Genomic DNA, 1153433 nt, shown 5'->3' with positions numbered 1-1153433 from the left:
CTGAGAGAGCTGGCATTGTTTAACCTGGAGAAGAGGAGACTCAGGGGGGACTTTAGCACACTCTACAACTACCTGAAGAAAAGTTGTAGTAAAGTGGGGGTCAGGCTTTTCTCCCAGGCAACTTGTGACAAGGTGAGAGGGCATGGTCTGAATGTGTGCTAAGGGAGGTTTAGGATGGATATTAGGAAGCACTTCCTCACAGAAAGGGTAATTAGACACTGGAATAGAACTGCCCAGGGAGGTGGTGGAGTCACCATCCCTGGAGGTGTTTAAGGAAATATTGAATGTGGCACTTAGTGACATGGACTAGTCAGTGTGGTGGTGTTAGGTCACAGGCTGGACTTGATGATCTCAGAGGTCTATTCCAGCCTCAATAATTCTGTGATTATTAAATATAGTTAAGAATTTCAGAGTTTGTTGGCATACACCATTTAGAAGGTGAGCAATATTAAGGTCTGTCTTCACCAAATGATGTCTTGTTGAAAACTAAAGGAGTTTTAAAATAGTTGCATATGTGTAATATTGAGTGGTAGAAGTGTAGGATTTAGCTGAGATAGTGTTAGCATTAGCTCATTATATCAATATTTGTAAGATTCAGGTTCTCAGGGGTTGTTTCTTTGGAAAGCTGCATATATTCATTATCAGTTTAAAAAATCAGTATAAGAACTGCCTTTGTCTTGGAAATATAAATAAAGACTTGTCAGTAGAAGACGAAGACTCTTTACCAAGTTACAAGTGAAGAGAATGTATAACAAAGGCTGTAGAAGTCTGAAATTTCAGCAGAACATATTACTTTCATGGCATGTTCTACACTAAAAAACTTTAAAACATTTTTAAAAAAAGTTTCATCAATTTTTTGTTTTAAATTCTATATTACTGAAGCAAATATTTAAATATTATATTAGCTTTTCTGCATACTTGACATGAATATAATTCTACCTTCCTGCCAAGTATGTCAAAACCCAAAATCACTTTCATTTGCCAGGGTAAATGTTTATTTTGTTTTCCCACATAATGTGCTCTTTAAAGTGTCACCAGGATACCAAATCTGATTGCTTTTTAATAGAGACATGGTGGGAGTTTTTTGCTTTCATTAGGAAACAGGGTAAACTATCAGTAAAGCTTAGGGAAATGAGTAGTACAGTACAGTAGATGCTCTTTGCTCTCTTTCCCCTCATCTCGGGATTAAAAAAAAATAGAAGTTTGCCATGAAAACTATTGTAATAGTACATTATTTTTTATGGATGCATGAAGGGTCTGTAGTAGATATGGGTGGTGGGGAGGGGCTATCACTGCTGCAAAGCAAGAGACCCAAGACACGTTGTGACTGTTTGAGGCTGTGCCTTTAAGAAAGGGACAGTGCTGGGACACTCTGGCTGAATATTTTGTAAACAAAGACAGGTCTAAACGAGTTTCATTGGTAGATTGGTAGAACGCAGCGTTAAGTTTTAGTGCAGCTGGAATTTTTCTCAGTTCGTTCCTTTCCCTCTCCCTTCCAGCTTGCTTGCTTCTGGGCACCTAGACAGAGCGACCTTGGATAAGATAAGCACTAATCCTGCATGAGGCCTACTAAAATCATTTTTCCTTAATAACTGCCTTTTTCTCTCTCTAACCCTTTTTGGGAAAAAAGGGAGGTAGGGGGGAGAGCAGCGGGGTACAGGGGGGGGAACCCTCCTTTGTCCGGAGGAGGGAATTTTGTTCCTGTTTTTTTTCCTTGCTGTATATTTCTGCATATATATTGTAAATACTGTATATATTGTCTATATCTAACCTGTCTTTTCTCATTGCTTGAAAAATATAGCATTCCTTTGCTTCTCTGACTGAGTTAGCTGTGGTTTTTTTCCTCTTAGTGAGGGAGGGAAAGCTAGGCCTTCTCTATCAACCCACTACACACGTACAACCTGTTTCTTCTGTTAAAGGCAAGCTATGACAACTCTGTGAGGCTCCCCGAAACAGCGTTGCTGTTTGTTTTGCCCTTATATAGCTGAGATTAATTAAGTTATAATTAAATGTATGGTTAACAAACTCTGATTTCACTAGTACATCTACATTTTCAGTAATATAAAGTGCCTCCATATGCTTCCATGGTTTCTCATCAGTCAGTAAATTTCATTTAAACTTTCAGCCTCATTCCTCTAATCTTAGCCAAACTAACAAATTCTGGTAAATTTTGTTCACAAATTATGATTTTGAATTTTAAATATCAATGAAGCTTCATGTAAAAGTATCAGTTCTATTCATAGGCAAAATGAAATAATTTAAGTATTATGTGATAGTGTTAGGCAATATAAATATGTATTGTTTGAGATTTCCTTTTTTTTTTTTTCCTTCCCCCCCCCCAGTGAAGGGAATGTGGATATTTAATAAGAGAGCTCCTGTTGTGACTTTGAATGGTGATGATTGTATTGAGTTAATGGCAGCATATCTTTCTTTGGGTTTATGTAAATGCTTAATAATTTTGTGGTATATTTTTCAATAAGCATGAGTAAATAGATTGATGCAAATTAGCCAAATTAACTGATGGTTCAAATTAACTTAATTCCTCTCTACTAAATAAACTACCTTTGGGAAAATAATATTTTTTATGATTCTATTTCTCATGTATATAGTGGAGATTATGCTCACAAGACATGAAGATAAATTTGTTTATAATTAATAGCAGCACACAAAATTTTGCATAGTTAAGTAAATAGCAAGTATCATATAGTCATTAACTTTTGACTAACAAAATATTCACACTGGGCCAAATTCTGTTCCCAGTGTCATCAATGATGTCCCAATTAATAAATAAAGGTATCTTAATATTTTTGTTCTAAGCCTTTCAATTTAGATAATGATTTTTAGGATTTGCTTGTGCTTCATACGTGGGCATAACTCTGAAGTTTTGATTTTGCTTTTGTCTTCTCCAGCCATTGCACACTGGGTCCACATTATGACATCACTACTTTAAGTATTAGTGCAAACAGCCCTATAACTGTATTAGGAAAAGTTTCTCTTCCCCAGCTACTCTAGAGTACTGAGTCCAGTTTTGGATTCCCCAGTTCAAGAGGGACAGCAAAGTACTGGAGAGTCCAGTGGAGGGTTCTGATGATTCTGAGGGACAGGAGCATCTCTCCTGTGAGGAAAGGCTGAGAGACCTGGGGTTGTTTAGCCTTAAGGGCAGACTGAGAAGGGATCTTCTCAGTGCTTATCGGTGGGCATCAAGAGGATGGGGCCAGTCTCTTCTCAGTGGTGCCCAGAAACATGACAATGGGCATAAATTCAAATACAGGAAGTTCTATTTGAAGATGAGGGAAAAAATCGTTTCTTTGAGGATGCTGGGGCACTGGCACAGGCTGCCCAGAGAAGTGGTGGAATCTGCTTCTCTGGACAGTTTTAAAACCCACCTGGATGTGACCCTGTGCAACCTGCTTTAGGCAAACATGGTTTAGCAGGGTTGTTGGACTAAATCATCCCCAGAGGTCCATTCTAACCCCTACCTTTCTGTGATTCTGGGGTAAGCTTGACAACATTTATGAAAATAGCCTTAGAATATGTGACCGTTTGAGGATGTCCCCTTATGAAAGGGAATATTGTGGTCAGATGTTTGAAAACAAAAGACGGATCTAAACTAATTTCATTGGTAGATTGGGGGGAAGCACCTTTTGAACTGGGAGTACAGCAGTTTTCTGGTCAGTCTGCCTTCCCCTCCTTCGGTGGCTTGCAGCTCGCAGCTTCCTGCGCTTTCAGCCAGGCTTGACCTTGAAACTGATAAACTGCAAGGCCTGTATTAACTGCTTTCCAATTGTCGTGGGGTTGGAAGGGTAAGGCCCAGAAGCCTCCTCCCTCCCCCCTGTAAAGTAAAGGGAAAGAAAATTGAAGGGAAAGGAAAAAAAACTCACAGCTGAATTAGCAAAGCAGTGGAGCTGTATATTTACAAAGCAATGTAGGATATGCAGGGGAATATATACAAATTTACAATATTTACAATATATACAAAGATATACAATAAACTAACACAGAAATGAGAGTTCCTCCCCTTGCTGAGGGGGTTCCCCACCTCCGCTCTCCCCCTCTCTCCCCCTCTTCCCCAGAGCAGGTTAGAAGAGAGAGAGAAAGAGAAAAAAAGTTAGAAGCAGTGTTAATTGGAAAGCAGTTAATACAGGCCTTATAGATTATCGGTTTCAAGGCCAAAACCTTGGCAGAAAGCCCAGCACAGAAAGCTGCTGCCCGAAGGAAAAGCGGAAGCAAGACTGCAGAAAAGTGCTGGAAAGCCCAGTATACCTTCCTGCACTCCCAGTTCAGAAGGTGCTTCCTCCCAGTTCACCAATGAAATTAGTTTAGATTCGTCTTTCGTTTACCAGCATCCGTCCACCATATTCCCTTTCTTAAAGGCACAGCCTCAAACGGTCACACCAATTAACAACTTTTTTTTCTCTTTTCTCTCTTTCTAACCCTTTCTGGGGAAAGGGGGAGAGAAGGGGGAGCAGGAGAGGGGGAACCCCCTCAGCAGAGGAGGGAACTCTCATTTCTGTGTGACGTTGTTGTATATTTCTGTATATATTGTAAATACTGTAAATTCTGTATATATTTCCCTGCGTTTCCTAAACTGCTTTGTAAATATACAGCTCCCACTCCTTTGCTAACCCGGCAGTGAGGTTTTTTTTCCCTTTCACCTTTCTTTCCCTCTACTCACAGTGGGGGGGGGAAGGGCCTGTCCTTTCCCTCAACCCTACTACATTCTTTTTCTTGGCTTACCCAACGTGCGGCAGATAATTAACTTGATATATTACTTGATTGATTTAGTGTTTTCTAGCTGAATTAGCAAACATGAAGGTGTTGTCGTTTGTAGAACAGTTATTCTTTTCAATTTTTGGGGCTCTGGTTTACAGGTATTGTTTGGGTTTGATTTTGGATTACCTGGGTAAATATTTGGTGCGGACAATTTATCTGTGGTTTATGTATAGAGTTAGATTATGGTATGGAAAATGTATTGATTTATTATGGCCAGCAAGATACAGAAATGTTACCTCTAGCACTCTCCTGATTGAGATAAAAGAGTTTAAGATCCCAGTAGGGGAAAGGGTAACTTTAAGTGATGGCTGGGATCCAAAGGTGATTTATGTGATGTGTATAATTCTGCTGCTGGAGATAAATAATGTGTATTCATTGTATTCTCTGCGGTGAGAAACGAAGATATCCAGACCGTGTTTTGTTATTAAAACTAGATCAAAGAGAAAACGCCGTGGCTCTGGGTCAGTCCCAAAGACATCTAGTGATGAGGAGTGTGGAGAATCTGTGTCAGTTAAAAAGAGGGCTAAAAAGTTAATTGGAAAGGCAGCTCTAAATGACTTTGCCACTGATTCTGGCAGGCTGCCAAGGGCGGCGGCTGGTATCAACATGGCGTCTCCTCCTTCTCCTCCTCCTTCTTCTCCGTCGGCCATTAATGGAGCAATGTCATTTCCGCCCACTCTCTCGGTGGGACCGGAAGTCACTGCCCCAGCAGCTGATTTATCTCAGGACCTGTCAGCTTCCATTAAGGTGGCTGTAAATTCAAACACAGCTCCAGTTAAGGTGGCTGTTTTAAAGACTAGAAGTGGAAAGATCAAAGCTGATAGAGAAGAAGAGCAGGAGACAGATCCTGGTGAGGGGCCCACTACTCTAAGAAATCCTGCTGAGGAGGAAGAGAAGATTTGTTTTAAAGACCTAGCTGACCTAGTGAGAGCAAAGCAGGATAGAGATGCAGCTAGGATAGGAGCTGGCAAAGGTGGTTCTCAGCTTAAAGAGATCCTTGAGAAAATGGCAGGAGGATTATTAGGGCAACAAGTAGAGGGGGAGGGGCAAGAAGAAGAAGATGACATAACTGAGTGTTCGTCACCCCGTGAAGAGATAAGAAATGTCCATAAAGATTACACCAGGGCAGATAAGGAGCCAGTTCTAGCTTGGCTTAGTAGGTGTTATAATACAGGTGCTCCAGCTCTAATGGTTGGAGACAAGTCAGCAGCTCAGTTAGGAACTCTCTCGAAGAATAATGGAATAGATAGACACCTAGGCAGGGCTCTTGGTAAGGTTAATCTGTGGATACACCTTTTAATGGCGGTTGCCTGAGATACCCTTCCCGAGATGATCTTCCATGGAATCCCAAACCCTGGACTACCATAGATGAGGGAATTAAGCGCTTGAGAGAATTTGCTGTTAGAGAGATACTCAATGGTGAACATGAAACTCTGAATCCTGATGACATTCCTGTGGGTATTGTTCTTGCTAAAAAGATCATCAAACTTGCTCCTTCTCATTATGCAAACATTCTGGCAAGCAGAAATGTGTCAAGAAATTACGGTGGAGCTTCTCCTACGGTTGGCCAATTCAGTGATCAAATGAGACAATTGGAGGATAGCATGACACGTGTTTCTTTGGTTTCAGCCATTGAAACTCTGTCTGGAAAAATTGAGAATTGCGTGAGAGAGTTAAAGGATGAATTTAAAACTTCCATATCGCAATTGGCACAAAGGTATAATTGCAATTCTTCCTCCAGGTAGGTACAAGTTTCTTCTGTGAGGAATACACATCCTCCAAGGAGGTCATTCCAAAACAGATCAAATCAAAACAGACCTCCAAGGAAATCACGTAGGACTATTTGGATAACTCTGCGTGATCAGTTTGGTGAGAACATGAACCGCTGGGATGGCCAACCAACTTCTAATCTTTTCAGGAGACTGAGGGAATTGCAAAGTGGCAGAACCCAAGGTAGCAATACCAGAAGGGTAGCTGTTACTTCCACAGTTCCCCAGAACAACTCTAACAGCTCCAACAGTGGCTCCAGTTATAACATGCAAAGTTATAACACTGCACACTGTGCGCAATGCACATGTTGCCGTGTTCCCCATAACTAGGGGTGCCCTGCCTCCCGCCAGGGGGAGGAGAGGGATTACAGAGATAATAGAATCTATTGGGATGTGTACATCCAGTGGCCTGGCACTTCACAATTTCGGAAGTACAGGGCCTTGGTTGACACAGGAGCTCAGTGCACCATAATGCCATCAAATTACCAGGGATCAGAGTCTATAACTATTCTGGGAGTCTGTGATGGATCTCAAGAGTTAAGTAAGGTAGAAGTTGATAAAAGTTTAACTGGTAAACAATGGAGGAAGCATACAGTTGTGACTGGACCTGACGCACCTTGTATTTTGGGAATTGATTTTCGGAGAGAAGGGAATTTCAAAGACCCTGGAGGTCATAAATGGGCTTTTGGAATAGCTTCTGTAGAAACTGATAGAAAGAATTAAAGCTGTCTGCTAGACCTGAGCTTTCTGATGAACCTGCAGTTTTGGGACAACATGAGATACAGGACATTAAATTGCCGGTTGCTTCTCAGACTGTGCATCACAGACAATACAGGACCAACCGTGACTCTTTGTTGCCCATTCAGAGTCTGATTCGTCAGTTGGAGAGTCAGAAAGTCGTCAGCAAAACTCATTCACCTTTCAACAGTCCAGTGTGACCGGTGCGGAAGCAGAATGGAGACTGGCATCAATCGACTACCGAGCGCTGAATGAAGCAACACCACCTATGAGTGCAGCAGTACCAGACATGATGGAACTCCAGTATGAACTGGAATCCAAAGAGGTCAAATGGTATGCTACCATAGACATTGCAAATGCATTTTTCTCTATTCCCATAGCAGAGGAATGCAGGCCTCAGTTTGCCTTCACCTGGGGAGGAATCCAGTACACTTTCAACAGGCTGCCAATGGGCTGGATCCACAGCTCAAGCATCTGTCATGCAGTGATCTACGATGCTCTGGAGAAAGGTGGTGCTCCAGAACACATCCAGTTCATCGATGATATCATCGTCTGGGGTAAAACTGCTGAAAAAGTCTCCGAGAAAGGTAACGAAATCATCAACATTCTTTTGAATGCAGGTTTTGCCATCAAGCGAGACAAGGTGAAGGGACCTACCACAGAGATTCAGTTTCCGGGAGTGCGGTGGCAGGATGGACACCGACACATTCCAGTGGATGTGGTAAATAGAGTCTCTACCATTGCAAATCCCACAAACAAACAAAAGATCCTACGTTTCTTGGGGATAGTGGGATTTTGGAGACTGCACATTCCTGGATACAGTCAGATTGTGAAACCTCTGTATGATGTGACTCGAAAGAGAACCCATTTCCACTGGGGACCTGAACAACAAGCAATCTTTGACCAGATAAAGCAAGAAGTAATTCAAGCAATGGGCCTGGGACCTGTCCGAGATGGTCCAGATACGTGGACGACCTCTTGGTTTCTGGAGTCGAGGTTACAGAGGTTCAGAGGCTAATTATACTCCAACAGAGAAAGAAATTTTAGCTGCCTATGAAGGAGTAAAAGCAGCTTCTGAAGTAATTGGAACTGAATCACAACTTCTCTTAGCTCCCTGATTACCAGTTTTGAATTGGATGTTCAAAGGCAAAGGATCCACACCACATCATGCCACAGACTCAACATGGTCTAAGTGGATGGCACTGATAACACAGAGAGCTCAAATGGGAAACCTTGAAAGACCTGGTCTAGTGGAGGTAATCTCAAGTTGGCCTGAAGGTACCAACTGTGCTAAACCTCCAGAGGAGAAAGTAACTCGTGCTGGGGAAGCTCCTGCTTACAATGACCTTTCTGATGGTGAAAAGAAATATGCTTTGTTCACAGACGGTTCCTGTTGTCTTGTGGGAAACAAGCGAAGGTGGAAGTCTGCAGTGTGGAGTCCAACACGCCGAGTTGCAGAGGCGAAAGATGGAGAAGGAGAATCCAGTCAGTTCGCGGAGGTATAAGCTGTCCAGCTAGCTCTCGACATAGCTGAACGTGAGAGATGGCCAAAGCTTTATCTCTACACCGACTCATGGATGGTAGCCAATGCTCTATGGGGTTGGCTAAAGAACTGGAAGAAGAGTGGTTGGCAGAGGAAAGGAAAACCCATTTGGGCAGCTGACCTGTGGCAGGACATTGATGATCAAATCGAGAGAATTCCAGTGAAAGTGAGACACGTTGATGCTCACATTCCTAAGAGCAAAGCTACTGAGGAACAGCAACACAACACTCCGAGCGCACGGCCGGGCCCGCCGCCGGGCATACAGGAGGGCTCCAGCCACTTCTGCCGCCGCAGTACAGAATCAAAATCGCCTCCACCCCTCGGGCATTCAAACGCCTCCTCCAGCAAAAGCCATAGGCACGTCCTCAGGGCCCTTGAGAACGGCTTTCAGCTGGAGTCCCCGTTCGCCCATAGGGAGCCGAGCTCGCCCGCTCGCCGCGGCTGACCCTAGCCCGCAGCGAGAACGGACCTGACTTTGATCTGCTCGCTGCTGCCCCTCCCCCACTTCACTCCCTGCCACTTCTGCCGCTCCGCAGAGAATAAAAGTGGGGGAAGAGCAGATCCCGCATTCTCAAGCGGTGCCCCAATTCCGATGGTTAAGAACCACCCCTGCTTGAAATAGCAGGAGGGACTCTGTGCCACCGGTCACGCACCAGGTGTCCCCCTGCAATTCACAAGAACTGACACAATTGCACCAACAACAACACATGAGCCCCCGACTGCCACAAAACAACCAAAACGACGCCCAGAACTAAATTTAAACTCTCTTATCTTTTGCAATCCGATCTGCAGAGTAGCCACAATAACCAACTCCTACTCCTGGCTGGCTCGCCAAGAATGTAAAGGGGTTGGGGGCAGACCCTCTGCCCACCTTAACCATCCTCTGCTACCAAGAATGTGCTGGGTTGAGGCAGCCCCCTTCCCCACCCCTGGCAACAATAAACATTCAGACAAACGGATTGCAAAATGATGGAAAGTTTAAATAGAAAGCAGTGAACATTTACAGAAAAGGAAAAGCACAGTGATAAAGAAAAATCCCAAAACAGACCCAGAGAGATCCCATCCCCACCTGAGGGTACACCCGAGACCCCCAGGGCTCCTTCTTCCCCCTCCCGCTGCTAGGCTAGTCTCAGCTGGCCAGATGTGAGACTGCCCATCCCCCTGTGGCCTTGGGCCTAGCCAGGCCCAAAGCCAGGAGACATCTCCCCAAGTTACCAGCTGACGGAGGAGGAAGAAAAGAGAAAGTGCTAGACTCCGCACTGGGTCTTATAGTGGTGCAAAGGATTGTGGTAGGAAATACTACATAATTTCCTGTGTCCACCCCTCTGGGCTGGACTTCTGGACACAGGAAGTAAACATTGCAGGGGGGCACCCAGCTCAAACTGCAACACATGTATTAAGAAACCCCACATATCTTTTTAAGTGTGGTAGCATATTGTACCCAAAAGTATTTTATGGTTTTTTTGGAATGCACTACAGAAGATAGACATTCACTGCACACATAGTTTTACAAAAGTAGTGATGATACTTATAGCAGAAAAAAATTATTTTGCTGTAGAAATCAAAGGTATACCATGAAATGGAAATGTTTCATTTGCAGATTCCACCCCCATGTTTCAGACTAGTAGTAATAAACTTAGACAAGGAATTTGGATGTGATATGGATCTGGTTCAAATAAAGACAGTATATGCAGATTTTGCATATGTTCAAGGGGGGGTAGTGAGTCCCTGTCAGGAGATCAGTTCTATTTGTTCCATAAGCAGTGAGATCATGACTGCCGGGAATGAATTAATTAGTTTTGTTAGTGTTTATCCAGTTTCATTGCTTTTTTTCTTCATAATTCCCTTGACATTTTACGTAATCTTGAATAGTCTTGCCATCTGCCTTCCCCCTACTTATCTGCACATACTTTGTTAGATTACATTTTGCATACTTTGATGAGGATGAGTGGAGTTCACACACACTCAGGGTACAAAGCCGCCTTTGTGTATGCTTGCATTGTTTTGAAATCAGGGCAGGAACCAAATTCACTGAGTCATTCTTTAGTCTGGGCTTTTGCTTAGCCCTAAAATGGAAGTGGTTCTGTTGGTGATGTTCTTCTGTCATCAGAAGCTTGGCAGATTGACTACATCACTCTTCCACGTTCTCGTTCTGGTAAGCAATACGTGCTTACTATGGTAGAGGCAAACACTGGATGGTTGGAAACTTATCCAGTTCCACATGCAACTGCACGCAACGCCATTCTCAGTCTGGAGAGACAAATCCTGTGGCGACACGGAACTCCACAGAGAATTGAGTCAGACAACGGAACTCATTTCAAGAACAACTTTGTAAAGAACTGGGCAAAAGAGCACGGTATTGAGTGGATGTTCCATATTCCTTACTATGCACCAGCTTCAAGGAAAATTGAACACTACAACGGTTTGTTGAAGACCACTCTTAAAGCCATGGGGGGTGGATCTTTGAAAAACTGGGAAAAACACTTTGCACAAGCAACCTGGCTGGTAAATAGTAGAGGTTCAGTGAACCAAGCTGGACCTGCGCATTCAGATTTGCTACAGAAAGTGGAAGGTGACAGAGTTCCTGTTGTTAGAGAAAAGAATCTGTTAGGTAAAACTGTTTGGGTATTTTCTCCCTCAGGAGAGGCTAAACCTGTCTGAGGGGTGGTTTCAGGTGATGGTCTGGGTCACACTTATTGGGTAATGCAAGAGAATGGTGAAATTCATCTTGCTTTTCTGAGGATATCTGTACTGTGGACATGTAGGCCTAAGTCAGTGTCCCTAATGCTCCATTTCTGACCTCCATGGTTGGTGAACTTCAGACAAATTCATAGACGTGATTCATCTGACTTATTTTAAACATCTAGTTTATGATCAAGTTGCTCTCTAAAAGTGCCTGATTTTTTTTTACTATAAAGGGACTAATTAGCATACTGCAGATGTCTAACTTGTTCAAGTGAATCCCATCTTTTGTCTGTGATGAAAAATTAAGGGCAGTGAGGCTGGTGAGAGGCCTCGAGCATGAGCCCTACAAGGAGAGGCTAAGGGAGCTGGGGTTGTTTAGCCTGGATAAGAGGAGGCTCAGGGGAGACCTTATTGCTCTTTACAACTTCCTGAAGGGAGGTTGTAGACAGGTGGGCACTGGTCTCTTCTCCCAGGCAACTAGCACCAGGACAGGAGGACACAGTCTCAAGCTGCACCAGGGGAAGTTTAGGCTCGAGGTGAGGAGAAAGTTCTTCACAGAAAGAGCGATTGGCTATTGGAATGTCCTGCCCAGGGAGGTGATGGAGTCACCATCTCTGGAGGTGTTCAAGAGGGAATTGGACGTGTCACTTGAAGCCATGGCTTAGTTAGTCATGAGGTGTTGGGTGACAGGTTGGACTTGATGATCTCTGAGGTCTTTTCCAACCTTATTGATTCTATGATTCTATGATTATATTTTTTAAAAGCCTATTTTAATTAGTATTTGTCTTCATTCAAAGCATCTTTTCACGTAATTTAACATTGCAGGTACTTAACCTCTCTGTAATAGTTAAGATTTTTAATATCTTAGACTCTGTTTATTGGGGAGGCAAGGGGAGGGAAAGCAAAACTATTTTTACTATTCTTAACTATGAAAATACATTGAAACTGTAATCATCATGGTCTGCCAGAAAAACACCTCATGTTTTCTTCTAACACTGGGAACCCCATTGTTAGAACACATAAGCACTCAGAAACAGTATTACATCAAAGGCCTCAAGTTTGCTCAGCAGACTCGTTAGATTAATGGCTACTGCAGAATGTATGGTATGTTCTATGAGAGGTGGGTAAAAGTGATAAAAATTCCCACTATCTCTGTACTTCATAGTCAAATCAAGTATTACATCACAAAAGCTATTGATCTCTGCCCAAATGGCATTTTTATTTTCTCTATAAAACTTTAAGTAAGCTTAATCTTTGGAAACTCTTTTCTTAACCCCCTTTTTTCTTTGCTTACCTATTCAAGTGATTCTCAGAAGAGAAACAGAAGACTAAAAATAATGTTTACAGCACATTTTGTGGACTCTTCTATATTGAGCTACTTTGTGCTTCATTTCTCAAATGATTTTTTTATTTTTCAATCTTGTTAGTTTTTGACCTACATTCTTAGAGCTGTCAAGCACAGCATGCAATATCCTGTTATTCTCTAGTATGATTTAAAACATATATATATTTAGCATGCTCTTTTAGTAATATCAGCAATTGCAGGGCAATTTTGTTTTTTCCTTAGTGTAGTCTCAAGCTGCACCAGGGGAGGTTTAGGTTGGATGTTAGGAAGAAGTTCTTCACGGAAAGAGTGATTGGCCATTGGAATGGGCTGCCCAGGGAGGTGGTGGAGTCACCATCACTGGAGGTATTTAGGAAGAGACTGGATGGGGCGCTTGGAGCCATGGTTTAGTTGATTAGATAGTGTTGGATGGATGATAGGTTGGACTCTTCCAACATGGTTAATTCTAATTCTATTCTAATTCTAGTCACTTAGCTCCTTTGAAGCTGTGATAGGTGTACAATGAAAAGGTCTTTAGCAAAGGAAGTCAGGAAATCATGCCACAAGGAATATGCAAGCAGTCTGGGAAGCCAATGTGTTCATCACTAGCTTTGTTGCCAAGCACAGGGGCTCCATCCATGCTGCACACATTTCTCAAATGTTCCAGCTCAGCAGCTACTCGGCACATTTCCTTCAGAAACAAAATAGTTGGTAAGCAAGTTAACATTTGGCCTCTTGCCTTCCCCCCACACAAAGAGCTTTATATGTCAAGTGCGAAAGCTTTAAAATGGATTCAAAATAAGATTATTTTTTGTCCTGGATGGTAGGTGACAACACACAACTTTTTACCTTTCCTTTCTTTTTATAGTCTTCCCTTTTAGTCCTTCTGCTGCAAGAAAGATATAATGTAACACATTTTTGAAAGACTAAACATATGTTTACTGTGCCAGATCCTATCTACTGTATCCTTCAGCATGTTCCAGAGAAGGCATGCAACTCTGCTGTACAGCACATAAGAGCTTCTTAACTGCTTAGAGTGACTTGTACTGCTGTGGAGGGAGTAAAATCAGTGTATTTTAAATTCTTTTGATAAACCAGTGCAGGAGTGGCATTGATGTCATTTATTGTATCTGGTTTCAAGCTGAGATTGCTTCAAGGTCATGTATCATTAGGATTTTCAGTGTTCACGTAGGAAAGATTACCATCCTACTTGCTTTTACACTGATGAAAAAGGACTTCAGTACTGTTGGAATGACCTGCTAATGCCTCCAAGAGCAGATTTTGGAAACTTTCACTTGTGTAACAGGAAACTTGTTTCTTAGTTGAGACATCCTCTCTCATTTCTTGTTTTCAGTAGAAAATAGATGAAAAATTAAGACTGTGAAAAAGAACAAATGGGTATTCTGTCAACTTTAAAGAAAGCATTAGTTACAAATTATAGGATTTTCAGAAGCTTCCTGTGACTTCCCTAATACTGGATGCCATTTCCTTTAAACTCCTTCAGCCCAGAGTAACACTGTATTCACAGTAACGTGCTCATTATTTCTAATGTTTTTTTATCTCATGCTATTGATTCATTTTGAAATAAAGAAACTTTTTTTGTTTTTCCCAAAGCAGGAGTGATGTAAGACAAAAACAAATAGCTGTAATCTTGAGAAGTTAAAAGGAAAGACAATCTGCTCTTATCTTCTGCTTCAATGTTTCCTTGAAGATGATATATCTGTGCAATTTATCTGTTTATTTCTCCTGCATTTCCTGGCTACTTATAGGCTATTCTGTAGATGCGATGCTTAGGTGTGTGGTTTATTGGTGATTCAGCAGTGTTGGGTTGACAGCTGATGATTGCACTTAAAGGTCTCTTCCAACCAAAATGATTCTATGATTCTATGTGGGGTTCTTGTTAAAGCGTATTGAGAAGAAAATACAGCCTAGTTATTTATGATCAAATAGAAGTTATTTTGTAGTAGTTTAGAGCATCACTCTAGAAATCACCTTTAAGAAAGGCTTTAAGAGAGGAGAACTGAAGGGAGAAAGCAATTTTATTTCACAGGTATGTAAGTAATTTACTAGACAAAAAAAAATATACATACATAAGAAAAGGTCTAAAGATGCTTCCAATCTAAGCCATTCTATGCTTCTAAGATTTAGTGTATAAGAACAAAATGAAATCCAGTGTTTGGACAACTACTGTAGACAATGCATAGTGGGAAATGAAGTCCCTATTTATAGAAATCCCACAGCAACACCTGCCAAATACAGCAGAAATTACTGACTGGGTAGAGAATTGAAAAAAAGGGTAGGTATATCCGAGTGTGCTGTATACACATATCAAATGTGCTGCCTGTCAGCAGGATCTCCTAAGTGACGGACTGAAGAGTGACCTCAAAGGCAGAGAATAGAGTCAGAAACTGTGTATTTGAAGATTTTTTTTGTTTGCTTGTGTTGTTTTGTTTTGTTTTGTTTTTTATATGAGACACTGCTAAGGCCAAACACTGGTTGTGTAGCCTGTTTCTGAATACACTTATTGACAATCCTTGTGTTTCCCATTAAATCAGATAAAAGAACACTGCAATTACATAATCTGTGAAATGATTGGGAAATCAAGAGTAAAATTTGTATGTGTGTGCTTCGGTTTTCCACGTTGGTTTTCATCCTTAATGCAGACACACCTGTACTTTGCCTTCTTTGTGCATGGCTTCTTGAGCTGTATGGAATCACTGCAGAAGCAGTCTCAGTGACATTAGCTACTCCTGATACCATTTGTATCCTTAGTTATGGTTCGGTTCTTATCAGATGTAATGATTTGTTTTTCACTGACATTTTGTTTGGAAGATAGTTATGTTCCTTTCCTTTGTTTTTGAGACAATTTGCTTTCCTTGTTTGAGAGACTCGAAGAAGACATCTATTTCTGAAGAGGAAAAAATGTTCTCTTTAATTTAACTATCACTTCCTGCCCTCTCCTAGAAACCAGATCTTTACCTCATGAAAATCACTCTTGCTCTGTTAAGTAAACAAAACTCAAATACATGCTCAAACGTAGCTATGAGCTTCCATGCTGCTTCAACCATGATTCCACTATTCATGGAATTGGTTGAGTATTCATGGAGGGGAAAGTGTGCATAATGGTTACAGTTACATTCTTCGATTTTTTTGAGATACAATCTTTTTGTTGACATTGGACTCTTTGAGAAATACAGTCTTAAATCCAGTAGTAAACCTTTTAAGATGGTTTTGTTTTTCTCAATGGGCTCTAATCCAGTCTAATTTCCTTTCCTTATCTTTACATGTTCAGAAATGCTAAAAAATCATGCTTAAATTAACAGTGAAAAAAACAATACACATTTACACCTTAGTTATTACTGTGTAATGAGTGTGGGGAGTGGCATTTCAGTGCTCCTCTCTGTCTGCTCAATGTGATGGAATTTATTCATTTCACTGTTGTTAACACCCCCATTTTAAAATCATACAGGTTCAGTTTTGCTCACTGCAGGACACTTTGGCCTTGGTCCAGGAGAACATTTTATTTGTCTGGTCATCTGTAACCACATAGACAATTCACATGCTTCAGTTTAAATGTGAACCACAGTCAGGGCAAGAGTACACAGCACCTTTCCTGACTCAGCCCTTGTCACTGTCATAAGCAAGTGATGTACAAGCAGGTTTTTAAAATAAGAATTTACAAGGTCCTCTCGGAAATTTAATTCACAAGAAAAATAACCAATCTGTGGTTTATATTTCTGCATCTTAACTTATCCAATGCATATTTAATTTGGGAAGGTTACTTCAAGATCATGGCAGGGGCACTTTGGTGCTATAATTTCTGTTGTGGAATGCAGATCTTGTTGGAATAAGGTACATCATGTGCTTCTACTCTTTTGACAGAGAGCAGAAAAGCAAACACGAATGATGGACTCAGTCCAGTATGCAGAATTCTGCAAAAGTCGGCAATTGAGTTTTTGTAAGTATTATAATGTCTGTACTGTATTAAGATGTTAAATTATTATTTTGTGTGATAGAGAAGACAGGAGAACCTTGTGGGTTTTGAAGGCACTTTTGTTTCATCCACAATAACAAAACTTTAAATTCTTTGTCTGCATAACTCCTGGGAACAGTTAATTTAGCATTGTTCCAGGCTAAAAGGCAGAGTATTTTATTTGAATATTTACCAAGCTTTAGTATGCTTAAATACTGTGCTGGTGGAGACAACTGCAGGGATAAAACTGTTAAAGAGTTAATGTATGTTACAGTTTGAGCTGGGTGCCCCCCTGCAATGTTTACTTCCTGTGTCCAGAAGTCCAGCCCAGAGGGGTGGACACAGGAAGTTATGTAGTATTTCATACCACAATCCTTTGCACCACTATAAGATCCAGTGCGGAGTCTAGCACTATCTCTTTTCTTCCTCCTCTGTCAGCCGGTAACTGGGGAGATGTCTCCTGGCTTTGGGCCTGGCTAGGCCCAAGGCCACGGGGGGATGGGCAGTCTCAGATCTGGCCAGCTGAGACTAGCCTAGCCTGATGTCGTTTACCTGGACCTGAGCAAAGCCTTCGACACTGTCACGCACCATATCCTGGTCTCCAAACTGGTGACACATGGGTTTGATGGGTGGACCACTAGATGGATAAGGAACTGGCTTGATGGCTGCACCCAAAGAGTGGCTGTCAATGGGTCCATGTCCCAGTGGAGGCCAGTGACAAGCGGAGTCCCTCAGGGATCAGTCCTGGGACCTGTCTTATTCAACATCTTTGTGGGGGACATGGACAGTGGCATTGAGTGCACCCTCAGCAAGTTTGCTGATGACACCAAGCTGTGTGGTGCAGCAGACACGCTGGAGGGAAGGGAGGCCATCCAGAGGGACCTTGACAGGCTGGAGAGGTGGGCACAGGCCAACCTCATGAAGTTCAATAAGAGCAAGTGCAGGGTCCTGCATCTGGGTCGAGGCAATCCCAGGCACAAATACAGGCTGGGCAGTGACTGGCTGGAAAGTAGCCCTGGAGAGAGAGACTTGGGGGTGCTGGTGGACAAAAAGCTCAACATGAGCTCTCAGTGTGCACTTGCAGCCCGCAAAGCCAATCAGATCCTGGGCTGCATCAGGAGAAGTGTGGCCAGCAGGTCGAGGGAGGTGTTCCTCCCCCTCTACTCAGCCCTGGTGAGGCCCCACCTGGAGTACTGTGTCCAGTTCTGGAGCCCCTATTACAAGAGGGATGTGGAGGTGCTGGAACGTGTCCAGAGAAGGGCCACAGGGATGATCAGAGGGCTGGAGCACCTCTCCTATGAGGACAGACTGAAGGAGTTGGGGCTGTTCAGTCTGCAGAAGAGAAGGCTCCGAGGTGACCTAATTGTCGCCTTCCAGTATCTGAAAGGGGCCTACAGGAAGGCTGGGGAAGGACTTCTCAGGATATCAGGTAGTGCTAGGACTAGGGGGAATGGAATGAAGCTGGAGGTGGGGAGATTCAGGCTAGATGTGAGGAGGAGGTTCTTTACCATGAGAGTGGTGAGACCCTGGAATGCGTTGTCCAGGGAGGTGGTCGAGGCCCCGTCCCTGGGGGTGTTTAAGAGCAGGCTGGATGAGGCTCTGTCCAGCCTGATCTAGTGTGGGGTGTCCCTGCCCATGGCAGGGGGGTTGGACCTAGATGATCCTTGTGGTCCCTTCCAACCCTGAATGAAACTATGAAACTATGAAACTATATTTAGCATATGAGACTGTGGCACAGGTAAGGGAGTATAATGATTTAACTCTAGTTAAACAAAATGGATTAATTACCCTTGGATGTACTTCAGCCTCAGGTGACAGTGGTGTAAGCCCCTTAAGAAGCATAAAGTCACCACTTCAGCCAACTAAGCTGACTGGATTCCTGTCTCTTTCAATTTACTGTATGAGATGCATACTATACTCCATTCAGCTGGGGACCAGCCGCTGCTCTCCTTTTCGGGCTGCGGGAATCGCCAACACTGCGGAGGTTTGCCGCGAGGCAGGAGCAGCTGTCCTTTCACGTGGTTAGACTCGTGATCCCAGCGGTGGGAGCGGCTTAATTTAAAAGGGTTAGCTGCGGCTCGCGGGACTCTGTTTGTCGGGCAGCCCGTATTCTCTTGTACTCTCTCGTGCTCTCATGCGCCGCTGCACTTTTTCTAATTTTTTTTTTTTTTTATTTTTTTTTTAGTGCAGTAGGTGCTGTGGCCAGGGACAGGCATGGTTGTAACTTGCAGCAAAATCTCCCTAAAAAAAACAGTGTTGACCCAGACTGAGGTAGAACACAAGCAGGTAGCTGTCCAGGTATCTGGCTGTAGAGAATGCTGGAGCCTGGCTCTTGAGAAGCAGGGTAGTGGGGGCAACTCTTGCATAAGGTGTGAGCAGATTGACTATCTGCTTAATCTGCTGGCCAGACTGAAGGATGAGGTTGCTAGCCCTAGAAATGTAAGGGAATGTAGGAAAGAGATGAACCAGAGGAGGAAGGAGATGGACCAAAGGAGGAAAGAGATGAACCAGAGGAGGAAAGAGTTGAGTCAGAGTAAGCAGGCTCTGCAGGCTCCCCCAGCAGAGGCTGGTTATTCAAAAAGCAGAGGGGAATGGATGCAGGTTCCTCTCAAAAGACACAAACTAAAACCTCCTTGCCTCCCCTCACCTTCCCCGCTGCTCTTGGAAAACAGGTATGGGGCACTGGAGATCGAGGGTGAGGTGATCCTGATGCCGGAGGACACACCATCTGGGGTTTTCCCTGAGGCTAAACAGCCTAAGGTTAAACAGCATAAGGCAAAGCAGCCTAAGGTTAAACAGCCTTCCCCTGGCATCAGGACCTGTTCCCTCAAAAAAAAAGAGGAGGGTAATTGTTATTGGTGATTCCCTTCTGAGGGGAACGGAGGGCCCTATATGTCGGCCTGACCCATCTCATAGGGAACTCTGTTGTCTGCCAGGAGCCCAAGTTAATGATGTTGTCAGTCCCTGCCCGTGGCAGGGGGGTTGGAACTAGATGATCCTAGTGGTCCCTTCCAACCCTGACTGATACTATGATACTATGATATATAATATACACAACCCTGAATATCAGAGAGTTTGTATTCGGCTTCTTTGTATCTAATTTCTTTCAGAAACAGCATTCATAATTTTATCATTTAAGTGCTTTAGAAAGATTCAGTTGTCATGTATCCACACTACGTACAGTGAAAAAAATTATTGTAGATTGTATTACAGAAATTCTTCTTACTACTATTTTGGTCTGAACCATGTAGAAAGAAATTTCTTTCAGTTAAGAAGTCTAAGTTGCTGATCAAACATAGAGTTGTTTTGGTTTTTTTAAGTTTAAGGCACCTAAACCAAACTTCCTTTTCAAAATGTTCTATCCTGTTTTTCTTCAGAGATATCATGCTGCCACAGTAGCTTTTACATTTTCAGTTTCCCAGTCTTCTGTCTACCTTGAGAGTCTGATAGTTTAGTCTCTCACAAGCTCAGCTTTGCCAGATCTTCAAGTAATGTTGCACAAATTTATTTTCTAAGTGAAATCGGTAGTCAATATAATCTTTATTAAATTGAGTTAACTAAAGGTTTGTGATTAACTTAACAGTAACTTTTTGCAACAGAAATGGATTTAAGCATTTGCAGAAAAGCTGAGATAAATCAGGGTCAATAATGAGAACTTTTTATGTATCAGAGCTGAAAAGTCTTGGCTTGGTATACAGTTTGGTTGTCAAACTATTATTTACATGTACACACAACATACTAAAGTCTACATGAAATACTTTTTTTTAAATAATTAAGAACATGTAAGAGTATAGGCAGGGCTGTGTCAGGCCAAACTAACCTAAGTCTCTGCCTCATAGCATTCCCTGGCATTACATGTTGTTCATGCAGGTGACGTCACAAGCAGCATCATAAACATGGGTTTGTAAATATTAATTGTTTTATGATGCTTAGGTAATTTTATGGGACTGACATTTTTAACAAGAGATTTAGAATAGCAAGTCTTTTCATACTGAAATGACATGGAGCCTGAAAGAAAAAGCAAATACTCAACCAAAATTTGGTTAAACCCTCTGTTCATTCAACACGCTCCATTTACACAAGCATATGCTGCTGAATAATGGCCACTGTCTTTTGCAGGTCTGTGAACAATTATAATTTACTTTATAAACCCAGTTGCTCTTTAACTAAGCATCTAAAACATTTTATTTCAGAATTGGCATATGCTAGAGGGGACAAAGACTATGTTTTGGAAACATTTTCTTATTCTTTTGGCCTGTAGTCTTCCACTGCTGCAGCTGACCACTTCGTTTTTAATTTCAGAGTAGAGGATGATAACTGTACTTTTCACTCGAGTTATTATCTCATGGTCACAAGCACCACTTGGAAAGTGTTCGTGTACTACAAGGTTTCAAGCAATCACCATATATTGATCACTGAAGAAATATTTTTAAATAATTATTTATAGTTTTTTACACTTAACTGTTAAAATAGAATTGATTCAATTTATCTACAGAAATCATGCTTGTATTCCTGGTAAGAATTATTCACCTGATATTTTTGTGAACACCTTGGCATAGTAAATTTTATTATTTAGGATAGTAATCAGATGAATATTAGGATTACAGGCCCAGTCAAGACTGTAGATCATTATCTCTATGCACTATACAGAAAATATATTTTGAGATTAAATCTTACTTATTATTATTACTTTAGTTTTTCTTGTCTTTTTCTTTTGTTGAAAGACTGATCTTGTTATAACTTTATATGGTATTGATTTTGATCCCATTTAAATTCTGAATCTTACTGAAATCAAAGTTGCTGCCACATTGTAAAGTAAGTAAGAGTCCAGAAATAAAGTTTGGTGATGAAGGAGGGGTGTAGCCAAGTCATGCTACAAGATATGGCAATTTGCTCTTTCCCAAAAGTAGAATAGAATAGAATAGAATAAACCAGGTTGGAAGAGACCTTCAAGATCATCGTGTCCAACCTATCAACCAACACCGCCTAATCAACTAACCCATGTAACCAAGCACCCTGTCAAGTCTCCTCCTGAACACCTCCAGTGACGGCGACTCCACCACCTCCCCGGGCAGTCCATTCCAATGGGCAATCACTCTCTCTGTGTAAAACTTCCTCCTGACCTCCAGCCTGAACTTCCCCTGGCGCAGCCTGAGACTGTGTCCTCTTGTTCTGGTGCTGGCTGCCTGGGAGAAGAGACCAACCTCTGCCTGTTTACAACCCCCCTTCAGGTAGTTGTAGAGAGCAATAAGGTCACCCCTGAGTCTCCTCCTCTCCAGGCTAAGCAACCCCAGCTCCCTCAGTCTCTCCTCATAGGGCTTGTGTTCCAAGCCCCTCACTAACTTCGTTGCCCTTCTCTGGACTCGTTCCAGCAAGTCAACCTCCTTCCTAAACACACAGTACTCAAGGTGTGGCCTAACCAGTGCAGTGTACAGGGGCAGAATGACCTCCCTGCTCCTGCTGGCCACACTGTTCTTAATGCAGGCCAGGATGCCATTGGCCCTCCTGGCCACCTGGGCACACTGCAAAATGACCTTCCACTGACTTCCCAGTGAACCCCAATGCGTTACTTACTGTACAAGGTAAGCGATCCTCTTACCCTTTTCATTCTAGGTCACACTTCATGTTGTCTAATAATTAGACGACTCATCTGAATGAAGCATGAAATTATCTAATCATGGCCCAGGCAGCCAAGAGGGCCAATGGCATCCTGGCATGCATCAAGAAATGGATTTAAGCATTTGCAGAAAAGCTGAGATAAACCAGGGTCAATAATGAGAACTTTTTATGTATCAGAGCTGAAAAGTCTTGGGGACGATCGAGTTGAGTGCTTGTGGGTAAGAATTTGAGGGAAGACTGGCAGGGCAGACATCCTGGTTGGAGTCTGTTATAGACCACCCAACCAGGAGGAAGATGTTGATGAAGCATTCTATAGGCAGCTTAAGGCTGTCTCAAGATCTCCGGACCTTGTTCTCATGGGTGAATTCAACCAGCCTGACATCTGCTGGGATGTAAACACAGCAGAGAGGAGACATTCTAGGAGGTTCTTAGAGTGCATGCAGGACAGCTTCTTATCCCAGGTGCTGCGAGAGCCTACCAGGGGCAAGGCTATGCTTGACATCCTCTTCACCAACAGGGAAAGGCTGGCGGGTGATGTAGTGGTCGGAGGCTGTTTAGGGGCCAGTGACCACGAGATAATTGAATTCTCAGCATTTGGTCAAGCTAAGAGGGATAGCAAGAAGACCTCCACTCTGGACTTCCAGAGGGCAGACTTCAGGTTACTCAAGAAACTAATTCAGAGGGTTCCTTGGGATAAACCCTTAATAATAAAGGGGTCCAGGAAGGCTGGATGTACTTCAAGAAAGAATTGTTGAAGGCGCAGGGACAGGCTGTGCCAGTGTTCCGGAAGATGAGCCGCCGGGGCAGATGGCCAGCCTGGATGGTTAATGAACTTTTAATAGAACTAAGGGAAAAAAGAAGGGTGTATCATCTTTGGAAGAAAGGTGAGGCTACCAAGGGAATGTTTAAGGATGTTGCCAAATCATGTAGGAAGAAAATTAGGGAGGCAAAAGCACATTTGGAGCTTAGACTGGCCTCTGCTGTGAAGGACAACAAAAAGTCCTTCTATAAATATATTAATAGCAAGAGGAAGGGCAAGGACAACCTCCACTCCTTCGTGGACACGGAGGGGAACGTTGTATCAAAGGATGAGGAAAAGGCAGAGATACTTAACACCTTCTTTGCCTCAATTTTTACTAGCAGGACAGAATGTCTTCCAGACAGCTGGCCTGCAGAGCTGGCAGAAGGAGCCAGGGAGCTGCACAGTTTCCCTATGTTCCATGAGGAGGTGGTTGCAACTCTCCTCAGCCGCTTGGATCCCCACAAGTCCATGGGACCAGATGGGATCCATCCTAGGGTGCTGAGGGAGCTGGCAAAGGAGCTGGCCAAGCCGCTCTCCATCATTTTTCAGCAGTCCTGGCTCACTGGATATGTCCCAGAGGACTGGAAGCTGGCCAACGTGGTGCCCATCCACAAGAATAAACCTTTATTAGAATAAACCAAACCAGGTTGGAAGAGACCTTCAAGATCATCGTGTCCAACCCATCAACCAATCCAACCCACCCAAACAGCTAACCCATGGCACCAAGCACCCCGTCAAGTCTCCTTCTGAACACCTTCAATGACGGCGACTCCACCACCTCCCCGGGCAACCCGTTCCATAGCGCAATCACTCTTTCTGTATAGAACTTCTTCCTAACATCCAACCTGAACCTCCCCTGGCGCAGCTTGAGACTGTGTCCTCTTGTTCTGGTACTGGGTGCCTGGGAGAAGAGACCATCATCCGCCTGTCTACAACCTCCCTTCAGGTAGTTGTAGAGAGTGATAAGGTCACCCCTAAGTCTCCTCTTCTCCAGGCTAAGCAGCCCCAGCTCCCTCAGCCTCTCCTCATAGGGCTTGTGTTCCAAACCCCTCACCAACTTTGTTGCTCTTCTCTGGACTCGTTCCAGCAAGTCAACATCCTTCCTAAACTGAGGGGCCCAGAACTGGACACAGTACTCGAGGTGTGGCCTAACCAGTGCAGTGTACAGGGGCAGAATGACCTCCCTGCTCCTGCTGGCCACACTGTTCTTGATGCAGGCCAGGATGCCATTGGCCCTCTTGGCTGCCTGGGCGCACTGCAGGCTCATGTTAAGCCTACCATCAACCAGCACCCCCAGATCCCTCTCTGCCTTGCTGCTCTCTAGCCACTCTGACCCCAGCCTGTAGCACTGCATGGGGTTGTTGTGGCCAATGTGCAGAACCCGGCATTTGGATGTGTTAAATCTCATGCCGTTGGATTCTGCCCATCTGTCCAGCCTGTCCAGGTCTCTCTGCAGAGCCTCTCTACCCTCCAGCAGATCAACTCTTGCCCCCAGCTTGGTGTCGTCAGCAAATTTACTGATGATGGACTCAATGCCCTCATCCAGATCATCAGTAAAGATGTTAAAGAGCACAGGGCCCAGCACTGATCCTTGGGGCACACCACTAGTGACTGGTTGCCAGCTGGATGTGGCACCATTCACCACCACTCTCTGGGCTCGGCCCTCCAGCCAGTTCCTAACCCATCGCAGTGTGCTCCCGTCCAAGCCATGGGCTGACAGCTTGGCCAGCAGTTTGCTATGGGGGACGGTGTCAAAGGCCTTGCTGAGGTCCAGGTAGACTACATCAACAGGCCTCCCCACATCCACCAGGCGGGTCACCTGATCATAGAAGGAGATCAGGTTGGTCAGGCAGGACCTGCCCTTCCTAAATCCATGCTGGCTAGGCCTGATCCCTTGGCCATCCTGTAAGTGTTGTGTTATTGAACTCAGGATGACCTGTTCCATGATCTTGCCTGGCACTGAGGTCAGGCTGACAGGCCTGTAATTCCCTGGCTCATCCAACCGGCCCTTCTTATGGATGGGCACCACGTTGGCCAGCTTCCAGTCCTCTGGGACCTCGCCAGTGAGCCAGGACTGCTGGAAAATTATGGAGAGTGGCTTGGCCAGCTCATCTGCCAGCTCTCTCAGCACCCTAGGATGAATCCCATCTGGTCCCATGGACTTGTGGGGATCCAAGCTGCTAAGGAGAGTTCCAACTACCGCCTCATGGAACATAGGGAAACTGTGCAGCTCCCTGGCTCCTTCTGCTAGCTCTGCAGACCAGCTGTCAGGAAGACGTTCTGCCCTTCTAGTAAAAATTGAGGCAAAGAAGGTGTTAAGTATCTCTGCCTTTTCCTTATCCTTGGTTACAATGTTCCCCTCCGTATCCACCAAGGAGTGGAGGTTTTCCTTCCCCTTCCTCTTACTATTAATGTATTTATAGAAGGACTTTTTGTTGTCCTTCACAGTAGAGGCCAGTTTAAGTTCCAAGTGTGCTTTTGCCTCCCTAATTCTCTTCCTACAAGACCTAGCAACATCCTTAAACATTCTGTGGGTTGCCTCCCCTCGCTTCCAAAGGTGATACACCCTCTTTTTTTCCCTCAGTTCCATTAAAAGTTCATGAACCATCCAGGTTGGCCGTCTGCCCCGGCGGCTCATCTTCTGGCACATTGGCACAGCCTGTCCCTGAGCCTTCAACAATTCTTCATTGAAGTAGGTCCAGCTCTCCTGGACCCCTTTGTTTTTAAGGACTTTATCCCAAGAAGAAGGGCAGGTTGGATGAGCCAGGGAATTACAGGCCTGTCAGCCTGACCTCAGTGCCAGGAAAGATTATGGAACAGGTCATCCTGAGTGCAATCACACAGCACTTAGAGGATGGCCAAGGGATCAGGCCCAGCCAGCAGGGATTTAGGAATGGCAGGTCCTGCCTGACCAACCTGATCTCCTTCTATTATCAGGTGACCCGCCTGGTGGATGTGGGGAGGCCTGTGGATGTGGTCTACCTGGACCTCAGCAAGGCCTTTGACATCGTCCCCCATAGCAAACTCCTGGCCAAGCTGTCAGCCCATGGCTTGGATGGGAGCACTCTGAGCTGGGTTAGGAACTGGCTGGATGGCCGAACCCAGAGAGTGGTGGTGAATGGTGCCACATGCAGCTGGCGGCCAGTCAGTAGTGGAGTCCCCCAGGGATCAGTGCTGTGCCCTGTGCTCTTTAACATCTTTATTGATGATCTGGATGAGGGCATTGAGTCCATCATCAGTATTTTGCTGATGACACCAAGCTTGGGGCAGGAGTTGATCTGCTGGAGGGTAGAGAGGCTCTGCAGAGGGACCTCGACAGGCTGGACAGATGGGCAGAGTCCAAAGGCATGAGATTTAACACATCCAAGTGCCGGGTTCTGCACATTGGCCACAACAACCCCATGCAGTGCTACAGGCTGGGGTCAGAGTGGCTGGAGAGCGGCCAGGCAGAGAGGGACCTGGGGGTACTGGTCCATGGTAGGCTGAACATGAGCCTGCAGTGTGCCCAGGTGGCCAAGAGGGCCAATGGCATCCTGGCCTGCATCAGGAACAGTGTGGCCAGCAGGAGCAGGGAGGTCATTCTGCCCCTGTACACTGCACTGGTTAGGCCACACCTTGTGTACTGTGTCCAGTTCTGGGCCCCTCAGTTTGGGAAGGATGTTGACTTGCTGGAACGAGTCCAGAGAAGGGCAACGAAGTTGGTGAGGGATTTGGAACAGAAGCCCTATGAGGAGAGGCTGAGGGAGCTGGGGTTGCTTAGCCTGGAGAGGAGGAGACTCAGGGGTGACCTTATCACTCTCTACAACTACCTGAAGGGAGGTTGTAGACAGGCTGATGATGGTCTCTTCTCCCAGGCAGCCAGTACCAGAACAAGAGGACACAGTCTCAGGCTGCACCAGGCGAGGTTCAGGTTGGATGTTAGGAAGAAGTTCTATACAGAGAGAGTGATTGCCCATTGGAATGGGCTGCCCAAGGAGGTGGTGGAGTCACCGTCATTGGAGGTTTTTCAGAGGAGACTTGATGGGGTGCTTGGTGCCATGGGTTAGTTGTTTAGGTGGGTTGGATTGGTTGATGGGTTGGACGCGATGATCTTGAAGGTCTCTTCCAACCTGTTTTGGTTTATTCTAAATAAAGGTTTATTCTATTCTAAATGATGCACAAATAGAAATGTTTTGTAGTAGAGTTAGAGAATGGAGTACAGCACGAACTTTATTCAAGTCCAGACTGAAACCACATACTTTGCTATGTGACCTTTGGCAGTGCACTGAGGCTCATTCAAACCCATTGCACAAATGGATTAAAAAGTAAGATTTCCTGGAAAACAAAACATTACCTTTGTGCCAAACTGAGCCCTCTTGGGTAGATAGTTTACTCCATAAATTTACAGAAGTTTGGGGGGGGGAAGGTTCCTTGGGCTGAAATATCTCTGAGTAACTTTTTTTTTCAACTAGAAACACTAAAATAATCTGCCTCAAACCACAACTCCTCTCTCTTTATTGTTACAATGGCATTCAAACAAAGTATTGTGTCAGTAAACATACCTGTTTCCTGGCTGGTTTTGCCTCTTCAGTTGGTGGACTTTGGTTAAGCAAGACATGGCTCCCAAAGCTGGTGACCCATTCAGTCACGCCATATCTGCCACCTTCATACAGTATCACAACTCTACTGAGGTAAACCTTGCCTTTTCACAGATTAATGTATTCTATGTTTTATTTTAACGTTTATTTGGAAGTTTATTTCTTTCAAAGTAGATGTCATTTTATCTGGTATAGATAATTCTGTTGTTGAGTTTATGAACATTGTAGTTATGGATTTATATGGAAGTACATTAAATTATAGCTACAAATTTTAAATTCTTAGCAGCATCTTTATATTTAAATATCAATGCTCTTTTCATGGGTGGAAATTCCTTCTCCTGTACTGAAGGTTCTTTTTATTGCAGATTTGGAGCTTAAAGTTTATAACAGTGGCAAGTGAAGTAACTCCTGTATTGCATGCATTGCTCTGAGGCATGTATTATAGTGACCTCTAAAATAAGCAAACTGAATTCTGTATTAAATGTCTTCTAGCAATAGATCTAAGAGGCAATAATTTTTTTGTGTGGTTTGATTATACAATGGTTCTTTGACATTTTGCTTTTATAGCCACATCTCTTAGGGCAATCTACAAGTGTGAAGACTAGTCTTGACTCTCCTGAAAACACACCACCACCTACACCCACACCTCCAGCATCAGCAGGACAGCAACATATTGGGAAAACCCCATCAGGAGGCCTGGGGAATGGTGGAGTTGGACAGGACTCCACCAAATCCAAACAAAGGAAAAGAAAAAAGGTATTTGGTGCAGAAGTCTGAAAATTATACCAAAGCTTGTTCAGAAAATAACGTCTCATGTTAAATATTAATTTTAACCCATGTCAGATGCTAGCTACTAATGTTATTTTAGAGCCAAATGTGTGGTTTGGTGTTTTCCCTGTCAGGCTATGGCTTCTCAGTAATGCCTGCAAACTGAGTTTTGTTAACAACTGCTGCTTCTAAGACAAACTGCTCGTATATAGCTGCAGCAGTAGAAGCCACCCCAAACAATCATCCCCTTCTCTGACAGTAGGAATTGGCATTGAGGGCCAAAACATAAGCAAAGTAGGCAAAGAGATGGTTATGATTTTCCTGCTGTCAGCAGCCTTAGGCAACTGCCTTCTTTGCGTATAACAACTTTGCCTGACCTGCTTTACTTTTATGCCAGTTAGTTGCATTCAATCTAAATATTTGTTTACTTTGCGTAAAATATGGTTTTCTCAATATTCAGATGTAAAATGTAAATATTAAAATTCCTGTTTTCTGTTGTAGACCCTTGGAATTCTATCTGAGGGAGATATATGTACCTTAAAACCACAAGGGAAATAAAGTTGATTAAATAACCTGGGTAGGAAGCGCTGTGCTAGTCATGTAGGGCTTCTTGGAAAAAATGTGATGGCAGTACTCATTTTGCTGCAAAGCAATGGAGTGACTTGTGATTTTCTTCTAGGTATTATTATTCTCCTAAAACTCATTTTGTATGCAATTCAATCAGTGATTTTTACAGTGGCAGACAGAAAAATATGTATTTTCTCTTTCTAATGTCAGTGCTGCAGATCATCGAATCTTAGGATGATTTGGGTTGGAAGGGACCTTAAAAACCCTCTAGTTTCAACCTCCTGCCATGGGCAGGGACACCTTCCGCGTTCTCTCTGCCCTTAAAATACTCCATTTAAAAAGCCTTTAGTGGATCCTATAAACCTCTCTGAAGACTTTTGCATTTTACTCTTCCTTTTTTATAATATATTTGATTATGTTATGTTTCTGTGGTTGATATCCATTCCTAGGAATAAGAATTTAGCTGGAGATGTAGTTTTTGATACATCATATTTCACTAGTGTTGTGAGTTTATTTTAAATTCCTAATGTTTGACTTAATGCTTTTAAAAATAATTATATTCTGCAAAGTGCACAGTTTTAATGAAATGTTCCCATGTCTTATCCAATTTGGTTAGGTATATCCTGGATATAACTGAAATATTGAGACAAACAAGTTAACTTAGTGAAGAATGTTTTTCTTAGTCCATGAAAGCCCAGTCCAGCAGAAAATATTTGAGTTTCATGTTCCCTTATAAATGTCAAGCAGCAAGGGAAGAATCTGTCATCCTATTATGAATAATTCTGTGTATACACACACAAGCTCCAGCAGACTCAGCACTCTTCAGAAATAATATGAAAGCATTAGTATATGCTGTAAGTGTATGAGGGGGAGCATATTTGTGTGCATTAAACTACAGTGTTCGTTTTCACTTTTTGTCATTCTTAGTACATTCACTAATATAATTTTCATTAATTTATTACCAAGTAGCCATCATTCTGATAAGCTGCCTGAATTCTGGCAAATAGTTGTGTCTAGATAGAGCCTTAACCAACATTTCAGTTTAACTAGCAGTGAGAAAAGAATAAATATTTAAAATCCTGGAGATATTTTTGTAAAATCAATGGACCAGGTAGCAGTGAATTAGCATTTTTTTCTATCTATCTCAATCCAAAAATTAATTTGAGAGCATGTCAGTTTGAGGTAATTAAAATTGTTTTGTGTCCCTCTAACTCTATTATGTCACATTTTGTTCAAATTTCAGTCTGTTATTACTCAATGGTGATTTTGGTGTCAAATTGCTTTCCACTTTGGGTACTTGTTCAATATTTTGCCCACTCCTTGACATCATAATGAGAGCTTGAAATGTTTTAAAAATAGTTTCTGTGGTTATTACGTGCAACTTATATGATCCTTTCATTTTTGTTTGAACATTTTCTGCTCTTTTCAATTGCAACATACAGCAGCGCTAGGTGAAAGATTTAAGAGGACAAATATGGTGTTCCTTGGGTCTCTTACGCAAAGTTCATGTAAAAGTCCTCTTTGATTTGTTAATAGCTTTTTTTTTCTCTAATGTAGTGTGTGGCTGCACGGATGTGTATTCTCAGATAAAAAAAAAGGTCCATCTTATAAAGGTTTATTTTCATACTTTATGCACTGTAGGTCTGTTGTGTGTTTTTGATTTAGTAACAATTTATGTGTTTTTCTGTTGCAGAGCACTGCAGCTTGTGGTATAGAGGCTCAAAGTGATGCCATCCAGCCCAGCCACATCAGAGAGGCTATTCGACGCTATGGCCACAAGATTGGCCCCCTTTCCCCATTCACAGTACGTAATAACAGAGTTATTAAAAGTTATATTTATAATCTTAAAGAACTTTGATTTTCAAGTGGTCAAATGAAGAAGCCTTGGAATTGTTGAGAGCAATTTGTGGTGACTGTAATTTTCTTTATAAAAGTGGCATAATTCTCTTGGGAAATAAAACTTAGTAATTTTTGTCTCATTTTGGAAAGACAAAAACGTGGGTTTTTTCCTTTTAAATATTATTTTCTTTCGATTACAAAATATGCTTTTTTGTTAGTGTTTGAATTTTTGTTTTTGCAAAGTTTAGGCTTACAGTTATTTCAAATTATATGTATTCCAATATGTTGAGGAGCACTTTATATTGTGTGTCAGATACTGGTCCTATTGGAAGTTGAACTCTCAAGTGACACATTTACGGTTGGAGAAAGAAGAGAATTATTTCTTTAGACAACTTTGAACCTCCACTAAAATGTAATAGAACTGAGTTTTGTGGTAAAACACTGATGGCTTATGAGGTTTAGCCATCATTTTTTTCTATGAAAATTGCAAATCCATTGTTTGGAGCAGGCAAACAATTTTTCAATTCAATTTTTTTAACTAATCAAAATATGAAAGTAGTCTCTCTCCAATGCCATAAATTGGGAGTTCTTCCTTGCTTACCTCAGAATGTCTATACTCAGGAAAAAAAACCCAAAATAAATCATTATAGGAAAAAACCCCAACAAAACAAAACCCAACAAGCTGCATCTGAGTTCCTAAATATAAGGAAGAAATTGTCTGGGTTTGGAGAGATATTAGGAAGCAGAATTATTCTCAATTAGAGGAAATTAATCTCACAAAAAATATACAGGAATATATGAAGACCATAAATATGAAGGAAATAGTGAGCCTTGATTTTGGAAGTGAGGAACAGAAAGTAGATAACTGTCTTTAGCAGAAGCAGAAAAGATGCCACCAAGAACATGTCAATAGATTATGAAAAGAAAATGTATTTATTATAAAGTAGAAAAGAGTTCCTTCTCTAACCTTCACTAAAAGTGGTTTGGCTAATTAATAACCAGAGTGTTGAAGGCTCAGGGACAGGCTGTGCCAATGTGCCGGAAGATGAGCCGCCGGGGCAGACGGCCAGCCTGGATGGTTAAAGAACTTTTAATGGAACTAAGGGAAAAAAAGAGGGTGTATCACCTTTGGAACAAAGGTGAGGCAACCCGTGAAAAATTTAAGGATGTTGCCAGGTCTTGCAGGAAGAAAATTAGGGAGGCAAAAGCGCATTTGGAGCTTAGACTGGCCTCTGCTGTGAAGGACAACAAAAAGTCCTTCTATAAATACATTAATAGCAAGAGGAAGGGCAGAGACAACCTCCACTCCTTGGTGGACACGGAGGGGAACGTTGTGATAAGGGAAGAGGAAAAGGCAGAGATACTTAACACCTTCTTTGCCTCAATTTTTACAAGAAGGACAGAATGTCTTCCAGACGGCTGGCCTCCAGAGCTGGCAGAAGGAGCCAGGGAGCAGCATAGTTTTCCCCTGTTCCAAAATGGGGTAGTTGGTGATCTGCTCAGCCGCCTGGATCCCCACAAGTCCATGGGACCAGATGGGATCCATCCTAGGGTGCTGAGGGAGCTGTCAGAGGAGCTGGCCAAGCCGCTCTCCATCATTTTTCAGCAGTCCTGGCCCACTGGAGATGTCCCAGAGGACTGGAAGCTGGCCAACGTGGTGCCCATCCACAAGAAGGGCCAGTTGGATGAGCCAGGGAATTATAGGCCTGTTAGCCTGACCTCAGTGCCAGGCAAGATCATGGAACAGGTCATCCTGAGTGCAATCACACAGCACTTAGAGGATGGCCAAGGGATCAGGCTCAGCCAACATGGATTTAGGAAGGGCAGGTCCTGCCTGACCAACCTGATCTCCTTCTATGATCAGGTGACCCGCCTGGAGGATGTGGGGAGGCCTGTGGATGTGGTCTACCTGGACCTCAGCAAGGCCTTTGACACCGTCCCCCATAGCAAACTGCTGGCCAAGCTGTCAGCCCATGGCTTGGACAGCAGCACTCTGAGCTGGGTTAGGAACTGGCTGGATGGCCGAACCCAGAGAGTGGTGGTGAATGGTGCCACATGCAGCTGGCGGCCAGTCAGTAGTGGAGTCCCCCAGGGATCAGTGCTGGGCCCCATCCTCTTTAACATCTTTATTGATGATCTGGATGAGGGCATTGAGTCCATCGTCAGTAAATTTGCTGATGACACCAAGCTTGGGGCAGGAGTTGATCTGCTGGAGGGTGGAGAGGCTTTGCAGAGAGACCTCGACAGGCTGGACAGATGGGCAGAGTCCAACGGCATGAGATTTAATGCATCCAAGTGCCAGGTTCTGCACATTGGCCACAACAACCCCATGCAGTGCTACAGGCTGGGGTCAGAGTGGCTGGAGAGCAGCCAGGCAGAGAGGGACCTGGGGGTGCTGGTTGATGGTAAGATGAACATGAGCTTGCAGTGTGCCCAGGTGGCCAGGAGGGCCAATGGCATCCTGGCCTGCATTAAGAACAGTGTGGCCAGCAGGAGCAGGGAGGTCATTCTGCCCCTGTACACTGCACTGGTTAGGCCACACCTCGAGTACTGTGTCCAGTTCTGGGCCCCTCAGTTTAGGAAGGATGTTGACTTGCTGGAATGAGTCCAGAGAAGGGCAACGAAGTTAGTGAGGGGCTTGGAACACAAGCCCTATGAGGAGAGACTGAGGGAGCTGGGGCTGCTTAGCCTGGAGAGGAGGAGACTCAGGGGTGACCTCATTACTCTCTACAACTACCTGAAGGGGGGTTGTAAACAGGTAGAGGTTGGTCTCTTCTCCCAGGCAGCCAGCACCAGAACAAGAGGACACAGTCTCAGGCTGCGCCAGGGGAAGTTCAGGCTGGAGGTCAGGAGGAAGTTTTACACAGAGAGAGTGATTGCCCATTGGAATGGACTGCCCGGGGAGGTGGTGGAGTCGCCGTCACTGGAGGTGTTCAGGAGGAGACTTGACAGGGTGCTTGGTTACATGGGTTAGTTGATTAGGTGGTGTTGGGTGATAGGTTGGACGCGATGATCTTGAAGGTCTCTTCCAACCTGGTTTATTCTATTCTATTCTATTCTAAAAATCCTCTGCAACGACAAGGTATAACAAAATACTGTCTTTTGCTGGGTTTGTGTTTGGGGTTTCTAATTTCCTGCAAACGTGAGAACTTCCCAGAGAGTATAACTGACTGAATAATTTGATTTGTTGACATTACCTACTGTCAATGTGGCTGATGAGAAGGGCAGATCTTGTTCCCTCTAAACAAGCCAAGAGTGAAGAAGGAAATTTGGTTTGTCTTCTAGATACACACAGATGTTAATAGAATAGAATAGAATAGAATAGAATAGAATAGAATAGAATAGAATAGAATAGAATAGACCAGGTTGGAAGAGACCTTCAAGATCATCGCATCCAACCTATCATCCAACACCACCTAATCAACTAAACCATGCAACCAAGTACCCCCAGCACTAATCCCTGGGGGACTCCACTACTGACTGGCCACCAGCTGGATGTGGCATCATTCACCACCACTCTCTGGGCTCGGCCCTCCAGCCAGTTCCTAGCCCATCGCAGTGTGCTCCCATCCAAGCCATGGGCTGACAGCTTGGCCAGGAGTTTGCTATGGGGGACAGTGTCAAAGGCCTTGCTGAGGTCCAGGTAGACCACATCCACAGGCCTCCCCACATCCACCAGGCGGGTCACCTGATAATAGAAGGAGATCAGGTTGGTCAGGCAGGACCTGCCCTTCCTAAATCCCTGCTGGCTGGGCCTGATCCCTTGGCCATTCTGTAAGTGCTGTGTGATTGCACTCAGGATGACTTGTTCCATGATCTTGCCTGGCACTGAGGTCAGGCTGACAGGCCTATAATTCCCTGGCTCATCCAACCGGCACTTCTTGTGGATGGGCACAAAATTGGCCAGCTTCCAGTCCTCTGGGACATCTCCAGCGGGCCAGGACTGCTGAAAAATGATGGAGAGCGGCTTGGCCAGCTCCTTTGCCAGCTCCCTCAGCACCCTAGGATGGATCCCATCTGGTCCCATGGACTTGTGGGGATCCAGGCGGCTGAGCAGATCACCAACTACCCCATTTTGGAACAGTGGAAAACTATGCTGCTCCCTGGCTCCTTCTGCCTGCTCTGGAGGCCAGCTATCTGGAAGACATTCTGTCCTGCTAGTAAAAATTGAGGCAAAGAAGGTGTTAAGTATCTCTGCCTTTTCCTCATCCCTTATCACAACGTTCCCCTCCGTGTCCACCAAGGAGTGGAGGTTGTCTCTGCCCTTCCTCTTGCTATTAATGTACTTATAGAAGGACTCTTTGTTGTCCTTCACAGCAGAGGCCAGTCTAAGCTCCAAATGCGCTTTTGCCTCCCTAATTTTCTTCCTACCAGACCTAGCAACATCCTTAAATTTTTCATGGGTTGCCTCCCCTTTGTTCCAAAGATGATACACCCTCTTTTTTTCCCTTAGTTCTATTAAAAGTTCATTACCCATCCAGGCTGGCCATCTGCCCTGGCGGCTCATCTTCCGGCACATTGTCACAGCCTGTCCCTGCGCCTTCAACAATTCTTCCTTGAAGTAGGTCCAGCCCTCCTGGACCCCTTTATTATTAAGGGCTTTATCTCAAGGAACCCTCTGAATTAGTTCCTTGAGTAGCCTGAAGTCTGCCCTCTGGAAGTCCAGAGTGGAGGTCATCTTGCTACCCCTCTTAGCTTGACCAAATACCAAAAATTCAATTATCTCGTGGTCACTGGCCCCTAAACACCCTCCGACCACCACATCACCAACCAGCCCTTCCCTATTGGTGAAGAGGAGGTCAAGCATAGCCTTACCCCTCGTAGGCTCACGCAGCACCTGGGATAAGAAGCTGTCCTCCATGCATTCTAAGAACCTCCTAGATTGCCTCCTCTCTGCTATGTTAAGATCCCAGCAGATATCAGGCAAGTTGAAGTCGCCCATGAGAACAAGGTCAGGCGATCTTGAGACAGCCTTAAGATGCCTATAGAATGACTCATCAACATCTTCCTCCTGGTTGGGTGGTCTATAACAGACTCCAACCAGGATGTCAGCCCTGTTGGCCTTCCCTCTAATTCTCACTCACAGGCACTCAACCTGATGGTCCCTGATCTGCAGCTGAATGGCATCTAGTGCCTTCCTGATGTAAAGGGCCACCCCTCCACCCCTTCTTCCTTGCCTGTCTCTCCTGAAGAGCCTGTAGCCATCAATTGCAGCACTCCAGTCATGTGAGTCATCCCACCACGTCTCTGTGATGGCAACTACATCATAACTTTCCTGCTGCAGCAAGGCTTCCAGCTCCTCTTGTTTGTTGCCCATGCTTCGTGCATTAGTGTACATGCACTTCATCCGGGCTGCTGGTTTCACCTCTGGCTCTGGCTTATCACCCCCAGACTCCTCCCTGGGGGACTGGTTTTAGCCCCTTCCCCCTTCGAAACTAGTTTAAAACCCTATGTTGTAGAGCTGTAATATGATTACTTTTTTTTAATTAAAAAGTTCAGGAATAGCGTTTTGAGACATATTATACAGTATGCAATTAGGTCTGCAAATCTGTTCACTTTTCCTGTCAGTGCCCTTATTGTCATCTTTGAGGACAAACATTGCTCTCACAGTTGTCCAAAATGGACTTCCTATAAGTTTCTTACAGGCACAGAAAGCATGAAGGTAGGTTGATGCTTCTTTTGACCTTTTGAACAGTACTGCGGAAACATTTCTTTGAATGGCTTCTGCTTTCTTCTGTTGCCTCTGTCTTCACAATCGTTTCTTTATGTATCTATGTGACCTTCTAGACAGGTTGGCAGAACCATAAGGACAGGTGCCTTTACTCAGTGTGCTTCTTGTGATTCTGTGGTGACACTTGAAAAACTGCAGAGAGAAATATCAAATGGACATCTACCACTAGATTCAGTAAAGTCACACTTTCAGACGTTTTCACCCTTAAACCTAATCTAAAGCATCATCCATTCTCTTATGAAACATTGAAATTATTTGTTTTTTAAATAGGTCCATATAATTTTGCAAGACAAGAATGGGAAATACATAACTCATCATCACATGGAATGATGCAATTCCATGTGCAGCACCTGAATTTCTTTCTCTATGGTCTGTGTATTGAAGGAAGTGAGAGGTGCTATGTGTATAGGTTCATTTCACAAAGGGAGCCTTGTGATAGGAGTCTACTACAGGCTACCCAATCAGTAGAGCCCAATCAGTTCCTCCTCTCCAGCTCAAGGAGACATCACAATCAGAGGCTCTCATCTTTCTAGGGGATTTTAACCACCCTGACATCTGTTGGAAAAGTAGCACATCTAGCTGTAGGCAATCCAGGAGGCTCCTAGAGTGCCTAGATGGCAACTTCTTAAGAAATTAACAGCCCTACATGAGGGGATGCATTATTGGTCCTGTTGGTCACAAATGTAAGTGAAGTAATCCTGGATATCAAAGTTGAAGGCAGCCTGGGGTGCAGTGATCATGCATTAGTGCAGTTCACTGTCCTAAGGGGTATGAAGCCCATAAAAAGTGTAATTAGGACCCTGAATTTTAGAAAAGCAAACTGCCAGCTCTTCCAGGAATTAGTAAATAGGACCCCATGAGAAATGGCCCTCAGGGACAAGGAAGCAGAACAGAACCCCAGATCTTTAAGGATGATTTCTATAGAGCACAAGAGATCTCAATCCTCACGTGTAAGAAAACAGGCAAGGAAAGCATGAGACCACCATGGCTGAGTCATGACCTGCTGGTCAAACTAATGGGCAAGCTGGGACTACACAGGAAATGGAAGAAGGGACAGGCATCCTGGGAAAACTATAGGGACGTTGCCCAGCAGTGTAGGGACAAGGTCAGGAAGGCCAAGGCACAGCTGGAACTGAGCTTGGCAAGGGATGTAAAGAAAACCCAGAAAGGTTTTTACTGGTATGTAAACCAGAAAAGGAAGGTTGAAGAGATTGTACCTCCCTTGAGGGGCAACAGTGGGGAACTAGTAACAATGGATGAGATTTTTTGCCTTAGTCTTCAATGGCACCCCCTCTCCTCATGGCTCTCATGTTGATGGCCCACAAGGTGGAGACCAGGGAGACAAAGTCCCTCTCACTGTAAGTGAAGACAAGGTGTGTGATCATCTGAGGAACCTGAAGACATGCAAGTCCATGGGGCCTCATGAAACACATCCGAGAGTCCTGAAGGAACTAGATGATGCAGTCGCCAAGCCACTCTCCATGATATTTGAGAAGTCCTGGCAGTAAGGTGAGGTCCCTGGTCACTGGAAGAAAGGAAACATTGCACCCATTTTTTAAAAGGGTACAAAGGAGGACCCTGGGAACTATTGACCTGTCAGCTTCACCTCTATGCCTGGGAATATCATGGAACAGATCCTCCTAATGCCATACTGAGGCACATGGAGGACAGGGAGGTGATTCAAGACAGCCAGCATGGTGATTCTGCCATTTCTCTTTGCTCTGGTGAGACCTCACCTGGAGTACTGCATCCAGGTCTGAAGACCTCAATATAGAAAGGACATGGACTTGATGGAGTGGGCCCAGAGGAGGGCCACAAAAATGATCAGGGGATTAGAGCACCTCAGCTATGAAGACAGGCTGAGGACCCTGGGGTTGTTCATCTGGAGAAGAGGAGGCTCCAGGGAGATCAAATAGCAGCCTTCCAGTACCTGAAGGGGGCCTACAAGAAGGATGGAGAGAGACTTTTACAAAGGCCTGCAATGATAGGATGAGTGGCAATGGCTTCAAACTGGAGAAGAGCAGATTTAGACTGGATGTTAGAAACAAGTTCATTACCATGAGGATGGTGGAACACTGGAACAGGTTGCCTGGGCAGGTGGTTGGGGCCCCATCCCCAGAGATACTCAAAGTGAGGCTCAACAGGGCTCTGGACAGCCGGAACTAGTTGAGGATGCCCCTGCATTTACTGCAGGGCTAGTTGGGCTAGGTAATCTTTGGAGGTCCATTCCAATCCAGATCATGCTATAATTCTATGATTTCAGGCTAAATTTTGCTTCCTTGGTCAAGGAAAATGGGAAATATGTTTACTTAAGATTAATGAACTTATGTTATGAGATTAATTTATATTTGGTATAAAATTGGTATATAAGAATAGTCTAATATTATTCTATAACATCTATTTGTAGTTGTACTCTGCTAAACACATTCTTTTTCTTATTCTTCCTTTCGATAGTTAAGGAGGTAGAATAATCCTGAGTGCCCAGTAATTAAACATCAGCTCAGTCTATCCCAGGATCTCAAGTACAATGACACTGATACTGCAACCCTTTACAAGAAAACTAGAATTTTAGAATTTAGAATAAACCAGGCCTTCTTTGTAATGTGAAAAATTGTAAAATGTGCATATTTTTCTTAAACTCCTAATTATTAACAGAGCTATTTGTGCTTCTATAGTTAAAGTCATTCCAATACTTCCATTATTTAAACTTCACTTTTAGGGATTCATAATTTGGCTGTAATAAAAAATATGTTCAGACTCCGAGGTCTCAGATATTGTTTGGTGCTCTTAGGAAATGTAGCATGTTTTTCTTTAAGATTCTAAGTAATTTGAATTATCTGCTGTTCCTCAGGGTAATCCAAACCAAAATATTTTATAATACTTTTAATCAATAAAAAATTAGGAAAAGACAATGAGTATGTTGGAACTATTGCTGCCCCAGATTCACTGAATATAGCTGAGGCCTGGAGAATGGAGATGGTGGGAAATTATTTAGAATAAACCTTTATTTAGAATAAACCAAACCAGGTTGGAAGAGACCTTCAAGATCATCACGTCCAAACCATCAACCAATCCAACCCACCTAAACAACTAACCCATGGCACCAAGCACCCCATCAAGTCTCCTCCTGAAAACCTCCAATGATGGTGACTCCACCACTTCCTTGGGCAGCCCATTCCAATGGGCAATCACTCTCTCTGTATAGGACTTTGTCGTAGGGTTGGAAGGGTAAAGCCTCAAAGCCTCCTCCCTCCCCCCTGCAAAGTAAAGGGAAAGAAAAATTGAAGGGAGAGGGAAAAAGACCTCACAGCTGAATTAGCAAAGCAATGGGTGCTGTATATTTACAAAGCAGGGAAACGCAGGGGAATATATACAAAATTTACAATATTTACAGTATATGCAGAAATATACAACAAAGCACCGAAATGAGAGTTCCCCCCTCTGCTGAGGGGGTTTCCCACCTCAGCTCCCCCTTCTCTCCCCCTTTCCCCAGAGAGGGGTTAGAAAGAGAGGAAAGAGGAGAAAGTTAGAAGCAGTTATGTGTTAATTGGAAAGCAGTTAATACAGGCCTTGCAGTTTATCAGTTTCAAGGTCAAACCTTGGACGAAAGCTCAGAAACAGCGAGCTGCTGCTACCGAAGGAGGGGGAAGACAGAACTGACTGCAAAAGTGCAGGAATTCCCAGGAAACTTTGCTGCACTCCCAGTTCAGAAGGTGCTTCCTCCTAATCTACCAAAGAAATTAGTTTAGATCCTTCTTTTTCATTTACAAACATCCATCCACCATATTCCCTTTCTTAAGGGGACACCCTCAAATGGCCACAGTCCACCCCTTCTAAACAATTTCATTGGCTGTTCATACTGTCCATCCAGTCCAAAATGATATTTGCAGTTCGTGAGTAAAGTTCATAGTCCATTCCGGCTATGCTCAGATGTAGATGATTCAAAAGTCCAAGAAAATCAGAAAATGAGAAAAATGGAAAACAGTTCATTTCTTCACCGACGAAGCAAAGGGAAACAGGGATTCTCAGGGTCTCTTAGTTGACTCAGGGCTCTCAGGGATCTCAGGGTTCGTGCACCGTAGATTCCTCGTTGACTCTTCCTTTGGACGCGATGTAGCTGCACAACAGTTTGAAATTAAACTCTTTCAGCCAATGTTAAATTTCTTTGTGGAATACACTGAATTTCACCATTCTCTTGCATTACCCAATAAGTGTGACCCGGACCTTCACCTGAAACCACCCCTTGGACAGGTTTAGCCTCTCCTGAGGGCGAAAATACCCAAACAGTTTTACCCAACAGATTCTTTTCTCTAACAACAGGAACTCTATCACCTTCTACTTTCCGTAGCAAATCTGAATGTGCAGGTCCAGCTCCGTTCACTCAACCTCTGCTATTTATCAGCCAGGTTGCTTGTGCTTAATGTTTTTCCCAGTTTTTCAAAGATCCACCCCCCATGGCTTTAAGAGTGGTCTTCAACAAACCGTTGTAGCGTTCAATCTTCCCTGAAGCTGGTGCATAGTAGGGAATGTGCAATATCCACTCAATACCGTGCTCTTTGGCCCAGTTCTTTACAAAGTTGTTCTTGAAATGAGTTCCGTTGTCTGACTCACTCCTCTCTGGAGTTCCGTGTCTCCACAGGATTTGTCTCTGCAGATCGAGAATGGTGTTGCGTGCAGTTGCAAGTGGAACTGGATAAGTTTCCAACCATCCAGTGTTTGCCTCTACCATAGTAAGCACGTATTGCTTACCAGAACGAGAACGTGGAAGAGTGATGTAGTCAATCTGCCAAGCTTCACCATACTTCTATTTGGACCATCTGTCACCATACCACAAGGGCTTAATTCGGTTTGACTGCTTAATAGCAGCACAAATGTCACAGTCATGGATGACTTGTGTGATAGCATCCATGGAAATGTCTATGGATCTGTCACGAGCCCATTGGTATGTTGCATCTCTGCCTTGATGTCCTGACGAATCGTGAGCCCACCGAGCTAAAAATATCTCACCTCGGTGTTTCCAGTCGAGATCAAGATTAGAGTCCATGTCTACTTGAGAAACTCTTGCAGCTAGATCTGCCTGATGGTTGTGTTGCTGTTCCTCAGTAGCTTTGCTCTTAGGAATGTGAGCATCGATGTGTCTCACTTTCACTGGAATTCTCTCGATTCAATCAGCAATGTCCTGCCATAGGTCTGCTATCCAAATGGGTTTTCCTTTCCTCTGCCAACCACTCTTCTTCCAGTTCTTTAGCCAACCCCATAGAGCATTGGCTACCATCCATGAGTTGGTGTAGAGATAAAGCTTTGGCCATCTCTCACGTTCAGCCACGTCGAGAGCTAGCTGGACAGCTTTTACCTCTGCAAACTGACTGGATTCTCCTTCTCCATCTTTCGCCTCTGCAACTCGGCGTGTTGGACTCCACACTGCAGACTTCCACCTTCGCTTGTTTCCAACAAGACGACAGGAACCGTCTGTGAACAAAGCATATTTCTTTACATCATCGGAAAGGTCATTGTAAGGAGGAGCTTCCTCAGCACGAGTTACTTTCTCCTCTGGAGGTTTAGCACAGTTGGTACCTTCAGGCCAACTTGAGACCACCTCCACAAGACCAGGTCTTTCAAGATTTCGCATTCGAGCTCTCTGTGTTATCAGAGCCATCCACTTAGACCATGTTGAGTCTGTGGCATGATGTGGTGTGGAGCCTTTGCCTTTGAACATCCAATTCAAAACTGGCAGTCTGGGAGCTAGAATAAGTTGTGATTCAGTTCCAATCACTTCAGAAGATGCTTTTACTCCTTCATAGGCAGCTAAAATTTCTTTCTCTGTTGGACTATAATTAGCCTCTGAACCTCTGTAACCTCGACTCCAGAAACCAAGAGGTCGTCCACGTGTCTCACCTGGAGCTTTTTGCCACAAGCACCAGGTTGGATCATTGTCACTTGCAGCCGTGTACAAAATGTTCTTAATGTCTGGACCATCTTGGACAGGTCCCAGACCCATTGCTTGAACTACCTCATGCTTTATTTGGTCAAAGGCTGCTTGTTGTTCAGGTCCCCAGTGGAAATGGTTTCTCTTTCGAGTCATATCATACAGAGGTTTCACAATCTGACTGTAGTTGGCAGGGCTCATTAGGAGGGCTTTAAACTAGGTCTGAAGGGGGTGGGTGAGGCAAACGGTCCCTCTGCAGAGGTAAGAGTAGGGCGCAAGGTAGGGTTAGTTGAGAAGTCAGGAACCCAGCTGCGATGCGTGTACACCAATGCACGCAGCCTGGGCAACAAGCAAGAGGAGTTGGACGTCCTAATCCATCAGGGCGACTATGATGTAGTCGCCATCTCAGAAACTTGGTGGGACAGCACCCACGATTGGAGTGCTACAATGGGGGGTTACAGGCTCTTTAGGAGAGACAGGCGAGGGAGAAGAGGAGGAGGGGTGGCTCTGTATATTAGAGAGTCAATCTCTGCCACACAACTTGTGGTGGAAGATGAGGTAGTTGAGAGCCTGTGGGTCAAAATCAGAGGACAACCTAACAAGTCTGACATCCTGATTGGAATCTGTTACAGACCACCCAACCAGGATGAGGTGGCTGATGAGTTGTTCTACAAGCAACTGGAGGCTGTCTCAAGATCATCAGATCTTGTCCTTGTTGGTGACTTCAACCTCCCAGATATCTGCTGGGAACTTAATTCAGCAGGGAGGAGCCAGTCCAGAAGATTCCTGGAGCGAATGGAGGACTGCTTCCTGACACAGCTGTTAAGCGAGCCTACCAGGGGACAGGCTCTGCTTGACCTGCTGTTCTGCAATAGGGAAGAGCTGGTGGGAGATGTGATCGTGGGAGGCTGCCTAGGGTGCAGTGACCACGAGATAGTGAAGTTTTCAATATGCAGGGAGATTGGGAGGAGCACCAACAGAACCTCCACCTTGGACTTCCGAAGGGCAAACTTCAGCCTATTTAAAAAACTTGTCTGCAAAGTCCCCTGGGTACCAGCCCTCATGAACCAAGGGGTTCAGGAGGGTTGGACCTACTTCAAACAGGAGCTCTTGAAGGCACAGGAATTGGCGGTTCCCACGTGCCGGAAGGCGACCGGCCTGGATGAGCAAGCAGCTCCTGGAGGATTTAAGGGGGAAGAGGAGGCTGTATCACCTTTGGAAGGAGGGGAAGGCTTCTCGAGGTATGTTCAAGGAAGCTGTTAGATTATGTAGGAATAAAATTAGGGAGGCTAAGGCCCAACTGGAACTGAAGCTGGCCACCTCAGTCAAAGATAATAAAAAGCATTTTTATAAATATATTAACAATAAGAAGAGGGGCAGGAAGAACCTGAACTCCCTAGTGGACCTGGAGGGGAACACAGTTACTGAGGATGAGGATAAAGCTGAGGTCCTGAACACCTTCTTTGCCTCAATTTTTAACAGCAAGGCAGGAGGAGTTCAGGACGAGTGGCCTCCGGAGCTGGGCGATGGGGTCGGGGAGCAGAGTAATACCCTGGAAATCCATGAGGAGTTAGTTCGGGACCTGCTGAGCCACTTGGATATCCACAAGTCCATGGGACCAGATGGGATCCATCCTAGGGTGCTGAGAGAGCTGGCGGATGTGCTAGCTAGGCCACTCTCCATAATTTTCCTCCAGTCCTGGCTCACTGGTGAGGTCCCAGATGACTGGAAACTGGCCAACGTGGTCCCCATCCACAAGAAGGGTCGGATGGAGGAACCTGGAAACTACAGGCCGGTCAGCCTGACCTCGGTGCCAGGGAAAGTGATGGAGCAGATTATCCTGCCGGCAATAACTGCGCACCTGAAGGATGGCCAAGGGCTCAGGTCCAGCCAACATGGATTCAGGAAGGGCAGATCCTGCCTCTCCAACCTGATCTCTTTCTATGATCAGGTGACCCGCCTGGTGGATGTGGGGAGGCCTGTGGATGTGGTCTACCTAGACTTCAGCAAGGCCTTTGACACCGTCCCCCACAGCAAACTGCTGACTAAGCTGTCAGCCCATGGATTGGACCATTACACTCTGTGCTGGGTTAGGAACTGGCTGGAGGGCCGGGCCCAGAGAGTGGTCATGAACGGTGCCGCATCCAGCTGGAGGCCAGTCACCAGTGGTGTCCCCCAGGGATCAGTGCTGGGCCCTGTCCTCTTCAACATATTCGTTGATGATCTGGATGAAGGGGTAGAGTCAGTCATCAGCAAGTTTGCAGATGACACCAAGTTAGGGGCAGATGTTAGTCAGTTAGAGGGTAGAAAGGCTCTGCAGAGGGACCTCGACCAACTGGACAGATGGGCAGAGTCCAATGGGATGGCTTTCAACAAGTCCAAGTGCCGAGTGCTGCACTTTGGCTACGGCAATCCCATGCAGAGCTACAGGCTGGGGTCGGAGTGGCTGGAGAGCTCCCAAACAGAGAGGGACCTGGGTGTGCTGATCGACAGCCACCTGAATATGAGCCAGCAGTGTGCCCAGGTGGCCAGGAGGGCCAATAGCATTCTGGCCTGCATTAGGAATAGTGTGGCCAGCAGGAGCAGGGAGGTCATAGTGCCCCTGTACTCTGCTCTGGTTAGGCCGCACCTTGAGTACTGTGTCCAGTTCTGGGCTCCTCAGTTTAAGAAGGACATTGAAACACTTGAACGTGTCCAGAGAAGGGCAACAAGGCTGGTGAGAGGCCTTGAACACAAGCCCTATGAGGAGAGGCTGAGGGAGCTGGGATTGTTTAGCCTGGAGAAGAGGAGGCTCAGGGGTGACCTCATTGCCCTCTACAACTACCTGAAAGGTGGTTGTAGCCAGGAGGGATTTGGCCTCTTCTCCCAGGCAACCAGCACCAGAACAAGGGGACACAGTCTCAAGCTGCGCCAGGGGAGGTTCAGACTCGAGGTGAGGAGGAAGTTCTTCACCTAGCGAGTCGTTTGTCATTGGAATGTGCTGCCCAGGGAGGTGGTTGAGTCATCGACCCTGGAGGTGTTCAAGGGGAGATTGGACGTGGCACTTGGTGCCATGGTCTAGTCATGGGGTCTGTGTTGATAGGTTGGACTCGATGATCCTCGAGGTCCTTTCCAACCTAAGTGATACAGTGATACTGTGATACTGTATCCAGGAATGTGCAGTCTCCAGAATCCCACTATCCCCAAGAAACGTAGGGTCTCTTGCTTGTTGGTGGGATTCACCATGGTGGAGAGTCTATTTACCACATCCACTGGAATGTGTCGGTGTCCATCTTGCCACCGCACTCCCAGAAACTGAATCTCTGTGGTAGGTCCTTTCACCTTGTCTCACTTGATAGCAAAACCTGCATTCAGAAGAATGTCAATGGTTTTGTCTCCTTTCTCGAAGACTTCCTCAGCAGTTTTACCCCAGACGATGATATCATCGATGAACTGGATGTGTTCTGGAGCACCGCCTGTCTCCAGAGCATCGTGGATCACTGCATGACAGATGCTTGAGCTGTGGATCCAGCCCATTGGCAGTCTGTTGAAAGTATACTGGATTCCTCTCCAGGTGAAAGCAAACTGAGGCCTGCATTCCTCTGCTATGGGAATAGAGAAAAATGCATTTGCAATGTCTATGGTAGCATACCATTTGGCCTCTTTGGATTCCAGCTCATACTGCAGTTCCATCATGTCTGGCACTGCTGCACTCATAGGTGGTGTTACTTCATTTAGGGCTCGGTAGTCGACTGTCAGACGCCAGTCTCCATTCTACTTCTGCACAGGCCACACTGGACTGTTGAAAGGTGAATGAGTTTTGCTGACGACTTTCTAACTCTCCAACTGACGAATCAGATTCTGAATGGGCAACAAAGAGTCACGGTTGGTTCTGTATTGTCTGTGATGCACAGTCTGAGAAGCAACTGGCAATTTCATGTCCTGTATCTTATGTTGTCCCACAACTGCAGATTCCTCAGAAAGCTCTGGTCTGGCAGATAGCTTCAATTTTTGTCCATCAATTTCTATAGAAGCTACTCCAAAAGCCCATTTGTAACCTCTAGGGTCTTTGAAACACCCTTCTCTCAGAAAATCAATTCCCAAAATACAAGGTGCGTGAGGTCCGGTCACAACTGTATGCTTCCTCCATTGTTTACCAGTTAAACTTATATTAACCTCTACCTTACTTAACTCTTGAGATCCACCAGTGACTCCCAGAATAGTTATAGACTCCGATCCCTGATAATTTGATGGTATTATGGTGCACTGAGCTCCTGTGTCAACCAAGGCCCTGTACTTCCGAAATTGTGAAGTGCCAGGCCACTGGATGTACACATCCCAATAGATTCTATTATCTCTGTAATCCCTCTCCTCCCCCTGGCGGGAGGCAGGGCACCCCTAGTTATGGGGAACACGGCAACATGTGCATTGCGCACAGTGTGCAGTGTTATAGCTTTGCATGTTATAACTGGAGCCACTGTTGGAGCTGTTAGAGTTGTTCTGGGGAACTGTGGATGTAACAGCTACCCTTCTGGTATTGCTACCTTGGGTTCTGCCACTTTGCAATTCCCTCAGTCTCCTGAAAAGATTAGAAGTTGGTTGGCCATCCCAGCGGTTCATGTTCTCACCAAACTGATCACGCAGAGTTATCCAAATAGTCCTACGTGATTTCCTTGGAGGTCTGTTTTGATTTGATCTGTTTTGGAATGACCTCCTTGGAGGACGTGTATTCCTCACAGATGAAACTTGTATCCACCTGGAGGAAGAACTAGAATTATCCTTCTGTGCCAATTGGTATATGGAATCTTTCAGATCCTTCATGCGACTCTCAATTTTTCCAGGCATAGTTTTAATGGCTGAAACCAAAGAAACACGTGTCATGCTATCCTCCCATTGTCTCATTTGATCACTGAATTGGCCAACCGTAGGAGAAGCTCCACCATAATTTCTTGACACAATTCTGCTTGCCAGAATGTTTGCATAATGAGAAGGAGCAAGTTTGATGATCTTTTTAGCAAGACCAATACCCACAGGAATGTCATCAGGATTCAGAGTTTCATGTTCACCATCGAGTATCTCTCTAACAGCAAATTCTCTCAAGCGCTTAATTCCCTCATCTATGGTAGTCCAGGGTTTAGGATTCCATGGAAGATCATCTCGGGAAGGGTATCTCAGGGCAACCGCCATTAAAAGGCGTATCCACAGATTAACCTTACCGAGAGCCCTGCCTATGTGTCTATCTATTCCATTATCCTTCGAGAGAGTTCCTAACTGAGCTGCTGACTTGTCTCCAACTGTTAGAGCTGGAGCACCTGTTTTCTGTTTTCCAAGAGCAGCGGGGAATTATAACACCTACTAAGCCAAGCTAGAACTGGCTCCTTATCTGCCCTGGTGAAATCATTACGGACATTTCTTAGCTCCTCCCTTGGAGACGAGCAGTCAGTTATGTCATCTTGTAGCTCGTCCCCCTCAACTGGTTTCCCTAATAATCCTCTTGCCATTTTCTCAAGGATCTCTTTAAGCTGAGAACCACCTTTGCCAGCTCCTTTCCTAGCTTCATCTCTATCCTGCTTTGCTCTCACTAGGTTAGCTAGATCTTTAAAACAAATCTTCTCTTCCTCCTCAGCAGGATTTCGTAGAGTGGAGGGTCCCCCACCAGGATCAGTCTCCTGCTCTTCTCCTCCATCAGTTTTGGTCTTTCCCCCTCTAGTCTTTAAAACAGCCACCTTAACTGGAGCTGTGTTTGAATTTACAGCCACCTTATAGTTTCATAGTTTCATAGCTTCATTCAGGGTTGGAAGGGACCACAAGGATCATCTAGTTCCAACCCCCATGCCATGGGCAGGGACACCCCACACTAGATCAGGCTGGACAGAGCCTCATCCAGCCTGCTCTTAAACACCTCCAGGGATGGGGCCTTGACCACCTCCCTGGACAACCCATTCCAGGGCTTCACCACTCTCATGGTGAAGAACCTCCTCCTTACCTTCAGCCTGAATCTCCCCACCTCCAGCTTCATTCCATTCCCCCTAGTCCTATCACTACCTGAGATCCTGAGAAGTCCTTCCCCAGCCTTCCTGTAGGCCCCTTTCAGATACTGGAAGGCGACAATTAGGTCACCTCGGAGCCTTCTCTTCTGCAGACTGAACAGCCCCAACTCCTTCAGTCTGTCCTCATAGGAGAGGTGCTCCAGCCCTCTGATCATCCCTGTGGCCCTTCTCTGGACACGTTCCAGCACCTCCACATCCCTCTTGTAATAGGGGCTCCAGAACTGGACACAGTACTCCAGGTGGGGTCTCACCAGGGCTGAGTAGAGGGGGAGGATCACCTCCCTCGACCTGCTGGCCACACTTCTCCTGATGCAGCCCAGGATCTGATTGGCTTTGCGGGCTCCAAGTGCACACTGAGAGCTCATGTTGAGCTTTTTGTCCACCAGCACCCCCAAGTCTCTCTCCTCAGGGCTACTTTCCAGCCAGTCACTGCCCAGCCTGTATTTGTGCCTGGGATTGCCTCGACCCAGATGCAGGACCCTGCACTTGCTCTTATTGAACTTCATGAGGTTGGCCTGTGCCCACCTCTCCAGCCTGTCAAGGTCCCTCTGGATGGCCTCCCTTCCCTCCAGCGTGTCTGCTGCACCACACAGCTTGGTGTCATCAGCAAACTTGCTGAGGGTGCACTCAATGCCACTGTCCATGTCCCCCACAAAGATGTTGAATAAGACAGGTCCCAGGACTGATCCCTGAGGGACTCCGCTTGTCACTGGCCTTGTGGTGGGTTGAAAGGGGTAAGGCCAAGAAGCCTCCTCCCTTCCCCCTTGTAAAGTAAAAGGGAAAAAAAAATTGAAGGGAAAGGAAAAAAAAACTCGCAAGCTGAATTAGCAAAGCAGTGGAGCTATATTTACAAAGCGATGTAGGGTTTGCAGGGGATTATTTACAAATTTACAATATCTACAATATATACAAAGATATACAACAGAGTAACACAGAAATGAGAGTGCCCCCCTCGGCAGAGAGGGGTCCCCCACCTCCGCTCTCCCCTCTCTTCCCCCCCCTTTCCCCAGAATGGGATAGAAAGAGAAAGAGAAGAGAGGAAAAAAAGTTAGAAGCAGTTCGTGTTAATTGGAAGGGAGTTAGTATACAGGCCTGTTATCTGGTTTTCAAGGCCGAGGCCTTGGCAGAAAGCCCAGCACAGAAAGCTGCTGCACGGAGAAGAGGCGGAAGCAAGACTGACTGAGAAGTGCTGGAAATGTCCAGTATAGTCCCAGCTCAGAAGTGCTTCCTCCCACTCGTCCAATGAAATTAGTTTAGACTATTCCTTCCGTTTACCAACTTCCGTCCACCATATTCCCTTTCTTAAGGGGGCAACGTCAACCGGCCACAGGCCTCCACTGGGACATGGAGCCATTGACAGCCACTCTTTGGGTGCGGCCATCATGCCAAAATCTCCATTGCAACTGCATTTGGCTTTACTTCCATACTGCTACAGTCCAGCCAGTCACGAAACTTGGAAGCTTTCTTTGCTGTCAGTTAAAATCATAAGGGGAAAAGGACAAGTTAGCAACAGGTATGCCAAAGTAATGCATTTTTTCCAGTCATAGAAAATAATGCAAAAAAATACTGTGGCACAAGGAGTGTGACTGGGATTTGACTGGCTAAGGAAAGAATTATGAAAATGGAACTAGCAGGTAAACATTTTGGAAACCAATAAGTAGCATAGAGGAAAGAGTAAAACACATAGTTATCAATCATATGAGAGATTTCAGAACAAGGAAGGGTCTACCTCAGGAACCTGATTTTGAACGTATTAGTAAAAAAGAAATGATACGATTGGCATCACATCTTTGATAAATGACAGAAATCAACACAAATCTGAATTTAGATAAAATTACATAGTTGTATGAACAATATTGAAGACAAATGAAGGACAAAAGAATTGGGAAGACTTTGTGTTAACTATACAGGGACTAGGTGGTGACAAGCTCGCCAAAATGATTTGCAGATGAGTGTTTTTAAAATGTGCTTTGGATATAAAGAAATGAGGATATATGTATATCTGCAAATGATTCACATTCATACGAGAACTTCACACTGCTAATGGATGAGATCACATAGGAGAAATACAGAGGAAAATATGGGACAAAGTAACATGATATTTGCTGAGAGAGTAAGAGAAAGAAGATCTTATTTAGGTCAGCATATGGCAAGCTGATCTCGGTAAGCTGTGGATACTTGGCGAGAAAGGAGTAGTAATGCAGAGGTGTTAATGAGAGTTGCTTATGAAGACAGGACAACCGAAGCGAAGTAAATACAGGTGGGAGAATAATTTGAAACAGCTCTTTCAAAGAGTATTCAATGAGCACTAAAAAGTTAAAGGCAAGTCAGGTGTTAAACAGAGAACAGGTTATTTTTTTAGGAGAGAATGAGAAGACCATATTGGGGTTGTTAAAGACATAAACAAAAACCCAGAGCAAGAGAAGTGAAGGTAACAGCAGGATCACAAAGTGTTCCCTTGAATTTATATTTGTTATCCTGTACTACTTGATTTATTCTTTTGTCTGTCTTTAAAAGTCCATAGAAATATGTGGAGCTGTAATTATTAATATATATATTGTTAGAACAGGCTTCTTAAAGTTCCTTTGAGGTTTAATCTCTTGACACAATTTTCATCAGTATATATTACAGTAAAAAGGGTTTACTACTTTATACATAGCAATACATAAACATAGCAATCCAATTTTAACCAAAATATACTAAATGAAGTAAAAAATAGCCTTTGTGTTAATTTTGAACAAAGTTTTGGCATGGCCTTTAGTATGTTCTATCTGGCTGAGTTTATATTATGCACTTGAATTTGTGCATGAGTCTCTCTTGCTGCTATTTTGTAAGCACTGTAACTCTTCTATACTTTAATGACATTAAATCAGTGAAAAAGAACTGTAGAGAAATTGTCTTTTAAAAACACTGGGAAAATACTATTGAGGTCCGTTTATAGATCACAATTCCCTGGCCAGTAACATTCAATTTTAATTCACGAATTTAAGATTTCTATATGTTCCGTCCCCAGATGATAATTTTTGGGTTTTAAAAATGACTTTCATAGTATCATAGTATCAGTCAGGGTTGGAAGGGACCACAAGGATCATCTAGGTCCAACCCCCCTGCCATGGGCAGGGACACCCCACACTAGATCAGGCTGGCCAGAGCCTCGTCCAGCCTGGTCTTAAACACCTCCAGGGATGGGGCCTCAACCACCTCCCTGGACAACCCATTCCAGGGCTTCACCACTCTCATGGTGAAGAACCTCCTCCTCACATCTAGCCTGAATCTCCCCACCTCCAGCTTCATTCCATTCCCCCTAGTCCTATCACTACCTGAGATCCTGAGAAGTCCTTCCCCAGCCTTCCTGTAGGCCCCCTTCAGATACTGGAAGGCGACAATTAGGTCACCTCGGAGCCTTCTCTTCTGCAGACTGAACAGCCCCAACTCCTTCAGTCTGTCCTCATAGGAGAGGTGCTCCAGCCCTCTAATCATCCTCGTGGCCCTTCTCTGGACACGTTCCAGCACCTCCATATCCCTCTTGTAATAGGGGCTCCAGAACTGGACGCAGTACTCCAGGTGGGGCCTCACCAGGGCTGAGTAGAGGGGGAGGATCACCTCCCTCGACCTGCTGGCCACACTTCTCCTGATGCAGCCCAGGATCTGATTGGCTTTGCGGGCTGTAAGTGCACACTGAGAGCTCATGTTGAGCTTTTTGTCCACCAGCACCCCCAAGTCTCTCTCCTCAGGGCTGCTTTCCAGCCAGTCACTGCCCAGCCTGTATTTGTGCCTGGGATTGCCTCGACCCAGATGCAGGACCCTGTACTTGCTCTTATTGAACCTCATGAGGTTGGCTTGTGCCCACCTCTACAGCCTGTCAAGGTCCCTCCGGATGGCCTCCCTTCCCTCCAGCGTGTCTGCTGCACCACACAGCTTGGTGTCATCAGCAAACTTGCTGAGGGTGCACTCAATGCCACTGTCCATGTCACCCACAAAGATGTTGAACAAGACAGGTCCCAGGACTGATCCCTGAGGGACTCCGCTTGTCACTGGCCTCCACTGGGACATGGACCCATTGACAGCCACTCTTTGGGTGCAGCCATCAAGCCAGTTCCTTATCCATCTAGTGGTCCACCCATCAAACCCATGTGTCACCAGTTTGGAGACCAGGATATGGTGCGTGACAGTGTCGAAGGCTTTGCTCAGGTCCAGGTAAACGACATCAGTTGTTCTCCCCTCATCTATTAATTTTGTCACCTGCTCATAGAAGGCAACCAGGTTGGTCAGGCAGGATTTGCCCTTGGCGAGGCCATGCTGACTGTTCCCAATCACCTCTTCACTATTCTCCTGAGCCAGTAGTGCCTCCAGGAGGATCTGCTCCATGATCTTTCTGGGCACAGAGGTGAGACTGACTGGCCTGTAGTTCCCTGGTTCCTCCTTCTTACCCTTGCTACCATGAAAATTCACTCATATGCTGAGTATAACACCACTGTGAGAGACTTCAGGCAAGTATGGTTGTTTTAATACATTGTGCTGGGTTGAGGCAGCCCCCTTCCCCACCCCTGGCAAACAATAAACACTCAGACAAACGGATTGCAAAAGTGATGGAAAGTTTAAATAGAAAGCAGTGAACTTTTACAGAAAAGCAAAAGCAGAGTGACAAAGAAAAATCCCAAAGCAGACCCAGAGAGACCCCATCCCTACCTGAGGGTACATCCGAGACCCCCAGGGCTCCTTCTTCCCCCTCCCGCTGCTAGGCTAGTCTCAGCTGGCCAGATCTGAGACTGCCCATCCCCCCGTGGCCTTGGGCCTAGCCAGGCCCAAAGCCAGGAGACATCTCCCCAGTTACCGGCTGACGGAGGAGGAAGAAAAGAGATAGTGCTAGACTCCGCACTGGATCTTATAGTGGTGCAAAGGATTGTGGTATGAAATACTACATAACTTCCTGTGTCCACCCCTCTGGGCTGGACTTCTGGACACAGGAAGTAAACATTGCAGGGGGTCACCCAGCTCAAACCATAACACGACATTGCAGGGGGTCACCCAGCTCAAACTGTAACATACATTAACTCTTTAACAGTTTTATCCCTGCAGTTGTCTCCACCAGCACAGTATTTAAGCATACTAAAGCTTGGTAAATATTCAAATAAAATACTCTGCCTTTTAGCCTGGAACAATGCTAAATTAACTGTTCCCAGGAGTTATGCAGACAAAGAATTTAAAGTTTTGTTATTGTGGATGAAACAAAAGTGCCTTCAAAACCCACAAGGTTCTCCTGTCTTCTCTATCACACAAAATAATAATTTAGCATCTTAATACAGTACAGACATTATAATACTTACAAAAACTCAATTGCCGACTTTTGCAGAATTCTGCATACTGGACTGAGTCCATCATTCGTGTTTGCTTTTCTGCTCTCTGTCAAAAGAGTAGAAGCACATGATGTACCTTATTCCAACAAGATCTGCATTCCACAACAGAAATTATAGCACCAAAGTGCCCCTGCCATGATCTTGGAGTAACCTTCCCAAATTAAATATGCATTGGATAAGTTAAGATGCAGAAATATAAACCACAGATTGGTTATTTTTCTTGTGAATTAAATTTCCGAGAGGACCTTGTAAATTCTTATTTTAAAAACCTGCTTGTACATCACTTGCTTATGACAGTGACAAGGGCTGAGTCAGGAAAGGTGCTGTGTACTCTTGCCCTGACTGTGGTTCACATTTAAACTGAAGCATGTGAATTGTCTATGTGGTTACAGATGACCAGACAAATAAAATGTTCTCCTGGACCAAGGCCAAAGTGTCCTGCAGTGAGCAAAACTGAACCTGTATGATTTTAAAATGGGGGTGTTAACAACAGTGAAATGAATAAATTCCATCACATTGAGCAGACAGAGAGGAGCACTGAAATGCCACTCCCCACACTCATTACACAGTAATAACTAAGGTGTAAATGTGTATTGTTTTTTTCACTGTTAATTTAAGCATGATTTTTTAGCATTTCTGAACATGTAAAGATAAGGAAAGGAAATTAGACTGGATTAGAGCCCATTGAGAAAAACAAAACCATCTTAAAAGGTTTACTACTGGATTTAAGACTGTATTTCTCAAAGAGTCCAATGTCAACAAAAAGATTGTATCTCAAAAAAATCGAAGAATGTAACTGTAACCATTATGCACACTTTCCCCTCCATGAATACTCAACCAATTCCATGAATAGTGGAATCATGGTTGAAGCAGCATGGAAGCTCATAGCTACGTTTGAGCATGTATTTGAGTTTTGTTTACTTAACAGAGCAAGAGTGATTTTCATGAGGTAAAGATCTGGTTTCTAGGAGAGGGCAGGAAGTGATAGTTAAATTAAAGAGAACATTTTTTCCTCTTCAGAAATAGATGTCTTCTTCGAGTCTCTCAAACAAGGAAAGCAAATTGTCTCAAAAACAAAGGAAAGGAACATAACTATCTTCCAAACAAAATGTCAGTGAAAAACAAATCATTACATCTGATAAGAACCGAACCATAACTAAGGATACAAATGGTATCAGGAGTAGCTAATGTCACTGAGACTGCTTCTGCAGTGATTCCATACAGCTCAAGAAGCCATGCACAAAGAAGGCAAAGTACAGGTGTGTCTGCATTAAGGATGAAAACCAACGTGGAAAACCGAAGCACACACATACAAATTTTACTCTTGATTTCCCAATCATTTCACAGATTATGTAATTGCAGTGTTCTTTTATCTGATTTAATGGGAAACACAAGGATTGTCAATAAGTGTATTCAGAAACAGGCTACACAACCAGTGTTTGGCCTTAGCAGTGTCTCATATAAAAAACAAAACAAAACAAAACAACACAAGCAAACAAAAAAAATCTTCAAATACACAGTTTCTGACTCTATTCTCTGCCTTTGAGGTCACTCTTCAGTCCGTCACTTAGGAGATCCTGCTGACAGGCAGCACATTTGATATGTGTATACAGCACACTCGGATATACCTACCCTTTTTTTCAATTCTCTACCCAGTCAGTAATTTCTGCTGTATTTGGCAGGTGTTGCTGTGGGATTTTTCCAATAGGGACTTCATTTCCCACTAAGCATTGTCTACAGTAGTTGTCCAAACACTGGATTTCATTTTGTTCTGTCGTGGGATGGAAGGGGTAAGGCCAAGAAGCCTCCTCCCTTCCCCCTTGTAAAGTAAAAGGGGAAAAAAAAAATTGAAGGGAAAGGAAAAAAAAACCTTACAAGCTGAATTAGCAAAGCAGTGGAGCTATATTTACAAAGCAACATAGGGAATGCAGGGGATTATTTACAAATTTACAATATCTACAATATATACAAAGATATACAACAGAGTAACACAGAAATGAGAGTAACCCCTCTCGGCAGAGAGGGGGTTCCCCACCTCCGCTCTCCCCTCTCTCCCCCCTTTCCCCAGAATGGGATAGAAAGAGAAAGAAAAGAGAGGAAAAAAAAGTTAGAAGCAGTTCGTGTTAATTGGAAAGGAGTTAATATACCGGCCTTTATCTATCTTCAAGGCCGAGGCCTTGGCAGAAAGCCCAGCACAGAGACAGAGAGTGGCCGCACCGTGGAAAGGCGGAAGCAAGACTGACTGAGAAGTGCTGGAAATGTCCAGTATAGTCCCAGCTCAGAAGGTGCTTCCTCCCACTTTACCAATGAAATAGTTTAGACTATTCCTTCCGTTTACCAACTTCCGTCCACCATATTCCCTTTCTTAAGGGGGCAACGTCAACCGGCCACAGTCCACCCCTTCTAAACAATTTCATTGGCTGTTCATACTGTCCATCCAATCCAAAACGATATTTACAGTTCATGAGCAAAGTTCATAGTCCATTCCGGCTACGCTCAGATGTAGATGATTCAAAAGTCCAAGAAAATCAGAAAATGAAAAAAAAATGGAAAACAGTTCATTTCTTCACCGACGAAGCGAAGAAAAGGGAAACAGGGAATCTCAGGGTCTCTTAGTTGACTCAGGGCTCTCAGAGATCTCAGGGTTCGTGCACCGTAGATTCCTCGTTGATTCTTCCTCTGGACGCGATGTAGCTGTACAACAGTTTGAAATTAACCTCTTTCAGCTAAAGTTAAATTTCTTTGCGGAATACACTGAATTTCACCATTCTCTTGCATTACCCAATAAGTGTGACCCGGACCTTCAGCTGAAACCACCTCTCGGACAGGTTTAGCCTCTCCTGAGGGTGAAAATACCCAAACAGTTTTACCTAACAGATTCTTTTCTTTAACAACAGGAACTCTATCACCTTCTACTTTCCGTAGCAAATCTGAATGTGCAGGTCCAGCTCGGTTCACTGAACCTCTACTATTTACCAGCCAAGTTGCTTGTGCTAAATGTTTTTCCCAGTTTTTCAAAGATCCACCTCCCATGGCTTTGAGAGTGGTCTTCAACAAACCATTGTAGCGTTCAATCTTCCCTGAAGCTGGTGCATAGTAGGGAATGTGGAATATCCACTTAATACCGTGCTCTTTTGCCCAATTCTTTACAAGGTTGTTCTTGAAATGAGTTCCGTTGTCTGACTCAATCCTCTCTGGAGTTCCGTGTCTCCACAGGATCTGTCTCTCCAGACCGAGAATGGTGTTGCGTGCAGTTGCATGTGGAACTGGATAAGTTTCCAACCATCCAGTGTTTGCCTCTACCATAGTAAGCACGTATTGCTTACCAGAACGAGAACGTGGTAGAGTGATGTAGTCAATCTGCCAAGCTTCACCATACTTGTACTTGGACCATCTGTCACCATACCACAAGGGCTTAAGTCGTTTTGCCTGCTTAATAGCAGCACAAATGTCACAGTCATGGATGACTTGCGTGATAGCATCCATGGAAATGTCTATGGATCTGTCACGAGCCCATTGGTATGTTGCATCTCTGCCTTGATGTCCCGATGAATCATGAGCCCACCGAGCTAAGAATATCTCACCTCGGTGTTTCCAGTCGAGATCAAGATTAGAGTCCATGTCTACTTGAGAAACTCTTGCAGCTAGATCTGCCTGATGGTTGTGTTGCTGTTCCTCAGTAGCTTTGCTCTTAGGAATGTGAGCATCGATGTGTCTCACTTTCACTGGAATTCTCTCGATTCGATCAGCAATGTCCTGCCACAGGTTGGCTGCCCAAATGGGTTTTCCTTTTCTCTGCCAACCACTCTTCTTCCAGTTCTTTAGCCAACCCCATAGAGCATTGGCTACCATCCATGAGTCGGTGTAGAGATAAAGCTTTGGCCATCTCTCACGTTCAGCCACGTCGAGAGCTAGCTGGACAGCTTTTACCTCTGCAAACTGACTGGATTCTCCTTCTCCATCTTTCGCCTCTGCAACTCGGCGTGTTGGACTCCACACTGCAGACTTCCACCTTCGCTTGTTTCCAACAAGACGACAGGAACCGTCTGTGAACAGAGCATATTTCTTTACATCATCAGAAAGGTCATTGTAAGGAGGAGCTTCCTCAGCACGAGTTACTTTCTCCTCTGGAGGTTTAGCACAGTTGATACCTTCAGGCCAACTTGAGATCACCTCCACTAGACCAGGTCTTTCAAGATTTCCCATTCGAGCTCTCTGTGTTATCAGAGCCTTCCACTAAGACCAGGTTGAGTCTGTGGCATGATGTGGTGTGGAGCCTTTGCCTTTGAACATCCAATTCAAAACTGGTAATCTGGGAGCTAAGAGAAGTTGTGATTCAGTTCCAATCACTTCAGAAGATGCTATTACTCCTTCATAGGCAGCTAAAATTTCTTTCTCTGTTGGGGTATAATTAGCCTCTGAACCTCTGTAACCTCGACTCCAGAAACCAAGAGGTCGTCCACGTATCTGGACCATCTCGGACAGGTCCCAGGCCCATTGCTTGAATTACTTCTTGCTTTATCTGGTCAAAGATTGCTTGTTGTTCAGGTCCCCAGTGGAAATGGTTTCTCTTTCGAGTCACATCATACAGAGGTTTCACAATCTGACTGTATCCAGGAATGTGCAGTCTCCAAAATCCCACTATCCCCAAGAAACGTAGGGTCTTTTGTTTGTTTGTGGGATTTGCCATGGTAGAGACTCTATTTACCACATCCACTGGAATGTGTCGGTGTCCATCCTGCCACCGCACTCCCAGAAACTGAATCTCTGTGGTAGGTCCCTTCACCTTGTCTCGCGCGATGGCAAAACCTGCATTCAAAAGAATGTTGATGATTTCGTTACCTTTCTCGGAGACTTTTTCAGCAGTTTTACCCCAGACGATGATATCATCGATGAACTGGATGTGTTCTGGAGCACCACCTTTCTCCAGAGCATCGTAGATCACTGCATGACAGATGCTTGAGCTGTGGATCCAGCCCATTGGCAGTTTGTTGAAAGTGTACTGGATTCCTCGCCAGGTGAAGGCAAACTGAGGCCTGCATTCCTCTGCTCTGGGAATAGAGAAAAAGGCATTTGCAATGTCTATGGTAGCATACCATTTGACCTCTTTGGATTCCAGTTCATACTGCAGTTCCATCATGTCTGGCACTGCTGCAGTCATTGGTGGTGTTACTTCATTCAGGGCTCGGTAGTTTACTGTCAGACGCCAGTCTCCATTCTGTTTTCGCACAGGCCACACTGGACTGTTGAAAGGTGAATGAGTTTTGCTGACGACTTTCTGACTCTCCAACTGACAAATCAGATTCTGAATGGGCAACAAAGAGTCACGGTTGGTCCTGTATTGTCTGTGATGCACAGTCTGAGAAGCAACCGGCAATTTAATGTCCTGTATCTTATGTTGTCCCACGACTGCAGATTCATCAGAAAGCTCAGGTCTAGCAGACAGCTTCAATTTTTGTCCATCAATTTCTATTGAAGCTACTCCAAAAGCCCATTTGTAACCTCTAGGGTCCTTGAAACGCCCTTCTCTCAGAAAATCAATTCCCAAAATACAAGGTGCGTCAGGTCCGGTCACAATTGTATGCTTCCTCCATTGTTTACCAGTTAAACTTATATTAACCTCTACCTTACTTAACTCTTGAGATCCACCAGTGACTCCTAGAATAGTTATAGACTCTGATCCCTGATCATTTGATGGTATTATGGTGCACTGAGCTCCTGTGTCAAGCATGGCCCTGTACTTCCGAAATTGTGAAGTGCCAGGCCACTGGATGTACACATCCCAATAGATTCTATTATCTCTGTTATCCCTCTCCTCCCCCTGGCGGGAGGCAGGGCACCCCTAGTTATGGGGAACACGGCCACATGTGCATTGCGCACAGTGTGCAGTGTTATAGCTTTGCATGTTATAACTGGAGCCACTGTTGGAGCTGTTAGAGTTGTTCTGGGGAACTGTGGAAGTAACAGCTGCCCTTCTGGTATTGCTACCTCGGGTTCTGCCACTTTGCAATTCCCTCAGTCTCCTGAAAAGATTAGAAGTTGGTTGGCCATCCCAGCGGTTCATGTTCTCACCAAACTGATCACGCAGAGTTATCCAAATAGTCCTACGTGATTTCCTTGGTGGTCTGTTTTGATTTGATCTGTTTTGGAATTACCTCCTTGGAGGACGTGTATTCCTCACAGAAGAAACTTGTACCTACCTGGAGGAAGAATTGCAATTATACCTTTGTGCCAATTGCGATATGGAAGTTTTAAATTCATCCTTTAACTCTCTCACGCAATTCTCAATTTTTCCAGACAGAGTTTCAATGGCTGAAACCAAAGAAACACGTGTCATGCTATCCTCCAATTGTCTCATTTGATCACTGAATTGGCCAACCGTAGGAGAAGCTCCACCGTAATTTCTTGACACATTTCTGCTTGCCAGAATGTTTGCATAATGAGAAGGAGCAAGTTTGATGATCTTTTTAGCAAGAACAATACCCACAGGAATGTCATCAGGATTCAGAGTTTCATGTTCACCATTGAGTATCTCTCTAACAGCAAATTCTCTCAAGCGCTTAATTCCCTCATCTATGGTAGTCCAGGGTTTGGGATTCCATGGAAGATCATCTCGGGAAGGGTATCTCAGGCAACCGCCATTAAAAGGCGTATCCACAGATTAACCTTACCAAGAGCCCTGCCTAGGTGTCTATCTATTCCATTATCCTTCGAGAGAGTTCCTAACTGAGCTGCTGACTTGTCTCCAACCATTAGAGCTGGAGCACCTGTATCCTAACACCTACTAAGCCAAGCTAGAACTGGCTCCTTATCTGCCCTGGTGTAATCTTTACGGACGTTTCATAATTCTTCACGTGGTGAAGAACTGTCAGTTATGTCATCCTCTTCTTCCTCAACTTGTGCTAATAATCCTGCTGCCATTTTCTCACAGATCTCTTTAAGCTGAGAACCACCTCTGCCAGCTCCTGTCTTAGCTGCATCTCTATCCTGTTTTGCTCTCACTAGTCAGCTAGATCTATAAACCAAATCTTCTCTTCCTCCTCATCTGGATCTTTTCTAGTAGAGGGTCCCTCACCAGGATCAGTCTCCTGCTCTTTTCCTCCATTAGCTCCTGGATCAGCTTTGGTCTTTCCACTTCTAGTCTTTAAAACGGCCACCTTAACTGGAGCCGTGTTTGAATTTACAGCCACCTTAATAGAAGCTGACAGGTCCTGAGATAAATCAGCTGCTGGGGCAGTGGCTTCTGGTCCCACTGAGAGAGTGGGCGAAACTGACATTGCTCTGTTAATGGCCGGCAGAGAAGAAAGAGGAGGAGAAGGAGCAGATGCCATATTGATATCTGCCGCCGCCCCTGGCAGCTTGCCAAAATCAGCAGCAAAGCCATTCAGAGCAGCTTTTCCAATTAACTTTTTAGACTTCTTTTTAACTGACATAGATTCTCCACATTCCTCATCACTAGATGTCTCTGGGACTGACCCAGAGCCACGTCGCTTCCTTTTTGATCTAGTTTTAATAACAAAACACGGTCTGGACACCTTTCTCTCCCGACGCCAAGAATACAACAAATACACATTAGTTATCACCAGCAGCAGAATTATACACATAAAATAAATCACCTTTGGATCCCAGTCATCACTTAAAGTTACTCTCTCCTCCGCTGGAATCTTAAAGCCTTTTATCTCAATCGGGAGAGTGCTAGAGGTGACATTCCTGTATCTCGCTGGCCACAAGAAATCAACACATTTTCCATACCAGGTTCTGACTCTATACATAAACCACAAATAAATTGTCCCACCAAATATTTACCGAAGTAATCCAAAATCAAACCCAAACAATATCTGTAAACCAGAGCCCCAAAAATTGAAAAAAACAAATGCTGCAATATCCACAGCACCTTCATGTTTGCTAATCCGGCTATAAAGCAATAAATTAAGCTAATTATCGGCCCCACATTGGGAAGCCAAGAAAAAAAAATGTGTCGAGGGTTAAGGGGAAAAGCCTCAAGGCCTCCTCCCCCCCCCCGTAAGTAAAGGGAAGAAAAAGGAAAGGAAAAAAAACCTAACACAGCCGGATTAGCAAGGCAATGTGTGCTATATTTACAAAGCAATTTAGGAAATGCAGGTTTATATACAGAATTTACAGTATTTACAATATATACAGAAATATACAACAAAGTAACACAGAAATGAGATTCACTCCTCTGCTGAGGGGGGTTCCCCACCCCGGTACCCCCCTTCTCTCCCCTTTTCCCCAGAGAGGGTTAGAAAGAGAGAAAAAGGAATAATTGTTAATTAAAAGCAGTTAATCAGGCCTTGCAGTTATCAGTTCCAAGGTCAGTCTGGCCGAAAGCCCAGAAGCTGCAAGCTGCGAAAAGGATGGGGGAGAAGTGCAAGACTGCCCACAAGTCTCTGCTGAACTCCAAGTTCAAAGGTGCTTTCTACCAATCTACCAATGAAATTACTTTAGATCTGTCTTTCGTTTATAAACATTCAGCCACAATGTCCCCTTTCTTAAAGGGACAGCCTCAAACGGTCACATACCTGTAGAAGTTCTTAGTGTTCCCTTTAACCTCCCTGGCTAGATTCAATTCGAACTCTGCTTTGGCTTTCCTAACCAGGACTCTTGCTGCTCGGGCAGCTTCCTTATATACCCCCTGTTCTACCTGTCCTTCTCTCCGCTTCCTGTAGAGTTTCTTTTTAAGTAATAGTGTGTCCAGTAGCTCCTTGCTCATCCAGGCAGGCCTCCTAGCATTCTCACCTGCTTTTCTCTTTGTTGGTATACAGAGCTCCTGGACACAGACGAGGTGGTCCTTGAATACTGACCAGCTGTCCTGGGTCCCTCTTCCCTCCAGGGCTTTGTCCCATGACACTTTGGCTATCAGATCCCTGAAGCGATCAAAGTCTGCACGCCTAAAGTCTAGGGTCGTGAGCTTGGAATACTTCCTCCTGATTGCCCTGAGGAGATTAAATTCAACTGCTTCATGGTCACTGCAGCCAAGGCTGTCTCTGAGCCTCACATTGCTTACCAGCCCTTCCCTGTTGGTGAGAACAAGGTCCAGCATAGCACCATTTCTTGTTGGTTCCTCTACCATTTGGAGGAGGAAGTTGTCTTCTATGCAGTCCAGGAACATCCTGGATTGCTGGTGCCTTGCTGTGTTGTCCCTCCAGCAGATGTCAGGGTAGTTGCAATCACCCATGAGGACCAGGGCTTGTGACCTGGAAGCCGCTTCTATTTGCCTGTGGAGGGCCTCATCTGCTTGGATCTTGGATATATATGTTAGGTCTTCCCCCTATAGATATTCAGAATCACTTGATACTGATTTTGAAGCTGTCAGGATTTCATTCTTAATTGGTTTTCAGAAATGAAATATATGAATTTATGTCAAAAGGCATTTTAAAACTTTCCCTCCAGTTGCATATACAGTTTCTGATATAGGAAAAATCAAATTGACATTTTCATTGTTCTTCTTTTGAGAGAAGAAAAATAGTATTTCAGCTCTATTCTTGTGATGTCTTTGTACTTCAAGTTATTGTCTGTAGTTATTTGTTATTCTATAGTGTTAAAACTGTACATTTGAAAAATAGGAGTTATTATTTTAGAAATGAGTAGGAAGTCAAATCTCAGTTTGGAAATTTTGTTCCCTTTTCTCCCAACCCCCAACCCCAGGTTCCTCTTTTCAGATTTATGAAAGAAAACATTTCTTTCTATAAAAGGTTTTTTTATGCCAGCATCTGGAAGTGTTTATTTCAGTGGCGTGTAATCTATCTGTGGATTTAGTTAGCACCAGACTCCCTTTTGTGTACTTCTGACTTAAACTTTTTATAAATGATCTTGTTGAATTTGTGCCAGTGTGCACATGGTTTGGCTGATTGCTGCATATATCCTTTACCTGCCAGTCACCTTTGATTTATATTCCTTCCCCTCTGCTTTTGCCTTCCAAAAATGGTGCCACTGAACTGTCCTCTAAATCAACTTACTGGATAAATTACTCCAAGATGAGATGGTATGGTTTTGGTCAACTCCTTGACAGAATGCATTCCTATAATCCATCCTTGCTCACTCTGTAGAACCATTCAAAAAAAAAGAGAGAATGAACAGGAGAAATCAGGCTTCTCCTTCGATCTGAGCACTATTTCTTCCAGTGCTATTCAAAAATGCAAAATCAGACTTTTGATTTATACAGCTCTAAATACCTGTGACCGTTTGAGGCTGTCCCCTTAAGAAAGGGAATATTGTGGTCAGATGTTTGTAAACGAAAAACGGATCTAAACTAATTTCATTGGTAGATTAGGGGTTAGCACCTTTTGAACTGGGAGTACAGCAGTTTTCTGGTCAGTCTGTCTTCCCCTCCTTCGGTGGCTTGCAGCTCGCAGTTTTCTGGGCTTTCAGCCAGGCTTGATTTTATTAAACAGGAACACAGATTTTTAGATAAGACAAAAATGTCATTTAAGTAGATTTGAAAAGAACTGGCTCATTTTCTGCAGAGCACTGGGAATGTATTTACAAACGGTCTGGATAGTATTTGATATCCTGTGGGGACATTTAAAATTCTTAAATTGCACATACATCAGTGTCTTACTACACGACACAGTACATGAATTGTTGCAAGCAGCTTGCGAGGCTTTCAGGCAGTGTAGATGTGGTTCTGTTGAGGTAGAAGATACTGGCATGAAATGACTCTGCTAATGCAGTTTGCACAACTGCATGGGTTGCTACTCCATTGTGTTACTGCCTCTTCAAGCATGTTACACTGGAAGTCCTATACAAAACGTGTCTCTTGCTAAACATAGGAGCTTGAAGTGTAAGATTTTATTACTTTTCATGTCTCATATCTAAAACCTGTTGGATTTAGCAAATAAATTTACTAGCTGTGTTAGTGAGAAGATAAGTAAGCTATGAAGGTTGCAACCAGCTGAATCTCATATAAACAAAGCAGCTCCTAACCTTGTAAGCCTTAAGTAATTAATTTTTTTTCTGACTGTATGTCCAGATTCAAATACATTGTAGAGAGATTTTACACACAGTTGTACTGATGTAAAAGGATCCAAGGGTAAGAATACATTACACGTGTATGCTCTTATATACCTCCTGAGAGGCTTAAAAGACCTTAATATGAATGAGAATCAGACTCCTGGTACTTTGCTCAAGGCAATCTAACATTTAATAAATAAATATGCATTTCAAGGGTAAGGTGACCAAGTATAGTTCTACAACAGATACTAGGGAAAGAAAGTGCCTTTATTGAGTTTTGGAAGATATTACACAAATAGAAGAAATACAAACATGCTCATCTTCAATATTTACATTAATTCTTCTAAAGATAGTGATGTTGCATCCATGTATAATGTACATTCTGGTGCAACAGTTAATAAATCGACACTTGATAGCAGAAGAAACTTAAGAATGAAGTGGGGGGTTCTTACTTGTCATTATATCGAGTAATAGTGGAGCGTCCTGCAGGTTTCATGTTTTTGTGTCTGTTAGATTTTGGACAGTATCATGTACTTATACCATTGTACAATGCAAGATGAATTGTTGTAGTTGTACAGATCCTTCAGATTTCTCATGAAAATGAGAATTCATATTTTTCTTCCAGAAAGATTTAAAAGTGCTTTATAAACTAAAACTGCTTGTGTTTGCTAGTTCACCTATGGCGGGGACTGAGCCAGTTCAGATGTGAAATGCAGCAGCTGTATAAGTCTGTAGCCATGCTGCCAGCTTTGTAGCACCAGATGTGAGCTGTCTAGATGAAACATTATGAGAACTTTAGGATCATGTAATATAACTGTTTGCACAGAACTATTTCTCATCAACAGGATCTCCATTTTAGATTCTATCACTAACACTTGACAGGCTTGTCCTATTGTATTGAGCTTTGATAGAAGCTAAACCTGTGGACATCTCTGGCATGCCTGGCTTGGAAAATCTCTAGAGTAACAGCATAAATCTGAGAAAGAACAATCAAAACCAAGTAGAAATATTTTTTTATAACTTTTACTCTCTGTTATTTTCTATTCTCATTGCCTGCTTTCTTGTTCATGAAGCCATATGATAATGCTCAAAGTAGGGCACCCCTTGAGCTAGGCATTGCATCCAGGAAGAGACAAAAAGTTTCCAAAGTTTACACCAGGTTTTCATGGTTTCTTTCTGTCCATTCATCATGCTGCACACAGTGAGTTGTCAGTTCTCATTTATATCTTTGGTAACACTAGAAGCAATAAAAGTTGTTTAGCGAGCAGTGGTGCCAACGATGCTTGATTTCCTCTGGTTTGTGTCCTGTGTCCTCTCTTCCCTGTGGCAATGATGCTTGTTCTCCTCTTATCCCCCTGATAATGCCTCCAGGCAACACCGTTATATGGTTGATAGAAAACCTCTTCAACACAAAAGTTCACCTTTTCTCCAAACTATGCCCATTTCAGGGCACCTGACTGCAGGCTTGGTAGTGCTTGCAAACATTTCTCAAGCAGAATCAAATGAGAACACCAGGCTTCAGGCAACTGAACACATTTTATGAATTTCGGTTTCGGGTTTCTGTGTTCCTTCCCTTCCTTGAGGTTTTGCATTATTCCATCTTTCTGACTTTAACTTCAAGGACGTGTAAACCTCAATTCAGTAAAGCAATCATCTGCTTAATTTTTAAACTATACCTTCAGTCTGACAAAAGCGTGTGCTAAATTGAGGCTTTCAGTATTATTAGTAAGATATGTTTTGATTCATCTGTTATTTCAACTTTCTTTCTTTAAAACTTATTGCACATAAGAAAAAAAAAAGATGGAGAAGGATGTTTGTAGGAGGAAAGGATTTTCAAAAATATAAACAAAGATGGAGAATAAAGTTATTCTTCCTGATTCTTGGTTTCTCTGGACATTTAATTTACAGTAGTTCTTTTGTCAGTGGCAGTGACCTTACAGGCACCTCTGTGTTTTTATATTATTTGTAATACACAAATGCAGAACAGAAGTTAATGGTGGCTCAAGAATTATTTTTTTTTATATCTATCTATCTAGCTATAAGACAAATGACAAGATTTGATAAGATAATTAGGAGAAGAAAAGGGAGACAATGTTTAGCTTGTGAGGAAGTGGTCTCAGTGTATAAATTATCCAATTAGTATGAGATTTTTTCTACAAGAGTCGTATCACAGAGGAGTTGTAAGAATTAAGTGACAGTGGATGATGAAGTTAATCTGCTCTTTGCTTGTACCTACCGAAAAGATAATGCAGAAGATGTGCTGGCTTGAATGTTTGGTGTGTGCACAGCAAATGGTAGCAAATGCATGGATCCAGGTTGGAATCTGACATCATAGATGGTAGATGTACTGCTGCACAGGAGAGGAATACATCATGTAGGAAAATGAAAAGTAACTTCTAATACATGCAGGTGAGAGGAAGACTCAAAGTAGTGGGTAGGACAAATGAGCTTGTCAAGAGCCTTATGACCTGGCACAAACAAGAAATATTTTTTTTTTTCAAAATTGGATTCATATTTCTGTAATTTTCTCAATGAAAAGATGAGAATCTGGACAAAGGGCCAGGATAGCAATTACACACTACTAAGGTTGTTACTGGAAAGAAAAAGATAAAATACAGCTGCAATCCAACTGTGAACATGGATAGCATACAGTGTTAGAGATGACACCTTGATTGTGGTGATGGTATTGGTCATGAGATTCTTGATGGAGGAGATGAAGGATTTGGAAGGTGATAAATACCATTTTTTCCATATCCAGCCTGAACTGGCAGCTTGACACAAGAGCTCTGAGGGGCATGAAAAGTGAACTAGCCCTGAGTTATTCAGACAAAAATCTTTATCAGTTGTATTATATGGTAAGAAGCACTTACTGCCATGTCTTTAAGCAAAGGTTACAATGCATAATATTATTTGCTTCCCCCAATTTATTATACACTTCCCAATTCATCAAAGTACAATTTCCTTTAGGTTCTGAAGGAATATTTTTTTCTTATGTTTGTTTGTTTGTTTATGGAAAGAAGGAAAGAATAAATTCCCATAAACTTTACTTTTAAGAAATGGTGGGTACAAGGTTTCCAATAATGTCTTTTTCTGAAAAAGTTATATTTCACTTTAAAATGATGTGGCAGTACTCAGTTGCCTGTAGTCAGCAATAACCTTTTGGTTTTACTACTTATTGACATACTCTCCAAGAACAGCACTAGATACTGGGTATGCAGGCAATGGAATAAGAAATGGAAGAGTTTTGTGCTCTACCAGGGTAAACACAGCTAAATTCCAGTTTGGGTGTTTGTGTTTTAGTCAAAACTTCAACAGCTGGAGAGGACTCAAAGACTGTGGTGAAGGCACATTATGCCCAGATACTGAATCTTGTCCCAGCATGTGGGCAAGTTCCCCCTCCTCCAGGAGGAAGACAAAAGCCAAGGCATTAGCCAGGCTTGCACGCACCCAGTGCATGCAGCGCTCGTGCTGACACCAAGTATGGGCATAATTCTAGCTTCACGCTTTCTATAGGCTGAAGGCAGTTGTTTATGAGAGTGCCCATTGGTCAAGCCCAGCCTCGAGGAATCTATAAGTATCACCCCAGTTGGTAAACACGTTGCCCCCTCATTCACTTTGTGCTTGCTCAAGAGAGTAACTCTCTAGCTGCAGCCTTTGCCATTGAGCTTATTGTTGTTAGCTTCTGTTCTCATGCACGCATACTGAAAGCCTCTGCATTGTTAAGAAGCCCAGAGGGAGGACCTTTGCTGTTTCTGAGCTCAGCGTCGCTACAGCCAGTCGTACCGACCGGGAGAGCCCACCGTGCCACCGGAGGACTGGACCAACCCCCGCGGGTAAGATCTGCCCAGTTGCCGGGGAGAAGGGACTTGATCGATACCGAGTCCACGTATGCCTAGCCCCCTAGTCTGGAGGGAATAGAATATCTTCCACGTGCTTTCCATCCACTAGCACTCAGTTCAAAGTATCCGCGTCTAGCAGAGTAAGCGCTGACGCATAGAAAGGTTGTAATATTGCTGTGTATAGCCAGAAGCCGCCCGCGTCCCGCCGAGTCTCCATCTAGTGGCCAAGCGGCGGAACTGCACCCTTCGTTATATAAATATAGAAAGGGTTTATAGATAGTTCAATTAAGTCTTAATCATAACACTAAGCCACTTGTGGAATGTATTTCACGAACGTGCACTAGAACATGTATATAAGTTGGTGATTCATCGGTTATTAATAGTTTGATAATTAATAAAAATATTTTCATACTTCATATTTCATATTCATAAATTTAATAACATCTTCACCACAAAGACCTAGGAGAAACTGTGAAATACTTTAAAATCCCTGACATGGAGATACACACAGTGCTTTATCTGTGGAGTTTATCAAACTGAAAAAGTGATGTGTAGTCATTCTTTAAGGACCTGCTAAAGAAGAAAAATCTCATGATTTAGAGTTTTTCAGTTCTAGCATTCAGAGGTTATTCAGAATGAGAGTCCTCTGGCAAGATACAAACATCTGTATCTGAGCAAGATGGCTAGATTTCATTTACAGTTAGTTGAGAGAAATAAGCATTTCTGGACTATAATTTATCTATTCATAAGGCAGATATATAAGAGGGATCGTCAAATGAACCATACTCTGGAAGTACCTTTTTCTCTGTCTTGACAGTATGATGTGTGTAGATATTGACATTGCAGAGCTCTAGGTTAAGGGAGAAGAATCCTTTTCCTAGTATGTAGCTTAACATTTAAGCTAGACAGATTCAAACTAGAAATAAGGCATATCATTTTTTTACCAACATAACTAAGTGCTGAAAAAAATTAACCAATGATTGTGACAGATTGTCTATGACTGGGAACTTGCAGCCCGCAAAGCCAATCAGATCCTGGGCTGCATCAGGAGAAGTGTGGCTAGCAGGTCGAGGGAGGTGATCCTCCCCCTCTACTCAGCCCTGGTGAGACCCCACCTGGAGTACTGTGTCCAGTTCTGGAGCCCCTATTACAAGAGGGATGTGGAGGTGCTGGAACGTGTCCAGAGAAGGGCCACGAGGATGATCAGAGGGCTGGAGCACCTCTCCTATGAGGACAGACTGAAGGAGTTGGGGCTGTACAGTCTGCAGAAGAGAAGGCTCCGAGGTGACCTAATTGTCGCCTTCCAGTATCTGAAGGGGGCCTACAGGAAGGCTGGGGAAGGACTTCTCAGGATCTCAGGTAGTGATAGGACTAGGGGGAATGGAATGAAGCTGGAGGTGGGGAGATTCAGGCTGGATGTGAGGAGGAGGTTCTTCACCATGAGAGTGGTGAAACCCTGGAATGGGTTGTCCAGGGAGGTGGTCGAGGCCCCGTCCCTGGGGGTGTTTAAGCCCAGGCTGGATGAGGCTCTGTCCAGCCTGATCTAGTGTGGGGTGTCCCTGCCCATGGCAGGGGGGTTGGAACTAGATGATCCTTGTGGTCCCTTCCAACCCTGAATGAAACTATGAAACTATGAAACTATTAGAGGTTGGAAGGGACCTCAAGAGATCATCGGGTCCAACTCCCTTCCCTGTGTTGGACCCTGTTGTCATGTGTCACGTAGGGCCTTTCCGCAGGAAAGCATCTGAAAAGGGGGCCTTACAGAAAAGAGCTTTGGTGTCTGGTGAACACCAAGGTGATCGTGTGCCAGCAATGTGCCCTTGTGGCAAAGGTGGCAAACAGCGCCCTAGGCTGTGTTAAGCAGTGTTGCCAGCAGGTCAAGGGAAGTGATCCTTCCCCCATGCTCAGCACTGGTGAGACCCATCTCGTGTTCTGGTTTCACTGCTGGCTTCCTAGTCCAAGAGAGACGGGGACATAGTGGAGCAAGTCCCATGACATGCCACTATGATTAGGGAACTGGAGCATCTCTAGTAGGAGGTGTCCCTGCCCATGGAAGTGGGGGTTGGAACTAGATGGTGTTACGATCACTTCTAGCCCAAACCATTTTGCGATTCTATGATTCTTGGTAAACTGTTGTTTTATGGCTTCAAGGTTAATTTTTTTTTTTTAGATATTTGGTTATCTGCTTGTAACTTATTTCTAAACCAAACTAATAGGCATTAACACTTAGTTGTACATTTTTCTAGGCCCTGACTTCATTAAGTGATCAGAAACCTGGGGTTCTTTAGCCAGGGGATCTTATAAATGCATATAAATATCTAAAGGATGGAAGTAAAGAAGATGGGGCTGGATTCTTTTCAGAGGTGGCAACAGGACAAACCAGAACACAGGAGGTTTCACTTGAACTTAAGGACAAACTTCTTTACTTTCAGGGTGCCAGAGCACTGAAACAGGCTGCTCAGAGAAGTTGTGAGGTCTTGTGGCCGGTTGACGTTGTCCCCTTAAGAAAGGGAATATGGTGGACGGAAGTTGGTAAACGGAAAGAATAATCTAAACTAATTTCATTGGTGAAGTGGGAGGAAGCACCTTCTGAACTGGGAGTGCAGGAAAGATATCCTGGGCACTCCGGCACTTTATCTTCAGTCTTGCTTCCGCCTCTTCTTTGGGTAGCAGCTCTCTCTCTGCTGGGCTTTCTGCCAAGACTTCGGCCTTGAAACCGATAAGATAGAAGGCCTGTATTGACTCCTTTCCAATTAACACAAAACTGCTTTTAACTTCTTTCTTTCTTCTTTCTCCCTTTTTCTGACCTACTCTGGGGAAAGGGGGTGAGAGAGGGGAGAGCGGAGGTGGGGAACCCCCTCTGCCGAGGGGGGTTACTCACATTTCTGTGTTACTCTGTTGTATATCTTTGTATATATTGTAAATATTGTAAATTTGTATATATTCCCCTGCATACCCTACATTGCTTTGTAAATATAAAGCTCCTCTGCTTTGCTAATTCAGCTTGTGAGTTTTTTTTTTCCATTCCCTTCAATTTTCTTTCCCTTCACCTTACAAGGGGGAAGGGAGGAGGCTTCGTGGCCTTATCCTTCCAACCCACCCAACGTACCCAACGTGCGGCAGATAATTAGTTTAATTTATTACTTGATTGATTTAGTGTTTTACAGCTGAATTAGCAAACATGAAGGTATTGTGGTTTGTGGAGCGATTGTTCTTTTCAATTTTTGGGGCTCTGGTTTACAGGTATTGTTTGGGTTTGATTTTGGATTACCTGGGTAAATATTTGGTGCGGACAATTTATATGTGGGTTATGTATAGAGTTAAATTATGGTATGGAAAATGTATTAATTTATTATGGCCAGTGAGATACAGGAATGTTACCTCCACCACTCTCCCAATTGAGATAAAGGGTTTTAAGATTCCGCCTGAGGAGACAGTAACTTTAGGTGATGCCTGGGATCCAAAGGTGATTTATTTGATGTGTATAATCCTGCTTTCAGTGATAATTAACGTGTATCTGCTGGTCTCTTTGCGGCGAGAGAGAAAGGTGTCCAGGGCGTGTTTTGTTATTAAAACTAGATCAAAAAGAAAACGCCGTGGCTCTAGGTCAGTCCCAGAGTCATCTAGTGACGAAGAGTGTGCAGAATCAGTGTCAGTTAAAAAGAGGGCTAAAAAGTTAATTGGTAAGGCAGCTCTAAATGACTTTGCTGATTCTGGCAAGCAGCCAAGGGCATCGGCTGGTATCAACATGGCACCTAATCCTTCTCCCACTCCTTCTCCTTCTTCTTCTTCCCCGACGGCCATTAATGGAGCAACGTCACTTCCGCCCACTCCCTCGGTGGGACCGGAAGTCACTGCCCCAGCAGCTGATTTATCTCAGGACCTGTCAGCTTCCATTAAGGTGGCTGTAAATTCAAACACAGCTCCAGTTAAGGTGGCTCCTTTAAAGACTAGAGGTGGAAAGGCCAAAGATGGAGAAGAAGAGGGGGAAACTGATCCTGGTGAGGGGCCCTCTGCTCTAAAAGATCCTGCTGAGGAGGAAGAGAAGGTTTGTTTTAAAGATCTAGCTAACCTAGTGAGATCAAAGCAGGATACGGATGAAGCTAGGAAAGCAGCTGGCAAAGGTGGTTCTCAGCTTAAAGAGATCCTTAGGAGAATGACAGCAGGATTATATGGGCAAAGAATTCAGGGAGATGAAGATGAAGATGATATTACGGACTGTTCTTCGCCCCGGGAGGAATTGCGAAATGTCCGTAAAGATTTCACCAGGGCAGATAAGGAGCCAGTTCTAGCTTGGCTTAGTAGGTGTTATGATACAGGTGCTTCAGCTCTAACAGTTGGAGACAAGTCAGCAGCTCAGTTAGGAACTCTCTCAAGGGACAATGGAATAGATAGACATCTAGGCAGAGCTCTCGGTAAGGTTAATCTGTGGATACGCCTTTTAATGGCGGTTGCCCTGAGGTACCCTTCCCAAGATGATCTTCCATGGAATCCTAAACCCTGGACTACCATAGATGAGGGAATTAAGCGCTTGAGAGAATTTGCTGTTAGAGAGCTACTCTATGGTGAACATGAAATTCTGAATCCTGATGACATTCCTGTGGGTATAGTTCTTGCTAAAAAGATCATCAAACTTGCTCCTTCTAATTATGCAAACATTCTGGCAAGCAGAATTGTGTCAAGAAGTTATGGTGGAGCTTCTCCTACGGTTGGCCAATTCAGTGATCAAATGAGACAATTGGAGGATAGCATGACACGTGGTTCTTTGGTTTCGACCATCAAAACTATGTCTGGTGATATTCAGAATTGCATAAGAGAGTTAAAAGATTAATTTAGAAATTCCATATCCCAATTGGCACAAAGGGATAATTTCAATTCTTCCTCCAGGTGGGTACAAGTTTCATCTGTGAGGAATACACGTCCTCCAAGGAGGTCATTCCAAAACAGGTCATTCCAAAACAGGTCATTCCAAAACAGACCACCAAGGCAATCACGTAGAACTATTTGGATAACTCTGCGTGATCAGTTTGGTGAGAACATGAACCGCTGGGATGGCCAACCAACTTCTAATCTTTTCAGGAGACTGAGGGAATTGCAAAGTGGCAGAACCCAAGGTAGCAATACCAGAAGGGTAGCTGTTACTTCCACAGTTCCCCAGAAAGACTCTTATGGCTCCAACAGTGGCTCCAGTTATAACATGCAAAGTTATAACACTGCACACTGTGCGCAATGCACATGTGCGCATGTTCCCCATAACTAGGAGTGCCCGGCCTCCCGCCAGGGGAGGAAAGGGATAACAGAGATAATAGAATCTATTGGGATGCGTACATCCAGTGGCCTGGCACTTCACAATTTCGGAAGTACAGGGCCTTGGTTGACACAGGAGCTCAGTGCACCATAATACCATCAAATTATCAGGGATCAGAGTCTATAACTATTCTGGGAGTCACTGGTGGATCTCAAGAGTTAAGTAAGGTAGAGGTCAATATAAGTTTAACTGGTAAACAATGGAGGAAGCATACAGTTGTGACCGGACCTGATGCACCTTGTATTTTGGGAATTGATTTTCTGAGAGAAGGGCGTTTCAAGGACCCTAGAGGTTACAAATGGGCTTTTGGAGTAGCTTCAATAGAAATTGATGGACAAAAATTGAAGCTGTCTGCTAGACCTGAGCTTTCTGATGAATCTGCAGTTGTGGGACAACATAAGATACAGGACATTAAATTGCCGGTTGCTTCTCAGACTGTGCACCACAGACAATACAGAACCAACCGTGACTCTTTGTTGCCCATTCAGAGTCTGATTCGTCAGTTGGAGAGTCAGAAAGTCGTCAGCAAAACTCATTCACCATTCAACAGTCCAGTGTGGCCTGTGCGGAAGCAGAATGGAGACTGGCGTCTGACGGTAGACTACCGAGCTTTAAATGAAGTGACACCACCTATGAGTGCAGCAGTACCAGAAATGATGGAGCTACAGTATGAGCTGGAATCCAAAGAGGCCAAATGGTATGCTACCATAGACATTGCTAATGCCTTTTTCTCTATTCCCATAGCAGAGGAATGCAGGCCTCAGTTTGCTTTCACCTGGAGAGGAATCCAGTACACTTTCAACAGGTTGCCAATGGGCTGGATCCACAGCTCAAGCATCTGTCATGCAGTGATCCACGATGCTCTGGAGAAAGGCGGTGCTCCAGAACACATCCAGTTCATCGATGATATCATCGTCTGGGGTAAAACTGCTGAGGATGTCCTCGAAAAAGGTAACGAAATCATTGACATTCTTCTGAATGCAGGTTTTGCCATCAAGCGAGGTAAGGTGAAAGGACCTATCACAGAGATTCAGTTTCTGGGAGTGCGATGGCAGGATGGATGCCGACACATTCCAGTCGATGTGGTAAATAGAGTCTCTACCATGGCAAGTCCCACAAACAAGCAAGAGACCCTATGTTTCTTAGAGATAGTGGGATTTTGGAGACTGCACATTCCTGGATACAGTCAGATTTTGAAACCACTGTATGATGTGACTCGAAAGGGAAACCATTTCCACTGAGGACCTGAACAGCAAGCAGCCTTTGACCAGATAAAGCAAGAGGTGATTCAAGCAATGGGTCTGGGACCTGTCCAAGATGGTCCAGACATTAAGAACATTTTGTACACGGCTGCAAGTGACAATGGTCCAACCTGGTGCTTGTGGCAAAAAGCTCCAGGTGAGACATGTGGACGACCTCTTGGTTTCTGGAGTTGAGGTTACAGAGGTTCAGAGGCTAACTATACTCCAACAGTGAAAGAAATTTTAGCTGCCTATGAAGGAGTGAAAGCATGTTCTGAAGTGATTGGAACTGAATCACAACTTCTCTTAGCTCCCAGATTACCAGTTTTGAATTGGATGTTCAAAGGCAAAGGCTCCACACCACATCATGCCACAGACTCAACATGGTCTAAGTGGATGGCTCTGATAACACAGAGAGCTCGAATGGGAAATCTTGAAAGACCTGGTCTAGTGGAGGTGATCTCAAGTTGGCCTGAAGGCATCAACTGTGCTAAACCTCCAGAGGAGAAAGTGACTCGTGCTGAGGAAGCTCCTCCTTACAATGACCTTTCTGATGATGAAAAGAAATATGCTTTGTTCACAGACGGTTCCTGTCGTCTTGTTGGAAACAAGCGAAGGTGGAAGTCTGCAGTGTGGAGTCCAACACGCCGAGTTGCAGAGGCGAAAGATGGAGAAGGAGAATCCAGTCAGTTCGCAGAGGTAAAAGCTGTCCAGCTAGCTCTCGACGTGGCTGAACGTGAGAGATGGCCAAAGCTTTATCTCTACACCGACTCATGGATGGTAGCCAATGCTCTATGGGGTTGGCTAAAGAACTGGAAGAAGAGTGGTTGGCAGAGGAAAGGAAATCCCATTTGGGCAGCAGACCTGTGGCAGGACATTGCTGATCGAATCGAGAGAATTCCAGTGAAAGTGAGACACATCGATGCTCACATTCCTAAGAGCAAAGCTACTGAGGAACAGCAACACAACCATCAGGCAGATCTAGCTGCAAGAGTTTCTCAAGTAGACATGGACTCTAATCTTGATCTCGACTGGAAACACCGAGGTGAGATATTCTTAGCTCGGTGGGCTCACGATTCGTCAGGACATCAAGGCAGAGATGCAACATACCAATGGGCTCGTGACAGATCCATAGACATTTCCATGGATTCTATCACACAAGTCATCCATGACTGTGACATTTGTGCTGCTATTAAGCAGGCAAAACGACTTAAGCCCTTTTGGTATGGTGACAGATGGTCCAAGTACAATTATGGTGAAACTTGGCAGATTGACTACATCACTCTACCACGTTCTCGTTCTGGTAAGCAATATGTGCTTACTATGGTAGAGGCAAACACTGGATGGTTAGAAACTTATCCAGTTCCACATGCAACTGCATGCAGCACCATTCTCGGTCTGGAGAGACAGATCCTGTGGAGACACGGAACTCCAGAGAGGATTGAGTCAGACAACGGAACTCATTTCAAGAACAAGCTTGTAAAGAACTGGGCAAAAGTGCACGGTATTGTGTGGATATTCCACATTCCCTACTATGCACCAGCTTCAGGGAAGATTGAACGCTACAATGGTTTGTTGAAGACCACTCTCAAAGCCATGGGGGGTGGATCTTTGAAAAACTGGGAAAGACATTTAGCACAAGCAACCTGGCTGGTAAATAGTAGAGGTTCAGTGAACCGAGATGGACCTGCACATTCAGATTTGCTACGGAAAATAGAAGGTGATAGAGTTCCTGTTGTTAAAGAAAAGAATTTGTTAGGTAAAAGTGTTTGGGTATTTTCACCCTCAGGAGAGGCTAAACCTGTCTGAGGGGTGGTTTCAGCTGAAGGTCCGGGTCACACTTATTGGGTAATGCAAGAGAATGGTGAAATTCAGTGTATTCCACAAAGAAATTTAACTTTAGCTGAAAGAGGTTAATTTCGAACTGTTGTACAGCTACATCGCGTCCAGAGGAAGAATCAACGAGGAATCTACGGTGCACGAACCCTGAGATCCCTGAGAGCCCTGAGTCAACTAAGAGACCCTGAGAATTCCTGTTTCCCTTTTCTTCGCTTCGTCGGCGAAGGAATGAACTGTTTTCCATTTTTCTCATTTTCTGATTTTCTTGGACTTTTGAATCATCTACATCTGAGCATAGCCGGAATGGACTATGAACTTTACTCACGAACTGTAAATATTATTTTGGATTGGATGGACAGTATGAACAGCCAATGAAATTGTTTAGAAGGGGTGGACTGTGGCCGGTTGACGTTGTCCTCTTAAGAAAGGGAATATGGTGGACGGAAGTTGGTAAACGGAAAGAATTATCTAAACTAATTTCATTGGTGAAGTGGGAGGAAGCACCTTCTGAACTGGGAGTGCAGGAAAGATATCCTGGGCACTCCGGCACTTTATCTTCAGTCTTGCTTCCGCCTCTTCTTTGGGTAGCAGCTCTCTCTCTGCTGGGCTTTCTGCCAAGACTTCGGCCTTGAAACCGATAAGATAGAAGGCCTGTATTGACTCCTTTCCAAGTATCACAAAACTGCTTTTAACTTCTTTCTTTCTTCTTTCTCCCTTTTTTCTGACCTACTCTGGGGAAAGGGGGGGAGAGAGGGGAGAGCGGAGGTGGGGAACCCCCTCTGCCGAGGGGGGTTACTCTCATTTCTGTGTTACTCTGTTGTATATCTTTGTATATATTGTAAATATTGTAAATTTGTATATATTCCCCTGCATACCCTACATTGCTTTGTAAATATAAAGCTCCTCTGCTTTGCTAATTCAGCTTGTGAGTTTTTTTTTTCCTTTCCCTTCAATTTTCTTTCCCTTTACCTTACAAGGGGGAAGGGAGGAGGCTTCTTGGCCTTATCCTTCCAACCCACCACATGTCTTCTTATCTGGAGACTTTAAAAACCCACCTGGACACATTCCTGTGCAACCTAATCTGTGCATACCTATATTATCAGTGAAGTTGGACTAGATGATCTCCAGAGGTCCCTTCTAACTTCTACCATTCTGATTCTATGATCTTCTTAATCTGTGTTTCCCAGGAGAGTGGGAGGACCAAAAATTACAATTCAAGATTCTATCTAAAAGTCATTTTTCTCTGCTGTGCAGCCAAATTAATTTTGGGTCTGTGCACACTACTCATATGAATCCTAGGACTGTCAGAATTCTGAAAATTGCATTTTCTGAAGTACAAGGTGCATTGCATATCCTGAGAAGGCACACTAGCTCATCTATAAACACAGCCCCAAATGATGTGGTGTTGAGTGTCTTAAGCTGGACCAGGCTGCTGAGCCACATACGTGCTCTTGCTCAAGGGAAACCCTGATGACTGCAGCTGTACTAGTTGTCTCATGTTATAGGGAGGTAATGTGGCTAATTTAAGTGTTACATATGTTTTAAAAAAAAATAAATATTTGGGGACAGCAAAGTGGTGTAGGATGCACTTGCAAAGGTTGCAGTCCGGTGCCTCAACTTGAATATAGTATTCTGTGGTAAAAGAAAGCCACAGGGTTCTCTGCATTCTCATTACAGCCTCAAACTTTATAAATGCAATATTTTTGTCACCCTACACATGAATGAAAGGGGATGCTTTTCTGAACTGCTCACTTTCCAGGTTGTAAGATGTATAAATGTGGGAAAGTTATACTTTAGGAATTTAATTCCTCCTGTTTGTCAGAAGCGATACAGCTACTCTTTTACATTCTGAGAACTCCTATCTTGAAGGTGCAGTAAGTTGGGAGGGCTGCTTGTATGTCTCAGTGTCTGTTAGTCATCTTAAAAGTGGTTTTGATATCCACATTTCTTCTGATTATCTTTACCAGTTTTATACCCAAATACTGAAAAACACGGCTCCCAGAACTTTAAAGCAATTGACAAATTTGAAAATCCATTGACGTGTTTTGGTCATGTTTGTTAAAATCACAGCCAAGGCTCTTAACTGGAACTTCAGACCTCATTGAGGTAAGCAGTCTATGAATGCAAGTCTCAGTTTAGATGTGTGAAGTGGATTTAAATAAGAAATATTTAGTTGGAGATGCCAAGGACAGTGATGGAGAGGCAGGATCAGACAGAAGAGATGAGAGAGAAGTCCAGTGGCAGATATGGGCACTTGATGCAAGTCACTAGCTCAAGCCAGCACTGAAATTACTTTAAAATAACCTAGAAGATAAATAGCAGACAGCTGAATTGCTGTAGGCCCCAGAGATAGGGATGAAGAAGTAGGGGGATCCCAAAGGGATGATGAGAAGTGGGGAGAGGATAAAGGCATGACTGCAAAAGGAAGCTGTGATCTTAAGGATATACAACTGATCATGTCCAAGGTAGCTAAATGAACCAGGACAGGTAGGCTACAAGCGTACCCATTAGGTTTGAGCTTGAAACCACCTTTATGCATCTTGGGGAAGGTGATTGAGAGTTCTAGAGGTGGCAGCTGTTAAACAGCTCTTGGGCTGTAATAATGTGAGTAAGGCTTACTAATTACACAGCCATAACTGTTCTTATTTATTTACATAATACAAATATCACATTGTATAATAGCTGTAATATAATCCAGAGTATTTCTGGGGTTTTATTTTACATCTCAGGTACTTTGTCATCCAGCCTTCTGGCTTCATGACTTAAAACAGTACCAGAGACATGTTATAATCATCCAGAAATTCACTGCCTATTGCAAATTACAGCTTAAATAAAATATTGAGTGGCTTGCACATATACCCAAAGTATACAATTTAACCAGGTAATGTAGTGTATATGTTTAAGAAAGGAAGAAACAAACAAACAAAACACCAAACCCCACCAACCACCAAAAACCAAAACAATCAAAAAAACTCTCAGCAAAACCAAACAAAACCTAATTATCTTCTTCCACAAGCTTAGGACAGAATTTACCTACTCACCCAGAACAGCTCCAGAAAGTCCTTGCTACTCTGTGCTGTCATTTTTTTCCTGCATTTAATGATCTAGTTATCATCATCTTTGACCTTTCTCTCTTTTCCTTTCTTTTTGGCTTTGGTTGTTTTGGCTCTGTGATGAAGTGCCCCATATGATTTGAGACAGTGAAATATGGGATGTAATTATAGTAATAAAGTGTAAATAATTTCACAAATAGCTTTCGTGACTGAAGAGAAAAAATGGAAGGAAGAATAAATAATGTCTAAAATTGTAGCACAATCACTTGATGTTTCTCTTAAGTTACACTTCGTAGGAAGAGGTTTTCCCATAATAGAAATACATGTGATATAAGCATTCATATAAATATCTGTATTAATCTGTCTCAGTGACAGGATTAAATGTATTTATTTTCCTGTGTTCTCTTACATGAGATGTAAAACTAGGAGATCCTTTTTGCCTTCTCTCTACCTTGTTCTGCTGTTCATCCACTCTAAAATCTGCCATCCTGGACTGGTCTCTCTCTCATCCTGATGAATGTATTTCTCAGCCTAATGTTTCTATTGATCCTGTCTTTATCTGCCCTGTGATAGTTTGCTCTAAGTCAAGCAAAGCATTCTGCACTGGATAGGGTTAAGGAGTTGCTGGCAGCCGGGCACACCTTGTGTTGTTTCTTTTCCCCAACCACCTTGTTTTTGTCAGATAAAATAGCAAGCAAAAAGCAAATTACAATGTTTTCCAATATTAAACAAAATATTATGTCTTCTTCCTTGTAGGCAATTTAGTTGGAGCTGACGGGCTGCCCATTCTAATGCACAAGGACACTGCTTTTCTGGGAGACTGTTCCAGATAAAGCAGTTCGCTTTTCTGAAAGTGAAGGCTATTTTCCCCCCCTTGTTAGTGAAACAAAACCTTATCAGCATATAAACACAGCCTGCATGACTACACAAAGATACCTGTTTTGCCTCACATTCAGCTTCTTCAATAAAGCGTATTTCTTGTGTGGATATTGAAATAACAGCTTTTAAGTTAGAGAGTATATTTGCTTGCACTGCAATTATTAACTCCTCAATTAGGACACACTTCCAGCTATCTAGTCTGAGGTTCTCAGAGGAGCCTAGGGAGTTGACTGCATAAAGCTATGTCTGTACTGAGATTAACTGTGTCTGTGCTCTTTAACACTGAAGCTAACAAGCATGGAATGGCCCCTGTCCATATTATTAAATATTCTTATCCTCCAAAATAGGTGACTGTCTCCAGACTGCCTCCTGAAAATGGTTTGTGTCCCTTGCAAACCTCTGAGTCATGTCATGACACTGGAGAATGGTAGTTGACCAGTGCCAAAAGCATTTGTAGTGCTAGTCAAGCAATTTAAGCATAGAGGGATAGGGATTTTTGAAAGCCCAGGAATATTCCCTGAGACTGTTTTCACTTGAGGTCAGATCTTAGTGTCATTGACTGCTCTAAAGCTGATGTCCTAAACACTGGCCCTCAGAGCAGCCATATGCACAGTCTTCATGGTATTATCACATGCTGCATGATCTGTGAAAAAGGCTGCCTTCCACTTGGCCAGTGTATGTGGCCAATTGTGTTTCAGAAAGTGCAGTCATCTTTAAGAACTGCACAACTTTGTCATGTTAGATCCCTTCCACAGCATTCAGTATCTGATGCATTTTTTTAGATTATGTTTATTAATAATAGTAATAAGGATAATATCATAGTCTCATTTTGTAGGCTTCAGCATTGTGTGAAGTTGCTCTGTCTTACTGCGTGCTGCAGATATCAGTTTCTCACAGTTTTGCAAACTGTAGATGTTGATGATAATGTTGTTGACTTGCTGTTGATAAGTAGAATACAAGCAGAGGGTTTTCCCATTTTACTTTCCTGTAAGAATATCTTTTATCAGCTTTAATGCTGTTCAGGAATTGATGTCAAAACTGTGTAGCTGTAAATAGTAGTCTCGTATACCCCAATGTGGTCTGTATATTTGCTATACGTTCCTGATGGGCAGAGACCTGCTCCAAAGCTTCTGTTTGTGTTTGGTTAAGAAACTGGATATCTATTGTGGAGACTGATAATGTTTTTCACAGAATTTTTCTGGGTTTTGTATACATATGATGAAGTCATAACACTTGCTGTGTGGAATCAAAGCCTGTTGCTAAGAGAATGAATGTTATCTAGTGAATAACAATCACTTTGTGTGTGTACTCAGGGAAAAGAGATGGCAGGTTATAAAGCAGAACCAGCAGAACCTTTTTTATTTACACAGCTATGTTTTAATAACCAGCAGATTTGGGGGGAGAAAAATAGTAAGAAGATAAATGTACTTACGTTTCAATGTTGTGATTTTTTTTTTCTTTTTAATGAGTACAAAAGTTCATTTCTGCATATTAAAATAAAAAAAAAATCCTTAAATTTCAGGCAGGATCCTGAGAGAGCTATTGGCCTTTCCAATGCTTGTTGGGATATTTTCTTTTTTTTTTTTTTTTTTCCCCCCACCTCAATCCTTCTATGGTACTATTAATGCTAACCTCCTTAGCTGTGTACTTGGAACAGCCTAGTGTGATAGCTTTACTACAAAGGGTTTCTGTGTATTCCAGGAGTCAGGATATAGCACTTTTCTGACAGAAAATGCCCTATAATGAAGGTGAAACCTAGACATTATTTATTCCAAATAGAGGATCTTTCCATCTGCAAGTTTATAGCGGCTGAGAAATTGTTGAATTTGGAGATTTGCAAATACAAATTACAAGCTCAGCTCTGAAAATATTCCCTCCTGGAAAACAAGTCCTATTCCCGCTTGTGAGCATTATTCTTAGGCAGCATTAGATGGGTACAGACAGCATTTCTAAGGTGGACAGCTTTGCTCATAAAGATATGGCACCACCTTCTCCTGGAATGAAGCTACTAAAACTTTTTGATCCTCCACTCAGGTACCTGGATAGAACAGACTTTCACTTGTGTTGAATTACGTGGAATATTTTTTGTGTCTCTTAACCAAGTCCACCTTTTAGGCTGCAGCAAGTTAAAGTTAGAGCTGTGCAAACTTTGAGAAGCCTAAATAAAAATTAAGGCTGGCTCACTTCCAGAAATGGCTAGAGCTGGGAAATGTAAATCAGTTTCAAGTCGGAGCTGTTTTCTTCTGGGGTTTCTGTCATCACTTATGAGTTAAAACTGAGGAAAAACCTGGCTGTAACTGATTTAACCTCTTTTTGCCTCCTTCCTTGGCCTAGAGTCTTTTTTCCATATGTGTGACTTGTTTGTTGAGAACTAGCCACTGATGGGATTTTACAGTGTGCCAAGTCTCTGGAATTGCCCATCTAATAAAGCATGGGACTTTAAAGCCTTTATTGTAAATTTCTGTAGAGCATCAGTTGCTGAAGACTCTAGAAGAAAAAGGTTCATAAAATGTTTTTCTATAAAATACATTATTTGCCCCACTTTATGTTTTCATATAATTCAGCCATTAATTGACTGTTTTAAATTAGGCAGACATTACCAACATTTTGGGAGACATCTTGCTCCTGGCTTAAAATCAGTGATAAACTAGAATTTTCTTAGTACTTATGTTTTCTGAATTATTCCTGTGGCAGAGGGATAATTTATATATACAAAAGGGGTTTACAGGTGAAATCACTCTGAAGCCCCAAATCAGTCCCTAACTTCATGCATGTGGATGGTTATCATGGATGTGGATGGTTCTTATGAACTGATCCAAGAGACTCGGAGCGCATCATGGGAATCTGGTAAACTTCAGTAAAATACAGGTGTGTGTTAGGTTAGAACTTGACCTTTTGAAGAGCTGTCCAAAAATTTACTCACTCTCACAACACCCTCATGAAGTAGAGGATAAATATTATCTCAGTTTTATGGAACAAGAAGGTGAGCACCATCAGAGCCTGTATTAAAACTCAGGAATCTGTGGCATGCAGTTGCTTGCTTAGTCCATTAGACCATGGTGTTTGGTTTGTCAATAGCTTTACAAACTAGACAAAACTTTAAAAATACCAATTAGTTTAGATAGGCAGGAGTTCAGGTCTCTTTAAATAAAATAGAGGTGAAGCCATTTTGCATTTTGTAGCCCAACTTGGTGAATTTTTTCCATATTTCTTTTAAAGTAGGGGTTGCTCTTGAAGATGCTGGTGTATCAGCCTCCTGGAGGAAAGGAAACTCAGAAAAAGGGATGGTATTTCCATGTTAAATGAAGTAAATTATCACTTTAGCCTTCATTTACTAAAGCACATCATTACAGAAGCATTGCGCTGCATGTGTAATTATCTTGGTGTCTGGTTCTATCATTTTTGCATGCCATGAGTTTACATTGGGTTTATACAGAATAGGATTTATAAAGCATTTTAGTCATTTACAGCAAGTCCTTGTGGTGCTTTATGTCATCCATCAGTTGAAACAAGGCTGAAAAGCACTGTAGAAATTACAAAGGCTACCATCATCATCCCTTCCAAACAGCAGTGGAATTGAAATGATACAGGACAAGAGGGCAAATGTTGAGAACTGGAAAAAGAGAAAAACAGAGCAGCATGAAATGTCAAACCACATTTTAAAGGCACTTTCTACTATATTTCCATAAATGCATGAGGGAGTTATGTTGCAAATACTTGAAACTGTTTATTTTCATTTTTTGCTCGATTTTCTAGCATTGAAAAAACCATGTCTAATGATCTTGAGCATTCTTAAAGAAAAAAATTATATTTTACATTATGGTTTGCATGTGTGAGTTCCCTCTGGCAGGAGCACTATAATTAGCCTGTCGTCTCTCAGGGAAGAGACTATCTGTCTTAAAGATGCAACAGTGAGTCTTGGCTGCTAGAGCTAGAAGCAGAATATTGTGATTTTGTTAAAAGATAAACATTATCCCTTTTCACTTATTCATCTTGCTTCTCTTCCTGCTTCTTTGGCACAAAGCTAGCCTGGAGAAGCTAAGGACAGCTGAGTACAAAATTTTCTTCCTTCCTCATTCAGCAAGCCATGGAGAAAGCTATTGGCTTCATGACATAAATAACTTTGCTTCAGCTCAATTTGGAACTGTTTGGGCAGCCTTTACAAAATAAAAAGGTACAATAAAAGGGGACTTAACTTCCTGTTTTACTTGTAAGTAGCAGATTAATCTAAGGCACTCTTTCCTTTGGGATTGTCCATATACTGTCTGGAAGAGTTATAGAATCATAGAATCATTTAGATTTGAAAAGACCTTTAAGATCATGAACTCCGGCCAAGTCCACCTCTAAACTATGTCACTAAGCACTGTATCTACGTGTCTTTAAAGTACTTCCAGGGATGATGACTCCACCACTTCTCTAGGGAAGCCTGTTCCTGTGGCAAGGCCAGTGACGAGCAGTGTGAGCAATCTGGCAGTGCAGGCCTAGAGCCTGACATGGTGGTAGGCCATGCTCAGCATAAATGCAGAGCCAGCTAGCAGTGTAGCAAAACAGTGCTGTGCCCGCAGCATGTAACTAACACAAGGCACTGGTAGCTATAAACATGGACAGTTATCTTGGGACAACAGGACATGCACCTGCATCAACAAACCTTGTGTGTCAGTAGTAGTTGGACCAATAATCTATAATAGTGCGATGTGTGGTCATCATAGGGAACCAATGAAGCCATGCCAACAAGGCACTCCAAGTTTATATAAGTTGTAGCAGTTCCCTTGCTACGCACTTCTGCCTTTCCTGTCTTCTCTTCTTCTACACTTTACTGTGCTATACTCGCACTACAGGCCTGCTCTACAGGCCTGCACCTCAGGCCTGCACCATCGGCCTGCAACACTGGAACAATAAAGGAACAATACTCGGTCATATTGGTCAGCCGTATTGATTCCCATCTCCGTCGCCGATACCCATATGTTCCAGTGCTTAACAACCTCTTTGGTGATGAAATTGTTCCAAATATCCAATTCAAACTTCCCTTGGTGCAACTTGAGGCCATTTCTTCTTGTCCTATCACTTGTTACTTGAGAAAAGAGACCAAATCCCACCTTGCTACAGCCTCCTTTCAGGTAGTTGCAGAGAGCAAGAAGGTCTCTCCTGGGCCTCCTTTTCTCCAGACTAAACAACGCTAGTTCCCTCAGGCACTCCTCCTAAGACTTGTACTCTATACCCTTCATCAAGGATGTGGAATATTATTCCTTTGCACAACTTTATTGTAGCTATTAAAAGACAATAAAGTTGAATAGGGCGATGGCAGACAGTGCTGTGTGTTCAGTCTTTTGCAGTCTTGTTACTAAAGGAGAGTAATTTTGGTAGAATGGCTTCGCTGCTTTTGGGTAGCCCTGTACCCCCCTTCTCTCCCCCTTTTCCCCAGAAAGGGTTAGAAAGAGAGAAAATGAATAATTGTTAATTAAAAGCAGTTATATGTTAGTAGAGGCCTTATCTACTCAAGGTCAGTCTGGCCGAAAGCCCAGAAGTGCAAGACTGAGACTAGTCTCTACTGAACTCAGAGTTTAAAGTTCCTTTCTACCAATCCACCAATGAAATTAGTTTAGACCTGTCCTTTGTTTATAAAACATTCAGCCATGGTGTCCCTTTTCTTAAAGGCACAACCTCAAACGGTCACACCATGTGTGTCCTTGATCAGAGGAGGGGGAAGGAGAGAAGGAAAACCACCACAGAGTCAGAAAAATGTAACTGGTTTGAGGTGGCACAGGAGTTCTGGTGTGTAACTCTTGGTATTATCATGCCTGAGGTCTTATTTCCAGCATCAACAAAAAGAGCTGCAATACAGGAGATGATCACATATGGCATCTTTCCAGGCCTGAATGGTTGCATTGGCATGGACTGCTTAAGAAGGTGAGGTTTCTAGTGCAGACAGGAGTATATTGAATTTCATTTGAAGACTGTCATATATCTGTGTGCCAGTCCATCAGAGAATGTGTTGATATGCTAGTGAAAACTCAGTGGCAAGGGCATTTCTCTACACCCGTGCCCCCTCCCCCCCCCCCCCCCCAAAAAAAAATATATATATAGACTGGATTCTTTGAACACATACCCATTGTCACATTCTTTGAATTGTGCCATGTTAGCCTCAAGGTTGCTTTATGATCCTTCTGCTGTTACTGTCTTTCTGCCCCTCTTCTCTCCCATATTGTGTAATTTGTCTGAAGAGTATAATTTTATTTTCTTATTCCTACAACCTTTTCCTCTCCACCCCTCTGCTTTCCTGATACTTTCCATTGCCAAATAGTCAGAGATTTTGTTAATTCTGAGTTCCTATGTAAGCTATAATTTTATTCTATTATGAGTTAGCACTGCTACTGCAGGCCTGGAACTGATTACTGTTTGTGTATATTCAGCATCACCAGACAAAGAGTCAAAGACCAAAAAGACTCCTTAGAACCTTACAAGGTTTTCAAAATTACCTTGTTATTCTTTTCAGATTCCCCCTTTTGCTGGGAATTTTTTTTTCTTGCACTTTTATCTGGAATTCAAGGACCAGGTTTATCTTTTGAAAAGTTCTTGTAGATGTTGGTTACCTTTCCAAACAGTCCAAAATCTAAAATCTCATTTTATATTGGCACCTGTTTCCAGTCTTGGACACATCCAAAAGTGAACACTCTCTGCTCTTTCTGCAATGTCTTTGTTGGGAGGCTAAAAACAAAGCTTTTGTGTGTTTTATGTTGGTACTTGGCCCTGCTTGGAACAAATATTTTCATTGGTTTTGTAATATTTCAGTACTTTAGTTTCTCATCCCAGAAAGCAGATATCACACACAAAAACCCAAACCAAACCAAACAAAAAACTGAACCAAACAAACAACTTCAAAAGAAAAAATCTATCCCTTGGAAAGCTGAAAATTTTAGGACCAAAATGAGGGGTTGTTTTTTTGTTTGATTGTTTGGGGGGTTTTGTGTGTGTGTTGTTTTGTTTTTGTTTTTTTAATTAAAAGACTGAAGAGAGGTTTGTTGTCTTCAGAAAGTGCATGCTGCGACTTCCAGTGACTGTTTTTCCCTTTAGATAAGTTACATGCCACTATTGCATTCTGAAAATATAGGATAATTAGGAATTGTGATATTAAAGAGGTAATACTAGTCCATCTGATATTTCTTCTGCCTTGAAAGACAGAGAAAAACATGGTCAAATAGCACAGAAATAATTCCTATTCTGCCTGTGTCAGTTGCTTCCCTAAAGATCTTGGTGATGAATCCTAGTTTGCCGTATTCACCTATGGTTTGTCCTATATACTCTCCAGGAAATTTCCTCAACAAAAATAAAAAGTATTATGAAGTGGCCATTGACCTAGCCATTGTCTTGCTGTTCTTTGCTCATTTCTTGGTAATTTCTGTTCCATGAAGAAGCACTTATTTCTGAGAATGGTACTGCTGTTCTAGCAGCCACAAAACACAACTTTCTTAATTGGTCTTTTGTGGACTTGCATGTCTCATTTTAAGTCTTCTTTAGCATTAAATGCTTGATTGACCTATATCTCTAGACAGGGTAAATGGGTACATGTTCTTCTTCCCTTGTACAGTATATTGACTAGAAACAATGAATTAAACCTACTCTCCTAATTGTATCTGAAATTTTGTGTAATAACAATTTATGAATATTGAATTCTGCAATTTATTTGATCAGATTTGTTGTCCTTCTTTTCTATATCAGTGTCTCCCCTTTTGCTAACTGCCTTTCATTTCTGGCTTGATCTTTTCAGAATAAACCAGGTGAATTAGTTTACAATGTTTGTTATTTCCCAAGTGTAAAGATACCACTGGAGAAAGGAACTCTGTTTGCTGTATAACCTTCTGATCACTTCTGTTGTTCTTCAGGTTATACTAGCTATTGTTCAACTACATTAAGTCCTCCAGTTACTATTCTCCTGAAATAATCTGCTAAGTCTTTATATTCTGTTCTCTGCTACTGCTGGCACGAGGTTCTTTAGAGTCAGGCAGAATTAGGCTGTGACTGCTTTGAAAATACTACAAATAGGAGCAGATGTGTAGAAGACAAGTGATTTGTACTGACCCAATGTGCACACCATGAGCATTTCACTGGGGTTTACCTTCACTCTAGCATCAGGTCTAGTTCTGCCCTGTTGACTAAATGCATGGTGGTGGTTGGAGTGCATCTTTTGATTTGGTTTAATCCAAAAAAAGTCCAGTTAGTGTGCTCTAAATCACACCATGGTGTAAACTAACATGCAGTAAATGGGCATGAATGGGAGATTGGTTTCAAAACCACACCTCTGATCCAAGGTAAACTGCTTTCATAGATGTATCCTTTTGTACCTGACTCACTAAACCCAGTAATGGGCTTATCTGGATCAGCCAGTGCTTGCATATTTCTGTGCTTGTAGACAGAAAACTTCTTAACATGTTCTTTTCACATTAACGGTAACATGATTTTGGAGACAGTCATAATTGCTGTTCTTATAACTTATATTTATGTAGAAAAATAATACCAGGGAAGTTCAACTTAGAAATAAGGCACAAGAAAGTTAACAGTGGAACAAACCATCAAGTGAATTTCTGGGTTGTCCTGTTCTTGATGACTCCAATTGGAGGTCAGATGAATTTCTGGAAAATATGCTTTTGTTAAACTGGTTAGTGGCCCAAAATAGGGGCAACTGGCTGAAATGCTGTGGTCTGTGGTATTCAGGAGGTCAGAATAGATGATCTAATTTTCCCTCTGGCTTTAAACTGTATGAATGTGAGCAATTCCCCTGATTTCAAGACACTTCAAGCCATTGAAAACTGCAGGATCGAGGTATCGGTTTGTAGTAAAGAATATTTGCTATTCTGCTGTGAAATTAATTTTAGGATATCACATAGTTGTATACTGCTTTATGATAATTGTTCAGGTTTATCCTAAACCCCACCACCTATGGCATGATTTAGGTTAGGGCAGCTGTGTATTGTAAATGGCCCTTGGTGTTGCTTATCACAATTCAAATTCAAAATCAGAGATGAAACAGGACTATAGTTTAGAGTTTCAGTGCCAGGAGGGTTAATGGGTTATTGACAGATTTAAGAATGAAAAGTCAGGGAGGAAATTAGAGCAAACGTATTGTAAGGCAGCACACAGCTTGGCTGGTTTTAATAGACACAGCAGATCTTCTGTTGTAACGCCTCCATTAATATGAAGTTATCACTGGTTCCAGATGGTGTGATCATAAACACAGAGCCTTTGCAGGGACCTATGTTTTATACTATCTCTTCCTCCTCTGGATTCACCAGGAAGGAAAGCAAGTGGTACCACAGCCCTCCCCAACTGCTTTATTTTTTTTTTGCCAGGAAGTGTGGGAGCAGGATTACATTTGGGGGTCCATGGAGCCCACCAACAGTGCCTGCTTTGAGTCTTCATTAAATGAGAACATCCATTGCTGTTCTCAGCCACTTCCTGTACACATCAGTCTTTCACTTGTACTTTCACCATGCTCCATACTAGAAGATAGGCAGCAGCTCCTTTGCATTCAGTTTAGAGGTTTCAGTCTGACTCTTTTTTTTTTTAATCAATAACTTATTAAGTTATGCACATCTGTTCTCAGTGAATTTCAACTGACCACTGCAAAATCACCATTATGGATAAAAACTTGAAAAATTGTGCAATTGTCAGGTTCTTGACAAAACACACTCTGTGAAAAATTGATAAACTGCTCTAGTCTTTGCAGTAAGTAGGAGCTTGAACACATTTGAGAAAGGGAAAGATAAGGAGTGTCTCATAAGGAAGAAAACTGCAGAAAAGATATTTTTTCTCTTCCTACATACTAATATGAAAATGCAGCACTGTGAAAAAAACATGTCTGAAAATATACTGAAATGATCCAATGTTCTTTGCAGAAATCTCAGCTCTTAATATTTCTACAAAGTGGGAGATACAGATGGCAATTCTGAAAACTTTCCTTGTTGAAAGTGCATTAAGAAATTTTGCACTTCTCATTGTGAATCCCTGAATTACCTAAGCAAGCATGTATGTGATAAAAAGTGTCTACTTTTGGCCTTTAAATGTACAAAAAAGACCAGCATGCATTACTTCTGTACTTCTTTGCTGTGTATATTTTGTACATTTTGGAGGAAGGAGTGGGAAAAGAAAAGAGGATCCAGCTTCTACTAGGTTCTGATTGTTTTTGAACTGTTTGAGTATTTACAAAAGCCAGCTCTGGCACCTTAACTATTGGTTTCATCAAGAAGATGGCAAGTCAAATGAGTTTTGGTTAGTATAGCAGCAGGTCTCTTCATGTCTTGCTCTTTGGTATTTGTAAGTAAACACACATGATTTATAGAATATTTTATTTCAGTTATTTTTGATTTTGCTTTTCACCTCTTTGACCCAGAAAAATCTAAAGTGCTTTAATAATCAGTGTCCCTGTTATAAACTTAATATGTGGCTCTTTTTGGAAAGACGAGTTGAATATGTGGCATACTGTAGTGAATTTTGATGTGATTTGTTTAGAAAGGCTGTTGCTTGACAAACCTTTTTTGAACAGTCTGCATGGTGACTGAGAATCTTGGGGCTGAACTGGATAACAGACAATAGATGCTTTCACTTCTGTTGCCTGTTTAAATCTAATCTGTCAAAGACTGAAAATTGTTCCCTTTCCATACTGGACAAGTGGCCTGTGAATAATTAGTTGGTTGACTCTGCCTAGCGCCTGATTGAAATTTGCGCACAAAACAAAAACACCACCCCATTTGGCACTCTGTCCGGTTGCCTCAAAAGCTGAATCAGCTTTGCTATATTCTCCCTCCAGATCAGGACGAAGATGTTTTATTATGCAGTGTGCTTATATTGTGTTGTCCCCAGTTTTGTTTTCTGCAACACCTGTCATAAGTACTTCTTGTAGCATAGTGAAAAAGGGTTGTTTCCTTGGGGATGGATGAATTTAATCCTATTTCAGAGGACCAGAATCCATGGTTCACCCCAGCTTTGAGGAATAAATACCGCCCTAAAACATGCTCTGTTCCACAGTATCTCTGCATTTGCTAAGACCTATGTGAGACAGCTAAAGACTAAAGGCATATTACAGCAATTAAGTAACACCCGTTTATCAAAGGAAAACAGAAGATTGCTGGAGAAGACAGCTTACAAGTTCATCCAGTTTCAGAGCAGAGCAAACCTAGGGGCTACCATTTCTGCAGCAAAAGCCTGAGCCTTTCACAAGGGGAATATTTCCATAAAAGTGGTCTTGAGAAATTGGCCACGGCAACCCCAAGCAGAGCTACCGGCTGGGGTCAGAGTGGCTGGAGAGCTCCCAAACAGAGAGTGACCTGGGGCTACTGATCAACAGCCGCCTGAACATGAGCCAGCAGTGTGCCCAGGTGGCCAAGAAGGCCAATGGCATCCTGGCCTGCATTAGGAATAGTGTGGCCAGCAGGAGCAGGGAAGTCATTGTGCCCCTGTACTCTGCATTGGTTAGGCCGCACCTTGAGTACTGTGTCCAGTTCTGGGCCCCTCAGTTTAAGAAGGACATCGAGACACTTGAACGTGTCCAGAGAAGGGCAACAAGGCTGGTGAGAGGCCTTGAGCACAAGCCCTATGAGGAGAGGCTGAGGGAACTGGGATTGTTTAGCCTGGAGAAGAGGAGGCTCAGGGGTGACCTCATTGCCCTCTACAACTACCTGAAGGGTGGTCGTAGCCAGGAAGGGGTTGGCCTCTTCTCCCAGGCAACCAGCACCAGAACAAGGGGACACAGTCTCAGGCTGCGCCAGGGGAGGTTTAGACTCGAGGTGAGGAGGAAGTTCTTCACCGAGCGAGTCATTCGTCATTGGAATGGGCTGCCCAGGGAGGTGGTGGAGTCACCATCCCTGGAGGTGTTTAAGAGGAGATTGGACGTGGCACTTGGTGCCATGGTCTAGTCATGAGGTCTGTGGTGACAGGTTGGACTCGATGATCCTCGAGGTCTCTTCCAACCTTAGTTATACTGTGATACTGTAGCTGAAGGCATAAGCATGCATGCTGCTACATGAAAAGCCCTTGATGGAGTTAGAAGTGGGTAATCCATCTCCCTATCTGTAAGCCTATATTTAATGACTCAACAATGGCAATCAGCCAGAAGAATCTCATGGCCTGGACAGTTTGTTTTCAGGCAAGTATCAATTATAGAGATGTGCATATAAATGTATGTGTTCTGTAAAGCTGGATACAAAAATAGGTGAGATGTGGTACCAAATAAGAGTTTGATGTGATGAGTTAGATTGATGAGATATTGTTAATGGCATTGGTCTGTCCTAGTATTCCAAAATAAAAGTTAAGTCAAGTGTGACACAGAAAGTAGTATCTGTAAGTGCACCTATGGAGAGGGAATATATAGTACATAATATGAAAGTTCTGAATCCACCTAGTTTTTTTATTTTCTTTACAAAGTAACCATTATTGCCCCCTCCACAGGCTGATCAACCAGAAATGATCAAAAGGAATGTTTAGGCAATTCGAGGTAGGGCATTTTGGAATTCTTCTGTTCTCAGCAACCAACCAGTGTCTCTGGGATGGCCCATTTTGGCAAGACATAAGGCAAGTGTGGAATAGATGGACAGACAGACATTTGGAAAGATTATAGATAACTCAAGCCACATGTTAGAGAGACTGAAAGTCCATCTTGCCTTGCGAAACAGTTTTTCCAACATAGGAATGTGTGCTTAATATAATTTCTTCCTTGAGATCCCAAGATTCTTAGTACATCCTTATAGATCATAACTTGCCAGAAGCTCTCTGAAGATATAACAAGTGCTGTTTTCAGTGCAGGCGCCTTATGCAGGAGCATGCTGGCCAATATGCCATTAGAGCTCTTAGTGCTTGTTAGAACCCTGTCTAAATATGTGAAGGAGTCTATCTGTTCTGCAGGTTGCCGATGTTAGTAACTGCTGGGAAGAGACCCAGCTCCTAGAACATCAGGATCAGTCTTTTCAGCACGAGTGGTGATTTGACAAGGCTGCCCTCTTTATGCGTCCCCATTTACTCATTTAGAAATGAAGCCACCCACATTCAAAGTCTTCATGTGTTCAACTAGTTTCAGTGTTGAGATCCTAATTGCAGATCATCAGGAAATAGTGAGCAGAGCCACTGCCACAGAGACAGGGAATCTGGTGGTGTTCACAGATGACTGAATCATTCCTGTTATCAATTTATTTTCCCTTTCTTTTTTGCTTTGCATATACTGAAGGAATATGTTATTCACACTAATTTCTTTTCCATATCCTCATGCTTACATCTGGCTTGAATGGGATTAGTGTCCTTACTTTGACATAGCTGGCCAATAATAAACTAGGTTGTTATTTAAGGGAGGAACATCTTTCTGTGATTATCACCAATTAGAAGTGTTAATGCCTCAAAGGAAGTAACTGCTCTGCTTTGTACTTTTTACTGGCACATTGCATTCTTTGCATAAGGACTAGGACATGCTGCATATAATCAAATAATAACTTTTAGCTGTCTAAATTATAAATGTTTCCTATCATCAAAAAACAAAACAAAGCTTTATCAATAAATGCCTGAATTGAAGTTCAAATTAGGGATGAAGCTTTGTTTTGAAGAATAAGGTCATCTGGCTTTCAGACTTAATGGGCCATTTTTTGTAAGCCTGAATTTGATCCTGGTATTCAGAAGTTCAGGAGGGACCAAAAATGTATTTTGATCTGTGGCTATTTCTAATATAAATGTCATAAAACCTGGTAGTGTATAATTATTTACTCTGATGCTAAAGTACTGTTTTAACTGGTTAAGCTGCCTCAGTACATGAATTTTTTCTCCAGTGTGTTGCTGGAATACATGTGAAAGATCTATTGGATGCCATTTTGCAGCCTAATCCTAGGTAATTTATTGAGTTTTACCTGAGACAGAGGTCCAAATATATAGAAAATAGAATAAACATGTTCCTCTGGTTTTAATCAGTCCAACTACAACTGATACAACTTTTGCTTGAATAAGAAGTGAATAAAAACTGAGCATGAGCCTCGAGATTTGGCTCTCATTAACCTCAGGGCAGACTTCATTTTGTATGATTTTTAAGATATTGAAATGTTGGTTGGCTTCCATTTGAGCTCAAATTCCTAATATCACCAAATAATTATGTGTAGATGATGAAATGAAAAAACAGGCGTGTAGTCTCCAACCGCGCATTTCAGTCTGGGTGGCTGAAATGGGTCATAACATTAAATGCACGAAAATGGGGTGGATTGAATAAATTAGCAGAATCACAAAAGGAAACCACTATAGGAAATAGTTTTATACATGTAATCACTGAAATACTCTAGTGAATGTGTCAATCTGTACTAAATAAATATATTTGTTTATAGACATGCTCTGTATTACATTCCACTCTTTCACAGCACTTTGCCAAACAAAATCCCACTAGAAGTAGGATGTTCACACTCGAGTAGGAGTTTCTTGGGTAAATATTTTTTCTATATTGAGACCAAAACCACTTCTACAAATTTCAGACTTTGATTGAAATACTATATTTCTTTTGCCCCCTTCCTTTTTTCCCCCCCCCTTTTTTTTTTTCCTTCCCATCTCCTCTCCACTGGCAACTACTGATGCGTTACCTTAATTCCTCTTACCTCCCACTGCTGTCTCTGGTGAGCAGGCATCCAGCTGCAGACAGAGAGCATCAGTAAATAAGAACCACATCTAGAAGTGGCTGCACTTGGATACTGCCATCAGCAAAGGAAGGAATCTCGAAGCCTGGGAAAATGCCTGTTTACAGACCCACTCTCTGCCTTGTATTGTTGATTGGGTTCTCAGTTCCCTGAGAACTTCATTGATCTAAAGGGAGGGTAGAGATGCTGTGCCCTTTGTAGAGAGCATTTACAGGATGTTTTCAGCGGGTAGAGGAAGAGAAGTATGTTGCAAAATGTCATTAGATGCTCTTTTTCTTTACAATTTCAATAGTTCTTTCTATCCAATAACTGCCAATTTCACCATCCATTTCTGTACATCTGCTATTTTAGCCATTACAAGGGGAAATATAATGTAATGTAAATAATAATTATGGAATAGCTTACAGTGTTTTCAAAACACCATGTATTAGCTCTGTAATCAAGCAATCCTCAAAAACGTGAGTGATAATATTTCTATTTCAAAGGCAAGGGAAACTGAAACATTAAGTGGTTTGTCTGAGGCCACACAGCAAGTAAGTGTCAGAGCTGGGAGCAGAGCCCAGCCCTGGCTCTGCCCTTCTACTCAGACAACTGCACCACACTGTATTGTTTCATATGCTGAACTCATGAGTAGTAGTGACAAAGACCTCTTCTACTTCCTACAGAAAAAAAGTACCTGAGCCTCTGCAGCAGTGAAAGTGACCATTAAAAAGTCAAGAAAAGGCATCCTTGGTGAGGGGGAGCCATCCATGCTGAATTACTCTGAGTTTGAAGGAGATTTTGTATTGATATCTTTCCATATATGGTGCTGTGACTGTGTAGTCATGAAACAGAAGTCTCATTATCTAACCATACCTAAAGTATTTTCTTTGTCTCAAGGCTTCTAACTTTAACTGAGATCTTAGACATAGTAAAGTTGCCCACAAACATTATTGGTGCAGTCTAGCTAAAGCAGCAAGTTGAGACACATCATAAGAGATGCTGGCCTCTGAGCAACTCAAAATGTTTTGACCATCTTGAAGAAAGGCAATAGAATTATTAACAAACTAATAGTGATGCTCACAAGGAACATCAGGAACCATTTATATTATGGTGGGGGGTATGAAGGTTTTCCTGTTATACTGGGGTCCAACAGGTTGTATCCATCAGGGTCTGATGCCTTACAGAAACCTACTCTGTGCTTTGCCAGTAACATGTTATGGGCAGACAATTATGGACCATTAGACTCACAGCAATGATGACTTGATCAGGATTTCATCTTACTTCACAGCAGAGGCAGCCTGCTCCATTGGTCCAGGGGAGGGTGGTGATGGAGCCCAGATACAGGTTTTGTAGCCTGAGAAAAGGAATTAGTCTTTCTGATTGTGAATGGAGGGCAGCGTGTGGTTGAAGTAGGGCTCAGAAGTGGAATTTCTATCAGTGTGCTAGTTAGTGTCGCCTTTTCTCTGGCAATTACAAAGGGTGTCTTGCTTTCAGACAAATAAAGCTTATTAAAGTTGGTGGTAGTGAAGGGAGGAACTTTGCAAAAATATCTTTGTATTGCAAAGTTGGCTGCCAAGTGTTGTTTTATAGTTCCATTTTTTCCCTCTTTCTCACTGTTTACAGTACCCTCTGAAAAACTTTAAATGATCTCTCTCTCCCTAACAGTTTTGTTCTTTTTTCTTTTGGCAAATGTTAATACCCCACTCCCACACTCCAGTTCTTGCTGCAACAGAAGCCATTATCCTTTTGCCTTGTTTTTCTTTCTTATAATACCAGCCCGTCCCTGAGAGCAATGTTTGCTAGTTAACTGCAGCATCACAAATTTGGCCAAATGAGGTGAAAGACAGCAGAACAAGCCCTACATTTTGTTCTTCTTCCACTGGTGGTATTGCATGAAGTGTCTGAGGAATACATTTGGTCCTTGTTTGTCAGAAATCCTACATTCCCATCAGCCTTGGGATGGTGAGATCTAGGCTATGTTCTTTAACAGACTTGGATGATATATCCTAGATATATCCTGTTCCTGGACACAGCAACAGAGTCTTATGTAATTATTGAAAAAAATCAATGCTGTTGGCAGATAAAAAGTAAACCAAAGGCCAGGACTGACTTTGCTGGAAAGCACTCTACTACAAGCTGTTGAAGGGTGATTTACAATGCTTTTATCAGTGTGTGATCTTTGTGGTCACCTGCTTAAAGTCTGTTGGTGATCTTGACCCCATTCCTTGATGGCAGGTAGTCACCGCATGGAAGCTGCTGGTGTCACTAGTGTCCTCAGCAGTGGCTGAAGACTCAGGGCTGGGGGTGTGTGTGTGGAACGAGGAATAAAGTTGTTTTGTTGGTGTTTCTTATGCCTAACTGCAGTTTCTTGGGGGCTAGCTTAAGCACAAATGTGGTTGTACTTCCAGATGTACCATTACTGTATGTATAAATGCATAGAAAGATTGTAATATTGTTGTGTATAGCCAGAAGCCGCCCGCGTCCCGCCGAGTCTCCATCTAGTGGCCAAGCGGCGGAACTGCACCCTTCGTTATATAAATATAGAAAGGGTTTATAGATAGTTCAATTACGTTATAATCATAGCACTAAGCCAGTTGTGGAATGTATTTCACGAACGTGCACTAGACATGTATATAAGTTGGTGAATCATCGGTTATTAATAGTTTGATAATTAATAAAAATATTTTTCATAATTCATATTTCATATTCATAAATTTAATAACCTCTTCACCACAGGGCAAAACATGATTTTGCTTTTAAGGTCAATAAAGGATGCCTGAGAAGCCATGAGAAGGTTCTTCACATGTTGTCTAGATGGGCTGCAGTCAGAAGTGGGAAGCAGGGTACTAAGCAGCAAAATCATCATGCCTCTCTCCTAAATGGGAACAAGTGACAAGAGTGGACTAGGCAAGGCAAAGGTGACATTTCTGCTTTCACTCTGGTTGTGGATAGCACCAATCTGTCCTTTCACCTTTAACGAGGTCAGAGTAAGGGATGTAAAAATCTTGTCATAACAATGGGGAAAAAAGAGGTTCTATGAGAGCTAGATTGGTCAGGTAAGGTTATATAAAGTTTGGTGAGGCATGGGATCCATTCTGGGAAGGTGACCTGTGTAATTTGTGCCAGGCTGGATGATTTCCTCCATCTAAAACATGATCCGTCAACCACCTGTGCACATAGCAGGTACAGTAACAGACTTGAGGAACCTTCAACCATGGCAAAGAGCCCACAGCAGGAAATATCAATGCACAGGCTGGTATACAGTAAATTTTGAGGGAGAAAACACACAAAATTTTTGGATGTTGTAGATACTTTTCCTAAAAAGGTTCCAGGAGGGACCATGGGCTTGTTATTTCCTGACATTGAGGTATTGCAAGATGTGTCCAGCAAAATGGATGAAGCTAGAGCTTGGCATTTTAATCCCACATCAAGAGTCTGCATCATCCTCTGTTGGTGTATCTGAGCCAAATAACCATATTTTCAAAAGAAAAAATGGATACTGAAAAGCAGCATAAACCACCCAAAAAAGCATCATCCAACGCTTTACATTATATCAAACCACATTAAATGCCTGCCACACACACAAAAAGTCTCTCTTGCAAAGGTGCATACACATGCAAATTTTACAGAAAGCCATCTTACAATTCTTGGCATGTAATGATAGGTCTTCTAGTATCACAAATCTTCAAGGTATATGGTATAACTCAGAACCACAAGATGACTGTGAAATAGTTTTGTTGTATATAAAAGCATTTTGGAGGTAAACCTTTATTATCTCGTAATGCATCAAAATAAGAAAGAAGTATTATCTTGTTGTGGAATGGGATGAATCAAACCCCCCTGAAATACTGACTTTCAAAACAGTTACCTTTAAGCTGAGGTTGAAGGTAAAGATTGGTTTTGAATAAAATGCTTCAATTTATGGCTAAATTCTGTAGTAAAATATGCGTATATCAGAATCACTTTCTCTGGCTTAGAAAGGAAAAATATGTTGTTTTCATTATTGCTGAACTTCAACATGTCTTAAGGAATTTTGTTGGTCTTTTCCAAAGAAACTGAACTTCAGGCAGAGACTAAAACAGAGGAAATTTCTGCCCAAGGGCAAATGTTTCAGAAAATTGAAAGTATGTGGGACAGGGAGTTAAGTAGGAAATAGTTTTCAATCCGAACTATGGCCACACTAGTTGTAATATATGGCTAAATATAGAGCAGTAGGTGTGTTCAACTTTCTGAAGGTGTTATCCTCCCTCCTCTGAAACTTGCTTCTAAAATTACCTTTTCAGTGGTATAACTAACCATATAATATCACCCGCATTGGAAAATGTTAAACTTCATTATTTCCCAGGTAAGCTCAGCCAAGCCCAACTTTGCTTTGCAACCAAAATTCCTTTCACAAAATTGAACCTTTTATCTTTCATGTGGATCCAGCTTTATACTGAGGTTCATTTATCTTCCAACATACTGTACAATAGCCCTGAACATTTTTTGTTTATGTGTTAAAGGTTGTCACTTGGGTTATAAAGTTCAGTAAAAATATTGGGGTCAAAGTGCTAAAAACATTACTTTTGCTTTGACTTCAAAATGCCAACCTGTGGCAATGCCAGTGACGAGCAGTGTGAGCAATCTGGCAGTGTAGGCCTAGAGCCCGACATGGTGGTAGGCCATGTTCAGCATAAACGCAGAGCCAGCTAGCAGTTTAGCAAAACAGTGCTGTGCCCGCAGCTTGTGACTAAAACAAGGCACTGGTAGCTATAAACATGGAAAGTTATCTTGGGACAACAGGACATACACCTGCATCAACAAACCTCGTTGTGTCATTAGTAGTTGGACCAATAATCTGTAATAGTGCGATGGGAACCAATGAAGCCATGCCAACAAGGCACTCTGAGTTTATATAAGTTGTAGCAGTTCCCTTGCTACGCACTTCTGCCTTTCCTGTCTCCTCTTCTTCTACACTTTACTGTGCTATACCTGCACTACAGGCCTGCACCATCGGCCTGCAACACTGGAACAATAAAGGAACGATACTCGATCATATTGGTCAGCCGTATTGATTCCAATCTCCGTCGCCCCATACCAACCATAATGGTTTGGGACAGCTGCAGATCCAAAGTCCCTTGGACTTGTTGCTTGTGGTTGTGGGAATATATTGTATCCTTTCAAAATTGTTGGCTAGTGTGTTTTTTGTGCATTTCACATTTGGGTATAGAGTCTTTGGATTTATTTCTTGTTTTGTATGTGGTGATACTGTCATGTCTGATGACTGGCTATATATCTCAGAGCTAATATTCTTCTCTGACTTTAATGCCATATGCTGCTAGATCTCTTTATGGAAGTGTGGTGTTAATGTAGAGGATGCCGTAGCAAACATCTTGTACCTATTTCCTTTTGCATATTCAGTGTCTGTAAATGTCTCTTTGAATGCATGCTTGCTCTTTTTGAAATTATTTCCTTACAGTTCAGTGTAAGTATTATTTATAGACAAAGTTGTTTGAGGTTATCCTTTGCCTTTAATGATACTCTTCTAGTTTAAGAGAGAAGAAATTGGTCTCTCTGAAATTAATTAGGAAATTGGTAGAGCCACTAAAATTGGTAGCTATATATGGCACTTCCTAAGTGCTTGAACTTAAAAGACGTGCAGAATAAATATGACGAAGCACTAACAGTAATGAGTTTAATTTGTGAAACTAAATGACTGCTGAAGGTGAACCAAATAAAGCAAAAGTATGTAAACTCCTTTCCTTTTTGAACATATCATTAATATTACCAAAATTTAAAAAGGCAATACATTTTTTTAAAATAAAATATCCTCTTAAAACACAGGGTTTTCAGTTTATGTGGCTTAAAAAGGCATAGTTTCCTATATTGATTCAGAAAGAGATGTTAAAAATGAATGAAATTTATTTTAGTGAGACAAAATGGTGAAAGCCATACACGCGTTCTCAGAGGCCATGAAAATGGCTTTCCAGCTGGAGTCCCCGTCGGCCCCCCAGGGTTTCGGGAGCTGGCTCGCCTGCTTGCAGCGGCTGACTCTATCCCCGCAGCGAGAACGGACCTGACTCTGATCTGCTCGCCGCTGCCCCTCCCCCACTTCGCTCCCTGCCACGGAGGAAGGGCAGGTTCCGCGTTCTCAAGCGGTACCCCGATGCTGATGGTCAAGAACCACCCCTGCCTGAAATAGCAGGAGAAGGTCCATGCCACCGGCAGTACACCAGTTGTCCCCCCACAATCCACAAGAACTTACACAGTCGCCCCGGCAACATCACTTGAGCCCCCAACTGCCAAACCCAAACCGCCGCCCAGAACTAAATTTAAACTCTCCATATTTTGCAATCGATCTGCAGAGTGGGCACAACAGCCAGCCCCACGTTGGTGCACCAAAATGTAATGGGTTGGGGCAGACACCCCTCCCCTCCACGCGCAGAAATGACGACTCAGACAAACGGATTGCAAAAGTGATGGAAAGTTTAAATACAAAACAGTGAGTGCGTGCAAAGAACTAGAAACACAGTGACAAAAAAGAACCCCAAAACAGACACTGAGAGATCCCATCCCCACCTGAGGGTGCACCCAAAACCCCCAGGGCTCCTCCTTCCCCCCTCCCTCACTGCTAGGCCAGTCTCAGCTGGCCAGATCTGAGACTGCCCATCCCCCTGTGGCCTTGGGCCTAGCCAGGCCCATGGCTGGGAGATCTCTCCCCCAGTTACCAGGTGGCGGAGAGGAAGGAAAGAGGAAGTGCCAGACCCCGCCGTGAAACTTATAGTGGTGCAAGGGATCATGGTAGAAAATAACCTAATTTCCTGTGTCCACCCACTGGGCTGGACTTCTGGACACAGGAAACACCCCTGTAGCAGAGGGCACCCAGCCCAAACTACGACAGTATAACAAAGAGTTTTTTTACAATGAAGGTGGTGAGACACTGTACCAGGTTGCCCAGACAGGTGGTAAATGCCCCATCCCCGGGAAACATTCCAGATCTCATTGGATGGGGCTGTGAACAATGTGATCTAGTTAAAGATGTCTCTGCTCAATGCAGTGGGATTGGAGTGGATGACCTTTAAAGGGCCCTCCCAATCCAAACCATTCGGTGGTTCTATGATACCAAATAAATTTGTACTGACAAGAGGGTCATTAAGATTAATTTGGTTTTGGGGAGTGGGGATTGTACCAGTGTGTGTTTACATAGCATTAGACTCAGACTATAAATTAGCTTTGGAAAATTATTCAGTAATTTCTAGACAACTAAGGTTAGAAATTATTCTTGCACACAGTGAATAGAGAACACATGCTTGTAAAGGACAAACAGATTCAGCATAATGCTGTATTCTTGGCCTGATCTATTTTGCAGGCAATTGACAAAATGGGATGTTACATTTTTGCATATCTCTTGCTCTCCTGAAATAGAGTCACTAACCACTTGTTAACCACACTGATTTTTTTTAATAGGCAAAGTGGTTGCTTATAGCTTCCCCACCAGAAATGTTCAGATTAAGCACAATATTAGATTGCAGCCAGAACAGTTGACAAAACAGGAAGAAAGCCTTGCCTTTCTCTCTGCCTTTGTCCCTTGTTTAAGTTGATGTGATAATTCATTACACATTTTCTCTTTCTTTGACAGAGTGCCTACCGCAGAAATGGGATGACTTTTCTCGCCTGCTAATGTGGATGTGGCTGCAGCAACAGGAAAGACAGTGTTATATTAAGGTTATTTTCTTTTCCCCTCTGTGGAAGGAAAAAAAAAATACAAGCTACAGTGTCTCTGAGTACTGTTGAGTGGGCTGGTTTGTTGTGACTATCTGCTGGCTCACTCTGTCTCTTTTTCCAGCCCCCTCAATCATTATTCTTGTTTACTAGCTGGAACATTTAGCTAATTAATGGCAGGATGTTTAGGTAGTGTGTAGGTGGGCAAGAATACAGATCAGACAATGCTGAAGTTTGCAGGGGGCTTGCTGCTGTCAGCCTCTTCCTTAAATGAGATGTCATTTTTATTTAAGTGTTTGGAAGTCTCTGTGTTCTTCTAGAGATGTTGGAGTGTGTTTTTGTTTTTTCTGTAAAGCAGGATGGGGCAGAAAGTGTCCAGAGGATTCTATGTAACTGAGTTATATAGGTTTATGTAGGTTATATAAAGGTTGTATAATGTTTTCCTTGTGATTTTTGCAAAAAGAAAAACTGCTTTCCACTATTTTCCAGTAATTTCTCACACATAAATTTTAAGTATTCAGATGCTATAACCCATCTAGTGGGTGTTTTTTTTATGAGAGTAATAGCAAGATCAGACCCAAACATACTCAGAAAACACGTCAGGCAAACTGTACTTTACCGCTTAGAGACTTGTCATTTTGCAGACCCAAGGATAGGCTAAGTGGTCAACCCTAAAGGTTGAGCCATCACCCTCTGAACTCCAGGAAAGCCTTTGCAATGATATGGCAATAGATTTGGCCCCTATTCAGAAAAATGCATCCTAAAGTCTTTAAATAACTGTGTCTGTCTTAGCGGTTCTAGGCAAAGGCTGTTATGTACTTTCTCAGCATTTGCTGCAGGAAGCAAATGTTGTCTCTGTTGTTGACAAAGACAATGTTACTGTTGGATTTGGTTAAAGAAGAAACAATCACTTTTCTGCCTTTTTTAAAAAAATATATTTTAGTACTGTTTTCCCATTTATTTTTCAAATCTCAGTTCTTCCCTCTATGCTTCGTCCCATCCCCTATTCCTCCAGCCTTTGCTGACCTCACAAACATATTCATTTTCTCCCATAAAACACTGTACAAATATAGAACTAGCCACAATGATGCTTGACCAGAGAAAAGTGCTCATGCTTGAGCCTGTCACCAGGATCTACAGGCATGTAACTTGCATCCCTGCAGTACCCCTTGGCCCCAGGGTCTGCTTCAGTGCCACTCTTAGCCCAGGCTGGATACCTAAACTAAACCTCAAATTAAGACAGAGCACTTAATGGATAAAGAGGAGATCAGCAGCCATCCTCCTTTATTGTGCTTAGTATGTGAGGTCTTTATTTTCATACTTGCACTGTATGCTTCTGTGGTCATTTGTAAGTGATTTCATTGCCCTGCTTTCCTGAATGTGCTTGCAAAAATGATATTAAAGTATATATAAAAATATATAATAAACATAAAAATGTCTCTTTGCAACCAAAACATTGTACAATTGAATGTTGCACATTGAATATTACTGCTGTTTAGAAAATGTTTTTTTTTTTCCTTTTACCTGCTTACACTTCTGTTTTCTGGAATTAATTTGTGTGTAAAGGGCCCAAAGTAATGTGTACAATGCAGAATATTAAACAAGGAGGGGTAGTTTCTGATGTTCCATCTATGGTACTTGAAATATATGATTAAACTTTTCTTTTTATCATCACTCTTATTTTTGTTGGTGTCCTTAATCATAGAAAATTATATGCTTGCTGTAAACATCCAGACATTTTAAGAGGACACCAGCATTTATTGTATTTGGTTTTGATCTGCAGGGATATAGACAGAAGAAACAGTTTCAGGCACTGGGTACTGGAATCAAAATTCTTTCCATAGCTGTATCTCTCCCCAGTTTTACATTTTAAAATATGCATAATCAGGGAAAATGCTGGCACTTAAAGTCCCAGAGAATGAAAACTCAACATACATTTCTCTCAGAAATATGACAGATTATGTTTTTGTTGGTCTGCTGTATGTTTGTCTATCTTGAACAGTCTGACAAGCAATTATTTATAAAATCTGGGTTTACCCAGTAAACCCATATAATAACCTTTCACTTCTCCTCACAAGCTAGTGAGCTGAATTTAGAGTTAAACAAGGTAGGTTATGTCTCCCTATCTTGCACTAACCCATTTATTCTTATTTTAGGAAGTAATTGCTTTGTTTTCCTCATCTTCGGAGTTTTCTTTAACTATGTATAAAACAAAACTGAGACTACTATGACTCGTGCTACTTACGGAGTGTGTCACAGCACACACCATGCTGCAGCAGATACATGTTTAAGCTGTGTGGTGGTTTTGAGAGAAGGGCCTAGCCTTCTCTCCCCCACAAAGAGGAAGAAAAAGAAAAAAACACAGCTAGCCAGCCGGAGAAGCAAAGGAAAAATGCTATATTTTACAAGCAATTTTGGAAAATGCAGGATATGTACACAATTTACAGTATTTACAACATATATACAGAAATATACAGCAAAGTAAAAAAAAAGAACAATAATACAGGAATGAAATTCCCTCCTCCAGAGGAGGGTTCCCCCCCTGTACCCCCTTCTCTCCCCTTTTTCCCCAAAAAGGGTTAGAAAGAGAGAAAAAGAGCAGTTATTAATTAAAGCAGAGTGTTAGGAGGCCACATGCTTATCTGTCCAATGTCACTCTGGCAGGGAGCCCAAAAGCAGACGAGCTGGAAAGGGAGAAGAAAAGGAGTGAACTAAGGAAAGTCCCAGCTGCACCTAAACTTAAAACTGCATTCTACCAATCCACCAATGAAATTAGTTTAGAATATCTGATTGTTTTCGTTAATATTCCAAAACATTCAGCCAAAGTGTCCCAGCACTGTCTCTTTCTTAAAGACACAGCAGTACTACAAGCACAAGCTGGTACTACACATTTGATCTTAAACTTCTTGTTGTTGTTGTTATATGTATAAAAAGCAGGTTGAGATTCAATTAATGGCTGCATGCAAATAGATTTGCATTTGTGTAATTTGAACCTGCAAATTGTTTTGATTATTAGCAAGGATTTACAGTAACTGAATCAGGTTATGCTGATTCTTTAACATGTTACCAGTTACCTGAAGAAGGGAAGCAGAGCCAATTTAAGTAGGAATAAGACAGCATAACATTTAAGGAGCATGGGATTTTTTCACAGTTCAGTTTCTGCCTTCCTGTGTGGCTATATTACATAGGGTTTGGGTTTTTTGGTTTCCTTAGTCCAGCATATCCACAAAACAGGGTTCTTAGGTATTATTGTACTCATTTTGATTATTGTTAAACTTGTTTATAATTGTATTATGCAAAGTGTTCAAAGAATAACTTCCAAGGCCTTACTTGCACAAAAGAAAAACGGGGGAATTGTTGTTGGGGTTTGTTTTGAGCAAGAGGGGACATGGGTCCCAGGAACACCTGTGCAATTCAGGCCTTGAAGAATTCTCTGTTGATAATATAGTGGCGGAGTAGGAGATGTGAGAAAGTGCTGATTGCTTGGTATGCTGAAGTCCAGCTGCCCCTGAGATGGGAGGCAAGCAAGATAAGGAGGAGGCGAGATCTGGGAAAGAGAGCAATTAGGCCAGATAGAAGAATTCCACAGAGTTGTGAAAACAATGATGTAACCTGTTAGAGAGCAACCAATAGTATGTTGCCAAGTGGGCATAATTATAGCAAACTGTATATAAGATGTGTCTGATGCTCAATAAAGTTGGAATCCGCTGATCAAATTGGTCGAATAAGCGGCCCCCTTCTTGCAGTAACAGTATCACAGTATCACAGTATCACAGTATCACTTAGGTTGGAAGGGACCTCGAGGATCATCGAGTCCAACCTATCAACACAGACCCCCATGACTAGACCATGGCACCAAGTGCCACGTCCAATCTCCTCTTGAACGCCTCCAGGGTCGATGACTCCACCACCTCCCTGGGCAACCCGTTCCAATGACGAATGACTCGCTCGGTGAAGAACTTCCTCCTCACCTCGAGTCTAAACCTCCCCTGGCACAGCCTGAGACTGTGTCCCCTTGTTCTGGTGCTGGTTGCCTGGGAGAAGAGGCCAACCCCTTCCTGGCTACAACCACCTTTCAGGTAGTTGTAGAGGGCAATGAGGTCACCCCTGAGCCTCCTCTTCTCCAGGCTAAACAATCCCAGCTCCCTCAGCCTCTCCTCATAGGGCTTGTGTTCAAGGCCTCTCACCAGCCTTGTTGCCCTTCTCTGGACACGTTCAAGTGTTTCAATGTCCTTCTTAAACTGAGGGGCCCAGAACTGGACACAGTACTCAAGGTGCGGCCTAACCAGAGCAGAGTACAGGGGCACTATGACCTCCCTGCTCCTGCTGGCCACACTATTCCTAATGCAGGCCAGGATGCCATTGGCCTTCCTGGCCACCTGAGCACACTGCTGGCTCATATTCAGGTGGCTGTCGATCAGCACCCCCAGGTCCCTCTCTGTTTGGGAGCTCTCCAGCCACTCCGACCCCAGCCTGTAGCTCTGCATGGGATTGCCATAGCCAAAGTGCAGCACTCGGCACTTGGACTTGTTGAATGCCATCCCATTGGACTCTGCCCATCTGTCCAGTCGGTCGAGGTCCCTCTGCAGAGCCTTTCTACCCTCTAACTGACTAACATCTGCCCCTAACTTTGTGTCATCTGCAAACTTGCTGATGACTGACTCTACCCCCTCATCCACATCATCGATGAAAATGTTGAAGAGGATGGGGCCCAGCACTGATCCCTGGGGGACACCACTGGTGACTGGCTGCCAGCTGGATGTGGCACCGTTCACTACCACTCTCTGGGCCCGGTCCTCCAGCCAGTTCCTAACCCATCACAGAGTGTAGTGGTCCAAGCCACGGGCTGACAGCTTAGCCAGCAGTTTGCTGTGGGGGATGGTGTCAAAGGCCTTGCTGAAGTCCAGGTAGACCACATCCACAGGCCTCCCCACGTCCACCAGACGGGTCACCGGATCATAGAAGGAGATCAGGTTGGAGAGGCAGGACCTGCCCTTCCTAAATCCATGTTGGCTGGACCTGAGCCCTTGGCCATCCTTCAAGTGCGCAGTTATTGCCGCCAGGATAATCTGCTCCATCACTTTCCCTGGCACTGAGGTCAGGCTGACCGGCCTGTAGTTTCCAGGTTCCTCCATCTGACCTTTCTTATGGATGGGGACCACATTGGCCAGTTTCCAGTCATCTGGGACCTCACCAGTGAGCCAGGACTGGAGGAAAATGATGGAGAGTAGCCTAGCCAGGCCTAGCCAGCATAGTATGTATTTGTGGTGAACCGTCTGAAAGGATTTTGCATCTTAGTTGGTTTCTTTGGTGGTCCTAAAGGCAAGGCAAATTAATGCAGCACTTAAAGGCCTGTTATTAAATCTTTATTTATAGGTGAGCAAGAGAAGCATATAACTTTTTTTTTTAATATATTTATATATATTAAATAAATATGAATATACATATTCTTTTTTTACTATTTTTTAGAAAAACTGAATTCCAAAAAACATCTCTGCTTTTACATATCCAAAAGCAAACTTTACCCTGTTTTGAAATCTCCCTCTTTCTGCAGTGGAAGCAACTTTTCCTTGTAAAGACAAACATTTTCAGTTTGTGGGAGAAATTTGGGGTTAAACTTTGGTTTCTTTGCTGTGTGCATTACTCATTTTTCTCCGCAGCAAGTTTAATGTCACACTGTGAATATTTAAGAGATTGTGAAGCCTTACGAAGGTTTAGAAAAATCATCTCTGACCTCCTATATGACAAAGGCACTTTCTAATCTGCAACGGTGAGGTGGTTTTTGTTGTTTGTTTCATGGTGTTTTTTTAAGTCAAATAGAATATTGTTTGAAAGGGAGAGATCCCAAGGGTCTGATAATAAGTCCCCAGTTTATGCGTTGAAGGCAAGAGCAGGTATCTTTGCAGCACTTGAATGCTGAAGGGAGTTGTCACAGCTGGATGCTGCAGAGATACCTCATCGCTGCCTTCAATTGTGCCTGAAATTTCCTTGTATTCTGTAATGAATGAGTTGTGCTCTTGGTTGCCATTGCCTTCCTTCAGACTCCCAAAGGTAAGTGGATTGTGCCCTCTGGGGGTTCTCTGCTGTTGTAACTTCGATTTAAGTATGGTACTCACTCTTGCTTGCTCATTTGCTTGTTTTCTCTCTGTGTCTCTTTCTTTCTTTCTCTCTATTTCTTTCTTGCTCTTTCTTTCCCTCTTGGTCACTTTCCTTCTTTCTTTTCTTCTTTTTAATTCTTTCTTGTTTTTTGTTTTGTTTTCTTTTCTTTTCTTTCTCTCTCTTTTTCTCTTTCTCTCTTTCATTTTCTATTTCTTTCCTTCTCTATTTCTCTCTTTCTTGCCTTCTCTTTTCCTCTCCTTCACTCTTTCTCCCCTTAGTGTAAAATATCCCACTGATTTTTTCCCCTCTTCTTTGTGTCTTATGAATGAAGATATTTATGGGCTTTTTAAGTTAGGAAGTCTAGCTTTTCCTGACATTTTATTGCTTTGAATATTTTAAACATTTCAATCCCAGACAATAAATATTATATGATTATCGTTTTCATATGGATAGGCCATTTCCCCCTGTTTTTCCTATCCAAATTTTTACTAGCAAGTGACACCACAAAATTTATGGATACTGAAAATATTATTATTCAACTTTGCTGAGAAGGTCAGAGGTAGTCCTTCAATCTGCCTGCAATATAGGGGGGCGGGGGGGGGGGAAGGTAAAATCGTCTGGTATGTTTTGAATCCTGTAGTGATACAAACTTACATCCGAAAATAAAGTATCTTCTTTTATCATTCAATCAACTGATCACATTTTAGCGATCAGTGTCAAGCCTTGTTTCCACTGAATTAAATTATATCTTTTGAGGATGAAGTGGGAACCAGAGCAGTGAACCCCAACTGAGAGTTTCCCCCTTCAGCAACTGGTGGCTTGCAGGTGCAGAGCTTAGAAGTTTAATTTGGTGGGATGTGTTATAACCTTTTGAAACTCAGAGTGTAGGTTTCCTTCTCACCCAAGTCACTATCTTGTCATTCTCATGGTGGAAAATTCCCTGTCAAGTGGGAACCATGAAAGGCAGTCCGAGATTACAGTTTTCAACATGTTTCATTTAGGAAGAGGCAGTGGGCTCCTTGCTGTGTGTATGGATCATCAGTTCTGCAGTACAAGCCATGGCCAGTGAAGCTATCTTGCAGTCATAGGTTTGATTAGTCAACCAGCAGACAAGGCAATACGTAACATGTCTGGTCAATTATCTTAGACTATGAGAGACACAGGTTCAGAAGCACTGGAAGACAAGCTGTCAAGTTGTGGAGACAGTAAACATATACCTAGGTCTGTGGAAGTTTATTGTCAGAAATGCATCAGATCACTCTCAGGCTGGATAAAGAACTGTAATTGGGATAAGAAAGGGGACAAAAACCTGTCAAAGCTTTTGACTTCAGCAATGCCCTTGAACTGGTGATTTTTTTCTCCTTGCCTTTTGTAGACAAAGGGAACCAGAATCTAAATCCATTCAGAAAGAAACACTAGTAAGTACTTGTTTAAAGTTTTTTTTTAAGTAGTGTTGTGTCTTTTACCCTCTTTCCTGTCTCATGCTCTTCTGGGAATGTTGAAAATAACATTCAGTTCTGTGCTGCCTTTGTCTGTCCTTTTCCATGTGGTAAACATGGACTTTTCCCTCCTTGTTTCTCAGAGACATTCAACCAACTCAGCTTTTCCTGTTTATGTCCTTGTCAAAGAGGTCATCGGTGATATCACTCCAAGTCATCAAATACAGGGGTTGATGTTTTTCCTAGCTACCTTCTGCTGCATTTGGTATTAGATTTATTTTACATCATATCAAATCTAGCACATCCGCTGATTTTTTTACTTATTATTTGTTAAGGAAAGCAGATGCTTATTCCTTCTGCTTTGAACACGTGCTGAAAGTGTAAGCACTGAAATGGCTTTCTGGAGACGTGGGCACCCAACCAGACCTTTCAGTGCCTCAACTCACTTTAGCTGCATCATGGGAATGAGCTTGTGGACTCAGTAATTTTAAAAATAACAGTGATAATAATGGCCCATAGGCCCCAAAATTCAAATGAAAGATGATAATATGGAAGCTGCAATAGCTCAGTGACTGAAATACTGACCACCACAGCATTGCAATACCTGTTGTTTTCTTCTACTTGCATAGATGGAGATGAATGCAGTAGAGAAGCTGCTTCATCAAGTGCTGTGTTTATTTATTCTGATTTGAAAATCTCAAATATTTTAGTGGCTTGGGAAGAAACTGAGTCCTGATAAAGGCAGTTACTGTTGCAGAGTTCCCTCTGCAGTTTGGACACAATTTGTATAATCTACGCAATAGAAAGGGGGAAAAAGGGGGGGGGGAAAATAATGTGATCTCATGTAAACCCTCCATATTTATCAAAACTGTGAGATTTAATCTCCTCTAATGTGTGATTTGTTGTTGACCAATAAAAGCATCACACACAAGGTAATATTTGAGTTTTTGTGACTGATGATCATTAAACTACAGCAATCTCCTTGTGAAAGTATCACTTTCATAGTTGAAATCAGAATTTCAGGTTTTCATTTTAGAAAGGAAGTTACTGATTTCAAAGCACCACTTAGGCCTATTCATAACCAATTTACTGAAGTCTGTCTTGTGCCATTGTCAGCTAGGAATGATAAGTCTGAGAGGAAATAATTCATTTTTCTCAACTAAGTACTAGCAAATGTTTATTTCTCCTTGAGCTCAGATGCATTTGCAAGGACCAGGGGCAGCATCTGTCACCCCTCCATGTAATTAAAGGAAGACTATAAATAGAAATGCTTTCTTGAATGGGAGTCTACATGATCAGGAAGGAATAAAGCCCCATGTACATGGGCAGCAGGTTGGGGGACATGATACTCCCCATCTACTGCTCTCTGGTGGCACCTCACCGGGAGCACTGTGTCCAGTTCTGGAGTTCATGGGAAAGATATGGACCTGTTGGATCCTGCAGAGGCCATAAAAAAGCTCAGAGCATTGGAAAACCTCTCCTATGAGGAAAGGCTGAGAGAATTTGAGTTTTTCAGCCTAGAGAAGAAAAGGATATAGGAAGACCTTTTTGTGGCCTTTCAGTATTTAACGGGCACATATAAGAAAGATGAGGGCAGTGTTTTTAGCAGGGCCTGGCATGACAGGACAAGAGATGATGTTTTGAAACTAAGAAAGGAGGAGATTTAGACTAGATATAAAGAAGATATTTTTGACAATGAGGGTGGTCAAACACCGGCACAAGATTCTCAGAGAGTTGGTAAATGCCCCATCCCTGGAAACATTCCAGACCAAATTGGATGTGGATTCTGAACAACCTGATCTAGTTAAAGATGTCTGTGCTGACTGGAGGTAAGTTGGACTAAATGACCTTTAATGGTCCTTTCCAATCCAAACCATTCTGTGATTCTATAGAAGGAAAACAAGTTAATAGTCTGTTGTGTAAAACTAAAGGTAATCAGCTCCAGCGATGGAGAGTGGTGATCTACAACCATCAGTGAGTTTTGCTAGCTAGAGCTAATACCCTTACCCTTGGGTCCTTTACCATTTTATTACTGCTCTGTAATGTGCAACTGCTATGCATTAATATGTTATTACAGATTGGCTAGTGTAAACCCCAGGTGTTGAGAATATGATTTATTCTATTAGTATAAAAAGGTGTTTTCTATGGCCATATTAAAAATTACATTAACTGCTGGGCTTGCCACTGCACTGTGTGTGGCACATGCCATTTTAAACCTGTCATTTCCTCTAATTTAAGGATATGTCCTCAGAAGATCGTTAATTTGGGGTGGAATTGGGGATCATAGTGCAGCTGTGGCCTTTTAACCTCCACCTGGCCATTAATTGCTGCAAAGCACCTTCCCTAAAGGTGTCTGCTGCTGCTACTATATAGTCACTAAAGCAGAGACCAAAGGAGTTACAGTTTTGTGTGTACTTTATATTCAAATATATTTTACATTGCATTTTTTATTTAAAGTGAATTTTACCTATTACGTGATGTACAAGCCCAGGAACTGATAGCGCTGCATTTGAGTGAATTCACTCTTTGGTGGACTGCACAACTCTAAAGAGCTATATGAGAGTCCACAATCTTCCTCTGGGCTTATCCCAAAGCAGTACATATCCCTGGAAGCATGAGCCCTGAGCACTGTTGGCACAGGCTTGTACTCCTCCTAGCTGGGCTCCCATCTGTCAGTGCAAGATTCAGGAGTTCTGGTTACATCTTAGACTGAGCATCTGGAGATTTAATCTCTGTGGCTTATACATGTTTTGTGTGTGTGTGAAGGCAGTGGAGAGACTTCAGTCTGTCCCAGATGACTCCTAAAACCTCAAGATTATCCATGTAACACCCTTGCTGGGAACTCTCAAACCTCTGTGCTGCCTCCCCTCCACATGTATCTTTGGGGGATATTAAGATTTTTCTTTCCCACTCTCCAAAGCTGTTAACTTTGCTGAGCTTTTCACTCAGCCTCAGTAAGCCAAAGACCCAGCTTACTTTTCTAATGCAGCAAAATAAAGGTGAAAATCACATCAACTCTGCCAAAGACAGAAAGCAGAAGGGTTGGGTCAGGAATGTAGCATCAGCCACAGGGTAAGGTGCAATATCTGACACTGTGCTTTCTAGTTTACCAGTTCTTTGTGCCTTTTGTCCACCCAACATAGTCATAAGTCCTTGTTCTAGAGCTGGTTTGGGATGACCTTAGGGAAAACACAGAGAAGAGACTCAGATCTGTACAGGACCCAGCCTTGAGCACTTGGCTTAACTCTACTTTCTTCCCATGTGCCCTTTCAGTAGCATTGCAAAACCACTGTATCTCCTAGAAAAGCCCCAGTCTTGTCTGGTGTAAAATCAACTCACAATTTTTAAGCATCTTGAGCACACATTCTCTCTGCGTGATGCTCTGAGCTACCAGTAGCCTATATCCACTGCACAAAGCCTCACCAGAAGCACACCAACCTCTAGAACATCATTCAAGTGCACACAGAAAGCCTGTAGAGGAGCTGCCTGTCTTACATGGTCCCTTATACCTGTTTTTTCCTGGCAGTAGTTTTCCAGCTTGTGTTTAAAGACCCCCAAGGATGGAGATTTCACAGTCTTGAATCTACTGATGTTCTTGAACCATGTAATTATTTTTTTCCTATCTGGTTTGAATTGTTCTTTGCAGCAATGTAAAGACATTTCTTATCCTACTGATGAGGACAGATTGTACCAGCGCACTTCCTAACAACCTTCTCTGTACTCAAAGTCAGTTATATTCCAAGACCCTCTCTGTTGGCTAATAAACAACTCAATCTGTCCTCACAGGTTGTGTTTTCCATATTTCCAGCACCACTTTCTGTTTTGACAATGAGCCATTGATAACTCCTCTCTGGAAGCATATATCTACAGCATTGTCCCCACTCTCCAGCAGTTTTGTCTAGACCATGTTTTGCTCACCTGATTAGGAAAGTGAATATGAGACAGTGTCAGAAGCCTGCAAGTGCCAATGATGAATCTATTACTTTTTCCTTCACTGTAAGGCTTGTTACCTGTCACAGAGACCCCACAACAAGAGTTCAAATGGTCCCCAAAAATTACATTTTCATTCTCAAGAGCAGACAAAGGATTAGTCAAAAGTGGGAATTATTCAACCTGTAGGTGAAATGGGCAACAGAAGGATTGAGTTAGCAGAGTCCTCCTGAGGGGCACCCTGACCTGCAGCCAGCCAGGCAGCACAAGCCAGAGGTAGACAGCATGTCTCAAAATCCTCTGTTCTCACCAGGTAGTGTCTTCACACTGATACTGATGTCCCTGTCACAGATCAGTGTATTAGAATAGAATAGAATAGAATAGAATAGAATAGAATAGAATAAACCAGGTTGGAAGAGACCTTCAAGATCATCGCGTCCAACCTATCACCCAACACCACCTAATCAACTAACCCATGTAACCAAGCACCCTGTCAAGTCTCCTCCTGAACACCTCCAGTGACGGCGACTCCACCACCTCCCCGGGCAGTCCATTCCAATGGGCAATCACTCTCTCCGTGTAAAACTTCCTCCTGACCTCCAGCCTGAACTTCCCCTGGCGCAGCCTGAGACTGTGTCCTCTTGTTCTGTTGCTGGCTGCCTGGGAGAAGAGACCAACCTCTGCCTGTTTACAACCCCCCTTCAGGTAGTTGTAGAGAGTAATGAGGTCACCCCTGAGTCTCCTCCTCTCCAGGCTAAGCAGCCCCAGCTCCCTCAGTCTCTCCTCATAGGGCTTGTGTTCCAAGCCCCTCACTAACTTCGTTGCCCTTCTCTGGACTCGTTCCAGCAAGTCAACATCCTTCCTAAACTGAGGGGCCCAGAACTGGACACAGTACTCGAGGTGTGGCCTAACCAGTGCAGTGTACAGGGGCAGAATGACCTTCCTGCTCCTGCTGGCCACACTGTTCTTAATGCAGGCCAGGATGCCATTGGCCCTCCTGGCTGTCTGGGCACACTGCAGGCTCATGTTCATCTTACCATCAACCAGCACCCCCAGGTCCCTCTCTGCCTGGCTGCTCTCCAGCCACTCTGACCCCAGCCTGTAGCACTGCATGGGGTTGTTGTGGCCAATGTGCAGAACCCGGCACTTGGATGTGTTAAATCTCATGCCGTTGGACTCTGCCCATCTGTCCAGCCTGTCGAGGTCTCTCTGCAAAGCCTCTCTACCCTCTAGCAGATCAACTCCTGTCCCCAGCTTGGTGTCATCAGCAAATTTACTGATGATAGACTCAATGCCCTCATCCAGATCATCAATAAAGATGTTAAAGAGGATGGGGCCCAGCACTGATCCCTGGGGGACTCCACTACTGACTGGCCGCCAGCTGGATGTGACACCATTCACCACCACTCTCTGGGTTCGGCCATCCAGCCAGTTCCTAACCCAGCTCAGAGTGCTGCTGTCCAAGCCATGGGCTGACAGCTTGGCCAGGAGTTTGCTATGGGGGACGGTGTCAAAGGCCTTGCTGAAGTCCAGGTAAACTACATCCACAGGCCTCCCCACATCCACCAGGCGGGTCACCTGCTCGTAGAAGGAGATCAGGTTGGTCAGGCAGGACCTGCCCTTCCTAAATCCATGCTGGCTGAGCCTGATCCCTTGGCCATCCTCTAAGTGCTGTGTTAATGCACTCAGGATGACCTGTTCCATGATCTTGCCTGGCACTGAGGTCAGGCTGACCGGCCTATAATTCCCTGGCTCATCCAACCGGCCCTTCTTGTGGATGGGCACCACGTTGGCCAGGTTCCAGTCCTTTGGGACATCTCCAGTGAGCCAGGACTGCTGAAAAATGATGGAGAGCGGCTTGGCCAGCTCCTCTGACAGCTCCCTCAGCACCCTAGGATGGATCCCATCTGGTCCCATGGACTTGTGGGGATCCAGGCGGCTGAGCAGATCACCAACTACCCCATTTTGGAACAGTGGAAAACTATGCTGCTCCCTGGCTCCTTCGGCCAGCTCTGGAGGCCAGCTGTCTGGAAGACATTCTGTCCTGCTAGTAAAAATTGAGGCAAAGAAGGTGTTAAGTATCTCTGCCTTTTCCTCTTCCCTTATCACAACGTTCCCCTCCGTGTCCACCAAGGAGTGGAGGTTGTCTCTGCCCTTCCTCTTGCTATTAATGTATTTATAGAAGGACTTTTTGTTGTCCTTCACAGCAGAGGCCAGACTAAGCTCCAAATGCGCTTTTGCCTCCCTAATTTTCTTCCTGCAAGACCTAGCAACATCCTTAAATTTTTCACGGGTTGCCTCCCCTCACTTCCAAAGGTGATACACCCTCTGTTTTTTCCCTTAGTTCCATTAAAAGTTCTTTAACCATCCAGGCTGGCCGTCTGCCCCGGCGGCTCATCTTCCGGCACATTGGCACAGCCTGTCCCTGAGCCTTCAACAGTTCTTCCTTGAAGTAGGACCAGCTCTCCTGGACCCCTTTGTTTTTAAGGGCTTTATCCCAAGGAACCCTCTGAATTAGTTCCTTGAGTAGCCTGAAGTCCGCCCTCCGGAAATCCAGAGTGGAGGTCTTCTTGCTACCCCTCTTAGCTTGACCAAATAATGAGAATTCAATCATCTCGTGGTCACTGGCCCCTAAACACCCTCCGACCACCACATCACCCACCAACCCTTCCCTATTGGTGAAGAGGAGGTCAAGCATAGCCTTGCCCCTGGTAGGCTCTTGCAGCACCTGGGATAAGAAGCTGTCCTCCATGCATTCTAAGAACCTCCTAGATTGCCACTTCTCTGCTGTGTTAAGATCCCAGCAGATATCAGGCAAGTTGAAGTCACCCATGAGAACAAGGTCAGGCGATCTTGAGACAGCCTTAAGCTGCCTATAGAATGACTCATCAACATCCTCCTACTGGTTGGGTGGTCTATAACAGACTCCAACCAGGATGTCAGCCCTGTTGGCCTTCCCTCTAATTCTCACCCACAAGCACTCAACCCGATCGTCCCTAATCTCCGTCTCAATGGCATCTAGTGCCTCCCTGACGTACAGGGCCACCCCTCCACCCCTTCTTCCTTGCCTGTCTCTCCTGAAGAGCCTGTAGCCATCAATTGCAGCGCTCCAGTCATGTGAGTCGTCCCACCACGTCTCTGTGATGGCAACTACATCATAACTTTCCTGCTGACAGGCAGCAGTTGCAACATCTGGTCTTCTAATTTACAGTGTGAATGACCTGCTGTCATCATGCTGATAATCAGGTATTTTCTCCTGACTTCACTCAACAGGTGATCTGAATGGAATATCAATGAGAGGGAAGTTAAATTAATTGCTAGTGGTTATCTAGTGGCTCTTTTAATTTTATGTGGGTTTTCTGGCTTTGAGCATGTTGCTACTAAAAGCCAGAGTGCTCTCATCTGTGTGAATCTCCTGCTGATTAGGATTAAAGATCTTCTTCAGTTTATTCTCCAGGCTTAAATTTCCTGATCCTAAACCTTACAAGGCCATGAAATAAAAGAAATTTCATCACTAGGAGCGTGCATGAGAATGGGACTCATGATTCCTGGACTTCATTTCCAGCTTTCTCTCCAAGTTCATCAGGGTTACCATCATCTCTGAATGCCTCAGTGACCACATCTGAAAAAATAATGTTTTGCTAGGTTCAACCCTAGCTATCAGTGCATCTTTCAAAAGAAGAAATCATCATCCTGATTTTATAGCTGGAGAAACTTAGGCCTAGAAAAGGGGAACTATCTTTAGCTTCCTACAAGGCACCATGCCCTCAAGTGTCACAGCTCTCTGCACAGGAGCTTGTCCACTGGACCAGACAAGTGCTGGAGTGAAAATAAATATTTCTCCTGATGACTGTGGTCTCTGTGGTCAGGGCTGAGGGTCGAAATGTTCACACAAGGCCTGCACACAGAAACCACAGAATCCCCCACAGCTCCACTGCACTTTATTAAAAGTCAGTGCTTCTGTGAAAAATTGGAGTTTATAAGAGTTAGGTGCCTTAATTATAAAGTCATGTGTGTTCTAATGACTTCTTCCCTGCTAACTGTTTGTGACAGCCTACAAATGTGAAAAGTATTACCAAGCCTATTTTTCACATGTCTATCGGGTGGCTGCAGTTGTGGAAACCCAAATTGTATAGGATTCTAATGAGAAAGACCAGTGATTCTTTAAATATGGTTAGCATTGTCTGAGTTTAGCAACAATGCTGATGCTATCCATAAGATGGGAGGAGATGCAGGAATCTTAGGATAGCAATCGTGTGTTAAATAAGAAAAAAAAAAGTGATGTACAAGGCTAAACTCTTCATTTGGAAGTGGATGGAGATAAATCATTTGAGAGGGGTGGTGGCCCCTGTCAGACCTGTGCAGGTTTTATATGCATTTTTTGCAGAGCTGTAACCTCTCAATGAATCTATTCCATCCCCATTCCTTATTAGACTAACTGGCATCTAATGGGTATGCAAATGGCATGGAGTCCAATGTTTTGTAGAGATGAATTCTCAATACTGCTTCTCAATGGCTTGTGGTAGACTCTCAAGGTTTGAAGCATCATCTTTATCAACAACTCTTGGCAGTAGGCTCTGCAGGGGAAGAGGAAAACATACAAGATCTCTCTGTCAGTCTTACTGCTTGCATCCAATAACATGGATTTCAGTCCTTCTTATAATGGGGCTAGACAGTAGAGAAGGAGAGCAAGTGATAAGCAACCTTAATATTAGAGCAGCAAGTGTCAGACTTGGTTTGAAAGGAAATGAAGATGATGAAAAAGGAATATTCCAAATAGGAGAAAAGAGTGACAGAATTATCTTCTTTGTCAGGTGAAAGATAATGTGTGGAAAATAGATAAAAAGATGACTGAGCAACATGATCTAGTTAAAAGATATCCCTGCTCATTGCAGAGGGTTTGAACTAGATGACCTTTAAAGGTCCCTTCTAACCCAAACCATTCTGTGATTCTATGAGACATCTGTAGATAAAAGTTTTGTTCTAGGTTAGGTTTGAGATTGGTGGATGCCACTATGGGAATTTCCTCTGATCAAACAGTAACTCTAGTAGCCCTACCCTATGATCCTTCCTTCAGCCATAAATTCTCGTGTGATTACAGAGACCTTAATTCTGGCATAAGTTCTTCAAAGAGTATTTATCCCTGGATAAATCATCTTAGTGCTTGATGACAGTAAAAAATGTACACCTTATTTTTAGTCAATTATGTTTTATCCTCATTTCTACACCACTGAATTTTGTCAGTTTTGAGTGATGAGTTATCACCCCCTACCCCAGAATCTCCACTACTCCAATGGCAGCTATGCATTCTTACCTACCTAGCAAAATATCAGAGGATTTTATTTTATTAGCTTTAGCTAATAGTTGCATACTGATCCTCATATAAGATCATTCTGTGCTAAAGTAGAGGGGTTTCTGCTGAGCAAGTTCACACGCACTTGTGTTTTCCCAAGAAATCTTGGAAAGTTTGGTTGTCCCACATTGCTCAGGTTTGGTCACATCATGAACTTTCTAATTTTTTGCTATTTTTGGTTTCTTACTCCAGCCTATGGGAGTTCACCTGAGGCTACAGGTGAACTTTCAGTGCAAAGTTCATTCCACCCAGCATTAATGCCTCAGTTCCTTGTTGCAGACCCTCACCCTGCTTGAGAGAAATAGATACTTTCTGGGACTGATCAGTCTGACCTGTTTTAATTATTTGCTTTAATATTGCATTAATTGTACCCTAAGACAACTATTTCTTTGAAGTATGAACAAAAGGAGAGTAAATGTAGTTGGCCACATTGCTGTTATCTGCACTTGATCAAATGAATGCTGCCCTTCAAGCCATATTTGAAATTATTTATCATGGGATGCATCTGACAGATGTTGAATGTCTGTGTGTAACCTAAATGTCTAGACATATATACCCTACATTAGGTTATGTAACTGAAATACCTTAGCTTAAGTGCTATTGACTACAGGAGGGGGTCCAGAATGACTATAATTTAATTCTGGAGTCTTTCTCCAGAGCATCGTGGATCACTGCATGACAGATGCTTGAGCTGTGGATCCAGCCCATTGGCAGCCTGTTGAAAGTGTACTGGATTCCTCTCCAGGTGAAAGCAAACTGAGGCCTGCATTCCTCTGCTATGGGAATAGAGAAAAAGGCATTAGCAATGTCTATGGTAGCATACCATTTGGCCTCTTTGGATTCCAGCTCATACTGTAGCTCCATCATGTCTGGTACTGCTGCACTCATAGGTGGTGTTACTTCATTTAGGGCTCGGTAGTCTACTGTCAGACGCCAGTCTCCATTCTGCTTCCGCACAGGCCACACCGGACTGTTGAAAGGTGAATGAGTTTTGCTGACGACTTTCTGACTCTCCAACTGACGAATCAGATTCTGAATGGGAAACAAAGAGTCACGGTTGGTTCTGTATTGTCTGTGATGCACAGTCTGAGAAGCAACCGGCAATTTAATGTCCTGTATCTTATGTTGTCCCACAACTGCAGATTCATCAGAAAGTTCAGGTCTAGCAGACAGCTTCAATTTTTGTCCATCAATTTCTATTGAAGCTACTCCAAAAGCCCATTTGTAACCTCTAGGGTCTTTGAAACGCCCTTCTCTCAGAAAATCAATTCCCAAAATACAAGGTGCATCAGGTCCGGTCACAATTGTATGCTTCCTCCATTGTTTACCAGTTAGACTTATATTAACCTCGACCTTACTTAACTCTTGAGATCCACCAGTGACTCCCAGAATAGTTATAGACTCTGATCCCTGATAATTTGATGGTATTATGGTGCACTGAGCTCCTGTGTCAACCAAGGCCCTGTACTTCCGAAATTGTGAAGTGCCAGGCCACTGGATGTACACATCCCAATAGATTCTATTATCTCTGTTATCCCTCTCCTCCCCCTGGCGGGAGGCAGGGCACCCCTAGTTATGGGGAACATGCGCACATGTGCATTGCGCACAGTGTGCAGTGTCATAGCTCTGCATGTTATAACTGGAGCCACTGTTGGAGCTACTAGAGTTGTTCTGGGGAACTGTGGAAGTAACAGCTACCCTTCTGGTATTGCTACCTCGGGTTCTGCCACTTTGCAATTCCCTCAGTCTCCTGAAAAGATTAGAAGTTGGTTGGCCATCCCAGCGGTTCATGTTCTCACCAAACTGATCACGCAGAGTTATCCAAATAGTTCTACGTGATTGCCTTGGTGGTCTGTTTTGGAATGACCTGTTTTGGAATATCCTGTTTTGGAATGACCTCCATGGAGGACGTGTATTCCTCACAGATGAAACTTGTATCCACCTGGAGGGAGAATTGAAATTATCCCTTTGTGCCAATTGGGATATGGAATTTCTAAACTCATCTTTTAACTCTTTCATGCAATTCTGTATATCACCAGACATAGTTTTAATGGCTGAAACCAAAGAACCACGTGTCATGCTATCCTCCAATTGTCTCATTTGATCACTGAACTGGCCAACCGTAGGAGAAGCTCCACCATAACTTCTTGACACAATTCTGCTTGCCAGAATGTTTGCATAATTAGAAGGAGCAAGCTTGATGATCTTTTTAGCAAGACCAATACCCACAGGAATGTCATCAGGATTCAGAGTTTCATGTTCACCATAGAGTAGCTCTCTAACAGCAAATTCTCTCAAGCGCTTAATTCCCTCATCCATGGTAGTCCAGGGTTTAGGATTCCAGGGAAGATCGTCTCGGGAAGGGTATCTCAGGGCAACCGCCATTAAAAGGCGTATCCACAGATTAACTTTACCGAGAGCTTCGCCTAGATGTCTATCTATTCCATTGTCCCTTGAGAGAGTTCCTAACTGAGCTGCTGACTTGTCTCCAACTGTTAGAGCTGAAGCACCTGTATCATAACACCTACTAAGCCAAGCTAGAACTGGCTCCTTATCTGCCCTGGTGAAATCTTTACGGACATATCGCAATTCCTCGCGTGGAGAAGAACAGTCTGAAATATCATCTTGTTCCTCATCTCCCTGAATTCTTTGCCCATATAATCCTGCTGTCATTCTCCTAAGGATCTCTTTAAGCTGAGAACCACCTTTGCCAGCTGCTTTCCTAACTTCATCTCTATCCTGCTTTGATCTCACTATGTTAGCTAGATCTTTAAAACAAACCTTCTCTTCCTCCTGAGCAGGATCTTTTAGAGTAGAGGGCCCCTCACCAGGATCAGTCTCCAGCTCCTCTTCTTCTCCATCTTTGCCCTTTGCACCTCTAGTCTTTAAAGGAGCCACCTTAACTGGAGCTGTGTTTGAATTTACAGCCACCTTAATGGAAGCTGACAGGTCCTGAGATAAATCAGCTGCTGGGGCAGTGACTTCCGGTCCCACTGAGGGAGTGGGTGGAAGTGACGTTGCTCCATTACTGGCCGATGGAGAAGAAGAAGAAGGAGAAGGAGTGGGAGAAGGAGTAGGTGCCATGTTGATACCAGCCGATGCCCTTGGCTGCTTGCCAGAATCAGCAAAGTCATTTAGAGCTGCCTTACCAATTAACTTTTTAGCCTTCTTTTTGACTGACACGGATTCTGCACAGTCCTCGTCACTAGATGACTCTGGGACTGATCGAGAGCCACGGCGTTTTCTTTTTGATCTAGTTTTAATAACAAAACACGCCCTGGACACCTTTTTCTCTCACCACAAGGAATACAGAGAAAACACATTAGTTATCACCAGCAGCAGAATTATACACATCACATAAATCACCTTTGGATCCCAGGCATCACCTAAAGTTACTCTCTCCTCAGGCGGAATCTTAAAACCCTTTATCTCAGTTGGGAGAGTGGTGGATGTAACATTCCTGTATCTCACTGGCCATAATAAATTAATACATTTTCCATACCATAATTTAACTCTATACATAACCCACATATAAACTGTCCGCACCAAATATTTACCCAGGTAATCCAAAATCAAACCCAAACAATATCTCTAAACCAGAGCCCCCAAAATTGAAAAGAATAATCGCTCCACAAACCACAATACCTTCATGTTTGCTAATTCAGCTGGAAAACACTAAATCAATCAAGTAATAAATTAAACTAATTATCTGCCGCACGTTGGGTACGCCAATAAAAAAAAATGTAGTGGGGTGGACGGGTAAGGCCAAGAAGCCTCCTCCCTTCCCCCTTGTAAGGCAAAGGGAAAGAAACTTGAAGGGAAAGGAAAAAAAAACTCACAAGCTGAATTAGCAAGGCAGTGGAGCTATATTTACAAAGCAATGTAGGGTATGCAGGGGAATATTTACAAATTTACAATATCTACAATATATACAAAGATATTCAACAGAGTAACACAGAAATGAGAGTGACCCCCCTCGGCAGAGGGGGTTCCCCACCTCCGCTCTCCCCTCTCTCTCCCCCTTTCCCCAGAACGGGATAGAAAGAGAAAGAAAAGAGAGTAAAAAAAAAAAAAAATGTTAGGAGCAGTTCGTGTTAATTGGAAGGGAGTTAATACCGGCCGTTATCTGGTCTTCAAGGCCGAGGCCTTGGCAGAAAGCCGAGCAGAGAGAGAGAGCTGCTGCACCGTGGAGAGGCGGAAGCAAGACTGATAGAAAAGTCCTGGAAATGCTCAGTTCACTCCCAGTTCAGAAGGTGCTTCCTCCCACTTCACCAATGAAATAGTTTAGATTATTCTTTCCGTTTACCAACTTCCGTCCACCATATTCCCTTTCTTAAGGGGGCAACGTCAACCGGCCACAATATATACACCAGATAATCAGATTAATTAAAAGCAATGTTTAATTGTTGTTTCCAGCCACAGGAAATCAAGTGAGGACACAATGTGGAAAGGAGACATTTCTTATGGAAACTACATGAAAATTAGGATATAATTATTATGACTACAGCTAATGAAAAAATTCACCACAAATAATTTATTCACATATACCCTTTTTTCCTGCTGAGGGAATAGCTCTGAGCTAAGTGCACTTTCCTACACAGTACTCGCTCAGACAATTATCATTATGAACTTTGCCTTCTGGCTTATTCATTAATAACTTTTGAGACTTGTTGGTCAAGCCAGTAACCTGCTGCTGTTCCTGCTCTCTTCATTGAAATATTGCTCCAGTCGTTTCCAGTACAAATATCCAGGTGCGTGCATTTAAGATTCTGTTCGTCTTGACACTCATCCATTCAGCCCAGAAATGTTCTGTCCTGGCCCATTTAGACCTGTGAAATCATTTACAGGAATGCCTAGACAGGAGCTGAGCCAAAGTAATTAAGATGTAAATTGTAAAAAATGGAAAAAAAAAATCACAAACTTGTTAAGTTTTATATATGTGGAAGCTGCTGGACCCCACACTTAACATTAACCCAAACTATGTTCAATCAAAGATGTTCAAGTTTTACTCTTTTCTTCAACAGGTAAGGTGAATTCCAGTCTTACTTAATTTTGTTGTGATGGGCATAATCTTACTTTTCATGTGGAGCATAATATTATGTTGCACATTGTGGTGAAGGCACATTATGCCCAGATACTGAATCTTGTCCCAGCATGTGGACAAGTTCCCCCTCCTTTATTAGAATAACCTTTATTAGAATAAACCAAACCAGGTTGGAAGAGACCTTCAAGATCATCGTGTCCAACCCATCAACCAATCCAACCCACCCAAACAGCTAACCCATGGCACCAAGCACCCCGTCAAGTCTCCTTCTGAACACCTTCAATGACGGCGACTCCGCCACCTCCCCGGGCAACCCGTTCCATAGCGCAATCACTCTTTCTGTATAGAACTTCTTCCTAACATCCAACCTGAACCTCCCCTGGCGCAGCTTGAGACTGTGTCCTCTTGTTCTGGTACTGGGTGCCTGGGAGAAGAGACCATCATCAGCCTGTCTACAACCTCCTTCAGGAGGAAGACAAAAGCCAAGGCCGACCCTGTAGCTTTGCCTGCTGCTGCGTCCTCCGAGCCTGCCTACCTGTTGTAGGATTGGAAGGGTAAGGCCAAAAAGCCTCTTCCCTTCCCCCTGTAAAGTAAAGGGAAAGAAAGTTGAAAAGGGAAAGGGAAAAAAAACTCACAGCTGAATTAGCAAAGCAATGGGTGCTTTATATTTACAAAAGCAATACAGGATATGCAGGGGAATTTACAGAATTTACAATATTTACAATATATACAAAGATATACAATAAAGTAGCACAGAAATGAGAGTTCCCCCCTCTGCTGAGGGGGTTCCCCACCTCCGCTCCCCCCTCTCTCCCCCTTTCCCCAGAGAGGGTTAGAAAAGAGAGAAAAGAGGAAAAAGTTAGAAGCAGTTATGTGTTAATTGGAAAGCAGTTAATACAGGCCTTGCAGTTTATCAGTTTCAAGGTCAAGCCTTGGACGAAAGCCCAGGAACAGCGAGCTGCTGCTACCAAAGGAGCGGAAGAAAAAACTGACTGCAAAAGAGCAGGAAAGCCCAAGATACCCTGCTGCACTCCCAGTTCAGAAGGTGCTTCCTCCCAATCTACCAATGAAATTAGTTTAGATCCGTCTTTTCGTTTACCAACATCCAACTACCATATTCCCTTTCTTAAGGGGACAGCCTCAAATGGTCACACTACCGGCAACCATCGCCCCGCCCTGCCGTGCAAGCCGACCCCACAGGCTGACCCCGACCAGGACTGATCCCTGTTGTCTGGAGGGAATCGACCGAGTCCTGAAGGGAACCTGCTTCCGTGCTAAGCCCAGTTTCCATTTTTCCCTCTCCACTGTTGTGAAGAGAGGAGACAGTAACCTAACGCCGCCATCCAACTCGACTAGGAGCCAGTCCAGCAGCAACCGTCTGCAAGGACCCCCACCTTGCTGCAAACAACAGCTACAGAATATCGTCCACGTGCTTTCCGTCCATTAGCACTCAGTTCAAAGTATCTGCGTCTAGCAGAGTAAGCGCTGACACATAGGAAGATTATAATATTACTGTGTATAGCCAGAAGCCGCCCGCGTCCCACCGAGTCGCCATCTAGTGGCCAAGCGACAGAACTGCACCTTTTGTTATATAAATAAAAATGGTCTATAGATAGTTCAATTAAGTTCTAATCATAACATTAAGCCACTTGTGGAATGTATTTCACGTACGTGCACTAGAATGTGTATATAAGTTGGTGATTCATTGGTTATTAATAGTTTGATTATTAATAAAAATACTATTTTCATAGTTCATATTTCATATTAATAAATGTAATAACCTTTCCACCACGTTAATGATGCAGCGAGCAGGGTGCACAGCTGTGAAATATTTCCATAACTTGGGATACAAAATTACAGCCCCAAGCTTGGAATGGGCAAAATTAAATTGTAAAAGTATAGATGGCATTTTTGCAAAGCTAAGCGAACCCAGCAGCGAACACGCTATCCTGATGGCATCTTGCATTATACAGATGCAGGAGGAAATTAAATTCTTTGACCAAAAGGTTTCCCAATTGGAAAGGGAATTGGCAAAGTCAGAGGCACAAAGCCAGAGACTTCATGATTTATTTGAGCTGCACATAAAAGAGACCATGTCTGTCTTCAAGTCTCAATGGCAATCACATGCTAACTATGAAATAGCCAGGGCACATGACCCACGAGAGCTAGGCTCTCCTATTCTGTTTGTTCCAGCTGACAAGCAGAAGCTAGCTGATTTTGATTCAGCAGCTTCTCAGCATCAGCACATGAGCAATGTTAGCTCACCCGCACCAGACAGGTCAGCAGCTACAGCACCGGTGCAGCAAGCCAAGTCAGGCTCCACATCACCGGATGATAGCAATGAAGCCACCAGCTTCAACCAGCAGTGAATCGCCAAGAAGTAGGTGAGATTCAACTTAAATAATAATAAATTATTATTAATAATAATAATAAATATTTTCCTAATTCATATTTCATATTCATAAATTTAATGACCTCTTCACCACGCACATCCATACCAAGTGGATTTTAATAGCAGTCTTCTTCAGAAGGGAGGATTAACAGTGCTGCATCTACTTAAACTATGACATTTCAAGTCTGATATCATCCATCATCAGTGTATTACAATGCATACTACAGACAGGGCTGGTTGCCTGTTATTGAGGTTATGTGACACTTCCCATTACAGGACTCTGTTTTCAATGGCTCAGAGCTTTGCCAAGCTTTAACCATTTGGATTTAAATTCTTCCTGCTGAGTGTCTGCCTCGGGCTGAATAATTTTAGAAAATGTCAGCCAAAATCAGAAAAATGCATAAAATTCCTGACAACCTTTATGTGAACTGCTCTTTTGCTTCCTGTACTTTGCAGGAAGGCCTTGACATCTGGCAAACAGACTGACCTTTGAGTCAAGGATGAAAATGCCCTAAAAGTCCATATGAAAACTTGTGGAATCCCAAACTTACAGAAGTCTCCAACCTTGTGCCAAGTTGTAAGGATCAAGGATCAGGTGAGACTTTAGTTTCATGCACGATGAATGTACTTTTGCCATTGCTCTCATGATATCTGAAATGTTCCTCATTATCATCACTGAAAACCTGTGTGTACCTCATATCAGCTCTGCTTCATCCATAATTGTTCTCTTTTTATTCATATGGCTGAAGAGAAACATTTTTATTATTTGCACTATTAATCATTTGAGGTGATCCAAGTCTGAATCATAATTCTCACTTTATTCCTGCATTGCTTAGTTACTAATCTACATCTACTGGCATTCCACTTGGTTCCTTATAAGCAGTCTATTCACTCCTAATAGTCAAGGATGATGATCTCATTTCAGTCCCGACAATGCAACTCAGTGTAGCAGAATTTGCTAACAGGATCTCTGTATTAGTTAGCATGACACTTCCTAAAATATATTAAGTACCATTTATATTAATTGTCCTTAAGGCATTTGAAGTAAATATGGGATGAAGAACAAAACATCAACCACTTAAGTGTCCTTCTTAGAGATGGTATTTTGCCTGGGGAACCGGAAGTCATCCTTTTGCCATATGCAAATATGCATATGCCATATGATTTTCCAGATCACACAGCACACTTCTACGTGAAGTTCAGTATATAATTCAGCCCTTTCATGTAAATCTCTGCGCTGGACAAATTGCAAGTGAAGGAAGTAAAAGACTCCTAGCAATCTGTTTAAAAGAGCTGATTACAGCTGAGATTCCTTCTCTATGAGAAAATCATCCCTTGGCTGACGACACAGCTGCATCTTGAAACATCAAGCACGGTCTTTATGTAAATCTCAGTATTCTTCTGCTGCTTCTGCTGCAAAAGCCATTCTCACTGGGACACAGAAGGAAATCCAGTGAGACAAGGTAATGGAGATGGAAGGCTGTTGATGGAAAGATTAGGTCTCTGGGCTGTCAGACTTGTCTCTCTTAAGCACATGTTTATGCTTTAAGTTAAATAATACAGTGTACTTATGTATGTGAATATATATATGTGAATATATGTATATATATACACACACTGCATATTTATCTTAATATGTGAACGGTGCGATGCTGCTCTGTACGAAAGTTGCAGCAGAGACTAGTTTCACATCTATATGTATTATATTACATTTTGTGGCAATGCCAGCGACGAGCAGTGTGAGCAATCTGGCAGTGCAGGCCTAGAGCCTGACATGCTGGTAGGCCATGCTCAGCATAAATGCAGAGCCAGCTAGCAGTGGAGCAAAACAGTGCTGTGCCTGCAGCATGTAACTAAAACAAGACACTGGTAGCTATAAACATGGACAGTTATCTTGGGACAACAGGACATGCACCTGCATCAACAACCTCGTTGTGTCATTAGTAGTTGGACGAATAATCTGTAATAGTGCAATGTGTGGTCACTCATAGGGAACCAATGGAGCTATGCCAACAGGGCACTCCGAGTTTATATAAGTTGTAGCAGTTGCCTTGCTACGCACTTCTGCCTTTCCTGTCTCCTGTTTCTTCTACACTTTACAGTGCTATACTTGCACTACAGGCCTGCTCCATAGGCCTGCAACACTGGAACAATAAAGGAACAATACTCGATCACATTGGTCAGCCGTATTGATTCCCAATCTCTGTCGTCCTACAACATTTCATTACATCGATATTACAATATAAATGGTTTCTCCCTTTCCTCGGAAAATACAATCTTAGCATTTATGTACTCATGTAGAGCAAGCTTGTATGTACTCACGATCTTGGAGAGCAAGATGGTTTGGATGTTACTAGAATTGTCTTACCCTGCAGATGATTTCTGTGTCTCCTAGCTCTGGATAAAATACATCCTTTTCACTGAAATGAATGCTTGATGGCTGAACTCAAGCCCTGTTGGGGGAATCAATGAGTCAGAGTTCTCCATACTCCAGGTGTCCTCATCCTTTTGTTCCATAAAAACATTCTTATATGTCACTGTACTTAAAAAACAAGAAGAGAAAAACAAACAAACAAAACAACCCCAAAACCATCCATCGCCTAGTCTACTTTACCAAGTCTTATTTTCCTGCACTTTGCAAACCTTACTATTGCTTGAAGCAACCTGTGCTTCCTTGGAGACCAGGAGTCTCCATCTGTCTCTAGGGAGTAAGGATTTATTTACTGACTTGTGCCTCATAGCACTGGAACAGAAATAGCTTTTCATATTTATTTTCTACGAGCTTTTGTAGAGCTCTTTGGGGATATTTTTTAGTCCTTGAATGGCAAGGGAGGTGAAGGAGTTGATCTTGTCTCAATGTCTGCATTATTGTCTTCCCTCTTCTTTTTTCCACCTTGAGGGAAAGAAAGGACACTAAATTATGAGTCCATGCCTCCTACGAAACCTTTACCTGATATGTGCCCTATCTGCTGGGTACTTGTGGAAGCAATGCACATCAGCTGGGTTTTCAAGACTATAGTCCTGTGAGGAAATGGATGAGTTCAGATGTCCTGAATTTATTGTGTATTCTTGGATAACATCATGAATACTGACATAGGAAGCCAAGGTAAAATAGTTGTGTTCTCTGATCTAATCAAATTTCAAATTCCCAGACCAATTTACCTCAACCTTTCTCTCTGCAGTTTTCTCTGTGTAACCCTTTTGGAAGAGATTTTACAAACCAAACTACTATTCACTTTTCAGACACATCATAGGAAAGCAGAAGACTTTCAGTGCAAATTATAAAGTTTGGCTAGGATGGGGCTAGTTTGCTGAATTCAGCTTTTTGTGTCCTCTCCTTTGGGAGATAAGAACTGTCCCTCACAGTTTCCTCCTCTCTGTAGTACAATGTGGGCTGGGAGGAGATGAACCACATGAAACCTGAGTGTATTCATAGTAGCCATGTTGTGAAAATCAGGCTAAACTGTTTCAGGTCTTACAGGGGGTTCATATGTGTTACTATATGTATGTGTTTTTGTGAATTAAAAAAATAAGAGAAAGAGCTCTAAAATCTCTGTCTTTTTGTGTCTCAGGACAAAACTGGCTGAAGTTAGAATGAAAAAATTATGTATTTAAGCATGGTTTAAAAACAGATGTTGTGTACTTTTATTAAATATTTGTAAGACTCACTTACTTGCTTGTTTTCAGGATGTGGTCCTCTATCTCACCCACAGCCTTTACTGCTTTACCTAGTCCAAAACTGCATCAAATTATGAGAAATACATTACTGGAAAAGTCCTATTTTATCCCCAATGCTATTTTGTTCATAAGCAGACTCACTGGGTTTGATTCTGCTTGTTGCTCTGTGCAGCTGTCAATGTGTATTCTTGGATGAACAGGGAGAGTTGAAGGTGAAAGAGAAATTCTTCCCATGCACTCTGTGGAATGGAACTAAATAAAAACCTGCTTGCAAAATATGCAAAAACCATCTAACTCAATATCTGTCCTTCATACTTAGGGATTCCAGGGGAGGTTGTTGCCAGCTGGGGCAAAAATTGTCTCTTTTGCTGCTATCAGCAATCTTCAGCTGGCATCACAATACACTTCCCACTGCAGCACTGCTCATCCTATCTTCCTTGCAGCAGACCTTAAAATAAGAATTCTATCAGAATAGGTAAAGGGGCAATCTTTCATGACATTTGCATTAACTATGCTGTGCAACAATATCAAAGACCATTGTCTAAAAGCCTGATCAGAAAACTGCTCCTGAGTAGTAAAGCAGAGTAATTATTGTTTTGATACTGCTGTCATTACTTGTGATATTACACTGACCATTGTTTTGTCTTCAGAGGGCTACTGCTAGCTGAGGCATGTCAGGATTCTATATGGGTATGGTAACCCTACCCAGGATCTATCAACCAGAGCAAAGCAATGCCCAGGAGTTACAAAGGACATCCAAATCGGCCTGCTCAAGGCCCAGCAGTGTTTTTATGACAGCAGGTGAAGTTGTGGGGATTGCAGGAGTCCTGTTTGCCTTTATATTTGTCCTGGTTTGAGGCCAGGCAGATCCTCTCTTGCCCCTGATAAGGGCAAAAGAATGACACTCACACAAATGGATTTCAGAAGTGATGGAAAGATTAAATGGAAAAGCAATTTGTGTTTTACAGAAACTACAAGCTTAGTGACAAAAGAAACCCAAAGCATCCAGAGTCCCTTACAGCACACCCCAAAGCCTCCCAACACTTTCCTTCTCCCCACCTGAGAGTATACCCAAACCCCCCAGGGCTCTTTCTTCTCCCCCCACTGCTAGGCTGGTCTCAGCTGGCCAGGTCTGAGACTGTGCCTCCCCCTTCTCCTCCAGACATTAAGCCCAGACAGACCTAAGAGGCATTGAGATACTCCACCAGCATCACCCAATAGGGAGCATCTCCCACGGGAGCAGAGAGGGAAGAAAGAGGAAGAGAAAGACTTTGCCAATAGATTTATAGGGTGCAGGATATTATGGGTATGAATACACTATTTCCTGTGTCCACCCATTGGGCTGGGCACTCGGGACACCAGAGGTGCAACTTATGTGGCAGCAGGGGACACCCAGCCTAAACTGCTACAATATTTGACAAGAGAAATCACTGTGATTATGCTTGGAAGTGGTGAAAGAAAGATCCACAGGGATTGTGGGGTCATTCTAGCTGGCAAGACATATATTTATTTTTTTTTTAATTGAGGGATGCAATCAAAGTCAGAGGTTGGGCTTGTTCCACTAAAACTGGGTTGCAATCTCTGTTTGCTTGAGGAACTTTATTGAACTGAGTATTCCCATTGAGAGTATGAGTATTTATGTAGCTGAGAGAAGCTAATGAAATGAACTCAAGTGAAAAGAGGATTGTTTGCATGCCCAAGAATTGTATGATGAGGGCCCTAATCCAACCATTGTGGTTTAGGGATTTGCAGAATTACTTATTTTTGCTATTGCATCTGTCAGTTTTGCTAACTCTTCACACATTCCAAGCTGTCACCTGAAATCTACCTTGTTTGCTCTGAATTTCTCTTTCCAGGACAGTCAAAGAAACATATTGACCTAAATCTTCAGGTTGTGCAGCTGTGTACCCACTATTTTAAGAGATAAATGAGTAACAGTCTGGTGTAAATTGAGCAAAGCCTCTTGTGGTAGGTTTGGAAGGGGTAAGGCCAAGAAGCCTCCTCCCTTCCTTGTAAAGTAAAAGGGGAAAAAAAAATGAAGGGAAAGGAAAAAAAAAACTCGCAAGCTGAATTAGCAAAGCAGTGGAGCTATATTTACAAAGCAATGTAGGATTTGCAGGGGGAATATTTACAAATTTACAATATCTACAATATATACAAAGATATACAACAGAGTAACACAGAAATGAGAGTAAGCCCCCTCGGCAGAGGGGTCCCCCACCTCCGCTCTCCCCTCTCTTCCCCCCCTTTCCCCAGAATGGGATAGAAAGAGAAAGAAAAGAGAGGGAAAAAAAAGTTAGAAGCAGTTTGTGTTAATTGGAAAGGAGTTAATACCGGCTGTTATCTGGTCTTCAAGGCCGAGGCCTTGGCAGAAAGCCCAGCACAGAAAGCTGCTGCACGGAGAAGAGGCGGAAGCAAGACTGAAGATAAAGAGCTGGAAAAACCCACTATAGTCCCAGCTCAGAAGGTGCTTCCTCCCACTTTACCAATGAAATAGTTTAGACTATTCCTTCCGTTTACCAACTTCCGTCCACCATATTCCCTTTCTTAAGGGGGCAACGTCAACCGGCCACAGTCCACCCCTTCTAAACAATACTGTTCATACTGTCCATCTAATCCAAAACGATATTTACAGTTCGTGAGTAAAGTTCATAGTCCATTCCGGCTATGCTCAGATGTAGATGATTCAAAAGTCCAAGAAAATCAGAAAATGAGAAAAATGGAAAACAGTTCATCTCTTCACCGACGAAGCGAAGAAAAGGGAAACAGGGATTCTCAGGGTCTCTTAGTTGACTCAGGGCTCTCAGGGATCTCAGGGTTCGTGCACCGTAGATTTCCTCGTTGATTCTTCCTTTGGACGCGATGTAGCTGTACAACAGTTTGAAATTAACCTCTTTCAGCTAAAGTTAAGTTTCTTTGTGGAATACACTGAATTTCACCATTCTCTTGCATTACCCAATAAGTGTGACCCGGACCTTCAGCTGAAACCACCCCTCGGACAGGTTTAGCCTCTCCTGAGGGTGGAAATACCCAAACAGTTTTACCTAACAGATTCTTTTCTCTAACAACAGGAACTCTATCACCTTCTACTTTCCGTAGCAAATCGGAATGTGCAGGTCCAGCTCGGTTCACTGAACCTCTACTATTTACCAGCCAGGTTGCTTGTGCTAAATGTTTTTCCCAGTTTTTCAAAGATCCACCTCCCATGGCTTTGAGAGTGGTCTTCAACAAACCGTTGTAGCGTTCAATCTTCCCTGAAGCTGGTGCATAGTAGGGAATGTGGAATATCCACTCAATACCGTGCTCTTTTGCCCAGTTCTTTACAAGGTTGTTCTTGAAATGAGTTCCGTTGTCTGACTCAATCCTCTCTGTAGTTCCGTGTCTCCACAGGATCTGTCTCTCCAGACCAAGAATGGTGTTGCGTGCAGTTGCATGTGGAACTGGATAAGTTTCTAACCATCCAGTGTTTGCCTCTACCATAGTAAGCACATATTGCTTACCAGAACGAGAACGTGGTAGAGTGATGTAGTCAATCTGCCAAGCTTCACCATACTTGTACTTGGACCATCTGTCACCATACCACAAGGGCTTAAGTCGTTTTGCCTGCTTAATAGCAGCACAAATGTCACAGTCATGGATGACTTGTGTGATAGCATCCATGGAAATGTCTATGGATCTGTCACGAGCCCATTGGTATGTTGCATCTCTGCCTTGATGTCCTGACGAATCGTGAGCCCACCGAGCTAAGAACATTTCACCTCGGTGTTTCCAGTCGAGATCAAGAATAGAGTCCATGTCTACTTGAGAAACTCTTGCAGCTAGATATGCCTGATGGTTGTGTTGTTGTTCCTCAGTAGCTTTGCTCTTAGGAATGTGAGCATCGATGTGTCTCACTTTCACTGGAATTCTCTCGATTCGATCAGCAATATCCTGCCACAGGCTGGCTGCCCAAATGGGTTTTCCTTTTCTCTGCCAACCACTCTTCTTCCAGTTCTTTAGCCAACCCCATAGAGCATTGGCTACCATCCATGAGTCGGTGTAGAGATAAAGCTTTGGCCATCTCTCACGTTCAGCCACGTCGAGAGCTAGCTGGACAGCTTTTACCTCTGCGAACTGACTGGATTCTCCTTCTCCATCTTTTGCCTCTGCAACTCGGCGTGTTGGACTCCACACTGCAGACTTCCACCTTCGCTTGTTTCCAACAAGACGACAGGAACCGTCTGTGAACAAAGCATATTTCTTTTCATCATCAGAGAGGTCATTGTAAGGAGGAGCTTCCTCAGCACGAGTCGCTTTCTCCTCTGGAGGTTTAGCACAGTTGATGCCTTCAGGCCAACTTGAGATCACCTCCACTAGACCAGGTCTTTCAAGATTTCCCATTCGAGCTCTCTGTGTTATCAGAGCCATCCACTTAGACCAGGTTGAGTCTGTGGCATGATGTGGTGTGGAGCCCTTGCCTTTGAACATCCAATTCAAAACTGGTAATCTGGGAGCTAAGAGAAGTTGTGATTCAGTTCCAATCACTTCAGAAGATGCTTTTACTCCTTCATAGGCAGCTAAGATTTCTTTCTCTGTTGGAGTATAATTAGCCTCCGAACCTCTGTAACCTCGACTCCAGAAACCAAGAGGTCGTCCACGTGTCTCACCTGGAGCTTTTTGCCACAAGCACCAGGTTGGACCATTGTCACTTGCAGCCGTGTACAAAATGTTCTTAATGTCTGGACCATCTCGGACAGGTCCCAGACCCATTGCTTGAATTACCTCTTGCTTTATCTGGTCAAAGGCTGCTTGTTGTTCAGGTCCCCAGTGGAAATGGTTTCTCTTTCGAGTTACATCATACAGAGGTTTCACAATCTGACTGTATCCAGGAATGTGCAGTCTCCAAAATCCCACTATCCCCAAGAAACGTAGGGTCTCTTGCTTGTTTGTGGGATTTGCCATGGCAGAGACTCTATTTACCACATCCACTGGAATGTGTCGGCGTCCATCCTGCCATCGCACTCCCAGAAACTGAATCTCTGTGGTAGGTCCTTTCACCTTGTCTCGTTTGATGGCAAAACCTGCATTCAGAAGAATGTCAATGATTTTGTTACCTTTCTTGAAGACTTCCTCAGCAGTTTTACCCCAGACGATGATATCATCGATGAACTGGATGTGTTCTGGAGCACCGCCTTTCTCCAGAGCATCGTGGATCACTGCATGACAGATGCTTGAGCTGTGGATCCAGCCCATTGGCAGTCTGTTGAAAGTGTACTGGATTCCTCTCCAGGTGAAAGCAAACTGAGGCCTGCATTCCTCTGCTATGGGAATAGAGAAAAATGCATTAGCAATGTCTATGGTAGCATACCATTTGGCCTCTTTGGATTCCAGCTCATACTGTAGCTCCATCATGTCTGGTACTGCTGCACTCATAGGTGGTGTTACTTCATTCAGGGCTCGGTAGTCTACCGTCAGACGCCAGTCTCCATTCTGCTTCCGCACAGGCCACACTGGACTGTTGAAAGGTGAATGAGTTTTGCTGATGACTTTCTGACTCTCCAACTGACGAATCAGATTCTGAATGAGCAACAAAGAGTCACGGTTGGTTCTGTATTGTCTGTGATGCACAGTCTGAGAAGCAACCGGCAATTTAATGTCCTGTATCTTATGTTGTCCCACAACTGCAGATTCATCAGAAAGTTCGGGTCTGGCAGATAGCTTCAATTTTTGTCCATCAATTTCTATTGAAGCTACTCCAAAAGCCCATTTGTAACCTCTAGGGTCTTTGAAACGCCCTTCTCTCAGAAAATCAATTCCCAAAATACAAGGTGCATCAGGTCCGGTCACAACTGTATGCTTCCTCCATTGTTTACCAGTTAAACTTATATTAACCTCTACCTTACTTAACTCTTGAGATCCACCAGTGACTCCCAGAATAGCTATAGACTCTGATCCCTGATAATTTGATGGTATTATGGTGCACTGAGCTCCTGTGTCAACCAAGGCCCTGTACTTCCGAAATTGTGAAGTGCCAGGCCACTGGATGTACACATCCCAATAGATTCTATTATCTCTGTTATCCCTCTCCTCCCCCTGGCGGGAGGCAGGGCACCCCTAGTTATGGGGAACATGCGCACATGTGCATTGCGCATAGTTTGCAGGGTTATAACTTTGCATGTTATAACTGGAGCCACTGTTGGAGCCATAAGAGTCGCTCTGGGGAACTGTGGAAGTAACAGCTACCCTTCTGGTATTGCTACCTCGGGTTCTGCCACTTTGCAATTCCCTCAGTCTCCTGAAAAGATTAGAAGTTGGTTGGCCATCCCAGCGGTTCATGTTCTCACCAAACTGATCACACAGAGTTATCCAAATAGTTCTATGTGATTGCCTTGGTGGTCTGTTTTGGAATGACCTGTTTTGGAATGACCTGTTTTGGAATGTCCTCCTTGGAGGACGTGTATTCCTCACAGATGAGACTTGTACCCACCTGGAGGAAGAATTGAAATTATCCCTCTGTGCCAATTGGTATATGGAATCTTTCAGATCCTTCATGCAATTCTCGATTTTTCCAGACAGAGTTTCAATGGCTGAAACCAAAGAAACACGTGTCATGCTATCCTCCAATTGTCTCATTTGATCACTGAATTGGCCAACCGTGGGAGAAGCTCCACCATAACTTCTTGACACAATTCTGCTTGCCAGAATGTTTGCATAATTAGAAGGAGCAAGCTTGATGATCTTTTTAGCAAGACCAATACCCACAGGAATGTCATCAGGATTCAGAGTTTCATGTTCACCATAGAGTAGCTCTCTAACAGCGAATTCTCTCAAGCGCTTAATTCCCTCATCTATGGTAGTCCAGGGTTTAGGATTCCATGGAAGATCATCTCGGGAAGGGTATCTCAGGGCAACCGCTATTAAAAGGCGTATCCACAGATTAACCTTACCGAGAGCTTCGCCTAGATGTCTATCTATTCCATTGTCCCTTGAGAGAGTTCCTAACTGAGCTGCTGACTTGTCTCCAACTGTTAGAGCTGAAGCACCTGTATCATAACACCTACTAAGCCAAGCTAGAACTGGCTCCTTATCTGCCCTGGTGAAATCTTTACGGACATAACGCAATTCCTCGCGTGGAGAAGAACAGTCTGAAATATCATCTTGTTCCTCGTCTCCCTGAATTCTTTGCCCATATAATCCTGCTGTCATTCTCCTAAGGATCTCTTTAAGCTGAGAACCACCTTTGCCAGCTGCTTTCCTAGCTTCATCTCTATCCTGCTTTGATCTCACTAGGTTAGCTAGATCTTTAAAACAAACCTTCTCTTCCTCCTGAGCAGGATCTTTTACAGTAGAGGGCCCCTCACCAGGATCAGTCTCCAGCTCCTCTTCTTCTCCATCTTTGCCCTTTGCACCTCTAGTCTTTAAAGGAGCCACCTTAACTGGAGCTGTGTTTGAATTTACAGCCACCTTAATAGAAGCTGATAAGTCCTGAGATAAATCAGCTGCTGGGGCAGTGACTTCCGGTCCCACTGAGGGAGTGGGTGGAAGTGGCGTTGCTCCATTAATGGCTGACGGAGAAGAAGAAGGCGGAGAAGGAGTGGGAGAAGGAGTAGGCGCCATGTTGATACCAGCCGATGCCCTTGGCTGCTTGCCAGAATCAGCAAAGTCATTTAGAGCTGCCTTACCAATTAACTTTTTAGCCTTCTTTTTAGCTGACACGGATTCTGCACACTCTTCGTCACTAGATGACTCTGGGACTGATCGAGAGCCACGGCGTTTTCTTTTTGATCTAGTTTTAATAACAAAACAAGCTCTGGACACCTTTCTCTCTCGCCGCAAAGAGACCAGCAGATACACGTTAATTATCACTGAGAGCAGGATTATACACATGAAATAAATCACCTTTGGATCCCAGGCATCACCTAAAGTTACTGTCTCCTCAGGCGGAATCTTAAAACCCTTTATCTCAATTGGGAGAGTGGTGGAGGTAACATTCCTGTATCTCACTGGCCATAAGATATTAATACATTTTCCATACCATAATTTAACTCTATACATAACCCACATATAAATTGTCCGCACCAAATATTTACCCAGGTAATCCAAAATCAAACCCAAACAATATCTGTAAACCAGAGCCCCAAAAATTGAAAAGAATAATCGCTCCACAAACCACAATACCTTCATGTTTGCTAATTCAGCTAGAAAACACTAAATCAATGAAGTAATAAATTGAACATTTACAAATATTTACAAATTTACAATATCTACAATATATACAAAGATATACAACAGAGTAACACAGAAATGAGAGTAAGCCCCCTCGGCAGAGGGGTCCCCCACCTCCGCTCTCCCCTCTCTTCCCCCCCTTTCCCCAGAATGGGATAGAAAGAGAAAGAAAAGAGAGGGAAAAAAAAGTTAGAAGCAGTTTGTGTTAATTGGAAAGGAGTTAATACCGGCTGTTATCTGGTCTTCAAGGCCGAGGCCTTGGCAGAAAGCCCAGCACAGAAAGCTGCTGCACGGAGAAGAGGCGGAAGCAAGACTGAAGATAAAGAGCTGGAAAAACCCAGTATAGTCCCAGCTCAGAAGGTGCTTCCTCCCACTTTACCAATGAAATAGTTTAGACTATTCCTTCCGTTTACCAACTTCCGTCCACCATATTCCCTTTCTTAAGGGGGCAACGTCAACCGGCCACACCTCTTCATGTCAATGAAGCAACATGAAGTTGGAAAACAGAAAGCCTGAGGCTAGATGCCAGCTTCAAAAAGAAAAGGTAACCATTGCATAGTGCTTCTAAAAATAATTGTGAATCTACAACATTTTCAGGTAGAAATAGTGATCTAATTAAAAAAAAAAAATCTCTGGCTGGGATGAAAGAACTGTTGATAATGTTCACCAGGGGATTGCAATACAGATCCTATGATGCCCAAGGTCATCATACTATTCAGAGTGATTTTTCTCCAAAGGTATGTTTTCTGCCTTTTCAGCAGAAGGTGTCTGTACTCCTGTTGGCGGCTGGACAGCTGTATCACAAGGATTTCTCTCTGGTATAAAACACAAAGCTCTTCTGTATCAGTGTGGAATGCAGTAGCAAATCACTGTACAGTGGCCCATAAGGATACCAGCTACCCTTATAAACCTTTTATAACTTAGGAAAATAAACATGTGGTTTCAGCACTCTGCATAGTCAGTACTAGCTGACTTGGAGCCTGCTTTTTAAAACTAAGAAAGAGAATATTGGTAGAGCTAATAAGGAATCTGTGAATAGCATTCTGAAATGTCTGAAACATTTGATGGGTTATAGATAACTTTGTATTTTATCTTCCAGAGCATCATCCAAGTTTAGCACTAAAGTGTGGTGTTCTCCATAATGTGTACTGTGATCTGAGAGCTCCTGTGGGACACCAGCCTCACGCCAAGTTATCCATGGAAAGATGTGCTAATCCAGGAGATCCAAAGTGCTCTCTGCAAGGCAAACAGATAGATCTTTCTGTTGTAGGGAGAAAATAACTATTCATGGCAAAAGTAAGAAAGCAGATAGCTCCATGCAGGTATCTGTTAACTGCATTTCATTTAAATAACATTCTTTTAAAAATTCTGCTAACTTAGAATTAGTAGCTATTGGGGATGATCTAAATTAAAAGGCATGGACTGTGAAAATGGATATTTGCCATCTTTATCCAGTAGGCTGCATTCATTGTTATTTTGCAGCCCTGATCTCTAGATGCCATTTAAGCCAATTCCTCCCTACAGGAAAAGCGTGCTCATGAGGGATCTTTCATACACTTGGAAAAGAAAACAGGAATGTAAGAAGCAGTCTTCAATGAGGTCATGTGCCACCAACTACACAAATTCTAAAAGAAGTTAAGTTAAACTGGTGTCCAGATAAATGAAAATGTAGGAGGCTCTAATTCCCAGTTGTTTCCATGGGCAATGAAGTGCCATTATCAGAACTTTCAGGGCTGTGTACTGGGTGGCAATTTCAAATCCTGACTCCACATATGGCAGGTGTTTCATTTGACAGATCTGTTATGTCTTACATGTTCTGAGCTGCAGGCTTTGCATGTGAAAGGATAAGCCATGCTGTGGCTTTTGGAGGACTTTTCAGGTGATGCTTTCATTCTTTATCTTAGGTAAATGCTGCAGCGTACCCTGCTGTGACCTACCCTGCCTCTTGGTGAGTAAACTTCTTGCAGATGGAGGTATTCTTGTGCAGGGCCCCAAACTGCTCATTGTGTGCCTGTGAACTGCTGGCTTTTGGTGGAGTGTCCCTGAACTCCTTCCATGCAATAGGTATCAGGGCTGGACCCCAAGTCTATTTTGAGACCCCAAGTCTATTTTGAGACCCCAAGTCCATTTTGAGATCAGTCATCAGAAGATTATGGGTACAGGTTATTTATTTATTTCTGCTTTCTGAATCCTCAGTCTAGAGCTTCTGATCCTGCATATAAGCCTTCCTTTTTCTCAGGAATTACCTTCAGTTTGTGGCCCAGTCTTCACAGGCAAAGCACAGTAGCACATATTGGCCAAATTCTGAAACAAGAATTATTTCTCTTCCTTGCCCATCTGAAAGCCTGTGCTAACCAAAGGCATGACCCTATCCTTTGGACACTCAAACACAAACATGTGATATCATCTACACTCAACTCTTCTGTGGCTCAGCTGACAAATCATTCTTGCCTCAGAGACAAGAATGGTTAGAGATTGGAAAAATATTTTACAGATGGGAAATTGAGGCACAGAAGAATTAAGGAATCTGCATACATCCAGACTGTGGCAGAGCCAGGAATAAATCACAGAAGCCGGACTCTTATTTTAGCACCTTAATCACAAAATCACCCTTTCCTCACATCAGAGCACCCTTTCTTGCCACAAGCTAGAGGTAGCAAGCAGTGGGTACAGAAGACCAGGTTGTCACAATAGCAAAAATTATGTTTGTTCCATTTAGATACATTTGCTTCCTGATAAACCCATTAAAGGTATCAGTGTGTTCACCTGAAGGTGAAAAGTTCTGCATTCTCACTGCCAGTCCCTTGGGTCCCTGTTTGCTTCTTTTGAAAAGCCAAAGCAAGAGAGTTACAAGAAAAATAACATTAATTTAAAAAGCAATAATAGAGCTACAGTACAACAAGAAGGTGAAATTAAGTTTGGATTTGTAGCCTGTAAACGGCTATGAGAATGCTGAAACATTAACTCTGTTGTTTAGCTCAGATAAAATTGTTTTGGTGCCAGTAGAAAATACCTTTCTTCAGGAAGGTCTTCTGGGCTCTAATTTGGAAATTCCAAAAGACTCAAATGTATCCAGTTGTGCACTTGTAAAGAGGTGAGAGACCTGCCAATAAGTTTTCCCATGTTTTACATTTTGGTAATTTCATTTTGCAACTCAATACCTAATAATGTAAAATCCAGCTCCCCCAACTAGGCCAGGAATGAACTCATGGAGGAGTGTCCCACAAGGAAGGGCATATACTACATTACGTGTCTGTGTGCCAGCACTGGAGATGCAAAAACAGCTCCATGGAGATTTGTCCTGTAAGGTCAGCCTCCAGAATTGAAGGGGTTGGCTGGCTGAATGCAGCTCTTGCTACCGACTGACTGCAATTCCCAAGACTTAGACATCACCAGAAAGTCTGCCAAGTTTGGGCTGCTGAACTCTGGGCTCAAATGTGCCTTTAGATGAAACCACTTGTGAACTAAAATTCAAGAGAAACATTATTCTATGTGCTAGCATATACCTTGCCTGTTTCACTCTCTGAAATAAGGATTGCAAAAATTTCTTTCTCCCATGTTTCCTATCTCTTCAGCAGATTTCTCAAGCTATCTCGGGGAAGGGTCTCCCAGTCATCACGTATACATACAACACTTAGCTGTGATTTCAATTGTATCCTGTGACAGGTGCTATTTGATGGCATTTCTATTCCTGCAGGAGAACATGAGAAGCTGAATTAAGCCATACCACCTTGGACTCCAGGAGCTCTCAGTGGAGTTCAGTATCTGGGCAGAGCTTACTCAGCAAGGGAGTTTAAAATTGCTTTTTGGCTAGGAAAATAAACCCTTCAGTGTCAATCATAAAATTGTATTTTTGATTTATTTTGTTTAGATAAGGGTTAAGGCGATCAGTTCAGAGCCCCTTTATGCTGTGATGTGGGTGGAAGTTTGTTCAGCCACTGAGATACACCAGTTGCTCCCTTCCCCTCCCCTCACCACTTTACCTCCCACCCCCCCTCCAAATTGCTCTCACCACATTTTTATGAAACATACGGGCCTAATTCAGGCTGAAGACTAAAAAAGTTTGCACAGTGCCAGTTAAAAATTATGGCTTCTTATAATGAAATCTTTGTCAATGGAAACTTGAAATAGCAGCCTGGCTTGTGACTTATGGGGAGACTGATGGTGGAAATCAATTAATCATCCCATTTCCTAAAATCTGAACAGGAGGGTACACTTGAATCAGAAAGGGCCTCTGGTTTATGAGCTACTTGGACAGCTTCAAGACTTTCATTGAAAACCCCAAGAGCATGAATGGAAACAAAAATGTTAAAGAGTGAATATTTTTCTTTGGGAAGAACAGCAATAGGGATGTTCTGTTGAGGAACACTTGTTTGTATTTGGTGGGGGTGGTGGAGGCTCTTGTTGCTCTAGAGGCACTTTGCAATCTCGAGCAATAGGCTCTTAATTTTTAATAAAGGTCCACTGGGTAATTAAATTGAGGTATTCTAATTGTTACACAGTGCTTAGTCAGCAGGGAGCAGTACTCTGTCTTTACCTGTGCTTGGCCAGTTTGGTGATGCACACCACCTCTGTGGCTGGAACTCCTGCAGCTGCTTACTGTGAAACCAAAAATAGTTGTGGAAAACATGGAATCTCCTTCAGGAATGTGTGAGATGTTATGTATCTGGGACCTTGGCAAGGCATGGGGTAAATTTATATGAGGTCCAGACCCAGAATGGAATCCACCATTTCAGTAGTCTGCTTATATGATTATAATGCTCCACATTGACTTATTAAAAGAAACTCTAACATGATCAGAGAAATACATGTAATGGATTTTTGGGTTCAAAGGGTGAACTCAGGTACTGGGGGTACAGGGGCATTGGTTCAGACAGATTTGGAAGAAGGACCCAGAGGATCACTCTGGGTTATCCTACAATGTTTCACTTGACCCAAGATGAAATGTTTTGCTTTCTCTGGAATTGCTTAATTCATTTTCTATTCTCTTTATACATCAGAACTTGGAAAGCCTGGTTTAAATAATTTTAAAAATTAAGCCATCCACACACCCTAAGCAAAAAAACCAAACCAAACCAAACCAAATAAAAACAAAACAAAACAAAAAACACAACAACAACAACAAACAAACAAACCCAAGAAATCATGTAATAGATATACCTAAAGCTAGTCGGGGATGCCCCTGCTTACTGCAGGGGGATTGGACTAGACAACCTCTAGAGGTCCCTTCCAACACAGTGCATTCTATGATTCTATGATTTCATACTCTGTCTTGCCATAGGAAGGTTTACTCACCCATGTGATTATGCTGTGGTGGTCCAAACTAACGTGAAGCTATTTCATTATTCTCTTTCAGAATATCCCAAATTTTTGGATCTGCTGCAGAGGAGTTCAGTCCCTTCAACTTTGCTTTAAAGTTGAACATCTGCCCTTAAGTCTCCACTTATTCATCAGAAGCAAGGGAGATAACTGGTGCAGTCAGGAGGAGGAAGGAGCAAGGAACTGGAGGAGCAGTGGAGCAAAGGAGCCTGAGGAAATCTCACTGTTTGGCACAAGGAGGATTTCCTATGTCATCCTGCTTGCTTCCTGCCAGTGGATTGACTTTAATGAATAATGCGAGATGAATGATAATTCTGGTTTCTGCCTGGACTGGGAACAGCTGACAAAGCGTTTAATGGAAGCTGACAGTCAAATACCCAGCCACAGCAGTAAAGTGTCAGACAAAGCATATGAAAATAAACAGCCCAAATGAAAGCTATTTCTGAGCAGGTTGCTGGCACACTTTCCCAACCCCAGGCAGGTTACCTGAGATGGCAATTATTGCCAAAAAATTCCTCCTCCTTGTGACTGTTCGAGGCTGTCCCCTTAAGAAAGGGAATATTGTGGTCGGATGTTTGTAAACGAAAGACGGATCTAAACTAATTTCATTGGTAGATTGGGAGGAAGCACCTTCTGAACTGGGAGTGCAGCAGAGTATCCTGGGCATTCCTGCACTTTTCTGGTCAGTCTGTCTTCCCCTTCCTTCGGTGGCTTGCAGCTCGCAGCTTCTGGGCTTTCAGCCAGGCTTGACCTTGAAACTGATAAACTGCAAGGCTTGTATTAACCGCTTTCCAATTAACACATAACTGCTTTTAATTTTTTTTTCTCTTTTCTCTCTTTCTAACCCTCTCTGGGGAAAGGGGGAGAGAAGGGGGAGCAGAGGTGAGGAACCCCCTCAGCAGAGGGGGGGAACTCTCGTTTCTGTGCTACTTTGTTGTATATTTCTTTATACACTGTAAATACTGTAAATTCTGTATGTATTTCCCTGCGTTTCCCTAAACTGCTTTGTAAATATAAAGCACCCACTGCTTTGCTAATTCAGCTGTGAGTTTTTTTTTCCTTCACTTTCTGGGGGGAGGAGAAGGCCCGGCCTTTCCCTTTCAACCCTACGACATTCTTTTTCTTGGCGCCCAACGTGGGGCAGACAATTAGCTTAATTTATTACTTGATTGATTTAGTGTTTTCTAGCTGAATTAGCAAAAATGAAGGTGTTGTGGTTCATAGAATGACTATTCTTTTCAATTTTTGGGGGTCTGGTTTACAGATAATGTTTGGGTTTGATTTTGGATTACCTGGGTAAATATTTGGCGTGGACAATTTATCTGTAGTTTATGTATAGAGTTAGATTATGGTATGGAAAATGTATTGTTTTATTATGGCCAGCGAGATACAGAAATGTTACCTCCACCACTCTCCCAATTGAGATAAAGGGTTTTAAGATTCCGCCGGAGGAGAGAGTAACTTTAAGTGATGGCTGGGATCCAAAGGTGATTTATTTGGTGTCTATAATTCTGCTGCTGGTGATAATTATCTTGTATATACAGATTTCTTTGCGGCGAGAGAGGAAGATATCCAGACCATGTTTTGTTATTAAAACTAGATCACAGAGGAAATGGCGGAGCTCTGGGTCAGTCCCAGAGACATCTAGTGATGAGGAGTGTGGAGAATCTGTGTCAGTTAAAAAGAGGGCTAAGAAGTTAATTGGAAAGGCAGCCCTGAACAACTTTGCTGCTGATTCTGGCAAGCTGCCAAGGGCGGCGGCTGGTATCAACATGGCGCCTGCTCCTTCTACTCCTTCTTCTTCTCCGTCGGCCATTAACGGAGCAACGTCACTTCCACCCACTCCCTCGGTGGGACCGGAAGTCACTGCCCCAGCAGCTGATTTATCTCAGGACCTGTCAGCTTCCATTAAGGTGGCTGTAAATGCAAACACAACTCCAGTTAAGGTGGCTCCTTTAAAGACTAGAAGTGGAAAGGCCCAAGATGGAGAAGAAGAGCTGGAGACTGATCCTGGTGAGGGGTCCTCTACTCTAAAAGATCCTGCTGAGGGGGAAGAGAAGATTTGTTTTAAAGATCTAGCTAACCTAGTGAGATCAAAGCAGGATAGAGATGAAGTTAGGAAAGCAGCTGGCAAAGGTGGTTCTCAGCTTAAAGAGATCCTTAGGAGAATGACAGCAGGATTATATGGACAAAGAATTCAGGGCGACGAGGAACAAGATGAAGATGATATTTCAGACTGTTCTTCGCCCCGCGAGGAATTGCGTTATGTCCGTAAAGATTTCACCAGGGCAGATAAGGAGCCAGTTCTAGCTTGGCTTAGTAGATGTTATGATACAGGTGCTCCAACTCTAACAGTTGGAGACAAGTCAGCAGCTCAGTTAGGAACTCTCTCAAGGGACAATGGAATAGATAGACATCTAGGCGAAGCTCTCGGTAAGGTTAATCTCTGGATACGCCTTTTAATGGCAGTTGCCCTGAGATACCCTTCCCGAGATGACCTCCCATGGAATCCTAAACCCTGGACTACCATAGATGAGGGAATTAAGCGCTTGAGAGAATTTGCTGTTAGAGAGCTACTCTATGGTGAACATGAAACTCTGAATCCTGATGACATTCCTGTGGGTATTGGTCTTGCTAAAAAGATCATCAAACTTGCTCCTTCTAATTATGCAAACATTCTGGCAAGCAGAATTGTGTCAAGAAATTATGGTGGAGCTTCTCCTACGGTTGGCCAATTCAGTGATCAAATGAGACAATTGGAGGATAGCATGACACGTGGTTCTTTGGTTTCGGCCATTAAAACTATGTCTGGAGATATACAGAATTGCATAAGAGAGTTAAAAGATGAGTTTAGAAATTCCATATCCCAATTGGCACAAAGGGATAATTTCAATTCTCCCTCCAGGTGGATACAAGTTTCATCTGTGAGGAATACACATCCTCCAAGAAGGTCATTCCAAAACAGGTCATTCCAAAACAGACCACCAAGGCAATCACGTAGAACTATTTGGATAAATCTGCGTGATCAGTTTAGTGAAAACATGAACCACTGGGATGGCCAACCAACTTCTCATCTTTTCAGGAGACTGAGGGAATTGCAAAGTGGCAGAACCCGAGGTAGCAATACCAGAAGGGTAGCTGTTACTTCCACAGTTCCCCAGAACAACTCTAGTAGCTCCAACAGTGGCTCCAGTTATAACATGCAGAGCTATGACACTGCACACTGTGAGCAATGCACATGTGCGCATGTTCCCCATAACTAGGGGTGCCCTGCCTCCCGCCAGGGGGAGGAGAGGGATAACAGAGATAATAGAATCTATTGGGATGTGTACGTCCAGTGGCCTGGCACTTCACAATTTCGGAAGTACAGGGCCTTGGTTGACACAGGAGCTCAGTGCACCATAATACCATCAAATTATCAGGGATCAGAGTCTATAACTATTCTGGGAGTCACTGGTGGATCTCAAGAGTTAAGTAAGGTAGAGGTTAATATAAGTCTAACTGGTAAACAATGGAGGAAGCATACAATTGTGACCGGACCTGATGCACCTTGTATTTTGGGAATTGATTTTCTGAGAGACGGGCGTTTCAAAGACCCTAGAGGTTACAAATGGGCTTTTGGAGTAGCTTCAATAGAAATTGATGGACAAAAATTGAAGCTGTCTGCTAGACCTGAACTTTCTGATGAATCTGCAGTTGTGGGACAACATAAGATACAGGACATTAAATTGCCGGTTGCTTCTCAGACTGTGCATCACAGACAATACAGAACCAACCGTGACTCTTTGTTGCCCATTCAGAATCTGATTCGTCAGTTGGAGAGTCAGAAAGTCATCAGCAAAACTCATTCACCTTTCAACAGTCCAGTGTGGCCTGTGCGGAAGCAGAATGGAGACTGGCGTCTGACAGTAGACTACCGAGCCCTAAATGAAGTGACACCACCTATGAGTGCAGCAGTACCAGACATGATGGAGCTACAGTATGAGCTGGAATCCAAAGAGGCCAAATGGTATGCTACCATAGACATTGCTAATGCCTTTTTCTCTATTCCCATAGCAGAGGAATGCAGGCCTCAGTTTGCTTTCACCTGGAGAGGACTCCAGTACACTTTCAACAGACTGCCAATGGGCTGGATCCACAGCTCAAGCATCTGTCATGCAGTGATCCACGATGCTCTGGAGAAAGGCGGTGCTCCAGAACACATCCAGTTCATCGATGACATCATCGTCTGGGGTAAAACTGCTGAGGAAGTCTTCGAGAAAGGTAACAAAGTCATTGACATTCTTCTGAATGCAGGTTTTGCCATCAAGCGAGACAAGGTGAAAGGACCTACCACAGAGATTCAGTTTCTGGGAGTGCGGTGGCAGGATGGACGCCGACACATTCCAGTGGATGTGGTAAATAGAGTCTCTACCATGCAAGTCCCACAAACAAGCAAGAGACCCTACGTTTCTTAGAGATAGTGGGATTTTGGAGACTGCACATTCCTGGATACAGTCAGATTGTGAAACCTCTGTATGATGCGACTCGAAAGAGAAACCATTTCCACTGGGGACCTGAACAGCAAGCAGCCTTTGACCAGATAAAGCAAGAGGTGATTCAAGCAATGGGTCTGGGACCAGTCCGAGATGGTCCAGACATTAAGAACATTTTGTACACAGCTGCAAGTGACAATGGTCCAACCTGGTGCTTGTGGCAAAAAGCTCCAGGTGAGACACGTGGACGACCTCTTGGTTTCTGGAGTCGAGGTTACAGAGGTTCAGAGGCTAATTATACTCCAACAGAGAAAGAAATCTTAGCTGCCTATGAAGGAATAAAAGCATCTTCTGAAGTGATTGGAACTGAATCACAACTTCTTCTAGCTCCCAGATTACCAGTTTTGAATTGGATGTTCAAAGGCAAAGGCTCCACACCACATCATGCCACAGACTCAACCTGGTCCAAGTGGATGGCTCTGATAACACAGAGAGCTCGACTGGGAAATCTTGAAAGACCTGGTCTAGTGGAGGTGATCTCAAGTTGGCCTGAAGGTATCAACTGTGCTAAACCTCCAGAGGAGAAAGTAACTCGTGCTGAGGAAGCTCCTCCTTACAATGACCTATCTGATGATGAAAAGAAATATGCTTTGTTCACAGACGGTTCCTGTCGTCTTGTTGGAAACAAGCGAAGGTGGAAGTCTGCAGTGTGGAGTCCAACATGACGAGTTGCAGAGGCGAAAGATGGAGAAGGAGAATCCAGTCAGTTCGCAGAGGTAAAAGCTGTCCAGCTAGCTCTCGACGTGGCTGAACGTGAGACATGGCCAAAGCTTTATCTCTACACCGACTCATGGATGGTAGCCAATGCTCTATGGGGTTGGCTAAAGAACTGGAAGAAGAGTGGTTGGCAGAGAAAAGGAAAACCCATTTGGGCAGCCAACCTATGCCAGGACATTGCTGATCGAATCGAGAGAATTCCAGTGAAAGTGAGACACATCGATGCTCACATTCCTAAGAGGAAAGCTACTGAGGAACAGCAACACATCCATCAGGCCGATCTGGCTGCAAGAGTTTCTCAAGTAGACATGGACTCTAATCTTGATCTCGACTGGAAACACCGAGGTGAGATATTCTTAGCTTGGTGGGCTCATGATTCATCAGGACATCAAGGCAGAGATGCAACATACCAATGGGCTCGTGACAGATCCATAGACATTTCCATGGATGCTATCACACAAGTCATCCATGACTGTGACATTTGTGCTGCTATTAAGCAGGCAAAACGACTTAAGCCCTTGTGGTATGGTGACAGATGGTCCAAGTACAAGTATGGTGAAGCTTGGCAGATTGACTACATCACTCTACCACGTTCTCGTTCTGGTAAGCAATACGTGCTTACTATGGTAGAGGCAAACACTGGATGGTTGGAAACTTATCCAGTTCCACATGCAACTGCACGCAACACCATTCTTGGTCTGGAGAGACAGATCCTGTGGAGACACGGAACTCCAGAGAGGATTGAGTCAGACAACGGAACTCATTTCAAGAACAACCTTGTAAAGAACTGGGCAAAAGAGCACGGTATTGAGTGGATATTCCACATTCCCTACTATGCACCAGCTTCAGGGAAGATTGAACGCTACAACGGTTTGTTGAAGACCACTCTCAAAGCCATGGGGGGTGGATCTTTGAAAAACTGGGAAAAACATTTAGCACAAGCAACCTGGCTGGTAAATAGTAGAGGTTCAGTGAACCAAGCTGGACCTGCACATTCAGATTTGCTACGGAAAGTAGAAGGTGATAGAGTTCCTGTTGTTAGAGAAAAGAGTCTGTTGGGTAAAACTGTTTGGGCATTTTCACCCTCAGGAGAGGCTAAGCCTGTCCGAGGGGTGGTTTCAGCTGAAGGTCCGGGTCACACTTATTGGGTAATGCAAGAGAATGGTGAAATTCAGTGTATTCCACAAAGAAATTTAACTTTAGCTGAAAGAGGTTAATTTCGAACTGTTGTACAGCTACATCGCGTCCAAAGGAAGAATCAACGAGGAATCTACGGTGCACGAACCCTGAGATCCCTGAGAGCCCTGAGTCAACTAAGAGACCCTGAGAATCCCTGTTTCCCTTTTCTTTGCTTCGCCGGCGAAGAAATGAACTGTTTTCCATTTTTCTCATTTTCTGATTTTCTTGGACTTTTGAATCATCTACATCTGAGCATAGCCGGAATGGACTATGAACTTTACTCACGAAGTGTAAATATCGTTTTGGATTGGATGGACAGTATGAACAGCCAATGAAATTGTTTAGAAGGGGTGGACTGTGGCCGGTTGACGTTGCCCCCTTAAGAAAGGGAATATGGTGGACGGAAGTTGGTAAAGGGAAAGAATAATCTAAACTATTTCATTGGTGAAGTGGGAGGAAGCACCTTCTGAACTGGGAGTGAACTGAGCATTTCCAGGACTTTTCTATCAGTCTTGCTTCCGCCTCTCCACGGTGCAGCAGCTCTCTCTCTCTGCTCGGCTTTCTGCCAAGGCCTCGGCCTTGAAGACCAGATAAAGGCCGGTATTAACTCCCTTGCTATTAACACGAACTGGTCCTAACAATTTTTTTTTTTTTTTACTCTCTTTTCTTTCTCTTTCTATCCCATTCTGGGGAAAGGGGGAGAGAGAGGGGAGAGCGGAGGTGGGGAACCCCCTCTGCCGAGGGGGGTCACTCTCATTTCTGTGTTACTCTGTTGAATATCTTTGTATATATTGTAGATATTGTAAATTTGTAAATATTCCCCTGCATACCCTACATTGCTTTGTAAATATAGCTCCACTGCTTTGCTAATTCAGCTTGTGAGTTTTTTTTTCCTTTCCCTTCAAGTTTCTTTCCCTTTGCCTTACAAGGGGGAAGGGAGGAGGCTTCTTGGCCTTACCCTTCCACCCCACTACATTTTTTTTTATTGGCGTACCCAACGTGCGGCAGATAATTAGTTTAATTTATTACTTGATTGATTTAGTGTTTTCCAGCTGAATTAGCAAACATGAAGGTATTGTGGTTTGTGGAGCGATTATTCTTTTCAATTTTTGGGGCTCTGGTTTACAGGTACTGTTTGGGTTTGATTTTGGATTACCTGGGTAAATATTTGGTGCGGACAGTTTATATGTGGGTTATGTATAGAGTTAAATTATGGTATGGAAAATGTATTAATTTATTATGGCCAGTGAGATATAGGAATGTTACATCCACCACTCTCCCAACTGAGATAAAGGGTTTTAAGATTCCGCCTGAGGAGAGAGTAACTTTAGGTGATGCCTGGGATCCAAAGGTGATTTATGTGGTGTGTATAATTCTGCTGCTGGTGATAACTAATGTGTTTTCTCTGAATTCCTAGTGGCTAGAGAAAAAGGTGTCCAGGGCGTGTTTTGTTATTAAAACTAGATCAAAAAGAAAACGCCGTGGCTCTCGATCAGTCTCAGAGTCATCTAGTGATGAGGACTGTGCAGAATCCGTGTCAGTCAAAAAGAAGGCTAAAAAGTTAATTGGTAAGGCAGCTCTAAATGACTTTGCTGATTCTGGCAAGCAGCCAAGGGCATCGGCTGGTATCAAATGGCACCTACTCCTTCTCCCACTCCTTCTCCTTCTTCTTCTTCTCCGTCGGCCAGTAATGGAGCAACGTCACTTCCACCCACTCCCTCAGTGGGGCTGGAAGTCACTGCCCCAGCAGCTGATTTATCTCAGGACCTGTCAGCTTCCATTATGTGGCTGTAAATTCAAACACAGCTCCAGTTAAGGTGGCTCCTTTAAAGACTAGAGGTGCAAAGGGCAAAGATGGAGAAGAAGAGGAGCTGGAGACTGATCCTGGTGAGGGGCCCTCTACTCTAAAAGATCCTGCTCAGGAGGAAGAGAAGATTTGTTTTAAAGATCTAGCTAACCTAGTGAGATCAAAGCAGGATAGAGATGAAGCTAGGAAAGCAGCTGGCAAAGGTGGTTCTCAGCTTAAAGAGATCCTTAGGAGAATGATAGCAGGATTATATGGGCAAAGAATTCAGGGAGACGAGGAACAAGATGATATTTCAGACTGTTCTTCTCCACGCGAGGAATTGCGTTATGTCCGTAAAGATTTCACCAGGGCAGATAAGGAGCCAGTTCTAGCTTGGCTTAGTAGGTGTTATGATACAGGTGCTTCAGCTCTAACAGTTGGAGACAAGTCAGCAGCTCAGTTAGGAACTCTCTCAAGGGACAATGGAATAGATAGACATCTAGGCAAAGCTCTCGGTAAGGTTAATCTGTGGATACGCCTTTTAATGGCGGTTGCCCTGAGATACCCTTCCCGAGACGATCTTCCCTGGAATCCTAAACCCTGGACTACCATGGATGAGGGAATTAAGCGCTTGAGAGAATTTGCTGTTAGAGAGCTACTCGATGGTGAACATGAAACTCTGAATCCTGATGACATTCCTGTGGGTATTGGTCTTGCTAAAAAGATCATCAAACTTGCTCCTTCTAATTATGCAAATATTCTGGCAAGCAGAATTGTGTCAAGAAGTTATGGTGGAGCTTCTCCTACGGTTGGCCAATTCAGTGATCAAATGAGACAATTGGAGGATAGCATGACACGTGGTTCTTTGGTTTCAGCCATTAAAACTATGTCTGGTGATATACAGAATTGCATGAGAGAGTTAAAAGATGAATTTAGAAATTCCATATCCCAATTGACACAAAGGGATAATTTCAATTCTTCCTCCAGGTGGGTACAAGTTTCATCTGTGAGGAATACACGTCCTCCAAGGAGGTCATTCCAAAACAGGACATTCCAAAACAGGTCATTCCAAAACAGACCACCAAGGCAATCACGTAGAACTATTTGGATAACTCTGCGTGATCAGTTTGGTGAGAACATGAACCGCTGGGATGGCCAACCAACTTCTAATCTTTTCAGGAGACTGAGGGAATTGCAAAGTGGCAGAACCCGAGGTAGCAATACCAGAAGGGTAGCTGTTACTTCCACAGTTCCCCAGAACAACTCTAGTAGCTCCAACAGTGGCTCCAGTTATAACATGCAGAGCTATGACACTGCACACTGTGCGCAATGCACATGTGCGCATGTTCCCCATAACTAGGGGTGCCCTGCCTCCCGCCAGGGGGAGGAGAGGGATAACAGAGATAATAGAATCTATTGGGATGTGTACGTCCAGTGGCCTGGCACTTCACAATTTCGGAAGTACAGGGCCTTGGTTGACACAGGAGCTCAGTGCACCATAATACCATCAAATTATCAGGGATCAGAGTCCATAACTATTCTGGGAGTCACTGGTGGATCTCAAGAGTTAAGTAAGGTAGAGGTTAATATAAGTTTAACTGGTAAACAATGGAGGAAGCATACAATTGTGACCGGACCTGATGCACCTTGTATTTTGGGAATTGATTTTCTGAGAGACGGGCGTTTCAAAGACCCTAGAGGTTACAAATGGGCTTTTGGAGTAGCTTCTATAGAAATTGATGGAAAAAATTGAAGCTGTCTGCTAGACCTGAGCTTTCTGATGAATCTGCGGTTGTGGGACAACATAAGATACAGGACAATAAATTGCCGGTTGCTTCTCAGACTGTGCATCACAGACAATACAGAATCAACCGTGACTCTTTGTTGCCCATTCAGAATCTGATTCGTCAGTTGGAGAGTCAGAAAGTCGTCAGCAAAACTCACTCACCTTTCAACAGTCCAGTGTGGCCTGTGCGGAAGCAGAACGGAGACTGGGGTCTGACGGTCGACTACCGAGCCCTGAATGAAGTGACACCACCTATGAGTGCAGCAGTACCAGACAAGATGGAGCTACAGTATGAGCTGGAATCTTAAGAGGCCAAATGGTATGCTACCATAGACATTGCTAATGCATTTTTCTCTATTCCCATAGCAGAGGAATGCAGGCCTCAGTTTGCTTTCACCTGGAGAGGAATCCAGTACACCTTCAACAGACTGCCAATGGGCTGGATCCACAGCTCAAGCATCTCTCATGCAGTGATCCACGATGCTCTGGAGAAAGGTGGTGCTCCAGAACACATCCAGTTCATCGATGATATCATCGTCTGGGGTAAAACTGCTGAGGAAGTCTTCGAGAAAGGTAACAAAATCATTGACATTCTTCTGAATGCAGGTTTTGCCATCAAGCGAGACAAGGTGAAAGGACCTACCACAGAGATTCAGTTTCTGGGAGTGCGGTGGCAGGATGGACACCGACACATTCCAGTGGATGTGGTTAATAGAGTCTCTACCATGCCAAGTCCCACAAACAAGCAAGAGACCCTACGTTTCTTGGGGTGAGTGGGATTTGGGAGACTGCACATTCCTGGATACAGTCAGATTGTGAAACCTCTGTATGACGTGACTAGAAAGAGAAACCATTTCCACTGGGGACCTGAACAACAAGCAGCCTTTGACCATATAAAGCAAGAGGTAGTTCAAGCAATGGGACAGGGACCTGTCTGAGATGGTCCAGACATTAAGAACATTTTGTACATGGCTGCAAGTGACAATGGTCCAACCTGGTGCTTGTGGCAAAAAGCTCCAGGTGGGACACGTGGACAACCTCTTGGTTTCTGCAGTCGAGGTTACAGAGGTTCGGAGGCTAATTATACTCCAACAGAGAAAGAAATCTTAGCTGCCTATGAAGGAGTAAAAGCAGCTTCTGAAGTAACTGGAACTGAATCACAACTTCTCCTAGCTCCCAGATTACCAGTTTTGAATTGGATGTTCAAAGGCAAAGGCTCCACACCACATCATGCCACAGACTCAACATGGTCTAAGTGGATGGCTCTGATAACACAGAGAGCTCGAATGGGAAATCTTGAAAGACCTGGTCTAGTGGAGGTGATCTCAAGTTGGCCTGAAGGCATCAACTGTGCTAAACCTCCAGAGGAGAAAGTGACTCGTGCTGAGGAAGCTCCTCCTTACAATGACCTTTCTGATGATGAAAAGAAATATGCTTTGTTCACAGACGGTTCCTGTCGTCTTGTTGGAAACAAGCGAAGGTGGAAGTCTGCAGTGTGGAGTCCGACACGCCGAGTTGCAGAGGCGAAAGACAGAGAAGGAGAATCCAGTCAGTTCGCAGAGGTAAAAGCTGTCCAGCTAGCTCTCGACGTAGCTGAACGTGAGAGATGGCCAAAGATTTATCTCTACACCGACTCATGGATGGTAGCCAATGCTCTATGGGGTTGGCTAAAGAACTGGAAGAAGAGTGGTTGGCAGAGGAAAGGAAAACCCATTTGGGCAGCCGACCTATGGCAGAACATTGCTGATCGAATCGAGAGAATTCCAGTGAAAGTGAGACACATCGATGCTCACATTCCTAAGAGCAAAGATAGTGAGGAACAGCAACACAACCATCAGGCAGATCTAGCTGCAAGAGTTTCTCAAGTAGACATGGACTCTAATCTTGATCTCGACTGGAAATACCGAGGTGAGATATTCTTAGCTCGGTGGGCTCACGATTCGTCAGGACATCAAGGCAGAGATGCAACATACCAATGGTCTCGTGACAGATCCATAGACATTTCCATGGATGCTATCACACAAGTCATCCATGACTGTGACATTTGTGCTGCTATTAAGCAGGCAAAACAACTTAATCCCTTGTGGTATGGTGACAGATGGTCCAAGTACAAGTATGGTGAAGCTTGGCAGATTGACTATATCACTCTACCACGTTCTCATTCTGGTAAGCAGAGACAGATCCTGTGGATACACGGAACTCCAGAGAGGATTGAGTCAGACAACAGAACTCACTTCAAAAACAACCTTGTAAAGAACTGGGCCAAAGAGCACGGTATTGAGTGGATATTCAATATTCCTTACTATGCACCAGCTGCAGGGAAGTCTGAACGCTGCAACGGTTTGTTGAAGAGCACTCTTAAAGCCATGGGGGGTGGATCTTTGAAAAACTGGGAAAAACATTTAGCACAAGCAACCTGGCTGGTAAATAGTAGAAGTTCGGTGAATCGAGCTGGACCGGCACATTCAGATCTGCTACAGAAAGTTGAAGGAGATAGAGTTCCTGTTGTTAGAGAAAAGAATCTGTTAGGTAAAACTGTTTGGGTATTTTCACCCTCAGGAGAGGCTAAACCTGTCCAAGGGGTGGTTTCCGCTGAAGGTCCGGGTCACACTTATTGGGTAATGCAAGAGAATGGTGAAATTCAGTGTATTCCACAAAGAAAATTAACTTTAGCTGAAAGAGATTAATTTCAAACTGTTGTATAGCTACATCACGTCCGGAGGAACAATCAATGAGGAATCTACGGTGCACAAACCCTGAGAACCCTGAGAGCCCTGAGTCAACTAAGGGACCCTGAGAATCTCTGTTTCCCTTTTCTTTGCTTCGTCGGCATAGAGACAAACTGTTTTCCATTTTTCTCATTTTCTGATTTTCTTGGACTTTTGAATCATCTACATCTGAGCATAGCCAGAATGGACTATGAACTTTACTTACGATCTGTAAATATTGTTTTGAATTGGATGGACAGTATGAACAACCAATGAAATTATTTAGAAGGGGTGAACTGTGACCGTTTGAGGCTGTGCCTTTAAGAAAGGGACAGTGCTGGGACACTCTGGCTGAATGTTTTGGTGATGACAATGAAAACATTGATATTCTAAACGAATTTCATTGGCAGATTGGTAGAATGCCGTTTTAAGTTTTAGTGCAGCTGGCGTTTTTTCTCAGTTTGCTCCTTTCCTTCTTCCTTCCAGCTTGTCTGCTTCTGGGCTCCTAGCCAGAACCACCTTGGACACCAGATAAGCACTAATCACTAATACTACATGCGCTTTTTTTGAGGCCTAACAAAATTTCAGCCTTATTAATTGCCTCTTTCTCTCTTTCTAATCCTCTTTGGGAAAAAAGGGAGGTAGGGGGAGTATTGAGGGTTTGAGAGAGAAGGGCCCAGCCTTCTCTCCCCCACAAAGAGGAAGAAAAAAACCCACAGCTAGCCAGCCGGAGAAGCAAAGGGAAAATGCTATATTTACAAGCAATTTTGGGAAATGCAGGATATATACACAATTTACAGTATTTACAACATATATACAGAAATATACAGCAAAGTAAAAAAAAAACAATAATACAGGAACGAAATTCCCTCCTCCAGAGGAGGGTTCCCCCCCTGTACCCCCTTCTCTCCCCTTTTTTCCCAAAGAGGGTTAGACAGAGAGAAAAAGAGCAATTATTAATTAAAGCAAAGTGTTAGTAGGCCACATGCTTATCTGTCCAAGGTCATTCTGGCAGGGAGCCCAGAAGCAGATGAGCTGGAAAGGGAGAAGGAAAGGAGCGAACTGAGGAAAGTTCCAACTGCACCTAAAATTAAAACTGCATTCTACCAATCCACCAATTAAATTAGTTTAGAATATCTGATTGTTTTCGTTAATATTCCAAAACATTCAGCCATAGTGTCCCAGCACTGTCTCGTTTCTTAAAGGCACAGCCTCAAACAGTCACAGGGGAGAGAAGGGCGTACAGCGGGGGAACCCTCCTCTGTCCGGAGGAGGGAATTTCGTTCCTGTATTCTTGTTTTTTTACTTTGCTGTATATTTCTGTATATATATTGTAAATACTGTATATATTGTATATCTAACCTGCCTTTCCACATTGCTTGTAAAATATAGCATTTCCTTTGCTTCTCTGGCTGTGTTAGGTGTGGTTTTTTTTTTCCTCTTTGCGGGGGAGAGAAAGCTAGGCCTTCTCTCTCAACCCACTACAGATCTGCAATGGAAAAAAAAATACATCAGAGAACATCACTGAAATATGTAAGGAGCCAGTAAAAGAACAAGTTGTGACAGCACATTTTTGACACCATTTGTGCTGGCTAGTGGAGTAAAAGGAAGAGGAGGAGCCATGTATAAGCTATCTGTATTTTTTCCCATTTGCTTTGGAAATTAATAGGGCATATGAAATTGCAGTTCTCTGGTTCACTGTAAAAGTTGGGAAGAAATGGCTCTAGATCTATGGACATTAGAGGAGTATTAACTGTGTTTCTGTGTCTATGAACTCATTTTCCACTGTAATGTTCTAAGGTGTTTTATTATGGTTTCTTTTGGTAGTTTGATCTTTGAAAGCTTAACTTTCTCTGAGCTTTTTTTAGGGGGGGTTCCTAGGGAAGAAAGGCTACTAAACTCAGCACTGTTTGTACCTTAGACCCTTCAGTTCACTCTGTAGTCCCTCTGCATACAAAAAATTCCTGCAGGAGCTAAAGCTGTTAAAGGTAGAGTCTTTAAATGATAAGGAGATCATTTACCCTGACTTTTGGAAAGTCTGAAGCCCTTGAATTACATCCAGATCTCCTGTACTGAGCCAAATATCTTGTGTTTCACTAAATCAGGTTGTGGTGGTTTGGAGAGAAGGGCCCAGCCTTCTCTCCCCCACAAAGAGGAAGAAAAACCACAGCTAGCCAGCCGGAGAAGCAAAAGGGGAAAAATGCTATATTTTACAAGCAATTTGGAGAATGCAGGATATGTAAAGAATTTACAGTATTTACAATAAATATATAGAAATATACAGCAAAGAAAAAAATAAAACAATAATATAGGAACGAAATTCCCTCCTCCGGAGGAGGGTTCCCCCCCTGTACCCCCTTCTCTCCCCTTTTTCCCCAAAAAGGGTTAGAAAGAGAGAAAAAGAGCAGTTATTAATTAAAGCAGAGTGTTAGTAGGGCTTATCTGTTCAGGATCACTCTGGCAGGGAGCCCAGAAGCAGACGAACTGGAAAGGGAGAAGGAAAGGAGCGAACTGAGGAAAGATCCAACTGCACCTAAACTTAAAACTGCATTCTACCAATCCACCAATGAAATTAGTTTAGAATATCTGATTGTTTTCATTAATATTCCAAAACATTCAGCCAGAGTGTCTCAGCACTGTCTCTTTCTTAAAGGCACAGCCTCAAATGGTCACACAGGTGTTCTAGGAAGACATCTTTTTATCATTTGAAGACATTTGAAGACTTCCCTTTGGTAGTTTGTGTAGAGGGTTGGGAGAAAGGCCGGGCCTTCTCCCCCCCTGTAAGTAAAGGGAAGAAAATTGAAAGGAAAAAAAAATGCACACCCAGATTAGCAAAAGGAATGTGCTATATTTACAAAGCAGTTTAGGGAATGCAGGGAAATATATACAGAATTTACCGTATTTACAATATATATACAGAAATATACAACAGATTGACACAGAAATGAGATTTCCCTCCTCTGATGAGGAGGGTTCCCCACCCCTGTATCCCCCTCTCTCCCCTTTTTCCCCAGAGAGGGTTAGAAAGAGAGAAAAAGGAGTAGTTGTTAATTAAAAGCAGTTAGGCAGTTATGTGTTAGAGGAGGCCTTATCTCTTCGGTCAGTCTGGCCGAAAGCCCAGAAAGCTGTGAGCTGCCGCAAGGAAGAAAAAGAAGTGCAGGACTGCCCAGGAGTCTCTGCTGTATTCCCAGTTCAAAGCTGCTTTCTAACAATCTATCAATGATTGCCCTGGTGGTCTGTTTTGATTTGATCTGTTTTGGAATGACCTCTTGGAGGACGTGTATTCCTCACAGATTAAACTTGCATCCACCTGGAGGAAGAATTGAAATTATCCCTTTGTGCCAATTGGGACATGGAATTTTTATATTCATCCTTTAACTCTCTTATGCAATTCTGTATATCACCAGACATAGTTTTAATGGCCGAAACCAAAGAAACACGTGTCATGCTCTCCTCCAATTGTCTCATTTGATCACTGAATTGGCCAACCGTAGGAGAAGCTCCACCATAATTCATTGACACAATTCTGCTTGCCAGAATGTTTGCATAATTAGAAGGAGCAAGTTTGATGATCTTTTTAGCAAGACCAATACCCACAGGAATGTCATCAGGATTCAGAGTTTCATGTTCACCATAGAGTATCTCTCTAACAGCAAATTCTCTCAGGCACTTAATTCCCTCATCTATGGTAGTCCAGGGTTTAGGATTCCATGGAAGATCGTCTCGGGAAGGGTATCTCAGGGCAACCGCCATTAAAAGGCGTACCCAGAGATTAACCTTACAGACAATCTTGACTAAATGTCTGTCTATTCCATTATCCCTCGAGAGAGTTCCTAACTGAGCTGCTGACTTGTCTCCAACTGTTAGAGCTGGAGCACCTGTATCATAACACCTACTGAGCCAAGCTAGAACTGGCTCCTTATCTGCCCTGGTGTAATCTTTACGGATATTTCGTAACTCTTCCCTCGGTGACAAACAGTCAGTAATGTCATCTGATTCCTCCCCTTCCCCAACTTGTTGTCCTAATAATCCTGTTGCCATTTTCTCAAGGATCTCTTTAAGCTGAGAACCACCTTTACCAGCTCCTGTCCTAGCTGCATCTCTATCCTGCTTTGCTCTCACTAGGTTAGCTAGATCTTTAAAACAAATCTTCTCTTCCTCCTCAGCAGGATCTTTCCTAGCAGAGGGCCCCTCACCAGGATCAGTCTCCTGCTCTTCTTCTCCATCAGCTTCTGGATCAGCTTTGGTCTTTCCACTTGTAGTCTTTAAAACAGCCACCTTAACTGGAGCTGACAGGTCATGAGATAAATCAGCTGCTGGGGCAGTGGCTTCCAGTCCCACCAAGAGAGTGGGCGGAAATGACGTTGCTCCGTTAATGGCCGACGGAGAAGAAGGAGGAGGAGAAGGAGTAGGCGCCATGTTGATATCTACCGCCGCCCCTGGCAGCTTGCCAGAATCAGTAGCGAAACTGTTCAGAGCAGCTTTTCCAATTAACTTTTTAGCCCTCTTTTTAACTGACATAGATTCTCCACACTCCTCATCACTAGATGTCTCTGGGACTCACCCAGAGCTACGGCGTTTCCTCTTTGATCTAGTTTTAAGAACAAAACACGGTCTGGACACCTTTCTCTCCCACCGCAGAGAAATCAGCAGATACACGATAATTATCACCAGCAGCAGAATTATACCCATAAAATAAATCACCTTTGGATCCCAGCCATCACCTAAAGTTACTCTCTCCTCCGGCAGAATCTTAAAGCCTTTTATCTCAATCGGGAGAGTGCTAGAGGTCACATTTCTGTATCTCGCCGGCCATAAGAAATCAATACATTTTCCATACCATAATCTAACTCTATACATAAACCACAGATAAATTGTCCGCACCAAATATTTACCGAGGTAATCCAGAATCAAACCCAAACAATATCTGTAAACCAGAGCCCCAAAAATTGAATAAGCGTTCTAAAAACCACAGTACCTTCATGTTTGCTAATCCAGCTATAAAACACTAAACCAATAAAACAATAAAGCAATAAATCAAGATAATTATCGGCCCGTCGTTGGGAAGCCCAGAAAAATAAGTAGGGTTAGGGGGAAAGGCCGGGCCTTCTCCCCCCCTGTGAGTAAAGGGAAGAAAATTGAAAGGAAAAAAAAATGCACACCCAGATTAGCAAAAGGAAAGTGCTATATTTACAAAGCAGTTTAGGGAACGCAGGGAAATATATACAGAATTTACCGTATTTACAATATATATACAGAAATATACAACAGATTGACACAGAAATGAGATTTCCCTCCTCTAATGAGGAGGGTTCCCCACCCCTGTATCCCCCTCTCTCCCCTTTTCCCCCAGAGAGGGTTAGAAAGAGAGAAAAAGGAGTAGTTGTTAATTAAAAGCAGTTAGGCAGTTATGTGTTAGAGGAGGCCATATCTCTTCGGTCAGTCTGGCTGAAAGCCCAGAAAGCTGTGTGCTGCCGCAAGGAAGAAAAAGAAGTGCAGGACTGCCCAGGAGTCTCTGCTGTATTCCCAGTTCAAAGCTGCTTTCTAACAATCTACCAATGAAATTAGTTTAGATCTGTCTTTCATTTATAAACATTCAGCCACAATGACCCCTTTCTTAAAGGCTGTGGTGGGTTTGGAAGGGGTAAGGCCAAGAAGCCTCCTCCCTTCCCCGTTGTAGGGCAAAGGGAAAGAAACTTGAAGGGAAAGAAAAAAAAACTCACAAGCTGAATTAGCAAAGCAGTGGAGCTATATTTACAAAGCAGTGTAGGATTTGCAGGGGGATATTTACAAATTTACAATATCTACAATATATACAAAGATATACAACAGAGCAACACAGAAATGAGAGTAACCCCCCTCTGGACAGAGGGGGTTCCCCACCTCCGCTCTCCCCTCTCTCCCCCCTTTCCCCAGAATGGGATAGAAAGAGAAAGAAAAGAGAGGAAAAAAAAGTTAGAAGCAGTTCGTGTTAATTGGAAGGGAGTTAATACAGGCCTGGTATCTTGTTTTCAAGGCCGAGGCCTTGGCAGGAAGCCCAGCACAGAGATAACTGCAGAGCTGCTGCACCGTGGAAAGGCGGAAGCAAGACTGAAGGTAGAAGTACCAGAGTGCCCAGTTCATTCCCAGTTCACTCCCAGTTCAGAAGGTGCTTCCTCCCACTCTTCCAATGAAATTAGTTTAGACTATTCCTTCCGTTTACTAACTTCCGTCCACCATATTCCCTTTCTTAAGGGGGCAACGTCAACCGGCCACAGTCCACCCCTTCTAAACAATTTCATTGGCTGTTCATACTGTCCATCCAATCCAAAACGATATTTACAGTTCGTGAGTAAAGTTCATAGTCCATTCCGGCTATGCTCAGATATAGATGATTCAAAAGTCCAAGAAAATCAGAAAATGAGAAAAATGGAAAAACAGTTCATTCCTTCCCTGACGAAGCGAAGAAAAGGGAAACAGGGAATCTCAGGGTCTCTTAGTTGACTCAGGGCTCTCAGGGATCTCAGGGTTCGTGCACCGTAGATGCCTCGTTGATTCTTCCTAAGGACGCGATGTAGCTGTACAACAGTTCAAAGTTAACCTCTTTCAGCTAAAGTTAAGTTTCTCTGTGGAATACACTGAATTTCACCATTCTCCTGCATTACCCAATAAGTGTGACCCGGACCTTCAGCTGAAACCACCCCTCGGACAGGCTTAGCCTCTCCTGAGGGTGAAAATACCCAAACAGTTTTACCTAACAGATTCTTTTCTCTAACAACAGGAACTCTATCACCTTCTACTTTCCGTAGCAAATCTGAATGTGCAGGTCCAGCTCGGTTCACTGAACCTCTACTATTTACCAGCCAGGTTGCTTGTGCTAATTGTTTTTCCCAGTTTTTCAAAGATCCACCTCCCATGGCTTTGAGAGTGGTCTTCAACAAACCCTTGTAGCATTCAATCTTCCCTGAAGCTGGTGCATAGTAGGGAATGTGGAACATCCACTCAATACCGTGCTCTTTTGCCCAGCTCTTTACAAGGTTGTTCTTGAAATGAGTTCCGTTGTCTGACTCAATCCTCTCTGGAGTTCCGTGTCTCCACAGGATCTGTCTCTCCAGACCGAGAATGGTGTTGCGTGCAGTTGCATGTGGAACTGGATAAGTTTCCAACCATCCAGTGTTTGCCTCTACCATAGTAAGCACGTATTGCTTACCAGAACGAGAACGTGGTAGAGTGATGTAGTCAATCTGCCAAGCTTCACCATACTTGTACTTGGACCATCTGCCACCATACCACAAGGGCTTAAGTCGTTTTGCCTGCTTAATAGCAGCACAAATGTCACAGTCATGGATGACTTGAGTGATAGCATCCATGGAAATGTCTATGGATCTGTCACGAGCCCATTGGTATGTTGCATCTCTGCCTTGATGTCCCGATGAATCATGAGCCCACCGAGCTAAGAATATCTCACCTCGGTGTTTCCAGTCGAGATCAAGATTAGAGTCCATGTCTACTTGAGAAACTCTTGCAGCTAGATCTGCCTGATGGTTGTGTTGCTGTTCCTCAGTAGCTTTGCTCTTAGGAATGTGAGCATCGATGTGTCTCACTTTCACTGGAATTCTCTCGATTCGATCAGCAATGTCCTGCCATAGGTTGGCTGCCCAAATGGGTTTTCCTTTTCTCTGCCAACCACTCTTCTTCCAGTTCTTTAGCCAACCCCATAGAGCATTGGCTACCATCCATCAGTCGGTGTAGAGATAAATCTTTGGCCATCTCTCACGTTCAGCTACGTCGAGAGCTAGCTGGACAGCTTTTACCTCTGCGAACTGACTGGATTCTCCTTCACCAACTTTCGCCTCTGCAACTCAGCGTGTTGGACTCCACACTGCAGACTTCCACCTTCGCTTGTTTCCAACAAGACGACAGGAACCGTCTGTGAACAGAGCATATTTCTTTTCATCATCAGAAAGGTCATTGTAAGGAGGAGCTTCCTCAGCACGAGTTACTTTCTCCTCTGCAGGTTTGGCACAGTTGATGCCTTCAGGCCAACTTGAGATCACCTCCACTAGACCAGGTCTTTCAAGATTTCCCATTCGAGCTCTCTGTGTTATCAGAGCCATCTACTTAGACCATGTTGAGTCTGTGGCATGATGTGGTGTGGATCCTTTGCCTTTGAACATCCAATTCAAAACTGGTAATCTGGGAGCTAAGAGAAGTTGTGATTCAGTTCCAATTACTTCAGAAGATGCTTTTACTCCTTCATAGGCAGCTAAAATTTCTTTCTCTGTTGGAGTATAGTTAGCCTCTGAACCTCTGTAACCTCGACTCCAGAAACCAAGTGGTCGTCCACGTGTCTCACCTGGAGCTTTTTGCCACAAGCACCAGGTTGGACCATTGTCACTTGCAGCCGTGTACAAAATGTTCTTAATGTCTGGACCATCTCGGACTGGCCCCAGACCCATTGCTTGAATTACTTCTTGCTTTATCTGGTCAAAGGCTGCTTGTTGTTCAGGTCCCCAGTGGAAATGGTTTCTCTTTCGAGTCACATCATACAGAGGTTTCACAATCTGACTGTATCCAGGAATGTGCAGTCTCCAAAATCCCACTATCCCCAAGAAACGTAGGGTCTCTTGCTTGTTGGTGGGACTTGCCATGGTAGAGACTCTATTTACCACATCCACTGGAATGTGTTGGTGTCCATCTTGCCACCGCACTCCCAGAAACTGAATCTCTGTGGTAGGTCCTTTCACCTTGTCTCGCTTGATGGCAAAACCTGCATCCAGAAGAATGTCAATGATTTTGTTACCTTTCTCGAAGACTTCCTCAGCAGTTTTACCCCAGACGATGATATCATCGATGAACTGGATGTGTTCTGGAGCACCGCCTTTCTCCAGAGCATCGTGGATCACTGCATGACAGATGCTTGAGCTGTGGATCCAGCCCATTGGCAGTCTGTTGAAAGTGTACTGGATTCCTCTCCAGGTGAAAGCAAACTGAGGCCTGCATTCCTCTGCTATGGGAATAGAGAAAAAGGCATTAGCAATGTCTATGGTAGCATACCATTTGGCCTCTTTGGATTCCAGCTCATACTGTAGTTCCATCATGTCTGGTACTGCTGCACTCATAGGTGGTGTCACTTCATTTAGGGCTCGGTAGTCTACTGTCAGACGCCAGTCTCCATTCTGCTTCCGCACAGGCCACAGTGGACTGTTGAAAGGTGAATGAGTTTTGCTGATGACTTTCTGACTCTCCAACTGACGAATCAGATTCTGAATGGGCAACAAAGAGTCACGGTTGGTTCTGTATTGTCTGTGATGCACAGTCTGAGAAGCAACCGGCAATTTAATGTCCTGTACCTTATGTTGTCCCACAACTGCAGATTCATCAGAAAGTTCAGGTCTAGCAGACAGCTTCAATTTTTGTCCATCAATTTCTATAGAAGCTACTCCAAAAACCCATTTATAGCCTCTAGGGTCTTTGAAACGCCCTTCCCTCAGAAAATCAATTCCCAAAATACAATGTGCATCAGGTCTCGTCACAACTGTATGCTTCCTCCATTGTTTACCAGTTAAACTTATATTAACCTCTACCTTACTTAACTCTTGAGATCCACCAGTGACTCCCAGAATAGTTATAGACTCTGATCCCTGATAATTTGATGGTATTATGGTGCACTGAGCTCCTGTGTCAACCAAGGCCCTGTACTTCCGAAATTGTGAAGTGCCAGGCCACTGGATGTACACATCCCAATAGATTCTATTATCAGTGTTATCCCCCTCCTCCCCCTGGCGGGAGGCAGGGCACCCCTAGTTATGGGGAACATGCCCACATGCGCATTGCGCACAGTGTTCAGTGTCATAGCTCTGTATTTTATAACTGGAACCACTGTTGGAGCTACTAGAGTTGTTCTGGGGAACTGTGGACGTAACAGCTACCCTTTCTGGTATTGCTACCTCGGGTTCTGCCACTTTGCAATTCCCTCAGTCTCCTGAAAAGATGAGAAGTTGGTTGGCCATCCCAGCGGTTCATGTTCTCACGAAACTGATCACGCAGAGTTATCCAAATAGTTCTACGTGATTGCCTTGGTGGTCTGTTTTGGAATGACCTGTTTTGGAATGTCCTGTTTTGGAATGACCTCCTTGGAGGACGTGTATTCCTCACAGATGAAACTTGTATCCACCTGGAGGAAGAATTGAAATTATCCCTTTGTGCCAATTGGGATATGGAATTTCTAAACTCATCTTTTAACTCTCTTATGCAATTCTGAATATTACCAGACATTGTTTTAATGGCCGACACTAAAGAACCACGTGTCATGCTCTCCTCCAATTGTCTCATTTGATCACTGAATTGGCCAACCGTAGGAGAAGCTTCACCATAACTTCTTGACACAATTCTGCTTGCCAGAATGTTTGCATAATTAGAAGGAGCAAGTTTGATGATCTTTTTAGCAAGACCAATACCCACAGGAATGTCATCAGGATTCAGAGTTTCATGTTCACCATAGAGTAGCTCTCTAACAGCAAATTCTCTCAAGCGCTTAATTCCCTCATCTATGGTAGTCCAGGGTTTAGGATTCCATGGGAGATCATCTCGGGAAGGGTATCTCAGGGCAACCGCCATTAAAAGGCGTATCCACAGATTAACCTTACCGAGAGCTTCGCCTAGATGTCTATCTATTCCATTGTCCCTTGAGAGAGTTCCTAACTGAGGTGCTGACTTGTCTCCAACTGTTAGAGCTGAAGCACCTGTATCATAACACCTACTAAGCCAAGCTAGAACTGGCTCCTTATCTGCCCTGGTGAAATCTTTACGGACATAACGCAATTCCTCGCGGTGCGAAGAACAGTCTGAAATATCATCTTCATCTTGTTCCTCGTCTCCCTGAATTCTTTGTCCATATAATCCTGCTGTCATTCTCCTAAGGATCTCTTTAAGCTGAGAACCACCTTTGCCAGATGCTTTCCTAACTTCATCTCTATCCTGCTTTGATCTCACTAGGTTAGCTAGATCTTTAAAACAAACCTTCTCTTCCTCCTCAGCAGGATCTTTTAGAGCAGAGGGCCCCTCACCAGGATCAGTCTCCACCTCTTCTTCTCCATCTTGGGCCTTTCCAGCTCTAGTCTTTAAAGGAGCCACCTTAACTGGAGCTGTGTTTGAATTTACAGCCACCTTAATGGAAGCTGACAGGTCCTGAGATAAATCAGCTGCTGGGGCAGTGACTTCCGGTCCCACCGAGGGAGTGGGTGGAAGTGACGTTGCTCCGTTAATGGCCTACGGAGAAGAAGAAGAAGGAGAAGGAGTAGGAGAAGGAGTAGGCGCCATGTTGATACCAGCCGATGCCCTTGGCTGCTTCCTAGGATCAGCAAAGTCATTTAGAGCTGCTTTACCAATTAACTTTTTAGCCTTCTTTTTAACTGACACGGATTCTGCACACTCTTCGTCACTAGATGACTCTGGGACTGATCGAGAGCCACGGCGTTTTCTTTTTGATCTAGTTTTAATAACAAAACAAGCTCTGGACACCTTTCTCTCTCGCCGCAAAGAAATTAGGAGATACACGATAATTATCACCAGCAGCAGAATTATAGACATGAGATAAATCACCTTTGGATCCCAGGCATCACCTAAAGTTACTGTCTCCTCAGGCGGAATCTTAAAACCCTTTATCTCAATTGGGAGAGTGGTGGAGGTAACATTCCTGTATCTCACTGGCCATAATAAATTAATACATTTTCCATACCATAATTTAACTCTATACATAACCCACATATAAATTGTCCGCACCAAATATTTACCCAGGTAATCCAAAATCAAACCCAAATATCTGTAAACCAGAGCACCAAAAATTGAAAAGAATAATCGCTCCACAAACCACAATACCTTCATATTTGCTAATTCAGCTGGAAAACACTAAATCAATCAAGTAATAAATTAAACTAATTATCTGCCGCACGTTGGGTACGCCAATAAAAAAAAAAGTGGTGGGTTTGGAAGGGGTAAGGCCAAGAAGCTTCCTCCCTTCCCCCTTGTAGGGTAAAGGGAAAGAAACTTGAAGGGAAAGAAAAAAAAACTCACAAGCTGAATTAGCAAAGCAGTGGAGCTATATTTACAAAGCAATGTAGGGTATGCAGGGGGATATTTACAAATTTACAATATCTACAATATATACAAAGATATACAACAGAGCAACACAGAAATGAGAGTAACCCCCCTCTGGACAGAGGGGGTTCCCCACCTCCGCTCTCCCCTCTCTCCCCCCTTTCCCCAGAATGGGATAGAAAGAGAAAGAAAAGAGAGGAAAAAAAAGTTAGAAGCAGTTCGTGTTAATTGGAAGGGAGTTAATACAGGCCTGGTATCTTGTTTTCAAGGCCGAGGCCTTGGCAGAAAGCCCAGCACAGAGATAGCTGCAGAGCTGCTGCACCGTGGAAAGGCGGAAGCAAGACTGAAGGTAGAAGTACCAGAGTGCCCAGTTCATTCCCAGTTCACTCCCAGTTCAGAAGGTGCTTCCTCCCACTCTTCCAATGAAATTAGTTTAGACTATTCCTTCCGTTTACTAACTTCCGTCCACCATATTCCCTTTCTTAAGGGGGCAACGTCAACCGGCCACAAAGGCACAGCCTCAAATGGTCACAGTTTGTTATAGTGGTTAACCACAATCACTGTTAGAAATTTGTACCTTATTTCTAATTGGAATTTCCCTGACTTTCAGGTCTTCTTGTGTTTTTGCATTTTTGACTACTGAGATTTGCAGTACCTGGTATTTCTTCACTCAAAGGTATTATTGTGCTACAATCGTATAATCTCTTTCAGTCTCTTTGTCACTGAGCTCAACAGCTTGGGCACTTAGGGTAGAATTCACTCCAAATGGATTGGTTCTTTGACATCTAACATTGAAGGCATCACAGTGTTTGTCTTGGATTTTCTTCAAAACTTCAGATGCATATATGCTCAGAAGTGCTTGTTCTGGCATGTGGCACAATGCCAGGTTTAAGCAGTGGGATTTCTATACTCTGCTGGAGAAGTCCAAAATAGTTAAATATGAGATTGGTGCCCAACTTTGGCATAGCAGTTTACAAGATAAAGTGCATACCTTGAAAATGGAAAACTTAGATGATTGGCTTGAGGGGTCTAAACTTCATCTCCCATGTCCTGGGAAAATCTCTAAGCATCAGGCTATGGAGGAGCCTCCCCTTAACAAAGGGAGCATTGTCTGGAAGAGAATAATCAGAGCAGACTATGCTAAGCACATACTGACACATGCCCATATTACTTTTCCAAAATCTAATAATTTATGGATGAAGAAGTTACTGTCTTTTTTTTTTTTTTTTTTTTTAAGTTGTCCAATCTCTTCTTGATGTGACCTTAGCATCCACAGCATCCTGTTAGCAAGCCCTAGAGCTTAGCTGTATGTCCTCCGGTATAAACACTTCCTCTTCTTTCTTTTTATTTTAGGTTTGCCAACTACAAACTTCGATATTCCATTATATAGGAACAATTAAGCCCATTCATTTTCTCCATGTCACTCATTTTATACAACTGTGCAATGCACACACTCTTCAAGTATGTCTTGGATTTATATTATTCTTGTAATAATGCTTCTCCGCTCCTAGAAATTCCTAACATTCAATTTACTTTTTTTTTTAGATCACTTAAGAATTCAGCAGCCACCTGAGCTGTCTAATGAGGTTAACTGATCTCGTTTCTGAAGAGTAATGGCCAGCTCCAAGCCCATCATTTAACATGTGATGTTAGAGCAATTTTTCTCCTTTGTGCATCACTGCCTTTATCTGTGTTCAGTTTCATTTGCTCATTTAACACCAAATCTCTCAACACAATAAACTCTTTCTGCAGTTCTTCACGAACAAGCTTGCCCATTCTGAAATACTTTTTCATCAGTGAATGTGTCCAACTCACTATTAATTTCCTTTTCAAGATCATATATGAATTTGCTGCCTTCTCAGGTCTCTATGATACTCACTGGTTACCCTCCTTCCCAGTGAAAATTCCTACCATTTCCTCATATCCATTGTCCATTCTCCCTACCATTATCCAGCATTTGTCTGATCATTTCCCTAAAACCCTTGGGCTGAGAAGGGCCCCCAGCTGTTTCTGGGAGTTTTTCATACTCTACTACTGCTTGCCCAGAGCAGAACTCAGCAGTTATGCCTTACACTTCCTCCCAGGTGTTTCGGCTGAAAGTGGGAAAGCTTGGCACTTAGCTTAAGCAAAGTGCTTAAATTCCTGATGTCACTGGTAGACAAAGGCATAGAAGGCAACCAAACTGGATAACTCCTTGCAGGTGCTCAGTATCATGTAGCTCTTTCCATCTCAACCCCATCTGAGATTGAGGCCATGATGAGGGCATTCACCATCACTCCCTGCCCAGAAGGAAAACACCTGCAATTCTTGTAGGCAGTATCTTAATGAAGCTTTTAGCTGCAGCAGGAGACAATCCCCATTTGCAAATTGCAAATACGTTCTATATTCTTTGTTCCTGAACCTGTGCATTCATAGTCAGCTCCAGTTTGAGCCAGTTTGAGCATTTTCCCTGAAATGTCCTGGTTCATTGAGTAATTTATTGGTTATGCTCCTGTTCTCCTCTTAGTTAACCCTCCACTGATTCTTAAATATGTTCTTACTAGCAATGCTATTCACACACACACCCCCCCCCAAGCTTACTGACAGAAATGCTGAAATGTACCAAACCTTGGAGCCCTCCCTACAGAGCCTCAGTAGGTCCCCCCATACAGTGATGACTCCTTACTGACCCCTTCCTGGTGCTGTCAGTCAGCCAGTCCCTAAGTCACTCTCTTTATGCTCTACTGATATTGCATTGTGCTAATCTTAAATCAGAATTTCAGTTCTGTGCCCTCAGGAACACAGCACATTCTAGCTCTGCTTTGGCATTGATTTATTTATGCCAAATCCCACTTCTCCTGTCTACATCTATTGCTTTAAAGATCTTGCTGTTTTAACCTGAAGTCAATATTCTCCTGTCCCTTCCCACAGTGATGACATACACATTGATAAAGCATGCATACCCCTTTAAAATGTGCAAGCTTTTACGCTGATGCCTGCAGTTAGGCTTGTTCATACTACTGGAAAAGCAGAAAGAGGCCATAGTGCAAATGTACATCAGGTCTTAGAACTTTTTGCCTCAGGTTGTATGACAGTCAAGCAAGTCAGAAATGTGGGAACTGGTAACTTTTTTCACTGGGGAGCTTTGTTAGTGACCTGCACAAGAAGACAGAAAACTGTTATTACTTGAAATGTTAAATTAAAGGAAAAAAACAATTACTCTCTCTCTCATTTCCCTGAACTGGCCCACATGCTTCCCTGGAGGAAAATTATTGTTGAAATATGTTGACTACAAAATTTTCTGTTAATCTGAATATTTCTCTCTTGCTCTGAGCTGTGGGATGTAGGCAGAAACCTGTCCCATCTGTTCTGGAGTCATCTGTGCAAGCTGCAAGCATGACCCTTCTGGAGACAATGGATGGCCTAACACACTGCCCTTACTTCTGCATGACTGAAGTAGTAGGGCAGGTTGCAGCAGAGAGCAGAAAATGGTACACAAGATCGTGTGTTTGGCCTGGTGCTGCCCATGGGATCACACCGGTGAGTACCCTATAGTAGCATCAGTTCCATTGGTAGGATGTGACCACAAAGCTAACATCCTACCTGTGAATTTTGGGAGCTCTCACTGATATTTGGCATGTTGTGGCCTGATGATCCTTGTCATTACCAAACTCATTTAAGATCCACTTGAAGAAGATTTCTTCTTCAAATGGAGTGTGCCAAGAACGATCTCACAAGTGTTAATTCTGGTCTTGGTATTCATCCCTGAAGTGTTTAAAGCATCCTTGAAAGAGCATTGCCTTTTCTGCAACATATTTTGCTTCTAGATTTTAAAGCAGTCCTGATGCATTTACCATGAATCCCTAGAAATATGACAAATACAGCACAAAACTTGTTGGAAGCAAGAACTCATTGGAAGAAAGTTTACATATGTGTGCAGTCTTCTTTGTCTAAGCACAAGGGCTACAATGTCAGCACTAACAAGCCCTCAGTGTCTACCATATTCAGTGTAAATGAGAATTGTGTCAAGGAGCAGAATGGAAGAAATATGCTATTTTGAAAAATCTGGAGATTTTTATGGGAAAAAAGATTTCAAAGAAGCTTGTTGGGAAAAGAGTGGATATTTATGTGAACTTTTTGTTTATATGAAAGTCTTAATCTCTTTCCACTAGTTCCATTATGTGGACATCATACATAGCATCCTAAGCCCTCCTTTTTTTTTTTTTTTTCCTGATATCTCTGTTCAATTTCAGTCCAGAATTGTGGCCAGCATGACTTGGTGTCCTGTAAGTCCAAAAGAAAAGAAAACAGGTTTGAACTGACCAGTGAGAGAGTGCGCTCATTTTGCTTTTTTCTTGTGCACATTTTCCAGCTTTTTTGTACTTTTCCAAGGAAGTCTGTCTAGAAGGCATGCCTCAGTCAAAACAAATAGGAATAAACACAGATTTCTACTATGACATAATGAGATTTTCTGTTTAGTTCTCTGTTCTTTTTCTAATAATCCCTTGTGCTTCATCAGCCTTTTTGATGACAGTTGAGTGCTGGGTAAATGTTGTCAGAGAGCTAGCCACAAAATCCAGTATCTCTATGAACAGTCATAGCTAATTAATAGTATGGTAACACATGCATAATTAGGGCTATTTTTATCACATATTCATTCATTTGTACCTACCAACAATTAATTTCTTTCAGCACCATGAGATCTCATCAACGAGTATCACTCAGTGTCATGAGATCCTGATGAGCCCCTCGCATCTCTAAACTCTGTTATTTCATGAGTCACTGTTTCCCAGACTTTATGAATATGTCGAACAACACTCATCTTCATGTGACTTCCATCTATTACACAAATGGACTCTTAATTCTGTATCTTTTTAGCTGGTTGTTCAGGGAAAAGACAATATCTCTTTCTTTTTAAGCCTTTTGTAATCTAAGTACATTGCATTAATCAATAATAATATCTCATTGTTTCCTTCAATACATTTTACAAGATATGTGAACTCTCACTTCCTTCTACATATCAGGGTTCAGCCTCATGACTGGGAAATTATAAGAACAAAAGGCTAGGAAGAAGTTCTACATTTCTCAACATACTTTTCTTACTCATGACTAGAATCAGTGCAGGTATAGAATCATAGAATAGTTTGCATTCAAAAGGACCTTTAAAGGTCATCTAGGCCAACACCCCTTTAATGAACAGTGACATCTTTAAAAAGATCAGGCTGCTCAGAGCCCCATCCAGACTGACCTTGAGTGTTTCCTTGATGGCTATCTGCCATCTCTTTGGGCAACCAGTGCCAGTGTTTCACCACACTCATTGTCAAAAACATCATCCTTCTAGCTAGTCTAAATCTCCCAGCTTTTAGTTTAAAACCATCAACTCATGTCCTGTCACAACAGACCCTACTAAAAAGATTGTCTGTTAGAGGGTGCTGCACCCCCATGCAGTGCTACAAGCAGGGGTCGGAGTGGCCGGAGAGCAGCCAGGCAGAAAGGGACCTGGGGGTAGTGGTTGACAGCTGGCTGAACATAAGCCAACAGTGTGCCCAGGTGGCCAAGAAGGCAAATGGCATCCTGGCCTGCATCAGAAATAGTGTGGCCAGCAGGAGCAGGGAAGTCATTCTGCCCTTGTACTCAGCACTGGTTAGGCCATACTTTGAGTACTGAGTACTGTGTCCAGTTTTGGGGCCCTCAATTTAAGAAGGACATTGAGATGCTGGAAGGTGTCCAGAGAAGAGCAACGAGGCTGCTGAGAGGTCTCAAGCACAAGCCCTATGAGGAGAAGCTGAGGGAGCTTGGGTTGTTTAGCTTGGAGAAGAGGAGGCTCAGGGGAGACTTTATTGCTCTCTACAACTACCTGAAAGGAGGTTGTAGCCAGGAGGGGGTTGGTCTCTTCTCCCAGACAAACAGCACCAGAACAAGAGGACACAGTCTCAAGCTATGCCAGGGGAAGTTTAGGCTCAAGGTGAGGAGAAAGTTCTTCACAGAAAGAGTAATTTGCCATTGGAATGGGCTGCCCAGGGAGATGGTGGAGTCACCGTCCCGGGAGGTGTTCAAAAAAGGATTGGACATGGCACTTGAAGTCATGGTTTAGTTAGTTATGAGGAAGGATAGGCAGGGAAGGAGAGGAGGAGGTGTTGCCCGCTATGTCAATAGCCAGTTGGAATCAGTGGAGGTCCAACTGGGGAGGGATGAAAAGCTAGTTGAGAGTGTATGGGTCAAAATTAAAGGCAGGACAGGGGAAGAAGATATTACTGTGGGGGTCTCCTACAGGCCACCTGACCAGCAGATCCAAGCAGATGAGGCCCTCCATAGGCAAATAGAAGCAGCTTCCAGGTCACAAGCCCTGGTCCTCATGGGTGATTTCAACCACCCGGATATCTGCTGGAGGGACAACACAGCAAGGCACCAGCAATCCAGGATGTTCCTGGACTGCATAGAAGACAACTTCCTCCTCCAAATGGTGGAGGAACCAACAAGAAATGGTGCTATGCTGGACCTTGTTCTCACCAACAGGGAAGGGCTGGTAAGCAATGTGAGGCTCATAGATGGCCTTGGCTGCAGTGACCATGAAGCAGTTGAATTTAACATCCTCAGGGCAATCAGGAAGAAGTATTCCAAGCTCACGACCCTAGACTTTAGGCGTGCAGATTTTGATCGCTTCAGGGATCTGCTAGCCAAAGTGTCGTGGGACAAAGCCCTGGAGGGAAGAGGGACCCAGGACAGCTGGTCAGTATTCAAGGACCACCTCCTCTGTGTCCAGGAGCTCTGTGTACCAACAAAGAGAAAAGCAGGTAAGAATGCTAGGAGGCCTGCCTGGATGGGCAAGGAGCTACTGGACACACTATTACTTAAAAGGAAACTCTACAGGAAGTGGAGGGAAGGACAGGTAGAACAGGGGGAATATAAGGAAGCTGCCCGAGCAGCAAGAGTCCTGGTTAGGAAAGCCAAAGCAGAGTTTGAGTTGAATCTAGCCAGGGAGATTAAAGGGAATACTAAGAACTTTTACAGGTATATTAATGGGAAGAAGAAGACTAGGGAAGGTGTGGGCCCCCTCAGAAAGGAAACTGGTGACATGGTCACATGTGATGAGGAAAAGGCTGAGGTACTTAATAACTTCTTTACCTCAGTCTTCACTGCAAGGGCCTCTAGCCACACTCCTGATGTTATGGAAGTCAAAGCCAGGGACGGGGAGGAAGAACTGCCCATTGTAAGTGCAGATCAGGTTCGTGATCATCTGAAGAACCTGAAAGTGTTCAAGTCCATGGGACCCGACGGGTTACACCCACGGGTACTGAGAGAACTGGCAGATGAGGTTGCTAAACCCCTCTCTATTATATTTCAAAAGTCATGGCAATCTGGTGAAGTCCCCACAGACTGGAAAAGGGGAAACATTGCCCCCATCTTCAAAAAGGGCAAGAAGGAGGAACCAGGGAACTACAGGCCAGTCAGTCTCACCTCTGTGCCTGGAAAGATCATGGAGCAGATCCTCCTGGAGTCACTACTCGCTCAAAAGAATAGTGAAGAGGTGATTGGGAGCAGTCAGCATGGCTTTGCCAAGGGCAAATCCTGCCTGACCAACCTGGTGGCCTTCTATGAGCAGGTGACAAAATTAATAGATGAGGGGCGAGCAACTGATGTCATTTACCTGGACCTGAGCAAAGCCTTCGACACTGTCCCACACCACATCCTGGTCTCCAAACTAGTGACATATGGGTTTGATGGGTGGACCACTAGATGGATAAGGAACTGGCTTGATGGCCGCACCCAAAGAGTGGCTGTCAATGGCTCCATGTCCCAGTGGAGGCCAGTGACAAGCGGAGTCCCTCAGGGATCAGTCCTGGGACCAGTCTTGTTCAACATCTTTGTGGGGGACATGGACAGTGGCATTGAGTGCACCCTCAGCAAGTTTGCTGATGACACCAAGCTGTGTGGTGCAGCAGACACGCTGGAGGGAAGGGAGGCCATCCGGAGAGACCTTGACAGGCTGGAGAGGTGGGCACAGGCCAACCTCATGAAGTTCAATAAGAGCAAGTGCAGGGTCCTGCATCTGGGTCGAGGCAATCCCAGGCACAAATACAGGCTGGGCAGTGACTGGCTGGAAAGTAGCCCTGAAGAGAGAGACTTGGGGGTGCTGGTGGACAAAAAGCTCAACATGAGATCTCAATGTGCTCTTGCAGCCCGCAAAGCCAATCAGATCCTGGGCTGCATCAGGAGAAGTGTGGCTAGCAGGTCGAGGGAGGTGATCCTCCCCCTCTACTCAGCCCTGGTGAGACCCCACCTGGAGTACTGTGTCCAGTTCTGGAGCCCCTATTACAAGAGGGATGTGGAGGTGCTGGAACGTGTCCAGAGAAGGGCCACAGGGATGATCAGAGGGCTGGAGCACCTCTCCTATGAGGACAGACTGAAGGAGTTGGGGCTGTTCAGTCTGCAGAAGAGAAGGCTCCGAGGTGACCTAATTGTCGCCTTCCAGTATCTGAAAGGGGCCTACAGGAAGGCTGGGGAAGGACTTCTCAGGATCTCAGGTAGTGCTAGGACTAGGGGGAATGGAATGAAGCTGGAGGTGGGGAGATTCAGGCTAGATGTGAGGAGGAGGTTCTTCACCATGAGAGTGGTGAAACCCTGGAATGGGTTGTCCAGGGAGGTGGTCGAGGCCCCGTCCCTGGGGGTGTTTAAGAGCAGGCTGGATGAGGCTCTGTCCAGCCTGATCTAGTGTGGGGTGTCCCTGCCCATGGCAGGGGGGTTGGAACTAGATGATCCTTGTGGTCCCTTCCAACCCTGATTGAAACTATGAAACTTTGAAACTATGTGTTAGGTATTGGCAATAGGTTGAACTTGATGATCTCTGAGGTCTTTTCCGACTTTATTAATTTTATGATTTTTACAGGCACTTTTAAGTACTGAAAGGCTGCAATAAGGTCTCCCTGGAGCCTTCTCTTCTCCATGCTGAACAAACCCAACTCTGTCAACCTGCCCTCACAGGAGAGTTGCTCCATCCCTCTGATCATTTTGTGACCCTCCTCTGGATATGCTCCAACAGATCTGTCTTTCTTGTCCTGAGGACTCCAGCACTGGATACATTATTCCTTGTGAAGTCTTACTAGAGTGAAGTACCAAATTGGTTTGGGTATCACAGCCACACCATGCCACAGCCTGAAAATGTCAAAATTCAGGAAGTGGGAGTGTGAAGTAAAAAGGTAAAAATAAAAACAAACCCAAAAAAACTAACCAACCAACCAAAAAAAAAAAAGTAGAAAAATCCTCTAAAATGAAGTCTTTTAATACAAACAGGCAGCACATGGTTTTACAGTAAAATATTCATGCACACTGGGCAAAAAAATGTAGGACGACGGAGATTGGGAATCAATACGGCTGACCAATGTGATCGAGTATTGTTCCTTTATTGTTCCAGTGTTGCAGGCCGATGGTGCAGGCCTGAGGTGCAGGCCTATGGAGCAGGCCTGTAGTGCAAGTATAGCACTGTAAAGTGTAGAAGAAACAGGAGACAGGAAAGGCAGAAGAAGAAGTGCGTAGCAAGGCAACTGCTACAACTTATATAAGCTCGGAGTGCTCTGTTGGCATAGCTCCATTGGTTCCCTATGAGTGACCACACATTGCACTATTACAGATTATTGGTCCAACTACTAATGACACAACAAGGTTGTTGATGCAGGTGCATGTCCTGTTGTCCCAAGATAACTGTCCATGTTTATAGCTACCAGTGTCTTGTTTTAGTTACATGCTGCAGGCACAGCACTGTTTTGCTCCACTGCTAGCTGATTCTGCATTTATGGCCTACCAGCATGTCAGGCTCTAGGCCTGCACTGCCAGATTGCTCACACTGCTCGTCGCTGGCATTGCCACAAATCCCCCTTTTTGTTTTTGTGAGCAATCTGGTCATGGGAGTTGTTCTCATCCCATACAAGATGCTACTGCAAACACAGAAGCAAGCAAGGTAAAGCTAAGCTGTGTAGCAAAAGCAAGAGTTCTGTAGTGCAGTATGTCTAACAGACTGATGTAACCCACACAAAGCACAAAGCTTAAGTTGAACTACTTACAATGCTCTACAGAGCTGGCATAATGCATGGTCAAAGATAACAAACATTGTAAAGAAGAACTTAGATCTTAACAGTTCCGATCTTTACATTTCACTCCTCTTATTGACAGAGAAGACTTGATTATGCCTGAATGCATTGCACACAGAGATTGAGGCACAAATGCAATCCTTAGCACTGTCTTTTGCGATCTGCTTTAGGATTATGTTGCATCTTTATTTTCTCTAGGATGGTCAAAAATCATGAATTGTTTAATGGTAGCAAGATTTCTTTAATCTGTAAAGGTAGATCTGGCCAGGCTCGAGCTTCACAGACAGAAAACTTGCAGGCAAGCAGCAAGAGCAAAAAGAGCTTCATTGCATTGCCCAATATAAAATTACACAGAATAATGTGTTTTTGCTCATCCTAGTAATTCTGATCTCTTAATGTTCACACAACAGTAAAGCAGTCACGACACTCAGTTATAAGTTAGATGCTTTCTGTTGACATCTTGGTTTATCGTGACAGTCGTTGAGGTCAGTGCTAAGCAGGTTTGCTGATTGTCATTTTCATGACAATTGTGCCGTGTTCGTGCTGTCTTGTGGTGAGAGGGTTACAGCACATTGCAAAGTTGATGTTTCTAGGGTTACAACACTTTCTAGGGTTACAACACTTTCTAGGGTTACAACATTTTCTAGGGTTAATATTTCTAGGGTTGCCATGAGCTAATTTTTTGCTATGGGGTATTCTCTCTTTTTTTTTTTTTTTTTTTTTTTGTTAATAATCTCTACTAAGCAAAATGTTAAGATGAAACTGCATCCTCTAGGATGTCTACATTCAGAGGCACACTTAGTTAACAAGAGAGAATACAAAGTTATCAAGCAACCACAATATTCAGTCCTAATTCACATGATGCTGTGGTACATTCTTCTGAGTGATGCTGTTTGATCCCAGATGATCATAGCAGTTGTTGTGATCGATGTTCAACTGCATGGGAAATGCTGTGTCCTCGTGGTCTTGATTCTTCCGCCGTTGTTTGTTGCGATGATTGTAGTTAGCAGAAAAGAAGGCTTGAGGTGACCTGATCGTGGCCATCCAGTATCAGAAGAGAGCCTACAAGAATGCTGGGGAGGGACATCCTAGCATGTCAGGAAATGACAGGACTAGGGAGAATGGAACAAGGCTGGGGATGGGAAGATTCAGGCTGGATGTGAAGAAGAAATTCTTCACTGTGAAAATGGTGAAGCCCTGGAATGGGTTGCCCAAGGAGATGGCCGAGGCCCCATGCCTGGAGGTGTTTAAGACCAGGCTGGACGAGGCTCTAGCCTGCCTGATCCAGTGTGAGATGTCCCTGCCCATGGCAGTGGTTGGAACTAAATGATCCTTGTGGTCCTTTCCAACCTTGACTCATTCCACGAGTCTATGATTCCACAGATTTTCTAACTAATTTTGAGTGTTTTTTGTTTGTTTTTAATGTGAGCTATTTTTAAATTTGTAATTAATTTTTTGCTTCATTTCTTTAATATTTTGAAATCTACTTTCAATAAATCTATTTCATTTTTGATTGATTTCATTATATGGATTTATGGGTTTTTTTATTATTTTTTACATGTTTGCAATTGTTTTTATTTAATTTTTTAATTTATTTTCATTTCAATTTTGATTTTGTAAATTATTTTTATAGTTTTTTCTTTTTAATTCTAACTTGAGTTATTTCACGCTTTATGTTGAATGTATTTCTTTTATTATTTATTTTGTTTCTTTTTGTTATTTTATTTAATTTTTAGTTATTATTTTCCATTATGAATTTATTATTTTGATATGTTTAATATTTTGACTTTTAATCTAGCTCTTTTGTTTAATCTTTAATTAATTTCAATTTTTGTTTTTAAATTTATTTCTATACTGTTTTAATGTGGTTTTTTCTTCATTGCATTTTATTATATATATATATTTTTTGTCTGCACTTTTTAATTATTTTTTGTTAACTTTTTGTTTGTTAATTTTAATCTAATTTTTATATAATTTTATTCAATTAATTTTTGTTATTTTGTATTTTAATTTTTCTTTGTTCTTTAATTTTTTATTATTATTATTTTTAATTTAATTTTTGTCATTTTTAATTTATTTCTTTTTAACCTTCTTTATTATAATTTTTATCTTCTTATTGTAATTTTTTAAATTGTATTTTGTTATTCTAATCAATTTTTTCTTTCAATTTATTTTATTTTTGTAATTTCTATTTTTTTCTTTTTATCTAGTGTTTAATCTTTTATTTTTTATCTTATATTATTTATTGTAATTATTTTTTATTTTGCATGTTTGTTTTATTTAATCTATTTTCTATTCTAATTTTAATTTTTACTTTTGTATATTTTTTTAACCTTTTTTTCTATTAATTCTTTTTTATTATCATTTTTCATTTTAATCTCAACTTTTTCTTTATATAATTTTTTGTTGTTTTAATCTAGTAGACTTGATAATCCTTATTTTCATTTTTTTGCTAACAATTCTTATGCTTTTTCTGTTAATAGCTATTCTCTGTTAGTAATCCTTATGATTTTTCAATGTGTAATATTTGTTTTTAATATTTTGTTTTTATTGTTGCTCTTCTTTTTTATTACTATTCTGTTATTTAGTACTCTATGTTTTGTATCCAAAGTTTTTGTGCTTTTGTTATATATTTCTATGTTTGTTTTTTTTTGTTTAATTTTTTTTTTGCTTTTTTTTATTTTTTTGTATTTTTTTCTAGCCTATGTCTAAGAAGGAAATATAAAGACATTACCTTAGCTAAGGAATACTTTTTTTTAAAATGAATACCTATTTACTACAAGTCTTAACTATATTACATGGAGCTCCTTTGAAATGCCATGGCACACAACTAAGAAGGTTCGAACCAAAAGAAATCTTACAATGTGAACTCATTACTAAGTACTTACACCTTACTACAATTACTATGTACTAGGTATCTGTAAAAACCAAATGCTTACCATTCATTATGCTTACCAGGAAAACTTAGCAAATATCTAAATAACAAATCTCTTAAGGACATTGCAATCAGAAATGAAGAAATTAGCACTGTAACTTTAAATCAGAGCAGAGCTTTGGTTGGCAAGAGTCCTACTAGAAAATCCTCCCTTTTCTGGGGGTGGGGGTAGGGGTGGGTGGCTAGCAAGGTGTGACCTAGTTGCTATTGTTTCTGTATTGGGGTGTTAACGACTTGCAGCCTATCGTGTCTGAACGACCATTGTTCCACCCATACTGGATTATGTGTTTTCCATCTTAATTTGAGGGTTGGTTGCTGATTAGTAGCCACTACAAAGAAGGAACGGTAACAAGTTTTGCTCCTAGTTGACTTAAGGCACATCAGCCCAATAGAGCAACTGGAAGGGTTAACATGTATGGTCTTACAGTGATTGATTTGCTGTAGTTAAAAGCTAATTGCACTGGCTCTTTGCTAACCCAGGTTGTTTGGATACCTTTTAAACACATGACTTCAAAATTTGCCATGAGCAATGGCTAGTGACCATTCCGTTTCTGACTAGGTATAATGATGACATCGTCTCCAGTATCCATAATAATTGAAAATTGTATAATTTGTCCACAAGGGTGTCTGACAGATAAAATCTGTTCCAGTTTTCTCTTTTGGATTTTTAGGGCTAATAAGGTATTAGGCATATCGGTGGAACCTGAGCCTTCTTGCCCTTGGATTCTGTTATAAGTTTTAGGCACTCGGGACTCTCAGATGGTATTAACTAAGCAATTTCTGTCCCAACAAGAGTGCTAACAGGAGAGGCAATGGTATAGAGCATAATTTTCATAGCCCAGTCATAATCAGAATGTATTGAACCAGGAATTATAAGAATGCCCTGTCTAAAGATAGACTGTCGTCTGCCAATTAACAGAACACAGGGTCTGTGACCCAAAGGACCATGCCAGTTAAACTCGACAACGCTTTGTGGATTCAAAAGGTGATATGCAGCTGTTGTCAGGTCCGCTGTGCGCTGCCAGAGGGGGCTGGGGGAGGGGGGGAGAAGTGGAGGGGGGGGGGGGGCGGTCCAAGGACCCTGGCTTGGTGTCATCGTGCGGGGTATATTCACGCTGCAGGAGCAGCTTCTGCGACGATCTGGAGTAAAATGATTAGATCTGTGACCCTTTCGAGTCTGTCCAACAGTCAGACACTTTAAGGTACCTAGGATTCTCAGAGGCATGATGATTTCAGGACTGCTTCTATGGCCGTGGCTAGATACATTGCTGCTTGTCGATGCCTTCATTCGTTGTGGTCCTGCAGTCATGAGGCAGTGGCACCTGTTGATAAAATGCTGAGAACCTGTTTAGTTTCTTCATTAGCATTGTCAAATTCCAAAATATCCACATTTCTACCTTCATATCGTGAGTCAGGTCTGAATTAGTATTGAATGCCGTATGTAAGGGATGGTATTGACAAAGAAACCAAGTGTCCCTGTTCGGGCGCCAGCTGCAGGACGACGGAGATTGGGAATCAATACGGCTGACCAATGTGATCGAGTATTGTTCCTTTATTGTTCCAGTGTTGCAGGCCGATGGTGCAGGCCTGAGGTGCAGGCATATGGAGCAGGCCTGTAGTGCAAGTATAGCACTGTAAAGTGTATCACAGTATCACAGTATCACTTAGGTTGGAAAGGACCTCGAGGATCATCGAGTCCAACCTGACACCGCAGACCCCATGACTAGACCATGGCACCAAGTGCCACGTCCAATCTCCCCTTGAACGCCTCCAGGGTCGATGACTCAACCACCTCCCCGGGCAACCCATTCCAATGCCGAATGACTCGCTCGGTGAAGAACTTCCTCCTCACCTCGAGTCTGAACCTCCCCTGGCGCAGCTTGAGACTGTGTCCCCTTGTTCTGGTGCTGGTTGCCTGGGAGAAGAGGCCAACTCCCTCCTGGCTACAACCACCCTTCAGGTAGTTGTAGAGGGCAATAAGGTCACCCCTGAGCCTCCTCTTCTCCAGGCTAAACAATCCCAGCTCCCTCAGCCTCTCCTCATAGGGCTTGTGTTCAAGGCCTCTCACCAGCCTTGTTGCCCTTCTCTGGACACGCTCAAGTGTCTCAATGTCCTTCTTAAACTGAGGAGCCCAGAACTGGACACAGTACTCAAGGTGCGGCCTAACCAGAGCAGAGTACAGGGGCACTATGACCTCCCTGCTCCTGCTGGCCACACTATTCCTAATGCAGGCCAGAATGCTATTGGCCCTCCTGGCCACCTGAGCACACTGCTGGCTCATATTCAGGTGGCTGTCGATCAGCACACCCAGGTCCCTCTCTGTCTGGGAGCTCTCCAGCCACTCCGACCCCAGCCTATAGCTCTGCATGGGATTGCCATAGCCAAAGTGCAGCACTCGGCACTTGGACTTGTTGAAAGCCATCCCATTGGACTCTGCCCATCTTTCCAGTCGGTCGAGGTCCCTCTGCAGAGCCTTTCTACCCTCTAATTGACTAACATCTGCCCCTAACTTTGTGTCATCTGCAAACTTGCTGATGACTGACTCTACCCCTTCATCCAGATCATCAACGAATATGTTGAAGAGGACAGGGCCCAGCACTGATCCCTGGGGGACACCACTGGTGACTGGCCTCCAGCTGGATGCGGCACCGTTCACGACCACTCTCTGGGCCCGGCCCTCCAGCCAGTTCCTAACCCAGCACAGAGTGTAGTGGTCCAATCCACAGGCTGACAGCTTAGTCAGCAGTTTGCTGTGGGGGACGGTGTCAAAGGCCTTGCTGAAGTCTAGGTAGACCACATCCACAGGCCTCCCCACATCCACCAGGCGGGAATGTAGAAGAAGTGTAGAAGAAACAGGAGACAGGAAAGGCAGAAGAAGAAGTGCGTAGCAAGGCAACTGCTACAACTTATATAAGCTCGGAGTGCTCTGTTGGCATAGCTCCATTGGTTCCCTATGAGTGACCACACATTGCACTATTACAGATTATTGGTCCAACTACTAATGACACAACGAGGTTGTTGATGCAGGTGCATGTCCTGTTGTCCCAAGATAACTGTCCATGTTTATAGCTACCAGTGTCTTGTTTTAGTTACATGCTGCAGGCACAGCACTGTTTTGCTCCACTGCTAGCTGATTCTGCATTTATGGCCTACCACCATGTCAGGCTCTAGGCCTGCACTGCCAGATTGCTCACACTGCTCGTCGCTGGCATTGCCACAAAAAAATGCACAAGTGAAACAAAAGGTAGGGTTTGGGTGTGATTTAAGACAGATCCTCAAGTAGATGTCAGGCTGTGTCCTGGATAAGGTAGCCTCTTGCTAGCAAGCACTAAGAGTAATGGCACAGGCAGAGCTAAAGCATAGAGATGCCATGCATAAGTTATTTCTTTTAATATGTCACTGGAATTCCTAAAGGAAAGCTGGCACCTTTTAAATAGCTTTATTTCATTTTGTTTCTCATTTATTTCTAGGCACACTGGTTATGCAACAGACTGGTGTGGAGTAGAAAGAATCTCTTGTGCTCAGCCCAGACTAATCCAAGTGCTGTGCTCTTCCTCTTTGCAGAAACACTAGAGGAGTTTCTATTCTCAGTTGTGTAGTCAGTGAATTCTCTGTGGAGATCTCTATCTATCTGGCAGGTCACATTACAGCTCTGCTCTTGTAACTGATCTGTCTGTGGGTTTCTACAGAAGAAGTGTGGTTAATGAATTACTGCACATGGCACTGCGAGTTATGTTGCAGAGTTGTTACTTTTCAGCTAGGGAGCTTTCCTGGGAAATTTCCGTGATGTGCTGGTGTCGTAGGGTTGGAAGGGAAAGGCCTCCTGACCCCAGACAGTGAAGAAAAAAAAACCCACAGCTGAATTAGCAAAGCAATGGGTGCTGTATATTTACAAAGCAATATAGGATATGCAGGGGAATATACAAAATTTACAATATTTACAATATATACAAAAATATACAATAAAGTAGCACAGAAATGAGAATTCCCCCCCCTCTGCTAAGGGGGTTCCCCACCTCTGTTCCTCCTTCTCTCCCCCTTTCCCCAGAGAGGGTTAGAAAGAGAGAAAAGAGGAAAAAAAAATTAAAAGCAGTTATGTGTTAATTGGAAAGCAGTTAATACAGGCCTTGCAGTTTATCAGTTTTCAAGGTCAAGCCTTGGCCGAAAGCCCAGACTGCTGTGAGATGCAAAGCCACCGAAGGAGGGAAGAGAGACTGACCAGAAAAGTGCAGGAATGCCCATGATACTCTGCTGCACTCCCAGTTCAGAAGGTGCTTCCTCCCACTCTACCAATGAAATTAGTTTAGATCCGTCTTTTCATTTACAAACATCCGACTACAATATTCCCTTTCTTAAGGGGACAGCCTCAAACGGTCACAGTCCACCCCTTCTAAATAATTTCATTGGCTGTTCATACTGTCCATCCAATCCAAAACGATATTTACAGTTCGTGAGTAAAGTTCATAGTCCATTCTGGCTATGCTCAGATGTAGATGATTCAAAAGTCCAAGAAAATCAGAAAATGAGAAAAATGGAAACAGTTTGTCTCTATGCCAACGAAGCAAAGAAAAGGGAAACAAAGATTCTCAGGGTCCCTTAGTTGACTCAGGGCTCTCAGGGTTCTCAGGGTTTGTGCACCGTAGATTCCTCGTTGATTGTTCCTCCGGACGTGATGTAGCTATACAACAGTTTGAAATTAATCTCTTTCAGCTAAAGTTAATTTTCTTTGTGGAATACACTGAATTTCACCATTCTCATGCATTACCCAATAAGTGTGACCCGGACCTTCAGCTGAAACCACCCCTCGGACAGGCTTAGCCTCTCCTGAGGGTGAAAATACCCAAACAGTTTTAGCAATGTCTATGGTAGCATACCATTTTGCCTCTTTGGATTCCAACTCATACTGTAGCTCCATCATGTCTGGCACTGCTGCACACATAGGTGGTGTCAATTCATTTAGGGCTCGGTAGTCTACTGTCAGACGCCAGTCTCCCTTCTGCTTCCACACAGGCCACATTGGACTGTTGAAAGGTGAATGAGTTTTGCTGACGACTTTCTGACTCTCCAACTGACGAATCAGATTCTGAATGGGCAACAAAGAGTCACGGTTGGTTCTGTATTGTCTGTGATGCACAGTCTGAGAAGCAACCGGCAATTTAATGTCCTGTATCTTATGTTGTCCCAAAACTGCAGGTTCATCAGAAAGCTGAGGTCTAACTGACAGCTTCAATTTTTGTCCATCAATTTCTACAGAAGCTACTCCAAAAACCCATTTGTAACCTCTAGGGTCTTTGAAACGCCCTTCTCTCAGAAATTCAATTCCCAAAATACAAGGTGCATCAGGTCCGGTCACAATTGTATGCTTCCTCCATTGTTTACCAGTTAAACTTATATTAACCTCCACCTTACTTAACCCTTGAGATCCACCAGTGACTCCCAGAATAGTTATAGACTCTGATCCCTGATAATTTGATGGCATTATGGTGCACTGAGCTCCTGTGTCAACCAAGGCCCTGTACTTCCGAAATTGTGAAGTGCCAGGCCACTGGATGTACACATCCCAATAGATTCTATTATCTCTGTTATCCCTCTCCTCCCCCTGGCGGGAGTTAGGGCACCCCTAGTTATGGGGAACATGCGCACATGTGCATTGCACGCAGTGAGCAGTGATATAAATTTGCATGTTATAACTGGAGCCACTGTTGGAGCTACTAGAGGTGCTCTGGGGAACTGTGAAGTAACAGCTACCCTTCTGGTATTGCTACCTCGGGTTCTGCCACTTTGCAATTCCCTCAGTCTCCTGAAAAGATTAGAAGTTGGTTGGCCATCCCAGCGGTTCATGTTCTCACAAAACTGATCAAGCAGTGTTATCCACACTGTCCAACGTGATTGCCTTGGTGGTCTGTTTTGATTTGATCTGTTTTGGAATGACCCCCTTGGAGGATGTGTATTGCTCACAGATTAAACTTGCATCCATCTGGAGGAAGTATTGAAATTATCCCTTTGTGCCAGTTGGGATATGGAATTTCTAAATTCATCCTTTAACTCTCTTATGCAATTCTGTATATCACCAGACATAGTTTTAATGGCCGAAACCAAAGAAACACGTGTCATGCAATCCTCCAATTGTCTCATTTGATCACTGAATTGGCCAACCGTAGGAGAAGCTCCACCATAATTTCTTGACACAATTCTGCTTGCCAGAATGTTTGCATAATTAGAAGGAGCAAGCTTGATGAGCTTTTTAGCAAGACCAATACCCACAGGAATGTCATCAGGATTCTGAGTTTCATGTTCACCATAGAGTAGCTCTCTAACAGCAAATTCTCTCAGGCGCTTAATTCCCTCATCTATGGTAGTCCAGGGTTTAGGATTCCATGGGAGATCATCTCGGGAAGGGTATCTCAGGGCAACCGCCATTAAAAGGCGTATCCACAGATTAACCTTACCGAGAGCCCTGCCTAGATGTCTATCTCTTCCATTATCCCTCGAGAGAGTTCCTAACTGAGCTGCTGACTTGTCTCCAACTGTTAGAGCTGGAGCACCTGTATCATAACACCTACTAAGCCAAGCTAGGACTGGCTCCTTATCTGCCCTGGTGTAATCTTTATGGACATTTCTTATCTCTTCGCGGGGTGACGAACAGTCAGTTATGTCATCTTGTAGCTCCTCCCCCTCAACTGTTTGCCCTAATAACCCTCCTGCCATTTTCTCAAGGATCTCTTTAAGCTGAGAACCACCTTTGCCAGCTCCTATCCTAGCTGCATCTCTATCCTGCTTTGCTCTCACTAGGTTAGCTAGATCTTTAAAACAAATCTTCTCTTTCTCCTCAGCAGGATTTCTTAGAGTAGAGGGCCCCTCACCAGGATCAGTCTCTAGCTCTTCTTCTCCATCATCTTTGGTCTTTCCACTTCTAGTCTTTAAAACAGTCACCTTAACTGGAGCTGTGTTTGAATTTACAGCCACCTTAATGGAAGCTGACAGGTCCTGAGATAAATCAGCTGCTGGGGCAGTGACTTCCGGTCCCACCGAGAGAGTGGCCGGAAATGACGTTGCTCCGTTTATTGGAGACGGAGAAGAAGGAGGAGGGGAAGGAGTAGGCGCCATGTTGATACCAGCCGCCGCCCTTGGCAGCTTGCCAGAATCAGCAGCAAAGTCATTTAGAGCAGCCTTTCCAATTAACTTTTTAGCTTTCTTTTTAACTGACACAGATTCTCCACACTTCTCATTGCTTGATGACTCTGGGACTGATCCAGAGGCACGGCGTTTTCTCTTTGATCTAGTTTTAAGAACAAAACACGCCCTGGACACCTTCTTCTCACGACACCAGGAATACAGAGAATACACATTAGTTATCACCAGCAGCAGGATCATAGACACCGAATAAATCACCTTTGGATCCCAGCCATCTCCTAAAGTTACTCTCTCCCCCGGCAGAATCTTAAAACCCTTTATCTCAATTGGGAGAGTGGTGGAGGTAACATTTCTGTATCTCGCTGGCCATAATAAATCAATACATTTTCCATACCATAATCTAACTCTATACATAAGCCACATATAAATTGTCCGCACCAAATATTTACCCAGGTAATCCAAAATCAAACCCAAACAATATCTGTAAACCAGAGCCCGAAAATTTGAAAAGAATGACTGCTCTACAAACCACAGCACCTTCATGTTTGCTAATTCAGCTAGAAAACACTAAATCAATCAAGTAATAAATTAAACTAATTATCTGCCCCACATTGGACGCCAAGAAAAAAAATTGTCATAGGGTTGGAAGGGAAAGGCCTCCTGCCCCTGGACAATGAAGAAAAAAAAACTCAAAGCTGAATTAGCAAAGCAATGGGTGCTGTATATTTACAAAGCAATATAGGATATGCAGGGGAATATACAAAATTTACAATATTTACAATATATACAAAAATATACAATAAAGTAGCACAGAAATGAGAGTTCCCCCCCCTCTGCTAAGGGGGTTCCCCACCTCTGCTCCCCCTTCTCTCCCCCTTTCCCCAGAGAGGGTTAGAAAGAGAGAAAAGAGAAAAAAATTAGAAGCAGTTATGTGTTAATTGGAAAGCAGTTAATACAGGCCTTGCAGTTTATCAGTTTTCAAGGTCAAGCCTTGGCCGAAAGCCCAGAACGCTGTGAGATGCAAAGCCACCGAAGGAGGGAAGACAGGCTGACCAGAAAAGTGCAGGAATGCCCATGATACTCTGCTGCACTCCCAGTTCAGAAGGTGCTTCCTCCCACTCTACCAATGAAATTAGTTTAGATCCGTCTTTTCATTTACAAACATCCGACTACAATATTCCCTTTCTTAAGGGGACAGCCTCAAACGGTCACAGCTGGACAGCTAAAGAGTTTCAAGCAAAATGTCGCATATAGCCACCATAACTCATTGTGACCAATAAACAGAGGGAGGAAAATGGATAGAAAAGCTGAAGATCAAAGATGCCAGCAGGACATGCATATCTGTGATTAGTGATGAATTATACTACATTAGAAAAAGCTGTCTGACTACAAAATTCTAGACCTCCTGGCAAGGCATAGAAATAAGCCCCAAAAGTCAACATGTTATGACAATTGCAGTTTTGCTCAGTGTGAGACAGCACTGGTTGTGCTGTCAAATGCCAGCTGAACAGATTTATTTTCTCTGAGACCACTTTTCCTTTACATTGAAGTCCCATGAGGTGTAGTTATAAGCACAATTGGTAGCATTGCCCTGGAGTAGGTCTATAGTACAGCTGGGCCGAAAATAATTTCGCTGTTCTGTTAACAGTTGATATACTACAGTACAGCCCCCCCAGCACACAGATACCAACACCCAAGAGTTTAAAAAACACAAACCCTAAACTTTGAGAAAATTAAACTCATATTTTAAAGTTTGAGTTGTATCAAATGAAGCATCTGGTGCCACTAATAATGAAACTTTTCATATTAACAGTTATGATTTTTTCCAATTCACTTAGTCTAATTTTCTTGAAAGAATAATTTTTAACTTTAACCTTTTTTTTTTTTCTGTTATATCACAATATATTTCAGTAATTTATTTTGTTTTCTTTTCAACATACGTTGAGTCTGGAGATTAGCTGAAATCAGTGTTTTTCTGTAGCGTTTTGGTTGCTAGGAATGGTGTTTTTCCTGTGAAAAACAATCAAGAAATTCCCAACCAGCTCTAGTGTTTATGCTAAAATGATTCACAGTAATGTCCTGTGGAATCTTAGAGCAAAGACAGCATCAACAAATGTTCAGCATTGCAGATAAACGCTGAATGATGAAATATAGACCCATCCTTTGTCAATCTATTCATACAACGCTTTGTGAAAAACAGGGATATTGGAAAAGAGGATCACTAGCTTTTCAGAAGATGGCAGAAAGAAGATAACATCATGCATGGAAACATGACTAGGTTCAATTTTTGAGATACTGCTTGTCTCCTGTCATTTGAAAGTATCAAGTGGAGGGTAATGAGGACAGTGGCCTTTTTATTAAAATAGGAAGGGAGGAAAGTCTCCCACCCTACTGAATAGTTTAGGAGATGTGTTAATCCAAACCAGAGGAGTAACAAAATTTGTCTCTGATTCTCATCTTACATAAACTGTAATGACGAATATTAATTTTTGAGCTTGGATTCAGCCAGTTTACAGAGCAATTATACATCCATGTTCTGTAATTCAGATATGAACTGTTGTCCAAAGTCTCCTTCCATTGAAATCTGAGTTTCTGTGTATTTGGATTACAAAGTCCATTTCTGCTCTTGCCATCTTGCTGTTGCCTCACACAGCAAACATCCAAGAAGTTGAAGGCACTGGGAAAAGGAAGTTGATCCAATGTATTAAGACAGGAAGCATGTAAGCAGATGATCTATTAATACAACATTTATTAATACCCTTCTCACACACAGGAATCAAAATGCACAAGGCTTACTTTGAAACTGGGATTCTCTCCCATGCATTGAAACAAGTTTCCAGCAAAATGAAGGTGCGTGCCATATGAGCAGAAGAAACCCTGGGACCATGAGCAAGCAATTTGATGACTGCTGTGTGTTTAGTGCTGTGGTGGGTGGAAGGTAAGGCCGAGAAGCCTCCTCCCTTCCCCCTTGTAAAGTAAAAGGGAAAAAAAAATTGAAGGGAAAAGAAAAAAAACTCGCAAGCTGAATTAGCAAAGCAGTGGAGCTATATTTACAAAGCGATGTAGGGTTTGCAGGGAGATATTTACAAATTTACAATATCTACAATATATACAAAGATATACAACAGAGTAACACAGAAATGAGAGTGAACCCCTCTCGGCAGAGAGGGGGGTTCCCCACCTCCTCTTTCCCCTCTTTCCCCCCTTTCCCCAGATTAGGTTAGAAGAGAGAGAGAGCGAAAGAAAGAAGTTAAAAGCAGTTTTGTGTTAATTGGAAAGGAGTTAATACAGGCCTTATCAGTTTTTCTCTCAAGGCCGGAGCCTTGGCAGAAAGCCCAGCACAGGGACAGAGAGCAGCCGCACCGTAGAAAGGCGGAAGCAAGACTGACTGAGAAGTGCTGGAAATGTCCACTTCACTCCCACTTCAGAAGGTGCTTCCTCCCACTCGTCCAATGAAATTAGTTTAGACTATTCCTTCCGTTTACCAACTTCCGTCCACCATGTTCCCTTTCTTAAGGGGGCAACGTCAACCGGCCACAGTCCACCCCTTCTAAACAATTTCATTGGCTGTTCATACTGTCCATCCAATCCAAAACGATATTTACAGTTTGTGAGTAAAGTTCATAGTCCATTCCGGCTATGCTCAGATGTAGATGATTCAAAAGTCCAAGAAAATCAGAAAATGAGAAAAATGGAAAACAGTTCATTTCTTCACCGACGAAGCGAAGAAAAGGGAAACAGGGATTCTCAGGGTCTCTTAGTTGACTCAGGGCTCTCAGGGATCTCAGGGTTCGTGCACCGTAGATTCCTTGTTGATTCTTCCTCTGGACGCGATGTAGCTGTACAACAGTTCGAAATTAACCTCTTTCAGCTAAAGTTAAATTTCTTTGTGGAATACACTGAATTTCACCATTCTCCTGCATTACCCAATAAGTGTGACCCGGACCTTCAGCTGAAACCACCCCTCGGACAGGTTTAGCCTCTCCTGAGGGTGAAAATACCCAAACAGTTTTACCTAACAGATTCTTTTCTCTAACAACAGGAACTCTATCACCTTCTACTTTCCGTAGCAAATCTGAATGTGCAGGTCCAGTTCGGTTCACTGAACCTCTACTATTTACCAGCCAGGTTGCTTGTGCTAAATGTTTTTCCCAGTTTTTCAAAGATCCACCTCCCATGGCTTTGAGAGTGGTCTTCAACAAACCGTTGTAGCGTTCAATCTTCCCTGAAGCTGGTGCATAGTAGGGAATGTGGAATATCCACTCAATACCGTGCTCTTTTGCCCAGTTCTTTACAAGGTTGTTTTTGAAATGAGTTCCGTTGTCTGACTCAATCCTCTCTGGAGTTCCGTGTCTCCACAGGATCTGTCTCTCCAGACCGAGAATGGTGTTGCGTGCAGTTGCATGTGGAACTGGATAAGTTTCCAACCATCCAGTGTTTGCCTCTACCATAGTAAGCACGTATTGCTTACCAGAACGAGAACGTGGTAGAGTGATGTAGTCAATCTGCCAAGCTTCACCATACTTGTACTTGGACCATCTGTCACCATACCACAAGGGCTTAAGTCGTTTTGCCTGCTTAATAGCAGCACAAATGTCACAGTCATGGATGACTTGTGTGATAGCATCCATGGAAATGTCTATGGATCTGTCACGAGCCCATTGGTATGTTGCATCTCTGCCTTGATGTCCTGACGAATCGTGAGCCCACCGAGCTAAGAATATCTCACCTCGGTGTTTTCAGTCGAGATCAAGATTAGAGTCCATGTCTACCTGAGAAACTCTTGCAGCTAGATCTGCCTGATGGTTGTGTTGCTGTTCCTCAGTAGCTTTGCTCTTAGGAATGTGAGCATCGATGTGTCTCACTTTCACTGGAATTCTCTCGATTCGATCAGCAATGTCCTGCCACAGGTTGGCTGCCCAAATGGGTTTTCCTTTTCTCTGCCAACCACTCTTCTTCCAGTTCTTTAGCCAACCCCATAGAGCATTGGCTACCATCCATGAGTCTGTGTAGAGATAAAGCTTTGGCCATCTCTCACGTTCAGCCACGTCGAGAGCTAGCTGGACAGCTTTTACCTCTGCGAACTGACTGGATTCTCCTTCTCCATCTTTCGCCTCTGCAACTCGGCGTGTTGGACTCCACACTGCAGACTTCCACCTTCGCTTGTTTCCAACAAGACGACAGGAACCGTCTGTGAACAAAGCATATTTCTTTTCATCATCAGAAAGGTCATTGTAAGGAGGAGCTTCCTCAGCACGAGTCACTTTCTCCTCTCGAGGTTTGGCACAGTTGATGCCTTCAGGCCAACTTGAGATCACCTCCACTAGACCAGGTCTTTCAAGATTTCCCATTCGAGCTCTCTGTGTTATCAGAGCCATCCACTTAGACCATGTTGAGTCTGTGGCATGATGTGGTGTGGATCCTTTGCCTTTGAACATCCAATTCAAAACTGGTAATCTGGGAGCTAGAAGAAGTTGTGATTCAGTTCCAATCACTTCAGAAGATGCTTTCACTCCTTCATAGGCAGCTAAAATTTCTTTCTCTGTTGGAGTATAGTTAGCCTCTGAACCTCTGTAACCTCGACTCCAGAAACCAAGAGGTCGTCCACGTGTCTCACCTGGAGCTTTTTGCCACAAGCACCAGGTTGGACCATTGTCACTTGCAGCCGTGTACAAAATGTTCTTAATGTCTGGACCATCTCGGACAGGTCCCAGACCCATTGCTTGAATTACCTCTTGTTTTATCTGGTCAAAGGCTGCTTGTTGTTCAGGTCCCCAGTGGAAATGGTTTCTCTTTCGAGTCACATCATACAGAGGTTTCACAATCTGACTGTATCCAGGAATGTGCAGTCTCCAAAATCCCACTATCCCCAAGAAACGTAGGGTCTCTTGCTTGTTGGTGGGACTTGCCATGGTAGAGACTCTATTTACCACATCCACTGGAATGTGTCGGCGTCCATCCTGCCACCTCACTCCCAGAAACTGAATTTCTGTGGTAGGTCCTTTCACCTTGTCTCGTTTGATGGCAAAACCTGCATTCAGAAGAATGTCAATGATTTTGTTACCTTTCTTGAAAACTTCCTCAGCAGTTTTACCCCAGACGATGATATCATCGATGAACTGGATGTGTTCTGGAGCACCGCCTTTCTCCAGAGCATCGTGGATCACTGCATGACAGATGCTTGAGCTGTGGATCCAGCCCATTGGCAGCCTGTTGAAAGTGTACTGGATTCCTCTCCAGGTGAAAGCAAACTGAGGCCTGCATTCCTCTGCTATGGGAATAGAGAAAAAGGCATTAGCAATGTCTATGGTAGCATACCATTTGGCCTCTTTGGATTCCAGCTCATACTGTAGCTCCATCATTTCTGGTACTGCTGCACTCATAGGTGGTGTCACTTCATTTAAAGCTCGGTAGTCTACCGTCAGACGCCAGTCTCCATTCTGCTTCCGCACAGGCCACACTGGACTGTTGAATGGTGAATGAGTTTTGCTGACGACTTTCTGACTCTCCAACTGACGAATCAGACTCTGAATGGGCAACAAAGAGTCACGGTTGGTTCTGTATTGTCTGTGGTGCACAGTCTGAGAAGCAACCGGCAATTTAATGTCCTGTATCTTATGTTGTCCCACAACTGCAGATTCATCAGAAAGCTCAGGTCTAGCAGACAGCTTCAATTTTTGTCCATCAATTTCTATTGAAGCTACTCCAAAAGCCCATTTGTAACCTCTAGGGTCTTTGAAACGCCCTTCTCTCAGAAAATCAATTCCCAAAATACAAGGTGCGTCAGGTCCGGTCACAACTGTATGCTTCCTCCATTGTTTACCAGTTAAACTTATATTAACCTCTACCTTACTTAACTCTTGAGATCCACCAGTGACTCCCAGAATAGTTATAGACTCTGATCCCTGATAATTTGATGGCATTATGGTGCACTGAGCTCCTGTGTCAACCAAGGCCCTGTACTTCTGAAATTGTGAAGTGCCAGGCCACTGGATGTACACATCCCAATAGATTCTGTTATCTCTGTTATCCCTCTCCTCCCCCTGGCGGGAGGCAGGGCACCCCTAGTTATGGGGAACATGCGCACATGTGCATTGCACATAGTTTGCAGGGTTATAACTTTGCATTTTATAACTGGAGCCACTGTTGGAGCCATAAGAGTCGTTCTGGGGAACTGTGGAAGTAACAGCTACCCTTCTGGTATTGCTACCTCGGGTTCTGCCACTTTGCAATTCCCTCAGTCTCCTGAAAAGATTAGAAGTTGGTTGGCCATCCCAGCGGTTCATGTTCTCACCAAACTGATCACGCAGAGTTATCCAAATAGTTCTACGTGATTGCCTTGGTGGTCTGTTTTGGAATGACCTGTTTTGGAATGTCCTGTTTTGGAATGACCTCCTTGGAGGACGTGTATTCCTCACAGATGAGACTTGTACCCACCTGGAGGAAGAATTGAAATTATCCCTCTGTGCCAATTGGGATATGGAATTTCTAAATTCATCTTTTAACTCTCTTATGCAATTCTGAATATCACCAGACATCGTTTTAATGGCCGAAACCAAAGAACCACGTGTCATGCTATCCTCCAATTGTCTCATTTGATCACTGAATTGGCCAACCGTAGGAGAAGCTCCACCATAACTTCTTGACACAATTCTACTTGCCAGAATGTTTGCATAATTAGAAGGAGCAAGTTTGATGATCTTTTTAGCAAGACCAATACCCACAGGAATGTCATCAGGATTCAGAGTTTCATGTTCACCATAGAGTAGCTCTCTAACAGCAAATTCTCTCAAGCGCTTAATTCCCTCATCTATGGTAGTCCAGGGTTTAGGATTCCAGGGAAGATCATCTCGGGAAGGGTATCTCAGGGCAACCGCTATTAAAAGGCGTATCCACAGATTAACCTTACCGAGAGCTTCGCCTAGATGTCTATCTATTCCATTGTCCCTTGAGAGAGTTCCTAACTGAGCTGCTGACTTGTCTCCAACTGTTAGAGCTGAAGCACCTGTATCATAACACCTACTAAGCCAAGCTAGAACTGGCTCCTTATCTGCCCTGGTGAAATCTTTACGGACATAACGCAATTCCTCCTGTGGAGAAGAACAGTCTGTAATATCATCTTGATCTTCATCTCCCTGAATTCTTTGCCCGTAAAATCCTGCTGTCATTCTCCTAAGGATCTCTTTAAGCTGAGAACCACCTTTGCCAGCTGCTTTCCTAGCTTCATCTCTATCCTGCTTTGATCTCACTAGGTTAGCTAGATCTTTAAAACAAACCTTCTCTTCCTCCTGAGCAGGATCTTTTAGAGTAGAGGGCCCCTCACCAGGATCAGTCTCCACCTCTTCTTCTCCATCTTGGGCCTTTCCACTTCTAGTCTTTAAAGGAGCCATCTTAACTGGAGCTGTGTTTGCATTTACAGCCACCTTAATGGAAGCTGATAGGTCCTGAGATAAATCAGCTGCTGGGGCAGTGACTTCCGGTCCCACCGAGGGAGTGGGTGGAAGTGACGTTGCTCCATTACTGGCCGACAGAGAAGAAGAAGGAGAAGGAGTGGGAGAAGGAGTAGGTGCCATGTTGATACCAGCCGATGCCCTTGGCTGCTTGCTAGAATCAGCAAAGTCATTTAGAGCTGCCTTACCAATTGACTTTTTAGCCTTCTTTTTGACTGACACGGGTTCTCCACAGTCCTCGTCACTAGATGACTCTGGGACTGATCGAGAGCCACGGCGTTTTCTTTTTGATCTAGTTTTAATAACAAAACACGCCCTGGACACCTTTTTCTCCCGACGCCAGGAATACAGAGAATACACATTAGTTATCACCAGCAGCAGAATTATACACATGAAATAAATCACCTTTGGATCCCAGGCATCACCTAAAGTTACTGTCTCCTCAGGCGGAATCTTAAAACCCTTTATCTCAATTGGGAGAGTGGTGGAGGTAACATTCCTGTATCTCACTGGCCATAATAAATTAATACATTTTCCATACCATAATTTAACTTTATACATAACCCACATATAAATTGTCCGCACCAAATATTTACCCAGGTAATCCAAAATCAAACCCAAACAATATCTGTAAACCAGAGCCCCAAAAATTGAAAAGAATAATCGCTCCACAAACCACAATACCTTCATGTTTGCTAATTCAGCTAGAAAACACTAAATCAATCAAATAATAAATTAAACTAATTATCTGCCGCACGTGGGTGGAAGGTAAGGCCGAGAAGCCTCCTCCCTTCCCCCTTGTAAAGTAAAAGGGAAAAAAAAATTGAAGGGAAAAGAAAAAAAACTCGCAAGCTGAATTAGCAAAGCAGTGGAGCTATATTTACAAAGCGATGTAGGGTTTGCAGGGAGATATTTACAAATTTACAATATCTACAATATATACAAAGATATACAACAGAGTAACACAGAAATGAGAGTGAACCCCTCTCGGCAGAGAGGGGGGTTCCCCACCTCCTCTTTCCCCTCTTTCCCCCCTTTCCCCAGATTAGGTTAGAAGAGAGAGAGAGCGAAAGAAAGAAGTTAAAAGCAGTTTTGTGTTAATTGGAAAGGAGTTAATACAGGCCTTATCAGTTTTTCTCTCAAGGCCGGAGCCTTGGCAGAAAGCCCAGCACAGGGACAGAGAGCAGCCGCACCGTAGAAAGGCGGAAGCAAGACTGACTGAGAAGTGCTGGAAATGTCCACTTCACTCCCACTTCAGAAGGTGCTTCCTCCCACTCGTCCAATGAAATTAGTTTAGACTATTCCTTCCGTTTACCAACTTCCGTCCACCATGTTCCCTTTCTTAAGGGGGCAACGTCAACCGGCCACAAGTGCCCAGAGTAGATTCATGTCAAGGTGACACTTCCCTGGCTCAGGTCTCCCCTTGTCTCTTACGGAAGAGCTGTAGATACGTTACTCTTGAAGGCTTGTTTTCTTACTTTTTAATGCCTGATAGATGTTGTTCCTAAACACTTTTGCAAGTGATTACTATGGGGAATTAGTAAGCTTCTTATTCACACCTTTCTGTCCAGCCCCTCTCGACTTGCATAATTCATTAAGCCAGAGGAAATGAGGGATCTCACAAAGCATGATGAGGCCCCGGTCAGCCCCAGAGGGGCTCTTCAATAGTTTAATTTAATGATCTTTGCAGGAAATCCTTGTATAGATGTAAAGCATTTTGATTCCCCTTCCCATTCTTTCCTGTTAATAGGTGGTTGTGCCACAGAGCCATTTCTTAAGAGGACTATTAATGTGAAGTATGAGCTTTGGTGCCTGTTGTCAGGCTAGCTAACTAAGGTGAGACATCAGACTTAGTTTCCCAAATAGGGTACCTTAAGTTTCATGGGTTTCAAGCATTATAAATTTTGTTTTCTAGCACTGGTGATGTTTGAATCCCTGCCTGCAAACACCCATGTTCAATGTGTCCCTTTGCAGAGGGGCTCACTGTTAAAGGAAAATACAGATGTCCAAAAGGCCCTGTACCTGTAGCCTTTGGACATGTCAAGTTCTAAGAAGTTTTTTCACACCTCCCCAAAGTGGACTTTGTTCAAGATATGAACGACGGAGCAAAGCTTTCTAGTTAAATGACATGGGTCCAGTGACACTGCTTCAAGGTATGACATCAAACTCTTAGGTGAAGTCCACACTACAGAAATGCACATTGCAAAGGAGCATTCCCGGGTACTTTAATGTGTTTTTGATCCTCAGAGCAGTCCCTTTCAGACTTTTGGCCTTGGCTTACTAGCATCCCTCCAAACAGTTTCCAGGCACAGCTGGGCAGACAGCACAGCCAGGGACCATTCTCAGCTGGCAGCTTGGGTGTAGCCTCTCTGTTTTGGAAAGCAGGAGAGTTTAATGAATGGATGCAAGCATTTCTGTGCCAGCTGGCCTCCAAGCTAGAAAGTGGTCGCGGCCGTGTTTAATTTTCTGAAACAGATATAGCCTTGGGTCTCCTTCTTATCTCTGCCGTTGACTTCCTGGGTAGTGAGGGCTTGGCTGTTTACCTATAAAAATGACTGTGAAAATGAAGCATGCATGAAAGAATGGTTTCAAAGAGTATTTATTATGAATACCACTCTTTCTAACTTAACAAGTAATTCACAAACTGGTCTTGGCTTCCTTAGATTGACTTAGTGTTCAGAGATATTCACTGATCATTTACAGCACAAAACACTCAGTCTCCAGTTTGTTTTCTTTGCTTCCTTTTGCAGTAGGTGACCAGACAGCTGAGAGATTTGCTTTTGTTTTCCCTCCACTTGATTTGATGATTGAAGCTTTTCAAACAGAGCTACAACACACAGCAAATATCCACGATGAATTTCTAGATAAATAAACACTTGGGCTGAGGTTATTTTGGAAGAACGGCAGTCTCAGTGCCTCCAAATGGCAAATAATAGAGTGAACTGAGACCAGACATTTTTTTTCAGCACTTCCTCTATCCTTCCTGTTAACCTGTACCTCTCTGTTTTGTGGTTTTGCTTGGTGTTTCCGAAGCGCTAAGAAAGACACAATTAGGGCCTTGCTACAATGAGCAAGGACACTTTTAACATGACGTTCCTCAGAGTCTTTTTCAACCTGACCTGGAATATTTCCAGGGAGGAGGCATCTATTACCTCACTGGGCAGTTAAGAGTCTCTCCAGGTCCTCATTGAGAAAAAAGGCTCTTCCCATTGCCATGTTGCCCAGAAGTGGGGTAAGGATTGCTCCTGGTTTGGGTGTATATGGGGTGTGGGCTCAAGGAGGTCAGCCCTTTGCTAGGAGGTCCATGTGAAGAGACAGATGTCTTTGCCAGGCTGGGATGGCTCAAGAGACGTGATGGAGACAGACTTGCATGGCCTAAGCATAGCTCTTGACTCTGTCGTTTGCTCATCTGTGGCTTTGCCTTCACTTGTTTCCTTAGATGAGTTCCTCTGCCTGCTTATTTATGTTAGGAAAATTATCGTTCTTGTATTTCGGTCTGTGTCACTTCCTCTGGGCTTGTTTTGTTATTGCAGAGAGGGATGTCTCTAATGAAGTGGATAGAAGGAGGAGGACTCAGGACTTATTTTTATCTTATACATAGGAAGTTGGCCAGAACAGGGAAAATAGAGCAAAGGGCCCTCGGAGCATTTCCACCCCTCAGGCCTGGAAACAGTAATCCCCTCAGACCTTGCTCAAATGTTCCAGTGCTGCTGAGGACAACTTTCTCTGCAGTTTTACTTGTTTGGTTTTGAAACAAAAAGTGCACATTGCTTCCTGCCACAGGGACAGGGCTTGGTGCCCTGCCATTGCTACTATCCAAGTTTCATTTATTAATGAAAAAAAAAAAAAAGACGGATTTGTATATGTGCCTTGATAGTTTGATAATACCTAGAGGCCCTGATTGAGCTGGCACTGGCATTACACATTTCTGAAGAGAGATGAGAGCTGATCCAAGGAGCCTCAAACCCAAACTGAACAGACAGGCTCAGAGCAGCAACACAGGGAAGAACTGCAGAAGAAAACATAATGGTTGTCTTGCTACCACAGAGAAGTGTAAGGAATAGGATGATACCAGACTTTGTGGTTCCATAGTGGCTCATGAGACCATGCTGATGCCCTAGAAATTTTGGGGAAACTAAGATGTGTTTTATGATTACATGTTTAGCTTGCATTCACCTTTTTCTTTTCTTTTCTTTTCTTTTCTTTTCTTTTCTTTTCTTTTCTTTTCTTTTCTTTTCTTTTCTTTTCTTTTCTTTTCTTTGGTGATGTCCAAAGAGAGAAGCAATAGAACAGACAGCCAAGGCTCTCCCACACAGCTTTCCCAGCACAGGCCATCATCACAACTGGGCATCTTCCTCCTCTGCCACAGGTCCTATAACACAGATGGGCTTCAAAAGAAGATGCTGTACTCCCACGTGCTTCAAAGACAAAACAGGAGTCACAGAATAATTACTCCTACTCACAAGACGAAGGGAAATCCTCTTCTAATAGGGGATCATCCTGTTAAAATGAGGATGTCTGGCTATTTATGACTTGCTGCTTTAAACCCTCTTCCCCTTACTGAAGAAACACAGCAGACAACAAAGCTGGAGGCAGATACAAGAGCTGATGCTGGCAGTACTTAAAATATAGTGGGAGAGATGGGAAAACTTTTTCTTACTGTCCTCATTAGCATGACTTATCAAACAGAGGTTGCCATGCATGGGGGATGGACAAAATGGAAAATAAAGTTTAAATGAATAGATTTTTTAAGAGCAAAAAGCATCATTGGGTAATTTTGTCTGACTTCCTGTATAAGTGATATATATATATATAATTTATATATAACTAATTTAATTTGTGTTAGGCTCAGCCTAGGTCTTAGCAGTAGTGATGCCTCTTAATCATCTTGTCATCTGGTATGGCAGTAAGACAGGTTGACCTCCCAGTAATCAAGACAAAATAGTTTCAGCAGCAGGTCTTCTGTCACACATAAAAATTGGATGGTAAACTAACTTGCATTAAGAACCAGAATTAGGAAGGCAATGAATAATTTATACTGGGTTTTAATTGGAGAAATCCTATCTCAGGACCCACAGAGAAGCAGAAGGAAAAGACAGCCATAACCACAGACCTTGGTGTGGACAATGCAGTGTGGGACAGCCCTGGAGGAAGACTCAGAAGCAGAACACTACCATATCTGCTTCTCTGCATACAAACCTGAGCTAGTCCATGTCCAGTTTAGATTACTCAGACCCATTCATATTTCTAAGAAAGCATCACACCCTGTGAAAGCTCAGGCTCACCCAGAACAGTTGGGGTTTTTTTTAGAGAGAGAAGGTCATGGGTTTAATCTAGACTGAGTCCATCTGTCTCAGAAGATTTTTCTAAAGCATCACTGAGATTTGAATTTACACTGGGATGCTTACCACAGGCCATTAACTGGACAGATTTCTTGATGCTAAAGGGGGAAGAGGGTAATGGTGAATTATATAGCCACATCCTTCTTGGTGGCTATAAATTTCAATAAAACTCCTCCCCTAGTGCACTGGATTCTCACATGTCTCCTCAGGCTGTTTCCCTCTCAGTTGTGAAATATATTACAGTAGCCAAATTGCCAAGGGATGAATGACCTCAATAAATTCACTCATTCTGCTCTAAGAGAAAATATCATGCTGTGGAGAGCAGTGTGAGAATGCAATTATTCCCATTGTGTGTCAATTTTATTGGCAGGTGATTTTTTTCCTCCTTTGGTTGGCCCCCATTTGAATGTTTCCATTCTGTTTCCCACTGTAAATGCCTTTTCCAATTATGGTATTTTAGCTCACATCAATGAAATCTGTATGGGGGAAGGGAATAAAGCAAGGCACATCCTCAGCTGGTTGATATCTGCCTTGCTCAACATTTCATGAGGTCTCTCTGCTGCTTGATCCAGCCCAGAATACATGCAGCAGTGCTGTGAGCACTGAACATAATCCTCCTGTGTTTTTTGTAGACATACTTGTTGTGCTGGTTGTGTATGGGAGAAATCCTCCTCCAAGTCATTAGAGGAATTGATGAATTTTTTTGTTTCTTATTTTGTGCAGCATGTACTTATAGAAGTATCCCTCAAACATAACAAAATGAAACATTTCTTTCAAGGGAACAGAGCAGAATTTTTACACAAATATTAAATCAGCCTATCTTCATCTAAAATTCAGCAAAAGTATAGGCCCAGCATTTCATTTTCCTAGTAACTCAGTGCTCTAAGAAAAGAGCCCTGAGACAATGGTATCTGAGAAGCTCCCAACAGCAGCAAAAGAAGGTCAAACCTCACTGGGCACAATGTCCTAAGCTCCCTGGGGAAAGCTTCAGAGTGGCAGAAGAGGCAGAAAGCAGCTGAGAAAATCCCTACCCAAATCCCTAAGTGTGGTGTTTTCTACAAAACCTTGTCAATGCTGATCTAGCTTCTCTTCCAACTAAGAAAAAAACCCAGAAAGGACTAAAGCTTTGTTTCAGCATTCCTGGAGACGGCTCCAACCTTTCCAAGGATACAGATGCGCAAATCTGGTGCTGCCTGAGAAGAGCAGAGGTGCAATTTCCAAAAAAAAAGTGACAATTTTTTTAAAAAACCCTGATAATAAAAACTAAATTAATTAATTTTATAATCAGCTCCTAGGCAGCCAAAAAACCCAAACCAAAACAACCAAGAAAAAACCCAAACCCAACAAAAATGGGCAGCATCTGTAATAAATCATCATTGCTCTGTTTCTATGACAGGCAAATCACCACCACATCTGGAACTGACTCAGTTAAAATAAAACATGGGCATCCACGTGAACTATTCGTGGAGTCTTCCCCTGCAGCAGCTGGAGTGAGAGTAATGCTTATTAAAGGGGAATCATCTGCCACAATGCCCCAAGTGGTCCAAATACCAAAATGACACAATCAAGAGCCATCACCATAGGAGCTAGAAATATCCAAGGTCAAGCTGAATGGGGCTTTGAGCAATCTGATCTAGCTGGAGATGTCCATACTCATTGCAGGGACATTGGCTAGGTGACCTTTTAGAGCTCCCTTCCAAACCAAAGTGTTCTATGATTCTATGATCTTGGAGATCTGAGAGTAATGAATGGCTTGAGAAGGAGCTTACTGATGGCTTTGATTCCACCACTGCATACTAGGACAGGGCCTGTGCTGTTTGCTTTCTCTCCAGCCAGTGATCCAGATTGTGTGTTAAGTTCCATGACAGCTGAAGAGCCTCAGTTAGAGCTTGAGAGTCATCCTTGAGGCTTGAGAAACAGTCTGATCAATACAGCTCAGACAATATGGGGAGGTGGTTAATGGCTCAGTTGGTAGCACATAAGACCCTTAATGGAGAAGGTCGTGAGTTCAAGCCTGCAGTGGGCAGTAGTGTCCTCCCTACTCTAGTCATGAGGTCTGTGGTGACAGGTTGGACTCGATGATCTTTGAGGTCTCTTCCAACTCTAGTGATACTGAATACAATAAGTCTTCTTCAAGCAAGCTGTTTTTATTGGTGAGAGAAAAGCACACATAAAGGCTTCTCCATAAAAAACTACTCAGAATAATTTCTCCATGACTCAGCACCAAGTCCAGGGTGTTACAATAGCAGAATGTTCATTCCCTCTGCTTAGCATGAAGATCAAACATAGAGGGAGAGACATTGTCACTGTTAAAAGAGAGTAGTGGTTTTGCTATACCTTCTCTTTTATGACATCCAAAATTTGGGAGAAAACAGGGTACAAAAGTAATAGAAAGCTAAAGCAATTCCTTTAAGGCCAAGTCTTTTCATAATTCCTTTAAAATCTCAGTGACTGCAGTGTTTGCAGAAAAGGATAACATCTATAAGCTGATTTCATCTGATAAAGCTGCAGTGAAGGGAAAAAAGAGCTTTAGGGCACATGAGCACTTCTTCAAATCTCTGCAGGCTTTGGGATTTCATTGTTTCCTGAAACATAAACTTTACTAAACACGGTACATTAATGAAAAGGTGTGCAAATGCACCTTTTCAACTCAGAAACAGAATTGCTTCTGTTCCAGACAGAGCTACCTCTTTGGAGCCAAAAAGACAAATAATTGAAGTTTAAACATGTGTAGTTGTTTATAGGCCCCAAGACATTTTATGGCAAATTTGTTCCAGGTCCTTTTCTCAATGTCCTCATACAAAGAATGCCTAAGTATCCAGGCCAGGAGCAAGAGAAGAGACAGTTATGTGCAGTCTGAGGATATGCAGCCAGAGTGACTTCTATATATACATATATACATGTATGTGTGTATGTATGTGTATGTGTATATATATATATAAATTAGGAACCCTGAAACTTAAGGACAGACTGAAGGAGTTGGGGCTGTTCAGTCTGCAGAAGAGAAGGCTCCGAGGTGACCTAATTGTGGCCTTCCAGTATCTGAAGGGGGCCTACAGGAAGGTTGGGGAAGGACTTCTCAGGATCTCAGGTAGTGACAGGACTAGGGGGAATGGAATGAAGCTGGAGGTGGGGAGATTCAGGCTGGAGGTGAGGAGGAAGTTCTTCACCATGAGAGTGGTGAAGCCCTGGAATGGGTTGTCCAGGGAGGTGGTTGGGGCCCCGTCCCTGGGGGTGTTTAAGCCCAGGCTGGATGAGGCTCTGTCCAGCCTGATCTAGTGTGGGGTGTCCTTGCCCATGGCAGGGGGGTTGGAACTAGATGATCCTCGTGATCCTTTCCAACCCTGACTGATACTATGAAATCCATATGCAAGTCTGCAAACAGACAGAAAGCTGAAGGCATTTTGGAAGAAAAAGGTATTACTGCCTGCTGGTGTGAATGTAAACTGCATACAGATTTAGTATCCTATATTTGGGGGGGGGGGTGAGATTTTTCAGCTGGGTAGTTTTTATCTAAATAGAAGTCAGGTGTTTTACAAAAAGCTTTTCCTTTTAATGCATGAAAGTATTTTTCCAGCAGAAAAAGACTGGCTTTTCAGCCAGAATGGAAATTTTTCATTTGATCTGAAATTTTGTTTATTTTAGGAAGGGGAAAACAAACAAACAAACAAACAAAAACAGCAACAATAACAAAACCAACCATGGAATAATAATGCTGGCTTTACACTAGTACACTTCCTGTACACTAGTGAACTTTGTCTTGAGGTGTCCTCTTATCCATTCTCTGCATCAGTGCTCATGCTAACACATTATACAAGCATGAGGAAAAACAGATCAGAAGAAGATGAAGAATCCCAGATATCCTCTTCATCTAGCAGAGCCTAGCAAGTGCAAGCTTTGTATTTCTGCTCTTACTTGAAATTTATTCCAGCATGTTATTCACCATTCAAGTGTCTGGAGCAGCTAATTACTAAAGTCCGCTCGCTGCCTAAACTTCCCCCTTGCTTCAAGAAGATAAGCAGCTTCACCATCTGCTCTCTCATATTTCTGGATTTTATCTGTATATCTCCCATATATTTTCTCATCATAGCTTTCCACAGCCTCCTTCCATCAGCTGTCCTACTCAGGCAATTTCACGTTTTTTCTTTCTCCCATTCCTGCCTCTGGGCACTTTTTCATTCCTGCAGATAATGGTTGGGAAGGGCTCTCGGCATGCTTAATCAAGTAGAATATTTACCCCATCCAACTTTAGTCTCCTAATTCTGTCCTACTCCTGTTCCTCAGGAATCCAGGAAGATTTGTTTTCTGGCAAACAGATGACCCTTAAAATAGTATGGTTATATCACAAAGACATCACCTTCTCCTGTTTCAGATACTGCCTAAGTGCCCATTTCTCCTATGATGTTGTAAGAAACGTGTGTAACAGTTACAGGAAGAAAAAGAGAGTAAGTCAGAAGTTTATGGTGGAGTTTAATACAGAAAAATATCCAGTTGGAAGGGAGCTCAAGAGGTCTTCTGTCAGTAGGGTCACCCCTGAGGTGAGACTAGGTTACTCAAGGTTTCATATTAGAAAAGCTCTGTGTTTTAGGTGCTTTACTTGGAGGTAGGTGAAGAAGGAGGAAGCATGTGCAGTTCACACTGCAATTCTGTTTCTTGGAAATAGGGAGGTGGAGTGGTATGAGGCAGTTTTCACAATGAAGTCCAGGCTTCAGTAGTCTCAAATATATGAGATAATCAGGTGGAAATAGTCACTATTGGGGGTGTTACTTGACTGCCATCAGAGCTGGCCTGAAGGTGTCTGTGTTTCACTCCAGGACCAGCTGCACTGTGAAGTCAGAGGTAACATCAACTAAGATTAACTGAGCCTTTCTTGACATTTATGTGCATGGAGAGGCCCCATTTCATAGTAAAATGGTTTCTTAGCAGCCAGTTCTCCCATCCCCCATGAGTTCCCAAATCATGTTTACCAGCTGGGGAAAACATGACAGTGAAAAGAGATCTGCTTTGAGCATTAAACTTCATTGCTGAAAGACTAGAAAATACTGTTTGGCCTGCCAAGGCTTTAATTGTCAACTTATGTAAGAAAGGCTCTTATTTAGTCTCTGTTTGCATTCACCAGGGGCTTCATAAAACAATTATAAAAATCTAGTGATAATGTTCTCTCAGCCTTTATACTCCAGTCAGCCTAAAATATCAATCCAGTAAATGATTGCTCATATGTGAGGTCACTGAGCCACTGACTTGTCTTTCTGACTCTCTGACTTTATTATTGTTTTTACTAGTTACTGCTACTATAGTGCATATGAGTCATTTACCCAGTCCACAGCCCTTAATAGCTTCATTGTATTTCCCGATCAACACTGGTCCTTTCTGTTTCCCTTTCATGTGATCTTCAAAGTCAGGTTTAGATAGACTGAAAAATAAAAATCTCAAAGGCAATTTTAGACTGAAACAAAAATTGACAGCTCCACAATTATGATATTTCAAAGATTAAAATCTTATGGTGTTATACTGTTATCTTGTGAACAGTCTAAGACAGGCATGAGACAACCACAGATCCTGGTTGGAAGCAAATCAATGGATTATCCCCACTAGGCTGAGCGCCTCAAAGCTAGTGAACAACAGATTCTGGTACTTCAGGCTAGCTTGAAATCATTACACATGCTGGATATTAAATTATACACTTTGGTCCTAACTGGGTGCTGAGACTCCTGTCTTGGGTGGAAATGAAAAATAAGACTTTGGGACTGTTTTGTATTTTTTTTTGCAGCTTATATGCTACTACTTCATGCAATATCCTTGTCATTTTAAAGACGAACTGTTGTAGATAAAATCATTACATTAAAAGTTGGTTCAGGCCTGAATCTGGAAAGTTCCAGCTCTTGAAGAACAGTGTAATATTTCATCCTTTTACTGTAACTGCTACTCAGACAAGAGAAAAACTAATATTTCACCAGTGCTGTATTATTTGCTAAAGAGCTGATAAAGTCTTGTTGAAAACCAGGATGATCTAGAGATCTTGAGGTACCAACCAAAGCATGTGGTTAAGTATTTTATTAATGTGGTGGTCTGCCTGGCCTTCTAAGTTGATGTTCATATGAAATTCCCAACACAGAGACAAAACACTCAGATTTAGCCCTCTTCTTCCTAAACTTGTACATATGACTAGTAGGCAGCATGGTAGCAAAATGAGGTGAGGCTGAAGTTCTGCTTCACTGCTCTTCAAATCCAGTGTCATGACAAGTCCAGAAAAGGGAGAATCCAATAAAAGAGACTAAACGGCAGGGAAAGTCAGATGGCATTTCTTTTTTGTCCTATTTATTGTCTTTTCAATATAACTGTGGATAGAAGTATGACTGTCTAGTGGGATTTGCAATCATGTAATAATGAATAAAATAGTCTTAATTAAAAATATTAGTCATATTTAAGTACCTTTAGAGCACAAAATTTGAAATTTAAAGTTTTTTGTCTGAAGACAGAACTAGAAATAAAAATATTTTCATGTCAAAAAACAATCAGAAGATTCCATCACTCATTGTTTCCAAGATCAGAACAATTTACTCTAGGAGAGGAGTAATTTATAGTTACTTTGTATGTAGTGATGAGAGAATAGAGCTTAATATAGCAGTAATAAAATAAGCTGCTAAAAACTTTTACATAGAAACCAGCCACTTGAAGTGGGATTTTCATCACTGATGCTGAAAATGGGCCTATGTTCAAGAAGTGTCTTTGTGGAGGTCTACATACATTATAATTTGAACAGAATTACATTTTTGACTTCTAAGCAGAATTACGTTTCTTCCTGAAGTTATATAGTGCTCAATTTGTAAAATCCTTGCATCAAGAAATAAAACAAAAATTATACTTTGTCATATTTTCATATAAGGCACAATTTACTGCAAAGAGAGAGAGATTAGAGGGATGTAGTATGACACGTTGACAGAAAGTTGTACAGAACTTACAGATATCCTCTTTAGGTGCCTAATCTCCAGCTGAGTTCAGTGAGAGTTTAGCCATTTCAATCCCTCTGTGCACTGGACACCAAGTTATCACTTTATATCTTAGATGAATTAGATATATATCTCAATGTTCCTGAGAACGGTTCCAAATTGGCATGGTTGTTTTTCTTTGCTGATCTCACTGGAGTTCCAAGAATGACTGAGCCTCAAGACAGGTATAATTGGCAGTTGTAACTTGGAGACTGGGATTTCACAAGCTTGGAACAAAGGCACTGTACAGCATCATCTTTTGGGGTTATGTTTTGGCAGATTTAAGGACTGTGGGAAGAGGTGTTCTCAATAACAGTGAGCAGAACTGCTAACATAGCCTTTAAACATCACAGCTCAAAGCTCAGTTTGGCTTTGCCTTTGCCAAAGGTACTTCTTAACAACTGACTTGAAAACTGTAGGGATGAACTGGGTTTTTTCCTCCCTATGGGGAAACCACATCTTGACATTGTGGTTCCTCAGTGACCAGCAAATAATTTTGCATGCTGGAAATGAAGAAAATGGAAGGAAAGAAAATAAAAGATGTGATCTTTTCTTTTCCTTCCCCCAAGCTAATGAATTTTTTTATAAATGTGTAAGCATGTCAAGTATTCCAAGCCACATCAAATCACTCCTAAAATCTGTGTTTTAAAACCAGGAATGTGTATAATACAAAAGGTTTAAGGAATAAAATGCAAAACGATGTTGATGATTGTGGTGGTTTAGGCTGGGTGCTGGCCTGGATGCCACTGCACAGAGCACACCTGGGAGGTCCCAAGAGGTGGGCCCAGCCCAGGGGGTGGTCACAGGAAACCAGGTATTCCATTCCCATAATGCCCTGCTCCCCTATAAAATGTCCATGCGGGGTCTTCACTTCCTCTTTCCTCCCTCGCCGGTGCCTAGGTAAAATGGCGTGAGCTGCCTCCCTTGGGCCTACTCAGGCCCAAGGCTGGGTTGGGGGGGGGAGAAGGAGCCCTGGGGGGGGGGGGGGTTGGGTGTACCCCCCAGGTGGGGATGGGATGTTCTTGGGTATGTTCTGGGATTTCTCTCTTGTCACAGAGCTTGTGGTTCTCTGTAAAACTTTCATTGTTGTTTTTTTTATTGTTTTTCTATTTAAACTTTCCATCACTTTTGCAATCTGTTTGTCTGAGTCATTGTTTCTGCCTGTGATGGGGAGGAGGTTTGCCCCAACCCATTACAATGATGTTGGATTACCAGCCAGCTGGAGAACTGAAAAAGAGGGAGAGTGATGAAGAGAAGAACAAAAAAGCCTGTGTTTTGCTGGCCAAGTCAACAACCGTGTTTTTTCAATCACCCCTCATTATGGAAAAGTGTACTCAGGTCCTGGAATCCAAGATCACCGTTTGTAAGGAGTCACATCAGGAAAAAAAAGCATAGTGCAATGCACAGAATATGACGGGGAACATCTGGACACCAAACTACTGGAGCTGCCATGTTTTGTAGAGGGATAGCTCTGAGGATGAAATAGAATTAACTGTAACAAATATGGGATTCTGCTGGCAGCCCTAATTTATTTAAATGCATCCCTGGCTTTTGAGCTATTTCTTTGTTTTGGATAATATTTAAACATGTCAAAAATCCTCTTTCCTTCCTGTCTTTCATTACACATGACAGGGAGTAGATTGCTCTGGCTGTCTGTGGAGGAGGAAGGAACAGAGCTACATCTGGATGGTCTGGGGAATCACATGAACACTCACAAGCAAACCCCAACCAGTTAACTTGAAACCTGCCTTTCCCTGGACGAGCTGAGACAGTATCACAGCTTTTGCCAGGATTGTGTGAAGTAGTGTTGGAGTCTTGTAGATAAACATGTCTAGAGAGTGTCTGAGGGCCCTCCCTAGTTAGGCACCTCTGCCAATTCTGCATGTGTCTATGAGTTGTGTTTCATAATAACATTTGGCATTTATTGTGTGACATCTTCAGCTTATGAAGTCATTCCTGAGTCTTCACTCTAGACCTACACTGACTATAAAAGCTTCAAGGAACAATATAAAAATACATGTGACAGTGTTTAGAAAAGGGAAGAGCTAATATTGGGGTGAACAACCTGCAGGTCCAGAAATGCATAGAGCTTGTACCAAAACTGTACCATGTTTGGTATAGGCTGCTGGCACACCCGAAAACCCCACTGTGACCGGTTGAGGCTGTCCCCTTAAGAAAGGGAATATGGTGGACGGAAGTTGGTAAACGAAAAAGACGGATCTAAACTAATTTCATTGGTAGATTGGGAGGAAGCACCTTCTGAACTGGGAGTGCAGCAGGGTACCTTGGGCTTTCCTGCACTTTTCCAGTTCAGTTCTGTCTTCCCCTCCTTTGGTAGCAGCAGCTTGCTGTTCTGGGCTTTCGGCCAAGGCTTGACCTTGAAAACTGATAAACTGCAAGGCCTGTATTAACTGCTTTCCAATTAACACATAACTGCTTCTAACTTTTTTCTCTTTTCTTTCTCTTTCTAACCCGCTCTGGGGAAAGGGGGAGAGAGGGGAGAGCGGAGGTGGGGAACTCTCATTTCTGTACTACTTTATTGTATATCTTTGTATATATTGTAAATATTGTAAATTTGTATATATTTCCCTGCGTTTCCCTGCTTTGTAAATATACAGCTCCATTGCTTTACTAATTCAGCTGTGAGTTTTTTTTCCTTTCCCTTCAAATTTTCTTTCCCTTTACTTTACAGGGGGGAGGGAGGAGGCTTTTTGGCCTTACCCTTCCAACCCACGACACCCACCTGGGAAGAAGCAAAACAATGGATGGGCAGCTGAAACTGCTGCTGATCCCATCAAGGACCTAGCTGAGCCCTGTCCCCAGGGAATGGTGTGATGATAAATGGAAAGCCACCACCAGCCCCTGCCTGTGAACTGCTGCCAGCAGTCTCTCCCTCTTGGCTCTCTGATATATGGGTATATGTCTTGTGGCTGTCAGACATATGTTGCTCATCAGGATCAGGATAGATGATAGATAAGCTGTTTCCGTCTTCAGGAGGTATGCTTGTTACTTTCTTTTACATCTTGTACATGAGGAAATAGGTAGCATCACCCAACTGTGAAAGGAATCCTTTGTGTTTGGTCTAATTGCTAAGTCAGTGAGACTTTTTCTTCTCTAGCACGTCAAGGTCCTTTCTTGAACTGAATAGTGTACAGAAGCACTTTTTGTAACCATTTTGAAAGAGAAAATGTTGACTGTGATTACATAGATGAAAGCTACCTCTTTTAGGGTGGAAATCTGGAAAGAAAAGGTTAGCAAATGTTTCCAGATCTGCCCACCAGAGCAATCCGTTCCATTTTAGGGGTTTTGGGGGTTGAGTTTTTGTTGTTGTTTGTGGGTTTGGTTTTAATTTTATTTGAGTTAATTTTATTCTATTGAGTTTATTGGTCCTTAAGATGTAGAATTTATGGCATGACTGACATTAAGCAATGACTGTATGAGACATCGACCTGTTGGCCTGAACTGATCTGACTTGTGGACAGAAATTGTCTTTCTCGACGCCTGCACACACAGACCTTGACTCTGCTGGTGAGCCTCCTTAGCAAGGGACAAATTAGTCATAAATGCTGGCTTTCATTATGTCGTAGGGTTGGGGGAAAGGCCAGGCCCTTCCCCCCCTCACTGTGAGTAGAGGGAAAAAAAAGGTGAAAGGGAAAAAAATCCTCACTGCTGGATTAGCAAAGGAGTGGGTGCTGTATATTTACAAAGCAGTTTAGGGAACACAGGGAAATATATACAGAATTTACAGTATTTACAATATATACAGAAATATGCAACAAAGTCACACAGAAATGAGGGTTCCCTCCTCTGCTGGGGGGGGGGGTGTTTCCCCACGTCTGCTCCCCCTTCTCTCCCCCTTTCCCCAGAGAGGGTTAGAAAGAGAGAAAAGAAAAAATTAATTAAAAGCAGTTATGTGTTAATTGGAAAACGGTTAATACAGGCCTTGCAGTTTATCAGTTTCAAGGTCAAGCCTGGCCGAAAGCCCAGAAGCTGCGAGCTGCAAGCCACCGAAGGAGGGGAAGACAGACTGACCAGAAAAGTGCAGGAATGCCCAGGATTCTCTGCTGTACTTCCAGTTCAAAAGGTGCTTCCCCCCAATCTACCAATGAAATTAGTTTAGATCCGTCTTTCGTTTACAAACATCCGACCACAATATTCCCTTTCTTAAGGGGACAGCCTCAAACGGTCACACATTATTTTTTCTTTCGAAATGAGACCCAGGGTGCCAACTCACAGCCTTTTACAGGATAATTTCACACTGTGTCATGTGGGCAGTGGTGCTCCCAGACTGCAGCAAGGATGGCTGTGCATCAGTGGCAGTAGTGGAAAGCCCTTACTGGAGCCCTGACTCATGTTTTGCGCTACCTTGAGCTTGTCCTGAGCTGCTTTTGGCCAAGGGAGGGGAAATGTATTGCTCAGCATAGCTCAGGCTTCTCTTCCAAACATCATCAGAAGGGTGAGAAGAGCAGGTGGGGATCACGGCCAATGCTCTGACAACTGCAGGGTGAATAGTATCGGAAGAGCTGCTGACAGACAGCAGGGCAGATGAAGTCAGCCAGCACTGGCTCTGCTGTGAGAAAAAGGTCAGAATCTCTGACAGAGTTTTGATCACATCAAAAGCTACCCAGCACTGTCTCAGCTGTGCTAGAGATACCTAGAGGGTCTGGGGAGGCAGGTGCTACGCCAGGCATTCTCAGGGCTTCTATCTTATGGCTGGGTATGCTGGCTTGCTTGCTTGCCATGATCCTGCAACTCCTCACTGCTCTTATCTGCACCCCATCTAGCAGCCACAGCTATTCCTGAGTTAGGAAAATTTCTGAATGCAAATATTACACCTAAAGGTTTCACGAAAGAAAGACAGAGAAAAGCTCTTCCTCTTTGTTGAGGCCAAGCTATCATCAGATTAGAGAAAGTGTTCTCTCTTTATGTTTGGACAGTTTAACAGATTTATTTTCCTCTCCCCTCCTTGGAATATGATTGCAGGGGTTTCCACAAAATACATTTTGAGGAGCCAAGGCTTCAACACTAGCAGGTTTTAGTCAGACCATTGGAATGATCAATTAATCGGCACCAACTGATCTCAGAGTCTGAGGATATCTATGAGACAGAAGCGTCTCTTTTAGGTAAACTGGAGCAAGTGAGTAAGTCCAGTAGCTCTGGAGCCAAACCCTAAAGTGGATGCAAAATCATATGGAGACCCAGTGCTGTGATTTTCAGTACAAGAGTGATGTAATGGTTGAGTACAATTCAAGTAAATAATGTAGTCATCTGTTTGCAATTTTGAATTATGGCTGATGCAGTTTCTGCCTGCAAGCCAGCAAAAAGAGAGTGAGGAGTATTGAGCGGTTTGTTCTTTTTGCATGGAGGCAAAGCAAACCATGAACTGCAGTTGTATCTATATAAAAGATTTATGGAAAATAAAGTTATTTTAAAATCCCCTTCTTTCATCACCACCTCCCCTTTCCCACCATATCTGTCCCTTTTCCATCCCACCTGCTCCATTTTCCCCCTTTTTGCCTTCAAATCCCAGAGCACCTGGGCTTTATTGGAGTCTCCTCCCCCCCAGGTGTGGCCACTTTGCCCTCTCCACCCACTCCCTTTTTTTAATTCCCCCCAGGAAATACAGAAGCCCTAGGCTGAGCTCATCTGGGCTGAGGGCTTCTTCTTTAATTGCTGGTGAGTATGGTGCACACTGGGTGGTGGCGACAACAAAGGCCAGGGGGCCTGATGGCCCCCTGGTTAGGTAGGGAGTGCGTTGATGGTTACTCCAATATCATCCATGGGTGCTGGCTGGGCCTCCTTACTGGGGCTGAGGTCCTCTGTGTGGTACCTTGGCTGGTTGAGTGTCTTGCCCCTGGCTCTGGGATGGGTGTAAAAATAGAGGTGGAGGAGCAGGGACTGTTCAGAGAGGGTGGAGGATGGTGTAGAGGGAATAGGAACTGCTTTGGGAAGATGAAGGCGGATGGGGTAAGGTGGGGGGGGTTAAACTAGATGACCTTTAGAGGCCATTTTCATCTCTGGTGACTCTATGACCTAGTTCAAACACCCTTGCTATGGGCATAGACACCTTCCACTAGACCAAGTCTGCATCTTTAAGGGCATTTTTTTTTTTTTTTTTTTTTACCTGTACATAGAAATCACAGCATAATGTGGTAGCTATGATGAACTGATGGATTTTTAGATTTGAAACTACCTTATCTTGAAAATAAGGTCTTCTGAATATTAACATAAGAAACGATTACATGATGTTCAAGAGTGAATAAAAATTATTGGTGTAAGAACCATTTAAAATCCTGAATTTGTGGAAAGGATTTGGCTATTTCAGTAGTATTACTCAGCAGAAGTTAGTCTCTGTCTGAAGTGTAGGTGGTGGAAACACTGAAGTAAATTCATAGCTCAAAGACAAGTTGTCTTACCAATATATTAATTTACATAGTTCTAGAAAGAAAATTCCATCATCCGTGCCTAATTTTGCAGCCTGACTCAATAAATTTTTATTCAGGAAAAATAGTAGGAAGGATATTCTAGGAAAGTTGGGCTACATGATCTTCAGAGGTCCTTTACAACCCCTACCACTCCCTGATTCTGTGACAGGCATTTGTTAATAGCTAGCTTTGCTTCCAAACACACTGAAATATATGGAAATAAATACTCTTGTGTCTGACATCCTGATTGGAATCTGTTACAGACCACCCAACCAGGATGAGGAGGCTGATGAAGTATTCTGCAAGCAGCTGGAGGCCGTCTCAAGATCATCAGATCTTGTCCTTGTTGGTGACTTCAACCTCCCAGATATCTGCTGGGAACTTCATTCAGCAGGGAGGAGGCAGTCCAGAAGATTCCTGGAGCGAATGGAGGACTGCTTCCTGACACAGCTGTTAAGCGAGCCTACCAGGGGACAGGCTCTGCTTGACCTGCTGTTCTGCAATAGGGAAGGGCTGGTGGGAGATGTGATCGTGGGAGGCTGCCTAGGGTGCAGTGACCACGAGATAGTGAAGTTTTCAATATGCAGGGAGATTGGGAGGAGCACCAACAGAACCTTCACCTTGGACTTCTGAAGGGCAAAGTTCAGCCTGTTTAAGAAACTTGTCTGCAAAGTCCCCTGGGTACCAGCCCTCATGAACCAAGGGGTCCAGGAGGGTTGGAGCTACTTCAAACAGGAGCTCTTGAAGGCACAGGAACTGGCGGTTCCCACGTGCTGAAAGGCGAGCCGGCGGGGAAGGCGACCAGCCTGGATGAGCAAGCAGCTCCTGGAGGATTTAAGGGGGAAGAAGAGGCTGTATCACCTTTGGAAGGAGGGGAAGGCTTCTTGAGGTATGTTCAATGAAGCTGTTAGATTATGTAGGAATAAAATTAGGGAGGCAAAGGCCCAGCTGGAACTGAAGCTGGCCACCTCTGTCAAAGATAATAAAAAGCATTTTTATAAATATATTAACAATAAGAAGAAGGGCAGGAAGAACCTGCACTCCCTAGTGGACCTGGAGGGGAACACGGTGACTGAAGAAGGAGGAGAAGGCTGAGGTCCTGAACACCTTCTTTGCCTCAATTTTTAACAGCAAGGCAGGAGGAGTTCAGGACGAGTGGCCTCCGGAGCTGGGCGATGGGGTCGGGGAGCAGTGTAATGCCCCAGAAATCCATGAGGAATTAGTTTGGGACCTGCTGAGCCACTTGGATATTCACAAGTCCATGGGACCAGATGGGATCCATCCTAGGGTGCTGAGAGAGCTGGCGGATGTGCTAGCTAGGCCACTCTCCATCATTTTCCTCCAGTCCTGGCTCACAGGTGAGGTCCCAGATGACTGGAAACTGGCCAACATGGTCCCCATCCACAAGAAGGGTCGGATGGAGGAACCTGGAAACTACAGGCCGGTCAGTCTGACCTCAGTGCCAGGGAAAGTGATGGAGCAGATTATCCTGGCGGCAATAACTGCGCACCTGAAGGATGACCAAGGGCTCAGGTCCAGCCAACATGGATTTAGGAAGGGCAGATCCCGCCTCTCCAGCCTGATCTCTTTCTATGATCAGGTGACCCATCTGGTGGATGTGGGGAGGCCTGTGGATGTGGTCTACCTGGACTTCAGCAAGGCCTTTGACACCGTCCCCCACAGCTAACTGCTGGCTAAGCTGTCAGCCCGTGGATTGGACCATTACACTCTGTGCTGGGTTAGGAACTGGCTGGAGGGCCGGGCCCAGAGAGTGGTAGTGAACGGTGCCACATCCAGCTGGCGGCCAGTCACCAGCGGTGTCCCCCAGGGATCAGTGCTGGGCCCTGTCCTCTTCAACATATTCATCGATGATCTGGATGAAGGGGTCGAGTCAGTCATCAGCAAGTTTGCAGGTATATTAATGGGAAGAAGAAGACGACTAGGGAAGGTGTGGGCCCCCTCAGAAAGGAAACTGGTGACATGGTCACATGTGATGAGGAAAAGGCTGAGGTACTTAATAACTTCTTTACCTCAGTCTTCACTGCAAGGACCTCTAGCCACACTCCTGATGTTATGGAAGTCAAAGCCAGGGACGGGGAGGAAGAACTGCCCATTGTAAGTGCAGATCAGGTTCGTGATCATCTGAAGAACCTGAAAGTGTTCAAGTCCATGGGACCCGACGGGATACACCCAGAGGTACTGAGAGACCTGGCAGATGAGGTTGCTAAAACCCTCTCTATTATATTTCAAAAGTCATGGCAATCTGGGGCAGTCCCCACGGACTGGAAAAGGGGAAACATTGCCCCCATCTTCAAAAAGGGTAAGAAGGAGGAACCAGGGAACTACAGGCCAGTCAGTCTCACCTCTGTGCCTGGAAAGATCATGGAGCAGATCCTCCTGGAGGCACTACTCGCTCAAAAGAATAGTGAAGAGGTGATTGGGAACAGTCAGCATGGCTTTGCCAAGGGCAAATCCTGCCTGACCAACCTGGTGGCCTTCTATGAGCAGGTGACAAAATTAATAGATGAGGGGCGAGCAACTGATGTCGTTTACCTGGACCTGAGCAAAGCCTTCGACACTGTCCCGCACCACATCCTGGTCTCCAAACTGGTGACACATGGGTTCGATGGGTGGACCACTAGATGGATAAGGAACTGGCTTGATGGCCGCACCCAAAGAGTGGCTGTCAATGGCTCCATGTCCCACTGGAGGCCAGTGACAAGCGGAGCCCCTCAGGGATCAGTCCTGGGACCTGTCTTGTTCAACATCTTTGTGGGTGACATGGACAGTGGCATTGAGTGCACCCTCAGCAAGTTTGCTGATGACACCAAGCTGTGTGGTGCAGCAGACACGCTGGTGGGAAGGGAGGCCATCCAGAGGGACCTTGACAGGCAGGAGAGGAGGGCATAAGCCAACCTCATGAAGTTCAATAAGAGCAAGTGCAGGGTCCTGCATCTGGGTCGAGGCAATCCCAGGCACAAATACAGGCTGGGCAGTGACTGGCTGGAAAGCAGCCCTGAGGAGAGAGACTTGGGGGTGCTGGTGGACAAAAAGCTCAACATGAGCTTTCAGTGTGCACTTGCAGCCTGCAAAGCCAATCAGATCCTGGGCTGCATCAGGAGAAGTGTGGCTAGCAGGTCGAGGGAGGTGATCCTCCCCCTCTACTCAGCCCTGGTGAGACCCCACCTGGAGTACTGCATCCAGTTCTGGAGCCCCTATTACAAGAGGGATGTGGAGGTGCTGGAACGTGTCCAGAGAAGGGCCACAAGGATGATCAGAGGGCTGGAGCACCTCTCCTATGAGGACAGACAGAAGGAGTTGGGGCTGTACAGTCTGCAGAAGAGAAGGCTCCGAGGTGACCTAATTGTGGCCTTCCAGTATCTGAAGGGGGCCTACAGGAGGGCTGGGGAGGGACTTCTCAGGATCTCAGGTAGTGATAGGACTAGGGGGAATGGAATGAAGCTGGAGGTGGGGAGATTCAGGCTGGATGTGAGGAGGAGGTTCTTCACCATGAGAGTGGTGAAACCCTGGAATGGGTTGTCCAGGGAGGTGGTCGAGGCCCCGTCCCTGGGGGTGTTTAAGCCCAGGCTGGATGAGGCTCTGTCCAGCCTGATCTAGTGTGGGGTGTCCCTGCCCATGGCAGGGGGGTTGGAACTAGATGATCCTTGTGGTCCCTTCCAACCCTGAATGAAACTATGAAACTATGACACAAAGTTAGGGGCAGATGTTAGTCAGTTAGAGGGTAGAAAGGCTCTGCAGAGGGACCTCGACCGACTGGACAGATGGGCAGAGTGCACTGGGATGTCATTCAACACATGTCCGACGAAGAAGAAGGAGTGGGAGAAGGAGTAGGCGCCATGTTGATACCAGCCGATGCCCTTGGCTGCTTGCCAGAATCAGCAAAGTCATTTAGAGCTGCTTTACCAATTAACTTTTTAGCCTTCTTATTGACTGACACGGGTTCTCCACAGTCCTCGTCACTAGATGACTCTGGGACTGATCGAGAGCCACGGCGTTTTCTTTTTGATCTAGTTTTAATAACAAAACAAGCTCTGGACACCTTTCTCTCTCGCCGCAAAGAGACCAGCAGATACACGTTAATTATCATTGAGAGCAGGATTATACACATGAAATAAATCACCTTTGGATCCCAGGCATCACCTAAAGTTACTGTCTCCTCAGGCGGAATCTTAAAACCCTTTATCTCAATTGGGACAGTGGTGGAGGTAACATTCCTGTATCTCTCTGGCCATAAGAAATTCACGCATTTTCCATACCATAATTTAACTCTATACATAACCCACATATAAATTGTCCGCACCAAATATTTACCCAGGTAATCCAAAATCAAACCCAAACAATATCTGTGTGGCCGGTTGACGTTGCCCCCTTAAGAAAGGGAATATGGTGGACGGAAGTTGGTAAACGGAAGGAATAGTCTAAACAATTTCATTGGTAAAGTGGGAGGAAGCACCTTCTGAGCTGGGACTATACTGGGTTTTTCCAGCTCTTTGTCTTCAGTCTTGCTTCCGCCTTTCCACGGTGCGGCCGCTCTCTGTCTCTGTGCTGGGCTTTCTGCCAAGGCCTCGGCCTTGAAAACAAGATACCAGGCCTGTATATTAACTCTTTCCAATTAACACAAACTGCTTCTAACATTTTTTTTTTCCCTCTCTTTTCTTTCTCTTTCTATCCCATTCTGGGGAAAGGGGGGAGAGAGGGGAGAGCGGAGGTGGGGAACCCCTCTCTGCCGAGGGGGTCACTCTCATTTCTGTGTTACTCTGTTGTATATCTTTGTATATATTGTAGATATTGTAAATTTGTAAATATTCCCCTGCATTCCCTACATTGCTTTGTAAATATAGCTCCACTGCTTTGCTAATTCAGCTTGCGAGTTTTTTTTCCTTTCCCTTCAATTTTTTTTTCCCTTTTACCTTACAAGGGGGAAGGGAGGAGGCTTCTTGGCCTTACCCCTTCCAAACCCACCACATTTTTTTTATTGGCGCCCAACGTGGGGCAGATAATTAGTTTAATTTATTACTTGATTGATTTAGTGTTTTCCAGCTGAATTAGCAAACATGAAGGTATTGTGGTTTGTGGGGCGATTGTTCTTTTCAATTTTTGGGGCTCTGGTTTACAGATATTGTTTGGGTTTGATTTTGGATTACCTGGGTAAATATTTGGTGCGGACAATTTATATGTGGGTTATGTATAGAGTTAAATTATGGTATGGAAAATGTATTAATTTCCTATGGCCAGTGAGATACAGGAATGTTACCTCCACCACTCTCCCAATTGAGATAAAGGGTTTTAAGATTCCGCCTGAGGAGACAGTAACTTTAGGTGATGCCTGGGATCCAAAGGTGATTTATCTCATGTCTATAATTCTGCTGCTGGTGATAATTATCGTGTATCTCCTGGTTTCTTTGCGGCGAGAGAGAAAGGTGTCCAGAGCTTGTTTTGTTATTAAAACTAGATCAAAAAGAAAACGCCGTGGCTCTCGATCAGTCCCAGAGTCATCTAGTGACGAGGACTGTGGAGAACCCGTGTCAGTCAATAAGAAGGCTAAAAAGTTAATTGGTAAAGCAGCTCTAAATGACTTTGCTGATTCTGGCAAGCAGCCAAGGGCATCGGCTGGTATCAACATGGCGCCTACTCCTTCTCCTTCTTCTTCTTCTCCGTCGGCCATTAACGGAGCAACATCACTTCCACCCACTCCCTCAGTGGGACCGGAAGTCACTGCCCCAGCAGCTGATTTATCTCAGGACCTATCAGCTTCCATTAAGGTGGCTGTAAATGCAAACACAGCTCCAGTTAAGATGGCTCCTTTAAAGACTAGAAGTGGAAAGGCCCAAGATGGAGAAGAAGAGGTGGAGACTGATCCTGGTGAGGGGCCCTCTACTGTAAAAGATCCTGCTCAGGAGGAAGAGAAGGTTTGTTTTAAAGATCTAGCTAACCTAGTGAGATCAAAGCAGGATAGAGATGAAGTTAGGAAGGCAGCTGGCAAAGGTGGTTCTCAGCTTAAAGAGATCCTTAGGAGAATGACAGCAGGATTATATGGGCAAAGAATTCAGGGAGATGAAGAGGAAGATGATATTTCAGACTGTTCGTCACCACGGGAGGAATTGCGAAATGTCCGTAAAGATTTCACCAGGGCAGATAAGGAGCCGGTTCTAGCTTGGCTTAGTAGGTGTTATGATACAGGTGCTTCAGCTCTAACAGTTGGAGACAAGTCAGCAGCTCAGTTAGGAACTCTCTCAAGGGACAATGGAATAGATAGACATCTAGGCGAAGCTCTCGGTAAGGTTAATCTGTGGATACGCCTTTTAATAGCGGTTGCCCTGAGATACCCTTCCCGAGATGATCTTCCATGGAATCCTAAACCCTGGACTACCATAGATGAGGGAATTAAGCGCTTGAGAGAATTTGCTGTTAGAGAGCTACTCTATGGTGAACATGAAACTCTGAATCCTGATGATATTCCTGTGGGTATTGGTCTAGCTAAGAAGATCATCAAACTTGCTCCTTCTAATTATGCAAACATTCTGGCAAGCAGAATTGTGTCAAGAAGTTATGGTGGAGCTTCTCCTACGGTTGGCCAATTCAGTGATCAAATGAGACAATTGGAGGATAGCATGACACGTGGTTCTTTGGTTTCGGCCATTAAAACGATGTCTGGTGATATTCAGAATTGCATAAGAGAATTAAAAGATTCCATATACCAATTGGCTCGGAAGGATAATTTCAATTCTCCCTCCAGGTGGGTACAAGTCTCATCTGTGAGGAATACACGTCCTCCAAGGAGGTCATTCCAAAACAGGTCATTCCAAAACAGGTCGTTCCAAAACAGACCACCAAGACAATCACGTAGAACTATTTGGATAACTCTGCGTGATCAGTTTGGTGAGGACATGAACCGCTGGGATGGCCAACCAACTTCTAATCTTTTCAGGAGACTGAGGGAATTGCAAAGTGGCAGAACCCAAGGTAGCAATACCAGAAGGGTAGCTGTTACTTCCACAGTTCCCCAGAATGACACTTATGGCTCCAACAGTGGCTCCAGTTATAACATGCAAAGTTATAACCCTGCACAATATGTGCAATTCACATGTGCGCATGTTCCCCATAACTAGGGGTGCCCTGCCTCCCGCCAGGGGGAGGAGAGGGATAACAGAGATAACAGAATCTATTGGGATGTGTACATCCAGTGGCCTGGCACTTCACAATTTCGGAAGTACAGGGCCTTGGTTGACACAGGAGCTCAGTGCACCATAATGCCATCAAATTATCAGGGATCGGAGTCTATAACTATTCTGGGAGTCACTGGTGGATCTCAAGAGTTAAGTAAGGTAGAGGTTAATATAAGTTTAACTGGTAAACAATGGAGGAAGCATACAGTTGTGACCGGACCTGACGCACCTTGTATTTTGGGAATTGATTTTCTGAGAGACGGGCGTTTCAAAGACCCTAGAGGTTACAAATGGGCTTTTGGAGTAGCTTCTATAGAAATTGATGGACAAAAATTGAAGCTGTCTGTTAGGCCTGAACTTTCTGATGAATCTGCAGTTGTGGGACAACATAAGATACAGGACATTAAATTGCCGGTTGCTTCTCAGACTGTGCATCACAGACAATACAGAACCAACCGTGACTCTTTGTTGCCCATTCAGAATCTGATTCGTCAGTTGGAAAGTCAGGAAGTCGTCAGCAAAACTCATTCACCTTTCAACAGTCCAGTGTGGCCTGTGCGGAAGCAGAATGGAGACTGGCGTCTGACGGTTGACTACCGAGCCCTGAATGAAGTAACACCACCTATGAGTGCAGCAGTACCAGACATGATGGAGCTACAGTATGAGCTGGAATCCAAAGAGGCCAAATGGTATGCTACCATAGACAATGCTAATGCATTTTTCTCTATTCCCATAGCAGAGGAATGCAGGCCTCAGTTTGCTTTCACCTGGAGAGGAATCCAGTACACTTTCAACAGACTGCCAATGGGCTGGATCCACAGCTCAAGCATCTGTCATGCAGTGATCCACGATGCTCTGGAGAAAGGAGGTGCTCCAGAACACATCCAGTTCATCGATGACATCATCGTCTGGGGCAAAACTGCTGAGGAAGTCTTCAAGAAAGGTAACAAAATCATTGACATTCTTCTGGATGCAGGTTTTGCCATCAAGCGAGACAAGGTGAAAGGACCTACCACAGAAATTCAGTTTCTGGGAGTGCGGTGGCAGGATGGACGCCGACACATTCCAGTGGATGTGGTAAATAGAGTCTCTACCATGGCAAGTCCCACCAACAAGCAAGAAACCCTACGTTTCTTGGGGATAGTGGGATTTTGGAGACTGCACATTCCTGGATACAGTCAGATTGTGAAACCTCTGTATGATGTGACTCGAAAGAACACAGTTTCCACTGGGGACCTGAACAACAAGCAGCCTTTGACCAGATAAAGCAAGAGGTGATTCAAGCAATGTGTCTGGGACCTGTCTGAGATGGTCCAGACATTAAGAACATTTTGTACACAGCTGCAAGTGACAATGGTCCAACCTGGTGCTTGTGGCAAAAAGCTTCAGGTGAGACACGTGGACGACCTCTTGGTTTCTGGAGTCGAGGTTACAGAGGTTCAGAGGCTAACTATACTCCAACAGAGAAAGAAATTTTAGCTGCCTATGAAGGAGTAAAAGCATCTTCTGAAGTGATTGGAACTGAATCACAACTTCTTCTAGCTCCCAGATTACCAGTTTTGAATTGGATGTTCAAAGGCAAAGGATCCACACAACATCATGCCACAGCCTCAACCTGGTCCAAGTGGATGGCTCTGATAACACAGAGAGCTCGAATGGGAAATCTTGAAAGACCTGGTCTAGTGGAGGTGATCTCAAGTTGGCCTGAAGACATCAACTGTGCCAAACCTCCAGTCGAGAAAGTAACTCGTGCTGAGGAAGCTCCTCCTTACAATGACCTTTCTGATGATGAAAGGAAATATGCTTTGTTCACAGACGGTTCCTGTCGTCTTGTTGGAAACAAGCGAAGGTGGAAGTCTGCAGTGTGGAGTCCAACACGCCGAGTTGCAGAAGCAAAAGATGGAGAAGGAGAATCCAGTCAATTCGCAGAGGTAAAAGCTGTCCAGCTAGCTCTCGACGTGGCTGAACGTGAGAGATGGCCAAAGCTTTATCTCTACACCGACTCATGGATGGTAGCCAATGCTCTATGGGGTTGGCTAAAGAACTGGAAGAAGAGTGGTTGGCAGAGAAAAGGAAAACCCATTTGGGCAGCCAACCTGTGGCAGGACATTGCTGATCGAATTGAGAGAATTCCAGTGAAAGTGAGACACATCGATGCTCACATTCCTAAGAGCAAAGCTGCTGAGGAACAGCAACACAACCATCAGGCAGATCTAGCTGCAAGAGTTTCTCAAGTAGACATGGACTCTAATCTTGATCTCGACTGGAAACACCGAGGTGAGATATTCTTAGCTCGGTGGGCTCACAATTCGTCAGGACATCAAGGCAGAGATGCAACATACCAATGGGCTCGTGACAGATCCATAGACATTTCCATGGATGCTATCACACAAGTCATCCATGACTGTGACATTTGTGCTGCTATTAAGCAGGCAAAACGACTTAAGCCCTTGTGGTATGGTGACAGATGGTCCAAGTACAAGTATGGTGAAGCTTGGCAGATTGACTACATCACTCTACCACGTTCTCGTTCTGGTAAGCAATACGTGCTTACTATGGTAGAGGCAAACACTGGATGGTTGGAAACTTATCCAGTTCCACATGCAACTGCACGCAACACCATTCTCGGTCTGGAGAGACAAGTCCTGTGGAGACACGGAACTCCAGAGAGGATTGAGTCAGACAACGGAACTCATTTCAAGAACAACCTTGTAAAGAGCTGGGCAAAAGTGCACGGTATTGAGTGGATATTCCACATTCCCTACTATGCACCAGCTTCAGGGAAGATTGAACGCTACAACGGTTTGTTGAAGACCACTCTCAAAGCCATGGGAGGTGGATCTTTGAAAAACTGGGATAAACATTTAGCACAAGCAACCTGGCTGGTAAATAGTAGAGGTTCAGTGAACCGAGCTGGACCTGCACATTCAGATTTGCTACGGAAAGTAGAAGGTGATAGAGTTCCTGTTGTTAGAGAAAAGAATCTGTTAGGTAAAACTGTTTGGGTATTTTCACCCTCAGGAGAGGCTAAACCTGTCCGAGGGGTGGTTTCAGCTGAAGGTCCGGGTCACACTTATTGGGTAATGCAAGAGAATGGTGAAATTCAGTGTGTTCCACAAAGAAATTTAACTTTAGCTGAAAGAGGTTAATTTCGAACTGTTGTACAGCTACATCGCGTCCAGAGGAAGAATCAACGAGGAATCTACGGTGCACGAACCCTGAGATCCCTGAGAGCCCTGAGTCAACTAAGAGACCCTGAGAATCCCTGTTTCCCTTTTCTTCGCTTCGTCGGCGAAGAAATGAACTGTTTTCCATTTTTCTCATTTTCTGTTTTTCTTGGACTTTTGAATCATCTACATCTGAGCATAGCCGGAATGGACTATGAACTTTACTCACGAACTGTAAATATCGTTTTGGATTGGATGGACAGTATGAACAGCCAATGAAATTGTTTAGAAGGGGTGGACTGTGGCCGGTTGACGTTGCCCCCTTAAGAAAGGGAATATGGTGGACGGAAGTTGGTAAACGGAAGGAATAGTCTAAACTATTTCATTGGTAAAGTGGGAGGAAGCACCTTCTGAGCTGGGACTATACTGGGTTTTTCCAGCTCTTTGTCTTCAGTCTCGCTTCCGCCTTTCCACGGTGCGGCCGCTCTCTGTCTCTGTGCTGGGCTTTCTGCCAAGGCCTCGGCCTTGAAAACAAGATACCAGGCCTGTATATTAACTCTTTCCAATTAACACAAACTGCTTCTAACATTTTTTTTTTCCCTCTCTTTTCTTTCTCTTTCTATCCCATTCTGGGAAAAGAAGGGAGAGAGGGGAGAGCGGAGGTGGGGAACCCCTCTCTGCCGAGGGGGTCACTCTCATTTCTGTGTTATTCTGTTGTATATCTTTGTATATATTGTAGATATTGTAAATTTGTAAATATTCCCCTGCAAACCCTACATTGCTTTGTTAATATAGCTCCACTGCTTTGCTAATTCAGCTTGCGAGTTTTTTTTCCTTTCCCTTCAATTTTTTTTTTCCCTTTTACTTTACAAGGGGGAAGGGAGGAGGCTTCTTGGCCTTAGCCCTTCCAAACCCACCACAATCTGTAAACCAGAGGCCCAAAAATTGAAAAGAATAATCGCTCCACAAACCACAATACCTTCATGTTTGCTAATTCAGCTAGAAAACACTAAATCAATCAAATAATAAATTAAACTAATTATCTGCCCCACATTGGGCGCCAATAAAAAAAATGTGGTGGGTTGGAAGGGTAAGGCCAGGAAGCCTCCTCCCTTCCCCCTTGTAAGGTAAAAGGGAAAAAAAAATTGAAGGGAAAGGAAAAAAAAACTCACAAGCTGAATTAGCAAAGCAGTGGAGCTATATTTACAAAGCAATGTAGGGTATGCAGGGGAATATTTACAAATTTACAATATCTACAATATATTAAAAGATATACAATAAAGTAACACAGAAATGAGATTTCCCCCCTCTGATGAGGGGGGTTTCACACCTCCGCTCTCCCCTCTTTCCCCCTTTCCCCAGAGTGGGATAGAAAGAGAGAGAAAAGTGAGAAAAAAAAATGTTAGAAGCAGTTCGTGTTAATTGGAAGGGAGATAATACCGGCCTTTATCTGGTCTTAAAGGCCAAGGCCTTGGCAGAAAGCCGAGCAGAGAGAGAGAGCTGCTGCACCGTGGAGAGGCGGAAGCAAGACTGACAGAGAAGTGCTGGAAATTCCCAGTTCACTCCCAGTTCAGAAGGTGCTTCCTCCCACTTCACCAATGAAATAGTTTAGATTATTCTTTCCGTTTACCAACTTCCGTCCACCATATTCCCTTTCTTAAGGGGACAACGTCAACCGGCCACACTGTGGCCTGGTTTTGCAAGGATTACAGGAGGTCAACACAAATTGCATTAGCAGTTTAAAATAATTTCAGCAGCTTCCGAAAATCTCTCATGGCTTCAAATAGTTAATATTTTGGATACCTCTTAAGTATACCCAAACAATATTTTATATCCTTTCAGTAAAAGAGATTACAAAGTGTTCACATGCAGTAGCAATCCAAACTAAAGCCTGAAACAAATTACAGTTGTACTTTTTTTCTCATTAGTTTGGAGCCTGAGCAGTGAGCATGAGAATACTAACATACTGTTGCTCATATTAGATGTTTCACTGAAATCATCACAACTCACCATCCATAAAAGTAGACAAATGGAGGATGAAGAAAGATGGCAAATCTACTTCTTCACTTCCCTTATGACTCTGATGTAAACTCAAGGTGTTGCAGGCCAGGGAGGAAAAGAAGTTCATAGTGTCATAGTATCATAGTATCAGTCAGGGTTGAAAGGGACCACAAGGATCATCTAGTTCCAACCCACCTGCCATGGGCAGGGACACCCCACACTAGATCAGGCTGGACAGAGCCTCATCCAGCCTGCTCTTAAACACCTCCAGGGATGGGGCCTCAACCACCTCCCTGGACAACCCATTCCAGGGCTTCACCACTCTCATGGTGAAGAAGTTCCTCCTCACATCCAGCCTGAATCTCCCCACCTCCAGCTTCATTCCATTCCCCCTAGTCCTATCACTACCTGAGATCCTGAGAAGTCCCACCCCAGCCCTCCTGTAGGCCCCCTTCAGATACTGGAAGGCCACAATTAGGTCACCTCGGAGCCTTCTCTTCTGCAGACTGAACAGCCCCAACTCCTTCAGTCTGTCCTCATAGGAGAGGTGCTCCAGCCCTCTGATCATCCTTGTGGCCCTTCTCTGGACACGTTCCAGCACCTCCATATCCCTCTTGTAATAGGGGCTCCAGAACTGGACACAGTACTCCAGGTGGGGTCTCACCAGGGCTGAGTAGAGGGGGAGGATCACCTCCCTCGACCTGCTAGCCGCACTTCTCCTGATGCAGCCCAGGATCTGATTGGCTTTGCGGGCTGCAAGTGCACACTGAGAGCTCATGTTGAGCTTCTTGTCCACCAGCACCCCCAAGTCTCTCTCCTCAGGGCTGCTTTCCAGCCAGTCACTGCCCAGCCTGTATTTGTGCCTGGGATTGCCTCGACCCAGATGCAGGACCCTGCACTTGCTCTTATTGAACTTCATGAGGTTGGCTTATGCCCTCCTCTCCTGCCTGTCAAGGTCCCTCTGGATGGCCTCCCTTCCCACCAGCGTGTCTGCTGCACCACACAGCTTGGTGTCATCAGCAAACTTGCTGAGGGTGCACTCAATGCCACTGTCCATGTCCCCCACAAAGATGTTGAACAAGACAGGTCCCAGGACTGATCCCTGAGGGACTCCGCTTGTCACTGGCCTCCACTGGGACATGGACCCATTGACAGCCTGTCGTGGGGGGAAGGTAAGGCCGAGAAGCCTCCTCCCTTCCCCCTTGTAAGGTAAAGGGAAAAGAAAATTGAAGGGAAAGGAAAAAAAAACCTCACAAGCTGAATTAGCAAAGCAGTGGAGCTATATTTACAAAGCAATGTAGAGAATGCAGGGGATTATTTACAAATTTACAATATCTACAATATATACAAAGATATACAACAGAGTAACACAGAAATGAGAGTAACCCCTCTCGGCAGAGAGGGGTCCCCCACCTCCGCTCTCCCCTCTCTCCCCCCCTTTCCCCAGAATGGGATAGAAAGAGAAAGGAAAGAGAGGAAAAAAAGTTAGAAGCAGTTCGTGTTAATTGGAAGGGAGTTAGTATACAGGCCTGTTATCTGGTTTTCAAGGCCGAGGCCTTGGCAGAAAGCCCAGCACAGGCAAAGCTGCTGCACGAAGCAAAGACGGAAGCAAGACTGACTGAGAAGTGCTGGAAATGTCCACTTCACTCCCACTTCAGAAGGTGCTTCCTCCCACTCGTCCAATGAAATTAGTTTAGACTATTCCTTCCGTTTACCAACTTCCGTCCACCATGTTCCCTTTCTTAAGGGGGCAACGTCAACCGGCCACAGTCCACCCCTTCTAAACAATTTCATTGGCTGTTCATACTGTCCATCCAATCCAAAACAATATTTACAGTTCGTGAGTAAAGTTCATAGTCCATTCCGGCTATGCTCAGATGTAGATGATTTAAAAGTCCAAGAAAATCAGAAAATGAGAAAAATGGAAAACAGTTCATTTCTTCGCCGACGAAGCGAAGAAAAGGGAAACAGGGATTCTCAGGGTCTCTTAGTTGACTCAGGGCTCTCAGGGATCTCAGGGTTCGTGCACCGTAGATTCCTCGTTGATTCTTCCTCTGGACGCGATGTAGCTGTACAACAGTTCGAAATTAACCTCTTTCAGCTAAAGTTAAATTTCTTTGTGGAACACACTGAATTTCACCATTCTCTTGCATTACCCAATAAGTGTGACCCGGACCTTCAGCTGAAACCACCCCTCGGACAGGTTTAGCCTCTCCTGAGGGTGAAAATACCCAAACAGTTTTACCTAACAGGTTCTTTTCTCTAACAACAGGAACTCTATCACCTTCTACTTTTCGTAGCAAATCTGAATGTGCAGGTCCAGCTCGATTCACTGAACCTCTACTATTTACCAGCCAGGTTGCTTGTGCTAAATGTTTTTCCCAGTTTTTCAAAGATCCACCTCCCATGGCTTTGAGAGTGGTCTTCAACAAACCGTTGTAGCGTTCAATCTTCCCTGAAGCTGGTGCATAGTAGGGAATGTGGAATATCCACTCAATACCGTGCTCTTTTGCCCAGCTCTTTACAAGGTTGGTCTTGAAATGAGTTCCGTTGTCTGACTCAATCCTCTCTGGAGTTCCGTGTCTCCACAGGATCTGTCTCTCCAGACCGAGAATGGTGTTGCGTGCAGTTGCATGTGGAACTGGATTAAGTTTCCAACCATGCAGTGTTTGCCTCTACCATAGTAAGCATGTATTTCTTACCAGAACGAGAACGTGGTAGAGTGATGTAGTCAATCTGACAAGCTTCACCATACTTGTACTTGGACCATCTGTCACCATACCACAAAGGCTTAAGTCGTTTTGCCTGCTTAATAGCAGCACAAATGTCACAGTCATGGATGACTTGTGTGATAGCATCCATGGAAATGTCTATGGATCTGTCACGAGCCCATTGGTATGTTGCATCTCTGCCTTGATGTCCTGACGAATCGTGAGCCCACCGAGCTAAGAATATCTCACCTCGGTGTTTCCAGTCGAGATCAAGATTAGAGTCCATGTCTACTTGAGAAACTCTTGCAGCTAGATCTGCCTGATGGTTGTGTTGCTGTTCCTCAGTAGCTTTGCTCTTAGGAATGTGAGCATCGATGTGTCTCACTTTCACTGGAATTCTCTCGATTCGATCAGCAATGTCCTGCCATAGGTTGGCTGCCCAAATGGGTTTTCCTTTTCTCTGCCAACCACTCTTCTTCCAGTTCTTTAGCCAACCCCATAGAGCATTGGCTACCATCCATGAGTCGGTGTAGAGATAAAGCTTTGGCCATCTCTCACGTTCAGCTACGTCGAGAGCTAGCTGGACAGCTTTTACCTCTGCGAACTGACTGGATTCTCCTTCTCCATCTCTCGCCTCTGCAACTCGGCGTGTTGGACTCCACACTGCAGACTTCCACCTTCGCCTGTTTCCAACAAGACGACAGGAACCGTCTGTGAACAAAGCATATTTCTTTTCATCATCAGAAAGGTCATTGTAAGGAGGAGCTTCCTCAGCACGAGTCACTTTCTCCTCTGGAGGTTTAGCACAGTTGATGCCTTCAGGCCAACTTGAGATCACCTCCACTAGACCAGGTCTTTCAAGATTTCCCATTCGAGCTCTCTGTGTTATCAGAGCCATCCACTTTGACCAGGTTGAGTCTGTGGCATGATGTGGTGTGGAACCTTTGCCTTTGAACATCCAATTCAAAACTGGTAATCTGGGAGCTAGAAGAAGTTGTGATTCAGTTCCAATCACTTCAGAAGATGCTTTTACTCCTTCATAGGCAGCTAAAATTTCTTTCTCTGTTGGAGTATAATTAGCCTCTGAACCTCTGTAACCTCGACTCCAGAAACCAAGAGGTCGTCCACGTGTCTCACCTGGAGCTTTTTGCCACAAGCACCAGGTTGGACCATTGTCACTTGCAGCCGTGTACAAAATGTTCTTAATGTCTGGACCATCTCGGACAGGTCCCAGACCCATTGCTTGAATTACCTCTTGCTTTATCTGGTCAAAGGCTGCTTGTTGTTCAGGTCCCCAGTGGAAATGGTTTCTCTTTCGAGTCACATTATACAGAGGTTTCACAATCTGACTGTATCCAGGAATGTGCAGTCTCCAAAATCCCACTATCCCCAAGAAACGTAGGGTCTCTTGCTTGTTGGTGGGACTTGCCATGGTAGAGACTCTATTTACCACATCCACTGGAATGTGTCGGCGTCCATCTTGCCACCGCACTCCCAGAAACTGAATTTCTGTGGTAGGTCCTTTCACCTTGTCTCGCTTGATGGCAAAACCTGCATCCAGAAGAATGTCAATGATTTTGTTACCTTTCTTGAAGACTTCCTCAGCAGTTTTACCCCAGACGATGATATCATCGATGAACTGGATGTGTTCTGGAGCACCTCCTTTCTCCAGAGTATCGTGGATCACTGCATGACAGATGCTTGAGCTGTGGATCCAGCCCATTGGCAGCCTGTTGAAAGTGTACTGGATTCCTCTCCAGGTGAAAGCAAACTGAGGCCTGCATTCCTCTGCTATGGGAATAGAGAAAAATGCATTAGCAATGTCTATGGTAGCATACCATTTGGCCTCTTTGGATTCCAGCTCATACTGTAGCTCCATCATGTCTGGTACTGCTGCACTCATAGGTGGTGTTACTTCATTCAGGGCTCGGTAGTCAACCGTCAGACGCCAGTCTCCATTCTGCTTCCGCACAGGCCACACTGGACTGTTGAAAGGTGAATGAGTTTTGCTGACGACTTCCTGACTTTCCAACTGACGAATCAGATTCTGAATGGGCAACAAAGAGTCACGGTTGGTTCTGTATTGTCTGTGATGCACAGTCTGAGAAGCAACCGGCAATTTAATGTCCTGTATCTTATGTTGTCCCACAACTGCAGATTCATCAGAAAGCTCAGGTCTAGCAGACAGCTTCAATTTTTGTCCATCAATTTCTATAGAAGCTACTCCAAAAGCCCATTTGTAACCTCTAGGGTCTTTGAAACGCCCTTCTCTCAGAAAATCAATTCCCAAAATACAAGGTGCATCAGGTCCGGTCACAACTGTATGCTTCCTCCATTGTTTACCAGTTAAACTTATATTAACCTCTACCTTACTTAACTCTTGAGATCCACCAGTGACTCCCAGAATAGTTATAGACTCCGATCCCTGATAATTTGATGGCATTATGGTGCACTGAGCTCCTGTGTCAACCAAGGCCCTGTACTTCCGAAATTGTGAAGTGCCAGGCCACTGGATGTACACATCCCAATAGATTCTATTATCTCTGTTATCCCTCTCCTCCCCCTGGCGGGAGGCAGGGCACCCCTAGTTATGGGGAACATGCGCACATGTGCATTGCACATATTGTGCAGGGTTATAACTTTGCATGTTATAACTGGAGCCACTGTTGGAGCCATAAGAGTCGTTCTGGGGAACTGTGGAAGTAACAGCTACCCTTCTGGTATTGCTACCTCGGGTTCTGCCACTTTGCAATTCCCTCAGTCTCCTGAAAAGATTAGAAGTTGGTTGGCCATCCCAGCGGTTCATGTTCTCACCAAACTGATCACGCAGAGTTATCCAAATAGTTCTACGTGATTGCCTTGGTGGTCTGTTTTGGAACGACCTGTTTTGGAATGTCCTGTTTTGGAATGTCCTGTTTTGGAATGACCTCCTTGGAGGACGTGTATTCCTCACAGATGAGACTTGTACCCACCTGGAGGAAGAATTGAAACTATCCCTCTGTGCCAATTGGTATATGGAATCTTTTAACTCTCTTATGCAATTCTGAATATCACCAGACATCGTTTTAATGGCTGAAACCAAAGAACCACGTGTCATGCTATCCTCCAATTGTCTCATTTGATCACTGAATTGGCCAACCGTGGGAGAAGCTCCACCATAACTTCTTGACACAATTCTGCTTGCCAGAATATTTGCATAATTAGAAGGAGCAAGTTTGATGATCTTTTTAGCAAGACCAATACCCACCGGAATGTCATCAGGATTCAGAGTTTCATGTTCACCATAGAGTAGCTCTCTAACAGCAAATTCTCTCAAGCGCTTAATTCCCTCATCTATGGTAGTCCAGGGTTTAGGATTCCATGGAAGATCATCTCGGGAAGGGTATCTCAGGGCATCCGCTATTAAAAGGCGTATCCACAGATTAACCTTACCGAGAGCTTCGCCTAGATGTCTATCTATTCCATTGTCCCTTGAGAGAGTTCCTAACTGAGCTGCTGACTTGTCTCCAACTGTTAGAGCTGAAGCACCTGTATCATAACACCTACTAAGCCAAGCTAGAACTGGCTCCTTATCTGCCCTGGTGAAATCTTTACGGACATTTCGCAATTCCTCCCGTGGTGACGAACAGTCCGTAATATCATCTTCATCTTCATCTCCCTGAATTCTTTGCCCATAAAATCCTGCTGTCATTCTCCTAAGGATCTCTTTAAGCTGAGAACCACCTTTGCCAGCTGCCTTTCTAGCTTCATCTCTATCCTGCTTTGATCTCACTAGGTTAGCTAGATCTTTAAAACAAACCTCCTCTTCCTCCTGAGCAGGATCTTTTAGAGTAGAGGGCCCCTCACCAGGATCAGTCTCCACCTCTTCTTCTCCATCTTGGGCCTTTCCACTTCTAGTCTTTAAAGGAGCCATCTTGACTGGAGCTGTGTTTGAATTTACAGCCACCTTAATGGAAGCTGACAGGTCCTGAGATAAATCAGCTGCTGGGGCAGTGACTTCCGGTCCCACCGAGAGAGTGGGTGGAAGTGACGTTGCTCCATTAATGGCCGACGGAGAAGAAGAAGAAGGAGAAGGAGTGGGAGAAGGAGTAGGCACCATGTTGATACCAGCCGATGCCCTTGGCTGCTTGCTAGAATCAGCAAAGTCATTTAGAGCTGCTTTACCAATTAACTTTTTAGCCTTCTTTTTGACTGACACGGGTTCTGCACAGTCCTCATCTCTAGATGACTCTGGGACTGATCGAGAGCCACGGCGTTTCCTTTTTGATCTAGTTTTAATAACAAAACAAGCTCTGGACACCTTTCTCTCTCGCCGCAAAGAGACCAGCAGATACACATTAATTATTACTGAAAGCAGGATTATACACATCAAATAAATCACTTTTGGATCCCAGGCATCACCTAAAGTTACTGTCTCCTCAGGCGGAATCTTAAAACCCTTTATCTCAATTGGGAGAGTGGTGGAGGTAACATTCCTGTATCTCACTGGCCATAATAAATTAATACATTTTCCATACCATAATTTAACTCTATACATAACCCACATATAAATTGTCCGCACCAAATATTTACCCAGGTAATCCAGAATCAAACCCAAACAATACCTGTAAACCAGAGCCCCAAAAATTGAAAAGAACAATCGCTCCACAAACCACAATACCTTCATGTTTGCTAATTCAGCTAGAAAACACTAAATCAATCAAGTAATAAATTAAACTAATTATCTGCCGCACGTTGGGTACGCCAATAAAAAAATGTGGTGGGTTTGGAAGGATAAGGCCGAGAAGCCTCCTCTCTTCCCCCTTGTAAGGTAAAGGGAAAAGAAAATTGAAGGGAAAGGAAAAAAAAACCTCACAAGCTGAATTAGCAAAGCAGTGGAGCTATATTTACAAAGCAATGTAGAGAATGCAGGGGATTATTTACAAATTTACAATATCTACAATATATACAAAGATATACAACAGAGTAACACAGAAATGAGAGTAACCCCTCTCGGCAGAGAGGGGTCCCCCACCTCCGCTCTCCCCTCTCTCCCCCCCTTTCCCCAGAATGGGATAGAAAGAGAAAGGAAAGAGAGGAAAAAAAGTTAGAAGCAGTTCGTGTTAATTGGAAGGGAGTTAGTATACAGGCCTGTTATCTGGTTTTCAAGGCCGAGGCCTTGGCAGAAAGCCCAGCACAGGCAAAGCTGCTGCACGAAGCAAAGACGGAAGCAAGACTGACTGAGAAGTGCTGGAAATGTCCACTTCACTCCCACTTCAGAAGGTGCTTCCTCCCACTCGTCCAATGAAATTAGTTTAGACTATTCCTTCCGTTTACCAACTTCCGTCCACCATGTTCCCTTTCTTAAGGGGGCAACGTCAACCGGCCACACAGCCACTCTTTGGGTACGGCCATCAAGCCAGTTCCTTATCCATCTAGTGGTCCACCCATCAAACCCATGTGTCACCAGTTTGGAGACCAGGATGTGGTGCGGGACAGTGTCGAAGGCTTTGCTCAGGTCCAGGTAAATGACATCAGTTGCTCGCCCCTCATCTATTAATTTTGTCACCTGCTCATAGAAGGCCACCAGGTTGGTCAGGCAGGATTTGCCCTTGGCAAAGCCATGCTGACTGTTCCAAATCACCTCTTCACTATTCTTTTGAGCGAGTAGTGCCTCCAGGAGGATCTGCTCCATGATCTTTCCAGGCACAGAGGTGAGACTGACTGGCCTGTAGTTCCCTGGTTCCTCCTTTGATGCCGAATTTTGCCCCAAAAGGCGAGAATAACTGCCTAAGAGACTCAGTTTAAGTCAGATAGACAGGAGGTATTTTTATTAGCAACGCGTTGGAGAAATCACTAAATGGATTTCTGCCTTTCCCGTAACAAAAGCATGTCTTTTATACAGTTTTGGATGTAGTATTGCATCAGATCATATACATAATCATATCTTTGCATACATATTCATAAGAGGCGTGGTGTAGGCGGAGCGTGGGCGGGGACATCTCTTTTGAGGATCTTCTTGGTGGTCTTTCCAGTGGCCTCATCATGGGCAGGGGTCTCCTGATGAGTCTTCCTCTTTAAACTTTTGACTCCTTTCCTAATTTGGTCAATTCCCGGTGTGCCTGGCTTGGTTCCGCTGACTTGACAAGGCTCTTAGGGTCAGTTCGACCTTGTTGGCTCTGAATCATGGTTACCCCGTCAGTTCTTATCACTTGTCTCCTTTTTCTGTCACAGTGTCCCAGGCCTCAGCCGATTTATTGCTCTATGTGGTTTGTGCTTCCTTCAATTGCTTCACATTCTCGAAAGCTATCTGTTTTGGGGCTTCACCTTCTTACCCTTTTTGAAGATGGGGGCAATGTTTCCCCTTTTCCAGTCCGTGGGGACTTCCCCAGATTGCCATGACTTTTGAAATATAATAGAGAGGGATTTAGCAACCTCATCTGCCAGTTCTCTCAGTACCCGTGGGTGTATCCCGTCGGGTCCCATGGACTTGAACACTTTCAGGTTCTTCAGGTGATCACGAACCTGATCTTCACTTACAACGGGCAATTCTTCCTCCCCGTCCCTGGCATTGTCTTCCATAACATCAGGAGTGTGGCTAGAGGCCCTTGCAGTGAAGACTGAGGTAAAGAAGTTATTAAGTACCTCAGCCTTTTCCTCATCACTTGTGACCATGTCACCATTTTCCCTTCTGAGGGGGCCCATACCTTCCCTAGTCTTCTTCCCATTAATATACCTGTAGAAAGTTATTTTACCTGTAGAAGTTATTTTTTGTTAAAGCAATAGTTTTAAGACCAAATGAATTTTACATGTACTACTCTGTGTCCTGGCTGAGAAGACCTTCTCATGAGACGATGTCAAGAAACAAGGCTATGAATTAGTCTCAGGGTCTCTTAGTTGACTCAGGGCTCTCAGGGTTCTCAGGGTTCGTGCACCGTAGATTCCTCCTAGATTCTTCCTTTGGACGTGATGTAGCTGTACAACAGTCTGAAATTAAACTCTTTCAGCTAAAGTTAATTTTCTTTGTGGAATACACTGAATTTCACCATTCTCTTGCATTACCCAATAAGTGTGACCCGGACCATCACCTGAAACCACCCCTCGGACAGGTTTAGCCTCTCCTGAGGGTGGAAATACCCAATCAGTTTTACCAAACAGATTCTTTTCTCTAACAACAGGAACTCTATCTCCTTCTACTTTCTGTAGCAGATCTGAATGTGCTGGTCCAGCTCGATTCACTGAACCTTTACTGTTTATCAGCCAGGTTGCTTGTGCCAAATGCTTTACCCAGATTTTCAAAGATCCACCCCCCATGGCTTTAAGAGTGGTCTTCAACAAACCGTTGTAGCGTTCAATCTTCCCTGCAGCTGGCGCATAGTAAGGAATATGGAATATCCACTCAATACCGTGCTCTTTTGCCCAGTTCTTTACAAGGCTGTTTTTGAAGTGAGTTCCGTTGTCTAACTTACTCCTCTCTGGAGTTCCGTGTCTCCACAGGATTTCTCTCTCCTGACCGAGAATGGTGTTGCGTGCAGTTGCATGTGGAACTGGATAAGTTTCCAACCATCCAGTGTTTGCCTCTACCATAGTAAGCACGTGTCTCACCTTCACTGGAATTCTCTTGACTCGACCATCAATGTCCTTCCACAGTTCGGCTGTCTAAGTGGGTTTTCCTTTCCTCTGCCAGTCATTCTTTTTCCAGTTCTTTAGCCAACCCCATAGAGCATTGGCTGCCATCCATGAGTCTGTGTAGAGATAAAGCTTTGGCCATCTCTCACGTTCAGCCACGTCGAGAGCTAGCTGGACAGCTTTTACCTCTGCAAACTGACTGGATTCTCCTTCTCCATCCTTTGCCTCTGCAACTCGGCGTATTGGACTCCACACTGCAGACTTCCACCTTCGCTTGTTTCCAACAAGACGACAGGAACCGTCTGTGAACAAAGCATATTTCTTTTCATCATCAGAAAGGTCATTGTAAGGAGGAGCTTCCTCAGCACGAGTTACTTTCTCCTCTGCAGGTTTAGCACAGTTGGTACCTTCAGGCCAACTTGAGATCACCTCCACTAGACCAGGTCTTTCAAGATTTCCCATTCGAGCTCTCTGTGTTATCAGAGCCATCCACTTAGACCAGGTTGAGTCTGTGGCATGATGTGGTGTGGAGCCTTTGCCTTTGAACATCCAATTCAAAACTGGTAATCTGGGAGCTAAGAGAAGTTGTGATTCAGTTCCAATTACTTCAGAAGCTGCTTTTACTCCTTCATAGACAGCTAGAATTTCTTTCTCTGTTGGGGTATAATTAGCCTCTGAACCTCTGTAACCTCAACTCCAGAAACCAAGAGGTCGTCCACGTGTCTCACCTGGAGCTTTTTGCCACAAGCACCAGGTTGGACCATTGTCACTTGCAGCCGTGTACAAAATGTTCTTAATGTCTGGACCATCTCAGACAGGTCCCAGACCCATTGCTTGAACTTCCTCTTGCTTTATTTGGTCAAAGGCTGCTTGTTGTTCAGGTCCCCAGTGGAAATGGTTTCTCTTTTGAGTCACGTCATACAGAGGTTTCACAATCTGGCTGTATCCAGGAATGTGCAGTCTCCAAATTCCCACCATCCCTAAGAAATGTAGGATTTCTTGCTTGTTCACGGGAATTGCCATGGTGGAGACTCTATTTGCCACATCCACTGGAATGTGTCGGCGTCCATCCTGCCACCACACTCCCAGAAACTGAATCTCTGTGGTAGGTCCTTTCACCTTGTCTCGCTTGATGGCAAAACCTGCATTCAGAAGAATGTCAATGATTTTGTTTCCTTTCTCGAAGACTTCCTCAGCAGTTTTACCCCAGACGATGATATCATCGATGAACTAGATGTGTTCTGGAGCACCACCTTTCTCCAGAGCATCCTGGATTACTGCATGACAGATGCTTGAGCTGTGGATCCAGCCCATTGGCAGCCTGTTGAAAGTGTACTGGATTCCTCTCCAGGTGAAAGCAAACTGAGGCCTGCATTCCTCTGCTCTGGGAATAGAGAAAAATGCATTAGCAATGTCTATGGTAACATACCATTTGGCCTCTTTGGATTCCAGCTCATACTGCAGTTCCATCATGTCTGGTACTGCTGCACTCATAGGTGGTGTTACTTCATTTAGGGCCCGGTAGTCCACTGTCAGGCGCCAGTCTCCCTTCTGCTTCCACACAGGCCACATTGGACTGTTGAAAGGTGAATGAGTTTTGCTGACGACTTTCTGACTCTCCAACTGACGAATCAGATTCTGAATGGGCAACAAAGAGTCACGGTTGGTTCTGTATTGTCTGTGATGCACAGTCTGAGAAGCAACCGGCAATTGGATGTCCTGTATCTTGTGTTGTCCCACAATTGCAGATTCATCAGAAAGTTTAGGTCTAACAGACAGCTTCAATTTTTGTCCATCAATTTCTACAGAAGCTACTCCAAAAGCCCATTTGTAACCTCTAGGGTCTTTGAAATGCCCTTCTCTCAGAAAATCAATTCCCAAAATACAAGGTGCGTCAGGTCCAGTCACAACTGTATGCTTCCTCCATTGTTTACCAGTTAAACTTATATTAACCTCCACCTTACATAACTCTTGAGATCCACCCCTGACTCCCAGAATAGTTATAGACTCCGATCCCTGATAATTTGATGGCAGTATGGTGCACTGAGCTCCTGTGTCAACCAAGGCCCTGTACTTCCGAAATTGTGAAGTGCCAGGCCACTGGATGTACACATCCCAATAGATTCTGTTATCTTTGTTATCCCTCTCCTCCCCCTGGCGGGAGGCAGAGTACCCCTAGTTATGGGGAACATGCCCACATGTGCATTGCGCACAGTGTGCAGTGTTATAGGTGGAGCTACTGTTGGAGCTACTAGAGTTGTTCTGGGGAACTGTGGAAGTAACAGTTACCCTTCTGGTATTGCTACCTCGGGTTCTGCTGCTTTGCAGTTCCCTCAGTCTCCTGAAAAGATTAGAAGTTGGTTGGCCATCCCAGCGGTTCATGTTCTCACCAAACTGATCACGCAGAGTTATCCAAATAGACCTACGTGATTGCCTTGGTGGTCTGTTTTGGTTAGAAATTTTATCAGAAAACTAGAAAGCATAACACAGTGCGGTAGAGGATGCGGCCCACAAATTCGACTCTGATAACAACCTCTGTCGCCCAGCCCCTTCCTTCAGTTGCTAGTTCTCTTTGATCCCACAAGCTACAAAATATGCATAGTATCTGGGAATAACTAAAAATCAAACATTGAAACCCAGTTCACATCTAGGTAGACCTACGTGAAATTTTCTTGCCAGAAAGGTAAGAAAGGAGACTTGGGAGCCATATTCAGGTAGATTCTGATGTATGCTTTCCATTAAGTGCATCAGAAGTAAGACTGGCAACCTGAGGTACTCTTTTCCCTATTAACATAGATACCTCAGAGATGCCTTGTGGCTCACCATTTATATGCTGAATTCAAGTCCCCACTGCAGAAGACTACCTAAAATCCGTATTTTAAGTGAATCTTAGATGTCAACTAGCCGAATGAAGTAGGAAACATTTACTTGTTTTGTTTTGTCATTTTTCTTCAATTCAAAGCAAATTTGTAAAAGCAGCAGAGGTTGTTTCAAACTGCAAGACATGAAATATTTGTGAACAATCAGAATTACAGTATGTCCTAAACAATTTTAGCATAGTGTGACCGGTTGAGGCTGTCCCCTTAAGAAAGGGAATATGGTGGTCGGAAGTTGGTAAACGAAAAAGACGGATCTAAACTAATTTCATTGGTAGATTGGGAGGAAGCACCTTCTGAACTGGGAGTGCAGCAGAGTATCCTGGGCATTCCGGCACTTTTCTATCAGTCTTTCTTCCGCTCCTCCTTTGGGCAGCACCTCGCTGTGTCTGGGCTTTCGGCCAAAGCTCGACCTTGAAAATGATAAACTGCAAGGCCTGTATTAACTCCTTTCCAATTAACACATAACTGCTTCTAACTTTTTTCTCTTTCTCTCTCTTTCTAACCCGCTCTGGGGAAAGGGGGAGAGAGGGGCAGAGCGGAGGTGGGGAACCCCCTCAGCAGACGGGGGAACTCTCATTTCTGTGCTACTTTATTGTATATTTTTGTATATATTGTAAATATTGTAAATTCTGTAAATTCCCCTGCATATCCTGTATTGCTTTGTAAATATACAACTCCACTGCTTTGCTAATTCAGCTGTGAGTTTTTTTTCCTTTGCCTTCAATTTTTTTCCCCTTTACTTTACAGGGGGGAGGGAGGAGGCCTTTTGGCCTTACCCTTCCAACCCTATGACACATAGGGAAAAGCAGGTTGGAAGAAGGGTGGAAGTAGAAAGATTTACTTAGATACACATGCCAGTGATGGCTTCCTAGAGGAACTGGGATCCTCAGTGTCAGATAAGTTTGCTCTTCTCCATCAACCTTTTGTCTTCCTCCTTGCTTGCTTCAGGAAACAAGGCTCTGATGTTTTGTTTTCTTCTTCCAGAAATCAGACAAGTCAGTCATAAGTACATGGTCACCAAAAAGAGTTGTTGACATGTAAGTATAAATAAACAGGCTGGACCTCCATCCTTGGAATCATGTTTTACAACATGGTTCAGTGGGACCTACTGAGATGTTGTAGTTGTGACATGATATGCTACTATATATGGTATTAAGGTCTGACCATTTTCACTAAGGTACAACTGGTTATACCACTAAATTTCCAGGAGTATCACCAGGGCTCAGACCTCATCCAGACAATTCCTAAGACACAGCTCAAGACTAAGCAAAGACCAAAATCCTCTCCCAACTGGCTGCTTTATGTCTAGCCAGAGTTGGTTTTGGATTGTTCAGCCACCAAGCATGGTGCCACATAGAGAAAGGCATAGTGATGGTATTTCCAAGGCCTTTACAATCCACATCCCTTCCTCAAAGCCCATGGGTCCTCATAGATCAAGATTCGAAGATCACTCCTAAACCTCAGTCCTTTCTTTGAGATGGTCACTACCTCTTGCACAATTTGCAGGCTATTTCCACTTGGCTGAAAAGCAGGCTTTCAGATGCACACTTCCCTCATCTCACTGACTATCTTAATGTGTTTAAATTGTTTAAGTGCTGTAGGAAAGCAGAAAGTATCTATGGAAGGTTTCAGGACAAGAAAGAAAAACAGGCCACTGATACTGGAAGGATGGCTTGATGATAAAGAAGGGCTGACCGTGGTAAACAACCTGAAGTGCCAGACAGGAGGACACTTGCCTCCATGCTGGAGAAGATCAACCTGATATGGGATGAAGATAACAATGGACAGCTGCATATCAAAGGAGAAAACTCAATTAGCATCAGTAGTGCAAGAATGTCAGGGAATTGCTTACCCTGCTCGATTTTTCCTATATAAGCTGCTTGTTCTGTACCAATAAACGATTCCTGCTTCACCAACAAGGGAGTCCATGCATGCTTTCCGAAAAAGTGCCTTCATGATGATACAAGTCTTCCTGTTATTTAGTCTAAATAAAGTTACTTCCAGAAAGCACCATCTAGGGCTGGTGCTGAAACTGGATGCTCTGCTTCCTCTTTGGAGGTAGAGTGTCTGTTTTGTCATGGGCTATAAGGACCATTTAGTGAGGACGGCCACACAGAACTGACACCTACCATAGACATTTTACACCATGCTGTATAAATGCTACCCAAACAATGGATTTGGGGAAAGCTAAGTGTCATAGTTTGGGCTGGGTGCCCTCTGCTACAGGGGTGTTTCCTGTGTCCAGAAGTCCAGCCCAGTGGGTGGACACAGGAAATTAGGTTATTTCCTACCATGATCCCTTGCATCGCTATAAGTTTCACAGCGGGGTCTAGCACTTCCTTTTTCCTTCCTCTCCACCACCTGGTAACTGGGGGAGAGATCTCCCAGCCATGGGCCTGGGTAGGCCCAAGGCCACGGGGGGATGGGCAGTCTCAGATCTGGCCAGCTGAGACTAGCCTAGCAGTGAGGGGGGGGGAAGGAGGAGCCCTGGGGGTTTGGGTGCACCCTCAGGTGGGGATGGGATCTCTCTGGGTCTGTTTTGGGGTTTCTTCTTGTCACTGTGTTTCTAGTTCTCTGCGCACACTCACTGTTCTATTTAAACTTTCCATCACTTTTGCAATCTGTTTGTCTGAGTCGTTATTTCTGCGCGTGGAGGGGAGGGGGGTCTGCCCCAACCCATTACACTAAGCTTAGCACATCTGTTAGTGAGTGGTCTGTGATAGAGCTGGCAATTTGCATGCTCACTGCACCCAGAGAGGACTGCAGTTATATATGCATATGAACAATTAATTGTACATGAGCTCATTCTAGGATGGCAGACTGGATGCACATTAGATAAATGGTAGTTCAGGTCTGTTTGTCCAATGAAGTCTTGAACCTTTACCAGCCTATACCATTTGACAATCTGGCCTCTTACTCCTTATTTAGTACATTAACTTTACCTAATCTTCCATGTTTAATAATTAAATGTATAAGCAGGAAGGAACAGCTTCAAAGAAAACACATCTTAAGCAGTCCCACATAAAATAAGATATTCTGTCTACCACGTGAACTGGTGGGTAATTGTGGTGGGTTGGAAGGGTAAGGCCAAGAAGCCTCTTCCCTCCCCCCTGTAAAGTAAAAGGGAAAAAAAATTTGAAGGGAAAGGAAAAAAAACCTCACAAGCTGAATTAGCAAAGCAGTGGAGCTTTATATTTACAAAGCAATGAAGGATATGCAGGGGAATATATACAAATTTACAATATTTACAATATATACAAAGATATACAACAGAGTAACACAGAAATGAGAGTAACCCCCCTTGCCGAGGGGTTCCCCACCTCCGCTCTCCCCTCTCTCCCCCCCTTTCCCCAGAGTAGTTCGGAAAAGAGAGAAAAAGAGAAAGAAAGAAGTTAAAAGCAGTTTTGTGTTAATTGGAAAGGAGTCAATACAGGCCTTCTATCTAATCGGTTTCAAGGCCAAAGTCTTGGCAGAAAGCCCAGCACAGAGAAAGCTGCTGCCCAAAGAAGAGGCGGAAGCAAGACTGACAGAAAAGTGCTGGAATGCCCAGTTCACTTCCAGTTCAGAAGGTGCTTCCTCCCACTTTACCAATGAAATTAGTTTGGATTATTCCTTCCGTTTACCAACTTCCGTCCACCATATTCCCTTTCTTAAGGGGACAGCCTCAGCCGGTGACAGTAATGGAGGAGGGGAACACTCAGGAGCGGCTAAGCAGCATTTGCAGCTTATGCACCAGCGGAAGCTGAGATCAGGTCTCTAAGTACCTACACCCTTTCCCTCTAGCCACATCTGTCTTTGAATGACCAGAAATGAAAGTAAGCCTGAAAGAGATTTCTGAGACCTAGAAACAAGTCCCCTCCCTGAGCCAGTGTCTTTGTGTAGGCTGCAAATTGCATATATATATTGCCATTTTGGTTCGATAGCCGATCGGGACCGCTGCTTCGGGACCACTCCGCTTGAACTGTGAGTTTCTGCTCGGGTTTTTTTGCCTTCCTTTTGGGGTTTCGTGGGTCAGGAGGACTCCTGGTAGGGGGGAGCTGGCAGGATCATGCTCTCGTGAGCCTGCACGGGAATGGGAGCCTGATGTCAGCTGCAGGAGGTTTAAATCCCACCTGGGCTGTGCGCATGGCACCATTTTGGTTCAATAGCCGATTGGCTGCTTGCAAAAAAATAAAAATTAAAAAATTTTTTTTTGTTTTGTTTTCACTCAAACGTTGCACCAGGGTTGTCACTCGGATGAAGGGTAGAAAAACAGCATCTACCCAGACAGAGTTGTTTCACCAGCATGCTGGAGTCCAGGCTGCCAGCTGCAGAGAATGCTTCAGCCTGGCACTTGGAATAGAAGGGGAGGGAGAGGACACCTGTGTCAGGTGTGACCAGGTGAATTTTCTCCTCAGCCTGGTGGCAGAGCTGAAGGAGTAGGTATCTAGGCTAAGGACAATAAGGGAAAGTGAAAGGGAGTTAGATTTCTGGGAGAAGGCTCTGCAGATCTCCCCTGCTGAGGGAAGGGTCCCTGGAAACGCAGAGGGATGGATACAGGTCCCTGCCAGGGGTGGCAAGAGAAATCTACCCCGACCCTCTCCTCCTCCTATGCTGCCCTTGCATAATAAGTATGAGGCCCTGCAGGCTGAGGGCAGTGGGGATGAGAAGGCTGAGGCTGAGGAGCAGCCATCCAGAGGGGAGCCTAAGCCCAAGCGGTCCCCACCAGCTATAACGACCAGCTCCACTAAGAAAAGGAGAAGGGTTATAGTTGTTGGGGACTCTCTCCTGGGCGGTACTGAGGGACCCATATGTCGTCCCGACCCATCCCACAGGGAGGTCTGCTCCCTACCCGGGGCGTGGGTTAGGGACATTGCAAGGAGACTCCCTAAATTAATCCAGCCCACTATTACCCTCTGCTGGTAATACAGGCTGGGAGTGATGAGATTGACAAGAAGGACACCAGGGCAATTAAGAAGGAGTTCAGGGCCCTTGGACAATTGATTGATGGGGCAGTAGCTCAAGTGGTGTTCTGCTCAGTTCCCTCAGTGGCAGGGGTGTACACTGAGAGGAATGGGAGAACCCACACCATCAACAATTGGCTCAGGGGATGGTGCCAGTGGCAGAACTTTGGTTTCTTTGATCATGGGACAACTTTCACTGCACCTGACCTGCTGGGTCCTGATGAGGTGCATTTATCTAGAAGGGGTAAGAGAGTCCTGGCACTAGAGTTGGCAGAGCTCATTAGGAGGGCTTCAAACTAGGTCGGAAGGGGGTGGGTGAGGCAATCGGTCCCTCTGCAAAGGAAAGAGTAGGGTACAAGGTAGTGTCAGTTGAGAAGTCAGGAACCCAGCTGCGATGCATGTACACCAATGCACGCAGCCTGGGCAATAAGCAAGAGGAGCTGGAGGTCCTGATCCATCAGGGTGACTATGATGTAGTCGCTATCTCAGAAACTTGGTGGGACAACACGCACGATTGGAGTGCTACAATGGGGGGCTACAGGCTCTTTAGGAGAGACAGGCGAGGGAGAAGAGGAGGAGGGGTGGCTCTGTATATTAGGGAGTCACTCTCTGCCACACAACTTGAGGTGGAAGATGAGGGAATTGAGAGCCTGTGGGTTAAAATCAGAGGGCAGCCTAACAAATCTGACATCCTGGTTAGAATCTGGAACACAAGCCCTATGAGGAGAGACTGAGGGAGCTGGGGCTGCTTAGCCTGGAGAGGAGGAGACTCAGGGGTGACCTTATTGCTCTCTACAACTACCTGAAGGGGGGTTGTAAACAGGCAGAGGTTGGTCTCTTCTCCCAGGCAGCCAGCACCAGAACAAGAGGACACAGTCTCAGGCTGCGCCAGGGGAAGTTCAGGCTGGAGGTCAGGAGGAAGTTTTACACGGAGAGAGTGATTGCCCATTGGAATGGGCTGCCTGGGGAGGTGGTGGAGTCGCCGTCACTGGAGGTGTTCAGGAGGAGACTTGACAGGGTGCTTGGTTACATGGGTTAGTTGATTGGGTGGTGTTGGGTGATAGGTTGGACGCGATGATCTTGAAGGTCTCTTCCAACCTGGTTTATTCTATTCTATTCTATTCTAATCTGCTACAGACCACCCAACCAGGATGAGGAGGCTGATGAATTGTTCTACAAGCAACTGGAGGCCGTCTCAAGATCATCAGATCTTGTCCTTGTCGGTGACTTCAACCTCCCAGATATCTGCTGGGAACTTCATTCAGCAGAGAGGAGGCAGTCCAGAAGATTCCTGGAGCGAATGGAGGACTGCTTCCTGACGCAGCTGTTAAGCGAGCCTATCAGAGGCCAGGCTCTGCTTGACCTGCTGTTCTGCAATAGGGAAGGGCTGGTGGGAGATGTGATCGTGGGAGGCTGCCTAGGGTGCAGTGACCACAAGATAGTGAAGTTTTCAATATGCAGGGAGATAGGGAGGAGCACCAACAGAACCTTCACCTTGGACTTCCGAAGGGCAAACTTCAGCCTGTTTAAGAAACTTATTTGTAAAGTCCCCTGGATACCAGCCCTCATGAACCAAGGGGTCCAGGAGGGTTGGACCTACTTCAAAGAGGAGCTCTTGAAGGCACAGGAACTGGCAGTTCCCATGTGCCGAAAGGCGAGCCGGCGGGGGAGGCGACCAGCCTGGATGAGCAAGCAGCTCCTGGAGGATTTAAGGGGAAAAAAGAGGTTGTATCACCTTTGGAAAGAAGGGAAGGCTTCTTGAGGTATGTTCAATGAAGCTGTTAGATTATGTAGGAATAAAATTAGGGAGGCAAAGGCCCAGTTGGAACTGAAGCTGGCCACCTCTATCAAAGACAATAAAAAGCATTTTTATAAATATATTAACAATAAGAAGAAGGGCAGGAAGAACCTGCACTCCTTATTGGACCTGGAGGGGAACACGGTGACTGAAGACGAGGAAAAGGCTGAGGTCCTGAATGCCTTCTTTGCCTCAATTTTTAACAGCAGGGCAGGAGTTCAGGATGAGTGGCCTCCTGAGCTGGGTGATGGGGTTGGGGAGCAGTGTGGTGCCCCAGTAATCCATGACGAATTAATTCGGGACCTGCTGAGCCACTTGGATACTCACAAGTCCATGGGACCGGATGGGATCCATTGTAGGGTGCTGAGAGAGCTGGCAGATGAGCTGGCCAAGCCACTCTCCATCATTTTCCTCCAGTCCTGGCTCACAGGTGAGGTCCCAGATGACTGGAAACTGGCCAATGTGGTCCCCATCCACAAGAAGGGTCGGATGGAGGAACCTGGAAACTACAGGCCGGTCAGCCTGACCTCAGTGCCAGGGAAAGTGATGGAGCAGATTATCCTGGCGGCAATAACTGCGCACCTGAAGGATGGCCAAGGGCTCAGGTCCAGCCAACATGGATTTAGGAAGGGCAGGTCCTGCCTCTCCAACCTGATCTCTTTCTATGATCAGGTGACCCGTCTGGTGGATGTGGGGAGGCCTGTGGATGTGGTCTACCTGGACTTCAGCAAGGCCTTTGACACCATCCCCCACAGCAAACTGCTGTCTAAGCTGTCAGCTCATGGCTTGGACTGCAACACTCTGTGCTGGGTTAGGAACTGGATGGAGGGCCGAGCCCAGAGAGTGGTGGTGAATGGTGCTACATCCAGCTGGTGGCCAGTCACCAGTGGTGTCCCCCAGGGATCAGTGCTGGGCCCCGTCCTCTTTAACATCTTCATTGATGATCTGGATGAGGGGCTTGAGTCAGTCATCAGCAAGTTTGCAGATGACACCAAGTTAGGAGCACATGTTAGTCAGTTAGAGGGTAGAAAGGCTCTGTAGAGGGACCTCAACTGACTGGACAGATGGGCAGAGTGCAATGGGATGGCATTTAACAAGTCCAAGTGCCGTTTGCTGCACTTTAGCCACGGCAATCCCATGCAGAGCTACAGGCTGGGGTTGGAGTGTCTGGAGAGCTCCCAAACAGAGAGGGACCTGGGTGTGCTGATCGACAGGCGCCTCAATATGAGCCGGCCGTGTGCCCAGGTGGCCAAGAGGGCCAATGGCATCCTGGCCTGCATTAGGAATAGTGTGGCCAGCAGGAGCAGGGAAGTCATTGTGCCCCTGTACTCTGCTTTGGTTAGGCCACACCTTGAGTACTGTGTCCAGTTGTGGGCCCCTCAGTTTAAGAAGGACATCGAAACACTTGAACGTGTCCAGAGAAGGGCAACAAGGCTGGTGAGAGGCCTTGAGTACAAGCCCTATGAGGAGAGGCTGAGGGAGCTGGGACTGTTTAGCCTGGAGAAGAGGAGGCTCAGGGGTGACCTCATTGCCCTCTACAACTACCTGAAAGGTGGTTGTAGCCGGGAAGGGTTTGGTCTCTTCTCCTAGGCAACCAGCACCAGAACAAGGGGACACAGTCTCAAGCTGCGCCAGGGGAGGTTTAGACTCGAGGTGAGGAGAAAGTTCTTCACCGAGCAAGTTGTTCGTCATTGGAATGGGCTGCCCAGGGAGGTGGTGGAGTCACCGTCCCTGGAGGCATTCAAGAGGGGATTGGACGTGGCACTTGGTGCCATGGTCTAGTCATGGGGTCTGTGTTGATAGGTTGGACTCGATGATCCTTGAGGTCTCTTCCAACCTTAGTTATACTGTGATACTGTGATACTGTGATGTATTTTCTGAGGCAGACTCAGATTCCTTTGAGCTTGGCACATTCTGGTTAAGATGAACTCAGCATCCAAATATTGACACAAAAGCTGACTACACCATATACCATGGCCCCGTGCCACCTTCAGCTGGCCCAAGGCCGTGTTGGCATCAGGTTTGGTTAGTTGGTTTAAGACTGTTATAGAAGGGGGAAGGGCACAGGATGCCTGAGGTGGGTTTACCTGGAATTGCAGCTGGAGCAAATGCTCTGCATTCTTCTGCAGAGTAAGGGGAAAGGGATGAGTAGAGGGAAATAAAATAAACAGAGCAAGCCTAAGGTGTCATAAAAAGAGGATGTGTCACATTTACCATGAAAGCATGTGACTCAGAATCCAGACATGAACATTCCTGCAAAGCCCCAAATGCACACACGGAACCAAATTGGTTTTGGCTCCTCAGAATGGTTCCATTTTATGATTCCATGACTCATTAGAAAAAGCAAAGTCCCTAGACATGCTCCATCAGGAACCAGTAAACACCAGTTACTGCTGAGGATGCATAGGGACAAAGGAACAGGTGTGGGATGGATGGAGGGTTCGAAGGGAGAGTGAAGGAACATGACTCGGAATCCTGTCCCCCTATTTCTCCTTCTAGTGCTTTTGTAAACATGTCTCTTGGTTTTACTTTCTTTTTTTAAGATTGGAGGGGTTAACAGAGGTCATGTTAGTTTAAAAAATTATGGTTAACCTTACAAACTGAGTTGCCTTAGGTCACAGCGTTACGACTCCCCTCCCTTCTCCTGTGCAGCAGTGGTTCACAGAAATTCTTCTAATGCAGAGAAGGACAGGGCCTGCCAAGGCTGTGAGCGATGCAGAACAGACTTACCTGTTTTTACACACTGCTTAACTAATTACTTTAAAAAACAGCCAAGTTGCAACAACTACCTTTTTCTTCAAGGAGGAACATTTTCCCCTTTTCCTTTTTCCTCAAGTCCCCCTTCTCCCCTCGTCGCTCCCCTTGGTTTTTTTTTTCCCCTTCTGTTGCTTCATTTGGCATTTGAAAGAGGTTTTCGATATTTGACACCTCTTGAAAGTGTAGTTTGGCAAACAAGAATCGAGTTCAGTTCCAAAAGGGCCCTGCACAGGGCTTGCTGTGAAAACACCTGGGTGTTTCTTATGCTGCTGAGAACCAGTCCTGCTTCTGTAGAAATTACAGCCATCCTCTCCCTTCCCCCGCCCCCTGATCTCCCTTCAAAATAAAATAAAATAAAAATGCTGGCACTGTTCTTCTGAAAAACAGGTGGTTCGAGGGCACTGCAGAAGGAGATGAAGGCCATTTCAACAACAGCATACAAAGATCCTCTGCAGAGAGGCCTTTGATTGCAGCACATACATCTGCAATTCGTTTTCTCAAGTTCAGGATGAATTAAGAATCTTCCAGCAATTAGGGGGAAAAGCTTCAAAGTGCAATCAGCAGTTCTTAAAAGAATATGTGCTGGGCTTTGATGGAGGCTAATCCTGCTGCCTGCGCTGGGCTCCTCTCCTCAGTGTGCATTTTCCAATGCCAACATTTTGGCCTGCTTTTCAGTCACACCATATAAAATAATAAACACACAGTCTAAGGAAAACAATTTTTAAGACACAGTGGAACCCACTTTAATGAAGAAAACTTTTAAATGCATAAAACCCCCATGTGCCAATGGATAAATGTGCTGGAAGTGTGAACTGTTAAACCAACAAAATTGTTAACACATCATACTGCTGGGCAAAGAAAAAAAAATTCAAAAAGGGAGTGAAATGGTTTTCTAACATGCAACCCATTTTACCTTTATTGTACACATTCCTGCTGACATAAAGTTTCCTGATTTGTCCCCTAGGTTCAAAAAAATGGCAAAATCGGGAACACTAATTGTATTTGCCCTCTTTAAACTGCCCTCCCTGCTTTTTAGTTCACAGTGGCCAAGAATGGCTTCATGGGATAGGGAGTTTGCCCTTTTTAATTCAGGGTGATGAGTGAACAAGTTCACATAATTTTTTTTTTTTTTAAGTGGTATAAAATTTTAAACTATGCTTAAGTCTCTTTTCCCTGTACCGGGGGCCGGGGGGGCGGGGGAATCAGGAATTGACAGGTTGGACTCGATGATCTTTGAGGTCACTTCCAACCTTAGGAATACTGAATACTGAATAGTTTTGTGTTTGTTGTTTCTTAAAATTCTTTAGTCCCTCCATATTCTTTGTGTTCCTTGTGGTTGATGCTGAAATAAAGGTGTTCCTGTGGCCTTGCTGCTCCTTCTGAAGGCATTGAGCTCTCACTGAATCAAAGCTTGATCTAGTGAGAGCCCCAAAGGCAACTGCCTTGATAAACATCCAACCTTTCAGCCATGTTGGCATGGTAGAAGCTGGATCCCTGCCTCAGTCTGAAACATGAGAAACTAAAAATCAGTTCATTGAACTTATTTTCATCTGAGCCCTAAATTCCATGCTGTTCATAGATTTCTGCAGGTGGTCAAAAATTTTTCAGAAACATGTGGTTTCAACAGAAGATGGCTTTTGTCACAAATGAAGATTTTCCCTGGGGGAAAAAAAAGTTAAATTAAAAGCATCAGATCGAATATTTACTGTATATTGAATGCTGGGGATAATAATTTTAGTAGGGCCTGCTTCAAGAGGACAAGGGGTAATTGTTTTAAACTAAAAGAGGGGGGATTTGGACTGGATAAAAGGAAGAAGATTTTTGACAGTGAGGGTGGTGAAACACTGGCATAGGTTACCCAGAGAGGTGGTAGATGCCCCATCCCTGGAAACATTCCAGGTCATGCTGGATGGGGCTCTGAGTAACCTAATTTAAAGATATCTCTCCTAACTGGAGGTAAGTTGGACTAGATGACCTTTAAAGGTCCCTTCCAACCCAAATCATTCTGTGATTTTATGATCCTATAAAATTCAGATTAAAATTTCAAAGTTAATAAAAATACTCAAAAATAAAATAAACCTACTAAAATATTAATTTCTGGTTTATATAATGATTCTTAAAATGGCAGCATCTGCATGGAGTAGCCATTTAGCCAAGATCTGTGCTGCTGTTCATCTGTCTCAGGGGCCTTATAGGTATATACAGGTATGAAAGTGCATTAATGATGACTAAACTCCAACCATGAACTGGGACAATGAGGGGTTTATTCCTCTAGTTCAGAATATTCCCATTTTTCTTCACTTTTCTGTGTCCCTTGCAAAATAACACAAGGTCGTGCCTGGCTTGAGCATGGCTCCTCTTTTTCTTGGCACTTGATGATTTTGCTTCTTAGACACATGTTTGCAAAGAAATTCCAGTTCCTGAGGGCCACTAAATATGTATTGCGCTGCAGTCTCCACAGGTCACATTTACACCTCCAATGTGCTGGGACCTCTTGCTCCTAAGGAGATTCAGTGAATGCATCATGTGCTTGAGATCACTTCACACACCAGATAAACTTAAACCAGCATCAAGCTTTGTTGTAGTTGTGATTGGTTACATAGAAGGAAGTAAAACTGCAACAGAATAAGATTTAAAATCTGACACTCCCTGCTTTGCATTTAGGGAATCACTTGGACTGTTTCTTAGCAGCTAAAGGTCAATCCAGCTGCCCCTCACTTGGAAGATTTCGGTTTTTAGGATGCACCGAGATCTGCTTCTTCCAAGACCTTCATAGTGTCACTGTTATAAAATTGCCGCAAGCAATGGAAAGAGGCTGCTGTCACAGTCTCCACTCTGCCACTGCTAAGGTGCATGTTTAAACCTCTTTTTCTAATTTATTCCTGTAACAGCAGATTTAGTTTGTCCTGATGTTTATGAAGCTGCTGATAGAGTGTTGTTTCAGAGTAATTGAAGCCTTACTTTGAAATGAACCCTCTGAGATGTGTGAGTGATCATGGGATCCCTCTTTCTGCAAAGAAGCCATGAGAATATCCTGCACCTTCTTTCCATACTGGCTGTAATGTCTCTCATCTAAAATCAGCAACCAAAAAGTCAGGTATCTAGTCTAGCTACTTGCTCCAGTGTTCCTTTGTCTATGGAGGGAGATGGAGGGCTGCTCCTCTCCATCTTGCTACTTTTTCCATTAACTTATGGACTTCTTCAAGGCTTCAACACCACATATGGTTTTCTACCATTGGAAATGTTATCTATGTAACACTTTCTATTATTACTCAATCTGTGACATACTGCTGCATTTCTACAGAGACCACCCATGACTGCTGGTTACAGTGTTAGGATGGAGAAAGCTTCAGATCTTTTCTTTTACCATTTCTAATGTTTTGGGCTGCCACAGGGACTTCAAAGCAGTAGCTGTGTGATGCACTGAGGTCATCTTGCTACTCTATGAGTCAATATCCTCTTTGTAAAAAGATGAGGGTAATCACAGAAATTCTGGGCTAGAAAAAGCATCAAACTATTCCCCTGCTTTGTGGCAAGGTCAGGAAATCTGGTTTATTCCTGACAGCTGTCTGTATAATCTGTTCTTAAAGCCCTCCAAAGCCTTCCATAGTAATTCACTTTGAGATCTAAAGGTGAAAAATGCTATGTAAGACCTGAATATTGTTATTATTATTAACAGTGTTGTTGTTCAGAGGACAGCTTAGCAGCACAGTCCCAGATGGAACTTTGAAAATGAGCAGAAGGAGTGAGTTATAGCATGTTGCACTGGTTCTGATGGGAGTGCTGAGCCAGCACTACTGTTGCTCTTGCCTGCTGTCAGTTTAATCAGAAATTAAATTCCACAGCCTTTGCCTGTATTCACACAAAGGCCATGTACTTGTCAATAGTTACGATATTACAGTGCTGGATTGCTCTACTAAAGACATGGATGCCATTCCTGAATCATATCCATTATGAAGAGAAATGGATATGGTTTACTTGGTCCCTTTTGCAGGTGCCATGTGCATCATGTACAAAATAACACATGCATCTCCCTTCAGAAACATGGTTCATGATGTTCAGTTGAACTGGCTGTGTAACCAGGAAAGCTGTAATTTGGTTACCTACTTCACAGGGTGTGTGGGTGCTGATTCTGCACTCTCACTGGTGTTGGCCTCAACAAGTGGTCTTGAAATGAAATTGCACCCTCCCCCCATCAGATCCCAACCAGACTGACCCTCTGTTCATTTAGTTTTCAACATGCTTGAGAAAATCATATGTATATTTTAGTATAAATCTGTCATTAAAAGTGACCTGAGCAGGGGTGAGCTATTGGCTAGATATCCCATTTAACCTCATGGTTTTCCCCTTTCCCCACTGCCTCTAGGACTATTCCAACTATTTGCAGTTCTGTTTAGACAAATAAATGAAACCATTCTTGGAGTGGTGAGCAACATTTGGAATAAAGATCCCAGCCTTTGCACTCAAAGCATGAGGATTTTGAATAGAAAACATTGAGTTTGTATATAATCTTGGAGAAGTTTCCTTTCCAGCTAGTAAATCTAACATTGCCAAAAGAGAGGTTCAGATGCAGATGCACTCATGTGCAGTCCGTGGCACCTGTAGGCAATATCTGACAGATTCTGCAGTTTGTACATGTCAGAGATTGTGCCCCATACATAGTCTGGATGTCCTTGTCATGAGGAATCTGAGTTCACATCTGTGTATCCTGATGAATAAACTCTTGTCTCTCCTTCTTGCACTTCACAGTATCACAGTATATCACAGTATCACAGTATCACTTAGGTTGGAAAGGACCTCGAGGATCATCGAGTCCAACCTGACACCGCAGACCCCATGACTAGACCATGGCACCAAGTGCCACGTCCAATCTCCCCTTGTGGCCGGTTGACGTTGCCCCCTTAAGAAAGGGAACATGGTGGACGGAAGTTGGTAAACGGAAGGAATAGTCTAAACTAATTTCATTGGACGAGTGGGAGGAAGCACTTTTCGGAACTGGGAGTGAACTGGACATTTCCAGCACTTCTCAGTCAGTCTTGCTTCCGTCTTTGCTCCGTGCAGCAGCTTTCTGTGCTGGGCTTTCTGCCAAGGCCTCGGCCTTGAAAACCAGATAACAGGCCTGTATACTAACTCCCTTCCAATTAACACAAAACTGCTTTTAACTTCTTTCTTTCGCTCTCTCTCTCTTCTAACCTAATCTGGGGAAAGGGGGGAGAGAGGGGAAAGAGGAGGTGGGGAACCCCCCTCTCTGCCGAGAGGGGTTACTCTCATTTCTGTGTTACTCTGTTGTATATCTTTGTATATATTGTAGATATTGTAAATTTGTAAATAATCCCCTGCAAACCCTACATCGCTTTGTAAATATAGCTCCACTGCTTTGCTAATTCAGCTTGCGAGTTTTTTTTCCTTTCCCTTCAATTTTTTTTTCCCTTTTACTTTACAAAGGGGGAAGGGAGGAGGCTTCTTGGCCTTGCCCTTCCACCCACTACATTTTTTTTATTGGCGTACCCAACGTGCGGCAGATAATTAGTTTAATTTATTATTTGATTGATTTAGTGTTTTCTAGCTGAATTAGCAAACATGAAGGTATTGTGGTTTGTGGAGCGATTATTCTTTTCAATTTTTGGGGCTCTGATTTACAGGTATTGTTTGGGTTTGATTCTGGATTACCTGGGTAAATATTTGGTGCGGACAATTTATATGTGGGTTATGTATAGAGTTAAATTATGGTATGGAAAATGTATTAATTTATTATGGCCAGTGAGATACAGGAATGTTACCTCCACCACTCTCCCAATTGAGATAAAGGGTTTTAAGATTCCGCCTGAGGAGACAGTAACTTTAGGTGATGCCTGGGATCCAAAGGTGATTTATGTGATGTGTATAATTCTGCTGCTGGTGATAACTAATGTGTTTTCTCTGTATTCCTTGTGGCGAGAGAAAAAGGTGTCCAGGGCGTGTTTTGTTATTAAAACTAGATCAAAAAGAAAACGCCGTGGCTCTCGGTCAGTCCCAGAGACATCTAGTGATGAAGAGTGTGCAGAATCTGTGTCAGTTAAAAAGAAGGCTAAAAAGTTAATTGGTAAAGCAGCTCTAAATGACTTTGCTGATTCTGGCAAGCAGCCAAGGGCATCGGCTGGTATCAACATGGCACCTACTCCTTCTCCTACTCCTTCTCCTTCTTCTTCTTCTCTGTCGGCCATTAACGGAGCAACGTCACTTCCACCCACTCCCTCAGTGGGACCAGAAGTCACTGCTCCAGCAGCTGATTTATCTCAGGACCTGTCAGCTTCCATTAAGGTGGCTGTAAATTCAAACACAGCTCCAGTTAAGGTGGCTCCTTTAAAGACTAGAGCTGGAAAGGCCAAAGATGGAGAAGAAGAGGAGGAGACTGATCCTGGTGAGGGGCCCTCTACTCTAAAAGATCCTGCTCAGGAGGAAGAGAAGGTTTGTTTTAAAGATCTAGCTAACCTAGTGAGATCAAAGCAAGATAGAGATGAAGCTAGGAAAGCAGCTGGCAAAGGTGGTTCTCAGCTTAAAGAGATCCTTAGGAGAATGACAGCAGGATTTTATGGGCAAAGAATTCAGGGAGATGAAGATGAAGATGATATTACGGACTGTTCGTCACCACGGGAGGAATTGAGAAATGTCCGTAAAGATTTCACCAGGGCAGATAAGGAGCCAGTTCTAGCTTGGCTTAGTAGGTGTTATGATACAGGTGCTTCAGCTCTAACAGTTGGAGACAAGTCAGCAGCTCAGTTAGGAACTCTCTCAAGGGACAATGGAATAGATAGACATCTAGGCGAAGCTCTCGGTAAGGTTAATCTTTGGATACGCCTTTTAATAGCGGTTGCCCTGAGATACCCTTCCCGAGATGATCTTCCCTGGAATCCTAAACCCTGGACTACCATAGATGAGGGAATTAAGCGCTTGAGAGAATTTGCTGTTAGAGAGCTACTCTATGGTGAACATGAAACTCTGAATCCTGATGACGTTCCTGTGGGTATCGGTCTTGCTAAAAAGATCATCAAACTTGCTCCTTCTAATTATGCAAACATTCTGGCAAGCAGAATTGTGTCAAGAAGTTATGGTGGAGCTTCTCCTACGGTTGGCCAATTCAGTGATCAAATGAGACAATTGGAGGATAGTATGACACGTGGTTCTTTGGTTTCAGCCATTGAAACTCTGTCTGGAAAAATTGAAAATTGCATGAAGGATCTAAAAGATTCCATATACCAATTGGCACAGAAGGATAATTTCAATTCTTCCTCCAGGTGGATACAAGTCTCATCTGTGAGGAATACGCGTCCTCCAAGGAGGTCATTCCAAAACAGGACATTCCAAAACAGGTCATTCCAAAACAGACCACCAAGGCAATCACGTAGAACTATTTGGATAACTCTGCGTGATCAGTTTGGTGAGAACATGAACCGCTGGGATGGCCAACCAACTTCTAATCTTTTCAGGAGACTGAGGGAATTGCAAAGTGGCAGAACCCGAGGTAGCAATACCAGAAGGGTAGCTGTTACTTCCACAGTTCCCCAGAACAACTCTTATGGCTCCAACAGTGGCTCCGGTTATAACATGCAAAGTTATAACCCTGCACAATATGTGCAATGCACATGTGCACATGTTCCCCATAACTAGGGGTGCCCTGCCTCCCGCCAGGGGGAGGAGAGGGATAACAGAGATAATAGAATCTATTGGGATGTGTACATCCAGTGGCCTGGCACTTCACAATTTCGGAAGTACAGGGCCTTGGTTGACACAGGAGCTCAGTGCACCATAATACCATCAAATTATCAGGGATCAGAGTCTATAACTATTCTGGGAGTCACTGGTGGATCTCAAGAGTTAAGTAAGGTAGAGGTTAACATAAGTTTAACTGGTAAACAATGGAGGAAGCATACAGTTGTGACCGGACCTGACGCACCTTGTATTTTGGGAATTGATTTTCTGAGAGAAGGGCGTTTCAAAGACCCTAGAGGTTACAAATGGGCTTTTGGAGTAGCTTCAATAGAAATTGATGGACAAAAATTGAAGCTGTCTGCCAGACCTGAACTTTCTGATGAATCTGCAGTTGTGGGACAACATAAGATACAGGACATTAAATTGCCGGTTGCTTCTCAGACTGTGCATCACAGACAATACAGAACCAACCGTGACTCTTTGTTGCCCATTCAGAATCTGATTCGTCAGTTGGAGAGTCAGAAAGTCATCAGCAAAACTCATTCACCTTTCAACAGTCCAGTGTGGCCTGTGCGAAAGCAGAATGGAGACTGGCGTCTGACGGTAGACTACCGAGCCCTGAATGAAGTGACACCACCTATGAGTGCAGCAGTACCAGACATGATGGAGCTACAGTATGAGCTGGAATCCAAAGAGGCCAAATGGTATGCTACCATAGACATTGCTAATGCATTTTTCTCTATTCCCATAGCAGAGGAATGCAGGCCTCAGTTTGCTTTCACCTGGAGAGGAATCCAGTACACTTTCAACAGGCTGCCAATGGGCTGGATCCACAGCTCAAGCATCTGTCATGCAGTGATCCACGATGCTCTGGAGAAAGGCGGTGCTCCAGAACACATCCAGTTCATCGATGACATCATCGTCTGGGGTAAAACTGCTGAGGAAGTCTTCAAGAAAGGTAACAAAATCATTGACATTCTTCTGAATGCAGGTTTTGCCATCAAGCGAGACAAAGTGAAAGGACCTACCACAGAGATTCAGTTTCTGGGAGTGCGCTGGCAGGATGGACGCCGACACATTCCAGTGGATGTGGTAAATAGAGTCTCTACCATGGCAAGTCCCACAAACAAGCAAGAGACCCTACGTTTCTTGGGGATAGTGGGATTTTGGAGACTGCACATTCCTGGATACAGTCAGATTGTGAAACCTCTGTATGATGTGACTCGAAAGAGAAACCATTTCCACTGGGGACCTGAACAACAAGCAGCCTTTGACCAGATAAAGCAAGAGGTAATTCAAGCAATGGGTCTGGGACCTGTCCGAGATGGTCCAGACATTAAGAACATTTTGTACACGGCTGCAAGTGACAATGGTCCAACCTGGTGCTTGTGGCAAAAAGCTCCAGGTGAGACACGTGGACGACCTCTTGGTTTCTGGAGTCGAGGTTACAGAGGTTCAGAAGCTAATTATACTCCAACAGAGAAAGAAATTTTAGCTGCCTATGAAGGAGTAAAAGCATCTTCTGAAGTAATTGGAACTGAATCACAACTTCTTCTAGCTCCCAGATTACCAGTTTTGAATTGGATGTTCAAAGGCAAAGGATCCACACCACATCATGCCACTGACTCAACCTGGTCTAAGTGGATGGCTCTGATAACACAGAGAGCTCGAATGGGAAATCTTGAAAGACCTGGTCTAGTGGAGGTGATCTCGAGTTGGCCTGAAGGTATCAACTGTGCCAAACCTCCAGAGGAGAAAGTAACTCGTGCTGAGGAAGCTCCTCCTTACAATGACCTTTCTGATGATGAAAAGAAATATGCTCTGTTCACAGACGGTTCCTGTCGTCTTGTAGGAAACAAGCGAAGGTGGAAGTCTGCAGTGTGGAGTCCAACACGCCGAGTTGCAGAGGCGAAAGATGGAGAAGGAGAATCCAGTCAGTTTGCAGAGGTAAAAGCTGTCCAGCTAGCTCTCGACGTGGCTGAGCGTGAGAGATGGCCAAAGCTTTATCTCTACACCGACTCATGGATGGTAGCCAATGCTCTATGGGGTTGGCTAAAGAACTGGAAGAAGAGTGGTTGGCAGAGAAAAGGAAAACCCATTTGGGCAGCCAACCTATGGCAGGACATTGCTGATCGAATCGAGAGAATTCCAGTGAAAGTGAGACACATCGATGCTCACATTCCTAAGAGCAAAGCTACTGAGGAACAGCAACACAACCATCAGGCAGATCTAGCTGCCAGAGTTTCTCAAGTAGACATGGACTCTAATCTTGATCTCGACTGGAAACACCGAGGTGAGATATTCTTAGCTCGGTGGGCTCATGATTCGTCAGGACATCAAGGCAGAGATGCAACATACCAATGGGCTCGTGACAGATCCATAGACATATCCATGGATGCTATCACGCAAGTCATCCATGACTGTGACATTTGTGCTGCTATTAAGCAGGCAAAACGACTTAAGCCCTTGTGGTATGGTGACAGATGGTCCAAGTACAAGTATGGTGAAGCTTGGCAGATTGACTACATCACTCTACCACGTTCTCGTTCTGGTAAGCAATACGTGCTTACTATGGTAGAGGCAAACACTGGATGGTTGGAAACTTATCCAGTTCCACATGCAACTGCACGCAACACCATTCTCGGTCTGGAGAGACAAATCCTGTGGAGACACGGAACTCCAGAGAGGATTGAGTCAGACAACGGAACTCATTTCAAGAACAACCTTGTAAAGAACTGGGCAAAAGAGCATGGTATTGAGTGGATATTCCACATTCCCTACTATGCACCAGCTTCAGGGAAGATTGAACGCTACAACGGTTTGTTGAAGACCACTCTCAAAGCCATGGGAGGTGGATCTTTGAAAAACTGGGAAAAACATTTAGCACAAGCAACCTGGCTGGTAAATAGTAGAGGTTCAGTGAACCGAGCTGGACCTGCACATTCAGATTTGCTACGGAAAGTAGAAGGTGATGGAGTTCCTGTTGTTAGAGAAAAGAATCTGTTAGGTAAAACTGTTTGGGTATTTTCACCCTCAGGAGAGGCTAAACCTGTCCGAGGGGTGGTTTCAGCTGAAGGTCCGGGTCACACTTATTGGGTAATGCAAGAGAATGGTGAAATTCAGTGTATTCCACAAAGAAATTTAACTTTGGCTGAAAGAGGTTAATTTCAAACTGTTGTACAGCTACATCGCGTCCAGAGGAAGAATCAACGAGGAATCTACGGTGCACGAACCCTGAGATCCCTGAGAGCCCTGAGTCAACTAAGAGACCCTGAGAATCCCTGTTTCCCTTTTCTTCGCTTCATCAGTGAAGAAATGAACTGTTTTCCATTTTTCTCATTTTCTGATTTTCTTGGACTTTTGAATCATCTACATCTGAGCATAGCCGGAATGGACTATGAACTTTACTCACGAACTGTAAATATCATTTTGGATTGGATGGACAGTATGAACAGCCAATGAAATTGTTTAGAAGGGGTGGACTGTGGCCGGTTGACGTTGCCCCCTTAAGAAAGGGAACATGGTGGACGGAAGTTGGTAAACGGAAGGAATAGTCTAAACTAATTTCATTGGACGAGTGGGAGGAAGCACTTTTCGGAACTGGGAGTGAACTGGACATTTCCAGCACTTCTCAGTCAGTCTTGCTTCCGTCTTTGCTCCGTGCAGCAGCTTTCTGTGCTGGGCTTTCTGCCAAGGCCTCGGCCTTGAAAACCAGATAACAGGCCTGTATACTAACTCCCTTCCAATTAACACAAAACTGCTTTTAACTTCTTTCTTTCGCTCTCTCTCTCTTCTAACCTAATCTGGGGAAAGGGGGGAGAGAGGGGAAAGAGGAGGTGGGGAACCCCCCTCTCTGCCGAGAGGGGTTACTCTCATTTCTGTGTTACTCTGTTGTATATCTTTGTATATATTGTAGATATTGTAAATTTGTAAATAATCCCCTGCAAACCCTACATCGCTTTGTAAATATAGCTCCACTGCTTTGCTAATTCAGCTTGCGAGTTTTTTTTCCTTTCCCTTCAATTTTTTTTTCCCTTTTACTTTACAAAGGGGGAAGGGAGGAGGCTTCTTGGCCTTGCCCTTCCACCCACTACACCCCTTGAACGCCTCCAGGGTCGATGACTCAACCACCTCCCTGGGCAACCCATTCCAATGCCGAATGACTCGCTCGGTGAAGAACTTCCTCCTCACCTCGAGTCTGAACCTCCCCTGGCGCAGCTTGAGACTGTGTCCCCTTGTTCTGGTGCTGGTTGCCTGGGAGAAGAGGCCAACTCCCTCCTGGCTACAACCACCCTTCAGGTAGTTGTAGAGGGCAATAAGGTCACCCCTGAGCCTCCTCTTCTCCAGGCTAAACAATCCCAGCTCCCTCAGCCTCTCCTCATAGGGCTTGTGTTCAAGGCCTCTCACCAGCCTTGTTGCCCTTCTCTGGACACGCTCAAGTGTCTCAATGTCCTTCTTAAACTGAGGAGCCCAGAACTGGACACAGTACTCAAGGTGCGGCCTAACCAGAGCAGAGTACAGGGGCACTATGACCTCCCTGCTCCTGCTGGCCACACTATTCCTAATGCAGGCCAGAATGCTATTGGCCCTCCTGGCCACCTGAGCACACTGCTGGCTCATATTCAGGTGGCTGTCGATCAGCACCCCCAGGTCCCTCTCTGTCTGGGAGCTCTCCAGCCACTCCGACCCCAGCCTATAGCTCTGCATGGGATTGCCATAGCCAAAGTGCAGCACTCGGCACTTGGACTTGTTGAAAGCCATCCCATTGGACTCTGCCCATCTTTCCAGTCGGTCGAGGTCCCTCTGCAGAGCCTTTCTACCCTCTAATTGACTAACATCTGCCCCTAACTTTGTGTCATCTGCAAACTTGCTGATGACTGACTCTACCCCTTCATCCAGATCATCAACGAATATGTTGAAGAGGACAGGGCCCAGCACTGATCCCTGTGGGACACCACTGGTGACTGGCCTCCAGCTGGATGCGGCACCGTTCACGACCACTCTCTGGGCCCGGCCCTCCAGCCAGTTCCTAACCCAGCACAGAGTGTAGTGGTCCAATCCACAGGCTGACAGCTTAGTCAGCAGTTTGCTGTGGGGGACGGTGTCAAAGGCCTTGCTGAAGTCTAGGTAGACCACATCCACAGGCCTCCCCACATCCACCAGGCGGGTCACCTGATCATAGAAAGAGATCAGGTTGGAGAGGCAGGATCTGCCCTTCCTGAATCCATGTTGGCTGGACCTGAGCCCTTGGCCATCCTTCAGGTGCGCAGTTATTGCTGCCAGGATAATCTGCTCCATCACTTTCCCTGGCACTGAGGTCAGGCTGACTGGCCTGTAGTTTCCAGGTTCCTCCATCCGACCCTTCTTGTGGATGGGGACCACGTTGGCCAGTTTCCAGTCATCTGGGACCTCACCAGTGAGCCAGGACTGGAGGAAAATGATGGAGAGTGGCCTAGCTAGCACATCCGCCAGCTCTCTCAGCACCCTAGGATGGATCCCATCTGGTCCCATGGACTTGTGGATATCCAAGTGGCTCAGCAGGTCCCGAACTAACTCCTCATGGATTTCCAGGGTATTACTCTGCTCCCCGACCCCAACGCCCAGCTCCGGAGACCACTCGTCCTGAACTCCTGCCTTGCTGTTAAACATTGAGGTAAAGAAGGTGTTCAGGACCTCAGCTTTATCCTCATCCTCAGTAACTGTGTTCCCCTCCAGGTCCACTAGGGAGTTCAGGTTCTTCCTGCCCCTCTTCTTATTGTTAATATATTTATAAAAATGCTTTTTATTATCTTTGACTGAGGTGGCCAGCTTCAGTTCCAGCTGGGCCTTAGCCTCCCTAATTTTATTCCTACATAATCTAACAGCTTCCTTGAACATACCTCGAGAAGCCTTCCCCTCCTTCCAAAGGTGATACAGCCTCCTCTTCCCCCTTAAATCCTCCAGGAGCTGCTTGCTCATCCAGGCTGGTCGCCTTCCCCGCCGGCTTGCCTTCCGGCACATGGGAACCGCCAATTCCTGTGCCTTCAAGAGCTCCTGTTTGAAGTAGGTCCAACCCTCCTGAACCCCTTGGTTCATGAGGGCTGGTACCCAGGGGACTTTGCAGACAAGTTTTTTAAATAGGCTGAAGTTCGCCCTTCGGAAGTCCAAGGTGAAGGTTCTGTTGGTGCTCCTCCCAATCTCCCTGCATATTGAAAACTTCACTATCTCGTGGTCACTGCACCCTAGGCAGCCTCCCACGATCACATCTCCCACCAGCCCTTCCCTATTGCAGAACAACAGGTCAAGCAGAGCCTGTCCCCTGGTAGGCTCGCTTAACAGCTGTGTCAGGAAGCAGTCCTCCATTCGCTCCAGGAATCTTCTGGACTGCCTCCTCCCTGCTGAATTAAGTTCCCAGCAGATATCTGGGAGGTTGAAGTCACCAACAAGGACAAGATCAGATGATCTTGAGACAGCCTCCAGTTGCTTGTAGAACAACTCATCAGCCGCCTCATCCTGGTTGGGTGGTCTGTAACAGATTCCAATCAGGATGTCAGACTTGTTAGGTTGTCCTCTGATTTTGACCCACAGGCTCTCAACTACCTCATCTTCCACCACAAGTTGTGTGGCAGAGATTGACTCTCTAATATACAGAGCCACCCCTCCTCCTCTTCTCCCTCGCCTGTCCCTCCTAAAGAGCCTGTAACTCCCCATTGTAGCACTCCAATCGTGGGTGCTGTCCCACCAAGTTTCTGAGATGGCGACTACATCATAGTCGCCCTGATGGATTAGGACCTCCAACTCCTCTTGCTTGTTGCCCAGGCTGCGTGCATTGGTGTACATGCATCGCAGCTGGGTTCCTGACTTCTCAACTGACCCTACCTTGCGCCCTACTCTTACCTCTGCAGAGGGACCGATTGCCTCACCCACCCCCTTCAGACCTAGTTTAAAGCCCTCCTAATGAGCCCTGCCAACTCCAGTGCCAGGACTCTTTTACCCCTTCTAGATAGATGCACCCCATCAGGACCCAGCAGGTCAGGTGCAGTGAAAGTTGCCCCGTGGTCATAGAACCCAAAGTTCTGCCGCTGGCACCATCCCCTGAGCCAATTGTTGATGGTGTGGGTTCTCCCATTCCTCTCAGTGTACACCCCTGACACTGAAGGAATTGAGCAGAACACCACTTGAGCTCCTGCTGAGCAACAAGGTTGTTTGTCTTCTCGTCTATGCCTAGGATTACAACAGCTAAGAAGATGCCATATTTTGGTCTAGGAACGACTGGGCATATGTCACATCTGAGAGAGAGGATTCTCGCTCTGTCCACATGTGACCGTTTGAGGCTGTGCCTTTAAGAAAAGGACAGTACTGGAACACTATGGCTGAATGTTTTGAAATGTTGACGAAAACAATCAGATATTCTAAACTAATTTTATTGTTGGATTGGTAAAAAATGCAGTCCATCAAGGCAGTCACGTAGGACTATTTGGTCAACTCTGCGTGATCAGTTTGGTGAGAACATGAACCGCTGGGATGGCCAACCAACTTCTAATCTTTTCAGGAGACTGAGGGAGCTGCAAAGTGGCAGAACCCGAGGTAGCAATACCAGAAGGGTAGCTGTTACTTCCACAGTTCCCCAGAACAACTCTAGTAGCTCCAACAGTAGCTCCACCTATAACACTGCACACTGTGCTCATTGCACATGTGGGCATGTTCCCCATAACTAGGGGTGCCCTGCCTCCCACCAGGGGGAGCAGAGGGATAACAGAGATAATAGAATCTATTGGGATGTGTACATCCAGTGGCCTGGCACTTCACAATTTCGGAAGTACAGGGCCTTGGTTGACACAGGAGCTCAGTGCACCATAATGCCATCAAATTATCAGGGATCAGAGTCTATAACTATTTTGGGAGTCACTGGTGGATCTCAAGAGTTAAGTAAGGTGGAGGTTAATATAAGTTTAACTGGTAAACAATGGAGGAAGCATACAGTTGTGACTGGACCTGACGCACCTTGTATTTTGGGAATTGATTTTCTGAGAGAAGGGTGTTTCAAAGACCCTAGAGGTTACAAATGGGCTTTTGGAGTAGCTTCTGTAGAAATTGATGGACAAAAATTGAAGCTATCTGCCAGACCTGAGCTCTCTGATGAATCTGCAATTGTGGGACAACACAAGATACAGGACATTAAATTGCCAGTTGCTTCTCAGACTGTGCATCACAGACAATACAGAACCAACCGTGACTCTTTGTTGCCCATTCAGAATCTGATTCGTCAGTTGGAGAGTCAGAAAGTGCTCAGCAAAACTCATTCACCTTTCAACAGTCCAGTGTGGCCTGTGCGAAAGCAGAATGGAGACTGGCGTCTGACAGTAGACTACCGAGCCCTCAATGAAGTAACACCACCTATGAGTGGGGCAGTGCCAGACATGATGGAACTCCAGTATGAGCTGGAATCCAAAGAGGCCAAATGGTATGCTACCATAGACATTGCTAATGCATTTTTCTCTATTCCCAGAGCAGAGGAATGCAGGCCTCAGTTTGCTTTCACCTGGAGAGGAATCCAGTACACTTTCAACAGACTGCCAATGGGCTGGATCCACAGCTCAAGCATCTGTCATGCAGTAATCCATGATGCTCTGGAGAAAGGTGGTGCTCCAGAACACATCCAGTTCATCGACGATATCATCGTCTGGGGTAAAACTGCTGAAGAAGTCTTCAAGAAAGGAAACAAAATCATTGACATTCTTCTGGATGCAGGTTTTGCCATCAAGCGAGACAAGGTGAAAGGACCTACCACAGAGATTCAGTTTCTGGGAGTGTGGTGGCAGGATGGACACCGACACATTCCAGTGGATGTGGCAAATAGAGTCTCCACCATGGCAAATCCCACAAACAAGCAAGAAACCCTATGTTTCTTGGGGATAGTGGGATTTTGGAGACTGCGCATTCCTGGATACAGCCAGATTGTGAAACCTCTGTATGATGTGACTCGAAAGAACACAGTTTCCACTGGGGACCTGAACAACAAGCAGCCTTTTACCAGATAAAGAAAGAGGTAGTTCAAGGAGTGGGTCTGGGACCTGTCCGAGATGGTCCAGACATTAAGAACATTTTGTATACGGCTGCAAGTGACAATGGTCCAACCTGGTGCTTGTGGCAAAAAGCTCCAGGTGAGACACTGTGACCAGTTGACGTTGTCGCCTTAAGAAAGGGAATATGGTGGACGAAAGTTGGTAAACGGAAAGAATAATCTAAAATAATTTCATTGGAAGAGTGGGAGGAAGCACCTTCTGAACTGGGACAGCAGGAAGGTATACTGGGCTTTCCAGCACTTTTCTGCAGTCTTGCTTCCGCCTCTTCTTCAGGCAGCAGCTTTCTGTGCTGGGCTTTCTGCCAAGGCTTCGGCCTTCAAACTGACAAACCTGATAAGGCCTGTATTAACTGCTTCCAATTAACACAAAACTGCTTTTAACTTCTTTCCTTCTCTTTCTCTCTCTTTTCTGACCTACTCTGGGGAAAGGGGGGGAGAGAGGGGAGAGCGGAGGTGGGGAAGCCCCTCTGCAAGGGGGGTTACTCTCATTTCTGTGTTACTCGGTTGTATATCTTTGTAGATATTGTAGATATTGTAAATTTGTATATATTCCCCTGCATATCCTACATTGCTTTGTAAATATACAGCTCCGCTGCTTTGCTAATTCAGCTTGTGAGTTTTTTTTTTCCTTTCCCTTCAATTTTTTTTTCCCTTTTACTTCACAAGGGGGAAGGGAGGAGGCTTCTTGGCCTTACCCTTCCAACCCACCACAGACACGTGGACGACCTCTTGGTTTCTGGAGCCAAGGTTACAGAGGTTCAGAGGCTAATTATACTCCAAATGAAAAAGAGATTCTAGCTGCCTATGAAGGAGTAAAAGCATCTTCTGAAGTAACTGGAACTGAATCACAACTTCTCTTAGCTCCCAGATTACCAGTATTGAATTGGATGTTCAAAGGCAAAGGCTCCACACCACATCATGCCACAGACTCAACATGGTCTAAGTGGATGGCGCCGATAACACAGAGAGCTCGAATGGGAAATCTTGAAAGGCCTGGTCTAGTGGAGGTGATCTCAAATTGGCCTGAAGGTACCAACTGTGCTAAATCTCCAGAGGAGAGTGTAATTCGTGCTGAGGAAGCTCCTCCTTACAATGACCTTTCTGATGATGAGAAGAAATATGCTTTGTTCACAGACGGTTCGTGTCATCTTGTGGGATACAAGCGAAGGTGGAAGTCTGCAGTGTGGAGTCCAACACGCCGAGTTGCAGAGGCGAAAGATGGAGAAGGAGAATCCAGTCAGTTTGCAGAGGTAAAAGCTGTCCAGCTAGCTCTCGACGTAGCTGAACGTGAGAGATGGTCAAGGCTTTATCTCTACACAGACTCATGGATGGTAGCCAATGCTCTATGGGGTTGGCTAAAGAACTGGAAAAAGAATGGCTGGCAGAGGAAAGGAAAACCCATTTGGGCAGCCGACCTGTGGCAGGACATTGATGATCGAGTCGAGAGAATTCCAGTGAAGGTGAAACATTGATGGTCACATTCCTAAGAGCAAACCTACTGAGGAACAACAACACAACCATCAGGCAGATCTAGCTGGCAGAGTTTCTCAAGTAGACATGGACTCTAATCTTGATCTCGACTGGAAACACCGAGGTGAGATATTCTTAGCTCGGTGGGCTCACGATTCGTTAGGACATCAAGGCAGAGATGCAATGTACCAATGGGCTCGTGACAGATCCATAGACATTTCCATGGATGCTATCACACAAGTCATCCATGACTGTGACATTTGTGCTGCTATAAAGCAGGCAAAACAACTTAAGCCCTTGTGGTATGGTGACAGATGGTCCAAGTACAAGTATGGTGAAGCTTGGCAGATTGACTACATCACTCTACCACGTTCTCGTTCTGGTAAGCAATACGTTCTTACTATGGTAGAGGCAAACACTGGATGGTTGGAAACTTATCCAGTTCCACATGCAACTGCATGCAACACCATTCTCGATCTGGAGAGACAGATCCTATGGAGACACGGAACTCCAGAGAGGATTTAGTCAGACAATGGAACTCATTTCAAAAACACCATGGGAGGTGGATCTTTGAAAAACTGGGAAAAACATTTAGCACAAGCAACTTGGCTGGTAAATAGTAGAGGTTTGGTGGATCAAGCTGGACCGGCACATTCAGATCTGCTACAGAAAGTAGAAGGAGATAAAATTCCTGTTGTTAGAGAAAAGAATCTTTTAGGTAGAACTGTTTGGGTATTTTCTCCCTCAGGAGAGGCTAAACCTGTCCGAGGGGTGGTTTCAGCTGAAGGTCCGGGTCACACTTATTGGGTAATGCAAGAGAATGGTGAAATTCAGTGTATTCCACAAAGAAATTTAACTTTAGCTGAAAGAGTTTAATTTCAAACTGTTGTATAGCTACATCACGTCCAAAAGAAGAATCTACAAGAAATCTGCGGTGCACGAACCCTGAGAACCCTGAGAGTCCTGAGTCAACTAAGAGACCCTGAGAATCCCTGTTTCCCTTTTCTTTGCTTCGTTGGCAAAGAGATAAACTGTTTTCCATTTTTCTCATTTCTTGATTTTCTTGGACCTTTGAATCATCTACATCTGAGTATATCCAGAATGGACTATGAACTTTACTTACGAACTGTAAATGTCATCTTGGATTGGATGGACAGTATGAACAGCCAATGAAATTGTTTAGAAGGGGTGGACTGTGACCGTTTGAGGCTGTGCCTTTAAGAAAAGGACAGTACTGGAACACTATGGCTGAATGTTTTGGAATGTTGACAAAAACAATCAGATATTCTAAACTAATTTCATTGGTGGATTGGTAAAAAAGGCAGTTTTGAGCTTAAGTGCGACTGGGACTTTCCTCAGATCACTCCTTCCCTTCTCCCTTTCCAGCTCATCTGCTTCTGGGCTCTTTGCCAGACTGACCTTGGACAGATAAGCCTGTGGCCTACTAACACTTTGCTTTAATCAATAACTGCTTTAATTAACAATTGCTCTTTTTCTCTCTTTCTAACCCTCTTTGGGGAAAAAGAGGAGAGAAGGGGGACAGGAGGGGGAACCCTGCTCAGAAGAGGAGGGAATTTCATTCCTGTGTCATTGGGTTTTTTTTCTTTGCTGTAGATTTCTGTGTATATATTGTAAATTCTGTAAATTGTGAAGATATCCTGCATTCCCTAAAAATTGCTTGTAAATATTGCATTTCCCTTTTGCTTCTCCAGCTGGCTAGCTGTGGTTATCTTTTTTTTCCCTTTGTGGGGGGGGAGAAGGCTGAGCATTTCTCTCAAACACACCACACCACACACCTATTTTCAGTAGACAATCTAGTCAGAAGGTTACTCTTGTCCCAAGCCAAATGGCAAATTATCCTCCTAAACATGGGCTCCCATATCTGCTGTGGGATTGTGTACTATCAGAAAGTTGCCTGGCTTTCAGCATTCTTGCACTTATGGGACAGTGAGTGGTTTAGAAAATAGGCATACACATGTATAAATAAAGATACAGAAACAGTAATATACCTGACAAAATTGTCTAAAACAATGAACTGTTGTAGTATGGTGTAAGTATTTGATCACCCTACAGCACAGCTCCCAGGCCAAGATCTTAGCAGGCAAACACGTTTATTACATTACACAGTAAAGTTATATATGCTATCAGAAGGCACAGGTGTCACATCTTAATTTGTTATTTTCTACTGGCATGTGTGTAATTAAGTCATACAATAGGTTAAAATAACAAAACAATATTCTAACATATCTAACCAAATTCTGCCAAGTTTCTCCCTTCAGTTACAAGATGCTTACATTCTTTTCTAAGTCAGAGATCAAAGATAGCTGTTCCAAAGCTATCCAAAAACAACCCTTCTACAATGACCAAGTGTCAGTTGCCTTCTCATTTCTATAGGTGAAATTGTGGGTTTATTAGAGCTGACACAACTACTCCCCAGACATCTAGTCTGTATTATCTTTTCTTGAGCTGAAGAGTGTTGTACCTCAGTTACTAGCCTTCAAAGAGGAAAAAATTTGGAGCTTAATTCCTCCTTGGCTTAAACCTTTGTATTTTTTTTGGCTGTAGATTTATGTTCCAAGAACTTGAATTTACATAAAGACGTATCTATTTGCACATAATTTGCAAGAGTTCCTTTTAGCCTATAATTGTGCTAAATATGGTTGTGGAGGCCACAGCATACCTCAAGTATTGCCGAATGGATTTTTAAGAGTAATTTTTTTCAAAAGTGTGCTAAAATAGAAAGATCAGAGGGGAAAAATAAAGAGCGACGAAAGACGGTCTTGTGGTTAAAATCCCCGCCTGCAATTCAAGCAATCTAGGTTCAATTTCCAGCTCTGCTACTTACTTCCTGTGTGACCTTGGGCAAGTTGGATAATCTCAGTTCATGGGCATGTTAATAGTGTTGCCTTTGTCTCTTGTGCTGCTTAGAGCATGTAGGTGTCACATGTTTGTTTGCACAGCACATAGCATAACTGGGACCTGGTCTTGCTTGGCCTTCTTTCTCTACTGTAATGTTAACAATAATATTCCTACTGTTTTCCCTCAAAATTATGTTTTGAACAAATGGAGCAGGTTTTAAGATCTTCAGTAGGCACAATCAAAAGGAAGGAACTTTCTTCTGCCATGGGATCATGCCACTGCTGAGTGTGAAAATACAACAGATACTGTTGGATACGAGTCCTGCCTTCTAACACCTCCTTGCAGGGTGTAGGAGGTTATAAGAGACAAGTGTAGTCTATGAAATCCTACCAAATAATATGAAACTACAAAATGTTATGGAGCTGTGTGCTTTTGGGGCAGATATGACTTCAGTCCTGTCTCCCTGAATGTCATTATTCTCCTTCTCTCCATCCAAATAGATCTCACTAATGTGAGCTCAAAATAAAACAGTGTTTTACTTACCAGAGTAAACAGGTTGAAAACAGCAAGTCTAAATATGGCTGTTAACATGGAATACCTTATCCAGATGTTACCAGTTAAGCTTTGTGATGCCAAATTATGAGATTAGTGTTGTGGATTTAGATCACTGTCTTATTAGTCTAACTTGTTTCTGAGCTCCGTCTTGGTTACCTGAGTTTTTGGAATAAGTGTCAGGGATCTGGAAATAACCTTAAAATAACAAATAAAAGGCTCTACTTAAAGAAAATGTGTGCTGTGTGTCCTGACAATCTATCATCTGTCTAGCCTGTGTCATTAGGAAAATCACTTTTCTTGTGAAGGAGAGGAAGGAGACTAGTCAAAGTCCTTATGTAAAGAAAAGCGGCTGAACAAAATTGAGTAGCTCCTGTGAGCTACTGTGAACACACTACAAAAGGAGGCTAAGGCTGTGAAAAAAGATTAGTGCCTTTGGTTGCTTAAATGTAGCAGCTCCAAGACCCAGTTTTCAGAGATTGGATATTCAGCACCATGTGAAAAGCAGGGCAATTTGGACAACCAAAATGACAGTATTTGTGACAAAAAGGCTTAATGCATGTCTTTTAGCAAATTAGTTTTGATCGTTGACATCCTCAGTTATGCATATTTAACCTCTCTTTTCCATTCTGTTGCTGTGGATGAATGAAAGCTGACTTGGATCTGCTGGCTATTATTCTGGAGACTGGTTAGAGGGTGTTCATCAATCCTGAAGGCTGGGGAAAATTAACAGTTTGACTTGGGCACCAGCTTTAACAAATTACCACAGTAGAGACTTGCTATATTGCAATGCAAAGTAATATAGAGAAAGTTGTAAAAGGTTTTGGGCAGCTCTTGACCTACAGACATGGAGACTCATCGCAGTCCAACTGTACCTTGTGGCCGGTGCCTTGCTCCATTTGAGCTTTCACAAAGATGTTTCACTTGGTTCACCACATCTTTCTAAGCAGTTTTTATGATTCCATTCTCAATGTTTCCTTCCCCTCCAAACTATCTTCCTAAGATTTTTCAGACATTTAAGCAAAATATTTTGTCCTCACTGAAAATCTTTGAAAATACTTTTGTTTCATATATAGCCTAGAATATTGTATCAAAATAGATTTGTCCCCCTCCACTTCATTTAGAAAGGAAGTCTTGCCATTTTTTATTAAGAATATATAGTTACATTTAAAATTTCTACCACTAAAAGTTCCCAGTATTTTGAACATCATCAATGCAGCATAGTTTTACAAGATCAGGTTTTCAATATAACAGCATAATTTCATAGCAACATACCTTCTGGTTACTGCATAGACATAAATACAAAATAATTTATACCAAAACAATTTTACAGTGAACTATAATGTCAAGTGTAATACCTCCTCATGTTGCTCTATGAGAAAAGAAAGTACTTGCTTATATGAAATTAAAAGGAAAATATTTTCATAGTCCATAAAAAAACAAAAAATCTTTTTCCTTGTCCAGTCTTGCTTTCTTTTAACTGTCTTCTGGGGAGATATAAGACACAAAGTAAACCCGAAAACTTGCAAGAGACAAGTACTGGTTTTAGTTTTCCAGTGTCTTGTTAATTCTCAAATTTAATAATGAAACACTTGATTACTCTCTCAGTGCTCTTTCAAGGAAATTACTTTTAAGATTATTCACATATGTCATTTCTCCTAATTTCCACATCCAAACTTTCAGGATTATACATGTGTAATTTTTCCTAATTTCCATGTCCAACCTTTTTGCAAACTCATTAGACTTCAGTCCTTCCATGGGTATGGAAAAAATATCATGTTCAGGAACTCTTAATAACATTAACTTCATCACTCCTGCAGTTTTGGGACTTAGAAAGTTTCTTCACCTGAGGCTTTTGTTTGTTATTCCAAATTTACTGTCAGAAGCCTGACACTTACTCTACAAACATTTGTCCAAGATGAGTTCCAGATTAAGGACTAAATTTACTTGGGTAGTGTGAATTTAAGACTATGAACTACTGTCTCTGTTAAATTCTTATTTGCAAGTTCAGTTTATACTCATGAGCTTGATTTGCAGAAGAAGAATTTTGGGGGAAAAAATAAAAAGAAAATACAAACAATGTTTCATTAGCTAATACAGAAAGAGGTATGCTAGGGATCTTAATTTCTGGTCTAACAAACACAGGTTCAATCTACTTTACAGTCTCAACAACTCTGAAATTGTATCACACTGGCATGAAAATGTTATAAAATCCAGATCAGTCCTTTGAACTAACAGTTACTGATAATTGTGGGGTTTAATCAGGAAGAGGGGAAAGCTAGCAGCAGTGTTAGGATATGAGCACCACAGGAAGGCATTTTGGAGAGGAAATTTTCTGATTTAATGTTAGATGGCTGCGAATTCAACATGTAGAGCTGACTTAGGAATGCATAGGCTCATGGGAAATCAGTAGCAATGGAAGAGCATTTTTAAGACACAATTCCACCAACCAGTTTTAGATGTCCACTTTCAGATGTGAATCATGAGCTAAAGTCATCTCCTTTGGTGTGACTGCTTGAGGCTGTGCCTTTAAGAAAGGGATAGTGCTGGAACACTCTGGCTGAATGTTTTGAAAAAAAAAGATAGGTCTAAACGAATTTCATTGGTAGATTGGTAGAATGCAACTTTAAGTTTTAGTTCAGTGGGAATTTTTCTCAGTCCACTCTGTTCTGCCTTTCCAGCCTGTCTGCTTCTGAGCAATTAGATGGAGTTTGACCTTGAATACCAGATAAGAACTAATCCCTGCATGCGCTTTGAAGCCTAGTAAGAATTTTCCCCCTTAATAACTACCTTTTTTCTCTCTCTAACCCTTTTTTGGGAAAAAAGGGAGGTAGGGGGAGAGAGGGGGTACAGGGGGGGGAACCCTCCTCTGTCCAGAGGAGGGAGTCTTGTTCTGTATTATTTTCTTTGCTGTATATTTCTGTATATATTGTAAATACTGTATATATTGTGTATATACAACCTGCATTCCATATTGCTTGTAAATACAGTTCTACCCTTTTGCTTCTCTGACTGAGCTAGCTGTGGTTTCTTTCTTTTGTGGGGGAGGGAGAGCTAGGCCTTCTCTCAACCACCACATTTGGTCAAATAGGACCAGGGTCACTGAGATGGTTGAAAATATTTCAGATGACTTTTAATTTTATTTTTTTCAGAAACAGCAGATTTTGGTTATTAATGTTGATATGACTATTCTTATAGCAAATGTGAAGCAGTGGAAAATAAAAACACTATAGGGAGACACATTATATATAGATAGAGTTGTTTATGATTGCAATTATGTGTGCCTGCTGTTACATATATGTGCTGAAATTATAATGAAATATTTATAGAATTACAGAAGCTAAATACTTTGACTGGGAAACTAAAGAAGATGGAAAAATAGCAGTGTAGAGGCAAGATTTGCTCACTGGTAATTTTTACATTTGACCTCAGTTTGTAAAGAGATGCCTAGGCTCTGATGGCATACCCACTCTGCATCCCGTGTCTGCCTTAATCCCACCTCTACCTCCAGCTTGCTGGGTGATCTAATTCTGGTAGTGGTTTTTAAAAATGTCAGTTTCCATACTTTTCTGCACCCCCAGACTTAGTCCACCTTCAAGACTGAATCATCCTGAGCAAGCAGTCATTTTGCTAACATCCTCATTTTGGTTTAATTTCACCTACAGATACCACCCCCAATGAATAATGATCCTTTTTGTCCTCAGCCAACACTGCTCACATTGGTGAGCACGAGCTCAGTTACGAGAGCTGTAGGCACATAGTCAATTATCATCACTGCTATAAAAAAACAAAATAAATTTTCCCAGAGCAGGAGTGTTTCTCCAGCTTGCCTTCAAACAGCAGCTAAAAATCCTCTCCAGCCCCAAAATAAGGAAGAGTTATGTCTGGAATATTTCATTCCAGCTTTGAGAGAACAACTCTGTGTATTCCTCAGTGTGTGAACACTGGATGAATGGCAACAGCAGTTCAAACTGTTTATTCCTTTCTTAGCAATAATGTTTAGGTTCATGAAAGCCTTCCAAGATATATAGAATTCCTCATGCTGAGTAAGGGCTCCTTCACTTATTGCTGCCGCTACACACTATGGACCATTCTTATTATACTTCCCTCCCCATTCATACCACTATAGTTAGAGGACTCTCAATGTTGTTGTTATAAGCCCCTTATTTTTCAGGGTGTATAATTCAGCAGTAAAAAATTTGCCCTGGGCTGAAACTTGGCACATGAAGGCCAGAAAGAGGATTTTTGTGTTGATTATTCTTTTAAAGCAAGTTTTTAAAACAAAACAAACTAAACTAAACTAAAATAAACTAAACTAAAATAAAATAAAATAAAATCCGTTCACTCATATTATGTTGTAAAAAGTGCAGGAAAAAACAGAAGTTAGTGGTTTCAGATGCCTTTTTTCAGGTCTGTCCTGTCTAACTCAAAGCCAGCTTTGTTTTTTAAACTGACATTTTCCAGGCTATTAGTCCATAATGTGAACTTGTGCCTTTTAGCTTTCTCTTTAAATACAGGCACACACAAAAAGAAGACCTGAGTTATTTCAATTAGGAATGGGCACTGCTGTAATTTATTTTATGTGCATTTTTTCACAACAATTTCTTTTCCTTCTGGTAGGCACATGGGTGCACACCATCAAAATGAGTGTTGGAGTGGGCACCTCTGGACCTACCTGCAGGTGTCTGTACCTCTTTGCTGTGGGTCTGATGGATATCCATAAAATGCTGAATTGGATGCTGCTTCATTAGTGAATCCCCCATCTTCCCCACACAAAATACATGTTAAGGCAACACTGGGCTTCCCAATGGGCTGTTTCCTTAGGGCTCACGCAGGTCTAAAATTTAATCTGAAGGAGCTGGCACATTTGCATTCAACCTTCAGGTCACTTGGATTCCACGCCATTCCCTTGGCCACAGATCCATCATCCTGTTCCTGAGGTGGGTTGGATGATATTTAAGTTCTGGTTGACAAAGCCCATGAGTATGAGGGTATCAAGCCTGTTGACCTGAGGAAACTGTGGCCTGGAGTTTAGATCCTGTATTAAATCACAAGTTAAAATGCATTGGGTGGCTGGTGCCTACTCTATAGTTTGTTAATGGTTACAAAACCACAGCACAAAGGCAGACTGTCTTTACAACACGGCAAAGGCTGTATGAGAAATGGATAAGGCCTATGCAGAGGAAGAATTGTCTGCAAACAACTCATGCCTGTACAGGATCCACATATCAAGTGTATTTCAATGTTCACTTTCCCCAGTAGTTTGTTTGTTGGGGTTTTTTTCTGGAGGAAAAAAATGTCCCTGAGATACAGAAGACTCAATGAGAAGTGGTCTTCTGTATCATTAAAAGCAAAACAAAACATGCTTGCATTTCTCAATGAACTTTGACTAGTTTCTTAATTTGAATATTATTTTGATCATACAATTTTATTTTGATAGCAAACCCCTAGCTTTTATACATTTAGAAAATTATTATTACTATGAATGTCTTACAGAAGATCTGTATGAGGAAAAAAATCTAAATTAAGTGCTGTGGACATAATACCAAACAATAATGGTATTAATGAGTACAGTGTTACCTCTTCAAGTGACTCCACCAGATTTTCCTCTTGGTGGCAAAGTGTCTGTTGGTGGGTGAATGAGGGATGCCTATTGAGGTAAGCAGCTTAAAGTACTGTAAGGAGGAGGATAAAATGGCAGACCCCAAGCAAGAGCCTAGGAAGCCTGGCTTCAAAGTTATTAGTACCCTTACTCTGTGCATCTTCTGCTGACTGCTGGTGCAAGTTTAAAAAGAAATTCACTAGCAGTGTGAGGCATGAAAGATTTATGTCTCTTACACTAAGTCATCACTGGGATATTGTTTAAGAAAACATCTATTTAGATGAAGAATCACTGTTGCTTTGCCTGACTCAGACTGTTTATCCATCATCAGGACTTCTCCAAGCCCAGTGCCCTCTCCCTTAAAAGGGCAATTCTCTCTGCTAGCTCTGAGATAAGGACGTAAGCTGAACCATCATTTCTTTCACAGATGGAGAAACTTGAATGACATGCCCAGAGGCAGAAAAAGAGCAAATGGAAGTGATTGGTAGATAACATATCTTTTATGTGTGTGTGTGTGTGTGTGTATGTAGAGAGCTTGGGGAGGAACTGTTGGCAGTTGCCTTCCAACATGTTGTGATCACCTAGCCAGCCTCCCATCAAAGCCCACAGCTCAGTATGTTACCATAAATTTTGGGTTTCCAAGACAGACACGACCATGAAGTTCCACAGGCTGGAAAGTAGTTGTTCCTAGCCCTTATCTCACCTGCGGGCATGGTCTGCCTGTGGGGTTTTCTGTTCATGCTGGGTGGTCATAGGATGACAAGCTTGGACACATCAGCTCTGCAATTTTTTTCAGAGTAGACTTTTTACATTCTTGGAGTTCAGATTTGCTCATTTGTATTTCTTTCACCCAATTAGTGCTGACTCCAGGCATGGGTTGAGGTTTTACATTTTTGTTTTGTTTTTTATTCAGGGTTGGATTTTTTCTGGTTAATGCAATGCTCCTACTGAGAGCTTATAGGCAGAGAATACCACACACACAGGCAAGGGCTCCTCCTCATGCCCCATGTTGCAGCCACCATTCCTGCAGACAAGGAAGCTACAAAAAAAAGCTGCCTAGAAAGCTTGTCATCACAGATGGCTAAACAGCTGGAAGTTGTCCTGCCAAGCAAAGGAAAGAGCCACCCCTTGAAGAGTGGGAACCCAACCCCAGGCTCCAGCCTGTCATTACAGGTGAAGCAAAGCCATAGGGAGGACCTTGGAGGCTGGTTTTGGTGTCTGACAGCACTCAGAACCCAAGCCATAACAGCAGCACTTTGAAAACAGAAGAGAAACCGAAGTGTCTAATATTGGGTCAAGCCAACATCTATAAATCAATGTCTGTGAATTTATAAACTGTTCATAAATTTAAGTGCTTTTTGGAGGGATGTTTGTTATTATGTGTAATGGGTTGGGGCAAACCCCCTCCCCACTACGTGCAGAAATGACGACTCAGACAAACAGATTGCAAAAGTGATGGAAAGTTTAAACAGAGAACAGTGAGTGCATGCAGAGAACTAGAAACACAGTGACAAGAAGAAACCCCAAAACAGACCCAGAGAGATCCCATCCCCACCTGAGGGTGCACCCAAAACCCCCAGGGCTCCTCCTTCCCCCCCCCCCACACCTAGGCTAGTCTCAGCTGGCCAGATCTGAGACTGCCCATCCCCCCGTGGCCTTGGGCCTACCCAGGCCCATGGCCGGGAGATCTCTCTCCCAGTTACCGGGTGGCGGAGAGGAAGGAAAGAGGAAGTGCCAGACCCCGCCGTGAAACTTATAGTGGTGCAAGGGATCATGGTAGGAAATAACCTAATTTCCTGTGTCCACCCACTGGGCTGGACTTCTGGACACGGGAAACACCCCTGTAGCAGAGGGCACCCAGCCCAAACTACGACATTATGTCAGGGCTGGGAAGGAGGATGAGGGAAAGTACTTATAGTCACTCACTGTCTCCAGCTCTGGACTTGTGTATTATTTGAGTGGGGAGAAGGAAAAGTTGTCTGGGTGAGAGGAGGCATTAGTGGAATGCTGCTGTTGTGCCCCAGAAGACAAGCAGAAAGGATGAATCAGATTGAAACCACATTTGTGCCTTTCAAATTCCCCATATGCCCTTTGGTTGGTTTATCCCTCCACCAGCTAACACAACTTTTATAACAGCCAGTGAGACTTGCAGCAGGAAGACCTCACACACACTCTCTTCCCCACTGGTGTCCAGGAGGGAACAGAGGCACAAAATCTTCTCATCAGTTCTGCAGCCCCTTTTCCCCCACATGCTGCAATGTGGTGACAGTCCCCAATGACTCTTCCTGCAGCATGCCTTGTTCCAAAGCATGTTGTAAAGTACTGCAAGAAGGGGGCCACTTATTCGACCAATTTGATCAGTGGATTCCAACTTTATTGAGCATCAGACACATCTTATATACAGTTTGCTATAATTATGCCCACTTGGCAACATACTATTGGTTGCTCTCTAAAAGGTTACATCATTGTTTTCACAACTCTGTGGAATTCTTCTATCCGGCCTAATTGCTCTCTTTCCCAGATCTCGCCTCCTCCTTATCTTGCTTGCCTCCCATCTCAGGGGCAGCTGGACTTCAGCATACCAAGCAATCAGCACTTTCTCACATCTCCTACTCCGCCACTATATTATCAACAGAGAATTCTTCAAGGCCTGAATTGCACAGGTGTTCCTGGGACCCATGTCCCCTCTTGCTCAAAACAAACCCCGACAACAATTCCCCCGTTTTTCTTTTGTGCAAGTAAGGCCTTGGAAGTTATTCTTTGAACACTTTGCATAATACAATTATAAACAAGTTTAACAATAATCAAAATGAGTACAATAATACCTAAGAACCTTAAAACTTACTACTATAATTAACAAACATATTTACATTAAGTCTGGGTATCCCTATCAGACACGTCTGAAAAAGTTCAATCAATTCATTATTACCTGTTATGTTGCACCTTTATTTTCTCTAGGATGGTCAAAAATCATAATTTATTTAATGGTAGCAAGATTTCTTTAATCTGTAAAGGTAGATCTGGCCAGGCTCTAGCTTCACAGACAGAAAACTTGCAGGCAATCAGCAAGAGCAAAAGAGCTTCATTGCTTTGCCCAATATAAAATTAACCATAATAATGTGTTTTTGCTCATCCTAGTAATACTGATCTCTTATTGGTACCATTTGTTGATGTTTTCAATCGAAAATGAAAATGCATGTTGTGTTGTTATGAATTTTGATTTTCCCTCTAGGTGTGTAAAATTATAGCGAACTGGTGAGATAACATATAAATCCCTTCTCCCTACATTCAGTGTGGTAAGGGTCAAAGCATCCACTTTCACACATGCCCAATTGTGCAGGCTTCTTATCTGAAGAAAACAAATTCCTAGTTCTGAATGTTTATCTTTAAGACAGCTCCTTTTCAGCCTTGATGTCTCCAATTAACCAGACAGTGTCCTTGCAAGTCTGCAAGATAGGTTTCTTTCTCTTTACCCTCTAAACAGGCCTCACAAGATCCTGACCCTTAATCCCAGTGCACTCTAAGTCTTACAATTTTAACACAAATCACCAGTATATTCATCACAATTCCCCCCTTTTTTTTTTTTTGTCACCATTGATTTGTGTTAAAATTTCCAGATATTTCAGAACCTTCTTAATTGGATCATAATTAAGGTCATCTGTTCTGATCACATTCTGATCATAATTCTCTACTTGTAACTCATTGACATGAGCAATCTTACTTAAAGGTCTTAGTATTCTGTAACAACAATTGCAGAGTATTATGCATAGCAATATTACAATTATTCCAACAATATTACAAACAAATGTTTAAGCCAATTTAGATTTGGTAACCAGAAAGTTAACTTATCCCATATTTCTTTAAATCCACAAGAAGTATCATCTAAAGAAATCTGATGTAATATCTGATTGTGGTTTACAATCGCCTGTAAATCTGTTTCCACTCGTTTATCTAGATTAACATAACTATAACAACTTACATTCATGACTACACATACACCCCCTTCCTTAACATATAAAAAATCCAAAGCTAATCTATTCTGAGTAGACATTTTCGAGAGACTATTGATTTCAATTTGCTGCACTTTTATTGCATCTGTGCTTGCATTTACTATGATTGCAACTGTAGCAGAAAAATTTACCATTGCTTTTTCAAGTTCAAGTCTTTTCTCTCCGGTCTGATCAAGATTCCACACATGGGAACGTGGTTTTTGATTTCGATTGGACTACTTATGTACAAATAGGGTTAGGATCAAAATTAGGCTCCAGCAGTATATGTGAACTCTGCCTCCTCGGCCTGCTGGGGTGCAACCAGCAGCCGGGTGTATTTTCTTCTCGGCAGCAGTTACATTCTTCAGGAGCCCTACAGATTTTTTAACTCCTTAACCCACTTCAAAATTCCATTTGGAGTCTCTTCTCTACTTCCTTGGTTAGTTTGTTTACCATTTCCCATTGTGCTTTTGTTATTTCAATTCCTCGTCCTTCAAAATCTTATGTCTCTTACTTTTCCTTTTACTAATCCTTTTAATTATTCCTGATATTTCTCAACTAAAATTTCTCTAGTCTTTATTTCCCACTTATGCCAATCCCTTTCAATAATTTTCCATGGGGATTTAAATCCTTTTTCTCACCACAAAATAGGTTTTCTGTATTTACCAGTCCAGACTGCCTATTTTCAAATTCAGCATTCAGGACAAAATATTTTTTTTTTTTTGATTGATGCTTTTAACCCCAGATTATCATAACAGTTATTGTGATCGATGTTCGACTTCATGGGAAATGCTGTTTCCTCTTAGTCTTGATTCTTCTGCACATTTGTGAAGGAATAGTTGTTAAAATTAATACCTATTTACTACAAACCTTAACTTATGCTAATACCAAAAAATCCTTAAGACCTTAAAAAACTATGTTAAAATTAATCCATCAAATCAGTGTCTAAAAAGAAATAAAATTGTTACATTAACTAAAAAACACTTTCCAAAATTAAAACCTGTTTATACATTCCTTAACTATATTACATGGAGCTCCTTTGAAATGCCTAGGCAGACAACTAAGAAGGTTCGAACCAAAAGAAAATCTTACAATTTAAACTCTTAACTAAGTACATACACCTTACTGCAATTACTATGTACTAAGTACTTATAAATACCAAATGCTTACTTATTCATTATGCTTATTAGAAAAACTTAACAAAACTCTAAATAACAAATCTCTGAAAGACGTTACAATCAGAAATGACAAAATGAGTACTGTTGCTTTAAATCAAAACAGAGTAGTGCGGCTAAAGCCGCTGCGGGGGAAAGGGGTGGGGGCTGCTGCCGTGGCAGCTGCTCCGCTGCTACTGTCAGCGCTGTCGGTGTCGGTGGTGCGTCAGCCGGTACCGCCTTGGTCGGAGCCGTCGGTATCCGCGGGGGCCGGCAGGGCTCGCGGGAGGAGTGCGGTGGCAGGAACGCTGTAACCGCGAGCCTCCAAGCGCTCCATTTTTTCTAAGAGGGGCCGTAAAGCAAAGTCGGCGCTGTTTGAATTCCTCGCTGCCGGTATTGTCTTCCGAATCCGAGCCGTCGCTGGCGATGTCAGAGGAAGGTTCCCCGCTGTGTGCAAACGGCAGTGGTGACGGCTGGTAAACACGGTGTGGTCGCCGCAAGATGTATCGGGGGCGGCCCCGGTTGATCGGTCGACAGTTCTCAGACACATCTTTCAGCTGCAACTCAGATACACCTGGCGCTGCATCTCGTCCTGACAAAGTTGCTCTAACTGCAGCAGCCATTCGCTGTTTCAGTTCATAGGTTTTAACACAGTTCATGCATTCTCGCCACGACTTTTGCAGCTTTATAGCAGTTTTATCACCATCTATAACCAAGTCCCACAACTTGTTCCTGTATTCTCTCCAACAAGCTTCATCAAAATAACTATCTCCGCTAGGGAAATGCCCTAAAGCGGATCTATGGGCCAAAAGCCCAGGCATTACTTTAGACGATATCTCCGCCTTACGCTTTTCGATGACACTGTATTTCGTCTGATGACTGCTTATAGGGTCGGCCTTGCCCTTTCGAGTCTGTGCGCAAAGGTACTAAGGCTGCCATAACCTGCTGACTATGCTCAAGCTGTTTTGTCATTGTCATTGACAACACCTCAGCCTGTGTTTGTAATCCCTTATCAATCACCTCCGTCAACATGGCCATCGGATTGCTTGGCAAGTCCTGAGCCCTCTGCAACAATTCGGCTACCGTCCATCTAGGATCTGCTGATGTAATAAGCTGTTGCGTCTGCTGGTTCCCATTCTGCATTAAACACTGCCTTAAAATTGCCTCTCGGATACCTTCTCCTACGCTTGCTGCTCTAAGTGCGGCAAGCAACTTATCCACAAATTCACCAAGAGGTTCCTGTCTACCCTGCTTAATTCCCATATAGTGAGGATTTGCATTTCCATCCTTCTGCTTGTCAAAAGCCATCCTCACTATCTGGGCTGATGCTTGCAAAACAGGCGGCTGTAAAAGTGCCTGTAACTCTGGTCTCTCATACTGTCCCGTTCCACACAACTGATCTACTGTTACATCAAATAATGGATTGTTTTGCTGTCTTTGTACTCCAGCTGATTGTCTAGCTAGGTGTTCCCACTCATTCAAAAATGTCATAAATTGAGATGCTGTTAGGATCAGCTTCATAACATTATAAGAATCTCTAGGCAACATATTATAGTTCATGTAAATAAAATCAATCATCTGTCTAGCTGATTCAGATTGAACCCCAAACTGACTTGCAGTCTGTCTTAATTGAGATAACAATTTCCATGGCAATTGAGTTGCATCAGCCTGAACAACATTTTGCTCCCCAGGGACCTGTGTATACATCACTGGAAAAGCTTGATGTGAAGGAGCCAGCCGGCTAAGCCCTTCCTGATCTCCTTCGGCATTTAAGTGTTCTGCAACCTTTCGCCAATACTCTGTGTGCTTTCTTACATGATCTTTAACACCACCTCCAGGATCTACCAGCCTGTTTGTCTCCTCTCCCTCACCTACTTTCTTCTCCTGTACAATTTGCTCAGCTAAAAGAGACGGGGAAGGCTCCTCAGCAGAGTCCTGTGTTACAGATTGTAATTCAACTCTGCCACCTAGTCCTTTTACACACGCAGCCTTCTCCTTTCTTAAATAATCCTGAACCTCTTCTGACAAAGGCAACCCAGCATGCGTAACACTTGCTCCATTTGGGTCCGTATAATCTAATCGTACCCTGGCTTGATAAGCTGCCATTTGCTCAGCACGATGCTGATCCCATGCTGTCATAACCATCTTCCACCATTTTCCACACTCCTTTGCTCGTTTTTCATCATCTAACCCACGCAGCCACAAGTCTTGTCCAGACTTTTTCCACTGCAATCTTTCAAACACCTCATTTGGGTCCTTAAAATATCCTAACTCTCCTGCATAGCTTAACAGCGGCACCAACTCCTTTGTAAAATTTAACTTACACTGTCGCTTTTCTAAAAAGCATTTAAATAAATCATACGCTGCCTGCCTATCCATATCCGTATTTAAACTTTAATACCTGTGAGCACAGTCCTCGTTTAAGCAGTTTCCGGCTCTACAGCGTCTTCGGCTTCAAGGCTGTCTTCCCTTTTCTTGCAGCCTCCGGTACTGCTATCCCGGGCCGGCCTTCTTCTTGCCTCCCGGCTTACTGCGAATCTCCCAACGTCCCGAAGAACTTCTTAAACCCTAACGTTTGTCTTCATTAGGGTCCCGTGTTCGAGCGCCACTTACTGCAAGAAGGGGGCCGCTTATTCGACCAATTTGATCAGCGGATTCCAACTTTATTGAGCATCAGACACATCTTATATACAGTTTGCTATAATTATGCCCACTTGGCAACATACTATTGGTTGCTCTCTAAAAGGTTACATCATTGTTTTCACAACTCTGTGGAATTCTTCTATCCGGCCTAATTGCTCTCTTTCCCAGATCTCGCCTCCTCCTTATCTTGCTTGCCTCCCATCTCAGGGGCAGCTGGACTTCAGCATACCAAGCAATCAGCACTTTCTCACATCTCCTACTCCGCCACTATATTATCAACAGAGAATTCTTCAAGGCCTGAATTGCACAGGTGTTCCTGGGACCCATGTCCCCTCTTGCTCAAAACAAACCCCGACAACAGTAAAGTGTTGTGGTCAATGTGGAATGAAATATCACTGCAGTTGATGGGAACTAGTAAATAGCTTTGAGGGGGGGCGTTAAAAAGCGAAAAACCTTCTGCAATCTTGCTCCAACCTTGGCTGAAACCTTTTCTGAGGTTCCACTGTATTTGGATAGTTTTTCCTCCCACCTCTATTCATTTTTGTTCCTTTCACCACCTGCTGTTTCCACAGCCAGTACAAGACACAAAAGCGTCCTGAAAGGAGTTCTCCCAGCCTGGTGGGAAACATGAAGTATTGGAAGGCCTAAGAGGGTGTAAAAAGTTATGGAAGTAGCATTCACAAAATAAGACATTGTTCTGGTATGATGGTGTTCATTCAAGTATCTCAACACTTTACACACATGAAACACCTGTAGGGAAATTATATCCTCCATTTTTTAGGTGATGAAATGGAAGTACTGAGGGAGCTGAGGCCAGATTTCAAACCTGAAAGTCTCCAGTTAAGATTCTAAATCCAAGGCTAGGCATTGAGATAAGCGTTCACAGTCTGCAAAGCCATGCTGATATGAGGGGAATGGTTGTTTACTCAGCCAAACCCAGACTCCCAGTTGGGCAACCAAGTTCTGAAAACTTTGACCTTTTATCAAAGCCATGCAATCAGTGGAGACAAGCACTGGATACCAAGCAGTTGAATCTTAATATAGAAATGTATGTTTGAATGTTCTCCAAGCCATGTAAGCCTCTTCAGTGAAATAAAAATCACCTTGGAAGCCCACCTTCTGAAGTTCACCCAAAAGTTCAGTTTCTGAACTGCAGAAAAATACCTTGGAAAGATTTCAGAAAGCCCAAAGCTCAAAGACAGGCAGACTAGAGAGTAATGCATTTTCTGAACACTAGGGGAAGTTAATAAAAACATTTTCAGCGTTTTAAAAAATTATTTTGGCAACAGATATGTAGCTCTAGGCAAAGGTTTTAGGTTAGTTATCTACTTGACAGGAGCATGACTTGAGTCAAAGCTCCTAATTTCTGTATATCTTGTCCTGAGTTGACCTCCCAGATTTCTGAGAAATTGCAAAGCATAACAGCTTTTTCTGCTCTTACATGTTGCAGGAATAACTTGCTGTGGCCTGTTTCCCAGTGTTTACAATGTGTTACAAAGGTGGTTGAGGCCCTGTCCCTGGAGGTTTCATAGTTTCATAGTTTCATTCAGGGTTGGAAGGGACCACAAAGATCATCTAGTTCCAACCCCCCTGCCATGGGCAGGGACACCCCACACTAGATCAGGCTGGACAGAGCCTCATCCAGCCTGCTCTTAAACACCCCCAGGGACGGGGCCTCGACCACCGCCCTGGACAACACATTCCAGGGTTTCACCACTCTCGTGGTGAAGAACCTCCTCCTCACATCTAGCCTGAGTCTCCCCACCTCTAGCTTCATTCCATTCCCCCTAGTCCTATCACTACCTGAGATCCTGAAGGTGCTTCCTCCCAATCTACCAATGAAATTAGTTTAGATCCTTCTTTTTGTTTACAAACATCCCACTACAATATTCCCTTTCTTAAGGGGACAGCCTCAAACGGTCACAGTCCACCCCTTCTAAACAATTTCATTGGTTGTTCATACTGTCCATCCAATCCTAGATGATATTTACAGTTCGTAAGTAAAGTTCATAGTCCATTCCGGCTATGCTCAGATGTAGATGATTCAAAAGTCCAAGAAAATCAGAAAATGAGAAAAATGGAAAACAGTTTGTCTCTTCGCCGACAAAGCGAAGCAAAGGGAAACAGGGATTCTCAGGGTCTCTTAGTTGACTCAGGGCTCTCAGGGATCTCAGGGTTCGTGCATCGTAGATTCCTCGTTGACTCTTCCTTTGGACGCGATGTAGCTATACAACAGTTTGAAATTAAACTCTTTCAGCTAAATTTCTTTGTGGAATACACTGAATTTCTCTTGAATTACCCAATAAGTGTGACCCGGACCTTCACCTGAAACCACCCCTTGGACAGGTTTAGCCTCTCCTGAGGGTGGAAATACCCAAACAGTTTTACCCAACTGGTTCTTTTCTCTAACAGCTGGAACTCTATCACCTTCTCCTTTCTGTAGAAAATCTGAATGTGCAGGTCCAGCTCGGTTCACTGAACCTCTACTATTTACCAGCCAGGTTGCTTGTGCCAAATGCTTTTCCCAGTTTTTCAAAGATCCACCTCCCATGGCTTTAAGAGTGGTCTTCGACAAACCGTTGTAGTGTTCAATCTTCCCGGAAGCTGGTGCATAGTAGGGAATATGGAATATCCACTCAATACCGTGCTCTTTGGCCCAGTTCTTTACAAGGTTGTTCTTGAAATGAGTGCCATTGTCTGACTCAATCCTCTCTGGAGTTCCGTGTTTCCCCAGGATTTGTCTCTCCAGACGAAGAATGGTGTTGCGTGCAGTTGCATGTGGAACTGGATTAAGTTTCCAACCATGCAGTGTTTGCCTCTACCATAGTAAGCACGTACTGCTTACCAGAACGAGAATGTGGTAGAGGGATGCAGTCAATCTGCCAAGCTTCACCATACTTGTACTTGGACCATCTGTCACCATACCACATGGGCTTATGTCGTTTTGCCTGCTTAATAGCAGCACAAATGTCACAGTCATGGATGACTTGCGTGATAGCATCCATGGAAATGTCTATGAATCTGTCACGAGCCCATTGGTATGTTGTATCTCTGCCTTGATGTCCTGACGAATCATGAGCCCACCGAGCTAAGAATATCTCACCTCGGTGTTTCCAGTCAAGATCAAGATTAGAGTCCATGTCTACTTGAGAAACTCTTGCAGCTAGATCTGCCTGATGGTTGTGTTGCTGTTCCTCAGTAGCTTTGCTCTTAGGAATGTGAGCATCCATGTGTCTCACTTTCACTGGAATTCTCTCGATTCGATCAGCAATGTCCTGCCACAAGTCGGCTGCCCAAATGGGTTTTCCTTTCCTCTGCCAACCACTCTTCTTCCAGTTCTTTAGCCAACCCCATAGAGCATTGGCTACCATCCATGAGTCTGTGTAGAGATAAAGCTTTGGCCATCTCTCACGTTCAGCCACGTCGAGAGCTAGCTGGACAGCTTTTACCTCTGCGAACTGACTGGATTCTCCTTCTCCATCCTTTGCCTCTGCAACTCGGCGTGTTGGACTCCACACTGCAGACTTCCACCTCCGCTTGTTTCCAACAAGATGACAGGAACCGTCTGTGAAGAAAGCATATTTCTTTTCATCATCAGAAAGGTCATTGTAAGGAGGAGCTTCCTCAGCACGAATTACTCTCTCCTCTGGAGGTTTAGCACAGTTGGTACCTTCAGGCCAACTTGAGATCACCTCCACTAGACCAGGTCTTTCAAGATTTCCTGTGGCAATGCCAGCGACTAGCAGTGTGAGCAATCTGGCAGTGCAGGCCTAGAGCCTGACATGGTGGTAGGCCATAAATGCAGAATCAGCTAGCAGTATAGCAAAACAGTGCTGTGCCTGCAGCATGTAACTAAAACAAGACACTGGTAGCTATAAACATGGACAGTTATCTTGGGACAACAGGACATGCACCTGCATCAACAACCTTGTTGTGTCATTAGTAGTTGGACCAATAATCTGTAATAGTGCAATGTGTGGTCACTCATAGGGAACCAATGGAGCTATGCCAACAGAGCACTCCGAGCTTATATAAGTTGTAGCAGTTGCCTTGCTCCGCACTTCTTCTTCTTCTGCCTTTCCTGTCTACTGTTTCTTCTACACTTTACAGTGCTATACTTGCACTACAGGCCTGCTCCATAGGCCTGCACCATCGGCCTGCACCACTGGAACAATAAAGGAACAATACTCGATCACATTGGTCAGCCGTATTGATTCCCAATCTCTGTCGTCCTACATCTGGCGCCCGAATAAACCTGAACTCATGGACAAGGGATCCTCGGAGTACCATACTGATCGACTCAGCAGAGAGAGGTACGTCCAAGCGATACGGAAAGCCGGTCGGACAGCACTGCCGCGGTGCTGGGAAAATTAGCAGCGCGCGCTCACAAAGGAAGTGAATCTCACCCTGGCCCGGTGAGCGACCGGGGAGAGGCAAGGGGAAGCACGCCACCACAGAAGAGGCTGTGCTAAACGCCTCCCACCTATCCTCTCCGGGAGAGGTATTACTGGCAATTCTGGGATCGTAAAAGGGCTATTAGCCTGTGCCCAGAGTCATCCCCACGGCAATTAAGCTTTTACTTCCGAAGCATGGGACGAAATTGCAGCCCAGCTGTGGGATGAGGTGCTAAATGCTTAAAAAAGCAGCTTTTCGCTATAGCACCGTGTGACGGATCGTCACGGACATTGCAATCGAAAAAAGCAGAGCAGGCTACTCCCGATTCAGCTGCTGCGGCGTTTGGTTCTAACCGAGACGAGAAAGAGAGACTCGGAAGGCACTCCCCGCCCTCCGCGCCCCCCCCCCGTCTCTCCTTGCACATCGTCTGCCGCTCCGTCAGCATCCTCCTCAATTTCAATTGTCCGCTACTCCTTTTACACGAATCGCGGCTCTCTATTACCGTCCTTTTGCGCGGAAAAATCTGCTCCTGCCTCGTCAATAGCGGCAGAAGCGAATCCAGATCGAACTGATAAGGCGCGCGAAATCAAAATGGAAGTCGCTACGCATTAAGAATTAGACAAAGGAGACGGCACCTCCGCCATCTTGGCAAGCACACCGTGTTTATTAACACACCGCCACAGCCGCCCGCGCCCAGCGGAGAAACCCAGTTAAAAAAAAAAAAAAAAAAAAAAAAAAAAGGCGGCGAAACCTGCGGCTCGGCGTTTTCCATCCCCTTCATGAACATCTTCCTGATACCGCCAGCGATGGCTTGGCCTTGGAAGCCGGACAGCGCGAACTCTGCCCTAGAACTCCTGGAGCGCTTGCAGGCTCGCGATCACGGCATTTTTGCACCCCCGCCCCGCCGCGAGCCCCGGCCGCTCCGATGGTGGCCACCACCACCCCGGCAGCCCTCAGCCCGGCAGCGCCCACCTCAACGGCGCCCCACACCCTCCGGCAGTTCTCCTGGCGACGCCTCCCGCGACCCCCCATAGCCCCCGCGAGTACCAGCGGCTCCGATCAAGCGGCATCGACCGACGCACCGCCGACAACAGCGGCCCCGGCAACAGCCGGTAGCACGGTAGCAGCAGGAACGGCACCAGCGGCCCCTTCCCCCCAGCAGTTTCACCGGTTACACCCCCCCCCCCCGCTCCCTACATTCCAGTCATTATCAGAGTATAGCCTCGGACGGAGATTTCAATTGAGTCCCGATGGGGCGATCGGGAGGTGGGAGGGACACGGAACTGTCCCGCTGAGGTGGTGGAAAGGTATTGTGGGAAATGTAGTCACAGATGGAGAAGGCTAACAATGACTATGGTCATCTGAACTGACTAATGTTCTTTAACAGGAGCTAGACAAGCCATAGTTACCTATGGGCTACAGTCAGGATACACAACTGCTGTAATCAATCAGTTGTTTTCAACACATTTGTTAATCCCTTTTGACACACGTATGTCAGCAAATGGTGTTTATTACGAGGTCTGAGAGCGATCATGGAGGAGATGGGTGCCTTACAACCTGGCCTTCCAACTCCCAGTCCCCACAAATTGGGACCTGATTATTATTCATTTGAAGGATCGTTTTCTTTACAATTTGTTCACACTCGGAGGACTTAACAAAGTCTGCATCTACTGAGTCATCGATTAAGGCAGACTCCACCCACCGATATCAACGGGTAGCCCGAAGGCACTCTCTTCCCACTTAAACAGACTCATTGTGACATAGACTTGTGACATCTATAAGACTATGGATGGTATTCTGATTGCAACAAAAAAGTTACATCGTAAAACAGTGCTGTCTGAGTTTCAGCAGCAAGCAGACTTGAAAGTCACACCGTCTTAGCCCTTGCAACTCCTCAATTAACTGACAATTCACTTGCAAATGCCTGGGAAGCCATGCCCCAGCAGCCAGCAGACTCTAGCAGGGTTTCACTTGTGCATTTTTTTGTGGCAATGCCAGCGACGAGCAGTGTGAGCAATCTGGCAGTGCAGGCCTAGAGCCTGACATGGTGGTAGGCCATAAATGCAGAATCAGCTAGCAGTGTAGCAAAACAGTGCTGTGCCTGCAGCATGTAACTAAAACAAGACACTGGTAGCTATAAACATGGACAGTTATCTTGGGACAACAGGACATGCACCTGCATCAACAACCTCGTTGTGTCATTAGTAGTTGGACCAATAATCTGTAATAGTGCAATGTGTGGTCACTCATAGGGAACCAATGGAGCTATGCCAACAGAGCACTCCGAGCTTATATAAGTTGTAGCAGTTGCCTTGCTACGCACTTCTTCTTCTGCCTTTCCTGTCTCCTGTTTCTTCTACACTTTACAGTGCTATACTTGCACTACAGGCCTGCTCCATATGCCTGCACCTCAGGCCTGCACCATCGGCCTGCAACACTGGAACAATAAAGGAACAATACTCGATCACATTGGTCAGCCGTATTGATTCCCAATCTCCGTCGTCCTACAGCTGGCGCCCGAACAGGGACACTTGGTTTCTTTGTCAATACCATCCCTTACATACGGCATTCAATACTAATTCAGACCTGACTCACGATATGAAGGTAGAAATGTGGATATTTTGGAATTTGACAATGCTAATGAAGAAACTAAACAGGTTCTCAGCATTTTATCAACAGGTGCCACTGCCTCATGACTGCAAGACCACAACAAATGAAGGCATCGACAAGGAGCAATGTATCTAGCCACGGCCATAGAAGCAGTCCTGAAATCATCGTGCCTCTGAGAAACCTAGGTACCTTAAAGTGTCTGACTGTTGGACAGACTCGAAAGGGTCACAGATCTAATCATTTTACTCCAGATCGTCGCAGAAGCTGCTCCTGCAGCGTGAATATACCCCGCACGACGACACCAAACCAGGGTCCTTGGACCACGCCCCCCACCTTCCCCTCCCCCTTCCCCCCCCCCCAGCCCCCTCTGGCAGCGCACAGCGGACCTGACAACAGCTGCATATCACCTTTTGAATCCACAAAGCGCTGTCGAGTTTAACTGGCATGGTCCTTTGGGTCACAGACCCTGTGTTCTGTTAATTGGCAGACGACAGTCTATCTTTAGACAGGGCATTCTTATAATTCCTGGTTCAATACATTCTGATTATGACTGGGCTATGAAAATTATGCTCTATACCATTGCCTCTCCTGTTAGCACTCTTGTTGGGACAGAAATTGCTTAGTTAATGCCATCTGAGTCCCGAGTGCCTAAAACTTATAACAGAATCCAAGGGCAAGAAGGCTCAGGTTCCACTGATATGCCTAATACCTCATTAGCCCTAAAAATCCAAAACAGAAAACTGGAACAGATTTTATCTGTCAGACACCCTTGTGGACAAATTATACAATTTTCAATTATCATGGATACTGGAGACGATGTCATCATTATACCTAGTCATAAATGGAATGGTCACTAGCCATTGCTCATGGCAAATGTTGAAGTCATGTGTTTAAAAGGTATCCAAACAACTTGGGTTAGCAAAGAGCCAGTGCAATTAGCTTTTAACTACAGCAAATCAATCACTGTAAGACCATACATGTTAACCCTTCCAGTTGCTCTATTGGGCTGATATGCCTTAAGTCAACTAGGAGCAAAACTTGTTACCGTTCCTTCTTTATAGTGACTACTAGTCAGCAACCAACCCTCAAATTAAAATGGAAAACACATAATCCAGTATGGATGGAACAATGGTCGTTCAGACACGATAGGCTGCAAGTCGTTAAGACCCTAATACAGAAACAATAGCAACTAGGTCACACCTTGCTAGCCACCCACCCTTATCCCCACCCCCAGAAAAGGGAGGATTTTCTAGTAGGACTCTTGCCAACCAAAGCTCTGCTCTGATTTAAAGTTACAGTGCTAATTTCTTCATTTCTGATTGCAATGTCCTTAAGAGATTTATTTAGATATTTGCTAAGTTTTCCTGGTAAGCATAATGAATGGTAAGCATTTGGTTTTTACAGATACCTAGTACATAGTAATTGTATTAAGGTGTAAGTACTTAGTAATGAGTTCACACTGTAAGATTTCTTTTGGTTCGAACCTTCTTAGTTGTGTGCCATGGCATTTCAAAGGAGCTCCATGTAATATAGTTAAGACTTGTAGTAAATAGGTATCCATTTTAAAAAGTATTCCTTAGCTAAGGTAATGTCTTTATATTTCCTTCTTAGACATAGACTAGAGAAAAAAAAATACAAAAAATTTTAAAAAGCAAAAAAAAAAAAGGTAAACAAAAAAAAAACCATAGAAATATATAACAAAAGCACAAAAACTCTGGATACAAAACATAGAGTGCTAAATAACAGAATAGTAATAAAAAAAAGAAGAACAAGAACAAAAATAAAATATTAAAAACAAATATGACACATTGAAAAATCATAAGGATTACTAACACAGAATAGCTATTAACAGAAAAAGCATAAGAATTGTTAGCAAAAAAAATGAAAATAAGGATTATCAAGACTACTAGATTAAAACAACCAAAAAATTGTACAAAGAAAAAGTTGAGAAAATTAAAATGAAAAATTATAATAAAAAAGAATTAATAGAAAAGGTTAAAAAATATAATAAAAAAGTAAAAATTAAAATTAGAATAGAAAATAGATTATATAAAATAAACATGGAAAATAAAAAATAATTATAATAAAGAATATACGATAGAAATAAAATATTAAACACTAGATAAAAAGAAAAAATAGAAATTACAAAAATAAAAGAAATTGAAAAAGAAAAAATTGATTAGAATAACAAATTAAAATACAGATTAAAAAATTACAATAAGAAAATAAAAATTATAATAAAGAAGGTCAGTCAGCATGGGAGCAGTCAGCATGGCTTTGCCAAGGGCAAATCCTGCCTGACCAACCTGGTGGCCTTCTATGAGCAGGTAACAAAATTAATAGATGAGGGGCGAGCAACTGATGTCATTTACCTGGACCTGAGCAAAGCCTTCGACACTGTCCCACACCACATCCTGGTCTCCAAACTGGTGACACATGGGTTCGATGGGTGGACCACTAGATGGATAAGGAACTGGCTTGATGGCCGCACCCAAAGAGTGGCTGTCAATGGCTCCATGTCCCAGTGGAGGCCAGTGACAAGCGGAGTCCCTCAGGGATCAGTCCTGGGACCTGTCTTATTCAACATCTTTGTGGGGGACATGGACAGTGGCATTGAGTGCACCCTCAGCAAGTTTGCTGATGACACCAAGCTGTGTGGTGCAGCAGACACGCTGGAGGGAAGGGAGGCCATCCTGAGGGACCTTGACAGGCTGGAGAGGTGGGCACAAGCCAACCTCATGAAGTTCAATAAGAGCAAGTGCAGGGTCCTGCATCTGGGTCGAGGCAATCCCAGGCACAAATACAGGCTGGGCAGTGACTGGCTGGAAAGTAGCCCTGAGGAGAGAGACTTGGGGGTGCTGTTGGACAAAAAGCTCAACATGAGCTCTCAATGTGCACTTGCAGCCCGCAAAGCCAATCAGATCCTGGGCTGCATCAGGAGAAGTGTGGCTAGCAGGTCGAGGGAGGTGATCCTCCCCCTCTACTCAGCCCTGGTGAGACCCCACCTGGAGTACTGTGTCCAGTTCTGGAGCCCCTATTACAAGAGGGATGTGGAGGTGCTGGAACGTGTCCAGAGAAGGGCCACAAGGATGATTAGAGGGCTGGAGCACCTCTCCTATGAGGGCAGACTGAAGGAGTTGGGGCTGTTCAGTCTGCAGAAGAGAAGGCTCCGAGGTGACCTAATTGTGGCCTTCCAGTATCTGAAGGGGGCCTACAGGAAGGCTGGGGAAGGACTTCTCAAGATCTCAGGTAGTGATAGGACTAGGGGGAATGGAATGAAGCTGGAGGTGGGGAGATTCAGGCTGGATGTGAGGAGGAGGTTCTTCACCATGAGAGTGGTGAAACCCTGGAATGTGTTGTCCAGGGAGGTGGTCGAGGCCCCGTCCCTGGAGGTGTTTAAGAGCAGGCTGGATGAGGCTCTGTCCAGCCTGATCTAGTGTGGGGTGTCCCTGCCCGTGGCAGGGGGGTTGGAACTAGATGATCCTTGTGGTCCCTTCCAACCCTGAATGAAACTATGAAACTATGAAACTATAAGCTAAAAAAGCAATAAATCAAAAATGACAAAAAGTAAGTTATAATTATAAAAATTTAAAGAACAAAGAAAAATTAAAATACAAAATACAAAACCCCAGCGCGTGGCTGAGGAGGGAGGCAGCTTGAGAAGCGCAGCTCTGGGAGTTTGGCTTTTGGCTTTGATTCCCTTGCTTTTCAGGCGGTAAGGGGCTGGTGGCTTGGGACTTTCCAAAGAGAGGAGGAGGGGCAGCGGGCTCGGATTGCCTACCTGCCGGAGGGCAGTGACATAGCTGGGGGAGGGGTTGCCGCGGAGGCCGCGCGCAAACCAAACAGACCCCAGCGCGTCGCTGAGGAGAGAGGCAGCTTGAGAAGCGCAGCTCGGCTGCTCACTGGCAGGGAAAAAAAAAAAAAAACAAAAAAAAAAAACAAAAACAAAAAAAACCGTGTGGAGAGGGTGGTTACTGCAAGATGGTCACCACTAGAGCAAAGGCTAGCAGAAGGACAGTGGGCACCCAAACAGAGACCACACACAAGCATGCAGACGTTCAGGCAGGTGGCTGCAGTGAGTGCTGGAACCTGGCACTCGACATGGAGGCTGGAGTGAGCAGCTCCTGTTTCAGGTGTGAGCAGGTCAGTGATCTGATGAGCATGGTGGTCAAACTAAAAGAAGAGGTGGAAAGGCTAAGAGCTAGAAGAGATGGCGAGCAGAAAATTGACAATTCCCATAATGTAATCTCTTCTAAACCAGAACAGGGGGTAACACTTAGAGGAACAGGGAGTTTGATACCTTCCCAGAAGCAAGATTCTCAACCTCCCTGTAGTAACCCACATGAGCAGGGCCAATGGGAACAGGTCTCTGCCCGACGGAAGAAATGCAAACAAAGGAAGTCTGCTCCTGTGAGCAGCACGCTGCCTCCAGTGCAGTTACAGAACAGATATGAGGCTCTGCAGGAGGAACAGGTCATTGGTAAGGTCGAGGACCCAAGAAGGTCAGAAGCTGCACCAATGACAGGTTGCCTCAGGCCAGCCATCAAAACTTACCCAGGAAAGAAACCTCGCAGGGTCATCGTCATAGGAGACTCCCTACTGAGGGGAACAGAGGGCCCAATATGCAGACCAGACCCATTTCATAGAGCGGTCAGCTGCCTCCCTGGTGCCCAAGTAAAAGACGTTGTAGATAGAATTCCCAACCTCGTGAGTCCTTCAGACTACTACCCACTGCTGGTCTTTCAGGTGGGCAGTGACGATGTAACAATGAGAGGCTCACAATCTATTAAGAAAGACTTCAGAACCTTAGGGCAAATGCTAAAGGGATCAGGGGCTCAAGTCGTGTTCTCTGCCATCCCTCTAACGTCAGCAATGGATGAGGACACACTGAGGAAGGGCCGACAGATCAATTCATGGCTCAGGGGCTGGTGCCATCGACAGGGCTTTGGGTTCCACAATCATGGATTGGTTTTCAAGGCACCTGAGCTGAAAACAACTCATGGGACACACTTGTCCCAGAGGGGGATAAGAATCCTGGGGCAGGAATTGGCAGGGCTCATTGATAGGGCTTTAAACTAGATTTGAAGGGGGAAGGGGTTAATAGTCTCCTGCTGGCTGGTGACAAACAGAGGGGCAGCTCACCAGCAGTAGAGAGAAGGAGAGCTGGTAAGGGCTCTCAACTTGCTACCCTGAGGCAAGCCACGAATGATCCACCAGGACATTCTGTGGAAACCGAGGGGAATTGGCACAAGAGGAGAACAGGGCCAGCCCAGCTGAAGTGCTTCTATGCGAATGTGCGCAGCTTGGGCAACAAACAGGATGAGTTAAGGGCCACTGTGCTGCTGGGATGCCACGACATAGTGGCTGTTACTGAAACTTGGTGGGATGAATCCCATGACTGGGATGTAGGCATAGATGGGTATAAACTCTTTAGGAAGGATAGGCAGGGAAGGAGAGGAGGAGGTGTTGCCCTCTATGTCAATAGCCAGTTGGAATCAGTGGAGCTCCAACTGGGGAGGGATGATGAGCTAGTTGAGAGCGTATGGGTTAAAATTAAAGGCAGGACAGGGGAAGGAGATATTACTGTGGGGGTCTCCTACAGGCCACCTGACCAGCAGATCCAAGCAGATGAGGCCCTCCATAGGCAAATAGAAGCAGCTTCCAGGTCACAAGCCCTGGTCCTCATGGGTGATTTCAGCCACCCGGATATCTGCTGGAGGGACAACACAGCAAGGCACCAGCAATCCAGGATGTTCCTGGACTGCATAGAAGACAACTTCCTCCTCCAAATGGTGGAGGAACCAACAAGAAATGGTGCTATGCTGGACCTTGTTCTCACCAACAGGGAAGGGCTGGTAAGCAATGTGAGGCTCAGAGACGGCCTTAGCTGCAGTGACCATGAAGCAGTTGAATTTAACATCCTCAGGGCAATCAGGAGGAAGTATTCCAAGCTCACGACCCTAGACTTTAGGCATGCAGATTTTGATCGCTTCAGGGATCTGCTAGCCAAAGTGTCGTGGGACAAAGCCCTGGAGGGAAGAGGGACCCAGGACAGCTGGTGAGTATTCAAGGACCACCTCCTCTGTGTCCAGGAGCTCTGTGTACCAACAAAGAGAAAAGCAGGTAAGAATGCTAGGAGGCCTGCCTGGATGGGCAAGGAGCTACTGGACACACTATTACTTAAAAGGAAACTCTACAGGAAGTGGAGGGAAGGACAGGTAGAACAGGGGGAATACAAGGAAGCTGCCCGAGCAGCAAGAGTCCTGGTTAGGAAAGCCAAAGCAGAGTTTGAGTTGAATCTAGCCAGGGAGATTAAAGGGAATACTAAGAACTTTTACAGGTATATTAATGGGAAGAAGAAGACTAGGGAAGGTGTGGGCCCCCTCAGAAAGGAAAATGGTGACATGGTCACATGTGATGAGGAAAAGGCTGAGGTACTTAATAACTTCTTTACCTCAGTCTTCACTGCAAGGGTCTCTAGCCACACTCCTGATGTTATGGAAGTCAAAGCCAGGGACGGGGAGGAAGAACTGCCCATTGTAAGTGCAGATCAGGTTCGTGATCATCTGAAGAACCTGAAAGTGTTCAAGTCCATGGGACCCGACGGGTTTTACCCACGGGTGCTGAGAGAACTGGCAGATGAGGTTGCTAAACCCCTCTCTATTATATTTCAAAAGTCCTGGCAGTCTGATGAAGTCCCCACAGACTGGAAAAGGGGAAACATTGCCCCCATCTTCAAAAAGGGCAAGAAGGAGGAACCAGGGAACTACAGGCCAGTCAGTCTCACCTCTGTGCCTGGAAAGATCATGGAGCAGATCCTCCTGGAGTCACTACTCGCTCAAAAGAATAGTGAAGAGGTGATTGGGAACAGTCAGCATGGCTTTGCCAAGGGCAAATCCTGCCTGACCAACCTGGTGGCCTTCTATGAGCAGGTGACAAAATTAATAGATGAGGGGCGAGCAACTGATGTCGTTTACCTGGACCTGAGCAAAGCCTTCGACACTGTCCCACACCACATCCTGGTCTCCAAACTGGTGACACATGGGTTTGATGGGTGGACCACTAGATGGATAAGGAACTGGCTTGATGGCTGCACCCAAAGAGTGGCTGTCAATGGCTCCATGTCCCAGTGGAGGCCAGTGACATGTGGAGTCCCTCAGGGATCAGTCCTGGGACCTGTCTTATTCAACATCTTTGTGGGGGACATGGACAGTGGCATTGAGTGCACCCTCAGCAAGTTTGCTGATGACACCAAGCTGTGTGGTGCAGCAGACACGCTGGAGGGAAGGGAGGCCATCCAGAGGGACCTTGACAGGCTGGAGAGGTGGGCACAGGCCAACCTCATGAAGTTCAATAAGAGCAAGTGCAGGGTCCTGCATCTGGGTCGAGGCAATCCCAGGCACAAATACAGGCTGGGCAGTGACTGGCTGGAGGATAGCCCTGAGGAGAGAGACTTGGGGGTGCTGGTGGACAAAAAGCTCAACATGAGCTCTCAGTGTGCACTTGCAGCCCGCAAAGCCAATCAGATCCTGGGCTGCATCAGGAGAAGTGTGGCTAGCAGGTCGAGGGAGGTGATCCTCCCCCTCTACTCAGCCCTGGTGAGACCCCACCTGGAGTACTGTGTCCAGTTCTGGAGCCCCTATTACAAGAGGGATGTGGAGGTGCTGGAACGTGTCCAGAGAAGGGCCACGAGGATGATCAGAGGGCTGGAGCACCTCTCCTATGAGGACAGACTGAAAGAGTTGGGGCTGTACAGTCTGCAGAAGAGAAGGCTCCGAGGTGACCTAATTGTGGCCTTCCAGTATCTGAAGGGGGCCTACAGGAAGGCAGGGGAAGGACTTCTCAGGATATCAGGTAGTGATAGGACTAGGGGGAATGGAATGAAGCTGGAGGTGGGAAGATTCAGGCTGGATGTGAGGAGGAGGTTCTTCACCATGAGAGTGGTGAAACCCTGGAATGGGTTGTCCAGGGAGGTGGTCGAGGCCCCGTCCCTGGGGGTGTTTAAGAGCAGGCTGGATGAGGCTCTGTCCAGCCTGATCTAGTGTGGGGTGTCCCTGCCCATGGCAGGGGGGTTGGAACTAGATGATCCTTGTGGTCCCTTCCAACCCTGAATGAAACTATGAAACTATGAAACTATGAGTTGGGGCTGTTCAGTCTGCAGAAGAGAAGGCTCCGAGGAGACCTAATTGTCGCCTTCCAGTATCTGAAGGGGGCCTACAGGAAGGCTGGGGAAGGACTTCTCAGGATCTCAGGTAGTGATAGGACTAGGGGGAATGGAATGAAGCTGGAGGTGGGGTGATTCAGGCTGGATGTGAGGAGGAGGTTCTTCACCATGAGAGTGGTGAAACCCTGGAATGGGTTGTCCAGGGAGGTGGTCGAGGCCCCGTCCCTGGGGGTGTTTAAGAGCAGGCTGGATGAGGCTCTGGCCAGCCTGATCTAGTGTGGGGTGTCCCTGCCCATGGCAGGGGGGTTGGAACTAGATGATCCTTGTGGTCCCTTCCAACCCTGAATGAAACTATGAAACTATGAAAACAAAAATTAATTGAATAAAATTATATCAAAATTAGATTAAAATTAACAAACAAAAAAGTTAACAAAAAATAATTAAAAAGTGCAGATAAAAAAAATTAATAAAATGCAATGAAGAAAATACCACATTAAAACAGTATAGAAATAAATTTAAAAACAAAAATTGAAATTAATTAAAGATTAGACAAAAGAACTAGATTAAAAGTCAAAATATTAAACATATCAAAATAATAAATTCACAATAGAAAATAATAACTAAAAATTAAATAAAATAACAAAAAGAAACAAAATAAATAATAAAATAAATACATTCAACATAAAGCGTGAAACAACTCAAGTTAGAATTAAAAAGAAAAAACTATAAAAATAATTTACAAAATCAAAATTGAAATGAAAATAAATTAAAAAATTAAATAAAAACAATTGCAAACATGTAAAAAATAATAAAAACCCCCATAAATCCATATAATGAAATCAAACAAAAATGAAATAGATTTATTGAAATTAGATTTCAAAGTATTAAAGAAATGAAGCAAAAAATTAATTACAAATTTAAAAATAGCTCACATTAAAAACAAACAAAAAACACTCAAAATTAGTTAGAAAATCTGTGGAATCATAGACTCGTGGAATGAGTCAAGGTTGGAAAGGACCACAAGGATCATTTAGTTCCAACCACTGCCCTGGGCAGGGACATCTCACACTGGATCAGGCAGGCTAGAGCCTCGTCCAGCCTGGTCTTAAACACCTCCAGGCATGGGGCCTCGGCCATCTCCTTGGGCAACCCATTCCAGGGCTTCACCACTTTCACAGTGAAGAATTTCTTCTTCACATCCAGCCTGAATCTTCCCATCCCCAGCCTTGTTCCATTCTCCCTAGTCCTGTCATTTCCTGACATGCTAGGATGTCCCTCCCCAGCATTCTTGTAGGCTCTCTTCAGATACTGGATGGCCACGAACAGGTCACCTCGAGCCTTCTTTTCTGCTAACTGCAATCATCGCAACAAACAACGGCGGAAGAATCAAGACCACGAGGACACAGCATTTCCCATGCAGTTGAACATCGATCACAACAACTGCTATGATCATCTGGGATCAAACAGCATCACTCAGAAGAATGTACCACAGCATCATGTGAATTAGGATTGAATATTGTGGTTGCTTGATAACTTTGTATTCTCTCTTGTTAACTAAGTGTGCCTCTGAATGTAGACATCCTAGAGGATGCAGTTTCATCTTTACATTTTGCTCAGTAGAGATTATTAACAAAAAAAAAATTTAAAAAAAAAAAAAAAAGGGGGAAAAGAGAGAATACCCCATAGCAAAAAATTAGCTCATGGCAACCCTAGAAATGCTGTAACCCTAGAAAATGTTGTAACCCTAGAAAATGTTGTAACCCTAGAAACATCAACTTTGCAATGTGCCGTAACCCTCTCACTGCAAGACAGCACGAACACGGCACAAATGTCATGAAAATGACAATCAGCAAACCTGCTTAGCACTGACCAGAATGACGGTCACGATAATCCAAGATGTCAACAGAAAGCATCTAACTTATAACTGAGTGTCGTGACTGCTTTACTGTTGTGTGAACATTAAGAGATCAGAATTACTAGGATGAGCAAAAACACATTATTCTGTGTAATTTTATATTGGGCAATGCAATGAAGCTCTTTTTGCTCTTGCTGCTTGCCTGCAAGTTTTCTGTCTGTGAAGCTCGAGCCTGGCCAGATCTACCTTTACAGATTAAAGAAATCTTGCTACCATTAAACAATTCATGATTTTTGACCATCCTAGAGAAAATAAAGATGCAACATAATCCTAAAGCAGATCGCAAAAGACAGTGCTAAGGATTGCATTTGTGCCTCAATCTCTGTGTGCAATGCATTCAGGCATAATCAAGTCTTCTCTGTCAATAAGAGGAGTGAAATGTAAAGATGGGAACTGTTAAGATCTAAGTTCTTCTTTACAATGTTTGTTATCTTTGACCATGTATTATGCCAGCTCTGTAGAGCATTGTAACTAGTTCAACTTAAGCTTTGTGCCTTGTGTGGGTTACATCAGTCTGTTAGACATGCTGCACTACAGAACTCTTGCTTTTGCTACACAGCTTAGCTTTACCTTGCTTGCTTCTGTGTTTGCAGTAGCATCTTGTATGGGATGAGAAGAACTCCCATGACCAGATTGCTCACAAAAACAAAAAGGGGGATTTGTGGCAATGCCAGCGACGAGCAGTGTGAGCAATCTGGCAGTGCAGGCCTAGAGCCTGACATGGTGGTAGGCCATAAATGCAGAATCAGCTAGCAGTGTAGCAAAACAGTGCTGTGCCTGCAGCATGTAACTAAAACAAGACACTGGTAGCTATAAACATGGACAGTTATCTTGGGACAACAGGACATGCACCTGCATCAACAACCTTGTTGTGTCATTAGTAGTTGGACCAATAATCTGTAATAGTGCAATGTGTGGTCACTCATAGGGAACCAATGGAGCTATGCCAACAGAGCACTCCGAGCTTATATAAGTTGTAGCAGTTGCCTTGCTACGCACTTCTTCTTCTTCTGCCTTTCCTGTCTCCTGTTTCTTCTACACTTTACAATGCTATACTTGCACTACAGGCCTGCTCCATAGGCCTGCACCTCAGGCCTGCACCATCGGCCTGCAACACTGGAACAATAAAGGAACAATACTCGATCACATTGGTCAGCCGTATTGATTCCCAATCTCCGTCGTCCTACAATTTCCCATTCGAGCTCTCTGTGTTATCGGAGCCATCCACTTAGACCATGTTGAGTCTGTGGCATGATGTGGTGTGGAGCCTTTGCCTTTGAACATCCAATTCAAAGCTGGTAATCTGGGAGCTAAGAGAAGTTGTGATTCAGTTCCAATCACTTCAGAAGATGCTTTTACTCCTTCATAGGCAGCTAAAATTTCTTTCTCTGTTGCAGTATGTGGTGGGTTGGAAGGGTAAGGCCAAGAAGCCTCTTCCCTCCCCCCTGTAAAGTAAAAGGAAAAAAAAATTGAAGGGAAAGGAAAAAAAAACTCACAAGCTGAATTAGCAAAGCAGTGGAGCTTTATATTTACAAAGCAATGTAGGGTATGCAGGGGAATATTTACAAATTTACAATATCTACAATATATACAAAGATATACAATAAAGTAACACAGAAATGAGAGTAACCCCCCTTGCCGAGGGGTTCCCCACCTCCGCTCTCCCCTCTCTCCTCCCCTTTCCCCAGAGTAGTTCGGAAAAGAGGGAGAAAGAGAAAGAAAGAAGTTAAAAGCAGTTTTGTGTTAATTGGAAGCAGTTAATACAGGCCTTATCAGGTTTGTCAGTTTGAAGGCCGGAGCCATGGCAGAAAGCCCAGCACAGAGAGAGAGCTGCTGCACTGTGGAGAGGCGGAAGCAAGACTGAAGATAAAAGTGCTGGAGTGCCCAGTTCACTCCCAGTTCAGACGGTGTTTCCTCCCACTTTACCAATGAAATTAGTTTAGATTATTCTTTCCGTTTACCAACTTCCGTCCACCATATTCCCTTTCTTAAGGGGACAACGTCAACCGATCACACAGTATAATTAGCCTCTGAACCTCTGTAACCTCGACTCCAGAAACCAAGAGGTCGTCCACGCGTCTCACCTGGAGCTTTTTGCCACAAGCACCAGGTTGGACCATTGTCACTTGCAGCCGTGTACAAAATGTTCTTAATGTCTGGACCATCTCGGACAGGTCCCAGACCCACTGTTTGAACTACCTCTTGCTTTATCTGGTCAAAGGCTGGTTGTTGTTCAAGTCCCCAGCGTAAATGGTTTCTCTTTCGAGTCACATCATACAGAGGTTTCACAATCTGGCTGTATCCAGGAATGTGCAGTCTCCAAAATCCCACTATCCCCAAGAAACGTAGGGTCTCTTGCTTGTTTGTGGGACTTGCCAAGGTAGAGACTCTATTTACCACATCCACTGGAATGTGTCGGTGTCCATCCTGCACGACACTCCCAGAAACTGAATCTCTGTGGTAGGTCCTTTCACCTTGTCTCACTTGTTTGCAAAACCTGCATTCAGAAGAATGTCAATGATTTTGTTTCCTTTCTCGAAGACTTCCTCAGCAGTTTTACCCCAGACGATGATATCATCGATGAACTGGATGTGTTCCGGAGCACCGCCTTTCTCCAGAGCATCGTGGATCACTGCATGACAGATGCTTGAGCTGTGGATCCAGCCCATTGGCAGCCTGTTGAAAGTGTACTGGATTCCTCTCCAGGTGAAAGCAAACTGAGGCCTGCATTCCTCTGCTCTGGGAATAGAGAAAAATGCATTAGCAATGTCTATGGTAGCATACCATTTGGCCTCTTTGGATTCCAGCTCATACTGTAGTTCCATCATGTCTGGCACTGCTGCACTCATAGGTGGTGTCACTTCATTTAGGGCTCGGTAGTCTACTGTCAGACGCCAGTCTCCATTCTGCTTCCGCACAGGCCACATTGGACTGTTGAAAGGTGAATGAGTTTTGCTGAGCACTTTCTGACTCTCCAACTGACGAATCAGATTCTGAATGGGCAACAAAGAGTCACGGTTGGTTCTGTATTGTCTGTGATGCACAGTCTGAGAAGCAACCAGCAATTGAATGTCCTGTATCTTGTGTTGTCCCATAATTGCAGATTCATCAGAAAGCTCAGGTCTAACAGACAGCTTCAATTTTTGTCCATCAATTTCTGCATAAGCTACTCCAAAAGCCCTGAACTTCTCCCTGAACTTTTTGTCCTAATAATCCTCCTGTCATTTTCTCAAGGATCTCTTTAAGCTGAGAACCACCTTTGCCAGCTCCTTTCCTAGCTTCATCTCTATCCTGCTTTGATCTCACTAGGTTAGCTAGATCTTTAAAACAAATCTTCTCTTCCTCCTCAGCAGGATTTCCTAGAGTAGAGGGCCCCTCACCAGCATCAGTCTCCAGTTCTTCTTCTCCATCTTTGGTCTTTCCGCCTCTAGTCTTTAAAACAGCCACTTTAACTGGAGCTGTGTTTGAATTTACAGCCACCTTAATAGAAGCTGACAGGTCCTGAGATAAATCAGCTGCTGGGGCAGTGACTTCCGGTCCCACTGAGGGAGTGGGTGGAAATGATGTTGCTCCGTTAATGGCCGATGGAGAAGAAGGAGGAGGAGAAGGAGTAGGCGCCATGTTGATACCAGCCGCCGCCCTTGGCAGCTTGCCAGAATCAGCAGCAAAGTCATTTAGAGCAGCCTTTCCAATTAACTTCTTAGCCCTCTTTTTAACTGACACAGATTCTCCACACTCCTTATCACTAGATGTCTCTGGGACTGACCCAGAGCTACGCCGTTTCCTCTTTGATCTAGTTTTAATAACAAAACACAGTCTGGACACCTTTCTCTCTCGCCGCAAAGAAATCAGGAGATACACGTTAATTATCACTGAGAGCTGGATCACAGACACCAAATAAATCACCTTTGGATCCCAGCCATCGCCTAAAGCTACTCTCTCCTCCGGCAGAATCTTAAAACCCTTTATCTCAATTGGGAGAGTGGTGGAGGTAACATTTCTGTATCTCGCTGGCCATAATAAATCAATACATTTTCCATACCATAATCTAACTCTATACATAACCCACAGATAAATTGTCCACACCAAATATTTACCCAGGTAATCCAAAATCAAACCCAAACAATATCTGTAAACCAGAGCCCCAAAATTTGAAAAGAAAAACCGTTCTACAAACCTCAACACCTTCATGTTTGCTAATTCAGCTAGAAAACACTAAATCAATCAAGTAATAAATTAAACTAATTATCTGCCGCAGGTTGGGCGCCAAGAAAAAAAAGTGTCGTAGGGTTGGAAGGGTAAGGCCAAAAAGCCTCCTCCCTCCCCCTGTAAAGTAAAGGGAAAGAAAATTGAAGGGAAAGGAAAAAAAAACCTCACAGCTGAATTAGCAAAGCAATGGGTGCTGTATATTTACAAAGCAATACAGGATATGCAGGGGAATTTACAGAATTTACAATATTTACAATATATACAAAAATATACAACAAAGCTGCGCAGAAATCAGAGTTCCCCCCTCTGCTGAGGGGGTTCCCCACCTCTGCTCCCCCTTCTCTCCCCCTTTCCCCAAAGAGGGTTAGAAAAGAGAGAAAAGAGAAAAAAATTAGGAGCAGTTATGTGTTAATTGGAAAGCAGTTAATACAGGCCTTGCAGTTTATCAGTTTCAAGGTCAAGCCTTGGCCAAAAGCTCAGAACGCTGTGAGCTGCAAAGCCGCCGAAGAAGGGAAGAAAGACTGACTAGAAAAGTGCAGGAATTCCCAGGAAACTCTGCTGCACTCCCAGTTCAGAAGGTGCTTCCTCCCACTCTACCAATGAAATTAGTTTAGATCCGTCTTTTCATTTACAAACATCCGACTACAATATTCCCTTTCTTAAGGGGACAGCCTCAGACGGTCACAGAACCATAGGATGTTTTGCATTGGAAAGAACCTTTACACATCATCTAGTCCAATGCCTCTGCAGTGAGTAGGGACATCTTCAGCTAGAGCAGGTTACTAGGAGCCTTGTCCAACTTGAGCCCGAATGTTTCCATAGATGAGGCCCACCTCTCTGGGCAACCTGGGCTGCTTTACCAGAGTTGTATCTTCTCTTAACCAGGAAGACCTAAAACACTAAAACAATAGAAAGAAAAAAAATCTAGCGCGGTTATCTGACTCATGGTGCTCTGAAGACATTGGGGCCATAGCTTTTTATGTTTCAAGGCACAGAAGCAAAACATTGCTTGCACATCATCTAGAGAAAGGCAGCCCAGAAGCAGAGGAAAGGCAGTGCTACAACCCTGATGGCTGGTATTAGGCCATCCTGATAGACTCAGGATAGACTTTGCTGCTGACTTAACTAGTAACACATCAAAGAGCATGAATTTCAAGGAATAGCTGCTCAGAAAATTAGTAGGAAATGGCTCAAAGTACGGGAGACAGCTATTCATAGGGATTGCCTTCTGACAGCATTGGATAGTGAAGCAAGCCAACAGATTTACCGTGAGTGTAAAAAAAGTCCAAGTCCTGGCTCCAAAGTGCAATTATGTGTAATACTGATTGCTAGGCAGTCTTCATCCCAGCTTCTGTTGGAATAAAAGGTGAGTAAGAGGAAAATGGTGTCCAGAAGTTCAGAACAAACCAGACAACCCTAACCACATGACAGGCCCAGAGGGAAGTTTTAAACCACCCACACAACAGCTTGCACAGCTTGCCAAAAAGTCAGATCCTTCAGCTGGGGGAAAAATAGCTTGCATCTGGATTCTGTGTTTGAAGCCCATGGTAGAGGAAGAAGAGAATGAGGAGGAGGAGTGGGAAATATGTTCTGCACAAACTGGATTGCAGTTTGATTTGAAGCATAAAAGGAAGGAGTTTATTATTCTGATTGTAATAAGTCATATTTCCCTATGGTAAGCATAGTACAGCCTTCTATGAGTGGCAGATCAGCCAAGAATAGAATTAGGGCCCTTTCTACCATGGTTTCAGTCCAGCTGCCCTTTGTTTGTTTTAAAAATAAAACACAGCTCAGTGTTTATTTGAATGAGTAGAGAATAGAAGGAAAAGTTCATCAGCTTCATCAGTTCATCGGTTCATCATGTGGGCTAAAAGTGAATCCTTGGCAGCTGAACCCACCATAAAGGGCCATCTGTGAAACAAGGTAATGTGCTTAGGTTGATTGTCACCTATGTTTTGGAGGGACAAACCCCACCAAATAATAAGGAATGGAGTTTTGAGACAGAGGATCAAAGTGATGCTCATGTTCATGGCTCTAACATAGTGACTGATCATGAGTAAGTAGTGACTCCCAATCTTGTTTTCCTCTATATGGTAGCAGTTGAGAGACAGTGATGGCTGTCTGAAAATTCTTGAGGACAAGTCATCCAGTGTTGGTGACCCTAGCTGTTGTTTGGCCACAAGAGCTAAATTTGGACTGGGGAATCAATTATATCAAGCCTTGGCCTGAGCACTGTGACTTGGTTGTTTGTGCCATTAAGTTGCTGGAATTATCTCTGGCTAACTTTTGGCTCAGACCACAAGCACTGTTAGCAATTTCAAGCCATGGCCAGGGAGTTAGGCCAGGCCAGGGACTGCTCTCCATTGGCATTTTTAATATGGTCATCATGTTTGGGTGACTTAGGGAGTTGAGACTTGGAGCAAAGGTATGGCCACACTGTCTCAGTTTGTATCAACAGTGGAAAATGGGCCCTGGCACTGTTTAGTTATTAGAACTGATGTAGGCAAAAGGTCCATAGAGTGGTTAAAAAGGGGCAAACTTGGGTTATTTGTAGTGGGTTGAGCTGTGGGTTGCCTGAGTTTGTGGCTGCTAGACTTGAAGGACCTGAAAAGAGGGCTTGGGCCTGTGCTGGCATTGGGAGTTGCTGCAGAAACTTTATCTTGAAAATTGGCCTTTAATGTTTTCTGTTCATCAATAATGTGGGATGTAGGCTGCCACACGTGTAGGCTTGGTGGCACAGCCAGAGCCTGCAGGAATGTAAGACAAAATGTCATTTTTCAGCACTTTCTTGGTACCTGTCTTATGTTCGCATAAGGCAAAACAGAGCTAGGACTTTGGGCACCAGATGACAGTGCTGCAGGAGGAAAATGCATGGTGAAGCAGAGGAGGAGGCATTCTGGTTGTGGCTTCATCATCAGCTCCCTCTGACCTCAGGCAAATTACTTAACCTCATTGCTTCCATTTCCCTTGCTGCCACATGGGGATAATAATAACATCACAGAATCATTGTGAGCATTAATTAACATATGTAGAGCACTTTGATAATGAAAAGCTTTTAATGACTGCTGAAGATTATTAAAGCTGTTCATGTTCAGTAAGTGTTATTAAAAAGAAACCAAATCTGAATGCTCTGCACTGAACCTCATCAGATCCTGGGGCTTGAATACTGGTGGAAGGACGCCTATACCACACTACGTAATTCCTTAATAAATTGCCCAAGGGCTGAATTTGTCACTGCAAACCACAATTCTGAGACCTAGCCAGAAGAACTGAGCGTTGTCTGCTGTGATTCACTCCACCTTCCTGAAGCAGAAAAAAAGGCAGTGGCATGGGTGTAATTGGGTTCACTTTTTCATAGTTTCATAGTTTCATACTTTCATTCAGGGTTGAAAGGGACCACACGGATCATCTAGTTCCAACCCCCCTGCCATGGGCAGGGACACCCCACACTAGATCAGGCTGGACAGAGCCTCATCCAGCCTGCTCTTAAACACCTCCAGGGACGGGGCCTCGACCACCTCCCTGGACAACACATTCCAGGGTTTCACCACTCTCATGGTGAAGAACCTCCTCCTCACATCTAGCCTGAATCTCCCCACCTCCAGCTTCATTCCATTCCCCCTAGTCCTGTCACTACCTGAGATCCTGAGAAGTCCTTCCCCAGCCTTCCTGTAGGCCCCCTTCAGATACTGGAAGGCCACAATTAGGTCACCTCGGAGCCTTCTCTTCTGCAGACTGAACAGCCCCAACTCCTTCAGTCTGTCCTCACAGGAGAGGTGCTCCAGCCCTCTGATCATCCTTGTGGCCCTTCTCTGGACACGCTCCAGCACCTCCACATCCCTCTTGTAATAGGGGCTCCAGAACTGGACACAGTACTCCAGGTGGGGTCTCACCAGGGCTGAGTAGAGGGGGAGGATCACCTCCCTCGACCTGCTAGCCACACTTCTCCTGATGCAGCCCAGGATCTGATTGGCTTTGCGGGCTGCAAGTGCACATTGAGAGCTCATGTTGAGCTTTTTGTCCACCAGCACCCCCAAGTCTCTCTCCTCAGGGCTACTTTCCAGCCAGTCACTGCCCAGCCTGTATTTGTGCCTGGGATTGCCTCGACCCAGATGCAGGACCCTGCACTTGCTCTTATTGAACTTCATGAGGTTGGCTTATGCCCTCCTCTCCTGCCTGTCAAGGTCCCTCTGGATGGCCTCCCTTCCCACCAGCGTGTCTGCTGCACCACACAGCTTGGTGTCATCAGCAAACTTGCTGAGGGTGCACTCAATGCCACTGTCCATGTCCCCCACAAAGATGTTGAATAAGACAGGTCCCAGGACTGATCCCTGAGGGACTCCGCTTGTCACTGGCCTCCACTGGGACATGGAGCCATTGACAGCCACTCTTTGGGTGCGGCCATCAAGCCAGTTCCTTATCCATCTAGTGGTCCACCCATCAAACCCATGTGTCACCAGTTTGGAGACCAGGATGTGGTGCGGGACAGTGTCGAAGGCTTTGCTCAGGTCCAGGTAAATGACATCAGTTGCTCGCCCCTCATCTATTAATTTTGTCACCTGCTCATAGAAGGCCACCAGGTTGGTCAGGCAGGATTTGCCCTTGGCAAAGCCATGCTGACTGTTCCCAATCACCTCTTCACTATTCTTTTGAGCGAGTAGTGCCTCCAGGAGGATCTGCTCCATGATCTTTCCAGGCACAGAGGTGAGACTGACTGGCCTGTAGTTCCCTGGTTCCTCCTTCTTACCCTTTTTGAAGATGGGGGCAATGTTTCCCCTTTTCCAGTCTGTGGGGACTTCACCAGATTGCCATGACTTTTGAAATATAATTGAGAGGGTTTTAGCAACCTCATCTGCCAGTTCTCTCAGCACCCGTGGGTGTATCCCGTCGGGTCCCATGGACTTGAACACTTTCAGGTTCTTCAGATGATCACGAACCTGATCTGCACTTACAATGGGCAGTTCTTCCTCCCCGTCCCTGGCTTTGACTTCCATAACATCAGGAGTGTGGCTAGAGGCCCTTGCAGTGAAGACTGATGTAAAGAAGTTATTAAGTACCTCAGCCTTTTCCTCATCACATGTGACCATGTCACCATTTTCCTTTCTGAGGGGGCCCACACCTTCCCTAGTCTTCTTCTTCCCATTAATATACCTGTAAAAGTTCTTAGTGTTCCCTTTAATCTCCCTGGCTAGATTCAATTCAAACTCTGCTTTGGCTTTCCTAACCAGGACTCTTGCTGCTCGGGCAGCTTCCTTATATTCCCCCTGTTTTACCTGTCTTTCTCTCCACTTCCTGTAGAGTTTCCTTTTAAGTAATAGTGTGTCTAGTAGCTCCTTGCCCATCCAGGCAGGCCTCCTAGCATTCTTACCTGCTTTTCTCTTTGTTGGTATACAGAGCTCCTGGACACAGAGGAGGTGGTTCTTGAATACTGACCAGCTGTCCTGGGTCCCTCTTCCCTCCAGGGCTTTGTCCCACGACACTTTGGCTAGCAGATCCCTGAAGTGATCAAAATCTGCACGCCTAAAGTCTAGGGTCGTGAGCTTGGAATACTTCCTCCTGATTGCCCTGAGGATATTAAATTCAACTGCTTCATGGTCACTGCAGCCAAGGCCGTCTCTGAGCCTCACATTGCTTACCAGCCCTTCCCTTTTGGTGAGAACAAGGTCCAGCATAGCACCATTTCTTGTTGGTTCCTCTACCATTTGGAGGAGGAAGTTGTCTTCTATGCAGTCCAGGAACATCCTGGATTGCTGGTGCCTTGCTGTGTTGTCCCTCCAGCAGATGTCCGGGTGGTTGAAATCACCCATGAGGACCAGGGTTTGTGACCTGGAAGCCGCTTCTATTTGCCTATGGAGGGCCTCATCTGCTTGGATCTGCTGGTCAGGTGGCCTGTAGGAGACCCCCACAGTAATATCTCCTTCCCCTGTCCTGCCTTTAATTTTAACCCATACGCTCTCAACTAGCTCATCATCCCTCCCCAGTTGGAGCTCCACTGATTCCAACTGGCTATTGACATAGAGGGCAACACCTCCTCCTCTCCTTCCCTGCCTATCCTTCCTAAAGAGTTTATACCCATCTATGCCTACATTCCAGTCATGGGATTCATCCCACCAAGTTTCAGTAACAGCCACTATGTCGTGGCATCCCAGCAGCACAGTGGCCCTTAACTCATCCTGTTTGTTGCCCAAGCTGCGCACATTCGCATAGAAGCACTTCAGCTGGGCTGGCCCTGTCCTCCTCTTGTGCCAAATCCCCTCGGTTTCCACAGAATGTGAGTGGTACATATTTTCTAACACTCCTAAACTCATTGATCTGAATGGGATTATCTGGAGTTTGTTTAAAGTAGGAGCATCTGCTCCTCTTGGAGACAACCAAGATGTACTAACATGTTACCTGACAGAGGCAAAGGAACTGTTTTAGGGTTGTTTGAATGAGGATGGTGTACTGTGGGCAAGTTTCTCCACTATCTAGCATGAGTGAAAGCCTATGAGAGGCCAAGAAAGAGGCAGTGGGGTTTTGTATAAATATGTGTTAAAATACTGAAAGACAGACAAACACATGTTAATCAAATAGGCAAGATGAAAAAAAAAATAAATAAAATCAATCTTCCTAATGTAGCCTTTACAGATGAAATGGAGTATCTGAAATGTTGTCTTTTGCTTTTGATCCCTCACTTTTACTTGGAAATACTTCTGTGGATGAGGAACAATGCTTGTGTTGTAAAAGCTGATATCAAAGAACGTGAAGTCTGAGAGCCATGAATTTGCAGTGTGATTACAACTCATAATTCATCACTGCCTCAGGGTCCTCCTGTGCCTAATGAATTTGCAACACATCATGCTTGCACTGCCCTTGACTGTCTGGTGTATCCAAATGTTCCATGAAGCTTCTGGATGATGCCAAGAATTACTTCTATCTTCTGTATTCTTAATTACTAAGGATGAAACATTCACATCCTATAGTGACTCAGGGCAGCACCAGGAATTAATTCAATTTAGACTTTAGCCAGCAGTTTTTCTCACAGGTTATCAGTGAGAAGAATTTGCTGACAGTTTGGCTGATTGTTTATTAATGGGTGTTCTAAATTTCAGGGGCACTTGAATTATTGTTGCTATTATCATCATTGATCATTCTGCCAGAGAAAACAAAAGTAGACTGGTGTTAGAATGAAATGGACTTGATTCTGAGCTCATGTTGGCTTTACATTGCTGCAACTCACTTGAATGGAGTGGTTTTCCAAATTCATAATGAAGTCAGTGAGAAGAGAAACCTAACAGACTCTAATTTAATCCCAGGCTTTGGTAAGAACCTTCATCTCCATTTAATGAGCAGAGGTCCTTTTCTCAAATACCCTCATGATGTGTGCCAGTATAAAACCCAAGATAGGCAGCCGTTTATGTAATGACAGCAGGCAGTTTGCTTTAGAGAAATGGAAAAGGCATTTTAATCATGGTATTAGGTTAGATTCCATGAGACAGTATGGAAGGCATCAAAATGTGAATGCCATAACAATCTGGAGTGTGTTACCACTGCATTGATCTAATATTGTGATGTGGTAATAGTAATTTCAGGGATATCTTGCAAAAATGCACTCTGAGTTACAATGGAAAAAAAAAAAAAACTGGGGGGAGGAGAGAGGAAGAAAGGAAAAGTTAAAGACTAGAATAAACTTTATTAGAATAAACCAAACCAGGTTGGAAGAGACCTCCAAGATCATCGTGTCCAACCCATCAACCAATCCAACCCACCCAAACAGCTAACCCATGGCACCAAGCACCCCATCAAGTCTCCTTCTGAACACCTTCAATGACGGCGACTCCACCACCTCCCCAGGCAGCCCATTCCAATGGGCAATCACTCTTTCTGTATAGAACTTCTTCCTAACATCCAACCTGAACCTCCCCTGGTGCAGCCTGAGACTGTGTCCTCTTGTTCTGGTACTGGGTGCCTGGGAGAAGAGACCATCATCAGCCTGTCTACAACTTCCCTTCAGGTAGTTGTAGAGAGTGATAAGGTCACCCCTGAGTCTCCTCTTCTCCAGGCTAAGCAGCCCCAGCTCCCTCAGCCTCTCCTCATAGGGCTTGTGTTCCAAACCCCTCACCAACTTTGTTGCTCTTCTCTGGACTCGTTCCAGCAAGTCAACATCCTTCCTAAACTGAGGGGCCCAGAACTGGACACAGAACTGGACTACTTAGCTGCTAACACAGGAGTAGTTTTGTATTTGCTATTTCTCACTTGAATCTCTGCTGTCGACCCAAGGTTTCCTTGGAATAGGCAAGGTTATAGAAAAGAAGAGCTGAATCACCCTCTCTAGTTAGTCATTTTTACACAAATCGATGGAGTGTCCGTTATCAAGGCAGCTCTGGGCCCTGCTGCCTCTTTGAAAACAAACATAGGGATATAACCCACAGAACATCAGGGAAATTTGGTTTGGATAGAGACAGAAAAAGCCAATAGAAAGCTTCCCATTCCAGTTCACTTCTGAGCAACAGGGGATTTGGTTATTGTAGGGGGGTTAATGAAAGACACTGCATTCAACTCTTACCTTGAGAGTATATCATCAGTGAGTCTACTTCCACCAGCACTGACCTACAGAGAGGCAGAAATGTTTCACCAACATTGGGCTTGATATTGACAACAGATCTTTGAAATATGCTTGGCTGTGTACTTTGGAAGGGTTGTTCCCAGACATGGTGTCTGTATCATAATAACCCTCATCTCCAAATACATTACACATACATTTGCCACATTGCTCTAGAGAGCCTGTACCACACACCATTTTGCCCTTATGGGCAGCCTGAAGGCAGAACAAGTTTTGCTTATACATTGATCCCATTTGCCTTTGTAGCAGAGGACACTGTGCCAATTTGGGGAAAAACTGATCATAAGTCTTCCTGATACCATCACTGCAAGGGCAGCTGTGAGAAATGTATCTTGCACAAAAAGTATGGAATGCATTCACTTGTCTCTGCAGACATCCTAAAACTGACCTGAAGATGCCCTGCAGGAACATAGTATCCACAGCAGAGTAAGCAGAGTAAGACAGCCTTTGGGCATGCCTTGAGCTGCTGTAATGCAAATGTACTCAATGATATCAAAGAGCTCACAGAAGACAAGGATGTGGATGAAGTAGGTGTGCATAGTTCTAATGTTATAGACGTACTGCTTGTATCTACAGCTCAAGTAGATACAACCTACTGTTGGTTGGACCCTTGGACTGACTCTCCTGCTCTTTGCCCACTAATGTTGCCCAGCATGATGATGAACCAATCCCATTCTGATCTGATAGGGCTAATTGGATGTTAGATACACATGCCAAATCATTTACACCCTTTTTATTATTGCAATATTGGAGCCTGCATTGTCCAGAGTGGGAAATGAAGGACCTTGCACTTCATATTAACCTTGCAACATCTCTATTATTTTCTGAGTGGTTTACTTCCAATATCTACCATACTTCTGTATCCTTATTAGTGTGTAGACCAAGCAGAGTGGCTGAATTATTATTTTTAGGAAGGTGTTCTTACGTTTTTTTTCAGCTCGCATGCAGCAATGTAGTCAGCACAAAAAGCAGACGTTGTTTAAGAAAGCAGAACCACTACATAATTGCTTAGGAAAAGAAGTAGGATTTAGGAGCATCAGGAAGAAAGGTATGAAAGGACAGTCTGTGCAGCAGAGAGTTTGGTTTCAACAGTTACTTAAAAGTAAAGTTAGGCTCTGGATAAAAATGCTAAATAAAAATTTGGTTCCTGATCACCCCTGAAGTTCAAGGCTCAGCTTTGGTTCTCTTTCTTATTTTGGTCTCTGATTTTATATGCCAACATCCACTCAATTGAAACCTGTTGTCTATTAAACCAACTTTCTCCTGTGCTGAGCCATATGGGAAAAGCTGACCCAAATGGGATCATACAGGTAGTATGCACAGTAAAATGTATAAAAGGTGGTAGATGTAATGTTAAATTACATGTTTGGAAAATATAGTTATGGTGAAAACGAGAACAACGTTTTTTTTCCCACTTTCATTTAAAACCATCCAAGGGAGCATGCTTGAAACATCTTAAAAAGTTACAAAGTTTCCGTCTCTGTGCCTTGCAGGATGCTGTGAGCTCTGAAGCGATGTTGCCACCTTGTGGAAGAGTGATCAACTCTGTTCATGCGTGGAAAAAAACAAATTCTTATTTTTCACTCCTTGCACTTTGTGCCAAATTAGATAGCCCTCTGCTTTGGGCGGGAAGGGACCTTTTTGCAGCACCAGCAGATGGGCTAAGGACATGCTCAGAAGCAGCCATAATCAGACCATGTATTCCTCCACTGCTCATTCTCAAAATTAAGTATATCATCGGCTTGGATTTCCTTGGTTTTATTTCCCATCCCTTGCAAATGCTGTATTTTTACCCCCTTCCTTTCTCAAGGACTGGCCATCTGCCCATTATCCTGTAAATAAAAACTACAATTATCTTTAAAAGGCTATGTATTATATTCCTGTAAAATACAAAAAGGACTATCACCGAGTTTTATATGCTTTAGTCCTGCCATTCTTGCACAGGCAAAGCTCCCCTTGACTTAGAACAATCTTTTGTCTGGTTTCTGAAGCCACATTCTCCATAAAAATCATAAAAGAAACTTTCAAAACTTGTGGGTATGTGCTTGGCTTGTGTGGGCCAGCGTTTTGGAGAAGACACATTACTTTTATGCTCAGGAAATCAAAACTGGGCACAGGGAAACAATCACTTTAGCTTTCAAAAAGAGTGAGTGCCTGACCTGGAGTTTGCAGTATTTAATTTCAGCTTGGAACTACATGACAGCAAGATTTGACTGTATTCAGCAGGAGGATACAAACCAGTATCACCTGGCACATCTGCCATGCCATGCATGCTGTCACTGGCTAAAGGGCAAAATCCAGGCTCCTGACACTTTTCCCCTGTTCATTCTCTTAATAGTATCCAGGGTTAACCTACAGAGTGAAGAGTTTAAGGGAGGTGCTCAGAAAAGCTTCACAGCATGGAGGGATTTTCCTACTTTTTACTGGTAAGTTTTAGCTTTCCTGATCTACTCCATCTCCCTACAGCAACAGGGCATTAGATTTTGCACCTACCAGTAGGTCCTAAACACCAACAAATAATTATTATCAGGGATTCTCCAAATATCTTTTCCATAACAAGCTTTTCTTCTCTGTCAAGTAGGAGTTTCCCTTTAAGACTTCTATTAATTAAACAATGGGAGTTTGAGGTTTCAGTGTATGCCAGATGTTAGCATTTTCTTGCATTTAATTTATCTTTTTCTTCTATTTTCTCCTCTCCTTGCTACTTTTTGCAGTGGTGAAATAAAGTAAAAGAAAGCACAAAATAAAATACTTAAATAAATCAATATAAAATTAAAATTTAAGAGTAAAAACCAAATCTTGGCAAAACAAGAAGAGGCTACAAGAGTGTAGGGAGGAGAAGGGAAAAAATGGAAATATCAACAAGAGCACGTAGAGGTGTAGCTCTTCCCTTTAAAAAAAGTATTCACGGCTGTTTTGGGGTTTTTGTTTTGTTTCAATTTTAAATAAAACTCTTCACTGTTCCTGTTTCTGGTCAGCACTATTTAGAATAGAATAGAATAGAATAGAATAGAATAGAATAGAATAGAATAGAATAGAATAGAATAGAATAAACCAGGTTGGAAGAGACCTTCAAGATCATCGCATCCAACCTATCACCCAACACCGCCTAATCAACTAACCCATGTAACCAAGCACCCTGTCAAGTCTCCTCCTGAACACCTCCAGTGACGGCGACTCCACCACCTCCCCGGGCAGTCCATTCCAATGGGCAATCACTCTCTCTGTGTAAAACTTCCTCCTGACCTCCAGCCTGAACTTCCCCTGGCGCAGCCTGAGACTGTGTCCTCTTGTCCTGGTGCTGGCTGCCTGGGAGAAGAGACCAACCTCTGCCTGTTTACAACCCCACTTCAGGTAGTTGTAGAGAGTGATAAGGTCACCCCTGAGTCTCCTCCTCTCCAGGCTAAGCAGCCCCAGCTCCCTCAGTCTCTCCTCATAGGGCTTGTGTTCCAAGCCCCTCACTAACTTCGTTGCCCTTCTCTGGACTCGTTCCAGCAAGTCAACATCCTTCCTAAACTGAGGGGCCCAGAACTGGACACAGTACTCGAGGTGTGACCTAACCAGTGCAGTGTACAGGGGCAGAATGACCTCCCTGCTCCTGCTGGCCACACTGTTCTTAATGTAGGCCAGGATGCCATTGGCCCTCCTGGCCACCTGGGCACACTGCAGGCTCATGTTCATCCTACCATCAACCAGCACCCCCAGGTCCCTCTCTGCCTGGCTGCTCTCCAGCCACTCTGACCCCAGCCTGTAGCACTGCATGGGGTTGTTGTGGCCAATGTGCAGAACCCGGCACTTGGATGTGTTAAATCTCATGCCGTTGGACTCTGCCCATCTGTCCAGCCTGTCGAAGTCTCTCTGCAAAGCCTCTCTACCCTCCAGCAGATCAACTCCTGCCCCCAGCTTGGTGTCATCAGCAAATTTACTGATGATAGACTCAATGCCCTCATCCAGATCATCAATAAAGATGTTAAAGAGGATGGGGCCCAGCACTGATCCCTGGGGGACTCCACTACTGTCTGGCCGCCAGCTGGATGTGACACCATTCACCACCACTCTCTGGGTTCGGCCATCCAGCCAGTTCCTAACCCAGCTCACAGTGCTGCTGTCCAAGCCATGGGCTGACAGCTTGGCCAGCAGTTTGCTATGGGGGACGGTGTCAAAGGCCTTGCTGAAGTCCAGGTAAACTACATCCACAGGCCTCCCCACATCCACCAGGAGGGTCACCTGATCATAGAAGGAGATCAGGTTGGTCAGGCAGGACCTGCCCTTCCTAAATCCATGCTGGCTGAGCCTGATCCCTTGGCCATCCTCTAAGTGCTGTGTTAATGCACTCAGGATGACCTGTTCCATGATCTTGCCTGGCACTGAGGTCAGGCTGACAGGCCTGTAATTCCCTGGCTCATCCAACCGGCCCTTCTTGTGGATGGGCACCACGTTGGCCAGCTTCCAGTCCTCTGGGACCTCTCCAGTGAGCCAGGACTGCTGAAAAATGATGGAGAGCGGCTTGGCCAGCTCCTCTGACAGCTCCCTCAGCACCCTAGGATGGATCCCATCTGGTCCCATGGACTTGTGGGGATCCAGGCGGCTGAGCAGATCACCAACTACCCCATTTTGGAACAGTGGAAAACTATGCTGCTCCCTGGCTCCTTCTGCCAGCTCTGGAGGCCAGCTGTCTGGAAGACATTCTGTCCTGCTAGTAAAAATTGAGGCAAAGAAGGTGTTAAGTATCTCTGCCTTTTCCTCTTCCCTTATCACAACGTTCCCCTCCGTGTCCACCAAGGAGTGGAGGTTGTCTCTGCCCTTCCTCTTGCTATTAATGTATTTATAGAAGGACTTTTTGTTGTCCTTCACAGCAGAGGCCAGACTAAGCTCCAAGTGCGCTTTTGCCTCCCTAATTTTCTTCCTGCAAGACCTAGCAGCATCCTTAAATTTTTCACGGGTTGCCTCCCCTCTCTTCCAAATGTGATACACCCTCTTTTTTTCCCTTAGTTCCATTAAAAGTTCTTTAACCATCCAGGCTGGCCGTCTGCCCCGGCGGCTCATCTTCCGGCACATTGGCACAGCCTGTCCCTGAGCCTTTAACAGTTCTTCCTTGAAGTAGGACCAGCTCTCCTGGACCCCTTTGTTTTTAAGGGCTTTATCCCAAGGAACCCTCTGAATTAGTTCCTTGAGTAGCCTGAAGTCCGCCCTCCGGAAATCCAGAGTGGAGGTCTTCTTGCTACCCCTCTTAGCTTGACCAAATAATGAGAATTCAATTATCTCGTGGTCACTGGCCCCTAAGCACCCTTCGACCACCACATCACCCACCAGCCCTTCCCTGTTGGTGAAGAGGAGGTCAAGCATAGCCTTGCCCCTGGTAGGCTCTCGGAGCACCTGGGATAAGAAGCTGTCCTCCATGCATTCTAAGAACCTCCTAGATTGCCACTTCTCTGCTATGTTAAGATCCCAGCAGATATCAGGCAAGTTGAAGTCACCCATGAGAACAAGGTCCGGAGATCTTGAGACAGCCTTAAGCTGCCTATAGAATGACTCATCAACATCCTCCTCCTGGTTGGGTGGTCTATAACAGACTCCAACCAGGATGTCAGCCCTGTTGGCCTTCCCTCTAATTCTTACCCACAGGCACTCAACCCGATCGTCCCTAATCTCCGTCTCAATGGCATCTAGTGCCTCCCTGATGTACAGGGCCACCCCTCCACCCCTTCTTCCTTGCCTGTCTCTCCTGAAGAGCCTGTAGCCATCAATTGCAGCGCTCCAGTCATGTGAGTCATCCCACCACATCTCTGTGATGGCAACTACATCATAACTTTCCTGCTGCAGCAAGGCTTCCAGCTCCTCTTGTTTGTTGCCCATGCTTCGTGCATTAGTGTACATGCACTTCATCCGGGCTGCTGGTTTCACCTCTGGCTCTGGCTTATCACCCCCAGACCCCAGCCTGGGGGGACTGGTTTCAACCCCTTCCCCCTTCGAAACTAGTTTAAAGCCCTATCTATGAGACCTGCCAATTCCCTCCCCAGAATCTTTTTCCCTTTGAGGGATAGGCAATTAGAAGCAATTGCCACAGAATCATTCAGCCTCTGGCAACATCGGCATCCGACCAGCAGTGGCAAACACAAGCTCCCGTTGTACAACATGAATAACAAACTTTCATTTACAAAATATGTTTACTTCAACATGTGCTTGGGCATGAATACTACCTTCTTTTTTGTCTCCAGCTCTGTATTTTCCTCCAAAGAGTTGTGTAGAGCCCTACAAGCTCCAGCACTTCCCAGAGTACGTGCACGCATACACACACGCGCGCGCGCACACACAGAGAAGCTTCAGCAATGAACCTCCTACCTCTTCACTGGGACATGGTTTAGCAAACTGTAAAACCAAACTCATCCCAGGGAAGAAGGTTTGGTTGGGCATCATGGCATTCCTGCTTCATGCTGCCCACAGCTCCAAGGCTTCAGCATCAAAGGAATGAGGGGAAAACTGGTGTTTCAGGTTTATTTTAAAAACAAAACCCCTAAACTGTGGGACATGGAGGTCTGGGCCTTCCCAGACAGCTAAAGGCACTGAAGTATCCTGAGCCAGATGATAAAAATGCAATGCCCTGATAAGCTACTTTTGGCGACATCAGAGGATGTTAGGGCCTGAAACCGGAGGTTTCCTGCCTGTACCACCACCTCACCTAGTACAGCCCAAAAAACCTCATTCCCAACTGACAAGCTGCTAAACCTCTGGGGCTTGCTAGCAGGCAAACAGGGTGGCAGTGGGAAATACCCCACCATGTATTTGTGCTCCTTGAATCACCTTGAAATGCTATGTTTGTTTCCAGGAGGATCAAGACCAGGCTCCTCTTAACACCAGTTTAGCCTTGAGATAAAAACATCCCTTAAACAGAGCTGGATTTGTCCAGAACAGTAAATGAAAGAAGGAACATTTAGTTTCAGTGTTCTATGATTTTTAGGCGTGACTCTCTTTTAGATTGTAGGGAAACAAATTTATCTTCAGAATCTCCCTTGAAAGAGATGGATTCACAGAAAGTCCAACCTGGAACATAATGTAATAGCAATTATTATTTCTTGTAAGGTCATATTTTACCTGGAACCAAGTTGATGCCTTTAAAAACACTATAATGAATTGACAAAATAATTCCTGGATTTTTTTTTTCTCTTTTTCTTACACAAGAGCAATTTTTGTTTGAAAAGGCAGATGCAACTCCTGGTAACACAAGTACCAAAGCAAGAGCAGGCAGTTTCATGGTTGGTGACATACATTTATCTTAAAATCGTACTGGAGAGCTAAGAAAAAATATGAGCAAAGTATGCAATGCCTTGTGGGCGGCTAAGCCAGTGTTTAAGACAAACTCATTCCTTGAGCCATTTTCTCTCCAGTGAGTGCAATAGAGTGTAAGTCAATGGTGCTACTGGGAGCTGCATTAAACTCCCCCACATTCTGTTTGAGTGTTAATGATCTGAGGTTTGAACAGTGATTTCTAAGTTTTTTGAATCTTCCTTCTCTGTTCAATTCCAGACCGATCCTTCCTCTGCTAAAAATGACCACCCTTTTCTGATCAAATGACTGAAAATGCTGGAATATGATTTTTTTCCTTTGACTGAATAAAGTGTAAGGAAGGAAGAAACACAACCTACTGCTAGATGAGGAAAATTTCAATCAATGAAATAAAACAGAGACTAGGCAAAGCTGTTTTTAATGAAGACCATTACAGGGAGAGGTAGCGTTTTCCTTCCCTCCGTGTGTGTGTGCACACAACAAACTCTTTTCTATTCAGTCACAATCAGGGAGCTGCAAAATGTGTCTTTAATTGCAGATGTTGTAAAAATAATCATGTATGAGACTAAACTAGCATTAAAAATGTGGATTCCTGACTTGTTTCCTTGGAGTGGAACATCTTTCTATTAAACTGCTTATAAAGTAGTAAACTATGAGTCAAAATTTCTTCAAGAAGATGTCTTGTTATGGTTATTTTACTTCAGAGGGTGTTTCCTGGCTTCACCAGAAAAAGGAGATGCTGAGGAATGTTTTCTCTGTCTTAAAAGACAGCTTTGTTTTTAATTATCCTTGTTGAGGAATACTGTGAGATCTTTCTGCTTTTTTTTTTTTTTTTTTTTTTTTACTCAGATAAAATTTTCATTTGCTGTTTGCTTATTAGTGTTATTAAATTGCTCCTATCTTATCCCCGGCTTCTGTTATATTTTCTTTCCCTTCTTCCCCTGTTCACTTAAGAGGGGGAGTGATAGAGCGGCTTGGTGGGTATCTGGCCTCCAGGACAGAGCCAAACCACCACAGTTCTTTTTTGGTGCATTGGCCGGGAAACGAAAATATAACATAGCTGTAGTTTCTGCAGTATTTTTTTATATAAGCTTGCTTATGATACAGGCTTCTGTGCTGGTCATGTGGCTTGCTGATAACTTCTGCTTTTTTTTGAAAATACTTCATTTGTTTAGGAACATGCCGAAGCAAATAATGGCTATGTGTCTCTTTCTCCTGCTTGTAGGGCTGCTGTTCTGTGGGAGATATGCTAGGGAGGTCATCATTTCTGTCTCCCCACCTGAAATGAGTGTAGAGAATTTTATTATGCAGGCCCCCAAGATTTTGATCCATCCATATGCGAGCTCCCTAGTACTGCTAATCAATATTGCTGGCATGTTGCGGGTTTTGTGGAGTTTGATTCCATCATGGCGTGAAAAGAGACAGTCTTTGGGTGGGGATATATTGAAGTGTGACTTGAAGTGGTCAGTCCCTGGGTGGCAGGGTGTGTGGAAGGACTTGGGCAGATTCCTAGGACGGTTATCACCTCCCATAGCCTGGGACTTTACCCCAGAAGAGGCGAGCGATCCTACTGAACTAACTCGCCATCTGATAGAAGGGTGCCTCGCTTATCCCAATGAGAACAAACAACTTCTTGCACTTTACTGGGGCCTGGTCTGTGCTTACCGAGCCACAGTTCAATACTCTATGAGGACTATGGCTGAGGCAGGCACCCAAACACTACCTGAGGACACCATGGTGGAGATGGGGACCCAGACAGCAACCAGAGAGATTGCCCCAGTTGTAAAAAAGAAGCAGTGGACAAGGAGGTCAACAGGTCCCTCTCATCGATTGATAAGGGATGAGGAAGATTATGATCAAGAGGCTGGTCCATCAAGTGGGAAATCAGAGGATGTGAGTGAGATTAGACAAGAAGCAGAGACTACTCGGTCCTTGACCTCAGCAGAACTGAGAGACATACGCAAGGATTATAGTCGCCAGCCAGGAGAGCGAATTGCTGCTTGGCTGCTCCGGTGCTGGGATAATGGGGCTGACAGCCAAGTGCTGGAAGGCAAAGAGGCCCAACAGTTAGGACCCATTGCTAGAAACAGAGGTATTGAGAAAGGCATTGCAAAGGAGACAGGCATATACAGCCTCTGGAGACGACTCCTGCTAAGTGTGAGGGCCAGGTACCCATGCAAGGAGGACCTTATGAGTTCTCCAGGGAAGTGGAATACTGAAGATGAAGGAATCCAATACTTAAGAGAATTAGTGGTGTTGGAAATTATCTATAGTGATTTAGATGATCAAAGTGTCTCCACAGATCCAGAAGATGTCCCATGCACATGGGCCATGTGGAGGAAAGTGATCCAAGGTGCTCCAGCATCGTATTCTAACAGCCTAGCAATGATGTACTATTTGGATGAGGACGCACGGTCTGTGGAGATTGTGTCAGCCTGGCTCCAGAATTTTGAAGATAACCTCTGTACTAACTCATTTCCACGTGCCAGTGCCTCATTGACCAGGTCTGCTCCAAGAAATCTGTCCCCTCCTGCCTCAGTCGGAGGGAAAGGGAGCCCCAGACGCACACCACGTGGAATACTCTGGTTTTTCCTTCGTGACCAGGGGGAGGACATGAGGAAGTGGGATGGTGAACCCACTTATAAACTGGAAGCTCAGGTACGTGAACTGAAAGGAAAAACAACAACTAAAAAGGGATCATTTAAGAAAACAGCAAAGGTATCTGCTGTAAAAAGCCAAGAAAGTAATCAACGATCTCTCAGGAGAAAAAGAATTGAGGTTACACCCCTTGATCCCAATGAGGGGACCTCTGGCCAGGTACTACCCAGATCAGACAGTGAATGCTCTGATGAGGACCAGGAGTAGAGGGTCCCTGCCTTCGGCCAGGAGGAGGAGAGGGATGACAGAGTATATTGGACTGTGTGGATTCGATGGCCTGGCACATCAAAGCCACAGAAATACAAGGCGCTGGTAGACACAGGGGCACAGTGTACATTGATGCCATCAGGGCACAGAGGTGCTGAATCTCTTTGGATTTCTGGAGTGACAGGAGGCTGCCAGGAGCTGTCTGTATTAGAAGCTGATGTGAGCCTAACAGGGGACAAGTGGGAAAGACATCCCATTGTGACTGGACCAGAAGCCCCTTGCATTCTTGGTATTGATTACCTCAAGAGAGGGTACTTCAAGGATTCAAAGGGTTATAGGTGGGTTTTTGGTGTGGCCACGGTGAATACAGAGAAGATCAGACAGCTGTCTACCCTGCCTGGCCTTTCAGAAAGTCCTTTCGTTGTGGGATTGCTGCAGGTTGAAGAACAACAGGTGCCAATTGCTACTAGAACAGTGCACCGACGGCAGTATCATACAAACCAAGACTCCCTGGGTCCCATTCATGAACTGATTCACCAGCTGGAGATCCAGGGAGTGATCAGCAAAACACACTCACCTTTTAACAGCCCCATATGGCCAGTGCCAAAATCTGATGGAGGATGGAGATTAACTGTGGACTTTCGTGGCCTGAACGAAGTGACGCCACCACTGAGTGCTGCTGTACCAGACATGCTAGAGCTCCAGTATGAGCTGGAGTCAAAGGCAGCTAAATGGTACGCTACTATTGACATTGCCAATGCGTTCTTCTCAATCCCATTGGCAGCAGAGTGCAGGCCACAATTTGCTTTCACCTGGAGGGGTGTTCAATACACGTGGAATCGATTGCCCCAGGGGTGGAAGCATAGCTCCACCATTTGTCATGGACTAATTCAGAGTGAACTGGAAAAGGGTGAGGCCCCTGAACATCTCCAGTACATTGATGACATCATTGTGTGGGGCGATAAAGCAAAGGAAGTGTTCAAGAAGGGAAAAAAAATCATTCAAATACTCTTAAAGGCTGGGTTTGCTATAAAGAAAAGCAAAGTCAAAGGACCTGCGCAAGAAATTCAGTTCTTGGGAATAAAGTGGCAGGATGGACGCCGTCATGTACCTATGGATGTGGTCAACAAGATAACAGCCATGTCTCCACCGTCCAATAAGAAAGAGACACAATCCTTTCTAGGCCTTGTGGGGTTCTGGAAAATGCATATTCCAGGCTACAGTCATCTTGTCAGCCCTCTCTATCGAGTAACTCGAAAGAAGAATCAATTTGAATGGGGTAGTGAGCAGCAACAAGCTTTCGAACAGATCAAACAAGAGATAGCTCGTGCAGTGGCACTTGGGCCCATTCGCACAGGACCATCGGTGCAGAATATCCTTTACACCGCAGCTGGGGAGCATGGTCTTCCTTGGAGCCTCTGGCAGAAGACACCAGGTGAAACCCGAGGTCGGCCGTTGGGATTTTGGAGTAGAGGATATCGAGGATCAGAAGCCCACTATACACCAACTGAGAAGGAGATCTTAGCAGCCTATGAGGGAGTTCGAGCTGCATCAGAAGTAGTGGGTACAGAAGCAACTCTCCTCTTAGCACCAAGGCTGCCTGTGCTGCATTGGATGTTCAGAAGAAACATCCCTTGTACACACCATGCCACCAGTGCTACATGGAGTAAGTGGGTAGCACTGATTACACAGCGAGCTCGACTGGGAAAACCAAACCACCCAGGAATTCTGGAAGAGATTATGGACTGGCCAGAAGGCAGGGATTTTGGAGCATCGCCTGAGGAAGTGGTTCGTGCCCAAGAGGCACCACCATACAACGAGTTACCTGAAGATGAAAGGCCTTATGCTCTGTTTACTGATGGATCGTGTCGTGTAGTAGGAAGCCATCAGAAGTGGAAAGCTGCTGTATGGAGTCCTACATGACAAGTTGTTGAGACTACTGAAGGAGAAGGTGAATCAAGTCAATTTGCAGAGGTGAAAGCCATCCAACTTGCTCTAGAAATTGCTGAAAGAGAAAAGTGGCCAGTACTTTATCTTTACACAGATTCTTGGATGGTGGCTAATGCCTTGTGGGGATGGCTACAGCAGTGGAAGAAGACCAACTGGCAACGCAGGGGCAAGCCTATCTGGGCTGCCTCACTGTGGCAGGACATTGCCGCTCGGGTGGAGAACATGCCTCTGAGGGTATGTCATGTTGATGCTCACGTACCTAAGAGTTATGCTAATGAAGAACATCAAAACAATGAGCATGCAGACAAGGCTGCCAGGATTGATATAGCTCAAGTGGATCTAGACTGGGAGCGAAAAGGTGAACTGTTTGTAGCTCGATGGGCCCATGAAACATCAGGACATCTAGGGAGAGATGCTACGTACAGGTGGGCTCGTGACCGAGGGGTGGACTTGACCATGGAAGCCATCGCACAGGTCACACATGAATGTAAAACCTGTGCTGCCATCAAGAGGGCCACCAGAGCCAAGTCTCCCTGGAACAGAGGGCGGTGGCTGGGTTTTTGCTATGGCGAGGCCTGGCAGATTGACTATATTGGACCACTGCCACGAACACGCCAAGGCAAGCGCTACATCCTCACCATGGTGGAAGCAACTACAGGCTGGTTAGAAACATACCCTGTAAATCATGCTACTGCCCAGAACACCATCTTAGGCCTTGAAAGGCAAATCCTGTGGCGGCATGGTACCCCTGAACGGATCGAGTCTGACAATGGGACTCACTTCAGGAACAATGCCATCAGCTCCTGGGCCAAGGAACATGGCATCGAATGGGTGTATCACATTCCCTATCACCCACAAGCCTCTGGGAAGGTTGAAAGATATAATGGACTGTTAAAAACTATGCTGAAAGCACTGGGTAATGGAGCATGGAGGCACTGGGATGTAAATTCAGCAGAAGCCACTTGGCTGGTTAATTCTCGAGGATCTGCTAACCGTCCTGGTCCTGCCCAAACAGAACCCTTGCACACTGTGGGGGGAGATAAAGTCCCTGTAGTACACATGGGAAAGTGGCTAGGAAAGGCAGTGTGGGTTGCTCCTCCCATGGGGAAAGGCAAACCCATTCGTGGGATTGTCTTTGCTCAGGGGCCTGGATGTACATGGTGGGTAATGAAAAGAAATGGGGAGACTCAGTGTGTGCCACAAAGGGACCTAACACTGGGGGAAAGGTAATTTAGAATGTGAATAATGTGAGTTGCATGTTGCAGAAAGTAATGAAGTAAGAAGAACACAGACTGATGAAGTTTTGCAAGGATCAAGAATGACACAGTGGTTGAGACCATCTGGAGTTGGTGTCCAAGAACAGAATATCCTGCTTCTCCTGTCTTGAATATTCCCAAATGACATCTGCAGGAGCAGAAAAAAACTTTAAGAGAAGACTGAGACATTGATATAAGTCTCTATATGTTGGAGTATTGAGATAGCTTAAGTATGTAGATCAGGTTGTGAATGTAAGCAAGAAATTTTTTTTGTGTTCTTTTGTTATTTTGGTGTAAGAATCAAATGAGATGGTTAAATGTATTGAAATGTGTAGAACCTGAGCTTGATGCAAATGGTATGGAATAAGGGGTGGAGATTGTATTGGGTTGAACTGAGGTGGAGTTAATTCTCCTCACAGCATCATTCTAGTGCTGTGGTTTTTTTGCAGCAGCAGTTGATAACACAGCAGTGTTTTGGCTACAGCTGAATTCGGTATCCGAGCTGTGTCCTTTCAACATTTCCCTGCCCCAGGAGTACATTGAGGGGTGGGCAGGATCTTGGGAGGGGACACAACTGAGCCAGCTGACTCAGACTGGCCAAAGAGGTATTCCATACCATATGACGTCAGCTCAGGTATAAGAAGGACGTGAAAGAAGGAAGTTTGGGGATTCGTCCATGGCGTTTATCCTCCCAAGGAACCACCAAGCTTAGAGAGCCCTGCTTCCCGAGACCGACCACCGTCCTGCTGATGGGAAGTAGAGACTAACATCTCTCTCTCTGCTTTCTTCGCTTCCACGCGGTCTATTTGCTGTTTGCTTATTAGTGTTATTAAATTGCTCCTATCTTATCCCCGGCTTCTGTTATATTTTCTTTCCCTTCTTCCCCTGTTCACTTAAGAGGGGGAGTGATAGAGAGGCTTGGTGGGTATCTGGCCTCCAGGCCAGAGCCAAACCACCACAATTACTTCTTTACTACCTTGCATGCGGTTAAATGAAAATCTTGATGCATAATGGTGAAAACACCCCAAAGGAATGTAATTTTATTTTAAGGGTAATGCCCTCATGAACAATCTCCCTCCAAACAATGAGAAATTGTTTCCTCCGATCCCACCTACTCTCCTCCTCCTTCCTTGACTCTTCTGTCAAGTTTCAGTCCCACTAAGGGAAAAGAGGAATTTTTTAGTTTGAAATCAGATTGCTGTTGCCTTTTTAGTACCTTTATAAATCCAGGAACATTAGCTGAAATGAAGTCTAGTGCAAAATGTTTCCTTTCTGTGGGACCTAACACATTGAAGGGTGCCAGTAGGTGGTCACTGTTCATAGACTTTAAAATGCAGATTAAGCCCAGCTGAACTGTGCCAAACCTTTTTCAACCCCACTGATGTCCAAAATAAATTCACACCTCCTCATTTCTGTCCTATTAATCAATCAATTCAAGAAACTGCAGCCTGTGGTGGGTATCAGCCAGAGACTTGTCTGTTAACTTGGGCTGATGCACAGAATAAATGTTTTCATATATTTTAAAATTAATTTTATTTCCTGTGTCTATATTTTTTAATTTTGTTTTCTTTTGCAAGAATGCAACTGTGACTACCTGTTGTCAGGAAGACCATAAATTTCAAAGTTAAAATAACATTATATTCCAGTATTTGTTTTTCAGGGGAAAAATCAAAATAGCAATCTAAAAAAATAAAGAGAAAACTGTGAACCCCGCTTAGTATAAATGTACAATAATAAGATTTATTTTTACTTTGGCTGTTTGAAACTTCTCTAAGTTTATGCCAACAAATGTAGCTAGAGTCCTAGAATGATCATAATCTATCCCCACCAAGTACAAAGAAGGCTTTCTCTTTTATGGAGACTTGACTTTCCAGTGTTAAATTGCTTTGTGGGACAAGGGTAGCATTAGCTAATGTTAATGACTTCTAATTCTTTTGCCCAGGTTTCCAACAACTTTCAAAGGAGCAATTAGATAAGCATCTCAAAAGCCCCATGGAAAAAGCAAGAAATAGTCTCCCCATTTCATATCTCGAAACTAAGACACAGAGACATTAAAGTAAAATCTGATCTTAAGAGAGTGGCACAACAAGATTCCGATGGCTTCTTGGTTTATCACACAACAAAATTCCCCTCCCATAAAACAATAATAATTGCCTTCATACCCAGTGGTCCAGGCAGGACAGCAAAGGAGAACCTTCTAAGCTGGCACTTGGCACTTTCTAGTTTTCCAAAGAGGGGTCTATGGAGACAAAGGTCATCATTGCTATTTAGTGCCTGTCATCTCCCTCAATAATAAAATGTAAGTGAAGCAACTGAATCTTTATCAGACCATTCAAGGTGTTGCCAAACTTGGATGCAAAAAATTGTGTAATCATCCTTCTGCCTTTTTGTCATTTCTTTTCCTAATAATTCCTAATAAACTTTTTATCTGACAAGACATGGCACAGATGTGTCTTACAGAGAACAAACCATTATGACTCAGATATTCCTAGGTGGTAAAAAGTTAATGAATACTCCATTATTGGATATAACTCAATATTTTTCCAACTGCACCAAATATTTTTTTCTTTTTTTTTTCTTTATTTTCCCCTGCATTTAATTTGTCACTGTATTATCTAGTCATCTTTCTCATTAATACATTACAGTTTTTATGAGCTTGTGAGCTTGGATAAACCACTACTTGGTCACCTCAATCCTTTACTAGATCATCTGCAAATAAGTTGAACAACACAAGTCTTATCTCTTTTTTGGGCATCATTGTTAAAGCTAGCCATTTATTTCAGGCCCTAACTTGTTTCCAGTGTTTCAACCATTTATCCATGTCAAGATACTGCCTCTTAAACCATGGAAGGTTAATTTGTCAAAAATACTTAACTGTAGAATTTTGTTGACAGCTTTTGAAAAGTCCAAGTAATCTGACTAGATCCCCATACTCTACATCCCTTTTTATTCCTTCAAATTTCTAATAAATTTAGGATTCCTAGCTTTTAAGACATGTGATGCTGTGTTCCTTATATCAGATCTATTTTTGTCTGCTGATTCTGCTATTCAATACAGTATCTACCAATGTGCATTAAAGTGAATTTAGAATATTATTTGTTATTCCCATGATGTTTGGAGCTCTAAAGAAAAAGATTACTTTATAGTTTCCATCTTCTTCTCATCTAGTTAAAGGTCCTATTCCACAATTAGTAGGTTTGCTACTTCAGAACTTATCAGTGAATGCCATTTGATCCTGCTTGTTTCTTACTTTAAAAGTCTGATGATAACATTTCATCTTAACACAGTTCTTGAACTTAATCCAATACAGAGTTTTGTCACAACAATCTCTCACTACTTCTTAAAAATAAAATTGAAAAATATTCAGCTTTTCTGCTGAGGCCTTACCTTGAAAGAGATGGATTCTCTTTGAATGAACTGCTACTTCTTTGGACTCTCTGACAGGCTGGTTTTCTAAAAAAAAAAAAAAAAAAAAAAAGAAGAAAATATATTAGAAATATTTTTATTAAGGTGTTTTTAATAGTTTTGGCATGGGGTTCTTCAAATTTCTTGATTTGCTTTATTAATGTTGCATACTTAATACAGTATGCTCTTCTCTTTTTCCTTCCTTTATAAAAAAACTTCTGACCTTTTAAAAGGGGATACAATCAGGGGAAGTTTTAGGGAGAAATTTAGCTGATCAATATCATAAATCATCATAGTAGCTTGTCTTTGAAAGTCTCCGTAGCAACTGCAGCCATTTGATCCTTTCAGCTCTACCTGGTTCTTAGAAAGGACCTGACCTCCTCATTTTCAAGTGGCTCATTCTTAAAGTTAAATACTACATTCATAGGTATTTTTTCCTTTCTTTTTTGTGTTATAAATGTTGTGTCCTAGTGATACTTAAACAAACTGTTACAGTTTGAGCTGGGTGCCCCCCTGTAATGTTTACTTCCTGTGTCCAGAAGTCCAGCCCAGAGGGGTGGACACAGGAAATTATGTAGTATTTCCTACCACAATCCTTTGCACCACTATAAGATCCAGTGCGGAGTCTAGCACTATCTCTTTTCTTCCTCCTCCGTCAGCCGGTAACTGGGGGAGATGTCTCCTGGCTTTGGGCCTGGCTAGGCCCAAGGCCACGGGGAGATGGGCAGTCTCAGATCTGGCCAGCTGAGACTAGCCTAGCAGTGGGAGGGGGAAGAAGGAGCCCTGGGGGTCTTGGGTGTACCCTCAGGTAGGGATGGGATCTCTCTGGGTCTGTTTTGGGATCTTTCTTTGTCACTATGCTTTTGCTTTTCTGTAAATGTTCACTGCTTTCTATTTAAACTTTCCATCACTTTTGCAATCCGTTTGTCTGAGTGTTCATTGTTGCCAGGGGTGGGGAAGGGGGCTGCCTCAACCCAGCACATTCTTGGTAGCAGAGGATGGTTTCGAGGTGGGCAGAGGATCTGCCCCCAACCCCTTTACATTCTTGGCGAGCCAGCCAGGAGAAGGAGTTGGTTATTGTGGCTACTCTGCAGATCGGATTGCAAAAGATAAGAGAGTTTAAATTGAGTTCTGGGCGTCGTTTTGGTTTTTTGGCAGTTCGGGGCTCGTGTTGTTGTTGGGGCGACTGTGTTAAGTTCTTGTGGATTGCAGGGGGACTCCTGGTGCGTGACCGGTGGCAGAGTCCCTCCTGCTGTTTCAAGCAGGGGTGGTTCTTAACCATTGGAATGGGGGCACCGCTTGAGAATGCGGGACCTGCCTTCCTCCACCTTTATTCTCTGCGGAGCGGTAGAAGCGGCAGGGAGTGAAGTGGAGGAGGAGCAGTGGCGAGCAGATCAAAGTCAGGTCCGTTCTCGCTGCGGGGTAGGGCCAGCCACGGCGAGCGGGCGAGCTCGGCTCCCTATGGGCGAACGGGGACTCCATCTGAAAGCTGTTCTCAAGGGCCCTGAGGACTTGATCATGGCTTTTGCTGGAGGAGACGTTTGAATGCCCGAGGGGTGGAGGCGATTTTGATTCTGTACCGCGGCGGCAGAGGTGGGCGGAGCCCTGCTGTGTGCTCAGGCGGCGGCAGGACTGGCCGTGCGCTCGGAGCGGCGGTGGCGGTCCCCGGCCGTCCACTTGAGCTGCGGTGGCGGCGGGACCGGCCGTGCGCTCGGAGCGGCGGCGGCGGTCCCCGGCCATCCACTTGAGCTGCGGTGGCGGTGGGACCGGCCGTCCACTTGAGCTGCGGTGGCGGCGGGACCAGCCGTGCGCTCGGAGCGGCGACAGCGGTCCTGGCCGTGCACTCGGGCTGCGGCGGCGGTGAGCACAGCCGTGCGCTCTGAGCGGCAGCGGCGGTGAGCATGGCCGTGCGCTCGGGCTGCAGCGGGGCCGGCCCTAGTCTCTTCCCCGACCTTTTCGGAAGAGTTCCGAAAATGGCGCCGAGCACCTGGCTCCACCTCCCTTCTTCTCACTAGGTTGTGGTGCAGCCCCTCCCTCCGCCAGGGGAGGGTTAAGTTTTTGGATGCTGTCACGTCTTGGTACGCGAACGCCTAGCGGGAAGGCGGTGTACCGTGACATGCATCTGTATAGCCTCGGGCCACGGCTGGAAGCGGTCAGCACTGGGCTTGGGATAGGTCCGTGCAGGGTTATGAAAGGCTCAGCGTGCTGTTTTCCTGGAGGGGTGGAGAAGCAGTTAGAGCCTGATTGTTCTGACTGGCTTGCCCCAGGGGTGGAAACATGCCGCTGAGTAAATAGAGATGGGAATAAAGGTTTGGTTGAGAAGTTGTGAGGTTCCTTCCAGGTGACCAGGATGTCCAACGGATCCATGAAGAGCTTGCACCGCAGAAGAGTGAACTCTGCATCGCTGAGAGGTTCTACTAGATGAGGGAAGAAGAACTGGAATGGACTGACACTAGAGCCTGAATGAGAGACTGTTTGGGTGGACGCCCAGATGAAGATATGGACTTCGCCGAACATGTCATTGGAAGATTTCTAATTTAATGATGTGTTTGGGTGCAAAGATTATGGTATGAAATAAGGGGTGGCGTGTTACAGTTTGAGCTGGGTGCCCCCCTGCAATGTTTACTTCCTGTGTCCAGAAGTCCAGCCCAGAGGGGTGGACACAGGAAATTATGTAGTATTTCCTACCACAATCCTTTGCACCACTATAAGATGCAGTGCGGAGTCTAGCACTCTCTCTTTTCTTCCTCCTCCGTCAGCCGGTAACTGGGGGAGATGTCTCCTGGCTTTGGGCCTGGCTAGGCCCAAGGCCACGGGGGGATGGGCAGTCTCAGATCTGGCCAGCTGAGACTAGCCTAGCAGTGGGAGGGGGAAGAAGGAGCCCTGGGGGTCTTGGGTGTACCCTCAGGTAGGGATGGGATCTCTCTGGGTCTGTTTTGGGATCTTTCTTTGTCACTATGCTTTTGCTTTTCTGTAAATGTTCACTGCTTTCTATTTAAACTTTCCATCACTTTTGCAATCCGTTTGTCTGAGTGTTTATTGTTGCCAGGGGTGGGGAAGGGGGCTGCCTCAACCCAGCACACAAACCTATTCAGTCCTATCTGCTAGCCAAACTTTTTTGTAGTAGTTCTCCAGAAATGCTTTTTTTTTAGTGCAATATTATCCACCATTCTTTAGGACAGAAAGGAAAGGTTCATAATAAAGATGATTATTAGATGGTCTGCTTGAAAGTAGAAAAGCAAACATTGTTTAGAATAAATTAACCAATTGAAAAATACTAATTTTTTTTTCATTCTTTGAAGAAGAATATGGGGGGAAAAAGGTGAAATATTCAAGTATCAAACATTCTCTTATTGTTCTCAATGGAAATGAAAGACAGTTTTCCAATTTCCTAGCTCATTGACAGAAGACTTACAATGGGTACATTTGCTTTCCCTTTGAAAATCTAGTTATGAAGACTTGAATTATGTCCTAAAGTCACCAAAACTCATTGTCACTTTTCTCTCCTGTAGCACAAAAGTAATTTGGGATGTTAGGGACCACTCATGTAGTTTGAAAATGACATGGCACAACTTTCCATAAGATATCCTTATAAATATGCAGCTTATCAAAATTCCAGCTTGTTTCAGATCTCTAGAAGAAGATGTAAATGGCTAAATAAGAATCCCCAGAACCAGCAGTTAATTGTTAAACAAAGGTTGATGAGGCTGAAATGCTCTAGTTTACCACAGTGTCTTTTAACTACCCTTTGCATATGACCACAAAGAGTTTAGCACGGTGTCCTAATTGCCACAACAAGAGCTGAGTTTGGTAAATCATGTTCAAGAATCACACTTACGAGCTCCACTGACCCATGGGAGAAAGCTTCTGGAAATGTGAGATTGTGTATGTCTTTTCCCTTCAAATGTAAAGCTGCATGGGCACAACACAGCAGCAAGACATATAGGAAATTGTGATATAAAGCAATCACATAAAAAAAAATAACCTCAGGGGAAAATACAACCTTGGAAAATGGACAAATGGTTACTGAAAGGTGCCAGCTAACACAGTGTCCTTGCTTTGTGCTTGAACAGACATTTCACTGTGGAGGGAGCAGTATAATCCCCTTGAAATCCATGAGGAAGTAGTTAGGGACTTGCTGAGCCACTTGAATACTCACAAGTCAATGGGACCAGATGGGATCCATCCTGGGGTACTGAGAGAGCTGGCAGATGAGCTCACCAAGCCACTGTCCATCATTTACCATGGCTGTAGACAGGTGGGGGTTGGTCTCTTCTCCCAGGCGACAGAACATGAGGACACAGTCTCAAGCTGCACCAGGGGAAGCTTAGGCTTGAGGTGAGGAGACAGTTCTTCACAGAAAGAGTTATTGGCCATTGGAATGGGCTACCCAGGGAGGTGGTGCAGTCACCATCCCTGGAGCTGTTCAAAAAAAGGATTGGACGTGGCACTTGAAGCCGTGGTTTAGTAAGTCATGAGATGTTGGGTGATAGGTTGGACTTGATGATCTCTGAGGTCTTTTCCAACCTTATTGATTCTATGATTCTATGCTCAGTGCCTTATTCCTCTTCATTCAACATAGAAAGGCCATCCATACCACACATTCAGCTGTATGGTATAAAGCTACAGGAGGCAGCCAGCTGCCTCCGGATGGGTTAGAGTTGAAGAACTGCAGCTTTGTGACTACACTGTTGATGAAAGAAACTGATAAAATATGAGGCTAACAAGGTCAGAGCTGGTCCTTGCAGGATATTGATGTCCATTTTGTGGGAAATCTAGGATGATATGTAGAAGCCTCTGAGGAAAAGGAATGACTAATCATTGGTGACATATGTAGCTATAACATGTCTCTGATGTCCTTGGCTGCCTGGACACAGAGAGGCATGGAACTCTTCAGAGGACTTCAAAGAACCAGATGGAAATTTGGATAAGAAAAGTGAGCTGGGTAGCAAGAAGGAAACTGTTGGTGCAGGATGGGTTTTAGCAGTTTAGCAGTGAAGTGCCTTAAGGACTAGTCAACATTTCGAAGTGGCCTTTATATAGATGGGAGAAGCATGTCACTGCTACTGATAGAAACTGAAGGAGAGCTGTCAGTGTTAGGTAGATATGAACTAAAATTCTGCAGAAAATAAGTGACAGTGCCCAGCGAACATGAACTTTGCTGGAAGCTGCAGGCTTTCCATTTGAGATGGAAAGAGGGAAACCAGCACTGTTAGCTGTTCATAGAGAAACAAAGGACCATCAACTACAATTTCTTTCTGTTGTAGCCAAGCAAGAAGATGTGATCTGAAGATGTATTTTAAAACTGTTGCCAGAAGCAAGTAAGGAAATCTAAGGCTCACTGAAATATAAACATGCTGCAGGGCTTCATCTGCTCATTTATGGAAGGAAATAAGGTCTTTGTTCTACTAGCTGTTGTCCCGTATTTGTGGAGTCCCTCTGGCTGTATGGTTCTGAAGGGTGAAAACCAATGTGTTGGCTTCCAAAGCCAAACATGCTACGAGTGTAAGTGAGGAAATCTTCACCTCTGAAGTTCAGTTTCAAAGGACCAAACCTGCTTCTGTAAGTCATTGCAGAGAGCCACTGACTTCAGCACATTTGGAACTTAAACTGGCCTCTACTGTGAAGGACAACAAAAAGTCCTTCTATAAATATATTAATAGCAAGAGGAAGGGCAAGGACAACCTCCACTCCTTGGTTGACATGGAGGGAAATGTTGTATCAAAGGATGAGGAAAAGACAGGGATACTTAACACCTTCTTTGCCTCAATTTTTACTAGAAGGACAGAACGTCTTCCTGACAGCTGGCCTGCAGAGCTGGCAGGAGGAGCCAGGGACCTACACAGTTTCCCTATGTTCCATGAGGAGGTGGTTGCAACTCTCCTCAGCAGCTTGGATCCCCACAAGTCCATGGGACCAGATGGGATCCATCCTAGGGTGCTGAGAGAGCTGGCAGATGAGCTGGCCAAGCCACTAACCATCTTTTTCCAGCAGTCCTGGCTCACTGGAGAGGTCCCAGAGGACTGGAAGCTGGCCAATGTTGTGCCCATCCACAAGAAGGGCTGGTTGGATGAGCCAGGGAATTATAGGCCTGTCAGCCTGACCTCAGTGCCAGGCAAGATTATGGAACAGGTCATCCTGAGTGCAATCACACAGCACTTAGAGGATGGCCAAGGGATCAGGCTCAGCCAGCATGGATTTAGGAAGGGCAGGTCCTGCCTGACCAACCTGATCTTTAGAATAATCCTTTAGAATAATAAACCTTTAGAATAAACCAAACCAGGTTGGAAGAGACCTTCAAGATCATCGTGTCCAACCCATCAACCAATCCAACCCACCCAAACAGCTAACCCATGGCACCAAGCACCCCATCAAGTCTCCTTCTGAACACCTTCAATGACGGCGACTCCACCACCTCCCCGGGCAACCCATTCCATAGCGCAATCACTCTTTCTGTATAGAACTTCTTCCTAACATCCAACCTGAACCTCCCCTGGCGCAGCCTGAGACTGTGTCCTCTTGTTCTGGTACTGGGTGCCTGGGAGAAGAGACCATCATCAGCCTGTCTACAACCTCCCTTCAGGTAGTTGTAGAGAGTGATAAGGTCACCCCTGAAACAAACGCGCCACCTTGCGCAGGCACCGCTGGGATTCGAACCCAGGATCTCCTGTTTACTAGACAGGCGCTTTAACCAACTAAGCCACGGCGCCAGCCTTCTATGATCAGGTGACCCGCCTGGTGGATGTGGGGAGGCCTGTGGATGTGGTCTACCTGGACCTCAGCAAGGCCTTTGACACTGTCCCCCATAGCAAACTCCTGGTCAAGCTGTCAGCCCATGGCATGGATGGGAGCACACTGTTTTGGGTTAGGAACTGGCTGGAGGGCCGAGCCCAGAGAGTGGTGGTGAATGGTGCCACATCCAGCTGGTGACCAGTCACTAGTGGTGTGCCCCAGGGATCAGTGCTGGGCCCCCGTGCTCTTTAACATCTTTATTGATGATCTGGATGAGGGCATTGAGTCCATCGTCAGTAAATTTGCTGACGACACCAAGCTGGGGGCAGGAGTTGATCTGCTGGAGGATAGAGAGGCTCTGCAGAGGGACCTCGACAGGCTGGACAGATGGACAGAGTCCAACGGCATGAGATTTAACACATCCAAGTGCCGGGTTCTGCACATTGGCCACAACAACCCCATGCAGTGCTACAGGCTGGGGTCAGAGTGGCTGGAGAGCAGCCAGGTAGAGAGGGACCTGGGGGTGCTGGTTGATGGTAGGCTGAACATGAGCCTGCAGTGTGCCCAGGCAGCCAAGAGGGCCAATGGCATCCTGGCCTGCATCAGGAACAGTGTGGCCAGCAGGAGTAGGGAGGTCATTCTGCCCCTGTACACTGCACTGGTTAGGCCGCACCTCGAGTACTGTGTCCAGTTCTGGGCCCCTCAGTTTAGGAAGGATGTTGACTTGCTGGAGCGAGTCCAGAGAAGGGCAACAAAGTTGGTGAGGGGTTTGGAACACAAGCCCTATGAGGAGAGGCTGAGGGAGCTGGGGCTGCTTAGCCTGGAGAAGAGGAGACTCAGGGGTGACCTTATCACTCTCTACAACTACCTGAAGGGAGGTTGTAGACAGGCGGATGATGGTCTCTTCTCCCAGGCACCCAGTACCAGAACAAGAGGACACAGTCTCAGGCTGTGCCAGGGGAGGTTCAGGTTGGATGTTAGGAAGAAGTTCTATACAGAAAGAGTGATTGCCCACTGGAATGGGCTGCCTGGGGAGGTGGTGGAGTCACCATCATTGGAGGTGTTCAGGAGGAGACTTGATGGGGTTCTTGGTGCCATGGGTTAGTTGTTTAGGTGGGTTGGATTGGTTGATGGGTTGGACGCGATGATCTTGAAGGTCTCTTCCAACCTGGTTTGGTTTATTCTAAAATAAATGACATTTGGGGGTCCCTTCCAACCCAAACCATTCTATGATTCAGTAGGGTGCCACCAATATGTGTTAACAAGTGTCTGACCTGTGGTTTTGTTGAGTAATTGTTAGAATTTTATGTCAAAATTGTCAGGCAAAAAAATACAGGAAAGAAATAGAAAGGTTATTTGAGGGCAAAAGTCCCAGCAACACAGTGATTTCCAGCTTGGTGCTAATCATGAATATCGGTTTATTTTGTGGGTATATGTGAAGAAAATGTAGTTGTTGCCATGTGTTATCAGCAAAAGCTGCTTCAGACATGCTTGTGGTTGGGCTGGGGGACCACTGCTAATAATTCAAGTTATCCCCATTTAAGCTTTAAAAGGCTTCTATTGTGGTAAAATGGAAAGCTTCAGGAAATGTTTGCACAAACTCAGCAAGAAGGGAAATTATCACTAGCTTCAACTCTCTGTATAGCTCATGTGCTAAAAATTACTAATGCTTGGAGATATATGAGGCTCTTGTTCAAGGACACTTTAACACAATTCTTATCCCACCACCAACAGAGGAAACTGTGTCACTGACTCCAATGGTAGAATAAACTGTCCAAATTAACTATAAACTTAAAACCCATGGGGTCATCTGCTGCTTATTTATGTCTATTGGTACTGACATGCCATCATATCCCATTATCTTAATTGGTACCTTACAAGTCTCAGTGCATTTTAAAAAAGATCACACCTTTAAAGAAGAACAGTGGTATTATGACTATTTTTCAGGTGTAGTATGAAGCCGAGAGAGTCAAGGCTATATTAGGAACTTCATGCTGGTTGGGTGAAGAGGAGAATCGGAATATAAACAAATGGAAAAAAAAAAATCAAACCTTGTCCACGTGCTTGTGGAAATTTCCTTAAAAACAGCAGCAATGAATCAAGCATAATCCTACAACTCTGAGAGTTGTGGTCCCTAAATTCCCTGGTGTAGCATCTCAGTCCATGTGAAATTTCCAAGTCTGTGCCAAGTAGACTTGAATCCACATTGTCAGACTCCACAACCTATGACCTATCTGTCATTCAGGTTTTGTCAAATCAGTTGAGCACCCAGATAATAGAAACATTTATGTTTATGAGGCAATCTCTCTTTCTCCCTTTAGCTTACTCCTCTTTGGAACCACATGAAAGATGCTAAACTGAGACTATAGAGAACTAAGCCCTGAAGTTAGTCAAAAAAAGGGGACAAAGCAAACAAGATCTTTGTGTGAGACCTGTCTGGACAGCCTCTGTTTACATAAGGACTCTCTGCTTCCAGTTGGAACTTTTTCACTGAGTGAAGCATCTGACTGGCCAGATGAAAAGGGATCCTTGCCTGCTTTGTGGAATTATGAGCTCACCCAACAACTAGACTGTCACACTTTGCCTTTAAAAAGAGATTTTTCCCTCTGTGGGGGAAAAAAAATAAGTTTTATGTACCTACAACTAGGTATCTTAATACTTCCATTATCTTATTAAGGAATTATAACTTGTCCACAAAATTCAGCAGGATGGGTTACAAATAGGCCATACAATTCCTTGAATGTTAAGGAGTTTTGAAGCAATTATGTTGTTCCCATGGGTTTACTTATCATTGTATTCTGCAACACATTTCCAAAGTAAGTGGGAACTTTTGGGGATGCCAGAGGACTGCAAATGCCTGGACACAAACCACCCCTCTAGCACCAGGTCTGCTGCAAGGCTTCCCACTTTTGGTAAAAGAAGAGGGAATGTCTGAATGTGAATTCAGACACACTCATGGTGGAAAAATTAGATGATTTGCAGCTATTGTATCCTTTAGTCTTAGTCATCTCATTTGTTCAAACATATCCCTCCATCACACCATTACCACTGAACTTCTGAACATTTCACCGGATCTGATATTAACAATAAAAATTTCAGTAAATTGAATAGTTCCCTGGCATGTAAAGTAGTAAGAAGACACCTGATGTTCATTATCTTTTATCACTACCAGTCTTGTCTGGACATAAAAAGCTCTATAAAAAATTGTCAGCCTGTGGATTGTCTTAGCTAATGTATCATCATTACTTCAGCCTTAGTCTTCTACCATCAGTGACATCAGGTCTTCAGGAAGAAACAAAATAAGTTGCCAGAAATTAAAATATTCTGAAAGCCAAAATAATTTGAGGATTAATCTAAAAACAAAATAATAATAAAAAACAAAAATCACTGGAAGGAGGAGACAGCTGTAGGGCTCAGCTGGTCACATCTGAATCTCATGAAAGAGATGATGGAAGATGATACCGGTCAGCTGAAGAATATTTGCTAGCTTATTGTAACAGGAAGGAGTGCTAAGGGACAACAACACTGCAAGTGTAAACCCATTCCATACAAAGAGGACTAAGGTGAAATCGGAGAATTACAGGTTTGCAATAAAGTTTGATTTTGACAGTAGGCAAGGTCTTGGAGACATTAGTAGAGGATGAGATCACAAAACATCTGGAAAAATATGAGCCAATATAAAGGAACTGAGATAGTTTCTGGAACAGAAAATCATATTTGACAAGCCCGGTGGAATTTTTGGAGTCAAAATAGAGGGCAGATAAGAACTGACATTGTGAGTTGTGCCTCGCATTTCATGAGGGTCCTTAGCACTTTGCCAACCAGTGGATATAACTGTGTATGTTAAATGGTGGTGAGTAACTTCATTAAATAAATAGAAGTCTCTGAAGTAGCATGAAATGAGTTTTGCAGATCAGTCTTCCACATAACATATTCTGTTCCTCAATTTACTGTGCCCCTTCATAAAAGTGGTTAAGTTTCTTGCCATAAGGAATCCTATGGGAAGACTGCTTCAAAACCTCACTCTTCTAATAGTGTGAAAATATCTTTTAATGTTCAGCTGAAATTTATTCATGACCAATTAATACCTATTTGTTCTTATAAATAACAATATCACCTTTCAGCTTCTGTTCTGAAACTTAACACAAACCTCTTCTTTGTATACAGTTCCACATTCCTTAGATGAACCCAGTGTTCTTCCCTGCACCATCTTTATTTCCCATTCATCTTTCTTGATCACAGGTGAACTGAACTATCACTGCTGTCCCAGAAAAGAATAGTTTTGTGCCTGTGCAGTTGTAGTCACCAAACCAAACACTTTGCATTTTGGTTTGACTAAGTGAAGACATGTCAAAAAGATTCTGGTTTTAGCCAGGCTGGTTAGTGAAATAACAACAATTCCCACAGTGTTTTCTAGATGAGACTGTCGTAGGGTTGGGGGAAAGGCCAGGCCCTTCCCCCCCCCCACTGTGAGTAGAGGGAAAGAAAATTGAAAGGAAAGGAAAAAAAAACTCACAGCTGAATTAGAAAAGCAGTGGGTGCTGTATATCTACAAAGCAGTTTAGGGAAACGCAGGGAAATATATACAGAATTTACAGTATTTACAATATATACAGAAATATACAACAAAGTGGCACAGAAATGAGAGTTCCCCCCTCTGCTGAGGGGGTTCCCCACCTCTGCTCCCCCTTCTCTCCCCCTTTCCCCAGAGAGGGTTAGAAAGAGAGAAAAAGAGAAACTGTTAATTAAAAAGCAGTTACGTGTTAGGATGTTAGAAGAGGCCTCACGCTTTTATCTTGCTTCAAGGCCAAGCCTGGCCGAGAGCCCAGAAAAGCTGTGAGCTGCAAAGGGAGAAAAGCAAGACTGAGGAAAAGTGCAGGAATGCCCAGGATTCTCTGCTGTACTCCCAGTTCAAAAGGTGCTTCCCCCCAGTCTACCAATGAAATTAGTTTAGATCCGTCTTTCGTTTACAAACATCCGACCACAATATTCCCTTTCTTAAGGGGACAGCCTCAAATGGTCACAGAGACAAAGGCATTTGAAAATGCAGCAAAAACTACCCTTTCCCATCAAGTTCTCATCCATCTACATTAGGATTTAGGTGTTTTTGATTTGGCTAGAATGCAATTTGAATGTTTGTGTCTGAATTGTGTTAACAGTTATGGCTCCAGTTATGGCTCCAGGACACCAACAAGTTACCATGCTTTTGCAAGCCGCCATATGCCAGATGAGCTGCCATAGTTGACTGCATTTATTGTAAATATGATACAATGCAACACAGTTTTGCTCGCAGTAAAAGAGATTGAAGCTATGCTGTATAAACTGTTAGAGGCTGCAGATGACAATTGGGAGTCTTCCTGACAAAAATATTAACTTTTAATAAGCTCCAGACTAAGACACCCAAATTTAGTTGTTATGTATCCAAGCTTCTGCTATGGTCAACATCAGCTGTGGAGAGATGGAATAGAGAATGTATTCACCTGGACTCTTACTTACTAGTCAGGCAAACTGTCTTGGTAGTTAATAGAAAAAGATGGTGACTTGCAAATAACTTCTTCTACCCCTTATCTTCAGATACCTGGTTTAGAATCTCCCCATAATTTCATACAATGCAATAATTCAGATAAGTTTCACATATTTTTGGTGGAGCCAAACCTGATATATGGATCAACTGATCAACTGATATATGGATAAAGGGTCAACTGCAGCAATAACTTTTTCAAATATTTTTAACACATGCCATGTCTGTGTAGTGGCTTCAGGCAAAATACTCTCCTTTCTTCTACTTTTTTGATACAAAGTGATGATGTCCTTTCACTGTGTGGTTACTCATGCAGTGTTCTGGATGGAGACTCTGGTTACTTCTGAGTACTTCCACCATCCCTGGAGGTATTCAAAAGACATGTAGATGTGGTAGGACATGGTTCAGTGGTGGGCTTGGTAGGTCTTTTCCAACCTAAATGAACCTATGTTTATAGATATCAGCAGGTAGGTGTCTGAGTTACCACTTAGTAGGAGGACACTAAGTTGATGTGATCAGTGTAACTGTGGAGCCCAGTTATTGCTTCAGTTTGTAGTAAATATAGGCGTATTATATGATTCATCTGCATAGTGCTACTTGACGTATCCCAAAATATCTCAGTTGTCCCATCCTAAAGTGTCTCAGCTGCTGATTGATCAGGACCCATGTCCTGTATAGCAACCCTTGTGTGTTTCTATTTGATGGCCAAGTCATTGCACTCTTTAAAAAATAGGTCTCCATTACCTATAATGTGATCTTAGAGACTTACTCACAGGTGTTTGCATTTATCTTAACCTTGGAATTAGTCTCATCCTGTGGCTATACTCAGTGTTTATCACAAGCAGGCCTCGCTCTGCTTTTACATGTGTGATTGAGAGCTGCACTCAGCCAGGGGCTTTAGAGTAAAATGCAGGAAGGATTACCTGGGAAGAGACCTCTCTGCTTCTATCCATAACTGGAAGGAGCTTACTCTGGGGATTCCTTTGCCAAGTAGTACTTCCAAGTAAGCCCATATCCTTTATTGGGTAGTAGAGGTCCCAGATGCTCCCAAAGTTTCCAGCCATTCTCTCACTGCCTTACACCAAAAGATAGAGACATGCTGATGTTTCTTGCACCTCAGACTGATTTTCAAACATGTGCTGTGGGTAAACATTCTTTTTCTTCACTGTCCTTGACAGAGTCATTCAAAGCCTTTAATCCAATTCAAGCCATGGGTCAGAGTTGAGAAATGGTTTATAGCTGCAATATTTTTCCCTGTGTCCTTCAAATAAAAATAATTTTTAAAAAGGCAAACTCAAGAAATGCTTTTCTACCTTCCCATCCTTTTCTACAAATTCTTTTCTCATTTTCAAAATGGTTTGACTTGATTTCCTTGAAATATTGCAACATACACAAAAAATTGCTCCCCAGCTGAGAACTTGTCATATCAAGTTTCAGCCCTTCTGCTCTTGCTTTTTGCCCCCCCTTTTTTTTTTTTTTCAGGGAAAGTTACAAAACCCTGAAAACGGGAGGGTTTATAATGAAAATGCTGGCAGGACGTTAGCTGTAGCATTTCCAGATGTGCTGTTGCAACTGGGGCTGGGCAAATACAGTTGGATAAAATCCGAAGTGACCCAAAGTCTTTGTCAAAGGCTTGAACTGAACCCGAAAGTCTTTAGCAGCTTGAACAGCTTTGGTTGATTTTTTCTTTATGTTTGAGTAGGTCCTATACCCCATCTTAAGATGGAATTGAATGTGAAGAACATTTTTGTAGCACATTACAGCATTTCTGCTTCCAGTCACATGTGGGAAAAACAGGGGTATTCAAGAGCAAGGCATTTCCCTCTTTCTCCCTCATCACAGTATCACAGTATCACTTGGGTTGGAAAGGACCTCGAGGATCATCGAGTCCAACCTATCAACACAGACCCCATGACTAGACCATGGCACCAAGTGCCATGTCCAATCTCCCCTTGAACGCCTCCAGGGTCGATGACTCAACCACCTCCCTGGGCAACCGGTTCCAATGACAAATTACTCGCTCGGTGAAGAACTTCCTCCTCACCTCGAGTCTAAACCTCCCCTGGCGCAGCTTGAGACTGTGTCCTCACCAGTATTGAAGCAAGCAGCTCCTTCCCTCAAATATCTCCAGTCTTTGGAAATCTATTACCAGCCTTCTAATTGTGTAATAAACCAAAAAAAAAAAAAAAACAAACCTCCTGGATTTGCACAATTTGAGATTTGCCTTCAAATTTGGCTCTGGATTAAAGCTGTGTAGTATCTGACAACAAGTAGTATCTCACAATATGAATCTGACTGTGACTTCAGATACATACAAACACAGATTCCACTTAAGGCTATAGGAGTCCAAAGTGCATAGCCAGCAGAGTTGAGTGTTTTCTATGTTTTCCATGGGATTTCACTTCCCTGTTTGAGTCTGGAATGGAAATGGATAGCAGGAAATATTAATATCTTCCCAGAAGGTACTCTGGGGTTGCTGCAGTGGATTTGCTGTTCTGCAGTAGGTACAGGCACATAGCACAGGGATTTCAGAGAGGTAAGAATAACATGGAGCCGAGTTTGCCTGTGTTCTTCCAGATAGCACTGTCTATCACATGGGTTTTGTATATCAGGCTTCACATGAAGGAAGAAAACTAAACCAGTTTGTGTCACTGACAATAATAACAGCTGGGGAGGGCCAAATTATCTTCAAACCTGTAACTCAAAACAGTTTTCTTATTCTGGGTTTGTTTTTCCATGCTCTCACCTTGACTTGAAGTTTGAGTCCCCTACTTAGATTTCCAGCAGGACTCTCCCTCCATGTCCCATCGTGTACTCAGTGAGAAAAACAAATCCCAGCAGGCTTTTGAGTTTTCTGAGTCTTGTATGACATGCTAGTCTTGATATTCATTTCGAAGCCATGTCTCTGCTCAGCTAAAGTTTATCCTTTTCTTCCAACACACTGTCTCGGTCCGGAGAGGGAAAGAGACTCAGTTCTTTTAAAATATTCCCGTGTTGTGAAATTAGAGGCACAAACGAGGCCAAAATATCAACAGCTAGACTATTTATTACATAAATAAAGTGAACATAAGTAGGGGTGTGGTGGGTTAATGCCTTTTTCTGAAAACAAAAGAAGAAAGCAGGGTGGAGGGCTTGCGGGTACTTTACCCTCCCTGCAGGGCGTATCCCCTGGGAAAGCTGAGTCTGTTCCACTCCCCCCTCCCTGCCCAGCTAGGGTATAAAAAGCAGGACATCATAGCTGTTGGATCTCCTTTTTGGCTCCTGCCTCTGCTGGATGAGAGCTACTGCATCTGCCCTCCTGCTCCTCAGCCACGTGGCTGGACCTGATCCTTTTCCCTGCTGCCTCCGCACCTCCTCAGAGAAAGACTGGTTTTGTATTATTCTTTTCTGTCCCACTCCCATCCATTCTTGTTCCTTGCCCTTGTGAACCTTTTCTTTTGTTGTTATTGTCATATATATAATTTGAAGAAAAATTATTCGCCTCTCTACTTCCAAGCTGACTCCAGATTGTTCTCTAGTGGATTTGCTCCTTACCCTTTTATTTTTCCCTCTCCCTGTTTGGAGGGAGGAGGGGGGGGGAGTGGGGAAGAGATTTTCAGCCTTTTCCGCATTTGAGCTTTTAACTCTCAGTTAAGGCTCAAACCACTACAATTTTTGGCGCCCAACTTGGGGCTTGGAAATTAATCTTGTATTGGGAAAGCAATACTTTTTCTGAAAAAGGAGCCAGAAGTAGAAATGGCAATTTTAAAGAACCTGATGGTCCAAACCTTTGCATGGGCTTTTGGCTGGATCTTTTGGACCCACATCTACAAATTAATAACTTACCATGTGGTGTGGTTAATGATAGAGATGTTGATCAAGTGGATAAAAACTTTACCAATTAAGTTAGGCATGTATCTCTTGAATTCATTGAATTTCACTGTCAGTGGTAACTTTCCTGAAGCAAGTTATGAAACCAATGGTGTAGATAAAAGTGCCTGTGATGGAAAATTGCTCTACATTGCAATATGCTCCATATGCCTAAATGTAATCCTTATAGGGGCATTTGCTGTGACTGTGTTGGGTGGAGGACTAGCTAACCCATTAAGAGCTCTTTGGAGGGTGATAACACACTCCTTTGTGCTCTTTAATGACTGGGGGTGTGTCTGCTGTGGGCATTGTAAGCACTCTGTAAACACAAAGAGGGAGGGGTCGGGTTGTAATAACTGTGCCAGATCTCAGCCTGAGCCCCAGGTACAAGGGTTTGCTCCACCACCAGCAGTTCCACAGCTGACCTCTGATGCTTCTGCCAATGCAGTCTCTCTAGCACCGGTCACCACACGCAGGAAAAGAAATCAAAAATCATCGCCAAGCACGGATGGTGAGGAAGGAACCTCAGCAGGCCCCAGCACCTCACAGAACCCATCGGTGGATGAAAATGATTCAGACCAGGAAATAACTGTTACATCGCTGCCCAGAAAGGAACTAAGGCAAACTCGTCTGGATTACGCAAGGAAAGAGGGTGAGCCAATACTAAGCTGGGCCCTGAGATACTGGGACGAGGGGGTGGACACAGTGGACCTGGATAAGAGGGAGGCAAAGCTTTTAGGCTCCCTAACTCGTGATGCTGGTCTGGACAAAGAATTAGCCAAACCTGATGGAATACACACTCTCTGGGCCCGGATTCTGAATGCCATCAAGAGCCGGTACCGCTCAAGAGATGACCTGCCCTGGGACCCAGTTAGATGGACAACTATGGAACAGGGCATTCAGTATCTGAGATAGATGGCCGTGATGGAAATAATTTATGGGGATGGCCAGCTCCCTTTGGACCCAGATGAGGTGCCCATGAGATGGCCCTTCGTAAAGAAACTCACCCAGGGTGCTCCTCAGAAATATGCTCACACATTAGGAGGGATACTCTTGACTGGACAGGATGGAAGTCCTAAAACTGTCTGTGAGTTTGCCAATGATTTAAGGGAATATGAGGACAGCATAAATCAGAAACCCCTGATCTCAGCCATAGAAATGATGGCTAAAGACATTGTCAAAGAGATCAAGACCTCCATGTCTGAACTGAAAAAGGGGAGCGATGCCTCCTTTTCCCCTTCTCCTTCAGAATGGGTCCAGGTTTCGGCAATCAGGAACAGGCGACCTTCCCCTAGGAGATCACCCCAAGCCAATCGGGGGATGTCAAGGGGGTCTCTGTGGAGGTTCCTCTGTGACCATGGAGAGGACATGGACACCTGGCATGGCCAACCCACCTCTGCCCTCTGGAACAGGGTGCGGGAACTGCAAGGTGGGCACCACGGGGATAACTCATCCAGGAGAAGGGCTGCCCCAGTTTCCTGGAGTGATCCCTCTCGCTCAAGAGACCCTTCCCCTAGTAACACAGGATCATGTGACAAGTCATGGACAACACAGCAAGGCACCAGCAATCCAGGATGTTCCTGGACTGCATAGAAGACAACTTCCTCCTCCAAATGGTAGAGGAACCAACAAGAAATGGTGCTATGCTGGGCCTTGTTCTCACCAACAGGGAAGGGCTGGTAAGCAATGTGAGGCTCAGAGACGGCCTTGGCTGCAGTGACCATGAAGCAGTTGAATTTAATCTCCTCAGGGCAATCAGGAGGAAGTATTCCAAGCTCACGACCCTAGACTTTAGGCGTGCAGATTTTGATCGCTTCAGGGATCTGCTAGCCAAAATGTTGTGGGACAAAGCCCTGGAGGGAAGAGGGACCCAGGACAGCTGGTCAGTATTCAAGGACCACCTCCTCTGTGTCCAGGAGCTCTGTATACCAACAAAGAGAAAAGCAGGTAAGAATGCTAGGAGGCCTGCCTGGATGGGCAAGGAGCTACTGGACACACTATTACTTAAAAGGAAACTCTACAGGAAGTGGAGAGAAAGACAGGTAGAACAGGGGGAATATAAGGAAGCTGCCCGAGCAGCAAGAGTCCTGGTTAGGAAAGCCAAAGCAGAGTTTGAATTGAATCTAGCCAGGGAGATTAAAGGGAACACTAAGAACTTCTACAGGTATATTAATGGGAAGAAGAAGACTAGGGAAGGTGTGGGCCCCCTCAGAAAGGAAACTGGTGACATGGTCACAAGTGATGAGGAAAAGGCTGAGGTACTTAATAACTTCTTTACCTCAGTCTTCACTGCAAGGGCCTCTAGCCACACTCCTGATGTTATGGAAGTCAAAGCCAGGGACGGGGAGGAAGAACTGCCCATTGTAAGTGCAGATCAGGTTCGTGATCATCTGAAGAACCTGAAAGTGTTCAAGTCCATGGGACCCGACGGGATACACCCACGGGTGCTGAGAGAACTGGCAGATGAGGTTGCTAAAACCCTCTCTATTATATTTCAAAAGTCATGGCAATCTGGTGAAGTCCCCACAGACTGGAAAAGGGGAAACATTGCCCCCATCTTCAAAAAGGGTAAGAAGGAGGAACCAGGGAACTACAGGCCAGTCAGTCTCACCTCTGTGCCTGGAAAGATCATGGAGCAGATCCTCCTGGAGTCACTACTCGCTCAAAAGAATAGTGAAGAGGTGATTGGGAACAGTCAGCATGGCTTTGCCAAGGGCAAATCCTGCCTGACCAACCTGGTGGCCTTCTATGAGCAGGTGACAAAATTAATAGATGAGGGGCGAGCAACTGATGTCATTTACCTGGACCTGAGCAAAGCCTTCGACACTGTCCCGCACCACATCCTGGTCTCCAAACTGGTGACACATGGGTTTGATGGGTGGACCACTAGATGGATAAGGAACTGGCTTGATGGCCACACCCAAAGAGTGGCTGTCAATGGCTCCATGTCCCAGTGGAGGCCAGTGACAAGCGGAGTCCCTCAGGGATCAGTCCTGGGACCTGTCTTATTCAACATCTTTGTCAGTGACATGGACAGTGGCATTGAGTGCACCCTCAGCAAGTTCAATTTTGCTGATGACACCAAGCTGTGTGGTGCAGCAGACATGCTGGAGGGAAGGGAGGCCATCCAGAGGGACCTTCACAGGCTGGAGAGGTGGGCATAAGCCAACCTCATGAAGTTCAATAAGAGCAAGTGCAGGGTCCTGCATCTGGGTCGAGGCAATCCCAGGCACAAATACAGGCTGGGCAGTGACTGGCTGGAAAGTAGCCCTGAGGAGAGAGACTTGGGGGTGCTGGTGGACCAAAAGCTCAACATGAGCTCTCAATGTGCTCTTGCAGCCCGCAAAGCCAATCAGATCCTGGGCTGCATCAGGAGAAGTGTGGCTAGCAGGTCGAGGGAGGTGATCCTCCCCCTCTACTCAGCCCTGGTGAGACCCCACCTGGAGTACTGTGTCCAGTTCTGGAGCCCCTATTACAAGAGGGATGTGGAGGTGCTGGAACGTGTCCAGAGAAGGGCCACAAGGATGATCAGAGGGCTGGAGCACCTCTCCTATGAGGGCAGACTGAAGGAGTTGGGGCTGTTCAGTCTGCAGAAGGGAAGGCTTCGAGGTGACCTAATTGTGGCCTTCCAGTATCTGAAGGGGGCCTACAGGAAGGCTGGGGAAGGACTTCTCAGGATCTCAGGTAGTGATAGGACTAGGGGGAATGGAATGAAGCTGGAGGTGGGGAGATTCAGGCTAGATGTGAGGAGGAGGTTCTTCACCATGAGAGTGGTGAAACCCTGGAATGTGTTGTCCAGGGAGGTGGTCGAGGCCCCGTCCCTGGAGGTGTTTAAGAGCAGGCTGGATGAGGCTCTGTCCAGCCTGATCTAGTGTGGGGTGTCCCTGCCCATGGCAGGGGGGTTGGAACTAGATGATCCGTGTGGTCCCTTCCAACCCTGAATGAAACTATGAAACTATGAAAGCAGGGTGGCGGGCTTGCGGGTACTTTACACTCCCTGAAGGGCGTTTCCCCCCTGGGAAAGCTGAGTCTGTTCCACTCCCCCCTCCTTGCCCAGCTAGGGTATAAAAAGCAGGACATCATAGCTGTTGGATCTCCTTTTTGGCTCCTGCCTCTGCTGGATGAGAGCTACTACAGCTGCCCTCCTGCTCCTCAGCCACGTGACCGGACCTGATCCTTTTCCCTGCTGCCTCCGCACCTCCTCAGAGAAAGATTGGTTTTTTATTATTCTTTTCTGTTCCCCTCCCATCCATTCTTGTTCCTTGCCCTTGTGAACCTTTTTTTTTTCCCTGTTATTGTCATATATATAATTTGAAGAACAATTATCCGCCTCTCTACTTCCAAGCTGACTCCAGATTGTTGTTTAGTGGATTTGCTCCTTACCCTTTTTTTTTTTTTTTTTTCCCTGTTTGGAGGGAGGAGTGGGGGGGGGGGGGAGTGGGGAAGAGATTTTCAGCCTTTTCCGCATTTGAGCTTTTTACTCTCAGTTAAGGCTCAAACCTCTACATTAATGTAACAACTTTATTTCTTTTTAGACATTGATTTGATGGATTAATTTTAACATAGTTCTTTAAGTTTTTAAGGATTTTTGGTATTAGCATAAGTTAAGGGTTTGTTATATATATATTATAGAATGAGGTTTTTTGGTCTTTGTATTCGTAATAGCTTTAAGGATTATATACATTGGGAAAAAAAAAAAGGGCGTATTTTATAACTAAGGTTAATAATGTCAAATAGTTAAAGGGAAGGTCAAACTAAATGAAAGACTTTGATGGGATGTGTTGTTACCAGGGTGGATGCAGTCTTTTATCAATATTGGGTTGTTGATTTTACTGATTGCTTTTGCTTTGTTAATTTTACCTTGCTTGTTTTCATGTGTGCAAAGGATGTTAGGTGCCAATAGCATCCTGGCCTGCATTAGGAATAGTGTGGCCAGCAGGAGCAGGGAGGTCATAGTGCCCCTGTACTCTGCTCTGGTTAGGCCGCACCTTGAGTACTGTGTCCAGTTCTGGGCCCCTCAGTTTAAGAAGGACATCGAAACACTTGAGCGTGTCCAGAGAAGGGCAACAAGGCTGGTGAGAGGCCTTGAACATAAGCCCTATGAGGAGAGGCTGAGGGAGCTGGGATTGTTTAGCCTGGAGAAGAGGAGGCTCAGGGGTGACCTCATTGCCCTCTACAACTACCTGAAAGGTGGTTGTAGCCAGGAGGGGGTTGGCCTCTTTTCCCAGGCAACCAGCACCAGAACAAGGGGACACAGTCTCAAGCTGCGCCAGGGGAGGTTCAGACTCGAGGTGAGGAGGAAATTCTTCACCAAGCGAGTCATTCGGCATTGGAACCGGTTGCCCAGGGAGGTGGTTGAGTCGTCGACCCTGGAGGCGTTCAAGGGTAGATTGGACGTGGCACTTGGTGCCATGGTCTAGTCATGGGGTCTGTGTTGATTGGTTGGACTCGATGATCCACGAGGTCCTTTCCAACCTAAGTGATACTGTGATACTGTGATACTGTGATGGAGCAGATCCTCCTGGAGTCACTACTCGCTCAAAAGAATAGTGAAGAGTTGATTGGGAACAGTCAGCATGGCTTTGCCAAGGGCAAATCCTGCCTGACCAACCTGGTGGCCTTCTATGAGCAGGTGACAAAATTAATAGATGAGGGGCGAGCAACTGATGTAATTTTCCTGGACCTGAGCAAAGCCTTCGACACTGTCCCACACCACATCCTGGTCTCCAAACTGGTGACACATGGGTTTGATGGGTGGACCACTAGATGGATAAGGAACTGGCTTGATGGCCACACCCAAAGAGTGGCTGTCAATGGCTCCATGTCCCAGTGGAGGCCAGTGACAAGCGGAGTCCCTCAGGGATCAGTCCTGGGACCTGTCTTATTCAACATCTTTGTCAGTGACATGGACAGTGGCATTGAGTGCACCCTCAGCAAGTTCAATTTTGCTGATGACACCAAGCTGTGTGGTGCAGCAGACATGCTGGAGGGAAGGGAGGCCATCCAGAGGGACCTTCACAGGCTGGAGAGGTGGGCATAAGCCAACCTCATGAAGTTCAATAAGAGCAAGTGCAGGGTCCTGCATCTGGGTCGAGGCAATCCCAGGCACAAATACAGGCTGGGCAGTGACTGGCTGGAAAGTAGCCCTGAGGAGAGAGACTTGGGGGTGCTGGTGGACCAAAAGCTCAACATGAGCTCTCAATGTGCTCTTGCAGCCCGCAAAGCCAATCAGATCCTGGGCTGCATCAGGAGAAGTGTGGCTAGCAGGTCGAGGGAGGTGATCCTCCCCCTCTACTCAGCCCTGGTGAGACCCCACCTGGAGTACTGTGTCCAGTTCTGGAGCCCCTATTACAAGAGGGATGTGGAGGTGCTGGAACGTGTCCAGAGAAGGGCCACAAGGATGATCAGAGGGCTGGAGCACCTCTCCTATGAGGGCAGACTGAAGGAGTTGGGGCTGTTCAGTCTGCAGAAGAGAAGGCTCCGAGGTGACCTAATTGTGGCTTTCCAGTATCTGAAGGGGGCCTACAGGAAGGCTGGGGAAGGACTTCTCAGGATCTCAGGTAGTGATAGGACTAGGGGGAATGGAATGAAGCTGGAGGTGGGGAGATTCAGGCTAGATGTGAGGAGGAGGTTCTTCACCATGAGAGTGGTGAAACCCTGGAATGTGTTGTCCAGGGAGGTGGTCGAGGCCCCGTCCCTGGAGGTGTTTAAGAGCAGGCTGGATGAGGCTCTGTCCAGCCTGATCTAGTGTGGGGTGTCCCTGCCCATGGCAGGGGGGTTGGAACTAGATGATCCGTGTGGTCCCTTCCAACCCTGAATGAAACTATGAAACTATGAAAGCAGGGTGGCGGGCTTGCGGGTACTTTACACTCCCTGAAGGGCGTTTCCCCCCTGGGAAAGCTGAGTCTGTTCCACTCCCCCCTCCTTGCCCAGCTAGGGTATAAAAAGCAGGACATCATAGCTGTTGGATCTCCTTTTTGGCTCCTGCCTCTGCTGGATGAGAGCTACTACAGCTGCCCTCCTGCTCCTCAGCCACGTGACCGGACCTGATCCTTTTCCCTGCTGCCTCCGCACCTCCTCAGAGAAAGATTGGTTTTTTATTATTCTTTTCTGTTCCCCTCCCATCCATTCTTGTTCCTTGCCCTTGTGAACCTTTTTTTTTCCCTGTTATTGTCATATATATAATTTGAAGAACAATTATCCGCCTCTCTACTTCCAAGCTGACTCCAGATTGTTGTTTAGTGGATTTGCTCCTTACCCTTTTTTTTTTTTTTTTTTTCCCTGTTTGGAGGGAGGAGTGGGGGGGGGGGGGAGTGGGGAAGAGATTTTCAGCCTTTTCCGCATTTGAGCTTTTTACTCTCAGTTAAGGCTCAAACCTCTACATTAATGTAACAACTTTATTTCTTTTTAGACATTGATTTGATGGATTAATTTTAACATAGTTCTTTAAGTTTTTAAGGATTTTTGGTATTAGCATAAGTTAAGGGTTTGTTATATATATATTATAGAATGAGGTTTTTTGGTCTTTGTATTCGTAATAGCTTTAAGGATTATATACATTGGAAAAAAAAAAAAGGGCGTATTTTATAACTAAGGTTAATAATGTCAAATAGTTAAAGGGAAGGTCAAACTAAATGAAAGACTTTGATGGGATGTGTTGTTACCAGGGTGGATGCAGTCTTTTATCAATATTGGGTTGTTGATTTTACTGATTGCTTTTGCTTTGTTAATTTTACCTTGCTTGTTTTCATGTGTGCAAAGGATGTTAGGTGCCAATAGCATCCTGGCCTGCATTAGGAATAGTGTGGCCAGCAGGAGCAGGGAGGTCATAGTGCCCCTGTACTCTGCTCTGGTTAGGCCGCACCTTGAGTACTGTGTCCAGTTCTGGGCCCCTCAGTTTAAGAAGGACATCGAAACACTTGAGCGTGTCCAGAGAAGGGCAACAAGGCTGGTGAGAGGCCTTGAACATAAGCCCTATGAGGAGAGGCTGAGGGAGCTGGGATTGTTTAGCCTGGAGAAGAGGAGGCTCAGGGGTGACCTCATTGCCCTCTACAACTACCTGAAGGGTGGTTGTAGCCAGGAGGGGGTTGGCCTCTTCTCCCAGGCAACCAGCACCAGAACAAGGGGACACAGTCTCAAGCTGCGCCAGGGTGTGACCGGTTGACGTTGCCCCCTTAAGAAAAGGAATATGGTGGACGGAAGTTGGTAAACGGAAAGAATAATCTAAACTATTTCATTGGTGAAGAGGGAGGAAGCACCTTCTGAACTGGGAGTGAACTGAGCATTTCCAGGACTTTTCTTTCAGTCTTGCTTCCGCCTCTCCACGGTGCAGCAGCTCTATCTCTGCTCGGCTTTCTGCCAAGGCCTCGGCCTTGAAAACCAGATAAAGGCCGGTATCAACTCCCTTCCAATTAACACGAACTGCTTCTAACATTTTTTTTTTCCTCTCTTTTCTTTCTCTTTCTATCCCATTCTGGGGAAAGGGGGGGAGAGAGGGGAGAGCAGAGGTGGGGAACCCCCTCTGCCTTGAGGGGGGTCACTCTCATTTCTGCGTTACTCTGTTGTATATCTTTGTATATATTGTAGATTTTGTAAATATTCCCCTGCATACCCTACATTGCTTTGTAAATATAGCTCCACTGCCTTGCTAATTCAGCTTGTGAGTTTTTTTTTCCTTTCCCTTCAATTTTTCTTTCCCTTTACTTTACAAGGGGGAAGGGAGGAGGCTTCTTGGCCTTACCCTTCCACCCACCACACAGGGGAGGTTCAGACTCGAGGTGAGGAGGAAGTTCTTCACTGAGCGAGTCATTCGTCATTGGAACGGGTTGCCCAGGGAGGTGGTTGAGTCATCGACCCTGGAGGCGTTCAAGGGGAGATTGGACGTGGCGCTTGGTGCCATGGTCTAGTCATGGGGTCTGTGTTGATAGGTTGGACTGGATGATCCTCGAGGTCCTTTCCAACCTAAGTGATACTGTGTGATACTGTGTTAGAATGATATAGTTTTGTTGTCTTTTGATTTTATTTGTTATAGAGTTAAACTTTGTAGAAAAAGGTAAACTTTATTATAACGTGTGTCAACAATTAACAATAACCAGCAGTTAACAGGAACTGTGGAAACAACTTATTTACAACAATTATTGAGATAACAAAAACAAGGATAACAGCACAGATTGAGACACCGAACAGTGAATAAACTAACACTCTAAGCCTCCTTCGACCAACCACCTCCACATCTGGATGCACCATGGTTCGATGGGTGGTGCCAGGTCTCCTCCTGAGAAAAGAAGATATCAATTTAAAAAAAAAAAAAAAAAAAATATAGGGGAGTATCCTTGATTTCTTTTAAATCAACCAGAGCCTTAACAGAAGTAACCTCTTTGGTTGTGGTGGAAGGCTCGTCTTGGCCTCTCCTCCCTGGTGGGTGACAGTGGCCTAACAGCCTAATAGTGAGAAAACATTGCAGCGTCACAGCCAAGTTAGGAAATATTGTCTGGGTTTTTATTAAAGTACTGTAGAGAAACATTACCATTGGTGGGCTGGCTGGCATCTCAGAAAGCTCTGGAAATGGATCCGGGATGGTCTCGTCCTCTCTGGCGGTGGCCAACTCTTCCACCTCGAGTGGTGACACCTCGTGATTCGGGTGTGAGAATGTGCAACTCCAGCCCTGCGCATGCGCCATAATCCTCTATGGCTCAGCCCTGATGCTGTGCCGCATGTTGAAATCAAGGCCATAACTAGCAAAAGGGTTTATGTTCTATATGATTGTTTTAATTGTGTTGTATGAATCTGTTAGATCATTCAGTCTCAATGCATAAGCATATTCAAGAACTGGAATAGAGAGTAACACATTTGCAGATTGATAATAAAGGTTAGCATAAAGGATTGTTTAAAATTTAGGGCTGTATATCATAATTGCTTAATGATTGTATGATTAGAGAAAATGTTTATATGGACTTATATGTTATCCCACCAGTTTGCTATAATTCTATACACCTAGAGGAAAAGTCAAAATCAATTATAGCACAAAATACATTTTAATTTTAGGTTATAAAAACAAAAGAGGGGAATTCAGGTATTATGTTATAAGAAAGAATAGTTAAAGCATACTATGTTCTCAAATTTTCATTTTATATGTGATTTTAAATGTGATTTAACAAAATTTAGAGAGTATGTAAGAATTATGGAAGTTTTAGCTAGGAGAAATTTGAAAGAAAAAGAAACAGCATTAGGCCAACATGAGCTATCCCGGCTCGCTCTCTCCCAGGGCAGTCTCTTTCTCTCTCCAGTGATGGTCACTGTAGGTGGTGCTTGAACTGGGCAGGCATGTGGAGAAGAATCAGGAATCAGTCTGTCTTTGAAAGGGAAAGAAAAAAAAAAATCAGGAACAGTCCGTTGCTGTAGGGACATCAGGAACAGGTGCAGGTGAGATGCAGGAGCTCTTTGGGTTGGTGTGCAGTGGGTACGTTGAGTCCTGGATGCTAGGCTGGTATTAAGCTAGGATGGAGAAACTTAGAACAACTTCTAACTATTCACATAATTACATTGATGAGTGTTGCCTCCTCCGAGTTCACCCCCTCTCAGCCAGAGTCACATTCTGCTGTGGGATACACTGAATGTCCCCAGTTTCTAACATAACCCAGTACGTGTGACCAGGACCCTCAGCCGAGACCACCCCTCGGGTTGGTTTGCCCCCACCAGCAGCAGGGAAAACCCACACTGACTTCCCCAGCAGGTTCTTCTCAGCAATCACATGAACACCATCTCCGTCCACTGTTTGCAGCAGGTCGGACTGGGCAGGACCAGCTCGGTTCACAGATCCTCTGCTGTTCACTAACCAAGTGGCTTGAGCTAGGTGCTTTTCCCAGTTCCTGAAGGTTCCACCCCCCATGGCTTTTAGGGTGGTCTTTAGCAAGCCATTGTAGCGCTCGACCTTCCCTGCAGCTGGTGCATGGTTTGGGATGTGGTAAATCCACTCAATCCCATGTTCCTTTGCCCAGTCCCTTATGAGACGGTTCCTGAAGTCGATTCCATTGTCTGATTCAATCCTCCCGGGGGTGCCGTGTCTCCACAGGATATGTCTCTCTAGGCCCAGGATGGTGTTGCGAGCAGTGGCATGAGGTACCGGGTAGGTCTCCAGCCACCCTGTACTTGCCTCCACCATGGTCAGTACGTACTGCTTGCCACTGTGAGACCGAGGAAGGGTGATGTAGTCTATCTGCCAGGCCTCTCCATATTTATATTTTGACCATCTCCCACCATACCACAGAGGCTTCATGCGCTTGGCCTGCTTGATGGCAGCACAGATGTCACACTCATGGATGACCTGTGAGATGGCCTCCATAGAGATGTCCACGGATCTGTCCCGAGCCCACCAGTATGTGACATCTCTCCCTTGGTGGCCAGAAGTGTCATGGGCCCAGCGAGCTAAGAACAGCTCGCCCTTGTGTGCCCAGTCCAAGTCTATTTGGGAGATTTTAGCAGCCAGGTCTGCTTGGTGGTTGTGCTTGTGCTCCTCTGTGGCTCTGCTCTTGGGGATGTGTGCATCGATGTGCCGTACCTTGGTTGGCAGCCTGTCCAGGCGGGCAGTGATGTCTTGCCACAGGTCAGCGGCCCAAACAGGCTTCCCTTTTCTCTGCCACCCGTTCCTCCTCCATTCCTTCAGCCACTCCCACAAGGCGTTGGCTACCATCCAGGAGTCAGTGTAGAGGTACAGCACTGGCCAGTTCTCTCGTTCTGCTATATCCAGGGCCAGCTGGACAGCTTTTACCTCTGCGTACTGACTGGATTCACCTTCTCCATCCCTTGCTTCTGCCACTTGCCTTGTTGGGCTCCAGACAGCTGCCTTCCATCTCCGCTTGCTTCCTACAAGCCGGCAGGACCCATCTGTAAATAGAGCATAGCCCTTCTCATTGTCAGGGAGATCGTTATATGGGGGAGCCTCCTCAGCACGGGTCACTGTCTGCTCTGCTGGCATTCCAAAGTCAGCACCCTCTGGCCAGTTGGTGATCACTTCCACTATGCCAGGGCGTTCGAAGTTCCCCATCCGAGCTCGCTGAGTTATCAGGGCCATCCACTTACTCCAGGTAGCATCTGTGGCATGATGTGGGGTTGAGCCTCTCCCTTTGAACATCCAGGTCAGGACTGGAAGCCTCGGAGCTAGAAATAGAGGTGACTCAGTCCCAATTACCTCAGAGGCAGCCCGGAAGCCCTCAGAGGCAGCTAGGATTTCCTTCTCTGTCGCGGTGTAGTTGGCCTTGGAGCCTTTGTACCCCTTACTCCAGAAACCTAGGGGCCTCTGGCCCAGTTCAAACAGGTCCCAGAGCCATAGCATGGACCACCTCTCGTTTGATCTGGTCAAATGTCACCTGCTGCTCAGGTCCCCACACAAAATCATTTTTCTTCCTTGTTACATGGAAGAGAGGCTTCACAATTTGACTGTACCCGGGAATGTGCATTTTCCAGAAGCCCACAAGCCCCAAAAACGACTGTGTCTCTTTCTTGTTCGTGGGCTGCACCATAGTGGCTACCCTGTTCACCACCTCCTGTGGGCTGTGGCGATGGCCATCCTGCCATTGAACACCCAGGAACTGGATCTCCCTGGCAGGCCCTTTCACCTTGCTTCTCTTGATGGCAAAGCCAGCCTCCAGCAGGATGTCGATTATCCTCTTACCCTTCTTGTAAGCTTCCTCTGCTGTCTTACCCCATACGATGATGTCATCGATGAACTGCAGATGCTCAGGGGCTCCACCTTTCTCTAAGGCAGTCTGGATCACCTCATGGCAGATGGTTAAGCTATGGACCCAGCCCTGAGGCAACCGATTCCATTGATACTGTACTCCCCTCCAGGTGAAAGCAAACTGTGGCCTGCATTCTTCTGCAATGGGAATGGAGATAAAGGCATTAGCAATGTCAATTGTGGCATACCACTTGGCCGCCTTCGATTCCAGCTCGTACTGGAGCTCCAGCATGTCCGGCACGGCAGCGCTGATCGGAGGAGTCACTTCATTCAGGCCACGGTAGTCCACGGTCAGTCTCCATTCCCCATTTGCCTTCCGCACTGGTGATATCGGGCTGTTGAAGGGGGAGTGAGCCTTGCTGATCACGCTCTGGCTCTCCAGTCGTCAAATCAGTTGGTGTATGGGGTGCAGAGAGTCTCTGTTGGTCCTGTATTGCCTGCGATGTACTATGCGAGAGGCAATAGGTAACTTCAAATCCTGCACCTTATGGCTGCCCACTACGGAGGGGTCATCCAACAGCTCGGGCATGGTGGACAGTTGTTCCTTGCCTGCAGTCTCCACAGCTGCCACCCCAAACGCCCACTTGTGCCCCCTAGGGTCCTTGAAGCATCCCTCCCGCAGAAAGTCAATGCCAAGAATGCAAGGTGCATCTGGACCAGTCACTAAATCGTGCTTTCCCCATTCATCCCTGGTCAAGCTTATCTCAGCTTGCAGTACAGTCAAGTCTTGTGAGCCACCTGTGACTCCTTGAATGCTTATGGGCTCAGCCCCTTTGTACCTCGATGGTATCAGGGTGCATTGGGCCCCTGTGTCCACCAGAGCTTGGTACTTCAGGGCTTCTGAAGTGCCAGCCATTTCACGTACACATCCCAGTATACTCTGTTGTCCCTGGCCTCCACCTGGCTGGAGGTAGGGCACCTCTAATGCTGGCAGCAATGTCCACACTTATAGTTTCATAGTTTCATTCAGGGTTGGAAGGGACCACACGGATCATCTAGTTCCAACCCCCCTGCCATGGGCAGGGACACCCCACACTAGATCAGGCTGGACAGAGCCTCATCCAGCCTGCTCTTAAACACCTCCAGGGACGGGGCCTCGACCACCTCCCTGGACAACACATTCCAGGGTTTCACCACTCTCATGGTGAAGAACCTCCTCCTCACATCTAGCCTGAATCTCCCCACCTCCAGCTTCATTCCATTCCCCCTAGTCCTATCACTACCTGAGATCTTGAGAAGTCCTTCCCCAGCCTTCCTGTAGGCCCCCTTCAGATACTGGAAGGCCACAATTAGGTCACCTCGGAGCCTTCTCTTCTGCAGACTGAACAGCCCCAACCTTCAGTCTGCCCTCATAGGAGAGGTGCTCCAGCCCTCTGATCATCCTTGTGGCCCTTCTCTGGACACGTTCCAGCACCTCCACATCCCTCTTGTAATAGGGGCTCCAGAACTGGACACAGTACTCCAGGTGGGGTCTCACCAGGGCTGAGTAGAGGGGGAGGATCACCTCCCTCGACCTGCTAGCCACACTTCTCCTGATGCAGCCCAGGATCTGATTGGCTTTGCGGGCTGCAAGTGCACACTGAGAGCTCATGTTGAGCTTTTTGTCCACCAGCACCCCCAAGTCCCTCTCCTCAGGGCTACTTTCCAGCCAGTCACTGCCCAGCCTATATTTGCGCCTGGGATTGCCTCGACCCAGATGCAGGACCCTGCACTTGCTCTTATTGAACCTCATGAGGTTGTCTTGTGCCCACCTCTCGAGCCTGTCAAGGTCCTTCTGGATGGCCTCCCTTCCCTCCAGCGTGTCTGCTGCACCATACAGCTTGGTGTCATCAGCAAACTTGCTGAGGGTGCACTCATTGCCACTGTCCATGTCCCCCACAAAGATGTTGAATAAGACAGGTCCCAGGACTGATCCCTGAGGGACTCCGCTTGTCACTGGCCTCCACTGGGACATGGAGCCATTGACAGCCACTCTTTGGGTGCGGCCATCAAGCCAGTTCCTTATCCATCTAGTGGTCCACCCATCAAACCCATGTGTCACCAGTTTGGAGACCAGGATGTGGTGCGGGACAGTGTCGAAGGCTTTGCTCAGGTCCAGGTAAATGACATCAGTTGCTCGCCCCTCATCTATTAATTTTGTCACCTGCTCATAGAAGGCCACCAGGTTGGTTAGGCAGGATTTGCCCTTGGCAAAGCCATGCTGACTGTTCCCAATCACCTCTTCACTATTCTTTTGAGCGAGTAGTGCCTCCAGGAGGATCTGCTCCATGATCTTTCCAGGCACAGAGGTGAGACTGACTGGCCTGTAGTTCCCTGGTTCCTCCTTCTTACCCTTTTTGAAGATGGGGACTTGCACCAAGGATTCAAATAGCACATGTCAAAATTGCATGAAGGCGCTGTGGCAGGAGAGAAGTGGAACAGAGGGGTGGATTGTGGTGGGTTAATGCCTTTTTCTGAAAAAACAAAAAAACAAAGCAGGGTGGAGGGCTTGCGGGTACTTTACCCTCCCTGCAGGGCGTTTCCCCCCTGGGAAAGCTGAGTCTGTTCCACTCCCCCCTCCCTGCCCAGCTAGGGTATAAAAAGCAGGACATCATAGCTGTTGGATCTCCTTTTTGGCTCCTGCCTCTGCTGGATGAGAGCTACTGCATCTGCCCTCCTGCTCCTCAGCCACGTGGCTGGACCTGATCCTTTTCCCTGCTGCCTCCGCACCTCCTCAGAGAAAGACTGGTTTTGTATTATTCTTTTCTGTCCCACTCCCATCCATTCTTGTTCCTTGCCCTTGTGAACCTTTTTTTTGCCTGTTATTGTCATATATATAATTTGAAGAAAAATTGTTCACCTCTCTACTTCCAAGCTGACTCCAGATTGTTCTCTAGTGGATTTGCTCCTTACCCTTTTATTTTTCCCTCTCCCTGTTTGGAGGGAGGAGGGGGGGGGAGTGGGGAAGAGATTTTCAGCCTTTTCCACATTTGAGCTTTTAACTCTCAGTTAAGGCTCAAACCACTACAAGGAGAGAGGGAGAAAATAGAGAGGGAGAGAGAGAAGAGAGAGAGAAGAGGAAAGGAATTATATTACCACACCTCTCACCCCCCCAAGACAGTTTGAATCTGTGGAGGGAAGGTGCTGCAGGAGATGTTGGGTTTGTAGAGGAACGGTGCTGAGGCTTTGGCTGGAGAAGAGATGTGGTCCTCTGGGCAGCCTGGGTCTGTAGAGCTTCCAGGCTCCACGGCCTCTTTTCTCCGGAGCAGAATTGTCCCAGGCTTTTCCTTCTCAGCGTCATGGTCCGTCTGCCGTGTTTTCTTTCATCTCTGTTTTTCTCCTGCACTCTTCTTCTCTCTGTCATCCAGTCTGGGAGACACAGTCCCCCACATTTTTCTTCTCCGTTTTCCTTCTACAAGCCAGTAGTTGCTCCAGTCTTTTATACAGTTTTAGTCCTTAGGTATGTGTCCAAGTATTGTCCCTCAGGAATTCAGGGGCCAGGAAATCATCCTTAGGTAAATTTCCAGGTATCGTTCCCCTGGAAATCTTTCTGTGTATTTCTGTGTGTTTGGGCAGAGGTCTGGATGGGGGGTGGGGGGGGCCCTTCACCTCCTCCCTCTCCATCCAGACAAGCCCCCACACTCATTATACATCAGGAAAACAGGTGGTGAATCCATTGTGTCACCCTTCCCGGGGTACTTGATGGGTGGAGATTATCTTGTCTCATGCATATTCCCAAAGGTGGCCTCGGTTCATTGTTGTCAGGCCAGCTGTGGCCCAGTGAGCAATGTTATCTTTGCACCTTCCAAGAGTCGTTCCAGTGGCTTTGCCCAACACATATCAGCTATTGTCTGGGCAAGCAGCAAGTGATTTTGTCTTTGTTGGGTCACACCAAGAGAGACAAACTTTTAGTCTCTCACACACACAGAGGCCCCCCTCTGCCATTGTTGAATAGTTGTATATATTAAAACCCAAATTAGTAAGAACTCTCTGACAACACCCAGGTGCTGAGAAAGTTACATTTGTACCTCCAGAGGTGACACATTTTCCCCCTCAGGTGATACTTGATCTAGTGTTATGGTATTGTGTTAACTGAGCATTATTCTGCTCAGAAGAGCCACAGCCCAGAAGCAACATAAATCTGAGGCCTGTCTGTTTGCAGTAAGCCCTTTAACCAGTGAGAAATATGTGGGGGTGACAAGAAATGGAGGAGAGCAAGGATTTCTCTTACTAAATGCTGCCTTCTACCAGTATTCATCAGGGATGTCTTATACAAAAATACTGCTCCCAACCCTCATACTCAAAACATAACCTTAACATAAAATATCTTTACAGAATCATAGAATGGAATCATGTAATGATTTGAGTTGAAAGGGACCTTCAAAGGTCATATAGTCCAACATCCCTGCAGTGAGAAAGAACATCTTCAGCTAGATCAGGTTGCTCAGAGACCTATCCAACCTGACCTGGATTGTTTCCACAAATGGGGATTCTGACACCTTTCTGGTCAATCTTGCCCCAGTAGTTAATCACTCTCATCATAAAAAATTTCTTCCTTATATCAAGCCTAAGTATCTTCTCTTTTAGTTCAAAACTGTCACCCCTTGTGCTTGTTGTAAAAGACCCTATCCTCATCTTTTTTACTGGCCTGCTTTAAATACTGAAAGGCCATGAAAAGGTCTCACCAGAGACTTCTCCAGGCTAAACAAACCCAACTCTCTCATCCTGACCTCATACGAGAAGTGCTTCAGCCCTCTGATTACTTTTGTGCTCTGCCTCTGGACCAGCTCCACATCTTGTGCTGAGGACTTCAGAGCTGGACAGAGTCTGCAGAGCAGTGCAGAGCAGAGGAGAAACACCTTCTTTGACCTGTTGACCACATTGATGCAGCCCAGGATATGGGTGTCTTTCTGAGCTGCAAATGCACATTGGTGGTTCATGTCCACCTTTTCATCCACTACTACATCCAAGCCCTTCTCTGCAGTGCTGATCTCAATCCCATCATCTCTTGCTGCTTTTGTGTTATGTTCTCAGTTGTGCTAATGAGAAAATAAATAGGAGTGAGAGCTGAAAGCCATTGGACCTCTTACATCCCAGTACATGCAAAGCGTGATAAGCTATCTTACAATTTCTCATGGCAATCAGAGCCATGAGAATGCCTGTAACTATTGCATTGCACTAGCTCCCATCTCTCTATCTTCAAAGATGCCCTAATGTGGCAAATCAGGTGCTCAGTGCTGGGGAGGTCTTGCTTTTGCTAGAAAAGTTATGCCTTGCAGAACCAACAAAGATGTTGCATGCCTCCAGGTATGTGAAAAATACACAAATCCTCTAGGATTTACTTCTGGCCAGCATTTATTAAACCAAGGAGAAGGCTGAATCTTTGGATCCCTGCCATTTTTAAGCTCTGAAGTTTATTTCTGGTTACTGAAGTTTGACCTCTACATTTCAAGTTGGAGCCTATACTCTCTGGCCTAAATCTAAACCAGTCTGTAATGTAGCTGTGGTTTTCTTCCAGGGTCAGCAATGGCTTAAATCCATGGTCAGCTCAGTAAATTGAAAATGGCAGAAGAAGATTCTAGAGTGGTGGCCTGAGAGGAAGATGAATGTACCAGTTCCAGATAATTACTGCTCTTTTTAAAATTTAGGATGTCTTGAACATGTTTTCACATTTTCATGCATTTCATGTATTAAGCTGGAGATAAGGGGGCATGATTAATAGACTGAGTTTTGAAGGGCTAGCTTTCATTCCACCAAGTGGTATGTGTTCTCCCTTGTAGGGGACATGAACAAGAGTGTACTTGCCCACTGGTTGCACAGAATTTCAGAGGTTTGCCACCTTTGTATTATTACTACCATGGACAACGAGATGGACTTCACTTCTGAAGCATTTCCATGGCTATAGGTGAACAACTTTGTATGAGCAAGAGGTCCCTGTCGTCTCCCAGGTAGCATCACAACCTTTCATATAGTCTTAGAGTTTAAATCCAGCAGTGATGCTGCTTACCAAAATACCACAGAAATATCAGCCCATGGGTCTGCATCCCCCTGACACAGGCTCCATATGCTGATACAGGAGGAGGGAGAATACAATGGAGATCCTGCAGCTTAACAGTGGTGGGCTTAGCAAAACCAAGCACGGGTAGTGCAAGTGAGCCCCCTCTCCCATGCTGTAGGAGAGAGAATCTGCTCAGTCGGCTCCAAATCTTGCAATATTTTATGAATTAAGATTTGGGTGCATAGTGGAATAATTTAGTCAGCTCTCGGAGTGAAAGTTCTAAGCAAATCAGCTGGTAATATTGGCAGAAATAAGGAACATTTTAAAAATTGAGCTAGACATGTTTGAAACCATCTAAACCCCTTAAATCACTCACTTTAGAACAATTCACTGAAGTCCTTTGCTTCAACAGTTGGAACAGTTTTGATAAAGCAAAAGATCATCTTTTAAGAGACATGAGTCTATCATGAATAGGCTGTGCCAGCATCTGCTGAGATGGTCAAGGATTGTTTATGGTTGCTCACTCATGAGGGAATCCAGCCCAGAGAGGATGGGGTTTGGTCTGTAGACCCTGGAAGTAATAGCTGTGGGATGTGTAATGGGGTAGGATGCTCAGCTGCAGAAAAGGCTCCCACCACCTTGACTACACGCTGGAGGGAAGGGCCATCCAGAGGGACCTTGACAGGCTGGAGAGGTGGGCACAAGCCAACCTCATGAAGTTCAATAAGAGCAAGTGCAGGGTCCTGCATCTGGGTCGAGGCAATCCCAGGCACAAATACAGGCTGGGCAGTGACTGGCTGGAAAGCAGCCCTGAGGAGAGAGACTTGGGGGTGCTGGTGGACAAAAAGCTCAACATGAGCTCTCAGTGTGCACTTGCAGCCCGCAAAGCCAATCAGATCCTGGGCTGCATCAGGAGAAGTGTGGCCAGCAGGTCGAGGGAGGTGATTCTCCCCCTCTACTCAGCCCTGGTGAGACCCCACCTGGAGTACTGTGTCCAGTTCTGGAGCCCCTATTACAAAAGGGATATAGACATGCTGGAATGGGTCCAGAGAAGGGCCACAAGGATGATCAGAGGGCTGGAGCACCTCTCCTACGAGGACAGACTGAAGGAGTTGGGGCTGTTCAGTCTGCAGAAGAGAAGGCTCCGAGGTGACCTAATTGTGGCCTTCCAGTATCTGAAGGGGGCCTACAGGAGGGCTGGGGAGGGACTTCTCAGGATCTCAGGTAGTGATAGGACTAGGGGGAATGGAATGAAGCTGGAGGTGGGGAGATTCAGGCTGGATGTGAGGAGGAAGTTCTTCACCATGAGAGTGGTGAAACCCTGGAATGGGTTGTCCAGGGAGGTGGTTGAGGCCCTGTCCCTGGAGGTTTCATAGTTTCATAGTTTCATTCAGGGTTGGAAGGGACCACAAGGATCATCTAGTTCCAACCCCCCTGCCACGGGCAGGGACACCCCACACTAGATCAGGCTGGACAGAGCCTCATCCAGCCTGCTCTTAAACACCCCCAGGGACGGGGCCTCGACCACCTCCCTGGACAACACATTCCAGGGTTTCACCACTCTCGTGGTGAAGAACCTCCTCCTCACATCTAGCCTGAATCTCCCCACCTCCAGCTTCATTCCATTCCCCCTAGTCCGACCAGGCTGGATGAGGCTCTGGCCAGCCTGATCTAGTGTGGGGTGTCTCTGCCCATGGCAGGGGGGTTGGAACTAGATGATCCTTGTGGTCCCTTCCAACCCTGACTGATACTATGATACTTTCCATTAGGCAGTTACAGAGCAGCACGTGGGCCATGTGTAACCAGTGTGCTGGACGCAGGGCTCTGTGTTGTGCAGCTGGTAGAGGTTTCCTTTGCACCATCAATTTCCAAGCTTTTCTCAGATGTTAGCAAGGGCCAGTACTAATGTTTAACATAATTATCATTCTGGGATACCGCGATTGAGAGATGGAGACAAAGCTTGATGCAAGCAAAGTGTCTACTTTATTGTACAAAGTATGTTCTTTATATAGGCTAACATAATCAAAAGTAACTAGTGATTGGCAATTAAATGTGTCCATCTGACAGTTACAGATTCATGATTGGCTGCGGAGAAAATACCAGGGAACACACATCGCCGGGCAAGGCCCAGGCAGGTGTTAGACAAAAGGCAAACGATCAAGCATCTCTTATCTAAGTTCAGAGAGAAAACAAAGGACTCTCTTGCAATGTTTACCAGCTCTAATTCTCAGGTCGTCCTGTGGCTTCCTGAGTCACAGTGGTCGTTGGTAATCAGCTAAAGGCTTTTTTCTCAACATAGCTGCAGTTTGTTCCCAAGGTCTGCAGCCTACAAGGGCTAAAACATTTCCTTCTATCAGCTGAGCATTGCTCCCTAAATTCAGTGCATCATTTCCCCCTTTCTGTTTCACGACAAGAACCTTCTTAAGAGAACGATCAAGAAAGCATTGTAAGTACTGCAATATACAAAGTAACAAAAGTAACAAAAAGAGTAAAGCAACAAAAGCATAAATGATTGTTTTAAGAAAGCTACATAATCACATAAAAAAGAGATGATGGGACTGGCCACTTATCCAAAGGCTATCCCATAAGGCAAGTAGAAAAAGGATTATCAGGAGAGGCAGCAGCCAGACATAAACACAACAAACCTAATCTTCAGCACTGTCTTTTACAACCTGCTCTAAAGTTATGTTACATCTTTACTTTTCTAAGACGGTCAAAAATCATAAATTGTTCGGTAGCAAGATTTCTTTAATCTGTAAAGGTAGATCTGGCCAGGCTCTAGCTTCACAGACAGCTTCCCCTCCTGCGGGGAACAGAGGGCCCCATATGTCGGCCAGACCCTACTCACAGGGAGGTTTGTTCCCTTCCAGGAGCCATGGTTGGAGATGTTACCAGAAGACTGCCTGGTATGGTGCAGCCCTCTGACTATTATCCCTTGATAATTATGCAGTTAGGGAATGATGATGTTGCAACCAGAACTCCCAGGGCTATCAAACATGACTTCAGGGCCCTGGGAGACCTGGTTGAGGGATCAGGGGCACAAATAATTTTTTCGTCTATACCCTTAGTTGCAGGTGGGAATACCATAAGGAACAGGTCAGCAGCTGAAGTCAACAAGTGGCTTAGGGGCTGGTGCAGGCAAAAGAATTTTGGGTTTTTTGATCTTGAAAAACTTTCTGCTGCACCAGGCCAGCTGGCAACAGATGGAGCACATCTGTCCCAGAGGAGGGGTAAGATCAGAGTGTACGAGAATGGCCTATCCCTCAAAGGGAAAAAGATTCTGGGGAGGGAATTGGCAGGTCTCATAGACAGGGCTTTAAACTAGTTTCGAAGGGGGAAGGGGTTGAAACCAGTCCCCCCAGGCTGGGGTCTGGGGGTGATAAGCCAGAGCCAGAGGTGAAACCAGCAGCCCGGCTGAAGTGCATGTACACTAATGCACGAAGCATGGGCAACAAACAAGAGGAGCTGGAAGCCTTGCTGCAGCAGGAAAGTTATGATGTAGTTGCCATCACAGAGACGTGGTGGGACGACTCACATGACTGGAGTGCTGCAATTGATGGCTACAGGCTCTTCAGGAGAGACAGGCAAGGAAGAAGGGGTGGAGGGGTGGCCCTGTATGTCAGGGAGGCACTAGATGCCATTGAGACGGAGATTAGGGATGATCGGGTTGAGTGCCTGTGGGTAAGAATTAGAGGGAAGGCCAACAGGGCTGACATCCTGGTTGGAGCCTGTTATAGACCACCCAACCAGGAGAAGGATGTTGATGAGTCATTCTATAGGCAGCTTAAGGCTGTCTCAAGATCGCCTGACCTTGTTCTCATGGGTGACTTCAACTTGCCTGATATCTGCTGGGATCTTAACATAGCAGAGAAGTGGCAATCTAGGAGGTTCTTAGAATGCATGGAGGACAGCTTCTTATCCCAGGTGCTGCGAGAGCCTACCAGGGGCAAGGCTATGCTTGACCTCCTCTTCACCAATAGGGAAGGGTTGGTGGGTGATGTGGTGGTCGGAGGGTGCTTAGGGGCCAGTGACCACGAGATAATTGAATTCTCATTATTTGGTCAAGCTAGGAAGGGCAGCAAGAAGACCTCCACTCTGGATTTCCGGAGGGCGGACTTCAGGCTACTCAAGGAACTAATTCAGAGGGTTCCTTGGGATAAAGCCCTTAAAAACAAAGGGGTCCAGGAGAGCTGGTCCTACTTCAAGGAAGAACTGTTGAAGGCTCAGGGACAGGCTGTGCCAATGTGCCGGAAGATGAGCCGCCGGGGCAGACGGCCAGCCTGGATGGTTAAAGAACTTTTAATGGAACTAAGGGAAAAAAAGAGGGTGTATCACCTTTGGAAGAAAGGTGAGGCAACCCGTGAAAAATTTAAGGATGTTGCTAGGTCTTGCAGGAAGAAAATTAGGGAGGCAAAAGCGCATTTGGAGCTTAGTCTGGCCTCTGCTGTGAAGGACAACAAAAAGTCCTTCTATAAATACATTAATAGTAAGAGGAAGGGCAGAGACAACCTCCACTCCTTGGTGGACACGGAGGGGAACGTTGTGATAAGGGCTGAGGAAAAGGCAGAGATACTTAACACCTTCTTTGCCTCAATTTTTACTAGCAGGACAGAATGTCTTCCAGACAGCTGGCCTGCAGAGCTGGCAGAAGGAGCCAGGGAGCAGCATAGTTTTCCACTGTTCCAAAATGGGGTAGTTGGTGATCTGCTCATCCGCCTGGATCCCCACAAGTCCATGGGGCCAGATGGGATCCATCCTAGGGTGCTGAGGGAGCTGTCAGAGGAGCTGGCCAAGCCACTCTCCATCATTTTTCAGCAGTCCTGGCTCACTGGCGAGGTTCCAGAGGACTGGAAGCTGGCCAACGTGGTGCCCATCCATAAGAAGGGCCGGTTGGATGAGCCAGGGAATTACAGGCCTGTCAGCCTGACCTCAGTGCCAGGCAAGATCATGGAACAGGTCATCCTGAGTGCAATAACACAGCACTTACAGGATGGCCAAGGGATCAGGCTCAGCCAACATGGATTTAGGAAGGGCAGGTCCTGCCTGACCAACCTGATCTCCTTCTATGATCAGGTGACCCGCCTGGTGGATGTGGGGAGGCCTGTGGATGTAGTTTACCTGGACCTCAGCAAGGCCTTTGACACAGTCCCCCATAGCAAACTCCTGGCCAAGCTGTCAGCCCATGGCTTGGACAGCAGCACTCTGAGCTGGGTTAGGAACTGGCTGGATGGCCGAACCCAGAGAGTGGTGGTGAATGGTGTCACATCCAGCTGGCAGCCAGTCAGTAGCGGAGTCCCCCAGGGATCAGTGCTGGGCCCCATCCTCTTTAACATCTTTATTGATGATCTGGATGAGGGCATTGAGTCTATCATCAGTAAATTTGCTGATGACACCAAGCTGGGGGCAGGTGTTGATCTGCTAGAGGGTAGAGAGGCTCTGCAGAGAGACCTCGACAGGCTGGACAGATGGGCAGAGTCCAACGGCATGAGATTTAACGCATCCAAGTGCCGGGTTCTGCACATTGGCCACAACAACCCCATGCAGTGCTACAGGCTGGGGTCAGAGTGGCTGGAGAGCAGCCAGGCAGAGAGGGACCTGGGGGTGCTGGTTGATGGTAGGATGAACATGAGCCTGCAGTGTGCCCAGGCAGCCAAGAGGGCCAATGGCATCCTGGCCTGCATTAAGAACAGTGTGGCCAGCAGGAGCAGGGAGGTCATTCTGCCCCTGTACACTGCACTGGTTAGGCCACACCTTGAGTATTGTGTCCAGTTCTGGGCCCCTCAGTTTAGGAAGGATGTTGACTTGCTGGAGCGAGTCCAGAGAAGGGCAACGAAGTTAGTGAGGGGCTTGGAACACAAGCCCTATGAGGAGAGACTGAGGGAGCTGGGGCTGCTTAGCCTGGAGAGGAGGAGACTCAGGGGTGACCTTATTGCTCTCTACAACTACCTGAAGGGAGGTTGTAAACAGGCAGAGGTTGGTCTCTTCTCCCAGGCAGCCAGCACCAGAACAAGAGGACACAGTCTCAGGCTGCGCCAGGGGAAGTTCAGGCTGGAGGTCAGGAGGAAGTTTTACACGGAGAGAGTGATTGCCCATTGGAATGGGCTGCCTGGGGAGGTGGTGGAGTCGCCGTCACTGGAGGTGTTCAGGAGGAGACTTGACAGGGTGCTTGGTTACATGGGTTAGTTGATTGGGTGGTGTTGGGTGATAGGTTGGACGCGATGATCTTGAAGGTCTCTTCCAACCTGGTTTATTCTATTCTATTCTAAAACTTGCAGGCAAACAGCAAGAGCAAAAGAGCTTCATTGCTTTGCCCAATATAAAATTGAACATAACACAATAATGCATTTTTATTCATCCTAATAATACTGATCTGTTGATGTTTTGTTTCTGCTAAGGAAAGGTACTGAGTCCTATTGATGCTCATGTTGGCCTAATGCTGTTTCTTTTTCTTTCAAATTTCTCCTAGCTAAAACTTCCATAATTCTTACATACTCTCTAAATTTTGTTAAATCACATTTAAAATCACATATAAAATGAAAATTTGAGAACATAGTATGCTTTAACTATTCTTTCTTATAACATAATACCTGAATTCCCCTCTTTTGTTTTTATAACCTAAAATTAAAATGTATTTTGTGCTATAATTGATTTTGACTTTTCCTCTAGGTGTATAGAATTATAGCAAACTGGTGGGATAACATATAAGTCCATATAAACATTTTCTCTAATCATACAATCATTAAGCAATTATGATATACAGCCCTAAATTTTAAACAATCCTTTATGCTAACCTTTATTATCAATCTGCAAATGTGTTACTCTCTATTCCAGTTCTTGAATATGCTTATGCATTGAGACTGAATGATCTAACAGATTCATACAACACAATTAAAACAATCATATAGAACATAAACCCTTTTGCTAGTTATGGCCTTGATTTCAACATGCGGCACAGCATCAGGGCTGAGCCATAGAGGATTATGGCGCATGCGCAGGGCTGGAGTTGCACATTCTCACACCCGAATCACGAGGTGTCACCACTCGAGGTGGAAGAGTTGGCCACCGCCAGAGAGGACGAGACCATCCCGGATCCATTTCCAGAGCTTTCTGAGATGCCAGCCAGCCCACCAATGGTAATGTTTCTCTACAGTACTTTAATAAAAACCCAGACAATATTTCCTAACTTGGCTGTGACGCTGCAATGTTTTCTCACTATTAGGCTGTTAGGCCACTGTCACCCACCAGGGAGGAGAGGCCAAGACGAGCCTTCCACCACAACCAAAGAGGTTACTTCTGTTAAGGCTCTGGTTGATTTAAAAGAAATCAAGGATACTCCCCTATATTTTTTTTTTTTTTTTTTTTAAATTGATATCTTCTTTTCTCAGGAGGAGACCTGGCACCACCCATCGAACCATGGTGCATCCAGATGTGGAGGTGGTTGGTCGAAGGAGGCTTAGAGTGTTAGTTTATTCACTGTTCGGTGTCTCAATCTGTGCTGTTATCCTTGTTTTTGTTATCTCAATAATTGTTGTAAATAAGTTGTTTCCACAGTTCCTGTTAACTGCTGGTTATTGTTAATTGTTGACACACGTTATAATAAAGTTTACCTTTTTCTACAAAGTTTAACTCTATAACAAATAAAATCAAAAGACAACAAAACTATATAATTCTAACACAGTATCACACAGTATCACTAAGGTTGGAAAGGACCTCGAGGATCATCCAGTCCAACCTATCAACACAGACCCCATGACTAGACCATGGCACCAAGTGCCACGTCCAATCTCCCCTTGAACGCCTCCAGGGTCGATGACTCAACCACCTCCCTGGGCAACCCGTTCCAATGACGAATGACTCGCTCAGTGAAGAACTTCCTCCTCACCTCGAGTCTGAACCTCCCCTGTGTGGTGGGTGGAAGGGTAAGGCCAAGAAGCCTCCTCCCTTCCCCCTTGTAAAGTAAAGGGAAAGAAAAATTGAAGGGAAAGGAAAAAAAAACTCACAAGCTGAATTAGCAAGGCAGTGGAGCTATATTTACAAAGCAATGTAGGGTATGCAGGGGAATATTTACAAAATCTACAATATATACAAAGATATACAACAGAGTAACGCAGAAATGAGAGTGACCCCCCTCAAGGCAGAGGGGGTTCCCCACCTCTGCTCTCCCCTCTCTCCCCCCCTTTCCCCAGAATGGGATAGAAAGAGAAAGAAAAGAGAGGAAAAAAAAAATGTTAGAAGCAGTTCGTGTTAATTGGAAGGGAGTTGATACCGGCCTTTATCTGGTTTTCAAGGCCGAGGCCTTGGCAGAAAGCCGAGCAGAGATAGAGCTGCTGCACCGTGGAGAGGCGGAAGCAAGACTGAAAGAAAAGTCCTGGAAATGCTCAGTTCACTCCCAGTTCAGAAGGTGCTTCCTCCCTCTTCACCAATGAAATAGTTTAGATTATTCTTTCCGTTTACCAACTTCCGTCCACCATATTCCTTTTCTTAAGGGGGCAACGTCAACCGGTCACACCCTGGCGCAGCTTGAGACTGTGTCCCCTTGTTCTGGTGCTGGTTGCCTGGGAGAAGAGGCCAACCCCCTCCTGGCTACAACCACCCTTCAGGTAGTTGTAGAGGGCAATGAGGTCACCCCTGAGCCTCCTCTTCTCCAGGCTAAACAATCCCAGCTCCCTCAGCCTCTCCTCATAGGGCTTGTGTTCAAGGCCTCTCACCAGCCTTGTTGCCCTTCTCTGGACACGCTCAAGTGTTTCGATGTCCTTCTTAAACTGAGGGGCCCAGAACTGGACACAGTACTCAAGGTGCGGCCTAACCAGAGCAGAGTACAGGGGCACTATGACCTCCCTGCTCCTGCTGGCCACACTATTCCTAATGCAGGCCAGGATGCTATTGGCACCTAACATCCTTTGCACACATGAAAACAAGCAAGGTAAAATTAACAAAGCAAAAGCAATCAGTAAAATCAACAACCCAATATTGATAAAAGACTGCATCCACCCTGGTAACAACACATCCCATCAAAGTCTTTCATTTAGTTTGACCTTCCCTTTAACTATTTGACATTATTAACCTTAGTTATAAAATACGCCCTTTTTTTTTTTTCCCAATGTATATAATCCTTAAAGCTATTACGAATACAAAGACCAAAAAACCTCATTCTATAATATATATATAACAAACCCTTAACTTATGCTAATACCAAAAATCCTTAAAAACTTAAAGAACTATGTTAAAATTAATCCATCAAATCAATGTCTAAAAAGAAATAAAGTTGTTACATTAATGTAGAGGTTTGAGCCTTAACTGAGAGTAAAAAGCTCAAATGCGGAAAAGGCTGAAAATCTCTTCCCCACTCCCCCCCCCCCCCACTCCTCCCTCCAAACAGGGAAAAAAAAAAAAAAAAAAGGGTAAGGAGCAAATCCACTAAACAACAATCTGGAGTCAGCTTGGAAGTAGAGAGGCGGATAATTGTTCTTCAAATTATATATATGACAATAACAGGGAAAAAAAAAGGTTCACAAGGGCAAGGAACAAGAATGGATGGGAGGGGAACAGAAAAGAATAATAAAAAACCAATCTTTCTCTGAGGAGGTGCGGAGGCAGCAGGGAAAAGGATCAGGTCCGGTCACGTGGCTGAGGAGCAGGAGGGCAGCTGTAGTAGCTCTCATCCAGCAGAGGCAGGAGCCAAAAAGGAGATCCAACAGCTATGATGTCCTGCTTTTTATACCCTAGCTGGGCAAGGAGGGGGGAGTGGAACAGACTCAGCTTTCCCAGGGGGGAAACGCCCTTCAGGGAGTGTAAAGTACCCGCAAGCCCGCCACCCTGCTTTCATAGTTTCATAGTTTCATTCAGGGTTGGAAGGGACCACACGGATCATCTAGTTCCAACCCCCCTGCCATGGGCAGGGACACCCCACACTAGATCAGGCTGGACAGAGCCTCATCCAGCCTGCTCTTAAACACCTCCAGGGATGGGGCCTCGACCACCTCCCTGGACAACACATTCCAGGGTTTCACCACTCTCATGGTGAAGAACCTCCTCCTCACATCTAGCCTGAATCTCCCCACCTCCAGCTTCATTCCATTCCCCCTAGTCCTATCACTACCTGAGATCCTGAGAAGTCCTTCCCCAGCCTTCCTGTAGGCCCCCTTCAGATACTGGAAAGCCACAATTAGGTCACCTCGGAGCCTTCTCTTCTGCAGACTGAACAGCCCCAACTCCTTCAGTCTGCCCTCATAGGAGAGGTGCTCCAGCCCTCTGATCATCCTTGTGGCCCTTCTCTGGACACGTTCCAGCACCTCCACATCCCTCTTGTAATAGGGGCTCCAGAACTGGACACAGTACTCCAGGTGGGGTCTCACCAGGGCTGAGTAGAGGGGGAGGATCACCTCCCTCGACCTGCTAGCCACACTTCTCCTGATGCAGCCCAGGATCTGATTGGCTTTGCGGGCTGCAAGAGCACATTGAGAGCTCATGTTGAGCTTTTGGTCCACCAGCACCCCCAAGTCTCTCTCCTCAGGGCTACTTTCCAGCCAGTCACTGCCCAGCCTGTATTTGTGCCTGGGATTGCCTCGACCCAGATGCAGGACCCTGCACTTGCTCTTATTGAACTTCATGAGGTTGGCTTATGCCCACCTCTCCAGCCTGTGAAGGTCCCTCTGGATGGCCTCCCTTCCCTCCAGCATGTCTGCTGCACCACACAGCTTGGTGTCATCAGCAAAATTGACCTTGCTGAGGGTGCACTCAATGCCACTGTCCATGTCACTGACAAAGATGTTGAATAAGACAGGTCCCAGGACTGATCCCTGAGGGACTCCGCTTGTCACTGGCCTCCACTGGGACATGGAGCCATTGACAGCCACTCTTTGGGTGTGGCCATCAAGCCAGTTCCTTATCCATCTAGTGGTCCACCCATCAAACCCATGTGTCACCAGTTTGGAGACCAGGATGTGGTGTGGGACAGTGTCGAAGGCTTTGCTCAGGTCCAGGTAAATGACATCAGTTGCTCGCCCCTCATCTATTAATTTTGTCACCTGCTCATAGAAGGCCACCAGGTTGGTCAGGCAGGATTTGCCCTTGGCAAAGCCATGCTGACTGTTCCCAATCACCTCTTCACTATTCTTTTGAGCGAGTAGTGACTCGAGGAGGATCTGCTCCATGATCTTTCCAGGCACAGAGGTGAGACTGACTGGCCTGTAGTTCCCTGGTTCCTCCTTCTTACCCTTTTTGAAGATGGGGGCAATGTTTCCCCTTTTCCAGTCTGTGGGGACTTCACCAGACTGCCATGACTTTTGAAATATAATAGAGAGGGGTTTAGCAACCTCATCTGCCAGTTCTCTCAGTACCCGTGGGTGTATCCCGTCGGGTCCCATGGACTTGAACACTTTCAGGTTCTTCAGATGATCACGAACCTGATCTGCACTTACAATGGGCAGTTCTTCCTCCCCGTCCCTGGCTTTGACTTCCATAACATCAGGAGTGTGGCTAGAGGCCCTTGCAGTGAAGACTGAGGTAAAGAAGTTATTAAGTACCTCAGCCTTTTCCTCATCACTTGTGACCATGTCACCAGTTTCCTTTCTGAGGGGGCCCACACCTTCCCTAGTCTTCTTCTTCCCATTAATATACCTGTAAAAGTTCTTAGTGCTCCCTTTAATCTCCATGGCTAGATTCAATTCAAACTCTGCTTTGGCTTTCCTAACCAGGACTCTTGCTGCTCGGGCAGCTTCCTTATATTCCCCCTGTTCTACCTGTCCTTCTCTCCACTTCCTGTAGAGTTTCCTTTTAAGTAATAGTGTGTCCAGTAGCTCCTTGCCCATCCAGGCAGGCCTCCTAGCATTCTTACCTGCTTTTCTCTTTGTTGGTATACAGAGCTCCTGGACACAGAGGAGGTGGTCCTTGAATACTGACCAGCTGTCCTGGGTCCCTCTTCCCTCCAGGGCTTTGTCCCACGACACTTTGGCTAGCAGATCCCTGAAGCGATCAAAATCTGCACGCCTAAAGTCTAGGGTCGTGAGCTTGGAATACTTCCTCCTGATTGCCCTGAGGATATTAAATTCAACTGCTTCATGGTCACTGCAGCCAAGGCCGTCTCTGAGCCTCACATTGCTTACCAGCCCTCCCCTGTTGGTGAGAACAAGGTCCAGCATAGCACCATTTCTTGTTGGTTCCTCTACCATTTGGAGGAGGAAGTTGTCTTCTATGCAGTCCAGGAACATCCTGGATTGCTGGTGCCTTGCTGTGTTGTCCCTCCAGCAGATGTCCGGGTGGTTGAAATCACCCATGAGGACCAGGGCTTGTGACCTGGAAGCCGCTTCAATTTGCCTATGGAGGGCCTCATCTGCTTGGATCTGCTGGTCAGGTGGCCTGTAGGAGACCCCCACAGTAATATCTCCTTCCCCTGTCCTGCCTTTAATTTTAACCCATACGCTCTCAACTAGCTCATCATCCCTCCCCAGTTGGAGCTCCACTGATTCCAACTGGCTATTGACATAGAGGGCAACACCTCCTCCTCTCCTTCCCTGCTTATCCTTCCGAAAGAGTTTATACCCATCTATGCCTACATTCCAGTCATGGGATTCATCCCATCAAGTTTCAGTAACAGCCACTATGTTGTGGCATCCCAGCAGCACAGTGGCCCTTAACTCATCCTGTTTGTTGCCCAAGCTGCGCACATTCGCATAGAAGCACTTCAGCTGGGCTGGCCCTGTCCTCCTCTTGTGCCAAATCCCCTCGGTTTCCACAGAATGTCCTGGTGGATCATTCGTGGCTTGCCTCAGGGCAGCAAGTTGAGAGCCCTTACCAGCACTCCTTCTCTCTACTGCTGGTGAGCTGCCCCTCTGTTTGTCACCAGCCAGCAGGAGACTATTAGAATAAACCTTTATTTTAATAAACCAAACCAGGTTGGAAGAGACCTTCAAGATCATCGTGTCCAACCCATCAACCAATCCAACCCACCCAAACAGCTAACCCATGGCACCAAGCACCCCGTCAAGTCTCCTTCTGAACACCTTCAATGACGGCGACTCCACCACCTCCCCGGGCAACACATTCCATAGCGCAATCACTCTTTCTGTATAGAACTTCTTCCTAACATCCAACCTGAACCTCCCCTGGCACAGCCTGAGACTGTGTCCTCTTGTTCTGGTACTGGGTGCCTGGGAGAAGAGACCATCATCAGCCTGTCTACAACCTCCCTTCAGGTAGTTGTAGAGAGTGATAAGGTCACCCCTGAGTCTCCTCTTCTCCAGGCTAAGCAGCCCCAGCTCCCTCAGCCTCTCCTCATAAGGCTTGTGTTCCAAACCCCTCACCAACTTTGTTGCTCTTCTCTGGACTCGTTCCAGCAAGTCAACATCCTTCCTAAACTGAGGGGCCCAGAACTGGACACAGTACTCGAGGTGTGGCCTAACCAGTGCAGTGTACAGGGGCAGAATGACCTCCCTGCTCCTGCTGGCCACACTGTTCTTGATGCAGGCCAGGATGCCATTGGCCCTCTTGGCTGCCTGGGCACACTGCAGGCTCATGTTCAGCCTACCATCAACCAGCACCCCCAGGTCCCTCTCTGCCTGGCTGCTCTCTAGCCACTCTGACCCCAGCCTGTAGCACTGCATGGGGTTGTTGTGGCCAATGTGCAGAACCCGGCATTTGGATGTGTTAAATCTCATGCCATTGGATTCTGCCCATCTGTCCAGCCTGTCGAGGTCTCTCTGCAGAGCCTCTCTACCCTCTAGCAGATCAACTCTTGCCCCCAGCTTGGTGTCGTCAGCAAATTTACTGATGATGGACTCAATGCCCTCATCCAGATCATCAATAAAGATGTTAAAGAGCACAGGGCCCAGCACTGATCCTTGGGGCACACCACTAGTGACTGGCTGCCAGCTGGATGTGGCACCATTCACCACCACTCTCTGGGCTCGGCCCTCCAGCCAGTTCCTAACCCATCGCAGTGTGCTCCCGTCCAAGCCATGGGCTGACAGCTTGGCCAGCAGTTTGCTATGGGGGACGGTGTCAAAGGCCTTGCTGAGGTCCAGGTAGACTACATCAACAGGCCTCCCCACATCCACCAGGCGGGTCACCTGATCATAGAAGGAGATCAGGTTGGTCAGGCAGGACCTGCCCTTCCTAAATCCATGCTGGCTAGGCCTGAGCCCTTGGCCATCCTGTAAGTGTTGTGTTATTGCACTCAGGATGACCTGTTCCATGATCTTGCCTGGCACTGAGGTCAGGCTGACAGGCCTGTAATTCCCTGGCTCATCCAACCGGCCCTTCTTATGGATGGGCACCACGTTGGCCAGCTTCCAGTCCTCTGGGACCTCGCCAGTGAGCCAGGACTGCTGGAAAATTATGGAGAGTGGCTTGGCCAGCTCATCTGCCAGCTCTCTCAGCACCCTAGGATGAATCCCATCTGGTCCCATGGACTTGTGGGGATCCAAGCTGCTAAGGAGAGTTCCAACCACCGCCTCATGGAACATAGGGAAACTGTGCAGCTCCCTGGCTCCTTCTGCTAGCGCTGCAGGCCAGCTGTCAGGAAGACGTTCTGCCCTTCTAGTAAAAATTGAGGCAAAGAAGGTGTTAATTATCTCTGCCTTTTCCTTATCCTTGGTTACAATGTTCCCCTCCGTATCCACCAAGGAGTGGAGGTTTTCCTTCCCCTTCCTCTTACTATTAATGTATTTATAGAAGGACTTTTTGTTGTCCTTCACAGTAGAGGCCAGTTTAAGCTCCAAGTGTGCTTTTGCCTCCCTAATTCTCTTCCTACAAGACCTAGCAACATCCTTAAACATTCTGTGGGTTGCCTCCCCTCACTTCCAAAGGTGATACACCCTCTTTTTTTCCCTTAGCTCCATTAAAAGTTCATGAACCATCCAGGCTGGCCGTCTGCCCCGGCGGCTCATCTTCTGGCACATTGGCACAGCCTGTCCCTGAGCCTTCAACAATTCTTCATTGAAGTAGGTCCAGCTCTCCTGGACCCCTTTGTTTTTAAGGGCTTTATCCCAAGGAACCCTCTGAATTAGTTCCTTGAGTAACCCAAAGTCTGCCCTCCGGAAGTCCAGAGTGGAGGTCTTCTTGCCGCCCCTCTTGGCTTGACCAAAAACCGAGAATTCAATTATCTCATGGTCACTGGACCCCAAACACCCTCCAACCACCACATCGCCCACCAGTCCTTCCCTGTTGGTGAAGAGGAGGTCAAGCATAGCCTTGCCCCTGGTAGGCTCTCGCAGCACCTGGGATAAGAAGCTGTCCTCCATGCATTCTAAAAACCTTCTAGACTGTCTCCTCTCTGCCGTGTTGAGTTCCCAGCAGATGTCAGGCAGGTTGAAGTCGCCCATGAGAACAAGGTCCGGAGATCTTGAGACAGCCCTAAGCTGCCTATAGAATGCTTCGTCAACATCTTCCTCCTGGTTGGGTGGTCTATAACAGACTCCAACCAGGGTGTCTGCCCTGCTGGTCTTCCCTCTAATTCTTATCCACAAGCATTCAACCCGATCGTCCCTAGTCTCCATCTCAATGGCATCTAGTGCCTTCCTGATCTAAAGGGCCACCCCTCCACCCCTTCTTCCTCGCCTGTCTCTCCTGAAGAGCTTGTAATCGTCAATTGCAGTGCTCCAGTCATGTGAGTCGTCCCACCACGTCTCTGTGATGGCAACTATGTCATAATTTTCCTGCTGCATCAAGGCTTCCTTCTAAAGGTTTATTCTAATAAAGGTCACTGCCCACCTGAAAGACCAGCAGTGGGTAGTAATCTGAAGGACTCACGAGGTTGGGAATTCTATCTACAACGTCTTTTACTTGGGCACCAGGGAGGCAGCTGACCGCTCTATGAAATTGGTCTGGTCTGCATATTGGGCCCTCTGTTCCTCTCAGTAGGGAGTCTCCTATGACGATGACCCTGCGAGGTTTCTTTTCTGGGTAAGTTTTGATGGCTGGCCTGAGGCAACCTGTCATTGGTGCAGCTTCTGACCTTCTTGAGTCCTCGACCTTACCAATTACCTGTTCCTCCTGCAGAGCCTCATACCTGTTCTGTAACTGCACTGGAGGCAGCGTGCTGCTCACAGGAGCAGACTTCCTTCGTTTGCATTTCTTTTGTCGGGCAGAGACCTGTTCCCATTGGCCCTGCTCATGTGGGTTACTACAGGGAGGTTGAGAATCTTGCTTCTGGGAAGGTATCAAACTCCCTGTTCCCCTAAGTGTTACCCCCTGTTCTGGTTTAGAAGAGATTACATTATGGGAATCATCAATTTTCTGCTCGCCATCTCTTCTAGCTCTTAGCCTTTCCACCTCTTCTTTTAGTTTGACCACCATGCTCATCAGATCACTGACCTGCTCACACCTGAAACAGGATCTGCTTCCTCCAGCCTCCATATCGAGTGCCAGGCTCCAGCACTCACTGCAGCCACCTACCTGAACATCTGCATGCTTGTGTGTGGTCTCTGTTTGGGTGTCCACTGTCCTTCTGTTAGCCTTTGCTCTAGTGGTGACCATCTTGCAGTAACCACCCTCTCCACACGGCTTTTGTTTTTGTTTTTGTTTTTGTTTTGTGGTTTGTTTTTTTTTCCCCCCGTCAGTGAGAAGCCGAGCTGCGCTCCTCAAGCTGCCTCCTCTCTCTTCAGCCACGCGCTGGGTTCTGTTTGGTTTGCGTGCGGTCTCCATGGCAACCCCTCCCCCAGCTATGTCACTGCCCTCCGGCAGGTATGCAATCCGAGCCCCCTGCCCCTCCTCCTCTCTTCCTCTTCGGGAAGTCCCGAGCCACCAGCCCCTTACCGCCTGAAAAGCAAGGGAATCAAAGCCAAAAGCCAAACTCCCAGAGCTGCGCTCCTCAAGCTGCCTCCTCTCTCTTCAGCCATGCGCTGGGTTCTTTTGTTTTCAGAAAAAGGCGTTAACCTACCACAATCCACCCCTATGTTCCACTTCCTCCCTCCTGCCACAGCCCTTTCACACAATTTTGGCATGTGGTATTGAATCCTTGGTTCAAGTCCCTTGCTATCCCGGCTCGCTCTCTCCCAGGGCAGTCTCTTTCTCTCTCCAGTGATGGTCACTGTAGGTGGTGCTTGAACTGGGCAGGCATGTGGAGAAGAATCAGGAATCAGTCTGTCTTTGAAAGGGAAAGAAAAAAAAAAATCAGGAACAGTCCGTTGCTGTAGGGACATCAGGAACAGGTGCAGGTGAGATGCAGGAGCTCTTTGGGTTGGTGTGCAGTGGGTACGTTGAGTCCTGGATGCTAGGCTGGTATTAAGCTAGGATGGAGAAACTTAGAACAACTTCTAACTATTCACATAATTACATTGATGAGTGTTGCCCCCTCTGAGTTCATCCCCTCTCAGCCAGAGTCACATTCTGCTGTGGGATACACTGAATGTCCCCAGTTTCTAACATAACCCAGTACGTGTGACCAGGACCCTCAGCCGAGACCACCCCTCGGGTTGGTTTGCCCCCACCAGCAGCAGGGAAAACCCACACTGACTTCCCCAGCAGGTTCTTCTCAGCAATCACATGAACACCATCTCCGTCCACTGTTTGCAGCAGGTCGGACTGGGCAGGACCAGCTCAGTTCACAGATCCTCTGCTGTTCACTAACCAAGTGGCTTGAGCTAGGTGCTTTTCCCAGTTCCTGAAGGTTCCACCCCCCATGGCTTTTAGGGTGGTCTTTAGCAAGCCATTGTAGCGCTCGACCTTCCCTGCAGCTGGTGCATGGTATGGGATGTGGTAAATCCACTCAATCCCATGTTCCTTTGCCCAGTCCCTTATGAGATGGTTCCTGAAGTGGGTTCCGTTGTCTGATTCAATCCTCCCGGGGGTGCCGAGCCCACCAGTATGTGGCATCTCTCCCTTGGTGGCCAGAAGTGTCATGGGCCCAGCGAGCTAAGAACAGCTCGCCCTTGTGTTCCCAGTCCAAGTCTATTTGGGAGATTTTAGCAGCCAGGTCTGCTTGGTGGTTGTGCTTGTGCTCCTCTGTGGCTCTGCTCTTGGGGATGTGTGCATCGATGTGCCGTACCTTGGTTGGCAGCCTGTCCAGGCGGGCAGCGATGTCTTGCCACAGGTCAGCGGCCCAAACAGGCTTCCCTTTTCTCTGCCACCCATTCCTCCTCCATTCCTTCAGCCACCCCCACAAGGCATTGGCTACCATCCAGGAGTCAGTGTAGAGGTACAGCACTGGCCAGTTCTCTCGTTCTGCTATATCCAGGGCCAGCTGGACAGCTTTTACCTCTGCGTACTGACTGGATTCACCTTCTCCATCCCATGCTTCCGCCACTTCCCTTGTTGGGCTCCAGACAGCTGCCTTCCATCTCCGCTTGCTTCCTACAAGCCGGCAGGACCCATCTGTAAATAGAGCATAGCCCTTCTCGTTGTCAGGGAGATCGTTATATGGGGGAGCCTCCTCAGCACGGGTCACTGTCTGCTCTGGTGGCATTCCAAAGTCAGCACCCTCTGGCCAGTTGGTGATCACTTCAACTATGCCAGGGCGTTCGAAGTTCCCCATCCGAGCTCGCTGAGTTATCAGGGCCATCCACTTACTCCAGGTAGCATCTGTGGCATGATGTGGGATTGTGTAGACGACGGAGATTGGGAATCAATACGGCTGACCAATGTGATCGAGTATTGTTCCTTTATTGTTCCAGTGGTGCAGGCCGATGGTGCAGGCCTGAGGTGCAGGCCTATGGAGCAGGCCTGTAGTGCAAGTATAGCACTGTAAAGTGTAGAAGAAACAGGAGACAGGAAAGGCAGAAGTGCGTAGCAAGGCAACTGCTACAACTTATATAATCTCGGAGAGCCTTGTTGGCATAGCTCCATTGGTTCCCTATGAGTGACCACACATTGCACTATTACAGATTATTGGTCCAACTACTAATGACACAACGAGGTTGTTGATGCAGGTGCATGTCCTGTTGTCCCAAGATAACTGTCCATGTTTATAGCTACCAGTGTCTTGTTTTAGTTACATGCTGCAGGCACAGCACTGTTTTGCTCCACTGCTAGCTGACTCTGCATTTATTACTGAACATGGCCTACCAGCATGTCAGGCTCTAGGCCTGCACTGCCAGATTGCTCACACTGCTCGTCGCTGGCATTGCCACAAATCCCCCTTTTTGTTTTTGTGAGCAATCTGGTCATGGGAGCTATTCTCATCCCATACAAGATGCTACTGCAAACACAGAAGCAAGCAAGGTAAAGCTAAGCTGTGTAGCAAAAGCAAGAGTTCTGTAGTGCAGCATGTCTAACAGACTGATGTAACCCACACAAGGCACAAAGCTTAAGTTGAACTAGTTACAATGCTCTACAGAGCTGGCATAATACATGGTCAAAGATAACAAACATTGTAAAGAAGAACTTAGATCTTAACAGTTCCGATCTTTACATTTCACTCCTCTTATTGACAGAGAAGACTTGATTATGCCTGAATGCATTGCACACAGAGATTGAGGCACAAATGCAATCCTTAGCACTGTCTTTTGCGATCTGCTTTAGGATTATGTTGCATCTTTATTTTCTCTAGGATGGTCAAAAATCATGAATTGTTTAATGGTAGCAAGATTTCTTTAATCTGTAAAGGTAGATCTGGCCAGGCTCGAGCTTCACAGACAGAAAACTTGCAGGCAAGCAGCAAGAGCAAAAAGAGCTTCATTGCATTGCCCAATATAAAATTACACAGAATAATGTGTTTTTGCTCATCCTAGTAATTCTGATCTCTTAATGTTCACACAACAGTAAAGCAGTCACGACACTCAGTTATAAGTTAGATGTTTTCTGTTGACATCTTGGTTTATCGTGACAGTCGTTGAGGTCAGTGCTAAGCAGGTTTGCTGATTGTCATTTTCATGACAGTTGTGCCGTGTTCGTGCTGTCTTGCGGTGAGAGGGTTACAGCACATTGCAAAGTTGATGTTTCTAGGGTTACAACATTTTCTAGGGTTACAACATTTTCTAGGGTTAATATTTCTAGGGTTACAGCATTTCTAGGGTTGCCATGAGCTAATTTTTTGCTATGGGGTATTCTCTCTTTTCCCCCTTTTTTTTTTTTTTGTTAACTTTTTTAGTTTGATAATTTTAATATAATTTTAATATAATTTTATTCAATTAATTTTTGTTATTTTGTATTTTAATTTTTCTTTGTTCTTTAAATTTTTATTATTATTATTTTTAAATTACTTTTTGTCATTTTTAATTTATTTCTTTTTTACCTTCTTTATTATAATTTTTCTTTTGTTATTGTAATTTTTTAATCTGTCTTTTAATTTGTTATTCTAATCAATTTTTTCTTTTAATTTCTTTTATTTTTGTAATTTCTATTTTTTCTTTTTATCTAGTGTTTAATATTTTATTTTTTATCTTATTTATTGTAATTATTTTTTATTTTCCATGTTTATTTTATCTAATCTATTTTCAATTCTAATTTTAATTTTTACTTTTTATTATATTTTTTAACCTTTTCTATTAATTCTTTTTTATTATAATTTTTCATTTTAATTTTCTCGATTTTTTCTTAGTATAATTTTTTGTTTGTTTTAATCTAGTAGTCTTGATAATCCTTATTTTCATTTTTTTGCTAACAATTCTTATGTCTTTTTTTGTTAATAGCTATTCTGTGTTAGAAATCTTTATGATTTTTCAATGTGTAATATTTGTTTTTAATATTTTGTTTTTATTGTTGCTCTTCTTTTTTATTACTATTCTGTTATTTAGTACTCTATGTTTTGTATCCAGAGTTTTTGTGCTTTTGTTATATATTTCTATGTTTTGTTTTGGTTTTTTACCTTTTTTTTGCCTTTTTTTCATTTTTTGTATTTTTTTCTAGCCTATGTCTAAGAAGGAAATATAAAGACATTACCTTAGCTAAGGAATACTTTTTAAAATGAATACCTATTTACTACAAGTCAACTATATTACATGGAGCTCCTTTGAAATGCCATGGCACACAACTAAGAAGGTTCGAACCAAAAGAAATCTTACAATGTGAACTCATTACTAAGTACTTACACCTTACTGCAATTACTATGTACTAGGTATCTATAAATACCAAATGCTTACCATTCATTATGCTTACCAGAAAACTTAGCAAATATCTAAATAACAAATCTCTTAAGGACATTGCAATCAGAAATTAAGAAATTAGCACTGTAACTTTAAATCAGAGCAGAGCTTTGGTTGGCAAGAGTAGTACTAGAAAATCCTCCCTTTTCTGGGTGTGGGTGGCTAGCAAGGTGTGACCCAGTTGCTATTGTTTCTGTATTAGGGTCTTAACGACTTGCAGCCTATCGTGTCTGAACGACCATTGTTCCATCCATACTGGATTATGTGTTTTCCATTTTAATTTGAGGGTTGGTTGCTGAGTAGTAGCCACTACAAAAAGGTAACGGTAACAAGTTTTGCTCTAGTTGACTTAAGGCATATCAGCCCAATAGAGCAACTGGAAGGGTTAACATGTATGGTCTTACAGTGATTGATTTGCTGTAGTTAAAAGCTAATTGCACTGGCTCTTTGCTAACCCAGGTTGTTTGGATACCTTTTAAACACATGACTTCAACATTTGCCATGAGCAATGACTAGTGACCATTCCGTTTATGACTAGGTATAATGATGACATCGTCTCCAGTATCCATAATAATTGAAAATTGTATAATTTGTCCACAAGGGTGTCTGACAGATAAAATCTGTTCCAGTTTTCCCTTTCGGATTTCTAGGGCTAATAAGGTATTAGGCATATTGGTGGAACCTGAGCCTTCTTGCCCTTGGATCCTGTTATAAGTTTTAGACACTTGGGACTGAGATGGTATTAGCTAAGCAATTTCTGTCCCAACAAGAGTGCTAACAAGAGAGGCAATGGTATAGAGCATAATTTTCATAGCCCAGTCATAATCAGAATGTATTGAACCAGGAATTATAAGAATGCCCTGTCTAAAGATAGACTGTCGTCTGCCAATTAACAGAGCACAGGGTCTGTGACCCAAAGGACCATGCCAGTTAAACTCGACAACGCTTTGTGGATTCAAAAGGTGATATGCGGCTGTTGTCAGGTCCGCTGTGCGCTGCCAGAGGGGGCTGGGGGGGGGGGAAGCGGGAGGGGAAGGTGGGGGGCGCGGTCCAAGGACCCTGGCTTGGTGTCGTCGTGCGGGGTATATTCACGCTGCAGGAGCAGCTTCTGCGACGATCTCGAGTAAAATGATTAGATCTGTGACCCTTTCGAGTCTGTCCAACAGTCAGACACTTTAAGGTACCTAGGTTTCTCAGAGGCACGATGATTTCAGGACTGCTTCTATGGCCGTGGCTAGATACATTGCTGCTTGTCGATGCCTTCATTCGTTGTCGTCCTGCAGTCATGAGGCAGTGGCACCTGTTGATAAAATGCTGAGAACCTGTTTAGTTTCTTCATTAGCATTGTCAAATTCCAAAATATCCACATTTCTACCTTCATATCGTGAGTCAGGTCTGAATTAGTATTGAATGCCGTATGTAAGGGATGGTATTGACAAAGAAACCAAGTGTCCCTGTTCGGGCGCCAGATGTAGACGACGGAGATTGGGAATCAATACGGCTGACCAATGTGATCGAGTATTGTTCCTTTATTGTTCCAGTGGTGCAGGCCGATGGTGCAGGCCTGAGGTGCAGGCCTATGGAGCAGGCCTGTAGTGCAAGTATAGCACTGTAAAGTGTAGAAGAAACAGGAGACAGGAAAGGCAGAAGTGCGTAGCAAGGCAACTGCTACAACTTATATAAACTCAGAGAGCCTCATTGGCATAGCTCCATTGGTTCCTTATGAGTGACCACACATTGCACTATTACAGATTATTGGTCCAACTACTAATGACACAACGAGGTTGTTGATGCAGGTGCATGTCCTGTGTCCCAAGATAACTGTCCATGTTTATAGCTACCAGTGTCTTCTTTTAGTTACATGCTGCAGGCACAGCACTGTTTTGCTCCACTGCTAGCTGACTCTGCATTTATTACTGAGCATGGCCTACCAGCATGTCAGGCTCTAGGCCTGCACTGCCAGATTGCTCACACTGCTCGTCGCTGGCATTGCCACAGGGTTGAGCCTCTCCCTTTGAACATCCTGGTCAGGACTGGAAGTCTCGGAGCTAGAAATAGAGGTGACTCAGTCCCAATTACCTCACAGGCAGCCCGGACGCCCTCATAGGCAGCTAGGATTTCCTTCTCCGTCGCAGTGTAGTTGGCCTCAGAGCCTTTGTACCCCTTACTCCAGAAACCTAGGGGCCTGCCCCTGGTTTCACCCGGAGCCTTCTGCCACAAGCTCCATGTAGGACCATCCTCACCAGCCACAGTGTACAGCACATTCTTGATCTCTGACCCAGTTCGAACAGGTCCCAGAGCCATAGCATGGACCACCTCTCGTTTGATCTGGTCAAACACCACCTGCTGCTCAGGTCCCCACACAAAATCATTTTTCTTCCTTGTTACATGGAAGAGAGGCTTCACAATTTGACTGTACCCGGGAATGTGCATTTTCCAGAAGCCCACAAGCCCCAAAAACGACTGTGTCTCTTTCTTGTTTGTGGGCTGCACGATAGTGGCTACCCTGTTCACCACCTCCTGAGGGCTGTGGCGACGGCCATCCTGCCATTGAACACCCAGGAACTGGATCTCCCTGGCAGGCCCTTTCACCTTGCTTCTCTGGATGGCAAAGCCAGCCTCCATCAGGATGTCGATTATCCTCTTACCCTTCTGGTAAACTTCCTCTGCTGTCTCACCCCATACAATGATGCCATAGATGAACTGCAGATGCTCAGGGGCTCCACCTTTCTCCAAGGCGGTCTGGACCACCTCATGGCAGATGGTTGAGCTATGGACCCAGCCCTGAGGCAATCGATTCCATTGATACTGTACTCCCCTCCAGGTGAAAGCAAACTGTGGCCTGCATTCTTCTGCAATGGGAATGGAGAAAAAGGCATTAGCAATGTCAATTGTGGCATACCACTTGGCCGCCTTCGATTCCAGCTCGTACTGGAGCTCCAGCATGTCCGGCACGGCAGCGCTGATCGGAGGAGTCACTTCATTCAGGCCACGTGTGGTGGGTGGAAGGGCAAGGCCAAGAAGCCTCCTCCCTTCCCCCTTTTAAGGTGAAGGGAAAAGAAAATTGAAGGGAAAGGAAAAAAAAAACCTCACAAGCTGAATTAGCAAAGCAGTTGTGGTGGGTGGAAGGGCAAGGCCAAGAAGCCTCCTCCCTTCCCCCTTGCTAGGTAAAAGGGAAAAAAAAATTGAAGGGAAAGGAAAAAAAAAACCTCACAAGCTGAATTAGCAAAGCAGTGGAGCTATATTTACAAAGCAATGTAGGATTTGCAGGGGGAATATTTACAAATATACAGTATCTACAATATATACAAAGATATACAACAGAGTAACACAGAAATGAGAGTGACCCCCCTCGGCAGAGGGGTCCCCCACCTCCGCTCTCCCCTCTCTTCCCCCCCTTTCCCCAGAATGGGATAGAAAGAGAAAGAAAAGAGAGGAAAAAAAAGTTAGAAGCAGTTTGTGTTAATTGGAAAGGAGTTAATACAGGCCTGGTATCTTATGGGCCTCAAGGCCGAAGCCTTGGCAGAAAGCCCAGCACAGAAAGCTGTTGCCTGAAGAAGAGGCGGAAGCAAGACTGAAAATAAAATGCCGGAGTGCCCAGGATATCTTTCCTACACTCCCAGTTCAGAAGGTGCTTCCTCCCACTTTACCAATGAAATAGTTTAGATTATTCCTTCCGTTTACCAACTTCCGTCCACCATATTCCCTTTCTTAAGGGGGCAACGTCAACCGGCCACAGTCCACCCCTTCTAAACAATTTCATTGGCTGTTCATACTGTCCAACCAATCCAAAAATGATATTTACAGTTCGTGAGCGAAGTTCATAGTCCATTCCGGCTATGCTCAGATGTAGATGATTCAAAAGTCCAAGAAAATCAGAAAATGAGGAAAATGGAAAACAGTTCATTTCTTCGCCGACGAAGCGAAGAAAAAGGGAAACAGGGATTCTCAGGGTCTCTTAGTTGACTAAGGGCTCTCAGGGATCTCAGGGTTCGTGCACCGTAGATTCTTCGTTGATTCTTCCTCTGGACGCGATGTAGCTGTACAGCAGTTCGAAATCAACCTCTTTCAGCAAAAGTTAAATTTCTTTGTGGAATACACTGAATTTCACCATTCTCTTGCATTACCCAATAAGTGTGACCCAGACCTTCAGCTGAAACCACCCCTCGGACAGGTTTATCCTCTCCTGAGGGTGAAAATACCCAAACAGTTTTACCTAACAGATTCTTTTCTCTAACAACAGGAACTCTATCACCTTCTACTTTGCGTAGCAAATCTGAATGTGCAGGTCCAGCTCGGTTCACTGAACCTCTACTATTTACCAGCCAGGTTGCTTGTGCTAAATGTTTTTCCCAGTTTTTCAAAGATCCACCTCCCATGGCTTTGAGAGTGGTCTTCAACAAACCGTTGTAGCGTTCAATCTTCCCTGAAGCTGGTGCATAGTAGGGAATGTGGAATATCCACTCAATACCGTGCTCTTTTGCCCAGCTCTTGACAAGGTTGTTCTTGAAATGAGTTCCGTTGTCTGACTCAATCCTCTCTGGAGTTCCGTGTCTCCACAGGATCTGTCTCTCCAGACCGAGAATGGTGTTGCGTGCAGTTGCATGTGGAACTGGATAAGTTTCCAACCATCCAGTGTTTGCCTCTACCATAGTAAGCACGTATTGCTTACCAGAACGAGAACGTGGTAGAGTGATGTAGTCAATCTGCCAAGCTTCACCATACTTGTACTTGGACCATCTGTCACCATACCACAAGGGCTTAAGTCGTTTTGCCTGCTTAATAGCAGCACAAATGTCACAGTCATGGATGACTTGCGTGATAGCATCCATGGAAATGTCTATGGATCTGTCACGAGCCCATTGGTATGTTGCATCTCTGCCTTGATGTCCTGACGAATCATGAGCCCACCGAGCTAAGAATATCTCACCTCGGTGTTTCCAGTCGAGATCAAGACAAGAGTCCATGTCTACTTGAGAAACTCTTGCAGCTAGATCTGCCTGATGGTTGTTTTGCTGTTCCTCAGTAGCTTTGCTCTTAGGAATGTGAGCATCAATGTGTCTCACTTTCACTGGAATTCTCTCGATTCGATCAGCAATGTCCTGCCACAGGACATCCCCAAGAAACGTAGGGTTTCTTGCTTGTTTGTGGGATTTGCCATGGTAGAGACTCTATTTACCACATCCACTGGAATGTGTCGGCGTCCATCCTGCCACCGCACTCCCAGGAACTGAATCTCTGTGGTAGGTCCTTTCACCTTGTCTCGCTTGATGGCAAAACCTGCATTCAGAAGAATGTCAATGATTTTGTTACCTTTCTCGATGACTTCCTCAGCAGTTTTACCCCAGACGATGATATCATCGATGAACTGGATGTGTTCTGGAGCACCGCCTTTCTCCAGAGCATCGTGGATCACTGCATGACAGATGCTTGAGCTGTGGATCCAGCCCATTGGCAGTCTGTTGAAGGTGTACTGGATTCCTCTCCAGGTGAAAGCAAACTGAGGCCTGCATTCCTCTGCTATGGGAATAGAGAAAAATGCATTAGCAATGTCTATGGTAGCATACCACTTGGCCTCTTTGGATTCCAGCTCATACTGCAGTTCCATCATGTCTGGTACTGCTGCACTCATAGGTGGTGTCACTTCATTCAGGGCTCGGTAGTCTACCGTCAGACGCCAGTCTCCATTCTGCTTCCGCACAGGCCACACTGGACTGTTGAAAGGTGAATGAGGTTTGCTGACGACTTTCTGACTCTCCAACTGACGAATCAGATTCTGAATGGGCAACAAAGAGTCACGGTTGGTTCTGTATTGTCTGTGATGCACAGTCTGAGAAGCAACCGGCAATTTAATGTCCTGTATCTTATGTTGTCCCACAACTGCAGATTCATCAGAAAGTTCAGGTCTGGCAGATAGCTTCAACTTTTGTCCATCAATCTCTATAGAAGCTACTCCAAAAGCCCATTTGTAACCTCTAGGGTCTTTGAAACGCCCTTCTCTCAGAAAATCAATTCCCAAAATACAAGGTGCGTCAGGTCCAGTCACAACTGTATGCTTCCTCCATTGTTTACCAGTTAAACTTATATTAACCTCTACCTTACTTAACTCTTGAGATCCACCAGTGACTCCCAGAATAGTTATAGACTCTGATCCCTGATAATTTGATGGTATTATGGTGCACTGAGCTCCTGTGTCAACCAAGGCCCTGTACTTCTGAAATTGTGAAGTGCCAGGCCACTGGATGTACACATCCCAATAGATTCTATTATCTCTGTTATCCCTCTCCTCCCCCTGGCGGGAGGCAGGGCACCCCTAGTTATGGGGAACATGCGCACATGTGCATTGCACATAGTTTGCAGGGTTATAACTTTGCATGTTATAACTGGAGCCACTGTTGGAGCCATAAGAGTCGTTCTGGGGAACTGTGGAAGTAACAGCTACCCTTCTGGTATTGCTACCTCGGGTTCTGCCACTTTGCAATTCCCTCAGTCTCCTGAAAAGATTAGAAGTTGGTTGGCCATCCCAGCGGTTCATGTTCTCACCAAACTGATCACGCAGAGTTATCCAAATAGTTCTACGTGATTGTCTTGGTGGTCTGTTTTGGAACGACCTGTTTTGGAATGACCTGTTTTGGAATGTCCTGTTTTGGAATGACCTCCTTGGAGGACGTGTATTCCTCACAGATGAAACTTGTACCCACCTGGAGGAAGAATTGAAACTATCCCTTTGCGCCAATTGGGATATGGAATTTCTAAATTCATCTTTTAACTCTCTTATGCAATTCTGAATATCACCAGACATCGTTTTAATGGCCGAAACCAAAGAACCACGTGTCATGCTATCCTCCAATTGTCTCATTTGATCACTGAATTGGCCAACCGTAGGAGAAGCTCCACCATAATTTCTTGACACAATTCTGCTTGCCAGAATGGTTGCATAATTAGAAGGAGCAAGTTTGATGATCTTTTTAGCAAGACCAATACCCACAGGAATGTCATCAGGATTCAGAGTTTCATGTTCACCATAGAGTAGCTCTCTAACAGCAAATTCTCTCAAGCGCTTAATTCCCTCATCTATGGTAGTCCAGGGTTTAGGATTCCATGGAAGATCATCTCGGGAAGGGTATCTCAGGGCAACCGCTATTAAAAGGCGTATCCACAGATTAACCTTACCGAGAGCTTCGCCTAGATGTCTATCTATTCCATTGTCCCTTGAGAGAGTTCCTAACTGAGCTGCTGACTTGTCTCCAACTGTTAGAGCTGAAGCACCTGTATCATAACACCTACTAAGCCAAGCTAGAACTGGCTCCTTATCTGCCCTGGTGAAATCTTTACGGACATTTCGCAATTCCTCCCGTGGTGACGAACAGTCCGTAATATCATCTTCCTCCTCGTCTCCCTGAATTCTTTGCCCGTATAATCCTGCTGTCATTCTCCTAAGGATCTCTTTAAGCTGAGAACCACCTTTGCCAGCTGCTTTCCTAACTTCATCCCTATCCTGCTTTGATCTCACTAGGTTAGCTAGATCTTTAAAACAAACCTTCTCTTCCTCCTGAGCAGGATCTTTTAGAGTAGAGGGCCCCTCACCAGGATCAGTCTCCTCCTCTTCTTCTCCATCTTTGGCCTTTCCAGCTCTAGTCTTTAAAGGAGCCACCTTAACTGGAGCTGTGTTTGAATTTACAGCCACCTTAATGGAAGCTGACAGGTCTTGAGATAAATCAGCTGCTGGGGCAGTGACTTCCGGTCCCACCGAGGGAGTGGGTGGAAGTGACATTGCTCCGTTAATGGCCGACGGAGAAGAAGAAGAAGGAGAAGGAGTAGGAGAAGGAGTAGGTACCATGTTGATCCCAGCCGATGCCCTTGGCTGCTTGCCAGAATCAGCAAAGTCATTTAGAGCTGCCTTACCAATTAACTTTTTAGCCTTCTTTTTGACTGACACGGGTTCTCCACAGTCCTCGTCACTAGATGACTCTGGGACTGATTGAGAGCCACGGCGTTTTCTTTTTGATCTAGTTTTAATAACAAAACAAGCTCTGGACACCTTTCTCTCTCGCCGCAGAGAGACCAGCAGATACACGTTAATTATCACTGAGAGGAGGATTATACACATGAAATAAATCACCTTTGGATCCCAGGCATCACCTAAAGTTACTGTCTCCTCAGGCGGAATCTTAAAACCCTTTATCTCAATTGGGAGAGTGGTGGAGGTAACATTCCTGTATCTCACTGGCCATAATAAATTAATACATTTTCCATACCATAATTTAACTCTATACATAACCCACATATAAATTGTCCGCACCAAATATTTACCCAGGTAATCCAAAATCAAACCCAAACAATACCTGTAAACCAGAGCCCCAAAAATTGAAAAGAACAATCGCTCCACAAACCACAATACCTTCATGTTTGCTAATTCAGCTGGAAAACACTAAATCAATCAAGTAATAAATTAAACTAATTATCTGCCGCACGTTGGGTACGCCAATAAAAAAAATGTGGTGGGTGGAAGGGCAAGGCCAAGAAGCCTCCTCCCTTCCCCCTTGCTAGGTAAAAGGGAAAAAAAAATTGAAGGGAAAGGAAAAAAAAAACCTCACAAGCTGAATTAGCAAAGCAGTGGAGCTATATTTACAAAGCAATGTAGGATTTGCAGGGGGAATATTTACAAATATACAGTATCTACAATATATACAAAGATATACAACAGAGTAACACAGAAATGAGAGTGCCCCCCCTCGGCAGAGGGGTCCCCCACCTCCGCTCTCCCCTCTCTTCCCCCCCTTTCCCCAGAATGGGATAGAAAGAGAAAGAAAAGAGAGGAAAAAAAAGTTAGAAGCAGTTTGTGTTAATTGGAAAGGAGTTAATACAGGCCTGGTATCTTATCGGCCTCAAGGCCGAAGCCTTGGCAGAAAGCCCAGCACAGAAAGCTGTTGCCTGAAGAAGAGGCGGAAGCAAGACTGAAAATAAAATGCCGGAGTGCCCAGGATATCTTTCCTACACTCCCAGTTCAGAGGGTGCTTCCTCCCACTTTACCAATGAAATAGTTTAGATTATTCCTTCCGTTTACCAACTTCCGTCCACCATATTCCCTTTCTTAAGGGGGCAACGTCAACCGGCCACAGCAGTGGAGCTATATTTACAAAGCAATGTAGGGAATGCAGGGGAATATTTACAAATTTACAATATCTACAATATATACAAAGATATACAACAGAGCAACACAGAAATGAGAGTAGGCCCCCTCGGCAGAGGGGTCCCCCACCTCCGCTCTCCCCTCTCTTCCCCCCCTTTCCCCAGAATGGGATAGAAAGAGAAAGAAAAGAGAGGAAAAAAAAATGTTAGAAGCAGTTCATGCTAATTGGAAGGGAGTTAATATACCGGCCTTTATCTATCTTCAAGGCCGAGGCCTTGGCAGAAAGCCCAGCACAGAGACAGAGAGCGGCCGCTCCGTGGAAAGGCGGAAGCAAAACTGAAGATAAAGAGCTGGAAAAACCCAGTATAGTCCCAGCTCAGAAGGTGCTTCCTCCCACTTTACCAATGAAATAGTTTAGACTATTCCTTCCGTTTACCAACTTCCGTCCACCATATTCCCTTTCTTAAGGGGGCAACGTCAACCGGCCACAGTCCACCCCTTCTAAACAATTTCATTGGCTGTTCATACTGTCCATCTAATCCAAAACGATATTTACAGTTCGTGAGTAAAGTTCATAGTCCATTCCGGCTATGCTCAGATATAGATGATTCAAAAGTCCAAGAAAATCAGAAAATGAGAAAAATGGAAAACAGTTCATTTCTTCACTGACGAAGCGAAGAAAAGGGAAACAGGGAAATCTCAGGGTCTCTTAGTTGACTCAGGGCTCTCAGGGATCTCAGGGCAACCGCTATTAAAAGGCGTATCCACAGATTAACCTTACCGAGAGCTTCGCCTAGATGTCTATCTATTCCATTGTCCCTTGAGAGAGTTCCTAACTGAGCTGCTGACTTGTCTCCAACTGTTAGAGCTGAAGCACCTGTATCATAACACCTACTAAGCCAAGCTAGAACCGGCTCCTTATCTGCCCTGGTGAAATCTTTACGGACATTTCGCAATTCCTCCCGTGGTGACGAACAGTCCGTAATATCATCTTCCTCCTCGTCTCCCTGAATTCTTTGCCCATATAATCCTGCTGTCATTCTCCTAAGGATCTCTTTAAGCTGAGAACCACCTTTGCCAGCTGCCTTCCTAACTTCATCTCTATCCTGCTTTGATCTCACTAGGTTAGCTAGATCTTTAAAACAAACCTTCTCTTCCTCCTGAGCAGGATCTTTTAGAGTAGAGGGCCCCTCACCAGGATCAGTCTCCTCCTCTTCTTCTCCATCTTTGGCCTTTCCAGCTCTAGTCTTTAAAGGAGCCACCTTAACTGGAGCTGTGTTTGAATTTACAGCCACCTTAATAGAAGCTGACAGGTCCTGAGATAAATCAGCTGCTGGGGCAGTGACTTCCGGTCCCACCGAGGGAGTGGGCGGAAGTGACGTTGCTCCGTTAATGGCCGATGGAGAAGAAGAAGAAGGAGAAGGAGTGGGAGAAGGAGTAGGCGCCATGTTGATACCAGCCGATGCCCTTGGCAGCTTGCCAGAATCAGCAAAGTCATTTAGAGCTGCCTTACCAATTAACTTTTTAGCCTTCTTTTTGACTGACATGGGTTCTCCACAGTCCTCATCACTAGATGACTCTGGGACTGATCGAGAGCCACGGCGTTTTCTTTTTGATCTAGTTTTAATAACAAAACACGCCCTGGACACCTTTTTCTCTCGCCACAAGGAATACAGAGAAAACACATTAGTTATCACCAGCAGCAGAATTATACACATCACATAAATCACCTTTGGATCCCAGGCATCACCTAAAGTTACTGTCTCCTCAGGCGGAATCTTAAAACCCTTTATCTCAATTGGGAGAGTGGTGGAGGTAACATTCCTGTATCTCACTGGCCATAGGAAATTAATACATTTTCCATACCATAATTTAACTCTATACATAACCCACATATAAATTGTCCGCACCAAATATTTACCCAGGTAATCCAAAATCAAACCCAGACAATACCTGTAAACCAGAGCCCCAAAAATTGAAAAGAATAATCGCTCCACAAACCACAATACCTTCATGTTTGCTAATTCAGCTGGAAAAACACTAAATCAATCAAGTAATAAATTAAACTAATTATCTGCCGCACGTTGGGTACGCCAATAAAAAAAAATGTGGTGGGTGGAAGGGCAAGGCCAAGAAGCCTCCTCCCTTCCCCCTTTTAAGGTGAAGGGAAAAGAAAATTGAAGGGAAAGGAAAAAAAAAAACCTCACAAGCTGAATTAGCAAAGCAGTGGAGCTATATTTACAAAGCAATGTAGGGAATGCAGGGGAATATTTACAAATTTACAATATCTACAGTATATACAAAGATATACAACAGAGCAACACAGAAATGAGAGTAAGCCCCCTCGGCAGAGGGGTCCCCCACCTCCGCTCTCCCCTCTCTTCCCCCCCTTTCCCCAGAATGGGATAGAAAGAGAAAGAAAAGAGAGGAAAAAAAAATGTTAGAAGCAGTTTGTGTTAATTGGAAGGGAGTTAATATACCGGCCTTTATCTATCTTCAAGGCCGAGGCCTTGGCAGAAAGCCCAGCACAGAGACAGAGAGCGGCCGCACCGTGGAAAGGCGGAAGCAAGACTGAAGATAAAGAGCTGGAAAAACCCAGTATAGTCCCAGCTCAGAAGGTGCTTCCTCCCACTTTACCAATGAAATAGTTTAGACTATTCCTTCCATTTACCAACTTCCGTCCACCATATTCCCTTTCTTAAGGGGGCAACGTCAACCGGCCACACCACGGTAGTCCACGGTCAGTCTCCATTCCCCATTTGCCTTCCGTACTGGCGATATCGGGCTGTTGAAGGGGGAGTGAGCCTTGCTGATCACCTTCTGGCTCTCCAGTCGTCAAATCAGTTGGTGTATGGGGTGCAGAGAGTCTCTGTTGGTCCTGTATTGCCTGCGATGTACTATGCGAGAGGCAATAGGTAACTTCAAATCCTGCACCTTATGGCTGCCCACTACGGAGGGGTCATCCAACAGCTCGGGCATGGTGGACAGCTGTTCTTTGCCTGCAGTCTCCACAGCTGCCACCCCAAATGCCCACTTGTGCCCCCTAGGGTCCTTGAAGCATCCCTCCCGCAGAAAGTCAATGCCAAGAATGCAAGGTGCATCGGGACCAGTCACTATGTCGTGCTTTCCCCATTCATTCCCGGTCAAGCTTATCTCAGCTTGCAGTACAGTCAAGTCTTGTGAGCCTCCTGTGACCCTTGAATGCTTTTGGGCTCAGCCCCTTTGTACCCCGATGGTATCAGGGTGCATTGGGCCCCTGTGTCCACCAGAGCTTGGTACTTCAGGGTTTCTGAAGTGCCAGGCCATTTCATGTACACATCCCAGTATACTCTGTTGTCCCTGGCCTCCACCTGGCTGGAGCTAGGGCACCTCTAATGCTGGCGGCAATGTCCACACTTGTCACACGGTCCTGTGTTACTAGGGGAAAGGTCTCTTGAGCGAGAGGGACCACTCCGGGAAACTGGGGCAGCCCTTCTCCTGGATGAGTTATCCCCGTGGTGCCCACCTTGCAGTTCCCGCACCCTGTTCCAGAGGGCAGAGGTGGGTTGGCCATGCCAGGTGTCCATGTCCTCTCCATGGTCACAGAGGAACCTCCACAGAGACCCCCTTGACATCCCCCGATTGGCTTGGGGTGATCTCCTAGGGGAAGGTCACCTGTTCCTGATTGCCGAAACCTGGACCCATTCTGAAGGAGAAGGGGAAAAGGAGGCATCGCTCCCCTTTTTCAGTTCAGACATGGAGGTCTTGATCTCTTTGACAATGTCTTTAGCCATCGTTTCTATGGCTGAGATCAGGGGTTTCTGATTTACGCTGTCCTCATATTCCCTTAAATCATTGGCAAACTCACAGACAGTTTTAGGACTTCCATCCTGTCCAGTCAAGCAGTCTCAAGCTGCGCCAGGGGAGGTTTAGACTCGAGGTGAGGAGGAAATTCTTCACCGAGCGAGTCATTCGTCATTGGAACGGGTTGCCCAGGGAGGTGGTTGAGTCATCGAACCTGGAGGCGTTCAAGGGGAGATTGGACGTGGCACTTGGTGCCATGGTCTAGTCATGGGGTCTGTGTTGATAGGTTGGACTCGATGATCCTCGAGGTCCTTTCCAACCTAAGTGATACTGTGATACTGTGATACTGTGAGTATCCCTCCTAATGTGTGAGCATATTTCTGAGGAGCACCCTGGGTGAGTTTCTTTACGAAGGGCCATCTCATGGGCACCTCATCTGGGTCCAAAGGGAGCTGGCCATCCCCATAAATTATTTCCATCACGGCCATCTATCTCAGATACTGAATGCCCTGTTCCATAGTAGTCCATCTCACTGGGGCCCAGGGCAGGTCATCTCTTGAGCGGTACCGGCTCTTGATGGCATTCAGAATCCGGGCCCAGAGAGTGTGTATTCCATCAGGTTTGGCTAACTCTTTGTCCAGACCAGCATCATGAGTCAGGGAGCCTAAAAGCTTTGCCTCCCTCTTATCCAGGTCCACTGTGTCCACCCCCTCGTCCCAGCATCTCAGGGCCCAGCTTAGTATTGGCTCACCCTCTTTCCTTGCGTAATCCAGACGAGTTTGCCTTAGTTCCTTTCTGGGCAGCGATGTAACAGTTATTTCCTGGTCTGAATCATCTTCATCCACCGATGGGTTCTGTGAGGTGCTGGGGCCTGCTGAGGTTCCTTCCTCACCATCTGTGCTTGGCGATGATTTTTTATTTCTTTTCCTGCGTATGGTGACCGGTGCTAGAGAGACTGCATTGGCAGGAGCATCAGGGGTCAACTGTGGAACTGCTGGTGGTGGGGCAAACCCTTGTGCCTGGGGCTCAGGCTGAGATCTGGCACAGTCATTACAACCCGACCCCTCCCTCTTTGTGTTTACAGAGTGCTTACAATGCCCACAGCAGACACACCCCCAGTCATTAAAGAGCACAAAGGAGTGTGTTATCACCCTCCAAAGAGCTCTTAATGGGTTAGCTAGTCCTCCATCCAACACGGTCACAGAAAATGCCCCTATAAGGATTACATTTAGGCATATGGAGCATATTGCAATGTAGAGCAATTTTCGATCACAGGCACTTTTATCTACACCATTGGTTTCATAACTTGCTTCAGGAAAGTTTCCTATGTTAGAAAAGTTACCACTGACAGTGAAATTCAATGAATTCAAGAGATACATGCCTAACTTAATTGGTAAAGTTTTTATCTACTTGATCAGCATCTCTATCATTAACCACACCACGTGGTACATTATTAATTTGTAGATGTGGGTCCAAAAGATCCAGCCAAAAGCCCATGCAAAGGCTTGGACCATCAGGTTCTTTAAAATTGCCATTTCTACTTCTAGCTCCTTTTTCAGAAAAAAGTATTGCTTTCCCAATACAAGATTAATTTCCAAGCCCCACGTTGGAGGCGCCAAAAATTGTAGTGGTTTGAGCCTTAACTGAGAGTTAAAAGCTCAAATGGGGAAAAGGCTGAGAATCTCTTCCCCACTCCCCCCCCCCTCCTCCCTCCAAACAGGGGAAAAAAAAAAAAAAAAAGGGTAAGGAGCAAATCCACTAGAGAACAATCTGGAGTCAGCTTGGAAGTAGAGAGGCAAATAATTTTTTTCTTCAAATTATATATATGACAATAACAACAAAAAAAAAGTTTCACAAGGGCAAGGAACAAGAATGGATGGGAGTGGGACAGAAAAGAATAATACAAAACCAGTCTTTCTCTGAGGAGGTGCAGAGGCAGCAGGGAAAAGGATCAGGTCCGGCCACGTGGCCGAGGAGCAGGAGGGCAGCTGCAGTAGCTCTCATTCAGCAGAGGCAGGAGCCAAAAAGGAGATCCAACAGCTATGATGTCCTGCTTTTTATACCCTAGCTGGGCAGGGAGGAGGAAGTGGAGCAGACTCAGCTTTCCCAGGGGAAACACAGTATCACTGTATCACAGTATCACAGTATCACTTAGGTTGGTGTAGTGAAGGATGCTTATGATCAGGATTGTGCCCCAAACATTTGGGTAGGATATATTTCTCTGTGTGTTAACCCTCCTTTGTTCCCCCTCCTTTCTGGGGGCAGCAGGGGGGATCCTGGCGCCACTGAGTCCAGGTAAACAGCCTACCTGGGCGTGGTCTCACCCCTGCAGTACTAGAGGCAGGCTATATGTTTGTTTCCCCGAGTATAGCATATACTCAGGCCATATTTGGTAGGTGTCAGTTCATTGGTTAATGTTTGCGTTAGCAACAGATGCTTATTGGGCCAGTATTCACTGGGGCAAATGGTAAATAGGGGTCGTTTGGTAAATGAGCCCACCACCACCTCGGTGTTGGAGCCTGTGTGTGTGCATGCGTGCCAGCCAGTGCTTCGGGAGGCCTCGTGGTCCTTTTGCCACCGTCACCCAGCTGCGTGCGGTGCCATGGACAGCACTCCGTGGGATCAACCGCTGCATGATCCATCGTAGGAGAAAACCTGGTAGACCGTGTGAACCAGCGTTGCTGACCTGCCACTGCCCCCCTCCGAGCGAGGAACCTTTGTATCCTGGGAGAGAACAGCAGAGCCACGCGGTGCAGCCACGCGGCCGGCGCCATTTCCTGTCTCCTTATTACGGCACATCCGTGCCACGTTGTCTGGATTATAAACATTATTGAGGAAAGACTCCACGAAGTTCTCAGCTTGTGAGTAAGCCAAGCCCTTCTTTACAGAGCTTCAGTTAGGATAGCGTTTATATTGCTCCGGGTGGAGGGTTGCCGGTCACTGACCAACCCCTCCCCCGCCACTCTGACTCAGTTCGATTATAAATTCTGTGAATCATTTTGATTTAAATGCCCATACATAACATTCTGTAAAGATAGTTCCACTAACCAAATATTGATACCTGTGAAGGGCGATTGTAAATACCCTGTTACAGAGTTTGTACATATATATAAAGAAACTTACATTTTCATTGATGGATCTGCCGCACATTTCTGAGGGCATATCCACGACAGTTGGAAAGGACCTCGAGGATCATCGAGTCCAACCTATCAACACAGACCCCATGACTAGACCATGGCACCAAGTGCCACGTCCAATCTCCCCTTGAACGCCTCCAGGTTCGATGACTCAACCACCTCCCTGGGCAACCCATTCCAATGACGAATGACTCGCTCGGTGAAGAACTTCCTCCTCACCTCGAGTCTAAACCTCCCCTGGCGCAGCTTGAGACTGTGACCCTGCAGGGAGGGTAAAGTACCCGCAAGCCCTCCACCCTACTTTGTTCTTTTGTTTTCAGAAAAAGGTGTTAACCCACCACAATTAAGTAAAGAACACTTTCTAAAATTAAAACCTTATTTAGTACAATTCTTAACTATATTACATGGAGCTCCTTTGAAATGCCTAGACACACACAAAAAACAAAGACAATAAGGTTCGAACTAAAAGAAAGACTTAAAATTTTAACTCATTACTAAATACCTATACCTTACAATAATTACTTATAGTTACTAAATACTCACTATTTATTATGCTTACTGGTAAAACTTAACATCAAAATAACAAATCTATAAAACACATTACAATCAGTAATAATGAAATTAGTAGTGTTGCTTTAAATCAGAACACAACTTTCATAAACACGAGTCTTATCAGAAAGAGAAGGAGGGGGGGAAAGGGTGGCTCTCTCAGCAAAGCCACCGTAGGTACAGAGACAGGGGTAGAAGGGGGGGGGTCGCCGCCGAATTCACAGCCGAAGGTAGCTTTTCCTCGAAGGCAGGGCTTTATCAATAGGTAGTAACAGCAGTGATTTGAGCTTAATTGTTGTCTCCGGCTGTCATTTTTGTTCTCTTTCTGTGGCTGTTTAGGTAGAGCAAAAGTCACTGCCTTGTCACGTTGTTCGATCTTAATATCCTCTCTTAACATAGTCTCAAAACTGAGTTCTGATCTTTTAACTTAGAATGTCCCATCTGTCCACAATCAAAACACCTTGGAGAACTTTCAAGACTCAGCGGTGGGGGGGTCCAGTGGTGGGGGGGGTAGCGGGCTGCTGTTGCTGTTAGGCCTAGCGTCTGCAGCTCCAAGGTTGCAGGAGGGCTTAGCAAAGTGCTGTTAATTACGGCTGAAGTTGCCTTAGGATCTTCTGCTAGTTGTTCTAAAGATTCTTTAACTAATTTCCACGCTGTAGAGGAAGACGTAGCAATTTCACTTACTTTCGTTGCCATCCCGAGCTCTGTACTGACTCCCAATATTGCTTTCTCTTCTTGTGCTTTAAGCCTCTCAAATGTGATCCACTAAAAGCGCTGAGCTTCAGCGTTCCCTGTTGTAGCAGCATCCCATAACTTCACCCCCACCGGATTCCAAATTTTACACGTAAACACACTAGATGGTGTAACTGTCGGGATTTTCGCTTGTACCCACTTCAGCAGCACCTTAAGATCATAGCCATAAATAACTTTGCCATGCTTTTTAAGGAGTTCCTGCATTAGTTCATAAACATCTCTTTCTGAGGAAGACGCTTGATTCCCCATTTTTAGTTTCCCACGGCTCACCTCTCGTCCAGCGGGAGGGATTGTTCTGGCCGGCCGGCTTTTCCTGCTTCCTTTCAGCAACTCATTCAAAGTTCCGTGGGACGTCGCGGCAGGTCGCAGCTTAGAGATTCATCAACTCCATCATGTCGGAGGTCACCATTTTACCGCGATTGAGAGATGGAGACAAAGCTCGATGCAAGCAAAGTGTCTACTTTATTGTACAAAGTATGTTCTTTATATAGGCTAACATAATCAAAAGTAACTAGTGATTGGCAATGTGTCCATCCGACAGTTACAGATTCGTGATTGGCTGCGGAGAAAATACCAGGGAACACACATCGCCGGGCAAGGCCCAGGCAGGTGTTAGACAAAAGGCAAACGATCAAGCATCTCTTATCTAAGTTCAGAGAGAAAACAAAGGACTCTCTTGCAATGTTTACCAGCTCTAATTCTCAGGTCGTCCTGTGGCTTCCTGAGTCACAGTGGTCGTTAGTAATCAGCTAAAGGCTTTTTTCTCTCTACATAGCTGCAGTTTGTTCCCAAGGTCTGCGACCTACAAGGGCTAAGACATTTCCTTCTATCAGCTGAGCATTGCTCCCTAAATTCAGTGCATCACTGGGAGAGTGAATTTATGAAGGCTATGACTATAACCCACCTTAGGGACAGGGATTGATGTGGTTGCAAGGAGAACCCTTGTAAGTGGCTTCTCAGTGGAGCAGACAACCAGCAGTGAATAGCTCTACACTCAGGTCTAAGGAATGCTCAGATATTTTTCATTTAACAATGACTAAATATAATAAGCAAAGACAAATTAGACCACATTCTCCTAACCTTCCTTGAAGGGCTCTGTTTTCCTGGTCTAGGGAGAAGGGAAGAGGAGTTGAGGGCCGTGTAGCTACAGCACAAAATTGTGCAACTCCTGGTCCAGGCATTGCTCCCCAGAGAAGAGCTGTGTGAATGAGTCTTTTCCAGCCAAGGCTGTCCCTCCTATTGGTCTTGATCTGACCAAGTGCTCTGCCAAGGAGCTTGAGCCAGAGATGGCCAAAGACCAGATATGTCACCTGAGTCCCATCATCCCTGGAAGTGTGGTGATGCCAGACAGAAGGCATTTGAGGTCAACCCTGCATGACTGACATGAGCAGAAAAACATCAGGATACACTTTCTTTTCTTCCTTTTTTTTTTTTTTTTTTTAATTTCACTGGCACGCATCTTGAGTGTCAGATCATTCCTTCACACATATGTGTGTGTGCTCTTCATTACAGCTCCTTGTCTCCCTCCCTTCCTCTGCTTTGCCCCTGTAGTATCCTCCTTGCATCCTGGGGCTTGGAAGCTGTGCTCAGCCTCTGCAAGAAAACTGTTTCCAGCTGTGGGCTGTGACAGGCTCTCAGCCACCGTGCAGCTGTTCTCAGGCTTCTGCTCCCCAAGCCAACCAAATGGGTGGGGAAAGGCTGATCCTTGCTGCCAGCTGTCTTCAGAAGCAGTAACCCAAGACTGCGTTTGAAAGTTGCCTTTGGGCACTGCCAGCAATAGGCACAGGACTCTTCTGACAAGCTAAATCAATACACAAGGCTACAAGAAGCAAAGGAAGATTTCAGCAGGGTGGGTCACAGCAATCTGATGTCATCTACATCATTAATGCAAGAAGGGTCTAATGGCTCCTTGGGAAATCTCCTCTCTTGCAGTGAATTTGGCAAAAATGGATCTTGCATGTGCTTGTGCCCAGGCAGTGGCCAGCTGTCTTGTAACACATGCTTTCTTCTCATTCAGTTACCTTCCTAATATTTTACTGGCTCAAGCTGGTTGGATGTCAAATACCATCAAACTCCTCAAAGCACTCTCCTGGCTTTGGTCACATAGCCTTGGATAGCTAGGCCACCACAGATAAAGTATCTCTGCCTGAAAGGTTAAAATTCCTGTGAATCACTCCAGCCAGTTTCCTAAGGCAAATTTCCGTTTGTGCCAAGGGATGTTCTGGGCATTGTAGTTGCTTGTCTGGTTCTTGCAATCAATGGAAGAGAGGTGTTAGCTTCACGTTCCTGAAGACATCAGAAATAGCCCAAGTATCACAGTATCACAGTATCACTTAGGTTGGAAAGGACCTCGAGGATCATCGAGTCCAACCTATCAACACAGACCCCATGACTAGACCATGGCACCAAGTGCCACGTCCAATCTCCCCTTGAACGCCTCCAGGTTCGATGACTCAACCACCTCCCTGGGCAACCCGTTCCAATGACGAATGACTCGCTCGGTGAAGAACTTCCTCCTCACCTCGAGTCTGAACCTCCCCTGGCGCAGCTTGAGACCGTGTCCCCTTGTTCTGGTGCTGGTTGCCTGGGAGAAGAGGCCAACCCCCTCCTGGCTACAACCACCCTTCAGGTAGTTGTAGAGGGCAATGAGGTCACCCCTGAGCCTCCTCTTCTCCAGGCTAAACAATCCCAGCTCCCTCAGCCTCTCCTCATAGGGCTTGTGTTCAAGGCCTCTCACCAGCCTTGTTGCCCTTCTCTGGACACGCTCAAGTGTTTCGATGTCCTTCTTAAACTGAGGGGCCCAGAACTGGACACAGTACTCAAGGTGCGGCCTAACCAGAGCAGAGTACAGGGGCACTATGACCTCCCTGCTCCTGCTGGCCACACTATTCCTAATGCAGGCCAGGATGCTATTGGCCCTCCTGGCCACCTGGGCACACTTCTGGCTCATATTCAGGTGGCTGTCGATCAGCACACCCAGGTAAGGTGGATGTGAGGGCAATCCGGCTGCGCCATCTGTCACCCCATTGATTGCCAGGGTTGATTCGGCTGATCTGGCTGGCTAGGCGGGTGTCCCCTTCCTCCCTCACCGCTCCATGTGCGTCCCTCCCGAAGCTGCGCGCTCGGTCGAAGAGGATGACCTTCCCCGATAAAGACGGTACCGTTCATCGGTCAAGGGTATATGATAGCTGCGCTCCCCTGAAAGCTCAAGTACATTGGTTGAAATCATCAGGAAGACCTAAGAGGTTGCAAGAGGGACTTGCAGAAAATGTAGCTAGTTTGGCCCAAAAAGCTCTGTGCAGTCCTGATGCTTGCTCATTTCTTTGTCACAAAAACACCCAGAACTGGCCCAGGCTGCGGTCTTCTTTCTAGTCTAAACACTGTGATTTGTGCAAGCCAAAGTGTCCACAGCAGGGTCAGGTACTGTATAACCCAGCCCTTAGTTTGCAGTTCAGTGCAGCATAAGAGACCATGACTTCATCAATTCTCATCCTTCAAGAATTTTGTAGGTATAACCAAATATCTCTTCACCCAAAGGCAAGAAAGTGAGTTAGAAAAAATGTATACCTTAAACCACCACATGGTTGGCAACCCACTGTCTTGCTGAAGAGGACTTTCTAGTAGGTAGGTAGGTACCTCCAAACCAACTGGCATCTTTTGACTTTGTTTTCATCATTATTTGTGGTTACCATTCACTTGGTGTTTTCAAGACATGTGTCTGCCTGGTTCAAGCTTTTACTATGAACTCTTGTTCTTCTGGCTGATTTGGCAGTTTCTTCAATTCCTGTCACAACCACCCCTTGCGTGGCCACATCGGCTTGGCTGTGCTCCTGTGCTCACTCATTACAGCTGGAACAAGGGAAGGCAGACATGTTATACAAGATTCACAAAAGTCAATTTAAATTTGATTTGATTTAATGCAAAGTATGCAAGGCAATGAACAATAAAGCAAATGCAGCGCTGGACGACAGGGGAGTCTCCGCTCCACCTACTGCCGTAACCCCACCCTGGAGTCCATCGGTCTTTTATGTGGTAGCGCTGGACAGCCGGGGAGTCTCCTATCTTCTGGTGGTTGTTGATAGTGCTGGACAACAAGGGAGTCTCCTGTCTTCTGGTGGTTGATGATAGCGCTGGACAACAGGGGAGTCTCCTGTCTTCTGGTGGTTGATGATAGCGCTGGACAACAGGGGAGTCTCCTGTCTTCTGGTGGTTGATGATAGCGCTGGACAACAGGGGAGTCTCCGCTAACTGCCGTCCCCACCCTGGCTATACATTATCATATATAGGCAGTCTTTGGCTTAAAGTTAATATGTTACACAACATCCTCGTATTCCCTTGCACAAACTCTTAGCACGACCACAATACTGTGGTTTGACATTTGACAATACATCAGGTCCCTGCATACAATAAAGCTATAACAAACATTTCCCTTAACCCCTTTAACAATTAACAAACATTTCCCTTAACCCCTTTAACAATTCCCCCCTTCTTCTTGTTACTCTTAAATGTTTGTTCTTTATTTACAACATCTCTTCTTCATATACATTATGATCTTTTTGTTCAATTTCGTGCCTTCCACTTTGTGGCATAGTTAAGATCAATAATTTTGTAGTTTCAAACCTTTTCTCAACAAACTGTATGAGTCTTCTAATTATACATGGTCCCAACATCAACCCTAAAAATATCAAAATCACCGGACCTGCTACAGCAGATAACAATGTAGTTAACCAAGGTGACACATTAAACCAACCTTCATACCAAGTTCTCCCAGATTCCCTTTCTTTCTTGCGTTTTTCCAATCTTTTCCGTAATTCAGCCATTGAGTCCCTAACCATTCCCGTATGGTCTATAAAGGAACAGCATTCTTCCTGTAAGGCTACACACAAACCTCCTTTTTCCAATAATAATAGATCTAAACCTCTCCTATTTTGTAAAGCCACTTCAGATAAGGATTTAACAGAAATCGGTAAATTATCAATCGATTGCTCAATTCTTTGTAAATCCTCATCTACCGCCCTTTGTAAAGTTCGTATTTCGTCGCTTTTAACCAATGAGGCTATTCCTGTCCCGGCACCCACTCCTCCAATGGCTAATAGTGTTGCTATCGTTATTGCTGTAACTGGTTCCCGCTTGGATCGAGTCCAATCATGTTCATATTGATGTATTACTTCTTCCATTGGATGGTACATAAGTCGAGGAATTGTTACTACTTGTATACAAAACTCAGAAACATTAAAAACCTTTAGTGATAAACATGGTGTTATCCCAATATCCGAACACAGCCACTTGGTACCTTGAGCTGGTATTACCCATTGAATTGTTTCGCTTTGTTTTCGTTGCACTCTGTCCTTAGATATTATATTTGCACAAAGTCTGCTATATTGTTTTGGAACTGTACCAATACATTTTCCAAGACCAGAAACATACTGCATGGTGATTCCTTGGGTAACCTTTTGATTCCACGGGCACTCAGGTGGGTTGGTCCCGTTCTTCCATTGTACCTTTCCCTTGTGACCAATAGCCTCGTAATAAGGTGGTCTCATATTATAACATAGCCAACACTCAGTGGTTAAATTTGGATGCGTCTTATTTAAAGTAACATAAGCTGCGTACATAATTCCTAATAATGGATCATTCAGCTCAGGCTTAGGCGAGTCATTTTCCTGTATTTTAGGATAAACATAGGTCCACGCATCCATGGCTGTACCCGTAACATCTATTGCTTGATCAGACGTGACGGATAAAATTGGACCGGGAGTGGTAATTAATGTTTCTTGTTTTGTATCCAAAGAGGTTAACACTTTATTAGGGCCAATTGCTAGGGGAGGATCATACGGCATGGGCTTACGTCGTATTTGAAAAATACTGCCCCTATCAGCTCCGTCCTCCCAAAGTCTAATGCCCCATGTTCGTCCTAATTCCCAAGAAGGATCCTCCATCTTCTGTATCCACATCGTTATATTCGCACATCTCGATGTTAAGCCACCCACAGGGTTCCATCCGTCAGATTTAGGCTTTTGGCATCCTTTAGGTCCCCATTGTGCCTTTAAAAAGGGGTCACCTTTGGTCTTCCAATTTGATGCAATCATTTCACATCCCCAGTATGAACAATAATATTGATTTGGAGCATTACAGTAACCCTTTCCAGGATTTGAAGCTGGACATATATAAAAGGGTTTGGGGAGGCCAGGATGTCGGGATGTAAAACTCTTTTTCTCAAATCCCATCAATGTTGACTGAGGTATTGTAAAATTCCAGTCTCTTCCTGTTCCTTTATATGTATCTATCACCTTTGATTGTTTGAAATTAATCAATTCCCAAATCATAGGTTGGTGTGGATTATAATTCTTAAGAGTCCAGACCATAGGCATTTGATTGATACAATATAGCATCATGAACCACCAGCTCAACTGGGGTTTATGGATTTCCCTTACAAGGTTCCCTCTGCCTCGCTCGTCAACTTGGGTGCAGCAAGCTACGAGGTATATTTTTCTTCTCGGCAGCAGGTTACCCATTACAGGGAATGTTCAGGAGAAGTTATTACAGATATTGGTCTGTCTCTACAGGATGTTTCAGTCACTACAAATTCCTTTTCCACACTTTAAGATTTTCCACATCCAATACACGATTAATGAGCCTATGATTGCTATAATAAATCCTATGATATACTGTACAACAAGGGGTAATTGCTCAAACCAAACCCAATTCATGTAGAAAACCCAGCTTTTTATCCAAACAGGTCCGTCTTCTTATCTAAAAAAGAAACATCAGATTTTAAGGCTAGTTGAAAACTTTTTACATATAGTATCCCAGTTTTTAGATGAAACTTGCAACGCATGATGCAAAGGCACCTGCGGACCACAAATTGATTGTAAAATTTTTGTCTTACGATCAGCAATTGCAAGTCTCACAGCTTGATTTAGCCTCCAATACAATAACCTAAGTTCAAGATCTTCTTGATTTTCTACTAATTCCTTCACTCTTTGATAGTCCATCTCTCCTGTTTCTTCAGAAAGAGCATCATGATAACTTGGCATATCTAATTCACGTGAACATGTTCTACATTTGTGACCCGAGGCAAAATGATGTTGATACACCCAACAAGCATCCCCACAACCCCCACAGATTATTTCAACCCATGCTAAATGGAAATGTGACCCACAACACAGACAGGCAGGATCTCTACTTGGATAATTTACAAAGTTTCTGCGGATCCATGGAATAATAAATTCGAGATCTTCCTCATGTCTCACAGTAAGTTTTGTTCCAAATACCAGTTCTATGTTATACAGCAGTGGGGCAATCTTGCGCTGCAGCCGCCGAATTCGTCTCTGCAAGGGACTATTCTCCTCGTCTTCAACAATCTTTAAGAAGTCTCCTTTGGCCTTCGAGCTAGTTTTAGTTTTAGGTCTCCTTCGGGACTGACAACCTTCCATTCCTTGTGAACTATGGGTCCTTTAACTCTGTTGGCGTGCATCCAACCTTTCTCTGCAGTTCTGACAGATGTGTTAGTAGTAAGGAGGACTAAATAAGGACCCTCCCAGCGGGGCTGCAGAGTGGATTCTTTCCAGGATCGTATCAGGACCCAATCACCAGGCTTTATCTGATGTAAAACAATGTTTAAAGGGGGTCTTTGAGTTATTTGTCCTTTCTCCCAAAGTTTTTGTCTAAACCTCATTAATTCACTAATATAAGTGGCAAGGTGTGTTTCTACTATCTTGGGGTGATCTGCTGGAATCCCTGCATCATAAGGCATACCATACAACATTTCAAAGGGGGAAATTCCTATGTCCGTCCTGGGTTGGGCTCTAATGTTTAAAAGGGCCAATGGTAAACATTTTATCCATGACATTTTGGTTTCCAAAGTCAGTTTTGCTAATTGCTTCTTCAATTCCCCATTCATACGCTCAACCCGTCCTGAACTTTGTGGATGCCATGGGGTGTGGTTTTCCCATTTAATTCCCAGTGCTTCCGTCAGATTTTTAATTATTTTGGAGGTAAAGTGCGGCCCCTGGTCTGAATCAATGACCTCCGTTACCCCATAACGCGGAATAATGTGTTCCAACAAAACCTTTGCTACTGCTTGCGCAGTAGCTCTTGGAGTGGGAAAGGCTTCTACATAATGCGTAAGGTGATCTACTATAACCAATACATATTTATATCTTCCTATTTTTGGGAATTCTGTAAAGTCAATTTGTATGTTTGAAAAGGGTCTAACGGCCATGGGCCGTCCCCCCATAGGTAGTTTTCTTGCGGATGTCTTATTAATTTTGAGGCACGTTAGGCATCCCTGTACAATTTGTTTTGCCAAATCGTGCAAACCAATTGTCATGAATTTCGTACTAAAATGATCTACTAATCCTTGAGTTCCCCAGTGAGTCTGATTGTGCATGGTTGTCAATATTTGAAGGGCAACTGATTTTGGCAGTACCTTTCTGCCATCTGGTAAATACCACCCATCGTCCCTCCTTTGAACACCCAACTCCGTTAACTTTTTTTCTTCTCGAGGGGAAAAGATCAGAGAAGTGTCTGACTTCTTCTGGGATGGGTTTCTCTGCTCATCTATTAGCATGTATTCATGGACAACTTTTATTGCTGCCCGTTTTGCCTCTAAATCTGCCATATTATTCCCTTGTGTACGAAGGTCCATCCCTTTTTGGTGACCTTTAAGGTGCACTACAGCCAATTTATAGGGCCCTCGTAGGGCTCTTAAAACCTGAACAACTAATTCCTGATGTATCAGATCTTTCCCTTGAGAATTCATAAGACCCCTTTCCTCCCATATTTTCCCAAAGGTGTGAATTACCCCATAACTATATCGAGAATCCGTATATATAGTCCCTATCTTTCCTTTTAATCGTTTCAAGGCTTGTAATAATGCATAGAGTTCGCAAGCCTGGGCTGACCAGGTGGAGCTCAGAGGTCCTGATTCTAATGTTCTTAATGTTTTCCCATCAATTACTGCATATCCTGATTTCCTTTTCCCATCTATAACTCGAGATGAACCATCCACAAAAAGCTTTTCTCCTTCATCTAATTCCTCCTCTTCTAAATCGGGTCGTATCTTAGTCTGTGTTTCAATTGTTGCAAGGCAATCATGTGTAAGTCTTCCTTCCTCCGGTTGGCCATACAGAAATTCTGCCAGATTCTGTAAGTTAGTAGTTTCTAAAGATAAATCGGGAGATTCTAACAGAGTACTTTCATATTTTAACAACCTGGAATCCGAAATCCATTTCTCAGCTTTTTGTTGCAATACATTTCAGATATTATGTGGGGAAAATACTCTAATGTTACTACTAAAAGTTATCTTCCGTGCTTCCCCAACTAACTGAGCACACCCTACTACCGCTTGTAGACAGGTAGGCCAGCCCCTACTTACAGGGTCTAGTATTTTTGAAAAATATCCTACCGGTTTCTTTTTCCCTGCCCACTCTTGGGTTAAAACCCCATATGCGGTACCATCTTCAATATTAACAAAAAGGAAAAATTGTCTTTTTAAATCTGGGAGACTAAGAACTGGGGCATTAACTAGATCTTCCTGCAGAGCATGCCATTTTCTCTCATCCTCCTTATTCCATGTCACAACCCCGTCTGAGGTAAGTTTTTGATACAAGAACTTCACCTTATTGCTATAATTCTCTATCCATTGTCTACAGTACCCTACCAATCCCAAAATTTGGCGTATCTGTCTCTTGTTCCTGGGTGTTGGTAATGCAAGTATTCCGTTAACACGCTCAGGATCTATCCTCTTCTCCCCTTTGCTAATATAATGGCCCAAATACCTTACTTCTTCTTCTACAAATTGTAACTTTTGTCTTGAAACTTTAAGGCCTTTCAAGCCCAGAAAATTCAAAAGTCTAATGGTCTCTGCCCTAACTTCCTCTTCGTTTTCCCCAGCAACCAATAGATCGTCCACATATTGCAAGAGAGTAATCCCAGGGGTTGGTTGATATTCTTGTAATATTTGCTCCAAAGCTTGTCCAAATAAATTGGGAGATTCTGTAAACCCTTGGGGTAAAACTGTCCACCTCAGCTGCTGTCTTCTTCCAGTATCTGGATCCTCCCATTCAAAGGCAAAATAGTTCCTACAAAATTCATCCAATGGACAGGCCCAAAACGCATCCTTCAGGTCAATCACACTATACCATAAGTTTTCAGGGCCTAATTTACTTAATAAAGTATAGGGGTTGGTTACTACGGGAAAGCGAGGCACCGTCCTTTTGTTTATTGCTCTCAAATCATGCACCAATCGATAAGTCCCATCTGCCTTTTTTACTGGCAGTATTGGGGTGTTAAAGGGTGACATACAAGGTTCTAAAAGTCCCTGCTTAATTAATCTATCAATTTCAGGTTTTAATCCTCTTCGACCCTCAAGTGAAATGGGGTATTGTTTTATTACAATCGGCCTTTCTGGATTCTGAATTGTGACGGTAAATGGTGGTATCCGCAAACGCCCAACACTTTCAGGGGTATACCAGACATCGGGATTTATTTTCTCTTCATCTTCGGTCCGTAAAGGACAAAGCTTAATTTGGATGGCTTTATTTTTTACTTCTAAAGAAATTCCTAATTCAATAATCAAATCTCGGCCCAATAAATTGAATTCCGCCTCTGGCACCACCAAAAAATCTCCTAAGCTTATCTTTGAATCTGTTTCAATTTCCACATCTTTTACTATTCCTACTCTAAAAGGTTCACCTTTTGCACCTACCACCATTGTGGTATCTGAGGATAATTTACACCCTCCGGGCAGACGCTGAATGGTGGACCTTTCAGCACCCGAGTCTACCAAAAATTGAAAGTTCTCCTGTAAGGGACTGTGGTGGGTGGAAGGGCAAGGCCAAGAAGCCTCCTCCCTTCCCCCTTTTAAAGTAAAAGGGAAAAAAAAATTGAAGGGAAAAGAAAAAAAACTCGCAAGCTGAATTAGCAAAGCAGTGGAGCTATATTTACAAAGCGATGTAGGGTTTGCAGGGAGATATTTACAAATTTACAATATCTACAATATATACAAAGATATACAACAGAGTAACACAGAAATGAGAGTGAACCCCTCTCGGCAGAGAGGGGGGTTCCCCACCTCCTCTTTCCCCTCTTTCCCCCCTTTCCCCAGATTAGGTTAGAAGAGAGAGAGAGCGAAAGAAAGAAGTTAAAAGCAGTTTTGTGTTAATTGGAAAGGAGTTAATACAGGCCTTATCAGTTTTTCTCTCAAGGCCGGAGCCTTGGCAGAAAGCCCAGCACAGGGACAGAGAGCAGCCGCACCGTAGAAAGGCGGAAGCAAGACTGATAGAAAAGTCGTGGAAATGTCCAGTTCACTCCCAGTTCCGAAAAGTGCTTCCTCCCACTTCACCAATGAAATTAGTTTAGACTATTCCTTCCGTTTACCAACTTCCGTCCACCATATTCCCTTTCTTAAGGGGGCAACGTCAACCGGCCACAGTCCACCCCTTCTAAACAATTTCATTGGCTGTTCATACTGTCCATCCAATCCACAACGATATTTACAGTTCATGAGTAAAGTTCATAGTCCATTCCGGCTACGCTCAGGTGTAGATGATTCAAAAGTCCAAGAAAATCAGAAAATGGAAAAAAATGGAAAACAGTTCATTTCTTCGCCGACAAAGCGAAGAAAAGGGAAACAGGGATTCTCAGGGTCTCTTAGTTGACTCAGGGCTCTCAGGGATCTCAGGGTTCGTGCACCGTAGATTCCTCGTTGATTCTTCCTTTGGACGCGATGTATCTGTACAACAGTTCAAAGTTAACCTCTTTCAGCTAAAGTTAAATTTCTTTGTGGAATACACTGAATTTCACCATTCTCTTGCATTACCCAATAAGTGTGACCCGGACCTTCAGCTGAAACCACCCCTCGGACAGGTTTAGCCTCTCCTGAGGGTGAAAATACCCAAACAGTTTTACCTAACAGATTCTTTTCTCTAACAACAGGAACTCTATCACCTTCTACTTTCCGTAGCAAATCTGAATGTGCAGGTCCAGCTCGGTTCACTGAACCTCTACTATTTACCAGCCAGGTTGCTTGTGCTAAATGTTTTTCCCAGTTTTTCAAAGATCCACCTCCCATGGCTTTGAGAGTGGTCTTCAACAAACCGTTGTAGCGTTCAATCTTCCCTGAAGCTGGTGCATAGTAGGGAATGTGGAATATCCACTCAATACCGTGCTCTTTTGCCCAGCTCTTTACAAGATTGTTCTTGAAATGAGTTCCGTTGTCTGACTCAATCCTCTCTGGAGTTCCGTGTCTCCACAGGATTTGTCTCTCCAGACCGAGAATGGTGTTGCGTGCAGTTGCATGCGGAACTGGATAAGTTTCCAACCATCCAGTGTTTGCCTCTACCATAGTAAGCACGTATTGCTTACCAGAACGAGAACGTGGTAGAGTGATGTAGTCAATCTGCCAAGCTTCACCATACTTGTACTTGGACCATCTGTCACCATACCACAAGGGCTTAAGTCGTTTTGCCTGCTTAATAGCAGCACAAATGTCACAGTCATGGATGACTTGTGTGATAGCATCCATGGAAATGTCTATGGATCTGTCACGAGCCCATTGGTATGTTGCATCTCTGCCTTGATGTCCTGATGAATCGTGAGCCCACCGAGCTAAGAATATCTCACCTCGGTGTTTCCAGTCGAGATCAAGATTAGAGTCCATGTCTACTTGAGAAACTCTTGCAGCTAGATCTGCCTGATGGTTGTGTTGTTGTTCCTCAGTAGCTTTGCTCTTAGGAATGTGAGCATCGATGTGTCTCACTTTCACTGGAATTCTCTCGATTCGATCAGCAATGTCCTGCCATAGGTTGGCTGCCCAAATGGGTTTTCCTTTTCTCTGCCAACCACTCTTTTTCCAGTTCTTTAGCCAACCCCATAGAGCATTGGCTACCATCCATGAGTCGGTGTAGAGATAAAGCTTTGGCCATCTCTCACGTTCAGCTACGTCGAGAGCTAGCTGGACAGCTTTTACCTCTGCGAACTGACTGGATTCTCCTTCTCCATCTTTCGCCTCTGCAACTCGGCGTGTTGGACTCCACACTGCAGACTTCCACCTTCGCTTGTTTCCAACAAGACGACAGGAACCGTCTGTGAACAAAGCGTATTTCTTTTCATCATCAGAAAGGTCATTGTAAGGAGGAGCTTCCTCAGCACGAGTTACTTTCTCCTCTGGAGGTTTAGCACAGTTGATACCTTCAGGCCAACTTGAGATCACCTCCACTAGACCAGGTCTTTCAAGATTTCCCATTCGAGCTCTCTGTGTTATCAGAGCCATCCACTTAGACCAGGTTGAGTCTGTGGCATGATGTGGTGTGGATCCTTTGCCTTTGAACATCCAATTCAAAACTGGTAATCTGGGAGCTAAGAGAAGTTGTGATTCAGTTCCAATCACTTCAGAAGATGCTTTCACTCCTTCATAGGCAGCTAAAATTTCTTTCTCTGTTGGAGTATAGTTAGCCTCTGAACCTCTGTAACCTCGACTCCAGAAACCAAGAGGTCGTCCACGTGTCTCACCTGGAGCTTTTTACCACAAGCACCAGGTTGGACCATTGTCACTTGCAGCCGTGTACAAAATGTTCTTAATGTCTGGACCATCTCGGACAGGTCCCAGACCCATTGCTTGAATTACCTCTTGCTTTATCTGGTCAAAGGCTGCTTGTTGTTCAGGTCCCCAGTGGAAATGGTTTCTCTTTCGAGTCACATCATACAGAGGTTTCACAATCTGACTGTATCCAGGAATGTGCAGTCTCCAAAATCCCACTATCCCCAAGAAACGTAGGGTCTCTTGCTTGTTGGTGGGACTTGCCATGGTAGAGACTCTATTTACCACATCCACTGGAATGTGTCGGCGTCCATCTTGCCACCGCACTCCCAGAAACTGAATTTCTGTGGTAGGTCCTTTCACCTTGTCTCGCTTGATGGCAAAACCTGCATTCAGAAGAATGTCAATGATTTTGTTACCTTTCTCGAAGACTTCCTCAGCAGTTTTACCCCAGACGATGATGTCATCGATGAACTGGATGTGTTCTGGAGCACCGCCTTTCTCCAGAGCATCGTGGATCACTGCATGACAGATGCTTGAGCTGTGGATCCAGCCCATTGGCAGCCTGTTGAAAGTGTACTGGATTCCTCTCCAGGTGAAAGCAAACTGAGGCCTGCATTCCTCTGCTATGGGAATAGAGAAAAATGCATTAGCAATGTCTATGGTAGCATACCATTTGGCCTCTTTGGATTCCAGCTCATACTGCAGTTCCATCATGTCTGGTACTGCTGCACTCATAGGTGGTGTCACTTCATTTAGGGCTCGGTAGTCTACTGTCAGACGCCAGTCTCCATTCTGCTTCTGCACAGGCCACACTGGACTGTTGAAAGGTGAATGAGTTTTGCTGACGACTTTCTGACTCTCCAACTGACGAATCAGATTCTGAATGGGCAACAAAGAGTCACGGTTGGTTCTGTATTGTCTGTGATGCACAGTCTGAGAAGCAACCGGCAATTTAATGTCCTGTATCTTATGTTGTCCCACAACTGCAGATTCATCAGAAAGTTCAGGTCTGGCAGACAGCTTCAATTTTTGTCCATCAATTTCTATTGAAGCTACTCCAAAAGCCCATTTGTAACCTCTAGGGTCTTTGAAACGCCCTTCTCTCAGAAAATCAATTCCCAAAATACAAGGTGCGTCAGGTCCGGTCACAACTGTATGCTTCCTCCATTGTTTACCAGTTAAACTTATGTTAACCTCTACCTTACTTAACTCTTGAGATCCACCAGTGACTCCCAGAATAGTTATAGACTCTGATCCCTGATAATTTGATGGTATTATGGTGCACTGAGCTCCTGTGTCAACCAAGGCCCTGTACTTCTGAAATTGTGAAGTGCCAGGCCACTGGATGTACACATCCCAATAGATTCTATTATCTCTGTTATCCCTCTCCTCCCCCTGGCGGGAGGCAGGGCACCCCTAGTTATGGGGAACATGTGCACATGTGCATTGCACATATTGTGCAGGGTTATAACTTTGCATGTTATAACTGGAGCCACTGTTGGAGCCATAAGAGTCATTCTGGGGAACTGTGGAAGTAACAGCTGCCCTTCTGGTATTGCTACCTCGGGTTCTGCCACTTTGCAATTCCCTCAGTCTCCTGAAAAGATTAGAAGTTGGTTGGCCATCCCAGCGGTTCATGTTCTCACCAAACTGATCACGCAGAGTTATCCAAATAGTTCTGCGTGATTGCCTTGGTGGTCTGTTTTGGAATGACCTGTTTTGGAATGACCTGTTTTGGAATGACCTCCTTGGAGGACGTGTATTCCTCACAGATGAAACTTGTACCCACCTGGAGGAAGAATTGAAATTATCCCTTTGTGCCAATTGGTATATGGAATCTTTCAGATCCTTCATGCAATTCTCAATCTTTCCAGACAGAGTTTCAATGGCTGAAACCAAAGAACCACATGTCATGCTATCCTCCAATTGTCTCATTTGATCACTGAATTGGCCAACCGTGGGAGAAGCTCCACCATAACTTCTTGACACAATTCTGCTTGCCAGAATGTTTGCATAATTGGAAGGAGCAAGTTTGATGATCTTTTTAGCAAGACCAATACCCACAGGAATGTCATCAGGATTCAGAGTTTCATGTTCACCATAGAGTAGCTCTCTAACAGCAAATTCTCTCAAGCGCTTAATTCCCTCATCTATGGTAGTCCAGGGTTTAGGATTCCATGGAAGATCATCTCGGGAAGGGTATCTCAGGGCAACCGCTATTAAAAGGCGTATCCACAGATTAACCTTACCGAGAGCTTCGCCTAGATGTCTATCTATTCCATTGTCCCTTGAGAGAGTTCCTAACTGAGCTGCTGACTTGTCTCCAACTGTTAGAGCTGAAGCACCTGTATCATAACACCTACTAAGCCAAGCTAGAACTGGTTCCTTATCTGCCCTGGTGAAATCTTTACGGACATTTCGCAATTCCTCCCGTGGTGACGAACAGTCCATAATATCATCTTCCTCCTCGTCTCCCTGAATTCTTTGCCCATATAATCCTGCTGTCATTCTCCTAAGGATCTCTTTAAGCTGAGAACCACCTTTGCCAGCTGCTTTCCTAGCTTCATCTCTATCCTGCTTTGATCTCACTAGGTTAGCTAGATCTTTAAAACAAACCTTCTCTTCCTCCTGAGCAGGATCTTTTACAGTAGAGGGCCCCTCACCAGGATCAGTCTCCTCCTCTTCTTCTCCATCTTTGCCCTTTCCAGCTCTAGTCTTTAAAGGAGCCATCTTGACTGGAGCTGTGTTTGCATTTACAGCCACCTTAATGGAAGCTGACAGGTCCTGAGATAAATCAGCTGCTGGGGCAGTGACTTCCGGTCCCACCGAGGGAGTGGGTGGAAGTGACGTTGCTCCATTAATGGCCGACGGAGAAGAAGAAGAAGGAGAAGGAGTGGGAGAAGGAGTAGGTGCCATGTTGATACCAGCCGATGCCCTTGGCTGCTTGCCAGAATCAGCAAAGTCATTTAGAGCTGCTTTACCAATTAACTTTTTAGCCTTCTTTTTGACTGACACGGGTTCTCCACAGTCCTCATCACTAGATGACTCTGGGACTGATCGAGAGCCACGGCGTTTTCTTTTTGATCTAATTTTAATAACAAAACACGCCCTGGACACCTTTTTCTCTCGCCACAAGGAATACAGAGAAAACACATTAGTTATCACCAGCAGCAGAATTATACACATCACATAAATCACCTTTGGATCCCAGGCATCACCTAAAGTTACTGTCTCCTCAGGCGGAATCTTAAAACCCTTTATCTCAATTGGGAGAGTGGTGGAGGTAACATTCCTGTATCTCACTGGCCATAATAAATTAATACATTTTCCATACCATAATTTAACTTTATACATAACCCACATATAAATTGTCCGCACCAAATATTTACCCAGGTAATCCAAAATCAAACCCAAACAATATCTGTAAACCAGAGCCCCAAAAATTGAAAAGAACAATCGCTCCACAAACCACAATACCTTCATGTTTGCTAATTCAGCTAGAAAACACTAAATCAATCAAATAATAAATTAAACTAATTATCTGCCGCACGTTGGGTACGCCAATAAAAAAAAATGTGCTGGGTGGAAGGGCAAGGCCAAGAAGCCTCCTCCCTTCCCCCTTTTAAGGTAAAAGGGAAAAAAAAATTGAAGGGAAAAGAAAAAAAACTCGCAAGCTGAATTAGCAAAGCAGTGGAGCTATATTTACAAAGCGATGTAGGGTTTGCAGGGAGATATTTACAAATTTACAATATCTACAATATATACAAAGATATACAACAGAGTAACACAGAAATGAGAGTGAACCCCTCTCGGCAGAGAGGGGGGTTCCCCACCTCCTCTTTCCCCTCTTTCCCCCCTTTCCCCAGATTAGGTTAGAAGAGAGAGAGAGCGAAAGAAAGAAGTTAAAAGCAGTTTTGTGTTAATTGGAAAGGAGTTAATACAGGCCTTATCAGTTTTTCTCTCAAGGCCGGAGCCTTGGCAGAAAGCCCAGCACAGGGACAGAGAGCAGCCGCACCGTAGAAAGGCGGAAGCAAGACTGATAGAAAAGTCGTGGAAATGTCCAGTTCACTCCCAGTTCCGAAAAGTGCTTCCTCCCACTTCACCAATGAAATTAGTTTAGACTATTCCTTCCGTTTACCAACTTCCGTCCACCATATTCTCTTTCTTAAGGGGGCAACGTCAACCGGCCACAGGGACCTATTTTCAAAGTTATCAAGGGCTCACGATGTTTCTGGGTCCCTAATAAATAGAGCCCCTGACCCCCCTAGTCTTCCTTGAACATTTTTTCATCCTGAATCCTGCTTCTACAATTCCGCTTCAAATGTCCCTTCTTCCCACAATAAAAACAAGTTCTCTCTTCCCTTTTGCCTTCCATGTTCACCCTTTGGTTGTCTAATAATCGAGGTGGAGGCTTATTTTCTCTTTTTCCTATTCCTTGGCTTTCTCTGACTGCTGCCACCATCATCCGAACTTGTTTCTTATGATTTTCATTATCCCTTCTTACATATACTTTCTGAGCTTCTCTTAATAATTCATCTAACCCTCTATCCTGCCAATTCTCAATCTTTTCCAACTTTTTTCTGATATCTTCCCAGGATTTTGCAACAAATTGTGTTTTAAGTAACACTTGCCCAGGGGGGGCTTCGGTATCCAAGCCTGAATACATTTGCATACTTTTTCATAGCCTTTCGAGCCAATCATTTGGAGATTCATCCTTCCCTTGTCTTTCATTAAAGGCTCTATTTATATTTTGTCCCCGTGGGACTGCATCACGAATCCCTTGGATTATTATGTTCCGTAAGTCCTGCATATGGACTCGATGATTATTATTCTGGTGGTCCCATTGAGGTCTTTGTAATGGCCATTTTATATCGGCCTGTGGACCTTGTGCATGTTGAGCATCCCAAGCTCGCATGCCAGCCGTCCTTATCATGTTTTTCTCTTCTGTTGTAAAAAGAATGCCCAAAATAGATTGCAATTCGTCCCAAGTGTATATACTAGGACCCAAAAATTGATCTACTCGCTCAGCTACCCCGAGTGGGTCTTCTAAAAGCTTTCCCATATCTTTTTTAAATTCCCTGACATCACTAGAACTGAGGGGTACTGATATAAATCCCATTTGCGGGTTTGGTCCCCCCATGGGAACTTCTCTTAACGGAAATAAGTTCTGCTGACGTGTCCTCCGTCTTGTCTGAGGCCCTAGGTTAGGTCCCTCATCCTCGATTTTATTTATAGATGTCGAGGATGCATCAGCGGGAGGAGCTGTAGGGGGTACAGGTATAGTATAAGGTGGCGGTCCTATGAGTATATCATCCTTCTCCTTAGATTTTAACTTCTTTTGTATATCAAGAGTGGAAAGGGAAAAGAGAGACACCCCTGATCCCCCTGGTCGGGTGACCCATACTGCTGCGTATTCACTCTCTTCCTGGCTAAAGGAAACTTTATCATTTACCCAAAGATTTAATTGTTGTTGGACCCAATCTTCACTGGATCCATATTTAGGCCACCAAACGGCTGACCCAATCTTTTGGTCTCCCCATTTATTAACACAATAGTCAATCATCTTATCTTTAGATTTATTCCCTGTACCTGGGTAATATTTCCACATAGTTAACATAAAATATAAGGGTGTGTCCTTTGGTATATTAGGACGTTTAACGGGAACAGGCACCCTACTTTTCCCCTGTCCCATCTTCCAGAGTGTTCACGCACAACTTCTTATACACTCACTTCCCCTTGTTCGTGGCTCACGCTTGGGGTAGCAATGAGAACCGCACTACTTAAGGGTCCACACTCGCTTGGGTTGGTCCGAGCTGCCGGCCCCCTCTCATGCACACACCACACACTCCACTCTGGGAAACCTGACCCCGACCGCACGGAACCCTGCGCAAAAAAAGGCAGATACTCACGTGTCCCGCGTCTTCGTCCGGACTTTTGTGCACAAAATTTATGGGGTCAACCGGTTATTCCTTTACTTTATTGTTCAAAATTTCGGATCGTCGGTAAGGATAGGTGGGAATGAGAACAGCGGAGCCGCTGGTGACAGCGGGGCGCCTCTCCGTTGTTCTTATTCCACTCCCTATTCCTTATCCGAGTCATGGCACCAAAATTGTTATAAAAGATTCACAAAAGCCAATTTAAATTTGATTTGATTTAATGCAAAGTATGCAAGGCAATGAACAATAAAGCAAATGCAGCGCTGGATGACAGGGGAGTCTCCGCTCCACCAACTGCCGTAACCCCACCCTGGAGTCCATCGGTCTTTTATGTGGTAGCGCTGGACAGCCGGGGAGTCTCCTGTCTTCTGGTGGTTGTTGATAGTGCTGGACAACAAGGGAGTCTCCTGTCTTCTGGTGGTTGATGATAGCGCTGGACAACAGGGGAGTCTCCTGTCTTCTGGTGGTTGATGATAGCGCTGGACAACAGGGGAGTCTCCTGTCTTCTGGTGGTTGATGATAGCGCTGGACAACAGGGGAGTCTCCGCTAACTGCCGTCCCCACCCTGGCTATACATTATCATATATAGGCAGTCTTTGGCTTAAAGTTAATATGTTACACAACATCCTCGTATTCCCTTGCACAAACTCTTAGCACGACCACAATACTGTGGTTTGACATTTGACAATACATCAGGTCCCTGCATACAATAAAGCTATAACAAACATTTCCCTTAACCCCTTTAACAATTAACAAACATTTCCCTTAACCCCTTTAACAGACAGATGTTTGTGCATTCTCTGGTGATGCACAGTCTGTGTCCTGTGGTCACCGGGTGACTATAAAACAGATCCTTGCTGTTAACCAAAAGGCATTTGCAATAAAAGGAAGTGAAATACAGTGCTGGAGTGGTTGTTTTGCTGCTAACAATACATTCTGGGACCTACTAGGAAATTGGATTCACTACTCTATCCTCGCCCCCATGATTAAGTTCACCCTCAGCTTAATGTGATTTAGAATTAGGTGGGATATTTTATGTTGATAGTAGGTCCAAGGATCTTTTGCTCTCCTGGACTTTGGTAACATTGCCATTATTAAAAATGAGAGATTAAAACCTGCAGTACATGCTACAGCAGGCATGAAATACAGTTCCTGAGCCATCTTTCCTTTCTGTACAATCCTTTTGCGAGATAGAGGATGGTCAGCTACTTCTACCTTCCTATAGAGACAAGGCAGGAGGACAGAGCCAAAAAATCCTGCCTTCAATGGAATTTAGACACTTTTCAGATGGAAGCAATGCTGGATAGTTGTTCTCTGTTACTGGCAAAAGTGCCACCAAAGGTCAAATTTTTGATAGTGATGAAGGTTTGGCATCTCCTCCAGAAAGGAAATGACACACTTGCATGACTAGACATCTGCATGGAGCCAAAAACTGGCAGTGGCTTTCTAAAGCAATGACCCACTTGGTATATAGAGTAAAACCACTCCATGGGGGTAAGATAAAGAGGCTCAAAAGAAGTGCAGGGTTGGGGCTTTCATGGCCTGGAAAAAAGGAAGGTTCATGTTCATCTCCAACTCATGTCTTCAAGATTTTTGGTCTGGCTCCCTAACAGAGTGCTTCAGTCCTGACATAGCCAGGGACAGTGAGGCTTTCCTCCTTCTCTCCCAGTAACTTGGGTCTCTTCTCCATTAACTGCTATGCTGGTTGGTGACCTACCCTGAAGGACTCAGCTTGGCCAAGGCTGCAAGCAGTGCATATGTGAGTCCAGTGGTAATGAGGCCAGTTTCTGTAATACAAGAAAGCCCAAGGCTGGGTTTAGACACATGAAGATGTACCTTTGGGATTTAGCCTATGTGCTGAGGCTTGTCAAACCCACCTCTCCCATTTCCAAAGTCAGCCAGGAATGGTGCAGTCAGGGTATTTGAGGCATGTTCAGCTCACCAACAGTGAGGAAAAAAAAAAAAAAAAGGCAAGTTGACCGTGCTCAGAGTTCCTTCATTTCAGGTCAATAGAGCAATTATTAAAGTACATTGCATCCATCAGTGTCTGAAAGCTGGAGTATATCAGTAGTTAAGGAACCCTCTTTCACCAAAGGACTTGCTACTCCTAGGTTTTGTCTTGTCTCGTTTTGTCTTCCTCTAAACTTAAATCTAGAAGACCAGTATTGTCTCTTTTAACTGAAGCACAAAGGAAAAAGGGAACAAAAACCTCTGAGATCACTGTTGTGGCCAGGATGAGCTAAGGACATAGAAGCAGTACAGTTTGAAGGGAAAATATATTTTAATAAATCAGCTGGAAAAGGGAAGTGAGATTCTAGTTTCAGAGTTCAGGACTTCATGAATTCTCCATCTATATGGTCTAATGAAAGAACTTACCTTTTCCCAAACCCTTGAAAGTGCTTTTGTAGGAGCACAGACCAAAGAGGGGCAAGCCTGTTATGTGCTAGAGACCAATTTGGTTGAGTATGAATTAAGAAAGAAAAGTGAGGGGGCACAATGTATGAAATATTTTAACTTCTATTTATAGTGATTTTTATGGTCTGTCATGCAGATTAATTAACATGGTCACTAAACTCACCCCTTTTGTAAGATTCAGCTACAGTGATGGTCCTGTCCAAGATAATTCATGAACAGCAATAGATAATTGAGAGAGGCAGCTTTGAAATCAGTGCTTTACACAAGGGCCAGATTATTATGAAGATTAGGGAAATAATTATTCTTTAAAAAAAAAAAAAATAAATCATACGTTTTAATTTCTCCAGAGGTGCCTTTGTGTCTGAGGTTCAACCAGTGGATTCAGTCCTTTTAATCAGAATTAGTTCTGGAATAGATTTTGCTGGCCATAGAGCTAAAAACATAATCCTGCTGTCTCATTCAACTCTATTAAGCGTCTATGACTATTTTTCAAAAGAGAATCTCTTTCTTCTCCTGACAGAAGGGCTCATCAAATACAGACAGGAGAGAAAAGAAAAGAAAAGGAAATGGAATTTCATCTTCATTGAAGTTGAAGCCAAATCTCCCATCGGTTTCACTGGGGCCACAATCTGACCTAAGCTGCATAACATGCCTTAAAGTGCTACTGGCATGATAATTATACAAAATAGACTCCACATTTCTTTCCTGGGAGAAGGGAGGTGGGGGGGAGAAGAGAGGAACCTAACACACAATTTTGTATGATCCTATGAGGCATTTACCTGTAGCATGTACTTGGCAAAAGATCTGATGTATGAACTGAATAAATAATAAAACAGTCTGTGCTTCCTCATGTCACAATTCATAAATGCTTTCAATGCACATAAATGATCTTACAAGAGGTACCTGCATTTCCTTTGAGGAATCTTTAAGGAATTCAAATACATCAGGACTACGTCTGTAACTTGGAAGCCTGAAAATCATCTAATGAGGCAGACCCTGTCTAATCTGATATATGAAAAACCTTTGACTTTGACTTGAAGGCAAGATTTTTCTAACCTCGACGTTAAGGCATCTCTTAATAAATTATAAAAAAAACCCAGAAAACACCCCCCAACAGCTGGCAAACAATCAAACCCACTGTGAGTAATCATACCAGCTGCAGAAGTGATGCTATCAAACAAATGTCTGTACCCACCCTTCTACCTTTTCACCTACTGTGTGGAACACAGCTATGTCCAAGGCAGCAGGAATTGGTTAAACCCACCTCATTTAAATACACCAAAAAATTAATGAGCCATAAGCCAGGTGGAGGGCAGGAGACCTTCCTAACAGGAGAGCCCAAATACAACCAAAAACTGAAGCTCCTCTTTTTATCCACTGCTTCAAAATCATTAAGGCCTTGATTCAAAAAAGCACTTTAGAGACCACACTGAACATTTAAAGCAGCAGGACAATTGCATGTGCTGAGTGGAGACACAGGGTTGGGTTGGCTTAACATAGAAGTTCAGCACATCTTTAAAGCCCTTTTCTGAATCAAGGCCTGGTCTCACTCTCATGTAAGTTAACATTAGTGCAAGTCTTCAGGTATTCATAAGGAAAGGTACAAGCCGGAGTCCTAGAAAAGCAGAAAGTACAAATCTGGGATCAGTTGTAAGGATACTTTGCTTTTAGATGACTGTTTGGCTATTTTCAATATACATTTCACTCAAGAAAATGGGGGAAATGCTATTTGATACTTCACTTTCAAACTGTGCTTGGGAGACAGGTGTTGCTTTGAACACACAAAATGGAAGATAACTGCAAGCTGGATTCCTGAGATGAATGTGAAACAGATGAAGTCCAGACCACAATAATAGAATAGAATAAACCAGGTTGGAAGAGACCCTCAAGATCATCGTGTCCAACCTATCAACCAATCCAACCCACCTAAACAACTAACCCATGGCACCAAGCACCCCATCAAGTCTCCTCCTGAACACCTCCAATGACAACGACTCCACCTCCTTGGGCAGCCCACTCCAATGGGCAATCACTCTTTCTGTATAGAACTTCTTCCTAACATCCAACCTGAACCTCCCCTGGTGCAGCCTGAGACTGTGTCCTCTTGTTCTGGTACTGGGTGCCTGGGAGAAGAGACCATCAACCGCCTGTCTACAACCTCCCTTCAGGTAGTTGTAGAGAGTAATAAGGTCACCCCTGAGCCTCCTCCTCTCCAGGCTAAGCAGCCCCAGCTCCCTCATCCTCTCCTCATAGGGCTTGTGTTCCAGACCCCTCACCAACTTGGTTGCCCTTCTCTGGACTCGTTCCAGCAAGTCAACATCCTTCCTAAACTGAGGGGCCCAGAACTGGACACAGTACTCGAGGTGTGGCTTAACCAGTGCAGTGTGCAGTTGTGGCCAATGTGCAGAACCCGGCACTTGGATGTGTTAAATCTCATGCCGTTGGACTCTGTCCATCTGTCCAGCCTGTCGAGGTCCCTCTGCAGAGCCTCTCTATCCTCCAGCAGATCAACTCCTGCCCCCAGCTTGGTGTCGTCAGCAAATTTACTGACGATGGACTCAATGCCCTCATCCAGATCATCAATAAAGATGTTAAAGAGCACGGGGGCCCAGCACTGATCCCTGGGGCTCACCACTAGTGACTGGTCACCAGCTGGATATGGCACCATTCATCACCACTCTCTGGGCTCGGCCCTCCAGCCAGTTCCTAACCCAAAACAGTGTGCTCCCATCCATGCCATGGGCTGACAGCTTGACCAGGAGTTTGCTATGGGGGACAGTGTCAAAGGCCTTGCTGAGGTCCAGGTAGACCACATCCACAGGCCTCCCCACATCCACCAGGCGGGTCACCTGATCATAGAAGGCTGGCGCCGTGGCTTAGTTGGTTAAAGCGCCTGTCTAGTAAACAGGAGATCCTGGGTTTGAATCCCAGCGGTGCCTGCGTAAGGTGGCACATTTGTTTCAGGGGTGACCTTATCACTCTCTACAACTACCTGAAGGGAGGTTGTAGACAGGCGGATGATGGTCTCTTCTCCCAGGCACCCAGTACCAGAACAAGAGGACACAGTCTCAGGCTGCGCCAGGGGAGGTTCAGGTTGGATGTTAGGAAGAAGTTCTATACAGAAAGAGTGATTGCGCTATGGAATGGGTTGCCCGGGGAGGTGGTGGATTCGCCGTCATTGAAGGTGTTCAGAAGGAGACTTGATGGGGTGCTTGGTGCCATGGGTTAGCTGTTTGGGTGGGTTGGATTGGTTGATGGGTTGGACACGATGATCTTGAAGGTCAGCTTGGCCGGGAGTTTGCTATGGGGGATGGTGTCAAAGGCCTTGCTGAGGTCCAGGTAGACCACATCCACAGGACTCCCCACATCCACCAGGCGGGTCACCTGCTCGTAGAAGGAGATCAGGTTGGTCAGGCAGGACCTGCCCTTCCTAAATCCATGCTGGCTGGGCCTGATCCCTTGGCCATCCTCTAAGTGCTGTGTGATTGCACTCAGGATGACCTGTTCCATGATCTTGCCTGGTACTGAGGTCAGGCTGACAGGCCTATAATTCCCTGGCTCATCCAACCGGCCCTTCGTGTGGATGAGCACCACGTTGGCCAGCTTCTAGTCCTCTGGGACCTCTCCAATGAGCCAGGACTGCTGGATAGTGGCTTGGCCAGCTCATCTGCCAGCTCTCTCAGCACCCTAGGATGGATCCCATCTGGTCCCATGGACTTGTGGGGATCCAAGCTGCTGAGGAGAGTTGCAACCACCTCCTCATGGAACATTGGGAAACTGTGCAGCTCCCTGGCTCCCTCTGCCAGCTCTGCAGGCCAGCTGTCTGGAACACATTCTGTCCTTCTAGCAAAAATTGAGGCAAAGAAGGTGTTAAGTACCTCTGCCTTTTCCTCATCCTTTGATACAACATTTCCCTCCATGTCAACCAAGGAGTGGAGGTTGTCCTTTCCCTTCCTCTTGCTGTTAATGTATTTATAGAAGGACTTTTTGTTGTCCTTCACAGTAGAGGCCAGTTTAAACTCCAAATATGCTTTTGCCTCCCTAATTTTCTTCCTACATGATTTGGCAACATCCTTAAACATTCCATGGGTTGCCTCACCTTTCTTCCAAAGATCATACACCCTCTTTTTTTCCCTTAGTTCTATTAAAAGTTCATTAACCATCCAGGTTGGCCGTCTGCCCCGGCGGCTCATCTTCCGGCACATTGGCACAGCCTGTCTCTGCGCCTTCAACAATTCTTCCTTGAAGCAGGTCCAGCCCTCCTGGACCCCTTTATTATTAAGGGCTTTTTCCCAAGGAACCTTCTGAATTAGTTCCTTGAGTAACCTGAAGTCTACCCTCCGGAAGTCCAGAGTGGAGGTCTTCTTGCTGCCCCTCTTAGCTTGACCAAATACTGAGAATTCAATTATCTCGTGGTCACTGGCCCCTAAACACTCTCCGACCACCACATCACCCACCAGCCCTTCCCTGTTGGTGAAGAGGAGGTCAAGCATAGACTTGCCCCTCTGTTGCAGTTTGAGCTGGGTGCCCCCTGCAATGTTTACTTCCTGTGTCCAGAAGTCCAGCCCAGAGGGGTGGACACAGGAAATTATATAGTATTTCCTACCACAGTTCTTTGCATCACTCAGGGGATGGTGCCAGAGGCAGAACTTTGGGTTCTATGACCATGGGGCAACATTCACTGCACCTGACCTGCTGGGTCCTGATGGGGTGCATCTATCTAGAAGGGGTAAAAGAGTCCTGGCACTGGAGTTGGCAGGGCTCATTAGGAGGGCTTTAAACTAGGTCTGAAGGGGGTGGGTGAGGCAATCGGTCCCTCTGCAGAGGTAAGAGTAGGGCGCAAGGTAGGGTCAGTTGAGAAGTCAGGAACCCAGCTGCGATGCGTGTACACCAATGCACGCAGCCTGGGCAACAAGCAAGAGGAGTTGGAGGTCCTAATCCATCAGGGCGACTATGATGTAGTTGCCATCTCAGAAACTTGGTGGGACAGCACCCACGATTGGAGTGCTACAATGGGGGGTTACAGGCTCTTTAGGAGAGACAGGCGAGGGAGAAGAGGAGGAGGGGTGGCTCTGTATATTAGAGAGTCAATCTCTGCCACACAACTTGAGGTGGAAGATGAGGTAGTTGAGAGCCTGTGGGTCAAAATCAGAGGACAACCTAACAAGTCTGACATCCTGATTGGAATCTGTTACAGACCACCCAACCAGGATGAGGCGGCTGATGAGTTGTTCTACAAGCAACTGGAGGCTGTCTCAAGATCATCAGATCTTGTCCTTGTTGGTGACTTCAACCTCCCAGATATCTGCTGGGAACTTCATTCAGCAGGGAGGAGGCAGTCCAGAAGATTCCTGGAGCGAATGGAGGACTGCTTCCTGACACAGCTGTTAAGCGAGCCTACCAGGGGACAGGCTCTGCTTGACCTGCTGTTCTCCAATAGGGAAGGGCTGGTGGGAGACGTGATCGTGGGAGGCTGCCTAGGGTGCAGTGACCACGAGATAGTGAAGTTTTCAATATGCAGGGAGATAGGGAGGAGCACCAACAGAACCTTCACCTTGGACTTCCGAAGGGCAAACTTCAGCCTATTTAAAAAACTTGTCTGCAAAGTCCCCTGCGTACCAGCCCTCATGAACCAAGGGGTTCAGGAGGGTTAGACCTACTTCAAACAGGAGCTCTTGAAGGCACAGGAATTGGCGGTTCCCACGTGCCGGAAGGCAAGCCGGCGGGGAAGGCGACCGGCCTGGATGAGCAAGCAGCTCCTGGAGGATTTAAGGGGGAAGAGGAGGCTGTATTACCTTTGGAAGGAGGGGAAGGCTTCTCGAGGTAAGTTCAAGGAATCTGTTAGATTATGTAGGAATAAAATTAGGGAGGCTAAGGCCCAGCTGGAACTGAAGCTGGCCACCTCAGTCAAAGACAATAAAAAGCATTTTTATAAATATATTAACAATAAGAAGAGGGGCAGGAAGAACCTGCACTCCCTAGTGGACCTGGAGGGGAACACGGTGACTGAGGATGAGGAGAAAGCTGAGGTCCTGAACACCTTCTTTGCCTCAATTTTTAACAGCAAGGCAGGAGTTCAGGACGAGTGGCCTCCGGAGCTGGGCGATGGGGTCGGGGAGCAGTGTAATACCCTGGAAATCCATGAGGAGTTAGTTCAGGACCTGCTGAGCCACTTGGATATTCACAAGTCCATGAGACCGGATGGGATCCATCCTAGGGTGCTGAGAGAGTTGGCAGATGTGCTAGCTAGGCCACTCTCCATCATTTTCCTCCAGTCCTGGCTCACAGGTGAGGTCCCAGATGACTGGAAACTGGCCAACGTGGTCCCCATCCACAAGAAGGGTCGGATGGAGGAACCTGGAAACTACAGTCCGGTCAGCCTGACCTCAGTGCCAGGGAAAGTGATGGAGCAGATTATCCTGGCGGCAATAACTGCGCACCTGAAGGATGGCCAAGGGCTCAGGTCCAGCCAACATGGATTTAGGAAGGGCAGATCCTGCCTCTCCAACCTGATCTCTTTCTATGATCAGGTGACCCGCCTGGTGGATGTGGGGAGGCCTGTGGATGTGGTCTACCTAGACTTCAGCAAGGCCTTTGACACCGTCCCCCACAGCAAACTGCTGACTAAGCTGTCAGCCCGTGGATTGGACCATTACACTCTGTGCTGGGTTAGGAACTGGCTGGAGGGCCGGGCCCAGAGAGTGGTAGTGAACGGTGCCACATCCAGCTGGAGGCCAGTCACTAGTGCTGTCCCCCAGGGATCAGTGCTGGGCCCTGTCCTCTTCAACATATTCATCGATGATCTGGATGAAGGGGTAGAGTCAGTCATCAGCAAGTTTGCAGATGACACAAAGTTAGGGGCAGATGTTAGTCAGTTAGAGGGTAGAAAGGCTCTGCAGAGGGACCTCGACCGACTGGACAGATGGGCAGAGTCCAATGGGATGGCATTCAACAAGTCCAAGTGCCGAGTGCTGCACTTTGGCTACGGCAATCCCATGCAGAGCTGGCTGGGGTCGGAGTGGCTGGAGAGCTCCCAAACAGAGAGGGACCTGGGTGTGCTGATCGACAGCCACCTGAATATGAGCCATCAGTGTGCCCAGGTGGCCAGGAGGGCCAATAGCATCCTGGCCTGCATTAGGAATAGTGTGGCCAGCAGGAGCAGGGAGGTCATAGTGCCCCTGTACTCTGCTCTGGTTAGGCCGCACCTTGAGTACTGTGTCCAGTTCTGGGCCACTCAGTTTAAGAAGGACATCGAAACACTTAAGCGTTGTGGTGGGTTGGAAGGGTAAGGCCAAGAAGCCTCCTCCCTTCCCCCTTGTAAGGTAAAAGGGAAAAAAAAAATGAAGGGAAAGGAAAAAAAAACTCACAAGCTGAATTAGCAAAGCAGTGGAGCTTTATATTTACAAAGCAATGTAGGATTTGCAGGGGAATATTTACAAATTTACAATATCTACAATATATACAAAGATATACAATAAAGTAACACAGAAATGAGAGTTCCCCCCTCGGCTGAGGGGGGTTTCACACCTCCGCTCTCCCCTCTTTCCCCCTTTCCCCAGAGTGGGATAGAAAGAGAGAGAAAAGAGAGAAAAAAAAAATGTTAGAAGCAGTTCGTGTTAATTGGAAGGGAGTTAATACCGGCCTTTATCTGGTCTTCAAGGCCGAGGCCTTGGCAGAAAGCCCAGCACAGAGAGAGCTGCAGCACGAAGAAGAGGCGGAAGCAAGACTGACAGAGAAGTGCTGGAAATGCCCAGTTCACTCCCAGTTCAGAAGGTGCTTCCTCCCACTTCACCAATGAAATTAGTTTAGATTATTCTTTCCGTTTACCAACTTCCGTCCACCATATTCCCTTTCTTAAAGGCACAGCCTCAAACGGTCACAAGCGTGTCCAGAGAAGGGCAACAAGGCTGGTGAGAGGCCTTGAACACAAGCCCTATGAGGAGAGGCTGAGGGAGCTGGGATTGTTTAGCCTGGAGAAGAGGAGGCTCAGGGGTGACCTCATTGCCCTCTACAACTACCTGAAGGGTGGTTGTAGCCAGGAGGGGGTTGGCCTCTTCTCCCAGGCAACCAGCACCAGAACAAGGGGACACAGTCTCAAGCTGCGCCAGGGGAGGTTTAGACTCGAGGTGAGGAGGAAGTTCTTCACCGAGCGAATCATTCGTCATTGGAACGGGTTGCCCAGGGAGGTGGTTGAGTCATCGACCCTGGAGGCGTTCAAGGGGAGATTGGACGTGGCACTTGGTGCCATGGTCTAGATACTGTGTCATGGGGTCTGTGTTGATAGGTTGGACTCGATGATCCCCGAGGTCCTTTCCAACTGTCGTGGATATGCCCTCAGAAATGTGCGGCAGATCCACGGATTCGGGGCACCACTTGAGAATGTGGGACCTGCCCTTCCTCCACCTTTATTCTGTGCAGAGTGGCAGAAGTGGCAGGGAGTGAAGTGGGGGAGGGGCAGTGGCGAGCAGATCAAAGTCTAGTCCGTTCTCGCTGCAGCCGCGGCGAGCGGGCAAGCCCGGCTCCCTAAGGACGAACGGGGACTCCAGCTGTTAAGCCGTTCTCAAAGGTCCCTGAGGACATGTTTATGGTTTTCACTGAAGGAGTCGTTTGAATGCCCGAGGGGTGGAGGCGATCTTGATTCCGTACCATGGCGGTAGAGGTGGCCAGAGCCCTGCTGTATGGTCGGGCTGCGGTGGCGGCGGGCCCGCCTGTGTGCTTGGAGCGGCACTGGCGGCCCCCGGCCGTCCACTCGGGCTGCGGTGGCGGTGGACCCAGCCGTGCGCTCGAGCTGCAGTGGCGGCGGACCTGGCCGTCCACTTGGGCTGCGGTGGTGGCGGACCTGGATGTGAGCTTGGAGTGGTGACAGCGGCCCCGGCCGTCCATTCGGGCTGTGGCAGCGGTGAGCCCGGCCATTCGCTCGGAGTTGCGACAGTGGTCCTGGCCGTGCGCTCGGGCTGTGGCGGGGCCGGCCCAAGTCTCTTCCCTGACTCTTTCAGACGAGTTCTGAAAATGGCGCCGAGCACCTGGCTCCACCTCCCTTCTTCTCACTAGGTTGTGGTGCAGCCCCTCCCTCCACCAGGGGAGGGTTAAGTTTTTGGATGCTGTCACGTCTTGGTACGCGAACGCCTAGCGGGAAGGCGGTGTACCGTGACATGCATCTGTATAGCCTCGGGCCGCGGCTGGAAGCGGTCAGCACTGGGCTTGGGATAGGTCCGTGCAGGGTTGTGAAAGGCTCAGTGTGCTGTTTTCCTAGAGGGGTGGAGAAGCAGTTAGAGCCTGATTGTTCTGACTGGCTTGCCCCAGGGGGGGAAATATGCCGCTGAGTAAATAGAGATGGAAATAAAGGTTTGGTTGAGAAGTTGTGAGGTTCTTTCCAGGTGACCAGGATGTCCAACGGATCCATGAAGAGCTTGCACCACAGAAAAGCAAACTCTGCATCGCCGAGAGGTTCCATTAGATGAGGGAAGAAGAACTGGAATGGACTGACACTTGAGCCTGAATGAGAGACTGTTTGGGTGGACGCCCAGATGAAGATATGGACTTCCTTTATTATAATAAACCAAACCAGGTTGGAAGAGACCTTCAAGATCATCGTGTCCAACCCATCAACCAATCCAACCCACCCAAACAGCTAACCCATGGCACCAAGTACCCCATCAAGTCTCCTCCTGAACACCTTCAATGATGGCGACTCCACCACCTCCTCGGGCAGCCCATTCCAATGGGCAATCACTCTTTCTGTATAGAACTTCTTCCTAACATCCAACCTGAACCTCCCCTGGTGCAGCCTGAGACTGTGAGACTTCGCCGAACATGTCATCGGAAGATTTCTGATTTAATGTTGTGTTTGGGTTCAAAGATTATGGTATGAAATAAGGGGTGGCATGTTGCAGTTTGAGCTGGGTGCCCCCTGCAATGTTTACTTCCTGTGTCCAGAAGTTCAGCCCAGAGGGGTGGACACAGGAAATTATGTAGTATTTCCTACCACAATTCTTTGCACCACTATAAGATCCAGTGCGGAGTCTAGCACTTCCTCTTTGCTTCCTCCTCCATCAGCCGGTAACTGGGGGAGATGTCTCCTGGCTTTGGGCCTGGCTAGGCCCAAGGCCACGGGGGGATGGGCAGTTTCAGACCTGGCCAGCTGAGACTAGCCTAGTAGTGGGGGGGAAAGAAGGAGCCCTGGGGGTTTTGGGTGTACCCTCAGGTGGGGATGGGATCTCTCTGGGGTTTTTTTTGGATCTTTCTTTGTCACTACGCTTTTGGTTTTCTGCAAATGTTCACTGTTTTCTATTTAAACTTTCCATCACTTTTGCAATCTGTTTGTCTGAGTGTTTATTGTTGCCAGTGAAGTGGGGAAGGGGGCTCCCTCAACCCAGCACATTCTGGGTAGCAGAGGATGGCTGTGGTGGGCAGGGAATCTGCCCCCAACCCCTTTACACCCTGGTAGGCTCTCACAGCACCTGGGATAAGAAGCTGTCCTCGATGCACTCTAAGAACCTCCTAGACTGTCTCCTCTCTGCTGTGTTGAGATCCCAGCAGATGTCAGGCAGGTTGAAGTCGCCCATGATAACAAGGTCCAGAGATCTTGAGACAGCCCTAAGCTGCCTATAGAATGACTCATCAACATCTTCCTCCTGGTTGGGTGGTCTATAACAGGCTCCAACCAGGATGTCAGCTTTGTTGGCCTTCCCTCTAATTCTTACCCACAGGCACTCAACCCGATTGTCCCTGATCTCCAGCTCAATGGCATCTAGTGCCTCCCTGATGTACAGGGCCACCCCTCCACCCCTTCTTCCTTGCCTGTCTCTCCTGAAGAGCCTGTAGCCGTCAATTGCAGTGCTCCAGTCATGTGAGTCGTCCCATCATGTCTCTGTGATGGCAACTACATCATAACTTTCCTGCTGCAACAAGGCTTCCAGCTCCTCTTGTTTGTTAACCATGCTTTGTGCATTAGTGTACATACACTTCATCTGGGCTGCTGGTTTCACCTCTGACTCTAGCTTATCACCCCCAGACTCTTCCCTGAGGGGACTAGCTTCAGCCTCTTCCCCCTTCGAAACTAGTTTAAAACCCTGTCAATGAGACCTGCCAATTCCCTTCCCAGAATCTTTTTACCTTTGGGGGACAGGCCATTCTCGTATACTGTGACCTTCTCCCTCCTCTGGGACACATGTACTCCATCTGTTGCCAGCTGGCCTGGTGCAGTAGAAAGTTTTCCAAGATCAAAAATCCCAAAATTCTCTTGACTGCACCAGCCTCTAAGCCACTTGTTAACTATAGCTGCTGACCTGTTTCTTATGGTATTCCCTCCTGCAACGAAGGGTATTGATGAAAAAATTATTTGTGCACCTGACCCCTCAACCAGGTCTCCCAGGGCCCTGAAGTCATCTGTGATAGCCCTGGGAGTTCTGGTTGCAACATCATCATTCCCTAACTGCATAACTAGAAAACGATAGTAGTCAGAGGCCTGCACCAGTTTAGGCAGCCTACTGGTAACATCATTAACTTGGGCTCCTGGCAGACAACAGAGTTCCCTATGAGATGGGTCTGGCCGACATATGGGGCCCTCCATTCCCCTCAGGAGGGAATCACCAATAACAATTACCCTCCTCTGTTTTTTTGAGGGAACAGGTCCTGATGCCAGGGGAAGGCTGTTTAACCTTAGGCTGCTTTGCCTTAGGCTGTTTAACCTTAGGCTGTTTAGCCTCAGGGAAAACCCCAGATGGTGTGTCCTCCGGCATCAGGATCACCTCACCCTCGATCTCCAGTGCCCCATACCTGTTTTCCAAGAGCAGCGGGGAAGGTGAGGGGAGGCAAGGAGATTTTAGTTTGTGTCTATTGAGAGGAACCTGCATCCATTCCCCTCTGCTTTTTGGATAACCAGCCTCTGATGGGGGAGCCTGCAGAGCCTGCTTACTCTGATTCAACTCTTTCCTCCTCTGGTTCATCTCTTTCCTACATTCCCTTACATTTCTAAGGCTAGCAACCTCATCCTTCAGTCTGGCCAGCAGATTAAGCAGATAGTCTGCTCACACCTTATGCAAGAGTTGCCCCCACTACCCTGCTTCTCAAGAGCCAGGCTCCAGCACTCTCTACAGCCAGATACCTGGACAGCTACCTGCTTGTGTTCTACCTCAGTCTGGGTCGACACTGACTTTTTTAGGGAGATTTTGCTGCGAGTTACAACCATACCTGTCCCTGGCCACAGCACCTACTGCACTAAAAAAAAAACAAACAAAAAGAAGTGTGGCAGCGCGTGAGAGCACTAGAGAGTACAAGAAAATATGGGCTGCCTGACGAACAGAGTCCCCGTGAGCCGCAGCAAACTGTTTTAAAATAAGCTGCTCCCGCCGCTGGGATCATGAGTCTGAGCCATGTGAAAAGACGGTTCCTCCTAGCCTCGCGGCAAATTTCCACAGTGCTGGTGATTCCCGCAGCCCAAAAAGGAGAGCAGCGGCTGGTCCCCGGCGGCTCCTGGTCCTGGTGCTGTCCCAAGAGGGCTTCCCGCTGAACAGAGTCCCCGCGAGCCGCAGCAAACCGTTTTAAAACAGGCAGGCATATGTTGCACACTCGCTTCAATCAATCATAGAATGGTTGGGGTTGGAAGGGACCTCAAAGATCATATAGCTCCAATCCCCCTGCCATGGGCAGAGACAGCTTCCACCAGACCAGGTTGCTCAAGGCCTCATCCAACTTGTCCTTGAACACCTCCAGAGAGGAGGCACCCACAACCTCCCTGGGCAATCTACTCCCATGTCTCACCACCCTTACTGTAAAGAATTTCTTTCTAGTACCCAGTCTGAATCTATCCTTATCCATCTTAAAGCCACTTCCTGTCATCCTGTCACTGCAAGCCCTTGTAAAAAATCCCTTCTCGGCTTTCTTGTAGTCCCCTTCAGGTACTGGTCTCCCTGGAGCCTTTTCTTCTCCCGGCTGAACAGCCCCAACTGTCTGAGCCGGTCCCCATAGGGGAGGTGCTCCAGGCCTCTGGTCATCTTCATGGCCCTCCTCTGGACCCATTCCAGTAGTTCAGTGGTGTTCACATGCTGAGGGTACCACAGCTGGGTGCAGTATTCTGTATGGGGTGTCACAAGAGAGGGAAGAATCACCTCACCCATCCTGCTGGTCACACTTCTTTTGATGTAGTCCAGGATATGGTTGGCCTTCTGGGCTGCAAGCACACGTTGCTGGCTCACATTGAGTTTTTCATCAACTGACATTTGAAAGTCTTTCTCCTCAAGGCTGCTCTTGAGTCACTCCTTACTCAGCCTACAGCTGATCGACAGCCACCTGAATATGAGCCAGCAGTGTGCCCAGGTGGCCAGGAGGGCCAATGGCATCCTGGCCTGCATTAGGAATAGTGTGGCCAGCAGGAGCAGGGAAGTCATTGTGCCCCTGTACTCTGCATTGGTTAGGCTGCACCTTGAGTACTGTGTCCAGTTCTGGGCCCCTCAGTTTAAGAAGGACATCGGGACACTTGAACGTGTCCAGAGAAGGGCAACGAGGCTGGTGAGAGGCCTTGAGCACAAGCCCTATGAGGAGAGGCTGAGGGAGCTGGGATTGTTTAGCCTGGAGAAGAGGAGGCTCAGGGGTGACCTCATTGCCCTCTACAACTACCTGAAAGGTGGTTGTAGCCAGGAAGGGGTTGGCCTCTTCTCCCAGGCAACCAGCACCAGAACAAGGGGACACAGTCTCAAGCTGCACCGGGGAGGTTTAGACTCGAGGTGAGGAGGAAGTTCTTCACCGAGCGAGTCATTCGTCATTGGAACGGGCTGCCCAGGGAGGTGGTGGAGTCACCGTCCCTGGAGGTGTTCAAGAGGGGATTGGACGTGGCACTTGGTGCCATGGTCTAGTCATGGGGTCTGTGTTGATAGGTTGGACTTGATGATCCTTGAGGTCATTTCCAACCTTAGTTATACTGTGATACTGTGATACATTTGTGCTTGGGATTGTACCTGAACCCAGTGTAGGAGCTTGCACTTGGCCTTGTTGAACTTCATGAGGTTGGCATGGGCCCACCTCTCCAGCCTGTCCAAGTCCCTCTGGATAGCATCCCTTCCTCCCAGTGTGTCAACCAGACCACATAGCTTGGTGTCATCTGCAAAGCTGCTGAGGGTGTGCTTAATCCCACTTTGTCACTGACAAAAACATTAAACAGCACTGGTCCCAGTACCGACCCCGAAGGGATGCCACTTGTCAACATTTTACACAAATCCATGTAGATTACATCAGTTGCTCTTCCCTTATCCACTGACACAGTAATGAAGTGGTACAGTCTCTGACAAATGCAATTCTGTCTCACCTCCACCATCATTTGCAAAGTCATGTCTGTACAGGGGATTGGACAACCAAGCTGGATTAACATTTTAAACCAAATGTGGCTGCTCCAATGCTTGCACTAGCAAACAAAGATATAATAATACAAGCAGCAGCTATGGGCAAAGCCAAGATGTTCCTTCAATTGGCACTGTCCCTACTTAAGGAAGCCAGAGATATATCCTGGTCATTGCTGGCTGGAGTGACTAATTACAATGCTAAAACTGCTTATTTCTCTGGAGGTTTGCCACGTTTTGAAGAGCTGGCTCCAGCTCTGTTGGATTTCTCACAGGGAACCTCCTGTGCCTTAGAAAAAACTCTCCCCCTTAACTCAAGCCTATGCTTGATTTTTGTTATCTGACAGGTATGGACAAGATCCTCAGCTGCTATAATTTAACACTGCTGCTCTATTAGCTTTCCCAGGTACCTCAATCCAACTCAATTGAAATAAATGACAGTCTTATCAGCTCCACAGACTTTGAAGCAGGCTCCAGCTATGGGATTGATCCAATATGTAAATGCCAAGTCTGAGTCCAGGAAGGGAGGAAAATCATCAGCTGGAATTTTTTAAAGGCTTGCAGATATTTCTTGGCATGGAAATGGGAATCAAGGAATTTCTCAGGGAGTATGTTAAATAATTCTCAAAATAACTGTTAACGCACACAATCCAACCTCCATCCCACCTCTGTCACTCAGTTTATGGTTTACCCACTGCAGCAAACTGTTAATTAGTTTCACTGTTTGTAGTTATACTTACCATTGTTCTAGGAAACAAAGACCAAATTAGTGGCTGGTTTCAGAAGTTTACAATAAAAATTTAGTTTCAGGTGTGATGGTTACTCATGTGTCCACCAAATATCCACATTCAATTACAAAGCATTTTAGAAAGAGATTTAAGGAGCATTGCTGGGACAGAAACTGGGCCTAAGCCCCAAAGAAATCTAGAAAGCCTAAGCTCCACCACCACCTGCTGTTGGAAGTGTTGGCATCTACCAGCATCCCAGTTTGGTTGAAAAAATTTCCTAAGCACTCCAGCTGACGCTACCAGTCCTGAATTCCTTGATCTCAGGATGTCCTAAGACAGACTCTGCTGCTCCATTCAAATATCTCTGGATTAAACACACATATGCACAGAGCACTCAGTGTGAAGCTTTCAGGGTGATTTCAGCAGACTGAATGCCTTCGAGCGGGCATTGAGACTGTAAATGATGTCCAGGAATAACAACAGCAAACATCTTAAACATCTCCCAGTGATTAGGTACTGTCCCATTGCTCTGAAATACTCCTGGAAAACGAGGTGAGAGTGGTGTCACAGTCTCACCTTGTCAAAATACTGTATCTGCAAAACAAAGGCCAAAGCTCTAGTAAAAGTTACCTAGGATAAAGACGAGATGGGGAAGGGGGAGTTTCTGTCCTCTGGTCACTACAGTCCCAACTGCAGCAGGACTCATTTAGGACCCACAGAAGTACTGGACATCAAGCTTTCGCCTGCACTCTTCAGGAAGCACCACACGGCCTTGAGTGCCTTCTGAACCAAAAGGGTCTCTTCCTGGTTCACAGCAGTATTTCTTGGCAGCTCAGGGCAGGTAAAAAAAAAAAAAAAATAGCCAAAGCAGGGTACAACTGAGCTTTAAGTTAGACACCTTGTTCTATTAGTTTTCTTTCACTGCTGAGATAGGCAGAAACTTCAAGACAAAATCTCTGACTACAGACAGGGAAAACTGTAAACTTGCTAAAGTGCTGTTTAAAACTGGAGAAAACACTAAACAAACCTCCTGCAGGTCCCTTTCAATTCTATTGCTTTGCATGCCACAAATGTTTATCTGCCACAATTAATGATGGGATAATTGTATGCATTTCAAGCCAGAAGAGTCTGAATTTAAATCTGTCCCTCCTGAGTTTGCCATTAAAAATATTTTCTAAGGCAGAGTGTTTGAATACCTATCTAGCTCCAAAGCTGCCAAAAATTGAGAAAACATCAAAGAGGCTCTGCTGAAGCCCGCAAAAGAAGGGAAATAATTGTAGTTGTGGTATTGGGTAAAGCTACAAGGGTTTTCTGTTAATATCGCTAGCTACCACACAACCACAAGAACTGTCACAATACACATTTATGATTTTTCCTTTTGGGTCTAACCATCCATGCTAAAATACCCCATATGCTGAAAGACTGATGAAAGACTGATGCTTAATACTTCTTACCATATGTGCTCTGGTTTAGTTACATATTTAACACATTTCTAGAAGTATGTAGTCTATAATTGCATTAATACTTCAGAAGAATGATGTCCTGGTGAGTAAAGGGAAAGATATTCCAAGGCTGGCTGTGTACCTACTCCCACCAGTGATCAGCAGAAATCAGATAGGTTGCCTTTTAAAAGCCTCTCTGATTACTTTTGATCGCCATGGATGGCATTTAAACAGTTACACAATCACAACCCTGACAGCATCCCTAAGGCCTAAACAAAGTGACACTCCCCAACATACCTTACCTTATTGCTCTCTACAACTACCTGAAGGGAGGTTGTAAACAGGCAGAGGTTGGTCTCTTCTCCCAGGCAGCCAGCACCAGAACAAGAGGACACAGTCTCAGGCTGCGCCAGGGGAAGTTCAGGCTGGAGGTCAGGAGGAAGTTTTACACGGAGAGAGTGATTGCCCATTGGAATGGGCTGCCTGGGGAGGTGGTGGAGTCACCGTCACTGGAGGTGTTCAGGAGGAGACTTGACAGGGTGCTTGGTTACATGGGTTAGTTGATTGGGTGGTGTTGGGTGATAGGTTGGACGCGATGATCTTGAAGGTCTCTTCCAACCTGGTTTATTCTATTCTATTCTATTCTATTCTATTCTATTCTATTCTATTCTATTCTATTCTATTCTAACATGGTAAAACTACAGCCAAGTCCTCATTTAAATTCAAGTATGTACAAGAAAAATTGCACGATGCAGATGACTCAGTGAATTTAAATCCTGAATCCTGTGCTGTTAACAATGTAATGTAATTTTGCTTTTCTCTCTACGCATTTCCACAAACAATTACTCAAAAGACTCAAAGTTTAAAGGGCTGGAAAAAAGATGGATCCCTGAAGAAGTGATGAACACCTCCACAAAAACAAGATGAAAGCAATCCCCTAATGAGATGTCTGGTCTAGCAAATGCATGTACTGAGAGCATTTGGAATAGCTGACAGAATTTTAAACAGTAACATCTAACTCAAGTGTGGCCTGACTAAAGAGTGCTCAGAGGAAGATTTTGGATGAGATTTAGAGAAATACCTCAATGAATAGGAAATAATACACTCACTGATTTTACTAATCCCCACCCTTAACCTTCAGAAGAACATAACAGCAATAAACTGAAAACCTGTTGAGATGTGGTGAAAGGCGAGAAGTAAATAGGGAGCTTTTTTCCACCCCATCTCATGGCTGCTCTGGACAACAAAGTATATGGACCAACCAACAAACCAAGGAGCAACAGGAAATACTACCAAGGCCCTCATATGTACAACATGCTCAAGATACATTCCATAAAACCCTGAATGATGGCATGCAGCAGTGACTTTGTGAGATGATGTGTCCATGTCTGCAGTAATAAACTAGACAACATTCACAACCTGCTCCCAAGCACCCAGGGCTAACTGCTGCAGCATAGACACATACAATTAAGCGACCAGGGCTAGTCACATCCCCACTGCTTACTGAGCATTCCCAGTGTCTCTGACCTACAGTAACTGACATACCATGAGCTAGAGGTGCTTTGAAGGCAGCAATTGAGAGCTGGAACAGGGAGAACAAAACTCATAAAAACTGAACAGAACAAGCAATTGAGTTCCGGTGCCTGTGAGTGTAAGACATATGGACATCACCTGCACAACCATCTTCCAAAAGGTCTGGGCCAAGGTAGGACTGTGTTGTTACCCAAGTCCTTCAGCATGCAGTGTTAAAGTCAGTAGAAAAAGGTTCAATCAGATGGAGGGAATGTGCATTATGCACAGATGATTTTAAAAGCATCACTATTTAAGGGCACATGTTCTGCTGAAAGCTATGGGAACAGTTAAGCTATGCTGGATGCTTTTAAAAACATAAACCTACCCTGCTTCAGGATGGTGAAATTATGTTTACTGCCAGTATGATCACTTGAACATCTTGGTAAGAATGGGAGTGTTTAGTCATACGTGTAGAGAAGAATCAGGAACATTGTACTACATGGGCCACAATTATCCCACACAGGTAGTTCCTATTACCAATTAGTTTCAGGAAAAAAAAAGCAGCAGCAGGGGAAGAGAAGAAAGACAATTTACCAGAAACACAAAAGAGCCTGGGATAGGGGAGGATTCAGTTTTAGTTAAAAGACAGGCATTTTATTTCTACACTATTTTTTAACATTCCAGGTTTATTCAAAGGACATTATTCTGTAGGCATGTATCTTACAGGTCTTAAGACTGGTAAAGCACTAGGAGTAATGTGATAACCCTATGAAGACATAGCTAAAATCATACCAGAGTGATCTTTGTTTTTTGGTTTTGGACATTTCAATCCGATTTTTAATACTGGCTAAAGCCATTCATACCTAGAGCAGTTGGAATAGTCAATTAAGAGGAACAAAAACTGACAAGATGCAAACAGCAGACTACATTTGATTTCTGCAATGATGGCAAAAACTGCTGGAGAAGTATTTGTACACTTTAAAAATGTTACATCAGTGACAAATGGAATTTTGTGCTCTAATACTTTGCTTGAAAAGTCTCTTTATCCAACATGAAGTCAGCAAATCTTTGCTGGAGCTCTTTTTCTCTCTCTTGCTGTCGCTGCACATCTTCCTTCAGACACTGTAAGGAAAAAAATAAGTAAGCAACCAGTCAGTTTTTCCAGTAGTCACACCCACAAAAATCTTTCCCAAAGGTTGTATTTTAGCTCCCTCAGAGGAAGGGATCATAACTGAGACAAGATCTTGCTAAAACTACTTATCTTGAATATAAATGCAAACTAGCTGATGTAGAGTATCAACAATCACAGTTATCTAATTTCTAACATCAGGTGTCTTATGCTGATTTTCACACACAGAATGACAGAACATCAGGGGTTGGAAGGGACTGCAAAACATGATCTAGTCCAACCCCCCTGCCAGAGCAGGATCACCTAGAGTAGGTCACATAGGAATGGCATCCAGGCAGGTTGTGAATGTCTCCAGAGGAGACTCCACAACCTCTCTGGGCAGCCTCTTCAAGTGCTCTGTAACCCTCACAGTGAAAAAGTTCTTCCTTATTGTTGCAGTTTGAGCTGGGTGCCCCCTGCAATGTTTACTTCCTGTGTCCAGAAGTTCAGCCCAGAGGGGTGGACACAGGAAATTATGTATTTCCTACCACAATTCTTTGCACCACTATAAGATCCAGTGCGGAGTCTAGCACTTTCTCCTTTCTTCCTCCTCCATCAGCCGGTAACTAGGGGAGATTCCCCCTGGCTTTGGGCCTGGCTAGGCCCAAGGCCACGGGGGGGTGGGCAGTCTCAGACCTGGCCAGCTGAGACTAGCCTAGTAGTGGGGGGGGGAAGAAGGAGCCCTAGGGGTTTTGGGTGTACCCTCAGGTGGGGATGGGATCTCTCTGGGTCTGTTTTGGGATCTTTTTTTGTCACTGCGCTTTTGGTTTTCTGTAAATGTTCACTGCTTTCTATTTAAACTTTCCATCACTTTTGCAATCCATTTGTCTGAGTGTTTATTGTTGCCAGTGAAGTGGGGAAGGGGGCTCCCTCAACCCAGCACACTTATGTTCACATGAAACCTCATATGCTTTAGCTTGCACCCACTGCCCCTTGTCCTATCGCTAGACATCACTGAGAAGAGCTTGGCTCTGTCCTCCTAATACCCACCCTGCACATATCTATAAACATTATTGAGGTCACTCCACAGTTTCCTCTTCTCCAAGCTCCTTCAGCCTTTCTTCCTAAGTGAGATGTCATAATCCTTTAGTCATCTCTGTGGCTCTTTGGCAGTAGTTAATCACAAATGTTTCAAAAGGAGAGATTTCAAAATGGAAACTGGACACAAGCAATGCCCTGTATTTAACAGTTATCTATGGAGTCCTCTTCCATGAATTTGTTCAAAACTTTTTTTTAGGTAACCTTCCAAATTAAGCTTGCATCCTGCAGCAAGGCCTTCTATATGTTTAAATCAGTACAAGAACCCCTTTTTGTTACTGGATTTCTAAAAGTTGAGTCATCTGCAAGCCTGACAACATTAATTTCAGGGAGTAATACCATCAATATGTCAAAAGATAGGAGACTCTGTAGTACATACTGGCATTCAGGCCACTGACTTTTAAGGAAGGCTTTACACAAGTTTTGGATCTACCCTAACTTCTAACAGTAATTAAACCCAAAGCAAGCCAAATTAAGATGGATATGGAACTTACGCTGATTCACATTGCAGAAGATCAATAAAATAAACCACACAAGGAAATAAAATAAAAATTAAGTTAAAAAGCACACTAGAAGATTAGTCCCACCTTCTAATATATATTTCATAGACTCTCTGATATTGAAATGAATTTCAGGAGTCTGTCAACAGCCAAAAGTGTAATTTAAAGACCATTAAAAATTTGAACCTCAGAGGCCATGAATTGTAAAAATATCTTTTCCACAAAGTGCCTGTATTTGACCTAAGGTATTACATTTAGGAATCTCACCTCCAGTCTCCGGGGGATTGCAGCATCTTCATGTTTCTTCAGTTCCTCAAAAGTACGTAGCTCCAGATGTGCCTGTTCAATTTGGTCCCACAAATCATTCAATTGTTTGATGAGGCCCATTGCTCGAGACTGATAACCACCAAGCAAGATCTTCAGCTTCTTCTCCATCTTGGCAGCCCTCTTTGCTTCAGTTGTCATGTGACCTCTGTTTATCTGTCCAAAAAAACATAAAATTTATTCATCCAGAACTCAAAAGTCAAGAGAAAAAAACAAACAAAACAAAAAACCTACTAAAAATGTTACCTATGGAATTGTATTGAGTTCATTGAGTTCTTTGATTTCTATTAACAAATCACACTGCATATCTTACAACAACCTAGATTTCTGGATTCAAACCTTTAAAACGTAAAAACATTATTCCAGAGGTGAAGTCCACTGGCCAAAACAGGGGTGATGGCACACTAGATAAAATCAGCTTTCCAGACAGGAATTATTGCAGTTGCTGAGTTAAAGTGAAGAGACACTTCTTGAAGTGTTAAACAGGGAAGAGACATGATAGTTCACTCTGATACATCCCACTTACACAGGAGATATTCTTTGCCTTAGTAAAGGAAATCTAAATAAAGATATTCTGTTCATCTTTCTCAAAATTGTATCTTTAGTCTGCAAGATCTTTCAATCCTTCTGCCTACTCCAACAAGATTCATCTAAATCATATTCCATAAAGTAACAAGGAAATCAGGAATGTTAAGGCAGCTCCGAATCTGTCTCTCTGCTGCAGAACCACAACTGAAAACAGGAGTGGTCATACAGGCAAATGAATGGCAATGTTGGGGCATGGGAGGACTGCAAGGAACAGAAAAAGGGCTATAAGAACAGCAAATAAATCCTATCACCTATTTGCATGCACTTTCTCAGGACAGTCACAGCAGAAGACAAGGGGCTAAGACTAAATGCAGTAACTCAGAGGTGGGACAGCATGGAGACATCAACTATTGTATGCTTCTAAAAGTTATGAAACCAAGTTAAAAAAAAAAAAAGATATATTAGTGCAACAGATAAAGAAAAGTGTATAAGTTTTGAAAGTACCTAAGTATAAAAGCTCAACTCAGAACCACAATGGCTAAATTACCTATCCTTGCACTGCCTCTTTACAAACCAAAGCTTTGCTGGTCAGCATTCATACAATTCCTTACATACAAAGGAACATTAACATTTCCCAAGATATAAACTTTTACCAATGAAAGTAAACTCCACTGGGAAAGAACTATTTTCTGACCTGTCCTTTAAAGTGGTAACTAGAGTCAACCACATAATCTCAGCCACTTGGACTGGTACAGCCATCACAGCCTTACGCACCAAGCTGCTGCTAAGTGCATTTCAACAACCTTTCCATTGACCAATTTTAATAAAGTACACTCCCTGATGCAGCTGCCTGTTTCTGTAAAATGCTCTACTCTTTAATTTATTCATTCATTTAAAACAGTTTTAGTAGATGGTGCACAGATAGAGTGAAGCAAATGTCAACAGGGGAGTGAAAGAGAAATTTGATTGAGCTGTCTGCTTTGCTCCTGAGAAGAGAGATGCAGACTGCTATGCTTTTCAGAGTCTGCTTGCAATGTAGACTTACGCTATGCCCAATCTGCTTTAAGCACACAGAAAGGCGCCTCTTCTTCAATATTTATCTAAATCTAGAGAAAAATAAATAAATAAATTAGGGATTTGTGTGGATACTCTCTGATGGAAAAATATGAAAGCTTTAAACATCTTCCCTGGTAAATTAATACGCTATTACTGCAACAACAAATACAACTGTGTGGTAAATGAACTATTTTCCAATCACCTTTTCTCGGAAGAAAGATGTGTTGAGAGCCACTGACATTCAGAGATCATGGAAGAGATGGATGCACAGGCAAACAGAATTCTGTTTGTAACAGAGGGCTAATGTAACAAAGATCTGTTGCCCCAGGTCATTTTACAGCATTACAGAGGACATAGCATGTGCTTGGTGTGAAATGAAACTTCAGTCAGAATGTCACTTTACTAGAACATGTCAAAAGGGACCATTTAGAGAAGTTCCACTACTCTGTTGTCCTGAGTGAATGTCTATCAACCACCTAATTTTGTAATAAAATGGAAAACACTGAGTAGCTGAGGACATGCAATCTAGTTACAAGAAAAGAGATTGGATCAGGGTATTGCCTTCACAAATCCCAAATTATCTGCATGCTCTAAGTATCACCAGTGGCAGTATGGGGCTGGTCTCATGCTTTTACACAATTCAGTTGGAATTCACTTGGCCTGGCTTTAAAGATGACATCTGAGCTTGCCACCCAAAGTTCTTCTACAATCAGCAGAGAAAATGGCAACTCCAGGGCCCACGCTAAGCATTTTCCCCAAGAAAAAACACAGTCACTTCAAATCCAGTGTGGTACCAGATCCCAATTATTCAAACATTCCTGAAAATTTCAGGCAGTGAGAACTGACTCAATATTATGGAGTTGTAGAGATGTTCTTACTTTTACCTACTAGAGCTCTTTAGGTTTTATATACTATTCAGCCCCTGCCTTTCTACTCAGTTCCTTGTCTGACTTGGATTACAATAGGCCTCAGTGCTGTAAAAAGAAAAAGAACAAATGACAAAAACAAACCAACCAACCAAAACCCCAACACAGCCAGTCTCCCAAGTATTTAAACACAGAAATAACATCCCTTTTTTCCTTCTGGTGAACACTCACCACCTTTCCTCATCCCTTCCAACCACAAGATTTTAGGACCTTTTTATAAAAAGGTCAAAAGGTCTCAACTTTTGTAACAAATACTATTTATTAAAAATTGCTGACTGCTGCATTATTGCCAACAACTGCATATCATAAATTAAAGCTTCATAAAATTTTAAGGCTCAGATACCCAGCTAAAATTTCCAAGCAGTTATAGTGTGCCTAAACAGTAGTCTACATTATTTGCTTACAGCTAAGAAATAAGATTTCAGTAAAATCTGACAACCATTTCCCCCTGAACCTAGCAGAAAATGTACAGACGTGCAAGATTTCTCCACTTTGTACTGCTCCTTGGCTGCCTTTGGTTCCACTGACTTTTGTAACAGCTACAGCAAAATGAGAACAGCATGTACAAACATGGGATAAAATGATATATGGTGTTAGGGCAAGTGTGAAAGTCTCACCCCATCCCAAACCTCTTATGCAAATGCCTTCCCTCATGCATAGTAGAGTTGTGTTCCATTTTCAATACTATGCTAGCAATGCAAAGAAGAGAAATCAAAACAGAGCAACAGATATAATCAGAGGTTTATAAAACATGATCCAGAAAACAGACTGACTGCGCGTCAGACAGTCAGACAGACAGCGCGTGGCTGAAGAGAGAGGAGGCAGCTTGAGGAGCGCAGCTCTGGGAGTTTGGCTTTTGGCTTTGATTCCCTTGCTTTTCAGGCGGTAAGGGGCTGGTGGCTCGGGACTTCCCGAAGAGAGGAGGAGGGGCAGGGGGCTCGGATTGCATACCTGCCGGAGGGCAGTGACGTAGCTGGGGGAGGGGTTGCCATGGAGACCGCGCGCAAACCAAACAGAACCCAGCGCGTGGCTGAAGAGAGAGGAGGCAGCTTGAGGAGCGCAGCTCGGCTGCTCACTGACAGGGGAGAAAAAAAAAAAAAAAAAGCCGTGTGGAGAGGGTGGTTACTGCAAGATGGTCACCACTAGAGCAAAGGCTAGCAGAAGGACAGTGGGCACCCAAACAGAGACCACACACAAGCATGCAGATGTTCAGGTAGGTGGCTGCAGTGAGTGCTGGAGCCTGGCACTCGACATGGAGGCTGGAGGAAGCAGCTCCTGTTTCAGGTGTGAGCAGGTCAGTGATCTGATGAGCATGGTGGTCAAACTAAAAGAAGAGGTGGAAAAGCTAAGAGCTAGAAGAGATGATGAGCAGAAAATTGATGATTCCCATAATGTAATCTCTTCTAAACCAGAACAGGGGGTAACTCTTAGGGGAACAGGGAGTTTGATACCTTCCCAGAAGCAAGATTCTCAACCTCCCTGTAGTAACCCACATGAGCAGGGCCAATGGGAACAGGTCTCTGCCTGACAGAAGAAATGCAAACGAAGGAAGTCTGCTCCTGTGAGCAGCACGCTGCCTCCAGTGCAGTTACAGAACAGGTATGAGGCTCTGCAGGAGGAACAGGTCATTGGTAAGGCCGAGGACTCAAGAAGGTCAGAAGCTGCACCAATGACAGGTTGCCTCAGGCCAGCCATCAAAACTTACCCAGGAAAGAAACCTCGCAGGGTCATCGTCATAGGAGACTCCCTACTGAGGGGAACAGAGGGCCCAATATGCAGACCAGACCCATTTCATAGAGCGGTCAGCTGCCTCCCTGGTGCCCAAGTAAAAGACGTTGCAGATAGAATTCCCAACCTCGTGAGTCCTCCAGACTACTACCCACTGCTGGTCTTTCAGGTGGGCAGTGACGATGTAACAATGAGAGGCTCACAATCTATTAAAAAAGACTTCAGAACCTTAGGGCAAATGCTAAAGGGATCAGGGGCTCAAGTCGTGTTCTCTGCCATCCCTCTAACGTCAGCAATGGATGAGGGAACACTGAGGAAGGGCCGACAGATCAATTCATGGCTCAGGGGCTGGTGCCATCGACAGGGCTTTGGGTTCCACAATCATGGATTGGTTTTCAAGGCACCTGAGCTGAAAACAACTTATGGGACACACTTGTCCCAGAGGGGGATAAGAATCCTGGGGCAGGAATTGGCAGGGCTCATTGATAGGGCTTTAAACTAGATTTGAAGGGGGAAAGGGTTAATAGTCTCCTGCTGGCTGGTGACAAACAGAGGGGCAGCTCACCAGCAGTAGAGAGAAGGAGAGCTGGTAAGGGTTCTCAACTTGCTGCCCTGAGGCAAGCCACGAATGATCCACCAGGACATTCTGTGGAAACCGAGGGGATTTGGCACAAGAGGAGGACAGGGCCAGCCCAGCTGAAGTGCTTCTATGCGAATGTGCGCAGCTTGGGCAACAAACAGGATGAGTTAAGGGCCACTGTGCTGCTGGGATGCCACGACATAGTGGCTGTTACTGAAACTTGGTGGGATGAATCCCATGACTGGAATGTAGGCATAGATGGGTATAAACTCTTTAGGAAGGATAGGCAGGGAAGGAGAGGAGGAGGTGTTGCCCTCTATGTCAATAGCCAGTTGGAATCAGTGGAGCTCCAACTGGGGAGGGATGATGAGCTAGTTGAGAGCGTATGGGTTAAAATTAAAGGCAGGACAGGGGAAGGAGATATTACTGTGGGGGTCTCCTACAGGCCACCTGACCAGCAGATCCAAGCAGATGAGGCCCTCCATAGGCAAATAGAAGCGGTTTCCAGGTCACAAACCCTGGTCCTCATGGGTGATTTCAACCACCCTGACATCTGCTGGAGGGACAACACAGCAAGGCACCAGCAATCCAGGATGTTCCTGGACTGCATAGAAGACAACTTCCTCCTCCAAATGGTAGAGGAACCAACAAGAAATGGTGCTATGCTGGGCCTTGTTCTCACCAACAGGGAAGGGCTGGTAAGCAATGTGAGGCTCAGAGACGGCCTTGGCTGCAGTGACCATGAAGCAGTTGAATTTAATCTCCTCAGGGCAATCAGGAGGAAGTATTCCAAGCTCACGACCCTAGACTTTAGGCGTGCAGATTTTGATCGCTTCAGGGATCTGCTAGCCAAAATGTTGTGGGACAAAGCCCTGGAGGGAAGAGGGACCCAGGACAGCTGGTCAGTATTCAAGGACCACTTCCTCTGTGTCCAGGAGCTCTGTATACCAACAAAGAGAAAAGCAGGTAAGAATGCTAGGAGGCCTGCCTGGATGGGCAAGGAGCTACTGGACACACTATTACTTAAAAGGAAACTCTACAGGAAGTGGAGAGAAGGACAGGTAGAACAGGGGGAATATAAGGAAGCTGCCCGAGCAGCAAGAGTCCTGGTTAGGAAAGCCAAAGCAGAGTTTGAATTGAATCTAGCCAGGGAGATTAAAGGGAACACTAAGAACTTCTACAGGTATATTAATGGGAAGAAGAAGACTAGGGAAGGTGTGGGCCCCCTCAGAAAGGAAACTGGTGACATGGTCACAAGTGATGAGGAAAAGGCTGAGGTACTTAACTTCTTTACCTCAGTCTTCACTGCAAGGGCCTCTAGCCACACTCCTGATGTTATGGAAGTCAAAGCCAGGGACGGGGAGGAAGAACTGCCCATTGTAAGTGCAGATCAGGTTCGTGATCATCTGAAGAACCTGAAAGTGTTCAAGTCCATGGGACCCGACGGGATACACCCACGGGTGCTGAGAGAACTGGCAGATGAGGTTGCTAAAACCCTCTCTATTATATTTCAAAAGTCATGGCAATCTGGTGAAGTCCCCACAGACTGGAAAAGGGGAAACATTGCCCCCATCTTCAAAAAGGGTAAGAAGGAGGAACCAGGGAACTACAGGCCAGTCAGTCTCACCTCTGTGCCTGGAAAGATCATGGAGCAGATCCTCCTGGAGTCACTACTCGCTCAAAAGAATAGTGAAGAGGTGATTGGGAACAGTCAGCATGGCTTTGCCAAGGGCAAATCCTGCCTGACCAACCTGGTGGCCTTCTATGAGCAGGTGACAAAATTAATAGATGAGGGGCGAGCAACTGATGTCATTTACCTGGACCTGAGCAAAGCCTTCGACACTGTCCCGCACCACATCCTGGTCTCCAAACTGGTGACACATGGGTTTGATGGGTGGACCACTAGATGGATAAGGAACTGGCTTGATGGCCACACCCAAAGAGTGGCTGTCAATGGCTCCATGTCCCAGTGGAGGCCAGTGACAAGCGGAGTCCCTCAGGGATCAGTCCTGGGACCTGTCTTATTCAACATCTTTGTCAGTGACATGGACAGTGGCATTGAGTGCACCCTCAGCAAGTTTGCTGATGACACCAAGCTGTGTGGTGCAGCACACACAAATACAGGCTGGGCAGTGACTGGCTGGAAAGTAGCCCTGAGGAGAGAGACTTGGGGGTGCTGGTGGACAAAAAGCTCAACATGAGCTCTCAATGTGCACTTGCAGCCCGCAAAGCCAATCAGATCCTGGGCTGCATCAGGAGAAGTGTGGCTAGCAGGTCGAGGGAGGTGATCCTCCCCCTCTACTCAGCCCTGGTGAGACCCCACCTGGAGTACTGTGTCCAGTTCTGGAGCCCCTATTACAAGAGGGATGTGGAGGTGCTGGAACGTGTCCAGAGAAGGGCCACAAGGATGATCAGAGGGCTGGAGCACCTCTCCTATGAGGGCAGACTGAAGGAGTTGGGGCTGTTCAGTCTGGAGAAGAGAAGGCTCCGAGGTGACCTAATTGTGGCCTTCCAGTATCTGAAGGGGGCCTACAGGAAGGCTGGGGAAGGACTTCTCAGGATCTCAGGTAGTGATAGGACTAGGGGGAATGGAATGAAGCTGGAGGTGGGGAGATTCAGGCTAGATGTGAGGAGGAGGTTCTTCACCATGAGAGTGGTGAAACCCTGGAATGGGTTGTCCAGGGAGGTGGTCGAGGCCCCGTCCCTGGGGGTGTTTAAGAGCAGGCTGGATGAGGCTCTGTCCAGCCTGATCTAGTGTGGGGTGTCCCTGCCCATGGCAGGGGGGTTGGAACTAGATGATCCTTGTGGTCCCTTCCAACCCTGAATGAAACTATGAAAAAAAAAAAGGAGGTTGTTTTCTCTCCATCTCATAGAGAAAATGAAGATACAACATGTTTTAAATATCCCAAAGGCCATCATGTAAAACCAATCTATTCTTATGCTAACAAAGAAGGGAAGAGGTTAGTTTCCCTTTCCCAGGGAAAAATTGCTTATGAGACCAAACATCCACTGGAAAAGAAAAACTAACTCTGAGGAAGGGCTTGAATGCCTTCAAAACTGAATTTTCACAATTCTTCACCTCACTGAGTCTACTGAGAACACTGCTCCTGAGTTCAAAGGTCTGGTTATCCCTGTACTAACCACTTTGTTTTCCTTCCATTCAACGTGGAGCTTTTAGTAATCCCTAAACAGCATGAAGTTTTCATCTTCTAATTATCTTCTTGATTATGCTTGATGGATAAAAAAAAACACATGGAAGAAAAAAATTGCTGCATGTTCTTACCAGAGCCATAGTCAAAAGTAAACCAATTTGTTCTATGACCTTGAAGAATCAACATAAATCAACACAAAGCCCTTTAGCTTCTGCAGAGATGCTCTGCTGGCTTCAGCTATACTGGCTGAATGGGTTACTCTTGGAACCTATATAGGACTACTCTGAATGTTATTATAATTTCCTTCCTCACCTCAGATCCGTATGTGGCCCTCCCATACTCAAATTTGCTGGCAGAAGCTGGATCAGCTTAAGTTAAATAGCAGAGTTTGTGAACTTGCCTCCTATTGGCTTCATCACCCAGAGCAGCAGCAATGGGACAACACACTAAAATAGCAGCTTTCTGTTCATTACACCAAATGGCTTTGACCAGAATTCCAAACCATTCCAGGAACAATGGCTGTAACACGAGGGCATCCCCTGTGCATGTTTAGGTGATCTGCCTTTACAAGCTTGATGGTGCACTTTATAATACCACATTTTAAAACAAAAAAAATCATTAACTGATCTATTTAAAAATATTTTCCACTTCCACACTCTTGTACAGAATTCTCCTTTTTTTTTGCTTGAAACACTGCTTCACCCATTTACAGTTTGATCAGGCAAAACTATCTATAGACCCTGCCTCTTACCTCTGAATTAGCAAAAGGTAACAGTTAACTCTTCCAGAAACCAAGGCTTGGTGCTACAATTTTTTGTTTGCTACCATTTTCAGTGCAGAACAATATGGACTCAGTTTATCAAACTGCTATCAACACTATCATTAGCTCAGCTAATCAGATGAAAACACACCATGATTTGGCACTATATCAGCACTCTGCTGTGACACTGAAGATGATGTTTATTCAGTGTACACAGGAGCACAAGGATCATTAAGAAAAGGTGCTGATTAGTATCACAGCAGTCAAAAAGGGTCAGAGTGTGCCGCTTTCAAGAGACAACAAAGTAGGACTGAATTCTAATTGTCTGGTTCACACAAAGTTTTCATGGAAAGACTTCATAGGTGAATCTCAAATTAAGGCACAGCTGGCATGCAACTGGAACTTCACAACTGAAACTAGCCCAAATGTTCAAAGCCTGAATAAGAATATAAAGCTACCTTTCCCCAATTTAATAAGGGAAGTCACAACATAAACCCTTATATTGTACTTTGTTATGTAGATTATGTATCGTGACAACTTACTGAGATCTGCAGAAGGCTATTCTCTCTACTCAGAGCTAAAAGTAATAACTCATGTGCAATCTCCATGGGAACTGTGTCAGAAATTATGATGACCTGCCTTCAAATATTGTAACATGAGTTGGTAGGACTACAAGTAAAGACAGTACAGGATATAATAAGTTATCAGTCACTGCTGATCTACACTGCTGACACTAAAGCCCATTTTAAATATTTTTATTTGGAAATTTTCTCTAAAATTGCCAGTAATATCAGTGATACCCATACCACAATCACAGCAGAAATGCATCTAGAAGAGTACCGTTTAAGAAGGAAAACAAGTTAAGTTATTTGTACTAAGCTCCTCTGAAAACTTCTTACCTCTCCCTGGGGGAAAAAAAAAAAGTTACAGTAATATCACAGACAGCAACAACAGCTCTGATTAGCTGCAAGCAAGCATGGGTTACTGCAGTGCCTGATGAGAAAATATGGCAGCAAGCAGTGTCATTACCTTCAAAACCCATAGCTGCAGAGCTCCTGAACTGATCTTTTCAAAGAAGAGGCTAGCAATCTTATGGAAGTTCACATAATAAGCAAGTCAGCAAACAGACTGATTCCCTCTCAATGAGCAGCAGAAGCTACATGAGGAGCTTGCAGCAGTCACTAATGCTCTATTCCAGCAAGTACTATCACACAAGTATAAATGAAGCAAGTTACTGTGTGAGCAGCAACTCACACTGGCCCAACATTCACAGGTTCTAACACTGCTTCAGATTAGCGCAGACTCTACAGAGTGACAGATCTGCCCATGAGGTGGTTTCCAGAGAAAAAACACACCAATGTATACTTTTCTCTGCCTGAACACAATTTCTGACAGTGATGGTGTGCAAACACTTTTTGCAATGAAGAGTTTTGTCAATGATGAACTTTAACAATAAGCATGTAAGTTGCCTTTATGAACTACATTTGCAAACATGAAAATTTGATTTCATCAGCCACCACAGAGGAAATCAATGGTTTTAGACAGAAAAAACCACTCCCACATACTATAAGGTTAAAAATAAATAAATAAAATTTAAAAATTCATTCCTATGTGCAGTCAAAGCTTATTTTTAAAGAACTTTTTCATTGCTGATTTCCAATGTTTTGGCACATCCTGGAACAAAGACATGCAGAAAAATACTCTTTTCTATACAAAAAGTTATCCAGTCCCTTCAAAATTATGGCCTTAGTCTCAAGACTCATAGGCAAGATCACAGAAATGAAAATACAAAGAACCCTCTCACTGGCATTCATCTGCTCCCCTCCAAATGATCCAAAGTTAAGTCAAAGGAAAGAGAACTGATATAAAACTAACTAGTAGCGTTTTCCTTTGCAAATAACTTTCAAACAGCAAAAGCATAGTTCTGTTTCCCAAAGATGTTCAACTGGCAGTCTGGGAAGTATCACTGCTTTAAGAGTTGACTTAGTCACATTTGAATAAAACTAGATCTGCTTCCTCCTTCTTGCTCATGGTGATAAAGGTCTCAGGGTGGGAAGCTGCTAAGTGCAAACGTAATTTGTATAAAAAAAACAAGGACATAGTAAGTTAATTCTCAGAAAGGCCAGTGAACCAAGAGGGTTTTTCCCAGACCTCTAACATGCAAAAATAGAAAGCTCTAGCTCAACTCAACAAGCTGTAAAAGGAAAAGACAACTACTTTCCTGGTACTACAAGAGCACTTAAAGATTTAGCAGTTTTAGATAGTGATTTTCAGTCATAGATCTACAAGTGCTTCACAAACAAAACTACAGAGCTCCATAAGGTAAATAATACTTTTCCAGGGAGAGAAGAATCAAGGGAGACACTAAAATCTAATCTTGCTTCATTGATCTGAGGTGCTCTAGGTGCCTCTGTAATAAAAACAAAAATCACAAACTCAAGAGGGTAATTCAACTCAAAATCGACCAAGTTGCTCTCAGGAGGTGCCTTATATCCACCAGAAAAAACAAAGGGAACCTAAGGCTACTGCAGCTTTGTTTTAGTTAGGAGGCTAAAATAAGGTGTATCAAATCTGAACTTGGGATTTGTCCAGAAACCAGCAATGAATATTCACCTGTGATGGAAAGAAAGCACAAGATTTTTGGCTAAATCCATTTATCTTCCCCAGCACATTTTTTCTTAGTGTAGACAGAGGTTAACCTTGGCAATACAAAAAAATTATTTATTGCTCTCCTCATTACTGGTTATGGGTTACCTTCATTGTGGATCTCACAAATGTTCGAAAGTTCTGCAAGCAAAGACATGATGTGATATAGAATAGAATAGAATAGAATAGAATAGAATAGAATAGAATAGAATAGAATAGAATAGAATAGGTTGGAAGAGACCTTCAAGATCATCGCATCCAACCTATCACCCAACACCACCTAATCAACTAACCCATGTAACCAAGCACCCTGTCAAGTCTCCTCCTGAACACCTCCAGTGATGGCGATTCCACCACCTCCCCGGGCAGCCCATTCCAATGAACAATCACTCTCTCTGTGTAAAACTTCCTCCTGACCTCCAGCCTGAACTTCCCCTGGTGCAGCCTGAGACTGTGTCCTCTTGTTCTGGTGCTGGCTGCCTGGGAGAAGAGACCATCATCCGCCTGTTTACAACCCCCCTTCAGGTAGTTGTAGAGAGTGATAAGGTCACCCCTGAGTCTCCTCCTCTCCAGGCTAAGCAGCCCCAGCTCCCTCAGCCTCTCCTCATAGGGCTTGTGTTCCAAACCCCTCACCAACTTCGTTGCCCTTCTCTGGACTCGTTCCAGCAAGTCAACATCCTTCCTAAACTAAGGGGCCCAGAACTGGACACAGTACTCGAGGTGTGGCCTAACCAGTGCAGTGTACAGGGGCAGAATGACATCCCTGCTCCTGCTGACCACACTGTTCTTAATGCAGGCCAGGATGCCATTGGCCCTCTTGGCTGCCTGGGCACACTGCAGGCTCATGTTCAGCCTACCATCAACCAGCACCCCCAGGTCCCTCTCTGCCTGGCTGCTCTCCAGCCACTCTGACCCCAGCCTGTAGCCCTGCATGGGGTTGTTGTGGCCGATGTGCAGAACCCGGCACTTGGATGTGTTAAATCTCATGCCGTTGGACTCTGCCCATCTGTCCAGCCTGTTGAGGTCTCTCTGCAGAGCCTCTCTACCCTCCAGCAGATCAACTCTTGCCCCCAGCTTGGTGTCATCAGCAAATTTACTGATGATAGACTCAATGCCCTCATCCAGATCATCAATAAAGATGTTAAAGAGCACAGGGCCCAGCACTGATCCCTGGGGGACTCCACTAGTGACTGGCCGCCAGCTGGATGTGACACCATTCACCACCACTCTCTGGGTTCGGCCATCCAGCCAGTTCCTAACCCAGCTCAGAGTGCTGCTGTCCAAGCCATGGGCTGACAGCTTGACCAGGAGTTTGCTATGGGGGATGGTGTCAAAGGCCTTGCTGAAGTCCAGGTAGACTACATCCACAGGCCTCCCCACATCCACCAGGCAGGTCACCTGCTCGTAGAAGGAGATCAGGTTGGTCAGGCAGGACCTGCCCTTCCTAAATCCATGCTGGCTGAGCCTGATCCCTTGGCCATCCTGTAAGTGTTGTGTTATTGCACTCAGGATGACCTGTTCCATGATCTTGCCTGGCACTGAGGTCAGGCTGACAGGCCTATAATTCCCTGGCTCATCCAACCAGCCCTTCTTGTGGATGGGCACCACGTTGGCCAGCTTCCAGTCCTCTGGGACATCTCCAATGAGCCAGGACTGCTGAAAAATGCTAAGCTGATCTGGTATCTGGCTACCATGGAAAGGGGCCTGCTGCTTCATTTAAAAATAATTAACTTTCTGCCAATTCAACAAACTGATCCAGATTACCACAGTTACAAGAGCACTCATATGAGGTCAGAGGTAATGGCAGGAGGCAGCTGGAAAAAAATAAGTAGCATGGACCTTTTCTGGAATAAACTCAAATGCTAGAGTATCCAAACTATAGCACAAACCGCAAAGTAACCACTCTTATAAAGAAGGAAAGTGTTCTCACACAGAGGCAAAGACAATTCCTGAGGGATCTGCCACAGATCTCTGATAATCAGAAGTTTATACCCTCCAAAACTGCTATGCTAAATACATGTACTCTGATGATCAACTCTGTTAAGCAGAGATTGGACACAGCAACAGTGGTGTTGCATGAACACTCTGATTCTGAACAGTTTGACAGTGAAAATCACTGATAACTCTCAGATGGCATCCTCTAGTATCAGCTATGTTCCAAATGGACCTTATTTTTAAAAAGTATATTCCACAAAGGCAATAAAGCAGTATCAATTAATGTATGTGACCATAAAAGCAGACTATGCAGGGATTCACTACATTTTAGTTTTATGAGTAATTTCTCTGTTGCTAGACTTATAAATTCACTTCTGTTCTCCAGGTGTTTTCTCAGTAACAGCGCATCTGAAAATCCAAAAGAAACTGCAGGCTTTAGAAGCATGGAAACTAGAAAGATCAGAAAATTCTACCAGAATCACAGGATTGTAGGGGTTGGAAGGGACCTCAGGAGATCATCTAGTCCAACCCTCCTACTAAAGCAGGGTCACCTACAGCAGGCTGCACAGGATGGCATCCATGTGGGTTTTGAAAGCCTCCAGAGAAGGAGACTCTACAACCCCTCTGGGCAGCTTGTTCCAGTGTTCCAGCACTCTCAAAGTGAAAAAGCTTTCCCTTATGTTTAGGTGGAACTTCCTGTGTACCCACAAAGAAAGGAAAAGTGAAAAGTATTACTAATGAATAGCAGTACATCCAATACTAAAACTATTGCCAGGTTGTTCCATACTGCTGCTAATCACTGGACATCAGATCTAGCCAAATAAAAGCTCTCCACAATGGTTTCACTTTGCCTCCTCAAGTTCATCAATAGCAAAATAAATCAGTTTGTGGTATCACCATCAATTTCAGAAAGATAAACGTCATGTCAGCAGATAAAAGGCTGCCAGCACTAAATCACTCAGGCACCAAAAACAGGCCAATTAGAGGAAGACACTGTCCACGCCATCGATCCACCAAGTGATCTCCCAGCAATGAATACAGCGCTGTAAATAGTTAGCTTTTTCTGCACTGGATCTGCACGGTGTTAGCAGTCCCATGTTGTGGTGAAGGCACATTATGCCCAGATACTGAATCTTGTCCCAGCATGTGGACAAGTTCCCCCTCCTCCAGGAGGAAGACAAAAGCCAAGGTATTAGCCAGGCCAGCACGCACCCAGCGCATGCAGTGCTCGTGCTGACACCAAGTATGGGCATAATTCTAGCTTCACACTTTCTATAGGCTGAAGCCAGTTGTTTATGAGAGTGCCCATTGGTCAAGCCCAGCCTTGAGGAATCTATAAGTATCACCCCAGTTGGTAAACAAATTGCCCCCTCATTCACTTTGTCTCTGTGCTTGCTCGAGAGAGTAACTCTTGAGCTGCAGCCTTTGCCATTGAGCTTATTGTTGTTAGCTTCTGTTATACATGCACGCATACTGGAAGCGTCTGCATAGTGAAGAAGCCCAGAGGGAGGACCTTCGCTGAGCCTGAGGAATCCAGTGTCGCTACAGCCAGTCGTACCGACTGGGAGAGCCCACCGTGCCACCGAAGGACTGGACCAACCCCCGAGGGTAAGATCTGCCCAGTTGCCGGGGAGAAGGGACTTGATCGATACCGAATCCACGTATGCCTAGCCCCGCCGTAGCAGGAGAGGAGCCGCCATGTGTGCCGCTCTGAGCCCTGTGAATCTCAGGGAAGACTAAGGCATTGTTCGTGCCTATACTGCACCGAACCCGGGACCACTCCGAGAGTCCCGCTGCTCCTTTAAGCTCAGTAAACAAGAATCTGCCGCCTAACACAGCTGCATTCTCTCCCCGAGGCTGTTTGCATCAGCCCTGAGAATCGCCATGGTTGGGCCGACCCCCGTAGCTTTGCCTGCTGCGGCGTCGTCCGAGCCCACCTACCAGCCACCGTCGTCCCACTCTGCCGTGCGAGCCAACTTTTGAGGGCCGACCCCATGGACCAACCCCGACCAGGACCGATCCCTGTTGTCTGGAGGGAGTCAAATATCTTCCACGTGCTTTCCATCCACTAGCACTCAGTTCAAAGTATCCGCGTCTAGCAGAGTAAGCGCTGACGCATAGAAAGATTGTAATATTGCTGTGTATAGCCAGAAGCCGCCCACGTCCCGTCGTGTCTCCATCTAGTGGCCAAGCAGCGGAACTGCACCCTTCGTTATATAAATATAGAAAGGGTTTATAGATAGTTCAATTAAGTTATAATCATAACACTAAGCCACTTGTGGAATCTATTTCATGAACGTGCACTAGAACATGTATATAAGTTGGTGATTCATCAGTTATTAATAGTTTGCTAATTAATAAAAATAATATTTTCATAACTCATATTTCATATTAATAAATTTAATAACCTCTTCACCACACATGTGGAAGTATTATAGAGTGACTACACAATGTGCAGTGGTCTGCAGCAAGTGTCACTCAATTCACATGGTTTTTGCCTACTGATCTTAGAGCCATACAAAGGGGACAAAGCAGCCCCAAAAAGCTGACCAACATCAGTTTCTGTTGCTGGCAAACTCATTTTACAGTTTCTCTCAAAGGACATTAAAGAGTATAAGTAAATATCTTGGGGTATTGAAAGCTGAGCTAGTATTCCTGCTTTTCATTAAGGTTGTCTGATACTTCCCATTAAAATATCTATTTCAACTCATACTGCTTTTAGACAATTTTCCTTGGAAAAACATTAAAATTAAGGTGGATTCTGCCATTGCTGAGAATGGCTAGGAAAAAAGTTGCTGTCCTTTTTCCACTGTATATTCATTTGTTATTTTTTTAAAGGCATAAGCCTCAACCCATGACATTTCATTAAACCATTATGCTTTTTATTTGTTATTTTAAAAATTGTTCAGCTGGTGACCTATACTTCAAAACAATGTATATGGTTATCTTTTAGGAAGGACCTTTTAAGTAAGTCAGGCAACTGAGCTGCACTAAAATGCACTTTGCACACACTTGGGAGAGATTTTCAGCTCAAATTTAACTCTGCACAGAATCCTCCTGCACACAACAGTGAGCTGGTACAGACAGCACAGTATTTTCATCACACCTGCAGCTGTGGGACACAGCAAGCTGTGTTGGACCTGGGTACCTGACTAAACTGGGGGTGGGGATGGTATTTTAAACATTTACAGAAGCTTGTTATCTCTTTACTGTAAGTGCACCAAGCAGTTACCCTTGTCTAGCAGTACTCCAAGCTCCCAGCTCATCTGAAAAGATGCAGCTACTACAGCGAGACAAGGAGTCTCATGATTGGAGCAAGTGATTGTAGAAAAGGTGAGCTGGATTTTGTTAACTGTTTTCCACAGAGCTGCAGGCAATGGTGGTAGCAAATTAAATCAAATTTTTGTTCTTGGCAAGATATCTGATCTGTATTTTGCTTCCAGGGTGATTTTGCTTCCTTCTCATGACTACAGAAAAGGACCACTTACAAAATAAACAAATGCAACAGGAGTTGGATCAATGGATGATGCAACCCTACCTTCTATCCTTCAATATCCTCAATAAGGACACCAACTACTCATCCAAATACTGGGAGAGGATGAGCAAAAATCAACAGCACAAAAAAGCCCACACAGAAGTAACCAATTTAGACTGCAGACAGTGAGCAGCAGAAAGGCACAGGGCCACACACTGAACAATAAAGAGAAAACAAAATATTCAATAGTTACTCATTAAGCAAGTACCATCCACTCTGTGCAGTAAATGAGTATGTGGAAAAACCAGGCTGTGTCATCATGAAATTAAAGACTGTCTCAAAACACAAATGCATAGGCAACTTAAGGCTGCCAGAATAAGGCTCTTTGAGCATTCCTTAAGACCAACTGTCTGACTTCACAACTTTAATAATGCACTTCTAACACAGTTCTGGGTGCATGATATTTAAGTTTCAAAAGCAGTTGTACACACTTTAGGTACAGCCCTCAGATCGCAGGTTTGATGCCAGCACAACCCCTGCTGCCATGCGAGCCCGCTGATGCTGTGCTCCAATTCTGATTTTGTGAAAGAGCAGAGAGCAGGCAACGATGGGCAGAGCAATGGCGCTCTCTGCTGGGGAAGCGCAGTACAACAAGTGCTCTGGCATTACAGCTGAACCCCTTGGCTACTGGGCTACTTGCAGCTGAACTGCTCCCAGCCCGAGGTCATGACCAACGACTGCAAAGTCTATACCTGGGTGACATTCTGGACTAACAGAATTCACAAACTCACATTCATGATGCAGATGACATGTATGAATCAAGTGAAAATTCAGCCTTTCTGGCATCTCTGTCATTTCAGTATCAGTAACTGAGGCAGCTTATTTCTAGCAACTTAAACACAGAGCTTTTTGTTCCAAAGTTCTTTTTACCATGGAAAGAGAGCAACTGATGCCTAATTGAGACTTTTAGGCAAAAGTCATAGACTCAGACTGGCTGGGGTATGAAGAGACCTCCTTCAACCTGATCTGGAATGTTTCCAAGGATGGAGCATCTGTCACCTCTTTGGGTAACTTGGGAGAGTGTTTCAGCACCCTCAGTGTCAAAAAAGTCTGTCTTGTATCTATCTAAATCTACCCTCTTCTAGGTTAAAACCTTCACCCTTTGTCCTGTTGCAACAGGACAATAGGGAATAGCTGTATTTTACAAATGGACAAAGAGAGATGAGTGCCTTGCCACAGTACTCAAACTGCATGCAGATACATTGATGAAACATTGTTAGCTGAATTCTGGCATTTTGTACTTGCAGAAAATATTTGTTCTGGAATACACAACAGCATACTTGAAATTTGAATTTAAAATGCACTCAGAAGGAAGCTGTACTATTTCCTGACAAAGTGGAACAGGATCACAAATATCCATTGTTCTCTTTGGTGGAGGGAATCACTGGAAGTGGCAGAGGATGCCAGTCTGTCAAGCACTCAGGCCTATCTGGACCCTTACGTATGTAATAGTAAATCAGAAACCAAATCTTAAGTTGGAAAGAAAACTTGAAAAAAGTTTTGGGACAGAAACATTGATTGTAAACATCTTCCTCTTAAGTATCTTGTACTGGCCATTCTCAGGGACAAGGTGCCAAACTAGATCATCTATCTGATCCACTAATAGTGGAGATGAAGAAAATAATAAATAGCTCAGATGGAATTAAATGAGAGCAAAACAAGACTTTATTTCCAGTTGAGAATAAAGTAGGTGAAATGAGCAATGTTGCAGCTAACAGAGCAAAGAGAAACCACATGTGGCAGTACTCTAGGGATATGTTAAGAAAGGGAGAAGGATGAGAGAAACCAATTTGAACACCTTAAGAATACTGATGAGCTCCCCAGGAAAAATCTTCAACAACCTTTTCAAAGGAATCCCACCAAAAGGCCTAAATGATTTAGAAGTTAACCTGTAACTCCTACACAGAAAAAAAGAAACAAAACACACAGGGAGAAATGGTTTTTTTTTTTAAAAAGGCAGGTGTAAAAAGCAGAACAAAACCACACTGACCTCAAGCCTCTTTTCAAGTGACTCTATCCTGTCTTTTTTGCTGGCCAAGTTAGCTCTTGTGTAGCGACTCTGTCCAGGCAGGTACAACACTTGGCTGTAACACTCTTCCCACACCTGGTTATAAGCTTCGCTGGAGAGCTCTCCATGCCCCATTCCTTGCTTTACCACTTCCATCTCTTGTGCCAGTAGATCTTGTGCCTGTAGGAAATGAAGAGAAATAAATTGCAGTTACAATACAGAAGATACAAGAAAATTCCTCTTCTTTTCAATCCTTCAGTGCACAATTCATGGGGGTGGTTTCTCTTTTCATACTAAGATCTCACCAGCAGGTTAACTATGAAATCTAACACAAATGCTGTGGATTACAAATGGAATCCAGGGTACAAGGCTGCTCACAGCACAACTATCCCTCATTTTATATAATGTGGCCAAACTTGATATTACTCTGCTGTAGCTAATGAAAGCTGTGGCACCGCTAGGTACTTCAGCTTGCTGCATAGGAAAAGAGACAAAGGAAGGACCTTGAAGGGAGGAAGAGCTCTACAGAGACAAGCAGCTATTCTGAGACAAAACTCACTTTTAAGTTTCCTTTGACTTGCCCTTCTCCATGCAACCTGGAAAGTCCACTCTAAATATTAGTGGGTGAGCTGTATAAGCTCCATGGCAGGACATAACACTCTAACACGAATTCTATTGCTAAAGAGCTAGCAACCAGTGAGATACGAGCATTCTGTTCTTTCTAGTTTAGTTTAAAAAAGGAAATTACAGTGAAAACATCTGTGGTGTTCTCACAATTCTTTCTGACAAAGAGCCTGGCCCTCAAAACTGCATAGACACCCAGATTCTTCCAATTTTATTTGAAAATGAAAAACTATCTTTACCGATCTGGAGTTCATTGGTTATTACAGAACGGTGAAGGTTGGAAGGAACCTCTGGAGATCATCTACCTCAACCAAAGACAAAGAGGGAATATTACACTGAATGTTAGAAGCAAGCAGGAGGAAGGCAGCAAAAACTTTCTGCCCATCTGTTAGGACACAAAATTTCCAGTGACTCTGAAGAAAGTTTCCAGACAAAAACTACTGGACTGTTTTAACAGTCTCTAAGGGAAGTGATAGAAAACCCAATTCTTGTTGCAGTTCAAAACAACCAGAGAAAGCACTCAAGAGAATGTTCCTAAGAGAACAATCTGACACTGGCAGGGCAGTGAAATTCACGATCTAACTATCTTTAACTTCTCCTGCTCAGAAATCTTCAAGTATAATTTTTCATTTAACAGCAAATTGGAAGTACATACTGTGCAGTGCTTCTCATTTTAGGCTCTTGATTCATTGGTCAAGGAGATGGAATTAAAATCTGCCCGTGTATTTTTAGAGTCACTTTCAAGCAATACAGGATTTAGGTGCAGAGACACCACAGCTATTGTCAGAATGCATGTTCTCAGATAGCAGGAGCCTGCATAAAGTAGATGACTTGTTGGCACGTGATTTTGTCCTTTTCACTCATTTTTAATAGTGTAAACCATTTGGTCAAAGGTTACTGGTACAGCTTCACAGGAAAAACTCTTGGAAAGAGTTGGCAGCAAAAGGCAACAGTTGTAGATGTTTTAATAAATGAACTCCCCAGACCAGAACCCTTGGTATGGGACTGCTGTTTGACATGGGATGACAATGGAAAACAGGACTGAGTGCCCAGACACCCTACTCACTTCATCCAGCAGCCACCATTTCTGCCTACTCAGTGCTTTTTAACCAGGTAGGTTTTAAGACCACTTGCATCTCAGCAGACTCTGTGCTAATACAGCTCAACAAGCATAATTCAACAATTTAATTTGCTGTTCCAAGTTAGAAGACAGCTATCACTGTCACAGTCTGCACTGCCATGAAAAAACTGCTTAGTGATTCTGAGGCAGTACACAGGCAGTAGAAGGTGGGTATCACACCTAATTAAAGCTTCAGTGAAGCAACATTAATCTCCAGAAACAGCCCTTACTTAAAATGATAAGCAATCACAACACATTCAAGATTGCATGTAACAGACAATGTCTCCAGACAAACACAGCATCCTCATTGTTCTGCTGAGTGCTCAGATTAACATAGCCCACAGAATGTGCACCTGAACTGTCCTCACAGCTCATCACACAACCCTCTGGAGATCTCCTATCTAAATTCTGTGCAGGCTTGGCTCCACTTTTTTTTTTTTTTTTTTAATTACAAGGTTATAGGACCATAAGGACCATCAGGTGCCTGTAATTAGTCCATATAATCTCACCTTCTTGAGATCCTCTTTGGAGAACTTCTCATAAGGGTTTTGTTCCAAGTAAGCCATGTGCTCTGCATTGTTGCTTCCAAATCCTGGGCCCTTCCCCTTCTTACCACTAGGCAGTTCTCCAAACGGGTGGTGTAAAAGATCAAAATGAAGCATAGTAATCATCTCTTTCTTTATCAGCTCTTCACTTTTCTGCAGGTCTGTTAGAGGTGGTTCCACATTTAAGGGTCTCAATATTGTTTCATTAACCTGCCCAGAAATAAAAAAATACGTTCATTAACATCATATACACTATGGATCACATTAAATGCTTAACACAAGTATGAATTTTATGTATCAGGTAAACCATGCAGAACAGGTGTCAAAATCCCTTGCATTGTGACACACATACAGCAACTCAAACACTCAGCTGTGCTTTCATCTGTGCATATGGAATACCTCACGATAATTTCACTGTGAAAGTTTCCCATAATGTTGAAATCGACATCTTCAAATGGAAGTTTTGTCCTCTCATGATATATCCAGATTGTATTTTCTCCTGTAATAATTAAAACCTTTCTAACTAATTTTTTTTCCTTTCCACTCACTTCTGAAGGTCGTGGTAGATTCTTCTGAATTGCTTTGTGCATCCTCTTCAGCTCCTTTGCACTCTCTGCTTCTCGGAGAGCCTAGACAGATAAACAAGCTAAGTGTCACATTACAGAAACATACATGATATAAAAACTAATGGATTACTGCAGCAAAGACTCCTTAAAGGCTGCATGTTATGAAGCTAGAGCCAAATAATGTGGTCACATCATAATCTACTGTTTCTAAATTAAACAGGAAGAGCACAGCAGACTAAGAGGAGAGAGATCCTAAAAAAGTCATTTCCAGTCTCAACACTCTCCTGCAGCCTCAAACCCAGTAGACTTCATGCTTTATGGTTTCTTCGCATTAAGTTTGACAACTGCTCTATTCTCTGGACACAAAATCAACAAGAAAAGACAGACTCTTAAATTTGCAGCTGGGACTCTATTTGTCCTCCTTTTTAATGACATAAAGTAACTTCTTCACTGAAACAATACCTGGAAAAATGTGTAAAAACTCCAGAGGACACACCATCTGGGGTTCTCCCTAAGGCTAAACAGCCTAAGGTTAAACAGCCTAAGGCAAAGCAGCCTAAGGTCAAACAGTCTTCTGCTGGCATCAGGACCTGTTCCCTCCAAAAAAAGAGGAGGGTAATTGTTACTGGTGATTCCCTTCTGAGGGGAATGGAGGGCCCTATATGTCGGCCTGACCCATCTCATAGGGAACTCTGTTGTCTGCCAGGAGCCCAAGTTAATGATGTTACCAGTAGGCTGCCTAGACTGGTGCAGCCCTCTGACTACTACCCTTTAATAGTTATGCAGTTAGGGAATGACGATGTTGCAACCAGAACTCCCAGGGCTATCAAAGATGACTTCAGGGCCCTGGGAGACCTCGTTGAGGGGTCAGGGGCACAAATAAATTTTTCATCAATACCCTTAACTGCAGGAGGGAATACAGTAAGGAACAGGTCAGCAGCTATAGTTAACAAGTGGCTTAGAGGCTTGTGCAGTCAAAAGAATTTTGGTTTTTTTGATATTGGGAAACTTTCTACTGCACCAGGCCAGCTGGCAACAGATAGAGTACATCTGTCCCAGAGAAGGGGAAAGATCACTGTATATGAGAACGGCCTGTCCCCCAAAGATAAAAAGATCCTGGGTAGGGAATTGGCGGGTCTCATCGACAGGGCTTTAAACTAGTTTTGAAGGGGGAAGGGGCTGAAAATAGTCCTCTCAGACAAGAGTCTGGGGGCGACAAGCTAGAGTCGGAGGTGAAACCAGCAGCCCAGCTGAAGTGCATGTACACTAATGCACGAAGCATGGGCAACAAACAAGAGGAGCTGGAAGCCTTGATGCAGCAGGAAAATTATGATGTAGTTGCCATCACAGAGACGTGGTGGGACGACGCACATGACTGGAGCGCTGCAATAGACGGTTACAAGCTCTTCAGGAGAGACAGGCGAGGAAGAAGGGGTGGAGGGGTGGCCCTTTACATCAGGAAGGCACTCGATGCCATTGAGATGGAGATTAGGGACGAACAGGTTGAATGCTTGTGGATAAGAATTAGAGGGAAGACCAGCAGGGCAGACACCCTGGTTGGAGTCTGTTATAGACCACCCAACCAGGAGGAAGATGTTGACGAAGCATTCTATAGGCAGCTTAGGGCTGTCTCAAGATCTCCGGACCTTGTTCTCATGGGCGACTTCAACCTGCCTAACATCTGCGGGGATCTCAACACGGCAGAGAGGAGACAGTCTAGAAGGTTCTTAGAATGCATGGAGGACTGCTTCTTATCCCAGGTGCTGCGAGAGCCTACCAGGGGCAAGGCTATGCTTGACCTCCTCTTCACCAACAGGGAAGGACTGGTGGGCGATGTGGTGGTCAGAGAGTGTTTGGGGTCCAGTGACCACGAGATAATTGAATTCTCGGTTTTTGGTCAAGCCAAGAGGGGCGGCAAGAAGACCTCCACTCTGGACTTCCGGAGGGCAGACTTCGGGTTACTCAAGGAACTAATTCAGAGGGTTCCTTGGGATAAAGCCCTTAAAAACAAAGGGGTCCAGGAGAGCTGGACCTACTTCAATGAAGAATTGTTGAAGGCTCAGGGACAGGCTGTCCCAATGTGCCGGAAGATGAGCCGCCGGGGCAGACGGCCAGCCTGGAAGGTTCATGAACTTTTAATGGAACTGAGGGAAAAAAAGAGGGTGTATCACCTTTGGAAGAGAGGGAAGGCAACCCACAGAATGTTTAAGGATGTTGCTAGGTCTTGTAGGAAGAGAATTAGGGAGGCAAAAGCACACTTGGAGCTTAGACTGGCCTCTGCCCTGAAGGACAACAAAAAGTCCTTCTATAAATACATTAACAGTAAGAGGAAGGGAAAGGACAACGTCCACTCCTTGGTGGATACGGAGGGGAACATTGTAACAAAGGATGAGGAAAAGGCAGAGATACTTAACACCTTCTTTGCCTCAATTTTTACTAGAAGGGCAGAACGTCTTCCTGACAGCTGGCCTGCAGAGCTGGCAGAAGGAGCCAGGGAGCTGCACAGTTTCCCTATGTTCCATGAGGAGGTGGTTGGAACTCTCCTTAGCAGCTTGGATCCCCACAAGTCCATGGGACCAGATGGGATCCATCCTAGGGTGCTGAGAGAGCTGGCAGATGAGCTGGCCAAGCCACTCTCCATAATTTTCCAGCAGTCCTGGCTCATTGGAGAGGTCCCAGAGGACTAGAAGCTGGCCAACGTGGTGCCCATCCATAAGAAGGGCCGGTTGGATGAGCCAGGGAATTACAGGCCTGTCAGCCTGACCTCAGTGCCAGGCAAGATCATGGAACAGGTCATCCTGAGTGCAATCACACAGCACTTACAGGATGGCCAAGGGATCAGGCCTAGCCAGCATGGATTTAGGAAGGGCAGGTCCTGCCTGACCAACCTGATCTCCTTCTATGATCAGGTGACCCGCCTGGTGGATGTGGGGAGGCCTGTTGATGTAGTCTACCTGGACCTCAGCAAGGCCTTTGACACCGTCCCACATAGCAAACTGCTGGCCAAGCTGTCAGCCCATGGCTTGGACGGGAGCACACTGCGATGGGTTAGGAACTGGCTGGACGGCCGAGCCCAGAGAGTGGTGGTGAATGGTGCCACATCCAGCTGGCAGCCAGTCACTAGTGGTGTGCCCCAAGGATCAGTGCTGGGCCCTGTGCTCTTTAACATCTTTATTGATGATCTGGATGAGGGCATTGAGTCCATCATCAGTAAATTTGCTGACGACACCAAGCTGGGGGCAAGAGTTGATCTGCTGGAGGGTAGAGAGGCTTTGCAGAGAGACCTCGACAGGCTGGACAGATGGGCAGAATCCAACGGCCTGAGATTTAACACATCCAAATGCCGGGTTCTGCACATTGGCCACAACAACCCCATGCAGTGCTACAGGCTGGGGTCAGAGTGGCTAGAGAGCAGCCAGGCAGAGAGGGACCTGGGGGTGCTGGTTGATGGTAGGATGAACATGAGCCTGCAGTGTGCCCAGGCAGCCAAGAAGGCCAATGGCATCCTGGCCTGCATCAAGAACAGTGTGGCCAGCAGGAGCAGGGAGGTCATTCTGCCCCTGTACACTGCACTGGTTAGGCCACACCTCGAGTACTGTGTCCAGTTCTGGGCCCCTCAGTTTAGGAAGGATGTTGACTTGCTGGAACGAGTCCAGAGAAGAGCAACAAAGTTGGTGAGGGGTTTGGAACACAAGCCCTATGAGGAGAGGCTGAGGGAGCTGGGGCTGCTTAGCCTGGAGAAGAGGAGACTCAGGGGTGACCTTATCACTCTCTACAACTACCTGAAGGGAGGTTGTAGACAGGCTGATGATGGTCTCTTCTCCCAGGCAGCCAGTACCAGAACAAGAGGACACAGTCTCAGGCTGCGCCAGGGGAGGTTCAGGTTGGATGTTAGGAAGAAGTTCTATACAGAAAGAGTGATTGCCCACTGGAATGGGTTGCCTGGGGAGGTGGTGGAGTCGCCGTCGTTGAGGGTGTTCAGAAGGAGACTTGATGGGGTGCTTGGTGCCATGGGTTAGCTGTTTGGGTGGGTTGGATTGGTTGATGGGTTGGACACGATGATCTTGAAGGTCTCTTCCAACCTGGTTTGGTTTATTCTAATAAAGTTTATTCTAATAAAGTTATTCTTATCACTCTCTACAACTACCTGAAGGGAGGTTGTAGACAGGCTGATGATGGTCTCTTCTCCCAGGCACCCAGTACCAGAACAAGAGGACACAGTCTCAGGCTGCGCCAGGGGAGGTTCAGGTTGGATGTTAGGAAGAAGTTCTATACAGAAAGAGTGATTGCACTATGGAATGGGTTGCCCGGGGAGGTGGTGGAGTCGCCATCATTGAAGGTGTTCAGAAGGAGACTTGACGGGGTGCTTGGTGCCATGGGTTAGCTGTTTGGGTGGGTTGGATTGGTTGATGGGTTGGACACGATGATCTTGAAGGTCTCTTCCAACCTGGTTTGGTTTATTCTAATAAAGGTTTATTCTAATTCTAATTCAACATAATCTCCTTACATTCCACTTTCAAGGATGATGACCAAGATCTGATATTCTAATCCCAGCCATGTCATAGCATCATTTGACAGGCAAGATGCAATTCTCTTGTATGGTATTACGACTCAAATTCTTGTCTCTATTCTACACACGCTTCATCAGCATGTGTATGCACAAGACATGCAGACAGATACATAATGTGCTCCTTCCTAAATGGGACACCAGGAATCAAATTCTCAGATATCAAGTTGTAAAATATTCTGGAATCAAATTCTTCATATTAGAAGATGTAAGAGTATAGAATTTTTACAAATATTTTGTTCACATATCAAAGCAGAGACATTGGCAAAAACTCCTCTGAACTCAAAAAAACCCAAGCATTTGAAGGTATGCAGCAAAAATAAATCTGCATCACAAAAATTAGGATAAGCAAGAAATGGAAAAGAGACTGTTCTTATAAACAGAAAAACAGAAAAATCTGGAGTGTCTCTAATTAGTGGCCAGTACAGCTATTTAACCAATAGAATTTAAACCAGGACTTCATCTGACCTTCCTTGATTCTGAAACAAAACAAAACGCTCAGGGACCTATTCACAACTTGGCTGTCTGGGTAATTCTATGGTAGGAGGCATACAAAAGGGACCAATTCACTTTGTGGCAGATTTCTATCTATGTGCTACCTGTTCGCCTGCATTTGTATATAACTGTCTTACATTTCACAAACAGTAGCTTTTAACTTTGAGAAAATAGCCTGAAACTGAAAAAAACAACTCAGTATTCTCACATGCTTAGCCTCTGTGCATGCACACTCTGGCAGCAGCACAAAAAAACAGGCACATTTTCCTTTGTGACCCTGAAGAAGCTGTAACATTCCCACAGACATGGATGAAACTATGGGTACCATTCGAGGAACATCCATTTTAAACAAAAAGTACTGCTCACATCACACACACCTACCTGCTTGCGGGCATCTACATCAGCAGCATCTTCTACAAAGGTTTCATCTACTTCATGTTCCTCAAGTTCTTTTTCTGCATTTTCAGGTAAAACAATCTCAAAGTCATTCTTTGGAGCAGGAAGCGCCATAAGGCCAAGGCGCAGATGTTCACGGGACTCTCTCTCCTGTTGAAATAACAGCAAGATACTGTTAGTACACATTCTGCATTCATGGACTAAATTGAAACACAGTAAGACTCCAGCTACATTAACAGATATGATGAACAACCCACAGCTAGTATCCTCTGGCCATCCTCACCTGCTACAAAGCCAGCAGAAACAAAAACCTCTGAAATCTGATAAAACAGGCATGCTACTAATGCAGGCTACCCTACAGACCACCACCCCAGAGTTCACACACACTGACGTGTAGAAACTCTGATGCTGAAAAACTACAGACAGCTTTAAAAGGTAGCAAATGAAATCTTCAACCAGGTTGAAATGCACTCGTGAAAAAATGGCATGGCACCGACGCCCCCCAGTGGAACTAACAATGGTTTGGGCAGGAAGGTCATTTAGTCCAACCCCCCTGCAATAGGTAGGGACATAGAATCAACAAGGTTGGAAAAGACCTGAGAGATCAGCAAGTCCAACCTATCACCCAACACCTCATGACAACTAAACCATGGCTCTAAGTGCCACATCCAAGCCCCTTTTGAACACCTCCAGGGACGGTGATTCCACCACCTCCCTGGGCAACCCATTCCAATGGCCAATAACTCCTTCTGTGAAGAACTTTCTCCTCACCTCGAGCCTAAACTTCCCCTGGTGCAGCTTGAGACTGTCTTCAACTAGATCATATTGCTCAGAGCCCCATCCAGCCTGACCTGGGATGGGGCTACTACCACCTCCCTGAGTAACTTGGTCTATTGTTTCACCGCCTGATTGTCCTCATCTTTCCAACAGCCTTCCTTTAAGTATGGAAAGGCCACAAAATGGTTTTCCCAAAATCTTCTCTTCTCCAGGCCGAATAACTCTAACTCTCTCAGCCTTTCCTCATACCAGAGGGGTTCCAGTCCTCTGCTTGTTTTTGTGACCTCCTCTGCTCAAATAGGAGTCTCAGTACAACAGGAGAGATTCACACAAATACTTTTCAAGAAATTGAAAACATGTAAAAATGTGTCCACAGTGACAGTGGACACAGAGATGCCTGCAAGCCTAACTGGAACTTTTCTCCTTGCAGTTGCTCCTAAATCTGGAGTCTGTGGCACAGTACTACACAAGCAAACAGCACTAGATCTGGAAATCAGTGGAGTCCATCAGGAAACTGAAGCCTCAGGTTTCCTTCTAGCAGAAAATGGCCAGTTTGCAATAAAATGGCTAAGACAGAAATGAAGTATAAGGACATCAAATAAACTTTGTCCTTCAAGCTAAGAGGATTTCTGAAAATCTGATCTAGAAGATTTATTTTCACAAGAACACACCAAAAAACTTCAAGTGGATATCCTTACCTAGCCTAAAAAGAAAAATGTCAATATCTCTGGTGTGGCGGCGTTTGCGCCAGGCGCCGGTGGCGGAGCGGCAGCCCCTTTCCTATCCATGACCAAAATGGTAGAAACACCTCCTGATGCTTCTGAGAAACTGGTTGTGATCCACTCCAAAGCTCACAAAGACACCATTCCAGCTAATTTTGAAGAGCAAAGGAAGAAGGATTTTCTGTGTGACATTACTCTAATAGTGGAGAACATGCAGTTCAGAGCCCACAAAGCTTTGCTTGCTGCCAGCAGCGAGTACTTCTCCATGATGTTCCTAGATGATGGTGAAATAGGGCAATCGATTTACATGCTGGAGGGGATGGTTGCAGACACCTTTGGGGCACTGCTGGAGTTTATCTACACTGGGTGCCTCTGTGCCAGTGAAAAAAGCACAGATCAAATCCTGGCCACTGCACAGCTGCTGAAGGTGACTGACCTGGTGTGGGCCTGCACTGACTATCAGGCTGGCCGCAGCCCGAGTACTGTGGTACCGGCTCCGGCCGCGACCGCCGGCAACAAGAAACACGAGGAGCTGCCAAAGAGAAAACGAGGGTGACCCAGGAAGATCAGGAGCGTCCAAGAAGAAAAATCAGCAGCAAATTCTGCTGAGGATGTGCAGCTGAGAGAGAACAACTCTGTGCAAAACAAGCAGAACTTCATGAGGAAAGATGCGGCGGCGGAAGAAACAGCTGCCAGTGAGCAGGCTCCGGCGAGGAAAGACAGAAGAAGATAAACCTGCTGGTGGCTCAGAAGCTGCTGTCGAGCTGTCAGCTGAGAAAGATGAGAATTATGATCCCAAGTCTGAGGGAATACAGAGTACTCAGAGCCAGTACAGCAAACGCAGAATAAGGAGATCAATCAAACTAAAAGATTACAAACTTCTGGGTGAGGGGGAGGAGAAAGGGCTGGCGAAGAGAAGTGAGGGGAAAAGAAAACGTGCAGGGGCTGAAGCTCGCTGTAAAGACTGTGGCAAGGTGTTTAAGTATAATCACTTCTTGGCTATTCACCAGAGGAGTCACACAGGGGAGCGTCCTTTTAAGTGCAGTGAGTGTGGCAAAGGCTTTTCCCAGAAACATTCCCTTCAGGTGCACGAGCGGATGCACACCGGGGAGCGGCCCTACACCTGCACCGTCTGCAGCAAGGCTCTGACAACCAAGCACTCTCTCCTGGAACACATGAGCCTACACACAGGGCAGAAGGCTTTTACCGGTGATCAGTGTGGGAAATACTTCAGCCAAAAGAGACAGCTCAAGAGCCACTATCGAGTGCACACAGGCCGCTCGCTGCCGGAGTGCAACCAGTGTCGGCGCAGGTTCATGGATGCAGCTCAGCTAAAGAAACACCTAAGGACACACACAGGTGAGAAGCCCTTCACTTGTGAAATTTGTGGCAAATCCTTTACAGCTAAAAGCTCTCTTCAGACTCACATCAGAATTGACAGAGGAGAGAAGCCTTATTCTTGTGGTACCTGTGGGAAGTCCTTCTCTGATTCCAGTGCCAAGAGGAGACACTGCATCCTGCACACGGGCAAGAAGCCTTTCTCCTGCCCCGAGTGCAGCCTGCAGTTCGCTCGCCTGGACAACCTGAAGTCCCATCTGAAAATCCACAGCAAGGAGAAGCAGTTCCAGGAAGCCAGCAGCGCCCCCAGCACCAACGCAGAGGAGGTGAGGAACATCCTGCAGCTGCAGCAGTACCAGCTGGCCACCTCTGGAGAGCAGGAAATCCAGCTGCTGGTTACAGATGCGGTGCACAACATCAACTTTGTGCCTGATCACAACTAAGGCATCAGCATTGTGACTGCAGAGGGTGCCCCAGGCGTGAGCAGACAGCAGGCCGCAAACCTGGCCCTGCTTGCTCAGCCACCGCAGCAGCTGCAGAACCTGTTGCTGTCGGCTCAGCAGGAGCAGGCAGGGCAGATCCAAAGCATCAATATGATGCCCAACCAAATAGAGAGTGCCCAGCCTGAAGAGATGCATGTCATCACTCTTTCCAAGGAAGCACTGGAACACCTCCACACTCAGCAGGGACAAAGCGAAGTGATCCACTTAGCAGAACCTTCGCATCCGGCTCCACACGTGCGGCTGACTCAGGAGAGTCAACAGTCTCACTCTGGCCAAGACACACTCCCTTCCCAGCAAGCCAGTGAAGAACAGAATCCAAGTGTGCACGTATCTGAGTCCCACCAGCAGCCTCTGTCAGTAAATGAGTCATCTCATGAGCACCCTGTTCAGGGCCAGGCTTTCTGAAGTGTGTATTTGTCACCTGGGAGCTAGGCCAGCACACGTTTCTCATCCTTTCTTTTCTGCAGCAGAGTCTGTCTGGAGATGCATCTTGGGCTGATTCTGATGTGTGAATTTCAGTTTCCTAACCTTATTTATTTTAGACTTTTTTAGCTTTCCAGATGACTCTTTCTCTACCCACTTGGTAGAGGTCTCTCTGGACCACTTGGTCCATACCTCACGAGTGATTCACCTTGGGGTTTGTGCCTCATACACATCCACACCTACTGAGAAGATGTTTGTCCCTGTATCTCTTTCTGAGTGACTCTCCAGAGAAGTGTACCTTGCTGATGGGAGAAGTGTTTGAGGTGTCTGCTGCTCCCAAAATACAACTTCTGTGAGGCTGCATTACCTGAACTGCTGCCAAGCTTGAGACAAGCCAGTACTTCTTGCAAGGCTATCATGTGTCTTATGTTCAGTGAGCTTGCTCTCTCTGCAGAGTGCCATTTGCTATGTGATCAGCCCCTGAAGTGCAGTTGGATTTGTTGATTACCAAATTGGTTTGGTTTGGGTTGAAGTTGTTGCAGCTGCTCTCTGGCCCTGATCATCCCTTCTGTTTCCTGCCTGCTGTATGAGCTTTGCTCCTCAGAAATGCTTAAGCCACTGCACTCCAATAATGGCAGTGAGGTGTGGTGGTTACACTGGACATCTGAAAAGCCTAAATTCTTCTCTGTTAGTTCTGCTGCTCACTCTCTGTGTGGCCATGGGTAGGGTAGCTGACCTCTGTGCCTTATTTTGTCATCTGGTAATGTGGGTTAGTGCTCACATGCTCTGCCAAGCACTTTGAAGAGCTCTTGATTCTGGGTCCCTCAATTTAAGAAGGATATTGAGACTCTTGAATGTGTCCAGAGAAGGGCAGTGAGGCTGGGGAGAGGTCTCGAGCACAGCCCTGTGAGGAGAGGCTGAGGGAGCTGGGGTTGCTTAGCCTGGAGAAGAGGAGGCTCAGGGGAGACCTTACTGCTCTCTACAACTACCTGAAAGAAGGTTGTAGCCAGGTGGGGGATGGTCTCTTCTACCAGGCACCCAGCACCAGAACAAGAGAACACAGTCTCAAGCTGTGCCAGGGGAAGTTTAGGCTTGAGGTGAGAAAAAAGTTCTTCCCAGCAAGAGTAATTTGCCACTGGAATGTGCAGCCCAGGGAGGTGGTGGAGTCACCATTCCTGGAGGTGTTTAAAAGGGGACTGGATGTGGCATTTGGTGCCATGGTTTAGTTAGTCATGAGGTGTTGGGTGATAGGTTGGGTTTGATGATCTCTGAGGTCTTTTTCAGCCTTATTGATTCGATGATTCTATGAGATATCCAAAGCAACAGTTAGGGCTGCAGAATCAGCCACATCAAAGGAGTTTCAAAGGTGCTACCTATTAGGTATATGCCCTTTCATAGCAAGTCTAATTGGCCAAGTACATCTGGCTGAGGCTCTAAGAATGAAAACATCTGTTGCCACAGGTGATAAGGGTATCTGGATCAGACTCAGATTACCGGACATTTCAAACCCAAGTTCCTAATGGTAAAAATTAAACTCCTTTAGCTCAATGTTGTCAACACTACAGACTGATTAAAAGGTCCTATATGTAAATTAGGAAGCCAAGACGATGAGGGATTTGAGGGCTGCATAGGATTGCAAGAAAAATGAATCTTTGCTTGAGATACATTTCCTGCTTGGCTTCAAATACGCAAGCAGAAACTTAACTTTCTCTTCTTTGACAAATAGCTTTTCAGTGCTTTTACTGAGTACACTGAATGTCATTCTAGGTGTAAAGATTTGATTTTATCAAGTAATGAGTACAGACCTGTAGATAAGCTTTTATTATAAATTCTGTTAGGAGATGAGAATTAAAAATCCTGAAAATTAAGAGAGTGCTGATATCCCCTACTTAAGTACTTCTCACCATTTGTTTTGCATAAGATGGATCACTGTAATCTGCCATTCCCTCTTCTGGGTTGATGTTCAGTTTATCGCGCAGTGGAGTTCTACCAGGAGTTGTACCAACCACAGGTTTAGGAGTTAGTCCTCCACGAGGAGTTAAGCCTTCTGGTCCATGAGAAGGTGTTCTAGGGAAAGTGTGGATATAGCAATTTATTTTCTTCCTAAAGATCTCTACTTACAAAAGTCTGAATACTGAAAAAAGTTACGTAAATAACATTAAGAAAATCAATCTTAATTTTTTTCTTTGTGGGCAGCAAAACTGTAACATCCAATTAGACAAATCCTCCCCAAAAACATAATTTCAACCTGACAAACCAAAATCCAGGCAACTAATATGTTAAGAAAAGTTTCACGAACTACATCCACAAACTCCCACTGCTGCTTTTTGAGAGATGATGCAGTCACCAGGTATTATTATGGGTTCAAGTAATCAGGATTTCCCTGCCACCTGTGGCAAGTCATTCACTGCAAATTCATCTGGCTTAACAACTCTCCCATCTAACAATTGAATGAATCTTTGCTTTCACTGATTATTATAGGAGGAATTGCATTATATTAATTAATTTTGAGCACCTAAGGTAAGGCAAAATAGATTAAGTATTAGATTTTGTGGGCCTCAGTTGGCTCTCCTCTAGACCAGGAAGGAGGACTGTTCTCTATGCCAATAACCTACTATGTTGAAGGCATGCAGACACTATCTTGGATATCACAATCACAGGCACGGTCACAAGTTTTCTGTTGCAAGTTAGAATGAGGGTTTACACAGCAATGGTAATAATAAACTGATAAAACATTGTTAAGTGTCTCAAATAAAACAAGTTCAGGAAGAGGAAAAACTTCTAGAAAAATGCCTCCATTATTGTATTCATCTATGCTTATGGAAATTTTCCAACAGTAATGACAAGTATGTGTTCAGTACCACTTTCAGGGTGCTGTGCACTGGAACAGGCTGCCCACAGAGACTGCAGAGTCTCCTCTGGAGAGATTCCAAACCCATCTGGACACATTCCTGTGCAACCTCCACTTGGTGACTCTGCTTTAGCAAAAGGTATTGGACTACACAATCTCCAGAGGTCCCTTTCCAATCCCCACTATGCTGGGATTCTGTGCTGTAATGAATAACCCTGGCAGAAACAGACTGGACAAGGTGATTTCATATATTATTTCCACTACTGGTTACTGTAATTCTCTAGTTCCAGTATGATGTCATAATGGTGGTCAAAACCAACTGTATATAGTATGGCCTGACCCATGCTACTTGTCCTCTTCTACAGGATACAATGCTGCCTTATCTACTGGGCATGTCTGCGAGAAGCAGCTGACACTTTTCCTCCTGCTTGAGGTTGTTCTCATTCAGGATAACAAACAAGCAATAACATTTGCAGAACACCCGCCACAAAACCCAGCAAAATTAACTTTCATGATTTCAAATTAATATTTCATCAAATCACAGAATGGTCAGGGTTGGAAGGAAACTTTAAAGGTCATCTACTCCAACCCTCCTGCAGTGAGCAGGGACATCTTTAGATCAGGTTGCTCAGAGCACCATCCAACTTGACCTTTCTTAGCATATATTTACTTTGTTGATCATACCAACAGAATTTTTTTATGCTGACTTTCCAGAAGAAACAGGTTCCACATAAGCAGGCTGTTTTCTTCTAGTCTTCTAGTCTATTACAAATTTCATACCAGCACAGGAAAAAAAAAGCTCTACTGTACTTAAATATTTGCACTTTTGACCTAAATAAGATGATGGCTCTGCTTCACTACTCTGCTTCCTTGCAAACTTATGGCTTCCTTTTTTTTTTTTTTTTAAAGCACTTAATGGGTTTATTTTTCCTCTCTACTCAAGGTCTTGGATTTTCACACTGACAGAGAGCATTTCTGCAAGAAAGCCAAGCTGCTACATAGGTACAACAATTACATGTTCAAGTCTCAACTTCAGAAGCTGAAAAGACACCACTAACAAAATATCAAGCCAACAAAATTAGAACGTTTTCACATTTTTTAAACCAAATCACCTTAGTGAATGGACAGATCAGTCCAGGCCAAATTCTACATTTATTCTGTACCACAGCAATGCCAAGAGATCTCCAGAAAAGATCCTAGATCTAATTAAAAGAGCAAGGCTTTTGCACACAGCTTTTGAACAACAAAATAAGACTGCCTTTGAAAAGCCGCTATAAAGGTCCTTTTTATTTCATTCTCTACTTTTACTACTGGCACCTTACAAGTAAAATTAGTACCTAAGAAATTGACAGGCAAAGTGTACTACAATGTGATATTTTTTAGTTGTATGGTATCTGGCATTTGTGGGATAGGTATTTACTCAGGACCACGGTACAAGTTAAACCAGCAATTCCCTACTATTTAGATTGGCAATATCAGAAATACTTTGTTTTGTATATATATGGCTTACAAAACATTTACTCCAGCTTTTCACAAATTCCATGTGGGTTTGGCTAAGGGACCTCCCACACCTTTGGCTCAGTGGCAACACTTTAGAAAAGCTAAGATCCACATACAGAATGACACTCCACCCTACAGTCTGTACTCCTCTATTACATCAGAGTAATTTTTATTGCTCCAGACCACAGAAGACCTTATTTTGGGCCAAAACTCCAGTAAGCTATCTACTGCAAAATACAAAGACTGAGCTTGGTGAAGGACATAGAGAAGAAGAAAGCTGTACACCAAGGGCTTGAAATAAAAGCAAGTTCAGATTTGTTTCAAAGCCCTGACCATCACCTACTATTTCACACATTGCAAACTGCTCTACCTCCAATAGATACCTCCCCAGCAAAGCACCCATAAGAAAAGAGTCTGCTTTACCTGAAGGGTGTGGAAAGCACAGTATTTGGAGTCTGAACAACCTGCTTCTGCGGTGTTACTCCTGAAAAGTCACTTTCATGCAAGGGAGTGTTAAGACCTCCTTTCAGGGGGGTATCCACATTTGTGAGAGCCATCAAATTCTGGGCTTCCTATGTAACAGAAAACACAAGCACTGAGTACATCACTAAGACTTTCACAGTCACACTCTACTGTGCATGTGTAACACTAACAGCAAGAAAAGCCTAAGAGTTATTCAATTAGCAGTCAGTTTGTGGAAAATGTTTAACACTTCTTACCTTTAAACACCCACACATATTTACAAATCCTACTGTTCCACTGAAAGGGACTTCAACCTCCATTCCCAGTAATATACACTATAAACTGGAGTTGCAAAACCAAATTAATTACTTAATGTTTCAAATTCCTTCACTTTGTCAGATTCCATAAGCCTGCAAGATTTAGCAGTGATTCAATACTCAAAGAACCTAAGAGTCCATCATCAGTAAATTTGCTGACAACACCAAGCTGGGGGCAGGAGTTGATCTGCTGGAGGATAGAGAGGCTCTGCAGAGGGAGCTCGACAGGATGGACAGATGGGCAGAATCCAAAGGCATGAGATTTAACACATCCAAGTGCCAGGTTCTGCACATTGTCCACAACAACCCCATGCAGAGCTACAGGCTGGGGTCAGAGTGGCTGGAGAGCAGCCAGGCAGAGAGGGACCTGGGGGTACTGGTCGATGGTAGGCTGAACATGAGCCTGCAGTGTGCCCAGGCAGCCAAGAGGGCCAATGGCATCCTGACCTGCATCAGGAACAGTGTGGCCAGCAGGAGCAGGGAGGTCATTCTGCCCCTGTACACTGCACTGGTTAGGCCGCACCTCGAGTACTGTGTCCAGTTCTGGGCCCCTCAGTTTAGGAAGGATGTTGACTTGCTGGAACGAGTCCAGAGAAGAGCAACAAAGTTGGTGAGGGGTTTGGAACACAAGCCCTATGAGGAGAGGCTGAGGGAGCTGGGATTGCCTAGCCTGGAGAAGAGGAGACTCAGGGGTGACCTTATCACTCTCTACAACTACCTGAAGGGAGGTTGTAGACAGGTGGATGATGGTCTCTTCTCCCAGGCAGCCAGTACCAGAACAAGAGGACGCAGTCTCAGGCTGCGCCAGGGGAGGTTTAGGTTGGATGTTAGGAAGAAGTTCTATACAGAAAGAGTGATTGCCCATTGGAATGGGCTGCCCAAGGAGGTGGTGGAGTCGCCATCATTGGAGGTGTACAGAAGGAGACTTGATGGGGTGCTTGGTGCCATGGGTTAGTTGTTTAGGTGGGTTGGATTGGTTGATGGGTTGGACGCGATGATCTTGAAGGTCTCTTCCAACCTGGTTTGGTTTATAATTAGTTTATAATAAGGATCATGATTTTCAGAGGGAACAGCACACTTGTACTCCAAAAATCAATGAAGTTTTATCTGAATTGCACTTCAAAGAGCATGTTCCAAAAGAAATGGTCAGTATTCAGATTTTCAGGCTAAGGCTCAAGTAGGGCTTTTAAGAACACCTCCTTATTCCTTATTCTGCTTCTCCTTTTTACAGTGAAAATTTAGGCACTCAGAAAATGAGCTGAGATAATTAAACTACTGCACATCGCAGCTGATATTCACAGGACACTAGGAATCCATCTACAGAACTGTGTGTATATATAATATGGCCACACACATGACATCAGAGTACTCCCACTGAAGGTGAATGTGACCGCTGCTGAAAATGCTGCACTGAGACTTAGGTCATGATCTGTAGAGTCAGAAACTTTCTCTTTTCTCCTATCATGAAACCACTGAAACAGCATAAAATACAGATGGAATTTATAAATTGCAAAGGTAGTCTCTGTCTTAAGTGGTTTTAAGCAAAGAGACTGCTAAGAAAATATTCTTGCATTACTGTAGTTAAGTAATTCTTAAGTGAAATAAGACACTAACAGTAAAAATAAGTAGGAAACAACATGAAAGACATTGTTCTAAGGACATGAAAACCACATACATCTTCAATGCAAAGAGGTATCCAGGATAAGGACATCAGGAGAATGGTTGCACACAATATATAATATTTAAAAAAATAATAAAATAGAAGTATCATAGTGTTCTTAAACATGGCGAGCACAGACTAGATAGAAGTGGATTTCCTTCTACACCTTTCAGTATGTCCTGGAGATCATGTGTCAGTCCAAACTACAGTACTTGACGTAACAGAAGGAATCTTTCTGTGGCACTTACACCTCTTTGGCTGAGCACTGCAGCAAAACCAAAAGCCTGTTCTGCACATTTATACTCTACCTGCAGGATCCTGTCTTGTGCAGCTGGAGTTTTGGGAGTCCTTAGTGCTATGCTGTTGTTGGTCACGTTATATTCAGACAGAAGAGTGCTGGAAGCTGAATTTGTAATTCCAGATTCCTCAGCCGTCTGGCGTGCAATTTCACTCGCCTGGCCTACTTTTACAACTTCCTCAAGTTCTGAATCAGATATCTATAAAAGAGAAAATTCCAAAGCATAGTAAGATAAAACACAAACCATAAGATGCATTTGACAAAACAGTTGATCACTGGTCAATGAACAGCATACCTGAGGAGCAGGAAGAACTAGTTTACTTCTTTTTTTGGTAAATTCTGACACTCCGCTGGTCTGTAGGATAGCCGAAGGCAAGTCTGACTCTTTTTTCCGTTTCATATGTTGTTTGTCTTTCTTGCGCTCTCTTCCCTCCCTTTCACTGTCATTATGGGTAAGAGAAAATCATTTTAGAACACACAGAACAGCTACACAGTAAAGCAAAGAAAGAGAATAAATCAAAGAATAAACCAAAGAATAAACCAAAACCAGGTTGGAAGAGACCTTCAAGATCATCGCGTCCAACCCATCAACCAATCCAACCCACCCATCAACCAATCCAACCCAAAAAGCAAAAAGCCTATACCTTAACCAAAAGTTGAATACATGGAAAGAAAGCATGTTGCAGGAAAAGTGAACCACCTTGTGGTATGCAAGTGATTAGTTCTGGTCTGCAGCTCTTGCAGCAGAAACTACAAGGCATTATAATACTTCTAAATCATGGAAATAGGCAAGAAGTGGTTGATTCAGCCACCACCAACAGAAGCAAAAAGTCAGTTCCACAATTTAAATAGTAAGAACCAGGGCATGTTGTGGTGGGTTGAGAGAGAAGGCCTAGCTTTCTCTCCCCCACAAAGAGGAAAAAACCACAGCTAACTCAGCCAGAGAAGCAGAAGGAATGCTATATTTTACAAGCAATGTGGAAAGGCAGGTTAGATATACAATATATACAGTATTTACGATATATGTACAGAAATATACAGCAAGGGAACAAAAAGAATACAGGAATGAAATTCCCTCCTCTGGACAGAGGAGGGTTCCCCCCCTGTACCCCCTTCTCTCCCCCTACCTCCCTTTTTTCCCAAAAAAGGTAAGAAAGAGAGAAAAAGGCAATTAATAAGGATGAAATTTTGTTAGGCCTCAAAAAAGCACATGCAGTATTAGTGATTAGTGATTATCTGGTATTCAAGGTTGTTCTGGCTAGGAGCCCAGAAGCAGACAAGCTGGAAGGGAGAAGGAAAGGAGCGAACTGAGAAAAAATTCCAGCTGCACTAAAACTTAAAACTGCATTCTACCAATCTACCAATGAAATTCGTTTAGAACATCGATGTTTTCATTATCTTCACCAAAACATTCGGCCAGAGTCTCCCAGCACTGTCCCTTCCTCAAAGGCACAGCCTCAAACGGTCACAGTCCACCCCTTCTAAAAAATTTAATTGGTTGTTTGTACTGTCCATCCAATCCAAAACAATATTTACAATCCATAAGTAAAGTTCATAGTCCATTCCGGCTATACTCAGATGTAGATGATTCAAAAGTCCAAGAAAATCAGGAAACAAGAAAAATGGAAAACAGTTTGTCTCATCCCAGATGAAGTGAAGAAAAGGAAAACAGGGATTCTCAGGGTCTCTTAGTCGACTCAGGACTCTCAGGGTTCTCAGGGTTTGTGCACCGTAGATTCCTTGTAGATTCTTCCTTTGGATGCGATGTAGCTGCACAACAGCTTGAAATTAAACTCTTTCAGCTAAAGTTAAATTTCTTTGTGGAATACACTGAATTTCACCATTCTCTTGCATTACCCAATAAGTGTGACCCAGACCTTCAGCTGAAACCACCCCTCAGACAGGTTTAGCCTCTCCTGAGGGTGAAAATACCCAAAAAGTTTTACCTAACAGATTCTTTTCTCTAACAACAGGAACTCTATCACCTTCTACTTTCTGTAGATCTGAATGTGCAGGTCCAGCTCGATTCACTGAACCTCTACTATTTACCAGCCAGGTTGCTTGTGCTAAATGTTTTTCCCAGTTCTTCAAAGATCCAACTCCCATGGCTTTGAGAGTGGTCTTCAACAAACCATTGTAGCGTTCAATCTTCCCTAAAGCATAGTAAGGGATATGGAATATCCACTCAATACCGTGCTCTTTGGCCCAGTTCTTTACAAGGTTGTTCTTGAAATGAGTTCCGTTGTCTGACTCACTCCTCTCTGGAGTTCCGTGTCTCCACAGGATCTGTCTCTCCAAACTGAGAATGGTGTTGCGTGCAGTTGCATGTGGAACTGGATAAGTTTCTAACCATCCAGTGTTTGCCTCTACCATAGTAAGCACGTACTGCTTACCAGAACGAGAACGTGGTAGAGTGATGTAGTCAATCTGCCAAGCTTCACCATACTTGTACTTGGACCATCTGTCACCATACCACAAGGGCTTAATTCGTTTTGCCTGCTTAATAGCAGCACAAATGTCACAGTCATGGATGACTTGTGTGATAGCATCCATGGAAATGTCTATGGATCTGTCACGAGCCCATTGGTATGTTGCATCTCTGCCTTGATGTCCTGACGAATCATGAGCCCACCGAGCTAAGAATATCTCACCTCGGTGTTTCCAGTCAAGATCAAGATTAGAGTCCATGTCTACTTGAGAAACTCTTGCAGCTAGATCTGCCTGATGGTTGTGTTGCTGTTCCTCAGTAGCTTTGCTCTTAGGAATGTGTGCATCAATGTGTCTCACTTTCACTGGAATTCTCTCGATTTGATCAGCAATGTCCTGCCACAGGTCGGCTGCCCAAATGGGTTTTCCTTTCCTCTGCCAGCCACTCTTCTTCCAGTTCTTTAGCCAATCCCATAGAGCATTAGCTACCATCCATGAGTCGGTGTAGAGATAAAGCTTTGGCCATCTCTCACTTTCAGCTACGTCGAGAGCTAGCTGGACAGCTTTTACCTCTGCAAACTGACTGGATTCTCCTTCTCCATTCTTTGCCACTGCAATGCGGCGTGTTGGACTCCACACTGCAGACTTCCACCTTTGCTTCTTTCCAACAAGACGACAGGAACCGTCTGTGAACAAAGCATATTTCTTTTCATCATCAGGAAGGTCATTGTAAGGAGGAGCTTCCTCAGCACGAGTTACTTTCTCCTCTGCAGGTTTAGCACAGTTGGTACCTTCAGGGCAACTTGAGATCGCCTCCACTAGACCAGGCCTTTCAAGATTTCCCATTCGAGCTCTCCGTGTTATCAGAGCCATCCACTTAGACCAGGTTGAGTCTGTGGCATGATGTGGTGTGGAGCCTTTGCCTTTGAACATCCAATTCAAAACTGGTAATCTGGGAGCTAAGAGAAGTTGTGATTCAGTCCCGATCACTTCAGAAGATGCTTTTACTCCTTCATAGGCAGCTAGAATCTCTTTCTCTGTTGGAGTATAATTTGCCTCTGAACCTCTGTAACCTCGACTCCAGAAACCAAGAGGTCATCCACGTGTCTCACCTGAAGCTTTTTGCCACAAGCACCAGCTTGGACCATCGTCACTTGCAGCCATGTACAAAATGTTCTTAATGCCTGGACCATCTCGGACAGGTCCCAGACCCACTGCTTTAACTACCTCATGCTTTATTTGGTCAAAAGCTGCTTGTTGTTCAGGTCCCCAGTGGAAACTTTCTCTTTCAAGTCACATCATACAGAGGTTTCACAATCTGACTGTATCCAGGAATGTGCAGTCTCCAAAATCCCACTATCCCCAAGAAAAGTAGGGTTTCTTGCTTGTTTGTGGGATTTGCCATGGTAGAGACTCTATTTACCACATCCACTGGAATGTGTCGGCGTCCATCCTGCCACCGCACTCCCAGAAACTGGATCTCTGTGGTAGGCCCTTTCACCTTGTCTCGCTTGATGGCAAAACCTGCATTCAGAAGAATGTCAATGATTTTGTTACCTTTCTCAAAGACTTCCTCAGCAGTTTTACCCCAGACGATGATATCATCGATGAACTGGATGTGTTCTGGAGCACCACCTTTCTCCAGAGCATCGTGGATTACTGCATGACAGATGCTTGAGCTGTGGATGCAGCCCATTGGCAATCTGTTGAAAGTGTACTGGATTCCTCTCCAGGTGAAAGCAAACTGAGGCATGCCTTCCTCTGCTATGGGAATAGAGAAAAATGCATTAGCAATGTCTATGGTAGCATACCATTTGGCCTCTTTGGATTCCAGCTCATACTGGAGTTCCATCATGTCTGGTACTGCTGCACTCATAGGTGGTGTCACTTCATTTAGGGCTCGGTAGTCCACTGTCAGACGCCAGTCTCCATTCTGCTTTCGCACAGGCCACACTGGACTGTTGAAAGGTGAATGAGTTTTGCTGATGACTTTCTGACTCTCCAACTGACGAATCAGATTCTGAATGGGCAACAGAGAGTCACGGTTGGTTCTGTATTGTCTGTGATGCACAGTCTGAGAAGCAACCGGCAATTTAATGTCCTGTATCTTGTGTTGTCCCACAACTGCAGATTCATCAGAAAGCTGATGCAAAGAATTATAGTGATGCAAAGAAGTGTTGTAGGAAATACTACATAATTTTCTGTGTCCATCCCTCTGGGCTGGACATCTGGACACAGGAAGTAAACATTTCATAAAAAAAAAATGTGGTGGGTTTGGAAGGGTAAGGCCAAGAAGCCTCCTCCCTTCCCCCTTGTAAGGTAAAGGGAAAGAAACTTGAAGGGAAAGGAAAAAAAAACTCACAAGCGGAATTAGCAAAGCAGTGGAGCTATATTTACAAAGCAATGTAGGGAATGCAGGGGAATATTTACAAATTTACAATATCTACAATATATACAAAGATATACAACAGAGTAACACAGAAATGAGAGTGACCCCCCTCGGCAGAGGGGTCCCCCACCTCCGCTCTCCCCTCTTTCCCCCCCCTTTCCCCAGAATGGGATAGAAAGAGAAAGAAAAGAGAGGAAAAAAAAGTTAGAAGCAGTTCGTGTTAATTGGAAGGGAGTTAATATACAGGCCTGGTATCTTGTTTTCAAGGCCGAGGCCTCGGCAGAAAGCCCAGCACAGAGACAGAGCTGCTGCACGGAGAAAAGGCGGAAGCAAGACTGACAGAAAAGTCCAGGAAATGTCCAGTTCACTCCCAGTTCCGAAGGTGCTTCCTCCCACTCTCCCAATGAAATTAGTTTAGACTATTCCTTCCGTTTACCAACTTCCGTCCACCATATTCCCTTTCTTAAGGGGGCAACGTCAACCGGCCACAGTCCACCCCTTCTAAACAATTTCATTGGCTGTTCATACTGTCCATCCAATCCAAAACGATATTTACAGTTCGTGAGCAAAGTTCATAGTCCATTCCGGCTATGCTCAGATGTAGATGATTCAAAAGTCCAAGAAAATCAGAAAATGAGAAAAATGGAAAACAGTTCATTCCTTCACCGACGAAGCGAAGAAAAGGGAAACAGGGATATCTCAGGGTCTCTTAGTTGACTCAGGGCTCTCAGGGATCTCAGGGTTCGTGCACCATAGATTCCTCGTTGATTCTTCCTTTGGACGCGATGTAGCTGTACAACAGTTTGAAATTAACTTCTTTCAGCTAAAGTTAAATTTCTTTGTGGAATACACTGAATTTCACCATTCTCTTGCATTACCCAATAAGGGTGACCCGGACCTTCAGCTGAAACCACCCCTCGGACAGGTTTAGCCTCTCCTGAGGGTGAAAATACCCAAAAAGTTTTACCTAACAGATTCTTTTCTCTAACAACAGGAACTCTATCACCTTCTACTTTCCGTAGCAAATCTGAATGTGCAGGTCCAGCTCGGTTCACTGAACCTCTACTATTTACCAGCCAGGTTGCTTGTGCTAAATGTTTTTCCCAGTTCTTCAAAGATCCAACTCCCATGGCTTTGAGAGTGGTCTTCAACAAACCATTGTAGCGTTCAATCTTCCCTGAAGCTGGTGCATAGTAGGGAATGTGGAATATCCACTCAATACCGTGTTCTTTTGCCCAGTTCTTTACAAGGTTGTTCTTGAAATGAGTTCCATTGTCTGACTCAGTCCTTTCTGGAGTTCCATGTCTCCACAGGATCTGTCTCTCCAGACCGAGAATGGTGTTGCGTGCAGTTGCATGTGGAACTGGATAAGTTTCCAGCCATCCAGTGTTTGCCTCTACCATAGTAAGCACGTATTGCTTACCAGAACGAGAATGTGGTAGAGTGATGTAGTCAATCTGCCAAGCTTCACCATACTTGTACTTGGACCATCTGTCACCATACCACAAGGGCTTAAGTTGTTTTGCCTGCTTAATAGCAGCACAAATGTCACAGTCATGGATGACTTGTGTGATAGCATCCATGGAAATGTCTATGGATCTGTCACGAGCCCAATGGTATGTTGCATCTCTGCCTTGATGTCCTGACGAATCATGAGCCCACAGAGCTAAGAATATCTCACCTTGGTGTTTCCAGTCGAGATCAAGATTAGAGTCCATGTCTACTTGAGAAACTCTTGCAGCTAGATCTGCCTGATGGTTGTGTTGCTGTTCCTCAGTAGCTTTACTCTTAGGAATGTGTGCATCAATGTGTCTCACTTTCACTGGAATTCTCTCGATTCGATCAGCAATGTCCTGCCACAGGTTGGCTGCCCAAATGGGTTTTCCTTTCCTCTGCCAAATACTCTTCTTCCAGTTCTTTAGCCAACCCCATAGAGCATTGGCTACCATCCATGAGTCGGTGTAGAGATAAAGCTTTGGCCATCTCTCACTTTCAGCTACGTCGAGAGCTAGCTGGACAGATTTTACCTCTGCAAACTGACTGGATTCTCCTTCTCCATCTTTCGCCTCTGCAACTCGGCGTGTTGGACTCCACACTGCAGCCTTCCACCTTCTCTTGTTTCCAACAAGACGACAGGAACCATCTGTGAACAAAGCATATTTCTTTTCATCATCAGAAAGGTCATTGTAAGGAGGAGCTTCCTCAGCACGAGTCACTTTCTCCTCTGGAGGTTTAGCACAGTTGATACCTTCAGGCCAACTTGAGATCACCTCCACTAGACCAGGTCTTTCAAGATTTCCCATTCGAGCTCTCTGTGTTATCAGAGCCATCCACTTGGACCAGGTTGAGTCTGTGGCATGATGTGGTGTGGAACCTTTGCCTTTGAACATCCAATTCAAAACTGGTAATCTGGGAGCTAGAAGAAGTTGTGATTCAGTCCCGATCACTTCAGAAGATGCTTTTACTCCTTCATAGGCAGCTAAAATTTCTTTCTCTGTTGGAGTATAATTAGCCTCTGAACCTCTGTAACCTAGACTCCAGAAACCAAGAGGTCGTCCACGTGTCTCACCTGGAGCTTTTTGCCACAAGCACCAGGTTGGACCATTGTCACTTGCAGCCGTGTACAAAATGTTCTTAATGTCTGGACCGTCTCGGACAGGTCCCAGACCCATTGCTTGAATCACTTCTTGCTTTATCAGGTCAAAGGCTGCTTGTTGTTCAGGTCCCCAGTGGAAATGGTTTCTCTTTCGAGTCACATCATACAGAGGTTTCACAATCTGACTGTATCCAGGCATGTGTAGTCTCCAAAATCCCACTGTCCCTAAGAAACGTAGGGTCTCTTGCTTGTTTGTGGGATTTGCCATGTTAGAGACTCTATTTACCACATCCACTGGAATGTGTCGGCGTCCATCCTGCCACCGCACTCCCAGGAACTGAATCTCTGTGGTAGGTCCTTTCACCTTGTCTCGCTTGATGGCAAAACCTGCATTCAGAAGAATGTCAATGATTTTGTTACCTTTCTCGATGACTTCCTCAGCAGTTTTACCCCAGACGATGATATCATCGATGAACTGGATGTGTTCTGGAGCACCGCCTTTCTCCAGAGCATCGTGGATCACTGCATGACAGATGCTTGAGCTGTGGATCCAGCCCATTGGCAGTCTGTTGAAGGTGTACTGGATTCCTCTCCAGGTGAAAGCAAACTGAGGCCTGCATTCCTCTGCTATGGGAATAGAGAAAAATGCATTAGCAATGTCTATGGTAGCATACCATTTGGCCTCTTTGGATTCCAGCTCATACTGTAGCTCCATCATGTCTGGTACTGCTGCACTCATAGGTGGTGTCACTTCATTTAGGGCTCGGTAGTCTACCGTCACACGCCAGTCTCCATTCTGCTTCCGCACAGGCCACACTGGACTGTTGAAAGGTGAATGAGTTTTGCTGATGACTTTCTGACTCTCCAACTGACGAATCAGATTCGGGATGGGCAACAAAGAGTCACGGTTGGTTCTGTATTGTCTGTGATGCACAGTCTGAGAAGCAACTGGCAATTGAATGTCCTGTATCTTATGTTGTCCCACAACTGCAGATTCATCAGAAAGCTCAGGTCTGGCAGACAGCTTCAATTTTTGTCCATCAATTTCTATTGAAGCTACTCCAAAAGCCCATTTGTAACCTCTAGGGTCTTTGAAACGCCCTTCTCTCAGAAATCAATTCCCAAAATACAAGGTGCATCAGGTCCGGTCACAACTGTATGCTTCCTCCATTGTTTACCAGTTAAACTTATATTAACCTCTACCTTACTTAACTCTTGAGATCCACCAGTGACTCCCAGAATAGTTATAGACTCTGATCCCTGATAATTTGATGGTATTATGGTGCACTGAGCTCCTGTGTCAACCAAGGCCCTGTACTTCCGAAATTGTGAAGTGCCAGGCCACTGGATGTACACATCCCAATAGATTCTGTTATCTCTGTTATCCCTCTCCTCCCCCTGGCGGGAGGCAGGGCACCCCTAGTTATGGGGAACATGCGCACATGTGCATTGCACATATTGTGCAGGGTTATAACTTTGCATGTTATAACTGGAGCCACTATTGGAGCCATAAGAGTTGTTCTGGGGAACTGTGGAAGTAACAGCTACCCTTCTGGTATTGCTACCTTGGGTTCTGCCACTTTGCAATTCCCTCAGTCTCCTGAAAAGATTAGAAGTTGGTTGGCCATCCCAGCGGTTCATGTCCTCACCAAACTGATCACGCAGAGTTATCCAAATAGTTCTACGTGATTGCCTTGGTGGTCTGTTTTGGAATGTCCTGTTTTGGAATGACCTCCTTGGAGGACGTGTATTCCTCACAGATGAAACTTGTACCCATCTGGAGGAAGAATTGAAATTATCCCTTTGTGCCAATTGGGATATGGAATTTCTAAATTCATCTTTTAACTCTCTTATGCAATTCTGTATATCACCAGACATAGTTTTAATGGCCGAAACCAAAGAACCACGTGTCATGCTATCCTCCAATTGTCTCATTTGATCACTGAATTGGCCAACCGTGGGAGAAGCTCCACTATAACTTCTTGACACAATTCTGCTTGCCAGAATGTTTGCATAATTAGAAGGAGCACGTTTGATGATCTTTTTAGCAAGACCAATACCCACAGGAATGTCATCAGGATTCAGAGTTTCATGTTCACCATAGAGTAGCTCTCTAACAGCAAATTCTCTCAAGCGCTTAATTCCCTCATCTATGGTAGTCCAGGGTTTAGGATTCCATGGAAGATCATCTCGGGAAGGGTATCTCAGGGCAACCGCCATTAAAAGGCGTATCCAAAGATTAACCTTACCGAGAGCTTCGCCTAGATGTCTATCTATTCCATTGTCCCTTGAGAGATTTCCTAACTGAGCTGCTGACTTGTCTCCAACTGTTAGAGCTGAAGCACCTGTATCATAACACCTACTAAGCCAAGCTAGAACTGGCTCCTTATCTGCCCTGGTGAAATCTTTACGGACATTTCGCAATTACTCCCGGGGCGAAGAACAGTCTGAAATATCATCTCCATCTTCATCTCCCTGAATTCTTTGCCCATATAATCCTGCTGTCATTCTCCTAAGGATCTCTTTAATCTGAGAACCACCTTTGCCAGCTGCCTTCCTAACTTCATCTCTATCCTGCTTTGATCTCACTAGGTTAGCTAGATCTTTAAAACAAACCTTCTCTTCCTCCTGAGCAGGATGGTTGAGCAGGATCTCAGGTGGTTGAGTCATCGACCCTGGAGGCGTTCAAGGGGAGATTGGACGTGGCACTTGGTGCCATGGTCTAGTCATGGGGTCTGTGTTGATAGGTTGGACTCGATGATCCTCGAGGTCCTTTCCAACCTAAGTGATACTGTGATACTGTGATACTGTGATCTTTTAGAATAGAGGGCCCCTCACCAGGATCAGTCTCCTCCTCTTCTTCTCCATCTTTGCCCTTTCCAGCTCTAGTCTTTAAAGGAGCCACCTTAACTGGAGCTGTGTTTGAATTTACAGCCACCTTAATAGAAGCTGACAAGTCCTGAGATAAATCAGCTGCTGGGGCAGTGACTTCCGGTCCCACCGAGAGAGTGGGTGGAAGTGACGTTGCTCCATTACTGGCCGACGGAGAAGAAGAAGAAGGAGAAGGAGTGGGAGAAGGAGTAGGTGCCATGTTGATACCAGCCGATGCCCTTGGCTGCTTACCAGAATCAGCAAAGTCATTTAGAGCTGCCTTACCAATTAACTTTTTAGCCTTCTTTTTGACTGACACGGGTTCTGCACAGTCTTCGTCACTAGATGACTCTGGGACTGATCGAGAGCCACGGCGTTTTCTTTTTGATCTAGTTTTAATAACAAAACAAGCTCTGGACACCTTTTTCTCCCGACGCCAGGAATACAGAGAATACACATTAGTTATCACCAGCAGCAGAATTATACACACCAAATAAATCACCTTTGGATCCCAGGCATCACCTAAAGTTACTCTCTCCTCAGGCGGAATCTTAAAACCCTTTATCTCAGTTGGGAGAGTGGTGGAGGTAACATTCCTGTATCTCACTGGCCATAGGAAATGAATACATTTTCCATACCATAATTTAACTCTATACATAACCCACATATAAATTGTCCGCACCAAATATTTACCCAGGTAATCCAAAATCAAACCCAAACAATACCTGTAAACCAGAGCCCCAAAAATTGAAAAGAATAATCGCTCCACAAACCACAATACCTTCATGTTTGCTAATTCAGCTGGAAAACACTAAATCAATCAAATAATAAATTGAACTAATTATCTGCCACACGTTGGGTACGCCAATAAAAAAAAAAATGTGGTGGGTTTGGAAGGGTAAGGCCAAGAAGCCTCCTCCCTTCCCTCTTGTAAGGTAAAGGGAAAGAAACTTGAAGGGAAAGGAAAAAAAAACTCGCAAGCTGAATTAGCAAAGCAGTGGAGCTATATTTACAAAGCAATGTAGGGAATGCAGGGGAATATTTACAAATTTACAATATCTACAATATATACAAAGATATACAACAGAGTAACACAGAAATGAGAGTGACCCCCCTCGGCAGAGGGGTCCCCCACCTCCGCTCTCCCCTCTCTCCCCCCCCTTTCCCCAGAATGGGATAGAAAGAGAAAGAAAAGAGAGGAAAAAAAAGTTAGAAGCAGTTCGTGTTAATTGGAAGGGAGTTAATATACCGGCCTTTATCTGTCTTCAAGGCCGAGGCCTTGGCAGAAAGCCCAGCACAGAGACAGAGCTGCTGCACGAAGAAAAGGCGGAAGCAAGACTAATAGAAAAGTCCTGGAAATGTCCAGTTCACTCCCAGTTCCGAAGGTGCTTCCTCCCACTCTCCCAATGAAATTAGGTTAGACTATTCCTTCCGTTTACCAACTTCCGTCCACCATATTCCCTTTCTTAAGGGGGCAACGTCAACCGGCCACAATAGTGATGCAAAGAATTGTTGTAGGAAATACTACATAATTTCCTCTGTCCATCCCTCTGGGCTGGACTTCTGGACACAGGAATTAAACATTTCAGGGGGCACCCAGCTCAAACTGCAACACAGGGGCAAGTCTATGCTTGACCTCCTCTTCACCAACAGGGAAGGGCTGGTGGGTGATGTGGTAACAGCTACCCTTCTGGTATTGCTACCTCGTGTTCTGCCACTTTGCAGTTCCCTCAGTCTCCTGAAAAGATTAGAAGTTGGTTGGCCATCCCACCTGTTCATGTTCTCACCAAACTGATCACACAGAGTTATCCAAATAATCCTACGTGACTGCCTTGGTGGTCTGGTTTGATCTGTTTTGGAATGACCTCCTTGGAGGACATCTATTCCTCACAGATGAAACTTGTATCCACATGGAGGAAGAATTAGAATTGTCTCTTGGTGCCAATTGTTATATGGAATCTTTCAGCTCTTTCATGCAATTCTCAGTTTTTCCAGACAGAGTTTCTATGGCTGAAACCCAAGAAACGCATGTCATGCTATCCTCCAATTGTCTCATTTGATCACTGAATTGGCCAACCGTAGGAGGAGCTCCACCATAATTTCTTGACACAATTCTGTTTGCCAGAATGTTTGCATAATTAGAAGGAGCAAGCTTGATGAGCTTTTTAGCAAGACCAGTTCCTACAGGAATGTCATCAGGATTCAGAGTTTCATGTTCACCATAGAGTATCTCTCTAACAGCAAATTCTCTCAGGCACTTCATTCCCTCATCTATGGTAGTCCAGGGTTTAGGATTCCATGGAAGATCATCTCAGGAAGGGTATCTCAGGGCAACCGCCATTAAAAGGCGTATCCACAGATTAACCATACCGAGAGCCTTGCCTAGATGTCTATCTATTCCATTATCCCTCGAGAGAGTTCCTAGCTGAGCTGCTGACTTGTCTCCAACCATTAGAGTTGGAGCACCTGTATCATAACATCTACTAAGCCAAGCTAGAACTGGCTCCTTATCTGCTCTGATGTAATCTTTATGGACGTTGCAAACCTCTTCACAAGGTGAAGAACATCCCTGAAGGTCATCTGCTTGCCCATCTATCACATCTTCCTCTACTTGTTGTCCCAATAATCCTGCTGTCACTCTCCTAAGGATCTCTCTAAGCTGAGAAGCACCACTGCTAGCTGCTGTCCTAGCTGCATCTCCATCCTGTGTTGATCTCACTAACTCCGCTACATCTTTAAAACAAACCTTCTCTTCCTCCTCAGCAGGATCTTTTCTAGTCGAAGTTCCCTTACCAGGATCAGTCTCCTGCTCTTCTCCCCCATTAGCTCCTGGATCAGCTTTGGCCTTTCCACTTCTAGTCTTTAAAACTGCTACTTGCCTAATTGGAGCTGCGTTTGAATTTACAGCTGCCTTAACAGAATCTGACAGGTTTTGACACAGATCAGCTGCTTTGGAGGGGGCTTCCAGTCCTGCTGAGAAGGAGGGCGGAAATGACTTTGCCTCGTTAATGGCAGACAAAGAAGACGGGGGAGCCGCCATGTTGGAAGCTGCCGCCGCCCCTGGCTGCTTGCCAGAATCAGCAACAGAACCGTTCAAATCAGCCTTTCCAATAGACTTTTTAGCTTTATCTTTAACTGACACAGATTCTCCACTCTCTTCATCACTGGACGTCTCTGGGGCTGACCCAGAAGTACGCCGCCTCTTCTTTGATCTATGCTTAATAATGAAGCAGGCCTTAGATACTTTTCTCTCCTGGCACAAGGAATATAACAAATACACATTAATTATCACCGATAGCAGGATTACAAACATCAAAAAAATTAGCTTTGGATCCCAGCCATCACTTAAAATTACTCTTTCACCTACTGGAATCTTAAACTGCCTTATCTCAATCGGGAGAGTGCTAGAGGTCACATTCCTGTATCTGGTAAGCCAAAAGAATCCCAGACAGTGGTCATATAGAAGCTGGATTTTATACATAAACCATAAATAAGTTTTCTGCATTAGATATTTACCTATTTGATCCAGAATTAAACCTTAACAATATTTGTAGATCAGAACCCCAAAAACTGAGAAGAACAGATGCTCCAAAATCCAAAACACCTTCACGTTTGCTTCTCCGAGTCAAGCAAGCAATAAATCAAGCTAATTATCCCCAAGCCCCACATTGGGTGCCAAAAAGAAATGTGGTGGGTTGAGAGAGAAGGCCTAGCTTTCTCTCCCCCACAAAGAGGAAAAAAAACACAGCTAACTCAGCCGGAGAAGCAAAAGGAATGCTATATTTTACAAGCAATGTGGAAAAACAGGTTATATATACAATATATACAGTATTTACAATATATATACAGAAATATACAGCAAAGTATAAAAAAACCCAAGAATACAGGAACAAAATTCCCTCCTCCGGACAGAGGAGGGTTCCCCCCCGTACCCCCTTCTCTCCCCCTACCTCCCTTTTTTCCCAAAAAGGGCTAGAGAGAAAGAAAAGGTAATTAATAAGGATGAAAATTTGGTTAGGCCTTAAAAGCACATGCAGTATTAGTGATTAGTGCTTATCTGGTGTCCAAGGTCGTTCTGGCTAGGAGCCCAGAAGCGGACAAGCTGGAAGGGAGAAGGAAAGTAGCGAACTGAGAAAAAACTCCAGCTGCACTAAACTTAAAACTGCATTCTGCCAATCCACCAATGAAATTCGTTTAGACCTGTCTTTTCTTTACAAAACATTCAGCCAGAGTGTCCCAGCACTGTCCCTTTCTTAAAGGCACAGCCTCAAACGGTCACACATATGAACAGTTGCTTTTTCTCCAGCAGTTGTAGGACTTGAGAACCCATTTCTCTTCCCTTTGAAGAGCAAGAATGTACATGATGAAATTAATTTCCCGCCCCCCCAAAATGTTAACTTTTGGAAACAGAAAAAATTACAGGACACTGAAAGGGCAGAAGCAATCTGCACTGCTATCTGCACCACAGAAAACACAATTCCTGCCCATGTTGTACTTCAGACATTCTCAAAGGGAGTTTTCAAATATATTCTTCTCTCCTTAGTATAACACACACTTACGATCTTAATTCTCCATCCAGATCTTGCTGACGCAGCTTCCTGAAATTCGCATCCAAGGACTGGTAATTTTCCTCTGAGGTATCATAAAAACCAGGGGCAGGCTTCTTTTCAAAGGGAATTTCTGCATTATAATCCACACCTCTCTTCTTCTTTCTTTTTTTCTGGATCTCAATTCCAGCAGCCCGAAGTTCTCGCCTTTTCTGAAGAGCAGCAAGACGTCTAAACAAACAGGAACAGTACATCATTTCAAATGCATTCCTAGAGGAGGCTCCTGTATCCCAAGATCTGATACTAAAATCAGTTGCTGCTGAGACAGGGCTGCACATATGCAGATAATGGGAATGCTAACAAAATGTCTGATTCAAACCTAAGGCTGTGCCTGCATTTATGTATTGTAAATGCTCCAGAGTCAACAAAAGCAGTCCTAGTATATGAAGCAGTTTACCTAGCTTCTTCCAATTGCTTCTCTCTTGCTTTTCGTTTGGCCTTCTTTCCCTGTGTATTAGCCAGACGAGCTCTAGCTTCAGACAGCATTTCAAGTTCATCTACAATAGAACAGATAAATACAGCTGTGAATCCACACTTAAGATGGGAGTAAGGGAAAAAGCGAGATTAAGATCAGAAAGCAATCATTAAAAGATTAATTAATCCATGTTTTCACAGGCGTTCTGCTTCTGTTCTCTCCAAGATGTTCCAATATATTTTCTAAATCATTGGCCAGATGAAAGGAAGACTTTTTTTCTTAAAGTTGGAAACAATTCAACTAACATCTACCGCAAATCAAAATATCTACATAGAAGCAAACTGACCACACTCAGGAAATTATCATTTCATTTACACCTTCTTCATCTGAGGGTACTGTATTAAAGAACACACATAGTTCTCTTTTGCTTCAGCACATACACTCTTCTGAGTGGTATGAGCCAATGGGAAAATATGAGGATACAGAAATATGAATGCAAACAAGCAGAGCACTTGTCAAAGCGAAGAACAGTCAGTCATGGTAAGAGATGATGAAGATATGTTAGGAGGCAGAAAACACAACAGAAAAGAAAAAGAAAAATGGAAAAGAGTAACTGACTGACCAGATACAAATGTAAGACCAAATCTGTATGAAAAAAATTATCTGGGAAGCAGAGAAAAAAAAAACAAACTGAGAGGCTGTGTAAAACAGAGAAACTAAGAGATCAGATCGCTGTAAAAAACAGTAAACGAACTTCCATCTTACCTTCGTCCATGTCAATAGGATCTGGTCTAGCTGGTTTGGTTTCAGGATTTGGATCAATTTCTCCAGGTTTAAGTTTCCGAGGATCGTCAGCAGTTTCTTCTTCATTGTCTCTCTGAGCAGCTTTGTCCCTAAAAAACACATTATGTGTATGTCACAATTGGCTCTTTGGTTTCTTCCAGGCTCATAATAACCATCCTTTAAACATCCCCAACGTCTGATCAAAAAACAAGGTAACCTTGTAAAAAGGTACCTGCAGAAAAGGTTCGTGAACACAGTAGTTACACAATCTTTAACCAGACACAGGAAAAAAGCCCGATACAATTACCTTACAACCATGAAATAGAATATTGACATAGCTAAGAGCAGAGAACTCTCCTTGGGTATCTTTAACAGTAAGGACAAGAATTCAGGTAGTGTGACAAAAATGAACATTCAAGTGTTTCCCATTATGCTTTTACACTTAATGGTAACAGAATTAAAGCTCAGAAGGGAAGACATTGCTTTCCTTCTCTTGGCCTAAAGAAACCCTCTGCAAGACAGAGAAACGACAGCTGCACATTCAGCCAACAACAGCTGCTTTACGTCTGGTTTGTGTTTCTTATACACCCACTTGTGCTGATCAGTCAGTCAAAAAACACTAAAATAAACCTGAAATAAATCTTGACCAAGAACAACCAGAAGCAAGAAAATGCACACCTATCTTTATTTAAGTCTGCTCTACAAGTTCCAAAAGCTTCTTCTTTCAAGACAGACACATTAACTGAAAAGAAACAGTTCTTCAGGATTTGCTGACAAAATGACTTGGTCAGCTCAAAACCACTGTACCTCAGAAGAAGGGAATGACACACCTGTGCAGCAAACACTACAAATTTTACTAGTGGGCACCCACAGTAATACAGTAACTCACAGCAGAAATTCATAGTGCTCCAAACACTGTGCAGCTGTTCTCCCAATAATTGGGGCGATAGTTCTCCACTGGGTTGGCATGAGCTTGGCCAGGTGCAACAGTTTCTCCTCTTCTTCTCGTGACCACTCTGTCTTTTTGATGCTTGGGTCAAGCCATTCGTACCTGTTAAAAAGTGAAATAAAATAAGAACAACAGATCCAAGCTACGAATTTATTTGTCTGGAATTAGTTTAGAATAGTGTTTACCCAAGATCTTGTCATGCTAATTTCATGCAAGTTTTTCTCTGCACAAAATGATGTTACTCCAGACTATTTTTATGACATGCATTTAATCTTTAAAGTGCATTACTTATCCACCACTTCTCACAGATATTATTGCCTCTTCTTCCTTGACCCATCTCTTTTCTGGCAGAGTAGAGTCACAAAATTAATCCAGAAAAAGAAAAGTAAAAATCATAACAACCATAGGTGCTAGAAACAGTTTGTTTGCTCTGGATCCTTCAACAGTTAACTTAATAATCTTTAAATGTGGCAGTACCACCACTTTCATACAGAAGTATTCCAATAAAGATGTACAGTTCAGTACTCAAGAGATTAAGTCTGATTTGCAAATGGATTTGTACTGCGTGGATTTACATTACTTTCAAGCTTTATTTTTATGTAAAATGAAATACCACAGTCCACAATTCCCAAACATTAACCCTGAAGCCAAATTCTCATTTTGAAAAATTAGAAAACTATCTGTAAGAGACATCAATATCTTACAATTTTACCTCCTCAGTACTACTCCTTGACTCAAAGCGTGTAAAAAGCATGTACAGAGTTTTAAGTGATCTTGCATTTGGTAACACTGCAGTCACTGGCAAAAATAATATTTGGCCACTTCTCTTAAATTACTTTCAAGTGACCAGAATTTGAAATATCTACAATAGCAGAAATCAAACCATCTGAAACTACTGCTCCTCTGCAGACATAAACTAATCTGTGGCAATTACTAAATTAGCATTAGTCACAAATCTCATTCACAGACTTGACACTTCTCACTTACCATCTGGCTTTGCACTGCTTGGCTGATTTTCTATGTAATAAAGAAGCAATCCGGGACCACTGGTTTTTGCCATATTTCATCACAGCTGCTTTCAAAATCTCATCCTTCAAAAAAAAAAAACCCAACAAACTGTTATAGATCATAAGAACTTGCAAAACAAAGTTTGAGGTTATGCAGAGAGGAAGATGGTGGATTTTATCTAACGGCCTGAGACAGGGGAAACAGCACAGCACTGCTGCTGCTTTACCATGACTTATTCTCAGGGTAAATGAGGACTGTACCTTACCTGACAAGGAAATCAATAAAGACTAAATGAAAAAGACACATTGTGATTATTGTGGCAAACTTCACAGACCAAACAGAACTTCCAAAACAGTTGCTTTCAGTGCTCTCTAATGCACAGGTTGTAAAGATTCTGTATGTCTTCCTTGAAAGGCAGCAACAAAGATGTAGGGAAGTGATTGTACAATAATGAAACAACATTGTTAAAAAAAAACAATTTGGTAAGATACCTCTGGGTGGCCTGTCTTAAATGATTTGATAAAGTTTTCTTTTAGTTTGTGTAATTTAATGCAAATGGAGTATTTGCCTATCAATGGAATATGTTGTTAAAAAAAAAAAGAGTATCACAATAATGAAGGAATTTCAGAGTTATTTTCTCTTTTGTACATAAATCTTTAAATAAATCACTTTACATTTCAGAATGCAACATCCAAAAGTCCTCATCCCAAAGCTTATAAGCTAGGTTGGACATGAGGAAGAAATTCTTCACCATGAGAGTGGTGAAGCCCTGGAATGGGTTTTCCAGGGAGGTGGTTGAGGCCCCATCCCTGGAGGTGTTTAAGACCAGGCTGGATCAGGCTCTGGCCAGCCTGATCTAGTGTGAGGTGTCTCTGCCCATGGCAGGGGGATTGGAACTAGATGATCCTTGTGGTCCCTTCCAACCCTGACTGATTCTATGATTCTGGGGAAATAAAATAAAAATATCAGGGATTCAGCTTGGGAGTCAGGCTGCTCAAACACACTGAAGTGTGCAAAGAGATTTGATCAAAACTAAAAGTCCTATAAATTGTCTGTCAATCCACCCATCCATCCCAATCTATCTATTCTTCTCTCCCCTTCCCCCTGAAAAACAAGTTCATTTCCTCTCAGGTCGGAAAGTTGTATATTAACAAACCTAATGTTGCAGACTTATCCACCATAGATGTTCCTTCTCTGTATCCAGTAAGGACACACAGTTGGGTTCATAATCTGTTCAGCGGTACAGTGCAGATGCTAGTCATACATGCTGTCTACAACTACCTGAAGGGTGGTTGTAGACAGGAGGGGGTTGGTCTCTTCTCCTAGGCAACCAGCACCAGAACAAGTGGACATAGTCTCAAGCTGCACCAGGGGAAGTTTAGGCTCAAGGTGAGGAGAAAGTTCTTCACTGAGAGAGTCGTTAGCCATTGGAATGGGCTGCCCAGGGAGGTGGTGGAGTCACCATCCCTGGAGGTGTTCAAGAGGGGATTGGACATGGCACTTGGTGCCATGGTTTAGTCATGAGGTCTGTGGTGACAGGTTGGACTTGATGATCTTTGAGGTCTCTTCCAACCTTGGTTGATTCTGATTCTGTGATTCTGCCTGGCACAAACATCTCTCAGACCATGCATCATCTTTAACACTAAGATGATGATGAGCTCTGGCTTCAACTGCTAAGACTATAATACGTGTAATTTTCACTTAAAAACAAATAATAAATCCCTTGGTCTTGTTGGTGGTTTTGGGTTTGTTTTTTTAAATTATTATCTATTTACTTGGTGTTACAGAGCATGCAGTAGCCATGCTGAGAACATAAAATAGGCTTTTTGCAAATAACTGGTCATTTTACTAATGACCTGAGAACAACTGGCAGCGCTTTCTGTAATTTTATGTTGTGTGTAAAATCAAAATGTGAATTAAAAAAAAAAAACAAACCAGCACCAAGGAGAACTATTACATCTCTGGTGAATAAAAATGGGTGAAACAATGATCCATTTAACATGCTGCTATTTCCATCAAAGATCACCAAAACGAATCAATTATGGGAGACCATAGAAACAGAATAAACACACAGTGGTTCTTCTTATCCTCTGCTGATCTCCAATCCAGTTGCCTCCTGGCACGTAGCTGAGATGGCTCAAGTGGTTAAAAGCACATACAGCACAGAGTACATTTATCTTCTATTAGTTTTTCCCACTGCTTTCTGGATCTTCAGAGCATACAGTGACAGAATTCTGTATTTTATACAGTGCCAGGTACATCCTCTTGCTTTAAATAAGCTAACATCCTTGATTTCTCGTGCTATTTTACTTTTCACAATCACTTGTGGTTCTGAAAGGATGTGACAGCAAAACGAGCAGGGGTGGGGGGTTGTACTCTTTTTTGGAACAACACATGGATTTCCCTGTTCATAACACTAGGTTGCAGACGAAGAGCCCGTACCCCTCTTCACCATTTCTGCATTTGGAAACGTCTTCAAACTCAAGAGATTGCAGCTCTCTCGTACAATAAGGGTCTTGCCTATGCAGTATAAGACACATTCCAGCCTGCAAACAGGACACCTCTGAAGATCACATGCACCCCTTCCAGCTCCTATGGGGTCAGTTTCTCCAGGGATCAGGGACAGGACACAGGCATGTCTGAGCTTCCTGTCTTCCCCAACACGCAGACTTCGGGGAAAACATCAAACAACCTTTGCCCCGTGGGGCAGGAGGCGAGGAGGACGGTCCAGAATGCTGAAGAATCAAGCCCACCAGAGCCACAAGTGCCTGCAGACGCCTAACCTTCTACATCCCGTTACAGAAAGCCCAGATAACCCCCGATTCCGCCACACACAGTTACAAAACACCCCACCAGACGACACTGCATGAACCCCCCGCACATGCGCACCAAGACCCCTCCACCAGTGCTTGCGCACTGGCGCAGTATACCTGCCCCCCCACACGTCAGACGCTGAGGCCCCCGCTCTTGAGGGAGCCGGGGATTAAAGCCATCAGAATCCTACCTCGGTGTTCCGCCACACACCGCCTTTAATCATAATCCGCGGCATCTTGGTGGCGAAGAGGTTCGAACACCTGCGCAGAAAAACCGATGAGAACGAGGAAACGCCGCTCGCCTCAGAGGGGCCGACCGAGACCCTGCACAGGCGCAGTGAGCGGTAAAGGCGCACTCCCTGCGCAGGCGCACGAAGGAGACGGTAACCGCCACGGCGGAGCGCTTGCAGTACCACCCAGCGAATGGGGCAGGAGGCGTGCTGACTCTTGTGCGCTGCGCCTCTTCCGACGGCGCTTTGCGCTAGCGCCACCTGTGGGCTGGAGGTGCGCACGCCGGAGGGCCCGGGCGCGTTCGAAGACAAACCAAGAGCTCGTCAAATTCTGTCAAAAGCCCCAACGGACGCAAACGGGGAAGGGGACAGCAGAGGAAAATCGGATTTCATCAATGTTACCTTTACAGTGTATCTGGTTGAGAAAAACGTGCATTTACTGTAGCTCAAATGGAAATGGAGGGAGTAGCCTATAGCAACATACAGCAAAGTTTAAGACCCATTGTACTTCCTTCTGTTGTAGATAAATCAGGTTGGCGGTTACCCATATTGCAGCATGGTCTGATTCACCTATATCCACTTTTACCTCTTGTTTTATTTTTATTTACTTATTTAGATGCATAGTAGCTAAAATGGCATTTGTTTGTTCAAGTTGTCAGTAGCATGAGTTCTCATTACATTTTACCATAAAGCACAGGTAACCTCATAGTACAGTTTAAGAATTTTTTATTTAAACTGCAAAAATAAAAATGGGAGAAACATCTAGCAAAAAAAGAATGACAGGTTGCCTCATGCCAGCCATCAAAACTTACCCAGAAAAGAAACCTCGCAGGGTCATCGTCATAGGAGACTCCCTACTGAGGGGAACAGAGGGCCCAATATGCAGACCAGACCCATTTCATAGAGCGGTCAGCTGCCTCCCTGGTGCCCAAGTAAAAGATGTTGTAGATAGAATTCCCAACCTCGTGAGTCCTTCAGACTACTACCCACTGCTGGTCTTTCAGGTGGGCAGTGACGATGTAACAATGAGAGGCTCACAATCTATTAAGAAAGACTTCAGAACCTTAGGGCAAATGCTAAAGGGATCAGGGGCTCAAGTCGTGTTCTCGGCCATCCCTCTAACGTCAGCAATGGATGAGGACACACTGAGGAAGGGCCGACAGATCAATTCATGGCTCAGGGGCTGGTGCCATCGACAGGGCTTTGGGTTCCACAATCATGGACTGGTTTTCAAGGCACCTGAGCTGAAAACAACTCATGGGACACACTTGTCCCAGAGTGGGATAAGAATCCTGGGGCAAGAATTGGCAGGGCTCATTGATAGGGCTTTAAACTAGATTTGAAGGGGGAAGGGGTTAATAGTCTCCTGCTGGCTGGTGACAAACAGAGGGGCAGCTCACCAGCAGTAGAGAGAAGGAGAGCTGGTAAGGGCTCTCAACTTGCTACGCTGAGGCAAGCCACGAATGATCCACCAGGACATTCTGTGGAAACCGAGGGGATTTGTCACAAGAGGAGGACAGGGCCAGCCCAGCTGAAGTGCTTCTATGCTAATGCGCGCAGCTTGGGCAACAAACAGGATGAGTTAAGTGCCACTGTGCTGCTGGGATGCCACGACATAGTGGCTGTTACTGAAACTTGGTGGGATGATTCCCATGACTGGGATGTAGGCATAGATGGGTATAAACTCTTTAGGAAGGATAGGCAGGGAAGGAGAGGAGGAGGTGTTGCCCTCTATGTCAATAGCCAGTTGGAATCAGTGGAGCTCCAACTGGGGAGGGATGATAAGCTAGTTGAGAGTGTATGGGTCAAAATTAAAGGCAGGACAGGGGAAGAAGATATTACTGTGGGGGTCTCCTACAGGCCACCTGACCAGCAGATCCAAGCAGATGAGGCCCTCCATAGGCAAATAGAAGCAGCTTCCAGGTCACAAGCCCTGGTCCTCATGGGTGATTTCAACCACCCGGACATCTGCTGGAGGGACAACACAGCAAGGCACCAGCAATCCAGGATGTTCCTGGACTGCATAGAAGACAACTTCCTCCTCCAAATGGTGGAGGAACCAACAAGAAATGGTGCTATGCTGGACCTTGTTCTCACCAACAGGGAAGGGCTGGTAAGCAATGTGAGGCTCATAGACGGCCTTGGCTGCAGTGACCATGAAGCAGTTGAATTTAACATCCTCAGGGCAATCAGGAGGAAGTATTCCAAGCTCATGACCCTAGACTTTAGGCGTGCAGATTTTGATCGCTTCAGGGATCTGCTAGCCAAAGTGTCATGGGACAAAGCCCTGGAGGGAAGAGGGACCCAGGACAGCTGGTCAGTATTCAAGGACCACCTCCTCTGTGTCCAGGAGCTCTGTGTACCAACAAAGAGAAAAGCAGGTAAGAATGCTAGGAGGCCTGCCTGGATGGGCAAGGAGCTACTGGACACACTATTACTTAAAAGGAAACTCTACAGGAAGTGGAGGGAAGGACAGGTAGAACAGGGGGAATACAAGGAAGCTGCCCGAGCAGCAAGAGTCCTGGTCAGGAAAGCCAAAGCAGAGTTTGAGTTGAATCTAGCCAGGGAGATTAAAGGGAATACTAAGAACTTTTACAGGTATATTAATGGGAAGAAGAAGACTAGGGAAGGTGTGGGCCCCCTCAGAAAAGAAAATGGTGACATGGTCACCTGTGATGAGGAAAAGGCTGAGGTACTTAATAACTTCTTTACCTCAGTCTTCACTGCAAGGGCCTCTAGCCACACTCCTGATGTTATGGAAGTCAAAGCCAGGGACAGGGAGGAAGAACTGCCCATTGTAAGTGCAGATCAGGTTCGTGATCATCTGAAGAACCTGAAAGTGTTCAAGTCCATGGGACCCGACGGGTTACACCCACGGGTGCTGAGAGAACTGGCAGATGAGGTTGCTAAACCCCTCTCTATTATATTTCAAAAGTCCTGGCAGTCTGGTGAAGTCCCCACAGACTGGAAAAGGGGAAACATTGCCCCCATCTTCAAAAAGGGCAAGAAGGAGGAACCAGGGAACTACAGGCCAGTCAGTCTCACCTCTGTGCCTGGAAAGATCATGGAACAGATCCTCCTGGAGTCACTACTCGCTCAAAAGAATAGTGAAGAGGTGATTGGGAACAGTCAGCATGGCTTTGCCAAGGGCAAATCCTGCCTGACCAACCTGGTGGCCTTCTATGAGCAGGTGACAAAATTAATAGATGAGGGGCGAGCAACTGATGTCGTTTACCTGGACCTGAGCAAAGCCTTTGACACTGTCCCGCACCACATCCTGGTCTCCAAACTGGTGACACATGGGTTTGATTGGTGGACCACTAGATGGATAAGGAACTGGCTTGATGGCCGCACCCAAAGAGTGGCTGTCAATGGCTCCATGTCCCAGTGGAGGCCAGTGACAAGTGGAGTCCCTCAGGGATCAGTCCTGGGACCTATCTTATTCAACATCTTTGTGGGGGACATGGACAGTGGCATTGAGTGCACCCTCAGCAAGTTTGCTGATGACACCAAGCTGTGTGGTGCAGCAGACAGGCTGGAGGGAAGGGAGGCCATCCAGAGGGACCTTGACAGGCTGGAGAGGTGGGCACAGGCCAACCTCATGAAGTTCAATAAGAGCAAGTGCAGGGTCCTGCATCTGGGTCGAGGCAATCCCAGGCACAAATACAGGCTGGGCAGTGACTGGCTGGAGGATAGCCCTGAGGAGAGAGACTTGGGGGTGCTGGTGGACAAAAAGCTCAACATGAGCTCTCAGTGTGCACTTGCAGCCCGCAAAGCCAATCAGATCCTGGGCTGCATCAGGAGAAGTGTGGCTAGCAGGTCGAGGGAGGTGATCCTCCCCCTCTACTCAGCCCTGGTGAGACCCCACCTGGAGTACTGTGTCCAGTTCTGGAGCCCCTATTACAAGAGGGATGTGGAGGTGCTGGAACGTGTCCAGAGAAGGGCCACGAGGATGATCAGAGGGCTGGAGCACCTCTCCTATGAGGACAGACTGAAGGAGTTGGGGCTGTACAGTCTGCAGAAGAGAAGGCTCCGAGGTGACCTAATTGTCGCCTTCCAGTATCTGAAGGGGGCCTACAGGAAGGCAGGGGAAGGACTTCTCAGGATATCAGGTAGTGATAGGACTAGGGGGAATGGAATGAAGCTGGAGGTGGGGAGATTCAGGCTGGATGTGAGGAGGAGGTTCTTCACCATGAGAGTGGTGAAACCCTGGAATGGGTTGTCCAGGGAGGTGGTCGAGGCCCCGTCCCTGGGGGTGTTTAAGAGCAGGCTGGATGAGGCTCTGTCCAGCCTGATCTAGTGTGGGGTGTCCCTGCCCATGGCAGGGGGGTTGGAACTAGATGATCCTTGTGGTCCCTTCCAACCCTGAATGAAACTATGAAACTATGAAACTATGAAAAACAAAATAAAACAAACAAACAAACCTCAACCAAGAAGAGCCTGTGCCCTTATTTTAAAACCAGTATGTCTTTATATTGAAATGTCTGTGACTTGGCAGACTTGAGAATCATTTACATTTCCCTACTGTGAAGTGCAGTGCAGTGCAGTGCATAAGGAACAGAGAGCAACCTCGAGGTAGGAAACAGTTTATTTTTATTACAGCCAAGTAATATGACAAACTCACCAAGCTCCATCTTCTGCTGTTCTTACTTATAACTAAACATAGGCTGTTTACAAAGGTTTTATAACTTAAACTGAGCTTCTTTCTAGATCACTGTACACCATACTTGTAAACAATTATTCTCTATCAGATTTAGCTTTCCTAGTCTCATCTGGTAAACAGGCTTAGAATTCTCTTCACTACTTTTTGTTTCTCTTTATACCAGAATTTTTCTTCAAATAAATGTCCAGAATTGTACAGTAATGCAAGTAAAAATTCCATGCTTGTATAATTGTTAGTATTTCTCCAAAATGCTTTTCTTTATTCATATTGGGATAATGTTCTTTCTTGCAACTCTGTCAGGTGGTCAGTTCAATCATTCTAAGATCCAGATGGTGACATCCCAGCTTACACTAAAAAGATCTGTAACCACCACAGTACAGAGTCTTGGTATTTTCTGATTTCACTGCAGCTACTGGATCCTTTAAATACCTTTACTGACCTGGCCTTACATACACACATCTATTTGTGAGTTTCAATCCACTCTTGGAAAATTGCATTCCAAATCACAGAATGCCTGTGGGCCATTTGAGATGTTGTGTCATCCAACCCTCTTCTCCAGCAGGGCCACCTAGAGTTGGTTGCATGCACAGTTAGCTTTTGAGTATTTCCTAAGAGGGAGAGATTCCACCACCAGTCTCCTGTTACCAGAAAGCCTCTGCAAGACATTATCTATATTAATAAAGAAAAGCATACATTTGAGAGTAGTAAAAAGCAGCAGCAGCTTCATGTTTACATTCTCTAAACTAAGCTATAGGTTTACTTTGGTGTTTCATGGACTGAACTAATATCAGGGGACAGTTAGCACGAGCCAGTTGCAATCGTCTTTTTTTTACACAACAGGGCAACACTGTTGTTAGCCATACCATTGAGCATAAGACAGTGATGTCCACACAGTTTGTAGCACCGTGTAACTCTGTAAAACTCGGAAAAGATTTGTCTAGATTTGAATATGAAGTAGAAAAAAGTATCCGTTTTCACTCTAACGGATAACAACTGCTGTTTGGTACAAGTGGTCCTTATGCATGGCATTTTAGATGCATAGTAAACCTCTTCACCAAAATTAATTTTGCAGTTCAAGATACTGCTATGGTTGTCAGTGTAACTAAGTGGTATTTGCAATGTATCAGCAAGCGGTTAAATTAACAGAAGTTCTTAAAAAAATATTCTACTTTCTATGTGAAGAAACAACACAGCAACTACCAGCCTGAGAAAGGATAAAGCATTTCATTCTAAATTAACATTACACATTTACATAAGAGTGAAGATTAAGATTCAGGATTAAGATAAAGGAACAATCATTTCTGTCAAAGTATTAAAAATACAGACAAGATAATGGCCTAATAAATCTTTTACCTATATACATACAGAAAACTTTCCAGTGATGCCACAAATCTTTTGCTTCTGTAACTCTGTAAGCTTATTTTCCTTCTCTTGTAAGTACTGCAGAAGATCCTGGGATTAAGGAGTATAACTTTCAGCAGATAGGAGATAACATTAAGCCTCCAAACACATTGACAATTTCAAAATGAAATGTTATTACTATACAATAAAACATATATCCCCTCCTAATAATCCGTTCCCATCACTTTAAGCATTTTTTTCACTTAAACAAGAGGGGGTTTTTTTATTACTTTTTTAACAAGAAAATTAGTGCTGTGGACTAAGTGGTTGAACTGATGACCACCACCTCACGTTTCACTCTGTACCAAAAATGCTGAATGCATTTCCAGCCATTGTTCTGGGTGCTGCAGGGGAATGTAAACCAATAAACAAATTAAGGACATGCAAACCTCTCCAGAATCAAGTGACAACTTACAAATCCCAGGTTTATACTTCAAGCTCATGTTGCTGTTTATGCTTTTCCAGAAGCTTCTTGGTAGGCAGCATCACATTACACTTTCCACATTTGTACTTTTTTATGTGTGTTTTTGCATGCTTTTGAAAGGCATGCTTATCCAATGTAGAAAATTTACACCTTCTGCAGCGCAACTTTAAATGAGTCAGTAAGTGGCGCTTCAGGTGGCTGGATGTGCAGAAAGCAACAGCGCACTGACCACACTTGAAGGGCTTCTCCCCTGTGTGAATCCTCAGGTGTAGCTTCAAGTTTCCACTGCGGGCTGTGGAATAGCCACATTGTTCACACTTGTATGTTTTGAAAGGCAGCTGATTTTGTGGTTGGTAGAGAGAGACAGTAGATGAGCTTTCCTTGCAGGAGTGCAAAGCCAGATGCTGTTTCAAGGACAGCCAATTTTTTGTTGAATAGTCACAGTTTGAGCACTTCAGATGTTCTATATTGGAATGTGTGACTGTGTGTCTTCTCAGGTGACTGGAGGTACGAAACTTCTTCTGACAAACACTGCAGCTGTAAGGTTTCTCATCTGTGTGAGTTCTGATATGTAATTCAAGATTGTTTAAAGTATGTGTAGCGTACTCACACTCTGCACACTGATAGAATCGTGGCTGCCCTACTAGCAACTCAGTTTCTTTGACCCTCTGGACATCTGGCAGTACTCCAGAGACACCTGAATCAAGCAAGGAATGGGCATTGCTTGAACCTTCCAAGGAATCAAAGTGTCTTTCTGGACACATGCTGTCGTGCATTTCATGGTGCAATTCAAGATTTTCTAAATGGCTGTCCACATAGAGGCAATGGTAAAACCCATATCCATTCTTTACATGAATGAGGATGTGTTTCTCCAAATGGTTTGACGTTTTAAATGTCTCATTGCATTCTTCACATACAAATGGTCTTTCATTGGTGTGTATTTTTAAGTGCATCTTAAAGTTGCTATAATCAACAGTAGCATAATTGCAGTGCTGGCACTTGTAAGTTTTAAATCTAGAGAAGTTAGAAGCCTGTGTATCTTCTAGATTCTCCATACATCTCTGATATACATTATCATCTTGAACTTGTGAATCAAAGTCCCTGCAGTTAAAGAGAGGCTCCTCTCTACAAATTAAAGTGTCCATTTTGTAAGAATTCACAGGACCTTCTGATCTATTCCCAGTAATAGGTAAGTTCTTGCTTCTATGGCTGTTTGCATGGAATTTCTTTTCAGAGCAATTTTTCTTATTGTCCCACACCTCGCCTGCCTTCACATAGTCAATTTCTGAAGCTAGTACTTCTCCAGTGAAACATTCATTATCTTTACCAGGAGGAGACAGAGAAGAATGGTCCTGTGAACTGTCAACTCTGCATATTTTGCTTTTATGATATTCATTGCTCTGGTTCACATAACCATTAGCAGTAGCCTTAAACTGATCATGGAATTTCTTATGACAGCTGAGATGTTCTCTGCTGTAAAATACTGTGTTACACTTACCACATGTATAATGCTTCAGAGCTCTTTGGACTGTCTTTCTTCCACTTATGAAGTCCACTTGCTGCCCTTGGCTTGTTTCCTCACTTGCATGTAATCTCCTGTGTCTCTTTAACCCAGTAATGCTTGTGAATGCTGACTCACAGAACTCACAGGAATAGGGCTTAGCCCCTGTGTGTATGTAGCTATGCCTTACCATGCTTTCAAAATACAATGAAAAAAAGGTGCAAAACCTGCACTGGTACAGCTTATACCCAGCATGCCAGTACATGTGATTTAACAGATAAGATAAGGTAACACAGGAATAATCACATTGAGGACACTGGTAAGGTGGTCTCTCTTTATGACCTTTCATGTGATTAATAAAAATCCTAGGATTTGATGAAGCAAACAAACACCTTTTGCAGGAAAAACTAACTGGTACATCCTGAGGTGTAAAGTCCCTTTCAATATTGATGAAAAAATTCTCATATTTACTTTCTTTTTTCTTAATCTCAGACTTCCTTTCTTCAGATCTTCTCTGCATTAGTTTTCTCACATTTATTCTATTTTTTCTTTCCTTTTGCAACTTACTTATTTTCTTATGAAATTTAAGGTGGTTCTTAAGGTTGACAGAAAAGAAAAATGTTCTCTTACAAAAGCAGCATTTATGTATTTTCTTATCTTTATGAGCTGAATAAACATGTTTCTTGAGATGTGCACTACTTTTATACACCGAAGTACAAAACCTGCACTTCAATCTTGCATGCTTATTTACAGAAGATGCTTTAGAAAGAGGTTTGATGGTCACACTATTACTTAGCCATGATAAACCTTGAAGACTTTGGAATTCTGTGGGGCTTGCATCAGGTGAAACAGCCTTTTGTTGCCAGTGTCTTTTTCTAGGAAATGTTTTTAGTGTCTTGTAAATATGCTCTCCAGTAGTATTTGATTCAGCAGAAGTGGAAGCATTTATCTCTGTTTCCCCTACATTTTTTAGCAATTCTTCTGAAGCACATCCACTAAGAACTGGAACTGGACAATACGTAAATTCTGATTCTTCTTTCAAGCCATGTTCCAAAAGAGAACTCAGACTTTCATCTTTGAATTTGCTCCTCTTTCTAACTTTTTTATCTCCATTCTTTGAAGAACCAGGATCTAAAGGGGCATAAAAAGTCACATGCATGACATTTCATACAATCACCAATGTTCATGATTAATAGTCATAATCCCAAACTAACAACTTGACTGCTCTCCACTCCTTTTGCTTCCTTAATACTTTCCTATCTTACTTCTTTCCTAATGTCTCCATGTCACCCATCTCTGCTCCCCCCAACATTTAAATACAATTTTAGGAGAAGAAATCCAAGTTAGGAGCCTCTTTCTTTCCATCTTTTTACTCCAAGTTCTGAATTTCATAAAACAACACTGCATCCCCTAGTGTTTAATGAAACAGCTTTATGCCAGAATCCCTGTGAAAGTACTGTCAACAAACTTTGCTAGAGCTCCATTCTCACACATAGGATGTTCCTGCTGTTGTTTTCTGTTAGAAAGTACTCTTAGTACTTTTCTATGCCTTTCTTCCTGAATAACTTCCATCTGCTATAAGATACATTAGATTTTAAACCTAAATTATGCCTCTAATGAGACTTTTCTCTCCCTAATGTCACATTTTTATTTTCATATTCTTTTCCCTGATGAAAGGCTGCCGGTTTGCAAACTGAAGAATGAAACAGTAACCATTTATTGTAGTTTTACTATTTCCCACAAGGCTGTGAAAGTAAGCATACTCCAGTCAATATTCTGTTTCTGCTGCATAGGATTTTAATCTATGTTGAAATGCTTACTGTAAAATAGATGCATTTGCCATTCTTCCTATACACTTTCCCATGTATTTCATAAAAGTTGTGATTTATCAGATTACTTAAACCTTGCAATAGTCTTATTAATATATGATTATCTAAGATTACCTTCCATTTCAACAGTTGTCTCCATCTCTTTGGGGATTTCTGGTTGTTTCTCTTGACTGCCATCAGAAGGAATATTTGCAACACTGACAAGTTCCTCTTCATGTTTGTGTATCGCTGCCAATGTCACCTGTCTGCTTGTCTTGATAGCCTCATCTCCACCCTTGAGAGCAGTAGAGAGAAGAGGAATCTTCTGGAGCCTATCACCATCACATTCTCTGTCGTTGGCTTTGTGTACCTCTGTAAACTCTGTTTTGCAAAATAATGTAGACAACACGCAGTTCTGACTGTATTTATCTGTGCCAGCATCACACAAAGATGTTTTTGTGTTGTTACACACACTCTCAGCAACACATGTTTCTTCAGAGCGTTTCATACTATTACCCTTATTTGAAGCATTCTCGTTTTCTACACAAATGCTTAAACGGTTACTGTCATTTAGAGGTGTCTCATCACTTTTAAACACAACCGTATTTGTGTTAACCTCCAGTTCACCGTCCTGCTTCACCTCGGGAAGCGACGCCGCTTGCTTTTCGGTGTCATCTTGGATTAAATCATCATCGCTCAGCACCAACACAATGATCGGGAGATCAATTTCAAATACATCCGACTCTGAGAACCAAAAAACCCTATTTTTAATGCTAGTTCCCGGTTGTGCCCACCGCGCATGCGCAAGCCCAGATCGCCATTGCATCCGCTTCCCCTCCGGCTTCGCCCTCCACTCGCGCCTCTCACGCCCCGCCCTCCTGAAAAACGAGCACTCACCGCTGTCGTCCACCGGCTCCGACATCCCCTGATCCTCCGGCAACCACTGCTCTTCCGGCATCCCCCGTTCCTCCGACATCCCCCGATTTCGGCTCGCTCTGTTCCGACCGGGTCCGCAGCAGCCGCGCCGCAGTCGCACGCTGACGTCCGCAACGGACTCGGGCGGGGACTGGCGCTGCCGGTTACGCGGTGCCCCAGTGGGCGGAGAGAGGCACGGTCGCCGCCATATGAGTGGAGGGCGACCCAGGGGGCGTAGCCTAAGCAGGAGCTAGGGTTTTCGCGTTTGTTGTGCCTCGGACTGGCACATAGTGCTCGTCGGGCCGTTTTTTATGGTCGGGGGTTTTCACTGGGTTAAAAAACAGGTTAATTACCCATTACCTGGGCCAGAACACACCAGTACTGGGCAAGGAAGGGTTTTCGAAAGCTCTACAAAAGCCCATCAGGCAGGCTGTGGAGGGCTCGGGCTCTCGGTGCTCTCGAGTGTTCCTTCCTGTGAGAAATGAACTCACTGCTGAAAATTTATAACCAGTTTATTATAAAATAAAGGCAACACAGCGCTGGGCGCATAGCGAGTTTGCTAGAGGCGCACCCTAACAACACAAGGTTAACTTAAATAGACAGCAAACATACATATTCATATATTCCCCAACACACTCCCACCCCTCTCCATCAAGACTGGGACAAAACCAGACTGAGACAAAACCTGCACTTTTGACCTGGCCAGTCTTCAGACTTGTTGGCACCTCACCTTTCTTCCCCAATACCCCACACAATAACCAACCCACAGTCCCCAGTAATTCCCCTTGCGAAAGCCAAATATTATAACCAGTTTATCACATTCCTCACACAGGAATAATGTCTTCGTTCCACAGAAATGGGAGAGGTGCTTCTGGTAGTCTGATGATAGCATCATTAAGGTTGGGAAAAAACGTCCAAGCTCAAGTCCAACCATCAACACCACCATGCCCACTAAACCATGTCCCGAAGTGCCGTGTCTGCACACTTTTTGAACACCTGTAGAGATGGTGACTCCACCACCACCCTGGGACAGCATGTTACAATGACTGACCATGCTTTCAGTAAAGAAAGGTTTCCTAATAGCCAATTTAAATCTTCACTGCTGCTGCTTGAGTCCATTTCCTCATGGCCTGTCACTAGTTACTTCGAGAAGAGACTGAAGTCACCTCACTGTCAGGGAACCTGGGACTCTCCTACAAAACTAGACTGTTCTCCAGGTTGGTTGAAGTGTGCTGGTTGGTTGGAAGAAGCATGTGCTGGGGTGAGCTGGATGTCTTGCCTAGATTTTTTTTTCTACCCCAGCTGTCCATAGGACATACTTTTTCATGTTCATCCCATAAATAAATGGAACAAACAAACAAAACACAAACGAGCAAACAAAAAACCCCAAACAAATACACCAAGCAAATGAAGAAAAAAATCTAAACAACCAAACCCCTCTCCTCCTGCCAGAACCATTTGAATCTCCTCCACGAGAGATCTCTGCGGCCACGAGTTTGCCCCGTGACTGTGCTGAGAAAAGGTCTGCCGTGAGAGAACATGGAAACACACAAGATCGCAAATAATCCTGTTCTTGTTCAGCCGGTCCAGAATGTCTCCTGTGAAAAGCGATAGCAGATAAGATCTGAATTTGAAGTAGAAATTCAATGGGGAAAGTACATCACCTCAGTTGTAATTATCAAATCTAATGGAAAGGTAACAGCTCATTCCATAGGTGACACTCAAAATGCACAACTTCACCTGTTTTCAGAGAGACTAAACTGCAGGAAACCCATTGTGAACAGGATTTCTCTTTTGGCTGTGACTCCTGGCTGAATTCTCAGTGATGTGTACAGATTTCATAGAGCGATTTGCATCTCAGCCCTTTGCTGAATCTTTTTTTCCTGAGTTAGTTCCAATTTTTCATTTGAAAAGCACAGAGATTAACAGATGAAAAAGATGTAACAACTTTGCTTGTTTCTTGTAACCTGAGTCTGCAGAACCTGAGAAAATGCAGACAAAAAAGGAAAACAATTTAATTTGGATTGACTTAGTTATTCATATATTCTTGCTGGAAGGTGATTAATATCTGTCTCAAATTCTTTCTTTTTAAAACATAAACTTTTGAATTATCTTACTTGAAAAATACATCACCTCCCAAAAAATAAGGCAACAAACAAACAAACAGAAACCACAAACAAACCTGCAAAACTTTGCAAACTTTAGAAAGCTGTAAATCCTTTCCCCTTGAACTGTAACTCTCAGCTTAGTACACCCAGATCCAGCAAATGAAGTGTTCATGCAGTGGGTGAAGAATAAATCTGCCTGCGGAAAGTGAGCGGGGAATGGTGGAACTGCTTTTACAAGTCCATTGCACAAAACTAGTCAGCTTGCAGAGGAGTGGTAGAAACTTACCTGCAACAATGCTCATACCCATGCTCAAACATGGGAGAGAAAAAAAGAAAACAAGTTGTGGAAAGCATCTGGTAAGGAATCTTTGAGGCATTGGTTCCCTATGAGTGACCACACATCACACTATTATAGATTATTGGTTGTGGCAATGCCAGCGACGAGCAGTGTGAGCAATCTGGCAGTGTAGGCCTAGAGCCTGACATGGTGGTAGGCCATGCTCAGCCTAAGTGCAGAGCCAGCTAGCAGTTTAGCAAAACAGTGCTGTGCCTGCAGCATGTAACTAAAACAGGGCACTGGTAGCTATAAACACAGAAAGTTATCTTGGGACAACAGGACATGCACCTGCATCAACAAACCTCACGTGTCATTAGTAGTTGGACCAATAATCTGTAATAGCGCAATGTGTGGTCACTCATAGGGAACCAATGAAGCCATGCCAACAAGGCACTCCAAGTTTAGATAAGCTGTAGAAGTTCCCTGGCTACGCACTTCTGCCTTTCCTTTCCCTTCTTCTTCTATGCTTTACTTTACTGTGCTATACTCACACCATAGGCCTGCACCATAGGCCTGCAATACTGGAACAATAAAGGAACAATACTCGATCATATTGGTCAGCTGTATTGACTCCAATCTCCGTCATCTATAAGTGGCACCCTAATTCGTGATTTGGGATCCTCGGCCTACGATGCTGCTCGACTCAGCATAAAGAGGTACGTCCGAGCGATACGGAAAGCCAGTTGAACCAGCACTGCCCCGGTGCTGACTAAATAAGCAGTGCACGCTCAGAAAAGGAAGTGAATTTCACCTGGGCCCCGTGAGCAGCCGGAGGAGGGGCAAGGGGGAGCACTCCACAAACAGCCCTCCAAACTATCCTCTCAGTGAGAGGTATTACTGGCGATTCTGGGATCTTAAAAGGGTTATTAGCCTGGGCCCGGAGTCATCCCCACAGCAATTGAAGCTTTTACTTCCGAAGCATGGGACAAAATTGCAGCCCAGCTCTGGGATGAGGTGCTAAATACTTAAAAAGAATTTTTTTTGCTATAGCACCGTGTGGCAGACCGTCACATACATTGCAATCAAAAAAGGCAGAGCAGTCTACTCCCGATTCAGCTGCTGCGGCATTGGTTCTAACCAAGACGAAAAAGGGAGATTTGGAAGGCATCCCCCGCCCTCCGCCCCCCTCCTCTCTCCCTGCACATCGTCTGCCGCTCCATCAGCTTATAGTTTCATAGTTTCATAGTTTCATTCAGGGTTGGAAGGGACCACAAGGATCATCTAGTTCCAACCCCCCTGCCATGGGCAGGGACACCCCACACTAGATCAGGCTGGCCACAGCCTCATCCAGCCTGCTCTTAAACACCCCCAGGGACGGGGCCTCGACCACCTCCCTGGACAACGCATTCCAGGGTCTCACCACTCTCATGGTGAAGAACCTCCTCCTCACATCCAGCCTGAATCTCCCCACCTCCAGCTTCATTCCATTCCCCCTAGTCCTAGCACTACCTGAGATCCTGAGAAGTCCTTCCCCAGCCTTCCTGTAGGCCCCTTTCAGATACTGGAAGGCGACAATTAGGTCACCTCGGAGCCTTCTCTTCTGCAGACTGAACAGCCCCAACTCCTTCAGTCTGTCCTCATAGGAGAGGTGCTCCAGCCCTCTGATCATCCTTGTGGCCCTTCTCTGGACACGTTCCAGCACCTCCACATCCCTCTTGTAATAGGGGCTCCAGAACTGGACACAGTACTCCAGGTGGGGTCTCACCAGGGCTGAGTAGAGGGGGAGGATCACCTCCCTCGACCTGCTAGCCACACTTCTCCTGATGCAGCCCAGGATCTGATTGGCTTTGCGGGCTGCAAGTGCACACTGAGAGCTCATGTTGAGCTTTTTGTCCACCAGCACCCCCAAGTCTCTCTCCTCAGGGCTACTTTCCAGCCAGTCACTGCCCAGCCTGTATTTGTGCCTGGGATTGCCTCGACCCAGATGCAGGACCCTGCACTTGCTCTTATTGAACTTCATGAGGTTGGCCTGTGCCCACCTCTCCAGCCTGTCAAGGTCCCTCTGGATGGCCTCCCTTCCCTCCAGCGTGTCTGCTGCACCACACAGCTTGGTGTCATCAGCAAACTTGCTGAGGGTGCACTCAATGCCACTGTCCATGTCCCCCACAAAGATGTTGAATAAGACAGGTCCCAGGACTGATCCCTGAGGGACTCCGCTTGTCACTGGCCTCCACTGGGACATGGAGCCATTGACAGCCACTCTTTGGGTGCGGCCATCAAGCCAGTTCCTTATCCATCTAGTGGTCCACCCATCAAACCCATGTGTCACCAGTTTGGAGACCAGGATGTGGTGTGGGACAGTGTCGAAGGCTTTGCTCAGGTCCAGGTAAATGACATCAGTTGCTCGCCCCTCATCTATTAATTTTGTCACCTGCTCATAGAAGGCCATCAGGTTGGTCAGGCAGGATTTGCCCTTGGCAAAGCCATGCTGACTGCTCCCAATCACCTCTTCACTATTCTTTTGAGCGAGTAGTGACTCCAGGAGGATCTGCTCCATGATCTTTCCAGGCACAGAGGTGAGACTGACTGGCCTGTAGTTCCCTGGTTCCTCCTTCTTGCCCTTTTTGAAGATGGGGGCAATGTTTCCCCTTTTCCAGTCTGTGGGGACTTCACCAGATTGCCAGGACTTTTGAAATATAATAGAGAGGGGTTTAGCAACCTCATCTGCCAGTTCTCTCAGTACCCGTGGGTGTAACCCGTCGGGTCCCATGGACTTGAACACTTTCAGGTTCTTCAGATGATCACGAACCTGATCTGCACTTACAATGGGCAGTTCTTCCTCCCCGTCCCTGGCTTTGACTTCCATAACATCAGGAGTGTGGCTAGAGGCCCTTGCAGTGAAGACTGAGGTAAAGAAGTTATTAAGTACCTCAGCCTTTTCCTCATCACATGTGACCATGTCACCATTTTCCTTTCTGAGGGGGCCCACACCTTCCCTAGTCTTCTTCTTCCCATTAATATACCTGTAAAAGTTCTTAGTATTCCCTTTAATCTCCCTGGCTAGATTCAACTCAAACTCTGCTTTGGCTTTCCTAACCAGGACTCTTGCTGCTCGGGCAGCTTCCTTATATTCCCCCTGTTCTACCTGTCCTTCCCTCCACTTCCTGTAGAGTTTCCTTTTAAGTAATAGTGTGTCCAGCAGCTCCTTGCCTATCCAGGCAGGCCTCCTAGCATTCTTACCTGCTTTTCTCTTTGTTGGTATACAGAGCTCCTGGACACAGAGGAGGTGGTCCTTGAATACTGACCAGCTGTCCTGGGTCCCTCTTCCCTCCAGGGCTTTGTCCCACGACACTTTGGCTAGCAGATCCCTGAAGCGATCAAAATCTGCACGCCTAAAGTCTAGGGTCGTGAGCTTGGAATACTTCTTCCTGATTGCCCTGAGGATGTTAAATTCAACTGCTTCATGGTCACTGCAGCCAAGGCCGTCTATGAGCCTCACATTGCTTACCAGCCCTTCCCTGTTGGTGAGAACAAGGTCCAGCATAGCACCATTTCTTGTTGGATCCTCCACCATTTGGAGGAGGAAGTTGTCTTCTATGCAGTCCAGGAACATCCTGGATTGCTGGTGCCTTGCTGTGTTGTCCCTCCAGCAGATATCCGGGTGGTTGAAATCACCCATGAGGACCAGGGCTTGTGACCTGGAAGCTGCTTCTATTTGCCTGTGGAGGGCCTCATCTGCTTGGATCTGCTGGTCAGGTGGCCTGTAGGAGACCCCCACAGTAATATCTTCTTCCCCTGTCCTGCCTTTAATTTTGACCCATACACTCTCAACTAGCTTATCATCCCTCCCCAGTTGGACCTCCACTGATTCCAACTGGCTATTGACATAGAGGGCAACACCTCCTCCTCTCCTTCCCTGCCTATCCTTCCTAAAGAGTTTATACCCATCTATCCCTACATCCCAGTCATGGGATTCATCCCACCAAGTTTCAGTAATATCCACTATGTCGTGGCATCCCAGCAGCACAGTGGCCCTTAACTCATCCTGTTTGTTGCCCAAGATGCGCGCATTCGCATAGAAGCACTTCAGCTTCCTCCTCACAATTTCAATTGTCCGCTACTCCTCCCTCTACACAAATCGCAGCTCTTTTATTACCGTCCTTTTGTGCAAAAAAATCTGCTCCTGCCACGTCAATAGCAGTAGAAGCGAATCCTGATCGAACTAATAAGGCGCGCGAAATCAAAATGGAGGTCACTACGCAGCAGGAATTAGACAAAGAAGACGCCACGTCCGCCATCTTGGCGAGCACACCGTGTTTATTAGACACCACCACTGCCGTTCGCACCCAGCAGAGAAAACGATAAAAAGGCAGAGAAATTTGTGATTCAGTGTCTTCGATCCCCTTCATCAACATCTTCCTCTAATACTGGCAGCAACGGCTTGGATTTGGAAGACGAGAGGATTGACGCTGGGAGGCCGGACAGTGCCGACTCTGCCCTACAACTCCTTTTGGAAAAATGGAGCGCTTGCAGGCTCACGATTGCGGCATTCTTGCGACCGCACCCCACCCGCGAGCCCCAGCCACCCTGGCGGTGGTTCCCACCCCAGCAGCGCCCATCCCAGCAGTGCCCGTCCCAGTGGCACTCATCCCGGTGCCCTCATCTCGGTGGTGCCCATGCCAGCGGCGCCCCCACCCCACCAGTTCTCCTGGCAACGGCTCCCGCGAGCTCCCATGGACCCCACGAGTACCGGTGGCTCCGATCAAGGCGGCACCGACCGACGCACCGCCGATACCGGCGCCGACACTGGCAGCGGCACCGGCAGGAGCGGCCTGCACCAGCGGCCCGTGCCACCCCCCGCGGCTTCAGCTGTGCTACACCCCCCCCCCACCTCCTACATTCCAGACATTATCAGCAGAATATAGCACTCCAATGGAGGTTCCAATCGAGTCCCGATAGGACAATCGGGAGGTGGGAGGGACAGGGAACTGTCCCGCTGCGCTGGTGGAAAGGTATTGTGGGAAATGTAGCCACAGACTGTACATGCATCTCCTGTGGTATTAGAAGGTCAACAACGACTATGGAAATCTCTGGACTGACAAATGTTAAAGGAAGCTAGACAAGCCATAGCTACCTATGGGCTATAGTCAGGATACACAACTGCTGCAATCAATCAGTTGTTTTCAACACATTTGTTAATCCCTTTTGACACACGTATGTCAGCAAATATATTATATTAATGGGTATATTAATGGGAAGAAGAAGACTAGGGAAGGTGTGGGCCCCCTCAGAAAGGAAAATGGTGACATGGTCACATGTGATGAGGAAAAGGCTGAGGTACTTAATAACTTCTTTACCTCAGTCTTCACTGCAAGGGCCTCTAGCCACACTCCTGATGTTATGGAAGTCAAAGCCAGGGACGGGGAGGAAGAACTGCCCATTGTAAGTGCAGATCAGGTTCGTGATCATCTGAAGAACCTGAAAGTGTTCAAGTCCATGGGACCCGACGGGTTACACCCACGGGTACTGAGAGAACTGGCAGATGAGGTTGCTAAACCCCTCTCTATTATATTTCAAAAGTCCTGGCAGTCTGGTGAAGTCCCCACAGACTGGAAAAGGGGAAACATTGCCCCCATCTTCAAAAAGGGCAAGAAGGAGGAACCAGGGAACTACAGGCCAGTCAGTCTCACCTCTGTGCCTGGAAAGATCATGGAACAGATCCTCCTGGAGTCACTACTCGCTCAAAAGAATAGTGAAGAGGTGATTGGGAACAGTCAGCATGGCTTTGCCAAGGGCAAATCCTGCCTGACCAACCTGGTGGCCTTCTATGAGCAGGTGACAAAATTAATAGATGAGGGCCGAGCAACTGATGTCGTTTACCTGGACCTGAGCAAAGCCTTCGACACTGTCCCACACCACATCCTGGTCTCCAAACTGGTGACACATGGGTTTGATTGGTGCACCACTAGATGGATAAGGAACTGGCTTGATGGCCGCACCCAAAGAGTGGCTGTCAATGGCTCCATGTCCCAGTGGAGGCCAGTGACAAGCGGAGTCCCTCAGGGATCAGTCCTGGGACCTGTCTTATTCAACATCTTTGTGGGGGACATGGACAGTGGCATTGAGTGCACCCTCAGCAAGTTTGCTGATGACACCAAGCTGTGTGGTGCAGCAGACACGCTGGAGGGAAGGGAGGCCATCCAGAGGGACCTTGACAGGCTGGAGAGGTGGGCACAGGCCAACCTCATGAAGTTCAATAAGAGCAAGTGCAGGGTCCTGCATCTGGGTCGAGGCAATCCCAGGCACAAATACAGGCTGGGCAGTGACTGGCTGGAGGGTAGCCCTGAGGAGAGAGACTTGGGGGTGCTGGTGGACAAAAAGCTCAACATGAGCTCTCAGTGTGCACTTGCAGCCCGCAAAGCCAATCAGATCCTGGGCTGCATCAGGAGAAGTGTGGCTAGCAGGTCGAGGGAGGTGATCCTCCCCCTCTACTCAGCCCTGGTGAGACCCCACCTGGAGTACTGTGTCCAGTTCTGGAGCCCCTATTACAAGAGGGATGTGGAAGTGCTGGAACGTGTCCAGAGAAGGGCCACGAGGATGATCAGAGGGCTGGAGCACCTCTCCTATGAGGACAGACTGAAGGAGTTGGGGCTGTACAGTCTGCAGAAGAGAAGGCTCCGAGGAGACCTAATTGTCGCCTTCCAGTATCTGAAGGGGGCCTACAGGAAGGCTGGGGAAGGACTTCTCAGGATCTCAGGTAGTGCTAGGACTAGGGGGAATGGAATGAAGCTGGAGGTGGGGAGATTCAGGCTGGATGTGAGGAGGAGGTTCTTCACCATGAGAGTGATGAAACCCTGGAATGGGTTGTCCAGGGAGGTGGTCGAGGCCCCGTCCCTGGGGGTGTTTAAGAGCAGGCTGGATGAGGCTGTGGCCAGCCTGATCTAGTGTGGGGTGTCCCTGTCCATGGCAGGGGGGTTGGAACTAGATGATCCTTGTGGTCCCTTCCAACCCTGAATGAAACTATGAAACTATGAAACTATGAAATGGTGTTTATTACGAGGTCTGAGAGCGATCATGGAGGAGATGGGTGCCTTACAACCTGGCCTCCCAACTCCCAGTCCACCCAAATTGGGACTTGATTATTACTGATTTGAAGGATTGTTTCTTTACAATTTACTTACACCCAGAGGATTCAACAAAGTCTGCATCTACTGAGTCATCGATTAAGGCAGACTCCACCCATCAATATCAATGGCTAGCCACAAGGCATGCCAGAATTCTCTGGCTTGGTCTTTGTTCCCATTTAGACAGACTCATTGTGCCTTTCTCATCTATAAATCTATGGAGGATACTCTGATTGCAACAAAAAAAAGTTACATCCTAAGACAATACTCTCTGAGTTTCAACCCATGTCAGCAAGCAGAGAGTTGAAAATAACACTGCCTCAGACCTTGCAATTAAGTGGCAATTCACTTGCAATGCTGCGGAAGCCACACCCCGGCAGCCAGCAGACTCTTTACAAGGTGTCACCGCTAACCACCTCATTGGGGTGAGACTTTTGCTAGATCATATCAGCAATTGCAGCTTCCTGATAAGGCTTTGCAATTAAGTCAGGATTTAGCGATCAAAGAGTGGTCCAGAATCCAGGACAATAACTCTGATCCTGTGACAAGAACGGAGACAGGGACGCCAGCACTCAATATGAGTGATAGTAATCATCCAACTTTATTGTTCCACACTTCATTATTTATAGTCTTATCTTATGCATAGTTAATTCTATTCTAATTTAACACATACTATTGGTTTCTCTCTAAAAGGTTACATCATTGTTTTCACAACTCTGTGGAATTTTTCTACTCAGTCTAATTGCTCTTTTTCCCAGATCTCGCCTCCCCCTTATCTTGCTTGCCTCCCTTCTCAGGGGCAGCTGGACTTCAGCATACCAGGCAACCAACACTTTCCCACATCTCCTACTCCACTGTTATATTATCAACAGGGAATTCTTCAAGGCCTGAATTGCACAGGTGTTCCTGGGACCCATGTCCCCTCTTGCTCAAAACAATCCCCAACAATCCTGTGCTTTTCACTACTCAGCAGGGTCTAACAGGGCCACTTGGTTCCTTTGTCGATACCTTACATAAGATATTCAAGATCTGACACACAATATGAGGGTAAAAATGCTGGATATTTTGGCATTTGACAATGCTAATGAAGAAACTAAACAGGTTCTCAGCATTTTATCAACAGGTGCTACTGTCTCATGACAGCAGAACGAATGAAGCACCAACAAACAGCAATGTATCTAGTCACGGCCGTAGAAGCAGTCCTGAAACCACCAGTACGACCACCGCACAAGGGAAACAACCTGGGCGGAAATCATCGTGCTTCTGGGAAACCTAGGTACCTTAAATCAAATTGCCTGACTGCTGGACAGACTCAAAAGTGTCACAGACCTAATCATTTTACTCCAGATTGTCATAGGCAGGGAAATTGCTCCCGCAGCGCAAATATACCCCACGCGACGACACCAAACCAGGGTGCTTGGACCGCGGCCCCCCTCCCTCCCTGCAGCCGCCTCTGGCAGCGCGTAGTGGACCTGACAACAGCCGCATATCACTTTTGAATCCACAAAGTGTTGTCGAGTTCAATTGGTATGGTCCTTTGGGTCACAGACCCTGTGCTCTGTTGATTGGCAGATCGTCTACCTCTAGACAGGGCATCCTTATAATTCCTGGTTCAATAGATTCTGATTATGACTGGGCTATGAAAATTATGCTCTATACCATTGCCCCTCCTGTTAGCACTCTTGTTGGGACAGAAATTGCTCAGCTAATACCATCTGAGTCCCTAGAGCCTAAAACTTCCAACAGGATCCAAGGGCAAGAAGGCTCAGGTTCCACCGATATGCCTAATATCTTATTAGCCCTAGAAATCCAAAAGGGAAAACTGGAGCAGATTGTATCTGTCAGACACCCTTGTAGACAAACTATAAAATTTTCATACAATTTTCAATGATTGTGGATACTGGAGACGATGTCATCATTATACCTAGTCATAAATGGAATGGTCACTAGTCATTGCTCATGGCAAATGTTGAAGTAATGTGTTTAAAAGGTATCCAAACAACCTGGGTTAGCAAAGAGCCAGTGCAATTAGCTTTTAACTACGGCAAATCAATCACTGTAAGATCATACATGTTAACCCTTCCAGTTGCTCTATTGGGCTGAGATGCCTTAAGTTAGCTAGGAGCAAAACTCATTACTGTTCCTTTTCTGTGGCGGCTATTAGTCAGCAACCAACCCTCAAATCAAAATGGAAAACAGATAATCCAGTATGGATGGAACAATGGTCGCTCAGACACGATAGGCTGCAAGTCGTTAAGACCCTAATACAGAAACAATAGCAACAAGGGCACACCTTGCTAGCCACCCTCAACCCACCCCTACCCCCACCCCCAGAAAAGGGAGGATTTTCTGGTACGACTCTTGCCAACCAAAGCTCTGCTCTGATTTAAAGCTACAGTGCTAATTTCTTCATTTCTGATTGCAATGTCCTTAAGAGATTTGTTATTTAGAATTCTGCTAAGTTTTCCTGGTAAGCATAATGAATGGTAAGCATTTGGTATTTACAGATACTTAATACATTGTAACTGTAGTAAGGTGTAAGTACTTAGTAATGAGTTCACATTGTAAGATTTTCTTCTCGTTCGAACCTTCTTAGTTGTGTGCCTAGGCATTTCAAAGGAGCTCCATGTAATATAGTTAAGGTTGGTAGTAAATAGGTATTCATTTAAAAAAAGGATTCCTTAGCTAATGTAATGTCTTTATATTTCCTGCTTAGACATAGACTAGAAAAAATACAAAAAATAAAAAAAAAAGTACAAAGAAAACAAGTACCAAAGAAATTTAACACTACTGATATCTAACAAAACAAAACCGAAAAATTGCAACTTAGATACAAAAAGTACAATAAAAACAATGACAAAAAGTACAAAAACGCTGGATACAAGAAATAGAGTACTAAATAACAGAATAATAATAAGAAAGAAGAGCAACAATAAAAACAAAATAATAAAAAAAATAAAAACAAAATATGACACTAAAAAACTTTCTGACTTTCCAACTGACGAATCAGATTCAAAATGGGCAACAAAGAGTCACAGTTGGTTCTGTATTGTCTGTGATGCACAGTCTGAGAAGCAACCGGCAATTTAATGTCCTGTATCTTATGTTGTCCCACAACTGCAGATTCATCAGAAAGCTCAGGTCTGGCAGACAGCTTCAATTTTTGTCCATCAATTTCTATAGAAGCTACTCCAAAAGCCCATTTGTAACCTCTAGGGTCTTTGAAACGCCCTTCTCTCAGAAAGTCAATTCGCAAAATACAAGGTGCATCATGTCCGGTCACAACTGTATGCTTCCTCCATTGTTTACCAGTTAGACTTATATTAAACTCTACCTTACTTAACTCTTGAGATCCACCAGTGATTCCCAGAATAGTTATAGCCTCTGATCCCTGATAATTTGATGGTATTATGGTGCACTGAGCTCCTGTGTCAACCAAGGCCCTGTACTTCCGAAATTGTGAAGTGCCAGGCCACTGGATGTACACATCCCAATAGATTCTATTATCTCTGTTATCCCTCTCCTCCCCCTGGCGGGAGGCAGGGCACCCCTAGTTATGGGGAACATGCGCACATGTGCATTGCACATAGTTTGCAGGGTTATAACTTTGCATGTTATAACTGGAGCCACTGTTGGAGCCATAAGAGTCGTTCTGGGGAACTGTGGAAGTAACAGCTACCCTTCTGGTATTGCTACCTTGGGTTCTGCCACTTTGCAATTCCCTCAGTCTCCTGAAAAGATTAGAAGTTGGTTGGCCATCCCAGCGGTTCATGTTCTCACCAAACTGATCACGCAGAGTTATCCAAATAGTTCTACGTGATTGCCTTGGCGGTCTTTTTTGGAATGACCTGTTTTGGAATGTCCTGTTTTGGAATGACCTCCTTGGAGGACGTGTATTCCTCACAGGTGAGACTTGTACCCACCTGGAGGAAGAATTGAAATTATCCTTCTGTGCCAATTGGGATATGGAATCTTTCAGATCCTTCATGCAATTCTCAATCTTTCCAGACAGAGTTTCAATGGCTGAAACCAAAGAACCACGTGTCATGCTATCCTCCAATTGTCCCATTTGATCACTGAATTGGCCAACCGTGGGAGAAGCTCCACCATAACTTCTTGACACAATTCTGCTTGCCAGAATGTTTGCATAATTAGCAGGAGCAAGTTTGATGATCTTTTTAGCAAGACCAATACCCACAGGAATGTCATCAGGATTCAGAGTTTCATGTTCACCATAGAGTAGCTCTCTAACAGCAAATTCTCTCAAGCGCTTAATTCCCTCATCTATGGTAGTCCAGGGTTTAGGGTTCCATGGAAGGTCATCTCGGGAAGGGTATCTCAGGGCAACCGCTATTAAAATGCGTATCCACAGATTAACCTTACCGAGAGCTTCGCCTAGATGTCTATCTATTCCATTGTCCCTTGAGAGAGTTCCTAACTGATCTGCTGACTTGTCTCCAACTGTCAGAGCCAAAGCACCTGTATCATAACACCTACTAAGCCAAGCTAGAACTGGCTCCTTATCTGCCCTGGTGAAATCTTTACGGACATTTCGCAATTCCTCCTGTGGAGAAGAACACTCCAAAATATCATCTTCATCTTCATCTCCCTGAATTCCTTGCCCATATAATCCTGCTGTCATTCTCCTAAGGATCTCTTTAAGCTGAGAACCACCTTTGCCAGCTGCTTTCCTAACTTCATCTGTATCCTGCTTTGATCTCACTAGGTTAGCTAGATCTTTAAAACAAACCTTCTCTTCCTCCTGAGCAGGATCTTTTAGAGTAGAGGGCCCCTCACCAGGATCAGTCTCCACCTCTTCTTCTCCATCTTTGGCCTTTCCACCTCTAGTCTTTAAAGGAGCCACCTTAAGTGGAGCTGTGTTTGAATTTACAGCCACCTTAATGGAAGCTGACAGGTCCTGAGATAAATCAGCTGCTGGGGCAGTGACTTCCGGTCCCACCGAGGGAGTGGGTGGAAGTGACGTTGCTCCATTACTGGCCGAGGGAGAAGAAGAAGGAGAAGAAGTGGGAGAAGTAGTAGGCGCCATGTTGATACCAGCCGCTGCCCTTGGCTGCTTGCTAGAATCAGCAGAAAAGTCATTTAGAGCTGCCTTACCAATTAACTTTTTAGCCTTCTTTTTAGCTGACACAGATTCTGCACACTCTTCGTCACTAGATGTCTCTGGGACTGACCTAGAGCCACGGCGTTTTCTTTTTGATCTAGTTTTAATAACAAAACACGCCCTGGACACCTTTCTCTCTCGCCACAAGGAATACAGAGAAAACACATTAGTTATCACCAGCAGCAGAATTATACACATCACATAAATCACCTTTGGATCCCAGGCATCACCTAAAGTTACTCTCTCCTCAGGCGGAATCTTAAAACCCTTTATCTCAATTGGGAGAGTGGTGGAGGTAACATTCCTGTATCTCACTGGCCATAAGATATTAATACATTTTCCATACCATAATTTAACTCTATACATAACCCACATATAAATTGTCCGCAGCAAATATTTACCCAGGTAATCCAAAATCAAACCCAAAGAATACCTGTAAACCAGAGCCCCAAAAATTGAAAAGAATAATCGCTCCACAAACCACAGTACCTTCATGTTTGCTAATTCAGCTGGAAAACACTAAATCAATCAAATAATAAATTAAACTAATTATCTGCCCCACGTTGGGCGCCAATAAAAAAAAATGTGGTGGGGTGGAAGGGTAAGGCCAAGAAGCCTCCTCCCTTCCCCCTTGTAAGGTAAAAGGGAAAAAAAAATTGAAGGGAAAGGAAAAAAAAAACTCACAAGCTGAATTAGCAAAGCAGTGGAGCTATATTTACAAAGCAGTGTAGGATTTGCAGGGGAATATTTACAAATTTACAATATCTACAATATATACAAAGATATACAACAGAGTAACACAGAAATGAGAGTAACCCCTCTCGGCAGAGGGGGTTCCCCACCTCCGCTCTCCTCTCTCTCCCCCCTTTTCCCCAGAATGGGATAGAAAGAGAAAGAAAAGAGAGGAAAAAAAAATTAGAAGCAGTTTGTGTTAATTGGAAAGGAGTTAATACAGCCCTGGTATGTTATCGGCTTCAAGGCCGAAGCCTTGGCAGAAAGCCCAGCACAGAAAGCTGTTGCCTGAAGAAGAGGCGGAAGCAAGACTGATAGAAAAGTCCTGGAAATGCTCAGTTCACTCCCAGTTCAGAAGGTGCTTCCTCCCACTTCACCAATTAAATAGTTTAGATTATTCTTTCCGTTTACCAACTTCCGTCCACCATATTCCCTTTCTTAAGGGCACAGCCTCAAACGGCCACAGTCCACCCCTTCTAAACAATTTCATTGGCTGTTCATACTGTCCATCCAATCCAAAACGATATTTACAGTTCGTGAGTAAAGTTCATAGTCCATTCCGGCTATGCTCAGATGTAGATGAGGAGCTGTTTAAAAATCAACCACAAATCGCAAATAAACAGGAGAAAAAAATCAAATTGGCTTTCAGAATCATTCTCAGTATACTCAGCTGCAAACTGGCAGGACATTCTAATTCAAGTAAACAAATTACACTGCACATCCAAGTCATAACACATTGTTTTAAAACCAACCTTTTTTTGTTGTTTGTGTTTTTTTTTTTTATCAGAAATCTATTTAGCAGCTTTATGAAAAGGAATATTTCACAAGCCCCAGACATTCAGCAAATATTAGTTACTCTATTCCCACTGTATTTATATTCCCACTGTATCTGGGGTGCTTCCCCAGAGACCAGCCTGTGGCAAGCTATAGGAAGATACTTCATTCTTTCCCTAGCAGGCAAAATCAGCACTTGGTGTCTTTCTATGGGGTTGTTTGCTGTGCTTGCATTTAGCACATATTCGAGAAGCAGCAAAATTCACACTGACAGACTTCTCCTGAGCTAAAGTTCCCTGGAGTAGCTGTGCTTCACTCAGAAACAAACCAAACCCTTTTTCTATTAGACTGGCTTCTCACCAAAGATATTACAAAGGAGAGATCTCATTTTAGAGATGGAGAATCAGAATAGTTTTGGTTGGAAAAGACCTTTAAGATCATTGAGTCCAACCACTATCTAACACTATAAAGTCTGGTGGTGAACCATGTCCCTTGGTGCCACATCTCTGCATATTTTAAACACCTTTAGGGATGGGGATGTGACCAGTTCCCTGGTGACCCTATTCCAGTGGTCAATATGCCTTTCAGTGAAGAAATGTCTTCTAATACCAAATCTGAACCTCCCCTGGTGCAACCTGAGGCCATTTCCTTTCACCCTATCATTTGTTAGTGAAAAGAAAACATAAAGGACTCTCTTACCTAAACAGAAAAATGGAACATAGTGCTGGTGTCCCAGATGCCAGCTCAATGCTGTATCAATGGGAACACAGAAGGCAGTTAATGTTGTTTATTGCACTGACAATTCTGCAGCTCATGCTATCTCCTTGCATCAGTTCCTCTGCCAGATACTGCAATACTTCAAATTCTTATACCATCTCTCTAGTGTAAAAGAGAGAAGTCCTGCCTATTGCCACTCATTAAAAAAGAAATCATTCCACTCTTTCAGCAGTTGGAAATAGTTTCTAGATGTCTTCTGACAGGAAAATTTACAGAATTTTTGAGAACCAGAAGACTAGTTCTTGCCCCATTTAATCTGCATTCCCTAGCAGATTGAGTGAGTCCATACTTCTCAGTTAGGTCTGTTAAGTTCACAAAGTGCTCTGAGATTTCATAATTCAGTTATTATGGAAATAGCCATTGTTAGTCTTGTTTTTAATAGCTGCTGACAATCATGAATATTTAGAGGGTAGATGCCAAGTTAGAAGCTGTGCTCTGAATAGCACTTTTCAAATATTCAAGGACTCTATTATGTTTTGGGTAATTTCATGAGAGGCTTTATGTTGGTGTGTCTGGACTATGATCCAAGAAACATCTGGTAGAAGTGAAACAAACCAACACAACAAAGACTGGCAGTCATTCTCACATGTTCCCTTGTGAAGCTAGTTTATGGGTTTGGTTGTGCTAAAGATGTTCTACGCTTCATCTTGCAGGGCTTTATAAAATTTTCTTGAGCAGTCTGAAACTCAGCATTTCCGTTTCATGGCAAATGTCAAAGTTTCACAGGATATTTTCATTCTCAGCATGAGTAAACCACAAGTATAAAAGCTTTCCTGTCCATTTAGAAAAGTAGTTGCTTTAAAAAGTTACTTAAACACACACACATATATGTATATGTATGCACACAGGAAATTTAATTTCAAAATAAAACTGTTACTTCAAACCCTATTTTGGGTTCTTTTTACCTTTGTATTAGTTTATTATATTCTGACATACATGTCCTGGTGGCCCAGGATACGGCATGTCTCATCACGCTATATCCTGTCAGGATATGGTCCAGGTAAGGATGTTATTAACAAGCAACCAAGTGGTCAGTTTCCAGTGGATGGGATTCAACTGCAGTCACCTAATTTTAGATATCTTCTTTGTACAGTGATTACATTTGAGCTGATAGCCAAATTCCTTGTTTGGAGAGGAACTTGCTACAGCTTACAGAACTTAAGATGTGGTCCCACTCACTCTCAAGTAGATACCTATATTTACAAAGGTGAATTGCTTTCTAGTCTCTATTGCCTGTATTAATGAGTTCTCTAGTAAGTACAATGGGAGCCTTGACTGCTGTAGATATGTACATTTAGGTTTGATTTTAGTGAAGAATTTCACACTATACTGTTCACCAGTGGCATGAGAGCTTTCTGAGAACAAAGTAATGGCAATAATTTGAAACTTTTTGTCCATTTAATATTATCTTCAGAATATATCTGAGATAATTTTAGATCTGTTATCTAGAATGTGTAACAAGAGCAGGGTACATCAAAGGCTGTGAAAACTTGTCTAATGAAGATGCTTGGAGTGAAATTCTTCCAACCACATGTCAATGTCTGAATTGGAGAAATTACCTCAAGTTCCCTTCATTGTCAATGGGAAGAAACAGGCATTCACAGTATGAGTGATTTGACTTATTTTAGGTGTCCATTTTGGAGTGATGAACTGCAGATGAAATGCTGACTTGGGATCATAGGATCATAGAATTGTTTTGGTTGGAAAAGACCTCACAGATCATTGAGTCCAGTTGTCAACCTAAGACCACCATGACCATTAAACCATGTCTCAAAGTGCCACATCCACACATTTCTTGAACACCTCCAGGGACAGTGACTCTACCACCTTCCTGGGTGACCTATTCCAATGCCTGACCACTCCTTTTGTAAAGAAATTTTTCCTAATATCCAACCTTAACCTCCTCTGGCACAGTTTCAGGCCATTTCCTCTCATTCTATCATCTGATACTAGGGAGAGTGACCCCCACCTGACTACAGCCTCCCTTCCAGTAGTTATAGAAAACAATGAGGTCTCCCCTCAGCTTCCTCTTTTCCAAACTAAACAATCGCTCATCTGCTTCTCATAAAACCTGATCTCCAGACCTTGCACCAGCTTTGTTGCCCTTTTCTGGGCACACTCCAGCCCCTCAATGTCTTTTTTGTAGTGAGAGGCCCAAAACTGAGCGCAGTATTCCAGGTGTGGCCTCACCAGTGCTGAGTACAGATGCACAATCACTTCCCTACTCCTGCAGGCCAGAATGCTCTTTGCCTTCTTGGCCACCTGAGCACACTGCTGGCTCATGTTCAGATAGCTGCCAACCAACACCCTCAAGTCTTTTTCTGCTGGGCAACATTCCAGCTACTCTGCCCTGAGACTGTAGCATTGCATGTGGTTGTTGTGACACAAGTGTGAGACCTGGCACTTGGCCTTGTTGAACCTCATACGATTGACCTTGTCCTATCAAACCCTTTGCAGAACCTTTCGACCCTCAACCAGATCAACACTCCCATCCAATTTTATGTCATCTGTCTACTTGGTAGACTTCTGTCCATTGAGTACCAGAGAAGCAGAGATTGATTATCTCAGATGTAACTCATCCCATCCCCACTTCAATGTACACCACCTTATCATCAGCCAATAGGTTTGTCACCCAACAAACATCATAGATGATATGGATTATGACTCAAGACTTGTAGACAACGGAGACAGGAATCAGTACAACTGACCAATATGATGAAGTATTGTTCCTTTATTGTTCCAGTGTTGCAGGCCGATGGTGCAGGCCTATGGAGCAGGCCTGTAGTGCAAGTATAGCACAGTAAAGTGTAGAAGAAACAGGAGACAGGAAAGGTAGAAGTGCGTAGCAAGGCAACTGCTACAACTTATATAAACTTGGAGTGCCCTGTTGGCATAGCTCCATTGGTTCCCTCTGAGTGACCACACATTGCACTATTACAGATTATTGGTCCAACTACTAATGACACAACGAGGTTTGTTGATGCAGGTGCATGTCCTGTTGTCCCAAGATAACTGTCCATGTTTCTAGCTACCAGTGTCTTGTTTTAGTTACATGCTGCAGGCACAGCACTGTTTTGCTCCGCTGCTAGCTGGCTCTGCATTTATGCTGAGCGTGGCCTACCACCATGTCAGGCTCTAGGCCTGCATTGCCAGATTGCTCACACTGCTCGTCACTGGCATTGCCACAAATCCCCCTTTTTGTTTTTGTGAGCAATCTGGTCATGGGAGTTGTTCTCATCCCATACAAGATGCTACTGCAAACACAGAAGCAAGCAAGGTAAAGCTAAGCTGTGTAGCAAAAGCAAGAGTTCTGTAGTGCAGCATGTCTAACAGACTGATGTAACCCATACAAGGCACAAAGCTTAAGTTGAACTAGTTACAATGCTCTACAGAGCTGGCATAATACATGGTCAAAGATAACAAACATTGTAAAGAAGAACTTAGATCTTAACAGTTCTGATCTCTACATTTCACTCCTCTTATTGACAGAGAAGACTTGATTATGCCTGAACGCATTGCACACATAGATCGAGGCACAAATGCAATCCTTAGCACTGTCTCTTACAATCTGCTTTAGGATTATGTTGCATCTTTATTTTCTCTAGGATGGTCAAAAATCATGAATTGTTTAATGGTAGCAAGATTTCTTTAATCTGTAAAGGTAGATCTGGCCAGGCTCTAGCTTCACAGACAGAAAACTTGCAGGCAAGCAGCAAGAGCAAAAAGAGCTTCATTGCATTGCCCAATATAAAATTACACAGAATAATGTGCTTTTGCTCATCCTAGTAATTCTGACCTCTTAATGTTCACATAACAGTTAAGCAGTCATGACACTCAGTTATAAGTTAGATGCTTTATGTTGACATCTTGGTTTATCATGACAGTCGCTGTTGTCAGTGCTAAGCAGGTTTGCTGATTGTCATTGTCATGACAGTTGTGCCGTGTTCGTGCTGTCTTGTGGTGAGAGGGTTACAGCACATTGCAAAGTTGATGTTTCTAGGGTTACAGCATTTTCTAGGGTTGATGTTTCTAGGGTTACAGCATTTCTAGGGTTGCCATGAGCTAATTTTTTGCTATGGGGTATTCTCTCTTTTCCCCCTTTATTTTTTTTTTTTTTTAATAATCTCTACTAAGCAAAATGTAAAGATGAAACTGTATTCTCTAGGATGTCTACATTCAGAGGCACACTTAGTTAACAAGATAGAATACAAAATTATCAAGCAACCACAATATTCAGTCCTAATTCACATGATGCTGTGGTACATTCTTCTCATTGATGCTGTTTGATCCCAGATTATCATAACAGTTATTGTGATCGATGTTCGACTGCATGGGAAATGCTGTGTCCTCATGGTCTTGATTCTTCCGCCGTTGTTTATTGCGATGATTGCAGTTAACAGAAAAGAAGGCTCGAGGTGACCTGATCATGGCCATCCAGTATCTGAAGAGAGCCTACAAAAATGCTGGGGAGGGACATCCTAGCATGTCAGGAAATGGAACAAGGCTGGGGATGGGAAGATTCAGGCCGGATGTGAAGAAGAAATTCTTCATCGTGAAAGTGGTCAAGCCCTGGAATGGGTTGCCCAGGGAGGTGGCCGAGGCCCCATGCCTGGAAGTGTTTAAGACCAGGCTGGACGAGGCTCTAGCCTGCCTGATCCAGTGTGAGATGTCCCTGCCCATGGCAGTGGTTGGAACTAAATGATCCTTGTGGTGCTTTCCAACCCTGACTCATTCCATGAGTTTATGATTCCACAGATTTTGTAACTAATTTTGCCTGCTTTTTGTTTGTTTTTAATGTGAGCTATTTTAAAATTTTTAATTAATTTTTTGCTTCATTTCTTTAATATTTTGAAATCTACTTTCAATAAATCTATTTAATTTTTGTTTGATTTCATTATATGGTTTTTTTTTTCTAAATTAATCAATTATTTTTTCCCATTATTTTTACATGTTTACAATTGTTTTTATTTAATTTTTTAATTTCTTTTAATTTCAATTTGGGTTTTTTGTAAATTATTTATATATTTTTTCTTTTTAATTCTAATTTGAGTTGTTTCACATTTTATGTTGAATGTATTTCCTTTATTATTTATTTTGTTTCTTTTTTAATTTAATTTCATTTTTACTTATTATTTTCTATTGTGAATTTATTATTTTGATATGTTTAATATTTTTACTTTTAACCTAGTTCTTTGCTTAATCTTTAATTAATTTCAATTTTTGTTTTAAAATTATTTTTATACTGTTTTAATGTTTGTTTTTTTCTTTATATCATTTTATTATTTTTTTACCTGCACTTTTTAATTATTTTTTGTTAATTTTTTTGTTTGGTTTGTCAATTTTAATCTAATTTTGATTTATATTTTGTTCAATTAATTTTTGTTATTTTGTATTTTAATTTTTCTTTGTTCATTAAATTTTTATTATTTTAACTTACTTTTTGTCATTTTTAAATTTATTTCTTTTTTACACTCTTTATTAGCATTTTTATTTTCTTATTGTAGTTTTTTAATCTGTATTTTATTTTGTTATTCTAAACAATTTTTTATTTTCAATTTCCTTTATTTTTGTAATTTCTATTTTTTCTATCTAGTGTTTAATCTTTTATTTTTATCTTATATTCTTTATTGTAATTATTTTTTATGTTGCATGTTTGTTTTATTTAATCTATTTTCTATTTTAATTTTGATTTTTGCTTTATTTTTTTTTTAACCTTCTTCTTTTCTATCAATTCTTTTTTATTATTTTTCATTTTAATTTTCTTGATTTTTCCTTGTATAAATATTTGTTTTAATCTAGTAGTCTTGATAATCCTCATTTTTATTTTTTGCTAACAATTCTTATGTTTTTTTTTTTTGTTGTTAATAGCTATTCTGTTAGTAATGCTTTTGATTTTTCAATGTGTCATATTTTGTTTTTAATATTTTGTTTTAATTGTTGCTCTTCTTTTTTATTACTATTCTGTTATTTAGCACTCTATGTTTTGTATCCAGAGTTTTTGTGCTTTTGTTATATATTTCTATGTTTAAATTTTTTCTTTGCACATGTTACCTTTTTGTTTACCATTTTTTTTGCATTTTTTGTATTTTTTCTAGTCTATGTCTAAGAAGGAAATATAAAGACATTACATTAGCTAAGGAATACTTTTAAAAATTAATACCTATTTACTACAAATCTTAACTATATTACATGGAGCTCCTTTGAAATGCCTAGGCACACAACCGAGAGGGTTCGAACCAAAAGAAAATCTTACAATGTGAACTCATTACTAAGTACTTACACCTTACTACAATTACAATGTATTAAGTATCTGTAAATACCAAATGCTTACCAGAAAAACTTAGCAAAACTCTAAATAACAAATCTCTTAAGGACATTGCAATCAGAAATGAAGAAATTAGCACTGTAGCTTTAAATCAGAGCAGAACTTTGGTTGGCAAGAGTCCTACTAGAAAATCCTCCCTTTTCTGGGAGTGGGGGTAGGGGTGGGTGGCTAGCAAGGTGTGACCTTGTTGCTATTGTTTCTGTATTAGGGTCTTAACGACTTGCAGCCTATCGTGTCTGAGCGACCATTGTTCCATCCATACTGGATTATCTGTTTTCCATTTTGATTTGAGGGTTGGTTGCTGACTAATAGCCGCCACAGAAAAGGAACAGTAATGAGTTTTGCTCCTAGCTAACTTAAGGCATCTCAGCCCAATAGAGCAACTGGAAGGGTTAACATGTACAGTCTTACAGTGATTGATTTGCCGTAGTTAAAAGCTAATTGCACTGGCTCTTTGCTAACCCAGGTTGTTTGGATACCTTTTAAACACATGACTTCAACATTTGCCATGAGCAATGACTAGTGACCATTCCATTTATGACTAGGTATAATGATGACATCGTCTCCAGTATCCATAATAATTGTGTCGAGGGTTGGAAGGGTAAGGCCCAAAAGCCTCCTGCCTTCCCCCTGTAATGTAAAGGGAAAGAAAATTGAAGGGAAAGGGAAAAAAACTCACAGCTGAATTAGCAAAGCAGTGGAGCTGTATATTTACAAAGCAATGTAGGATATGCAGGGAAATATATACAGATTTACAATATTTACAATATATACAAAGATATACAATAAAGTAGCACAGAAATGAGAGTTCCCCCCTCTGCCGATGGGGTTCCTCACCTCCGCTCTCCCCCTCTCTCCCCCTCTTCCCCAGAGCAGGTTAGAAAGAGAGAGAGAAAGAGAAAAGGTTAGAAGCAGTTTTGTGTTAATTGGAAGGGAGTTAATACAGGCCTTGGTAGCTTGTCAGTTTCAAGGCCAAAGCCTTGGCCGAAAGCCCAGGAGCTGCAAGCTGCTGCCCGAATGAGAAGCGGAAGCAAGACTGAAGATAAAGTGCTGGAATGCCCAGTATACCCTCCTGCACTCCCAGTTCAGAAGGTGCTTCCTCCCACTTTACCAATGAAATTAGTTTAGATGGTAAATGAAAAGAACAAACTTCCGTCCACCATATTCCCTTTCTTAAGGGGACAGCCCCAAACCGGTCACAAATTGAAAATTGTATAATTTGTCCACAAGTGTATCTGACAGATACAATCTGTTCCAGTTTTCCCTTTTGGATTTCTAGGGCTAATAAGGTATTAGGCATATCGGTGGAACCCGAGCCTTCTTGCCCTTGGATCCTGTTGGAAGTTTTAGGCTCTAGGGACTCAGATGGTATTAGCTGAGCAATTTCTGTCCCAACAAGAGTGCTAACAGGAGAGGCAATGGTATAGAGCATAATTGTCATAGCCCAGTCATCATCAGAATGTATTGAACCAGGAATTATAAGAATGCCCTGTCTAAAGGTAGACAATCTGCCAATTAACAGAGCACAGGGTCTGTGACCCAAAGGACCATGCCAATTGAACTCGACAACACTTTGTGGATTCAAAAGGAGATATGCGGCTGTTGTCAGGTCCGCTGTTCGCTGCCATAGGGGACTGGGGGGGGGGGGGGGAAGGGGGGGGGGGCGTGGTCCAAGCACCCTGGTTTGGTGTCATCGCAGGGTATACTTGCACTGCGGGAGCAGCTTTTGCTACGATCTCGAGTAAAATGATTAGATCTGTGACCCTTTCGAGTCTGTCCAGCAGTCAGACACTTTGATTTAAGGTACCTAGGTTTCTCAGAGGCACGATGATTTCAAGACTGCTTCTATGGCTGTGTCTAGATACATTGCTGCTTGTCGGTGCCTTCATTCATTGTGGTCCTGCAGTCATGAGGCAGTGGCACCTGTTGATAAAATGCTGAGAACCTGTTTAGTTTCATTAGCATTGTCAAATTCCAAAATATCCAGCATTTCTACCTTCATATCGTGAGTCAGGTCTGAATGTATTGAATGCCGTATGTAAGGGATGGTATTGACAAAGGAACCAAGTGTCCCTGTTAGACCCTGCTCAGTAATAAGAAACACAGGATCAGAGTTATTGTCCTGGATTTTGGACCACCCTTTGATCACCAAACCCTGACTTAAATGCAAAGCCTTCTCAGGAAGCTGCAATTGCTGATAAGATCTGGCAAAGATCTCGCCCCAATGAGATGGTTAATGGTGACACTTTGTAGAGTCTGCTGGCTGCCGGGGCGTGGCTTCCCAGGCATTTGCAAGTGAATTGTCACTTAATTGAGAAGTTACAAGCTCTAAGGCGGTGTGACTTTCAAAGTCTGCTTGCTGCTGAAACTCAGCACTGTCTTACGATGTAACTTTTTTATTGCAATCATGTGAGAAACGAACTCACTGCTGAAAATTTATAACCAGTTTATTATAAAATAAAGGCAACACAGCGCTGGGCACATAGCGAGTTTGCTAGAGGCGCACCCCAACAACACGAGTTGAACTTATATAGATGGCAAACATACATATTCATATATTAAAACGTACATATTCATATATTCCCCAGCACGCTCCCACCCCTCTCCATCAGGACAGACAAAACCTGCACTTTTGACCTGGCCAGTCTTTAGACCTGTTGGCACCTCCCCTTTCTCTCCCAATACCCCACACAATACAGACCATCAGCCCAACAATCCAGCCCAATGATCGGGCCCGCTCCAGTCCCCAGTAATTTCCCTTGCGAAAGCCAAATATAATAACCAGTTTCTCACAATCCCTCCCCTTCTTTTTACTACATTTGGCTTGAGCCATAATTACTTATTCCCAATTTCAACTTCCTGGTAAAGGAATGGGATAACAACTGATGTTCCTGGCCTGAAAATACTTCCTCTTTTACTTTAATAGGTACTATCTGGGTGACACCTTTCTCCCTCCGAGTGGTTAATCCTGGGAATTAGGAGTCCGGTTTGACTTGCAACTCCACTAACATGGCCTATGGGGTTGCTGCCCACAGCCATGGTTCTAGATCTTCTTCGTGGCAATTACAGAGGTCTACCCGGCCTTGCCTCCTACAATCCCCACCAATGCTCTGCTCGGACCGTGTCTCCTTCCCTTGTCCAGGGAGGTTGTACCAATTTTGAACCCTGACCTGTTTCTAGTTTGTGATGTTTTCAGGCAAGGACCATTACCACTCCTATTCTGATACTGGAACTCATCTTTATGTCCTCCATTTGGGGTACCTCAGTCCATTCAGTGGATGGATCCACCAGTCCTTTTTGTATTGCAGTCTCTGTGGTCCCACTAGCCGAACACAGTTTTTGGTACATTAACACAAAGAACACAGATGAATCCTCTGTCCTAATCACTTCAAATTATAACTACAACAGCATACATTTATAACCATACACACTCTCAGCACATCATTATAGTGCAGCAGAAAACTTTACCATCACTTTTCTAAATAACCAGTTTACCACTGCTATTACACTTTACCCATCCCCAATGACATCAAGTCCCAGGATCTTTTATGCACAGAATGAAATCCTTGGTATTTTCTTGCAATGCAGATTCGATGTCACACAATGTCAGATGTTTCAAAGGTGGGTTTGTCTCGCTAGTTCCAGAGGCTTCAGACCGAGGTGTTCCTGAAGTGGTCCTTTTACTCACAAAGCATGTGTCCACCCTTGTTCTGCAGTATGAACAGCTGTATCTGTTGTTAACAAAACCAAGAAAAGATCCTTCCCGGGGGGAAATTAGTGACTCTCCTTTCCCAGTTGTTATTAACACTTTACCCCCAGCTTATACATCAGGAATCCCAAAGGTGGGATCTGAGACCAGAACAAAACAAAAAGCTGCTTTCTGGGCCTCCTCTACTAATAAAGGCCGCTGATAAGCAAATTGGCCCTCACCTACTTACAGAATCTAGTAACTTGGAACAATACCTTACAGGATTTTTACTTCCAGTCCAGTCCTGGGACAACACCCCATATCAGGCAAACTTAAAACAGAACATCAATCAACATTCTTTTTATTTATCCAATCACTCATCATCTTCTGTACTCCATTTAATATTACTATTGAGAGCTAATTTATCATATAAGACTTTTACCTCTTTTTTTTTTTTTCCTCTATCCATAATCACCAGTACCCTTACAGCAGTTACCAACATTCTAGCTTTTGCCTTGTTTTTCTTCATCCCTCCTTACAAACACCTTCTGAGCTTCACGTCTAAACCTCTGTCTTGTCAATACTCAATCTTTTCCAATTTCTAATATCTGCCTATGGTTTTGCCACAAACTGCATCCTGAGAAGTATCACCCCAGCTGCAGAACTGGGATCTATTCCAGATTAGAGCTGCAAACTTCTCTTTAATTTTACCATCCACTCCATAGGCGGCTTCCTCTGATGCTCACTATAGGCTTTATCAAAATTTCTGGGCTCAGCTTCTTCAATTCCTTGTATTACCTCCCATGTTCTGTCTCCCCTGAAGCTGTTGATGGTCCCACTGAGGATCTTGATTAGGCCACTTCTGATTTCCTGGTGGCCCCCCCCACTCTGATTTTACCTCTCCCATATTCTCACACCATCCTGTCTGCCTTTTCCTTGTCTTTGTCCTTAAATACGGGAACAGGGGTAGGGCGTGAAGCCCTAATCCAAACAGCAGCATATTCAGCTTAAACCATTTTTTATAATATGATCCCTAAGGCGCTCTCTGAGATGGGAATGGAAGGGAGTTCGGATGACTTGCTTTTATCCCATTCTCCTGATCACTAATTACTGCCCGGGGGTCAAAACTGAGCGGCGGCAGTTGAAGCGCCAGCTCCGATCCACTAGCCCGCTCCCTGCGAACGACAGACCCCACCTCACTGTGCCGATCCCCTGCAAAGTCAAACCGCAAAAAATACCTCACCCGCCGCAGTCCAGGTCCCTGCCCTCCTGCGGAAACCTGAAACCATGGAAAAAAACCTTCCCGAAATAGGTCCCTCAAACCGAGGTCCCCCCCCTAAAACCGGGACGTCAGACCCGCGAGCGTGACCGCGCCACGGGCCCCCACAGTTCAAGCCCCCCTAAGGAACCGACCGCAGGATACGAAAAACTGAACCAGGGTCCCCCACCGCCGGAACCCCAGAAACCAGGACGCCAGACCCACAAGCGTGACCGCACCACGGGCCCCCACAGTTCAAGCCCCCCCTAAGGAACCGACCGCAGGATACGAAAAACTCCTGAACCAGGGCCCCCCACCGCTGGAACCCCGGAAACCAGGACGTCAGACCAGCGAGCGTGACCGCACCACGGGCCCCCACAGTTCAAGCTCCCCTAAGGAACCGACCGCAGGATACCAAAACCCCGAAACCGGGCCCCTCACCACCGGGACGCCGAAAACTGGGACTCAGCGCCGGTCGCCCGATCCCTACGGACGACCAGTCTCCACAGCCCCCAGACCGTAGAAACAACGCTGCCCCTTCACAGCCCGAAACCAGGGCTGTGAAGACCACCTGACTACCATCCAGAATCCTGGAATCCTCACCCACAGTGAAATTCCGGGACCCGGTAGCCAGGACCCCTCCTTAGCTACCAGGACTTTAAACCTTTCCCCTTTTGCCCCCAAAACTCGTTCTCCACACCCCCTCTAGGAACCTTGGTAACACGAATAACCCTCCTTCTCCAACCTGAGCCTGGCCATCTCCTGGGCCTGATCCTTTATCAGTCCCTGGTGGGCACGGCTCAGCCACTGCAGTTCTCCCTGCAACAGCTCCTGCTCCGCCCGCCGCACTACTGCAGGTGCTGGTGCAAACAGTGACTTGCAGCTCCGGATGCTCTACGTGCAGCTCCTACCCTAATGGCCCCGGCTCCAGGCCCGCCCAGAGCCGATCCAACTAAGCCTTTTTGCCTTATCCTTATCCTGCGTATTGTGCCTCCAACACGCAACCCCAGAGGACTGTCCGGGGGTATATCCCTGGGTCCCCTTGTTGCTCCCATGTTTCCCGGGGCTGGTCTACACCTGACCCTTGCCCCATTTCCCGAGGTCCACGCTTTCCATCACCAACCGCTTCGTCCCTTCACTGGCCAAGTCCCTCGCGGGTGCTTGGAAACGCAGTTATAAGAACTCCACTATCACTTCGTGGATCCGGACTGTCCAGCCCATGTCTCACGCATACACGCACACTCACTGACCTCAATACCCGCCCAACCGGACAATACTTACAGTCCTTTTCTTGCCTGGGTCTTTGTGCACTAGAATTACAGGCTAGTTCCGGGAGCTCCTTCCCTTGCCTTTATCTTATAATGTTCGCTGGATCATCTACTCGTGTTCTGAGAGGCTTCCAGGGTCCTCCTTCTGGGCAGCTGAAATCGGCGGGGGCGCCCCCCCTTCTGAAGGGTCCTGAAAGCCGTTGCAGACAGGGTAATCACATCGGGGTCACCAAATTGTGTGAAACGAACTCACTGCTGAAAATGTATAACCAGTTTATTATAAAATAAAGGCAACACAGCGCTGGGCGCATAGCGAGTTTGCTAGAGGCGCACCCCAACAACACGAGTTGAACTTATATAGACGGCAAACATACATATTCATATATTAAAACGCACATATTCATATAATCCCCAGCACGCTCCCACCCCTCTCCATCAGGACAGACAAAACCTGCACTTTTGACCTGGCCAGTCTTTAGACCTGTTGGCACCTCCCCTTTCTCTCCCAATACCCCACACAATACAGACCATCAGCCCAACAATCCAGCCCAATGATCGGGCCTGCCCCCGTCCCCAGTACCTCTTTGTGCTGAGTCAATCAGTATTGTAGTCCGAGGATCTCTTGTCCACGAGTTCAGGTTTATTCGGGTGCCAGATGTAGATGACAGAGATAGGAATCAATACGGCTGACCAATATGATCGAGTATTGTTCCTTTATTGTTCCAGTGTTGCAGGCCGATGGTGCAGGCCTGTGGTGCAGGCCTATGGAGCAGGCCTGTAGTGCAAGTATAGCACAGTAAAGTGTAGAAGAAACAGGAGACAGGAAAGGCAGAAGTGCGTAGCAAGGCAACTGCTACAACTTATATAAACTCGGAGTGCCCTGTTGGCATAGCTCCATTGGTTCCCTATGAGTGACCACACATTGCACTATTACAGATTATTGGTCCAACTACTAATGACACAACGAGGTTTGTCCCAAGATAACTGTCCATGTTTATAGCTACCAGTGTCTTGTTTTAATTACATGCTGCAGGCACAGCACTGTTTTGCTACACTGCTAGCTGGCTCTGCATTTATGCTGAGCATGGCCTGCCACCATGTCAGGCTCTAGGCCTGCACTGCCAGATTGCTCACACTGCTCGTCGCTGGCATTGCCACAAAGACTAATCTGCATGGAGATGAGAACAAGCACTGAACCAGAGCTTTATTTCCATGTGGGAATGATTCACAACCCACTGAGGTCAATGGGAATCTTTCCACTGGTTTTGAAACTCTGAGCTTTCAGTATACATTAGTTTAACATCTGGGTGCCACAATTTAAGATAACATTGTTATTCTGTTTTTCTTGTTAATGTTTTGCCAAAGGTCTTGCAGCACAGCTGGCAGAACAAAGTAAGTCATAGACTAATACAGTTGTAAAGGCTGTGTGTGTGCCATCTTGTAGTATATGTGTGGTGGGTTAACACCTTTTTTCTGAAAACAAAAGAAGAAAGCAGGGTGGAGGGCTTGCGGGTACTTTACACTCCCTGAAGGGCGTTTCCCACCTGGGAAAGCTGAGTCTGTTCCACTCCCCCCTCCCTGCCCAGCAAGGGTATAAAAAGCAGGACATCATAGCTGTTGGATCTCCTTTTTGGCTCCTGCCTCTGCTGGATGAGAGCTACTGCAGCTGCCCTCCTGATCCTCATCCACGTGGCCGGACCTGATCCTTCTCCCTGCTGCCTCTGCGCCTCCTCACACTCCTCTGTGCTCTTTAATGACTGGGGGTGTGTCTGTTGTGGGCATTGTAAGCACTCTGTAGACACAAAGCGGGAGGGTTTGGGTTGTAATGACTGTGCCAGCTCTCAGCCTGAGCCCCAGGCACAAGGGTTTGCCCCACAACCAGCAGTCCCACAGCTGACCCCTGATGCTCCTGCCAATGCAGTCTCTCTAGCACCGGTCACCACATGCAGGAAAAGAAATCAAAAGTCATTGCCAAGCACGGATGGTGAGGAAGGAACCTCAGCAAGCCCCAGCCCCTCACAGAACCCAGTGGTGGATGAAGATGATTCAGACCAGGAAATAACTGTTAAATTGCTGCCCAGAAAGGAACTAAGGCAAACTCGTCTGGACTACGCAAGGAAAGAGAGTGAGCCAATACTAAGCTGGGCCCTGAGATGCTGGGACAACGGGGTGGACACAGTGGACCTGGATAAGAGGGAGGCGAAGCTTTTAGGCTCCCTGACTCGTGATGCTGGTCTGGACAAAGAGTTAGCCAAACTTGATGGAATACACACTCTCTGGGCCCGGATTCTGAATGCCATCAAGAGCCGGTACCGCTCAAGAGATGACCTGCCCTGGGCCCCAGTTAGATGGACAACTATGGAACAGGGCATTCGGTATCTGAGGCAGATGGCTGTGATGGAAATAATTTATGGGGATGGCCAGCTCCCTTTGGACCCAGATTAGGTGCCCATGAGACGGCCCTTTGTAAAGAAACTCACCCAAGGTGCTCCTCAGAAATATGCTCACACATTAGGAGGGATACTCACAGTATCACAGTATCACAGTATCACTTAGGTTGGAAAGGACCTCGAGGATCATCGAGTCCAACCTATCAACACAGACCCCATGACTAGACCATGGCACCAAGTGCCACGTCCAATCTCCCCTTGAACGCCTCCAGGGTCAATGACTCAACCACCTCCCTGGGCAACCCGTTCCAATGACGAATGACTCGCTCGGTGAAGAACTTCCTCCTCACCTCGAGTCTAAACCTCCCCTGGCGCAGCTTGAGACTGCTTGACTGGACAGGATGGAAGTCCTAAAACTGTCTGTGAGTTTGCCAATGATTTAAGGGAATATGAGGACAGCGTAAATCAGAAACCCCTGATCTCAGCCATAGAAACTATGGCTAAAGACATTGTCAAAGAGATCAAGACCTCCATGTCTGAACTGAAAAAGGGGAGCGATGCCTCCTTTTCCCCTTCTCCTTCAGAATGGGTCCAGGTTTCGGCAATCAGGAACAGGCGACCTAGGAGATCACCCCAAGCCGATCGGGGGATGTCAAGGGGGTCTCTGTGGAGGTTCCTCTGTGACCATGGAGAGGACATGGACACCTGGCATGGCCAACCCACCTCTGCCCTCTGGAACAGGGTGCGGGAACTGCAAGGTGGGCACCACGGGGATAACTCATCCAGGAGAAGGGCTGCCCCAGTTTCCCGGAGTGGTCCCTCTCGCTCAAGAGACCTTTCCCCTAGTAACACAGGACCGTGTGACAAGTGTGGACATTGCCGCCAGCATTAGAGGTGCCCTAGCTCCAGCCAGGTGGAGGCCAGGGACAACAGAGTATACTGGGATGTGTATGTGAAATGGCCTGGCACTTCAGAAACCCTGAAGTACCAAGCTCTGGTGGACACAGGGGCCCAATGCACCCTGATACCATCGGGGTACAAAGGGGCTGAGTCCATAAGCATTCAAGGAGTCACAGGAGGCTCACAAGACTTGACTGTACTGCAAGCTGAGATAAGCTTGACCGGGAATGAATGGGGAAAGCACGACATAGTGACTGGTCCAGATGCACCTTGCATTCTTGGCATTGACTTTCTGCGGGAGGGATGCTTCAAGGATCCTAGGGGGCACAAGTGGGCGTTTGGGGTGGCAGCTGTGGAGACTGCAGGCAAAGAACAGCTGTCCACCATGCCCGAGCTGTTGGATGACCCCTCCGTAGTGGGCAGCCATAAGGTGCAGGATTTGAAGTTACCTATTGCCTCTCACATAGTACATCGCAGGCAATACAGGACCGACAGAGACTCTCTGCACCCCATACACCAACTGATTCGACGACTGGAGAGCCAGAGTGTGATCAGCAAGGCTCACTCCCCCTTCAACAGCCCGATATGGCCAGTGCGGAAGGCAAATGGGGAATGGAGACTGACTGTGGACTACTGTGGCCTGAATGAAGTGACTCCTCCGATCAGTGCTTCCGTGCCGGACATGCTGGAGCTCCAGTACGAGCTGGAATCGAAGGCGGCCAAGTGGTATGCCACAATTGACATTGCTAATGCCTTTTTCTCCATTCCCATTGCAGAAGAATGCCGGCCACAGTTTGCTTTCACCTGGAGGGGAGTACAGTATCAATGGAATCGGTTGCCTCAGGGCTGGGTCCATAGCTTAACCATCTGCCATGAGGTGATCCAGACTGCCTTGGAGAAAGGTGGAGCCCCTGAGCATCTGCAGTTCATCGATGACATCATTGTATGGGGTGAGACAGCAGAGGAAGTTTACCAGAAGGGTAAGAGGATAATTGACATCCTGCTGGAGGCTGGCTTTGCCATCAAGAGAAGCAAGGTGAAAGGGCCTGCCAGGGAGATCCAATTCCTGGGTGTTCAATGGCAGGATGGCCGTCGCCACAGCCCTCAGGAGGTGGTGAACAGGGTAGCCACTATGGTGCAGCCCACAAACAAGAAAGAGACACAGTCGTTTTTGGGGCTTGTGGGCTTCTGGAAAATGCACATTCCTGGGTACAGTCAAATTGTGAAGCCTCTCTTCCATGTAACAAGGAAGAAAAATGATTTTGTGTGGGGACCTGAGCAGCAGGTGGCGTTTGACCAGATCAAACGAGAGGTGGTCCATGCTATGGCTCTGGGGTCTGTTCGAACTGGGCCAGAGATCAAGAATATGCTGTACACTGCGGCTGGTGAGAATGGTCCTACATGGAGCTTGTGGCAGAAGGCTCCTGGTGAAACCAGGGGCAGGCCCCTAGGTTTCTGGAGTAAGTGGTACAAAGGCTCTGAGGCCAACTACACCGCAACAGAGAAGGAAATCCTAGCTGCCTATGAGGGCGTCCGGGCTGCCTGTGAGGTAATTGGGACTGAGTCACCTCTATTTCTAGCTCCGAGGCTTCCAGTCCTGACCTGGATGTTCAAAGGGAGAGGCTCAACCCCACATCATGCCACAGATGCTACCTGGAGTAAGTGGATGGCCCTGATAACTCAGCGAGCTCGGATGGGGAACTTCGAACGCCCTGGCATAGTGGAAGTCATCACCAACTGGCCAGAGGGTGCTGACTTTGGAATGCCACCAGAGCAGACAGTGACCCATGCTGAGGAGGCTCCCCCATATAATGATCTCCCTGACAATGAGAAGGGCTATGCTCTATTTACAGATGGGTCCTGCCGGCTTGTAGGAAACAAGCGGAGATGGAAGGCAGCTGTCTGGAGCCCAACAAGGCAAGTGGCAGAAGCAAGGGATGGAGAAGGTGAATCCAGTCAGTACGCAGAGGTAAAAGCTGTCCAGCTGGCCCTGGATATAGCAGAACGAGAGAACTGGCCAGTGCTGTACCTCTACACTGACTCCTGGATGGTAGCCAACGCCTTGTGGGGGTGGCTGAAGGAATGGAGGAGGAACGGGTGGCAGAGAAAAGGGAAGCCTGTTTGGGCCGCTGACCTGTGGCAAGACATCGCCACCCGCCTGGACAGGCTGCCAACCAAGGTACGGCACATCGATGCACACATCCCCAAGAGCAGAGCCACAGAGGATCACAAGCACAACCACCAAGCAGACCTGGCTGCTAAGATCTCCCAAATAGACTTGGACTGGGAACACAAGGGTGAGATGTTCTTAGCTCGCTGGGCCCATGACACTTCTGGCCACCAAGGGAGAGATGCCACATACCGGTGGGCTCGGGACAGATCCGTGGACATCTCTATGGAGGCCATCTCACAGGTCATCCATGAGTGTGACATCTGTGCTGCCATCAAGCAGGCCAAGCGCATGAAGCCTCTGTGGTATGGGGGGAGATGGTCGAAATATAAATATGGAGAGGCCTGGCAGATAGACTACATCACCCTTCCTTGGTCTCACAGTGGCAAGCAGTACGTACTGACCATGGTGGAGGCAAGTACAGGGTGGCTGGAGACCTACCCGGTACCTCATGCCACTGCTCGCAACACCATCCTGGGCCTAGAGAGACATATCCTGTGGAGACACGGCACCCCCGGGAGGATTGAATCAGACAATGGAACCCACTTCAGGAACCATCTCATAAGGGACTGGGCAAAGGAACATGGGATTGAGTGGATTTACCACATCCCATACCATGCACCAGCTGCAGGGAAGGTCGAGCGCTACAATGGCTTGCTAAAGACCACCCTAAAAGCCATGGGGGGTGGAACCTTCAGGAACTGGGAAAAGCACCTAGCTCAAGCCACTTGGTTTGTGAACAGCAGAGGATCTGTGAACCGAGCTGGTCCTGCCCAGTCCGACCTGCTGCAAACAGTGGATGGAGATGGTGTTCATGTGATTGCTGAGAAGAACCTGCTGGGGAAGTCAGTGTGGGTTTTCCCTGCTGCTGGTGGGGGCAAACCAACCCGAGGGGTGGTCTCGGCTGAGGGTCCTGGTCACACGTACTGGGTTATGTTAGAAACTGGGGACATTCAGTGTATCCCACAGCAGAACGTGACTCTGGCTGAGAGAGGATGAACTCAGAGGAGGCAACACTCATCAATGTAATTATGTGAATAGTTATAAGTTGCTCTAAGTTTCTCCATCCTAGCTTAATACCAGCCCAGCATCCAGGACCCAACGTACCTACTGCACACCAACCCAAAGAGCATCATCTCACCTGTACCCGTTCCTGATGTCCCTACAGCAACGGACTGTTCCCGATGTCCCTACAGCAACGGACTGTTCCTGATTTTTTTTTCTTTCCCTTTCAAAGACAGACTGATTCCTGATTCTTCTCTACATGCCTGCCCAGTTCAAGCACCACCTACAGTGACCATCACCAGAGAGAGAGAGACTGCCCTGGGAGAGAGCGAGCCGGGATAGCAAGAGACTTGCACCAAGGCTTCAAATACCATGTGTCAAAATCACATGAAGGGGCTGTGGCAGGAGAGAGGAAGTGGAACAGAGGGGTGGATTGTGGTGGGTTAACGCCTTTTTCTGAAAACAAAAGAAGAAAGCAGGGTGGAGGGCTTGCGGGTACTTTACACTCCCTGAAGGGCGTTTCCCCCCTGGGAAAGCTGAGTCTGTTCCACTCCCCCCTCCCTGCCCAGCTAGGGTATAAAAAGCAGGACATCATAGTTGTTGGATGTCCTTTTTGGCTCCTGCTGGATGAGAGCTACTGCATCTGCCCTCCTGCTCCTCAGCCACGTGGCCGGACCTGATCCTTTTCCCTGCTGCCTCTGTACCTCCTCAGAGAAAGACTGGTTTTGTATTATTCTTTTCTGTCCCCCTCCCATCCATTCTTGTTCCTTGCCCTTGTGAACCTTTTTTCCCTGTTATTGTTATATATATATATAATTTGAAGAAAAAAATTATTTGCCTCTCTACTTCCAAGCTGACTCCAGATTGTTGTTTAGTGGATTTTGCTCCTTCCCTTTTTTTTTTTTTCCCTCCTCTCCCTGTTTGGAGGGAGGAGGTGGGGGAAAGTGGGGAAAAGATTCTCAGCTTTTTCCCCATTTGAGCTTTTAACTCTCAGTTAAGGCTCAAACCACTACAATATGTTACCACAGCAATCCCTTCCCTCAGTATCTGAGTTTCCTCTGATTTGGTTGATTTAGTCCACAGTCTTCATTATCATGGTAATCAATACTTAATCACTTTGTCCATCTAATCCAAGGTTGCCACTGGTCTGTTGTGGCTCACCAGAGACAGGAGTAAGTTAGGGGACATATTTTAAAATGTAGGATTTTGTCATGATCTGTGAAGGGCAGATCACCCCCAGCTGGTGCCATGGTCTAGTCATGAGGTCTGTGGTGATAGGTTGGACTCGATGATCTTTGAGGTCTCTTCCAACCTTAGTGATACTGTGATACTGTGACACTGTGAAGTGAGTTGTGGTGATGTTTTACCTGGGGAGATCCTGTCTCTGACTGTGCTGTAAATGATCTTTGTGGGCAACTGGCATTTACAGAACTATAATGAGAATGTGAATCCATCAATGACTGTTTCCCTGGCATATGATCTCTATCTTCATCCTTTGACCATCCTGAAGCCTGCATCTCAGCATCAAGTCTTGTGGATTAAACAAACTACCTGTAGTGATGAGGGGACTAAAAATACGTTTGATAAGAATTCAAAGTAGACTAAACTTTTGGGATACAACTGCATATTCTTCCTCTCTGCCAGACAGATGTTTATGTGAAGGAGAAGTGATAAAAAGAACGGTATTACTGAAGCTTGAAACTTTGCTGAGTAATAGTAAGTATTGTGAAAAGACATTGTCATTTTGGGGGCAAGCAAAGATTTTGGAGAGAAAATATGAGGTTTAAGAATTTGTCTTATTTATGTGGCATTGTGGATGCTTTTGCAATACTTTTAGTCACCCCACTGCTGCAATCTTGCTTTTCACTTTCTGGAAAAGATTACTCTTCTGTGCCTGGAAAACACCTCAAAGAACATGCTATTGCCTTACTAGCAGACCCTTACAGGTACTAACAATTTTCTTCAACAACAAAGTGGCAAACCCGTGTTTCCCCTGTTGTCCTGGTCAGTGTGATACGACTTTCATGGTCAAACTGGGATCATTCAAATAACAATAACATCATTGTCATAATTGTGTTTATACAGGAAGAAACTGGTAACTTAAAGCCTTTGGGAAAATAGTACTGAAGCTGGGTGGCTAAAATACTTTCTCATTTTAAACAGCAAGCAGGATTCTGGGCTGTTACATGATGTGAGGAATGTTCAGATTTTGGTAATAACGGAAGCAAGGAGATTATATTGAATCATAGAATTGTCAGGGTTGGAAGGGACCTCAAGGATCACCTAGTTCCTACCCCCCTGCCATAGGCAGGGACACCTCACACTAGATCAGGTTGCTCAGAGCAACACCCAGCCTGGCCTTAAAAACCTCCAGGGATGAGGCTTCCACCACCTCCCTGGGCAACCTGTTCCAGTGTCTCACCACCCTCATGGAGAAGAACTTCTTCCTAACATGCAATCTGAATCTACCCATTTCTACTTTTTTCCCATTCCCCCTAGTCCTATCACTATCTGACATCCTAAAAAGTCCCTCACCAGCTTTCTTGTTAGCCCCCTTCAGATACTGGAAGGCCACAATTCGGTCTCCTCGGAGCCTTCTCTTCTCCAGAATTAATAGCCTAACTCCCTCCATCTGTCCTCATAGGAGAGGTGCTTCAGCCCTCTAATCATCCTTATGGCCCTTTTCTGGACATGTTCCAGCACATCCAGATCCTTCCTGTAATAGGGGCTCCAGAACTGGACACAGTACTCCAGGTGGGGTCTCATCAGAGCGGACTAGAGGGGGAGAATCACTTCCCTTGACCTGCTGGCTATGCGTTTCTTGAGGCAGCCCAGGATGTGATTGGCTTTCTGGGCTGCAAGTGCACACCAGTGGCTCATGTTGAGCTTTTTGTCCACCAGCACCCCCATGTCTCTCTCCTCAGGGCTGCTTTCCAGCCAGTTACTGCCCAGCCTGTATTTGTGCCTGGGATTGCCTCAACCCAGATGCAGGACCCTGCACTTGCTCTTATTGAACTTCATGAGATTGGCTTGTGCCCACCTCTCCAGCCTGTCAAGGTCCCTCTGGATGGCCTCCCTTCCCTCCAGAGTGTCTGCTGCACCACACAGTTTGGTGAGGACAGACTGAAGGAGTTGGGGCTGTTCAGTCTGGAGAAGAGAAGGCTCCAATGTGACCTAATTGTGGCCTTCCAGTATCTGAAGGGGGCCTACAGGAAGGCTGGGGAAGGACTTCTCAGGATCTCAGGTAGTGATAGGACTAGGGGGAATGGAATGAAGCTGGAGGTGGGGAGATTCAGGCTGAATGTGAGGAGGAGGTTCTTCACCATGAGAGTGGTGAAGCCCTGGAATGGGTTGTCCAGGGAGGTGGTCGAGGCCCCGTCCCTGGAGGTGTTTAAGAGCAGGCTGGATGAGGCTCTGTCCAGCCTGATCTAGTGTGGGGTGTCCCTGCCCCTGGCAGGGGGGTTGGAACTAGATGATCCTTGTGGTCCCTTCCAAACCTGACTGATACTATGATACTATGAACTTGCTGAGGGCGTGCAGTGTTTAAAGTCTTAAGATCTGAAACACCTATGTTCCAGTTCAACCTTTTCCATGGGTTTGTTGTGTTGCTTAGGATAAGTCTGTCAGGACAGGATTCAGCTCAACCTGTGTAATGGGTTGGGGCTCTTGGGGAGCAGTTCTACACATGGCAAACATCTTCACTTCCAGATAAGCCGAAGAGTCCCACAGCAGCCTTTGCCCCATGTGCTGATGTAAGCTCAACAAGCCCCCAATGACAAGCCCCTTATGCCCCCAAGATGTGTGCTCATGTGAGTAAAACAAGCTATCAGCTGTGCTCTGAGCAGCAGAGCAGGTGGCATTGCACATCTCTGATCTATATACCTGAAGCTTCTTCCTTCCCAACATGGCAGGGAAACTGCCCACCAGAAATGGTCCCTAGTCTGCTATATCCTTTGACTCATGTCCAGACATTGCCCAAGAGATGTTCTGATTTGCACAGGCCAAAACTCTGCCAGGAAGTGTGCTAGCAATTTAAAAAAAAAGAAAAAAAGGGAAAGAAAAAAGGGGGAGAAAAAAAAGGGGAAAAAAAAAGAAAAGGAAAAAAAAGAGCGAGTTTTATTGAGATCCATAGTTTAATTTTGCAGTATTAAGGCACAGAAGGAATTATTCTGTTGCCAAAGAGCAGACATGAAGACTGTGGCAAGGCAAGGAACTGAACCAAGCACTCCCCGAGGCCCTCGCCACAAGACTTTTTTTTTTTTTTTTTCTGAGGCTAACTTCATCTGTTTTTTCAGTATAGTGGAGTGCAGAAAGTTCACAGTTGCTGTTGCTGTTTATAAGGATGGTCTCTTACAGAATAATCTAAACCAGTGTCTTAAAAGTGAGACAGTATTTTTTCTGATGTATAGCAGACTATTAAGCAGCAGAGGAAATTGCATCATACCTACCTATGCAAAGGGCATTTTACATCACTGCAAAGAGGGAGTGAAGTACCAGGGAGTAAACTAGAGCACCTCCCAACACAGAGGTGTGGAATATGCTTGCTGAGAGCAACATATAGCTGCAATTAACTTGGAAAACTCAAGCAATTAAAATGCTAGTCCATACTATCTAATAATATTGCAAAAGTAGTACAGTAGTTTCCATTGCCTCACAGTCCTACTCTGCCATATTTATAAGCCACTTCAAGTTTGGCAGTTTTGTTTAATGAGGCTGAAAAAGAGACCTGAACATGATATTGCACATTTGATGAAGACCTTGAAAGTGACCCAGGGTCTTGACATGAGGCTTCTAGTGCTTTCCCTGTGACTCAGGACTGTTAAACTCACTCAACTAAGCAATATCTTTCACATGAGGTTAAGATCCAGCAAAGTTGCCTTAGCTGTGGGTTGCTGCATTAGTAATGGCCAAGCAGACAACTGTGCTGAATGCTGTCTGTAACAGGGTAATTTTAAAAGTACTGTTGGTGTCACCACAGCTTACCATAGAATACAAGTTTTGTCTTCCTCATTCCACCTAAGAAGAGTTTTGTTGTCATAAAGTCTCTGTTGCACCTTTACTCCCCAGTCTTTCTGTCTTCTTTCTCTGTTAAACATGTTCCAGATTGAACAAGGAAACCTATTCTTTTCTATCTGAGAGAAACATTTCCATGAATATCCACCCATGTTTTCCACTACATTTTTACAGGATTCAGTATCTCAGCTGTTTTTCCTTTCTAAGTCTCTCTTAAATAGTAAGTTATAGTCCAGCATTCCTGAATTCCCCATGGGTCCATTTAGAAATTAGTAAGAGTAGAATTAGCCAGATCCTAATGTGAAATAAAATTGGCCTCCTTCTAAAACTATTGTCGTATCACAGTGTTGCTGAGAGGCACAAGCCAATAATGGAGCTGCATTGTTACCAGACCCTGATCAGAAATAGTACATCAGTCAGACCTTGAAAAATGTACAATATCAGTGGATACATCAGAGGCAGAAGGAAGAAGGGACTAGATGACTGCCACACAATAGGCAATAGCAGGGTCAGAGCACTACCATCAAGTTTATCTGTAGTGCCATAGGATTGCACCTTTGAACTCTGCTCCACTGTCTGTCTGCACTGGATACACAGCCATACTTGCTATGATATCACATCCTTGGTTTTCTGTATTCCTGCTTTTTTGGAGAGACTGAAAGAGGGAATAGAATTGGATGGACCTTGGAAGTTCAGTCCTGCAGACAGTGCTTGTAAGAACTGAATGGTGTCCAGAGATTCCATGGCTACACCATTTGGATAAAGACTATCAGTCTGTACTTTAGCTCTCTCTCCAAAGGTAGTAAAAATACATTGTTTTCTTGTATTCCACTCTGGTAACCTTTCCTATGATTGCCTTTAAATAAATCTAACAAGATCGCCTCAAAACAAACCCCCCTTTCCCTCCTTCACTGAGACATGCCACACCAACACAAGCAAGAGTGCAATCATTGAAATCTACCAGAGGCAGCACTGGGTAACATTTATTTTCCACATGCCTATGTTCAAAAGGACCCTCAAGTGTTTGTCATTCCATATGACCCTGTGTGTCAAACATCTCCACTTGTTGCCATCACTGACAGAGACTGTTTCGTCCTTTTTCAATTCTGCCAGATCCTGGTGCTGCTATCAAAGTTAAGGAACAAAGAGGAGGATCAGTTTCACCTGTGCTGTTGGAGTGCTACTTCTCAGCATAATTCTGTATTTCCCTGCAAAGTGCAGAGAATTGAGTTTTGTCTTTCCAAAGAGGAAGGAGTGAGTCTAAATCACCAATAGGTTACATGAAAAAGAGACAAAGCAGGAGGAGAGCTGGGGCTAGTCTTGAAGCTGAGAAGACTCCTGAAGATCTGGCTTTCCTGCTCCCAGTGCTGCTGGAGGGATCTGAGCAGGTATGGCCCGAATCCTACACACTGTGATCCTGTGTCTGACTCCCAGTGACATGTTTGCTATTTTGCTGCTTCCAGGACAGTTCTGAGCTTAGGATGACAGACAGTCAAGTCTTTGTTGTCACCATGCTACAGTCAGACAGAACCAGAGAGTCTTAAATGATTCAACCAGTTCATTGGCATTTTGGTGAGTGCAATGGCTACAGCATACTGCTTCCCAGTTCATCCTTCTCTTTAGTCATACTCCTGCATGAAATCTGCCTAGAGGCGTGCAGAGGATGATGATATAGAGCTACCACACAGAAATATCTGGTGGTGATGGAGTTCTGAGTGGTCCATTCTACAAATCATGAGTTCTTCTCATGGTCTGAATGACATAGAGGAACCATGGATCAATGGAGTGCAAGACCAAAATGCAGAGGAAAATTCTGTGGAACTTGCTACCAAAAATTGCCGTCAGTAAATGACTGCAAAGCAAGCCTCCCCTCGTGATCATTTGCACAATATTCAGCATAACAGAATTTGTCTTTGAAACCCTGAAAATGACAGGATTAGTGCTGCTCATGCTACTATTAAACTGAGGTCTGGGAACACTGTCACTGTATCAAATGCAAACAGGTTTGCATTGTCAAATTCCACACCATGGGCAATACATTTTATTCTTCTCTGCTCCTGATGTTATTACAGTAGTTTTCATTTTGTGTTAGAACCTTTGGTGCCATTTCCTTTTGTGGTGAAGGCACATTATGCCCAGATACTGAATCTTGTCCCAGCATGTGGACAAGTTCCCCCTCCTCCTGGAGGAAGACAAAAGCCAAGGCATTAGCCAGGCTTGCACGCACCCAGCACATGCAGCGCTTGTGCTGACACCAAGTATGGGCATAATACTAGCTTCACGCTTTCTATAGGCTGAAGCCAGTTGTTTATGAGAGTGCCCATTGGTCAAGCCCAGCCTCGAGGAATCTATAAGTATCACCTCAGTTGGTGAACACGTTGCCCCTTCATTTACTTTGTCTCTGTGCTTGCTCGAGAGAGTAACTCTCGAGCTGCAGCCTTTGCCATTGAGCTTATTGTTGTTAGCTTCTGTTATACATGCACGCATACTGAAAGCCCCTGCATGGTGAGAAGCATAGAGGGAGGACCTTCGCTGTTTCTGAGGAATCCAGTGTCGCTACAGCCAGTCGTACCAACCAGGAGAGCCCACCGTGCCACCGGAGGACTGGACCAACCCCCGCGGGTAAGATCTGCCCAGTTGCCGGGGAGAAGGGACTTGATCGATACCGAGTCCACGTATGCCTAGCCCCGCCGTAGCGGGAGAGGAGCCACCATGTGTGCCGCTCTGAGCCCTGTGAATCTCAGGGAAGACTAAGGCATTGTTTGTGCCTATACTGCACCGAACCCGGGACCACTCTGAGAGTCCCGCTGCTCCTTTAAGCTCAGTAAACGAGAATCTGCCACCTAACGCAGCCTCATTCTCTCCCCGAGGCTGTTTGCATCAGCCCCAAGAATTGCCGTGGTTGGGCCGACCCCCGTAGCTTTGCCTGCTGCCACGTCGTCCGAGCCCACCTACCGGCAACTGTCGTCCCATCTGCTGTGCGAGCCGACTTTGAGGGCCGACCCCATGGGCCGACCCCGACCAGGACCGATCCCTGTTGTCTGGAGGGAATTGAATATCGTTCACGTGCTTTCCATACACTAGCACTCAGTTCAAAGTATCTGCGTCTAGCAGAGTAAGCGCTGACGCATAGAAAGATTGTAATACTGCTGTGTATAGCCAGAAGCCGCCCGCGTCCCGCCGAGTCTCCATCTAGTGGCCAAGCGACGGAACTGCACCCTTCGTTATATAAATATGAAAATAGTCTGTAACTAGTTCAATTAAGTTATAATCATAACACTAAGCCACTTGTGGAATCTATTTCACGAACGTGCACTAGAACATGTATATAAGTTGGTGATTCATTGGTTATTAATACTTTTATAATTAATAAAATAATATCTTCATACTTCATATTTCATATTCATAAATTTAATAACCTCTTCACCACACCTTTCCACTCATAGAGCATTAGAATAGAATAAACCTTTATTAGAATAAACCAAACCAGGTTGGAAGAGACCTTCAAGATCATCGTGTCCAACCCATCAACCAATCCAACCCACCCAAACAGCTAACCCATGGCACCAAGCACCCCATCAAGTCTCCTTCTGAACACCTTCAATGACGGCGACTCCACCACCTCCCCAGGCAACACATTCCATAGCGCAATCACTCTTTCTGTATAGAACTTCTTCCTAACATCCAACCTGAACCTCCCCTGGTGCAGCCTGAGACTGTGTCCTCTTGTTCTGGTACTGGGTGCCTGGGAGAAGAGACCATCATCCGCCTGTCTACAACCTCCCTTCAGGTAGTTGTAGAGAGTGATAAGGTCACCCCTGAGTCTCCTCTTCTCCAGGCTGAGCAACCCCAGCTCCCTCAGCCTCTCCTCATAGGGCTTGTGTTCCAAACCCCTCACCAACTTTGTTTCTCTTCTCTGGACTCGTTCCAGCAAGTCAACATCCTTCCTAAACTGAGGGGCCCAGAACTGGACACAGTACTCGAGGTGTGGCCTAACCAGTGCAGTATACAGGGGCAGAATGACCTCCCTGCTCCTGCTGGCCACACTGTTCCTGATGCAGGCCAGGATGCCATTGGCCCTCTTGGCTGCCTGGGCACACTGCAGGCTCATGTTCATCCTACCATCAACCAGCACCCCCAGGTCCCTCTCTGCCTGTCTGCTCTCCAGCCACTCTGACCCCAGCCTGTAGCACTGCATGGGGTTGTTGTGGCCAATGTGCAGAACCCGGCACTTGGATGTGTTAAATCTCATGCCGTTGGATTCTGCCCATCTGTCCAGCCTGTCGAGGTCCCTCTGCAGAGCCTCTCTATCCTCCAGCAGATCTACTCTTGCCCCCAGCTTGGTGTCGTCAGCAAATTTACTGATGATGGGCTCAATGCCCTCATCCAGATCATCAATAAAGATGTTAAAGAGCACAGGGCCCAGCACTGATCCTTGGGGCACACCACTAGTGACTGGCTGCCAGCTGGATGTGGCACCATTCACCACCACTCTCTGGGCTCGGCCAGCCAGCCAGTTCCTAACCCATCGCAGTGTGCTCCCGTCCAAGCCATGGGCTGACAGCTTGGCCAGCAGTTTGCTATGGGGGACGGTGTCAAAGGCCTTGCTGAGGTCCAGGTAGACTACATCAACAGGCCTCCCCACATCCACCAGGCGGGTCACCTGATCATAGAAGGAGATCAGGTTGGTCAGGCAGGACCTGCCCTTCCTAAATCCATGCTGGCTAGGCCTGATCCCTTGGCCATCCTGTAAGTGTTGTGTTATTGAACTCAGGATGACCTGTTCCATGATCTTGCCTGGCACTGAGGTCAGGCTGACAGGCCGGTAATTCCCTGGCTCATCCAACCGGCCCTTCTTATGGATGGGCACCACGTTGGCCAGCTTCCAGTCCTCTGGGACCTCGCCAGTGAGCCAGGACTGCTGGAAAATTAATGTCTGTCTTCTCACACCTTTGAGAGAAATAGCTGTAATATGCTTTGTACATGCATGTCGAATTAACCTTTTCAAATCTCATTACCATATTTCCCTTCCCACCCCATGCTATGTTTCTGCTTCATATTACTTTTCAGATTAGCACCTTTCATTTCATATTTGGGGACTGTGAAAAATAAAAGATACTTTAAAAAAGTTGTCCCAGAGAGGGCAGTCTATTGCCCAGCTGGCTTCTTATATCAGTGACAGGACACGTTGTTACTCCATGTGTGACTTTCCTCACAGCTGTACATCTTGTCCTCTCTTTTCCACCACTGTAGAATGGGTATCAGTGGCTACAAACAGATAATAACATTGTTGTTCAATACATGGGAGCTCCTGGCTTCACTTTCATGGTATAATTAACTAGTCCTAGAATTGAATAGAATAGAATGGAATAGAATAGAATAGAATAGAATAGAATAGAATAGAATAGACTAGACCAGATCAGGTTGGAAGAGACCTTTGAGATCATCACATCCAACCTATCATCCAACGCACCTAATCAATTAAACCATGCAGCCAAGCACCCTATCAAGTCTCCTCCTAAACACCTCCAATGCAAATTTTTATTTCCTTTTATCTTAGTCCATGGTTACTCATTTAGTGTCAAACCACTATTTTCTCTCACCTCAGACTGCCTCAAACTCACCTCAAAGTAGCATTGAACAACTCTTGAAAGTGAAGAATTAAAGCGCTGTAATAATTCTTAAAATCATCTTTCAGTCCTGTACGTACAAGATGGTCTTGGCTTTGGAGTCCATGTTCTACTGTGGACTACTGGAATAACAACTGCAAGTCAATTCTTCCTGGTGTGGTGGAGAGCTGTGCTCAGTTCTTCTGATGTGGTTGAAAGCTGTGCTCTCTTTGACTGGGTTAACCAACAGCCAAGTATTATGTGTAAAAATGGATTTAGTGAAAGAGCAAAATGCATTGATCCAAAATGGATTCTTCAACAAGATTCTTCAGCAGATACCTTCCATTCCTGTAGAAGGAAGCTAGGGAAGTTAGTGTCCCTAGACCAAATTTAGACTTTGTAAATTACCCCTCAGACAATAACATGCAAGTCAGTGCACACATCCAGAAAAAAACAATTTGCAAATTACTATGCTTGAGGTTGCAAATACCAGCTTAAACAAGATTTGGTTGTTGAAAGAATACAACTTCATGAGCAGACTCTGAGAATTTAAATGCTGGTTCTGATTTTCATAAATGGAGGTGAAAGCTAGAATCTCAGCTACAGGTTTCAGCTCAAAGATGAGCTTCCAAAAAAGTAAGACTTCAGAAATAGCATAATATTTAAATATAAAGAAGTTGTAGGAACTCCTGGATAGTATGATGAGTTTGAAAAAGATGTAAGTTGTTAATGAAAAAGCTTGAGTGCATCAAGACACTTGACACAAGGAGAAAGTGCACAGACAAGACTGTTCAAATAGACTGTTTCACAGAATCACTAAGGTTGGAAGAGACCTCAAAGATTATCAAGTCCAACCTGTCACCACAGACCTCGTGAGTAAACCATGGCACCAAGTGCCACATCCAATCCCCTCTTGAACACCTCCAGGAATGGTGACTCCACCACCTCCCTGTTGGGGTTTGTTTTGAGCAAGAGGGGACTTGGGTCCCAGGAACACCTGTGCAATTCAGGCCTTGAAGAATTCTCTGTTGATAATATAGCGGTGGAGTAGGAGATGTGGGAAAGTGCTGATTGCTTGGTATGCTGGAGTCCGGCTGCCCCTGAGAAGGGAGGCAAGCAAGATAAGGAGGAGGCGAGATCTGGGAAAAAGAGCAATTAGACCAAATAGAAGAATTCCACACAGTTGTGAAAACAATGATGTAACCTTTTAGAGAGAAACCAATAATATGTGTTAAATTAGAATAGAATTAACTATGCATAAGATAAGACTATAAATAATGAAGTGTGGAGCAATAAAGTTGGATGATTACTATCACTCATATTGAGTGCTGTCGTCCCTGTCTCCGTTCTCGTCAAGTGGCGCCTCGAACAGGGACCCGATTGTGCGGGTACTCTGAGCTGTTTCGACGGGGACGACAGTGGAGACCGCACCCGGGGACTACGGGCAAGCCGACCGTGGAGGAAGGCTCGGGCAGGCCAGTCAGCGGGCCGAAATTGGCATGCCACTGGAAAAACGTCGGCGGGCTGGAGTTTGCGGGCCGACGGCAGCTTGGGCGGGCCGGGATCGGCGGGCCTGAGGAAAGGATCGGCGGGCTGGACGTGGCGGGCCGGCGGTGAGCTCGGGCGAGCCGGAATCGGCGGGCCTGAGGAAAGGAGCAGCGGACAGCGGCGGGAAACGGAACGCGGCAGTGAAGTTCGCGGACGTCGGTGAATATGGAAAAAGAGGTAGCGCTCTCCTTATTTCAATGCTTTTTAGAAAAGCGTAATGCGGAGATATCGTCTAAAGTAATGCCTGGACTTTTGGCCCATGGATCCGCTTTAGGGCATTTCCCTAGCGGAGATAGTTATCTTGATGAAGCTTGTTGGAGAGAATACGGGAACAAGTAGTGGGACTTGGTTATAGATGGTGATAAAACTGCTATAAAGCTGCAAAAGTCGTGGCGAGAATGCATGAAATGTGTTAAAACCTATGAACTGGAACAACGAATGGCTGCTGCAGTTTCTGCGAATTTGTCAGAACGGGATGCAGCGCCAGTTGTATCTGAATTGCGACCGAAGGAGGTGTTTGAAAAATATCGCCCGGGGCCGCCTCCGGCACAGAGCACAATACCAGTACCGTGCCCTGCAAGACCTGAATTTCCACCTCCACCCCCACCGACGGAATTCAGCAAGGCGCCTAATGACCTCCACTCTCATGGTGAAGAACCTCCTCCTTACATTCAGGCTAGATGTAAGGAGGAGGTTCTTCACCATGAGAGTGGTGAAACCCTGGAATGTGTTGTCCAGGGAGGTGGTCGAGGCCCCGTCCCTGGGGGTGTTTAAGACCAGGCTGGATGAGGCTCTGTCCAGCCTGATCTAGTGTGGGGTGTTGTGGCCGGTTGACGTTGCCCCCTTAAGAAAGGGAATATGGTGGACGGAAGTTGGTAAACGGAAGGAATAGTCTAAACTAATTTCATTGGGAGAGTGGGAGGAAGCACCTTCGGAACTGGGAGTGAACTGGACATTTCCAGGACTTTTCTATTAGTCTTGCTTCCGCCTTTTCTTCGTGCAGCAGCTCTGTCTCTGTGCTGGGCTTTCTGCCAAGGCCTCGGCCTTGAAGACAGATAAAGGCCGGTATATTAACTCCCTTCCAATTAACACGAACTGCTTCTAACTTTTTTTTCTCTCTTTTCTCTCTCTTTCTATCCCACTCTGGGAAAAGGGGGGGGAGAGAGGGGAGAGCGGAGGTGGGGAACCCCCTCTCTGTCCGAGGGGGGTTACTCTCATTTCTGTGTTACTCTGTTATATATCTTTGTATATATTGTAGATATTGTAAATTTGTAAATATCCCCCTGCAAATCCTACATTGCTTTGTAAATATAGCTCCACTGCTTTGCTAATTCAGCTTGTGAGTTTTTTTTTCCTTTCCCTTCAATTTTTTTTCCCTTTTACCTTACAAGGGGGAAGGGAGGAGGCTTCTCGGCCTTACCCTTCCACCCACCACAGGTGTCCCTGCCCATGGCAGGGGGGTTGGAACTAGATGATCCTTGTGGTCCCTTCCAACCCTGAATGAAACTATGAAACTATGAAACTATGAAACCTAGCCCCAGGCGCAGCCTGCCTGGCTAAGGGAGTGGGGGCTTCGGCTGAACTGAACGACAGCGTAGAATCACAAACTGAGACAGTAAATCAGAGGGAGACACCGTTATCTATTTCTCCAGCTCAGTTAGAAAAGTTGGTGAAGCACATGTGTCAAAAACTGATTTTAGAAAGTTCCCAGGGAAAAGAAATGCTCTTAGAAAAATAAAACGGAGAAGAAACCTAGCTCGGGAGCGGTTGTGCGAATTAACTGGAAAGCGATTGCTCAGGAGGCTATGAAAAATGGATGTTACAATGTGGCTGCTGAGTTGTCTAAGGTACTGTGTTTTCCTGTAACGTATGATATTGATCATAATCAAGGACACTATCAGGTTTTGGACTGGACAGAGGACATTAAGACACTGATGAAAATGATTTTGACTCCTTCTCAAATGATCATGTTTGATGAATTTTGGGGTCAGTTTTGTCAGCTCTCAGAGAATACACAACGGCAGCAGGGGGATCCCCTGGCTGGAGTCACAGCACAACAATTAATGGGAACAGGACAATGGTTTGGTGTTGAACGACAAGTTGAAAGTGGTCCTGCGGTCTTTCAGGAATCAATGGAATGTGCCCAAAAGGCGTTAAAAAGAGTACAAGCAGGCCGCACTATATCTCTTTAAGACAAAAGCCAGAAGAGTCGTTTGCATAATTTGTAGATCGTGTATGTGAGGCAATGAGTAATTCGGATATTCCTGACTATTTGAAGGGTTATATATTAAAAAATGTAGCTTTTGAAGGAGCTAATACAAAAACAAAATTAATACTGGTAAATTTACCACAGGGGACCACAATTGAGGAGATGCTGGAAAGAGCAGCTAACATACCTTCTGGTCCACAGGCTTTTCTCATAGATACTATGCACAAATTGGCGGAACGATCACTGAAATTGGAAGAGGCTGCGGAGTCACAAACCCAAATATTGGCAGCCTTAGCTCCTTTAAAAGCTAATACGAGGGGGCAACAAGGGGATGTTTTTCAAAGGAAGATACGATGTTATAAGTGTGGTAAAGAAGGGCATATCCGATCACAGTGTAGAGTGAAATTTGTATGGTGTGATAATTGTAGAAGTAATTCTCATTCCACCAATGCATGTCAAAGTTCGGGAAACGGCCAGAGCAGCGCGAAGAGCCGCCGCGCCGGGACACAAGTGGCAGCTCCAGTCTATTACCAGCAGGACACAGAAATGAAAACGACACCTCAGCCTTGCAACCGGCAACCAGAGGGAGCATCGGCTTGGACGTGGCAACAGCAGTAGATGCTACCTTAATAGATAATCGGCCCATTAAAGTGGAAACAAATGTAAAGGGGCGTATATACATCAATGGTCAGCCTGTAGGAGCATTGTTAATGGGTCGATCATCTATGGGTGTTTAAGGGTGTGGTGGGTTGGAAGGGTAAGGCCAAGAAGCCTCCTCTCTTCTCCCTTGTAAAGTAAAGGGAAAGGAAAATTGAAGGGAAAGGAAAAAAAAACTCACAAGCTGAATTAGCAAGGCAGTGGAGCTATATTTACAAAGCAGTGCAGGATTTGCAGGGGAATATTTACAAATTTACAATATCTACAATGATATACAATAAAGTACCACAGAAATGAGAGTTCCCCCCCTCGGCTGAGGGGGGTTTCACACCTCCGCTCTCCCCTCTTTCCCCCTTTCCCCAGAGTGGGATAGAAAGAGAGAGAAAAGAGAGAAAAAAAATGTTAGAAGCAGTTCGTGTTAATTGGAAGGGAGTTAATACCGGCCTTTATCTGGTCTTCAAGGCCGAGGCCTTGGCAGAAAGCCCAGCACAGAGAGAGCTGCAGCACGAAGAAGAGGCGGAAGCAAGACTGACTGAGAAGTGCTGGAAATGCCCAGTTCACTCCCAGTTCCGAAGGTGCTTCCTCCCACTTCACCAATGAAATTAGTTTAGATTATTCTTTCCATTTACCAACTTCCGTCCACCATATTCCCTTTCTTAAGGGGGCAACGTCAACCGGCCACAGTCCACCCCTTCTAAACAATTTCATTGGCTGTTCATACTGTCCATCCAATCCAAAACGATATTTACAGTTCGTGAGTAAAGTTCATAGTCCATTCCGGCTATGCTCAGATGTAGATGATTCAAAAGTCCAAGAAAATCAGAAAATGAGAAAAATGGAAAACAGTTCATTTCTTCACCGACGAAGCAAAGAAAAGGGAAACAGGGAAATCTCAGGGTCTCTTAGTTGACTCAGGGCTCTCAGGGATCTCAGGGTTCGTGCACCATAGATTCCTCATAGATTCTTCCTTTGGATGTGATGTAGCTGTACAACAGTTCAAAATTAACCTCTTTCAGCTAAAGTTAAATTTCTTTGTGGAATACACTGAATTTCACCATTCTCTTGCATTACCCAATAAGTGTTACCCGGACCTTCAACTGAAACCACCCCTCGGACAGGTTTAGCCTCTCCTGAGGGCAAAAATACCCAAACAGTTTTACCTAACAGGTTCTTTTCTCTAACAACAGGAACTCTATCACCTTCTACTTTCCGTAGCAAATCTGAATGTGCAGGTCCAGCTCGATTCACTGAACCTCTACTATTTACCAGCCAGGTTGCTTGTGCTAAATGTTTTTCCCAGTTTTTCAAAGATCCACCCCCCATGGCTTTGAGAGTGGTCTTCAACAAACCGTTGTAGCGTTCAATCTTCCCTGAAGCTGGTGCATAGTAGGGAATGTGGAATATCCACTCAATACTATGCTCTTTTGCCCAGTTCTTTACAAGGTTGTTCTTGAAATGAGTTCCGTTGTCCGACTCAATCCTCTCTGGAGTTCCGTGTCTCCACAGGATCTATCTCTCCAGACCAAGAATGGTGTTGCGTGCAGTTGCATGTGGAACTGGATAAGTTTCCAACCATCCAGTGTTTGCCTCTACCATAGTAAGCACGTATTGCTTACCAGAACGAGAACGTGGTAGAGTGATGTAGACAATCTGCCAAGCTTCACCATACTTGTACTTGCACCATCTGTCACCATACCACAAGGGCTTAAGTCGTTTTGCCTGCTTAATAGCAGCACAAATGTCACAATCATGGATGACTTGTGTGATAGCATCCATGGAAATGTCTATGGATCTGTCACGAGCCCATTGGCATGTTGCATCTCTGCCTTGATGTCCTGATGAATCATGAGCCCAACGAGCTAAGAATATCTCACCTCGGTGTTTCCAGTCGAGATCAAGATTAGAGTCCATGTCTACTTGAGAAACTCTTGCAGCTAGATCTGCCTGATGGTTGTGTTGCTGTTCCTCAGTAGCTTTGCTCTTAGGAATGTGAGCATCAATGTGTCTCACTTTCACTGGAATTCTCTCAATTCGATCAGCAATGTCCTGCCATAGGTTGGCTGCCCAAATGGGTTTTCCTTTTCTCTGCCAACCACTCTTCTTCCAGTTCTTTAGCCAACCCCATAGAGCATTGGCTACCATCCATGAGTCGGCGTAGAGATAAAGCTTTGGCCATCTCTCACGTTCAGCCACGTCGAGAGCTAGCTGGACAGCTTTTACCTCTGCGAACTGACTGGATTCTCCTTCTCCATCCTTTGCCTCTGCAACTCGGCGTGTTGGACTCCACACTGCAGCCTTCCACCTTCGCTTGTTCCCAACAAGACGACAGGAACCGTCTGTGAACAAAGCATATTTCTTTTCATCATCAGAAAGGTCATTGTAAGGAGGAGCTTCCTCAGCACGAGTTACTTTCTCCTCTGGAGGTTTAGTACAGTTGATGCCTTCAGGCCAACTTGAGGTCACCTCCACTGGACCAGGTCTTCCAAGATTTCCGATTCGAGCTCTCTGTGTTATCAGAGCCATCCACTTAGACCATGTTGAGTCTGTGGCATGATGTGGTGTGGATCCTTTGCCTTTGAACATCCAATTCAAAACTGGTAATCTGGGAGCTAAGAGAAGTTGTGATTCAGTTCCAATTACTTCAGAAGATGCTTTCACTCCTTCATAGGCAGCTAAGATTTCTTTCTCTGTTGGAGTGTATTTAGCCTCTGAATCTCTGTCCAGAACTCCCAGGGCTATCAAAGATGACTTCAGGGCCCTGGGAGATCTGGTTGAGGGATCAGGGGCACAAATAATTTTTTCATCTATACCCTTAGTTGCAGGTGGGAATACCGTAAGGAACAGGTCAGCAGCTGAAGTCAACAAGTGGCTTTGAGGCTGGTGCAGGCAAAAGAATTTTGGGTTTTTTGATCTTGAAAAACTTTCTGCTGCACCAGGCCAGCTGGCAACAGATGGAGCACATCTGTCCCAGAGGAGGGGTAAGATCAGAGTGTACGAGAATGGCCTATCCCTCAAAGGGAAAAAGATTCTGGGGAGGGAATTGGCAGGTCTCATAGACAGGGCTTTAAACTAGTTTCGAAGGGGGAAGGGGTTGAAACCAGTCCCCCCAGGCTGGGGTCTGGGGGTGATAAGCCAGAGCCAGAGGTGAAACCAGCAGCCCGGATGAAGTGCATGTACACTAATGCACGAAGCATGGGCAACAAACAAGAGGAGCTGGAAGCCTTGCTGCAGCAGGAAAGTTATGATGTAGTTGCCATCACAGAGACGTGGTGGGATGACTCACATGACTGGAGTGCTGCAATTGATGGCTACAGGCTCTTCAGGAGAGACAGGCAAGGAAGAAGGGGTGGAGGGGTGGCCCTTTACATCAGGGAGGCACTAGATGCCATTGAGACGGAGATTAGGGACGATCGGGTTGAGTGCCTGTGGGTAAGAATTAGAGGGAAGGCCAACAGGGCTGACATCCTGGTTGGAGCCTGTTATAGACCACCCAACCAGGAGGAGGATGTTGATGAGTCATTCTATAGGCAGCTTAAGGCTGTCTCAAGATCGCCTGACCTTGTTCTCATGGGTGACTTCAACTTGCCTGATATCTGCTGGGATCTTAACATAGCAGAGAAGTGGCAATCGAGGAGGTTCTTAGAATGCATGGAGGACAGCTTCTTATCCCAGGTGCTGCGAGAGCCTACCAGGGGCAAGGCTATGCTTGACCTCCTCTTCACCAATAGGGAAGGGTTGGTGGGTGATGTGGTGGTCGGAGGGTGCTTAGGGGCCAGTGACCACGAGATAATTGAATTCTCATTATTTGGTCAAGCTAAGAAGGGTAGCAAGAAGACCTCCACTCTGGATTTCCGGAGGGCGGACTTCAGGTTACTCAAGGATCTAATTCAGAGGGTTCCTTGGGATAAAGCCCTTAAAAACAAAGGGGTCCAGGAGAGCTGGTCCTACTTCAAGGAAGAACTGTTGAAGGCTCAGGGACAGGCTGTGCCAATGTGCCGGAAGATGAGCCGCCGGGGCAGACGGCCAGCCTGGATGGTTAAAGAACTTTTAATGGAACTAAGGGGAAAAAAGAGGGTGTATCACCTTTGGAAGAGAGGGGAGGCAACCCGGGAAAAATTTAAGGATGTTGCTAGGTCTTGCAGGAAGAAAATTAGGGAGGCAAAAGCGCATTTGGAGCTTAGTCTGGCCTCTGCTGTGAAGGACAACAAAAAGTCCTTCAATAAATACATTAGTAGTAAGAGGAAGGGCAGAGACAACCTCCACTCCTTGGTGGACACGGAGGGGAACGTTGTGATAAGGGATGAGGAAAAGGCAGAGATACTTAACACCTTCTTTGCCTCAATTTTTACTAGCAGGACAGAATGTCTTCCAGATAGCTGGCCTCCAGAGCAGGCAGAAGGAGCCAGGGAGCAGCATAGTTTTCCACTGTTCCAAAATGGGGTAGTTGGTGATCTGCTCAGCCGCCTGGATCCCCACAAGTCCATGGGACCAGGTGGGATCCATCCTAGGGTGCTGAGGGAGCTGTCAGAGGAGCTGGCCAAGCCGCTCTCCATCATTTTTCAGCAGTCCTGGCTCACTGGAGAGGTCCCAGAGGACTGGAAGCTGGCCAACGTGGTGCCCATCCATAAGAAGGGCCGGTTGGATGAGCCAGGGAATTACAGGCCTGTCAGCCTGACCTCAGTGCCAGGCAAGATCATGGAACAGGTCATCCTGAGTGCCATAACACAGCACTTAGAGGATGGCCAAGGGATCAGGCTCAGCCAACATGGATTTAGGAAGGGCAGGTCCTGCCTGACCAACCTGATCTCCTTCTATGATCAGGTGACCCGCCTGGTGGATGTGGGGAGGCCTGTGGATGTAGTTTACCTGGACCTCAGCAAGGCCTTTGACACCATCCCCCATAGCAAACTGCTGGCCAAGCTGTCAGCCCATGGCTTGGACAGCAGCACTCTGAGCTGGGTTAGGAACTGGCTGGATGGCCGAACCCAGAGAGTGGTGGTGAATGGTGCCACATCCAGCTGGCAGCCAGTCAGTAGCGGAGTCCCCCAGGGATCAGTGCTGGGCCCCATCCTCTTTAACATCTTTATTGATGATCTGGATGAGGGCATTGAGTCTATCATCAGTAAATTTGCTGACGACACCAAGCTGGGGGCAAGAGTTGATCTGCTAGAGGGTGGAGAGGCTCTGCAGAGAGACCTCGACAGGCTGGACAGATGGGCAGAGTCCAACAGCATGAGATTTAACACATCCAAGTGCCGGGTTCTGCACATTGGCCACAACAACCCCATGCAGTGCTACAGGCTGGGGTCAGAGTGGCTGGAGAGCAGACAGGCAGAGAGGGACCTGGGGGTGCTGGTTGATGGTAGGATGAACATGAGCCTGCAGTGTGCCCAGGCAGCCAATACGGCCAATGGCATCCTGGCCTGCATTAAGAACAGTGTGGCCAGCAGGAGCAGGGAGGTCATTCTGCCCCTGTACACTGCACTGGTTAGGCCACACCTCGAGTACTGTGTCCAGTTCTGGGCCCCTCAGTTTAGGAAGGATGTTGACTTGCTGGAACGAGTCCAGAGAAGGGCAACGAAGTTAGTGAGGGGCTTGGAACACAAGCCCTATGAGGAGAGGCTGAGGGAGCTGGGGCTGCTTAGCCTGGAGAGGAGGAGACTCAGGGGTGACCTTATTGCTCTCTACAACTATCTGAAGGGGGGTTGTAAACAGGCAGAGGTTGGTCTCTTCTCCCAGGCAGCCAGCACCAGAACAAGAGGACACAGTCTCAGGCTGCGCCAGGGGAAGTTCAGGCTGGAGGTCAGGAGGAAGTTTTATACGGAGAGAGTGATTGCCCATTGGAATGGACTGCCCGGGGAGGTGGTGGAGTCGCCGTCACTGGAGGTGTTCAGGAGGAGACTTGACAGGGTGCTTGGTTACATGGGTTAGTTGATTAGGCGGTGTTGGGTGATAGGTTGGACGTGATGATCTTGAAGGTCTCTTCCAACCTGGTTTATTCTATTCTATTCTATTCTATTCTAACCTTGACTCCAGAAACCAAGAGGTCGTCCACGTGTCTCACCTGGAGCTTTTTGCCACAAGCACCAGGTTGGACCATTATCACTTGCAGCCGTGTACAAAATGTTCTTAATGTCTGGACCGTCTCGGACAGGTCCCAGACCCATTGCTTGAATCACCTCTTGCTTTATCTGGTCAAAGGCTGGTTGTTGTTCAGGTCCCCAGTGGAAATGGTTTCTCTTTCGAGTCACATCATACAGAGGTTTCACAATCTGACTGTATCCAGGAATGTGCAGTCTCCAAAATCCCACTATCCCCAAGAAACGTAAGGTCTCTTGCTTGTTGGTGGGATTTGCCATGGTAGAGACTCTATTTACCACATCCACTGGAATGTGTCGGCGTCCATCCTGCCATCGCACTCCCAGAAACTGAATCTCTGTGGTAGGTCCTTTCACCTTACCTCGCTTGATGGCAAAACCTGCATTCAGAAGAATGTCAATGATCTTGTTACCTTTCTCGAAGACTTCCTCAGCAGTTTTACCCCAGACGATGATATCATCGATGAACTGGATGTGTTCTGGAGCACCGCCTTTTTCCAGAGCATTGTGGATCACTGCATGACAGATGCTTGAGCTGTGGATCCAGCCCATTGGCAATCTGTTGAAAGTGTACTGGATTCCTCTCCAGGTGAAAGCAAACTGAGGCCTGCATTCCTCTGCTATGGGAATAGAGAAAAATGCATTAGCAATGTCTATGGTAGCATACCGTTTGGCCTCCTTGGATTCCAGCTCATACTGTAGCTCCATCATGTCTGGTACTGCTGCACTCATAGGTGGTGTCACTTCATTCAGGGCTCGGTAGTCCACTGTCAGACGCCAGTCTCCATTCTGCTTCTGCACAGGCCACGCTGGACTGTTGAATGGTGAATGAGTTTTGGTGACGACTTTCTGACTCTCCAAGTGACGAATCAGATTCTGAATGGGCAACAAAGAGTCACGGTTGGTTCTGTATTGTCTGTGATGCACAGTCTGAGAAGCAACCGGCAATTTAATGTCCTGTATCTTATGTTGTCCCACAACTGCAGATTCATCAGAAAGTTCAGGTCTGGCAGATAGCTTCAATTTTTGTCCATCAATGTCTATAGAAGCTACTCCAAAAGCCCATTTGTAACCTCTAGGGTCCTTGAAACGCCCTTCTCTCAGAAAATCAATTCCCAAAATACAGGGTGCGTCAGGTCCGGTCACAACTGTATGCTTCTTCCATTGTTTACCAGTTAAACTTATATTAACCTCTACCTTACTTAACTCTTGAGATCCACCAGTGACTCCCAGAATAGTTATAGACTCTGATCCCTGATAATTTGATGGTATTATGGTGCACTGAGCTCCTGTGTCAACCAAGGCCCTGTACTTCTGAAATTGTGAAGTGCCAGGCCACTGGATGTACACATCCCAATAGATTCTGTTATCTCTGTTATCCCTCTCCTCCCCCTGGCGGGAGGCAGGGCACCCCTAGTTATGGGGAACATGCGTACATGTGCATTGCACATAGTTTGCAGGGTTATAACTTTGCATGTTATAACTGGAGCCACTGTTGGAGCCATAAGAGTCGTTCTGGGGAACTGTGGAAGTAACAGCTACCCTTCTGGTATTGCTACCTCGGGTTCTGCCACTTTGCAATTCCCTCAGTCTCCTGAAAAGATTAGAAGTTGGTTGGCCATCCCAGCGGTTCATGTTCTCACCAAACTGATCACGCAGAGTTATCCAAATAGTTCTACGTGATTGCCTTGGTGGTCTGTTTTGGAATGACCTGTTTTGGAATGACCTCCTTGGAGGACGTGTATTCCTCCCAGGTGAGACTTGTACCCACCTGGAGGAAGAATTGAAATTATCCTTCTGTGCCAATTGGTATATGGAATCTTTTAACTCTCTTATGCAATTCTGAATATCACCAGACATCGTTTTAATGGCCGAAACCAAAGAACCACGTGTCATGCTAATCTCCAATTGTCTCATTTGATCACTGAATTGGCCAACCGTAGGAGAAGCTCCACCATAATTTCTTGACACAATTCTGCTTGCCAGAATGTTTGCATAATTAGAAGGAGCAAGTTTGATGATCTTTTTAGCAAGACCAATACCCACAGGAATGTCATCAGGATTCAGAGTTTCATGTTCACCATAGAGTAGCTCTCTAACAGCAAATTCTCTCAAGCGCTTAATTCCCTCATCTATGGTAGTCCAGGATTTAGGGTTCCATGGAAGATCATCTCGGGAAGGGTATCTCAGGGCAACCGCCATTAAAAGGCGTATCCACAGATTAACCTTACCGAGAGCTCTGCCTAGATGTCTATCTATTGCATTGTCCCTTGAGAGAGTTCCTAACTGAGCTGCTGACTTGTCTCCAACTGTTAGAGCTGAAGCACCTGTATCATAACACCTACAAAGCCAAGCCAGAACTGGCTCCTTATCTGCCCTGGTGAAATCTTTACGGACATAACGCAATTCCTCCCGTGGAGAAGAACAGTCTGAAATATCATCTTCCTCTACATCTCCCTGAATTCTTTGCCCATATAATCCTGCTGTCATTCTCCTAAGGATCTCTTTAAGCTGAGAACCACCTTTGCCAGCTCCTTTCCTAGCTTCATCTCTATCCTGCTTTGATCTCACTAGGTTAGCTAGATCTTTAAAACAAACCTTCTCTTCCTCCTCAGCAGGATCTTTTAGAGTAGAGGGCCCCTCACAAGGATCAGTCTCCACCTCTTCTTCTCCATCTTTGGCCTTTCCACCTCTAGTCTTTAAAGGAGCCACCTTAAGTGGAGCTGTGTTTGAATTTACAGCCACCTTAATGGAAGCTGACAGGTCCTGAGATAAATCAGCTGCTGGGGCAGTGACTTCCGGTCCCACCGAGGGATTGGGCGGAAGTGACGTTGCTCCGTTAATGGCCGATGGAGAAGAAGAAGGAGGAGAAGGAGTGGGAGAAGGAGTAGGCGCCATGTTGATACCAGCCGATGCCCTTGGCTGCTTGCCAGAATCAGCAAAGTCATTTAGAGCTGCCTTACCAATTAACTTTTTAGCCTTCTTTTTAACTGACACAGATTCTGGACATTCCTCATCGCTAGATGACTCTGGGACTGATCCAGAGCCACGGCGTTTTCTTTTTGATCTAGTTTTAATAACAAAACACGCCCTGGACACCTTTTTCTCTCGCCACAAGGAATACAGAGAAAACACATTAGTTATCACCAGCAGCAGAATTATACACATCAAATAAATCACCTTTGGATCCCAGGCATCACCTAAAGTTACTCTCTCTTCAGGCGGAATCCTAAAGCCCTTTATCTCAATTGGGAGAGTGGTGGAGGTAACATTCCTGTATCTCACTGGCCATAATAAATTAATACATTTTCCATACCATAATTTAACTCTATACATAACCCACATATAAATTGTCTGCACCAAATATTTACCCAGGTAATCCAAAATCAAACCCAAACAATATCTGTAAACCAGAGCCCCAAAAATTGAAAAGAATAATCGCTCCACAAACCACAATACCTTCATGTTTGCTAATTCAGCTAGAAAACACTAAATCAATCAAGTAATAAATTAAACTAATTATCTGCCACACGTTGGGTACGCCAATAAAAAAAATGTGGTGGGTTGGAAGGGTAAGGCCAAGAAGCCTCCTCCCTTCCCCCTTGTAAAGTAAAGGGAAAGAAAAATTGAAGGGAAAGGAAAAAAAAACTCACAAGCTGAATTAGCAAGGCAGTGGAGCTATATTTACAAAGCAATGTAGGATTTGCAGGGGAATATTTACAAATTTACAATATCTACAATATATACAAAGATATACAACAGAGTAACACAGAAATGAGAGTTCCCCCCCTCGGCTGAGGGGGGTTTCACACCTCCGCTCTCCCCTCTTTCCCCCTTTCCCCAGAGTGGGATAGAAAGAGAGAGAAAAGAGAGAAAAAAAAATGTTAGAAGCAGTTCGTGTTAATTGGAAGGGAGTTAATACCGGCCTTTATCTGGTCTTCAAGGCCGAGGCCTTGGCAGAAAGCCCAGCACAGTGAGAGCTGCTGCACGAAGAAGAGGCGGAAGCAAGACTGACAGAGAAGTGCTGGAAATGCCCAGTTCACTCCCAGTTCAGAAGGTGCTTCCTCCCACTTCACCAATGAAATTAGTTTAGATTATTCTTTCCGTTTACCAACTTCCGTCCACCATATTCCCTTTCTTAAGGGGACAGCGTCAACCGGCCACAAAGGGGTAATGGTATTGCCAGGGGTAATTGATGCGGATTACAGTGGTGTTATTTGCGTTGTGATGTGGAAATGGCATGCGATCAGCCTGTACGAGGTGACAAAGGCTTTGGATCCACAGGGGGACTGGCTCTCTTAACTATACCAATGGGAAGACGACCAGTCGCTGGTGTTGAATTTTGGTACGGGTCTCAGCACGTGAAATTAATTTGCCTGCTAGATACTGGTGCTGACATCACAATCATGAGTAATGTACACTGGCCGAGACATCGGCCTTTAGAGCCAGCAATAGGAGAAGTAGAAGGTGTTGGAGGAGGTCAAGCAGTAATGCAGAGTAGTCACAAAATTGTAGTGAAGATTGAAGGAAAACAGGCCTTAATTACAGTTACAGTTATGCCATTGCCCAATTGGGTGTGGTCTTAACCTCAGCACACCACCACCACCCCACCACCCCCCCAGCAGTTTCTGGTACGGCTACTGTCGACCATGGCTTTGTTCTGATTTAAAGCAACAGTACTCATTTTGTCATTTCTGATTGTAACGTCTTTCAGAGATTTGTTATTTAGAGTTTTGTTAAGTTTTTCTAATAAGCATAATGAATAAGTAAGCATTTGGTATTTATAAGTACTTGGTGCATAGTAATTGCAGTAAGGTGTAAGTACTTTGTAATGAGTTCACATTGTATGATTTTCTTTTGGTTCGAACCTTTTTTAATTGTGTGCCTATAGGCATTTCAAAGGAGCTCCATGTAATATAGTTAAGGAATGTATAAACAGGTTTTAATTTTGGAAAGTGTTTTTTAGTTAATGTAACAATTTTATTTCTTTTTAGACACTGATTTGATGGATTAATTTTAACATAGTCTTTTAAGGTTTTAAGGATTTTTGGTATTAGCATAAGTTAAGGTTTGTAGTAAATAGGTATTAATTTTAACAACTATTCCTTCACTAATGTGCAGAAGAATCAAGACTAAGAGGAAACAGTGTTTCCCATGAAGTCGAACATCGATCACAATAACTGTTATGATAATCTGGAGTCAAAAGCATCAATCAGAAGAATGTAACACAGCATCATGTGAATTAGGACTGAATATTGTGGTTGGTTGATTGTTGTGTGATTAGAGAAAATGTTCATAGGGACTTATATGTTATCTCACCAGTTTGCTATAATTTTACACACCTAGAGGGAAAATCAAAATTCATAACAACACAACATGCATTTTCATTTTCGGTTGAAAACATCAAAAAAAAAAAAAAATAAAGGGGGGGGGGGGGGAAGAGAATACCCCATAGCAAAAATAAAAAGGTTTTTTAATGGTACCAATAAGAGATCAGTATTACTAGGATGAGCAAAAACACATTATTCTATGTAATTTTATATTGGGCAAAGCAATGAAGCTCTTTTGCTCTTGCTGATTGCCTGCAAGTTTTCTGTCTGTGAAGCTAGAGCCTGGCCAGATCTACCTTTACAGATTAAATAAATCTTGCTACCATTAAACAATTTATGATTTTTGACCATCCTAGAGAAAATAAAAATGTAACATATCCCTAAAGTAGATTTGTAAAACAGTGTTAAGGATTGCATTTATGTTTTAATCTTTGTAATGTGTTCAGGCATAATCACGTATTTTTTGTTAATAAGAGGAGTGAAATGTAAAGATCGGAGCTATTAAGATCTAAATTCTTCTTTACAATGTCTGTTATCTTTGACCATGTATTATGCCAGCTCTGTTAGAGCATTCTATCTAGATTCAACTTAAGCTTTGTGCCTTGTATAGGTAACATGGCCCAACATAACAGGCAATAATGAATTTTGATTGAGCCTTCAGACTGTGAGTGAACCTTTTCAGACATGTCTGATAGGGATACCCAGATTTGATGTAAATATGTTTGTTAATTACATTAGTAATAGTTGTAGTAATGAGAGTGAAATGGCAAATTGTAGTGCATTATTGATTAAGGGACTGACTCAGCGGTTACCGTATGATCCTGAAGAACTGCGATTATTGGGCTCTCAGAAGGTTGGCAGTGCATCAAGAAACTGGACTCAAACGTGTATTGTGGTTGGAGGTATGTTTAAAGGACAGCAAGGTTTTGAGCAAGTGTTAGAAGGTTGGGGGAAAGTGCCAGTTGGGATACAAAGCAGCTCTCAGGGATGGACTGACGTTCATCCCAGAAGACCATGTAACGTGTATGGTGACTATTGTGGAAAAAACGCACAATTGAGCAATTACCATCAAATTGTAATGACCAAGTGGAATTATGGGGGTATGCAATGAGAGCCTTTGTAAGTGTGCCAGGTGCCGCTGCAGGAAAAGCCTTGAGTGCAGTAGAAAAATTAGCGTGTTGGTCAGTAAAAAATGCAAATGCTACCACTCAGGTGTTAGAAGGGTTATTGTTAGATCAAAAATCATTGAAGCACGCATTACTGCAAAATCGTGCTGCAATTGATTTTTTGTTGTTGACTCAAGGGCATGGATGCGAAGATTTTGAAGGAATGTGTTGTTTTAACTTGTCAGATCATGGAGTGTCGATGCATGCTGAGATTAGGTGGCTAAAGAATCATACGCATGCTGTTACAATTGTAAAAAGTCTCTTAGATGATTGGTTAAGATCAATGTTTGGGAATGTGTCACAGTGGGTTATACAATTGATAAAAGAAGCTTTAAGGTTTTTAGGTATTATTGTACTAATTTTGATTATTATTAAACTTGTTTATAATTGTATTATGCAAAGTGTTCAAGGAATAACCTCCAAGGCCTTACTTGCATAAAAGAAAAACGGGGGAATTTGTTGGGGCTTGTTTTGAGCAAGAGGGGACTTGGGTCCCAGGAACACCTGTGCAATTCAGGCCTTGAAGAATTCTCTGTTGATAATATAGCGGTGGAGTAGGAGATGTGGGAAAGTGCTGATTGCTTGGTATGCTGAAGTCCGGCTGCCCCTGAGAAGGGAGGCAAGCAAGATAAGGAGGAGGCGAGATCTGGGAAAAAGAGCAATTAGACCAAATAGAAGAATTCCACACAGTTGTGAAAACAATGATGTAACCTTTTAGAGAGAAACCAATAATATGTGTTAAATTAGAATAGAATTAACTATGCATAAGATAAGACTATAAATAATGAAGTGTGGAGCAATAAAGTTGGATGATTACTATCACTCATATTGAGTGCTGTCGTCCCTGTCTCCGTTCTCGTCACCTCCCTGGGCAGCCCATTCCAATGGTGAATGACTCTCTCAATGAAGAACTTTCTCCTCAACTCGAGCCTAAACTTCCCCTGGCACAGCTTGAGACTGTGTCCTCTAACTGAGCAGTGCTCTGCTCAGTTTGAAATCTCAGCCTTCACAGAAGAGCAGATCTAAAGGGTACAGAACTATTTTTGATAGGCATGGATTCTCTTGGGGGTATGGACATAGATTCATAGCTGGTTTTTACCTCAACAACAGGAACTTGTTTTAGATATATGTATGTATTTACACCCAATATGTATATATGTTTTCATATTGAGTTCATTTTTATGTTCAAAGTTTCACATAACTTTTCAGAAGTGAGGGGGTAGCAACTTCGTTCTTCCATCTGTTTGGTTGTTCGCAAAATCAAGTCCATCAAGATGTATAAACTTTGACTGTGTTTTGGTTGCAAACAGACAATCTAGATTGATCTGAGTTGCAGAATGATGATTCTGGGTACAACTTCTTATTGTTAAACAGCACATGAATAATGCACTGGATTTGGGATCAGTCAACTCTTCTGGTTTTAATAATTGATTTTATTTTCTTCTATTTTGTAACTGAAAGGTTGATGTAATCCTACACCATTTGAATACTAAGGTCTGGGTTTCACAATAAATGAAATGCCATCTAAACCAATATGAAACATCCACACAGTGTAATCTAAGGTGCTCACAAAAGCTGGAAGAGGATTAGGCTTCTTATGTAGCCAGTGGAGTCTCCAGAGAGTAATTAAATTCTCAGCAAAATGTTTTAATCTTGCCTCTGGTTTCTCTTTGCTTGCCTGAAGCCGTTTAATGTCTTATTTCAGCAGTGAGAGAACAGACCATGCAACAAGTGGGGAAGCAGGAGATCTGGCTTGGATTGGGTGATGTCAGGTGAACTGACTATGTAGCACAAGCTAGGAAAATTCTGAAAAGTTTTTCTCTGTCAGAATTACAAGCTCTAACAATCCTTTAAACAGTCACTTTTCATCTAATGATGGCACCTCAAGAATCTATTTCTCAGCTAAAGGTTTGCACCCAGGGTAAGAGCAAAACCTGCTGGCAAGATCTGTACCAGGTACATAAACAGTGCCATTTTGTCTTAAAAAATTATGACCTTACTGCCTACTTGGGAAAGGTCCAGGGCCCATCTTACATGACCTGTGCCTGGGAGTGACTTAGAACTGTACTAGTTGACCCAGCCCAAAGCAGTGCAAGAAACTGATATGTGAATTTAACAAGGAGAACAGTCAAATTGCAACATCTCTGCAGCTTACTTTACCAATATTATGGGTTCATGTGCACTGTACTGGATTCATTATCAGCAATCTTCTATTTTCTGTCACAGGATTTACTGTGTGCTGATCCAAGAATGCATTTCTTCCTCAAACTGGGATAAAACAGTAACCTGTCGTTCTTCACCAGACTACATTGATTCCAGAGAATCGTAGAATGTTTGGGGTTGAAGGGGCCTTTAAAGGTCATCTAGTCCAATCCCCAAATCAATACTTCATTTAATCAAGCAATCAAGACTCTCATTACTAGGCAGGATCTTAAGACATCATATCTGCTCTTTTTCATCCTTTTCTGGTAGAACTTCCTTCTACACTAGACTGATTCTTGCTTATACACCCAGGACTTCACAAGTATTGCAACAAACCACATCCACTTTTGGGTGAATATCTGCTGCCAAGGGACATTTGATGATGGACATCTGCACTGAACATCTAATAAGTTCTCCACAGAGGAGCTCCACCTGTTGTGGAGTCTTCATCCTTGGAGACATGCAAAATCCAATCAACAGTCTTGAGCACTGTTCTCAGTGCTCTCCTGATCCTGTTCTCAGCAGCAGACTTGAACTAGATGACCTTCAGAAGAGACTTCCAGCCTTAGTGGTTCTGTGCTGCTGTATGCTCTTTTCATTGATCAAGCTCTGGAATATAATTTTCTCTTCACCCAGATAAGAGTCTAACTTTCTCCTGCCTTTTTGTTTGTTTGTTTGTTTTTTCTGTCTACCTTACCAGAGGTAGCTTCCAGCTGATAGGTAACCTCAGCCTCCCTAGCTATTCAGGTTAAACAGAAACTTCACAATCTTTTGGTCTTATCCATTAAGATTTTTCAGGACAGCATTTTCTGTCAGTGAATTGGAATTCTATAACTTCTGGAGAAAAAGAGTGGACTGTTCCATCTCCTCATACTTATCTATATCATGAATATATTCAGGCTCCATTGCATTTTTATAGACTTTGGAGCTATATGGGATGGGTTGGAGGAATTTTTCACAAACACTTGTGGTGAAGGCACATTATGCCCAGATACTGAATCTTGTCCCAGCATGTGGACAAGTTCCCCCTCCTCCTGGAGGAAGACAAAAGCCAAGGCATTAGCCAGGCTTGCACGCACCCAGCACATGCAGCGCTCCTGCTGACACCAAGTATGGGCATAATTCTAGCTTCACGCTTTCTATAGGCTGAAGCCAGTTGTTTATGAGAGTGCCCATTGGTCAAGCCCAGCCTCGAGGAATCTATAAGTATCACCTCAGTTGGTAAACAAGTTGCCCCCTTTTCCACTTTGTCTCTGTGCTTGCTCGAGAGAGCAACTCTCGAGCTGCAGCCTTTGCCATTGAGCTTATTGTTGTTAGCTTCTGTTATACATGCACGCATACTGAAAGCCCCTGCATGGTGAGAAGCACAGAGGGAGGACCTTCGCTGTTTCTGAGGAATCCAGTGTCGCTACAGCCAGTCGTACCGACCAGGAGAGCCCACCGTGCCACCGGAGGACTGGACCAACCCCCGAGGGCAAGATCTGCCCAGTTGCCGGGCAGAAGGGACTTGATCGATACCAAGTCCATGTATGCCTAGCCCCGCCGTAGCGGGAGAGGAGCCACCATGTGTGCCGCTCTGAGCCCTATGAATCTCAGGGAAGACTAAGGCATTGTTTGTGCCTATACTGCACAGAACCCGGGACCACTCCGAGAGTCCCGCTGCTCCTTTAAGCTCAGTAAATGAGAATCTGCTGCCTAACGCAGCTGCATTCTCTACCCGAGGCTGTTTGCACCAGCCCTGAGAATCGCCGTGGTTGGGCCGACTCCCGTAGCTTTGCCTGCTGCCACGTCATCCAAGCCCACCTACCGGCAACCGTTGCCCCGCCCTGCCATGCAAGCCGACTTTGAGGGCAGACCCCACGGGCCGACCCCGACCAGGACCGATCCCTGTTGTCTGGAGGGAATTGTGAGAAACTGGTTATAATATTTGGCTTTCACAAGGGGAATTACTGGGGACCGTGGGGCTCGATCGTTGGGCTGATGGTCTGTATTGTGTGGGGTATTGGGAGAGAAAGGGGAGGTGCCAACAGGTCTAAAGACTGGCCAGGTCAAAAGTGCAGGTTTTGTCTGTCCTGATGGAGAGGGGTGGGAGCATGCTGGGGAATATATGAATATGTCCGTTTTAATATATTAATATGTATGTTTGCCGTCTATATAAGTTCACCTCGTGTTGTTAGGGTGCGCCTCTAGCAAACTCGCTATGCACCCAGCGCTGTGTTGCCTTTATTTTATAATAAACTGGTTATAAATTTTCAGCAGTGAGTTCGTTTCTCACAATTTGGTGACCCATACGTGATTACCCTGTCTGCAACGGCTTTCGGGGCCCTTCAGAAGGGGGGGTGCCCCCGCCGATTTTGGCGGCCCAGAAGGAGGACCCTGGAAGCCTCTTGGAACACGGGTAGATGATCCAGCCGACATTATAAGATAAAGGCAAGGGAAGGAGCTCCCGGAACTAGCCTGTAATTCTAGTGCATAAAGACCCGGGCAAGAAAAGGACTGTAAGTATTGTCCAGTTGGGCGGGTATTGAGGTCAGTGAGAGTGTGTGCATGCGTGAGACATGGGCTGGACAGTCCGGATCCATGAAGTGAGTGCGGAGTCCTTATAACTGTGTGTGACCGTTTGAGGATGTCCCCTTAAGAAAGGGAATATTGTTGTCAGATGTTTGTAAATGAAAGGCGGATCTAAACTAATTTCATTGGTAGACTGGCCGAAAGCCCAGAAAACTGCGAGCTGCAAAGGAGAAAGCAAAGTACAGGAATGCCCAGGATTCTCTGCTGCACTCCCAGTCCAAAAGGTGCTTTCCCCCAGTCTACCAATGAAATTAGTTAAGATCCGCCTTCCGTTTACAAAGAGCCGACCACAATATTCCCTTTCTTAAGGGGACAGCCTCAAACAGTCACAGTGGTAAATAGAGTCTCTACCATGGCAAATCCCACAAACAAGCAAGAGACCTTACGTTTCTTGGGGATAGTGGGATTTTGGAGACTGCACATTCCTGGATACAGTCAGATTGTGAAACCTCTGTATGATGTGACCCAAAAGAGAAACAATTTCCACTGGGGACCTGAAAAACAAGCAGCCTTTGACCAGATAAAGCAAGAGGTAGTTCAAGCAATGGGTCTGGGACCTGTCCGAGATGGTCCAGACATTAAGAACATTTTGTACACGGCTGCAAGTGACAATGGTCCAACCTGGTGCTTGTGACAAAAAGCTCCAGGTGAGACACGTGGACGACCTCTTGGTTTCTGGAGTCGAGGTTACAGAAGTTCAGAGGCTAATTATACTCCAACAAAGAAAGAAATTTTAGCTGCCTACGAAGGAGTAAAAGCAGCTTCTGAAGTAATTGGAACTGAATCACAACTTCTCTTAGCTCCCAGATTACCAGTTTTGAATTGCATGTTCAAAGGCAAAGGCTCCACACCACATCATGCCACAGACTCAACCTGGTCTAAGTGGATGGCTCTGATAACACAGAGAGCTCGAATGGGAAATCTTGAAAGACCTGGTCTAGTGGAGGCGACCTCAAGTTGGCCTGAAGGTACCAACTATGCTAAACCTCCAGAGGAGAAAGTAACTCGTGCTGAGGAAGCTCCTCCTTACAATGACCTTTCTGATGATGAAAAGAAATATGCTTATTTCACAGACGGTCCCTGTCGTCTTGTTGGGAACAAGCGAAGGTGGAAGTCTGCAGTGTGGAGTCCAACACGCCGAGTTGCAGAGGTGAAGGATGGAGAAGGAGAATCCACTCAGTTCGCAGAGGTAAAAGCTGTCCAGCTAGCTCTCGATGTAGCTGAACGTGAGAGATGGCCAAAGCTTTATCTCTACACCGACACATGGATGGTAGCCAATGCTCTATGGGGTTGGCTAAAGAACTGGAAGAAGAGTGGTTGGCAGAGAAAAGGAAAACCCATTTGGGCAGCCAACCTGTGGCAGGACATTGCTGATCGAATCGAGAGAATTCCAGTGAAGGTGAGACACATCGATGCTCACATTCCTAAGAGCAAAGCTACTGAGGAACGGCAACCCAACCATCAGGCAGATCTAGCTGCAAGAGTTTCTCAAGTAGACATGGACTCTAATCTTGATCTCAACTGGAAACACCGAGGTGAGATATTCTTATCTCGGTGGGCTCATGATTCGTCAGGACATCAAGGCAGAGATGCAACATGCCAATGGGCTCGTGACAGATCCATAGACATTTCCATGGATGCTATCACACAAGTCATCCATGACTGTGACATTTGTGCTGCTATTAAGCAGGCAAAACGACTTAAGCCCTTGTGGTATGGTGACAGATGGTCCAAGTACAAGTATGGTAAAGCTTGTCAGATTGACTACATCACCCTACCACATTCTCGTTCTGCTAAGCAATACGTGCTTACTATGGTAGAGGCAAACACTGGGTGGTTGGAAACTTATCCAGTTCCACATGCAACTGCATGCAACACCATTCTCGGTCTGGAGAGACAAATCCCGTGGAGACACAGAACTCCAGAGAGGATTGAGTCAGACAACGGAACTCATTTCAAGAACAACCTTGTAAAGAACTGGGCAAAAGAGCACGGTATTGAGTGGATATTCCATATTCCCTACTATGCACCAGCTTCAGGGGAGATTGAACGCTACAACGGTTTGTTGAAGACCACTCTTAAAGCCATGGGGGGTGGATCTTTGAAAAACTGGGAAAAACATTTAGCACAAGCAACCTGGCTGGTAAATAGTAGAGGTTCAGTGAACCGAGCTGGACCTGCACATTCAGATCTGCTACATAAAGTGGACAATGATGGAGTTCCTGTTGTTAGAGAAAAGAATCTGTTAGGTAAAACTGTTTGGGTATTTTCACCCTCAGGAGAGGCTAAACCTGTCCGAGGGGTGGTTTCAGCTGAACCACAAGGATCATCTAGTTCCAACCCCCCTGCCATGGACAGGGACACCCCACACTAGATCAGGCTGGACAGAGCCTCATCCAGCCTGGTCTTAAACACCTCCACGGACGGGGCCTCAACCACCTTCCTGGACAGCCCATTCCAGGGTCTCACCACTCTCATGGTGAAGAACCTCCTCCTCACATCTAGCCTGAATCTTCCCACCTTCAGCTTCATTCCATTCCCCCTAGTCATATTACTACCTGAGATCCTGAGAAGTCCTTCCCCAGCCTTCCTGTAGGCCCCCTTCAGATACTGGAAGGCCACAATTAGGTCACCTCAGAGCCTTCTCTTCTCCAGACTGAACAGCCTCAACTCCTTCAGTCTGTCTTCATAGGAGAGGTGCTCCAGCCCTCTGATCATCCTTGTGGCCCCTCACTGGACACGTTCCAGCACCTCCACATCCCTCTTGTAATAGGGGCTCCAGAACTGGACACAGTACTCCAGGTGGGGCCTCACCAGGGCTGAGCAGTGGGGGAGGATCATTTCCCTCGACCTGCTGGCCACACTTCTCCTGATGCAGCCCAGGATCTGATTGGCTTTGCGGGCTGCAAGTGCACACTGAGAGCTCATGTTGAGCTTTTTGTCCACCAGCACCCCCAAGTCTCTTTCCTCAGGGCTACTTTCCAGCCAGTCACTGCCCAGCCTATATTTCTGCCTGGGATTGCCTTGACCCAGATGCAGGACCCTGCACTTGCTCTTATTGAACTTCATGAGGTTGGCTTGTGCCCACCTCTCCAGCCTGTCAAGGTCCCTCTGGATGGCCTCCCTTCCCTCCAGCGTGTCTGCTGCACCACACAGCTTGGTGTCATCAGCAAACTTGCTGAGGGTGTACTCAATGCCACTGTCCATGTCCCCCACAAAGATGTGGAACAAGACAGGTCCCAGGACTGATCCCTGAGGGACTCCGCTTGTCACTGGCCTCCACTGGGACATGGAGCCATTGACAGCCACTCTTTGGGTGCGGCCATCAAGCCAGTTCCTTATCCATCTAGTGGTCCACCCATCAAACCCATGTGTCACCAGTTTGGAGACCAGGATGTGGTGCGGGACAGTGTCGAAGGCTTTGCTCAGGTCCAGGTAAATGACATCAGTTGCTCGCCCCTCATCTATTAATTTTGTCACCTGCTCATAGAAGGCCACCAGGTTGGTCAGGCAGGATTTGCCCTTGGCAAAGCCATGCTGACTGTTCCCAATCACCTCTTCACTATTCTTCTGAGCGAGTAGTGCCTCCAGGAGGATCTGCTCCATGATCTTTCCAGGCACAGAGGTGAGACTGACTGGCCTGTAGTTCCCTGGTTCCTCCTTCTTACCCTTTTTGAAGATGGGGGTGATGTTTCCCCTTTTCCAGTCTGTGGGGACTTCCCCAGACTGCCATGACTTTTGAAATATAATAGAGAGGGGTTTAGCAACCTCCTCTGCCAGTTCGCTCAGTACCCATGGGTGTATCCCATCGGGTCCCATGGACTTGAACACTTTTAGGTTCTCCAGGTGATCACGAACCTGATCTGCACTTAAAATGGGCAGTTCTTCCTCCCCGTCCCTGGCATTGTCTTCCATAACATCAGGAGTGTGGCTAGAGGCCCTTGCAGTGAAGACTGAGGTAAAGAAGTTATTAAGTACCTCAGCCTTTTCCTCATCACTTGTGACCATGTCACCATTTTCCTTTCTGAGGGGGCCCACACCTTCCCTAGTCTTCTTCCCATTAATATACCTGTAGAAGTTCTTAGAATAGAATAAACCAGGTTGGAAGAGACCTTCAAGATCATCACGTCCAACCTATCACCCAACACCACCCATGTAACCAAGCACCCTGTCAAGTCTCCTCCTGAACACCTCCAGTGACGGCGACTCCACCACCTCCCCGGGCAGTCCATTCCAATGGGCAATCACTCTCTCTGTGTAAAACTTCCTCCTGACCTCCAGCCTGAACTTCCCCTGGCGCAGCCTCAGACTGTGTCCTCTTGTTCTGGTGCTGGCTGCCTGGGAGAAGAGACCAACCTCTGCCTTTTTACAACCCCCCTTCAGGTAGTTGTAGAGAGTGATAAGGTCACCCCTGAGTCTCCTCCTCTCCAGGCTAAGCAGCCCCAGCTCCCTCAGTCTCTCCTCATAGGGCTTGTGTTCCAAGCCCCTCACTAACTTCGTCGCCCTTCTCTGGACTCGTTCCAGCAAGTCAACATCCTTCCTAAACTGAGGGGCCCAGAACTGGACACAGTACTCGAGGTGTGGCCTAACCAGTGCAGTATACAGGGGCAGAATGACCTCCCTGCTCCTGCTGGCCACACTGTTCTTAATGCAGGCCAGGATGCCATTGGCCCTCTTGGCTGCCTGGGCACACTGCAGGCTCATGTTCATCCTACCATCAACCAGCACCCCCAGGTCCCTCTCTGCCTGGCTGCTCTCCAGCCACTCTGACCCCAGCCTGTAGCACTGCATGGGGTTGTTGTGGCCAATGTGCAGAACCCGGCACTTGGATGCGTTAAATCTCATGCCGTTGGATTCTGCCCATCTGTCCAGCCTGTCGAGGTCTCTCTGCAGAGCCTCTCTACCCTCTAGCAGATCAACTCCTGTCCCCAGCTTGGTGTCATCAGCAAATTTACTGATGATAGACTCAATGCCCTCATCCAGATCATCAATAAAGATGTTAAAGAGGATGGGGCCCAGCACTGATCCCTGGGGGACTCCACTACTCACTGGCCGCCAGCTAGATGTGACACCATTCACCACCACTCTCTGGGTTCGGCCATCCAGCCAGTTCCTAACCCAGCTCAGAGTGCTGCTGTCCAAGCCATGGGCTGACAGCTTGGCCAGGAGTTTGCTATGGGGGACGGTGTCAAAGGCCTTGCTGAGGTCCAGGTAAACTACATCCACAGGCCTCCCCACATCCACCAGGCGGGTCACCTGATCATAGAAGGAGATCAGGTTGGTCAGGCAGGACCTGCCCTTCCTAAATCCATGTTGGCTGAGCCTGATCCCTTGGCCATCCTCTAAGTGCTGTGTTAATGCACTCAGGATGACTTGTTCCATGATCTTGCCTGGCACTGAGGTCAGGCTAACAGGCCTGGCTCATCTAACCGGCCCTTCTTATGGATGGGCACCACGTTGGCCAGCTTCCAGTCCTCTGGGACCTCTCCAGTGAGCCAGGACTGCTGAAAAATGATGGAGAGCGGCTTGGCCAGCTCCTCTGACAGCTCCCTCAACACCCTAGGATGGATCCCATCTGGACCCATGGACTTGTGGGGATCCAGGCAGCTGAGCAGATCACCAACTACCCCATTTTGGAACAGTGGAAAACTATGCTGCTCCCTGGCTCCTTCTGCCAGCTCTGCAGGCCAGCTATCTGGAAGACATTCTGTCCTGCTAGTAAAAATTGAGGCAAAGAAGGTGTTAAGTATCTCTGCCTTTTCCTCATCCCTTATCACAACGTTCCCCTCCGTGTCCACCAAGGAGTGGAGGTTGTCTCTGCCCTTCCTCTTGCTATTAATGTATTTATAGAAGGACTTTTTGTTGTCCTTCACAGCAGAGGCCAGACTAAGCTCCAAATGTGCTTTTGCCTCCCTAATTTTCTTCCTGCAAGACCTAGCAACATCCTTAAATTTTTCACGGGTTGCCTCCCCTCTCTTCCAAAGGTGATACACCCTCTTTTTTTCCCTTAGTTCCATTAAAAGTTCTTTAACCATCCAGGCTGGCCGTCTGCCCCGGCGGCTCATCTTCCGGCACATTGGCACAGCCTGTCCCTGAGCCTTCAACAGTTCTTCCTTGAAGTAGGACCAGCTCTCCTGGACCCCTTTGTTTTTAAGGGCTTTATCCCAAGGAACCCTCTGAATTAGTTCCTTGAGTAGCCTGAAGTCCGCCCTCCGGAAATCCAGAGTGGAGGTCTTCTTGCTACCCCTCTTAGCTTGACCAAATAATGAGAATTCAATTATCTCGTGGTCACTGGCCCCTAAGCACCCTCCGACCACCACATCACCCACCAACCCTTCCCTATTGGTGAAGAGGAGGTCAAGCATAGCCTTGCCCCTGGTAGGCTCTCGCAGCACCTGGGATAAGAAGCTGTCCTCCATGCATTCTAAGAACCTCCTCGATTGCCACTTCTCTGCTATGTTAAGATCCCAGCAGATATCAGGCAAGTTGAAGTCACCCATGAGAACAAGGTCAGGCGATCTTGAGACAGCCTTAAGCTGCCTATAGAATGACTCATCAACATCCTCCTCCTGGTTGGGTGGTCTATAACAGGCTCCAACCAGGATGTCAGCCCTGTTGGCCTTCCCTCTAATTCTTACCCACAGGCACTCAACCCGATCGTCCCTAATCTCCGTCTCAATGGCATCTAGTGCCTCCCTGACGTACAGGGCCACCCCTCCACCCCTTCTTCCTTGCCTGTCTCTCCTGAAGAGCCTGTAGCCATCAATTGCAGCACTCCAATCATGTGAGTCGTCCCACCACATCTCTGTGATGGCAACTACATCATAACTTTCCTGCTGCAGCAAGGCTTCCAGCTCCTCTTGTTTGTTGCCCATGCTTCGTGCATTAATGTACATGCACTTCATCCGGGCTGCTGGTTTCACCTCTGGCTCTGGCTTATCACCCCTAGACCCCAGCCTGGGGGGACTGGTTTCAACCCCTTTCCCCTTAGTGTTCCCTTTAACCTCCCTGGCTAGATTCAATTCGAATCTGCTTTGGCAGAGTCTTGGATTGGATGGACATTATGAACAGCCAATGAAATTATTTAGAAGGGGTGAACTGTGACCGTTTGAGGCTGTCCCCTTAGGAAAGGTGTTTCAGTTTGAGCTGGGTGCCCCCCTGCAATGTTTACTTCCTGTGTCCAGAAGTCCAGCCCAGAGGGGTGGACACAGGAAATTATGTAGTATTTCCTACCACAATCCTTTGCACCACTATAAGATCCAGTGCGGAGTCTAGCACTCTCTCTTTTCTTCCTCCTCCGTCAGCCGGTAACTGGGGGAGATGTCTCCTGGCTTTGGGCCTGGCTAGGCCCAAGGCCACTGGGGGATGGGCAGTCCCAGATCTGGCCAGCTGAGACTAGCCTAGCAGTGGGAGGGGGAAGAAGGAGCCCTGGGGGTCTTGGTTGTACCCTCAGGTGGGGATGGGATCTCTCTGGGTCTGCTTTGGGATTTTTCTTTGACACTGCGCTTTTGGCTTTCTGTAAAAGTTCACTGCTTTCTGTTTAAACTTTCCATCACTTTTGCAATCCGTTTGTCTGAGTGTTTATTGTTGCCAGGGGTGGGGAAGGGGGCTGCCTTAAACCAGCACAATTCTTGGTAGCAGAGAATGGTTCGGTGGGCAGAGGGTCTGCCCCCAACCCCTTTACACTTTCATCTGGCTCTACTCCTTGTTCTGGGCCATTCTGCCCTTGGTAGGCTGGGGCTACTAGGGCCCTGAGCCATTTGGCATCTCTTGTACCATAGCCTGGAGCAAGTTTCACAACTCCTCCAATGGCTTTTCATTCATCCTGAGCATGTTCCTCCTGTGCACGGTTCTGCCTGCACTGACCATTGTTCCCTGTTACTTGGGAATTGCCTGGAAGGTTCATAAAGCATACCAAGAGATACAGAATATTGACAGGATCCCTAATGCAGCTAATCTGGAGAAGAAGCTGACATTGGTGAGTTATCCCAAGGATGAGAAGAGTAATCAGGAGCTTGCAGAGAACCAGTTGTGCTCCTGCATGGCTCACGATGACCTTGCATTGCTTTTGTCTAGTACTGACCAAAAATGGAGATTGGTTTGAGTCTCACTCATACTCTGCATTGCTCAGAGAAGCAGGGGGTTCCTGAAAATCTTGTCATTTCATAGTTTCATAGTTTCATAGTGTGGTGAAGGCACATTATGCCCCAATACTGAATCGTGTCCCAGCATGTGGGCAAGTTCCCCCTCCTCCTGGAGGAAGACAAAAGCCAAGGCATTAGCCAGGCTTGCACGCACCCAGCGCATGCAGCGCTCGTGCTGACACCAAGTATGGGCATAATTCTAGCTTCACGCTTTCTATAGGCTGAAGCCAGTTGTTTATGAGAGTGCCCATTGGTCAAGCCTAGCCTCGAGGAATCTATAAGTATCACCCCAGATGGTGAACACGTTGCCCCCTCATTTACTTTGTCTCTGTGCTTGCTCGAGAGAGTAACTCTCGAGCTGCAGCCTTTGCCATTGAGCTTATTGTTGTTAGCTTCTGTTATACATGCACGCATACTGGAAGCGTCTGCATAGTGAAGAAGCCTAGAGGGAGGACCTTCGCTGAGCCTGAGGAGTTCAGCGTTGCTGCAGCCAGCCGTGCCGACCGGGAGAGCCCATCGTGCCACCGGAGGACTGGACTGACCCCCGAGGGTAAGATCTGCCCAGTTACCGGGGAGAAGGGACTTGATCAATACCGAGTCCACGTATGCTTAGCCCCGCCGTAGCGGGAGAGAAGCCGCCAAGTGCCGCTCTGAGGAGCCGCCGAGTGCCGCTCTGAGCCCTGTGAATCCCAGGGAAAACCAAAGCATTTTTCGTGCCTATACTGCATCGAACCCGGGACCACTACGAGAGTCCTGTTGCTCCTTTAAGTTCAGTAAAGAGAATCCGCTGCATAACGCAGCCGCATTCTCTCCCCGAGGCTGTTTGCATCAGCCCCGAGAACTGCCGTGATCGGGCCGACCCCCGTAGCTTCGCCTGCTTCCGTCATTCAAGCCCGCCTACCGGCCACCGTCGTCCCACCCTGCCGTGCGAGCCGACTTCTGAGGGCCGATCCCATGGACCGACCCCAGTAACTGGACCGATCCCTGTTGTCTGAAGGGAATTGAATATCGTCCACGTGCTTTCCACCCACTAGCACTCAGTTCAAAGTATCCGCGTCTAGCAGAGTAAGCGCTGACGCATAGAAAGATTATAATATTGCTGTGTATAGCCAGAAGCCGCCCGCGTCCCGCCGAGTCTCCATCTAGTGGCCAAGCGGCAGAACTGCACCCTTCGTTATATAAATACAGAAAGGGTTTATAGATAGTTCAATGATGTTATAATCATAACACTAAGCCAGTTGTGGAATCTATTTCATGAACGTGCACTAGAACATGTATATAAGTTGGTGATTCATCGGTTATTAATCGTTTGATAATTAATAAAATAATATTTTCATAATTCATATTTCATATTCATAAATTTAAAAACCTCTTCACCACACATAGTTTCATAGTTTCATTCAGGGTTGGAAGGGACCACAAGGATCATCTAGTTCCAACGCCCCTGCCATGGGCAGGGACACCCCACACTAGATCAGTCTGGCCAGAGCCTCATCCAGCCTGCTCTTACACACCCCCGGGGACGGGGCCTCAACCACCTCCCTGGACAACACATTCCAGGGTTTCACCACTCTCCTAAGTAGGACAGAAATGAGAGTTCACCCCTCTGCTGAGGGGGTTCCCCACCTCTGCTCCCCCTTCTCTCCCCCTTTCCCCAGAGAGGGTTAGAAAGAGAGAAAAGAGAAAAAAAAATTAAAAGCAGTTATGTGTTAATTGGAAAGCGGTTAATACAGGCCTTGCAGTTTATCAGTTTAAAGGTCAAGCCTGGCCAAAAGTCCAGAAGCTGCAAGCTGCAAGCCCCCGGAGGAGGGGAAGACAGACTGATCGGAAAAGTGCAGGAATGCCCAGGATACTCTGCTGTACTCCCAGTTCAAAAGGTGCTTCCTCCCAATCTACCAATGAAATTAGTTTAGATCTGTCTTTCGTTTGCAAACATCCGACCACAGTATTCCCTTTCTTAAGGGGACAGCCTCAAACGGTCACAGTCCCCCTCTTCTAAACTATTTCATTGGCTGTTCATACTGTCCATCCAATACAAAACAATATTTACAGTTCGTGAGTAAAGTTCATAGTCCATTCTGGCTATGCTCAGATGTAGATGACTCAAAAGTCCAAGAAAATCAGAAAATGAGAAAAACATGGAAAACAGTTCATTTATTCGCCGACGAAGCAAAGAAAAGGGAAACAGGGATTCTCAGGGTCTCTTAGCTGACTCAGGGCTCTCAGGGTTCTCAGGGTTCATGCACCATAGATTTCCTCATTGATTCTTCCTTTGGATGCGATGTAGCTGTACAAGAGTTTGAAATTAAACTCTTTCAGCTAAAGTTAAATTTCTTTGTGGAATACACTGAATTTCCCCATTCTCTTGCATTACCCAATAAGTGTTACCCGGACCTTCAGCTGAAACCACCCCTCGGACAGGTTTAGCCTCTCCTGAGGGTGAAAATACCCAAACAGTTTTACCTAACAGATTCTTTTCTCTAACAACAGGAACTCTATCACCTTCCACTTTCTGTAGCAAATCTGAATGTGCAGGTCCAGCTCGGTTCACTGAACCTCTTCTATTTACCAGCCAGGTTGCTTGTGCTAAATGTTTTTCCCAGTTTTTTAAAGACCCACCCCCCATGGCTTTAAGAGTGGTCTTCAACAAACCCTTGTAGCATTCAATCTTCCCTGAAGCTGGTGCATAGTAGGGAATATGGAATATCCACTCAATACCGTGCTCTTTTGCCCAGTTCTTTACAAGGTTGTTCTTGAAATGAGTTCCGTTGTCTGACTCAATCCTCTCTGGAGTTCCGTGTCTCCACGGGATTTGTCTCTCCAGACCGAGAATGGTGTTGCGTGCAGTAATATGTGGAACTAGATAAGTTACCAACCATCCAGTGTTTGCCTCTACCATAGTAAGCACGTATTGCTTACCAGCACGAGAACGTGGTAGAGTGATGTAGACAATCTGCCAAGCTTCACCATACTTGTACTTGGAACATCTGTCACCATACCACAAGGGCTTAAGTCGTTTTGCCTGCTTAATAGCGGCACAAATGTCACAGTCATGGATGACTTGTGTGATAGCATCCATGGAAATGTCTATGGATCTCTCGTGACCTCATAGGTATGTTGCATCTCTGCCTTGATGTCCTGACGAATCATGAGCCCACCGAGCTAAGGATATCTCACCTCGGTGTTTCCAGTCGAGGTCAAAATTAGAGTCCATGTCTACTTGAGAAACTCTTGCAGCTAGATCTGCCTGATGGTTGTGTTGCTGTTCCTCAGTAGCTTTGCTCTTAGGAATGTGAGCATCGATGTGTCTCACTTTCACTGGAATTCTCTCAATTTGATCAGCAACGTCCTGCCACGGGTCGGCTGCCGAAATGGGTTTTCCATTCCACTGCCAACCATTCTTTTTCCAGTTCTTTAGCCAACCCCATAGAGCATTGGCTACCATCCATGAGTCGGTGTAGAGATAAAGCTTTGGCCATCTCTCACGTTCAGCTACGTCGAGAGCTAGCTGGACAGCTTTTACCTCTGCAAACTGAGTGGATTCTCCTTCTCCATCTTTCGCCTCTGCAACTCGGCGTGTTGGACTCCACACTGCTGGCTTCCACCTTCGCTTGTTTCCAACAACACGATGGGAAACATCTGTGAACAAAGCATATTTCTTTTCATCATCAGAAAGGTGATTGTAAGGAGGAGCTTCCTCAGCACGAGTTACTTTCTCCTCTGGAGGTTTAGCACAGTTGGTACCTTCAGGCCAACCTGAGATCACCTCCACTAGACCAGGTCTTTCAAGATTTCGCATTCGAGCTCTCAGTGTTATTAGAGCCATCCACTTAGACCATGTTGAGTCTGTGGCATGATGTGGTGTGGAGCCTTTGCCTTTGAACATCCAATTCAAAACTGGTAATCTGGGAGCTAAGAGAAGTTGTGATTCAGTTCCAATCACTTCAGAAGCTGCTTTTACTCCTTCATAGGCAGCTAGAATTTCTTTCTCTGTTGGAGTATAATTAGCCTCTGAACCTCTGTAACCTAGACTCCAGAAACCAAGAGGTCGTCCACGTGTCTCACCTGGAGCTTTTTGCCACAAGCACCAGGTTGGACCATTGTCACTTGCAGCCGTGTACAAAATGTTCTTAATGTCTGGACCATCTCGGACAGGTCCCAGACCCATTGCTTGAACTACCTCTTGTTTTATTTGGTCAAAGGCTGCTTGTTATTCAGGTCCCCAGTGGAAATTGTTTCTCTTTTGGGTCACATCATACAGAGGTTTCACAATCTGACTGTATCCAGGAATGTGCAGTCTCCAAAATCCCACTATCCCCAAGAAACGTAAGGTCTCTTGCTTGTTTGTGGGATTTGCCATGGTGGAGACTCTATTTACCACATCCACTGGAATGTGTCGGCGTCCATCCTGCCACCTCACTCCCAGAAACTGAATCTCTGTGGTAGGTCCTTTCACCTTGTCTCGTTTGATGGCAAAACCTTCATTCAGAAGAATGTCAATGATTTTGTTACCTTTCTCGAAGACTTCCTCAGCAGTTTTACCCCAGACGATGATATCATCTGCCACATTCCAGTGGATGTGGTAAATAGAGTCTCTACCATGGGAAATCCCACGAACAAGCAAGAAACCCTACATTTCATCAAACGGTCACAATATTCCTGTGTATATGTTGTAAATACTGTAAATTGTGTATATATACCCTGCATTTCCTTAAACTGCTTGTAAATATAGCATTTTCCCTTTTTGCTTCTCTGGCTGTGGCTAGCTGTGGTAATTTTTTTTCCTTCACTTTGTGGGGGGGAGAAGGCTAGGCCTTCCTCTCAAACCCATGACAGACAGTTGCCTCATAAACTATGCACAGAAAACAGCGTTCCCTCAGAACCTTTGCTTTCTTATTATTACCATGCAGTATCTAAGCCCTGGCTGGGGTCTCTATTACTACTACATTTGTCCCAGCAAAAGTTTTTAGTCCTGCCTCAGTCTAAAAGATATGTGTGATAAAAGCTCCCCTTAGAATGGAGGAAAGTGATCGCTGTATGTGCTGTTAAGGAGGGATGTGTGACCTCCGGGGCTGTATTAATCAGCACAAGGGCAGCAAGAGGCACAACTGCAGTCACAGAAAACAAACCCAGAACAACCCACGGCAACTGACTGGGTGAGGGATGACATGTTTTGGCGGTGGCAAACTTGATGTATAAAAGAAATGACAGGCTGAGGACTGGAAGAGAACTGGACTGCTTCATGAAGAATAATAGCAACATGGAGAACTCAAACCCAAAGCTAAATTCTTTGCTTATATAAAACAGTATTTTTAAGGCAAAGGATCATTTCTGAGCTTATTAAAGCACTAAAGTTCTACACTGGTACATGGGAACAAGTCATACTTAGTGCTTTATTTTTCTAATTAATCTGATATGCCTTACAAGAATGTAACATGCATTATTAAATTCTACTGGAAATGTGCACTTCATTTAAGGGTTTCCATTATATTCAGAGAAGGCATTTTCTACTTTAAAGTTATTAAATCAGATAAATAAATAGAGAATCAGATTTTGTCAAACCTTGATCTTCTTTCCAACAAACATAGCCTGTCAGTTCATAGAGGTGAAGTACTTTTACAGACCTGAAAAGTCATGAATTCTCAGATGTAACAGTGTGACTTACTTGGCCTCAATCAGTCCAAAGAACATCTAGTGCCTCCTGCAGAGCCTGTCAAAAAGGTAACTTGGAGCTAGAAAAGTAGAATTGTGTGGGGCCGTTCTGTCAAAACAACAAAATCTGGCTTCAATTCTCTAAGAAGTGACATCAAATTTGTTTGCAGAAGCCCAGTTCACCACTCTTCACCATGTTGGTGCTATGCCTTAATAGAGTTGGCTTTTCACACAAGGGTGAAGTTCTGAATTTGTGAAAGACAGCTGTGTTCTTGTCAACATGTCTCCTGATACAATGAGGCAACTGGAGTAAGAAATCACATTGAAGAGTATTAAGTCATGCTTTTATGCAGAATGTGTTGAGACAGCAGTAGGATTGTTAAGTACCACCCTGATGAACAGAGGAGACTGTTTGCAAGAAACTAATTTTCACAAACATTTCAATGACCATTAATTTTCTTTAAAGTGACTTATAAAGACCAAGAAACATCCTGTAGAGGTTTGAGACAAGGCCTAGCCTCCTCTTCCCCACAAACAGGAAGAAAAACCACAGCTAACCCAGCCGGAGAAGCAAAGGGAAATGCTATATTTTACAAGCAATGTGGAAAATGCAAGATATGTACACAAAATATACAGTATTTACAATTTATATACCGAAATATACAGCAAAGTAACAAAAACAAGAATACAGGAATGAAATTCCCTTCTCCGGAGGAGGGTTCCCCCCCTGTAGCCCCTTCTCTCCCCCTACCTGCCTTTTTCCCAAAGAGGGTTAGAAAGAGAGAAAAGGTAATTATTAATAAAGCAGAATATTAGTAGGCCTCATGCTTATCTGTTCAGGGTCGCTCTGGCAGGGAGCCCAGAAGCAGACGAGCTGGAAAGGGAGAAGGAAAGGAGAGAACTGAGGGAAAATCCCAGCTGCACAAAACTTAAAGTTGCATTCTACCAATCTACCAATGAAATTCGTTTAGAATATCTGATTGTTTTCGTTATTATTCCAAAACATTCAGCCAGAGTGTCCCAGCACTGTCCTTTCTTAAAGGCACGGCCACAAACAGCCACAGTCCACCCCTTCTAAACTATTTCATTGGCTGTTCATACTGTCCATCCAATCCAAAACAATATTTACAGTTTGTAAGTAAAGTTCATAGTCCATTCCAGTTATATTCAGATGTAGATGATTCAGAAGTCCAAGAAAATTAGGAAATGAGAAAAATGGAAACCATTTTATCTCTTCGCCGACGAAGTGAAGAAAAGGAAAACAGGGATTCTCAGGGTCTCTTAGCTGACTCAGGGCTCTCAGGGTTCTCAGGGTTCGTGCACCGTAGATTCCTTGTAGATTCTTCCTTTGGAAGCGATGTAGCTGTACAACAGTTTGAAATTAACCTCTTTCAGCTAAAGTTAAATTTCTTTGTGGAATACACTGAATTTCACCATTCTCTTGCATTACCCAATAAGTGTGACCCGGACCTTCAGCTGAAACCACCCCTCGGACAGGTTTAGCCTCTCCTGAGGGTGAAAATACCCAAGCAGTTTTACCTAACAGATTCTTTTCTCTAACAACAGGAACTCTATCACCTTCTACTTTCTTTAGCAGATCTGAATGTGCAGGTCCAGCTCGATTCACTAAACCTCTACTATTTACCAACCAGGTTGCTTGTGCTAAATGTTTTTCCCAGTTTTTCAAAGATCCACCACAAGTGGTTTGATTGAAAGATGTATAATTGTTCAAGACATTAACCTGTGTGCAGCTACTAACCACAGAGATAGAATTATATGATCCTTGAAAGCCGCTTATGTTTTGCAAGCTGTTTAATTCTGCTATGTTCTCCATTTGAAAACACTGGGTACTTATCTTAGAAGGAATGAAGTGTAAATTTATGAGTTTTCACTGTTCTAAGACACAAATCTGTCTTTACATTTTCTAAAAGCAGATGTTTTCTAGAAAGGGGAAAAAAGAAAGGAGCTACTTCATTCAAAAAGCTTTGCTCAGGAAGCATTAATCAGACTCCTCATTTTCACAAGCATGTTAACACCTTCCATTCTGCACAGATGCTTCAAAAGTGCACACAGAATATTGTTACACAGCAACCCAAAAAGCCAGAATCAAACTTGCCCCAAAACACAAAAGTTATTTAAAGACATATCTTGCCCTTTGAGAGTCTGCTTCTTTCAGCCAGAGAGCTGGCAGATGGCACACTGAGATCACTATTCCTCCTTCCTCTCAGTAAACACAGTGTAAGGTATTACAAATTTACAACATGAGATTGTAGGCCCACTCAATGGGTTTGGTTCTGCCAGTCTAAACCAGGGTTTTGCCACTTATTTCAGCAAAACTGTATCACAACCATGCAACTCAGCTCCATAATAAAATACTAAGATCTACCCTCTAAGTTCAGTCTTTGATAATCCCAGTTTTCCTTGTTAAAAAAACCCCACAACCAACTCCAACCTTTCCTGGGCTAGAAATTCAACTGCCTCACTGAAAATAATTTGCAATTCAGCATAATGAGTGGTAGCTACAGATCTGGTTTGTGTTACTTAGACTGTGGCATTTTACACTGAACTTGTCAGGACATTAAATATTATGTTGCTGTAAAATTCTTGGGCTTCACAGAAGTTTCAAAATTCCCAATTCTCTGTAGAAAGTGTATGGTGAAAAACATGACCATATTTAAATATGTTATACGCTCTGTTGTGGGTTGTAATCTTATTCTCCTAGTATCAGTGTAAGATTTACTAATGGTTTCTGTGGAATTAGGCACTGTCAGAAGAATGCAGAAGTGTTACTATGGCTCAGAAGATCTGCAGTGAGATATTAGTCACTTTATGGGAAAATATGACTAAAAAGCACAAATCTGCTGCTCTCAACTAAGAAATGCAGAGTACAGATTTTCCGGAATCATCATATCACGGTGTTCCAAATTCAAATTATAATCTCGGGGAGCATCTATCAGGACATTACTTCAATTTACAAGACTATAAATGCTCAGAAACACTTGTCTTCCACAGGAAGGATAAAACCACTTGATTTTTTATTACTGATATCTTGCAGCTCATTTCCTGACTGTCAGTCGCCATACTGGTGTGACTAGCTATGAACTAATCTGAGGTACTTTCCTATGAAGTGCTGTTACAGTAAAGCAACATCTTCTCGGCGATGCCCAATGACAGGACAAGGGGCAACGGGTGGAATTTGAATCATAGGAAGCTCCATGGAAACAGGAGGAAGAATTATTTCACTGTGTAGCTGACAGTAAACTGGAACAGGCTGTCCAGGGGGGTTGTGGAGTCTCCCTCTCTGGAGATATTCAAAACCCACAAGGATGAGTTCCTGTGTGATCTGGTATAGAAGATCCTGCTCTGGCAGGGGGGTTGGACTAGATTATCTCTCAACATCCCTTCTAGCTCCTAACATTCTGTGATTCTGTGATCTTCTGACCTTACTTATACAGATTGTCTTGCTGAGATAGAAGCCTCAGCAGCATTTACAGAATACAGAACTATCCAGGTTGGAAAAGACCTTCAAGATCATCAAGTCCAACCTATCACCCAACACCATCTAATCAACTAAACCATGACACTAAGTGCCTCATCCAGTTCCTTTTTAAACACTTCCAGTGATGGTGACTCCACCACCTCCCTGGGCAGCCCATTCCACAGGATTAAACACAGAATTTGTCTGACATAGTCACATTTGAGTGGCCCATGGGATTCATTAAGCCATTACTATTTCTTCACAGTAGTGCCCTCCATGCTGAGTTTTAGCAACCCTTAAGTTCTGTAAAATAGCATTTGTACCTAAATATGCCAAAGTCCTTTGTAGAACTCTAGTTTAAATCAAAAGTCTGAAGATGTTTATTGGAAAAGCTCTTATTTTTGCATCAAACTATTAGTTTTGTTTGTAATACTGAGTGACAGGAAAGGATGAATAAAGAATTTATTAAACAGATATATTTAGTACATCTAGAAGTAATAAAATTCTGTTCTAATTAATATTTCCACCAACAAACAGTGAAACATGGCATTCATTTTAATAAATTTCAAGACAGCGATAAGGCATCATTATTGGGCTTTCAGAACAGGATTCAGTTTTAGATTAAGATACTTACATTTAGGTGCACTAGAGCACCAAGTATATAAGTTATCACGGTAATCACTGGGGATCTAGGAAACAATTTGTCATCTTAAATGTAGCTGTCTAGCACTAGTGTTCTGTGGCATTCTGCTTGGCCTCCAGCTGCCACTCTGTAAGTGTAAATCACCCACAAGTCTTTTATTACAACTACCATCTGAGATGTCTCAACCCCAATAAACTCCAACAGTCCTAAGTCAAGGCCCTACTGAACACAAAGTTCCCTGAAGAGCAATGCAGCTTATTTCAAATGCCCCAGGGCTCACATCAGTTGCCTAAAACTAAATACACGGTGCAATATTAGATACCGTAACTTGACCTCCAACTGCCTCTTCCAATGGGCACTTACCTCACATAGGGCCTAGACCCTCTTCCAGGCTCACATGGGTGGTTACTAACTCAGGCACCTCAGGTGGCACACAACACATACATTTATGGAAGCACATTGTTTTCTGGGTCCCAACAACTGAACTGAGTTTAAATAGAATCACAGAATCACTTTGATTGGAAGAAACCTCTAAGATCATCAAGTCTATCCATTAACCTAGCACTGCCAAGTCACCACTAAACAATGTCCCTCCCCTCATCGCTACATCTGTACTTCTAAGTACCTCCAGGGATGGTGTCTCCACCAATTCCCTAAGGAACCTCTTCTAAGGCTTTACAGCCATTTTAGTAAAGAAATTTTTCCTAATATCCAAGCTAAACTTTCCCTGGCACAACCTGGGACCATTTTCTCTTATCATATCAATACCTCACATGCCTACAAACTACACCTATTTCTTTATCTGTATTTTAATTCTACACATAGTGAAAGATGCCCAGAAAGATAACAAGATGACAAATAACACTGCACAGGAAGTTATCTTAATTCTACATCACAGATTAATATCTTTATTAAATAGCTATTTCACAGCTGACAGATGGAAAATGAATACCCACTTGGATTTGCTTGTTGCAAATGCCATGCTCAACAAAATGTATTAATATACAGACCAACAAATATCAATTTATTGAACTGGATGACAAACCTAAGTTACAGGAATTTGCATAGTCACATGAAAGCTCATTCCGTGCAGGTTAATGTATCCAAACTCTTAGAAGCACTAAGCAGCCTGGGAGGAGAATCAAGTCAGTATGGTTCTGTACAGTCCAACACTTGGTGGTACTCATTCTGATTTGGCTTGGGTAATTCAACACAACACATCTTAAGAACTCCAAAATTAGGAAGGTTAAAGAGAAGTGATGTATTCATTTGTTTTGCCTAAAGATGTTTATGGGAAGGCAACATTGCTAGGGAGAGTTTGGCAACATTGCTAGGGAGAATTTGACAACATGCAAACCTGTGCTGAAGTGCAAAAACTGTGCACTTGCTCTATGTTACCAGCCCTAGCAGTCAAATACCTTTTTTCTAAAAGCTGAAAAGACACCAGACATGCTTTCCACACGCAAATAATATACTTTCAAATGGACACGTTCAAGCAAACTCACTGATAACCTGATGTCAGAGTCTGTAAGATGCATGAGGTGACATAAGCTGTCTTACCACTTTCAATGAGCTGTGCTGTCCCAAAGCATTGCTATTGGTGACATTCTCACTTCAACTCTAAGAGCACAGAAGTGAAATTAGTAGTTATGGAATTCCAGGTTTGAGCTCGGGTCAGTATTTAATAATCTAGCAGTATCTTACTGTCTCTACTTGTATGTCTTTATTGGCTGTCCTAGGTGAGTGATGACAGAAGTTATACCTGGTTAATGCTCCAAGTGCCTGCTCTTTTACTCCAAAGCTCTTCCTCAATTGCTGTGTTTTTGTAGCACATTGGTGGGAGGGAATGAACCTGATGATCTCCAGTTAAAAAAGTAATATCTAAATTACTGGTTAAAGGTCATGATTCTGAGCAAGAAATGTACATGTTGTCTTCTTACTTTAAGGAATATTACTGCAATTAAGAGTAATTCTGCATGCACTGAGGAGAATTGACAGAAAAGCCTCTTGCCTGCATAGATAACAACATTAAGACTTATTAGAGCAATCTTTTCCATTCCTGTAAAACTAAATGTCTTCTAAGTATATATAGTTCAGCCTAACTTTACAAATTAAAATGAGAGCTCAATGACCACTGCTGTATATTGGCTTGAAACAATCCTTAAATAACCTCCAATTATATACATAAAATACTAATGAAGTATAATTCCACCTGGCGTGCAAGGCCAGATTGAGATTGACAGATCCTACATCAAACACTGCCAAGAAGGAATCCAGAGCAAATTTAAAGCTGTAATATTAAAAAAAAAAAAAAAAAAGTGCCAGAGGAGCTTTAGTACTGTATTTCCATGTAGGCTCAAGATAAGCCTCTCTGTCTGCAAAGTCGATTAATACCCACAGGAATCCTGACAGCATTTTTCCAGCAACACCCTAAGCTATGAGTGCACAACTGCATGGCTCAAACTCCAAGCTGATTTACATCCAGGCTAATAAACAGTAAACACAATATACAAGTGGTGTTAGTTGATGAAGCTGTAAAATAAGGACAGTTACCTCATGTGACCGTTTGAGGCTGTCCCCTTAAGAAAGGGAATATTGTAGTTAGATGTTTGTAAACGAAAAGACGGATCTAAACTAATTTCATTGGTAGAGTGGGAGGAAGCACCTTCTGAACTGGGAATGCAGCAGAGTATCCTGGGCATTCCTGCACTTTTCTGGTCAGTCGGTCTTCCCCTCCTCTGGTGGCTTGCAGCTCGCTGCTTCTGGGCTTTTGGCCAGACTCGGCCTTGGGAAGAGATGAGAACTTTCTAACACGTAACGGCCTAACTGCTTCTAATTAATCACTGCTCTTTTTGCTCTTTTCTCTCTTTCTAACCCTCTCTGGGGAAAGGGGGAGAGAAGGGGGAGCAGAGGTGGGGAACCCCCTCAGCAGAGGGGGGGGGGAAACTCTCATTTCTGTGCTACTTTATTGTATATTTTTTTATATATTGTAAATTCTGTATATATTTCCCTGTGTTTCCCTGCTTTGTAAATATACAGCACCCACTGCTTTGCTAATTCAGCTGTGAGTTTTTTTTTCTTTCCCTTCAATTTTCTTCCCTCTACTCACAGTGGGGGGGGAAGGGCCTAGCCTTTCCCCCAACCCCCCACACCTCTGCATATATAAAGCAGTGTAATGGGTTGTGGCAAACCCCCTCCCCACCACGCGCAGAAATGACAACTCAGATTGCAAAAGTGATGGAAAGTTTAAATAGAAAACAGTGAGTGCGTGCAGAGAACTAGAAACACAGTGACAAAAAGAACCCCAAAACAGACCCAGAGAGATCCCATCCCCACCTGAGGGTGCACCCAAAACCCCCAGGGCTCCTCCTTACCCCCCCCCACTGCTAGGCTAGTCTCAGCTGGCCAGATCTGAGACTGCCCATCTCCCCGTGGCCTTGGGCCTAGCCAGGCCCATGGCCGGGAGATCTCTCCCCCAGTTACCGGGTGGTGTAGAGGAAGGAAAGAGGAAGTGCCAGACCCCGCCATGAAACTTATAGTGGTGCAAGGGATCATGGTAGGAAATAACCTAACTTCCTGTGTCCACCCACTGGGCTGGACTTCTGGACACAGGAAACACCCCTGTAGCAGAGGGCACCCAGCCCAAACTACGACAAGCAGGCAGGAATTTGGTTTTTCATGGTCACCTAACAGATCTGCGCATGGCAAATTTAATGTTTTTGAAATGTGATGCCTCCATCAAGCTGGAAATTGTTATTCTTTTAGTTGAGGAATGCATTTCATGAGGTTTAATCATCTACCAGAACTCCCACATTCTCTTATACATCATGCCTCAACTGCTAGGAAGCACACTGAGGACGGCATGTAACCCATGAAGCAGAATATGGAAGGGAAGAGTCAATTCTTTCATTGAATGAAGTTGATAATACTCAGATACTATAAAATGTTCTGTATTTCCTTTGTTTTTTACTGTATTTCCTTTGGTTCTGGATTGATTAGGAAAAAAACCCAAATATTTTGCTAAGAAGTCTTAGATGATTAGGGAATCCTTCTAACTAGTTAAGTAGTCATTTAAGCTGAGTATTTTACTTAATTATAATTAAGTAGTAGAAACACAGTCCTTAAAGCATACCTACATCAAATCACATCATGCATCACCTCCTATTCTCAAGTCCACAATACCAGATCTAACATAGGACCTTTTTCTTTCAGCTCATTGATACAAGGCGGCTTATAATTGCAAAATGAGGCCCACGAGGCCTGAATCTGTAGGAGCAGAGAGCTACCTTCACAGTTATGGAGTGTCCTTGAATCCCACAGCTCACATGGGGGCAGGATGGCAGATCTCTGCAGACATGGTTTCTCCACTCAAAACACTATCGTATTTTCTTTCTGCATTTTTTTCCTCTTTTCAGCTTAACCCATAGTACTCCACTAGGATTTTGTTTCTTTTAAGATGTGTTGCTGAACCCCATGTAAATGATCAAGGAGTATCTACTAGTCCACAGACTGTACTGCAATTCTGCACAAAGGGCAAGGGTAAGGGAATGAAGTATCTCTGTCTTCAGCCTTGCCGGGCAAGATTGCTAAATCAGAAGAGTTTATCATGAGAGACTGGCTGAAAGAGTATTTTAGGTCAACAGCACCTTGTCTCCCTGCAGGAGGGCTGCTGATGCTGCTACTACAATGCATTCCTTGCTCAACTCTGCCAGTAAACTACAGAAGTTTGACATTTCTGTGCTGTTTCCTTCCCTAAGCTTAGGAAAATTGGTAAACAGCTGCAGCCAAGAGTGCAACCAAAGAAACATCCTCCTGTCCTCTCCTGTCTCTTTCCACTGCAAGTACTTATATTCTACCAAAAACTTTATCTATGCCTGTAGCTTTGTTGTTGCGGTTTCCCTGTGATCCCCATCAAAACAAGCATTTGTAGGATGCCACCTCCCACCTCACATCTCTGCAGAAGTGTGGCCACACCATGTGTGCTCTGAAACAGCCACAGTACCCTATATTTATTTCAGATTGGATGGCTATCTTCTTAGATTATAAAACCCTTTTGGAATTAATCCAGCCTCTCAACAGCTTAGACCTGTTTTCTGACCTCCCTTGCCATTCTACACAGTCTTGTCACAGTCTCAAGACTTCATTACCTTCTTTATATCCTCCTCAGAAATAACTTCACCTCTGGAGTTCTCTTTTTGAGGTCAAATCTCAGCAGAGGGGTTCTTGTATTAACCTCTCTCTTAATTCCTTTTCTGTTTATCATCCCTAAGATTTATATAAAGTTCCCTGGAAAACATTCCATTAAGAAGTTTAAATTAAAAATGCTAAACATATAAAACTTTTTAAAACGTCTTTTTAGTACTATTTGCAGAGGGTGGAAATCTACCCATTTTGCTTATTCTTCGTACTAAGTAACTCCAGTAATGTATAGTTTATTCACCATGGAAGTATTATTTAACCACATCAAGAAACCCCCCAGTATTTAGCAAACACAGAGCTGCAATGAATAGCAAGAAAGCCAGAGCAGCAGCCTGGTGTACATGTGAGGCAGTGGACTCAGAAGCCTGGAGCAGTACCTCTTTGAAAAATCATGCATGTCAGTATATCTTCTACTAAACTGCACTCTCCTTTGCGTTAGTGTGGCTGTTTGAGGCTGTGCCTTTAAGAAAAGGGACAGTGCTGGGACACTCTGGCTGAATGTTATGGTGAAGACAAATGAAAACATCAATATTCTAAACGAATTTCATTGGTAGATTGGTAGAGTACAGTTTTAAGTTTCGTGCAGCTGGGATTTTCTCTCAGTTCGTCCCTTTCCTTCCTTCTTCCAGATTGCCTGCTTCTGGGCTCCCTGCCAGAGCGACCCTGAACAGATAAGCAACTAATTTGCATGAGGCCTACTAAGATTCTGCTTTATTAATTCCTGCCTTTTTCTCTCTTTCTAACCCTCTTTGGGAAAAAAGGGAGGTAGGGGGAGAGAAGGGGGTACAGGGGGGAACCCTCCTCTGTCACCGAGGAGGGAATTTCGTTCCTGTATTCTTGGTTTTTTTTACTTTGCTGTAGATTTCTGTATATATGTTGTAAATACTGTATATTGTGTACATATCTTGCATTTTCCACATTGCTTGTAAAATATAGCATTTCCCTTGCTTCTCCATCTGGGTTAGCTGTGTTTTTTTTTCTTCTTTGTGGGGGAGAGAAAGCTTAGCCCTTCTCTCCAAACTACCACAGTTAGAAAAAAATATAAGCAATTGTAATGAAATTTATTGTATCCTTTTGGCAAAGTATTATTCTCAAGACATCAATGTGTTGTAAGTCTTAGAAGAGGAAAGCAATAAACCTTAAACTAACAGGCTAACAGTAGAAATTGGTATGGCAAATGTTTTCTATGCAGTTACCTGAGAACAATGTCAGAAAACATGTTCTCTCTCAGTTTACTGCAATCTACTATGCAGTCACTGCTCTGCAACATTTCCCCTGGCATCACATTCTGAAACAAGAAATCAGTGCAAAGGTGTCAAAAAGTTTCCTGCTCTTGTAATACACTGTGGTGAGGCACGACAGTAGGCAGCATGTTGTCCAGGGGATCACACCAATTTGCTTCACGTTGCAGTGAGGGAACACAAACCATTTGAATAATCTCCAGGTAATCTGCATTAAAACCATTTTACTGCAGTGTACTGTGGTATTAGGAAAGATTTCAGTGTTGCACCACATGATGCAACACCACCTTAAAGCATTTGTCAGTTCCTAGGCAGTGAGGGAAAGCTTTAAATCAAAGGCTGCAATGTAGCAGCTTACCATTTTACAAAGTAATACGACAGACTATTTTTGCTCACTCTGCTGGTGTATAGTATGTAATCAAACAAAATTCCCAGAATAAATTGTTATAGACCTAAAAGCCAACTTTTTTCTCTCTTTACTTAGTCCCCCAAGCTGGTAGCAAGAGAACCTTTCAATGAAAATGTATTTCCCTGACATTAAGGGCACAATAAAATGTTTTTATGTGATTAGCTCAGTGATAAATCAGTTTTGGTATTCTAATTTTTCCTGTTCTTATTTGAGCTACCACTGATACGTTGCATTCTCTGTCCTTCCAGCTTGCATATTTTGTAGTTTAAATTCGCACATATGTCATAGAAAGCAGTAGAATTTCAGTGTTATATCAGCGTTTCCACAGAGATTGTAATTACTTCTATAAACTTTTGAAAGTGTTCATCAGATTTACGTACTTAGTAGTAGGAGGGAGTTTAGAACTGCATTTTCAAAGACCTCTGCAAGTCTTTGGAAGTATTTAGCATCATCAAAGTAACAGCTACAGGGGTAGTGCCAGTGACAAAAGTGAAGCCTTGTATGCTCAGAAATATCTAAAGGGCAGGATGGAATCAGACTCTTCTCAGTGGTGTCAGGACAATGGCACAGCCTGGAATGCAGAAGGCTCCTTGTAAACATAAGGGAAAAAATCACTTTGAGGGTGTCACAGCACTGGAACAGGCTGCCCTGAGAGGCTGTGGAGTCTCCTTCTCTGTAGGCTTTCAAAGCCCACCTGAACGTGTTCCTGGGTGATTTACTCCGGGTGATCCTGCTCTAGCAGAGGGGATGGACTAGATCCTTTCCAACCCCTACCATTCTGTGATTCCGTGATTAACTACCTGCACTTGCCAGGATTTCTGTACTCTGTGCAGTGCATCAGCTCCAGCAAAGCGGCAAAGGCGAAGCACGGGAGGTGACACAAGCTACAGCGTGTGGCAGGTCACTCCAGGACGAGGGGACATCCACCGTGCTGCTCTGCGGCAGCTGTGGCTGCAGCAAGCCCTTCCACCAGCCAACTTCTCAGTTGTTTTCATATAGCAAATGCCTGGCGAGGGTGCAAATGGCACCGCCCAGTACATGAGCACCATTAATGCACAACCCCCATGCCGTGCTGGATCCCGGGCGCACGCCCGCTCCCTCCCGCAGCCAGCTGTCCCCAGTCCCATCAGCATGGGTCGGGCACGACACGGGGGCTCTAATCCCCTTCTCAAGACATATGTCATTGCTAGTTCCCAATCTCTTCCCCCCGCCACAGCTTTGCCACGGAACCGGCCGTGATCGGTGTCCGGGAACCCGCTGCAGACGCCCCTTCCCCAGCCAACGTGCACTGCACAATCATGAGCCAGCGCCGCCGTCACCCCGCATCCCACCGGTCGCCGCCTTCCGCGGCGGCAGGATCGGGAAACAGCCCCTTTTTTCCCCCAGGGGTGCCTGACTTGCGCGGAGAAGCTGCCCCCACTTCTCGCCCCCCGCTACCTCGCAGAAGCCATTTTCCACCTCCCGCTCCGGCCCGTGATGTCACTGGCCGCCCCAGCCAAGTCCCCTGCGGCGGCGGCGGCGGACAGTGCCGTGCTCCTTCCTCCTTCCCTCCCGGCGGCATCCCCATCCTCCTCCTCCTGCCGCCGTGCCTGCGCCATGAGGCGCCGCGCCCCGCCCCACCGGTGCCCGCGGGCGCTGAGCCCGCCGCACTCCGCGCTCCCCTCTGCCGCAGGGGGGGCGGAGGGGGGAAGCCCCGCCGCGGCAGCTGCTGAGTCACGGCCTGAATTTCATCCTGCTCCTCCTCCTTCTCCTCCTCCCCTGCGCCGCCGCCTCCCGTCAGGCTGCCGGCTCCAGCAGCGCGGTGCCGGCGGCGATGCCCGCCCCGCTGCCGGGGGGAGAGGCTGCCCGGCGCTGCTCGGCCGCTCGCCGCAGACCCGCGCACGCACACGAGCAGCCGGGCGCTTGAGCCATGATTGCCGCGGCTTTCCTGGTCTTGCTGAGACCTTACAGCATCCAGTGCGCCCTCTTCTTGCTCCTGCTGCTGCTGGGGGCCATCGCTACGATTTTATTCTTCTGCTGCTGTCATCGCAGGCTCCAGAAGAGCAGGCATCCCATCAAATCCGTCTTTTCAGGTCGCTCAAGGAGCCGAGGTAAGGATGCCGCTGGTCCCCGAGGGCGTAGGGAGGGTGCCCCGGGCCAATCCCGCGGTGTCTGCCGGCGGAGGGCCCCTCTGCCTCCGTTTAGCCGGGCAAAGGCTTTAAAGAACATTTATGCCGAGCCCAGGACTGCGGCAGTCTTGTCTCCACCCATCCCTTAGTGAAATCTCGGCCGCGGGAGAGAAGTGAGAGGCTGGGGAACCCTCCCTAGACCTCCGTGGCCTCAAGTGCCGCAGAACTTTATGCTCAACTTCTTCCCGATGAATGAAATTTAAATGCCGGGCGGAGCTGCCAGCTGCGTCGGGAAGACCCAGAGCCCGTCCAGCAAAATGCGCCCAAGGGCGAGAATCTGACAAAACCGTTCGTCGGAGCAAAAGCTGAGGTGGAGCCTGTGTGTCTTTCTGCTTCCCTTCCAGATGCTGTTATGAGAACTCATCACTTTCGCTCTGAAGTAATTTATTTAGCACGCAATTTCAAGGTCAGAAGTTGTTCTCTTTACCCATGTACGTGTTGTCGTGGTCTTGTGCTGATGAAACCACGTTGCAAACTTTTCATTTTGCATGAAAGACATCATGTCCTCTTTCGTTTGTTGTTGGTTTTTTTTTTTTTTTTTTTTTTTTTTTCCACACCAAACGTGAGCTCTTCATTCGTGTTACCCGAACCGGCCTTCTGAGTGGTGTCACTTCCAAAGCAATTGGATCCCTCAAGAAAAGCTGTGCTTACTGGATGTGCCAGACCTCCTTCTGTCAAAAAAGCGACCCTGAGCGAGTTATTGACTGCACTGCAAATAGGTGCAGAGCTGGGAGGCTTTGCGACTGCAGAGCTTCTGCTCTCTTGCCTTGCTGCCAGCCCTCACCTGCGCCTTGCTGCTTGTCAGGGAAGTTGCCCGCTTGGCTCGAACAGTGCCGCGGGGGATCCCAGAAGGATCCAGACTACAAACCTGCTTGGCAAGTGCTTCATTTTTTGACTCTAAAACAGAGTCCCGTAGGGCTGGGAAATCAAAACTCTGACACGCCAGTGCTAAAAGTGTAACACAAACCCCAGTCACTTCTTGGGGGTTCTGAATGAGGAGCACAATTGCTGGGGAGATACGGAAAATAGTGTTTGTTTCAGTATCTGCTTTGTTTCCATGCTGCCCTGTAGAGCTCCTGTCTAGGTATTTCTTTCGCCTGGTTTCTGTTGTTGATTTCAGGCATATCTTCATGGCATTGCCTATTATTCTGGAAGCCTTGAGAGGGACTTTTGCACTAAAATGATCTTTTATTTTAAATTATTGTCATTTGTCCTTAATCCAGTTGGGGCTGAGAAAATTAATCAGGAGGAGCCAGGTTTTATCAAGTGTGGCTGGGATATTGACAATCAGTTTTAACTCATAACTGTTTTGAGATGTGTACACACTGTCATGAAAAGATGATGACATAAGGCATGTCCTGTCTTTAAACCACAGAAAACCTGGTTTTGTTGTTGACTGAACAGTGGTGCAGAACAAACATGTCCCTACATAAGTCAAAAGATATTTTCATTATTTAATTCCTCAATATGAAATCCTTGGTTTCCGTGTGACATTCTCTCACTCTTAAGTTTGGGTAGACATAAAATATAAAGTGTTATGTCCTTCTGAAGTATGTGTGGTTCTGTATAGTGACTTAAAAGGGACATTTGCAAAGTAATTAATCTATTGTTATTACTTTAGACAGTGGTTATGTGTACCCAGTTAGAAGTAGATGCATTTCAAATATTTCCTAGCTATTTCCATTTAGTGAAGCATTCTAGAGTAAACCAGTAACAACTGTTGTATTCTTTCACAATGTTCTACATTTTGTTTAGACAGACCAGCACCATAGCTAAGTCTGAACCACCTTTTGAAGTAGGTGATGGAGCTGGTTTCCCCTTTGTTATTCCATGATAGACTTCTGATTCTTAAGAGAAAACGATGACTCATTTGACATCATTAAATTTTTATTTTTCTTTTTCTTTTCAAGTAAAAGCGTATTTTAATGAATCTAATTGAATTGATCAATAACAGATTACAGTCATAGTCCTGTGAAACTATTGGTAGCATTATTGGAATCAGAATTTGACATTCTCATCCTATATCAGCACAAAAATGTTATGCCATTCCAACTCCAATAAGATGGTGATGAAAGCAAAGCAGTGTATGATAACGTGAAACTATGGGCTTTGCATCATCCCACCCCAAATGAATTCCAAGTTTGACAGCATAAGGTCCATCTGTTAGCTTTTCACTAAGTTATAAATGGTGTTTCTTAACAATAAAAAATGATAATGACAAATAGGTTGATAGTAAATAGCAGTGGGTTGGCATTAGTCTCCTGAGAGCTGGGTTCAAATCTGGCTTAGATCACACATGAATGTGCAGGTGGTCTAGTGGCAGTGCTCAGAGAATGATAATTGCCCTATCTATGGAATGTCTGGCAATTCCTGCAGGATTGGCTGCCTGCCAGGAAAGCCTTATACTCAGGGAAATAGATGTGCAGCAAATTTACGTTGAATTTCTTCACCAGAGCTACAGCTCTAATGGTATGTGCCTACATTGTCCATATCAGTGTCCACATCAGTGAAGACTGATCCCTTCCCTTTAGTATTCAAGCCTCACATTAAAAAATAAAGAGACCATACTATGGGAGGGTAAATACTAAGTTGGAAAATGTATTTGTGATCCTTAATCAGCTGTTCTGTTCTGAATTTTATATGCCACTGTTGAATTGAATCCACAAATTGTCTGGTTTTGGGTCTTGATTTTGAATGTCTCTAAAACATGCGTCATTGTTATACAGTGAGAGTCTGTGCAGGTATTACTTATTGCAGAATGAACTTAAACACTTGATTCCCTGCCTCAAAAGGAGGTAAATTTGCATAACTCATTACAGACAGAGAGTAGTTTAAAACCTGTCTTTGTTACAGCTGCTTCATAACAGAAAAAATAACCAGCAAGATGTGAATTTCCTGTGATAACACAGGTGTGTCTCTGCACCCCCACTAACATTTCTTTACTACCATCTGAAGTTTACCAGGCCAGTTTTTTTAATTACTTTTTATTGCAGTCCTGTAAGTTTATTATTACTATAATTGCTCTTAATATTCTGCCACTCCCCAGGTGCTAGAGATACTCCATGAAGTCACATAGGAGTCACATCCAGAAGAGTTAATATTTCTAATCTGAGGGAGACCTAAATATGCCATGGCTGTGACAAGAAAACAAGTAAATTTCCAAGAGAAATATTCATTGCTTACATGACAAATCAGACTTGGATGTAGCTATTTGCACTACTCTCTCCTTTCTTTAGTCTGAAAATCAGTTGTGGAATGAAATGTCTGTGCTCATCCAAAACAACACTGAAACAGCAATACAACTCAGCGAGAGTTATACCAAACTAGGCACCATGATCTTTTGTTGGTTTTATTTTTTTTATTATCATTATTCCCTCTATATTCAAAACTTAATGTTATCCGTGATCCGTTGACTTAATTCTTCTTGTGCTCTCTATAGAAATCTGCTTTTTCAGGTAACACCAGAATTTTCTCTGAGTATTTGGAGGGCATGGGCTTGATATATTTAAATGTTCATCATCTTGCACTGTATAAGGAGGTTTGAATGTCATCTGTACTTCACAATTTAAAGGCATTATTAATGTATTGGTGTCGCCATTTCATGTGATTCAAATTTATTTCTGAATTACTTTCCCTTATTGTTGAAGCCTCTGGAGTCATGGGATTATGTGAGATTCTTAACATTCAGTTAAAAAGGAAGTAAGCTTCTAGCCCTTGTGCTGGAAGGAATTAATCCAAATGGTATAATTCTTAAAATAGTTTGGTTTGGGGGTAAGAACTGTTGAAGGTTCTCATTCAGGATCTTTATGGTTTTCATGTGATTGTGAAGGGATATTTGTGCTAATTGCTAAACCAGTAGTTGATATTTTTTGTGTTACTGGGGAAATAAAAACACTAGATTTATAAGTCTTTTGCCTGAAATATTTTCTAGATCTTACAGTTTTCCTTTATATTACCTTTTAAACTAGAAAGAGTATGATCTCAGGATCTGAAGGTATCAGTGTCAGTGGGTAGTCATGAGCAGTGTGGATCCCTTTGTATTTATTTAATTTTGACTCATGTTTTGGGCAAGTTTCCTGTGAATGCTTCCACTGAGACAGGTATAGACCTATTAGGAAGTAAATCCATAGGAGTTTTACAATCCATTGTAAAGTATGACTTCACATAACACTGGTGCATGTCTGGAAAGACTAGATACAGTAAGGCAAACTGGAGTTCACACATTATAAAGAGACTCTGGGAAGGCTAGCAGCAAAGGGAGACCACAGCTGCAGCAAAATAATAACATTTGGTTGTTCAAATTTTGCAGTCCACACATTTTCTTCTTAGCCTTTCTTCTGAACAATCACTACAAGGTTACATATATTCAGTCTATTGTTGTGACAAGACTGGTAGTGAAATAGGTCAGCCATGACTGATGACAATTTTCAAGAGCAAACGAATTTGCTAAATCATCCATTATGGTACAACAGATGCAAAACTATAGTACAACAATCTCTGGTAAATGCTTTTGTTGACTTTGCCAACAATTGATGCCCAGAAAAAGTGTTCATAAATTTATTCCTAAGCATACCTTTGCCATAATTGTCCCCCTTCTGAGGCTGCTTGTGAGACAGTTGCCTAAAAATACAATTCTAGAGATCTTACAAAACAACAGTGAATAGTCTGTGAAGAGTTGCAGCATAATTCATTCCAAGCATTGCAGTTATTTATGAACTGCTCCAGATATGTGCAGCTCCAGTGAAAAGAGAAATCAGTTAGACCCTCCAAGCTAAATTTGAGTCTTCTGTTTGATTGGAGGGAGTGCATTTAAGGAGCAACACAAATGTACAGGACTAGCTAGAAAAATACATTAATTCACCTATTCAAAGGATGTCTCTCTGTCTTTGTGGAGCTCAATCAGCCTGAGAATATTTTACCTTTGTGTTTGGCATCCTTTTTCCCCAGGATGTTTAAACTGTTTTTCCATTAGCCATCTAAGGGTTAAGGAAGACGTTCAAGGGAAAATAAATCACAGATGAAAATAAATTATTAGATGCATGAAAGCACTTCTGTACAGGAATGGGTGCAAAGCTATAAATACAGGTTACACTGTGTAAGGACAAATCTTTCTATCAGTTTTTCATTACATGTCCAGTAATGTGGAGTATGTCACACTGAACTGTTGCATGGCAAACTAGGTACCACTAAGATTCTGCTTACTCTATGTCATCTGCCCATCACTATTTGTCAGCTTTACTGACTACAGTACTGCCTTTAGATAGCCTAGCAAGCATTAGTCTGTGCTCAGAAGCAGCCTGTTGGACAACTGTATCACAAAACATATGGCAGTTCCCTGGTTGCAATAGCAACAACCCCTGTCATGGAAGCATTAACATATTCAGGCTTCTCCGTATCTGCCCCTATCTTGTGAAATGTGTGTTTTAGATGAGGTTGCGGCTTCAGTTGTGTTGTATGACAGTTAGAATGCACATTCCTGGTGCACACAAGCAGCTGCTTCTGAGCAAGCAGAGCCATGGTTTCAAGGGGATCCAGATGGAGCATGGCTTGTTACCATCCATTAGCAGCCACATGGTACACATGTACAGAAATGGAAACTTTTAGCTGCTGGTTTTTTTTTTTAGCCAAAAGTACACTTGGGCTAAAACTATGAGTTAAAATTGCTGAGGTCATAGTTGTGGGGTGCACATACCTGAATCATAGAATGGTTTGGATTAGAGGGACTTTAAAGATCATCTAGTTCCAACCCTCCTTCCATGGGCAGGGATGCCTCTTACTGGACCAAACTGCTCAAGGCCCCATCCAGCCAGGCTTTGAACATTTTCAGGGCTAGAGCCTTCACAACTTCTCTGGGCAAACAGTTCCAGTGCCTCACCCCCCTCATGGTGAAGAATTTCTTCCCAGTATCTAATCTCAATCTATCTTCTTCCAGTTTGAAGCCATTTAACTTTGTCCTATAAATGCATGCCACTGTAAAAATTTCCTCTCCAGCTATCCTGTAGGTCCCCTTCAAATACTGGAAGACTGCTCTAAGGTGACCCTGGAGCCTTCTAATCTTCCCACTGAGCAACCCCAACTCTCTCAGCCTGTCTTCATGGGAGAGTTGTTTCAGCCTTCTGATTGTCTTCACGGCCCTCCTCTGGAGCCACTGTAACAGTTCCATGTCTTTCCTGTGTTGGAGGCTCCATAGCTGGACACAGTACTGCAGATGGGGTCTCACAAGAGCAGAGTGGAGGGCAAGAACCCCCTCCCTTGATCTGCTCACCATGCTGCTTTTGATGCATCCCAGGATTGGGCTGGCCTTCAGGGCTGCAAGCCCACAGTGCTGGCTCATACCAACCAGCATCCCCAAGTCCTGCTCTCCATCCATTTTAGATGCAGCCTATATTTGTGCTTAGAATTGTGAGAAACGAACTCACTGCTGAAAATTTATAACCAGTTTATTATAAAATAAAGGCAACACAGCGCTGGGCACATAGCAAGTTTGCTAGAGGCGCACCCAAACAACACGAGGTGAACTTATATAGACGGCAAACATACATATTCATATATTAAAACATGCATATTCATATATTCCCCAACACGCTCCCACCCCTCTCCATCAGGACCCATCAGGACTGAGACAAAACCTGCACTTTTGACCTGGCCAGTCTTTAGACATGTTGGCGCCTCTCCTTTCTCTCCCAATACCCCACACAATACAGACCATGAGCCCAACGATCCAGGCCAACGATCCAGGCCAACGATCGAGCCCCACGGTCCCCAGTATTTCCCCTTGTGAAAGCCAAATATTATAACCAGTTCCTCACAATCCCTCGCCTTCTTTCTACTACATTTGGCTTGAGCCATAATAACCTAACTTAGCAACAATTCTACAACAAGCAAAAGGATTCCCAATTTCAACTTCCTAGTAAAGGGAATGGGATAACAACTGATGTTTCTTGCCTGAAAATATTTCCTCTTTTACTTTAATAGGTACCATACACAGTGAGTGGCTACGGTACATACCAATATATGGGTGACAACTTTCTCCTTCCGAGTGGTTAATCCTGGGAATTAGGAGTCCGGTTTGACTTGCAACTCCACTCACATGGCCTATGGGGTTGCTACCCACAGCCATGGTTCTAGATCTTCTTCGTGGCAATTACAGAGGTCTACCCGGTCTTGCCTCCTACAATCCCCACCAGTGCTCTGCGCAGACCATGTCTCCTTCCCTTGTCCAGGGAGGTTGTACCAATTTCGAACCCCAACCTGTTTCTAGTTTGTGATGTTTTCAGGCAAGGACCATTACCACTCCTATTCTGATACTGGAACTCATCCTCCATTTGGGGTACCACGGTCCATTCAATGGATGGATCCACCAGTCCTTTAACTCTGGCTGCATGTTGGCTGTCTGTATTGCAGTCTCTGTGGTCCCACTAGCTGAACACAGTTTTTGGTACTTTAACACACAGAACATAGATGAATCCTCTGTCATAATCACTTCAAATGATAACCACATAGATAGAATAGAATAGAATAGAATAGAATAAACCAGGTTGGAAGAGACCTTCAAGATCATCGCGTCCAACCTATCACCCAACACCACCCAATCAACTAACCCATGTAACCAAGCACCCTGTCAAGTCTCCTCCTGAACACCTCCAGTGACGGCGACTCCACCACCTCCCCAGGCAGCCCATTCCAATGGGCAATCACTCTCTCCGTGTAAAACTTCCTCCTGACCTCCAGCCTGAACTTCCCCTGGCGCAGCCTGAGACTGTGTCCTCTTGTTCTGGTGCTGGCTGCCTGGGAGAAGAGACCAACCTCTGCCTGTTTACAACCTCCCTTCAGGTAGTTGTAGAGAGCAATAAGGTCACCCCTGAGTCTCCTCCTCTCCAGGCTAAGCAGCCCCAGCTCCCTCAGTCTCTCTTCATAGGGCTTGTGTTCCAAGCCCCTCACTAACTTCGTTGCCCTTCTCTGGACTCGCTCCAGCAAGTCAACATCCTTCCTAAACTGAGGGGCCCAGAACTGGACACAGATCAATGTTACAATTGTTCCAACAAGCCAATTTACATTTGATAATCAAGAAGTTAAAGTTTTTGAACCCACAGGAAACCTAATTACATAACTACATCAGCATACATTTATAACCACACACACTCTCAGCACATCATTATAGTGCAGCAGAAAAAATTACCATCACTTTTCTAAATAACCAGTTTACCATTACTATTACACTTTACCCATCCCCAATGACATTAGAATAAACTTTATCAGAATAAACCAAACCAGGTTGGAAGAGACCTTCAAGATCATCGTGTCCAACCCATCAACCAATCCAACCCACCCAAACAGCTAACCCATGGCACCAAGCACCCCATCAAGTCTCCTTCTGAACACCCTCAACGACGGCGACTCAACCACCTCCCCAGGCAACCCATTCCAATGGGCAATCACTCTTTCTGTATAGAACTTCTTCCTAACATCCAACCTGAACCTCCCCTGGTGCAGCCTGAGACTGTGTCCTCTTGTTCTGGTACTGGGTGCCTGGGAGAAGAGACCATCATCAGCCTGTCTACAACCTCCCTTCAGGTAGTTGTAGAGAGTGATAAGGTCACCCCTGAGTCTCCTCTTCTCCAGGCTAAGCAGCCCCAGCTCCCTCAGCCTCTCCTCATAGGGCTTGTGTTCCAAACCCCTCACCAACTTTGTTGCTCTTCTCTGGACTCGTTCCAGCAAGTCAACATCCTTCCTAAACTGAGGGGCCCAGAACTGGACACAGTACTCGAGGTGTGGCCTAACCAGTGCAGTGTACAGGGGCAGAATGACCTCCCTGCTCCTGCTGGCCACACTGTTCCTGATGCAGGCCAGGATGCCATTGGCCTTCTTGGCTGCCTGGGCACACTGCAGGCTCATGTTCATCCTACCATCAACCAGCACCCCCAGGTCCCTCTCTGCCTGGCTGCTCTCTAGCCACTCTGACCCCAGCCTGTAGCACTGCATGGGGTTGTTGTGGCCAATGTGCAGAACCCGGCATTTGGATGTGTTAAATCTCATGCCGTTGGATTCTGCCCATCTGTCCAGCCTGTCGAGGTCTCTCTGCAAAGCCTCTCTACCCTCCAGCAGATCAACTCTTGCCCCCAGCTTGGTGTCGTCAGCAAATTTACTGATGATGGACTCAATGCCCTCATCCAGATCATCAATAAAGATGTTAAAGAGCACAGGGCCCAGCACTGATCCTTGGGGCACACCACTAGTGACTGGCTGCCAGCTGGATGTGGCACCATTCACCACCACTCTCTGGGCTCGGCCCTCCAGCCAGTTCCTAACCCATCGCAGTGTGCTCCCGTCCAAGCCATGGGCTGACAGCTTGGCCAGCAGTTTGCTATGGGGGACGGTGTCAAAGGCCTTGCTGAGGTCCAGGTAGACTACATCAACAGGCCTCCCCACATCCACCAGGCGGGTCACCTGATCATAGAAGGAGATCAGGTTGGTCAGGCAGGACCTGCCCTTCCTAAATCCATGCTGGCTAGGCCTGATCCCTTGGCCATCCTGTAAGTGTTGTGTTATTGAACTCAGGATGACCTGTTCCATGATCTTGCCTGGCACTGAGGTCAGGCTGACAGGCCGGTAATTCCCTGGCTCATCCAACCGGCCCTTCTTATGGATGGGCACCACATTGGCCAGCTTCCAGTCCTCTGGGACCTCACCAGTGAGCCAGGACTGCTGGAAAATTATGGAGAGTGGCTTGGCCAGCTCATCTGCCAGCTCTCTCAGCACCCTAGGATGAATCCCATCTGGTCCCATGGACTTGTGGGGATCCAAGCTGCTAAGGAGAGTTCCAACCACCGCCTCATGGAACATAGGGAAACTGTGCAGCTCCCTGGCTCCTTCTGCTAGCTCTGCAGGCCAGCTATCAGGAAGACGTTCTGTCCTTCTAGTAAAAATTGAGGCAAAGAAGGTGTTAAGTATCTCTGCCTTTTCCTTATCCTTGGTTACAATGTTCCCCTCCGTATCCACCAAGGAGTGGAGGTTTTCCTTCCCCTTCCTCTTACTATTAATGTATTTATAGAAGGACTTTTTGTTGTCCTTCACAGTAGAGGCCAGTTTAAGCTCCAAGTGTGCTTTTGCCTCCCTAATTCTCTTCCTACAACACCTAGCAACATCCTTAAACATTCTGTGGGTTGCCTCCCCTCACTTCCAAAGGTGATACACCCTCTTTTTTTCCCTCAGTTCCATTAAAAGTTCATGAACCATCCAGGCTGGCCGTCTGCCCCGGCGGCTCATCTTCTGGCACATTGGCACAGCCTGTCCCTGAGCCTTCAACAATTCTTCATTGAAGTAGGTCCAGCTCTCCTGGACCCCTTTGTTTTTAAGGGCTTTATCCCAAGGAACCCTCTGAATTAGTTCCTTGAGTAACCCAAAGTCTGCCCTCCGGAAGTCCAGAGTGGAGGTCTTCTTGCCGCCCCTCTTGACTTGACCAAAAACCGAGAATTCAATTATCTCGTGGTCACTGGACCCCAAACACCCTCCAACCACCACATCGCCCACCAGCCCTTCCCTGTTGGTGAAGAGGAGGTCAAGCATAGCCTTGCCCCTGGTAGGCTCTCGCAGCACCTGGGATAAGAAGCTGTCCTCCATGCATTCTAAAAACCTTCTAGACTGTCTCCTCTCTGCCGTGTTGAGTTCCCAGCAGATGTCAGGCAGGTTGAAGTCGCCCATGAGAACAAGGTCCAGAGATCTTGAGACAGCCCTAAGCTGCCTATAGAATGCTTCGTCAACATCTTCCTCCTGGTTGGGTGGTCTATAACAGACTCCAACCAGGGTGTCTGCCCTGCTGGTCTTCCCTCTAATTCTTATCCACAAGCATTCAACCCGATCGTCCCTAGTCTCCATCTCAATGGCATCTAGTGCCTTCCTGATGTAAAGGGCCACCCCAGGATCTTTTATACACAGAATGAAATCCTTGGTATTTTCTTGCAATGCAGATTCGATGTCACACAATATCAGGTGTTTCAAAAGGTGGGTTTGTCTCACTAGTTCCAGAGCCTTCAGACTGAGGTGTTCCTGAAGTGGTCCTTTTACTCACGAAGCATGTGTCCACCCTTGTTTTGCAGTACGGCCAGCTGGATCTGTTGTTAACAAAACCAAGAAAAGATCCTTCCCAGGGGGAAATTAGTGACTCTCCTTTCCCAGTTGTTATTAACCCTTTACCCCCAGCTTCAATCCCATATACATCAGGAATCCCAAAGGTGGGATCTGAGACCAGAACAAAACAAAAAGCCGCTTTCTGGGCCTCCTCTATTAATAGAGGCCGCTGATAAGCAAATTGGCCCTCACCTACTTACAGAATCTAATAACCTGGAACAATGCCCTACAGGATTTTTACTTCCAGTCCAGTCCTGGGTCAACACCCCATATAGATGTCATCTTCTGGACTCCATTTAATATTACTATTGAGGGCTAATTTATCATATAAGACTTTTACCTCTTTTTTTTTTCCTCTCTATCCATAATCACCAGTACCCTTACAGCAGTTACCAACATTCTAGCTTTTGCCTTCTGTTTCTCTTCATCCCTCCTTACAAACACCTTCTGAGCTTCACGTAGTAATTCCTCTAAACCTCTGTCTTGCCAATCCTCGATCTTTTCCAATTTCCAATATCTGCCCATGGTTTTGCCTCAAACTGCATCCTGAGAAGTATCACCCCAGCTGCAGAACTGGGATCTATTCCAGATTAGAGCTGCAAACTTCTCTTTAATCTTACCATCCACTCCATAGGCAGCTTCCTCTGATGCTCACTATAGGCTTTATAAAAATTTCTGGGCACAGCTTCTTTAATTCCTTGTATTACCTCCCATGTTCTGTCTCCCTTGAAGCCGTTGATGGTCCCACTGAGGATCTTGATTAGGCCACTTCTGATTTCTTGGTGGCCCCCCCACTCTGATTTTACCTCTCCCATATTCTCACACCATCCTGTCTGCCTTTTCCTTGTCTTTGTCCTTAAATATGGGAACAGGAGTAGGGCGTGAAGCCCTAATCCAAACAGCAGCATATTCAGTTTCTTCCCTACTAAAACATTTTTCAAAGCTTGGCAAATCCAATCATCAAAAGATAAACCATTTTTTTCTTTGATTTCCCTTTTCTCAACTCATCATCCCAATACTATAATATGATCCCTAAGGCGCTCTCTGAGATGGGAATGGGAGGGAGTTCTGATGACTTGCTTTTGTCCCATTCTCCTGATCACTTATCACTGCCCGGGGGTCAAAACCGAGCGGCGGCAGTTGAAGCGCCATCCCCGAGCCACTAGCCCGCTCCCTGCGAACGACCGACCCCCCCCTCACTGTGCCGATCCCCTGCAAAGTCAAACCGCAAAAAAAACCTCACCCGCCGTAGCCCAGGTCCCTGCCCTCCTGCGGAAACCTGAAACCACGGAAAAAAACCCTTCCCGAAGCAGGTCCCTCAAACCGAGGTCCCCCCCTAAAAACCGGGACTTCAGACCCGCGAGCCTGACCGCGCCACGGGCCCCCACAGTTCGAGCCCCACTAAGGAACCGACCGCAGGATACGAAAAACTCCTGAAACCGGGTCCCCCACCGCCGGAACCCCGGAAACCAGGACGTCAGACCCGCGAGCGTGACCGCACCATGGGCCCCCACGGTTCAAGTCCCCCTAAGGAACCGACCGCAGGATATGAAAAATTCCTGAACCCGGGTCCCCCACTGCCGGAACCCCGGAAACCAGGACATCAAACCCGCGACCGCCACCGCGACACGGGCCCCCACGGCCCAGGCCCCTCCAGAAACCGGACCGCAGGATACCAAAACCCCGAAACCGGGCCCCTCAACACCGGGATGCTGAAAACCGGGATGCAGCGCTGGTAGCCCGATCCCTACAGACGACCAGTCTCCACAGCCCCTAGACCGTAGAAACAACGCTGCCCCTTCACAGCCCAAATTCTCCAGGGCTGTGAAGATCACCTGACTACCACCCAGAATCCTGGAATCCTCACCCACAGTGAAATTCCGGGACCCCGTAGCCAGGACCCCTGCCCAAGCAAAACTCACCGAACGGCCTGGCTCCTATGCATCCTGATTGACACGAACTATTACTCCATACATCACACCCACCAATTCTTGCAGTAAAAAAATTACTATCCACAATCCAAACAATCCTTGCCTTGGGGTTTGAAGAGACACAATCCTCCTTCCAACCCCAATTGTCCCTTCTCCTGAGATCAATTTAACATAAAACTCGCTCTCTACATCCCCTTTAGGAACCTTGGCAACACCAATAACCCTCCTTCTCCGACCTGAGCCTGGCCACCTCCTGGGCCTGATCCTTTACCAGTCCCTGGTGGGCACGGCTCAGCCACTGCAGCTCTCCCCGCTACAGCTCCTGCTCCGCCCGCCGCACTACCGCAGGTGCTGGTGCAAACACTGACACTGGCCTGGCAGCTCCGGCTGCTCTACGCGCAGCCCCTACCCTAATGGCCCCGGCTCCAGGCCCGCCCGGAGCCGATCCAACTAAGCTTAAAAAAAAACCCTTAAGATCTCTCTTCTCCTTGGGCACTCTCGTTTCAAATGCCCGACATTCCCACAATCTACTTTTCTCGCTAGGCCCTTCCTCCATCTGCCTTTTTGCCTTATCCTTATCCTGCGTATTATGCCTCCAACGCGCAACCCCAGAGGACTGTCCGGGGGTATATTCTTGGGTACCCTTGTTGCTCCCATGTTTCCCGGGGCTGGTCTACACCTGACCCTTGCCCCATTTCGGGAGGTCCACGCTTTCCATCACCAACTGCTTCATCCCTTCACTGGCCAAGTCCCTCGCGGGAGCTTGGAAACACAGTTATAAGGACTCTGCACCCACTTCGTGGATCCGGACTGTCCAGCCCACGTCTCACGCACGCACACACTCTCACTGACCTCAATACCCGCCCAACTGGACAATACTTACAGTCCTTTTCTTGCCCCGGTCTTTGTGAACTAGAATTACAGGCTAGTTCTGGGAGCTCCTTCCCTTGCCTTTATCTTATAATATTGGCTGGATCATCTACCCGTGTTCCGAGAGGCTTCCAGGGTCCTCCTTCTGGGCTGTCGAAATCGGCGGGGGCACCCCCCCTTCTGAAGGGTCCCGACAGCTGTTGCAGACAGGATAATCACGTCGGGGTCACCAAATAGTGAGAAACGAACTCACTGCTGAAATTTATAACCAGTTTATTATAAAATAAAGGCAACACAGCGCTGGGCGCATAGCGAGTTTGCTAGAGGAGCACCCTAACAACACGAGGTGAACTTATATAGACGGCAAACATACATATTAATATATTAAAAAGTACATATTCATATATTCCCCAACACGCTCCTACCCCTCTCCATCAGGACTGAGACAAAACCTGCACTTTTGACCTGGCCAGTCTTTAGACATGTTGGCACCTCCCCTTTCTCTCCCAATACCCCACACAATCCAGACCATCAGCCCAATAGTCCAGGCCCAACAATTGAGCCCCACGGTCCCCAGTATTTCCCCTTGTGAAAGCCAAATATTATAACCAGTTTCTCACAGCACTCACTATGCTGAAATACATAATCATTGCAGACTGAGGTATTATATTTATCCTCCTCCTTTGTTCTAGAGAGAACAAACTGATACAACTAGGTGAAGACAACATTCCTCTTTGATCTCCCACTACCTTTCTGCCTGTAAAGTGCAGACAGAGCCAGAAACTGACTTTGCAAACCAGCATCTTCTTAAACAGCATGATAGGCTTGCTGTAGGAATTTACAGTTTATAGTCCTCAGAGCTACTCACCTGACCTAGTGTAGGTGTCTGCTTCAGGATGAGCTGAATGATTCTTCAAGCCTCACTGAATGTATTGATTACATTTTTCATTGGCTAAAACAGGAGCATAGACTAGTTGCTCCTGAAGGAAAGACCTATTCAGATAGATGTTGTTGGTATCTGAATCTAGGGATATCTGAGTCCCACCCTAAATATCTTTTGTTATAGATGCCTGTTAAGTCTGTCATCAGCTATGTATCTGTTTTATGCTTGACAAAGAGCAGACCCATCTTCACATGCTGTGGAGGCATACATTTTCTTACCAGTTTACGCTTGAAACAAGTGCACTGGACATAAAAGAGTAATTTCTTTGTGCTAGATGTTGGGCAGCTCTCCCATGGTTTAACAATCTGTTTGTTGTTCTGATTCTCTTCCTAACTGTATTTTTTTTATTTAATTCCTTATGGTACATTTTTAATGTATACCATATAGTGCTCAAGCTGAGGAGAACTGATAAGATGGAAAACAGAGGAATTAGGAGGTAGAAGAGGAACGTGCTTGGGGAGTGTGCTAGTATTTCTAAATTAAACTTTCCCTTGCAAACCAAGCAGTGCTCTGATTTGTTTTCATTCTTAAATAATTGTTCCATTCCTACTGTAGGCTTATGGTGCCCTGAGGTGACAGGGAAGGAACTGGGACAAGCCAAAGGCAAAGCAGTCATGGAGAGCTGGAAGCCTTCTTGTCAGGGAATGATAGAACTGCTTGGAAAACAGGCCATTTTCTGTGGTTATATATTTAGACAGGAAAAAGTAGTTAGAGAGTTATCTTGAGGAATGACTGGGCATGCTATTTGGCTTTTTGCTTACACATTATCAGATCTTTCTAGTGTTACAGCTTTCTTGCTTTGGTAGTAATCCTAACCTTGACAAGAAAAAATACTTTGTGTAAACTGGCAGAGTAATGCAGCATATGTTATTAAAAACTATTCTAAATTCACATCTAAAACCTAGGTTCACATGAAGGCTTGTGGGCACACACTTGGAGTGCTGCTTAGAAACTGTAAAGCAGGTTATTGATGTTGTGTTTCGTGAGCTTGGTCGGAAAAATAATCTGATTCAGGTTATGTAAAAGACTATTGCTTTTAATCCCTTTGAATGTGTGAATTTATTTTGGAATATGACACATGCCAAATCAGAGTCTTCAATATCTGAGAATTGATTTCAGCACTGCTTAGAGTTTAGTTTTTACAAGATAAGAATAATATTATCTAAAATAAACATAAGGCAAGCAAAAAAGAAGTGAAAATATGCTAATGAGGGAGAGGAATAAGAAATTGAATGTAAAATCTTTCATCTGATGTTTTAAGTCTTCCTTTGGAACTGCATAGGAGTAACTCTTAGCTAAGATACAAGAAAACAAAGGTCAAGAGGACAAAACCCCAAAACAAAATACACCCCCCCCCAAGAACAAACAATGCCCCCCCAAACAATAAAAAACTCTAAACAAGCCCAACCAAACAAAAAAACCCTAATATTGCAAAGATTGCAGTCTATATTCTCAGACCTTTTAGTACCAAGAAAAATGCAGTTGCATCCTCCTTGTGCATTTGTGAATTAATATTGTGAGTTAATGTAAGTAACCTTCCTATGTTAAAGATCAAAGGCATAGCTTTAATTTGCAATCTTTACTATTAGGATTTATAAGTAGTTTGCTGAGTTGTGGTGTAATGCTAGTTAGTAATTTTTCTGCGGTTTACTGAAGTTCTGCCAGAAGGTAAACTGTACTACTGTCCACCGAAGTTAGTGCAAAGCTTTCTGTTGACTCCAGCTGGCCATCAGATAATGCACTCTTACTTCTGTTGAAGTTTATGTGCAGTGACTGCAAAAACACATACTGGCTGGAAAGGATTCCAAGATTTGAATTCCAACATTCAATATATTCTACGCAAAATACACACAGGAACAAATGAAGAATCAGTATGGTTTCTTATCAAGCATAAAAAATAATAGCTAATGTATGATGAAGGCAGTAAGGTAGAAACTAGAATGGATAGGAAAATTATCTGGTGAATTAATACAATTGCACATTGAAAGAATGGGGGAGTCAAAGATTCATGTCACTAAAAGAGTCATGAACATGTGGGATAGCACTGATGTAGTAATATGGTGCTGTTAAAGTATTAGACAAAAAAATCAGAAAGAAGTGAAGAAAAACAGTGAAAGAAATAGGTTCAAGACATAATCCAAAACGCTTGCATCTGTAAATAAATAAGGCCAAAGTTAGACAAGTTTTTTAGGACTGTTAATGTATGGGCTAGTGTAGTGGGTTGAGAGAAGGCCTAGCTCTCCCTCCCCCACAAAGAGGAAAAAAAAACCACAGCTAACTCAGTCAGAGAAGCAAAAGGAATGCTATATTTACAAGCAAAAATGAACTGCAGGTTATATATATATACACAATATACAGTAGTTACAATATATATACAGAAATATACAACAAAGAAAAAAAAATACAGGAACAAAACTCCCTCCTCCGGACAGAGGAGGGTTCCCCCTCTGTACCCCACTCTCTCCCCCTACCTCCCTTTTTTCCCAAAAGGGGCTAGAGAGAGAGAAAAGGTAATTAATAAGGATGAAATTTTGTTAGGCCTCTGTGGTGAAGGCACATTATGCCCCAATACTGAATCTTGTCCCAGCATGTGGGCAAGTTCCCCCTCCTCCTGGAGGAAGACAAAAGCCAAGGCATTAGCCAGGCTTGCACGCACCCAGCGCATGCAGCGCTTGTGCTTACACCAAGTATGGGCATAATTCTAGCTTCACGCTTTCTATAGGCTGAAGCCAGTTGCTTATGAGAGTGCCCATTGGTCAAGCCCAGCCTCGAGGAATCTATAAGTATCACCCCAGTTGGTGAACACGTTGCCCCCTCATTTACTTTGTCTCTGTGCTTGCTCGAGAGAGTAACTCTCGAGCTGCAGCCTTTGCCATTGAGCTTGTTGTTGTTAGCTTCTGTTATACATGCACGCATACTGGAAGCCTCTGCATTGTTGAAGAAGCCCAGAGGGAGGACCTTCGCTGAGCCTGAGGAGCTCAGCATTGCTACAACCAGTCGTGCCGATCGGAAGAGCCCATCGTGCCACCGGAGGACTGGACCAACCCCCCCCCCGCGGGTAAGATCTGCCCAGTTGCCGGGGAGAAGGGACTTGATCAATACCGAGTGCCGCTCTGAGGAGCCGCCGAGTGCCGCTCTGAGCCCTGTGAATTCCAGGGAAAACCAGAGCATTGTTCGTGCTTGTATTGCACCGGACCCGGGACCACTACGAGAGTCCTGTTGCTCCTTTAACCTCGGTAAAGAAAATCCGCCGCCTAACGCAGCCGCATTCTCCCCCTGAGGCTGTTTGCATCAGCCCCGAGAACCGTCGTGGTTGGGCCGACCCCCGTAGCTTCGCCTGCTTCCGTCGTTCGAGCCCACCTACCGGCCACCGTCGTCCCGCCCTGCCGTGCGAGCCGACTTTAGAGGGCCGACCCCACGGACCGACCCTGTCCAGGACCGATCCCTGTTGTCTGAAGGGAATTGAATATTGTCCACGTGCTTTCCACCCACTAGCACTGAGTTCAAAGTATCCGCGTCTAGCAGAGTAAGCGCTGACGCATAGAAAGATTATAATATTGCTGTATATAGCCAGAAGCCGCCCGCGTCCCGCCGAGTCTCCATCTAGTGGCCAAGCGGCGGAACTGCACCCTTCGTTATATAAATATAGAAAGGGTTTATAGATAGTTCAATTACGTTATAATCATAACACTAAGCCAGTTGTGGAATCTATTTCACGAACGTGCACTGGAACATGTATATAAGTTGGTGATTCATCGGTTATTAATAGTTTGATAATTAATAAAAATAATATTTTTCATAATTCATATTTCATACTCATAAATTTAATAACCTCTTCACCACAGCCTCAAAAAAGCGCATGCAGTATTAGTGCTTATCTGGTATCCAAGGTCAAACTCCGGCTGCTCAGAAGCAGACAGGCTGGAAAAGCAGGACAGAGAGGAACTGAGAAAAATTCCAACTGAACTCAAACTTAAAGTTGTATTCTACCAATCTACCAATGAAATTCATTTAGAATATCTGATTGTTTTCGTTATTATTCCAAAATATTCAGCCAGAGTGTTCCAGCACTGTCCCTTTCTTAAAGGCACAGCCTCAAACGGTCACAGCTAGGAATGGGAATAGGCAAAAACATAACAGGGATTGCAGAGTATAACATAGTTGGTTACTGAATACCAGACCACTCATGATGTTCAGAAATGCAAGGCTGGGCATTTTACAATGAAAAGTCATTTACCCACTTTGTTAATTTTGAAGTTTATGGTGTCCAGAAAGGGCCTTTTGAATTACTTTTGACAATTCAGTAAATATCTCTTTCAGTTGTGTAGCCTGATCAGAAAAGAAAATGGGGTGGGAAACATTTAAACAGAACTATTATATATGTCAGTAATACAAATTTATAGGAGTACTGTGCTGAATTATGGGAATCCAGCAAGAGTGATATCTGTGAGTAAGGACATGTAAAACTCTCACCATAAAAAACACCAAACCAAAAGTGATGGAAAGGACTGGCATTATTTCAGGTAGAAGGAAGGAAATAAGAGGCTATGAATAGTGTATTGAAGTCAGACCAAAACCCAGCCATGAGTCTGATCCATCCTGTCGTATTTTGGATACTTAGAGTATAGATGTCTATAAATGAAGTAGTCAGCTTGGACGCCTTTCATGGCCAGTGAAGAGAAATAGGTGCTGTTAGGGAATTGTTCATCTGACTTCAGTGACTGGAAAGAGAACCCATGCTGAGCTTTGGTCAGTGGAAACCCACAGATCCCACAGTGTATTTCTTTACACAGGAACTCAGTCACTGAATCAGAGGTATGAAGTTAAAACTTGTCTGGATAAAAAGGTACTTTTTTTACAGAACCTCTTACTGTGGAAGTGGTTTAACACAACCAGTAGGTTGTGTTCTCAGGCATGCTGCATTCTGGCTTGCAACATTCATCATTGGTTTGAGAGTAAAAATAGACACAGCAGATCTTTACAGTATTACTACACTTCATTCCATAAAATAAACTTTCAGAGAAGACATAGAAGAATGAGTTTCAGCTAAACAGGCTGATGTCCTCAGCCATCTTTCACAGAGAGAAAAACTCCCTTGAGGGTAGATGCAATGGCCTACAGAGACACCTCTGTATTCTTGCTGACTGTGGAGTCTTCATGGATTCAAACAGACTAACTGGAAGAATGCACCTGAATGCTCTTGGAAAGGAGATAATTCCAGGTTCCAGTTTGCCTCTGTCTTCTGTGATACCTAAACTGGTTCTGGTGGCTGTCTGAGTTGTTTCCTTAAGGTAGAGTTGATTTCTTAAGGAAGAATGTTGTAGTGTAAATATGCATGCAGCTATTTAGTATTCATGAGACACATACTCTAAAAATACATATTTGAAGTCTTGTTTGGTTTGCCTTATTTCAGAATTTTACAGGCATAAAAATGAGTCAGGCAGTAGGCTCTAGGAATGGGCAACTCCCTCTCAGGGCAAAGAACAAGCACAGGTTTGTCACTGTCTAGTGACACAGCATTCACATGATATTGGAAACTACAAATTGCTTAGTGGTTGCCTGCTGTTGTGGCTTGGCCCCAGCCAGCAGCTGAGCACTACGTGGCTGCTCCCTTGCCCTTCCCCCTGTCCCTGTGGGCTGGTAAGGAAAGTTGGGAGAAAAAGGTAAAATCCCATGGTTTAAAAAAAGAAGAGTTTAACAAACAACACAAAAAGAAAAGAAACAACAGTGATGACAATAATATAAACGAAATAATATATAAAATGAGTGATGTTCAACACAACTGCTCACTGCTCCAAACACTGCCAACACCACCCAGATGCTGGGGATGCTCTGCCCACTTGAACTGTGCACACTTCTGCCAAACAACTCCACTTTTATATATACTGGGTGTGACATCAGTTGGCTGGTTCAGTTCAGCTATCCTGGCTGTGTCCCTTCTTAGCTTCATATGAAGATGATCCCTATCCTACCTGAACCCAAGACACCAGTGTGATTTTAAAATTGCTAGCATTTTCTCAATGATTTGGTCTCAGGTGGTGTACTGTGCATTATGAATATTTTGTAATACTTATCTGCTTTTCTTTGAGCACTGACTTAACACCTAAAATAGTGCTGTCTTTGCCAAGCATAGGTTCATATAATTTCAACCTTTTAAAATTTGATTCTTTACTTAAGTTTTCGATTTTGGGTTCAGTTGATGGATAAGTAACACAGATGACACAAGAAACATCTGTTCATTTCACTGTTGAGAAGGAATCACTGGCCATTCTAGTTTTGCATTGAGCAGAGTAGCAGCTCATGTTACATCACTTTTGACTCCTGTATTCATTTTTTATCAAATTTTTAAATTTTCTAGATTTGAGTTTTTGCTCTGGTAAAGTCTCATTGCAGGAATGAGTAAGCATTCTGAGTTTTGGTCTGAGGACTCTGCCCTTGTAATATTATCTTTGTTGATATTAATTTTCCACCTGAAATCATGATCCTCTGCCTTTATCACATTATAATCCTCCCCAGAGCAACCATTTGTGATGCTGCAGGCAGATTATGACTTCAAGTGAAGAATTAAGCTTCAGCAAACAGAGGCAGATGAGCTCTTAAAGAGATAAAGATCCCATTTTCTTGCTAGTAATGAACAGGAACAGAGAAAAACATATCAAATATGAAGAAGAATCATTGTCTATAAACAGACTTTTCTGGAAGTCACAAGTGACTTTTTCATATTGAAACATAATAATCAGTAAACCTTGCTGTATTATGAAGTCACTCAGTGAGACAGACCCACAGACTTAAATCCCAATTTGGCATGCTTTTCTAAGCACTTTTAGCTTCTACCAAATTCTTCTGTTACATAAACTTACTTTCCTAAAGAGTTTTATCCAGTTAGTAGGGATGCGAGTGTGGTGAAGGAGCAGTTGCAGTGTCAGGTGTATTACAAGGCTTCAGCCAGAAGCCATTACCTTTAAATGAATCATCATACACTTAAAACATACAAAATCTCTTCTGACTTCAGAACTCAGAATATGTTTGCTGGCTATTTTGGCATCTTAAGGAGTATTTTACCATGGAATAACCTTTCGTGCACATGAGCATTTTTTTGGTAAAAAAAAAAATTCCACAAGAAGTAAGCTCTGTAATCATAGGCTGCCTGTGTGTTTTTCCCTGTCATTCTAAATAGTCCTAGTATCACACTGAATGATACTTTTTAAGCATCTGCTGGCTATTTCACAGTGTAGAAAGAAAATGAAGCAGTAAGCAGAGCATCTCACAGATATTTGAATGTTTAGAGAGACTGGCCTCCATTGAGATAAAAGGAATCAAAGCGTGGCCCTGCTTGTACTCTATTGCTTCAGTAAAATAGGAGGGCTTATAAAAAGGGATGTAGGAAATTTTGGCCCTATATTTCCATCATATGTAATTCATAGCCCTGAACCTCCCAGATGGACTAAGTAGGGCTGGCCTCTGTTGTTGTCCCTCCTGTCTACTGTTCAGAAATGGAAGGTTGCTTCCTGGAAGTTACTTCAGTAAATGTTTCACCTTGGCACTTCAAGTTTTTCATATCATCTGCTGCATGCTTGCATGTCTATGTAAATATGTTTGTTCCTGCTGTTCAGGGGTATATTTACTCAGTGGAGTGCAACTTTAAATAATGAGAATAGCTGCTTGTCTCTTTGAGCACCCAGAACAGACTGCAACTCTCTTCCCTTGCAATGTTATAAATATTAGAGGAACAAATCCATTTTGCATAGATATGCACATATATGGATATCTGACATTTGATCGCTTCAGTTTTCCAATGTAATGACATTTTCACAGAACTTTTCTGTGCTGATTTCCTAATTAAGACAAAACAACAACAAAACCAAGCAAAATGGAATGCTAAATCCATAACCAAAAGCTAAGGGAAGGGAGAAAAAAGAACTGCAACCAGCAACAGCTGGGCACTGCCTTCCACAACTGGATTTTCTAGAAGGCACAAAAATGGGTGGACGTGGCACTTCAGGAAATGGTTGAAGAGCCATGGTGGAGTTGGGTTGATGATTGGACTAGATAATCTTAGAGGTCTTTTCCAACTGATGCAGTTTTATTCTGGATGGTCAGGTCTCCCCCCAAATTTAGCAGCACCAAAACTCTTAACAAGGGCTGTTAATAATAAGTAAGTGTTGCCACCTACCCATTTTATGTTGCTTTCCTTCTCAGGAAAGCATACATCATTTCAGCTCACAATTCCTAAAACAATTACTCAGGAGACCAAGATTAACCTGGAAAATTTTAATTATAAATTTTAAATTAGAACTATTTAGTTATAAATAACTGAAAGTGTGAGCTTATGAAGAAAAGCAACAGGAGTTACTGCTGCTAGCTGTGCCAATAATGAGTATAATTGAGAAATACAGAACAAATTTGATATTTGAAGGGTTAAATCTTGGAGAGCTGAGCGCCAAGCACTGCTGGACTGATAAGAAGGAGACAGTGTTGGCCTTGATGGCTTGTGAACTATGGGAACTCAGTGCAGCAGTGCTGTTGGAGGAGGGCAGATATTTGATTATGAGTGGTTGTTATGACCTGAGAGGGTCAGACTTCAGACATACAGAAGATTTATGTAACAGAGTCCCTGGTTCCTGTTGTAAACTGCTTCTGCGTTGTATTAGTTTTATAAAGAAGAATTCTGCATAATAAAGTAGACACCTGGCCTGCATCAGGCTGCGTCCCATCTCTTAATCGCGGCAAATGGTGACCCCCAACGTGATAGGGACAATGAAACGCTAAGCTGCGTCCTGCCGTGTATTCCCTCGGAACTTTGAATGAGCTACTGAAAGGAAGCAGGAAAAGCCGGCCGGCCAGAGCAATCCCTCTCGCTGGACGAGAGGTGAGCCGTGGGAAATATGGGGAACCAGAAGAGTTCCTCAGAAAGAGACACCTATGAATTAATGCAAGAACTCCTTAAAAAGCATGGCAAGGTTATCTGTGGCCGTGATCTTAAGGAGATGCTGGAGTGGGTGCAGGAGAACATCCCGATAGTTACAATATCTAGCATATTTACGAGTGAAATCTGGGATCAAGTGGGGGTGAAGTTATGGGATGCTGCTACTACAGGGAATGTTGAGGCATAGCGTATGCTCCCATGGTGGCGGATTATATTTGAGATGATTAAAGCACAAGAAGGGAACTCGGAACAGAGTATTGAGGGAGCTCAGACTCCTCCTCCGTTACCCTCTAAGCTGCCACCAAAGCCAAAGCTGCGGACTGAGACTTTGGGTACACACACAGCAGAATACCCCCCCCCCCCCCCCCGAAGAGGACCTCCTAGATCCAGGTCATGTCTATCCTGAACGGGAACCAGACCTTTATCTCCGGGATCCTCACAATGTGTGGGCTTCTATTAAGCGCCAAGCTTTGTGGGATGGAGACACTGAGGTTGCCGCAAGAATCATGGCTCCTGTACTGTACACGGGAAGAGGGGGTAACCCTCAATGGGAGGATTTGTCCTTCCCAGTGATTAAAGAACTCTGTCGTACTGCCGCTGAGCATGGGCTCTCTTCTCCTTATTTCACTAATCTTTTAACATCTATACTTGACAATCACGTAATGACACCATACGACTTAAAATCTCTAGCACAACTGTTGCTAACTCCGTCTCAGTATACTTTATGGGAGTTCCAGTGGAGAAAAGGGCTCCAAGTGCTCTTACTTACATATGCGGGACATAACAATCAGGCTTTAGCAGCACTCACATTGGATGACCTCATGGGCACAGGTCAACACAGCGACCCGGCAGCGCAAGCCCGCAACTGCCCGTGGGAAGCCCTGGAAGCATCATGAGAGGAGGCATGAAAGGCTTTTCTTAAAGTCCCGGACTTCCAAAAACCACAAAAAGTTTTTACGAATATCATTCAGGAACCGCGGGAACCTTATATGCAATTCATAGATAGGCTTAAACTGGCCTTAGAACGCCAAATCAATAACTGTTGAAATTAGCTGTGGAAAATGCAAATGCAGATTGTAAGAAGCTGTTAAAATCTTTGCCTAATCAAAACCCCACCTTGTTAGAAATGATTGAGGCATGTAATAAGATAGGTACGATGGAACATAAGTATGAAGCTATGGCTGCAGCTTTTGCATCTATGAATGGTCCAATGAATACAGGAGTTTGTTATGGCTGTGGGAAACCGGGTCATCTCAGAAAGAATTGTTTGGTAGCTAATACTGGAGCCAAACCTAAGGCACCCAGGATTTGCCCTAAGTGCCAGAAGGGGAGGCATTATGCTAACCAATGTCGATCTAAGTATAATTCTCAAGGGCAGCCTGCGCAGGGAAACTGGATGTGGAGTGTGGGACAGTGCCGCGTGCAGACACAAATCATCCAGCCGTCACCGGCCAGCCAGATGCCGGCAGCACGCACGTCTCTGACCTCCGCCCAGCAACAGCAGGCAGCGCAGGACTGGACCTGGCAACCTCCGACACAGTAACTTTACTTGATACCACGGTACATTTATTGCCAACAGGTGTGTCAGGTCCTCTTCCAGTTAAAACTCAGGCATTAATATTAGGTAGATCATCAACAACGATATGAGGACTTTTTGTGCTTCCTGGGGTTATCAATTCTGACAGCACAGATAAAATTCAGATCATGGCATGGACTCTGTTTCCTCCCTGCACGGTACCGAAGGGAAGTCGTATTGCACAGCTATTACTGCTTCCCTTGGGATCAGAACGTCCCCTTGTAAAGGGACCTTTAAGAAATAAAGGAGGATTCAGGTCTACTGGGGATCCACAGATTCTGTGGGTACAGACTATCTCTCAAAAACGTCCTATTTGTCAATGTGTCCTGATGTATGGTCATCAGAAAATAGTGCTTAGTGGTATTATTGATACTGGAGCAGACGTCACAGTGATTTCTAAAGCTAAATGGCCCCCCCGCTGGCCTGTAGCTAGTGCATCTCAGGCGCTGGCAGGCATAGGGGGAGCTGGAGAAAGTCATCAGAGCCTGAATTTCATTCAGATTCAGGGACCAGAAGGACATATAGCTTCTGTGAAACCTTTTGTTTTATCTGTGCCTATGGTGCTATGGGGTCGTGATGTGCTTTCACAATGGGGGATGACCATGAACACCCATTTTTAGAGGGGGCCATTGCGGTGTGCAACACCCTCCAGTTAACATGGAAAACAAATTCCCACTGTCTGGGTGGATCAATGGCCCCTACCATTGGAAAAGCTTCGCGCACTCCAAGAACTAGTCACAGAGCAACTGGGGAAAGGGCATATTGTACCCTCCACGACTCCATGGAACTCTCCTATTTTTGTCATCAAAAAACAAACAGGCAAGTGGTGCTTACTCCATGATCTCAGAAAGATTAATGACGTTATGGAAGATATGGGGAGCCTTCAACCAGGGCTACCCTCACCCACAATGATACCATGACATTGGCATTTAACTGTTACTGACCTAAAAGATTGCTTCTTTAGCATTCCTTTACATCCAAATGATGCTCTTAAATTTGCTTTTTCAGTTCCAGACATCAACATGCAACAACCTTTGCAGAGATATCATTTTGTTGTGCTTCCACAAGGAATGAAAAACAGTCCTACAATTTGTCAGTGGTATGTAGCAAAAATTCTTAGTCCTGTTCAAGAGGCATTTCCTGATGTTCTGATATATCATTACATGGATGACATTCTAGTGGCAGCACAAAGCCCCGAGCTCATGGAGAAAGCTGTAGCCCTTACTGTATCTACTGTGACTAAAGTGGAATTTTGTGTAGCACCTGAGAAAATTCAGAATGTACCACCTTGGGAATATTTAGGGTGGAGAATTTGGACCCAAACAATTGTTCCACAGTCTTTACAGATCAATGTACATGTGAAAACACTTCATGATGTTCAGAAATTGCTTGGAACCATAAATTTCCTTCATCTTTTAAATTGCTTGCTAATTGGGGACTTTTTATCTTGCTTTGTGGCTGTCAATGGCTCCATGTCCCAGTGGAGGCCAGTGACAAGCGGAGTCCCTCAGGGATCAGTCCTGGGACCTGTCTTATTCAACATCTTTGTGGGGGACATGGACAGTGGCATTGAGTGCACCCTCAGCAAGTTTGCTGATGACACCAAGCTGTGTGGTGCAGCAGACACGCTGGAGGGAAGGGAGGCCATCCAGAGGGACCTTGACAGGCTGGAGAGGTGGGCACAGGCCAACCTCATGAAGTTCAATAAGAGCAAGTGCAGGGTCCTGCATCTGGGTCGAGGCAATCCCAGGCACAAATACAGGCTGGGCAGTGACTGGCTGGAGGGTAGCCCTGAGGAGAGAGACTTGGGGGTGCTGGTGGACAAAAAGCTCAACATGAGCTCTCAGTGTGCACTTGCAGCCTGCAAAGCCAATCAGATCCTGGGCTGCATCAGGAGAAGTGTGGCTAGCAGGTCGAGGGAGGTGATCCTCCCCCTCTACTCAGCCCTGGTGAGACCCCACCTGGAGTACTGTGTCCAGTTCTGGAGCCCCTATTACAAGAGGGATGTGGAGGTGCTGGAACGTGTCCAGAGAAGGGCCACGAGGATGATCAGAGGGCTGGAGCACCTCTCCTATGAGGACAGACTGAAGGAGTTGGGGCTGTACAGTCTGCAGAAGAGAAGGCTCCGAGGAGACCTAATTGTGGCCTTCCAGTATCTGAAGGGGGCCTACAGGAAGGCTGGGGAAGGACTTCTCAGGATCTCAGGTAGTGATAGGACTAGGGGGAATGGAATGGAGCTGGAGGTGGGGAGATTCAGGCTGGATGTGAGGAGGAGGTTCTTCACCATGAGAGTGGTGAAACCCTGGAATGGGTTGTCCAGGGAGGTGGTCGAGGCCCCGTCCCTGGGGGTGTTTAAGAGCAGGCTGGATGAGGCTCTGTCCAGCCTGATCTAGTGTGGGGTGTCCCTGTCCATGGCAGGGGGGTTGGAACTAGATGATCCTTGTGGTCCCTTCCAACCCTGAATGAAACTATGAAACTATGAAACTATGAAATTATGTATACTTTTACTGCTTTATTCTTTTTGCTGCTTTTTTCACCTTGTTTATTATAATGTTTATAGAGTTTGATTAATTGCTTTGTTAAGGAGATTCTTGTTATATAACAGAAGGGGGAAATGAAGGGTTAAATCTTGGAGAGCCGAGCGCCAAGCACTGCCGGACTGATAAGAAGGAGACAGTGTTGGCCTTGATGGTTTGTGAACTATGGGAACTCAGTGCTGTTGGAGGAAGGCAGATATTTGTTTATGAGTGGTTGTTATGACCTGAGAGGGTCAGACTTCAGACATACAGAAGATTTATGTAACAGAGTCCCTGGTTCCTGTTGTAAACTGCTTCTGCGATGTTTTAGTTTTATAAAGAAGAATTCTGCATAATAAAGTAGACACCTGGCCTGCATCAGGCTGCGTCCCGTCTCTTAATCATGGCAGATATTAACAATATTTGGCAAGATCCCTTATTATTATATGCAGTATGTATTGATGTTATATTAACTTAAGATGAGCATGTTTAAGTGGTTGTTAAGGTCCTGTATAATTTTTCTGTTGTTACATGGCTCAGTCCTGGGAGATGTCACACGATGATTGCTTTTGATGTTACAGGGCTTTAGATCAAGTCCTCGTCACATAAGAAGACGTGTAGCACCTCGCCTCGAGGAAACACAACCTTTAGTGGAAGCTCACCGCCTAAGTGAGCAGGAAACTTCTGTAAGAAAAAGGAAAATCAAGAAAAGCAGCCGAATTCAACCAGAATTTTATCATTCTGTTCAAGTTACCCCAACTCGAAAACCTGTAAGTATTCTACCTTCAGGGAGAAATAGCACTCAAAGTATATTATAGAGTAATGTAATGTAATTCTGGGGGTTGGGCCATCTGTATTCTGTTCCTCAATTTAAGAACCCTTTCGGTTCTCATGTTCAGTGAATCTAGATATAAGTTTGTTAGGGTGTATTTAATGTTGATGAGTTACTAAAAAAATTCAGTTCTGAAGAGGGGGTTTTGAATTTTGATCTTTATTTAATATTCAGTCTATAGTCAATATTTAAACAAGATATTTTGTTTGATAGTTTTATAGTGATGTTACAAATTTTTATAGCACACATTTATGTTGTTGAAATTCCTCACACAGATTTATCAGAGATTCTATGTATTGAACCAAATTTATATTATATCTCATTACTAGATACAAATCGGAGGTCTCTTCTGCCTTATACATTATTTGCAGTCTTTCTGCTCATCAAAACTTGTATCAAGTCCTATCATTCTTTGCTCTTCAGCTTGGTATACACATAGTTCTTTTAATATTAATAACCCACTTTTAGTGAGTTGTGGTGGGTTTGGAAGGGTAAGGCCAAGAAGCCTCCTCCCTTCCCCCTTGTAAGGCAAAGGGAAAGAAACTTGAAGGGAAAGGGAAAAAAAAACCTCACAAGCTGAATTAGCAAAGCAGTGGAGCTTTATATTTACAAAGCAATGTAGGGTATGCAGGGGAATATTTACAAATTTACAATATCTACAATATATACAAAGATATACAACAGAGTAACACAGAAATGAGAGTAACCCCCCTCGGCAGAGAGGGGGTTCCCCACCTCCGCTCTCCCCTCTCTCCCCCCCCTTTTCCCAGAGTGGGATAGAAGAGAGAGAGAGCGAAAGAAAGAAGTTAAAAGCAGTTTTGTGTTAATTGGAAAAGCAGTTAATACAGGCCTTATCAAGTTTGTCAGTTTGAAGGCCGGAGCCTTGGCAGAAAGCCCATCACAGAGACAGAGCTGCACTGTGGAGGAGCGGAAGCAAGACTGATAGAAAAGTCCTGGAAATGTCCAGTTCACTCCCAGTTCCGAAGGTGCTTCCTCCCACTCTCCCAATGAAATTAGTTTAGATTATTCCTTCCGTTTACCAACTTCCGTCCACCATATCCCCTTTCTTAAGGGGGCAACGTCAACCGGCCACATGAGTAAATATGACAATGCATTGAAACTCTTACATGGTTCCTTATGTACATGCACGTGAAGATACTTTCTGTGGACATAATGCACGTCTCTTCTTGATAAGATCCCATTTCTTTTATGCATTTGCTGACTAACCTATCTGTGCCAATGTTAGGGGGATCGAAACATCTCTATTAAGACAGTATTATTAAAAAGGTAACTCTTGAGCATACTCTGAAAAAAAATATTATCTTGAGGTTGCACCAACGTAACTGAACCTTACTAGATTTCTGTTAATTGAGCATCAAGAATTACCACTGAGCTGTGAATGCAATTTGAGAAAGAGAATTCCATTGTGGAAGTACATTACCCGAGAGCAAGAAACTTGTGCAAAGAAAAGAAAGAAAGACAGAGTTTCCAACAAATTGCAGAAATGTTTACCTTTTAGCCAATACATTTAATTTGTCAGCTATTACTTCACTACTGCCTAATTTCCTCTGTTCTGTCATGATTCTGTTTATTATTTATTTTATTCTGCAGCTGTTTCTGTGCTTTAGTTCTGATTTTTAAAAAAAGATCTGGTCTTCCTTTCTTCTGTGATTCTGATTCTGTGGTCTTCCTTTCACTCCCACCCTATCTTTGATTTCTAGACTACTCTCCTACACTTATTAGGTCTCCAGCTTCTCACCAGGCTCCCCTCTGTTCATTGCTTGTTCTGGTCTGCTTTTTTTCCTTCCTTCATGTCTTCCACCATCTCCTTTATTATTTTCCATTCCACTGCTGTTCTTTCAATTATGTTTTTTGTTTGACTGTTCTTATTTTTTCCATAGTAGGCCTATACTGAGCATAAGCCTGTGTGGACGTTTGAGGCTGTGCCTTTAAGAAAAGGGACAGTGCTGGGACACTCTGGCTGAATGTTTTGGAATATTAACGAAAACAATCAGATATTCTAAATGAATTTCATTAGTAGATTGGTAGAATGCAACTTTAAGTTTTGAGTTCAGTTGGCTCCTTTCCTTCTCCCTTTCCAGCTCGTCTGCTTCTGAGCTCCCTGCCAGAGCGACCCTGAACAGATAAGCATGAGGCCTACTAATATTCTGCTTTATTAATTTCCTGTTTTTTTCTCTTTTTCTAACCCTCTTTGGGAAAAAAGGGGAGAGAAGGGGCTACAGGGGGGGAACCCTCCTCTGGAGGAGGGAATTTCGTTCCTGTATTCTTGGTTTTTTTTTTACTTTGCTGTATATTTCTGTGTATATATTGTAAATACTGTAAATTGTGTACATATCTTGCATTTTCCACATTGCTTGTAAAATATAGCATTTCCCTTTGCTTCTCCGTCTGGGCTAGCTGTATTTTTTCTTCCTTTTTGTGGGGGAGAGAGAGCTTAGGCCTTCTCTCCAAACCACCACAGCCTACTTGTAACTGATGAGGCTGTTACCAACTGCTAGTGATTACCAGCATGGGAAAAACAGCATGAGTGGTGCTGAATTAAGTAGCTAAAACTGTGGAAATGGTGTAAGTGGCAAAAGAGGCTTTGAAGAATGGAATAGTGAGGTTAACAAAGCTCACTTTGCTTTTCCCCAAATTCAGTAATCCATCAGGGACTTCAGGACAAGCAAAGAAAAAAAAAAAGTATAAAAATAGAAAATGTGCAGTGTCACTGTATAACTTCACTTCCTATCATTTCATGGGTCGGTACTGCATCTGACAAGACCTACCACTGAAAAAATAATAAATCCCAGATTTAGAGAAAACTTTTTATAGTGCTGTCACCATTATGTCACTATCTTGAAATTGCTTTTGCAAAAGTATATCTTTTATGCACCTTCATAGTTCTTTTGATAGGCTTTTGTTCTACAGCCTTAACAAACTCACATTTCTACAAGGAAAGAATAAATCATTATCTTTATTAGACTAAGATCCAGAAAACATAAGTCACCAATTTAATTTCTCATGGACGTTGTAAATTATTTGAATGTATTAACACAATGGTGACAGGGTGAGTAAGGTTCATGCCATGACAAATCACTACAGCATTTTGAAGTTCCACACAGTCATCATGTCATCCATCTCACAGTTTGTTGCAGCTTCATTCCACATAATCAAAATGTCTTGAGGATGAGAGACTTTTGGCCTTTCTCTTTGTACAGTTGTACATGATTCAGTGCCAGAAATGCAATTGTCAATCTGCATAATTTCTTTCCATTATTTTTTCCTGTTATTCCTAGCTCTGCCCACTTGAACCACTTTAAATAAATCATTTGTTGTCTTGATGTTTACATTATGGAAATCCTTGCAGGCAGCTACAGTCATAGTCTGCTTAGTCACCACTTGAAAAAATAATGGATGGTGTCTGCTATCTAGAAGACATAATTTCTCCTTGTAAAAAAGTTCTGATCATTTTTGTTGTTATTTTTCCTACTTGGAATTTTTTGTCTCTATTTTCTGAAGTGGAAGAATGGCTATTTCCAAAGTAACCACAAAACAGCCTTATAGAAAGATTTTTCTTTGCTTCAGGAAATGCTTGAGTCATCAATCCTAAAACATGTTCACCTCTTTTGCTGCCATATTACTGCTGTCATACTTAAAGATTTCAGAAATTTAATTAGAAGTTTTATTGGCTATTTATATACTAGGGTTTTTAAAATTTAATTATTGCTGCTAATTTAGATTATTTTGTGTTTGACTGGTTTTGTTGTGCCTGAATCTTGTTTTGCAGTTTCCTAGTCATGGATATAATTATCTGAATTTGCTTGGATTATTTCTCACTTCCTGTGTAGCAATCTGAGATCTTTCCTGTATTGTCCCTAATCTTGTCAGAACTAAATTAGGTGTGATTGTGTGTAACAGAGCAATCCTGCTGAAGACAGTAATTGCTCCCCTTGAAAATCTATATGAGCTTATGAGCTGATGTTTGCACAGCGAGAACATTAGTTTTCTCTGAAAATAGTTTGGTTTTTTTTATTTTTACACCTTCTAGGTCATTAATGGAGACATTAAGTACATTTCATTCTAATACTGAACTGTACCAGACAGAGTTCATAGCTATTTTTGCTTTATTTTATTCATTTTGCTGCAGTGCAACATCAACATAATGGTGTGTAACTTACCCCTTTTATGGCACATTGTTACATCTTGTGCCCTGCAGGTCACCCTCTCATTGGGGACTGTACTATTTGTGCTGACATTCTCTACAGATGGCAGTTTTACATCAACTTCACACCAAGGAGAGTACAGACACCAGTTATTGAAGCGTGCTTTGAATTTTTTAACAGAAGAGAGAACTTTTGAAAAGAAACAGAACTGTGTTAGCATGACTTTATACAAGTCAAGACTGTTACGTATCACTCTTTTCAAGAGTTGAGGAGCTGATTCTGTGTTGATAGTTACATTTTTTGAAGGTGTGGAAGATGTGCAAAAGTCTCCCATAGTGAACTTTCTGCTGGCTAGCAATACTTCTCCAGGGAAAATTTTAAACTGAGGGGATTTATTGCAAGCATTTTGCAAATGTTAGTTATATTTTAAATAGTGGTGTGTTCTCAAGCAAAAGTATAAAACTTTGCTAATTATTAATTTATTTTTTTCCTCTGCTGGCCTGGAAGCAAAAGATGGCCTTGAGTTTGTGTAGACATAATCTGTCCCCTGAACTGTAGCATCAGTCATATAAATAACTCTACCAAATTCTCATTTCATCACTGTGTCGAAATAATTGAAAAGAGATGCTGTTAAAGCAGCATCTTTTTACACCTCCACTTTGGAGGGCTCCTGACTTACTGATTTACTCAGCCATCAAGGATTAGTTAATATCATGAGATGTACTACCAAAATCTGCACTTGCTTTTGTTGGGATCACTGTAAGACGTGCAACAGATAGACTACAGAGACTGGGCCATAAATAAACATAGTTCCTTCACTTTGAGATTTGAAATACCAGGTTCTACTCAACAGCCATCCAAACTTGTTTGTTTTGCCCCAGCACTGTAGTAATTGTTTAGGTGATTATTTACTGAAAAGTGTTAAAAAGATGTATCTCTGAAGTAACCTACAAAGAGTAAACTGATGACACACAATGCTCTCAGAAACACTGCTGCTCATAGTGTCTCCTAACGAACCTGTTCTTAATTATTTTGACTTTTAATTATTATGTTTTTTGCTGAAGCTGTTTATCTCTTTTGGGGTGGGTGCAGCATTGCTACAAGTCACTAGAAGGGAACCAAGAGGGAGGTCAGATTTCTGGGAGGACACATGAAAAATCTACTGATGTGAGCAGCTTAATTTGGCTTCACTGAGACAACTCCCATGACTGAAGTGAAGCTTGCACTGTAAAGATGCAAGCTTGAAAACAAAGTTAATCAGTTTCTAATGCATATAAAACCATGATCTATTCCATCTGTGGTCTTATTCATGTATTCTGGTTTTTGCTTTAAGGTGTTTAGGTCTTAAAACTTACCAGAAAAACACTATTACAAATCTGCAAGAAGAGCACTTAGGAGATTTTTTAAAAAACCATTTACAGAAGTAGGCTCACTATTAGTTGATACTTAACTTATGAATATTTTTATGTCAATGAGGTTGTTATACAGGGCTTTTTAAGAGTTTTTACTATGTTTCATTAAATAAGTGCCATTTCCTTTTGTTAATTTCCACTTATTCCTACTCTGGTGATGTTTACTACTTTTCCAATACTGTGGTTGTGACTGTTTGAGGCTGTGCCTTTAAGAAAAGAGACAGTGCTGGGACACTATGGCTGAATGTTTTGGAATATTAACAAAAACAATCAGATATTCTAAACTAATTTCATTGGTGGATTGGTAGAATGCAGTTTTAAATTTAGGTGTAGTTGAAACTTCCCTCAGTCCGCTCCTTTCCTTCTCCCTTTCCAGCTCGTCTGCTTTTAGGCTCCCAGCCAGAGTGACCTTGGACAGATAAGCATGTGGCCTACTAACTCTCTGCTTTAATTAATAACTGCTCCTTTTCTCTCTTTGTAACCCTCTTGGAAGAAAAAGGGGAGAGAAGGGGGTACAGGTGGGGAACCCTCCTCCGGAGGGTCTCTGACTTGATGTCCTGACGAATCATGAGCCCACCGAGCTAAGAATATCTCACCTCGGTGTTTCCAGTCGAGATCAAGATTAGAGTCCATGTCTACTTGAGAAACTCTTGCAGCTAGATCTGCCTGATGGTTGTGTTGCTGTTCCTCAGTAGCTTTGCTCTTAGGAATGTGAGCATCAATGTGTCCCACCTTCACTGGAATTCTCTCGACTCGATCATCAATGTCCTGCCACAGGTCGGCTGCCCAAATGGGTTTTCCTTTCCTCAGCCAACCACTCTTCTTCCAGTTCTTTAGCCAACCCCATAGACCAATGTCTGCCATCCATGAGTCGGTGTAGAGATAAAGCTTTGCCAATCTCTCACGTTCAGCTACGTCGAGAGCTAGCTGGACAGCTTTTACCTCTGCGAACTGACTGGATTCTCCTTCTCCATCCTTCGCCTCTGCAACTCGGTGTGTTGCACTCCACACTGCAGACTTCCACCTTCGCTTGTTTCCAACAAGACGACAGGAACCGTCTGTGAACAAAGCATATTTCTTTTCATCATCAGAAAGGTCATTGTAAGGAGGAGCTTCCTCAGCACGAGTTACTTTCTCCTCTGGAGGTTTAGCACAGTTGATACCTTCAGGCCAACTTGAGATCACCTCCACTAGACCAGGTCTTTCAAGATTTCACATTCGAGCTCTCTGTGTCATCAGAGCCATCCACATAGACCAGGTTGAGTCTGTGGCATGATGTGGTGTGGAGCCTTTGCCTTTGAACATCCAATTCAAAACTGGTAATCTGCAAACTAAGAGAAGTTGTGATTCAGTTCCAATTAGTTCTGAAGCTGCTTTTACTCCTTCATAGGCAGCTAAAATTTCTTTCTCTGTTGGTGTATAATTTGCCTCCGAACCTCTGTAACCTCGACTCCAGAAACCAAGAGGACATCCACATATCTCACCTGGAGCGTTTTGCCACAAGCACCAGGTTGGACCATTGTCACTTGCAGCTGTGTACAAAATGTTCTTAATATCTGGACCATCTCGGACAGGTCCCAGACCCACTGCTTGAACTACCTCTTGCTTTATCTGGTCAAAGGCTGCTTGTTGTTCAGGTCCCCAGTGGAAATTGTTTCTCTTTCGAGTCACATCATACAGAGGTTTCACAATCTGACTGTATCCAGGAATGTGCAGTCTCCCAAATCCCACTATCCCCAAGAAACGTAGGGATCTGCCATGGTAGACACTCTATTTACCACATCCACTGGAATGTGTTGGCGTCCATCCTGCCACCGCACTCCCAGAAACTGAATCTCTGTGGTAGGTCCTTTCACCTTGTCTCGCTTGATGGCAAAACCTGCATCCAGAAGAATGTCAATGATTTTGTTACCTTTCTCGAAGGCTTCTTCAGCAGTTTTACCCCAGACGATGATGTCATTGATGAACTGGATGCGTTCTGGAGCACCACCTTTCTCCAGAGCATCGTGGATTACTGCATGACAGATGCTTGAGCTGTGAATCCAGCCCATTGTCAACCTGTTGAAAGTGTACTGGATTCCTCTCTAGGTGAAAGCAAACTGAGGCCTGCATTCCTCTGCTATGGGAATAGAGAAAAATGCATTAGCAATGTCTATGGTAGCATACCATTTGGCCTCTTTGGATTCCAGCTCATACTGGAGTTCCATCATGTCTGGTACTGCTGCACTCATAGGTGGTGTCACTTCATTCAGGGCTCGGTAGTCTACTGTCAGACGCCAGTCTCCATTCTGCTTTCGCACAGGCCACACTGGACCGTTGAAAGGTGAATGAGTTTTGCTGACGACTTTCTGACTCTCCAAGTGATGAATCAGATTCTGAATGGGCAACAAAGAGTCACGGTTGGTTCTGTATTGTCTGTGATGCACAGTCTGAGAAGCAACCGGCAATTTAATGTCCTGTATCTTGTGTTGTCCCACAACTGCAGATTCATCAGAAAGCTCAGGTCTAACAGATAGATTCAGTTTTTGTCCATCAGTTTCTACAGTAGCTTCTCCAAAAGCCCATTTGTAACCTCTAGGGTCTTTGAAACGCCCTTCTCTCAGAAAATCAATTCCCAAAATACAAGGTGCGTCAGGTCCAGTCACAACTGTATGCTTCCTCCATTGTTTACCAGTTAAACTTATATTAACCTCCACCTTACTTAACTCTTGAGATCCACCAGTGACTCCCAGAATAGTTATAGACTCTGATCCCTGATAATTTGATGGCATTATGGTGCACTGATCTCCTGTGTCAACCAAGGCCCTGTACTTCCGAAATTGTGAAGTGCCAGGCCATTGGATGTACACATCCCAATAGATTCTGTTATCTCTGTTATCCCTCTCCTCCCCCTGGCGGGAGGCAGGGCACCCCTAGTTATGGGGAACATGCCCACATGTGCATTGAGCACAGTGTGCAGTGTTAGAACTGGAGCTACTGTTGGAGCTACTAGAGTTGTTCTGGGGATCTGTGGAAGTAACAGCTACCCTTCTGGTATTGCTACCTCGGGTTCTGCCACTTTGCAGTTCCCTCAGTCTCCTGAAAAGATTAGAAGTTGGTTGGCCATCCCAGCGGTTCATTTTCTCACCAAACTGATCACGCAGAGTTATCCAAATGGTCGTACGTGACTGCCTTGCTGGTCTGTTTTGATTTGATCTGTTTTGGAATGACCTCCTTGGAGGATGTCTGTTCCTCACAGATGAAACCTGTATCCACCTATCACAGTATCACAGTATAACTTAGGTTGGAAAGGACCTCGAGGATCATCGAGTCCAACCTATCAACACAGACCCCATGACTAGACCATGGCACCAAGTGCCATGTCCAATCTCCTCTTGAACGCCTCCAGGGTCGATGACTCAACCACCTCCCTGGGCAACCCGTTCCAATGACGAATGACTCGCTCGGTGAAGAACTTTCTCCTCACCTCGAGTCTATACCTCCCCTGGTGCAGCTTGAGACTGTGTCCCCTTGTTCTGGTGCTGGTTGCCTGGGAGAAGAGGCCAACCCCTTCCTGGCTACAACCACCTTTCAGGTAGTTGTAGAGGGCAATGAGGTCACCCCTGAGCCTCCTCTTCTCCAGGCTAAACAATCCCAGCTCCCTCAGCCTCTCCTCATAGGGCTTGTGTTCAAGGCCTCTCACCAGCCTTGTTGCCCTTCTCTGGACACGTTCAAGTGTTTCGATGTCCTTCTTAAACTGAGGGGCCCAGAACTGGTCACAGTACTCAAGGTGCGGCCTAACCAAAGCAGAGTACAGGGGCACAATGACCTCCCTGCTCCTGCTGGCCACACTGTTCCTAATGCAGGCCAGGATGCCATTGGCCCTCCTGGCCACCTGGGCACACTGCTGGCTCATATTCAGGTGGCTGTCGATCAGCACACCCAGGTCCCTCTCTGTTTGGGAGCTCTCCAGCCACTCCGACCCCAGCCTGTAGCTCTGCATGGGATTGCCGTAGCCAAAGTGCAGCACTCGGCACTTGGACTTGTTGAATGCCATCCCATTGGACTCTGCCCATCTGTCCAGTCGGTTGAGGTCCCTCTGCAGAGCCTTTCTACCCTCTAACTGTCTAACATCTGCCCCTAACTTTGTGTCATCTGCAAACTTGCTGATGACTGACTCAAGCCCCTCATCCAGATCATCTATGAAGATGTTGAAGAGGACGGGGCCCAGCACTGATCCCTGGGGGACACCACTGGTGACTGGCCGCCAGCTGGATGTGGCACCATTCACTACCACTCTCTGGGCCCGGCCCTCCAGCCAGTTCCTAACCCAGCACAGAGTGTAGTGGTCCAATCCACGGGCTGACAGCTTAGCCAGCAGTTTGCTGTGGGGGACGGTGTCAAAGGCCTTGCTGAAGTCCAGGTAGACCACATCCACAGGCCTCCCCACATCCACCAGACGGGTCACCTGATCATAGAAGGAGATCAGGTTGGAGAGGCAGGACCTGCCCCTCCTAAATCCATGCTTTCTGGACCTGAGCCCTTGGCCATCCTTCAGGTGCGCAGTTATTGCCGCCAGGATAATCTGTTCCATCACTTTCCCTGGCACTGAGGTCAGGCTGACTGGCCTGTAGTTTCCAGGTTCCTCCATCCGACCCTTCTTGTGGATGGGGACCACATTGGCCAGTTTCACCTGGAGGAAGAATTGGAATTATCTCTCTGTGCCAATTGGTATATGGAATCTTTCAGCTCTTTCATGCAATTCTCAATTTTTCAGACAGAGTTTCAATGGCTGAAACCAAACAAACACGTGTCATGCTATCCTCCAATTGTCTCATTTGATCACTGAATTGGCCAACCGTAGGGGGAGCTCCACCATAATTTCTTGACACAATTCTGCTCGCCAGAATGTTTGCACCAAATGAGCTAATACAGAAGACTTATAAAAATTACTCATCATCCTACAGAAGACTGTGTTAATTCTAAGTATTGGCTGTTTAATCTATAGATTTAATGAGAAATGCTGGGAGTGTGTGAATGAATATAAATAGGGAAACAAGGACTGCATTTTGTTATTTAAGAGCTAAAGAATATTGATGGGGATTTTGAGAAGCACCTGAGTTTATTAGGTGATTGATTTGTAATATTTTTATCAAGATTTAAAGATCCTAACCATCTTAAACATTTTTTAAAATACCTCAAATAACCTATTTTAGTGTGTAGGATCTTTGCAAATTTGTCTATAAATGCTAAGTCCAGTCATCTTTGAAATAAAGAAAAACCCTTCAGTGGCCATTAGGTTGACTTTACAGATACCTCTTTCCAAACATACACACCTGCCAAGAGGGTCCTTACATTTATTTATTGGAATTGTGTGCTTTATTGCTTTTCTTACAGCACATAACTCCTCACTGATAAATTCTTTATTAACAGTTTTGCACAGACTTTATTTTCCCTCTTTACTGATGGATTCTGTGACCTCCTCCCTTGCTGCCTGCTCCAAATTTCCCTCCCTGTTTTCCCCCCTCCACCCTGCAGCTCCTACATAGTATTGTAGCAGTTGCCTGTTTCTTCCACTCCTTTGCCCAGATCGTAGCCAGTTCAAAGTTTTGAAGGGATTTCTTAAAGATCTATTGCCGTAAGCTTCACTAGGCCAGGGAGGTTGTCTCTACAACTTTAAAATTCTTTTTTATTAAAACACAGTGACAACATGTTAAAAATTAGATCTGAGATGACAAAACAGTTGTTGTCTTCTAGTGATTTTTTTTTCACATGGATTAATTATTACAGCTATTAAGCATAGTGCAAAAGAAACAGTTCATTTCAATGGTGCTAATAATTATTGATTACATGTATGTAAAAACAGTAAGAGTACAAATTCACATTTAGAGCACTTTAACTGAATTCATGCTAGCTTTTATTTGGAGAGTTATGGTAATTTAAACTAATTGTTCCATATGTGGCAGATCATGCTTGAGTCTACTTAAATTTACACTCATCTGGTTGAAAATAGCATCAAATCTGTTATTTTCCTATATAGTCTCAAATTATCCTACACCTGCAGGCAAAGCCCTCTAATATAGCAGATTTTGTCTTGATAAGTAAGCTGATTCCATACATTTTTATTTTGGCTGTGTTAGTTTTCATTCCCAGAGCCAATGCTTCTTTACTGGAAACGGTATGAGAGCTTAAACCAGCTTGTCTGTCTTTCATTTAAGTGTTGAAAAAGGGTTAAAGTGCACCCTTGGCCCTTGAAACTGGAGCTGTCTTGCCAGAAAATTAGAAATGAAGGAGTGAAAATATTCTTTAACTGTTGTACCAATGGAACAGAACTGTAAAACTCTGGCTTGAAAAATGTCTATTAGGATTTTTTTTTTGCACTGCTATTTTTCCATTAAGTGTATTAACTAGGATTTTGTTTCACTGATAATATTACATTACAGGTATGCAGTGTAGCCTTACTAAGAAATTAAATTTTTAACTGTTCAGATTTTTTTTTGAATAATCTCAGTGTCCCTCCTTGAGAAGTAGCAATATAAACCTAAACTGATAAAATGTGCTAAGGGTCTTAACTGTATGAAAAAATGGTTTATGGTAATAAACTATAAATAGTAAATTCTGTAGAGTAGCTGAAGGCAAGTTTTTTTTAAAGATTAATCAGCTCTGATTTTGCTATGATGATGTTTGCAGAATTCAAAATGACCAATAATTGTCCCACAGATGCATAGCAATTAGAGAGTCTAAATGCAGATGTTTCCTTTTCCTTCTCTGCCACAAGAGTCACTTTAGTTGCATTGTGTAACATCCAACTGTGGAACGTAAACAGTACATCTTTATATAGCAAGGGACTCCCTTATCCATTTGTATTTATAAATAACATTACACATGGGTATTAGGCTATAAGAATAGTTTGGCAAAGGCAAGTATTCAGATGTTAGGAAGCACTGGAGGTTACGCATGCAGCGTTAATTCAGTCAGTTATGCATCTGTGTTGTCTATAGACTTTAACTGTATGATGGCTTACTGTTTGTTTCACAGGATGTACTCTGTATCCATCACAGAATGGAAGTGCTCTTAGGATCACTCTTATGTGTAGGAGTTCTGCTGCAGAAGTTGTAAAGTGTTTAAATGAATCAAAAGGGAAATTGTAGGGAAAGAGGATCCCTTATTTCTTTAAGAAGCAGTGAGTACTGCCTTGGAGATTGAAGGGCAGGCACAAGGTCATTGTGAACAAGCTGAACAACTGGCTTAAAAGATTTTTTATCTTGCATTTTCTAAGTGCTTGACTCAAAGCATATAGTTGGGTTTATAAAAGCCCTCAAGCTACCATTTACCACTGAACTCCAGCTATGCTATGCTGTGGTCTGAGTATTACTGATACATAATTCTAATAACTCTTAAAAATCTGATCCCTGAAATTTCAATTTGACCTAGGTAACAAAACTCACCTCCTGATTTCAGTTTACATCTTGTGTAATAGGAAAGATTATTGGTATTTGTGAAGTCATCAGATACTACTGTACTGATAAGCATCACAAGCCTATGAAAATGTCTTCTTCACACCAGCATTTGAATAGTGTGAAGTAAGTTAGTGTCTGGGGCTGCCCACTGAACAGAGGATGACAAAATGAAATATTGAACAATTGTTTATGGAGTGAATGTTACCCATCATTTGCACTAAGTAACAGTAGGACCCTGGGGATGTAACAGTATATAATCACATCACTATATCTGCATGATGTACCTTGAATCTGGGATTGGGTAACATCTTAGTCCTTGACTTTGCAACCTTAAGAAAAGTATTTTAATAACAAATTCGTGTTTAATTTCCTACTGTTGTTAAAAAAGTAAACTTAAAAACAAAGCTTTGTTGTGTGGCCCATCAGCAGGTTTGGACACTGGAACTATTAATACAGAAAATTATGCTATTGGATTTCAGGAAGAGACTGATGATCCTTGTTTCCTCCATATGAATCAGTAACACAGGGGAAACTTTCAGATATTTGTTAATGGCCAGAGTTTGGGTGAGATATCCACTTTCTACCAGACTCCTTTCTTGTGCTTATTCTTCCCAGGCATGGCTCTTTTTGTCCTGTCTCCTCCAGCCTGCTCCTGACTTACTTCTGCCCCACTGCTGGCTCCTTCCTTGCTGCCCAGCCCTCACTTTTCTGCTGACTTCAGCCCTTCTCTCATTTTGTCAGTCCTTGTATTTCTCCTTCAGGTTATACCCCTTGACAGCCCTGCCTAGGCTCACCCAGTCAGTCATCTTGTCACTCTGAGGCAGTTGTTCAACCGGTGTCTTTGATTTTTATGTCTCCAGGTGGTTTCTGGTTGCATAATCCATGCATACCTTCCTTAGCTCTTGTCTCTCTTCTCAGAGAACTTTTCCTCACACAGAGTTCATGCCCTCCTGTGACCGTCCCTTTAAGAAAGGGACACTGTGGCTGAATGTTTTATAAACAAAAGACAGGTCTAAACTAATTTCATTGGTGGATTGGTAGAGTGCAAGTTTAAGTTTTGAATGCGACTGAGATTTTCCTCAGTGTGCACTTTCCTTCCTCCCTTTTCGCAGCTTGTGGCTTCTAGGCTCTCTGCCAGACTGACCTTGGACTGATAAGCGTGAGGCCTGCAAACCTACTAACATTTTGCTCTAATTTATAACTGCTTTTAATTAACAACTGCTCCTTTCCTCTCTTTCTAACCCTTTCTGGGGAAAAAGGGGAGAGAAGGGGGTATGGGGGGGGGGAACCCTCCTCCAGCAGGGGGAGGGGAATCTCATTCCTGTGTTACTTTGCTGTATATTACTGTGTATATATTGTAAATACTGTAAATTGTGTATATATACCCTGCAGCCCCTAAAACCGCTTGTAAATACAGCGTTCCTTTGCTCATCCGGCTGTGGTTAGCTGTGGTAATTGTTTTTCCCTTCACTTTGTGGGGGGGAGAAGTCTGGGCCTTTATCCCAAACCCACGACACCTCCTATTTCATCAGACTACTTTGTTCAGACCTTTTCACTGAAGCAATAACAGTTTCATGCCAGCATGTCAGATCCGTAGCTCTCGCCTGACACGCTCTCTCTGCTATTAGTACTCAGTATTCCTAAGGTTGGAAGGGACCTCAAAGATCATCGAGTCCAACCTGTCACCACAGACCTCATGACTAGAGTAGGAAGGACACTACTGCCCACTGCAGGCTTGAACTCATGACCTTCCCATTAAGGGTCTGATGCGCTACCAACTGAGCCACCTGAGGGGGGCAACAAATTACAGAGGCCCTTGTGGAGATGCCGGGGATTGATAGTTACTAGTCCCAGCTGTTACTTTGCAGGTCCATTTCTCCTCTAGTCTTTATCCACAGGGTCTGCTGCTCTCTTGAAGGTTTTCCAGCTGCATCTCCCAAACTCCGCCAGTCTCTGTGTTTGTCCCTCAGGCTGTCAGTCCCAGTGTATTTCTTCAGTCCTTTCCTCCAGCATTCCAGTTCCAGTGTTTGTCCTCCCTATATTCAGGGCTTATAGCTTCTTCCTTGAAGCCCCAAAACAGATAGCTTTTAAGAAATAATGGGTTAGCAATTGAAGGAAGCACAAATCACATAGAGCAATAAATCGACTGAGGCATGGGACACTGTGACAGAGAAAGGAGATAAGTGATAAGAACTGACAGAGCAAGCATGATTCAGGGCCGACAAGGTCAAACTGACCCTAACAGCCTTGTCCAGTCAGTAAAACTAAGCCAGGCACACCGGGAATTGACCAAATTAGGAAAGGGTTCAAAAGTTTAAGGGAGGAAGACTCATCAGAAGACCCCTGCCCATGATGAAGGCCACCGGAAAGACCACCAAGAGGATCCTCAAAAGAGATGTCCCCGCCCACGCTCCGCCTACACCACGCCTCTTATGAATATGTATGCAGAGACATGATTATGTATGTGATCTGATGCAATACCACATCCAAAACTGTATAAAAGACATGCTTTTGTTACGGGAAAGGTAGAAATCCATTTAGTGATTTCTCCAACGCATTGCTAATAAAATACCTCCTGTCTATCTGACTTAAACTGAGTCTCTTAGGCAGTTATTCTTGCCTTTTGGGGCAAAATTCGGCATCATTTTCTGGCGAGCCAGCCAGGAGCCAGACAGGAGATCCAGACCTTAAGGGGTCCTCCCGAGCCGGGTCCGGGGCCGGGACCCTCTGGGCGCCCCTGATGACTTTTTTTGTCAGAAGAGACCCCCCCGGACCAGCGCTCGTTGGTGGACAAAGGGTTACCTGCATCTCCTGCTCCAATCAAGAGGTATTTTAACTGTTTATTTGTTTGGGGATAAAAGCGCTTTGACTGGGAAACGGGGACCAGACGTGGTCACCTGATGGGAAGGCCTGGGGACGCCCTGGCATAATCCCGTTTATAGGGGTTGGAGTCCCCACTGGAAACAGGGGTTGGAGTCCCCACTGGAAACAGGGGTTCGAGTCCCCACTGGAAATAGGGGTTGGAGTCCCCACTGGGTGCTTGTTAATCAGGTGTATGTTTCTCTTTCATCTTAATGTTGTTGCTGTGCTTCTGAGAGGGTACATTTGTGTTACACTATTGTCTAACATTGTTATGTTGTCTGCAAGAATCTCGTAATTTAGTACTCGGTATTTTGTGTTAACTGTAATCTCTTTTATGTGTAAGAATTTATTGTGATATCATCTGCAAACCGTACCTTGGTTTACAGCTGACATCCCGAAGCTGACTGGTATCGGTATTATACGGTTGACCAGCGACATCTCGAGGTAAAGCAGTGTACTCGGGTAAGGTAGGATAGTTTGGATGGATGCGTTAAGAGTGTGAATGAATGAGACGCAGCATCGCTGCGAAGCAAGAGGGAGTCCTGATCCGCATTTCCTGTTCTTCGCGAGAAGCCAGGTCGGAGACGGACAAAGCGATTGAAAATTGTGTGTTAAAATATATTGGTATATAGTGCTTGTGGGAGAAAGAGACTATTCCGGGAACAGCCATGGGAGGACGACAGAGTAAGGACGTAAATATGAAAACTCCATTAGGATGTATCTTGAAGCATTGGAAGGACTTGGGAGGAATTCCAGGGGGAAGCATAAGTAAAAAGACACTCCTTAAATATTGTACACAGTGGTGGCCATTGTATAAGTTAGACGACAATGAGAAATGGCCACCGGAGGGAACAACTAATTATAACACTGTTTTACAACTGATGGTCTTCCTCCGCCGGCTCAATAAATGGGATGAGGTGATGTACGCAGACATGTTCTTCACTCTAAGGAATAAACCTGAGTGGCAAAAAGAGTGCGGAATTAATGTAGCCCCTCAGGATCCCCTAGTATTAGCCCTGGAAAGGGATAAGAAGGGTCCAAAGCCTAAAGAACGTTGCTGTGATGCATGTAGTATTGGACAGCAGTGTCTCAAGCTAACAAGAAGAGATAGTGGAAAGGAGAGCGAAATAAGCCTGAGGGAATACCATCCATTCGCTCCAGGGTGGGAAGGGCCTCTTCCCAGGCCAAAAGAGGAACAAGGGGATCCCAGCCCATTAGAGGAACTGGAGCGATGGTGGAAATCTAAGTTTGGGCACAGCCCTCAGAAGTTAGACAACAGTTGGGAGGAAGATAGTCCATTAAAATCGGGGATTGACGAGAGGAAAAGCAGCCCTCAGGGACTAGATAGTCCACAAGGGTTGGGGAGCCACATGGATGCTGACAGCCCACCCAGACTAGAAGTCGAAAGGGAGGAAGGCAGTCCATCAGGAGCAGAGAGCCAAAGGGAGACACGTAGCCTGCCCGAGCTCAGTCCATATGGGGATAACAACACATCCAGAAGTGGAGACATTTGTAGAATGGAAACCAGCACACCAAGGACTGGGGACAAAAGTAACTCGCTGGGAAGCGGCGTCTCTAAACTGAGAGGCGACGTCTCTGAATTGAGATATAGTGAAAAGGATGATAATGAGACATGCAAAAAGGGGGGCAGAGAACAACTTAATATAGTAATTCAGATAAAGGATGAGAGAAATGGGAGGGGAGCAGAGGATGAGAGGGACAGCAGCCCGGGACAGGATAGGAGCCAGCAGATACAAAAAGGGCGACAGACGCAGGACGAGAATCGGATGGATGGTGTAATAGAGATAGGAGGGGAAAATGAAGAACAGGAAAGGGGGAAGAGGACAGAGAAGAGAAAGAATAGGGGAGACATTGAAGCACAGGAAGGAGATCCCGGGGAAGAGATCGGTCACTCGTATTATACCAGATCTGTGGCACGGGGGGAAGCAAAGCAAAGAGAGGAAGGGAACCATATGATAGCTCCTCTCCGACAAGTTGTACCAATGTTAGGGGAAAAGACTAGAGTAAAGGTGCCGTTCTCGACAAATGATTTGAACAGTTGGAGGGATGAGGCAAGGAATTTCAGGAGAAATCCTGAGGGAGTGGCGAAGAGGTTTGAATTAATGGCAAAGAATTTAGATATTGATTGGGAGGATATAGAAGTGATGCTGTCAGAATTGACAGATACAGAAAGGGAACTCGTATTGGAAACAGGAAAACGACATGCTCAAGTATTATCAGGAAGACTAGAAGATAATTTTCCCAGCAATAAACCAGAATGGGACCCGGACAATGCCGAGCACTATCAACAGCTAGTGCAGTATAGAAAACTGATAGCGATGGGCTTGTGTAATGCGATCCCTAAGGCTATCAATTGGTCAATGCTATATGACATCAGACAGGGAAAGAATGAGACCCCATCAGAGTTTTTGGATAGACTTAGGGCAGCGATGAGACAATATACACCCCTGGACCCAGCAACAGAGGAAGGGAAACAGCACTTGTTAGGGTTGATGATGGGACAGAGTAACCCAGACATCAGGAAGAAATTACAAAAACTTGAGCATCCAGCAAATAAAAACCTAGAGACACTGCTGAATGAGGCATGGAAAGTATACAATAATAGAGAGATTGAGGAGAAGAAAAAAGAGGACAGGAGGATAGCGAGAGTAGTGGCTGTAGCAGTGGCAGCTCAGAAGACAGGTTACTCGGAACCTGGAACCAGGGGAAGAGGTAGAGGCAACCCAGCAGGAAGGGGAGGAAGGCTCCAACCCCACCCAGCTAGGGTGGGGTCAAATCAATGTGCGTACTGCCTACAGATGGGACACTGGAAGCGAGAATGCCCCCAACGAAGGGAAAGGCTCATGGCCACTACTACTACCACACATCAGGATAGTGAATGAGGGGGACCGGTGGGCCATACCCTAGCAGACCCACTGGTTAAAATGGAGCTAGGGGAAGGTAAAAAGGAATTGAACTTTTTGGTTGATACGGGAGCAACTTTTTCGGTTTTAAATCAGGAATTGGTACCTAAAAGTGATGAATTTGTACAAGTTGTGGGAGCAACAGGCCAACCAGAAAAGGCTTACTTTTTGAAACCCATTAAATACAAAATTGGGAAACAGATGGGAATTCATCAGTTCCTGTATTTACCAAATTCGCCAAAGCCCTTATTGGGGAGAGACCTATTGGAGAACTTGGGAGCCATAATAAAATTCAACAAAGACAAATTGGAATTACAAGTAAATGAAGAACAACTGATTATAGCTCTAAGCCTAACGATCAGTTGTGTGGAACCTAAACTTGAGAATCACAATTTCGAGCGAATTCTGAACAAGACGTACCCATTAGTGTGGGCTACTGATATACCTGGAAAATCAAAACAAGCAGTACCGATTGTTGTTGAACTTAAATTTGGGGCAAAACCGGTCATAAGAAAACAATACCCTCTGAGGATAGAAGACAGGAAGGGGATCGAGCCCATAATCGAAAGGTTTTTGGAACTGGGGTTATTGGTAGAATGCGAATCAGATTTTAATACACCAATCCTGCCAGTAAAGAAACCTAATGGAGCCTATAGACTAGTTCAGGATCTGAGAGCAGTAAACGAAATAACCAAGACATTACATCCGGTAGTTGCTAATCCATACACACTTTTAACTAGACTGAAGGATAATTTGGCCTGGTTCACCGTATTAGATTTAAAAGACGCATTCTTCTGCCTTCCCTTAGCTCCCGAGAGTCAAAAGATTTTTGCCTTTGAGTGGGAATCTGTAGATAGAGGAAGAAAGACTCAACTTACCTGGACGGTACTGCCCCAAGGATGGTGCAATTCCCCCACGATTTTTGGGAACCAGTTAGCCAAAGAATTAGAACAGTGGGAAAGGCCGCTGGGAGATGGCACCCTTCTGCAGTACGTAGACGACCTCCTAATAGCAACGGTGACAGAGGAAGAATGCCTTGAATGGACTATTTCCTTGTTAAATTTCCTGGGTTTAAGTGGATATCGAGTTTCTCAACAGAAAGCACAGCTAGTGCAAAAAGAAGTGGTGTACCTGGGATACGAAGTCTCCAGAGGACAGCGATCCCTGGGAGCAGCTAGGAAAGAGGCCATCTGCCAGATACCTAAACCAGAGACGGTGAGAGATCTGAAAATTAAATTTCAGTCAATGTTGACCCGTACTTCCCAACAGCTTCTAAAGACAAGCATGAAACTCATTGCAGTGCACAAATCTTCTCAAAGAGAAGATGAGAATGTCCAAGGTATTTGATTATAATTCAGTTGGCTAACACAATCTCTAATGTGTCATAAAGCTGGGGAATTTTTGCAATATGATGATAATTTGGTATCAGCATTTAAATAGCTTTTGCCAGCTGGATTGTCTGACTGAGTTTAAAACCTGACCTCTGCTAATGCTTCCACCTCAAGGAATGACAGTGCAAAACCCACTGGTGTTCTTGAAGTTATCAGATCCTATTTAGAGGTGGCTTATCTAATTTATGGTGGTATTTGTTACCTTATACTGTTTTCCAGCTACACCATCTTCCATCTAGTTTCCACTTGATCTTCTGCAGTGCCTCACCTATGACAAACAATTCTTTTCTTCCTCAAAATAAATCATGCCTTGGTACTTGGCCAAATCCCTCTGACAAGAAATATACTTCTTTGAAATCATCCCCATTACTGGAAACCATCTGATTTTTATAGCACAGTAAGTAGCAATCCTTACACTCAGGCAGCTGCTGCAAACCACTTGATTACAGAAAAAACCCTGGGCACTGCCAGAAATTAGTTTTGCTCTCCTAAAGGCTTGCTCTGAGCACTTTGCCTCCCGAGACACAGCAGTGAGGAGGACTCCCTGTGCTGTTTGCACCCCCTTGCGGTACGGGCGGTGAAAGGATGCGTTCAGTTTAATCCTGTACTTGGAATGCAAAGAAAACTCCACATAGATTTACTTCTCTATGACCAACGGGCTTCAGTGCACAAGCTGTTGCATGCATTACTGTTATGCAAATGCAACAGTTCCTGCTGATCAAAAATGGAGGCTGCAGAGAAGTCTTTAGGCTAATGAGCGGAGGGAATGCATAATCGGAGGCATAGAATAAGCAGCTACAGCATCTGGGCTGTGACCTTATGGGCCTGAAAGCTAAGAAGGGTCAAGCCCTGCCTAAATCCCACAGCAGGCTAAGTAAGGATGCGTCTGATCAATATTTTACTAACTATAAAATATGCTTCACTCATGTAACCCAAAAAAGTCTTATGCATTATCAGCAGTTTTCACTTGCATACAATGTGCTATATAGAAAAATATAGAACTGCCTTATAGATTTTAACAGAATATAACTGATTTTTTTTCCTTGCATACTGTCCTAATTGGCTAGGAACACTTTTCTGGATAGTGCAGATGCTCGCATTATTTTGTATTTTTAAAATCAGTTAATATGTTGCTGTAATCACGGAGTATTTACCTGAGATTTACAGCTAAGGCATGGAAAATGTGTTTGCTAGAAACAAACAATCCAATGGGATAAGCAGTAAGTATGTTGTAAAACGTGGCTGCACAAACGGAGAAAACATCTTATCAAAGCTATTAATTTACTGATGCAAAGCAGTTGTTCAGTTCATGATAAATGTCTTTGGAATTTCAAAGTTGAGATTCTTAAAAGTACTTAACTGCTCAATAGCTTTCTGTACACATCACTTGGAAGTATCTCTGCATTGACTAAAAAAAAGACTGCAATTAATTTACAAGTTGGCATTTCTTTTGAGAAAAAGAAATCTTAGTGAATAAAAAGATAAAGATAAAGCTGAGAGTTGAGAGATCTTTCTTCAAAGCTTCAATAGCAACTGCTATTGTACTTTGTCCTTCCATGTTCTAAGCTGCTATATAAATACTAACAAACTATTGCTGTAGCACCCTTTCAGCACCACATCAGGGTTCTTCCTAATTTTCATATTACAAACTAGAAATTAAGAAATTGAAAAGAAAAGTCTGTCTCCATGGGTCTGTGTGGTCAGAAGATATAATGGGTTTCTGAGCAGCTAGCAGAAGACACAGGCCCAAAGCAGGATGTTTGGAGCTAGGATTAAAGGGAACACTTTATCTTTTAAAGCAAAATCTATAGCTAAGGACAGGCCACAAAACCCCTAATCCCTGACTAAGTAGGTCCTGTAAGACCTACCCAGTACAGCAAAATTCCCTCTAGACTGCAGCAACCTGTGCAACTTCCAGCTCCCATCAGGAAGACACCTATATGTGACTATCCTCCTGCTTTATGACATCCTGCAGAGAGTTTTTGCTTATTATAGAAACTGTCAGCAAAATATTGACAGCACTAGAACTAATGGTGGAGGCAAGCAGAGCTGGGATCAGACATCTGATGTTTCTGTTTTTCCACACTTAACCTCTTGCTCTCTCCACATCACAATACAGTGATCAAGAATTAATTAATTTGTTTTATGTATTCGTTCCTTCCCTCTCTCCTTTCAAATTCACTGTGAAGTACTGTAGGAGGAGGAAAGAGGATTGGGATAGAAGTGAAGGAGGTCAGGGGGTACAGCCACTAATAAGATATCCCTTCTTGCTTAGCAGATTATATAACCGTGTATTATTGGCAGTTTCATGCATAGCAAAGAGTGCATCACATTGTTGTGCTGGCTTGTGCAGGTTTTAAGTTTGCAAATGGGTAAAATACCACTCAATATAATAACAACAATTTACTTGTCCACCCCATGAGAACTAAAAAGATTCAGACAACAACAATAAATTCTGTCAGATTTCAGTCAATACAGATTTCTCCTGTAAGTAAAGGTATATTTTAAGGCCCTAAAAAACCCAAAGAAATAAACCCCACCAAAACCCAAACCCACCCCCCCCACACACGAAAAAAGACTTTAAGACAAGCCTAAAATAATAGCTGTGTTGGCATACAAAATCTGGAATCTGGATGGGCTGAGTGGGGGTTGTCGGTTGTCTCTGCACAACAAAAGATACTACACCTCTCCCAGTTAAGAATAGCATAGCCTTAAAAATTAACATAATGTTTGAACCAGCATCAGGTTACACTTTTGAAAGACTGTCACAGTATCTGGTGCACCAAATGACAAATCAAACCCATCATTTGCTAGCCCGGTGCCCTGCAGAAACCACAAATCAATCAGAAAATGAGGAGGAAAAGAAACAGCACTTTGCTCCACGTCGTGCCCTGGTAACCTGTGTCTGTGTCGCATCCTAAATTTCGCTGTTGAAATTTTATCATTCAGACATCTCCGTTTCCCACTTCACCCTAAACAAAAAAGCTTGAAATGGCAGCAGCCCTATCCCTGTGCTGCATCAGTGCTTATTTACATTTCTGGAAGAGCTCTTTTCTGGGGAGCTGGGAAGTCTGGCCGTTGAGACAGTCTATAAGGCAAGATGTTTGCCGAAGCTGTCTTTGCAAGGCATGACCGAAAGCCGCCTTTCGTGCCCTGGTACCTAAAGGGGCTGCTCTGAGAATTCCTATCTCCTCCTCTCTTCTCTCGGCTCTGGGCTGCTCTCGGGGGAGCGGGGCAGGAGGAGGAAACCCAGCGCGGGGCCGCCGGAGCTGTAACAAAGAGCCAGGCGCGGGCTGCTTGCTGGCCGGGGTCTTTTTCAGAGGAGGACTGACTCATGAACGGTTTCTCCAGCAGCTTGGTGATGGCAAATTTTTCTCTTGTCCTGGCGGGGGAGCCAAACGCTATAGATTTGTAGCCCGGAAGGTTTTTTGTGGAGGTTTTTTTGGGTGGGTGGCTTTTTTTTTTTTTTTTTTTTTTTATTTCTGCTGTTGTTGCTGGGTTATTGTTGAGGAAGCGGGAGGCTCATTGGCGAGCTCGTTGCCCAGCCGGAGGCCACGGCTCTGCCCATACATCCCTCCAAATGCACTCCCACTAAGGACCGGCTGTTTTTCGGAGGACCACACTCGGCGCTCCACACACGCACCCCTTTGCCACACTAAAATCATGGCAATGGTGAGCAGTGTCCCTCTTCTTCCCTACTCTCCTTTTCCGTGCTAGCGGCAGCCCCTCGTCCCAAGCCGCTCCCCACGCATCCTGTCTTGTCTTTTTCTCCGTGCAGAGCTCCGGCAACGCGTCCTACCGATGTTCCATGTCGTCCTCTGCCGATTTCTCCGATGAGGATGACTTCAGCCAGAGGTCGGGGACGGTGTCGCCGGCGCCGGGGGACACACTGCCTTGGAACCTGCCCAAACACGAGCGGTCCAAGCGGAAGATCCAGGGCGGCTCCGTGCTGGACCCCGCCGAGAGGGCCGTGCTGCGCATCGCCGGTAAGGCGCGGCCGGGAGCTGTCGGGGAGCGGGCGGCCGTGGGACAGAGGGACCCTCATCCGTTGCCGTTCTGAACGCGCCCCCCCTTCGAGTGGTGACTAAGCTCTTTGGCCGCTTTTTCCAGCTGACTGGGCTGATGCGTGGGAACTGATGCGGGAAAACGAGCCGAAATACGCGCAGGTACGCACATTAAACTTTCATGCGAAAACGCAATTAGCGGCGCTGGGGCTGCAGCTGCAGTGTAGCCGTTTCAACGGATGCTGGCTTTGTCCGTGCGGGGTTGAGGCTAAGTTCGGGGAGACCGGGATGGAGCTGCACGCTGTGCCGCGAACGCTGGTCCGCGGCCCGGCGACGAATAATGTCAAAAATAGGGCGGAGGTCTGCTTCTTCCCGGTGAAGGCTGGAAACCGCCTGTAAATGAATCACAGAAAAACGTAGCGGTTCTCAGTGCTCCCTAGGGACACCGATTTCCCCTGTCCTTTGCTGTGCGCTTCCGTGGGTCTCCTCCCAGGACACCATTTCCTAGGGTAATGATTCTTAACGGTGCTGCTGGGGGCAGCGGAGGACGCGGTGGTAGAGGGTGCTCTGTGGTGCCGGTCTCTCGCCGGCCGCTGAGTGCAGCCGCAGGGTGGTGTTGCGGAGTCAAACCGGCCCATCTGCCTGTGGGGCTCGTCACTGCCCCCTGGAGGCAGGATGCGCAGGGCGGGGGGCAGGCAGCGGTCAGGGCAGAAGGGACCGCTTCGGGCTGGGTCCGACTCCGGGGTCAGGGCCGAGAGGCGGTGGCGGTGGCCCGTAGGGCGCAGGCCCTGTGGAGATGCGGATGGAATTGCGGATGAAATTGCGTGAGCGGCCGTGACACCTGCGGTGGGGTCGAGGCTGTGCCTGCCTCACCCCGCCACTGGGGTAGTGAGCGTTCCGCATGGAGCATCTGTCATCGTCGGAGGTTGCTTGCGCGGTCCCTGCCCGCAGCTCTTTAGCGTTACCCATCGTGTTGCGGCCCCTTGGCTGCAGTGCACCAGAACCAACCATGCCCCTGCCGGTGTCATGTCCCCGCCCTAGCAGCCACCACTCAGTACTCAGTATCACTAAGGTTGGAAGAGACCTCAAAGATCATCGAGTCCAACCTGTCACCACAGCCCTCATGACCAGAGTAGGGAGGACACTACTGCCCACTGCAGGCTTGAACTCATGACCTTCCCATTAAAGGTCTTATGTGCTACCAACTGAGCCACATCCTGCCTTCCTCCCAAGTCCTGCGGGGAAGGCCGGTGCAGAAATACGGGTGCAAGGCAGGAGGCGGCTTAGGACCCGAGGCGCGAGGCAGAGCTCGCCGGCCCCGCAGGCGGTGCCTCGGTGATGGGGCTGGAGTGCAGAAGCTGCGGCTGGGAGGCTGGGTCCTCCCCGCTCCGAGGGGCGACTACCGAAACCCACGCGGCCGGAGGGGGCGTTTCCTTAGCCGGGCTGGCAGCGCCCTCCCCCCGCCCTGCCTCCCTCCTGTTAGGCGCTGGGTTTTTTCTTGTGCTGTCCCCGAGGCTTCTGGCTGCCCGGAGCCGCGCAGGGGAGCGGGCAGGGCTAGGCGCTGGCCATGGCTGGTTACCTCTCCCTAGGCGCGTACTTTTACGCCGAGGAGAAGGAGTATTTACAAGCCTACGAAGATGTCTTGGAGAGATACAAAGGTAGGGCAGTCCTCCCGCAGCGGGGCCGCCGCACCCGTCTGCGCTGCCGCTGCCCCGTCGGGCGTGGCGGCTGCGGACAGGGGAGGCTCTAGCACTATTGGGGTAGGCCAGGTGCGCCCGTTCCCGACGCCGGTGTCAGGGGCCGTGAGTGGCCCGAGTCCGTGGTGCTTCTCGGAGGGTAACGGAACGGACGTCGGCGGCTTCTGCTATAAATAAAAACTGCTAGTTACCCGATTTACCTCTTAGCAGTAGGGGATGCGCGCTTTTCTTGTGCCTTGAAGTCTGTTTTTAGAGTGTAATGTGGATGTGGTGATTGACGTTGCGATGTACATTTGTATTTAAAGCTTCAGCTTATTTTGACCATTTTGTTTATTTTTTATTCATCGGCCAAAGAATGATCTTAGTTTGTGTATCACCTGTGTTCTTCATCAGATACAGAGAAATACAGGAAGAAAGGCTCCCATTCATAAGAAAGATACATGTGGCTAAAATTATGCTAGGAATATAAATTGTGTTGCTTTCTTAAATTAAGAAGGGATGGGGGAGATGGTTTGGGAGGCATGATTCATTACTCTATTTTTCAGTATGTTTGCTAATACTAAAACCGAATGTGCTTATCAGAAGTGTTACAGGTCTGATTTGAATTTAAGTGAAAAAGGGATAGAGGTTCAGATGGAATCTTGATCCCAGAAATAGTTTTTGACAGCATGTCACTGCATATGCTGATACTTGCAATGCTGAGTCTTTTTGTAATGTTTTGGGAAGAGTTAGGTTAGATTTTATATCTGGAAATGTTCAGCTGTATGCTTCCAGTTGGTTCTGAAGGTTTTGGCTGAATGTTTTCCACTGATGGGAATGGGAGTGGCATAGTTTAAGATGGCTTGCTTTGAAAATACCAGTAGTTGATTTTATTTAATCCATGCTGCTAGTGGTCATATTTTGAGAATTGAACCCTCTACAGTTGGTTATTTTGACATGAGATGTTATCAGGTGTGAGGCTACTTTATACCTGTGTCATTCCTAATTTCATGTATCGTTAACAGTATTGACTAATGACTCCTTTGTGTCTGTTGTCCATTGTGTCAATGCAGCTATGGAGCATGTGTGCAATTTCTGCACTGAAATGCATTAGTGCATTTTAGGTGAGATAGTGTAGTGGTTTGAGCCTTAACTGAGAGTTAAAAGCTCAAATGGGGAAAAGGCTGAGAATCTCTTCCCCACTTCCCCCCCCCCACCTCCTCCCTCCAAACAGGGAGAGGAGGGAAAAAAAAAGGTAAGGAGCAAATCCACTAATCAGCAATCTGGAGTCAGCTTGGAAGTAGAGAGGCAAGTAATTTTTTTTTTCTTCAAATATATATATATATATAGCAATAACAGGGAATAAGGTTCACAAGGGCAAGGAACAAGAATGGATGGGAGGGGAATAGAAAAAAAATAATACAAAACCAGTCTGTCTCTGAAGAGGCGCAGAGGCAGCAGGGAGAAGGATCAGGTCCGGCCACGTGGCTGAGGATCAGGGGAGCAGCTGCAGTAGCTCTCATCCAGCAGAGGCAGGAGCCAAAAAGGAGACCCAACAGCTATGAGGTCCTGCTTTTTATACCCTTGCTGGGCAGGGAGGGGGGAGTGGAACAGACTCAGCTTTCCCAGGGGGGAAACGCCCTGCAGGGAGTGTAAAGTACCCGCAAGCCCTCCACCCTGCTTTCTTCTTTTGTTTTCAGAAAAAGGTGTTAACCCACCACAATCCACCCCTCTGTTCCACTTCCTCTCTCCTGCCACAGCCCCTTCATGTGATTTTGACACATGGTATTTGAATCCTTGGTGCAAGTCTCTTGCTATCCCGGCTTGCTCTCTCCCAGGGCAGTCTCTCTCTCTGCTGATGGTCACTGTAGGTGGTGCTTGAACTGGGCAGGCATGTGGAGAAGAATCAGGAATCAGTCTGTCTTTGAAAGGGAAAGAAAAAGGTCAGGAACAGTCTGTTGCTGTATGGACATAGGGAACAGTCCGTTGCTGTAGGGACATCAGGAACGGGTACAGGTGAGATGATGCTCTTTGGGTTGGTGTGCAGTGGGTACGTTGGGTCCTGGATGCTGGGCTGGTATTAAACTAGGATGGAGAAACTTAGAACAACTTATAACTATTCACATAATTACATTGATGAGTGTTGCCTCCTCTGAGTTCATCCTCTCTCAGCCAGAGTCACGTTCTGCTGTGGGATACACTGAATGTCCCCAGTTTCTAGCATAACCCAGTACGTGTGACCAGGCCCCTCAGCCGAGACCACCCCTCGGGTTGGTTTGCCCCCACCAGCAGCAGGAAAAACCCACACTGACTTCCCCAGCAGGTTCTTCTCAGCAATCACAGGAACTCCATCTCCATCCACTGTTTGCAGCAGGTCGGACTGGGCAGGACCAGCTCGGTTCACAGATCCTCTGCTGTTCACTAACCAAGTGGCTTGAGCTAGGTGCTTTTCCCAGTTCCTGAAGGTTCCACCCCCCATGGCTTTTAGGGTGGTCTTTAGCAAGCCATTGTAGCGCTCGACCTTCCCTGCAGCTGGTGCATGGTTTGGGATGTGGTAAATCCACTCAATCCCATGTTCCTTTGCCCAGTCCCTTATGAGATGGTTCCTGAAGTGGGTTCCATTGTCTGATTCAATCCTCCCAGGGGTGCCGTGTCTCCACAGGATATGTCTCTCTAGGCCCAGGATGGTGTTGCGAGCAGTGGCATGAGGAACTGGATAGGTCTCCAGCCACCCTGTACTTGCCTCCACCATGGTCAGTACGTGCTGCTTGCCACTGTGAGACCGAGGAAGGGTGATGTAGTCTATCTGCCAGGCCTCTCCATATTTATATTTCGACCATCTCCCCCCATACCACAGAGGCTTCATGCGCTTGGCCTGCTTGATGGCAGCACAGATGTCACACTCATGGATGACCTGTGAGATGGCCTCCATAGAGATGTCCACAGCTCTGTCCCGAGCCCACCGGTATGTGGCATCTCTCCCTTGGTGGCCAGAAGTGTCATGGGCCCAGCGAGCTAAGAACAGCTCACCCTTGTGTTCCCAGTCCAAGTCTATTTGGGAGATCTTAGCAGCCAGGTCTGCTTGGTGGTTGTGCTTGTGCTCCTCTGTGGCTCTGCTCTTGGGGATGTGTGCATCGATGTGCCGTACCTTGGTTGGCAGCCTGTCCAGGCGGGTGGCGATGTCTTGCCACAGGTCAGCGGCCCAAACAGGCTTCCCTTTTCTCTGCCACCCGTTCCTCCTCCATTCCTTCAGCCACCCCCACAAGGCGTTGGCTACCATCCAGGAGTCAGTGTAGAGGTACAGCACTGGCCAGTTCTCTCGTTCTGCTATATCCAGGGCCAGCTGGACAGCTTTTACCTCTGCGTACTGACTGGATTCACCTTCTCCATCCCTTGCTTCTGCCACTTGCCTTGTTGGGCTCCAGACAGCTGCCTTCCATCTCCGCTTGCTTCCTACAAGCCGGCAGGACCCATCTGTAAATAGAGCATAGCCCTTCTCGTTGTCAGGGAGATCATTATATGGGGGAGCCTCCTCAGCACGGGTCACTGTCTGCTCTGGTGGCATTCCAAAGTCAGCACCCTCTGGCCAGTTGGTGATCACTTCCACTATGCCAGGGTGTTCGAAGTTCCCCATCCGAGCTCGCTGAGTTATCAGGGCCATCCACTTACTCCAGGTAGCATCTGTGGCATGATGTGGGGTTGAGCCTCTCCCTTTGAACATCCAGGTCAGGACTGGAAGTCTCGGAGCTAGAAATAGAGGTGACTCAGTCCCAATTACCTCAGAGGCAGCCCGGACGCCCTCATAGGCAGCTAGGATTTCCTTCTCTGTCGCGGTGTAGTTGGCCTCAGAGCCTTTGTACCCCTTACTCCAGAAACCTAGGGGCCTGCCCCTGGTTTCACCAGGAGCCTTCTGCCACAAGCTCCATGTAGGACCATTCTCACCAGCCGCAGTGTACAGCACATTCTTGATCTCTGGCCCAGTTCGAACAGGTCCCAGAGCCATAGCATGGACCACCTCTCGTTTGATCTGGTCAAACGCCACCTGCTGCTCAGGTCCCCACACAAAATCATTTTTCTTCCTTGTTACATGGAAGAGAGGCTTCACAATTTGACTGTACCCGGGAATGTGCATTTTCCAGAAGCCCACAAGCCCCAAAAATGACTGTGTCTCTTTCTTGTTCGTGGGCTGCACCATAGTGGCTACCCTGTTCACCACCTCCTGAGGGATGTGGCGACGGCCATCCTGCCATTGAACACCCAGGAACTGGATCTCCCTGGCAGGCCCTTTCACCTTGCTTCTCTTGATGGCAAAGCCAGCCTCCATCAGGATGTCAATTATCCTCTTACCCTTCTGGTAAACTTCCTCTGCTGTCTCACCCCATACAATGATGTCATCAATGAACTGCAGATGCTCAGGAGCTCCACCTTTCTCCAAGGCAGTCTGGATCACCTCATGGCAGATGGTTGAGCTATGGACCCAGCCCTGAGGCAACCGATTCCATTGATACTGTACTCCCCTCCAGGTGAAAGCAAACTGTGGCCGGCATTCTTCTGCAATGGGAATGGAGAAAAAGGCATTAGCAATGTCAATTGTGGCATACCACTTGGCCGCCTTCGATTCCAGCTCGTACTGGAGCTCCAGCATGTCCGGCATGGCAGCGCTGATCGGAGGAGTCACTTCATTCAGGCCACGGTAGTCCACGGTCAGTCTCCATTCCCCATTTGCCTTCCGCACTGGCCATATCGGGCTGTTGAAAGGGGAGTGAGCCTTGCTGATCACGCTCTGGCTCTCCAGTCGTCGAATCAGTTGGTGTATGGGGTGCAGAGAGTCTCTGTTGGTCCTGTATTGCCTGCGATGTACTATGCGAGAGGCAATAGGTAACTTCAAATCCTGCACCTTATGGCTGCCCACTACGGAGGGGTCATCTGAAAGCTCGGGCATGGTGGACAGCTGTTCTTTGCCTGCAGTCTCCACAGCTGCCACCCCAAACGCCCACTTGTGCCCCCTAGGGTCCTTGAAGCATCCCTCCCGCAGAAAGTCAATGCCAAGAATGCAAGGTGCATCTGGACCAGTCACTATGTCGTGCTTTCCCCATTCATTCCCGGTCAGGCTTATCTCAGCTTGCAGTACAGTCAAGTCTTGTGAGCCTCCTGTGACTCCTTGAATGCTTATGGACTCAGCCCCTTTGTACCCCGATGGTATCAGGGTGCATTGGGCCCCTGTGTCCACCAGAGCTCGGTACTTCAGGGCTTCTGAAGTGCCAGGCCATTTCACGTACACATCCCAGTATACTCTGTTATCCCTGGCCTCCACCTGGCTGGAGGTAGGGCACCTCTAATGCTGGCGGCAATGTCCACACTTGTCACATGGTCCTGTGTTACTAGGGGAAGGGTCTCTTGAGCGAGAGGGACCACTCCAGGAAACTGGGGCAGCTCTTCTCCTAGATGAGTTATCCCCGTGTTGCCCACCTTGCAGTTCCCGCACCCTGTTCCAGAGGGCAGAGGTGGGTTGGCCATGCCAGGTGTCCATGTCCTCTCCATGGTCACAGAGGAACCTCCACAGAGACCCCCTTGACATTCCCCGATTGGCTTGGGGTGATCTCCTAGGGGAAGGTCGCCTGTTCCTGATTGCTGAAACCTGGACCCATTCTGAAGGAGAAGGGGAAAAGGAGGCATCGCTCCCCTTTTTCAGTTCAGACATGGAGGTCTTGATCTCTTTGACAATGTCTTTAGCCATAGTTTCTATGGCTGAGATCAGGGGTTTCTGATTTACGCTGTCCTCATATTCCCTTAAATCATTGGCAAACTCACAGACAGTTTTAGGACTTCCATCCTGTCCAGTCAAGAGTATCCCTCCTAATGTGTGAGCATATTTCTGAGGAGCACCCTGGGTGAGTTTCTTTACGAAGGGCCGTCTCATGGGCACCTCATCTGGGTCCGAAGGGAGCTGGCCATCCCCATAAATTATTTCTATCACGGCCATCTGCCTCAGATACCGAATGCCCTGTTCCATAGTTGTCCATCTAACTGGGGCCCAGGGCAGGTCATCTCTTGAGCGGTACCGGCTCTTGATGGCGTTCAGAATCCGGGCCCAGAGAGTGTGTATTCCATCAAGTTTGGCTAACTCCTTGTCCAGACCAGCATCACGAGTCAGGGAGCCTAAAAGCTTTGCCTCCCTCTTATCCAGGTCCACTGTGTCCACCCCCTCGTCCCAGCATCTCAGGGCCCAGCTTAGTATTGGCTCACCCTCTTTCCTGGCATAGTCCAGACGAGTTTGCCTTAGTTCCTTTCTGGGCAGCGATGTAACAGTTATTTCCTGGTCTGAATCATCTTCATCCACCGATGGGTTCAGTGAGCTGCTGGGGCCTGCTGAGGTTCCTTCCTCACCATCCGTGCTTGGCGATGATTTTTGATTTCTTTTCCTGCGTGTGGTGACCGGTGCTAGAGAGACTGCATTGGCAGGAGCATCAGGGGTCAACTGTGGGACTGCTGGTGGTGGGGCAAACCCTTGTGCCTGGGGCTCAGGCTGAGAGCTGGCACAGTCATTACAACCTGACCCCTCCCTCTTTGTGTCTACAGAGTGCTTACAATGCCCACAGCAGACACGCTGTCATTAAAGAGCACAAAGGAGTGTGTTATCACCCTCCAAACAGCTCTTAATGGCTTAGCTAGTCCTCCACCCAACATGGTCCCAGCAAATGCCACTATAAGGATTACATTTAGGCATATGGAGCATATTGCAACATAGAGCAATTTTCCATCACAGGCACTTTTATCTACACCATTGGTTTCATAACTTGCTTCAGGAAAGTTTCCTATGTTAGAAAAGTTACCACTGACAGTGAAATTCAATGAATTCAAGAGATACATGCCTAACTTAAATGGTAAAGTTTTTATCCACTTGATCAGCATCTCTATCATTAACCACACCACGTGGTAAGTTATTAATTTGTAGATGTGGGTCCAAAAGATCCAGCCAAAAGCCCATGAAAAGGCTTGGACCATCAGGTTCTTTAAAATTGCCATTTCTACTTCAAGCTCCTTTTTCAGAAAAAAAAAAAAGGTATTGCTTTCCCAATACAAGATCAATTTCCAAGCCCCACGTTGGAGGCGCCAAAAATTGTAGTGGTTTGAGCCTTAACTGAGAGTTAAAAGCTCAAATGGGGAAAAGGCTGAGAATCTCTTCCCCACTTCCCCCCCCCCACCTCCTCCCTCCAAACAGGGAGAGGAGGGAAAAAAAAAGGTAAGGAGCAAATCCACTAATCAGCAATCTGGAGTCAGCTTGGAAGTAGAGAGGCAAGTAATTTTTTTTTTCTTCAAATATATATATATATATAGCAATAACAGGGAATAAGGTTCACAAGGGCAAGGAACAAGAATGGATGGGAGGGGAATAGAAAAAAAATAATACAAAACCAGTCTGTCTCTGAAGAGGCGCAGAGGCAGCAGGGAGAAGGATCAGGTCCGGCCACGTGGCTGAGGATCAGGGGAGCAGCTGCAGTAGCTCTCATCCAGCAGAGGCAGGAGCCAAAAAGGAGACCCAACAGCTATGAGGTCCTGCTTTTTATACCCTTGCTGGGCAGGGAGGGGGGAGTGGAACAGACTCAGCTTTCCCAGGGGGGAGACGCCCTTCAGGGAGTGTAAAGTACCCGCAAGCCCTCCACCCTGCTTTCTTCTTTTGTTTTCAGACAAAGGTGTTAACCCACCACAGATAGTTACTAGAAAATTGAGATCTATTGCAGTTTGTAGCAGATCATCTTCAAAAGCACATCCTTATTCCAATTTTTCCTGTTCTTGAACTCATCAATTTAAAATTTTGCAAAAAATCAGTTACATATAAAGCAAGTAGAGTGTTTACTTTTAAAATTAATACAATGCTGGGAGAACTTGTCTCTGTTTTGGTTCTAACCCAAGGTACTGCTATTCTGCTTTAAATTACCTTAGATTTACTGCTAGAATCAGGTTTTATAAGGTTCATTATCATACCAGTTTGTCTGCTTACTTAACATGGGTTTGATACTAGGCCTAATTTCTGCTATGTCAGTGAGAGGTTTATCAGGAAAAGGACTGAAAGATACATTTTTTTAAAGTGATTAGGGATAAAAAGATTTTAATTAAACTTCTGAAACTTGTTTTAATTAAGATATATTTGAAACCTGGAAAACACATCATGTTTTAAAATGTGTTTCCAAGCCGGTCATGATTTCCCATTTGAGTCCCAGTAGTATGACTTCACTACTGCAATTGTTGTTCTGATGACTTGCTATGGGAGCTGATCTAATCAGAAAAGAATTGCTACAATATAGGCTTTGAAGAGGGAGTGCCATTTCTCTGAATTTCTCGGTTTTGTAAACACTGCCTTTAGTAATTTCCTTAATCAAATGCAAACCGTTTTGCCCTTATATTTTTAAGATGAGCTCCAATCTTTCATAGTTTCATAGTTTCATTCAGGGTTGGAAGGGACCACAAGGATCATCTAGTTCCAACCCCCCTGCCATGGGCAGGGACACCCCACACTAGATCAGGCTGGACAGAGCCTCATCCAGCCTGCTCTTAAACACCCCCAGGGACGGGGCCTCGACCACCTCCCTGGACAACCCATTCCAGGGTTTCACCACTCTCATGGTGAAGAACCTCCTCCTCACATCCAGCCTGAATCTCCCCACCTCCAGCTTCATTCCATTCCCCCTAGTCCTATCACTACCTGATATCCTGAGAAGTCCTTCCCCTGCCTTCCTGTAGGCCCCCTTCAGATACTGGAAGGCGACAATTAGGTCACCTCGGAGCCTTCTCTTCTGCAGACTGTACAGCCCCAACTCCTTCAGTCTGTCCTCATAGGAGAGGTGCTCCAGCCCTCTGATCATCCTCGTGGCCCTTCTCTGGACACGTTCCAGCACCTCCACATCCCTCTTGTAATAGGGGCTCCAGAACTGGACACAGTACTCCAGGTGGGGTCTCACCAGGGCTGAGTAGAGGGGGAGGATCACCTCCCTCGACCTGCTAGCCACACTTCTCCTGATGCAGCCCAGGATCCGATTGGCTTTGCGGGCTGCAAGTGCACACTGAGAGCTCATGTTGAGCTTTTTGTCCACCAGCACCCCCAAGTCTCTCTCCTCAGGGCTATCCTCCAGCCAGTCACTGCCTAGCCTGTATTTGTGCCTGGGATTGCCTCGACCCAGATGCAGGACCCTGCACTTGCTCTTATTGAACTTCCTCTTTATAGTCTGCAGAGTGCTGTTGTAGGCACGTGTAGGACATTATCAGGGTGTCAAATTATCTGTGCCCCAGCTGTTGAGTACTGTAACTAGCACAGTCAACTGTGCAAAATTCATTGCCTGTCTTGGAAGGCTTGGGATCATATGATGCCGCATCATTAAGACATTTGGGTGGCTTGATTTAGGAAGAGAAAAGCAATCCTTTCTGTATGTTGAAAGGTGGATTTTTACTTTCTTATCCATTTCTGTGGCTGAAATAGCCTGTGGATTTTGAAGCATGTACAACACCAGGTACCTTACCGCTTTAACAGTTGAAGCCAGAATTTTGTGCATCTTCCAATTCTGTCTGCTGACCATGGCTCTAGCTGTGACTGTAAATAATTGGCAACTGTTTGCTAAATCTGAGGTCGCAGAGAAGAGCTGTTTACTATGGAAGAGGGAGTGTTTTCTGATTCCTGGACAGTTCAGTTGCTGGCTGCCATACTACGCTTGGTTTTTGTTTTTTTTTGTTTTCTTGATCTATGTAGTAATTCATTGTGGTATCTGTAAAGCATTTTGATGGAAGAAAAAAAAGTCACATTAGCTCAGATGATTTAGAAATTATGTTGAATTAAGCTACTTATTCAGGGAAAAATGCTTCATTGTTAGTAGCACCTCCAAGAAAGCAAAGGCTTTATTGTGATAGTTGGAAATAAAAAGTCTAGTGTACTTTATCTGAAATGTTCGGTGCATTTCTGGTAAGTCACATCTTGTTTATGACTAAATAAAAAAAACAAGAAATCATACAAATATTTCTTAATATAACTCTCAGTTCAGCTTTATCTCAAAAGCTATATTTGAGATCTCTAGAAGATTGTAAAGAACTTACAAAAAACGTCTTGTTGCTTTGTAAACTATCTCACCATTGCCTGGGAACAAAAATTAATGAAATTGATGTTAGCTTCAGCCTTCTTGATAAATAAGAAAATTTCCAATAGTATTTCATAAGTATTTAATTTTTAAAATACTAAATGCCATCACTATAAGATGGCATAGGTAAGCATTGCTCCATACCAACATTATTTGAGTACTAAATGTTTGAAGATCACCATCTTAAACTTCAGCTGTAATGCATTCATTAGATTTACTCTTGATATAAATCTCAAGTAATACATCTATAATCCAGACTTATATATATATGTGATCCCTCTGAAATTGTGTAGTTTACTAAAGGTAAAACATTTTTGTATTTATCAGTTCAGGTAGTAGACATCTATTTAAATACCAAATGCAATAACCTTTTTTTCTTGCATGTTATTCAACAATTATGAAACAAAGTTGCCTCCCTAAGACATCATTATTGATGTTAGTGAGTGCATGATTTCTGTCTCTGAAGAAGAGGTCATTCTCAGCATTAAGTATAGAGTAAATAACAGCTATTTAAGAATATATCTGACCCATGCAAATTTCTGTAATGCTGTAGATTTTGACCACAGGACTGCCCACAAAAAATACAGCCTTATGGTTCAGAGAATTGACTAAATGTTGTTAGTGACAGGAAAGGTGTGGCAATGCCAGCGACGGGCGGTGTGAGCAATCTGGCAGTGTAGGCCTAGAACCTGACATGGTGGTAGGCCGTGCTCAGCATAAGTGCAGAGCCAGCTAGCAGTTTAGCAAAACAGTGCTGTGTCTGGAGCATATAACTAAAACAAGGCACTGGTAGATATAAACATAGAAAGTTATCTTGGGACAACAGGACATGCACCTGCATCAACAAACCTGGCGTGTTGTTAGTAGTTGGACCAATAATCTATAATAGTGCGATGTGTGGTCACTCATAGGGAACCAATGAAGCCATGCCAACAAGGCACTCCGAGTTTATATAAGTTGTAGAAGTTCCCTTGCTACACACTTCTGCCTTCCCTTTCTCTTCTTTTTCTATGCTTTGCTTTACTGTGCTATACTCGCACCATAGGCCTGCAATACTGGAACAATAAAGGAACAATACTCGATCATATTGGTCAGCTGTATTGACTCCAATCTCCGTCGCCCTGTTTAGAAAGGTATCCCATAAATGTTTCATTTGGATTGGATGCCTGATTACAACTTCCTTAATGTACTCTGGTCTTGCTGCATAGCCTGTCTCTGTAGGAAGGAGGGGCAAGCTGTGGCCTGGGGATAGCAAAATGCAGGTTGGGCTGTTTAAACTTTGGTATGCTCTGTTTTGCTATTGGCATTTCTGTCTTGTGTTAAGATCTGTAATGCTGCACATTCTGTTGAAGCATGCCAAACAGTTCTGTTTTGTATTCCAAGAACAAAGATGCTGAAAATGGATGAGAGCTAGCAGGTCATCTGATGCATTTTGTTGCCTTTGTAGGATTCATAGGTAATGTAATTTGTCCTAATGATTGATTGATGGTCATGTTAAGTAAACTTGATATTGTTTAAGCACTGCTTTAAAATTAAGATTTTAAAAATGAAAATAGATGCCTGTCATCCAGTTCCTTTGAGCTGACTTCAGGAAGGGACCATTTGCTCAAAATTACTTTTGTACATCTGAAAATGAAGCTGCCACTGCATTTCAGTAATTTGGAGGCTCCTATATGTGTTTGGTATCAGACTTAGTTCAGGAATATTGTTCTTTAGAGATGGCATCATAGAGCAAAGAGGAGGGACTGTGGCAGACACTCCTGCATGTGGAGTCTGTGAATTTCTGAATTTCCTTATTTGTGCTGTGGACTCAGGATGGTCAGCTGTGAACTAGGTCTATCTCCTGCTTCAAGGCTTCTGATACTGAACTCTGAAGGAAAGGGCCAAGTAAAAATGTAAAACCCGCACTTGTACTCTGTTTCAGCATTCCTTCTTTAAGCAGAAAGTTTCTCACTTCAAAATTTCTTGAAGATGGGTTTTTTTGAGTGCATTTTATCCTTAATGTGAACCAGATCTGATTTGATTTATGTGAACATTTCACTTTGAGTTAAGTTGAACAGGTCTTAATTTTGGCAGAGTAAAATTACAAGAACCTGAATGTTAGTTAATTCAGCAAGGTCTGTCTGTGTAAATGCCTCAAGATTTGGCATTTACAAAGAAGCTGAATTTGATGGTACACATAAACTTTGGTTGTGTCTCCATGGCTTTAAAAGACACCTGTTTGGCTGACTAAGTCAGGCAGAACTTGGCCATCAATTCAAATATCTTTGGCATGTGAATTGAAGCAGAGATCAGTGGTCTGTTGCATTGCTTTTCTGGTACTTGCCAATTCCCGTTGAGTCAGCAACATCTTTTAAACAGAGTTCACAGGAGTATCCCATAATTCCTTTTTATGGCCACAAGTAGGAGATGGTGAAGTATGGGTGGATGGGTGGAAAAATGAAAATAAACTTCAGTCATTATTTTGTTTTTTTGTGTTTTGTTGTGTGTTGTGGTTTTGGGGTTTTTTTTTTTGGGGGGAGCGCGGTGTTGGGTTTGAGGTATTTCTATTGTTTATTCTGGTTTGCTAATCTCTAGTGATACTTTTCATGAAAATCAGGTTATACCTTCTTTGACGCTATTTAAAACATGCCTGATTTGAGGAATTTATTTCACTATTTTGCTAGAACTTGAACAAGTACTTGAAATTAAATGTTTTGTAAAATAAAAATTATTCCATGTCCAGAGAATGGCCATGAAGATGATCAGATGGTTGGAGCACCTCTCCTATGAGGACAGGCTGAGAGAATTGGGGTTGTTCAGTTTGGAGAAGAGAAGGCTCTGAGGAGACCTTATTGTGGCTTTCCAGTATCTGAAGGGGGCCTGCAAGAAAGCTGGTGAGGGACTTTTTAGGGCATTGGGTAGTGATAGGACTGGGGGGAATGTATCCAAGCTAGAAGCGGGTAGATGTAGATTAGATGTCAGGAAGAAGTTCTTCCCTATGAGGGTGGTGAAACACTGGAACAGGTTGCCCAGGGAGGTGGTAGAAGCCCTATCCCTGGATGTTTTTAAGGACAGGCTGGATGTGGCTCTGGGCAACCTGATGTAGTGTGAGGTGTCCCTGCCCATGGTAGGGGGGTTGGAACTAGATGATCCTTGGGGTCCCTCCCAACCCTGACAATTCTGTGATTATTCACATGCTTGAAACTAAATGCAAGTACTTTGTAAGTTCAGGCTTAAAAGAATAAAGTTTTGTAAATGTCAAATATGAATGCAGTTTTTGCTGCATGCCTGAGATGTTTCCATCATTAAAGCTATTTAATTTAACAAAGCTTTGATTTTCTGTAGTGGGTGAAAATATTCATGTACTGAATGCTTTCAGTCAACCCAGCTTTCAAACAGGTGAAACAGTGCTCACAAAGACACTTCAGTCCAGGGGTCAAATCCTGAAGGGCATGTTAATAGCCAGATCTTACAAGTTGATCTGCATAGGCAGACTCCGGTGCTTTTGTGAGAATACACTGGCATCAAAAATCCACCCACACAAGCCTCTTCCCAAGCTTGGGGCCTAAGTAGTAGCTCAGCCTTTAATAAGGCATACTCCTGCTGAAATTGGTCATACTTTAGGGCATTCAAACTTGGCCTTAGCTGCAATGAAAGTAGGTTAGTCTGTTTACAGATTTATTTTTACCATTTTGTTGTGGAGTGTAATTAAATCACCAGTTTGGATTCTGTACATTTTTAGACTGTCAATATGCCATTTAATCTGTGAAAGGACAAAGATGCTGGGCAGATGTATTGGGGGATAAGTTCTGTGTGTTGCAATTACACAATTGCTGTAACTATTTCTGTAAGATGAGGAAGATTAGGCCTTTGGGCTTTCACTAGCCTAAGCCATAAGAAGTGCCACGTAGCACTTCTTAACTCGGTTTGCTTTTAATTATATTTTTATTGTTCAGTTTCATAGTCAAGGTGAGAAATTGCAGTATTATAAGTGTTATACAATTGCACATAAATTGCAGTGTTATACAATGCACATAAATAGACATCAGCAGTTAAGGGGAGTTCATAGCCTGATTGTGTTGGAAAACTAAGTTAGTTTGCCCTGAGATTTAGTTATCCAGCTGTCTGACAGCTATGACACTTTGCACCACTTGGATCTAAAATTAGTAGAGCTCTTCTATTGTCGTGGATATGCCCTCAGAAATGCGCGGCAGATCCATCAACGAAAAATATAAGTTTATTTATATATATACAAACTCTGTAACGGGGTATTTACAATCGCCCTTCACAGGTATCAATATTCGGTTAGTGGAACTATCTTTACAGAATGTTATGTATGGGCATTTAAACCAAAATGATTCACAGAACTTAGAATCTAAACTGAGTCAGAGAGTGGCGGGGGAGGGGTTGGTCAGTGACTGGCAACCCTCCACCCGGAGCAATATAAACGCTATCCTAACCGAAGCTCTACAAAGGGCTTGGCTTACTCACAAGCTGAGAACTTCGTGGAGTCTTTCCTCAGTAATGTTTATAATCCAGACAACGTGGCACGGATGTGCCGTAATAAGGAGGCAGGAAATGGCGCTGGCCGCGTGGCCGCACCGCGTGGCTCTGCTGTTCTCTCCCAGGATACAAAATTCCTCGCTCAGAGGGGGGGCTGTGGCAGGTCAGCAACGCTGGTTCACACAGTCTACCAGGTTTTCTCCTACGATGGATCACACAGCAGTTGATCCCACGGAGTGCTGTCCACGGCACTGCACACAGCTGGGTGACGGTGGCAAAAGGACCACGAGGCCTCCCGAAGCACTGGCTGGCACGCACGCACACACAGGCTCCAACACCGAGGTGGGGGGGCTCATTCGCCAAACGACCCCTATTTACCATTTGCCTCAGTGAATACTGGCCCAATAAGCACCTGTTGCCAACGCAAACATTAACCAATGAACTACCAGCTACCAAATATGGCCTGAGTATATGCTATACCCAGGGAAACAAACATATAGCCTGCCTCTAGTACTGCAGGGGTGAGACCATGCCCAGGTAGGCTGTTTACCTGGACTCAGTGGCGCCAGGATTCCCCCTGCTGCCTCCAGAAAGGAGGGGGGAACAAAGGAGGGTTAACACATACAGAAATATATCCTACCCAAATGTTTGGGGCACAATCCTGATCATAAGCATCGTTCACTACATTCCACCCCCTGCTTATGGGCAAGTATATGTGGGCAAATATTACTCTATAATTAAACTCTACCAAAGATGAATTAAACATTATATAGAAACATCACAAGAACATCATGCATATATATATACATATCTCAGAAGTGTACAACTGTACTCTAAACAAAGCATGCTACAACACAGTATAGAACTCGTTAAGTCTAAGGTCAGTATCGGTGACCTTAGTGTTTTCTAGTCTCCACCCCCTGACCGGTGGTGGATCCCTGTTACTCCCGAGACGGGTCTTCCTTTCCAGGATAATCTGTCCACTGGAACCGTTGTCACTCTGTGGAGAAACAAAACTGGCCACGGTGGTTAAAGCTGGGCTTGACAGTTAGTAATTTGGAATGACCCACCGAGCACTTATGCGATGAGTTTTTCCATTGATGTCAGTAGCCTCCCAAGCGTATAGACCCCTGGGCTTAGCCAGTGTCATGGGTACAATCCCGATAGAAGGCAGTTTCACTAACACTGGTTGGCCCACCTGCATCTGTGTTACAGAATGTGGGCGTTCATCCTTTGCCTCCCCTGGCATGTGGCTGACATCCCTAACTGGGTCAGCAGGGCAAAATGCCTTGACTTTGGGGCTGCCATAATTCCCCCATCAGTTGTTTACAATGAAAACTGCAGAAGGCAGGCGTTTATCCCAATTACTCCTTGAAACATTTGCATGTTTCTTAATGAGGCCATTTGCCCTTTCCACTATGCCATTTGCCTGGGGATAATATGGAGTATGAAATGTCCATTTGACTCCTTCCCCTCGGGCCCAGTCTTGGACTGAGGTTGAGGTGAAATGTGAACCATTATCACTCTGAATATGTTCAGGCATAGGCAGAATGCTGAACCAATCCTTTAGAGTTTCAATGGTTTGAGCTCCTGAAGCAGTGCTAGTAGCAGTGGCCATGACTAAACCTGAAACCACTTCTACCCCTACCAGTATGTATTTTTTCCCATGTGAGGGTCGGAGGGGACCAACATAATCAATCTGCCATGTGCTCCATAGTACTTTGTCTTTCTTGATATGCTGGGCTGGAGCCAGACCAGGATGGTTAGCTTTTAATCTGATCTGGCACTGAGGGCAGGCTGAAACAATGGTTTCGCATGTGGTCAAAGAAACTGGCCACCCCCTGGATCTGCATTCGTAGTAAAGGTCTGACTTACCTGAGTGACCTCTTTTAATATGTAGCCACTCAGCCAATCGCTCCCACTCCTTTTCCTCACAATCAACTACACTGATTTTTGCTAAGTGATCTACTTGTTGATTCCAAGTAGCAGCGGGGGTTTGCTTCCTGGAGTGTCCCTTTACCCATCCTACTTTGATGGTCCTGGCTCGACTTATCTCTAGTAGTCTTTGCCAGTCGGTTGCCCTCCAAACTGGGGTATTGCCAACTATCCACTGGTTTGCTTCCCACTGGCAAATCCATTCTGTGGCACCTTTGAAAGTAGCATATGAATCAGTGTATATGGTCTCTGCACCATTTTCCACAGCTAGCATAAGGGCACGCAGTTCTCCCACTTGGGCACTGCCTTCGCCCTCTTCAATGACAGTCCTGTCCGTGCCAATCTCCAGTGCTGCAGCCTTGTAATGCCACTGTGATTCTACCCTTTGGGCAGATGCATCTGTGAACCACACTCCCTCAGTATTGGCATCGGCAGTCAGTTCAGGTGCTACCTGAATAGGAGATGGCTTGTAGGGCTGGCACAGTGGGATAGTATGTGGGTTGATGGGCTGCTGCAATTTGGATACTTTTGTGGGCCCTTCTCTTAGAGGCATAAGCTGAGCCATCCCTTCCAGATAGGCATACCATTTTCTTACGGTAGCCTTCTGAGCAATTCCTTCTGGTGGTGGAGTTCCATTGAGGATTGCTTTGAGCAGAGAGAATGGACCTTGCACTACGATATCCTGCGTAGTGCTCAGCTTCTCTGCCTCTTTGACAGCTCGGGTCAGAGACAGGAGTCCCTTCTCCCATTCAGAGTATCTCCTTTCAGCATCTTTGAATGCTGTTGAAGAGAATAAAAGGGCTCTGTTCGGGCCTTTAGGTCCCCTTTGAAAAATCCCACAGTAGGAAGCATGTTCAGAGAAGCCCCATTCTGCCCTTAAGGGGTCATGTGGGTGCAAAGGGCCCAATTTCTGGTAAGCCTTTAATTCGTCCTTCAAAACCTTTAGGCTTTCAGTGTGCCTTGGGGTCCAGTCCCAGACTCTGTTCTTTTTAAGCAGGTCATAGAGGGGACGAGCAATTACTGAGAAACCTGGAATATGTTTTCTCCAGTAACCCAAGGTACCCAAGAGCCGCTGAAGCTCCCTTTTGTTATTGGGAAGTTGGCCCTTTTCAATAGCCTCAAGAGCATCCTCTGGCACTGATATTGCTCCTGCTACCCACCAGGATCCAAGAAATTTAATTTCTTGGCTCGGGCCTTGACATTTAGCTTGTGGAACCTGTAACCCATTTTTGGTCAAAAGGTCCCAGATCGCTGCAGCTACTGAACCCACCTTACCTTCGTCATTTCCCCCGACAAAGATGTCATCTATGTACTGGTAGACACTTACATCTTTTGGGACTTCAATGGTGTCTAACAGTGCTGCTAAGGAGTTGTGTGCAATGGTTCCTGAGTGCTTGTACCCCTGGGGAAGACGATTGAAGGTGTATTGGGAACCTTGCCATGTGAAAGCGAACTGTGGTTTATCCTCCTCACGTAGAGGGATCATAAAGTACATGTCCTTAATGTCCAGTGAAGCCATCCAAGTATGTGATGCAGCTTGGATTGCTGTCACGATGGATGTCAGGCTTGGGACTGCAGCGGTGAGAGGGGGTGTGTTGCTATTGAGCCTCCTGTAGTCAATGGTGAGTCTCCATCGTCCATCAGGTTTACACACTGGCCACACTGGTGAGTTATAGGGTGAGTGTGTCCTGGTAATGATTTGTCTCTTTTCCAGGTCTGCAATCACCTCAGTGATGCCTTGTCTGGCTGCTGCTGGTAGGGAATACTGTGCAACACATGTGATACTTGATTTGGGTAAGGGTGGAGCAATTTGGAGAGTGCCTACCCGAGCGGTTTCAGTCCCTTTTGCTCCTACTCCATAGGAGCCAAAGCACCATAGGGTACCATTAGGGAGATGCCACCGTTTGCCAGCTAAAACATCAAATCCAAGGATGTTCTCTGGGTACGGACTCAGGGCAACTTCTACCAGGGTACTCCGCTTGTCACCAGGAAGCCACAACCTTGTTTTGGCTAAATGGCACGTATGAGGCATTCCTGTAACCCCCTGTATCTTAATCCTTTTCCGGGATGGCAGGATCTTCAAGCGTTTAGCTTGTTGCACATTCAAAACACTGATTTGCGCCCCAGTGTCAATAAGGAATTTTACAGCAGTTCGAGTAGGTCCAGTGGGAATCAAAATGAAAGGCTCTGGATCCTCAGACCATTGACAAGTATTAACAAAGCGATGAGTGAGGCCTGGAACAGTCACCGCTGTGTCTAGTTTTTTGGCTTTTTATCTGGGCTCTGGCGGCGAGGTATGAAGGGGTTAGCATCCTTGCTGGGTGAAACAGTTTTAGGACTGCTGCTTCCAGCTTCATTCTTCCCCTTGCCGTGGCGGTCACTTCGGTAGTCGTCCTCTTCCCAGCTGCCAGATTTATTTTGTATGCTCAGCACTACGCCTTTTAACAGTCTCGTTGGTAATGTCGCTATTAAGGATTCAGGTACATTCAAAGACAGTGCTAGTCGATACCATTTCTCTCTGGGTGAAAATGATCTATTAGAAGTACGCCGTTTATCTCTCCAGCGGTCGGAATTTCTCCCTCTGGGACTTCCCGAGTGACGGCGATCTGACTCCGGGCTGCTGCTTGAACCCGCAGAAGTCGCAGTAGGGGATGTCTTAGTGTGGCGCACTTCCTGCTTTTTCCCCCGCGATGTCGCCGCGTGGTTGCCTTTGAAACCAGTATGGTGTCTGTCGCTGGGAGTCTTGGCCATGAGCGTATGATCAGAGTAGCCCAAGTCTCGGCCCTTGTGGGATAATGCCATCAGAAGCTCTTCCCAAGTTAATTGGTGTTCCCGGGAATTAGTAGAGGCCATATTCCTTTCGACTACTCGTTCAATTTCCTCCTTTTTGGCATCACATACATTTTTCAGACCCGGCGGCAGACCACGGATTAGGATTTTGAGTCGCACTGGGTTAATTGGGGCATCTAGTGGGGAAGGATATGCCCCGCGATCGTACATTGCTTGAACGCACGCCAACTTTTTAATCGCGGCAGTGAGTTCGGCTGAACTGGTAACCCTCACTTCTGTGGGTTCGTCTCTATCTATAGGATCTAAACTTCCAGACCAGTGAGCGACACGGGAAGTTAATAAGTGGTATCCCTCTGGACCCATGCCCAAAAATACTTCATGACCCCATGAACAGCCTTTTGCTTCATTACGGTCCAAAATAACTGTATCCCCACCCAATTCCATAACGCGATACAAAAAGTCTGTTACCGACTCGTCCGGTTCTCGTGCAAACGTCTCCTGCAGGTCCCGAAGCTTTGCTCCGCTGTACGGGCGAACAGAGGTAGTTGTTGTCCCTCGGCCACGGCGGCTGTCCATGTATTGCTCTTTAAGAACGGGACGTAAATGCACGGCTTTCCTCCATATGGGTTCATCTTCCGAACTGTAATCCATATCGTCCCGGTCAGATGGGTTTCTCTCCGTTCGGTAGCTACGGGATTTTTTCCGGGCTTCGCTTCTCAGAGCACTATTGTCAGGCGAATTTAATTCACGCGCTGCTGCTGACGTGCTGGGCTGAGCGAGTGAATCGGGACTCGGGCTTTGCAGTGTTCGGAGTCTCGGCAGGTCCAAGGGGACCGTGGGTCTAAAGTCTTGCGCTACGGTGGGATTCGCTACCTTTCTGTCCTTTCCGCGAGACTGCGGTGGGGGTAATTCGTAAAAGGACTGTACGGGAGAGCTGGCTCTGGGCGCGACATCGTGGGCACGGGGCTGCTCGGGGCTAGGCGGTTGGGAGATCCCAGGAAGGCTTGAAACAGAGTCTCTGTCTGATCCCGCTAATACCTTCATAGTAGCGTTGCTTTCTTTAATTTGCAACGTTAACAAGTAATGAAGTTTATCATTTTGTGCCTCAGACTTTCCTAACTCTCTTTCCAGGAAGTTATTTTTTTCCTCAAGTTTTTTAATCTTTTCCTCTAATGCTGTAAATTCGTCTTGTGCTCGCATTATGCAAGCCCCGATCGCAGTAACTCTCTCCTCGGTTATTGCGGTTGGATCAGCGCATAGCTCGACCACGTATTCGGATAATTTCGTGGTGATTTGATCCGGATTTGTCAGGTTTTCTATAGCCCATTGCATATCGGATCGTTTTATTACGTATCCCATTCTGTAGAGATAGTCACTTATCGGATAACCCTTGCACTGCGCCATTAATGTCGTGGATATGCCCTCAGAAATGCGCGGCAGATCCATCAACGAAAAATATAAGTTTATTTATATATATACAAACTCTGTAACGGGGTATTTACAATCGCCCTTCACAGGTATCAATATTCGGTTAGTGGAACTATCTTTACAGAATGTTATGTATGGGCATTTAAACCAAAATGATTCACAGAACTTAGAATCTAAACTGAGTCAGAGAGTGGCGGGGGAGGGGTTGGTCAGTGACCGGCAACCCTCCACCCGGAGCAATATAAACGCTATCCTAACCGAAGCTCTACAAAGGGCTTGGCTTACTCACAAGCTGAGAACTTCGTGGAGTCTTTCCTCAGTAATGTTTATAATCCAGACAACGTGGCACGGATGTGCCGTAATAAGGAGGCAGGAAATGGCGCTGGCTGCATGGCCGCACCGCGTGGCTCTGCTGATCTCTCCCAGGATACAAAATTCCTCGCTCAGAGGGGGGGCTGTGGCAGGTCAGCAACGCTGGTTCACACGGTCTACCAGGTTTTCTCCTACGATGGATCACACAGCGGTTGATCCCACGGAGTGCTGTCCACGGCACTGCACACAGCTGGGTGACGGTGGCAAAAGGACCACGAGGCCTCCCGAAGCACTGGCTGGCACGCACGCACACACAGGCTCCAACACCGAGGTGGGGGGGCTCATTCGCCAAACGACCCCTATTTACCATTTGCCTCAGTGAATACTGGCCCAATAAGCACCTGTTGCCAACGCAAACATTAACCAATGAACTACCAGCTACCAAATATGGCCTGAGTATATGCTATACCCAGGGAAACAAACATATAGCCTGCCTTTAGTACTGCAGGGGTGAGACCACGCCCAGGTAGGCTGTTTACCTGGACTCAGTGGCGCCAGGATTCCCCCTGCTGCCTCCAGAAAGGAGGGGGGAACAAAGGAGGGTTAACACATACAGAAATATATCCTACCCAAATGTTTGGGGCACAATCCTGATCATAAGCATCCTTCACTACATCTATACTGGGATAAGAGAGAAGTGTACATGTTTTAGTTCAGAAAATTGATAAAAGTCTGTCTCTTTATACATATTTCAGAGGAATGTTTTGAGCAACTTAGAGGTGAGACTACAGGTGAACAGAGAGGCCCCTGAATGTCTTTTGCTGGGTACTGAAATGGGTATCCTGTCATTCTGCTTGGACACTTTCCTAATGCTGGATCAGGTTACAGTCTGAGTGTTCCTCCTGTGTCAAGGTCTTTTAGACACAGTAGAAACAACATTAGAAAATATGTATGGTCATTTGGACAGACATTTTGCAGTAATAATAATAAAGCATCCTGAGCAGTCCTACTAAAAGAGCTTTTATGAGAGATTAATTGCTCTTGCTGTGGTCTTAACTCAAAACTTCAGTTAATTTTGGTAGGACTCAGGAACTTAGCTATTGATGTTTATAAATATTTAATACTTTAAATTACTTTGCCTTCAGATAAATTTTTAATCTAGAGATTAAGGGTTTACATTATATTCTAGGAATTCGGCTATGACCCAAGCATTTTCCTGGGGAAGCCACTGCTGTGTACATAATCTCTGGGAATAAGGTACTGTTGCAAAGGTAGTTCTGGTTCCAGAGTAGGATGTTTCCAAAAACATGCACAGCAATTTTTGGTTGTTAGCCTCAATGACTTTTAATAGAAATTAGGTGCTGTTTGTGCCTTGGAAATTCTCTCCCAATTAATATACAATGTTCACATTATAACCTGATGTTGCCAACCCTGTTACTATACCATATATTGCATTTAAAACTCAGTTTTGGAAAGATTTGAAATATAAAATCTTCTCTGGAGGAAAATACTTAATATTTAGAAAGTTAATTTCAGAATTGGAAAGCAGATATGTTTCAAATGTACTGAAATTTTCTTTGTATTGTAGAGCAAACTTTTTTTCTCATGCTTTATTACTTCTACTGTCTTTGTTTCATTTTTAGTAGAACAGTTGCTAGGAAACAGTTGTCATTTTGGATAAGTTTTTTGTTTTTCTTCTTTACAGATAGTTTTTGTTGGCATCCAGTTTATACTAGACTTACAGTGGCATTTGGCTCAGTGTCTCTTTAAAGGAGAGAAGAACAGACACAGATGAGCTACAGGAAGAAAGACAAAGTTGATTAGGTCTGTTGATGAAATTATCATATAATTTTATGCTGAACAGGATACTTCTGCATTGTGCCATTTCAATTTTTTAAATACAGCCTTTGTTAATAAAGTCTGAACACTCCTTGTGAGGCCAGATCGAGTGTACCTCTGAGAATATCAACCCAAATTCTGATTTTCTGCTTGTCTCTGTTGCAAATCATATTAAATGAAATCAAATTGATTCATGTAAGCATTGTATGCTTCTACTTAGTTTCTACATTTATTTTTGCTGTCTCATGGAGACGCATTCCTTTCAGATCTTGTATTATATTGCATCAGTACAACTGTCCAACTTGCTGCTTGAAGTGCATTTACAATAGCACTCAGTAGCTGTCTGTAGTTTGCAGCACCAAACGTTTCTAATCCAAGTTATAATCTAATTTATAAAGATTGCTTTAGTGCACTAGAAACAATACATGTTTATGCCTTGATATTTTGACTGTCATATTGAACCATTTTTTGTCTTTGAGAACCACATAATTCTTTAAATTTTCTTGAGTGTTATGTTTAGACTTTGAGAGCATGTATGACTCTGATAATTTGTGATTTAATAGCAACTGTAAGGATTTGATTAAATAAAGTTAGAAAGTGAGTGATCATCTTTATTTTTGCATGAGATGTGTTTTGAATTTGGTGCCTAGATTTTTGTAGTCAGCTTGGTGACCAACATTGTGAGTTGAATAAACTGTTGCTTATTTAGATATGTGACTAAAATGTTGATGGATCTTTTTAAAGTTTGTGCTGGAATTTTTTTTTTCCTTGTGTTTCTTCAACCAATTCACTTTTTTGAGTCTATCCACATCTGATCTTCATATATCTTCATACATCTTCAAGTATACCTACAGGGCATACTTGTTCATTGAAGGTTGCATGCCCTATTTTGTTTCCCTGTTAAGAAAAAAAAAAGGTGCCAAAGAAAACAACAACAACAAAACCCCCCAAAACAGAACCCAAACACTTCCTACCATCTGGAAGATCCAGTGTGACTCCTGTTAGTCTGCCTTTGTTTCCCTGTTTTCCCTTCCTCTATCTGTTTCAAGTTAATTCAAGCTAAATTTTAGCTGTCGGTTGGACTCCTGTACATACAAAGTTCAGGCAGAAGATTGGCTTGCTTTGAGGGACCTCTTGGGGAACACACTTGCGCCCTCCCTGCACCAGTGTTGCAGAGGAGTGAATCATACTTCCTCCTCTACTGATCCCTTTCGTGGAAAAAGGGAAGACCTCGATTCCAGTCTCCTCCTGCTTGCTGCTGGAGTGGAGAGCACCCATGGTGTGCTAGCTCTAGCCTTACAAAGCAGCGCAGGCTTCACACCCTGAATTGGAGTTCAAGCTGTAGAGAAGCCTTTGAGATGTTCCTTATCACAATCAAATGTAAAAAAAGTGTGTGTGGAATGAGATTTCTCAGGTTATGTGCCTATGTGCTGGTTCCAGCAGCTTGAGTTTCTGGAGTTGGGATAAAGCCTGGCTGGGTCTTGAGTCTCAGGTACTGATGTGCTGGCATCCTACTGTGTGAGTGTTTCAAGTGCAGAGTTTATTCCCTCTCCGTGAAAGTGCTGAGAGAGAACACCACATAGGGGACAGGCACTAACACGGACACTTATTTTGCAGTTAATGTACTGTTTTTGCTTCTGGTTTGGGTATTATAGCTAGAACCTGGGCATGTGAGCATTGCTGTTTTGGATGAGAGAGTTGGTCTGGTTTTGTGCTTGGACCTTGCACTGGCAATGACAGCAAGTGCCCCTTCCCTGCTGTGTGTGACCAAGTTAATGATGCAGTGCATTGAGATGTCTTCTTATATCTTAACTGCATTTTAAACCCCCAAAACTTGCTTTCCATACTGGCTTAACAACTTGATTGATAAATGATTTTAAGTTGATTTATTTGCCACTTTTTTTTTTTTTTTTTTTTTTTCTTTGAGTAAACAAACAGGCCATCATAGCATTTATCTCAGAGACTAGCAGTTAGGGTTGACAAATTGCTTAGATGCTGTGTGAGATAATGCAGTCTGCTGGTAATTTGATTTTTGTCAGGCTATAAAATAAGCAGAAGAGAGCCTGATTAATATTTTTTTTCTTTAATTTTGTTTGTGTGTGTGTATTTTAGTTAAAATGTGGGGTTTTTTTTGTATTTCATGATTAAAAATCTCAGCCTCTACAATCTTTGTGCCTCTAAGTTTTCTCCATGCCACAGTACAAATCATTCAATAACTCTGCATGCAGTTTAGTACTTCTGCTGCTAATGTACTTGGCATTACTGTATGTAGTACCTTTGTTGCATTACTGTTTCATGTCTTTGATATATGTTTAAGGATTGCCTTTGGGTTGTGCTTAAGGTATCTTTTCAAATTAGCAGTATATATGTATATATTTTTCTTATTTGGAAAACACTAACAACATTTTTATTAAATTGGGTAGCTCCATGTCTATATTTGCCTCTCATCCTGCTTTGCCTTCCCTGTACTAAACATGTTCTTGATGGATACTGTTGTCTGCTTTGTGAAGAGTGGCATCCTTCATGATCTTACCTAATTCTTCCTGTGAAGTTTGTAAACAGGATTTTTTTTGTGTCAGTTATTGATGATATTTTTACAGTGATAACAGTTTTGTCTGCAAGCAGAGATTTTATCTCACTTGTTGGCCATTTTCACTTTTTACATCAGGGTAAAGCTATTTTTATTTGAATTGGTGTCAGAGTTGCTGTTAGCATTGTTTCTGTCCAGACCTTGAGGGCCATAATGAGTCTGACTGTCCCAGACCACCTACCCAGGTCCCTATTTCAGCTCCGTGGGGCTGGCAGCTTATCATAGTATCATTCAGGGTTGGAAGGGACCACAAGGATCATCTAGTTCCAACCCCCCTGCCATGGGCAGGGACACCCCACACTAGATCAGGCTGGACAGAGCCTCATCCAGCCTAGTCTTAAACACCCCCAGGGATGGGACCCCGACCACCTCCCTGGACAACACATTCCAGGGCTTCACCACTCTCATGGTGAAGAACCTCCTCCTCACATCCAGCCTGAATCTCCCCACCTCCAGCTTCATTCCATTCCCCCTAGTCCTATCACTACCTGATATCCTGAGAAGTCCTTCCCCAGCCTTCCTGTAGGCCCCTGTGGTGGGTGGAAGGGTAAGGCCGAGAAGCCTCCTCCCTTCCCCCTTGTAAAGTAAAAGGGGAAAAAAATTGAAGGGAAAGGAAAAAAAAACTCGCAAGCTGAATTAGCAAAGCAGTGGAGCTATATTTACAAAGCGATGTAGGGTTTGCAGGGGATTATTTACAAATTTACAATATCTACAATATATACAAAGATATACAACAGAGTAACACAGAAATGAGAGTAATCCCTCTCGGCAGAGAGGGGTCCCCCACCTCCGCTCTCCCCTCTCTCCCCCCCTTTCCCCAGAATGGGATAGAAAGAGAAAGGAAAGAGAGGAAAAAAAAAGTTAGAAGCAGTTCGTGTTAATTGGAAAGGAGTTAATATACAGGCCTGGTATCTTGTTTTTCTCTCAAGGCCGGAGCCTTGGCAGAAAGCCCAGCACAGGGACAGAGAGCAGCCGCACCGTAGAAAGGCGGAAGCAAGACTGACTGAGAAGTGCTGGAAATGTCCAGTATAGTCCCAGCTCAGAAGTGCTTCCTCCCACTCGTCAAATGAAATTAGTTTAGACTATTCCTTCCGTTTACCAACTTCCGTCCACCATATTCCCTTTCTTAAGGGGGCAACGTCAACCGGCCACAGTCCACCCCTTCTAAACAATTTCATTGGCTGTTCATACTGTCCATTCAATCCAAAACGATTTTTACAGTTCGTGAGTAAAGTTCATAGTCCATTCCGGCTATGCTCAGATGTAGATGATTCAAAAGTCCAAGAAAATCAAAAAATGAGAAAAATGGAAAACAGTTCATTTCTTCACTGACAAAGCGAAGAAAAGGGAAACAGGGATTCTCAGGGTCTCTTAGTTGACTCAGGGCTCTCAGGGATCTCAGGGTTCGTGCACCGTAGACTCCTCGTTGATTCTTCCTTTGGACGCGATGTAGCTGTACAACAGTTCAAAATTATCCTCTTTCAGCTAAAGTTAAATTTCTTTGTGGAACACACTGAATTTCACCATTCTCTTGCATTACCCAATAAGTGTGACCCGGACCTTCAGCTGAAACCACCCCTCGGACAGGTTTAGCCTCTCGTGAGGGTGAAAATACCCAAACAGTTTTACCTAACAGATTCTTTTCTCTAACAACAGGAACTCTATCACCTTCTACTTTCCGTAGCAAATCTGAATGTGCAGGTCCAGCTCGGTTCACTGAACCTCTACTATTTACCAGCCAGGTTGCTTGTGCTAAATGTTTTTCCCAGTTTTTCAAAGATCCACCTCCCATGGCTTTGAGAGTGGTCTTCAACAAACCGTTGTAGCGTTCAATCTTCCCTGAAGCTGGTGCATAGTAGGGAATGTGGAATATCCACTCAATACCGTGCTCTTTTGCCCAGTTCTTTACAAGGTTGTTCTTGAAATGAGTTCCGTTGTCTGACTCAATCCTCTCTGGAGTTCCGTGTCTCCACAGGATCTGTCTCTCCAGACCGAGAATGGTGTTGCGTGCAGTTGCATGTGGAACTGGATAAGTTTCCAACCATCCAGTGTTTGCCTCTACCATAGTAAGCACGTACTGCTTACCAGAACGAGAACGTGGTAGAGTGATGTAGTCAATCTGCCAAGCTTCACCATACTTGTACTTGGACCATCTGTCACCATACCACAAGGGCTTAAGTCGTTTTGCCTGCTTAATAGCAGCACAAATGTCACAGTCATGGATGACTTGTGTGATAGCATCCATGGAAATGTCTATGGATCTGTCACGAGCCCATTGGTAGGTTGCATCTCTGCCTTGATGTCCTGACGAATCGTGAGCCCACCGAGCTAAGAATATCTCACCTCGGTGTTTCCAGTCGAGATCAAGATTAGAGTCCATGTCTACTTGAGAAACTCTTGCAGCTAGATCTGCCTGATGGTTGTGTTGCTGTTCCTCAGTAGCTTTGCTCTTAGGAATGTGAGCATCGATGTGTCTCACTTTCACTGGAATTCTCTCGATTCGATCAGCAATGTCCTGCCATAGGTTGGCTGCCCAAATGGGTTTTCCTTTCCTCTGCCAACCACTCTTTTTCCAGTTCTTTAGCCAACCCCATAGAGCATTGGCTACCATCCATGAGTCGGTGTAGAGATAAAGCTTTGGCCATCTCTCACGTTCAGCTACGTCGAGAGCTAGCTGGACAGCTTTTACCTCTGCGAACTGACTGGATTCTCCTTCTCCATCTTTTGCCTCTGCAACTCGGCGTGTTGGACTCCACACTGCAGACTTCCACCTTCGCTTGTTTCCAACAAGACGACAGGAACCGTCTGTGAACAAAGCATATTTCTTTTCATCATCAGGAAGGTCATTGTAAGGAGGAGCTTCCTCAGCACGAGTTACTTTCTCCTCTGGAGGTTTGGCACAGTTGATACCTTCAGGCCAACTTGAGATCACCTCCACTAGACCAGGTCTTTCAAGATTTCCCATTCGAGCTCTCTGTGTTATCAGAGCCATCCACTTAGACCAGGTTGAGTCTGTGGCATGATGTGGTGTGGATCCTTTGCCTTTGAACATCCAATTCAAAACTGGTAATCTGGGAGCTAGAAGAAGTTGTGATTCAGTCCCGATCACTTCAGAAGATGCTTTTACTCCTTCATAGGCAGCTAGAATTTCTTTCTCTGTTGGAGTATAATTAGCCTCTGAACCTCTGTAACCTCGACTCCAGAAACCAAGAGGTCGTCCACGTGTCTCACCTGGAGCTTTTTGCCACAAGCACCAGGTTGGACCATTGTCACTTGCAGCCGTGTACAAAATGTTCTTAATGTCTGGACCATCTCGGACAGGTCCCAGACCCATTGCTTGAATTACTTCTTGCTTTATCTGGTCAAAGGCTGCTTGTTGTTCAGGTCCCCAGTGGAAATGGTTTCTCTTTCGAGTCACATCATACAGAGGTTTCACAATCTGACTGTATCCAGGAATGTGTAGTCTCCAAAATCCCACTATCCCCAAGAAACGTAGGGTCTCTTGCTTGTTTGTGGGACTTGCCATGGTAGAGACTCTATTTACCACATCCACTGGAATGTGTCGGCGTCCATCTTGCCACCGCACTCCCAGAAATTGAATCTCTGTGGTAGGTCCTTTCACCTTGTCTCGCTTGATGGCAAAACCTGCATTCAGAAGAATGTCAATGATTTTGTTACCTTTCTCGAAGACTTCCTCAGCAGTTTTACCCCAGACGATGATATCATCGATGAACTGGATGTGTTCTGGAGCACCGCCTTTCTCCAGAGCATCGTGGATCACTGCATGACAGATGCTTGAGCTGTGGATCCAGCCCATTGGCAGCCTGTTGAAAGTGTACTGGATTCCTCTCCAGGTGAAAGCAAACTGAGGCCTGCATTCCTCTGCTATGGGAATAGAGAAAAATGCATTAGCAATGTCTATGGTAGCATACCATTTGGCCTCTTTGGATTCCAGCTCATACTGTAGTTCCATCATGTCTGGTACTGCTGCACTCATAGGTGGTGTCACTTCGTTCAGGGCTCGGTAGTCTACCGTCAGACGCCAGTCTCCATTCTGCTTCCGCACAGGCCACACTGGACTGTTGAAAGGTGAATGAGCTTTGCTGACGACTTTCTGACTTTCCAGCTGACGAATCAGATTCTGAATGGGCAACAAAGAGTCACGGTTGGTTCTGTATTGTCTGTGATGCACAGTCTGAGAAGCAACCGGCAATTTAATGTCCTGTATCTTATGTTGTCCCACAACTGCAGATTCATCAGAAAGTTCAGGTCTGGCAGATAGCTTCAACTTTTGTCCATCAATTTCTATTGAAGCTACTCCAAAAGCCCATTTGTAACCTCTAGGGTCCTTGAAACGCCCTTCTCTCAGAAAATCAATTCCCAAAATACAAGGTGCGTCAGGTCCGGTCACAACTGTATGCTTCCTCCATTGTTTACCAGTTAGACTTATATTAACCTCTACCTTACTTAACTCTTGAGATCCACCAGTGACTCCCAGAATAGTTATAGACTCTGATCCCTGATAATTTGATGGTATTATGGTGCACTGAGCTCCTGTGTCAACCAAGGCCCTGTACTTCCGAAATTGTGAAGTGCCAGGCCACTGGATGTACACATCCCAATAGATTCTATTATCTCTGTTATCCCTCTCCTCCCCCTGGCGGGAGGCAGGGCACCCCTAGTTATGGGGAACATGCGCACATGCGCATTGCACATATTGTGCAGGGTTATAACTTTGCATGTTATAACTGGAGCCACTGTTGGAGCCATAAGAGTCGTTCTGGGGAACTGTGGAAGTAACAGCTACCCTTCTGGTATTGCTACCTCGGGTTCTGCCACTTTGCAATTCCCTCAGTCTCCTGAAAAGATTAGAAGTTGGTTGGCCATCCCAGCGGTTCATGTTCTCACCAAACTGATCACGCAGAGTTATCCAAATAGTTCTACGTGATTGCCTTGGTGGTCTGTTTTGGAATGACCTGTTTTGGAATGTCCTGTTTTGGAATGACCTCCTTGGAGGACGTGTATTCCTCACAGATGAAACTTGTACCCACCTGGAGGAAGAATTGAAATTATCCCTTTGTGCCAATTGGGATATGGAATTTCTAAATTCATCCTTTAACTCTCTTATGCAATTCTGAATATCACCAGACATCGTTTTAATGGCCGAAACCAAAGAACCACGTGTCATGCTATCCTCCAATTGTCTCATTTGATCACTGAATTGGCCAACCGTAGGAGAAGCTCCACCATAACTTCTTGACACAATTCTGCTTGCCAGAATGTTTGCATAATTAGAAGGAGCAAGTTTGATGATCTTTTTAGCAAGACCAATACCCACAGGAATGTCATCAGGATTCAGAGTTTCATGTTCACCATAGAGTAGCTCTCTAACAGCAAATTCTCTCAAGCGCTTAATTCCCTCATCTATGGTAGTCCAGGGTTTAGGATTCCATGGGAGATCATCTCGGGAAGGGTATCTCAGGGCAACCGCTATTAAAAGGCGTATCCACAGATTAACCTTACCGAGAGCTTCGCCTAGATGTCTATCTATTCCATTGTCCCTTGAGAGAGTTCCTAATTGAGCTGCTGACTTGTCTCCAACTGTTAGAGCTGAAGCACCTGTATCATAACACCTACTAAGCCAAGCTAGAACTGGCTCCTTATCTGCCCTGGTGAAATCTTTATGGACATTTCTCAATTCTTCCCGTGGTGACGAACAGTCCGTAATATCATCTTCATCTTCATCTCCCTGAATTCTTTGCCCATAAAATCCTGCTGTCATTCTCCTAAGGATCTCTTTAAGCTGAGAACCACCTTTGCCAGCTGCTTTCCTAGCTTCATCTCTATCCTGCTTTGATCTCACTAGGTTAGCTAGATCTTTAAAACAAACCTTCTCTTCCTCCTCAGCAGGATCTTTTAGAGTAGAAGGCCCCTCACCAGGATCAGTCTCCACCTCTTCTTCTCCATCTTGGGCCTTTGCAGCTCTAGTCTTTAAAGGAGCCACCTTAACTGGAGCTGTGTTTGCATTTACAGCCACCTTAATGGAAGCTGACAGGTCCTGAGATAAATCAGCTGCTGGGGCAGTGACTTCCGGTCCCACCGAGGGAGTGGGTGGAAGTGACGTTGCTCCATTACTGGCCGACGGAGAAGAAGAAGAAGGAGAAGGAGTAGGCGCCATGTTGATACCAGCCGATGCCCTTGGCTGCTTGCTTGAATCAGCAAAGTCATTTAGAGCTGCTTTACCAATTAACTTTTTAGCCTTCTTTTTGACTGACACGGGTTCTCCACAGTCCTCGTCACTAGATGACTCTGGGACTGATCGAGAGCCACGGCGTTTTCTTTTTGATCTAGTTTTAATAACAAAACACGCCCTGGACACCTTTCTCTCTCGCCGTAAAGAAATCAGGAGATACACGATAATTATCACCAGCAGCAGAATTATAGACATGAAATAAATCACCTTTGGATCCCAGGCATCACCTAAAGTTACTGTCTCCTCAGGCGGAATCTTAAAACTCTTTATCTCAATTGGGAGAGTGGTGGAGGTAACATTCCTGTACCTCACTGGCCATAATAAATTAATACATTTTCCATACCATAATTTAACTCTATACATAACCCACATATAAATTGTCCGCACCAAGTATTTACCCAGGTAATCCAAAATCAAACCCAAACAATACCTGTAAATCAGAGCCCCAAAAATTGAAAAGAACAATCGCTCCACAAACCACAATACCTTCATGTTTGCTAATTCAGCTAGAAAACACTAAATCAATCAAATAATAAATTAAACTAATTATCTGCCGCACGTTGGGTACGCCAATAAAAAAAATGTGGTGGGTGGAAGGGTAAGGCCGAGAAGCCTCCTCCCTTCCCCCTTGTAAAGTAAAAGGGGAAAAAAATTGAAGGGAAAGGAAAAAAAAACTCGCAAGCTGAATTAGCAAAGCAGTGGAGCTATATTTACAAAGCGATGTAGGGTTTGCAGGGGATTATTTACAAATTTACAATATCTACAATATATACAAAGATATACAACAGAGTAACACAGAAATGAGAGTAATCCCTCTCGGCAGAGAGGGGTCCCCCACCTCCGCTCTCCCCTCTCTCCCCCCCTTTCCCCAGAATGGGATAGAAAGAGAAAGGAAAGAGAGGAAAAAAAAAGTTAGAAGCAGTTCGTGTTAATTGGAAAGGAGTTAATATACAGGCCTGGTATCTTGTTTTTCTCTCAAGGCCGGAGCCTTGGCAGAAAGCCCAGCACAGGGACAGAGAGCAGCCGCACCGTAGAAAGGCGGAAGCAAGACTGACTGAGAAGTGCTGGAAATGTCCAGTATAGTCCCAGCTCAGAAGTGCTTCCTCCCACTCGTCAAATGAAATTAGTTTAGACTATTCCTTCCGTTTACCAACTTCCGTCCACCATATCCCCTTTCTTAAGGGGGCAACGTCAACCGGCCACAGCCCCTTTCAGATACTGGAAGGCGACAATTAGGTCACCTCGGAGCCTTCTCTTCTGCAGACTGAACAGCCCCAACTCCTTCAGTCTGTCCTCATAGGAGAGGTGCTCCAGCCCTCTGATCATCCTTGTGGCCCTTCTCTGGACACGTTCCAGCACCTCCACATCCCTCTTGTAATAGGGGCTCCAGAACTGGACACAGTACTCCAGGTGGGGTCTCACCAGGGCTGAGTAGAGGGGGAGGATCACCTCCCTCGACCTGCTAGCCACACTTCTCCTGATGCAGCCCAGGATCTGATTGGCTTTGCGGGCTGCAAGTGCACATTGAGAGCTCATGTTGAGCTTTTTGTCCACCAGCACCCCCAAGTCTCTCTCCTCAGGGCTACTTTCCAGCCAGTCACTGCCCAGCCTGTATTTGTGCCTGGGATTGCCTCGACCCAGATGCAGGACCCTGCACTTGCACTTGTTGAACTTCATGAAGTTGGCTTGTGCCCACCTCTCCAGCCTGTCAAGGTCCCTCTGGATGGCCTCCCTTCCCTCCAGCGTGCCTGCTGCACCACACAGCTTGGTGTCATCAGCAAACTTGCTGAGGGTGCACTCAATGCCACTGTCCATGTCCCCCACAAAGATGTTGAATAAGACAGGTCCCAGGACTGATCCCTGAGGGACTCCGCTTGTCACTGGCCTCCACTGGGACATGGACCCATTGACAGCCACTCTTTGGGTGCGGCCATCAAGCCAGTTCCTTATCCATCTAGTGGTCCACCCATCAAACCCATGTGTCACCAGTTTGGAGACCAGGATGTGGTGCGGGACAGTGTCGAAGGCTTTGCTCAGGTCCAGGTAAACGACATCAGTTGCTCGCCCCTCATCTATTAATTTTGTCACCTGCTCATAGAAGGCCACCAGGTTGGTCAGGCAGGATTTGCCCTTGGCAAAGCCATGCTGACTGCTCCTAATCACCTCTTCACTATTCTTTTGAGCGAGTAGTGACTCCAGGAGGATCTGCTCCATGATCTTTCCAGGCACAGAGGTGAGACTGACTGGCCTGTAGTTCCCTGGTTCCTCCTTCTTACCCTTTTTGAAGATGGGGGCAATGTTTCCCCTTTTCCAGTCTGTGGGGACTTCACCAGATTGCCATGACTTTTGAAATATAATAGAGAGGGTTTTAGCAACCTCATCTGCCAGTTCTCTCAGTACCCGTGGGTGTATCCCGTCGGGTCCCATGGACTTGAACACTTTCAGGTTCTTCAGGTGATCACAAACCTGATCTGCACTTACAATGGGCAGTTCTTCCTCCCCGTCCCTGGCTTTGACTTCCATAACATCAGGAGTGTGGCTAGAGGCCCTTGCAGTGAAGACTGAGGTAAAGAATTTATTAAGTACCTCAGCCTTTTCCTCATCACTTGTGACCGTGTCACCAGTTTCCTTTCTGAGGGGGCCCACACCTTCCCTAGTCTTCTTCTTCCCATTAATATACCTGTAGAAGTTCTTAGTGTTCCCTTTAACCTCCCTGGCTAGATTCAATTCAAACTCTGCTTTGGCTTTCCTAACCAGGACTCTTGCTGCTCGGGCAGCTTCCTTATATACCCCCTGTTCTACCTGTCCTTCTCTCCACTTCCTGTAGAGTTTCCTTTTAAGTAATAGTGTGTCCAGTAGCTCCTTGCTCATCCAGGCAGGCCTCCTAGCATTCTTACCTGCTTTTCTCTTTGTTGGTATACAGAGCTCCTGGACACAGAGGAAGTGGTCCTTGAATACTGACCAGCTGTCCTGGGTCCCTCTTCCTTCCAGCTTCTGTCCAGTGATGCTGCAGCAGGGCAGGTCTCTAGCTCTGCACAGCCCCCTGCCTGCCCATGGGCCCACATCCTGGCCTGGGAGATGGCTAGATGCCCAATGAATGGGGTTGTACTAGTGCCTCCCCTCCTGTGTGGGGAAGTGGGATGGGTCTGGCTGCTGACTCCTGCCTTGCTGCATCCCTCCATGGGGAGTTCTATGCCTCCTCCAGCATCCTGATCCCAGGTTGCTGCCAGCCGCTGCTCTACCATGACAGCTTTGTTGAAGGCCTTTTTGCTTCAACTACATTCTTTAAATTGCCTTTCCACTACTAATTATTTTCTTTGTTTGTAATTTTGCTCTCTCTCTTGACTTCGTGATACATGTATGTGAACTTCATGTGGTGCACTTTGGGACATGGTTTAATGGCCACGGTAGTTGGTGGTTGGACTCCATGATCTTGGATGTCTTTTCCAAGAACTGAAACAATTCTATGATTCTGTGGTTCACACTTTCTGTACCTTCCTGGCTATTGTGCTTAGTTGTGTTTGTGTCATGTCGTTTTTGGTGTTGGCCTTTCTAGAAATGGCCTTTCTAGACTGTGCTGACTACTCTGCAAGGCACTGAGAGCCGAGGCTAGGAGAGATCCTGCCTGTGGGACTGTGGTGGTTTGAGAGAGAAGGGCCTAGCCTTCTCTCCCCCACAAATGAGGAAGAAAAACCACAGCTAACTCAGCTGGAGAAGCAAGGGAAATGCTATATTTTACAAGCAATGTGGAAAATGCAAGATATGTATACAAAATATACAGTATTTACAATATAGAGAGAAATATACAGCAAAGTAACAAAACCATGAATACAGGAATGAAATTCCCTCCTTTGTGACAGATGGTTCCCTTTTTTCCCAAAGAGGGTTAGAAAGAGAGAAAAGGTAATTATTAATAAAGCAGAATCTTAGTAGGCCTCATGCGAATTAGTTGCTTATCTGTTCAGGGCCACTCTGGCAGGGAGCCCAGAAGGAGGAAAGCTGGAAAGGAGAAGGAAAGGAGTGAACTGAGGAAAGTTCCAACTGAACTCAAAACTTAAAGTTGCATTCTACCAATGAAATTAGTTTAGAATATCTGATTGTTTTTGTTATTATTCCAAAACATTCAGCCAGAGTGTCCCAGCACTGTCCCTTTTTTTAAAGGCACAGCCTCAAATGGTCACAGTCCATCCCTTCTAAATAATTTCATTGGCTGTTTGTACTGTCCATCCAATCCAAAACAATATTTACAATCCATAAGTAAAGTTCATAGTCCATTCCGGCTATACTCAGAGGTAGATGATTCAAAAGTCCAAGAAAATCAGGAAATGAGAAAAATGGAAAACAGTTTGTCTCTTTGTGGATGAAGTGAAGAAAAGGAAACAGGGATTTTCAGGGTCTCTTAGTTGACTCAGTACTCTCAGGGTTCGTGCACCGTAGATTCCTCATGCATGCTTCCTTTGGATGTGATGTAGCTGTACAACAGTTTGAAATTAAACTCTTTCAGCTAAATTTCTTTGTGGAATACATTGAATTTCACCATTCTCTTGCACTACCCAATAAGTGTGACCCGGACCTTCAGCTGAAACCACCCCTTGGACAGGTTTAGCCTCTCCTGAGGGTGAAAATACCCAAACAGTTTTACCTAACTGTAGATGACGGAGATAGGAATCAATACGGCTGACCAATATGCTCGAGTATTGTTCCTTTATTGTTCCAGTGTTGCAGGCCGATGGTGCAGGCCTGAGGTGCAGGCCTATGGAGCAGGCCTGTAGTGCAAGTATAGCACAGTAAAGTAAAGAAGAACAGGAGACAGGAAAGGCAGAAGTGCGTAGCAAGGCAACTGCTACAACTTATATAAACTTGGAGTGCCCTGTTGGCATAGCTCCATTGGTTCCCTCTGAGTGACCACACATTGCACTATTACAGATTATTGGTCCAACTACTAATGACACAATGAGGTTGTGGATGCAGGTGCATGTCCTGTTGTCCCTAGATAACTGTCCATGTTTATAGCTACCAGTGTCTTGTTTTAGTTACATGCTGCAGGCACAGCACTGTTTTGCTACACTGCTAGCTGGCTCTGCATTTATGCTGACCATGGCCTACCACCATGTCAGGCTCTAGGCCTGCACTGCCAGATTGCTCACACTGCTCGTTGCTGGCATTGCCACACCTAACAAATTATTTTCTCTAACAACAGGAACTCTATCACCTTCCACTTTCTGTAGCAAATCTGAATGTGCAGGTCCAGCTCGGTTCACTGAACCTCTACTATTTACCAGCCAGGTTGCTTGTGCTAAATGTTTTCCCCAGTTTTTCAAAGATCCACCCCCCATGGCTTTGAGAGTGGTCTTCAACAAACCGTTGTAGCGTTCAATCTTCCCTGAAGCTGGTGCATAGTAGGGAATGTGGAATATCCACTCAATACCGTGCTCTTTTGCCCAGCTCTTTACAAGGTTGTTCTTGAAATGAGTTCCGTTGTCTGACTCAATCCTCTCTGGAGTTCCGTGTCTCCACAGGATCTGTCTCTCCAGACCGAGAATGGTGTTGCGTGCAGTTGCATGTGGAACTGGATTAAGTTTCCAACCATCCAGTGTTTGCCTCTACCATAGTAAGCACGTATTGCTTACCAGAACGAGAACGTGGTAGAGCGATGTAGTCAATCTGCCAAGCTTCACCATACTTGTACTTGGACCATCTGTCACCATACCACAAGGGCTTAAGTCGTTTTGCCTGCTTAATAGCAGCACAAATGTCACAGTCATGGATGACTTGTGTGATAGCATTCATGGAAATGTCTATGGATCTGTCACGAGCCCATTGGTATGTTGCATCTCTGCCTTGATGTCCTGACGAATCATGAGCCCACCGAGCTAAGAATATCTCACCTTGGTGTTTCCAGTCAAGATCAAGATTAGAGTCCATGTCTACTTGAGAAACTCTTGCAGCTAGATCTGCCTGATGGTTGTGTTGTTGTTCCTCAGTAGCTTTGCTCTTAGGAATGTGAGCATCGATGTGTCTCACTTTCACTGGAATTCTCTCGATTCGATCAGCAATGTCCTGCCACAGGTTGGCTGCCCAAATGGGTTTTCCTTTTCTCTGCCAACCACTCTTTTTCCAGTTCTTTAGCCAACCCCATAGAGCATTGGCTACTATCCATGAGTCGGTGTAGAGATAAAGCTTTGGCCATCTCTCACATTCAGCTACGTCGAGAGCTAGCTGGACAGCTTTTACCTCTGCGAACTGACTGGATTCTCCTTCTCCATCTTTCGCCTCTGCAACTCGGTGTGTTGGACTCCACACTGCAGACTTCCACCTTCGCTTGTTTCCAACAAGACGACAGGAACCTTCTGTGAACAAAGCATACTTCTTTTCATCATCAGAAAGGTCATTGTAAGGAGGAGCTTCCTCAGCACGAGTTACTTTCTCCTCTGGAGGTTTAGCACAGTTGATACCTTCAGGCCAACTTGAGATCGCCTCCACTGGACCAGGTCTTTCAAGATTTCCGATTCGAGCTCTCTGTGTTATCAGAGCCATCCACTTAGACCAGGTTGAGTCTGTGGCATGATGTGGTGTGGAGCCTTTGCCTTTGAACATCCAATTCAAAACTGGTAATCTGGGAGCTAAGAGAAGTTGTGATTCAGTTCCAATTACTTCAGAAGATGCTTTTACTCCTTCATAGGCAGCTAGAATTTCTTTCTCTGATGGAGTATAATTAGCCTCTGAACCTCTGTAACCTCGACTCCAGAAACCAAGAGGTCGTCCACGTGTCTCACCTGGAGCTTTTTGCCACAAGTACCAGGTTGGACCATTGTCACTTGCAGCCATGTACAAAATGTTCTTAATGTCTGGACCATCTCAGACAGGTCCCAGACCCATTGCTTGAATTACCTCTTGCTTTATCTGGTCAAAGGCTGCTTGTTGTTCAGGTCCCCAGTGGAAATGGTTTCTCTTTCGAGTCACATCATACAGAGGTTTCACAATCTGACTGTATCCAGGAATGTGCAGTCTCCAAAATCCCACTATCCCCAAGAAACGTAGGGTCTCTTACTTGTTTGTGGGATTTGCCATGGTGGAGACTCTATTGACCACATCCACTGGAATGTGTCGGCGTCCATCCTGCCATCGCACTCACAGAAACTGAATCTCTGTGGTAGGTCCTTTCACCTTGTCTCGCTTGATGGCAAAACCTGCATTCAGAAGTATGTCAATGATTTTGTTACCTTTCTCGAAGACTTCCTCAGCAGTTTTACCCCAGACGATGATATCATCGATGAACTGGATGTGTTCTGGAGCACCGCCTTTCTCCAGAGCATCGTGGATCACTGCATGACAGATGCTTGAGCTGTGGATCCAGCCCATTGGCAATCTGTTGAAAGTGTACTGGATTCCTCTCCAGGTGAAAGCAAACTGAGGCCTGCATTCCTCTGCTATGGGAATAGAGAAAAATGCATTAGCAATGTCTATGGTAGCATACCACTTGGCCTCTTTGGATTCCAGCTCATACTGTAGTTCCATCATGTCTGGTACTGCTGCACTCATAGGTGGTGTCACTACATTTAGGGCACGGTAGTCTACCGTCAGACGCCAGTCTCCATTCTGCTTCCGCACAGGCCACACTGGACTGTTGAAAGGTGAATGAGTTTTGCTGACGACTTTCTGACTCTCCAACTGACGAATCAGATTCTGAATGGGCAACAAAGAGTCATGGTTGGTTCTGTATTGTCTGTGATGCACAGTCTGAGAAGCAACCGGCAATCTAATGTCCTGTATCTTATGTTGTCCCACAACTGCAGATTCATCAGAAAGCTCAGGTCTAGCAGACAGCTTCAATTTTTGTCCATCAATTTCTATAGAAGCTACTCCAAAAGCCCATTTGTAACCTCTAGGATCTTTGAAATGCCCTTCTCTCAGAAAATCAATTCCCTAAATACAAGGTGCATCAGGTCCGGTCACAACTGTATGCTTCCTCCATTGTTTACCAGTTAAACTTATATTAACCTCTACCTTACTTAACTCTTGAGATCCACCAGTGACTCCCAGAATAGTTATACACTCTGATCCCTGATAATTTGATGGCATTATGGTGCACTGAGCTCCTGTGTCAACCAAGGCCCTATACTTCTGAAATTGCGAAGTGCCAGGCCACTGGATGTACACATCCCAATAGATTCTATCATCTCTGTTATCCCTCTCCTCCCCCTGGCGGGAGGCAGGGCACCCCTAGTTATGGGGAACATGCGTACATGTGCATTGCACACAGTGTGCAGTGTTATAAAACCAATCTCAATTGGGACAGTGGTGGAGGTAACATTTCTGTATCTCACTGGCCATGAGAAATCCACGCATTTTCCATACCATAGTCTAACTCTATACATAACCCACATATAAATTGTCCGCAACAAATATTTACCCAGGTAATCCAAAATCAAACCGAATCAATATCTGTAAACCAGAGCTCCAGAAATTGGAAAGAATAATCGCTCCACAAACCACAACACCTTCATGTTTGCTAATTTAGCTAGAAAACACTAAATCAATCAAGTAATAAATTAAACTAATTATCTGCCGCACGTTGGGTACGCCTAGAAAAATCAATGTCGAGGGTTGGAAGGGTAAGGCCAAGAAGCCTCCTCCCTACCCCCTGTAAAGTAAAGGGAAAAAAAATTGAAGGGAAAGGAAAAAAAACTCACAGCTGAATTAGCAATGCAGTGGAGCTGTATATTTACAAAGCAATGTAGGATATGCTGGGGAATATATACAAATTTACAATATGTACAATATATACAAAGATATACAATAGAGTAGCACAGAAATGAGAGTTCCCCCCTCTGCTGAGGGGGGTTTCACACCTTCGCTCTCCCCTCTTTCCCCCTTTCCCCAGAGTGGGTTAGAAAGAGAAAGAAAAGAGAGAAAAAAAGTTAGAAGCAGTTTGTGTTAATTGGAAAGGAGTTAATACAGGCCTTTATCAGTTTCAAGGCCGAAGCCTTGGCAGAAAGCCCAGGAGCTGCAAGCTGCTGCCCGAAGGAGAAGCGGAAGCAAGACTGAAGATAAAAGTGCCGGAGTGCCCAGGATACCTTCCTGCACTCCCAGTTCAGAAGGCGCTTCCTCCCACTTTACCAATGAAATTAGTTTAGATTGTTCTTTTCATTTACCAACTTCCGTCCACCATATTCCCTTTCTTAAAGGCACAGCCTCAAACGGTGACATTATCTTTCTGTGCCAATTGGCATATGGAATTTTTAAATTCATCCTTGAACTCTTTCATGCAATTCTTTTTTTCGCCAGACAGAATTTCAATGGCTGAAACCAAAGAAACACGTGTCATGCTATCCTCCAATTTTCTCATTTGATCACTGAATTGGCCAACTGTAGGAGTTCCACCATAATTTCTTAACTTATATTAACCTCCACCTTACTTAACTCTTGAGATCCACCAGTGACTCCCAGAATAGTTATAGACTCAGATCCCTGATAATTTGATGGTATTATGGTGCACTGAGCTCCTGTGTCAACCAAGGCCCTGTACTTCCGAAATTGTGAAGTGCCAGGCCACTGGATGTACACATCCCAATAGATTCTATTATCTCTGTTATCCCTCTCCTCCCCCTGGTGGGAGGCAGGGCACCCCTAGTTATGGGGAACATGCGCACATGTGCATTGCGCACAGTGTGCAGTGTTATAGCTTTGCATGTTATAACTGGAGCCACTGTTGGAGCTACTAGAGTTGTTCTGGGGATCTGTGGAAGTAACAGCTACCCTTCTGGTATTGCTACCTCGGGTTCTGGCTCTTTGCAATGCCCTCAGTCTCCTGAAAAGATTAGAAGTTGGTTGGCCATCCCAGCGGTTCATGTTCTCACCAAACTGATCACGCAGAGTTATCCAAATAGTCCTACGTTACTGCCTTGTTCGTCTGTTTTGATTTGATCTGTTTTGGAATGACCTCCTTGGAGGACGTGTGTTCCTCACAGATGAATCTTGTACTCGTCTGGAGGAAGAATTAAAATTATCTTTCTGTGCCAATTGGTATATGGAATCTTTCAGATCCTTCATGCAACTCTCAATTTTTCCAGACAGAGTTTCAATGGCTGAAACCAAAGAAACACGTGTCATGCTATCCTCCAATTGTCTCATTTGATTACTGAATTGGCCAACCGTAGGAGAAGCTCCACCATCATTTCTTGACACAATTCTGCTTGCCAGAATGTTTGCATAATTAAAAGGAGCAAGCTTGATGATCTTTTTAGCAAGACCAATACCCACAGGAATGTCGTCAGGATTCAGAGTTTCATGTTCACCATAGAGTATCTCTCTAACAGCAAATTCTCTCAAGTGATTAATTCCCTCATCTATGGTAGTCCAGGGTTTAGGATTCCATGGAAGATCATCTCGGGAAGGGTATCTGAGGAAAACTGCCATTAAAAGGTGTATCCACAGATTAACCTTACCGAGAACCCTGCCTAGATGTCTATCTATTCCATTATCCCTCGAGAGAGTTCCTAACTGAGCTGCTGACTTGTCTCCAACTGTTAGAGCTGGAGCACCTGTATCATAACACCTACTGAGGCAAGCTAGATCTGGCTCCTTGTCTGCCCTGGTATAATCTTTACGGACATAACGCAATTCCTCACATGATGAAGAACACTGTGTAATATCATCCTCTTCTTCCTCAACTTTTTCTCCATATAATCCTGCTGTCACTCTCCTAAGGCTCTCTTTAAGCTGAGAACCACCTCTGCCTGCTCCTGTCTTAGCTGCATCTCTATCCTGCTTTGCTCTCACTAAGTCAGCTAGATCTTTAAAACAGATCTTCTCTTCCTCCTCAACAGGATCTTTTCTAGTAGAGGGTCCCTCACCAGGATCAGTCTCCTGCTCTTCTCCTCCATTAGCTCCTGGATGAGCTTTGGTCTTTCCACTTCTAGTCTTTAAAACAGCCACCTTAACTGGAGTTGTGTTTGAATTTACAGCCACCTTAATAGAAGCTGACAGGTCCTGACATAAATCAGCTGCTGGGGCAGTGACTTCCGGTCCCACCGTGCAAGGGGGCGGAAATGACGTTGCTCCTTTAATGGCCGAAGGAGAAACAGGAAGAGGGGAAAGAGGAGACGCCGTATTGATATCTGCTGCTGCCCCTGGCAGCTTGCCAAAGTCAGCGGGAAAGCCATCCAGGGCAGCTTTTCCAATTAACTTTTTAGCCTTCTTTTTAACTGACACAGATTCTTCACACTCCTCATCACTAGATGTCTCTGGGACGGATCCAGAGCCACGGCACTTCCTTTTTTATTTAGTCTGGATATCTTCCTCTCCCGATGCAAAGAAAACAGTAAATATGGAATCACCATCACCAGCAGCAGATTTACACACATCACGTAAATCACCTTTGGATCCCAGCCATCACTTAAAATTACTCTCTCCGCTGGGATCTTAAACCCTTTTATCTCAATCCAGAGAGTGCTGGAGGTGACATTACTATATCTCGCTGGCCACAAGAAATCCACACATTTTCCATACCAGAGTCTAACTCGATACATACACCACAAATAAATTGTCTCCACCAAATATTTACCCAGGTAATCCAAAATGAAACCCAAACAATATCTGTAAACCAGAGCCCCAAAAATGGAAAAAAACAAATGCTCCAATATCCACAGCACCTTCATGTTTGCTAATCCGGCTATTCAGCAATAAATCAAGCTAATTATCTGCCGCACGTTGGGAAGCCAAGAAAAAAAATGTAGAGGGGAAGGCCAGGCCTTCTCCCCCCCGTCAAGTGAAGGGAAGAAAAATTGAAAGGAAAAAAAAACCAAACCACTGCCAGATTAGCAAAGGGATTGTGTGCTGTATTTACAAAGCAGTTTAGGGAATTCAGGTTTATATACAGAATTTACAATATTTACAATATATACACAGAAATATTCAACAAAGTAACACAGAATGAGATTCCCTTCCCACGTCTGGAGGAAGGGTCTCCCCCTGTATCCCCTTCTCTCCCCCTTTTCCCCAGAGAGGGTTAGAAAGAGAGAGCAAGAGATATTGTTCATTAGAAGCAGTTATATGTGTTAGTAGAGGCCTTATCTGTTCCAAGGTCAGTCTGGCCAAAAGCCCAGAAGCTGTGAGCTGCAGAAGGAGAAAGTGCAAGACTGAGACTAGTCTCACTGGGAATCAAAGTTGCTTTCTACCAGTCCACCAATGAAATTAGTTTAGACCTGTCTTGTTTATAAAAGGTTTGGCCATGGTGTCCTTTTGTTAAAGGCACCGCCTCAAACGGTCACAAGACGTTACGAGAAGGCTGCTTAGTCTGGTGCAGCCCTCTGACTACTATCCCTTAACAGTTACGCAGTTAGGGAATGATGATGTTGCAACCAGAACTCCCAGGGCTATCAAGAATGACTTTAAGGCCCTGGGGGATCTGGTTGAGGGGTCAGGTGCACAAATAATTTTTTCGTCTATACCCTTAGTTTCAGGAGGGAATACCATAAGGAACAGGACAGCAGCTGCAGTCAAGAAGTGGCTTAGAGGCTGGTGCAGGCAAAAGAATTTTGGATTTTTGATCTTAAAAACTTTCTACTGCACCAGGTCATCTGGCAACAGATGGAGTACATCTGCCCCAGAGGAGGGGAAAGATCAGAGTGTATGAGAATGGCCTGTCCCTCCAAGGGAAAAAGATTCTAGGAAGGGAATTGGCAGGTCTCGTATATAGGGCTTTAAATTAGATTTGAATGGGGAAGGGGCTGAAACCAGTCCCCCCAGGCAGGAGTCAGGGGGTGATAAGCTAGAGCCAGAGGTGAAACCAGCAGCCCGGATGAAGTGCATGTACACTAATGCACGAAGCATGGGCAACAAACAAGAGGAGCTGGAAGCCTTGTTGCAGCAGGAAAGTTATGATGTAGTTACCATCACAGAGACGTGGTGGGACGACTCACATGACTGGAGCGCTGCAATTGACGGCTACAGGCTCTTCAGGAGAGACAGGCAAGGAAGAAGGGGTGGAGGGGTGGCCCTTTACATGAGGGAGGCACTAGATGCCATTGAGCTGGAGATCAGGGGCGATCAGGTTGAGTGCCTGTGGGTAAGAATTAGAGGGAAGGCCAACAGGGCTGACATCTTGGTTGGAGTCTGTTATAGACCACCCAACCAGGAGGGAGATGTTGATGAGTCATTCTATAGGCAGCTTAAGGCTGTCTCAAGATCGCCTGACCTTGTTCTCATGGGCGACTTCAAGTTGCCTGACATCTGCTGGGATCTTAACATAGCAGAGAGGAGGCAGTCTAGGAGGTTCTTAGAGTGCATGGAGGACAGCTTCTTATCCCAGGTGCTGCGAGAGCCTACCAAGGGTAAGGCTATGCTTGACCTCCTCTTCACAAATAGGGAAGGGCTGGTGGGTGATGTGGTGGTTGGAGGGTGTTTAGGGGCCAGTGACCACGAGATAATTGAATTCTCATTATTTGGTCAAGCTAAGAGGGGTAGCAAGAAGACCTCCACTCTGGACTTCCAGAGGGCGGACTTCAGGTTACTCAAGGAACTAATTCAGAGGGTTCCTTGGGAAACAACCCTTAAAGGGGTCCAGGAGAGCTGGTCCTACTTCAAGGAAGAATTGTTGAAGGCGCAGGAACAGGCTGTGCCAATGTGCAGGAAGATGAGCCGCCGGGGCAGACGGCCAGCCTGGATGGGTAATGAACTTCTAAAAGAACCAAGGGAAAAAAAGAGGGTGTATCGTCTTTGGAAGAAAGGTGAGGCAACCCATGAAAAGTTTAAGGATGTTGCTAGGTCTTGTAGGAAGAAAATTAGGGAGGCAAAAGCACATTTGGAGCTTAGCCTGGCCTCTGCTGTGAAGGACAACAAAAGGTCTTTCTATAAATACATTAATAGCAAGAGGAATGGCAAGGACAACCTCCACTCCTTGGTGGACATGGTGGGAAATGTTGTATCAAAGAATGAGGAAAAGTCAGAGGTACTTAACGCCTTCTTGGCTTCAATTTTTACTAGAAGGACAGAATGTCTTCCAGACAGTTGGCCTCCAGAGCTGGCAGAAGGAGCCAGGGAGCTGCATAGTTTTCTTCTGTTCCAGAATGGGGGAGTTGGAGCTCTCCTCAGCCGCTTGGATGCCCACACATCCATGGGACCAGATGGGATCCATCCTAGGGTGCTGAGAGAGCTGGCAGATGAGCTGGCCAAGCCGCTCTCCATCATTTTTCATCCGTCCTGGCTCACTGGAGAGGTCCCAGAGGATTGGAAGCTGGCCAACATAGTGCCCATCCACAAGAAGGGCCGGTTGGATGAGCCCGGGAATTATAGGCCTGTCAGCCTGACCTCAGTGCCAGGCAAGATTATGGAACAGGTCATCTCGAGTGCAATCACACAGCACTTACAGGATGGCCATGGGATCAGGCCTAGCCAGCACGGATTTAGGAAGGGCACGTTCTGCCTGACCAACCTGATCTTCTATGATCAGGTGACCCGCCTGGTGGATGTGGGGAGGCCTGTGGATGTAGTCTACCTGGACTTCAGCAAGGCCTTTGACACTGTCCATCACAGCAAACTCCTGGCCAAGCTGTCAGCCCATGGCTTGGATGGGAGCACACTGCATTGGGTTAGGAACTGGCTGGAGGGCCGAGCCCAGAGAGTGGTGGTGAATGGTGCCACATCCATCTGGCAGCCAGTCAGTAGTGGAGTCCCCCAGGGATCGGTGCTGGGCCCCATCCTCTTTAACATCTTTATTGATGATCTGGATGAGGGCATTGAGTTGATCATCAGTAAATTTGCAGACTTGTAATGGGTTGGGACAAACCCCCTCCCCACCACAGGGCAGAAACGACGACTCACACAAAGGGATTGCAAAAGTGATGGAAAGTTTAAATAGTTAAACAATTTAAACTTAAACAGCAATGAAAGCTTTACAGAGAACCATAAGCACTGTGACAAAGAGAGAGATCCCAGAACATGCCCAAGAACATCCCATCCCCACCTGGGGGTACACCCAACCCCACCCCCCCCCCCCCCAGGGCTCTTTCCTCCTCCCCAACCCAGCCTTGGGCCTGGGTAGGCCCAAAGGAGGCAGCTCACGCCATTTTACCTAGGCTGCAGCTGGGGACGAAAGAGGAAGTGAAGACCCCGCATGGACATTTTATAGGGGAGCAGGGCATTATGGGATTGGAATACATGCCTGTGACCACCCCCTGGGCTGGGCCCACCCCTTGGGACCTCCCAGGTGTGTTCTGTGCAGTGGCATCTGGGCCAGCACCCAGCCTAAACCACCACACGCCACCCCTTATTCCATGCCTTAATCCCTGCACCCAGAACATATCATCAAATTAGAACTCTTCTGATGACATGTCTAGCAACAGTCCAGGTCTTCATCTGGGCGTCCTTCCACACAGTCTCTCATTCAGGCTCAAGTACCAGTCCATTCCAGTTCTTCTTCCTCATATGATAGAACCTGCCAGCGACACTGTCATTCTCCTGCAGTGTGAATTCCTTGTGGACTATTTGGGACATTCTGGTCCCCTGGCAATACCTCACAACTTCTCAGCCGAGCCTTTGTTTGCTTTTACAGTTACTCAGCAGCTTATTCCACCCCTGGGGCAAGCCGGTTGGAGCAACGACCGCTTTTCTCCATCCCTCCAGGGAGCCTCAGCCGACCGCTTCCAGCTGCGATACGAAGCTACACAAATGCACATCACAGGCACATCGCCGGCACATCACAGGCACATTGCCCCCCCGGGGGGGTTCGCGTACCGAGGCATCACCGCATCCGATTCACAGCCTTCCCCCGGCAGAGGGGGCGGCTGCAGCACAACTCGCTGAGAAGAGAAGAGGTGGAGCCAGGTGCTTGGCGCCATTCTCGGAGCATGTCCGAAAACACCGGGGAAAGATTTACAGCTGCCGCCTCTGCTTGAATGCAGCCCGGGCCGGCGCTGCCACTGCCGCTTGAACACAGCCAGCCTGGCCCCCGCCGTCTCTGTCGCCGCGATGCAGAGTCCAAGTCACCTCCACCCCCCTCGGGTTTCGGAAGCCGTCGCTTGCCCGCTCGCTATGGGAGGCTGTCCCCCGCAGCGGCCGCTGGCCAACCCTGCTCTGCTTGCCGCTGCCCCCTCCTCTGCTCCGCTCCCTGCCGCTCGTTGCTCCGCAGAGAATAAGGAGGAGAAGGCAGATCTCGCCTTCTTAGGCTAGTTGAGCATTCTTAAGCTGCCCTGGGCAGAAAGTCACAGAAAGAGCCACCCCTCGCTGTTCCCAAGCAACAGGAGGGACTTCCATGCTATCAGCCACGCACCAGGAGTCCTTCTGCAGTCCACAGGAGAGCACAGTCGCCCCGACAAGAAAACTTGAGCCCCCAACTTGCAAACCCAAACCGATGGCCGGAACTAAATTTAAACTCTCCATCTTTTGCAATCGATCTGCAGAGTGGGCACAACAGCCAGCCCCACATTGGTGTGCCAAAATGTAATGGGCTGAGACAAACCCCCTCCCCACCACAGGGCAGAAACAACGATTCAGACAAAGGGATTGCAAAAGTGATGGAAAGTTTAAATAGAAAAACAATTTAAACTTAAACAACAATGAAAGCTTTACAGAGAACCACAAGCACCATGACAAAGAGAGAGATCCCAGAACATGCCCAAGAACATCCCATCCCCACCTGGGGGTACACCCAACCCCCCCACCCCCAGGGCTCTTTCCTCCCCCCCAACCCAACCTTGGGCCTGGGCAGGCCCAAGGAGGCGGCTCACGCCATTTTACCTAGGCTGCAGCTGGGGACGAAAGAGGAAGTGAAGACCCCGCATGGGCATTTTATAGGGGAGCAGGGCATTATGGGATCGGAATACGTGCCTGTGACCACCCCCTGGGCTGGGCCCACCCCTTGGGACCTCCCAGGTGTGTTCTGTGCAGTGGCATCCAGGCCAGCACCCAGCCTAAACAACCACAGGACTGCACCAAGCTTGGGGCAGGAGTTGATCTGCTGGAGGGTAGGGAGGCTTTGCAGAGGGACCTCGACAGGCTGGACAGATGGGCAGAATCTAACGGCATGAGATTTAACACATCCAAGTGCTGGGTTCTGCACATTGGCCACAACAACCCCATGCAGTGCTACATGCTACAGGCTGGGGTCAGAGTGGCTGGAGAGTAGCCAGGTGGAGAGGGACCTGGGGGTAGTGGTCGATGCTAGGCTGAACATGAGCCTGCAGTGTGCCTAGGCAGCCAAGAGGGCCAGTGGCATCCTGGCCTGCATCAAGAACAGTGTGGCCAGCAGGAGCAAGGAGGTCATTCTGCCCCTGTACACTGCACTGGTTAGGCCGCACCTTGAGTCCTGTGTCCAGTTCTGGGCTCCTCAGTTTAGGAAGGATGTTGACTTGCTGGAGCGTGTCCAGAGAGGGGCAACGAAGTTGGTGAGGGGTTTGGAACACAAGCCCTATGAGGAGAGGCTGAGGGAGCTGGGGCTGCTTAGCCTGGAGAAGAGGAAACTCATGGGTGACGTTATTGCTGTCTACAACTACCTGAAGGGGCTTTGTGGACAGGCAGGGGTTGGTCTCTTCTCCCAAGCAACCAGTGCCAGAACAAGAGGACACAGTCTCAGGCTGCGCCAGGGGAGGTTTAGGTTGGATGTTAGGAAGAAGTTCTATACAGAGTGATTGCGCTATGGAATGGGCTGCCCAGGGAGGTGGTGGAGTCACCGTCATTGGAGGTGTTCAGGAGGAGACTTGATGGGGTGTTTGATGCCATGGTTTAGTTGGTTTGGTGGTGTTGGATGATAGGTTCGACACGATGATCTTGAAGGTCTCTTCCAACCTGGTTTATTCTATTCTATTTTATATTTTAGTAAGGTTTTGATAGGATGCATTAAGCTGCAGAAATTGTATTATTCAGTGCTTTGTGGTCCCTCAGCAGTGGTTTGTGTCTGCAGATGAGAAATGTCACACTTCTATTTCTTTGCACCCAATGAAGTCATGCAGTCAGATGGAAAAATGCTCCCTTTCACAATTGACCTACTCTTAGAGAAAGGTGGCCAGAGGAGTGTGTGTCACAAATGTAACATAAGTAGGTATAGTGAAAAAGGATTTAGAAAGTATCATCTTATAGTTGGATGTATTTAGTTATTTGAAATACTTCTTATAGGTTAATCCTGTGACACAGTGATTGTTTACTGTTGTCTGTGCTTAGTGTCATTTGATCTGAATGCTAATATTTCTTATTTTAGGTCATCCAGTTATAATTTCACTTGTTTGGTACAAGTGTTTTGCAGTTGGCTTATTATATAGTGCTTTGTAACGTTCATCTAATTCAGCTATAGGATATTCAGATTTTTCTTTGCATTAACTTTGGTCTGTGTAATGGGTTGGGGCAAACCCCCTCCCCACCACGCGCAGAAATAATGACTCAAACAGATTGCAAAAGTGATGGAAAGTTTAAATAGAGAACAGTGAGTGCGTGCAGAAGGCTAGAAACACAGTGGTAAAAGAGACCCCAAAACAAACCGAGAAAGATCCCATCCCCACCTGAGGGTGCACCCAAAACCCCCAGGGCTCCTCCTTCCCCCCCCCACCCCTAGGCTAGTCTCAGCTGTCCAGATCTGAGACTGCACATCCCCCCGTGTCCTTGGGCCTAACCAGGCCCATGGCCGGGAGATCTCTTCCCCCAGTTACCGGGTGTCGGAGAGGAAAGGAAAGAGGAAGTGCCAGACCTCGCCATAAAATTTTATAGTGGTGCAAGGGATCATGGTAGCATCTTTCACACCTGCTGCTGAAGCCAAGTACCAGTAAGCAGCCAAAACCTATTTAGAAACTCCCTCCTCCTGAAAGCACACTTTCAACTGATAACATAAGGGACATATGCTTTACAAGAAATTCAGATGAGATGGACTAAATCCTTGTCCAGATTTCCAAAATGTACTTTCTCTCCTTATTCTTTTCAAGCTTTTAAAACTTTTTTTATTTGATAAACAACCATGTTCCTTTTGACAGCTTTGTTTTGCCATGCAAAAAGACTCCTACATTGCATAGTTATTTAATTTCTCTCGAAAAAAAATTTAAAAAAATCTAGATATATAAACAGAATTCTGGTCAACTGATTTTCCCATTATTCCCACAAACTTCTATGTACTCTATGCAGTGACCATGTGTGGTGGGGTGGAAAGGTAAGGCCGAGAAGCCTCCTCCCTTCCCCCTTGTAAGGTAAAAGGAAAAAAAAAATTGAAGGGAAATAAAAAAAAACTCACAAGCTGAATTAGCAAGGCAGTGGAGCTATATTTACAAAGCAGTGTAGGATTTGCAAGGGAATATTTACAAATTTACAATATTTACAATATATACAAAGATATACAATAAGGTAACACAGAAATGAGAGTAACCCCCCTCGGCAGAGGGGGTTCCCCACCTCCGCTCTCCCCTCTTTCCCCCCCTTTCCCCAGAGCAGGTCAGAAAAAGGGAGAAAGAAGAAAGAAAGAAGTTAAAAGCAGTTTTGTGTTAATTGGAAAGGAGTCAATACAGACCTGGTATCTTATCGGCTTCAAGGCCGAAGCCTTGGCAGAAAGCCGAGCAGAGAGAGAGCTGCAGAGCTGCTGCACCGTGGAGAGGCGGAAGCAAGACTGATAGAAAAGTCCTGGAAATGCTCAGTTCACTCCCAGTTCAGAAGGTGCTTCCTCCCACTTCACCAATGAAATAGTTTAGATTATTCTTTCCGTTTACCAACTTCCGTCCACCATATTCCCTTTCTTAAGGGGGCAACGTCAACCGGCCACACCATGCCATAAGGAGTTTTCAGTTCTGCAGTGTAACTGTAATTGCAACATGGGAGAAAAGTCACAAAGGAGAAAACATTATTTTAGCAGTTTTCTCCTTCCCACTAAAGGTGATCAGCTCTTTTAGAAGTGTTTATAAATCACTTTAAGTATCATGTGTGACCGTTTGAGGCGGTGCCTTTAACAAAGGGACACCATGGCTGAATGTTTTATAAACAAGACAGGTCTAAACTAATTTCATTGGTGGATTGATAGAAAGCAACTTTGATTCCCGGTGAGACTAGTCTCAGTCTTGCACTTTCTCCTTCTGCAGCTCACAGCTTCTGGGCTTTCGGCCAGACTGACCTTGGAAAAAGATAAGGCCTCTGCTAACACATTTGCTCTAACCATATTTCTGCTTTTAATTAACAAATTATTCCTTTTTCTCTCTTTCTAACCCTCTTTGGGGAAAAAGGGGAGAGAAGGGGGTACAGGGGGAAACCCTTCCTCCATACGGGGAAGGGAATCTCATTTCTGTGTTACTTTGTTGTATATTTCTGTGTATATATTGTAAATATTGTAAATTCTGTATATAAACCTGCATTCCCTAAACTGCTTTGTAAATACAGCACACAATCCCTTTGCTAATCTGGCTGTGTTTGGGTTTTTTCCTTTCAATTTTCCTTTCCTTCACTTTACGGGGGGGGGGGGGGGAGAAGGCCTGGCCTCCCCCCCAACCCTCCACATCATGTTAGCTATTAACACTGGGTTGTCATGAGGTCTTAGTCTTCTAGGGCTCCTTGGTCACAAACTCACATGCTTTCAGGATATTCTAATTTAGGAAGAGATTTAATACATCAAGGAAAGCATTCCTCATTCTTCAAAAGGACAACCCAACCCACAAAATACAGTGGGAGCAAAAAAGAAATGATCATGACTTTTGTAAAGTAAGCACTGCCTTTGATCTAATTTGCTACAAATTCAGTTACTTCACACCAGTTCTGGAGAGCATGTTTTGTACTGCTGGGAATCCAGGAACAAGGTTTCTGTCTGATCTCAGCCTTTCAGGTAGTAGGTGAACTTTGCAACTTGACTCCCACAGACATTTGATGCTATTTCAGATTACAGAAAACCACTCAGCCAAAAAAAGTGCCAATTAAAAAAATATACAAAATAAAAAACCCTACAAGTTTAAGATATATTTTACATAATGATGGTAGCTCTTCCTTAGCTGAGTATTTCCAGTACAGTTTTAAATAGTTCTATTATTTTACTGTTCCTGCTGTTTACTGTTAAACACAGTAAATATGTCACAGTATGTATTAAGCTTTGCAGCATAGCATGATATTCTGAGCTCAGATCTACATACTCACTGCAGCTTTCAGATACTTTTCTGTTCTTTCAGTCTTTCAACACATTCTATTTTGCTGAAAAAGCAATACTTTTTATCTACTGTTTATTTACATTTTAATTTCCTGTTGATTTTTGCTCTACCTTAACATCACTCAAACAGTGCTGGCAATTCTATCTAATTATGGGATTCACTTGCCTTGAAGAAAAGTAGCATTAAAATTTCCCCAACATCAGTATATCAACCAGCAGCATCTCAAGATGGAGATTCAGACGTTTCTGCACATGGTCTGAATTCAAATTCTTCAATCCAAAACCTGGCACTATTATATTGCACATTTTTGATGTACTAATATACAATATGCTTGCCTGGATGCATTCCTGTGTAATCTGGTGTAGGTGATCCTGCTCCTGCTCTGGCGGGGGGTGGGGGGGTGGACTAGATTATCTTTCGAGGTCCCTTCCAGCCCCTGAAATTCTGTGACTCTTTTGCCCCATTCCTCTGTTGCAGAGTTAACTGAAGCTGAAATTAGCATTAACTCTGATTGACATCCTATGCATTCATTTTATTTTATTTTTTCTAGAAGACTGATCCTTACTATTCAACTTGTCTAATCTGTTAGAAGGTACAATGCAAACCAGTTGCTGACTTGTCATCTTCACATCACAGTGAAAACAATGTCTAAGCAATAATTCAATTTCACTTTCCATCGCATATATCCTTATTTACAGTGGCTATTCTCCCTCCAGCTAGGCTAACTTACCAAAAGGTAATGGGAGAAATTTAAGTTTACAAGAAAGATACAGCTGTTAGTATAAACCAACACAAATGACTGGGTCAGAACCTAAAATTAGGTATCCAGACTGTGGTGGTTTAGGCTGGGTGCTGGCCCAGATGCCACTGCACAGACCACACCTGGGAGGTCCCAAGGGGTGGGCCCAGCCCAGGGGGTGGTCACAGGAAACCAGGTATTCCATTCCCATAATGCCCTGCTCCCCTATAAAATGTCCATGCGGGGCCTTCACTTCCTCTTTCGTCCCCAGCTGCTGCCTAGGTAAAATGGTGTGAGCTGCCTCCCTTGGGCCTGCCCAGGCCCAAGGCTGGGTTGGGGGGGGGGAGAAAGAGCCCTGGGGGTTTTGGTGTACCCCCAGGTGGGAATGGGATGTTCTTGGGAATGTTCTGGGATTTCTCTCTTTGTCATGGTCCTTGTGGTTCTCTGTAAAACTTTCATTGTTGTTTAAGTTTAAATTGTTTTTCTATTTAAACTTTCCATCACTTTTGCAATCCGTTTGTCTGAGTCGTTATTTCTGCCCATGGTGGGGAGGGGGTTTGCCCCAACCGGTTACATTTTGGTGCCCAACGTGGGGCTCGAAAATGTAATGGGTTGGGGCAGATCCCCTCCCTACCACGCGCAGAAATAACGACTCAGATTGCAAAAGTGATGGAAAGTTTAAGTAGAGAACAGTGAGTGCGTGCAGAAGACAATTTAGACAATTTACAAGAAGCTGAGGTCTTTTTTGTGATGGTGGGGATTTTTTTTGTGTGGTTATTTGTTTGTGGTTTTGTTTTGTCATGGGTTTGGGATAAAGGCCCAGCCTTCTCCCCCCCACAAAGTGAAGGAAAAAAAAAATTACCACAGCTGACCACAGCCAGATGAGCAAAGGAACGCTGTATTTACAAGCGGTTTCAAGGGCTGCAGGGTATATATACACAATTTACAGTATTTACAATATATACACAGAAATATACGGCAAAGTAACACAGGAATGAGATTCCCCTCCCCCTGCTGGAGGAGGGTTCCCCCTCTGTACCCCCTTCTCTCCCCTTTTTCCCAGAGAGGGTTAGAAAGAGAGGAAAGGAGCAGTCGTTAATAAAAAGCAGTTATAAATTCGAGCAAATTGTTAGTAGGTTTGCAGGCCTTTATTAGAATAAACCTTTATTAGAATAAACCAAACCAGGTTGGAAGAGACCTTCAAGATCATCGTGTCCAACCCATCAACCAATCCAACCCACCCAAACAGCTAACCCATGGCACCAAGCACCCCATCAAGTCTCCTTCTGAACACCTTCAATGACGGCGACTCCACCACCTCCCCGGGCAACCCATTCCATAGCGCAATCACTCTTTCTGTATAGAACTTCTTCCTAACATCCAACCTGAACCTCCCCTGGCACAGCCTGAGACTGTGTCCTCTTGTTCTGGTACTGGGTGCCTGGGAGAAGAGACCATCATCCGCCTGTCTACAACCTCCCTTCAGGTAGTTGTAGAGAGTGATAAGGTCACCCCTGAGTCTCCTCTTCTCACGCTTATCAGTCCAAGGTCAGTCTGGCAGAGAGCCTAGAAGCCACAAGCTGCGAAAAGGGAGGAAGGAAAGTGCACACTGAGGAAAATCTCAGTCGCATTCAAAACTCAAACTTGCACTCTACCAATCCACCAATGAAATTAGTTTAGACCAGTCTTTTGTTTATAAAACATTCAGCCACAGCATCCCTATCTTAAAGGCACTGCCTCAAACGGTCACAGTCCACCCCTTCTAAACAATTTCATTGGCTGTTTATACCGTCCATCCAAACCAAGGCAATATTTACGGTTTATTTCTTCACCGACGAAGCGAAGACAAGGGAAACAGGGATTCTCAGGGTCTCTTAGTTGACTCAGGGCTCTCAGGGTTCGTGCACCGTAGATTCTTCCTTTGGACGCGATGTAGCTGTACAACAGTTTGAAATCAACCTCTTTCAGCTAAAGTTAAATTTCTTTGTGGAATACACTGAATTTCACCATTCTCTTGCATTACCCAATAAGTGTGACCCGGACCTTCATCTGAAACTACCCCTTGGACAGGTTTAGCCTCTCCTGAAGGAGAAAATACCCAAACAGCTTTACCTAACAGGTTCTTTTCTCTAACAACAGGAACTCTATCACCTTCTACTTTCTGTAGGAAATCTGAATGTGCAGGTCCAGCTCAGTTCACTGAACCTCTACTATTTGCCAGCCAGGTTGCTTGTGCTAAATGTTTTTCCCAGTTTTTCAAAGATCCACCCCCCATGGCTTTAAGAGTGGTCTTCAACAAACCGTTGTAGCGTTCAATCTTCCCTGAAGCTGGTGCATAGTAGGGAATGTGGAATATCCACTCAATACCGTGCTCTTTTGCCCAGTTCTTTACAAGGTTGTTCTTGAAATGAGTTCCGTTGTCTGACTCAATCCTCTCTGGAGTTCCGTGTCTCCACAGGATCTGTCTCTCCAGACCGAGAATGGAGTTGCATGCTGTTGCATGTGGAACTGGATTAAGTTTCCAACCATCCAGTGTTTGCCTCTACCATAGTAAGCACGTATTGCTTACCAGAATGAGAACGTGGTAGAGTGATGTAGTCAATCTGCCAAGCTTCACCATACTTGTACTTGGACCATCTGTCACCATACCATAATGGCTTAAGTCGTTTTGCCTGCTTAATAGCAGCACAAATGTCACAATCATGGATGACTTGTGTGATAGCATCCATGGAAATGTCTATGGATCTGTCACGAGCCCATTGGTATGTTGCATCTCTGCCTTGATGTCCTGACGAATCATGGGCTCACCGAGCTAAGAATATTTCACCTTGGTGTTTCCAGTCGAGATCAAGATTACAATCCATGTCTACTTGAGAAACTCTTGCAGCTAGATCTGCCTGATGGTTGTGTTGCTGTTCCTCAGTAGCTTTGCTCTTAGGAATGTGAGCATCGATGTGTCTCACCTTCACTGGAATTCTCTCGACTTGATCAGCAGTGTCCTGCCACAGGTCGGCTGCCCAAATGGGTTTTCCATTCCACTGCCAACCATTCTTTTTCCAGTTCTTTAGCCAACCCCATAGAGCATTGGCTACCATCCATGAGTTGGTGTAGAGATAAAGCTTTGGCCATCTCTCACGTTCAGCTACGTCGAGAGCTAGCTGGACAGCTTTTACCTCTGCGAAATGACTGGATTCTCCTTCTCCATCCTTCACCTCTGCAACTCGGCGTGTTGGACTCCACACTGCAGACTTCCACCTTCGCTTGTTTCCAACAAGACGACAGGAGCCATCTGTGAACAAAGCCTATTTCTTTTCATCATCAGAAAGGTCATTGTAAGGAGGAGCTTCCTCAGCACGAGTTACTTTCTCCTCTGGAGGTTTAGCACAGTTGATACCTTCAGGCAAACTTGAGATCATCTCCACTAGACCAGGCCTTTCAAGATTTCCGATTCGAGCTCTCTGTGTTATAAGAGCCATCCATTTAGACCATGTTGAGTCTGTGGCATGATGTGGTGTGGATCCTTTGCCTTTGAACATCCGATTCAAAACTGGTAATCTGGGAGCTAAGAGAAGTTGTGATTCAGTTCCAATTACTTCAGAAGATGCTTTCACTCCTTCATAGGCAGCTAGAATTTCTTTCTCTGATGGAGTATAATTAGCCTCTGAACCTCTGTAACCTCTTCTCCAGAAACTGAGAGGCCGTCCACGTGTCTCACCTGGAGCTTTTTGCCACAAGCACCAGGTTGGACCATTGTCACTTGCAGCCGTGTAGAAAATGTTCTTAATATCTGGACCATCTCGGACGGGTCCCAGACCCGTTACTTGAACTACCTCTTGCTTTATCTGGTCAAAAGCTGCTTGGTGTTCAGGTCCCCAGTGGAAATTGTTTTCCTTTGAGTCACATCACACAGAGGTTTCACAATCTGACTGTATCCAGGAATGTGCAGTCTCCAATATCCCACTATCCCCAAGAAATGCAGGGTTTCTTGCTTGTTCATGGGATTTGCCATGGTAGAGACTCTATTTACCACATCCACTGGAATGTGTCGGCGTCCATCCTGCCACTGCACTCCCTGAAACTGAATCTCTTTGGTAGGTCCTTTTACCTTGTCTCGCTTGATGGCAAAACCTGCATCCAGAAGAATGTCAATGATTTTGTTACCTTTCTTGAAGACTTCTTCAGCAGGTTTACCCCAGGCAATGATATTATCAATGAACTGGATGTGTTCTGGAGCACCGCCTTTTTCCAGAGCATTGTGGATCACTGCATGACAGATGCTTGAGCTGTGGATCCAGCCCATTGGCAGTCTGTTGAAGGTGTACTGGATTCCTCTCCAGGTGAAAGCAAACTGAGGCCTGCATTCCTCTGCTATGGGAATAGAGAAAAATGCATTAGCAATGTCTATGGTAGCATACCATTTGGCCTCTTTGGATTCCAGCTCATACTGGAGTTCCATCGTGTCTGGTACTGCTGCACTCATAGGTGGTGTCACTTCATTCAGGGCTCGGTAGTCTACTGTCAGACGCCAGTCTCCATTCTGCTTTCGCACAGGCCACACTGGACTGTTGAAAGGTGAATGAGTTTTGCTGATGACTTTCTGACTCTCCAACTGACGAATCAGATTCTGAATGGGCAACAAAGAGTCACGGTTGGTTCTGTATTGTCTGTGATGCACAGTCTGAGAAGCAACCGGCAATTTAATGTCCTGTAACTTATGTTGTCCCACAACTGCAGATTCATCAGAAAGCTCAGGTCTAGCAGACAGCTTCAATTTTTGTCCATCAATTTCTATAGAAGCTACTCCAAAAGCCCATTTGTAACCTCTAGGGTCTTTGAAACGCCCTTCTCTCAGAAAATCAATTCCCAAAATACAAGGTGCGTTAGGTCTGGTCACAACTGTATGCTTCCTCCATTGTTTACCAGTTAAACTTATATTAATCTCCACCTTACTTAACTCTTGAGATCCACCAGTGCCTCCCAAAATAGTTATAGACTCTGATCCCTGATAATTTGATGGCATTATGGTGCACTGAGCTCCTGTGTCAACCAAGGCCCTGTGGAACTGTGGAAGTAACAGCTACCGTTCTGGTATTGCTACCTCGGGTTCTGCCACTTTGCAGTTCTCTCAGTCTCCTGAAAAGATTAGAAGTTGGTTGGCCATCCCAGCAGTTCATGTTCTCACCAAACTGATCACGCAGAGTTATCCCAATAGTTCTACGTGATTGCCTTGGTGGTCTGTTTTGATTTGATCTGTTTTGGAATGAGCTCTTTGGAGGACGTGTATTCCTCACAGATGAAACTTGTATCCACCTGGAGGAAGAATTGGAATTATCCCTTTGTGCCAATTGGTATATGGAATTTCTAAATTCATCCTTTAACTCTCTTATGCAATTCTGTATATCACCAGACATAGTTTTAATGGCCGAAATCAAAGAAACACGTGTCACGCTATCCTTCAATTGTCTCATTTGATCACTGAATTGGCCAACCGTAGGAGAAGCTCCACCATAATTTCTTGACACAATTCTGCTTGCCAGAATGTTTGCATAATTAGAAGGAGCAAGTTTGATGATCTTTTTAGGAAGACCAATACCCGCATGTGACCGTTTGGGCTGTCCCCTTAAGAAAGGGATATTGTAGTCGGATATTTGTAATCGAAAAGACGGATCTAAACTAATTTCATTGGTAGATTGGGAGGAAGCACCTTCGGAACTGGGAGTGCAGCAGGGTGCCTTGGGCTTTCCTGCACTTTTCCAGTTCAGTTCTGTCTTCCCCTCCTTTGGTAGCAGCAGCTTGCTGTTCTGGGCTTTCGGCTAAGACTTGACCTTGACAGCTGATAACCAACCTGATCTCTTTCTATGATCAGGTGACCCGTCTGGTGGATGTGGGGAGGCCTGTGGATGTGGTCTACCTAGACTTCAGCAAGGCCTTTGACACCGTCCCCCACAGCAAACTGCTGACTAAGCTGTCAGCCTGTGGATTGGACCACAACACTCTGTGCTGGGTTAGGAACTGGCTGGAGGGCCGGGCCCAGAGAGTGGTCGTGAACGGTGCCACATCCAGCTGGAGGCCAGTCACCAGTGGTGTCCCCCAGGGATCAGTGCTGGGCCCTGTCCTCTTCAACATATTAGTTGATGATCTGGATGAAGGGGTAGAGTCAGTCATCAGCAAGTTTGCAGATGACACAAAGTTAGGGGCAGATGTTAGTCAGTTAGAGGGTAGAAAGGCTCTGCAGAGGGACCTCGACCGACTGGAAAGATGGGCAGAGTCCAATGGGATGGCTTTCAACAAGTCCAAGTGCCGTGTGCTGCACTTTGGCTATGGCAATCCCATGCAGAGCTATAGGCTGGGGTCGGAGTGGCTGGAGAGCTCCCAGACAGAGAGGGACCTGGGTGTGCTGATCGAGAGCCACCTGAATATGAGCCAGCAGTGTGCTCAGGTGGCCAGGAGGGCCAATAGCATTCTGGCCTGCATTAGGAATAGTGTGGCCAGCAGGAGCAGGGAGGTCATAGTACCCCTGTACTCTGCTCTGGTTAGGCCGCACCTTGAGTACTGTGTCCAGTTCTGGGCTCCTCAGTTTAAGAAGGACATTGAGACACTTGAGCGTGTCCAGAGAAGGGCAACAAGGCTGGTGAGAGGCCTTGAACACAAGCCCTATGAGGAGAGGCTGAGGGAGCTGGGATTGTTTAGCCTGGAGAAGAGGAGGCTCAGGGGTGACCTTATTGCCCTCTACAACTACCTGAAGGGTGGTTGTAGCCAGGAGGGAGTTGGCCTCTTCTCCCAGGCAACCAGCACCAGAACAAGGGGACACAGTCTCAAGCTGCGCCAGGGGAGGTTCAGACTCGAGGTGAGGAGGAAGTTCTTCACCGAGCGAGTCATTCGGCATTGGAATGGGTTGCCCAGGGAGGTGGTTGAGTCATCGACCCTGGAGGCGTTCAAGGGGAGATTAGACGTGGCACTTGGTGCCATGGTCTAGTCATGGGGTCTGCGGTGTCAGGTTGGACTCGATGATCCTCGAGGTCCTTTCCAACCTAAGTGATACTGTGATACTGTGATACTGTGATAAACTGCAAGGCCTCTATTAACTACTTTCGAATTAACACATGACTGCTTCTAACTTTTTTCTCTTTCTTTCTCTTTCTAACCCGCTCTGGGGAAAGAGGGAGAGAGGAAGGAGCAGAGGTGGGGAACCCCCTCAGCAGAGGGGGGAACTCTCATTCCTGTGCTACTTTGTTGTATATTTTTGTATATATTGTAAATACTGTAAATTCTTGTCGTGGGTTTGGGGGAAAGTCCAGGCCTTTCCCCCCACACTGTGAGTAGAGGGAATAAAATTGAAGGGAAAGGAAAAAAAACTCACAGCTGAATTAGCAAAGCAATGGGTGCTGTATATTTACAAAGCAATACAGGATATGCAGGGGAATACACAGAATTTACAATATTTACAATATATACAGAAATATACAACAAAGCAGCACAGAAATGAGAGTTCCCTCCTCTGCTGAGGGGGTTCCCCACCTCTGCTCCCCCTTCTCTCCCCCTTTCCCCATAGAGGGTTAGAAAGAGAGGAAAGAGAAAAAAGTTAGAAGCAGTTATGTGTTAATTGGAAAGCAGTTAATACAGGCCTTGCAGCTTATCAGTTTCAAGGTCAAGCCTTGGCCGAAAGCCCAGAACGCTGTGAGCTGCAAAGCCACCGAAGGAGGGAAGGCAGACTGACTAGAAAAGTGCAGGAATGCCCAGGATACCCTGCTGCACTCCCAGTTCAGGAGGTGCTTCCTCCCAATCTACCAATGAAATTAGTTTAGATCCTTCTTTCCGTTTACAAACATCTGACCACCATATTCCTTTTCTTAAGGGGACAGCCTCAAACAGTCACAATTCTGTATATATTTCCTTGCGTTTCCCTAAACGGCTTTGTAAATATACAGCACCCATTGCTTTGCTAATTCAGCTGTGAGTTGTTTTTCTTCACTGTCCGGGGGCAGGAGGCCTTTCCATTCCAACCCTATGACACCACAGCAATGTCATCAGGATTCAGAGTCTCATGTTCACCATAGACTATCTCTCTAACAGCATATTCTCTCAAGCACTTAATTCCCTCATCTATGGTAGTCCAGGGTTTGGGATTCCCTGGAAGATCATCTTGGGAAGGGTATCTCAGGGCAACCGCCATTAAAAGGCGTATACACAGATTAACCTTACCGAGAACCCTGCCTAGATGTCTATCGATTCCATTATCCCTCGAGAGAGTTCCTAATTGAGCTGCTGACTTGTCTCCAACTGTTAGAGCTGGAGCACCTGTATCATAACACCTACTGAGCCAAGCTCGAACTGACTCCTTATCTGCCCTGGTGCAATCTTTATGGACATTTCGTAATTCTTCACGGGGTGACGAACAGTCAGTTATGTCATCTGATTCATCTTCTTCCCCAACTTGTTGTTCTAATAATCCTCCTGCCATTTTCTCAAGGATCTTTTTCAGCTGAGAACCACCTTTGCCAGCTCCTTTCCTAGCTGCATCTCTATCCTGCTTTGCTCTCACTAGGTCAGCTAGATCTTTAAAACAAATCTTCTCTTCCTCCTCTGCAGGATCTTTCCTAGTAGAGGGCCCCTCACCAGGATCAGTCTCCTGCTCTTCTTCTCCGTCAGCTTGTGGAGCAGCTTTGGTCTTTCCACTTCTAGTCTTTAAAACAGCCACCTTAACTGGAGTTGTGTTTGAATTTACAACCACCTTAATAGAAGCTGACAGGCCCTGAGATAAATCAGCTGCTGGGGCAGTGGCTTCCGGTCCCACCGTGCAAGCGGGCGGAACTGACGTTGCTCTTTTAATGGCCGACGGAGAAGAAGGAGGAGGAGAAGGAGCAGGTGCCATGTTGATATCTGCCGCTGCCCCTGGCAGCTTGCCAACATCAGCAGGAAAGCCATCCAGGGCAGCTTTTCCAATTAACTTTTTAGCCTTCTTTTTAACTGACACATATTCTCCACACTCCTCATCACTAGATGTCTCTGGGACTGACCCAGAGCCATGGAGTTTTCTCTTTGATCTAGTTTTAATAGCAAAACACAGTCTGGACACCATCCTCTCCCGCCACGGAGAAATCAGCAGATACACGTTAATTATCACCAAGAGCAGGATTACAGACACCAAATAAATCATCTTTGGATCCCAGCCATCACTTAAATTTACTCTCTTCTCCAGCGGAATCTTAAAGCCTTTTATCTCAATTGGGAGAGTGCTAGAAGTTACATTTCTGTGTCTCGCCGGCCGTAAGAAATCAACACATTTTCCATACCATAATCTAACTCTATACGTAAACCACAGATAAATTGTCCACACGAAATATTTACCCAGGTAATCCAAAATCAAACCCAAACAATATCTGTAAACCAGAGCCCCAAAAATTGAAAAAAATAAGCATTCTATAACCCACAGTACTTTCATGTTTGCTAATCGGGCTATAAAACACTAAACGAATAAAACAATAAAGCAATAAATCAAGCTAATTATCTGCCGCACATTGGGAAGCCAAGAAAAAATGTAGGGTTGGGGGAAAGGCCGGGGCTTCTCCCCCCCCGGAAGTAAAGGGAAGAAAATTGAAAGGGAAAAAAAAACACAGACGGATTAGCAAGAGGAATATGCTATATATTTACAAAGCAGTTTAGGGAACATGGGGAAATATATACAGAATTTTCAGTATTTACAATATATACAGAAATATACAACAGAGTGACACAGAAATGAGATTTCCCTCCTCTGATGAGGAGGGCTCCCCACCCCTGTATCCCCCTTCTCTCCCCTTTTCCCCAGAGAGGATTAGAAAGAGAGAGAAAAAAGGGAGCAGTTGTTAATTGGAAAGCAGTTAATACAGGCTTTGCAGTTTATCAGTTTCAAGGTCAGTCTGGCCGAAAGCCCAGAAATCTGGAAGCTGCCGCAAGGAAGAAAAAGAAGTGCCGGACTGCCCAGAACACTCTGCTGTACTCTCAAGTTCAAAGGTGCTTTCTACCAATCTACCAATGAAATTAGTTTAGATCTGTCTTTCGTTTATAAACATTCAGCCCCAATGTCCCCTTCCTTAAAGGGACAGCCTCAAACGGTCACAATCTTTTTGTGCCAATTGGTATATGGAATCTTTCAGATCTTTCATGCAACTCTCAATTTTTCCAGACAGAGTTTCAGTGGCTGAAACCAAAGAAACACGTGTCATGCTATCCTCCAATTGTCTCATTTGATCACTGAATTGGCCAACCGTAGGAGGAGCTCCACCATAATTTCTTGACACAATTCTGCTTGCCAGAATGTTTGCATAATTAGAAGGAGCAAGTTTGATCGTCTTTTTAGCAAGACCAGTGCCCACAGGGATGTCATCAGGATTCAGAGTTTCATGTTCATCATAGAGAATCTCTCTAACAGCAAATTCTCTCAAGCGCTTAATTCCCTCATCTATGGTAGTCCAGGGTTTAGGATTCCATGGACGATCATCTCGGGAAGGGTATCTCAGGGCAACCGCCATTAAAAGGCGTATCCACAGATTAACCTTACCGAGAGCTTCGCCTAGATGTCTATCTATTCCATTATCCCTTGAGAGAGTTCCTAACTGAGCTGCTGACTTGTCTCCAACCATTAGAGCTGAAGCACCTGTATCATAACACCTACTAAGCCAAGCTAGAACTGGCTCCTTATCTGCTCCGGTGTAATCTTTATGGACATTTCTTAACTCTTCCCTTGGTGAAGAACAGTCGGAAATATCATCCCTCTGTCCATCTACCACATCTTCCTCAACTTGTTGTCCAAATAATCCTGCTGCCACTCTCTTAAGGATCTCTTTAAGCTGAGAAGCACCACTGCTAGCTGCTGTCCTAGCTGCATCTCCATTCTGTGTTGATCTCACTAACTCACCTAGATCTTTAAAATAAACCTTCTCTTTCTCCTTAGCAGGATCTTTTCTAGTAGAGGGTCCCTCACCAGGATCAGTCTCCTGCTCTTCTCCTCCATTAGCTCCTGGATCATCTTTGGTCTTTCCACTTCTAGTCTGTAAAACTGTTATTTGCTTAACTGGAGCTGTGTTTGAGTTTACAGCCACCTTAACGGAAGATGACAGGTTTTGAGACAAATCAGCTGCTGGGGAAGTGGCTTCTGGTCCCGCCGTGCAAGATGGCGGAAATGACCTTGTCCCGTTAATGGCCGAAGGAGAAGAAGGAGGAAGAGAAGGAGGAGCCGCCATGTTGGCAGTTGCCGCTGCCCCTGGCAGCTTGCCAGAATCAGTGGCAAAACTGTTCAGAGCAGCTTTTCCAATAGACTTTTTAGCTTTCTTTTTAACTGACACAAATTCTCCACTCTCCTCATCACTAGACGTCTCTGGGACTGACCCAGAGGTACGCCTCCTCTTTTTTGATCTCAAACGGTCACGTTTGTTTTGGTAAATGTTTAAAAATGGTTGGGAAGTAATATTTTTTTCATTGTTTTAGATAACCTGGAGTTTGAAAAGTAGTAATATTTTGAGAAAGGTGACATTTGAAAAAAGAATTAACTTTTCAAAACTGGAACAAATGAATCAAATGTTCTTGAGATGAAGTAGTTGTATTGTTGTGGTGGGTTTGGAAGGATAAGGCCGAGAAGCCTCCTCCCTTCCCCCTTTGTAAAGTAAAAGGGAAAAAAAATTGAAGGGAAAGGAAAAAAAAACTCGCAAGCTGAATTAGCAAAGCAGTGGAGCTATATTTACAAAGCGATGTAGGATTTGCAGGGAGATATTTACAAATTTACAATATCTACAATATATACAAAGATATACAACAGAGTAACACAGAAATGAGAGTGAACCCCTCTCGGCAGAGAGGGGGGGTTCCCCACCTCCTCTTTCCCCTCTTTCCCCCCTTTCCCCAGATTAGGTTAGAAGAGAGAGAGAGCGAAAGAAAGAAGTTAAAAGCAGTTTTGTGTTAATTGGAAAGGAGTTAATACAGGCCTTATCAGTTTTTCTCTCAAGGCCGGAGCCTTGGCAGAAAGCCCAGCACAGGGACAGAGAGCAGCCGCACCGTAGAAAGGCGGAAGCAAGACTGATAGAAAAGCCGTGGAAATGTCCAGTTCACTCCCAGTTCCGAAAAGTGCTTCCTCCCACTTCACCAATGAAATTAGTTTAGACTATTCCTTCCGTTTACCAACTTCCGTCCACCATGTTCCCTTTCTTAAGGGGGCAACGTCAACCGGCCACAGTCCACCCCCTTCTAAACAATTTCATTGGCTGTTCATACTGTCCATCCAATCCACAACGATATTTACAGTTCGTGAGTAAAGTTCATAGTCCATTCCGGCTATGCTCAGATGTAGATGATTCAAAAGTCCAAGAAAATCAGAAAATGAGAAAAATGGAAAACAGTTCATTTCTTCACCGATGAAGCGAAGAAAAGGGAAACAGGGAAATCTCAGGGTCTCTTAGTTGACTCAGGGCTCTCAGGGATATCAGGGTTCGTGCACCATAGATTCCTCGTTGGTTCTTCCTTTGGACGCGATGTAGCTGTACAGCAGTTTGAAATTAACCTCTTTCAGCTAAAGTTAAATTTCTTTGCGGAATACACTGAATTTCACCATTCTCCTGCATTACCCAATAAGTGTGACCCGGACCTTCAGGTGAAACCACCCCTCGGACAGGTTTAGCCTCTCCTGAGGGTGAAAATACCCAAACAGTTTTACCTAACAGATTCTTTTCTCTAACAACAGGAACTCTATCACCTTCTACTTTCCGTAGCAAATCTGAATGTGCAGGTCCAGCTCGATTCACTGAACCTCTACTATTTACCAGCCAGGTTGCTTGTGCTAAATGTTTTTCCCAGTTTTTCAAAGATCCACCCCCCATGGCTTTGAGAGTGGTCTTCAACAAACCGTTGTAGTGTTCAATCTTCCCTGAAGCTGGTGCATAGTAGGGAATGTGGAATATCCACTCAATACCGTGCTCTTTTGCCCAGTTCTTTACAAGGTTGTTCTTGAAATGAGTTCCGTTGTCTGACTCAATCCTCTCTGGAGTTCCGTGTCTCCACAGGATCTGCCTCTCCAGACCGAGAATGGTGTTGCGTGCAGTTGCATGTGGAACTGGATAAGTTTCCAACCATCCAGTGTTTGCCTCTACCATAGTAAGCACGTATTGCTTACCAGAACGAGAACGTGGTAGAGTGATGTAGTCAATCTGCCAAACTTCACCATACTTGTACTTGGACCATCTGTCACCATACCACAAGGGCTTAAGTCGTTTTGCCTGCTTAATAGCAGCACAAATGTCACAGTCATGAATGACTTGTGTGATAGCATCCATGGAAATGTCTATGGATCTGTCACGAGCCCATTGGTATGTTGCATCTCTGCCTTGATGTCCTGACGAATCGTGAGCCCACCGAGCTAAGAATATCTCACCTCGGTGTTTCCAGTCGAGGTCAAGATTAGAGTCCATGTCTACTTGAGAAACTCTTGCAGCTAGATCTGCCTGATGGTTGTGTTGCTGTTCCTCAGTAGCTTTGCTCTTAGGAATGTGAGCATCGATGTGTCTCACTTTCACTGGAATTCTCTCGATTCGATCAGCAATGTCCTGCCATAGGTTGGCTGCCCAAATGGGTTTTCCTTTCCTCTGCCAACCACTCTTCTTCCAGTTCTTTAGCCAACCCCATAGAGCATTGGCTACCATCCATGAGTCGGTGTAGAGATAAAGCTTTGGCCATCTCTCACGTTCAGCCACGTCGAGAGCTAGCTGGACAGCTTTTACCTCTGCGAACTGACTGGATTCTCCTTCTCCATCTTTCGCCTCTGCAACTCGGCGTGTTGGACTCCACACTGCAGACTTCCACCTTCGCTTGTTTCCAACAAGACGACAGGAACCGTCTGTGAACAGAGCATGTTTCTTTTCATCATCAGAAAGGTCATTGTAAGGAGGAGCTTCCTCAGCACGAGTTACTTTCTCCTCGGGAGGTTTAGCACAGTTGATGCCTTCAGGCAAACTTGAGATCATCTCCACTAGACCAGGCCTTTCAAGATTTCCCATTCGAGCTCTCTGTGTTATCAGAGCCATCCACTTAGACCATGTTGAGTCTGTGGCATGATGTGGTGTGGAGCCTTTGCCTTTGAACATCCAATTCAAAACTGGTAATCTGGGAGCTAAAAGAAGTTGTGATTCAGTTCCAATCACTTCAGAAGATGCTTTCACTCCTTCATAGGCAGCTAAAATTTCTTTCTCTGTTGGAGTATAGTTAGCCTCTGAACCTCTGTAACCTCTACTCCAGAAACCAAGAGGTCGTCCACGTGTCTCACCTGGAGCTTTTTGCCACAAGCACCAGGTTGGACCATTGTCACTTGCAGCCGTGTACAAAATGTTCTTAATGTCTGGACCATCTCGGACAGGTCCCAGACCCATTGCTTGAATCACCTCTTGTTTTATCTGGTCAAAGGCTGCTTGTTGTTCAGGTCCCCAGTGGAAATGGTTTCTCTTTCGAGTCACATCATACAGAGGTTTCACAATCTGACTGTATCCAGGAATGTGCAGTCTCCAAAATCCCACTATCCCCAAGAAACGTAGGGTCTCTTGCTTGTTTGTGGGACTTGCCATGGTAGAGACTCTATTTACCACATCCACTGGAATGTGTCGGCGTCCATCCTGCCATCGCACTCCCAGAAACTGAATCTCTGTGGTAGGTCCTTTCACCTTGTCTCGCTTGATGGCAAAACCTGCATTCAGAAGAATGTCAATGATTTTGTTACCTTTCTTGAAGACTTCCTCAGCAGTTTTACCCCAGACGATGATATCATTGATGAACTGGATGTGTTCTGGGGCACCTCCTTTCTCCAGAGCATCGTGGATCACTGCATGACAGATGCTTGAGCTGTGGATCCAGCCCATTGGCAGTCTGTTGAAGGTGTACTGGATTCCTCTCCAGGTGAAAGCAAACTGAGGCCTGCATTCCTCTGCTATGGGAATAGAGAAAAATGCATTAGCAATGTCTATGGTAGCATACCATTTGGCCTCTTTGGATTCCAGCTCTTACTGTAGTTCCATCATGTCTGGTACTGCTGCACTCATAGGTGGTGTCACTTCATTCAGGGCTCGGTAGTCTACCGTCAGACGCCAGTCTCCATTCTGCTTCCGCACAGGCCACACTGGACTGTTGAAAGGTGAATGAGCTTTGCTGACGACTTTCTGACTCTCCAACTGACGAATCAGATTCTGAATGGGCAACAAAGAGTCACGGTTGGTTCTGTATTGTCTGTGATGCACAGTCTGAGAAGCAACCGGCAATTTAATGTCCTGTAACTTATGTTGTCCCACAACTGCAGATTCATCAGAAAGCTCAGGTCTAGCAGACAGCTTCAATTTTTGTCCATCAATTTCTATAGAAGCTACTCCAAAAGCCCATTTGTAACCTCTAGGGTCTTTGAAACGCCCTTCTCTCAGAAAATCAATTCCCAAAATACAAGGTGCATCAGGTCCGGTCACAACTGTATGCTTCCTCCATTGTTTACCAGTTAGACTTATATTAACTTCTACCTTACTTAACTCTTGAGATCCACCAGTGACTCCCAGAATAGTTATAGACTCTGATCCCTGATAATTTGATGGTATTATGGTGCACTGAGCTCCTGTGTCAACCAAGGCCCTGTACTTCCGAAATTGTGAAGTGCCAGGCCACTGGATGTACACATCCCAATAGATTCTATTATCTCTGTTATCCCTCTCCTCCCCCTGGCGGGAGGCAGGGCACCCCTAGTTATGGGGAACATGTGCACATGTGCATTGCACATATTGTGCAGGGTTGCAACTTTGCATGTTATAACTGGAGCCACTGTTGGAGCCATAAGAGTCGTTCTGGGGATCTGTGGAAGTAACAGCTACCCTTCTGGTATTGCTACCTCGGGTTCTGCCACTTTGCAATTCCCTCAGTCTCCTGAAAAGATTAGAAGTTGGTTGGCCATCCCAGCGGTTCATGTTCTCACCAAAATGATCACGCAGAGTTATCCAAATAGTTCTATGTGATTGCCTTGGTGGTCTGTTTTGGAACGACCTGTTTTGGAATGTCCTGTTTTGGAATGACCTCCTTGGAGGACGTGTATTCCTCACAGATGAAACTTGTATCCACCTGGAGGAAGAATTGAAATTATCCTTCTGTGCCAATTGGTATATGGAATCTTTTAACTCTCTTATACAATTCTGAATATCACCGGACATCGTTTTAAGGGCCGACACCAAAGAACCACGTGTCATGCTATCCTCCAATTGTCTCATTTGATCACTGAATTGGCCAACCGTAGGAGAAGCTCCACCATAACTTCTTGACACAATTCTGCTTGCCAGAATGTTTGCATAATTAGAAGGAGCAAGTTTGATGATCTTTTTAGCAAGACCAATACCCACAGGAACGTCATCAGGATTCAGAGTTTCATGTTCACCATAGAGTAGCTCTCTAACAGCAAATTCTCTCAAGCGCTTAATTCCCTCATCTATGGTAGTCCAGGGTTTAGGATTCCATGGAAGATCATCTCGGGAAGGGTATCTCAGGGCAACCGCTATTAAAAGGCGTATCCACAGATTAACCTTACCGAGAGCTTCGCCTAGATGTCTATCTATTCCATTGTCCCTTGAGAGAGTTCCTAACTGAGCTGCTGACTTGTCTCCAACTGTTAGAGCTGAAGCACCTGTATCATAACACCTACTAAGCCAAGCTAGAACTGGCTCCTTATCTGCCCTGGTGAAATCTTTACGGACATGACGCAATTCCTCCCGTGGAGAAGAACAGTCTGAAATATTATCTTCCTCCTCGTCTCCCTGAATTCTTTGCCCATAAAATCCTGCTGTCATTCTCCTAAGGATCTCTTTAAGCTGAGAACCACCTTTGCCAGCTGCTTTCCTAGCTTCATCTCTATCCTGCTTTGATCTCACTAGGTTAGCTAGATCTTTAAAACAAACCTTCTCTTCCTCCTCAGCAGGATCTTTTAGAGTAGAGGGCCCCTCACCAGGATCAGTCTCCAGCTCCTCTTCTTCTCCATCTTGGGCCTTTCCACTTCTAGTCTTTAAAGGAGCCATGTTGACTGGAGCTGTGTTTGAATTTACAGCCACCTTAATGGAAGCTGACAGGTCCTGAGATAAATCAGCTGCTGGGGCAGTGACTTCCGGTCCCACCGAGGGAGTGGGTGGAAGTGACGTTGCTCCGTTAATGGCCGACGGAGAAGAAGAAGAAGGAGTAGGAGTGGGAGAAGGAGTAGGTGCCATGTTGATACCAGCCGATGCCCTTGGCAGCTTGCTAGAATCAGCAAAGTCATTTAGAGCTGCCTTACCAATTAACTTTTTAGCCTTCTTTTTAACTGACACGGGTTCTCCACAGTCCTCATCACTAGATGACTCTGGGACTGATCGAGAGCCACGGCGTTTTCTTTTTGATCTAGTTTTAATAACAAAATAAGCTCTGGACACCTTTTTCTCTCGCCGTAAAGAGAACAGTAAATATGCAATTACCATCACTAACAACAGATTTATACACATCAAATAAATCACCTTTGGATCCCAGGCATCACCTAAAGTTACTCTCTCCTCAGGCGGAATCTTAAAACCCTTTATCTCAATTGGGAGAGTGGTGGAGGTAACATTCCTGTATCTCACTGGCCATAATAAATTAATACATTTTCCATACCATAATTTAACTTTATACATAACCCACATATAAATTGTCCGCACCAAATATTTACCCAGGTAATCCAAAATCAAACCCAAACAATACCTGTAAACCAGGGCCCCAAAAATTGAAAAGAATAATCGCTCCACAAACCACAATACCTTCATGTTTGCTAATTCAGCTAGAAAACACTAAATCAATCAAATAATAAATTGAACTAATTATCTGCCGCACGTTGGGTACGCCAATAAAAAAAATGTGGTGAGTTTGGAAGGATAAGGCTGAGAAGCCTCCTCCCTTCCCCCTTTGTAAAGTAAAAGGGAAAAAAAATTCAAAGGAAAGGAAAAAAAAACTCGCAAGCTGAATTAGCAAAGCAGTGGAGCTATATTTACAAAGCGATGTAGGGTTTGCAGGGAGATATTTACAAATTTACAATATCTACAATATATACAAAGATATACAACAGAGTAACACAGAAATGAGAGTGAACCCCTCTCGGCAGAGAGGGGGGGTTCCCCACCTCCTCTTTCCCCTCTTTCCCCCCTTTCCCCAGATTAGGTTAGAAGAGAGAGAGAGCGAAAGAAAGAAGTTAAAAGCAGTTTTGTGTTAATTGGAAAGGAGTTAATACAGGCCTTATCAGTTTTTCTCTCAAGGCCGGAGCCTTGGCAGAAAGCCCAGCACAGGGACAGAGAGCAGCCGCACCGTAGAAAGGCGGAAGCAAGACTGATAGAAAAGTCGTGGAAATGTCCAGTTCACTCCCAGTTCCGAAAAGTGCTTCCTCCCACTTCACCAATGAAATTAGTTTAGACTATTCCTTCCGTTTACCAACTTCCGTCCACCATGTTCCCTTTCTTAAGGGGGCAACGTCAACCGGCCACAATTGTCCAGATGGAGGCACTGAGGCTTCCAGGCCTGCCCCAGTGCTTTCTTTCCCCCTGGAATAAACACCTTTACTGCTTGTAACCACAATAGTCTCATTGCCCAACATGAATTATTCTAAAATTACATGCTGGTTGTGATTAAGTGGTTGGTTTGGACTAGATTTGAGGGTGAGATCACATCTCCCCTTCTTCTAATTGGTTTAACTGTGTTGGTATAAACCAGCTTTTGCTGTGTTAGGTGTTTCTTTCCTATCCATGATTGTTTCCTCTTTTCCTCCTCACTGAGGAGAAGACTCTAGGTTTTGTTCATGGAAGCATGCTTTCATGTTTGTTTAATATTGAATCAAAACATTTACAATTAATCCATTTTTTTTTAACAATGAAAAGACTTATTTTCCATTACTCTGAACAGTTTCCCATGCTCCCCAGACTGTGTTTGAAGGGGGAAAAAATAAAGAAAGAAGGTGTATTTTGTATATGTGTATGTAAATTTTTTGTAATTTTGGATTGAGAATGTAACTTTGGAAGTTGTCCAATTACCCTCTTACTGTGCCAGTACAGGATGGCAAAATTCACTACTTCCTGCTGTTGTACATTGAGACTAAGCATTTTTAGGTAAAGAGCATGCTGACGTTCTGATTTCCCATTCTATTTCTACAGTAATGAATTTTCAATATGTTAACAAAAAGTCTAGAAAAACTGGAAGACAGAAGCTGGCAAAGGTAAAGATGACAAATCTATTTTGGCCTTACTGTTGGCTGAGGGAGAGATGGAAAAGCCGGAGACTTTCCAGCCAGAGTTTCTTGGCAAGAACTAACCTATCTCATACCTTTTGGCAAAAAACCACTCTGTATGACTAGATGTGGTACAAAAGTCTTCCTTGTGGCATGTGGGAAATCGTTTACAGAGACTAGAATGTTTCTGTCTTTGCAGCTGATTTACACCCTGTGCCTAGGAACAATAAATAAGATTGACATGGAAAGCCATCAGTCGTCATTTTTTTGTTCTATGTGATTATGTAGTCTTAAAGTAGGTTTTGTCTTTCTATAGTTCAATTTTATATATACATTTTTTTAAATTATCATTTTCCATTTCCTTGATACCTATGTGTGCCAGATAAACCTTGGCTCCTGGCTTTCTGTTGGACTGTAGATTGAACACCTTGCAAAGATACTTACTCAGGCTTCGGTGACAAACATACCAAGTGAATTGCAGTAAAAAATTCAAAACAAGCTTGTTCTGATTTGTGTGTTTTGGTTTGGTTTTATGTTTGTTTGGTTGTTTTTTGTTTGGTTGTTTTTTTTTGTTTAAATTTTAGGCTTATAAATTACTGTTGTTGACCTTATAACTGTTTCAAAAAAATCTTTTTGCAGTATCCAGTGTCTATATTGCTGTAGCACAAGAATAGTGTGATCTTAGGACTGGTGAAGTAACTGTTACTTCAGTCAGATTTTTTCAGCTCACATGAAGGAACATAACATCAGGGAGACCGAATTTGAGTCAGAATTTGAATCAGAGTTTGAGTTGAATCTAGCCAGGGAGATTAAAGGGAATACTAAGAACTTTTACAGGTATATTAATGGGAAAAAGAAGACTAGGGAAGGTGTGGGCCCCCTCAGAAAAGAAAATGGTGACATGGTCACCTGTGATGAGGAAAAGGCTGAGGTACTTAATAACTTCTTTACCTCAGTCTTCACTGCAAGGGCCTCTAGCCACACTCCTGATGTTATGGAAGTCAAAGCCAGGGACGGGGAGGAAGAACTGCCCATTGTAAGTGCAGATCAGGTTCGTGATCATCTGAAGAACCTGAAAGTGTTCAAGTCCATGGGACCCGACGGGTTACACCCACGGGTACTGAGAGAACTGGCAGATGAGGTTGCTAAACCCCTCTCTATTATATTTCAAAAGTCCTGGCAGTCTGGTGAAGTCCCCACAGACTGGAAAAGGGGAAACATTGCCCCCATCTTCAAAAAGGGCAAGAAGGAGGAACCAGGGAACTACAGGCCAGTCAGTCTCACCTCTGTGCCTGGAAAGATCATGGAACAGATCCTCCTGGAGTCACTACTCGCTCAAAAGAATAGTGAAGAGGTGATTGGGAACAGTCAGCATGGCTTTGCCAAGGGCAAATCCTGCCTGACCAACCTGGTGGCCTTCTATGAGCAGGTGACAAAATTAATAGATGAGGGGCGAGCAACTGATGTCGTTTACCTGGACCTGAGCAAAGCCTTCGACACTGTCCCACACCACATCCTGGTCTCCAAACTGGTGACACATGGGTTTGATTGGTGGACCACTAGATGGATAAGGAACTGGCTTGATGGCCGCACCCAAAGAGTGGCTGTCAATGGGTCCATGTCCCAGTGGAGGCCAGTGACAAGTGGAGTCCCTCAGGGATCAGTCCTGGGACCTGTCTTATTCAACATCTTTGTGGGGGACATGGACAGTGGCATTGAGTGCACCCTCAGCAAGTTTGCTGATGACACCAAGCTGTGTGGTGCAGCAGACACGCTGGAGGGAAGGGAGGCCATCCAGAGGGACCTTGACAGGCTGGAGAGGTGGGCACAGGCCAACCTCATGAAGTTCAATAAGAGCAAGTGCAGGGTCCTGCATCTGGGTCGAGGCAATCCCAGGCACAAATACAGGCTGGGCAGTGACTGGCTGGAGGATAGCCCTGAGGAGAGAGACTTGGGGGTGCTGGTGGACAAAAAGCTCAACATGAGCTCTCAGTGTGCACTTGCAGCCCGCAAAGCCAATCAGATCCTGGGCTGCATCAGGAGAAGTGTGGCTAGCAGGTCAAGGGAGGTGATCCTCCCCCTCTACTCAGCCCTGGTGAGACCCCACCTGGAGTACTGTGTCCAGTTCTGGAGCCCCTATTACAAGAGGGATGTGGAGGTGCTGGAGTGTGTCCAGAGAAGGGCCACGAGGATGATCAGAGGGCTGGAGCACCTCTCCTATGAGGACAGACTGAAGGAGTTGGGGCTGTACAGTCTGCAGAAGAGAAGGCTCCGAGGTGACCTAATTGTCGCCTTCCAGTATCTGAAGGGGGCCTACAGGAAGGCTGGGGAAGGACTTCTCAGGATCTCAGGTAGTGATAGGACTAGGGGGAATGGAATGAAGCTGGAGGTGGGGAGATTCAGGCTGGATGTGAGGAGGAGGTTCTTCACCATGAGAGTGGTGAAACCCTGGAATGGGTTGTCCAGGGAGGTGGTCGAGGCCCCGTCCCTGGGGGTGTTTAAGGGCAGGCTGGATGAGGCTCTGTCCATCCTGATCTAGTGTGGGGTGTCCCTGCCCATGGCAGGGGGGTTGGAACTAGATGATCCTTGTGGTCCCTTCCAACCCTGAATGAAACTATGAAACTATGAATTGGGAGAAAGAGCTAAGTTACTCCTGTAAGCCTTTCTATAAAGGAAATTAAGGGGAATAAAGCCCCCAGCCACAAAAATGGTAGTTCTGCTCTTAAGCTAAATAGTAATGCACTATTAGCTCATGTTCAAGTGCAGTAAATAGGAAAAAAAAATGTTGTGGTACTTTTACATACTTGCAGCTTGACCTTTTGATTAAGTAAATGTATTAACTGCACATACTAAACACACTTGCATAGTTCTAAATAAATAATAGAAGCAATCTGCTAGGGTAGTGATTATGTATGTTTAATTTCATATATATTAAGTGCCTACCACTGTATTAATAAATGTTCTTTGCAACCACTCTCAGGCAGAGGTAAGAGCAGGGCTCAGTATTAGCTGTTACCAGAGTTTCTTTTTTAGATTACCTGTAATTTTTACCAGGTGATGTGATTTTGGTTGATTTGGTTTTGTTTGCTTGTTGGGTTTGTTTTGTTTTCTGAACTATACAAATGTAACTTATTAATAAAGGAAAAAAACCATGTCCAGTTCCTTAAAGAGAGGGAAGGATTTATGGATATGGGGATATTGTTTGTTTTAATTGTAGTTCACTCATGGTGGAGAAACAGTGTTTTGCTAGCCTTTCTGTTTCTTTCCAACTTGAGAAATACTTAATTCTCTCCTTAGGATAGTTAAGCAGACAGCTTGGCTATTTGCAGAATGTTGCTCTAATTCCACAAAGGTTGAGTAGACTTGATGTTCTCTTCCAGGTGTGTGTTAGAATGCAGAAACTAAAATCAGAAGTGATTTACCTTATGTCTTCCTGAGCAGTTAACTTTTCTGTGTGATCCAGCATGACAGTTGAGTTCAGCTGGTCAAGGTGTTGTAAAAGTTCTTGATGGGAAATGTCTGGGGGCTGCTGGTAGGCTTGCATGTTGTAGGATGGTGGACCTGGCTTCCTCCCTCTTTTGACAGATCTGGAATCAGTTGACCTTCCAGTGATAGTCCATTTTTCCACTTCATCTTTTGTATGGAGGAATTGACTTCTGTTGAAAATAAGTTTAGATCACATCTTCGTGCTAAATATTAAACCTGGAATTTTCTATTGTTTTTGCAAAGTAATTTGTTTCATAGCTAAGGCTTACTTGGTGTCAGTCATGGAAACCTGCATTTTTCCCCTCCGTTAGTGTTTTTATTTTAGTCTTAGAAATACAGTTTCTCAAGAAGACTGATTTGAAACTGTTGCAGGTGCTCTTTTTGATAATCTGCTAGCATCTTTCCCCTAAGGTGGTGTGACCGTTTGAGGCTGTCCCTGGAAGAAAGGGGACATTGTGGCAGAATGTTTATAAACAAAAGACGGATATAAACTAATTTCATTGGTAGATTGGTAGAAAGCACCTTTGAACTTGGAGTACAGCAGAGTATTATGGGCAGTCCTGCACTTCTTTTCTTCCTTGTGGCAGCTCGCAGCTTTCTGGGCTATCGGCCAGACTGACCTTGGAAAAAGATAAGGCCTCTTCTAACACATAACTGCCTAACTGCTTTTAATTAACAATTATTCCTTTTTCTCTCTTTCTAACCCTCTCTGGGGAAAGGGGAGAGAAGGGGGGTACAGGGGTGAGGAACCCTCCTCAGCAGAAGAGGGAAATCTCATTTCTGTGTTACTTTGTTGTATATTTCTGTATATATTGTAAATACTGTAAATTCTGTATATATTTCCCTGTGTTCCCTAAACTGCTTTGTAAATATAGCACATTCCTTTGCTAATCCGGCTGTGCATTTTTTTTCTCTTTCAATTTTCTTCCCTTTACTTACGGGGGGGGAAGAAGGCTTTTGCGGCTGTCGTGGGGTGGAAGGGTAAGGCCAAGAAGCCTCCTCCCTTCCCCCTTGTAAGGTAAAAGGGAAAAAAAATTGAAGGGAAAGGGAAAAAAAAACTCACAAGCTCAATTAGCAAGGCAGTGGAGCTATATTTACAAAGCAATGTAGGGTATGCAGGGGAATATTTACAAATTTACAATATCTACAATATATACAAAGATATACAATAGAGTAACACAGAAATGAGAGTAACCCCCCTAAGGCAGAGGGGGTTCCCCACCTCCGCTCTCCCCTCTCTCCCCCCCCTTTCCCCAGAATGGGATAAAAAGAGAGAGAAAAGAGAGGAAAAAAAAGTTAGAAGCAGTTTGTGTTAATTGGAAAGGAGTTAATACAGGCCTGGTATCTTATCGGCTTCAAGGCCGAAGCCCTGGCAGAAAGCCCAGCACAAGACAGAGCTGCTGCACGAAGGAGAGGCGGAAGCAAGACTGAAGATAGGGTGCCAGAGTGCCCAGGATAGTCCCAGCTCACTCCCAGTTCAGAAGGTGCTTCCTCCCACTTTACCAATGAAATTAGTTTAGATTATTCTTTTCCGTTTACCAACTTCCGTCCACCATATTCCCTTTCTTAAGGGGACAGCGTCAACCGGCCACAGTCCACCCCTTCTAAACAATTTCATTGGCTGTTCATACTGTCCATCCAATCCAAGATGATATTTACAGTTCGTGAGCAAAGTTCATAGTCCATTCCGGCTATGCTCAGATGTAGATGATTCAAAAGTCCAAGAAAATCAGAAAATGAGAAAAATGGAAAACAGTTCATTTCTTCCCTGACAAAGCGAAGAAAAGGGAAACAGGGATTCTCAGGGTCTCTTAGTTGACTCAGGGCTCTCAGGGATCTCAGGGTTCGTGCACCGTAGATTCCTCGTTGGTTCTTCCTTTGGACGCGATGTAGCTGTCCAAAAGTTTGAAATTAACCTCTTTCAGCTAAAGTTAAATTTCTTTGTGGAATACACTGAATTTCACCATTCTCTTGCATTACCCAATAAGTGTGACCCGGACCTTCAGCTGAAACCACCCCTCGGACAGGTTTAGCCTCTCCTGAGGGTGAAAATACCCAAACAGTTTTACCTAACAGATTCTTTTCTCTAACAACAGGAACTCTATCACCTTCTACTTTCCGTAGCAAATCTGAATGTGCAGGTCCAGCTCGGTTCACTGAACCTCTACTATTTACCAGCCAGGTTGCTTGTGCTAAATGTTTTTCCCAGTTTTTCAAAGATCCACCTCCCATGGCTTTGAGAGTGGTCTTCAACAAACCGTTGTAGCGTTCAATCTTCCCTGAAGCTGGTGCATAGTAGGGAATATGGAATATCCACTCAATACCGTGCTCTTTTGCCCAGTTCTTTACAAGGTTGTTCTTGAAATGAGTTCCGTTGTCTGACTCAATCCTCTCTGGAGTTCTGTGTCTCCACAGGATTTGTCTCTCCAGACCGAGAATGGTGTTGTGTGCAGTTGCATGTGGAACTGGATAAGTTTCCAACCATCCAGTGTTTGCCTCTACCATAGTAAGCACGTACTGCTTACCAGAACGAGAACGTGGTAGAGTGATGTAGTCAATCTGCCAAGCTTCACCATACTTGTACTTGGACCATCTGTCACCATACCACAAGGGCTTACGTCATTTTGCCTGCTTAATAGCAGCACAAATGTCACAGTCATGGATGACTTGTGTGATAGCATCCATGGAAATGTCTATGGATCTGTCACGAGCCCATTGGTATGTTGCATCTCTGCCTTGATGTCCTGACGAATCGTGAGCCCACCGAGCTAAGGATATCTCACCTCGGTGTTTCCAGTCGAGATCAAGATTAGAGTCCATGTCTACTTGAGAAACTCTTGCAGCTAGATCTGCCTGATGGTTGTGTTGCTGTTCCTCAGTAGCTTTGCTCTTAGGAATGTGAGCATCGATGTGTCTCACTTTCACTGGAATTCTCTCGATTCGATCAGCAATGTCCTGCCATAGGTTGGCTGCCCAAATGGGTTTTCCTTTTCTCTGCCAACCACTCTTTTTCCAGTTCTTTAGCCAACCCCATAGAGCATTGGCTACCATCCATGAGTCGGTGTAGAGTTAAAGCTTTGGCCATCTCTCACGTTCAGCTACGTCGAGAGCTAGCTGGACAGCTTTTACCTCTGCGAACTGACTGGATTCTCCTTCTCCATCTTTCGCCTCTGCAACTCGGCGTGTTGGACTCCACACTGCAGACTTCCACCTTCGCTTGTTTCCAACAAGACGACAGGAACCGTCTGTGAACAAAGCGTATTTCTTTTCATCATCAGAAAGGTCATTGTAAGGAGGAGCTTCCTCAGCACGAGTTACTTTCTCCTCTGGAGGTTTAGCACAGTTGATGCCTTCAGGCAAACTTGAGATCATCTCCACTAGACCAGGCCTTTCAAGATTTCCCATTCGAGCTCTCTGTGTTATCAGAGCCATCCACTTAGACCATGTTGAGTCTGTGGCATGATGTGGTGTGGATCCTTTGCCTTTGAACATCCAATTCAAAACTGGTAATCTGGGAGTTAGAAGAAGTTGTGATTCAGTTCCAATTACTTCAGAAGATGCTTTTACTCCTTCATAGGCAGCTAGAATTTCTTTCTCTGATGGAGTATAATTAGCCTCTGAACCTCTGTAACCTCGACTCCAGAAACCAAGAGGTCGTCCACGTGTCCCATCTGGAGCTTTTTGCCACAAGCACCAGGTTGGACCATTGTCACTTGCAGCCGTGTACAAAATGTTCTTAATGTCTGGACCATCTCGGACAGGTCCCAGACCCATTGCTTGAATCACCTCTTGCTTTATCTGGTCAAAGGCTGCTTGTTGTTCAGGTCCCCAGTGGAAATGGTTTCTCTTTCGAGTTACATCATACAGAGGTTTCACAATCTGACTGTATCCAGGAATGTGCAGTCTCCAAAATCCCACTATCCCTATGAAACGTAAGGTCTCTTGCTTGTTTGTGGGACTTGCCATGGTAGAGACTCTATTTACCACATCCACTGGAATGTGTCGGCGTCCATCCTGCCACCGCACTCCCAGAAACTGAATCTCTGTGGTAGGTCCTTTCACTTTGTCTCGCTTGATGGCAAAACCTGCATCCAGAAGAATGTCAATGATTTTGTTACCTTTCTTGAAGACTTCCTCAGCAGTTTTACCCCAGACGATGATGTCATCGATGAACTGGATGTGTTCTGGAGCACCGCCCTTCTCCAGAGCATCATGGATCACTGCATGACAGATGCTTGAGCTGTGGATCCAGCCCATTGGCAATCTGTTGAAAGTGTACTGGATTCCTCTCCAGGTGAAAGCAAACTGAGGCCTGCATTCCTCTGCTATGGGAATAGAGAAAAATGCATTAGCAATGTCTATGGTAGCATACCATTTGGCCTCTTTGGATTCCAGCTCTTACTGTAGTTCCATCATGTCTGGTACTGCTGCACTCATAGGTGGTGTCACTTCATTCAGGGCTCGGTAGTCTACCGTCAGACGCCAATCTCCATTCTGCTTCCGCACAGGCCACACTGGACTGTTGAAAGGTGAATGAGTTTTGCTGACGACTTTCTGACTCTCCAACTGATGAATCAGATTCTGAATGGGCAACAAAGAGTCACGGTTGGTTCTGTATTGTCTGTGATGCACAGTCTGAGAAGCAACCGGCAATTTAAGGTCCTGTATCTTATGTTGTCCCACAACTGCAGATTCATCAGAAAGCTCCGGTCTGGCAGACAGCTTCAATTTTTGTCCATCAATTTCTATAGAAGCTACTCCAAAAGCCCATTTGTAACCTCTAGGGTCCTTGAAACGCCCTTCTCACAGAAAATCAATTCCCAAAATACAAGGTGCGTCAGCTCCGGTCACAACTGTATGCTTCCTCCATTGTTTACCAGTTAAACTTATGTTAACCTCTACCTTATTTAACTCTTGAGATCCACCAGTGACTCCCAGAATAGTTATAGACTCCGATCCCTGATAATTTGATGGCATTATGGTGCACTGAGCTCCTGTGTCAACCAAGGCCCTGTACTTCCGAAATTGTGAAGTGCCAGGCCACTGGATGTACACATCCCAATAGATTCTATTATCTCTGTTATCCCTCTCCTCCCCTTGGCGGGAGGCAGGGCACCCCTAGTTATGGGGAACATGCGCACATGTGCATTGCACGTAGTTTGCAGGGTTATAAGTTTGCATGTTATAACTGGAGCCACTGTTGGAGCCATAAGAGTCGTTCTGGGGATCTGTGGAAGTAACAGCTACCCTTCTGGTATTGCTACCTTGGGTTCTGCCACTTTGCTATTCCCTCAGTCTCCTGAAAAGATTAGAAGTTGGTTGGCCATCCCAGCGGTTCATGTTCTCACCAAACTGATCACGCAGAGTTATCCAAATAGTTCTACGTGATTGCCTTGGTGGTCTGTTTTGGAATGACCTGTTTTGGAATGACCTCCTTGGAGGACGTGTATTCCTCACAGATGAAACTTGTATCCACCTGGAGGAAGAGTTGAAATTATCCTTCTGTGCCAATTGGGATATGGAATTTCTGAATTCATCCTTTAACTCTCTTATGCAATTTTGTATATCACCAGACATAGTTTTAATGGCCGAAACCAAAGAACCACGTGTCATGCTATCCTCCAATTGTCTCATTTGATCACTGAATTGGCCAACCGTAGGAGAAGCTCCACCATAATTTCTTGACACAATTCTGCTTGCCAGAATGTTTGCATAATTAGAAGGAGCAAGTTTGATGATCTTTTTAGCAAGACCAATACCCACAGGAATGTCATCAGGATTCAGAGTTTCATGTTCACCATAGAGTAGCTCTCTAACAGCAAATTCTCTCAAGCGCTTAATTCCCTCATCTATGGTAGTCCAGGGTTTAGGATTCCATGGAAGATCATCTCGGGAAGGGTACCTCAGGGCAACCGCCATTAAAAGGCGTATCCACAGATTAACCTTACCGAGAGCTTCGCCTAGATGTCTATCTATTCCATTGTCCCTCGAGAGAGTTCCTAACTGAGCTGCTGACTTGTCTCCAACCATTAGAGCTGGAGCACCTGTATCATAACACCTACTAAGCCAAGCTAGAACTGGCTCCTTATCTGCCCTGGTGAAATCTTTACGGACATTTCGCAATTCCTCCCGTGGCGACGAACAGTCTGAAATATCATCTTGTTCCTCATCTCCCTGAATTCTTTGTCCATATAATCCTGCTGTCATTCTCCTAAGGATCTCTTTAAGCTGAGAACCACCTTTGCCAGATGCTTTCCTAGCTTCATCTCTATCCTGCTTTGATCTCACTAGGTTAGCTAGATCTTTAAAACAAACCTTCTCTTCCTCCTCAGCAGGATCTTTTAGAGTAGAAGGCCCCTCACCAGGATCAGTCTCCACCTCTTCTTCTCCATCTTTGGCCTTTCCACCTCTAGTCTTTAAAGGAGCCACCTTAACTGGAGCTGTGTTTGAATTTACAGCCACCTTAATGGAAGCTGACAGGTCCTGAGATAAATCAGCTGCTGGGGCAGTGACTTCCGGTCCCACCGAGGGAGTGGGCGGAAGTGACGTTGCTCCGTTAATGGCCGACGGAGAAGAAGAAGGAGGAGAAGGTGTGGGAGAAGGAGTAGGCGCCATGTTGATACCAGCCGATGCCCTTGGCTGCTTGCCAGAATCAGCAAAGTCATTTAGAGCTGCCTTACCAATTAACTTTTTAGCCTTCTTTTTAATTGACACGGATTCTGCACAGTCCTCGTCACTAGATGACTCTGGGACTGATCGAGAGCCACGGCGTTTTCTTTTTGATCTAGTTTTAATAACAAAACACGCCCTGGACACCTTTTTCTCTCGCCACAAGGAATACAGAGAAAACACATTAGTTATCACCAGCAGCAGAATTATACACATCACATAAATCACCTTTGGATCCCAGGCATCACCTAAAGTTACTGTCTCCTCAGGCGGAATCTTAAAACCCTTTATCTCAATTGGGAGAGTGGTGGAGGTAACATTCCTGTATCTCACTGGCCATAGGAAATTAATACATTTTCCATACCATAATTTAACTCTATACATAACCCACATATAAATTGTCCGCACCAAATATTTACCCAGGTAATCCAAAATCAAACCCAAACAATATCTGTAAATCAGAGCCCCAAAAATTGAAAAGAATAATCGCTCCACAAACCACAATACCTTCATGTTTGCTAATTCATCTGGAAAACACTAAATCAATCAAGTAATAAATTAAACTAATTATCTGCCGCACGTTGGGTACGCCAATTAGAAAAATGTCGTGGGGTGGAAGGGTAAGGCCAAGAAGCCTCCTCCCTTCCCCCTTGTAAGGTAAAAGGGAAAAAAAATTGAAGGGAAAGGGAAAAAAAAACTCACAAGCTGAATTAGCAAGGCAGTGGAGCTATATTTACAAAGCAATGTAGGGTATGCAGGGGAATATTTACAAATTTACAATATCTACAATATATACAAAGATATACAATAGAGTAACACAGAAATGGGAGTAACCCCCTGAAGCCCCAAAACAGATAGCTTTCGAGAATGTGAAGCAATGGAAGGGAGCACAAACCACATAGAGTAATAAATCAGCTGAGGCCTGGGACACTGTGACAGAAAAAGGAGATAAGTGATAAGGACTGGCGAAGTGAGCATGATTCAGAACCAGAAAGGTCAAACTGACCCTACCAGCCTTGTCAAGTCAGTGAAACTAAGCCAGGCACAATGGGAATTGACCAAATTAGGAAAAGAGTTCAATCAGGAGACCCCTGTCCATGATGAAGGCCACCGGAATGACCACCAAGAAGATCCTCAAAAGAGATGTCCCCGTCCACGCTCCGCCTACACCACGCCTCTTATGAATATGTATGCAAAGATATGATTATGTATGTGATCTGATGCAATACTACATCCAAAACTGTATAAAAGACATGCTTTTGTTACGGGAAAGGTAGAAATCCATTTAGTGATTTCTCCAACGCGTTGCTAATAAAATACCTCCTGTCTATCTGACTTAAACTGAGTCTCTTAGGCAGTTATTCTTGCCTTTTGGGGCAAAATTCGGCATCACCCCCCCTAAGGCAGAGGGGGTTCCCCACCTCCGCTCTCCCCTCTCTCCCCCCCCCTTTCCCCAGAATGGGATAAAAAGAGAGAGAAAAGAGAGGAAAAAAAAGTTAGAAGCAGTTTGTGTTAATTGGAAAGGAGTTAATACAGGCCTGGTATCTTATCGACTTCAAGGCCGAAGCCTTGGCAGAAAGCCCAGCACAAGACAGAGCTGCTGCACGAAGGAGAGGCGGAAGCAAGACTGAAGATAGGGTGCCGGAGTGCCCAGGATAGTCCCAGCTCACTCCCAGTTCAGAAGGTGCTTCCTCCCACTTTACCAATGAAATAGTTTAGATTATTCTTTTCCGTTTACCAATTTCCGTCCACCATATTCCCTTTCTTAAGGGGACAGCGTCAACCGGCCACAGCGGCTTTCCCCTTCAACCCTCGACAGGTGGTCTTTCAGGTGATTTGAATTAGGAAACTAATAGGATTGCACTTAGAATTTGAATAGTAATAATAAAAGGGAAAATGCTTAAACCTTCAGATGTTGTCCCCACTTTCACCTCTGCTGTTTTTTGGAAGAGTGCCCTTCAAGCTCTGAGGGTAAGTCTGGGGGATATAACTCAGGAAGCTAGGCACCCTGGGAAAGCATATCCCTGTTGTTCATACTGCACAGCTGTAAGATGTCTGCTCCTGTAAAAACTGCTTCCCAATGGAAATTCTGGTTCTGGAAGCTCAGTAATGAGTTGCTTTTTAAAAGTGGTTAGATAATGAGATAAAATCCCTTAGCATTTCAGTTTCTCATCTCTGGAAGAGAAAAGTTGAACTTGGCTATTTTAACTTCTTTTTGATTTATTTGTGTGCTGAATCCATTTTCTTGATGTGAATACGTACTGCGTTCTGGCATTGCTACCTCACATATGGCTCAAGAGGCTCAGATCAGGTTCCTGGACATGGAATTAATCTCATTCTCTGGCTATTTCTGCATCACTTCCATCATCCTGAGCTGTATAGGATCAATGCCAGGTTTCCACTGGATTAAAACTTACAGTCTAATAATATTAACCCTACCTGCCATCTTTCTACATTAAAGATGCTGAGCAGTGTTTTTGGATCTCTTCTCTAAAAAATGAGAGACAGTGAGTGGATATCATTATTAGATGGTAATAGTTAATCATTACTCAAGGGTTTAAGGTTGTTTTTTTTTTAAATGCATTTAAATGATGTTATTCATTTTCTTCACAAAGTCATGCCCTACTGAAATAACACTGCATGCTGCCAGTTAGTCCTCATAGTAAAACTTCACAAAGACTTTTTTTGTCAATGTTTCATTGTTAGACATATTTAAAATATGAACAGTGTTAGATTGGTAAAAGAGAAGGTGAAGATACTCAGTTGAACTGAGTTGTATTTTTTTTCCCCACAGAAGTATTGTAGGGCTTCTTTTCTAAGTTTAATCATTACATTGATACACAAATGTACATTGAGGTGTAGTTACTTGGGTCTTTTTTCTTAGACAGCTGAATCAATCTTGCTTGTTTTAGCATCCAAATTTTAGATACTCAAATAAGAGGTGTGGAAATACTGGAGATTAAATCTTTGAAGATTGCTCTCAAATCCTGTTTCCTTCTTGGCTGCTGTAGTAGATTCCGAACATGAGTCCTCTACATTTGTTAATGCTGTACATCTATTAACTGTTTATGAGAAAAATTGTTCAGGTTCAAATTCTGCGCTAACATGGTGCCAGTCGGTGTTAGTTATGTTGGATGTCTGTGTGCTAATCTGGAAAGGTAAATTTACATGAACTAGCCATTGATCTGATGTAGGTGACTATCTAATTATGTTGCTTACTTCAGTTATGTTGTTTCAGGTTGTTATAGAAAGTTAGTGTGCTTTATTTCAGAGCAAGGACAACTCTGTAGCTTACATGTTCTTGCTGGTGTCTGCCATACTCCTTTCTGTCAAACTCGGATGGCTTAATTTTGCTTAGTGTAGCTTTGACCAACAATAAGCAGTGCATTCCCAAGCCACTCCTCCTCTGTCTTTTTTTATAATAATCAGTCTTTAAGCTCAAATGTATAATAGAGCTGGTAAGCTCAGTATCATGAGGTCACATTGATTCCCTACATAATTCTATGCTACAAATTGTCCTTGATCTTAGCCAAAGAGGTGGAGAAGTGATCTGAACAGTCTAGATAGATAGGTTGAGGCTGGCCAGCATCATGAAGTTCAACAGGGACAAGGGCTGAGTCCTGCACTTGGGTCAGAACAACCCCATGCAATGCTACAGGCTTGGGGCAGAGTGGCTAGGAAGCTACTCAGCAGGAAAGGACCTGGGAGTGGTGGTTGACAGATGGCTGAACATGAGCCAGCAGTGTGCCCAGGTGGCCAAGGCCAGCAGCATCCTTGCTTTTGTCAGAAACAGTGTGGCCAGCAGGATTAGGGAAGTGATCATACCCCTCTATTCAGCACTGGTGAGACTGCCCCTTGAGTATTTGGTTTAGTTTTGGGCCCTTTGCTACGAGAGGGACTGCTGAAATGTGTCCAGAGAAGGGCAATGAAACTGGTGAGTAGTCTAGAGCACAAGTCCTACAAGGAGCAGCTGAGAGAACTGGAGAAAAGGATACTGAGGGGAGACCTTCTTACTTTCTACAATTCCCATTAAGGAAGGACTGGAAACTCTAAGTTTCTAACTTAAGTCTTTCATTATGAGGGAGATACAACTTCTCTTACTCTAGAGCTATCATTACAGAAGATTTTAATTTTCATCTGTAGTATTCCACTGATGTAAAAATACAATTTAAGTATAGTATTGAAATCCATGGCGGATTTATATTTATCCCTGCTTTTTATTGTCTTAGTCATCACTCTATTTCTTAGCTACTTCAAAAGGGCACCTCTAAAAATTGATGCTATTATTTTTCACTTTACATATGACTCTTGTTCTGAAGTGTTATGGCTTGTCACAGTCTGTCTTTTCCAGTATTTATAACTGAAAGCTATAGCTAAACCTCTTTGTTTTCCCACAAGTTTTATGCAACTGAAGTCAGATGCTGGGAATTTGGACTCTCATGTTACCACTCTTGGTTATTCACAATGTTTCATCATTTGGGTTTGGTGGCCTTTTGAAAAATGCCAAAGCATTTTAGGATGCTTATCATACCATGGCTATGGTAGTGGGGGGTTGCCTCTGGGCAGTTCAGTCTTGGTAGTTGCAGAGCTTTTGTTACATGCATGGCGGTAAGTTCCTCTTTGGAATCAGAGTCAGCTCCCAGGCAGTAGTATTTTTGTAAATAGTATGGTAAAGTCTTGGTCTCAATCTCACTGTGGTTAATGGAAGCATTCCTCTTGGTAGGATCTTTTGTTTGAACTGTTAAGTTTTTAAGAAGATAGAAGCATACAAGGACTTAATGGTTCCTATTAGTATTAACTTAGATGATTTGAGTTGTTCAGTGGTGAGTAACTAAAAGCTTATGCTTCACAGTGGTGCAGCACATTTGGGTAACTGTCATATTTTTAAGGAGTTTCAATGTAAAATTGCTGAACTCTTATTCTGTGCCTTACATGGGTTCTTACAAAAGCTGCATTTCTGGTCTCATGTGATTTCCTAAGAATCCTAGATTGTATTACACATGGCAATGATAACCGAAAAATCTTTGGTAATATGAATCCTGAAGATTTTTAAAAAAGATTAGAAAGCTGAAAGCAATGGAAGAGAGGATGTTCTTAAAGCAAGCAGACAAACAAACCAACCAACAGGAAACAAACTACCTTTATGATTTTTAAGCCACTTTTTATTTCTTTATAATGTTTGGATTAGGAAGAACTGAAAATCCAGGAAGATTTTGAAATTCAAAAGATACATTTCTCTTCCAGTCACAGAGAGCTGGAGTGTCATAAAAGAGTACTGGGAGGAAAAACAAACAAACAAACAAACAAATGCAGCTGCTACTGGTAGGTTCAGGTTAAACAGCAAAAAGAGGAATTGTCCAAGTATCTGGGGTATTTGTATAAGAGGACAATTTAAAGTTGGGGTTAAATGAACAGGGGGGCAGGGCTTGACAGAGTGCATGTGTATTGATTATGACAGGTAAGACTAAAGATACTTTGCAGTACCAGGTATTGTTTCAATAACTTTAGGACCTTTTTCTAAAAACAAAAACTAGAAGTGTTGGAAAAGATTAGAGAAATAGTTACTTTAAAAAAAAAAAAAAAGAAAAAAAAGATGAATCTTTAATTAAGGACTTTACTATGCACTCTGAATAATGGGAGATGTGTGAGGCTTTCTAGCCTGCACTGTAGGATAGACTTTTATTTTTAAGTATTTGATGATTGCATGAAAACTGTGAAAAGGACTTCTAGCAGGTGATTGAAAAGAGATTAAGAGATTAAATCCTCAAATGAAAGGAAATTAAAAATCATGGGTTTATTTTTTCATTTGGAAAGGAAGTTTCGTGGTTCACTTGCTAGAATAGCATAGAACAACGTTAGATTCCTAAATTCTTTCTGATCAGCTCAATAGACTGTGGCTAAAGTCAGCTGTAAACTTTCCCTGAAGCAACATTCATTGTTCAGCCAACTGAGGTTTAATTAATAGCTGCCGCCCAGAAGAAATTTCTGACATGGTTTTAAGTCTCTGATCCATCCTAGGGTGCTGAAAGAGCTGGCAGATGTGCTACCTAGGCCACTCTCCATCATTTTCCTCCAGTCCTGGCTCACCGGTGAGATCCCAGATGACTGGAAACTGGCCAATGTGGTCCCCATCCACAAGAAGGGTCGGATGGAGGAACCTGGAAACTACAGGCCAGTCAGCCTGACGTCATTGCCAGGGAAAGTGATGGAACAGATTATCCTGGCGGCAATAACTGCGCACCTGAAGGATGGCCAAGGGCTCAGGTCCAGCCAGCATGGATTTAGGAAGGGCAGGTCCTGCCTCTCCAACCTGATCTCCTTCTACGATCAGGTGACCCGCCTGGTGGATGTGGGGAGGCCTGTGGATGTGGTCTACCTGGACTTCAGCAAGGCCTTTGACACCGTCCCCCACAGCAAACTGCTATCTAAGCTGTCAGCCCGTGGATTGGACCATTACACTCTGTGCTGGGTTAGGAACTGGCTGGAGGGCCGGGCCCAGAGAGTGGTAGTGCACGGTGCCACATCCAGCCGGCGGCCAGTCACCAGTGGTGTCCCCCAGAGATCAGTGCTGGGCCCCGTCCTCTTCAACATCTTCATAGATGATATGGATGAGGGGGTCAAGTCAGTCATCAGCAAGTTTGCAGATGACACCAAGTTAGGAGCAGATGTTAGTCAGTTAGAGGGTAGAAAGGCTCTGCAGAGGGACCTCGACCGACTGGACAGATGGGCAGAATCCAATGGGATGTCATTCAACAAGTCCAAGTGCCAAGTGCTGCAGTTTGCACACGGCAATCCCATGCAGAGCTACAGGCTGGGGTCGGGGTGGCTGGAGAGCTCCCAAACAGAGAGGGACCTGGGGGTGCTGATCGACAGCCACCTGAATATGAGCCAGCAGTGTGCCCAGGTGGCCAAGAGGGCCAATGGCATCCTGGACTGCATTAGGAATAGTATGACCAGCAGGAGCAGGGAGGTCATAGTGCCCCTGTACTCTGCTTTGGTTAGGCTGCACCTTGAGTACTGTGTCCAGTTGTGGGCACCTCAGTTTAAGAAGGACATTGAAACACTTGAGCGTGTCCAGAGAAGGGCAACAAGGCTGGTGAGAGGCCTTGAACACAAGCCCTATGAGGAGAGGCTGAGGGAGCTGGGATTGTTTAGCCTGGAGAAGAGGAGGCTCAGGGGTGACCTCATTGCCCTCTACAACTACCTGAAAGGTGGTTGTAGCCAGGAAGGGGTTGGCCTCTTCTCCCAGGCAACCAGCACCAGAACAAGGGGACACAGTCTCAAGCTGCGCCAGGGGAGGTTTAGACTCGAGGTGAGGAGGAAGTTCTTCACCGAGCGAGTCATTCGTCATTGGAACGGGTTGCCCAGGCAGGTGGTTGAGTCATCGACCCTGGAGGCGTTCAAGATGAGATTGGACGTGGCACTTGGTGCCATGGTCTAGTCATGGGGTCTGTGTTGATAGGTTGAACTCGATGATCCTCGAGGTCCTTTCCAACCTAAGTGATACTGTGATACTGTGATACAAGGATACATCCATTCAGGTCTTCCATGCATCTCAGACCATTCCCTGAGTAATGCATCAAGTTTGATGACCCTTAAAGATCTTTCCTTTGTGCTTGACAAATCATTTGATGCTAAACAATTTATAGAACCGTTCAAAACTAATAGCAGTAGCATTGCTTCATCTGAGTATACACCATAAGAATGATTGCTGGGACGTGCTGCAGAAGAGGGCTGTCTCAAGATCTCTGGACCTTGTTCTCATGGGCGACTTCAACCTGCCTGACATCTGCTGGGAACTCAACACGGCAGAGAGGAGACAGTCTAGAAGGTTTTTAGAATGCATGGAGGACAGCTTCTTATCCCAGGTGCTGCGAGAGCCTACCAGGGGCAAGGCTATGCTTGACCTCCTCTTCACCAACAGGGAAGGACTGGTGGGCGATGTGGTGGTTGGAGGGTGTTTGGGGTCCAGTGACCACGAGATAATTGAATTCTCGGTTTTTGGTCAAGCCAAGAGGGGCGGCAAGAAGACCTCCACTCTGGACTTCCGGAGGGCAGACTTCGGGTTACTCAAGGAACTAATTCAGAGGGTTCCTTGGGATAAAGCCCTTAAAAACAAAGGGGTCCAGGAGAGCTGGACCTACTTCAATGAAGAATTGTTGAAGGCTCAGGGACAGGCTGTGCCAATGTGCCGGAAGATGAGCCGCCGGGGCAGACGGCCAGCCTGGATGGTTCATGAACTTTTAATGGAACTGAGGGAAAAAAAGAGGGTGTATCACCTTTGGATGAGAGGGGAGGCAACCCACAGAATGCTTAAGGATGTTGCTAGGTCTTGTAGGAAGAGAATTAGGGAGGCAAAAGCACACTTGGAGCTTAAACTGGCCTCTACTGTGAAGGACAACAAAAAGTCCTTCTATAAATACATTAATAGTAAGAGGAAGGGGAAGGACAACCTCCACTCCTTGGTGGATACGGAGGGGAACATTGTAACCAAGGATAAGGAAAAGGCAGAGATACTTAACACCTTCTTTGCCTCAATTTTTACTAGAAGGGCAGAACGTCTTCCTGACAGCTGGCCTGCAGAGCTGGCAGAAGGAGCCAGGGAGCTGCACAGTTTCCCTATGTTCCATGAGGCGGTGGTTGGAACTCTCCTTAGCAGCTTGGATCCCCACAAGTCCATGGGACCAGATGGGATTCATCCTAGGGTGCTGAGAGAGCTGGCAGATGAGCTGGCCAAGCCACTCTGCATAATTTTCCAGCAGTCCTGGCTCACTGGTGAGGTCCCAGAGGACTGGAAGCTGGCCAACGTGGTGCCCATCCATAAGAAGGGCCGGTTGGATGAGCCAGGGAATTACAGGCCTGTCAGCCTGACCTCAGTGCCAGGCAAGATCATGGAACAGGTCATCCTGAGTTCAATAACACAACACTTAGAGGATGGCCAAGGGATCAGGCCTAGCCAGCATGGATTTAGGAAGGGCAGGTCCTGCCTGACCAACCTGATCTCCTTCTATGATCAGGTGACCCGCCTGGTGGATGTGGGGAGGCCTGTTGATGTAGTCTACCTGGACCTCAGCAAGGCCTTTGACACCGTCCCCCATAGCAAACTGCTGGCCAAGCTGTCAGCCCATGGCTTGGACGGGAGCACACTGCGATGGGTTAGGAACTGGCTGGAGGGCTGAGCCCAGAGAGTGGTGGTGAATGGTGCCACATCCAGCTGGCAGCCAGTCACTAGTGGTGTGCCCCAAGGATCAGTGCTGGGCCCTGTGCTCTTCAACATCTTTATTGATGATCTGGATGAGGGCATTGAGTCCATCATCAGTAAATTTGCTGACGACACCAAGCTGGGGCAAGAGTTGATCTGGTGGAGGGTAGAGAGGCTCTGCAGAGGGACCTCGACAGGCTGGACAGATGGGCAGAATCCAACGGCATGAGATTTAACACATCCAAGTGCCGGGTTCTGCACATTGGCCACAACAACCCCATGCAGTGCTACAGGCTGGGGTCAGAGTGGCTAGAGAGCAGCCAGGCAGAGAGGGACCTGGGGGTGCTGGTTGATGGTAGGATGAACATGAGCCTGCAGTGTGCCCAGGCAGCCAAGAGGGCCAATGGCATCCTGGCCTGCATCAAGAACACTGTGGCCAGCAGGAGCAGGGAGGTCATTCTGCCCCTGTACACTGCACTGGTTAGGCCACACCTCGAGTACTGTGTCCAGTTCTGGGCCCCTCAGTTTAGGAAGGATGTTGACTTGCTGGAACGAGTCCAGAGAAGAATAACAAAGTTGGTGAGGGGTTTGGAACACAAGCCCTATGAGGAGGGACTGAGGGAGCTGGGGCTGCTTAGCCTAGAGAAGAGGTGACTCAGGGGTGACCTTCTTGCTCTCTACAACTACCTGAATGGAGGTTGTAGACAGGCTGATGATGGTCTCTTCTCCCAGGCAGCCAGTACCAGAACAAGAGGACACAGTCTCAGGCTGCGCCAGGGGAGGTTCAGGTTGGATGTTAGGAAGAAGTTCTATACAGTAAGAGTGATTGCGCTATGGAATGGGTTGCCCGGGGAGGTGGTGGAGTCGCCATCATTGAGGGTGTTCAGAAGGAGACTTGATGGGGTGCTTGGTGCCATGGGTTAGCTGTTTGGGTGGGTTGGATTGGTTGATGGGTTGGACACGATGATCTTGAAGGTCTCTTCCAACCTGGTTTGGTTTATTCTAATTCTAATAAAGAGGACGAACACAACTGTCTGTGTTTAGTATTTTCCTTGCACAGCAGTGTGCAGAGTAAGAGCCTGTGCTGATGCAGGAGGTGACCTTATCAATGGAGAAGACAGTTTAAAAAAATTATGAATCTTCCTAATGCTTTTATGTAGGGAGAAACTTACTTGTGTCTGGAACATGAGAATCCATTTGTTTTCACCATTCTTGGCCTGGGCTGCAGTTGCTTTACTTATCTTGCGTACTGATGCAAGTCCCTCAGTTTCTGTGGTGATTTAGCTTTGCCAAAGGAGTTGTGTGGATGTGAGGCACACTCATGGTTATTATTTAAATGCTTATTTTGCAGTGCCACATGGGTAAGTGGGAGGTGAGAATGCATCTGTGTCCTGTTTGTGGGAAATGTGTAATTTAAAGACAATTTTTAGAGAGTTATGAAGATTTGACAGGCTGTTCATGTAAAATGCACTTCTGAAAATCCTTTTTTTTTTTTTTAATCGGGCATCTTTCTTGAATAGAAACAAAGGATACATTGTAAAATTTTAACTCTGTGACTTTAGTACTTCTGTACATTTTGACATTGAAATAGTCTGTATTCTGTAAGCTTTGTTGGTAGATGCTGTTTATCACAGGGACTAATCATTGCAGAATATACACAGGTTGCATTAATACACAAATTCACATATACACCATCTAGAATGTTATTACATTGAGGTGACCTTATTGCAGCCTTTCACTACTTAAAGGGGGCCTGTAAGAACAGAAAAATTTAAGTTGGCAGGTTCTTGTTTTCCAATTGTTGTTGACTCAACTTTTCTGTATTACTCAAAAGATTTATTTTTATTTTCCCATTTTTCATCCTTACTCAGAATATTTTATGGAGAGTTAAAGCTAAAAAAAACCCAACCCAAACAGTTGCAAGACAAGGCTTCTGAAAAGAACAAACCCCCAAACCACAGAAACTTTCTCCATAGCATTCTGGCACACACATTGATTGTGGTTCTGCCTGTTTTATTATGGTAAGTGCCCGTTTCGAGTTCAGCCTGATACCACCAAATTAAAACTGGATAACCAGAAGACTATATACATGTAATAGGTTATATAAATATACAACTATTCTCTGATAGTCTTTATTTGTTTGAAAATATTTGATCTTTGTATTTTTTTTTTTTTAATAATTCATGCTGTGTGCCATTTTTTATGCTTTTACTTCTTCTGTGTGAACAAGTTATTCAGGAAAGTACAGGGAAAATGTCAGCGTGCTTTTTCAGATAGCATTCATGTGTTTGTACTGGTCATTTAGGGCATTTTTCCATACCACTCAAGCCTTATAACTCCATCAGAAAGCCTTAGAAAATGTAATAAAATTATCTGAATGGGGAGAGTATTCATTTTCCTCTCTGCAGTTCTGGCAATTTTCTTTACCACAGCCTTTATGAATGTTGGAAGGCAGTCTTTGTACAATGGAGGTACTACTTCTCTCTCTGGCAGGACTCCAGAGGGGAGCCATACGTTCAGATTCTTCCTTGCTTGCTTATAAGTCAGCTGAGGAAGTTCCTGCTAGGCAACATGGAAAGGTCATCATGCTGGGCTTGATTCCTTCCCCCAAAACAAGGGTTTGCAGTGCCACACAATGTTGTTCATAAAGGCAGCCATTTGTTTTACAGAACACGGACAGTTTGATTCCCTTTATTCCCACTTTCTCTTTTCCTTGGTTTCTGCTGCTTGTTAATGTGCATGCTTGTCGAGGGTTGGAAGGGTAAGGCCAAAAGGCCTCCTCCCTCCCCCCTGTAAAGTAAAGGGAAAGAAAATTGAAGGGAAAGGAAAAAAAACTCACAGCTGAATTAGCAAAGCAATGGGTGCTGTATATTTACAAAGCAGGGAAACACAGGGAAATATATACAGAATTTACAATATTTACAATATATACAAAAATATACAGTAAAGTAGCACAGAAATGAGAGTTCCCCCCCCTCTGCTGAGGGGGTTCCCCACCTCTGCTCCCCCTTCTCTCCCCCTTTCCCCAGAGAGGGTTAGAAAGAGAGAAAAGAGAAAAAAGTTAGAAGCAGTTATGTGTTAATTGGAAAGCAGTTAATACAGGCCTTGCAGCTTATCAGTTTCAAGGTCAAGCCTTGGCCGAAAGCCCAGAACGCTGTGAGCTGCAAAGCCACCGAAGGAGGGAAGACAGACTGACCAGAAAAGTGCAGGAATGCCCATGATACTCTGCTGCACTCCCAGTTCAGAAGGTGCTTCCTCCCACTCTACCAATGAAATTAGTTTAGATCCGTCTTTTCATTTACAAACATCCGACTACAATATTCACTTTCTTAAGGGGACAGCCTCAAACGGTCACAATGCTGAACCTGAAAGTTAGCTTTATGTTGTTCAAGTTGGTGCACTTGGGAAATCAAAGTCAACAACACAGTAGACTTTTAGATAGGCCATAAGCATGAATAGGCAGTAAAAGAATGAAAGAAAGAAAAAGAAAAACGGGGTATCTGTTCTGTAGAAATGATGAAAACCTGTGAGTAGTATTTGGTAGAGTACAAATTTGTTACAGATACTAAATTGTGAATTATTTCACATGTGTATCCTACTTGAGTAAGTGTGTTTCACCCTAGTTATTTGGGATGTTTGATATTATGAATTACTGTGGCTGTCACACTGCCCTACCCTCCTGATTGAACACTGTGTGGCTCGCTTAAGAAGAACAGAAAATAATTACTAACATGTCAACAGTACATACTTCTAAGGAAAAGTGACCTCTACTCTGCTGTAATTCGTAACGATTTCCAGATTCAGGAGTGCCATGATTCCCTAAGTCATGGCAAATCAGCTTTCTGAATGTCTCTATGAGAATTCAGGTGAATTCTTTACCCCTGCTTACTGGATTATTATGAACAGGAAAGTTTGTATTTGTGGTAATGATTAATGCTTAGGATAAAAGTTTTAAAGTAATTCTGTGTGGGCCTTTGTACCCAGCTGATATTCCAGTGGCATCTTCAAATTACCTTAACTATGCGTACTAAGTTATCAGCCTTAGTAGATTTTATGCAGAGATAAAATTAAATCTTTCTTTGGAGACTGGGGTTGAAGGCTATTGGTGTATGTGCAGGTGGCAGCATAGATTCCCAGATGGTGCAAATCATGATTCTCGTGCGCTGGTGATTACTGCAATGCAAGAAGGGTCCATATCTCCTAATTATATATGTTCATTGTTTTGTAGCAGGCCTTGGTCTCATTTTCCTATCTGTGGGAAGCCTGTGCTGAGCTCTGCCTCTCTCTCAGTGCAGCTCATATGTAGCACTTTAAGTTGGTGTAACTGAAGATAATTTCGCATCATCTGCTTGTGTAGTTAGGAATTTTTGCTGAACAGCTGCTTATGCATTTCTCTTACTCTGTATCTATTAATGATGCTGTTTCCTGTATTATCTTGTACAGAATAATTTATTTAAAAATCCTAGAACTATTTAGATGGTAGCTGTATGTGGTTCAGCCTTTCACCTGCAGTGTACTGGGATGCGTCCAGCCAGGCCGTGATAAACAATCAGGCCCTGAGGGCTCCAACAGCACTGACTATCCCTGCCCTGTTCTCCTCACCTGCCCACAACCCAGGACCATCAGCCCCTGCTACCTCAATGCTGCAGCAGAGCCATTCTCCAGCTCTGTACAGTCCTGCTGGGCCTAGCTAGAGCCCATGCATGAGCCTATGTCCTGGCCCAGCCTTAGGCTATCCCCATCCCCAGGGACTTATTTGTAAAGTCCCCTGGGTACCAGCCCTCATGAACCAAGGGGTCCAGGAGGGTTGGACCTACTTCAAAGAGGAGCTCTTGAAGGCACAGGAACTGGCAGTTTCATAGTTTCATAGTTTCATAGTTTCATTCAGGGTTGGAAGGGACCACAAGGATCATCTAGTTCCAACCCCCCTGCCATGGGCAGGGACACCCCACACTAGATCAGGCTGCCCAGAGCCTCATCCAGCCTGCTCTTAAACACCCCCAGGGACGGGGCCTCGACCACCTCCCTGGACAACCCATTCCAGGGTTTCACCACTCTCATGGTGAAGAACCTCCTCCTCACATCCAGCCTGAATCTCCCCACCTCCAGCTTCATTCCATTCCCCCTAGTCCTATCACTACCTGATATCCTGAGAAGTCCTTCCCCAGCCTTCCTGTAGGCCCCCTTCAGATACTGGAAGGCGACAATTAGGTCTCCTCGGAGCCTTCTCTTCTGCAGACTGAACAGTCCCAACTCCTTCAGTCTGTCCTCATAGGAGAGGTGCTCCAGCCCTCTGATCATCCTCGTGGCCCTTCTCTGGACACGTTCCAGCACCTCCACATCCCTCTTGTAATAGGGGCTCCAGAACTGGACACAGTACTCCAGGTGGGGTCTCACCAGGGCTGAGTAGAGGGGGAGGATCACCTCCCTCGACCTGCTAGCCACACTTCTCCTGATGCAGCCCAGGATCTGATTGGCTTTGCGGGCTGCAAGTGCACACTGAGAGCTCATGTTGAGCTTTTTGTCCACCAGCACCCCCAAGTCTCTCTCTTCAGGGCTACTTTCCAGCCAGTCACTGCCCAGCCTGTATTTGTGCCTGGGATTGCCTCGACCCAGATGCAGGACCCTGCACTTGCTCTTATTGAACTTCATGAGGTTGGCCTGTGCCCACCTCTCCAGCCTGTCAAGATCCCTCTGGATGGCCTCCCTTCCCTCCAGCGTGTCTGCTGCACCACACAGCTTGGTGTCATCAGCAAACTTGCTGAGGGTGCACTCAATGCCACTGTCCATGTCCCCCACAAAGATGTTGAATAAGACAGGTCCCAGGACTGATCCCTGAGGGACTCCACTTGTCACTGGCCTCCACTGGGACATGGAGCCATTGACAGCCACTCTTTGAGTGCAGCCATCAAGCCAGTTCCTTATCCATCCAGTGGTCCACCCATCAAACCCATGTGTCACCAGTTTGGAGACCAGGATGTGGTGCGGGACAGTGTCGAAGGCTTTGCTCAGGTCCAGGTAAACGACATCAGTTGCTCGCCCCTCATCTATTAATTTTGTCACCTGCTCATAGAAGGCCACCAGGTTGGTCAGGCAGGATTTGCCCTTGGCAAAGCCATGCTGACTGTTCCCAATCACCTCTTCACTATTCTTTTGAGCGAGTAGTGACTCCAGGAGGATCTGCTCCATGATCTTTCCAGGCACAGAGGTGAGACTGACTGGCCTGTAGTTCCCTGGTTCCTCCTTCTTGCCCTTTTTGAAGATGGGGGCAATGTTTCCCCTTTTCCAGTCTGTGGGGACTTCACCAGACTGCCAGGACTTTTGAAATATAATAGAGAGGGGTTTAGCAACCTCCTCTGCCAGTTCTCTCAGTACCCGTGGGTGTAACCCGTCGGGTCCCATGGACTTGAACACTTTCAGGTTCTTCAGATGATCACGAACCTGATCTGCACTTACAATGGGCAGTTCTTCCTCCCCGTCCCTGGCTTTGACTTCCATAACATCAGGAGTGTGGCTAGAGGCCCTTGCAGTGAAGACTGAGGTAAAGAAGTTATTAAGTACCTCAGCCTTTTCCTCATCACATGTGACCATGTCACCAGTTTCCTTTCTGAGGGGGCCCACACCTTCCCTAGTCTTCTTCTTCCCATTAATATACCTGTAAAAGTTCTTAGTATTCTCTTTAATCTCCCTGGCTAGATTCAACTCAAACTCTGCTTTGGCTTTCCTAACCAGGACTCTTGCTGCTCGGGCAGCTTCCTTGTATTCCCCCTGTTCTACCTGTCTTTCCCTCCACTTCCTGTAGAGTTTCCTTTTAAGTAATAGTGTGTCCAGCAGCTCCTTGCCCATCCAGGCAGGCCTCCTAGCATTCTTACCTGCTTTTCTCTTTGTTGGTACACAGAGCTCCTGGACACAGAGGAGGTGGTCCTTGAATACTGACCAGCTGTCCTGGGTCCCTCTTCCCTCCAGGGCTTTGTCCCACGACACTTTGGCTAGCAGATCCCTGAAGCGATCAAAATCTGCATGCCTAAAGTCTAGGGTCGTGAGCTTGGAATACTTCCTCCTGATTGCCCTGAGGATGTTAAATTCAACTGCTTCATGGTCACTGCAGCCAAGGCCGTCTATGAGCCTCACATTGCTTACCAGCCCTTCCCTGTTGGTGAGAACAAGGTCCAGCATAGCACCATTTCTTGTTGGTTCCTCCACCATTTGGAGGAGGAAGTTGTCTTCTATGCAGTCCAGGAACATCCTGGATTGCTGGTGCCTTGCTGTGTTGTCCCTCCAGCAGATGTCCGGGTGGTTGAAATCACCCATGAGGACCAGGGCTTGTGACCTGGAAGCTGCTTCTATTTGCCTATGGAGGGCCTCATCTGCTTGGATCTGCTGGTTAGGTGGCCTGTAGGAGACCCCCACAGTAATATCTTCTTCCCCTGTCCTGCCTTTAATTTGGACCCATACACTCTCAACTAGCTTATCATCCCTCCCCAGTTGGAGCTCCACATGCCGAAAGGCGAACCGGCGGGGAAGGCGACCAGCCTGGATGAGCAAGCAGCTCCTGGAGCAGCTCCTGGAGGATTTAAGGGGAAAAAAGAGGCTGTATCACCTTTGGAAGGAGGGGAAGGCTTCTCAAGGTATGTTCAAGGAAGTTGTTAGATTATGTAGATTATGTAGATTATGTTGTTAGATTATGTAGGAATAAAATTAGGGAGGCAAAGGCCCAGTTGGAACTGAAGCTGGCCACCTCTGTCAAAGACAATAAAAAACATTTTTAAAAATATATTAATAATAAGAAGAAGGGCAGGAAGAACCTCCACTCCTTATTGGACCTGGAGGGGAACACAGTGACTGAAAACGAGGAAAAGGCTGAGGTCCTGAACACCTTCTTTGCCTCAATTTTTAACAGCAAGGCAGGAGTTCAGGACGAGTGGCCTCCTGAGCTGGGCGATGGGGTCGGGGAGCAGTGTAGTGCCCCGGTAATCCATGAGGAATTAGTTCGGGACCTGCTGAGCCACTTGGACACTCACAAGTCCATGGGACTGGACGGGATCCATCCTAGGGTGCTGAGAGAGCTGGCAGATGCGCTGGCCAAGCCGCTCTCCATCATTTTCCTCCAGTCCTGGCTCACCGGTGAGGTCCCAGGTGACTGGAAACTGGCCAATGTGGTCCCCATCCATAAGAAAGGTCGATGGAGGAACCTAGAAACTACAGGCCAGTCAGCCTGACCTCAGTGCCAGGGAAAGTGATGGAGCAGATTATCCTGGAGGCAATAACTGCGCACCTGAAGGATGGCCAAGGGCTCGGGTCCAGCCAACATGGATTCAGGAAGGGCAGATCCTGCCTCTCCAACCTGATCTCCTTCTATGATCAGGTGACCCGCCTGGTGGATGTGGGGAGGCCTGTGGATGTGGTCTACCTGGACTTCAGCAAGGCCTTTGACACCGTCCCCCACAGCAAACTGCTATCTAAGCTGTCAGCCCGTGGATTGGACCATTACACTCTGTGCTGGGTTAGGAACTGGCTGGAGGGCTGAGCCCAGAGAGTGGTGGCGAATGGTGGCACATCCAGCTGGTGGCCAGTCACTAGTGGCATCCCCCAGGGATCAGTGCTGGGCCCCATCCTCTTTAACATCTTCACTGATGATCTGGATGAGGGGGTCGAGTCAGTCATCAGCAAGTTTGCAGATGACACCAAGTTAGGAGCAGATGTTAGTCAGTTAGAGGGTAGAAAGGCTCTGCAGAGGGACCTTGACCGACTGGACAGATGGGCAGAATCCAATGGGATGTCATTTAACAAGTCCAAGTGCCAAGTGCTGCAGTTTGCACACGGCAATCCCATGCAGAGCTACAGGCTGGGGTCGGGGTGGCTGGAGAGCTCCCAAACAGAGAGGGACCTGGGGGTGCTGATCGACAGCCACCTGAATATGAGCCAGCAGTGTGCCCAGGTGGCCAAGAGGGCCAATGGCATCCTGGCCTGCATTAGGAATAGTGTGGCCAGCGGGAGCAGGGAGGTCATTGTGCCCCTGTACTCTGCATTGGTTAGGCCGCACCTTGTGTACTGTGTCCAGTTCTGGGCCCCTCAGTTTAAGAAGGACATTGAAACACTTGAACGTGTCCAGAGAAGGGCAACAAGGCTGGTGAGAGGCCCTGAACACAAGCCCTATGAGGAGAGGCTGAGGGAGCTGGGATTGTTTAGCCTGGAGAAGAGGAGGCTCAGGGGTGACCTCATTGCCCTCTACAACTACCTGAAAGGTGGTTGTAGCCAGGAAGGGGTTGGCCTCTTCTCCCAGGCAACCAGCACCAGAACAAGGGGACACAGTCTCAAGCTGCGCCAGGGGAGGTTTAGACTCGAGGTGAGGGGGAAGTTCTTCACCGAGCGAGTCGTTCGTCATTGGAATGGGCTGCCCAGGGAGGTGGTGGAGTCACCATCCCTGGAAGTGTTCAAGAGTAGATTGGACGTGGCACTTGGTGCCGTGGTCTAGTCATGGGGTCTGTGTTGATATGTTGGACTCGATGATCCTCGAGGTCTCTTCCAACCTTATTTATACTGTGATACTGTGATACTGAGGTGCCCAATGGCTGGGGCTACTTCAGTGCCCCCTGGCTGCTTCAGTGCTAACTAGGGTGGTTTCCCTGGCTGGTTGCTAGGCCCTGCCTTACTGGCTGCTCCGTGGGCAGCATCCAGTTCTCCCAGCACCCTGATTGCTAATAGCTTCAGCTGCACCCTGACATGAAAACAGTTGAAAAGGAAACCAGAAGACAACAGGATTTTCTCCCATAATTTCTTCTCTTTGGCAAACAGTTCAGCTGCAGTGTTGGACAAAGACAGTGCAGAGATGCTGCAGTAGTCACCTAGATTCTTTCTGTTTTAGGAAAGATAGATGTGATCATTCAGTGGTCTTTGTCCTTCCTTAAACTCCTTACTAGCACCAAGAAAAAGTTGTTTCTCCTCCTTGGACTACTTCAACCAGAACAGGTTTCCATTTGTTTTACTTTCTTATTTCAGGCATGATCTGCCTTGCAGCTGTGGTGAGACAAGGTCACTTAAACCTGTCGTGGGTAAAAAATGCCGGGTTCTGCACATTGGCCACAACAACCCCATGCAGTGCTACAGGCTGGGGTCAGAGTGGCTAGAGAGCAGCCAGGCAGAGAGGGATCTGGGGGTGCTGGTTGATGGTAGGCTTAACATGAGCCTGCAGTGTGCCCAGGCAGCCAAGAGGGCCAATGGCATCCTGGCCTGCATCAAGAACAGTGTGGCCAGCAGGAGCAGGGAGGTCATTCTGCCCCTGTACACTGCACTGGTTAGGCCACACCTCGAGTACTGTGTCCAGTTCTGGGCCCCTCAGTTTAGGAAGGATGTTGACTTGCTGGAACGAGTCCAGAGAAGAGCAACAAAGTTGGTGAGGGGTTTGGAACACAAGCCCTATGAGGAGAGGCTGAGGGAGCTGGGGCTGCTTAGCCTGGAGAAGAGGAGACTTAGGGGTGACCTTATCACTCTCTACAACTACCTGAAGGGAGGTTGTAGACAGGTGGATGTTGGTCTCTTCTCCCAGGCACCCAGTACCAGAACAAGAGGACACAGTCTCAGGCTGCGCCAGGGGAGGTTCAGGTTGGATGTTAGGAAGAAGTTCTATACAGAAAGAGTGATTGCGCTATGGAATGGGTTGCCCGGGGAGGTGGTGGAGTCGCCGTCATTGAAGGTGTTCAGAAGGAGACTTGACGGGGTGCTTGGTGCCATGGGTTAGCTGTTTGGGTGGGTTGGATTGGTTGATGGGTTGGACACGATGATCTTGAAGGTCTCTTCCAACCTGGTTTGGTTTATTCTAATAAAGGTTTATTCTAATAAAGGTTTATTCTAATAATTTGTCCATCCCATTACTTCTGAACCCTAAGTAGAGTGATTACTTTTACTCCTTTCTGCCTTGAACTTGGAGGTAGAACTTGACAAACTATTGGCTGAGCTGTACTACAGGCACTGTGTATCAGTATGCCGCTTATTAATTCTCTGATGGTAAGAACCAGAGGGAGTACTGGCAGAAGCCTTCCCTTAATGAAAGCTGTTTGTGTGGCTAGAAAAGAGCAAGATAACTGTAACTTGTGTTTATAAGTGCCCTTGAAAAACAAGAGCTATTGAAAATCACAAAGAAATTTGTGTTATCTTGTTCTGCAAGGAAGGGAGCTGTGTTTTGAGAGCTTGAGTGACCTGACTGATCATAAGTTAAGCTAGTTAAGCTTTTGTGGCAAAGGCTGAGTATAAACTAATCTGTTTGCTTACTAGTAGCTAACACTGCTGCCATAATCTTCAACAGCATGTGTGAAGCTGGATGATATGTTGAAATGAACTAAAATTAAGATGAAATTAGTCTACTGTAAACATGTAAGCCATTTATAGAAAATGAGACAACATTGGCTTTCAAAATGGGGAAAAGAACTTTATACTGCCATCAATTCTAAAACAATTAAAGGATTATTCTAAGACAGTTACATTTCCATGGCTGTAAAATGTATGTTGAAGATGTGACCTCTCTTCAAGAGTTTCTCTGTTGGCTTTGACACAGCAATATTATTCTCACACGCTTCTAGCACATGTGGTTAAATATTTTATTGGTAGAGCTGTGATGTTTCAATGCTGGGCATCTCACATTACATTAGCAAAGTTTTCTTCTGTGGGTCCATTCCATCTGCTTTTGTAGAACACGGATAAAAAGGAGCACATCCTGTTTGGATGGGGAGTGCAGTAGATGGGCCTTTTAATACAGGAATGAGAAGAGGACAAGAATGAGAGCATAGGGATTAGGGCATGAGAAGCATGGAGACAGAAGGAATGGTAGTTGACAAAAATCTGAAAAGGGGAAGAGCCAGTGGGATGGAGAGAAGCAGTATAGGACATTTGGAAGGAGGACATAGAGACAGGGAAAGAAGCAAAGTAAAAAATGGCTGGGTACTTGCTGAAGAGGCATGAGAGGAGCTGCAGTAATAGGTAGAGATAGGGCTTTATATATCCTGCAAGCCAAATCCAAGAATACTTAATGTGCACACAGTTTTTCTGTCCAAAAAGACATTGAAACTGCAGACAGCATGTGTGATCCTCCTTTTGTGGCTGTTGTATGTAGAAGATAAAAGACCTTTTTAATTTCATCATTGACTTCATCAGAGAAGTGGTAGAAAGAGCAAGCCCTAGTCTCTTACCAGAAGTATTTAGTAATTTTTTTGTCCTTAGTTTTAAGTTAAAAGTCCTTGCTAAATCAACCACTCTGACTTGGTAGTATTAAAGTTGCAAATCCAAGATAAGCATTTGAGCAACTGTTTATGGTTAGATCTGGCCAAAAGAGTACACAACTGGGCCTTTAAAACAGACTAACTAGGTGTTAACAGCACTCAGTAAAATTTAACTGTGGAATTTAAAGGGCTTGCCTATACATGCAGCTAGAGAATTCCTTGGGTGAAGGGGCTGCCTCCAGAAGGAAAATTTCTTTCCACTGATCTTCATCCAGTGTAGTGTAGTTTGTGCCTTCACTTTAAACTGGAATAGCATAAGGTGATGGCATTCAGCAATTCAGATAAGGTTAGCTTAAAAATAATTTTTAAAAGGTTGTCTTTGTTTGTTGACTGCTTCAGGAGCAGGTGTCCTCCCTTTTCAGTTTGTTCTGTAGCTGTGAGAATTGGGCATATCATTAAAAAAAAAAAAAAGCATTTAAGGAATTGCAAATTTAAAAAAAAAGTTACAGCAAGGCTCCAAGAATTATCATGGAAATCCACCTCTATTAGGAGCTAGTTCAGAGGAATTGTACCTGGCTCCTAGGCAGCATGGGCCTTTTATGTACCTTCTGAATGAATGAAGATGAGTGTATAGCTGAGTTGCAGCTTTCTGTTTCAGTTCCTTCCCAAACCAGATGATTTTTTTAAATTTTTTTTTTTCTGTTCATGAGTCTTGTACCATTGTTAGTAGGATGCTAAAATCCAGTGCTAAAAGTCATGTTGGAGGGAGAGGTTCTTCAGCAAAAATTTCTGAAGAAGAGGTTTTGCTGTTTCATACTGGAACTACATTTCTCTTCTATGATTCCATTGTGTAACAACCTGGATTTTTATTATATATGTGATTATTAAATTTACATTAATTATGTATTTGATATATAGAATAATATAAAGCAATATACTTTATAAAAATAAAAAACTCTTGGGAAGACACTGTATTTCTTCATCTTGATTTGCTTCCTGTATTAATTTCTGATGGTCTGGGTGGTACAGTAAGTACAAATGGAGCTTTCATGTTATTTTAATTTATTTGTTTAATGTTTTCTATGTGAGGCTGTGCTGGGTTGAGGCAGCCCCCTTCCCCACCCCTGGCAACAATAAACACTCAGACAAACGGATTGCAAAAGTGATGGAAACTTTAAATAGAAAGCAGTGAACTTTTACAGAAAGCCAAAAGCACAGTGACAAAGAAAAATCCCAAAGCAGACCCAGAGAGATCCCATCCCCACCTGAGGGTACACCCAAGATCCCCAGGGCTCCTTCTTCCCCCTCCCACTGCTAGGCTAGTCTCAGCTGGCCAGATCTGAGACTGCCCATCCCCCCGTGGCCTTGGGCCTAGCCAGGCCCAAAGCCAGGAGACATCTCCCCCAGTTACATAATTTCCTGTGTCCACCCCTCTGGGCTGGACTTCTGGACACAGGAAGTAAACATTGCAGGGGGCACCCAGCTCAAACTGCAACAGAGGCCTTTTGTTTAAAATAGTTCTTGCAGAAGTGCTATCTGAAGACAAAAAAGACTGGAAAGATGCTTGCAATAGCTGCCTGCCCTATATGTTTTGAGTACGTGACTGCCACAGTAAAAACAAAGAACTACAATAAAATGTTATTATCCTTTTCCTGTCTTTGATCTCCTAACTTTCTCTTGCCCCGCTTAGTTGTGTGAAGACAGAAGTGAAATACAGTTCATGTTACAATACAAACACAGAGCCCAGCAAGTAAGGGAGCAGGCACAGCTAAGTTTACCATCAGAGAGTAGTAATAAACTGTTTCTCTGATGCCTACAAGTATGAACAGAGGACACACTATCTGTAGGGAAATCTGTGAATAGGTTGGGTGGCTTTGTTGTTTACTCTGTTTCGTACAAAAATACTCAGTTTTAACTGCCCATTTACTTAGCAGTGTTCAGTGCAAGCTGGATTTTCCTGTGTACTCACAAAATCCTGTAAGAACATTTAGTGTGACCACTACCTAATGCTCCATTGCACTGGCAGTTTTCTAAATCTGTACAGCTGAAGATCAATGGGTGTGTTACCACTTATCACTTAATTTCTGGTTTAAGTTTCAGATTTTTGTTTTCCCCACAGAGATTTATTTTGAATGTGGGTGTGTTTGTGTATTTATAATTTTTCTCTCTGAAGATGTCTAAGCTAGCCACTTTGAAGAGCACATGAGCTTGTTTGCTGTTGGTAACCATGACTCCTTTGTTGTGTGGATTTTTTTACATTGCAAATACACATGTATTTTTTTCTCAAATGATTCTGGTTTTTTGTTTGTTTTTTTTCTCCTCCTGTTGAGTTTTTCACTTTATTTACCATAAATCTGGAAACCTAGAAAGCTGCCTAGAATTGAATGTTTAAATTTCTGCCCACACCAAGTCATACTCATACTACTACTGCAATACTGTAAAATCAGTTCACATCTTGTCAGCATCTTCATCATCTTGTGAGTGGGCAGACTGTATCTTATTTCATTTCAGTAATTTCATCCAGTAATTCATTTGATCCTTTTATCTCAGGCAGGAACTAGTTGAAGCTTACTGGGCTCTTGGCTTTAAAAAGAAAAAGCTCTCCCCTTTAAAGGACTGGGAGGCTTGTAGGTGCTGTCTTTGGTGGCACCTGAGCTTGCTTTTAGTGAGGTAGTTTGGGTAATAACAGATGAGCTAAGAAACTTAGTGCTCGGTAATTGACCTATGTGACTGGATGCCATGATCTGACTTCCTATGCCCTTCCTTACACCCTCTGGCTGGATTAGCCCTGGCTATTTCAGCAAATTGATCACTTTGGCCCAATGAACTCTATTTGTGATGTTTCTTATGTGTGTTGCAATATACGTAAGACAAGGCTGATTTTTCCCCAAATATAATGGTGACATATGAGAGAATGGAGCTTCAACCTTCACTGAAGTTTGCTCCTGGTTTCAGGTGGGTGGATCTAGCTCTACTGTGGTAACAGTTCACCTGGCTATCTAGTGCTGTGTTTCCTTGGTATCTGAATATCGACAGCATGAGTGAGGAGGTCAGTCTCTTCTGTGGCTGAACACCTAGTTCAGTTTCCTTTTGCTGTGGGTTCTTCTGGGAGCCTATTTTCTCCTCTGTGATTGTCTCTTCTGTTCCTTCTGTCAATTCTGTCTCAACCTTGTGGGCCAAGGATCTTCCTTGATCTGATGCTTGTGTGTGTCAGTGTGCAAGTTCTTCAGGTCATGAACTAACTAAGGTTTATGAGGCTTCATGATCTTTGTTAGCAGAAGATTTTGGCTTCTAGGATGTTAAATCTTTCATGTACAAAAACTCTATTAGTTCTGTACTGCAATTAAAAAGAAAAAAAAGGCACCAAACCCCCAAAAAATCAAACCTCATTTACAGTTCAGTGATATTTGCAAAGACTAAAAATACATCCTAACTTGGACTGAGAGACAAATTTTGGTCTGGCAATCCTGATGGTAATCAATCCTTCTGCTTGGGACAGGCAGGTGGCATGTCACTCAGCCTCCTGTCCTTACTGTTATCCTGTCTCCGTTGCAGTTGTGAGCTCTGCTTCAGAGTTAGACTTTTCAAGGTTTTATTTAATTTCCTTATAGTACAAATCTCCTGTTGTTTATTGATTTAGAGGAAGTGGGACAAAGATGGAATAAAGTCATCACAGTGGTGAAGTTGTTTTTTTGTAATCAAGTTATAGATCAGTCTGTATTCTGATGTAGTATTCTGCATGTTCTGAAATACTTGCATACTCATAGCTTTTTATGATTTCTTTCTACCTACAAAGTAATTTTTGTTTGTAAACTTGAAGTACATTATTAACATTTCAGCATCCTGTCAGAGAACTGGGATTCTCTCTGTTATTTTCCATCCTCTTCCCATGAGATTAAATATAACAAAAAATTGAATTACAGGACTGAATAAAATCAGCTACCACTGAAATCAGTGTATGTGTATTTTTAGTCCTGTGGGAAGAGATACTGGCTGACAACATTTTAGTGAATAATTTATGTTTTGCTGTGTGGAGAATATAGAGTATGGCTTTTAAAACACGAGAGTAAGAATGTGACTGAAAATTGGGCTACCGAAATCTTCTGAAGCTTTCGGGAATGAAAGTCTCAAAAGGCTTAATTATTTCAGAGCAAGGGGAGGTGGAGCTATGTAAATGAGTACAGTGCCTTCCAGAAGAGAGGTATTGTACAAGTGCACTCATTTGGTGTTACAGTTAGTGTGAAATCTGTGTACTTTTACACTTCTGGATAGCTAAATCCAAAAGAGGGACCTGTGGGGGTTCATTGGCACAGTGATTTTGGAAAGCAAACTTGTGTATTGGTACAGTTTATACTGGAATTTGTTAAAGTATAATGTAAAGGTATGACAGGATAGACAAACCTTCGTATGCCTCCAGTTCTCAAGGATGCTGGAAGACCCTTAAAACTCTGGCTTCATGTATACCCACCTTGTGGGCATGAGCATGGCAGATAATTAAAGATTACTTGTGCTTGAAAAAATGTAGTATCTGTATATACTCTGTCTGGAAACAAAACTTGATTGATTTTTATTTTTTTTTTTACTTTAACTGAAAACATTCAATTGACTTAATAATGAAGGCTAACAGTAACAAAATATAGTTTCATAGTTTCATTCAGGGTTGGAAGGGACCACAAGGATCATCTAGTTCCAACCCCCCTGCCATGGGCAGGGACACTCCACACTAGATCAGGCTGGACAGAGCCTCATCCAGCCTGCTCTTAAACACCCCCAGGGACGGGGCCTCGACCACCTCCCTGGACAACACATTCCAGGGTTTCACCACTCTCATGGTGAAGAACCTCCTCCTCACATCTAGCCTGAATCTCCCCACCTCCAGCTTCATTCCATTCCCCCTAGTCCTATCACTACCTGATATCCTGAGAAGTCCTTCCCCAGCCTTCCTGTAGGCCCCTTTCAGATACTGGAAGGCGACAATTAGGTCACCTCGGAGCCTTCTCTTCTGCAGACTGAACAGCCCCAACTCCTTCAGTCTGTCCTCATAGGAGAGGTGCTCCAGCCCTCTGATCATCCTCGTGGCCCTTCTCTGGACACGTTCCAGCACCTCCACATCCCTCTTGTAATAGGGGCTCCAGAACTGGACACAGTACTCCAGGTGGGGTCTCACCAGGGCTGAGTAGAGGGGGAGGATCACCTCCCTCGACCTGCTAGCCACACTTCTCCTGATGCAGCCCAGGATCTGATTGGCTTTGTGGGCTGCAAGTGCACACTGAGAGCTCATGTTGAGCTTTTTGTCCACCAGCACCCCCAAGTCTCTCTCTTCAGGGCTACTTTCCAGCCAGTCACTGCCCAGCCTGTATTTGTGCCTGGGATTGCCTCGACCCAGATGCAGGACCCTGCACTTGCTCTTATTGAACTTCATGAGGTTGGCCTGTGCCCACCTCTCCAGCCTGTCAAGGTCCCTCTGGATGGCCTCCCTTCCCTCCAGCGTGTCTGCTGCACCACACAGCTTGGTGTCATCAGCAAACTTGCTGAGGGTGCACTCAATGCCACTGTCCATGTCCCCCACAAAGATGTTGAATAAGACAGGTCCCAGGACTGATCCCAGAGGGACTCCGCTTGTCACTGGCTTCCACTGGGACATGGAGCCATTGACAGCCACTCTTTGGGTGCGGCCATCAAGCCAGTTCCTTATCCATCTAGTGGTCCACCCATCAAACCCATGTGTCACCAGTTTGGAGACCAGGATGTGGTGTGGGACAGTGTCGAAGGCTTTGCTCAGGTCCAGGAAAATTACATCAGTTGCTCGCCCCTCATCTATTAATTTTGTCACCTGCTCATAGAAGGCCACCAGGTTGGTCAGGCAGGATTTGCCCTTGGCAAAGCCATGCTGACTGTTCCCAATCACCTCTTCACTATTCTTTTGAGCGAGTAGTGACTCCAGGAGGATCTGCTCCATGATCTTTCCAGGCACAGAGGTGAGACTGACTGGCCTGTAGTTCCCTGGTTCCTCCTTCTTGCCCTTTTTGAAGATGGGGGCAATGTTTCCCCTTTTCCACTCTCTGGGGACTTCACCAGATTGCCATGACTTTTGAAATATAATAGAGAGGGGTTTAGCAACCTCCTCTGCCAGTTCTCTCAGTACCCGTGGGTGTAACCTGTCGGGTCCCATGGACTTGAACGCTTTCAGGTTCTTCAGATGATCACGAACCTGATCTGCACTTACAATGGGCAGTTCTTCCTCCCCGTCCCTGGCTTTGACTTCCATAACATCAGGAGTGTGGCTAGAGGCCCTTGCAGTGAAGACTGAGGTAAAGAAGTTATTAAGTACCTCAGCCTTTTCCTCATCACATGTGACCATGGCACCATTTTCCTTTCTGAGGGGGCCCACACCTTCCCTAGTCTTCTTCTTCCCATTAATATACCTGTAAAAGTTCTTAGTATTCCCTTTAATCTCCCTGGCTAGATTCAACTCAAACTCTGCTTTGGCTTTCCTAACCAGGACACTTGCTGCCCGGGCAGCTTCCTTATATTCCCCGTTCTAGCTGTCCTTCCCTCCACTTCCTGTAGAGTTTCTTTTTAAGTAGTAGTGTGTCCAGTAGCTCCTTGCCCATCCAGGCAGGCCTCCTAGCATTCTTACCTGCTTTTCTCTTTGTTGGTACACAGAGCTCCTGGACACAGAGGAGGTGGTCCTTGAATAGTGACCAGCTGTCCTGGGTCCCTCTTCCCTCCAGGGCTTTGTCCCACGACACTTTGGCTAGCAGATCCCTGAAGCGATCAAAATCTGCACGCCTAAAGTCTAGGGTCGTGAGCTTGGAATACTTCCTCCTGATTGCCCTGAGGATGTTAAATATGTGGATTAGAAGTGTAATTCATCTAATTTTGAAGACTATTTTAGTTACATTACTTCATTTATTTCCCTAAGGTAGAGTGCTTCAAATGATTCAAAATTTCCTTATTAAATTTTTGAATGCAGAATGCTTTTTACACACTCATGTAGTCATACACAAGGAGACAGTTAAAGCTGGCCACATAAAAAATGATGGCTACTTGTGAAATGGTAAATCTCAGAAGTTCACAGATATACATTTTGCTGATAATTTTTGATTTATGCTGTTGGTTCAGAGCAGAGAAAAGCAATTTCTGAAAACTACCTGTGGTGGGTTTGGAAGGATAAGGCCGAGAAGCCTCCTCCCTTCCCCCTTTGTAAAGTAAAAGGGAAAAAAAAATTGAAGGGAAAGGAAAAAAAAAACTCGCAAGCTGAATTAGCAAAGCAGTGGAGCTATATTTACAAAGCGATGTAGGGTTTGCAGGGAGATATTTACAAATTTGCAATATCTACAATATATACAAAGATATACAACAGAGTAACACAGAAATGAGAGTAACCCCTCTCGGCAGAGAGGGGGTTCCCCACCTCCTCTTTCCCCTCTTTCCCCCCTTTCCCCAGATTAGGTTAGAAGAGAGAGAGCGAAAGAAAGAAGTTAAAAGCAGTTTTGTGTTAATTGGAAAAGAGTTAATATACAGGCCTGGTATCTTGTTTTCAAGGCCGGGGCCTTGGCAGAAAGCCCAGCACAGAGTTAGCTGCAGAGCTGCTGCACCATGCAAAGGCGGAAGCAAGACTGACAGAAAAGTCGTGCAAATGTCCACTTCACTCCCAGTTCAGAAGGTGCTTCCTCCCACTCGTCCAATGAAATAAGTTTAGATTATTCCTTCCGTTTACCAACTTCCGTCCACCGTATTCCCTTTCTTAAGGGGGCAACATCAACCAGCCACAGTCCACCCCTTCTAAACAATTTCATTGGCTGTTCATACTGTCCATCCAATCCAAAACGATATTTACAGTTCGTGAGTAAAGTTCATAGTCCATTCCGGCTATGCTCAGATGTAGATGATTCAAAAGTCCAAGAAAATCAGAAAATGAGAAAAATGGAAAACAGTTCATTTCTTCGCCGGCGAAGCAAAGAAAAGGGAAACAGGGAATCTCAGGGTCTCTTAGTTGACTCAGGGCTCTCAGGGATCTCAGGGTTCGTGCACCGTAGATTCCTCGTTGATTCTTCCTTTGGGCGCGGTGTAGCTGTACAACAGTTTGAAATTAACCTCTTTCAGCTAAAGTTAAATTTCTTTGTGGAATACACTGAATTTCACCATTCTCTTGCATTACCCAATAAGTGTGACCAGGACCTTCAGCTGAAACCACCCCTTGGACAGGTTTAGCCTCTCCTGAGGGTGAAAATACCCAAACAGTTTTACCTAACAGATTCTTTTCTCTAACAACAGGAACTCTATCACCTTCTACTTTCTGTAGCAAATCTGAATGTGCAGGTCCAGCTCGGTTCACTGAACCTCTACTATTTACCAGCCAGGTTGCTTGTGCCAAATGTTTTTCCCAGTTTTTCAAAGATCCACCTCCCATGGCTTTGAGAGTGGTCTTCAACAAACCGTTGTAGCGTTCAATCTTCCCTGAAGCTGGTGCATAGTAGGGAATGTGGAATATCCACTCAATACCGTGTTCTTTTGCCCAGCTCTTTACAAGGTTGTTCTTGAAATGAGTTCCGTTGTCTGACTCAATCCTCTCTGGAGTTCCGTGTCTCCACAGGATTTGTCTCTCCAGACCGAGAATGGTGTTGCGTGCAGTTGCATGTGGAACTGGATAAGTTTCCAACCATCCAGTGTTTGCCTCTACCATAGTAAGCACGTATTGCTTACCAGAACGAGAACGTGGTAGAGTGATGTAGTCAATCTGCCAAGCTTCACCATACTTGTACTTGGACCATCTGTCACCATACCACAAGGGCTTAAGTCGTTTTGCCTGCTTAATAGCAGCACAAATGTCACAGTCATGGATGACTTGCGTGATAGCATCCATGGAAATGTCTATGGATCTGTCACGAGCCCATTGGTATGTTGCATCTCTGCCTTGATGTCCTGACGAATCATGAGCCCACCGAGCTAAGAATATCTCACCTCGGTGTTTCCAGTCGAGATCAAGATTAGAGTCCATGTCTACTTGAGAAACTCTTGCAGCTAGATCTGCCTGATGGTTGTGTTGCTGTTCCTCAGTAGCTTTGCTCTTAGGAATGTGAGCATCGATGTGTCTCACTTTCACTGGAATTCTCTCGATTCGATCAGCAATGTCCTGCCACAGGTTGGCTGCCCAAATGGGTTTTCCTTTTCTCTGCCAACCACTCTTCTTCCAGTTCTTTAGCCAACCCCATAGAGCATTGGCTACCATCCATGAGTCGGTGTAGAGATAAAGTTTTGGCCATCTCTCACGTTCAGCTACGTCGAGAGCTAGCTGGACAGCTTTTACCTCTGCGAACTGACTGGATTCTCCTTCTCCATCTCTTGCCTCTGCAACTCGGTGTGTTGGACTCCACACTGCAGCCTTCCACCTTCGCTTGTTTCCAACAAGACGACAGGAACCGTCTGTGAACAAAGCATATTTCTTTTCATCATCAGAGAGGTCATTGTAAGGAGGAGCTTCCTCAGCACGAGTCACTTTCTCCTCTGGAGGTTTAGCACAGTTGATACCTTCAGGCCAACTTGAGATCACCTCCACTAGACCAGGTCTTTCAAGATTTCCCATTCGAGCTCTCTGTGTTATCAGAGCCATCCACTTAGACCAGGTTGAGTCTGTGGCATGATGTGGTGTGGATCCTTTGCCTTTGAACATGCAATTCAAAACTGGTAATCTGGGAGCTAAGAGAAGTTGTGATTCAGTTCCAATTACTTCAGAGGATGCTTTCACTCCTTCATAGGCAGCTAAAATTTCTTTCTCTGTTGGAGTATAATTAGCCTCTGAACCTCTGTAACCTCAACTCCAGAAACCAAGAGGTCGTCCACGTGTCTCTCCTGGAGCTTTTTGCCACAAGCACCAGGTTGGACCATTGTCACTCGCAGCCGTGTACAAAATGTTCTTAATGTCTGGACCATCTCGGACAGGTCCCAGACCCATTGCTTGAATTACCTCTTGCTTTATCTGGTCAAAGGCTGCTTGTTGTTCAGGTCCCCAGTGGAAATGGTTTCTCTTTCGAGTTACATCATACAGAGGTTTCACAATCTGACTGTATCCAGGAATGTGCAGTCTCCAAAATCCCACTATCCCCAAGAAACGTAGGGTCTCTTGCTTGTTTGTGGGATTTGCCATGGTAGAGACTCTATTTACCACATCCACTGGAATGTGTCGGCGTCCATCCTGCCATCGCACTCCCAGAAACTGAATCTCTGTGGTAGGTCCTTTTACCTTGTCTCGCTTGATGGCAAAACCTGCATTCAGAAGAATGTCAATGATTTTGTTACCTTTCTCGAAGACTTCCTCAGCAGTTTTACCCCAGACGATGATATCATCGATGAACTGGATGTGTTCTGGAGCACCGCCTTTCTCCAGAGCATCGTGGATCACTGCATGACAGATGCTTGAGCTGTGGATCCAGCCCATTGGCAATCTGTTGAAAGTGTACTGGATTCCTCTCCAGGTGAAAGCAAACTGAGGCCTGCATTCCTCTGCTATGGGAATAGAGAAAAATGCATTAGCAATGTCTATGGTAGCATACCATTTGGCCTCTTTGGATTCCAGCTCATACTGTAGCTCCATCATGTCTGGTACTGCTGCACTCATAGGTGGTGTCACTTCATTTAGGGCTCGGTAGTCTACTGTCAGACGCCAGTCTCCATTCTGCTTCCGCACAGGCCACACTGGACTGTTGAAAGGTGAATGAGTTTTGCTGACGACTTTCTGACTTTCCAACTGACGAATCAGATTCTGAATGGGCAACAAAGAGTCACGGTTGGTTCTGTATTGTCTGTGATGCACAGTCTGAGAAGCAACCGGCAATTTAAGGTCCTGTATCTTATGTTGTCCCACAACTGCAGATTCATCAGAAAGTTCAGGCCTGGCAGATAGCTTCAATTTTTGTCCATCAATTTCTATAGAAGCTACTCCAAAAGCCCATTTGTAACCTCTAGGGTCCTTGAAACGCCCTTCTCTCAGAAAATCAATTCCCAAAATACAAGGTGCGTCAGGTCCGGTCACAACTGTATGCTTCCTCCATTGTTTACCAGTTAGACTTATATTAACCTCTGCCTTACTTAACTCTTGAGATCCACCAGTGACTCCCAGAATAGTTATAGACTCTGATCCCTGATAATTTGATGGTATTATGGTGCACTGAGCTCCTGTGTCAACCAAGGCCCGGTACTTCCTAAATTGTGAAGTGGCAGGCCACTGGATGTACACATCCCAATAGATTCTATTATCTCTGTTATCCCTCTCCTCCCCCTGGCGGGAGGCAGGGCACCCCTAGTTATGGGGAACATGTGCACATGTGCATTGCACATATTGCAGGGTTATAACTTTGCATGTTATAACTGGAGCCACTGTTGGAGCCATAAGAGTCGTTCTGGGGAACTGTGGAAGTAACAGCTACCCTTCTGGTATTGCTACCTCGGGTTCTGCCACTTTGCAATTCCCTCAGTCTCCTGAAAAGATTAGAAGTTGGTTGGCCATCCCAGCGGTTCATGTTCTCACCAAACTGATCACGCAGAGTTATCCAAATAGTTCTACGTGATTGCCTTGGTGGTCTGTTTTGGAATGAGCTGTTTTGGAATGACCTGTTTTGGAATGACCTCCTTGGAGGACGTGTATTCCTCACAGATGAAACTTGTATCCATCTGGAGGGAGAATTGAAATTATCCCTTTGTGCCAATTGGTATATGGAATCTTTCAGATCCGTCATGCAATTCTCAATCTTTCCAGACAGAGTTTCAATGGCTGAAACCAAAGAACCACGTGTCATGCTATCCTCCAATTGTCTCATTTGATCACTGAATTGGCCAACCGTAGGAGAAGCTCCACCATAACTTCTTGACACAATTCTGCTTGCCAGAATGTTTGCATAATGAGAAGGAGCAAGTTTGATGATCTTTTTAGCAAGACCAATACCCACAGGAATGTCATCAGGATTCAGAGTTTCATGTTCACCATAGAGTAGCTCTCTAACAGCGAATTCTCTCAAGCGCTTAATTCCCTCATCTATGGTAGTCCAGGGTTTAGGATTCCATGGAAGATCATCTCGGGAAGGGTATCTCAGGGCAACCGCTATTAAAAGGCGTATCCACAGATTAACCTTACCGAGAGCTTCGCCTAGATGTCTATCTATTCCATTGTCCCTTAAGAGAGTTCCTAACTGAGCTGCTGACTTGTCTCCAACTGTTAGAGCTGAAGCACCTGTATCATAACACCTACTAAGCCAAGCTAGAACTGGCTCCTTATCTGCCCTGGTGAAATCTTTACGGACATTTCTCAATTCCTCCCGTGGTGACGAACAGTCTGTAATATCATCTTCATCTTCATCTCCCTGAATTCTTTGTCCATAAAATCCTGCTGTCATTCTCCTAAGGATCTCTTTAAGCTGAGAACCACCTTTGCCAGCTGCTTTCCTAGCTTCATCTCTATCCTGCTTTGATCTCACTAGGTTAGCTAGATCTTTAAAACAAACCTTCTCTTCCTCCTGAGCAGGATCTTTTAGAGTAGAGGGCCCCTCACCAGGATCAGTCTCCTCCTCTTCTTCTCCATCTTTGGCCTTTCCAGCTCTAGTCTTTAGAGGAGCCACCTTAACTGGAGCTGTGTTTGAATTTACAGCCACCTTAATGGAAGCTGACAGGTCCTGAGATAAATCAGCTGCTGGGGCAGTGACTTCCGGTCCCACCGAGGGAGTGGGTGGAAGTGACGTTGCTCCATTACTGGCCGACGGAGAAGAAGAAGAAGAAGGAGAAGGAGTGGGAGAAGGAGTAGGCGCCATGTTGATACCAGCCGATGCCCTTGGCTGCTTGCTAGAATCAGCAAAGTCATTTAGAGCTGCCTTACCAATTAACTTTTTAGCCTTCTTTTTGACTGACACGGGTTCTCCACAGTCCTCGTCACTAGATGACTCTGGGACTGATCGAGAGCCACGGCGTTTTCTTTTTGATCTAGTTTTAATAACAAAACAAGCTCTGGACACCTTTCTCTCTCGCCGTAAAGAAATCAGGAGATACACGATAATTATCACCAGCAGCAGAATTATAGACATGAAATAAATCACCTTTGGATCCCAGGCATCACCTAAAGTTACTCTCTCCTCAGGTGGAATCTTAAAACCCTTTATCTCAATTGGGAGAGTGGTGGAGGTAACATTCCTGTATCTCACTGGCCATAACAAATTAATACATTTTCCATACCATAATTTAACTCTATACATAACCCACATATAAATTGTCCGCACCAAATATTTACCCAGGTAATCCAAAATCAAACCCAAACAATACCTGTAAACCAGAGCCCCAAAAATTGAAAAGAATAATCGCTCCACAAACCACAATACCTTCATGTTTGCTAATTCAGCTGGAAAACACTAAATCAATCAAACAATAAATTAAAGTAATTATCTGCCGCACGTTGGGCGCCAATAAAAAAAATGTGGTGGGTTTGGAAGGATAAGGCCGAGAAGCCTCCTCCCTTCCCCCTTTGTAAAGTAAAAGGGAAAAAAAAATTGAAGGGAAAGGAAAAAAAAAACTCGCAAGCTGAATTAGCAAAGCAGTGGAGCTATATTTACAAAGCGATGTAGGGTTTGCAGGGAGATATTTACAAATTTACAATATCTACAATATATACAAAGATATACAACAGAGTAACACAGAAATGAGAGTAACCCCTCTCGGCAGAGAGGAGGTTCCCCACCTCCTCTTTCCCCTCTTTCCCCCCTTTCCCCAGATTAGGTTAGAAGAGAGAGAGCGAAAGAAAGAAGTTAAAAGCAGTTTTGTGTTAATTGGAAAAGAGTTAATATACAGGCCTGGTATCTTGTTTTCAAGGCCGGGGCCTTGGCAGAAAGCCCAGCACAGAGTTAGCTGCAGAGCTGCTGCACCATGCAAAGGCGGAAGCAAGACTGACAGAAAAGTCGTGCAAATGTCCACTTCACTCCCAGTTCAGAAGGTGCTTCCTCCCACTCGTCCAATGAAATTAGTTTAGACTATTCCTTCCGTTTACCAACTTCCGTCCACCATATTCCCTTTCTTAAGGGGGCAACATCAACCGGCCACACTACCAAGAGACGTAATATGAACAAAGTACCTCCTGTGCGCCTTGCCATTCTCTTGGTTAAAATACGACCAAAATTAAACTTCCTGTCATACTGATCCACAAAAATCCTCAAGTTTAATCACCATTTATTTACTTACTTATGTATTTATTTTTATTTTCCCTATTCTCTCAGGCTCTTATTCTGTAGTATTACTACAGAGTGTCTAAAATCTTGCCTTTCTCTCTGTGCCTGCAGCATAAGCTGTCCTCCAGAGAGGTTTGAGTCTCCTGCTGACTGCTGTAAGATCCATCCTTATGTTACTCCAGATGCCAAGCTTAACCACTCATTTCAAGATATGTTTTCACTAAAATCATCCTCCTCTTGTATTGCTGTCCTGGAATTCTCTTCTTCCACTGGAAAGTGTACAAACTTCTTGTCTTCATCTTCAGTAGCACTCAGGGCTCTCTCAGCCATATAATTTCTCATTCCTTAAATTTTCTTGTTCTTCAGACAGTGCCATTTTCAAAACTCCCTTTGCCCACTGTTCTTCTGTTGCTGCTCTTTATGCATTGCTGTGACTTCTCAGAAGTGACCCTTGAAACCTTAAAAATCTCCATCTGTGGTGGCACTTCTCTCACCTATGGGGCATCACAGAGCTGCCAGTAACATGATGTCATCAGAGGTTCATGGACCTTTGAGTGTGGGTATAGGAGGACAGGGCGTACATGCAGGAGAGCAAAGGTCTCCCAGCCCCTGCAGCATTACTGTGGTGGGTACACCACAGAGTAAAATCCCTAACAGGCTGTCTCTTGCAGTGCAGACAGATCAGATGGGAAGGGATGTTTAGGGGATTAGTAAATTTGAGAAAGAAACAGGTACCTGTACTAGCACTGACCCCAAGCCCTCCACTTCTAGAAGCTTTAGTACCATTTCAGGAGGTGCAGATTGTACTGTATTTACCCAGTGCATGCTGCCATGAATACAAGAAGGAAATGGATCATTGAATGAGATGTCATTTTAATTCATAGAATCATAGAATTGTTAGGGTTGGAAGGGACCTCAAGGATTATCTAGTTCCAACCCCCCTGCCATGGGCAGGGACACGTCACACTAGATCAGATTGCCCAGAGCCACATCCAGCCTGGCTTAAAAAAATCCAGGGATGGGGCTTCTACCACCTCCCTGGGCAACCTGTTCAAGTGTCTCACCACCCTCATGGTGAAGAACTTCATAATCATGGAAATCCACTTTCAGAAAGAGTGATAGTTATTTCAATATAATTTTTATGTGACTAAATTAGGACTATTTGTCCTTTCTCTGTATCCTATGCTCCCAGCTCTTGCATTTATAACTTGAAAACACAGTGTAGCCACATAGAGAGATGATGGAGTTTATCGCTTTTATTAGCATAAGAAGGGTGTGTGCTTTCATAAAGAGCAGGAATATTATGATTGTCCCAAAGCACAAAGAAAACTTCCACAGCTCTCTGTGAAATTTAGAGGTAGAGATACATTTTGATAGAGACTGTGACTAAGTATTTCAAGTCTGTGTTGAATGGAAAGATGCACAAGTTGGATAAACACTTGGAAAGTTTCCGGGCTTTAGACTCTCTGAAATCTAGAATAAGAATTTAAGTTAGGAAAGAGAATTGGATGGTGGGGGGCACCTGTCTGGCCAGGTAGATTTTACCTTTTATTCTTTTACTCCCTGTAGCATGTTGTTTCCAGTTAAACACTTTTTCAGATGTTTCTAAAGCTGGATATTGATTACCAATCCGTATTCCTTACAGCAACACTGTATTTGTAAAGCAATCACATCTTGGTTTTATAGTAAATAATTGTCTTATTTTTCTACTCATATTTGCATGTCTCAGCATGACAGTTCAGTCAGCTGGCTTTTTACATGAATGAAAAAATGGCTTTGCTAAGAAGTCTTTGTGAAGCAGAACAGAGCTGTAGATATTCCTGGTGAAAACCAAAATGCACTTGAAACAGTTCATCTGAGTGGAAGCATTTGCTTTGGATTTGTGTGGTAATCAAGAAGAGTGGGCAGTGACATTTCCAAATCATTGTAGCTGTGTTTTAAAAATAATATTCTTTGGGTCAAGTCTTCAAATGAAATGGGCTGGGATACTTTTTTTTTTAATGATTTTGAATATTTTATTTTTTTCTTACTCAAGCTGGCATTGTATTTCTGCAAGTCTGATAACGGTTGCAAAGTGTGTGTGCTCTTTGTCTTCCTGCAACACAGAAAACATGCTAGTAGCTGTTTTTACATTTCTTTGTTGTGGGGGAGAATCCTTTATTGTTCTTGAAATAGAAGGGGAACAATGGGTGAGTGTGCTGGTGTAGATGAATGAGGAGCAGTATCATATACATACGGGGTGTAAACATCAGCTGGTGAGATATTTTTTTTTTTTTTAAACCCAGTGACTGTGATTCCTGTTCTGGTTGTCTTGAGACCACATGCAAACCAAATTAGTCTTTAATATGAGGTACATCAGAATACGTGAAGATAGAGGGAGAGCAAGAACTACTGATGTAGCCAAACCCAGCATCTCTGTCCATATCCTTGCTTTTCAGTCTGTCTCCTACGTCTGCTAGTGAGTATATTCACATACTTTGTACATGAATTTGCAGTAATGTTTGATTGTCTTAGCTTGTATTGAGGAAAAGGCAGTGTAATGTGTGCTGTTCAGAGCTTGTGTGTGTCACAGGGAAATGCTGCTGCTCTCCCTCCAGTTCTTCATGCTCTGCAGCAGTCTGGCGTTAGCACAGTCACTGCAAGCACAGGAATTCAATGGCTGGCTTATCAGTGTGAAAAAAAAAAAAACAACCAAACCCAAACCCCCAATTCTGCTATTCTGGGTCGTCATTTCTTCTCTCAGGACCTTTCCATGAATTTGGAAGGTATCCCTCTTCTTTTTCTCCAAGGAAGACCAGAAATACACAGAACCTGTGTGCGTCTCCACTGGCAGTGCTGGTCGTAGCTGTGATCTGAGTTTGCAGTGAATTGATGATGTTGGCTTTAGTCTCATAAGCCTTTTGCTGTTTGATTAGGCACATTTTCAGTGTGGCATTTTTGTTAAAGCTCACATCAACATTTTAAAACATCAAAGCTGTCACCTGATGTTTTAGAAACCCATTTTTAATTTGTATCAAAACTTCTTTGATCGCTCACTTAAAAAAACCCCAACTACAAAAACCCCACATCAAACCAACCAGCAACCAAATGCCAAAACTGTCCTTAAAAATCAGTTTACATTGTAGTTGGGGTGTTAATTTGGGGTTATTTATTTATTTATGACTATGTGCAGGGTTTTTGTGTCTTAATAGGTGGATGGGACATTTTCACAGGGGTCTTCTCTCTCATATAAAAGGCAGAAATAAAATAACACTGAAAACTGAATTGAACTGGAAAGCCAAGTATTTTTGTATCAGTTCTTCAATGCTGTTCACTGCTGTCTTCAGAGTTCTGCTGTGTTGGCTTTTTGCAGTATCTGAGCACTGGTCCTGCTACAGGGCTTGAGGGTGGAGAGGGCTGCACAAAAGGAAATACATTAGAAGGTGAATCTGAATTGGTTTTTGACATGTTTTGAAAGCCAAAATATGAAAGTCAAAAGCTCTCTTAATGGAACTGGCTTATAGGTAACCAGTGTTGTTTCATTGTTGCCTTGTGTTTCTCTAGTGGTCTGTCTGTATCTGTTGTTGATTAACACTTACTTAACAGTTGAACTGTAAACTTTCTGGGGCTGGGACCCTTGTTTGATGTATGTATTTAAACCTTTTCGAGCACTCTAGTGGACTGGAAGAGACTGAAAAAGAAGCTTTTTGAGAGTGTTTCATGTCTCTCATCTGATTAGATGTGAGATATAGCTATATAACTACATTAACACTGCAAAGCGCTGCCTGACCAAGATCCTATGAATGCAAAATGATCCCTTGGGGTTCCTCCTGGCTTTGAAGTGTGTGCATGCAGTCAAATAACAATATTTCTTCTATGCAGGTGTGCATTCTATCTTCTATCCTTAGTGTGCATTCCTGTAAATCATATCAGAAAGATAGCTGTTCTTCCAGCGTACTCTGCACAGGATGGTAAAGCCAGGCAAACCTGATGAGATTTTCTGCAGCCGAGGTATCCCCATGGTTCAGGTACAGGCCAGCTGAGTTCTTATTTCTGCTTCAAGAATAGATAGGAAGTAGTAGAAAAATGGTCCAAGTGAGTGTGATGAGTGCAGTTTCTTACTGAGCCAGATGGGTGTGCAATTAGCAAAATTTTGAATATTTTCAGCACACAAAGCATTTCTGTACAGCCCGGGGTGGTTTAACATGTGCCTGCATTTGGTAGGCTGTGTGCTAGAGAATATTGCAAGTGGAAGTGGTGAGCCACTCATTGTCCACGTTGAGATTTTTTGTGAGGTTTTTTCTGAATGTGGTCATTACTTTGGATTTTGAGGTGACCATAGGTCTGTCCAAGTTTTATGATTGCCCCTTCCTCTGTAATTAGAATTAAACCCTGACCTCCAAAAATAAGAAAAAATCTTATGTTTTGTCTAGCAAACTATGGTGGTAACAGAGAACAGCATTCTGTGTTGTGTCTTCTGACTTTCTGTTTTAGCAAGTATCTCTTGGTATCAGTCTATAGAATTAGGATTAAGACTAGAAATGTTGATGTTGCAATTAGGATGTACACGCTGTCATGCATGGTATGATATACCTGGGAGGCAGCTAGTTTGGAAACTGGGAATAGTTTAGCCACAGCAGCTCAGAGCTTTGTTAAGCCAAAAAATCTGTCTGTGTGAACTGATGCACCCAGGTACAGCTGTTTCACTGCAGTTACCTAAAGTAGCTTGTTAAAGAGTGTCCAGAGTTTGTCAGCAGGAGCCTGAGATCTTCTTTGGGGTTGGGAAACAAGCGCACCCAAGCCATGTGAGCAGCTGGGGCTCCCCAGACTCCAGAGAAGTCTTCTCATCTAATCAGTTAACAGTTTGGTGTGTCTAAATATATTTAATTTTACAGTAGGATAGCAACAGACCTTACAGAGTGCTGTACTCTGCAAAATGCTTAACAAGAGCCAAAGGCAGAGCAAGTTTAGATCTGACCAAAGACTTCTTTTATTTTGCAAGGTTTTTAATTCCATTGCACATACACTGCTAATGTACCGAAGCAATTAATTTCAGATGTTGTAGTCTGGTTTAATAAACACATCTATAAATAAAAGAGATTATCCAGATAGTTAGGTATGAAGAATTGCGAAGTTCCAAAGAGAAGTACACAGATAACATGATTTCAGCTTTAGTAAGTCTTCTCTCCCTTGCTACACTGGTGAGGCTGGGAAGTGCTGAAGTGGGTCACTGGAGCTGGGTGAACAAATGCGCATTAGGTAAAACACATCTGAAAGGGTGTTATCTTTGGATTCTGTATGCAGTTGTTGCAGTCAAGACAACTTCATTGGGAAGCCCCCTGAAGGAATGACTATAATGCAAAATAGAAGGCTGAAGTTTCCCAGTTTATTTTGGGGTTTTCTCATTTTTACTATGTGTTTTCCTGCAGTTTTTCAGTACTGAGCACTTCCCAGTCTTTGGCATGTTGACATCTGTCATCTAATTTAGTTCACATTCTGCCTACTAGGATATTTTATTCATAAAACATTTGCATTTTTATAGCTAAATGCATACCCAAACAAGTCATTTGGCAAGTAAAATTTGCAGTACTATTTTGTGAGAGAGAAGTAAAAATGGTCTTCCTGAAAATTCTGTCAAAGATTCTAAATGTTGTTTGTTTTTGTCATGAAAGCTGAACCACAATGACATAAAAGCTGATGAGGGCTTTGTAAAATATACAATGGTTTTGTCTTATTTGACTGTAATTCCAGGAAAAACACACATTTTCTAGTTCATGAGCTCTTGATGCATGTAGTCCCCAGAATAACTGAGTAAAACTTTGATTCTGATTCATCTTTAGTCAGACCAACAGCATATGTGACCTTCCAGTGTAGTATGTAAGAAATGTGTTTGTTTTTTCAGAGGAAAGGAAACTGGAGAGAAACTTAAATACTTAACAGAATACTTGGAGCAACCAGAATAAATAAAAGAAGACCTAAACAGAGGTTCATAGTTCAGTGTTATATAAGTTAACAATGCAGAGTTCAGGATAGGAGTGAATTTGAATTGTTTACATAACTTCGTGTGATGTGACATATAAAAGGAAGCTTTGTAAGAGTTGATGGCTTGCTGATAAGAGTGTGCAGAAAAGGAGCCACTCTTGAAAGAACCTGGTCACATCAGTACAGATTTAATCAGAGAAGGCAGTAATTGAGTGGGATACATTTTCTGGAAAAATACAGGTCAGATGATGACAGTTGCCCTGTATTTCTGCTTGTGAGAGTAGCAGTTGACTGTGAGACATTGGGGAAGGAAGCCCACAGTTTTGCTCCACCAGTGTCCTTCTCTGACAGCAGCTGTTATCCTTGATAGAAGAAGGATCTAGTGCTAACTTTCCCATCCTTGTGTGCTTTGTGTCTAAAAGTACTTCAAACAGTGATGGAAACACCTGCCCATAATACAGCCTTTTCATATAGAATTTAAACATAAATTATAACTATTTTCTGTGTGAGCACTTTACCGTAGATTTTTGGTGTTGCTGATAGCAATGGAGTCCTGCATACCTTAATGTCTGCACTGGCTCTGTAACTGTGCCAGATTTCAGTCTTCTGGGAGTGACATCGTGAGGAAGGAGCATTTTGTGCCTTTTCTGAGATGCTGCATTTGTATGTATGTAATGTTAGCAACCTTCACGATCCTTTGTGTGTGTGGAACAAGTCAGTGGTAGTTGAGGTGAGCAAGGTCAGTTGGAATTGAAGCTTGTCATGAAGGAGGAAGTGATGGCAACAGGCAGTAAGTGGGAAAGAGAAATGAATAAGTTTTACCTGAGCAAAATAAGACTTTTAAAGAGGGGTTTAGTTTTTCATAATTTTTAAGACGTGAGCCTTCATTAGGCAGTGCATTTCAAGAGTTTGTGGCTTAATTACTAATACCAGCATTCATAATTGCTCGCATATTTTGATAGTTGGACATATCCTTAATTTTTCTTTTACCCTAAAATGGGCAAAACCCCATCATTATGTCTATCCTGAATTCTCATAGCCATATATATATATATATTCCAGGACCTGAAGGGGGCCTACAAGAAGGCTGGGGAGGGACTTCTGTCGAGGGTCGAGGGGAAGGCCAGGCCTTCTCCTGCCCCCTGTAAAGTGAAGGGAAGAAAATTGAAAGGAAAAAAAAACACAGCCAGATTAGCAAAGGGATTGTGTGCTGTATTTACAAAGCAGTTTAGGGAATGCAGGTTTATATACAGAATTTACAATATTTACAATATATACACAGAAATATACAACAAAGTAACACAGAAATGAGATTCCCTTCAGCCGTATGGAGGAAGGGTTTCCCCCTGTACCCCCTTCTCTCCCCTTTTTCCCCAAAGAGGGTTAGAAAGAGAGAAAAAAGAGCAAATGTTAATTAGAAGCAGTTTTGTGTTAGAAGAGGCCTTATCTGTTCCAAGGTCAGTCTGGCCGAAAGCCCAGAAGCTGTGAGCTGCAGGAAGGAGGGGGAAAAAAGTGCAAGACTGAACTGAGACAAGTCCCACTGGGAAACAAAACTGAAGGCAGTGCTCTGCTTTTCCTGGAATGAAATTAGTTTAGACTTGTCTTGTCTATAAAACATTCGGCCATGGTGTCCCTTTGTTAAAGGCACCACCTCAAACGGTCACAATCCACCCCTTCTAAACAATTTCATTGGCTGTTCATACTGTCCATCCAATCCAAGACGATATTTACAGCTCGTGAGTAAAGTTCATAGCCCATTCCGGCTATACTCAGATGTAGATAATTCAAAAGTTCAAGAAAATCAGAAAATGAGAAAAACAGAAAACAGTCTATTTCCTCGATGACGAAACAAAGAAAAAGGGAAACAGGGATTCTCAGGGTCTCCTAGTTGACTCAGGGCTCTCTCAGGGTTCGCAGGGTTTGTGCACCGTAGATTCCTCGTTGATTCTTCCTTTGGACGTGATGTAGCTGTACAACAGTTTGAAATTAAACTCTATCAGCTAAAGTTAAATTTCTTTGTGGAATACACTGAATTTCACCATTCTCTTGCATTACCCAATAAGTGTGACCCGGACCTTCAGCTGAAACCACCCTTTTTAGCCTCTCCTGAGGGAGAAAATACCCAAACAGCTTTACCTAACAGATTCTTTTCTCTAACAACAGGAACTCTATCACCCTCCACTTTCTGTAGCAGATCTGAATGTGCAGGTCCAGCTCGGTTCACTGAACCTCTACTATTTACCAGCCAGGTTGCTTGTGCTAAATGTTTTTCCCAGCTTTTCAAAGATCCACCTCCCATGGCTTTAAGAGTGGTCTTCAACAAACCGTTGTAGAGTTCAATCTTCCCTGAAGCTGGTGCATAGTAGGGAATATGGAATATCCACTCAATACCGTGCTCTTTTGCCCAGTTCTTTACAAGGTTGTTCTTGAAATGAGTTCCGTTGTCTGACTCAATTCTCTCTGGAGTTCCGTGTCTCCACAGGATCTGTCTCTCCAGACCGAGAATGGTGTTGCATGCAGTTGCATGTGGGACTGGATAAGTTTCCAACCACCCAGTGTTTGCCTCTACCATAGTAAGCACGTATTGCTTACCAGAACGAGAACGTGGTAGAGTGATGTAGTCAATCTGCCAAGCTTCACCATACTTGTACTTGGACCATCTGTCACCATACCACAAGGGCTTAATTCGTTTTCCCTGCTTAATAGCAGCACAAATGTCACAGTCATGGATGACTTGTGTGATAGCATCCATGGAAATGTCTATGGATCTGTCACAAGCCCATTGGTATGTTGCATCTCTGCCTTGATGTCCTGATGAATCATGAGCCCACCGAGCTAAGAATATCTCACCTTGGTGTTTCCAGTCGAGATCAAGATTAGAGTCCATGTCTACTTGAGAAACTCTTGCAGCTAGATCTGCCTGATGGTTGTGTTGCTGTTCCTCAGTAGCTTTGCTCTTAGGAATGTGAGCATCGATGTGTCTCACCTTCACTGGAATTCTCTCGACTTGATCAGCAGTGTCCTGCCACAGGTCGGCTGCCCAAATGGGTTTTCCATTCCACTGCCAACCATTCTTTTTCCAGTTCTTTAGCCAACCCCATAGAGCATTGGCTACTATCCATGAGTCGGTGTAGAGATAAAGCTTTGGTCATCTCTCACGTTCAGCTACGTCGAGAGCTAGCTGGACAGCTTTTACCTCTGCGAAATGACTGGATTCTCCTTCTCCATCCTTCGCCTCTGCAACTCAGCGTGTTGGACTCCACACTGCAGACTTCCACCTTCGCTTGTTTCAAACAAGATGACAGGAACCATCTGTGAACAAAGCATAATTCTTTTCATCATCAGAAAGGTCATTGTAAGGAGGAGCTTCCTCAGCACGAGTTACTTTCTTCTCTGGAGGTTTAGCACAGTTGGTACCTTCATGCCAACTTGAGATCACCTGCACAAGACCAGGTCTTTCAAGATTTCCCATTCGAGCTCTCTGTGTTATCAGAGCCATCCACTTAGACCATGTTGAGTCTGTAGCATGATGTGGTGTGGAGCCTTTGCCTTTGAACATCCAATTCAAAACTGGTAATCTGGGAGCTAAGAGAAGTTGTGATTCAGTTCCAATCACTTCAGAAGATCACAGTATCACAGTATCACAGTATCACTTAGGTTGGAAAGGACCTCGAGGATCATCGAGTCCAACCTGACACCACAGACCCCATGACTAGACCATGGCACCAAGTGCCACGTCCAATCTCCCCTTGAACGCCTCCAGGGTCGATGACTCAACCACCTCCCTGGGCAACCCATTCCAATGCCGAATGACTCGCTCGGTGAAGAACGTCCTCCTCACCTCGAGTCTGAACCTCCCCTGGCGCAGCTTGAGACTGTGTCCCCTTGTTCTGGTGCTGGTTGCCTGGGAGAAGAGGCCAACTCCCTCCTGGCTACAACCACCTTTCAGGTAGTTGTAGAGGGCAATAAGGTCACCCCTGAGCCTCCTCTTCTCCAGGCTAAACAATCCCAGCTCCCTCAGCCTCTCCTCATAGGGCTTGTGTTCAAGGCCTCTCAACAGCCTTGTTGCCCTTCTCTGGACACGCTCAAGTGTCTCAATGTCCTTCTTTTACTCCTTCACAGGCAGCTAGAATTTCTTTCTCTGTTGGAATATAATTAGCCTCTGAACCTCTGTAACCTCAACTCCAGAAATCAACAGGTCTTCCACATGTCTCACCTGGAGCTTTTTGCCACAAGCACCGGGTTGGACCATTGTCACTTGCAGCCGTGTACAAAATGTTCTTAATGTCTGGACCATCTCGGACAGGTCCCAGACTCATTGCTTGAACTACCTCTTGCTTTATCTGGTCAAAGGCTGCTTGTTGTTCAGGTGCCCAGTGGAAATGGTTTCTCTTTCGAGTCACATCATACAGAGGTTTCACAATCTGACTGTATCCAGGAATGTGCAGTCTCCAAAATCCCACTATCCCTAAGAAACGTAAGGTCTCTTGCTTGTTTGTGGGATTTAGAATAGAATAGAATAGAATAGAATAGAATAGAATAGAATAGAATAGAATAGAATAGATCAGGTTGGAAGAGACCTTCAAGATCATCGCGTCCAACCTATCATCCAGCACCACCTAATCAACTAAACCATGTAACCAAGAACCCTGTCATGTCTCCTCCTGAACACCTCCAGTGACGGTGACTCCACCACCTCCCCGGGCAGTCCATTCCAATGGGCAATCACTCTCTCTGTGTAAAACTTCCTCCTGACCTCCAGCCTGAACCTCACCTGGCACAGCCAGAGACTGTGTCCTCTTGTTCTGGTGCTGGCTGCCTGGGAGAAGAGACCAACCTCTGCCTGTTTACAACCCCCCTTCAGGTAGTTGTAGAGAGCAATAAGGTCAGCCCTGAGTCTCCTCCTCTCCAGGCTGAGCAGCCCCAGCTCCCTCAGTACCTCCTCATAGGGCTTGTGTTCCAAGCCCCTCACTAACTTCGTTGCCCTTCTCTGGACTCATTCCAGCAAGTCAACATCCTTCCTAAACTGAGGGGCCCAGAACTGGACACAGTACTCGAGGTGTGGCCTAACCAGTGCAGTGTACAGGGGCAGAATGACCTCCCTGCTCCTGCTGGCCACACTGTTCTTAATGCAGGCCAGGATGCCATTGGCCTTCCTGACCGCCTGGGCACACTGCAGGCTCATGTTCAGCCTACCATCAACCAGCACCCCCAGGTCCCTCTCTGCCTGGCCGCTCTCCAGCCACTCTGACCCCAGCCTGTAGCACTGCATGGGGTTGTTGTGGCCAATGTGCAGAACCCGGCACTTGGATGTGTTAAATCTCATGCCGTTGGACTCTGCCCATCTGTCCAGCCTGTCCAGGCCTCTCTGCAAAGCCTCTCTACCCTCTAGCAGATCAACTCCTGTCCCCAGCTTGGTGTCATCAGCAAATTTACTGATGATAGACTCAATGCCCTCATCCAGATCATCAATAAAGATGTTAAAGAGCACAGGGCCCAGCATTGATCCCTGGGGGACTCCACTACTGTCTGGCCGCCAGCTGGATGTGACACCATTCACCACCACTCTCTGGGTTCGGCCATCCAGCCAGTTCCTAACCCAGCTCAGAGTGCTGCTGTCCAAGCCATGGGCTGACAGCTTGGCCAGGAGTTTGCTATGGGGGACAGTGTCAAAGGCCTTGCTGAAGTCCAGGTAACCTACATCCACAGGCCTCCCCACATCCACCAGGCGGGTCACCTGCTCGTAGAAGGAGATCAGGTTGGTCAGGCAGGACCTGCCCTTCCTAAATCCATGTTGGCTGAGCCTGATCCCTTGGCCATCCTCTAAGTGCTGTGTTAATGCACTCAGGATGACCTGTTCCATGATCTTGCCTGGCACTGAGGTCAGGCTGACAGGCCGATAATTCCCTGGCTCATCCAACCGGCCCTTCTTATGGATGGGCACCACGTTGGCCAGCTTCCAGTCCTCTGGGACATCTCCAGTGAGCCAGGACTGCTGAAAAATGATGGAGAGCGGCTTGGCCAGCTCCTCTGACAGCTCCCTCAGCACCCTAGGATGGATCCCATCTGGTCCCATGGACTTGTGGGGATCCAGGCGGCTGAGCAGATCACCAACTACCCCATTTTGGAACAGTGGAAAACTATGCTGCTCCCTGGCTCCTTCTGCCAGCTCTGGAGGTCAGCTGTCTGGAAGACATTCTGTCCTGCTAGTAAAAATTGAGGCAAAGAAGGTGTTAAGTATCTCTGCCTTTTCCTCTTCCCTTATCACAACGTTCCCCTCCGTGTCCACCAAGGAGTGGAGGTTGTCTCTGCCCTTCCTCTTGCTATTAATGTATTTATCGAAGGACTTTTTGTTGTCCTTCACAGCAGAGGCCAGACTAAGCTCCAAGTGCGCTTTTGCGTCCCTACTTCTCTTCCTACAAGACCTAGCAACATCCTTAAATTTTTCATGGGTTGCCTCCCCTCACTTCCAAAGGTGATACACCCTCTTTTTTCCCTTAGTTCCATTAAAAGTTCTTTAACCATCCAGGCTGGCCGTCTGCCCCGGTGGCTCATCTTCCGGCACATTGGCACAGCCTGTCCCTGAGCCTTCAACAGTTCTTCCTTGAAGTAGGACCAGCTCTCCTGGACCCCTTTGTTTTTAAGGACTTTATCCCAAGGAACCCTCTGAATTAGTTCCTTGAGTAGCCTGAAGTCCACCCTCCGTATATCCAGAGGGGAGGTCTTCTTGCTACCCCTCTTAGCTTGACCAAATAATGAGAATTCAATTATCTCGTGGTCACTGGCCCCTAAGCACCCTCCGACCACCACATCACCCACCAACCCTTCCCTGTTGGTGAAGAGAAGGTCAAGCATAGCCTTGCCCCTGGTAGGCTCTCGCAGCACCTGGGATAAGAAGCTGTCCTCCATGCATTCTAAGAACCTCCTAGATTGCCACTTCTCTGCTATGTTAAGATCCCAGCAGATATCAGGCAAGTTGAAGTCACCCATGAGAACAAGGTCAGGCGATCTTGAGACAGCCTTAAGCTGCCTATAGAATGACTCATCAACATCCTCCTCTTGATTGGGTGGTCTATAACAGACTCCAACCAGGATGTCAGCCCTGTTGGCCTTCCCTCTAATTCTCACCCAGAGGCACTCAACCCGATCGTCCCTAATCTCCGTCTCAATGGCATCTAGTGCCTCCCTGATGTACAGGGCCACCCCTCCACCCCTTCTTCCTTGCCTGTCTCTCCTGAAGAGCCTGTAGCCATCAATTGCAGCACTCCAGTCATGTGAGTCATCCCACCACGTCTCTGTGATGGCAACTACATCATAACTTTCCTGCTGCAGCAAGGCTTCCAGCTCCTCTTGTTTGTTGCCCATGCTTCGTGCATTAGTGTACATGCACTTCATCTGGGCTGCTGGTTTCACCTCTGGCTCTAGCTTATCACCCCCAGACCCCAGCCATGGTAGAGACTCTATTTACCACATCCACTGGGATGTGTTGGCGTCCATCCTGCCACCGCACTCCCAGAAACTGAATTTCTGTGGTAGGTCCTTTCACCGTGTCTTGCTTGTTGGCAAAACCTGCATCCAGAAGAATGTCAATGATTTTGTTACCTTTCTCGAAGACTTCCTCAGCAGTATTACCCCAGACGATGATATCATTGATGAACTGGGTGTGTTCTGGAGCACCGCGTTTCTCCATAGCATCGTGGATCACTGCATGACAGATGCTTGACCTGTGGATCCAGCCCATTGGCAGCCTGTTGAAAGTGTACTGGATTCCTCTCCAGGTGAAAGCAAACTGAGGCCTGCATTCCTCTGCTATGGGAATAGAGAAAAATGCATTAGCAATGTCTATGGTAGCATACCATTTGGCCTCTTTGGATTCCAGCTCATACTGAAGTTCCATCATGTCTGGTACTGCTGCACTCATAGGTGGCGTTACTTCATTCGGGGCTCGGCAGTCAACCATCAGACCCCGGTCTCCATTCTGCTTCCGCACAGGCCACACTGGACTGTTGAAAGGTGAATGAGTTTTGCTGACGGCTTTCTGACTCTCCAACTGACGAATCAGATTCTGAATGGGCAACAAAGAGTCACGGTTGGTTCTGTATTGTCTGTGATGCACAGTTTGAGAAGCAACCGGCAATTTAATGTCCTGTATCTTATGTTGTCCCACAACTGCAGACTCATCAGAAACGTCAGGCCTAGCAGACAGCTTCAATTTTTGTCCATCAATTTCTATAGAAGCTACTCCAAAAGCCCATTTGTAACCTCTAGGGTCTTTGAAACGCCCTTCTCTCAGAAAATCAATTCCCAAAATACAAGGTGCGTCAGGTCCGGTCACAACTGTATGCTTCCTCCATTGTTTACCAGTTAAACTTATATTAACCTCCACCTTACTTAACTCTTGAGATCCACCAGTGACTCCCAGAATAGTTATAGACTCTGATCCCTGATAATTTGATGGCATTATGGTGCACTGAGCTCCTGTGTCAACCAAGGCCCTGTACTTCCTAAATTGTGAAGTGCCAGGCCACTGGATGTACACATCCCAATAGATTCTATTATCTCTGTTAGCCCTCTCCTCCCCCTGGCGGGAGGCAGGGCACCCCTAGTTATGGGGAACATGCCGACATGTGCATTGCGCACATGTGCATTGCGCACATGTCCGGGCAGAAACAGCCTCAAATTTTAGGGAATGATGATGTTGCAACCAGAACTCCCAGGGCTATCAAAGATGACTTCAGGGCCCTGGGAGACCTGGTTGAGGGGTCAGGGGCACAAATAATTTTTTCATCATAACCCTTAACTGCAGGAGGGAATACAGTAAGGAACAGGTCAGCAGCTATAGTTAACAAGTGGCTTAGAGGCTTGTGCAGTCAAAAGAATTTTGGTTTTTTTGATATTGGGAAACTTTCTACTGCACCAGGCCAGCTGGCAACAGATAGAGTACATCTGTCCCAGGGAAGGGGAAAGATCACTGTATATGAGAATGGACTGTCCCCCAAAGATAAAAAGATCCTGGGTAGGGAATTGGCGGGTCTCATCGACAGGGCTTTAAACTAGTTTTGAAGGGGGAAGGGGCTGAAAATAGTCCTCTCAGACAAGAGTCTGGGGGCGACAAGCTAGAGTCGGAGGTGAAACCAGCAGCCCAGCTGAAGTGCATGTACACTAATGCACGAAGCATGGGTAACAAACAGGAGGAGCTGGAAGCCTTGATGCAGCAGGAAAATTATGATGTAGTTGCCATCACAGAGACGTGGTGGGACGACTCACATGACTGGAGCGCTGCAATAGACGGTTACAAGCTCTTCAGGAGAGACAGGCGAGGAAGAAGGGGTGGAGGGGTGGCCCTTTACATCAGGAAGGCACTAGATGCTTGGACGGGAGCACACTGCGATGGGTTAGGAACTGGCTGGATGGCCGAGCCCAGAGAGTGGTGGTGAATGGTGCCACATCCAGCTGGCAGCCAGTCACTAGTGGTGTGCCCCAAGGATCAGTGCTGGGCCCTGTGCTCTTTAACATCTTTATTGATGATCTGGATGAGGGCATTGAGTCCATCATCAGTAAATTTGCTGATGACACCAAGCTGGGGGCAAGAGTTGATCTGCTGGAGGGTAGAGAGGCTCTGCAGAGGGACCTCGACAGGCTGGACAGATGGGCAGAATCCAACAGCATGAGATTTAACACATCCAAGTGCCGGGTTCTGCACATTGGCCACAACAACCCCATGCAGTGCTACAGGCTGGGGTCAGAGTGGCTAGAGAGCAGCCAGGCAGAGAGGGACCTGGGGGTGCTGGTTGATGGTAGGCTGAACATGAGCCTGCAGTGTGCCCAGGCAGCCAAGAGGGCAAATGGCATCCTGGCCTGCATCAAGAACACTGTGGCCAGCAGGAGCAGGGAGGTCATTCTGCCCCTGTATACTGCACTGGTTAGGCCGCACCTCGAGTACTGTGTCCAGTTCTGGGCCCCTCAGTTTAGGAAGGATGTTGACTTGCTGGAACGAGTCCAGAGAAGAATAACAAAGTTGGTGAGGGGTTTGGAACACAAGCCCTATGAGGAGAGGCTAAGGGAGCTGGGGTTGCTCAGCCTGGAGAAGAGGAGACTCAGGGGTGATCTTATCACTCTCTACAACTACCTGAAGGGAGGTTGTAGACAGGCGGAGGTTGGTCTCTTCTCCCAGGCAGCCAGTACCAGAACAAGAGGACACAGTCTCAGGCTGCGCCAGGGGAGGTTCAGGTTGGATGTTAGGAAGAAGTTCTATACAGAAAGAGTGATTGCGCTATGGAATGGGTTGCCCGGGGAGGTGTTGGAGTCGCCGTCATTGAAGGTGTTCAGAAGGAGACTTGATGGGGTGCTTGGTGCCATGGGTTAGCTGTTTGGGTGGGTTGGATTGGTTGATGGGTTGGACACGATGATCTTGAAGGTCTCTTCCAACCTGGTTTGGTTTATTCTAATAAAGGTTTATTCAGTGTGCAGTGTTATAACTTTCCATGCTGGAAACTGTTCCATGCTGGATCGAATATTGGAGCTACTAGAGTTGTGCTGGGGAACTGTGGAAGTAACAGCTACCCTTCTGGTATTGCTACCTTGGCTTCTGCCACTTTGCAATTCCCTCAGTCTCCTGAAAAGATTAGAAGTTTGTTGGCCATCCCACCAATTCATGTTCTCACCAAACTGATCATGCTGAGTTATCCATATAGTCCTACGTGACTGCCTTGGTTGTCTGTTTTGATTTGATCTGTTTTGGAATGACCTTCTTGGAGGACGTGTGTTCCTCACAGATGAAACTTGTATCCACCTGGAGGAAGAATTAGAATTATCCTTCTTGCCAATTGGTATATGGAATCTTTCAGATCCTTCATGCAACTCTCAGTTTTTCCAGACAGAGTTTCAATGGCTGAAACCAAAGAAACACGTGTCATGCTATCCTCCCATTGTCTCATTTGATCACTGAATTGGCCAACCGTAGGAGAAGCTCCACCATAATTTCTTGACACAATTCTGCTTGCCAGAATGTTTGCATAATTAGAAGGAGCAAGTTTGATGATCTTTTTAGCAAGACCAATACCCACAGGAATGTCATCAGGATTCAGAGTTTCATGTTCACCATAGAGTATCTCTCTAACAGCAAATTCTCTCAAGCGCTTAATTCCCTCATCTATGGTAGTCCAGGGTTTGGGATTCCAGGGAAGATCATCTCGGGAAGGGTATCTCAGGGCAACTGCCATTAAAAGGCGTATCCACAGATTAACCTTACCGAGAGCTTCACCTAGATGTCTATCGATTCCATTATCCCTCGAGAGAGTTCCTAACTGAGCTGCTGACTTGTCTCCAACTGTTAGAGCTGGAGCACCTGTATCATAACACCTACTGAGCCAAGCTAGAACTGACTCCTTATCTGCCCTGGTGTAATCTTTACGGACATTTCGCAATTCTTCCCTTGGAGAGGAACAGTCCAAAATGTCATCTGCCTCCTCCTCTTCCCCAACTTGTTGTCCTAATAATCCTGCCGCCATTTTCTCAAGGACCTCTTTAAGCTGAGAACCACCTTTGTCAGCTCCTTTCCTAGCTGCATCTCTATCCTGCTTTGCTCTCACTAAGTCAGCTAGATCTTTAAAACAAATCTTCTCTTCCTCCTCAGCAGGATCTTTTCTAGTAGTGGGTCCCTCACCAGGATCAGTCTCCTGTCCGACTCCTCCAGTAGCTCCTGGATCATCTTTGGTCTTTCCACTTCTAGTCTTTAAAACAGCCACCTTAACTGGAGTTGTGTTTGAATTTACAGGCACCTTAACAGAAGCTGACAGGTCCTGAGATAAATCAGCTGCTGGGGCAATGGCTTCCGGTCCCACTGTGCAAGAAGACGGAAGTGATGTTGCTCCTTTAATGGCCGAAGGAGAAACAGGAGGAGGCGAAAGAGGAGACGCCATATTGATATCTGCTGCCGCCCCTGGCAGCTTGCCAAAATCAGCGGGAAAGCCATTCAGGGCAGCTTTTCCAATTAACTTTTTAGCCTTCTTTTTAACTGACACAGATTCTCCACACTCCTCATCACTAGACGTCTCTGGGACTGACCCAGAGCCACGGCGTTTTCTCTTTGATCTAGTTTTGATAACAAAACACTGTCTTGATACCTTCCTCTCCCGACGCAAAGAGTACAGCGAATACACATTAGTTATCACTAGCAGCAGGATTATACACACAAGACAAATAACCTTTGGATCCCAGCCATCACTTAAATTTACTCTCTCCTCCACCGGGATCTTAAACCCTTTTATCTCAATCGAGAGAGTGCTAGAGGTGACGTTCCTGTATCTTGTTGGCCACAAGAAATCCACACATTTTCCATACCATAGTCTAACTCTATACATAAACCACAAATAAATTGTCTGCACCAAGTATTTACCCAAGTAATCCAGAATCAAACCGAAACAATATCTGTAAACCAGAGCCCCAAAAATTGAAAAAAACAAACGTTCCAATATCCACAGCACCTTCGTGTTTTGCTAATCTGGCTGTAAAACAATAAATCAAGCTAATTATTGAGCCCCACATTGTGAAGCCAAGAAAAAAAAAATGTCGAGGGTCGAGGGGAAGGCCAGGCCTTCTCCCGTCCCCTGTAAAGTGAAGGGAAGAAAATTGAAAGGAAAAAAAAAACACAGCCAGATTAGCAAAGGGATTGTGTGCTTTATTTACAAAGCAGTTTAGGGAATGCAGGTTTATATACAGAATTTACAATATTTACAATATATACACGGAAATATACAACAAAGTAACACAGAAATGAGATTCCCTTCCCCCGTATGGAGGAAGGGTTTCCCCCTGTACCCCCTTCTCTCCCCTTTTTTCCCAAAGAGAATTAGAAAGAGAGAAAAAAGAGCAAATGTTAATTAGAAGCAGTTATGTGTTAGAGGTGGCCTTATCTGTTCCAAGGTCTGTCTGGCTGAAAGCCCAGAAGCTGTGAGCTGCAGGAAGGAGGGGGAAAAAAGTGCAAGACTGAACTGAGACAAGTCCCACTGGGAATCAAAACTGAAGGCAGTGCTCTGCTTTTCCTGGAATGAAATTAGTTTAGACTTGTCTTGTTTATAAAACATTCGGCCATGGTGTCCCTTTGTTAAAGGCACCGCCTCAAATGGTCACAACTTCTCAGGATATCAGGTAGAGATAGGACTAGGGGGAATGCAATGAAGCTGGAGGTGGGGAGATTCAGGCTGGACTTGAGGAGGAAGTTCTTCACCATGAGAGCGGGGAAGCCCTGGAATGGGTTGTCCAGGGAGGTGGTTGAGGCTCCATCCCTGGAGGTGTTTAAGACCAGGCTGGATGAGGCTCTGGCCAGCCTGATCTAGTGTGGGGTGTCCCTGCCCATGGCAGGGGGGTTGGAACTAGATGATCCTTGTGGTCCCTTCCAACCCTGGCTGATACTATGATATTTCAGTATCTTGATTCATAAACTATATCCATAGATCTGTATCTATATCTATCTACATACAAAATGTCTCCTTCTTACATGTGGACCCTGTCTCTCCCATGATCCGTGCCCATATTGTCTTTCTTCCTCTGTGTTGTCTAAACTATGTACCTTGCCAGTCTGTCTCCAGTTATCCTCTTATTTCCTTTTTGGCTAACAAGGTGTCCATTCAATCCATCTGCAAAAAGAAGTAATGTGATGCTGTCTTGAAGTCAAGCTCCTGCAAACTGCTTGTGCTGTTCCCCTTACTGTCCTGATATGTGAACACCAACAGGGTCATAAACAAGAAAAGTTCCAAATTCTTATTTCATAAATCCAAGAAGCAGCTGATCATATTTTGAAAGTGACAGTGGTGTTGGATTGTAAAGTGTTGTTTTTAATCTTGACAGATGTCTCTTGCTCAAGGACAGCTGATTTAAGAATAGCACCATTATACATTAAAAATGCATGATGTATTATTTTGATATATAAAACATAAAGCACTATCTGTAAATTTGCTGTTAGAAGCAGCAAATACCTAAGGAAGATCTGAGTTGTCAGGGGAACTTATTCTGAGAAAACTCATGTTTACCCCAGGACTTTGGGGTGTGAAGGTAATAAGAATTTAGTAGAGATCCTTTAGCCGAGGATGACCAACACTATATATATTTAGTTCACCAAATTAAGTATTTCACAGAGGTCTGGGTTTAGTGGTGTGGTGGAGTTCTTTTGTTGAAGTTAGAAACTGTTGAGAATAACTTGGAGTTTTCCTGTAGATCTTCTCATACAGTAAATACTGATCCCACAAAAGCAAGTCCAGGAAGTGTAACCCTTTCAGACCTAGTGTTTATCTTAACTATTGCAGTGGGGCTGAATATACGGAAATCCTCAGAGGAGACTCCCCTAAGTTTATTTTTTTTCTGAATTACTTTAGCATTTCTGAGAGACCTCGCCATAACTGTCATTTTGTTAGAAACATGGATGCTTATTCAGCCTTGACGTTTTTATAGAATGAAGGCTATGTATTCTCTTATTATTGGAAGGAAGTCATAGGATGTCATAAGCTGTGAAAGTGTGATATGCTAGCACACAGTTCATGGTGTGATTGGTACTCCTACCTTTACTATATAATAAACTCAGAAATTAACAAAACTCTATTTTATTTGGGACACTACCCAGGATGGAGGATAATCCCAGCTTTTATAACGTAGGTAGATTTGACTGAATCCTTGTTTCAGGTAGTTGCAATTGATACACAAGGCTTACAGGCAGGGGTAGTTTAATTAAGAATACCCACTAACGATATCAAAGTCAGTGGATTACCTGTTAGTCAGGTTATTCAACCCTTCAATGTGTAAAGTCTGGTAGTTTTAACTTTACAAGCTAGACTGGTTTGAACTGAGACTTTGTTTCCAGAGATTGTTTCAGGTTGTCATAGGTTTGTTGGATGTCCTCTGTTCTTATTTAATGAGTGAGAAATAATAACTGGCACAGACACGGAGGCCTGTGAGAAGTTAAGGTTAAGTTTTCAGGAGCAGAGAGCAAGGCCTAGATAAGGCACTTCAGCACTGAGTACAACATTGGGGTTGTCCCCTCTTGCTTATATAGCTTTGTGACTCTGGGTGAGTGTCATAAAACAAGTATTCTCCCAAGAGGTCCTGCATTTATTATGCTCTCTCTTTTGAGTGTGACATTTGAGATACCAGAGTCTAGTTTGCAGAAGGAATTTTAGGAATACCAGAGGAAAACCTATTGTGAAATGAATGTTGTCTTCAGAGCTTGGTGCTCAGTATGTAACCACAACATGAGATGCATTATTCAGTAACTGTTCCTTAAATGAGATGGGATGTTTGCTCTTGGCATTTTAGAAAAGGGAAGTTGCTACTTTCTGCCACAGAGCTCTACAGACCTTTTAAATCCCTCCTGGCATGGAGGCTTCACCACTTCCCTAGGCGGCTTGTTCCAGGGCTTGACAAATCCGCTCGGTAAAAGAAACTTGAGGCCGTTCCCTCTCACCCTACCACCTGGTACTAGGGAGAAGAGTCTACCCCACACCTCCCTCCAGGCTCTTTCCAGGTAGCTGTAGAGAGCAAGCAGCCTCCAGCCCAAAGCCCAGCTCCTTCAGCTGCCCTTTGTCAGCCCTTTCTCCGCCCAGCCCCCGCCCACCCCTCAGGGACCCGCCCGCCCCTCAGGGACCCGCCCACCCCTCAGGGACCCGCCCTTGTGACGGCCGTGGACAGAGTCCCGAGCCGCACTGGCGCCCCCTGCTGGAGCAGCGGGGAAGGGAGGAGAGTGGCAAGTTTGGGAAGGCGGAGAGAGAGACTTTGCTGGAGATGGAGTGGATCGGAGCCTGGAGGGCGCAGCTGGTGGAGCTCATGTGCTGCATGGGTCAGTAGCTCAGCTGGGCACTGCGTTAGCAGGGCTGCCTCTAGGAGAGAGTAGAGCTCTCCCTGCAGGAACTTCTCTCCAGACCTTTGCAGTGGGTTATGTCTTAGTTTGGGAGTTTCTTTCCTAGTGAGCTACCTGTCTTCTGGTTACTTCATGTGGGGGGGACTGTCTGGGGGGCTCTGCTTTAAGCTTTAGCATACTGAATACTACATGAACACACGTTGCACTGTGTTTTCTTCCTAGTGTGTGTTTGCTGTTCTGGAGAAATGTTTTTTTTTTTTTTTAAATGAAAAAATCACAGTTGTGGTGGGTTTTGTTGTTTGGCTGGGATTTTTTTTTTTGTTGGTAGGTTTTGTTGGGTTTTGTTCCCTTTAGTTCTAGATGTTCTAGTTTAGATGTTTTTCGCAACATGACAGATAACAGCTTTTCTTCTTGTTACACACTTGTATACATCAGGTACAGAGTTTTCCTGCAGGTGCTTGTATACTATATACAAAAATAAAAGGAACAGTAAGTTTCTCTTATGTATCTTGGCATTTAAATTGAAAAAAAAATTGAAAATAGATTTGAAATTAGTAGTGATTGTATATTCTGACGAGATACAAGGAAGAAGTGAGGTTTAAAACTCTTTTTTGTTTTTTTCTTTTCTTTTACTGCAGTCAAACTAGCATTTCCCAAAGTGTAAACTTCTGTGATAGACAAAACTAGCTGAGGTTTCTTTAGGAGAAAAGACACATTGTTACACTGGCGATCTGGAATACTGAATTTTGCAGCTGAGAAAACTTGTGTTCCTTTTAAAACAACTACCCATAATGAAACAGTTACAAGTTAAAGTATTGCTTCATTTCTTGTCTTTCTGAGAGTTTCTTGTTCTCTACTTGCACCAAATCAAAGCTTCTGCTATATTTGAATATATAACTAGTGTTGGAAATGCTGTCCTGCTTAGGTGAAAGCTATAGGGGAATGTATATCTAGCAAAAAGTTCTCTTTGTCAGCCAGGTGTTTTTGGGTTGTGTGGTTTGTTTTTTGTTTGTTTTGGGTTTTGTTTTGTTTTGTTTTGCTTTGTTTTCCCTTCAGTAGCACAGCTTTATTCTTTAGTTCATCTCTTACCCCTCTTTTTGGGCCCTCAACTAGCATAAGAGGGTGTGAAGCTGTGAAGTAGGGGAAAAAAAGCATAAGCCAGGAACTTGGAAGAACTTGAGTGGCATGGAAAAGGCATTTAGGGAACAGCAGATATTAAGTATAGAGCTGAATGTACTTGTACACTACATATCCTACTTGAAGAACTCTTTGCCACGGTGAACTATGACTGCAGAAGTTGCAGGTGTGTTAAAAAAGGATTGGAAAAAAATTAACAAGTTAAAAACCATCTATGACTTGCAAAGATATGTATAAGCATGTAGAATGTCTGTGAGTCACATAAGGGAGGAGTACACATAGGCTTTGGTGGCTTTTCCTTGCCCTGTTTTTGCATTTGTTCCTGAATACTCATTTCTCACCACTGTTGGGAGCAGCATAGGGTGTTTTGTTTGGCCCAGGATGGATGCTTTTATGATCTCCATTTACACCAGAGTCTTGAATGTCCATGAATATGGACCTTCTGTGATTTTTTTTTTTTGTAATTACTTTTGCTATTTTTGACCATTCTGAAAACAGTGTTTTAAAATGTAAAATCCAGGATCTGTTTGAGTTGTCTAGTGGTGGCACTAGCTGTGGAAGGGGTATTGTTTTGTTATCTGAGATCATTTCTCATTCTCAGCTGCAGTATAAATACCCTGAGTCAATGAACCAGCTGCAGTTTTGTCGTACAGGGTCATAAGGGATCTTGCTATTTTAGGCTTGTGTCAAGGTCCGGAGACATTAGATGTCTCGGTCCAGAGACACAGTTCTTTTAAATATTCCCGTGTTGTGAAATTAATGGCACAAACGAGGCCAAAGTATCAACAGCTAGACTATTTATTACATAAATAAAGTGGACATAAGAAAGGAAGAGGGAGAAAATAGAGAAAGTGGACATAAGAAGGGAAAGGGAGAAAAGAGAGAGAGAGAGAGGGACGAGAGATAGAAGAGGAAAGGAATTATATTACCACACCCCTCATCCCCCCCAAGATAAAGTCTGTGGAGGAAAGGTGCTGCAGGAGATGTTGGGTTTGTAGAGAAACCGTGGTGAGGCTTTTGCTGGAGAACAGCTGTGGTCCTCTGGGGAGATGTTGGGTTGATACAGGAACAGTGCTGAGGCTCCTCTGGGCAGCCTGGGTCTGTAGAGAAGGGGTGCTGAGGATTTGGCTGGAGCTGTGGTCCTCCGGGCAGCTTCTTTCCTCCGGAGCAGCATTGTCCCGGCTTCTCAGCAGCCTGGCCCGTCTCCTGTGTTTTCCTTCATCTCCGTTTTTCTCCCCGTTTTTCTCCTCTGTTTGTCTCCTCTGTTTCTCTCTCCTGTTTCTCTCTACAAACCAGTAGTTGCTCAAGTCTTTTATACAGTTTTTTAGTCCTTAGGTATGTAGTCAAATATTGTCCCTCAGGAATTCCAGTGGCAGGAAATCTGTGTGTTTGGGCAAGACCCTGGCTGGAGGAGGGGGGAATCTCCGTCTACCCTGTCTCCATCCAGACAAGGCTCAGGAAACAGGTGGTGATTATCTTGCCCTAAAGGTGTGATGGCTGGGTCCTTGGGTCCATTGTTGTAGTCCCGTGTTATCACGATGCAATCACAAGCTGATTTGCATCCAGGATTGGTGGACAGGATTCTTTCCACCTTCTTTCCAGTGGCTCTGCTATCACTTTATCTTTGTTGACTCACATAGAGAGAGACAAACTTATTAGACTCTCACAGCTTGTACAGATGGTCTCAGTCCTAATGCACTGCAACTCCTTCTCTGGGGAGCTCCAGGACTGTGAATGGGGTCTATGGCAGTTTTACTGGCTAGTGACCATACACAGGTTTCGGGAGGTAAATTAACTCTGCTGGAGTGAGTGTTGGTGTTTCTCTAATGTGACTTAGTAGAATACAATTAGCTACTTCCATCCATAAGGGGCGTGCTTTTATTCCCTGAGACTGCAGCTTTTATAGTTTCTTCTTAACATTTTGTGGGCAGTACCACGCTTAAGGAACAAACTGCTGGTAGTGGTTGGGTCTCCTATCTGGGTTAGTGGACATCCATGTTTATTTTGTAGAGGATTAAAGAAAAGACAGCCCTTGTTCTGACTGAAGCTGTAGCTCATCCATGCATATTGGAACAAGGGTGATACTCCAGTCAAAAAGCATTGTGATTATAAAAAGTCAGCTTTCATATAGTAAGAGATCTTCTGTTGCTAAATACTTTCATAATTATTTGGATTTTAGACATCTTAAGTAGTATTTATAGCTCTTAAAAGTTTGCCGGGATAGTTTTAGTACATTCTTGGGAACAGTTGACTTTTCCTAGGAATCTACTTTTATGTTAGTAGTGCTGCTGTGGTACCAGTGGGGTTCTTGCCCTGCAGGAAGACACCTGCAACTTCTGCTCAGAACACTTTTTCATGACATGCTGTGATGTGATGCAAAAACATTTGTGTGCTGTTGTTTTGATCAGATATTTCAGAGCTTTTGCAGGCTATTCTGTTTTTAAACTTCATTAGAATGCTAACTTTATAAAGCTCTCCATAAAAAAATCAGTCTTCTGCATGATTTGTTGAGCCATTAACCCTGTTCTTTTTGTTTTTCCCCTCTAGATGAGAGAGACAAAGTACAAAAGAAGACCTTCACAAAATGGATTAATCAGCATCTCATGAAGGTCAGTTGATATTTGTGATGTCTGGATGACTGATTGCTACAGCAGTGATTGTGTCTTTTACTAAATGTTTGATTTCATGATACAGCTGTGTTGCATATAATGAGGAAGATCTTAAATACTGATATTTATGCATGTATTTTGAAGAGTCGTAAGGGAATTGAAATGCTGATGTAGAGTATCCCTAGGCGATCTATTTCAATACTTGAGTTTGAAGTTAAAATGAATCAAAGTTTAAGGGACATAATTTCTTTCTACAAAGCTGAACTCTCTGCTGGCATTATAGTGTCATGGATGTAGTACCACAAATAAGGAAAATTAATTTTTTTTTTTTTTTTGTAAGTACCATTTTGGGGAGAGAGAACTGACTTTGAGATGGAGAGTTCTAGGTCATTAAATAAAAATATATCTGCTAACTGTCAGAATTGAAAGTCAACTAATGAGTATAATGTTTAGACATTGTTGGAAAGATCTGCTTGTGTTCATACGTAGAGAAAAATACCTTTTTTTTTTCTTTTTTTTTTGTTTTCCCCCCTTCAGGGAGCAACCTAATTATCCCTCTGCTTCTTGTCTCTGCTTTTGTGGGTATTTGAGAAATGCTGGACACAGAAGCAGAACAGAATTTCTTCATGAATGTTAAAAATCCACTGGTTTTTTTGCCCCACAAATGTTTAAAAGACGCAGAATTATGAATCGCATCAATTTGAAACCTGTATAGCTCTTGGAAATGGCATGATGTAGGGACACAACAAGGCCCAGGGATCAGTGCTGGGCCCTGTCCTCTTCAACATATTCGTTGATGATCTGGATGAAGGGGTAGAGTCAGTCATCCGCAAGTTTGCAGATGACACAAAGTTAGGGGCAGATGTTAGTCAATTAGAGGGTAGAAAGGCTCTGCAGAGGGACCTTGACCGACTGGACAGATGGGCAGAGTCCAATGGGATGGCTTTCAACAAGTCCAAGTGCCGAGTGCTGCACTTTGGCTACGGCAATCCCATGCAGAGCTATAGGCTGGGGTCGGAGTGGCTGGAGAGCTCCCAGACAGAGAGGGACCTGGGTGTGCTGATCGACAGCCACCTGAATATGAGCCAGCAGTGTGCTCAGGTGGCCAGGAGGGCCAATAGCATTCTGGCCTGCATTAGGAATAGTGTGGCCAGCAGGAGCAGGGAGGTCATAGTGCCCCTGTACTCTGCTCTGGTTAGGCCGCACCTTGAGTACTGTGTCCAGTTCTGGGCTCCTCAGTTTAAGAAGGACATTGAGACACTTGAGCGTGTCCAGAGAAGGACAACAAGGCTGGTGAGAGGCCTTGAACACAAGCCCTATGAGGAGAGGCTGAGGGAGCTGGGATTGTTTAGCCTGGAGAAGAGGAGGCTCAGGGGTGACCTTATTGCCCTCTACAACTACCTGAAGGGTGGTTGTAGCCAGGAGGGAGTTGGCCTCTTCTCCCAGGCAACCAGCACCAGAACAAGGGGACACAGTCTCAAGCTGCGCCAGGGGAGGTTCAGACTCGAGGTGAGGAGGAAGTTCTTCACCGAGCGAGTCATTCGGCATTGGAATGGGTTGCCCAGGGAGGTGGTTGAGTCATCGACCCTGGAGGCGTTCAAGGGTAGATTGGACGTGGCACTTGGTGCCATGGTCTAGTCATGGGGTCTGTGGTGTCAGGTTGGACTCGATGATCCTCGAGGTCCTTTCCAACCTAAGTGATACTGTGATACTGTGATACTGTGATACTGTGAAGCTGATACAAATTCTATCTTTAGCAAGAAAGACACCCTTCTTCCAAAGTGTTCTTTGGGTCTTTCCAACCATGAGTGAGCCATTAGGAATGGTCCTGACATCAGCACCTGGGCAGTGCATAACCTTTCTGTGGGCAGAGTGAGTCTGGAGTCAGAGGGTCTTTTAGTCGTACTTATCCCAATAGGTTTTCCTTTATGGATTTGCTAGATCCAAAGGAATCATGCTGTGTATAAACATCTGCTCCAAGGACCTCTACTATAAAGGCACCTCTCTGTAATCATGAAATACCTGAGTGGCTTCATATTCTTGCCAAAGTCTTTCTAATTGAAAATGAGAAAAGACAAGAGTCTGTAGATCTGCAGCTTTCCCTTTCTGGATTTTACCTCATGTTTGTAACATAAGAAATGCATCAGTTGTGTAGAATGTCAGACAGATTTAGAGGAAAAAAGCATATAGGAAGATTGCCAGTACTCTTGTCAGCAAAATGCAGTCTTCAAATTAATCATCAGGCATTTCTTCTAATTGTGGGTGATTGTTGCCATGTTTGTAGAGACTACTAACTTTTTTACATATTAAAGATACATTTTAAAGATGCAGTTTTAATTTTCTGTGGGATGCAGAAAAGCTTATCTGAAGCTTTTTGGAGAGCAATCCTTTAACAAAAATTAAAAATGATGCCTGTTTTCACTGAAGAGCAGTGTTTCAATACTTTATTACTGTACACCATTACTTTACTTATAAGACATGCACAGTCATTGTTACCATACTGTCAGCCTCTTTGGAGTAGCTTACAAAAGATTTAGGCTCTAAACCTGTGAGGAAATTGGGGTAAGGACACTAAATCTTTTTGACTTTGTTGCCAAGGTCAGCAGTCTTAGGCCTTTATCTTCAAATAGTTCTCAGTATGAATGATTGCAGAGGTAGATATAGATAGATAGAAATATATGCCTGTATGTACCACTGACATTGATTTTCATCTCAGATTGCTTAGTTTAGAATTGAAGGGTTGCTAACTTACACAAGTATGATTTGCCTGTAGAGCTTCCATTAACTTGGAATGTATGTGGCTGTCGTAGTTTGGGCTGGGTGCCCTCTGCTACAGGGGTGTTTCCTGTGTCCAGAAGTCCAGCCCAGTGGGTGGACACAGGAGATTAGGTTATTTCCTACCATGATCCCTTGCACCACTATAAGTTTCGCAGCGGGGTCTGGCACTTCCTCTTTTCTTCCTCCTCCGTCAGTCGGTAACATGGGGGAGAGATCTCCTGGCTTTGGGCCTTGCTAGGCCCAAGGCCACGGGGGGATGGGCAGTCTCAGATCTGGCCAGCTGAGACTAGCCTAGCAATGGGAGGGGGAAGAAGGAGCCCTGGGGGTCTCGGGTGTACCCTCAGGTAGGGATGGGATTTCTCTGGGTCTGTTTTGGGTTCTTTTTCTCTTGTCACTGTATTTCTAGTTCTCTGCACGCACTCACTGTTCTATTTAAACTTTCCATCACTTTTGCAATCTGTTTGTCTGAGTCGTTATTTCTGCGCGTGGTGGGGAGGGGGGCTTGCCCCAACCCATTACAGTGGCAACTCAAATTTATCATTTGGAGGTACTCAGTTTGAAAGCAGTTAGTGATACAAGTGTCAAGTATCTGTTCTTACAGCTTTGTTTCTAGAGCAGTGGCTTGCACAGAAATCAGAACCAGACCTTCAGTGCTCTCTGTTAAGACACAAGGACATATGTAGAAAATACTGTGTAATGGAGGGAGTGTAGAAAAATTAGCACCATAAAAGAGTGCATTTCTAGCTGAGTCACTAGACCTCGCCTGGTCATTGCATTAAGTTGAATTTACATCCTAGTTTTCAGTCACCTTGGATTCAAACAAAATTGCATGTAACTTCCATTTGACCATTCACTGCCAATAGCTTTTTGCAGGAAAAAAAAATAAATAAAAAAAGGAGACAGGAATCAGCTTATTTCAGGCATCCCTCTAGTTTTTTTCAAGCTGGTTATCCAGACTTCTCTGGTAGGTAGAGGAGAGAACATGCTCTTCTAGATGTCCATACTGTCGAGGGTTGGAAGAGAAAGGCCAAAAGCCTCCTCCCTCCCCCCGGTAAAGTAAAGGGGAAGAAAGTTGAAATGGGAAAAAAAACCTCACAGCTGAATTAGCAAAGCAATGGGTGCTGTATATTTACAAAGCAATATAGGATATGCAGGGGAATACACAACATTTACAGTATTTACAATATATACAGAAATATACAACAAAGTAGCACAGAAATGAGAGTTCCCCCCTCTGCTGAGGGGGTTCCCCACCTCTGCTCCCCCCCTCTCCCCCTTTTCCCCAGAGAGGGTTAGAAAGAGAGGAAAGAGAAAAAAGGTAAAAGCAGTTATGTGTTAATTGGAAGGCAGTTAATACAGGCCTTGCAGTTTATCAGTTTCAAGGTCAAGCCTTGGCCGAAAGCCCAGAACGCTGTGAGCTGCAAACCACCCAAGGAGGGGAAGACAGACTGACTAGAAAAGTGCAGGAATTCCCAGGAAACTCTGCTGCACTCCCAGTTCAGAAGGTGCTTCCTCCCAATCTACCAATGAAATTAGTTTAGATCCGTCTTTTCATTTACAAACATCCGACTACAATATTCCCTTTCTTAAGGGGACAGCCTCAAACGGTCACACATACCTAAAGCCATCTACTATAGTGGGAGAGATGGATTGTGTCCTAGAAGTAGTTTTGCTCCACTGTCTGAAAAAGGTCATTGTACTTCAGCTGTTACTGTGTAGGCTTCAACAAGAGCTGAAAAGATGAAGGTCATTTTGAGTAATTGGGAGAGATCCTTGAAAACACCAGACAATGTGTGTGGACAGGACCTTGCTTTGAGCATGGGGGTGAGTTCCATTTTTCTTTCATATTTTTCCATCTTGCCTATTTTCTTTACTCTCTCTTTGCCCCATTTCTTTTCATTGTCATCTGTTTCTTGTTTGTTTTCTTTTATGTGCTTTTGTTTTGCTTTGTTTTGTTCTTCCTTTATGTCTCTCTTGTTTTTTACTCTGCTGGTTTAGTTCTTTCCTTGCTCATTTTATTTAATCTTCTGTTCTGCAGTCTTTGGGAAAGCAACTAACTTTTATACCTTTACAGCAGGTATTCAGAAGAGGGTTTTTTCCTCAGTTGGTAGCATTATGCTTTTAAGGGTTACCATTATTTGTTGGGGGGTAGCATAGAAGCCTACTGTTACTCATCTAAATAAATCCTGTATTTATGGAATTTGCTGAGTAACCACAAAATCCAAAATGGATGAGAAGTATTTATCTGTCTGTTCTACATTGCCCATCTTTAGTTGCATTCGATTCAAAGCATGTAGGTGTGTAGTATATCAAAATGCAGTGTATAAGTGCCTTATCAGCTCTGTTGACTAGTTAAGCATGTAATTGTGTACTTTGTTAAACTAGAAACAGTCATTGCAGAAATATTTCCTGTCAATTATCTTGAGTTGCATACTTTTAGAGACAGGTACATAATGTGTTATTTGCAAGATTCAGCTGTTTGAGTTATCTTTTAATTCCATAGTTTAAGATCAAGTGGACTGTCATTACATCTTCTAAATTCCTGAAGTTTTACTTTTGAATTGATACTAGATTTTCCAAGGACTGATATGAGCTTTGCACTTGCTAAGCCTGTTGTTTAATGTCTGATGGTGGGGCTCCAGTTTAAATGTTATCTCTTATTTCTTGTTGACATATGGGCCGGAGAAGTAAGATACTGAACTTTAGACTGGCCTGCTGTTGTATGAGCTTCCAGGGAGAAACTTGGACGCCAGCATATCATGTCAGTGCAGTAGAAGTCTCCTGTTTAACTTCCCTAAACCTGTCTCTGAGGCCCATTGATCCAGCCTGTCCAGATCCCTTTGCAGAGCCTTTGTACCCTCGAGGAGATGAACACTCCCACCGAGTTTGGTGTTATGTGCACTAAAGGGCCTGAGAGCAAGAAGGTTTGTATAAGTAGTTGGATAAAAGGCTTTTACAACAACTGTTTCTAGGTCAATGTTCAAAATCCTGTACTGTGTTGCAGTGGTAGCACATAGGAGAGAGCACAGCTTTTTGTTGTGCAAGGACTGAATGAATAATTCAGAACAGAAACCTGAAGCAATTGATTCTTGTGCGTCCTTGAGGCAGTACATGGCTTATAAAGCCACTTAGGTCAATTTCTTTGTGAAACTTATAGGTATGCACTTAATGGGAGAAGAACCATTCCTCCTAAGGCACGTGAAAACCAAAAGCTGTCACTTCACTGACTGTGGCAATACCAGCGACGAGCAGTGTGAGCAATCTGGCAGTGCAGGCCTAGAGCCTGACATGGTGGTAGGCCATGCTCAGCATAAATGCAGAGCCAGCTAGCAGTGTAGCAAAACAGTGCTGTGCCTGCAGCATGTAACTAAAACAAGACACTGGTAGCTATAAACATGGACAGTTATCTTGGGACAACAGGACATGCACCTGCATCAACAACCTCGTTGTGTCATTAGTAGTTGGACCAATAATCTGTAATAGTGCAATGTGTGCTCACTCATAGGGAACCAATGGAGCTATGCCAACAGGGCACTCTGAGTTTATATAAGTTACAGTATCACAGTATCACAGTATCACTTAGGTTGGAAAGGACCTCGAGGATCATCGAGTCCAACCTATCAACACAGACCCCATGCCTAGACCATGGCACCAAGTGCCACGTCCAATCTCCCCTTGAACGCCTCCAGGGTCGATAACTCAACCACCTCCCTGGGCAACCAATGACGAATGACTCGCTCGGTGAAGAACTTCCTCCTCACCTCGAGCCTAAACCTCCCCTGGCACAGCTTGAGACTGTGTCCTCTTGTTCTGGTGCTGGTTGCCTGGGAGAAGAGGCCAACCCCTTCCTTGCTACAACCACCCTTCAGGTAGTTGTAGAGGGCAATGAGGTCACCCCTGAGCCTCCTCTTCTCCAGGCTAAACAATCCCAGCTCCCTCAGCCTCTCCTCATAGGGCTTGTGTTCAAGGCCTCTCACCAGCCTTGTTGCCCTTCTCTGGACACGCTCAAGTGTTTCGATGTCCTTCTTAAACTGAGGGGCCCAGAACTGGACACAGTACTCAAGGTGCGGCCTAACCAAAGCAGAGTACAGGGGCACAATGACCTCCCTGCTCCTGCTGGCCACACTGTTCCTAATGCAGGCCAGGATGCCATTGGCCCTCCTGGGCACACTGCTGGCTCATATTCAGGTGGCTGTCGATCAGCACCCCCAGGTCCCTCTCTGTTTGGGAGCTCTCCAGCCATTCCGACCCCAGCCTATAGCTCTGCATGGGATTGCCGTAGCCAAAGTGCAGCACTCGGCACTTGGACTTGTTGAATGCCATCCCATTGGATTCTGCCCATCTGTCCAGTCGGTTGAGGTCCCTCTGCAGAGCCTTTCTACCCTCTAACTGACTAACATCTGCCCCTAACTTTGTGTCATCTGCAAACTTGCTGATGACTGACTCTACCCCTTCATCCATATCATCGATGAAGATGTTGAAGAGGACAGGGCCCAGCACTGATCCCTGGGGGACACCACTGGTGACTCGCCTCCAGCTGGATGTGGCACCATTCACCACCACTCTCTGGGCCCAGCCCTCCAGCCAGTTCCTAACCCAGCACAGAGTGTAATGGTCCAATCCACGGGCTGACAGCTTAGCCAGCAGTTTGCTGTGGGGGACGGTGTCAAAGGCCTTGCTGAAGTCCAGGTAGACCACATCCACAGCCTGCCCCACATCCACCAGACGGGTCACCTGATCATAGAAAGAGATCAGGTTGGAGAGGCAGGATCTGCCCTTCCTAAATCCATGTTGGCTGGACCTGAGCCCTTGGTCATCCTTCAGGTGCGCAGTTATTGCCGCCAGGATAATCTGCTCCATCACTTTCCCTGGCACTGAGGTCAGGCTGACTGGCCTGTAGTTTCCAGGTTCCTCCATCCAACCCTTCTTGTGGATGGGGACCACGTTGGCCAGTTTCCAGTCATCTGGGACCTCACCTGTGAGCCAGGACTGGAGGAAAATGATGGAGAGTGGCCTAGCCAGCACATCCGCCAGCTCTCTCAGCACCCTAGGATGGATCCCATCCGGTCCCATGGACTTGTGAATATCCAAGTTGTAGCAGTTGCCTTGCTACGCACTACTGCCTTTCCTGTCTCCTGTTTCTTCTACACTTTACTGTGCTATACTTGCACTACAGGCCTGCACCTCAGGCCTGCACCATCGGCCTGCAACACTGGAACAATAAAGGAACAATACTCGATCACATTGGTCAGCCGTACTGATTCCTGTCTCCGTCGTCTACAACTGACACTAGGTATGATTTTTTAGATAGCAGTACTTGGCAGCGTATGCTTTTTAGCCCCACAGTTCATATGTTAGAGTTCCCCACCTCATCTGCTTTTTAGCTCTACATTTGTATTTATTTTCAGGAATGAGGCACCTGGTGTTAAGCTAAGGGTAGTAGCTTTTAAAAACAGTCTCAATTTAACACCTTTCATTTTTTTAAGTGAACTTGGAAAAAGCATGCTTTGGATTTCTTTTCCTGACAATGAGATGAAGATTTCTGCCTGTACTAGTGCATCTAAATGACTCCTTCTAGTTTATTCTAAATGTATTCCTCCTAGTTAATGCTGATAGCTGCTGCAAACATTACTGGGAGCAAATTCTGTCAGATTGCACCTCCAACTCAGCATGTAGCTTGCTTTAGGCATTGGATGTAGCTCAAGTATCAGTATTTCCTCCTCAATTTTGTTTTTCACTTGTTCAATAAGACCTTTTTTTTTTTCTTGGTAGACAGGAAAGAAACTAAAATATTCTCCTAAAAGATTTGCTGTTCAGAACTATACTAAAAGGTCTTGAAGTCCTTTTTTCTTGATACATGCTCTTTCTAAAAAATACAGAAAAGTAATTTTTGAAGATGATGATTAGTTGATGGTGTAAAGAAGTGTTTGGTTTTGTTATTATCCCTGGAAATATGCACAGTTTTAGTTTATTCGTGCTACATTGCATATGGATATGTCAAAAATCTTCCACATGGGGGTAAACCACACAATATCTTCCATCTGCTTAGTATAATCCGTAGCTGTTTGCAAAGCAGATGAGCAAGGAAACTCACAATGTTTTTGTTACAGTATCACAGTATAACTTAGGTTGGAAAGGACCTCGAGGATCATTAAGTCCAACCTATCAACACAGACCCCATGACTAGACCATGGCACCAAGTGCCACGTCCAATCTCCCCTTGAACGCCTCCAGGGACGATGACTCAACCACCTCCCTGGGAACCCGTTCCAATGACGAATGACTCGCTCGGTGAAGAACTTCCTCCTCACCTCGAGTCTAAACCTCCCCTGGCGCAGCTTGAGATTGTGTCCCCTTGTTCTGGTGCTGGTTGCCTGGGAGAAGAGGCCAACCCCTTCCTGGCTACAACCACCTTTCAGGTAGTTGTAGAGGGCAATGAGGTCACCCCTGAGCCTTCTCTTCTCCAGGCTAAATAATCCCAGCTCCCTCAGCCTCTCCTCATAGGGCTTGTGTTCAAGGCCTCTCACCAGCCTTGTTGCCCTTCTCTGGACACGTTCAAGTGTTTCGATGTCCTTCTTAAACTGAGGGGCCCAGAACTGGACACAGTACTCAAGGTGCGGCCTAGCCAAAGCAGAGTACAGGGGCACAATGACCTCCCTGCTCCTGCTGGCCACACTATTCCTAATGCAGGCCAGGATGCCATTGGCCCTCCTGGCCACCTGGGCACACTGCTGGCTCATATTCAGGCGGCTGTCGATCAGCACACCCAGGTCCCTCTCTGTTTGGGGGCTCTCCAGCCACTCCGACCCCAGCCTGTAGCTCTGCATGGGATTGCCGTGTGCAAACTGCAGCACTTGGCACTTGGACTTGTTGAATGCCATCCCATTGGACTCTGCCCATCTGTCCAGTCAGTTGAGGTCCCTCTGCAGAGCCTTTCTACCCTCTAACTGACTAACATCTGCCCCTAACTTGGTGTCATCTGCAAACTTGCTGATGACTGACTCTACCCCTTCATCCATATCATCGATGAAGATGTTGAAGAGGATGGGGCCCAGCACCGTTCACTACCACTCTCTGGGCCTGGCCCTCCAGCCAGTTCCTAACCCAGCACAGAGTGTAGTGGTCCAAGCCACGGGCTGACGGCTTGGCCAGCAGTTTGCTGTGGGGGACGGTGTCAAAGGCCTTGCTGAAGTCCAGGTAGACCACATCCACAGGCCTCCCCACATCCACCAGACGGGTCACCTGATCAGAGAAGGAGATCAGGTTGGAGAGGCAGGACCTGCCCTTCCTAAATTGTTGTTACATCAAAGTTCAGGTGAAGGAGGAAGGTAACCAGATGGTGAAGAAAATTAAGTGACAGAAGACCAGACGTTGAACCTGAAAAAGGAGGAAATTGTACAGTTTTATAGGCTGGTGATAAGCACCATCACAAAATCTCTTTGCAAGGAAATAAATAAATAAATCCCAGTCATTAAAAACTGTGTCACATTTCAAGTTTGTTTGATCCTATTGATTCATGCAGACTTCATGACTAATCGGGGGCAGGAAAGAGAATAATTGAAACCAGCAAATTAATTATGCATTAAATATCTGGTATTTTGAGTGCATCAGTATTTTTATGGTGTGCAGTGCTCCTGAAATGGTTGACTATGGTTTTGTGATCTTTTTTAGTTTGGTGTGAGTTTCTTAAATTTTTTTCATATAGGTGCTCATGTGTGAAAGATTGAATATAAAGATAATTAAGTTTACCATGATATTGGTGTATGATGAAATAGAAGCACTGTTAGACAACTATACTAATATATAATTTATTCTCATTTTGTGGGTTCATTGTTTGCAGTTAGCTCACAACAGATTGCATTTAGTATTACTTATTCTCAGAATCACCAAGGTTGGAAGATTCCTTAGAGATCAGAATAAAAAAAATTCTACTGTTTGCTATTAAGTGCTAGCATTTTAATTAATTGTTAAATTATGCATGTAATTATTTTTTTTATCTATATGCTTTTGATATCTACATTTGATAATCATCTCTATATAGTTTCATAGTTTCATAGTTTCATTCAGGGTTGGAAGGGACCACAAGGATCATCTAGTTCCAACCCCCCTGCCATGGGCAGGGACACCCCACACTAGATCAGGCTGGACAGAGCCTCATCCAGCCTGCTCTTAAACACCCCCAGGGACGGGGCCTCGACCACCTCCCTGGACAACCCATTCCAGGGTTTCACCACTCTCATGGTGAAGAACCTCCTCCTCACATCCAGCCTGAATCTCCCCACCTCCAGCTTCATTCCATTCCCCCTAGTCCTATCACTACCTGATATCCTGAGAAGTCCTTCCCCAGCCTTCCTGTAGGCCCCCTTCAGATACTGGAAGGCGACAATTAGGTCTCCTCGGAGCCTTCTCTTCTGCAGACTGAACAGTCCCAACTCCTTCAGTCTGTCCTCATAGGAGAGGTGCTCCAGCCCTCTGATCATCCTCGTGGCCCTTCTCTGGACACGTTCCAGCACTTCCACATCCCTCTTGTAATAGGGGCTCCAGAACTGGACACAGTACTCCAGGTGGGGTCTCACCAGGGCTGAGTAGAGGGGGAGGATCACCTCCCTCGACCTGCTAGCCACACTTCTCCTGATGCAGCCCAGGATCTGATTGGCTTTGCGGGCTGCAAGTGCACACTGAGAGCTCATGTTGAGCTTTTTGTCCACCAGCACCCCCAAGTCTCTCTCCTCAGGGCTACCCTCCAGCCAGTCACTGCCCAGCCTGTATTTGTGCCTGGGATTGCCTCGACCCAGATGCAGGACCCTGCACTTGCTCTTATTGAACTTCATGAGGTTGGCCTGTGCCCACCTCTCCAGCCTGTCAAGGTCCCTCTGGATGGCCTCCCTTCCCTCCAGCGTGTCTGCTGCACCACACAGCTTGGTGTCATCAGCAAACTTGCTGAGGGTGCACTCAATGCCACTGTCCATGTCCCCCACAAAGATGTTGAATAAGACAGGTCCCAGGACTGATCCCTGAGGGACTCCACTTGTCACTGGCCTCCACTGGGACATGGAGCCATTGACAGCCACTCTTTGGGTGCAGCCATCAAGCCAGTTCCTTATCCATCTAGTGGTCCACCCATCAAACCCATGTGTCACCAGTTTGGAGACCAGGATGTGGTGTGGGACAGTGTCAAAGGCTTTGCTCAGGTCCAGGTAAACGACATCAGTTGCTCGCCCCTCATCTATTAATTTTGTCACCTGCTCATAGAAGGCCACCAGGTTGGTCAGGCAGGATTTGCCCTTGGCAAAGCCATGCTGACTGTTCCCAATCACCTCTTCACTATTCTTTTGAGCGAGTAGTGACTCCAGGAGGATCTGTTCCATGATCTTTCCAGGCACAGAGGTGAGACTGACTGGCCTGTAGTTCCCTGGTTCCTCCTTCTTGCCCTTTTTGAAGATGGGGGCAGTTTAGAAATATCAGTTTAGAAATACTGTCTTGCTCTTCCTATGGGGCCAGTGAAATTGTGCCATGGACTCCCGTGAGTGAAACATTTGTCCTATTATGTGGACCCCAGACTGTAAGCAACGTCCAATGTTTAGTCATAAACATGCTATAGACTCATACAATCGTTTAGGTTAGAAACGTTAAGATCATGAAGTCCTACTGTTAACATTACTTACTCCAACAGTAAACCATAATAGTTTGGGTTGCAATAGACCTTTAAAGGCTGTCTAATCCAACTGCCCTGCAGTAAGTATGGTCAAGTTTCTTTATATTTGGTTTCTCAGAGTCCTGTCCAACCTGGCCTGGAAGGTGTCCAGGGATGAGACATCTACCATGTCTCTGGGTAACCTGTTTCAGTGTTTCACCACCCTCACTGTCAAAAATGCCCTTTTTCTCTCTAAAGTACTACCCCATGTCCTATTGCAACAGGTGCTGCTAAAAAAGGTTGTCCTCATTTTTTCAAATAGACCCCCTTTAAGTATATAAAGGTGACAATAAGGTGTACTTAGAGCTTTCTCTGCGCTAAAGAACCTTTACTCTCTCAGCCTTTCTTCATAGAAGAGGTGTTGATCTATCTGACCATTTTTATGGCCCTCCCCTGGACCCACTTCAACAGGTCCATGTCTTTCCTATGCTGTGTCCAGAGCTGGACAAAGATCTGGAGGAATTTCACCAGAGCAGTGAAAGTGTATTGGCTTTGGTCTGAGTTAGTGTACCCCTGTAAGTTTGAAACTGTGAAAGCCAGATATATTGACTGAGTTCAATGTTATTAGCATTACATTTTCATACTTTAAACAATTCAATTTTGATTAAGTTACATCTGCTGACATGTAACACAAGGGCTGAAAAGGAGAGGGCAAATGGGAAGCATGAAGAGTGAAGTGGTGGCACTGTGTGTGGTGGGGTGGAAGGGTAAGGCCAAGAAGCCTCCTCCCTTCCCCCTTGTAAGGTAAAAGGGAAAAAAAAAAGTTGAAGGGAAAGAAAAAAAAAACTCACAAGCTGAATTAGCAAAGCAGTGGAGCTATATTTACAAAGCGATGTAGGGAATGCAGGGGAATATTTACAAATTTACAATATCTACAATATATACAAAGATATACAACAGAGTAACACAGAAATGAGAGTAACCCCCCTCGGCAGAGGGGGTTCCCCACCTCCGCTCTCCCCTCTTTCCCCCCCTTTCCCCAGAGTAGGTCAGAAAAAGGGAGAAAGAAGAAAGAAAGAAGTTAAAAGCAGTTTTGTGTTAATTGGAAAGGAGTCAATACAGGCCTTCTATCTTATCGGTTTCAAGGCCGAAGTCTTGGCAGAAAGCCCAGCAGAGAAAGAGCTGCTACCCAAAGAAGAGGCGGAAGCAAGACTGAAGATAGAGTGCCAGAGTGCCCAGTTCACTCCCAGCTCACTCCCAGTTCAGAAGGTGCTTCCTCCCACTCTTCCAATGAAATTAGTTTAGATTATTCCTTCCGTTTACCAACTTCCGTCCACCATATTCCCTTTCTTAAGGGGGCAACGTCAACCGGCCACAGTCCACCCCTTCTAAACAATTTCATTGGCTGTTCACACTGTCCATCCAATCCAAAACGATATTTATAGTTCGTGAGTAAAGTTCATAGCCCATTCCGGATATGCCCAGATGTAGATGATTCAAAAGTCCAAGAAAATCAGAAAATGAGAAAAATGGAAAACAGTTCATTTCTTCACCGACAAAGTGAAGAAAAGGGAAACAGGGATTCTCAGGGTCTCTTAGTTGACTCAGGGCTCTCAGGGATCTCAGGGTTCGTGCACCATAGATTCCTCATTGATTCTTCCTTTGGATGCGATGTAGCTGTACAACAGTTCGAAATTAACCTCTTTCAGCTAAAGTTAAATTTCTTTGTGGAATACACTGAATTTCACCATTCTCTTGCATTACCCAATAAGTGTGACCCAGACCTTCAGCTGAAACCACCCCTCGGACAGGTTTAGCCTCTCCTGAGGGCGAAAATACCCAAACAGTTTTACCTAACAGATTCTTTTCTCTAACAACAGGAACCCTATCACCTTCTACTTTGCGTAGCAAATCTGAATGTGCAGGTTCAGCTCGGTTCACTGAACCTTTTCTATTTACCAGCCAGGTTGCTTGTGCTAAATGTTTTTCCCAGTTTTTCAAAGATCCACCCCCCATGGCTTTAAGAGTGGTCTTCAACAAACCGTTGTAGCGTTCAATCTTCCCTGAAGCTGGTGCATAGTAGGGAATATGGAATATCCACTCAATACCGTGCTCTTTTGCCCAGTTCTTTACAGGGTTGTTCTTGAAATGAGTTCCGTTGTCTGACTCACTCCTCTCTGGAGTTCCGTGTCTCCACAGGATCTGTCTCTCCAGACCGAGAATGGTGTTGCGTGCAGTTGCATGTGGAACTGGATAAGTTTCCAACCATCCAGTGTTTGCCTCTACCATAGTAAGCACGTACTGCTTACCAGAACGAGAACGTGGTAGAGTGATGTAGTCAATCTGCCAAGCTTCACCATACTTGTACTTGGACCATTGGTCGCCATACCACAAGGGCTTAATTCGTTTTGCCTGCTTAATAGCAGCACAAATGTCACAGTCATGGATGACTTGTGTGATAGCATCCATGGAAATGTCTATGGATCTGTCACGAGCCCATTGGTATGTTACATCTCTGCCTTGATGTCCTGACGAATCATGAGCCCACCGAGCTAAGAATATCTCACCTCGGTGTTTCCAGTCGAGATCAAGATTAGAGTCCATGTCTACTTGAGAAACTCTTGCAGCTAGATCTGCCTGATGGTTGTGTTGCTGTTCCTCAGTAGCTTTGCTCTTAGGAATGTGAGCATCGATGTGTCTCACTTTCACTGGAATTCTCTCGATTCGATCAGCAATGTCCTGCCATAGGTTGGCTGCCCAAATGGTTTTTCCTTTCCTCTGCCAACCACTCTTCTTCCAGTTCTTTAGCCAACCCCATAGAGCATTGGCTACCATCCATGAGTCGGTGTAGAGATAAAGCTTTGGCCATCTCTCACGTTCAGCTACGTCGAGAGCTAGCTGGACAGCTTTTACCTCTGCGAACTGACTGGATTCTCCTTCTCCATCTTTCGCCTCTGCAACTCATCGTGTTGGACTCCACACTGCAGACTTCCACCTTCGCTTGTTTCCAACAAGACGACAGGAACCATCTGTGAACAAAGCATATTTCTTTTCATCATCAGGAAGGTCATTGTAAGGAGGAGCTTCCTCAGCACGAGTTACTTTCTCCTCTGGAGGTTTAGCACAGTTGATACCTTCAGGCCAACTTGAGATCACCTCCACTAGACCAGGTCTTTGAAGATTTCCCATTCGAGCTCTCTGTGTTATCAGAGCCATCCACTTAGACCATGTTGAGTCTGTGGCATGATGTGGTGTGGATCCTTTGCCTTTGAACATCCAATTCAAAACTGGTAATCTGGGAGCTAAGAGAAGTTGTGATTCAGTTCCAATCACTTCAGAAGATGCCTTTACTCCTTCGTAGGCAGCTAAAATTTCTTTCTCTGTTGGAGTATAGTTAGCCTCTGAACCTCTGTAACCTCGACTCCAGAAACCAAGAGGTCGTCCACGTGTCTCACCTGGAGCTTTTTGCCACAAGCACCAGGTTGGACCATTGTCACTTGCAGCCGTGTACAAAATGTTCTTAATGTCTGGACCATCTCGGACAGGTCTCAGACCCATTGCTTGAATTACCTCTTGCTTTATCTGGTCAAAGGCTGCTTGTTGTTCAGGTCCCCAGTGGAAATGGTTTCTCTTTCGAGGCACATCTGTGGTGGGTTTGGAAGGGGTAAGGCCAAGAAGCCTCCTCCCTTCCCCCTTGTAGGGTAAAGGGAAAGAAACTTGAAGGGAAAGAAAAAAAAACTCACAAGCTGAATTAGCAAAGCAGTGGAGCTATATTTACAAAGCAATGTAGGGAATGCAGGGGAATATTTACAAATTTACAATATCTACAATATATACAAAGATATACAACAGAGCAACACAGAAATGAGAGTAAGCCCCCTCGGCAGAGAGGGGGGTTCCCCACCTCCGCTCTCCCCTCTCTCCCCCCTTTCCCCAGAATGGGATAGAAAGAGAAAGAAAAGAGAGGAAAAAAAAAGTTAGAAGCAGTTCGTGTTAATTGGAAGGGAGTTAATATACCGGCCTTTATCTATCTTCAAGGCCGAGGCCTTGGCAGAAAGCCCAGCACAGAGACAGAGAGCGGCCGCACCGTGGAAAGGCGGAAGCAAGACTGACAGAAAAGTCGTGGAAATGTCCAGTTCACTCCCAGTTCAGAAGGTGTTTCCTCCCACTCTTCCAATGAAATTAGTTTAGACTATTCCTTCCGTTTACCAACTTCCATCCACCATATTCCCTTTCTTAAGGGGGCAACGTCAACCGGCCACAACATCATACAGAGGTTTCACAATCTGACTGTATCCAGGAATGTGCAGTCTCCAAAATCCCACTATCCCCAAGAAACGTAGGGTCTCTTGCTTGTTGGTGGCATTTGCCATAGTAGAGACTCTATTTACCACATCCACTGGAATGTGTCGGCGTCCATCCTGCCACCGCACTCCCAGAAACTGAATCTCTGTGGTAGGTCCTTTCACCTTGTCTCGTTTGATGGCAAAACCTGCATTCAGAAGAATGCCAATGGTTTTGTCTCCTTTCTCGAAGACTTCCTCAGCAGTTTTGCCCCAGACGATGATATCATCGATGAACTGGATGTGTTCTGGAGCACCGCCTTTCTCCAGAGCATCATGGATCACCGCATGACAGATGCTTGAGCTGTGGATCCAGCCCATTGGCAGCCTTTTGAAAGTGTACTGGATTCCTCTCCAGGTGAAAGCAAACTGAGGCCTGCATTCCTCTGCTATGGGAATAGAGAAAAATGCATTAGCAATGTCTATGGTAGCATACCATTTGGCCTCTTTGGATTCCAGCTCATACTGTAGCTCCATCATGTCTGGTACTGCTGCACTCATAGGTGGTGTCACTTCATTTAGGGCTCGGTAGTCTACTGTCAGACGCCAGTCTCCATTCTGCTTCCGCACAGGCCACACTGGACTGTTGAAAGGTGAATGAGTTTTGCTGACGACTTTCTGACTCTCCAACTGACGAATCAGATTCTGAATGGGCAACAAAGAGTCACGGTTGGTTCTGTATTGTCTGTGATGCACAGTCTGAGAAGCAACCGGCAATTTAATGTCCTGTATCTTATGTTGTCCCACAACTGCAGATTCATCAGAAAGTTCGGGTCTGGCAGATAGCTTCAACTTTTGTCCATCAATGTTTATAGAAGCTACTCCAAAAGCCCATTTGTAACCTCTAGGGTCTTTGAAACGCCCTTCTCTCAGAAAATCAATTCCCAAAATACAAGGTGCGTCAGGTCCGGTCACAACTGTATGCTTCCTCCGTTGTTTACCAGTTAAACTTATGTTCACCTCTACCTTACTTAACTCTTGAGATCCACCAGTGACTCCCAGAATAGTTATAGACTCTGATCCCTGATAATTTGATGGTATTATGGTGCACTGAGCTCCTGTGTCATCCAAGGCCCTGTACTTCCGAAATTGTGAAGTGCCAGGCCACTGGATGTACACATCCCAATAGATTCTATTATCTCTGTTATCCCTCTCCTCCCCCTGGCGGGAGGCAGGGCACCCTTAGGTATGGGGAACATGCGTACATGTGCATTGCACATAGTTTGCAGGGTTATAACTTTGCATGTTATAACTGGAGCCATTGTTGGAGCCATAAGAGTCGTTCTGGGGAACTGTGGAAGTAACAGCTACCCTTCTGATATTGCTACCTTGGGTTCTGCCACTTTGCAATTCTCTCAGTCTCCTGAAAAGATTAGAAGTTGGTTGGCCATCCCAGCGGTTCATGTTCTCACCAAACTGATCACGCAGAGTTATCCAAATAGTTCTACGTGATTGCCTTGGTGGTCTGTTTTGGAATGACCTGTTTTGGAATGACCTGTTTTGGAATGACCTCCTTGGAGGACGCGTATTCCTCACAGATGAAACTTGTACCCACCTGGAGGAAGAATTGAAATTATCCCTTTGTGCCAATTGGGATATGGAATTTCTAAATTCATCTTTTAACTCTCTTATGCAATTCTGTATATCACCAGACATAGTTTTAATGGCCGAAACCAAAGAACCACGTGTCATGCTATCCTCCAATTGTCTCATTTGATCACTGAATTGGCCAACCGTGGGAGAAGCTCCACCATAACTTCTTGACACAATTCTGCTTGCCAGAATGTTTGCATAATTAGAAGGAGCAAGTTTGATGATCTTTTTAGCAAGACCAATACCCACAGGAATGTCATCAGGATTCAGAGTTTCATGTTCACCATAGAGTATCTCTCTAACAGCAAATTCTTACAAGCGCTTAATTCCCTCATCTATGGTAGTCCAGGGTTTCGGATTCTAGGGAAGATCATCTCAGGAAGGGTATCTCAGGGCAACCGCCATTAAAAGGCGTATCCACAGATTAACCTTAACGAGAGCTTCGCCTAGATGTCTATCTATTCCATTGTCCCTTGAGAGAGTTCCTAACTGAGCTGCTGACTTGTCTCCAACTGTTAGAGCTGAAGCACCTGTATCATAACACCTACTAAGCCAAGCCAGAACTGGCTCCTTATCTGCCCTGGTGAAATCTTTACGGACATTTCGCAATTCCTCCCGTGGTGACGAACAGTCTGAAATATCATCTTCCTCCTCGTCTCCCTGAATTCTTTGCCCATATAATCCTGCTGTCATTCTCCTAAGGATCTCTTTAAGCTGAGAACCACCTTTGCCAGCTGCCTTCCTAACTTCATCTCTATCCTGCTTTGATCTCACTAGGTTAGCTAGATCTTTAAAACAAACCTTCTCTTCCTCCTGAGCAGGATCTTTTAGAGTAGAGGGCCCCTCACCAGGATCAGTCTCCACCTCTTCTTCTCCATCTTGGGCCTTTCCACTTCTAGTCTTTAAAGGAGCCATGTTGACTGGAGCTGTGTTTGAATTTACAGCCACCTTAATGGTAGCTGACAGGTCCTGAGATAAATCAGCTGCTGGGGCAGTGACTTCCGGTCCCACCGAGGGAGTGGGCAGAAGTGACGTTGCTCCGTTAATGGCCGACGGAGAAGAAGAAGAAGGAGAAGGAGTGGGAGAAGGAGTAGGTGCCATGTTGATACCAGCCGATGCCCTTGGCTGCTTGCCAGAATCAGCAAAGTCATTTAGAGCTGCTTTACCAATTAACTTTTTAGCCTTCTTTTTGACTGACACGGGTTCTCCACAGTCCCCGTCACTAGATGACTCTGGGACTGATCGAGAGCCACGGCGTTTTCTTTTTGATCTAGTTTTAATAACAAAACAAGCTCTGGACACCTTTCTCTCTCGCCGCAAAGAAATCAGGAGATACACGTTAATTATCACCATCAGCAGAATTATAGACACCAAATAAATCACCTTTGGATCCCAGGCATCACCTAAAGTTACTGTCTCCTCAGGCGGAATCTTAAAACCCTTTATCTCAATTGGGAGAGTGGTGGAGGTAACATTCCTGTATCTCACTGGCCATAATAAATTAATACATTTTCCATACCATAATTTAACTCTATATATAACCCACATATAAATTGTCCGCACCAAATATTTACCCAGGTAATCCAAAATCAAACCCAAACAATATCTGTAAACCAGAGCCCCAAAAATTGAAAAGAATAATCGCTCCACAAACCACAATACCTTCATGTTTTCTAATTCAGCTGGAAAACACTAAATCAATCAAGTAATAAATTAAACTAATTACCTGCCCCACGTTGGGCGCCAATAAAAAAAAATGTGGTGGGGTGGAAGGGTAAGGCCAAGAAGCCTCCTCCCTTCCCCCTTGTAAGGTAAAAGGGAAAAAAAAAAATTGAAGGGAAGGAAAAAAAAAACTCACAAGCTGAATTAGCAAAGCAGTGGAGCTATATTTACAAAGCAATGTAGGATTTGCAGGGGAATATTTACAAATTTACAATATCTACAATATATACAAAGATATACAACAGAGTAACACAGAAATGAGAGTAACCCCCCTCGGCAGAGGGGGTTCCCCACCTCCGCTCTCCCCTCTTTCCCCCCCTTTCCCCAGAGTAGGTCAGAAAAAGGGAGAAAGAAGAAAGAAAGAAGTTAAAAGCAGTTTTGTGTTAATTGGAAAGGAGTCAATACAGGCCTTCTATCTTATCGGTTTCAAGGCCGAAGTCTTGGCAGAAAGCCCGGCAGAGAAAGAGCTGCTACCCAAAGAAGAGGCGGAAGCAAGACTGAAGATAGAGTGCCAGAGTGCCCAGTTCACTCCCAGCTCACTCCCAGTTCAGAAGGTGCTTCCTCCCACTCTTCCAATGAAATTAGTTTAGATTATTCCTTCCGTTTACCAACTTCCGTCCACCATATTCCTTTTCTTAAGGGGGCAACGTCAACCGGCCACACTGTGTAACTGAAATACCAGTGTTTCTTTGTCCACAGTAATATAGGACAGAAGGTTACTGTCCATCTGAGGTGTTGAAGTGGAACAAGGAAGTTGACAGTAGATTTGTGGTCAGTTACTAACATTGCAGACACAGGACTGTAGCAACAGAGAAAATCAATCATCCTTGTAACTGACAGGAGGAGCAGACACAGGACTGTAGCAACAGAGAAAATCAATCATCCTTGTAACTGACAGGAAGAGCGGACGTGGAGGTCTGCATGTGAACAGGTACAAAGGTGTCCTCAATAGCCTATGCAAGAAAGAGAAATTTCTGTGATGTAGATGAGCTCATCCCCAAGCCCCTGTGAAAACTGGGTCAGGGCACACCTGCTGTTTTCCTGCCTGCTCAGGAGTTGGGGTGGCTGCCTCTGGTGTGGACAAGTTTTGTGAGAAAAGTGCCAGCCAGGATGACCTTCAGCCTGTCACGTTTAGAGTTGCTAGTAAAACTGCTGCTTTGACTTAGATTGATTGGAAGGGATTGCTTCCAATCTTAAAAAGGGAAGGTAACTTAACAGCGAAGTGATTGCAAAATCCCAAGCTTAACTTTCAAATAACAGACAGAAGTGAGAAGTAAAAAACATGAACAATGAACTTCTAAGCAACAGAATTGGGGAAAGCAATGGGTAGTCTCCTGGGGAAGTAATCTAGGAGAGGGAGGAATGCAGGAGGTCTGGCAGTAATTGAAGGCTCTTGTGTTGGAGGCACAAAGGCAGGCTGCAGAGAGGTATGAAAGATACAAGGCATCATATAGATCTGTGACCGGTTGACGTTGTCCCCTTAAGAAAGGGAATATGGTGGACGGAAGTTGGTAAATGGAAAGAATAATCTAAACTAATTTCATTGGGAGAGTGGGAGGAAGCACCTTCTGAACTGGGACAGCAGGAAGGTATACTGGGCTTTCCAGCACTTTTCTGCAGTCTTGCTTCCGCCTCTTCTTTGGGCAGCAGCTCTCTCTGTGCTGGGCTTTCTGCCAAGGCTTTGGCCTTCAAACTGACAAACCTGATAAGGCCTGTATTAACTCCTTTCCAATTAACACAAACTGCTTCTAATTTTTTTTTCCTCTTTCTCTCTCTTTTCTAACCTGCTCTGGGGAAGAGGGGGAGAGAGGGGGAAAGCGGAGGTGGGGAACCCCCTCAGCAAAGGGGGGGGAACTCTCATTTCTGTGTTACTCTGTTGTATATCTTTGTATATATTGTAAATATTGTAAATTTGTATATATTCCCCTGCATACCCTACATTGCTTTGTAAATATAAAGCTCCACTGCTTTGCTAATTCAGCTTGTGAGTTTTTTTTTCCCTTTCCCTTCAATTTTCTTTCCCTTTACCTTACAAGGGGGAAGGGAGGAGGCTTCTTGGCCTTACCCTTCTACCCCACGACAAGATCATACTGCTGCTTTTAGGATATGTGTGAAATACAAATGAGCCATGCAATGAGTGGAACGAAGGGCAGCAGGCCTAAAGATTTGTATAAAGAAGTTAGTAAAGCATAGTTAAGTGATAATGTCAGAATATGAAGACAGGAGAAATGTGGATGCGTTACCAGGGAAAAGGTGAGAAACAGTGTTGAATGTGTAGAAAAGTCTGAATTCCTGTCGGCGAAGGAGATAGGAATCAATACGGCTGACCAATATGCTCGAGTATTGTTCCTTTATTGTTCCAGTGTTGCAGGCCGATGGTGCAGGCCTGAGGTGCAGGCCTATGGAGCAGGCCTGTAGTGCGAGTATAGCACAGTAAAGTAAAGAAGAACAGGAGACAGGAAAGGCAGAAGTGCGTAGCAAGGGAACTGCTACAACTTATGTAAACTTGGAGTCCCGTCTTGGCATAGCTCCATTGGTTCCCTCTGAGTGACCACACATCGCACTACTACAGATTATTGGTCCAACTACTAATGACACAACGAGGTTGTTGATGCAGGTGCATGTCCTGTTGTCCCTAGATAACTGTCCATGTTTATAACTACCAGTGTCTTGTTTTAGTTACATGCTGCAGGCACAGCACTGTTTTGCTACACTGCTAGCTGGCTCTGCATTTATGCTGAGCATGGCCTACCACCATGTCAGGCTCTAGGCCTGCACTGCCAGATTGCTCACACTGCTCGTCGCTGGCATTGCCACAAATCCCCCTTTTTGTTTATGTGAGCAATCTGGTCATGGGAGTTGTTCTCATCCCATACAAGATGCTACTACAAACACAGAAGCAAGCAAGGTAAAGCTAAGCTGTATAGCAAAAGCAAGAGTTCTGTAGTGCAGCATGTCTAACAGACTGATGTAACCCATACAAGGCACAAAGCTTAAGTTGAACTAGTTACAATGCTCTAGCAGAGTTGGCATAATACATGGTCAAAGATAACAAACATTGTAAAGAAGAACTTAGATCTTAACAGGTCTGATCTTTACATTTCACTCCTCTTATTGACAGAGAAGACTTGATTATGCCTATACGCATTGCACACAGAGATTGAGGCACAAATGCAATCCTTAGCACTGTCTCTTGCAATCTGCTTTAGGATTATGTTGCATCTTTATTTTCTCTAGGATGGTCAAAAATCATGAATTGTTTAATGGTAGCAAGATTTCTTTAATCTGTAAAGGTACATCTGGCCAGGCTCTAGCTTCACAGACAGAAAACTTGCAGGCAAAACAGCAAGAGCAAAAAGAGCTTCATTGCATTGCCCAATATAAAATTACACAGAATAATGTGTTTTTGCTCATCCTAGTAATTCTGATCTCTTAATGTTCACATAACAGTGAAGCAGTCACGACACTCAGTTATAAGTTAGATGCTTTCTGTTGACATCTTGGTTTATCGTGACAGTCGTTGTTGTCAGTGCTAAGCAGGTTTGCTGATTGTCATTTTCATGACAGTTGTGCCGTGTTTGTGCTGTCTAGTGGTGAGAGGGTTACAGCACATTGCAAAGTTGATGTTTCTAGGATTACAGCATTTCTAGGGTTGCCATGAGCTAATTTTTTGCTATGGGGTATTCTCTTCCCCCCCCCCCCCCCTTTTTTTTTTTTCTTTTTTTAATAATCTCTACTAAGCAAAATGTAAAGATGAAACTGTATCCTCTAGGATGTCTACATTCAGAGGCACACTTAGTTAACAAGAGAGAATACAAAGTTATCAAGCAACCACAATATTCAGTCCTAATTCGCATGATGCTGTGGTACATTCTTCTGAGTGATGCTGTTTGATCCCAGATTATCATAACAGTTGTTGTGATCGATGTTCGTCTTCATGGGAAATGCTGTGTCCTCATGGTCTTGATTCTTCCGCTGTCGTTTATTGCGATGATTGCAGTTAGCAGAAAAGAAGGCTCGAGGTGACCTGATCATGGCCATCCAGTATCTGAAGAGAGCCTACAAGAATGCTGGGGAGGGACATCCTAGCATGTCAGGAAATGACAGGACTAGGGAGAATGGAACAAGGCTGGGGATGGGAAGATTCAGGCTGGATGTGGAGAAGAAATTCTTCACCGTGAAAGTGGTGAAGCCCTGGAACGGGTTGTCCAGGGAGGTGGCCGAGGCCCCATGCCTGGAAGTGTTTAAGACCAGGCTGGACAAGGCTCTAGCCTGCCTGATCCAGTGTGAGGTGTCCCTGCCCATGGCAGTGGTTGGAACTAAATGATCCTTGTGGTCCTTTCCAACCCTGACTCATTCCATGAGTCTATGATTCCACATATTTTGTAACTAATTTTGACTGTGTTTTTTTTGTTTTGTTTGTTTTTAATGTGAGCTATTTTTATATTTTGTAATTAATTTTTGCTTCATTTCTTTAATATTTTGAAGTCTACTTTCAATAAATCTATTTCATTTTTGTTTGATTTAATTATATATATATATTTTATTTCTAAGTTAATAATCTTTTTATTATTTTTACATGTTTGCAATTGTTTTTACTTAATTTTTTAATTTCTTTTCATTTCAATTTGATTCTTTGTAAATTATTTTTATAGTCTTTTCTTTTTAAATCTAACTTGAGTTGTTTCACATTTTATGTTGAACGTATCTATTATTTATTTTGTTTCTTTTTGTTATTTTATTTCATTTTTAGTTATTATTTTCTATTGTGAATTTATTATTTTGATATGTTTAATATTTTTACTTTTAATCTAGTTCTTTTGTTTAATCTTTAATTCATTTTAATTTTTGTTTTAAAATTATTTCTGTACTGTTTTAATGTGTTTTTTTCTTCATTGCATTTTATTATTTTTTTATCTGCACTTTTTAATTATTTTTTGTTAACTTTTTGTTTTGTTAATTTTAATCTAATTTTTATATATATTTTATTCAATTAATTTTTGTCATTTTGTATTTTAATTTTCTTTGTTCTTTAAATTTTTATTATTATTTTTAACTTACCTTTTGTCATTTTTAATTTATTTCATTTTTACATTCTTTATTATAATTTTTATTTTCTTATTGTAATTTTTTAATCTGTATTTTAATTTGTTATTCTAATCAATTTTTTCTTTTCAATTTCTTTTATTTTTGTAATTTCTATTTTTTCTTTTTATCTAGTGTTTAATCTTTTATTTTTTGATCTTATATTCTTTATTGTAATTTTTTTATTTTGCATATTTATTTTATTTAATCTATTTTCTATTTTAATTTTTATTTTTACTTTTGAATTATATTTTTTAACCTTCTTTTCTATTAATTCTTCTTTATTATTTTTCATTTTAATTTTCTTGGTTTTTTCTTTGTATAAATTTTTGTTTTAATCTAGTAGTCTTGATAATCCTTATTTTTATTTTTTGCTAACAATTCTTATGTTGTTTTTTTATAGCTATTCTGTGTTAGTAATCCTTATGATTTTTCAGTGTGCCATATTTTGTTTTTAATATTTAGTTTTTATTGTTGCAATTCTTTTTTATTGTTATTCTGTTATTTAGTACGCTGTGTTTTGTATCCAGAGTTTTTGTGCTTTTGTTATATATTTCTATGTGTGAGAAACTGGTTATAATATTTGGCTTTCACAAGGGGAATTACTGGGGACCGTTGTGCTCGATCGTTGGCCTGGATCGTTGGGCTGGATCGTTGGGCTGATGGTCTGTATTGTGTGGGGTATTGGGAGAGAAAGGGGAGGTGCCAACAGGTCTAAAGACTGGCCAGGTCAAAGTGCAGGTTTTGTCTGTCCTGATGGAGAGGGGTGGGAGCATGCTGGGGATTATATGAATATGTACGTTTTAATATATGAATATGTATGTTTGCCGTCTATATAAGTTCAACTCGTGTTGTTGGGGTGCGCCTCTAGCAAACTCGCTATGCGCCCAGCGCTGTATTGCCTTTATTTTATAATAAACTGGTTATAAATTTTCAGCAGTGAGTTCGTTTCTCACAATTTGGTGACCCTGATGTGATTACCCTGTCTGCAACGGCTTTCAGGACCCTTCGGAAGGGGGGGCGCCCCCGCCGATTTCGGCGGCCCAGAAGGAGGACCCTGGAAGCCTCTCGGAACACGGGTAAGTGATCCAGCTGACATTATAAGATAAAGGCAAGGGAAGGGAAGGAACTAGCCTGTAATTCTAGTGCACAAAGACCCGGGCAAGAAAAGGACTGTAAGGTTTAAAGTCCCTGTAGGTAAGGAGGGGTCCTGGCTACGGGGTCCCGGAATTTCACTGTGGGTGAGGATTCCAGGATTCTGGATGGTAGTCAGGTGGTCTTCACAGCCCTGGTTTCGGGCTGTGAAGGGGCAGCGTTGTTTCTACGGTCTGGGGGCTGTGGAGACTGGTCGTCCGTAGGGATCGGGCGACCGGCGCTGCGTCCCGGTGTCCTGCGTCCCGGTGTCCTGCGTCCCGGTGGTGAGGGGCCCGGTCTCGGGGTTTTGGTATCCTGCGGTCCGGTTTCTGGAGGGGCCTGGGCCGTGGGGGCCCGCGTCACGGTGGCGGTCGCGGGTCTGACGGCCTGGTTTCCGGGGTTTCGGCGGTGGGGGACCCGGGTTCAGGAGTTTTTCGTATCCTGCGGTCGGTTCCTTAGTGGGGCTCGAACTGTGGGGGCCCATGGCGCGGTCACGCTCGCGGGTCTGACGTCCCGGTTTTTAGGGGGGGGACCTCGGTTTGAGGGACCTGCTTCGGGAAGGTTTTTTTCCGTGGTTTCAGGTTTCCGCAGGAGGGCAGGGACCTGCCGCGGGTGAGGCTTTTTTTGCGGTTTGACTTTGCAGGGGATCGGCACAGTGAGGGGGGGTCGGTCGTTCGCAGGGAGCGGGCTAGTGGCTCGGAGCTGGCGCTTCAACTGCCGCCGCTCGGTTTTGACCCCCGGGCAGTGATTAGTGATCAGGAGAATGGGACAAAAGCAAGTCATCAGAACTCCCTCCCATTCCCATCTCAGAGAGCGCCTTAGGGATCATATTATAAAAAATGGTTTAAGCTGAATATGCTGCTGTTTGGATTAGGGCTTCACATCCTACCTCTGTTCCTATATTTAAGGATAAAGACAAGGAAAAGGCAGACAGGCTGGTGTGAGAATATGGGAGAGGTAAAATCAGAGTGGGGGGGGGGGCACCAAGAAATCAGAAGTGGCCTAATCAAGATCCTCAGTGGGACCATCAGCAGCTTCAAGGGAGACAGAACATGGGAGGTAATACAAGGAATTGAAGAAGCTGTGCCCAGAAATTTTGATAAAGCCTATAGTGAGTATCAGAGGAAGCCGCCTATGGAGTGGATGGTAAGATTAAAGAGAAGTTTGCAGCTCTAGATCCCAGTTCTGCAGCTGGGGTGATACTTCTCAGGATGCAGTTTGTGGCAAAACCATGGGCAGATATTAGAAATTGGAAAAGATTGAGGATTGGCAAGACAGAGGTTTAGAGGAATTACTACGTGAAGCTCAGAAGGTGTTTGTAAGGAGGGATGAAGAGGCAAAAGCTAAAATGTTGGTAACTGCTGTAAGGGTACTGGTGATTATGGATAGAGAGGAAAAAAGAGGTAAAAGACTTATATGATAAATTAGCCCTCAATAGTAATATTAAATGGAGTACAGAAGATGATGAGTGATTGGACATCTATATGGGGTGTTGACCCAGGACTGGACTGGAAGTAAAAATCCTATAGGGCATTGTTCCAGGTTATTAGATTCTGTAAGAAGGTGAGGGCCAATTTGTTTATCAGCGACCTTTATTAGTAGAGGAGGCCCAGAAAGCAGCTTTTTGTTTTGTTCTGGTCTCAGATCCCACCTTTGGGATTCCTGATGTATATGGGATTGAAGCTGGGGGTAAAGTGTTAATAACAACTGGGAAAGGAGAGTCACTAATTTCCCCCCGGGAAGGATCTTTTCTTGGTTTTGTTAACAACAGATCCAGCTGTCCGTACTGCAAAACAAGGGTGGACACATGCTTCGTGAGTAAAAGGACCACTTCAGGAATGTGCCTCTGAACCTGACTGACTTGCACCTGTAACACCTCTGGTCTAAAGGCTCTGGAACTAGCGAGACAAACCTACCTTTGAAACATCTGCTGCATTGCAAGAAAATACCAAGGATTTCATTCTGTGTTTAAAAGATCCTGGGACTTGATGTCATTGGGGATGGGTAAAGTGTAATAGTGATGTTTGCCGTCTATATAAGTTCAACTCGTGTTGTTGGTGTGCGCCTCTAGCAAACTCGCTATGCGCCCAGTGCTGTGTTGCCTTTATTTTATAATAAACTGGTTATAAATTTTCAGCAGTGAGTTCGTTTCTCACACAAATTTTGCTCCTAGTTGACTTAAGGCTTCTCAGCCCAATAGAGCAACTGGAAGGGTTAACATGTACGGTCTTACAGTGATTGATTTGCCGTAGTTGAAAGCTTATTGCACTGGCTCTTTTCTAACCCAGGTTCTTTGGATACCTTTTAAACACATGGCTTCAACATTTGCCATGAGCAATGACTAGTGACCATTCCATTTATGACTAGGTATAATGATGACATCGTCTCCAGTATCCATAATAATTGAAAATTGTATAATTTGTCCACAAGGGTGTCTGACTGATACAATCTGCTCCAGTTTTCCCTTTTGGATTTCTAGGGCTAATAAGGTATTAGGCATATCGGTGGAACCCAAGCCTTCTTGCCCTTGGATCCTGTTAGAAGTTTGTGGTGGGTTGGAAGGGTAAGGCCAAGAAGCCTCCTCCCTTCCCCCTTGTAAGGTAAAAGGGAAAAAAAATTGAAGGGAAAGGAAAAAAAAACTCACAAGCTGAATTAGCAAAGCAGTGGAGCTATATTTACAAAGCAGTGTAGGATTTGCAGGGGAATATTTACAAATTTACAATATCTACAATATATACAAAGATATACAATAAAGTACCACAGAAATGAGAGTTCCCCCCTCGGCTGAGGGGGGTTTCACACCTCCGCTCTCCCCTCTTTCCCCCTTTCCCCAGAGTGGGATAGAAAGAGAGAGAAAAGAGAGAAAAAAAAAATGTTAGAAGCAGTTCGTGTTAATTGGAAGGGAGTTAATACCGGCCTTTATCTGGTCTTCAAGGCCGAGGCCTTGGCAGAAAGCCCAGCACAAAGAGAGCTGCAGCACGAAGAAGAGGCGGAAGCAAGACTGAAGATAAAGTGCCGGAGTGCCCAGGATATCTTTCCTGCACTCCCAGTTCAGAAGGTGCTTCCTCCCACTTCACCAATGAAATTAGTTTAGATTATTCTTTCCGTTTACCAACTTCCGTCCACCATATTCCCTTTCTTAAGGGGACAGCCTCAGCCGGTGACAAAGTTTTAGGCACTCGGGACTCAGATGGTATTAGCTGAGCAATTTCTGTCCCAACAAGAGTGCTAGCAGGAGAGGCAATGGTATAGAGCATAATTTTCAAAGCCCAGTCATAATCAGAATGTATTGAACCAGGAATTATAAGGATGCCCTGTCTAAAGGTAGACAATCTGCCAATTAACAGAGCACAGGGTCTGTGACCCAAAAGACCATGCCAGTTAAACTCGACAACGCTTTGTGGATTCAAAAGGTGATATGCGGCTGTTGTCAGGTCTGCTATGCGCTGCCAGGGGGGGCGGGGGGGGGAGGGGGGGGGGGCGCGGTCCAAGCACCCTGATTTGGTGTCATTGTGCGGGGTATATTCACGCTGCAGGAGCAGCTTCTGCGACGATCTCGAGTAAAATGATTAGGTCTGTGACCCTTTCGAGTCTGTCCAGCAGTCAGACACTTTGATTTAAGGTACCTAGGTTTCTCAGAGGCACGATGATTTCAGGACTGCTTCTATAGCCGTGGCTAGATACATTGCTGCTTGTTGATGCCTTCATTCGTTGTGGTCCTGCAGTCATGAGGCAGTGGCACCTGTTGATTAAACAGGTTCTCAGCATTTTGTTTCTTCATTAGCATTGTCAAATGCCAAAATATCCAGCATTTCTACCTTCATATCGTGAGTCAGGTCTGAATTAGTATTGAATGCCGTATGTAAGGGATGGTATTGACAAAGGAACCAAGTGTCCCTGTTAGACCCTGCTCAGTAATAAGAAACACAGGATCAGAGTTATTGTCTTGGATTGTGGACCACCCTTTGATCACTAAATCCTGACTTAATTGCAAAGCCTTCTCAGGAAGCTGCAATTGCTGATAAGATCTGGCAAAGATCTCACCCCAATGAGATGGTTAATGGTGACACCTCGTAGAGTCTGCTGGCTGCCAGGGCATGGCTTCCCAGGCATTTGCAAGTGAATTGTCACTTAATTGAGGAGTTGCAAGGTCTAAGGCGGTGTGACTTTCAAAGTCTGCTTGCTGACAGAAGCTGAAACTCAGACAGACTGTCTTAGGGTGTAACTTTTTTGTTGCAATCAGAATATCATTCATAGACTTATAGATGTCACAAGTCTGTGTCACAATGAGTCTATTTAAGTGGGAAGAGAGTGCCAGAGAATTCAAGCATGCCTTCAGGCTACCCATTGATATCGGTGGGTGGAGTCTGCCTTAATCGATGACTCACTCAGTAGATGCAGACTTTGTTAAGTCCTCCGGATGTAAGCAAATTGTAAAGAAAACGATCCTTCAAATGAATAATAATCACGTCCCAATTTGTGGGGACTGGGAGTTGGGAGGCCAAGTTGTAAGGCACCCATCTCCTCCATGATCGCTCTCAGACCTCGTAATAAACACCATTTGCTGACATATGTGTGTCAAAAGGGATTAACAAATGTGTTGGAGACAACTGATTGATTGCAGCAGTTGTGTATCCTGACTGTAGCCCATAGGTAGCTATGGCTTGTCTAGCTTCTGTTAAAGAACATTAGTCAGTTCAGAGATTAGTCATTGTTAACCTTCGTCATCTGTGACTACATTTCCCACAATACCTTTCCACCAGCGCAGCGGGACAGTTCCCTGTCCCTCCCACCTCCCGATCGCCCCATCGGGACTCAGTTGGAATCTCCGTCCGAGTGCTGATAACGTGTGGAATGTAGGAGGCGGGGGGGTGTAGTGCAGCTGAAACCGCTGGGGGTAAGGGGCCACTAGGGCCGTTCCTGCCGCTGCTGTGGGGGTGGCTGCTGCCGGGGCCGCTGCCGGTGTCAGTGCTGGTATCGGTGGTGCGTCGGTCGATTCCGCTTGATCGGAGCCGCCAGTACTCGCGGGGGCCATGCGGGGGTGTGTGGGAGGTGTCGCCAGGAGAGCTGCCGGAGTGTGGGGCACCGCCGGGCTGAGGGCTGCCGGGGTGGTGGGGGCTACCATAGGGGCGGCCGGGGCTTGCGGCGGGGTGGGGGTGCAAAAATGCTGTGATCGCGAGCGTGCAGGCGCTCCATCTTTTCCAAGAGGAGTTGCAGGGCAGAGTTGCCGCTGTCCGGGTTCCCAGCGTCAGACCTCTCATCTTCAAGTCCGAGCCGTCGCTGGCGGTATCAGAGGAAGATGTTCATGAAGGGGATCACAGTATCACAGTATCACTTAGGTTGGAAAGGACCTCGAGGATCATCGAGTCCAACCTGACACCACAGACCCCATGACTAGACCATGGCACCAAGTGCCACGTCCAATCTACCCTTGAACGCCTCCAGGGTCGATGACTCAACCACCTCCCTGGGCAACCCATTCCAATGCCGAATGACTCGCTCGGTGAAGAACTTCCTCCTCACCTCGAGTCTGAACCTCCCCTGGCGCAGCTTGAGACTGTGTCCCCTTGTTCTGGTGCTGGTTGCCTGGGAGAAGAGGCCAACTCCCTCCTGGCTACAACCACCCTTCAGGTAGTTGTAGAGGGCAATAAGGTCACCCCTGAGCCTCCTCTTCTCCAGGCTAAACAATCCCAGCTCCCTCAGCCTCTCCTCATAGGGCTTGTGTTCAAGGCCTCTCACCAGCCTTGTTGCCCTTCTCTGGACACGCTCAAGTGTCTCAATGTCCTTCTTAAACTGAGGAGCCCAGAACTGGACACAGTACTCAAGGTGCGGCCTAACCAAAGCAGAGTACAGGGGCACAATGACCTCCCTGCTCCTGCTGGCCACACTATTCCTAATGCAGGCCAGAATGCTATTGGCCCTCCTGGCCACCTGAGCACACTGCTGGCTCATATTCAGGTGGCTGTCGATCAGCACACCCAGGTGCCTCTCTGTCTGGGAGCTCTCCAGCCACTCTGACCCCAGCCTATAGCTCTGCATGGGATTGCCGTAGCCAAAGTGCAGCACTCGGCACTTGGACTTGTTGAAAGCCATCCCATTGGACTCTGCCCATCTGTCCAGTCGGTCAAGGTCCCTCTGCAGAGCCTTTCTACCCTCTAATTGACTAACATCTGCCCCTAACTTTGTGTCATCTGCAAACTTGCGGATGACTGACTCTACCCCTTCATCCAGATCATCAACGAATATGTTGAAGAGGACAGTGCCCAGCACTGATCCCTGGGGGACACCACTGGTGACTGGCCTCCAGCTGGATGTGGCACCGTTCACGACCACTCTCTGGGCCCGGCCCTCCAGCCAGTTCCTAACCCAGCACAGAGTATAGTGGTCCAAGCCACGGGCTGACGGCTTGGCCAGCAGTTTGCTGTGGGGGACGGTGTCAAAGGCCTTGCTGAAGTCTAGGTAGACCACATCCACAGGCCTCCCCACATCCACCAGGCGGGTCACTTGATCATAGAAAGAGATCAGGTTGGAGAGGCAGGATCTGCCCTTCCTGAATCCATGTTGGCTGGACCTGAGCCCTTGGTCATCCTTCAGGTGCGCAGTTATTGCCGCCAGGATAATCTGTTCCATCACTTTCCCTGGCACTGAGGTCAGGCTGACTGGCCTGTAGTTTCCAGGTTCCTCCATCCGACCCTTCTTGTGGATGGGGACCACGTTGGCCAGTTTCCAGTCATCTGGGACCTCACCAGTGAGCCAGGACTGGAGGAAAATGATGGAGAGTGGCCTAGCTAGCACATCTGCCAGCTCTCTCAGCACCCTAGGATGGATCCCATCTGGTCCCATGGACTTGTGGATATCCAAGTGGCTCAGCAGGTCCCGAACTAACTCCTCATGGATTTCCAGGGTATTACTCTGCTCCCCGACCCCAACGCCCAGCTCCGGAGACCACTCGTCCTGAACTCCTGCCTTGCTGTTAAAAATTGAGGCAAAGAAGGTGTTCAGGACCTCAGCTTTATCCTCATCCTCAGTAACTGTGTTCCCCTCCAGGTCCACTAGGGAGTTCAGGTTCTTCCTGCCCTTCTTCTTATTGTTAATATATTTATGAAAATGCTTTTTATTATCTTTGACTGAGGTGGCCAGCTTCAGTTCCAGCTGGGCCTTAGCCTCCCTAATTTTATTCCTACATAATCTAACAGCTTCCTTGAACATACCTCGAGAAGCCTTCCCCTCCTTCCAAAGGTGATACAGCCTCCTCTTCCCCCTTAAATCCTCCAGGAGCTGCTTGCTCATCCAGGCTGGTCGCCTTCCCCGCCGGCTTGCCTTCCGGCACGTGGGAACCGCCAATTCCTGTGCCTTCAAGAGCTCCTGTTTAAAGTAGGTCCAACCCTCCTGAACCCCTTGGTTCATGAGGGCTGGTACCCAGGGGACTTTGCAGACAAGTTTTTTAAATAGGCTGAAGTTCGCCCTTCGGAAGTCCAAGGTGGAGGTTCTGTTGGTGCTCCTCCCAATCTCCCTGCATATCGAAAATGCCGAGCCGCAGGTTTCGCCGCCTTTTTTTTTTTTTTTTTTCCTTTAATGGGTTTCTCTGCTGGGCGTGGACGGCTGTGGTGGTGTGTTAATAAACACGGTGTGCTGGCCAAGATGGCAGAGGTGGTGTCTCCTTTGTCTAATTCTTAATGCGTAGCGACCTCCATTTTAGAATAGAATAGAATAGAATAAACCAGGTTGGAAGAGACCTTCAAGATCATCGCGTCCAACCTATCACCCAACACCACCCAATCAACTAACCCATGTAACCAAGCACCCTGTCAAGTCTCCTCCTGAACACCTCCAGTGACGGCGACTCCACCACCTCCCCAGGCAGCCCATTCCAATGGGCAATCACTCTCTCCGTGTAAAACTTCCTCCTGACCTCCAGCCTGAACTTCCCCTGGCGCAGCCTGAGACTGTGTCCTCTTGTTCTGGTGCTGGCTGCCTGGGAGAAGAGACCAACCTCTGCCTGTTTACAACCTCCCTTCAGGTAGTTGTAGAGAGCAATAAGGTCACCCCTGAGTCTCCTCCTCTCCAGGCTAAGCAGCCCCAGCTCCCTCAGTCTCTCCTCATAGGGCTTGTGTTCCAAGCCCCTCACTAACTTCGTTGCCCTTCTCTGGACTCGTTCCAGCAAGTCAACATCCTTCCTAAACTGAGGGGCCCAGAACTGGACACAGTACTCGAGGTGTGGCCTAACCAGTGCAGTGTACAGGGGCAGAATGACCTCCCTGCTCCTGCTGGCCACACTGTTCTTGATGCAGGCCAGGATGCCATTGGCCCTCCTGGCTGCCTGGGCACACTGCAGGCTCATGTTCATCCTACCATCAACCAGCACCCCCAGGTCCCTCTCTGCCTGGCTGCTCTCCAGCCACTCTGACCCCAGCCTGTAGCACTGCATGGGGTTGTTGTGGCCAATGTGCAGAACCCGGCACTTGGATGCGTTAAATCTCATGCCGTTGGACTCTGCCCATCTGTCCAGCCTGTCGAGGTCTCTCTGCAAAGCCTCTCAACCCTCTAGCAGATCAACTCCTGTCCCCAGCTTGGTGTCATCAGCAAATTTACTGATGATAGACTCAATGCCCTCATCCAGATCATCAATAAAGATGTTAAAGAGGATGGGGCCCAGCACTGATCCCTGGGGGACTCTGCTACTGACTGGCTGCCAGCTGGATGTGACACCATTCACCACCACTCTCTGGGTTCGGCCATCCAGCCAGTTCCTAACCCAGCTCAGAGTGCTGCTGTCCAAGCCATGGGCTGACAGCTTGGCCAGGAGTTTGCTATGGGGGACGGTGTCAAAGGCCTTGCTGAGGTCCAGGTAAACTACATCCACAGGCCTCCCCACATCTACCAGGCGGGTCACCTGATCATAGAAGGAGATCAGGTTGGTCAGGCAGGACCTGCCCTTCCTAAATCCATGTTGGCTGAGCCTGATCCCTTGGCCATCCTCTAAGTGTTGTGTTATTGCACTCAGGATGACCTGTTCCATGATCTTGCCTGGCACTGAGGTCAGGCTGACAGGCCTGTAATTCCCTGGCTCATCCAACCGGCCCTTCTTATGGATGGGCACCACGTTGGCCAGCTTCCAGTCCTCTGGAACCTCGCCAGTGAGCCAGGAATGCTGAAAAATGATGGAGAGCGGCTTGGCCAGCTCCTCTGACAGCTCCCTCAGCACCCTAGGATGGATCCCATCTGGTCCCATGGACTTGTGGGGATCCAGGCGGCTGAGCAGATCACCAACTACCCCATTTTGGAACAGTGGAAAACTATGCTGCTCCCTGGCTCCTTCTGCCAGCTCTGCAGGCCAGCTGTCTGGAAGACATTCTGTCCTGCTAGTAAAAATTGAGGCAAAGAAGGTGTTAAGTATCTCTGCCTTTTCCTCATCCCTTATCACAACGTTCCCCTCCGTGTCCACCAAGGAGTGGAGGTTGTCTCTGCCCTTCCTCTTACTATTAATGTATTTATAGAAGGACTTTTTGTTGTCCTTCACAGCAGAGGCCAGACTTAGCTCCAAGTGCGCTTTTGCCTCCCTAATTTTCTTCCTGCAAGACCTAGCAACATCCTTAAATTTTTCCCGGGTTGCCTCCCCTTTCTTCCAAAGGTGATACACCCTCTTTTTTTCCCTTAGTTCCATTAAAAGTTCTTTAACCATCCAGGCTGGCCGTCTGCCCCGGTGGCTCATCTTCCGGCACATTGGCACAGCCTGTCCCTGAGCCTTCAACAGTTCTTCCTTGAAGTAGGACCAGCTCTCCTGGACCCCTTTGTTTTTAAGGGCTTTATCCCAAGGAACCCTCTGAATTAGTTCCTTGAGTAGCCTGAAGTCCGCCCTCCGGAAATCCAGAGTGGAGGTCTTCTTGCTACCCTTCCTAGCTTGACCATATAATGAGAATTCAATTATCTCGTGGTCACTGGCCCCTAAGCACCCTCCGACCACCACATCACCCACCAACCCTTCCCTATTGTTGAAGAGGAGGTCAAGCATAGCCTTGCCCCTGGTAGGCTCTTGCAGCACCTGGGATAAGAAGCTGTCCTCCATGCATTCTAAGAACCTCCTCGATTGCCACTTCTCTGCTATGTTAAGATCCCAGCAGATATCAGGCAAGTTGAAGTCACCCATGAGAACAAGGTCAGGCGATCTTGAGACAGCCTTAAGCTGCCTATAGAATGACTCATCAACATCCTTCTCCTGGTTGGGTGGTCTATAACAGACTCCAACCAGGATGTCAGCCCTGTTGGCCTTCCCTCTAATTCTTACCCACAGGCACTCAACCCGATCATCCCTAATCTCCGTCTCAATGGCATCTAGTGCCTCCCTGACATACAGGGCCACCCCTCCACCCCTTCTTCCTTGCCTGTCTCTCCTGAAGAGCCTGTAGCCATCAATTGCAGCACTCCAGTCATGTGAGTCGTCCCACCACGTCTCTGTGATGGCAACTACATCATAACTTTCCTGCTGCAGCAAGGCTTCCAGCTCCTCTTGTTTGTTGCCCATGCTTCGTGCATTAGTGTACATGCACTTCAGCCGGGCTGCTGGTTTCACCTCTGGCTCTGGCTTATCACCCCCAGACCCCAGCCTGGGGGGACTGGTTTCAACCCCTTCCCCCTTCGAAACTAGTTTAAAGCCCTGTCTACGAGACCTGCCAATTCCCTCCCCAGAATCTTTTTCCCTTTGAGTAAAATCAAAAAATTTTGATTCGCTTCTGCCGCTATTGACGTGGCAGGAGCAGATTTTTCCGTGCAAAAGGACGGTAATAAAGAGCCACGATTCGTGTAGAAGGAGTAGCGGGCAATTGAAATTGAGGAGGATGCTGACGGAGCGGCAGATGATGTGCAGGGAGTGAGGAGGGGGGCGGAGGGCGGGGGGTGCCTTCCAAGTCTCTCTTTTTCGTCTCAGTTAGAACCAAACGCCGTAGCAGCTGAATTGGGAATAGACTGCTCTGCTTTTTTTCAATTGCAATGTCCATGAGGATCCGTCACACGGTGCTATAGCGAAAAGCTTCTTTTTTAAGTATTTAGCACCTCATCCCACAGCTGGGCTGCAATTTTGTCTCGTGCTTCGGAAGTAAAAGCTTATTGCCGTGGGGATGACTCTGGGCTCAGGCTAATAGCCCTTTTAAGATCCCAGAATTGCCAGTAATACCTCTCATGGAGAGGATAGGTGGAGGGCATTTAGCACAGCCTCTTCTGTGTTGTGGCGTGCTGCCCCTTGCCCCTACTCCGGTCGCTCACCGGGCCAGGGTGAGATTCACTTCCTTTTTGAGCGCGCGCTGCTAATTTTTTCAGCACCGGGACAGTGCAGTTCGACCGGCTTTCCGTATTGCTCGGACGTACCTCTTTGTGCTGAGTTGATCAGTATTGTAGTCCGAGGATCCCTTGTCCATGAGTTCAGGTGTGTTTGGGCGCCAGATATCTGCGACGGAGATAGGAATCAATACGTCTGACCAATGTGATCGGGTATTGTTCCTTTATTGTTCCAGTGTTGCAGGCCGATGGTGCAGGCCTGAGGTGCAGGCCTATGGAGCAGGCCTGTAGTGCAAGTATAGCACAGTAAAGTGTAGAAGAAACAGGAGACAGGAAAGGCAGAAGTGCGTAGCAAGGCAACTGCTACAACTTATATAAACTCGGAGTGCCCTGTTGGCATAGCTCCATTGGTTCCCTATGAGTGACCACACATTGCACTATTACAGATTATTGGTCCAACTACTAATGACACAACGAGGTTGTTGATGCAGGTGCATGTCCTGTTGTCCCTAGATAACTGTCCATGTTTATAACTACCAGTGTCTTGTTTTAGTTACATGCTGCAGGCACAGCACTGTTTTGCTACACTGCTAGCTGGCTCTGCATTTATGCTGAGCATGGCCTACCAGCATGTCAGGCTCTAGGCCTGCACTGCCAGATTGCGCACACTGCTCATCACTGGCATTGCCAGAAATTCCTGCTGTCTACAAAATGCTAATTTGACAAAACATATTTTAATAAAATGAGAGTGAAATTCAGGTAAGGAAAGAGCAGATCAAAGAATACTCAGGTGTGCTTTTGGGTTGTATGAGTCAATAGTTAGGAACTAAATTAAGTGATTTAGATTTTATTGTACTACTGAACAGTTCAGAGAGGACAGGGAACTCCTAGGAGTCTGCAGTTATAGTAATCATAATGCCTCTCTCCCAAGCAGAAGAATCCACACAGGGATATTTTCTTTCCCTGAGAAGACCATGTAACAACTGATCTTTGAAAGCAGATGGACAAAGGGGCAGCACGTATCTGTATTTTTTGGATATGCTACCACATGGAGGCTCATTAGCAGATTACTGTTACAAAACTTGAATGGAAGGATCCCAAATATAGTTTGCTTGGATAGTGCCATCAGTAACAGCTGCAGCTGTTAATTCCACCTGGCTTTGTGAGGCCACATGCATGAGTGGGGACCCATCTCATTTTCACCTAGAGATGGTACCCAAGCACCTGTTGATCTTGCTGTGCCACATCCTTAAGTGAGGATTTGAGTTCTGTCATTTCATCCTTGTGGCTGGTTTTCTAATGCTGCAGCTGTACCCTTCTAGACTTGGGGCTTTCATCAAGTTGTCTGCCACAAATATGGCCCTCACCCTGCCAGAATCTGTCATGTACACTGGACTGTGTGGACTTGTGCACAGAGAGCTCCAGGAGCTATAGATGAGCTCCACACTCTGCCTGTGGGCCAGTATGGTGCTTAGGAGACAAAGAGGCAGCTTGTAATTCTGCATTTTTGTAGACCCATGAATGTGCTTGTGGGAATGCCACTGTACTTGGCTGCACAATTGCTGGTCTTTGCTGCAACTAGAGGTGTGCAGCCATCTGTAATAAAGCTGCAGAAGATAAGAAGTTTTTGTGGAAAATCAAGTCTGAAACAGAAGACTGATGTGATGACGTGTCCTCAGTATGTAAAAAGTGTTCACACAGTCTGGTGAAGAAGTGTTTTGCGAGGTCAGGCTCCAAGTGTGTGCGTGGGGAAATGCAGGTTAGTTTACAAAAGATTTAATTAGAAAATTAGTAAGGAAAAAACACCCTCTTTGAAAAGCAAGTAAGTGTAATAAAACACTGAGTCATATGCAGTACACTATGGAATTTCCTATGTGTGAAGTATCAAGAATAAATTAGAGAAGTACCTCTGGCAGGTTTTAGCCAGTCTGCTCCACTGCAGTGGGTCAGGTGAGGTGATCTTTTCAGTCCTTTTTAGCCTTTTGGATGTATTATTCTGGGATAGCCTTCTAAGGCCCAGCCTTTCTGTGGCAAAAATAACATTCAGATTTGAGTTTTAGAGGTAATAATTGGTCAGTTATTTGCTAAAGCTTCTTCTTTCCTTTAAATCAGTGATTTCAACCTGCAGCAATCCTACAGTTCCAGTGAGAATGCCCTCATTCAGTGGGCTACACTGTAAAGTGAAATTTAGTAAGGTTTCCATTGTATTCATTATTAACCTGTATTTATGCTTTCGTAGGTAAAATATTTTAGAAAGGGGTCAGGATAAATGTCACAACTCAAACTTTAAGCAGGTTGTAAGCAGCATGTGAGTTATTAGTATTATGTGCCAAGACATTATCTCCTAACCACCAGAATATGTGATAGAGGTATAGACAGGCTTTTAAAATGTGAGTTGCTTTTTTTCACCCCCTCTTTTTTTGTTGTTGTTGGGGTTTGGTTTGTTTCGTCATGGCTGTTATCTTAAGATTTATAGGCATTTTTGTATAGTCTTGTACACAAAAGCAGTCGTACAAAGAGTACTGTATGGAGGGAAAACCATAAAAGTTTACTGGGGTGCAAAGCATGGAAGGAGATGGACATCCTGTGCATTAAAGTCACAGCTGATGGGCTGTGAATATGCATGGAGTTTGTGGTGAAGAGGCTATTAAATTTATGAATATGAAATATGAAGTATGAAAATATTATTTTAATTAACAAACTATTAATAATCGATGAATCACCAACTTATATATATGTTCTAGTGCACGTTCGTGAAATAGATTCCACAAGTGGCTTAGTGTTATGATTAGAACTTAATTGAACTAGTTACAGACTATTTCTGTATTTATACAACAAAGTGTGCAGTTCCGCCGCTAGGCCACTAGATGGCGACTCGGCTAGACTAGATGGCTCATGTTTAGGCGGCTGTCGATCAGCACGCCCAGGTCCCTCTCTGTTTGGGAGCTCTCCAGCCACTCCGACCCCAGCCTGTAGCTCTGCATGGGATTGCCGTAGCCAAAGTGCAGCATCCGGCACTTGGACTTGTTAAATGCCATCCCATTGGATTCTGCCTATCTGTCCGGTCAGTCGAGGTCCCTCTGCAGAGCCTTTCTATCCTCTAACTGACTAACATCTGCTCCTAACTTGGTGTCATCTGCAAACTTGCTGATGACTGACTCGACCCCCTCATCCAGATCATCAATGAAGATGTTAAAGAGGATGGGGCCCAGCACTGATCCCTGGGGGACGCCACTGGTGACTGGCCGCCATCTGGATGTGGCACCATTCACCACCACTCTCTGGGCTCAGCCCTCCAGCCAGTTCCTAACCCAGCACAGAGTGTAATGGTCCAATCCACAGGCTGACAGCTTAGCCAGCAGTTTGCTGTGGGGGACGGTGTCAAAGGCCTTGCTGAAGTCCAGGTAGACCACATCCACAGGCCTCCCCACATCCACCAGACGGGTCACCTGATCAGAGAAGGAGATCAGGTTGGAGAGGCAGGACCTGCCCTTCCTAAATCCATGTTGGCTGGACCCAAGCCCTTGGCCGTCCTTCAGGTGCGCAGTTATTGCCTCCAGGATAATGTGCTCCATCACTTTCATAGTTTCATAGTTTCATTCAGGGTTGGAAGGGACCACAAGGATCATCTAGTTCCAACCCCCCTGCCATGGGCAGGGACACCCCACACTAGATCAGGCTGGACAGAGCCTCATCCAGCCTGGTTTTAAACACCCCCAGGGACGGGGCCTCGACCACCTCCCTGGACAACACATTCCAGGGTTTCACCACTCTCATGGTGAAGAACCTCCTCCTCACATCTAGCCTGAATCTCCCCACCTCCAGCTTCATTCCATTCCCCCTAGTCCTATCACTACCTGAGATCCTGACACTGGCACTGAGGTCAGGCTGACTGGCCTGGAGTTTCCAGGTTCCTCCATCCGACCCTTCTTGTGGATAGGGACCACATTGGCCATTTTCCAGTCACCTGGGACCTCACCGGTGAGCCAGGACTGGAGGAAAATGATGGAGAGCGGCTTGGCCAGCTCATCTGCCAGCTCTCTCAGCACCCTAGGATGGATCCCATCCGGTCCCATGGACTTGTCAGTGTCCAAGTGGCTCGGCAGGTCCCGAACTAATTCCTCATGGATTACTGGGGCACTACACTGCTCCCCGACCCCATCGCCCAGCTCAGGAGGCCACTCGTCCTGAATTCCTGCCTTGCTGTTAAAAATTGAGGCAAAGAAGGTGTTCAGGACCTCAGCCTTTTCCTCGTTTTCAGTCACTGTGTTCCCCTCCAGGTCCAATAAGGAGTGGAGGTTCTTCCTGCCCTTCTTCTTATTGTTAATATATTTGTAAAAATGCTTTTTATTGTCTTTGACAGAGGTGGCCAGCTTCAGTTCCAGCTGGGCCTTAGCCTCCCTAATTTTATTCCTACATAATCTTAACGAAGTTGTTAAGAAGTTGTTCAAGGAAGTTCTTGAACATACCTTGAGAAGCCTTCCTCTCCTTCCAAAGGTGATACAGCCTCTTTTTTCCCCTTAAATTCTCCAGGAGCTGCTTGCTCATCCAGGCTGGTCGCCTTCCCCGCTGGCTCGCCTTTCGGCATGTGGGAACTGCCAGTTCCTGTGCCTTCAAGAGCTCCTGTTTGAAGTAGTTCCAACCCTCCTGAACCCCTGGGTTCCTGAGGGCTGGTACCCAGGGGACTTTGCAAGTAAGTTTCTTAAACAGGCTGAAGTTTGCCCTTCGGAAGTCCAAGGTGAAGGTTCTGTTGGTAGTCCTCCTTATCTCCCTGCATATTGAAAACTTCACTATCTCGTGGTCACTGCACCCTAGGCAGCCTCCCACGATCACGTCTCCCACCAGCCCTTCCCTATTGGAGAACTTCTGTATTGATTAAACTTGTACAGTAACAATGTTTCAGATATCAGACAACTATTGAAATGCAGGGAAGGAGTCATGGATGATTTTTTTTCTATTGTTTTATGCTCACATAAGCTTACACACCTGTTTGCATACTTGCTGACTGGGCATTAGGAGAATTTTGGAATGCATTTCATGAAATCCAGCATAGGAATACAAGGAGAGTAACACAAAGGCAAGGTTTATCAGTGGCCTGATTTTTACTTTTTAAATTGAGCAACAGCATATTTATCTTAAAGCCATACAAAAGACTTTTTAGATGAAGTTAGTTTATTAAGAGACATGCAGGGACATTTGAAATAATTGAACACTGGTGACTGCAGAATAGAGTCTGCTGAGGCAATGGGTTAATTGGACAATCGAGTTGTCTGGAAGAGATGCAAAGGTTAATAAAAAACAATGGTTGTGACTGATCCAAGCTTAGACAGAAGGACAGGGCCTTAGAGGGGTGGAACACAGGAAGTGTGTTCAAATCACAAAGTTCTTGTGCTAATAGAATCTAGAGCATTGGCCAGATGAGAAAGTGAAGAATGGACCCAAAGGTGCAGCCAAAGATAAATCTTCAGTTAGGAAATACCCATTACAAGGAAAGATCATGTGTGTTAAACTTACTATGTGGGATACTTTTTTAAAGGTGACTTAGTAAAAGCGTTTGAAATGGTATATGGACTTTAGGAAGTGGAGTGGTATTAGCAATATCTGCTGTTTGGGAAAATTAATATCCAAAGCCAAACAGCTAGAAAACTACCCCTGAGAATGAAACAAAGAACGATTTATTTCAGTGAAGTGCATGAAATGTTTCCTGCAGAGAGAATTATCAGACTGGTGAGTGAAAGAAAAAAGTGAAAGTGAGTTTCAGACCGCTGGACTTAAAACTGGACCAGCCACAGGCTTTCCTCATGTGCTATCTTGTTGCTGGCTGTGGCTGTGAAGTCTGCTGTTTGGCCAGAGTGAGCAAACTGGGGTGTCAGTGGTAGTGGGTGTCCAGTGCTGGAGTTTATTTGCGTGTGCAGAGGTGAGGTAACGGCACCATCTGCAGCCCAACACTCAGGCTGCCTGTGCTCTGCCCAAGTCAGGGTTTAACCAGCAATTATGTTCTGCCAGAACTCCTGTGCTTGCTTGTTTTGAAGAGACTGGGTGGAGTTTATTGTAGGATTCACTACAAAATGACGATTATGACGAGGGTGTGTATTTGCAGTTTGGAATTTTTTGCCCTAGAAATGCCTCCTTACTTCAAAATGCAGAATTTTCAAGAACATGAGAGATTCAGGGGGTAGATGTCAATGTGCATGTAACTGCTTCAGGTCCATGATCTCTTGGTATGACATCAGGTTGGCTATGGATCACGGCTGAGTGCCTTGCTGTGCCAATCAGCCTGTTGGGGTGGAAATTCCCCAAGGGAATGGTCCCGTAGTGCATCAAGCAGCACTCGTGTGCTTTACACTCGTGTCTTGAAGATGTTTGAAGAAGCAGCTTTGCTTAGCAGATCAGTTGTGGGAATATTTTGACAAATGTAATATTTTGACAGTTGTGTGATGCATGGTTCTTCTTAAAACCTGGTCAAAATGTTAGTGTTTTTCATAAATCATGCTGCATGTGTTGGTGGAGAAGAACTTTATTTTTGTACATAAATTAAAAAAAAATCATCTCATAAAAACTATATTCTTTACTCATGGTGTAGGCTTATTTTTTTTATCATGCAGTTAGAATTGCCACTACAATTCCTTAATTTTCAAAGGTTAAAGAACTAAAGCATGAATTTTCAAAACTTGCAGTAAACTGTTTCCTCATGAGTAGCACTTTTAATACTAGTTGTCTTTTAAAAAGAAGATTAAGTGCGTTCTTAGGAAGCTGAAACATTAGGAAAATTCATAAGGATGCCAGGATCTCATGCAGTGGCCATAGTTTTTCAGTGGTCTGAATGCTGATGGCATTTTCTGTGGAACAGTGCAATTATAGGGGCTCTTAACTATCTGTGTCTATTATCTTGGAGAAAATTGTTGTACTGTAGCTGAAGTGAATGAGAGTCTTAAGGGTTCTTTTTTCCATGGGCATTGATTCAGATTCTTAAAGAATAAATGTGAAGTTTATTGTGAAACTGGTGGTGGCCTTATGCCAGCTGTCATTTGGATTTATCAGTGACCTCACTGGTATTTAAGGCCTGACCCTTTTTTCCCAAACATCCCCCTACAGTTCTAAGTTTTGGGCTTTATCCTTTTGAAAAGCAGTAATGCTTGATGTCTGTGCTGGGCATTTAATTAACTTTGCTTCCAGAAGCAAGAGCTGTGGTTGAAAAGACTTTCCCAGGCTATGTGGTCTGAAAAGCCTCTGTTGGATCTGTAATGCTTTAATTCTTGATAACACATTGATTTTATAAAGGCTTGTCCACTGAACTTCAGTTTTTTTCAAAATAAACATGATTCAGATTTGATTCTAATTTTTTGACTGTCCTGCAAACTAAGAAAGTGTCTGGTTTGGTATGTTCTCTTAACAGTCAGTTAAGTGTAATTATAACAGATAAAGAGAATCTCCATGTTTTCAGAAAGTCACTCAATTGCAGTAATCTGCTTTCTTTACCTCACAAAACATGGATAGTTTTGCAAGAGTGTGAGCAGAGCTCTGCCTCGTTTCCAAGCCCTACTGCCAACAGGCTTGCCTCCCTCAGGAAGTTCCTGGTGGCCTTGGTACCACGGGAGTTACTACTTCTTATTCCTGCCTGATCTGATTATATAACCTTTCCTGCCCCCTTTGCCTTGGCTTTAGATTACGCAGCACATTAGTGTATGTTTCTGCTCCTTCCTATGCTGTTTCAGTCAAGAAGGCAGTCCCTTGCATTTTAGGTGCTGGTCTGGCACATACTGCATATACTGGGAGAAAGGGCCGCAGCCCTATTTTCCTGCTACATTTACTACTGAATAATAAAAAGAGTCTAATTCTTCTGTGTTTTCATAGAATCATCATAGAATCACCAAATGGTTTGGGTTGAAAGGAACCTTTAAAGTTCATCTAGTGCAACCTCCCTACAGTGAGCAGGAGCATCTTAAACTAGAGCCCCATCCAACCTGACCTGGAATGTTTCCAGGGATGGGGCATCTACCACCTCTCTGGGCAGCCTGGGCCAGTGCTTCACCACTCTCGTAGTTAAAATATTAACTTCTTGTATCTAGTCTAAATGTACTATATTTTTATTTAACACCATTACTGCATGTCCTATTGTAACAGGCCCTCCTAAAAAGTAGAGGTGTGACAGTGTAGAGAGCGCAGCCTTCCTACTTGTCCTGGGTATAGGCCCAGTTGCAGCTGAGCCCCACACGGCTGCTCACACAACTGACCCTCCCCACACCCTCTCCCAGGTAGGATTGGAAGGGGATGTTTAGAGCACAATGCAAAACCCCATGGGTTGAGATAACTAGAGCTTAATAGAACAATACAAAGAACAAAGGAACAACAGAGAAAAATAATAATACTAATAAAGCATTATATAAAGGGAGTGATACAAAAATGCTGATGGCTCACACATTGCTTGCTGAATGCCAGAAACCCTTTAGCCCTCCCCTTACATAGCAAGCATAGTGTTGTATGGTGAAATAATACCCCATTAGCTGGTTCAGCTGGCTGTCCTGGCTGTGGCTCCTCCCAACTTCTTGTGAAGAAAATTAACCCTATTTTGCCAAACCAGGACGTGGCTCTACTCCAGCCTGTGCCTCTTCTGTCCATCCATTTCAAGACCAAGCTGGTTTTGCTTGGAGAAGCAGAAGGAGCAGTCCTTTTTCTTTCACCTGTACAAGCGTAAGGAACCTATGGTTTTATTTGAGCAAATTGCAGATTTTCCAGTATCTACACAACACAACTAATAATATCAGTAAAATGGTAAGAAATGGACTTTCTGTGGAAAATGGCTTGTTCTTTGCTGTGACCCATGGCAAAAATAATGATCACTATGTATAGATACAGTTCCATTAAGTATGGACGTACAGGACTTTCTGAGTGTGTAAGTGCCTTCAGAATAGACATCTAAGAAGGATTGGCCAGCAGAACTTAGGAAAACCTTAGCCCTTCTTTAGAAGCAAGCAGAGACCAAACAGCATGACTCCTAAACATAAACCAGCCTATATAGGTGTGTGCCCAGGCAGCTGAATCATGCCTGCCTTCTCTGTCAGTGGGAACAAGAACCAGGCAGATTGAAGGCAGTGGGGACAGGTGTGCTGGGACATCAGCCCACAGAGGAGGAAGCCAAGCCTGGTGGGCCAAGGTCTTTAATGGTAAAAGGAGAATAGTCCATGAGGTTGGAACTGATACCAATTTGATTGTAAGGACAACCAGATGTGTCAGCTGCACACCATAATAAAGTTATACAAGTTATGTGAGGTGTTAGATTGGTAGCTTTCAGAGGCTGCAGCCATCTTCATGGTTTTCATTTGTCAAGTGCCTGGAGTCTGGGGACAAGATCACAGCTCTGTGACTGATACAGTTTTAAAAGTTTTTCTTTCACTAGTGCTAGTGCACATTCCCCAGGGCACTAGACTACAAAACTTAAACTTACTGGGAAACTTGAAAATATCTCATGCTGATATCAAGGGAGATAGAAATTTCCTTACCACAAACATCATAGTATACATGCCAAAAGATGAAGATCAGAAGATTAATCACTTCTGAAACAGTGCCTTAAATTCTTGCTTTCTCCTTTTGACACATGAAGCCATTTTGCTTATGTTTGTCAGATGCCCTTTAGCCACTTGCTATCGCCCATGTCTTCCTTAAAGAATCTCTTCTCATGCCCAAATAATCCAATCTGCCACACTCACGTGGGCATATTGCAAAATGGTGCCTGAGGCAGGATGTAAGCTACTTTGCATGTGGACCTTGCAAAATGTGGGGCTGATAATTCTGTGATTTTATGGAAAAGCCATAAAAAAATGTTATGCAGTTGAGCTTAGCAGATGATGCAGATCCATCCATGGGCCCCCATCTGTATCTAGTACTTGTGGCATTAGGCATTCTGAAGGAGGCTGAATGTAGCAGCAAAACAGTAGTGATGCAGTAATGCAAGCTTTTGCTCATATGTCAGTGTCTCTTCTCTTGGAAGCGTAAGATGCCTTTTAAAGGGAAGTTATCTGCTGCTTTGGGTGGACATGCCTGCTGCACACCAGTTGTCCAGATGCATCTTTCTAGGTGCGTATCTGCTACTTGAGGTATTCCTCATTATGCCGTCCTGTACCAGCATACCAAAGTAGTATGTCCTAAGTAATCAGTCTTCACAACAGTTGTCAGCCAATGGTAGAACTATGACATCTGTCCAAGAGGTACTGCTTGTTTTCCTGTTCCATCAGCTCTGTGCCACTTAGTTCATAGACAGTACGAGTTATCTCTGAAGCATCTGTGATTTCTAGAGAGATAAACTGGGGAAGATAGTTGTCTCTAATACTTTGGAAACCTCAGAGTGTAAGAGACAAACAGATGGTCAGCAACTTTGTGTTGTGAAAGACAGACCAGCAGGATAACAAAATTATTCTGCATCTAATGCAAAACAAAGGCAGACAGAAATGGTAGCATTTTCTCTTTCTTCTTATAATTCAGATACCTGCACATTCAGCAACTCCCATGAGTTGTGGTGCCTGTCCAAAAACTTAGGGCTTTTGGCTGTCTCTTTCCTCGCTACATCTGCTCCCTCACTTATAGTTGGCCTGGCAGGGTCTGTTAATTCTCAGCTGGATTTAGTTGAATGAGGTCAGCTGGCAAATGTTGGCATTCTATTAGAGGGCACCACAGGAGGGGACCAGTTGGGTTGGTGTTAGTGTGTTGCAGAGCATTAAAATGCCTGCCACAGGCACAGCTGGTGGAAAGGATGTCCAAAAGGATATAATATTTTCCTTTATTATAAATGATATGGCAATATTAATCAAAATATTAATAACCTTTATTAATATGAAAGTTGCCAAACATATCAAAAGGTTTGATGTATGGTTAGAATATATTTACAAGGGGATGTACATTATTTGGGCAACTATAACAATTTAACTATTTTATGCAAACCAGGAGGAATATAACAGAAAGAGAATACCCCAGGAGTGAAATGGTGCTTGACCACACAGGGGGGAGACTCAACAAGAACCGTTATGCCGAAAGGCAGTTAATTAATTACTCATAGGTAGGGAGTGCCACTGCTGTGTGTTAGAGGCTTTCGGGTGCTCTCATGCACCAGGCACAGCAGGTTGCCGGCAGGAATACCACGCCATTGTCGATGGCTGGTCTGGCTTCAGCAGATGGCAGGCTGTTAATGACGCTTCTCGCGACAGGCGCTTGCTTTGCCTGGGTGAATTGAGGCATGGCTGTGACCGTTTGAGGCTGTGACTTTAAGAAAAAGACAGTACTGGGGCACTCTGGCTGAATGTTTTGTAAACAAAAGACAGGTCTAAACGAATTTCATTGGTAGAATGCAACTTTAAGTTTTGAGTGCAACTGGGACTTTCCTCAGTTCACTCTTCCCTCCTCCTTTCCAGCTCATCTGCTTCTAGGCTCTCTGCCAGACCGACCTTGGACAGATAAGTGTGTGGCCTACTAACACTTTGCTTTAATTTATAACTGCTTTAATTAACAACTGCTCTTTTTCTCTCTTTCTAATCCTCTTTGGGGTAAAAGGGGAGAGAAGGGGGTACAGGGGGGGAACCCTCCTCCAGAGGGGGTGGGAAATTCATTCCTGTATTATTGTTCTTTTTACTTTGCTGTATATTTCTGTGTATATATTGTAAATACTGTAAATTGTGTATATATCCTGCATTCCCTAAAAATTGCTTGTAAATATAGCATTCCCTTTGCTTCTCCAGCTGGCTAGCTGTGGTCTTTATTTTTTTTTTATTTTTTTTTTTCCTCTTTGTGGGGGGAGAAGGCTGGGCCTTTCTCTCTAACCCTCCACAACGGCAAAATCCTGGTCACAAGGGAGAGCAGACTTGGCTCCAACTCCTAAGCTCATGGCTTCTCTCATGGCTTGCGGTGTGTATGCTCATGGCTTTATCCCAGGTGCTGGACTGGGCAACTCGAGGTGGTTTCAAGCCAGACACGGTTCAAGCACGCAAGGCTTGAGCAAGGCAAAGGCAACTAGAAATCAGCCTGTACATAAATCTTGCCCAAGATTGATTGGACCAATAGGGCATGAAACCAGCACATAGTTACCCAATGGGAAAGGGTTCTGCCAGGCTGTGGCCAGAACACATGCCCTTACTATAGATACAGGGTTGTTTACCAGACATGCATGATCCTGTCCCCTTTGTTCCTCTTCCCATGTCACCCTGGCTTTCTGCAGGAAGGAGAGGGGAGAGTGGGACCATGTCTAGACACCTTAGTGTCTGTCTGGGTTTGTGCTGGGGCCATTTGGCCCTACGATGACAAAGGATTGTGCTTGTCCTTGGATTCGCTAAGTTGACATAATGTTGTATTTCTTTGACAAGGTGTATAAGGTGGATATGTGAGTCATTGGGAAAACTCCCTAAGTACAGGGAAATATGAGGTAGGTAGAAAACATGATGGTAGGTTTGGATTAGTAATGACTTTAAGGGCAGACAGTGTGGTGTTAACTTTTGTCCGGACTCCAGTGAACATGAATGCTGAGGATAAAATAGGCATCATGTGTTTTGTTTTTTCACAAATCTTTGGATCTAGCTGGTGTTGGCTGCTAGTGGTCATTATTTAGGCTCAGAGTAGGTGGGTATCAGGTGTTGATTAAATTGTCAGATACTGACTGTTTCAAGGCTATGTGCATTCATTACCCATAAGTTCATACTATTTTTCTTCTCCTTTCCTGTAAAATGAAATACAGTATGATGGAACTGTGTGAGTGAAGACATAGGAGTGAATTTTGGCTGTAAAATGAATTTGGGTTTGCAGATTTGTAATTTGGGAGAGTAGATTTGGACAGCCATGCTGAGGTACCTCTGAGGTTTATCAGTATCTTAAAAGATTTGTGTTAATATGAGTGTGAATCCTCAGGTATAAATGAGCATTTTATGTTCAATTTTTGCATTTGTCTATGCAGGTTCGAAAGCATGTGAATGACCTGTACGAAGACCTGAGAGATGGACATAACTTGATCTCGCTCTTAGAAGTCCTTTCTGGAGACACCTTGGTAAGCTTTTTGATGAGAACACAGTGGTTCCAGTTTGTGATACTGTCATTGGCTCTGTTGGTTATTGTTTTGCTTATCGACTGCTGGAGGTTTCCTTGATATTTTCTGCAGTGTGTGACTCAATACCAAAGACACAAGTTGTATTTCTGCTGGTACAGTATTCTGCTGTGAATTCTGTGGGGGAGTGCAGTCTGTTCTCTTCATTTCTTGTGGTCGGTGAGACTTCCTTTCAGAATAGGATAATGTGCTGTTCTTTCTATTCTTCCCTCTTCTTTACAATTTTTTTTTTTAACAAGTGTTGGATGCTTAATACCCCTTTGCGCTAATGGGAGTAACTTACAAACAGCAAGGATAAAATGCCCCTGAAATTGTCTAACACACTCCTCAGGTGTCATTTCCTTTCTTTATGAGCATTACTTCCCTTGCTTGGTATTTGTTCTCTTCATTATGTTCTTCTTTTCATGCTCTTTTCATTTGTGGTCTGTCTTGCGTTTTTGCTGTTCTGTCTCCTGCCTGTTATATTCATTAGCCAAGAGAGCGAGATTTTTTGAAGACCTTACGGTTGGTGAGTTCAACAGAAGCATGCGCAAATGAACAGCACGAGGATGTGGAGGATGAGGATAAGGGGGTAGGTGTCGACCCCCATAACTCTACTAATGTAGTGTTGAAGTGTGGTGTCTGCTAATGTAAATTCTTAGCTCGGTGTGCTGCAGAAGTGTGCTGTAGAGAGGATGGAAGAATTCATATTGGTAAACCAGGATATGTGTGTTTATGACAGAGGTATGAGACAGACCAATTTTTACTCAGCCTCTTTGAAAACAGCTAAAACACAAATGTTGAAGATTTGTTTGTTTTCTTTTGTTAAACTGTACAAAACTGTGGCACAAATCTGTATTGGACAGCATCATCAAGATGCTATAAAATAATCTTTAAAAATAATCAACAGGGAAATAATCATCATTCCATTAAACAAAGATTTTTTTCTTGAGAACAGTATTGCCCATGTAGAAGTATTTTAGACAAAATCTTAAAGGCTGTCCTTAGTGAAGTCTATGGCAAAAAAATCAATTTGTATTAATTAGAAGCACAGCTGTACCCATGGTGCATTTGGCATAATATTGGATAATGCTTTGAAATGAGGTAATTCAGACACACAGATCTATTTGTTAGAATTTATCAAATTTAGTAGTTATTTTTATCAAAGCAGAAGTGGCAACTCTGTCTAGTGGCTACTAAGTGTGTGGATTGTTTCAGGGTTTATCTTTCTCCCAACAAATGCTGAATTATGGTTCTGCTGTATTTTAACCTTCCCGAATAGAAATACCTGCTTATGAAGTGTAAAATGCTGAGTGCTTGTTAGTTCAAGTGAGATGTTTCATGCCTTTGTAGACCTTGCATTAATAACGTTTGCCAAAGCAAATTGCTGTCCTAGGGCCTGAGTGTCACCTTGGCTCCCCGTGTGTTGTGCTGCAGTTGTGATTTCAGTGGAATTGGTGTGCTTTTTTTTTCTGGGGCATAACATACCTCAAACTGCTGCATTTTAGCTTTACATAAAAAAAACCATATTTCCTCTCTGAGATCCTATATCAATGTGGAAAACCAAGTTCCAGGTGTGCAGTTCTTTGTTCCATCTGGGGAAGCTACTCAGTAGCAAGGGCTTCAAGGATTGATCCTGGGCTGTTGGATGAAAAACAAGAGGCTTAATTGAAGGATCTTTAATGGGAATTTAAATTCTTTGTGTTTTACTTTATGCTTCTTATTCAGCTCCATTTTCCCATGTTTCCTTTTGGCAAGCATCTGATACTCTACGGGGGCGAAAAACCACCAGGCAGTTGAGGAAGCTTGGGCTGGTATCTGTGTGTTTTGCAGTGACTGAGAAAACACTCATATTCATGTCTGATTCCTAGCCATTATAGTTTATTGCTTCAGTTTATTGCTGTGAAAGTTTTTGAAAAATCTGAAATAAAGAAGAAAAATAGAAGGATTTGGAGATGATGATATAAATTTAACAGCTTTCCCTTTGCTGATCTGTGACAGCTAAGTATGCTTTTCTTCTGTCTGATTCTTCTTCTTGGTGATTTTATACTAACTGCATGCAGTTTTGCCATGTTTCCATTGACACTCCACTTGTGCTTATCTTACAGCATTTCCTTGCTAGTTTTGACTTCGCCTTGAGAATAGTGACTTGTTGTATTATTTTTTTTTTTTCATTTTATAATGTTCTACCCAAGTCAAGAATTTAAACTTGCACTCAGGGCTGTGTATGTTGCATTATTCTGTTTGGAAGAAGGTATTGTCTTCATTAGATGCTTTAAATCAATATGTATTGATAGCATAATGATTATGCAGTCGTGCTCTAAATAAACAACATGAAATCATGAAGTTGCATACAGAGGTAACCTTTTCCATCACAGTTTACAAAACAACAACATAAAGGTCCATGACATTACTTGCATTTTGCTTTGCTTACTATACTGTACACCTTTTATAACAATGTATTGCAGTTTATTTTCTGTAGGTAGATTCATGCAGGCCCTTTTTAAGCCATCTTGGCCTTAGTAGTGCTCTGCAGGGAAGCAGTTGTCAGCCCGCATGGATCAAAGTTGCTGTTTGGGATCACTGATCTCTCTTGCCATGCACTGTGATAAAAAATTTCTGCTACATTTAAAAGAAACCCGTAACTGTTAAAGCACACTTTTCCACCAAAGGTATTAGATTCATTAAAACTGTAGTTCTTCAAATATTCTACATGGAATCTTTCTTATCAGAGTGTTTGTTCTTTTGTTTGACAAGAAAATATCACAGATCTCATTTTCACCTTTTAGCCTCGAGAAAAAGGTCGGATGTGTTTCCACAGACTGCAGAATGTTCAGATTGCACTTGACTATTTGAAAAAACGCCAGGTATGGTGAATATTGTAATTAAAAACATTAATGAAAATGTTGTCCCCTGCAGATCATAAGTAAAGAATACGTAATCCTTGGTTTTTTATGTGTGCTGTAGAACAGCTGATGTTGTAGGCTTGGCTTGCATGTTTGACATGATTAGTAGAGACGTGTCAAAGGTGACTTCATTCCACCCTTCTCTGAGCAAGAGCATCAAAACACTCCATATGGTATATGATGTTAAAGAGGAGAAAATTACAGGTAAAATTCTCAGGAATTGCCTTTAGAAACTGTTTTTCCTGCTGCCTAGGCACTAGCTGGCATGTAGTTCACAACCTAATTTTTAGCGCAAAATGCAGATGCAAAGAAATCAGAACATTTTGTAAGAGCTCCTTGTTGTGGGAAAACTTTCTCAATCCCTGATCCTGATGAAAACAAAACTGATGCCCTAGAAAGAGGGCAGAGTCACTTGGGCTGTGGAAGATTCAGGCTTAATTTCATGTGTGTCCTTTAAGCCAAGCACTCTAAGCCCACATTGCTGGGCAGTTTTCCACTGCTGTGAGTTTTTCTGCTTTAAATTTCTTTTAAACACTGACAGGATTCTTGATTCTTGCTTCTCCCTTTGTAAACTGGCAATGTTAAAGAATGTCCAGAACATACATGGAAGGAAAAACTCTACCTCCCTGCCAATCCACCTCCAAATGAATTGACACTGGAAACCTGCATCTGATGGGTTGATATTTGTAAAATATTTTTTAAAATATTATTTGCTACTTAAAAGGTTTGAAAAAATATGATGTAGCAAACCATAGACAGATACTTTAATTTAGTTATAAACTGAGATGTCTTTGTACATCGAGTGAAACTGCAAACTGTCTTTTGGATTGCTGAGTGATGCATGTGCCCAGAGAGCTCAATCCTGCTTCACTGAGTTCAAAGCACCTTTCCTGTTAACTGTAATGAGCCTTTGAATGAAGACACTACAAAGTAAACAAACGACTGCTTGAAATGACAGTGACAGTGGCATTGCTATGCAGTGAGAGCTCTGGACTTGTGTGGCACCCTGCCTTATTTTATGCATTACAGAGCATGTGCATTAAAACACAGAAGTTGTAGCATCAGGTAATCCCCATGTTTATGAATGTGCCTGTGTTGGTGGGAACCACAAGTCTCCATCATCTAGCTGTTGATTGTGGTCTGAGAATTTTGTGCTCTCTGCAGCCTCACAGTTTCATGAAGATGGCAGTACTCTGCTGTACAAAGTGCTTGTAAGGCTTTGGTCTTGGCAATTTGCCATTAAGGCTTGTAATTGATTAAAGTTTCAGCCCCTTGTTAAGGTGTTTCTAAACCATATTTAGGAGGTAACTTGCTCAGGTTGGCTGTATAACCTCTAAGTACAGTGCTTATTGTGATTTCCAGGCAGAGAGATGCTGACATGAGAAAAAAACAAAGGAAAAAACCCCAAAGATAAGGCATATTTGACTATCTTGTGGAGTTGCCAAGCACAAACAGTTTTTATAATGTGGTGGGATGAAAACATTTGGATTTGTTTATAATTGCTTTTTAAATTACAGAATACATTCTCTTCTGGAGACTAATGTTTTTGGTTTGGAGGTTGTCTATTTTTTCACTAATAAGATTATGTCTGCAGATCAAGAGAAGGACATGCCTTTGCTTGTTCAGTGTTGATAACAGGGTATATGTAAAAAAAGCACGTGCATGTAACTTTACTAACATAAGCACAAAATACCTTTTATCTGAGTCATCTTTAATTGCTAGGCTGTACGGATACATAATATTCACAGTGAAATGTAATGAAATCTGAGAAAGAAAACAATTATTGGACTCTGGATGCGAGTCTGGATGGAGTGGCAAAGTCTCAGCTTTTGTTTTAATCCTGTTATTCATGTTTATAGCATGGTGAATGAGTACAGCAGCAGAAGTGATAAGATTTGTTGTCATTACTAAGCCATTGATTATTTAAATGTGATCCTGAATTTCTGGTTTTATCAAGCCAGATTGTTCTATCAGGCCAGTTCTGCCACTGAATTTTTGCTTTGGTGCAGGAGAGTGTGGGGAGGATGAAAGGCAATGGTAGTGTAGTGGGTTGAGAGAGAAGGCCTAGCTTTCCCTCCCCCACAAAGAGGAAAAAAACCACAGCTAACTCAGAGAAGCAAAGGAATGCTATATTTACAAGCAATGTGAAAAGGCAGGTTAGATATACACAATATATACAGTATATACAGACAGTATTTACAATATATATACAGAAATATACAGCAAAGAAATAAAGAATACAAGAATGAAATTCCCTCCTCCGGACAGAGGCGGGTTCCCCCCCTGTACCCCGCTCTCTCCCCCTACCTCCCTTTTTTCCCAAAAAGGGTTAGAGAGAGAAAAGACAGTTATTAAGGGAGTTAGTAGGCCTCATGCAAATTAATGCTTATCTGTTATCCAAGGTCGCTCTGGCTAGGTGCCCAGAAGCAGGCAATCTGGAAGGGAGAGGGAAAGGAACGAACTGAGAAAAATTCCAGCTGCACTAAAACTTAAAGCTGCGTTCTACCAATCTACCAATGAAATTCATTTAGACCTGTCTTTGTTTACAAAATATTCAGCCAGAGTGTCCCAGCACTGTCCCTTTCTTAAAGGCACAGCCTCAAACGGTCACAGGTAGCTTTCCAGGTCTCAGCTGCCCTGGGAGTGACAGAGCACTTACAAATCACCATATTTTTGATATCCTTTCCCCTTCTATCATATCTTCCCCCTCTGACACAGACTGAGGTGAAGGGGACCTGAGGAGCATATCTGCTACAGTAGTGACAGCTGAGGAATCTTCTCAACTTGGCATGGGTGGGAGAAGGCAGTTCCTGGCAGTCTGCTTACAACCAGAATGTTATTCCTTTCTGCGCTTCAGAAAAAACACAGCATAGGCTCAGGAAGGGAGTAATACATCCATTGAGTTGTGCCTGTATGTATTTGTGGCTTATTTAATTTTGTCTGCACTTTTTTCCCATGACTGCAGGTGAAACTGGTTAACATTAGAAATGATGACATAACAGATGGGAATCCCAAACTGACTTTGGGGTTGATATGGACCATAATTTTGCACTTTCAGGTAAGTCTAGTTGTGCTTGACAGTATGTTTTTGCTTAGATTCTTGTGTACAGCTATAATGAATGTGCCAGTGTAGACTGGACTCCATATAGGCTGTGCAAAAATACAGATTCTGTCTCTTCTCTAAGGTGTATTTTAAGGTTTTGATGTGTCTTATTTCATGATGTAAAGTGGATGTGAAGGTGGCATCTGCTGATTTTCTGTTTGTGAGAAAAAAATAGGTTGGATCTTGGACATCCCTAAAGACAACAGCTGATGTCTTCCTTCTGGTATTTGGACAAACTGGTCTTGTTTTATGCTGCAGACTTCTGATGAGTATCAAAATATACTAAAAAGTTTTAATTTTTTTTTCTGTGTGCTGGGTTGAGGCAGCCCCCACCCCACCACGGGCAGAAATAAACAACTCAGACAAATGGATTGCAAAAGTGATGGAAAGTTTAAATAGAAAGCAGTGAATGTTTACAGAAAGCCAAAAGTGCAGTGACAAAGAGAGATCCCAAAGCAAACCCAGAGATATCCTATTCCCACCTGGGGGTATACCCAGGACCCCCAGGGCTCCTTCTTCCCCCCCGCTGCTAGGCTAGTCTCAGCTGGCCAGCTCTGAGACTGCCCATCCCCCCATGGCATTGGGCCTAGCCAGGCCCAAAGCCAGGAGACATCTCCCCCAGTTACTGGCTGACGGAGGAGGAAGAAAGAGGAAGTGCTAGACCCCACATTGGTACAAAGAATTGTGGTAAGAAATACATAATTTCCTGTGTCCACCCCTCTGGGCTGGACTTCTGGACACAGGAAGTAAACATAGCAGGGGACATCCAGCTCAAACTACAACATTCTGGATTTGAACTTCTCTGCTGTTCAGAGAAGCCTTCAACAAGCCCTACTCTCATCTCTTTCAGGCCGTCCCTAACACTTCAGCATTTGTTTGTAGCCTGAGCACTGGCCACATGGGTCACACTAGGTGGCACTCTGGTTGTTGGACACTGGTAGGATTGTGTACAGTATAATGCAGCCTTACAGTGTGTGGTGTTAGATTGCTCCTCAGAATGAGCCTTTCACAATGGCCTTGGCTGTAGATGATGTAATTCAGATGACAGATAATTCCCATTTAGTGACTGCAGCATTGTTAGTGCTAGACTCCTTGCTGTGCAGGCATTTTAAATGATCAGAAAATTACATGATCATATGGAAAAAGCGTGGTTCACTTAGAAATAGCCTGCACTGGATTTATGACTGGGAAAAAGATTCTTTAAAAAAGGCCAGAAGGCTTCTGGGATTTGCCTTTCTGCAAATCTTAAGACAGAACAGAAGATGTTAATGAATAGGGCCAACATGGCCCTGGTCTGGTCTAAACAGGATACACAACTTAGCCCAGGCCAGTGCACAGGGTAGAGGAGAAACCAGTAGCTGCCCACCAGCAGCAGTGACTTGAAGTTCTCTGAGATGCCCCCTGTCATGTCAGTCTTTGCTCCCACAGAGCAATGACCTGAAGTTCTCAGTTATACGGAGAATGAAGGCTTGGCTTAGATGTATTTAAGCACGACCCACAGAACAGGAAGGAATTGATTGTTGCTGTGTTTTACAAAATAAGGTTTACCAAAAACTTAGTACTAGAAGCTGTTAGGGGAAATTGACTTACTCGATGTATGCTTTATCTTTCTGAACCTGATGAATAGGTTTCTGCAGGATGAAACTTAAGTTTGTTTTGCTATCTGAAGCACAAGACCTCTGACAGTTTTAGATGCTTACAGAAAGTGAAGTTACTAGTTAGAGCCAGAAGAAAGGATGGTAAGGAAAATTTTTTCTATAAACTGATTTAGATGAGCTGGTATTACAAGGATTTCCCCTGTAAGGTAGCCAGCTACCAGGGAAATACATAGAAGCATTTAAATTGTGGGTGAAACATGCTTCCCTCCCTCTGTCCTGACCCCCAGTATGTACCAACTAAATTTCTAACAATACAATTCAGTTTCAGATCTTGGAGATCTGTCAGCTTTATTTCTTTTATAATAATACCTTTAAGAAATGAGTGTTCAAATAATTTTAAGAATTTATAGTTATTCTTGGACTAACTGTTAAGCCTCATTAGTACATATGAAATAATTGGAGAACAATTAAAAAAAATTCTTTTTGCTATTAATGGCTGCAGTACTTACAGTGAATGCAGAAAAGATGTGTAAGGTGCTGTGGAAGACATTCACTGTGCTAATCTGTTTTACCTTGGTATTTGCCTGCATGCTTCTTCCTTTGTAGTAAGTTGGTGTCATCATCTGTTTGTAGCTGATTTGGGTTCAGAAGTATTGGGAAGTTCAGAAGATTGTGCCTACTTAAATTTCACACAACTTTTTGGCTACACTTAGATTTTGAGTGAGGGAAAAATCTGGACAGAAAAGTCTAACATCAGCCTTCTGAAAGAGATGAAGCATGGAGTAATCCTGTAAATTTAACCGCACAATTTATTTGAAGTTACACTGTCAAAATTCAGGTGCTTATGGGGAGCTGTGCTTATATGCATTAAGTATCTATAATGTCCCTACAATCTAGTGATATGAGCTAGAGAGGTTTAATCTATATGTTTTGTATAGCCTAGAAAGCAAGCTACTAGAGGTTTGCTTCATTTGACTAAACGTAAACCTCTGTGTTACGGGAGCTGTATGAGACACCCATGTGACTATGAGGAACATGACATAGGTCTAACAAGAAACTCACTATCATCTGCAGATACACTGCATTTTAAATGGTGGTAAATGTGTTTAGTAACAGATTTGAGGCCTGAAGGGCTTAAGTACAGTGGGTGTGGTTGCTGGAGCAATTCAGATTACTTGCAGTAGGTTCCTAGAGCACCTACTGAGCTATTTCATTATCCAGCATAGGTGCTCAGTGTTGTCTGAGATGACACAGCATATCCAGCAACACATTTAGTGGGAAGCAAGTTTCCATGTGTCCTGTGGTGTGTCTGCTATCCCCAAGTAGATGTCCCAGAGAGTTTTAAGAGTCTCAAATGTTCAGATGGTCAGTTGAGTTGCTTCTGATATCTCCACTTCAGGGTGTGAAACATTCACAGAATTGTCAGGGTTGGAAGGGACTGCAAGGATCGTCTAGTTCCAACCACTGCCATGGGCAGGGACACCCTCCACTAAATCAGGAGCCACAACCAGCCTGGCCTTAAAAATCTCCAGGGCTGGGGCTTCTGCCACATCCCTGGGCAACCTGTTCCACTATCTCACCAACCTTATGGTGAAGAACTTCCTGACATCTAATCTAAATCTACCCTCCTGTAGCTTGGATGCATTCCCCCCCAGTCCTATCACTACCCAACACCCTAAGAAGTCCCTCACCAGCTTTCTTGTAGGCCCCCTTCAGATATTGGAAGGCCACAATAAAGGCTCCTTGGGGCCTTCTCTTCAAACTGACCACCACCAACTCGGCCTGTTCTCATAAGAGTGGAGCTCCAACCCTCTGATCATCCTCATGGCCCTTCTCTAACCAAGTTCTGTATCTGCTGACTGTCCTAACTAGATCTGCAGGGCTTCTGATTTGGTTTCCTAAAGACAGGGTGTGCACATGGACTTCTTTGAGACATTAGATCTATGAGGGACCCATGCTCTTCTAGACTTGCAGTTGGAGGCCAGCTGGGATGTAGCAAAATACTTTGGAGAGCTCTGGAAGCCCATGTTTAGGAAACTAAATCCGCTCCCCACTGAATTAAAGGGTTTCTTCAAGACTGAGCCAGCATGTAAACATGAGTATGTAAACACCTACATCTGAATTACCACTTATATTTTCCCATATTGGCAGAAGTAGTTAACTTCTCAGTGAGGATAAGGAGCTGTCTGCTTTTGCTCCACCATTTAAGTGTATTCTAATAGCACTGCAACATGGGTAGTCAAGATGCTGGAGATACTTCGGGGTTTTCTTGGCTGTTTTTGGTGGCTTCTTGTTTCTCTGAGTCATGGAACTTATCTGGAAGAAAACAATTCCTCAAAATAGAAAATCCTTCTGAGTATTAGAACGAATTTAGGAATGATTTAGGCTAAATGCAAACCCATACAAATCTGCATAAACTATTTTGTGTCCCAGTGGTAGTCTTTTGTTTGCCTTATCTTACTGTTAACCTCTTCTTTGTGATTAAGCAGCTCATAAAACAGATTGAATTGCAGAGAAGTGTTGGTCTAATATGTTATTCATGTTATACTTCTTAAGAGTGTATGTCATTGGCCCACTCAGGTGGCTCAGTTGGTAGTGCATCAGACCATTAATGGGAAGGTCATGAGTTCAAGCCTGCAGTGGGCAGTAGTGTCCTCCCTACTCTAGTCATGAGGTCTGTGGTGACAGGTTGGACTTGATGATCTTTGAGGTCTCTTCCAACCTTAGGAATACTGAATACTGAATAATGTGTCAGAAAAAGTATTTTGTTAAACTCTCCTTAAAACTTCCCAGCATTGGTGGATATCATTTATGTCTCTGATCATCTGGATCTTTAGCTTTAGTCATCACTGAGCTTCTATTTAGATCTAATCATATATTTGAGACAAAGCCCCTGGTGTAGTCAAGTACTCACTATATTGTGATAGTTCTCATAGGCTTCAGTGGTAGCCCCTTTTGATGCTTGGGATATCATATTTCTTTAGAAAACAGGCTTTAGAAGAAATTCCAGCTTCCCTTTCCTAAATCCCCACTTTAATCCTATTTTCTCTTTCTCTTTTCTTGCTGAGACCAAAGTGACAACTTTATTGAGTTTCAGTTAGCTGAAAGTATTGAGTTTCAGTTAGCTGAAAGTGATCGATTTGTTTTAGTTACACTTTCACATGCCATCTTCTCTTAACATGGAATATGATTTTGCATAGACTTTCCAAATATATTAAAAAAAAACCATAACTGATATAAATTAAATTTGTCAGTTCTTTTAGCCTTGATATTTTCTTTGGTCCTGTCGAGGGTTGGAAGAGAAAGGCCTCCTCCCCCCGGAAAAGTGAAAGGAAACAAAAACTCACAGCTGAATTAGCAAAGCAGTGGGTGCTGTATATTTATAAAGCAATATAGGATATGCAGGGGAATATACAGAATTTACAATATTTACAATATATACAAAAATATACAATAAAGTAGCACAGAAATGAGAGTTCCCCCCTCTGCTGAGGGGGTTCCCCACCTCTGCTCCCCCTTCTCTCCCCCTTTCCCCAGAGAGGGTTAGAAAGAGAGAAAAGAGGAAAAAATTAAAAGCAGTTATGTGTTAATTGGAAAGCGGTTAATACAGGCCTTGCAGTTTATCAGTTTCAAGGTCAGGCCTGGCCGAAAGCCCAGGAGCTGCAAGCTGCAAGCCACCGAAGGAGGGGGAAGACAGACTGACCAGAAAAGTGCAGGAATGCCCAGGATACTCTGCTGTACTCCCAGTTCAAAAGGTGCTTCCTCCCAATCTACCAATGAAATTAGTTTAGATCCGTCTTTTCGTTTACAAACATCCGACCACCATATTCCCTTTCTTAAGGGGACAGCCTCAAACGGTCACAGGTCCAAGAGCATAAGTGACTATGCAGTTTCTTTTTGGTTCACAGAAAAACAAGTAAAAGCAGAAAGAATAGTTGGTAGGGATGTATTAGCCTTTTCACACAGAATCAGCTGGTAAATATTGTTAAATTGGATATTAAATATCAAACCGAAGTATTTATACATATTCTTGCCTATTTATAGAAAGAAAGGCACAAATACTACTAATAATCTGCAGAGATATAACTGAAATACATTTATTGCTAGATAACATTTAGAAATTGTAGGAATAGCTACAGATACACAAGGTGCATTCGACTAAATTGACCTGAGATATGCAGTATTAAGATGGGATTATTTGGAGCACTGATCTCGTAACCAGTGTTTCAGAACTGACTTTTGAGGTTTTGCTGCCTCTGTTTTTAAATTGTACTTCAGAGGCACCTGATCTGATTTTTTTTTTTTCCTTAAGAGTAGGCAATTCAGAGTTGAAGATACATATGAAATATGTGTGAGATCAGAGACTTTCTAAATTACTGATTACATTACAAAATGCAGCTTGTCAGCTGTAAAATAACAATTGGTGTTTCTCCTGACCTGTCTTGAATTAGATTTGATTTGGCATTTTTATGACTGTGTGTCTCTGATTTGTCACAGCAGTTTTGAAATAACAGAGGATGTTTCAGGGATATTTTCTGTCTGGAAGAAGGTGGCATCATGCTAAACAGATGTAAACAGTTTAAAGAAAGTACATACTAAATCACAGCCCATTAAAACTTGGTTAAATAGCCTAACATAATGATTATTTAAAAATCTCAGTGTCTTAATTTAAATATACACTTGCACTGAAAATTTAAATTTGCTGTATTTTTAAGCACATTCTTAACTCCTGTGAAGCTTGTGGAGGAAGAATAATGTTAGCAGTGTACTTGTGGTCTATATTTAATATGTTTTTTATTAGTTAACATAGCATGGAAACTTGTAATTGTTCATTTAAATGCTTTATACTTTAACATATTTTACTTAATTTCCGTTTTCTCAAGATAACCAGGAGTACATAATGCAGTATTGTAATATTATTATATTATGATGTATTTAGCCATATGTTATTGTTATCAGACATCATGTTAAACCAGAAGCTAGATCTGTGTGAAATGAAATCAGTCTTGGTCTGTTGCACTGCAAAGCCCTGAATCATCTTTTCTGATGAGAGAGGGGAAAGTGAGGTATATTTTCAGGCACAAAAGCCATTATGTGTACAAACACTGCAATGTCACTTACAAAGGCTTTTTCTTCTTCCCCTCCCCCCCAATGTGGTTCTCTGTTAATTAATGGGTGTGTGGGGGTGTGTCAGATCAGGGCCCAACTCAATCCCATTTCTCAGTCGTATTTGGAAGTGTATTTTATATCAGTGAGTGCTCTGGTTCTTGGCTGAGTGTCACTTTTCTAAGCTGACTACGATGCAGCTTTTCCAACTGTGAGTAAAGGGAGCAAATGTCCCAACCTCACCTGTATGTTAAGCATACTACAAATATAAATGCAAATCCATGCCACATAAGACTGTGGTCACAGCATAAGCATCTGCTTTGTGAAGAAGCATGTTAGCATTGTGCCTGAATATAGCTGGCTGTTTACCAGCGGTACAATTGTCCACCAGGTCAGTGTTACGTTATAAAATCATTCAAGCATTACTGTCAAATTTAATCCCAGTGCTCTGAGAGAAGTCTGAGAGAAGGCACAGGAACAGGCTGTGCCAATGTGCCGGAAGATGAGCCGCCAGGGCAGACGGCCAGCCTGCATGGGTAATGAACTTTTAATAGAACTAAGGGAAAAAAGTGGGTGTATCATCTTTGGAAGAAAGGTGAGGCAACCCACGGAATGTTTAAGGATGTTGCTTGATCATGTAGGAAGAAAATTAGGGAGGCAAAAGCACATTTGGAGCTTAGACTGGCCTCTGCTGTGAAGAACAACAAAAAGTCCTTCTATAAATACATTAATAGCAAGAGGAAGGGTAAGGAGAACCTCCACTCCTTGGTGGACATGGAGGGAAACGTATCAAAGAATGAGGAAAAGGCAGAGATACTTAACACCTTCTTTGCCTCAATTTTTACTAGCAGGACAGAATGTCTTCCAGACAGCTGGCCTGCAGAGCTGGCAGAAGGAGCCAGGGAGCTGCATAGTTTCCCTATGTTCCATGAGTAGGCAGTTGGAGCTCTTCTCAGCCGCTTGGATTCCCACAAGTCCATGGGACCAGATGGGATCCATCCTAGGGTTCTGAGAGACCTGGCAGATGAGCTGGCCAAGCCACTATCCATCATTTTTCGTCAGTCCTGGCTCCCTGGAGAGGTTCCAGGGTACTGGAAGCTGGCCAACATTGTGCCCGTCCACAAGAAGGGCCGGTTGGATGAGCCCGGGAATTATAGGCCTGTCAGCCTGACCTCAGTGCCAGGCAAGATCATGGAACAGGTCATCCTGAGTGCAATCACACAGCACTTAGAGGATGGCCAAGGGATCAGGCTCAGCCAGCATGGATTTAGGAAGGGCAGGTCCTGCCTGACCAACCTGATCTCCTTCTATGATCAGGTGACCCGTCTGGTGGATGTGGGGAGGCCTGTGGATGTGGTCTACCTGGACTTCAGCAAGGCCTTTGACACCGTCCCCCACAGCAAACTGCTGACTAAGCTGTCAGCCCGTGGATTGGACCATTACACTCTGTGCTGGGTTAGGAACTGGCTGGAGGGCCGGGCCCAGAGAGTGGTAGTGAACGGTGCCACATCCAGCTGGAGGCCAGTCACCAGTGGTGTCCCCCAGGGATCAGTGCTGGGCCCTGTCCTCTTCAACATATTCATCGATGATCTGGATGAGGGCATTGAGTCCATCATCAGTAAATTTGCTGATGACACCAAGCTGGGGGCAGGAGTTGATCTGCTGGAGGGTAGAGAGGCTCTGCAGAGGGACCTCGACAGGCTGGACAGATGGGCAGAATCCAACAACATGAGATTTAACACATCCAAGTGCCGGGTTCTGCACATTGGCCACAAAAACCCCATGCAGTGCTACAGGCTGGGGTCAGAGTGGATGGAGAGTGGCCAGGTAGAGAGGGACCTGGGGGTGCTGGTCGATGGTAGGCCTGCAGTGTGCCCAGGCGGCCAGGAGGGCCAATGGCATCCTGGCCTGCATCAAGAACAGTGTGGCCAGCAGGAGCAGGGAGGTCATTCTGCCCCTGTACACTGCACTGGTTAGGCCACACCTCGAGTACTGTGTCTAGTTCTGGGCCCCTCAGTTTAGGAAGGATGTTGACTTGCTGGAACGAGTCCAGAGAAGGGCAACGAAGTTGGTGAGGGGTTTGGAACACAAGCCCTATGAGGAGAGGCTGAGGAAGCTGGGGCTGCTTAGCCAGGAGAAGAGGAGACTCAGGGGTGACCTTATTGCTCTCTACAACTACCTGAAGGGAGGTTGTAGACAGGCAGATGTTGGTCTCTTCTCCCAGGCAGCCAGCACCAGAACAAGAGGACACAGTCTCAGGCTGCACCAGGGGATGTTTAGGTTGGATGTTAGGAAGAAGTTCTATACAGAGGAAGTGATTGTCCATTGGAATGGGCTGCCTGAGGAGGTGGTGGAGTCACCATCATTGGAGGTGTTCAGGAGGAGACTTGATGGTGTGCTTGGTGCTATGGTTTAGTTGTTTAGGTGGGTTGGATTGGTTGATGGGTTGGACACGATGATCTTGAAGGTCTCTTCCAACCTGGTATTTTATTATTATTATTATTGTAAATCAGCAATGACCATTTGTATTCTTGGAAATCCTTTGGCAGCTGTTCCTACTCATTTGCTGTATTATTCATTCTAGATCCCATCAGTAAACTGTCACAGAATGCTTCATTGGAACTGGCCCCTTGGGATAAAGTCTGTGGGTTTAATTATTGCCATTCTTTTTCAAATAAGCAAGGGAAACTATGGTAACACCTGATCATGCTTGGCAAGTCACTCTGTAGTTCTTTCTCAGCATGAGAAACTATGCACAACTCTTCCTGCTGATGTGTGGCAGTTTTAGTAGGTTTTGCCTATCAGTTACAGAAATGAAGTGGAAACTTAAAAAGATATTTTCTAATGTTGGTGATTAGACTTGCTTGCATTTTTGTAGTGTGCATTTCTACCTAGTTTCAGGTAGTAGTGAGATACCACTGGGCTGTTATATACAGAGCTACACAGAGATGCCTACACCATAGGAGTGTGGGAGGAGGATTCAGCTCCATTTTTATAAACAGTAATTTTGCAGACAGTTTGCTGGGCAGACTGGCTGTTAGGATTTTTTTTATCTTTATTTGCCAGAAAATTTAAATCTGCGGCAAAGCTTCAACTCCTGGTACACAACACCACTGCCCCTAAGCAAGCTATGTTTGTATAATAGTAATGAAGCAGCAGGTTATTTATAGCTGACAAATCAGTTTAAACTGATTTGCTATGAAAACTCCACATACAAATAAAAATTTGACCGTCAGTAATCTGTCAGAGAAGTCTCTGATCCTTCACTTTATTCTCACCATCTGTGGATCTTTGGATATATAATAAAAACATACCAAGTGCAAAACAAATCTGCTAACGAAATCCTTGCTATTTGCTGCGCTGCTTGCTTTTGAATTTGGAGTGTAGCTCACAGTTTCAAAGGTTTGTTACAGTTTGAGCTGGGTGCCCCCCTGCAGTGTTTACTTCCTGTGTCCAGAAATCCAGCCCAGGGGTGGACACAGGAAATTATGTAGTATTTCATACCACAATCCTTTGCACCACTATAAGATCCAGTGCGGAGTCTAGCACTATCTCTTTTCTTCCTCCTCGGTCAGCCGGTAACTGGGGAGATGTCTCCTGGCTTTGGGCCTGGCTAGGCTCAAGGCCACGGGGGGATGGGCAGTCTCAGATCTGGCCAGCTGAGACTAGCCTAGCAATGGGAGGGGGAAGAAGGAGCCCTGGGGGTCTCGGGTGTACCCTCAGGTAGGGATGGGATCTCTCTGGGTCTGTTTTGGGATCTTTCTTTGTCACTATGCTTTTGCTTTTCTGTAAATGTTCACTGCTTTCTATTTAAACTTTCCATCACTTTTGCAATCCTTTTGTCTGAGTGTTTATTGTTGCCAGAGGCGGGGAAGGGGGCTGCCTCAACCCAGCACATTCTTGGTAGCAGAGGATGGTTAAGGTGGGCAGAGGATCTGCCCCCAACCCCTTTACATTCTTGGCGAGCCAGGCAGGAGTAGGAGTTGGTTATTGTGGCTACTCTGCAGATCGGATTGCAAAAGATAAGGGAGTTTAAATTTAGTTCTGGGCATCGTTTTGTTTTTTTGGCAGCTGGGGGCTCGTGTTGTTGTTGGGGCGATTGTGTGAAGTTCTCGTGGACTGCAGGGGGATACCTGGTGCGTGACCGGTGGCAGAGAGTCCCTCCTGCTATTTTCAAGCAGGGGTGGTTCTTAACCACCGGAATGGGGGCACCGCTTGAGAATGCGGGACCTGCCTTCCCCCACCTTTATTCTTTGCGGAGCGGTAAAAGCGGCAGGGAGTGAAGTGGGGGAGGAGCAGTGGCGAGCAGATCAAAGTCAGGTCCGTTCTCGCTGCGGGGTAGGGCCAGCCGCGGCGAGCGGGCGAGCTCGACTCCCTATGGGCGAACGGGGACTCCAGCTGAAAGCTGTTCTCAAGGGCCCTGAGGACGTGCTCATGGCTTTTGCTGGAGAAGCCGTTTGAATGCCCGAGGGGTGGAGGCGATTTTGATTCTGTACAGCGGCGGCAGAGGTGGGCGGAGCCCTGCTGTGCGCTCGGAGCGGCGGCGGCGGTCCTCGGCCGTCCGCTTGAGCTGCGGTGGCGGCGGGACCGGCCGTGCGCTCGGAGCGGCGGCCGCGGTCCCCGGCCGTCCACTTGAACTGCGGTGGCGGCGGGACCTGCCGTGCGCTCGGGCTGCGGCGGCGGTGAGCACAGCCGTGCGCTCGGGCTGCGGCAGGGCCGGCCCTAGTCTCTTCCCCGACTTTTTCGGACGAGTTCCGAAACTGGCGCCGAGCACCTGGCTCCACCTCCCTTCTTCTCACTAGGTTGTGGTGCAGCCCCTCCCTCCGCCAGGGGAGGTTAAGTTGTTGGATGCTGTCACGTCTGGGTACGTGAACGCCTAGCGGGAAGGCGGTGTACCGTGACATGCATCTGTAGAGCCTCGGGCCGCGGCTGGAAGCGGTCAGCACTGGGCTTGGGATAGGTCCGTGCAGGGTTGTGAAAGGCTCAGCGTGCTGTTTTCCTGGAGGGGTGGAGAAGCAGTCAGAGCCTGATTGTTCTGACTGGCTTGCCCCAGGGGTGGAAACATGCCGCTGAGTAAATAGAGATGGGAATAAAGGTTGGTTGAGAAGTTGTGAGGTTCCTTCCAGGTGACCAGGATGTCCAACAGATCCATGAAGAGCTTGCACTGCAGAAGAGTGAACTCTGCATCGCTGAGAGGTTCTACTAGATGAGGGAAGAAGAACTGGAATGGACTGACACTAGAGCCTGAATGAGAGACTGTTTGGGTGGACGCCCAGATGAAGATATGGACTTCGCCGGACATATCATCGGAAGATTTCTGATTTGATGATGTGTTTGGGTGCAAAGATTATGGCATGAAATAAGGGGTGGTATGTTACAGTTTGAGCTGGGTGCCCCCCTGCAATGTTTACTTCCTGTGTCCAGAAGTCCAGCCCAGAGGGGTGGACACAGGAAATTATGTAGTATTTCATACCACAATCCTTTGCACCACTATAAGATGCAGTGCGGAGTCTAGCACTCTCTCTTTTCTTCCTCCTCCGTCAGCCGGTAACTGGGGGAGATGTCTCCTGGCTTTGGGCCTGGCTAGGCCCAAGGCCACGGGGGGATGGGCAGTCTCAGATCTGGCCAGCTGAGACTAGCCTAGCAGTGGGAGGGGGAAGAAGGAGCCCTGGGGGTCTCGGGTGTACCCTCAGGTAGGGATGGGATCTCTCTGGGTCTGTTTGGGGATTTTTCTTTGTCACTCTGCTTTTGCTTTTCTGTAAAAGTTCACTGCTTTCTATTTAAACTTTCCATCACTTTTGCAATCCTTTTGTCTGAGTGTTTATTGTTGCCAGGGGTGGGGAAGGGGGCTGCCTTAAACCAGCAAGCCGCACCAGAATGTGCTGGGTTGAGGCAGCCCCCTTCCCCACCCCTGGCAACAATAAACACTCAGACAAACGGATTGCAAAAGTGATGGAAAGTTTAAATAGAAAGCAGTGAACATTTACAGAAAAGCAAAAGCATAGTGACAAAGAAAGATCCCAAAACAGACCCAGAGAGATCCCATCCCTACCTGAGGGTACACCCGAGACCCCCAGGGCTCCTTCTTCCCCCTCCCACTGCTAGGCTAGTCTCAGCTGGCCAGATCTGAGACTGCCCATCCCCCCGTGGCCTTGGGCCTAGCCAGGCCCAAAGCCAGGAGACATTTCCCCCAGTTACCAGCTGACGGAGGAGGAAGAAAAGAGATAGTGCTAGACTCCGCACTGCATCTTATAGTGGTGCAAAGGATTGTGGTATGAAATACTACATAATTTCCTGTGTCCACCCCTCTGGGCTGGACTTCTGGACACAGGAAGTAAACATTGCAGGGGGGCACCCAGCTCAAACTGTAACAAGGTTGATGCATAGTTTTCTACTTTCATCTTGCTTGAATTACCTAAATGAAACAAGAAGTTAAAATACATGTAAGAATTCTCTGTTGCTCATAAATACTATGTCATCTCTGTGAAAGGCCATCAGCATTACAGTCCAGTGCTGAAGCAGCGATGTTTATTTAAGAGGATTGGTGGCCAGAAATAAGCCACAGTGTCTAATCAGACATTGGCCCTGCCTGGGCACAGCACTACAGCATTTATTGCGTGTGCATTTCTCATAAGCAAAATGGCTTCATACTGAGGAGGGTGGACGTGCAGTCTGGAAGAAATTCCGGTGCAAGCGGCAGTTCCTAACTTTCTGAGGAAGATTGAAGTCTATGTAAATACACCGGAATGAATGAGGCTGTGCAGCTGTGAGTTACTGAAAGCCAAATGGGGAATGTCTGTGGATGTGTGAGGGCTGAAAAGGAGGAACAGTTTTTAGATCCTGCCAAAGCTCCCTTAAGTCCAGCTAAACATTCCCCTGGAAGAAAATATTTGAGAAGAAAAAGGAATGAAAAATCAGCTGAGGAGGGATCAGATTCAGAACAGGTTAAAGAAAATGATGAAAAAGGCAATCATGAAGTGGGAATTTCAGAAAACATTCAGATTCATCCCAAGAGTGTGAGATTGGCTGATTCTTTCCCCAGAAGAGTGTCAGCGACTGGTTATGCTCTGCCTGTGAGTACAAACCTTTTGGCTGATCTTGTTAAAGCAGAAGTTTTACTGGGTGAAAAAAAGAGTGATTCTCTTCATGGGGATAGTTTTTGTGGTAATAATCAGAGGCTCACCAAGTCTGATGAAGCAGAGACGTGGTTAAAGGAACATGACAGGAGTTCTGAGATACACTGTACATGGAAGAGGAAATACTTAGAGGATGGCAACCGGAGAGAATTAGCATTCCTGAAGAATTCTGGTGGTCTTTGTTATAGAAGAGCAGCCAGCTTGGATTCTGCTGTCCACATTTTAGGGAGACAACCTGAAGAAACTGGGTTAAATGTAACTTCTTGGAGAATTGTTGAAGATGTCCCAGAAAGCACTAAATCTGAAAAGTTGCATCACTTTATTTCTGAAAAGAAAAGTGATTCACTGCTTGAACAAAAGAGATACTATTCTTTTGATGCTGTACTTTCCCAGTTGCCAAAAAAAAAGGCATTACTTAACATTCCACCAAACAGGAGCAAGGTAAATATTTTGGCACAATACGTTACATTTGAAAGTTAGTTAAGAGTAAGTACTGAAAGAGTATTTTTACAGTTTAAATAATACCATCAATTTTCTCTATACAAAGCCTTTTACATGTTATGATAGTGAACTGGTCATAGGACAGAACCTATTCCTTAGTCTTTTTCACAGTGTACATAATACCTCTGTACTTCAGGAGTGTTGCTGTTTCCTTGTGCTGTTTTGCTGTCTACAGTTTGATTCGTTTCCTAATTTAGGACAAGTATTGTAATGTTAAAATGGTTCTGGAAGGTGGATGGAATTTTAGACTTAATTTCACATTCAATATCTGCAGTAAATTTTCTTACCAACTCTTGACAGCCTTGTAATATCTTTGGGTTTTGTATCAAGGAAAGGAATATTTTTAATTCTTTTCAGTTATGAACAATAGTAACTGAAGAAAGGTAGAAATATGTAGGCAGCTTTAAATAGAAAAAGTGAACATAAATCATCCCAATAATGGTCTATACTTCTTTTAAAAGATCTCCCAAATTGTCTGCATGACCTATTAATATTCATTACTGAAATTCCATCTTCCTCTGAGGGTAGGATTATTTTCCTTTTACAAGAAACCGAAGTATGAGCTAAGTTGCAGAATATTGTAAGGAAAGCAAATTATTGTCTGGTGTTAGCCAAGCATACCAATTCAGTCCATAGTAGCAGTTCTGTGCCATTCATGTCCAGCACAACTGTAATCTGTAGGTGTGAGTCAAACATCAATACCAGGTGTGGCCGGTTGACGTTGCCCCCTTAAGAAAGGGAATATGGTGGACGGAAGTTGGTAAACGGAAGGAATAGTCTAAACTAATTTCATTGGTGAAGTGGGAGGAAGCACTTTTCGGAACTGGGAGTGAACTGGACATTTCCACGACTTTTCTATCAGTCTTGCTTCCGCCTTTCTACGGTGCGGCTGCTCTCTGTCCCTGTGCTGGGCTTTCTGCCAAGGCTCCGGCCTTGAGAGAAAAACTGATAAGGCCTGTATTAACTCCTTTCCAATTAACACAAAACTGCTTTTAACTTCTTTCTTTCGCTCTCTCTCTCTTCTAACCTAATCTGGGGAAAGGGGGGAGAGAGGGGAAAGAGGAGGTGGGGAACCCCCCTCTCTGCCGAGAGGGGTTCACTCTCATTTCTGTGTTACTCTGTTGTATATCTTTGTATATATTGTAGATATTGTAAATTTGTAAATATCTCCCTGCAAACCCTACATCGCTTTGTAAATATAGCTCCACTGCTTTGCTAATTCAGCTTGCGAGTTTTTTTTCTTTTCCCTTCAATTTTTTTTTCCCTTTTACTTTACAAGGGGGAAGGGAGGAGGCTTCTTGGCCTTGCCCTTCCACCCACCACACCAGGATCTGGTCCAAAATCGATTCCACTTGCTCAACAGGGACATCTGAATTTTGAGTTGAGTGAACAGAGGGAATGGGTGGAAGCCAAGGGTACTCTTTCCAGCAAAGATCTAACTACACTTCTGTTTATATAATTTACTTGTGTAACAGGGATTAAATTATACTTTTTCTGAGCTTAGTGTTTAAATGCAGATAACACACCCAGTTGCAGCACACAGTACACACTAATATAAATAGCCTCTGAATATACACAGAGACCTTTGCCCTCTTAATCTCAGCTGGAATTCAGGAACAGCTTTGGTATGTTCTTTGATTTTAACAAAATGTCATTACTGAGTAAAAGAGGCTGAGGCCTTGTCTGTTCAGGCAAACATTGCTGAATCTTCCTCTATAATTAGAGTAATGCAGCTTCCAATATTGCTGCAGTTATTACTCCATCCATATTCCAACAAGGCAAGTGATGAGGAAAAGGCTGAGGTACTTAATAACTTCTTTACCTCAGTCTTCACTGCAAGGGCCTCTAGCCACACTCCTGATGTTATGGAAGACAAAGCCAGGGACGGGGAGGAAGAACTGCCCATTGTAAGTGCAGATCAGGTTCGTGATCACCTGAAGAACCTGAAAGTGTTCAAGTCCATGGGACCCGACGGGATACACCCACGGATACTGAGAGAACTGGCAGATGAGGTTGCTAAACCCCTCTCTATTATATTTCAAAAGTCATGGCAATCTGGTGAAGTCCCCAGAGGCTGGAAAAGGGGAAACATTGCCCCCATCTTCAAAAAGGGCAAGAAGGAGGAACCAGGGAACTACAGGCCAGTCAGTCTCACCTCTGTGCCTGGAAAGATCATGGAGCAGATCCTCCTGGAGTCACTACTCGCTCAAAAGAATAGTGAAGAGGTGATTGGGAAGAGTCAGCATGGCTTTGCCAAGGGCAAATCCTGCCTGACCAACCTGGTGGCCTTCTATGAGCAGGTGACAAAATTAATAGACGAGGGGCGAGCAACTGATGTTGTTTACCTGGACCTGAGCAAAGCCTTCGACACTGTCCCGCACCACATCCTGGTCTCCAGGCTGGTGACACATGGGTTTGATGGGTGGACCACTAGATGGATAAGGAACTGGCTTGATGGCCGCACCCAAAGAGTGGCTGTCAATGGGTCCATGTCCCAGTGGAGGCCAGTGACAAGCGGAGTCCCTCAGGGATCAGTCCTGGGACCTGTCTTGTTCAACATCTTTGTGGGTGACATGGACAGTGGCATTGAGTGCACCCTCAGCAAGTTTGCTGATGACACCAAGCTGTGTGGTGCAGCAGACACGCTGGAGGGAAGGGAGGCCATCCAGAGGGACCTTGACAGGCTGGAGAGGTGGGCACAAGCCAACCTCATGAAGTTCAATAAGAGCAAGTGCAGGGTCCTGCATCTGGGTCGAGGCAATCCCAGGCACAAATACAGGCTGGGCAGTGACTGGCTGGAAAGTAGCCCTGAGGAGAGAGACTTGGGAGTGCTGGTGGACAAAAAGCTCAACATGAGCTCTCAATGTGCACTTGCAGCCCGCAAAGCCAATCAGATCCTGGGCTGCATCAGGAGAAGTGTGGCTAGCAGGTCGAGGGAGGTGATCCTCCCCCTCTACTCAGCCCTGGTGAGACCCCACCTGGAGTACTGTGTCCAGTTCTGGAGCCCCTATTACAAGAGGGATGTGGAGGTGCTGGAACGTGTCCAGAGAAGGGCCACAAGGATGATCAGAGGGCTGGAGCACCTCTCCTATGAGGACAGACTGAAGGAGTTGGGGCTGTTCAGTCTGGAGAAGAGAAGGCTCTGAGGTGACCTAATTGTGGCCTTCCAGTATCTGAAGGGGGCCTACAGGAAGGCTGGGGAAGGACTTCTCAGGATCTCAGGTAGTGACTGGACTAGGGGGAATGGAATGAAGCTGGAGGTGGGGAGATTCAGGCTGGATGTGAGGAGGAGGTTCTTCACCATGAGAGTGGTGAAACCCTGGAATGGGTTGTCCAGGGAGGTGGTCGAGGCCCCGTCCCTGGGGGTGTTTAAGAGCAGGCTGGATGAGGCTCTGTCCAGCCTGATCTAGTGTGGGGTGTCCCTGCCCATGGCAGGGGGGTTGGAACTAGATGATCCTTGTGGTCCCTTCCAACCCTGAATGAAACTATGAAACTATGAAACTATGTATGCCTTGTTACCACAGGTGTAAGGGGCTGGGGGGGTGGAGGAGAATGACACTTTTCTTGAGCACCTCACCAACACAGTACTGATGTATATCAATAAAATACTTCATAATGGTCTAAGTATGAAATCTACTGACACACCAGACTGCCCAACTTGCTGAAACGTCTGGTTTTGAGTTCAGTTCCCTTTCCCCAGCCAAGGTTCTGAGTATGAGTAATTTTAAGAGCACCTACCTTTGGCCTGAAAACAAATCCAGGAAGACTAGATTTGAGGATCTAGCTTATTTTACAAAGCCATGATTTGATTATTTTTGAGAACTAAACAAGTGTTTGCATATCTCATATTTCAATGCAAAACAGTAAAGCTGTTATGTATGCAAATCCACAAAGTTCCATGTTATCAACCTGACTTAATAGATGTTTGCAGTTGCCAAGCTCAGTTTGTACCATTTTCTTTGCTGTAATTAAACAGACCAATAGTCTCCACTCATCTTGTCAGCATATCTTTGAGGTCTCTTCCAACCTTGGTGATACTGTGATATCCATGCTGTAATGTGCTCTCAGCTTATATATGGCTGATATTTGAAAGTGTGCTCCTTTTCAGAGGCAACACTAGAGGAGAGTTCTCTGTACAGCTGGCTAATATATGCTGTAAGAGGTACAACATTGTACCCTCTGAAATTACATAGTTCCCAGTGCTAGAATTTCCTTCCTTTGAGTTTCCTTCTGTAACATCTTTTCTTATGTATGTAAAACAACTATGATTTTTTGTTCATATATGTGCTATCACATTATCTTTGTTTTTCTAGTTGCAAAAGTCATGTAAGCAAGGGGTTCTGAAGCTTCATTCCTGAGTGCTCACTAATAGGTTTGAGAGAAAAATGTTTTACTTTCTGCTAGCACCTAATGTCTACAGCCCTAGAATCTCACACAGCAAGGTGACTTTCTCAAACAAGATGTGCTCTGATAGTGTTCTGACTCAGGGCAGATCAGCTGGGCCATCTGCCTACCTGAAAGCAAGATGTCTTAATGAAGACTGTTCTTCGCTGATCCTTGTTCTTGTCTGTCTGCCTTATTAGTGGATTCACATACTTCCAGTATTTTATTGCTTATTTCTCTTTTGTATTAAAAAGTGATTTTAGCTGGAAACATTTTTGTGCTCATTTTAAACTCATTAGTTCGTTTCCTGTTTCCGGGGGAGCTGATTTATCCCATTCTTTTCAACAGCATTTTGTGTATTTGAAGACCATTGTCACATGTCCACTCAGTTTTCCATACTTCAGATTAAATAATCCAAATGTTTCAGTCCTTCCCAACAGATAACATATTTTTAGAGCTTTCTCATTCTTGTTTTTCTCTTTCAGTCTGCTTCAACTGATCCAATATTTTCTTGAAGGGTGTTGCCCAAAGCTGGACTTGCAGCTCCACAGAGCCTTGTGAGAGCTGAATAGGAGAATTTGAATTTATGGCCAAATGGAAACTCACAAAGTCCAACTGTAACGTCAGGGGAGATGACTTTTTGTGATCACATGCTCTTTGGGCTCAAACCCACATCACTGAAATGAGTGCAAGCAGACAGCTTGGGGGTTTCTGCTGTATGTATATTTTATATTGTGTGGTGCAGAGGGAACTTACAGGCAGAGAAAAAACTCTTTCAGTAGCTGGAGTGAACTAGTTCTCCCGGTTACAAACAAGAAATAGTGCCAGTTAGGACTTTGATCCTGAAATAGAAGGGCAGTGCAAAGAATTGTCTCTGTCACTTTTTCTTGCATAACTTGTAGTTCACAGACTTTGAGATAATCCAGAGATCTGTATCTTGTAGCAAACAACTGTTCTAACTCAGGCAAACACACTTGGTTCTATGCTTTAAGGAGGGAATGTGCTCTAGTAACAATTCATAGCAGGTAAATGATAGATTTGTGGTTGACACAAACTTTATGCTTTGAGGGTCAGAACAGTAAAAGATCTTAACCTATTTTTTGGTCTAGTGTTCCTAATTTAGTAGTCTCCTTTTTCTTTCCTGTGGCAAATGATGTTGGAGATATTCATGATAATGTATAGCTGGTAGATGAGTGTCTGTACTGTCCTTATGGGATTATCAAAGTTAAAATGTGCTCTTCCTCTCTGACCTCCTATTTTGTGAGGGTAGTATTTCACATGTTCAGTAATTCCAAGTTAGTATGATTTTTTTCAAAAGGGAGCTCATAATTTTTAAGTGTAATAAAATGCAGCTTATGCTTTTGATTGATGCATTTTTATCCTTTTAAAATATGGATTCAGTGTTTATGAAAAAGTCCAAAATCTTAACCTTGAAATCTGAAATACTTTATCTAGAAAACAGACATGCTGTTTCAAGCCTCAGGCTAATGTTAATGTTCCTTAACCTGTACTAAAATGGTCTACCTCCCTGAGTGAAAAGCAATTTTAGTTTTTAAACCCAGCCTGGTCTATTCCTTTTTCTTCAGATGGCCAACTAGGGTGCTTGGAAGATTTTTTTGATTGAAAACCTGTCAATCTTAGGGTAATGAGCTAAATTCATGCCTTAGCCTCTCAAACATTGGATTGCAAGCTTGACTAATGGTCACTTTCAGAATAAAAAATATTTCTCCCTGTGTTTGTGTCCATAGCTAGAAGTGTTAGTTGTATGTAACAACAGATACAAGTATGACCTTCAGAAGTTGCCTTGATATCTAAAGTCACTTCTTGCCAGAGGAATCTAATGTGCCCTGTAATATGCTGTGATTGCACTCTCTGCAGTCTAAAATGTACATAACCATCCCTGGTCATTTAACTGTGAAGGAGGCTAGAGGTTTGGACTGGGCAGTAAGGAATGGCCATTAGCAAATTGCACTGTTAACTTGTTTAGTGAATATATTTTAAAATGTGGTACTGAAGGATTACACACAGAAGACTTTCTGAAAATTATAGGGGAAAAAAAATACAGGTTTGTTTGTTGATTTGTTAGTTTGGTTGGTTTTTTTTTTGTGGAGTAGGGTTTTGTTTTGCTTTTCTTACACGTCTGGCATTTCAGATGACAATCTCTTTCAGAAGCGTTGTTCAGATAAGTGCTAGATGGTTGACTTCATTTATATTGCAATCTGGCTGTTCTGTGATGAATAGAAGCTAAAGCTACTGAAACAATATCTAGTTTGCTTACTTGCTTTGAAATACCAAAGAATAACGATGACCAACAGAAAGGAAGTCTTAGACTGTGGAGGAGTTCCCTAGATTTTACAGGAAAAGATTTGGAGAAATTGTAAGTTGATCTTTTGGCAGGTTGGGTTCCCTGTTGCCTTCGCTTAGTAAGATTCATACTGTCTGTATTATGTGTGATTTCACATGGTGAATACTCTGTGTAGGATTTTGATACCCAGAATTTTATAAACAATTGCAGCTGCATGTATTCAATGTCTTAAAGAAAAAAGGAATTTTAATTGTTTTTCCCCTCTTTTGATTTTTCTTAACAACACACAGTGTTAAAACTGGAGATAATAGGATGCAGAACATGCTATCAGCCCTTCAATGGTATTGTTGAGCTAGTTGAATGGTTAAAACTGCTTTCTCATATCAGTGCTTGTATCTTTCCTTGACTTAGAGCCAGCAGATATCATGGCCTATGATAAGCATTTGACACAACTTGGTGGTTTTTGGATACTTGCACAGAAGATAATGCACATTAATTTGTGCCCTGCATTTAGGGCTATAAGTGCTCATCATCTCCTGAACACGTGACAGGTGGTTAACCAGAAGTAGCAGAGACCACTGCAGCAGCCCTGACATCTCCACCTCTTCCTCTGCTTCATAGTGCTTTCCACTACCTGTGCTAGGCATTGACATAGCAGCATCAGTAGGAAAGCTTCGTCTCTTGTTCCTGGCACTGTTTTGCATAGCTTTAATGGGAGAAAGCCTCATAATTTTGTCGTGACGAGGTTATTAAATTTATGAATATGAAATATGAATTATGAAAATATAATTTTATTAATTATCAAACTATTAATAACCGATGAATCACCAACTTATATACATGTTCTAGTGCACGTTCGTGAAATAGATTCTACAACTGGCTTAGTGTTATGATTATGACGTAATTGAACTATCTATAAACCCTTTCTGTATTTCTATAACGAAGGGTGCAGTTCTGCCGCTTGGCCACTAGATGGCGTCTCGGCGGGACGCGGGCGGCTTCTGGCTATACACAGCAATATTATAATCTTTCTATGCGTCAGCGCTTACTCTGCTAGATGCGGATACTTTGAACTGAGTGCTAGTGGGTGGAAAGCACGTGGACGATATTCGATTCCCTTCAGACAACAGGGATCGGTCCTGGACAGGGTCGGTCCGTGGGGTCGGCCCTCTAAAGTTGGCTCGCACAGCAGGACGGGACGACGGTGGCCGGTAGATGGGCTCGAACGACGGAAGCAGGCAAAGCTACGGGGGTCGGCCCGATCACGGCGGTTCTCGGGGCTGATGCAAACAGCCTCGGGGAGAGAATGCGGCTGCGTAATGCGGCTGCGTTATGCGGCGGATTCTCGTGTACTGAGGTTGAAGGAGCAACAGGACTCTCGTAGTGGTCCCGAGTTCAGTGCAGTATAGGCACGAACAATGCTTTGGTTTTCCCTGGGATTCACAGGGCTCAGAGCGGCACTCGGCGGCTCCTCAGAGCGGCACTCGGCGGCTTCTCTCCCGCTACGGCGGGGCTAAGCATACGTGGACTCGGTTATCAATCGAGTCCCTTCTCCCCGGTAACTGGGCAGATCTTACCCTCGGGGGTCAGTCCAGTCCTCCGGTGGCACAATGGGCTCTCCCGGTCGGCACGGCTGGCTGCAGCAATGCTGAACTCCTCAGGCTCAGCGAAGGTCCTCCCTCTAGGCTTCTTCACTATGCAGACGCTTCCAGTATGCGTGCATGTATAAACGAAGCTAACAACAATAAGCTCAATGGCAAAGGCTGCAGCTCGAGCGTTACTCTCTCGAGCAAGCACAGAGACAAAGTAAATGAGGGGGCAACGTGTTTACCAACTGGGATGATACTTATAGATTCCTCGAGGCTGGGCTTGACCAATGGGCACTCTCATAAACAACTGGCTTCAGCCTATAGAAAGCGTGAAGCTAGAATTATGCCCATACTTGGTGTCAGCACGAGCACTGCATGTGCTGGGTGCGTGCAAGCCTGGCTAATGCCTTGGCTTTTGTCTCCCTCCAAGGGAGGGGGAACTTGTCCACATGCTGGGACAAGATTCAGTATCTGGGCATAATGTGCCTTCACCACAAATTTTCAGCCTAGTCTGTCCAAATTATCCCAGGAATATCTCAGAAGATAACTTTGCATGCAGAGATCTCAAGGCCAGGAGGCGTTGTTATGACCGTTCCATCTGACCTAGTGAATGTAGCTCCCTGGTTTATACTAGAACAGCATTGCTGAAACTATCATAGCTCAGAGTTACTTCCTCTGCAGCTCACTCAAGCACCTGCTTCATAGCCAAAGTCATCTGTGGACAAAGATCCCCTGAGCCCTGCTTTGAGGCTTGCTCCAGATCCCATGATGCTGAGCGTAGGCTTGTGCAGCATGGCTTTTCCTCATGGCATGTTTGATGTCCACTCACAAATCTCGTCATTGTCTTAAGACTTCTTGCCTCTGTGCAGACACCTCAGCCTGCTTTTTTGTAGTCTCGAAGCACATGGGCCCTTAGCCGACAAGGCTCCTGGTACCTGTGTTCTTGGTGTTCTTCATAATAACTTACTGTATTATCTGATGTTTGGATAAGTGGTCATTCAGAAGAAAGACAACATCTGATCACACTTGATTTATCAAAGCCATTGTCTTCTGCTTTTGTCTTGCAGTTCAGCTTTATATTGAGTACAATTTTTATAACATGAGATGCAATCAATATTTGTGCAAATTAGGGAAATGTGTACTTCAGATTAATGCAGTGGTAGGTTTCTAGGCACATGGTCTGAACTTCATTAGGGGAGAATTGGATGTACAAGAAAGTAGTACTTGTATGCAAAATTCCCAATGCTTTTATGCATCCCCTGTCATGAAGCTGTTAATACTTGTGTAATCCAAACCCAAACCTCCTCTATCAGGCAAAACGTTTATTTTTAATCTTCCAGTACTTTCTAAAATGCTTCTCAGAAAATTTTGTTCTAGAATCATTATTATCAGTTTTCACTGTAAATGACAGTTTTGTGGCTGAATTCCAGAACAGGATATATTATAAATTAACCTGTTTTAAGAGAGGAACATTATAACTAAATAAAGTATGAATAACAGAAATAGTGTCTTGTATAGGTGTGACTATATGCATTGACATATAATTATATATCATGTGCAGTAGGTAAAATAGATTGCTATTCACATTTTCAGCATCAAATACACAGTTAAACATTTTTCATTATGTAATAGTATTATACTGTCCCTAGAAATGAGGAGGCTTAGAACTACCAAACTGAAGAAAATTGTGTGCTATGAATTTTCAGTTTCATACTGAAGACAATAAGGATGCATAAGGATAAGGCATGAAAGAACACAAATACAGTACATAAATAAATATCCTATTTGTGTATACAGACATCAGACAGAAAATTCTTCAGATTACTATTGTGGTCACCTGCAATATTTTAAAATTATTGTGGGTTAGATGTAATATTTACATTAACTCTGTTTTAGATATCTGATATCCATGTTACTGGAGAGTCAGAAGACATGTCTGCTAAAGAGAGACTGCTCCTGTGGTCACAGCAGACAACTGAGGGTTACGCTGGAATACGTTGTGAAAATTTCACTACCTGCTGGCGCGATGGGAGATTATTTAATGCCATCATTCACAAATACAGGTAAGTGCTCCATTTGTTCTCTTGGAAAAGGTTAATGGCACCATTTCAATGGATGTAGAGAGAGGGCTCTGTGGTTTATGCCTATCCTAGCACTGCAGGTTTGGAGATGACACTGGCTCTTCCAGGGCAATGTCTTGCTTTTTGCAGTCAAAGGATGCTGCATTAGCTCCTGCATGTCCCCATTTTCTCGGAAGTGAATCCTGCACTTCTCTCATGGGGTACCTCCAGGTTGCAGCAAAGAATATCCCTGGGTTCAGTTTTAACCACACTCTCTTTTTATCATCCTGACATTTATATATAGGCAGCATAGATGGAGGACTGATCACCAAAGTGCAAACCTTTTACACTTTTACAAAACTTTTACAGGTATATTAATGGGAAGAAGAAGACTAGGGAAGGTGTGGGCCCCCTCAGAAAGGAAAATGGTGACATGGTCACAAGTGATGAGGAAAAGGCTGAGGTACTTAATAACTTCTTTACCTCAGTCTTCACTGCAAGGGCCTCTAGCCACACTCCTGATGTTATGGAAGACAAAGCCAGGGACGGGGAGGAAGAACTGCCCATTGTAAGTGCAGATCAGGTTCGTGATCATCTGAAGAACCTGAAAGTGTTCAAGTCCATGGGACCCGACGGGATACACCCACGGATACTGAGAGAACTGGCAGAGGAGGTTGCTAAACCCCTCTCTATTATATTTCAAAAGTCATGGCAGTCTGGTGAAGTCCCCAGAGACTGGAAAAGGGGAAACATTGCCCCCATCTTCAAAAAGGGCAAGAAGGAGGAACCAGGGAACTACAGGCCAGTCAGTCTCACCTCTGTGCCTGGAAAGATCATGGAGCAGATCCTCCTGGAGTCACTACTCGCTCAAAAGAATAGTGAAGAGGTGATTGGGAAGAGTCAGCATGGCTTTGCCAAGGGCAAATCCTGCCTGACCAACCTGGTGGCCTTCTATGAGCAGGTGACAAAATTAATAGACGAGGGGCGAGCAACTGATGTTGTTTACCTGGACCTGAGCAAAGCCTTCGACACTGTCCCGCACCACATCCTGGTCTCCAGGCTGGTGACACATGGGTTTGATGGGTGGACCACTAGATGGATAAGGAACTGGCTTGATGGCCACACCCAAAGAGTGGCTGTCAATGGCTCCATGTCCCAGTGGAGGCCAGTGACAAGCGGAGTCCCTCAGGGATCAGTCCTGGGACCTGTCTTATTCAACATCTTTGTGGGTGACATGGACAGTGGCATTGAGTGCACCCTCAGCAAGTTTGCTGATGACACCAAGCTGTGTGGTGCAGCAGACACGCTGGAGGGAAGGGAGGCCATCCAGAGGGACCTTGACAGGCTGGAGAGGTGGGCACAAGCCAACCTCATGAAGTTCAATAAGAGCAAGTGCAGGGTCCTGCATCTGGGTCGAGGCAATCCCAGGCACAAATACAGGCTGGGCAGTGACTGGCTGGAGGATAGCCCTGAGGAGAGAGACTTGGGGGTGCTGGTGGACAAAAAGCTCAACATGAGCTCTCAATGTGCACTTGCAGCCCGCAAAGCCAATCAGATCCTGGGCTGCATCAGGAGAAGTGTGGCTAGCAGGTCGAGGGAGGTGATCCTCCCCCTCTACTCAGCCCTGGTGAGACCCCACCTGGAGTACTGTGTCCAGTTCTGGAGCCCCTATTACAAGAGGGATGTGGAGGTGCTGGAGTGTGTCCAGAGAAGGGCCACAAGGATGATCAGAGGGCTGGAGCACCTCTCCTATGAGGACAGACTGAAGGAGTTGGGGCTGTTCAGTCTGGAGAAGAGAAGGCTCTGAGGTGACCTAATTGTGGCCTTCCAGTATCTGAAGGGGGCCTACAGGAAGGCTGGGGAAGGACTTCTCAGGATCTCAGGTAGTGACTGGACTAGGGGGAATGGAATGAAGCTGGAGGTGGGGAGATTCAGGCTAGATGTGAGGAGGAGGTTCTTCACCATGAGAGTGGTGAAGCACTGGAATGGGTTGTCCAGGGAGGTGGTTGAGGCCCCGTCCCTGGAGGTGTTTAAGAGCAGGCTGGATGAGGCTCTGTCCAGCCTGGTCTAGTGTGGGGTGTCCCTGCCCATGGCAGGGGGGTTGGAACTAGATGATCCGTGTGGTCCCTTCCAACCCTGAATGAAACTATGAAACTATGTAACTATGAAACCTGCACTACTGGTGAAAGCCATGAACTGCTGCATGACCTGGGATCCCCATATTCCTCCTCTATGACTTTACAATGGCCTTGGAGCCTAGAGATTCTTTGGTGTTTCTGCTTGGAGCGCTCTGAGATGTGTCTCTTGTAAGATAGTGGCATGTTCTTACAGAAGAGAATGGCTGACTCAAATGTTCCTAGTCTGAGAAAGGAATTGTGCTACTCTGTGCTTTGTGACTGCACTTGTACAAAGTTAGACAGGTATTGGTAGACCCACTGGTGGCTGTGGCTAGAAGCTAAAGGATGTACTATGTATGTTAACTTGAAATACAGCTGAGTATGTCTACTGATGAGAGGATTTCTAATTCCAGATTGTAAATAAAAGCAGATCTCTCTTGATAAAGCTGACCTTGAAATCAAAGCTCATCAGAGGCACATGGTCTTAAGATATTTACTGTGTGGTTCCCTCTTGGTTGGTGACATCTCTCTGGCTTTGTACATTTTTTGGTTCCTGTTGTTGAATAAAGAAGTTTATGCCTTAGAGGACAGCACAAGAGTATTCTGGCCAAAGTAGTGTGAACTGACTTGTCCCTCACTGCACAAGGCTTGCACCTTTCTTTTTTGTTACAGCATGTATAGTTTGTGCTGGATGCCCTGGGGCATATCAGAGAAGTTTGAGGGCATATGCTTGGTATGTACCAGAGGAGAGACAAATTTAGTATGTTTTAATGCAGCTCCAGGGAATAGACCCTGAGCAGGTTATTCTGTTCTTGGGTTTCCTCTTGTGGGAGCATTTGGCTCACCACAGAAAGAAGCCTAGGCAGAGGCAACCTTGCATATAGTACGGGGACTAAGACGGGGAGATGAGTCAAGCAGATGGAGACTTTTCCTCACAGGCTGTGTAGTGAGACTGTAAGCCTTACATATAGTGGAGAGCTCTGAGTCCTAGAGAAGTTATCTGTGGCAGTGCCTAACTTCATGGCACAAGGAAACTGTCTGAATCAGTGAGGTCTTTTTCTGACGATGATTCTGTTCTGGCTAGCCAGTCAGGGAAGAGGCACATGCCAGCAAAAAAGTCTTCTTTTAGTAACATTGGCAAGACAAAAGGAAATAGCTGGCAAAAGACTATGCTGTTTCTCTTCAGGACAGAGCAGCCAAAATAATTAAAATAGCATAGGAAGGTATTTGGAAAAATAAACAATTTGTAATACACAGAATGTGAAGTGGGAAAAAAGGAAGGAACTTAATGAGGTGGAATAATGGAAAGTATTTCCCAGAGCTTCCTCAGAGCCTTATAGGACTTAAATAGAGCAGTGTGGCCTTTACAGCTCAGCAACTGGTAGTCGTAATACAGATTCAGTTAATAAATTATGTAAAGCTTCTGTAAAAAATTCTGTCCTCTGGCTGTGTGAATGTTAAGGCTTTGGGACATCACTGAGTACCTGCAGCTGCTTTACTGGAACAGTATTTCTGGCAGCACTCTGAGTTTCATTCACAGTGCTTTAGCAGGGAAGCACAGGCACCTTTGACATGAGTGCATTGCACAGAGCAGATGATTCAGTGGCTGAGGAGCTAAGTGCCCATTTTGTGTGCTTCTGTGCCAGTTTCCATTTAGTTTATCCTCTTCCTAACTTCTCCACCTAAGGATTCTGTGTCCTCCCCAGGAATATCTACCATCCTTATATTGATGTCTTGCTGTGAGAGAGTACAGATTCTTGGCCTCACTCTTGCTGATTAAGTCCACGAGATTCTTCCACTGATTTCAGTGAGCTGGTTTTTTGTTTTTTTTTCCTTTGCCTTTTTATACCATGAAAACAGATATAATAATTTCCGGCTATTGCTCACAAGGCAGGAATGGTCTTCCCAAACATTCGTCTGATATTTTTAACCGCAATGTTTTTCTCCAGAGAGCTCATTTCAAGCATGGTTTGTGTTTTGAGCAATAAGTAGGTTGAACACTAAAAAGTATGTGCATTTCTGGCAGTGATTCTCCATACATTTTGTTGCCTGTTTTAGTAGCTCTCATTTTGTGGCTGACAGGTGGTCTCAGGAACTAGGCTGAGCATCCTGTGGATGCAGCTGGCTGGTGTACTCCACCAGGGTGGATGACCAGAGTTGCCTGCTCTGGCGGTGGTGTGATTGTACTGTGGTTCAAATGGTTCAAATGGTTTAGTGATCTGTATCAGGGGAAAATGTGCTGCTTGTGTTTATGCTGAAAATAAAAATGCGATCTGGGTAACCTGCTAGCAGAGATGCTCTTACTAACTCCATGCTTTGCAGCAGGAAGTTAAGCTTCTCTGGAGGACTAGGGCCTTTATTGCAAGAGTGCTTTTTGTCATCCACTTGAAAAATTACTTTCTTTGGCCCACTGACCAGACTTTGAAGCCTCCTACCTTGCAGGGGAAAATCTGGAAAATCTTCAGAGCTAACAGTTGCAAAAGAAGTGCAGGAAATCCTGCCCAACCTGCAGACTGGTTAGTGTCACTATTACAGGAAGGGATAAACCAGTTTGAGGCTTTGTCATGGTCTTCATGCACTCCCCCAAGGCTAGGACACAATGAAAGGATTGACCTTTCTCTGCAGGCGGTGCAGAAGGAAACTGGCTTTCCCTAAGTATATCCCTACCTCTCTTTACTGAATGCTAAAGAGGAGGCCATGTACCTGTCAAGGAGGAAGGCATCTGGCTGGCCAAGGCTCAACAAGACATACAGCTTAGCTGCAGGCCTCACATGAGAAAATCCATGTTTAAATCTATATTTCAGATAATGAAATGTTATGAATTTTCTTATATGTTGCAAGTTGTTTGCCATTGGAATGTGCTGCCCAGGGAGGTGGTGGAGTCACCGTCCCTGGAGGTGTTCGGGAAGGGATTGGATGTGGCACTTGAAGCCATGGTTTAGGAGTCATGAGGTGTTGGGTGACAGGTTGGACTTGATGACCTTTGAGGTCTTTTCCAACCTTATTGATTCTATGATTCTATGATTCTATGGTGCTGCTACTGCAGAGCACTCCTGTGGGTGCATGTCTGTCAGTTGCTGCGAAGCATGGCAGCCCCTCCTGTGCCAGGTATGCTGTGCTGGCTGGAGATACCTCTCTTTACAAAAGCACTGTGCACCCAGTGTCAGGAGGAGTATCTTGCTCTCTGTGAGTGGGAATGAGCCTCTTCAGCAGAGTCATAGAAATGTTCAGGTTGAAAAAGACCCTCAGGATCTCCAAGTCCAACTGACTACTCTACAAAGTTCAACCCTAAACCATATCCCCAAGCACCATATCCAAACAATCTTTAAACACGTCCAGGGTTGCTGACTCAACCACCTCCCTGGGCAGCACATTTCAGTGCCTGACCATTCTTTCCGTGAAAAAAAATTTCCTAGTGTCCAGTCTAAACCTACCCAGTTGCAGCTTGAGGCCACTCCGTTTTGTTCTATCACTGATTACCTGTGAGAAGAAACCAGCACCAACCTCTTCACAGTGTCCTTTCATGTAGCTCTAGAGAGCCCCAGCTCCTTAAGTTGCTCTTCATAAGACTTATTCTTCAGGCCCATCACCTGCTTCATTGCCCTCGTCTGCACTGACTCCAGCACCTTAACATCGCTCTTGTGTTGAGGTGTGTGACCATTTGAGGCTGTGCCTTTAAGAAAAGGGACAGTGCTGGACCACTCTGGCTGAATGTTTTGGAATATTAACGAAAACAATCCGATATTCTAAATGAATTTCATTGGTAGATTGGTAGAATGCAACTTCAAGTTTTGAGTTCAGTTGGAACTTTTCTCAGTTTGCTCCTTTCCTTCTCCCTTTCCAGCTCGTCTGCTTCTGAGCTCCCTGCCAGAGTGACCTTGAACAGATAAGCTTGTGGCCTACTAATATTCTGCTTTATTAATAACTGCTCTTTTTCTCTCTTTCTAACCCTCTTTGGGAAAAAAGGGGAGAGAAGGGGGTACAGGGGGACAACCCTCCTCTGTCACGGAGGAGGGAATTTAGTTCCTGTATTTTTGGGTGGTTTATGTTTGTTGTATATTTCTGTATATATGTTGTAAATACTGTAAATTGTGTACATATCCTGCATTTTCCACATTGCTTGTAAAATATAGCATTTTTCCTTGCTTCTCCGGTTGGGCTAGCTGTGGTTTTTCTTCCTCTTTGTGGGGGAGAGGAGGCTGGGCCTTCTCTCCAAACCACCACATTTATTTTTGGCGCCCAACGTGGGGCAGATAATTAGCTTGATTTATTGCTTGCTCGAGCCAGACTAGCAAACATGAAGGTGTTTTGGATTTTGGAGCGTCTGTTCTTCTCAATTTTTGGGGTTCTGATCCACAGATATTGTTTGGGTTTGATTCTGGATTACCTAGGTAAATATTTAATGCAGAAAGTTTATTTGTGGTTTGTGTACAAGCTCCGGCTTTTATATGATCACTGTCTGGGATTCTTTTGGCTTACCATATACAGGAATGTGACCTCTAGCACTCTCCCAATTGAGATAAGGCAGTTTAAGATTCCAGTAGGAGAAAGAGTAATTTTAAGTGATGGCTGGGATCCAAAGGTGATTTATTTGATGTGTGTAATCCTGCTGCTGGTGATAACTAATGTGTATTCGCTATATTCGTGGCGTCGGGAGAAAAAAGTCTCTAAAGCATGCTTCATTATTAAGCATAGATCAAAGAGGAGGAGGCGTACCTCTGGGTCAGCCCCAGAGACGCCCAGTGATGAGGAGAATGGAGAATCTGTGTCAGTTAAAGATAAAGTTAAAAAGTCTATTGGAAAAGCTGCTTTGAACGGTTCTGTTGCTGATTCTGGCAAGCAGCCAGGGGTGGCGGCAGGTCCCAACATGGCGGCTCCCCTGTCTTCTTTGGGAGCCACCATTAACGAGGCAAAGTCATTTCCCCCCGCCCACCTTCTCAGAAGGACCGGAAGCCACTTCCACAGCAGCCCATCTGTCTCAAAACCTGTCAGCTTCTGTTAAGGTGGCTGCAAATTCAAACACAGTTCCAATTAAGCAAGTAGCAGTTTTAAAGACTAGAAGTTGAAAGACCAAAGCTGATCCAGGAGCTAATGGGGAAGAAGAGCAGGAGACTGATCCTGGTGAGGGACCTTCTACTAGAAAACATCCTGCTGAGGAGGAAGAGAAGATTTGTTTTAAAGATCTAGCTGAATTATTGAGATCAACACCAGATAGAGATGCAGCTAAGACAGCAGCTAAGGGTGCTTCTCAGCTTAGAGAGATCCTTAGGAGAGTGATAGCAGGATTATGGGGACAACATGTTCAGGAAGATGTGATAGATGGCGAAGGAGATGACCTTTCTGGATGTTATTCACCTCGTGAAGAGGTTCGCAACGTCCGTAAAGATTACATCAGAGCAGATAAGGAGCCAATTCTAACTTGGCTTAGTAGACATTATGATACAGGTGCTCCAGCTCTAATAGTTGGAGACGAGTCAGCAGCTCAGTTACGAAGTCTCTCGAAGGATAATGGAATAGATAGACATCTAGGCAGGGTTCTCGGTAAGGTTAATCTGTGGATCTTTGTCTGCAAAGTCCCCTGGGTACCAGCCCTCATGAACCAAGGGGTTCAGGAGGGTTGGACCTACTTCAAACAGGAGCTCTTGAAGGCACAGGAACTGGCGGTTCCCACGTGCCAGAAGGCAAGCCGGCAGGGAAGGCGACTGGCCTGGATGAGCAAGCAGCTCCTGGAGGATTTAAGGGGGAAGAGGAGGCTGTATCACCTTTGGAAGGAGGGGAAGGCTTCTCGAGGTATGTTCAAGGAAGCTGTTAGATTATGTAGGAATAAAATTAGGGAGGCTAAGGCCCAGCTGGAACTGAAGCTGGCCACCACAGTCAAAGACAATAAAAAGCATTTTTATAAATATATTAACAATAAGAAGAGGGGCAGGAAGAACCTGCACTCCCTAGTGGACCTGGAGGGGAACACGGTGACTGAGGATGAGGAGAAAGCTGAGGTCCTGAACACCTTCTTTGCCTCAATTTTTAACAGCAAGGCAGGAGTTCAGGACGAGTGGCCTCCGGAGCTGGGCGATGGGGTCGGGGAGCAGTGTAATGCCCCGGAAATCCATGAGGAATTAGTTCGGGACCTGCTGAGCCACTTGGATATCCACAAGTCCATGGGACCGGATGGGATCCATCCTAGGGTGCTGAGAGAGTTGGCAGATGTGCTAGCTAGGCCACTCTCCATCATTTTCCTCCAGTCCTGGCTCACCGGTGAGGTCCCAGATGACTGGAAACTGGCCAATGTGGTCTCCATCCACAAGAAGGGTCGGATGGAGGAACCTGGAAACTACAGGCCGGTCAGCCTGACCTCAGTGCCAGGGAAAGTGATGGAGCAGATTATCCTGGCGGCAATAACAGCACACCTGAAGGATGGCCAAGGGCTCAGGTCCAGCCAACATGGATTCAGGAAGGGCAGATCCTGCCTCTCCAACCTGATCTCCTTCTATGATCAGGTGACCCGCCTGGTGGATGTGGGGAGGCCTGTGGATGTGGTCTACCTGGACTTCAGCAAGGCCTTTGACACCGTCCCCCACAGCAAACTGCTGGCTAAGCTGTCAGCCCGTGGATTGGACCATTACACTCTGTGCTGGGTTAGGAACTGGCTGGAGGGCCGGGCCCAGAGAGTGGTAGTGAACGGTGCCACATCCAGCTGGCGGCCAGTCACCAGTGGTGTCCCCCAGGGATCAGTGCTGGGCCCTGTCCTCTTCAACATATTCATCGATGATCTGGATGAAGGGGTCGAGTCAGTCATCAGCAAGTTTGCAGATGACACCAAGTTAGGAGCAGATGTTAGTCAGTTAGAGGGTAGAAAGGCTCTGCAGAGGGACCTCGACCGACTGGACAGATGGGCAGAGTCCAATGGGATGGCATTCAACAAGTCCAAGTGCCGAGTGCTGCACTTTGGCCACGGCAATCCCATGCAGAGCTATAGGCTGGGGTCGGAGTGGCTGGAGAGCTCCCAAACAGAGAGGGACCTGGGGGTGCTGATCGACAGCCACCTGAATATGAGCCAGCAGTGTGCCCAGGTGGCCAGGAGGGCCAATGTCATCCTGGCCTGCATTAGGAATAGTGTGGCCAGCAGGAGCAGGGAAGTCATTGTGCCCCTGTACTCTGCTTTGGTTAGGCCGCACCTTGAGTACTGTGTCCAGTTCTGGGCCCCTCAGTTTAAGAAGGACATCGAAACACTTGAGCGTGTCCAGAGAAGGGCAACAAGGCTGGTGAGAGGCCTTGAACACAAGCCCTATGAGGAGAGGCTGAGGGAGCTGGGATTGTTTAGCCTGGAGAAGAGGAGGCTCAGGGGTGACCTCATTGCCCTCTACAACTACCTGAAGGGTGGTTGTAGCCAGGAAGGGGTTGGCCTCTTCTCCCAGGCAACCAGCACCAGAACCAGGGGACACAGTCTCAAGCTGCGCCAGGGGAGGTTTAGACTCGAGGTGAGGAGGAAGTTCTTCACCGAGCAAGTAATTCGTCATTGGCACCGGTTGCCCAGGGAGGTGGTTGAGTCATCGACCCTGGAGGCGTTCAAGGGGAGATTGGACGTGGCACTTGGTGCCATGGTCTAGTCATGGGGTCTGTGTTGATAGGTTGGACTCGATGATCCTCGAGGTCCTTTCCAACCTAAGTGATACTGTGATGCTGTGATACTGTGATACGCCTTTTAATGGTGGTTGCCCTGAGATACCCTTCCCGAGATGATATTCCATGGAATCCTAAACTCTGGACTACCATAGATGAGGGAATTAAGCGCCTGAGAGAATTTGCTGTTAGAGAGCTACTCTATGGTGAACATGAAACTCTGAATCCTGATGACGTTCCTGTAGGAACTGGTCTTGCTAAAAAGCTCACCAAGCTTTCTCCTTCTAATTATGCAAACATTCTGGCAAGCAGGATTATGGCAAGAAATTATGGTGGAGCTCCTCCTGTGGTTGGCCAATTCAGTGATCAAATGAGACAATTGAAGGATAGCATGACACGTGTTTCTTTGGTTTCAGCCATTGAAACTCTGTCTGGAAAAATTGAGAATTGCATGAAAGAGTTGAAGGATGAATTTAAAAATTCCATATCCCAATTGGCACAAAGAGATAATTCCAATTCTTCCTCCAGGTGGATACAAGTTTCATCTGTGAGGAATACACGTCCTCCAAGGAGGTCATTCCAAAACAGATCAAACCAAAACAGACCACCAATGCAGTCACGTAGGACTATTTGGATAACTCTGTGTGATCAGTTTGGTGAGAAAATGAACAGGTGGGATGGTCAAAGAACTTCTAATCGTTTCAGGAGACTGAGGGAACTGCAACGTGGCAGAACCCGAGGTAGCAATACCAGAAGGGTAGCTGTTACTTCCACAGTTTCCCAGAACAACTCTGGTAGCTCCAACAGTGGCTCCAGTTCTAACACTGCACACTGTGCTCAATGCACAGAGATAACAGAATCTATTGGGCTGTGTACATCCAGTGGCCTGGCACTTCAGAATTTGGGAAGTACAGGGCCTTGGTTGACACAGGAGCTCAATGCACCATAATACCATCATTCAGAATCTATAACTATTCTGGGAGTCACTGGTGGATCTCAAGAGTTAAGTAAGGTGGAGGTTAATATAAGTTTGACTGGTAAACAATGGAGGAAGCATACAGTTTCAACACTTTCAACAGATTGCCAATGGGCTGGATCCACAGCTCAAGCATCTGTCATGCAGTAATCCACGATGCTCTGGAGAAAGGCAGTGTTCCAGAACACATCCAGTTCATTGATGATATCATCGTCTGGGGTAAAACTGCTGAAGAATTCTTCGAGAAAGGTAACAAAATCATTGACATTCTTCTGGATGCAGGTTTTGCCATCAAGCAAGACAAGGTGAAAGGGCCTACCACAGAGATTTAGTTTCTGGGAGTGCGGTGGCAGGATGGACGCCGACACATTCCAGTGGATGTGGTCAATAGAGTCTCTACCATGGCAAATCCCACAAACAAGCAAGAAACTCTACGTTTCATGGGGATAGTGGGATTTTGGAGACTGCACATTCCTGGATACAGTCAGATTGTGAAACCTCTGTATGATGTGACTTGAAAGAGAAACAATTTCCACTGGGGACCTGAACAACAAGCAGCCTTTGACCAGATAAATCAAGAGGTAGTTCAAGCAGTGGGTCTGGGACCTGTCCGAGATGGTCCAGACATTAAGAACATTTTGTATATGGCTGCAAGTGACAATGGTCCAACCTGGTGCTTGTGGCAAAAAGCTCCAGGTGAGACACGTGGACGACCTCTTGGTTTCTGGAGTCGAGGTTACAGAGGTTCAGAAGCAAATTATACTCCAACAGAAAAAGAGATTCTAGATGCCTGTGAAGGAGTGAAAGCAGCTTCTGAAGTAATTGGAACTGAATCACAACTTCTCTTAGCTCCCAGATTACCAGTTTTGAATTGGATGTTCAAAGGCAAAGGTTCCACACCACATCATGCCATAGACTCAACATGATCTAAGTGGATGGCTCTGATAACACAGAGAGCTCGAATGGGAAATCTTGAAAGACCTGGTCTAGTGGAGGTGATCTCAAGTTGGCCTGAATGTACCAACTGTGCTAAACCTCCAGAGGAGAAAGTAACTCGTGCTGAGGAAGCTCCTCCTTACAATGACCTTTCTGATGATGAAAAGAAGTATGCTTTGTTCACAGACGGTTCCTGTCGTCTTGTTGGAAACAAACGAAGGTGGAAGTCTGCGGTGTGGAGTCCAACACGATGAGTTGCAGAGGCGAAGGATGGAGAAGGAGAATCCAGTCAGTTCGCAGAGGTAAAAGCTGTCCAGCTAGCTCTCGACGTAGCTGAATGTGAGAGATGGCCAAAGCTTTATCTCTACACCGACTCATGGATGGCAGACATTGCTCTATGGGGATGGCTAAAGAACTGGAAGAAGAATGGTTGGCAGAGGAAAGGAAAACCCATTTGGGCAGCCGACCTGTGGCAGGACATTGCTGATCGAGTTGAGAGAATTCCAGTGAAGGTGAGACACATTGATGCTCACATTCCTAAGAGCAAAGCTACTGAGGAACAGCAACCCAACCATCAGGCAGATCTAGCTGCAAGAGTTTCTCAAGTAGACATGGACTCTAATCTTGATCTTGACTGGAAACACCGAGGTGAGATATTCTTAGCTCGGTGGGCTCATGATTCGTCAGGACGTCAAGGCAGAAATGCAACATACGTGGCCTTCATCAGGCTGCGTCCCCTCTCTTAATCGCGGCAGCATCCAGGTGGGTTTTGAATATCTCCAGAGAGGGAGACTCCAGAACCCCGCTAGGCAGCCTGTTCCAATGTTCTTTCACCTTCACAGTGAAAAATCTTTTCCTCATTTTACATGGAACTCCTATGCCTCAACTTCCACCCCTTGCCCCTTGTCCTGTCATTGGATATCACTGAGAAGAATCTGACTGCATCCTCATGGCACTCACCCTTTTCATATTTATAAACATTAATGAGGTCACCCCTTAGTCTCCTCTTCTCCAAACTGAAGAGACCAGCCTCCCTCAGTCTCTTCTTGGAAAGAAGATGTTCCACTCCTTTAATAATTTTTGTGGCTCTATGATGGGCTCTTTCAAGCAGTTCTCTGTCCTTGTACTGAGCGGCCCAGATGTGAACACAATATTCCACATGCGGCCTCACAAGGGGTGAGTAGAGGGGGAGGAGAACTTCTCTCAACCTACTAACCACACCTCTTCCTAATACACTCCAGAATGGCATTGACTGCCTTGGCCACAGGAGCACATTGCTGGCTCATGGTCTACTTTCCATTACTAGGTATTTGTTATCTTGAATCAATCATAATTTAGTTGCTCCCTAATTGAAATAACATTATTCAAACCCTGCTTTTTTCCTCACTTCTGATACAAACTGTGTGTGGCAGTTTGTGAGAGACTAATAAGTTTGTCTCTCTTGATGTGAGTCAACAAAGATAAACTGGAAAGAAGGTGGAAAGAATCCTGTCTACCAATCCTGGATGCAAATCAGCTTGTGATTGCATCGTGATAACACGGGACTACAACAATGGACCCAAGGACCCAGCCATCACGCCTTTAGGGCAAGATAATCTCCACCCATCAAGTACCCTGGGCAGGGTGACACAATGGGTTTTACCACCTGTTTCCTGAGGTGTAAGGAATGCGGGGGGCCTTGTCTGGATGGAGACGGGGGAGACGGAGATTCCCCCCCCCCTCCATCCAAAATCTTGCCCAAACACACAGCAATACACAGAACCTAAGGATTATTTCCTGCCCCTGGAATTCCTGAGGGACAATATTTGAATACATACCTAAGGACTAAAAACTGTATAAAAGACTGGAGCATCTACTGGTTTGTAGAGAGAAACAGGAGAGAGAAACAGAGGAGAAAAACGGGGAGAAAAACAGAGATGAAGGAAAACACAGGAAACTTCTGCCGCTGAGAAGGGAAAGCCGGGACAATGCTGGTGCGGAGAAAAGAGGCTGCCCAGAGGAACACAGCTCTTCTCCAGCCAAAGCCTCAGCATCCTTTCTCTACAGACCCAGGCTGCCCAGAGGAGCCTCAGCACCGTTCCTGTATCAACCCAACATCTCCCCAGAGGACCACAGCTGTTCTCCAGCAAAAGCCTCAGCACCGTTTCTCTACAGACCCAACATCTCCTGCAGCACCTTTCCTCCACAGACTTTAACTGTCTTAGGGGGGATGAGGGGTGTGGTAATATAATTCCTCTTCTCTCTCTCTTTTCTCTCTCTCTATTTTCTCCCTCTCCCCTTCTTATGTCCACTTTATTTGTAATATAATTCCTTTCCTCTTCTCTCTCTCTTCTCTCTCTCCCTCTCTCTTTTCTCCCTCTCCCCTTCTTATGTCCACTTTATTTATGTAATAAATAGTCTAGCTGTTGATACTTTGGCTTCGTTTGTGCCTCTAATTTCACAACACGGGAATATTTAAAAGAACTGTGTCTCTGGACTGAGACATTTAATGTCTCCGGACCTTGACACAGTTTAAAGCTGATGGCTAGGAAATTTTCCCCAGATTGAGTAGAAAGTGGTAGAATGTAAATAAATTACCACTGGATGCAAAAGAAAAAATAATGGTAAGGTTTAAATAATTGCATTGGTCTGATAACTAACATAAAGTTAATTGTTGTATAACTTTTTCTCCTTCCGTCTTCTTCACTCTAGCAGATACTAGCTGGTGCTTTTGCTTGGCTATTGCTGACCTTGGCTGTGTTCTTGTTTAAGACAAAGTACTAACAAGCTACTCTCTGCTTTTCTCCTCTTTCTTTTTCCATTATCCAGGAGGGGAAGAGGGGGAAGCTGTTGGTAGCCCCCCTGGTTTTGTCCATTGCGTTTCATATTTGTATATTTTAGTGTGCTTGCAAATATAGCTTCATTTGCTTTCACTGAGCTAGTCTGGCAATTTTATTTTGGGGGTGGTGGTGTTTAATTTCAACCCACCACACTGTGTCAAACTACTGACACTTGCACTAAGATTTCAATAGGCAGGCACCTTCCAGTCTTACTATAACTTGGAATGATTAATAACGTGCTGTGTAGAAGCCAAAGCTTTTGACTTAGGTGTGGCAGCAGCAGAATCATCTCCTTTGTGTGGAATGTTCCAGTTCAGCTGGTGTTTGGGACGTTTATATGTGTTTTGATGGCAAAGCCCCAAACCACTGAATAATCTGCCATAAGATGACTCACAGTATTATGACAAAAGGTGGAGTCATTGTCTTTTACTTAAAGTGCATTTAATTTAATTTCTTCTTGAAAAGAAGTGTAAATCCACTTACTAGTGCAACACAAATGGATACAATTGTTGTGCTTGACAGATTGCTTCTACAAAACTCATACATTTTCTCTGTAGACTTAAAAATTAAAATATCTGCCGTGATGGATGATGCTTTTACATCTAGCGTTTATGTCAACTAAGACCATTAAATAAATACTTATTAGAAGGATGCTCTTCACAGCTGAAATTTACACAGCTAGGAATTCAGAATTCAAAGGAGACATTAAATACTAAAGATACTGGAAATTATTTGGGAGCATTTATAGTACAGCTCCACAAGAATCATTGTGCACAATCACTGCTCATTAATAACAGATTTCCTTAGTTCTTAGAGAAGGATGGTGATCAGTGATCACAGCACTGAGATCTGTGTGCGCATGCTCAAATGCGAATTCTCATGTACCCAATTAGTGGGCAGGGACCTCTGCAAGCTTACAGCAGATAAAATCGACCTTTACTGAAAACTGTGAGAAAAGACAAGCAAAAGGAGCATGGCTTTCCTGAGCCATGTTTTTCAGATTAATTTTTATGGGTCTAAAAAAAGTCTTTTACTGAGCTCTAGGAGGTAAGCTGCTTTTCCTGTGGCTTTTCAGTGTGTCCCTCTACTATTTGGGAGGAGGAAAGGTTGCTGTGCAGAGGGTGGAGGACCCTATAGGGGTCCTCTAGGTTGCTATGCTGTGTTAAGTGGGTAATTAACTGAAAATAGCAATATTCATTGCAAATTTCCCTGGGTCTTAAAGGGGGAACTGGAATAACCTTATGCTGCTATGAGTTGCAGGGATGGGAAAGTATGTTTAAAAGGTGGGGGAGGCATATCACAGAGTGGATTCTTCTTCCACTGCAGAGTTGAAGCCGTAGCACCAATGTAAAATGATGTATTTTGCAACAGCAGTTGGTTTCATTGATTTGTTACCTGTACTGCAATGAGAAAAACCTTACCTTCTCTTCATCCAAATGATGGCATGATTCTAAGGAGATGATCATGTCACATCTCTGTGACTTGAAGCCCTTTTTCTTGGGAACAGAGAAGGCTTTCAATAAACTTGTCCTTTCTTGTTTTGAGAGTTGGCAATTCATAGTTTCATAGTTTCATAGTTTCATTCAGGGTGGGAAGGGACCACAAGGATCATCTAGTTCCAACCCCCCTGCCATGGGCAGGGACACCCCACACTAGATCAGGCTGGACAGAGCCTCATCCAGCCTGGTCTTAAACACCCCCAGGGACGGGGCCTCAACCACCTCCCTGGACAACACATTCCAGGGTTTCACCACTCTCATGGTGAAGAACCTCCTCCTCACATCTAGCCTGAATCTCCCCACCTCCAGCTTCATTCCATTCCCCCTAGTCCTATCACTACCTGAGATCTTGAGAAGTCCTTCCCCAGCCTTCCTGTAGGCCCCCTTCAGATACTGGAAGGCCACAATTAGGTCACCTCGGAGCCTTCTCCTCTGGAGACTGAACAGCCCCAACTCCTTCAGTCTGTCCTCATAGGAGAGGTGCTCCAGCCCTCTGATCATCCTCGTGGCCCTTCTCTGGACACGTTCCAGCACCTCCACATCCCTCTTGTAATAGGGGCTCCAGAACTGGACACAGTACTCCAGGTGGGGTCTCACCAGGGCTGAGTAGAGGGGGAGGATCACCTCCCTCGACCTGCTAGCCACACTTCTCCTGATGCAGCCCAGGATCTGATTGGCTTTGCGGGCTGCAAGTGCACATTGAGAGCTCATGTTGAGCTTTTTGTCCACCAGCACCCCCAAGTCTCTCTCCTCAGGGCTATCCTCCAGCCAGTCACTGCCCAGCCTGTATTTGTGCCTGGGATTGCCTCGACCCAGATGCAGGACCCTGCACTTGCTCTTATTGAACTTCATGAGGTTGGCTTGTGCCCACCTCTCCAGCCTGTCAAGGTCCCTCTGGATGGCCTCCCTTCCCTCCAGCGTGTCTGCTGCACCACACAGCTTGGTGTCATCAGCAAACTTGCTGAGGGTGCACTCAATGCCACTGTCCATGTCACTGACAAAGATGTTGAATAAGACAGGTCCCAGGACTGATCCCTGAGGGACTCCGCTTGTCACTGGCCTCCACTGGGACATGGAGCCATGGACAGCCACTCTTTGGGTGCGGCCATCAAGCCAGTTCCTTATCCACCTAGTGGTCCACCCATCAAACCCATGTGTCACCAGTTTGGAGACCAGGATGTGGTGCTGGACAGTGTCGAAGGCTTTGCTCAGGTCCAGGTAAACAACATCAGTTGCTCGCCCCTCGTCTATTAATTTTGTCACCTGCTCATAGAAGGCCACCAGGTTGGTCAGGCGGGATTGAACAAGCAGTGTAGCTGATTCTCAGCCCATTTTTATCAAGTGTGAAACAAATGTAAAGAAAACAGGTGAGGAAAACAATTAGCCAAACCAGCAGTGTACACTTACAGAAACTTGCATCTCATGTCAAAACTGTGCTGTCGAAGCAGTCTTTATTAATCATACTGTCTCCATTATTGTGGGTGAAAGAGGAAACTTGAAGTACTTTGTTTCCTTTTCTAGTACTGTCTTTTATTTTCCTTGGATTTTATGTGCTGCTAAGAGCAACTACTGATCTTGGTTTCCTCGCATTGTTTCCTTTGCACTGAAATTCAAAGAATAGCATGAGCTGGATCATGCTCCCAGTAAGCCTATGGGAGGTGGAAAGTCCCACTGGTTTATGAGGATTGTGTTTCTCTTTGCACCACTTAAGTTTTATTATTAATTAAACGTTCTTTCAAGAAATAACTGGTACAGCATTGTCATCTGTCTTGTGGGTTTCTTTAGCAGATTTACAATTCAAAGTTCATTAAATGACAACCTTGTACTGAGTTTCCCAAAGTTAGTACCATTTTGGGGTGTTGCCAAATGAAATGTTATTATTCCTTTTGAGCAATGTGATATTTATTGCTGTTGCTTCTCTCTGTTGCAATTCTTTAAAGCTTCTGCAAGGAGAAACAAAACGGTTTCTCTTGATACAAAAATGAGACTTTTTTTCTTAATTTATTTTTCTTTGGGTTTTGTCTTGTAGAATTTTTTCAGTATGTGATTTTTCAGTAGCAAATATTTTAGACTCTTGAGTTTTTGCTCAGCATCTTTGGAATTCACCTCTTCCTTTTAGTAGTTATTGCTAAGACAGTTCCTGGTGTGTCAGACAGTAACAGGCTGTGTCCTGAAACTGCAAAATCTGAAAGCCAAACACCACATAACAAACCTAAGGGAGAATATTAATTTAGAAGTTTTACATTAATTTAAAACATTAGTGATACTGGCACAGAATAATACTTTGAGGGCTTAAAGATGTTTATAGGTAAGATAGGCTTAAGACCAACATTCCATTAATATGAGTGTTGTGACTGGCAGTGTTGTTTAGCAGGATGAAGGTGTGAAGGTGTAAGCACATGGGGCTGAGGGTTATCTACAGACGAACTGGCAGCAATGTTTCTCTGAAAGCAGAGCTTCAAGGCAGTGTGACCGTTTGAGGCTGTGCCTTTAAGAAAGGGACAGTGCTGGGACACTCTGGCTGAATGTTTTGAAATAATAATGAAAACAATCAGATATTCTAAACGAATTTCATTGGTAGATTGGTAGAATGCAACTTTAAGTTTGAGTTCAGTTGGAATTTTTCTCAGTTTCTCTCTGTCCTGCTTTTCCAGCCTGTCTGCTTCTGAGCAGCCGGAGTTTGACCTTGGATACCAGATAAGCACTAATCCTGTACTAATAGGCATACTAAAATTCTTCTTTCTTAATAACTACCTTTTTCTCTCTCTTACCCTCTTTGGGAAAAAAGGGAGGTAGGGGGAGAGAAGGGGGTACAGGGGGGAACCCTCCTCTGTCCAGAGGTGGGGGCTTGTTCCTGTATCTTTCTTTGCTGTGTATTTCTGTATATATATTGTAAATACTGTATATTGTGTACATATCTTGCATTTTCCCATTGCTTGTAAATATAGCTACATTCCTTTGCTTCTCCAGCTGAATTACCTGTGGATTTTTTTTTCCTCTTTGTGGGGGAGAGAAAGTTAGGCCTTCTCTCTCAACCCACTACAGGCAGTTTGAACAAGACTTCTTTAAAGCCCAGTAGGAATACTTGTCTTCCAGGTTTAAGTCACGTTTTTATGAGTGAACTTGTTTCTGTATGGATTCTGGCATGAGCTAAAGAGACAAAATTACTGCAGACTTGTAAAATGTAGAAGTGAACTTCCTCAAGTAAATGAGTCCTAACAGAAAAGGGAATTTCATTTCCTTAAGGGCAGTGGAAAGGACAGGGTACAGTAATACAGAGTCAGTGCACACCAATAAAGGTGCATAAGAAAAGATTGCTGTATAATGGATTGCCAGAAACTTGAGCTTGTAGATAAAGAACTGGCAGTGTTGCAGTTGTCTGCTGCTTGTGTTTATCACTTAGCACTGACCCTCAACTTGTTCACACAATTTTAACAAAACCCTGTTTTCATGAGAATTCTGTTGCTGTATCCTTTGTGCTCTGGGTTTGCCTTCCTGATACAGCAGTAGTTTAGAACTGGTGCAGAGTTGTAATCAAGTGTTACTGTTTTCATTTGACAGGCCAGACCTGATAGACATGAATAGCGTTGCTATTCAAAGCAACCATGCAAATTTAGAGCACGCTTTTTTTGTAGCAGAAAAACTTGGTGTCGCCCGACTTCTGGATCCTGAAGGTAAGAGAGCTGCAATGGGCTTTGCTGCAACCCCCTGACACTAAAGTAAAATCCAAACTGCCTGCAGGTTGTAGCATGTTTGTGGGCAATCTTACACCTACATGATAAAGCATTGTGCTCTCTTGGTTATAGATGTTGATGTTTCCTCACCTGATGAGAAGTCAGTAATAACTTACGTGTCATCACTTTATGATGCATTTCCCAAAGTACCAGAAGGTGGTGAAAGCATCAGTGCAAATGTAAGTAGGAGAAAAATACCTGTGCAGTATGTGGATTTCATTGTTGCAATTCTTGATTTCAGCTCCAAAATGTTAGCTGGATCTTTTGTAGGACTGCTGTCACACTTTTCCTTGGCGTGATTTTCTATGAGGCTTGAGGTTTTCTATGAGGGTTGAGATTTTGGAGGCCTAGCAGCTACTTCATGTTCAATACATGAAAATACTTGTGCAGAACATAACTAAAACCATTATACCCTAAACTGGAGAAAGATAAATGTCTTAAGTTCTTACTTTTCAGCCATAGACCTGTCTGGGAGGCACCTCAGTGCCTCTTCGATTCTTATGAATTTTTAGTGTATTAAACTGGAAAATTCTGTATTTTCAATGGAATTACTGAGACCAAAACTGAAGAGTGAAATCATCTATGTGGAAGTTTTAATAGAGTTGTAATGAGCAAGTAGACAGTTTCAGAATTGCAGGGTTTAGAAATCCCTGTTCTATGTGTGTGAACACCTCATACTTCAAAGACAAAGCAAAATGTGCTCTCAGATGATATTCTTCTGATCTGTAACCTGGATTGTCCTTTCATAGGATGTTGAAGTCAAATGGGTTGAATATCAGAATATGGTGAACTACCTTGTGCAGTGGATCAGACACCATGTCACGATCATGTCTGACAGAACATTTCCCAACAATCCTGTGGAATTGAAGGTGAGGTGTAGTGTCTTAAATCCTAGTTGGAATGGCAATTTATCTTACTGACTCAAAGGATGCTTGACCAAATGAAGTGCTTGTTAAGTTACATGATGAGATCAACTGTAGAATAGTGTAATTCTTAACCTTTCCAAAGTACAATAAATACATTACTAATGTATGAGCAATCAGAGCAAATATCTATCTAGCTTGTTACTGATTAATTTATTTTTTTGTAGAACTCAATTAGAACAGTGTAAGAATGTAAGCTTATGAAGAGTATTAAGAGGGAGTTTAGAGAGCAAGGTTATATTCACTGTAAGTTAAAGTTAATGATGGCTTTTATGTTTCTGCAGGCATTTTATAATCAATATTTACAGTTTAAAGAAAGAGAAATTCCACCAAAGGAAACAGATAAATCAAAAATTAAACATCTATATAAACTGCTGGAGGTAGGTTTTAACATGCACTGAAAGGTATAGAAAATCCCTACCTATGGCTTAAAATAACAAATGCGTATGTATTTTCAAGGTGTGGATAGAATTTGGACGCATCAAACTTCCTCAAGGCTATCATCCAAATGATATAGAAAAAGAATGGGGAAAGCTTATTATTGCCATGCTGGAAAGAGAGAAGACCCTACGACATGAAGTGGAGAGGTACAGTAGTGAATGGAAGCTTAACATATATTTTCTGTTTTTTTAACCCATATTGAAAATTGTAAATGTCTTCTTCCATGATAACATCCACATTATTTTTCTAGTTCAAGGCCTGAAGTTGTGCACCTACTTCATGGAAGCAGGTTCAGATGGAAATAACCTCAGAAGGTCATGATGAATAGTACTTGTGCCTCAGATCATCAAAGAACTTAAATATAACTTCCTTCTTTGTGAAGTTAGTGAGAGCTAGGTTCATACCACTTTGCTGTCTCATTTGGACTTTATCTATTAATTAAAGATTTCCATTCACTAATTTAAACCCCCCACTTTTTATTTAACTCCTATGTTTGGGCTTCTACCTGCAGATAAGTGTAGACACCTAGGTCTGGAATCATTCTACTTAATGTTAAGCATCCAAAGGAGATACTTAAGATCTAAATCACTTTATGGAATCCTGGCATGGGGTGACAGTAGAGTGATCATTCTCTCTGCTTTATGTACCTAAAATTAGGTGTGAAGAGTCAAGACTGTTGTGTAGAAAAGTCCTCCGAAAGACAGATTTTAGTCAGAAAAGATCCTCAGAACAGTCAGAGTTGGAATAAATATGCGTTATGCTTACAAAAGCAAGAGCGGGACTGACATAGCACATTCAATGGGAGGTGTTGATCCACAGCATCCTGCTGCAAAAGACTCTCCTGTAGAGGAATACAAAGTAATCCCCACCATGCTGAGCAGGACACTGTAAAGCAGTGAAAGAAATACAGTCTACTAGATCCTGCAGCGTAACCTGTCCTGACCTGCCAAAACTGAAGTCAGTACTTGCCTTCACTGAAAGGAATTCTATTCATTCTTGCAGAAAGCTGGATTATCTTTGTTGATTAAGTGTATAAATGACATCAGTTTATTTCTTTTCCTACCAGATGTACTGGTAATTTTATTCAGAACACAGGTAAACAACCATAAACTTAAACTCTTTCCCATATTTCAGGATTGATAAAATCACTTAAGTGACAGATTGCATGTTGATGGTCACTTCACTATCTGTGAAATTAAGAGAGGAAAGTGAAGTGATTTTAGCTTAGTGATCAAGTTGAAGTTGTCAGTGGATCTGGACACAAGAACTCGATTCATGTTTGTTATATTCAGTCATTAGTGCATCTCACTAACATGAGGTGTTGATACAGCTCCTGGGATGGGATTTAGTTGTGGCAAGAATGTGACACCCCTAATACTGAAAGCACTAAAATTTTGTCAGCAAGTCTGGTGAATGCATTTGAAAATATCAATACACATAGGCAACGTGTGGCCAGATTTGTGCATGGGATCAAAATGAAAATGATGTCAGTGAGAAGAATGCCAAACTCAGCTCTAGTTTGCAAAACTAGCAGTTTGGTATTACTGCAGGGGTATGTGTATGCCTTTGCCTTCTTTAGAAACAGAGTCATCTCATGGTGTGAGTGTTGTTTTTCAGGAGATCATAGAAGCAAGAGACGAAATACTGAAAAAAATTCCCCCTAACCCAAATCCTGAATTACAATGTAACCTTAAGGGCAGTGATCAGATTTTTCTTGCTTGTTTTGTAGTCAAAACAGCAAGAAGCAATTAGCTCTGAACATCAAAGATGTTGAAGAAGACAGATAAATGGGAAAGGACAATTAGAGAACATGCATGCTTAGACAGTGGAGCAATGATGGTGGATTGAATGGTGTGCAGGTGTCCCAAATTATATTATTATGAGCTGATGAACCACTGTAGTCCCTCAGTTCTACTGTGCAGTTCCAACCTGAAGGTGTTTTGTACCATACTGTAGAGCGTGGATTTTTTACTTCACTTCTTTTTGAAACTTTTTATTGGCAAGGCTCAGAAACACCACAAAAACTTCTTTAACTTCTTACTTGGCTTATAGACATCTAGTGACACTTATATAAAACATTTGGCATGGTGTTTCCTAGAGACACCCTCATGTTGCTGCCTTGTCTGTACTTGCAAAGCTTTAATGCCAGGCAGGGAAGCCAAAAGCAAGGTAGTGTACATAGCCTCAGGTAAAATCCTTTGAAGAGCTGGCAGAATATTAATTGCTGGTTTTTGAATACATGTACTGAAGCCTTTTTAAAGGAGGAGAGATAAGTGTTCAAAACCAGTAGTGAAATTTCATCCCTAGAAGATGTACATTTTGTGGGAGCTGTGTTTCTTCTTTTCATTGTTCAGCAAACAGCCAGAAGGACCCTCCTCTGGATGTAAAAATGAATAGCAGTAGTTACAGCTATCATAGCAGTGATTCACTATTTACCAACAGTACTAGTGCTCGGACCAGTGTTGACTCTCATGAGAATTTCCTTTCTGTTAATTGTGGTCCCACACTGATCAAATCTTGTATAAGCTTTGGTAATGGCACCTTAGAAGGACACAGGTAAGTTGTATATGTTTGTTCTTCATATTAGATGCAGTTTGTTTGTTTAATTGTTTTTAAAGTCATGAAACATGTATAGGAAACATAAATAACAATACTTTTTTTTTCTTTTTTTTTTTTTTTTTAATGCTCTGGTATCACCTAGGTTGGAGATACTGCAGCAGATTGCAAACGGAATTCAGCGAAACAGCCAGAGCTGTGAGAGCAAACTAATACTTGCCTGGAACGCTCTGCAGTCTGTAAGTCAGTTGGTGATTTTACTTATGTGTGTTCATTTTTAGTGTTATTTTTAATGTAGTGCTTCTTCAGGAAAATGCCAAAAATTACCTGAAATGAGTTCAGTTATGTTTTTTAAAATTTCTGTTAGCAGTTAGATGTGTGTCACAATTGTTTCAATAGCAGAAGAAGATTGTTTTGTTTTGATTTGTTTTTTTAAAAATAACTTCTATTTAGTTTAGCTGCAGGGCTTAATGGCTTTCTCTTATTTATTCAGGATGCTAAACGATTAGAGTCAGGGCTCCAGTACCAACACGAAGCAGAGGTAGCTGGGTTTCTTCTTGAATCTGAGAACCTTCTCCACCAGCAAGTGGTTGATGCCCAAATTCTTATTGATGGAAAATACTACCAGGCAGACCAGCTTGTGCAAAGGTACTTTACAGTGTTTTTATATGTATAAACAAATGCCCCAAATACGGATACTTCCGTTGACAACATTTCCAAATCTTTATGTCTATGGATAAACTTCTCAATCTCTCAGTGGGTGCTGAAATGAATATTAGCAGGTATGCTGGTGGGTACATGGCTCCATAAATGTTGTTGAAGGTGAGGCATTCTTTGTCCTCATGTGTGAATGTTTTGTGGTTCAGCAGGATACGACTTTAATGTTTACTAAGTATCTGAATGTAAACATCTTAGCTGCCTTTTTTTTTCCCATGAAAAACGCATTTGTTCTCAAAATGGAGGTGAGAGTTTTGGTGATAGCTGTAGGTGTCGGCCCCCTTCCCCACCACTGGCAACAATAAACACTCAGACAAACGGATTGCAAAAGTGATGGAAAGTTTAAATAGAAAGCAGTGAACCTTTACAGAAAACCAAAAGCGCAATGACAAAAGAAAACCAGAAAAAATCCCAAAACAGACCCAGAGAGATCCCATCCCCACCTGAGGGTACACCCAAAACCTCCAGGGCTCCTTCTTCCCCCCCCCACTACTAGGCTAGTCTCAGCTGGCCAGGTCTGAGACTGCCCATCCCCCCGTGGCCTTGGACCTAGCCAGGCCCAAAGCCAGGAGGCATGTCCCGCAGTTACCGGCTGACGGAGGAGGAAGAGAAAAGGAAGTGCTAGACTCTGCACTGGATCTTATAGTGGTGCAAAGGATTGTGGTAGGAAATACTACATAATTTCCTGTGTCTACCCCTCTGGGCTGGACTTCTGGACACAGGAAGTAAACATTGCAGGGGGCACCCAGCTCAAACTGCAACATGCCACCCCTTATTTCATACCATAATCTTTGCACCCAAACACATCATTAAATCAGAAATCTTCCGATGACATGTTCGGCAAAGTCCATATCTTCATCTGGGTGTCCACCCAAACAATCTCTCATTCAGGCTCAAGTGTCAGTCCATTCCAGTTCTTCTTCCTTCATCTAATGGAACCTCCCAGCGATGCAGAGTTCGCTCTTCTGTGGTGCAAGCTCTTCATGGATCCGTTGGACATCCTGGTCACCTGGAAAGAACCTCACAACTTCTCAACCAAACCATTATTTCCATCTCTATTTACTCAGCAGCATATTTCCACCCCTGGGGCAAGCCAGTCAGAACAATCAGGCTCTAACTGCTTCTCCACCCTTCCAGGAAAACAGCACGCTGAGCCTTTCACAATCCTGCATGGACCTACCCCAAGCCCAGTGCTGACTGCTTCCAGCCGCGGCCTGAGGCTATACAGATGCATGTCACAGTACACCGCCTTCCCGCTAGGCGTTCGAGTACCAAGACGTGACAGCATCCAACAACACAACCCTCCCCCAGAAGAGGGAGGGGCTGCACCACAACCTACTGAGAAGAAGGGAGGTGGAGCCAGGTGCTAGGTGCCATTTTTGGAACTCGTCCGAAAGAGTCGGGGAAGAGACTAGGGCCGGCCCTGCCGCAGCCTGAGCGCATGGCTGGGACCGCCGTCACCACTCTGAGCGCACAGCCATGCTCACTGCCGCCGCAGCCCGAGTGGACGGCCGGGGCCGCTGTCGCCGCTCCGAGCGCACGGCCAGGTCCGCCGCCACTGCAGCTCGAGTGGATGGCCAGGGACCGCCGTCGCCTCTCTGAGCGCACGGCCGGACCTGCCGCCGCCACAGCCCGAGTGGACAGCCGGGCTCTGGCCACCTCTACCGCCACAGTACAGAATCAAAATCGCCTTCACCCCTTGGGCATTCAAACGGCTTCTCCAGCAAAAGCTATAAATGCGTCCTCAGGACCCTTGAGAACGGCTTTCCAGCTGGAGCCCCCGTTCGCCCTTCTTGGGTTTCGGGAGCCTGGCTCGCCCGCTCGCCGTAGCTGGCCCTACCCCGCAGCGAGAACGGACCTGACTGATCTGCTCGCCGCTGCCCCTCCCCCACTTCACTCCCCACTGCTTCTGCCGCTCCGCAGAGAATAAAGGTGGAGGAAGGGCAAGTCCCGCATTCTCAAGTGGTGTCCCAATTCTGATGGTTAAGAACCACCCCTGCTTGAAACAGCAGGAGGGACTCCGTGCCCCCGGCCACGTACCAGGTGTCCCCCTGCAATCCACAAGAACTCACACAGTCGCCCCAACAACAACACTTTTGCCCCAACTGCCAAAAAAACCAGAACGACGCCCAGAACTAAATTTAAACTCTCTTATCTTTTGCAATCCGATCTGCAGAGCAAGTACAATAACAATTAACTTCAACTCCTGGCTGGCTAGGCCAGGAATGTAAGGGGTTGGGGGCAGACCCCCTGCCCACTGTAACCATCCTCTGCTACCAAGAATGTGCTGGGTTGAGGGAGACCCCTTCCCCACCACTGGCAACAATAAACACTCAGACAAACGGATTGCAAAAGTGATGGAAAGTTTAAATAGAAAGCAGTGAACCTTTACAGAAAGCCAAAAGCGCAGTGATAAAAAAAAAAAAGAAAAAAATCCCAAAACAGACCCAGAGAGATCCCATCCCCTCCTGAGGGTACACCCAAAACCTCCAGGGCTCCTTCTTCCCCCCCCTACTACTAGGCTAGTCTCAGCTGGCCAGGTCTGAGACTGCCCATCCCCCCGTGGCCTTGGACCTAGCCAGGCCCAAAGCCAGGAGGCATGTCCCCCAGTTACCGGCTGATGGAGGAGGAAGAGAAGAGGAAGTGCTAGACTCCACACTGGATCTTATAGTGGTGCAGAGAATTGTGGTAGGAAATACTACATAATTTCCTGTGTCCACCCCTGGGCTGGACTTCTGGACACAGGAAGTAAACATTGCAGGGGGCACCCAGCTCAAACTGCAACAGTGTCTAAACTGGTGATAAATAAATAGTTTCTGTGTGGCAGTTTGTATGGTCCTGGTAGACAGATGTATTTAAACAGCATAATTGGATTTTTATGAAGAAGTGGCTCCAAAGTTTTTCAGAATTTGCCCTGGACTGAGTGAGATCAAGCATGTAACAGGTCCTTGTCAGTGAATTGTGTTTGATCTACTACAATATGTAGTATCTCTTGAGATTTCCACTTTGCTAATCATTCTCTGGAATTGTGTATGGTGCAGACTGGTGCTCATACCATGCTGGTTTTCTGGTTGTTCCCCTATTTCTTCCTTCATTATCTGTATTTATAAAAGTGCAAGCTGACATACCCTACACTTCCTGGTATAAATGCTTATTTGTAAATACCAAGTACAATTGAAGTGCAAGAGGTCATGCGCATTCATACTGCTATTCAGTTCAGGATGATAAATTTTAAGCATTCAGTGACATATTATTTTATTTACGTATTTTATTTTAATAGGTTTGCAAAACTTCGTGATGAACTGGTGGCCATACGGACTGAATGTGCTGCTGTGTACAACAAGGGGCATGCACTGACAACAGAGCAGACAAAACTTATGATATCAGGAATGACTGAAAGCTTAAACTCAGGATTTACAACAAACCTAACCCCTGAATTAAATGCTACAATGACCCAAGCTTTAACACCCACTTTGGCTTCTTCCAGCTTGACATCTGATCTTTCATCAGGTCTTACTTCCAGACTAACACCAACCGTCACTCCCGCTTACATGCCAGGCGTCCCACCACGGTTAATTCAAAGCTATGTGACAGGAGTAGACAGTGGCAGTCTGCAAACACTCAAACTGATGCAAATCAGGAAACCTCCCACGAAATCAGCTTTTGTGGATCAGAATTTCACAGAAGAAGAGGTGAACATGAAATTTGTCCAGGACCTATTGAACTGGGTAGAAGAAATGCAGGTAGCAATCTTTATGGAAAATGTCCATTTCTAATAGTTAGGTTTACGCCTTGCAGATCATGATTAATTTTTCCTTCCTGTTTGTAAGGTGCAACTCGATCGAGCAGAATGGGGTTCAGATTTACCAAGCGTTGAAAGCCATTTGGAAAATCACAAACATGTCCATAAAGCTATTGAAGAATTTGAATCCAGTCTTAAAGAAGCTAAAATCAGTGAGGTAAAGCATTGCATTCTTTATTTTTTTGGTTACTCTGTTACTGGGTGACCCTTAAACTAACACTCAGTTTTAGAACTCTGTTTGGTTTCATAGTCCTCTGATGTCTTTCACTTGCGAAATCATGAGATCTAATGGTTTAACTGTCTATACTTACTGTTGTCTTTTGTTGTCATGCTCACAATACAGATACAAATGACTGCCCCTCTTAAACTCAGCTATGCAGAAAAATTGCACAAACTGGAGAGTCAGTATTCAAAACTCTTGGTGAGTGAGTTATACCTCTTTGATGTTCAGCTTTCCAGTCTTTAGTAAGGGATGAGTTTTAAGTCTGGTTTTTGTATTTATTTTTTTTTAAATAAAGAACACCTCCAGAAATCAAGAAAGGCACCTAGATACTCTTCATGATTTTGTGTGTCATGCCGTGAGAGAGCTGATATGGCTGAATGAAAAAGAAGAGGAAGAAGTTGCATATGACTGGAGTGAAAGAAACCCTAATATAACAAGAAAAAAGGAATACCATGCAGTATGTATTGTTGTGTAGTCCAGAGGGAATAATTCAGTCATCTTTAAGAGATTTCTAGAAATTTTCTCTCTCTCTTATTTTTTCTTTACTTTTTTTTTTTCCTGGAAAAAACAGGAATTAATGAGGGAACTTGATCAAAAGGAAGAAGTAATTAAATCAGTACAAGAAATAGCTGAGCAATTGCTTCTTGAAAATCACCCTGCCAGGCTAACCATTGAGGTAAGTTATTAGAAAACAGCACACACAACAAGAAATGGGTTTTGTGATTTAACAGACTTTGGATTTTGGAGTAAAGTAAGAGTAGTGCTAACTCACAGGAAAGTAAACAGCAAGAGAAGACTTTTTAAAAATACATATTTTTTTTTTTCTTTTTAACCTTCAGTGTCTCTGTTGTCTCTGTCTTCCAGTTTCTAAAAAAAGTGAAAACACTTCTATAAAGTTAAGGTTACTTATTGGATTGATTAGATAAATCTCTGCAAAGTCTAAAAATAAAATTTCAAGACTTGCTCTATACAGTTGGTTCTAGTCATGCATGCAGCTTTTAGAGCTGTTGATAAAAATTGCATTGGCAAACCGAGGACACAGCCAGAACAGTCCTTCTCGGGCTGGACTGAAAAAGAAGTTTCAGAAGAGGTTTTCTTTTCGCAGTATGTATAGGTTCCTGTTATGGTGTATGGTATTTGTCAGTGAATTATGCATCTTGTTTGGATGTTAGAAGTCTGACCAGACAATGGGATGTCCTTCTGTATTATGGGTAAACAATATACAAAAAACAGTAGCTGTTTTAGGGTCAAAGAGGTCTCCAAAGGGGAATGCAAAATGCTTTTCCCTGTAGATCTTCAATAAAAGAGTAAATACAGTGGATGGCAAAAATGGAAAGAATAAAAAGATAGGTATGAAAAATCAGTCAGAGGATGAATTTTTGTGATTCTTCAATTTATATCTGTGTAAATTTGAAACATGAAGAGACCTCCTCCATTCCTTTCTTCTCATGTAATATGGGAAATTCTACCTTTTAAGATTATATGTTGCTCCAATTTGGTATTAATATTTTAAAGATAGCTATTACGAAACCAGGCCATCACAGTGAAGATAGCTATGCAGGTTATGTTGTCTGCAATAATATTATAATGGGATATTTGAAAAGAAAGGGAAAAAAAAAGGCAGAAGAAAAAAAGGCTTCTTCATTTTCTATAGAAGAATGCATCACTTTTAAATTCGTTGAAGTCAATGGAAAAACTCTCAAATTGCCTAAGAATCATACTGACTGGAAAAATTGAGACTGTGACTTCAAAGTGAAGAGTACCCTCTGCTGGTTACTCTCTGCTGGTCTCTAGCAGCAGCACCCTGCAGGCAATGTAGGAGGCATCCCTCAAGTAGGGCACAAAATTGCACATTCCCACAAGTAATTATTTCTGTTGTGTATGAAGTGTTACTTTAATACAAGATTTGTATCCAGGCAAGAACCCAGCTTTTTTAATAATGTAGAGACACAAAATTGAAGATGAGTTTAGGTGGAGGGAACCTCAGAAGATGTGGTCCAGCCCTTGCTTAAAGCAGTGTCAGGTCTTGCTTTGGCTGAATTCTGAACATGCCTGGCCTGAGGATGGTGGTTTCACAGCCCCTCTGAGTTTTCTTAGCTTTGACTATGCTGTAGACCATGGTAGGATTTTTCTCACATCTAACTGGAATTTTTGTTGCTGCAACTTACTTCTCCTAAGTGAGATTGTTTAAATGCTTATGTTTGCTGCATTCCTTTTGTGTTGCCTAAATTCTGTGAAGCTGTACATATTTAATTTTCATTTCCTTTTGTAAAATATATCTATCTTCCTTAAAGGCCTATAGAGCTGCAATGCAGACACAATGGAGCTGGATTCTTCAGCTCTGTCATTGTGTTGAACAACATTTGAGAGAAAATGCTGCATATTTTGAGGTAGGAAAGCAAATCATTATAAATGTGAGATGTTTTCAGTTTTGTCTGTAGTCAAAAAGTTCCACCAGAAGTATCATGGTGATTGTAACATTGACCTTTGCCATGTGTGGTTGTTAGATGATGAACCAGGATCCCACAGGATTGTTACACCTGCAATGCCTTCACTACAGTTATATCAGTTCACATAGGATGAAAATCTGACCTGACAGTTTTTGGAGCACCACAGCTGCAAGTAGAGACTCTGAGAATGCAGCCATGTTCCCTCTGTCATGCACAACTGCCATCAATACAGCTTCTGTGGATAATGTAGAATGGACAGTGGTTAGTGATGGCCTAGGGAGAACATATCCTAGGTGGTTGTTCCAGAAGTATCCAAATAGAAGTGAAACATGCAGCATTAATAATAAATTGGCAGAGAACAACCTGACAGCAGACACGTCCAACAAAACACCTTTCTGATTGTCACTGTTTTACATAGTCAGCAAATGATCCAGTGCTCCGCTGTTGAATGAGGGTTGAAGGGGTTTTTGGTTTGGTTTTGATTTGGTTTAAATAATTTTTAAAAATATGCATTTAAGTTATGAAGATTAATTCTTAGTATCTTCTGGGTTGAGTGCTTGAAGAAAAAGAGGAGTGATGTTGGGATGAGTTGCCTTCTGACTGAAAAAAATGTGAGAGCCCAAAGTTAATAAATAGATGGTGAAGACCAATTTGAACAATTCAGGCTTCTAGTGGTAGATGGAAGAAATGGGAATTCTAGAGTTAAAGAAGAAGGTTTTAGAGACAGGATAAGGTAAGGATTTTCACAGGATGTTCCCCCTCCCAGTCATGCTTAACCCTATTTTGTGGGTGCAGATATACATGCAGAATTGCCAAGCGTGACAGCTCACTTCCTCTTCTGCACAAAATGTTTGCTCCAGTGTGCTTGCCAATTCTTTCAGATAGTTTGCTACAGTTTGTAGGCTTTGCTTGTCCTTTATATATGAAAGTAATTGTAATTCCAAGGGAAGTAAGAATCACTTCAGAAAGCTTTACCATTGCAGGAACAGTAACCAACTAAGGTTCAATAACACTGAATTAATTCTGCATGTAGATACTGACTATAAGTGGTATTATGACGTGTGCCTTCTTGGAAGAGCACATTTAAATGGACATGATGTCATGGTTAGTCTTGTGTGGTGCAGTGGTCACCTCAAGCTACTAGAAAATACTATTTTTAAAAAGAAAGCACTTCAAGAGAACTACATAATGTAGGTGTTTGTATACTTCTCAGGTTGTTTAAAAATAACCCAAATATTTTTCTCATCCTAGTTTTTCACTGATGCCAAAGAAGCTATGGAATATTTAAAGAATTTGAAAGATACCATATACCAAAAATACAGTTGTGATAGGTCAAGCAGCCTTCATAGGCTGGAAGACCTTGTTCAAGAGTCTATGGTAAGAATTCAAGGATTTTCTTGATGTGAATTACAGTTAAAGAAGAAACATGTAAATGATAGCAGGATATAAAATACTTGCATTAAAATTACTCCTTTAAAGTGAAGGAAAATAATTTTAAGAACTTATAATTAAATAATTGCCTCTGTCCACATATAATGACTCTTTTTCATAACCTTAAAATACAGTTATATTTATTTCTGTATCTTCACAATACCAGATGTTGTGGGAAAGCAGTGGCTTCACACAGATACTCTTTGTTCTTGTAAAATGTGTTACTTTTAAAAAGCACAGTACAAGAAGTCAGGAAAAGAAAAGCTTAACAGGAACAAAGAAGCAGCACTGTATTCTGTTTCTTATGACATATTCTTTTCTTAACTGTTTTAGGAAGAAAAAGAACAACTCTTGCAGTATAAAAGCACAGTAGCAGGCCTTGTGGGGAGAGCAAAGGCAATAATTCAGCTGAAGCCAAGGAACCCTGACTGTATACACAAAACATCCATCCCAATTAAAGCCATTTGTGACTATAGACAAATTGAGGTTAGAAACTTGAATTTCTTCAAGTAATTACAGACGTGAGAATTCAGCTGAAGTTTCGTTAATTGCCATGTTCCTGGATGATGTTGGACTCTGAATTTCTTCCAGCCTAGTAAACAAGAGCAAATCTTTGTGTTGAATGTTGTTTTTCATAGTTTCATAGTTTCATAGTTTCATTCAGGGTTGGAAGGGACCACAAGGATCATCTAGTTCCAACCCCCCTGCCATGGGCAGGGACACCCCACCCTAGATCAGGCTGGACAGAGCCTCATCCAGCCTGCTCTTAAACACCCCCAGGGACGGGGCCTCGACCACCTCCCTGGACAACCCATTCCAGGGTTTCACCACTCTCATGGTGAAGAACCTCCTCCTCACATCCAGCCTGTTCTGTTGCTTATTTGTTGACACCAGTTGCAGGAGTGCTTTGTAAAATTATTTTATGATGCTTAGCTCATTAAATTATTCTGCTTTTCTGTTAATACTAGATAACTATTTACAAAGATGATGAGTGTGTACTAGCAAACAACTCCCATCGTGCTAAATGGAAAGTCATTAGCCCTAGTGGTAATGAGGCCATGGTTCCATCTGTATGCTTTACAGTTCCTCCTCCAAACAAAGAAGCAATAGATACAGCCAACAGGTAGGGACAACACAAACCCACCCATTTTCTTTTAAAATTCACTTTCATGCAGTTTGAGTTAAAATGCCATCTAGACTTTTTTCCTCCCTTTTCTTGTGTTACTCTGATCTAAAATTGAACTCTTGTCTCAGAATTGAACAGCAGTTCCAGAATGTTTTGGCCCTTTGGCATGAGTCACATGTAAGCATGAAGAGTGTGGTGTCCTGGCATTACCTGACAATCGAAATTGAAGCTGTTCGATCTGGCAATGTTGCCTCGGTATGTATTATGTCTTAGGAAGGGCCATTTAGCCATTTACTGGGAAGTCATAGCCTACACTTCCTGGAAACATCTTATAGTGAACAACTTGCGGAAATTCTCATCTTTGTTGTGGAAATAGCTGGGCAGTCACCACACTGGTTTGACTGTGCAACCTTCTGCCTCAGTTTGAGCAGCCTTTACACAGATAACATTTAGGGAGGGAACAGAGACATGGTATCATGAAAACTACCTGCAGCCTTACTGTGCTGATCTCTCTAGTCTCCTGTTGTCAGCTGAGCTGTTGAAAGCAATGAAGAGTGACTAAATGTTATTTTTACTCTGCAAGAGTCAACCTTTCTTCCTTTATGTTGAAAGTATCTGGGCACAGCTTCATTAGGTTAAAGGTTAATCTTCACAAAAAAACCCTTTTAAAATCATGCTGCAACTTATTACTTACAATAGAACAGTTGTTAAGTGACATTCTGTGTTCCAAGCTGAAGGCAGCTGAACACTTACTCATCTATAATGCATTTTTTCATTCTTATACATGTCTGTAACTTGAGATGTTCAGTAGTTAGTTGGGATCAATTTGTCAGAAATGAAATAGTGATATATACATGAAAAATACTATTCTTTCTGTCTAAAACAGTGTGTGAGATCAGCAAATTACGCAACATTAGATATGACTAACATTAATTAATACAATAATGTATTATACAGCATTGCTGTATATCTGCCTACAAACTGTTGAAATATTTGCAATACCCCAAATGACATTTTTACTCCTTAGCATGCAGCCCATTACTGTGTCTTAACACATTACTGTGTCTTAACACACAGCCCATTACTGGTATTAAAGATGGAAAAGCCATCTAGTAGGCTCTAGCCTAGGAACAGCAAGCTTTCAGAACCTCAGTTCTTTGACTTTGCCATCTGACTAATGTGTGTTATGGAGACTCTGTGAGTGATGGATCATTGCTGATAGTGCCTTGGGTTTATAATCTGTTGCAGATAAAGACAATGCTGCCAGGTGAACATCAACAGGTTCTAAGCAATTTACAATCATGCTTTGATGATTTTGTGCAAGATAGTCAAGAGTCCAAAATCTTTACAAGCTCTGATAAAGCACAGCTGGAAAGGGAAGTTAATGTCTGCAAGCAGTACTATCAAGAGCTTCTGAAATCTGCAGAAAGAGGTAAAACTTTGCTGAGAACAAAGAGGGAGATCATAGTTCTTGATACTGAATCCAAGCTCATTGTACTATGTATGCAAAATACATAACATACATACATTGATATGTATATGCATATGTCTAGGTATACAACTCTATGAATACAAACTGTAGTGAATTACTTATTTTATCATACTGATCTTTAATGTCTCTGCTTCTGAACAGATAGGGAATTCTCATTTTAACAATGTTCGCAATTATATTGTACAGAAGCGCTAAGTTTATTAAATGTGCATAATTAAGCTATGTGAAAATATTGATGTGTTATTTTATATACAAAGCACTACAGCTAAAAATTTATCCTCTGCTCACTGTAACCATTCCCTCCTTGTTTTTGAGTGCTGGAAATGCAACTTGCCTGAGTGCAGAACAGAATTAAGACCTCTTTCACACTGTTAAGGCAAGAAAAGTGTCTTTCCTGGCTATTTTCCTAGCTACACAGAAGGCATGCAGTTACTGCTCTTTTAATTCAGAAGAGCAGAAATCTTAAAATACCTGTTCTGATTTGCTGTTGAGTAGGTAATGACTTAAAGATAGTGGTGCAAAGCTGAATACTGCATTTGCAGGAAAGACGTGTTGCCTTCTGCATCTGAGTGGATCTGAAAACAAATAAAATACCTAAAGCAAAATGAAAACTGAAGCTCTCAAAGTTTACTACAGTATTGTGCCTGATACCATCTGACCAAAAGAATCCATCACTGAGTTTACCAGGGTCTGCATGGGGATGAGGTTTGTGCCTGAGATTAATGGTCAAAGGCACGTGCTCATTTTTATGCAGGACGAGGTGATCTAATTAGGAACACTTAAATTTTTAGCTATGAAGTTTTCTATGTAGCCAAAATTCCAGTGGAAACTGATGGCATTTCAGCCAGTCACGGAAAGACCTGTAGAATGGTGATCTTACAAATTGTTCATGAGAAGACTCAGTGAAAATTATGATGATGATGACAACTTGACTTGCTAACATGTGCCTTGTTTCTTTCAACAGAGGAGCAGGAGGAATCTATTTACAATCTTTACATCTCTGAAGTCAGAACCATCAGGCTGCAACTGGAGAGTTGTGAAGAGAGGTTAATACGGCAGATCCGAACCCCAATGGAAAGAGATGATCTACATGAAAGTGTGTTCAGGATTTCGGAGCAAGAGGTGAGCCTGTTTGAGAAAGACTGTTTTATCTAGGAAAAGAATTTTGTTTTAAAACAAATGTATCCAGGTGTTTTGAGTATAGCCAAGAAAGTTTGTGATGGACTTGGAAAGGACAAGAGTCAAACACTAAGCTTGGGTTTGTGAGAGAAGAGATGCCAGTAAATGGTGACTGTCAGTTTCCCCCTTAATGTATACATTCCTTAAAAAAAAACATTTAATGGTGTACACATGAAACAGGCAAAAGAGAGCAGATCTGTGCTGATAATGATACATTGTGTATACCTTAGGTTAATGTAAGATAAAAGTGATGTCCATCATCTCCCATTTACAGAAACTGAAGAAAGAACTGGATCGACTGAAGGATGACTTGGGAGTTGTCACAAATAAATGTGAAGAGTTTTTTAGCCAAGCTGCTGGTTCGCCTTCAGTCCCTACTCTGCGCTCTGAGCTCAGTGTTGTTACTCAGAAAATGAACCAAGTTTATTCCTTGTCTTCCATTTACATAGATAAGTATGTAATAGGTCATGTCCCATCACACAGTTTACTGTTTTCTCTTCAAAATAATGATGTAGTATAACCAATATTGATCAAGGAAAAGGGATTTAACATTTTAACACTATATAAAGAGGTACCCTGTCACATGCAAAGGCTGAAAAACACAGATGTGTTGAATATTGGTATTGATGGTTCAGTTAACAGATCACTGTTTTTCAGATTAAAATCTGTAAATTTGGTGCTGAAGAACACCCAAGGAGCAGAATCCTTAGTAAAACTCTATGAAACTAAGTTGTGTGAAGAAGAGGCAGTAACAGCTGACAAAAACAATATTGAAAATCTGATGGGCACATTAAAGGTAAGAGTTTGTATTGTTGTGTATTTGGAGGAAATTCTGTATTTGGACTGACATCTCAGAAAAACATGGTGGCTTTGGAGCTGTGAGAGTTGGATAGTTTACATACACATTCTTGCAGTTAGGAAACACCTTGAAATATCTGAAGAGTGGCACGTGTTAATGCTGCAGTAAGACTGTTTTTTCCTCTTCAAAAGGTAACTTGTGTTTAAGGTAACATAAATTTGTTCTATAAATGCAGCCACAATAACACTCCTGCTACTGCTATGCTAATCAAGGTTTCCTAGCAGGTTTGGCAGATAACTTTGAGAAAGCAAGATTGAAGTTCAGCATTTTTTATGTGTTGCCTATACCTCATTTTAATATTGCAAATGATAGGCAGCAGGTTTTTGTTAGATAGAATGATTGGCATCTACCTAATGATTTTATTTTTTTTTTAAATCTGTAGTTAAGCAGGTTAATTTGCTGACAGTGTTTTGATCTGTGTGTTGTGGAGGATGCCTTTACTTAGAATTGTTTTGCAGTTCATAGCTAATTAGCTGCTTTGGACCCATTCTGGTGCTATTCCACTGTTCAAGCAACCAGAAGTCAAATATTAAATTAAACATTTTTTCATTTAGTCATTTACTTACTTTACTCATGTAAAAGATTAATTTATAAAAGAGTGCCATAATTTAAGAGTTACTTATGCTTTATCATTTATCACATCCTAGCAATGGAGATCTGAAGTAGATGAGAACAGACAAGTATTCCATGCCTTAGAGGATGAACTACAGAAGGCAAAGATGATCAGTGATCAAATGTTCAAAACGCATAAGGAACGTGATCTTGATTTTGACTGGCATAAAGAAAAAGTTGATCAGTTAGCTGAGAGGTGGCAAAACATTCTTTCTCAAATGGAAAATAGGTTTGTATAATTTCTTTTTATCTCCTTATATTTTATGCTGGTTTTATTGTTTGTGAGGAAAAATAATCAGAAATTAATGTTAAAATAGGTCAGAATAGTTTTCTCATCTTTTTGTGAAATGTACTAATATCAAGGATTCTTACCTTTTCTGTGCTGTTGACATAGCTGTCTTACTTTTCCACAGGAACTCTCTGCTACCACTAGGCACCAAAAACTTAACAAGATACAGAGCCATTTATTTACTTACAACTTACTAAGACACATTAGACATAAATTGTCTTTTTTTGTTGTTTCCAAACCAAAGCCTGCAGAAGTGGCTTGCTGTGATATGGAAATACAGCCCTTGATCAGCACAATTTGTTCTGACAGGCTAAACTAATGAGCTGATTCTTCGGTTGTGATTGGATTCATGTTAACTTGCTTTAATGACTTAAGTCCTAAGTCTAGAAGTCATTAGATTTTGCTGACTTGTGTGTAGTTTTGCCACAAAAACTTTTGGTGAAGTGCCAGTATTTTCTTCTGGATGTGCAACTATTTCAGGCAATATCCAATAGATATGTAGCTCTAAATTGAGCCCTTCAGTATACTGTCATGATGTGACTGGAGAATGTTACTCTAAAGCCCATGCCAATACCTGTGTGCAGATGCAGCAGAGCCCACCTATGCAGAATTCTGAAGATGTCCATACAAGACATGCCTGGAAACACTTTTTGCCTCAGTCTCTGTAGTTCTGTTTCAGAGAACAGAACTGTAGAGATGAAGGAAAAAGTATGGATGAGTTAGGAAATTCTGTGCTATACAGTCTAAATTTATTTCCTTTCAAGTCTACTGTAGCTTGTCATTATAGATGACCTGAAGGGCATCAAGGATAGTGCTCTTGACATAAAAGTTCACACAACCTTTCACATGTTTGTCCTCCTTTTCTAAGGAGAGAATATCTGTTCAGGTGCAATGCCAAAGTTACTTGTAATTAACTAATTTAATGGTCTGTGTTTAACATTGCTGGAAGTTAAAAGGAAGGTAGGCAAAAGCTGAGTCATTTGTAGGTGACTGCAGAATGGCTAGCTTTAAATCCACCTCAGATTTTTCATAATTTGGTAATGTGACTAATTTAAATGATAAAATAGTAGCTCTGTGAGGTGCTGAAGCATCCGTATTTCCTCAGAGGGCAAACATGAACCACATGCAATCCACACAGGACTATGTCATGGAATAGAGTAGGGTTAAAAGCGACTTAATACATAGTGGCTTCTACTGTAAATAGGACAGATTGTGGTAGTTGCTGCATGCAGCTGTAAACAAGCTGCTTTCTGCAAATGTTCACTCTGATGCTTCCTAACAGCTTGACACTGATGGTTGTTATACAAAAAGTATGTACAAATATTGGCTGCAATTATCACCATCCTTTCTCTTTTTCATGGTTATTAGCTTCAAAACATGCCTAAGTATTAAACCTGAGCAATATGGTTTCCTTTGCTCTTTTGCAGTCTTCTTTTGGCATTTTGAGAACAACACTACAGCAGAGATTCAAAGTATTCATTCCAGGTCAAGCTAACAAAAGATACTTAATATGTATGTTTATCCTGCAGTGTTTTGCAGTGGTCATATTTATATGATCTTTGAAACTACAGTGTAGGATTGCGAAAGAAAAACTGTCAGTATTCTCATCAGTATGGATATCACTTGCAAGAAATACTTGCATTTGCTTTTGCACATTAGAATATTTAAAGACTTTAGTCTGAGTATAATTCCTGTTGTTTTGTGTGAGGCTTGGGGAGTATGGTAAACCTCTACTTAACTCTAGCATAGCACAGAGCACTCCTTGATTCACATAGAACACATTTGAAATACTCTCACTTCTTGTAACAGAATTAATTGCTGTAGCAGAGCCTTGCCTTTTGCTTGTGGTGTCCTGTGCTTATGGACTTTCAAGCAATTTAGCTCACTCATGAAGAACATATGCAGAATTTTTTTCTGTAGTAGGATTTCTCTTGTCATTTATGGTGAATGAAATGGTTTCATCAATCTGGGAACCTTGGTGTTTTAGAAGTGAATGTACTGGGTAGTTAGTGTGAATTTACTATGTTTATAGTATGAGCTATAACAGATAAGGCATCTGAGGCCTTTAAGTCTGTATTTGGCTTGGAGTTGTACTTTTTGTCTTTAATATTCATCTTCCCCTCCTCTGGCTTATCTTCTAAAATAAAATCAGGTTGCATGATTTAGAAGGTATTAATAAATCTCTGAAGTATTACAAAGATACTTACAATTCGTTGGACATTTGGATTCAACAAGTAGAAGATACTCAGCGAAAGATTCAAGAAATCCATCCTGAAAATATCAAAGAATTGGCTAAGCAGCTGAACCAACATAAGGTATGAAAGGATCTCATTGGAGGGAGGCACTGCTGTAGTGACTGAACAAGTAAAATGATGATTTAAACAAGTGATCTCCATCCTACTTCCTGATAGGAAGTGCTTATATCCCTCAGCCCTTAACGTAAAATTCCAAGTCATCACCAGCTTTTATAAGTTTATGTTTGTAATGCAGCTAACATCATGAATGTATCACACAGTGACTGCTACTGCGATATAGACCAGATAGTTTTGGTCCTCAAGTCTGTAACAAGAGTAGAACCTTAGAAAGTTCCCAAACTTCTGATCTCTCCTTATCACATCATTTGTGATTCAATACTGCTCTTTGCATTTATAGATGTAGAAATATTTTCATAGAAGCAGAGCTAAACTGAACGACTGTCTGCAAGAAGGAAGTGCAGCTTAAATAAGAGAATAGCAAAATGTGTGCACAAAATTATTTAATACTGATTTTGTTTTAAGTTCCTTCACCCTCACTATCTACTAAATCTGGAAGGGTTTTTCATTGCTTCTGTGCTGTAAGCTTGACAAAGCCCAGGATATAGGTTATAGACTTGAGCATAAAATTACTTGTACACATATGGATATGTGCATATTGTATAAATTTCATTGTGTTAAATAAAGTATAAATGCTACTAATGATAGTAATAAAAATACCATTTCAAGTGAAGATGTAAATTTGTATTTTACAGATGCTGGTTTCTGAAATCGAAAGAAAACAAAGTAAAATAGATGAATGCCAGAAGTATTCAGAACAATACTCAGCTGCTGTGAAGGTAATAAATAATGTTACGCTTAAAGTCCTTCTTTTCCAGTGTCAGTAATACATGAAATGCTAATAATTTTTCGTGTTTTCTCTTTCCAGGACTATGAGCTGCATACTATGACCTACAGAGCTATGGTTGACTCTCAACAAAAATCTCTAGTGAAACGCCGAAGAATGCGGAGTTCATCAGACTTCATTATCCAAGAGGTAAATGGATTATTTTTATTTGACAGAAAAGTAGTGGGGTTTGAACCTTTGCTTAAAACAGAATAAACACAAGAATGGGATTTAGGATTTATTAAGGATTAAGTAGGGTAACCCAAGCAAGATTCTTTTCTTTCCCTATAGCTATATGATGTGATAAAGATTCTGTTGGTCACTATACAGTATTCAGGTAATGAGACAGCATACTGCTGTTGAAGAGCAGGCCCCTCAGTTTAGGAAGGACAGTTTAGGAGGACAGCTTCGTATCCCAGGTGCTGCGAGAGCCTACCAGGGGCAAGGCTATGCTTGACCTCCTCTTCACCAACAGGGAAGGACTGGTGGGCGATGTGGTAGTTGGAGGGTGTTTGGGGTCCAGTGACCACAAGATAATTGAATTCTCAGTTTTTGGTCAAGCCAAGAGGGGCGGCAAGAAGACCTCCACTCTGGACTTCCGGAGGGCAGACTTCGGGTTACTCAAGGAACTAATTCAGAGGGTTCCTTGGAATAAAGCCCTTAAAAACAAAGGGGTCCAGGAGAGCTGGACCTACTTCAATGAAGAATTGTTGAAGGCTCAGGGACAGGCTGTGCCAATGTGCCGGAAGATGAGCCGCCGGGGCTGACGGCCAGCCTGGATGGTTCATGAACTTTTAATGGAACTGAGGGAAAAAAAGAGGGTGTATCACCTTTGGAAGCGAGGGGAGGCAACCCACAGAATGTTTAAGGATGTTGCTAGGTCTTGTAGGAAGAGAATTAGGGAGGCAAAAGCACACTTGGAGCTTAAACTGGCCTCTACTGTGAAGGACAACAAAAAGTCCTTCTATAAATACATTAATAGTAAGAGGAAGGGGAAGGACAACCTCCACTCCTTGGTGGATACGGAGGGGAACATTGTAACAAAGGATGAGGAAAAGTCAGAGATACTTAACACCTTCTTTGCCTCAATTTTTACTAGAAGGGCAGAACGTCTTCCTGACAGCTGGCCTGCAGAGCTAGCAGAAGGAGCCAGGGAGCTGCACAGTTTCCCTATGTTCCATGACACGGTGGTTGGAACTCTCCTTAGCAGCTTGGATCCCCACAAGTCCATGGGACCAGATGGGATTCATCCTAGGGTGCTGAGAGAGCTGGCAGATGAGCTGGCCAAGCCACTCTCCATAATTTTCCAGCAGTCCTGGCTCACTGGCGAGGTCCCAGAGGACTGGAAGCTGGCCAATGTGGTGCCCATCCATAAGAAGGGCCCGTTGGATGAGCCAGGGAATTACAGGCCTGTCAGCCTGACCTCAGTGCCAGGCAAGATCATGGAACAGGTCATCCTGAGTGCAATAACACAACACTTACAGGATGGCCAAGGGATCAGGCCTAGCCAGCATGGATTTAGGAAGGGCAGGTCCTGCCTGACCAACCTGATCTCCTTCTATGATCAGGTGACCCGCCTGGTGGATGTGGGGAGGCCTGTTGATGTAGTCTACCTGGACCTCAGCAAGGCCTTTGACACCGTCCCCCATAGCAAACTGCTGGCCAAGCTGTCAGCCCATGGCTTGGACGGGAGCACACTGCGATGGGTTAGGAACTGGCTGGAGGGCCGAGCCCAGAGAGTGGTGGTGAATGGTGCCACATCCAGCTGGCAGCCAGTCACTAGTGGTGTGCCCCAAGGATCAGTGCTGGGCCCTGTGCTCTTTAACATCTTTATTGATGATCTGGATGAGGGCATTGAGTCCATCATCAGTAAATTTGCTGACGACACCAAGCTGGGGGCAAGAGTTGATCTGCTGGAGGGTAGAGAGGCTCTGCAGAGGGACCTCGACAGGCTGGACAGATGGGCAGAATCCAACGGCATGAGATTTAACACATCCAAGTGCCGGGTTCTGCACATTGGCCACAACAACCCCATGCAGTGCTACAGGCTGGGGTCAGAGTGGCTAGAGAGCAGCCAGGCAGAGAGGGACCTGGGGGTGCTGGTTGATGGTAGGCTTAACATGAGCCTGCAGTGTGCCCAGGCAGCCAAGAGGGCCAATGGCATCCTGGCCTGCATCAGGAACAGTGTGGCCAGCAGGAGCAGGGAGGTCATTCTGCCCCTGTACACTGCACTGGTTAGGCCACACCTCGAGTACTGTGTCCAGTTCTGGGCCCCTCAGTTTAGGAAGGATGTTGACTTGCTGGAACGAGTCCAGAGAAGAGCAACAAAGTTGGTGAGGGGTTTGGAACACAAGCCCTATGAAGAGAGGCTGAGGGAGCTGGGGCTGCTTAGCCTGGAGAAGAGGAGACTCAGGGGTGACCTTATCACTCCCTACAACTACCTGAAGGGAGGTTGTAGACAGGCTGATGATGGTCTCTTCTCCCAGGCAGCCAGTACCAGAACAAGAGGACACAGTCTCAGGCTGCGCCAGGGGAGGTTCAGGTTGGATGTTAGGAAGAAGTTCTATACAGAAAGAGTGATTGCGCTATGGAATGGGTTGCCCGGGGAGGTGGTGGAGTCGCCGTCATTGAAGGTGTTCAGAAGGAGATTTGATGGGGTGCTTGGTGCCATGGGTTAGCTGTTTGGGTGGGTTGGATTGGTTGATGGGTTGGACACGATGATCTTGAAGGTCTCTTCCAACCTGGTTTGGTTTATTCTAATAAAGGTTTATTCTAATAAAGATGTTGACTTGCTGGAGCGTGTCCAGAGAAGGGCAATGAAGTTGGTGAGGGGTTTGGAACACAAGCCCTATGAGGAGTGGCTGAGGGAGCTGGGGCTGCTTAGCTTGGAGAGGAGGAGACTCAGGGGTGACCTTATTGCTCTCTACAACTACCTGAAGGGAGGTTATAGACAGGTGGATGTTGGTCTCTTCTCCCAGGCAGCCAGCACCAGGACAAGAGGACACAGTCTCAGGCTGCGCCAGGGGAGGTTTAGGTTGGATGTTAGGAAGAAGTTCTATACAGAGAGTGATTGCCCATTGGAATGGGCTGCCTGGGGAGGTGGTGGAGTCACCATCATTGGAGGTGTTCAGGAGGAGACTTGATGGTGTGCTTGGTGCCATGGTTTAGTTGATTAGGTGGGTTGGATTGGTTGATAGGTTGGACACGATGATCTTGAAGGTCTCTTCCAACCTATTCTATTCTATTCTATTCTATTCTATTCTATTCTATTCTATTCTATTCTATTCTAGTCTAGTCTATTCTATTCTATTCTATTCTATTCTATTCTATTCTATTCTATGTTATCCAAATTATAAAAAGATACATGTGAAATGCACCTCAGTAAAACTGTTTAGAACTACCCCTGGGCTAGGTCTTGATCACAGTAAGCAGGGGGATATTTCCCCTCTGCTTTGGTAAAACTTAGCAGATCTGGACACTTTCAGACATTCCAAGGCAAATCAGTGTCATTTGAGTAGGACTGAGAAATATGTCTCCCTGCTGTTACAGAGGAATAGTGGCAAGCACTCTTTGTCCCTCTTACACTGCTTCTTACAGGGGGAAGAATCAAATGACTATGATATGAAAACATTGCTTTCTCTTACCTATCCTTTTGGATTTAATAGATTCCTAGGATTTATTTGTGCAAGTGCACCCTGTTGATGACATTCAAGTTTGTTATCAAAATTAGGACTTTGGATTCCACAATCAGGATTTTGGAATCAAAATTGCAATAGGTTCTAGAGCAATGTTTATCATGTCTGTGAAGTTTAATGGGAGTGTTTCCCTCTATCTTTTCCCCCTTCTTTCCCCGCCTCACTCCATCCCCAATTTCTTTTTCTGCAGTTCATGGATTTACGGACTCGCTATACTGCCTTAGTGACTTTGATGACCCAATACATTAAGTTTGCAGGTGACTCTTTGAAAAGACTGGAAGAGGAAGAGGTAGGTCATCCCTTGACAGCCAACCAAGTAAAAAGAACAGCTAGGCAAGGAATATACCTGCTGGATTTATTCACAAAATTAGCAGTGGAATTGAAATACTGCAATTCCTTCTAGGTTGTACTTTATGCAGGAATGTAGGTGTGTTAGATTATACCATTATCATTCAGATTAGCAAAATCCCTCCATTTTTATGAATTTTTTTCATTCTTCCACCAGCAGAATCATGATTCACTAAATTCTGATGGAGATGTAGTTACATACAGTATATTTTAATACTTTAACATTTTAGAGCTTAATCTTCCTGATAAATACAAACATTAAAATGAGGGCAGACTTTATATGCATGTACTGTTGATACCCTGTGTAGGTTTTAGTATGCATTCTGATCCACTTAACATACAAGGGAGTTCCTTAAGCAGAGAGATGTGATGCCCTCTTAATTTCTTAATTTTCTTTGACATGTTCAGATGTATTTATTTCCTTCTACCTTTCTACTGTATTGATGCCTTGGAGTCCAGTAGCATTTAATTTATGCTTAATGTTGAAGCTCATTAATGAGAGTAGCTCACTGAAATTGAGCAAACAAATTACTCAAAATACCTGCTTGTTGAAGAATCAACCTTACAAATAATTGAGAAAAAATACTTAGAAAATCTAAACTTTCTTTTGAATATTTCTCTCTGAAAGATTCTTTAAAGACTCTATAGTATTTTAGTATAATCTATACAGTGCATGCCTCTAAAATAATGCAAGCAATATAAAATTGGAGAGCACTTTTCATAGGGGTATAAATTTGTATGTTGTTTCAGAAAGAAAAACAGACTTCTGAAGTAGCTGTTACATAATTGTGGTGCTGACTTTGTCTTTGTTGGGTTTTCTTGCTATTGAATACCTATGGACAAACCATAGCACTAGGAGTATGTTTCTTTGTACATCCTGAAGTGGTGGAGGATACTGCAGCCACTCTGTGGATGTAGTATGACTAATAATGCTAATGGTGTCAAGGATAAAAAGTGAAGCAGACAATGAGAATTAAACAATGATCAAGAAACCTGTGAATGCCAGCTAATAGGCTTTATGTTCTTCAAGAGCAAATCAAGTATTTTAAAATCTTGAGTTTCAGTCTGCTCTGAATCTCCAGAAATACTTTTTTTGGAAGGTGGGAAACACTCCCCATTGTCCATCTTTCTTCTCCTTTCAGCATCCTCCTAAATCTTTGGTATATTTGAAGGTAATCCGAGGAGACTGCCAGTCTCAAAGTGGTTTGATGTTTTATTCTTTTTAATCAAGGTAGCAAAATAGAAAATTAGTAATCCTTTTCAAATGAGTAATGATAATTTTTACTTCACGGATCAGACCTTGAAGCTGTGATTGTTCCACAATTTTCTTCCATGACAGTCTCCTTCCTGACTCTCAGTAATGACATTAAGAATGCGCAGAACAAGTTAAAAATATGATACTTTCCATGATATCTCAGATTAATCTATGTGCTGTCATGCTCAGAGTTTACCAGAAGAGAGTGAAGTCCAGCAACCTGAGAAGTCAGCTGATGTCTTCCAGTGTTTGGAATGGAATGAAGCTGGTGAATTCAGAGAGAAAAACACACCTAATGAAAGCATGATGAATGTGGAATATTTGCAGGAAGATAATTCTTCCAGTAAACATAAACACACAGAAAATAAATTGGAAATTGACATAAGAAAATTAGATGTAGACAGACACAAGAAAAGCAAAACTAAAAATGCAAATACAGCCTTCTCAGAAATTATGTCTATAAAAGAGAACTCCTTTCCAGTATCAGAACATGGATTAGCAAAAAATCCTTCGAGTCAGGATGAGAAAGCAAGTGAGAAGAAAATATCACAGAATAAAATTTATGGTTTGGACAACATAAATACAAGCAGACAGAAGCAGAATGGAAAAGGCAGCTTAGATGAGGGTCAGAAATGTAAAGATTTAGTGCTGATTGCAGAAATGGACAGCAGAGGTAAGGGTTGTAGCACAAAGGTACCTGGAAAAAAACCTGAACTACAGAAATTGTTCTGTGAAAACATGAGGAAAAAGGCCTCATTTGCAAAAAAAGAAAATCAAAGAAAAAGAATCAATGGTAATGAAGAAAAAAGGAGCACAACTGTTAAGGTACCAGGGTATTTATGCAATACAAATGAAACAGTAAATTTCGGGATGATCCTAAATCAATCTAAATCAACATTTGAATCTCAAAATATGTCAAGGTCAAGTGATTTGAAGTTGATTGAATATAATTGAAACCATGAATATGCTAATTATATTATAATTACTGTGTATTTTGAGATGTTTAAATTCTTCAGTTTGTATAAATTTCTGTTTATTTTGTATTACTATTTAATTACCATCCTTTTCCCCACCCAGCTGATGCTCAGTGATGTCTCTTAGAAGTAATGAAAGCTAACAAGTTATAATTTGTAACTGTTTGTATTTTTAGTTCTTCATTTTCAGCATAATACATTAGAGTGTGGGATGTCTTTGGGAGCATAAAAGCAGAATTTTTAAGAAACCAATTTAAATGTTTTCTGTCTGCTGGGGTCTGTTCAGAATGATGACACAGGAAATATAGAGATGAAGTGAAGAAGCTGCCTTTGCATTAGCCTTTTAGGAAATAAGTTTCATATGAAAAGTTAACTAAATCTGGTAAATCTGAAGTAAACATTTTATCTATTTGAAAATGTTTCCAATTACCCTTTAGGCCATGTATGATCATAGGAATATAAATGTGTTCTTACCTCACATTAGCTCACATTTGGTAACTAATTCTATAATAGTGCTGATGAAGACAAAGTGTGTATGGCTTCAGCCATATAATTATCTTCCTTCTATTACCTTCCTTCTAAGAGTCTTCCTTGGTCTGCCAGCATATGGAGACTACTAGCCAACTGGTTTTCACTGGGATTTTCCTGAAGACCATGTTTATACTCCTAAGTGTGTGTGCTCCTACCAGTCCCTGAGCTGAGGCTGTGGAAGCATTGAAACTGTGGAGTATGCTACAGAGTACAGGTGCTGGGTGCTTTAGATACTTCTCCTTCTGGAGATGATGCATCCTGGTACTAGTTCTAGATACTGCATCTTTTATTGGAGGAGTTTTTCAAACTTCTCTTGTGTTTTTTTTTGACTTGCAAGCATAAAATCCTTCTTCCAGTTTGTACTGAATTGATTCAGAAAAGGCAGGCTGCTTTCTCCTTGGGAATTCTTGCACATGGTCTTTGGCTCACTGTCTGTTCTACCTATTTAAAGAAAAAGCACATGTGAGCTGTTGTTCAATGCTTATCACTAAGACGCATCTGACTGAAGTGAGAGGTTTCAGAGCTTCTTTGCTTTGTGGATATCTTCATGAAGGGTTTCATGTCAGGCTTATGGTAACTTCCTAAAGCTTACTCTGTTGATAGAAGGTGATGGGATTGGGCACTGCTTGTCCCACTTTCTGGTCATACCATTTATATATGAGTAAGTATTTTCCCTTCTCCTTCTCAAAGAGCCTAACATGTTCCATGTGCTATGTTACAAAAAGTGCATCCCAACTTATCTTGTTCTTTGTAATGGGTTGGGGCAGACCCCCTCCCCACCACGCGCAAAAAAAAATGACTCAGACAAACAGATTGCAAAAGTGATGGAAAGTTTAAATAGAACAGTGAGTGCGTGCAGAGAACTAGAGATACAGTGACGAGAGAAAAGAACCCAAAACAGACCCAGAGAAACCCATCCCTACCTGGGGGTACACCCGAGACCCCCAGGGCTCCCTCTTCCCCCTCCCATTGCTAGGCTAGTCTCAGCTGGCCAGATCTGAGACTGCCCATCCTCCCGTGGCCTTGGGCCTAGCAAGGCCCAAGGCCAGGAGATCTCTCCCCCATGTTACCGACTGACGGAGGAGGAAGAAAAGAGAAAGTGCCAGACCCCGCCACAAAACTTATAGTGGTGCAAGGGATCATGGTAGGAAATAACCTAATTTCCTGTGTCCACCCACTGGGCTGGACTTCTGGACACAGGAAGCACCCCGTAGCAGAGGGCACCCAGCCCAAACTACGACAGGAGCCACCCCTTTATTTCAAACCATGATGCCTGCACCCAAACACATCATCAAATCAGAAAACTGATGACATGTCCGGCGAAGTCCGTGTCTTCATCTGGGCGTCCACTCAGTCTCTCAGTCAGGCTCTAGTGTCTGTTCATTCCAGTTCTTCTTCCTTCATCCAATGGAACCTCCCGGCGATGCAGAACTCATTCTCCTGCGGTGCAAGTTCTCCATGGATCTGTTGGGCATCCTGGTCACCTGGAACAGCCTCACGACTTCTCAGCCAAGCCTCTACTTTTCACAGATCATCACTCGGCGGCATATTCTCCACCCCTGGGGCAGGCCAGTCGAAATCATCCAACCCACGACTGCCTTTTTTAATCCATCCAGGGTGCCGCAATCAACCGCTTCCAACTGCGGTCCCACTACACGGATGCTTGTCCAAGGTACTCTGCCCCCCCACTAGGCGTACCCGTACCAAGGCAAGACAGCATCCGGCTGCACACCCCCCCCACCACCAGAAAGGGAGGGGCTGCACCACAGCTCACTGAGAAGAAGGGAGGTGGAGCCAGGTGCTCGGCGCCAGTTTCGGAACTCGTCCGAAAAAGTCGGGGAAGAGACTAGGGCCGGGCCCGCCGCAGCCCGAGCGTACGGCCGGGTCCGCCGGCGCCGCTCGCCCGCAGCAGGGCTCCGCCCACCTCTGCCGCCGCGGCGCAGAATCAAAATCACCTCCACCCCTCGGACACTCAAACGGCTTCTCCAGCGAAAGCCATGCGCGCGTTCTCAGAGCCCTTGAAAACGGCTTTCCAGCTGGAGTCCCCGTCGGCCCCCCGGGGCTTCGGGAGCTGGCTCGCCCGCTCGCAGCGGCTGGCTCTATCCCCGCAGCGAGAACGGACCTGACTCTGATCTGCTCGCCGCTGCCCCTCCCCCACTTCACTGCCCGCCGCGGAGGAGGGGCAGGTTCCGCGTTCTCAAGCGGTACCCCGATGCCGATGGTCGAGAACCACCCCTGCCTGAAATAGCAGAAGGTCCGTGCCACCGGCAGCGCACCAGTCATCCCCCCACAATCCACACGAACTTACACGGCCGCCCCGGCAACATCACTTGAGCCCCCAACTGCCAAACCCAAACCGACGCCCAGAACTGAATTTAAACTCTCCATCCTTTGCAATCGATCTGCAGAGTGGGCACAACAGCCAGCCCCACGTTGGTGCGCCAAAATGTAATGGGTTGGGGCAGACCCCCTCCCCACCACGCGCAAAAAAAAATGACTCAGACAAACAGATTGCAAAAGTGATGGAAAGTTTAAATAGAACAGTGAGTGCGTGCAGAGAACTAGAGATACAGTGACGGGAGAAAAGAACCCAAAACAGACCCAGAGAAACCCATCCCTACCTGGGGGTACACCCGAGACCCCCAGGGCTCCCTCTTCCCCCTCCCATTGCTAGGCTAGTCTCAGCTGGCCAGATCTGAGACTGCCCATCCTCCCGTGGCCTTGGGCCTAGCAAGGCCCAAGGCCAGGAGATCTCTCCCCCATGTTACCGACTGACGGAGGAGGAAGAAAAGAGAAAGTGCCAGACCCCGCCACAAAACTTATAGTGGTGCAAGGGATCATGGTAGGAAATAACCTAATTTCCTGTGTCCACCCACTGGGCTGGACTTCTGGACACAGGAAGCACCCCGTAGCAGAGGGCACCCAGCCCAAACTACGACATTCTTTTATAGATTTTAAAGAATAAGGAAGCCTCAGTGCTCAGATCTAATGGCACAGCAAAATAGCACAATTGGTGAGAACATAAAACTCATGGGAAAGGTGAAAACACTTGAGGAGATGTTGGATATGAAAAAACAAAAGTTTCAATTGGAACAGGAGGTCGTGAAAGTGAGGGAAGCTGCAGAAAAAGAGCAGAAGCAGCAGCAAAAGGGCATGGAAGAGATATGTCTTCAGAAGACCAAGGCTGAGCAAGAGGCAAAGCAGTGTCATATGGATCTAGAGAGCATTGCAAAAGAGAAAGCAGATGCAAAGCAGGAGCTGGAGTGTGTAAGGCAGCTCATTTTGCATGCAGAGACTCAAAGAAACATACTGAAGGAAAACCTCCATGCTTTTCGAAGTCAAATAGAAGAAATCACCTTTACCAGAAGAAACCTTGAAGAGCATCTAATAAGAGAAGGTACTAATCCCTGTGATTTAGAGCAAGAAAAGAAAACCTTAATGCAAGAACTGAGGAAGAAAACAGAAGGCAAAGACAAACTTAGGAAGCTGATAAACCAAATGGAACAAGCTCTTGAATTTAAAGGGAATCTGTCAGAACTAAGAAAAGAAGACAGGTACTCTGTACCTAGGGAAACTTTGCTGCCAAGTTTAATGGCTGGGCAAGGCAATCAGTGTAGGAGTGATTCTGACATGACAAGTTTCCAGAAGAAACAAGAGCTCCAAGAATTAGAAGAACTTAAACAGGAGATAGATGAGCTAACACTTGCTAACAAAAAAGCTAATAAAACTATTAAAAACCTGAAATATGAACTGAATGAAATTGGGCTTCAGAAATCATCAACAGAAGAAGTGTCTTCTTTATTCAAAATAAAAATAGGTCAAGTCAACAGTGAACTTAAATGCCTGAAACTTAAGTTGGAAGAAAAAGAACAAGCAGAGCAGCAATATTTGCAGCAGTTGAAAGACCTGGGCAAGCAGTTACACAGAATGACAGATAAAGCTGAAGAAATGATGCAAGAAGCTGTAGACCTGAAGAAAATTAAGATGAACTATGAGGAAGAGCTGAAATCTCTTCAGCAAGAAAAGGCACAGCTAAAAAGAGAAGTAGAGGAATTAACTGTATCACAGACAAAAACTGAAATCACTATCAAACATTTAAATTCTCAGATTAGTTGTCTTCAAAAAGAGAAACTGGAGGCTGAACACAGAACACAGTTGTGCAAACAAGAAGCAATTAATGTGCAAGACCAATGTAAGAAAATTCAGGAGCAGCTGCTTCAAAAAGCAAAAGTAGAGAAAGAAAACCATCAGGAAATTCAGATGCTGAAGAATGAATTGGCCAAAAGTAATCAGACATCGGAGGCATGTAAACAGAAAATAGAGGACCTTATTAAAGAGAACACTGAAACAAAACTAATTATGACTGTGACCGTTTGACGTTGTCCCCTTAAGAAAGGGAATATGGTGGACGGAAGTTGATAAACGAAAAGAAGGATCTAAACTAATTTCATTGGTAAAGTGGGAGGAAGCACCTTCTGAACTGGGAGTGCAGGAGGGTATCCTGGGCACTCCGGCATCTTTATCTTCAGTCTTTCTTCCGCTTCTCCTTCGGGCAGCAGCTTGCAGCTCCTGGGCTTTCGGCCAAGGCTTTGGCCTTGAAAATTGAAACTGATAAGGCCTGTATTAACTGCTTTCCAGTTAACACAACTGCTTCTAACCTTTTTTCTCTTTCTCTCTCTTTCTAACCTGCTCTGGGGAAAAGGGGGAGAGAGGGGGAGAGCGGAGGTGGGGAACCCCCTCAGCAGAGGGAGGAACTCTCATTTCTGTGCTACTCTGTTGTATATCTTTGTATATATTGTAAATATTGTAAATTTGTATATATTCCCCTGCATATCCTACATTGCTTTGTAAATATACAGCTCCACTGCTTTGCTAATTCAGCTGTGAGTTTTTTTTTCCCTTTCCCTTCAATTTTCTTTCCCTTTACTTTACAGGGGGGAGGGAGAAGGCTTATTGGCCTTACCCTTCCAACCCTACCACATGGTTTTTTTTTCTTGGCTTACCCAACGTGCGGCAGATAATTAGTTTAATTTATTACTTGATTGATTTAGTGTTTTCTAGCTGAATTAGCAAACATGAAGGTGTCGTGGTTTGTGGACCGATTATTCTTTTCAATTTTTGGAGCTCTGGTTTACAGATATTGTTTGGGTTTGATTTTGGATTACCTGGGTAAATATTTGGTGCGGTCAGTATTCAAGGACCATGGGTGTTATGGAAGTCAAAGCCAGGAACGGGGAGGAAGAACTGCCCATTGTAAATGCAGATCAGGTTCGTGATCATCTGAAGAACCTGAAAGTGTTCAAGTCCATGGGACCCGACGGGTTACACCCACGGGTACTGAGAGAACTGGCAGATGAGGTTGCTAAACCCCTCTCTATTATATTTCAAAAGTCATGGCAGTCTGGTGAAGTCCCCACAGACTGGAAAAGGGGAAACATTGCCCCCATCTTCAAAAAGGGCAAGAAGGAGGAACCAGGGAACTACAGGCCAGTCAGTCTCACCTCTGTGCCTGGAAAGATCATGGAGCAGATCCTCCTGGAGTCACAACTCGCTCAAAAGAATAGTGAAGAGGTGATTGGGAACAGTCAGCATGGCTTTGCCAAGGGCAAATCCTGCTGACCAACCTGGTGGCCTTCTATGAGCAGGTGACAAAATTAATAGACGAGGGGCGAGCAACTGATGTCGTTTACCTGGACCTGAGCAAAGCCTTCGACACTGTCCCACACCACATCCTGGTCTCCAAACTGGTGACACATGGGTTTGATTGGTGGACCACTAGATGGATAAGGAACTGGCTTGATGGCCGCACCCAAAGAGTGGCTGTCAATGGCTCCATGTCCCAGTGGAGGCCAGTGACAAGCGGAGTCCCTCAGGGATCAGTCCTGGGACCTGTCTTATTCAACATCTTTGTGGGGGACATGGACAGTGGCATTGAGTGCACCCTCAGCAAGTTTGCTGATGACACCAAGCTGTGTGGTGCAGCAGACACGCTGGAGGGAAGGGAGGCCATCCAGAGGGACCTTGACAGGCTGGAGAGGTGGGCACAAGCCAACCTCATGAAGTTCAATAAGAGCAAGTGCAGGGTCCTGCATCTGGGTCGAGGCAATCCCAGGCACAAATACAGGCTGGGCAGTGACTGGCTGGAGGGTAGCCCTGAGGAGAGAGACTTGGGGGTGCTGGTGGACAAAAAGCTCAACATGAGCTCTCAATGTGCTCTTGCAGCCCGCAAAGCCAATCAGATCCTGGGCTGCATCAGGAGAAGTGTGGCCAGCAGGTCGAGGGAGGTGATCCTCCCCCTCTACTCAGCCCTGGTGAGACCCCACCTGGAGTACTGTGTCCAGTTCTGGAGCCCCTATTACAAGAGGGATGTGGAGGTGCTGGAACGTGTCCAGAGAAGGGCCACAAGGATGATCAGAGGGCTGGAGCACCTCTCCTATGAGGACAGAGTGAAGGAGTTGGGGCTGTTCAGTCTGCAGAGGAGAAGGCTCCGAGGTGACCTAATTGTGGCCTTCCAGTATCTGAAGGGGGCCTACAGGAAGGCTGGGGAAGGACTTCTCAGGATCTCAGGCAATGATAGGACTAGGGGGAATGGAATGAAGCTGGAGGTGGGGAGATTCAGGCTGGATGTGAGGAGGAGGTTCTTCACCATGAGAGTGGTGAGGCCCTGGAATGTGTTGTCCAGGGAGGTGGTCGAGGCCCCGTCCCTGGGGGTGTTTAAGAGCAGGCTGGACAAGGCTCTGTCCAGCCTGATCTAGTGTGGGGTGTCCCTGCCCATGGCAGGGGGGTTGGAACTAGATGATCCTTGTGGTCCCTTCCAACCCTGACTGATACTATGATACTATGATCTGTGATGACCTTCATGGAGAATCACAAATGGTGTTTCCTAACACAGTCATGAATTGCTGTATAACTTGTTTGTACAAACCATGAAGTAGTATGAACCTCTACAAGTAGAATGTTACAAAGTTGAAATATATAGATAAACTTAGGCAGATTAAAGATATCAAAATACCGACTGTGTTTTCACTTTTTACCTTGTCGTAGGGTTGGAAGGGTAAGGCCAAAAAGCCTCCTCCCTCCCCCCTGTAAAGTAAAGGGAAGGAAAAATTGAAGGGAAAGGAAAAAAACCTCACAGCTGAATTAGCAAAGCAATGGGTGCTGTATATTTACAAAGCAGGGAAACACAGGGAAATATATACAAAACTTACAATATTTACAGTATATACAGAAATATACAACAAAGTGGCACAGAAATGAGAGTTCCCCCCTCTGCTGAGGGGGTTCCCCACCTCTGCTCCCCCTTCTCTCTCCCCCTTTCCCCAGAGAGGGTTAGAAAAGAGAGAAAAGAGGAAAAAGTCAGAAGCAGTTATGTGTTAATTGGAAAGCAGTTAATACAGGCCTTGCAGCTTATCAGTTTCAAGGTCAAGCCTTGGCCGAAAGCCCAGAAACAGCGAGCTGCTGCCACCGAAGGAGCGGAAGAAAGACTGACCAGAAAAGTGCAGGAATTCCCAGGAAACTCTGCTGCACTCCCAGTTCAGAAGGTGCTTCCTCCCAATCTACCAATGAAATTAGTTTAGATTCTTCTTTTTGTTTACAAACATCCGACCACCATATTCCCTTTCTTAAGGGGCAGCCTCAAACGGTCACATACCCGAAGGACTTGTCTCATATTAGCTGCATGTAGATAGTGTAAAGAAGAAGTTATACTGAGGTGGGTGAAGTTTAGTGAAAAACAAATAGGTTTAAGTGAGACAAGAATTTTTATTCTTGAACGAGGTTGCACTTTTTACCAGTAAAGACAGTGCAGGATTTTAAGTGACCACAGAATCATACATGGTACAGAATTTTACAATAGAATAGAACAGAATAGAATAGAATTAACCAGGTTGAAAGAGACCTTTGAGATCATTGAGTCCAACCTATCATCCAACACTATCTAATCAACTAAACTATGGCACCAAGGTTTATTTTATGTCATGCGATGGTGGGGATTGAAGGGACCTCTGGAGATCAAGTCCAACTCCCCAGCTAGAGCAGATACACCTAGATCAGTTTGCACAGAAAGGCATCCACAAGGGTTTTGAAAGTCTTCAGAGAAGGAAACAACTTCCCTGAGCAGCCTGTTGCAGTGCATCATCACCCTCTTCTCCTTAAATTCAAGTGAAACCTCCTGGGTTCTAGTTTGTACTTACTGCCCCTTGTCCTGTCACTGGCTATCACCAAAAAGAGCCCAGCCCCAACTTCATGACCTCCACGCTTTAGATACTTATGTGCGTTTGTAAGATCCCCTCTCAGCCTTATCCTTTCCAGCCTAAAGAGCCCCAGGTCTCTCAGGGTTCCTCAGGAGAGAGATGCTCCACTTCTTTCATGGTCTTTGTGGCCTTTTGTTGAACTCTCTCTAGTAGTTCTCTGTCCCTCTTAAACTGAAAGCTTAGAATTAGATGCAGTACTCCAAGTGTGATCTCACTGAGTCAGAGTAGATGGGGGGGGGGGAAGCCTGTCTCAACCTGCTGGCCACACTTAATGCACCCCAGAAATGTGTTGGCCTTCGAGGCCACAAACGGCACGTTGATGGCTTATGGTTAACTTGTTTATCACCGGTCCCAGGTCCTTCTGCTTTCCATTTAACTTAGTATTATAAACCAGTCTGCAGATAGCAGTTATTTTACAAAAGAGGCAGTAAAATATACAAAGGTTAAATCTGCATTCCAGTAAATGCTTATTCATAAGTAATTTTTCTCACACTCACATTTCATTAATTTTAATGCTCACATCATAAAGTTACGTATCTTTTTTTTCTTCTCACTTAGGTAACTTTTTTCATGCTCTGATAGGCAAATTAATTTTTTTTTTTAAAGTTCCATTGAAATCAAATGTCTTCATCTTTACATGTGATACATGGAAAGTGTATTTTCTACGTATTGACAAATTCAAACTACTGACGTGTTGTACTACTGTAACATTAAATATATTTTCCTGTGCAGAAAAAATAAAAAATCTTGTGTGTTTTACTTTTATTGCTCTTGTTTCTGTAGACATCAAAGCAGTGTGTCCTTCCTAACTGTAATTTAGTAACCCGTGTGCATAGATTGCAAAATACTGATCCCCTATGCTGGCTGTACATAGCCACCCCTGAGGGCAATGCAAAGGCAGCAATGCAAAGATACTTCATATGCAAATGTTGAGGTTTTATGTGCTGAGTAATGGCTGGGAAGCTGTACTTTTTCTTAATGGTAATCATTTTATAATGAATGTACATATGTATGAATGATCACTGTAATCACAATTACAGATAATTTCAGGAATTACTTTAGTTAATATCTGGAATTAGTGGCATTTTTGTTCTTACATCAAAGTGTTATAGTAATGCATGTGGTGATAAATAAAAATAAATCAATTTATTGTTTTAATGATAATACTGCCATTGTAGAATTGTGTTTATGTGGACGTTAATGTTAAGTATTCCAACAATTTGCTTTTTACAATTCGTGGTGCTGATCAGAAATCAATGGAAGAAGAAAAGAAAGAACATGTTGAAAAAGCTGGGCATTTACTGAAATGGATGTCAAACCTCAGCAAGACACTGAGCAAACAAGGAGAAAAGACTGAAAAGACAGATTTGCCTAAGCAGCAGGTACACAGATATCTTTTGGTAAAATGCCAGTTCCTCCTTTCAGGTTTTTGTGTTCATCAAACCAACAAAATACTCTGGAGTGCTTTGTTTTGTTTTGTTTTTTCTCTCCAAATCACCATCCACATTTTCCTAAAGGTAGAATTTCACACCTGGGGTGTGATGTATGCTAGCACTGTGCAATGTTGGTTTAGAGAAACTAGACCCTGCAGACTGTACCTCAGCTTCTGTAGAGGGACAGTGCATCCTGGCGGGATGACATTTTGTGGGTCTGCCCCCTTGTTCTGCAATAGTTCAGTATGTCTGGTAACTTCTACCTTGGAACCCAGGTGCAGTCTTAGGGAATAGAGCAGCTAGTCCCTAGGCTGCAGGAGTGTCCCATCTTGCCACCTTTGTATTTAACAGGTACATTTCATTATGCACAGTTGTAATTCTGACCATAAATTTCCATCTGTGAAGTTCTGTATCATTTTAAGAGCTCCTCTGCTCAGCTTGTCTCATGACATAGCTTAGTGACACCTCAAAGTTCTGTGTGCACACTAAGCAGCAGAGAGATGGAGCAGCATCTTGTCCACATCCCTCAGTACAGGGCTGAATGTGTGGTCGTGCAAACAGGGTTTTGACCATCCTGGCAGCCTGTTCCTACATTTTTAGTTTGGTCACAGGTGGTGGTTCAGGTTAGAGCCACTGGAGCAGCATGTATAGAAAAGAAGCTTTCTGTCAGGCTGGTTGGCAGTCCTGCAGTCCTGGTGGCCACCAGTCCCACTGTTCATAGAGGGTCAGTGCTAGTTCTGTTTCTGAGTTTGTCCCTGTTTCTATAGGAAGAAGTAAGGTGGTATTGATTTGAACATACTGATTGGTGAATCACTAATAGTTAGGATTTCAAAAACATTCAACAGTGGTCTTTTTCTGTCCTTGTTAATGACAAACCTTTGTCAGTGTTGGGCCAATACTCAACTCCTTAGAGCATCTCAGCTTACCACAGCAGCTGTGGCTGGCATGTTCCCCATTCAGCCTGAGCCCTTGGCAAGTAACCTGTGAGAGAGCTGCCACAGCCTCCAGCCTGTGGCAGATGGGTGTTTGCCAAGGGTTTTCCTTCCCTTGTGATGATATTGCCTTCCAGAGGTGCCTAGTTTTGTCTCCGCTGACTATCACAGGTGCCTTGACAAGTTATGTAGAAACATGTAGATTAGTGATTTGATAGCTAATGTTAGCTGAAAAGCTTTTTGCACAGCAGTTTGAGGTTGCTGTGGGATGTAGCCATGGAGTAAGTGGAGAAGAGCTGGTGTCAGTAACAGTACACAGCAGCCACAGTGCTGCCAGTTCCCTAAGCAATGTGGAGCTCCTGACCCCATCTGCCATCTCAGCTAGCTCATGTACCTTCTTCTGTAATGCTTACCGTGCTTGCTCTCTTGGTTTCTGCCCAAGCAACACAACTGGGATTGTGGATCACTGGCAATTACTGCAAGAGAAGCCACGGTCAGGCCTTTTGATGTGATGCACACAGAGACAGAATTGGTTATGTCCAGAGACTAGGTGCATGCAGAGCTCAAGCACCTTGCTAGAGTTCTCTCAATGAAGGTATTTTGGACTTACTACTTGAAGTTCTAGACTCCCCTTTGATACTTCACCTTTGTTTATCCAAAATAAGTGCTTTTCTCTGGAGAAACTGCAGGTAGCTTCTCAGAAGTAAAAGATTACATTCTCACAAGTTCCTCTGCCAGAACAAGTGGTTTAGTGTGGATGACATGGATATGATAGCAGGGAGAATATTAATAAGTAACTAATTTTTATTTTCATGTATCTGATGCTGCATTTGTCACTGTCATAGAATTTCATGAAGATTGTAGCCTTCTGGTATGCTCTTTTAAAGAGTTGTTGCCTTTCATCTTGTTGAGCATCTAGAACATGACTGTCATACGCATAACTTTATGAAGCTGATTTAAACTGTACCAGATGTTATAAGAGAGTTTAAATGGATGGTTAATCTTCAATAGAAGTTTAAAATAATTTTTTTTTTGTTTCACCTAATGAACAGCTTATTTAACCAAATGATTTGTCCATATATAAATGGTACACTGCCACAGTAAATAATATAACTTTCAGAACAGGCAGTATCTAGGGGAATTGAATTTAGTTCTGGATAGAATATTAAGGTTTTTGTTTGGTTGTTTTTGTTTTCTTTTTAGATATGCGCATACTTAAGTCATGAACACTGTTTTTTTATTATTATTTTTCAGATTTCCCTGGATGAGATGTCAACCAAGAAAGAACAAATAGCTGAAGCTCTGCAGACTACTCAGTCATTTTTAGCTAAGCACAGTGACAAGTATGATAGCTTTTATTTTTGAACTCATGGAAATTAATTGAATCAGCACATAACTGTTCTCTTGAAAAGAAATCATATTCTTGCCTTACAGTTCAATTACATTTAATATACAAATACATCAGATTTTTCCTTCAATTTTATAATTTTGTCTCCCCATTTGCATAAGCTAGATGCAGTTTTGTTTATTGCAGGAGTTTTGCTAGGTTTCTGTATCTCTGGTCAGCTTAAGATAGTAATTTTCATTTGCAGTCAAAAGAATAGAATAGAATAGTATAGAATAGAATAAACCAGGTTGGAAGAGACCTTCAAGATCATCGTGTCCAGCCTATCATCCAACACCACCTAATCAACTAACCCATGCAACCAAGCACCCTGTCAAGTCTCCTCCTGAACACCTCCAGTGATGGCGATTCCACCACCTCCCTGGGCAGCCCATTCCAGTGGGCAATCACTCTCTCTGTGTAAAACTTCCTCCTGACCTCCAGCCTGAACCTTCCCTGGCGCAGCCTGAGACTGTGTCCTCTTGTTCTGGTTTAATTAAAAAGGGTTCTAATTAAAAAATTAGTAGTAAATTAATACTTCAACTATATGTCACAAGTTTTTTTCCTCTGTGTTTGAAGACAGACTACTTAAGACAGTAAATTTGTGAGATACCTCATGACTCCTTGCTAAGCAATGTTACTGTCTTGACTGGTAAGTAGTAGACAAAAGCTTATGTAGTTGTTAAGTGCTTTAGTGATAATTCAACATAAATTCTAGATTAATGTAGATTTTTTTTGCCTAAATGACTAGAAGCAGATCGTGGCTTTCTTGAACATCTTTGTAACTAGTCTGTGTCTTTTTCAGACTAGTTTTACCATATTCCACCCCCTCCCCTTTTGAAATAAAGGTAAGAATATCACTCCCTGCTGGTTACAAATTACTCAGATATCTCCTTCCATTTTTCTTTCTTTCTTAATAGAATGACAGATGAAGAGAGAAATGAAATGGAAAAGCAAGTCAAATCTCTCCAGGAGAGCTACAACCTGTTATCCAATGAAGCTTTGAAGCAGCTGCAGAAAGCACAGTATCTAGGTGATGAGAAGACGGAAGAAAAGGTAATAAGACTGAAACTTTACATTGCAGCTTCTTTTGAGATTTACTGCATGGTTTTGGAACTATAACATTATCAATAAGAGAAGAAGCTGCAGTTAACAGTGTGTAATGGAGGTTTAATTCACTGAAGGTTTTGCCTATCTGCTGTGGAATACTGTGTGTGACTAGCTGTACATACGAACATTCTGCCCATCATATGTTTTTGTGGACAGTCTTAATAATGTGTGCCTTGCATGAAAAAAGACAAACAAATCATTTAATCTCTTAACTCTTCTCTTAAAAGCCATTCTTCAACTGCTAGATAAGTCTGTGTTCCTGCTGCAAAAATGACACAATAAAATAACATGTTAATTTCTCCCATGTATCACTTGGAAATGTTCTAGAAGAGATCTGCTTTCAATTTTTCTTCAAAATCTATGGATATGAAAATGGGAGCACATAATGTGATCATCTCTTGAGACACTACAAATGTATTTGTTAACAGATCTCCATCATAAATATGGAATTCTCAAAAAAATATGTTGCAATTGAGTGTTCTCATATATACATAGAGGCAGTGTCTGTGTATTTAGTTCAAATATTGTTGCCAAACTGACTTCATGCTTTCCATGCAAACTAAATGCAATATTTGGTGATTGAGTATCTGATTCCTTATCAAGTGTATATACAGAAGTGCTGTATGCTGCAAACATGAATAGCATGGTTGCTTTGAATCACATACTGTTTCCAAATATCCTAATCTTTCACAGAGCATGAAAATTTGCCTTTCAGGTATATGTTCTATTTGTTTACTCTGCAATCATATCTCCTCTTGTCTTTCACTAACCCTATTTGTGTATGCAGAGCATAGGTTTTCAATTCACAGATGCATGTTGATTTAAATCTTTTATCACATCGTGTGCTGTTGTATGACTGACATAGATCACTTGCGCATTTGATCTGCTAACATTCACAGCATTCTTCCAGGCCTGGTAAGTACCTGTTTTTATGTTTACCATGCATTAAAACTCAAAAGAAAGTTAAAAATATGCAGTCCAAAGTTAGTGACAACTTTTCTTTTATATTCCTTTTTAGGTGAATAAAGTCATTGCTGGTGTCGTTGACCAAATGACCGGAGAAGTCTTTTCAGTCTTTCAGTCTATTTTAAAAGGTTTTATTGACTATGATACTGGAGTTAGATTACTTGAGAATCAGCTGGTCCTTTCTGGAATAATTTCTCCAGAATTAGGAATGTGTTATGATTTGGAAGAAGCTCTTGCTCATACATTAATTGATGAGCAGATTCTGTTACGGTTACAGGAATTAAGTAATGCAAAGAAGCTTATTTCAGAGTCATCATTATCAAATCTTCCAGTTGTATCAGCTTTAGAACAAGGTCTAATTTTGGAACCTTTGGCTATTAAAATTATTGAGAATCAGCTATCAAGTGGGCTCTTGATTTTGCCATCTACTGGAGAAAAACTGACTTTGCAGAATGCTTTCCAGAGAAACCTGATTTCTCCAACATTATATACAAAGCTTCTGGAAAGACAAGACACGTGTAATGATCTCATAGACCCCAACTGTGCTGAGAAGATTTCCCTTGAACAGATGATTTATAGAAGCATAATACATGAAGGAACAGGGTTAAGACTCCTACCTGTGAAACCACAAGAAAAAGGTAGAATCACATTGAAATGTGGAAGGAAGATAACTATTTTGAGGGCAGCTCATGAAGGACTCATTGATCGGGAAACAATGTTCAGGCTTCTGGGTTCTCAGTTAATATCTGGAGGTATAATTCACCCTGACTCAGGGAAGCAAATGACTCTGGAGGATGCCATGAGACAAGGGATGATAGATCAGGACACTGCTTGTGGGATCCTCACACACCAAGTTCAGTCTGGTGGAATCCTTTCTCCAAATTCAGGACAACGCTTGACTGTTGATGAAGCTGTGCAGTGCAACTTAATATCATCTACCAGTGCATTGCTGGTATTAGAACCACAGAGAGGCTTTGTTGGACTAATTTGGCCTCACACTGGTGAAATATTCCCTATATCAACTTCTTTGCACCAGGAGATGATAACAAATGAGCTGGCATTCAAAATACTAAGCAATAGACAGAAAATAGCTGCACTTTACATTCCAGAAACTTGTGAAATAATTGGTCTAGATAAGGCTGCAGAGTCAGGAATAATAGACACTAATACTGTGTCTGTTTTGACCAATGTAATTTTACCAGATAAAATGCTTAATATGGAAGAATTAGAGTCCCCTTGTAAAAATGCTGCAAAATGGTTATCCTGCCATCTGTTTCTCATGACTGTGAGGAGGAACAGGAGGATTCTGGCACAGAAAACCCTGTATGTCATAATTTAGAACAAGCTAAGAAATTATTCATATCTTACCTGATGGTAAATAGTTATATGGATGCAAACACTGGAGGAAGACTTTTATTATATGATGGACAACTGCAGGAAGCCATCAATATGTTGCTGGATGATGGTGCTACATATAATGCCAGTGTGTCAGAAATGAAGTGTAATAACAAATACATAAGCCAGAAAGGAATTAACCTGAAGTCGGCTGGCAGTGTCACAGGCAGTGTTCAGGGTGATCTTTCAGATGCTGAGAATACTTCTAATAATGGGGAATTAAATCAGTTTGAAGATTTTGGGAATTGCAAATCTTTACAGGGAGATAATCTAATCTTCATGGGTGTAGACCAGATGGTTGCAATGCTACTGATACTGAGCAATCAGAATATACACAGGTGACATTGTTAACTAACCCTGCACAACTTAGCAGTGTTGTAAATAGCACTCAAAATTCCATGAACAGAAATGCATTTAGAGGCCTTCCAGAGACTTCCGAGTGGACAGAACTGTGTAAGCATGACAGTCGGAAGGCAAATTCAAGAAATGCTGAAGGATATCTTCCAAATTATGCAACTCCAAATTATATTTCAGAAATGGAGAAAAAAGAGATTTATATGGCAGACAGTCTGGGAAATGAATACACTTTACAAAATCCCTTGACTGTGAAGGGTTCATCAGATAATGAAACCTGGACAGAGCTGGAAAGGTGCACAACATACAAGCCTCCTGTATTGCACGCTGACAACAGCAGAGTGGTACTGGATAACAATAAGAAAATTGATTTTGTCAGAGGCCATGATTCATCCATCAGTTCAGATACTCAGTATAGACTTCAAGAGGAACTGGTTAGTCCATGTGGTGACACACTACAGTTTGAAGATAATGAATATGGGGAGCAACTTTTACAGGACTATGCTGATGTACATAAAAGGCCATCCCTAGAAAACTCTCTTTATGCACATGGCATGCCATCCTCAGGGGATTGTACAGATTTGTGGAGTGAGCCATATCTAGGAGGCATTCACTGCATGCCTTCATTGGACAGCAATACTGTTACACAGGATGGACCACCTGTGGGGTACAGTAACAGCACAGCACAAAGGCTAACCACAGAAGAAAGCAGTCTTACATTCAGTGAGTTACTGCCCTGTGACAGTATTTCTGACTCATCAGTAGAAGGGAGTGATGGCATCCCAGATTTTAAAAGTAACTGCTTGCAGCATGATTGTGATGAGGTAGCTTCTGAAGATAACAGCTCTCAGTTTGTTGATGATGATGATGATGATGCCTATGAAACACCTCAGGTTGGTGATGATGACAGTGATATCTATGATACTCCACAAATTGATAATGACAGTTCCTGTGGCACTCCTCGAGATGATGATGGTTGTGATACTTTACAGCTGGGTGACAATGATAAAACAGAGCCAGATTTTCAGGTTGAGGAAAGTATTTCACAATCACCAGAAATGTCTGATGTACCAATGGAAGACTTCAAGAATATATTACAAAGGAAACTGAAAAAAGGTCATGTTTACTTCAGGCAGGAGTGTGAACCCCTAAGTTATTCTGATACTAAAGTTTTAATAGAAAGTTTACTCACAATGGTTAGAAGCACCCAGCGTGTGAGTGGCACGTCTAGTGGGCCAAATCTCAAGCAAATAAACAGTGCTGTTGGAACTGCATTAATGTTTAGTGCACTTTGCACAGAAACAAAGGACAGTGACGCTCTTTCATTGCTTTGGCCTGGTTGTAGAAGTCCTGATCTTCTTCGTGATATTCTTAAGCAGGAATCCTGCAAGCAAAAGATGTCTGATCCAGGTGAAAGGAAGTGTGAAACAGATGTGAAAGCTCCTGTGCCAAAGCATACTATTTCTGAACTTCTGGAGATTTTTCAAATCTCATCTGGAGATGAAAATACAAGCAAATTAGAGGAGCTGATAAATGGCTTGCTTACAAACTCAGAAGTTGCTGGCATCAGCACAGAACATGAGGGTAAAGGCAAATTAGGTGGGCTTTGTACTGTTTTCTCAACAGAACAATCAAAATTTGGATCAGAAATTGGAAAAGAGAAAACACTGGCAGATGACAGAGCCGTTGCTTGGAAAAGTGACCAGGAACATGGGAAGACAGAAAGCCTGTCCAAAGGCTTGGCTGAGCCTGTTTGCAAAACAAAAGAAGCAGTCCTGCGAGACATCCCCACAAGCCTGGTAAGTAACAACAGCCTGTGTCAAAGGAATTGCATGAATCCATCTTAGTGCTGGAGAGAATAATTAAACTGGAAAAATAATTTAAGAATTAAATGATAAATTTAGAAAAAATATTAAGACAAGGACTTTTATGGCTTATTTTCAGGTCTGTCAGTTTGGAAAACCTTTCCTTATTTGTACAATTAACTTTCAGGTCAGTGGAATACAACAATGTTTAAAGTTAACAGAGAAAATGCAAGGATATTTGGGAGTGCTTCAAGATATGAAAAGCTGCCTAGATTACCAGCAGCTTATTAGTAACAACCTGGAAATACTGAAAGATGAACTAGAACAACTAGAGGTAGGTAAAGTATTCTTTATGCTTGTATTTCGGTGATGGGCACTAGGAAAAGCCCTTAGATAAAAAGAGGTTTCCAATATATTTAAAGTAACTCAGATTTAAATGTTTTTGGGGTTTTTTTGCTTAGTAACTTAATACATTTTATATATGTATTTTCTCTTTGTAGTCATTTCAATCAGGACTGGCTACCTTTGCAATTATGCTAAAAAAGGACATGAAGTTAACAGAAGAGTTTTTAAAACTTTGTCACGGGGATATCCCTGAAGAGAAACTTAAAGAGCTAAAGATAAGCTATGACTGTGTGCAGGACATATTTTTGGTTATCTGTGATACATCTTCGAAACGAGCAAAACAAACAGTCTGTGCTGTTGACTTGGAAATGGTATGGTTTTTATCATTATACTTTTTAACCTTGATTTTCTTTGAGCTTATTTGTCTAAAAATAAAGAACTTGGGTTTGCTTTATTTTGTTTTATACTAATATAAAAATGCATGTATGATTCTATTAAATGTGACTGAATTCCAGGAGCAGAAATAAATAAGTAACTTCCTTTTTCAGTCTAAGCTTGCAGTATTGCACCAGCAGCTTTTAAGCAAATTGCAGATATTTTCAGACTGGATCACAGAAAACAGTAAAATTGTGAATGACTTCACAGTGAATACTGCTGATTGTTACAGTTTGAGCTGGGTGCCCCCCTGCAGTGTTTACTTCCTGTGTCCAGAAATCCAGCCCAGGGGTGGACACAGGAAATTATGTAGTATTTCATACCACAATCCTTTGCACCCACTATAAGATCCAGTGCGGAGTCTAGCACTATCTCTTTTCTTCCTCCTCCGTCAGCCGGTAACTGGGGAGATGTCTCCTGGCTTTGGGCCTGGCTAGGCCCAAGGCCACGGGGGGATGGGCAGTCTCAGATCTGGCCAGCTGAGACTAGCCTAGCAGTGGGAGGGGGAAGAAGGAGCCCTGGGGGTCTCGGGTGTACCCTCAGGTGGGGATGGTCTCTCTCTGGGTCTGCTTTGGGGATTTCTCTTTGTCACTCTGCTTTTTGCTTTTCTGTAAAAGTTCACTGCTTTCTATGTAAACTTTCCATCCCTTTTGCAATCCGTTTGTCTGAGTGTTTATTGTTGCCAGGGGTGGGGAAGGGGGTTGCTTCAACCTTTGCACATTCTTGGTAGCAGAGGATGGTTAAGGTGGGCAGAGGATCTGCCCCCAACCCCTTTACACTGATATGGAAGAGATGGGGAAAAGTTTACAGAGACTTAAAGTAAGTATTCTTTATGGCATATGTTTGTGCTTCTGACAAGTGTTGCTGCTTATTATGAATTATTACCTAGCTTTTGTATACCTGCTCATTAATCTCCTATCACTTAGGCAGCTAGAACTAACTACTTAAGAAGATAACTACTTGATAACCCAGTAATATAATCTCCTTGATTTGCATTTTCTCTTGGAAAAAAAATGTTGATAGAGTTTGGCTCTACTGAGAAAGCTGTTGGTTGCAATGTTTGACCCTTTTTGGAAATCTGATTTATAATACAAATACCTCAGTGATTAAGATTGGATCTTTATGCATAAGGTCCAGAATCTTCACTGAAGTTCAATTACTTTCCAAATCTGATCTGTGTTAGAACAGAAGATGAAGAAAGATAAAAAGCCCTTTGTTGCACACTTCTTGAAATGAGTCATGAAAAACAGATCAATTTTTTAGAAAAATTCATCCCCTTCTGCATGTATAAATCATAAAAATGACATTATTTTGCTGTGCTTTAACAGGATTCCAGTATGCATGGTAATGTCATAGGGGCTGCACAATGTGCAACTGTGGGCAGAATTTGCCACCCTGCTGGAAATGGAGCTTCTCTCTGGCATTAAGAACAGAAATGCTTTCAAGTGAATATTTTAACATGCATGGATCTTCCATCCTGAAATGCAGAAATGCTTAGCCTAACCTGCCATAAAGCTTCCAGAGCTGAAGGTTAGCCAGTTTTCAGACATCCATGAGAGAGCAAAGAAATAGATGTTCAGTGTCATCTTATTTGTTACTTTGGACATGGACTATCCCTGAAGGAAACCAGTGTCTGAATGCATCAGAATGATTCTGACAGAATTTTGATTTACTATGACTGAACTGTCTCCCCAAAACATTTTGAATCAGGGGCTAAGAAAAAGTGGGTAGTGGTACTTGTGTTTTATTAGTATTGAACTTGTATTCATTGCTAGTCATTTCCTTCTCTTCATTTACAGAACAGTGCTGCAGACCTTGGCTGTAAAAGGATGGAACTAGAGTCCACTGCATTTGATGTTCAGTTCTTCATTTCTGAACATACTCAAGATCTTTCTCCAAATCAGAGCAAACAGCTGCTGAGGCTCTTAAATACCACCCAGAAATCTTTTCAGGAAGTACAGGAAGCACTAACATCTCAAGTGGAAAGTTTAGAGACTCAGTTACAGGCAGCACAAGAACTGGGTGATCAGAAGGTTTGCCTTTCTCTGTAACTGAGTGTTCCTGTCTGTGGATGAGAAATTCTAATACCAGCATGCAGTATACTATATGTATTCTTATCTTCTCAGTATTTACTACAGATGAATTAATAGTTCTATGAAGATGGATGGTATTGATGAAGTTTGGGTTTTGTTGGAGGTTTTGTTGTTGTTTGTTTGATTTGATTTTTTGTTTTGTTTGTTTGTTGGTTTTGTTCTTCTTTGTTTGGGGTTGTGGTTGGGGTTCTTTTGTGTGTGTGGTTTGTTTTGTTGGTGGTGTTTTCCTTCCTTTCCTTGGTACAGCCACAGAAACACCATATTAGATTATGGACAAGACACAGTTTTGGGCACAAGGATCTGTACAGCCTAAGATGACCAGATCCACTTTTTCTAGCAATGAGAGATGTTTACTTAGTAGGTATATCAGTAATTAAATAAAGCAGTGAACTGGCTGCAGCTATACAGCTATACTGGTCAGTGAATTTGCCACTGCACCATTATTCATCACTTCTGTCCTGCTGAAGGTTCTCTTTTCCTTTAATTTACCAGGTCATCTACTTACGTGATCTTTTTTCCTAGGACTCTATAGTCAAAAAAACAGATTTGTTTAAATCCTTACTACCAGGGGTTGTTTTGACTGAGACAGGTTAGATGGACAAACATCGGTAAATCAGTTGGAGTATTTGCAATTCCAGGTGTAGGCACTGGGAAAAGTATGAGTCAAGCTGGGACCTTGTCAGCTGGCATGGCTGCAGCTGGCAAACATAAAGCAGCCTTTGTAGAGTCAAAGGAGGCTGATAAGATGTTGCTTCTCTTCTTTCTCAAAAGTAATGCTAAGACTCAGGATCACCATCTCAGCTCTCTGTTTATGCATAATGAAAGATGTTTTAGCATTCTGAAACTTGGTGTTATTTTTCCATCATAAGAACACTTATTTCCACCATACTTTGTGAAAGAAACATAAAATTTCAGAAAGACACAGATAACTTTTCCAGGACTAAGGAACCATAATGAGGTTGCATGGTTTGTTCTTTTCTACTGTTTACAAATTCAACATTTTCTATTCAGGTAGCATATTATGCATACCAACAAGCGCTAACTCACAATCACAACTAACCTCTGTTTTGATATCCTTTTTTTTTCCAGAATTAATAGTGTTTATCACAGGTTTCAAGTGATTAAGAGACTGGATTTTCACTCCTGTTGTTGGAAATTTCATCTCTCACATATGTGCATGGCCAGACTTCTATTGGGCAATTCCATCAAACATGGTTTCTTTCTCTTACAACATACTTGAGGTTTATCCATAACTTCTGTATGTTCATCTTGCTCCTTGTACCACTGCTATCATGTTTACAGCATACTTTAAAAATTATTACTTTGCAATATTGATGTTCAAAGGTAATTCTTATTAGAGTGTCTGTTAGTTTCTGAAGTGAGGATGGTTTTGTTTTATTGTCCAATTGTACTTGGCACTAATATAGGATGTGGCTGAACAGCAACAGGAATGCAAAGAGAAACTGCAGGAAATCTGTGATTTGCTTACACAGACTGAAAACCAACTCATCGGACAGCAAGAGTCTCTTGTTATTGGAGACAGCAAGGCTGAGCTACAACAATACCAGACCAAACAGGAGGTAAGCCTAATTCTAGTCAGATAAGTTAAAGGAGACTGAATGCAGAAGAGAGTGATTAGGCTCTTTTGTTGAATAACAAGACTTGCCATGTGAGAGGAGAATAAAGTAGATTTGTCTGACTTACCAAAAGTAAAGGCTTATTGCCATGCATTTAAAGTACTGCCCCTCAATACACTCTAGCGTATGCCACTGGGAGAAATGAAAATTTCATACTAGGAGATACTAGAATAAGAAGAATGTACTAGGCATTTAATAAGCACTTTTGGAGCAGGCATGACATTTTTTCTATTTTATCTTAAAATTATTCCTGTCAAATATGATAAAATCATTCTTGTTTATTCTCAAATAATTTAATCAGCTTGCTGACTGGTATCAGGAAGTGCTTATTCCTGTTCGCAGAATGCTGAAGAATTTTGCTGCGGCTTTCCATTGCCTCACTTGCATTTTGGTTTAAATTCTGTTTTTTTCTAGTGCTGCTTGCAATCTCTGGTGTCCTTGTGTATCAGGGCTCTTCCAGTTTGCTTGCTCTCTTATTGAATCTTTGCTTTTCAGCTGTGTCTGGTTATCTATAAGCTTTTATTCTGTCTTGACTGATAGTAATTGAGTGTGTGATAGTTAAAAGGCTGAAGGACTCAGTACTGGTTTTTTTTCCCTCTTTCTCCTAGTAGTAGTTGATCTCCAAATCAGGTTTAGTAATCTATAGAGGCAGAAATTTCCTTCTTCATCTTGCCTTTATTTACTTGTCTTTAAAGTAGCACATGTAGTTTATGAAAGTTCTCCTTATAGTCAGATAGAAACAGCCCTGGGGTATCCTTTAATATTGCTTACCTGTCTTGGGAATTTATGGCCTTAAATGAGATATGCACAGGAGAGAATTGATATGACATCTTCTTCATTCTTTTTCCATAGCCGTTAGTGACTGCCTGGCAGACCAGTGGTTGTTCGCTGGTTGATCTGTCATAGATCCTATTGTAGAGGCATGTCTCAGGAGGGGAATGAGAGCTTTAAAAAGTCTTATGTAGATCAATTCAGAGCTTTCATCCTCAATGAGCTATTTGAAATGGTGCACAGAGATGTTTGTCAGTGAAGGAGAGACTTGTCTTGATACACTGTACCCAGGAAAATCTTCCCAATGCATTTGCTGAAGTATTCAAATGGGCTGCAATTGTAGCTGCCAGCTTATATTATAGAGTTGCTGCAAAATCTGTGGTCTAGAATAAGGATCAAATGTTTTATCTTGCAGCTTCAAGCATGTTAATACTGCACATAAAGGAAAAAAAGGTCATTATTTCAGTAACCATGTAAATATATTCAATCAAAGCTCCCCTCAGATAACGAGGCAGGATTTTTTATCTGACTCTATCACAGGACTATGCAAGCTGCTTTGAATAAACTAAAACATCTATCCTCTATGAAATTTAAAAGACTTAAAACATTGTTTGAAGATTGAAATATTGTGATCAATTACAATCAAAAATATTCTTATGATATTTCTGACCTGAATAAAACCAAGGAATAGAGGAGAGTGTCCACCTGGGAAAGATCACTGCATGTTTCTGAATTTATTCAGAGCCTTTATTTTCTGCAGCTTTCTATTAGGATACTGATGAAATGGAATTTGTCAGGAGACTCTGCTTACTGCAGTGTAGCAGATTTACTTACCTCTTCATATATAAATAATAAGAGAGATCTTCTGTTGTGTACATGGAAATAAAATATTTGAGCTCCAAAACAAAATGAAAACACAGCAGTGGCCTCAGTCTCAATAGAAATGTAAGCCGACAGATTTGCAATTAAAAAAAAAAGCTATATTGAACTGGCAGCAGCATTGTCAGATGTCAAATATATTTTGTTTTGTTTGTTTAATAATCCTATCTGCAGTTTAGTAAAGTACCACATACTTGGAAAGATTTGGTGAATAACTGGCTCCTCTTTGCTTTCTATTTTCTCAAAAGGAGATTCAGAAAGACATGAGAATGAGTGCCCAGACACTGGCAGAGATTGTGAAAAATACTGAAGCCTTCTTGAAAGAGAGCGGAGAAAAGTTGTCACAAGAAGACAAGGCTGTCATTGAACAGAAACTGAATGAGGCAAAGACAAAGTGTTTGCTCCTTATCCAGAAGGCAGAAGAGTCAAAAAAAGAACTGGATAAAGCTATGACAACAGCAATTAAGCAGGAAACAGAAAAGGTTTTTAGGCAATCATTTCATACCTTTATTCAAACTTCTAATGTGTCTTACAGGATTATTCTTGCAACTTCTTATTGATCTGCTGGGGAAATAGTAAAATTTCATTTGGGTGACTAATAAACTGCTCGCTGGTTTATTTTCTTTAAACTAAATCTTTGATTAACTTATATGGTGCTGTTTATTTTATACTGTTAACATATTTTAAGTGGTCTGTTTGCATATGATATTTTGTATTGCCTAAAGGTTTCTAAACCGAAACTGTGAAATTTCAATGTAGGTTGCAGCCATAGAACAGCTGGAAGAAAGTAAAAATACAATAAATAATCTCTTGGATTGGTTATCAAATGTGGATAAAGAAGCAGAGCATGGCTGGAAATATAAGCAGGTGATAGAACAAAACGGAACACACTTTGAAGAGGGAGATGTGAAAGCTTTGGAAGGAGAGGAGGATGATGTCAATGGTAATCTGCTGGAAATAGAGGAAAACTTTGAAACTCAGGTGGATGGACTAGTAAAAAGTACAGAAGATAATCTTAACCAGCAGTATCAGAAAGTCAAGGTACTGTCACTGGGGTTATTCAACGCTTAGGTGCTAAGCATGTCAGCCCTCATTCAACATGTGTGAATTCAGCCTCACCCTTTCTGTCACAGACTTTGGAGCAGGCACTATGCAGTTAGAGAAACACAGTTGTAGGAATTTCAGTAGTTAGAATGTACTGAGAATTTGTCACTTCCTTTCACTGTTATGGTTGCTTCCTGCAGAGTGCCAAAAAGTGCATATTCTACAAGGTGTATTTTAAGATTCATGATGATGAATCTGTTCTTGATTTTTCTAGTGAGATATTACTGCAGGCAAGTAAAATACAAAATCCAGCAATGTAAATTCATACCTTTTACATGACTTTCAAAAATTATTCTAATAGCCTAATGATTCACTACCCTGCATGTCCTTTTGAACACCAATTACCAATTGCTGAAATTACAGCCTTCATTCTCTATAACTTTAATGTGTGGGCAAAACACTGTTTTAAGGCTTCAGAAGGGCAAGATACTTAAAAGCCACAGCACAGCATTTTAGAAACAGATTTTCTAGATGAGATAATTGGAAGCATTTAAAATAATACTTTAGTTTTATTACATTTATTGAGTTACAATTGAGCACCCATGAACAAGTAGGTGTGGTCTGATGGACATGTTGATGAAAATGATTGCGCTAATAGGTGATAATATTTTGAATTACCTTTCCAAAACTCCCAACCTAAAAAGATAAGATTGTTTGGGTTTGTCTTCATAATGCTTTTACTCCCACTTTTTTGACAGCTCTTTCTGCTCGTAATGCCTACAGGATAATAGCCAACTGTACTTGAGGAAAGAAAAGCATACTTTTTATTTTACATAGCTATTTTACATGGGAGTAGAAGACTTTTTTGCCTGGAAAGATCATGGAGCAGATCCTCCTGGAGTCACTACTCGCTCAAAAGAATAGTGAAGAGGTGATTTGGAACAGTCAGCATGGCTTTGCCAAGGGCAAATCCTGCCTGACCAACCTGGTTGCCTTCTATGAGCAGGTGACAAAATTAATAGATGAGGGGCGAGCAACGGATGTCATTTAGCTGGACCTGAGCAAAGCCTTTGACACTGTCCCGCACCACATCCTGGTCTCCAGGCTGGTGACACATGGGTTTGATGGGTGGACCACTAGATGGATAAGGAACTGGCTTGATGGCCGCACCCAAAGAGTGGCTGTCAATGGGTCCATGTCCCAGTGGAGGCCAGTGACAAGCGGAGCCCCTCAGGGATCAGTCCTGGGACCTGTCTTGTTCAACATCTTTGTGGGTGACATGGACAGTGGCATTGAGTGCACCCTCAGCAAGTTTGCTGATGACACCAAGCTGTGTGGTGCAGCAGACACGCTGGAGGGAAGGGAGGCCATCCAGAGGGACCTTGACAGGCTGGAGAGGTGGGCACAAGCCAACCTCATGAAGTTCAATAAGAGCAAGTGCAGGGTCCTGCATCTGGGTCGAGGCAATCCCAGACACAAATACAGGCTGGGCAGTGACTGGCTGGAAAGTAGTCCTGAGGAGAGAGATTTGGGGGTGCTGGTGGACAAAAAGCTCAACATGAGCTCTCAATGTGCACTTGCAGCCCGCAAAGCCAATCAGATCCTGGGCTGCATCAGGAGAAGTGTGGCTAGCAGGTCGAGGGAGGTGATCCTCCCCCTCTACTCAGCCCTGGTGAGACCCCACCTGGAGTACTGTGTCCAGTTCTGGAGCCCCTATTACAAGAGGGACGTGGAGGTGCTGGAGTGTGTCCAGAGAAGGGCCACAAGGATGATCAGAGGGCTGGAGCATCTCTCCTATGGGGACAGACTGAAGGAGTTGGGGCTGTTCAGTCTGGAGAAGAGAAGGCTCCGAGGTGACCTAATTGTGGCCTTCCAGTATCTGAAGGGGGCCTACAGGAAGGCTGGGGAAGGACTTCTCAGAATCTCAGGTAGTGATAGAACTAGGGGGAATGGAATGAAGCTGGAGGTGGGGAGATTCAGGCTAGATGTGAGGAGGAGGTTCTTCACCATGAGAGTGGTGAGACCCTGGAATGGGTTGTCCAGGGAGGTGGTCGAGGCCCCATCCCTGGGGGTGTTTAAGAGCAGGCTGGATGAGGCTCTGTCCAGCCTGATCTAGTGTGGGGTGTCCCTGCCCATGGCAGGGGGGTTGGAACTAGATGATCCTTGTGGTCCCTTCCAACCCTGAATGAAACTATGAAACTATGAAACTTTCAAGAATGGACACTTTTTGAAAGAATCTGAAATATGTTTTTTATTCGGCCCACAGTTTGAGTTTGATTCGACTGATTTATTTTTTTACGAGAGAGAAACAATTTGCATGCATAGAATGTCTTGATCTTTAGTGATAAGAGGACCTGCTTTATGACCAAGTCGGGCAGCTTCCTCGAGACAGCACCCAGACCAGCAACCGCCGGGGACCAGCCGCTGCTCTCCTTTTCGGGCTGCGGGAATCGCCATCGCTGCCGAGTTTTGCCGCGGGGAAGGTGCAGCCGCTCTTTCACGTGGCCAGACTCGTGATCCCAGCGGCGGGAGCGGCTGAATTTAAAAGGCTCTGCTGCGGCTCGGGGGGCTCTCTTCGTCGGGCAGCCCGTATTCTCTTGTACTCTCACGCGCCGCCCTTTTTTTTTTTTTTTTTTTTTTTTTTTTTTTTTTTAAATTGGCAGTAGGTGCTGTGGCCAGGGACAGGCATGGTTGTAACTCGCAGCAAAATCTCCCTAAAAAAATCAGTGTCGACCCAGACCAAGGTAGAACAGAAGCAGGTAGCTGTCCAGGTATCTGGCTGTAGAGAATGCTGGAGCCTGGCACTTGAGACGCAGGGTAGTGGGGGCAACTCTTGTATAAGGTGTGAGCAGGTTGACTATCTGCTTAATATGGTGGCCAGACTGAGGGATAAGTTTGCTAGCCTTAGAAATGTAAGGAAATGTAGGAAAGAGATGAACCAGAGGAGGAAGGAGATGGACCAAAGGAGGAAAGAGGTGAATCAGAAGAGGAAAGAGTTGAATCAGAGTAAGCAGGCTCTGCAGGCTCCCCCAGCAGAGGCTGGTTACTCAAAAAGCAGAGGTGAATGGACGCAGGTTACTCTCAAAAGACGCAAAGTTAAACCTCCTTGCCTCCCCTCACCTTCCCCGCTGCTCTTAGAAAACAGATATGGAGCACTGGAGATTGAGGGTGAGGTGGTCCTGATGCCGGAGGACACACCATCTGGGGTTCTCCCTAAGGCTAAGCAGCCTAAGGTTAAGCAGCCTAAGGTTAAACAGCCTAAGGCAAAGCAGCCTAAGGTCAAACAGTCTTCTGCTGGCATCAGGACCTGTTCCCTCAAAAAAAAGAGGAGGGTAATTGTTATTGGTGATTCCCTTCTGAGGGGAATGGAGGGCCCTATATGTCGGCCTGACCCATCTCATAGGGAACTCTGTTGTCTGCCAGGAGCCCAAGTTAATGATGTTACCAGTAGGCTGCCTAAACTGGTGCAGCCCTCTGACTACTACCCTTTACTAGTTATGCAGTTAGGGAATGATGATGTTGCAACCAGAACTCCCAGGGCTATCAAAGATGACTTCAGGGCCCTGGGAGACCTGGTTGAGGGGTCAGGGGCACAAATAATTTTTTCATCAATACCCTTAACTGCAGGAGGGAATACAGTAAGGAACAGGTCAGCAGCTATAGTTAACAAGTGGCTTAGAGGCTGGTGCAGTCAAAAGAATATTGGGTTTTTTGATATTGGGAAACTTTCTACTGCACCAGGCCAGCTGGCAACAGATAGAGTACATCTGTCCCAGAGAAGGGGAAAGATCACTGTATATGAGAAACGGACTGTCCCCCAAAGATAAAAAGATCCTGGGTAGGGAATTGGCGGGTCTCATCGACAGGGCTTTAAACTAGTTTCGAAGGGGGAAGGGGCTGAAAATAGTCCTCTCAGACAAGAGTCTGGGGGCGACAAGCTAGAGTCGGAGGTGAAACCAGCAGCCCAGCTGAAGTGCATGTACACTAATGCACGAAGCATGGGTAACAAACAGGAGGAGCTGGAAGCCTTGCTGCAGCAGGAAAGTTATGATGTAGTTGCCATCACAGAGACGTGGTGGGACGACTCACATGACTGGAGCGCTGCAATTGACGGTTACAAGCTCTTCAGGAGAGACAGGCGAGGAAGAAGGGGTGGAGGGGTGGCCCTTTACATCAGGAAGGCACTAGATGCCATTGAGATGGAGATTAGGGACGATCGGGTTGAATGCTTGTGGATAAGAATTAGAGGGAAGACCAGCAGGCAGACACCCTGGTTGGAGTCTGTTATAGACCACCCAACCAGGAGGAAGATGTTGACGAAGCATTCTATAGGCAGCTTAGGGCTGTTTCAAGATCTCCGAACCTTGTTCTCATGGGCGACTTCAACCTGCCTGACATCTGCTGGGAACTCAACACGACAGAGAGGAGACAGTCTAGAAGGTTTTTAGAATGCATGGAGGACAGCTTCTTATCCCAGGTGCTGCGAGAGCCTACCAGGGGCAAGGCTATGCTTGACCTCCTCTTCACCAACAGGGAAGGACTGGTGGGCGATGTGGTGGTTGGAGGGTGTTTGGGGTCCAGTGACCACGAGATAATTGAATTCTCGGTTTTTGGTCAAGCCAAGAGGGGCGGCAAGAAGACCTCCACTCTGGACTTCCGGAGGGCAGACTTCGGGTTACTCAAGGAACTAATTCAGAGGGTTCCTTGGGATAAAGCCCTTAAAAACAAAGGGGTCCAGGAGAGCTGGACCTACTTCAATGAAGAATTGTTGAAGGCTCAGGGACAGGCTGTGCCAATGTGCCGGAAGATGAGCCACCGGGGCAGACGGCCAGCCTGGATGGTTCATGAACTTTTAATGGAACTGAGGGAAAAAAAGAGGGTGTATCACCTTTGGATGAGAGGGGAGGCAACCCACAGAATGTTTAAGGATGTTGCTAGGTCTTGTAGGAAGAGAATTAGGGAGGCAAAAGCACACTTGGAGCTTAAACTGGCCTCTACTGTGAAGGACAACAAAAAGTCCTTCTATAAATACATTAATAGTAAGAGGAAGGGGAAGGACAACCTCCACTCCTTGGTGGATACGGAGGGGAACATTGTAACAAAGGATGAGGAATGATGCCGAATTTTGCCCCAAAAGGCGAGAATAACTGCCTAAGAGACTCAGTTTAAGTCAGATAGACAGGAGGTATTTTATTAGCAACGCGTTGGAGAAATCACTAAATGGATTTCTGCCTTTCCCGTAACAAAAGCATGTCTTTTATACAGTTTTGGACGTAGTATTGCATCAGATCACATACATAATCATATCTTTGCATACATATTCATAAGAGGCGTGGTGTAGGTGGAGCGTGGGCGGGGACATCTCTTTTGAGGATCTTCTTGGTGGTCATTCCGGTGGCCTTCATCATGGGCAGGGGTCTCCTGATGAGTCTTCCTCTCTTAAACTTTTGAACTCTTTTCCTAATTTGGTCAATTCCCGGTGTGCCTGGCTTAGTTTCACTGACTTGACAAGGCTGTTAGGGTTAGTTTGGCCTTGTTGGCTCTGAATCATGCTTACCCCGTCAGTCCTTATCACTTATCTCCTTTTTCTGTCACAGTGTCCCAGGCCTCAGCCGATTTATTGCTCTATGTGGTTTGTGCTCCCTTCCATTGCTTCACATTCTATGTTTTAACTCATTATTTCTCGAAAGCTATCTGTTTTGGGGCTTCAGGAAAAGTCAGAGATACTTAACACCTTCTTTGCCTCAATTTTTACTAGAAGGGCAGAACGTCTTCCTGACAGCTGGCCTGCAGAGCTAGCAGAAGGAGCCAGGGAGCTGCACAGTTTCCCTATGTTCCATGAGGCGGTGGTTGGAACTCTCCTTAGCAGCTTGGATCCCCACAAGTCCATGGGACCAGATGGGATTCATCCTAGGGTGCTGAGAGAGCTGGCAGATGAGCTGGCCAAGCCACTCTCCATAATTTTCCAGCAGTCCTGGCTCACTGGCGACGTCCCAGAGGACTGGAAGCTGGCCAACGTGGTGCCCATCCATAAGAAGGGCCTGTTGGATGAGCCAGGGAATTACAGGCCTGTCAGCCTGACCTCAGTGCCAGGCAAGATCATGGAACAGGTCATCCTGAGTGCAATAACACAACACTTACAGGATGGCCAAGGGATCAGGCCTAGCCAGCATGGATTTAGGAAGGGCAGGTCCTGCCTGACCAACCTGATCTCCTTCTATGATCAGGTGACCCGCCTGGTGGATGTGGGGAGGCCTGTTGATGTAGTCTACCTGGACCTCAGCAAGGCCTTTGACACCGTCCCCCATAGCAAACTGCTGGCCAAGCTGTCAGCCCATGGCTTGGACGGGAGCACACTGCGGTGGGTTAGGAACTGGCTGGAGGGCCGAGCCCAGAGAGTGGTGGTGAATGGTGCCACATCCAGCTGGCAGCCAGTCACTAGTGGTGTGCCCCAAGGATCAGTGCTGGGCCCTGTGCTCTTTAACATCTTTATTGATGATCTGGATGAGGGCATTGAGTCCATCATCAGTAAATTTGCTGACGACACCAAGCTGGGGGCAAGAGTTGATCTGCTGGAGGGTAGAGAGGCTCTGCAGAGAGACCTCGACAGGCTGGACAGATGGGCAGAATCCAACGGCATGAGATTTAACACATCCAAGTGCCGGGTTCTGCACATTGGCCACAACAACCCCATGCAGTGCTACAGGCTGGGGTCAGAGTGGCTGGAGAGCAGCCAGGCAGAGAGGGACCTGGGGGTGCTGGTTGATGGTAGGCTGAACATGAGCCTGCAGTGTGCCCAGGCAGCCAAGAGGGCCAATGGCATCCTGGCCTGCATCAGGAACAGTGTGGCCAGCAGGAGCAGGGAGGTCATTCTGCCCCTGTACACTGCACTGGTTAGGCCACACCTCGAGTACTGTGTCCAGTTCTGGGCCCCTCAGTTTAGGAGGGATGTTGACTTGCTGGAACGAGTCCAGAGAAGAGCAACAAAGTTGGTGAGGGGTTTGGAACACAAGCCCTATGAGGAGAGGCTGAGGGAGCTGGGGCTGCTTAGCCTGGAGAAGAGGAAACTCAGGGGTGACCTTATCACTCTCTACAACTACCTGAAGGGAGGTTGTAGACAGGCTGATGATGGTCTCTTCTCCCAGGCAGCCAGTACCAGAACAAGGGGACACAGTCTCAGGCTGCGCCAGGGGAGGTTCAGGTTGGATGTTAGGAAGAAGTTCTATACAGAAAGAGTGATTGCGCTATGGAATGGGTTGCCCGGGGAGGTGGTGGAGTCGCCGTCATTGAAGGTGTTCAGAAGGAGACTTGATGGGGTGCTTGGTGCCATGGGTTAGCTGTTTGGGTGGGTTGGATTGGTTGATGGGTTGGACACGATGATCTTGAAGGTCTCTTCCAACCTGGTTTGGTTTATTCTAATAAAGGTTTATTCTAATATGAAAGAGTAATTACTTTTGAAATAGAAAAATGAAATTAAAAGTGTATAATAGCGTATGTTCATTCAATACAAGAAGGAACGGTCCTTTTTATTTTTTGATTCTTTTCCTCCTTTTGGTCTGTTCTCATTTGGACCAGTTTTGATTTGGAAAGTTGCTTACCTTCACAGTACCACAGTATCACAGTTTAACCAAGTTTGGAAGAGACCTCGAGGATCATCGAGTCCAACCTATCAACACAGACCCCATGACTAGAGCATGGCACCAAGTGCCACATCCAATCCCCTCTTGAACGCCTCCAGGGACGGCGACTCCACCACCTCCCTGGGCAGCCCATTCCAATGACGAATGACTCGCTCGGTGAAGAACTTTCTCCTCAGCTTGAGTCTAAACCTCCCCTGGTGCAGCTTAAGACTGTGTCCCCTTGTTCTGGTGCTGGTTGCCTGGGAGAAGAGACCAACCCCTTCCTGGCTACAACCACCTTTCAGGTAGTTGTAGAGGGCAATGAGGTCACCCCTGAGCCTCCTCTTCTCCAGGCTAAACAATCCCAGCTCCCTCAGCCTCTCCTCATAGGGCTTGTGTTCAAGGCCTCTCACCAGCCTTGTTGCTCTTCTCTGGACACCTTCAAGTGTTTCGATGTCCTTCTTAAACTGAGGGGCCCAGAACTGGACACAGCACTCAAGGTGCGGCCCAACCAATGCAGAGTACAGGGGCACAATGACTTCCCTGCTCCTGCTGGCCACACTATTCCTAATGCAGGCCAGGATGCCTTTGGCCTTCTTGGCCACCTGGGCACACTGCTGGCTCATTTTTAGGCGGCTGTCAATCAGCACCCCCAGGTCCCTCTCTGTTTGGGAGCTCTCCAGCCTCTCTGACTCCAGCCTGTAGTTCTGCATGGGATTGCCATGTCCAAAGTGCAGCACTCGGCACTTGGACTTGTTGAATGCCATCCCATTGGACTCTGCCCATCTGTCCAGTCAGTCGAGGTCCCTCTGCCGAGCCTTTCTACCCTCTAACTGACTAACATCTGCCCCTAACTTGGTGTCATCTGCAAACTTGCTGATGACTGACTCAATCCCCTCATCCAGATCATCAATGAAGATGTTAAAGAGGACGGGGGCCAGCACTGATCCCTGGGGGACGCCACTGGTGACTGGCCACCAGCTGGATGTGGCACCGTTCACCACCACTCTCTGGGCCCGGCCCTCCAGCCAGTTCCTAACCCAGCTCAGAGTGTAATGGTCCAAGCCTCGAGCTGACAGCTTAGACAGCAGTTTGCTGTGGGGGGTGGTGTCAAAAGCCTTGCTGAAGTCCAGGTAGACCACATCCACAGGCCTCCCCACGTCCACCAGACAGGTCACCTGATCGTAGAAGGGGATCAGGTTGGAGAGGCAGGACCTGCCCTTCCTAAATCCATGTTGGCTGGACCCGAGCCCTTGGCCGTCCTTCAGGTGCGCAGTTATTGCCGCCAGGATAATCTGCTCCATCACTTTCCCTGGCACTGAGGTCAAGCTGACTGGCCTGTAGTTTCCAGGTTCATCCATCCGAGCCTTCTTGTGGATGGGGACCACATTGGCCAGTTTCCAGTCATCTGGGACCTCACCGGTGAGCCAGGACTGGAGGAAAATGATGGTGAGCGGCTTGGCCAGCTCATCTGCCAGCTCTCTCAGCACCCTAGGATGGATCCCATCCGGTCTCATGGACTTGTGGGTGTCCAAGTGGCTCAGCAGGTCCCGAACTAATTCCTCATGGATTACCGGGGCCCTACACTGCTCCCCAACCCCATCGCCCAGCTTAGGAGGCCACTCGTCCTGAACTCCTACCCTGCTGTTAAAAATTGAGGCAAAGAAGGTGTTCAGGACCTCAGCCTTTTCCTCGTCTTCAGTCACCGTTTTCCCCTCCAGGTCCAATAAGGAGTGGAGGTTCTTCCTGCCCTTCTTCTTATTGTTAATATATTTGTAAAAATGCTTTTTATTATCTTTGACAGAGGTGACCTTCCAATGTTTTATTTGAGAAATCAGACTTTTATTACAGTAAGGATACTACCCTTAAGTAATAAGCAAATAATTTTTATTAAGAAAACAGATTTAAAAGATAGATAATGTCTAGAAATAGAGGGGAAAGTGTTTGTGTGATATAGATAGCCTATTTTTTCTGAGTTCTAGTGGTATTTGAAGACTCCCATTTGGTCATTTCCTATATATACGGCTAAAATTGCCTGAATGTTTTATAAAATTCTGAACCTGCACAGATATATGATGACCAGGAGTAACACTTTCACTTAAATTACTCACAGTTTTTAAGGAACCATGCAGGACGGTGCTGGTCCTAACTTAATATTTTTTTTCATCCAGGCTCAACATGACAAAATAATTTCACAGCAGCAGGCTGTCATAGTAGCAACTCAGTCTGCTCAGGCACTTCTTGAGAAACAAGGGCACTACCTTTCCCCTGAAGAAAAAGAGAAGATGCAAAGGAACATGAAAGAATTGAAGGCTCAGTATGAGACTGTGTTAGCTGAATCAGAAAGGAAAATTAAATTGACTCATTCTCTAAGAGGAGAACTTCAGAAATTTGATGCAGACTATGGTGGATTTGAAACCTGGCTGCAGCAAGCAGAGCAAGAACTTGACAATTTAGAGGCAGGTGCTTCTGACTTTGGTGGTATTATGGTCAAGCTGAAAAGGCAAAGGAGTTTTTCAGAAGATGTTATATCTCACAAGGGGGATTTACGGTATATTACAATTTCTGGACAAAGAGTTTTAGATGCTTCAAGGTCATGTAGCAAAAGAGATGGTGCGAAGGTTGACAAAGATGGTATTGATACTTCAGCTACATACACTGAAGTGCAAAATAAACTGGATAATGCTTCAGATCGTTTCAAGTCTCTCTATACTAAGGTAAGTTTCATTTACATTGAGTAAGAAATTGATTTGGCAGTCTGGATAAAAGAGGGTTAGCAGATGAAACAGTAGAAAGTTGTAAATTCTTTGTTTCTTAGATAACAGAACAAGATATTTTTCTAAAGTACTGGCTTTAGTCAAGTACCAGACTATTTAAGGTCTGGATGGATACAATTTTCCACCTTTTGTTATAATGGAGAAATAAACCCAGGTTTCTTCATTGTTCTTTCCAGCCTTAAATACATTTTTTGAGTTTATGGCAGTACTAGATGGCTGAGTAACATTTTGGGGTGAAAGAACTGTAATACATCTCAATACGACTCTATATGTTCATTGCTGTATTTCCCACAACTGCTTATTTTAACATTCAAAATTTCAATCTGATTTTATCCTGAAGTAGTTTGTCCTGATGTGACCTTTGTTCTCAGCAGTAGGCATGCAAGAACATAGTGATTTGAGGACAGGAATTCTTTTCTACTGCACTGCCAAATAAACATTTTATCCTTTACAATCTGAGATTATTTTCTAACTACTGGGAAACCTATAGACGACGGAGATTGGAGTCAATACAGCTGACCAATATGATCGAGTATTGTTCCTTTATTGTTCCAGTATTGCAGGACTATGGTGTGAGTATCGCACAGTAAAGTAAAGCAAAGAAGAAGAAGGGAAAGTGATGCACTGAATTTAGGGAGCAATGCTCAGCTGATAGAAGGAAATGTTTTAGCCCTTGTAGGCCACAGACCTTGGGAAAAACTGAAACTATGTAGAGAGAAAAAAGCCTTTAGCTAATTACCAACGGCCGTTGTGACTCAGGAAGCCCCACAACTACCTGAGAATTAGAGCTGGTAAACATTGCAAAAGAGTCTTTTGTTTTCTCTCTGAACTTAGATAAGAGATGCTTCATCGTTTGCCTTTTGTCTAACACCTGCCTGGGCCTTCCCCAGCGATGTGTGTTCCCTGGTCTTTTCTCCGCAGCCAATCATGAATCTGTAACTGTCGGATGGACACATTTAATTACCAATCACTAGTTACTTCTGATTATGTTAGCCTATATAAAGAACATACTTTGTACAATAAAGTAGACACTTTGCTTGCATCAAGCTTTGTCTCCATCTCTCAATCGCGGTAGGAAAGGAAAGGCAGAAGTACGTAGCAAGGGAACTTCTACAACTTATATAAACTCGGAGTGCCTTGTTGGCATGGCTTCATTGGTTCCCTATGAGTGACCACACATTGCACTATTATAGATTATTGGTCCAACTACTAATGACACGCGAGGTTTGTTGATGCAGGTGCATGTCCTGTTGTCCCAAGATAACTTTCTATGTTTATAGCTACCAGTGCCCTGTTTTAGTTACATGCTGCAGGCACAGCACTGTTTTGCTAAACTGCTAGCTGGCTCTGCACTTATGCTGAGCATGGCCTACCACCATGTCAGGCTCTAGGCCTACACTGCCAGATTGCTCACACTGCTCATCGCTGGTGTTGCCACAGAAACCAGTAGCTCAAAATCCTCCGTGTACCTTAGGGAAGATAATCCAGCTCCCTGTGCTGGGTTCACGTGTGAAATCTGTCTGCTAGAACTAGAAAAACATCACCAACTGGTCTCACGTGGCAACTTTTCAGCTGTTTTCAAGAAACCAACAAAGTGTGGTTCAATATTGACAATAACCTGGAATTATAACCTTTGGAGATAATTATTAATTGAACCATTTAAGAGACAGTTGCTGTCGGTACCTTTAAATTGTGCTAGTTCATAATTTTCTGAGGTCATAGATCTCAGACTCTTTAGTAGATCCTCAGTGTCCATCTTTAGGAATTTTCATCTCTTTAATGTTTTCTTGCTCAGAAACATAAATTATAGGAAGTCATGGATTTGATCACTTGATTACAAAGAGTGTAAACCCTGTTCCCTCAAACAATCTGTGAAGAAGGCTCTCTAGTTATAGAAGCTCATTTGCATTGTCCTTACTTAAATGAACAGTGAAGCTAAAAGCCTGTATGAACAGATTAGATTTCCTCCAAGTTCATTTATTGGATTTGCTTGAGTATTGTTGTAAAGGTATCATTGCAATATTTTCAGAGAGGTTATTGTTATACATGTGAAAAGCCAGCAGCTTAATTTGTGGTCTCAGACTGTCAATTTGTGAAGTTCTAACCTTTCCAGGTATACATTTAGCACACACATAATAGGCATACTTTAAATAGTTCACCATAAATATGCAGAGCACAGCAGACTTTTCTTAGTAAGTCTTGAAGGAAAGAGTTTTAAAAAGTGTGATCTTTCACAATCTGTGAGATCTTCCAAGTTCTAAATTGGTTTATTAGTAATCTTTCTGCTTTTGTGAATAGTTATATTGCTCTTACAGATATATATATTCACACACATGCACATGACTTTGTAGGCTCATATGTTGAAGGAATGTTTAAGTCAGTTCCTGGTTAACTGGTTGTGTAAATGAGTCCATTCTGTGTTTGCCCACCAGATGGAGACTGTGTACCATATGTAAATATTAAAATTCAGTGTGAGGAAGGTTCAGAATATAAATACTTGAAGTAACTGTTTATTATGACTTGTGTGGCCGGTTGACGTTGCCCCCTTAAGAAAGGGAATATGGTGGACGGAAGTTGGTAAACGGAAGGAATAGTCTAAACTATTTCATTGGTAAAGTGGGAGGAAGCACCTTCTGAACTGGGAGTGAAGTGGACATTTGCACGACTTTTCTATCAGTCTTGCTTCCGTCTTTGCTTCGTGCAGCAGCTCTGCCTGTGCTGGGCTTTCTGCCAAGGCCTCGGCCTTGAAAACAAGATACCAGGCCTGTATATTAACTCTTTTCCAATTAACACAAAACTGCTTTTAACGTCTTTCTTTCGCTCTCTCTCTCTCTTCTAACCTAATCTGGGGAAAGGGGGGAAAGAGGGGAAAGAGGAGGTGGGGAACCCCCTCTCTGCCGAGGGGTTTACTCTCATTTATGTGTTGCTCTGTTGTATATCTTTGTATATATTGTAGATATTGTAAATTTGTAAATATTCCCCTGCATTCCCTACATCGCTTTGTAAATATAGCTCCACTGCTTTGCTAATTCAGCTTGCGAGTTTTTTTTCTTTTCCCTTCAATTTTTTTTTCCCTTTTACATTACAAGGGGGAAGGGAGGAGGCTTCTTGGCCTTGCCCTTCCACCCACCACAACTTGATACAATGAGATTTTGCTTGTGAAACCATCTCCAAAAAGTCTGAAAGACTGAGCTTCTTGTATGATGATTCACTGTATACATTTTAGAGCATGCTAACATATAGAACTAATAGGGTCTTGGTCAGGTAATGTTCTTAAGTGACCAAAACAAAACATATGTGCAATTCCGAGCCATACCACGTTGTATTCACTATGCAGAGAAGGTATTTATGAAAGCTATACTTTGCTGTTTGTGTTTTAATGAACATACACATACATTCTGATTTATTTTTTTTTAATTTCCAGCTTCGACTTCCTAAATTTTTGGTGTCAGAGTGCTGATGAAAGAATTTTTACATCAATTAATCAAAAAGTATTCTTAAAGCTTTTTCTTTCTAGTGCAATGGATTAGATTCCAGTTTCCTGTCTGCATCAGTGAATTGATTGTAAATCATGATTGAGGAGGACTAACTGGGAAAATCTGTGTAGCCTGCCCAGCAGTCATGCCTTAGTTTAGAAATGAAGCAGAGAGTGGAATGATGATAGGAAAAAAATTTATGCAATATTTCGCACAGGAAAGCATGACCTTGAGATGGAGGTGAAATGCAGCACACCATTTAATGCCTGCATATTTGCTTGTTTGTTTTCTACTCTTTTAGTACAGCATCCTTGGAAATAACCTGAAGGACTTGGTGGATAAATACCAGCATTATGAAGATGCCTCATCTGGACTTTTATCAGGTCTCCAGGCCTCTGAAATAGCTGTGAACAAACAACTATCAGAGCCAATTGCAGTAGATCCTAAAAATCTCCAAAGACAACTAGAAGAAAACAAGGTGAGAAGCTTTACAAAGCAGAGTACTTTTGTCCTTTTCTCTGGGGCAAAAAAAAAGAAAAGAAATAATCTGGAATTCAGGTGGCCATAAGCCAAAATCTTGCTTTGCATATGGGCATGCAATTTTTGTAGTTCTGAAATTCAGCTCTCCAGAGTGTTACTTGAAAAGCATTAGGGTGAAGATGCCGTGAGCCAGAGTGAAAGCAAGATGTGTTTTGTATCATGTAGCAAATTAGAGGGTGAAATCTGGAAAGGTTTTGAACTGAGAGACTGGAAGGGTTTTTTAACTGAAATCTGAGAAAGGTTTCGGTGATTATAGTTTGCAATTGGACTTTGCTTGAGACTGAGTTCCTGATACAAAACACCATCTGATGTTTTTTGTCTGTGACTTGCTTTTTCTGTTCACATTTGTGTGTTAATGCATTATGAAAAGGATCATACTGGATAAACAGCCTGATGTGACTAGTCTGTTTACCTGCCTCGGTTGTATCCAGTACCATGCACACTGCAGAGAGTGAGGATAACATAATTTGTACTGTGCTGAAAAACAGTGTTTTGATGATTTGGGTTGTATGTTTTTTGGTTTGGTGGTGTTTTTGTTTTTTTTCCAGTGAGGGGCTAACTCACAATGTTATGTAAAACATGTTATGAAAGACAGGTTAGTGATGGACTTTATGAAGATGAAACTCTGGTTAGTTGCCTTCTTACAGAAAGCTTTAGGAACCCAAGTATGAGGTGAGTTACATACATGTTCATGTAGTCTGGAATTGCCCACCATTTTCATGCATGACACATCACAGGAGACAAATCACATTGATGTTGTGAGAAAACAAAATCTATATTTTGTACTTTTTAACATTTGAACAATTTAAGTGCACTTGTGCTTCCAAGTGCTAAAAAAGTAGGAATAACACTAATTACAATTTGAAGTTTCATTTAATTTTTTTGTTCCTTATTCCAAAATGAATTATATCCTGTATAATGCCAATTTTCATGCAAGTAATACAAAAGGAGGGAATACTGGGGTTATTTTATGGAATGTGTGCATGGATTACTTGCTACACAAAAAAAGCACTCAATGAGTATGAATTGAGAAGAAGGGATATGGTACAACATGTCAAAAGATTCAAAGGAAGAGGAGAAACAGGAGGCTGAAGAAAGCAGGCCAATTAATGAAAGCAAAACAAAGAGTATTTTTGAAGAAGTCAGGTGTTGCAAGTGAAAGCTGTCCCTTGTTGCCAACACATGCAGCTGATAATCCATCTAGGCACAGACCTTGGCGGCATGGTGGGGTCTAATCTTTTTAGGGGGATTAACTGTCCTTCAGAATATTCTTCAGTGCCTCTGGCATCAGCTTGCTCGCTTGCTGTCACCATAGAAGATTTTCCGGTACATCTTTTGCTCCTTTTTTTTCCTTCTTCTTTCTTTATTTCTTTTTTTTTTTTTTTTTTTTTTTTTTCTTTTTTCCCAAGTACAGGATATTTCTCTAGTGTAAGGAAAAGCAGCCCTATCTGAGTTTTACTGCATCAACTGGGGCAGCAAGACATACTGTGTTCTGGCATAGTGTTGTGCTCTGGATACCAGTGTTGATTGTATTGACATCACTTCTTTGTCCTAAAAGGGCAGATAGGATTACCTTTTGAGTCATATGTTCATTGAGTTAGTGTGTATCAAGAAATATATGAGTAGTCCCCTAATTCTGGACTTGGATAAAGTTCATGTGAATCAAAACAAAGATGCATCATACACACAACACAGAGGCCTGCAGTAATTCAAAGATTATTCACCCTCGTAATGTTTTAAATTAGAACTCAATCCGTGACACCCCTGAAATACTTTTATACATTGGAGAGAGAAATCCACTTTCAGAATTTGATTCAGCTTTTCTACCTTTGTCTTTTGACTCTGGAGCTAGTCTCTGAAACTCTATTTCTTGGTTAGATGGACAAACCTAGATAAAATTCTGTGTCACTGGCTCCAGGAGGTTCCTAAACTCTGAAGAAGGGTATTGTCTTATTTCAAGCTATTCCTCTTTTAGCTACAGTATCAGCATGATCCATTGTCAGTGCAACTAATGGTGAACATGTAATTGCTGCTGCTGCATTTTTTCCCCCTGAATTGTCCTCTGATGCTGAGTTGAAATGTTTATTTTTCTCTTGTATAGTATATGAGTCTGTACAAGTGGTCTTTAAAAACAACTGATCAAAATACAGATTTTGAAGTAACATGCAAGAAATCAGTTGAGTCAGAGAAGTATCATAAAACAGAACACAAAAAAAGATGGTGAATAAAGTAAAACAAGGGCCAGATGGTTTCTTAAGGAGAGGTCACAAACTGAGTTTATTAGTTTATTTCCAGCACTATGTTTAGGCTGTATGGCATATCTCAAGACTTGCAAGTGTAGCTGTGTTGAAAAGCATAATTTATAACTGTGGAATGTTACAGGTTCTTCAGGGCCAAGTGTCTAACCACCAAATTGCTGTAGAAAAACTGAAGAAAGCTGCTGAAGTGTTACTGGAATCAAGGAGAGAGTTGACACCAAACAAAGATGAAATTCAGAAAACACTGGGTAAAACGTTTATTTTTCTTGATACCTCTTTTTATCATTTGTGTCTGCCTGCAGGTACTGGAAAAGACAAAATACAGATTCCACATGTTCTGCCATAAGCATCAGGGAAATCTCTGCCTAGAACACCTCTTCTGTGTCTATCTTGTCAGACCTTGATGTCTGGAAGACTGTTATCCACACTTTTCTTTTCCCTTATTTCACAGTATCACAGTATAGCCAAGGTTGGAAGAGACCTCGAGGATCATCGAGTCCAACCTGTCATCACAGACCTCATGACTAGACCATGGCACCAAGTGCCACGTACAATCTCCTCTTGAACACCTCGAGGGATGGTGACTCCACCACCTCCCCGGGCAGCCCATTCCAATGACTCTCTCGGTGAAGAACTTTCTCCTCACCTCGAGCCTAAACTTCCCCTAGCGCAGCTTGAGACTGTGTCCCCTTGTTCTGGTGCTGGTTGCCTGGGAGAAGAGACCAACCCCTTCCTGGCTACAACCACCTTTCAGGTAGTTGTAGAGGGCAATGAGGTCACCCCTGAGCCTCCTCTTCTCCAGGCTAAACAATCCCAGCTCCCTCAGCCTCTCCTCATAGGGCTTGTGTTCAAGGCCTCTCACCAGCCTTGTTGCCCTTCTCTGGACACGTTCAAGTGTTTCGATGTCCTTCTTAAACTGAGGGGCCCAGAACTGGACACAGTACTCAAGGTGCGGCCTAACCAATGCAGAGTACAGGGGCACTATGACCTCCCTGCTCCTGCTGGCCACACTATTCCTAATGCAGGCCAGGATGCAATTGGCCTTCTTGGCCACCTGGGCACACTGGTGGCTCATGTTTAGGCGGCTGTCAATCAGCACCCCCAGGTTCCTCTCTGTTTGGCAGCTCTCCAGCCACTCTGACCCCAGCCGGTAGCTCTGCATGGGATTGCTGTGGCCAAAGTGCAGAACCCGGTACTTGGACTTGTTGAATCTGGACCCATCTGTCCAGTCAGTCGAGGTCCCTCTGCCGAGCCTTTCTACCCTCTAACTGACTAACATCTGCCCCTAACTTGGTGTCATCTGCAAACTTGCTGATGACTGACTCAATCCCCTCATCCAGATCATCAATGAAGATGTTAAAGAGGACGGGGGCCAGCACTGATCCCTGGGGGACGCCACTGGTGACTGGCCACCAGCTGGATGTGGCACCATTCACCACCACTCTCTGGGCTCGGCTCTCCAGCCAGTTCCTAACCCAGCACAGAGTGGTGCGGTTCAAGCCACGAGCTGACAGCTTAGACAGCAGTTTGCTGTGGGGGACGGTATCAAAGGCCTTGCTGAAGTCCAGGTAGACCACATCCACAGGCCTCCCCATGCCCACCAGACGGGTCACCTGATCATAGAAGGAGATCAGGCTGGAGAGGCAGGATCTGCCCTTCCTAAATCCATGTTGTTTGGACCCGAGCCCTTGGCCGTCCTTCAGGTGCGCAGTTATTGCCGCCAGGATAATCTGCTCCATCATTTCCCCTGGCACTGAGGTCAGGCTGACTGGCCTGTAGTTTCCAGGTTCCTCCGTCCGAGCCTTCTTGTGGATGGGGACCACATTGGCCAGTTTCCAGTCATCTGGGACCTCACCGGTGAGTCAGGACTGGAGGAAAATGATGGAGAGCGGCTTGGCCAGCTCATCTGCCAGCTCTCTCAGCACCCTAGGATGGATCCCATCCAGTCCCATGGACTTGTGAGTGTCCAAGTGGCTCAGCAGGTCCTGAACTAATTCCTCATGGATTTCTGGGGCATTACACTGCTCCCCAACCCCAGGTATTTCCATTCCCAGGCAGCGTTTCCCCCTTTCTTAAATACAGTTTCCCAGAGGCACCACCAGTTTGCCTGAGGAGCTTAGCTGTGCTCTGTTGTGAGTAGGTCAGAGCTTGCTGGAGCCATCCATGTCTTCCATGGGGCAGCCTCTGACCTCTTCTCTTACTACCTACACCCAATACTCTTTCCTGTCAGTTGTGAGAAGTAGCGCAGCATTCACGACTGTCTGAAGACAATCACACAGCTGTCTCTTAGTGGAATCCTGTAAGTAAGCAGAGCAGCAAAATGAAATTGTAGGCTGGCCTCTTTGGAGTCAGCAATGATGCTCCCTGGAAAGTGTATGGAACTTGTAACTGTCAGAAGCTTATCCCAAAAGTGTTGAAGGTCTAAGGAAGAATTATCTGGAGGAACCTTTCAGCTCTAACAGTAACATAAGAGACATAATTGTAGAAGGGCTGTCTTAGTATTCCACTATTTTATTTCTCAGGGACAGTCAACAGCTGTTAGAAGCTTCCAACAGTTGAAGAGTACAGATGTAAGCTGCTCCTTCGTTTCCCTTTTCCAATGGGTTTCCTGACTCTATTTGAAGATTTTGATATTTGGTTTTGTGTTTTTACTGAATAAGGCTGAATTTTGCTTCATTCTGATATAAGCAATTTTTGACTCACGCTTACCTGTTTGAGAACTGCTAAAATGAGCTTAAAGCTTAGTTTGGCTAAGCAAAAGTTTTGCAATATATTTTCTCTTTATCAGATGATGTTGTGGAGAGGTATGACAATTTATCCAAGTCTGTGAATGAAAGGAATGAGAAACTTCAAATAACTTTGACACGATCTCTAAGCGTGCAGGATGGTTTGGATGAAATGCTGTATTGGATGGAAGGAGTTGAAAAGAGCCTTGAAGAGCAAAATCAAGTGCCTTTGAATTCTGCTGCTATTCAGGATATTATTAGTAAAAGCATTGTAAGTATCATTCTCTGGAAGAATGAACATTTGTTTGATAATTCAACTTTCAAGAAATTATTCAAATCCTAGTTAGACACCTTTAATGGATTCAAAACATAATAAAGAGGACTGTTGTGTGGAGTAAAACTGCACATGAGGATTTATTTAGCCGAAATAGATCTGTACTAACTGTTGGGTTGTACTGATTTGCTGCTTCATATCATGGACCATTTTCAATTCTTAAAATTTAGTTACAAGGAATACAAAGCAGTCCTTGCTTGTTTCAGATGCTAGAACAAGACATGGCGGGTCGTCAAAGCAGTATAAACACTATGAACGAAAAGATGAAGAAGTTTACAGAAACAGCAGATCCATCCACTGCATCCACATTGCAAGCTAAAATTAATGAACTTGCAGGACGATTTTCTGAAGCAAGTAACAAGCATAAAGAGAAGCTTATGAAAATGGAGGAGTTGAAAACTAAAGTTGAGTTACTTGAAGGTCTTTCAGAAAAACTTCAGTCATTTATAGATGAGAAAAACCAGGCGCTCAGTGAGACAGAGGCACCGAGAAAGGATGTTAGTGAAGTGTCTCAGTATATGCAGGTACTACACTATTCCATTTGGATATATTGTGCATTTCTAATGTAACTTATCTAAGTGATTGAACAAGAAGTAATGCATGCTTATTTCCTAACTTTGGTTATCTAAAATCAAGAGTTTTATTTTTAGCAAGTGATTGTAAAGTTTAATGTGAATAATGTAATCCTATTTGGCAGGAAGCTAGTGTAGAATTGGCACAACATAAAAAGGATCTGGAAGTTTTGCAGCAGCTTCTTGAAGAACTTTCATCCTATGCTCTACCTGGCGATAAAGCATTGGTATTAGAAAAAGTAAATTCTTTGTCAAAGAAATTCAGAGAGGTAGAGGAAACTGTAAAGGAAAAGTAAGTCAAATTCTTAAAATATTTCTATGTGAATGTTGTGATGAGATGCTACTGTCTTGTATGCAATTTAAAGAGATTGCAGTTAACCATAGAGTAGAGATATTTTTTTATTTAAAAAAAAGAGATTGTTTTTGGAAATGCCTCTGTGGTTAGTCTGTCTGGTTCAAGAGCTCTAGTGTGAGCTGTGAAGACAATTAACTTCTCAGATTTTGTGACATTCACAAGAGTTGTTTCAGTCCTAGAAAAACCCTGCTTCTCCCCTTCTCTGACAGAATATAAATTGCTGCTTGTGCAAATTGATTTTGAGTACCATTTGGAATTGGGCTGCAGAGAAAAACTGGAGAAATTATTGGAGCTTCCATATAAGTCACCTGTACAGCAAGACTTAAGTTTTCCACTTTATGCTCATATCCATAAAACCACTTTTTGTGACTTTTTGAATTTAGAATAGCCATATCAGATTGACAATGTCTGTTCATTTAATTACCAGAAGGAATACTGACATTCCATTAATTGTCTGTAATTGTCTAGAGAAGAAGATGTATTATCATGTCAGAAACAAATGGATACTTTTGAGGTTCTTGTAGAATCATTGAAGAAATGGATAAAAGAGACGACAGAACGAATTCCAGCAGTGCAGCTCTCTCTGAATACAGAGGACTTAAAGAAACTTCTGGAAGATACATTGGTAAGATGATGTGAAGGAGAAGTGAAATATAGTTGAAGTAAATAAGACATCTGTTAGTAACATAAAAGTATAGAGGTAAGGAATAAGTAGTTGCCGTAATTGGGACCAGGGAGCTTGCAGTTTGCATTTACATTCCCATTACTTTTGTGTGTTCAGATATACTGCAGGTGATTCCCAAGCATCAGGGTTATTCCTCTCTATACATTAAATATTTTAAATCTGAAAAGAGTTTTGTACTGAACAAATGGCTATCTTTCTTAACTAGAATTTAAAAGATGAATGGACTTCAAAAGCACCTGAACTGCAGAAAATGAATAGGGGAGGAACATTGCTGTGTAATATCATTGCTGCTGTGACTTCTCCTGCCAAAATGAGAGCAGTTGCAAAATCAGGTATTCATCTGTATAATCTGGTAAGCCTAGCATTTCAGGAATTGTTAAAACCATTAAAACAACAATTAAAGTATTTCAAGCTTGGATTAGCTTTCTATATATTGTGGCTTGTGAGAAGACAGTTAGCCATGTCTGTTCTGACTGTTCTTTGTTTTAACTCTCATTTAAACTAACTTGTGGTAATTCAGTACACATTTTGATTGCTTTACGCTGACAAAATGACATAGCAGTGCTTTGATGTAAATGACAGGTCCTAAAGCTGTTACTTCAGTACATAATTCCCAGATAATGGAAAAAAACAAACACAGTATCACAGTTGCTTTTGTGTTGTCTCAGAAACCTTGTGATAATGAAAAACTTACTCTGGTAGGTGATCAGTGCATCACATATTCACCAAGTCTGCAATTAGGACAAATAGAAACCCTGCTTTTGCAAACACTGGTGTACCTGCACTCCTTTGCTTACTTCTCTGCTAAGTATCATTCAAAGCATAGTTAATGGCGTGTGGTACCTAGGATATTGTAATAGCCATAAGCACATTTTCAGTCAGTTCTTGAGCTGACTAAGTCTGGAAATAAATTTGAGTGTGTTGGCTTTTATTGGTCATCTGTAAAGGACTGGGAGGATGGGGACTGGCAGAGAACAACCTTTTAGCAAGAGCAGAACACATGGCTCTGTAGTAACTGCCTCTGGTTTTGTTCTCATTTAAATTTTACATAAAAATCTTTAAAATAATATCTTGGAACCTTAAGTAGGATATTTTGGCTCCTTTCTCTGCCCCTTCCTCTACTTCTATGCCTGCAGATAGAAAAACAATTAAATAACTAGCCTATAAGAGCAGCTGTAATCCTCCAGACTAGAGTACTTGTGCTCCTGGACAAGAACTGTACTGTGTATCACTTAATCACAGTTATAAATACTGGAGTACAGCTAATAGAGCATGAAGATTTACAAGGAGAGGGTGGTTACTGCAAGATGGTCACCACTAGAGCAAAGGCTAACAGAAGGACAGTGGGCACCCAGAGACCACACACAAGGATGCAGATGTTCAGGTAGGTGGCTGCAGTGAGTGCTGGAGCCTGGCACTCGACATGGAGGCTGGAGGGAGCAGCTCCTGTTTCAGGTGTGAGCAGGTCAGTGATCTGATGAGCATGGTGATCAAACTAAAAGAAGAGGTGGAAAGGCTAAGAGCTAGAAGAGATGGTGAGCAGAAAATTGACGATCCCCATAATGTAATCTCTTCTAAACCAGAACAGAGGGTAACACTTAGGGGAACAGGGAGTTTGATACCTTCCCAGAAGCAAGATTCTCAACCTCCCTGTAGTAACCCCCATGAGCAGGGCCAATGGGAACAGGTCTCTGCCCGACGGAAGAAATGCAAACAAAGGAAGTCTGCTCCTGTGAGCAGCACGCTGCCTCCAGTGCAGTTACAGAACAGGTATGAGGCTCTGCAGGAGGAACAGGCCATTGGTAAGGCCGAGGACTCAAGAAGGTCAGAAGCTGCACCAATGACAGGTTGCCTCAGGCCAGCCATCAAAACTTACCCAGAAAAGAAACCTCGCAGGGTCATCGTCATAGGAGACTCCCTACTGAGGGGAACAGAGGGCCCAATATGCAGACCAGACCCATTTCATAGAGCGGTCAGCTGCCTCCCTGGTGCCCAAGTAAAAGATGTTGTAGATAGAATTCCCAACCTCGTGAGTCCTTTGGACTACTACCCACTGCTGGTCTTTCAGGTGGGCAGTGACGATGTAACAATGAGAGGCTCACAATCTATTAAAAAAGACTTCAGAACCTTAGGGCAAATGCTAAAGGGATCAGGGGCTCAAGTCGTGTTCTCTGCCATCCCTCTAACGTCAGCAATGGATGAGGACACACTGAGGAAGGGCCGACAGATCAATTCATGGCTCAGGGGCTGGTGCCATCGACAGGGCTTTGGGTTCCACAATCATGGATTGGTTTTCAAGGCACCTGAGCTGAAAACAACTCATGGGACACACTTGTCCCAGAGGGGGATAAGAATCCTGGGGCAGGAATTGGCAGGGCTCATTGATAGGGCTTTAAACTAGATTTGAAGGGGGAAGGGGTTAATAGTCTCCTGCTGGCTGGTGACAAACAGAGGGGCAGCTCACCAGCAGTAGAGAGAAGGAGAGCTGGTAAGGGCTCTCAACTTGCTACCCTGAGGCAAGCCACGAATGATCCACCAGGACATTCTGTGGAAACCGAGGGGAATTGGCACAAGAGGAGGACAGGGCCAGCCCAGCTGAAGTGCTTCTATGCAAATGCGCGCAGCTTGGGCAACAAACAGGATGAGTTAAGGGCCACTGTGCTGCTGGGATGCCACGACATAGTGGCTGTTACTGAAACTTGGTGGGATGAATCCCATGACTGGAATGTAGGCATAGATGGGTATAAACTCTTTAGGAAGGATAGGCAGGGAAGGAGAGGAGGAGGTGTTGCCCTCTATGTCAATAGCCAGTTGGAATCAGTGGAGCTCCAACTGGGGAGGGATGATGAGCTAGTTGAGAGTGTATGGGTCAAAATTAAAGGCAGGACAGGGGAAGAAGATATTACTGTGGGGGTCTCCTACAGGCCACCTGACCAGCAGATCCAAGCAGATGAGGCCCTCCATAGGCAAATAGAAGCAGCTTCCAGGTCACAAGCCCTGGTCCTCATGGGTGATTTCAACCACCTGGATATCTGCTGGAGGGACAACACAGCAAGGCACCAGCAATCCAGGATGTTCCCGGACTGCATAGAAGACAACTTCCTCCTCCAAATGGTGGAGGAACCAACAAGAAATGGTGCTATGCTGGACCTTGTTCTCACCAACAGGGAAGGGCTGGTAAGCAATGTGAGGCTCAGAGACGGCCTTGGCTGCAGTGACCATGAAGCAGTTGAATTTAATCTCCTCAGGGCAATCAGGAGGAAGTATTCCAAGCTCACGACCCTAGACTTTAGGCGTGCAGATTTTGATCGCTTCAGGGATCTGATAGCCAAAGTGTCGTGGGACAAAGCCCTGGAGGGAAGAGGGACCCAGGACAGCTGGTCAGTATTCAAGGACCACCTCCTCTGTGTCCAGGAGCTCTGTGTACCAACAAAGAGAAAAGCAGGTAAGAATGCTAGGAGGCCTGCCTGGATGGGCAAGGAGCTGCTGGACACACTATTACTTAAAAGGAAACTCTACAGGAAGTGGAGGGAAGGACAGGTAGAACAGGGGGAATACAAGGAAGCTGCCCGAGCAGCAAGAGTCCTGGTTAGGAAAGCCAAAGCAGAGTTTGAATTGAATCTAGCCAGGAAGATTAAAGGGAATACTAAGAACTTTTACAGGTATATTAATGGGAAGAAGAAGACTAGGGAAGGTGTGGGCCCCCTCAGAAAGGAAAATGGTGACATGGTCACATGTGATGAGGAAAAGGCTGAGGTACTTAATAACTTCTTTACCTCAGTCTTCACTGCAAGGGCCTCTAGCCACACTCCTGATGTTATGGAAGTCAAAGCCAGGGACGGGGAGGAAGAACTGCCCATTGTAAGTGCAGATCAGGTTCGTGATCATCTGAAGAACCTGAAAGTGTTCAAGTCCATGGGACCCGATGGGTTACACCCACGGGTACTGAGAGAACTGGCAGATGAGGTTGCTAAACCCCTCTCTATTATATTTCAAAAGTCCTGGCAGTCTGGTGAAGTCCCCACAGACTGGAAAAGGGGAAACATTGCCCCCATCTTCAAAAAGGGCAAGAAGGAGGAACCAGGGAACTACAGGCCAGTCAGTCTCACCTCTGTGCCTGGAAAGATCATGGAACAGATCCTCCTGGAGTCACTACTCGCTCAAAAGAATAGTGAAGAGGTGATTGGGAACAGTCAGCATGGCTTTGCCAAGGGCAAATCCTGCCTGACCAACCTGGTTGCCTTCTATGAGCAGGTGACAAAATTAATAGATGAGGGGCGAGCAACTGATGTCATTTACCTGGACCTGAGCAAAGCCTTCGACACTGTCCCGCACCACATCCTGGTCTCCAAACTGGTGACACATGGGTTTGATGGGTGGACCACTAGATGGATAAGGAACTGGCTTGATGGCCGCACCCAAAGAGTGGCTGTCAATGGCTCCATGTCCCAGTGGAGGCCAGTGACAAGTGGAGTCCCTCAGGGATCAGTCCTGGGACCTGTCTTATTCAACATCTTTGTGGGGGACATGGACAGTGGCATTGAGTGCACCCTCAGCAAGTTTGCTGATGACACCAAGCTGTGTGGTGCAGCAGACACGCTGGAGGGAAGGGAGGCCATCCAGAGGGACCTTGACAGGCTGGAGAGGTGGGCACAGGCCAACCTCATGAAGTTCAATAAGAGCAAGTGCAGGGTCCTGCATCTGGGTCGAGGCAATCCCAGGCACAAATACAGGCTGGGCAGTGACTGGCTGGAAAGTAGCCCTGAAGAGAGAGACTTGGGGGTGCTGGTGGACAAAAAGCTCAACATGAGCTCTCAGTGTGCACTTGCAGCCCGCAAAGCCAATCAGATCCTGGGCTGCATCAGGAGAAGTGTGGCTAGCAGGTCGAGGGAGGTGATCCTCCCCCTCTACTCAGCCCTGGTGAGACCCCACCTGGAGTACTGTGTCCAGTTCTGGAGCCCCTATTACAAGAGGGATGTGGAGGTGCTGGAACGTGTCCAGAGAAGGGCCACGAGGATGATCAGAGGGCTGGAGCACCTCTCCTATGAGGACAGACTGAAGGAGTTGGGGCTGTACAGTCTGCAGAAGATAAGGCTCTGAGGAGACCTAATTGTCGCCTTCCAGTATCTGAAGGGGGCCTACAGGAAGGCTGGGGAAGGACTTCTCAGGATATCAGGTAGTGATAGGACTAGGGGGAATGGAATGAAGCTGGAGGTGGGGAGATTCAGGCTGGATGTGAGGAGGAGTTTCTTCACCATGAGAGTGGTGAAACCCTGGAATGGGTTGTCCAGGGAGGTGGTCGAGGCCCCGTCCCTGGGGGTGTTTAAGAGCAGGCTGGATGAGGCTCTGTCCAGCCTGATCTAGTGTGGGGTGTCCCTGCCCATGGCAGGGGGGTTGGAACTAGATGATCCTTGTGGTCCCTTCCAACCCTGAATGAAACTATGAAACTATGAAACTATAAGGCTCTGACTGGGGCCTGTGACTTCTCTTATCTGGTTTGTTTTCTCTTGCCATCCTCCAGCTGCCACTAATATGGTTCTCACTGTCCAGCTGGTGCTGTGGGGTGGATGCATAGCCTTTTTCAAGGCAACCGTTAATCTTTCTCTGTTAATTGCTCATCTGGGAATACATATGTGAAGGAGAGCGGGAAGTGATTGTCTTTGCAGTTCTCTGTGGTTTCACTACATACCCCACCTCTGTGGCCTGAAAGTGTTTCACAAAGCCCATGTAGCCCTGTTTCCACAGGCTTTGAAATTCTGTTAGGGTGAGTGGCTGCCTCTGAGTAATAGGAAGAGCTTCAGGTGTAACAGTGAGGACTCCACACTGCAATCCCCCTCATGGAGCATGTGCTCAAGTCATGCTCATGACAGGTGTCCTGGTTTAGGCCCAACTGGTAACTGGGCAGCTGAGCCCCATGCAACCACTGACTCACTGCCTCCCACTCCCCACTGGGACTGGGAAGGAAAATCAGGAGGAAATTTAAAAACCTGGTGGGCTGAGATAAGGATAGTTTAATAGAACAGCACAAAGGGAAAAGAAACAACAGTGATAACAATAATGCTAATGAAATAATACATAAAACAAGTGGCAGTAACTGGAGTGCTCACCATCCCCTACCCAAAGCTGCCCTGCTCAAAACTCAGCCCTCACCCCTGAACAGCAATCAATGAGGTCAATGTAGTATTGACTATCCCATTGGCTGGTTTGGTTGGATATCCTCTGTGTGGTCCTTCCCAGGTCCTATCCAGGATAAGAAGATAGGAAGGACTTGTCTGCTTGGTGTCACGGGCTTATTCTGCAAAGGTGTGATGCTGCAAAATCATAGAATCATTTAGGTGGGGAAAGACACTTATGGGTCTTTGAGTTGAGCTGTTAACCTAGCACTACCAAGTCCACCATTAAACCGTGTCCCTAAGCACTATATCAACACATCTAAATACTTATAGTGATGGGTAACTCAACCACTTCCCTGGTGGGCAAAGGTGGCTTTGCTTGTGGTGTCTGCAATGACCACTCTGAGCGTTTTTGCTGTTTGATGTTTAGTGCTGTCCTCACTGTCTCAGCACTTGCCAACTAGCCATCTTCCAGGCCATACCCAGACATGGCTGGGTAAAAACATATTCTTGGTATACAGTAGGGAAGAGTTTCCTTTTGAGGAGAGGAAGGAAGTGATATTAGCCATGTGGCTTCACAGCTAGGGCACAGACTTTTGCTACTACAGTTGTTCATTTATCATACTGTTGTGAGTGGTAGGATGACTTATACATCATGCTGCATGCTTTCATGTGCATCCATATGCACACGCACCCGCTATGCATATGCCACATATGTGTGGTACCACTTAACAGTAGTAGCTGACTGGGGCAGCTTAGAACATAAACCAACCTTAAATTACTTAAAATTTAAAGAAAATGCTGCTATTAAAAGGTTAGCATTCAGATATTTCTTTAATGTTATAATGAAGGCTGTGTAGAAGAGGAAATACAGTGCTGGGTTTTTGGTGGCATGAAGGCCTACCTAAGTATGGGACTTCATCTTTCTTGATCTACAGGTAGCACAATGTTAAATGGGGAAGGAGGAGCTCCAGGAACTCAGGATTTCCTTAAAAATAAAGGTTAGTAAAAATTTCAGGATGTGATAAAGAAATGTACTAAACAAATACATAATTAAAAATGTAAGTATTTTTTCAGTGTTGTACATAAATCTGCTTGGAGCAGTCACTCCTAGGCTAAATTTCATACCATCATCACCATCATGCATGGCAATTATATTTACTAGGACACGATACTGTCTTCAATATTGGTTGTGAAGACAGATCAAATCTGGCAATTTTCTGAATTAATATATACTTCCACAGATGTATACAGGGAGAGCTGTTTTAATATAGCACATAGCTTTTGAGAAAATTCTGCTATGTGTGGATGTGGCTTTTTAACACTCATCAGTGTTCAAAACACAGAAATGTATATATACAAAGGCACCTACTTTACATACATCTGTATCACTGTGTGACCAACCTCTTTACAGAAACAAAGGACCTTATATAGGAGTTTCGCATGTGCTTATGCACAGCCACGTACCCTGTTCTGAGTCTGCAGTGTCCCTTCTCCTAAATTAGTTTATCTAGTAGTCTGCCTGCTTCTGCTCTCATAGTGATAAAACACATTTATAATGGTACATGAATGTGAACAAAATGTTATTGCAGTACTGTTAGGCTCTCAGGCAACTAACTGAACTGTAGTCCAGTATATTCAACTTTTTTTGTCATGGAATTGTTGGTTAAAATACTGAAATAGCAATTAATAGAAAGATTGAAAGGTATTTATGTATCTGTGTGTATTAATGTAATGGTTTCTCTGAAATCAGAAACTCTTGCAAATAGGTCATTCACATACAGTGTTACCACCGTTAGTGTGAAATGGCAATGACTAATACATTCAGTGACTTCTTATTTGGAAGGCTGTTGGCTATTGTATCTCAGAGTAGTATTTAGAAGTTGTTGAAGTCTATTGTTTGAAGGGTTTGTAACTTCTAATGCAGTCTTTGTGCATCTCTCCTTTTACAGAGCTGACAATTGTTCAACAAGCGATGTCTGATGTAAATCACAGTTATGAAGATTTGGGAGTTTTATTGAAGGAAAAGATTTCAGAACTAGAAAGTATGCTTTCAAAAATGCAGAATATTCAGGAAGAATCGACCTCAGTGATGCAGTGGTTGCAAAAAATGGACAAAACTGCATCAGATTGGGAAGCTGCTCCAACTGATGGCGAAGCGGTTAAAGCCCAAGTTGAGCAACATAAGGTACTTTGTGCCTTCAAAAAAAGTACTTTCTTGCACTTACTGGGAAAATTCTGTTTGAACAGCCAATATCTCAGCCTAGCTTAACATTGTGGAGAGTATTTATATGATCCCTGTAAGCATACCAGTCAGGTTAACAGCAAATCTGTCAGACTGCCAGTGGAGTGAAAGGAGCACAGGAGTTGTACAGGTTAGAAAATAATAATTCTGTGGCCAGTATAAATAGGTAAGGCTATATTAATTATGCAATAAACTTTTCTGATCTCCTTAGTGGTTTAGAGAGAGATGCTGGATTGCTTGTAAGATCTGAAGGGCTGTATGTATCCAAAAGCTGTTTCTGCACCTGCTGGTTCACTGACACTCCACAGACCTCTTGGTCTGTGCAGCTGCAGCAGCTTATGCCTACTCCAAGGCTGTGTTTCTCTTCAGCAGCCATTTTTATATGCTGAACACAAGTCTCTGTCCCTCCTTTTTAATTGATATGAGAAAACCACTGAATCAGCAGTAAGCTTCTGTCCTGTCATAAAATGCAAATGCGTAAAGCTTCATCTATAAAGGGAAATGTAATCACTTACCTGTGGTTGCAGATAAACAAGGACAGAATTTGGTTCAGCAAGGTTTTTGTTTTATGTTTGAGGGGTTACCCTTAAAAAAATAACCTTAACTAACTTTCCTCAGATTTGGGTAACATTCAGTCCTAAAACTCAGATTAAATATGGTAGAAAACTAGCTCCTTATTTTTTAACAGAGAATGTGCAAAACTAACATGACCATCTTCCAGTATAGTAATCGAAGAGTAATCACAGATGCAAAAGTGCTTAGTCAAGAGTCATTCTTCTGATGCAGTTGGACCTTCTGCTAGAAGTTCTAAGTCAAGCACATTTTGTTCATTGTTTATTTTAGTGGGGTTTCAATAAATAAAATGGGACAAGCTTTGTTACTTAAGAATATTCATAAAAGAGCTTTGTGAGGCATATAAGGACTGTTCTGTCTGTAAAAGTAGCATGTATTGATGGCGCATTTCAGTCTCCTGCTAGGTCTAGACTTTAGTAGAATAAACAAATAGTAGAATAAACCAAACCAGGTTGGAAGAGACCTTCAAGATCATCGTGTCCAACCCATCAACCAATCCAACCCACCCAAACAGCTAACCCATGGCACCAAGCACCCCATCAAGTCTCCTTCTGAACACCCTCAACGACGGCGACTCCACCACCTCCCCAGGCAACCCATTCCAATGGGCAATCACTCTTTCTGTATAGAACTTCTTCCTAACATCCAACCTGAACCTCCCCTGGCGCAGCCTGAGACTGTGTCCTCTTGTTCTGGTACTGGGTGCCTGGGAGAAGAGACCATCATCAGCCTGTCTACAACCTCCCTTCAGGTAGTTGTAGAGAGTGATAAGGTCACCCCTGAGTCTCCTCTTCTCCAGGCTAAGCAGCCCCAGCTCCCTCAGCCTCTCCTCATAGGGCTTGTGTTCCAAACCCCTCACCAACTTTGTTGCTCTTCTCTGGACTCGTTCCAGCAAGTCAACATCCTTCCTAAACTGAGGGGCCCAGAACTGGACACAGTACTCGAGGTGTGGCCTAACCAGTGCAGTGTAGAGGGGCAGAATGACCTCCCTGCTCCTGCTGGCCACACTGTTCTTGATGCAGGCCAGGATGCCATTGGCCTTCTTGGCTGCCTGGGCACACTGCAGGCTCATGTTCATCCTACCATCAACCAGCACCCCCAGGTCCCTCTCTGCCTGGCTGCTCTCCAGCCACTCTGACCCCAGCCTGTAGCACTGCATGGGGTTGTTGTGGCCAATGTGCAGAACCCGGCATTTGGATGTGTTAAATCTCATGCCGTTGGATTCTGCCCATCTGTCCAGCCTGTCGAGGTCTCTCTGCAATGCCTCTCTACCCTCCAGCAGATCAACTCTTGCCCCCAGCTTGGTGTCGTCAGCAAATTTACTGATGATGGACTCAATGCCCTCATCCAGATCATCAATAAAGATGTTAAAGAGCACAGGGCCCAGCACTGATCCTTGGGGCACACCACTAGTGACTGGCTGCCAGCTGGATGTGGCACCATTCACCACCACTCTCTGGGCTCGGCCCTCCAGCCAGTTCCTAACCCATCGCAGTGTGCTCCCGTCCAAGCCATGGGCTGACAGCTTGGCCAGCAGTTTGCTATGGGGGACGGTGTCAAAGGCCTTGCTGAGGTCTAGGTAGACTACATCCACAGGCCTCCCCACATCCACCAGGCGGGTCACCTGATCATAGAAGGAGATCAGGTTGGTCAGGCAGGACCTGCCCTTCCTAAATCCATGCTGGCTAGGCCTGATCCCTTGGTCATCCTGTAAGTGTTGTGTTATTGCACTCAGGATGACCTGTTCCATGATCTTGCCTGGCACTGAGGTCAGGCTGATAGGCCTGTAATTCCCTGGCTCATCCAACCGGCCCTTCTTATGGATGGGCACCACGTTGGCCAGCTTCCAGTCCTCTGGGACGTCGCCAGTGAGCCAGGACTGCTGGAAAATTATGGAGAGTGGCTTGGCCAGCTCATCTGCCAGCTCTCTCAGCACCCTAGGATGAATCCCATCTGGTCCCATGGACTTGTGGGGATCCAAGCTGCTAAGGAGCTTTAAGCTATGGTGCTCTTTGAACTGTAGTCCTAGAGGATCTACAAGAAACAGTCTATCTGTGATAGCAGGACTTCCATTGAGGTGAATGAGGCAATGCCATGCTCCTCTCTGTTGGTGCTACCTGGGCTATTTCTTCTGTGAACTGTACTATGCACTAGTCAGTTTGCCTTTTGTACAAGAGCAGATCCCAAGTGTACATGAATGTGATGGGACCTAGTGGATCTTGTTTATCTGAATTATTCTAGTTCTGTCATTTGTTCAAATTAAACAATACTTGTTATTATTAATATAGTTTAAATCTATCAGGTTATCTTTTCCCATAAAAAAATGGCCAGCAACATACTGTCATTATAAAATGTTTCCTATATAAATGTTAGCTATTTGTTGTTTATCTTCATGCTTGGCATCTCAGTATTATGGACTTCAAACTTTACACTTTAGTGTTCTCATTTAGTCTCTTATATTTTTTATCACTTGAATTTGCAGGTTTTTGAAACTGAATTAAAGCAAAGTGCAAATAAAGTGCAGGAATTAAAGGACAAAGTGACAGAGCTGTTGGAGAAGAATCCTGATTCTCCTGAAGCACCCAAGTGGAGACAAACGTTGGATAAACTAGGTACTTCATTAAAGCTGTGTTATAGCTCAGACCAATTTGGAAATTTTTATGATTTTTTTTTTATTGTATTATCAATCACTAGTATTAAACACCTTGCTTCCTCCTACCTCTTAAATTCTATGGAAATAAATCCCTTTACAAAAATGTAAGTGTAGAGTAAGTCCACTGATGTCTGTGGGCTTTGAATTTTTATGAGTGCAATGGAGAGAGCCTATATCTTGACTCTGAGAGGGCTTTATCTTTTTCAAACTGTATGCAGCTAAAATTTGACTGGCCAGTTACTGCTCCAGATACATACATTATTATTCTTATAAAATATAGCAAGTTAATTCTAGTTTCATACAATGAACAGTAGGAGTTGTTGGTAATGCTTTTCTGCATGCTTTTCCCCCATTTACTAGAGGCTTTTGTCATTTTGACAAGACAACTTGAGTAGTGTTAAAAGGGAATTAATACAGAATGAGCAGAGGTCAAAGACAGTCAAATGGCAAAAGAAACTGAAAATGCACAGTTGAAATTCAAGGGCAAGGAGAGTTAGCAAAGCATCCGAGCTGGCTGAACAAGTGCTGACAGTATCAGACCTTAAGATTCAGTGGCTTCTCTGGAACCTGCTTGCAACAAGTGGAAAAGACCACAGATTAGCCTAGGTGTGAGCCTAAGATCACACAGTGCTTTTCAAATACCTATGTGCAGAAATATTCTTGCTGTCATTATGGTTTAGATGTCTAAATGAGGCAGTTAATCCCCTCATTTGAAAGAGATGTGCTCTTTCAGAGGACTGGTCAGTGTAGCAGCCTAAATTGGGGCTTCTGCATGTGGCTGTGCTGTACTGCAGACCTTCATCGAAGCATATATGGGTCTGGTAAAAGATGCATTTGCTGAGTCACTGCAATAAGGCATCTGGAGTTAATCAGCAAGAAACCCCATTAGAGAGCTCTGTTTATGTTTCATACATAGTCTGTAGTCTGACAACCCGTCTGCTAGAGCATGCATGCAATGTGGTAACATTATCATTGTTAGATTCTAAATGGAAAGAGCTCAATCAAGTTACATCTGAAAGACAACAAAAGCTGGAGGAATCTTCAAATTACCTGACCCAGTTCCAGACAGCAGAGGCTCAGCTAAAGCACTGGCTTGTAGAAAAGGAGCTAATGGTCAGCGTGCTGGGACCACTATCAATTGATCCTAATATGCTGAATACGCAAAAGCAACAAGTTCAGGTGAGTAGCACCAACACGCATTACTGATTTAAGTTTGCTTGGTTTCTTTGCTATTAGCAAAGTACTGTTTTCCATCTGGACTGAGTACAGCCATGATTAGCATGAGCCATCACAGTTGTTTATCAGCAACTATCAGCAAGCTGAAGTCATACTTGACTACAGTAATTACAAGATAAAATTATTGTTAAGAGCGAAGAAAGATCAGAACAGCTAAATGAAAAAGATACTGAGGAGATACTGATGCTGTGATACATGTTTTGGTTTTGACCAAGATGCTGTGATTCCTCTGTAGTAAAATAAGAATTGTTCCTGTGAAGTTTTGTAAATTTGACTCTGTGTGTAACATTTTATGATCAGTCTTCATATACAGTCTATGCTGTAGAACTAACTTGTTGAGATTTTATTCACTGGACTGTGCCAGTAGCTAATAAAATTATGAAGTTAAGTGAAATGCAGTACTGTGAATAGATAGAATAGAATAGAATAGAATAGAATAGAATAGAATAGAATAGAATAGAATAGAATAGAATAGAATAAACCAGGTTGGAAGAGACCTTCAAGATCATCGCGTCCAACCTATCACCCAACACCACCTAATCAACTAACCCATGTAACCAAGCACCCTGTCAAGTCTCCTCCTGAACACCTCCAGTGACGGCGACTCCACCACCTCCCCGGGCAGTCCATTCCAATGGGCAATCACTCTCTCTGTGTAAAACTTCCTCCTGACCTCCAGCCTGAACTTCCCCTGGCGCAGCCTCAGACTGTGTCCTCTTGTTCTGGTGCTGGCTGCCCGGGAGAAGAGACCAACCTCTGCCTGTTTACAACCCCCCTTCAGGTAGTTGTAGAGAGTAATGAGGTCACCCCTGAGTCTCCTCCTCTCCAGGCTAAGCAGCCCCAGCTCCCTCAGTCTCTCCTCATAGGGCTTGTGTTCCAAGCCCCTCACCAACTTCGTTGCCCTTCTCTGGACTCGTTCCAGCAAGTCAACATCCTTCCTAAACTGAGGGGCCCAGAACTGGACACAGTACTCGAGGTGTGGCCTAACCAGTGCAGTGTACAGGGGCAGAATGACCTCCCTGCTCCTGCTGGCCACACTGTTCTTAATGCAGGCCAGGATGCCATTGGCCCTCTTGGCCACCTGGGCACACTGCAGGCTCATGTTCATCCTACCATCAACCAGCACCCCCAGGTCCCTCTCTGCCTGGCTGCTCTCCAGCCACTCTGACCCCAGCCTGTAGCACTGCATGGGGTTGTTGTGGCCAATGTGCAGAACCCGGCACTTGGATGCGTTAAATCTCATGCCGTTGGACTCTGCCCATCTGTCCAGCCTGTCGAGGTCTCTCTGCAAAGCCTCTCAACCCTCTAGCAGATCAACTCCTGTCCCCAGCTTGGTGTCATCAGCAAATTTACTGATGATGGACTCAATGCCCTCATCCAGATCATCAATAAAGATGTTAAAGAGGATGGGGCCCAGCACTGATCCCTGGGGCACTCCACTACTGACTGGCCGCCAGCTGGATGTGACACCATTCACCACCACTCTCTGGGCTCGGCCCTCCAGCCAGTTCCTAACCCATCGCAGTGTGCTCCCGTCCAAGCCATGGGCTGACAGCTTGGCCAGCAGTTTGCTATGGGGGACGGTGTCAAAGGCCTTGCTGAGGTCTAGGTAGACTACATCCACAGGCCTCCCCACATCCACCAGGCGGGTCACCTGATCATAGAAGGAGATCAGGTTGGTCAGGCAGGACCTGCCCTTCCTAAATCCATGCTGGCTAGGCCTGATCCCTTGGCCATCCTCTAAGTGTTGTGTTATTGCACTCAGGATGACCTGTTCCATGATCTTGCCTGGCACTGAGGTCAGGCTGACAGGCCTGTAATTCCCTGGCTCATCCAACCGGCCCTTCTTATGGATGGGCACCACGTTGGCCAGCTTCCAGTCCTCTGGGACGTCGCCAGTGAGCCAGGACTGCTGGAAAATTATGGAGAGTGGCTTGGCCAGCTCATCTGCCAGCTCTCTCAGCACCCTAGGATGAATCCCATCTGGTCCCATGGACTTGTGGGGATCCAAGCTGCTAAGGAGCTTTAAGCTATGGTGCTCTTTGAACTGTAGTCCTAGAGGATCTACAAGAAACAGTCTATCTGTGATAGCAGGACTTCCATTGAGGTGAATGAGGCAATGCCATGCTCCTCTCTGTTGGTGCTACCTGGGCTATTTCTTCTGTGAACTGTACTATGCACTAGTCAGTTTGCCTTTTGTACAAGAGCAGATCCCAAGTGTACATGAATGTGATGGGACCTAGTGGATCTTGTTTATCTGAATTATTCTAGTTCTGTCATTTGTTCAAATTAAACAATACTTGTTATTATTAATATAGTTTAAATCTATCAGGTTATCTTTTCCCATAAAAAAATGGCCAGCAACATACTGTCATTATAAAATGTTTCCTATATAAATGTTAGCTATTTGTTGTTTATCTTCATGCTTGGCATCTCAGTATTATGGACTTCAAACTTTACACTTTAGTGTTCTCATTTAGTCTCTTATATTTTTTATCACTTGAATTTGCAGGTTTTTGAAACTGAATTAAAGCAAAGTGCAAATAAAGTGCAGGAATTAAAGGACAAAGTGACAGAGCTGTTGGAGAAGAATCCTGATTCTCCTGAAGCACCCAAGTGGAGACAAACGTTGGATAAACTAGGTACTTCATTAAAGCTGTGTTATAGCTCAGACCAATTTGGAAATTTTTATGATTTTTTTTTTATTGTATTATCAATCACTAGTATTAAACACCTTGCTTCCTCCTACCTCTTAAATTCTATGGAAATAAATCCCTTTACAAAAATGTAAGTGTAGAGTAAGTCCACTGATGTCTGTGGGCTTTGAATTTTTATGAGTGCAATGGAGAGAGCCTATATCTTGACTCTGAGAGGGCTTTATCTTTTTCAAACTGTATGCAGCTAAAATTTGACTGGCCAGTTACTGCTCCAGATACATACATTATTATTCTTATAAAATATAGCAAGTTAATTCTAGTTTCATACAATGAACAGTAGGAGTTGTTGGTAATGCTTTTCTGCATGCTTTTCCCCCATTTACTAGAGGCTTTTGTCATTTTGACAAGACAACTTGAGTAGTGTTAAAAGGGAATTAATACAGAATGAGCAGAGGTCAAAGACAGTCAAATGGCAAAAGAAACTGAAAATGCACAGTTGAAATTCAAGGGCAAGGAGAGTTAGCAAAGCATCCGAGCTGGCTGAACAAGTGCTGACAGTATCAGACCTTAAGATTCAGTGGCTTCTCTGGAACCTGCTTGCAACAAGTGGAAAAGACCACAGATTAGCCTAGGTGTGAGCCTAAGATCACACAGTGCTTTTCAAATACCTATGTGCAGAAATATTCTTGCTGTCATTATGGTTTAGATGTCTAAATGAGGCAGTTAATCCCCTCATTTGAAAGAGATGTGCTCTTTCAGAGGACTGGTCAGTGTAGCAGCCTAAATTGGGGCTTCTGCATGTGGCTGTGCTGTACTGCAGACCTTCATCGAAGCATATATGGGTCTGGTAAAAGATGCATTTGCTGAGTCACTGCAATAAGGCATCTGGAGTTAATCAGCAAGAAACCCCATTAGAGAGCTCTGTTTATGTTTCATACATAGTCTGTAGTCTGACAACCCGTCTGCTAGAGCATGCATGCAATGTGGTAACATTATCATTGTTAGATTCTAAATGGAAAGAGCTCAATCAAGTTACATCTGAAAGACAACAAAAGCTGGAGGAATCTTCAAATTACCTGACCCAGTTCCAGACAGCAGAGGCTCAGCTAAAGCACTGGCTTGTAGAAAAGGAGCTAATGGTCAGCGTGCTGGGACCACTATCAATTGATCCTAATATGCTGAATACGCAAAAGCAACAAGTTCAGGTGAGTAGCACCAACACGCATTACTGATTTAAGTTTGCTTGGTTTCTTTGCTATTAGCAAAGTACTGTTTTCCATCTGGACTGAGTACAGCCATGATTAGCATGAGCCATCACAGTTGTTTATCAGCAACTATCAGCAAGCTGAAGTCATACTTGACTACAGTAATTACAAGATAAAATTATTGTTAAGAGCGAAGAAAGATCAGAACAGCTAAATGAAAAAGATACTGAGGAGATACTGATGCTGTGATACATGTTTTGGTTTTGACCAAGATGCTGTGATTCCTCTGTAGTAAAATAAGAATTGTTCCTGTGAAGTTTTGTAAATTTGACTCTGTGTGTAACATTTTATGATCAGTCTTCATATACAGTCTATGCTGTAGAACTAACTTGTTGAGATTTTATTCACTGGACTGTGCCAGTAGCTAATAAAATTATGAAGTTAAGTGAAATGCAGTACTGTGAATAGATAGAATAGAATAGAATAGAATAGAATAGAATAGAATAGAATAGAATAGAATAGAATAGAATAAACCAGGTTGGAAGAGACCTTCAAGATCATCGCGTCCAACCTATCACCCAACACCACCTAATCAACTAACCCATGTAACCAAGCACCCTGTCAAGTCTCCTCCTGAACACCTCCAGTGACGGCGACTCCACCACCTCCCCGGGCAGTCCATTCCAATGGGCAATCACTCTCTCTGTGTAAAACTTCCTCCTGACCTCCAGCCTGAACTTCCCCTGGCGCAGCCTCAGACTGTGTCCTCTTGTTCTGGTGCTGGCTGCCCGGGAGAAGAGACCAACCTCTGCCTGTTTACAACCCCCCTTCAGGTAGTTGTAGAGAGTAATGAGGTCACCCCTGAGTCTCCTCCTCTCCAGGCTAAGCAGCCCCAGCTCCCTCAGTCTCTCCTCATAGGGCTTGTGTTCCAAGCCCCTCACCAACTTCGTTGCCCTTCTCTGGACTCGTTCCAGCAAGTCAACATCCTTCCTAAACTGAGGGGCCCAGAACTGGACACAGTACTCGAGGTGTGGCCTAACCAGTGCAGTGTACAGGGGCAGAATGACCTCCCTGCTCCTGCTGGCCACACTGTTCTTAATGCAGGCCAGGATGCCATTGGCCCTCTTGGCCACCTGGGCACACTGCAGGCTCATGTTCATCCTACCATCAACCAGCACCCCCAGGTCCCTCTCTGCCTGGCTGCTCTCCAGCCACTCTGACCCCAGCCTGTAGCACTGCATGGGGTTGTTGTGGCCAATGTGCAGAACCCGGCACTTGGATGCGTTAAATCTCATGCCGTTGGACTCTGCCCATCTGTCCAGCCTGTCGAGGTCTCTCTGCAAAGCCTCTCAACCCTCTAGCAGATCAACTCCTGTCCCCAGCTTGGTGTCATCAGCAAATTTACTGATGATGGACTCAATGCCCTCATCCAGATCATCAATAAAGATGTTAAAGAGGATGGGGCCCAGCACTGATCCCTGGGGCACTCCACTACTGACTGGCCGCCAGCTGGATGTGACACCATTCACCACCACTCTCTGGGCTCGGCCCTCCAGCCAGTTCCTAACCCATCGCAGTGTGCTCCCGTCCAAGCCATGGGCTGACAGCTTGGCCAGCAGTTTGCTATGGGGGACGGTGTCAAAGGCCTTGCTGAGGTCTAGGTAGACTACATCCACAGGCCTCCCCACATCCACCAGGCGGGTCACCTGATCATAGAAGGAGATCAGGTTGGTCAGGCAGGACCTGCCCTTCCTAAATCCATGCTGGCTAGGCCTGATCCCTTGGCCATCCTCTAAGTGTTGTGTTATTGCACTCAGGATGACCTGTTCCATGATCTTGCCTGGCACTGAGGTCAGGCTGACAGGCCTGTAATTCCCTGGCTCATCCAACCGGCCCTTCTTATGGATGGGCACCACGTTGGCCAGCTTCCAGTCCTCTGGGACGTCGCCAGTGAGCCAGGACTGCTGGAAAATTATGGAGAGTGGCTTGGCCAGCTCATCTGCCAGCTCTCTCAGCACCCTAGGATGAATCCCATCTGGTCCCATGGACTTGTGGGGATCCAAGCTGCTAAGGAGCTTTAAGCTATGGTGCTCTTTGAACTGTAGTCCTAGAGGATCTACAAGAAACAGTCTATCTGTGATAGCAGGACTTCCATTGAGGTGAATGAGGCAATGCCATGCTCCTCTCTGTTGGTGCTACCTGGGCTATTTCTTCTGTGAACTGTACTATGCACTAGTCAGTTTGCCTTTTGTACAAGAGCAGATCCCAAGTGTACATGAATGTGATGGGACCTAGTGGATCTTGTTTATCTGAATTATTCTAGTTCTGTCATTTGTTCAAATTAAACAATACTTGTTATTATTAATATAGTTTAAATCTATCAGGTTATCTTTTCCCATAAAAAAATGGCCAGCAACATACTGTCATTATAAAATGTTTCCTATATAAATGTTAGCTATTTGTTGTTTATCTTCATGCTTGGCATCTCAGTATTATGGACTTCAAACTTTACACTTTAGTGTTCTCATTTAGTCTCTTATATTTTTTATCACTTGAATTTGCAGGTTTTTGAAACTGAATTAAAGCAAAGTGCAAATAAAGTGCAGGAATTAAAGGACAAAGTGACAGAGCTGTTGGAGAAGAATCCTGATTCTCCTGAAGCACCCAAGTGGAGACAAACGTTGGATAAACTAGGTACTTCATTAAAGCTGTGTTATAGCTCAGACCAATTTGGAAATTTTTATGATTTTTTTTTTATTGTATTATCAATCACTAGTATTAAACACCTTGCTTCCTCCTACCTCTTAAATTCTATGGAAATAAATCCCTTTACAAAAATGTAAGTGTAGAGTAAGTCCACTGATGTCTGTGGGCTTTGAATTTTTATGAGTGCAATGGAGAGAGCCTATATCTTGACTCTGAGAGGGCTTTATCTTTTTCAAACTGTATGCAGCTAAAATTTGACTGGCCAGTTACTGCTCCAGATACATACATTATTATTCTTATAAAATATAGCAAGTTAATTCTAGTTTCATACAATGAACAGTAGGAGTTGTTGGTAATGCTTTTCTGCATGCTTTTCCCCCATTTACTAGAGGCTTTTGTCATTTTGACAAGACAACTTGAGTAGTGTTAAAAGGGAATTAATACAGAATGAGCAGAGGTCAAAGACAGTCAAATGGCAAAAGAAACTGAAAATGCACAGTTGAAATTCAAGGGCAAGGAGAGTTAGCAAAGCATCCGAGCTGGCTGAACAAGTGCTGACAGTATCAGACCTTAAGATTCAGTGGCTTCTCTGGAACCTGCTTGCAACAAGTGGAAAAGACCACAGATTAGCCTAGGTGTGAGCCTAAGATCACACAGTGCTTTTCAAATACCTATGTGCAGAAATATTCTTGCTGTCATTATGGTTTAGATGTCTAAATGAGGCAGTTAATCCCCTCATTTGAAAGAGATGTGCTCTTTCAGAGGACTGGTCAGTGTAGCAGCCTAAATTGGGGCTTCTGCATGTGGCTGTGCTGTACTGCAGACCTTCATCGAAGCATATATGGGTCTGGTAAAAGATGCATTTGCTGAGTCACTGCAATAAGGCATCTGGAGTTAATCAGCAAGAAACCCCATTAGAGAGCTCTGTTTATGTTTCATACATAGTCTGTAGTCTGACAACCCGTCTGCTAGAGCATGCATGCAATGTGGTAACATTATCATTGTTAGATTCTAAATGGAAAGAGCTCAATCAAGTTACATCTGAAAGACAACAAAAGCTGGAGGAATCTTCAAATTACCTGACCCAGTTCCAGACAGCAGAGGCTCAGCTAAAGCACTGGCTTGTAGAAAAGGAGCTAATGGTCAGCGTGCTGGGACCACTATCAATTGATCCTAATATGCTGAATACGCAAAAGCAACAAGTTCAGGTGAGTAGCACCAACACGCATTACTGATTTAAGTTTGCTTGGTTTCTTTGCTATTAGCAAAGTACTGTTTTCCATCTGGACTGAGTACAGCCATGATTAGCATGAGCCATCACAGTTGTTTATCAGCAACTATCAGCAAGCTGAAGTCATACTTGACTACAGTAATTACAAGATAAAATTATTGTTAAGAGCGAAGAAAGATCAGAACAGCTAAATGAAAAAGATACTGAGGAGATACTGATGCTGTGATACATGTTTTGGTTTTGACCAAGATGCTGTGATTCCTCTGTAGTAAAATAAGAATTGTTCCTGTGAAGTTTTGTAAATTTGACTCTGTGTGTAACATTTTATGATCAGTCTTCATATACAGTCTATGCTGTAGAACTAACTTGTTGAGATTTTATTCACTGGACTGTGCCAGTAGCTAATAAAATTATGAAGTTAAGTGAAATGCAGTACTGTGAATAGATAGAATAGAATAGAATAGAATAGAATAGAATAGAATAGAATAGAATAGAATAGAATAGAATAAACCAGGTTGGAAGAGACCTTCAAGATCATCGCGTCCAACCTATCACCCAACACCACCTAATCAACTAACCCATGTAACCAAGCACCCTGTCAAGTCTCCTCCTGAACACCTCCAGTGACGGCGACTCCACCACCTCCCCGGGCAGTCCATTCCAATGGGCAATCACTCTCTCTGTGTAAAACTTCCTCCTGACCTCCAGCCTGAACTTCCCCTGGCGCAGCCTCAGACTGTGTCCTCTTGTTCTGGTGCTGGCTGCCCGGGAGAAGAGACCAACCTCTGCCTGTTTACAACCCCCCTTCAGGTAGTTGTAGAGAGTAATGAGGTCACCCCTGAGTCTCCTCCTCTCCAGGCTAAGCAGCCCCAGCTCCCTCAGTCTCTCCTCATAGGGCTTGTGTTCCAAGCCCCTCACCAACTTCGTTGCCCTTCTCTGGACTCGTTCCAGCAAGTCAACATCCTTCCTAAACTGAGGGGCCCAGAACTGGACACAGTACTCGAGGTGTGGCCTAACCAGTGCAGTGTACAGGGGCAGAATGACCTCCCTGCTCCTGCTGGCCACACTGTTCTTAATGCAGGCCAGGATGCCATTGGCCCTCTTGGCCACCTGGGCACACTGCAGGCTCATGTTCATCCTACCATCAACCAGCACCCCCAGGTCCCTCTCTGCCTGGCTGCTCTCCAGCCACTCTGACCCCAGCCTGTAGCACTGCATGGGGTTGTTGTGGCCAATGTGCAGAACCCGGCACTTGGATGCGTTAAATCTCATGCCGTTGGACTCTGCCCATCTGTCCAGCCTGTCGAGGTCTCTCTGCAAAGCCTCTCAACCCTCTAGCAGATCAACTCCTGTCCCCAGCTTGGTGTCATCAGCAAATTTACTGATGATGGACTCAATGCCCTCATCCAGATCATCAATAAAGATGTTAAAGAGGATGGGGCCCAGCACTGATCCCTGGGGCACTCCACTACTGACTGGCCGCCAGCTGGATGTGACACCATTCACCACCACTCTCTGGGTTCGGCCATCCAGCCAGTTCCTAACCCAGCTCAGAGTGCTGCTGTCCAAGCCATGGGCTGACAGCATGGCCAGGAGTTTGCTATGGGGGACGGTGTCAAAGGCCTTGCTGAAGTCCAGGTAAACTACATCCACAGGCCTCCCCACATCCACCAGGCGGGTCACCTGATCATAGAAGGAGATCAGGTTGGTCAGGCAGGACCTGCCCTTCCTAAATCCATGTTGGCTGAGCCTGATCACTTGGCCATCCTCTAAGTGCTGTGTTAATGCACTCAGGATGACCTGTTCCATGATCTTGCCTGGCACTGAGGTCAGGCTAACAGGCCTATAATTCCCTGGCTCATCCAACCGGCCCTTCTTGTGGATGGGCACCACGTTGGCCAGCTTCCAGTCCTCTGGGACCTCGCCAGTGAGCCAGGACTGCTGAAAAATGATGGAGAGCGGCTTGGCCAGCTCCTCTGACAGCTCCCTCAGCACCCTAGGATGGATCCCATCTGGTCCCATGGACTTGTGGGGATCCAGGCGGCTGAGCAGATCACCAACTGCCCCATTTTGGAACAGTGGAAAACTATGCTGCTCCCTGGCTCCTTCTGCCAGCTCTGGAGGCCAGCTGTCTGGAAGACATTCTGTCCTGCTAGTAAAAATTGAGGCAAAGAAGGTGTTAAGTATCTCTGCCTTTTCCTCTTCCCTTATCACAACGTTCCCCTCCGTGTCCACCAAGGAGTGGAGGTTGTCTCTGCCCTTCCTCTTGCTATTAATGTATTTATAGAAGGACTTTTTGTTGTCCTTCACAGCAGAGGCCAGACTAAGCTCCAAGTGCGCTTTTGCCTCCCTAATTTTCTTCCTGCAAGACCTAGCAACATCCTTAAATTTTTCCCGGGTTGCCTCCCCTCTCTTCCAAAGGTGATACACCCTCTTTTTTTCCCTTAGTTCCATTAAAAGTTCTTTAACCATCCAGGCTGGCCGTCTGCCCCGGCGGCTCATCTTCCGGCACATTGGCACAGCCTGTCCCTGAGCCTTCAACAGTTCTTCCTTGAAGTAGGACCAGCTCTCCTGGACCCCTTTGTTTTTAAGGGCTTTATCCCAAGGAACCCTCTGAATTAGTTCCTTGAGTAGCCTGAAGTCTGCCCTCCGGAAATCCAGAGTGGAGGTCTTCTTGCTACCCCTCTTAGCTTGACCAAATAATGAGAATTCAATTATGTCGTGGTCACTGGCCCCCAAACACCCTCCAACCACCACATCACCCACCAACCCTTCCCTATTGGTGAAGAGGAGGTCAAGCATAGCCTTGCCCCTGGTAGGCTCTTGCAGCACCTGGGATAAGAAGCTGTCCTCCATGCATTCTAAGAACCTCCTAGATTGCCACTTCTCTGCTATGTTAAGATCCCAGCAGATATCAGGCAAGTTGAAGTCACCCATGAGAACAAGGTCAGGCAATCTTGAGACAGCCTTAAGATGCCTATAGAATGACTCATCAACATCCTCCTCCTGGTTGGGTGGTCTATAACAGGCTCCAACCAGGATGTCAGCCCTGTTGGCCTTCCCTCTAATTCTTACCCACAGGCACTCAACCTGATCGTCCCTAATCTCCGTCTCAATGGCATCTAGTGCCTCCCTGATGTACAGGGCCACCCCTCCACCCCTTCTTCCTTGCCTGTCTCTCCTGAAGAGCCTGTAGCCATCAATTGCAGCGCTCCAGTCATGTGAGTCGTCCCACCACATCTCTGTGATGGCAACTACATCATAACTTTCCTGCTGCAGCAAGGCTTCCAGCTCCTCTTGTTTGTTGCCCATGCTTCGTGCATTAGTGTACATGCACTTCATCCGGGCTGCTGGTTTCACCTCTGGCTCTGGCTTATCACCCCCAGACCCCAGCCTGGGGGGACTGGTTTCAACCCCTTCCCCCTTCGAAACTAGTTTAAAGCCCTATCTATGAGACCTGCCAATTCCCTCCCCAAGAGTGTGAAAGACAAAACAGAGAATGAAAAAGTGGAATAGCTTACTTACAGAAATACAGCTAACTACAAATAAACAAAAGTTAAACCAGATAACTGCAGAAAGTAGACATTTTAATTTCAAACATTTCTATTGCTGCCAGTCATTTTAAATTGTGATGGGAACTTTATTTTGCAAAAATGTTGTTAAAACTGGCATGTCAATATTGATCAAAATTAAGTGTTTAAAAACATGAACTATGTTCTAATACTATGTGAAAATTACTTCATACTGGTTTGTAAGTGCTTCAGAAATCTAGACAGAGGCCATTCTAAGACTATCATGTATCACTTAACAGCCCTTAAAAGTTGGACCTAACTGACATAAAAATAAAATGTGTGCAGTGTTGTGTAAAGTAAAACCATTGTATGTGTCCCTTCTTCTGAAAGCACTGTCACATACTGTCAGAAACTGGGAACCAGTGATGTAAACTTCAAAGGTCTTACAGCACGCATTTTGTGAATTATCCAAATATCCTCAGTGCTATAACAACAGATTGCAGTGTTATGTAAGAATAAGCTTTCTTTGAAGTTCTGTCCTAAGACAAATATTGAAGCTGTCAAAGAAAGAAGACACTGCTTGAAACTAAACAGCAATTATTTGACGTGGTATGGTAACCTAATTACAGTAGTGCTAGAGTAGAATTCATTCTTTACTTGTATCTACTGATTGGATTTCCATTAGATGATGTGTAAATTAACCTCATTTTTTATGGTTCTTTGATGGAAGCACTTGGAAACAACTCAGTTTATCTGAAAAAGATGCAATTATCTCAACGGCTTTTAAACTTGAAGGCTGATTACTCAATAAGAGCTTAGCTACAACAAATTGTACATGATTTTTGTCAGAAGCACTTTGCTTCTTTTCTTTGTGAGGTAACTGCTTGTTAACTTTTTCTTTCTTCACAGATTCTGCTCAAGGAGTTTGACACCAGAAAGCCACAATACGAGCAATTAACTATGGCTGGTGAAGGCATTCTGAAGAGACCTGGTGAACATCCACCCTCTCATAAAATTGTAAAAGAGCAGCTGGCAGCTGTGGCACAAAAATGGGACAGTCTAACTGGCCAGCTGTGGAACAGATGTGACAGAATTGACCAAGCCTTTCTGAAAAGCACAGAGTATCAAAGTCTACTCAGAACTTTGTCTGATAAGTTAAGTGCCTTGGATAGCAAACTAAGCAGCAGCCTGGCTGTGAGTACACAACCTGATGCTATGAAACAACAACTGGAAATTGCTAGAGAAATGAAGGAGGAAATAGAACAAGAAATGAAGAATATAAAGGCAGCTCAAGCTCTTTGTGAAGAGCTCTCAACACTGGTTAGAGAAGAGTATTTGAAAGCTGAACTTACAAGACAGTTAGATGGCATCTTAAAATTATTTAAGGATATTGATCAAAAAGCAGGTTAGTATTGATTTAAGGAAAATTAGTAACTAATGTGTAAAGTAAGACATCTTAGTATATTGTCTTTATCAAGGTGTTGAGTGAGCTGAGCCCAATGCCACCTCTCTATCCAGTCCAACCCTCAAGCAGTAGCACATTAGAATTTAGGAGTGTCCCCATACCTAGAAAAGGTAAAAACAGTACTTGGAATCTCTAGTTTGGGAAAGAATTTGAAGCACAATAGCAGGGCTGCTTTTCTCATCTCTTCCTTCAGGTGCATCTTCACTGAATGAGAATACCAAAAAAGGATGCTGTTCATTGAGCTACCTAACTGCATAGATGCAGAGTGTTACAGCAAATTTTTAATTTTTAGGCAAGCAACAGTTAATGTCTTCGTGAAACAGTGGTAATTGTCTAAAGCTGACTGTGGCAGAAGGATGATGGTAATGTGCAGCCTTCCTCTACTACTCTGTGAAAAACAGAACTGAACAAGTAATACACTGCAAGTAATATAATACTTTGCTCTCTGTAGCATCATCAATTTTAGCTTTTTTATTTCCTCTGGTCATGAGGAACTTCAAAGACTCTTCCTAACAATACGTATTACCTGCAGGCCATGAGTTAGAAGATACTAGGCTAGATCACTTAATGTTCTCTGGGCTTATACTTCAGAATACCATGAAACACAACTGTATGGGTTTTACCCTCTAAATCTGCCTGAATGGGATGCATGTAGACACACATTGCCAAAGCTCAGTTCATTTGACTCATGTCCAAATGCTTTCACTGCTCCCTTGTATGAAAATTGGTTGTCTTTCAGTTGAACACTACCCACTAAGGACTAGCTTTCCTTACATTAGTGATCATTCACAAATGAATCAATATTAATTTTTATTTCTTCACTGAATTCTAACAGGTTCTGATAATGAACCTCTATGTTTGTCTTCTCTTTTGTAGATAGCCATGTTCAGCAGCTTCAGTCAGCATACGCCACTTCTCATCAGTTCCACCAAATGTCTAAGGACTTTCAGGCCTGGCTAGGCAAAAAAAATGAAGAGCTGAACCAGGCTCGTCCTATATCAGCCAAATTGGATACCTTGCAATCACTAATTGAAGAACAGAAAGATTTTAAGGAGACCATGACTGAACAGATTAGTCCATATGAAAGAATTGTTGCAGAAGGAGAAAGTATATTACAGAAGACTCAAGGAGCTGACAAGGCAGCATTACAATCCCAGCTTGCCACGCTCAGAAGTAACTGGGATGAAATGAATAAGCAGGTAAAAGAAAGGCAAGATAAATTAACAGATTGTCTAGAGAAAGCCCTCAAATACAAGCAGCATGTAGAAAATCTAAAGCCATGGATAGAGAAGTGCCAAAACAACCTGTGTGAGTTAAAAGTTGGCATAAACCCTGTTGAAATAGAGAATTCTATTGTTCAGGTGAGGGCCTGGCAGAAGGACCTGGATAAACACCATGGGATGGTGGAGCTATTAAATAGTACTGCTGAAAGTTTGCTCAGTGCAAGTCAAACAGATAAAGAAACTGTTCAAGAAGAAACTACGCTGCTGAATCAGAAAGTGAATGTGGTCACAGAGCAACTACATAAGAAGAAAGAGTGCTTGGAAAATATGGCACAAAGGCTGAAAGAGTTTCAGGAATCATCCAGGGAAACTGAAAAACAGCTTAAAATTGCCAAAGAGTATCTAGAAGCTCATGACTCACTTGGACCTCAGTCATTCAGTAACAAACACCTGGTGATGATGCAGGCTCAGCACAAAGCCTTGCAGGCATTAAAGCCTCATGTTGATTTAGCAAAAAAACTTGCCCAAGACTTGGTGATAGAAGTTTCTGATTCAGCAGGTGTTTCTGACCTCTTGCTCCAAGCTGAATCTTTGGAGCAAGAATACAGTGCAGTGAACCAGAAAGTTGAAGATAGATGCTCATTCTTAGAGACAAAACTTCAGGGAATCGGCCATTTCCAAAACAGCATCCGAGAGATGTTCTCTCAGTTTGCAGAGTTTGATGATGAACTTGATAGCATGGCTGCAGTTGGAAGAGATCTCACGGTATTGCAATCACAGAGAGAGGACATAAAACGTTTACTGAAAAAGCTGGAGGATCTTATAATGAATAATGAAAATGCTAATAAAAATTGTAAAATGATGCTAGCCACAGAGGCTGAAGCTTCTCCTGATCTTGCTGGTATAAAAAGAGACTTGGAAGCTTTAAATAAACAATGCAGCAAGCTGCTAGACAGAGCAAAAGCCAGGGAAGATCAAGTGGAGGATACTATTAGTCATGTTGAGGAGTTTTACAGTAAGCTAAAAGAATTTTCCAGTCTGCTTGGGAGAGCTGAAGAGCATGAGGAGTCACAAGGTCCTGTTGGAATGGAAACAGAGACTATTAATCAGCAGCTGGATACATTCAAGGTAGGAAGATTCCCTTCTTACTGCTACACAGTATTTTGCCACAATTCAATTTTTTAAATGCCACTGGAAAAGGGGATGGTTAAATGCAGACTTTGGAGTCTTATTTCACAGCACTCAGTTCTACCTGTATGCTTTTTATCTGTTTCAAACTGGGTATGTTCTCATGGTCCAGAGACACTTTCTTTTGCTATGGCTTGGCAGACATGGATAACTTTGCAGCCCAGCTCACAGCTTCTGCACCCTAGTTCCCTCTCCTCTCTTCACTATCTTGTTTTCTTACACAGTCCATTTAAATTTTGGAGAACTTCGTATTGTCTCTATTCTGATGTCCCTGTATTACACAAACTTTATTATTCACTCTGGTGAGAATTTTGGGCTCCAGTGTTATCAGTCCGTATTCACTTTGCTCATCTGAGTAGTTTAGGTTTTTTTTCAGATGGTTACAAGCTTCAGCATGTTTAGGTTTAAGACTTTACCTTTTGTCATTTTCTGTTCTGGCACACTGGTCAGTTTTACTTCACTGAATCCCACCCTTATGCAGAAATATGCTAGTAAGAAGAAATCAGGTAAAATAATCCCCCTTGTATACTGGGATTTTACTGTAGCATCCCTGTCAAAAATGCACTTTAAATCTGTGCATAGATTTTTTAATATGCCAGCTGACAATCCCTGTCCAGCTCAAAAAAATATGTTATTGTGATAGTGTTAATTACTGAAATTAATCGCAGATATTTGCTTGGTTTAGATTACAATAAACAAATTTCCAGTGCTTGCTGGAAAGCCCCATCAGCTCTACACACGTGTAGAAGTCTACACAGTGTTTGAAAAAGATCAGTCTCCTAATGTCTGTGTAGTAGCACTGTGAATATCCTGTGCTGCTTTGGTTTAATTTCCATCTAGCATTGATTAAAAAGTTTTATGAGTTGTACACTGGTTCACAGTTAACCATAAAAGTAACCCTTCCTAAAGGGACTTGGTAACTGCTGTTCAAAAGGTGGCCTTGAAAAGAAGTCATCATCTACTTAGCCCAGCAGAGGGCGCGTTTTGTCTGTTCAGGCCAAACGCAGTTACAAAGGAACCTACCACTGGAGACTTAAAACTGGGAATGTGGAGTGCAGGTTTCTCTAAGTTTGGATGGTCTTTAAGAATGCGTAAATAAAAACAAAAATCGTGAACAAATAGATACTTTATGAGGGGATTCCATGAGACTGGAAGGATTAACATGGTATGCCAATCTGTCCTAACATGTCTGTCTCAATTTAAAAGATAAACAATTGGCTTTCCTTTGTATATGGTTAGTAAAACACTTCAGCTATGAGAAAACCAACAAAAGCTCCTTCTGTGATTGCTCTAGCACTAGCTGTACAGGATTTCAGTTTGTTATTTCTGATTTTACGACATTTCTTGAATTTTGATACATCATACACAGCTTCAGGTCTTTGTTACTATATACATCTTTTTGTTGTTTGGACAAGACAGAGCAGTTATACAATTAAGGAACGAGAGCCTTCTCTCATTTATGCAGGCTGCCTCTATGGGGAGATAGTGTGCCTGCAACCAAAGACCTTTTGTGACAAAAACACCAAAAAACCATAATGGCATAATGGAGAACAGTGATAGTAGCATGTTTATATCCAGAAGGCTATCCCAGGATTGTACTTATATTAGATATTCATAATTCTGGAAATAAGTTTTGCTTGAAGCAACTATTTTAGGCCATACTTCTGCTTATGAGTGAAAACACAGTGCCATTAAACATGAGGCAAAAAGTGATGGAAAGGTGAAGGAGCTGTTTAAAGAAGTGAGGAGCAAATATAGAAATAAAGAAGCAGAGTGGGAATCCTTTGAAGAAAGGAAATAGATGGGGAATTTTACTGGGTGATGGTGGTAGGTAGCAAAGGGATACTGACAGCAGAAGGATCAGCATCAGTGTTTACTTGCTTAATACTCAGTATGAGTTCATAGTATCATAGTATTGTTCAGGGTTGGAAGGGACCACAAGGATCATCTAGTTCCAACCCCCCTGCCATGGGCAGGGACACCCCACACTAGATCAGGATGGCCAAAGCCTCATCCAGCCTGGTCTTAAACACCTCCAGGGACGGGGCCTCGACCACCTCCCTGGACAACCCATTCCAGGGTTTCACCACTCTCATGGTGAAGAACCTCCTCCTCACATCTAGCCTGAATCTCCCTGCCTCCAGCTTCATTCCATTCCCCCTAGTCCTACCACTACCTGAGATCCTGAGAAGTCCTTCCCCAGCCTTCCTGTAGGCCCCCTTCAGATACTGGAAGGCCACAATTAGGTCACCTCGGAGCCTTCCCTTCTGCAGACTGAACAGCCCCAACTCCTTCAGTCTGTCCTCATAGGAGAGGTGCTCCAGCCCTCTGATCATCCTTGTGGCCCTTCTCTGGACACGCTCCAGCACCTCCACATCCCTCTTGTAATAGGGGCTCCAGAACTGGACACAGTACTCCAGGTGGGGTCTCACCAGGGCTGAGTAGAGGGGGAGGATCATCTCCCTCGACCTGCTAGCCACACTTCTCCTGATGCAGCCCAGGATCTGATTGGCTTTGCGGGCTGCAAGTGCACATTGAGAGCTCATGTTGAGCTTCTTGTCCACCAGCACCCCCAAGTCTCTCTCCTCAGGGCTGCTTTCCAGCCAGTCACTGCCCAGCCTGTATTTGTGCCTGGGATTGCCTCGACCCAGATGCAGGACCCTGCACTTGCTCTTATTGAACCTCATGAGGTTGGCTTGTGCCCACCTCTCCAGCCTGTCAAGGTCCCTCTGGATGGCTTCCCTTCCCTCCAGCGTGTCTGCTGCACCACACAGCTTGGTGTCATCAGCAAACTTGCTGAGGGTGCACTCAATGCCACTGTCCATGTCACCCACAAAGATGTTGAACAAGACAGGTCCCAGGACTGATCCCTGAGGGACTCCGCTTGTCACTGGCCTCCACTGGGACATGGACCCATTGACAGCTACTCTTTGGGTGCGGCCATCAAGCCAGTTCCTTATCCATCTAGTGGTCCACCCATCAAACCCATGTGTCACCAGTTTGGAGACCAGGATGTGGTGCGGGACAGTGTCGAAGGCTTTGCTCAGGTCCAGGTAAATGACATCAGTTGCTCGCCCCTCTACTGGGGCACAGCAAAATTACAACAGGTAATGTACTTCTTCATACTCTACTCTTCAAGGGAGCAATTTTACCGGAGGCAGCCAAATGTAGGGAGGCTGGCTCCCACAAATCCTACTCTACTCATCGTGTATTTGCACGTACACAAACACACACAACCTGAAAATGTAGCTGTGGCCACAAACCCACAGTCTAACTTCTTACAGCTTTAGCTTCTGTGATCAAGGACAATCAACTTCTATTCCACAAGAGTAAATAAAAGTAGTTGTTCTTTGGTAGACAGATTTATTCACATAAAATCTTAACTCTCTTCAGGGAAGAATCTCATGTAATGGGCCAGAGGAGGGTTTTGTGGTTTGACCAATTTTTATGTACAAAGAGTTACATCTTTGTGCATCTTCTTGGCATGACATTAGAATGCATAATTATTTTTACAAAATAAACAATCTTGGCGATGTATTTTGTAATATGTATATACACACACAAACACACACACATACATACTTGTTTCATTTAATATTACTTCTTTGTAATCTACTTACCAGTAAGTATGGAGCGTTAAATTGAAAGTACTTATTGTCAGTGTTAAACTACATCTGTTTTACAATGCAGATATAAAGTATGCTTTCTGTATATTAAAATCTCCAATGGAATACATTTGAAAGGAGAACCATGCCTCCTACTTCACAGAGTACTCCAGGAAGAGTATAATCAAATGAAGAATTTGTCTCAATTAATATGAATCATGTAAAATTAATTACTAATTAACTTGGCTTTGTTAGACCCTTTTTTTCTTGAGAACCTGAATGCATAGATTGCTGCTAAAAGGAAAGTTAGTTAGGTCTTTAGAGTCATACTGAGTCTACCACCATTTTTCAAAAGCAAAACACAATTGTGCAAAAGGGCTGAACCAAATGCCCTGGGTTTGAATAGTCATACAGTGCTAGGATGTTTGTGGTAGGAGCAGTATTTGCAGCTAGGCTCTCTGAAACAGAGAAAGAAAACCCCCAGAAGTTGAATTATATTGCTTCATGAAACCTTTTCATCGTTCTTTGCTATTAGAAGGCATTATTCTTAGTAAAAGTGACACAGCAGTGTTACAGCTTTTATCAGTAAGTGGTTCATTTGATTTTTGCTTTTACTTTTGGAATAAAAGTAGTTATAGTCATTAGAAGTTGCCTTCTAATTAGACTTTATGGGGATTTTTAGTGAGCCTGGAGTATTCCTGCCAGTGAGCTTGTACTAAGATTGTAATTGGCTTATGTTACAGAATCATGGAATCTTTTAAATTGGAAAAGACCTTTAAGACCATCAGGTTCAATAGTTAACCTATCATGGCCAAGTCCACCACTAAACCATGCCCCTAAGGGCCACATCTACACATCTTTTGTTAGAGGGTGCTTGTCCTCTGATTTTCGCTTTGAAGGCAGATAATATTGAAAGAACAATCAGAGGTTTATGTTCAGTAAGAAACAAGAAGTGTTGCTTTTCCCCAAGCACTGGTTTACAAACCTTGGAATAAGTAACCTTCCATCAGATTTACTGCAGTTAGGGTCTGTGTTGAAAAGCAGGTAAAATAGCAATCCTTCAAACTTTTTTTGAGGTGGCTGATGCATCATATGAAATTCATATGCATTCAGTAGATACAGTGCAGAATGTTAAAATATTTTTCAAATGTTAATCATTTTGCTGTAGAACACATACAGACCAATTCCAGTCATATAGTTCCCCTATAAAATGGTGCAGCACTCTTTGAATTCAGTGAGGCATACGAGTGTTCAGTAAGGCTTGTATTTTGTCTGAGAATAACCATGGATGACAGGACCTTAAAAAATGCTTTTCTCATCTTTACCTTTATAGTATATATTCTCAGTTGGATAATCCAAAGGTGAGTATCCGTTTGGCATAATTTTAATGCTATGGCTGCTCACCAGACAGGAGGAAGAGAGGATTTGTCTGGCATAGCTTTAGTATTTTGATATGTATCTGGCTGTGTATCAACTAAACCAATAAACATGAAGTGCTGTGTGTTTGTATTTCTTGCATACAGTGTATCCTGCTCACTGCTTAACGTGGAAAGCTCTAGCTGATTGCAGTTAATGCCTTATGTTAAGTTCTAGCACTAAGCACCATATGCTCTCCTTAAACTGCAGTCTGAATTGCCACTGTAACTGATGGCTGCTGTCACAGAAGCAGTGCTGGTCTCTGGTCATTAGGGGTATGGTTTCTACAGGAGCAGAGCAGCCTGGGTATGACAGCTTCTCCCGTACTCTTGGTGAGTTGCCTGTGAGCCTTCCAACCCTACACCTACATGATTAAGAGCCAGAAGTGTAGGTGCAAAGTGTTGAACAGTATTTAAAAGATGTATCACAGTATAACTAAGGTTGGAAGAGACCTCGAGGATCATCGAGTCCAACCTATGAACACAGACCCCATGACTAGACCATGGCACCAAGTGCCACGTCCAATCCCCTCTTGAACACCTCCAGGGACAGTGACTCCACCACCTCCCTGGGCAGCCCATTCCAATGACAAACGACTCACTCAGTGAAGAACTTTCTCCTCACCTCGAGTCTAAACCTCCCCTGGCGCAGCTTGAGACTGTGTCCCTTTGTTCTGGTGCTGGTTGCCTGGGAGAAGAGACCTACCCCTTTCCGGCTACAACCACCTTTCAGGTAGTTGTAGTAAATGTAAATGACCAAAGCCTGAATCTTTGTCCTGTTAGGCTGGTTTTGTGCCACTTCAAGTCCCATAAATAAAAGTTTTCTAAATATAGATATTTTCCCAAAATTCCAGTGTTTCTTTCATTGGGAGTGGGGTGGCTTGGTGCATCCACATTCGTTGGATAGCAGTCACCACCACCCTCAGAGCCATGAACCAGACAGGGGAGAATCAGAACTGAAAGTCTCTCTTTGCCGGTCAAGTGGAGTAATATGTAACTTTCTCCAAGACCTAATCACTAAAACCGAGCTTGGGGGTTTTGGTTTGGTTGGTTGGTTGTTTATGTAATACACATATAGTTTCAATTTAACTTTCGTGTGGAAGTGACCCGGTAAAAGAGGACTTTATTAGACTGGGCGGTGGGGTGCTGACGGTGGCTGAGAGCAATGCAGCTGGTTACTGAGATCTCCCTCAGCAAAGTGCTGGTAGGAGAGGTGCCGGCTCACCTTACAGAGCCGCGCCCTGCTTGCCTGCTGGGCCGGGCAGCCCCGGCTCGGGGGCAGCGTGCGGCCTCGGCTGCCTCCTCCCGTGCTAACGAGCGAGCGGGCTGAGGCGTGCGTGATGTCACCGCCGGGCGGGCAGCGAGGCCTCCCGCCATCTGCCCCCCGCCGCCGCGGCCCAGCCCGCCCCACGCTACCGGCACCAGGATGAAGGAGAAGTGAAGGCGCGGAGGACTGAGGAGATAAGGAGGCGGCGGGGGGAAGGGGGACAGCCCCCAGAACGGCGCTGCGGGCGCGGGTGGGCCGGTAGCAGATGTTGATTGAAGAGCGAAACGGGGCGTTCCTTGCAGACCAGCGCTGGGCGGGCGTCGCCGGCCCGCGGGGGAGCGAACGGGGCGAGCTGCAAAGCCGGACGGCCTCGCCGGGCGCTTGCTGAGGCGGGGGGGGGGGGGGAGATGGGGTGTGTGTTTCTCCCTCGTCTCCTTCGCAGCTGCGCTTCGGAAATGAAGGGGAAGGAGAGAGGACACCCCCCTCTCTGCAGCGTGTAGCCGGTACCTGCCCTTTGCAAACCTGCCGTGCCTTCAGGGGGATACGCCGTGCTTGCTCTGCTCTGGGGTTGCCTTAAACAGTTCTTCAGGACGGTATTGGAAGAAACAGCCTGAAACATTTGTTTTCTGACTTTCTGCTAAAAGGACGCATTGGCTTGGCCACTGGAAAGTGATGAGGCACTTGTGGAGGCACCAGAGACAAGCCTAGTACAAGAGGATCAGCTGCCTTTCGGATCAAGGTTATTTATAACTACTGCCAAAAAAGTAAAGGGCTGGTTTATTATTCTTACTGTTCTGAATTTAACTTATTCCCCCCCAAAATTTGCTCCGTGCCTTTGTCTGCGTCTTAGCCACTGTGGATTCTGTCTTTTTAAGCTGTTACACCATGGTTTATTTATAAAGGAGATGGAACTCTGCAAACCAGTTAAATGGATTACAGTTAAGCAGTTACCTACAAAAGATAATGTGCTGCCTTCTCTAATGCTTCTTCATTTGGGAGGCTTATTTGGGAGATTTCAGATACAGAATCTGACGTGGAAAAATACATGAAGCCTTCTGTGGAGTATATGAAATACTTGAGCCACTGCTGGGTTTTGTTATCCTTTTTCTGTGACATTGGGAAGTTTCTGTTACTTTCTTAATGAAGCACTTTATATTTAGAGTCAGGGGGAACCTCACATCCAGGTAAAGTTGCATTAAAACTGATCCACTAATTATGAATTATCTCAGCCACCTCATAAGTTATGATGTGTATTTTGTATCTATGCATCTTATGCTAAGGGCAACTTTGCTATAATTATTCAGAGTGCTAGTTTTTTTAATGTTTCCCCTATATCCATGAAAACGGAGGTATAGTGGTGCACTTTTGCAAATACTTTGAGGATGGGAAAGCCACTTAGCAGGCCAGACTGTCTGCGTCAGAACCCTCTGTGTGTTAGCAAAGGGGAAGAAGACGAAGATCTAAATATTGAAGACTGCTACGTTCCCCAGAGGTCTATCTATGACACTGTACGGCTGAATGAACAGATTGATTCAGGCTCCAAGGGCAGCCTCTCCTCGAGGCATTTCACAGATCGGACCTTACCCTACAGCCACAGAACACTGGACATCAGCACTTTGTGCTCCAATGGTGCCCTTACTTCTTCCAGTGTTTTTGAACTCCAAAGCTGTGAAGCTAGCAGGTTAGATGAAAAAATGATCTTTGATGCTCTCAAACTTAACAGCGATATAATTCAGACAGCTGGATTACCCAAAGCCAGGTCTCACACAGAAAAGAAGGAGCACAGGCGATCATGGAGAATGTTTGTTCCACCCAACTTTTCAGATTACACAAATAAAAGTGAATGCTCCTTTAACGAAACTGCTGATCTGTCAGATACAGCTAGGTTGGGCAAATGCAAATGGGGGTACCAATTCTCTTACCTCAGAAGAGGATGATTCTGGTTTATGCAGCCCTCCAACAGAAAGGGAAGAAAAACAAGATACACTGTTAGCAGGGGAGCAAGCTCAAGTACAAAGTTTATCTTCTGCAGAGGATATCCAAGCAGTAGGTCAGTTCAGAACATATTTCCCAGCAACTTGCAGAGAGCAGCAAACCCCACTGCTTGCAAGCATTAGTGTCCCTGTCAAAGAAAGCTGCAGATCAACATTGCATGACACTTTTCCCTCTGGAAAAGTAAAACAGAGCCGTGCACGGACATGTGAGAGTGATCAGGAAGAAGTGGGAGGGAAATACTCTCACTTAGAAGGCTTCAAAGAGGGAACTCAGTCACAGGAAGGTCCTCTTCAGGGTGGTGGAAGAACTGTTTCCCTGAACATAAACGATGTGCAAAATGCGTATGAAGTTCATGAAAAAACACAAGTCACAACAGTAGAGGAGGATTATGTGGATGAGGCATCTCCTCACGTAGATGTTTATTTTGTGAATGTTGCTGTAAATACTAGTGACTTGGATTTAGCAAAAGATGAGATTTTGTCTGATACAGAGGAATCTGGTATAGCACATAGAGGCTCAAATGAAACGGAATTTTCTGTTCAACAGCTTGAATTAGATAGTACTCTAAACTGTCCGAAAGCTTTCCCAGGGAGAAGTAAAGGCAATATCTGGACTTCTGGCATCCAAGAAACCTTAGATACAGTCTGCAATGGCTTATTGTCTAACAAGGTAATTAAAAAGACTACCACAACCCGTAGATCTGCGACGTAGTTGTAATGCAGTGTTAAAGATACTTGTTCAAAGCTTTAAGTTTGTTTGCAAAAATGTTATTTTTTAAATGAATTTAGCAGATGTAGTAATCAGTGTTTTTCGCATAGCACACACAGGGTATCTAAATTAGACAAGTATAGAAAATGAGTTGGGGCACATTCTGAGAGGGATGGTTTCTTCCAGCAGTGTGGGGTAGGGTTACTTATTGACCATTTGGTGCCTGTTATTCCTGATGTGGAAGTGCCTCTTCCGTGCCCGGTGTTGGCAGTGTTCTGTGTTGGGACAGTGTGGTTACAGACAGGGCCATTCAAGGGCAACTGCAGCCCGTGTGTTCAGCCTGAGCTGCCTTACTCATCAAGGTATAAGCGGTAGTATCAGATCCTTGTGGTTTCCAAAGCAGGCAGATTAAAGGCTCGCCGACTCTTCTGAAAGCTACCTTCGGCATTTGCATGCCAGAAAGCAGATCTGACGTTGCAGTAGTAGTATTTTACAAGCGCAAGGTCTTGCAGCACTTTGCAAGTGGTGGATGAGGTAAGAAGTGAAGCTTTGTAATAAGGAAAGGGTGTTTGTTTGGTCTGTAATCTTTTTTCTTCCCACTCTGGTTGAAATCTGAGATCCTTCAAACTTTGTTGCTAAGTTGTTCTGGTAAACTTTGGCCTTAGCAATAATTGTAATTTATTTTAAGCTTCTTTCTGCAAAGAAGGCACACGTTTTTAAAGGGCAGATTTATGGAGATCAGTCCTTTCAGTGGCAGGACATAGGTCTCAAAAGATGAGAGTTTATGGCACATAAAAGAGAAATTTGTTAATGGTTCTGTGTGGAAATATTTCTCTGTCTCCTTGTTGTAGTTTGGGCTGGGTGCCCTCTGCTACAGGGGTGTTTCCTGTGTCCAGAAGTCCAGCCCAGTGGGTGGACACAGGAAATTAGGTTATTTCCTACCATGATCCCTTGCACCACTATAAGTCTCACGGCGGGGTCTGGCACTTCCTCTTTCCTTCCTCCTCGCCACCCGGTAACTGGGGGAGAGATCTCCCGGCCATGGGCCTGGTTAGGCCCAAGGCCACGGGGGGATGGGCAGTCTCAGATCTGGCCAGCTGAGGCTAGCCTAGCAGTGGGGGGGGGGGGGGGGGAAGGAGGAGCCCTGGGGGTTTGGGTGCACCCTCAGGTGGGAATGGGATCTCTCTGGGTCTGTTTTGGGTCTCTCTCTTGTCACTGTGTTTCTAGTTTTCTGCACGCACTCACTGTTCTATTTAAACTTTCCATCACTTTTGCAATCCGATTGTCTGAGTCGTTATTTCTGCGCGTGGTGGGGAGGGGGGGCTGCCCCAACCCATTACACTCCTCCCTACCCTACAGTCGAGAAAAACACGAGTGATTTCCTTTTTCTGGGAGCAGCCAGCTGGTTGCACCTTCTCTGTTTTCATGTAACCACAGTCCAGTTTTCAGGGGATTTTGGCTGTAGGAAGAAAATTCGTAGGGGTGCTTAATTTATTTCAGCTCTCATGCTTAGGGTAGTTGATCTAGCTTCTAGATTGATTTGTCAAGCTGGTTGGAAGTGTGTTTTGCCACCTGAGGTCTGCTGCTTTAAAAGCAATCATTTGCCACACTTTCTTTGTTATAAAGCAGAGTCACTGTTATGTTCAGTGATCCTTGCTTTTTAGGATGTTGAGAAAGGTTGCTTTGAATGCACAAAGTGTACACCAAAATTGTTGCTGAATGCTGCTATAGAAATAGAAGGATTTAGGGTCAAAAGTTGAGCATTCTTTAGCATTGTTTATTCATTGGTTATTTTTCACTGGCCTGTGTAATTAATTCAGGGGCTTCAGGCCATTTTCTGATCTCATTGGCACTGGTGTCAGAGCAGCCTGATGTAGCTGAATACAAATGGAGATTTACATTGCTGTTGCTAACGGTATTAATCTGGCTCTGAAAAAGCTTAAATACCTGAAAGTGCAAAATTGAGCAGTTTTCTGTTTGCTTTAACTGCTGTTTGGGTATGGACAAAGACCTGGTAATATGCAAGAATATCCCTCTGAATGAAACCCCATTATCCTGGGCGTCTGCTGAGATACTGTTTCAGCAGCATCTGTAGTGCCTCCTCACCTGTTACCCTTCTGTTCTTTTAAAAACTTCCTTAAAATCTCTCTTCCTTTTCTGTTTCTTTAACTGGAAACTTTTGTTTTTGCCCTAATTTAGGGGAAAATGCTCAGTTATCTCTCTTGGTGTATGTTTGTTTATTTATTTGAGGAAAACAGTTCTTCTCTGCCAGTTTTTGGTAGATTTTGTAGATATGTAATAAGACAGATAGATGAAATATTTCCTTTACAACTCATTCCCATCCCCACCGCCCTCCTGCACCCTTATTTAAATTTCTTTCTTTCCTGCTCCACCACACGCCCCAAAATTTTCCTCCTTCTCTCTCCCTCTCCCTTTCTGTCCTGTCTCAAATTACTCATGGAAATGTACATTATTTTTCCTCTATGGTGTATTGCAGTTACTCAGGCTAGATTGGGTCTATTCTGTTTAGATTTATTGATTTTTCTTCTTTTTAGGAAGGTACTGATGAGAAGTGATTTCTTCTAGACACTTAATTTCCAGGAATTTTTTGTTGTTGTTGTATAGTGTGATGGGAACACCAGATACATTTTATGTCAGAAGATGTTTCATGCGTGTCTTGAATTTCCACTGCAGGTATTCCAGAAAGAAGAAATTGAACCCCTGCAGGTAAAACAACAGGAGGTAAATTGGTTGGGCCAAGGCCTTATTCAAAGTGCTGCAAAAAGTACCAACACAGAAAACCTGGAACATGACCTTGAAGATGTCAACACCCGATGGAAGACCCTTAATAAGAAGGTTATTATTTTGTATAATAGTCTACCTCTGTTGTGTGATGATTTTTTTATTATTTCTTGCTGACATCTTTCAAAATACAGGAAATTAAATATTCACTAAGAATATGAACGATATTACTTTATATAATCATGTTGTTAGTAATTCTGAGGATAAGATTTATATCACTGGTAGCAGAGGGTATTACTATCATTTATAAGACTTTGTGAAACTTTCTGTAGGTCTATCCTGGAGTTTTGTTCAGGAAAGACTCCTCTAGGAGTGTTCCTTCCTGGTTAAGGAGATCAGGCAAGTTTGATAACCCAAAGAGACTGTAATTGTGGCACATTCATGGGAAAGGTAGTTATGTCATTTGGAGCCAGCCATTTTCAAGTAGTTGTTTTTCTTTGTTCACACGTTTTCAGTATTTCAGTACTATTTCAGTACTATTTCAGTATTTCTAAGGTTGGAAGGGACCTCAAAGATCATCAAGTCCAACCTGTTGCCACAGACCTCACGACTAGAGTAGGGAGGACACTACTGCCCACTGCAGGCTTGAACTCACAACCTTCCCATTAAGGGTCTTATGTGCTACCAACTGAGCCACCATACCAGTTCACTCTGTTGTAGTTGTTTATATCCACTGTTGTACCTGCACAGTGCACAGGCCAGTGATACAGGCCAGTTTTGTGTGGCTAGTAGCACATTTCCTTTGTAGTATCTTAAGAAATGTATTGCTTGAGACATTGGAAGATACTACTGCTTTGGAAAGGTGGCTGCAGATGATGGTTTTTTGTGCTTCATAAGAGTCCTTTTCCAGCAGTAGCTGCTGTTGGAAAATGTAAAGGCTGGGAAGTAGAAACAGGGCTCATTTTCCTCTGCTCTGTCTTCCTGAAAGAGTGACACAGCAGAACCACAGAGACCTGTGGTTCACTTATTTGCCTTCTCGTTTCATATTTCTCTTCCCTTTGAAAGGATTATTGCCCTTGTATTAAGAGTTGCTACTTTGGGTTCCTGGTTCAATCTTTCTGTAAGGAAAATAGACTGTCTGAAACACAAACATTCTGTCATCATACTTCATAATGCTATAGCTAAATAAAACAATAGTATGTCTTGTAAGGAACTACCAGGGTAGTCTGGTTTACTGTGTCAACTTCATCTTTCCATTTTTTATCTGTCGCCCCCAAGAGATTAATGTGAAATTGTGCCATAGTGCTGTTATGAATATCTGTGAAAGTGAGATTATTTTTTAGTCATATTGCCAGATGTTCTACAGATTTGAGCTACTTATTTCACAGAAATAAAAGATGAGTGTATCCTAATCCTCTGCTATTTTTTCAGGTTGCCCAGCGTGCTGCACAATTGCAGGAAGCCCTCCTTCACTGTGGAAGATTTCAGGATGCCCTTGAATCTCTACTTAGCTGGCTCATTGATACAGAAGACCTTGTGGCTAATCAGAAACAACCATCTGCTGAATTCAAAGTTGTGAAGGCCCAAATACAAGAACAGAAAGTAAGTGAAATGCATTCAGAATGTCTCTCTCTCTCCAGTGGATCAATGCAAACAAATTCTCAGTCTTTGACAAACCATAAAGTCCATTCAAGAGTTTTATGTTCCACTGAAGTGTGCTGAGGTGTTTAAAGCAGTCGTCTGTTCAATAGTTGAGCCGGTCCAGTACTGGAAGAAGTGCTCACGTTCTGGGATAGAAGACAAAGAGTGACACTGTGTGGTCTCTTTGGAATTATGGCCACTATCTGGAAAGGATTGTTAAAGATCTATTGGGAAAAGAGAAGACATAAAATCCAGTGCTTTATCATTTGGAAAGTAGGAAATAGAAATTTTTATTGTAGTAATTCAAAAGTAACATTTCATATTATGGATTTAAATACTGGACTCTTAATCCAGATTGTGATACGATCATGATTGGTAATTACTTGGAATGTTGTCTGGAAGTGGCCTGTGCTAATGTAGAAGTACTATGAAGGGTTGTCAGCTTTTTGCAAATTTTCTATTCTGTTTTAGAAAAAAACCCCAACCATAATGGTGCTCATGAAACATGCAGTTGGATTGTGTGGGCCACTGCCACTTGGAGATTTAATAAAAAGTTAAGGTCAATAACAGTCATCATGTTGGGATATCCACAGAGGCAAAATATTAATGTTACCAAAAGCAACTAGAGTATGAAGGAAGGGAGGATCTTAGACAGAGGTGTGTTTTGTTTTTCATGAAAAGTTAATTTGCTAGCCTAGATCAGTGAAGTCTGTTGTATCTCAAAGAACTGATGAGTTGATTATACAATAGTTCTATATCTATTTTATTTTATATATATCAGAATTATTTTTGTGTTGCCAAATCCAGAAAGCCATACAGCATGTTGGCCTCAATGATATTAAATAGAACTTGTTTTTTCCTCTGGGCTGCCATGCATCTTTACTCTATAAAAAACAAAGAGGTTATTTGGGTTTCGTCGAACTACTGTTCACAACAAAACAAGTAAGAAACTAAAATGTGCATGTTTTGGGGTGGCTCAGATTTGTGTGTTGTATGCTTGTGTCTGTTTTGATTAGCATTGTTCACACTTTCATCACAATAAAGGTGTTGCTTTTCCTGCTTTAATGGGTTTTCAAGAAGTCTATCTGCTTCTGTTTTACACTTGTGTTATTGCAGTGTTTCTTTATAACCTGGTGCTTGATTACTTTCTCTGTAGCTTCTTCAGAGGTTGCTGGATGACCACAAACCTACCGTTGAGGTAATCAAGCATGAAGGAGAGAAAATTGCAGAGTCAGCAGAACCTGCTGATAAAGTGAAAATCTTGAAACAGTTGAGTTTCCTGGATAGTCGATGGGATGCATTGCTCAGTAAAGCTGAAATAAGGTATTTGAAATTTTTTCACAGCTGTGGTAAATGTAGACATAGCATGTGACATACTATTAGAGGCAGCATGTGGAACTGTAGTGTGAAATCTTGAAAGTTCTGTCATCCTTGTTACTACATTACCTTTCTTTTTGCCCTAATCTTGATATAATAGGTCCTCTGAAGGAAAAGCATAGGAATGGCTTGAACAAACCAAAAGCTTTTAAAAGAAGTTTAGCCTAAGATGCTACAGTCTGCTAGGATTAAGTGCATATGTTTCTTGTGAATATTTTCTCTTTGTTAGCTCAGCAGAATGCAGGTTTCCTGAGGCAAGAACCTCATTGGCTTACAGTCAAGTACAAATTTTACTGTAACAAATAATAATGATGTTCCCTTGGAACATCCAAAATCTTGACAGAGGGCACTGAAATCTTCATCACCTTTTCTGTTTGCTATCATCTACGTAATTAGTTTCTACAACATAGAGATCCTCATACTGTCGAATGTTGACATGCTTACACAAGGTGCTGAGCTCCCTTGTATTCAAGAAATAAGATCATCAAAGTATGTAGATATTCTAGCAACAGATAGGAGAAAACAGATATCACACTTCAAGTTCCAATTAAAAAAACCCAAAACAACCACCACCACAACAAAAAACCCCAACAAACTATGCACACAGTATCTGGGTGTACACACACTTAGATTTATGAGTTCTTGTCAACATATGAAATACCTGGGAAGTTATGAACTGTAAAGTGTCTTTGAAGAAATCTGTGATGAAAGAGTTGCTAAAATGTGTTTTCTGGGTGGAGATTTGAAAAAGGACAGCCTTGTTCAGTCTAGAGAGAAGAGTGTTGTGGCCGGTTGACGTTGCCCCCTTAAGAAAGGGAATATGGTGGACGGAAGTTGGTAAACGGAAGGAATAGTCTAAACAATTTCATTGGTAAAGTGGGAGGAAGCACCCTCTGAACTGGGAGTGTAGGAAAGATATCCTGGGCACTCCGGCATTTTATTTTCAGTCCTGCTTCCGCCTTTCCACGGTGCGGCCGCTCTCTGTCTCTGTGCTGGGCTTTCTGCCAAGGCCTCGGCCTTGAAGATAGATGAAGGCCGGTATATTAACTCCCTTCCAATTAACACGAACTGCTTCTAACATTTTTTTTTTCCTCTCTTTTCTTTCTCTTTCTATCCCATTCTGGGGAAAGGGGGGGAAGAGAGGGGAGAGCGGAGGTGGGGGACCCCTCTGCCGAGGGGGCTTACTCTCATTTCTGTGTTGCTCTGTTGTATATCTTTGTATATATTGTAGATATTGTAAATTTGTAAATATTCCCCTGCATTCCCTACATTGCTTTGTAAATATAGCTCCACTGCTTTGCTAATTCAGCTTGTGAGGTTTTTTTTTTCCTTTCCCTTCAATTTTCTTTTCCCTTCACCTTACAAGGGGGAAGGGAGGAGGCTTCTTGGCCTTACCCCTTCCAAACCCACCACATGCTGAAAAAAGCATATAATTGAGAACAAGAAAGGCCTTGGAAAGCTTAGGAAAAGGAACAGTGAAGCCTTGGAGTGAAGAACAAAAGGGTGTGTTAGGATATTGGCTCTTAAGAGTATTGTTGAGCTTACCTCTGATGTCTCCCACTACTGGTAGCTTCTCTTTGATTCCTTTACTCTGAACCTATTTTGTAACCTCATACTAATAGTATGCCTACTTAATTAGTAGAGTCAACCACTAATGGACCATTATTTCCTTCTTTTAATTTTTTTTTATTGAAGGAATCTGACTCATTAGCCGGGGTAAATGTTAATGTCATGTTTAGTTTAGTAGTATTCTCCCAGTCTGGTGATATTTAATTAAAAATCAAGTTTAATTTAAAACCAATTTTTTCCCAAGCTATCTATTAGCTGCAAGTTTGTCTCCGTTTTCCTTTAGCAAGTGTCTAGAAACAAAGAGGAGATTTGAGGGTCATTTACAAAACTATGTGGAGTACTTCCCTCAGTGTTCTATGACTAAGTGTGTCAAGTCAATTGATAGGCCTTGGGAAGCACTTAAAAACTTAGCTTTTATCGGGAATGAGATTCCCAATTTAAAGACAATATTGTCTTGCTTTTCATATAGAATAAATCTCTCTTAAAAGTCTGCTTGACTTAAGCTTATTCAACAGTGGATGTAGAAAAGGCCCTTGCAGTTATAAAGAGTCTTCTTTGAAATGTAATAATCTGAAACAGAAATGTTTTAGATACGGCTTTTGGATTTTGGAGGTCAAGCCTCTTGTACTTTATTAATGTTGTTTCACTAATTGCATTGGGAGCATTTATCCAGAACGAGAGATGAATGATTGAACGTCATTGAACTGATGTTTAGAGGTACTTTACAGTGCTGAGGAAGCATGACAATGTGTTCTGGTTTAGTTAAGCATTTGCCTTACTTTAACACATGTATAATAGTCAAAGCAAGGCAACTTTGCACTTAAAGACAGCTAGAAACTTGAGCGCTACCCTAATGGGGTATAAATCAATGGTTTGTTGGTGAATCGAGTGCTAGATTATTTTTATCAGAAAAGTATATGAATAAATTTATAATATTTGTGTTTGCAAAAACTGCATGGTAGCTAAAATAATTTCCAACAGCTTTGGAATTTTTTGCTTTTATGGGAGTTTTTTGTTTGGGGTTTCTTGGTTTCGTTTGTTTGTTGGGGGTTCGGTGTTGTGTTTTGTTTTGGTTTTTTTTTATTTGATTTTTACTTTACCTTGGCTTTCATTGAGTATTGTGGATATATTTATTTCATTTGGACTGTTTCCTATATGAAGACATTTTTTTTTTTTCCCCAAAGCATTCAAGAGGCTTTTTAGAAAACCTCTTTCACACTTAATTCATCACAGAAAATGACCTTTCTCTTGGCATATTGATAGGAACCGTCAGTTGGAAGGAATCTTGGTGGTAGCGCAGCAGTTCCATGAAGCTCTGGAACCACTGGTGGAGTGGCTAAATGCCACAGAGAAGAGGCTTGCAAATGCAGAACCCATTGGGACACAGGCTTCCAAACTGCAACAGCAAATTTCTCAGCATAAAGTAAGATACAAACCACACACTTGGTTGTGTTAATCTTTTTGGAGGCTTCTGTAAAGCACAACACAACTTGCAGAGTTGCTGCGGTGTACTTAGGTTTTACCATACTGGATTTTGTTTTCTGTGATTTGAGTTTTACATATTTACATTGGCCATATGTCCTTTTTTTTGTTCATGTTTGATTTATTGAGTTCCACTTCCATTTCTGTTATGTTTTTTTCTCATTTTCTTTTCCATTACTCTTCATTATTTAAAAAAAAAATAATATAGGCCCTAGAAGATGATGTCCTAGCTCACAATAAGAGTTTACATCAGGCCATTAGCACTGGTCAGTCTCTAAAGACTATGAGCTCCAGGGAAGATAAAGATATGGTGCAAGAAAAGCTAGATTCTGCTCAGGCCTGCTACATTGAGATTCAAGAGAAGAGCAACAGCAGGTCTGAACTTCTTCAGCAAGCTTACAGCAATGCCCAGATTTTTGGCGAGGATGAAGTTGAATTGATGAACTGGCTGAATGAAGTCCATGATAAACTGAGCAAATTGTCAGTCCAAGATTGCAACACAGAATTGCTTGAGAATCAGCACTCTGAACTACTGGTATTTTGATTTCTGTTCATTTATTATTATTTTTTTTTTTTTAATCTGTGTGTCCATATTTGCTTTATTTTTCATTAATATATTTTGTTTAAAATGGCATTATGCTTATCCCAAATACTAAAAAAAATTGTTATGTCTGTGCCAACACAAATGGCTTTTTCTGTTAGGATCTTCAGGAGGAGATTCTTCTTAGAAAACAAAATGTCGATTTGGCTATACAAAATGGCTTAGATCTTCTCAAGCAAACAACAGGTGAGAGCTTATATAAAACTGATTAATCCAATTTTTTCTCTTGCACTTATAAGTTCTTATCAAAAAGAAGTTCAAGTGGAACTTGTAAATATTAGTCTATATTTACTGGTTAAAGCCACTGTTGTTTAATAAAGGTTTGAGGTCAAGACAAGTTATATTTTTAGCCCAATTTTACTGTTAATATAAGTAACCAAAAGTCCTTTTTTGCTTGTACAGAATTTGGCCCTTGAATCCTGTAGTATTTTTAGTTAAAAATTATTTTGGTGAACCCTGCATTCCATTCCTAATAGCAAGTTATGGACATTACTCATAATGGAGGGCTGTTTGGCAGTAGATGCAGTCAATTCCCTGCAGGCATCCACAGATGAACCAGATTTTAGACTACTTTTTACTGAAAGAGAAAAGTCTCGTCCACTGGAACTAACACTGTGTGAAAAGTAGCATTGCAATTGTACACTGCCTGTTGTCCAAGTTTTCCAGCATTTCTAGTTCTTGAACTCTTAAGACATGCATATGTATGGGGCAGAAGGGTATCCTTTTCTGTGAGAAGCTTAGATACTATGTATAGTCTATAATAAAATCTAAACATGTTAATTTCAGTACATTGTTTTTATTTTATCCTTTTGAGTTGCATTTTCTGTGATAGGTGGGGTTCAAGATTTGGGTTGTTTTGGGGTTTGTTGGATTTTTTTGCTTTTAAATATTTGTGATCTCAGGAAGTAACATCCCTCTGATATTTTAGGTGATGAAGTTGTAACAATTCAAGATAAACTGGAAGGCATTAAAGCAAGATACAGAGATATTACAAAATTGAGTTCTGATGTATCCAAGACCTTAGAGCAGGCTCTGCAGCTTGCAGGTCAACTGCACTCAACTCACGAGGAACTCTGCAAATGGCTTGATGAAGTGGAGGTGGAGTTACTGTTGTATGAAACTCAGTTACCTATGGGTGAAAAATTAAGCCAAATACAAGAAAGACAAAAAGTAGGTTTTAGAGCCTGTGTATGATTTATTACCATAAGGTTCAGCTAGGTTTTGTGTTAACTTATGAATGGCACAATGTTGTTTTGTGAATAGCTAATTTGAACATTGGATCAGTTGACTAAATGTAACAGTAGTTAAGAGTCAAACTCATTTTCTGTGGTAATATGTAACAATCACTTAGGGAATTGGGCTGAGCACAAGAGAAGCAAATAATTTTGGTTTTACTCTAGCAACTACCTAATCCTGGGAAAACTCTTTATCAAACAAAATTATTTTGAGTCTTTAGTTGTGACATAGATAAAATCCTGTTAAAAGGAGAGTCGACGTTTAAAATATATATTACTAATCATGTTTAACAATATCTATTCCAAAATAAAAATTGTAGTATAAACTGGATGTTGCAGACAAAGTTGAAGGGTGAAAGCTAAAAACATTTCCATTATATTCCCTATATATAAAGAAATGAAGCAGCAGGGGGAGGTTTCTGTACAGGTAAAAACTCATTCCTGAAGCATTCTGTGATGATTTGATTGGAATTTAATCCAGCAATTGCCCATTTGTGACCGTTTGAGGCTGTCCCTTTAAGAAAGGGGACATTGTGGTTGAATGTTTGTAAACGAAAGACGGATCTAAACTAATTTCATTGGTAGATTGGAAGGAAGCACCTTTTGAACTGGGAGTACAGCAGAGAATCCTGGGCAGTCCTGCGCTTTCCTTCTTCCCCTTTGCAGCTCGCAGCTTTCTGGGCTTTCGGCCAGACTTGACCTTGAAGCTGATAAAAAGCGTGAGGCCTCTACTAACAAATTCTGCTTAAATTAACAGTTTCTCTTTTTCTCTCTTTCTAACCCTCTCTGGGGAAAAGGGGAGAGAAGGGGGATACAGGGGTGGGGAGCCCTCCTCATCAGAGCAGGGAAATCTCATTTCTGTGTCACTCTGTTGTATATTTCTTTATATATTGTAAATACTGTAAATTCTGTATATATTTCCCTGCATTTCCTAAACTGCTTTGTAAATATAGCACATAATCCCTTTGCTAATCCAGCTGTGCGGTTTTTTTTTTTTTTTTTTCCCCTTTCGATTTTCTTCCCTTCATTTTACAGGGGGAGGAGAAGGCCCGGCCTTTCCCCCAACCCTATGACACCATTTAAGACGCCACTTGATTTCATCATATTTGGCTTTTTGTCATGTCTGATGATCATGGCTGGCAGCCAGTCAGTAGCGGAGTCCCCCAGGGATCAGTGCTGGGCCCCATGCTCTTTAACATCTTTATTGATGATCTGGATGAGGGCATTGAGTCTATCATCAGTAAATTTGCTGATGACACCAAGCTGGGGACAGGAGTTGATCTGCTAGAGGGTTGAGAGGCTTTGCAGAGAGACCTCGACAGGCTGGACAGATGGGCAGAGTCCAACGGCATGAGATTTAACGCATCCAAGTGCCGGGTTCTGCACATTGGCCACAACAACCCCATGCAGTGCTACAGGCTGGGGTCAGAGTGGCTGGAGAGCAGCCAGGCAGAGAGGGACCTGGGGGTGCTGGTTGATGGTAGGATGAACATGAGCCTGCAGTGTGCCCAGGCAGCCAAGAGGGCCAATGGCATCCTGGCCTGCATTAAGAACAGTGTGGCCAGCAGGAGCAGGGAGGTCATTCTGCCCCTGTACACTGCACTGGTTAGGCCACACCTCGAGTACTGTGTCCAGTTCTGGGCCCCTCAGTTTAGGAAGGATGTTGACTTGCTGGAACGAGTCCAGAGAAGGGCAACGAAGTTAGTGAGGGGCTTGGAACACAAGCCCTATGAGGAGAGACTGAGGGAGCTGGGGCTGCTTAGCCTGGAGAGGAGGAGACTCAGGGGTGACCTTATTGCTCTCTACAACTACCTGAAGGGGGGTTGTAAACAGGCAGAGGTTGGTCTCTTCTCCCAGGCAACCAGCACCAGAACAAGAGGACACAGTCTCAGGCTGCGCCAGGGGAAGTTCAGGCTGGAGGTCAGGAGGAAGTTTTACATGGAGAGAGTGATTGCCCATTGGAATGGGCTGCCTGGGGAGGTGGTGGAGTCGCCGTCACTGGAGGTGTTCAGGAGGAGACTTGACAGGGTGCTTGGTTACATGGGTTAGTTGATTGGGTGGTGTTGGGTAATAGGTTGGACGCGATGATCTTGAAGGTCTCTTCCAACCTGGTTTATTCTATTCTATTCTATTCTATTCTATTCTATTCTATTCTATTCTATTCTATTCTATTCTACTTGCTAGTGATTTAGTTCCTTGTGAAGTTGCAGGTTGCAAAGAATATCTGCTAGTTTTATGTTCTTCGTTAAGTAGTGACAACTCTTACAAAATGACAAATAATTGCAAACTGTCATACTGACCAGAGAAATATATTTAAGATATATTCTGTAGAAAATTCTCTTCAGGAATCACCCACTTGCCTGTTAAGCTTACAGTATCAAAAAGCTGATACTACTGAGCTGAAAATAAGCATGCTAATTTATCTCTTTGGTTTGCGTGGAAAACATTTCAATTCTCAACTCATGGACTAGTTGGAAGAATAAAAAATGTATGCAAGCTCTGTGTGTTCAGCTTGCGTGCTGGCATGTTTACTTTAAATGGCCTTTTTCAGGAGCTGAAAAAAGAAGCAAAGAACAACAAAGGCTTACTGGACACTCTGAATGAAGTTGGCAGTGCCTTCCTGGAGCTGGTGCCATGGAGGGCCAGAGAGGGCCTTGACAAGATGATAACAGAGGTCAATGAGCGTTACAGATTAGTGAGTGACATGATCTCTCAGAAGGTGGATGAGATTGATGCTGCTCTCCTGAGATCCCAGCAGGTACTGAAAACTGTGCAGTAAGTCTCTGGCCACATGTACCTGAACAAAAGATGTTCTTTAATAACATGGCCAACATTTTTTTGTGTTTGAGCAGCAAAAGGCCAGTTTGAATGAATAGGGACTCAGTGTTTAGCTGAGTTCTTGCATTCATATTTTATCTCTACACTGTTGTAGCTGGCTGCCTTTTTGTTGAAACAAACATCAGTCTTGTAGGTACAAAATAGCTTTAACTATCCTATGGCTCCTTAAGTGGGGGTTTGCTTAAGTACAAACTCAGTGGCCCATGTCTTCTGTAGATAATGTTGTGTTGAGTAGAAATATAATTTGGATCCCCAGCTGATTTTACTGGATGCAAAACTGAAATCACTTAGGGTTGCCATACCTTTCAACATCAGCTGATTGTCTAACTTTCCACAATTAAAAGATGGATCATCTTGTTCAAGCTGTAGTAGAGGATTTAAATTACAATTGATTCTGTTTGCATCCACTATGCTTTTCTTTTTGGGGCTCAAAAATTGAGTTGCTTAGTATGTAGAGGTTTCTGTACATGCACAGAGGTGTATATATATGGGTATACTTCAAGAACAGGCACCCAAATTTTATCACTAAGTATTTCCATATTTAAGCTTACTTATAATTGCGTTATGGAAACATAATTTGTAGTCTGTCTACAGTTCAGACATAGAAATATTGGTGGACATGTCTGTTTCTGCTAATAGCTCCCATAAACAGTAGTAAGAGGACAAGGAAAAAGCATGTATGACATTCTTAAAGTTTGCTGCAAGCAGAGTACAAGAGGCTGGCAGTAACTCAGATTTTCTTGTAAGTGAAGCTAAAAATAACTTGATGTTTCTTCTAAAGGGGTGTGCTATGAATACTACCTTGTTTCATTAACCAAATCCTCAAAAAACAAGGGTGGTGTCTTTTTGTTCTTTGGTTGGTTGGGGTGTTTTTGTGTGTGTGTTTTGTTGAGTTTTGTTTTTACTTTGTGTTTGGGGTTTTTTTTGGTTGGTTGCTTTTTTGGGAGGGGATTGGTTTGGGACTTTTGTTGTTGTTTTACTATTTGGGTTTTGGGGTGGGGTGTTATTTTGGTTTTAGTGAGGAAAAAGGTGAGATAGAAGAGTGTATGTTGACGACTCTTCAACTTTTTGGAATTTTGAGAGTGTTGCATCCCCTGGCACAAGTTCAAGTATGAAAGATCCAGAACAAGTTAATGTTGCAAGGGCACACTGCACATTGCATTCTCATTCTGCATACCCCTAAACTTTGCTTCAGCCCAACTCACATCACTGCAGTATATTCCTATATTCCTGTGATCAGTAATCAGTGACAGTAAGTGACTTAGCATACTACTGCTGAAGGATCAGCTACTTGCCATTTAGCTCAGAGAAACAGAAATATATTTGGAAAAGCTACTACTCTGTAAGCTTACCCTGTGGCAACTTGTTCAAGTGCCTATACTATTAAAAAGTTTTGAGTGGAGGACAAAGCCACTAAGAGCATGATGGTTTAATGGGAGTAGTGTGGGGTTTTTGCTACACATTACTGGGCCAAGGTGAGAAATGCAGAAAGCTATATGAACAGGTAAGCATATTTTTTGTGTTGTGAATGGAAGCTGGAAGGCTTAATGCACTACTAATACAATAATGGGGACAATGGATGGTTTTACAGTGACTCAAGTTCAGAGCTCATTAAAAAGCTGTCATGCATAATGAGAAGAAAACACTTTAATTTTGTCTACAGAGAGTACTAATTTTATGTGGTTTATTCTTTAATGTTCCATTTGGATGACACAAACAGGGAATCCTATACTCAGCAAATTTTAGAGTACTGTCCTTCCTCACTGCTTTGTAACCTAGAAGTTTCATTGCCATGTCTTGATTTTATTTCTATTAAATATTTGCTCAATATTACTTACATATGCATGGATGTTTGGTATTAGGAAGTCACATTGCAGTTAATTTAAATGCATTTGAAATCACCCTTTTATTTCTTTCATTTGAATCTTAAGTAGATGGGCTTCAGAAGAGTTCAGCTGTGTACTGCAGTTTCTGAAGCCAGTATTTAACTGCTACTGGTGCATGTGCTTCATGCTGTTTTCAGTACTGATTATTTCAGAGCATACCTTTCTTTTAGGAAGTCACAATGTTTGGGACAAAACTTACTTTCTGTTACTTTAAATGAGAAATGACATAGTGAAAAAGAATGTTTGTACTCTTTCATGTATCAAATGGATTAGGCTGAAATAGATTGACTTGTAAGGAATGAAATCTTAGAACTGCTGCTCTTGGTTTTGTGTGGCTCATGATTAACCACTCAGACAACTGATGTAGTGGCTAAAGTGGACTCCATCTACATTACAGGAGCAGGGCTACAGCCACAAAGGCACAGAGCAGCAGTAGCTAGTCAACAACATATACATATAAGAACAGCAAAAGTAGCATGTTCTGATCTAAAATGTCCTGGTAAGACTTGAACAATAACTCAGAGCCATATTTAAGTCCTGCCAGTTGCAGTGGGGGTCAGAGTTTAAATAAATAAGTTATTAGTGGTTTCTAGGCTACATGTTCAGTGCATCTGATCATTCCATGTATTATTTCTCTGTGGCTTAAACTCAGTTCTGCAGTTGTTGAGTGCTGCAACGTGTGTGCTAAGAGACACACCTGTAAACTCGAGCTAAAGAGAGAATATATGTGTTTTTTTTTTAAGATTTGGTCTTTATTTCCTGAAGAATTAGATCCCCATGTACTACTTTTATCAATCTTACGCTCTCCTTTGCAAATTAGTAAGAAACATCTTTTATATCCTCTCACTGCTTTGGTGCTTTGACGTAATTTCTGAAATGTTTAACTGTTGACTAATGGTAGAGAAAAAGATAATCCTTTAGGCAAAGGACTGGCTGCACCTAAATGGCCCACAGAATTTTGGATGGGATCTTGTCTTCTCTGAACTCAGTGAGGTTTCTCCACTAACTTAGTTGAGTTGTGATTGTTTTGACTTTATCATTTAATACCAAAATAGCTCTTAAGATTAAAAAGATAACACCAAACAACTATTTCTTAGCATAACTGCAACATTAGCAGCAGTAATAAACAGAGAGATAGAAAAGACATGTGAAAGTAAATGGAAAGAAATTATGAAAATAAACAGTCTAGCTAAAATTAAGAAATTATAACCCTTTTTATTTTCTCCTCTCTGTTAGCTGTAGGCTTTGGAAGCCTCTGTTACTTTGCCACATGTATGCATTAAACTCTTGTTTTACAATCCCTAAGAACCATTTTTGGCTTTGTACTTCATTTATATAGAAACCTCATGTGGAAAGTGAGCTGCTATCTTTCTAACAATTCAAAAGTGTGCTTTTTAATCTTCTTTCATTCTTTAACAGTCATTCTAATTTCATGTCTATAGAACTCTTGAACTAATTCATGCCTCCTTCATTTAGTTTGATCAAGCAGCTAATGCTGAGTTTGCCTGGATTGCAGAAACTGAAAAGAAACTGATGTCTCTGGGTGATATTAGGCTTGAGCAATACCAGACCACAGCTCAGCTACAAGTTCAAAAGGTAAAAGAAATGCTTTTCAAACTGTCATGCTAATTATTGGCCAACACACTCTCCATCTAGAAAACATGCTGGCATGATTCAGTTTTTGGTCCATCATAAAGGACTTCAGAAACAGTTTTTGCTCTGTTTACTCTTTTTTTCTTTTTTTTTCACTGACCAATTTTTATTGTGTTTCAAGGCTTTTACCATGGAGATTTTGAGGCACAAAGATACTATAGATGAGCTTGTTAAATCAGGGGAGAAGATTATGAATGTGTGCACTGAAGAAGAGAAACAGTCCATCAAGGTAAAGTTCTTAAATTGCAACTATGGCAGTAGATATGCAGGCAATATATAAGTAAAAAGGGTTCCTACAGTGTCTTTTTTATTTTTTTGATACTAATAAAAAGGCTGGAGTTACAGTCATTTCTAGTCTGAGGACTGTAATACTTAGAAGTGCTGTTGTGTACCATACTCCTTCAGGATGATCACAGAACAAACGTTGTGTTCTTGTTTCATTGCCCGACACTAATTAGAAGCCCCATTTATCATCTTCACCCATGGTAAACAGTATTTTAGCCAATGGACAATTGAATTAATAGGTGTTAGTCATCTAGGGTGATGTGTGTGTAATCTAGCTGTTTATCTTTTTCAGTTCTCTTGGATGAGTGTTGCTCTGGAAATGTATTTCTGTGCCAGATGCAAAGGCTATGCACCTCAGTGTGCATCTTTACTTTCACTTCTGCTGATTTCAGTGTAGACCTTACTTGCCAAAATTATTTCACCCTGTTGACTAACACAGCCCATGAAAGGCATTCTTGTGCCTTTGTTTATTACACACACAGAGCCTGATGTTGGGACTCTGTGTGTGTGTATATATGCAGACAGATTATTTTTCATGTGTGCGTGTTGACATTTAAGAATGGATTAGTTGTGGGGTTCAATGGTGCGGTTAGACTTATTTTGTAAATTTAGTCCTCCCAATGATCACCCTCCTTAAACAGCTGTACCTCACTAATTTTGCTCTGCTGCAGAATCTCTGAATAAATTTGATTTGGTCTTAAGTGAATTAAAAACAGATGAGAAGTTTTGTCTGTGAAACTGTAGTCATAAGGGAGAGCAATTTTTTGTGAGTCTCTTAAATACTTGCATTCGTCAAAAATGCTGTGTCTCTGTGTTAGATTGTTTTGTCCTTTGGATAGCACCTTAATTTACATGGAAGGCATAACAAATGAAAGGCTAGCTTGCTCTGCCAAGAAAGATTCTTTTCTTCACATGCAATGGCTTCCTTATATGTCTAGTTTTTCCAAGGCTAGCATTGTCACATACAATATTTCATAAAAATGATAACATGGGCAGTCTTACACAGGAAAAAGTGTATAGCTAGCTGATATTTTATTTTATTATCATATGCCCAAATACAGTAGATTTGTAATAACTGAACCTTGTAACTCTACCATATTATTAATGGTAACACATCCTCATATGCTAGCCTGGAAAATAATATTTTGTGGTTTCTGTTGCAAGTTTGTAAGCTACGAGCACAACAATATACCCTATTCTCTTGCCAGATTAAAAAAAAAAAACAAACGAAAGAAACCCAATGTTGTTTTTTCTGTATTGTTCATGAAGCTTTGATTTGGAAATGCTGTGGAAAATGTAGTTTCTGCCAAGTGTCACTAAAGTTAAGCATCTCCAATAAGGAGTGGAGTGGGACTGAGGTCTGTAGTCAAGTCATTTGCCACTTGTCTGGAAGCCCAATAAGTAAACAGTTATTTGTAAATATCAGTATCAATAAATATTTTCTAATTACTTTGAAAGTACTCTGCCAAATTCCAATCTCCTGCAATATTCATTCTGTCCACCTTAAACTGATACTGTAGAAATATTATCAAAATTAAATGTGGTTCATCATGGTTTAGTAATATAATTATCAAAGATTGTTTAGAAATTAAGATAATAGATGTGGGAAAACATGCATTGCTATTTTTTGTTACTGTTATTTTGCAGAAAAAAATGAAAAGTCTTTTACAGAAGTATGATGCGGTCTGTCAAATGAACTCTGAGAGAAATCTCCAGCTGGAACGGGCTCAGTCCCTGGTTAACCAGTTCTGGGAGACTTACGAAGAGCTTTGGCCGTGGTTAACTGAAACAGAAACGATCATCTCTCAGCTTCCTGCACCAGCCCTTGAATATGAAACTTTAAAGCAACAACAGGAAGAGCACAGGGTAAGCATTGTGCCAGTTTTGGAAGTCTGAAGCCAAGCAGTATTGTGCTTAGAACGCTGGAGTACTCTGCTACATGCCAAAAGCCCAGACAGTTATATTTCTGTTTAAAAAAGAATTAGTAAAAATAATAATACAAAATAAAGACATTTGCTCCCTTGGGAAAGGCAGCAAACAATATGTAAGTATTAAAGAGGACTAAGGAGGAAAAATTGCTTTTGTATTGAGAGAAGTGAGAATACAGAAGTTAATGGTTAAGAAGTATGTTTAAAAGTGCACACTAGCATCAGTATTAGAATATTCCAAACCCAAAACCAGAAAGAACAGAGATGGAATGTTTTAGCAAGAAACAAGAGAAAGTAAAAGATGATTGTCTAAAGAACTGGAGTACCTTCTATCAGGATGTTGAAAGTGAAATACTGCTTTTGTGTACAGTCTGTATACAGATGTGCCCATTTGTTGATCTTACATTTATTAAAAAAAAGGCATTTGTTTTGTTGGTATCCTTGGAACTAATCTTAGCTGAGCCAGGAAGATGAACAATTAGAGGATCCAGAATGGATTGCTTGGGTTCCAGCCAATCCCATAGTAATTTCTCATGTCAAGTATGTTTGTTAAGTAATAATTAAAAGAAGTCATTGTTTACCTTAACACATACGTTCACAAAATAGAGACAACAGTATTGTACACTGGCTACCATATGGACTTTCTTATATGGAGGAATAATCAGCTAAGATAACAATTAGAATTTTTCATGTATGGGTGCTAGTATCACATGGAATCAGTTGTGTCCCACTGAGATGAAAAACCTGCATGTTTTAGCACATGCAAAGCTCATATGGCTGCTGGAGATACTTGTCTCTCCCTGCTAAGCATGGAGTTAACTAGGATTTAGCTTTTTTTTTTTATTTCAGCAGCCTCAATTAAGTGACTCAAGTTAGATAGGATGAGCCCTGGCTTCAAAGTCTCGTTTACCCTGAGATCAGTTAATGAAGTTATGTCATTCTTATGTACTGGTAAACACTGGGTTCACTCATTTGTCTTCCTATGTCCACAATGAACAAACACACTCTATTAATACTAGCTATGTAACATGAGCTTTACAGACTATCTTGATTAGTCACTGTGAACCAAATCATACTTACTTTACTTACAAGATTGTTCTCCATCTGCTTTAATCTTTCTGCTTGCATGAGAGGCCCTTCAGATGAGCTTCTATTTTTGCATTTTCCCTGGGCTATGCCATTAGCTGAGATTTGTTTAAGTAGAAGATTAATGTCAGACCATTTTAACATGTAATCTAATCTGAAATACTTGTTTACTAGATCTGTTTCCCAATAGTAGATCATGGAGAAAACCAAATCATTTATTGTATTAAGAAGAAGAATAAAGGTGATTCTGAATGTGAATTGAGAACAGCTTTCTATACTCACATTTTCTGATATATTTACTGATGACTGTCTTTGTTCCAAGTCACAGAATTCATAGAGTTGATTCTGTGTAACATGAAGTCAATTTGGTTTGAACTGAGCTGCAGGCAGAGTACTAGCAAAACTTTTGGACCTAGAAATCTGCACCCTTTTGACCCTGTGCCTATATATGCACAAAAACAAAACACAAAAAATATTTTCTACAACTTTCAAGCTCTACTTAGTTTCACTTTTCCCTTTTTTCTACTAGCCAACATTATTCTCCTTGTTGCAAGCTATACAAATAGTTATGTTCTCCCTATGTAGCTAGAGTCAGGGTTTTTTGTATTTTCATTGTTGTTTTGTCATGAGGGGACTGTTGGAGAGTCATGGTCACTGCCTTTTCAGTCTTTTCAATCTCTTCTATTCTGGGGAGGAGTAAGTAAGCAAGCCAGTATCAGGATTTCTTTTTAAGGGAAGGACCTTAGCTGAAGAGAATAGGATTTATTTACACTGAGACTGATACAGGCCCTTTTCTGCGTCTTCATTAATTTAAACAAACTCTGAGCTAAGAGGAATAGAACGTGTACCTCTCATGTTCTTTCACAGGAGCTGTATAATAGAAGTACATGGAGTCCACAGAACTGAGAGAAGCAGTGCCTCACAGGACAGCAGTTTTTTTCTGAAAAGGGAGGAATGAGCTGAGAAAATAAATAAAACTGGAGGGAAGGATCAAGCTACTCCCACTAAAAACCTTCCCTTTTGTCAGATCTATGGGTGCAAGTAAACAAAAGCAAATCCTTAGGCAAGTTGAAAGATGTCTTGTGACCTTTCACTTCCACAAGCCTCTGTGCAGTCTTCCTCACAGTATTGACTTATTTTGGGGATGGATGATGAGAGGAAGTAGACAGCTGAGATAAGATTTAATTTACTTAGCAATTGCCTTTTGAGCTTTGTGTCAGTTAAGTAATATCACTGGTGCAAAGACAAAGGGGTCTTATGGCCAGAGGGAAGGCTGCTCAGCTAGGTTGATAGGGCTCTACTGATAAGTTCTCTTTGTTCTTTTCACTGCTTTCTTTGACTTTCCCTTGTGCTAGCTTCCTTTTTTAAAATCAAGAATGATGTGAATCAATATTCTTGCAGTTCCTGTATCTCCTTCTGTGATGTTCTTCAATGGAAGAAATTCATGACTTTGCAGATAGTGACAAATACCAACATGAAAAGGATGTATGTGGTGTTGCACACGTGTGCAGTATTTTTGCTCTTGCTGTCATTATAGGTACTAAATATGATGCAGGAGTTTCATTGCTAGCACAATATACATAGTTGCCATCTTATGTTTTACCTATAGTCATATGTGCTGCAGGAGTGTTGCATGGACCTTTCCAGTGTCTCCAACTGTGATAGTTCATGTCTGGATAGCTCTGCATTCAAATGGGAACCATCTCTGACAGAGCATCATTAACTTTATTTGATACTATTTGTGCTTTACATTAGGGTGAAAGGTATTTGTTTGGGATTTTTTGCCAGCTGGATGTGTTAGAAGTGTGGACAGTTGTAATGTGGTGGTGCAAGCATAAGAAACTGATAAGTTGTTTCATTTGTTATAGCAACTGCGTGAGCTGATCGCTGAGCACAAGCCTCATATAGATAAGATGAACAAAACTGGGCCTCAGTTGCTGGAGTTGAGCCCAGGAGAAGGTTTTTCTATCCAGAAGAAGTATGTGGCAGCTGACACCCTTTACAGTAAAATTAAGGAAGATGTCAAAAAGCGAGCACTGGCACTGGATGAAGCCATTTCTCAGTGTACCCAGGTATCAATTTAAGTTTAAAGTATAATTGGATTCATTCAACTGGAAAGATAGGCATTGTCATCTTACATGTATATTTCAAGACTAAACTGCTGGTTAATCTCTATTTTTCAACCTAATGGCTTGTAAATGTTCATATCACTGCTTGTGGCATTGATTTTTCTATTTTTGGAGGATTTATAATTTTATATACTAGTTACTACTATGACTGAAGCTGAAAAAATCTACTAAATTTTGAAGTAAAAAAAAAAAGGCGTTCCATTTTTTTCTTGCTAGTCTGTTACTAGATGATGGTACGTTTTTACATGAATGTCACTATTAATCAGTTAACTTGAGTATAATTGTATCTTGAATTCAGCAGCTTTAATTACAGTCTTACAAATGGAACTAGAGGGTAGCTTGGCAGTATCACAGTATGGCAGTATCACAGTATCACAGTATCACAGTATCACAGTATCACTTAGGTTGGAAAGGACCTCGAGGATCATCGAGTCCAACCTGACACCGCAGACCCCATGACTAGACCATGGCACCAAGTGCCACGTCCAATCTCCCCTTGAACGCCTCCAGGGTCGATGACTCAACCACCTCCCTGGGCAACCCATTCCAATGCCGAATGACTCGCTCGGTGAAGAACTTCCTCCTCACCTCGAGTCTGAACCTCCCCTGGCGCAGCTTGAGACTGTGTCCTCTTGTTCTGGTGCTGGTTGCCTGGGAGAAGAGGCCAACTCCCTCCTGGCTACAACCACCCTTCAGGTAGTTGTAGAGGGCAATAAGGTCACCCCTGAGCCTCCTCTTCTCCAGGCTAAACAATCCCAGCTCCCTCAGCCTCTCCTCATAGGGCTTGTGTTCAAGGCCTCTCACCAGCCTTGTTGCCCTTCTCTGGACACGCTCAAGTGTCTCAATGTCCTTCTTAAACTGAGGAGCCCAGAACTGGACACAGTACTCAAGGTGCGGCCTAACCAGAGCAGAGTACAGGGGCACTATGACCTCCCTGCTCCTGCTGGCCACACTATTCCTAATGCAGGCCAGAATGCTATTGGCCCTCCTGGCCACCTGAGCACACTGCTGGCTCATATTCAGGTGGCTGTCGATCAGCACACCCAGGTCCCTCTCTGTCTGGGAGCTCTCCAGCCACTCCGACCCCAGCCTATAGCTCTGCATGGGATTGCCATAGCCAAAGTGCAGCACTCGGCACTTGGACTTGTTGAAAGCCATCCCATTGGACTCTGCCCATCTTTCCAGTCGGTCGAGGTCCCTCTGCAGAGCCTTTCTACCCTCTAATTGACTAACATCTGCCCCTAACTTTGTGTCATCTGCAAACTTGCTGATGACTGACTCTACCCCTTCATCCAGATCATCAACGAATATGTTGAAGAGGACAGGGCCCAGCACTGATCCCTGGGGGACACCACTGGTGACTGGCCTCCAGCTGGATGCGGCACCGTTCACGACCACTCTCTGGGCCCGGCCCTCCAGCCAGTTCCTAACCCAGCACAGAGTGTAGTGGTCCAATCCACAGGCTGACAGCTTAGTCAGCAGTTTGCTGTGGGGGACGGTGTCAAAGGCCTTGCTGAAGTCTAGGTAGACCACATCCACAGGCCTCCCCACATCCACCAGGCGGGTCACCTGATCATAGAAAGAGATCAGGTTGGAGAGGCAGGATCTGCCCTTCCTGAATCCATGTTGGCTGGACCTGAGCCCTTGGCCATCCTTCAGGTGCGCAGTTATTGCTGCCAGGATAATCTGCTCCATCACTTTCCCTGGCACTGAGGTCAGGCTGACTGGCCTGTAGTTTCCAGGTTCCTCCATCCGACCCTTCTTGTGGATGGGGACCACGTTGGCCAGTTTCCAGTCATCTGGGACCTCACCAGTGAGCCAGGACTGGAGGAAAATGATGGAGAGTGGCCTAGCTAGCACATCCGCCAGCTCTCTCAGCACCCTAGGATGGATCCCATCTGGTCCCATGGACTTGTGGATATCCAAGTGGCTCAGCAGGTCCCGAACTAACTCCTCATGGATTTCCAGGGTATTACTCTGCTCCCCGACCCCAACGCCCAGCTCCGGAGACCACTCGTCCTGAACTCCTGCCTTGCTGTTAAACATTGAGGTAAAGAAGGTGTTCAGGACCTCAGCTTTATCCTCATCCTCAGTAACTGTGTTCCCCTCCAGGTCCACTAGGGAGTTCAGGTTCTTCCTGCCCTTCTTCTTATTGTTAATATATTTATAAAAATGCTTTTTATTATCTTTGACTGAGGTGGCCAGCTTCAGTTCCAGCTGGGCCTTAGCCTCCCTAATTTTATTCCTACATAATCTAACAGCTTCCTTGAACATACCTCGAGAAGCCTTCCCCTCCTTCCAAAGTAGTAATAGCATTTGTTCTTCATTGCAGTCACTAAAACGGTCTGCATGAACCCATACAAAATCTTGAATAAAATACACTTTGTTCTGTACTACAGGTTTTATATGAAAATCCTCTTTTTCTCCCTTTGCTGGAAATTCAGTACTATATTCTGCTCAGTTCTAAAAGTACTAAAGAAAGAAATACACCTTAAAGTTTTTATCAAGTCTACATTCTTAATCTTTTTTGTCATAAGTCAGTGTACTTAATGTGATATTCCTAGCCCCTGCAGACTGAGTTTATGAAGCTTAGGGGAAAAAAATGTGACATCAGATGTTAACCTGCTTTTGAACTTTTACATTATATTTAAGTCATTCTAAACACCTTCCTTATGCATGCTTCTAAAAGATGCATGATATGTAGATTCAGTGTTTTTCTTCATCAGTCCTCCCTCCTATTTAGTGCTGCACATTGGGAAATCAGGATACTTAGCATTCGAGTCCCTGCTTTGTATGTGACAGACATTAACATGTTGTACTGGCTAGGTAGAGAAAGCAAGAATAAAAATGCGTTCTTTTGTAACAGCTTGAATATAATCAGATGTTGAGAAAATACTTAATTATTTATGTGGTGCTTTAAGGTTAATTTGATATATGTAAATATATATGCAGATGGAAAAGCAAAACATTGTAACACCCAGAATGTAATTTCATATCATCTCCCTTTTTTATTAAGATAGGTAAATATATATTATCAGGCCTCTGTACTTTGATGGCTATGTCAATGTTTGTTTGTCTAGACAGTCCTGGAAGAAAACTAACTCTTCAAGCTTTAAATTATATTAAATTGCACTATGTATCAAAGGCAGGATGTAACCTACGGAGCCAGAATGAGAGGTTACAATGACTTGCATTTTCTTCCTTTTAAGTTTTAAAACACCATGTCTCATTCATAGAAGCATGAATGCAAGGAGGCCCACTGAATGCACTGACAATTTCAAATACACAGGTCCTAAAATTAGACCTGAACATTTCCAGTTTCAGGTTGTACCACTTTTGTAAGGTTTTTGTTTCCATAATCAGATTTTGAGGTCTGGAACGTGGGAAGGCTGCTTATCTTTCATAATGCATTTTCCTGGCTTATTTGATATTCATGCTTCTAACAAACCCACTGACTCCATAAGATTAGTCACTGAGTCTGATTTGAAGTGGGTTGCAATGCTGGGAAAAAGTAATTATGTTTGTATTGCCTATGCTCCTTTGAGTAGAAAGGATGTAGCTATTTGTTCATGTAAGGTAATCCTGTTTTGCTGTGGTCTTCTTAGCACCTTTCCCAAGTGTAGACAAGAGTGTTTACTGTAGATCCCAGAAGATCATTAAATGCACCCACAATTTACTAGCTTCTGTAATTTGAAAGGGGGATGATGGCGAGATATTTTTAGTAATCTCTATGGATCTAAAATCATATAGTAAAAGCTAACTTCATACCTGTGCCAAAGGATGAACCATGTTTATATAGGTGTAATTGAATTCCTAGGATTCAACCTGGACTCATTCAAATGTGTGAACATAATTGTGGTGAAGGCACATTATGCCCCAATACTGAATCTTGTCCCAGCATGTGGGCAAGTTCCCCCTCCCTCTAGGAGGGAGACAAAAGCCAAGGCATTAGCCAGGCTTGCACGCACCCAGCGCATGCAGCGCTTGTGCTTACACCAAGTATGGGCATAATTCTAGCTTCACGCTTTCTATAGGCTGAAGCCAGTTGCTTATGAGAGTGCCCATTGGTCAAGCCCAGCCTCGAGGAATCTATAAGTATCACCCCAGTTGGTAAACACGTTGCCCCCCCCCCCCCCCCTCATTTACTTTGTCTCTGTGCTTGCTCGAGAGAGTAACTCTCGAGCTGCAGCCTTTGCCATTGAGCTTATTGTTGTTAGCTTCTGTTATACATGCACGCATACTGGAAGCCTCTGCATTGTTGAAGAAGCCCAGAGGGAGGACCTTCGCTGAGCCTGAGGAGCTCAGCATTGCTACAACCAGTCGTGCCGATCGGAAGAGCCCATCGTGCCACCGGAGGACTGGACCAACCCCCGCGGGTAAGATCTGCCCAGTTGCCGGGGAGAAGGGACTTGATTAATACCGAGTCCACGTATGCTTAGCCCCGCCGTAGCGGGAGAGAAGCCGCCGAGTGCCGCTCTGAGGAGCCGCCGAGTGCCGCTCTGAGCCCTGTGAATCTCAGGGAAAACCAAAGCATTGTTCATGCGTATACTGCGCTGAAACCGGGACCACTACGAGAGTCCTGTTGCTTCTTGAAGTTCGGTAAAGAGAATCCGCCGCCTAACGCAGCCGCATTCTCTCCCTGAGGCTGTTTGCATCAGCCCCGAGAACCGCCGTGGTTGGGCCGACCCCCATAGCTTCGCCTGCTTCCGTCGTTCGAGCCCACCTACCGGCCACCGATGTCCCGCCCTGCCGTGCGAGCCGACTTCTGAGAGCCGACCCCACGGACCGACCCCGACCAGGACCGATCCCTGTTGTCTGAAGGGAACTGAATATCGTTCACGTGCTTTCCATCCACTAGCACTCAGTTCAAAGTATCCGCGTCTAGCAGAGTAAGCGCTGACGCATAGCAAGATTGTAATATTGCTGTGTATAGCCAGAAGCCGCCCGCGTCCCGCCGAGTCTCCATCTAGTGGCCAAGCGGCAGAACTGCACCCTTCGTTATATAAATACAGAAAGGGTTTATAGATAGTTCAATTACGTTATAATCATAACACTAAGCCAGTTGTGGAATCTATTTCACGAACGTGCACTAGATCATGTATATAAGTTGGTGATTAATCGGTTATTAATAGTTTGATAATTAATAAAATACTATTTTTCATCATTCATATTTCATATTCATAAATTTAATAACCTCTTCACCACAATAATACAGGCTGTTGTGTGCTGTTATTTGCAGAAAGTACCATACCCTTGCAGCGCTAACAAGTTATCACCTGAGCTGTAACATCTGTCTCTTAGAATTGCCTTACATATCAGTTTTAATTGGTGGTTATATGCCATTATGTTGGTCCAGATAGGAAAATGTATATATTTAAGGTAAATAACTTTCAGAAATTATTGAATCAGGAGGCCATGATTCTCCCAAATAAGGTACAGACTTGTATGAATTAGAATTAATTGCATGTGCATTCTGCCATATATGTATCTGCCTTCAGATGGAGTGTCTCAGGACTGACCCTGGCCTTCACAGTAAAATTCTTAAATCTGAGAGGAAGTGACATTTTTCAGTGTTGTTTTTGTAATTCAGATAGTGAAAGAGGGGAAGAGCCATGGAGGGAGGTGTATTGCAAGTTGCACATTTGTATGTTGGACAAACTTGTTAAATATGTCAAAGCATGTTTTTCCAAGAGAATTTCAGATGCTATTTTTGCAGGTGGTTGTATTTTTTTATAATTTCTATCTTTCTGTCCTTTATCAACTTCCTAGTTTCATGACAAGATAGATCCGACTCTTGAGAGTCTGAAACGCATAGCTGAACGTCTGAGGCAGCCACCTTTGATCTCAGCAGAGGTTGAGAAAATTAAAGAGCAAATCAGTGAAAATAAGAACATGTCAGTGGATCTGGAAAAACTTCAGCCAGTGTATGAAACACTTAAGCAGAGAGGGGAGGAAATGATTGCTCGCTCAGAAGGAGCTGACAAGGATATATCTGCTAAAGGTAGTAGACTAAGGAAAGTTTCATGCAGTGGAAATGCAGCAGGCTGCAGCATATAAAAATCTCCATTTCTGATGACTGCTGATCTGGGAATTGTGTTCTTTTGGAGAAGTTGCTAAAGATGTATGAAATCAAAGCATCATTCAAAATAATTCATCATGGATATAACCTTTGTTCTGTTTTTTAAAGGCCATGTTGGTTGTTTCCACTTTAACCTTGTAAGGAGTCCTGTAAAAATACAGTTTTAGTCTAAATTTTAAAATGTACACATATGTTTCTGCTGTACAACCGTAAAGAGATTTATGGCCAAAAATTGTTTGCCAGCATAGTAATCTGGTTTCTTTTGTTGTTTAGCTGTTCAAGATAAACTAGACCAAATGGTCCTTATTTGGGAAGATATCCAGACCTTGACTGAAGAAAGGGAGGCCAAATTGTTGGATGTAATGGAACTAGCTGAAAAGTTTTGGTGTGATCATATGGCTCTTGTAGCTACTATTAAAGATACTCAGGACTTCATTCGAGAACTGGAGGGACCTGGGGTTGACCCATCTGTAGTCAAGCAACAGCAAGAAGCCACTGAGGTCAGTAGAAAGTATTTTGAAGTATTTTATTTACAGCATGCAGAGAAAAAAACAGAATTACTGTGAAATACCACAGTACGACACTAAGTAGTATAGTTGCATGGAAAGTTACTATAATGATATCTCAAGACTATGGTAAATATCATGTGTCAGTGCTTAATTGCAATCAGCATGTAACATATGCCTGTCATAATATTTACATATCTGTTTATAAACTTGTATCTAGTAAGCATGTCACGGGGACTTTTGAAGTTATGCATGCTTTAGATTCCCAGAGTGATTCGTAACATCTAAATGAAAGGTGTACAGATGTAGCATGCTCTGTGCATTATACACTAAGCCTGTAATTATTTATGCTGATAGTTAAAAATTTGACGGTTGAATGATAACCTCTGCAAAGGACAACACTCTAATTAAAGACATCTAATTTAAAACTTCATGCTTGGTTTTCCCATCTCATGCAAAATGACATCATAAGCCACTGCTAGAGTATAGACTGATGCCAACTAGTTTCACTCCGATACTGCACAGAGATGCTTATATTTTAAGCATCCAATTGGTAGTCAAGTGACTTCAAAGAAAACAAAGGTGGAATCTTGCTGTGTTCTGTTTTGAAAGCAAACTGTACATAAGTTATAAAGTTAGGATGGACAGTATTGGATCTTTTTGTCTTTGTAGGCTGCTAAAGAAGAAATTGATGGGCTACAAGAAGAACTGGAAGCAGCTGTGAGCCTTGGCTCTGAACTTAGAGCTGCTTGTGGAGAGCCTGACAAACCTATTGTCAACAAGAGTATAGATGAGGTATGAGAAATGCAGATGCGTAAGTCTGTTCTTTCAGATGCTTTTTCAGTTGAAACTGGTTTATTACCCACCTCACCCCCAAGAAATTTTGGATTGAAATAAAAACATTGTCAAAAGTGAGATGCCTGTGAAGCCTTCAAGGGAAAGTAAGGTTTGCCTTTCAGGTAAATAAATCTTGACTCAGATTAATAGATGGCTACTTTTTGCAAATGGATGCTAGAATAAATTTCAGATATATCTGGTCTATGCCAAGGAAGAGATCTTGACTGAGTCAGCCAAAGTGCTTTTAATTTCTGTGATGTCTATCAGTGTACTACCTTTATTACAGTGATGAATCTCCAAATAACACTGCCTGTATTAATCATAACCCCTACTTTAAAATACTCAATAATCAATATTTGAAGTTTGCAGCTTTTGTAGTCCACACCCTGTAGTATATTCTGTGGGAATGCAACTATGCAGTGATAGAGAAAACAGGAGTGTTAATACGGACTGAATATGAATTACTCACACTTAGTTTATTAGTGTTATTGATCAATGAATAGTTAGTGAATATACATCATACGTCAGTAAAATTCTTTTGCCCATTGGGATAAATTGCACTTACTTGCAGCTAAATTCTGCCTGGGATGCCTTAAACAAGACATGGAAAGAACGAGTGGACAAGCTTGCTGAAGCTATGCAAGCAGCTGTTCAATACCAGGATGGACTGCAGGTAAGATGTTGATATGCCTAGCCTGGTCTTCAGTCAATAGGATTTAAGGTGGTTATAGTAAAAAATGTCATGTGGTTGGGTAGGTTGCAAGTAATGGGTCACCAATAGTGACTATTTTCTTCAGTTGGTAGATATTTTGGGGGGGATTAGTTGAATTTGTGGTTTTTTTGCATTGAAGAGTAGATCTCTCGGGTCGTTTTCTTCTTGTAGTTGTTTAAATATTTCACTATGTTTAGATTAAAAATGAATGTCCCTTTGTTTATTGACAAAAGCAGAGGGTCTATGATAATGTATTCACAGTAATCCTTCTCACATTTCCTTTGATAGCCAGTACATAATATGATAGGTGAGCTGAAGTTGTGACACGTTTACATGTTCAACAGAATCCACAGTATCAGTCGATGCTATTTTCTTTTAGCAGAGGACAGTTGAAGAACTGCTGTTTTATTCAAGCTTTTTTAGAAGTCAAATATTTGTTTGAATATTATAAGCAAAACATTAAGATAATGTTATTAGCCCACTGTACTAATTCTTAGTATAATTTATCCCATCTCAACATTTCAGAAGTTGATTCAATTTTTAAGTATGTAGGGAAATTTTGAAGCATGTTTTTCTAAGATATCTTGCACAATGTATATCCTACAATTTGTGAGGTTACCCAAAAAAAAGTGTGGAAGGGGAAAGGGCTGGATTAAATCACCTTGAAAGGTCCCTTCCAACCCAAACTATTCTATGGTCCTATGATCTTTTCCTTCTTTGTGCTAGTTTTTTTCCACATTCTGTATGCTTTGGCTGAGTGGCACGCCTCATATCTTTCGTGAGTGAATGGCTAGAAGATTGAAACATTTGAAAGGACTCCAAACGTGATCAGATTTTGCAAAACTATTTTTTGCTCACTGTAACTATTGTCTTTCTTGGTTTGTTACATTTTTAAAATGAGTTGCACATGACACTGAGGGCAGTTGATTGTGTGATCAATGCAGATAACACCAGAATACTCTTTACTAATAATGCAGTGTGCCTGTTTGCCAGTGCACCCTCATTACGCATTTTTCTCCAAGTTCTCTTATATTCAAACTACAGAGAGGTTGACTTACAGGGTGAAGTTAGGAACATTGCTATTGGTGTAAGTGCTGCTTGTTTCCCATGGCTGTACATAGTACATTCTGCAGGCTCAGTACTTTGTGAAGGAACTGTGTTCTAAGTCCCTTCTTATGCTCATTTCTATAGAGTATGAAAAATATAGGTAGATGGTTAGCTGCAACTGACTCATCTTGATGAGCATGTTTGATTAGTTATCCTTTTCTCAGAGAGCTGTATGGCAGTGGGCAGCTCCAACAAACCATCCTAAGCCTGTGTCCATAACAAATCACAGATAACCATGAGGAGGAAAAGGGCTTAGCAGAGGTGGGTTTTCTCCTCTGCATTTACCCAGATTGGTAAAGCTGTTGTTAATCTGCAAGGGCAGTATTCTTGAGGTGGTTTGGCAAAGGACGTACTCACAATAGGGGAGACTTAATTTGTTTTTTAAAGTTAAGACTGCATTATCCTACAGAGATTCAATTAAGCTCACTTATGGCCCTTCCCTATCTAATACATACCGCATAGGTCATGTTCCATGTTTCTTACATAGATTGCATTATCCCTCAAAAGACATTTGTTTGTAATTATCATTTAAATTGTGTTATTCAGCTACTGTGTTATTCAGCTACTGCCTTCCATCTTTTCTCCAGAGGAGTGCAGAAGAGAATCTGTCTTGTATTTACCTTTCGGGGTATTCAGAAAAATTGCTGTTTTTACTCAAAATGAGTAGAGTGCTTACTCATCCTGAATAGTACTGGCAGAATATTGATGCTAATAGAAGCTCTGTCTTGCAGCATGCACAGTCTTGTAACTGGAAAACTTCTGTTAGTATTTGATTCCTTGTATTTCAGAGAAACCTAGATTTTGCTGAAGAAAGCTATTTTCTTTCAAAGAGCACAATAATAATATTATCTGGAATGAAAAAAAGAAAATCTAATATTTTACTTAATGCAGCTTTCAAACATGACAATATTTCTTTGCTCATGCTAGAATTTCAAACTGTGATTTTCAGGCAGTCTTTGACTGGGTAGATATTGCTGGCAGCAAGTTAGCATCTATGTCCCCAGTTGGAACAGACCTGGAGACTGTGAAGCAACAAACTGAAGAACTTAAGGTATGATCTAGCAATTTATTTCATTTATATTTTAATCTGTCTGCAATTTTCTGTGTCCTTTAATATTTTTCAAGAATCAAAAGCACTTACCAATTTCTAGTGAAAAAGAATCTGTATGGAAATTTCAAATAACACTTTAATAGCAAAATTTCCATTTCAATTATATTCCATATTTTGGTGGACTATGTTTTACATTGCACATATATTCTGATAGCCCAGAATTATTTGTAATAGCACTCCTTTTCCAGAGGCTGTAAGGTTTTTATGTACAGAGTTCTTTTATATCAGCCTTCACATGTTCTGGTTTCTACCATGAGCAGCTTCCATATATCTCTGAAAGAATGCCTCCAACGCCTCACTTCTGCCATTTTAGCCTTTAATTAAATGCTCACAGAGATCATCACATTGCTAATACATGAGTAAACCAAAAATCAAAATTTCAGACTAAAAAAACCTGCCTGTATGGATCTGCTCCTGATGTTGGCAGGCTGTTATGCTATATATATATAAAACAGGGATGTGTAGCAGTCAGGCCATGGCCTTGGTTTTTTTGGTCACTTCTACGCTTCCTTGGCTTGCAGGGTCAAATGAACCACAGTCTTCTGTAATTCATATGAACACACATATGCAAGTTTTGTTTAGACTACTGTCTAAATTGTGTGTACAGAAGGGTGCTCTACTAAAGAAAATATGCTTTCAGCTCTTTTTAAGAATAATTCTATTGGAAGTCAAAAGTATTATCACAACCACAAAAGCTAAAAGTTACTCGAGATATTGTGTCCTCTTTATAGATCAGGGAGATGATTGGAGAATTCTTTCCTATTGTGCATCTTTATTGTCCTCTGGTCACAGTGATGTCCAGTAGAAGTTAAGACAATGGTACATATTATCAGCTGACTCTCTGGATCATCAGTGTATTACAAGTCTTTTGACCCTGGGAAAAAACCTCCCAAATTTAGGAAGTCAACGGTGATCCATTAGTATTGTAAAAGCTGCTGTATTATGCTGTATTTGGGCATAACTTGTGTTTATTTGTATGGGGTTTTTCTGTTTACCGTAGCAATTTAAGACAGAAGCTTATCAGCAGCAGATAGAAATGGAGAGACTGAACCATCAGGCAGAACTGTTGCTAAAGCAGGTAACACAGGAGAGTGACAAGCACACTGTTCAAGACCCTCTCTCAGAGCTCAAACTAATGTGGGACACCCTAGAAGAAAAAATTATAAGTAGACAGGTAAATAACCTTGAAGGTGTGGGCTTTATTTATGACTTGGATTTTTTGAGAAAAGCTTCTCAAAAAATGTGTATGCTTATTCTTTTTTAGTTGGAAATTACAGAAATATATATAATAGGATTTAAAATCTACAATTTATTGAATTGGTTTTACGGTTTTTAAACCCTTTGCAGTGGTTGATGGTGGTTTTTTTTTGTCACTTCCTCTGTCAGCAGTGCCATGAAGAATCATTATTCTTTCCTTTTGGTTGTTTGATGACATCTTAAGTAGCAGTTCATAACATGTTTATATGTGCAAAAATAATACTAGGTGCTGAACTGAGCACTTGGGGGGGGGGAACAACAAAAAACAAGCATAACAGTTTTATATTAAACTGTTAGAGTGCTCTTTGCTTAAGTTATCAAAGTGATTTAAAGATGCAATACTGTGAAGTGGTTTGTTGTTTGTTTTTTTTCAAATTGAAACATTCCATGACAAACAAAAGGCTTTAAAAAGCTGATGCACCAATTGCATTTATATTTAAATTATATTTTACATAATAAAAAACTACTGTCATATCTCTGCTCTGGTTACATGGGGTCTTCAAAGGTCAGGAATTTAAGTCTGGAATGTAAGGATTATACAGGGGACTTGCTAGCTCAGCTCCAACTATAAAGCACTTGCTTGTGTTCGGTGACTGTTTCTCCCCGGGTTTTATGCTGTCATTTACATGGATTCCACTCTGGATTATGGTGACTAATGGTAACGTAAGACAATTCAATAGCATTGTGAAATCATTTTATTGTTAATTTTATTTTCACTATAGCACAAGCTGGAAGGTGCCTTGTTAGCCTTGGGGCAGTTCCAGCACGCCCTGGATGAGTTACTAACATGGCTGACGCATACCGAAGACTTGCTGAATGAACAGAAACCTGTGGGAGGAGACCCCAAGGCTGTTGAAATTGAACTTGCCAAACATCATGTATGTAATTATAATTAAGTGTAATGCTCTTTTGATGTTTATCTTAGTAATGAGCCTTGTAGTAAAACTTACCACTTGATAAGGATGTTGCTAGGTCTTGTAGGAAGAGAATTAGGGAGGCAAAAGCACACTTGGAGCTTAAACTGGCCTCTACTGTGAAGGACAACAAAAAGTCCTTCTATAAATACATTAATAGTAAGAGGAAGGGAAAGGACAACCTCCATTCCTTGGTGGATACGGAGGGGAACATTGTAACAAAGGATGAGGAAAAGGCAGAGATACTTAACACCTTCTTTGCCTCAATTTTAACTAGAAGGGCAGAACGTCTTCCTGGCAGCTGGCCTGCAGAGCTGGCAGAAGGAGCCAGGGAGCTGCACAGTTTCCCTATGTTCCATGACACGGTGGTTGGAACTCTCCTTAGCAGCTTGGATCCCCACAAGTCCATGGGACCAGATGGGATTCATCCTAGGGTGCTGAGAGAGCTGTCAGAGGAGCTGGCCAAGCCACTCTCCATAATTTTCCAGCAGTCCTGGCTCACTGGCGAGGTCCCAGAGGACTGGAAGCTGGCCAACGTGGTGCCCATCCATAAGAAGGGCTGGTTGGATGAGCCAGGGAATTACAGGCCTGTCAGCCTGACCTCAGTGCCAGGCAAGATCATGGAACAGGTCATCCTGAGTGCAATAACACAACACTTACAGGATGGCCAAGGGATCAGGCCTAGCCAGCATGGATTTAGGAAGGGCAGGTCCTGCCTGACCAACCTGATCTCCTTCTATGATCAGGTGACCCGCCTGGTGGATGTGGGGAGGCCTGTTGATGTAGTCTACCTGGACCTCAGCAAGGCCTTTGACACCGTCCCCCATAGCAAACTGCTGGCCAAGTTGTCAGCCCATGGCTTGGACGGGAGTACACTGCGATGGGTTAGGAACTGGCTGGAGGGCCGAGCCCAGAGAGTGGTGGTGAATGGTGTCACATCCAGCTGGCAGCCAGTCACTAGTGGTGTGCCCCAAGGATCAGTGCTGGGCCCTGCGCTCTTTAACATCTTTATTGATGATCTGGATGAGGGCATTGAGTCCATCATCAGTAAATTTGCTGACGACACCAAGCTGGGGGCAGGAGTTGATCTGCTGGAGGGTAGAGAGGCTCTGCAGAGGGACCTCGACAGGCTGGACAGATGGGCAGAATCCAACGGCATGAGATTTAACACATCCAAGTGCCGGGTTCTGCACATTGGCCACAACAACCCCATGCAGTGCTACAGGCTGGGGTCAGAGTGGCTGGAGAGCAGCCAGGCAGAGAGGGACCTGGGGGTGCTGGTTGATGGTAGGCTGAACATGAGCCTGCAGTGTGCCCAGGCAGCCAAGAGGGCCAATGGCATCCTGGCCTGCATCAAGAACAGTGTGGCCAGCAGGAGCAGGGAGGTCATTCTGCCCCTGTACACTGCACTGGTTAGGCCACACCTCGAGTACTGTGTCCAGTTCTGGGCCCCTCAGTTTAGGAAGGATGTTGACTTGCTGGAACGAGTCCAGAGAAGAGCAACAAAGTTGGTGAGGGGTTTGGAACACAAGCCCTATGAGGAGAGACTGAGGGAGCTGGGGTTGCTCAGCCTGGAGAAGAGGAGACTCAGGGGTGACCTTATCACTCTCTACAACTACCTGAAGGGAGGTTGTAGACAGGCTGATGATGGTCTCTTCTCCCAGGCAGCCAGTACCAGAACAAGAGGACACAGTCTCAGGCTGCGCCAGGGGAGGTTCAGGTTGGATGTTAGGAAGAAGTTCTATACAGAAAGAGTGATTGCGCTATGGAATGGGTTGCCTGGGGAGGTGGTGGAGTCGCCGTCATTGAAGGTGTTCAGAAGGAGACTTGATGGGGTGCTTGGTGCCATGGGTTAGCTGTTTGGGTGGGTTGATGGGTTGGACACGATGATCTTGAAGGTCTCTTCCAACCTGGTTTGATTTATTCTAATAAAGGTATTCTAATATTCTAATAAATAATTCACCATAGTGATTTTCAAGATGCAGATTATAGTTGAAGTGCAGTCTTGGAGTAACTTAATAATTTTCATTTTAGTCATGTTGTGAAGAGGTTATTAAATTTATTAATATGAAATATGAATTATGAAAATATTATTTTTATTAATTAGCAAATTATTAATAAACCAATGAATCACTAACTTATATACATGTTCTAGTGCACGTTCATGAAATTCATTCCATAAGTGGCTTAGTGTTATGATTAGAACTTAATTGAACTAGTTACTGACTATTTCTGTATTTATATAACGAAGTATGCGGTTCCACTGCTTGGCCACTAGATGGTGAATCGGCAGGACGCGGGTGTCTCCTGGCTATATACAGCAATATTATAACCTTTCTATGCGTCAGCGCTTACTCTGCTAGACTGTGGTGGGTGGAAAGGGTAAGGCCAAGAAGCCTCCTCCCTTCCCCCTTTGTAAAGTAAAAGGGAAAAAAAATTGAAGGGAAAGGAAAAAAAAACTCGCAAGCTGAATTAGCAAAGCAGTGGAGCTGTATTTACAAAGCGATGTAGGGTTTGCAGGGAGATATTTACAAATTTACAATATCTACAATATATACAAAGATATACAACAGAGTAACACAGAAATGAGAGTAAACCCCTCGGCAGAGAGGGGGTTCCCCACCTCCTCTTTCCCCTCTTTCCCCCCTTTCCCCAGATTAGGTTAGAAGAGAGAGAGAGCGAAAGAAAGAAGTTAAAAGCAGTTTTGTGTTAATTGGAAAAGAGTTAATATACAGGCCTGGTATCTTGTTTTCAAGGCCGGGGCCTTGGCAGAAAGCCCAGCACAGAGTTAGCTGCAGAGCTGCTGCACCATGCAAAGGCGGAAGCAAGACTGAGGATAAGGTGCTGGAAAAACCCAGTATAGTCCCAGCTCAGAAGGTGCTTCCTCCCACTCGTCCAATGAAATTAGTTTAGACTATTCCTTCCGTTTACCAACTTCCGTCCACCATATTCCCTTTCTTAAGGGGGCAACGTCAACCGGCCACAGTCCACCCCTTCTAAACAATTTCATTGGCTGTTCATACTGTCCATCCAATCCAAAAATGATATTTACAGTTCGTGAGCGAAGTTCATAGTCCATTCCGGCTACGCTCAGGTGTAGATGATTCAAAAGTTCAAGAAAATCAGAAAATGAGAAAAATGGAAAACAGTTCATTTCTTCGCCGGCAAAGCGAAGAAAAGGGAAACAGGGATTTCTCAGGGTCTCTTAGTTGACTCAGGGCTCTCAGGGATCTCAGGGTTCGTGCACCGTAGATTCCTCATTGATTCTTCCTTTGGACGCGATGTAGCTGTACAACAGTTTGAAATTAACCTCTTTCAGCTAAAGTTAAATTTCTTTGCGGAATACACTGAATTTCACCATTCTCTTGCATTACCCAATAAGTGTGACCCGGACCTTCAGCTGAAACCACCCCTCGGACAGGTTTAGCCTCTCCTGAGGGTGAAAATACCCAAACAGTTTTACCTAACAGATTCTTTTCTCTAACAACAGGAACTCTATCACCTTCTACTTTCCGTAGCAAATCTGAATGTGCAGGTCCAGCTCGGTTCACTGAACCTCTACTATTTACCAGCCAGGTTGCTTGTGCTAAATGTTTTTCCCAGTTTTTCAAAGATCCACCCCCCATGGCTTTAAGAGTGGTCTTCAACAAACCGTTGTAGCGTTCAATCTTCCCTGAAGCTGGTGCATAGTAGGGAATGTGGAATATACTCAATACCGTGTTCTTTTGCCCAGTTCTTTACAAGGTTGTTCTTGAAATGAGTTCCGTTGTCTGACTCAATCCTCTCTGGAGTTCCGTGTCTCCACAGGACTTGTCTCTCCAGACCGAGAATGGTGTTGCGTGCAGTTGCATGTGGAACTGGATAAGTTTCCAACCATCCAGTGTTTGCCTCACCATAGTAAGCACGTATTGCTTACCAGAACGAGAACGTGGTAGAGTGATGTAGTCAATCTGCCAAGCTTCACCATACTTGTACTTGGACCACCTGTCACCATACCACAAGGGCTTAAGTCATTTTGCCTGCTTAATAGCAGCACAAATGTCACAGTCATGGATGACTTGCGTGATAGCATCCATGGAAATGTCTATGGATCTGTCACGAGCCCATTGGTATGTTGCATCTCTGCCTTGATGTCCTGACGAATCGTGAGCCCACCGAGCTAAGAATATCTCACCTCGGTGTTTCCAGTCGAGATCAAGATTAGAGTCCATGTCTACTTGAGAAACTCTTGCAGCTAGATCTGCCTGATGGTTGTGTTGCTGTTCCTCAGTAGCTTTGCTCTTAGGAATGTGAGCATCGATGTGTCTCACTTTCACTGGAATTCTCTCGATTCGATCAGCAATGTCCTGCCACAGGTTGGCTGCCCAAATGGGTTTTCCTTTTCTCTGCCAACCACTCTTTTTCCAGTTCTTCAGCCAACCCCATAGAGCATTGGCTACCATCCATGAGTCGGTGTAGAGATAAAGCTTTGGCCATCTCTCACGTTCAGCCACGTCGAGAGCTAGCTGGACAGCTTTTACCTCTGCAAACTGACTGGATTCTCCTTCTCCATCTTTCGCTTCTGCAACTCGGCGTGTTGGACTCCACACTGCGGACTTCCACCTTCGCTTGTTTCCAACAAGACGACAGGAACCGTCTGTGAACAAAGCATATTTCTTTTCATCATCAGAAAGGTCATTGTAAGGAGGAGCTTCCTCAGCACGAGTTACTTTCTCCTCTGGAGGTTTAGCACAGTTGATGCCTTCAGGCCGACTTGAGATCACCTCCACTAGACCAGGCCTTTCAAGATTTCCCATTCGAGCTCTCTGTGTTATCAGAGCCATCCACTTGGACCAGGTTGAGTCTGTGGCATGATGTGGTGTGGATCCTTTGCCTTTGAACATCCAATTCAAAACTGGTAATCTGGGAGCTAGAAGAAGTTGTGATTCAGTTCCAATCACTTCAGAAGATGCTTTTACTCCTTCATAGGCAGCTAAGATTTCTTTCTCTGTTGGAGTATAGTTAGCCTCTGAACCTCTGTAACCTCTACTCCAGAAACCAAGAGGTCGTCCACGTGTCTCATCTGGAGCTTTTTGCCACAAGCACCAGGTTGGACCATTGTCACTTGCAGCCGTGTACAAAATGTTCTTAATGTCTGGACCATCTCGGACAGGTCCCAGACCCATTGCTTGAATCACCTCTTGTTTTATTTGGTCAAAGGCTGCTTGTTGTTCAGGTCCCCAGTGGAAATGGTTTCTCTTTCGAGTCACATCATACAGAGGTTTCACAATCTGACTGTATCCAGGAATGTGCAGTCTCCAAAATCCCACTATCCCCAAGAAACGTAGGGTCTCTTGCTTGTTTGTGGGACTTGCCATGGTAGAGACTCTATTTACCACATCCACTGGAATGTGTCGGCGTCCATCCTGCCACTTCACTCCCAGAAATTGAATCTCTGTGGTAGGACCTTTCACCTTGTCTCGTTTGATGGCAAAACCTGCATTCAGAAGAATGTCAATGATTTTGTTACCTTTCTCGAAGACTTCCTCAGCAGTTTTACCCCAGACGATGATGTCATCGATGAACTGGATGTGTTCTGGAGCACCTCCTTTCTCCAGAGCATCGTGGATCACTGCATGACAGATGCTTGAGCTGTGGATCCAGCCCATTGGCAGCCTGTTGAAAGTGTACTGGATTCCTCTCCAGGTGAAAGCAAACTGAGGCCTGCATTCCTCTGCTATGGGAATAGAGAAAAATGCATTAGCAATGTCTATGGTAGCATACCATTTGGCCTCTTTGGATTCCAGCTCATACTGCAGCTCCATCATGTCTGGTACTGCTGCACTCATAGGTGGTGTCACTTCATTCAGGGCTCGGTAGTCTACCGTCAGACGCCAGTCTCCATTCTGCTTCCGCACAGGCCACACTGGACTGTTGAAAGGTGAATGAGTTTTGCTGACGACTTTCTGACTTTCCAACTGACGAATCAGATTCTGAATGGGCAACAAAGAGTCACGGTTGGTTCTGTATTGTCTGTGATGCACAGTTTGAGAAGCAACCGGCAATTTAATGTCCTGTATCTTATGTTGTCCCACAACTGCAGATTCATCAGAAAGTTCAGGTCTGGCAGACAGCTTCAATTTTTGTCCATCAATTTCTATTGAAGCTACTCCAAAAGCCCATTTGTAACCTCTAGGGTCCTTGAAACGCCCTTCTCTCAAAAAATCAATTCCCAAAATACAAGGTGCATCAGGTCCGGTCACAACTGTATGCTTCCTCCATTGTTTACCAGTTAAACTTATATTAACCTCTACCTTACTTAACTCTTGAGATCCACCAGTGACTCCCAGAATAGTTATAGACTCCGATCCCTGATAATTTGATGGTATTATGGTGCACTGAGCTCCTGTGTCAACCAAGGCCCTGTACTTCCGAAATTGTGAAGTGCCAGGCCACTGGATGTACACATCCCAATAGATTCTATTATCTCTGTTATCCCTCTCCTCCCCCTGGCGGGAGGCAGGGCACCCCTAGTTATGGGGAACATGTGCACATGTGCATTGCACATATTGTGCAGGGTTATAACTTTGCATGTTATAACTGGAGCCACTGTTGGAGCCATAAGAGTCATTCTGGGGAACTGTGGAAGTAACAGCTACCCTTCTGGTATTGCTACCTCGGGTTCTGCCACTTTGCAATTCCCTCAGTCTCCTGAAAAGATTAGAAGTTGGTTGGCCATCCCAGCGGTTCATGTTCTCACCAAACTGATTACGCAGAGTTATCCAAATAGTTCTACGTGATTGCCTTGGTGGTCTGTTTTGGAACGACCTGTTTTGGAATGACCTGTTTTGGATTGTCCTGTTTTGGAATGACCTCCTTGGAGGACGTGTATTCCTCACAGATGATGCTTGTACCCACCTGGAGGAAGAATTGAAACTATCCCTCTGTGCCAATTGGTATATGGAATCTTTCAGATCCTTCATACAATTCTCAATTTTTCCAGACAGAGTTTCAATGGCTGAAACCAAAGAACCACGTGTCATGCTATCCTCCAATTGTCTCATTTGATCACTGAATTGGCCAACCGTAGGAGAAGCTCCACCATAACTTCTTGACACAATTCTGCTTGCCAGAATGTTTGCATAATTAGAAGGAGCAAGTTTGATGATCTTTTTAGCAAGACCAATACCCACAGGAATGTCATCAGGATTCAGAGTTTCATGTTCACCATAGAGTAGCTCTCTAACAGCGAATTCCCTCAAACGCTTAATTCCCTCATCTATGGTAGTCCAGGGTTTAGGATTCCATGGAAGATCATCTCGGGAAGGGTATCTCAGGGCAACCGCTATTAAAAGGCATATCCACAGATTAACCTTACCGAGAGCTTCGCCTAGATGTCTATCTATTCCATTGTCCCTTGAGAGAGTTCCTAACTGAGCTGCTGACTTGTCTCCAACTGTTAGAGCTGAAGCACCTGTATCATAACACCTACTAAGCCAAGCTAGAACTGTCTCCTTATCTGCCCTGGTGAAATCTTTACGGACATTTCTCAATTCCTCCCGTGGTGACGAACAGTCTGTAATATCATCTTCCTCCTCGTCTCCCTGAATTCTTTGTCCGTAAAATCCTGCTGTCATTCTCCTAAGGATCTCTTTAAGCTGAGAACCACCTTTGCCAGCTGCTTTCCTAGCTTCATCTCTATCCTGCTTTGATCTCACTAGGTTAGCTAGATCTTTAAAACAAACCTTCTCTTCCTCCTGAGCAGGATCTTTTAGAGTAGAGGGCCCCTCACCAGGATCAGTCTCCTCCTCTTCTTCTCCATCTTTGCCCTTTCCAGCTCTAGTCTTTAAAGGAGCCACCTTAACTGGAGCTGTGTTTGAATTTACAGCCACCTTAATGGAAGCTGACAGGTCCTGAGATAAATCAGCTGCTGGGACAGTGACTTCCGGTCCCACCGAGGGAGTGGGTGGAAGTGACGTTGCTCCATTACTGGCCGACGGAGAAGAAGAAGGAGAAGTGGGAGAAGGAGTAGGTGCCATGTTGATACCAGCCGATGCCCTTGGCTGCTTGCCAGAATCAGCAAAGTCATTTAGAGCTGCTTTACCAATTAACTTTTTAGCCTTCTTTTTAACTGACACGGGTTCTCCACATTCCTCGTCACTAGATGTCTCTGGGGCTGACCGAGAGCCACGGCGTTTTCTTTTTGATCTAGTTTTAATAACAAAACACGCCCTGGACACCTTTCTCTCTCGCCGCAAAGAGATCAAGAGATACATGTTAATTATCACCATCAGCAGAATTATAGACATGAAATAAATCACCTTTGGATCCCAGGCATCACCTAAAGTTACTGTCTCCTCAGGCGGAATCTTAAAACCCTTTATCTCAATTGGGAGAGTGGTGGAGGTAACATTCCTGTATCTCACTGGCCATAAGATATTAATACATTTTCCATACCATAATTTGACTCTATACATAACCCACATATAAATTGTCCGCACCAAATATTTACCCAGGTAATCCAAAATCAAACCCAAACAATACCTGTAAACCAGAGCCCCAAAAATTGAAAAGAACAATCGCTCCACAAACCACAATACCTTCATGTTTGCTAATTCAGCTAGAAAACACTAAATCAATCAAGTAATAAATTGAACTAATTATCTGCCGCACGTTGGGCGCCAATAAAAAAAATGTGGTGGGTGGAAAGGGTAAGGCCAAGAAGCCTCCTCCCTTCCCCCTTTGTAAAGTAAAAGGGAAAAAAAATTGAAGGGAAAGGAAAAAAAAAACTCGCAAGCTGAATTAGCAAAGCAGTGGAGCTGTATTTACAAAGCGATGTAGGGTTTGCAGGGAGATATTTACAAATTTACAATATCTACAATATATACAAAGATATACAACAGAGTAACACAGAAATGAGAGTAAACCCCTCGGCAGAGAGGGGGTTCCCCACCTCCTCTTTCCCCTCTTTCCCCCCTTTCCCCAGATTAGGTTAGAAGAGAGAGAGAGCGAAAGAAAGAAGTTAAAAGCAGTTTTGTGTTAATTGGAAAAGAGTTAATATACAGGCCTGGTATCTTGTTTTCAAGGCCGGGGCCTTGGCAGAAAGCCCAGCACAGAGTTAGCTGCAGAGCTGCTGCACCATGCAAAGGCGGAAGCAAGACTGAGGATAAGGTGCTGGAAAAACCCAGTATAGTCCCAGCTCAGAAGGTGCTTCCTCCCACTCGTCCAATGAAATTAGTTTAGACTATTCCTTCCGTTTACCAACTTCCGTCCACCATATTCCCTTTCTTAAGGGGGCAACGTCAACCGGCCACATAGACGCGGATACTTTGAACTGAGTGCTAGTGGATGGAAAGCACGTGGAAGATTCTCTGTAGCTGTTGTTTGTAGCAAGGTGGGGGTCCTTGCAGATGGTTGCCGCTGGACTGGTTCCTAGTCGAGTTGGACAGCGGCGTTGGGTTACTGTCTCCTCTCTCTGTAACAGTGGAGAAGGAATAATGGAACCTGGGCTTAGCTCGGAAGCAGGTTCCCTTCAGGACTGGGTCGATTCCCTCCAGACAACAGGGATTGGTCCTGGTCGGGGTCGGCCCTCAGAATCGGCTCGCCCGACAGGGCGGGGCGACAGTTGCCGGTAGGCGGGCTTGGAGAACACGGCAGCAGGCAAAGCTATATGGGGTCGGCCCAGCTACAGCGATTCTTGGGGCTGATGCAAACAGCCTCGGGGAGAGAATGCAGCTGCGTTAGGCGGCGGATTCTCGTTTACTGAGCTTAAAGGAACAGCGGGACGCTCGGAGTGGTCCTGGGTTTGGTTCAGTATAGGCACGAACGATGCTTTAGTCTTCCCTGAGGTTCACAGGGCTCAGAGCGGCACACGTGGCAGCTCCTCTCCTGCTACGGCGGGGCTAGGCATATGTGGACTCAGTCTCAATCGAGTCCTTTCTCCCCGACAACTGGGAGATCTTACCCTCGGGGGCTGGTCCAGTCCTCCGGTGGCATGGTGGGCTCTCCCGGTCGGTACGACTGGCTGTGATGACGCTGGGCTTCTCGGGCACAGCGAAGGTCCTCCCTCTGGAGAGGATCCTCACGGTTGCTTCTCACGATGTAGAGGCTTTCAGTATGCGTGCATGTATAACAGAAGCTAACAACAATAAGCTCAATGGCAGAGGCTGCGGCTCGAGAGTTGTTCTCTTGAGCAAGCACAGAGATGAAGTGAAAGAGGGGGACACTTGTTTACCAACTGGGGTGATACTTATAGATTCCTCGAGGCTGGGCTTGACCAATGGGCACTCTCATAAACAACTGGCTTCAGCCTATAGAAAGCGTGAAGCTAGAATTATGCCCATACTTGGTATTTGCACGAGCACTGCATGCGCTGGGTGCATGCTGGCCTAGCTAATGCCTTGGCTTTTGTCTTCCTCCTGAAGGAGGGGGAACTTGTCCACATGCTGGGACAAGTTTCAATATTTGGGCATAATGTGCCTTCACCACAGCTCACCTATATTCCTTCCATATGCTGTGCAAGTGGCATAGGGTTTAGCCAAAAAGAGCAGCTCACAGCAGCTCACCCTGGTCTCTACCGTCTATTAAATTTTGTCTGATCCAGGAAACTCAAAAGTTATTGAACCTGCTACTCACCTTGAAGCAATGGACTCCTTGATTAGTTCTGTTCAGGCCAGCTCTCACAAAACATGTGGCCACTGCACATCTTTCCTTCCTGTTTCTTCCTTGTCAGAAAACAGTGTTTTGTTGTGCTGAATTCTGCAAAACGGTATTTCAGCTGGGTCCAACTCACACAGGGAATGCTTCTCTTAAAATCTCAGCCAAGTTCACAGATACTAACGCCCCCATCTTTTTCTCTGTGCTATGTACAATGTATGATTAGTGTTTTGTTTGTCTGTTTTAGTATTTTTACTGATTATTGTAACTTGGGAGCCCAAGTAAGAATGCTTCCATTGCACGCTTATTTTGAAGAATAGGGAGTAAGATATCTTCTCTGCCTTATTGTGTGACTTGATGCTGTTCATAGCATTTCAAAATAACCTCATTAATCCTCTTTGTTTGTTCAAATCTTCCATTTTGGCCTGCATATGATGTGAATATTGATAACACACAGAGAATTTAAGGCATTTTCATTGTTTGTGTTAATGCAGTTTTGCAGCTTCTGAAAGCTTTTGTATGGCCGATTGGAACTTCAGCCAGAGTATGATATCTACATGCCCTATATGATTCCCGTTAGAAACAAGCCCTTTAAAAAAATGTATTACAAACACACCTTCCACTTTATAAAGCCTTTATATTCTTATCAAACAGAAGTAGTTTACTACTGAAGAAGCATCCAGACATCATTTATGACTTCTACCTTCAATGCTGAAGGAATTCAGCAAACCCATGAATGAATCTACTTCCTTTTCATGAAACAGTTTACAGGATAGAAAGTTGACATAGTGCATCCTGTCATAGCCTGGAAAAAAAATCCATCGCGTGAATACCTTGGGAAAAAGTAAACCTTATTCTTAGTAAGGCTTAGCAGGAAGAAGGGGATAGGATGCCTCTGCTTCTGTGAATATCCCTTTCTTTCCCACTCTTAAGAAAATAAAATAAATACCTTCCAATGCTTAGTTCAGAAGAATTAAAGTAAATGTGATGCATATTTTCTATACAAGAGCTACTTGTGGCTTGCTGTTTCAAGTGCTATGTATGTTTAAAAGTTCCTTTGTATCTAGATTTAAACTTTTTCCATATGCTAGCATATTGAGGGAGGCGAGTTTAAAGCAGACCCCATGGAAGACAACATTCATGAACTGGAATTTCTTAAAATGGGTTTACCATTCTCTTCCCAACCATTCTGTGTATTATTTTTCTGTTCTCAATATCTGGTATTTTAAGGCTTTTTTTTTTTTTTTTTTTTTTAAAGGGGTTGGAAAATAACATTCTTTTCCCAAATACAGTTTTTGTCCTTTATGGTTGTGAGAGACTAAAAGTTTGTCTCTTCTGATGTGGCTCAACAAAGATAAAATCACTTGCTGCTTGCCCAGACAATAGCTGATATGTGTTGGGCAGAGCCACCGGAAGGAAGGTGCAAAGATCATGTAGGAATCCTGTCTACCAATCCTGGATGCAAATCACCTTGCAATTGCATCATGATAACACTGGACTGCAGCTGGCCTACAACAATGGCCCAAGGACCCAGCCATCATGCCTTCAGGACAAGATAATCTCCACCCATCAGGTACCCTGGAAAGGGTAGAAAATGGATTCACCACCTGTTTCCTGATGTGTAAGGAGTGTGGGGGCATGTAGATGGAGAAGGAGGAGGTGGAGCCCCCCCCCCCCATCCAGACCTCTGCCCAAACACACAGGAATACACAGAAAGATTTCCTGGGGAATGATACCTGGATATTTATCTAAGGATGATTTCCTGGCCCCTTATTTCCTGAGGGACAATACTTGGACACATACCTAAGGACTAAAAACTGTATAAAAGACTTGAGCCACTACTGGCTTGGAGGAAGAAAAACACAGAAGAAAAACAGAGATGAAGGAAAACACAGGAGAAGGACCATGTCGCTGAGAAGGAAAAGCCTGGGACAATGCTGCTCCGGAGAAAAGAGGCCGTGGAGCCTGGAAGAAGCAGACTGAACCCTCTCTCCATGTCCTAAGTTCCGCCTGCTGCAACTCATGGAGCTGAAGAGGCTGCCCAGAGGACCACATCTCTTCTCCAGCCAAAGCCTCAGCACCGTTTCTCTACAAACCCAAGACCTCCTGCAGCACCTTTCCTCCACAGACTCAAACTGTCTTGGGGGGGGTGTGAGGGATGTGGTAATATAATTCCTTTCCTCTTCTCTCTCTCCCTCTCTATTTTCTCCCTCTCCCCTTCTTATGTCCACTTTATTTATGTAATAAATAGTCTAGCTGTTGATATTTTGGCCTCGTTTGTGCCCCTAATTTCACAACATGGGAATATTCAAAAGAACTGAGTCTCTTTCCCTCTCTGGACCGAGACATTATTATTGGCGTAGTTGGCAGGATTCCCATGCAGTGAAAGTATCACAGCAAGACTATTGCATTTCTGAGAACCCTGAAATGTGTGTGTGTGTCTGAGACGTACTTTGAGTACAAAGTGAGTGCGGAGTCCAGATTCGTGTTTTCACTCTCCCAAGAGGGAAGTGGTCTGAGAAGGATGAAGCGAAATTTTCAGAGAGACTGTGTGGGAGTTCTCAAAAGCTTTAAACGTGTGTGCTTTCTTGGGGAAGATTAACTGGGGTACAAATGTTGATTTTTTTAGTGTGACCTCCCTGTGAATTCTCAGTACCCTGTTTTGGGAAACCCATTTTTTGGTGATATTTGTAAAGTGTGTATTCTCTCGGGGAAAGTGTGGCTTCCCCGAGAAGCCTACTATTGAAGCAAAAGTTGAGAGACTTTTGCAGGTGTGCGTTCTCTTAGGGAAACAGAGTGACTCTTCCCTAAGAAACACAGGGTTCTTGTCCTGTTGTAACAGAAAATTTGAGGAACAAAAGCTCAGAAGCTTTTGCAAATGTGGGCTCTCTCAGGGAAATAGTGTGACTTCCTTGAGAAGTACAGGTTGGTGGTTTTTTTTCTTGTGTATGACCTCTCCTGAAAAATTTGTTGTGCATTTTTCCTGGAGAAGATTATTTTTGAGTAAGCCTTTTAAAAGTGTACATTTTTCCAGAGAAGATTTTGTTGGTACAAACAGTGTTTTGATCTGAATTCCCCGTGAAACTTAGTGCCCTATTAAGAAATGTTTTGTGAAACAGAAGAGATGGCCTGGAGTGAGAGGCTTTTTAACCTTTTAGAAGCTCATGGTGCCCACCCATCTGTACAGGTACTTGACTGGGCCCGTGAAAATTGGCATAATTTCCAGAGTGTGGCTGATAGAATTGTGGCCCTGCAGAAAGATGCAAGAGCAAAAGCCGGAAAAGGCAAAGCTTTTATTTGTGCAGTTTTAGGCGCCTGTTTAGACGCCTCAGTGAAGGAGAAAGAGGAATGGCACGAGCAAGAGAATAATACTATTTCCTCTTTGCAGGACTTAGTTTCGTCATTACAAAGCCATGTTGCCACTTTGAAAGACGTAGTGGCAGATCTTAAAATTCAATTGGAGAAGGAGAGGAGGTAAAATTCATATTTGGACTCAAAACAGGGTCTGAATTACCTGGACTCTGCCCCTATGTACCCTCGGGCAGAATTGACAACAGCTAAGGAAACTGCTGTGCATGTCAGACCTCTCATTAAAACTGAAGTTTTATATGAGGATGGGGAAACTACCCCCACTGTCACAATTCTAAAGATGCGCCTTTCTCCTACACTGTGCTGGCCAAAATTCGTAAAGAATTTGCATGCTCTGCTGGAGAATCTGAGGTGGAATATGTCTGGCTAGTTTCAAAACCTGGAGGTGATCAGATTATGTTAACAGAAGCTGAAGCCATGGGCTATTGGGGTGATAATGTTTTTCTAACCACGAAAAACAGGAGTGGACCCTGGAGCCTTACCCAGCGAGCTGCCTATTGGGCAGGGGGATTTGATCCAAAGGAGAGAGGGGAACCTGTAGTTCTGCAGGGAGGGATGAATCAGATAATGGAGAATGTGTAAAGGGCTGCATGCCTGCAAATGATATATGAAAGAGAACTAAAACATCATTTTGAATCCCCCCTTTCTCTCCTGGTGGATGCAAACAGAATGACTCCTTTGATCAGGGGTCTCCCTGACTCGCTTAAAATAAGAGGTATCCAGCTCCGAAAAGAGATAGCTGACACCCCACTTTCTTCCAGGAAGCCATGGAGATGGGAAGAAGTGGGAAGGGAGTCACTAGATTATGCTAGGCAGTATAGTATACCTGAGGAAATTAAAAAACCTCAAACTAGAGGCTTGAGGCATGTGAAAATGATTCAACCACCAAGCCCCCAGGGCCAGTTGTGCTGTATTCCTAGTAGGCATCTGGCTAGGAGCAGGGAACACTTGAATACCCGGCAATATTGGTGGAGGGTGGGTCAGAAGAAAGGTATTCCAAAATAAGTGGTTGATGGGGTAGCCACAAGGCAATTAGAAATCATTGTGAAATGCTGGCCCGAGCCTAAAAAGAGGGCTGAGGCCACTGCTCCCCTCTTGGTGGGACCATTTGGTGAGGGGAGGGGTATGCCCCCCAGGGCAAGCAAGGGCTTCACTTCTCAGTGGTGAGTGGGGGGTGAAGCATCAGTCAGGAGATCACCAAAAATTTGTACTTGGTTCGGGAAAAAGCTTTTGTTTGTGTTTACGTTGGCTTTGAGAGAACCTGAAACAATCAACGATACTTACAGGTCCATTCAAAGTAATGAAGCAAATTCTTTCAGGGACATCACCTGAGAGGGTGACTCAGAGAACCTCTGTATGGGAACCTGGAAATACCAGTTTTGTATGTTTTAAGGTTGTTTCTTATTTAAGTTCTAATGCTGAAGACTACCTGATGTATTGTCCAAAGGACTTTTCTTGCTACAATATGGAAGACCTCTCAAGTTTTGCATCACAGAAGACATCTCTTCAAGGACTGTACTTTCCACAGCCCCGCAGACATTCAGATCTGGAAGGAAGCTCTCACATCAATTCCAAACTGAAGGACTGACGGGGTGGGGGGGTATGGGTCTGTTCTCCTGGCTTCCAGAAGGAACAAGGATGCTTTCACCTTGTGTAATTACCTGTTTTAATTTTGTTATATTTTGTTAGTATTGTTATTCTTTCACCTTGTGTAAATCCCTGTTATATACAGTGATTCAACATGTAGTGTCCAATATTCAATTTTTGTCTAATGATGGTGTACAACAGATTTGTGCCATTAGACAATCAAAACTTATGTCTATTGTAAAAATTGTTTAAAACTTCTTTCCTTTCCTTTCTTTTCTTTCTTTCTTGCTTTTATCTTTGATTGGCGGGGTGGTGTGAGAGACTAAAAGTTTGTCTCTTCTGATGTGGCTCAACAAAGATAAAATCACTTGCTGCTTGCCCAGACAATAGCTGATATGTGTTGGGCAGAGCCACCGGAAGGAAGGTGCAAAGATCATGTAGGAATCCTGTCTACCAATCCTGGATGCAAATCACCTTGCATTTGCATCATGATAACACTGGACTGCGGCTGGCCTACAACAATGGCCCAAGGACCCAGCCATCATGCCTTTAGGACAAGATAATCTCCACCCATCAGGTACCCTGGAAAGGGTAGAAAATGGATTCACCACCTGTTTCCTGATGTGTAAGGAGTGTGGGGGCATGTAGATGGAAAAGGAGGAGGTGGAGCCCCCCCCCCCCCCCATCCAGACCTCTGCCCAAACACACAGGAATACACAGAAAGATTTCCTGGGGAATGATACCTGGATATTTATCTAAGGATGATTTCCTGGCCCCTTATTTCCTGAGGGACAATACTTTGGACACATACCTAAGGACTAAAAACTGTATAAAAGACTTGAGCCACTACTGGCTTGGAGGAAGAAAAACACAGAAGAAAAACAGAGATGAAGGAAAACACAGGAGAAGGACCATGTCGCTGAGAAGGAAAAGCCTGGGACAATGCTGCTCCAGAGAAAAGAGGCCGTGGAGCCTGGAAGAAGCAGACTGAACCCTCTCTCCATGTCCTAAGTTCCGCCTGCTGCAACTCATGGAGCTGAAGAGGCTGCTCAGAGGACCACATCTCTTCTCCAGCCAAAGCCTCAGCACCCTTTCTCTGCAGACCCAAGATCTCCTGCAGCACCTTTCCTCCACAGACTCAAACTGTCTTGGGGGGGTGAGGGATGTGGTAATATAATTCCTTTCCTCTTCTCTCTCCCTCTCTATTTTCTCCCTCTCCCCTTCTTATGTCCACTTTATTTATGTAATAAATAGTCTAGCTGTTGATATTTTGGCCTCGTTTGTGCCCCTAATTTCACAACATGGGAATATTCAAAAGAACTGAGTCTCTTTCCCTCTCTGGACCAAGACAATGGTGTTACTGTGGTTGGTCTTAAGAGGTTTTCAACCAAATGAAGGAGGTCTTGTGTTGTGAATATTACAATAATTCCCCATTTTTTACCACAGCAGAAGTGTCTTGGTAGTCTAACATAATATGAAATAAGCTGTAGACCTAAAATCAATAGACAGCCATTGTGTCAGTCAGATAATGTGGCACAACAGGTACATAGTAGTCGTATTCCTATCTCTCCTCTCTTAGGCTACTGCTCCATAAGCAATTGGCACTGCCACAGTTTTCACACCTCATCCTCAAAACCAAAGAAAAACCCTATTAAAAGAAAGTATATTGTAAATTAAGGAAAGTGAAGAAAACTTCCCATAATTTCAAATACAGATACATGTGCATGTTTTTTCAAAGACATAAGAATAAAATGTAGCATTTTGTCAGAATGGTCTGTTACTGCCTTTGGTTGAAGAGACCTTAGCTATTAGCTTTAGTTGCTACTACCTGTGCTGCCTTGCCAGTGGATTAGATCAGTCACTGTCATTACCTTCATTCAATAACTTAGCAACATGGCCAGTCATATATGCTGTGTTACAATTGTAGGTGCTACAAAATGATGTTTTAGCTCATCAGTCTACAGTGGAAGCGGTTAAGAAAGCAGGAAATGACCTGATTGAGTCAAGTGCTGTTGAAGAAGCCAGTAATTTACGGAGCAAGTTGGAACTTTTGAATCAGCGCTGGCAAAACGTGTTGGAAAAAACAGAACAAAGGAAAGAGCAGCTGCAGAGTGCCTTGATCCAGGTGAACAGGAAATTATCAAATAAAGAGATAACTCAAAAAAAGTGTTTTTTTACATGGAATACATAGATATATGCATTAGAACTTGTCTTAAATCAAAACTGTAACACAGACACTCCTGAATTTGGAGAAAGTTTGAATCCAACAGTATCTTCCACAGCTGGCCACTGCCTTTTATAGTGCTGAATCCAGACTTCAGCCTTTGGCCTAAATATTTTAAAAGAATGAAATGTCTGCATAGGTATATTATTCAAAGAAAACATTAATCTCTGAGTTGCTCATTCAGCCTGCTTTCAAAATTTCCATGGTTTTGGTTTCTGGGTTTGTTTTTATCATTTAGATTGGGTTAAGCTAGTTAAATTTTGGGTGGGTTTGGTTTCTTCTTTGGTTTGGTCTTTTGGGGGATCTTGTGTTGGGGTTTTTTTGCTTTGTTCTGTTCTGTTGTTATTGGTTTGGCTTGTTGGTTTTTTTAACTTTCATTTCCTTTGATTATTTTAAGTGTCTGATTAAAGTTGCCAGTAATCTCCTGTATCTGAGATAGTATTTGAATGAGAACATTTAAGTGAGCTTTAAAATGATACAATTTAGACCCAAGGTTTCCATGGTGAAGTTGAAGACTTGCAGCAGTGGTTAACAGACACTGAACGTCAGCTGTTGGCATCAAAACCTGTTGGAGGCTTACCAGAAACGGCAAGAGAACAGCTTAATACTCATATGGTAAGTATCAGTATTAGAATATTTTGCAAATTGCATTTCAGGACTAACAGTCTTTCAAGAGTGTTTATGGTGAATACAGAGCATGTTCTATATATCACAATGTCTGTACCGTATCTTAGGAAATTTTTATAGCCTTCAAAACAACACTGTTATTTTTGGTGCAGGAAAAGTAGTCATTTGGGATATGCCCCAAACCAGACCATTAATAGTGTTGAGACATAAAAGAACTTTCACATCCTTATTCTTAGAAAAATGGAGTTTACAGATTTTTCAATTATTCCTATTGTTCCTGTAACTGTATGTATGCATCTTCTAAAATTTGATGTATTTAAAAGTGATCTGCAATCACTGGACCTTAAGTTAAGGTCCAACTTGATCCTTTATTCTTTATCTAACAAAAGCTGGCAGTAAAGTCATCACTAGCACAAATGTCATAAGGACTACTGGCTCATATAGAAACTCTACTTTGATCAGAACTGCCAACCTAATCAGGATGTCTGAAACCCTAACCCCTTCCCTTCCCTTCCCTTCCCTTCCCTTCCCTTCCCTTCCCTTCCCTTCCCTTCCCTTCCCTTCCCTTCCCTTCCCTTCCCTTCCCTTCCCTTCCCTTCCCTTCCCTTCCCTTCCCTTCCCTTCCCTTCCCTTCCCTTCCCTTCCCTTCCCTTCCCTTCCCTTCCCTTCCCTTCCCTTCCCTTCCCTTCCCTTCCCTTCCCTTCCCTTCCCTTCCCTTCCCTTCCCTTTCCTTCCCCCCTGTAGAACCATAAAGCTTAAAAAACCCCAACATCCTAAACTTGATCTCTTTCCTCAGAGGAAGGTGGTTCGTAGTTCTCCATTTATATAAAATCATGCTGTGCTGTTAGGCCAGGATGTAACCCCAAACCTAATTTTATGAACTCCTGATCTCCTGGCTCAGATATGAGAGTGGTATTTACTGAACTGTCCTTGAACTCAAATATGCCTGGCACTGTTTCCATTAAAACACTGTATTACCATTGCCTTAAAAATCAGATTTTACTTTGGAATGATGCTGAAGGTCATTAGCTACCAATATGGGGCATGTTTTTTGAGAAGAAAAACAATTTGCAGTTTTAAAATCAGTTATGACAGGAAACTAGGATAAAACACAGACCCTTTTTGCCTTAGTAAAGAGAAAGAAGAAAGAAACAAAAACAAAGCTGTTTTTTTAATGTGTTGGGATTCTTTACTTTTATTTATTTTCCCCTGTAAGAGTTGAGGCATAATCACAGTTCTATGGGAGTCCGTGGTCTTTTTCCATTTTTAATCTTGAATTTTAAGTCAAAGCAAGACCAAAATATTTCCCTGGAAAATCAGGATATTATTTGATGAATTTCAGTTAAACCTCAGTGAATCTGTGCAGATATATGTAAATTCTCTGAAATGTCAAGGCCACTTCTCACACTGAGTACTAGTTACCATAACTTCCAAATTCAAACTTGCCCCTACATGATACAAACCATATTAATTTATGATGTGAAACTGGAGAAGAAAGTTTTGCATTAGATTTTGATTTGTTTTTCATTGGAAATAATGTTATGAACCATCTTCTTGAGTGTACAGTCTGTTTCTCCAGATAGGAATAAAAGAACCCTCAACCATAATCAGGTCACAAATTGAGACTGGGCAGCGTTTCCATCTAAGACAGCTCCAGGAAAACAAAAGATACAAAGAAACATTACAGGGCATTAGCAACAAAGGGACTATAAAAAGAGGCCTTTTTGGCTGTCCCAGTTTTTTTTTAACTGTTTTTTTAAAACAGTCTTTTTTCTTAGTTCCTCCTTTAAACGAACTTCAGTTGCTCCTACCCTCCTACAGTATTGTGACTGTGTTGGAGAATTAACCACTGTGATGAGCCCCTGTCTTAGATTGACCAAGCCCCAGTGTTTGCTGCCATGCTGTGTCTCATCTATTCTGCACTCCTTATATTTACATCTGAGGGATTCTTCAGCTGCAGTAAAATAAGATGCTTTGGGGAGTTACAGAAATTAGAAATAATGTAGAGAAGTTGGGAAGATATGAAAAAGGCGGCTAGGTGACACCACTCTCCATAGTCCTCAGAAACAGGCAAGGAAACTTTCTGTTCTGGTACAGTCTTAGCTCATGGTTGAACCTGCTTCCTGCTTTGCCTTCCTCTGTGATCAGTTACAATCCTGTGTAGACTCTCTCTTAGCCCAAAGAAAATGCTGGGTTTTTGCTCTTGTCCTGGGAGTTGGAGGGGGAAGTTCTTTTCCTCCTATTTCCAAACCACCAACTGCTTATTTACTGGAAGATGTTCCTCATTTGGGAGTCTACAGCAATTTCATTGATACTTTTTGAATTTTTGTTTCAAATATTGAACTTGCCCTTTTGTGTCAGAGGGATGTATGGGAGCTCTTGCCACTTCATCTTTAACATGGTTAGTTGTGCAATACAGAATAGTTAGGCAGCATACAATAAAGCAGCCCTCCCAAGTTGTCCTACCCACTTCTGAAGGTGTATTGGATAGTTCTGGGCTTTCAGCACGCTGTATAATTCTGACACTTTTTGTCTTTCAGCTGCAGATGGACTTGAAACCAACCAAGTTGTAGCAAGTCTTGTGCAATAAGTGCATAGTACTTTCTTTGCCAAGCTTTGGATCTCAGAGAAAACATCTGACAGACAATACAAGTTCCCATTTCCTGTAGAGTTTGGCCCTTTCTTTGCTCATTTGGCTTTTTATGAATTACATATGTTTCCTTTATTAACATTAAGCATACCCATTAAATGCTGAGGGAGGAATAAATATTATAGTAGCTATTGTATAGAATATTGAATTTCTACCTGACTTATTTTTTGGTGCTTGCTTTATTTAGGAACGCTGTGCTGCCTTTGAAGCCAAAGAAGAGACATATAGGCGTCTAATGCAGAAAGGCCAGCAGATGCTTGCAAGATGTCCAGAGTCTTCTGAGACAAACATTGAGCAGGACATAAATAACTTAAAAGAAAAATGGGAATCAGTACAAACAAAGCTCAGTGAAAGAAAAGTATGTGGTTTTACATAAAAATAGAAGTGTAAATCATGTATTTAAGTATGTTAATGTTCAGTCCTTGTATGTATGCATACTTGCTTGATCTTTCAGATTTAAAATCAATGGTAGAGACAGTTACAGAGAATTTATTGTTATGCTTAGAACGTACTGGGGAAAAAAATGGGATTCAAGAAGTTGATAATCCATAATTGGGGAGGATGGTGAGAATCACATAAGCCTGTTACAGAAATTAATTAGCTGTTACTGATAACGCTTATTTGGTATGGTGAAGGATTTTCTGGTTTTCATTATAGCAATCGTAGGCATGAGAGATAGAATAAAACTATTTGATCCTTCAAGTTTACGTCTTTCTCAACGGAAGAGCTGCATTAATTTTCCTAGCTTTTATCCATTTTTTCCTTAAATTCCCAAACAATTGGCCTTCTGCCACTTACTTCAAGTGACTTCTAACATAGATCCATGGCATGATTTCACTGCTCTGCTGCATGTTTCTTTATTATTAATTTCATTTTGCTTTCATTCCTTCACGAAGTACAGTCCGTTTGTTCTACTTTAATCAAACAATGAAGAATATCAACAATTACAGGAAGAGGAGTTCTGTATACATCCCTAACATGTATAAAGCACAAATATTTAATTCACAGTTTAGTTATATTTTAAAGTAAGAATGCTGGTGCCTCTTAAGGTAACTGTATAATATAAGAATGTCAAACTAATTAATAGCCAACATAAGCACCTTCTTGCAGGCATGTATAAGGTTGGAGTAATCAGCTTAATGTGTTTGTTTGAAATTCAGTGGCTGAGACTGCTGTCTCATGATCAACAAAAAATTCTGTATCCTAAATTAGTCTTGGTTCAGGCAACCAAAATGACAGTTGGGTTTTATTTTAAAATGTGGTCTAGGCAAATATGTTATTTGTGTAGTGTGAGAGAATAAATTAGATGACCTTTTGAGGCTTAAGTAGTAGAAAATATAGTATTCTAACATGGAACATTTTATCTTGATACTAGGTGCTGTATTTTCTACTCATCTGTCATACATAATTTTACTGTCATTCTTCTATTCATCTCCTTATTAATGCTCAAATGTAGACTGTTACTTCAAAACTCAGAAATTTTCAGTTGGAGAAATGTTTTTAAATGCTGAACTAAATGCTAAACTAAATTTATTTACTTCACAGTGCTCAACTAAAATAGTTTACTTGGCTGAAGCACCTGCATAATATCATCTGCTATTAAAGCATCATCTGTTTTTACAGACCAAACTGGAAGAAGCCCTCAACTTAGCAATGGAGTTCCACAACTCACTTCAAGATTTCATCAATTGGCTTATTCAGGCTGAGCAGACTCTAACTGCAGCTTCTCGGCCAAGTCTTATCTTGGACACTGTCTTGTTTCAAATTGATGAACACAAGGTATGTAAAGAAACAGATGTGTGATGTTTTTCTCCCACTCTGGAGACACTTTAACAATGTCCAAATAAAACCTGTAACACCAGAACTCAGAGAAACATTTAATGTGTTTTAAAAATGCATTTTATAGTCTCTCTTGCTACATTATTCTGTATTAGACTGATGATTTTTTTTTTCATTGTTTATCCTGTGCTTGAGCAATGTAGTATTCAGAGTAATTTTTTTTCCCTTTTTTCCAAGGTTTTTGCCACAGAAGTGAATTCTCATCGTGATCAGATCATAGAGCTGGACAAGACTGGAACCCATTTGAAATATTTCAGCCAGAAACAGGATGTTGTCCTTATTAAGAATCTGCTGATCAGTGTACAGAGTCGATGGGAAAAAGTAGTTCAACGCTTACTTGAAAGGGGAAGAGCTTTGGATGATGCAAGGAAAAGAGCCAAACAGGTAATCGCACAACAGCTGTTTTACAGCTCTTTGAACTTGGCTGTAATTATATCCAGACTCTTGAAGAATATGATGCTTGAAAGTACTTTCAAGTAAGCCTGGGTTTAGTGTAACAGACACTGTTGAGTTAGTGAAGCAATTTCTGTGATTCGATCATAGAGCACTTCATTTGTGAAGTGAAAGCATCATTTTCAACCCGAGCAGTGACTTCTGTCTGCAATACCAGATAGAGTCTGAAAGAAGAAAGTTACAGTATGGCTTCCAGATGTATAGTAGAGCCATCTGTCCTGAAAAAGGAGTTTCACAATCAACCCTTGTCACTAAACTGTGGAGTATTCCTTAGATTTTTTTTATTTTTTTTCCCCCTTGGGTTTACATTGTGATCTGATTAATGCTCATCACTTCCTCAATCTCTTATATTAGTTACTGTTCTGATATCCTCTGTGTGGTAAGATAGCTGCATTTATTTTCTTAAAAGCCTGGAAAATTTCCTCACACAGTTTATCTCACCAGGGAACATTATTTTTACCGCTCCCCCAAATTTGTGTTTCCCTCATTGAGGGGCATAAGCGATAAGATGCAAAGTGTGTGAATGGCACATTTAAATGTCAATAGGAAGCTCTAGCTTCTTTTTGTTCAAGTGAACATGGCCATTCAAGATTTGGGCATGTTCACAGCCAAGTCACATTCCCATGCTCACTGATACTGGGACTCAACTCATACAGTAAGAACTTCTCTAAGCAATAAATTGGGCCATAAGCCAATCAGATGTTTATTTTCCAGCAGTTTCTCGTGTGCATTCACACACACAGCAGTTCTGCAATGAGAGGGATTTCATTTCCATATCCATTTCCAGAGTGTAACAATTAGTAACAATAAGTTACTAATTTAGGTCAACTACCTATGCAGAGTAGGGAAAGTGGTACTGAAAGGGTATTAGTATCAAGCCCCAGATCCACAACCCTGAACAACAGGGTGCATCCAGGCAGCCCAGGCAAGAACAACTTTCAAGAGAGACATGGAGAGAAAAATGACCAGCTTAGAAAAATCAAATTCCAAAAGGATACCACTTTGTGAAAGCTGGTCAAATTTTTGCTCTTTTCCTGCTTCCTTCCCTGCAGCAGTCTTTGTTGAAACAGGAAGGAAGATCAAGACTCTGTTCCTTGCCCATCAAGATACAGTTCAATGTAATGGGAGTATTTATGAGCATCCCAGGGAAAATCTTGGGCAGTCATCCAGACGGGACTTTTCCCTAGTGATTTACTCTTGTTGTCCATATAGACTGTGCCCCATTCTTGCTGTATTGACTGTTTGTTACTAAAAATGTAGGAATCTAAATGACCAACATATTAACAGAAGTTAGCAATATGCCTTGGAAAGATGCATGCGAAGTGTGCCAGGTTATGCACTTAAAAGGTTACTAATTCACCTGGGAGAAGGGAGGCTAAGTCCAGTGGGCACATGATGGAGCTAATCCTGTTTAATATACCAGGGAGAAAAAGCACACCAAATCTTTCTGAAGTCTACCTCCTTGGGCTGTGGAGAATTGGTTGGGGTTTAATGTTTTTGGAGTATTTCACAAACCAGTGAATTTTAAAATCCATGCAAATCTCACTGTTCTGCAGTTCCATGAAGCCTGGCACAAACTTATGGAATGGCTGGAAGAGTCAGAGAAATCTTTGGACTCGGATCTTGAAATTGCAAATGACCCTGACAAAATAAAGATGCAGCTTGCACAGCATAAGGTGAGTCATGAGTGATAAAATGAGAAGTTCCCAATGTGATGCAGTCTTATCAGCCTTGTACTGATCAGTCATCAAAGGAAGCAGATTGGTGGCCTCACTACAATGGAGTTCTTGTTAGCATCAAATTAACTAATGGTGTGCTACAGGTGGGGCGTAACAGAAAACTATTCACAGTATCTGATATGTGGGGGAGTGCTTAGCTCTGAATAATAGAGCTAATAATTGAGCACCACAGAAACTTTACAGAACAAAATAATACTATCTGAGAATAGGATGCTGTGAAGAGGTTTTGTTACAGGCTTTTTTTTTTTTTACTCCTTAAGCCATAAATTTACCATCTAGTTATTTGGGTTGGGATCTTCCTTTCAATACTACAGACTACCTCAAAACTGAAAAAATCTTGTCTTTTGATTGGCAGAATCTTGTTAAGGACAAATATTAATGAAATCTTCTAGAAAGTTCAATGAAACCATTAGTAGCAATGAGTGGTTCTCTTTTTGAGATTCAAAATTCCAGGACCTGCTTTCCACAAATCCAGCTACTGTAGGTGAAAATGTAAAAACCTTATTGATTGGCCTGGATTTTCAAGCAATGATAATGTAAAAGTTTGAGAAGTTAGACACAGAGCAAAAGGATGGATGGGAGAAGTCCTGACTTCATTTTTTCTTTGGTAAAGAGCCTAGAATCACTGAGGATCAAATGGGTGAGTAGTAGACAGGCTGTGTCTCAAGATTTATCATGGAGTTTTTTCATCAGGACAGAATACTGAAAGGTCATTCATTTTGGCATACATGTACTTCTACTTTTACATCAGTTTTATTGTTCTCTGTTTACTCCTACTTTTTCATTCTGCACAATATCTTCAAGGATTCGTATATCTTTCTCAGTGTAGTTTCTGATGATTGCTTTTACCTCCAACAAGTTTTGCCATGTATAACTAATGATGGGTTACTGCATGTCTGCTTTATATTTTTTATCATCTCTCAGTTTATGTGATGATTCAAGTGTTTATCAACTGGGAAAATGTGCTCCTTTAATACGGGAAAGTTGGCTGTTGGTCAAGCAAAAATAGTTTTACCTATGCTTGCAGTTAAAACTTTCAGATAAAGCCTACATTAGCATTCTGTTAAGCTAACTCTGCAATTTCAGATCTGGGATTGCTGCTGTTGCCAGGATTTGAAGTCAGTGATGAAAATTAGGGTGAAAAAAATCATTCTCTTAAGAGTCTTTTTTTTTGTTTCTCTGACTGTCAATCTTTTAATCCTTCCACTCTTCCACATTCAGGACTGTGACTGTGCTTTGATGTCCTTTCAGGTCCTGGGGTTTAACTCTCAACCTTCTCCTCACCTCTTCTGAAATGTTAAACTAGATAATTCCACTTGTTCTTCATACTTACAGCAGTACATTTTATGAGCCCAAATTTCTTCACATGGATTGGCACACTCATCGCTTCTCTCAATGATAATTTTTCTCCAGCTTCTCTTTGTATAAAATTCATATAGAGAATAGCTACTAGAATTGTTTGAATCTCATTTCTCATTGGGGAATGGGATGGAATGTGGCACCAGGGGCATTTGAATTGAAACTGGTGATTTGGAGGAAGAAGATGAATGTGCATGAGAGAGGGAGTTCTGTAAACTTTGTGACTTTAAACTTCAAACAACTCCCCCCACCAAGAAATGAACTCAATTGTTTCTTAATGAGCTGTCAAACCTCCCAACACTGCAGTGTCCTTCCTTATATTTTGAGTCTTTTCCTTCCACTCCCACATATACCCTTCTTGTCTTAGTCTTTTTTGTCCAGCCTTGAAGATTTCCTTGCTCCATAAAGTTAACTGTTTTGCTATCTGAACTGAATGTGTGCTCTGTGTGTGCTGTAAGCAATTTGGATTTGCTCTGTGCCAGTTGTCACTGCCAAAAAACCTCCAAACAAGGCCCTGAAATAAAAAAACCAAGATAATATGTTTTCTCTCTCACTTTTATCTAGTGTGTTGCCAGGGACTTTTGGGGATCATTCATGGTCTGTTTATCAGCAATTTTTTCCTCATTTTTAAAAGTCAGGATTGGGAGAAGCCTTCCTAGGTCACCCAATCCTTTCTTGTGCTAATGCTGAATACTCCTTAAAGCATGTTTATATGAATCTGGTTAATTTTATCTGTATGTTCCCATCTCCCTTAGTGGGAAGGCGAGATTTCATTCATTTTACCTGTCTGCTTCTGGCAGCTTAACCCAAAATCTACACTCTGTTGCACCTCTATGAAAACAAATTCAAGTAATTCAGCATAGTGTGTAGAGTCTCTCAAAAACTGAATTCACTGCAACCCTCTGTTTACCTTTTAAATCTGTTTAAATTTGTTTTTCCTGTATGATTCTTCTGTGGCTGCAATTTCATTGTGTTCCTTCATGCATTTCAAGTGGCATTGTGCATGTAGTGCTAGGTAGTTAGTAAACCAAATCAAATCAAAGGAACACACACATTGTTCATACTGAAGGAAATTATATAAATAATGGGTTATTTTAACTTTGAAAATTATTTGTGTTTTTTTGTAGTTCTAGCTTGATGATGTTGTTGTGTTCTTTCTTTAAAATTATACTGAATTAAAAAACAAATGCTGCCCCTTTTTTTGGATAATGAATTTTGACCCTCAGTTCACTTTGAATCCTGAAATAACCCTGATATAAGGATATTACAGTGCAAAAAGTGTTAAGAAAGGAACCTTGAATCACCCTGCATGAAGTTGTCATACTGTCTGTGTATAGCATAACCCAATATCTACCTCCTTCTTAAGACACCTCTGTTCCACTTGAGCTTTTCCTGACACACATTCATATCTAAAAAGAGCAGATGATTATGTGGACACATGGAATAATTGGTGGAAGAGTTGTGAGCTACTGTGGCACAGGTTGGTGCAGGCCAGCTGGGAACAGCTTGCCAGTTGGAGGTGAGTGGCCATGTATGTGCCAGCAGTTACCATGAGGATTTCTTGCAATGTTTACATACCCTGAGGAGGAATTACTAGAAAGTTGTAAGTCATAATCATATCCTTCATGGATGTGATCCTAGGGTGCTGAGAGAGCTGGCGGATGTGCTAGCTAGGCCACTCTCCATCATTTTCCTCCAGTCCTGGCTCACTGGTGAGGTCCCAGATGACTGGAAACTGGCCAACGTGGTCCCCATCCACAAGAAGGGTCGGATGGAGGAACCTGGAAACTACAGGCCAGTCAGCCTGACCTCAGTGCCAGGGAAAGTGATGGAGCAGATTATCCTGGCAGCAATAACTGCGCACCTGAAGGATGGCCAAGGGCTCAGGTCCAGCCAACATGGATTCAGGAAGGGCAGATCCTGCCTCTCCAACCTGATCTCCTTCTATGATCAGGTGACCCGCCTGGTGGATGTGGGGAGGCCTGTGGATGTGGTCTACCTAGACTTCAGCAAGGCCTTTGACACCGTCCCCCACAGCAAACTGCTGACTAAGCTGTCAGCCTGTGGATTGGACCACTACACTCTGTGCTGGGTTAGGAACTGGCTGGAGGGCCGGGCCCAGAGAGTGGTCGTGAACGGTGCCACATCCAGCTGGAGGCCAGTCACCAGTGGTGTCCCCCAGGGATCAGTGCTGGGCCCTGTCCTCTTCAACATATTCGTTGATGATCTGGATGAAGGGGTAGAGTCAGTCATCAGCAAGTTTGCAGATGACACAAAGTTAGGGGCAGATGTTAGTCAATTAGAGGGTAGAAAGGCTCTGCAGAGGGACCTCGACCGACTGGAAAGATGGGCAGAGTCCAATGGGATGGCTTTCAACAAGTCCAAGTGCCGAGTGCTGCACTTTGGCTATGGCAATCCCATGCAGAGCTATAGGCTGGGGTCGGAGTGGCTGGAGAGCTCCCAGACAGAGAGGGACCTGGGTGTGCTGATCGACAGCCACCTGAATATGAGCCAGCAGTGTGCTCAGGTGGCCAGGAGGGCCAATAGCATTCTGGCCTGCATTAGGAATAGTGTGGCCAGCAGGAGCAGGGAGGTCATAGTGCCCCTGTACTCTGCTCTGGTTAGGCCGCACCTTGAGTACTGTGTCCAGTTCTGGGCTCCTCAGTTTAAGAAGGACATTGAGACACTTGAGCGTGTCCAGAGAAGGGCAACAAGGCTGGTGAGAGGCCTTGAACACAGGCCCTATGAGGAGAGGCTGAGGGAGCTGGGATTGTTTAGCCTGGAGAAGAGGAGGCTCAGGGGTGACCTTATTGCCCTCTACAACTACCTGAAGGGTGGTTGTAGCCAGGAGGGAGTTGGCCTCTTCTCCCAGGCAACCAGCACCAGAACAAGGGGACACAGTCTCAAGCTGCGCCAGGGGAGGTTCAGACTCGAGGTGAGGAGGAAGTTCTTCACCGAGCGAGTCATTCGGCATTGGAATGGGTTGCCCAGGGAGGTGGTTGAGTCATCGACCCTGGAGGCGTTCAAGGGGAGATTGGACGTGGCACTTGGTGCCATGGTCTAGTCATGGGGTCTGTGTTGATAGGTTGGACTCGATGATCCCCGAGGTCCTTTCCAACCTAAGTGATACTGTGATACTGAACATTGCTCTTAACAAATAAATTAAAATCTTTTTCAGCAAACACAGAGCAAATAATCTTTTGATATGTCAAAAGAGTCTTTATTTGATTCTTTCTACATGAGTTTCCTAAATCAAATGTGTTATTTTTTTTTAACAGTTTTCCTCCTAGCAGTTTATAAATGTGTGAAATAAAACACTTTAAATGCTGCTGCCAGTCAAAAGCTGATGTGCAGAGCTGATTTTTGTCTTTTGGCTGTGTTCTTTTATTCAATTATTTAATCTGTCAGTTGGTTAACTCCTTTGTGGTATCCAATGAACTGTGTTTCTGTGTGCTTCTCTGTGCCTCTTAAAAGCTTCCAGAGGCTCTGTGCAGAAGGAGCTGGCAGGCAGATGAAACTGCTGTATCAATAGTCATCTTAAAAGTCCTGATCATAGAAACCTGCTCATGATCATGACTTTCATCCCAGACTGTGTTATTGGAATGTCACCCAGCTGCTTCTTGTGTCTGGATCTGTATACTTTTGGCATGCAATTCTTCCCAGTAATAGTATGCTTCAATCTTAAGAAGGTTAAATTATGGTGACTGTAGGTTTCCCAGCTTGACCATGCTGGACTAAACCAGAATGACCCTATAGGGTACTCCACACTGGCTTGAAATCTTAGTATGTGAAAATGCAGTGTGAAGACTGCTTAGTTCATGATTCCCAAAATAGCAGTTCTTTCACATTGTCCCAACTACCAGACAGCCCCTTACTGAAATCTAGGAATGTTGTGGTAGGCCCAGAATCATTGCCTGCCATAGGCAGGAAGGTTTTTTCTGAATGTTGTTCCAGTAGAGAGAGACAAAAGGCAGGGATTCTCCTGGTGTCAAGCCCCATATAATTTGAAGTGCACTCTGGTACTAGCAGACTAGAAATATTGCAGGAAGTTAAGAAGTTTCTTTCAGCAACATTTACTATTTGCATTGCAAATAATACATTAAAGATGATGAACTCTGTGCCCTGTAAGCAGTTAATGGGTGTTTTCTTTTCTTCCATATACATAGGAATTTCAAAAATTTCTTGGTGCCAAACACTCTGTGTATGATACCACAAATAGGACTGGACGCTCCTTGAAAGAGAAAACCACCTTGGCTGATGACAATTTGAAACTTGATGATATGCTGAGTGAACTAATGGATAAATGGGATACAATCTGTGGAAAGTCTGTGGAAAGGTAAATGAAAACCGATCTAATTATTCAGCAGATAAGAAAAAGGCTTAGGAAAATTCTTTTGGCTTCTGTTATGTAAGACTAGAAGGGGAGTGGCTGGCTTGTTTCATAATTAAGAGTGCTAAAGCACTTTACTGATGGTGTGGAAGAGGTCTGGGTAGCAGGGAGCTGTCTTACTTTTTAAAAAGGGAAACACCAATTTAAAGTTCTTAGCTGCTATCATTTTATTTTCAGAATGTTTACTTATAGTGCATGAATGAGTGGGTTTTTTTCCTGTGTTCTTTGGGTTTTTTTGTGTTTTCTTTTGTTGTTTGCTTCATTTTTTTCTTTCCCTCCAGACAAAATAAATTGGAGGAAGCCCTGTTATTTTCTGGGCAATTTACTGATGCTTTGCAAGCTCTCATTGACTGGTTATACAAAATTGAACCTCAACTTGCAGAAGATCAACCAGTACATGGAGACATTGATTTAGTGATAAATCTGATTGACAATCACAAGGTAATTCCAAAAATAGTGTTTTAAAATTACTAGGCAGCTCATACGTGTGGCATTGTAATGCTATCCCATGTCAATGTAATTTTGGCTATGTAGCTTTTAGAAACAGAGAACAGTTTTATAGCACAAAAATGCCATTGACAAGGTGAAGTGCTATAAAATGTTTGTGGAAGTAAACAACAACTCATTGACACCAGCTAGTTACACAATGTTATCCTGGTTGAGTATCATGTCAGAAATCACAAGTGTGCATTTATGAATAGGTGTTTATGAACAAGAGGTGGCAATAATTATTTTATTGTAAATCTGTGGGGAAGAGAGGGCTTTTTATTTAGCACATCTGCTAACCAAGTGTCCAGTGCACTCATGACTGCAGCAGCCTTCCAAACCTGCAGGGCTGCTGTATCTTCATGGAGAAATGTAGTTGCAATGCCTAAGGTATGCAGAGGAGTCTACAGTTAGACTGTGGCCCAGAAAACCTACACTGGCATGCAGCCATATTTTGTTACTGAAGTGTTTCTGGAAAGGGGAGCAAGCAGGAAAATGTAGGACTGTACCTCTGAATCCCAGTTTTGCACTTAAGTATGTCCAAAGAAATAGTTGTGGAAGTTACTGGTATTGCAGAGGCTACACACAATCGGAGTTCTGGAGCCTGGAAGATTTATGAGGTAAAGATCCCTGTGTTCATCCACCAGTGACTTCAGTATCCAAAGGCTGGAGATTTTGGTCCTCATGGGGGGAAAAAAAAAAAGGTAACATGGGTTGTCTATAAAAAGTAGCATGAAATATGCTGACATTGCTTCTGAAATCCCATTCTATATTGCAAGTTAGTCCTAGTCAATGGCAGTGTGTACAGTAATTGTCATATCTGGTTTTTGAGAGCTTACTTTCTGTAACTGGAGCCTGTTCCATCTGCAAATGTGAACATACTCTCTCATAAATGTATGGCTGTGTGGTGAGCTCTACAGCCTTACAGTCAGACCCCCAGATGGAGTTTTATTTCTGGTTTTTATGATTTCATTGTTCATTATTGGTGGCATTTTATCTGTTTTTTTCTGCCATGGCAATCACACACGTTGAGATGAATGTGTCAGATCAATTGCTTTGATAAAGGGTGCAAATCCAGTGTGGTAAGGAGGCTGGATTTCCCACCGAATTGCATCGGGATGGGTTCTCGAGATCCGCATGACATTTTCTTACCATATTCCATTTATTAGGATAAAGTGTAAATATCTTCCTGTGGAATATGATAAGCAGAAGTTGAGTGTTTTGCATCACTTAGATGAAGTTAGTCTTGACTGAACTAAATCTATGTTTTGTTGTTAGTTACATAACTATGTCTTAATGAATTAAAACATTTTAAATGTATTTGGTGGTGCCTAGGTTTTCCAGAAGGAGTTGGGAAAAAGAACAAGCAGTGTCCAAGCTCTGAAACGCTCTGCAAGGGAGTTGATAGAAGGCAGTCGTGATGACTCTTCCTGGGTCAAAGTCCAAATGCAGGAGCTGAGCACTCGCTGGGAGACAGTTTGTGCCCTGTCAATATCTAAGCGAACACGATTGGAACAGGCTCTTCGGCAGGTAAGGGAATATTAGTGGATGCTATGTGTACTTTATGAGAAGCAGGCAAAATATCTTGCAGCCTAGTTGCCAGAAATTTAATTCCATTTTCACTTAACATCATTCAGTTTAATTTAATTTGGAAACACTAAATTTCTTCCTCATGCACTGCTTATCTCTTAGCAGTTCTTATTGCTGTTATTGTTAGTCTGTACCACAAACGCAAAGCAAATAGTTCAAAGACCTTGCCCTGTAAGGAAATCACTGAAGTTACAGTCAAGTGTAAAGGGTGATTAAGAACTGTGCTCCCTTCACAGGAAACTGAAGGCTACCATCATATTTATTCCTTTTGTGCCTTACTGGAAAGAAGTAAATTTGTGTACTGAAAACTGGTTTATACTGTCACAGTTACAGTGCACGGTGAAATAGGTTACAGAAAAGATGAAGTTATTTTTGAGTGCACTCAGGTGTTACAGTATGTTAGTACTGGCTGGTACTGATCCCAGACAAATAGGTCCACCTATATAATTTCCAAACCTGAGATAATGTGAAGGTAGAGCTTGGTGAAAATATGAGCTTAAGTTGATACTAGAATGGGTCTCCTGCCCTTCTTTTCCTGGGGTACTGTGTTTGTCCAGCTCCCCAGTCTATTAGCAGGCACAATCCTGATGTACCTCAAAACACTAATTCTGTCTGAATATGACTGTGCCTGAAGGTGAAACTTTATTTTCTCCAGACATAAAAGGGTTAGTCACTAACAGGCTGTCAATTAATTTTGCTTAACCAGTGATTTAGGCTATGCAGAAAATACAGTTCTCAGCTCTCCAGCTGGTCCATGAAAGCACCTCCCATGTAATTTGTCAGCGTAAAGTCATGACATTCTCAACTAAGCTGCAAATACACTGTAAATCAGATGGCTAAAAGCATGAACAGGCTTTTAGACTTCCTATTATTTTTTGAGAAGCATGAGATATTTTTACAGTTACGAAAATGTAGTACAATATATCATTGACTTTTTAATGCAAAGTTAATGTGCCACTACTGCTGCATGATTAATGACCCCAAATGCGGACTCGGTCTCCTTGTGTAAGCTGCAGTGTGTCTGTCAGAACCCCTCATGAGTAGCCGTGACTACTACTTGTATTGTAACAGGCAGAAGAATTCCACTCTGTGGTCCATGTCCTTTTGGAATGGCTGGCAGAGGCAGAGCAGACTCTTCGTTTCCACGGAGTCCTTCCAGATGATGAAGAGGCCTTGCGTACACTAATAGACCAGCACAGGGTAAGCAAGAAAAAAGAAGAGGGTCCTCTTTATTACAATAGCATCCAATGTTTGCTCTTGCAATTGTTTCTGTAGGGAAGCTAGAAATTTAATGGAATTGATAGTTTTGGAGCCATACTGGTGTTGGGCTGTTGAGATGTCGTGGCCCACTAAGAAAATAAAGGGCCTTTAGAAAGCTGCTGCAAATGTTAAGAGACAGATGGAAACTCCTCTGTGAAATGTATGCTGCCTGACAATCATAACACAGACTGCTACAGCAGCAAAAAGTATAAGTGTTATCTTAGCACCATGGAGAAAAACACCACATACTTTTCTTTCAAGGTTATGTGTAAATGTCAGCAGGATGATATTATCATCTGTTAACCTTCTGTCACATGGTCAAGCAGCATTCTGTCATGCTTTATGTGCATTAGGCACTGAAATACTTCAGTGCCATAGGTACTGTACATACTAGATTATAGACCATCAAACTTAACTGCAGTTATGAAATGGGAAAACAGCTAAGCAAGGAGCACAGAGGTCATACTTTCATTCTCCAAAGAGGAGGCTGCAAACAGGCATATGTGTAAGCCCATGCACAACTCCTCTTGTAAGTGTGGTAGTAATAGCACCAAGAATTTGTGTACAAAGAAAATTGCCCACAGTGTTATGGAACAAATCGTAAGAGTAATGGATTTGTCCGTCATTGATCTGAAGAAAGTTCTAACAAAACTTAGAAAAAATGGAGAGTGGAAAACCATCCTGTTTTAAATTGAGTTTGAGAATATTATCAGGCAGAGGAGTGTGTGCAGGGGATGACTACCTAATGGTTCTTAATTAGGCAGTTTTCTAGGTACTCAAACTTTAGTATTTTGAAAAAGTTTTCAAATTTAATTTAGGGCCCTGGAAACTGGGTGCTGTTTTTTAATTGGCTAATGTATGTATGCATTGGAGCATGCTGATGCTGGCAGTTGCAACCTGCTGTCTGCAGTGCAATTAAATTTGTTTCTTAGCTGCCTTTCCTCCACATGTGCCTTGTCAATTCCCTTTTTAATTTTTTGGTCTTCTGAATACAGAGAACTGTCTGAATGAAATCTTAGGTCCACTGAAATCATTAGGAAAAACAACATCTTAAATTACTCCCTCTGCAATGTAGATTGATTAGCAAAATATTTCTGTACCAAAGCTCAAAATTGTGCTGCCAAAGCTGAAGCTCAACTTGGAACCTCAAACCGAAGCAAGGCTTGTCTCTGAAAAGAAAACCTGTCCAGCTGGAGAGATTAATCACTAGCATAACATAACCAACCTCAGTACAAGCTGTGGCCATACTGTACCTAAAATTTGTTTTAGTGGACTTCAGAAGATGTTCTTCCAAACCACATTTTATTCTTAAAGGCCAAATAGTACAAATACAGAAATTTTCAAGCTAAGAAAGATTGTGACACTGCTGCTTTACCATTCAATAAGCACACAGAGCAAAATCTTCCTTGAATGAGTGGTCTTTCCTTGTAAGCTTGTAATATCAATTTTCAAGAAGAGAGTAATAGGTTTAAAACCCATGTCTATTATAATGCACTAATATTAGTATCAAAATATGTATGACTGACTGTATTTACGTAAATATGAAATGTATATTCCTTTTATCACTGTAATTTTTAAATGCTGCACATGATTTAATGAAATCTGCAATCTTGGGCATGGGGGGTTTGTCACTCACCATTCTCTCTCACTCCAGGGACTGAAAGGTGGAGTGCATTAATGCACTACAATAGTTAATGGGAAGCATCCCATCTCTTCTCCTGTAAATGTATCTGTATCACTGGATTGTCACAGGGTGGAATACAGTTAGTATCCTTTACTGAGGGAAAGCTTAATACACTGTAGGCAGTATGTCATAGATTCAGATTTTGAGATATTCTAGTGCAGTTGTTCAGGGAAAATAATGTTGCCTGTTTTCTTCCTGATCCTGTCTTGTTTTATCTCGCTGCAACCACCCTTGACATTTCCAAAATTATTTTGAACTGAAATATTGTAAGAACCCATTTGTTTGGACAAAAAAAGGACTGCTATTGAGATAAACACTAATGTTAAATTAAGCTTAAATCAGAGGCAATTAGTAGTGAATCTCTTTAAATACTTATTACAGGCTTTTAGGACAAGGTAGAAGAGATTTTCAAAGTTTTTTTTTCTACACTTCAGTTTCATGATAGCTTCATATTTAATTTGTAAAGGCACAGGGTTATGTAATTATGAGTTGTAGATTCTGTTTTCACAATGTTAGGTGACTTTGAATTTTCTAAAAATCTGACTTGTCTGACCTTTAATTTCTGAAATCCAAAATAACCCTTCTTTGTGGATGGGGCAAATGGAATTAAATTTTTGGAGACATAGTTCCATATTGTAGCCCAATTAAAGATGTTAAAATAGAACAAACAAATCCACCAGACTCTATAAGAGATGTTGGCAGTTCCAGTTAAAGGATGCTTGCAGAGGCAGACAGACGTACATGACATCTAGTCATAACAGAATAATGAAAGCATTATAGTAGGAATAATAGCAATCATGATTAAAAAAATACAAACCACAGAAAGGATGGGCCTTCAGTTGTTTTCTAGTATGTCCTTTTCCCCCCCACCCAGTTCTGGTCTGGCCGCTCTTTCCTCTGCTGAACTCCCTAGGAACATCAGTGGCTATGAGCTTGGATGTTTAAAGCTGTAAACATCCTTTTGCTTTTACAAGATGTTCCCCACATGGCAGTGCCTCTGAAAACAGCTGCTTAATTAGCAGTCTCTATCCCTGTTCTTCCCCTCAGCTGCTGAGTTTTCACATTTGTGTTAGTTTAGTTTAGCTGCTTCTGAAGTCCTCTATCATCATGTCTGAGCTTGTAATTATGGTTGGACATTTCCAGCCTTTGCTAGGAGCTTGATAGTTTATTATGAAAAATTATTGCAACTGACAAACTAAGTTATCTGAATTGTTGCCAGTAATGATTCTAGCCATCACATAGTTGATTTACAGCACTTCTAAAATGCTGTGAATTTCTGTCTTATTTTAATAAAGGCATGTGTCTTTCAAGTATTTACAGTATGGTGAGCTTTTAGGGAGTGTCAAGCTGGGGTAGAGATTTTAGAGCTTGATTTAGTCCTTTGTGTGGAATAGGCTTTTTTAACATTTTAAACTTTTCACAGACAAATTAAATTTGCCTCTTGGAAGCTGAATCTGAGTGATAGAGGCTTATGACCTTCCAGAGCACACACGTGCAAATTTTGTCAGCATCTAATAGAAATGGTTATCTCTGGTTTAGGAATTTATGAAGAAAGTGGAAGAGAAAAAGGCAGAACTGAATAAAGCAACAGGTATGGGAGAAGCTATCCTAGCTATCTGCCACCCAGACTCCATCACCACCATTAAGCACTGGATAACAATCATCAGAGCCAGGTTTGAAGAGGTCAGTATATGTCAAGCCATCTTCATTGCAACAGTCCATCCTTGACTGGAACATAGCTGACAACTGATGTGATAGTTACACTGGGAGGAAATGATCCAGCTGTTGAGAACTAAACATTTAAAATACCCACAGTGATGAATGTGAATACCATGTTTCCCTGGTTTTTATTTCAAAACTTATAGGGCTTTAAGAACTAAAGCAGATGGCCAAGCCTCTTTCTTTGTATGTATTAAAGGAAATACTGCCTGACACTTCCCATGTGAAGAAAGCCAATAGTTTCTAAGAGAAACTTAAAAGTTGAAAGAAAGAAAATACAGAGCAAACTTGAAGCATTTTCTGTTTTTGAGTCCAATACGTTCTTAATCTAGAAGATTTCCAGATTATTTTAAGAGGCTGCAAGTAGTTCTTACAAGATATACCATACTTAATATACACAGAAAACACCACCTTAGAAGTTAAGTTTAAAGAAAAACAAAATACTGGTGTTAGCAAAGCATGGCTTCATATTGCCCAAGAGGAAGATGGACACCAAATTCTACATGATTCACTAATTTACATATATTTGATACATTTCTCTTCTGAATGTGCTATTTACTGCATTAAACAGCACCTTATCCTGAATATCTATGGGGAAAAAAAGTGTTGAACTGGGAATTATAGTTACATGGCACCTTTAGTGGTCAGCCATTACATCTAGCACCTTTTGATACTCAAATATCAACAGGCCTGGCAATAAGATCTGGGTTTACAGTTAGCAGAGCAATTTTAAATAAATTTTAAAGAATTTCAAACGTGCACCTATTTACGCATTGGTTCCTTTATCCAGGTCTTAGCATGGGCTAAACAACATCAGCAGAGGCTGGCAGGAGCTCTGGCTGGACTTATCGCTAACCAGGAACTGCTGGAAGCCTTACTGTCCTGGTTGCAGTGGGCAGAGACTACGCTTACTGAAAAAGATAAAGGGGTTATCCCTCAGGAGGTTGAGGAAGTTAAAACACTAATCGCTGAACATCAGGTAAGGCATGTTCAGGGACATGTCCCCTGCACATTCCACATGGTGTGCACATCTCAGCTAGGCTTTGTCATCAGGTGTGAATCTGGTTAGCAATTTTCTCTCCTAATACTTGAATCCCTTTCCAGATACTTAGTTGTGTGTTTTGTATGTGTACAATGTTTTTGTAGTTTATTCAACACAGAGATTTACAAAAAACCCAAACAAAAATTCAGTGCCATATTGTTATTAAAAAGCAAGCCTACAACTCCCCATAGGAACAGGGATGATAATAATACTAATTTAAAAAACCTCACATGAAATATATGGTAATGCTGCTGCCTTAGAACTAGTGTTGAAGTGTGGCTTTACTCTTAGATTTAAAAAATATATTTATGAGGTACCATAGAGAGCTGCTGGTGCAGTGGATACTCATAGGCTTAAGCCAGATAACACACCAGAGCTGTCTCACTTCTATGAACTGCACTCTGAACAGCAAGGAACACCTGAATATTCACAGTAAAAATTGTGTTGTACTCGAACTCAGGATATGCAGTTAATAAAGGAGTTTGACAAGACTGTGGTTTAGATTAACCATTATTTTAACAACCAAGGCCCTAGTGTTCTTAAAAGCTTACCCTGCCAATTAGTCTTACTTTGCCTGTCTCCTTCTTTGTGAGGCTGGTGTTGTCATAGCGTTTCTACATTATTCTGTTTCTGTGCCTTTCTTGTGTTTTGTTGTTTATGTGGTTTTGATTCCTCTGGTCACTTTTGTGTATTGTTAATCAAACCTACCTCTATCCAATCTCAGACATTCATGGAGGAAATAACCAGAAAACAACCTGATGTGGATAAAGTTACAAAGACCTATAAAAGAAAGGCACTTGAACCTACTCCAGTACAGTCTCATATTCCTGTCCTCGATAAGGGGAGAGCAGGAAGTAAGTAATGAAGTGTTTTGGGGCAGGTCACATATATGATTGCCCTTTCTCTAAAGATAACAGATTACTAATAATCTGATAGGTTTGTTTGGGTTCTAGTGAAACAGGGTAAAATTCTGTTGGCTGATTTATGGGTTTTTTTTCTAATTGTCTCTCTTTTTTTCATTATGATGAAAATTCTCATGGCAGATCTGTATTTGTAAGTTTTGCCTTACACTTGTTGAATACCTGTTTCTAAAGTATGCAGCCTTCACGTGCTTAAACTTCCAAGAGTGTGCATGTGTGGTGTCTTTGCACATATATTGTTATTGGAAGATGGAAACAAATTCTTTTATGTAAAGAGGTAGAGATAAAATTTTGGTTTTGCTATCTGTGAAATTATGTGGATCCAATTAAAAAATGGGTTCAGTGATGGTGAATGAAAAGTGAATTGAGTGAGGAATTTGCTTTTTGTACATTTAGATATACTTACCCATTGTATTTAATGCTTGCCCATACATGGAACCTACTTCTAAAATCAGCCTGGACAAAGAGATGTCCACCAGGTCAGGAAAAACTTCTTTACTGTGAGGGTGACAGAGCACTGAAACAGGCTGCCCAGAGAGACTGTGCAATCTCCTCTAGAGACTTTCAAAACCCACCTGGATGTCTTCCTGTGTGGCCTGCTTTGGCAGGGACATTGAATAAAGATACAATAGAATAGAACAATAGAATAAACCAGGTTGGAAGAGACCTTCAAGATCATCACGTCCAACCCATTAACCAATCCAACCCACCTAAACAACTAAACCATGGTACCAAGCACCCCATCAAGTCTCCTCCTGAAGACCTCCAATGATGGTGACTCCACCACCTCCCCGGGCAGCCCATTCCAATGGGCAATCACTCTCTCTGTATAGAACTTCTTCCTAACATCCAACCTAAACCTCCCCTGGTGCAGCCTGAGACTGTGTCCTCTTGTTCTGGTACAGGCTGCCTGGGAGAAGAGACCAACCTCCGCCTGTCTACAACCTCCCTTCAGGTAGTTGTAGAGAGCAATAAGGTCACCTCTGAGTCTTCTCTTCTCCAGGCTAAGCAATCCCAGCTCCCTCAGTCTTTCCTCATAGGGCTTGTGTTCCAAGCCCCTCACCAACTTTGTTGCTCTTCTCTGGACTCGTTCCAGCAAGTCAACATCCTTCCTAAACTGAGGGGCCCAGAACTGGACACAGTACTCGAGGTGCGGCCTAACCAGTGCAGTGTACAGGGGCAGAATGACCTCCCTGCTCCTGCTGGCCACACTGTTCTTGATGCTGGCCAGGATGCCATTGGCCCTCTTGGCTGCCTGGGCACACTGCAGGCTCATGTTCAGCCTACCATCGACCAGTACCCCCAGGTCCCTCTCTACCTGGCCGCTCTCCAGCCATTCTGACCCCAGCCTGTAGCACTGCAGAGGTCCCCTTCAACCCTTACCATTCTATGTTTCTATATGGTCCTTCCCCAGCAATGGTAAAAAAAAAAATTTAAAAACCCCCATTATATGGCTCATATCAGGATATAGGCTCATTATTTAGGGCAGGAGAGAAAAATTTTAGGAAGGTCAAGTATGTTTCATGTGAATGTTTGTCTTGTTTGAACTGGATAAGACTTACTCATTTTATCATGTTTAACAGGAAAGCGTTCCCCAACACCAGGCATCTATCCCTCAGCAGCCCAGGCACAAATCAAAACCAAGAACCCACGGGTAAACCTTTTAGTCAGCAAATGGCAGCAAGTCTGGCTTCTAGCCTTGGAAAGAAGAAGAAAACTGAATGATGCTTTGGACAGACTTGAAGAGGTCAGAAAGGACTGTATAGAATACACATACATTTTTTGCATCATTATTGTGTAACCTGGATTCAATTCTGAATACTGTAAAGAATTTCCATATTTGTCATTTCATATGACGAAGCTAACCAAAAACATTTTGATAACTTGTGCTTTGATGTGCTTTAAAAGCAGTCATTCTCATTTTAAATGCAAGGAGAACTAAGACATTTTAAATGTTTATACAGGTCCTCAGAGAACCAACTATTCAAAAGAATGCAGGTAGTATTTCTCATTGATTTTTCTAAATTGATTGATTTCAACTGAAAATAAGTTTTTTTCTTTTTTATTAAGCTGAGAGAATTTGCCAACTTTGATTTTGATGTTTGGAGGAAAAAATACATGCGATGGATGAACCATAAAAAGTCTCGTGTAATGGACTTCTTTAGGAGGATTGATAAAGATCAGGATGGAAAGATAACAAGGCAGGAATTTATTGATGGAATTCTTTCTTCAAGTAAGTCTTAAAATTAACTTAAGGTTGATCTAGGAGTAAACGTATCATGAAGTCTGTTGTCTCTACAGTTCAGCGCGTGGCTGAAGAGAGGAGGCAGCTTGAGGAGCGCAGCTCTGGGAGTTTGCTTTTGGCTTTGCTTCCCTTGCTTTTCAGGCGGTAAGGGGCTGGTGGCTGGGGACTTCCTGAAGAGGGGAGGAGGGGCAGCAGGCTTGGGTTGCCTACATGCCTGAGGGCAGTGACATAGCTGGGGGAGGGGTTGCTGCGGAAACCGCGTGCAAATCAAACAGACCCCAGCGCTGGCTGAAGAGATGAGGCAGCTCACCTTCTTACTGACAGGGGGAAGAAAAAAAAAAAAAAAAAAAAAGCTGGGTGGAGAGGGTGGTTACTGCAAGATGGTCACCACTAGAGCAAAGGCTAACAGGCTAACAGAAGAACATTGGGCACCCAAACAGAGAGCACTCACAAGCATGCAGATGTTCAGGCAGGTGGCTGCAGTGAGTGCTGGAACCTGGCACTCAATGTGGAGGATGGAAGGAACAACTTCTGTGTTAGGTGTGAGCAGATCAGTGATCTGATGAGCATGGTGGCCGAACTAAAAGAAGAGGTGGAAAGGCTAAGAGCTATAAGAGATGCCGAACGGAAAATTGACTATTCCCATAACCTAACCTCTTCAAAACCAGAACACGGGGTAACTCTTAGTGGAACAGGGAGTTTGATACCTTCCCAGCAGCAAGCCTCTCAACCTCCCTGTAGTAACCCACATGAGCAGGGCCAATGGGAACAGGTCTCTGCCTGACGGAAGAAATGCAAACGGAGAAAGTCTGCTACTTTGAGCAGCATGCTGCCTACAGTGCAATTACAGAACAGGTATGAGGCTCTGCAGGAGGAACAGGTCATTGGTAAGGTCGAGGACTCAAGAAGGTCAGAAGCTGCACCAATGACAGGTTGCCTCAGGCCAGCCATCAAAACTTACCCAGAAAAGAAACCTCGCAGGGTCATCGTCATAGGAGACTCCCTACTGAAGGGAACAGAGGGCCCAATATGCAGACCAGACCCATTTCATAGAGAGGTCAGCTGCCTCCCTGGTGCCCAAGTAAAAGACGTAGTAGATAGAATTCCCAACCTCGTGAGTCCTTCGGACTACTACCCACTGCTGGTCTTTCAGGTGGGTAGTGATGATGTAACAATGAGAGGCTCACAATCTATTAAAAAAGATTTCAGAACCTTAGGGCAAATGCTTGTGGAGGGTTTGAGAGAAGGGCTCAGCCTTTTTCCCCCCACATAGGGGAAGAAAGAAACCACAGCTAGCCAGCCGGAAGAGCAAAGGGAAAATGCTATATTTACAAGCAATTTTGGGGAATGCAGGATATATACACAATTTACAGTATTTACAATATATACACAGAAATATACAGCAAAGCAAAAAAAAACAATAATACAGGAATGAAATTCCCTCCTCTGGAGGAGGGTTCCCCCCCCTGTACCCCCTTCTCTCCCCTTTTTCCCCAAAGAGGGTTAGAAAGAGAGAAAAAGAGCAGTTATTAATTAAAGCAAAGTATATTAGTAGGCCTTAGTTGCTTATCTGTCCAAGGTCAGTCTGGCAGGGAGCCTAGAAGCAGACGAGCTGGAAAGGGAGAGGGAAAGGAGCGAACTGAGGAAAGTCCCAGCTGCACCTAAACTTAAAACTGCATTTTTACCAATCCACCAATGAAATTAGTTTAGAATATCTGATTGTTTTCGTTAATATTCCAAAACATTCAGCCATAGTTTCCCAGCACTGTCTCTTTTCTTAAAGGCACAGCCTCAAAGGGTCACACTGCTAAAGGGATCGGGGCTCAAGTTGTGTTCTCTGCTATCCCTCTAACGTCAGCAATGGATGAGGGAACACTGAGGAAGGGCCGACAGGTCAATTCATGGCTCAGGGGCTGGTGCCATCGACAGGGCTTTGGGTTCCACAATCATGGATTGGTTTTCAAAGCACCAGAGCTGAAAACAATTTATGGGACACACTTGTCCCAGAGGGGGAAAAGAATCCTGGGGCAGGAATTGGCAGGGCTCATTGATAGGGCTTTAAATTAGATTTGAAGGGGGAAGGGGTTAATAGTCTCCTGCTGGCTGGTGACAAACAGAGGGGCAGCTCACCAGCAGTAGAGAGAAGGAGAGCTGGTAAGTGCTATCAACTTGCTGCCCTGAGGCAAGCCACGAATGATCCACCAGGACATTCTGTGGAAACCGAGGGGATTTGGCACAAGAGGAGGACAGGGCCAGCCCAGCTGAAGTGCTTCTATGCGAATGCGCGCAGCTTGGGCAACAAACAGGATGAGTTAAGGGCCACTGTGCTGCTGGGATGCCACGACATAGTGGCTGTTACTGAAACTTGGTGGGATGAATCCCATGACGGGAATGTAGGGATAGGTGGGTATAAACTCTTTAGGAAGGATAGGCAGGGAAGGAGAGGAGGAGGTGTTGCCCTCTATGTCAATAGCCAGTTGGAATCAGTGGAGCTCCACCTGGGGAGGGATGATGAGCTGGTTGAGAGTGTATGGGTTAAAATTAAAGGCAAGCAAGGGAAGGAGATATTACTGTGGGGGTCTCCTACAGGCCACGTGACCGGCAGATCCAAGCAGATGAGGTCCTCCACAGGCAAATAGAAGCGGCTTCCAGGTCACAAGCCCTGGTCCTCATGGGTGATTTCAACCACCCGGACATCTGCTGGAGGGACAGCACAGCAAGGCACCAGCAATCCAGGATGTTCCTGGACTGCATAGAAGACAACTTCCTCCTCCAAATGGTAGAGGAACCAACAAGAAATGGTGCTATGCTGGACCTTGTTCTCACCAACAGGGAAGGGCTGGTAAGCAATGTGAGGCTCAGAGACGGCCTTGGCTGCAGTGACCATGAAACAGTTGAATTTAATATCCTCAGGGCAATCAGGAGGAAGTATTCCAAGCTTACGACCCTAGACTTTAGGCGTGCAGACTTTGATCGCTTCAGGGATCTGATAGCCAAAGTGTCGTGGGACAAAGCCCTGGAGGGAAGAGGGAACCAGGACAGCTGGTCAGTATTCAAGGACCACCTCCTCTGTGTCCAGGAGCTCTGTGTACCAACAAAGAGAAAAGCAGGTGAGAATGCTAGGAGGCGTTCCTGGATGAGCAAGGAGCTACTGGGCACACTATTACTTAAAAAGAAACTCTACAGGAAGTGGAGAGAAGGACAGCTAGAACAGGGGGTATATAAGGAAGCTGCCCGAGCAGCAAGAGACCTGGTTAGGAAAGCCAAAGCAGAGTTTGAATTGAATCTAGCCAGGGAGGTTAAAGGGAACACTGAGAAGTTCTACAGGTATATTAATGGGAAGAAGAAGACTAGGGAAGGTGTGGGCCCCCTCAGAAAGGAAACTGGTGAAATGGTCACAAGTGATGAGGAAAAGGCTGAGGTACTTAATAACTTCTTTACCTCAGTCTTCACTGCAAGGGCCTCTAGCCACACTCCTGATGTTATGGAAGACAATGCCAGGGACGGGGAGGAAGAACTTCCCATGGTGAGTGAAGATCAGGTTCGTGATCATCTGAAGAACCTGAAAGTGTTCAAGTCCATGGGACCCGACGGGATACACCCATGGGTACTGAGAGAACTGGCAGATGAGGTTGCTAAACCCCTCTCTATTATATTTCAAAAGTCATGGCAGTCTGGGGAAGTCCCCACAGACTGGAAAAGGGGAAACATTGCCCCCATCTTCAAAAAGGGTAAGAAGGAGGAACCAGGGAACTACAGGCCAGTCAGTCTCACCTCTGTGCCCGGGAAGATCATGGAGCAGATCCTCCTGGAGTCACTACTGGCTCAGAAGAATAGTGAAGAGGTGATTGGGAACAGTCAGCATGGCTTTGCCAAGGGCAAATCCTGCCTGACCAACCTGGTGGCCTTCTACGAGCAGGTGACGAAATTAATAGATGAGGGGCGAGCAACTGATGTCGTTTACCTGGACCTGAGCAAAGCCTTCGACACTGTCCCGCACCACATCCTGGTCTCCAAACTGGTGACACATGGGTTTGATGGGTGGACCACTAGATGGATAAGGAACTGGCTTGATGGCCGCACCCAAAGAGTGGCTGTCAATGGGTCCATGTCCCAGTGGAGGCCAGTGACAAGCGGAGTCCCTCAGGGATCAGTCCTGGGACCTGTCTTGTTCAACATCTTTGTGGGTGACATGGACAGTGGCATTGAGTGCACCCTCAGCAAGTTTGCTGATGACACCAAGCTGTGTGGTGCAGCAGACACGCTGGAGGGAAGGGAGGCCATCCAGAGGGACCTTGACAGGCTGGAGAGGTGGGCACAAGCCAACCTCATGAGGTTCAATAAGAGCAAGTGCAGGGTCCTGCATCTGGGTCGAGGCAATCCCAGGCACAAATACAGGCTGGGCAGTGACTGGCTGGAAAGCAGCCCTGAGGAGAGAGACTTGGGGGTGCTGGTGGACAAAAAGCTCAACATGAGTTCTCAATGTGCACTTGCAGCCCGCAAAGCCAATCAGATCCTGGGCTGCATCAGGAAAAGTGGTGCCAGTAGGTCGAGGGAGGTGATCCTCCCCCTCTACTCAGCCCTGGTGAGACCCCACCTGGAGTACTGTGTCCAGTTCTGGAGCCCCTATTACAAGAGGGATGTGGAGGTGCTGGAACGTGTCCAGAGAAGGGCCACGAGGATGATCAGAGGGCTGGAGCACCTCTCCTATGAGGACAGACTGAAGGAGTTGGGGCTGTTCAGTCTGCAGAAGGGAAGGCTCCGAGGTGACCTAATTGTGGCCTTCCAGTATCTGAAGGGGGCCTACAGGAAGGCTGGGGAGGGGCTTCTCAGGATCTCAGGCAGTGATAGGACTAGGGGGAATGGAATGAAGCTGGAGGTGGGGAGATTCAAGCTGGATGTGAGGAGGAGGTTCTTCACCATGAGAGTGGTGAGGCCCTGGAATGGGTTGTCCAGGGAGGTGGTCGAGGCCCCGACCCTGGAGGTGTTTAAGACCAGGCTGGACGAGGCTCTGGCCAGCCTGATCTAGTGTGGGGTGTCCCTGTCCATGGCAGGGGGGTTGGAACTAGATGATCCTTGTGGTCCCTTCCAACCCTGGCTGATACTGTGATACTATTGTGTTAGGAGGTCACAAAATTCCCTTTTGAAATCCTTAATTGCGGGTAAGGAGGAGGAAGTTCTTCACAGAGAGAGTTGTTAGCCATTGGAATGGGCTGCCCAGGGAGGTGGTGGAGTCACCATCCCTGGAGGTGTTCAAGAGGGGATTGGACGTGGCACTTGGTGTCATGGTCTAGTAGTCATGAGGTCTTGGGTGACAGGTTGGACTTGATAATCTTTGAGGTCTTTTCCAACCTTGCTGTTTCTATGATTCTATAATTATTTTCCTTGAAAATATGTCTAGGTTCTAGAAACTCTTTCTAGTTCTTTATATTGTGAATCAGATTACAAATGTCACATTCATATTATTGCTTAGTTAGTAGTTTATTGTTTACTGGACTCAGATTGTTGTTCCTACAGTACACTAGCCACTTCAACAATTGCTTTTTATTGATTAGTCAGAATAGTAAAATGTAACTTACAAAATCTACAGCTAATTTTCAAAATTTGATCATAAGATTTTTTTCAAAGAACTTACATGAAATAAGTTTCAATTATAGAAGGAGACTGTACTTTCTGAAACCGTTGTTTCCATGAACCATGACCATGTTCATATACCTGTATAATGACAATTAAAACATCAAAAACTCAGACTACCAAGGATCTTTTCCTGGCTTTTCTGGTGGGTTGGTATTAGTTGGGTATGCACATCTGGTGTTAATGTAAGCATTCCATATCATGTCTATCTGTGATGATATTTCCCTTTAGCATCTGATTGAGAATGGGTAAGGGCCTGCTATGTAAAATAATCCTTTATCATCAGATCATAGAGATTTTTGCTTTGAGCTCTGAAGAGTGAGAATTGGGCTGCTTTTAGCATCTCTAATAATGACTAGCTCCACAAAGAAAGGGAGAAGGGTTATAGTTGTTGGGGACTCTCTCCTGGGGGGTACTGAGGGACCCATATGTCGTCCTGACCCATCCCACAGGGAGGTCTGCTCCCTACCAGGGGCAGGGGTTAGGGACATTGCGAAGAGATTCCCTGAATTAATCCAGCCCACTGACTATTACCCTCTGATGGTAATACAGGCTGGGAGTGATGAGATTGACAGGAAGGGCACTAGGACAATTAAGAAGGAATTCAGGGCCCTTGGACAATTGATTGATGGGGCAGGAGCTCAAGTGGTGTTCTGCTCAATTCCTTCAGTGTCAGGGGTGTACACTGAGAGGAATGGGAGAACCCACACCATCAACAATTGGCTCAGGGGATGGTGCCAGCGGCAGAACTTTGGGTTCTATGACCACGGGGCAACTTTCACTGCACCTGACCTGCTGGGTCCTGATGGGGTGCATCTATCTAGAAGGGGTAAGAGAGTCCTGGCACTGGAGTTGGCAGGGCTCATTAGGAGGGCTTTAAACTAGGTCTGAAGGGGGTGGATGAGGCAATCGGTCCCTCTGCAGAGGTAAGAGTAGGGCGCAAGGTAGGGTCAGTTGAGAAGTCAGGAACCCAGCTGCGATGCGTGTACACCAATGCACGCAGCCTGGGCAACAAGCAAGAGGACTTGGAGGTCCTAATCCATCAGGGCGACTATGATGTAGTCGCCATCTCAGAAACTTGGTGGGACAGCACCCACGATTGGAGTGCTACAATGGGGGGTTACAGGCTCTTTAGGAGGGACAGGCGAGGGAGAAGAGGAGGAGGGGTGGCTCTGTATATTAGAGAGTCAATCTCTGCCACACAACTTGTGGTGGAAGATGAGGTAGTTGAGAGCCTGTGGGTCAAAATCAGAGGACAACCTAACAAGTCTGACATCCTGATTGGAATCTGTTACAGACCACCCAACCAGGATGAGGCGGCTGATGAGTTGTTCTACAAGCAACTGGAGGCTGTCTCAAGATCATCTGATCTTGTCCTTGTTGGTGACTTCAACCTCCCAGATATCTGCTGGGAACTTAATTCAGCAGGGAGGAGGCAGTCCAGAAGATTCCTGGAGCGAATGGAGGACTGCTTCCTGACACAGCTGTTAAGCGAGCCTACCAGGGGACAGGCTCTGCTTGACCTGTTGTTCTGCAATAGGGAAGGGCTGGTGGGAGATGTGATCGTGGGAGGCTGCCTAGGGTGCAGTGACCACGAGATAGTGAAGTTTTCAATATGCAGGGAGATTGGGAGGAGCACCAACAGAACCTCCACCTTGGACTTCCGAAGGGCGAACTTCAGCCTATTTAAGAAACTTGTCTGCAAAGTCCCCTGGGTACCAGCCCTCGTGAACCAAGGGGTTCAGGAGGGTTGGACCTACTTCAAACAGGAGCTCTTGAAGGCACAGGAATTGGCGGTTCCCATGTGCCGGAAGGCAAGCCGGCGGGGAAGGCGACCAGCCTGGATGAGCAAGCAGCTCCTGGAGGATTTAAGGGGGAAGAGGAGGCTGTATCACCTTTGGAAGGAGGGGAAGGCTTCTCGAGGTATGTTCAAGGAAGCTGTTAGATTATGTAGGAATAAAATTAGGGAGGCTAAGGCCCAGCTGGAACTGAAGCTGGCCACCTCAGTCAAAGATAATAAAAAGCATTTTTATAAATATATTAACAATAAGAAGAAGGGCAGGAAGAACCTGCACACCCTAGTGGACCTGGAGGGGAACACAGTTACTGAGGATGAGGATAAAGCTGAGGTCCTGAACACCTTCTTTGCCTCAATGTTTAACAGCAAGGCAGGAGTTCAGGACGAGTGGTCTCCGGAGCTGGGCGTTGGGGTCGGGGAGCAGAGTAATACCCTGGAAATCCATGAGGAGTTAGTTCGGGACCTGCTGAGCCACTTGGATATCCACAAGTCCATGGGACCAGATGGGATCCATCCTAGGGTGCTGAGAGAGCTGGCAGATGTGCTAGCTAGGCCACTCTCCATCATTTTCCTCCAGTCCTGGCTCACTGGTGAGGTCCCAGATGACTGGAAACTGGCCAACGTGGTCCCCATCCACAAGAAGGGTCGGATGGAGGAACCTGGAAACTACAGGCCAGTCAGCCTGACCTCAGTGCCAGGGAAAGTGATGGAGCAGATTATCCTGGCGGCAATAACTGCGCACCTGAAGGATGGCCAAGGGCTCAGGTCCAGCCAACATGGATTCAGGAAGGGCAGATCCTGCCTCTCCAACCTGATCTCTTTCTATGATCAGGTGACCCGCCTGGTGGATGTGGGGAGGCCTGTGGATGTGGTCTACCTAGACTTCAGCAAGGCCTTTGACACCGTCCCCCACAGCAAACTGCTGACTTAGCTGTCAGCCTGTGGATTGGACCACTACACTCTGTGCTGGGTTAGGAACTGGCTGGAGGGCCGGGCCCAGAGAGTGGTCGTGAACGGTGCCACATCCAGCTGGAGGCCAGTCACCAGTGGTGTCCCCCAGGGATCAGTGCTGGGCCCTGTCCTCTTCAACATATTCGTTGATGATCTGGATGAAGGGGTAGAGTCAGTCATCAGCAAGTTTGCAGATGACACAAAGTTAGGGGCAGATGTTAGTCAATTAGAGGGTAGAAAGGCTCTGCAGAGGGACCTCGACCGACTGGAAAGATGGGCAGAGTCCAATGGGATGGCTTTCAACAAGTCCAAGTGCCGTGTGCTGCACTTTGGCTATGGCAATCCCATGCAGAACTATAGGCTGGGGTCGGAGTGGCTGGAGAGCTCCCAGACAGAGAGGGACCTGGGTGTGCTGATCGACAGCCACCTGAATATGAGCCAGCAGTGTGCTCAGGTGGCCAGGAGGGCCAATAGCATTCTGGTCTGCATTAGGAATAGTGTGGCCAGCAGGAGCAGGGAGGTCATAGTGCCCCTGTACTCTGCTCTGGTTAGGCCGCACCTTGAGTACTGTGTCCAGTTCTGGGCTCCTCAGTTTAAGAAGGACATTGAGACACTTGAGCGTGTCCAGAGAAGGGCAACAAGGCTGGTGAGAGGCCTTGAACACAAGCCCTATGAGGAGAGGCTGAGGGAGCTGGGATTGTTTAGCCTGGAGAAGAGGAGGCTCCGGGGTGACCTTATTGCCCTCTACAACTACCTGAAGGGTGGTTGTAGCCAGGAGGGAGTTGGCCTCTTCTCCCAGGCAACCAGCACCAGAACAAGGGGACACAGTCTCAAGCTGCGCCAGGGGAGGTTCAGACTCGAGGTGAGGAGGAAGTTCTTCACCGAGCGAGTCATTCGGCATTGGAATGGGTTGCCCAGGGAGGTGGTTGAGTCATCGACCCTGGAGGCGTTCAAGGGGAGATTGGACGTGGCACTTGGTGCCATGGTCTAGTCATGGGGTCTGCGGTGTCAGGTTGGACTCGATGATCCTCGGGGTCCTTTCCAACCTAAGTGATACTGTGATACTGTGATACTGTGATCTCATGCTAAAGCTATTCGCTAGGAGAATATTGAAGTGTATATATTTTCCCCCTGCTCCCTGGACGGGAGCACACTGCGATATGTTAGGAACTGGCTGGAGGGCCGAGCCCAGGGAGTGGTGGTGAATGGTGCCACATCCAGCTGGCAGCCAGTCACTAGTGGTGTGCCCCAAGGATCAGTGCTGGGCCCTGTGCTCTTTAACATCTTTATTGATGATCTGGATGAGGGCATTGAGTCCATCATCAGTAAATTTGCTGACGACACCAAGCTGGGGGCAAGAGTTGATCTGCTGGAGGGTAGAGAGGCTCTGCAGAGAGACCTCGACAGGCTGGACAGATGGGCAGAATCCAATGGCATGAGATTTAACACATCCAAATGCCGGGTTCTGCACATTGGCCACAACAACCCCATGCAGTGCTACAGGCTGGGGTCAGAGTGGCTAGAGAGCAGCCAGGCAGAGAGGGACCTGGGGGTGCTGGTTGATGGTAGGCTGAACATGAGCCTGCAGTGTGCCCAGGCAGCCAAGAGGGCCAATGGCATCCTGGCCTGCATCAAGAACAGTGTGGCCAGCAGGAGCAGGGAGGTCATTCTGCCCCTGTACACTGCACTGGTTAGGCCACACCTGGAGTACTGTGTCCAGTTCTGGGCCCCTCAGTTTAGGAAGGATGTTGACTTGCTGGAACGAGTCCAGAGAAGAGCAACAAAGTTGGTGAGGGGTTTGGAACACAAGCCCTATGAGGAGAGGCTGAGGGAGCTGGGGCTGCTTAGCCTGGAGAAGAGGAGACTCAGGGGTGACCTTATCACTCTCTACAACTACCTGAAGGGAGGTTGTAGACAGGCGGAGGTTGGTCTCTTCTCCCAGGCAGCCTGTACCAGAACAAGAGGACACAGTCTCAGGCTGTGCCAGGGGAGGTTCAGGTTGGATGTTAGGAAGAAGTTCTATACAGAAAGAGTGATTGCGCTATGGAATGGGTTGCCCGGGGAGGTGGTGGAGTCGCCGTCATTGAAGGTGTTCAGAAGGAGACTTGATGGGGTGCTTGGTGCCATGGGTTAGCTGTTTGGGTGGGTTGGATTGGTTGATGGGTTGGACACGATGATCTTGAAGGTCTCTTCCAACCTGGTTTGGTTTATTCTAATAAAGGTTTATTCTAATGCTACAGGAAATTCAGTGATATAGTCTGTATGCATGCATATCACTGTTGACATAAATTGACAGGAGTTGATGGAAAAATCCCTGATAGCACCAAGAGGTTAAGCAACTTACTCATTTAACTCTGTTGGTATCAGCCTGCTATAACTGCAAAATACTCATGGTTTAATCCCTGTTTACCATTTAAAATTTTTTATGACCATTTTGTAGAGAATATTTGCATGGATTAATACTCTGCTGCTGTGTATTTGATCTAAAGAAGATTCATGAAACACCATGAACATTTCTGCATCCCAGACATAACTAGCAGTGAAATTCTCACTTGACCTTTCCTCACTAAGAATCTGTCTTGTTAATCTGTAGGTCAAAACGTTTAAAAAACTCAAACATATATTTTAGAGTTCAATCTGGGTGTTCATTTCTGTGTCTCTTTTCAAGCCCATGCTATGATACCCATCTTAATCCAGTATCTAGGTAACACTGGAGATCCAGATTTTTTTTCAGAAAGATGCCTCCATTCTTTTGAATGTCCTTGGGTTTTTTGATAACCACTGTCTGTCACCTACTGCCTAAAAAATCTTGTAAAATTAGTGATAAAAGCTTTCATTGTAATGAGATTGAAAAGACAAAAAACATGGATTTTTGTTGGTGTGTTTCTCTTACAGAATTCCCAACAAGCAGACTTGAAATGAGTGCTGTTGCAGACATTTTTGATAGAGATGGGGATGGGTATATTGACTATTATGAATTTGTAGCAGCTCTTCATCCAAACAAGGATGCATACAAGCCTCTCACAGATGCTGACAAAATTGAAGATGAGGTACATTCTCTGTTTTTTTAGATTGAATTGTATTTTACTGGGGTCATGTTCTTCCATAATTTATTTTCACTTCTGTATAATTTGAAGTGCACCAGTTACTGCAAATGTTTAGAAATGGGATATTAGGAGTAATCATCCAGTTGTGGTTTTTTGCAGGTTACAAGGCAGGTAGCTAAATGTAAATGTGCAAAACGGTTTCAAGTGGAACAGATCGGGGATAACAAGTACAAGGTAAGTCCTCTAAGGATCTTCTTAGTTCTTTCAGCCTAAGGATTCTTCACGTGACATGATTAATGCAAGGGATTAAGCTATATTAATTTACAGGAATTTTGTATGACAATGGTATGTTTTCTAACTTTAAGCTTGTCTACATTTAATGTGGTTTTGTTTGGTTTTTTTTTTCTCCTTGTTAGAACTAGGCTAAAAATATGGAAAATGCTGCTGCTTATATTTATTTTTGTTGAAACTATTTTCAGTGTACAGGAATTTTTAAAGCTAACTGCATACATACATACAACAGCTTGTTAAAGGCCAATCTTTTTGCCTGTGTTCCTGAAGTGTTTAAACTGTAGCTGATTTTCTGTTAGTTTCATAAAAACAGTAATATTTTCCTGTGTTATTGTATCATACTTTAAAAATCTTTTACCAAAGTCTACTCAACCATTTCTATCCTCCCTTGTCATTTTATTATAGCACAGACTTCCTTCTGAAGAAGTTCAGCTACTGGGTTAGATACCTGCAGAACAATTTTAGATCACAGAAAAATAAATAACACATTGTAGAGAAGGAGCTGCTACCCCTAGAATCATTAACCAGAACGATTTCAGATGACATATGCAATATTTGCTTAAGAGAGTTTACTAAATACTTGTAAATTATTTTAAAAGACCACAGAGACAGCTTTGGGAAGGAAACAAAGGCCTTGAATATTTTCCCAATATTCAATGTCTGGTTGGCTAGCTACCTGCTCTGAAGTAGGTATTTAGAATGTCTAATGTGTTAGTTTGCATGTGTTCTAGAGTCTTATAGAGAATATCCTGGAAACTAATCGTGTCTTTCTTCCATTTTTCATTTCTTATCAGTTCTTCCTGGGAAATCAGGTATAAATCAGTGGAATGTGTTAATGAAGTTGTGTTTTTTTTCTTAACCCTTCTATTTTTTTTTCTAATGCATAGTGGTTTAAGCTTGCAATGGTTACGTCTTCTTGCCATCCTTTCATCTTCAGCTAATTCGTTACTGGTCAGCTGTGGTATTTAAATACTGTGAGGCATTCCTTGTCTCAGGATCTCTCCTCTTCAATCCCTCACCTGCTTGCTTTTGCCATTCTCTTCATTAAGGAGATTACTTTCAAGGGAACCAGATAATTGTCTCAGCAGCAATTCCCAGTGAAAAAAAATAATTCTTCAAAATTCTACACAGTATTTTTTAGGCTATCAAATTAAACTAATCACAGTAAACACAGATATCAGTGTCATACTTATTATAAATTAAAAACAAAACCAACCAAACAAAAAAAAAGGCAAATTAAAAAAAAAAAAAAAGCAAACTATACAATCCAGTATGATTAAGAACCTAGCTGGCTGTTAGTATTTTATATACTAATGCAGTGAGTCATTAAATACATATTTTGAAAACAGGCAAATTAAACTTGCTGCTCCAATTCAGACATTTTCTTATGCCAAGTGATTTCAAAGACCTGTGGCAGATCTATAATGTCAGTTAGATCAGCAGTGAGTCAGACCGCAGTGGCACTGTTCAGCTGTACAGGGAGGCTATGCTAACCAGGGCTAACTTCCTCCCTTGGTATATACTGATACAAAGCTTTTTAAATCGTTAAATCATGCTTCCCTGGTAAGAATGGAAATACTTGACACAAACCAGAGACTGGACAACATTGGTATCTTACTCATGCTTGTATAAAGGCAATATGTATAAGTCATTCTGGAAATGCTAATGTTAACAGCATGAGCTATTTTAAATGTAGAGATATTAAAAATCTATCACAGTATCACAGTATCACTTAGGTTGGAAAGGACCTCGAGGATCATCGAGTCCAACCTGACACCGCAGACCCCACGACTAGACCATGGCACCAAGTGCCACGTCCAATCTCCCCTTGAACGCCTCCAGGGTCGATGACTCAACCACCTCCCTGGGCAACCCATTCCAATGCCGAATGACTCGCTCGGTGAAGAACTTCCTCCTCACCTCGAGTCTGAACCTCCCCTGGCGCAGCTTGAGACTGTGTCCCCTTGTTCTGGTGCTGGTTGCCTGGGAGAAGAGGCCAACTCCCTCCTGGCTACAACCACCCTTCAGGTAGTTGTAGAGGGCAATAAGGTCACCCCGGAGCCTCCTCTTCTCCAGGCTAAACAATCCCAGCTCCCTCAGCCTCTCCTCATAGGGCTTGTGTTCAAGGCCTCTCACCAGCCTTGTTGCCCTTCTCTGGACACGCTCAAGTGTCTCAATGTCCTTCTTAAACTGAGGAGCCCAGAACTGGACACAGTACTCAAGGTGCGGCCTAACCAGAGCAGAGTACAGGGGCACTATGACCTCCCTGCTCCTGCTGGCCACACTATTCCTAATGCAGGCCAGAATGCTATTGGCCCTCCTGGCCACCTGAGCACACTGCTGGCTCATATTCAGGTGGCTGTCGATCAGCACACCCAGGTCCCTCTCTGTTTGGGAGCTCTCCAGCCACTCCGACCCCAGCCTATAGCTCTGCATGGGATTGCCATAGCCAAAGTGCAGCACTCGGCACTTGGACTTATTGAAAGCCATCCCATTGGACTCTGCCCATCTTTCCAGTCGGTCGAGGTCCCTCTGCAGAGCCTTTCTACCCTCTAATTGACTAACATCTGCCCCTAACTTTGTGTCATCTGCAAACTTGCTGATGACTGACTCTACCCCTTCATCCAGATCATCAACGAATATGTTGAAGAGGACAGGGCCCAGCACTGATCCCTGGGGGACACCACTGGTGACTGGCCTCCAGCTGGATGTGGCACCGTTCACGACCACTCTCTGGGCCCGGCCCTCCAGCCAGTTCCTAACCCAGCACAGAGTGTAGTGGTCCAATCCACAGGCTGACAGCTTAGTCAGCAGTTTGCTGTGGGGGACGGTGTCAAAGGCCTTGCTGAAGTCTAGGTAGACCACATCCACAGGCCTCCCCACATCCACCAGACGGGTCACCTGATCATAGAAAGAGATCAGGTTGGAGAGGCAGGATCTGCCCTTCCTGAATCCATGTTGGCTGGACCTGAGCCCTTGGCCATCCTTCAGGTGCGCAGTTATTGCTGCCAGGATAATCTGCTCCATCACTTTCCCTGGCACTGAGGTCAGGCTGACCGGCCTGTAGTTTCCAGGTTCCTCCATCCGACCCTTCTTGTGGATGGGGACCACGTTGGCCAGTTTCCAGTCATCTGGGACCTCACCAGTGAGCCAGGACTGGAGGAAAATGATGGAGAGTGGCCTAGCTAGCACATCCGCCAGTTGCATTCTTATTTATTGGCAAAGCCTGTTGAAGCATAGAAGAAAGTACAAAGAGCAGTGAGTAATCTTACTACATGCCTCAAGCAATATAAGTAATAATTTAAAATTTTCCACATATAGAACAATCTTATATTTGAAAAGACTGTTTGAAATTATGTTAATTCTCTTATCTGCCATCTGTACTCTCAGATTTGAGAAAAAGACAGTGCTTTCGTAAAGATCTGACATTTACTGGTGCAGAACAGCATCAGGCTATTTTGAGAAGGAAATGGTCTGAATTACAAATGGTCTGATAGATACCTGCGGAAACCCCACTGCCTGAGTGAACCACCGCCTAGGCAGTTTCCAAAGTGTATGTGACCCTTGGTATAGTTGCCTGGTAGAGTTTAAGGCAAGAATTAAACTGGGATATGGGGAAAAAAAATAAAGAAAAAATATAGGATCTGTAGAATCTCAAGGAAAAACTTCTCATTAGAAACAAGCTAATGAAAATAAATGTCATTGATTTGGATGCCATTTCACTTTTTAACTTGGGTCTGCATATGTTTGGCACATACTGAATGCATTATTAAAAAGCCATTACTAGTAATGCTCATGTGAATGTTCATATTTATAATAAAAAATTGTATTGAATTTAGCAGCAAGCTTTGCTTTTGTTTGGTTCCTAAAAGTAATACTCCTTTAAAACTTAACTCTTTCCTCTTGGCTTATGTAGTACCAAACAGCTAAAGTCATTTAACAACTAGGAAGCACGTTTTTGTGGTTTTCATTTAAGGCATTTCAGTCCCCTTACTGGAGCAAGTAGGTACAGTTGACCTATGGCCAGCCTCTTCCAAGGATCAAAGATTGTCCCAAAGAGATGTATTTGACTCCTCTTGGTTTCAGAGAGTGCTCCGCATGTGTGTATGTGAGAGCACTACATGTGACCTGATGATCTGATAGCAGAATAAATATTTCAGTGGCATTAGCTACAAAAGTACTGAATTCTTCTGGTTAGTTTTAATTTGTGAGCTTGTGGGGTCAGTGTTTTGCTTGTGTTTTCTTTGATCTGGATTTGAACAGTGATACTACATACAGGTTTTGTTATACAGGATTCAAGAATGAAAGGTAGGTTAGGCCTGGCCCTCAGCCCAAAGGAAAATGTGCTAGTACAAGAGCTAGTGTGAAACAGGTTTTTGTGCATCTCTGAATTGTGAAGAACCTTGATTTGTAGACAGTAACAAACAGTTTATAACAAAGGACAATAATGAGAGCTATCAATCATTCATTGCTTATTTAATGTTCCTTTCCCCACATGCAACTTGCTGTAGGTGAGCAGCATCAACATTATACCTGAAAATACCTCTGTAAATGAATTGATTAGTACAAGTGTGCAACACTCTTAATGCATTGAATTTCCAGCCCACACACTGGTCATTTAAAGTGATGCTGCCTTCCTTTCAGCTGACATAATTAAAAACTAGACTGTTCCAAAAGAGTTTGCTAAAGATTTTAACAGTGGAATAATGCAAATAAGTCTTCATTAATTTGCACATATGCAGACTGTAACCAATTAAATAATGTGATACTAATTTTGCTTCCTTTATGAGCTCAGACATTTGAGAATCAAGCATAAAACCTGAGATTCTTTCTTACCATCCTGCCATCTCCTTTGGATTAATGCAGCAGCATCTGATTTGAAATCTTAACAGCTTTAATAATCTGCATAAATAAATCTGATGTCTTAGCATTTACTACTAATTAAATAGCAAAATAAACTTTTTCAAATGTCTGATTTTTAACCTATTACTGAACTGCATTGAAATGTTATTTGATTTTTATTGCAGTTTGGTGACTCTCAACAACTGCGCCTTGTTCGTATCCTAAGAAGTACAGTCATGGTTCGTGTTGGAGGTGGCTGGATGGCACTTGATGAGTTCCTAGTGAAAAATGATCCTTGCAGGGGTATGTAACACAACTGTTAAAATGGATGCAGATAATTATTAGGATACAGTCAGCATTCATTGTCTCAAGATGGAGATTGAGTTGTATAAAATGGCAGTTCTGTAAACATCATCTCACTAAATGTCACTGTTCTTGTAAACTCTCAATCTCGTGATTAAGATCCTCTTCACTTGCACTGGTCTATGTCTAGAATAACTGTGGTGTCTCCTGCACTGTTCTTCCAGCATTAGGAGGTGTAATGTAAGAATTTAATTTAGGCCACCTAGAGTTGATGGGATGTAAGCTATTTGTATGACTTAGCAGAAACAGCACACAGAAATGTCCAATAAAAGGTTCTCAACAAGAGAGAAGTTTTGAGGCAATAAATCAGAGTAAGGCAATTGAGCTGAGGAATAACAACAACAATGCAGAATCAACTTTGGCCAGTGACTGTGCTCAGGCTTTCAGGCTCTGCCTTTGTAGCCCTGTCTTTTCATTGGCATCCTCCCCAAGACCACTTCACAGAGCCATGAGCTTTGTACAGAGCAGCAGGAAAATGTTCTTGTTGGGAGGACTTCGCTCTGGGCAAGTGGGAAGCAATCTCTCGCCTTGCCCTGCCCTCCAGGCCCCTGCTTGATCAGTGCACAGCAACATAATGGCATCTTAATGTTTCAAACAGCTCACCTCTGTAGTGGGGAAAGTAAGCTCTGTCTGTCACTGTTCTTTGAGGAACAATTTGAGATAGGAAAGAAGCCATTTCTGAAGCAAGAGATACACAAGTCCAATAATAGCCAGAGTAGTAAAATTGTAGAAAATACAATAATGACTGTGTTCAAACTGAGCTGACCTGTAACTAGATAATTCTATCCTATTACTAGCAGAATTAAATTTACTGCATTTTTACCTCTCAGGGGTTGTGCAGAATCACAGTGAATATTGTCATAGTGCAAGGACAGCACAGAGAAATTTAGGAGGGGCAAATGAGCTAGTGAAGGCAGAGATATCACCTATCCTGCCAACCTTACTCCAGTGTCAGCTACCTTACACAGCTTCTGTGCTGGGACCCGGGTTTACAAACAGCTTCATACAGAGCTTGAGGTATCACAGTATCACAGTATAACTAAGGTTGGAGGAGACCTCGAGGATCATCGAGTCCAACCTATGAACACAGACCCCATGACTAGACCGTGGCACCAAGTGCCACGTCCAATCCCCTCTTGAACACCTCCAGGGATGGAGACTCCACCACCTCCCTGGGCAGCCCATTCCAATGACAAACGACTCACTCGGTGAAGAACTTTCACCTCACCTCGAGTCTAAACCTCCCCTGGCACAGCTTGAGACTGTGTCCCCTTGTTCTGATGCTGGTTGCCTGGGAGAAGAGACCTACTCCTTCCCAGCTACAACCACCTTTCAGGTAGTTGTAGGGGGCAATGAGGTCACCCCTGAGCCTCCTCTTCTCCAGGCTAAACAATCCCAGCTCCCTCAGCCTCTCCTCATAGGGCTTGTGCTCAAGGCCTTTCACCAGCCTTGTTGCCCTTCTCTGGACACGTTCAAGTGTTTCGATGTCCTTCTTAAACTGAGGGGCCCAGAACTGGACACAGTACTCAAGGTGCGGCCTAACCAGAGCAGAGTACAGGGGCACAATGACTTCCCTGCTCCTGCTGGCCACACTATTCCTAATGCAGGCCAGGATGCCATTAGCCCTCTTGGCTACCTGGGCACACTGGTGGCTCATGTTTAGGCAGCTGTCAATCAGTCCCTCCAGGTCCCTCTCTGTTTGGCAGCTCTCCAGCCACTCCGACCCCAGCCTGCAGCTCTGCATGGGATTGCTGTGGCTAAAGTGCAGCACTCGGCACTTGGACTTGTTAAATGCCATCCCATTGGATTCTGCCCATCTGTCCAGTTGGTCGAGGTCCCTCTGCAGAGCCTTTCTACCCTCTAACTGACTAACATCTGATCCTAACTTGGTGTCATCTGCAAACTTGCTGATGACTGACTCGACCCCCTCATCCAGATCATCAATGAAGATGTTAAAGAGGACGGGGCCCAGCACTGATCCCTGGGGGACGCCACTGGTGACTGGCCACCAGCTGGATGTGGCACCATTCACCACCACTCTCTGGGCTCACCCCTCCAGCCAGTTCCTAACCCAGCACAGAGTGTTTTGGTCAAAGCCTCGAGCTGACAGCTTAGACAGCAGTTTGCTGTGGGGGACGGTGTCAAAGGCCTTGCTGAAGTCCAGGTAGACCACATCCACAGGCCTCCCCACATCCACCAGACGGGTCACCTGATCATAGAAGGAGATCAGGTTGGAGAGGCAGGATCTGCCCTTCCTAAATCCATGCTGGCTGGACCTGAGCCCTTGGCCATCCTTCAGGTGCGCCGTTATTGCCGCCAGGATAATCTGCTCCATCACTTTCCCTGGCACTGAGGTCAGGCTGACCGGCCTGTAGTTTCCAGGTTCCTCCATCCGACCCTTCTTGTGGATGGGGACCACGCTGGCCAGTTTCCAGTCATCTGGGACCTCACCGGTGAGCCAGGACTGGAGGAAAATGATGGAGAGTGGCCTAGCTAGCACATCTGCCAGCTCTCTCAGCACCCTAGGATGGATCCCATCCGGTCCCATGTACTTGTGAATATCCAAGTGGCTCAGCAGGTCCCGAACTAATTCCTCATGGATTTCTGGGGCATTACACTGCTCCCCAACCCCATCGCCCAGCTCCGGAGGCCACTCGTCCTGAACTCCTGCCTTGCTGTTAAAAATTGAGGCAAAGAAGGTGTTCAGGACCTCAGCTTTCTCCTCGTCTTCAGTCACCATGTTCCCCTCCAGGTCCACTAGGGTGTGCAGGTTCTTCCTGCCCTTCTTCTTATTGTTAATATATTTATAAAAATGCTTTTTATTATCTTTGACAGAGGTGGCCAGCTTCAGTTCCAGCTGGGCCTTTGCCTCCCTAATTTTATTCCTACATAATCTAACAGCTTCCTTGAACATACCTCGAGAAGCCTTCCCCTCCTTCCAAAGGTGATACAGCCTCCTCTTCCCCCTTAAATCCTCCAGGAGCTGCTTGCTCATCCAAGCCGATCGCCTTCCCCGCCGTCTCGCCTTTCGGCATGTGGGAACTGCCAGTTCCTGTGCCTTCAAGAGCTCCTATTTGAAGTAGGTCCAACCCTCCTGGACCCCTTGGTTCATGAGGGCTGGTACCCAGGGGACTTTGCAGACAAGTTTCTTAAACAGGCTGAACTTTGCCCTCCGGAAGTCCAGGGTGAAGGTTCTGTTGGTAGTCCTCCCTGTCTCCCTGCATATTGAAAACTTCACTATCTCGTGGTCACTGCACCCTAGGCAGCCTCCCACGATCACGTCTCCCACCAGCCCTTCCCTATTGCAGAACAGCAGGTCAAGCAGAGCCTGTCCCCTGGTAGGCTCGCATAACAGCTGTGTCAGGAAGCAGTCCTCCATTTGCTCCAGGAATCTTCTGGATTGCCTCCTCCCTGCTGAATTAAGTTCCCAGCAGATATCTGGGAGGTTGAAGTCGCCAACAAGGACAAGATCTGATGATCTTGAGACGGCCTCTAGCTGCTTGTAGAATACTTCATCAGCCTCCTCATCCTGGTTGGGTGGTCTGTAACAGATTCCAACCAGGATGTCAGATTTGTGAGGCTGCCCTCTGATTTTAACCCACAGGTTCTCAACTCCCTCATCTTCTACCTCAAGTTCTGTGGCAGAGAGTGACTCCCCAATATACAGAGCCACCCCTCCTCCTCTTCTCCCTCGCCTGTCTGTCCTAAAGAGCCTGTAGCCCCCCATTGTAGCACTCCAATCACGTGTGTTGTCCCACCATGTTTCTGAGATTGCGACTATATCATAGTCGCCCTGATGGATCAGGACCTCCAACTCCTCTTGATTATTGCCCAGGCTGCATGCATTGGTGTACATGCATCTCAGCTGGGTTCCTGACTTCTCAATTGACCCTGCCTTCTGACCTACTCTTTCCTCTGCAGAGGGACCGATTGCCTCACCCACTCCCTTCAGACCTAGTTTAAAGCCCTCCTAATGAGCCCTGCCAACTCCAGTGCCAGGACTCTCTTACCCCTTCTAGATAGATGCACCCCATCAGGACCCAGCAAGTCAGGTGCGGTGAAAGTTGTCCCATGGTCATAGAACCCAAAGTTCTACCTCTGGCACCATCCCCTGAGCCAATTGTTGATGGTGTGGGTTCTCCCATTCCTCTCAGCGTACACCCCTGCCACTGAGGGAACTGAGCATTTTCACCAAGGGCTTGTCATGTATTCAGATCTCAGTAATCATATCTCAAAGAACTGTTCTCCTAAAGAGCTTTAAAAGTGTTTGGCCTAGTTATTTAACATATTTTTAGTTTACATTACTTCTGTATGTCAGCAGATAAATACTGTTACGCAGGTACACTTGGGATTGCAGCTCAGTCTATACAAGCACTATTTCCTTTTTGTGTAGGTGACTTTTGAGAGCTCACCTCAGAGCACTTAGAGACAGCTTTTGCTCTGAGCCCTGTCTTTTGGCCTGGTGCTCCAAATCTTTTGCATATGCAGCTGCTGTACTTGATTTCTTCTCCTGCTAACAATTTTCTTTATTGTGACCCATGTCCTGTGTCATTTTTTCTAGTTCATCATCACGGGAGTAAAATGTTACGTTCGGAATCAAACTCTTCAATTACCACTCAGCCTACTATAGGTTGGCAAACCCCTCTCTTTGTCTCCTCCTCCTCCTCTTCTCCTCCTCTCTCTTCATTTCCTTCCCACTTTTTCAATATATTTACTTTTAACAATATGCTTCACCCATCATATGTAGCTTAATGTGTTCCTACATGGGCTGGTGCTTTGCAAGCTAATCCAAGCTAATTTTTTTTTGACACACTTAAAAGAGTGTTTCAAAAACAATTTTCATTCACACTGACACATTTAAATGCTAACATGTTTTGGCATCTCCTCCTGCTGAACATTCTCTCATATATGTGTTTGCATATGTGTGTGAGTGCTTAGCCACCAACTACCTCATCAAATTTGAATTTTATGTTCATCATTGCATGTTGCCAAACTACATAACTTCATAATTCTGAATAAATATATTTGCTGCTTTCCTGTAGTTTGTACTTAGCAATTTCTTCTGGAACATCCAAGCAAGTATTATTTATTACAAGTAGCTATAGAGTTAGCAAAAATGCTCATCAGGTTGTGTCTCTGTATTAATAGTTGATGGATTAACAATGATTTAGCACGTGAGCATTCCATTATCTTGCTGACTTCCTTTGACAGTGGTTCATTCCTGCTGGCATAAAGTATTAGAATAATTGAGTTCTGCACATAACTCTTCTGTGTCCAAAATAAATGCATTACACAGTAATGCATTTTTTTTTTTTGTTAAAATGTGCTGGAGTTGGCATGGCAAAAAAGACAATAAACAGCCTTGAGACAATTTTCGTAACTAAGTGACTGCCTTTCTTTGATGCAGCTAAAGGGAGGACAAATGTGGAGCTACGTGAAAAGTTCATTTTGGCAGATGGTGCCAGTCAAAGCATGGCAGCTTTCCGACCAAGGGGCCGTAGATCACGACCCTCTTCAAGGGGTGCTTCTCCCAATAGATCTACTTCTCTGTCAAGTCAAGCTGGCCAGGCAGCTGTCCCACAAGCAGTTGCTACAAGTACACTGAAGGTAAGGAGAAACCTACAGTATTGCACTGGTTAACAAACTGGGTCTAGATTTTTCTGATTTTTTTTTTTTTCCCTTGTCCCAACAGTATTGGTGCTTTCCCTAGGTGATAAGGAAGAAATACCTTGCTTTTGTTTCATAGTCTGAGGAGGATCTGAGAAGTCTTTATTAATTTTTTTCTACTGTTTGTTTGCAACAAAGGAATAGAAGGGTTTTTTACTCTTAAGGCGCCACATGAAATGTCAATTTGGAAATGGCTTTGAAAAAGCGATGAACCTCTGTATTGCATTTTAAAAATAAGCTCTGCCAGCTCTTCATTTCAGAACATTTGTCATCCGCTCTTTCTGCTTAGCTTTTTATTTCTACTATGAGATTTGTCCCTGCGAAAGCTTAGGTGTCCTTCTCCATGACGTTGTTTTCCATCTATTATCCTTCACATTATGATTTACCATTGTTTCATACAGACACCCCATCATTTAACACGCAACTCTGGTAAGCCATGGTTGACAAACAGCAAAACGTCAACTCCTTCTAAGCTGCCAGAATCCTCAGACTATCAAGGGTCATCTGCAGAGGTACAGTAAGGACAGATGTTCTAGTCTAATGACCTTCCTTCACTAAAACTGTCACTTCACTAACAGCCACTAGAGTTTCAGTGCTTCAGTGTTGCACCACCCTTTACATATTAATGCACTGCCTTTATTTTAGACTTTTGTCAAATTACTGCTTTACTATTTTTTTTCCCTGTTCTACTTGTCATGTGTTTCACTTTTAGGAAAACTCAGCTTCAGTTAATGTATGTTTAAAGTGTAAATGATTAATAAATCATAAAAGTATGCAGTGAGCTGTCTGAACAAATGTGGAAGAGTGCTTTTTCAGAAAAAAAAAAAAAAGAAAAAAGACCCACTGTTTGTATACTTTGCAGGTTTCTTTCCTAAAATTGTTTCTTTTGGGTTCATAAAATACTGTAATATTCATGAGCTATGGGAATGAGGTAATAAATCAAGATTTCCAATGCAAAACTACTAAGCAAAGAAATACCCAATGACTGTGAAGAAGGTGGCACAAAAGACCATCTGTGATCTATAAACCTTTCCAACAATAGAAAGTTTTGTTTAAGAGGGTTCTGACCAGTCATTGCTCTAAGACAGCTATTTTATGACTTTACAGGAAACGAGCTTTGTCTTATTTTTAGCCCATGACTTGCATAGAAATTGCAAGTGCAGCAGTTAGGACTGTGCAGCCAGTTAAGCTGTATGACCAGCAGTTGAATGGGCTTGGAGCCAAAGTGTATGCTCTAGTGCCATTACAGTCAGAGAAATTTGTACAGCTGGATCAGGCAGCAAACCTGTTGATTGTTGGAATTACTTGTGCACTGGGTTAGACTGAGCTTGGTGAGGGGAAACTTGTGCTGCTGCTATCAGCTCTGTTGTATCTGCTTTTCACAAATCTGCACTTTACCTGCTGCTTGTTGCTATACAAGTGATGCCTTCAGCTGCTAAGCTTACAGGAGCTCATCGTGGCTTTGCTCAAAGGTGCATAACGAACGTTTTACTCCCTGCTCTGTGTGAGCTGGTGTACCCCACAGGCCTCTGTGTGTTAACAGCACTACAAGCACTGGGGGTGAAGGTTTAGAAGAAGCAAAAAGCTGAGTCAGTTTTCAGTTTCTAATATATTCCTGTATCTTCTTTCATCTCTTAGCTGGTAACTGAATTGTAAGATTAGTTGATGTTACTTTTTTTTATAGGGTTTATAGACATGTGAAGTCCCAAAACAGATAGCTTTCGAGAATGTGAAGCAATGGAAGGGAGCACAAACCACATAGAGTAATAAATCAGCTGAGGCCTGGGACACTGTGACAGAAAAAGAAGATAAGTGATAAGGGCTGACGAAGTAAGCATGATTCAGAACCAGAAAGGTCAAACTGACCCTAACAGCCTTGTCCAGTCAGTAAAACTAAGCCAGGCACACCGGGAATTGACCAAATTAGGAAAGGGTTCAAAAGTTTAAGAGAGGAAGACTCATCAGAAGACCCCTGCCCATGATGAAGGCCACCGGAATGACCACCAAGAGGATCCTCAAAAGAGATGTCCCCGCCCACGCTCCGCCTACACCACGCCTCTTATGAATATGTATGCAGAGATATGATTATGTATGTGATCTGATGCAATACCACATCCAAAACTGTATAAAAGACATGCTTTTGTTACGGGAAAGGTAGAAATCCATTTAGTGATTTCTCCGACGCGTTGCTAATAAAATACCTCCTGTCTATCTGACTTAAACTGAGTCTCTTAGGCAGTTATTCTTGCCTTTTGGGGCAAAATTCGGCATCACATGTGTCGAGGGTAGAGGGGAAGGCCTCAGCCTTCTCCTCCCCCCAAAGTGAAGGGAAAAAAAAATGAAAGAAAAATCACAGGCGGATGAGCAAAGGAATGTGCTGTATTTACGAGCGGTTTAGGAAATGCAGGTTATATACACAATTTACAGTATTTACAATATATACACAGAAATATACAACAAAGTAATACAGGAATGAAATTCAGTCCTCTGCTGAGGAGGGTTCCACCCCCCGTACCCCCCTTTTCTCCCCTTTATCCCCAAAGAGGGTTAAAAAGAGAGAAAAAGAGCAATTGTTAATTAAAGCAGAATATGTTAGTAGAGGCCTTATCTGTCCAAGGTCAGTCTGGCCAAAAGCCCAGAAGCTGTAAGCTGCAGAAGGAGGGGGAAAAAGTGCAAGACTGCCAAAAGTCTCTCTGGGAATCAAAACTTAAGGCAGTACTCTGCCAATCCACCAATGAAATTAGTTTAGACCTGTCCTTTGTTTATAAAACATTCAGTCACAGTGTCCCTTTCTTAAAAGCACAGCCTCAAACGGTCACAGTCCACCCCTTCTAAACAATTTCATTGGCTGTTCAAATTGTCCATCCAATCCAAAACAATATTTACAGTTTGTAAGTAAAGTTCATAGTCCATTCCGGCTATGCTCAGATGTGGATGATTCAAAAGTCCAAGAAAATCAGGAAATGAGAAAAATGGAAAACAGTTTATTTCTTTGCCGACGAAGCGAAGAAAAGGGAAACAGGGATTCTCAGGGTCTCTTAGTTGACTCAGGGCTCTCAGGGTTCTCAGGGTTCGTGCACCATAGATTCCTCGTAGATTCTTCCTTTGGACGCGATGTAGCTGTACAACAGGTTGAAATTAACCTCTTTCAGCTAAAGTTAAATTTCTTTGTGGAATACACTGAATTTCACCACCTTCAGCGGAAACCACCCCTCAGACAGGTTTAGCCTCTCCTGAGGGTGAAAATACCCAAACAGTTTTACCTAACAGATTCTTTTCTCTAACAACAGGAACTCTATCACCTTCTACTTTCTTACTTTATCAGCCAGATTGCTTGTGCTAAATGTTTTTCCCAGTTTTTCAAAGATTCACCCTCCATGGCTTTAAGAGTGGTCTTCAACAAACCGTTGTAGCGTTCAATCTTCCCTGAAGCTGGTGCATAGTAGGGAATATGGAATATCCACTCAATGCCATGCTCTTTTGCCCACATCTTTACAAGGTTGTTCTTGAAATGAGTTCCGTTGTCTGACTCAATCCTCTCTGGAGTTCCGTGTCTCCACAGGATTTGTCTCTCCAGACCGAGAATCGTCTTGCGTGCAGTTGCATGTGGAACTGGATAAGTTTCCAACCATCCAGTGTTTGCCTCTACCATAGTAAGCACGTATTGCTTACCAGAATGAGAACGTGGTAGAGTGATGTAGTCAATCTGCCAAGCTTCACCATACTTGTACTTGGACCATCTGTCACCATACCACAAGGGCTTAATTCGCTTTGCCTGCTTAATAGCAGCACAAATGTCACAGTCATGGATGACTTGTGTGATAGCATCCATGGAAATGTCTATGGATCTGTCACGAGCCCATTGGTATGTTGCATCTCTGCCTTGATGTCCTGACAAATCATGAGCCCACCGAGCTAAGAATATCTCAACTCGGTGTTTCCAGTCGAGATCAAGATTAGAGTCCATGTCTACTTGAGAAACTCTTGCAGCTAGATCTGCCTGATGGTTGTGTTGCTGTTCCTCAGTAGCTTTGCTCTTAGGAATGTGAGCATCGATGTGTCTCACTTTCACTGGAATTCTCTCGATTCGATCAGCAATGTCCTGCCACAGGTTGGCTGCCCAAATGGGTTTTCCTTTCCTCTGCCAACCACTCTTCTTCCAGTTCTTTAGCCAACCCCATAGAGCATTGGCTACCATCCATGAGTCGGTGTAGAGATAAAGCTTTGGCCATCTCTCACGTTCAGCTACGTCGAGAGCTAGCTGGACAGCTTTTACCTCTGCGAACTGACTGGATTCTCCTTCTCCGTCCTTTGCCTCTGCAACTCGGTGTGTTGGACTCCACGCTGCAGACTTCCACCTTCGCTTCTTTCCATCAAGATGACAGGAACCTTCTGTGAACAAAGCCTATTTCTTTTCATCATCAGAAAGGTCATTGTAAGGAGGAGCTTCCTCAGCACGAGTTACTTTCTCCTCTGGAGGTTTAGCACAGTTGGTACCTTCAGGCCAACTTGAGATCACCTCCACTAGACCAGGTCTTTCAAGATTTCCCATTCGAGCTCTCTGTGTTATCAGAGCCATCCACTTAGACCATGTTGAGTCTGTGGCATGATGTGGTGTGGAGCCTTTGCCTTTGAACATCCAGTTCAAAACTGGTAATCTGGGACCTAAGAGAAGTTGTGATTCAGTTCCAATTACTTCAGAAGATGCTTTTACTCCTTCATAGGCAGCTAGAATTTCTTTCTCTGTTGGAATATACTTAGCCTCTAAACCTCTGTAACCTCGACTCCAGAAACCAAGAGGTCGTCCACGTGTCTCACTTGGGGCTTTTTGCCACAAGCACCAGGTTGGACCATTGTCACTTGCAGTCATGTACAAAATGTTCTTAATGTCTTAACCATCCCGGACAGGTTCCAGACCCACTGCTTGAACTACCTCTTGCTTTATCTGGTCAAAGGCTGCTTGTTGTTCAGGTCCACAGGGGAAATTGTTTCTCTTTCGAGGCACATCATACAGAGGTTTCACAATTTGACTGTGTCCAGGGATGTGCAGTCTCCAAAATCCCACTATCCACAAGAAACGTAAGGTCTCTTGCTTGTTCGTGGGATTTGCCATGGTAGAGACTCTATTTACCACATCCACTGGAATGTGTCAGCGTCCATCCTGCCACCGCACTCCCAGAAACTGAATCTCTGTGGTAGGTCCTTTCACCTTGTCTCGCTTGATGGCAAAACCTGCATTCAGAAGAATGTCAATGATTTTGTTACCTTTCTCAAAGACTTCTTCAGCAGTTTTACCCCAGACGATGATATCATCGATGAACTGGATGTGTTCTGGAGCCTTACCATTCTCCAGAGCATCGTGGATCACTGCATGATGGATGCTTGAGCTGTGAATCCAGCCCATTGGCAGCTTGTTGAAAGTGTACTGCATTCCTCTCCAGGTGAAAGCAAACTGAGGCCTGCATTCCTCTGCTATGGGAATAGAGAAAAATGCATTAGGAATGTCTATGGTAGCATACCATTTGGCCTCTTTGGATTCCAGCTCATACTGCAGCTCCATCATGTCTGGTACTGCTGCACTCATAGGTGGTGTTACTTCATTCAGGGCTCAGTAGTCGACTGTCAGACGCCAGTCTCCATTCTGCTTTTGCACAGGCCACACTGGACTGTTGAAAGGTGAATGAGTTTTGCTGATGACTTTCTGACTCTCCAACTGACGAATCAGATTCTGAATGGGCAACAAAGAGTCACGGTTGGTTCTGTATTGTCTGTGATGCACAGTCTGAGAAGCAACCGGCAATTTAATGTCCTGTATCTTATGTTGTCCCACAACTGCAGATTCATCAGAAAGCTCAGGTCTAGCAGACAGCTTTAGATTTTCTCCATCAATTTCTACAGAAGCTACTCCAAAAGCCCATTTGTAACCTTTAGGGTCTTTGAAACGCTCTTCTCTCAGAAAATCAATTCCTAAAATACAAGGTGCGTCCGGACCGGTCACAACTGTATGCTTCCTCCATTGTTTACCAGTTAAACTTATATTAACCTCCACCTTACTTAACTCTTGAGATCCACCAGTGACTCCCAGAATAGTTATAGACTCTGATCCCTGATAATTTTATGGCATTATGGTGTACTGAGCTCCTGTGTCAACCAAGGCCCTGTACTTCCGAAATTGTGAAGTGCCAGGCCACTGGATGTACACATCCCAATAGATTCTATTATCTCTGTTATCCCTCTCCTCCCCCTGGCGGGAGGCAGGGCACCCCTAGTTATGGAGTGCATGCCCACATGTGCATTGAGCACAGTGTGCAGTGTTATAGCTGGAGCCACTGTTGGAGCTACTAGGGTTGTTCTGGGGAACTGTGGAAGTAACAGCTACCCTTCTGGTATTGCTACCTCGGGTTCTGCCACTTTGCAATTCCCTCAGTCTCCTGAAAAGATTAGAAGTTGGTTGGCCATCCCATCTGTTTATGTTCTCAACAAACTGATCATGCAGAGTTATCCAAATAGTTCTACGTGATTGCCTTGGTGGTCTGTTTTGATTTGATCTGTTTTGGAATGACCTCCTTGGAGGACATCTATTCCTCACAGATGAAACTTGTATCCACCTGGAGGAAGAATTGAAATTACCTTTTTGTGCCAACTGGTATATGGAATCTTTCAGATCCTTCATGCAACTCTCAGTTTTTCCAGACAAAGTTTCTATGGCTGAAACCAAAGAAACAGGTGTCATGCTATCCTCCAATTGTCTCATTTGATCAGTGAATTGGCCAACCGTAGGAGGAGCTCCACCATAATTTCTTGACACAATTCTGCTTGCCAGAATGTTTGCATAATTAGAAGGAACAAGTTTGATGATCTTTTTAGCAATACCAATACCCACAGGAATGTCATCAGGATTCAGAGTTTCATGTTCACCATAGAGTATCTCCCTAACAGCAAATTCTCTCAGGCACTTAATTCCCTCATCTATGGTAGTCCAGGGTTTAGGATTCCATGGAAGATCATCTCGGGAAGGGTATCTCGGGGCAACCGCCATTAAAAGGCGTATCCACAGATTAACCTTACCGAGAACTTTGCCTAGATGTCTATCTATTCCATTATCCATCAAGAGAGTTCCTAGCTGAGCTGCTGACTGGTCTCCAACCATTAGAGCTGGAGCACCTGTATCATAACATCTACTAAGCCAAGCTAGAACTGGCTCCTTATCTGCCCTGGTGTAATCTTTACGGACATTTCGTAACTCTTCCCTTGGTGAGGAACAGTCCGAAATGTCATCTGACTCCTCTTCCTCAACTTGTTGTCCCCATAATCCTGCTGCCACTCTCTCAAGGATCTCTTTAAGCTGAGAACCACCTCTGCTAGCTCGTCTCTTAGCTGCATCTCTATCCTGTTTTGATCTCACTAACTCAGCTAGATCTTTAAAACAAACCTTCTCTTCGTCCTCAGCAGGATCTTTTCTAGTAGAGGGTCCCTCACCAGGATCGGTCTCCTGCTCTTTTCCTCCATTAGCTCCTGGATCATTGTTGGTCTTTCCACTTCTAGTCTTTAAAACAGCCACTTTAACTGGAGCTGTGTTTGAATTTACAGCCACCTTAACAGAAACTGACAGGTTCTGCAACAAATCAGCTACTGGGGCAGTGGCTTCCGGTCCCACCGTGCAAGAAGACGGAGATGACCCTGCCCCATTAATGGCTGAGGAAGAAACAGGAGGACGAGAAGGAGGAGACGTCATGTTGGCAGTTGCTGCCGCCCCTGGCAGCTTGCCAGAATAAGCGGCAAAACCATTCAGAGCAGCTTTTCCAATTAACTTTTTAGCTTTCTTTTTAACTGACACAGATTCTGCACACTCCTCATCACTAGACATCTCTGGGACTGACCCAGAGCCGTGCCGCTTTCTCTTTGATCTAGTTTTAATAACAAAACACGCTCTGGATACCTTCCTCTCCCGACGCAAGGAAAACAGTGAATACACATTAGTTATCACCAGCAGCAGGATTACACACATCAAATAAATCACCTTTGGATCCCAGCCATCACTTAAAGTTACCCTTTCTCCTACTGGGATCGTAAACTCTTTTATCTCAATCGGGAGAGTGCTAGAGGTCACATTCCTGTATCTCGCTGGCCAGAAGAAATTGACGCAGCGTGCATACAGAAGTCTGACCCGATACATGCACCACAAATAAATTTTCTGCATCAAATATTTACTAAGGTAATCCAGAATCAAACCCAAACAATATCTGTAGACCAGAGCCCCAAAAATTGAAAAAAACAAGCACTCCAAGATCCGCAGCACCTTCATGTTTTGCTAATCCGGCTATAAAGCAATAAATAAATAAATCAAGCTAATTTTCTGCCACATGTTAGGAAGCCAAGAAAAATGTTGAGGGGAAGGCCTCAGCCTTCTCCCCCCCCCAAAGTGAAGGGAAAAAAAAATGAAAGAAAAACCACAGCCGGATGAGCAAAGGAATGTGCTGTATTTACAAGCGGTTTAGGAAATGTAGGTTATATACACAATTTACAGTATTTACAATATATACACAGAAATATACAACAAAGTAATACAGGAACGAAATCCCCTCCTCTGCTGAGGAGGGTCCCCCTCCCCCCCCCCGTACCCCCCTTTTCTCCCCTTTTTCCCCAAAAGAGTGTTAGAAAGAGAGAAAAAGAGCAATTGTTAATTAAAGCAGAATATGTTAGTAGAGGCCTTATCTGTCCAAGGTCAGTCTGGCCAAAAGCCCAGAAGCTGTAAGCTGCAGAAGGAGGGGGAAAAAGTGCAAGACTGCCAAAAGTCTCTCTGGGAATCAAAACTTAAGGCAGTACTCTGCCAATCCACCAATGAAATTAGTTTAGACCTGTCCTTTGTTTATAAAACATTCAGTCACAGCGTCCCTTTTTTAAAGGCACAGCCTCAAACGGTCACAACATGGAAAGATATTTGTCATTGAATTACAATGAGGTGAAAGCAGTTGACATTGATTTCAAATGTTCTTGCAACTGCCAGTAGTTTTCAGTGATGTTTTCTTATGTAAACCAACATGGATTGAGATTATAAATAGAACTAGGAGGGGTAGGTTACAGTGAATTTCTGAAGCATTCTGCAGCATTTTCTGCCCAAGAGAGCAGTTACTTATTTTATGTGTAGACTGCATTTGGGTTTAGGGCAAAACTGAAGAGCACACTTGTTTATTCATCTTGCCCCAATGATTCTCTGCCAGGGCCTTGCCTAAAGGGCAGCAGGTTCAGCAAGGTTATGGAGAATGCTCCCTTTCCTTATCCTCCCAAGCATTCTCTGTCTAGCAGATATTTCCAAGGCTGGCTGGAACATTAAGCATTTGTACTTGGCTTTAAAGAGAGTTTAACATTGTTACCATTCCTGTCAGAGCCAGCAGATTCTCTGTAGCATCTCAATGCTCTTTTGTTCAGATGTACCAGAATTGGTTCCAAGCTGTCAGATGCCAGGCATGCTTCTGGCATGTTTGGTTCTAGACAGCTCCCAACACACTCCTGGATTTTCATTTTCAGTACCTAAATCTGCCCCATTGCTGCATGGGGACACATGGCACAGAGCATGGGATCTTGGGATCCAGACTACTCAGTGTGCTGTGTTCATCACTGCAGGTTTTTTGTGGTTCTTTTGGGGTATTTACTTTTTATTTTTGTGTTGATTAAATGAATATTAATACTGCACCCCTACTCTAGTTTGCATACACCTCCTATCTTGTATGTTACATGGATTTTGGCATCTGAGGATTTAGTTCTTGCAGTTTTGAAAAAGATCTTATTGTTTGGGGCATGTTGCAAATCAAGACTTCATAAATGAGAAAGCAGGTAGGGTAAGACTGTGGAGTTAGAGACATTTCAGACAATGTATTGAGAACAAGAACTATTTTTAATTAGTCCTATGTCTTCTTTTTTCCTGCTTTTTTCTAGCAAAAAGTTTGGAACTTCAGTAATTTTATTTGGCCTTTGAAACATTTATAGCATTGAAACAAACATATTCACCAGATATAACCGTGGTCAAAATGGTGGAAAGTGAAGCTGTGCAGACATAAAACCTCTACAACTTGTCTCTAAGTCATGTACCATCAACTAATCTTACGTGATTAACTAATTATAAGAAGGTAGCTTTTCTCTTCTTTATGCATTGAAATGCACACAAACAATGCTCAAATGTTCATGTCAAGCAGACTGTTATTTTGTTGTTGATGTTTTACATTTGAACTGCTTCAAATACTAGTTGCTAGAGGAATGTTCAAAATGTCACGTCATAAAAATATCCACAGTGACTCAAATTGCTGTTTCAGATCCACAGTGAATGTTGTTGCAATGGCCACGTTCTAAGCTGTGTACTACCTAGTAATCCTCTCTTCAGTAGTGACAATTTTTAAAAAATATTTTTTTGGGATTTTTTGCACAGGGAACACCAATTCAAGGAAGTAAACTCAGACTGCCAGGATATCTATCAGGGAAAGGTTTCCACTCAGGAGAAGACAGCGGCATCCTGTCAACAGCAGCAACTAGAGTTAGAGCTCAGTTTGCAGGCAAGTGTTTTGACTTTAGAACTTGGTCTACCATTTGCTTTGTTTTCTACCTGAATACTTGGGGTCACACTAGGGTGTGAAGGAGATGTAAAAAGAGTAGGAAGGAGTGAGTAGAAGTCCCACTGTCTCCACTGTATTGCCGGGGGTGCATATAATCAGAATAACATTCCCCCATTCACATGGTTGCTCAGCAGGTATGTTCAGCTCTGGATGTGCAAATTCATGATTGCAACTTTCTTGACAAAGGTATCTCCAACGTGTCTGCTGAAAGAACTAGGGAAGAAGCATTTACTTAAAGGTTTTAGTTCCTCACAGTATTTGAGTTTTGCACAACTGTGATGAAGCAAAAGGATCGCTTAATTGTGATTGCATAACTGCAGGGAGGAACTCTAGATTACCTTACTAATGGAACATCTCATAGAGTATAAAACAGTATATGAAAATAGAAAGTAGTGAAGCTGTGCTCTTCCAGGATCCTCAGAGCAGCTCTGAATAAGGGAGAGGGCTGGATCGTGAGAATAGATTACTCTACTGGATTTCCTTCCTGTGTTAAGCTCTGAAGCACACACAGAGTAGCACTGGAAAATCCTGTTCAAAGAGCAGTGTATTTTATAGGTGATTTGAAAACTGAGCCACCTAAGATTTCCATTTCAGCTTGGTGTTCTTCACCCATGCAGGGAACAAGATTTGTTAAGATCAAAAATATTCAATAAGTAATTTGAAAATTGTGAAAAACCACATTAATGATTTTCTGTTTAAGATCTTTGTTGTGGTTTTTTCTTCATGGTGTGTTGTCTGGGCAGGCTTTCACTCCAGCAAGCTTGCTGAGAGCTCGTTAACTCAGCCCTTTGTTGGAGAAAATTTATACTCTGCCCTTGTTTCAACTCTGTGAGTTTTTGTTTGTTTTTTTTAAAGGGGAATACACATTTAAAAATAGGGATATTCATCTGCATCTCCAAGGTACATATGCCAAGAAATCCTGAATGCTGGAAGAGGCCAGATATTGTGTTGTTTAAATTCATAGCTGAGGAAATGGCAGGGGAAAGAAAGGCTGTAGGTGTTGAGTGAAGGTACACCACATGTTTAGTAGGTCAAGAAAAGTTGCCAGGACAATTCATTTTTAATGAGATGTGCTAGTGACAAATTAACTAAGTCTCAGTGTTTGATCTTGGCATGAGATACAGCAGCATCTAGCTTGCCTGGCAGAGGTCTAAAGTTTAATTTGTGCAATGAGGCATTTTGGGGATTGCCTAAGACCTAGGAAAGCCCAGTACATCCTTACCTCTAATACTGGAGGCTATCTTTTTATCTTTCTAGAAACCAAAAGAATTCCTAGCAGACCTGGAAGCAAGGCGGGCAGCAGGTCGAGTAGCCGCCGAGGCAGTGACGCATCTGACTTTGACATTTCAGAAATCCAGTCTATGTGCTCAGATATGTCAGAGACTGTTCCTGCTACAAGCAGACCGACACTCCGAGCAGGTTCTCGGCCAGGATCAGCCAAGCCTTCTAAAATTCCAACTCCCCAGAGAAGGCCATTAGCCACCAAATTGGACAAGTCTTTGAAGAGATAATATGATTTGCTCTGTAAAGGCCTTTTCCTTTTGCGTTCAGTATTTAAGTTTGTAAGATGTAAACAATTATATAGAAATTATTGTGAAATATCACAAGAGGTGGATTTTTAATTCTGGAGATGGCCTTATTTGTGTATTTGTCTTCTTACTTTATGTGTACAATTTTTGTCAGATTTGGTTTTGTTTATGCCATATCCTGTGAGAAGAGGGAAGAGTTTTAATGTAAACTAACAGTTGTACACAGTAATGTGTAGAAAGTACACTAAAAACTCATTGCCGAATGTACAGTGTACTGAATGTACAGTAAGTCTCTGCAACCTCAGTAAAATAGGCCTGTCACTATGTCATTAGCTAATGGTGAAGAATACCTCATTTTTCTTTAAAAAAGAAAAAGAGAATACTAAAAAGCCAAAAGACACAATGACACATCCCGAGCTAACTAAACAAACACTAACGGCTGTACAACGAAACTCCCGAGGAATACAAACCCACGTTCACAGTACCCTTATTTATACTGCATCTCTTCAAGATCTCACAGAGGTAATTAAGCACTTGTCAGTAACATGATGATACTCCAGTACCTTGCAGCATTTCTGTGCCATTGCTTTCAATGAGGCCAGACACCTTCTGGATATCCAAACTATTATTCTGCAAGAAAATCAATATAAAGTGCATTAATGTAAATGTGAGTTTTTCTTTTGCTCGAGTGGATGGTAGCACTGTAACATCAAAGTCCTTTTGTATCAAAGCAATTTTGCTTGCAGAAAGCTTCAAAATAAACATGTCCCTTAACTTTATTTCTATTGTATTTCTTATTTCCCAGGAAGAGAGTTTTTTGTGTTCTGTTTCAGGGCATGTATCATTTCAGATGACCAATAATTGCTGTAGGAACATAGGCTTTAATGTATCTTCCCATTACAGTATCACAGTATCACAGTATCACTTAGGTTGGAAAGGACCACGAGGATCGAGTCCAACCCATCAACACAGACCCCATGACTAGACCATGGCACCAAGTGCCATGTCCAATCTCCTCTTGAACGCCTCCAGGGTCGATGACTCAACCACCTCCCTGGGCAACCTGTTCCAATGACGAATGACTCGCTCGGTGAAGAACTTCCTCCTCACCTCAAGTCTAAACCTCCCCTGGCGCAGCTTGAGACTGTGTCCCCTTGTTCTGGTGCTGGTTGCCTGGGAGAAGAGGCCAACCCCTTCCTGGCTACAACCACCTTTCAGGTAGTTGTAGAGGGCAATGAGGTCACCCCTGAGCCTCCTCTTCTCCAGGCTAAACAATCCCAGCTCCCTCAGCCTCTCCTCATAGGGATTGTGCTCAAGGCCTCTCACCAGCCTTGTTGCCCTTCTCTGGACACGCTCAAGTGTTTCGATGTCCTTCTTAAACTGAGGGGCCCAGAACTGGACACAGTACTCAAGGTGCGGCCTAACCAAAGCAGAGTACAGGGGCACAATGACTTCCCTGCTCCTGCTGGCCACACTATTCCTAATGCAGGCCAGGATGCCATTGGCCCTCCTGGCCACCTGGGCACACTGGTGGCTCATATTCAGGTGGTTGTCGATCAGCACCCCCAGGTCCCTCTCTGTTTGGGAGCTCTCCAGCCACTCCGACCCCAGCCTGTAGCTCTGCATGGGATTGCCGTAGCCAAAGTGCAGCACTCGGCACTTGGACTTGTTGAATGCCATCCCATTGGACTCTGCCCATCTGTCCAGTTGGTCGAGGTCCCTCTGCAGAGCCTTTCTACCCTCTAACTGACTAACATCTGCCCCTAACTTTGTGTCATCTGCAAACTTGCTGATGACTGACTCGACCCCCTCATCCAGATCATCAGTGAAGATGTTGAAGAGGACAGGGCCCAGCACTGATCCCTGGGGGACACCACTAGTGACTGGCCGCCAGCTGGATGTGGCACCGTTCACTACCACTCTCTGGACTCGGCACTCCAGCCAGTTCCTAACCCAGCACATAGTGTAATGGTCCAATCCACGGGCTGACAGCTTAGCCCGTAGTTTGCTGTGGGGGACGGTGTCAAAGGCCTTGCTGAAGTCCAGGTAGACCACATCCACAGGCCTCCCCACATCCACCAGACGGGTCACCTGATCATAGAAGGAGATCAGGTTGGAGAGGCAGGACCTGCCCTTCCTAAATCCATGTTGGCTGGACATTATCAGCAGTCAACTTTTGGTTAGCTCCTGTATTTGTTTAATAAAACACTTGATTGCACATATCCTGTCATATGAAATTGTATGTAATTATTTTGTGTCAATAATTATTTTCTCCATATTAGACTGTGACATTTACCATGTATGAAAGGCATAAAGAGTAAATTAATTTGCTCTTTTTGTCACTGGCATATTTTTGCCATTTGCAGATTCTTTGAGAGGGTGAGTAATACTTCTTTTTTATTGGAAAAAGGATGCAACTTCCAGTAGGAATACCATAGCATGGCTGGGTAGGTGCTGTAGTAAATAGTGAAAGAATCCCTAGAAATCCAAAATGCTCTCTAATAGTATTAGAAAGACCTGGGAAGAATTTGACCAACTTGACAGACCAGGTAGTCTAAACCTGACTATTCATGTACTGGAAAATGCTGTACCTTTAGTAGAAGAATTTTAGAGGAAGACTGGGTTGGTCCCCTATCATGATGAAAATGAAGCAGAAGCTCAGCTGATCACATGAAGGTAGTGGTGATACCTGAATTCACTGATAACACTGGCAGTATTACTAGGATGAAGTTGTCTGAGTTGTCCAAGAACGTCCTGCAGACTCACAAGCTGACTTACACAATCAGTTTATGCAAAACAGAAAAACAAAGAGGAAAGCTAGAAAGTGTGTGGCTAGGAGATTGTTGTGGGTTGAGGGGAAGGCCCGGCCTTCTCCCTCCCACAAAGTGAAGGGAAAAAAAAAAAAAAATTGACCACAGCTAACCACAGCCGGATGAGCAAAAAGGGATGCTGTATTTACAAGCCGGTTTAGGGTATGCAGGATATATATACACACACATGATTTACAGTATTTACAATATATACACAGAAATATACAGCAAAGTAACACAGGAATGAGATTCCCCTCCCCCGCCAGGAGGAGGGTACCCCCCCTGTACCCCATTCTCTCCCCTTTTACCCCAGAGAGGGTTAGAAAGAGAGAAAAGGAGCAGTTGTTAATTAAAAGCAGTTATAAATTAGAGCAAAATGTTAGTAGGTTTTGCAGGCCTCACGCTTATCAGTCCAAGGTCAGTCTGGCAGAGAGCCTAGAAGCCGCAAGCTGCAAAAAGGAGGAGGAAAAAGTGAACACTGAGGAAAATCTCAGTCGCATTCAAAACTTAAACTTCCACTCTACCAACTCACCAATGAAATTAGTTTAGACTTGTCTTTTGTTTATAAAACATTCAGTCACAGTGTCCCTTTCTTAAAAGCACAGCCTCAAACAGTCACAGTCCACCCCTTCTAAACAATTTCATTGGCTGCTCATATCGTCCATTCAATCCAAGACAATATTTACAGTTCATAAGTAAAGTTCATAGTCCATTACGGCTATACTCAGATGTAGATGATTCAAAAGTCCAAGAAAATCAGAAAATGAGAAAAATGGAAAACAGTTTATTCCTTCGCCGATGAAGCGAATAAAAGGAAAACAGGGATTCTCAGGGTCTCTTAGTTGACTTAGGGCTCTCAGGGTTCGTGCACCATAGATTCCTCATAGATTCTTCCTTTGGATGCGATATAGCTGTACAACAGGTTGAAATCAACCTCTTTCAGCTAAAGTTAAATTTCTTTGTGGAATACACTGAATTTCACCATTCTCTTGCATTACCCAATAAGTGTGACCCGGACCTTCAGCTGAAACCACCCCTCGGACAGGTTTAGCCTCTCCTGAGGGAGAAAATACCCAAAGAGTTTTACCTAACAGATTCCTTTCTCTAACAACAGGAACTCTATCACCTTCTACTTCCTGTAGCAGATCTGAATGTGCAGGTCCAGCTCGGTTCACTGAACCTCTACTGTTATAGATGACTCCAGGTAAAAGTTTTTGGTAACAGATTTATTGGCACTAAAAGATCGTAAAAAGGCAATAAAAGCAATAAAAACAAGCAAAGCAACCGGTTGGGCATGTGAGGGTACAAAACTTCACCCCAAAAGCAACCTTACAATAGTTTTCTTCATCTTATGTAGTTACATCATCTACATAAGCAAACTTATGCTAAATAGAAGGCAGGCATATGATAATTAGTCTTAGAATCGGTGGTCAAATTCCTTCTCCCTACATTCAGTGTGGTAAGGGTCAAAGCATCCACTTTCACGCATGCCCAATTGTGCAGGCTTCTTATCTGAAGAAAATAAATTCCTAGTTCTGAATGTTTATCTTTAAGACAGCTCCTTCTCAGCCATGATGTCTCCAATTAACCAGACAGTATCCTTGCAAGTCTGCAAGGTAGGTTTCTTTCCCTTTACCCTCTAAACAGGACTCACAAGATCCTGACCCTTAATCCCAGTGCACTCTGCCTTATAATTTTAACACAAATCACCAGTATATTAATCACAATCCCCCATTTTTTTTTGTCACCATTGATTTGTGGTAAAATTTCCAGATATTTCATAAACTCCTTAATTGGATCATAATTAAGTTCCTCTATTTTGATCACCTTCAGATCATAACCATCTGCTTGTAACTTATCGGCATAAACAATTTTACCTAAAGGTCTTACCATTTTAAAACAACAATTACAATGAATTACACAGATCAGTATTACAATTATTCCAACAGGTATTACAAACAATTGTTTAAAGCAACTTATATTCGATAAGCAAGAAGTTAACTTATCCCATATTTCTTTAAATCCACAAGACGTATCATCCAAAGAAATTTGATGTAATATTTGATTGTGATCTACAATCACTTAACATAACTACAGATTAACATAACTACAACAGCTTACATTTATGACTACACGTACAATATGTAAGAAATCCAGAGATAACCTGTTTTGAGAGACTATTGACTTCAAGCTGTCGAGCTTTTGTTGTGTCTATGCTTGCATTCATCATAATTTCAGCTATAGCAGAAAAATTTACCATTGCTTTTTCAAATTCACTAACCCCAAGCCAAGGTAGAAACCTCCTAGCAAAACTGTGAAACTTGCTATGCCTGGTTGGTAGTGGATTTGCTCCCCTCTTGGTTCTTCTTACAAAGCTCCTGAGTAATTCCTGTGGCTGATTTACTATAAAGATATGAGAATAGGCCAGTCCTATAGCACATCTTCCTTACCCGCCTAAGGGTAATACCTTCTAAGCATTTTTACCACATATCCAATACCATCCTGACCCAATAGGTATCAGCCATCCTTTAGGTATGTGTTCTTTCTTTCTAGTCTGATCATGGCTCCCCGTATTTCCTTCTTCCTAACTAATAAATTGTGAACACTTTGATTACTGTCCTATAAAAATTACATTCCCACATCCAAGGTCAGTCCTATTTCCCCTTTATTCCTGCCTATAGTTGTCTCCCAACATCGCTGGATACAAGGTACAGGCATAATTACATCCAAGGGTTCTTCAAATTGTAATCTCCCCCTTAACTGAAATTGTGGAATCTTGGTACAATCCTCAAGTTGCTGGGCTTTTGGAATGCTTTTTGTATTTCTGTTACATCAGGAAAGACTGTCCCTATCAAAGGAAACCTGTGTGCTGAATTCTCAGGTAGCTGGGAACATATCCAACAGTAAAAGGACACTACTGCCTGTCTGATGCAGGCTTGAACCCATGACCCTGAGATTAAGAGTCTCATGCTCCACTGACTGAGCTGACTGTGCTCCCTTTCAACATATGTAAACTCTGCCTCCTTAGCCTACTGGGTGCAACCAGCAGCCAGGTGTCATGTCTTCTTGGCAGCAGTTACATTCTTCAGGAGCCCCACAGATTCCTTAACCCACTTTAAGATTTCATTCGGAGTCTCTTCTCTGCTTCCTCAGTTAGCTTGTTTACCATTTCCCATTGTGCTTTTGTTATTTCAATTCCTCTTCCCTCAAAATCCTGTACAATAATTTTTCTTATGTCTTCCTTACTTTTTTCCTTCTCCTAACCCTTTCAATTTCAAAAACCTGATCTCCTTCTATGATCAGGTGACTGCCTGGTGGATGTGGGGAAGCCTGTGGATGTAGTCTACCTGGACCTCAGCAAGGCTTTTGACACTGTCCCCCACAGCAAACTCCTGGCCAAGCTGTCAGCCCATGGCTTGGACAGGAGCACTCTGAGCTGGGTTAGGAACTGGCTGGAGGCAGAGCCCAGAGAGTGGTGGTGAATGGTGTCACATCCAGCTGGCGGCCAGTCACTAGTGGTGTGCCCCAAGGATCAGTGCTGGGCCCCATGCTCTTTAACATCTTTATTGATGATCTGGATGAGGGCATTGAGTCCATCATCAGTAAATTTGCGAACACCACCAAGCTGGGGCAGGAGTTGTTCTGCTGGAGGGTAGAGAGGCTTTGCAGAGGGACCTGGACAGATGGGCAGAATCCAATGGCATGAGATTTAACACATCTAAGTGCTGGGTTCTGCACATTGGTCACAGTAACCCCATGCAGTGCTACAGGCTGAGGTCAGAGTGGCTGGAGAGTGGCCAGTCAGAGAAGGACCTGGGGGTGCTGGTTGATGGTAGGATGAACATGAGCCTGCAGTGTGCCCAGGCAGCCAAGAGGGCCAATGGCATCCTGGCCTGCATCAAGAACAGTGTGGCCAGCAGGAGCAGGGAGGTCATTCTGCCCCTGTATGCTGTACTGGTTGGGCCACACCTCGAGTACTGTGTCCAGTTCTGGGCCTCTCAGTTTAGGAAGGATGTTGACTTGCTGGAGCGTGTCCAGAGAAGGGCAATGAAGTTGATGAGGGGTTTGGAACACAAGCCCTATGAGGAGAGGCTGAGGGAGCTGGGGTTGCTTAGCTGGAGAAGGGGAGACTCAGGGAAGACCTCCTTGCTCTCTACAACTACCTGAAGGAAGGTTGTAGACAGGCAGAGGTTGGTGTCTTCTCCCAGGCAGCCAGCACCAGAACAAGAGGACACAGTCCCAGGCTGCACCAGGGGAGGTTCAGGCTGGATGCCAGGAAGAAGTTCTACACAGAGAGAGTGACTGCCCACTGGAATGGGCCGCCCGGGGAGGTGGTGGAGTCACCTCCACTGGAGGTGCCCAAGAGGAGACCCGATAGGGTGCTTGGTGCCATGGCCCAGTTGATCAGGTGGGTTGGATTGGTCGATAGGCCGGACACGACGATCCCGAAGGTCTCCTCCAACCTGGCCTACTCCATTCCATTCTATTCTATTCTAATTGTTCTTGGTATCCCTAACTAAAAATTTCTCTAGCCTTTATTTCCCACTTATGCCAATCCCTTTCAAGAATTTTCCATGGGGATTTAAATCCTTTTTCGTTACCACAAAATAAGATCTCTATATTTATCAATCCAAACTTCCTATTTTTGGGCCTACTTTTACAGTTTTACAGTTACAGCATTCAGGACAAAATACTCCTCAATTATAAGAGATACAAGACCATTTCTTACTTCAGCCTACTTAAGAAACTTGTCTGCAAAGTCCCCTGGGTACCAGCCCTCATGAACCAAGGGGTTCAGGAGGGTTGGACCTACTTCAAACAGGAGCTCTTGAAGGCACAGGAACTGGCGGTTCCCACGTGCCGAAAGGCAAACCGGCGGGGAAGGCGACCGGCCTGGATGAGCAAGCAGCTCCTGGAGGATTTAAGGGGGAAGAAGAGGCTGTATCACCTTTGGAAGGAGGGGAAGGCTTCTCGAGGTATGTTCAAGGAAGCTGTTAGATTATGTAGGAATAAAATTAGGGAGGCTAAGGCCCAGCTGGAACTGAAGCTGGCCACCTCAGTCAAAGACAATAAAAAGCATTTTTATAAATATATTAACAATAAGAAGAAGGGCAGGAAGAACCTGCACACCCTAGTGGACCTGGAGGGGAACATGGTGACTGAAGACGAGGAGAAAGCTGAGGTCCTGAACACCTTCTTTGCCTCAATTTTTAACAGCAAGGCAGGAGTTCAGGACGAGTGGCCTCCGGAGCTGGGCGATGGGGTTGGGGAGCAGTGTAATGCCCCAGAAATCCATGAGGAATTAGTTCGGGACCTGCTGAGCCACTTGGATATTCACAAGTACATGGGACCGGATGGGTTCCATCCTAGGGTGCTGAGAGAGCTGGCAGATGTGCTAGCTAGGCCACTCTCCATCATTTTCCTCCAGTCCTGGCTCACCGGTGAGGTCCCAGATGACTGGAAACTGGCCAACGTGGTCCCCATCCACAAGAAGGGTCGGATGGAGGAACCTGGAAACTACAGGCCGGTCAGCCTGACCTCAGTGCCAGGGAAAGTGATGGAGCAGATTATCCTGGCGGCAATAACGGCGCACCTGAAGGATGGCCAAGGGCTCAGGTCCAGCCAGCATGGATTTAGGAAGGGCAGATCCTGCCTCTCCAACCTGATCTCCTTCTATGATCAGGTGACCCGTCTGGTGGATGTGGGGAGGCCTGTGGATGTGGTCTACCTGGACTTCAGCAAGGCCTTTGACACCGTCCCCCACAGCAAACTGCTGACTAAGCTGTCAGCCCGTGGATTGGACCATTACACTATGTGCTGGGTTAGGAACTGGCTGGAGGGCCGGGCCCAGAGAATGGTAGTGAATGGTGCCACATCCAGCTGGAGGCCAGTCACCAGGGGTGTCCCCCAGGGATCAGTGCTGGGCCCTGTCCTCTTCAACATATTCATCGATGATCTGGATGAAGGGGTAGAGTCAGTCATCAGCAAGTTTGCAGATGACACAAAGTTAGGGGCAGATGTTAGTCAATTAGAGGGTAGAAAGGCTCTGCAGAGGGACCTCGACCAACTGGACAGATGGGCAGAGTCCAATGGGATGGCATTCAACAAGTCCAAGTGCCAAGTGCTGCACTTTGGCCACGGCAATCCCATGCAGAGCTATAGGCTGGGGTCGGAGTGGCTGGAGAGCTCCCAAACAGAGAGGGACCTGGGTGTGCTGATCGACAGCCACCTGAATATGAGCCAGCATTGTGCCCAGGTGGCCAGGAGGGCCAATAGCATCCTGGCCTGCATTAGGAATAGTGTGGCCAGCAGGAGCAGAGAGGTCATAGTGCCCCTGTACTCTGCTTTGGTTAGGCCGCACCTTGAGTAGTGTGTCCAGTTCTGGGCCCCTCAGTTTAAGAAGGACATCGAAACACTTGAGCGTGTCCAGAGAAGGGCAGCAAGGCTGGTGAGAGGCCTGAACACAAGCCCTATGAGGAGAGGCTGAGGGAGCTGGGATTGTTTAGCCTGGAGAAGAGGAGGCTCAGGGGTGACCTCATTGCCCTCAACAACTACCAGAAAGGTGGTTGTGGCCAGGAAGGGGTTGGTCTCTTCTCCCAGCAACCAGCACCAGAACAAGGGGACACAGTCTCAAGCTGCGCCAGTGGAGGTTTAGACTCGAGGTGTACTGCAAGAAGGGGCCGCTTATTCGACCAATTTGATCAGCGGAATCCAACTTTATTGAGCATCAGACACATCTTATATACAGTTTGCTATAATTATGCCCACTTGGCAACATACTATTGGTTGCTCTCTAAAAGGTTACATCATTGTTTTCACAACTCTGTGGAATTCTTCTATCCGGCCTAATTGCTCTCTTTCCCAGATCTCGCCTCCTCCTTATCTTGCTTGCCTCCCATCTCAGGGGCAGCTGGACTTCAGCATACCAAGCAATCAGCACTTTCTCACATCTCTTACGGCACCACTATATTATCAACAGAGAATTCTTCAAGGCCTGAATTGCACAGGCGTTCCTGGGACGCAAGGCCCCTCTTGCTCAAAACAACCCCCAACAAATTCCCCCGGTTTTCTTTTGTGCAAGTAAGGCCTTGGAGGTTATTCTTTGAACACTTTGCATAATACAATTATAAACAAGTTTAACAATAATCAAAATGAGTACAATAATGCCTAAGAACCTTAAAACTTACTACTATAATTAACAAACATATTTACATTAAGTCTGGGTATCCCTATCTGACACATCTGAAAAAGTTTAATCAATTAATTATTACCTGTTATGTTTCATCTTTATTTTCTCTAGGATGGTCAAAAATCATAATTTGTTTAAGGGTAGCAAGATTTCTTTAATCTGTAAAGGTAGATCTGGCCAGGCTCTAGCTTCACAGACAGAAAACTTGCAGGCAATCAGCAAGAGCAAAAGAGCTTCATTGCTTTGCCCAATATAAAATAATAATGCGTTTTTGCTCATCCTAGTAATACTGATCTCTTATTGGTACCATTTGTTGATGTTTTCAATCGAAAATGAAAATGCATGTTGTGTTGTTATGAATTTTGATTTTCCCTCTAGGTGTGTAAAATTATAGCGAACTGGTGAGATAACATATAAATCCCTTCTCCCTACATTCAGTGTGGTAAGGGTCAAAGCATCCACTTTCACACATGCTCAATTGTGCAGGCTTCTTATCTGAAGAAAACAAATTCCCAGTTCTGAATGTTTATCTTTAAGACAGCTCCTTCTCAGCCGTGATGTCTGCAATTAACCAGACAGTGTCCTTGCAAGTCTGCAAGATAGGTTTCTTTCCCTTTACCCTCTAAACAGGCCTCACAAGATCCTGACCCTTAATCCCAGTGCACTCTAAGTCTTACAATTTTAACACAAATCACCAGTATATTCATCACAATTCCCCCCCCCTTTTTTTTTTTTTTTTTTGTCACCATTGATTTGTGTTAAAATTTCCAGATATTTCAGAACCTTCTTAATTGGATCATAATTAAGTTCATCTGTTCTGATCACATTCTGATCATAATTCTCTACTTGTAACTCATTGACATGAGCAATCTTACTTAAAGGTCTTAGTATTTTGTAACAACAATTGCAGAGTATTATGCATAGCAATATTACAATTATTCCAACAATATTACAAACAAATGTTTAAGCCAATTTAGATTTGGTAACCAGAAAGTTAATTTATCCCATATTTCTTTAAATCCACAAGAAGTATCATCTAAAGAAATCTGATGTAATATCTGATTGTGGTTTACAATCGCCTGTAAATCTGTTTCCACTCGTTTATCTAGATTAACATAACTACAACAACTTACATTTATGACTACACATACACCCCCTTCCTGAACATATAAAAAATCCAAAGCTAATCTATTCGGAGTAGATATTTTCGAGAGACTATTGATTTCAATTTGCTGCGCTTTTATTGCATCTATGCTTGCATTCATCATGATTTCAACTGTAGCAGAAAAATTTACCATTGCTTTTTCAAGTTCAAGTCTTTTCTCTCCTGTCTGATCAAGATTCCACACATGGGAACGTGGTTTTTGATTTCGATTGGACTCCTTATGTGCAAATAGGGTTAGGATCAAAATTAGGCTCCACCAGTATATGTTAACTCTGCCTCCTCGGCCTGCTGGGGTGCAACCAGCAGCCGGGTGTATTTTCTTCTCGGCAGCAGTTGCATTCTTCAGGAGCCCTACAGATTTTTTAACTCCTTAACCCACTTCAAAATTCCATTCGGAGTCTCTTCTCTACTTCCTTGGATAGTTCGTTTACCATTTCCCATTGTGCTTTTGTTATTTCAATTCCTCTTCCTTCAAAATCTTATGTCTCTTACTTTTCCTTTTACTAATCCTTTTAATTATTCCTGATATTTCCCAACTAAAATTTCTCTAGTCTTTATTTCCCACTTATGCCAATCCCTTTCAATAATTTTCCATGGGGATTTAAATCCTTTTTCTCACCACAAAATAGGTTTTCTGTATTTACCAGCCCAAACTGCCTATTTTCAAATTCAGCATTCAGGACAAAATATTTTTTTGATTGATGCTTTTGACCCCAGATTATCATAACAGTTATTGTGATCGATGTTCGACTTCATGGGAAATGCTGTTTCCTCTCAGTCTTGGTTCTTCTGCACATTAGTGAAGGAATAGTTGTTAAAATTAATACCTATTTACTACAAACCTTAACTTATGCTAATACCAAAAAATCCTTAAAACCTTAAAAAACTATGTTAAAATTAATCCATCAAATCAGTGTCTAAAAAGAAATAAAATTGTTACATTAACTAAAAAACACTTTCCAAAATTAAAACCTGTTTATACATTCCTTAACTATATTACATGGAGCTCCTTTGAAATGCCTAGGCAGACAACTAAGAAGGTTCGAACCAAAAGAAAATCTTACAATTTGAACTCTTAACTAAGTGCATACACCTTACTGCAATTACTATGTACTAAGTACTTATAAATACCAAATGCTTACTTATTCATTATGCTTATTAGAAAAACTTAACAAAACTCTAAATAACAAATCTCTGAAAGACGTTGCAATCAGAAATGACAAAATGAGTACTGTTGCTTTAAATCAAAACAGAGTAGTGCGGCTAAAGCCGCTGCGGGGGAAAGGGGTGGGGGCTGCTGCCGTGGCAGCTGCTCCGCTGCTACTGTCGGTGCTGTCGGTGTCGGTGGTGCGTCAGCCGGTACCGCCTTGGTCGGAGCCGTCGGTATCCGCGGGGGCCGGCAGGGCTCGCGGGAGGGATGCGGTGGTAGGAACGCTGTAACCGCGAGCCTCCAAGCGCTCCATTTTTTCTAAGAGGGGCCGTAAAGCAAAGTCGGCGCTGTTTGAATTCCTCGCTGCCGGTGTTGTCTTCATAATCCAAGCCGTCGCTGGCGATGTCAGAGGAAGGTGTTGATAAAAAGGGGTCGAACACACTGAGCTGCCTTTTTCCGGCTTTTTCCCCACTGTGTGCAAACGGCAGTGGTGACGGCTGGTAAACGCGGTGTGGTCGCCGCAAGATGTATCGGGGGCGGCCCCGGTCGATCGGTCGACAGTTCTCAGACACATCTTTCAGCTGCAACTCACATACACCTGGCGCTGCATCTCGTCCTGACAAAGTTGCTCTAACTGCAGCAGCCATTCGCTGTTTCAGTTCATAGGTTTTAACACAGTTCATGCATTCTCGCCACGACTTTTGCAGCTTTATAGCAGTTTTATCACCATCTATAACCAAGTCCCACAACTTGTTCCTGTATTCTCTCCAACAAGCTTCATCAAAATAGCTATCTCCGCTAGGGAAATGCCCTAAAGCGGATCTATGGGCCAAAAGTCCAGGCATTACTTTAGACGATATCTCCGCCTTACGCTTTTCGATGACACTGTATTTCGTCTGATGACTGCTTATAGGGTCGGCCTTGCCCTTTCAAGTCTGTGCGCAAAGGTACTAAGGCTGCCATAACCTGTTGACTATGCTCAAGCTGTTTTGTCATTGTCATTGACAACACCTCAGCCTGTTTTTGTAATCCCTTATCAATCACCTCCGTCAACATGGCCATCGGATTGCTTGGCAAGTCCTGAGCCCTCTGCAACAATTCGGCTACCGTCCATCTAGGATCTGCTGATGTAATAAGCTGCTGCGTCTGCTGGTTCCCATTCTGCATTAAACACTGCCTTAAAATTGCCTCTCGGATACCTTCTCCTACGCTTGCTGCTCTAAGTGCGGCAAGCAACTTATCTACAAATTCACCAAGAGGTTCCTGTCTACCTTGCTTAATTCCCATATAGTGAGGATTTGCATTTCCATCCTTCTGCTTTTCAAAAGCCCTCCTTACTATCTGGGCTGATGCTTGCAAAACAGGCGGCTGTAAAAGTGCCTGTAACTCTGGTCTCTCATACTGTCCCGTTCCACACAACTGATCTACTGTTACACCAAATAATGGATCATTTTGCTGTCTTTGTACTCCAGCTGATTGTCTAGCTAGGTGTTCCCACTCATTCAAAAATGTCATAAATTGAGATGCTGTTAGGATCAGCTTCATAACATTATAAGAATCTCTAGGCAACATATTATAGTTCATATAAATAAAATCAATCATCTGTCTAGCTGGTTCAGATTGAACCCCAAACTGACTCGCAGTCTGTCTTAATTGAGATAACAATTTCCATGGCAATTGAGTTACATCAGCCTGAACAACATTTTGCTCCCAAGGGACCTGTGCATACATTACTGGAAAAGCTTGATGTGAAGCAGCCAGCCGGCTAAGCCCTTCCTGATCTCCTTCGGCATTTAAGTGTTCTGCAACCTTTCGCCAATACTCTGCGTGCTTTCTTGCATGATCTTTAACACCACCTCCAGGATCTACCGCCCTGTTTGTCTCCTCTCCCTCACCTACTTTCTTCTCCTGTACAATTTGCTCAGCTAAAAGAGACGGGGAAGGCTCCTCAGCAGAGTCCTGTGTTACAGATTGTAATTCAACTCTGCCACCTAGTCCTTTTACACACGCAGCTTTCTCCTTTCTTAAACAATCCTGAACCTCTTCTGACAAAGGCAACCCAGCATGTGTAACACTTGCTCCATTTGGGTCCGTATGATCTAATCGTACCCTGGCTTGATAAGCTGCCATTTGCTCAGCATGATGCTGATCCAATGCTGTCATAACCATCTTCCACCATTTTCCACACTCCTTTGCTCGTTTTTCATCATCTAACCCACGCAGCCACAAGTCTTGTCCAGACTTTTTCCACTGCAATCTTTCAAACACCTCATTTGGATCCTTAAAATATCCTAACTCTCCTGCATAGCTTAACAGCGGCATCAACTCCTTTGTAAAATTTAACTTACACTGTCGCTTTTCTAAAAAGCATTTAAATAAATCATACGCTGCCTGCCTATCCATGTCCGTATTTAAACGTTAATACCTGTGCGCACAGTCCTCGTTTAAGCAGTTCCCGGCTCTACAGCGTCTTCGGCTTCAAGGCTGTCTTCCCTTTTCTTGCAGCCTCCGGTACTGCTATCCCGGGCCGGCCTTCTTCTTGCCTCCCGGCTTACTGCGAATCTCCCACGTCCCGAAGAACTTCTTAGACCCTAACCTTTGTCTTCATTAGGGTCCCATGTTCGAGCGCCACTTACTGCAAGAAGGGGCCGCTTATTCGACCAATTTGATCAGCGGAATCCAACTTTATTGAGCATCAGACACATCTTATATACAGTTTGCTATAATTATGCCCACTTGGCAACATACTATTGGTTGCTCTCTAAAAGGTTACATCATTGTTTTCACAACTCTGTGGAATTCTTCTATCCGGCCTAATTGCTCTCTTTCCCAGATCTCGCCTCCTCCTTATCTTGCTTGCCTCCCATCTCAGGGGCAGCTGGACTTCAGCATACCAAGCAATCAGCACTTTCTCACATCTCTTACGGCACCACTATATTATCAACAGAGAATTCTTCAAGGCCTGAATTGCACAGGCGTTCCTGGGACCCAAGGCCCCTCTTGCTCAAAACAACCCCCAACAGAGGTGAGGAGGAAGTTCTTCACCGAGCCAGTCATTCGTCATTGGAACGGGTTGCCCAGGGAGGTGGTTGAGTCATCGATCCTGGAGGCGTTCAAGGGGAGATTGGACGTGGCACTTGGTGCCATGGTCTAGTCATGGGGTCTGTGTTGATAGGTTGGACTCGATGATCCTCGAGGTCCTTTCCAACCTAAGTGATACTGTGATACTGTGATACTGTGATTTACAAGTTACCCATCCCCCATGAGTTCTATGATGCTTTATACACAGAATGAAATGGGGATATTCCTCAATGTTCTCTTGCAACGCAGATTCAATATCACACGCTTTTGCATATATTTCAGGAGGTGGGTCTGTGTGGCAATGCCAGCGACGAGCAGTGTGAGCAATATGGCAGTGCAGGCCTAGAGACTGACATGGTGGTAGGCCATGCTCAGCATAAATGCAGAGTCATCTAGCAGTGTAGTAAAACAGTGCTGTGCCTGCAGCATGTAACTAAAACAAGACACTGGTAGCTATAAACATGGACAGTTATCTTGGGACAACAGGACATGCACCTGCATCAACAACCTTGTTGTGTCATTAGTAGTTGGACCAAT

At 44.3% G+C, this 1153433-nt stretch overlaps 6 protein-coding genes and 2 non-coding genes across 30 annotated transcripts in view; 5 read left to right on the top strand and 3 right to left on the bottom strand.

The window, feature by feature from the left end:
- SUPT3H (SPT3 homolog, SAGA and STAGA complex component) overlaps positions 1-313907 on the top strand; it is a 690133-nt gene extending 376226 nt beyond the window's left edge. The window contains 11 exon segments of the mRNA XM_068143262.1: positions 1500-1529; positions 7471-7605; positions 9020-9180; positions 14450-14477; positions 16715-16790; positions 18521-18551; positions 27797-27896; positions 28371-28559; positions 30832-30942; positions 103396-103481; positions 313826-313907. Coding sequence (XP_067999363.1) covers positions 1500-1529; positions 7471-7605; positions 9020-9180; positions 14450-14477; positions 16715-16790; positions 18521-18551; positions 27797-27896; positions 28371-28559; positions 30832-30942; positions 103396-103437 — 903 coding nt within the window. The 3' untranslated portion in view covers positions 103438-103481; positions 313826-313907.
- A 26522-nt stretch (positions 313908-340429) lies between these two features.
- On the bottom strand, positions 340430-340503 carry TRNAT-AGU (transfer RNA threonine (anticodon AGU)). The gene has a single exon. It is a non-coding gene; the product is annotated as a tRNA-Thr (tRNA).
- A 91239-nt stretch (positions 340504-431742) lies between these two features.
- On the top strand, positions 431743-431816 carry TRNAT-AGU (transfer RNA threonine (anticodon AGU)). Its single transcript has one exon. It is a non-coding gene; the product is annotated as a tRNA-Thr (tRNA).
- A 15742-nt stretch (positions 431817-447558) lies between these two features.
- CDC5L (cell division cycle 5 like) lies at positions 447559-509138 on the bottom strand. Its single transcript, XM_068142965.1, has 16 exons — positions 508990-509138; positions 505965-506068; positions 504918-505079; positions 504011-504138; positions 503228-503327; positions 502783-503001; positions 488236-488380; positions 487951-488139; positions 485627-485775; positions 482757-482919; positions 477075-477239; positions 471614-471694; positions 471030-471275; positions 468759-468956; positions 449866-450078; positions 447559-448014 (listed from the first exon to the last, which is right to left on the bottom strand). Exons 1-16 carry the CDS (start codon positions 509032-509034, stop codon positions 447910-447912), a joined length of 2412 nt encoding a protein of 803 aa, XP_067999066.1. The 5' UTR covers positions 509035-509138; the 3' UTR covers positions 447559-447909.
- On the top strand, positions 478662-480876 carry LOC137443508 (zinc finger and BTB domain-containing protein 24-like). The gene is given in 2 exon segments (XM_068143273.1): positions 478662-479283; positions 479315-480876. Coding segments are annotated over 2 exon segments (2142 nt in total). The 3' UTR covers positions 480835-480876.
- A 4467-nt stretch (positions 509139-513605) lies between the features above and the next one.
- LOC137443363 (zinc finger protein 607-like) lies at positions 513606-519831 on the bottom strand. The gene is made up of 3 exons (XM_068142964.1): positions 519723-519831; positions 518961-519569; positions 513606-518148 (listed from the first exon to the last, which is right to left on the bottom strand). Exons 1-3 carry the CDS (start codon positions 519799-519801, stop codon positions 515519-515521), a joined length of 3318 nt encoding a protein of 1105 aa, XP_067999065.1. The 5' UTR covers positions 519802-519831; the 3' UTR covers positions 513606-515518.
- Positions 519832-614721: 94890 nt separating this feature from the next.
- Positions 614722-1138280, top strand: DST (dystonin). Of its 23 annotated transcripts, none has more exons than XM_068142968.1 (104): positions 614722-614917; positions 615340-615401; positions 643466-643654; positions 667689-667896; positions 813698-813759; positions 864251-864340; positions 864870-864905; positions 867166-867243; positions 870248-870340; positions 894900-895066; positions 914592-914704; positions 914837-914943; positions 915514-915633; positions 915972-916067; positions 916147-916274; positions 918830-918923; positions 919178-919332; positions 922682-923144; positions 923232-923360; positions 923547-923624; positions 923722-923883; positions 923998-924102; positions 925721-925816; positions 927128-927253; positions 927641-927793; positions 928276-928430; positions 928562-928688; positions 929682-929865; positions 930890-931047; positions 931379-931557; positions 931762-931900; positions 932611-932804; positions 935017-935179; positions 935872-935955; positions 936045-936152; positions 939888-939986; positions 941490-942125; positions 952308-952439; positions 954677-954765; positions 955727-955862; positions 964737-964889; positions 966845-967078; positions 967356-967637; positions 977431-977976; positions 981814-981990; positions 984435-984558; positions 987099-987307; positions 987577-987894; positions 988068-988234; positions 988766-988922; positions 989188-989314; positions 996034-996096; positions 997048-997283; positions 1000396-1000525; positions 1001546-1001745; positions 1004315-1004444; positions 1005465-1005664; positions 1008229-1008358; positions 1009379-1009578; positions 1014023-1014518; positions 1015455-1016929; positions 1028674-1028835; positions 1030153-1030323; positions 1031519-1031685; positions 1034572-1034731; positions 1034999-1035325; positions 1035493-1035577; positions 1036320-1036561; positions 1039178-1039384; positions 1042827-1042946; positions 1043125-1043232; positions 1044936-1045154; positions 1048171-1048374; positions 1054201-1054432; positions 1054784-1055010; positions 1055689-1055811; positions 1056425-1056526; positions 1058622-1058723; positions 1059784-1059957; positions 1060763-1060918; positions 1078473-1078670; positions 1079256-1079384; positions 1082234-1082404; positions 1083670-1083825; positions 1084063-1084269; positions 1085895-1086014; positions 1091603-1091772; positions 1092108-1092267; positions 1093648-1093842; positions 1094974-1095102; positions 1098386-1098529; positions 1099356-1099544; positions 1100332-1100461; positions 1102111-1102274; positions 1102598-1102760; positions 1114051-1114205; positions 1114362-1114436; positions 1115288-1115305; positions 1119521-1119638; positions 1124260-1124328; positions 1125106-1125305; positions 1125767-1125877; positions 1135789-1135912; positions 1137230-1138280. In XM_068142968.1, the coding sequence occupies exons 1-104, from the start codon at positions 614737-614739 to the stop codon at positions 1137481-1137483; spliced, it is 18465 nt and encodes a 6154-aa protein (XP_067999069.1). In that variant the 5' UTR covers positions 614722-614736; the 3' UTR covers positions 1137484-1138280. The 23 variants fall into 23 exon arrangements, with proteins under 23 accessions (XP_067999069.1, XP_067999067.1, XP_067999072.1 ...); XM_068142966.1 differs by having other exon boundaries at positions 864870-864968; XM_068142971.1 differs by lacking the exon at positions 864870-864905.
- LOC137443369 (ERC protein 2-like) lies at positions 945761-947478 on the top strand. The gene has a single exon (XM_068142996.1). It carries the CDS (start codon positions 945794-945796, stop codon positions 947180-947182), a length of 1389 nt encoding a protein of 462 aa, XP_067999097.1. The 5' UTR covers positions 945761-945793; the 3' UTR covers positions 947183-947478.
- Positions 1138281-1153433: the final 15153 nt, after the last annotated feature.

This window comes from Melanerpes formicivorus, unplaced genomic scaffold, assembly GCF_026170545.1.
Source record: "Melanerpes formicivorus ecotype bairdi unplaced genomic scaffold, bMelFor1.0.p_v2 SCAF_9, whole genome shotgun sequence".
Lineage (NCBI taxonomy): Eukaryota > Metazoa > Chordata > Aves > Piciformes > Picidae > Melanerpes > Melanerpes formicivorus.
Note: the sequence above shows the minus strand (reverse complement) of the source record. Positions and strands in the feature narration are given on the sequence as shown.

Bases quoted from the DNA above. Each gene is read 5' to 3' on its own strand.
- LOC137443369 (XM_068142996.1), top strand. From the start codon at position 945,794: ATGGCACAGCAAAATAGCACAATTGGTGAGAACATAAAACTCATGGGA.
- LOC137443363 (XM_068142964.1), bottom strand. From the start codon at position 519,801: ATGTCGGAGGAACGGGGGATGCCGGAAGAGCAGTGGTTGCCGGAGGAT. The intron at 519,570-519,722 runs GTGAGTGCTCGT...TTTGGTTCTCAG, and splicing joins GGAGCCGGTGGACGACAGCG to AGTCGGATGTATTTGAAATT. The intron at 518,149-518,960 runs GTAATCTTAGAT...ATGCCCCTTTAG, and splicing joins GACAACTGTTGAAATGGAAG to ATCCTGGTTCTTCAAAGAAT.
- CDC5L (XM_068142965.1), bottom strand. From the start codon at position 509,034: ATGCCGCGGATTATGATTAAAGGCGGTGTGTGGCGGAACACCGAG. The intron at 488,381-502,782 runs GTAAGTGTGTGT...CCATAATGACAG, and splicing joins CTGGATGGAGAATTAAGATC to TGAAAGGGAGGGAAGAGAGC. The intron at 482,920-485,626 runs GTAAAGCAGACT...CACTTTCCCTAG, and splicing joins GTGCTTTCCACACCCTTCAG to AACACCTTCTCATGGACCAG.
- DST (XM_068142966.1), top strand. From the start codon at position 614,737: ATGATTGCCGCGGCTTTCCTGGTCTTGCTGAGACCTTACAGCATCCAG. The intron at 927,794-928,275 runs GTTAGAAACTTG...TGTTAATACTAG, and splicing joins GTGACTATAGACAAATTGAG to ATAACTATTTACAAAGATGA. The intron at 942,126-952,307 runs GTACCAGGGTAT...GGTGCTGATCAG, and splicing joins AAAGGAGCACAACTGTTAAG to AAATCAATGGAAGAAGAAAA.